At 37.5% G+C, this 1,153,433-nt stretch overlaps 23 protein-coding genes, 6 long non-coding RNA genes and 2 other non-coding genes across 35 annotated transcripts; 15 read left to right on the top strand and 16 right to left on the bottom strand.

Annotated features, from left to right (window-relative positions):
* Positions 1-5,309: 5,309 nt before the first annotated feature.
* On the bottom strand, positions 5,310-75,293 carry LOC134668673 (collagen alpha-1(V) chain-like). Its single transcript, XM_063526115.1, has 23 exons — positions 75,108-75,293; positions 60,944-61,276; positions 43,025-43,073; positions 41,440-41,471; positions 40,225-40,362; positions 39,424-39,603; positions 38,757-38,897; positions 37,879-37,996; positions 36,469-36,552; positions 31,624-31,679; positions 27,622-27,828; positions 26,768-26,911; positions 24,752-24,841; positions 23,111-23,342; positions 22,830-22,904; positions 22,291-22,403; positions 20,179-20,271; positions 17,419-17,541; positions 15,625-15,755; positions 11,117-11,296; positions 10,350-10,493; positions 8,444-8,524; positions 5,310-7,523 (listed from the first exon to the last, which is right to left on the bottom strand). The coding sequence occupies exons 2-23, from the start codon at positions 61,130-61,132 to the stop codon at positions 7,448-7,450; spliced, it is 2,676 nt and encodes an 891-aa protein (XP_063382185.1). The 5' UTR covers positions 61,133-61,276; positions 75,108-75,293; the 3' UTR covers positions 5,310-7,447.
* A 77,602-nt stretch (positions 75,294-152,895) lies between these two features.
* On the top strand, positions 152,896-161,614 carry LOC134668674 (secretory phospholipase A2 receptor-like). Its single transcript, XM_063526116.1, has 6 exons — positions 152,896-152,970; positions 154,976-155,102; positions 156,706-156,852; positions 159,422-159,646; positions 160,517-160,771; positions 161,422-161,614. Exons 1-6 carry the CDS (start codon positions 152,896-152,898, stop codon positions 161,610-161,612), a joined length of 1,020 nt encoding a protein of 339 aa, XP_063382186.1. The 3' UTR covers positions 161,613-161,614.
* A 12,786-nt stretch (positions 161,615-174,400) lies between these two features.
* LOC134668620 (uncharacterized) lies at positions 174,401-181,948 on the bottom strand. Its single transcript, XM_063526060.1, has 5 exons — positions 181,482-181,948; positions 180,392-180,582; positions 177,545-177,723; positions 176,470-176,582; positions 174,401-174,611 (listed from the first exon to the last, which is right to left on the bottom strand). The coding sequence occupies exons 1-5, from the start codon at positions 181,946-181,948 to the stop codon at positions 174,428-174,430; spliced, it is 1,134 nt and encodes a 377-aa protein (XP_063382130.1). The 3' UTR covers positions 174,401-174,427.
* Positions 181,949-199,290: 17,342 nt separating this feature from the next.
* On the top strand, positions 199,291-326,868 carry LOC134669095 (uncharacterized). Of its 2 annotated transcripts, XM_063526628.1 has the most exons (6): positions 199,292-199,434; positions 270,861-270,907; positions 273,450-273,970; positions 324,289-324,357; positions 325,491-325,517; positions 326,485-326,868. In XM_063526628.1, the coding sequence occupies exons 1-6, from the start codon at positions 199,421-199,423 to the stop codon at positions 326,548-326,550; spliced, it is 744 nt and encodes a 247-aa protein (XP_063382698.1). In that variant the 5' UTR covers positions 199,292-199,420; the 3' UTR covers positions 326,551-326,868. The 2 variants fall into 2 exon arrangements, with proteins under 2 accessions (XP_063382697.1, XP_063382698.1); XM_063526627.1 differs by lacking the exons at positions 325,491-325,517; positions 326,485-326,868 and adding an exon at positions 324,841-324,981 and having other exon boundaries at positions 199,291-199,434.
* On the bottom strand, positions 200,706-200,777 carry Trnat-cgu (transfer RNA threonine (anticodon CGU)). The gene has a single exon. It is a non-coding gene; the product is annotated as a tRNA-Thr (tRNA).
* On the top strand, positions 236,736-238,756 carry LOC134668570 (uncharacterized). Its single transcript, XR_010098804.1, has 3 exons — positions 236,736-236,800; positions 237,462-237,595; positions 238,497-238,756. It is a non-coding gene; the product is annotated as an uncharacterized LOC134668570 (long non-coding RNA).
* A 974-nt stretch (positions 326,869-327,842) lies between the features above and the next one.
* On the top strand, positions 327,843-355,555 carry LOC134669081 (collagen alpha-1(II) chain-like). The gene is made up of 19 exons (XM_063526607.1): positions 327,843-327,918; positions 328,997-329,119; positions 329,685-329,867; positions 330,062-330,202; positions 330,963-331,062; positions 331,872-331,961; positions 332,568-332,629; positions 332,711-332,908; positions 333,726-333,860; positions 336,972-337,058; positions 337,154-337,388; positions 337,708-337,772; positions 338,361-338,453; positions 350,240-350,404; positions 350,985-351,136; positions 351,655-351,831; positions 352,298-352,438; positions 353,618-353,695; positions 354,557-355,555. Exons 2-19 carry the CDS (start codon positions 329,042-329,044, stop codon positions 354,582-354,584), a joined length of 2,208 nt encoding a protein of 735 aa, XP_063382677.1. The 5' UTR covers positions 327,843-327,918; positions 328,997-329,041; the 3' UTR covers positions 354,585-355,555.
* Positions 355,556-412,279: 56,724 nt separating this feature from the next.
* On the bottom strand, positions 412,280-644,093 carry LOC134669079 (uncharacterized). Its single transcript, XM_063526605.1, has 11 exons — positions 643,744-644,093; positions 599,854-599,891; positions 499,154-499,254; positions 422,216-424,070; positions 419,813-421,942; positions 419,420-419,697; positions 418,970-419,176; positions 418,429-418,718; positions 415,851-415,962; positions 414,675-414,938; positions 412,280-414,193 (listed from the first exon to the last, which is right to left on the bottom strand). Exons 3-11 carry the CDS (start codon positions 499,211-499,213, stop codon positions 414,062-414,064), a joined length of 5,328 nt encoding a protein of 1,775 aa, XP_063382675.1. The 5' UTR covers positions 499,214-499,254; positions 599,854-599,891; positions 643,744-644,093; the 3' UTR covers positions 412,280-414,061.
* Positions 527,206-799,608, bottom strand: LOC134669094 (uncharacterized). Its single transcript, XM_063526626.1, has 2 exons — positions 798,689-799,608; positions 527,206-527,301 (listed from the first exon to the last, which is right to left on the bottom strand). Exons 1-2 carry the CDS (start codon positions 799,524-799,526, stop codon positions 527,234-527,236), a joined length of 906 nt encoding a protein of 301 aa, XP_063382696.1. The 5' UTR covers positions 799,527-799,608; the 3' UTR covers positions 527,206-527,233.
* LOC134668571 (uncharacterized) lies at positions 648,216-649,009 on the top strand. The gene is made up of 2 exons (XR_010098805.1): positions 648,216-648,454; positions 648,593-649,009. It is a non-coding gene; the product is annotated as an uncharacterized LOC134668571 (long non-coding RNA).
* Positions 660,659-663,417, top strand: LOC134668572 (phospholipase A1 member A-like). Its single transcript, XM_063526016.1, has 6 exons — positions 660,659-660,701; positions 661,024-661,129; positions 661,265-661,410; positions 662,043-662,288; positions 662,633-662,957; positions 663,341-663,417. Exons 1-6 carry the CDS (start codon positions 660,671-660,673, stop codon positions 663,384-663,386), a joined length of 900 nt encoding a protein of 299 aa, XP_063382086.1. The 5' UTR covers positions 660,659-660,670; the 3' UTR covers positions 663,387-663,417.
* Positions 670,758-688,543, top strand: LOC134669078 (axotactin). 3 transcript variants are annotated; one of them, XM_063526603.1, is made up of 32 exons: positions 670,758-671,064; positions 671,867-672,001; positions 672,463-672,685; positions 673,233-673,369; positions 673,932-674,083; positions 674,169-674,232; positions 674,732-675,016; positions 676,279-676,385; positions 677,320-677,943; positions 678,336-678,516; positions 678,808-678,925; positions 679,224-679,372; positions 679,818-680,020; positions 680,624-680,835; positions 681,004-681,218; positions 681,560-681,733; positions 681,848-682,073; positions 682,403-682,656; positions 682,888-683,316; positions 683,394-683,597; positions 683,901-684,118; positions 684,367-684,446; positions 684,532-684,644; positions 684,859-685,062; positions 685,343-685,419; positions 685,717-685,830; positions 686,444-686,596; positions 686,770-686,886; positions 687,166-687,304; positions 687,693-687,814; positions 687,878-688,006; positions 688,379-688,543. In XM_063526603.1, the coding sequence occupies exons 2-32, from the start codon at positions 671,887-671,889 to the stop codon at positions 688,490-688,492; spliced, it is 5,652 nt and encodes a 1,883-aa protein (XP_063382673.1). In that variant the 5' UTR covers positions 670,758-671,064; positions 671,867-671,886; the 3' UTR covers positions 688,493-688,543. The 3 variants fall into 3 exon arrangements, with proteins under 3 accessions (XP_063382673.1, XP_063382674.1, XP_063382672.1); XM_063526604.1 differs by having other exon boundaries at positions 687,693-687,770; positions 687,840-688,006; XM_063526602.1 differs by having other exon boundaries at positions 670,759-671,064; positions 687,693-688,006.
* On the bottom strand, positions 689,139-689,212 carry Trnan-guu (transfer RNA asparagine (anticodon GUU)). The gene has a single exon. It is a non-coding gene; the product is annotated as a tRNA-Asn (tRNA).
* LOC134669054 (mitochondrial carrier homolog 2-like) lies at positions 689,484-690,744 on the top strand. The gene has a single exon (XM_063526577.1). It carries the CDS (start codon positions 689,572-689,574, stop codon positions 690,457-690,459), a length of 888 nt encoding a protein of 295 aa, XP_063382647.1. The 5' UTR covers positions 689,484-689,571; the 3' UTR covers positions 690,460-690,744.
* LOC134669053 (U3 small nucleolar RNA-associated protein 6 homolog) lies at positions 690,740-697,767 on the bottom strand. Its single transcript, XM_063526576.1, has 8 exons — positions 697,584-697,767; positions 697,146-697,458; positions 695,213-695,404; positions 692,963-693,163; positions 692,570-692,671; positions 692,115-692,321; positions 691,240-691,425; positions 690,740-691,160 (listed from the first exon to the last, which is right to left on the bottom strand). Exons 1-8 carry the CDS (start codon positions 697,673-697,675, stop codon positions 690,750-690,752), a joined length of 1,704 nt encoding a protein of 567 aa, XP_063382646.1. The 5' UTR covers positions 697,676-697,767; the 3' UTR covers positions 690,740-690,749.
* On the bottom strand, positions 704,252-723,963 carry LOC134669099 (tonsoku-like protein). The gene is made up of 14 exons (XM_063526633.1): positions 723,831-723,963; positions 723,479-723,736; positions 723,091-723,253; positions 722,178-722,454; positions 721,442-721,595; positions 720,189-720,393; positions 719,644-719,833; positions 711,178-711,406; positions 710,725-710,840; positions 709,580-709,766; positions 707,357-708,791; positions 706,794-706,969; positions 705,678-706,386; positions 704,252-705,176 (listed from the first exon to the last, which is right to left on the bottom strand). Exons 1-14 carry the CDS (start codon positions 723,844-723,846, stop codon positions 704,831-704,833), a joined length of 4,461 nt encoding a protein of 1,486 aa, XP_063382703.1. The 5' UTR covers positions 723,847-723,963; the 3' UTR covers positions 704,252-704,830.
* On the bottom strand, positions 746,153-754,249 carry LOC134669106 (uncharacterized). The gene is made up of 3 exons (XR_010098857.1): positions 753,775-754,249; positions 751,255-751,443; positions 746,153-748,418 (listed from the first exon to the last, which is right to left on the bottom strand). It is a non-coding gene; the product is annotated as an uncharacterized LOC134669106 (long non-coding RNA).
* On the bottom strand, positions 783,007-784,454 carry LOC134668621 (E3 SUMO-protein ligase KIAA1586-like). The gene is given in 2 exon segments (XM_063526061.1): positions 783,007-783,986; positions 784,379-784,454. Coding segments are annotated over 2 exon segments (720 nt in total). The 3' UTR covers positions 783,007-783,342.
* LOC134669103 (tyrosine-protein kinase Src64B) lies at positions 787,963-857,812 on the top strand. Its single transcript, XM_063526638.1, has 7 exons — positions 787,963-788,511; positions 845,174-845,255; positions 849,826-849,960; positions 851,030-851,240; positions 851,706-851,959; positions 855,777-855,964; positions 856,594-857,812. The coding sequence occupies exons 2-7, from the start codon at positions 845,207-845,209 to the stop codon at positions 857,326-857,328; spliced, it is 1,572 nt and encodes a 523-aa protein (XP_063382708.1). The 5' UTR covers positions 787,963-788,511; positions 845,174-845,206; the 3' UTR covers positions 857,329-857,812.
* Positions 799,938-801,368, bottom strand: LOC134669105 (uncharacterized). Its single transcript, XR_010098856.1, has 2 exons — positions 800,876-801,368; positions 799,938-800,148 (listed from the first exon to the last, which is right to left on the bottom strand). It is a non-coding gene; the product is annotated as an uncharacterized LOC134669105 (long non-coding RNA).
* Positions 857,813-861,102: 3,290 nt separating the features above from the next.
* Positions 861,103-868,654, bottom strand: LOC134669088 (adenosine 3'-phospho 5'-phosphosulfate transporter 2). 2 transcript variants are annotated; one of them, XM_063526618.1, is made up of 6 exons: positions 868,552-868,654; positions 868,054-868,406; positions 867,199-867,425; positions 866,396-866,622; positions 861,922-862,109; positions 861,103-861,360 (listed from the first exon to the last, which is right to left on the bottom strand). In XM_063526618.1, the coding sequence occupies exons 2-6, from the start codon at positions 868,347-868,349 to the stop codon at positions 861,183-861,185; spliced, it is 1,116 nt and encodes a 371-aa protein (XP_063382688.1). In that variant the 5' UTR covers positions 868,350-868,406; positions 868,552-868,654; the 3' UTR covers positions 861,103-861,182. The 2 variants fall into 2 exon arrangements, with proteins under 2 accessions (XP_063382688.1, XP_063382689.1); XM_063526619.1 differs by having other exon boundaries at positions 868,562-868,646.
* A 1,504-nt stretch (positions 868,655-870,158) lies between these two features.
* On the top strand, positions 870,159-886,711 carry LOC134669101 (E3 ubiquitin-protein ligase MARCHF6). The gene is made up of 11 exons (XM_063526636.1): positions 870,159-870,260; positions 870,363-871,454; positions 872,017-872,268; positions 873,218-873,418; positions 874,023-874,367; positions 875,638-875,766; positions 876,122-876,212; positions 880,794-880,975; positions 881,887-882,071; positions 882,842-883,031; positions 883,853-886,711. Exons 2-11 carry the CDS (start codon positions 870,399-870,401, stop codon positions 883,967-883,969), a joined length of 2,748 nt encoding a protein of 915 aa, XP_063382706.1. The 5' UTR covers positions 870,159-870,260; positions 870,363-870,398; the 3' UTR covers positions 883,970-886,711.
* Positions 886,712-886,825: 114 nt separating this feature from the next.
* Positions 886,826-890,931, top strand: LOC134669107 (uncharacterized). The gene is made up of 2 exons (XR_010098858.1): positions 886,826-890,108; positions 890,480-890,931. It is a non-coding gene; the product is annotated as an uncharacterized LOC134669107 (long non-coding RNA).
* A 572-nt stretch (positions 890,932-891,503) lies between these two features.
* LOC134669108 (uncharacterized) lies at positions 891,504-906,392 on the top strand. The gene is made up of 3 exons (XR_010098859.1): positions 891,504-891,787; positions 905,414-905,615; positions 906,336-906,392. It is a non-coding gene; the product is annotated as an uncharacterized LOC134669108 (long non-coding RNA).
* Positions 906,393-922,043: 15,651 nt separating this feature from the next.
* Positions 922,044-969,395, top strand: LOC134669080 (unconventional myosin-IXAa). Its single transcript, XM_063526606.1, has 11 exons — positions 922,044-922,175; positions 959,277-959,390; positions 960,012-960,161; positions 960,779-960,963; positions 962,175-962,340; positions 962,683-962,855; positions 963,037-964,530; positions 964,705-964,995; positions 966,539-966,751; positions 967,472-967,660; positions 969,233-969,395. Exons 1-11 carry the CDS (start codon positions 922,085-922,087, stop codon positions 969,347-969,349), a joined length of 3,183 nt encoding a protein of 1,060 aa, XP_063382676.1. The 5' UTR covers positions 922,044-922,084; the 3' UTR covers positions 969,350-969,395.
* A 5,708-nt stretch (positions 969,396-975,103) lies between these two features.
* LOC134669055 (uncharacterized) lies at positions 975,104-1,017,080 on the bottom strand. The gene is made up of 5 exons (XM_063526578.1): positions 1,016,745-1,017,080; positions 1,015,673-1,015,791; positions 1,012,700-1,012,840; positions 980,025-980,121; positions 975,104-978,253 (listed from the first exon to the last, which is right to left on the bottom strand). The coding sequence occupies exons 1-5, from the start codon at positions 1,016,896-1,016,898 to the stop codon at positions 978,045-978,047; spliced, it is 720 nt and encodes a 239-aa protein (XP_063382648.1). The 5' UTR covers positions 1,016,899-1,017,080; the 3' UTR covers positions 975,104-978,044.
* A 403-nt stretch (positions 1,017,081-1,017,483) lies between these two features.
* On the top strand, positions 1,017,484-1,021,345 carry LOC134669056 (proteasome subunit alpha type-6-like). The gene is made up of 6 exons (XM_063526579.1): positions 1,017,484-1,017,681; positions 1,018,002-1,018,178; positions 1,018,886-1,019,041; positions 1,019,632-1,019,834; positions 1,020,679-1,020,749; positions 1,021,220-1,021,345. The coding sequence occupies exons 1-6, from the start codon at positions 1,017,606-1,017,608 to the stop codon at positions 1,021,275-1,021,277; spliced, it is 741 nt and encodes a 246-aa protein (XP_063382649.1). The 5' UTR covers positions 1,017,484-1,017,605; the 3' UTR covers positions 1,021,278-1,021,345.
* A 146-nt stretch (positions 1,021,346-1,021,491) lies between these two features.
* On the bottom strand, positions 1,021,492-1,024,082 carry LOC134668573 (uncharacterized). The gene is made up of 4 exons (XM_063526017.1): positions 1,023,930-1,024,082; positions 1,023,197-1,023,471; positions 1,022,733-1,022,894; positions 1,021,492-1,022,322 (listed from the first exon to the last, which is right to left on the bottom strand). Exons 1-4 carry the CDS (start codon positions 1,023,988-1,023,990, stop codon positions 1,021,597-1,021,599), a joined length of 1,224 nt encoding a protein of 407 aa, XP_063382087.1. The 5' UTR covers positions 1,023,991-1,024,082; the 3' UTR covers positions 1,021,492-1,021,596.
* Positions 1,024,083-1,024,700: 618 nt separating this feature from the next.
* On the bottom strand, positions 1,024,701-1,045,956 carry LOC134669057 (ras-related protein Rab-10). Its single transcript, XM_063526580.1, has 5 exons — positions 1,045,740-1,045,956; positions 1,045,334-1,045,533; positions 1,035,221-1,035,310; positions 1,031,911-1,032,035; positions 1,024,701-1,031,222 (listed from the first exon to the last, which is right to left on the bottom strand). The coding sequence occupies exons 1-5, from the start codon at positions 1,045,864-1,045,866 to the stop codon at positions 1,031,153-1,031,155; spliced, it is 612 nt and encodes a 203-aa protein (XP_063382650.1). The 5' UTR covers positions 1,045,867-1,045,956; the 3' UTR covers positions 1,024,701-1,031,152.
* Positions 1,045,957-1,047,028: 1,072 nt separating this feature from the next.
* Positions 1,047,029-1,085,811, top strand: LOC134668675 (cohesin subunit SA-1). The gene is made up of 22 exons (XM_063526117.1): positions 1,047,029-1,047,693; positions 1,048,019-1,048,189; positions 1,048,465-1,048,669; positions 1,049,128-1,049,255; positions 1,049,493-1,049,590; positions 1,050,300-1,050,423; positions 1,050,951-1,051,129; positions 1,052,013-1,052,235; positions 1,061,073-1,061,256; positions 1,061,856-1,062,076; positions 1,062,383-1,062,601; positions 1,063,180-1,063,338; positions 1,065,619-1,065,831; positions 1,067,464-1,067,623; positions 1,073,216-1,073,346; positions 1,073,878-1,074,048; positions 1,074,502-1,074,687; positions 1,075,273-1,075,411; positions 1,075,815-1,075,875; positions 1,081,404-1,083,461; positions 1,085,289-1,085,345; positions 1,085,624-1,085,811. The coding sequence occupies exons 1-22, from the start codon at positions 1,047,208-1,047,210 to the stop codon at positions 1,085,688-1,085,690; spliced, it is 5,640 nt and encodes a 1,879-aa protein (XP_063382187.1). The 5' UTR covers positions 1,047,029-1,047,207; the 3' UTR covers positions 1,085,691-1,085,811.
* A 17,015-nt stretch (positions 1,085,812-1,102,826) lies between these two features.
* Positions 1,102,827-1,105,273, bottom strand: LOC134668574 (uncharacterized). The gene has a single exon (XM_063526018.1). The coding sequence runs from the start codon at positions 1,103,948-1,103,950 to the stop codon at positions 1,103,546-1,103,548; it is 405 nt and encodes a 134-aa protein (XP_063382088.1). The 5' UTR covers positions 1,103,951-1,105,273; the 3' UTR covers positions 1,102,827-1,103,545.
* Positions 1,105,274-1,153,433: the final 48,160 nt, after the last annotated feature.

Genomic DNA, 1,153,433 nt, shown 5'->3' on the forward strand with positions numbered 1-1,153,433 from the left:
TTAATTAAAAATATTTTATATTGAAATGCAGTCTTATTTTTATTAAATGTAGTTACTTATAGATTTTTTACTCTAGTAAACGTTAAACATAATGGTTGAGTTTTCACTTACCATCCGGTTGTTTTTCAATTCGTCGCTGCAGACATGTACAAAAACAAAAATGTTAAAGTGCAATAAAGACTCGAAACGACAAGTTCATAAACTGCAAATTGCTTAAAAGCACGCCACGTCTACCGCGATTTGATATAAGTATAGACTAGCTTTGCCGTAAATAGCTTAGTCTAATGCTAGTCAGGATAATGAGTGTGCTAGAGAAACAGTCTGAAAATACGTTATACGCCTGTAAATTGCTTATTTTGCAGTCTAGGTACTTTCTTTAATTGCGTTGTATTTTTAAATATCGATGTACGTGTTATTGCGATAGGCAGTGTTTGCCGCAACAAAAGTGGCCGCATTATCCAAAATATGTATTTCCTTACCTTAACCACTCACATGCTTCTAGTAGCCAGAGCTACGCACTATGAGACCTATAAATTGCTTGCAGTAGCCGTGGCTACCCAGCGGAGTATAATGCAATGTTTGGTTTTTAATCTGTGGAATGCACGAAATTAATTGTAAGTCATTTATTTACATACAATATAATTATATACAGTGGTACAACTAAACGAAATTAATAACTAGCTTAAGGATTGTAAGTTGATGAGCAAATTTAAACTTACAAAAATAAAACCTTATTCTCGATATAGGTATCAAATATCACAAGAAACCTGTATCTGGAAAACTGCTGACACAATCTCTATCTCCACTTAATTTTTAGTACCGTATGATGTACCTCTTTACATATAAACTTAATTGGATTACCAAGAAACGGCTGTCTAGACTAGATAATATTACTACATTTCATTAAGTACAATGCTGGAATTTTACGGTAGGTTTTTATACTCATAATTTTCACTTAAATCTCGTCATAAACCTGCATATCTGGGCTACGCTTGCACGCTACGTGTGCCACGCCCTTCAGGATAAGACATTTCTACTTAAATGTTGCGTTTAGCTTAAGGGAACTAATTTAATCCTAAGTAGCTTTTAAAGCTTATATTTATTTACGTTTAATGATGAGAGTATTTTTTTAATATCATTTCAAAATATTCGTGTTATAATTTAACCTACTAGCTACCTATATATCTATTAAGTAATAGGACAATAACATTTATTTAATTAACTCCTTACTGGTACCTACAGGTTTTCACAGCTAGGTTTACATGTTTATAATTAAGTATGTAGTATGTATATTTCTAAATATAGCATATATGGAATTTCCCCATTGAGTATTTAGATTTATTTTAATAAGGGAAAAATAACCTGTCAGTATTTTTTTTTAACATGTGTTCTTTCTCACGTCTTATTACGAGTATTGTGGTATTATATTCTGGTACGTATTGAGAGTTTCTCTTTTGATATATCTATTACACAACGCAAAAAAAAATAGCCCAAAACCTTTTTAAAAGCAAAATACATTTTATTTATGCAACGTGAAATGTTAAGAAGAAAATGCCCTTTACAGAGTACCGCGAAATAAGTAAACAAGTTTTCGGCCTTTAGAATATAAATACAGTTATATTACTTATATTCAATAAGTATGCATAAAAGGTAGAAAAACATTTTTCTTTTTTATCTGTTTACTCTATATTGTTTACGCGTTGTGTTCAGTTTCAACTGAGATATCTCAAAAAAGAATAGTTTTTGCAGAAAACTTGGTGAAAGCTAGTTTTTCAAAAAATAATTTCAGTTTAAACTAGTTTTCACCGAAGCGTTGCGACAAACTAGTTTTAACAAGGGAAAACGTGTTTTATTATTCAATCAAAGAGCTTCGTATCACTAAAACCTAATCTGACACACTTTCAAAAATACTTAACACTAACTAAATAGGTACTTATCAATACACGCAGCTAAAAGTAACCTCTATAATTTTATAAATTTAATAATTGCAACAATTATTACAGTCTTTCAACCATTCCCATTTAAACATCGCTCTTATTGTCTTAATAATAGAGTGTATTTTACTAGCACCAATCACCATAGGAAAACTTAGCAATACGACCCATTTTGTTTCAAGTTAAGTCTCTTTAAAGTTAACAGCACAAGTCAGATAGCGAGGAAATGGTTTGGCGTGGTTTATCTATTTTGTTTTATAAAAATTATATCTGCAGAAGTAGGTAACAAATAAGAAAAATGTTTACGTGAGATTCTTATCTTGAACGAGAGTCATTGTAATTTACTCTCTTCGGTTACTGCAATAGTTTTCCCTTTGGGTTCCATGAGGTTGAAAAGTCAACTTAATAATTAATTAACTTAATTTGAAATGTAACTTGGGAATGTAGCTTTAAAATTAACGGAGTGCAAAAAAATCACAGTGCAATCTATTATGCAGATTACTTCGTACTTACTTCAAAGTTATTAGTACCTACTTACTATATATTTTTATATATAATTTATTCCTTAGTATGATTTTAATTGTAATGGATTTTTATTCTTTTGATTTTTGTATTTAATTTTAAGTTTGACATTACCGGTGGTGTAATTTTAATATAATTGTATTTGCATGCATTGTACCTACCATGTTTTATCTGCAAATAAATAAATGATTGATTGATTGATTGATTGACTGGTGAATAAATGAAAATAGAAAAATAAAAATACAAAATAGAATTTGATTTCGTAAAACCCTCCTAAACGAAATAAAGAAATAATAAATTCCATAACCCAATTTTTATACGAAATAATTCGTTCCATAAAACCATTAAATTCTTTGATAACCTCTAATACGCCATTCCGTATTATTTTTTTGTCGTTGCGGCACAGATTACAATAATATTATGTGAGATTCGCCATGTGTAATTTAAAACGAGAAATTCAACTAACGTTTCCTTTCGTGATTATTATTATTCTAAGCTTGATACATATTTGCACAGCAGTCTGGTTAAGTTATGATTATATAAAAAAGACACCATTATATGTACAATTAAACTATACACTTAAAAATTGATTTTTTGTGCTTAATTTATGAACTGTGTGTGAAAACATTAAACTGATTATATAACACGCATAATAAATAATTATTTTGGCCATTATTGGGCACGCTGGTTTCATCAACGGATATACTAAAAGACGTCATAATTTTGTGTCGAAATTCGGCTTACATGTATGTGTTTTTATGTGATAAAACTTCTTTGTTATCACAAGATTGGGAGCACAAATCTACGGAAAACGTGCAAACATCGTTACAGGTCGTGGATACTATCTACTATGTTATATTTTCAAGAGTGGCATACCTCTCCGCTTGAGAAATATTTAATCTATAGCTGCGGGTTATTTTAACAAATGGGCATACGGTGACTCGGCGGTATGGATAAATGTTTCACTATATTATGAACTAGTTTTTGATTCATTTTCCATTGACCTGTTTGAGTTACTTTATCACAATACCTACAGTTATTCAAGGTAAAACAATAATTAATGCATGATAATACCTATAGCGTCGGGTGACAAGCAAAAGTCACTAAGTACTATCAATAAATTAAAGTAACTATGCACTTTATTACACTTGTAACACGGTTTACCGTCCAATAATTTCAATGGTGTTAGTTAGTGACTTTTGCTTGTCACCCGACGATAAGTATCTTATCTTACTTTACTTCAAGCTTAGTTTTCATTCAATCGATGTGAGATATGTTTAAAACTAGAAATTAACTATACCATGATGTTCTTTTATTAATATCACTTTTTTTAGTTAAGTACCACATAATAATTATTTTATACTTACTTTCTTTTATTTCCCCTTTTTGAATCTTGTATTTGCTTCAGGTTTCATCACCTATCCTATTTTCATCAATTATGATTTTATAATAAAAAACCGGGCAAGTGCGAGTCGGACTCGCGCACGAAGGGTTCCGTACCATAATGCAAAAAAAAGGCAAAAAAAAAACGGACACCCATCCAAGCACTGACCCCGCTCGACGTTGCTTAACTTCGGTCAAAAATCACGTGTGTTGTATGGGAGCCCCACTTAAATCTTTATTTTATTCTGTTTTTAGTATTTGTTGTTATAGCGGCAACAGAAATACATCATCTGTGAAAATTTCAACTGTCTAGCTATCACGGTTCGTGAGATACAGCCTGGTGACAGACGGACGGACGGACGGACGGACGGACAGCGAAGTCTTAGTAATAGGGTCCCGTTTTACCCTTTGGGTACGGAACCCTAAAAAGATGAAGGTACTTTTGGAATCCTCAGAATACTTCGAGGGAAAACCCTTATAGTTGCATTAGTAACGATGGAAACTCATTCTTTTCTAAATATGTTTACTAGGTACTTATTCATAAAATACTTTATCTAGAGTTAACACACTTACCGAAATAGATTTGTAATGCATACTAAATGTGCGTACATAAATAAAATATGTAACGATACGCGCTACAAAGACATCCGTAGCAGGTTTTCACCTGGACAAGAAGAGACGAATGTAAGTAGTTACTTAGTCTGATATAAGAACGTCCAATGTTGATGTGTAAAATGTCGAAGGCTGGTTTTAGTGTCGCAGCCTAAACAGGTCGAAGATAAGTTATTGTGATTAGTTCTTGTAGGTACTTACTAACCTATGGTGTGACGTCTCTGATAGAATAACTAGAGCAAAGGTGGCCACTGACGAGCCTTCCAACAGTCCAAATAGCGTGGCTGCACTCCAAAATCGGTCCGTTAATGTCAAAAACGTACAATGTTTAATATTAGGATGCCGTCCATTTGGATGAATCCATTGTAACGGCATCCGTTTGGAAGGCTCGTCAGTGGCCTGCTTTACAGTGTTTGAAGCCCGCTCGCCGTCGCATAGGTACCTCGATACCATGAGTGATCTAGCATGAGTTGCCTTCTTGGGCGCCTCTCCAAGCATTTAGTGAGCCTTCAAATATGGACTCGCGCGCGAGAAAGCAACTCATGCTAGCGGGATCATATCTCGTCGCATAATAATTGATTGTCATAATGTAATGTTACGCATAAAACTTTTTTCGCATATTTTTTCTCCAGCTGAAACAGAAAGTATTTTCGAAAATATTTTGCATAGGTTGTCTAGAATAGGGTAGGTTAGGTTAGGGTTGTGTTATAATTTTTCAGATATATTAATATTTTCAGTACAATAACAATTATGCGAAATGAGTTCTATGCGTAATATTATATTAGGACAATCAATTATTATGCGACCCAATATGGACCCCATGCTAGCCGGTCAGATGTTAGTAAATAAAACAATACGTTAAAAAATCATTTTATTCTCAAAACAACCTGTACCCATGAAGTACAATAAAATTCACCTAGCGTCACATTTTTTAACAATGAAAAAATTACAAGGTATTTTTACATAATTGATTCTACAATAGGGCGTAACGTATAATTAATAATATCTTAGTCGAAACTTATTTCCGATAAAACGGTTATTGAAATCAAAGAAAAAATATAGTTTATTTTACACTAGTTTTTTTGCAGTTATGTCTGCAGTCGTACGCTTGACAATAAGCTAAAACATTAACCAATTTTGACATTATTTAGAGTTTCACAGATAGTTCAGTGTATTTTTTTTAATTTACTATAGGTACTATTAATTTACTACAGCCAGAATGAGGATATGTTAGAAACCGGTAACATACGGCATACTATCAAAAGTAGCAGTTGACTATATTATATTAAAAACAAAACAAAATAATATACAATTCTCAAAGTCATTTACATAAGTTGTTGCCTACCTGTTAACAGAATATTCTGTACAGTTAAAAAACAATGAAATTTAGTCTGAACTATGAGTTTCTCAAAAAAAAATTAACAAATTGTATAATACAGTTTTTGTCTCCACATACCTAAATCATTTAAATATGATATTCATTTAAACTTAAGATAAACCGGCCATGCGTTGAAAATTCTTATAAAACATTATCACAGTTATTATATTAAAAATAAACTAAATTAGAAGCACTCGGATAGATACCGTTACTAAAATTATTTCTATTTTGGTATTATTGTTTACAAAATGAACAAACAAAACTCCTACTGCTTATAAATCGCTTCAGTTTAATAATTAATGTGAAGAAACTTTCATGTAAACCTTTATCTGGGAAACATTTAATAACGATTGTCAGATTAACTTAACAATTTATATAAGACTTACTTATTGTTAAATAAATGACATTATTTTACACTCGATATTTACAAATTTAAATACATGCTGAATTCCTGGTTTGCTAAACATGTTTTTTTAAAGAAACCTATATTTACAATTCTACTTAATTTTAAGAATGCTGACACATCAATATATTTTCCACATCTCCGTCGTCGTCTTTATGGAATGGTGAAGGTTGCATTAATATTTATAGATGTTTAAGCTGTAACTAGTGCAAGAAAATATGATTCCTTCAAAAACCTATTAGGCCTTAGAAAAGTGAGAATAGAATACGAGTAGATAGAACCAATATACCGACAACCCGTTACATAATCACCACGGGTGAAGGAGTGGAAGGCTATTGCAGCAACGGTAACTAAATACGAAATCAGCGATGGCTATTATTAATAATATCTACAAAAATATTTTTAAGTAACTGGTAAATATAATAAGTGACTGACGAACAATTAAAACCTTTTGTTAAAATGGCCTAATTAATAATTAACATCTACGAGTAACACTGTCTTGGAAGTAATATCGGCTATTACATCAATGTTGGTACCATTTCGAGCAGGAACTCTTTATGAGCAAGATGGATAAAAACAATAAAACGGTCAAGAAGAGAAGTCATCTAAATGCTGTATAGACAGGTACACATTATGCACATAAACTTAATTTGTGTACCATATTTGTATCGTATTCTACAAAATGAGTTCAGTTCAATCCTTTTTGTCCGTTTGGACACAAATTAAACTTAGGTTGAAGTTTTGACACTAAAGTTAATATTAATTTACATAGAATCCTTGTTTATTATAATAATTATCTTGTATTTAATTATGTTTGCACAATTTTTTATGTCTCGTTAAACAAAATACACTAATAACAAGTTCTAATGAGCTTGTTATTGGTGTATTTTGGTTGCCGGTTTAATAATCGGCACTGATAATTGTTTTACAAAAAATTGCGCACAATTAAAACTCCGTCGTTAAAAGAACCCTTTTTCATTTTATCGAAAAAAGATATGCTCTTACTCATTTAAAATTCACTGCATTGGTAGAACAGCCATATAAAAGAAAAAAGCCGTAGTTCTTAACAGTAAAGGTAATTTTACTCGATATTCGTATATTGTCGATATGCTCCACTGGGATTATTTCAAGAAATTGTCTCTGGCATTTATTACATTAAAAATATGTACAGTCTTCACTTGTTCTTACGATCTATATGAAACTAGGAGTCTGTATCTATAATGTCCCTCTTGTATCGTTTCGTTGATCGTTAAGGTCTTTTAGGAATCGTAGCTTATCAGCTGTTCGGTACCTGGGACAACAAATTAAAATTAACAAGAACATCTAAAACCAAAAATAATACGTCGTTTAATAATAAATTTAGTACTTAATACAAAACTATCTTTAACTTTTTCAGTTTATTTAATATCGCATAAATAGTTTTGAACTACAGTTTGCACATATAAAGCTCCGTGCATTTTCGCCCTGAGGTAGGAGGAGTGTGTGCGTGCTGTGTGTGAATGTGGGGGTTAAACCGGACTAAAACCCTTTAAAATGGTTACAAATGATATTGTGACAGCATCGCACCGGCAATATTGCTGACAAGTAAACAACTTACAGAATTGTTTACATGTAATCATTTTATGTTTCCAGATATTTTATTAAACTACTAAGCACCAGTAAAAATATAACAACTAAACTGTTTAATTTCATTTTAACTTTGTACAAAGTGTAAGTATCCAAGAATTTTTAACTCGTGAAGCTACATAAATACGAACTTACATCAACTAAACTTCTAGTTTCTACGAACAACGACTTTACCTTTTTAGAGTAGCTTTGTAGAGCAATTAAAGTTGGTTTGTTGACTTCAAAAGTAAATTTAGTAGGTATGTCGGGCACAGATGTTTGTAGCGTTGTTATTTAATTCTACGTTGTTAAGTAAAAACTTTTCAGCTTTGTTAAGTAAAAATGAGCTAAGTATTTATTTATTTGCCCGAAAATAATTTAATATTGAGCTAAGAATTAATTTCTTTGTCCGAAAATAATTTAATAGGTACCTACTCATACACACTACAATCTATCAATCAATCAATCAATAATTTTATTACAACAAACTTAAATAATGATTTTCATTTCAGCCTTGTTTAATATTGACCTTTCGAAAGAGTTTATTGGGAAAGGGAATAATTGTGGATAAAATATATTTAATACTCTATACTATTTAATACTTACTTGGATCGTTTTTTTCTTCTCACCGTGTCCACGGGGGTTGCCTCGACACACAGCACGATTAATTTAGAACTGCAAGAATAACTGCAAGAAAAATATTATAAATTAATTGTAAACTGAAAATTAAAGGACGAATTATTTTCAACTGGTTCTCGTAAAATTTCGCGTTTATAAAAATACTAATAGCTATATGCTGCAAGGATTTAGAGCTTGTGACGGCCTCCTAGCCTAGTCGGTAGTGACCATAAGGGAACTCCGTATGGCATTCAAACTGCAGAACTTCATTTTGTTAGACCGCAATTTTTTTTGCTAATTTATGATTTTTGAACCGCTAACAATTATAACTTTTGGCGCATGTGTATGAAACTCAGAAAGGCTTTAAGGACGGGCTTAGACTAGCGTTTTATACGTGCCATATATAAGCTCACTTTTGGAAGTACGAGTACGTGTAGGCAAGTACCTATTAGACTAAATGTACCTAGAGAATATAGCGCGCGTGTAAGCGCGAAACTCCGAAACGACCGTAAATGCGTCAAAAAATGCTAGTCTGTAACCGCCCTAAGAGAATATTTTAAGAGCAGAAAAGTTAATGTAGGTAGGGTACTTGTAGGTAATACACTTATATCTATAAATACATTATTGAGTCCAAGGAGACAACCGTTTGCTTGTATCGAAAGAATGACAGAAATAAGAGTAAAAACGACTCACAAAAGATACGTACATAATCTCGTATCATTCTATAAATTACAATTCTCAACGAGACGGGAAGTTACGTTGTGAAAATATAATAGGAGTGTTTGAAGATGTAAAATTAAATTAGCTCGTGTTTGCCTCTGGCATGTTGTGAGAGGTACAAAGAATAACGACGATTTGCGGCGTTGTAAGAAAATTGTGTAAGTAGGACAAGGAACCGCAGTGCGCTGAAATATTGTAAAGGACCAATTAAATTTGTACAGTTTCAATTTGAAATCTGCAACTGTGATCGTTTTTGATGTTCACTTTAATTTACAAAATAAACTTTCTTTGACGCTGATTTGAACTAACATATATAACTTTTTATTAATTTCGTTTAGTTGTACCACTGTATATATATTGTATGTAAATACTTGTTTTTTTTTAGAAAAAAAAACATGTATAATGTTATATATGTTTTTTTTCGTCGAGTTGATCTCATTTCGAGATCAATGAAATCGCTCGTATTAGCATGAGCAAATGCAAATCCGTAACAAGTTTTTAAAATCTGAATCTGACTTAAGTAAAGCACTTTTTTATCAAGGTACCTATACTAAAGGAATAAAAATAGAGCAAGTAGGTATCTACAAGAAACTTTAAAATATAGATTTCGTTATATTAGTAAACCTTAGTAGGTAGGTGTAAATATAAAAAATAGGGTACAAATGTTACGTTATTATACTAGCAAAAAGATCATAATTGATTCATACCTAAACCTAATTTTAACATTTGAATCTGTGTTAAGTATTCTCAAAAACGGGGAAGTAGAGACGGTAATGTGAAATTTCAAAAGATAATCGATATGCTTTATCCTCGAAGGTATATTATCGAGGGAAATTGGTAACCTAGTACTGATACTACTGATTCATTAAGAATTAATTCAATAAAAATCTTAAATTACGTACCTCTTAATGTTGTTTTTTCCATTTTCCTTTTTATTTGCCGTAGGTACTATATTTCACGTTTCGCAGTTGTTTTAAAATAAAAACGCACCAAACATTTCAGGTACAATGAAAAACAACCACAACACAACAACGAATGTTAATACTAGGACTTACGGCTTATAATACGTCATGTTGCCATTAATGCCATTATAATAAGGTGCTCGCGGTTTCGGTTCACGCACCTTTATGTCTGAAATGGGCCTTATGTACTCTCAAGTTAGAAAAACACTCACGTTTCCTGGTCTAGTAGTTTGTTAGAGCGTAGGGACGAGGCCAGCCCGAACTTATCCGGACTTCCGCTGTGCCAAGCGTCGCAGTACGCGTCCATTGCTGGCTCGCCGTTGGGACTCGCGCCGTGCCACACAGCTTTCGTTGGCCTGAGATCAAAGGAATATGAATAATTTGTCTTATATTTAATTATTGGCTAAAATCAGACTCATTAGAATTAATCACACATCACTAAATAGTAATAAGTGTGTGAATACAATAATAATACCATATTTAATTTATACACTTACGCATGGCAAAAAAAAATATTATCATAATTGAAAGTGAATGAAGCCAAAGAATGTCTGATTATCTTAGAAACTGGAACGTTATAATATCTGCCTACTCTTCTTGAATTTTGAATATTGGACCCACATTAAGTAACAAAAGAACCTTAGGGTAATTATTTGTTGGAAATAATAAAACGCCAAGTAATTCATTTGAGCAGATCTGAAAGCAATCTTAATTTAAATAGGGGTATTGATTCTTAAAAAACGCGGAAAGGAAGAACTCTTGCAATTTTGATAGGTAGGTATTTAGAGCAGCAAATATCTCGATATGAATAAAAAATAAAAATAAAAATATTAAGGCCCACTTACACCATTCCACTAATCCTGGGTTAACCGGTTAATCCTGGAGTTACCATGGTTACCAGTACAATTTGACACGGCTAAACCGCTTAACCCCGGGTTAGTGGGATGATGCAAGTGGGCCTAAGTGGTTTAAGTCTCACCAGCCAGAGTCCATTAGCACGTTTTTTCCACTGAAGCTGTAGATCTTAGGCGCGTGGGCAAACAAAGCACCAGAGCCGTCGAACATTTCACCCCAGGAGTTGAAGAGCACGTCGCCACGGGTATTCACCACTGGGATCCCACGGTCCACCCAGCTCACGATCGAATCCATGGTTTGAACCCTTGACAAACAAATGTGAACTTAGGCAAATCGTTGTCCTTACGAAAAACCTGTAAGGATATGATGGTCGTTCTTGTCTACGTGACAGCGTGATAAAACGGTGTCCGTCACTTTCTATCCTACGGTGTTAAAAATTGACAGTTATTTTATCACGTGGATAAAGATGGATAAAGCCGCCGCCTGATATGTGTATGTAATTGGGTCATAGGTCGTTTAGTAAAAAGGACAATAATATGTTACACAACGAAGGTCGCAAAAATATCTGGCACGATCTTATTTGTAGAGCCATGAGAGCGTGTCACATATTTTTGCGGTGTTGGGAGAGTAACATATTATTGCAGGTGACTGTACATGTGTGTGACTGATTTGTTATACTACACCCATTTAAGGGTTGTTGTTTTATTTTAGTTTGAACAACGGAAATAGTTACCTATTAAATGTTTTATTTAGAGAAGTTGGAATCTGTCAGTTTAAAAATTTTCAACGAATTAATACGAGATAAAGTCCACTTTTTAACCGACTTCCAAATCCCAAAGGAGGAGGTTATCAATTCGGTTCTATGTTTTTTTTTTTTTTTTTTTTTTTTATGTTTGTTACTCCATATCTCCGTCATTACTGGACCGATTTTGAAAATTCTTTTTTTGATTGAATGTTTATGCATACAGATTGGTCCCGTTTTTGTCAAAACCCAGTTCTGATGATGGGATTCATGAGGAATCGAGGGAACTCCTCAAATCTTAAAGGCATACATATAGTGATTTTTGGGTTTTTATCAACAAATCAAGCATATACATCCAAAAAAGTGACATATGATGAAGTGGAACTGCTGATGATGATCAGAACGGAACTCTTCAACGACGCATAGTTCACGTTTGGCGATTTGTCCAGTTCGTTATGTTTGTTAAGCAAGTTAAGTTTTTTAAGCCACATTTTTGTCAAGCTCGAGTTCTGATGATGGGATCCATGAGGAATCGAGGGAACTCTTCAAATCTTAAAGGCATGCGTATAGAGATTTTTGTATTTACATCAGAAAATCAAGCATTTTCATTAAAAACTGTCGCATTTGATGAAGTGGAACTGCTGATGATGATCAGAACGGAACTCTTCAACGACGCATAGTTCACGTTTGGCGATTTGTCCTCTTCGTTATGTTTGTTAAGCAAGTTTAGTTTTTAAGCCACATTTCTGTCAAGCTCGAGTTCTGATGATGGGATCCATGAGAAATCGAGGGAACTCCTCAAATTTTAAAGGCATGCGTATAGAGATTTTTGTATTTTCATCAGAAAATCAAGCATTTTCATTAAAAACTGTCGCATTTGATGAAGTGGAACTGCTGATGATGATCAGAACGGAACTCTTCAACGACGCATAGTTCACGTTTGGCGATTTGTCCTCTTCGTTATGTTTGTTTAAGCAAGTTTAGTTTTTAAGCCACATTTCTGTCAAGCTCGAGTTCTGATGTTGGGATCCATAAGGAATCGAGATAACTCCTCAAATCTTAAAGGCATACGTATAGAATTTTTTGTATTTTCATCATAAAATCAAGCATTTACATTAAAAACTGTCGCATTTGATGAAGTGGAACTGCTGATGATGATCAGAACAGAACTCTTCAACGACGCATAGTACATGTTTGGTGATTTCGAATTTCGGTTTTGACTTGGACTGGGACCCGGACTCATACCCGGATCCGGTTCGGACCCGGACTCGGACTCGGACCCGGACTCGGACCCGGACTCGGATCCGGACTCGGACCCGGACTCGGACCCGGACTCGGACCCGGACTCGGACCCGGACTCGGACCCGGACTCGGACCCGGACTCGGACCCGGACTCGGACCGGGACTCGGACCCGGACTCTGACTCAGAGACCCGGACCTTGACCCGGAAAACCACTATGATACCTAAACTAAATAAACCACTATGATTACCTACCATAAAATGTGGGTATGATGATGCCAAACCCCTCCCGCTCAAACTCCCGTACACCGCACCGCATGCGCCGTTAAGTGGGTTAGGTTAGGTTTGAACTGCGATCCTCACAGAACCGAACAAAAGTGGGTTAGGTTTGGTTAGAACTGCGAGTCTTTCAGAAACGAAATGCTACTAGAAAAGTGGGTTTGATTAGGTTCGAACTGCGATCCTCACAGAACCGAACTGCTATCAGAGAAGTGGGTTAGGTTAGGCTAGAACTACGACCCTTACGGAAACGAAATGCTACTAGAAAGTACTCGTTTTACCTCCTTTTCTACATAGTGCACCATCTACCATAATCTTTCACCGGGCCCCATAGAAGTCGGTTTTTTTTTTCTTAAAAGTTATAGTAATATGATATCAAACTTTTTTGCTGGCCTACTTTTTAACTGGCCAATTTTTAGCGACAGTCTCCGTTTCAGCTTGCGCAAAAATGTGTTCATATGTTCAGATGTTTCCCAATGCAGGTCGCATTTCATATCCGATTCTCGTGAAAGTTTGTGAACAGGTTGGTACCTAGTTAGATTTTTCGACGTTTATTTTTTTTTAAATGTCCAAAACGGCGGGAATCGGCCTAAAGTACTTAACACATTCATTGCCACTAAGTGCTATGGGTTACGCTCGTAGCGCGTAGCCACGGTTTCGCCGTATGTAGCGCGTAGTCGCTACGAACAGTGTACCCGACAGTCGGGTTCTTAGCCCTGAATGTGTTAAGCGGCAGTAAGAGCTATTGGACTTAAGACTTTTGCGAGTTCGTTGTGATAATGATTCAGCGAAGTTTTAGAAGTGAAAACTTCTTTAGCGGCGCTGAGCACTTTTTGAGGTGGGGAAAAAATGATAAACTGGAGACAGCGTAACGCATAACGCGCTGACGTCATAATGTGTGACGGACAATGTTATTTTTACATTATTTTTTTGCTACAGCTTACGAAGTCATTCGTTTTATTATTTAATTCCAAACCACCAACCATTTACATTATCTATGTTACTGTGGTCTACGCTTAATCAAGTTATTTGAAGAATAACAAATAATACAAACATTATTAAACCTACTATCCTGCATTAAGTCTTCCAGCAGGAAATGGATCCAAAGTGGAAAAGCCATTAGCACTTACAGGCTCTATAGCAAAGCCACAATGTTGGGTGAAACTCAGAACATTCAATATTTTCCGTTTACAGAATTTTGCATATTTAAGCGCGGCGAGTGATATTGATACAGAATTATTGAATTGTGTAATTGTTTGCAGTGGGGTTTTAACTACTTGATATTGTATTGTTTGATGCCCTAACTGCGGTTGGAATAAATCTATCAATAGTATCATTTGTTTTATATTACAGAGATAGCTATTGTTTAATTATTTGATTGTTAGTTAAGTCACTTTAGTATATTACTACAGTGTTGTATATGAATGAAAATATTTATTTTCAGGCAACTATTGGCCCATAGATAAATAACTTAAAACTAGCATATATATTAAAAAATATATCTTAAAACTAAAAACACACAATTATGGTTGCGATGCAGTTCGCAACCCCGCAGTGTCAGGGAGCTGGCCGTAGAACCGTCGGAACTTGACACCCTTCGGCCAAAACTCCTCCTTGGTGAAGATCGCTAAATGTTCAGTCGGAACGCTCAGCACAAAAGAATTAAAATTCACACTGTGCCGAGATTCCAACTTCACGACCCTCAGGATGAATCCGGACTTGGCTCGTACATACTTTGCGATCTCCTCGACCTTCCTAAGGTAGTGTAATCGGGACACATAGAGCAGCGTCGTTGGTGTTGCAGGACGCAGCAAATGGTTGGGTCCAGTCGGGGCGGTACCGCACTGATTCGGACGAGCTGACTTAATTTTTTCTCCTCTAACATATATATGTACGTACTATGCAGTGATCAGTCCCTATTTATACTTGATTGAGTATTCCAAAAGCATTTTGTTACTACTTACTGGTTTTCTCAATGTTATTTTAAAGTGACATAAGTGGAAACCAGAAAAAATTACCACATATTTTACAAGCTTTTATTTAGTTTCACCTGACCGTTGTCTGTCTGTGTGTAATAAAATCTTGCAAGTTAAATTTGAACCACTTCCCGGTTTCCGATTGAGCTGAAATTTTGCATACATACGTAAGTCGGGTAACGTGACAATGCAATATTACGGTGTCATCGAGCTGATTTGATGATGGAGACCGGAGGTAGCCATAGGAACTCTGTGATAAAACAACGAAACCTAATTGTTTTTGGGGTTTTTAGAATTGTCTCGATAAGTATTAGTTGCCTGTGGAAAAAAAGTACAGTCGGCGATAAAAGCTTGTACCAAAAATGATTTTTGCCAAAAACTTATTTTTAGTATACCTGGAAGATATGAATGCTGTGAAAGTGCCGCCGAGCCCGGCCCTCTGGCCTTGCCGGAGGCACTCGTAGTTGGTGCCCCGAACGCCGTGCATGTCACCCGTGCGAGGTTCGTTCAGTGCCGCCAATCGTAACTAAGGAAGTTCACAATATTATTTTTATTAGGTACTATTGATATCTATTCATAACTAACAGGGTTCTTTTGTATTATCTTTATCACAAAATAAGTCGTATATGCTAAGGAGTTTTTTCGCTGTTTACAAAACACACTGACGCCGCCACAGTTTTCCCAACCTGTGACGGTAAAAAGTACTATGCGTATGCAGTGAAGTAATACATATGGCAGATGCCACTAAATTTCAATGTCTGGCGCAAACCTAAACTTAAGTTTTGTTTACAAATTTAGTCTGGTTTGGCGGAGTTTAGATTATTTGAATCTTACGCTAAGCAGTTCTATATGAATTGATATTGATATTTATTGAAATCAAATTTTACAGCATTACAGCTAACACCAATGCACTGTAAAATCAAGTAGTAAAATTAAGTACCTAAGTAATAATAAAGCGATTAATAAGCTACCTATTACATGTTTGATTCGCAAAAACGTAAAAAATCTTTAAAAAGTTTATGAATGTCCATGATATATCCATTTTTAAGTAATAACTATTGGAGGCTAATTTGTGGACAGCCCCTAAGTACATTATTTTCTATATGTCCATTTATATATATCAGTAAATTGAGATCACGCACAAAATGGCATGGCATTTATTAACATGATTTAGTATGTGTATTTTTAATTAAAAAAAAAATTCGTTATACTTCACTTATTAATATTAACTAAAATTTTTAGGAATCGACAAATACAAAACGGAATTAATTCGATTCGTTTCATTCCCATGAAATTAAATAGCGGTCTAATATCCTATTATTACGTAAAACAATATTCCATTCTTATTATTATGGACCATTTTTTCAATGAACGACAGGTATATAATTATCTGCATGTGTTTCTAATTACATAGGAACGGAAGTAGTGAGCAGCAATAATTAAAAACATTTTGTGAAGTGTTTTTCAAATGACAAACGTAATTATAATTTGTCCTAAATAATCACCTCTACTTCAAAGGACTCTGGTTAAGGTTATATAATTATTTAATTATGTACTTAACCTTACAAGGTACTATGCCGTTGTTTGTTTTACATAGTTAATCAAACGTCCAAAAACCAAAGAGCTGAATATGCACTCATTAATAGCATCATTAAAGACGGGTTTGAGGTCACATAATAAATACTCAATAGTATTAGGTACAGAAGGTTCACTCTCTAACAAAACGCATATATTACGACTGATATGACCGCAAGGTGGCGCAAGCGCGAGCAGGCATCCGTTCCGTATTAGCGATGCGCGGCAACTACTACTGCTAGACACCAAAATAGGTGTGGACCTATTTGCATGTACAGTCAAGGAATTTAAATTCCGACCCATTTCGTACTTTGTCACAGTGACAACCGTATGAGGTCTCTAGCGGCTTTCATATTGATTGTCACTGTGACAAAGTACGAAATGGGTCGGAAATGTCGGAATTTAAATTCCTTGACTGTACTTGTAGCGACGCGACGAAATCACGGAGTGAGCCATGCCTGATGTGGTGACAATTTTTGAGAATTACTGATAAATATGATGTGCCAAAAATAATTTGATCTTGTCATCATTTTCCATACATATTTAAGTTTTTGAACAAGGTATAGTAAAATTACTAAATACAAAATTTATCTTAAAAATATATGTATACTCACAACTGGTCCTTCGCCCGCCGGGTTCTTATGGTGTACTAAACTAGACGTTTCTAGAACGTTCTGTAGTGGCACTCTGGTTGGTCCATTCGTCATTGGGGCTTGTATCGCTAACAGTGAACCCATCTGATGACAAAAAAGCGAAGTAGAAAACATAATATGTAGTTTTGAACTATAAATGTGGCAATGAAAGTGCGTAGGCATTCTGATTCCAAATTACTTAGGTACTAAAACAATTTTATACTGCGATAAAGCCGACAAAGGATGCTTAACCCTTATCTTGGCAAGGCTCAAAATATCTTAAATATAAACATTTTTTTAGTTTTACGTCACCTATTGAGCATACTAGACTATTAAAAAATAAGGAAAAAAATCCAGGATTTTCCAATTTCGGAAAATCATATGTATCATATTTGATACAGTGCCAATCCATCGACAAAATAGTTACCTACTTTTTAGAAGAAATATGCGGATTTTAATAAAAATAAAACATGTAATGCAACAGAAATTATCATTTATTGCTAATTAAACGCAATCCAAAGCATCAGATAACTATTACACCTGTAAAAATAAATTATATCTACGAATACCTAATCAAAGTAAAGTTTAAAAAAACCCATCAGCAAAAAGTTGAGTAAAATATGTAAGGTAAACAAATAATTTAAAAGTCAAAAAAAAAAATTTTTTTTTTTTCACTTTGGGGGCATTTTTGCCATGCACAGATTTTTCCGTGCTACGGGCTACGGCGTAGCAATTATGCTACAGCGTACGAATATACAGTTAAATAACATCTAGTACTTAAAAAGAATCAAAGTTCAATGACTAAATAATACGACAACTAATATTAAATACTTGAAACATGTTTGTAACCCCACAAATATAAAAAAAAAACCTGTAAAACTATTTTGACGACAACTTGGCAATGTATTAAATGTAATACAATCTTTTCGATATGTATATTTCTGAGTTCTTGGCAATGTATCAAATATAATACATAACAGTTTTATGTCAGGTTCTGTGTATTAAATGTTTTTAAATTCGAAAGCATTGTAAAATTTATGCACTAACAGATAGGTAGTAAATGCATCAAAATGTAGATTATGGAAAAATATATACAAATCTAAGAAATAAATGCAAAACATCCAGTGCGAACCGAAATCGGTTGTTTCCGTGGCGTCATGTTGATTATTACTAACTAATTTACAATGACACTTGTGTCCATTATTTTTTTCTATAAGTAAGGAGGGTACCTCGACTTATTGAGGGCAGAATTATTTTGTTAATACAGTGAATCTGCTAGATTTTTTTTTATGTTTCATGTATCACGGGTGTTACGATGCCAATATAAGGGTTAAGCAATAATGTGTCAACCCATATTCATTTGTAAAGACATTTGCGCATCAAAAAAAAAATTGACGCTTATAGTTGTAATTTTTTTGAAGAATGATAGTTTGACACATTTTTGCAGAAATCATGATCTTGATAGAATAAATAAAGTTTTGTATTTTTCAGTGTAGCTTCAACAAGTATATTTTTATCAAGTACGTTATAGAAAACATATGATTTGGACCTTTAGCATAAGTCTCCGATTATAAATTAATACAATCAGAATATTTTCTTTCGTGCATCGTGTTAGTAAATAGTGCATATTTGAACTGCAATCGCAATGTATCATTCCCATAAAAATTACTTTTTTTTTCTATTTTATCTATTCCACATTTCATCATATTCAAGTTACTAGTAGTTATCTACTCTAAATAGAAATGAAGTAGGGTATATGTAACATGTCGCAGCGTTATTTCGACCGCTCTCACCAATTATATAACCGCAAGCGTTAATTAACTATTTATTAAAACCACTTTTACCACTTCACCGTATTAGCACCGTAGTAATGGGTTTTAAACATTTATACTAAGTCGTTATGCATGAACTGGAAATTCCATGCGGTGTGAAACGATCATTACTTTAAATCGTACCTAATAGGTATAAGCTGATACATTGGACGAAGTGCGAATTTTATTATAATTTTATTGTAAAAAATATTAGGAAATAAAGAGACACGTCCACATTTAATGTCTACAACTAACCTAACCTAACCTAATCTTTTTTACAACTAACTGAAATGAGTATAGTTGGAAGGTTTATAAGTACGGTATTATAATAAAATTCATTAATCCCATATTACTTTTTTTCATAAATGAAAAATTAAGAATCACACTGTAAATTATAATAGGTACATATAATGAAAAACATGTTTTAATAAAATGCATATGTGCTACCTTGAATTAAGAGTCACAAAAACTCGCCGCCAAAAAGCCGCTCCCATACAACTGAAGTTACGCTCACATTTATAACGACTTGCTGAATTGTGCCGTTTTAAAATCGGTCGATTATCGGCCTGATTCGAACAATGTCGATTATCGGCCTGATTCGAACAATGTTTATGAGAATTCACAGCGGTACGGTCAAAAGTGCCATTCTTCAACCAAAACACGTCACTTTTGACACTGACAGTTCTGTATCGTAACGCTGTGACTTCATATAAGTATTGTTCGACTCTGGCCGTATATAATATTGTGGCAGCGACTTTGTTATTGAGACTCTAGGGCCACTTGCACCATTCCACTAACCCGTGGTTAAGCGGTTAAACCATTAACTTAATGTCAAATTGTACTGGTAACCATGGTAACTCCAGGTTTAACCGGTTAACCCCGGGTTGGTGGAATGGTGCAAGTGGGCCTTAACAAGTCAAAACTCACTTACCGCTACATATTGCCATCCATTGTTGACTCGGACAAGCAGCGCCTGCTCTTGTATGACGTAAGCCAGTGTGCCCAGTTGGCTGTTTCTACCTAACTGAGAACAAATGAAATGGGTTACGTTCTCTAAAAGAGGTGTGCTGCAGTTTAAAAGCCGTAACAGACTACCACACCGCGACCCTGGTGCGGTGCGGCGCGCCTATCAATGGTGTGTATGGTGGTCGCCGTATGTGCGATAAGTCAGAGCGATCTTTCTTTTGATTCGATTTATTTTGAGCAGCAGTGCGGTGTGGTAGTCTGTTAACGGCATTAAGCTTAGTTAATAGCCCAGTGGTTTAGTCCCAAAAAATACGGCTGCACAAATTAGACGTTATTTATAAGCTTTGAATTGAAATTAAAAGCTATTTTTAATAAAACCAGAATAATTATTCCATTTTGCGCCATATTAATTTGACATCGAATTCTTCTTTTTTGTCAAGTCACAAGGTACATAGAAAAAATGTAGCAAAAGGGTAAAGAACCTTTAGTGAACATAATTTCAATCTATCATTTTCCAGATTAATAAATTTAATAATGCATGTCACTCTTAATCATTTTAACGCTTTGATTCTATCATTAATGAAAAAAAAAAACTAAATCTATGACTTTCAAACATTTAGGGGAGACCGAGGTGAATTGTGACAGAGGAGAGTTGTAACATTGTAATTTTTTTGGAATCTATTAACTAAAAACTAGGTCGCAATAGCGCGCGTTTATTAGTTCAAGTTGCGAGCTAACAAACGCACATTGTTGCGAGCTCACTAAAAAAATCGACAATGTCACAACTCTCCTCTGTCACAACTCATCTCGGTCTCCCCTACTAAAGTGATACAAATAAAAGTTTATGGAAACTACTCAAAGACACGCTACTACTGTTACTAAGTAATGCCATAACAATTTGTTTCTATAAATAAACCTCAAGCAACTCCTTGATTGATTTCCGTAATAATAATTGGACAGGAAACCATAAGCAATCACGTTTGCCTGTGTACAGTCAGCAGCAGAAGTTGCTAAGCGGGCCAGGTGTTCAAAATGATCTTTACGCGACTTTATAGTTAAGATAATAAGAGCGTAGAGCGTGTCAAGGTAATTTTGAACACCTCGCCCGCTTAGCAACTTCGACTGCTACTACAATAAAGGTTTATTAAACGGATATTAATATACCTACTTGTTTGGGGTAAACCCTCGTTTGGGGTGACTAAACTACATATAATAGTACGGCTACCATCAGTTTGGCATTAACATAAACGCTATCGTGAACGTAATTTACTTTCTATATATCTCTTTCGTACTAATATGTCAGTACGAGCGATATGCATAGAAAGTAAATTACGTTCACGATAGCGTTTATGTCAATACCAAACTGATGGTAGCCGTATAGAGCGTCACTTGAATTCGATCAAACTTAGGCAGAGAGCTATTGTATATACTGCTGCTCGCTTTGCTGTTGTTATCATAAAAATACTTTCACACAATATTATATGTACTTCTTCACAATATTAAGGAAAGAAAATGAACGAAATAAAATATTCAAGATATTTGATCCAATACAGCAATAATAAATTATCTGGCCGGCACGAGCAAAATTAATCCGATAAAGTGACATACATTTCCTAAATATGGAACTATATGAATTTAATCCGATACCAAACCTTAAAATAAACTGATCGTTTGTTTCCAATATTTCTCAATAGGTAAGTACATCCATACTTTAATATTATAAATGCGAAAGTGTCTGTCTGCCTGTCTGTTACCTCTTTACGCTTAAACCGCTGAACGGATTTAGTTTAAATTTCGCATAGAGATAGCTTGAGTCCCGGAGAAGGACATAGGATAGTTTTCATATCGGAAATTATCCCTAAACAGAGTGAAAAGGGGAGTGGAACTGAGAGAGTTAGTAAATTGCCTGTTAATTGATGTAAGCAATTAAGCTTATCAAATTGAATGATTGCTATTACACTTCATCCAGGCGCTATACTTTAGCTACTTTTACTGATTCCACGCAGACAAAATCGCGGGCAAAGCTAGTATTTTAATAAAACGAGCTGGGTATCGTAAATCATAATCAGGTACTTACTCTCAGAAGAGATTCCGTTGTCTTAAATATGATAGTTCCTACGATAGTTCGTCCATCTTCGTCGTCTTCAAACTCGCCGTTGTCCCCAAGAGGGTCCATGCCATCACGAAGGCCTGCGAGGTACAAAATGTTTTCTCTAAACTCATAAATATTGTTCGTTATTACTTCGATATTAAATTTCGTTTTATACTATTTGGCAACGGAAACTTTTAGCGAAATTGAAGAACGTCTAAGTTCCATGTTATATTTCTTAGGGATATTTCATGATTTGTGTTTATTTCAAAATGCAGCTCATATTTTTATTGTACATCATGGATTGCAAAATTAAATGAATAAAGATAAACACATTAACGTATCTAAATTTTAATTAATTATTTTGTGTAATTTAACGTAGCTCAATGTGTGTATGATGTTTCGCTTCACAAAGTAATCCGTAAGATTCAAATAAGTACTATTAATTTAGAAATGTATCCATTAATACCTACCTACATTATTTCATAGGCGTTTAATATTATTAATTTTAAATTTAATTAACATACCGTATGACTCTGGTCGGTACTGCAAACCCATTTGGTTCAATATTCTAAGTGTATGAAGAGAATCGCGCTGTTTTCCTGTAAAAAAATGTAGTTGTAAGACGTAATGTAGTTATGATGCCTTATTAAAATAAAAGTAAGTGTGAAATCCAGTTAGTCTAAGATTTTTTTCCACGATTGTACAGCGTAGAACTTTTTAAAATCTCATCCAATTTCGTTCAAATCAGGCCTATACCCATTATTCGAACGTTATTGCTAATTCCATATAAAGCAATCGCACTTACCTGTACCGGGCTCCCGGCGATTAATCCCAGGGCTATCGGTCAACATGTCAGGTAGCTCGTTCATATATCCTGGCGGTCCCGGGGGGCCAGGCGGGCCAGGCGGGCCGGGTACCGGCATGTACTTGGTGTTAGGGACCGGCGCGGCGGCGGGCCCCGGTGGGCCTCTCGGACCCTCCTTGCCCGGCACGCCAGGGGCCCCGTCGTAGCCCCGATCGCCTTTTTCACCTTTTATCTTTAGGGAAACAAACAGGCTATTGTACCTATAGTTTGGCTTAAAATTGTGTTTGTTTCATTTTAAGTGATAAAGGCCTGCCTGATTTTTAATGATAAGATTTGTCATTATAATTGTAATGTTGGTATTTGTTACACACAGATTAGACAGAAAATATGCTCAGTATATTTTGAGTAAATCTAAACCGCATGTAAAATTGTATAATGCGTCATTCCACACTGTGATGTGCTGATGTGGTAACAGGGAAACCGAAAATACTTAATATACCTAAATTAATCTGTAATGTTAGAATATTTAAGACAGCTGCCGGGCTAGCACATGATTGGCGTGACAGTATCTCGCCGCGAGATTACCCGTACTTATTTAATTAATAAATTAGAAAAAGAAGACAGTTAGGGTAGTCTATCTCGCGGCGAGATACTGTCGCGCAAATCATGTGCTTGGCCTACTAAGATCAGAGTTCTTTGAACTTTTTTTATTTTCTGAAGTTGTGGTACCTACTCGTAGTTATTCCTCGATATAAATTTCACTTTACAAAATCATTCAAATTGTATTAACATTTCTTCAAATTATATCTCTGATGACAAATTCCATCAAAAGCGACTCATTAATAAATATTAAATACGAGGGTGGAATAAAACGGTCTAGTCCCTAGCGGTGCGTCATTCGGTTCGATTCGGGAAATGAATTAAAGATTCACTTGATATGAAATAGTAAAGATATGTGACGTTCCACAGAAAAAGGTGCCTTATGGCGGCTGGCGCTTACGTCGCATAGCGCCACAATAATACGACGGAGCGACGTTAATAATAGCGTAATAGCGCCAACCGCCATAAGGTACCTTTACCCGTGGGACATCACATATCTTTACTATTTCATTATCTAGTGAATCTCTATAGTTATTTGTTTTTACAAGGGGGCAAAGTAGTTGTTTAACCTCTCGTGCTAATATTGATACCCAAGCAAGCGAAAGATCCCGAAATTGAACCACAAGCGTAGCGAGTGGTTCGAAAAAGGAATCTTGAGCGTTGCGAGGGTTTCAAAGCACGAGGGTTAAACAAAAATTTCCCCCGAGTGAAACACAAAATTTTTCACCACACCAACCCGAAGCAAATATTAAATGTAAAATATCAAACAAAATCAAACCAAATCAAATCCAACTAAATGTTATTAGATATTTATCATTCAAAATCATCTTTTAAAAGTCAATTCTACCAGCAAACATAAGAAAAAAACTCAAAATTTGCATTTGATTACTTTGCCTCACATGTGAATAAAATGCAACTTTGCTATCAGTTTTTGAAGTGCAAAGTAAGCCTTTTCGAGCTGGTGTGGTGAATCGTTGTTTCCCGAATCGTGCCGATTGTTTTGTTTTTCGTACCGCTAGGCCATTTGTCGTGAGTGATTACCTTGCCGAGGTCGAGCGGGCTGAGGCCAGGGTCGCCTTTTTCACCTTTCTGTCCTTGGGGTCCTGGCTGGCCCGTGGCGCCAGGTGGTCCCTGAAAAGATTATCTCGCTTGACATCTAATTTAAGCTAACATGAGGTGCAGAACACACGGGGGTCTCAAACGCTTTACAAATGCGAACATTTGATAGAATATTACGATACTTAGGGCATACTTACTGAAAATTCCTGGACTGGCCAGTTAGAAAAAATAAGTCGTCTCATATATCAGAATTCTGAAACTTTTAGTATTGCCGTACAAGTGAGAAAAATAGGAAATTCGCAACGAGTGAGCGAAAGGAGTGTTTTAAATCGACACGAGTTGCGAATTACCTATTCGCACATGTATCGTTCAGCTTTTTACAGTACATTTAACAATTAAAATTTTCGAAATAGTTACGTAATGTGCTAATAATCGCACTAGTACGGTAAAATAAATAATATTTGAGGTTGTTGTTTTATGTTCCGCAATTAATCTGTCGAACATAGCCAATTGTAAAGCAAACTATGAATAATTTCATCAAAAGATAATTTTTCATTTAATTCATAATAAAATATTATATGAATTTTATTTGAAATACTGTTTATATAAAACAGGCTCTGACCTAAAACAAAACAATTGCGGTAGAAATGGGCCCTCCTTTTTTAACTTAAAAGTGTTTAATTTAAAATCCGTAGCGAAATATAAAGTAATATAAAGTATAAAGATATTCGTACAGTTCTTTAGTTATAATCGAAAATATTCGGCTCCAATTATTGCTAATAATACATGAATACTATAGGAATATTACAGTGATATGATCACTATGACGATTGAAATATTTTGAGGGAATAATAATTAACATAATGAAATGAGCAGGTGATTTAAATATTCATTTGTAGAGCGACAGTCTGCTTAAAATAACACAATTTCATGCTTAATTACCTACTCGTATTGAACTTTGAGCCACGTACATGCAATAGGTATACTCGTACATAAATGGAATATTTAGTTTATTAATATTGGAGTACCCTGCAGCCTATTTCTGTAATGGCATAATATGCCCACTATGCCCAGGGCAATTTTTGGTATATTCAAAGTTGTCTATCAAATGAAATAGGTACCTAAACTTGTAATCGTTTAGTATGTCAATAATTGACATTCAATTCAGACGCATGACTAAAATATCACTAATAAATTAAGCACGATTAGTTAAAAATACTTAGTTGAATTGAGCTAAATAAATCTCATTAGTGTTCCGTACAAAACTTTGTTTACGGAACACTTATTTTAAACAAGAATTTGACCATTCAGCCTGTATCAACTAAAATACAACTAATATATAATAATAATAATTTAGCCTATATACGTCCTACTGCTGGGCACAGGCCTCCTCTCAATCACGAGAGGGTTTGGGCTATAGTCCCCACGCTAGCCCAATGCGGATTGGGGACTTCACGTACACCTTTGAATTTCTTCGCGGATGTATGCAGGTTTCCTCACAATGTTTTCCTTCACCGAAAAGCTAGTGGTGAATATCAAATGATATTTCGTACATAAGTTCCGAAAATCTCATTGGTACGAGCCAGGATTTGAACGCGCGACCTCCGGATTAAAAGTCGGGCGTCATATTCGCTTGGCCACCACCGCTCCTATACTTGAGGCCTATACCTGATTCTTATTACAGGGTCAAACAGAAAACTGTGTTACGGTCTTTCCTGTAGACATACACAAGAGTTAAGGGCTATAAAGCTTAATCTTCTTATTTAACTCTTATCCACGTGAAAAGGTCCTCCTTTTATTTAGAGAACTATGATAAAATCATTACTTACATGCCCACAAGCTGTTAACTATTGCCCACAGGAGAGAAAAAAATACAGTTCGCGCGAACACACAAGTTTTCTCTCCTGTGCTAATCTCGATCAGTGAATGCTTGTCATTCGGCAGATTATTATTTTTACCTTGCTAAATAACATTTATAAATCAATAGGTAATCCTTACCGTCCAGCCAGGTAGTCCGATGTCGCCTGAGGTTCCATCCGTGCCCGGAGAACCCGGAGGCCCAGGGGCCCCCGGTGGCCCCCTTGGGCCTGGAGGCCCCGGGTGTCCTCGCTTGCCTCGTGGCCCTGTTTCGCCTTTCTCGCCCTAAGACAAAACACGTCGTATTAACTGTATTTTATAGTTAGTATCAACAACATAGTGACGGCCAAATTGCCTAAGTTTATCGTAACAATTATTGTTACAACATAATGATGTGTTTCGATATATTTGCCACCTTGGCTGTTAGTATTTTTATTTTGAATTGTTGAAGATACTTCCTGGAATTGTTCCCTTTACTGCAACTCGCTCGTAGTGATTATAATATACTCTTTGTTGGCAGCATACTACGCTTTTAACACAGAGTTTGATCTTATCAAATTTTCCAAGAGAATGCCCTTGAGCAAATTTTCTACTAAATTTCTATTTGCTACGTAAAACTCAGGCTTTTTAGACGTTTAAGTTGCTGCAGCCTGCATTGAATATTTATATGGCTATGGCGGATATAATATAAGTATTATTATAAAGGATCTTGCTAGATCCTTGTCTTTGAACAATACCCCAATATAATAATCTTAGGTACTTATTTTGGTTAAATTGTAGAATCAAGTTTACTGAAATGAACTTTTCATCACGCGGGTCATATTCACTGTTAATTTGTTATGATATTATAAAAGCCTCATTCAAAGAAATTTATATCAATTTAAAACCCTTAAAATAAAATTTGTATACTAAAAGAACAAGCATTTATTATGAATTAAAAATTCTGGAAAAATTAAATGCAATGAAACACGGTATAAACCAGATGTTATTTTTACCTTTGTCCACACTGAAGCTTCTTCCTTTGAAAGAGCCACCGGGCCAGGTGGGCCAGCTTCGCCTCTTTCCCCTTTTAGCCCTGTAAGGCCAGGAGGGCCTTGCGTCCCAGGCAGACCTGATGGTCCGATGTCGCCGCGCTCTCCTGGTTTCCCGTCGTTTCCAGGGAAACCTTGTGGGCCTTCCATGCCCCTTGTGCCTTTCTCACCCTAGTAAAATTTTCAAACAGTGATAAAAAATAGACCATCGGCTCATTGATTTTATGTACGTAACATTTGAATATTTCATTGTCGATCATACTTTATAGAAAAAACATGTTGTGCTATTCTTAGCTTTAAGTTATACTCGGTGGAGTTGTAAGATATTTGATTACAATTTTTATAAAGTCAGCTACAAATTATAGCGTTGCGTTTTTAATATTACCACTAGTTCAAAATTTTAACTTGTCACAATACTAACAAAGATGTTACCTCAATATTTCAAATGAGAACATAAATAAGTATATATATGTACATATATATATATATATACAGGGTGGAAAGGCACGACGATCCTTCCCGGAAGTATTAGGTCGTTTAAGTGATACAGAGCAGATTGGTAATGGTAAGAATCGTTAATTGAGTAAAAAATAAAAATACCAAATTTTCTACTTTTTAACTGTGGTGATAACCCTATAGCATGTGCACATGACGGCTAGATTAAGGATCTCCGTCGGGAAAGCTCGGGACTTTACGCTTTTTTCCGATCGTTGACAGAACCGCAATGATGTATGAATGACGCATAAATGACAAATAAATCAAATGAATGTAAAAATATTACAAACAATTTTATTACTTTCTTAGATAATTACTTTGTGCCAATATTTAACACTATCTTCTCTTCACATACGGTTTTCAAATGTACCTTCGTGTCCATTGCCCACATCTCATTTCATTGAAGAAGAAAGAGAAGAGTTTTGTAGTAGATATTTGATAATGTTCCTCATTTTTCCCTCAGATTGTCAAAAGCAGCAATTAGCCTTTAATGTCTCATTTCGTCCGCAGTTTCACATTCTGTTTGGTACACCATATCTTTTATACAGCCCGACAAATTTAAATAACCACGAGCATCTAACAACAGGATTTTTAATTGAAGAATATGACATTAGATAAGTAAAGTTCAATGACAATTTAATTTCAAACATCAGACCTCTTGTCTATTTCCTACCACGCAAGAAGGTTTGTCAGTTAGGTATTTAAGAAGTCTTTATTTTTGATTTATTCTTAGTATTTCATTTTTGCAAGTTCATTTGGTGTATGGTGTTGTACAACCTACTTGTAATTTTTTATTATTTTAGATAGTTTCCTATTATTCGAAAATAATTTTGTGAAACTTGTTAAGAAACTAAAACCTTTTTATCAGTCAAGGAAACCAGTGATATTTATAAGACGATTGCGTACTTTTGAGTGGTTGTCAATGTCACCATTTGAACTGTCGTTGTAAACAATGTTGTGGTTAGTATTATTAATATTAAGGAATAACATAACTACTTCATTCAAGTATTGAACAAGTGGAACCACTATGAAAGCGAAAATCCTGCAACGATCGTCTTACCGTGAACAGTAAGCAGAACTAAGAATGGTTAGATAGCAACAAATTAGCATAATTTCCTGTCGAGCTGTCGTATACTGATTGTTTACAAGTAAGTTCATTGACCCTGTCACCTGTTAGGGTTAGAACAAAGTAGTTTTTTGCATGGATGTTTAAAAGGCTATAATTTAGAAACGGTTGCCCATATTAATATAGTTTCTATGGAGAAAATATAGAGCTTAGGCTAAACAATCCCCCTTTTGCGGAAAGGATCGTCGTGCCTTTCCACCCTGTATATATATTGAAAACTTAATAAATTTCATAAAATGTATTTTTTGGTAAATTTCGTAGCGTGTCATAATGTTCATAATAGGTACAAAATTTGTAAAGCCATGGGCTATTATCGCGTTACCTCACAGTTGTCAGGTCAATATTCTAAGCTATAATTTTCTGGAATAAACCGATAACATCGAAAATTACTCTCTTTACTTAAAACACAATAATCTACCTAAGCTTGTAGTGATTTTGTGTGTTACGTACGAGTTTTGTTAATGCGAGCTTTATACAGCCGACCCAACAAAATAATAGATGTAATCGATATCACTTTCATTTTCATAGACATAAACTATCCAACATTTCTGTCGGTTTACATGTTTGGTACGCAATTCAATCGTTTGTCAACAATGGGATTTTAATGCTATATTAATTAGTATGTCGGTATTGTATCCTTGTATTGTATTAGAGGCATAAAAAAATAAGTTGCGTGAGTTTATTTATAAACGGGCGTAGATTGCTTTAAATATGGAAGCACTTCAGTGGAAAAATTGAAACAAAAAGCAATGACTTATTTCAAAACAAATTGGAATCATAAAAGTGAAATAATATACTTTATTAATATAATATATTTTATTGTTTGTCAAATCTGTCATCGAATTTAATTTCGTGTAGCTACCGCTGGCGCTAGTTATGCGCGCTTAATGCCGCGCCACGATGTGACCCGACCGGATTGTACAAGTTCGATCGGTTAATCCGTGTACTTAATTCATCTCTTTTTGTATTAGCTGTGTAAAATGTGTGTAATCTATTTTTCGGTTTATTTTATGTTTCTTTACTAATTTTTTTTGTCTGTTACCTTCCGTGATTATTTCTCACTTGATGGTCTAATCGGAAGATCAGCGCTGGAAGTCGCCAGCAACATGCTGAGATGGGACCATTTCGTGACACTTTATTTTTCACTATGTTTTTTCTATGTATGTCTGTTGTCTGTGTGTTTACGAATAAAAAACTATTCTATTCTATTCTATACCTACAGTACCTTAGCCGCGAGATATTGAATATTGTTAAATGTTATTTCAAATTCAACAATGTTTCATTTCAGTTACTCGAGATGATAAAAATATACTTATACCAATATAGGTACAATTTGAGAATTCCACTTTATTCTTGTGATAGAAAATTATTATATTAAGTATTGCCTATAAATATACATTATTGGTTCTTGTTCTCGTCCAAGGCCTTATTTTATTACAGATATTTGTACAATTTAACAATTCCATTCTGGTAATAGAAATCAAAGGGCTTCTTGCCATTGGACAAGCGTACGTTGATCGTGTCAAAGTAACCGATTAACACCTAAAACTTGTAACTTTCCGCTTTATATTATAGGGTTCAGGCCGTCGACATTGTTTCACATTTTCACAAGGTGGGGTGAACCGAGGCCGATAAGGCAGGTGTTATCGTCAGGTTACGTAATCTGTACGTCAAAATGTATTACTAGTTATCGTGTTGCTGAAATTGTGTGGTCGCATTAGTTATGGTATATTCAACTGTAAAAATATGGGTGTAGCCAACTTATTCAATTATATGTCCCGTAGTTCCTAATTCGCCGCCATAAGAGCTATGGGACATGTTTTTGAGATGATTTGTGCACCCATATTTTTACAGTTGACTGTGGTGGGTATTTATGTCAATGTAAGATATATTATACTTAACTATTTTATTAAACTCTTGAGAAGTAGAAATTGGTTGTCTCTTAAATAAAGTAAGGTAATAGTAAAGTAAAGTAAAATTTTATTTTTGAAATCTGGTAATTACTTAATATATCAATTTTGTGGATCACAACAGGCTAAGTCTGTTCCGTGACTCCACGTTTACGCGTGTTAAGAGCGATTAAATATGTAGTAGTACATTAAATAAAAGTTTAAATAGGTACAATTTTTTTTGTTAATCTATATCAAACGTTGTTTTATATGACCTTATCTGACTATGACAAAATAACATCTTGTGCGTTATCACGACCCTTAGAATTTATATCCATACCAAGAGCCTACTTTACATCAGCTGCCTTGATTTAGTTCGCTTTATAAGACCATAAAACTGGCACGACTTAACTTAATGTAAAACGCTAATATTTACATCTACAAGGAAGTAATTACCTTTTCACCTCTCTCCCCCTTTACCGTCTTCACTAGTGCTGCTACATCTCGGGGGCCTGCGAACATTACATATAACAATTTATATTCGGCCCACAGATCACTATTTAATACTAGATGGAGCACAAAAGGCTAACGTCTAATGGTAACATTCCATTTCTAACCGCAGCTGCACTACCGGTACTGAACGCGTCGCTGTCATTGTCAATTTCCATAGTAAAATTGACAGTAGTGCAGCTGTCGTTGGAATTGGAATGTTACCCTAACACTAACGCTTGAGTAAAACTCAAGCGGTTATAAATGAGAGCGTGTCCTATACGTTTGCGAGTTATGTTATGCCATTTATTAACCAATAATTTCAGGTTAACGTAAAGTATGCCCTATTATTGCCTGCTTGGCTGTTATGTTAAAGGTACCTTGTCAGATAAAATCACAAAGGTTCTTACGATTCTTATTACGATCATCATTCATGATTTATATTAACTAGTAGTTCGCCCCGAACTGTGAACTCGCGGTTCGCCAAAAAGATCAATTGAATGCAGTGCTACTTAGTCCGAGATGGGCAAAGTACAATTCGATAGTAGATATAGATGTTGTTGACTTACTAGGATGCATCTACCTATACCTTATTTGAAACAGGTGTGTAGATTTCGAAAATGATGATCATGACCAATAAAACGACATCCATGACGACTTTTATGACATACTGCATGGCCGTCATTTTGGATTCTAAAATGATCATCATTTTCGAAATCAGGGCCCCCTAAAACCTACAAAGTGACATCCATGACGACTTTTATGACATAGTGCATGGCCGCCATCTCGGATTCCACAATAGTCATCATTTTCGAAATCTGCGCCCCCTAAAACCTATAAAACGATGTCCATGACGACTTTTATGATGTAGTGCATGGCCGCCATCTTGGATTCCAAAATAATCATCATTTTCGAAATCTGCGCCCCCCAAAACCTATAAAACGACATCCTTATGACAAAGTGCATGGCCGCCATTTCGGAATCCAAAATGGTCATCATTTTCGAAATCTATGCCCCCTAAAACCTATAAAACGACACCCATGACGACTTTTATGACATAGTGCATGGCCGCCATTTTGGAATCCAAAATGGTCATCATTTTCGAAATCTGCGCCCCCCAAAACCTGTAAAACGACATCCATGACGACTTTTATGACATAGTGCATGGCCGCCATTTTGGAATCCAAAATGGTCATTATTTTCGAAATCTGCGCCCCCCAAAACCTGTAAAACGACATCCATGACGACTTTTATGACATAGTGCATGGCCGCCATGTTGGATTCCAAAATGGTCATCATTTTCGAAATCTGCGCCCCCTAAAACCTATAAAACGACATTTATGACGACTTTTATAACATAGTGCACGGCCTCCATTTTGGAATCCAAAATGGTCATCATTATCGAAATCTGCGCCCCACAAAACCTATAAAACGACATCCATGACGACTTTTATGACATAGTGCATGACCGCCATCTTGGAATCCAAAATGGTCATCATTATCGAAATCTGCGCCCCCCAAAACCGATAAAACGACATCCATGACGACTTTTATGACATAGTGCATGGCCGCCATTTTGGAATTCAAAAAGTTCATCATTTTCGAAATCGGGGCCCCCTAAAACCTATGAAACGACATCCATGACGACTTTTATGACATAGTGCATGGCCGCCATGTTGGATTCCAAAATGGTCATCATTTTCGAAATCCGCGCCCCCTAAAACCTAAAAAACAACATATATGACGACTTTTATAACATAATGCATGACCGCCATTTTGGAATCCGAAATGGTCATCATTTTCGAAATCTGTGCCCCCCTAAAACCTATAAAACGACACCCATAACGACTTTTATGACATAGTGCATGGCCGCCATTTTGGATTCCAAAATTGTCATCATTTTCGAAATCGGGGCCCCCTAAAACCTATAAAACGACATCCATGACGACTTTTATGATATAGTGCATGGCCGCCATGTTGGATTTCAAAATAATCATCATCATCGAAATCTGCACCCCCCAAAACCTAAAAAACGACATCCGTGACGATTTTTATGACATAGTGCATGGCCGCCATCTTCATCTTTATTTTGTTGCACACTTACCTTGGCCGCAGACGTTCGGAATTTTCATTCAGTTTCCGTACGGAATGACAGGTAGGAACGGGACGTCGCTCTACAAATGTCATTCCGTTCGGAAAATGGGGTTGGCCGGTCGAAGTATTTTGAAGATAGCGCCAGCATAGCTTGCCCTGTCAATCCCTAGAATTGTGTCAATTTTTTGTTTGTAATGAATATTTATGTCCTGGATGCCAGTCATTTAAGCCAAATCTCATAGACAAAGAGGCAAGCTATGATGGCGCCATCTATGCAAACCTTTGACAGTTGCCAACCCCATTCCGAACGTCTGTGGCCTTGTAGCGAGGCTAAAGTCGACAATGGATTGAAAACGTGTGCGAATATTGTTGTCAAATCAAATTTGTCAGTAAATAAGAACAAAAAAACTATACTCGTCCTTTTCTTGGTGTAAGACAAAGATAGTATCATTCTCTCTGTCTGTGTTTGAAACGAGACAGTCCTTTGACAAACTACAATTGTAAGCTCTGTGGAGCCTATAACTGATTCACCATAGAGATTAAAATAAACTGTATCTGTGGTAAGCCGTATTGTTTCTTGTACCTATGGAGTGTAGAACCTCTACCTTCCATAGTTTCTTGCCAAATGTCAAATACCTATATTATGTTTATTTTTATCTTGCTAATTATTCCAAAATGGTAAATTTTAAGGCGATATTATAAAAGTGCAAGCCGAGCGCTTTCATTTGATACCAAACTCAACCATACTTTCTTACAAAAAAGATGACCAGAAATGCATGACCCCTCACAAATAGCTTTTTAGCATTTTAAGCTCTTCTAGCTTAATAACCTGTTGATAAAGCCTGCTCATAATTTAATGACTAAAATTTACTGCCCTCAACTACACGTTTACCCAATTTCATTTAAATTAGGACAAATTTACTTAAGTTCTTGAGTATCAAACTATCTTCTGACAGTTCAGCGTAAAAACATCGAAATGCCGGGACGTGCCGCTAGCCGGCCGCGTGTCCGAAGTCGAATGTAAGAACTTCGCTTCGCTTCGCTCGCTCGTTCGACAATAATAATAATTATTATAATTATTACCTCTTTTACAATAGCCCAGTCTCATTGTCCACCCAAACATCAATCCATAGACCGGAATACTGTTCACTTTTTCTACAATAGTCCCAATGCCTGCTGCGACCGGTTCATGGGTGTCTATTGTTGCGCCTGTGAACGGGTTCCAGCAGGCGTTCTACATGACATTAAAGCTCTCCAAGGGGCCTCTACGTGTTGGATCTATATCCCCACGCAAGCCTATCAAAAGACCGGGATTTATAGGCCCGTGAAATCCAAAAGGAGACACAAAATAATTATTATAATTAATAATTATTAAATAAATAGCATGTATAGATTGGTTATATTATATTTACATTGAGATAACTCTGAGCTACGTCCAAGGTAGTTATATTGTTAATTATTGATAGAAGACTTAATTTTTGACAAATATCCTCATACTCTTGAACACTCGTAAATCCATCGCTATGCCTCGCGTACCAACGATCTATATGTACTATATGTGCTCTGCGCTTTGACATTAAATAAACTGTTGCAAAGCTGACTACACGACGCGGTATGCATCCAATAACAGGAGATAAGATAAAATTCAGAGACAGGTAAGGTAAAAAGATAGACCTTGGCAGATCAGATGTTTAATGTTTTCTATCGACTTTTATTATCAATTTCATTTTGATTGATCACTTCTAGCTACCATACACAATGTCATATGATATAATATATAGCCAACTAGATATCCTTGTACATGTACCTAGTAGTTATTGTTTACAAAATCATGAAAATGATTAATCATATTAAGAGTACCTATTATTTATTTATTACATATTTTGCAATGTACTTAAAGTAAAAGTTCTTTATTTGCATAAAATGTGGTACAGGAACAGGTGGTAAGTAGAAAAAAAAACCAGTACAAAGACATATTTTGCTATAAAATATACAATAGCGTGCAAAGCTATAGACAAGCTTTTTTTCTTTCCTTAAATCATTATGTAAATATACCTACGTAGATATTACCGGGAGGTCAAAGCGTTATAACATTTTGCTACAAACTTAACTAAGCACCGTAGTTCTACGCTGTGCTAAGCGCTACGTAATTACGCTAATATTTAGTATAGTAACGAGTATAAGGACCACTTCTTTGTCTAAAGATAGACAGACTTTATTAATAAACTTGTCTCTTATAAAATCTAGGAAATGCGCAAGTTGTGTTATGCCGCTAAACGGAAGGAGTTTCTCATTTCTTGCCAGAGTTTGTCAAACAAAATATTCTATGAAAAATATGCTTTTCTACTCTCCATTTGTTTTTGCACATAGACGTAAATGAGTTGGATTATTAGTAGCTATGATTTTATGTTTGCACACGTTGGCTAGTTTTTAAACACATCTCATAGTAATTTTCTGTGGGCATCATTGTATTGAGCACAAGATTCATTTTGGGTCATCGTGCCAGCTAAATATGTAAGCAAGTATATTTAAGCAATTTTTATTAGTTAAGACTAACGTTACTTAGCGTAGTTAACGTAAGTGGGCCGAAGTTGACATGTAAATGTTTTAATAATTTTCAGACATTTTCAAAATTTTGACATATTGGCTTAGTTCCTTTCACTTTATTTACTTATTTACCTACTTAGTTAAGGACTCAATTAATTAAATGTAACTTACTACTGCTTGCAGTACCCGTTGCTATTGAATTGTCAATAACGCCAATTCCAGGGGGTCCGGGCGGGCCTGGAGTTCCTTGGGAACCTGTTAACAGTAAATTATTTAAAAATGTTCATAGTTCACAACTTTGGGAAGAAATCAAATTATTTTTTTATTTTTTTTAATATTTATTTGTATTTTTAAGTAGTCACACTACTATATATAAATTATGAACTGAAATAGATGTTACATATTACAGAAAAGTTCGTCACATCGCCCTCCAATTATGTACGTACGTATGTAATAACAAAATAACACGTGCATTGCGTCGGCTATCAAAATCTAACTCTAACTAGATTCTGAAATAACAGTAACACAAAAGGTGTCTTCATCCATCACCATCCTTCATCCTTACCTTACGTGTCCTATCTAGTGAACAAACGTGACGTCCAACAATACGATTCATAGAGTCTAGACATCGTCATGTCAGATATTTTTGAGGTGATCCGTTCGTTACTGCGATTATTGAGTAGCTAGATCAGTGCCTCAGTGTGACGTCCATGAAAAGTGGGGAAAAATGCGACCGGGAATAATGCTACGCGGAACTAACGCTAGTGGGGAAAAATGCGACCGGGAATAATGCTACCCGGAACTAACGCGAATGGGGAAAAATGCGATCGGGAATAATGCTACGCGGAACTAACGCTAGTGGGGAAAAATGCGACCGGAAATAATGCTACCCGGAACTAACGCGAATGGGGAAAAATGCGATCGGGAATAATGCTACGCGGAACTAACGCGTTTGGGGCACTACTCCGATTATTGATGAAAATGTTATTAGAAATGATGTTTTTCAGTGGTTATTTGGGTAATTTCAATACTTCGTGAATTTCTTTAAGTATATAACAACATTTTAAGAGATGATTATTGTGTAAATGTCAAAGAATAGTGTAATAATGTCTTCGAGAAGTGTTTGTTTACATGATAGGACAAGTAATAATGAATACACTTTAGATATAAATGGGATGTGTGATGTTTATCCAAGTATAAAGAAACAAAATAGACATCGTAAACAAAGGCAAAACACGAATAAAAGAATAGAGTTGGACAAATTGAATAAAAATACGACCTGTGAACTATGTAAAACAGCAAAGGAACTTGTAACTACGGAATAACAAAACTCATTTTCGGAAAATAACGTAATTTGCAGAAAAATAAAATGTCTATGTAGAGCATAAAGAGCAAAAGTTACGTTCGAAGGCAATAAAAAGCGAGAAACCTGTACGTTTGACACTTCAAAAGGCCCGGCGTATAAAATAAAGATTTTCCGAATCGTTGCAATATAGCCCTAAAATCTTGCAAACGAGTTCTCCGCGCATAAATAAGGGTCATAGTGTAACATAAAATTTGATGGTTGAGTTAGTTTGTTACCTTTCTCGCCCTTTTCTGCTGGCCGGCCGTGTGGGCCAGGTAGTCCGGGCGTGCCATCGCGACCGGGCTGTCCGCGCTCGCCTTTCGCTCCATGAGGGCCCCTCAACCCCACATAACCCTAGTAACAGAGTTATAAGCCCACGGGTTGAAGTAACATAACGTCCCGTTACGAGGGTCAAGCCGGCGCTTATTGCGTTAGCCCCGAATTTATTCTACGCGTACCTACTAAATTAGCGAGGGTCGTAAGAGATTTTATTTTGATTTCGCCTCTTGTGACAAAGTGTTTTATGAAGGGCCGGTTAATCTTGTTTTACAAAATCGTCAAAGAAAAGTTATTTATGTAAATAACTGCTACATTGTTAACTCTATAAACGCCAACTTGATGATATTATTATTTCTATTTTTATATTTAAAATGTTGAATATACTGTATTAGTACAAGAGAGCCATGTAGATATTTAATTAATGGAATATTTTATCAAATATTTATAAAATTTATACAATTCAGTAGGCTTCGTTCTAGTGCACCGAGAGAGAGTACTTGTATGTACATAGTTATTGCGCAAGAGACAGATAATCTTTTTCTGTCAGTAATAATATCTACAATTAGAAAGGAAATCTATCTCATGGCTCCTCTAAACGATGGGCCAGCGCCGGCCACTCCAAAGGACGCAGCCATGCGGTAGAATGAGATAGCAATATCATTTGCTCTCTCTAACGCATAAATGCGTCCCTTGATGGCCGGCGTTGGCCCATCGTGTAGAGGAGCCATCACACACGTGATACTGCCACAGTGTACTCCTGTTAAGTATACAGGTGTTCACAAAGTAGGTATGTACATGATTTCATATTATCTAATCATTACACACGAACACTTACCCGTTCTCCTTTGTCACCCTTGGACCCGTGTAATCCCCTCTCCCCCTTATTACCCGGATAACCCCTATCGCCTTGCGGGCCTGGTGGTCCCATAGGCCCTCTCTCGGTTTGTAGACCGGTTACGGTTAATCCGGTTGATTCCTGAGTAATATCGATATAAATTATTATTTTATACCTAACAGATATATTATCTCGTTGTGAAATCTACGCAAGAAAAGGGTGATTTTCAGATTTTGTTAATTATTCTGATAAAAACTTGTTATAAATAATATTAGAAAAATAAATACCATAAACATGAATATATATGTTTTTCAGTTAAGTGTGTAATTAAATATGTATGTATTAAATACGCTTTGTACATTTTGCCTTACAAAACAAAAATACATTTAGTAAACAAACAGCTATATTCGAACTTTAAGATACGTCAAATAATAGATATGGAAACGATATAGATTAGATATGTCAGTGTCAAACAAGTGTCGCAAGTGACGTTTTTGTTTGAAGAAACGTCGCTATAAAATGTTAGTATTAGAAAATACTATATTAATAAACAATAATACAATTAAAAATACACTACATTAATCTAAACATAAAACTAATTAAAAACTAAACTTAAATATAAATATAAGCAAAATAATAATAGATAACATATTTATAAATATATTACCATGATAGCTGCGGGTCCGGGAGGTCCAGGGGGTCCTTGTGGACCGGCGGTTCCATCCACTCCTGGCTCCCCTTTTGGCCCGGGCTGACCTTCTGGCCCTGAAGGGCCAATGTCTCCTCTCTCTCCTCTGTCACCTTTTGGCCCTATTGGGCCCGGAGGACCCGGATCACCCATTTGTCCCTGTCAAGGAATGAAATACATTTGTCACTAAGGTAATTTAAAAAAAATATTTGTACACTATTAAACTACTTAAATAGGATATTTTCCTACTATTCATATCAGTTACTTTTTTAGAACTGTGAAAACGATTTGCTAATATGGAATTTATATGAAACATTACATCGTGACGTCACGGTCAACTCACCTACTTTTTATATTTCTATCTGATTTATTAAATATAACTTGTGTTTAAAAATAACCTCCTGTCTATACTTTTCTAATAATTATCTGGTGCTTTATTTCATGCATGGTGTAAAATAATTTAATTTAAATACAGTATAACACCCTATGACCCGGACTCGGGTATGTCCTTAAACTACGTCCAGGACCCGGGTATGTCCTTAAACCACGTCCAAGACCACCGGTGGACGGGCAGCAGCGTCCCTCAAATTCGGTGTACTCAACTGCGATCGCCAACCCGCCTGCCAAGCGTGGCGATTATGGCATTCACCCTCCAAAAAAGGGGGAGGCCTATGTTCAGCAGTGGACGTCTTATGGCTGAGATGATGATGATGATGATAACACCCTATTGTGTAAAAATCGAGTAATTAGTTACAAATAAATCAATGTGAATAATCTTACCGTTTTACCCGGTGCGCCGGTGGTGCCATCCGCGCCTGTGGGTCCTTGAGGACCTGGGGCGCCCTTTAGGCCGGGCACCGTCGACAGGAGCCGAGACAAGTCGTTCACTGTGCACTTGCATTGGCCGGACAAGGGGATCTGGTTTAAATATAATATATGTACAGTCGCCATCATATATATCGGAGCGGCCAAGGTGTTCACAAATATCTGAGCACGCCTCTATTGTCAAGGCGTTAGAGTGCTTGTTCAGATATTGTGAACAACTTGGCCGCGCCGATATATCTGATGGCGACTGTACATTGAAAACATGTAAGGATGGTAGGTAAGTATACTTCACTAAAGTTTCTGGACTTCTTAGCGCCACTTGTGCCATCCCACTAACGGGGTTAACCGGTTAAACCTGGAGTTGCTATGGTTACCAGTACAATTTGACTAGTGTCAAGTGTGTAGGTTAAACCCAGTGGTTTAACTTAACCCCGGATTAGATGGGGCGGTGCAAGTGGCGCTTAAAGAAACTCTTTATCAGATTTATTTATGATTATCGCATGTCGCATGATATTACTGATATTTTTAATATGGTACGTCACAGCTTTGACATTTTGGCATAAAGCAAACGAATTATTCTGTTTCTGCGGTAACGGATGAGTAAGTACAGCAAGAGTAAGAAGTAAGAGATAAGATAAGTTGTAAGAACACTTATTCATGAGTAATTGCCAACTATTATCGTTACTGCCTTTGTTACATTTAACAATGTTGATCGAATAAACAATTTATTTCTTAGAAGTTTTGGAGGGAAACTCCTCGTAACGTAAATATTATTTTGTTGAAATTGTTCGTCTCAATTAGCATAATAATACTATTTCTAGAAACCCATTGAAACAATAATATTATGTGAGTGAAGGTCGTGTAAAGGAGATTAGTTTAATATGCACAGACAGACAGAATATATTACTGTAAAATGTATACTAATGAGCGGAAAGCAAATACATAAATGCAATGATGCCGCTGCAATTGCTACTAATTTTAAAATACCGATAAGTTTTAATATCTCTATTATAAGTAAATAACGTTGAAATAAATAACGTCGTTTGTTATAAATTTATAAACATCTTTTATCCCTGTGAAGAAACGAATGAATATATTTTTTATTATAGGATTGTTATGAGAATTGTATGAAAGTACTACATAGTTAGGTATTTACAATTTGTTACTTACAGGTGGCCCTTTCTCCCCGTTTTCTGCGAAGTCTGTAAAATTAATAAATCCTTTATTGGAGGAAGCATTTTACTACTCTTTTTCTGACTCTAAAGGCTGATGATGATGACTCTTATACAATGTCGATCAATGGAGGCATCTCATTTTTCTACTGCTCAATGACGCGTCGGTTTCATTAAAAATCAAACTGTACTTGAAGTAAGTGCCCTAGCCTAAATACCTACGTTGCTATATTAAGCTCTACAGAAAAGTGGATACCTATTTTAGGGAACTGATTGTATACATAGCCAATATCTAGATAGTAGCGGGAGTTTTGGGAGTTCTGACATCCCAACGAATCTATAGACTAATTTGACTAGTAGCATCTCTAAATATTATTAGTCACCTTTAACGTTAAATTTGTATCTGATTGGATTTCGAGGTAAATATAAGTGATTGCAATTAGTTTGCCCATCAAATAAATATTTTATTAAAGCTCAGATCGTAATGTGACAGCAGCATAACAATTTTCAAACATACAGTACCTACATAGTTGATGGAAACGTTTTACTCTTACATATTCATTAAATTATATTTACACTTATCTTTCCAGCAGTACCCTCGACCCAATTTCTTTGATCGATATAATTATAACTTCGTGTATTTAAAATTTTCTTTAGTATATTTATGAACACCGGTGCCCAAAGATCTGACGTGCTGTTAAATAATTATAAACGTTTCTGTTTATTATTCCTGGTTAAAATTCTGCCGCCGTCATAGTTTATAGTTTTTTTGCGTTTGTATGACTGGCGTGCATTGGAAACAACTTATAAAAATGTTATAATTATAACCTGGAAATATCTCAGTCAGTATACAAAATATCAAAATAATCGAATTTTCAGAAAAATTAAACTTAATACTTAATGACAACTTTATACACAATTAATCGTACTTTAAAAAATCATTTATTTCCCTGTTCCATGGTACACATAATAATAATATACTACAGCAGTTTTGACCTTGATTCGATACGTTTGTAAATTAAATGTGATAATAATCGGAGTAGAACATTAAGAACCACTTTGGTACGAACAGTGAAACTAATAATTTTACCCTAATAATGGCTTTCCCCATAATCAAAATTTAGTAAATCTAATACATATTGTCTAAGTAATATTAGATAATACTACTAATATACAGGTACATTTCAACAAATATACGTACCGTATTTAATTTTAAACGCTAACGTAGACGTGCAAAATTTTGAGTCTGATTTTTTTATGAACATACGTCGTTGTTGACTTGTACACTACGATTATCGAGAGCAAAGCTACGAATGCGTACCGAATTCCTCGCCACGCATACTTGAGCCTTTATGTACAAATTGTATTCGCGCTGTGCCAGGCCGCGTAGCCAAGATGCCAATCGCTTACGCTCCGTAGCGATCGAAACGCAACTGTCACTGTCGCGCTAATATGGAAGAGTGATAGAGAGACCTAATGCTTTTCGTTGTCGAAGCGATAGCGATTGTCACCTTGGCTAGGCCGGCAGGTCAGATTCAGTGGGGTAATCCTTAGTGGAGAGAAAAATGATACGATTTACTTACGTGGAGACGAATGGGATACGACGGGTAATCGGTTTTCATCTGGGTTTACCTGAAATAACAAATCCTTATTAAGTTATTTTTATTGTTATTAGAGAGTGAATATAGGTGTCGTAACTAGGTAGGTACTTCGTATGAGTAATTTTTTTGCAGCAATTAATCACAGTTAAAGAAAAGTATACACCTAAAGTGTCATTCTATAGAACTTGCTAACTATGTAAACAAAAGTCACTAGAAAATTCATCATTCAGAGACAATTTCAATATGGCGGTTTGTTTACATAGTTAGCAAGTTCCATAGAATGACACTTTATGTGCTCAAACTTAATTTTAATTTATTCTAACGTTTCTAGACATGAATTTCAAGAAACATTTATATCTGCTTTTTTACTAATTATTTTATTAATTAATCAGAAAAATAGAAGACCCAATTACTTTCTGAATACATACATATGTATAAGTGCAAGTCACATGTTGAACAATATAATATATGTACTTCTAGGTACCTATCAAATATATTATGCAGCCCTATTGTCTACATAATGGACCGTACATTAGAATGTACAATTGTACAGTTTCTATGAACTATTGTCTTGCTTAAGCTCACTATAATGCTAAGGATTCTCAGAAGGTGGGATATCTGTGTGCCACCACAGACGTGTAGAAATATATCATTGTGTGTATATACCTATATGCGGGTCGCTTCCAACCGGCACGTATGGAGATCCAAGGGGGAGGCCTATGTTCAGCAGTGGACGTCTTATGGCTGAGATGATGATGATGATGATGATATACCTATATTAGACATAGGCACTTACCCCCTTATTCATAAAATTTTACGGGCTTGATTTAGTTAAATTATGTTTTATTCCTTTCTTACAAATACATAAGTCAAAATGACAGGTAAGGACAAACAATCCTTAGCTAATTTAGGCCAGTAACGCGTTTATGAATAACACCATTAAACTATAAGATAAATTTATGTGGTAACACATGGACCTACCTGCGGTTACCTACCCAGTATTACTGTGACTATAAACCTAATCAATACTTTTAAATATTGTTAATAGTAATTTATTACCAATTATACAACTAGTCCATTCACTTCTAGCACAGAATAAATTATTATTTATTCTGTGCTAGTACTATTGTACTAGGTACAGAAGACTCACTCTCTAACAGAACGCGTCTGTCACGATCAGCACAGATATAGCCGCTAGGTGGCGACAGCGCCACGCGCGGCTTATGGCCAACCCCAAAATTGGGGTCGAACGGATGTACTTTTAGCTACCTGTAGCAAAGCGACGAAATCGCGGAGTGAGCCACGCCTGCTTCTAGTTAATAACTTCCTCTGAGAATCTCAACATTCAACCAGACGGTTTACCTACTTGATTTTGAATACAAGTCATATTTTGATTGTAATACATAACTGGTTATGAATTTAATCTGGATTTGTCTTTGATATGATCTTTCAGACAGTTTATAATCAGTTATTACTCGTACCAGTTACTTTCGGTGAAGGAAAACATCGTGAGGAACCTAAGGGGCTACCGCGAAAACCGAAATTCGCAAATTGCGGGGATCTTTCTCTTTTACTCCAATGAAGGCGTAATTAGAGTGACAGAGAAATATGCCCGCAATTTGCGAACTTCGGTTTTCGCGGTTATAGCCCTGGACTGATCCCAATACGGCGCTACTACGTGGCCCGCCCAATGGCTCTTAAGCCTGAAACTATCTCTGAGCTAAGTATATCAACAACCTTGATTTTTTTCAGTAAATTTCCTCATTTCAGTCTTAACAACCATCTGTTCTACGAGAAACGTGTCCCACCCACTGTCGTTTAAGCCTGAAACTATTTGTGGGCTTTATGAAAGACGACCTTTTTTGTTGCTTATTTTCTATAGATAAGTAAGTCAAATAAACCCCCACGGATTGTAATGCAAGTAACGATATTAGAGCTGGACCAAGAACAGTCTGCAACAATTTTGATAGCACACTCAGTGCAAGTGCTATTTTAAACGTCAATCTTCTATGAAATAATGATGTAATTGTGACGTAACACTTGCACTGCGTGTGTATCAAAATCGTTGCAGACTTATCTTGGCCTAACTCTATTACCTATCCAGCTGCTGTATTACCAAGTTGGATGATGATAGAATAAATCGGTACGTAAGAAACACTTTGTTTGTTGCAAGACTTTCTTCTAATAGTTATTTAGATACAGTACTTATATGCCTACTTTACCGCATTAGTGCGGTAATTACAACATTATTCATTTTGAAATTTTCGACGTAGTTACGTAATGTGTTATTATAGCACAAGGTGTTGTAATGGAACACCAGATGTCCTATTAACTGTATACATAGGTATTTACGTGAAACGCTAGTATTCATAAACAGGCAGATTTCTTCTCTAATAAATCTAAACGATTAATTATGAAGCTGCTTTTAAGGCCTCGATTTTCTTTGATCCCAGTCGTAATGAATGAAATAAGATATCTTTTTTGATGTTCACTTATATAAATTTATGTTAACCTTGAATAAAAATTCTTTTAATAAATATTGAACTCCCGTACAAGCAATATTATAACATCCAAAAAATATTGTAAAAGGTTACCAAATAAATATAATCTACATAATCTACTTGGTAAGGTGTCTCAGTACCGGTTTCTGCAAACTTCTCTTGTCAGACCTGTGGTAGACCATGTCGATCTCGCATCGGTCTATTCAGCCATCAAAAACGGTGTTACACCATAAATCGTCTGATATAGACGAAAAGGCCTATGACATAATCTACACTTACACGTACTTAATGTTGTTTCTATTATTTGTTCTTTGAGTTTATTAGTACTTATGTACGAAATGAAATAATACTTGATGATTACCAATCGCTTTTTTGGTGAAGGAAAATATAATAAAGAGACCGGACTACTCCTATTAAACAGTTTTCACTCTTGGTTAGGTGATCAAGTCAATTAGCTTTCGTGAAAACTAGTGCCAGTGCTAATTCATGGGATTTTGCCTCCGAGCAGCCTCCCAGGAACTCCAAGTGAACATTGACAAAATGATGAAAACAAAATTGATAACGCTTAGAAAATCGTGATGATCATGAAAATCATGATCCGATGAATAAATCTAACAATTTTTTCCAGTCTTATTTCCAAATCCCGCTCAATAGAGCTATAGTTATCAGTATAACTATACTTAATACACTACAATGGCTTTCATTTTTATACTCAAAGTTAGCAGGGTTTGTGCAGCACTTATGATAGCGGATACACTCACAATAACACTCAATACGATAAGTAATTTTGCTTCCGTGAACTGAGTAGGAGATGAAAATGAAACGTGTATTTTAGACGAAATATTTTTATTAGGGCTCACCGGCGGGAAAAGGGTGCCTAATATTATTATTACGAATAGGTATTGCGTCATAGCTTACTCAATATATTTCTGTAAACATAACTATTCGTATAGCTTACCTCTATGTTAGAAATCGATGAATAAAGAAAAAAAGTGGGTAAGTAGATCTTCAAACCCCAAGTACACCCAAACAGTGAAACATAAAGTACTATTCTTTATCTTACCCCAAACATTAGGAATGCTATCTAAAAATAATCAAAAATTACTAGGTACCTGGGTCAAAATTATTTTCGTTGTCTTGTTTCTGACCACTCTGTCACACTTGTATTTGTGTCTTTTATCGAATAAATAAAAAAGTGCTAAGTTGTACTCCATGCTTTTCTATATCACATACAAAAAGCTACACTCCATTACATTTCACTCCATAACAATACAACGGAAAGAATATTAACCCACTTACCTAATCTTCTTCTTCCTCGCGTTATTCCGGCATTTTGCCACGGCTCACGGGAGCCTGGGGTCCGCTTGACTACTAATCCCATGATTTGACGCAGGCACTAGTTTTTACGAAAGCGACTGTCATCTGACCTTTCAACCCACAGGGGAAACTAGGCCTTAGTGAGATTAGTCTGGTTTTCTCACGATGTTTTCCTTTACCGAAAAGCAACTGGTAAATATCAAATGATATTTCGTACATAAGTTCCGAAAAACTCATTGGTACGAGCCGGGGTTTGAACCCGCGACCTCCGGAGTGAAAGTCGCACCATTATCGCTAGGCCACCAGCGCTTACCTACCTACTTAATCATTACTCTAAAATAATATATTTAACATAAGGAAAATATTAATATACATAAAGTTAGGGAAAAATATGTTACAAATGGGCCAATTTTTTTATTTAGTTTTAATGTGACAATCCTAAAACAACTGTCTTTCCACAACAATGATGAATTGACCACCATGTAATTTTTACTTAAAGCTAATATAAGTTTCGCATTCTTTAAAAGCTGTGTTTAATGAACAATTAAATATCACAATAGCAAAGATAACAACGCATTATACCGTGAACATACCTTACAGCATCAGTTACACTTACAACAATGTAGAATTCCCCGTTACATCGCATAACACTCCAGTCAAGTGGCTGTAAAGCGATGCAGTGCAACCAATTCCGCAGTCGACTTGCAGCGTTTGACACGGGCGCGGGAACAATCGATATTTGGGATTATTCGTGTTGTGTGCGGATCACCGGAGCGTTAATTGTTGGCAGACGTGTATTGAATATGATGAATTAGGTAAAATCAATAGTTTAGAGAGGTGTTCTGTTGTACTAACTTAGTTACTGCTGCATACTGCAACTTATAGATATACATATTGGTCGTAGAACCGATTGCTGCTGGCAAAATGGATTTGAAGGACCTAATATCAGAAAACAGACCATACGAAGGCCTTTCATAGAGGATGACTTACGCTAGACCGGGCCGAAACTTCCGGCGCTTCGTTTTCTATGGAAAGCACTATGTCAATGATCAGCCGTCATAGAAAATGACATGTCGGCCGCCTCGGCCCGGGCACGACCCGGTCTAGCGTGAGTCATCATTAAAGCGGATTACCGACTCAAATTGCAGGTATTTTAGATGTGGGCAGCGCACGAAAGGTTGTTAAAAATACATTACCTATAGGGGCGAGTTAAATCTCGAAATCTTTCGGTTGACGGAAAATAATTATAACTAACATTTCATTCCAGTAGACGCAATAATTTATATCAATAATATTATGTATAGATTTAGACCAAGATTTTAAACGTTAAACTTCTATGAAATTATGACTTCACACTACACACACACACTATAAAGTACACTTGCATTGCGTGTGCTATCAAAATGGTTGCGGGCTTTTCTTGGTCTAACTTTAATATAATACTTAAGATATTTCAGATTTTTATACAACACGTTGTTGCACAAAGGCGTGTGCGTAGTGTGCTATGTTATCAAAATAGGGGGTGTGGCCTGTAACACAAGCAAAAATTTAAAACATAGATTTTACTCCTCAAACGGTGACACTTTTATTCAACAAATTTAAAAATTATGAAGTATTTAGTCTCTCTATTTTTCATACAAAATAAATATTACTTTCAATGGACACCATCGCCACGCCATATCATTGTGATTGACGTTGCTTGTCACGCCTTAAACATAACAAAATTCGCAATACATTCCGTCTTAGAATAAACTTTAAAGTGTATTAAAAATCAAACCACTGGTTATTTTTAAAAGTCGCTGAACAAATGTTGGTCAGTATGAGGAGTACAGCCTACCGTTTAATTTTTTGCTCATATTACAGGCCACACCCGGTATATAAATATTATAAATAAATAATCACAGGCACAACCAAAGGGAAAGGTAAACAATACACACACAACCAACATTTACTTACACACCGAACTAAATGATCATCAATAAAGCCACCGTACCTGAAGCCATTGATTTAGTGGAAACATAAATAGCCATTGCCTGTAAAATGTTCTCGTTTTAACCCGTTGAAACCACCACGGTAATAAGTACGCTTTCAGAGGCAAAAATCAATTTGTTATGCCGGTTGCAGGAGCAGCGTAAAAGGTTTCTGGCGTGGATACAAAAGAAAGCATGTATTTTATGTACCGTGTTTATTCCTGGATAAGAAAACTCCATCTACAGCAACTCGTTTATTTTCAGTTTGACCGGTGAGCTAAATTTGTTTTGTATCTCTTTGAGACGTATGACCTCTTGCATCTAAAAAAAAACTATAAGTTTTGTTCCAAATATAAGTACGTATCCTTTGAAGGGCTAAAGTCTAAATCACCTGTCTTTTCTCCATAAAACAAACCACAACAATGGTATTGCATTCGGTAATCAACAATCATGTCCCTTCAATTTTTATAAGATTTTTTCCACTCAAAAGTAAGGCTTTTTATTAGAATGTACCAAGAATGTAATGCAGGCGTATTATGGCCGTCGCTAATAAAAAAAAAATCACCTATGTGTAATCACCGGTGCTCTTTGTAAACGATTCATAATACGGTGTCTCTTTATTATGCGCTTTAATAATATAGAAACCAATAAACCTACAATTAGAAATAATTACGACTACATTAAGAACTTGAAAGTGCCAGCTGTCTTTGATATTGTTAGTTGTTTCGCACATTTTCCCGCTACAGTTAATCGTAAAACAATTAAATACCTAAGTAACTAATGTTTATTCGCCAATCCGAGCAAAAGTTGTAAGTACTTCGTTAAAACATTTTAGGAGTATTTATCTAAAGTTAGGCTTAAGTAGGCTAACGCTTTCAAAGGATTTAATTCCAGAGTTTCTACATTTGCGAAGCCTTGGAAATTTCAATTTTACAATTCAATTTTACCACTCGCTCGCAAAAATTTGCAAAATTTTCCGTCAAAATGTTGTATGAAAATCAAGAAGGAGAATACCATCTCATGTAACTACTTTAATCAAAATCGTCTAAATGTTAACGGGGTTGCAGCAAGTACAATTTTTTTTTCAGAGATACTGAATTCCATTTTAGGGTAACCAGAAATATTCAAGCGGAAAAAGAGTTCCGCTCGGTTCATTTGTCATTCATATTCATTGGTACTTTAAAATATCCTTATTTTTCAGCACTGTTGGCATTTTACTTTTTGAACGTCAAAAGAATTCACTCCCTAGTCATATGATATTAAAGAAAAAATTTATCAGTATATGAAAATGTGATAAAACATAGTAAGGAACGTACCTATGTTTTATCACGTTTAATTGTATTACCATACATTTCAACATCACCTCATCAATATTCTCCAAACAGTTTCAATACGAGCTCTTCACAATAAAATTATATAGGGTATGATGCGGATTCATAACACCGAAGGGTCGGCCACAGGCCTCAATCATTCCGCGGCAGGTAAACGAACCTGCTTTCATATTTAATGCAAGACTCATTTGAATAGTTTCTTGATGTTCTTATCTCGGCTTGTAGGCGAGGCACGCTTCCGAGCACTCTGTTCAAGCCAAGATAGTCGCGAAACATATAAATAATTCATACGTGCCGTGTCGATATTGGAACAATCTGCTCGAGTATGCCTTTTTGGGTGTTTTCGGATTAAGGAGAGGCGAGTGAATCCGTGATATGCGGGAAAGCGATCATAATTCTCATGCAAGGAGTATCGCTAGAATTGAATATGATGTCCACGTTTCACTTGAAAGTTTAGAGTAGGAATAAATTAGAAGCAATTATCACAAGCGGTACCTAAATAACAGCCTATTATTAAAGAGTACAGTAAAAATGATAGACGTGGATGTGTTTCTTTAAATTCAGTTTTATTATTTTTTAACACAATTAACATTGTCTTTTACAACATAAGAAATAGCACTTATTTCTTATCTAATTACTCAAATGCTTACCTAACCCCACGAACACACGATTCATCTTCAACCGAGGTGATCGGTCTTATTTTTTCGTTCTACTTTGTTCTTTGAAAACCATAATTTTAAGCACTCTCCTTTAATATCTAGAATATCTCCCCCAGACTCACAAATTTGCTGCCTATTACATTATTTTACATTATATGGCATAGTTGTTTATTTTTCGTGAAAATACTCGGGCTGAAAGAATAACCAAGTTTCGCCGAAAGATTTTCATATCAATTTCGGTTTTAAGTGAGTATTTCTTTTTTCTCTGGAGGCTATGTAGCTTAAGTTCTTAGGATAACTATGGCTATTGGATTATATATAGTGGACATAGCACCTACGATTTCTTGTGATAAATAAAATATTCATGAAGTCATGATTTAAAATAGCCATAAACAATTACAGAATAAGAATTTGAGAAGAGAAAGGAAGCGTATCAGTCTATTTACGTATCTTACCGTATTATATCGAGCGCCGCTCGGATTGAGAAACTGAAGCCTTTTATTAATAAACACCTGAAGTTCCAAACACAGTTACGTATATTTTTTTCTAAAAAGAGCTTCGCACAATCGTATTACGTAGGTATCGAGCGCCGTTAGAAAGACATTAAATGTAACCAATCCACGATTACTAACGTTAAAACTGTGAAAAGCCTTTAATTAATAAACACCTGAATTTCCAAACACAGTTACGTATATTTTTTATTAAAAAGCTGCGCACAAAAGAAGTTCTTAAAATAACTCCTAAGGGTTAAAAGGGTAACACTTCAGGGATTTGCTGTGTTGCCTTGTTCAGACTTCTAAAATTTTCTTGGTAATATTGAAAAACCAGTACCGATTTCAAGTAATCTTATAAATACATGAGTGTAACTTGAGTTGCGCCGTTTTCGAGAACATTCTTCCTTTTGTATGGGAAATTTTCTCGGTCGAGAAAATTCCCCATACCTAGTAAATATTACACCCCTATGATTGTAACAAACGTTATGTACATGTCGCAGTCGGATCGTATAATCCGCCGTATTACATTACGGCTAGCCGTTTTCAAAAACAGGGGCGTTTTGAAATGCGGCGGTTTAACGATTAGCCGTATTGAATGCGGCTGAATGAGAATCCGCCGGAATGTATTCGGCGCCATACGTTCTTCAACACGGCTAGCCGTAATGTAATAAAGCGAGTCATTAGCCGCCGCTTTGACAGTTTTTAGTTCCCATTTTTAACACTCGTGGCGCTGCCTGACAAACGCTGGGGTGTCCATCGAATCTGGAGTTCGTCGGACTGTTTCTTTTCAAAAAAAATTTCCTTCGCAACTTAACTAGACGGAGCCCCGCTTCGCGGGGCTCCTATTTCTGAGCGGTTTGCCCTTCGGGCATCTGAAGCTACCTAACGAACCTAACCTACCTACCTATTGATTAAGTGAGACGTCCGTGAAAACATTAAACTTTGGGGAAAAAAGCGTAGGTAGGTAAATAGGTTAGGTTCGTTAGGTAGCTTCAGATGCCCGAAGGGCAAACCGCCCAGAAATAGGAGCCCCGCTTGCGGGGCTCCGTCTATTTAAGTTGTGAAGGAAATGTTTTGGAAAAGAAAAACATGTAGTGCGGTGGGACCATGGTAGAAATAAATTAAATTGCAAACATTGTCAAACTCCGGTTACGTAGGCGACCGAAAGAACTGGTCACTCTACAATGTACGATGAGGCTAAACGTGGGCCGCCTTATTGAAGAACGTATCGCAATGACAATCCGGCTAATCGTCGAACCGCCGCATTTCAAAACGCCCCTGTTTTTGAAAACGGCTAGCCGTAATGTAATACGGCGGATTATACGATCTGACTACGACATACACATCGCCTATAAACATGCATTGCAAATACCATGCTGATTAGCTTCCGGCCGTTTGCCGGATCGTTTCCGGTTGATTTATTATGCGGCAAGTGTAATGAGCTAGCCAATCTCTCATTAACAAGATTCCCAAATAGCATAGTTTCCTGTAAATAGCCATAATCTAAGAAAAATGTTACATTATCGTATATTTATTAAAGAAATCTCTAACATAAATATTTTAATTTTATTTTTCATACCTACATTCCGCAGTTCAATTGTATAATATATGAACTTAAGTATAGGTACAGCCATTGCAAAAATAAAAAAACATTTTCTTTCTGGTAGTGAAGTAAAGATACTGTAAAAGATCTACTTTGACACACACAAGCAACGAAATGGTCGCCGGATAGAGACGTAAAGCACATACAAATATTAGTCTCATAAAAATAACAAATATCAAACCTAAGCACCGATGAAACATTAATAATTATGTTTTCAATCATGTAGAAAACGTGAATAGGTAATGATTGGACAATTTTGTCGCTAGTACTGTAATAATCAATTCAGTCATTGTCATTATTTAACACTAAGTATGTACTACTAGCTCTTACTCGCGACTTTCTATGGATTTGTCTGTTGGTTGTTGTATAATCCTTCTGGGCCCGAGGCCTTTATAAAGGATTAAATCCAAATGGAATATTGAATTAAAATGGAATGTAAGAAGGTTCCAAATTCAAAACTTCAATAATAACAAGGGGGACTCAGAAGAATATTCTACATACAGACTATATTAAAATTACATTCCACATGAACATCAACAACGACATGAAAGTATACGTTCAAATTGGCCTGAAGGTCTACCACGAAGTTTCAAGTCCTACACACAAAATAAGATGTTCTCGGTATTAAACCCTTTCGTTTCGATTGAAATTCGATTTCGAGGGTGATTACCCTAGAAGAAGGATTTCCCACAGGGAGATTGTTTTTTTTGTATTCCAATTTAATATCCGTGTGCGAAGCTTAAAACATCAGTTAAAAAAATAAGTACTTTTCTAATATTGTGTATTTCATGCTCCTCGCTCTAATATAAATTGGTGCCCGGTAGAAAAATTTCAACCACTTTTTAAACCAAGTGGATGAATTTTCAAAAACGCTGAAAGCATTTTTCTTGTTTTCTAATCTACGCAGTTACAAGTTCCTCACTTTAAAAACTTGTTCTACACTGATACCTACAAACTTTTAACCCCTTAGAGAATTTTTTGTTTTCTAAAATTGTTTATCTACGAAATTTCAAGTTACTCACTTAAAAAAGTCTAATCCTATACAAAAATTCAACCCCATTTTATATTTACATTTAGGCGTTCGATTTTTAAATAACGAAATATAACCGAGTAAGCAAGATTCAACTTTCGAGCTTGTAGTTTCGGTTCTGTTCATCAACGAGTCAGTCAGTCAGTACATACGCATTATACCTTAATATCTTCGAGTAGATAGATAATTCATCACTTGCGTCTACATAATGTCCCTTAATACAAAATGTAACTATATTAAATATAGATAGTGCCTTATTCTAACGCTTATGACAACTAAGTGTTGTCTGTTTTATTTGAGTGATAAAATCGAAGCGTAAAATAAATACCTACCTAGTTTGTTATATTTCACCAACAGACGGATGGATACAAAGATCTTTTAACGACTACAAATTTATGGTAGGTACGGTAAGTCTGACCTTAGACTTTTTAGATTAAGTTCACCAGACATCAATCAACTATTATGAGGACTCGATAACTTATAGGGTAGTATGTTTTCTGAAGGGATATGCAACTTCATCATCAACCTCATACCCCCCTTCAGACGGCTAGAAGCTGGGATCAGGCTATGTTTTTTTAAAAACATGGCGGGTGCTCCTTAACTCCGGGATATCTGTAATTTTCTATGTACTGTACACTTTATTTTAAATAATGTTTAAACCGTATTTTTGTATTTATTCAGGCCTTCAACATTATATCATGAAAAGTAGAAAAGTGACAAAATTCTCTTATTTATTTATAACGAATTAACCTCGTCATATATTATGTATAATGAGCCGAAAAATTATAAAATTAGATATTAAACTCATGTCTTTGGGAGTTTTTCCCGTTACTTGAACAAAATGAGTAATATTATTCAATCTGTTAGCACGATACTAACTTAGAAAAAGATTAAATTTTCGAACACTTGAAACTTGCACGCGCCATTTTCATAAATCGTCATTTACCTACGTAACCATTGTTCTCGTCATTGTTAACGAAATAAATACCTAACTAACTTGGAACAACTACGTCATTACGTGAAAAAAATCTTTCCACGTAAATTAAAAATAGACGCGTCCCCTTATATCTTGGACAGTAGAAGAACGTTCAGTTCTGAGTGATACACAAAAAGGAAACTTAACGATGTCAGTCACGAAAGCCGTTACACTAAAATCAGTAAAGTCACACTGATTTTAATAAATTATTAGTATTCTACCATTAATGATCTTTTTATACACGTGCTTTGGAATTATGAGGATTTTGGTGTAATTTGTGTTATACAAATTAGTATTACCTTTATTTCATGTTTGATAACAACTGGTCTGAATAAATAGTGTCAAGTAGGTATTTTATTATAGTGTAAAGTAATTGATTTTATACATTTATTTATACATGAAAAAAAGCGACATCACATGGCAGTGTGTAGGTCAATATTTTGTTGAGAAATTACAGTATTAAAGATATAATACAGAAAAAATATCTTCCTTTAAAATAAAATGTGTTTATTTATTTTAGTCCTACAACCATACAGATTTACGAACGATTCGCACGAAGCGCTTTGCTTTCTACTTTCCTTATGCGCACTGCCAAGGAATGGAATTCCTTGCCGGCATCTATATTTCCGTGTTCTTGTAACCCGGCAACCTTCAAATCAAGAGTGAACAGGCACCTTCTGGGCGAGCTCGCTCCATCGTAGGCCACGTCTACGCCTCGGCTAGTCTGTGGCCATGAGTAAGCCCATTCATAATAATAAAAAAAAAATAGGTCATTATAGAAAAACATATACATGTAAAATAAGTAATATCTTTTAAGCCATTTTTCCGTCTTACATATAATTATTTTAGGTACCCAATACGGAAGCCACATAATGGTATCTGAATAAACAAATGGAATATCACTCTAATGGAGTAGTAAAGGAGTCAGATTCAGATTAATTATTACGTTTTTGATTTTAATTTATTTTGATACGATCTTGAAGCCCGTTCACACTTATTGGTGCATGTGAAATGACGTGAAAGTGGCGTGAGATGTACGCTAATCATCAACAGCCGTATTCGAACAATGAGATACGTCAAATACTAGATATTGAAACGATATGAATTGGATATGTCAGTGTCAAAATTGACGTTTCTTCAAGCAAAAACATTCTTCGTATACGGCTGCAAGACGCACGTCAAGATCATATCAATATCTCTTCAAAACCGTAACAAGTTGTTAAATCTTTATCGAGGTCAATAAGGCATATACGGGAAGCAATTACAGAAATCACAAAAACCTTTGATTGTATACAATGTGTACGTATAAAGTGTACTGTACAATCGATCTGCTAGCCAGTTTGGGAAGGGTCTGCTTTTGATGGCCTCCTCGAAGATAATGCGTCTTGTGGTAGGGATATCTTAACCGAAATCCGATATAAATGGATTGTGCTCGTGTTACGTTCTTCTTTTAGCACGACTGTGGAGATAGTTACGTCAGGCGCGGCTCACTCCGCGATTTCGTCGCTTTGCTACTGGTAGCTAAAAGTACCTACATCCGTTCGACCCCAATTTCAGAGAAAGCCATAAACCGCGCGTGGCGCTGTCGCCACCTAGCGGCCATATCTGTGCTGATCGTAACAGACGCGTTTTGTTGGAGAGTGAGTCGTCTGTATCTTACTATTATTTATTCTGTGGTTACGTCAAGAAATATTAGGTTTCGCTGCAAATATCAAAAAATAAAAAATACTGACGATGAAATATTGAGTTCTATAGAAATAAATTTATCATTATTTTTTCAATCTTATAATTTTTATTATTTTTGTTGATTCCAATAATATATCATGTACTTATAAAATTCTATATAACTTATACACCGTGTTTTTTTTTATTTCCGTTAATTTCAAGGGTGCATTCCTGAGCTTAAATCAAGTAACTTTCTCAAAGACACCGATATTCTAACTCCATTTCGGAGATAATCAATAATTTATTTTTTTCCTATAAGGCCTCTACAAGGATGTACACTTGCCTTAGGGCCGGTTTACATATTGATTAGTGTTTAGAGTGAGTTCATACATTTGCTACTAAACCTAAGTACAATCTCGGTCGATCGATGTTCGAAATGACATTGATATGTCACAGAATGCCCGTGTTACAACAACGCTACATGCTACATTTATTTACTTTTTAAACTTAAATATTTTTTTCAAAAAAGCAAGAAATTTTTTTTTTTTCAAAATTAACTATGCCATTTAGTTCTCTTAAACGTAAAACCGTACCCCGAAGTTAACGGAATTCAATAAAAACACGGTGTATATGTATTACCTACTTATTACCTTTTAATTTCTTCCTATAATATAATGCAAAATAAAACTTGTGAGTTTTGGAAATACTATTCTCAATACAATTCGTGTCGTTGTACAAAACTTTTTCACTCATTTCACTTACTACAGCTCGTTTGAAATCACTCACAGATTCAACTTATAATACACCTAACTATTCTAAGTAAGTGTTTTATGCAAGATTTTGATATCAAACCAAACCTGTTTAACAAACTGCAATGTTAACTAGGTACTTAGTTACTCGTAAAAACACAGTAACTTCCATGAATTTTCTCTCTAGGTATATTGCACAGATTATAAAAAAGATAAGGTAAAGCGGAATAAGCGTTTCCTTTCGTGTTGAACCCTAAAAAGTAAAATTTGTATGCTGACCTCAATCTGGGTAAAACTGGTTCGTGTAATAGCGTATTTTAATTAACAGGACTCACGAAGTTTATAATTTGTATTCAAAACCTAGGGTCAATTTGATTTTGGTGTAAAATTGCACCTTCATTTTGCTGCTGTTTAAATAAGCAGTTAACTGAAACAAGTTAATTTTAAACTTTAATACAAATAGTACCTATACATTTTATTTTAGAGCGCTGGTGGCCTAGCGGTGAGAGCGTGCGACTTGCAATCTGGAGGTCGCGGGTTCAAACCCCGGCTCGTACCAATGAGTTTTTCGGAACTTATGTACGAAAGATCATTTGATATTTATCAGTCGCTTTTCGGTGAAGGAAAACATCGTGAGGAAACCGGACTAATCCCAATAAGGCCTAGTTCCCCCTTTGGGTTGGAAGGTCAGATGGCAGTCGCTTTCGTAAAAACTAGTGCCTACGTCAAATCATGGGATTAGTTGTCAAGCGGACCCCAGGCTCTCATAAGCCGTGGCGAAATGCCGGGATAACGCGAGGAAGAAGAGTACCTATACATTTTAAAGATCATATTCATGTGTGCCAATTTTAATATTTACAATGTATAATTTAAAGAAGAACATATATATCGTTAGATATATCTATTAATTGTAACAAAACTAACAAAACGACGATATTCCAGATTCAAAACTCTTATTTCAGTTGTTATCCTATCTAATCCTAGTTTGGCGTATGATAAGTCAGTCATCTTTGACACATTTTCACGAAAGTTACAACTTTTGACTTCGAATAAATTCTTAGTCTGACGTGCCACTGACTCGACTAAAATTAACCTGAACTAAGCAGGTATTATCAGTTTTAAACGGTGATTTATTACTGCAGAGAACAAAGACTTTTTACATTGAGTTAAGCTTTAACTTTTATAATCTAAAAGCCCCAACGTGTATAATTTTATTCTTAAATTTTATTTTGTGACAAATTAATATTAATTTGGTTTTAAATTAAACGTAAAATTAAACACGGCACATTACTAAGGTTGATGAGCTATGTATAGTATAAGCACAAAAAATGCTAAAAGATTAAAACTAATAATGCACCAATTTGAATGCATACCCGTAATACCGCGGCCATCATTTTCCATTATACTTTTTCTCTTCTACTATCACACTGTCGGTTAAATTTTTAGACAGCGGCAGGCTAAAATTCCATCCGAATTTTTAAGCATCAATGTTCAGAATACATAATCCCAGTGGGTCGCGTGCCTTGCCAGTGTGCCAACGTTTATTATTTGGCAGCAAACTTATCGCTGTAGACCGCCAGGCTCGTTGCTTTTGGTTGTTTACGCTGTCAGTCAGGAGAATATCCTAGCCATGAGCAATAAAGAGATGGTAGCGAGAAAATAACGAGCGCAAAAAGAATTTTACAAGGTTTACCAAGTTCGGAATATCATGAGGTGCAAAGTGCTTCGGGATCTCTGTTTTTGCGGCAACAGTTTTTTTTTAAACACCATTAGTCGTACACCGTATACAAAACAAACATCTTGTCAAAAATCTAAATATTTTTTAGTAACTCGTATTTGACTAACTTTGAGTATATTAACCCAAGTTACTTATTAATTTTTTTAATGTCGCGACTGAACAAAAAAGTAGTTAAAATACATGAACGTGACTATGCCACGTAGTATCGATCTTCTTAAACTAACGCATATTTTTCTCTTTGAGTAGAAAGCTGAAATTATTTCAGAAAATCTCCTAGACTTTTTCCAGCAACAGTATATGCTATAAATTCCCGCGGTGCGACAAAAAGGAAATGAAGTGTGCGCAAAAAAGGGACTCGTGATACTAGAGGTATAAACTAACATGAATTTGTTTCGTTCCTTAGGCACTCGTCTTACCGTGGCTTCTGCTTGGAGAACCGTGTTAGATTTTTTATTACTCTTTATAGTTTGCAACTTTATTTTCGCAAGATCTGCATTTCAAAGGGTTTACTACATTCAAAGTGAGACTCGCTCCTAGTTTAGAGTTCGTGACGGAAAAAGTAGTGTGTAATTTGACGCACACAAAGCTGTATGCTGGTTTAAATGATGCATTTCTGTTTGTCAAAGACGAAGTGACAACAAAAGAGAAGATATTTAGCTCCAGCTTTTGTTGTTTCGCATTATATCAATCGTTATTGAGATATACTCGTAATTCTCGTAAAAAAGGAAGTCTATTATAATCTTTAAGATTGTGTTTTTATCATCGAATCTGTACATAAATAATGTTACCTACATATAACACAAATTAGGATTATAGTGATATTTTTTCTTTAATAAATTTATGTACCTATTCAGTTATACTTGGAACGATATATCGCTTTTAGCCGCCGGCTAGACTGCCGCGACACGTTAGGTCACACCTCGACTCTATTTAATTTATTTTCAAGCAGCAAGCAAATTCATATTGTACGAAGGGTCGGCCTGAAAACCAGCGTTGTAGTAGGCAAGCCTGCTGCAACACATGCTGAGGTTCGCTCCTTTTTAACATCATAATTTAAAAAAATTATATCTACATGTAAACATAATATTTTTTGCCTATTTAAGTTTAATTCTAAGCTTATAATGTTTTGTAGCATTGCCTGTAAATATTTTTCAATGTGGTGTTAAATAAAATTTTTCTATGTCTATGTCTATGTCTATGTCTATTTTAGTACCGTTCGTAACAATTAAAAAGTAGCAGAGAAATAGTGTGCTGTAACGCAATCAAATAAAGGGTTTCACCTCATATTGAGAGAAAATAAGTTGGGAATTCGTATGTTACTTTATTATGGCGTTCTAAAAGTTTTCTTATAAGTCACACAAAATTTCTGTCTGGGTCGGGACGTTTTTTCTCAAATATTAAGGTTTAAAATACTCTTAGGGCAACTTGCACCATTTACTAACCCTGGAGTTACCATGGTTACCAGTACAATTTGACACTGGGTAAACGGTTTAACCGGTTAACTCCGGGTTAGTGGGATGGTGAAAGTGGCGCTTACTTATATAAAAATTGTAGGTAGTAAGATTTGTAGTAGGTAATAAGTTCGTAACATCATGAGGTGCTCCTTGATCAAGAATTCTGCGGCTGAATAGTTCTTTTTTAAACAGCCACCGTTAGTGGTACACCGTAATGAGTTATGTTAAAAATAAAAAAGATCAGTGATCTTGTTCAAGAACACAAAGAACATATTTTGTATATAGGTACCAAATCCTAAATCCATGTTAACCACGAATATTGATGAACACTTCTTTCTTTGAAGGAATCTAATAATTTTAATCGTTCAAATGCCCTTTTAAGTTAGTAAATTTAGTTCAACAAAGAATACTTACAGCACGATGCGTGACAAAAGATGTTCTGCCCTGCAGCCTCGCACTGATCTTCGCCGGAGAATCCTCATCTTCCCTCCTAGGGTCGAACCAGCCAAACGCAGCCCCCACCACCAGCACAGCGCCCAACACCATCAGCGCCAAAAACCCCCCAATCGCTGCTTTCGTCGCTTGAGATATCACCATAGCCATCTTGAAGAGCACTTATCACCTCAACGTCATTATTTGATTCTAGTTCAATCTCGGGACTCTTAAGTTCGCACTGTTGTGTTTCTTTTTGGCATTTTTAGACACTTGTTTTGAATAACTCATTGGTTGTTTTTCTAAGCATTATATCTGAAAAGGCAGAAGGCCGTTGAAACATCTGAAACGTTTCCCGTAGGTACATATATTATGTATTTTTGTTTTCTGCTCTTTTTTTTCAAAGCTTGAAAACACAATAAAACCGAAAACACAGTAAACGTAGCTGCTTTTATTCGGTTTTTCCTGTCTTCGACAGTTGCCAATGACTTCAAAGCTACATAAATATATCAAAGGATCATAACCTCTATGAACAGGAAGGATTTTTCTTTATACATTGTATGACCCGTTTCCATTATATTTCTGTTAAACTGTTTTATGCAAATTCCTGAAAGACCGCACTGTTTGCGTACCAATACAAAGAGGCCGGAAGAAGGACAGAGCTGACGTCGAGCTATAGAATGCAAGCAAGGAATACGATAACCCAGATACCCATTATAAAGGGTAAATAGGCGTTTAAACGTGACAAAGAAGACGTCTCTATGCGACGTAATTGTATGATACATAATAACCCCTGATAAGAGAAACCATTGTTTTTGATTGTATTTCATAAGCTCAGTCGACAGGGGGTGTTATTGTCTGTAAGCGCTTTGGTTTCACGAGAAATGATTAATTGCAAACCCTCATCTGCTTTGATTTGTTTCACTTTAGTGATGGTGTAATTTACGTCGCTTGTTAACTTTCATTAATAAAATTCAATGTTGAGTTGTTCGTACTCAACAGAAACACATCAACCTTTCTATGAATTGTTTATTTATAATCTTGCTTTCAGTATTCTCCTTTCGCTTTACGTGACGTGTAGATTAATGCCATGAGAGTCTGAGGTTGAAATGTGAAATAAACTTTTAAATATTTCAGTGGGACTAAAGCACGAAACGCAAAGGAATATTTTTTATAGGAATACCCTATCTACCTTTGTAATTAATCTTCACATAAAAACTTTGCGAAACCCCAACTCAGAGTGGAGGCGTAAATGGTATCAAACTTTTTAGGTATTTAAGACAGAAGGTTCGCAATGGATTTTGTTGGATTAGTATGGAATTTTACCTTTATAAGGTGTGTTTGAATTTGAAATCTCCAGATTAATTACATTTGTGAAGGAATAAACTTAGGAACTCGTAAATAAAGTATAAGAAATGGAAATTTAGCTTTTGATACCTACCTGATGATAATTTTAATATAGGTACATCAAAAAAATTATCTATAATACTTATGGTTCGGATCCGACAGTGTCAAAAGATGTCGTTAAGGTACATTTAATAGCTTGATATTCACTTTTAATTTTATCTATATAATAATATCTTATTTTAAATTTAATGTGCACACTTTCGCATTATCATAATTTCTAGCATTAGAAGAATGAAAGTACCTATCTCCTAAGAAAACATAACTTCAACCATTCGCTGTTATTATGATGTTATTCTCAAATGAGCTCATACGTTTATGTTATCGCGGTAGGAGGGGTTTTATAAAACGTTATCTTGAGCTTAATAATGCTAATTAGGCCGGGAAATTATATGACGCGTGACGACACTGATACCTCGAAAATGGCAAAGGCACGAGTAACAAAATAACAAACAAAAAATATACGTAGATTATTTCAAATTTGTCAAATTTTGAGGCTGTGGACTGCAAGGATGCTCGTGAATCTTGACAAGTTTTATAATACAATGTACTACAATATAAGGTGTACATCTTTTGTACTACTACCAGGCAGGTCAGATATTACGAGTAGGCGGAGTCCGGGAGACGGAGAAAAGTGCCTGTGTGTACCTACCAGCATTATTATGTACCTAAGCTAACACACTTTGTAGTATGCACCTACAAAATTATCATCACTTGATATCGGGCACTAGTTTACATACATCTTTAACAAAATACAAAAGCTTTAAAACTTTTCAAAGGTCTTATATATGATATGACAAGTACGGACGAGTTTCTTACTTAAGTAGCTTCTCAATGTTACAAATGTTTTCAAACCAGGTTATCCAAACTTGAGATGCTAAATCATTGGAGTGTATTACTTGAGTTTGCATTCTAAGTTAGCTGATTCCTGCATGATTTTTATATAATTTAGAAAACGCAAAAACTTGAAACGCTCACAGAGAGCTTCCGATTGCCCTAGAAAAATCTGGAGGGAGAGAAAACATTTGTTCTCCTTTTATGAAACCTACTTACAGTTAAGTTTACTTTTATTGCTGTCGTGTTTTCGCTCCCATTTTATTTTCATTGTATTTTTTTATTGTTTGTTGTTGTTGTGATGTTGGTAAACAAAACATTTTATGCTTACATTACAATAAAAGAAAAACAATTCTTTAAACGGGTTACTATGTCATTTTGTGTCCCGTGAAACTTTAAACAGACAACCAGTCCTGGAAAGACCTAAATATTAAAATATGATTAAAAACATATTTATCATATTGTCAAAAAATATGATACTGATGGTACCGGGTAAAAAAATGCTTGTATGTTAAGCAGTATCGCTTTTCTACATTACCAGATAATTAGATAATTATCTGCTATAATTTAAAAACACTTCTTTATTTTTAAGTCCATCCCATAAAAACGAATCAATTAAATGTGTTCAAAAGGCTGTAGAAAGTTTACTCCCATATCAAAAACTTATTGTCTATTGGAATAGATAAAAAGCGACAATTACTACGATGATGACGGCTCCCAAGACTCGTGCCTAACATAACAGCGACAAACGCGCCATCCAATAACGGCGAAAAACATGAAAAAACCGCCATAACCTATTTTATGCGACTTGTTCCATGCGTTAACACGATAAAGTACAATAAAAAGGACAGTTTTTGCACGGGATTAAGAATAAAGCGGGGCCTTTGAGAATATTTCTTCATAAGCAGTGCTTATTATAGCTTTCTGTATTACTTAGGCTGGTATTACTGTTCTTTTGTCGTGTTTTTTTATTTGTGGCTTATTGTAACCAGTGCTTAATCGTTCTTTGTATTTGTTTAACGTCTTTGTTCTTGTTTTGAATACAAGATGTTGGATGTAAAATACGTTTCATTATTACATCTTATGAAGTATTTATTTTTCTAAAGCTTTACACTCACGTACCGTCTATCTGTATTTTTACCTACACATATATTATGTTAATGCGTGAGGTGTATTCTTTATAATATTTGATGACAGTGATGATCATGTATATCAGTAATAACAATAATTATAAAAAGTTACTAGAAATGTCTCTGCTCTGTATCTCTGCTGTGTTAATAGCTAAATATATCTATAGGAACATAAACTTTCCAGTATATTTATTTATGTACTTGATAGCAATTTGCTGTGTAGTCTACTACTAGGATATGTTTCAAATACCAATGATTCTCATAAACGTATGCCTTTATTACAAGTCAATATTTTTATCTTTAATGGAAAAAGGGATGATATATTTATTGACCCTACGTTTTCTTCAACGGATAAAGTTGTTTATTTAGACTTGGCCGTTATTTGTTTGTCTGGACAACGAGACCAAATAAAATTCTAGAGTGGATTGAATTCGGTCGTCAGGAATTCCACCTGTACTACAAATTCAGGGTAACGATCAATTGAAGAGGTTCAATCCCGTGAAATTGATAAGCATTGTGATATTAAGAGCCCTTCAACGGGCACACTAGCGCCACTGCTAAATAATCGTGATTATTTAAATTTCGAGCATAGCATTCGAGACTAAATGTCTATGTGATGTCTCACACTAGGTACATAATTATTATATATATGTATGTTTATTTATATATATTGAATTTGTATATACGTAGGTATATTTTAAAATGTATATTTGTGTAATAGTATAGTATAGTATTATAGTTTGTAGTGTCGACTTGTGTCTATATTCTCATATTCACTATTTACAATCCTGCACCAAATTAATTACTGTCTCTGTTTAGCCCAATGGTTGACTGGTAGAGAATGCCTCAAGGCGTTAAGTCCGCCAATTGTACTCTTTTTTTGTAAATTTGTGCAATAAAGTTTAAATAAATAAATAAAATAAATTTCACGAATTATATTTAAAAAAGGAGGCCGCTACGGACTGTATTGTGTATTTAAGTACCTTTTGAATACATCAAACTAGTTTTTAATTTTTATGTTGCTGGATTTGTCAATCTATGCGTCCAAAGTAAAAACGGCCGTTTTTGTATTGAGTTCCTAGATCGACGAATCCAGCAACATAAAAACTAGTTTGATGAATTCAAAAGGTACTTAAATACACAATACAGTCGGTAGCGGCCCGCATTTTTAAATACCTGTCGTTAAATTTAAATAATCACGATTATTTAGCAGTGGCGCTAGTGTGCACGTTGAAGGGCTCTTAAACATGTAAGTTTTGTATACAGCCTTACACCAATGTAATAAAATCTGCCTCCTTAAAAAAACTCTCAAAACCATAGGGTTAAAACAAAGTTAAAGCAAAATTCTCTCTTCCACTTACCTCAAAAGGCTGGTAATAAAATTGCGCTGCGATATCTAGTAGAAGATACCTACGACGCCGTGATTCGGGAAACGAATTAGAGATTCTATAGATATGAAATAGTAAAGATATGTGACGTTCCACCGCAAAAGGTACCATTGCCCCGGCTGAATATTAGAGCGGCGTTAATAATAATAGCGTAAGCGCCAGCCGCTATAAGGTACTACTTTACTATTTCATATCTAAAGTGAATCTCTAAATCATTTCCCGAATCGCGCTGTTTAATTTTTTGGAATAAAAATTAGTTTATATATTATAGATTCACACATTTAACATAACACAAATATTCAGGCCTTAAACTGTATCATACCTGACCAAGATAAATTCAAACTGTCGACCTTTAAAGCAGTTAGCAAGTATTGCTTAATTTGTGTGCAAACAGCAAAAAGCATTCGAAATTTAATTAGTTTGTACCACGTGATCAAACTTGTCAATATTGGATCTTCAAATTCTGAATTAAAATTGAATCTCAACATCGTAATTGAAACAGCCCAGTTCTTAAATCAAATTAAAATTGAAAAGATATTAAATAAAATCGGAGTGATAATATCGATCAGTGTGATGTGATTACATCAGGCCATTGAAAAGTTAATAGAGCGTGTCTTTTCAATAGCACTCGTACAAACTCTCTTTTATTTTAAAAGATCTTTTCCTTCTTTTTATTTCCAATGAACTAGCTGATTAATATTTTTAAACGAGTTCAAGTTTAATGAAAACGTAGTTCAAAACTATTCAGATAGTCGGGAATAAAAGGCTTAAAAGTCGCGTCGAACACCTTCTCGTTCACAATTTATAACTATAAGTAGGCATTTCAGCAAAATACTTAACTATTGGCCCGATGAACAATGCTTATAAGAAGTCACAGCGTGTGTAGTGCTTAATCGTTCCGTGTGGGCGATGGTATATGTTTATATTGTCCTTCTTTATTTTCAGACAACAAAAACAAATAGAGTTAGACCAAAAAAAGTCTGCAACTATTTTGATAGCATACGCAGTACAAGTGTTATTCATACGTCATAATTTAAAACTAAACAAGTGCGAGTCGGACACGAAGGGTTCCGTACCATAATGCAAAAAAAGGCAAAAAAAAACGGTCACCCATCCAAGTACTGACCCCGCCCGACGTTGTTAACTTTGGTCAAAAATCACGTTTGTTGTATGGGAGCCCAATTTAAATCTTTATTTTATTCTGTTTTTAGTATTTGTTGTTATAGCGGCAACAGAAATACATCATCTGTGAAAATTTCAACTGTCTAGCTATCACGGTTCGTGAGATACGGCCTGGTGACAGACGGACGGACGGACGGACGGACGGACGGACGGACAGCAGTCTTAGTAATAGGGTCCCGTTTTACCCTTTGGATACGGAACCCTAAAAACCACCACCAATATACAAACTCTCGTACCATTGTGGTACATTGAAACTAAATTTTTTACAATAAACTTTTTATAAAAATATTGGCTCAAAAGCACGCATTCGTTCACAATAGAATCGGATGTCACAATTCATTTTAAGTGTGCTTCGATGTAAATACACACGGTTGTAGGCCGCAGAGCAAACTAATTGGTATTAGTTGGGTGCGCCAATACCTCTGTTATATTTGAGTTTGGTCATTTGTTTATTCCGTTTCACGGCTTTGGATATCAGATTTCCACGAAGTTCGGAAACAATTTCGTTTGTATCTGAGAACTAACACGGCAAATATGATTTGGTAGAAATTACAAAAACTACTATATCAAAAAAGTCGATAGACTTAGGAATTGGAATTGGTAGATGCGTTCAAATAAAGGGATTTATTTTGAGTATTTCTGAGTTACAATCTAACATCGAGCCGATATTACATTTTAGTTGAGCAAATTGTTACAAAAGAAAATGACATCTGAACAAGACGAAAACGATGTGTCAGCATTGCTGACCCTCCAACATGGGCCCTAAAACTGTCATCAACACAAACAGGGAACTCGTAAAAGTCGACACCATTCGGACAATCGATTGGTGGCAGGGATCGTTACGGTCAACAGTAGGGCTATACTTTACTTTCTTATCTGTAGCCCGATCCTTCCAGCGTCATGGATGCTATCCGTACTTGGGATTACGAGTGCTTTTCTTGGAAATAGGGGTATTCGCGAAGAATTGGACGATGCAAATTTCGGACGGATTGTTGGGAGCAGAGCTGCGGATGCTACAGTGAATTTAGATCTTGAATTTCGTCCATTTTTACCCAGTATATATTCTACTTGGCAATGATTAATGTTTTTTTTATACATTTAAAAACTGTATTCCTTCCTTATAATTGATTTCTAACTTTAAACTATATAATATTATATATAATATTTAAGCTTTATTATATTATACGTAATTACTTTCATTTCATTACACCTACTTTAGCAACCAATTTTATTTCTCTTGGTGCCAGTGCTCCTTCCTGCCTAGTTAGTAGTATGGGTTTCCAATCCAGTCAACATCACTTATTTGTGTGATGGATATAATAATTAGTAATAATAGGACGCGTAACGGATAGAGTAGGTGGTGTAGAGTAGATGACGCTTTCTAGCAAGCCTGTACGGATATGACGGTCGTTCTTATCTACGTGACAGCGTGATAAAACGGTGTCCGTCACTTTCTATCCCACGGTGTTAAAAAGTGACAGATATTTTATCACGTGGATAAAGATGGATAAAGCTATCCATAATACGCCGGCTGGAGTAGCCTACCGTGTTAACATAATATTGTGTTCGAAGCATTATACATCCAATAGCTAAAACATTTATAATTGTATATTTAATTGGCTCAAATTTAATACATACATATTGTATTGTATTGTAGTACGGGCGACTTTCCGCAACTCGACGTCTTGCGCCTATTTTGCGTGTAATACATACATATTTCTTGTTACTACAAAGTCAAAAATAAATGAAATTAAACCTGAAAAAACTTTCGCTAATTAAATACTATCTTCTTAATGCATTTTTTCAAACACATATTAGGATAAAAAAAACAGCTGTTATGATAATTTATTTCCGTAAAGCGTCAAATATTTTATTACACCTATTACGTACTTCCATTCTATTTGAAAGACAAAGTTACTCTGCGGCTAACGTTTCCTCTGAAAGTTTACGAAGTTCGCGATAGGATATCCTGCACTTAGCCGCGAGTGATAAAAACTCACCGCGGAATAAAAACTTTATGCCGTTATAAATAGGTACCAAACTGGATAGGATTTAAAAACATGTATATATCATTAGAAACACTATATTTATTAAGACCATAAACAGGATTAATACAAAACTTACAATAAAAAGTAACCTAATATTACCTACAAAACTAAAACTAATAACTAAAAATTAAATTAAACATAATATGGCCAATATGGGTGGCCTAGCTCAATATGTAGGCTTTGTAGCTTAGATTCATTTATTAATAATACATAGTATTTTTTATTAATATTTATTTGTTAGCCTGTAGTGTCCCACTGCTGAGCAAAGGCCTCCCTCTCTTTCTTCCACGCGTCTCGTTCTATGGCAATATTAGGCCAATCTTTCCGAAAGACGTCCAGATCGTACCGCCACCTCCTTTTAAGTCTGCCGTGATGCCGCACTATGTTTGTAACATAGTATTTTTTAAGTTAAGCTAAATTTTGCGAGCTGAAGAAGGTACCTATTTGATTGACTAGTCAAATCAATTTATTTTTTTCTGTCTAAACGATTAGCCATTATTTAATCTATATTAATAACACAGTCAATATTCTGAAATTGTGCAAAAAAATTGGTTTTCCCATCGAAAACCTCACAATCTAATAAGCCAAAATATTTGACACAGACAATTTTATTTCGCGGCTCCGAAGTTGATCTCATATATAAAGTTGCTTAGAATAATTTTTAATCAACTCGTCAAATATCGCTAATGGTTGATAAAACCACCTTTCACTTACTATTATTACAGCAAACAAAAGAGCTCGCACTAAAAACGTTTTAATGCTAACTGAAATATAAAATAAGAGGGGAAAAAAAAACAGAATAAAATAGGTAACTAATGCGACAGCAGTAATTAAGCTTATAAAATAACCATCTCGAAGAAAACGGTTACAGTAAAATGTCAAAAACACTCAAAGTTAAATAATTAAGCACTCAAAGTGTTCTTACTTTGAAGGGTCGTTCGCCGGAAAATCTGGCGGATTTCTGTCCTAAAACTGTTATGAGGTGTGTTTTTATAAACCGCGGATATTATGACAGGCATTCGGGTTTATTCGGGGTGTAATCTGTTTTACGTGACAGATATTACTGGATAAAGGGAACAAAAACCGGCCTAAAATGTATATATTTGGTATTCTGAAGGGTGGAGTGAGGTTCACTTGAAAAAATATAACTGTATCATAATGTGGTTATGTAGGAAAATGTAGGTGCACATTTACGTATATTCGATACCATAACTATAATTATTTGAAAAGGAAAATTTGCAATAAATAAGGTAGTGTTATGTAACAACCGTTTATACGGGAAGTCCAATTGTATTTTGAGAATAGACTTTTTAAGTAATGACATCTATTTGATCTAACGTTATAATGGAAATACTATGTATTTCTGCTACTTGCTGCATTAAGTCTAAAATTTATATTTCAACACATATTTCCCACTTCCAAATGTCCCACAAAATATATATATGCCAAAACATAAACTTCAAATATACAGATGTTGACTGTACAGTATTCTATTGAGCTATTTAAGATGCCAAACGGCAAGTATGTTACGAGTACCTAGTTACGTGCAACTTTGCGATAAGAGGGAGCTCAAAATCAAAAAGAGCAGACTTCACAGAAGCGTGGTGTACCTGATTTTCACTTAAACCGTAAATACTTCAGTGACGGAACATGAATTACGGACTATTTGGTTGACATTTTTTGTATTTGAATTAAATATTAAAATTCCGCGGTTTTGTCAAATATTCATAAATGGTACTTAAATATTTTGATAGCTTTATAGGAAAAAAATTACACTAATGTTAAAAACATATTGCTTAATTTGATTGTTGTTTTTTGTGCCAAATATCATATTCATACACAAATTGTAAAAAAAAATACAGCGACAATTTTATATCAATCATTCATAGAAATTTGGATCGTTTTACGTAGGTAATACATTAAGTAGCTATTATTACCAACAACTTTCGTTTAAGAGCTCGTTGAAAATTCACTAATGATTGTAGTTTTATTTACGTCATCATTAATACGAGTAAGTATATCGGCTTCTGTTCACTTAAGAACAATTGGAACGGGTCTCGTGGAAATGGATGGAAATTTACATAAAAAGGTTAGGTATTCTCACTACAGAGCTAATTTAAACATTATGATAAATAAGTAACCTAAGAAGTGCTAATTTAAAAGTTATAATAAATAAGTATCCTTTAATTTATTATTTTGCTCGTATACAAGGAAAATAGCCGAGTAATAGATCGTATTTTTTTTAGTTTTAAGCCCAAGTTTTTCAATAAATAGCTAGGGTTTGCACAACGGATCTGAAATGTATACGAAGATCCGCGGATCCGGATAATTTCATACATTTCGTATCCGGATTGCAAACCCTATAAATAGCGGATAAACGAATATCGGCGATCCAGTATCGCAATGTCTATTTTCAGGTTATAAATATTTATTTTTGACTTTCTATAAAAGGTATACATTTTCTAAGCTAACAGGTAACAGAGTTTTCGTCTCGCTGTCATTTTTAATCAAATTTAATGAGACAAAGGGTAGACATTTTTCAATGTCTATTTACGATACCAACGATTTTATAACAAAAGCTATACTCAGCTTATGACTAACGCGTGTCAAGTAGATGTATTATTCTGAAGTACTTGCGTGGTTGAAAACCAACTAGGGAATATCACCGAGCGACGTTTGTTAGTTTTTATTTAGTTAACCTTGTCCGTATATTCTTTTGTATCGTTTGTTAGTCCAGTTGAATGCCTTAGTATAATGATTTCAAACCTACGTCTTGTCTATTTATAACTACGATTCTTGCTATTTTTTTCCAAATACAATGACTAAAGCTAAATAATGACCTCATGTTATTAAGTAAAATGACGCTGGCTTTATTTGTGTGAAAGAGCTCATGAGGCCTACTTGTAGAACAACATTCTTGAATATTTATTTTTTTAATTAATGAAATTAAACTGTTTTATCAAATATTTCACCTTCGATTTTAGACGTATAAGAATAACCTAAATCGCATGATTAGGAACCATGAATATCACATATTTATCAGGGTCATTAAATAACCATTCCACGAGGGAATAAGAACGCAGTGCTTGTTTTCTATATCCATTGAAAAAACAATAAAAACCACATTAAACAAATAACAATCACGAAGTAACAAAACAGAAAAATGCGTGTAATAATAATATGAATCGTAAACGGAGTGAATCATGTTGTCTTTGTACCGAATTTTTCGCTCGCTCGAGCACATGTCGTATTATTTTTTATTGGAAATTCGTTGTCCTCCTTTCGTTTTATGAATTTTGTGAACGTAATTATTAGTATAAAGCTGCGTACGGATTGTGCAGCTTTTTTTTGGATAGCTTAGAGTGTACGCGTAGCTGCAAGTACAGACATGGTATTCCAGGACAAGCGTAACCGACTACGCGTGCCAATGTACGCGCAGCTTAATAGGGAATGCAGCTGAAATAGCATCATTTTAAATACAAATTCAAACCGAAAAAAAAAATCATTTAAGTACTATATAGAAATTGGATCGTTTCATTCGGTGTAAAAGTGAAATCATAGTACCTATTTTGTCTTTTATTGTAAGTAAATCGTGTTATATTCATTATCAAGTGGAGAATAAAAATCGGAAAGCAACTCTGACTTGTAGGTATCGTATAGTAGTCGAGGGTATAACTGGGATAAGCTATCACTTCGCTATCGCTATTAGATAAATAAGTAGAGATGATCAACTGATATTTAATTATTGAAATTATAAGTATGTGTCGCTTAAATTCATACTCGGGTAAATCCATTCGACCCTCTCTGCAAATATCTACCCTGTTACTTTTTCTTACCAAAATTGCATAATCTGACACATGAATTTACTAGAATTTGAAGTTAAGCGACTCATATTAGTCTTGTGTTAGATTTTCATCCCTAAACCCAGCTGCCAGAGTTTAGTTTCGTATGGTATTTGGCTCTCTAATGCTTATAAATTATGTGAAAATTGACATAAAAAATTCACATGTTGATTGCTGTCAAGTTATCTTTGCCAGTACGTACGGATATGATGGTCGTTTTTGTCTACGCGACAGCGTGATAAAACTGTATCCGTCACTTTCAATCGCGCTCTGTTAAAAAGTGACGTACCTATATTTTAACTCGTAGATACAGAATAAATAATAGTATTAGGTACAGAAGACTCACTCCCTAACAAAACGCGTCTGTTACGATCAGCACAGATATGGCCGCTGGCGACAGCGCCACGCGCGGCTTATGGCAAACCCCAAAATTGGGGCCGAACCTGTAGCAAAGCGACGAAATCGCGGAGTGAGCCACGCCTGACGTAAATTATCCCATCCATGATAGGCCTACAGATTATCTAAAACCAGAAATAAGAGTACTGTTAAATGCTACATATGTATTTCTATTACGACTTTTTTTTCAGTTGCTCCCGAAATAGCGTTTCACAATTCTCTCGTAGTGCAAATATTTTAAATATCCATTGACCCGAACAGTGCTAGCGCACAGTGCAGGTGCGTTATTGCAGTTTTCGGATTTTTGCCAAATGTGTTAGTTTGTTTTTAACCATTTTTATCCTTCGCTTGTTTTTAATTTAAATTTATGTATGTATGGCTATTTGTATTGATTATCAAGAGGAAATTATTAACCTCGTAAGACCGAAGGCAATTTTGGCGCTTATGTATTTGGACCCACCCATGTATGTTATGTATTTTGGATGCACCCAGAAAGGTGGGCCAAAATGGTTACTGAGTGGGACCCACGGAATACAGTAGACGGTGCAGGCTGGAGTTTAGGCAGACCGAAAAGGAGATGGCGGGACGACTTGGACGCATTCTACCCCAAATGTTGGGAAAATGCCAATGACAGGGTCGAGTGGAGAAAACGAGGGGAGGCCTTTGCCCAGCAGTGGGACACCAAAGTAGGCTAGAGAAAAAAATGTATTAGGAACTTTCTTTTATTTCTATATGAGTTCCAAACTCGAATTTAATTTGTACTTGTCAAGTACACGGGGCCTTACGAGGTTAATTTGCCTTGGCACGCGAATTGGATTCCTGTTTGAGTAAAATAATAATTTAAAACTTATTCCAAATAATAGTTCCAATCGGCATACAGATACTTAATTAGTATAGGTAAACCACCAAAACCACCATAAATTAGTAAACATGTTGGTGAAAGCATTGTATCTGAATATGTGTCAAATATCAGCTCGTAATGTCAAAAGGGTACCTTTTGTTTATAAACCGCAAACCATTCACCTCATAGTCGTACCTAGGTATATAATGAGAGATAACTATATAAATAAGTTAGTGACTTGATCCGAAATATTTAAATTAATTTTCAACTGTAGATGCCTATTCTTACAAATTTTTTAGTAAAAGCACGACGATATAATGGCGAACGTATCCAATTAAGCGATCGCTTTCAGTTAAACTTTGATGATTAGCAATATATTTTTCCTATTACTTTATTCTCTTAGCGCTTTTTTCAAAACCGTTATACAACCTAAACTAAAGAATAAGCCAATACACTTTAAGTTTTGCAAAACTGGCCACCATGTTCTTACCTTACAATCTAGAGAGGAAACTAGGTCTCAATGTTAACATAGTACCCTAAGCATTGGTACTTATGATAAGGAACTCTTTGGTACCTACTGGGGTTTGAACTTACGTCCTCCGGTAAGCAAGTCACACAAAAAATAAATGAGTAATTCCAAATTATGTTAAATTGAAAATAAATATCTTACCTATACCTATCTAAAATGACATCCATTAATTTCGAGAAATATCAACAATTTTGTTATAACGAAGAAGCTATTTATTACGTCGATTGGTATAGATTAGGCTATATGAAAAAATATATCCAAATTGATTAATATAAAAATTTAGCTAAAATGATGTCCATTTAATTAATAATTACCTTATCAACATTTTACTAAAAATAAACTTATAAATATAGGGCTAACCCAAATCAGGAAACGACGTAAAAATCCTTCGAACTTACAGCCTTTATTTAACTTTGGGTGGAATTCTTGTTCTCCTATCTTAACAGGCCATTTGTTCCAAATGGTTAACGCTCACCGAATAAAACAAAATAGACCTTAAGTAAGAACGTTTGCGGGAAACATTTAATTTTTACGACCACCCTAAAACGCTACCTGTGCTTAGAAAAACAATCACGGCATAATAAACAAAAGTATGCCCAGAGTTACGCTTCACAACACACACAAAAGTACACTGTGCACGATTGTTTTTTTTTTAATTTTTTTTGAAGGCTCGAGATCTCAGCTGGCTCGAGCCGCGCGAGACAGTCTCGTAGCTCGTAGCTGTGCGTCCGACTCGCAACGTCGCTACGGCGGCACTGGCTACGCGGGGTGCTACAATCCGCGCTACAGTTTAGATTACTCCGTAGCACAGATTTCGACAATCGATTATATCACACAATTTATAGAAAACCACGAATATAAATAATATTATAGGAAAATAATTTACTTAATTAAAATATGATCCATTCTTCCCCATTGATGATAGGTGTGTGGTTTATGGTTAAACCCGTTTGTGTAAATAAATTTATATTTAATTACACAAACGGGTCTACCGCGCCATAATTTCATTGTTTTTACCTTTAATTAAATATGTGTACAAAAGGCGAGAGTTTAAAATGTTATATAATAAGTAAATTGATTTGTCATACATTAAATTAAACTAATATTTAGGTACAATAATGAAAGAATTTGTAATCGACTCATCACAAACCCTACTGAAAACGATTCTCTTGATAATCATGTAAATAATTAGTTGTACAGGCTGCTAGTCGATGATAACTGCGAATTTTAGTTCTGAAGCTGAGATGGTATCTAGTTAGGAAAACGGAGGGGCTTAAAAGCGGTAACGTCATGAGCGCTTACCCCTGTACAATATTAGTAAAGTTATTACATAAGATCCACTGTTACCCGTGACCCACTGTGACCCACTCTCCCCTACTTATTTATACTTACTTACGTATTGAAGTTGTTGACCATGAACTAACTAGGTAACTATTAGTTGGGTGGTTTCGCAGTTCTACAAGACGGTGGCACCGACTTCAAGCTTATTAGTTGTGCCAGTGCATTTAAAACGGGATATTTTTGAAATGAAAACTTCTTTAGCGTCGCTGTGCACTTTTTGTGATGGGGAAAAAATGTTTAACTCGCGACAGGTCACGTGACCGTAAGACGTAAGACGGACGCGTGACCTGATCGAAAAACTGTTACAATGTCATTGAGTTTTCAATTCTACCTGCACTGCCGGAGTGTAACCCGTTGTTTTTTTATTTTTTATTTATCTATCCTTTTTGAAGTCGGTTTAATTTTTTTAAATATTATATTTTATTTCAGCATTTTGACGAGAACTAAAAATATAACGTATTTTCATCATAACATTTAAGAAAAGAAGAAAGACTTCTTTTGGAAACAATGAAAAACTTATTCAGTTTAATAATCGTATTCAAATTACGACTGATGAGTTATTTTCTTAATTACTCTCGAACGCCATTTTCATGTATCGCTGTAATTGTGAATGCCTGCCCGATTCGAACCTGCCTGTCTTGGACCGTTCCGTTCGTTTTTTGCCAAGTTTACGTCAATTAATAGATCTAGAAACGTTATGGATTAGAACGTCCGTGTCAAAAGTGACGTATTCGTTTGAAGTTACGTCTCATTTGACTCTAACATATCTAATCCATATCGTTTCTAGATCTAATAATTGACCTATCTTAAAGTTTGAATCGAGCTGCGCATTTGTTTTTATCGCATTTTTTTCTTATCAAGCATCTTTGCGGTATAATTCAAATGTTTCTGAGTGGCAAGCGTAAATGAGAGCTTTTCTTTCACAAAAATCCTGATCATTATAACTTGAATGTACTTGTCTGAACTGTGACCCCCATTAAATCGGTACAAAGGTCAGTCAGGAATTACGCAGTTCAAGAAAGATTGCTCAAGCAAACGGAATAAATGAATAAAAAATCAAGTATTTTGTTAAAATTACTTCTATGAAATATGAAGAGTTTTTATGTATTTGTAAATTTTACGTAGGTATTTGAAGTAACTAACTAACCTATTCGTGATACTATTAAAGACTTCTTTGCTTGGGAACTTGGTCGGACTAAGGTATCTCTGCATGGTTTTTGCAATGATAAAGAGAGGCAATGCCATAATTTATGTATACTTAATTTTTTAGGGTTCCGTGACCAAAGGGTAAAAACGCTGTTTGTCTGTCTGTCACCAAGCTGTAAATAATAAACATTTGAATTTTTTGCAGATAATGCATTTCTGTTACTCCTTTAACAACAGATACTAAAACCAGAATAAAATAAATATTTAAGTGGGGCTCCCAACCATACAATAATCATGATTTTTTGTTGTTTTTTTTTGTATTGGGCGGAACCCTTAGTGCGCGTGTCCCACTCGCCTTTGGCCGGTTTTTTAATGAAAATATAACTTTTCAATGACACTCCTACACTTTGTTATAGACGCCTTTCAATATAAAAGTGAAACATCTTCAACATGATTCTCCATAAAAATGCCTAAAATATGCGGTTTTCTGACCCTGTTATTCTCGATCTCTTCTCTTTGAACGAAAGGACTTTCGAATCAAAAATTTAAAGCAATGTTCCCAAACTCCAATACTGACAAACCTCCGTTAAATTAATTTAATAAGTACAAACAGCAGCACTCCTAACTGTACATCTTATTACGAAAGCCATAAGGTCCACCGATGTACAGTTAACAGTGTGGGCGATGGTACCTTGTTAACTAAATAACCTAAAAGTTCAAATGATTTCATTTTCTCAAAGACAAATATGCCGTTTCGAATTGTGTTGGTATGTTAAACAGGGAGTTACATTGAGTTTGTTGAAGAATGGGATTAATTTGTGGCCTGTCCAAAGATACTACACCATTCACTAACCCGGGGTTAACCGGTTAAACTTGGAGTTACCATGGTTACCAGTACAAATTTGACACTGGGTCGGACTTTCAATCCGGAGATCGCAGGTTCAAATCCTGGCTCGTACTATTGAGTTTTTCGGAACTTATGTACGAAATACGAGTATCATTTGATGTATACCACTAACTTTTCCGTGAAGGAAAACATCGTGAGGAAACCTACATACATCTGCGAAGAAATTCAAAGGTGTATTTATTATTAACGGTTTAACCGCTTAACTCCGGGTTAGTGGGATAGTACAAGTTACATTAAGTGTTTTTATGAACTCTTCTTTCGTTATTGAAATCAAAAACTTGCACCAAAGACCACGCAGAAAATTTGGAACGCATTTAATTATATTGTAATCGTGTAGCATGACACGATAACACTGTATGTAAATTTAATTGTGCCTGAAATGGATGGAAATGACGCAGGTTAATTTCTTTACCGTGTGCCTACGAAGATCCAACGCGTATATGTTCATACTCTCTAGCCACATAAAACCTTGCCAATACAAATGCAATTTTGATTTAAATAACACTTTAAACTCTGGCATTTTATACACATATTTAATTATACAATTTAACGCGATATAATTTCATTGTTTCATTTTGGTTTGTCACGGTGATGGAACCGCAGACCTTTTTATAGGCCTCTGGGCGGTTTGAGGATAATTAGAAGCCTAAGTATTCAGGTCATGTGTGGTTTAAAGAAACACCGTATTAGACACCCTTGTAAACGTGGGTAGCTGTGGGATCCATACGTGTCCAAAGCTGGTCAGTTCTAATTTATGAATTTGTTATGGTTTTGATACGTTGACCGTCGTTTTGGTAATTAGTGCGCATCTCATGCACGACTTTCACTTCGTTTCACATGCAATATCTTTCTTCATGGTTAAATCAAAATAAAATCAAACCCGTCAAAGCCTTCAAGGGTATAACTCTCCGTAACTCTGGGCATATGCTGCCGTCATCCACTGAGATCTTATTCAAAATCCGGTAAGATTTTACATAGGTACCCTTAAGGTAGATGTGGCTAAGGTTATTCTATAAAAGGCCCCTATGGTGGAAATATTTGCTGTCCATGGGTAAGATTTTGGTACCTCACATGGCAGAGCACTCGGATAGAGATCCAGAAGCCGTGAGTTCAACTGCCGTATTCGAACTTCAAGATATTCACAAGAGACGACACGTACTAGATCCATTCTACTCGTAGATACGTTATAGTTAAGATATCAACTAGTTCTCTTTTGCAGCGCAATTCGGGCAACCAATGTCACTTTTACGTTAGATAGAGTAAGATATCTATTAGATGTGAATTGGATCTCTAACGGCTCGATTCGGGAAATGAATTAGATATTCACTAGATATGAAATAGTGAAGATATGTGACGTTCCACAGAAAGAGGTACCTAATGGCGGCCGGCGCTTACGTCGCATAGCGCCGCGATAATATTGGAGCGGCGTTAATAGTAGTGTAAGCGCCAACCGCCATAAGGTACCATTACCCGTGGGACGTCACATATCTTTACTATATCGTTTCTAGTTAATCTCTAATTCATTTCCCGAATCGAGCCATAAGTCATATCTTGTGGAAATCGTTCAAGAGTCAGAGAGTTCCAGAATCGCGCAAATGTCAAATAGATGTCTATTTCAAAATTCGAATCGGGCCCTAAATCTCTCACAAGACAGTTTTTTTTCCACTTTTAAATTCATTCTGAACTTTTTAAAGTTCTTTTAGCTAGAAAGGGTACTAATGTCTTGTATACAAATAACTGAATTCAAAACTTATCAGTAATTAGACGACCAGAACTTGTATTGCAACTGAAATACTTCGCTCTTCACAAAGTCTGCCGCCGCGACACTCCGTTCCTGGACCGAAACAATGCTAAATGCAACGCGATTGCACCAAACTTTGGGCCAGTTTTAACCGATTTAAAAGTTGCCTGTTAAAAGTTATAACGAAATGGATTCTCGGGGTTTGTTTGCTAGGTCCTGACTAGTTAATGGACTACTTTTTGAGTAGCGGAGTTTTGCGTACATTGAAATAAATTCTTTAAATTGATTATCAAGATTTAATTAAATAGTTACTGCATGCCATAATAATATCAGATAATATGCTAGGCAAAAGAATGTTAGGGATGAATGTTGATGGACGGAGAGCGGATGATAGACACAAAAAATTATGGATGGATTGTGAAAAAAGAGGATATTAGAAAAATAGGAAAGAGTGAGTGCTGAGGTGACGAAAGACAGAGGAGAATAGAAGAGAAAAAACATGTTGCGCCCTCCCCACATTTTATAAACATAAACAACATAAACTAGGGATAAGGGCAGGGAGAAGAAAATTTACTGCAGTAAGCACTTAGGCTTTAATTGTATGTTAGTTCGTGCATACGACGTCTAGCGATGAAAATATATACAATACATAGAATCACGAAAAACTAAACTTGATCTTTGTAGTATAGAGTAGATCGGGGATATTAAATGAAGATATGATTGAAATATTCAATTTTATTAATAATAATGACGTATATGACTCAGGGTAGGTGGTCCATCTGCTTGAAATCCAGGACTAAGAGCAATATTTCGAAGAGCGTCCGAACACGGTTGTCGAGTTAAAAATCCATCAAAAAATTACCACGCGTCTTACGCAATTTGTGCTAGCGTTTCTAGAAATAATGGTGTGATCATGTTTATAAGATGTCCTTTATAACGGACATAATCCATTTAAGGGTTAAAAAGTAAGTTTTTCTATAAGTGCGGATATTGTCTTCTAACCTTATTTTTTTTAGAAAAGATGGCAAGATAGATGGCAGGATCAAGGTTTACCACTCAATTTACGGTTCAAATCGAGTCACGAATACAATTGTGGTCCAATAAAACATTCATGGAGGCGCGTGTCAGTGGCGACAATAAATAATGCTTTATCGTGGACGCCGTACGTATCGTGTGTCAAGCTGACGGCCGCACCGAGGGCTTCCAGACAATACAATCGTGTGAAATACATGTTTGTACTCGAAATAAGATGAGATTCTGAATATTATGGTTTAATTACGTATTGGTATTCACAATTTTAGTGTATATGGGCACTTACCACTTTATAGCCAGACAGTGTTGCAAAAGGTACGAGTAGGCTGGCTGTGCTCACTTAAAGGTATTGTGTTAGTGACTACACTTGTTTAAAGGTAGGTTTTAATAATAATATGGTATCAAAAGATACAAAAGCGGTATGCCAGGATCACACCAAGTTGAAATCCGTTATCTTTGCAAAATAGTTCGAGAAAAAACCTAATCAGAAATCAGAAATATTTATTATATGTCTTTAAATATTCATGTCGTTCAGATCAGCCCCTGCAGCAAAATAAGAAATCTAAGTCTCTTGCTCCACATATAACTATTGTAACACTCTTTAGAGCAATTAGTTCAAATAAAAAGCAAGATGTCTCTGTGTGATCTTTTAGAAAAAAAGTATTGGCTAAAGTTTCGTAGAAAATTAAAAAAGTTCTCAAAGTGCACGACGTACGAGTATAAAACGTGCGGGTTCCGACGTTTTCTTTAAGAAAAGTTTCACTCGATTTTTTTTTTGTACATGTAGCTTGTCATTTGAGTTAAAAACTTTGCTAGATTACATGCTTTTAGAAAAGAATTTGTTTCAAATAGAACAAGAAGAACTTTAACTTGGGTTACACGAAAAATCTAAATAACATGGTTTTTCTAATTGGATTTAAGTAAAACACAAAGTCTTCTTAGCCCGTAGGACGAATTTTATTATAATTTAAATAATATAAAATGGCAAACTAGATCAAAAGTTAGCAACCATACAAGAGGGTTTTAGATCAAGGATCATAATACCTTTAGCTTTAGTAAGATACTATGAGTCCAACATAGTAACTATATAATATAATCTTACGGTTATATACCAGGACCCCTATTCGACAAGCGACGTTTGACGTATCGTGTTGATCTCCCGTTAATGTGGGAAAAATCATAAGTTCTCGAATACGTACAATGAAAAATTTGACATTAACAATCCACAGTTAGGGTGACAAGCAAACCAAGCCGAACCACCCTTAGTTTAGAGTTTTGGTTGTACCAAATGATATTATCCACTGTTGATGGAATCAACACTCAGTATGCAATAAAATCAACTGTTGATTTGACGTGGATGCGAAATCTGACAGTTGTACATGTCGAATTTGGCCCCTGGTTGTCTACAATTTTTAATATTGATATGTTGAGCTTTACATTGTAGCACTCTCACGCTACACCTGGTGGAAATGAATTAACAAAAATCCCAAAGACAACTTTGCTCATATAAAGTTTTCTTTAGCTTTCGAATTGAAAACTGCATTTTTCAGAGGGCTTGCAAACTCGGCTTAAAAGCTACGAGTCTAGGACAATGGAGTGATCTTTGTGGACCCTATGGTTATTGTTATAAAGGCTAGTTTCACTTTGAACAGGATTGGGCAGCTAGTTTGTAGTGACGTGCCTTAGGAGTTTTCCTGTTTCTGGGAATACTGTATACAATTCATTATTTTAGCCGAGCAATGTGTTCACTGAGTTGGGACTTTATACTCAGGCAAAATACCAAGCTTGTCTTTTATTTACATAATTTCATGAAAATGGGATTTTTCAGTCACAGTAATTAAGCGATTAGTCACTATAAGCGAAGTCATCTTATCCGAATTTGTCACTAAGAATTTTATATGAAAACCAAACTTCGCACAGTAATTACGTCATAGTAAGCGGTTGGTCAGTATAAGCGAAGTCATAATAAAACTATTCTACTGTACCTACCTATGCTAAAAACATTAGTAAGTATTGGTATATTAAGACGAATAAGGAAGACCCGCACAAAATTGCCTTTTTATACAAACGTAGTCCTCATTTTTCTATCCGGATATTAACATAATTGAAAATATTTTGACATTAAATTCTGAAATTCTGTGTGTGATGATAGTGATATTAATTGAAGGCGTATTCAGGTAATTCCGAATGTCAAAAACCTTCGGATAATTTCGAAAATGGACTCCTATGATGGAATTTTGGGTGGTTTTTAACTGATTTTCGGAATTATCGGACCTACGAAATTACCCCAAATACATCCTATGTAGATATTTAATTTTGTGAAAAAGTAGAAAGGGGGATATATTAAGTAGGTATGGCAAACAAATTTGGTAAGCAAAAAGATCATATATTTGAGAAAACATGGTTAAGTTGAACCACTAATATGACAACTGGCCCAGATAATTCGGATTTAATTATATTTATACCTACTAAAGTTATTAGCGATTGCCAGTTATAGTTAACGAAGTAAATTATAACAGACAGCAATCTACACTTTTGTCATATAATACAGTAAAATTATACATTTTGCGTTTGCGTCAAATCCGGTAGTTCTGATTTTTTGCAGGCTTGTTTATGATGTTGGCCCAATGAATAATCCAAGTTTGTGACCTCGAGCGCCGAACGCAACTTTGTCAAAAATCGAATAAACCGCAATTTTTTTAGATTTGGGCGATTATAACCCTAAAGTACTAGTTTTTGATAGTAACTTCCTAGGGCGTTTTTAAAGTAGACTAAATTTGCTACAATAAGACACTAGAATTGTCTCTGTACATCTAATATTTTCCGAGATAAAGCCTTTCAAAATTTTATAATTTTACATCAGTTCTTAGCTATAATATAAGGGTTAGGTAGGTAATTTATATGGAATTCATCACCGCCACGTTCTACAAAATATTTATATTCCATAAAAAAAAATTATGAGTGCCTATTTTGAAAAAAAAATTTATTGAAAATAAATATTATATTAAATGTACCTACAGAGACAATTCTAGTGTCTTCTTGTAGCAAATTTAGTCTACTTTAAAAACGCCCTAGGAAGTTACTATCAAAAACTTTTCGATTCGATTCGTTTATTCGATTTTTGACAAAGTTGCGTTCGGCGCTCGAGGTCACAAACTTGGATTATTCATTGGGCCATCATCATAAGCAAGCCTGCAAAAAATCAGAACTACCGGATTTGACGCAAAATAGCCAGGTTACAAAATTCGACAAAGTTACTGGATTAATACCTAATAAAAAAAATACGTTTACTGTACTGCAAACTTTTTTAAATGGCTATTACATTTGTATATGTAGCAGTGGCGGAACGTCCCTAGAACTCGATTCCCATCGGCTTGTCTGATATTCAGGCTCTTGGGTTATTTTCTTTAAACTTATGAAGAAAAGGAAGGGCAAACTCAGCTACGGCTTGCCTACGAACAATCTAGATGCGCCACCACTGATATGTAGGTACTTTATACATCGCTGAGAGTTATTATAGATATTCCTGTAGTGTGGTGTTAAAATTGGGAGCCCCAGCATCCCTACAAGTCTAGCGCGGGTGCGAGAAATGAGCTCGGTACGGCGACCGCTGCGGCGAGGGGTAATGTGCGGTGGTGTCCGTACCTTGCTAAAATTAGTGCCAGTAATTTCAAAATAAGTTGAATTTTGCGCAGTTTAAACACCGAAATAGTTTTAGATTGCATGGACATTTTGAAACTAATATTTAGCGTTGTTGAAACACATTATATTCGATAGCTGGATGCAGTTATGCAATACCATGCCACTATTTATATACAGTATGTAAACTTACTAAAACCATTTACTCAAACCCGTTAATGTGTAGTAGGTCACACTGAGCAACTTTTACTATGGCACCGACCCTGAAGTCGCGAAAAAGAATTTGGTTGTTTCATACATTTTGCTGGTCTAGCATTGAAATTTTCTATGGGAGTCAATTTCTTTTTCGCGGTTTCGGGGTTGGTGCCATAGTAAAATTTGCTCAGTATGACCCATTCATTAACGGCTTGAGTAAATAGTTTTAGTAAGTTTACATACTGTATATAATATATCTGCACTACTTGTAATATAATATTTTAAACTTTCGCGTTTTGAATACATATTAACTCACATTATAGACGGGTCTACTTAACGCGAAAAAAAAAATACAGGTAAAAAAAAAAGATAAAGGTAATTGAATATAATTCGCGTTAGACCCGTCTATAATGTGAGTTAATATGCATTACTTGTAGTTTTACATGTTCGATTACTAGGTAAGTAATAGAGCATCGCCAAACGAGACAGCTTCAAGAAGAAGCTTTCTATTTAAAGATTAATTTGTAATTTAGATCAAATTATAAATGTAATCACTAATTCAGGCCAAGGCCTACTCTGTCAGTAAACTCCGGTTTTAAACCAAAATGGGTACTTATTGAATTTAATGGAAGGCGGATTTTTTATTGCAGTAAATTATGCAAATGGCCGAAATGAAGTTCTAATCTTTTGCGGAATAATTAAATTTTAATTAATTCGCCGTTCAATAAGGAAAAAGTGGGCTTTAGACAAAAAACGCTTCATTTTTAAATTAAATCTTCTGAGGTTTCAGACACTGCTTTATATGCCAGCATGCCATTAAAATTAAAATTATAAAAAATAATTATAGATTTAATTTGCTTCAATGGAATTTTCCTGCAATAGAAAATGGTTATAAAAGTTGCTAAAGTCAGAAAAAAATATGTTTCACCACACCAGCTAGTAAATACCCTATTTTTTCTTAAAAACGGATGAGAAAGATTCAGTTTATCCTTTAAACAAAGAGAATTTATACTAGAGGAATATTGTCAAAGTAAATTGACTGTGTAGTCAGTACATTTACTGTTATCTTTCGATACAAATGATTAACACTTTTAGAACGCCATTCGACTTTGATCCATATTTTTTCACTGATATTCTGATATGTATTAAATTTCATAAATGTCAAAAAGTATCGCCATCTACTCGAGGATGGGCCAAAGGTATGGTGCTATCTTTTCGAGCGAGTAATTAAACCTTTTTTTGCGTTCCTCTAAATTTGTCCATGAATATACCGGGTGTGGCCTGTAATACGAGCAAAAAATTAAACTGTAGGCTGTACTCCTCATACTGACTAACATTTGTACAGCAACTTTTAAAAATAACTTGTGGTTTGATTTTTAATACACTATAAAGTTTATTCTAAGACGCAATGTATTGCGAATTTTGTTATCTTTAAGGCGTGATGACGTCCATCGAAGATAATATTTATTTTGTTTGAAAAATAGGAAGTCTAAATACTTCATATTTTTTTAAAGTTGTTGAACAAAAGTGTCACCGTTTGAGGAGTACAATCTATGTTTTAATTATTTGCTCATGTTACAGGCCACACCCGGTATTATCAATATCAATTTTTAGAACTAAGTGTTCTTCAATATACAAAGTATATTCTGTAACATGCAATGATTTATAGAACTTACGGTTATTCTTCCCATATTTTCGCGAACAATATTTACAAGCCGGTGCTTGCTTTATATTGTAAAAAATAAAGTAACCATTAATCAATTTGTCAGTATTCATGTCGTGTGACACGATATTTTCACGATAACATATTTTTCAACCGTGACACCGTTTTACACATTCATAATACACGGTTCAATACAATTTTAAACTAGCAGCACGTGAGAAAAACAATTGCTGTATTATTGCATGACTGGCGAAAGGTGAGGTTATTTTTTTTCTAACTGGATGGCATTTCTTTTTTTTTGTTAACTTAATTCACTTATTTCTAAAATGCTTTTGGTTGAAGGGGCTAATGATACAAATAATTATGTTTTGAAAATGTACATTAGAGAATAGAACAATGAAACAATTTCAGTAATAGATTTTTTATATTAGCAAATAAGTCTTTATTATTTTATATACGAAGTAATAGATTAGGTAGTACTATTAGTTATTCTGTGGATTAGGTCCTTGAAACCACCCGTGTTCATGAATATTTTCAAGATTTTAACGATGTTCAAATCAAAAATACACTGAACAAGCGTATTTCTTGTTTGCGTGTTTAGTGTTTACTCAATGTTGTTAAATATTTTTCCAGTCATTGTCCTGAAATAATTACTTCAATTGCATTTAAATTATTTTCAGTAAACAATGACTATCTGATTATTATTGTGTATCGATCACGTCGTCAAAATAACTTGCGTGGAGCTTTTAGGTATAATTGACAAGAAAATCTCTGACGGATTGGTATAAATTTTCCCCAAAAGCTTCCAAAGACTAACGCATACATACGATTTAACTGATTGATTTTTCTTCACGAGATTAAGAATGAATAAATTTTGGTTAAACAAAGTATAATCATAAATAATAAATATAACCATATTAAATACCAATGAGCGAATAAAACTGCGACTGATCAAGAGTAAATTTATAATTAATTGGTTAAAAATAATATAAATATAAAAATGGTTTACCTGACTGTAGCACAATACACGTATTAGGTAGGTACCTATTATGGTCAAAAAACGATAAAAGATAGTAATAGATTTTAAGCTACTATTAATAATTCCGATATGAATAAAAGTAATTTGCCAAAAGGCATTAAGTACGCCATTTGTACTTATTTTTTATTCTGCAATAAAGTTTAAATATACATTTATATACTTCTATCGTTAAAAATGTTCCCAGTATTCACGATATCACTCCGTATAATATTTAGTTCCTTAAATCCACAGAAGGAAAAACAAAACGCAGCACTCGGACTTAATGTCCATCGAAATTATTCACGTCACATTCTGCTAAGACTTTCCTTTCATAGTAATTCGCGTGTGTCCGTTGGTGCGCGGCGGGTCTTAAAAGACTTGTCAACGAACTGATACAAAGCCTATGATTGATGTGCTATTTGAGAGGGAACAAAGTGAAAGTGTCACTTATGCTACATGTAACGGTTTATTCCACTAGAGTCATTTAGGGAAAATTATATCTACACGTTTAACTTTTTGTATCGTTGGGTTTCGTTTTACCTGATTTTTAGATCATCCTTTAATGTTTGTGTACCTACTTTATACCTTTTTTAAAATTATTTATGCCTCAAGGAATAAAACTTTATATTATTTGTGGTACACTGTGGTACACGTTATTAAATACAAGAAAAATATTTTCAGCTATTTTGAAAATTCATTCCCTAACGGGTTAAAAACGGGTGAAACTTTTTAGCGATTTTTTTTTAGTAAGATACAATATTAGAAAACAAGGTAATTGGCTTCAGCATTTTTGGGTGGGGAACTTGATATTTCGTAGAAAGTGGTTTTGCCAGTCAAATGTCACGTTTTGACAAATCAGTAACCCAACTGAACTTCTTTTCAATTACAATAACCAACATAAAAATCCACGCAAACGAAACGACGGGCTAGCTAGTCATAAATATATCTAGACAATCCTGGAATACCTTATTTTAGAGCCAACACAAACAGCATTAAATAATAAACAGGGACAGCGCCAGAATACGCAGGTGTTTAGTCTCGGTAGAACGAAATTTATTAACAAAACGGTGCTGTAAATCATATACATACTATAATTTTAACCAGTAACATCTCAATATTCTAGTATATGCATAGTTAGAACGCATAAACTTATCTACATTTAAATTCATACGTTCTTGATCAGATTATAGAGAAACCGGTATTTATTAATTTGAACTACTAAACAAATTATTTATTGTCGAAAATTTTGCTATCAATGTAATACTTATGTTAATATATTTTAATTATTTATAACATTCCGGAGCATTCCATGAAATTGTCTACCGTCTGTCCCGTAAAAACGTGAATTTCTGAAGATTTGCAGGTAGAAGAGTTTCCTTTTCTATTACAAATGGTCAAAAATATGCACAGAAAAATAATCGCCTGCTTTAAATGCCGCGAAAAAAGTCGCAACACAGGACATAAAATGCGTTTGTACGGGACAGCCCGTGGAATGCTCCTTCAGCGAACTTTTCGCGGTCTCGATCACTCTAAAAGGGATCCGAATGCATCTATTATAAATTCAAGCATCACAAGTTGAATACAAACTAGGGATAATAAAATTATCAGCTACAAAGTAGGTACAAACAATAGGAATATATCAAGTTCCCTACAGTAAAACAGTACCCAAACATAATAAGATCCCACGGGCTCTTTGTTAACATATTTATGCGATGCAATACCAGCTTGCAAAATTTATTGCGTAATAACAATTTAATGACGGAAATGATGCCGTACAAGGCATAATATATTAAAATTAACGTCCGGGGAAGATGAAGGGATGCCCCAAATAAATTACCAAGGAATACCGGGCCTTTGGTTTTGTAAATAATCATGTTATAATCAAGTTCCTACGTGACGCGGCTGTTTTATATATACTAATTAACTGTATATTAATAAACTGAAGCATATTAATTGAATTCATTTTACGGAAATCACAGGCTACGAGTAAAAGGGAAAATAATGTAGAATTATTGAATTATTAGTTGTAATTAGCTATAATCAATAACTTATTCAGAGAAATGAATATACTGACATGCAATTATTGTGAGTTAGTTTCTATTAATGATTGAAATGATTAATGAAATGATTTAAATATTGTTGGTACCTATTATCACAATTAGAGATGATTAATTATTTAAAAAACGCTATTGATATTATAGGACCTCGCCTGCGTCTATTCACTCGTCTTTTTCTAATTGAATTATTCAGAAAAAGGCGGGGAGTTTATCTCGCGGGCGACCTATGCTAAGCCTACAGTAGGTACCTACCATAAAGGATGACTGTGATGTTAGACCGGGCCGGGGCCTGGCCGGAGCTTCCGGAGCTTCATTTCCTATGGAAAGCACCACGACATCACAGATTAACTGTCATAGAAATGGCACGGCCCACTCTAGCGTGAGTCATCCTTAAATAGAAAAACCGGGCAAGTGCGAGTCGGACTCGCGCACGAAGGGTTCCGTACCATAATGCAAAAAACGGCAAACAAAAAAAAACGGTCACCCATCCAAGTACTGACCCCGCCCGACGTTGCTTAACTTTGGTCAAAAATCACGTTTGTTGTATGGGAGCCCCACTTAAATCTTTATTTTATTCTGTTTTTAGTATTTTTTTGTTATAGCGGCAACAGAAATACATCATCTGTGAAAATTTCAACTGTCTAGCTATCACGGTTCGTGAGATACAGCCTGGTGACAGACGGACGGACGGACGGACGGACGGACAGCGAAGTCTTAGTAATAGGGTCCCGTTTACCCTTTGGGTACGGAACCCTAAAAATCATAACATTGTTCCTGTGGTTATATGATACTAGTTTCTTCCCGCGACTTTGTCTGCGTGGAATGATGATGATTGATAAAAACTATTCTATGTCCTTTTTCGGGATCCAGTCTATCTCAATAACAAATTTTGTCCAAATCGGTTTGGCGGTTTAAGTGTGAAGATTTAGCAGACAGACACACTTTCGCATTTATAAAATTAGTATGGATTGCTAGTATGAGTAAAATAACTAATTATATTTCTTAAAAACAAGACAGAATTTTTCGCTGAATCTTGTCCGGGTTGCCCCAGATCCGAGTTTGCTCATTAGCCTTGTATCCAGCTTGTATGAAGCTCACAGGCTTATAGTTCGACTTGTATTATTACATAGGTACTTATGCGGGTAGACTTTGCTCATCTGCATTTTGTATTTTGCGCTGGGTTTACACGAGTAAAGTAACTTATGTTTAGCACTAGTTTGTAACTATGTGTCTAACTAAACATATTGTTTGTATGTATCAGTACTTAGGTACTTAGTAATAGTTAAACTTGTAGTTCAATTGTACTTATTGAAACCAATCTTGTTATCTGAAGCATCTACTTCCAATAGATATCCACAAAATAAATATATAGGTGCTAACTTGTAAGTACTTCTATTATATCTATGGTGTGTAGCGTTAAACAAGTAAGGGCCACCCCACATTTAGCGTCCTTCGAGCGTCGGCGTCTGGTCAGCGCTATGGAAAATGACGTCGCTGCGCAGTTGCGTAGACGTTGCGTCGAGCAGCGGCCATAGGATTGTAGACGCCGACGCTCGAAAGACGCCAAATGTGGGGTGGCCCTTACGTAGCCTTTCCTATGTTTGAAAGCTAAATTAAATACAATATTATAATACGTTTAATTTTAATTTAGAATTTACTATTTTACTTACGTGATAAAGAGGCTTTCACATTGGAAACGCATTACTATAAAAGTCTAACTGTGCAGACATTAAGTTAACTATGTTAATAATAACAATGGCCATAAATGCTGCATCTTTAGCTGTACATTTAATGCTATCTGATGCAGATTTTATTGAATTCACAGTTTATCTTGCAGCGAAATTAACATTTGCTCTCTTTTGAATAATATTTATTTATTGGGAAACGTAATTATTTCATCCTCAATATCAGTTCAACTCACGCAAAAACGGCAGAAGAAATTAATATAAATTGCATGTTTTTTTTATTTAATTTTATTGAGAGTATCACTATATTGTGGCGTTATTAAATTAGTATGTCATAGTATACAGTCTCTTATTTTCTTATATATTTTATCAAAAAGCATTGGTGTCACAAAAAGAGAATAAATTATAATTAATTATACAGTATGACTTATTATGATTTAACTCATGTCAGTCATGTCCAATTGTTATTGAAGTTTCTTGTTTCGCGCAGATGTTCAAAAGGCTTACGATACGATTGAATTTCCTCAAAGTAAATATGTAGAAGCATCGTAGCTTTAGTTCGTGAACGTTATCAAGGGAAGCTGGGAGAATTCCTACGAAGCAGAAGGGCGTGCACGGGCTTGGCGCAGCTCCTAACAATGCCCAACTTATATCAGCTTACTGCAAATTTTAGCGAGCTATTACTATTAGGTATAGGATGGCATTTTGCCTATGCGAATTTAAAGTTAGGGTTTACCTGATAGAACAGCTAATTATTGCATGCAATACAATACAATAGAAATCCTGTTTATTGCACAACCTCAGAATAAATGTAGGTGCATGGAAACACAAATAATACATGAAAGGTAAACAACACGCGGTATACATTTAATTATGTCATTAAAACTAAAACACTACTTAGACGATCATGACAGTATATTTTTTAAAGAAAAAATAGGATTTAAGTTTGTACTCGTACTTTACAAATATAGTCATGATCTTCAGAACTATTTATTGTATGTCAATTTTGTTCTTTTTCTGTAAAAAATTTCCAATGTTACCCAAAGAATGAAAAATAATAATATGAATGTACTGGATTTCAACAATATTTTTCAATTGAGGGGGGATTTAAATCGTCTCGGGGCAGAGGTGCACGGTTGGAGCCGGTAAAGGTTTATTTGACGTTCATAAGTGCATTGTAATATGCCTACTTGAATAAACTATTTATTTATCTTTTTTCTGTTTCTTAAAAACATAATAAAATTGACGTTTGTTATGGTTGAACGCTTTAGTTATGAAGAGGTATGTAAAAAATTGAAATCTTGGCAATTGATGATCCTAATCGAATGGTGATGATCGTGCCGTATTACGTAGATTTCCTGGGCATGCAATTACAAATGTAATCACCAAGTAATTTATGTATCTTATCTTATACTTTCCGTCCGTTTCCGTAATAATTCCTTGCAATCGCCAACTATAATCTGCAAGGATACAGGGACACGTGATTATAGCCCGTTTTGTTTCGGGTATCTTCGTTACACATCGGCAATTGTCGCTTTAACTCTCTGAAGACACCGAATAGTAGAATAGAGTAGCTAGGCTTGATGTCAAAATGATTTGAGAGTTCAAAACGGAAGTGTCTTCAGATTTTACTAGACTATTAATAGATATGGGGCCCGATTCGAAAAGTGACATTGGTTGCCCGAATTGCGCTGCAAAAGAAAACTAGTTGATATCTAAACTATAACGTATCTAGAATGGATCTAGTACCTACGTGTCGTCTCTTGTGAATATCTTGAAGTTCGAATACGGCAGATGACTATTAGATAGTACGATATACCTATTTAATGACGACGATTGTCACATTCCCTGTACAAATCGGGTACACCTAGGGCACAAGCGGATGTCACTTTTTGACAGCTTTTGTAAGAACGGGACTTCCACTTGTATTACAAGTTACAAGCTTTTGAAGAACGGGCCCCTGGAATAATGTTAGGACAAACTTGAACAAACCTGTCAGATTATTGATTCTTTCTGCCGCCAGGACCTTTTGGTGTTTTGTTTTTTAAAGAACTCTGTAAATTTTTCTCGGTTTTTATAAATAGTACTTATCAAAAATTCTAACATTAGACATAACTGAAATTGGGTAGTTTCTTAGTTTCTCACGGCATATATACAAATACAGGCCTATTCGATCAGACGTTTTGATATCGAACGGATATCATTTTATCACACGACATTGGTGTGAGAGAGACGGACGGGCAATAAAAATAATCATTTTGACAAAAAATATTAGTTTGAATTGGCCTCATTGCAATGAAAAGATATTATGATACCATTCTGTAGAATCGATGCCTTAAGACTCGTTTTCTCACATCACTTTATTAAATTGAAAAGGTTGACTAATCACTAGAAAAAAAAACACACTCAGTTTTTTCAACGTTATAAAAGACTTGCAATTTATTTTAAACATTCCAGAGGCACCCTCTGACACAAGCGTACTCTGTCGCATTAGTGCTGTGAATGCAAGAATTTGGACGATAATGGAGCAATAAATTCAAACACCGGCCCTCGACCGTTTTCTATCACAGTCTGGCGACGGTACAGAAATAAAAGGTATCTATCTATTAAAGGAATCGTGACTACGTATCCAACATGTCAGCCCAAGAACTAAGTTATTTCACCTTGTGAGTAAAAGTTACATGCTTACGTTCAGGTTTGTTTTTTGTTTGAAAAATAATTTAGTCGTCCATAATGTAGGTACATCATCTCAGTACGATATGATTGTTACATTTTCAATTGAATTCCATTCAAATAATGTGAAGACAAACTTGAAAAAAAGTGTCAAATTTCTTGATTATTTCTGCCGGCACAGCATTAATTTGTAAACATGCAATATATGCTGGTTAGGCAGACAGATTTACGTCTACATTAGAAATATGAAATTGTAATAAAAAATACTTATACATAATATATTTATATGGCGAATCTATGTGTTATACTTATAACTACAAGTAACTAGGTACCATCTTAATTTTAAAACACGCTGACAAAGCGAAATTTCGGCTGAGCATGCCGCCCAAGTTTCCACCATGTCGTTAAGCGGGAAATACTTAGGTTGAAATAGCTATAATTACTTGAGAAGTAGCCTGCAGCTGCGCTCACAAGTTCTTACGCTTCTTATGCAGCCCGTATATTCTCATTTGTTGAACAAGCTTGAACAAGTTGAGTCTTAGAACAACTGTAAAATGACCTCAAGAGCAAAGCAAACACGTGCTATCCGCGGCATTAATTTATTGGTTACCCCAGCGATTAAGCTCGGCAAGTCGATCGCAACAACACCCCAGCCTGCGGTCTGAAAGCAAAAGTTGCTCATCACAAAATAAGCATTTTATTTGATGGGTAAGTTTTTGTGGAGTATCAGATTCCTATTGGGAATCGTATAATTTACAGTCGTGAATATTGCAAACTTTGTGCGAAGTTGGTGTGAGAAATGGCACGCTCCTTTTAGTTTTTAATATTGGTTTTCCATGTAGATGAATATTTTATTTATAGTGCTCTCTTTTTAGAAGCAACAGTATAATACTAATGAAAACACAGTTTATTAACAGCATTATATTATCGCGCTGATAACTTTATAGTAACTTATGGTTGTGTGACGTTTGTCATTATTTTGATCCAGCGACCATGCTAAAATAAGAGCGTGTACACAAAATGAGTTAAACAAATAAACATAATGAAACCCCATCATCATCAAAACAGGCGCGTTAGTCTCATTGCACTGTAAAAAAATGGAAAGACCAAAGTTGATTTATTATTTAGCTCAATATTCGCTACATAAACCGTATTATCCAACTCACAATACGCCGCATTAAAACAACAATCGAAATGGAAACCAGTGTTCGTCCGCAACTGTTTATTTTTACGCCATTACATAAGATTTATTGCCGCTTGGCCCATTATCTTTGCCAAAACTACGGACTTTGGCTGCACAGCAAAACGACGAATAAAAGACTTCGGCCATTTGTAAATTTAGATTTCGAGGGTCATTTTCAAGCTACAATCACTGAAATTCTCTCCATCCGTCCTTTTCACACTTTGTTTGAAGAAGAGTTGGAAGACTGAAATGGTTATATCGGGGCTCTATTTAAAGAAAATTGTAGTGAAGGTTATCGTGTCAGTGATAGAAAGGTGAAACTACTACATGTATTTTCGTGATACTATAGAAACTACTACATTAATTTTGGAATTGTTAGGAGTATGGAATTATATAGAGAGTGGAATGTCAGTAAAGGTCTAGGGTTAACCGGCAATGTTACGAGTTTACGTTACTTACGAGTACATCTTGTGAAAGAGTTTCTATTATTATGATGCACACCCTAAGTCAAAGCCTCTAAGTCAAACAATAATTAAATGTTTTGAAAAAGAAACATACTGTCTAGACTGACGAGACTGTAAGAGATATTTTTAATGCAATCTGCAATGATTTAGGTTCCTACATATATCTAGTTTGAGAAGTAGGTATTCCAGAGTCGCACATATTACTTACTGTAGCATTGTTTCATCCACTACTGTTAATATTAGTTGTAGTTACCATGTTGAATTTTTGTCTGAGTATGATATTTTTCTAGCCAAACAGCTTTATAACAATACACCTATTTTATTAATTGGCTTTTTCATTCACACCACTTTTAAATCCTTTTCAGTTTCCCTTAACTTCAACTTTCCTGTTTTCCACAAACGCTGAGAAAATTAATTTACCGCTGAAAATTATTCCTTTTTACTACAGGGAAATATGAACTGACCTACAATTTAGACAAAGGATTTAATTTTCTCGGTTTTTTCTATGTACGATGCCTAATTACACTGTCACTAACAGTCGCTTTGTTTTAGTCTTTTCGTGTGAAGAAAGGATATTCCGTACAGAATCTGACTGCTGGTTTGAAGCGTTGGCAGCGTAGCGGTAAGGTGACTTTGAAATCAAAGCTATGAAGAATATCAATAATTATTTGGGGATAATCATACACATATCGACCTAGCCCCAAACTTAGCAATACATTATGTATATTCGTGATAAACATATAAATAAATGCCCTTGCCGGGATTCAAACCCAATATCTGCTGCTTCGTAGGAAGGGTCACTATCGACTAGGGTGGTTAGGAGGCTGTTATTTTAACTGTCCTGTCCGTTCATATCATTTGAGTATAAGTACACATTTACGAATCACCTTTCGGAGAAGGAAAACATCGTCTGAAGCCCCATCTAATCCTAATAATGTCAATTTTCCACTCCGAGTTGGTTGGTTGAACTGCTGCTTACACATTACCTGCCAATTTGTTTGACGTATGAAGTGAAACTCTTATAAAAAAATATTTTCGATATTGTAATAATCGTTCTTCTAAAAAAACAATAATGTAATCAGTAACATTTTGAATAAATATTATTACGAGTACACGCTGAATTAAAAACAGTTATTTTACTTTATTTTCATATATGATTTAGAAATGCGACATCGCAACAATTAGAAAATCTTTTGGTAAATTAAGTCCAATTCCATTCTCAGTTCTGCGCTCGAGTAAGCTAAAGCGAGCATTCACGTGCGATCAGTATGTCTGACACGTAACACGAGCGACTGGGGACAGCGGGTCAATTTCCTTCTGAAACGTACACGCGATTACCGAGAAGTGCGCGTCAAGTGCTTGTTTGCCTCAGAGTTTGAGTTAATTTCGTTTTAAGGAAATTGAGGCATGACTTTGAATGTGCGTCTTTTGATTGACTTAAGATGAGCATTGTATACACGGCCCATATAACCATTCCAGTCGCAGAATCATCAAAGTGGTAACTAAATGTCAGATGTGTCGTAACAGAGTCCACACAATGTGTCTAGAATTGTTTCGAAACAAAGTGTCGTCGCCGTGTGTACACTTTTCCGTAACAAGGTGTCGACACATTTGTGTGCACTTTGCGTGCGGTTTGCGACTAAATCTGACAGCAAATTTGTGACAGCAAATGTCAATATAAAATACCTCTTGAAAACCAAGGTTTGTCAAACTACTATTAGTGTCTCGTGTGCTCGTAAGTAATTCTAGTAAGTCATCATGGGCGATGCAAATGATAATAATCGACCAAAACCATATAAACACCCAACACCCGTCAACCTTTTACAGAAAAGTTTTTAAAGAAATGCAATAAGCTACTTAGGTCAGCCAACGAATGCTCAAAAAAGTTGTAGAGGGAAATGCTCGGAACACAATTTTTGACTCTGTAACTTGGTTTGGACAAGTTAGGAGGTGAACATATCAAAAGTCCCCGGCCGTAGCCCTTGAGCGGGGGGAAGAGAGGGGGCTTTGAATGTCCCATTTTCCGGTTTTTCGATTATATCTCGGAAACTATGCATCTTAGCGACATGGCCACTTATACAAAATGAAAGTTAATTTAATTTGTTACAAGTTTATTCAGTCAATTTTTTCGATATGTTGAATAGTTTTTGAGATATCCGCTCTTGAAAGTTTATTTAGGGCTCTCAATTTTATCTTGATATATCTACATCAGTGAAGGTGCTAGGCCGTGTATGGTATCGTTTTCGTATAAATCTGGGTTGCTGAATCCATTTAAGGTATCACATTGAAACCATTCCACAAAATTAAAAAAATCTTTTTAGGGTTCCGTACCTCAAAAGCAAAAAACGGAATCCTTATAGGATCACTCGTGCGTCTGTATGTCTGTCTGTCTGAATACACAAAATAGTTCTTTACCTATAGATGACAGGAAAACCTATTAGAAATGTGCAGTCAAGCGCGAGTCGGACTTAATGTACGGAACCCTTAATACGCGAGTCCGACTCGCACTTGGTCGGTTTTTTTTAAACTCCTCTTGACGCTTAACCGCTGAACCGATTTCGTTGAAATTTGGTATAGAAATAGTTTGCGTCCCGGAACAGGACATAGGATAGATCTTATAACCAAAATCATCTTTTGAAGGTGTGAAAAGTGGCGTGGAAATTTGTACGAAAATCAATAACCGCTGAACCGATTTATATTAAATTTGGGATGGTCTACATCTTTGATTTAGTTAAAAATGCTAAAAAAAACATGACTTCAAACCTAAACTTAAACAGAGTATTAATTTCAAGAAGTCAATTCTGAATTCCCCCCTACACCTCATTTCACACCTTTGAAGGATGATTTTTGAGATAACTTATTATGTCCTGTCTCGGGACTCCAAATATATGTGTACTAAATTTAAATTAAAACTGTTCAGCAGTTTAAGCGTGAAGAGGAGTTTAAAAGAAAGTAAGTTTATATGTTTTTACTTTGGAATGGTGTCAATGTGATACCATAACTAAATTTGGTACTGCGAATTTATACGAAAACGATACAAAACATGGCCTCGTAGCTTTACTGTTGTAGAAGTCAAAATAAAATTGAGAGACCTAAATTCTTATTACTTGACCAAACTTGTGTAAAAGGAAAAGGAAAAATAAAAGTCTTCGGCAGGAATATAAGACACAAATATAATTTTTTTTTGCGTTACTATTTCAACTATCAAATATAAACATACCTTGATTATATTATTCTAGTGATATCCTCACAGATAAACAAAAACATTTACTTAAAAAATTACAAGGTCGAAATGTCACGGAACTTGTGAGAGTAATACGTGAAAAATAAAAACTTTTATGACAAAAAAATCTGGACACAATTTAAGAAGCATCCAATTGCGTCGAGGAATCATCTGTATTTTTGCTTGTTTCATTACCTCCTCGCTGCTTTTTTTGTCCTTTGTATTCTGTAGCAGCATTTGTTAGATCTGAAAATAAAGATAACTTGCGTCGTCACGGATGTCGATTTATAGGTTTTAGGGAGTGCAGAATTCGAAAACGATGATCATTTTATAATCCAAGATGGCCGCTACGTATTTTGTCATAAAAGTCGTCATGAATATCGTTTTATAGGTTTTAGGAAGTGCCGATTTCGAAAATGATGACCAGTTTGGAATCCAAGATGTGTGCCGTGCACTTTGTCATAAAAGTCGTCATGGATATCGTTTTATAGGTTTTAGGGAGTGCAGAATTCGAAAATGATGACCATTTTGGATTCCAAGATGTCTGCCGTGCACTTTGTCATATAAGCCCTCATAGATGTTGATTTATAGGTGTTAGGAAGAGCAGATTTCGAAAATGATGACCATGACCAACAAAACGACATCCATGTCGACTTTTAACATAGTGCATGGCCGCCATCTTCGATTCCAAAATAGTTATTATTTTCGAAATCTGCGCTCCCTAAAACCTATAAAACGACAGCCATGACGACTTTAATGACATACTGCATGGCCGCCATTTTGGATTCCAAAATGGTCATCATTTTCGAAATCAGGGCCCCCTAAAACCTATAAAACGACACCCATGACAAATTTTATGACATAGTGCGTGGCCGCCATTTTGGATTCCAAAATGGCCATCGTTTTCGAAATCTGCGTCCCCTAAAACCTACAAAACGACATCCATGACGACTTTTATGACATAGTGCATGGCCGCCATCTTGGAATCCAAAATGGTCATCGTTTTCGAAATCTGCGCCCCCTAAAGCCTATAAAACGACACCCATGACGACTTTTATGACATAGTGCATAGAAAATGATGACCATTATGGATTCCAAAATGGTCATCATTTTCTAAATCTGCGCCCCCCAAAACCTATAAAACGACACCCATGACAACTTTTATGACAGTGCATGGCCGCCATTTTGGATTTCAAAATGGTCATCATTTTCTAAATCGGGGCCCCCTAAGACCCATAAAACGACATCCATGACGACTTTTATGATATAGTGCATGGCCGCCATTTTGGAATCGAAAATGGTTATCGTTTTCGAAATCTGCGCCCCCCAAAACCTATAAAACGACACCCATGACGACTTTTATGACATAGTGCATGGCCGCCATTCTGGATTCCAAAATGGTCATCATTTTCGAAAGCGGGCCCCCTAAAACCTATAAAACGACATCCATGACGACTTTTATGACATAGTGCATGGCCGCCATTTTGGAATCCAAATTGGTCATCGTTTTCGAAATCTGCGCCCCTTAAAACCTATAAAACGACACCCATGACGACTTTTATGACATAGTGCATGGCCACCATTTTGGAATCCAAAATGGTCATCATTTTCTAAATCGGGGCCCCCTAAAACCTATAAAACGACATCCACGACGACTTTTATGACATAGTGCATGGCCGCCATCTTGGAATCCAAAATGGTCATCATTTTTGAAATCTGCGCCTCCTAAAACCTATAAAACGATACCCCTGACGACTTTTATGGCATAGTGCATGGCCGCCATTTTGGATTCCAAAATGGTCATCATTTTCAAAATTGGGGCCCCCTAAAACGTATAAAACGACATCCATGACGACTTTTATGACAAAGTGTTTGGCTACCATCTGCATGCAAGACATTTCTATTATTTTTACGTACAAAAATGGCCCCCTGTCAACTTCCAACCGAGATTTAATCGATAATTTATTCGATTAATGTTCAGATTAATTCAATTTCAATCTATGTTAGGTCGACTAAACTAATCGTGATTAAAATTTGAGGATTAACTTTTTTTATTCCATTAATTAGTCGAATAAACAGTTAATCTATTAAGTCCCATCTCTGACCACGTCATTTTTACACTTTGAGAATATCTGAAAACAAATGAACACAAGGAGCCATTTTGCAAATCCAGTAACTTTGTTATTACTTTTGACAGCGCGTGTCATGTGTCAACACAGAGTCGACACAAAGTCGAAACATTTGCGACTACTTTGTGACTGCAATATTTCTTAGCCTTAAACATCATAATTAACAAGTTTCGTGGTATGTAAAGCGTTATTTCTGTTATTTAAGTATAGTATACGCATCGAAGTACTAAAAATGCATCAAATAATATATTTATGAACACAAGCACTGAGAAGTAAACAATTTCATTTCCGGCTAAACTAAAACAATGTGGTGGCGCGTTGATTATATTACACTTAGTTTATCAAATCACTCGAGCAGTTTAATTCCCCATAATAATTTAAGTCCTATTGTAATATAAATGCAAACAATATATAATTACGTCTTGTAATCCGTTTTAGAGATGGCGTATTAATGTCACTTATTTTTATTTAACTATTTTTCCATCTGACAGTTTCCATTTGACAGGAACAAAATGAACGAATGAACGAATGATTTTGGCATAAAGTAGTCGCAAACCCGAAACAATGTGTGCACACGGCGACCACACTTTATGTCACTTTGTGTCATGTGTCGACCCTTCCCCATTTCTGGTAACTGTGTCGACACGGCGACGACTCTGCGACTGGAATTGTGACCGAAACAGACGGTGTCGACACAAGATGTGTCTACACCGCGTCGTAACGGCGACTGGAAATGGTTGTATGGGGGAGGAAAACTTGATAAATGGAACCGTAATATTTGAGCTTTTTATACAATTTATTTGCTTTCGCTTTTCTAAGTGAGTAAATAAGTCTTATATTTGCATCAATTTTCTATTGATTAAACTTATAGGTACCGTTATGTGATCTGACACCATATGGCAATATCACTTGTTTAAATTCAAGCAAGGAGGTTGTTAGAAGGAAAAACGGTGATTGCAGATCGTGGTTGTGAATGTAAAAGTGTAAAATAAAATATGCGACTGAAGGCGCTAGAAGAAAAAGTACACAGTTTTGTTTTCAGGAAGACAAGATCTCAATAATCAAGACATTATTATAAATACATATATTCAGTTAAAAGTCCTTAGCTTGACAATTCAACATCGATATCGTCGGGTCATGCGGTGCACAAATGCAACAACAGAACTATATCCTGAACCAACATTTACGTCTCTGTTTAACCCAATAGATGACTGGTAAAGAATGTCTTTTGAAATTATGTCCGCCATTTGTGAATTTTTCCTTGTTTTTACAATAAGGCTAAGTAAATAAATATATGTGGTGATTTTAACCAGGTTGTCAGTGATAGACCGACCGCTTAACTCAGTCCTCGCCTGCGCGGTACGGGGGTGACGGGGCGGGACGACAGGGTGGCGGGGAAGGTGTGGGCGCCGTACGCCTGCCGCTAACGTTGTCCACGGCGCGTATTTTAAAACTTTCACCACTCAAAAGCAAGATTATGCATAAACCCAAATAGGTAAACTTATAAAAAACTGGATGATTTCCTAAATACCCAAGTCCTTAAAAATTCTCCTATGTACTCAGAAATATAATTTAATTCCAAACTCTTATTACTTCGTAATGCTCCCAAACGAATTAAAGAGTTTATTACCGGGCACAAACAAAACAAACGAACTTGATAATCTAATTAAAAACAAATTACAACGGCATCATGTCTGGAGCGAATTAAAAATAACTTTTCCTAATCGTGGAAATTATAAATTACATTGGGGTCCGCAGAATGAGTATCCTGGCGAGTTGCGTAAGTTTATTTGACATCTCTATTGCTTTGCCTATGGTTATGCGCCTATATAACGGTATCCTTCCAGCAGCTTTATAACGGTATCCTTCCATTATGTGGACAAACATAATTGTTAAAAATTTGTAATTAAGTGTAAATCAGAAAACACACAAGCGGTACGCCCCGGATTAGTTATTAACAGGTTTTTTAATTATTTTTTCTCTTATCCGTTGTCTTTTAATTGAAAAATGCATTTTAAAAATAAGTTACGGCCAATATGTAACAATTATGAATCTAATACGAATATGTATATCCTTCTGCTTTCAAAAGTAATAGTTACTGGTTTTTAAAAAGCGTTTTGCAATTAAAAGACATGTCAAGATCGCTTACCTTCTTGCAAGTTCTTTCTAATGCTAAAAAAAACGAACTATAGCTCGTTATTTTATTAATGTCGTTTATATTTCGTAAATACAAACAGTCGGTCATTTTAAAAGAAGAAATTAAAATTATACGTTAGGTACTAATCAAAAACTGATACCTACTTGAAATATTTAAAGGAAAAAATTGAAAAATGTAAGCTTCCTGCAGGACTCTGCAGGACTTGAACCTGCAACCTCCGCAATCCGTGCGTTAGCTCTAAACAATTGAGCTACGGAAGCCTACCGGCTAGCGGTAGCGAATGATACTTGGTTTATGACAGGATAAAAATCTGTAAGGCAATGGAATTTTCATAATAAAGTCTCTAGTGCAAAGCATATTCAGTACAAACCCACGGATCTTTGCAATTTGCGGACAAAAAACGGAAAGCCGCAAGAATACAAAGTGGTGGCTATTTAATTATTTTCCTCGTTATGCTTATATCCCAGCATAAATTAAATTAATCCCATTAGCTGTCTGTCGCATTGTTATGCGAATTTGATTTTGGATAAATTGGACGCTTTTTTACTTTTTGTAGTTATGAGTTAAGTCTCTATAGGAAATCAGCTGTGGCATAATCCTGAATAACAAGCACCATACCAACATAACATAAAAATACAAATACAACAAATACAAATACTCTTTATTGCACACCTCAATAAAAGAAGACAATACAAAAGAAAACAGAAACACAATTATAACAGTACGGCGAACATAATTATAGCAGTACGGCGTACATAACCATAAGGTGTCACGTCGATCTATGTAGCATATTAGGTACAAATCAGGTGATGTGTGGAAGCATTTACTCACGTTGAGTGTTAGAGTGACATTCCATTTCCAACTGCAGCTGCAATACTGTTCATTTTACTATGGAAACGCGTCGCTGTCATTGTCAATTGCCATAGAAAATGAACAGTATTGCAGCTGCAGTTGGAAATGGAATGTCACTTTAATGGTAACATTCCATTTCTAACCGCAGCTGCACTACCGGTACTGAACGCGTCGCTGTCATTGTCAATTTCCATAGTAAAATTGACAGTAGTGCAGCTGTCGTTGGAAATGGAATGTTACCCTTAATAATGTGAATATATGCTCATAGAAATCATATTTATTTATATGATTTCTATTATATTTTCACATACTGGTATCAATACTGCTTACTTTTTAGGGTTCCGTACCCAAAGGGTAAAACGGGACCCTATTACTAAGACTTCGCTGTCCGTCCGTCCGTCCGTCCGTCCGTCTGTCACCAGGCTGTATCTCACGAACCGTGAAAGCTAGACAGTTGAAATTTTCACAGATGATGTATTTCTGTTGCCGCTATAACAACAAATACTAAAAACAGAATAAAATAAAGATTTAAATGGGGCTCCCATACAACAAACGTGATTTTTGACCAAAGTTAAGCAACATCGGGAGGGGTCAGTACTTGGATGGGTGACCGTTTTCTTTTTTGCTTTTTTTTTTGTTTTTTTTTGCATTATGGTACGGAACCCTTCGTGCGCGAGTCCGACTCGCACTTGCCCGGTTTTTTGGTTCTAACTAGGTCAACTCTTATCCTTGCAGGAACTGGTTCTAAATTACACAGCCTGCACGCAATGGTAATGCAAAACTACCATCGCCATTTATTTTGCTTTGAATCGGGAGTTCTTGTGGTAATGACATGTAGGTTCATTGAGGCTTGCGAGATAGGCATTTTCCATTTAAATTTTGTGCAATATACTACGCCAATGTACGAACATTAAAATCTTTAGTAAACATTGCGTTTTTTTGTACCAAGTACAATACGAATGTTTCACGTGTCCACTCCATAAACATGTCCACTACATAAATTTTAATACACACAGCATTTTTATTCGTTTAAATGTAGGCATTCGTACGAAACGCATCATCTATCTCAATTCGTGTACAACAAAATTGCGATCCTGTCATTAAATTTTCGTAAAAAAATATTGAATTTTCATAGGAACTGCCAATACAACATAAAAACATAAGACACAGTTTTGTAGATGACGCCACACGCGAATGTCACGTACACAAAACTGGTTCAACCAGTTGCGGTGGAAAACATAAAATCACTTTGCAATGAAGTTAGCGGCGCGCGAATAGCACCAGTGAACCGTGAAATTAGTTCCAAGTTTTCTTAGACGAACAACTGGCGTATGAAAATGTAAACCGAGTTGGCTTTTTGAATTTGGAATTTGAAAATTGAAGTTTGAAATGCTTCTGCTATTTCGCCGGCGGTCAGGGATCACTCTTATTAAAGACGATTTGTAGAAAGCTTTCAACTTTATGAAAGTTTACTAATCAACATCCTGTACTTTCCAAAAGTCAAGTGTACTGGAAAATTCTGTTATTTTAACAGCTTCAATCATATTTACAAATTATCTATTACGAAATAATAAAAGTTTTAGTTATTCCACATGCCTTTAGGTACTTACATTAAAGCATGCCCATATCATTCCCATGAGTGAGTCAAACCAACAACATCCCTGAATGCAATTGGGTTATACCAATAAAATAAAACGTATAAGGTAAACGTACTGGTGCTCGACTCGGCTGGTGCTAGTACATGTCATCTTGAAACTTAAGTCACTGTCAATAGAGATGACAGCAATGTGTCATCTATTTGGCATTAGCATGTCGAGCACTAGTACATTTGCTTTACCTAAATAAAATCATACAATATCGTACACTTTAAAAATATTTCTCTGTTCTATTTTTCATCTGTCACGTGATTGTTGGCGCGTGATTGCCATAAATTTATATACATCATATATATTTAGAAGGACCAAAAGTAATCTTTTAGTCTATACAGGTGACCTTTTTCAGACAACTCAAAAGCGAACAGGAAAGTATTCATTTCTCGCACCGGCGCAGCACAATATTTTAAGAAGAAAAATTATGTAACGTCTGACGTGACGCGAATACTTGGGCTATTACTCAAGGTGTCATCTCCTTTCGGGAGGAAACGGGAGAGACGCTTGTTTTCCTGCTTCAGAATTAGGAAACAAGCGAGAAGAGAATAGCGTAAACATTTATGAACATCACACAATCACTACGAGTGTGAACATGTAAGGATTTGATAACCTTAATCTGCTGTTTGACATTCACAAAATGTAAATGTTACAGATGTATATGGATGAAATCGCATGCAGATTGTATTTTGTTGTTTTATAATTAATTGCTTATTTATTTCTTAGTTTTTAACCGACTTCCATTTCATAGAAGGAAGAGGTTCTGTATTCGGTTGTGGCTATATTTTTTTTTCTATGTACGTTCACCGATTACTCCGAGACCCGTAGTCCGATTTGAGTAATTCTTTTTTTGTTTGAAAGGAGCTACCTCCGAGTTGGTCCCATTTTAATTTGGTTCTGTTCTGATGATGGGATCCATGAGGAATTGAGGGAACTCCTCAATTTTTAAAGGCACATGCATGGCGATTTGGGTGTTTTCTTAAGCAACTCGAGCATTTTCTTCCGAAAATCACCATTTTGATGAAGTAGACCTGATGATGATGATTGTTTTGATGATAATGATGATGATTTTTTTTAAATGTAGTATGTTCAGCGATTACTCCGGCACCTGTGATCCGATTTGAGTAATTCTTTTTTTGTTTGGAAGGAGTTGCCTCCAAGGTGTTTCTGTATTATTTTTGGTTCTGGTCTGATGATGGAATCCACGAGGAATTGAGGGAACTCCTCAGTTTTTAAAGGCACGTGTAAAGTGATTTCGGTGTTTTGTAAAGTAACTCGAGCATTTGCTTCCGAACACCGCCAATTTGATGTAGTGCAAGTGTAGCCTTACCACGAGTTTGACATTGACATATAGTGACGCTAACGTCTTCGTAACTTACTTTTTATGCATCTCGCTCGCACTAATATGCCAGTACGAGCGAGATGCAAAGAAAGTAAGTAAGTACACACACGCTAGCGAATAAATCAATGTCAAACTCTTGGTAAGCTGGTAAGGCTACTGATCGGGGGTTAGGGTTAGGAGTTAAAGGGTCGGGGATTAAGGGGTCGGGTAATGGTTCTGGCTGCTGGTTCAGGGCCGACTGGTACATGAATCAGGGGTTGATGCGCTGAGAGGTAGAGTGATCGAGGGGGTTGAGGGATTGGGTCAGTGGCGGGGTGGAGGATGGATTTAGTGAAGTGACAGGAATTATAATTTCCCAGACGGACTCGAGAAAATTCCTGATTACATATTTATTAAAATAGGTACACGAATTTAGTGTTAATCATGATGTTGTTTTTCATTCATGCGTCGCGCTCAATGCGTTAAAACTAAAAATGGAAAAATAAAAACTTTTTACAAAAAAAAGAAAACCGACTTCAAAAAGAATGAAATAAAATATTATCCTTTTTAAGTCTATGCGTTACTAACTGATATGTTTGAAGTCGGTGCCAAGCCAAGTAGTAACAATACCCGTCAAAAATAATCAGCTTTATGACTATAAATCCCATTAGAACTGTACTAATAACTATTATAAATGTGTAAGTAATTCTGTCTGCCTCTTTGTCGCCTTTTCATGGCTAAACAACTGAACCGCTTTAGGTGAAATTTGGCAAGAAAGTAAATTCCTTGAATTGTTTTATATTTTGAAATGTAGTCCTCTGAATAAGGGACGGGAAATAACTTCAGTCCCAATCCCAGGCTTGCGTGCCGACAAACATGGTACGGACTGTGCCAAGAAGGTTTGATCGTGTGTTCTGAGGTGTATTCTTAGGTACAGTCGACGGCAAATATATGTTTACACTTTTGCACCTTACTCCTTTGTAATAAGACGAAAAGTGTAAACATATTTTTAACGTCGACTGTACCTACAGAAAGTACGTTCATTGTCGTCGTGTAAGGCAATCTAACGTACATCCTTATCGAATCGCACCAAAATCATGGTATGCTTCAAAAGTTGGCTTGGCACCGACTTCAAACATATCAGTTAGTAACGCATAGACTTAAAAAGGATAATATTTTATTTCATTCTTTTTGAAGTCGGTTTTTTTTTTTGTAAAAAGTTTTTATTAGGAATGTATTTTTTATTCAATTAGGTTCTTAGGTTAGGATTTTACAATGCGAGTATAAAAGTAAAATATAAAAACACTTACAAAACATTACAAAAATATTATAAACACATTATAAAAAACCTAACCTAGGGTGCCGCCGGCAGCGGGGCAGGGTCCAAGCTGCCGGTGGTCAGGGCCGCAGAGTGAGGAATCGACGTATTATACGCGCCGTGTCCAAAATTACCGCCTTCTGCATCTGACACCACCCAGCGAGAGTCTCTCTAGGTGTTGGTCGAGACTCTTTGCTATGAGACCGTTCGCTGACACGACTATAGGAACAATGATCGTCGAGTCAACATCCCACATGGCGGTAATCTCTAGGTGAGCCAAGTCTAGGTACTTGCTGGACTTGTCCTTCTCGGCCTTCACGACATTCTCATCATGGGGGATGGTGACGTCGACGAGCACGGAATGTATTTATTATTAATTGGCATAATTTTTGACATTTTATTTCTAATAAACGTAACTTTAATGTTAAATAATTTCATAAACATTTACTTTTATAAGTTAGTAGTAATTTATTTCGACATAATTAAATAGGTACATCCTACTACAATTTACCCCAGATTTAGCTAAGAGATGAGTACATACGTACCTACTATACCTACATGCGAGTATATTCCTAAAAAAGGATTCGGTAGTAACCCCTGTCATTAATTAAAAATTCCTCTAATATGCATGATTGCAAGCGAATCGATTTAGGTAGGTATTTATAAAGACAATGGCGTTTACGCCGTTCATTGACTAAACATATAACATCGGTACTACAGCCAGTGATATTCTTGGCACTTCTTGATAACTCTTGTAACTATAGGTATTGAAGATACGTTTATAGAAGTTTTCTCTAAAGTCTCGTAATACTTTTAAATCCGCTGATTTCTCATGACTTAACGGAGCAACACCTTTTGGACGATCCTATCTTCAGTGTTGTCACTTTCACAGTATGAATTATCGGGAAAAATATTGCAAAAACATTTTCTTTACTCTTATAGACCTATTTATGCTAATTTGTTTCAGTTTCACAAATTTGTTTCTCCGCCCTTCCCCTCCGTGAAAAAGGGTTCGTATTTTAGTACAGGAATTATTACAGCTGTTCAACTTTTTTATGACAATGGAAAGAGCGATTATTTAAAAAGTTTCAAAGTTTGCTCATGGGAGATAAGATAAATTGCAAAATGAGGAGTTTTTTTTTACTGTTTGTGGAAATAAAGATACAAAGTTGTTCGAATCGGTACCTAAATACTTTTTTAGGTTATGTTCGTTAAAAGTCTTTGGTTTTCACACAAGTATTAGTGTAATTCTCGAGATGGATAGTAACTTATTTAAAATAGGGAAAATCGTGAATATCTAGGTAGGTACCAAAATTGTTAAGTACTGGAACTTATTATTTCAACCGGAATAGTAATCATACTATGTATTTGGTAAAGTGTCTGGTATTGTGGGTATGTTTCATTATAAACGTATAATCTTGGGTAAAAAATTGGGATTATTACCTAATAAAAAGCTTATTGCTTAATAATTATTTATGGGAATCGCAGACTAAAAATACAAATGCCTTTACTTGTTCACATTTTATAAAAATTAATTAAATAATCATAAAAAAATTACCGCATTGTACTAACTAGGTATTTATTTCATACTTATACTAGTTTTCATCGTACGCCAACACTCTTACAAGTACATGACAAAAAAAATATAACTGCTGCTTAAAATAATGGAACCTAAATTAAGAGTAATTATTTAATACTTTTTAATTATGTTATTTTTTACATATCATTAACTGAGTATCAATTACGACGATATTGTACAAAAAATACACTCAAACTATCGCGCATTAACACTTCCAACTATCGCGCATTCACACTTCCTTATAAATAGACTACGAATACGGAATTCGAAAAGTAAAACTCGCGCAATTTTTCTCTGCAATTGAGAAACAATAAGCTTGCACAAACGATTCGGATTGCACGTGACTGCTCCAACAAATCGACTGCCAACGGACACACATTTAGAGCGCATTCAGACTTGCTTTTTTGCGCGTGTAAGTTCGTTTTAGCGTACACGCACAGAAAAGTTGCAGAATAAAAAAGCACAAAAGTGAAAAAGAAGTGTTGGTAGGAGTAAGACTGGCGCTCATGACTCTTATACTGGTAATTAAGTAGGTACGTCATACGTCTTAGGACCCAAAAGGTTCGTAATTAAAAAAAGTAATCGCTGAGTTCCCTTAATCATAATATTGCTAATTTTTAATTTTCCGTGCCAAAAGGGTAAAAACGGGACTCTATTACTGTTTGTCAGTCTGTCTGTATGTTTGTTGCTACGACTTTTTAAAAACTCAGTTTTCTGAGACTTGAGACCATTTTGACATGGTCATCGTATTTAAAAACGATTCCATTGCTTTTAAATGAGCAATTAAGTAATAAAAGCTATTTTCAATTTTAAATTTTCAGTTTTCACCTTAACAATAAGTGTTTAATGGAAGGATTATAAGCACTCATCGCGTTATTTCGCAAAAACGTCAGTATAATCTACGGATCCGAAATGTCCATTTAGATTGTGGTGTGATAAAATATTTAACCCGGGATTGTACGCATTGGGCCATTCCGGCGGCTGTTCAAAACTAGAACCGTTTATATGAAATTAAAATTAAATATCAAAAAGATGAAACATTATATTTTATGTAAGGAGTTAATATATTGTCTCCCCGAGAATAATCGGGAAGACATATATCTCAAAAAAAGCTTACTTATAAGCCATATCCAGCAGAGATACATACTAATAATGTGGGCTAGGCTAGGGATGATGAAAATATGACGCAAATTGTAATTTGTTAACTCAGGCGTTCCTTTGCGGTAATCGATATTAAGTAATTAGTGATATAAACGTGCTGCCTTGTTAATTAGTGCAAACCCGTTATATTTTCTTGCGTATTTTATATAATATAGAACTAATATTAACCATATAATTATATTTGCTTCTGTATTTTTTTTAACTGTGGGACTGTGGATACATTAAGTTCGTGGGAAAAGAATTACAAATATTGTTATTTATCGCAGATTAGCAAAGCAGTGTTATTGTATTAATTAAGCAACTTGTGTTTACCCACATACAACAGGCTAAAGTTACGCCGCTTTACCATCATCATCATCATCAGTATTTAAGAGCTATGCTCTTGTCGGTGGAGTAATCGCCACTCTTACTTTACCATCATAGTAATACAAATTCGAAATAAAAACATTTTACACATTTTCTGTTTCCAATTGCGCGTACCACGTGTTTGTTCACAGCAGCCGCACTACCAATTCATTTGAATGAAAGGGTAAAAGATTTCGGAATCGTATTACAGCGGCCCGTTTCCGAGTATTTTGAGTTTCGAATCGTTTACAACCAGCGTTCTTTTGTTGGTCGACTGATCTCGTTTTGCGAATCAATTTGTATAAAACTTGTACCCTTGTCTCGTTTATAAATCATTTTTTCTTAGAAAGTCGTAATGGTGGATTAGAGTAGGATTTAATTTCATTATATTCGAAAAAAAGCGAATGAAAATCTTATACTATAATAATATCATTGTTCTATCAAGTATTGTAATTACATTTTGATAGCGTGTGTAGACGTGTGCGTGGATATTGTGAGTTTCGGACTATTGACAATAATTAACATTATATGTGTAGTGGGTGGTTTGAAAATGTCTACCCCAAACTTTTCCATACACTTTTGGTCGGGTAGTTGCACAAATCTCTATTTTGACGTTTTGCTGGGACATCAGTTAGCCGTGACCACGACTAGTGAAACCTGTGCCGAAACGTCGGTACATAAAGGTAATTGAATAAATTTCGCGTTAATAGACCCGTTCATAAATGTGAGTTTATAATTACGTGTTCAAAACGTGAAAGTTTTAAATACATATAATAGGTACTAGTTTTTATTCTTTTTGTTAAAACAATACCTACCTTAGTAAAAATTATAAGTAACATTGTTTTTCACTGTGAGTCATTTCAAGGTAACAAAATAAAATCAAAACTTTACAAATGCATAAATCAGAATTGGTCTCTTAAGCTTGCTACACCTAAAATGATTACAAAAATCGATACGATATACAAATAGTAACCAAACCCTTTTAAACGAAACGTGGTGGACTCCTATAAAGTATGAATTAGGAAAAGAGATTCCTGGAGGATCACATTTAGCTTGCAAATAAAGATGAAATGAATTAAAACGTTTACACAACAAAATCTTAGCAATATAAAATGATATTTATATTGTTAAGATTTTACCAGCAAGATTGCTAACATCATTCGGGCCTCTTCAACTGCGAACTAGAAAAAAGCTGACGGACGACCCGAAAACAAAGGGTGTTCTTTCGTCTGCAGACCCACTTCTTACACGGGTACGACAATAGCTTTGTTTCTGGCCCGTGTAATTATTAAAAGGAAAAACAACAGCCCTCGCGAATTAACCAAAAGAATGGTAACTATTGTTTACAAAGTTGCCGCTGTGCTCGTTGTTTTGCGCTTTGCTTGATCGGGATTGCGATGTTTCAAAATTGCTTTGTTCGCTTAGGCTTTTTGTTTTTCATTGACCTGGAAAATTATTTGTTTATTCTTGTTTTTAATTTGTAGGGTTTTTTAGTGGATTCATTTGACGAAGCCTGTTGCAGATTTTAACGCTGTTGTTTTGTGATGAAGCTTGTAGCCGATTGTGAGTTTGTGTTCACCTAAACCCCTAGTGTAAATTTTATTCGATAGCGTGTCGAGCGATCGCGTTTGTGTTATATCTATTTTTGTAAGGGATTTTGAACAGCACGCCAAGCGGGCCTTTAGGAAACTCAAAATCCCATACAAAATGATACTTAGGGGTCATCCATTAATTACGTCACACGTTTAGGGGGAGGGAGGGGGTCAAGAAAATGTGACATATTGTGACATGGGGGAGGGGGGAGACACAAACTTTGTGACGTCACTTTAACTTCATCAGTAACCGAAAATTTATTTAAATTATTTAGTTCGCTGTACATTTAAATAACAAGTTTTTAAAACGAAAATAGTTTTTAATCGTTTAATTTTCGTTCCTAAGAGGTTTTGGGTTATAAAATTACTAATATTTATATCGTCAAAAATATTTTGATAAAATATTAATAATACTTAGGTATTTACTTAATTCGATTTGGCGATTTCGTAGAAAAAATGTGACGTCACACTAGGGGGGGGGGGGAGTTTGCCAAATGTGACCAAGTGTGACAAGGGGGGGAGGGGTCAAAAAACCTAGAAATTGGTGTGACGTAATTAATGGATGACCCCTTAACGCAAACGCATACGTCACGTCGTGCTATAGAAAAATTTACATTAGGGTACTGACGAAGCCTGCGTTGCGGATATGAAATTATGGTCTCTGAAAAACAAGTTTGTGTAATTACATGTACATGTAATGGCCATCGTAACTAAATATAAGAAACGCATTTACCGTACATACCCTGAGAAAAATCTATAAAAGTATTTGTCTATATAAGTTCTTTATAAGTATTTGTTACTTAATGTCATAAGACACATACAGTTTACAATGATTACATTTAACGTTTATATTCATTATTATATTAACCTTAGGGAATTAAGTTGTAAATATAATTTGCATGTAAAAAGTATAATAACGGTATTTTGCCTTGCGATAAATAAATACGGGAATTGCATGCAATTGTTTAAAACATTACATATTTACACACTACACTATATAGGAACTTAATACATTAATATCGAATAAGAACTTAATAATTTTCCCAATTCCAGTTTCACGTTCAATAATTCCTCATTGTTTTTGCGTTGTTTACACTTCCCAATCGTCTCGTTAAGCGTCCGATTTATTTTCCGAGGCAACTTCTTCATAATAATATAAAATGAACGATATCGTGCATAAATCAGTGACGCAAATGAGAGGAGAAACGAAAAATCACCATTAAGCCAGTCATTTGGAAGATCAAGACTGGGAGTTGATTCATGAATACCAGTTTTTCATACAACGTCGCATTAAGGGATTTTAAAATTTCATTTTGTACGCCGGATCAGTGCACTGTGAGTTCAAATTAAGTTTCTAAGTCAAAATGAGAAGTTATGAGTTGCTTGCAAATTGATATTTCCTTTTTAAGTCGCAAAAATTTTTGTACAAGTGTGAATGAGTAATATTAGGTACCGAAATAACCCAAATAATAAGTACCTAATAAAAAGCTTTTTTTTTATGTGTAACGTGAATGAAATGTCTTTAAAAACCCGTAAGGGTCGGATCAAAAAGTGAGTAATTAACTCCGACTTACGCTTGACTTCACAATTCTAATAGGTTTCCTGTCACCTAGGTAAAGAACTACATTGTGTATTTTTTCTAAATTTTAGACCCAGTAGTTTCGGAGATAAAGGGAGGGGGTCGGACAGCCAGACAGACGCATGAGTGATCATATAAGGGTTCCGCTTTTTCCTTATGAGGTACGGAACCCTAAACTTACTCTGCTTCTCCGTTGGCTCAGCAACCCAAAATGAGACTTGGCCTCCGACACAAGACAGCGCCACTTTTCTCGGTCTTGTGCGACCTCTCGCCAATTGTTGACTCGAACCCGACGTCGGATGGACGGATCCTTAAAAATAAATGTAAGTAAATGCTACATTAAAAAAATAGAAATACAAAAGCTGCTGCTTTTGTATTTTGCGAAATGCATTTCTATTTTATCTTAAAGATTAGAATACTTACAAAAGAAACGACGTAAAGCGTAACGTAAGACATTCATATTTTCACAAACACCTTAAAGACAGTGCATCGAACTTGCAAAGGTAAAACGTAATTTCTCTTCTAATTGAGAAAGTTTTAAGTTCCCTTTTTTATTGTCTATGCCGGGTGGCCATTGTTCAACGTGAAGTAAATTTTAGCATTCTCCATCTCGACAATTATAAAAGTTTTAATTGCTCGCACTTTTGTAATTACGAAAAATACAGTCTCATGGGCAAAGGAAATATTAACGAACTTGTAAACCGGTCAAGTGTAGGTTAAAGCAAATGAAAAGGCTTATTTTTTTATTAAAGCGTTACGTGTTTTTTCCCTCTGTGATTCGGGAGCGATGTTTACCTGAGTATAAACACTGCCGTATTCGAACTTCAAGATATTCACAAGAGACGACACGTGCTAGATACGTTATAGTTAAGTAATCAACTATTGCCGTGTCACGCCAAACTCCGTTAACTCGAGTTACATGAGTTACGGATAACCAGTCTAAATCGTCTTAAAAACCTTTAAATATATATCTTCTAAAAGAAAATTTTGAAAATCTTCATTATTTACTGAGAAAAGCATAACTGACTAACTCATGTAACTTCATTTTTTTGCCGATGGCGTCAGGCACAACTCGGTTGAGTTATATGACTGACGCAACCAAAATATCACTATCGTTTCTTAAGTTACATACCGGAGTTAGGCATGACTGGCCGAGCGCTTGGTTTATACGACAACAATATTGGTCAAGTAATACGTGTCACGTTTGATCACGCGTAGGTCATGTAACTTGACTTACATGATGTCGTGTGACCACTATAGTATGGAAGACTTGATCATGCGGAACCATTTTATTCGAATAAAATGAAAACTATTCAATTATCTGAAAAAAAAATTAAAGGGCCTATTCTGTGACCATATTTCCTACATGTAGATAAGAAAAAATAAAAAAATTACGATGAACCGTCAACGATAACAGCATTTGAATCTTTAAAACTTTAAACGTGATTATCTCGAAACTCTACTTTTAAAGTTACATGAGATGCGCGTGACACGGCAGACTAGTTCTCTTTTGCAGCGCAATTCGGGCAACCAATGTCAGTTTTACGTTAGATAGAGTAAGATATCTATTAGATGTGAATTTGATCTCTAAGTCATATCCTGTGGAAATCGTTCAAGAGTATCTCCAGAATCGCGCAAATGTCAAATTTGACAGGTTAGATCTTAAAAATATTGTTATCGTATCTTGGTGATGTCTAAAATATATCCATTTCAAAGACTAGTTTTGTTTCTATTCAAATATACAAAAATATTTTTCTAAAAAATAATACCTATAAACAATCGGCATCCATCGTATAAAAAAGGCACGACACGAAAAACAGAAGAATGAACAATTGATATTCCATTCCAACTCATGATCGATTAAACCCTTTTTGAGTCGCAAAAGTCTTAATTAGCATGGCTCGTCACTGGATTTTTTTTGTTGTTATGTTCAATGATAGGTATCAAAAAAAAAACGATTTATCACTTACGGAACTCCAAAAACCTAAGGTATAGCGATCGATTTTCGCAATGGGTGGAAAGTTCCACAATCGGTCCAGAAAATAAAGTGCTAAATCAGTGCAAAAGTAATATGGAGTTATATTGAAATAAGGGTCTGACTTTTTTATCGACTGCCCGAAGGGTCCCAATAAATAGGCACACAGATTTATGAGCTCCTAATTTTATTTTTTTTATGCTTGGTAGACTTATCCCTTATGAAGTTGGTAGGTAATGAGAATATTGTCTCGGTATTTTATTAATACATATTAACTTGAGAATGAAGTAGGATCGTTATGAATATAACTTAGCACTACCTAAGACCTTTTTCTCTCCTCTTTTCCTCTCTTTGGCCTCTCTGTAAACGCAATATTAACAAATAAATGTGGCTTTCCAACAGATAATCATGGTCCTTATGCTTTGTGCAATAAGGACTTTTTATCAAAATTTCTGTTGGAATTTCACATATACTTTAATCAAGATTACAAAGACGAAAAAAATTGTATTTTTAGATTTAGTTTATGGTAAACCTTAAGTAGGTAGTGCCTGAAGCAACTTCCTAACAAACTGAGTATAAGAACTTTGAATGGCAGACTTTAAATTCACTGCAGTATATCCATAGCTATCGTCCCATGAGTAATGCACTTCAATATCTGCTGGAATGGACTCAGCGCATTGTCTACGTGCTACCAATCCTGAGAGGACGCACGCTGGAAGCCGCGTGAATTTCAATAACCTACATCAGCCACATTTAATTCCTGTATAAATCTGAGGCAATGTCTTGGAACCATTTGAATACTAAGAAGCGAAAAATTATATATATTTGATGTGTAACGCTTTGCTCTTTCGGTAGCTGATTGTATATTGACCAGAGGTAGATGTATCCTCAAGAATTTTTTTTCTTCAAATTAATTATATAATAGATTTATTAGTTACCCCAGATCTTAAAGCATTTAATAACAGGAGTCGCCTTTAAGAGATTACCCCTCTGCTGGAAACCTTGCACAATTGTGCAAACTTTTTTATGGACTTACATGGCTATTTGCACGTTACGTAGAAATCATGTAGAAATAGCAATACATTTGACGCCCATTCCCCCACAAAAATTGGAAAAGTATTTTGTACAAAAAATGACAGCCACGACGTCTCCAGTTACTAAATGCTTTAAGCCCCAGATGTTGTTAACAAAAAAAGTCAATTCAGCGACTAGGCTCGAACACGCCAGTAGTGCTTATTTCCCACACACGACACATAAAGAAAATACGAAGTAAAAACTATACCGAAGCAAAGCAAGTTCATAAATCCAGAGCAAACCGAGGCACTATCACAGTGACAGATTTAAACCCCCCGTAGATAACGAGGCGGCATTGTAGGTGGAAAGGTTGGCACTTTTGTCCTTACAAATTATGGTGCACTTACATCGCATCGCAACGCTATGTAAATCAACGGAAGAGGAATGTCCTGGGTAAACGTGGTTTATGCACAGTTTAACACGTTTTAATGTGAGTATTTAGAGGTACCTTAACTAGTATTATACTCACTCTATTATAATTGTATACGATATACGATATAGTGATCACTCTGAAGATAAGTACTTACCTGTTTATACACTCGTAAGATAATACTGTCATTCACGATGAGGCGCAGATTCTTCAAATTTAACCTTTAATAGCATGACAATACAAACCAAAGCCCGCATCTTCGTGATTGAACTGTTTAGGTTAGGTACAGACGCTTCATTGAATGTTTCTAAATAATTTTAATAACGTAATATTTGGAGTAATAGTTTTCACGCTACGCTGGAACAAATGTAATAATCTAAAATACAAACATTTCTCATATTTTGGTAAAGAACTAAAAATTCTAGTTGGATCTTAAAGGAACTCATTTAGGTACATTTGGACACTATATTCTTTAGGGAAGCAACCAAGAAGCAACTGCCATCTGACCTACTTGCTCATCAATGTTTACTAAATCTTTAAACTAACTTAGAGATAAAACCTAAATGCTAGACTTAAAGTAATTTATATTAAAGTAGAAAACACTTTTATTTTATTTGACGGAAGTAAAAAGGGACGATCTTTGTAATGTATACTGAAATATATTCGCGCAGTATCAATTCCTGTTTTTTTCTTGATTGACACGTTTTGAGTCACAGCTTAGTTTGACAGCGAATTTGGTAATATCTGTGATTGTGATGAATGTGAGGATACTAAATATAGATAAGTGTTATGTATACGTCATAATTTCATAGAAGTTTGACGTTTAAAATGACACTTGTACTGCGTGGGCTATCAAAATCGCTGCAGACTTTTTACGGTCGAACTCTATAATAATTTCATAACAAGAATTTACTACCTGAACGCTCTGAACAGGCCTCCTGGTATTCTTATCAACAGAATCGGCATGTGAAGCAATCGGCATGTGAAGAAGTGAAGAAAAATAATTTTAATAACTGATTTGCAAGACCAAAGCGATCCCATAAATGTTCCATGAACAAAGTTTGTACGGAACACTAATAAAAATGTGGGTGATCTAATAAATTTTTCATCACACTCGCTCAGTAAATGTGGAATTGCACACAGGCTTAGCGGGAGTTATATAAAAAGCGTTTTCCCTAGGGAGTTATGAAGTTTCTAGTGCCATAATAAACAGTTTTTTGTCTTTAAACTTAATTTTTGTATCGCAAGTGTGATGAAACACAAGGTGTGTAACTCGGGGCGTAATAATATTGCAAACTCGAGAGCCGTCGCGATTTAACTTACTCTCGTTTGCAATATTTAACTTACGCCCCATGTCGCACAATGTACTATAGAAGTACGGAATGAATATCTTTTTCCCAATCACCATCTTCTTCTCAGCCAGCTGTGCGCGGCTCAGCTTACGAATTGCGTAAAAAGAAAGCCGGCGAATAAAGGAGAACAATAATAATTTTAATCAAAAACAATGAGATTGCGCTCGACGCAAATTGCTCTTCTTCTGCCATTAACATGATGATGGAGCGTTGTGACGCCTGCCGGGAGGTGTTTGGAATCCTGTTACACTGAAGCGTAAGGTTATAAGCGAATACTTATTTTAAATTGGAAAGCTCAACAGGGAGGCTAGGTTTGATAAAAACTTAAAAAGTACGAGTTCAGCTTTAACTGACTATAAGCTTGTATTCAGCTTATTTCATACAATTATGATACGGGACTACGATCTACGGTAAGTACTCTAAAAAACTGTTTTTAATCACAAATTCTGCAGAACAATACACAACAGCGTGAATTATAAAAAAAAAATTAGTAACGGAAAGAACACAGTTAAGTGACCATAAAAAAAACTGTTTTTCATGTATGTCGTAATAGTCGTTGGTAATTACTCGCATAATATCCCGACCAATTAACACTAATTAGTTAATTACGTTCAGATTAATCTATTGTAAGGCGAGAAATTCTAGTTTGGAGAATACGTAGGATTCTTAATATTAATAATTTATTCGTTCATCAAACTTTGGTTTACATGAACAAACACTTGAAGAGATTATATATATATATATGTCGGGGCTTAATGTAGGTTTAGGTATTCAGGAATGGCTAGATGCAATAGGTGGTACATCCGTAGGGCGTAGATATTCAACGCGAGAACAAGTACGCGAGGCGTAATGCAGTCTCTATTGCTACTGTCCGACCAGATTGAGATTCAATCCCAGAGTGACGCCAGCCTGCAGCCTGGCTATCCCACTCACTTTAGTCCACAAAAACCATAAGCTAATTAATTATCAAACAGAGCAATTTCCGAGAACACATTCAGACGTTACAAAAACCCCTGACGCCTCTAATACGCTCTCATAGCCTCTTGAACAGACATCTTTATTACCCACGTCGCTTACAAGTGTTTTTGATAAATCGTAAGTATGTCATGTAAGCGCCCATTATTTTCAATTTACCAATTACATCACCTGAGCGTCGACACGGCGATCCTGACTGTCACACGTCCTCGTGTGCAATAAGACATTTAATAGTCATTATGACAACTCAGCAAATTTTAATTCAACTTTACCGTTCGGCTATTCTGCCACTAATATCACTACAGATCACTAAGATCCATTCGGCTATTAACATCACTACAGATCACTAAGATCCATTCGGCTATAATATTACTACAGATCACTAAGATCCATTCGGCTATTAATATCATTAAGAGTACAAACATAAATGCTCGAATACAATACAATACAATACAATACTCCTTAATGCACACCTCACATACACGTAGTTTACAATAAATGAACAATAACGTAAACAAAGACAATAGAGGTAACAACAGGCAGCAATTATATTAGGCAGGAATTATATGAACTCTAGCACGAATACAAAGTAACAAGCAACAATGAACAGTTTCAGTTTATTTTATTATAAGAACATCATTAATTTCATTAAAAATTACGTTGATCAAAACAACACCTTCTTGTTAAAACATTTATGTGACTTCTCAAATAGCACTGTGGCCCGCACCACATCCGGGCACCACCACTACAAGTCTACAGATACTAAGGCTTGCAGTAAATATCACTGTCTCTCATAGACATTATCACACGGCACACCAGCCGTCAAGGTCCATTGACCACATCTGTGACAAACTGTCACATCTCAACCATCAACGATTCCAACCAGTGTCACATCACAACACAGTCATATGGTCCACTGACCACCATCATAACATCCAGAGGCACTCAGGCCACTCCCAAAGTGATACACCGATCACTCCAACGGTTCCACACAGGAACCCAAACCATGCCACACAAGGCATCAACACCACCACGGGTGTCATCATCATCCCTAACACTATGTACCGTCACCTGTGGTCGCCGCGCAGCCTCCTTTACCAAATACATTTTCACTACATACACGTGACGATATATCTGATTCAGGTAATATGTGACCTACGATCGACCAGCAAATTAGGCACAAAGTGATGCACCTAAGTCGACAAAGTCATCAATACTCCATTGACTCTCACCTTCTAAAATAACTTTGCATTTAAGTCACATTAACCAACTGAATTTCAGTTCCAAGTTCCAATATTCAACCATCCAAATTATTCAAACAATATCTTATGCGTCGACAACGGCTTTAACTGACTGTTCTTTGTTACTTTATTACCAAAAAATATTACAAATAACTTAAACTAGCATAGAACTAACATATATTGTGTAAGTTTATATAACAGTAGGTGACAATTAACCCAAACTAACATAACATTAGGAAATCAAAAGTAAAGGCATCAAACAATATCAGTGAGATAAAAATTGAAATAAATTGAAAATTGAAATTGAATTGAAAATCACTCAATTTATTATTCACACTTCAATATGTATTGACCGTTCAACTGATAATTGTACCAATAGTAAGCATACATCAGTTTGAGTTTCAGCCACTATTGACACAAAATACCAGGCACAACAACGACAAAAATAAAAGGTAATACTTAGGTACATTCACTATCACCCAAATAAGAAATCGAATTTTTGACGATTCAATTCAAAGAGATAGTAAAGTCCTACTTGAATGAATGACTTTTTTACTTTTACTTTTTACTAGAAGCAGGAATATTTACTTTGTATTAGCAATTCAGTGTCTCAAATACTTTATTTCGATATCATTAAATTCACAGAATTTCATTCGTTGTTAAAATGCACATTTTTCACATATCTTTACAATAAGGTGTACATAACACATCCAGTGTACGCATTTCTGCGCACCCAATCACCCAATTTTCCGACTTAAATGTCAGTCTAAAAACAAAAATCCGACTGCTGGCTCCAGTCAAAAATGTGTCTTAATTGTACACAAACATAATATACAAACACATCATCACCATCATATCAGCCAGAGGACGTCCACCGCCGGACACAGGCCTCCACCAAAGAGTGCCACAATCATACAAACACATACCTACTACAAATTTAAGTTGCAATTCCGATATACAGTTCATCTAGTAGGTATTAATGGTATGTTTCCAACTTATTTTTACCACTATTATAAATTACACAATTATCAATGCAACTTGTTAATTTTTCTTATCACGCCGAAATCACAATAATTTTAAAGCCAAAAATATAATAGATTTTATCGTTTTAGGTTATTACTTATAATTGGACGTTGTCATGCACTAACATTCCAACCCACAAGTCACCCTTAATTGGGTTAACACAACTAGTGTGCCATTTTGACACATCATATGAGCACGAAGATTTCAGTGTTTACCTATATACCTAGGTTAGTTTCTAAAATAAAGTTTGACCCAAATGTTCTAATCCACAATTATACCATAATAAAAATAAAACATAACATACTCGAACATACATACTACTGAAATGTTTCAGAAAACACTTTTCATAACACATCTTTTCCTTACAATGTTTCACTTATCTTGGAAAAAAATTACAAAACGCGTAAACGTACACAATTATAACTGCACTTAGTTATCATTCGAGTAGCAGATCACAAAAAAAAATCAGAAGGCACATTTACTAGGGATCCTTCATTGAGAAATCATTTATTTACAAACATTTTTACAGCATAATATTTGCATTTGCATCATTACACACATACAAATTAGTTTAGCCTCCTTAAACAAAATCAAATAGTTAATCCAAACAGAATTTGCATTAAATTGCGCTTGTGTACTATACCAAATAATTCAAAATTTAACATTAAAAAAGAATCAATTCACTTTCAATATTCATATTACATCACTGTACTTTATCAATGTACCTTAATTAATCAATACTGGGTAGTCCTCATTTAAATTAACTCTGTTTCAAAGCTGATATTCTTTTTTGTTAATGTTTTTGCCGTCTCTTCAAAAGCGCTTCTGCAGTATTTTTTTTATTGCCAAACAACGTTATCAAACAACGTCAATTGTCGTCATCTTGACGACCAAAAAAAAACTCGACCCAAATTATTGGGTACTTCAAAAAGTCAAACAACAACACTTGTGCAAGTTGTGCACCATAATATGGCCATAGACAAAAAAACAGCAGGTAGGTACCCATAATGGACCCATTAGCACCACTCTACAGTTCAACACTGTATTTCACTAATTCTTCGCCAAAATACTATAGACTCTATTTTAATCGATAATAAGACTTGAATCCTTCACAGAAATGGGCGTACATCTTAAGTCTCGTAATTTACCGGTTGTAGTACTTTGACTACACTTCGATAAGTAATGTGTTGTAAGACATACCTAGACCAAAATAATCAGATTGAAAGTTTCAATATTAATTTAGGTACTTATCGAAAACTAGGCGACTAAGTAGAAGATAATCATTTATGAACTCTCCAGTCGCCATAAAAACAATTACCTCACAAAAGGTTACTAACCGAATAACTTCAATCCATCCCTTGCATCATACTCATTGATCACTGCATTCTTCTAATTTAACGTATTATTCAAGTTTATCAAAATCAAAATACCAGTCAGATACTTAAGAACGGACAAAACTATTTTTATCGATTTCAATTCAACTATTAAAATGCAATAACTATGCAAGATATAAAGCCCATAAAAATTGTTCCGTCGAAACATTCAAATCAAGTTTAAAGTAGATAATCTCTAGTTCCTTATAAAATCAATATTCAACCAATATCCTTTAATTTAAACAACATAACTAAATAATTATTTAGGTTGCTAGGAAATGTCTTCTTATTACAACGTAGTAACTACGTATTACTTGCTTAGAATTAAGCATCGAACATTATTGCATTCTGAAGTAACGGATTAAACGAGAAACTAACTTCAATGGTTTTAGTTTATAAAGTAGGTATACTAAATACGGATACCATAACAGGTTACAAAAAGCAACAATTTCGTAATTTGAAAATACTCAATTTAAATACCTCATTCAAAACTCTAGTCTAGAAATAGACAAAATATTAGTAGGTAACTAATCGAATCTCATATTATCTCGATAGTGTTAGCCCATCTACAGCTTTATTATAAAAACAATAAAAATGCGCCATCGTTCACTACACAAAATAGTACAGGATCGGGGACAAATAGAAACCGGTAGGTACGTAACAACAGGCGGACTCATCGCCAAACAGCGATCTCCTCCAGGCAAACATCAGACAGGGAAATAGCTAATGAAGATTATTACTCTTCAATCGTTATCTTAAATCTCTATCGCAAATGATTTCAAATTTAATTTCAAGTTCACTCGTATCATCTCTCTATTAATCAACATAAAACATCGACTTAAATAGTCGTGGAAAATTATTACAAATTCTAACAGGCTACATACTATATCACCGTCGGACAAATGCCACAACGTTTTTAAGTAGAGATAAAGTACTCGATTCAATTTCATAATAAATACTCAAGAATAACATCTCCGCTTATAAGTAAAACGGAACAATCCACTTTTAAGGATCAACCTCATGCAGGCAAATTAACGACATGAATGATAAATCATCAAGGTAACAATCATAAATCATAATGGAACGAACTGACCCGATTTGATGTCCAGGACACTCCAAACAGGATTTACAGGAAACCACCAGTTTCACCTTACGTCTTTGCACGAATTGAAATATTCACTCTTCAGTTCATAATTCCACGATATCACAAATTACAACATTCACAATGCATCGAATTTTCTTTAGGTACAGTACCCCGCAGTACTTTCGCGTTACGATCCCACGATCTGATGTCGGGGCTTAATGTAGGTTTAGGTATTCAGGAATGGCTAGATGCAATAGGTGGTACATCCGTAGGGCGTAGATATTCAACGCGAGAACAAGTACGCGAGGCGTAATGCAGTCTCTATTGCTACTGTCCGACCAGATTGAGATTCAATCCCAGAGTGACGCCAGCCTGCAGCCTGGCTATCCCACTCACTTTAGTCCACAAAAACCATAAGCTAATTAATTATCAAACAGAGCAATTTCCGAGAACACATTCAGACGTTACAAAAACCCCTGACGCCTCTAATACGCTCTCATAGCCTCTTGAACAGACATCTTTATTACCCACGTCGCTTACAAGTGTTTTTGATAAATCGTAAGTATGTCATGTAAGCGCCCATTATTTTCAATTTACCAATTACATCACCTGAGCGTCGACATATATATATATATATATATATATATAATACATTATCTACCCTGTTTTGTACGTAAAGGAGATCGTCAATTGTACTAAGCACTTGGGTCCAAAATAATAGACCACATTAATCGCCATAACGATTGTGAAAACAGAACAGTTTTTTACTCAACCATATTACATCACCTTCTGACACACCGCCTTACTGCCATACGTACAAACATGTTGTACCTATTATAATCCTCATTTTATTCCATTCGACCTTAAAAATGTATTCTCCTTACAAGCGTTAAGTACAAGGTCGTTCTTTTTTCACATAAATGTTATGTATTTAGTGACAATCTTGCGTTAGTAAGAGATAATTCTGGAAATGGGGTTGGCCGGTCGAAGTTTTTAGCAGATGGCGCCATCATAGCTTGCCCTGTCAATCCCTAGAATTGTGTCAAGTTTTTGTTTTTTTAATACCCCTGGATGCCAGCCCTTTAAGCCAAATCTCATAGAAAAATGGGCAAGCTATGATGGCGCCATCTATGCAAACCTTTGACAGTTGCCAACCCCATTATTAGTATACTGTATTAGTACTATAAGTACGCGCGCACATGTGTGTGTGTGTGTGTGTGTGTGTGTGTGTGAGTGTGTGTGTGTCTGTATGTGTTTTTCTGCATTACACACTTCGCGTCTTGTCATCGAAATACAATTACTGTTAATAAATACATACAATCTCAGACCACAAAAAGCAACGTTCTTTTTTAATGATAATAGAAGTCATAGTACTTACAAAGAACTGTTCAACTCTTTGCAAGAGATGCAGTGCAAAAATAGAACGTCATTGTCAGTGACAGACGACCTTTCAAGTGTAGGCTTGGCGCTTGAAAAGTGTCTGAAGTGGGGCGCAGGCGTAACTGTGAAAAATGCATGTCGTGTGCTCTGCGTAATAAGACTACGCTAGAGGCACTAGGGAAGTAAGTGTGATGAGCTCATTCGAACTGATATTTGGAGAGTCTTCGGATGCGGTGTGAAGTTGAAGACAGTTTGGATTGGTGTGTAGGGTAGGTTAAAGTATACCCGTTTAAACTAAACTACCGATTCTGTGTATTTCTTGTAATTATGTGATATTGGTAATTATTTTGGTTCAATTATAGTGTGCATATAGGTATTGGATTCTGCACATCTGCACATAGTAGAAAGTTTTGAGGCTTTAAATATAAAGATTTTAATTGAATTTCTTGCTCAAAGTTAGAAATCTGGAATCACTTGTAAAATAATGAAACTTCCGTGAGACTGACTATATTATAGAGTTTTTAGACGATGCGAGAACTCGCACGCGAGTTTCATTACATTGCGGGTTTTATTCGGTCGGTTAAATTGGACGTAACCAACAATCCGCAGTGTAACTAAAAGCTCATGCGAGTTCACGCGCCGTCTAAATCATTTTTTTTCTCACGTTTTTTAAGTCATCGATTACTCAACATGTATAGTACGAGTAGTATTAACATGAGAGAAGCTGCGATAATTGAGTTTATCGATATAGGAACTCACTATACTTCGTTTTTTTTAGCATTAGAAATTAGGTAAACAATCTTGATGTGTCTTTTAATTGACAAACACATTTTAAAAATAAGTTACGGCAAATATGTAACAATTATGAATCTAATACGATCATTTATATTCTTCTGCTTTCATAAGTAATAGTTTTATATTTTTATAAAGCGTTTTTCAATTATAAGACACGTCAAGATCGCTTACCTTCTTGCAAGTTCTTTCTAATGCTAAAAAAAACGAACTGTAGGTACCTGTCAAAAAATTCTACTCCATAGAATCCGATGTCTACTTCCGGATCATTATTTAACAGAATCTATCTTTCGAATAGGGGACGGGAATTAATTTCACGAAATATCATCCGAATTCAATAACGTTAGGAATTCCAAATTGTATAGCGCAATTTTTCGCTTTCCATTAACGTTCCTAGGATTCCAATCTGTATTCAATTTATTCCGTCGGGCGTTACAACTGTTTCGTTTACATCCGGCTAAAGATTTACCTCCACTAGATGCCAGGTTATGAAATTTAATCGTTTCTGCCCTCAACTAGTGTAGGTTGACTTTAAAATAGTACATTACTACAGAGGCCGGGACGAAAGGGGTTGCCGGCCGAAGACATATAGACGGCCGAGCGAAGCGAGGCCGGATAGGTCTGAGCGCGGGCAACCCCATTTCCCGCCGAGGTATGTATAGTGCTTTTCTCAAACATGCAATGAAATAAATAAAATAAAAAATCCACGAAACCCAAGTTTAATTTATAGAAAAAACTAAAAGTAAACTACACCCAAAATATAACCAACACGTACATCATCATTATCACATGTTTGAGAAATAGTACATTACTACAGACGCCGGGACGAAAGGGGTTGCCGGCCGAAGACATATAGATAGGTCTGATAGGTCTGAGCGCGGGCAACCCCATTTCCCGCCGAGGTATGTATAGTGCTTTTCTCAAACATGCAATGAAATAAATAAAATAAAAAATCCACGAAACCCAAGTTTTATTTATAGAAAAAACTAAAAGTAAACTACACCCAAAATATAACCAACACGTACCTATATTATTATCACGCGTATGTTTTACACGAGTCGTGTATTTTTACTACCCGTATATTTTCATGTATCTTTGATTTTTTCGCCTTGTATCCGTCTGACTGTCGTTTTCGTCACATAAGTTTACATAGTCTTTCATGTTGATATCATGTTTCACATACATCGTTGCTTTATGCATGGAGCAAATAAGTATAATTTCCACAGTGTTGACGAATTTGTAGTTACATTCATTTAAAATATGCCACAAAACTGTTTCTAATAAACTGTAAGCCATTTTTCTTAGTTTCTCAAATAATAAAATTGCTATAAGCAACCATATACATACTTCGTCTTTGACTTGGCGGCAAGTTAGTTATTTAAAATCAATTCTGCTTACGCGGCCAATTCCAACACCTACTATTACAATTAATATTAATTTAATTATTTCGTCGGAACTCATATTAAAGTCAAAAAATCAACAACGCACCATAAATCCAATAAAACAGAATGAATATTTTAGAACTTTACCTCCATAACAATTTAAAAAATATAACTACGCGTGTTTGAGTAGACCTTTTTACCGCTAACGTTTAGATGAAATATTTTAAATGTTTTTATTTGTGTAGTTAAATTTATAATTTAAAATTATAAAATTATAGAAAGTATTATTTATTAAGTTCATGTTGATTTTATACAAATAAAACTGCAAATTATAGCAAACATTGTTTTTTGTTTTTTTTTTATAGGTAGTGGCAGAGTGTCATTACGAACCATAAAGCAAATACTGCCTCTAGTTTTTTTTAATGGATGAATGCCACGATGCTGTGTCACAAATATCTGTGAATTGAAAATTAAAAAAGAGGACTTTGCCGGCCTAGGCCTGCAAGATGTGTATGAAATTCCATTATCGACCTTTTGTCCTAGCCGCACCTGAAACGTCATACTTCGCAGCCTATTATAAGGAACATAACATCAATATTTCATTGCATGTTTGAGAAAATAGATTTTACCGATTCTAAAATAATATACTTTTCTCAAACATGCAATGAAATATTGATGTTATGTTCCTTATAATAGGCTGCGAAGTATGACGTTTCAGGTGCGGCTAGGACAAAAGGTCGTTAATGGAATTTCATACACATCTTGCAGGCCTAGGCCGGCAAAGTCCTCTTTTTTAATTTTCATTTCACAGATATTTGTGACACAGCATCGTGGCATTCATCCATTAAAAAAAACTAGAGGCAGTATTTGCTTTATGGTTCGTAATGACACTCTGCCACTACGCCTATAAAAAAAAAACAAAAACCAATGTTTGCTATAATTTGCAGTTTTATTTGTATAAAATCAACATGAACTTAATAAATAATACATTATATAATTTTAAATTATAAATTTAACTACACAAATAAAAACATTTAAAATATTTCATCTAAACGTTAGCGGTAAAAAGGTCTACTCAAACACGCGTAGTTATATTTTTTAAATTGTTATGGAGGTAAAGTTAAAAATATTCATTCTGTTTTATTGGATTTATGGTGCGTTGTTGATTTTTTGACTTTAATATGAGTTCCGACGAAATAATGAAATTAATATTAATTGTAATCGTAGGTGTTGGAATTGGCAGCGTAAGCAGTAGAATTGATTTTAAATAACTTGCTGCCTCTGACGCCAAGTCAAAGACGAAGTATGTATATGGTTGCTATGGCAATTTTATTATTTGAGAAACTAAGAAAAATGGCTTACAGTTTATTAGAAACAGTTTTGTGGCATATTTTAAATGAATGTAACTACAAATTCGTCAACACTGTGGAAATTATACTTATTTACTCCATGCATAAAGCAACGATGTATGTGAAACATGATATCAACATGAAAAACTATGTAAACTTATGTGACGAAAACGACAGTCAGACGGATACAAGGCGAAAAAATCAAAGATACATGAAAATATACGGGTAGTAAAAATACACGACTCGTGTAAAACATACGCGTGATAATAATATAGGTACGTGTTGGTTATATTTTGGGTGTAGTTTACTTTTAGTTTTTTCTATAAATAAAACTTGGGTTTCGTGGATTTTTTATTTTATTTATTTCATTGCATGTTTGAGAAAAGCACTATACATACCTCGGCGGGAAATGGGGTTGCCCGCGCTCAGACCTATCCGGCCTCGCTTCGCTCGGCCGTCTATATGTCTTCGGCCGGCAACCCCTTTCGTCCCGGCGTCTGTAGTAATGTACTATTTCTCAAACATGCATTGAAATTTTGATGTTATGTTCCTTATAATAGGCTGCGAAGTATGACGTTTCAGGTTCGGCTAGGACAAGAGGTATTTAATGGAATTTCATACAAATCTTGCAGGCCTAGGCCGGCAAAGTCCTCTTTTTTAATTTCCATTTCACAGATATTTGTGACACAGCATCGTGGCATTCAGCCATTAAAAAAAACTAGAGGCAGTATTTGCTTTATGGTTCGTAATGACACTGCCACTACGCCTATAAAAAATAAACAAAAAACAATGTTTGCTACAATTTGCAGTTTTATTTGTATAAAATCAACATGAACTTAATAAATAATACATTATTAACCAAATTCTGTAATTTAAATTATAAATTTAACTACACAAATAAATACATTTAAAATATTTCATCTAAACGTTAGCGGTAAAAAGGTCTACTCAAACACGCGTAGTTATTTTTTTAAATTGTTATGGAGGCAAAGTTGAAAAATTTTCATTCTGTATTTCTGTTTTATTGGATTTATGGTGCGTTGTTGATTTTTTTACTTTAATATGAGTCCCGACAAAATAATGAAATTAATTTTAATTGTAATCGTAGGAGTTGGAATTGGCAGCGTAACCAGAATTGATTTTAAATAACTTGCTGCCTCTGCCGCCAAGTCAAAGACGAAGTATCTATATGGTTGCTTATGGCAATTTTATTATTTTAGAATCTAAGAAAAACCGGGCAAGTGCGAGTCGGACTCGCGCACGAAGGGTTCCGTACCATAATGCAAAAAAAAAAACAAAAAAAAGCAAAAAGAAAACGGTCACCCATCCAAGTACTGACCCCTCCCGACGTTGCTTAACTTTGGTCAAAAATCACGTTTGTTGTATGGGAGCCTCATTTAAATCTTTATTTTATTCTGTTTTTAGTATTTGTTGTTATAGCGGCAACAGAAATACATCATCTGTGAAAATTTCAACTGTCTAGCTATCACGGTTCGTGAGATAAAGCCTGGTGACAGACGGACGGACGGACGGACGGACGGACAGCGAAGTCTTAGTAATAGGGTCCCGTTTTACCCTTTGGGTACGGAACCCTAAAAAATGGCTTACAGTTTATTAGAAACAGTTTTGAGGCATATTTTAAAGAAATGAAAGTAACTACAAAATCGTGAACACTGTGGAAATTATACTTATTTTCTCCACGCATAAAGCAAGCAATTATGTAAACTTATGTGACGAAAACGACAGTCAGACGGATACAAGGCGAAAAAATCAAAGATACATGAAAATATACGGGTAGTAAAAATACACGACTCGTGTATAACATACGCGTGATAAAGATATAGGTACGTGTTTAGTTATATTTTGGGTGTAGTTTACTTTTAGTTTTTTCTATAAATAACATGTAGGTTTCGTGGATTTTTTATTTTATTTATTTCATTGCATGTTTGAGAAAAGCACTATACATACCTCGGCGGGAAATGGGGTTGCCCGCGCTCAGACCTATCCGGCCTCGCTTCGCTCGGCCGTCTATATGTCTTCGGCCGGCAACCCCTTTTGTCCCGGCCTCTGTAGTAATGTACTATACCTAATATGTATTTTTGGAATAGATTCGAAACTTAAAAAAACACCTTCAAAGTGATGATGTAAAATGGTGTTCACATTTGGGATAAAAAATACGTATTTGTTAAAGAGTTATTGGTGCAAAAAAATTTAACATATGCGATCCCATAAAATTTTAAGAAACTATATAGTTTATTTGCTATAGCTTAGAGTAAGTTAGAAAATAACAATATTATAGTATAGGTATATTGGAGGCAAGATCATTGATACCTCAATATTTGATCCTCGAACAAGGATATTATATGCTCCATCTCGTGAACTATAGACACCTGTGCATCCGGCCATTCGGTCATCATTTGTAAACGGTGTGAGTTTAATGTAAGCTGCGTGGTGGCATATTTTTAAATCCCTGACAAATACAAGGGGTGGTTGGATGGCAGACGTGATATTTTAATCCCGGCTACCAGCCAAGCCGATTTGCGTGCAGAAATGTCAAAACAATGCAAACTTACATGAATAATTACAAAGAAAAATACGATTCTTAATGAGGACCTATGGAAAACAAATCAAGTGCACAAAAATAATGGTGTGAGTTGACGGCTTCGTTTCAATAAATGTCACGTAATTTTGATGCGCGGTATCGATTTAAAATCGTTTAGCTACCTGAATAATAAATAGCTTTCTATTGTTTTTTGCTATCTTTCTTCAATTTGGCAGACTTAAAGAAGAAGAAACATTGAAGCATCGATTGAAATTTCATCAATCGTACGTCTGATTGACAAGCGTGCTTCATCGTCCCGAGATCCATTTATTAACCGACTTCCAAATCTCAAAGAAGGAGGTTATCAATTCGGTTGTATGTTTTTTTTTATTTTTTTTATTTTTTTTTATGTTTGTTACTCCATATCTCCGTCATTACTAGATCGATTTTGAAAATTCTTTTTTTGATTGAATATATATGCATACAGATTGGTCCCGTTTTTGTTAAAACCCAGTTCTGATGATGGGATCCATGAGGAATCGAGGGAACTCCTCAAATCTTAAAGGCATACATATAGTGATTTTTAGGTTTTTATCAACAAATCAAGCATATACACCCAAAAAAGTGACATTTGATGAAGTGGAACTGATGATGATGATCAGAACGGAACTCTTTAACGACGCATAGTTCACGGTTGGCGATTTGTCCTCTTCGTTATGTTTGTTAAGCAAGTTAAGTTTTTAAGCCACATTTTTATCAAGCTCGAGTTCTGATGATGGGATCCATGAGGAATCAAGGGAACTCCTCAAATCTTAAAGGCATGCGTGTAGAGATTTTTGTATTTACATCAGAAAATCAAGCATTTTCATTAAAAACTGTTGCATTTGATGAAGTGGAACTGCTGATGATGATCAGAACAGAACTCTTCAACGACGCATAGTTCACGGTTGGCGATTTGTCCTCGTCGTTATGTTTGTTAAGCAAGTTAAGTTTTTAAGCCACATTTTTGTCAAGCTCGAGTTCTGATGATGGGATCCATGAGGAATCAAGGGAACTCCTCAAATCTTAAAGGCATGCGTATAGAGATTTTTGTATTTACATCAGAAAAACAAGCATTTTCATTAAAAACTGTTGCATTTGATGAAGTGGAACTGCTGATGATGATCAGAACAGAACTCTTAAACGACGCATAGTTCACGTTTGGCGATTTTTCCTTTTCGTTATGTTCGTTAAGCAAGTTTAGTTTTTAAGCCACATTTTTGTCAAGCTCGAGTTCTGATGATGGGATCCATAAGGAATCGAGGGAACTCCTCAAATATTAAAGGCATACGTATAGATTTTTTTGTATTTTCATCATAAAATCAAGTATTTACATTAAAAACTGTCGCATTTGATGAAGTGGAACTGCTGATGATGACCAGAACAGAACTCTTCAATGACGCATGGTACACGTTTGGTGATTACGAATTTCGATTTTGACTTGGACTGGGACCCGGACTCGGACTCATACCCGGATCCGGTTCGGACCCGGACCTGGACTCGGATCCGGATTCGGACCCGGACTCGGACCCGGACTCGGACCCGGACTCGGACCCGGACTCGGACCGGGACTCGGACCCGGACTCGGACCCGGACTCGGACCCGGACTCGGACCCGGACTCGGACCCGGACTCGGACCCGGACTCGGACCCGGACTCGGACCCGGACTCGGACCCGGACTCGGACCCGGACTCGGACCCGGACTCGGACCCGGACTCGGACCCGGACTCGGACCCGGACCTTGACCCAGAAAACCACTATGATACCTTAACTAAATAAACAGCTATGATTACCTACCATAAAATTAATGTAGGTATAAAGTACGATGATTCCAATCTTACTAGCCCCTCCCGCGTAAACCCCCGTACACCGCACGGCATGCGCCATTAAGTGGGTTAGGTTAGGTTTGAACTGCGATCCTCACAGAACCGAACAAGGATTAGGTTAGAACTGCGAGCCTTACAGAAACGAAATGCTACTTGAAAAGTGGGTTTGATTAGGTTCGAACTGCGATCCGCACAGAACCGAACTGCTATCTGAGGAGTGGGTTAGGTTAGGCTAGAACTACGACCCTCATGGCTCCTCTTCACGATGGGCCAACGCCGGCCACTCCAAGGGACGCATTTATGCGTTAGAGGGAGCAAGTGATATTGCTATCTCATTCTACCGCATGGCTGCATCCCTTGGAGTGGCCGGCGTTGGCCCATCCTGTAGAGGAGCCATTATACAGAAGCGAAATGCTAGTAGAAAAGTGGGTGGTTTTACCTCCTTTTCTACATAGCCCCCATGGAAGTCGGTTTTTTTTTCTTAAAAATTATTAGATTCGATTGTAAAAGTTACAAAAATAATGTTTCATAATAAATATATCAGTTTTGTTTCAATTACTGTGTGCTCCACTAATAGCACTTAAGGTTAACGAGCACATGATGTGATTTTGCCAACGAGATTAAATACAAGTTACACTAATCTCCTAGAGTGTCCCAGTTGAATCTCGCCAGTAATCGCGTCAGTGCAGACATTTTTATCGCGTGCTGAAATCTCATGGTTTAATTTCATCATCATTATCATCATATCAGCCGAGAGACTTCCACTGCTGGATATAGGCCTCCCCCAGGGATCTCCAAAACGATCGGTCTTGCACCGCTCTCATCCATCGGCACCCTACGACCTTAACCAGATCGTCGGAACATCTTGTTGTGGGTCTTTTCCGCTTCGCGGTCGCTACTCACGAAACTTTCTGCCCCATCGGCCATCGGTCCTAGGTGTAATGTAATTTGTTTGATCGTTAATCAATTAATTCTTCGCCGACATCGTCACCTCCCTCTCTGTGCCAAAGTATTAAGCAAGCGAAGTAAGCAAACCTCTTGTCCGGTGGTTCCCCAGCGGACAGTATTTGCTAACCACCAATACATATCAATGAGTGCCCGTCTTTATAATAAAATTAATAAACAATTAAATATTTATCCTCTAAACTCCTATAGATGCAAAACAAAACTTAGTGCCTTTTTACAAACACTAACATATCAGGAAACTGAAAATCTCTTATCGTGCTTGAAATAACTCATAAATAAGAATTGCTCTCCACCTTAAAAATATCATGCTACTTATAATTAAAAACCGCATTACCTAAACTCTCTCTCTGAGAAACACTCTCTCTAACTTCACACATCCCCATACACACTTCATACACACCTACACACACCATACACACACGAACCTGCGCATGCACTGACTTACTCACAATTACAGACATACACTTATCTTGTATTAGTTGGCTTATTTTCTCTCTTTTTTTTTTTGTTCGTATGTTACTGTTTTTTTTTTTAACATTTGCTTAGTTAGCATATTGAGAGCTCACACATAGAAGAGGAGGAATCACTGACTCCCGAGTCACAGGCTTGGACCTAGTTCGGGAGGCAGAGGCTCAACCCCACTACCTAAATGTGTTACAAACCTGACACCTGTTTTATAATGTTAATACATTTAATAATGTAAAAAAGTAATGTTTAAGGTTTACAGCAATAAAGATTTTATTATTATTCTCTTTATTTATTTTTCTTCTTAAGTTAGGTTAATTATAATATGGATATAAAAGTAAAATATAAAAACACTTACAAACAATAAAAAAAAAATTATAAACACATTATAAAAAACCTAACCTATTATTATTATTATTATAATTCTCCATTTTTGAATTCACGGGCCTACAAATCCCGGTCTTTTGATAGGCTTGCATGGGGATATAGATCCAACACGTAGAGGCCCCTTGGAGAGCTTTAATGTCATGTAGAACGCCTGCTGGAACCCGTTCACAGGCGCAACAATAAACACCCATGAACCGGTCGCAGCAGGCATTGGGACTATTGTAGAAAAAGTGAATAGTATACCGGTCTATGGATTGAAGTTTGGATGGACAATGAGACTGGGCTATTGTAGAGAAGTCCGGACACCTGCCATAACAATGCTAAAACATGTTATCGAGGCAGGTGGTGACTTGCCGCTGACTAGATGGGCCCCTGAAACTGCCGTCACGAAGACGACCAGGAGCAACATCGGTGTGAGCGGCTCAGGGGTGTCGAGAGGTGTGCGCCGCTTTCTACCCAGTGGCTGTTACCAGCCACTGTGCCAACTCGCGTCTTATGCATCTTTCACTTCCACCCCTGGAGCATATAGCTCTAACGACTCCTCTCTGGACGGCCAATTAAGGCAAGCCAGAGCTGAGAGTCCTGCGGGTCCCCTTGGGGTCCACTCCGACCGACGAAGACACGCCGGAGACGGAGACCCTGACCGACTCTCGGGAGCACTCGGGTCCGTGGGGTCGTTACTCCCCAACAGCTCGCCACAAGCTGCCCTGCGGGCTTATTATTATTATTTGTATCTCCGTTTTAAAACTCTCGGGTCTTTCGAGCCCGGTCATTTATAAGGCGTGCGTGGGGATATGGATCCAACACGTAGAGGCCGTTTGGAGAGATTTGATGTCATGTAGAACGCCTGCTGGAACCCATTCACGGGTACATCAATAAATACCCGTGAACCGGTTTCAGCAGGCATTGGAAGCTATTGTAAAGAATATGGTCAGAATACTGGTCTATGGTTTAAGTTTGGGTGGAAAAAAGACTGGGCTATTGCAAAGAAGTCCGGACACCTGCCATAACATTGCTTACACAAGTTATCGAGACAGGTGGTGACTCGCCACTCGTTAGATGGGCACCTGATGCGCCATCGTAAAGACGGCCAGGTGCAACACCGGCGTGAGCGGCTCAGGGGTGTCGAGAGGTGGTGCTGCGCTTTCTCCGAAGTTATTATTATTATTATTATTAAAATGACGCGTACTGTGAGGCAGCTCGAGCTCTGGAGAAAAAAAGTGATAGGTACTTGTTGTAACAAGTATTGAGGGATTATCTACTCCACAGCTTATCTGAAACTATTTTTGAGTCTTCCTATGTACCCTATATGTAATCGGTCCTATCCAATCATTGAATTTAAGGGTTTGGGCAAACTGAAACCGCTACTTTGGGGAACTGATACTCATACACGTACGCCCACTCAACGGTTACATGGTTATAGTTGGTCCAAAATAAGTCTTAGTTACTGAGGAAACTTTTCCATACAAATTTAATACGAGTATTATGACCTGTGTCGCTCGTTTTTATTCATTTTTCCGCGTTGACGCACCGCAATGTTTTAAGAAGATAATTTATGGAAAGGGCCTACGTGACGCGAATGTGATATGAACACCTCGCTCGCTGCGGGAAAAATTAATAAGAATAATGTTTACACCGCTGTAAAAAAATTAAATCTACGTTTTTATGTAAACAAGAGAGATTTAGAGATAAAACTTTTTAAGTCAAAAGCATGTTTTATAGGGCTATAAAAACAGGACGGATCCTAGGTTGATCTTTATCAATTTGAGGTGAAATTTATGGCCGTATTTGAAGGCTTCATTAAGTCTTATTTCTATCGTCGTAGAGCTATTGTCTCCTAAGTTTAATACTAAATTAAATCCTCTATATAAAACGCGAGTAATTCTTTTTGTAGCGGATTTCGGGTCTGAATTGCTAAGCCTTATTTTTCAAGGGGAGAGAAATTTGAATCCTTTCGTCGCGCGAAGTTTAAATGGGCTCTTAATGCGATCGGATTCAGGGAAGAATTCTGCTAATGTTAAACGGAATCTGCACAATCTGATTGCTTCAATAAGTTCCGGGCAGTTTCCTTTTATGCTGTAATACTTTGAGATTCTCAACGCTCCTCGCTTTGTTCGAGGCTTCGTTGAACTTTTAAGATTTTCGAAACTTGCTCGTGTACTAGTCCCATTCATCTTTTTTTCAAGCGTCATAAATAAAAGGTTTTTCGAAGTGTCATGATGAAATATAGACCTTTTTTTAATTTTCGTACTTATTAACTTCTTCTTATTATCGTATTAACTTTTCTTTTCATGAAATACTACTCAAAAATCAGGACTGGCAAGCATGCTTAGTTTTAGTAAGTATTAAAAGAAATATAAAATTGTATCTAATATGTACGTAGTAACAGTTACGCAAACAACAACGTGTCAGTTTATGTATATCGTCGAAATTTTGAGATTAGTGTTCTTTTTACGTATACTGATAGGTAGTAATAAACAGCTAACTGATTTTTTCTTGTCTTGTATTCTTGTAATAATTTATTCATTCGATACGGTAGGTACTTTTTTGTAATAAATACCTACTCTGTGTGGCTAATCATTCACCTAAATTCCCCAACAGTCATAAGTAAGAATAAGCAGGATTGAACAGTCGTGAACCCTTAAAGTACCGCATTGCGTTGCATTCCACTTAAGCCTATCCAACTTAATCAAACATACTTGTGAGCATGGCGCGGGAAGAATGCCGCACATACTAAGGTCCGTCTGGTAAGGATAACAGATGGCCTGTGATAAATTGGGGTCCGTTCTTACCAAGTATTCTCATTGATTACGAGAGAGCGGACAAATCAAATCTTTAGAAGAAACAGTCTAACATGACCTCGATATCCGGGAAAACTATGAACAATCTGAGAGCGAGCTTATAAAGTTTAGCACGAGGTATAGCCTCGCCCGCGCTAGGCAAACGATGGAAATAAAACCCCTTGCGAGACATTTGTCCAGCTGCCGAGTTCTATGGTCTTGTTCGTAACTGTTGTATGAAGCATTTTATATATAATTTGTTAGAGGGTGTTTTATTTTCAATATTTTTATCCCATACTTTTTTATCAGCCGAAAGATTTAAAGGAACCTTAAACTAGGCCGGAGATGAACTTATTCAATATACTAGCGACCCACCCCGGCTTACGGGTTTCACAAAATCTTAACAAATTATACACTTTAACCTTCCTCAAGAATCCCTCTATTGATAGGTAAAAATTGCATGAAAATCCATTTAATAGTTTTCGAGTTTATCGCGAACATATACTTACCCACAAACAGACAGGCGCGGTGAAGGACTTTGTTTTATAATGTGTAGTGATAAAATAATAATTGTTGCCATGGACCAATTGTACTTACGATCCAAAGAAAACGTAACGATGTTTATAAGATAACCCAGAAATACGTTAACAAAAAAATATTAGGAGTATTTTAATGTCTTATGGCTCCCCTACAAGATAGGCTAGCGCCGGCCACTCCAAGGGACGCATTTATGCGTTAGAGGGAGCAAGTGATATTGCTATCTCATTCTACCGCATGGCTGCGTCCCTTGGAGTGGCCGGCGCTGGCCCATCGTGTAGAGAAGCCATTACTTAAAGGTTTGTTATAAAATGTATCAAACCTTTTTATCGTCATCGTCATTTTCATCATGATCATTTAACTAGACCAAAAAGTATTTTCGTTATAATATTTATTCTCTTTTAGCTTCATTGTTTGATATGTATGTATATCAATACATACATATCAAACAACATATTTGTTAAAACTATAAATAATGTAGGTACCGCAGATAAAAATCTCAACGCATTTTTACGCCTTTAATTATGTTAATGCGACCCTTTTTTAACGAATTCTGCGTTCAGATCCACTTAAATTATGTTTAAAATTCATTCATTCGTTATTTCATGAAAATATAAAATTAATGGCAAATAAATAAATCAAATGTAAGTAAAAAAAAGTATAAACTTAAAAAAAAAATTACAAATCCCCTTTATCCTGATCCGGAAAAAACTAAACATTTCATAGTTTTAATCCTTAATCCTGAAAGCGTAGCAAAAACCTCCAACAAAAGAAGGTCCGCGCACAATTACGGCAGAATAAATCTGAGAGCAGCATCTTACAATTCGAATGGAAGGAAAACACCGTGTTTGGAGCCAGCGCGCGTCCCACTAAATGCTTCTAGTAGTTTATTGAGCAACGTGGACAGAATTCAAGCTGGCTGGAAAATTTGCTGGCCAATTAACGAGAGCCTGTTCTGAGTCAAATGTTAATGCAATTAGGTAAAAGCGTTTGTAGTTAGCCGTGTTTGCGCTGATACAGGCGTTTTTTAGATCGGATAACAAGACGTGTGTTGCTGTTTAACTGTTTCACTGAATCTAGCAAGGAAGGAAGCCATACCTATAGATTGCTGGACTGCTGGTCGTCTATTCTGGAGGTTTGTTCAGTTCAGGTCGTCTAGTACCTAATTAAAAGGACCAAAGGTCCAGCCACCGCCGTTTCTATACCTAGTAGAAAATTGCGGGAAGCCATTGAAATAAAAAAGTAGGTACTCAATCGAAGTGATGGTTTTAGGATCTCATCCACATGAAATCAAGGCATTAGAAAATGTAAGCGCAAACTAATATCGCCGGTTTAAAAAAGCGAGTATCGATAGTGTTGTGTGTCGACCGTGTGACATCCCCAGTGTGCAAAACGTTCAAGTTGATAAAAGTAGTTCTAAATACTTCCGCCCAGATGATGTTGATGTCAACTTTAGCCAGTCTTCGAGACCACAGGGACAAATGCCGTCCTCGAAAAATCGGAGGTAATTTTTAAGTTCTAGATTAAAAGTCCGAGATTTTATCACGACAAAATGCGTTTTACCATTTGGGGTTCCGGACCCTATTACTAAGACTCCGCTGTCCGTTTGTCCTTCTGTCTATCTCTCACCAGACTGTATCTCAAGAACCTTAATAGCCAGGCAGTTGAAATTTTCACATGTGATGTATTTCTGTTGCCGCTATGACAACAAATAAATAGGTACTAAGTATAAACAGAATATAAATATTTAAGTGGAGCTTCCATACATGCTTTTTTTTGCCGTTTTTGCGTAATGGTACGAAACCCTTCGTGCGCGAGTTCGACTCGCATTTGGCTGGTTTTTCCCTATATCCTATTTATTTTTAACAAGCTCAGAGTTCTTTTAACCGTCCACAAAACGTCCCAAACAGTTCTCGTTAGGACACAACAGATGCAATCCCGTATTCCGACATCAGCCCCGTCATCCCGGTGCGAGGCGGACACTAATCAAATTGCTTTGTGACAGCGGCTCACATCACCCGATATGTCGTAATGCTGCGGTCTATGTTATAAGATGCAAGAGCTAAGGTGGTACTAGCAAAAATAATAGATAGTATAGAGGGGTCCTGTCATAGTAAATGTTGTAGTCACTGTAAATTTACTGTCATCTATCGACACAGTACTACTATGACTCAAAATAAACACGTATAAATTAAAAAAAAAATGAATATATAGGTACCTATGGATAAATGATTTTATTAATTTTATATCATTTTGACCCATGTTCATTCACTGATAACTGTGTTAAAATTGTTAAATATGAAACGGTGTCGTCACGCCATCTAGCCGAGAATAGGCCAAAGGTGTGTGCGCCATCTATGCGAGAATGACTTTTTCTTCATTTCCGAGGCACGTTTTTTTCTTAGACTTTATTCATCTTATACGAAGTTACATATGTCTTTGGTACAAGTGATCGACATGCTAATGCCCAATAGCTGCTGTCACCTCTACTGACAATGACTTAAGTTTCAAGATGATATGTACTGGGACCGCGTCGAGCACCAGTACCACCAGTACCACCACCTTATTAGAATAGTAAATATTAAATAAAAAGTTACATATAGCAACTGATTTCCATCTTAACAAAATTTACGTGAGACTCAAGACATGAAATATTATATAACGGGTTGAAGCTCTTTGTTATAGAGTGCATGCAATTCAATTCATGGTTTCATCTGTTTTGAATACCAATCAACGTGAGACGCTGACGCTGATTGGTCACGAAATCGGCAGTTGTCGCTCGCACTCTCGATAGACTCAAGCTCGTGTCAAAATAAGATTAAACCTAAAGCCTGACCAGAAGTATATGATTATGGACACACAGCCGTCCCCAAAACGACGAGCGACTGACCGCCCCACAAGGTGGGGCGCGACCGGAGACAGCCTCCGCAGCCGGAAGGCGGAAGAGGCCTCTCGCACCCCTTCAAAAGGGTGCCGAATGACACTACTACTACTACTACTACTAAGTATATGATTATTGCCAAGAGAAGCGTTGTTATTCTCATGTATGTGGTGACAATTCAGTTTAGTATGAAAAATTTATTTCCAATAAAAGTCCGCAATATGGCGCGTGATCTTATTTTACTGGTCAGGCTTTATATCAAATTAGTAAAACAGAATCGACCTACGGATATTAAGTTGTAGGCTTAGAGAGGGTAAGGTTGAGTAAAAAGTTTGCTCACGGACACCAAAACTGTTAAACTTGTTGTAAGCCCGTTTATCGTTCATACCTTAGACCATAAACGTCGTAATGCGGACAGACAGACAGGCGACATATCAGCAGAGACAGACTATTGCCACAAGCCGACGAATTGTGTAGGCGATTGTAGGCTTCGATCGGCTTTGCCTCCAGTCGAGTTGAAAAGCGATACGCCTATTGAGATCTCCTTTGCAATACTAAAAAGGTTTTCAGAGCACTAAATTTATATTTTAATGGATGCTGAGCATATTTTAGTTTTATAAGTTTATACTTATGTGAAAAGTGTATGATATTGTGTTTGAGTTTTACTTTCACTTACATTTTTTAATTTCACGCTTTATTTAGTTCTCTCGCATAATACAAATACATAATTCAAATATCGTGCATGTGCACGTTTAAAGGGGCTATTCCCACTATAGTTACCATCAAGTTACCAGTGGTAATAACTGAGACTGGGGATGACGCTGCCAATCTGAGCAGAATGGCACAGGATAGGAATAAGTTCCGAGAGATGGTCGCCGACGTCCGATGAGGCACAACAAGAAGAATACTTTGGACAACCCTTTTATATTAAAGTAAAGTCAAAGTTATCGTAAAACAGTGAAATCGTGCTAAGTGAACTATGATTTAGACGCACCAGCATCAGCTGCCTGTCTAAAACGAAATAATAATAAAAACGTGCTCAGATTTTACGTTTTTTTATATCACAACGATGGCAATCAATCAAACGGACCACCTTAGTAAGTAGCATTTTAAGCCTACCTATAGATTATCACAGTTTCAACAGAGTGTTACGCTTGCATGCGTGCTGATTGCCCCTTAAAATTTTGTACAATCCCGTGTTAAAGAATCCGATACAATATTCCCGAAAGGAAACTTCATCAGGGAGTTGATTATGCAGCCGGAATAAATTCTTCTCAAACCATCGACGCTCGACCATCTAGGGTCAAGGAGTATTCGAACTTTAAACAATCTGTTATTTTATTTGTTTATTTATTTAAACTTTATTGCACAAATAAAAATCATTACAGAATGCCAGAATGTCCGCCATTTGTACATTATGATTATATTTGTGCAATCTGTTATTGCTACTCGTATGGTTATTATCTAACATGCAGCGCATCTTTACTTATACATGAGTAGGTACGAGCGAGATGCACGGTCAGGTCATATCAAAATTAAATGAAATTGACATCTATCTATTTAGGTGGAATTGGCCCTTACTTAAAGAGAGCCCTAACTTTTATTGATAGTGCCTCTTTGACTTGGTTGAATTATTTGATTAGACCAACTCACGACTGGGTTTCAAAACTTACCAGCTTTTAATTCTGTCAAATCGACGAAGAGTAAAAACTTAATTGAGGCCTATGCACTACCACGTACTACCGTGTTGCACGCCGGTCGTCAGGGGGCTGTGTATTATGTATTAGGACAAACATTAACATTGGAAAAAGTTTGGAGACTTAATGTTGTTACTAAACTGACAAACACAGCAATTACCATCCCGACATACAATTTCCTCCGCTCGTTGGACTCCACTAACTTGTATCAACACGATATCTCATTATGATTACAGAAGTTTGCAGGCACGCTAACGAAATGTATCCAATTACGTGTTGTTGTTACTCGGCTAACTAAAGTTAGGACTCTGTGAGTGATTATTTATTTGTAAGCTATACAAGTAGTACATTTGTTTTAACTTTTGGTATCACTGCAAGGCGATAGGAACAATTTTTACTATGCAATATTTTAAAACCCTGAAATATATTAAAAAATGCTTTGATCCTTTTTTTTGCTTATTAGTGTGTCCCCCTGCTGGGCAAAGGCCTCCCCTCTTTTCTGCGACTTGTCTCTGTCTAATGCACACTCCCGCCATTCCACACAGAATGTATCGAGGTTGTCCCGCCACTCCTGCCATCTCCGTTTGGATCTTCTTCTGCCTCGAGATCCATCTTGGGGGATCCAGTCCGTGGCTACTTTGATCTAGATATATAATATTTATTACTTCTTTAATAGACATATAATATTTATTACTTCTTTTGCCTCGGCAAATGCTAGTTTTAAGAAGACTTCTAGTCACAAATAATTACATGACTATGGTTTTCAATCATTGATCCGCGGACCCACTAGCATGTGGTTCCTGGAAGCATCTGAAATAGTCCAGGAAGTTATAAATAAGATAAGACTTACTTTAATTTTAATTTTGTCACAGGTATTTACTCCAAATAGTTTATGCTGTGCTCCTGGTAAGTACCTTTTTTTCAGAGCCTGCATTGTGAGGACCATAGTAAATTTTACGAAATAGAAAACCATTCTTCCTAGAACCACGTTCATTTCCAAAGTTGAAATAAAACGTTGTTCCCGTGAGAGAACACATTCGGAATTTGTACAAAGCCACACTCTTCATTTCTCAGTTGGAGCACGAACCTCGAGCGTGGCGCGTAACGACACCGCAGCCGTGCCGTTTAGTTAACTCCGGACTACTCCACATTTACTTACAAACTTATGAAATACTATATTTAGGTATTATGAAAGACACTGTATGAAAGATACAATGCTGTGGAAAATTGTTTCTAGAAACTCGAGCACGGAATGACACCATTTTATTTCGCACTAGCTTTGCGGATAAGGAAAACATCACAAGGAATCTAAAAAAATAAAGTTTCCCTCTACATAATATAAGTCTTCGATTACCGCAATAGCTACCTTCAAATAGTATGTGAAGCATGCAGGTATTCTAGTAGGTATTTTGACCGTGATAACGTCTTATAAATCGATGAACAACTTTACTGATAGCATGTACGAAAAAGTGTCATGTTGTGGACAAATCTCCATGGTAACGTTGTGGACGGATCTCCACGTGGTAACGTTACGTAATGTAATGGTAATGTTTTCCCACTCACATGCTTTTGGTAACTGTAGCTACCAGCTGTCACCCTTATTTTATTATAATAATAGAGGTCACTGAAAAATATCAAGCATGTGAGTGGTTATGACGTTATCACGCAAAATTGTTGTCCGTAAACCGACATTATAGACAACCATATTAAGAAGTTAAACACTTATTATAGCCAGAGAGCGCAACTTTGGTGCCGATGACAGACGTATGACGTGAAGCTAAATACAGAGTGTTGTTATCTAGATTATAGATACTTAAACAAATAACAATTTATTAGCCTCTTTAGTTTACTGATATTGAAACTCGAGAGTTTTTATACGTACTGGCCATAACTAACTAACTGTCTTCGTCATGTTAAAAACAAAATTGATGGAAATGACAACCAATTACTGTTTACTTATTTTTTATTAGTAAAATATAACCGAAATATTATTGTTTGAAGTCGCTATGGAGTCATTGCAGCCGTAATTGCAGAAATTTCCTTTTCTGATTGTAAAAAATGAAAAAATGTGACCAAAATATAACAGCAAAAGCAAGCAATATAGAGAAACATTTGAAAACAACAAAGCATATTGAACGAGAAGGAGATCGTTTCGTATCGTTTTTTAATATTATCATTATTAAGAATCATTGAGGTGTTACAATGTTGTTTTAAAAAAAAACATCCTATATGCGACTTAACGTCATAATGACGTCATCGGCACCAAAGTTGCGCTCTCTGATTATAGCTTACTTAGCGATACATTCTGCATGCAATCGCTGCTAAAACGCTCGGCCATGAGTATATTGCCGCAATATTTATGTAAACTTCCGAAATAATTAATTGTATTTTTTAATTTGGCATAGGTACAGATAGATATACTAAGTGTACTAATGTGTTGATAAGTGATGTTGATTTTTTACAACTCAATCGTACACCTATGTTAAAGTAAGTACAAATGGGTACCTATTTTGATTGGAACAACAAATTTATTCGGAGTATGGACACAGAATGAAATGAAAAGATTTTAAAAATGCCCGAGGCAATTACAAAGCGAACATTCCAGTCTCTTTACACGAGACGCAGATGTTAAATATTAATAACACAATTTGGGAGCTGACGCCTTATCTCTTGGTCCATCCCGTTTCTATCTCGCAAACACTCCATCAGTCATATCTCTGACAAGTTGTAGAGAACAGGGCTAATAAGAAACCTATTCACAAACAAGCTCCTGCCCAATAGTAAAATGGCGTGGGCGGCTACGTGACACCTAATGTAAACGACAGATACCACTACATGGAGCAGTTCCACTAAATATGGGTTGTGTTATGGGTACTAGGCGAGGATTTAGGTATAGGTAGATGTAATATGTAAATAATTACAGGATGGAATAACTCAGGAATAAATACTTGTTAACCACACAGATAAAAGCCTTTACAAGGATTCGAACCCGAGACATCAAGCTTCGTAGGCGGGGTAACACCCAACTAGACTAGCAGGCCGTTAACACAAAAAATATTCATTACTTTAATTTGCAATGTATACATAAACATATATCCCGTTTGCCGTTCTTCAGAGCCGCTGCGCGTACTGTTGAAAATATACCAGGAGTTACTGTATCCCAGAATCAAATCAGGTGGATCATGAATAGCAGTTCCGGAAATCAACGGACCGTTAGATATGAACGGCCATCCAGCAGATGATATAGTGAAGAGTATCCACGACGGACTCTTGATTCCTCAATAACTTACAAAAGAAAATTTAGAATAATATAAACAGCCTACTTTAGACAATTTATTCCAATCAAAACAGCAATTTCTGTAACCGCACACCTTAAATGGCCCAGTAAATACATTTGCCCACCGGCCGGTTTATCTAATTATGCTAATCAAAGCAGAGTTTGTTCGTAGTTTACCTTGTACCCAAACTGGAGAACAACGATGAAACAATAAGCGAAAATTTCCACAGCTAAAATGGAAACGGTGAAAATTTAAGATAACAATCAATGAATATTAATGCGGGGGAATTTATTTAGAACAGGTACTCCATTCAACGAGTGGATCAGGCCCCGTGTAGACAACATGCCAATCGCTAACGCTCCGTAGCGATAGAAACGCAACTGTCACTGTCGAACTAATTTGAAAGAGTGATAGAGAGACACAAAGCGTTTCGTTGTCGAAGCGATAGCGATTGTCACCTTGGCTAGGCCGGCAGGATACGTAATTATATTTCCATTTCTGTAAATTGGTAATTGTTCATCCCCTATTTTGGTTGTTACCGACGTTTCACCGATGACTCATTTAGCAATCATAACGCTTCGTCTACTTCTTCAGGATGACCATGCCCAGTTGCACACATGCAATATAATTTATTTTATTCCGGATGAGGAATAGACATATTTGCATTTAACTGGGAAGTTTGTTGCTCGACGACAAAATCAAAGGCAAAAAATTAAACCTAAATTTAGGTATCTATTTTTATTACAATGTAAATATTTATGAGTCTAAACCATGGCTCTAAATGTAAAAATATAAAATGATCAGAGAAATATCGTGTAACGAACTGTATGTAATTCGGTGCCGAATTACCAAAGCTCATCGCCTACAATTTATACAGGGTGTTTAGTACATCGTTTGCCAAATTAAAACGGCAGACAGCTTGATACATTTGCTATCTTCTCATGCCTAGAAAAACAAAATTGGCCATGGTTTTTATACTACTACGCAAGTAAAAATATAAAATTTACGAAAAACTGTCATAGAAGTGAATAATTTTTTTTGCAACAAATTAAAAATGTCTAGGCCTGAGAAAGTAGCAAATGACTCAACCTATTTGCCGTTTTAATTTGGAAAACGTTGTACCAAACACCCTGTATTTATCCACGCCAAAATGTAATATGTACTATAATTTTGTCTATGTTATTCTTCTTTGACTACGCTACGCTCTTTAACAGCAGAGTTTCGTGTGACTCGGGCTTTAGTGTTTTAATAGATAGTTTGCAAGTTTATTCCAGCTATTGTTTTCGAGCAAACGAGGCTTCAGCTGATGCTTACTTAGTGGCTGGAAGAAATTGCTTTTTGCATACAATACGAAGACGAAGTAAATAGTAGTAAATAGTTTGTGTCTACTAGTTGTAAGGTAAACTTTTATAGCAAAATCAAACTATCTGCTCGGTGATGAGACAATGAACAAACAGCTGAGATATTTCAAGTGACGCGACCATTCTGGTACACGTAGTATGTACAAATTTTCGCCATTGCTGTCACGCCTCGTATGGTAGAATCATCTCGTCAAAAAAGCAAGGAGATTGATGAGATGAGTGCAAAACCTATCTTTGTAGAGATCTATAAGAGACCAATTATCCAATAGTGGGTTTTGGCTGAGAACTCAACATAACGGGAGGTGTATGGAGTGTCACTGGTCGGACCGGAGATACCACGAAATGACTAGTACCTACTTCTCAATGAGCCTAGCAGCGTTGTATTAAATAAGTTTAGCTCCACTGTAGAATAAGGTTATTCTACCCAGTACATCAGCCATTTCAACGTAGTACTTACAACAAGTTCGCACCCCAAATCGATACTCAAACTTTACAGCCAAAGACAAAGCACGTGAAAACTGCGCCAAGTTCTTTTAATTGGCAAAATCCCCGGCGTGCAACATATAAATAACGTTGCAATTGCAAACTGCACTTTACAACCTCCAGCTAAAACAATAGCCGTGTCTTGAGACGTGGTGGGAATATCAAGGAGTTTACGGACAAGTACACTGTTTTGTATATAATCAGAACTGATTCTGAGAAGCTGCACCGTGCTATCGCTATGAAATACATTCTGGAGCCAAATTTGACTCGAGAAACTTCTAGTCAGACGTGGCTACGATATACTTAATTTTGTGCTTTACTTAAGAATTTTGTACATCCTTGATAACAAGAATACAACAATGACTACAATAATGTAGTCTTTCGTGTCAATCATTGTTTCACCGAGGTACCTAAGTAGTATACAGGGCGGTTATAATATAACTTTATAAGGTACTTCGTTAGAACCGTTCGCGTATAAGTAATAACTTAACAAAAAGAGATCTCTAACTACATATAAGTAGAAAAATTAGACTGTGACAAGATACTTTTGAACTGTAAATATTATACACCAAATATTATATTTGGAAAAATATTCCAGAACGGCCGATACTTGTGATCATTGTTTAATCCACTTATATTTATGTTAACTGTACTTATTTGTATGCAAGTCATGGCACATAGTAGCTGATAAAATAAGTGGCAGGTAATTTTTTGCTTCATTAAAGTTATAATGAATGAATTTATGGAGATTGGGTGACGCGATTTTATTAAGGCATGGTCAATTGGTCAAGTCGGTATTTTCGATTTATTCTTCTATTAAGAGTAAAATAAACTTTGACGGGTGCATAGACAGTCAAACCGGATATACAAATCGAATGTATCATATCTCAAAATGTTTTGGCTAAGGGCGATTTTCTTAAAGTATTGATATTATTTACAACATTATACAGGAAATAACTAGTTTCCGCAATCCGTGAAGCATTACGATAAATGAGCTTTTAATGGTATTAGTTGTAATTCCACTAATGTCCTCAGTTTGTCTCACGTTAACTAATGGATTACGCGAGCGTTGCTGTGTATATATATACATAGGAACCAATAGCCTCACTGTGCTATTATTAGTAATTATAAAATAACTTCTCTTGATCGTCCGCCAATCGATTTACAGGCACAGGAGTGGGTAATTTTGATTGTGACGTCACGTGCTAGTGTTTCATATAAGTAATTTCCATAGTAGCAAAATTGATTTGACGGTTCGAGGAGGGAAACTGATCTGACTAGTGGTCAAATACCCTATTCCCATTCCCATTTTATTAATTTTGTGTGTTTTTATGTTTTAATTTTAATATTAGCTGCATGTTTGTTTGTTGTTGTTGTTCTTGTAGTTTTAAGTTATTTATAACATAATTCAAACACAATGTAAAATTGTTTTATGAATAAATGAATAAGAATAAGAATAAGACTCATTCTCATCAACAAAAAAAACCATCCTCCTGAGTCCCCCTTGTCATTAATACAGTTTTGAATTTGGAACCTTCATATATTCCATTTAATCCATTTTAATTCAATATTCCATTTAAGAGCGCTGGTGGCCTAGCGGTAAGAGCGTGCGACTTGCAATCCGGAGGTCGCGGGTTCAAACCCCGGCTCGTACCAATGAGTTTTTCGGAACTTATGTACGAAATATCATTTGATATTTACCAGTCGCTTTTCGGTGAAGGAAAACATCGTGAGGAAACCTGCATACATCTGCGAAGAAATTCAAAGGTGTATGTGAAATCCCCAATCCGCATTGGGCTAGCGTGGGGACTATAGCCCAAGCCCTCTCGCGCTCAAGAGGAGGCCTGTGCCCGGCAGTGGGACGTATATAGGCTGCGATGATGATGATGATTCCATTTAGATTAAATCCTGTATAAAGGCCTCAGGGACCCAGAAGACTATACTGATCTGGCCCTAAATAAGCACAAAATTCGCATTTGTGTGTAATTATAATGATGTGAATTTTGACAGGGTTTCATAATGTTTACAAATGGGTATGTTAACAAATCTCTTATTTAAGGCTGGAGAGACAAAGGGGAACCGGTATAAAGTATGCTCTCTGATAACATTAACTTATTGAGGACTTAAAGATCACAGTTGCAATGGTTACTTCCATACTTCTTTTCCCCAAGTTTGCTATTAATGAATTATCGGGCATATTTAATTGACGTATATTTTAATAACGCAAATATCGATTGATTTTATAAAACCCTTTTACGATGGATCAGCCTCGTTATTAATTAATCCCGAGGTTTAAAGTAACGATCTTCGGTTTCACGATAGGGGTTATGTTTGAGGACGCAGAGGCAAAAGATGTTATTTAGTTATAGGTATAACATTTTTAAACATTAAAAAAAAACACTTAAATTAAACAAAACAACGGGTTGCACTCCGGAAGTGCCGACAGAAGTGAAAACTCAATGACTAGTCCAAAATGTCTGCGGCACTATGTATAACTGACCCATCCTCCTTTCTATTGAAAAACTTAATTTGCGAAATTGCTGGCCAGTGACCTTAAATTTGTAACGTTAATTGTTTAAAATTCGAATAGAAATTGTAAAGTTACCTTGCAGACCTCTCATCTAAATATATTTGGTCATAATATTTTGAGTTTTATTCACCAGTAGGTACCAGAGTTCACTTTTATTAGCGATTTCATCAAGATGTAGCTTTATTGAATTATATTTGACTGATATAAAGTTAGAATGTAACTGTGAGATCCTCGTACTTCAGCCCGTACACGATTAGAACATTGAGCTTTATTGCTTAATATAAAAGTCCAGTTTTAAATAATTGACCTGATTATGATACGTTATGACTAAAGTTCTTTGGTGAATAACATTGTCCGTGACACATGACGTCAGTTACGCGTTACGCTGAATCGAGTTTATAATTTTTTCCCCACCTCAAATAGTGCTCAGCGCCGCTAAAGAAGTTTTCACTTCAAAAATTATAAATTAAATAATATATTTAAGTCGTAGTTGCTCGGTAGGATGCCCAGAAGGCTGGCCTCATTGCCAAAAGTCAATAGAAAAGACCGACAATGTTAATACAATGCAACATACATCTTATCAGCCAGAGAACGTGCACTGCTGGGCATAGGCCTCCCCCAAAGAGTGCCACACTGACCGGTCTGGCGCCACCCGGACTCCCGCGACCTTTACCAGGTCATAAGTCCACCTTGTGGGGAGGTCTACACGCAGCGCCTTCCGGTACGTGGTCGCCACTCGAGCCTCCGCCCCAATGGCCATCGGTTCTACGGGCAATGTATCCGTTTAGTAAGTATTGCATTTGTTTTGTAACAGTTAGTTACAAAAGTCATTTTCATGAAATGCTGTTAATTGTTATACTACACATAATTGTTAACATTTGATTGAAATAGTATAGAAGTAATTTTACAAAGTTTATGATTTTTAAAGTATCAATGACTAGTTAATACAAATTGTTTCCTCACCAATAATTATTTCAATATAATTGTTACAAGATTATTTAGTAATGATAATTATTTCAGAACATATAATATATCCCCTTGTTCATAAAAGTTTACAAGTCTCAATTTATAATATCCCTATCTTAAAAATGGGGTCCCTTTGTTTCCCATAAAGTTTTAAGCCATAATGTATTGTTCGTCATATTATCGTTAGTCATAAAACTGAAACCGTTAACTTTTCAGGATTTTCCTAAGGTTATTCTATAGATAGGTTAGGTTAGGTTAGGTTTGTTTTATGGCAATCCTGAAAAGTTACGCGTTTCTGAGAAAAACCAATTATGACTAACGAAAATTCGGACAAACAATACATTATGACTTAAAACTATTTGGGAAACAATAGAGACCCCTTAAAAATACGTAAGTCATAAAGACAGAGTATGACAAACGATAATTGCAGCACCTAATTGAGGCTTGTAATGCATTTATGAATAACGTAAAAAGTCTCTCAAGCTTTAAACTGGTGCAAAACTGACTGAAATTCTCGTAGAACAAAAGGCGATCTGGTGGGCAGATCATAAAATAATTTTATGTGAGAGGTACAATGTATAAAAGATGACCCCTGTGCCGCCCGGCCATTGCGTCGACTCAACTATCACGAAACTATTTTACGACTATAAAGTGAAAGCTGTACTGAAATATGGGAGGAAGATAAGCCGCGGATATAGATGGTATAGAGCCTGCAATCTATGGAAATTATTTTTCAATTTATCATTGATTTATTCAGGGGATATTGATGGTTTTCTACGTTTTATAACCTAACCGTTATAAAAAAGAGAGTTATGAGATTGGGGGCGTTTATGCAACATAACGGTTGCCATTTATCAAAACTTAGAAAGAGTACAAATTTTGAAAAAGACCTTTAATGTATTCGGATAGTGACTGCAGGAGCATTACTAATACAGCGGCTTAGCAGCGGGAAATGAGAGAGTTACCGTAGATTTACTTGAAAAAATATTTTTTAACATATGTATATAATATAATTATGTACCTAGGTATGTACAGCCGACGTCAAAGATATCTTTACACTTTTGCACCTTATTCCGTTGCAATAAGATGCAAAAGTGTAAACATATCTTTGACGTCGACTGTACATAATTGTATTATAGGTACTTAATGTCTGAACTTAATAAGGTTGTGAACTATCGAATCAACCTGGCCCACTCACACAACCTAACAATATACGAACATAGGTTTTTAACATTGTAATAATATAATAATAATTCAGCCTTTATACGTCCCACTGCTGGGCACAGGCCTTCTCTCATGCGCGAGAGGGCTTGGGCTATAGTCCCCACGGTAGCCCAATGCTAGCATTGTAATGAATACAAATAACCAATGTCATAAAATTAATAAGTATTGCATATGTAGCACTTATCAATTTTATGAAATAAACTGGAATAAATATGGCAAAATCCCTAAACGTCACAGCAAGTGATAACATTCATAAACAACCCGGTCGTAGGGTTATCAAGAGCAGAAGAATAACTACACGTCAAATTATATTCTCAGTCGTTACTAAGCAGGCGAAAGCATCACAATGCTCACTTATTACTTTACAACGATTGTTTTAGTTTTTTGTGTTGCGCGTAAGTACTATTACCAAATATATTGATTGACCCAAAATAGGGTATTATACTGTATTTAATAGTTATTTGTTTTACAAGGGGGCAAAGTTGTGGTTTAACCGCTCGTGCTAATATTGATACCCTAGCAAGCGAAAGATTCCAAAATTGAACCTGGTTCGAAAAACGGAATCTTGAGCGTAGCGAGGGTTTCAAAGCACGAGGGTTAAACAAAATTTGCCACCGAGTGAAACACAAAATTATTCACCACATAAACCCGAAGCAAATATTAAATGTAAATCAAACCAAAACAAATCCAAATGAATGTTATTAAATATTTATCATCCAAAATCATCATTTCAAAGTCAATTCTACTAGCAAACATAAGAAAACAACTCAAAATTTGCAATTGATTACTATGCCTCACATGTGAATTACTGATAGCAAAGTGCAACTTGCAACTTTGCTATCCGTTTTTGAAGTACAAAGTAAGCCTTTCCGAGCTGGTGTGGTGAAAATGTATTTTTCCATTTATCGTTTACTATGAGATTAAATAACAATATCAGTAACTTGAATTTAAGACGAGCATTTCGGCACTATTATTAACATACATCGAGCATTTCGACACTATTAATATAACTATAAGTCCGAAAATATCATAGTTGTTAAAACCATGATTTTCGGACCTATATGATTTTCACAATTTTCCTTGCTGCAAAGCGCAATGTAGTAATGAACTGGTTATTTAGGGTTTTTAATTTTTATTTAGAAATTCCACGCAATATTGTGTCTAAATAAACTTGCACTTAGGCCTGATCTGATTTCCACGATTTTCTAAGCCACATCGCTCGGATCTCCTTGGTCGTCGTCTATAAGAAACTCAGCGCTTTTTCATTCATTTGCTTTTCTTATTCCCTGACCTTTGTACAGCCGCCATAGCCATATCGGAGCGGCCGAGGTGCTCAAAAATATCTGAAACCGCACTCTAACGTCTTGACAACAGAAGGGTGTTCAGATACATGTGAGCAACTTGACCGCTCCAATATATCTGATGGCGACTGTAGTAAAAGTACTACCATTGTGTTTCAGAGTGTGTTGTAGATGACTATCGGTTTGTGTCTGAAATTGATGGTTATCTCAAGCTGCATCGCGTCCCAGAAAAGTGGCAAGATGCCCGTTCAAGATGTTATTTGGAAGGTAAGGTATCTTTGTTTTATAATAGACTTGCTCAAAATAGTCGAACGAGCGAGCGAAGCCAAGCGAAGTTCTTACATTCGACTTGGATCACGCGGCTGGCTAGCGGCACGTCCCGGCATTTCGATGTTTTTAAGCTGAACTGTCAGAAGATAGTTTGATACTCAAGAACTTAAGTTTTTTTTTCCGTGGAAGAAGAAGAAGAATAAATATTCTGAAGCCTTTCTTCAAAGTCAAAGTTTTTTACGTTCGCAATATACTTAGACGCTATTTATGCCCCTCCCCCCTGATATTGACGTTGATATTTCTGGTTAAGAATTACAGATGACACTTCAAAATGAATGCAAAAAAGTTCCACGAGAGGGCTCTCATTGTCCTATTTATTATACATACTACTCTTTGCTTAAATCTATCAGTCAACGGCTCCACAGAACTTGCAATAAATCCAGGCGATTTTTGATCCATTGCCGCCTCTAGTGCGACATAAAATAGTAGAAATTAAATAAAATGGAACTCAAAAATATCCATACTAAATTGTTGCCATGGTGTAAGCATTTTACGTCAAAAATGTGACAGTTAGGTACGTAGAAAGTGGTGCCCACATTTATTTTCTACTATTTTATGTCGCACGATACGAGTACCTAAGTAGGTACGACAAAGTCAATCGCTCTATAATAATTTTTGGTTAACTGCGAGTTCTCAGTTCGGGGCGAACTACTAGTATAATTACAAATAAAATGTTTTTCAACGACATCTAAAAAAAATAACAACAAATTCTTTGTTTTCGATTTTTTGTTGTGTCTCAGAATAATCTCTTACTGATATGATATAACCTTGACACTCGGGTGCGTCGAATGGGTATCAATAACCTGCGATTGTCTCGTGTCAAGTAACATTTAATCTTTTGCGTAGCTTATTACTTTATCAAACGGAATTGATGAAGACCCAATAAATAAATAAATACCGGGGCATATCTTACACAGATCAAGAGCCCGATTCGAATTTTAAGATTCGTCAGTTAATAAAGATATCTAGAACGATATTGATTAGATATGTGAGTGTCAAATGTGACGTTTCTTCAAACGAAAACGTCACTTTTGAGACTGACACATCTAATCCATATCGTTTCTAGATCTATTAATTGACGTATCTTAAAGCTCGAATCGGGCAGCTAGCCCGAAACTAAGCTAAGCTTGTACTTGTACCGTGAGTGCTAGGCGACGATATACATACTTATATATATATATATGTACAGTACATACTTCAATGACAAGACGTACATACAACCACAGGCTTACGGCTCGGCCACGACATCGAGCAACTTGCGACGGCGGGAGCGATAACAATAGGCTAGGCATAGGCATAGGAGCGAAAGGTCCGATCGCTGTGTCACGCTCCAACCTATGGTTATCGCTCCCGCCGGCGCAAGCCGCTCGATGTCCTTATCCAGACTTTCTCGTCGCTCAGCGACAATATTTTTTCGAATTCCGTAGATTAATTTCCAATGTGCTCGATAGTCGTGTGAGGCACGAAATCTGTGAATTTTTTTATGCATATTTTTTTTATATTATTTGCTACATGCTGATTATCATAAATTATATTTTAGGCGGTGTTCTGGCCTCACCAACAGACGTAAACATAATAACTGCTATGAAAGAGATGATAAATAAGGATAATCGACAAGAAGGCCCAGAGAATGTTTACACTGGAATCCACGCGACATATACTAAAGGGTACTATACGACTATTACAGGTATAAAATTATTCATCAAGTTTTTATTTAACCCGTGGAGCGCCCTAATATCACACGTGTGATACTAACTCAATGTGGGTCGTAGCGACTCAGTATCAGACGTCAGATCAATATGGGTCAAATTGCTTTGCATCAATTTGTTGTATGATGGACGTTCGACGGGTTCTAGACACGCGGCAGCGTGTCAAGCCAAGTTCAAGCAAAGGAACTGGCTAGCCAGCGCCAAGTGTAATATTACACGAACCACTTGGTGCCACTTTTGACCCTTCTATAACTCAAAACATCTTTAACGTAAACACATAAAACTACGTGTGTTTAATTATATCCATAAGGACATCTAGAAGCCCAAATTTCATGAAGCTAGCTCAAACGGTTATAAAGATATGAAGGTCAAAAAGTCGTAAATTTTAAGACTGACTGACATACCTATAGTACCTAAACCTAACCTACTTCCAGATGACCTAGAAGGATGAAATTTGGAATCCAGCTCAGTTATTGTGTGAAAGCGTAGGAAAAAATCTAAAAATTAAAAAAAGTTATAAAATAGGGGGGGGGCCCATACAAAAAAACCATTTTTTATTGTGACTGACATATAAGTACCTAAACCTAACCTACTTCCAGATGACCTAGAAGGATGAAATTTGGAATCCAGCTCAGTTATTGTGTGAAAGCGTAGGAAAAAATCTAAAAATTAAAAAAAGTTATAAAATAGGGGGGGTCCCCATACAAAAAAAACATTTTTTATTGTGACTGACATATAAGTACCTAAACCTAACCTACTTCCAGATGACCTAGAAGGATGAAATTTGGAATCCAGCTCGGTTATTGTGTGTAAGCGTAGGAAAAAATATAAAAACAAAAAAAGTTAATAAATAGGGGGGGTTTCCCATACAAATTTCTTTTTTATTGTGACTGACATATAGTACCTAAACCTAACCTACTTCCAGATGACCTAGAAGGATGAAATTTGGAATCCAGCTCGGTAATTGTGTGTAAGCGTAGGAAAAAACCTAAAAATAAAAAAAGTTAAAAAATAGGGGGGGTCCCCATACAAAAAACCTGTAATACGCGCTAAACAACCGGCCCACGGTGTGTCGTTGGCGGCGCGTGGCACCACATAATTAATACAAAGAACAGAAGTAAAAAACATGCAGCGGAAACACAAGAAAAAACATTAAATCTCAATACCTGCCTAGTTTTCTTTACAAAAACTATTGATATCCCATCAAAAACATAAATGTAAAAAAGGAGAGCCAAGTTCAATACAAAAATTATGCTTGACTGTGGGGTTCGCCGCAAAAAGAATGGAGATTTAAATGAGTGCCAAGTTCTATGCAAAATCCAAATATGTATTTATAGGAACAAAATAACATTATAAACAAGTATTAAACTCTATTTCTTTGCTTTATTGGATACCTATAACAATTGCTGTTATTTAAAAAAAATGTGAGATCTTAAAGTAGGTTAGATTTGGCTTAATTTTTGTATTGAACTTGGCTCTCCTTTTTTACATTTATGTTTTTGATGGGATAAGTAATTACATTAAACCTGATTTTATGTGAATGTACATTCAGCAATATTATTCACTTAACACCTTGGCATATAAACTTCTATGCAGGCAAGGGTACCTTCTTTTTGCAGCTGACTGTATATGTACATTGAAAAATATGTAAGCTTATAAGCTTACATATTTTTCTATCTATTTTCTACACACATATTTATCTATGTATGGTATGAGCACTATAGTGCTCATTCCATACATAGATAAAAACACATTTATAAATAGTTTTAAGCCAGCTTTGTGAAAACTTATTATCTAATAATATGTTAAAATTTAAGCTTGATTAGTATTAAGTTATAAGCCAGTTTAGCACTTACCTATATTAATAATACGTTTTACCATACCTTCCATACAATTTATACCTTAGCCTCAGCGCCAGCGTAGTTAAACCTAAACTCCATAGTTTTTGCATAATGTACAATGACTTAATTGTGCCAAATAATGAGATCTGCTATTAATAGAGTCTGTTCGGAAAGAGAAGAGTCCGGGGTCATGCAGAATCATGTCAATCTTGAGGAAATAATATTTTCACCACACCAGCTCGGAAAGGCTTACTTTGCACTTCAAAAACTGATAGCAAAGTTGCATTTTATTTACATGTGAGGTAAAATAATCAAATGCAAATTTTGAGTTGTTTTCTTATGTTTGCTGGTAGAATTGACTTTTAAATGATGATTTTGGATGATAAATATTTAATAACATTCATTTGGATTCGATTTTGTTTGATTTTACATTTAACATTTTCTTCGGGTTGGTGTTGTGAAAAATTTTCTGTTTCACTCGGGGGCAAATTTTGTTTAACCCTCATGCTTTGAAACCCTCGCAACGCTCAAGCTTCCATTTTCCGAACCACTCGCTACGCTCGTGGTTCAATTTTGGGATCTTACGCTTGCTCGGGTATCAATATTAACACGAGCGGTTAAACAACACCTTTGCCCCCTTGTAAAACAAATAACTGTTTCGCCAACACTAAAATAGCTGACTAAAATTTTGCTATGTTATTTACAGGGGTCCCTCTCTCACAGATTGATATTCTGTGGCAACGTGGTCATCCAACTAACCATGCTGTGCTTTATGCAACATATGACAACATACGTACTCGTAACTGTCTTATCATGAATCAATCTGGGGAATTAGCTGTAGAAAATTGCGATTCTGATCACCCATTCTTCTGTTTTAAGTCAGCGAAGAATATTGACGCACATAAATGTGGCCCCGAGTATATTGACAGTGGTAAGATGATTTTTATTGTTATACATATACATAAGTACCTTATCTAAACTAGGATGCCCTAAGATGATTTTGTAGGGCGTAGTGGACTTTAGACATAAAAACGTAACATTTAAGGGCCTATGAGATCTAGTTAATCAAGGGACGGGTAGCCAAACCAGCATAACAAAATGATTTATGAGGGTACTTACAAAGCTATGAAACTATGTTGTAATTCATAATGGTCACTAAAAGACTCACTGCCGTTTTGGGTACATATAAATTGTAAATTGGCTTACAATATTATAAAGTTAAGTAAATAGTTAACTAAGTATTAAATGACTATTTCCTTTTAACATAAATATGATCATTACCCTTGTTTTTGAACTTTAAGGATAGGTATCGATAATGATATTTGTTTACTCTTTGACTTAATATTTGTGACTCCAACAGTATCTACTTACCCTTATGACTGCACACTGCGCGGTAATGCCACAAACCTCGAGATAGTTCACATTTTTTTCTGTCAACACAGTAGTATTAGGTAGTAGAGTACTAAATAAAAAAAAAGAAATTACACTAAAAATTACAAGAAAATTAAAAAATATGAAGCAAACAGTAACAAATATTAGCAAATTAATCAGCAGCCAGATAACCACAGCTTTTCTTTAATCCTCCCCTTGAACGACGCAACGGATTGTGATTGTCTGAGTGAAATAGGCAGCTCATTCCACAGTTCAACTGCACGCACTGCGAACAACTTTTCTTATACATGAGATACCTAGTGATATCTTAAACATGAATAATATGTAAATTTTAGGGCTATTTTTATATTTGAATTATTATGTTTTGCGTATTCAATAAATTCCCATCGAACTTCACTATATTTTACAGACTACCAGTTTAACAACAGAACTAACAGTTGTTACAAGTTCCACAAAGAAGGCCGGTTGTGGCAAAACGCCTTCAAGACCTGTATGTCAGAAGACGCATATCTGGCTATCATTAACAGCGAAACTGAGTCCCAAGTCCTTAAAGAATTATTTACCAGATATCCCCGTGATGATATTCCCGGCAACTTCCATAAAGATGCTGCCAGCATTGGCTTCACTAAGTGGGTGGAATTTGAAGATTGGTTTACTGTTCATGGTGAGTTTATTTTTGAGTGTCAAGCAGGTTTATTGGTACTGAAAAAAGATTAAGCTAAGTATGCGTATAATATAACGACGTTACTCTGCCACTGATTCGTACTAATCGCTATGCATCCAGCTTTATCATGCTAACGGCTAAGGAGTGGAATTCACTTCCTGCAAATCTATTCCCAGTCCACTATAACTCGGGTCTCTTTAAATCGAGAGTGAATAGACATCTTTTAAGTAAGCATGTTATATCCTATTTAGACTGCATCGGCACTTACCATCAGGTGAGATTACGGTCAAATGTTTTCCTTTTTCCAATAAAAAAAATGCACCTACTTGGCTAGCGATTGTACAGTCAACTGTAAACATATGGGTGTAGACAACTTACTCAAAAATATGACCTCTAGTTATTAATTCACTGACATAAGAGCTATGGGATATATTTTTGAGATGATTTTACAGTTGATTGTACAGGTGCTACCAGAAGCTTCAAATTCATATCCTCGAACTATGGAAACGGATGATATCGCGTAAAATGAACTTATATTCCATAAAAAATTATCAACGTATTTTTGGGTATAAGTTTAAAATACTGTATAACAATAAAATTATTCAAGCAATTCTGATATTGTTAACCTTATTGCTATTATTATTTTACAGGCGAATCGCTGGCTGAAGCCGGATTTTCTTCCTTTAATTCTGGTGAACCCAACAACGTAGATCCACCGGAATCATGCGGATCGGTTTGGAGAACTGGCCTGCTTAATGATCATAACTGCAATCGATTACTTGCTTTTATCTGTGAAAAAACATCTTCACAAAGCAATGATAAAAAACCAGAATTTAAATAATATTTTCGGAAGAGAAAATGTTACACTTTATGTGAAAATTGAAAAGTTAAGTAATGTTTATTTTTTTTATTTTTTTTATTTATTTAAATATGAAACAAACGGTCATACAAAAAATATTGTTACATTTTCTTCTCTTAATCTAGACCTATAGTTTCCATTTTTATTAAACATTTATTTATATACAAGCACGAAAAAGTACCTATCTTGGCTTAAGTTCAGCTGATTAGAGTGATTAGTAAGAGGTTACACTGAGTTTGCGAAGTTAAAAGTTAAGTATACATAAAACTCAATGAAATACTTGTTCTACGTTTTCAACAACTATTGAATAAGTATCGACATACATGACATGACATATATTAATACTTACTTAAAATTTTGACAACTTTCGTTAATTAACATATTACTAGTTCTGAATTTTTTTTTAATTGAGCTTATGGTACAGTAAATATGTCTAAATTTTTTACAATATTATTATCATTATAAAGTGCACATGCTCGCTTAATAAACATATTTTTAGAATAGTTAGTTCTACTGCGTGGGATGGAGAATAAATGTTTGAATCTATGACGACATCGGCGTTCTTTATTACCTGGGACTCTTATACATATGTCTTTTAACAGGCTAGGGGCATCAATATGACTATTTATTATTTCATATAATAGAACAGAATCAACGCAGTCTCTTCGACACTCAAGCGACTGCATTTTATGACGGTTTAAGGATTCCACATAATCTTTGTATTCAATACCGCATTTAAAATCAAGTGCTTTTAGGAACTTTTTTTGCAATCTCTCTATCCTGTCAATATGAATGCTGTAATGGGGTTTCCAAACCGCACATGCAAACTCAAGCCGACTTCGTACATAACTGTAAAGAATTTTAAGTGTTAAAGTATTCCTGAAAGGTTTACCAATTCGCAGAATCATACCCAATTGTTTAAAAGACTTAGCTAAGATGGAATCGATATGAGGTATAAATGATAATTTGTTGTCCAAGACTACTCCAAGGTCACGAATCTATAATGTATCGTTTATATGTAATGAAAACAACAGAGGCCCCAAATGGGAGCCTTGGGGAACGCCTGAGCTGATATATTTACTTTGAGAGATAAACCCTGATAGTACCACTGACTGTGTGCGATTTTCTACATACGACTTAATACAGCGAAACAAATCACCGTGTATACCGAGTTCCCAAAGCTTGCATAATAACGTATAGTGACATATTTTGTCAAATGCTTTGGAAAAATCGGTATACACGGCGTCCACAGAGAATCCGTCATCCATAGCTAGTAATATATCATTGGTGAAAGTTAACAAATTTGTATCAACTGAACGGCCTCTGTAGAACCCATGTTGATTGGGTATTATATGGTGTCGCACAACAGCAGCTAATTGGTCAGTTACAATTACAAATGAAATTTAATGAAATGAACGTTTTTTATATAAATTACTGGATCATAAATTCCTGACTGAGAAGCAGAAGAAATATGAACATGAGTTACTGCTAATGTGAACTGTATACTGTGAACAATTGCATCGGAAATATTGTTAAGTTAAAGAATCTAATAAAATGTATTGTGTTAATTAAATTTGTGTTGCAGTTCCGTCTGTGCATTTATTTCTTTTTATAAAAGCAAATATTTATTATTATGAAATTATTTATTACTAAAAGTTCCCATACAACGATCCGCTTATTAAAGGCAGTAATTTAATTAACTTGGACTTTAGACGCTAGCATTCCTTTCCTTTGTAGCCTTATTTGCTCTCAATATCTCAGTAAATACTTACGTAATAAATGATTTAATTATAAGAAATTTGCAAATAAATTTTTACTCATAGTTAACAGAGAAAAAATAAAGGAAATGAGCTATGTATGAGCAGTTACAAAGAAGATATGGTAACTATGGGAATAAAGACAGTTGATCTAAGCTAACTCTGCTCAAAATTTGATAGAAAGTGTGGAAAAGTCATTATAAATGTCATATTTTCATAGAAGTTTGAAATTTATGACGATATTTTCACACACGCACATAATTTGCAATGGCACGTATTTAACCGGTCAACTAATAAATTGAATTTGAGTAGTTTAAGAAATAAAAATGGGTATAAGTATGATGCTTAAATTTGAGGCTAATATAAATTTATTGGCGCTAAACTATTAATACACAACCTTATATTATTATTAACCTTAATTTTTCCATTTTTTCCTTTAATATAAAATTTGGAATATCGCTCGCAGACGTATCTGCTTGTAAAAAAAAAATTGACTATATTATTAGTTGCCCGTTGAAAGTTCATGTTTAATATTTTATTTGCCCGGTTAATAATAAGCCATTTGCAATGTACAGAGTTAATTTGGTTCGACTCTATAAAATTCCTTTGTTGAATTTAAAAAGTTTCTATTAAGAATCCCGAACTCGATCTTTCGATCGTATAAAATAGATCGATCGCAAAAAATGCATTTAGACATAAGAATTGCACTGGTAGTGAAATGCCCAGATCTCAAAAAGCGCTAGATTATAAATGCAGGACCAAAATAAACTCACAGTAACATACCTAATAAAAAAAAAAATCTAAAACGCTAAACTTAAAATCATTTTCCTCTTTATATTTTCAAGTAAATTACACAGATTTTTTTTAAAGAATTATTTGTGCATTACGCTTTTAATTTTCGTTGATAAATGTATGTTTGATTATGATTAGACTAACATGCAGTAATCCTATAAAACCAGGCCAGGCAGAGACAAGTATGGCTAAATTTATGGCGCAAATTAGCCGGCGTAGACTGCAATAAATTTACATATGAAACTCATAAGGTACCAAAACACTTGGCTTGTGATGTTAAACTGGATGAGTTCTATTTTAGGCGATCACTTGTTGTGATTTTATTATTCTTAACTGGATTGTTATTTGGTTACAATTACAATACAACCGTGGTAGAAAAGTAATATGTAATAACAATGATTGTCGAATTAAGCAATTAAAAAAGAAGTTTGTCAATTGGTAAGAAATAATGTGCCATGGTAAATTATACTTCTGAAAAGTATGGTGCCTTACCTGTAAAATATAGCTTATATTATAAAGTAAATAAAGCTTAAATAAATAACGAATAAAAGTAACAATAACATCCTTCCTGGTGAAGCCTTCAGTTGTAAAGAAGACCTGTTTTTTGTTTCTCAAATCAATACGCGACAAATTGGAAGTAAACACGAACACTTCCGTTATTGATTACGGCTCAAAACCGTTAATAACATTTGGTTCTACGGGCTTCGTCCATAGCGCTCTCCAAATCATCAATGCACAGTTTATCGAAACCACAAACCCATAAATCCTTTAATCCATCACATGTTCCCAGGATGATTCCAAACTTCGCAATTTCCTGTATCTGTCATCAAAGCTCATTCATGACCAACTTGTCTCGACCTATTATCTGCTTCTAATTGTTTCAAATCATAGCCCGATGTTAGCTGGTTGAGCTGTAATGACGAACTATCAGACGAAATAATGGCAATTCCAGTAGGAGCATCCTCTGTGGCGCAACCTAAAGGTAATCACGTGCTTACAGTGCGAGCCATATTGCAATTTCAGAGTCACTGCCGCATTTTGCTACGAAACGGAAAGCAATATACGTCCCCTAGGACTTAGGCGTAATATGAACGGGTTATGTCAATGGTTTTGTGAATGAATTGTCGGTAGAGTCAGACCAAGAAAAGTCTGCAACAATTTCAAACATGTGTTAGGTAATTTGGGCGATAAATACCAGGCCCCAATTACACATCGGTGACAGGTGCGACGAATTGTAAAATCACTGTTGCTGACGTCACAGGCATCCATGGGCTACGATTACCACTTACCATTGGGCGGGCCGTATTCCTGTTTGCCACCATCATTGTATTATTTTAAAAAACTTTATTATATCGGAAAAAAAACAGATATTTTTCCTGCGAAGTTTCTGACAATTGTCAAAGATTTAGAAGAATTGTAGGTAATTCTTGACAGATAATGAGTTATATGTCGGAATTTCGTGACAATTGTAGTGTTTCTTGAGACAATTGTCATAAACTTAGCAAGAGAAATATCTGTTTTTTTCCGATATCATAAAGTTTTTTTTAATAATACAATGATGGTGGCAAACAGGAATACGGCCCGCCCGATGGTAAGCGGCAACCGTGGCCCATGGATGCCTGTGACGTCAGCAACAGTGATTTTACAATTCGTCGCACCTGTCACGTTGGTGAAACAGGGGCCAGATGTTGAATTGCGATAATATATTATTATCCTTGTCAATATTATTTCATTTAATTCTTTTCTATTTTTCGAAGTGAAAACAATATCCTTGTAATCATTTCTCACTACTATCTTTTTACTTCGAAAAGAAGGGACATTTATAGGTATTAAATTAAACGCCATAACGACCCATAAAAAGATTTCACGACAATCCTGGTTTATTGTCAAGCAATTGAAACCCGGTATTCTCAATGGGTAGATACCATTCTTTATCGCAAACTATAAAGATTCAAACGCCCTTAACCGTTTTATGTCAAATACTGTTTATGATTTTAAAAAGCCTTTTCTATTTATTGTATTTGAGTTTATCATGTTTAGGTTAGATATTAGGTACACACAATGATATTCCTTATATATGTTCCGAAAACACATTTGGTACGAACTAGATTTTCAACCAGTGACCTCCGATCAGACTCGTGACGTCAGATCCACACGGCAATGAGGTATTTTTGGTGAAGGAAAACGTCGCGAGGAAAATTGTATAAATATACATCTGCACTCACTCTGTAATTGTGTTTCTCGTGTTTTTATTTCTATGTTACAATAAAGTACCTATATACATCCATACAAACATACATCCGACCGACCGACCGACGACTGGTCTGGCCTAGTGGGCAGTGACCCTGCCTGCTAAGCGGATGGTCCTGGGTTCGAATCCCAGTAAGGGCAACAATTTGTGTGATGAACACTAATATTTGTTCCTGAGTCATGGGTGTTTTCTAGTATATAAGTATGTATTTATCTATATAAGTATATACAGTATGTAAACTAACGAAAAACATTCACTCTAACCCGTTAATGTGTAGGTCACACTGAGCAACTTTTACTATGGCACCGACCCCGAAATCGCGAAAAAAAATTTGGTTGTTTCATATATTTTATTGGTCTAGCATTGAAATTTTCTATGGAAGAGTCAATTTATTTTTTGCGATTTCGGGGTTGTAAAAGTAGCTCAGTGTGACCCATTCATTAACGGGCTTGAGTTAATGTTTTTTGTTAATTTACATACTGTATATCGTCGCCTAGCACCCATAGTACAAGCTTTGCTTAGTTTGGGGCTAGGTTGATCTGTGTAAGATGTCCCCAATATTTATATATTTATATTTATATCTGCGAAAAAATTTAAAAGTGTATGTGAAATCCCTAACCCGTTTATGAAAGAAGGCTTGTGTCCATCCGTGACAGGTACGTATAAAGGTGAATTATTATTATTGATATTTAAAAAAATATACAAAAAAGAATTAGGTACCTAAGTATAATTATGATTAATACCTGAACAAAACATTCCTAAAAACGCAAACAGTAAATCGCTCAACACTTCGCCGTTTTGCTTTTATTTATGACTGAGCATTAATTGACGATGAAATAAATTCATGGTTTTTTACACCCCGCACCGTTCCAAATGGCCCTCAAGCATGCGAGCGTTACAGTTGTGCATTTACATAGAAGAGTAGTGAGTTAGCCTATTCGAAAAGTCAAATGAAAGGTGCGGACTATGATGGGGATTTTAAGCTCGAACGATATGTATAAATACGTAGATATTACAATAAATTAACGCGGCTTTTAACAAAGCTAAGTTCAATAATTGGTTTGTACAAAACTATTTTATAACTCGCTAATTTTATACCTATCTTAAAATAAACAAAACACATATAAAGTGCGTGACTAAAGTCATTACATTTTCATCCCCCAAAACTTTCGTATGGGAAACAGAAATGAAGGGGCTCGGGAGGATGTCTTCTAATTATTCATTAGTTTCCCATTCTTGGTACATTAAGTAAAGTTTTCTACTAGTTTGTCTGTCCTCGAGTTCTGCTATTGGTTTGGATTCGGCCTACAAAAAGTAGCCAAATGGCGTGCGTATGAGATTGGGATTCAGAGATAGTCATGCGACTGAGCCGCTGCATCTAATAATTTTTTTGGGAAATCTTGATATTGTTCAGTATAGGTATTAGGTACCTATAAAAGAATTAACCGACAACATGCGGTATTCCTAAATAACATGTCTGTCTATAAGGTCAATTAAACTCAATTGGTTTTCGACTGGGTAATAAAGTAAATATATGGTGTTGAAAATTTTTTTTTTAATGTACACACATCAGTATAATTATTATCTGAAGGATGTCTTTTAGTTATCATGCTTAATACATGTTATATACGGAGTACAGTCGGCGTCAAAGATATGTTTACACTTTTGCAACTTACTCCTTTGTAATAAGGCGAAAAATGTAAACATATCTTTGACGTCGACTGTACCAAGTATGATCGATATTCACGACAACTAAATGACATGATACAAATATAATTTTGTAGTCATATTTTGATGATATATACCTACAGACTGTCATTCGAATTAGCTTGTATGTCTAAGTATGATTACCTCAAACCCCTCTTTTATAGTAATACTGCTATAATTTTGTAGAAAAATTCTCATCTAACGACAGCGAGTAAAAACATTGCATAATTATTTATACAGCAAAAGTGACACGTGCAATATTCCGGAGCTCGTGCACACCCGCTGCATATAAACAAACTTGTGTCATGACACGACTAATAAGCCTCTTGCCTGATAAACTTCCAGAATGGCCGCCATTTGTTCCAAGTTCCGTTTAGTGATACTGCACGTCCAATTAATATCGCTGTCGTGTCTCTAAGGGTTACTTAGCACTTTTACTTTCTTCTCACGGTCTTAAGGACAACTTTTGGTAGCAAAATTGTGGTGGTTAAGGCAATTGTCTTATAAGAAGTTTTCATTGCGGTGCGTGATTTGCCTGACAGGGGATATATAATATAGGTAGATCAAGTTCGTCTTCCAGCTTAGAAAAGTTGCGCTTTGATAAAAGCTACCTGAAATAGATTATCAAACAGCATTTAAAAGTATTCAAATATACTAAGGTTAAAAAAAAATAGCCAGCTGAACCGTTTTCGTAGAAACTTAATTATTTTCAGCGCTAGAAATAATTTCTCTCTTCAAAGATACCCAGTCAACCGCAGCAGAGGGAGAAAATAGGTAACAGCCGTAAAATGTTTTCGTACAGCCAAAGACAAATGTATAATTAAGACCGCCTCCATGAAAATAGCTTTTTCTTTATATATGTATTATTTAAGACAGCCACTTATCTAACTCTCAGATTCATATGTTCGACGTTTCACTTATTTTTGTGACGCAACTTTGACTTGAAATAAATTAAAACATTTACACACACACACACACACACACACACACACACACATAAACAACATCCGGTTAGAGTCTGTTCGGAAAGAGAAGAGTCTTGGAATGTATTAGGCTCCTTACATTCCACGACTCTTCGCTTTCCGCACAGACTCTAGATGGCATTAATTTTATTTTAACCGAAGAGTAAACCGTGTTATAAAATATACGGATCGGAAACTTTGCTGAAATCACAATACAAATAATGGCAAGGCTAGTACCTAGTATTCTTTCGTAGTAAAATTTATTAGTCTCTGGTCCAACTGTATTTCCCGTATTGTTTTGCATCTCGAATGCAAGGCGTAGGTACCGCGTAAATTGTAAGAAACATTTTATTTCAAAAGAAGAGGAAACCAATTTTGTTCTTATGTATTTTGAGCAATGTTTCTTTTCAATTGTGGTTTGAAATGCCTTTGTTATGAATGAGTACTATTTTATTCGATTGAGGTAAGTAACGCAAAGGTGTGTTTCCCTCATACATTGTATGTAATTTAATATTAGTGTTCGTGTACTCAATAAAAAAGCTATCTAGTATTATTTCTGCCAAACATATAAAAGATTAGATGGGGAAATAGTACGCTTTCTTCGGTGTGGCCTACGTCAGTGAGAATTTACCTTTCGTGATTTAATAACTATATAAATATTTGCTATTTATTGCTATAAAATTGTGTTACTCATCAAAGCTACTATTTTAAGTTAATAATTGCCATAATTGGTTTTCTTTAGGCCTACTACATATCCGAACAAATATCCCGACTATTAGATTTAATTAATTTATAGGCCTTTGGTGTACAGTAGCGGTTTCGACGAAAATATGCCGGCATCAATTTATGAGTACCCACCAAACAAATTGACTTTAATAAATTCATCAGGCTTATTACTCTTAAAATTCCTAGTAAATGTTATAGTGTAGGTACGGTAAGAAATATGCTATTTTAATTTATCAGCTCTACATATGTTCATCTATCTATTTCATCTCATCATCATCATCATCATCTCAGCCATAAGTCGTCCACTGCTGAACATAGGCCTCCCCCTTGGACCTCCATACGTGCCGGTTGGAAGCGCCCTGCATCCAGCGTCTTTCGGCGACCTGAACAATATCGTCTGTCCATCTTGTGGGTGGACGTCCTACGCTGCGTGCTATTTATTTCATCTATATTGCACAAAAAACTTATCGTACAAACGGCGGACTTAATGCCAAACGCATTATCTACCTGTCAACTTATGTTCAGTTTTATTTGTCAAGGTATGTATCGTCGGTGCGAATAAAAAAATCGCTATGTGTTTTTTTACGATTTTTTTATTTTGGCATATTTGAATTCCTTTTTAATTTCCCGTCGACCCACATAAATATTTTTGTTATAAGTATCTTTATTAGTTTTGAAAATAAAAATTCCGCTATGTAAACACAGAACAACCTTTGTCAAAAAACAACAGAAAAGAAACAAAAAAATAGCTAAGTATGTGATTTTTTAGCACATAACGATATTAAATGCCTTGTTTTCCGTCGAGGGTGATGGCGATAATGTTGCACATGGCGATTGATTGTAGAATGGATTACCCGACATATACCCTAAATTCCGCTATGTATCATCTATTGTAGAATGGATTACCTGACATAGACCCTAAAATCCGCTATGTATCATCTCTCGTACTATGTTACTTTGGCAACAAATCGCTATGTGTACAAACTTCACACATGACGATTTTAATGAACAAAATTTTAGTCGCTATGTAGCAAAATTTGGTTAAAATAATAATATTTAAAAAAATTACATATAAATCTGTTTATTTTCTTCATGAGTATTATGTAAAAATCATTGATCTATCAGAAAAAAATACAGGCGCAACAAATATATTACAAACAGGAAAATAAACAGTTATTTTTGTCTCCTGAAAAGTAGCTTAAAAATACATGGCGATTTTTTTATTCGCACCGACGGTATACACGTATAAATTGTATCTTACAAGTATTATTTAGGATGGAAGAACAACATTCAGTAACATTGAGTAAATGTTATGTAATTTTCTTTCAATTATTTGCAATTATACAAAAAAATATTGCTTGCAGCCAGTCGATGTCGAACATCAACATCAACTTTCGTGCGTCTTTATTTATATGTTACCTCGGAGTAATTGACAATATGTTACAGATGCCAGTGCATAATTGCTTTCCATCTTATTTTCTCGGAAGCGTTCGTATTTGTCATGCTAGTTCAGTCAATGTCAGTACTCTTTTTACTGAGACTGACTGAAATAGCAAGACACGTTCGTAAGTTTCCGTGAAAATATGATGGAAAATTGCATTTCTGTAAAATTGGTTGGATCGTCATTTAATATTGTTTTCATATCTCATGCTCTGAAAGTGGGTCGTTGTTATTCTAAAAGGTGCGCTAAAAGTGATACGTTTATGCTCTAGTGCAGAAAAGTGGTGTACTCCACTGCGTCTCCGTCCCACGAACAACTGGGTGGAAACAAAATGGAAAAATAGTGTCTTTATTTCCTCGCCTGGAACAATTGGTAATTGTTTAATTTTATTAATCCCACGTTGATCCTTTTTTTTATAAAAATGATATAAGTGAATTGTTAAAAACAAATTATTCTTGATTTATTTCGTTGAATTCTATTTACTCGATTTCATAAGGCGGGAACCAAAAGGAATACACCAAACATATTTTTTTAAACCTTACACTTGCGTAAATGGGCAAAGGCAGAATCTTATACAGCCACAGGTAAACGTTTGTACGATATTAAATTGATTTTTAAAGATATTTAGCACTATATTCATGAAAATAAAAAAAATACAAAAAAAAAATACTTATATTATTAATTAAATTGTTATTTAATATTTAAAATACTTTTAATATGTTATTCCGCAGGGTGCGGTCCGGTAGTCTGTTGCGGCTTTAAGAACGAAAAAGTATAAAATTAAAAAGTAAGAGGCAATCCCGCTGATTTTCATACTATAATGAACAAATCATTTAAAAATTACTGCAGTTTGTTAAAAAATGTGTGTTTTCGTAAATATTGCAATCTAAATGATTTTCGCTAGGGGTTATTAATCACACCTGTAAAGTCTCCGATTGCAAGTAAGTCCTAAGGAAAATAAATCATGGCCGTAGATCTATTAGGTATATACGTACTTCCATTACTGATTTTGCGAAATTGCCTTGTCTTGTTTGGTTTCCTCGCATTAGATATGAAAAGTAGAGTGTTTAACTCGGGTGAAAGGCACCATTTCTATCTCAGACTATTGACGCTCTCACTGCGTTCGAGCGCCAAACTACCTCGACAGAAATGGGTGCCTTTTCACCCTTGGTTAACAATCTACTATTAATTTTTCCGTCGCGTAGTCAAGCCACCATCGCTTTCGATCTTGGACACGAAAAGACAAGGTGACGTGATCGCACATCTCTTCTCCTCCATGTATTATTTAGATGGTTGCCATAACCGGAAACAGGCAGTCCTAGAGTCAAAACTTACGTCCGGCACTGTATTTCCCCACCGGATGCTAATGGCGGGAGCCATTAATGCGTTATCACTTCCGCGGGCACGAGCTTGCGCGACTGCACCATTAATTTTACACCCGAATTAGTGGCATAGTCACTCTGATAATTTTGGACATGTCTGAATAAATCTGAAAAAGATAGATAGGTTTAAAGTCCAAGAAAATGCAGTGGCGGGTACGCGTGGTTTATTTTTCAATATCTAATAATATAAGGTAAGTATAAAATTATAATTAAGTATACAAGTATATATTTCTAAGTTAATTATGCTGGACAAAAACTTTCGCTCAAGATTTCTTCTTCTTCGAAATATTACAAGTCAGTCCCCAGCTTTATACCTACACATAATACTTAATTATAGTAATGGGCTTGTCGTGAGCTGTTTGGGAACAGCAACTAGTCGTGTTCTTAGGCAACCTTCAAATCAAAGTGAACAGGCACCTTCTGGGCGAGCTCGCTCCATCGTAGGCCACGTCTACGCCTCGGCTAGTCTGTGGCCATGAGTAAGCCCATTCATAATAAAAAAAAACTCCACATACACGAGTGCACCCGACAGGTGGGTGGCTGGTAAAGGTTCCTCTGCCTTTGGTTCGCCTTAGCCGGCCGTCCATTGAGGGCCGAGTGGAGTCGCGAGAGCTGCGTTCTCGTGGGTAGATGTGGAAATGTAAGTGGCGAGTTGGCTATTATTATATTTAAAATCCCGTGACACCTCTCTACCCTTAGCCCGCATGCCAGTGTTGCCCAAAGCCATCCTAGATGTCGCTTTTTGTAGGTGCGAGGTGCGAGTCACTGTCTGCCGGATAAATTTGCATACTAGCCAGGCGTCCGGTATTAATCACATAGCCCAGTATTTGAAAGAAAGAAAAAAGTTAAGTTACAAATTATACGTAATAGACACATGGATGGACCCTTTATAAGGCATAAGGGTGTCAGGAATTATGCAAAATTGAACTCTATCACTTTGAAATAAAGTTCAAAATCAGGTGGGAAATATATTCCCTCTGCCTTATAAATGCTTAAAAAGGACCCCTACTCAAGCGTAATGCTACGGTAAGCCGCAGCGCTGATTTTAACTTAAAACTATTAAGGAATACAGAAGATAATTAAATTGACAGATCGGTCTCTCTATGGGTTCAAGAAAATGGATACAAAATAGAAAAAAAATGGATATTTATTTAGTCTGTCGCTTTCAGCCAATATTATATTCCATTTTAGATTCTATCAACTCTCAATATACCATAGCGGGTGCTGCCTTTGCGTGTATCCCATGACTCTGGCAAGAGCAACATCCGCTCGGCGTACCCTTTACATCTCATTAAAGTGTCAAAAGGGATCTACGTGCTGGCTTCGGCTGCGCGCACGCCTCTCAAATGTCCAGAACACCATTGTTCCGTGATTGGTACGAGTAGGTATACCGGGTGTGGCCTGTAATATGAGCAAAAAATTAAACTGTAGGCTGTATTCCTCAAACTGACTAACATTTGTTCAACGACTTTTAAAAATAACTTGTGATTTGATTTTTAATACACTTTAAAGTGTATTCTAAGACGCAATTTATTGCAAATTTTGTTTTGTTTAAGGCGTGACAAGCAACGTCAATCACAATGATATGGCGTGGCGATGGCGTCCATTGAAGATAATATTTATTTTGTATGAAAAATAGGGAATCTAAATAATTCATAATTTTTAAAAGTTGTAGAACAAAAGTGTCACCGTTTGAGCAGTACAATCTATGTTTTAATTATTTGCAAATGTTGCAGGCCACACCCGGTATAAAAGACTTAATAATGAGATTTTGATTGTTTAAGATCTCGCTAATATCATCTCTTTTGTAAAGTTGTTGCAATATTCTATAGGATTATCCACAAACACGAAGTTTGGCTCTGCTGCAATATCTTCCGCAGACTTCTTTAATATAGTCGCAAAGTCATGATTATCAGCCATATTCTTGATGTTGTCACACATAAGCAGGAGCGGACGTCGTATCCTAGAAAAAAATATGCATATATACTCGTATTTGTCTTTTTTTCTATATATCGGTCTATGGGTGTAGTAGTTCAAAAAAATGGTAGCAAAATAGAAAAAAAATGGATATTTATTGGGCTCTTAGGCAAAAATTAGTTAACGGATTTAAATAGGATTTATAATAATTATTTAATGTAACATAACAGAAAAGGGCAAATCGCCTAGCGTGGTACGGGCATGTGATGCGGAGGGATGAAAGTCATGTGACGAGAAAGGTTCTACGAATGAATGTGGAGGGAAGTACGAGGAGAGGAAAACCGAGGAAAAGGTGGATGGACTGTGTGAGAGATGATATGAAACGAGCGCAAGTGAATGATGAGATGACGGGTGACAGAGAGGTGTGGAAGAGAAAGACATGCTGCGCCAACCCCAAGTGAATGGGAAAAGGGCAAGAGAATGATGATGAATAATTATTTAATGTTTTGGCAATCGAAATGTATCGATTATCCGTATTTTCATAAAATGGTTCCATTAGTACGTAAAATTTGGAGCGGAAAGGGTAGTTTATCTCCAAAGTGAGAGAGGCTATCCGCCTCTTTCTAATTAATATAGTTAGAAAAGGACAGCTAGTGTGTCTCGTGCGATAAACTGTGCTCGCGGAGCACTTGCACTGGTGTTAAGGCCGCAGTGATGGCAAAAGGTCGTGCATGCAAATATCCACCTGAAGTGGCAGAGGGGAGCAAGTGGCACTTCCCACTTCATTCAGAAACAAACGTATGAAGAAGAAGAAGAATAAATACATTTATTTAACATCTTGGAAATAGGTAACACACAAAACAAATTACACAAACTATTAAGATGCTAAAGAGAATCCCCACTCAGCATAATGCCACGGCAAGCCATGACGCTGATTTTCATTGGGTATGCAGTTGGAATTGAAGTACCTATTGCACTAGACTGAAAATTTGTATTTTTTCTACCAGACGAGTCACAATACCTTCAATAATTTATTGGTTTCGGTCTCATGATCGTCATGATCACAGTCGTCGTTAAAATGCGTTTAATTTTCCACTTTTCGCCCTAGTTAATTGCGCGATGTAGTGAAAATGTGTAAAATACGCACCAATTACTGATTATTTCGGTGTTTGTAAACAGCCCCAATGTGAAGGCCAGCCACACTTATCCCACAGATGCACTTAACCGTATGACCTTACCTTCCGTAATTATTCGAGATGCGCAAAACGCTTCACTGAGTTGAAAAGATTGATTCATATCTTTCGCTCGCGGTGATATTTAATCACTCATTTCACTCAGTGAATCTGTAGACTAAATTGTTCACGAGTGAGTAGATACACACAGCAACAAGTGCGACCAAGATGGTGAATCACGCGATACAATCCCGGCATATTTTCGCGAGCTCCGAATCGCTCCGATACCTATTCGCATCGTCTCACTCGCTCACTCGCTCCACACGCTCGGCCGGCACATTCAAATCATGAGTGGGAAAGAGCGGGCAAGGAACACTGAGATAGATGAGTTACTGAGCGAAATGAGCGACTTAAAACTGTACTGAGTTGAAGAGTGAGTGAGTTCCGTCAAATGATACATGGCCCGATTCAAACTTTAAGATACGTCAAATATTACGACTAGATACGATATGGATTAGATATGTCAGTGTCAAAAGTGACGTTTTTGTTTGAAGAAATGTCACTTTTGACACTGACATATCTAATCCATATCGTATCTAGTCATACTATTTGTCATATCTTAAAGTTAGAACCGGGCCGACAGTTCATTTAAGTGACTCGTGAACGACATAATATGTCTAGTAATTTTAGTAGGAATTTAGTCCGTATTAACATTATTGTTGTAAAACTCACATAGATTGATGTTCCATAGTTGTTGGTATGTGAAATCCCAAAACATCTTGATGTCCTTCCAATGATATAGAAATAAGCCGGAGTCCATTTTCAGAGGATATTATTCGATTGGCCTGTAAATAATTTGAATTAATTACTAGTACCTCTGTGAGCTGTAGACCTCACGTTAAGCTTAGAAAATGTATAAGTGAAAAAATGCTTATAAATTAAAATACAAAAAGGTTATTTTAAGGTCATGTGGGGAAAGAGAAACACAGTTTATTTTACTCGAGACAAGAGTAACACTATGAGGATTCCCTAAGTGTTACTCTTGTCCTAGTGTTTGTCTTACCTCATCTGATCTTTATCATAGAATGTGGTCACAAAATATTACGAGATTCAGTTGAGCATTGCGACCTGCAAAGGAGAACATCCGGACATACGAAAGCAAATCACCCGAGTCGAAATGAAGACCTTCGCTAACGTTTCGGTCAATAACTGTTTATAACGCATTCAATTTTTAATCGATCCGGAAGAACTTAAAAAGACATTAAATTTTTTTACATCACAAAAAATAGAAAAGTTTTAAATACAACAGCTATATGAATTACCTACATGGCTGTTGACAAATTGAAGCGGTCTTGGCTTCAGTAGGTAGTAGAGCATGAGTGGACTGTATATTATTAAAGAATCTTTTAGGAAAAAATAGTTTATTTCAGAAACCACACAAAACATGCATTGTCACAGGAAAGAAAATTAAAGAAGTGCCGCTATGGCAACTAAATAACATTATTTTTAATATTTTAAATTTAGAACTTATAGTTCTTATTTCAATGTTGCTAACATAAATATTACCGGCGGCCTAATTCGAACTTTATGATACGTCAGTTAATAGATCTAGAATCGATATGGATAAGATATGTCAGTGTCAAATGTGACGTTACTTCAAACAAAAACGTCACTTTTGACACTGACGCATCTAATCCAATCGTTTCTAGATCTATTTATCGACGTATCTTGAAGTTCGAATCGGGCAGCGGGACTTATAAATATTCTGTAAAATAATGAAATATTTTTAATCGAATTGGGATTTTACCTCGGTAATATATATTTTAGGTTTTCCGAGCAGTGTTGGATTCAAATTGTCAGTCAAGTGACGCAAAATAATCGATTCTGATAATCGGCCGTCCAGCGCCGATAACTGGCCCGTTGTGCCGTCAAATGTGAGAACAACCACGATAACCGCACCGTACTCGGTAAAGTTTTGCTCAAAAACTGTAAAATAAATGCAACAAATAGTTAACAAGGGAAAAAATCACAATATATTGATTGAAATTAACACGATTTTCACTCATAATTTTAAAATTAACACGGGACTTAATCGCGTCGCGTTCGAAACGTCAGGCCATAAATAAATGTAAGTTATACGCGTTTAAGAGCCCTTCAACTTAGCGCCACAGCTAAATAATCGTGATTATTTAAATTTAATGAAAGATATTGAAAAAAGGGGGCCGCTACGGACTGTATTGTGTATTTAAGTACCTTTTGAATACATCAAACTAGTTTTTATGTTGCTGGTTTCGTCGATCTAGGACCTCAAAACAAAAACGGCCGTTTTAACTTTGGACGCCTATGTGCGCGTTGAAGGGCTCTTAAGTCCCGTGTTAGTTTTAAAATTATGAGATAAAATCACATATATAGTTCTGTTCTCATTGGACAAATTTAGAGGAACGAGAAAAAAAGGTTTAATTACTGTATTAATTTTTAGGGTTCCGTACCCAAAGGGTAAAACGGGCAGAGATGCGAAAAATACTTTATAAAAAGTATTTAAATACAAAATACAAATACTTCCTTGATAATACTATTTCAAATGCAAAATACAAAATAGTTTTTGTATTTGTATTTAAATACAAAATAGGAAATAGGTATTTTCAAAATACTTTTTAAAAATACAAATACTTTGCGAAAAAAGGTACTCTGAGTAGTGAATGCCTAGTCTGAATTAAAAAGTATTACTCGGAATTTCCGAGTTGAAAAGACTCTCTTTATTCTTTGAAATCAATCCTCTATCTAAAGTGCAAATTTCTAGTTGTTTGCTCATATTAACCGGTAGGATGTAGGTATGGATGATGGTTTTTATCGGCCAACTTTTAAAGCATTAATTTGTAATGTTTCACAGCCAGTATAATGCCTCTCGTTAGTGTGATGAAATCGTCTCGTTTATGTTTCACCAGGGCAGAAAAGTTTGTTCTCCTCTCGTGCCTTGAAACCCTCCCAACACTCAAGATTCCACTTTTTTAACCACTCCCTACGCTTGTGGTCATGTGCGACATTACTAAACAGATTCAACAGTTCCATGTTAAAAGAATGAGAGAGTTGCCAGGATTGTAACATCAGAAGAGATTGTAACTCCTACCTACCTACTATAAAGTATTTTGTATTTTGAAAATAGAAAATAGGTCCCAAAAACTATTTCAAATAAAATACAAAATAGTTTTCTTCAAAAGGTATTTAAATACAAAATAGGTATTTTGCATTTTGTATTTGCATTTTAAATACAAGTATTTCAAATAAGTCACATCTCTGAAAACGGGACCCTATTACTAAGACTTCGCTGTCCGTCCGTCCGTCCGTCCGTCTGTCTGTCACCAGGCTGTATCTCGACTACGAACCGTGATAGCTACACAGTTGAAATTTTCACAGATGATGTATTTCTGTTGCCGCTATAACAACAAATACTAAAAACAGAATTAAAGATTTAAATGTGATTTTTATACATACAACAAACGTGATTTTTGACCAAAGTTAAGCAACGTCGGGCGTGGTCTGCAGTACTTGGATGGGTGACCGTTTTTTTTTTGCTTTTTTTTCCTTTTTTTTTGCATTATGGTACGGAACCCTTCGTGCGCGAGTCCGACTCGCACTTGCCCGGTTTTTTTAGTAGTTACCTAAAGTAAATTCAAAATTAGTAATTGAACTTTTTTTTGCTTTCGATGCCGATTGCGATCGAATTCGATAAATTTGTCGATGAGTGTAGTTAATAAGGGACATATAACACTACATTAGAACTTAGATTAGTGATGATCATAATGAGAACTGCATGCCTACTACTTAATAGTTTCAGGTTACAGCTATGTGAGATACAGTCTGCCTGAGTCATCTGTGTGTGAGTGTTTATGTTTATAGTGACAATAACATAATTATGCTGGGTTAGTATTTTTAGAGAAACTACCTATAGGCCAACAACATTATTTTCTAAGAACGGCTTTGTATTATAATCTTATCGTAATAATAATAATATTTAAGTCATTAAACGTACCTTTTTGCAATCTCTTACTAACTTTCATCTCTAAATTAGTACATTCACTGCCAGCGCGATGTACGCGAGACGCGGTAGCCGATAAGACGGTTTTTCCCGTTTGTAGCGAAATCTTACGAACGGTTACGAACAAAGAACTTACTTAGCTGCTGACGGTTTTGGTTGGAGAAATGTCACTTTTGACACTGACAGATCAGATCCATATCTAATCCAGATCTAATTCATATCCTGTTATTAAAATTTGAATAGGCTGACATTTCCTGTCAGCGACCCGCTAGGCAGGTTCTCTGTTCGTAACCGTTCGTAATGTTTCGCTACAAATGGGAAAAACCATCTTATCGGCATGTTATTAAAATTAGAATAAGCCTGTGTGTTATGCGATGATTCTTAATAATCAGATATCGTACATTTTATAGCATTTTTGGTGCAGCGGAGTGGTCTTAACGGAATTGGTATAGATAATTCCAACTTAAATGGCAAATTAAGGTCAATATTAACTTAATTAACGCTAATTAATCATTAGGGTTGAAATTGTTTATACCAATTCCGTTAACACCACTCCGCTGCACCGAAAATGATATAAAATTTACGACGTCTGCTAATAATTAATAACAGTATACTTACATTCCTGACATTTATTCTCTATTTCACTACAAGTGAGATCTATGTGTGTGTTGTTCACTTCGAACCGAAAACCGGTGAGGGTATCCAGGATAACGTTTATATCTTTAGTGGTCGTTTCTTCTACTCTGCAGCCACTCCCTGGTGGCTCGCTTTTCATTTGCACAAACATCAACAAGGCGTTCTTTTGAAATCTGTAACGTTAATAGGGTCACACGGGGTAAAGCGTCTCTTGTGGAAAATGCGTCTTTTGAAGATATCTTCCAAACGCAACACAATATTATAACTATTATAGCCGTATAAACGTTCAGTGACCACACTTCGAATAGGGAGGGTTGCAATATGAAATGTTCCATTTAGAACAAAACGTTTAAAAGACGCATTTACCTCAAGTGATGCATTTATCCCGGTTGACCCTAATTGCTTACCAATTACAAAGTTACGAATAAAAAGAAGTTGAAAAAGTAGAACGTTGTAAAGAATTGTATGATACGGATTTTTCAGCGACCAAGTTCCTTTTTTACAATTTTTCTTTAATAATGTTAAATATGTATTTTACCTACCTATCCAATTTATAAGTGATTCTGGCTCTGGTAGCTATTTGAGAAACACCAGTGGCTTCTTCTTCACTTGTATCACTCTCACTGTTAGATTCGTTCTCGGCCATTCTTGATGTAGAAGGTTTAGGCCTACCATCTCGATAAGGAAGTGCAAAACTTCCTTTATCGATAGCTGGGCCACCAGTTACATCACTTAAAGTTTTTACTACTGTTTTTGCTACACTTTTTACAGTTTCAAACCAAGGCATGATTGCTGTACTGTTATAGAAGTTTTATCACGGATTATAATATCGGAATTGTTAGGATTAGATAACGTGCTTGTCTGTCCGTGGTTTGTTGCAAATTGATCACAGGACATCGGATTTTTACTGCAAATATGTAACTAGGGTAAAAGGGCTAGCATGGAATGGTCATAACATAAGTTTCACAAGTAGTGTTTGCCTATAGGGAGCTGTAAGCAAGTAGTAGTTATACCAAATAATCTAAAGTCTCACTAACTGATACTATAGAATCCTTAATAAAATGTAATTTACCTGTCTAGCTCATAAGTGTATCTTGCTCTAGTTGTCACTTCAACAGCTGTAAATCCACTCGCTACATCAAGCCTCTCACTATCACTATCAGATTCACTGGATCCTTCACTGTGGTTTCCAGACGTACTATTACTGAGAACACTCCACCACCCGCTATGATGATCAGGAACAGCACTTGCATAGCTAAGTGTGTACCTGTCTACAGAATCAGTAACAGGCGAAGTTGCTTCAGTTATATTCTTCGCAACAGTTTTAGCTACATTTTTTACAGTTTCAAAACTGTCCCTGTCTACAGAATCAGTAACAGACGAAGTTGCTTCAGCTATATTCTTCGCAACACTTTTAGCTACATTTGTTACAGGTTCAAAACTGTACCTGTCTACAGAATCAGTAACAGACGAAGTTGCTTCAGCTATATTCTTCGCAACACTTTTAGCTACATCTTTCACAGAGTCAAACCACGACATGGTTCTTAACGTCAATGCTTATATATTTTATTGTATAAATTATAAGGAAGTATTATATTAACTATAAGAATGTGCTAGATAACGTGGTTCTCTGACCGCAGCTTCTCACCAATGACCACACATAGCTGAATAAATTCAGTGTTGCCAACTCGGATTTTGAAAAAATGCTAGACTAATGTCTAGATTATGCCAAAATTATGCCAAAGATTTTTGAAACACCTATGCTAAAAAAATGCTAAAATATCACTTGAAATAAGACACTTAAAACACATATTTTTTTCAAAATTACCGCCTTTTTCGACTGACAAGATCTTCTTGACCATCTTTATATAGTCCTTTGACGTCCATCCGTCCACAAAAGTCAAAATTCATATGAAAATATGAACCACATAAGGCGATGGCGCATATTGTTGCTGCCAAGTTGGTGCAAACTTGGCTTAGACTAAATTATGCTAAAAAATATGCCAGATGCTAAATGGAAAATTTTGGTGCCAAAGCGAGTGAAAATATGCCAGATCTGACATCATTTATGCCAAGTTGGCAACACTGTGAATAATTATTGCTAACGATGGCGCAGGTCTAGCATAGTCTTATAAGTTTAATAAATAATAATAAAAAATATAACTAAGCTTGTCACATGCTCAATGTGACTTATATTTTTCAGTAGGAATGTATAAATAACTAGATGAATTAATTATTTCTTAAGTAGGTATAGCATAGTTTTAATATGTAACACTGAAACTTTACAGGATTACATTGTTCTCTGTGGCCACTTATAAAGTGGTAAGTTACCATTCATCACTTGGTAAGTAGATGTAATTAAAAACCAACAGCTGCCATTTCGGAATTCTGAAGAATATTAATATAATCTTTTTGCTAAAAAACAAGTAAATTAAAAGTAAACAGGTAACACATAATTAGCGCTACAAACCTATGTTAAATAGTTTCATTCGGTTCTATATATTATAATGGTTATACAAGATCGAAAAAATAGTGGAAATGACTCTCCTAAAATTATACTTATATACTGTAATATTATTGTTAAAATTGTCAATAAACAACCTAGTTTCCACACAGTAGATGATTATGGAGTAGTAGATGTTTATGAAGTAATTTTATTAAACAAATACAAACGTTGTACAAATTGAAATTATTATCATCATGCTAGTGCGTTTACAAGTCGGCAAAAAAACTTGATAAGGGCCACCATGTTTGTTGCCGTCTCGCTCTGTCTGCGGAAATGCAAGATAGCAACAACAAAAGGAGGCCAATTGAAACGTACATTTTGAACTATCGTTCGTACGCGAATTTCGCTCGCTCTCGTTCGTAATACATTTTCTACTGGCGCGAGCGGGACGCACGGGCAAATGATAAGAAAAAAAACCGGGCAAGTGCGAGTCGGACTCGCGCACGAAGGGTTCCGTACCATTAAGCAAAAAAAAAAACGGAAAAAATGCAAAAAGAAAATGGTCACCCATCCAAGTACTGACCACGCCCGACGTTGCTTAACTTTGGTCAAAAATCACGTTTGCTGTATGGGAGCCCCACTTAAATCTTTATTTTATTCTGTTTTTAGTATTTGTTGTTATAGCGGCAACAGAAATACATCATCTGTGAAAATTTCAACTGTCTAGCTATCACGGTTCGTGAAATACAGCCTGGTGACAGACGAACGGACGGACGGACGGACAGCGAAGTCTTAGTAATAGGGTCCCGTTTTACCCTTTGGGTACGGAACCCTAAAAAGACAATACATAATTTTGACTTCAAAATGTGAGTTTGAATTAGCCTCAAGGTATCCTCTGAACGCTTAGACGCGGACAGAAATGGAATAGAGTATGTGCGGAAAGAGAAGAGTCATGGAATATATGGGGCCCAATACATTTCACGACTTCTCTTTCCGAACAGCCTCTAAAGGGCACATTATCAGTTTGCCGGACGATATCAGCCTGTCAGTTATTCGGAGCTGTCAAATTTAGCTTTTAACTTAACTGACAGGCCGAAATCGTCCGGCGGACTGGTAATCAGTGGGCCCTTAACGAATAAATTACATATAGGTTTCCGATTTAACGGTTGGTAAGTAAGAATTTTTTATTTTTTTTAAATATCAGACAGTTCCTAGCTTAATTTAGTTAATAAATCTTAAGAGTCACACGAATAAACCCCCCACCATAAAATCGAGTTCATCTCAGTTTAAAACGACCATTTTAAATAACATGTAAATTGACATAAACATTCACACTATATATCTACCTATATTTGGTACTTTCCTTTTATTGCTAAAAATTGAAAACTAACTGGAAACTAACTAATTGGAAACGAAGAAATTAGAGCGAATAGAAGCATACATTACAAACACATACATTGAAAACTTAACCCCTTACTGCATGTAATAAAAAATATTTGTTTAAATAATAATACAAATAACATACAACTAAGGCTTACAAATAAAAATTAAAACTATAAATTTTAGAAAACAAACCGCTCACTGCCGTTCCCGGTGCAAAGGTGCCCATGATGCTCGCAGCATTTCCACGCTGGATCACCACGGACAGCCTTTGCACAAGGAACGACTCGGAGCGGGGGGGTCCCTCCCTCCTTTTGTTTAAATTTGAACTTTAATAGCTGTCATTAGAGTTGAATATCATATCTGCCATAATAATATTATATGGCATTGTATGCGGTAAAGGGTTAAGTATACTCGCTCTATTCGCGCTAACTATGATGCTAATGGGCTTATATGATTCTTATTATTGAGCACCTACAATCGGTACTTTGGGGGCGTTAATTACAATCTGTGTTTGTACCTATTACTGAGTCGCAATTAAAAAGGGATTGAGATAGCTGTCAATCCATATTGATTTTGACGTAAGTGTCTATCTGTTATTTCTAATCCCTTTCTGATCGCGGCATGATAATATAAGTGTGCTTTAAAATTAAAATTGTAAGACGTACACGCGTATTCGGAAAACGAGATAATCACAAGATCTAGAAACGATATAGAGATCAACTAGATTTACATTAGATATCAACTAGATGTGACTTGGATATCTAAGTCATAACTTGTCGAAATCGTTCAAGAGAGCCTCCAGAATCGCGGAAACGTCAAATTTGACATATCTATCTTACAAATATCTTTAAATTATCCATATCGTAACTTGTTGAGGTCTAGTAGAGATCTAATACATTTTCAGAATCAAGCCGGTAGGTTTCAGCGCTTTGAAATTTATTAATTTTCATGTATTGTTTACATATTTACCTATATATATTAGCTAATAATTAATAGGTCAGGTGCATTGGGGTAATTTCACAACGAGATGATTTTGAAAATCGATAATATCTATTAAACACGCTTCTAGCATTTCATACTTCGGCAAAACTCACGCTACTGCAATGATTATCAAGATATCTTGCTTACCTACTGTTGCAACAGTAAAACGTGGTTCTAGTTTAGTAGTTATTAGCGATTCTCAAAATTACCCCACATTTGAACTTATCCCAAATATTACACCTTACTGCTTGTTGCTAAATACTCACTACACTCACATAGGCATGTGCTCTCATAATATAAGTCATAGTAGCAGCGAATGTGATAATGACAGTATATTAAAATTCCATCTAAATTGAGATACTTAACCATGCTTAATCACACCAATCGTTTGTGGAAATGCCTTGTAAACTGGGGCTTTTAACATTGTGGTGGCTGAATAACAAAAAGGATTATCTCAAAAAATGTTCATGCGAAATTGAGTCATGGGGTAATAAACACAAGGTTTAAAATAAATATGGACCTAATTAAAATCAGTCGTTTTATCACCATGAGTGTGAAAAGTATTAAAGGCATTTTAAACGGTCAACATATCGAAAGGAAATTGTAAAAGGATACGAATAGTTATAAAACGGGTTAAAGCAATTTAAGAAACTTTCTATAACTAGTTAATTTGCTACGAATACCTCAAAGTCTTATTTAAGTACCAGTATATAGTAATCTAACTTTCAAGTGCCAATTCTATTTAATATGTATCGGGAGCGATTCTATCTTCATTCCGTGATCATTCCGAGTTCGATCCCTTTTTTCTGGCTAAAGTAACTGAATTCATTATACATGACGTAAATTAAATTGTTTTCACCTTTCACTACGAATATAATGTCATTAACCCTGACTACAAAGACCTATAGTAACGAACGTGAACCTAAAATCTTCAGTCATATAAAATGTTATGGGTTTCTCGGCGCGAACATTAAAAATGCTAATTACTAACAATTGGTGCGATGACCTGCGGCTTTTAGCCTTTGAATGTCAGTGACCAGTTACACACAATGGAAGCTGTAAAACTGGAGATGAGTTTGAGAATGAGTCAGCTTTGGATAATAATCAATGCAGGGCTTCATAATCAGCGAGGTCGTTGGCCTCAGTGCTTGTGAACAAAGTTTCAATCTTTATTAGCAAATCGATAGACGCGGTAACCCTAGGGCTTTGTATTTGTTGAGTAACAAATACTGTAATGTGATAGTTCAAACCCTCGGAGCGTGATTACTCATACTTGGAGTATTTTGAACTTCAATTTATTAATTTGTTGGTTCTGATATTGTTATGATACGACCTTGACATGACACCACTTGCATTGAATCTCATGTGCGATCGAAGTGCTAAATAACACTACTAACGATGTTCATTTCTTGAGCACTACTGATCAGCACAAGCGAACGTATTGACATAGGTACAATAATTGTAAAATCGTATCACATTTTAAAATGAGAATATATAATCTAGAGCTGTTTAGACAATAATAAAAAAATAAAACAATGGTCGAAGATGTAAAAGATCATAAAAAAACCTAAAATATTACTTAGAATAAGACAAGGAATCCTACTGAATAAGTGTTTTTAACATTAACGAATTTTATTAACTACGGTACGTGACAACCACTGTAACTCTTTAATTTAGGAATTTGTTTGTACTGGTTCCGAAATCGAAATCGTCTTCTGCAATATCCTTCGAGCAACACCAGCTTCCGACATGTCGGAAGGGAGGGGCCCAAGCGATATCTCGCCGTACAAATCTTTCTGCCATTTTTCGCGGGGGGAAAGGTGCACACAGTCGCATTTCTCACACACTTACATACAAAATCCAATCTGTAATGACGACACAAATACATAGAAAATGACACACGTCAAAGACAAATCTTGCAAACCTCGATCTCTTTTTGTGTACGGACGAATGACTAGTGTCACAACACGCACACTAACACATTTTCGTTGAAGTATGTCATTGTATTCTGAGAGATGAGAAGTCGGATTTGTCGCTCGACCGATCCGCAATTTGTACTGAGCGAGCAAAATCAATAAATCCAACAATTACTTGAGACTAAAATATAATAATTGTATTTAAATGTAATTGAACGTATGATATGTAAAAAAAAAATTACATGTGAAATGTAACACTTTCTTTTTGTAAATTTGATGTCCCCGACCTCTTTTTATAACAAACGTTGTACGGACAAGCAACACGGAAGGGAGGCGGCATTCGCACTATTTCCCCTCTGCCGAGGTACAAGATTAGCGCGTCAATCTAATCTAGCGCGGGTAATAAAACTAGTTGCACTTGGATTTTTCACTAGACCGAGTCCAGACGCGCGCGTGAACACTGCTGCACAAAAATGCCTATTTGCTCGGTTTTTTGTTATAAAAAGAGGTCGGGGACATCAAATTTACAAAAAGAAAGTGTTACATTTCACATGTAATATTTTTTTTTACATATCATACGTTCAATTACATTTAAATACAATTATTATATTTTAGTCTCAAGTAATTGTTGGATTTATCGATTTTGCTCGCTCAGTACAAATTGCGGATCGGTCGAGCGACAAATCCGACTTCTCATCTCTCAGAATACAATGACATACTTCAACGAAAATGTGTTAGTGTGCGTGTTGTGACACTAGTCACTCGTCCGTACACAAAAAGAGATCGCGGTTTGCAAGATTTGTCTTTGACGTGTGTCATTTTCTATGTATTTGTGTCGTCATTACAGATTGGATTTTGTATGTAAGTGTGTGAAAAATGCGACTGTGTGCACCTTTCCCCCCGCGAAAAATGGCAGAAAGATTTGTACGGCGAGATATCGCTTGGGCCCCTCCCTTCCGACGTGTCGGAAGCCAGTGTTGCTCGAAGATTAAAACGCTCAATCCGGCATTCTTTTTATAAATATAGCATCAGAATGTTAACATACTGCCGTATTAGAACTTCAAGATATTCACAAGAGACGACACGTAAGTACTAGATCCATTCTAGATACGTTATAGTTTAGATATCAACTAGTTCTCTTTTGCAGCGCAATTCGGGCAACCAATATCACTTTTACGTTAGATGGAGTAAGATATCTATTAGATGTGAAATGTAGCAAGAGTATCTCCACAATCGCGCAAATGACAAATTTGACAGGTTAGATTTTAAATATATCGTTATCGTACCTTTATACCGCAAAATACCTTATCAAAATTATTACTTCAATCGATTGGACTCCAGCTTTCAGCGGATATTAGTGGGTTCAATGTACTTTTATTAAAAGCTTTTACCGATAAATGATTATTCTGGCATTTGGAAACATCTTGAAATACATCGAGTGGATTAAAAATATCTTTGTATTTAAATTGATCGAAGACGAAATAGATTACGTAGAATTCGCCAGCGTGGATTCGCCAATTCGCACTGCACAAAGAAAATTTATTTTATACGTGCCTATTTTTTTATAATATATGTCTGGGTGACAAAACGTTGCCTAGGCCAACAAAATTGTATTGCATTAAACGAGTCACTTTGCATAGAAAACTAGGAACCTCTGTTATCGTTGCTCATTAATATACAGTTAGTCGCCATCAGATATATCGGAGCGACCAAGGTTTCACAATATCTGAACACGCACTCTAATGCCTTGACAATAGAGGCGTGTTCAGATATTTGTGAGTGCCTTGACGATATCTGATGGCGACTGTACTTGATAAGTTTCCTAAACAGGTATTATGTACATGATTTAAGCAGTGAAATATGAGTAATTGCTCGGTTAATTATTATAGGCGTTAGTAGTTCTAGTTATGTATGAGAAAACAAAAAACAAATTAATACTAGTACAATTGCAGGTATATTGTTGATGAAATTAAATAGACTGACACAATTACATTTTCTTCGACATTGGTCATTCATTCACAAAAGTTCACCGCATTAACATCTAAGAATGAATTTATTATGTCTATATACCCTTTAACCCTTAGGCTTATTGTACAATGTACATACTTGTACTGGTACGTATACTTAAGTGTACAATTAGATTACACTTTATGAATGAAGATTTATTACTGAAGCACAGCGATTTAAATGTTAATAAGTTATCGTTAGTACCTTATTAGATTTAATGGCTATTAGATGATATCGTGTACACAATCGATTCTAAACTTTATATCAAATGACATAAAGCATCTTTCCTTTTAGGTATTGGATTGTATGCAGAGGTAATATTGAAAGTAGTACCTTCAGTTAATTTGTGCTCCATTTATTTATGAGATACATTTTACGGAAGTATTATGTGTATATTTATTCTTCTGTGGATATAATATGTTAAATCGTTTGAAGGCTTTTTTTTCTAAGATACATTACAGACAGACATCGATAACTAATCACAGGAAATCAATAAAACAAATTCTGGCGCCTACATCAATTAATAGAATGCTCTAGAACTAAATTCAGAATCAAACATCCAAAATGTAAACATATTATAATATCAATTCTTTATTAGTATCAGTGTATCGCGCTTAGACACATGAAGATAGAGCACATAGAGCGAGCAAAAGCATTCAACCTCATTTTCGATATAATTTTGATACTTAATAGTATTATAATTTAGGAATAAAGTCCCTATTCTCATGCGATTATAGCAGGAAGTGTGTCAATTCTAATCGAATGAATCACAATTGCCTACATCTATGGCTATAATTCCATTTCTGACCGCATCTGCACTACTAGAACGAACGCGTCGGTGTTATTGTTCATTTTCATAGTAAAGTGAATGGTAGTCCTGCTATCTTGGGAAATGGACTGTCACCTTTTTAATAGTTATCCACTACAAATTTAATGCACCGAGTAGAAACTAAAAAATCGCTATATTTTTTTATTTACCAACTAGATATACTCAAAAGAGAAACCCAAAAAAAGATTTAATTAACGCCGCAGCAGTAAGGCCGTAATAGTAATGCAGCTGAAGTTGTCATCCGAATGACACCTTAGACCGACTAGAGTATCTAGCTCAACGTCAAAAATTAAGCGACTCTGTACTTTAAAAAAACCGGAACGGAACGTTACCATAAAGCAAAAAAAAACGGAAAAAATGCAAAAAGAAAACGATCACCCATCCAAGTACTGACCACGCCCGACGTTGCTTAACTTTGGTCAAAAATCACGTTTGCTGTATGGGAGCCCCACTTAAATCTTTATTTTATTCTGTTTTTAGTATTTGTTGTTATAGCGGCAACAGAAATACATCATCTGTGAAAATTTCAACTGTCTAGCTATCACGGTTCGTGAGATACAGCCTGGTGATAGACAGACTGACGGACGGACGGACGGACGGACGGACAGCGAAGTCTTAGTAATAGGGTCCCGTTTTACCCTTTGGGTACGGAACCCTAAAAACGACCTTTTTGTGTCTCTTGTTAGATCTTCCACTAGCGTAAACACATAGATCGCCTTTGTGAACGCGAACTCATTTCGCCTTTGCTACCATCAACGCTAAACAGGCTATATTTTCTTCGGCGGGCCGCACTTGTGTTTATCGCGGTCACGCAATGATGTCAGTGAGCCCTGGCTCGATGGATGGACGTAAATTGTGCACAGTTTTGCTGTAGATAAGTTTTGTAAAGCCACTTATTATAAACTGCTGACATTCTTTGTTTGTAAGTTTGAAAAGTTAAGAGAGAAGTTATCGTGATCATTCATACAAAAAGAGAAAACGTTTTCCCAGTTCTAAATATTTTCTGTTCTCCATTATTATTTAGTATTTTATTGACACGATGAAAAACTAGATTTATAGGTTTAGTAGATTAAACTTAATGCTAACACAAAACACAAATTAAAACAAAAAACTAAATATAAAAGACTTACAGTTTTTCTTTTTTTTTTTATCTGCGATACATTTTTTTTTCAAATACATTAAGCGAAACTTATTAACGTAGAATATATTATGCTGAAGCGATCGATATCAAAATCAAAGTGATATGTTAATATTTAGTTAGTCCACTAACGTTTTCTCGCGAAATGGTAATTGTATGAAAAAAGTTACTTTTTCATTCAGTATTAGCTATACTTCCCTCTTAATAATAGGTGACGAAAGTGATAGTAAAATACTAGCAGTAGTACTACTAATCCATTTCACCAATAACATTATTAAGCGCTGCAGGGCACCCTTAGGCACAAATTTATTCATTGTGTTCGCTCTGGAAACCGATTTAACTTAAAAAATCATCTCAATTTGATTACATTTTGCCATCAATCTGTATATTATAATTCGGCCTCCTGATACCGACGTTAATGTAAATCACCAATCAATTTCATTATTACTTACCTTTATTGATCAGAGTTTGGCCATTTTAAACATCATCATCATCATCTCAGCCATAAGACGTCCACTGCTGAACATAGGCCTCCCCCTTGGACCTCCACTCGTACCGGTTGGAAGCGATCCGCATCCAGCGTCTTCCGGCGGCCTTAACAAGGTCGTCCGTCCATCTTGTGGGTGGATTTTAAACATAGACAGAGATAATCGTACTGTCTTTACCCAAAAGAAAGGGATACATTTATTTTGCCAGCATGATATTTTATTTTGTAATTCATACTTTCATCCATATTTTATTGTGCAGTCGCTTTTTTATCAAACAAGATTTTTTTGATATCTAAGGTGTGACTTCGCATAGTTAACTTGAGGAAATCACCCTTCTAATGAAAAAGGCATCGTTAGATTAGATATAGCTTTGGCTAGATGTTAGCTGAGCTGTAGGTTGTTGTTTATTTACCGGTGACGAGATACCGGTTGACTTTTTATGGAGTGATTTTGCTATGCGTTGGGACATACCCCGAAAATAAATAAAAATGTGGTTTCTTACTTTCAGCTAGTTCGGTTTCTATTTTTTCTACAAGATATATTTTTTTCTGGTAACCGGGTTGGGTCCATATAGTGTAGTAATAGTTGAGCGCCAGAAGTAAGGTGACGTTGCAAACTGTAGGTATTAAAAGTTATTCATACCTTCATTATATATTACTCAGAAACTAATTTTGGCTAAAAACATATTTCGGCTAAAATCGCAAACCCCTCCGCCTCTCCTCCTCCTCCTTAAAATGGAATTACTAAGGGATTTGCAACTTTATGTATCGGAAGCTAAAGTTGCTAACAATTTAACGGCTTATTAAATACTTAGTGACTTTACGGCATATTCAGAAATTTAATGGATATCAATTTGATTTCAATACCGGTTCTATGTTCGCTCTTTGCATTGATGGTACCTATTGAATTAGTGATGGGCCGTGACTGGGAAGTTCCAGTTTCCTGAAGTGTTTTTATTTCGGTAACGTGTCCGATAAGATTTTTCCCTCAATAAAATGTTTGTTTTTCGTGATTTATTCTGCGTCGTGTGTCCGATGTTTTTGATGCCACCCAGCAACAAAAATAATCCTTACGTCAGAACAGACTCAGGCAATTAGTCGTGTTAACGCTAAATGCTGCCTAAAAAACGAATTACTCAATTAAAATGTCACAAACCGTTTGACCAAAGCCGACATGCCGTCGCAATTAAAAAGTACGTCGCCTTGGCCTATTTTTTCTTTAAAAAACAATCAAATGGAGATGATTTATCATCGCAGATTACTTACATAACTTTAGTACAGAAAAGTCACGCTCGCGATTTTTTCGAAAAATTATTACGGCATGTTCAACTATAACCTAATGCAAGGGTTTTCGTGCGCGTCGTCAAATATATTTTTATTAAAATACAGGAACTACATTAGAACTTTAAAAATATGAACTTGATATAACATTTATTTTACTCAGCCGTGCATCTGACGCGCAATATTATACACTTGATTTACTACGGGAAAAGCCAAATCAAGTATATACTCGTATTTTAAAGTTCGTGTTGCTGTAGAAAATTGTGATTTTGAACTTAATAGGTACTCCGTTTTGAACTAGCCTCAAAGGTAACTGATGTCTCGTTCAAATTTTAAGTTTATCATGATAAAAATGTAACATAGTATATATTAACTTTTCTACCATTATGTGGTCTGTGCTAATTACGAATATGATATTGGGTCACGGGTACTGGGAAGATATTTTCGCGAACGTGCCAGTTGTCACCTTGATGGGTGGATTGAGTGACGGGGTGACATCATTAAATATCTGAGTGTCATCAAGTCATCGAGTTTGTTATTCAGTTACAGATAACAGTTTCCTAGTATTGGGATTATGACATGTGAATTACTTCATAGCTGTAAGATAAAATACATGTTTAATTAAATAATTGTATTCTAAGATCGCGTCAAATTTCAAGTGTTTACAGCATGTCCATTAAATCTTTGGCAATAGTTATTATTGGCTATAATAAAAAATAGACATTTATAGATTTAACATAACAAAAAGGTCAATAAAACCTTCTTAGCAAACGACTGCGACAAAATAAATTTACACTTTCTATGTGCATGTTGTCTTTAGTAGTCTTTACTCTCGCTTTCGTAACGCGCTTCGTAAACATCAATAGTCGGTAATAAACCAACAAAGCTTGATTGGTCAACGCTAACGTTTCGTTTACGTGCGTTTGTAGTACACACTTGTTTTTTTTTGACTTCGGCAAACTCAAAATGATTATAAAGCCAGACCAGTAATATATGATCACGCGCCATGTCGCGGAATTTCATTGGAACTATACCTACTATGTACTATGTTCAATTGTCACCATATGTAAACATGAAAATAACAGCGCCCTCCTGACAATGATCATATATCACGCTTTACATAACATATGGTTATAACAATCTGCATGTGTGTTTATATCCTTATCTGGTTTTTGTACCAAAGTATAGTTCGTTTTTTTAACCTTAAGAAAGAACTTGCAAGAAGGTAAGCTATCTTGACATGTCTTTTAATTGAAAAACGCTTTATAAAAATATAAAACTATAACTTATGAAAGCAGAAGAATATGAATGATCGTATTAGATTCATAATTGTTACATATTTGCCGTAACTTATTTTTAAAATGTGTTTTTCAATTAAAAGACACATCAAGATTGTTTACCTAATTTCTAATGCTAAAAAAACGAAGTATAAGATTGAGCCGTTTTTAAATATTAGGTTAATCAAATTGTTTGTGTGATACCAGAGTGACATAATTACATTTAAAGCGTCTTCCCAAAAGTGCGTGAGATTATTTATATACAATAATTACGATTTAACTTTTTATTTTAATTTTGTTACATTGGTAGTAAATTGTATTAATTTTGAAATGGATAAAAAATTCTTGAATACATCACACAACAAAAGCTCCGATCGTTCGTTCCGTTCGACCAATAATTCAGCCGATTTACGAACAATAGCGTATAGTGACGTCACAGGGAAATTATTCACTCGTTCGCGTATTAACGGTCGAGGTAATGATCCTCGTATCCGCGGCCATCGTTATTGGTGTAATGTTATTCCCATTGCAGTTGCTAGTAAAACCCTCTTAAAACGATCACGTATTAGGTGAACGCTATTACCCGTGGACTGGTATTGCCCCTGTTTCCCGTATTATTCGATTTTCAGCGCAATAGTTACACAATATTATTACGCCTAGTTATCTAATCTAATACCTTTAAACGAGCAAATCTTATTTATAGATGGTCAAACAAATCTTGTCAGTAGAAAAAGGCGCGAAATTCAAATTTTCTATGAGACGCTATCCCTTCCCGCCTACATTTTTCAAATTTGCCGCCTTTTTCTACTGACAAGATCTGCTTGACCAACTATATTTATTTATTTATATGTATATTTATATAAATTGTTGATCTCGGAAACGGCTCTAACGATTTTTATTAAATTAGCTATATGGGGGTTTCCGGGGGCGATAAATGGATCTAGCTAGGTTTTATCTCTGGGATAACGCGCATTTTGAGTATTTATATGTTTTCCGAGCAAAGCTCGGTCTCCCAGATTACTTAGTTATACCTGGAACGTGTTTTAAACTACTTTTTCATGGTTGATATGCTTTCCCTTGGACTGCCTTAGAGTAACAGCAAAGACCACGAAAAAAATCATTCTTAATGCATTCGAAGCTGAGGCAACCTTGACCGTCGAATATTAAATTTGCTTTTAACAATTGTATGGCTTTGAGCGAATTAATTCATTGTTTTTTTTCTTAGCAACATTACAAGTGTTATCTTCCCCGTCTCAACCCTGCGGTCGTAGGTTCAAATTATTATCATTAATTGTTTTTAATTAACAACTCAATACTTAAAAACAGCTCTCTTTTGAAAGAGACGTAGATTGTATTTAATTAACGGCTCAATTCGGGAAATGAATTAGAGACTCACTAGATATGAAATAGTAAAGATATGTAACGTTTCACTGCAAAAGATACCTTATAGCGGCTGGCGCCGCGATTCGGGAAATGTATTAATGATTCACTAGATATGAAACCGTGAAGATATGTGACGTTCCATGGAAAAAAGTACCTTATGGCGGCCGGCGGTTTATTTCACGAATCGCGCCGTAAGTATTCTGTAATTACAAATGTCGGGAAGAAATTTATTTTTCAGGCTGATGAAATAAATCACTTTTACGAATCTTATGTAGTTATTTCTTCGATATCTACTAAACTAGCTTATCACTGAAAACACATAAAAAACCCTCCGGGTCAAATAGGTAGCATTAGCGAACACAAATACCAAGCTACACTAGAGAAGGGAAACTGAGGCCACATATATCCAAGTTCCTTGAGACGATAGGCTGGATAATCGATGGGAATGCCAGGGCTTAACACAGTCATCAACGAATCATCGTTCATTGAATTGTACGATAACCCACGGATTAGCCACGCGTTGGATTTCGTCCAAAAGTAATTATGGTTATTTATGGTTATGTTCATTTTTTTTTAAGAATAGTTTGTTATTTTAAGTGTGAATACAAATAATTAGCCTTGAACGAGATCGGTCTGTAGAACTTCCTGATTTTTATCTTTTTTTTAATAATGTTTTTTGGTATTCTATATAATTTTTTATATCATTGCATATCCTTTATTATACTCTCTGTAGATACCTATTTAATAAGTTTAATTTTTGTGTAATTTCGCTGCATTTTTATTTTTATTGCAGCTACAAGAAATAAAGAGAGCATTAAATCGTTTATAATTTATAATACCCGTTATAAAATGTACCTATACTGTGTAAACAAACTATTTAAGATGTTACGTAATAAATACTCAATAACTTAAGTCAAAATTTTGGTTTTACTTTTTTTGCATAGGTTTTTACGAGCAAAAAATCACAAAACAAAGGTCACGCAGTCCAGAAAAATCATTAGCAAGATTAACAAACATATCATTATGTACAGTGTGTGTCTGACCATGGGGCTTTAAATCCAGGGCTCGATTCTACTCGCTTAACTGAGCTACTTTTACTATGGCACCAACCCCGAATTTTTTTTAACTTTTTATACATTTTAGCTGATCAGATGTCGACGTTTTCTATGGAAAACCCAAAAAAAATCCCCAATTTTAGGGTTGGTCCTATAGTAACAGTAGCTCAGTTTATCGAGTAAAATCAAGCCCTGGATTTAAAGCCTCGTGGTCAGACACACCATGTGTATCCGCATCACACACAACCTGAATATGAATGCCACTTTTTGCACAGATGCTTCTAGTTCTTAAAATTAGGTCTGTATGTTAGATAATCTTAATAGGAAACTGATGAGTCATGACTGACTGATGCTCCGGGCAGACAAAAATAATCCTACGATTAGTTTGGTTTCATATACGATACGTACGAAACATAATTTAAATTCTTTAATGCTTTTTTTATTGAATATTGAATATTTTTATTTATATATTAATATGTTCTAGGCACCTTTAACAATCAAGTATGTTTTTTAGTTAGGTATTTAATACATACATAACTGTTGTAGGTATATAATATATATCCTGAATAGATATATGCAGAACACAAAAACTAAAAACTTTGTATTATTTTGTAATTATTTGAGTTTTTTCTTTAACTTTCATTATTTTTAATAAGATAGTTAAATAACAGCGGAAGATTTTGTGAAGAATCATTGAATGTTGTCATGTCACAGGAGCCAAAATAATCACAAGTTGAAACCCATTCATTTAACTCATAGACGCCAGATGTTGGCTTCTACGAGTAGAATATTGGTGACGCGAATTGGAGAAACCGACCAAATTACACGAAACTAAAGTCAGGGGCCCTACCGCGAACCACGTTCGACGTGTTGCCTCTCTATGGCACTTGTAAATTCATACGTAAGTGTGACAGGGAGGCAACACGTCGAACGTGGTTCGCGGTAGGCCCTCAGGGTCGATGGAGATTTCCTCGTACATACTCGTAAACAATTCAATTAAATAGTGCTATTACACTATTATCATCATGCGCCAGACATAGAGTTATCTTTTGATCATATTCAATTAAACGTGCACTACGTGTTCTTCAAACAAAAACGCCACTTTTGATACTGACATATCTAATCCATAACGTACGTTATATTTGACGTATCTTAAAGTTCGAATCGGGCAGTTTGTCGCTTTATCGTCGGGATATCATAGTTAAATATCACTATTTCAACAGAACAACTAAACACACATACACTAAAGTTTTCAATTAAATAGTTCACTTGTTTATGCTAAAAGCTCGAAGCGGTATCTACCGCATTAATGTATTATTAAAGTTTTTTGGAACTACTAACATAATTAACCGCACATTATCTGCAAAATATACATCATACTTTTAAGCTTGCCTACGTATTTTCGGAATTACAAGTAAGTACCTTATTTGTATTAAATATCCTGCTTAATTATCGAATCGGATGAACAGTTCGAACAAAGTTATAGGTTATTAACTCAATGTTCGTAGAATGACAGGTGTCAAGCTAGAGCCGACTGGCAGTTTTAACGACCTGTGATTGTGTAAAAAGTTGCAAAATGTCCGTTGTTTAATGCATGAAAATGTTTTATTCAACTGAACTGGAAAAACTGTGACAGCTCAATCTGATGCTACGCATTTATGCTCAATGGAACGTACGAATTAAACACACACTTGCAATTTTTCTGCTATTTTATTGGGTAGGAAATGTAACTTTTTTGTGTCGATCAACACATTCCTCCAATATTATTTAGGTACATTGTATGTTTATTATAACGTTCTTGATATTCAGAAAAAACGAATGTAAACGTAAACATTTCCGCTTAAATACAAGTAAGACTTGAAAAAAATGTATCTGAATATAAAGTGTTCTTTATAAATTGTAATTCATAGATCTACATTATTTTTACTTTATTACAAAAATACATACTAAAGAGACATATATGTATGCCTGTTTAGTACGTATGTTAGACGTAGGTATGCGTCTGAACATGCTGAAATCAGTAAAGGTCGATAATTGCGCACCACAAAGCATTTGAAATTATTACTGTGGAGAATGTATTCAATTTATTATCTCCTTAGTCCTATTCCTATCCCATAGGTAGGTAACACTATCTAGTTAAGGTTTTCTTACGAGCTGTGTTTCCCATCCTTAATTGAGTAGGAAAACGCTCGAAGTCACTTAGTTATTACATAACTCAGCGCGCACATAAGATATAGTGCGCGCTATCGATTTAATACATATCGTCGATTAATCTTCATGTCCTCAGTCAGTTTTAATTTAAGCAAATATTGATTAGTGGTAGGTAACTATAACATGTGCAAACTCTTAAGACAAATTCTTGCTTTGTATTTGATAGATAATGTAGATATGACACTGTATGATGAAAATAGTTACAAGAAACATGTACTTAGCACCATTACAGTGCGTACATTTTTTTCCTTTTTACCTATTAAACAAAAAATTAATAGACAGTGATTATTATTTAAAATTTTTGATCACAGGAAAGATCATTTTTTATTTAAATGATAGTATATTAAACTATTTGCTGATTTTTTTTCTTTTTTTATCCGTTATTTTTCATATTTCACCTTCTTAATTAAGCAGGAAAACAGCAGGAAGTTAATTATAACATATCTCAGTGCGCACATGCCTTATTAAAGCGTCAATTAATCTTCAGTTTCCAAAGCTCGTGGCGCCGGCGTCAGTCTCGATTCGCCGATGTCGCGACGCGCATGCTCGGGCGCAGTGACGTGAGTGCCAAGTGTTGTGCTATGATTTATCTGTGATATTGCATTAGGATTTACAATATGAAGTGTGTTTTGTAAGTATTTGCATTTTTTATTTTGTTGTTATTTTATTTATTTAATGACAAAAAGTTTTTATATGTTTTAAAATAATTATTTCGGAAAATTAATATGATTGTTAGTATAATTTTCTTCGGTAGCATTTAATAATTTAAAGAAATCAGTATTTAAAAAATGTAATAGTTAGACATAGGTACTTTTTACTATATGTACTTATGATTATTTGTTTCTGTTAGGGAGTAGGTAATACAATAATTAATCTGATTTAATTTAAAAAATACAAATTTTTACTGAATGAAATAAATTGTGTGAAGTTCGCAAGGCAGAGATGTTTTGTAATTTCTTCTTTCTCTTGTATTATGTAATAAACTTTGATACTTAGTTATAGGTACTTATATGGTTAAATGATAAATATATTCCTTAATCATTTTCATTGAAAACCCAACAATACCTAAAGTTTGTCATCTATAAATTTAGAAATAAACCAGTTTAGGTAATAATTATCTTGAATAAAATAAAACCTACGTAATAATTATAACACTAATCGTCACAAAACCATAACAATAAAATCGTGTTAAACCCGACAGCGAAATGCGCAAAAAAAGAAAAGGGAATTAGGTGCGAAGACGTAAGAAATACGTTTTTGCATACAAAAAAGTATTTGCATACATATGTTTTTTAAATTCAAACATGGCTCAAGCGCCCTAAATACAAACCAGGACAACTAAGGGCCATATTTGTAAACAGTTGAAAGCGACAAAGGGCTCCATTTATTTTGGTTCCCTTGATGTGCGGAAACCGAAAATATGCTGAAACCTGCAATAACTGTCACTGTCAATAACGGAAGGTAAAGCCGTTGCATTACACTAAATTTTATGAAGCTACGTGACAAGACGCAATATAAAGGTTTGGATACTCACAGCTGTAGAGTTCAGGAATAAACTGAAATAGATACTGGGAAGGTTTGGCAGCACAGCGTCCTGAGTGGTGCAGGCTGGTGCATTACAAAGTGCGCGATTTCGAGGAGCAACATAAAGTTGACCTCGGCGCTAAACGCGACGAGCTGAAAGCACGCCAGCCTGCTTCCATTCACTACCACTATGTAGCTGGTGTTCTCACGTGCCCTCAATTTGCACCGTCGTGCACCTTAAAGGGTGTATGTGTTGTGGCTACGTCAGCCATATTCGGGCGCACGAACGCCGAGCTAACTAGGAGTCGATGTGGTCGCCTTGATCGAAATCGGCCGGAAGGATCATTATCATAAATAAAAAGTGACTAAGTCCACCGGCGGCCGAGGCGGGAATCGAACCCGCATCTTCAGCTTACGAGGCTAACATCCTGACTACTAAACCACCTGACCACGGCGGTACCCTTCCCGAATCCTCTGGTGTAGGTATGCTATTAAAAGGCTAGGCGCCTTTGACCAAATTCTAAGGGCGATTCAAGAATAATTTCCAAAACAATTAAAATTTTTCGTTCAATAACTGGTCGATAATAAAGGAAAATTGTAATGTATTGTAAGTTTAGTTTCATTATTTATTTATTTATGTTCATGATCGAAAATCGAGTAGCTGCAATAGCAATTGTTACCTTAACTAAAGTAAAATCATAAAGCGGTCATTGACTTCGTTTAGCAGTTTCAGACCTAAATAAACTTTGCAATTATTTTACAAGACGAAACCGCATTCTGTATACTTGGCAGCGAAAGTGTTAATGAGAGAGAATGACCACCACGCTTATATTGCTACTGTTTACATGTTTTCGTTAACAGTGGCGATTTCGTAATTTAATTAGTATTGTAGATGTCTTATGGTCAGTGTGATATCTTATTCAATGATGCATGCTGCTTATTAATTATGTATGTACCTATAAATTAAAATAAGGTATAGGGCGCATAATATTTGAAGAAAATACGAGTAATCATTAACTTTTTCATTTTTATAAGTTTTTGTGTGATGATTTTCCTCTATAAACCTACAAATTACGTAACTTATTATTTGATTTTTTTATCTTATTAAAGTACCCACACCATAGCTATAGTGCTTCTACAAAAACGTTAGTTATTTTCATATTTATGCGTTATGATGTCCCAATATTTCTTGTCCCACGTGTATATCGTCCACGTGTTTTTCTGAAAATATCATCGAAACACTATAATATAACACCTACAATGTTTTCCCCGTGACATTTATTTGTATCACAAATATTATTTGTATCATTTGTTTGTATTTATTTGTGTGCTTAGCGCTTCAGTGTCTGTAGGTGTATATAATTACTTACCTAGATGATACCACATGGAAAAAACATCTCGGCTACACGTGATATGCCTTCTAGGAAAATTTTCATTGAGAGTGATAAATGATCCTCGATTTCTTGGCACCTTTTGAATGTTATAATTAAATATTTAAGAAAAATTTTAAATACTTATTACTACACAAACTGTACGATAGGCGGATTAAGGATGACTCACGCTAGACCGGGCCGTGCCCGGACCGAGGCGTCCGACATGTAATTTTCTATGACAGCTGATCGGTGATCATGTGGTGCTATCCATAGAAAACGGAGCGCGAAAGCTCCGGCCCGGTCTAGCGTGAGTCATCCTTTACATGTCTCGAGTCTTGAAGCATTCCATATCGTTCAAGTATAGTGCTAAAAAGTTTTTTTTTACTTAAATTTAAACGATTATTTATATGTATAATCACATTTTAGATCCCTTACAATATGTGATTATGTAACTGAAATAACTTTAACTTGTCTTGTGTTACATAAAAGTGTTTACGTATACATATTTTTACTTAGCCTTTTTTTAAGAGTTTGATGAATATAATACTTGTTTCAAACAGTGCAATTTATCAAATATCTTGCTAAAAATGAGACCTGCAGCTGTTCTACGTTCAATAAAAACTTAAACTAGTAAAAACAGTTAGGTACGTCAAGTATATTGCAGGATATCTCTAAAATTTATAATATTTTATTTAAATCTTTATTACGACATTAACGCGCCCCAAGCTGACATCGAGATTAACGAGCAACTGAGGGCTTACCGCGAACCACGTTGGAAGTCTTGCCCTGTCACATTTACGTCCGAATTCACAAGTGCGACAGAGAGGCAATACGTCGAACGTGGTCCGCGGTAGACCCGCTGGGTTCAAAAACACGCCCATACCCAAATTATGTCAAGAATGCAGTTTGCCAACCTCCCGGTCCTTATGTCCCCGTACTTTTATTAAGGTGCCTTTTAAGGAATATTTTAAAATTTCAATTTTGGGAAGCTGTACATTCGATGCTGTGAACCGATAAAGTTATGTAATACGTGACTACCTTGTTTGTTCGTATATTGGACGCCGAACTTGCCTTCCATTTATTACGAGAAGAATAACTGAATGAATAAAACTATTTCGAAAGGCACTCGTGTTGCGTTTCCATTAAATTAAAGCTATTTTAAATAGCACTTGAAAGCTTTTTAACACTATTACTTGCACTTTATAATCATAATGTATTTTATACTCGATGTTAAAATCTTTATAATAACGACACAGCATGATATTATATTTTTATATTGAGGATTAGCTGGACATAGGAAGACGAATGAAGAGTTCCTGGCCGCGTAGCCAAGATGCCAATCGCTTACGCTTCGTAGCGATCGAAACGCAACTGTCACTGTCGCGCTAATGCGGAAGAGTGATAGAGAGACATAATACTTTTCGTTGTCGAAGCGATAGCGATTGTACCCTTGGCTAGGCCGGCTGAGTATGATAGGAGAAAAGCGATGCTTGATAAATGCAATAAGAAATAGGAGAGGCATGATGTTAGGACACCTTATACGGCATGATAACTTTTTCCTTAACATCCTGTAAGGCAGGATTGAAAAGACAAGAGAAGAAGGGAGACCTATAATTACTTATCTCAGCCAAATAAAAAGTAATGCATCGTATGAGGAAATAAAAAGACTGGCATAAGAAAGAAATGATTGGCGATTACTCCACCGACAAGAGCAAAGCTCTTAAGTTATGATGATGATGATGGTGATGATGATGATGATATATATTTATACTCACAGGTTTCGATTTTCGAAACATCATTTAGACAAATGTAAAAATACTTTGGAATAGGAAGCTTTCTGTATATTTTTTATAATGTATAATATCCGATATAAAAACGAAATGACGTCAAGTCTGTGAAATTTGCCATATGTTATTCTAATAAGTATCTCATAAATGTTCCATTCCTTTAACCAAAACATACAGCGTATCGTTAACAGATTGTTTATTTGACTACTAACAATTTGTTTGAATTAACTTCTTCAATAGTTTTTTTTTGTAATAGTTCAGTTAGTTTATGGTTTTACTTTTTTTGTAGTATTGATATATATTTACCTACATATAAATACCAAAATATACCATATTAGTGATTGATTATACATAGTTTCGGAACTATGGATGATTTTGTCAATAAGCCAGCATTTATAGATAAAGTAGTAATCAATATGATCAATAACAGAATCTCAATCTCTACTAAATTTAGATACTGTTCATATTTTTTGCGTAGTTCATGAATACAAAATACAAGTTGTTCGGTATTAAAACCCTCTGCGATTTAGTTATTGACTTTCTACATTTAAACAATGACATATAAAAATAATATGACTTTTCTATTTGTGTGATGACACAGATATTTGTTCCTGAGTCCTGAGTTTTCTATGTATTTAAGTATTTATATATTACATATGTCGTTGTCTGAGTACCCACAACACAAGCCTTCTTGAGCTTACTGTGGGACTTAGTCAATCTGTGTAAGAATGTCCTATAATATTTTATTTTATTTTATTCTATATAATTTTACTAAGTTTTATTTAGTAAGATAATTGTCCACTTTTAAATTCCAAATGAGACTACTGTTTTTAGCTATGCCTGCCAGCGGCTACATAAACTGTGAGTCATCTACAAATATAAACAATACAATAAATCGATATATCTGAACCCGTCCGATAACACATCATCGAAATGGTCTCAATCGGCAACATTTATAATAATAATATAGTAATAATTTAGCCTATTGGACCCGGGTATGTCTTTAAACTACGTCCAAGACCACCGGTGTACGGGCAGCAGCGTCCCTCAAATTTGGTGTACTCGACTGCGATCGCCAACCCGCCTGCCAAGCGTGGCGATTATGTCATTCACCCCCCATAAGGGGGAGGCCTATGTTCAGCAGTGGACGTCTTATGGCTGAGATGATGATGATGATGATGAATTTAGCCTATATACGTCCCACTGCTGGGCACAGGCCTCCTCCTACGAGAGGGTTTGTTACGGGTTTGCACGTTAGCCCAATGCGGATTGGGGACTTAGTGCGAATTGGGGACTTGATGCGGATTGGGGAATTTATTTGCGGTAGTCCTCGTAGAGTTAGACCAAGAAAAGTTTGCAACGATTTTGATAACACACGCAGTGCAAGTGCTATTTCAAACGTCAAACTTCAACGAAATTATGACGTATAACACTTGCACTGGGTGTACTATCAAAATCGTTGCAAACTTCTCTTGGTCTAACTCTAAGTATTTTGGGGGACTAGCCAACATGACAATCGTTTATAGAAAACGACAATAGAAACTTAAATAATGTATGGAAATAATAACGTGACTTTTTTCATAGCATATATTATGTAATCTAGTTACATTTTTTAATTTGGTTTGACGATTAATGACCATGAATGAATGCCGGTAGATTTTGTTTACTTTAGTTTAGTACCTAAAGATACAGAGGGTACACGGGAAAACGGTGTCCTGATTCGGTACCTATATAGCTGTAGGTATGTGGATGTTTTTTTTAATTATTTTCATATTTATAATAACAGAATTTTTTAAACATATTATTTTATATGAATTCGACTTATCTACTAAAGTGTTACTAATTGGAAAGGCTAAAGGTCACGCTGATAATGATTGAGAAACATTTTTATGATACATCATAATATACTAATTACGGTGTCATAAACATTCAATTTACCACACATGGTAACCGTTTAAAGAACTAAGGACGTTATCTAAGAACATTTTAAATACCTAGTGTAATGAAATAGTATTTTTCATATAGCTTCGGTACGGTTACAGCTAGGTAAGAAGTTAATTCATAAGTAATGTAATAATGCAACCTTACTGCTTTTGTAGCTTTGAATTACGTGTGTATCGAATAAACCTTGTCTTTAATCAGCATTCACTTGTTTAATTCTCCTCCAACTTCCCGCACCACATGGCGACCCTGCCAGGATCTTCATGGCTCCTCTACACGATCGACCAACGCCGGCCACTCTAAGGGACGCATTTAAGCGTTAGAGGGAGGGGTGATATTGCTCTCATTCTACCGCATGGCTGCGTCCCTTGGAGTGGCCGGTGTTGGCCCATCGTGTAGAGGAGCCAAATATCATCAATAATAAAATAGTATGATATCAATGGTGGAATCTAATATCACTATACATTAAGATGACAGCTGTCACCGTACTGAAGCTAATTGAAAAATACTATAGAGTTAAAATATTGAGATCAAAATGAAATTTTATTGTTGTGTGTGTGTCGTTTGCTGTACGTGCCGGATTATGTGTAAGAACACAACGTAATGTTTGTTTAGGTTCCTATATTAATTCAGGATGATACTTTTAATTATATTATCATTTCGGCACGGAACTTCATTATATTCACGTTTAAAGGATTTTTAACACGTGGGACCTTGAGTATTAATTAGAACCAAATTGGTATAATTTAACATGTTTATGAATCACCCACTGGGTGGCCAGTAGTAGCTATCGCACTTAGATATTGTAGGTAAGTATTTACTATATATACTACCGCAACATAATTATATCATTTCCGATAGATTCATGAGCTAGGAGTCATAGTCTGTTTATTAGCCGCTAAATATTATATATTGTAACTCATTGTATAAACACAATAGTTTCATATTTCTAATTAAAAATCTCTCCCTAATACAATTTCGTTGCCGCGTTGTTACTGCTAGAAACGCCTAATTAATGTTAATGTCTTGATGAAGTGTCCCTATTAACGTTTTCTGCAGTAATGCAGTCGACAACATTTCTACATCAGTACATATTGCAGCGCGTCATTACCGCAATATAATATTTGCGGCAGCAATGTCGCTCCGCAATACTGCCGCAGGAATATTGGTGTAGTGGGAATCCGAACGGAACCTTAAAGGATCTTAATTCAACGGAAAACGCACAGACGCAACTACTAAACAAATTGTATGTTGACTACGGAATCCTAGTACCTACTTACGGGGAAATAGCCTTGTAATTCCCTGCGTACTTGTAGGTGCAAATACAAATTCAATTCGAGTTTTGAATTATTATAAAAATAAAAGAAAGTTCCAAATTCAAAAGCAAAAAGGTAGATAGGTACCTAGTGATAAGCTGTAACTTTAATGATCACCACGAATAATCTTGTCAGTCGTCAATTTTATTCATCATCTTATATAGTATCGGTTAAATCTGTGCTAAATCCATGCCAAAACAAACATAATTCGTGGTAATAACCTAATAAAACTTATGTAAACAAACTAACGAACTCATAAAAAACTATTAGGTAGGTATATACGAGTAAATATAGATCTAACTAAGCCATTGAGATTTGAACGTACCTATTTATAATTTAATATGTGAACCATCTGAAATAATAATTATGAAATATACCAAGTCGATAGTAAGAAATAAACAAAAATATTTACCATCAAAGCGAAGTTATTTGCATCTCATACTTTTGAACCGGCTTTAGCGCTACCAATATAGGATTTCAGCTTTAGTCGTGATTATAGTTAAATTAATATTGTGGTCCCAGCATGATCATTCGACATTTCGTTTGACTTGCATTCGTACTTAGTTTCCGCTGCGCGTGGCATGATTTCATCGTCGTGCTTGACATGCAGTTGATTGATTTACGCTAAACTGGTAGGAGTAATTTAGCTGTCAATTAATGTAGTAGATAATATTCAGACGATTATGGTACTTAACTAAAACCATACGTCGGCCTAAATCGCAAACCTCGTAACTCCTCCGGGGGAGTTACGGGGTTTGCGACTATAAGTATTGTTGTCCAAGGTAGCAATTACCAATTTCCTTGAAATGGAGTTACGAGGTTTGCGATTTAGGCCGACGCTGATATTTGAAGAATATGGCAAATCTGTAGTGAAATGCGGTTTATTGTGTCGATTAACTTCCTGGTGACATACAAACATTAGTCCACTTTTCGGGATAATAACAAATATGTATCACTTAATACCATTAAGATCCGAAAAAAATTATATCAGAGTTAATATTAGACAAACTATTAAAATAAGAAACTAATTCACAGATGTTCCTCAATAGCTCAATTGATAATATAAGGGGCGTTATCAGCATTAACAATGCCTGTTCGGGTATGACACATATTACGTGCACAAAAGAGGTAAATATCTTGATTTTGTTAGGTACCAACTTTTTTTACCATGGTAGGTACACCATGCGTCACCAGTGTCACCACCACCATTATTTATTTATTCATCATCATCTCAAGCAATGGTGGCCGAGTGGATATGACGTCTGACTTTCAAACCGGAAGTCGCGGGTTCAAATCCTGGCTCGTACCAATGAGTTTTTCGGAACTTATGTACGAAATATAATTTGATATTTACCACTAGCTTTTCGGTCAAGGAAAACATCATGAGGAAACCTGCACAAAATACATACATCTTCGAAGAAATTCAAAGGTGTATGTGAAGTCCCCAATCCGCATTGGGCTAGCGTGGGGACTATAGCCCAAGCCCTCTCGCGCATGAGAGGAGCCCTGTGCTCAGCAGTGGCTGAAATGATGATGATGATGACGATGATCATCATCTCAGCCATAAGACGTCCACTGCTGAACATAGGCCTCCCCCTTATGGGGGGTGAATGCCATAATCGCCACGCTTGGCAGGCGGGTTGGCGATCGCAGTCGAGTACACCGAATTTGAGGGACGCTGCTGCCCGTCCACCGGTGGTCTTGGACGTAGTTTAAGGACATACCCAGGTCCCTCCGGGTCCCCCGGGTCATTTATTTATTATTTATATTTGTATAGCTACAAAGTCAGACAGACTGACATTCCTACGCGTTTGTTTTTGTTCATAAAGTATGTATTACACGCAATACTTATTACCACCAACGAACATTTCTCAACAAGACTATTACCGAGACACTTGAAATACGAGTAACTAGTATGGATAGTTGCGGGCCGTGTGTGACTTTCCGATCGACTTCACTACACAAACACTCACGAGGGATGGGTTATTTTTATTTGTATAACTTATAAGAAGGTAAATAAAATCGTTAACTGTTGGCACGCGAATATTGAAATAGAAACTAGTTTCGTATTAAAATTTATGTTTATTGTTGAAAGGTCGATGTTTCTTTGCATACAATATCGATTATGCAAAATATATACGAGCATTAAAAAGACATGATTGTTTAGTCAGACCAAGCTAGCTGCAGTGACTTTAGACTTAGACTTTACAGTGAGTGTGAAAAAGATACTCTAAAGGTCAAATTCCCATGAAAATATGAAGTTTAAATTTTGTAGTGGTACTTCCACACCTTGACGTTTCATAGTCTGTGTGGAGTTATATTACACACATAATGGTTTTGCCGTGGTCGTCTATTAATATACTTAAAGTTAAATGACCTATTATCTCTTTCTTATATCTTATCAATAAGGGAACAAGTATTCTAGGATATATTATATTTTCTAAAATTCGGATCCCCCAATCACAAGCGAACACCATAAACAGCGACATGTGAAATAGTCAATCCCATATCTAGTTCACAACAATCACAACATACGTCACGAGTTGACAACCAAAATCCAATCCGGATATAAATTGTGTTGCCCTTTCCAAGTATATCAGTTTAATCCAACCAAAAGATTTATCTCCGACCAAAAATCCGTAGGTATATTTGCTAAGTTCATTCACAGGCTAGTCTATCAATCTTACGCTGTGTCGCGTTTTCGACTAACATTTGTGCAAACAACCCGACCGAATTTACACCTTATGTTAACAGCTTTAAAGATTACTTTTGATATTTTTGCTTGTTTACACCAGGGCCGGAGAGTTGCTAATGTTGACACCCGTACTTTGGATATTTCCCGACGACGTTGACATTTGCTAACCAGTTGACCCAGTATACGTGTTTGACTATTTTAAATCAGGAATATGGTAAAAAATAACACTAACCTATCGATATATCGATAGTTTTGGCTACACGAAGGAATGGAATTGGCATTTGAGGGATTCTATCAGAGAGTGTCGCTTACAAAAAACGCTGTTAAAATTTTTGCCCAATACAGACTCTAATGCCAGAGATTTACATTGTTACATCTTTAAATCTCCTTCTTATCTTATCTAATCAGACCAACAATCTACTTTCTAGTTTTTAAAAACTTACCATTTTTATGTATTTAATTAGGTATGTATTAGCCTAAAATATAATTTGATGAATGGTGGTTACTAACATAGGTATTCGTATTAATTGTCGTACATATTTTATTTCATACAAATCAAGACTATCTACTAGTCCTAATCCATTTTCTATAAAAAAAAATATAGTAGGAGATACTATAATTTTTTGCAATGAAGCAGTTTTGAAACATAATATAATTCAATTATTCATCAATTAATCAATATAATATAATTATTAATCAATTAATCAATATTTTGACATTTTTCTATTAATTGACATTATTAACTTTAACTTGTAATTTAAGGCTCTAATATTATTATTTATTTTCATTTAATCAAATCGTTATTATTATATCATATTTTGATTTAATTTCATTTCTTTCTAATTTCAATTAATTTATTTATCTCTATAACATGTGTAACCAAATGACATTGTATAGCATATAGAGCATAATACTAACAATAGTTTATAAGTCATAGTCGTAAGTACTAACAAAAATGATCTCAGTTGGTCTTTAAATAAATAATAATTAAAAAAAAATATTATTAATGTAAAGTTGTCTATGGAAGTAGACTTTTTGTCAAAGGCTCTAACGCCATTATTAACGATGCTCCAACACAAATTCGACGTCGCGCAGTATTTAGCACCATCGATAACAAGGTCAGTTTATTAGGTACCGTACCCAAAGGGTAAAACGGGACCCTATTACTAAGACTTCGCTGTCCGTCCGTCCGTCTGTCACCAGGCTGTATCTCACGAACCGTGATAGCTAGACAGTTGAAATTTTCACAGATGATGTATTTCTGTTGCCGCTATAACAACAAAGACTAAAAACAGAATAAAATAAAGATTTAAATGGGGCTCCCATACAACAAACGTGATTTTTGACCAAAGTTAAGCAACGTCGGGAGTGGTCATAGTACAGTCATTATATCCAAAAAACCGACCCTACCCGTGATTAATTAGTTCTTGGATTTTTTTTTCGTAGGTCCCTCGGGGGGGTCACTGGGAGTGTAAATTCAAAAAGTAGGCTTAATCAGGCTCCTGCGTATATTCGAAAAATGGTTTTTTTCCAAAGAAACGGTTTTTCTTCAATAACTCGGCCATTTTTGATTTTACAGTAAAACCGTAAGGACAAAAACTGTAGGAAATTTGATTCTCTACAAGTTAGTCCAGTCATTATATCCAAAAAACCGACCTTTCCCATGAATAATCAGTTCTTGGATGTTTTTTTCGTACGTCCCTCGGGGGAATCACTGGGAGTGTAAATTCAAAAAGTAGACTGAATCAGGGTCCTGTGTATATTCGAAAAACGGTTTTTCTTGAATAACTCGGTCATTTTTGATTTTACAGTAAAACCGTGAGAACAAAAATTGTTCAGAATTTGATTCTCTACAACTTCGTTTCCCTTCATTTATGCCGTAAAGCGTGGAACATAGGAGATAATGATAATATTTTGAATTTGTCGCGTTTTTCAGGTTTAATTTCTAAAATATCGATTTTGGGGGAAAGAAGGTGGGAACCAAAATTGTTCAGAATTTGATTCTCTACAAGTTTAGTCCTCTTCATTTATGTCGTAAAGTTGAAAATAAACGGGATGTTGAAAATATTTTGAATTTGTCGCTTTTTTCAAATTTTATTTCCAAACTATCGATCCTAGAAGAAAAATTGTGAGGACCCAACTTGAAGAGAATCAAATTTTCTAAAATTTTTGTCCTCGCGGTTTTACTGTAAAATCAAAAATGACCGAGTTATTCAAGAAAAACCGTTTTTGGAATATACACAGGACCCTGATTCAGTCTACTCTTTGAATTTACACTCCCAGTGATTCCCCCGAGGGACGAACAAAAAAAAATCCAAGAACTGATTATTCACGGGAAGGGTCGGTTTTTTTTATATAATGACTGAACTAACTTGTAGAGAATCAAATTTCCTACAGTTTTTGTCCTTACGGTTTTACTTTAAAATCAAAAATGGCCGAGTTATTGAAGAAAAACTGTTTTTTTGGAAAAAAACCATTTTTTGTATATACGCAGGAGCCTGATTAAGCCTACTTTTTGAATTTACACTCCCAGTGACCCCCCCGAGGGACCTACGAAAAAAAAATCCAAGAACTAATTATTCACGGGTCAAAATCTATAATGACTGTACTATCAGTACTTGGATGGGTGACCGTTTTTTTTTTGCTTTTTTTTGTTTTTTTTTTTGCATTATGGTACGGAACCCTTCGTGCGCGAGTCCGACTCGCACTTGCCCGGTTTTTTTTTTATTTGGCAACATTATATCATTATATGTGCATCCTAATGAATAAAATATTTATTAAGTATACCGATACCTGAATTATTCACTGATGTCACTGATGGTTTAGTCATTATTTGTGACTCAGTTCGTTTAATGCAGTGACCGCAATTTACGCGATGTTTCGTGATGCTGCAAGGCCTCAGGCCGCATTCAGAAACGAAAGTTTAATGCCAAATACCAATACAATATGCGTATCCGTGTATTGTGCTATGTATAACATAACAGCCATACAATAACTAAATTTTGTTGATTGGCAAAAGAGATTAGACATAACACAATTTACTTCAATCATTTGACCTACTGACGCATAGGGAAAAGCGCTGCTTAACCCTTATTGAGATAAGTCTGATTTTCACTTAAGGAACGCTTACTGGAAAATAGACCAATGATATTTTGTACTTAATACATGTTGAGGTCAAAACCTACGTCCTTCTGGAACTGGAATCCTTGTTCCTTAATTATCGCTAAACTAATGTCACAATGACAACCCTCTTTGATAATTATCATTGTCGCTACCTCAAAAGTGTATTGCGAATAAAGCCGGTAAAGCATGTTGAAACGTTGCCAAGTAGCAAGTAGCATTGGGGACATCCATCAAAAGGATCAAGTCAGCTTTGTCATGCCAACATTGGTCAGGAGTATTGTGACAGTTGCAACTGCTGTTTACGCTATATATGACTAATATCTGTTCTGACTAAATATTTCATACATAGATTACTTAGTACCAGATGACAACGAAACATTTTCAATTAAGTTTTAATAGATTGTGGTATAAAATACGGACAACGGCGGTTAAGGTTAGTTGACGAAACTAAGGTGTTTAGATAAGTAGTCTCTTTTATGGAACTTAGTTTTTGAATTGTTAAGGTAGGCACTGACGAGCCTTCCAACAGTCCAAATAGCGGAGCTGCAATCCAAAATCGGTCCGTGAATGTCAAAAACGTACAATGTTTAATATTAGGATGCCGTCCATTTGGATGAATCCATTGTAACGGCATCCATTTGGAATGCTCGTCAGTGGCCTGCTTTAGAGTTTCAAAACCGCCATCAAATAAAATATGTATCTATTAATAGTAAGAACTGAGTAACCATAAAATAAAACATTTTGTAAAACAACTAAAGCCTTTAAGATGACAACGACGTACTTCAACAAATAGAAAGCTTTGAACATTTTAAATTTTAATACAAGTAAGTAAGTATACAAGTAAATATATAACGCTATTTTAGTACTTTATTTACAAGTAAAAGAATACCGCTATTATGTTACCTAATAGCGAAACAAATTAATTACCACTTAGATTTGACTTAGATTTGAAATGAACTAAAGCTTTGCAAATAAAGGGGCAATTTCAAGTTCGAAAGGTATTGTAAAATTTAGTATTTTGCTCAACCGTTATGCAAACTCACTAATAACAAATATAAATAGTGAAATGACATTTTCATACATATAATAAAGATAATAAGGATTAGGATTTTAGTATAATTACTCGTATTATAACTTACAGTTAAGTTATTCTGCAATCTTTTATACCGTACCAGAATCAATAATTTTAAAATTTCAACCCTATTACTCTCTTAAATTTTAATTTTCCTGTCGTTTTTCATCGATATACTTATATTTATTTATTAGGTAGCCACTAGGGGCCTATTCATAATCATATTCGTTTTTTTTTTCAGGTAGTGGTACAAATACATTCATTTGAATTTATTACTGTTAGAACTACCACCATTCGTTTTTGACAGCAGTGTTAAATATGCAAACGTAATAAACATTAAGATGTTACCTTTGTCCTGACACATTTACATACAAGAGTGAACACAGTCATAAACCTATCAATTGTATAAGTATACATATAATATTATGCGTAACATACCATTTGAACTTTTGTGGGGACTAAAACAACAATACAAAACAAAAAAAACAGGCCCGGCCACTGAACGCTCTAAACGGGCTCACAGGTTACCAGAGGGGCTACCGCGAAAACCGAAATTCGCAAATTGCGGGGATCTTTCTCGTTTAGTCCAATGAATGCGTAATTAGAGTGACAGAGAAAAACTTCGATTTTCGCGGTTATAGCCCAGTTCGCCGGACGATATCAGCCTGTCAGTTGTTCGGAGCTGTCAAATTTTACTTTTTAACTGGCAGGCCGATATCGTCCGGCGGACTGGTAATCAGTAACCACTTAACTCCTTACCTAGGTAAGGAACTAGCATTAAGTATAAGTATTTATGAATTGGTAAATTACATGGAGACCTTTTAATTACATAGGTCCCCGTAACAAAAATAACATAATACCCATAAAATGTGCCTATAACTACTAATACTAAGAAGCTCAAACGTGTTATCTACGTATGATTGGAGATAAGATTAGGAATTATATGATACTATAAATAATATTTATTATTTGAAATAATATATAATATTGCATAATTTTACCAACCTTTTCCAAAGAAAATGCATAAATATTGTGTAAAAAAATATGAGCAGCGTATGACGTGTAACTAAAAAACCGGCCAAGGGCGAGTCGGACCCGCGCACGAAGGATTCCGTACCATTACGTATAAAAAGACAAAAAAAAAACACGTTTGTTGTATGGAAGCTCAACTTAAATAGTTATTTTATTTTGTTTTTAGTGTTTGTTGCGGCAACAGAAATACATCATCTGTGAAAAATTCAACTGTCTAGCTATCACGGTTCGCGAGTTATAGCCCCGTGACAGACAGACGGACGGACGGATGGACAGCGGAGACTTAGTAGTAGAGGGTCCCGTTTTCATCCTTTTGGTACGGAACCCTAAAAAAAGATCTGACACACACAATCTGAACAGAAGGGGACACTTTATGCTAATATGGTCATTCAGTCCTGCGTTAAGGAGGCCACCCAAAGAGGCACTCCGTTTTGCCCTTTTCGTTCTACAATACGTGACCTACTCCACGTTTTTTTTTTGCATATTTTAATTTTTAAATCATATATGCCATGAATATCTGTGTGCGAGCGTAACCCGCTAATTGACCGAGCGTTAGCGACGGCTCCGTTTCAACTTATGTAAAAATGCTTTGGTATGTTCTGATGTCCTCTTTGATCTCTCCTGTATAGGGCGCAATCCGCGCAATTCTCAACTGATGTCGATTCAGTATTTGGATTTTTTTAATGGCGGACCATACGTTTATGCAGTTATGAACTATGCTCGCGAGGTCTGCAGCTCACAGAGCCACTAGTAATCATACCGGGTGTGGCCTGTAATATGAGCAAAAAATTTAACTGTAGGCTGTACTCCTCATACAGACCAACATTTGTTCAGCGACTTTTAAAAATAACTTGTGGTTTGATTTTTAATACACTTTAAAGTTTATTCCAAGACGCAATGTATTGCGAATTGTGTTATGTTTAAGGCGTGACAAGCAACGTCAATCATAATGATATGGCGTGGCGATGGTATCCATTGAAGATAATATTTATTTTGTATGAAAAATAGGGAGTCTAAATACTTCATAATTTTTAAAAGTTGTTGAACAAAAGTGTCACCGTTTGAGGAGTACAATCTATGTTTTAATTATTTGCTCATGTTACAGGCCACAGTCGTTATATAATAAAATTAAGCTCTTGTCGTACAGTTTGAAACCAGTCTTAACTTGCTTCTACCTACTTATGCATAAAAGTATAAGCACTAATTTGCCATTTATGTATAAGTTATTTGAAATTTATGTACACTAAATTTAAAGACAGAAACATCTACGTCTTACGCAATTTTGTAAATAAATTGGCAAAACATATGGGTCAAGTTTACGTCGCTGGTTTTAAAGTAAATGAGAACAACAGGATATATGTGTCAAATTCAACAAACCTTGTCAAATGACTTTGATCTTGGCCGATTTCCTAGGACCGCAATTCGACGCTAGTTTTCTCGCATGTCTAATTTTGTGACGTTGTACAAATTTTGCTTTAGCAAACTTGACCGTTTGCCAGGGATCTTTGCTTTTAGAAAATTATCAGCGTATACACTGTGTACTGTATACTTACAATCATTTATTAAAGTCAACTTTGGCGCCAGCAGTTGGGTATTCCCCCAGTTCCAATTCTATTTCTAAATATATGTAATTAATGACAATTGTTTTTAGATTTGGCCTATGTCCAACTCTTCGACCGATTTATTATTCTTCAATTAACACTCGAAATCCAGAGCGTTATTTTTATTCCGAATAAATTCAATGAACATGAAAGATTTTTAAGCACTTTTATTAATTGAAGTTTTGACGTTATAGTATTAAGCGAAAGTAAAATCTGTTATAGAGACTTGTCGGATGTACACAGGTTTTATTATAATAGGATAGCTATACTTTATGTTTAATGTAAGAAAATACATATTCTTTTAAAATTATACTAAACGGGTTACTCGTCACGTAATTGTAGTTCACTATCGCTCTACAAGCTTCGACACGTTTCGAAGATTTTCTACATATGTGTTGGAATAAATGCTCTATTAAAATTATAATTAAGTAAACACTATTGTACGAAAAGAAAAAAATATTGGTTACATCAGATAAATCATATAATAAATGATAAAAGATAAAACATAAGTGCAATTAACTTTATCAATAAAATATGGATATGAAAATGTGTAGTACAAAGGCGAATTTATCCCTAACCACTCAATGCTTTTGGTAACTGTAGCTACCAGCTGTCACCCTTATTTTATTATAATAATAGAGGTCACTGAAAAATATCTAGAAAGAACCGCATTGAAAGTCCTGTCTGTACATTAATATAAGTAGAGTGTTTAATTTTACTGTGGAGCACAAATTGAAATTTAGTAAACACAATAAAGTGTTCTAAGTTGGCCGGGTTCCAACCACTAACCGTCACTCTGTGAGCCAGGTAGTTATATTCATAGGGCCCCGCGACAATTTATTGCATTTATTTCACAATAATGATTTCATATTACTACATTACAAAACACACTTTTAACTACAACTTGCAACTATATCTTCATAATGGTTATATTATTTAATATCTTCACAATGGTTTTATTATTATTTTATTCATCATCTTTCTTAGGCTAGGGTTTTTATAATATGAATATAAAAGTAAAATATAAAAACACTTACAAAACAACAAAAATACATATAAACACATTATAAAAAACCTAACCTATTTATTATTAAAATAATATATCTATTTATTTCCTTAGGCGCTAAAAAGTTTGTTAAACAAACAAATATTAAAATGCGCATCTCTTCAGAATACCCACGCAAAGTCGATAAATTTCCTGTGTCTGTCTGTAATCTTATAGATGACTTTTGGATTGACTTTTGTGTATATACTCTTAATTACGAGAAGACCATAGAGTCTTGAGCAAAAATCGAGTGTAAAATATTACTTACAACTACGAATTAGTTAAAACCAAAGATAAGTACACATAGATTTTTTTTTAACGTTACCACATAATGTCCTGTATAAGTATATAAAATATTTTCAATGGCGCACCAAAAGAAGTAGGAGACTGGCATCTTTTGCTAATAAAACATTTATACTGGTCTCCGGAATGATGTCTCCATCAAGGTGACATTAAGTCATCTTTTAACGCATGTCACTATAAATTAATGCATAAAATGACTCTTTCGTAAAGTGCCGAGCTGTGTTGTTTTATGAGTACTTACGATTAAGTATTTATACACTTCTTTATGCATTTTGGTCTCTTGCATCAGATTACAAAGACGAATTTGCAGAGATGTGAACGTAAATATTAATTGTAATGAAAAGCTTTTAAATCGGCGACAGTTGTAAAAGCAGCATGCACATGTAGATTACGCGATGGCTAAAATAACTGCATTCCCGTTGCCAGGGAGGTTTGAGATTATACTGAGTAAATTTACTTCGGGACCAACCCCGAAATATCAAAAAATATTACTTACCCTCCTATAGAAAATTAACCAGCCAAAATGTATGAAACAGCCAAACAGCAAGGGGAATGCACAGTTATTTTCTAGCCATCCTGTATATTACGCAATTATTTTGAATGAATAGGGCAGTATGAGTTGAGTATTAAACTATTGAAGAATAATTAAGGAAGGAAATTGTTATTGACGTTTAAGATGTGAAGTTTCAATAAAATAATTGATTAATTTTACCTCTCTGAATTATTATATACATACATTGAAACATGTATGTGTACTTTCTTTGTAGAATAAATAATTAAAGATCGGTGTTAAATGCGCTTCAAATGCCAGTCCGATGCAAGCTACTCAATATTTCCTCTTACCTATCTAATCCTATGCATCTCCAATTTTGCTGATTCACAATAACGACAGTACAAAATACAAATGTTGCTTACAAAGCCAAGTTCATATAAATAAATAGGTGACACATAAAGGTCTGCAAAATGCATAGTCATAAAAGCATGCTTACAATCGTGATACAAATAGCCTTGCCTCATATGCGTTCTGGTAATAAACTGGTTTATAACTAGAAATTAATTAAGCAAACCTTATAAAATAAGTTTATAGCATCAATAAAAGCTAGTATGTGATTTGTAGCCATTCGTCAATATTTTAATTTATACGTAATATACATACCATTCGTGGGTAAAATATTCCAGGAAGGTTTTGATTGTATTTATTTTCGGATGCTAATCTCTAATAGTAATTTCGGTCGTTTATTTTATGTCTATAGATGCTGGTAGTAATAAACGTAATGAGTATGAAGATGAAAATGTTGTTATTATGGCGTTTGGGCATAATTTTTTGTCTTTTGACAACTATTAGGTAGGCACTTATTTTAAATAAACACATACTTCGGTAAAATATTTTTAACCATTAAGTATGTTAAAAGTTCCGTGTACCTATATGTATGGTTGCCTACTATACTACCTACTTGATATGAAATTAAAAGCTTTTCCATCATGTTACAAACAATTCGTTAATGTACCGACGTTGATACAAAATGCTAAGATAAATTGATTGCCTGAATTCAAGTTACTTATGATTCTAAGACCTTATTAAATGAAATATAAGTCTACTATCAACTTGACATGTATACTTGCATCTTAAAGAACTCATTTTTGCTTCGCTTATATTATTGGGAGAGAGGTCAGTTAATCTGTGGATAATGTGGTTCATACCTTATTATAATGCTGAGTATGGAGTATTTCTCCCCGTTCATGAGCTCCAAGCGTAGCTGCCAGCTCTAACTTGCTCATATGCCACCACCTGTGTAGAAAATATATTTATGACCATGGGTCACTAAATTATCCCTAGCCTATATCACATTATAACACATATATGATATCTCAAGGCAAATGCAGAACATTGTAACATGTGGGTATATGTAGGGATAGATAGCCAGAAATTCATATTCATAGTAAGATACCACATTGTCCCGCAGGACTCAAATATACATATATATAGGTATGCAAGTCTGCATAAGATAGTCACAATTCTATATGTCTCAGAAAGTCTCATAAGTTAAACCTTTGCACCAGATAAGGGGTGCTGTGACCTGGTCGCAACCAGTCACATCTATATACGGATCTGAAGGCACACAGTTCTATCTGTGTCGCAACCTAGCCGCGCCAGCCGCAACCAGTCGGATCCACAGCCCTAAAGGTATATATATGTATCCCAGTCGCAACCAGATACATCTATATCGATCCCTTGGCACACTTAAAGAGTGTTCGCATGCCTAGCCGCGCTAGTCGCAAACCATTCAGATCCACAACGTATATGGGCGTTTTCGGAAAAAAATATTTGGGTAAAATATCACTGTCCCACGACTTTGGTATACTTTTTTACCGTCAAATACTGTTTTAAAGTGTACTACATGTATACAAAAATTGTAAAGTGATTTATTATCTGAGTATTTATGGTAAAAAAACTGGTTAAATGGTACTTTAAAGTAAAGAAAATGTACAAAAACTGAAGAAAAGGAGATGATTTTTGAGTGTCCCATGTACACTTTGCATACTTTGGATCCAAATATTATATATCTGCCTCCTTCTAGGCCCGAACCTGGTTGTTGTGTGATAAGATCGTACCAGCCAAAATCTATTTAAAACCTTATTTTTTAGCACCTAAAGTAAAAATATGCATTAAAGTTTAATTTATTGTTGTCCTTCAAAATCGACGTAGTGGAAATTTCCACCAACGTCACGGAGTTTTTACCAACTTAGTAGCAAAAATCTACTAATATCATAAGCATTTTTACATAATCGTAACATTATGATCCTATAATTACCCGGTGTTTAGGTTTTACAAGGCAATTGGGCTCGAAAAAAGCTAGTGTAGGTTGTGCGTCACGCTGTGCAGAAATTTGTTTTCCACAACGAACTGAATTAAACTGAACATAAGGAGCCAATTATAGACTAAATATTTATGAATTACGTTAGATTTGTATGTGTTGTATGATATCAAATAATTATAATTAAGAAAATTCAAACGATCAGACCGCTATTTCGCTTTATTAACCAACCGGCATGCCTACGTCACATCCAAAACATTACGTGATGTATTAGTGGAACAAAAAAACGTGACGTATGGAATGAAAATGCACGGTTTACATGCCGTCATTTTAAGTTGCCAAAATATAGTAGGTAGAGTGATATTAAAAAGACACAAATAATTTTATTCTAGCTATATTCTTCTACCTACTCGACCTACCTACTAGTAATTACTTAGCACCAGTGGCGGCTCGACCTAAGAAACGCTGGCAGGCGCAGGTTATGCTTTCGACTGCAGCAGTATTGCAGTACGACAATACTGCTGACTGAAAATGTCAAAAAACTGGGCAGCAATATCTATTTTGATTTTGTAGTGTAGTAGTAATGCAGTCGGCAGTATTGTCGTGCTGCAATACTGCTGCAGTCGAAAGTATAATTACTGCAGGAAATTTCAAAATCTGTTAAGTTAAACTATAATAAAAGGTATTAATTACTAAATTATTTAATTTAGTACAACATTAAGTACTAAATTAAGTAACTATTTTCCGCACATGTAAACCCTTCATGTAGTTCCTAAACGCGATATTATGGTCCATAACGTCACTTTGTCCTACTGTGGCTGTGATTGATTTTATTAGAATTTATATTAATTATTAGAATAATTGATACTGATTTCGATCTCATTTGCAAGAATAATATATGATAATTATTAAAAACAACTTTTTATAATACCTTTACCTTACGTTTTTTATAACAAAATGATTGCAAAGCAACAATTAAAACGAAAAATGTGACGTATTGGAAAGACTTCTTTAAATAACTTTAATGTAATACTTAGTATTGCAGTTGTTATTCGTTTTTAGAAAATTAATATTGTTTTGTACTTACGGTTTAAGACATTTATTTCTCAAAAGATTTACATAAATCACTTACTGAGAAAACAATAATTTTGCTTAAATCTAAATAGGAGAGGGTAGCATGCAAAAACGGTAAACGACTTAAGTACAAAGGCGCTTGGCAACAACAAGCGCGGTGCAAATATGTTATGCAGTGCGTTGAGTCCAGTTAAACCGAACTACTACGTGTGACGACTGGTTAGTTATAGGGTGGTTTAACTTGTTATGCAAAGTATGTTAACTGTGGTTTAAAAATTATGTAAGTATATATCTATTGGTAAAATATTATTGAAAAAGCCTTAAGAGATGTTTGATAAGATTATATTGAAAATAAATTATTGATAATAAGTACTTGGCGTGTAAGCAGACGGCCTACCTAGATTTATTATTTAATATGTGGTGTTTTAGTGCTCTTTTGAAGACCGTCATTGACTTGGCATCTTTGACATCCTTTGGTAGTTTGTTGTATAGTTGAGCTCCTTCGTATATTATATTCTTTTTCCCGTATAATGTTCTGGGTGGACGAAGGAGTATGTTATTAGCTTGTCGCGTCAATCTTTTTTGTACCTCTGATCTTTTAGTGAACGTTATATGGCTATGTATATCTTTATTTATGATTTTTCTTACAAGGATGCACGTGTTGTATACATAAGTTTGGGAAATATTTAGTATTTTCGTCTCGTTATATAGAGTGCTAGTAGGTGTAAGGCGCTTATAATTAAATAATACTTTTATTATTTTATTTTGCGAAATTTGTAAGGGTTTTAGGTTAGTTTTGGAGGCCGATCCCCATATTTCTATCAGATATTCTAGATTAGGCTTAATGAGTGAGTTATAAATGGTGTAACGAACCTTTTTTGGCAGACAGCGAACAATCTTTCGCAATGCACCCGTCAGTGATGTAATTTTGGAACGTAGGGAGTCGATATGTGGTATCCAGGATAGCTTATTGTCCAGAATAAGGCCAAGGTATTTCTCCTGTTCTACTGTTTGCAATGTTACATCATTTATTACTAAGGGATCATGACTTTCAACAACTTTATTTTTTGCAGCAAATATGATGTACTTAGTTTTAGACTCATTCATCGTTAATAGGTTACAAAGAAGCCATCTGTGGAGTAAATTTAGATCATTTTGTGCTTGCTCTATCAGAGTTTCTATTTTCGAGCCAAAGTAGAACAGGCAGGTATCATCCGCGTATAATGTTAGGTGTGCCTTTAATCCAATGTTATGCATATCATTTACATAGATTAAGAACAGCAATGGTCCTAAAATAGATCCCTGTGGGATTCCGTATTTGACTTCACAAGGTTTGCTTTTCGTTTGACCTAGCTTTGTAATTTGTATCCTATTATTGAGGTATGACTCTAAAATTTTAAATGCATTTCCAACAATACCTATAGAATTTAGCTTTGAAAGTAAAAGTGTATGGCTCACCGTATCAAAAGCCTTTTTTAGGTCAATAAAGATACCAAGTGCAATGTTTTTCTTATCTATATTTACTTTTATTTCTGTAAGAAGGTCTGTAGTTGCCGAGAGGGTGTTTGACCCTGAGCGAAAACCGTATTGTTTGTCGGATAGGAAATTATTATTATCAAGATGTTCTGTTAGTCGCTGATGTATAAGTTTTTCAAATATTTTTGATGTTACTGGTAGAACCGATATGGGTCTGTAATTGCCGGGATCAAATTTATCACCAGATTTAAATACGGGTCTTACTTTGGCTATTTTAAGTGAATCAGGGAAAACTGCGTCATCTAGGCATCGATTGATACAATTAGCAAGATTGTCACATATGAGAATTTTGACGCATTTTAGGATTTTTACTGTGACACCATCTAATCCTGAACTGGTATTTATATTTAATTGGTCTATTATTTTTGCTATTTCGTTAGTGGTCGTAGGTTTAAAATTAGCAAGCTCATTCTTTAAAATTGCAACGCCACTTGGTGTAGCATTGTGATATTGCTGTGGTATTTTATTTGCTAATGTGGAACCTATGTTAGCAAAGTAATTATTAAAGCATTCACAGACTTCTTTACTATCTGAACATATTTCCGATCCTATTTTTAATTTAATTTGAATGAAGTCAGATTTAGCTTTATTATTCGAGAGGTTATTAATCAGATCCCACATCTTTAAAGGCTTTCCCTTACATAAATTGAAAGCTTTATAATAATATTCACTTTTGGTTGCCTGAATCAGATTAAAAACTTTATTTCTTTCTGTCCGTAGTTCTTCCTTTAGCTTTTGGTTATCCATCTCTTGTTTGCTCTTCTTCCATAATGTATTGCGACGGTTTATTGCCTCTATTATGTCTCTGTTTATCCAGTCATTTTTGGGTGGGTTTAGAATTTTCATTTTTGTAGATTTATTTTTATTGATATTACTAATAAGTAAATTTTCCAGAACTTCATAATTGTTAAGTGTATCATTGTTTTTAATATGTTCCATAGATTTATATAACTTAGTATAGTTTACTGATTCATATTCTATTCTTTGTATTGGAATTTGAGGGCATCCCTTCATTTCGATGTAAATTTGCTTATGGTCTGACATATTAGATTCGATTATAGCTATATGATATTCATGACCTTTGACATTCGACCATATATGATCCAGGATAGAGTTTGTTTCTAGAGTTTCTCGTGTGCAATATTGTTTAGTTAGTTTGTTGAGTATAGTATATCCGTGTTCACGCATTAGTAGTTTATATTCTTCAATACTCTTTGTCTTTTCCAATAGATTGTAATTGAAATCACCTAGTACAAGGGTTCTCCTCCTGTATTGCAGTTGTTCTGACAAAGATTCTAAGAATGTATCCGTATTTGTACGTCCTGGCTTATATATGACCCCAATGTCCAAGCCAAACTTCTCAATGTGCACCCAGAGAAAGTGGTTATCATCTTCAGTTTTTTCTTCGATGATATGCTGCTTTATGTCATTATGGACAAACATGGAAACACCTCCTCCTCTTGAGTGCGGTCGAAAATTATAGTAGTGGGTATAGTTAGCTAGATTTAATGAGTCTGCTTCAGTTTCAGATTTTATCCATGTTTCGGTTAAAGCAATGATGTGAACCTTACCAATGGCTTGTATTATACATCTTAGTTCATCCATTCTTCCAGTGGTTGTTAAGCTACGAATATTTAGATATAAAATTGTGAGTGCTTTTTTTGTTTTCAAAAGGTCATCGTAATTACTTACAATTTGGTGTGTTATTTCCTTCTTTGTTACACTAGCGTTAGTTTGTACTTTAGAAGTTAGTTTTTTGACTCCAGTTGTATGATCTTTGGAACGCCTTTGATATATTTTATGCCAATATTTGTTTCTCCACTGTTTATACGGGCCTGCAGTTCTTCTTTTAGTTTTTTCATGTATTTTTGCTGATATGGCGTTTTATCGGAGTAAAGTTGTACATCGTTTCGGACTATTTTTGTTCGGTTCTTGAGAATGGTTTTTACAGTGGACGCATCGTTAAAAGTGGCTTTGATAGGTCTTACCTTTTCCGGCATGTATTTCCCTAGGCGCACATTTGTTTTTGGATGGGGACAATTTGCATCAGTCATTTTGATCAGCGTTTCGACTTCTTTAGCATCTGAGGCAGCTCGTGCGTCGCTATCAGCGGACTGCGGCTCAGGTATACCAAAGATTATTATATTTTTGTCACGTACACAGCGCTCATTTATTTCCTGTAGCATTTCATCGCACGTGAGGGCCATCTCCGATGCTGCTGGTAATCCTGAAGGTATTGACGCCTGCATATTTCGTACATCAGTTTCTAGTGAGGCTACTTTTAGTGCTGCGTCATTAGCATTGCTTCGCAATTCCGCGACTTCGGTTTTTAGTTTGTCCTGTTCTAAGATGAGATGGTCTGTTTTGTATTGTATGTTGTTTATTTGATCCTTTATGGTTGAAATATCTTCTGCAATACTATCCATTTTAGCAGTTTGCTTTTGACTAATTTCCGATAGCATGGAGATAATTTCCTTGCGAAGGTCTTTTAAATCACTTCTCAGATCATCATCATTTTGTGAACGTTTCCGTTTGCGGAGAGTTATATTCTCTGATTTAGCTGCCTCCGTCTCAGTCGCATCAAGTTTTGTCAAATCTGGTTGAGATTGTCTTGAAGGGAGGTTCCCCTGGAGGCTCATTTTGCGTCAGTCGCACGTCGATAGTTAACCGTTCGTTAGTCCTCCGTCTAACCGGGCCGACTTGCTGCGCACTGATAAGCGAGCTGCACTTGTTTCAGTTGCAAAACGATTCAACACTTTCTTAGCTTGCAGTTAATACTAGTTTCTATGACATTGGTCTTAAGGTCTGATTTCACTCACAACATATATTAATATTTTTAAAATAAATCGTTTACACGTCCGCACTTAACGCTCTCCGCGCGCTCTTTTTCTTCAATAAATAAAAACTGGTTCACTTAAAACATTCCGATCTTCACTTAAAACCTGCCTAAAACTTGTAACGTAATGGATCGTCACATTGGCTGTCATTCAGTTTAAAGTGATTTATTAAGAATATAAATAATGTATATAGAAAGAAAGTAACATTTTCATAAAATATATAAATAGTAGATTTAATTCAACCCATTTTTAGTAAAAAAAAATTTTTTTTTGGTGTGTGGAATTCCATTACGTGACGGACTCTAATTCTAAAAACGCCCATATGTATCCTGGCCTCAACCAGATACATCTATATAATGGCATTAGTTGGGGGTGTACTTGTCCCTCGTGAAGGGATATTGGTGCTTAGTCGCAACTAAGCACCCCACGCCTATTGGTGCTTCTAGACCATTTTCTATATGAGGCTAGGCACAAGCCGGCAGACGCCGACTAAGCACCCCACGCCTATAATATTGGTGCTTCTAGACCATTTTCTATATGAGGCTAGGCACAAGCCGGCAGACGCATCTCCGACCTGTCCTGAACATATGCAAGCACACCCTCTGCCAGTAACACAGCTATATAAATAAATATATGAAAATATGTGCATGGGACTAACCAGTCCTCTTTTAAATACATATACTTAGCTTTGAAAGACGATGGTCTCGCTGTACGAAGCTGGCGTCCAGCACACGTACCACTTTATACAAACCACTTTATATTAAGGACTTTTATTTAATGAATCAATCATAAGTTCACAAACTAACTCGCAAGTTTCATACGAGCGAAAAAGGAAGTGTGGTTTGCTTACCATAGACAATATAGAAGCTGTTGCCAGGTGTAATATATATAATACATCGCGGAAGTCCGCGACAGTTAATGCGCTAACATTCCTCGCTACGCTCCATCTCACTTAAGATGAGATATTAAATGAATCACATAGCGACAAACAAGGCATAACAATTGCACACATTCATATTCATCAAGACGTAATAGTCTTGAGAGGCATTGAGCAAAATAAGCTTAGTCGTAGGTTTGCCTACTGGTTCTCGACACACCTATAGTATCTTTCTGTTGATATATAATATAGATAGTATTCTCGTACGTGTTTAACAAATTAGGTTCATCCTACGAGTTTTAACAGTAGGTAGTCGTTTCTTAGATGTTTGGAAATGTATTAAAGAATCGAAGTTATTTAGATTATGACTGTTCTTTCTTGTAGGTCCATTCAGTGCGTTAAGCTAGGTATATTAGGTAAGAAAAATGTACCCTCCCCCTCATATAAATATAAATAAATATCCCCTTAATAACTACCCCTAATATTTGGCCTCGTAATCGTCTAGCTAACAGTTAGGACCCCTCGAAGTGGACCGCGGAAACCTAGATCCTTTAATGAGTAATGCTTATTTTGGACTCTGTTTTATTTTATTATTACCTAGATCATAAAATAAAGATTTTATTACTGAGAGTATTATTTATTATGTTATTAAAGAAAATTTTCAGGAATATTTTATTAAGTTATTGTCGCAGCATATTCAACGTGTTCTAAGGTAAAATATAAATGGTATTGCTAAAAATATTAGAATGGTATGGTAATGCAATATATAAAATATTAAGAAAGTTATATATTCTTGATAAAATGAGATTAAAAATTTAGTTGGTAAAAACCTGCCACGCCTATTAAGCCTTCGGGATAACATATAAGTAGCATTCCTGGGATAAGCCCAATTACCCCTAACTTTTCAAGATTATAAATTAACTACCAGCTTCTTGCGAAAATGCCACTCATATGCCCGATGCAGGAAAGAAGGCTCTTAGTCCAGTCAACAAGGTTAGACGGAACACCTACCCTAACTTGATAGCCAGACGGGCTTTTACCAACACTTCGGAACTTATGCATATCTAGATGACTATGAAGAGAAGTGCCAAATATTCATCAGTCATCAAAATTAATCTTTTTTACATTCAAAAGCTAAGGGATATTAATCCCATTTCCATTCCCCAAACTAAATATAAGCTGTATTTCTGGTCTCTTAGTAGTATAAACAAAGTACTAAATTTACTATGAAAACTGAAAACGAATTATGAATATCAAAATGAGTATTATTCCACTCAAAGTATCCTCTGGTTTACTCTTGTCTGCCAAAGGTCCCCTAAAACAGCTATTCTTTGATATTCCATCTCAGAATAGACTGCATTTCCTAGCAACTCAATTTGATATTTTAGAATTTGTTTTATAAATACCTTGGAAACCTGATTATGTTACTCAGTACTTCATCTCTACTCCAGACGACCAGAATTTTAATAGATAACATTAGAATAAGATAGGAAATACCCTTTTACCCAGATAAATTATAAGTTCTTAAGCAGTAACTCCACATAATTTTATAATGAAGAAACCATATGAAGTCTTTAAACGAGGAAAAATATCAACCGTTACAATTTTAGACCCTAAAATTCTAAAGAAACCCTAATTCCCTAGTAATAGTGTGCGATTCTACCCTACTAACCCTATCCTCTGTCCCTACTTTAGTATAACCAAAGCACAGTTCGTACTTACCATCGACCCTGGTACTTTGGAATATACGCAAGTGTGTCCCTATTAGATATAAGCTAAGCATTCGGCGAGTGACTCCGAGATTGCAAACTATCAACTCGAGTTATTGCCCCCCTCCATGGCGTTTTGCACAAAGGCAGGGATGCAACATGGATAGGGCAGGTCCCTATTGTGTATATAATTGGTATAAATAAATATATTTAAAATACAAAGCCTTCGAATACTGTAGATTTCAAGCAAGCCCAGGTTACCCCGGATGGCGCGCACGTGACGTCCTTGCTATTCATCTACAGTTGGACATCGAAAAGCTAGGGAGGGAGACGTTTTAAGTCTGCTATGTTGATAAAAAGCAGACCCCAAGACAACCCTCATCTTGGAACAAAATAGACCTCCTTCCATCCGCTGTTTGTCACCGTTAGGATAGCAGATGAAAGGCTAGACTAAACTGTATGTCTAGGCACTGATTTGGTTTTGAATCATATGAAATAATAAAAATTAGGAGCCTTCAGATATAGAATCAAGTAAACACTTTCCAAACAACTACATTTCTATTGAAAATCTATAGAAAACTATTAGTAAAATGGGCACACTCTAACCAAAGATGCTTAAGTTTCAACAAAACGGAAACATATTTCCGCCATGCCAAAACAAAGACACAATTCCAAGTGCTACTCTATGAGATTTGGGACTTGCGTCTTAATCTCGATAAAGCCCAGCGACTCAGAACAAAATGGACAGAGCTTCCCCACTCCTCACCAATAATTTCCGCGTACTATGCAAAAACCAAAGTCAGTTGTCGGTCCGGACGCTAGTAAAAGACTCACTCGCGTCCTTCCCCATCAATCCTTTTATACTTTTACCCATGTCGTCACTGAAGACATCCCATTGTTCTCGGACATTCCATCTGTCGTCAGTGAAGACAAAATTGACCTTGGCGAGCGCAACCCATTGACCTCAGACATTCCATTTGTCGTCAGTGAAGACAAACCATCGTCCCATATTATACCCACTTACTTTACCGAAACATAAGTCTTACATACTTTACTTAAAGCTTATTTTTGGTTGGATAATTTAATAAAGCCGTTTAATGCCGATTCTTGACATGCTTCGCATGTAGTCCCTATGCCTTATACTTTAAGATTTACTCTTGATTAACCATGATGATTTTAATCTGAGACACCTATGAATCTCTTACGTAACTACTTAAACCTTATATCCTACATGTTAAGGTCCATATTCTAATAATAAAATGCTGATGAGGGTAGTTTTAAATTGTATTTACGCACGCGCAAGCACAACGAAAAGTACGTTTGAGTCAACATTTTTCCCTTTATGATTCTAAATATTGCGTTCATACTGAAATATTTCATGTTTACCTTTATAATAATGTTTTTAAACATATACAAGAAATTAATTATTTAATTATTGTAACCTTTTATCTACCTCACGCTTTTGAATTTTACGGTTTAAAACAATACCTAAATGGCTCCTCGCCCATACCTGTCAAAGTCAACGTAAACAACCTTTCTTACTGTCAAATGTTTTCGTAAACAAATCCTTGTCTTTATTTTGTTTTTACTAAGTCAATTAACAATTAATCTAATTGTGGATACATGTGATAAAGATTAGACTATGAAATCAAGTGCTTCGAGTTACCATTTTTAGAAATTTCAATGAAAATCAGGAACGTAAACGCACGACCGGCAAGGAAGCTCCCGGAAGCTTTCCTTCACCGCTAAAATGTAAGTTTTATATTGATAAATGAGAGAGATATTGATGATATTACGTAATAGGCATATGGCCAGTCACATCCGCCCCCAATTTAAGTGTTTTATGAATTACTTCAGGAATTTATAAAAAACTTCAATTTCCCCTAGATAAGTCGGATAATTTCCCTCCCTTTTTAAACGTGTTGTGTGTATTCCAATACTAAATGACTGTTAGCGACTCAGCTCTGAAATCAGGCCATTAGAACTCTGTCAATGAACCATGACCGCTCTTTCCCCAGCCACCTCGCTTCACCAAGGATATTAGGTTGTGAATCTAATAAGCTAATAGTTAACTCGTCCTTGCCAGCTTAACCCGGTGCATCGAGTATTACTCTTGTCTCTACTCTTTGCGCCGCACACTTCCGTAGAAGAGCATAAGATGAGGCAGCAAAAACCTCCCAAGCGAAACGAAGAGACCTTTAATTTCTATAAGTACGAAGCTTTCAAGCTCCATTGCCAGAATTCAAACCAAATTTCATTGCCTTATCACCCTCAGCCACGTTTTCTTGGTGCGTGTCTCATACTTGAATAAAATATACCGACCTTTAAGTTTGTTTGGGTGTGTTTTTTTTTTTTCATTAAACAAACTTAAAATTGACACTATAAAGTACCTCAATATGGCACACCAAAATTATTTTAACCTAAACCTAAGAAGCATTTGATCAAGAAATAGAAAAATGATAATTACGTATAGTAATGAAAACAAAAAAATATATATTTTTAATTAAATCTTGAGTAGGGCCTCGTCCTTCTAGACGCTCACGGCCCATGATAATATGTCGAATGCCGAATATATCTCATCCAAGACAAGGTGTGTAGAATTCGTAAGGGGTTTATTACCTTGTAGAGTATATAGCCACAAAATAATACCCTGTTGGAACGGGTCTCAATCCAATGGATTTTAACCTACTGATAAAAATTTTCTGGCTATTTGTGTATTCCCCGCCCCCCCTTTTGTTTCCCAGCAAAATCCGACAAATCTAGTCTGGATTACCCTCTAGCCTTTGTCTATCTGCACCGATCCATTCTTAACAACACATAAGTCCATTCCTCTACTAGGCATCCATCGTCTTATATACATCTCACACAAAAATTCTAACATACTCATAACTTTAAGCTTGAGCACTCAAGTCTTCATACTTCCTTCCTCAGACTCTGGTCCGCTTCGATCCGAACAGACAGCCAAAACTCTGATAAGTAATCCAAATAAAATAAAAATAATTTTAAGTCTACATGTTATTACATTTAAACTAAAAAAAAAACAACCCCTATCCCGTTTTGATTCAATATTAACCCATTTAATTTTATCCCTATATGATAATAAAAACTATTGGCACTTATCCTGAGCCTACCCTTTAATTATTTTGAGCCTTAAGCGATTAAATCTGTCATTAACTTCAGGAATTTTGTTTGCTATTTATTTTGACCCAATATCGCCAGAACCGCTCCCGAGATCCCTTTTAACTCAGTCCAACTACCCCCAGCCTGGCATTGAAGGAACGCTTCCACGTATGCGCCGACCGACCCCGTCGCCTGATGTAGCATTAGCAAACTACCATAAATGCTGTAAAACATACTCAAATGATGATACTCAAATAACGTCATTAAGTGACCTAAATTGACATGCCATATTATTACATTACCTACCCCAAATAAAAATATCTACAAAATATACAAGAATAATTTCCCTCTTACGAAACATTGGGCTTAATTTTATTTGATCTTAACTATGTACCTCACAAAAAGAGACAGAAAACGGGCGACGGAAATAAGAGAGATCACAAAATTAGAAGATGTTACTCTAAAATCAAAAACTCTAAAATGGAAGTGGGCGGGCCACATGCTCAGGGAAAAGCAGAAGTGGTCAAACATACTGACTGTGTGGACCCCACGAGACAACACAAAAAGGAAAAGAGGCAGACAATACAAAAGATGGTCAGATGATCTAAGGAAAACTGCGGGTCCACTATGGACACGACTAGCTAGAGACAGAGAGGCATGGAAGGCATTGGAGGAGGCCTTTGTGTCAAAAGGACACGTCGAGCCGACGGTTGCTGCAAACACATGAACAAATAACGAAAACTGTACTAAATATTATTATTAACTGTATGCTCGAAATTAAAGGCTTTGAAATTGAAATGTACCTCATACTAAAATATAATAAAAATAGTTTTGAAATTGGCATACTCAAAAGAGGCATATGCTCCGCAGAAAGCGTCAAAAAGAACTGATATGATGATGATTAAGTTTTAAAATTACATTCGATCGTTCTTAACTTCCTCTTCTTTCTTCTATCCGGAATATTGTATCTTGAAATTACTCTTGCGTCTTGAAATTCCTGTCGGCAGTTCTTAAAAAAGTTGTAGCAGTGATTCTTGTTACTCGCGATCTCACTCGCAGCTAAAGACTTCCTTTTCTTATCTTCTACAAATTGGTAGTACAATCATCTTGTCACGAATATCCGATTGCCAGCGAGCGATGTGACTAAAGTAGCCAATTATCCCGAAATTTCACTGTACTCTGTATTCAAACGCACATTAAGTCACTTAATTTGATCATACTTAGCATAAAACCCGAAACATAATAATATTAGACAATTTATATTTCTTACGAACTAAGTAGGTGTTCTTAATCTACTGACCGTAAATCTTTTATTCATAACTCCATCTTCAGTTTCTACTACTAAGCTACATAATATCCAAAACAACTTAGAAAAGATACTAAGAAAGATAGACCACCAAATAAAAATAATTTAAATAAAATAAAGCCATAAAATAATCCAAATAAAATTTCAAAATTGTCTAATATATTAAAACCAATTCACAAAAAAAAATTAAAAATTAAAACGCTTTCATCATGCGGGATTCGAACCCAGGACCTCAAACATCTAATTCTCGTACTTAAGCACACAGTCGGGACCACTAGTCTATCAGAGTGTTAACTGGCTTGACAAATTTAGCAATTACAATTTGAAAATATTTTATTTATTTAAATGTATCATCTCATTAATATAATGAATACATTTTTTCCATTATAAGATAGAAAGCTAAAACGGTACGCAAATATCTACACATGTATATACAACCAAACTTCACGAAATTCTTTATTAAACGCTATTAATCGAGAATAATGTAGATAGAAAAATCAAAAGAGCATTATATTAAAATTTTGGAACGTTAGAAAGATTATATTTTAATCCTATATACTGTGAACAAGTGATAACATATTTCATTATACTAAGATAACCTAAAAATGTTCCAGGCTTGAGAAAATTTAGTACTTACATGTTAAATGCACATTCCTTGATAATTAGAACTATTCCCACCACTTTTACACTTCACTGAATTCACTCACTACACTAATTCACTATTTTAATAAAGATTTACTACAGAAAACACATGATTATTGTTCATTGTTTACAAAATGCACTCGTTACTTGCGGCTGCAAAATGCATGTAAAATAACCCAATTTTTACTCGAATACGCGTTTGCACTCATTTATGAACCTTTCCCGGGGTAGAATCTACATTTATTTTCGTTCAAAACACTATCCATTTCATTTTATCATTGCCTCATACCACAATTTCGTCCAAAACAAAGTTGTTTTTCGACATATTTTATTTTAACACGATTTGACTAGAAAACATGGTCCTAGCTTGTTAATATGCACTTCACTAAACCTCACTATGATTCTTATTTGTCTCACATAAAGAATTCCATTATTAAAACCAATCTACAGTCTTATTTAACGATTACTAAAAAACAAAACATCTACTCCATGTTCACAAGTTCCGAGAACTGTCAAAATTTACAAGGACGTATTTTCTTAAACTATACTTGGCAAACCGCGATCGTCAGTAGCAAAAGCGGCAAACTTGAAAATGTATGCGTGAAAAACTGTTTCCCATTACAAATAACTTAACCCCGCACATAGCGATGAATTGTATTTTATTTTATGGATTTTTAGAACTTATCCTTTTATTTATTTCTAATGTCTAATGTTATACGAGTAAATTTAACAATAACTTTTCAATAATTGTTTTTGTAAGTAGCAACACCATTACGATAGTTATCTATTTACTTTCCGATATCTATGATCTTCCTCCATAGATGGTAGTATCCTATAGATGTACTATACGCGTGCGTCTGTGAGAGACAAAACATACGCAACTGCACAAGATTGTGACAAGGACAAACAATAATAGCGTTTTCGTTGTTACTCCCACTGAAAAGTACATAAGACTATCCCGTTCTGCCACCTAGTGACAGTAGCGCCACAATTACGATCGTGTAAATAAATTCGTTTTTACAAACGGGCCTCCGCGTGCCTACACAATGCGATGAAATTCAAAATCACGTTCTAAAGGCCCCTGCAATACTCGAAACACAACCTACGCAATTTGGTCGGGTTCATTTGTTTACCTATGAATGAATTTTAGTGAACTCAGCAAGTGTCCAATAATTTATGTGAATAATACAAAAGTGAAATGAAAACGCTTATATGTTATCATTTAAGTTTTTATTTTTATGAAGAATGATTTGAATGATAAAACGCATTTTTACAATGTGAAAAACTAAATAATCGATCTATTGATTGATCCAAACCATAAGCTATTCTATACTGAATGTTCTACAACTTCTACATTTGGCGATCTGAAATTTTGTCTATGGCAATTTTACCAACTGTCAATCTCCTAAATTCCGTTGTAGGTTGTATTTTTTTCCTGCAAAAAAGATGCTTTAACAAATTTCAAGGCAAAAATTATATCACTGAACTAAATTTAAAGACGGTACGGGAAAAAGAAAGTCTCCGAGAGCGTCCATAGTGATTTCCATCTATCAAAGAACCTACAAGATGAAGAAAATGGAATTCAGACCATCACATGAATTTGCTCCTACTTATTTCATAAAACTAAATGGTCAGGAAACCTAGTGTCCGTATTTCTGATCCAGCGTACTTATTTACTTATTTATTTTACGTGCCTAAGTATCGACAATGCGAGTGTGACAGTGTCAGTGAAATAAATCCAAAGATGGGAATCGTTTCTACAATCAAGGTAAGATTATGTTCTTGCTTCTTCTTTAGACAAGTTACTGCTATCAAGACCCTGTTAAATACTCTTGAATATCACCAATCAGGAAATAATTGTTCGCAATTTGACCTACCTATCATTAAATTTGTTTTTCTGACTGATCATATCTGTAAATGGCTATGGCATTCGTTTCTTTACTTTCAACGTTCTACTTATAATGCTAATGCCTAGTAGATTGCGTTTCCTTCTTAATACTCTTTATTCAATAACATAGACGCATTTCTTCCTTATAAATTAAAGAGAACAAAGTAAAATCTGTATTTAAAAAATGATGTGTTGATTTTCGTTTTACACTGTCTAACCTAAAACATACTATTAGACCCCCCACTACACTATTTGTATTACTATAACATTTAAAAACTATATTTGATGTTTCAGTAAGCTGACAACTACATTTAAAAGATCCCCTGTGCCTGATATAAACAACTGTTATCGAAGAGAAATAAGTAGAAATTATGGTGTGGAAAACTCCATTTGCTGATTTTGAAGAATGTTTCCTGAGCCATAACAGTAAGTATAACTATCCTGTTACCATATAAATACCCTTAGGCTTGCCCTTACTGTACTTTGAATTTTAAATGTTGTTGTTCTAAAAGATGGTTTGACTAAAATTATTTTTCCTGAAATAAGAGTTTCTCGAACTTGGAAATACAATATATTATAAAAATCATAACTATATAATAATGTCAGCTAAAATAAAGCGATTCCTTTGCATGTTAATGGCAATTGATGATGAATAAGTATTTTTCTCTTGAAAATGACCCTATAATATCATAACAAAAATATGTGAAGATAAATCTGGACCTGCCATAGTTATTCCTATTGTTCCAATAAACCTTACTGTTATGTATAAATAATGAGGGCAGCTTTTGACATTTGTGTACAAAGTGTGGTAGCTATGAAAAAACAGAACCTGTGAACCCGGACCAGTACTTGTACGACGATCATGTGAGATGTACAATAAAGAGTATTGTATTGTACATGTGCTTGGACCCCTAAACTGTGAGTTACATTACTTACTATGTATGTTCAATTTTTCAGCAAACAAAACCAACTTGATGGCTGTCTGCTACCCGGTGACAAGCTGAGCGGAGCAAATTCCCATTGTTGCCCACAAAGGCCCCTCCGAGTGCTTCGACACTACCCTAGTAAGTATAAAAGCAATTTCTAGACTTAATCCTACTTAGAAACTAAATAAATTGAAATTTTTCCATTTGTTCTACAAAAAAAACTTAAAATTTTTATTTTTTCTGTTTTCTTAACTGTGAAGACCCTACCTGTAGTAAATAATAAACACTGTTAATGAGACTTATAAGTAGATTTCCTTAAATATACCCTACATTAGCTAACTTTTCTATAATTCCTGTTTCAGTGTTTCCCGGAGGCTGACTTTGTCCCGGAGTGTCTACCAGAGGATATACCTGCCTTCTCTCTGCATCTACTGACTGCTTCCATTTATGACAGGTATTTCATCTAATTATATAAATACATAACTCGTTATAAACTAACCAACTCATGATTTATGATGGACACTATTATTTCAAATGCTTGAGTGGAGAATTCTTGATGATAGAGTGATGAGTTGAAAACGGTGTTTAGCCTACATGCCCTATTCTAAATCTGTTGACTTAATCTAGCTTATTTGTGACCTAACTATGGAAGAATGTTCCGCAAGGCAAAGATTCTCAAACCTTTTTTTGGAATTTGAAAAAATATGAAATACTGCCTACTTTTGCTTTTTTAAATCCTCCTTCCATGGATGTATTTATACCTATTTTTTTTACTATCTTATATTGACGATAACATTGTTGAAATTCTGGAGAGCACATGTAATGCTGTACTTATTTAAACTTAAAACACCTGTAATAATACTATAGATTGCGACGAATAAATGATTATGATTATGTACCTGACAAACTCAGACTGGTTTTGTAGAAGTACCCACTTATTTCAATACACTACACACGCATTAAAAATAATATCGCGCCCCCGCGAATGGATGTCTTAAGAAAAATGTTGACGTATTGCCCAGCTAAAACTGACTCTAAAGAGAACAAAATCTAAAACTACTTATGCTACTTTGTTTTACCTGAATTTTCTAATGTATTTGTCTAACTTATTTCAGCCTACCAAGACACTGCTGATACATGAAGATTCCTGTTTGCTGGCTTCATCTCAAGAATTTTGCTGCAAAAATGGCTGCTGTCTACATGCAGAGCTACAAAAAAAAATTGAACCCCCCGTTTTTCTTCACGTTAGGTAGTTTAACCAACTGTATACTATTATTTGACCACAATCAGAACACGATTTAGAAGTAACGTTAGTAGAACAGTACTGTAATCCTAGGCAAACTTATGATGACATACCTTTGTTTAGTACAAATATGCTTATGTATGCACACTGCTAACCCAGGTGCTTAGCGTGTTACCTATCCTAATCGATTTTAATGAAATTACTTAAGTAGTTTCGATAATCAGTGAGGAGGCCCACACAAAGTAGCTCGCTGAGGCTTTAGACTATAATGACAAAACAATAAACAGTAATTACACATACTTTAGCTCTTTTCTAGATAAATATTGTGACTTTTAGGGTTCCGTATCGAAGAGTATGTAGATAAATTTTCTAACATGTGTATGTTCCACTAAATTTCTAATAGTTTGCAAACTTTGCCGACTTTTAAAGTGGAAAATAAGAAAGTCGCAGAATACGCCCCCTGTACCTTGGTATTTTTTCGTGTAAATGAACTGTTACACGCCCCCATAACTTTCGACTAAAGCATGACTTCTTACACAACTAAATATTTATTTTAGGTAATATTATCTTAAGTCTATTTGCAACGGCGTCCTAACCCCAACCTATAGTAACCCTGCCTACGAATGCTGCATGGCAAGAGCACCCGCGCGTTTACTACGAATCATGGACATTATTTGTTTATCTTTTAAGTATGTGTTTATTCCTACAAGTATGTACTACGCCGCGAGGTATCTAAAACAGCACAACCTTTCTCCTGAATGTGAAGGACTGCCCCGAATATATTTATTTATTTATCTCATTATTGTACCTACGACGAAACTAATTCCTTTTTCGATGAAAATATCCGTAATAAGTGCTAATGTTGTTATACATGTACCTATTTGAATTTTGTTACTTTATTTTTCAGGTATCAATGACACAAGAACATGGATTCCTTGTTGTGATAACACAAATCTTTAGCAGAGGAATATGAAAAGGAATCCCTAACACCGCGAGCAGAGAACGAGTAAAAATGTAGTACCAAACTCGTCAAGAGATGGCGCCACCTCCGAGATAGAACGCGCCAACGATTTGTCGTCGTAGAATCATGACGTCCGAGATACAAATTACCGATCAGTTTAGAATTTTTAGGAGAAGATTAGTACCTGTTGGCTGCATAAGTGCATACCCCTGGTGAGGTTACAGTAGCTTCGCACAACTTTATCAGTCATTTTACATAGTGTTGTAATAAATAAGCTAACTACGTTGTTTTCGACTGCGGAGAGTAACCCTTACTACAATAGAATAATAAATAAATATTATACCATTATATTTTCGAGTTTTATTTTCTATGTGTACATAGTAATTATGGAATGATAAACTCAATGTTTCATGACTTTTATTTAAGACACCACAGAACTACCCAAAAATAAGCATACTCACTCCATTTTCACGCCAACAAAAGCCATAAAGGCTACTTATAGATATTTCTAGAAAAACCTTAGTAATCCAGGTAAACTACATCCTGCGTCACTTAGGCACCAAAAATGTACCCTCCCCCTCATATAAATATAAATAAATATCCCCTTAATAACTACCCCTAATATTTGGCCTCGTAATCGTCTAGCTAACAGTTAGGACCCCTCGAAGTGGACCGCGGAAACCTAGATCCTTTAATGAGTAATGCTTATTTTGGACTCTGTTTTATTTTATTATTACCTAGATCATAAAATAAAGATTTTATTACTGAGAGTATTATTTATTATGTTATTAAAGAAAATTTTCAGGAATATTTTATTAAGTTATTGTCGCAGCATATTCAACGTGTTCTAAGGTAAAATATAAATGGTATTGCTAAAAATATTAGAATGGTATGGTAATGCAATATATAAAATATTAAGAAAGTTATATATTCTTGATAAAATGAGATTAAAAATTTAGTTGGTAAAAACCTGCCACGCCTATTAAGCCTTCGGGATAACATATAAGTAGCATTCCTGGGATAAGCCCAATTACCCCTAACTTTTCAAGATTATAAATTAACTACCAGCTTCTTGCGAAAATGCCACTCATATGCCCGATGCAGGAAAGAAGGCTCTTAGTCCAGTCAACAAGGTTAGACGGAACACCTACCCTAACTTGATAGCCAGACGGGCTTTTACCAACACTTCGGAACTTATGCATATCTAGATGACTATGAAGAGAAGTGCCAAATATTCATCAGTCATCAAAATTAATCTTTTTTACATTCAAAAGCTAAGGGATATTAATCCCATTTCCATTCCCCAAACTAAATATAAGCTGTATTTCTGGTCTCTTAGTAGTATAAACAAAGTACTAAATTTACTATGAAAACTGAAAACGAATTATGAATATCAAAATGAGTATTATTCCACTCAAAGTATCCTCTGGTTTACTCTTGTCTGCCAAAGGTCCCCTAAAACAGCTATTCTTTGATATTCCATCTCAGAATAGACTGCATTTCCTAGCAACTCAATTTGATATTTTAGAATTTGTTTTATAAATACCTTGGAAACCTGATTATGTTACTCAGTACTTCATCTCTACTCCAGACGACCAGAATTTTAATAGATAACATTAGAATAAGATAGGAAATACCCTTTTACCCAGATAAATTATAAGTTCTTAAGCAGTAACTCCACATAATTTTATAATGAAGAAACCATATGAAGTCTTTAAACGAGGAAAAATATCAACCGTTACAATTTTAGACCCTAAAATTCTAAAGAAACCCTAATTCCCTAGTAATAGTGTGCGATTCTACCCTACTAACCCTATCCTCTGTCCCTACTTTAGTATAACCAAAGCACAGTTCGTACTTACCATCGACCCTGGTACTTTGGAATATACGCAAGTGTGTCCCTATTAGATATAAGCTAAGCATTCGGCGAGTGACTCCGAGATTGCAAACTATCAACTCGAGTTATTGCCCCCCTCCATGGCGTTTTGCACAAAGGCAGGGATGCAACATGGATAGGGCAGGTCCCTATTGTGTATATAATTGGTATAAATAAATATATTTAAAATACAAAGCCTTCGAATACTGTAGATTTCAAGCAAGCCCAGGTTACCCCGGATGGCGCGCACGTGACGTCCTTGCTATTCATCTACAGTTGGACATCGAAAAGCTAGGGAGGGAGACGTTTTAAGTCTGCTATGTTGATAAAAAGCAGACCCCAAGACAACCCTCATCTTGGAACAAAATAGACCTCCTTCCATCCGCTGTTTGTCACCGTTAGGATAGCAGATGAAAGGCTAGACTAAACTGTATGTCTAGGCACTGATTTGGTTTTGAATCATATGAAATAATAAAAATTAGGAGCCTTCAGATATAGAATCAAGTAAACACTTTCCAAACAACTACATTTCTATTGAAAATCTATAGAAAACTATTAGTAAAATGGGCACACTCTAACCAAAGATGCTTAAGTTTCAACAAAACGGAAACATATTTCCGCCATGCCAAAACAAAGACACAATTCCAAGTGCTACTCTATGAGATTTGGGACTTGCGTCTTAATCTCGATAAAGCCCAGCGACTCAGAACAAAATGGACAGAGCTTCCCCACTCCTCACCAATAATTTCCGCGTACTATGCAAAAACCAAAGTCAGTTGTCGGTCCGGACGCTAGTAAAAGACTCACTCGCGTCCTTCCCCATCAATCCTTTTATACTTTTACCCATGTCGTCACTGAAGACATCCCATTGTTCTCGGACATTCCATCTGTCGTCAGTGAAGACAAAATTGACCTTGGCGAGCGCAACCCATTGACCTCAGACATTCCATTTGTCGTCAGTGAAGACAAACCATCGTCCCATATTATACCCACTTACTTTACCGAAACATAAGTCTTACATACTTTACTTAAAGCTTATTTTTGGTTGGATAATTTAATAAAGCCGTTTAATGCCGATTCTTGACATGCTTCGCATGTAGTCCCTATGCCTTATACTTTAAGATTTACTCTTGATTAACCATGATGATTTTAATCTGAGACACCTATGAATCTCTTACGTAACTACTTAAACCTTATATCCTACATGTTAAGGTCCATATTCTAATAATAAAATGCTGATGAGGGTAGTTTTAAATTGTATTTACGCACGCGCAAGCACAACGAAAAGTACGTTTGAGTCAACATTTTTCCCTTTATGATTCTAAATATTGCGTTCATACTGAAATATTTCATGTTTACCTTTATAATAATGTTTTTAAACATATACAAGAAATTAATTATTTAATTATTGTAACCTTTTATCTACCTCACGCTTTTGAATTTTACGGTTTAAAACAATACCTAAATGGCTCCTCGCCCATACCTGTCAAAGTCAACGTAAACAACCTTTCTTACTGTCAAATGTTTTCGTAAACAAATCCTTGTCTTTATTTTGTTTTTACTAAGTCAATTAACAATTAATCTAATTGTGGATACATGTGATAAAGATTAGACTATGAAATCAAGTGCTTCGAGTTACCATTTTTAGAAATTTCAATGAAAATCAGGAACGTAAACGCACGACCGGCAAGGAAGCTCCCGGAAGCTTTCCTTCACCGCTAAAATGTAAGTTTTATATTGATAAATGAGAGAGATATTGATGATATTACGTAATAGGCATATGGCCAGTCACAAGACGTGCCGCTTGGATTCTTACATCAGCGCATAGAAAGTACAGTCGGCATAGTAGTTGTTTGTGTAAATACGCGCGTAATAACTTTGCCGACGCGCACATGCGTTTGAATTTGCAAGAATTATGCTAATAAACATTTGGATATAGCTTCCAGGTAATCGGAAATGTATATATTGTGTCTAGCATATATATGAAACTTGCTATCAAATTAATCTTAAATTAATCTCCGTTGGAATTGGCTGTAGTAATTGAGAGTTCATTGAAATGCCTATTCGAGTATTCGATCCTTGATTATTATTATATTTGATTTCAGTGTCAGCGCATTACTTCACACTTAAGAGCCAACAGCAGTGGTCATTTCTCCATACAAACGTACTTGACTGTTTCCTCCGTGGGTTTTGAAGCTAGAGCAATGATTTTTTTAAACACAAATTAATATTGTCAATATCTGTGTCGGACCGTTTAGCTTTTTTGATATTTTTGTTTTTTAAGGCGCTAGAGCCCTTCAAAAATGGCCAAAATGGCAAAATGAGAGGCGTGGTATTCAAAACTGATATCAATTAGCCAAAAAAGCAAAACGGTCCGACACAGATAATTTCTTTAGATTTCCAAATTTGGTTACGATTGGTTAAGTTTTGGAGGAGGAAACAGTGGAGTACGAAACCTCGATTTTTGAGATTTTTCGCCTTCTCCTTATCGCACTAGTTTTAGGAGCCGCTTCCGTTAGCGAGACGGGTATATTTACCTAAAATATTTAAATCTTAGCTCCTGTTTCGTCTTATTTTCAAATTTGCTTGATTGCTTCGGTGTTTGCCCAATGGAATGAATCTCTTCTGTCGTTATATTTAGAAACTCGTAATAACCAATGAAATCAATATGGATATTGTAATCATTCTGATTTGCACTGCGAGGTTCAAACGCCGTGTGACGGCGGCTCCGTTTCATTATGAAGTAGAGACCCCACTGTCTATTTTTAGGAACCTCCATTCCATCCCATTTATCGTTTGCTTTTGGGGAGGCTTGTTAATACGAGAAATGGATGGAATTTAAAACAGAATTACACAGATATAGGTCGCCAATGAAGGTATTACTACTTTTACCGGTGACCTATCCCTTTCAAAATTTATAACTAAGAGGGAAGAGCGACTTTCACTCCAGAGATCGCGGGTTCAAATCCTGGATTGTACCAATGAATTTTTCGGAAGTTATGTACGAAATACAATTTGATATTATTTCTAAGAAACACATATTTATGTTGACGCCTTAAGCCAAGCGCGCACCACGATTTTTTGTCGCGCGATAATTTAGTCGCAGAAATGTAACGTATGGGTTTATATGGCGGTACGCGCATATGCGACAAAAAAATCGCAGCGATTTTAAAATTGTGATTTGTGACATTTTTCCGCGACAGCGCGCGACGCGATTGTCGCAAAGTGAATTGCAGCATACGAAGCTGTATGGCCCCGCGCGCACTGCGATAATAAAATCGCAGCCGGGACCTCAGTCGACATTTCGCTCTCCAAGCGTCAACATATCGGAACCTGCTTCTCCAATGGAGTTACAAGATGAGACGCTAGATGTTGATCGTTTAATTATAGAAATAGAAGGAGATCACCTTTGTGGTATAAATACTCAGTCATACAGCGATTGCATATTGTTTCACGACAAGCGACTGGTACGACATCCATGTCGAGAATGAACAAATCGTCGACTTTTTCATCGCAGTGCGCGCACTGAATTTTCTGCGATAAATTACAGCGCGATTCTAAAATCGTGTCGCAAAAATTAAAATCGTGGTGCGCGCTTGGCGTTAGAAATCACCCTGAATAATATATGTAATATGTAGAAAAGTCTTATATTTATAACGATACCTACTAAATAAATCTACATAATTTAAAAGCATTTTGTTTAGTTCGATTTTTTTTAAGTTTATGAACTTTAAAAAAAATCGATAAAAATGGACCGAGTTATGGTTATGGGTAATGCTCAATCAATTACATAGTTCTATTTTATAGTGTAATGGGTGTTTAAACATAATTTTGGGCCATTTAAATTATTTAATGAATGACTATTAAATTAAATCAATAGGCTAGTGTGAAGGTGCTACATAACTGCATGATATTATGTAAATAGTTATAATGTTTACTGTGGGTGTAGTAATATCAATGGATTATAGAGTCTCTTCTCAAAGAGTATATTGTATACAAGTATATTGAAGTAATATTAATAATATTAAATTGGTATAATACCGGTTAATTAAGGATTATATATTCTGAAACATGAATGAATTCGCTCTTGTGTGGGATCTTTTACATCCTGATATAATGTAAACACCCGACATGACATGATGTTAGTTACAGATAATGGTTGTCTATTCATGTGCCAGAGACCCTTGTCAAAATGGGTTCGGATGTGCAAAAAGACATCCGGCAGAAAATAGACCTTCCTCGTATTTTAATCTCGTGTGTCAAGGTAATGGCTGTTTATTTGGGAGTTTCCGATGTAATCTTTTTAAACGTATGCTATTTGGTAACTCTATGGCTAATAGTGATGGATTCGTCACAAGAAAAATCTGCATCAGAGGTAGCGGATCAGACTATCGGCGCCATTCAGGAAATGAATTAGAGATTAACTAGATACGATATAGTAAAGAGATGTGACGTCCCAGAGGTAAAGGTACCTTATGGCGGTTGGCGCTTACGCTATTATTAACGTCGCTCCAATATTATTGCGGCGCTATGCGACGTAAGTGCTAGCCGCCGTAAGGTACCTTTTTCTGTGGAACGTCACATAACTTTACTATTTCGTATCTAGTGAATCTCTTATTCATTTCCCGAATTGCGGCGCGAGCCGCCATAAGGTACCTTTTACCGTGGAACGTCACATATCTTTACTATTTCATATCTAGTGAATCTCCAATTCATTTCCCGAGTCGAGCCGTATGTATCAAAATTATCTGCCACTCTGTGGTAGCTTAGCAAAAAGTGACAAGGCACAAGCATTATTCAATACAAAAATGCCTGCGCCGCACACTGGTAGAATCCCGCCTTAACAGGATTCAAAAAATCAAGTGTTGTAGATACTTTCGGCCTTCGAGCAATACGGAAGGGAGGCGGCATTCGCACTATTTCCCCTCTGCCGAGGTACAAGATTAGCGCGTCAATTTAATCTAGCGCGGGTAATAAAACTAGTTGCACTTGGATTTTTCACTAGACCGAGTACAGACGCGCGCGTGAACACTGCTGCATAAAAATGCCTATTTGCTCGGTTTTTTGTTATAAAAAGAGGTCGGGGTCATCAAATGTACAAAAAGAAAGTGTTACATTTCACATGTAATATTTTTTTTTACATATCATACGTTAAATTACATTGAAATACAATTATTATATTTTAGTCTCAAGTAATTGTTGGATTTATCGATTTTGCTCGCTCAGTACAAATTGCGGATCAGTCGAGCGACAAATCCGACTTCTCATCTCTCAGAATACAATGACATACTTCAACGAAAATGTGTTAGTGTGCGTGTTGTGACACTAGTCACTCGTCCGTACACAAAAAGAGATCGAGGTTTGCAAGATTTGTCTTTGACGTGTGTTATTTTCTATGTATTTGTGTCGTCATTACAGATTGGCTTTGTATGTAAGTGTGTGAGAAATGCGACTGTGTGCACCTTTCCCCCCGCGAAAAATGGCAGAAAGATTTGTACGGCGAGATATCGCTTGGGCCCCTCCCTCCCGACGTGTCGGAAGCCGGTGTTGCTCGAAGCTTTCGGCACAATAGTTTGCTGTAAGTATTATTTATATCAGGCGGTCAGAAAAGCAGTTCTCTAGTTGAAATTAGCTTAGTATTGGGAATAATTCTAGTTTAAGTATTGATTTTTAACTTGTTCAAACTAGATACAAAGCAGTTACATGGAACCAAACCTTCACCCAGGCCGTAATTAACATTAAAGTACTCACTGCCTCAGTTAAGTGATAGATCTATAGTGCAGTTTAAATACACTCGAGTATCAAAGTGTTCGTAGAACTAGCTTGTGAAGATCGTAGTTATTTGACGACTGCGATTGATATTATTTAATTGCTTCCATAGGTTTAACTATGTACTATAGTGGTTATCTGAATCACGTCATAGATTTTGCTGATTTTTAATTACTTAAGACGTTTATGTTATTCATCTTCATTCATTATTGTTATCTATTTTCCAAATATATTAAAAAAAATCTGAATTGAGATTTTGTAAAAAAGGTATAAGTATATATGTATACAAGGTCTTCCCATCTTCTATTCTTTTATGTCGTTGAATCAATTTCATAACCAAAAATAAATTATGAAATCCAGATAAGAATATTGAACTTAACATTTTGGTTTTCATTCATGAGGAAATAACAAGCAAATCAAAAAGTATTTGCGAACTACCTATCTTACCGCTCAATTCGGGAAATAAATTAGAGATTCACTAGATATGAAATAGTAAAGATATGTGACGTTCCACGGAAAAGGGTACCATTGCCCCGGCTGAATATTGCAGCGGCGATAATAATAGTGTAAGCGCCAGCCGCCATAAGGTACCTTTTGCCGTGGAACGTCACATATCTTTACTGTTTCATATCTAATGCATATCTAATTCATTTCCCGATTCGCGCCGTTAGACTTGTGAATATTTCCAGTCAAAGCTTCAAATCGTTTTTGCAATAAAGACAATCCAAAGTATTAATTTTCTACACCCCACCCCCGAAAATCCGCTACAAGTAATTTCCATTCTCGTCAAGCAAACTTGAATCCCACGTACTAATCAGTTTAACGCAACATTAACCAAGTCTGCAGCGCCAGTTGTTTACAGAACTCAGCTTTAACTGCAACTACATGCAAATGTAAACATAAAGGCGATGACATAAAGTCGTTATTAACTCAAATAGTGGCAGCGTTCGTGTCTAAAGGAAATGGGGTACATGAGCAGTGTATTAACTTGCGTCTTTGCGGTCCTGGACCCCTATTCGACAAGCGACGTTTGACGTATCGTGTTGATCTCCCGTTGATGTGGGAAAAATCATAAGTTCTCGAATACGTACAATGTCAAAATTTGACATTAACAATCCACAGTTAAGGTGACAAGCAAACCAAACCGAACCACCCTTAGTTTAAAGTTGAGTTTTGGTTGTACCAAATGATATTATCCACCGTTGATGGAATCAACACTCAGTATGCAATAAAATCAACTGTTGATTTGACGTGGATGCGAAATCTGACAGTTGTATATGTCGAATTTGGCCCCTGGATGCCGTGTAGAATGTTGAGCGCTGTGTGGTAGCTGAGATACGATTCGTAGCGTTTTGCTTGAATAGGGCTGTCATTGGTATTGACACCATCCTGTGCCAGGCTTCAGGACAAATGTTTAAAATAAGAACATTATATTATTTTCACAGAAGTACCTGAACATATATATTTCTATACATAGGTATAATAGCATCTTAAACAGAGAATATTTTCTTTCAATATTACTAACTAGTTTTTTACAATCTATATAGAATTCGGTTTCGGTTGTAATATCGTTAGTATTGATATGAATTCTATTACCGAAAAACCAGAGCAATCATGAAAATATTGATAAAGCATTTGAGTACAGTATGGAAGTGGAGTAGAGTATTGAATCGTGAAACATGTTACTATCAACATATAAACATGGAATAAGTATCGTAAAAAACCTTGTTAATTTCCGTAAATAGTGTGTAAGGTATCCTTGAATTCTTACACTTGATGTATGCATCCTATCCCTATCCCTTGCTCAATACTTGATATCATAACAATTGGCCTATTACTGCATGAACTGCATCAACACTCCGTCCGCTAGCTAGAAGTTCAATCATGCGACGGCTTAGAGTTTTCAAACCGCTGTCCGGTTTTAGTAGTTTATGGGATTTTTAGGGTACATCTGCAGTAGATGTCATCTGAAAAGTTAGTGTTTGTTACAAGTACTTCTTCTACATATATCGGTGAGATGATTTGTGAGGCAAGAGAATTGTAGAATCGAGTCTTTACACAAAAGCTCATGACCAGCGCACTTGATGAATAAAAAATATTAAAGTTGCATCAAATCGGTTCAAATGGAAAGAGATTAGATATATGTATGACTAACGTTGGGCGCATGCACTCTGAAGTAGAAGAGATAATCCCCGGTTATTTAACCCGTGTGGGCGCCCCACAGGACATTAGCATAACGACGCGCTTATCGCAAGTAATTATCGCGTTCGACTAGAGCCCTGTGATAATGTCCCTTTGAGTTACACGTCGTGATATCAATTCTGCGAATATTTTAGCGACATGGAGCTGGCGGCAATCGCGCGCCTGATTTTATAAGGTTTTTCGTAGAGTCATCATCATCCTCATAACGTTGTCCCGGCTTTTTGCCACGGCTTATGACCTGTGGCCCTCTTGGGGATTAATCTCAAGAATTAAGTACTAGTTTGTACGTAAGCGACTGCCATGATGACCTTGAAACCCAGAGGGGAAGAGGCCTTATTGGTATTAGTCTGATTTCCTGACGATGTTTTCACGCTCATAAGGTTCCAAAAAACTCATTGGTACGAGCTAGGTCTTTAACTCGCGAGCTCCGGATTATTCTTGTACTTTTATCCCCTGTCTCGGTAACTCTAGTCACCACAACTGGCATTTTTCCTATAAAATCTGTATGTAAACATTGTAAACATTTTATGCAAAGTGATGTAAATGGGTAGTTAAAATGTATCATTCAAATTTTTATTTCGATGAGTAAAACTAGACCCTCCTTTATTTATTGATAGGTACCTAGATAATTAATTACATCACCAAGGTAAATTACTCTTAAACGAAATTATTAACTGGCTTAAATCTAAAATAGGCCCCTGAGGCATTGTACCAAGGATGCTGGCGGCATTTCCCCGCTGTATCGCAATGCTGATACGTTGTGCGAGGTAGCCGCCAGCTCTTCGGTCACCAGTTACGTCAACCAGACGCTTCGCGATTTCTGCGAACAACTTATGCGCGCCGGGACCCCATGGACCTAGAGTTTCAACTCCAAATGGTACAAAATGGTACTCTCTACCGAGGCTCTTATATTTGTAACGTTTTATAATTTCGGCGCTTTCCGCCGCCCCGTCCTCTTTTACAGTAGTCTGTTGGAGGTGGGACGGTACCAGTGTGTCTACGCAGGTAGCATCCCACACCAGCATCCGTCCCAAGCTCCAATTACTCTTTGATCTTTTCCAGCATTATTTTCTGACGGTAGACTAATAAATCGCATAGAGTACGTACATTTTGAGGTTCATTAATTTTATGTTCTTATTAATTAAATATATAAATTACCTAACTACTAACAAGCCAAGCCAAGATTTTTAAATTGTTTAAGTATTAGCGTGTCATATTCTTATGAGTAAGTATTTGATCACGCAATTGGGTAGGTAAAGTTTTTTGAAGATAGGCAAATTATATTTTTTTCCGATAGTATTCATTATAGCAATCACGGAAATGCAGCTCTTTTATTTTTATTTCATTTTATTGATTAAATATATTTTTTTAAATGATCGATATGACGTTTGTGAGGTGGAATGGCAGATCCCAATAATTCCATTGCGCGTCGTAAATGGTACGAGATGGAAAAAAAACCATGTCTACTGTCAGTGTCACTGAGCTGTCATTCCCGAAAAATAACGGATAAGCCTCATTTTCTGTTGCCTTGCGAATTGCTTATTTTGATTTTATTTTCGACGACCTCAGCACGATCCACGGACTTCTGATTCCTCACGACATCGAATCGCGTATTTGGACAAAGATTGTATCTACTTTCGATAACTTGGCACTGCATAAATTATTGGACAACGTTTTCTTCCCCACCCCTACACGACGGCCCCTACGCTGACCCTTGGACAGAGTTTTGCAAGAAAAATAAGCGAGTTCATACGAGATTGCGAGCAGATTCTACAAATTTGAAATTATTATCATAACAGTGATAAGCACAATGCCGTTGAATTAGAGGAGCAATGGCCGTACAGGAGTACGTATCCGTGAAATACATAGGTACATAAAACTTTCTTCACTTGTGTTTTGATTTTTATTATTAAATTGCCATGAGCTGTTAAGTTCGTAAACAATAAATCGGTCTAATTTTTTCTAACCATTTTCTACCATCTGTTAGTTTTGTGTGGTTATCCTCATTTTATGAATGTTGTTCTTATTTTCAGGTGGATGTAAACATTCATTGGCGGTATTATACTGATGGCTAATTAGAACCATTGAGCCATGACATACTTCCTTGCAGTGTTATTCGGCTAAGCCTCGAGCATCCTGTGAATCTGAAGGATATAATTATTTCCATAAAAAGAGCAATCGAATTAGGACCAAGATATCCCGAGAATCTAAAGACATTTTATAAAAAATGCAATAAAATGAAAATGGGAGACTCTCTTATTTTAACAATGTTACAAGATCATGACAATGTTATGGTCTATACTTATTAAAATTTTAAAACCAACATGTCTTTATCTTTGACTTGAAAATGTAGAAATGATTTGGGTTAAGTTTTATGAAATGCAACTTATGCTAAAAATCTATTATTATTATATGTCAAATTATCGTCAACTCGATGTTGCTTAAGGCGTATCCAGATTAGTCAATTTTTCGCCAATCTGATTAAATTGCCCGATCGAATCGGGACGTACGGACGCAAACGCCAATTTGGCTCGCCGAATTCAACCGCCGATAATGACCAATAAAATGAGGTGCGGACACAAGAACACCAATTTGTGAGGCTAGTATTTTCGTTATGGGGCATTTTTTCAATTTAAATGGGTCTAATATCACCATAAATCTAAAATTGGAGATTGACGCCAATTTCATTTCTGATCAAATCGACCGATTTGATCAGTCCCGTCTGGATACCGCTTTAGCACCGCGAAAGGGCGCTGCGCGGTGCGCGCGGATTGACGCATGCGCGTACCGTATGCTCTGTATCTATGGTAATATAATTTAAAAAAATATGCAAATAAAAGGCGGCAAAGTTTATTCTTTGTGCAATACTCAATAAGTTACCGCTTGTTATTTTAATACTCGTAATAAACAAAATGAGTTCAAGTGACGAAAACGACCTAGAATAGACGGCATGCACCGCCTCATTTGAAAGCAGAAGCAAACTTAATAATGAATAACTAGCTTCCTGCTAAGTCCTGGGACAAATACAACAGGACTTACGACATGCTCATGCTGTGGAAGGACACAAGAAGGACAGCCAAAACGCAAGAAACACCTACTCTGAAAGTGGTTTTTAGCGTATTTCTGTGACCAAGTGAAAACTAAAAAGCCATCTACATTTAATATAAACTAAGAATATGCGTTGTTTTTTAATTGTATTCGCGTCACTTTACCTCTATTAAATACGCTTTACTAAATTGAATTTGTTTTATTTCCTCACATAATTTGAGAATAGTGCTTACTATGTATACCTCAATGGAAGCAAAAATGTAGTATTTTTGCGAGTTGATACACTTGCTACTTGTGTATAGTGGCAAATGTATTAAACCCGCAATCAACACTAATCAATATGTAAACAGGCCCCAACGTGAAGCACATTTACCCTACAGACGTACTTATCCATATTGACCATATTTCAACCTCTCAACTCTCTTCAAGGGCACGCCACACAGCGTGATTCTATATACTGTTGTAATGTTAATGCTTAAGGATAATAATTTGTGGATTTTAAAATAAAACGAAACGAAATTTACTGGATTTATATTATATTATTTTGGATTTATATTATAAGTTTTCTAAAGTACAGTCGCCATCAGATATATTGGTGCAGCTAGGGTGCTCATAAATATCTGAACACGCCTCTATTATCAGGGCGTGCGTGTTCAGATATTGTGAACACCTTGCCGAGCCCATATATAATAGCCAATAACGACCTAGTTATAAGACTATTACAATCTTAATCATTATGTATGTATAATACAACAATCACGTTTATATAGTCCTCACAAACGTATAAGTTACCATTTTGGCCAATATATCTTCAAAGCTTGGCACCGAATCGCTGTTAAAGACTTTGGTGTGCTCAAATACGCTGAATTTGGAAAGTAACGTATCTGTACTTCCTACAAGACGGTACGACGCACTTTGAGTTCATCTCTGTAATATTCTATTTCCATTCGAACGTTTCCGGGATCGTCTCCATCTATTGTGTTGATACTGAGATCCAAAATGACTCGTGTAGCAGTCCAAGAGTCGTGGTGGAGGCGTTAATGAAAATGTTCTCCAAGAAGCAGTGCCAAGTAGTCGAAAGCAATCGTTATCATTACATTATCAAAATATCCGTGTTGATCGTGCTAGGGACGTTAAAAATACTTATTCTAGAAATCACACCGACATCCAATTACAAGAAAACACAAATGTTTCGTCCGACCATTATTTTCCAATTATTTGCAAGTTATTTTCCAAGAATGACACTGACAGTTGACATCGATTTTTTTTCTATCTCGTCCCATTTACTACGCGCCAAGGAATTAATTACTGGAATCTGCCATTTCACCTCACAAACGTCATATCGATAATTTAAAAAATTATATTTAATCAATAAAATGATATAAAAATAAAAGAGCTGCATTTCCGTGATCGCTATAATGAATACTATCGGGAAAAAATATAATTTGCCTATCTTCAAAAAACTTTACCTACCCAATTGTGGAGAAAGAGTTTTGCTATTAACTCAATAAGATATCTAATGAAGAAATCGTTTTAGGTATATTTTTATCAGTATTCGTATTAAAATATAAGTACAATACCCAGAAGATATCTTAGCTGCTTATTCTCGTACCTAAATCGTGTGCTTATAGGATCCAGAGTTCACAGTGCCTACTGGAGCCACGTGGGTCTAAACTAATAGAAGCCAATTGGCAAGGAATTTAATAAAATTTAGTTTATCTACTGTATTTTATCATAATCTACTTAAAGTTATAATATTTTCTGTGTGTGTTATAATTTTTTTTCATTCTAACCTCTACATTAAAATATCAATAATATGTTTTTAACTATTAATAATAATGGGATTCTTGAGTCAATAAGCCGCTTACAAAGAGCAATAGGAAACAACTAAAAGTTTATTACATTCTTCAAAAGCTTTATTTGCTTCTAAATTGGTGCGGTCTTAGATGTTGTTTTTCTTTCAGTGAGAAAATAATATTTTAAGAAATAACAAGCGAAATATTTTTTATCGAGAAAATACATTTTCGTCTCCTTTTCGTTTTATTAGCAATCCGCTTATAAGCTTATACATAGTATAGCTGGTATATTATCATTATTAATGTAATTTCTAACATAACTTTATTATACAGGGTGTTACTGACCATCGGGCTTTAAATCCAGGGCTCGATTCTACTCGCTAAACTGAGCTACTTTTATTATGGAACCAACCCCGAAATCCCGAATTTTTTTTTTACTTTTTTAAACATTTTGGATGATCAGATGTCGACGTTTTCTATGGAAAAGCCAAAAATTTTTCTCCGATTTTAGGGTTGGTCCCATAGTAAAAGTAGCTCAGTTTAGCGAGTAAAATCAGGCCCTGGAATTAAAGCCCCATGGTCAGACACATACTGTATATACAGCCTCACTGTACGATTTGAACACGTACATAGGTACATGTGAGTTTTGTTAGTAGGTACCTATTTTGTTACCGATTCAATATTATTCAGGAATAATAATCCAAACATGGCCTTTGAATGTCAAGAGCCCTTATAAGTATTTGTGTTCTTAATGTAGAGTAGTGTGTAATATATCAGCAGTTTATTTTTACTGGATCAACTTGAGTAAATATTTTTTTATAATGAACAAATTATTTTTATTGAAAAAGACAGTAAAAAGACAAATAAATAACTTATGAACTAAATACATCTATGTATAATACTAAATTAAAACTAACAACCCTAAATATATCTAAAATAAAACAGGAATAAGAACTACTGAAAGAGGCCTCCCCACGCTACCCCCGGCGCAAAGGTGCCCATCACACTCGCTGCGTTACCGCGTTGAATTGCGATGGGCAGCCTTTGCACCAGGAATCCTTTTTTAATCACTATCACTAGGTACCCTTAGTGTACATTAGATAGCGTTAGCAATACAGACCTACGTGCATGCATATGACGTGGCATCTGACTAGTGACAGATTTGTGTTAGACACAGCATTGAAAAGGTAAATAGCAGACTTTCGATGAATTTTCGATAAATGTCAAAGTAAGCTGACAAAATATCTTTATTATCTCCAAGACTGACTATATTTAAAGTACCAAAGTGCTAAAGATTTGTTAAACCCAATTGTTAATTCATAACCCTTCCTTGCTCTCAGGGAATCGCAAATTTATATATCCAGTTACCTACCCTCAATCCTCTACAATAACATCCCACATCTTAATTTGCATATGAATAGTGACAGAAGTGAAAATCAGTGCGTTCCCTAATTACTAACGCTCCCTTCAATTACACGTGTTAGGAATGCCGGATTAGTCGCCATCTTCAATAACTGTCTTATCATAAACCCACGTGAAACTTTTAAAAACTCTTATCTCATCTAATGATGCTTTTGGTAAAGGAACTTAATTGCCTAAGCACGAAGACTGAAATTTCCGAAAAACGCAAACGGATGAGACGCGCATTGTAACGCGAATACTCGTAGTCGTAGTCGATTCTTGCTCTCCGTTAAATTTAGCTAGATATCAAATTAGTCTCGTATCTAGGTTAATCAATGACTGTCGTAAAAGCAGTCGTAGGAGAAGATTACTATTCAAATTTATCAACAACAACAACAACAAATATTCATGGCACAGATATGAAAGACCAACACTACTAGATACGCATACGATATTTCGGAAACTTGTTTAGTTTCAGAATATTGAGATCTGATGAAAAGTTTTAGCTTGACAGAAATTATGCAGTTTTCAGTAAGATAGAACTGGAAGAACTACGAGACTTACGGCTCGATTCGGGAAATGAATTAGAGACGTACTAGATATAAAATAGTAAAGACAAAAAGAATAGATAGTATAGAGGGGTCCTGTCATTGTAACTTTTGTAGTCACAGTAAATTTACTGCCATCTATCGAACACGACTAAAGCTCAAAATGAAAACGTAAAAAAATATGAAAAAATGTATATATGTATATGGATAAATGATTTTATTATTTTGATCCATGTTCATTCACTGATTGACATGTGTTAAAATTGTTAAATATGAAGACTTAGACTTTATCCATCTTATACGAAGTTATATATGTCTTTGGTAAAGATAAGTGATGTTCCACTGAAAAAGGTACCTTATGGCGGCTGGCGCCACGATTCGGGAAATGAATTAGAGTTTCACTATATATGAAATAGTGAATATAAGGCCTGATTCGAATTCAATCTGCCAAATTGAAAACCCTATTAATGGTACTGAAGCTAGCTGAATCAATATTTGTTTTTCCATAATTTATTGAAAATTTGTTTAAAAATTGTTATTTATAAGTAAATTCATCATTTTCCATTTCTTCCCGCTCCTGTCGTTAGTTTTGTTGTATGCCCTCCATCATACATCCGACAGTGTTTTTTGACAGTTTCTTAGTTTGAGTCCTATCAAGAACAATGTTTATTTTGAAATATTATATTGCATATAGTTTTTGTTGTTTTAACGAACTAATTCCTTGGACACTCCACTCCATACCGTTCAATAGGTCAATACTGTGGGACTTTGTTGAATCAAGTTTTTTGGTCCGATTTCGAGGGTACTGGCTTAAGCATGCTGATTGCCTCATAAACATCGTGGATCATCTCCAAATATTATCAAAGTAATATTGGAAATCCGCATTATTAAACTAAAGCTGCGAACCGTTTCTTTTAGTGATGTTGGTGTCGATTTCTCTGTCGAAAAGTAACCAATGCCCGGTAACTGACACCACATCGACGAAATTCCTGATACGCCAGATATTTGAAGATATGTCTAGATCCTCATTGTTTCATGGATATTGCAATGAAATTACCTTTCAGTATTGGTATAATATTAGGTAACAGGTTATGTTGGAAATTAGTTATGTGCAAGTTTCTTCCATACTTATCAAGTTTTTGACAGCAATTTGGCGCCTAATTAAAAAGACGGCGGCGTTTATTTGATTTTTTTGATCATCTTAGAATTGATAAAAAAAAATTTTTTTGGTATAATAATTTTGTGATTCTGATAATTATAATGTCGTAGTGTATATATAAAGTAAGCTAGAAAATATCCAAGAAAAATCACTCTGAATTTGTCAAATTTGTTTCGAATCAGGCCTTATGTGACGTTCCACGGAAAAAGGTACCTTATGGCGGCTGACGCTTACGTCCCATAGCGCTGCAATAATATTGGAGCAGCGTTAAAAATAACGTAAGCGCCAACCGCCATATGGTACCGTTAGCTACGTCTAATTCAAAATATGATCTGTAGTGGCGATTACCAATACTAGGATAATTAATTGATTATAATGGTACCTATATAATAGCAGGAACACAAACACTCAAAACATTAAACAGTAATGTTTTAGTTTTGTTTAAAATAACATCGAACTCACATAATGAACACTAACTTTTAGTACCAGGTAAGATAATAACAAAACACAACCAGAAATGTTAGTGCGAGATGCAAATGAGTATTCTCGTGTTGATGTTTTGCTCGAACATGAAATTGCTTTCATGTAAATTAAATTACATATTCGGATAGGGTTTGACGAGCGAATGTGTTCCAGGTAAATATGAATGACGGGATTTAGTTGACTATAGTTGCGTATTTTTACATGATTTGCAAATTAAATGTGGATTTGCGGTTCACTAGTTGATCTATATTTCAGTCCAGGTTGTTGAAAATAATCTCGCCTGCTGGCTAAGTTTAATAAATTACCATTGTTGATAAACCAGAAAGTGCTGTATAAGTCTTGTAACGAAACTAAAGTATCTACCAGACCAATGTGTAACATCGAGTACTGAGAATTCCAATTGCATTCAAGTACTTATGCCTAATTATATCCGGTGGAGTCATATTCGTCGGTGATTAAAATAAATGTTGAATTACAACCACGTGTCTATATTATATTGTACATGCAACGAAATTTTAGTTAATTCCAATAGAACATATAAAATTTCATTATTGCCTGTGGTATAAACGTTAGCATTGCATAACTGTTGAATTAATAGATAAAGCAAAGCCACTAAATAAAGTTCCATTTAGCTATTTTTGTTGAAAGCGAATTCGTGTTTGTGTTTTGCAGCATTTTGTATAAGTCCCGGACCAACAAATTGCAAACGGAAAGGGTAATTTATAGCTCTTGTATTTAGATTCCAGATAGTAAAATCTTTATTCTAAATAAGAGACCAGATGCAAGGAAACTAGGGTAACGACGATCTTGCAAACAGTGATTGCAAATAGGGAAGCCGGCGGTAGGGTATCGATAGATATTCTTTGCGCATTTTAAATCGTGGTTAGAAATTCTAGTGGTTGGTAGTCCTTTCATAACTAATGAAGTAGGTTTAAGGACTAGACGCGTCTAATGTTTAACTGTATGTACTGTGAATGGGATTTCAGATGTTACTTGTGAAAAAATGGGCTTATCTATTTGTATGATTTTGGTGGTTTTAGTTTTAGCAGTTAGTAAATGCATCAAGATTCTTGAGTCCTGAATCTAGGCAAAGGCAAGGAATTGATTGAATATATATTTTAGTCATCATAGTATAATTTATTTGAATTAAGTATAAGTTAAAGATAAATAATCAATCACTTTTAGTTCCTAATTAACTAAGACATTTAACAAGAACCTATTTTTTTCGTTTGTAATTTGTATTAAGCTGACATTTTTCTCAGCGAAAGTGCTACATTTAGCCACATCTCTAGAAATATCAGGAGTTGCTACACAGTTGAATTTAGTGCTAATATCTTGCGAAGTTGCGCATAAATATAAATAGTGTCACCCACACGAAACTCAAATAACGTTATGATTAAAAGCTGGCAAGCTGGTTAACAGAACTGTTCCTATAATTTTGGGCAATTTGTAGTTTAATTGCTGAAATGGAAGCAGAAGTGAAACTATCTGGTACCTCGTATATCGCTTCATAAGGATGAAGTTTGCTTGATATGCCTTACGCGAAACTATAGTTCGGAGCTGGTTTATATTTTTATATATTATTGGGCGTGGTATTAGACCCCAAAACTACCAGAAGATAGTGGCCATCTACTTATGCGGCTACTAAAAGTTGTAATTGTTGCAGGCTCCTTTGTTTCCGCAAGGGAGAGAACTATATGCCGCTAGTTAAGAAATATTTTCTTATGGTAGGTACCTATGTTTTATTTGTTAGTTATTTCGTGGGTGGTTGCGTGTAAAAACCATCCTACCTATCCTACCTTTAAAATGCCGATATTGTACTTAAAGTTAGAATTTTTTAATTAAATTTTTAGCCCGCTTTATATATTATATTATAGTCAAAATGCTGTAAAGGTCAGATTTTCATATGTATCTAACTATTTCTTAACAACATATGCTTTTAGGCATACAACTTTAATCCATGGACAAATTTGGCTATGAATATTACGATTGTCTACGAACGAAGGAATAGAATGTTGCTTCTAACTTAATATATATTTGTCAGTTGTGTGTTTATTTTGTTCAAATTAAATTCATATTAACGATTTATAACTTCAGTTGACCCTTGAAAGTTATATAAAGCGATTGTCCTTGTGAAAATCATTTGAAGAGCGGATTTCCGATCTAAATAGATTGAAGTTATAAAGTAAATGTTATTGCGGCTGGCTCAAAGCTCTCAAAGTGGTTTGCTTTGATAATGAGTAATAAATCAATACGCAACTGGTTTGTATTTTAAAATCGGTATAATTACTCTTAACCAATGATAGACTTATTTATTATTGTATTGGTTATATCGTCAAGATTTAAGAGTAAAGGATGACTTACGTTAGACCGTACCGTGTCCGGGCCGGAGCTTTCGCAGCATCGTTATGGAAACCGGACACGGCCCGGTCTAACGTGAGTTATCCTTAATTATACCATTCATTATTAAAATAACAGTATACACGAGTACTATATCGACCTCGGTGTTGATTAAGGACTGTATCGTTTATTTTAAATACAGATAAAACCTGGTCTAACTGTTGACGTGTGTATTATTTTGTATTACTATGTTCTTAAGGTATAATCTGGGGGTATTTTTAAGCCATATCTGATATAAGAAGGTTTTACATTTATTTTATTTTAGGGACTTTATGATGATTTTAATACCGTCTAGCAAATGTAATTCGGACAAGCCTATCGAGCTTAATTTGAGACTATTTCACCGATTCCTTGGTCCGATTTAAAGAAACAAAAGGTTAATATGCTGCCAAAATATGCCATCTAAGTGTCCTTTTCATGATTGCTCAATTGAACATCCACAGAATAAATGTGGTGAATTTTTATCTTTACATGAAAACGACTTTTTATGCAACATTTTGGATTCCCGTCAATTTCTGACGCCAGCGAAATGAGGGAAACAGCTTAAAGAATCTACCGAAATCCAAAGCCTAACGGACATTCATGGCGTTGAACCATGGCTAGAACAGGTCGATAGAAACGCTCCATGATGGTTATATTGTATACCAAAGTCGGGGTTGTCGTAAGTAACATGCCATATTCTCTAAAAGGCCACCAAGCACAGATCCAAAACTTTTTTTCCAACTAAAAGAAATGATTAGACTATGCCCAGATGTTTCGCTTTACGAATCATATGTAATTGCTGTTTACATAGTACGATTTTTTTTGTGTAATATCTCGTCTTGTTCGCAAACCGTAAATTTTCTTGTAGTATTTGTCCAAAATCGTTGTAGTTATTCGGGAGGATTGGGTAAATATTGTCCAAACCATATGCTTTACGTGATCTCCCAGGACGAAATGTTACTTATTATTAAAGCACTAATTAAACTATATGTGTAATTTTTTAATAAAAATATAATACCAGAAAAAACGGCTAAGTAAAGTTGTATTCATAACAAACGATACAGTCCTTAAGTAGGTATGTTTCTTATTTAAATTTTATCGAGAGTAATTTAGATTGACACGAAGCCAAATACACATTAATCATGTTAAAATAATAATATATCGTTTCTTGTAAATATGGCGGAATTCCCCTGCTTCCTTAGGCACTGGTCCCACCGCGAGCTAGTAAGCTATGAGCTATCGGCTATAAACACGAACAAAAGATAAGCACCGCTGGGCGAGTAACTATAAATATCGCCGTGTCTCTTTTATATACACGGGATTGCTTATCTTTTGTTCGTGTTTATAGCCGATAGCTCATAGCTTACTAGCTCGCGGTGGGACCAGTGCCTTAACTAACTTTGTATATTTTTTAGGAATTTTCCTATTAGGAAATTCTTTAAGATTTACATTTATTTTTATAACGTTTTGAATTTACTATAAATTTTATTGTTCTGTCTTCAGTGTCAAGACTCAAAATATGTATCTTTTAATATTTACTCGTCACGTGTCGTTGAATAGGCGCCTTAAAATAACTAAACTGAATGTGCCGTATTAATTACGTCGATAGTAAAATACTTTGTAAATCAAATACAATGCAACAATCTAGATAATAAACTGAACTCAGCATCACTTTATCAACTGGATTATAGACAGCAGCAATAAATGTCTCGTCAAAATGAGGTCCATATGCAATAGTCCATATGCATCAAGGTCCATATGCAATAATTGCTTCTACTAAGTTCTACAATTATTATGAATTAAGTTTTATATTCACTACAAACTTATTTAACTTCCTTTTACATCACAATGCTGTAGCTCATTCATCTTGTTTGATAGTTTAATCACAGCTGTATTATTTTCCTGTATTTAACACCGTATGCAGTACGTACGTATCTTAATCTTTATTTCATTAACTAATTACTAGTTGAAGTCGAGACTAGCGAATATATGATAAGACTTTATCGGGACAAAAAATACAAACTAAACTGCATGGAATATAAAACTTAAAATAGTCATATAAATAGACTTATAAATAAAAAATGCTCCCTAGGTCGCTGTCATGTGTCACCATGTGTTATGGTGTCCAGTAGGCTGGCAGCGTTACCTCGTTGGATGGCCAGACTTAGTCTCTGGCCAAAGTAGCTGCCAGCCCTCTGGTCACCAGACGCATCTTTAGGGCGCTCGGAAATTTCTTTATATTTATAAAGACTTCGCACTGGGCCCCCACGGACTCGTGAAGTTTCGACTCCGAATGGTGCAAATATGTAGCCCTCGCCGAGGACAGCATATTTGCGCCGCTTGTTTGGTTTCAAATATATTGATTACAAGAGTTTAAAAAAACCGTAATATTTGTCTTTCAGTGCGTAGGTAGGACCTTTAGTTTACTTTGATGATATACCCATAAAATCTCACATTGTATAAAAAGACTGGCATTCCTACAGAAAGTTATATCGTACCTAGTCACGTAAGCAGTGTAAGGCGTCAACCAAATACCGACGTCTTACTATTTGCAACGTAACATCGTACGCATCGTATGGCATTCGTGACGCTTCTGTATCGAAATCGAAAGTAAATTACACTGCGGGCGGTTATGTTTAGCATTTATATGCTAAACAGTCATATAATCGTAAGGTCGGGTCAAATATGGTCACACGCTGTAAAATGCACACAAAGAAGCTACTTTATGATGTTTATGCAACAAACATGCTAGCTTAGAATGTAATTGGTATTTGCCGACAGTACAAAAATGTAGGTACCCTACATTTAGCATTGCGGACTTTCTGACAGTATTACATTTATTCAAATTTAACCTGTTTCCTCTTTTAAAAGTAGTTTACTTGTTTATAAAACGACGGACGCTATCAGGTCAAGAACATGCATTGTGTGTAAAGCAATTTTATAATTTTACTTTTCAACTTTGTAATACTTTGTGATACAAACCAAGTAATATTACATAAAGTAAAAGTATGGGGTAACATACTTTATTTTACTAGGGGCAAGACAAACAGTACGAGGATTCCATACAAGTGATAGTCTTACTCCGGTGATAGTTTTACCCCACCTCACCTTACGTGAATGTGACTAGGCTAATTCAAACGTACACTTGACATGCTAGTTATCATTTGCGCGTTAATTTCACTCCGACTTGACCGTACAGTCAATAATATGTTAGACAACGAAAACCGCAAAAATATGTGACACGCTCTTATTGCGCTACAAATAAGATCGTGTCAGATAGTACATGTATTAGCACGAGGAAGACGCACGCGCGAATGATAACTGGGCTATAACCGCGAAAATCGAAGTTCGCAAATTGCGTGCATCTTTCTCTGTCACTCTAATTAAGCCTTCATTGGAGTAAAAGAGAAAAATCTCCGCAATTTGCGAATTTAGGGTTTCGCGGTAGCTCCCCTGATAATCACTGCACGATGTACGTTTGAATTGGCCCCTATGAATTTGTGATAGTTTCCTTGCTTTGAATTAGTGCAGCGAATTCAGAACGAGGTAATATCAATGACTGATTGTATTCAAAAGTATTACATAATTGTTTTTATAATATTTGGTCTGTTAGATAAGTTTCGAGAATAATAACCACAAATAATAAAATCACCCCCACTTTACGTGTAGGGTAGGTACCCAACATTTTTTTTCTTGTTTTTATTTTCCCACTTCGTTGGCATACAGTGCCACTGCGCTAAGATTTTCCTTCTCGAAGCCTTCCATTCAGCTACGAAACCCCCGTTTAATTACCCGCTAGATATTTTTGAACAAATGGTGAATATATTCCATCGGCAAAACTTTTTGACGTTGACTGTGTGAAAAAGTTAGCGCTCCGATTGCCAAAAGTTGTTAGAAACCAGTGACGAGTTATATTCAGTATCACTCAAAATGGAAACTGAATCCTCTCACTCCTTCACATTGTAGCCATACGGCACGATTCGGGAAATGAATTAGAGATGCACTAGATATGAAATAGTAAAGATATGTGACATTCCACGGCAAAAGTTACCATTGCCCCGGCTGAATATTGGAGCGGCGTCAATAAAAGCGTAATCGCTAGCTGTTATAAGGTACCTTTTGCCGTGGAACGTCACATAATTTTACTATTTCATATCTAGTGCATCTCTAATTTATTTCCCGAATCGCGCCGGTAATAACAATAGCTTTCTCTGTATGCCGGCCATATTTAGTGTCGGTTTCCAGGCGATCATTAAGAATGTCAGAGTTTCCAATAATACCTTCACAGTTTCTGGCTGCAACTATTAATCCTCAATCATTAATCCTCGTATGAATAATAATAATCCGTATATGAATAAACAAGGTACCTATACGGATACGTTGACGGTACCTTTAAATTGTCGAATTTAAACTGTTGTGAGACATACTAACATTGAATAATTTTACGGTTTAGACTCACTTGTTTGTTGTTGTTGTTGTTGGAACATGTCGCGCGAGTGACTAAAACAAGTGAGCCTAAACCGTAAAATTATTCAACCTTTGAATTGATTTTGAAAAGTCTAAAACTGCGACCTCCTATTGACGTTGTGCGCTTGTTTGCTACCATCGTGTTGTCAAAAAACACATAATTATATGTGTGTATTTTCGGCCTTATATCACATCGGCAATTAAATTGGCATAGTGATTGGCAATTACATCACAAGTCATCACGACGTAGCGATTTAATTCTCTTTGATCACGATATTAAGGTCGTTTTGGCCTCACATTTTAAACTCTGTTGCTTTATACTACGAGCTGCAAGTTGCAACGACCACATCGCCGCTGTTTCCTTTGAGGCAAAATCAGAGTGCGGTTATAATGGGTTAAATCATGCTCTCTATTAGGCCTAAGTTTAAATAAAATAGGAATCATTTATTCATGGTAAACTAACAACACATTGTAACATAAAAGTAAATGTATAAAAAAAGCTGATCAAAGCACGTAAAGAAAATTCTTAAAAAAGGAAAACTTGGTGTTTTTGATTTTCATTCATCCGCGCCCACAAAGTCGCCGGGCGACACGACACTGTAGTTATTTTTGTGACTACCAGACTCATTGCTCAGATTATTAACTATACCTGTCACCACGTATTAAAAACATCATCTAGTTTCGTTTGTGTGCGTTCTAATATAATAAGGAAATATTGTCTGTACCTAACTATGTATTGGGACAGGTAATTTATAATTTCATTGCAAAATATTTATTGTAATAATTTGTTTTTATAAAATTGTAATTTAAATAATTTTATTTAACATTTACTGACATAATAATATGTTTGATATTTCCATTATATTTCCATTATTAATATATATTTAATTATTTATATTAATCGGGATTCATAGTATATGCTTGCATGCACTTATGATTGTAAATTATTTTGTCATCCGATTCCTTACCTATTATAAATTAAAAACAAAATGTTAATAGTTACCTACTATCTACTACTAATCGTAATATTTAGTGGTCTAAATTATTATTGTATTATTTTCGTGGTCTAAATTATTATTGTATTATTTTCGTAATCTAAATTATTATTTTCGTGCAGTCAGTCCCATATAAATATTTTATCCTCATAAAAATAGGATTAAATTGTCACCCATAACAACGAAAAAACGTGCATAATCAGAGATCTCTATTTTACTGGTTTAGCTGAGACTTTTTTTAGAAAGGAATAGGAGGGTAAATTTTTGAAGAGGGTGTTTTTTCGACATTTGTATGGCAATTTTTTATTTTTGAATAATCTGATTTATAATCATCGTTTTAGGAAGGGTTCTTAACAACAAAAAATATACTGTAGGAGGCACCTCTGTACTTTTATAGTTAGCTAGATATGGACGTTTAAGATCGACATTTGTATGACACTATTTAGCCATTTGTAAGGCGCTTTTGACATTTATACGGCATTTTTTCTACATTATATGGCAGTATTAATATGTATATGCCACTATTTATTATTTTTGTTGCATTTATAAGACCCTGACGACATATGTATAACACCTTCTCGACATCTGTATGGCACTATGTCGACATTTGTATGCCACAATCGACATTTATACGGTCAAAATAGCCGTATAAATGTCGCCATACAAATGTCGCGACATGTCGCAAATAATATTTTATAGCGATATTTCCTACACAATACAACAGATTCACTTATTTATTTTACTATATATTTTAACACTATATTTGCAACTATTATTATAAAAGAAACATTTTTATTCCAACTATGTACCAACGTATTCAGAGTCCATACAAATGTCGTTGTAGTCGTACCAAAATATATCGAAAGAGATTTTTATCTGTTTTTAAATAAATTAAACTGTTTCCGGGTTTACATTTGATGTCAATCGATGCCCGACTATCCGCACTATTGCGTTGTAAATTTAATCTAACCATTATTCAATAGACAAAGAAGATTATAGGGGGTATATTTAAGTCATAACAAAACAGGTGCCGCGCGGGACAGCGATAAAAAGGCTTCCCTTGTTTTATTAAATAACGCATTAATTTATCAATATGATTAAATCAATTCTCTAGAAAATGCTCTTTATAGAAATACAAAGTTGTTTATAATACGTTGCCTACATCCAAAGTTATGATTTTTTTTATTGCGCGGTGCCGCCACTGGGACACGCGAAAAACGGCAAATATCGCCATTTTTGGAACTTCAAATGCGATTTTGTCAGGACCAAATAATATTTTTGGTACCGTTGTGCATGATTTTTAAAGCTTATAATACACTGAATGAAAATATATACATACCCAATCTTTTAGTCCTATGGACTTCGAGTTTTAGCCGTGGGACAGCAAAAAATGCCTATTTGAAAATTGACCCAGGAACAACATCTCAGTGCTCCGAAACGCTGACAGCGGCAACTATTCTAGGTCGAATAAAACTGACCCAGTTACGAATGATCTGGCAGCTTCCGCCACTTGGAAAACGTAAAAATCATTGTTACCGCGGTTCCGTTTTGGTAAGTTTTCAAATGGGTGAGACGGGATAATTGGCTACGTTCATTTGTTTGGCATGTTGAGTTGAGTGTGTATTTGGTGTGTATTCATATGGGTTGTTCATTTGACGAACGCAGTCTCCAAATACATAACACAATGTTGTTTCTTTACTATGTAGGTACACCTTTGTTTTAAGAATTGGCGGTATTCCAACCACTAAAAGGAAAATGCCACTTGTCTTAGCCTATACGAGAATGAATTTTTGGCGAGAAATTGCAGTGTTGCCGGCAAATGATAAAATTTTGCCATCGTTGATAACTTCATGATGTGACGACAAAGGCACATTTGGATGGTCTTAGACCTGTTCAAAATGCTCCAATACTAAAGTGATTTGAATCCATTATTCTATAGTTGATAAGAGTGTAAGGGTCTCCCCAAATATATCGACGCGCATTCGGCAAAAGCCGATAGGAAAAAGCTTTATGTCCGCGCAATAAGAGCGAAAAAGTCGTCGTTCGGCTCGGCTCGCATCGGCCGGCGCCGGCCGACGCGTCGTCAGCTTCTTCGCTCTTATTGCGTGGAAATAAAGCTTTTTCCTATCGGCTTTTGCCGAATGCGCGTCGATATATTTGGGGAGACCCTAAGGCTATAGAGAAATATCATCTCGCACGAATCTGGAGCACCTGGGACCTCCACCTTACAGAAGACTGCAGCCATTTATAAATAGTTGATAGGTTTCCAGTGCTCCCGAGGAGAAATTCTTGTAAGAGTTTCAATGCGGTGGCTACTTACCATCAGACAGGCCACACACTTGTGTGCCACGGTCATGGTATAACAAAATACGATTTTGTCTGTTTCAATTTGATAAACTATGGGCGGTATAGACAATTTAATAAATAACTATACAAACCAATATTTCATTAGCTATTAAATATGATCTCGTATACAAAACGATTTACATTTGCTGACAAAATGCATAATTCAACTCCTTTAGTACCGTTTGGTAACCAAAATTTCGTAACCAGCTACAGAATGGGAATCAACATTCCCAGTTTGTAGCCGGTTACGTATTAGGCCAGCGTGGTACCGCTTGGTAACTAAATTTGGTAACTAGCTACAAAATGGGAATCTAAAATTCTCTGTATGTAGCCAGTTACGAATTAGGCCAGAGTGGTACCATTTGGTAACTAAATTTTGTAACCGGCTACAAAATGGGAATCCAAAATTACCTGTTTGTAGCCGGTTACGTATTGGACCAGAGTTACTGATCGGAGTTTATTCTACCAAATCGAGGCTAAAAAGGTAAAGGTACATACGAAACCACTTTAGACCTATTGTTATTGCATACGTTTATTTTAAATTTTAATTATAATTTCTCGCTGAATGTACATTTTATCAAAAATCTGTGAATGCCAATTGCCACCACTTAAACAGTTAGAGATGGCTTCCCAAGACCATTTTTGAGTGACAGCAAGCTGCCTTTACTGCTCCATCTCTACTTTCCACCCTTAATACAACTTAATGAACCACTTCAAAAGTTCCATTTTGTAACCAGTTACAACGCGGGATATTTTTTCCCGTTTGGAAGCTGGTTACCAATCGTGGCTATGAATCGGTAATTCAAAAGTCCCATTTTGTAACCAGTTACAAACCGGGATTTATTTTTCCCGTTTCGAAGCCGGTTATCAAACGTAGTTACAAATCGGTACTGGAAAAGTCCCAATTTGAAGCCAGTTACGAATTGGTATTTCTTTCCCGTTTCGAAGCTGGTTACCAATATTTAGTTACCAAACGGTACTAAAGGATTCAACTAATAAGGGCTAACGATGATCGAAAACCAGTTTCACGGGCGTGACTAACAACCTCCCCTTCGCAGAAATACATCAGTAAGTACACAAACGTCAAATGTGTCATTTAATATAAAAAGAAACGTTATGCCAGTTGGAGCTTACGTCATTATAAAGTATTCTCCAATACAAAATAAAGCGCTACACGATGTAAGCGCCAATCGTTCTAAGTTCCCTTTCCTGTCAAATGACAGAAATATGTTACAGCCTTTTTGACCAGTGATATTCCAACACGATCATTAAACTCACGCCAATCACAGTTTAAAACGCAGTTATTAAGTGCAAAATAAATATGCGTGGTGAAATTAATCTACATAACCAATTGCTTTTTAGTCGGCTGCTTGTAAAGTTAAAACGGGTGCATTATATGCCATTAAAGTGTCACACGACACTTGTTCGGGGAGCTTCTGATAATGATCGCTGTCTGACGACGTAAGACGTGTTTTGCCGGTCTGCCGTGCATTTTCCGTGGAGACATTAAATATTAAATAAATATAATAGGACATTTTTTGTGTTGTTGTGGGTATACTCAGACAACGATACATATATATAAACACTTAAATACTTAGGAACAAATATCTGTATCATCATGCAAATAAATGCCCTGAACAGGATTCGAACCCGGGACCATCGGCTTCATAGGCAGGGTCACTTACCCACTAGGCCAGACCGGCTGTCAAACGTCAGACATGTGTTCATAGATGTGGCATGTACCTAAGTATTGTAGGTATCGCCGGTGATTTGTATGAAAGATAACCGTGATCAATCTATTCCCCAATCACTTCAAGTATTCCAAAGGTGGTATCGTTGTAACATAACTACTATGATTTTTGTCTAACAGGATGTTAGATCGCAACATTGAATCGATTTTAATTTTTATAGACAATCAATGAAACTATAAACCTTATAGCAAATTCGGATTACATATATATATAAATAACTTTCGAAAAATTTGATCCTTGGAATATTTATTGCTAGCGAGCAAGTAAGTTATATTGCGTAGTCTACAACATAATATGTCTGAGATTCTGCTTACCGGTTTGCATATATATTAAAGCTACCGCGATAAGCTGAAACCCCATCTGAATAATAAAATTAAAATAATGTACGACTTTTTAGCGTAGGATGCACCCAGCGATTCATCATACTTACATTTTATTTCCACCGTCTGTTACTGAACAAGTAAGTTTTGTTATAGGCCCTGGTGTCTCTGAAAATAGGACCAATCGCTGGTTAGTTATTAAATAAATAGTCTTTGAGCTTGTATATTATTTTAGTTTTAACAAAAAAAGTACCGACTGAAGCTGTCTAAAATGCCATCATTATAATGTTCATACAGAGATTCACTTCACCAATTGGTATTCCCAAAAGCAAATGCTAAGTATGTAGTTCCTAAAAATACAGAAATAACTAAGGCAATAGCAAATCCATAATATTCGAAAAGTTCCCTCGATTCCTCCAGATTACTATCATCAGGAGTCCCTTTCTGATAAGATTTTCTTCTAGCTTTGATGCGACCTTGCGTCATGTCGTTAAAGCTTCACACACGCACTATAAGTGCGAACGAGATGCATTCCGCGTGCATCAGCCAGCATGAGCTACTAATGAAAATAGAGAATAGGCCTCCAGAGGGCCACGTTCGACATGTTGCCTCCCTGTCACACTTACGGACGAATTTACAAGTTCGACATAGAGGCAACACGTCGAACGTGGTTCGCGGAAGGTCCTCTGGTCTCGGCGTGACAATTCATTCATTCATTCATTCATAGTCATTTATTTGCGATAAAAAACGTTATATAGGTACAAGTTGTTTCTGTAAAATTATACATGGGACCATTTGTAACCTTTCGTTTCAAATGTCTCTGGATTTGAGTAATCGGAGAAAATACACCTAAAATAAACCAAAACAAACAAAAAGAGCCCGACGAATTGTGAACTTCCTCCTTATTCTTTGCGGTTTGTTTTCTGTGCTTAAAAATGAATGAGAAAAGTTTTATAATTGATTGACTCAAGTGCTGGTGTAAAAACTACTTACTTACCTATAAAATTTCCACTTATTCTAGATAGCATAAACAACCAGCAGCCTCCCCGGTGAATAATAACTTCATAAAACAACGCATCCGCTATATAGAAATCTCAATGCACTTTTAAAATATAAAGGATATCGGAAAAACATTAGTCTTGGATGAAAGGAGATATGAGCGAAGGAACATGGACTATTCAATACTAGATATTGATTTGGTTCGTTTGCCGCGGGAACTGGAAGACTATAGTTTTATGCGTCTTTTTATGTCTGCAGTTTTACAAAATTAATTACATTAATGTAAATTAAGCTTATTGAGAGTAAGAAAACAATTTAAAAGCTAAATCCAATAACAGAAGTAGCTGTTTAGTGGGCAATTATTGGTAGCTAAATGCTTAGGGGTGCCAAAATTTCTCAAATAGGAATATTTACATGAACGAGCAGAACGAGTTGTAAAGTAGACAAACGTATTTATATTTATATCTAAGTTTATTTTGTGTATAACAAAGAAACCATCTTTACAAAATGTTGAGCTAGGTGTTACTTTCCTACGTTGTAAGGAAAGATGACTATGGCTTTCCTCATAACAAGCGGCTATACCAATTCTTGGATTTCAGACAGCTGATCCTGATAAACGGTACTTAGGTGTATTATTAGCTAGAATTGCCCTTTAGACCACTTTAAAACCAGTGTTTAAAAATTCTATAGAGGTATAATATAATAATAATATTGTTCGTCTTTTGTTTCGTTCTACATCGTTTATAATCTGTTTTTCTTTTGTTTCAGATTGATAAGTGTTTGTTCTCTACTAATTGCCACAGCTTCCATCACATGTAAGTTGTGTAGATTTCTAACGTACAGTCAACAGAAGAAGTTGCTAAGCGGGCGAGGTGTTCAAAATGATCTTAACGCGACTTTATTGTCAAGAGAATAAGACATGCTCTTATTCAAGGTCATTTTGAACACCTCACCCGCTTAGCAACTTCTGCTGCTGACTGTATTTATGTTATATCATTGCCAACAAAGGTAACTAAGCGATGAGATTTAGCGACCATTCACATTTAGTTTACGTAGTCGTGTAGTGTATGTGCGAAAATAGAGGAGTAGTAAAATGTACGGGACTCACAGGCCTATTCTGATTTCGAGATAATCACAAGATCTAGAGACGATTTAGAGATCAACTAGTTCTACATTAGATATCGACTAGGGGTGACTTGGATATCTAAGTCATAACTTGTCGAAATCGTTCAAGAGGACCTCCAGAATCGCGGAAACGTCAAATTTGATATAATATCTATCTTACAATAGTTATTTGTTTTACAAGGAAGTGGGCAAAGTTGTTGTTTAACCGCTCGTGCTAATATTGATACCCGAGCAAGCGAAAGATTCCAAAATATGGAATCTTGAGCATTGCGAGGGTTTCAAAGCACGAGAGTGAAACAAAATTTGCCCCCAAGTAAAACACAAAAATTTTCACCACACCAACCCGAAGCAAATATTAAATGTAAAATATCAAACAAAATCAAATCCAAATGAACGTTATTAAATATTTATCATCCAAAATCATCATTTAAAAGTCAATTCTACCAGCAAACAACTCAAAATTTGCATTTGATTAATTTGCCTCACATGTGAATAAAATGCAACTTTGCTATCCGTTTTTGAAGAGCAAAGTAAGCCTTTCCGAGCTGGTGTGGTGAAAATATCTTTAAATTATCCATATCGTAACTTGTTGAAGTCTAGTAGAAATCTAATCCGCACAGACTCTACATAATATATGCCTTTTAATTGTATGATAGGCATGATAGCATTACAACCTGAAATTCTACATTTAAGAAGTTGTTTAAGGTTATTTACTTACATAAACAGCATTTCTTTTTCCTTAATTTGCAATAAAAATGTACCGTGACCGTTGCCATTAGGGGGCGATCAGATAAGACTGAAACAGCTGCTACTAATAAGGGCGCGTCTTGGTGCTTCGTTCAAATTACATCCTATTTATAAATAAAAAAATAGTTTTACAATAGTAATGGACTAATAAAAATAAATGCGCTACAGATAAATGATAAATAATTATCTGAAATAACTAAGAATCAAATAAAATTATTCATTGACATATTTTGATTTCTGTTATTCTAATTAGAAACCCTAGTATATACATTTTATTATGATTAAGAAAAAGTAGCTATCCATGTCCTTCAGTGCCCAAGGCTGGAACCAGCATCTGCATACCCGGCAGAGACGCTGGTTTAATCCCAGCCCTGGGCACTAGATGCCTTTTTTCATATAGGTCTACCACATCTTGGTCAAGTTTTAATCAAAAAACTAGATTTGATTTATAAAAACAAACTCAAGTCTTTAAGAAAGAAGGAAGAAAGTATTTCATCTCTTATTTAGTAAGCTGAGAACATTTGCATTGTTAACTACGGTCGTTTCCGTTACCGACAGTAATTGCTCAGTTTATAAGCTTTTCCTTACGTTGCAATGTTCGTTTGGGACAAATACAAGAAATAATAACAAAAATTCTGCTAGCAAAATTAAGACCAGCTACCGATGTTCGATTGAGTTGAAGTTTAGCATAAGTTCTTACAAAATTCAGTGATACCAGAATATAGGCATAAAGCTGGTCCAATGACAAAAACCGTACGTATCATCTCATAAATACTAGATTTGAAGGAACATTAGGTTCAATTGATTTTATGGACGCAAACCGTGTTATTTAATAGGTACTTAATCATATAATATAAATATGTACTTACCCTAATTTGGGTTAAAGTTCGTGACAACATCAAGTTGTTACATTGTCGACGATTTCAGTAGGCTAAAAAAGTAATAACATAAATATTCAGTTAAGTCAAGCATTTAAAGGAAGCATCCAAGTTGAAAGGGCCTATTAAAACTCAGCAATTCGTTTGCCTCCACTTTGACAAATAGGTAACGATAAGCATTTCGTGTTAATGGAGATGTTTATGCACTCCAAATACTGTGATATTTTCTCTTGTGAAACTTTATACGTTAACTGGTCGGGTACTTATCTGTTCAGCTCCTTATCGTGATAAATAAATCAGCGGGACAAGAAAAACAGAGAGTTTTCACGTGCCTAGAAAAAAGTAAAAGAAAAAGTCAGAGTGGTTAAAACTATTTAGCCACTAGTGTGTCCTAAAGTTGTAACTAAACAAATAATTCTTACTACGTCCTGTTAATACCCAAATACCCAGGCACGCGACTATCTATACTTTCCTTTTATCTTTATTTTAGAACCAATACAAACGAAAATATAATATAGTGTTAATTGGCATATGAAGGTATGAAATGAAGACAGTCTTTTATTGAGTAGAAATAAGATTGAAACCTGAAATTGTTTTTTTTTTTCAGATGACGAATACAACGTATTGCAGCAAGTCATATTTGCGGATCACGCAAAGGGCAGCGAAGATGTGGAAGATCTCACTAAACCTCCCTACAAAATAGACAAACCAGTGTCAGTTGACATCTCAAAGCTTTCTCTGGCAAATAAAACACTATTTTATCCACTGATGCTACACGCAGTGTTCAAGTTGGAAAAATACAAAACATCCAATCTATTCTCTATAACCGATAAAACTGGTTATGTTAAAAAAATTATGTTAACTCTGAAGGCGAACCCTGGAAACTTGAACGAATTTATATTGAAAAGTGACAGTTTCTCGATGAAGACTGTTAGTTTTAGAGAAAAAATGAGTTTGAAAAATAAATGGACAAATGTTTCTTTCTACGTACAACACGACAAAGTGTCTTTTTGGCTGGATTGTGAAAAGAAAGAGCCGGATTTCGAAAGGAGTGGTTCAGTGTTTCACGATATTGATCTAAATGGTGATTATCATGTACACTTGAGTGACGCGGTGCATCCTTTCCACGTAAGTCTTTGCTAAAATAAATTGTTACAGATAAGTAGCATGTTTTTTACACACCTACTTATAACCATAAATATAAATAAGTAAATAAAAACAGATAGGTACACAATAATAAATTGAAAAAATACATATTTAAGATCGCTTCTACTGCGTATTATATAGGTACGTTATTATATTTTATTCAAAAATATATTTAGTGTCACACAGCAAGCTCGAATTTAGTTAGCAATTGTGGACTGTGGTAGTTTTAATCCACCCTTCAGAATAAGTTTCACTAAAACGAAACTATCTAGACTCAACAAACCAAGCATAGTTGAAACAATTTTCTAGACAGCTTAAAAACCCTAGCAACGCTAAGTCTTTGCAGCGCACCTAACCACTCGCAAGTCTACGTATTAACCTCAGAAACCTACGTATTAAGCCTACTTAGCCCCTTCTTACTTGTTGAAGGAGTATAATGAAACCGGTTGTTGGAAGTGAGTTATTAAATCGACACGCACAAAGTATAGGAACTTACTGGGAGCTTTTAGACTAGTGTCTCTTTTGCGTGAAAGTCCGTAAGTCGAGGCTTATAGGCGTTAGTCTTAAGTGCAGTTAAATTACAGCCAAACAATTGGCCTAGCGGCGCATTTGTATGCGGAATTGCTAAGCTAGTAGTTTTGCTGACTGTACATATCTCGTTGACGGGCCTTTAAATTTGATTCTATCGTCAGTTTCAGACCAATGTACCATTAATATTACTAATGTTATAAATGCTAAATAAAAATAACTCTGTTACATCTTTACACTTAAATTAAGTTGTGAAATAAGGGGCATACTCGTATACTGCAGATTCTTCAGAGTAATGTTAGCGATACATCGTCATTTCACTTAAACGCATGAAGAATATAGTCTCTTAAGCAAAATTTAATCAAAGCAAACTGTCAGTGCGTACGCCCCTGCGTTCGTCACGCCCTGAAATATGCCGCAAATTCGACCGAAACTGTAGCAAATATTCGCGCAAGTAAACCGTTGCGAAATTAGCTGTCACTAAACAGCTTTCTAAATTAGTAGGCGACTCACACACGTCAGGGATTTTGTTAAACACGAGTAAATTAAATTATACGGCACGAGCGAGCTCGTATTAATTTTCTAAAGCAACTTCGTTAATTCAGTGCGCGATGCCGCGCTCCGTGCGATTTCCGGGCAGCTTTTGTGATCGTGAGAGTCATAGTTCTTTGTTACAATCAAGTACTGGTCCGTGCCGAATTCAATTGTGATCAGTAGCTCATTTGTTGACTTAAGTTTGTAAATACAGTTGCCGGTTTAGACAAACGCTAGTTAAAGACATTTATATATACATATTATGTAGTAGGTACATAATTGTTATCCTTCGTATTTTCTCGAAGAGGTTCGTATTTGTTATGCTACTTCAGTCAACCTCAGTACTTATTGTACCGAAACCGACTGAAATAGTGACACGTTCGTACATTTCCGTGAAAAATAATTATGCACTCCTATGTTAGCTTAGCACAGAAGACAACCTCACCCTCACCATGTTAATTTTGTTTGAGAACGCCACCGTTCATTTCAGTTTCGTTCAAGTGTCACAAAACTCTCAAATACTTTTATACAAAACTTGAAGTTTAATAGTAATCATGTTGTTGTTGTTGTCCTATGGCACCCCAGAGGTGCAAAGGGCCTTCACCAGCTCACGCCACTCCTTCCTATCTTCAGCGACCCTTCTGGCCTCGCTCCAGCCTCGTGGTAATCATGGGCTCTCGTGATATAAAATGGCGAAGGCGTAACATTTTAATTGAATATAATCCGGGGTTTATAGGAAGGCAAATTTTGTCCAGCTTAGCGTTACCAACTTTAAAAGGAGGAGCGTTGGACACGATACGAGTATTAGTTTAATAAAGGAAGTCCTAGCGTAGGTATACATTATGTTACAGTAAAAACCCGTTTTTAGTGCAAACGCGTTTTCCTAATTAAAACTAGTTCAATAAGTAAAATTGGAAATCAGAATATGGACCTGGAGGTTTAAATATTATGCTTCTTTTAAAAATATATGTAGTATTGAATACAGAAAATTATTTTGGCATTATTTCAAAATTAGTATCCATAGTATTTACGTGTAGTTAAATTATAATACATAAGTACCTACTATTCAACTTCCAAGGCTTTAGAGAATAGACTAGGCATTTAATAAAGTTAAACTTAACTTCCCAACAACTAAAACTGAATAGACTGAATTTGTGTGTAAATAGTTTGGCAAGGTAAAGGTATCTAATAAATACAAGTGAGTACGGAATTTCAGTTCCCAGATGTTGCAAGAAATGTAGCCATTGCGGCATTTGACAAAAATGCAGAGGCGGTCCAGTTAGGACATCCGATATAAAAACGTTTATTAATAAATAACTTACATGATGAAATAAGGTTAATCGATGAATCGGAAAATCTTGAAATAATTATTACTTTGTAGTATGATATATCTGTCGGCGGCCGATCGTAAAATCAGGCATATCGTGAAATTCCTACGCATATCGTGAAATGTGAAAATCTTTGACTCGTTTTGAGGAACATTACGATCTGCCTGATCTTACGATCGGCCGCCGACATATCGATTGTTCTTGTGATTCAATAACATCATATTTCAATGAAATGAGGTACCGATAGGCATGACAAATAATATTCTATTTTTTTTAATTAGTAAGTATCATGCTTTAACAAAACTTAGTTATACTCTTTTTTTAACTACGATAAAGTACCTACTACGCTATATCATTTCTATGCTAGAAATAAATGAGCGTTCCATACTATTTCCCATGGGAAGCACTTCATAGTAAAAACCTATAATCAATTTCAAGATAGTTTCCTGCATCATTGCTTATTTCTGAATTCCAATTGATAGTGTTCTAAACAAAAGAAAAACGGTTTATTTATATGCCTCAGCAGTAGGGATACTAACGTCAGCCCCGTTAACTATGTTTAACTAGATTTAAAATATCCTGTTAAAAGTACAATTTCGTTTTCTCCATACGTCACCTAATAATATGTGAACCGGCCGAACGTTTCAGAGCAAACGTACCTAGTTTAAGCCTATTTAAATGTCGACTTGGCAGCTGTGGAGGAAGGAAGTACTTTGTTCCTGAACATTTAAAATTTCTGCACATTTTTAGATGGAAGCTTAACGTGTGCCACTAAAAGGCTACAAAATTGTGTATTTTGAAAATATGATGTAAAACTTTTTAAATTTTATGTCTTTGTACTTTTGTTTGTTTGTTTTGTTTGAGTAAAAAATATTGAACTGAATTTCAATATGACATCAGCATTTCTAATATCGGTCCAAACAAGTGTGAAAATGCCTATACAACGGTTATAAAAAAAAGATTAAACTTAGGGTTGTAAACATGCATGCTTTTTTGATGAAATAAACAGATTAAATTTTTATATTTTTTTAATCAATGGATTGAAGTAAATTTATTTTTGAGAGTAGTTATGACAAATGAAATGCTAAGCCTGAAAACACCTTAGAGAACGTTTACTCGGATGCTACGATACGATTGAAAAAGAAGTAATTTCGGAATTTTTTTTTTATTTTTTCGCATATTCTTTGTCGGATATTTTTGTCAGTAATGTTATATGTATGGATGCTGGACTTATATGAAACGAGAAATACATTTAATCTTAAAATTCATGGTCGAATAGAAAGGCTACCGCTATGTATATTTTCACTGCTTTTGTTTACATTTTGAGTAAGTAAATGATCACAAGTTATACTTAATTCAAGACACACGACTTTATTTGCCGCCATCATATGAAAGAAAATAACAACTGAGCGTTCATTTCTGTGTCATTCCAGCTAAGCCATGTATTGTGTTGTGAACATGCAATAAAAGAAAAATAAAAAATTCACTCAAGTGAACATTCATTCGAGTCAACCGTTTATTTCTTATTGTCATAGGTATTTGTCTTATGGCAAAAAGCAGGCGGGAACTGGCAAATAAAATAATCTTTAGTATTTGATGTCAGAATAATTAATTAAAAAAAAAATACTTCATGTAGCTCTTGTATGATCAGGTATCTTGTATTATTCTAACACGAAACGCAAGATCCCTAGAAGAATGTCTTATTCATACTGACGGGCAGACTGAGTTATTACCTAATCGGATAAGACTCTCAGACCGGGCATGTCTGAGTAAGAGTTGTCGATTCTAATCTAACTAACACAAAATCGTTTTTTTTTTGTTTTCGTCGTTAATGTTTTTGTTGTCGTTATGTATAATTGTGGTATTTTAATCCTTTGACCGTAAAGAAGTCAAATGACACGCACTATTAGTTCAATATCAACCTTCTTGCATTCCGATAAGGTTCACGATGATGCGTCGCGCACGATAAGTGCGGCGTTTAAAGGGTCAAATAAATTTGTATGAATTTATAAATATAAACGTGAAGGTGATAAATGAAATCAACTGAGTTCAACATATAACTACATTACACGTCAAAACTACCGCAAAAATTAGTTGTTTATTAAAAAAATGTTTGATAACAATTAACAGAGTCAGAGTCGCAATCATGCTGTACAATGCTTTTGTTCGGAGTAGGCTAGAATTTGGAGCCATAATATGGAGTCCGCACGAATCGAAGTACACCACTATGGTAGAAAAAATACAGCGCAAATTCGCTAGGTTTTTGTATAAGCGCCAGTACGGATACTACCCATATCTGTATCCGTCGCTATTCGTATCAGGGATGGTAGGGCTGGATACGCTAGAGTTCAGGAGGAAGACGCTGACGTTGATCCATTACTATAAACTACTCAATGGTAGAGTTAGTGGTTCGGCGGTGTTAGAGCGGGTAGGTCTGGCGGTGCCGGCTCGGAGCGCTCGGGACGGCTCGGGACAGTCTGTGGCGGCGCGTCGCCGGCCGCCGCTGTTCGCGCGCAGCGTGGCGCGTACTCGCCGCACTGACAACGCGCCGACGCGCCGGGCGTGTGCGCTTCTGAATGACATGGTCCAGCACCTCCCGGAGGTCGACGTATTCGCTGACAGTATAGGGACGTTTGTGAGGCTTGTGACGCTGTATCTTAACAATTGCTCTACATAGAATGGTATTTATTGTATTATGATTATAGTATTTAATTATTTATTCGCTAATTGTATTTGACTATTTTTTTATTTATTTTTTATTTCTTTGTTGACTTTTATCTTTATTTATCAAATGACATTTATATTAGAATAAGCTAGATGTGATGACATTTTGTTTCTTTAAGTATAATTTTTATTGATTGTATATAATTTTTAAATTTTTTAATGTTAAAAATGTAATTAATGTGTAAGTGTTTTGGTTCTGCACTGTAAACTTGCATGTGGTTTAAATAAATGAAATGAAATGAAATGAAACAGTGCTGTGAACGTATATAAGCACAGCTGGTTGAATTCAATTTAATTTCAAACGCTAATGTTGCCAAAACTCCGTTAAATCAGCCGTTATGACTTCATTAAACTAACGCTACGGTACGTTTCCCTGCTCAGACACAACACGTGTTACTAACTTATTGTTTTCAGTAGTGTTTAGTAAAATTGTTAACAGTTTAGAACGGCATATTTGCTTGCGGTGTAGCAGTACGTTTAGAATGTGCTGTGGACTAATTGATAGCAGACCGAACTTTAGTACACTTGTAATAAAGCTTACTTATATGCTTGCCTACAGTGGACGTTGGGAATAAGACGCAATGAAATAGTATGCATGAAATATTTTCTTAAAAGTATTGAGTTAATTGCTCATAAAACATATTCATGGCTGTTAATAATTATACTTAATTTTATAAATAGGTTTTATTATGTTACTTAGGGCTCTATTTTTTATAACGCATAGTTGTTTTGTAAGTAGATGTCTCGATGACCCAGGACAGATACGCCTGGCGAAGAATGACGAGGAGAGCCGACCCCAAATTATATAGGAAAAGGCTAGGCGAAGAAGAGTTGTTTTGTAAAACATAGTTTTTATCTACATGAATGTAGCACAGTACGGTTACCATCAGTTTGTCACTGACATAAACGCCGTCGAGAACGTAATTTACTTTCTATACATCTCGCTCGCACTCGCATATTAGTGCAAACGGGATGTATAGAAAGTAAATTACGTTCTCGACGGCGTTTATGTCAGTGACAAACTGATGGTAACCGTACAGTTAATGCAATGAAACGTCAGTAGTTTTCGGTCAACTGCTCAGCAACGTTAGAGCAGTTATAATGAAAACTTTGTATAAAACGACAAATTTTCAAAGGTATGTTATTAAATATGTTCTGCAGCTTAAACGTAAATTAATGCAGGTATCTAAATTGGAGGTCTGCAGTCGATATGTTATTAGTAATATTGTTATTATCACGGCATAGTTCCATGCTGAAACATACCAACTAAATTTAGTTTACAGCATCCATATTTGCTGACGAGACGTTAATTAGTGTCACTGCTGCAATGCCTTATTTTCGCATGTGCAATTAAAACGTCGATATAATTTGCTGTGTGCATAACAATCTCGTAGTCCTAGACACTATTGACAAAATATTTATATGAGAATTGAATTTCTGTTAAATTGCATGAAAGTCTCAAAAAATGCACGTTTTTATATACGCATTGTTCTTTTATACGGAATTAATCATATTTGTACAGTTTTCTACAATTATAATATGTTTTGAGCATCATCAACTTCATGCGCGCCAATCGCTGTTGACTAACGGCAATAAAAATCTTCACAAAAAATAGAATCAATTGAAATTATAAGAAATAGACATCATAATTCGAATTGAATTATCGTTTCCGAATTCGGGCGCAAGAGGTGCTCGCGTGCCTTTGCACGTTGGTTTTGCGATATCACGCACTGACGGAAATTTAGTTTGGTGTCTAGTTAATTTTCGAAATCCTCGAACCGGAGTAATTAGTTAAATTATCTTCAATTATCAAATAGTATATGACGTTTTATTAAATAATCATCATCATCATCATCTCAACCATAAGACGTCCACTGCTGAACATAGGCCTCCCCCTTTTTTGGAGGGTGAATGCCATAATCGCCACGCTTGGCAGGCGGGTTGGCGATCGCAGTCGAGTACACCGAATTTGAGCGACGCTGCTGCCCGTCCACCGGTGTTAAATAATTTTGCGTAAAATATCGTTTAGTTCTATACTAGTAATTCATGCGCGTCCCAATGAAAGTACGAATGGCAAAAAAGGTGCAAGCAAAGCTTGAAATACCGAAAACTTTAAGCATGTTGTATTCTCAATAATGTTCTCCACCTGCCAGATTACACTGCAGTTACTTAGTTGAGCAATTTTTGGTTGACCCTGTGCTTGACTACTTTTCAGTTCTAAGTACTTACGTTATCACTTAGTTATTTTTATTGTGTACGTATTAAGTGACAATTAAGTATCTAACCTATTTTTCTCTAAGCCAGAAAATGCTTGTCAGATTTACTACATATACGAGTATTTGAGAATTACTTAATTGAAACTTGAGGAACTTTACTTTGCACTGCAGTTTCAAAACTACTGTTATCTGAAAGCGTCTTTGTACTCTTTGTATTTGATTATCTGTCTACCTTACTACTTTTGAAAACTATAAAATCCAGTAAGTACCTAGGTAGGTAGATACATAGTAAATAATAAGATAACTGCGAGCTGGATGAGCCAGTAACACGTTACGCCACTTACGCCAATCGCCAACTGGAGATTGATATACCTATTACTTAACAACTAGCAACTAAGCGAGCTTAAAGCTCGAACGAGCTTTCGACTGACTAGTACCTAACCTACCCTAACAGTATGCTTTAGTTTGCTCTGGAAATCCATAATTAATATGTACAAATCTGTGTCCCTAGTGAAAAAAGGTATAAGTCTCGGGCAGCGCAGTTGTAAATGGGTATAAGTTCTAAGTAACACCTGTGCCCTTTTACTCCTAAGCTACGTGAGACTTGTACCCTTTTTCACTAGGGCCACAGAAATGGCTTTCACAATGATACTGTACCTACTCCAAAGACAACCTTGTCTTCACTTGACTTGCAACGAATGGTTTTGAAACTGCAGTACTTCGTTAAGTTTGTAACCGTTAAAACATTTATCGTTTTAAATTATTACCAAGCATCCAATTACTACTTATTTCAAGTACTCGTATGTAGTAACTCTGACGAGCCGAGCATTTTCTGTCTTAAAGGAAAATTGGTTATAGTACGTCGATATTAGCAAACAAGTAAACGGCCGGCCCAATGGTAAGCAGTCTCCGTAACCTTGTTTTATATTTAGTATTGCTCAAAGCTTTTCATTTCATATTCATACTGAATAATTATACGAATAAATCGCCCATCCAAAAGATACCTTCGTAACATCAAAGATTGTTTTCTAATAAGTTTTTATAATTTACAGCGAACAGTTAGATATTTCGCGTATAGAGCCAGCTTCAATTTAATGGAGAACTTCACTCAAAGAAAATCCAATTTTCCCTCTTCTCCGATCCGTTTCTTATTTGTGGCTTTGTGCTTTCAATGGGACATTGTTACACATACAATCTGGGTCCTTTACAATTTACTGGATTTGTGCATTGGTGATATTATAACTCGATACCAGGGATGTTGCGGATGCAGATTTTTTGACATCCGCGGATGTGAATGCGAATGCGGATATTTAAAGCCTCACATCCGCGGATGCGGATGCGGATGCGGATGTCAAGATTAGGTTCTTAAAAAACGTCCAATATTACATTTTTAGCATTTAGTATTTGAGCAAAAATATAGGTGCGTTTTGTTTAATAATCAGTAACTTGGGCGACTTTTCGGGATCTAGAATTCTAGATGATTTCGTTATATATAATGACGAAATTACCTAGCACTTACGCCGCCGGCGCCGCCGCTAATACGTTCCTGTTACCGACTTGGTCGACATCCGCATCATGCGGATGCTCCGCATCGATTTTATGCGGATGCGGATGCAGATGCGGATGTTGAAAATAATGCGGATGTTCCGCGGATGCGGATGCGAATATCCGCAACATCCCTGCTCGATACCAGATATTTGAAAATAATAACTTTAATCGAAAGTTAGAGATTATTTTGGATTAGTGACAGTGGCGCGGCGCCCATAGAAACCTTTTTGTCCGCTTGGCTATTTGATTTGAAGATAATTTGGTACTTTATTCTGTCAGTACTGGGCATACAATTTATCAAAAATAAATAAATCATCATTTTGCCTTGTTAAAATGTTTTTTTTTCGAATGCAATGTAGCTGAGCTGAGTGCTTATTAATTTACAGATAAATACTCTACTAAATAAATACTACTATTACTAAATAAAATAGACCTCCTGGCCTAGTCAGTTGGAACCACCTGCCTATATGAAATCTCGGTTTCAAATCCGGGTAGGTACCTATACCCTAGGCATTTTTTACCCTGAAAAACTTATTTTAATCAGATTGATTTATAATATGACTTCATTAAAATATTTTTACGAGGACGAACCCACGAGTATTGGGCAAAGTCTAATTATTATAATGATTGTATAAAATACTTTAAATGAATACTCTATTTTGCACAGGCAAAGGTTGATTTTATGATGCCGATTTTCATAACAAAGTTACGAGCTTGCGAAAATAAACATTCACTTGTTATTCAAATAACATTTTAGGTCATAAATCTAAGCATGTAGTGACAAAATGAGATCACGTCTAAAATAGGCACGCTCGCTTAGAATTTAAATGACATTTTTTATAATGATGCCTCCAATTTGAATACAATTCTGTTTCATCCATTATTCTACCATTTTTATTTTATAAATTGAGTATATACTTAAAGAGTAAAGGATGGCTCACGTTAGACCGGGTCGTGTCCGGGCCAGAGCATCCGGCGCATCGTTTTGTATGGAAAAAATCACGTGATCGCCTGTTATGTCAGAAAAGTAATTGCCGGACACGGCCCGGTTTAACGTGAGTCATCCTTAAAAAACCGGGTTTGCGTGCTCAGAAGGAACTATGTATGTAAGTAGTTTGTTTTCCTTTTCGAGTGCCAGAATCGTCGTGATATTCGTATATTTTGGGCATTCAAAATACGTTAAGCACACTGCACACTTGGGATTAACTTTAAACAAGTCTCTTGACGTGTCAAAATAATAGCTAGTTGTCGGGAAGTTGACATAATTCGTCGCTTCAGTTAGGCCACTACTTTAAGGTCTGAACCTAAAAATCAAGTAAACCATTAGAAACTATTTCCAAAAGAGCTAAATTAAATTATCCTGCTACGGCCATAGCAGAACTTACCTGCACTAAACTAGAAAGAAAAAAAGCACAAAAACCAAACGGACTTTGCTAAAATCCCACTCACATCCCTCGGAGTCCCAAACCTCTCCGTTTGAACTCTTACGTTAATCTTATAAAGTATTCAAGCAACAAAAGATAAGCGTAAAATGCTTAAAAGTATTATTGTTTCATTAGTACCTACACTCGTCTGGAATTATTAATACGCACCTAAGTCGATATCTAGTCAGAGAATAATTATAGTTGCCCTACGGTTTTTAGTGAGTTTTTAGAGTAGTACAGTTTTTACGAATTTACGTGATTTTTTTGAAATTAATGCCGACCAGGTATTTGTGGGTTTTCAGTTCTGGATCATATGGACCGAACTCATCGTAGTCAATGTATTTTAGTATTTTTTTTTTATATTATGAATATGAATCTGTAGGTATATATAAATATTTTTATGATTTTATCCATTTATATGTGTATTTTCCTCGTTTCCTTTACTGTCGATGTGGATGACTGTGGATGACTTCCGACATAAACACATCCTATGTCCTTCCTCGGGACTCAAACCATATGTATGCCAAAATTGAACTAAATCGGTTCAGCGGCTTAAACGTGAAGAGGTAACAGACAGACAGACCGACAGACAGACAGACTTTTGCCTTTATAATATTAAGTATGGATAGTTTCCTTTAAAAACACTTGGGATATTCGATGTCTTTTTTCTGCTCACACTTTTTTACGTTTTACTCATATAGTATACCTACTTGGAAACCCAATAGGTACGTTCATGTTTTACTCATTTTGCTCGCTGTTTACAATTAAGAAAAGAAAGAAATAAGAAAGAAAATACATTTATTAATACAATTACAGTTCCAATTCCAGTTAATAGGCGATTTTATAAATAAGTTCATATAAATGCACCATGAACAATATAAATGCACATCATGTTACCTTCATGAACAATTTGTCAGCTTTTCATTGTTTTATTACTCAATTGTATTTAATGGCATTATAACCAAGTTCAATTAAAACCCATCGTTTGTAAGCACTTTGTAAGTTATTGCGTTAGTGTTAGTCATAAACTAGAACATCGTAGAAACTGTTTTATCTTCAGCTTAATAACCTCTAGCCGCCCATACGTCAAACCTTGCCAAGCAAAATGAAATTTTATTTTGTCTCTACAAAGTTCAAATTAGAATGGAACAGGAGACCTTTTTAAAGGTCCCTGGGCTGCTAGAGGTTAAAATATTAAAACGGATCACTCATGTCATGTTATTTTCAGTCGAAGATTCAACATGTTTCGCTCCATAATGAGGAGCTTCTTAATTTAAAATGAGTCATCATCAGAATTTTAACCGTGATTTTAGTTGGTCACGGTCAGTGCCTCAAAAATTATGGCCTGTGATCAAATAACTTCTTCTAACACTTCCTTCACATTTTACGAACCCATGAACTAACTGGGCATCTTAAGTCCGCTTGCTCCCTTAACTCGCACCGCGCTCAACAGTTTGTAGTCTAGAGCTACGTGCGCATTGTTCGGACAGGTACTGCCCAAGTTTTTCTGTCCCCGCCTGTACGTGAGTGCGGGTTAACTTCCCACTACAATTTGTTAAGACAAACTTAGACCCTGGTGTTAAGTATGCAACAAACACCGTACAAGTTTCCTGAGAAGTTTAGTGGTGACGCCGTGGATTTGTGGGAATGTGTGCGCAGCGTTTGATACGCCCCGGATCGCGCTAATTAGGCAGTAAGTATAGTGTAGGTAGGTATTTGAAATATAACACGACCGTGCAAACATAAGATATTCGGAAATTTTTATTTTCTTGCAATCAGCGCGTGAAGGCTAGGAAATAATATGTACTTAATAGGTACCTATTTATGAAAAAGTTAACATTAACATAGGAACCTAACCACCGCACCGCCGCCGCTATAGGATAGAAGTTAACCTCGCATTTTTTTTTTGTGATGCCGAAATTTTCATATGGGTACCTAGTTATGTTATAACTTTTCAAATGATAATATGTAATATGACTAGTACCTATAATAATATATCTAATTTTGTAAGTTTAATTTCGTAACTATGTAGAAGCATTAGGCACTTTTGATCATGATTGGGTCAAATCGATGCAACAAGTACGTCGCCTTATTATTATATTTCAAATTACGTACTAGGTTGTCTGATATAAATTTCATCCAGGAAAATCGTGAAACAGTAATTTCTAACATTTGTTGACATTGAATTTCCATGTAAACAGCCGTGAGCCATGTAGACGGCTCCTCCAAGGGATCCTCCTTAAATTTGCGTCGGCTCCCGACCGGAAAATCCAATGATTTACTGGGCTAAAGTCTTATCATAATCTGGCACGTCCCTCGTATTTCACGCTGAGTTAGTGCGCTGTGCCATTCCACTATTTTGTCTAACTATTTGACTACTTACCTGAGTTAATTTGCTCAACATTTTCACTGTTACGCCTTCTCGTAATCTTTACAAAATACAGATGAAGAGCTGTCATTTTATACGTAGGTAGTATATACTTAATAATTTGCATTTACATGACACTTGATCAACTAAAGTGACTAATTAGAATATTAAAATGTGAAGTATGTAATCAATTTGTATACCTTGTAAATAAGTGACTTTCTAAGGTTATATATATTATAGGTACCCACGTAATTATTCATCAACAATTCTTACTAAATCAAAGCCATATCGTAAAGCTATGTGTATTAAGTAAGAAGTTTCAATAGATTCACGTTGATAAGACTTATCTATAAATACTTAATTCTGTATTTATTAATATGAGATAATATAGACCTAAAATTTTTAGATCACTTAGGTCTGAGCGAAATAATTCATTTTGTGGCGATAAATTTAATTCACATTTATTCATATTATATAGCACAACTAGAACACCGATTTCGAAAACTAAAAGCTACTACAGATCACTTAATTTAACCGAAAGAATTCATTTTGTGATGTTGTATTCATTCATTTATTCATTATACTGATTTAAAAAAGTAACTGTAAACCTACATAGAAGAAGACAACTCAGATTACGTTAACTGTTTTGAATTTCATACTTAAAAGTGCCATTACAAGCAATAAACGAACTTAAATCCATTTCATCTCGCTATAGCTGGATCGCTCGGCCCAACGCCCTTTAATTACATAAACGATTACCGCCTGCTACGATTATCCCCAGATCTTATAATTGCCCTATTAATGTAAGCTTCAATTATTTATCTTTGCTTATTATATGAAATAAATAAGAAGAAAACTGTTAAGATTTTCGTACAAAGGATTATACCAGGTGTGGCCTGTAACACGAGCAAATAATTAAAACATAGATTGTACTCCTCAAACGGTGACACTTTTAATCATCAACCTTTAAAAATTATGAAGTATTTAGACTTTCTATTTTTCATACAAAATAAATATTAACTTCAATGGACGCCATCGCCACGCCATTTCATTGCGATTGACGTTGCTTGTCATGCCTTAAACATGTCTACAGTTAGAAACCTGTCCCCTATTAAGGGTTCCGTGGTCAACTAAAAACCCTTATAGTTCGCCATGTCCGTCTATTTGTCCGTCTGTCCATCCGCGTCTTTGCTCGGTGGTCGTTAGTCAATTATGCCGACAAAGTGGTAATATAAAATCTACAAAAAAACATTTTCTTAAAGTGGGTTTTTGCTTAAAGCCTATGGGGTGTCGTTAGATAGGTCTTTTAGAACTCATAGGGGTCTTCAAGAACAATTTTTTGATATACATAATATTTTCGCAAATAATCCATATAAAAGAAATAAAACATTGTGTCCCCCCCTCCTCTAACTTTTGATCCTTGGGTCCAAAGATAAGAAAAAAAAATCGCGAATGTAAAGCTTAGTAGTTAGTTAGTAGGCTTTCAAAAACTGTAGCAAACATGATCGGTTAAGCCGTTTTTGTGTTTTTGCAGAAAGTCTTCTCTTCTTAGTAAAAGCAGGCGTGTCTCACTCCGCGATTTCGTCGCTTTGCTACAGGTAGCTAAAAATACATCGTTCGACCCCAATTTTGGGGTTTCCCATAAGCCGCGCGTGGCGCTGTCGCCACCTAGCGGCCATATCTGTGCTGATCGCAACAGACGCGTTTTGTTAGAGAGTGGATCTTCTGTACCTAGTACTATTATTTATTCTGTGGTAAAAGTGCTACAAGGGTACTTCCAATTTGCCTGTTATGTACATGATAATGTGTCCTATTTGCTGTACATGCCTTGAAAATCGTGAAATACGTTCATATTACAGTAAATATATAAAATATCATGTTAATTAAACCATTAATTAGACTTGATGGAGGCACATAAAGTTCACGTAAACATTAGTCTTGGAGACATTATTATTGTGAAATATAATATTCAAATTCACGAGATTAGATTATTTAGATAAGATAAATACCTTTTCTTAATTAGACCTAGGGTACCTAGGGACCTAGAGTACAAGGGTTAAAATCAATAATGAGTAGTAAATAGGTAGGTAATTAGTTACGTACTTGCGCACATTCAATTATCCCATGATATACAATATTATTGAATAGGTACCTGTCGTAAATAGCTATTAGGGTCATGCATGTGTTAGATTAGTCTTTACGTTTAGGTTACTATTTTTACTTTTTATATCATGTTTTACTTTGTGCTCACATATTATGTCAAATGAATTGCGTGGAATGTTTTATATCTAGTTATAAGTCTAGGATTCATGCTCCTTTCATACGTGCTTAATATTGTACCTATTTATAAGTCTAGGATTCGTGCTCCTTTCATACGTGCTTATAATTAACGAGATTGACAGAAATAAATAAAACTCACTCTGCATATAATGCCCACTAGTTCAGAGATACAAATCGCCCGGCCATTCCTATATAAACCCGCGCCATTTGTAGCATATTCAGAGAAAAAAATGATTAAAAAAAAATAGATGATTCCCGCTCCGGACGCCGCGCCGAGCGCACGCGTTCACTGACGTAATTACTGAAATACCGCTCGCTTACCGCCGCGTCGAGCCTGGCTCCGCGTGCTGGTTCTCTTACGCCCTGCCACGTCGAGCATTGCTCCGTGTGCCTGTGTGTGTCATAAAGGATTGCAGTGCTATTATAAAAACCACCTGAGACAGTGACTCTTTCCAGTGCCAAGTGCCACCTTGCCGTGCGTGAAAAAAAAAATATTAGAGACAGAGACTCCTTAAAAATCCCCCAAAATGCCCTCTTTCGAAGATTTCATTAGATTCTATTACCCTCACTTGATTGAACAGTGGAGGGACCATCAGTCAAAAAACCAGGCGGCCGCTGGTGAGGACTCCTCCAAACCACCTGCCGCGGCGGCCCCCCATCAGCACGCGGAGGCCCCCCATCAGACGCGGCGGCCCCCCATCAGCCACGAGGCGGCCCCCTATCAGCCCTCAACGGCCCCACAGGGGCGGCAGCCCCTGCTACCAGGTGCCAGCATCGGTGACGACGTCACAGCAAATAACAAAGGTAGGGTTGCACCCACTAATAACTCTCAAACTACGACAGATCGTTGCACAAATTCTGACCATAGACGACGTGACATTGAGGCGCGTTCCCGCGGCGGGCACCGAGCTCGCTCGCACTCGCTCACGCCGAGCCGCGGTAGCGCGTCCTCCAGAATACACCCCTATAGGGTGAATTCCCCCCCCCAAGACGAAGGGCACACCCCTCGTCCGAGATCCCGATCCCCCCAAACGGAGGAAATTTATAAAATAATAACCAACACAAATATAATCAGCTGTTCAAACGAACATATTACCAGAGACCAGTTATACGACACAGACAGCAACTCTGATAGGGATTACACCTCAGTTCAATCTGAGTATGAATATGAGACGACCAAATCAAGGAAAAATAGGAGGAAAAAGTCGTCAGTCAAGACTCCCCCCCCTCCCACCATACAGCCCCATACAAACATTCCAATTTCGCAAAATCGGTTTTCTCACCTACCTCAAGGCGAATGGCCCCAAACACGACCAGACCGTAATAATGACGATTCCCAACTTAACCGCCACGCGTTACCAGCCCAAATACCCACTCAATCCCCAAACCACCACTCACAATCTCACTCGCAAAACACACAAGAGATGGAGTTGGTATATGACGACGAGGACAACGACTCACTTGCTGAGGACGATGACTATGACAATTATACAGAAGAAGATGAGGATGAGGACCAGCCCAAAAAGAAGCCCAGATCCCCCCCTTCTTTAGTAGTTTACGACCCTAACAGATGGGCAACTCTTTCAAAACAAGCTAATATTAAAAAACTAGGGTTCCTAAGGTCACATGTAGGTATAAGCAAATATACCAAAGAACCTATACTATATATAGACACCCAGACCCCAGATCAATACAGAGGCTGGCGTAAACTACTAAAGGACGGATTCCACTCCCACCCTACTGGCAAGCAGAGGAAGCTGAGGGTGGTTATCCTCGGTTTGCCAGTGAGCATCGAAACTGATGACATTAAAAATGACCTCATCAGCAAAGACCTCCCGGTACTAGAAGTTACCAGAATGTTAAAAGGACCTAAAGACAAACGCGAACCTTTTAACGCAGTTAAGGTTGTGCTAGACCTAACAAAAAAAGGGAAAAAAATATTTGACATACAACATGTATGTGGCCTTAGTGGGCTCAAAATAGAACCGCCTCACAAGAGCAACAGAGTGGCCCAGTGCCAAAAATGCCAGCGTTATGGCCACACCGCCAAATATTGCCAAATGCCACCAAGGTGTGTCAAATGCCCAGGTAACCATCTCACAGTAAACTGCGACAGACAGCCTGACCCTGTAACAGGTAAATTTGTAACTACATGCGTGTTGTGCGGAGGTAGTCATTCTGCAAATGCTTCAATTTGTCCGGCAGCCCCACCTCCAAAAAATGTCAGACCCCGCCGTAAAAGGGTTAATTATAATAACCCCCATAACCAGCAGATGCCATCAACAAACCAGCCTAACTTTGACCTCTCTCAGGCTGAGTCAGTAGATGCTAGGGTCACCTTCCCTACCTTACCTACCCCACGCAACCTATCCACACAAGTTCAATTCCAATCTCAACAAAATCCACCCCAACAAAAATCCAAAGTGAAACAAAATTCAAACTTCACATGGGGTAGGAACCCCCCCCCCTCCCGCCCCCAACCCTGGCAACAAACTACGAGTAATGCCAACCAACACCAAACCCAGACCCCTCACACATATCAAATGAGCCCCTCCCCCCCTCCCTCACAACTCAAACCTTCCCCCCCACCAACCTCTGAGCCTCAACACCGTGAGCCGCACCTGTCCGCAAATTACAATAAAAGGCGTTCAGTTGTCCCGCCACCGCAACAATCTCACCTCTCCCTCACTCCTCACTCATATGGTAACCCTGAAGCGGACCTACAATTAGTTATGGATATGGCAAACACCTTAGACATAGACGAGGTCTGCTTACTGGCCTCTAAAATAAGGAACGCAAATTCAACTGCACAACAATTAATAGCCATGGCACAACATGCAAAGTTACTCTCAAACATTAAAAATTTATGTAAAAATAGCGTTAATGGATTGCACGCCCGCTAGTAGATGTAAACCAAAATCAATTAATATAGGTTTTTATAACATTAATGGCATTCAAGGTAAAAAGGAAGAATTAGATAGTGCCATGAAATCGTTACAATTGGACGTTCTCTTGGTCCAGGAGACTTTCCTAAAGCCCAATCACAGATGCCCAAAAATTGCAAATTATAAACTAATTAGAAATGATAGATTAGGTCAAATGAAAGGTGGTACCCTAATTTATTACAAAAAAGAATTACATTGTTCGACCATACCCCCTCCTACCTTATCAAACCTGGAGATTTCTGCTTGCAAAATTGCATTCACAGGTCATAACCCAATCACATTAGTCTCAGCATACCAGCCTGCCTCCAAAAGTATCAGCCTGCAGGACCTGGAGACCGTGTTTGGCATGGATGAGTCGGTCATAGTGGCCGGTGACCTCAATGCCAAGCACGTCCAATGGAACTGTAGGCTGAACAATGGTAATGGCAGGCTGTTATGTCAGTACCTATTGAAATCAGACCCGCCGATTGACATACTATCCCCCCTCGAGCCTACCCATTACCCGGACCAGGACGATTTCCTTCCCGACATCCTAGACATAGCGCTAATGAAAAAAGTTACTTTAAAAATGAGATCAATAGAGGTGGCTCATATCCTAAACTCAGATCACAGGCCTGTCATCCTCAGGCTGGGTCCCCCCCCAACGGATCCGGACACCACAAAGAAAGTGGTGAATTGGGTAAACGTGGGGGTGGAGCTGGCCAGGGAGGACAGTTCGCTTTTAAAGTTAATTAATACAAACCTATCATCAAAAGCCCTATTGGAAAAAGCAGTTGATGATATAACCAAAGGCTTCCAAATGGTCATAAACAGCTGTACCAGGTCAGTTCCGGCTGATGATGATAGGCGATGGCAGCTCCCCCATGAAATTAACGATCTAATAAACAGAAAAAATGATGTCTTAAAAGATTACGCTCGCTTTCCCTCTCGGGAGAGCAAAAACTTAATCAATAGACTACAAAGGCAAATTAAAGAAAAATTAAAAGTGCACAGAGAGGACAAGTGGAATGGCATGCTTGAGGAGATCAGGCCAGGGCACAAAGCCTATTGGCAACTGGCCAGATCTCTCAAAGCTGACACGACAGTGTTAATGCCCCCACTTGTTCGCCCCGACACACAAATACCGGCTTTTACGGACACAGAAAAGGCCGAATGCCTAGCCGCCAGTCTAGAGGACCAGTGCTCTCCCGGCAGGGAACCAAATGATCCAGACCATATCCCCTTAATAGAGGAGGAGGTGGAGGAGCTCCTTTTAGACCCACCAGTTGACCCACCACTCCAGCAGATCACCTTTACTGAACTTAAAAGAATAATAAATAAATTAAAACCACTGAAAGCTCCTGGACTAGACGGAATACCCAATAGATTTTTCAAACTTCTCCCAGACTCAATAATACACATACTTTTAAAAATTTATAATGCAGCGCTTGAAGGCGGCCACTTTCCATCAGCATGGAAAGTGGCGGTCGTCATTGGCATCCCAAAGCCTGGGAAGCCGAGTAATATTCCCACTAGTTATAGACCTATTAGCCTCCTTAACATCATGGGCAAAATCTACGAACGCTGTGTCCTAAATAGGATTCACCAATACATAAACGAAAAGGACCTCTTGCAGGGGGAACAGTTTGGGTTCAGGGCGGACCACTCGTGTGTACATCAAGTCCATAGAATCACGGAGCACATCCTTTACCGGTTGACGGAGAGGAGGAGACCCGTACCAACGGGAGCGGTCTTCCTTGATGTGGCCAAAGCTTTTGACAAAGTATGGCACACCGGCTTGATTTTCAAGCTAAACAAACTAGGTGTGCCAATACGTCTCATCCACATCATAAATGACTTTTTAACCGGTCGAAGCTTTGGCTACAGAGTGGAGGGGACGCTCTCCACTTTTCACCCGGTGAGGGCTGGCGTGCCTCAGGGCTCAGTCTTGTCGCCAACACTGTTCTCCCTGTACGTCAATGATCTACCCAAAGTTCATGATGTCCATTACGCACTTTTTGCTGATGACACAGCGTTCTATGCCTCATCCCGCTCTCCAACTATGATGACCTCTCTTCTCCAGCGAGCGGCCGACTCCCTAGGGGAATGGTTCGACCGATGGAGAATAGAGGTTAACCCGGAAAAAAGCGTAGCCATCCTTTTTACTAGAAAAAGAGGGGGACTACAGCAAACACAGGACAGTTACGACAAAATTAAACTTTTCAATAAATATATAGAGTGGAGTGAGCATGCCAAGTACCTGGGAGTAACTTTGGATACCCGCCTAAACTTTAACAAACATATCAAAATAGTAAGGGACAGGGCAGCTTTTATTATGGGCCGTTTAAATCCTCTCATCAATAGTAATAGCAACATGAGCATTAGGGGGAAAATAATGCTGTATAAAATGTGCATTAGACCCATCCTCTCCTATGCTTGCGTTGTCTTCGCCCACGCATCAAAAAACAAACTTAAGTCATTTCAAATAATACAAAACCGGTTCCTTAGAAGGGCAGTCGGTGCGGCCTGGTATATCAGAAACGAAGACCTTCATCACGACCTGAACCTACAGTCAATCCAAAACTTTTTCCAATACGCCTCAAGGAGGTACTTTGACAAAGCCCCCCACCACTCGAATCCATTAATAGTTTCCACTGTTTCCTATTCCCCCTCACCAAACCCTAAAAGGGGAAAGCGTAGACCGAAACATGTTCTTACAGATCCAGATGACAACATAACGATCAGACTAATTGAAGACCCCCCCCGCAAAGAAACATTCCCACCCGACTGCATACATAAAATAGACTTGACTAACCTGACAGACATTGACGCCACAACCGCAATAGAGCACATACTTACATTACATAACAGATTAAAATCAAACTCGAGAGTGGGTGCACCCCTAACCCTTGCTTCGCAGGTATCTACGTCACAAGAAATGGCTGCAGGGGCGGTCGCGCTGGCCAACACTTAGCTGATTAACAAATTCTACCTTACTCTATGTGTATATCATCAACTCGCTCTCCCCCCGTTTGACAAACAAAACAGACAACTTATTGACATATAACCAATTTGACTATACCAACCGACTGACCACATTCAACACCCTCACAAGAGGCTAAGACCTGTGTCCCTTCAGGACACAGGCATCTTTTCTTTTCCCCCGGGATGTCCCTCCGGGACATCCCGGCGTCAATCTTATGGATAGGATAGAGGTCCATTCTCTAAATTCCATTAATAAACCTCAAAAAAAAAAAAAAAAGCATATTCAGAGAACTCAGAGCGCTTAACTCTATCACTTGCCTGAACACTCTCCAGTAAATAAACTCAGATATATGTGTTTTTATTTCACACAACACATATTCCGGTAAATGGAGGTATAGCGGACTTCGAGACAGCACGACGGCCAGCGCGTTCCAGCGGCGAGTTTCTACGCTTCACCCAACGAACCCCTCATCACGAAAAGTTACAGTCTACACTCCACAGTTTGGTCCTTTTGAAGCCGGATGAAGATAGAAAAACGTACGCGCTGAGTTTCAAGCGACATAGCTTAATTCAGAATCAAGAAAGAAACACGTACGCGCTGAGTTTCAAGCGACATTGCTTAACTCAGACGGCAAAAAAGAAACAAGTACGCGCTGAGTTTTAAGCGACATTGCTTGACTCAGACGGCAAGACTGAATAAAGAACGCGCTGGGCCTAGAGGTTCGCTTCGGCTCAGACCCAACCCCAATACCTTTCCGTACCCATTTACCGGCTTGCCGGTCGGACCGTGCAGCGTGTAGGTCGTCCTCCGCTCACGTGTCCTGGCAACTTTCGTTGCATGTGTCACATGGTTGATACCCACACACTGCTTTCGAACGTTCTAGGCATTGCACTTTGCCATTGCGGGAGATTCAGTGCCACGAGGGATCCACGCTACGCCTAGGGCCTGGCGTTACGCTCGGTAACGGTCAGTCATAGATATAGGCAGGTCAAGTTAGGGACCCCCGCGTGTGTTAAGTGAAGTGAAGTGGTTCCAGCCAGAAAGATGTCCGAAAAGGAAGCAAGGAGCCTACGACCACGCACCAAGGGCCCGCCTGCGCCCGCAGCCAGCATGGACACCCCTACCCCCTCGTCCGGTAAGACTACGTCCGGCGAGACAAATACGTGGAGCAAGGGCACCAGTGGCAACCCGAATACTACCGGTGGAAACGAGTCGGTACACTCGGAAACGTTAGATGCCACGGTAGTAAATCGTAGTAGGTCAGGTACGCTAGTGAATAAAGACGCCGATGCGCCGCCGTCGCCGTCGCGGGCGCCGTCTAATCGCGATTCACATAAAAGTCGCAAATCGGTTAGGGAACGCGATAAACAATTGGCCGTGCTAATGGCCGAGCTCGAGGTTCATAAAGCCCGTCTGGTCGTTGCTAAGACAGAGTCCGAAACTGCAAATTTACGGCTGCAGGTTGCGCAACTGAAGGCGCAGTCTGTCGGCAGCAGTGACGCGACCGTCGAAGAACGTACTAGAAGTTGGGTAGAACGACAAGCGAGGTTACAGCACGAGATCGCACAGGAAAACGTTAAAATCCCGCCGCCGAAACAGACCGCGCCACCGCCGCCGCGGGCAGCCGTCGAACGTACTAGCAAACCAACCCCGCGCACTTTAGAGGTACCGCACGGTACCTACGCGCCAATGTACCATAAACCGCCGGAATTACCTGCATTCGGCGGAGATATCTCCGAATGGATATCATTTAGGGCAGAGTTCGAAGATACGTCGCCCATGTTTAGTGCCGTCAATAACGTCAGTCGGATTAGGCGCGCACTTAAGGGCGAAGCTCGGACGGCCGTAAAATCAATAATGTACACGGTTCAGGATCCGTACGAGATAATGGAAGCGTTGGAGCGGCAGTTCGGCGACCCTGAGGAGATTGTTCTTACGGAAATTCATAACGTTAAACGCATGCCGCGTTTATCCGAAGACAATTCGAATATAACCTCATTCGCCGCGCATGTAGCGAATGCCGTCGCCACCATTAGATCCTTGCGTCAAGAGAAATACTTGCACGCGCCTGAGCTCGTGAATAAAATCGTGGATAAATTGAATCTGATAGTGCGCTATGAATGGGCCAAATACAGGCAGTCTAACGTAGAATCACCCGGGTTAGTAGCAATTTCCGAGTTTCTAAACGAAATTAGCACTGCGGCCAAGCGCATAAACCGACTTAAGCCGTCCAACCGATCACGGAATGCAGTGAACGCGGTTTCCTCTGCGCGCGAACCCGAAAGATCGAGCCAAGCTCTCTCTAGGTCTCGCGACCCCGCGTTCTACCGTGATACGTATGATAGTTCGCGAAATGAACGAAATGCGGTTTCCTCTGTGCGCGAGCCCAGTCGATCGAGCCGCGCTCTCGCTGGCCCCCGCGCCCCCGCGTCCCTTCGCGACTATAGTTCGGAATCGGAATCAGATTACCACGAGTCATACACACGTGATACGGGAAATAGATCGCGTTCTAATAAATCGACCGTAGCTCAAGTAAAGCACCGCGATGGCAATTTAAAGAAAAAGCCAGCGTCCACCGGAGCTAAGCCCAAGCGACAGATATCGTCTGTCTCTTTCTCGCGCGAAGCGTGCGCCATATGCAACAACGGCAAAGAACACGAAGTTAAGGAGTGTTCGAAATTTCTAGCCGCGACTGTATCTGAGCGCTGGGACTTGGCAAAGGGAGCTAAATTGTGCTTTAGGTGTCTAGGCGCGAATCACCGTAAATTTTTTGGATGTAAATATGTCGCGTGTGGCATGAATCAGTGCGAAGCCGGGCATAATAGGCTATTACACGGTTTAAGCGCGGCCGGGTCCGCGAACGGTAATAGTGCGCCGGCAGCTCGCAAAGCAATACTCAATGTTAAACTGCCGCAGACGTATCTCAAAATCATGCCAGTAGAGGTATCGGGACCGTTAGGTACCGTCCAAACCCTCGCGCTACTCGATGAGGGCGCGGCAATGACGTTGATGTTACATGAAACTGCGGATAGAATCGCACCTCGTGTGCGCGGTGAAACATTAGAGATAGAAGGCATAGGCGGTGTAGTACGGGACCCAGATTCGTATGCGTTACGAGTCGCAATACGGGGTTTTTGTAGCCGACATATGGAATTAATGGAGACTTACACGGTTTGCGATATAGGTTTAGGAGCGCAGGGCGTACCGCGAGACTTGGTAGATAAATGCGATCATTTATCTAAAATCGCGGACGAATTAAGTTACCCCCCCGCAGTACCTACTATCGTGATAGGCCAAGATAACTGGCATCTCATCATTAGTCGGCAAATTATAGACGGTCCGCCCAACCTCCCAGTCGCGAGTTTAACCAGGCTAGGATGGGTTTTGCATGGACCAGACCGTACGCGTCGCGCCGCGGTACAATTTGTTGGGCACGCAAGGCCTAATACCGCGGATGACGAGGCCTTACAATTGATGAAACGGCATTTTGATATAGAGTCATTAGGCGTTTCGCAAAAATTACCTCGGGCCGATCCCGACCAACGTGCGCTAGATTTGTTAGAAGCCACCTGCGAAAAGATACCGGGGGAGCAAAGGTATCGCTCGGGCTTACTTTGGCGGTCAGATGACGAGAAACTCCCCGATAACCGAGAGCAAGCATTGAAACGGCTGTACAGTCTAGAACGAAAGCTAGACCGCGATGTGAAACTTAAGGCCGAATATGCGAAGCATATGAACAACTTGCTCGACAAAGGTTACGCGGAGAAAATGGACTCGCGACCGCCCCCCGAGGCACCCCGGACTTGGTATCTAGCCCACTTCCCAACTTTCCACCCGCAACGCGGGAAAATGCGATTAGTTTGGGACGCGGCCGCCACAGCTTACGGACGTTCGCTCAATAGCGCGCTGTTGGCTGGCCCCGACCTGTTAGAATCACTTTTCGGCGTGCTAGTGCGTTTCCGCGAGGGTAAAATCGCGGTAATAGCGGACGTCAAAGAGATGTTTTTACAGATCGAAATAATTGAGCAAGACCGCGATGCGTTACGTTTCGTTTGGAGGGGAGAGGACCGTACCTCCCAACCGCAAGAATATAGGATGAAGCGGCTAATATTTGGTTCGGCAGCGTCGCCGACAACCGCGCTATACGTCAAAAACGAAAACGCAAAATCGCATAGTAAAGAATTTCCGATCGCAGCGGAAAAAACGATAAAGAATACGTACATGGACGACATGTTGATCGCCCTCGATACGTCTGAAGAGGACGCGAGACGCGTAGTAAACGAGGTTTACGAGCTAAATATGCGCGCGTCATTCGAACTTCGCGGGTTCGCATCGAACCATCCTGCGGTAATTGCTGACGTAGTTAATAGCAATCAGGAAACGTCGCTGTTAGGCGCGAACGAGAGCGAGCGTACCTTAGGTTTGAAATGGAATCACAAACGTGACACCTTAGGTTTCAACGTAAACTTTCGTAATACGCCCGAAGACGTACTTAACGGTCAGAAATTACCTACGAAACGACAGGTAACAAGTAGCGCGATGTCGATATTTGATCCGATCGCTTATGTGAGCCCCATATCCGTCTTAGGTAAGGCGTTAATGCAAGAGATATGGAGGACAGGAATCGATTGGGACTCGCCTATACCCGTCTCACTCGCACCCGCGTGGCGATCGTTCATTGATAACGTACAACAATTACGAGACTTGGAAATTCCGCGACACGTGCCCGCATTTAATAGGGAGGCATATATGCATGTTTTTTGCGACGCGAGCGAAAAAATATATGCCGCGGCCGTGTATTTAGTTAGCGTCAACCCCGAGGGGACTAGAACCTCCGCGTTAGTGGCCGCTAAGGCCCGCGTTTCGCCTCTCCGGGTAGTTAGCATTCCGAGAATGGAATTACAGAGCTGCGTACTAGCTACTAGATTAGCGGAAACCATCGTCAAGGAGTCAGATTACGTAATAAAGGAAAGGTTTTTTTGGTCTGACTCTAAAACGGCGCTCACGTGGATACGTGCGGACCCACGTAGGTATAAAACGTTCGTAGCACATAGGTTAGCAGAAATCGAGAACACTACCACCCCCGCCAACTGGCGCTGGGTGCCTAGTGCGGCTAACGTGGCGGACGACGCGACCCGCGGAATACCTGCGCAATTTGGAGTGAACCACCGATGGTTCGTAGGGCCCGATTTTATACGTAAATCCAGTGAGCATTGGCCGATCGAAAAAGTGCCTACGCCCGTCGCCGATACGGGCGAGGAACGCGTCAATAAACTTGTATGTTCGGTAGGCGTTGCGGAGAATAGGTTTGAGTACCTGCCGGAGGTCTGTAGGTTCTCAAAATTCGTGCGATTAGTTCGCGCCACCGCTAGTATTCTAGTTGCCGCCGAGGTTTTCAAAGCCGCATTGTTCGCTAAGAAAACAGATACAGAGATTAACAAGGGGCATGTAGATTTAGCCGAGATGTTGCTAATCCGAAGGAGCCAACAGGCTGCATTTCCGGAAGAAATGAAGCTTCTGGAAGCTGGGCGGCCACTCCTGAAGAAATCTCCGCTATACAAAATCGCTGTACAACTTGACAAAAACGGAATCATCGTACTGAACACGAGAATCGATAAAAACACGCACATGCCTGTTTTACATGCGAAAGAAGATTTCGTCAAGTTGTTGATACAGCATTTTCATGCACTCTACAATCACGGCAACCACGCGACCGTCATCAACGAGTTGAAACAAAGGTACTACATTATCGGGCTGCGCGGTAGCATTCGCTACATAACGAATAAATGCCAATGGTGCAGAACCTATAGGGGAATGCCAATCAAAGTTCCCATAGGTGACTTGCCGCCAGAAAGGCTAAAAGCGAATCAGCCGCCGTTTACCGCTGCAGCCGTAGACCTGTTTGGCCCCATGCAGATAACTATAGGCCGCCGCCGCGAGAAAAGGTGGGGTGTACTATACACATGCCTCACGACTCGCGCTGTACATCTGGAGCTTGCCGCCTCACTTTCGGCATCCTCCATGATACTGTCGCTACGCCGAATGATAGCGCGACGCGGCACGCCTACAGTTCTCTATTCAGACAACGCCACCAACTTCTGCGGCGCTGAAAGAGAACTGGCAGAGGCCAAAAACACGCTGCCCGACAGTCTCAAGCCCTTCTTGACTGAGCGAGCCATAAAATGGAAAAAAATTCCACCCGGCAACCCCTCCGCTGGCGGTGCCTGGGAACGGCTCGTAGGCAGCGTTAAAACGGCATTAAAAGTAGTACTGAAAGAAAGAGCACCCCACGAAGAGGTTCTACATACTTTACTGCTAGAATCAGAGCACATAGTCAATTCCAGACCGCTGACACCAGTGAATCCAGATTTAGACATCGAAGCCTTGACGCCGAACCACTTTTTAATCGGTCGATCAAGTGCTATGTCGCCACTGGGTGTCTTCACAGACGCAACTATGTCGCTCTCCTCGTGGAGAACAGCGCAAACGCTAGCCGACCAATTTTGGAGGCGCTGGCAGCGGGAATACCGACCCAGCCTCCTCCCCAGGCCCGGTGCTCATCAAAACGTGAAGAGACTGCATGAAGGTGACATAGTCATTATTGCGGATAGCTCCATGCCACGAGGAACGTGGCCCAGAGGCGTAATCGCCCAGCTATTTCCTGGCCCAGATGGTCATGTGAGAGTGGCCATTGTTCGCACACGCGCAGGTGACGTCCGCCGCCCAGTTTCCAGACTCATCCTCATTTACTCCGCGCATGAAGACGGTGTTAACACACGTGGGGGAGACTGTCGTAAATAGCTATTAGGGTCATGCATGTGTTAGATTAGTCTTTACGTTTAGGTTACTATTTTTACTTTTTATATCATGTTTTACTTTGTGCTCACATATTATGTCAAATGAATTGCGTGGAATGTTTTATATCTAGTTATAAGTCTAGGATTCATGCTCCTTTCATACGTGCTTAATATTGTACCTATTTATAAGTCTAGGATTCGTGCTCCTTTCATACGTGCTTATAATTAACGAGATTGACAGAAATAAATAAAACTCACTCTGCATATAATGCCCACTAGTTCAGAGATACAAATCGCCCGGCCATTCCTATATAAACCCGCGCCATTTGTAGCATATTCAGAGAAAAAAATGATTAAAAAAAAATAGATGATTCCCGCTCCGGACGCCGCGCCGAGCGCACGCGTTCACTGACGTAATTACTGAAATACCGCTCGCTTACCGCCGCGTCGAGCCTGGCTCCGCGTGCTGGTTCTCTTACGCCCTGCCACGTCGAGCATTGCTCCGTGTGCCTGTGTGTGTCATAAAGGATTGCAGTGCTATTATAAAAACCACCTGAGACAGTGACTCTTTCCAGTGCCAAGTGCCACCTTGCCGTGCGTGAAAAAAAAAATATTAGAGACAGAGACTCCTTAAAAATCCCCCAAAATGCCCTCTTTCGAAGATTTCATTAGATTCTATTACCCTCACTTGATTGAACAGTGGAGGGACCATCAGTCAAAAAACCAGGCGGCCGCTGGTGAGGACTCCTCCAAACCACCTGCCGCGGCGGCCCCCCATCAGCACGCGGAGGCCCCCCATCAGACGCGGCGGCCCCCCATCAGCCACGAGGCGGCCCCCTATCAGCCCTCAACGGCCCCACAGGGGCGGCAGCCCCTGCTACCAGGTGCCAGCATCGGTGACGACGTCACAGCAAATAACAAAGGTAGGGTTGCACCCACTAATAACTCTCAAACTACGACAGATCGTTGCACAAATTCTGACCATAGACGACGTGACATTGAGGCGCGTTCCCGCGGCGGGCACCGAGCTCGCTCGCACTCGCTCACGCCGAGCCGCGGTAGCGCGTCCTCCAGAATACACCCCTATAGGGTGAATTCCCCCCCCCAAGACGAAGGGCACACCCCTCGTCCGAGATCCCGATCCCCCCAAACGGAGGAAATTTATAAAATAATAACCAACACAAATATAATCAGCTGTTCAAACGAACATATTACCAGAGACCAGTTATACGACACAGACAGCAACTCTGATAGGGATTACACCTCAGTTCAATCTGAGTATGAATATGAGACGACCAAATCAAGGAAAAATAGGAGGAAAAAGTCGTCAGTCAAGACTCCCCCCCCTCCCACCATACAGCCCCATACAAACATTCCAATTTCGCAAAATCGGTTTTCTCACCTACCTCAAGGCGAATGGCCCCAAACACGACCAGACCGTAATAATGACGATTCCCAACTTAACCGCCACGCGTTACCAGCCCAAATACCCACTCAATCCCCAAACCACCACTCACAATCTCACTCGCAAAACACACAAGAGATGGAGTTGGTATATGACGACGAGGACAACGACTCACTTGCTGAGGACGATGACTATGACAATTATACAGAAGAAGATGAGGATGAGGACCAGCCCAAAAAGAAGCCCAGATCCCCCCCTTCTTTAGTAGTTTACGACCCTAACAGATGGGCAACTCTTTCAAAACAAGCTAATATTAAAAAACTAGGGTTCCTAAGGTCACATGTAGGTATAAGCAAATATACCAAAGAACCTATACTATATATAGACACCCAGACCCCAGATCAATACAGAGGCTGGCGTAAACTACTAAAGGACGGATTCCACTCCCACCCTACTGGCAAGCAGAGGAAGCTGAGGGTGGTTATCCTCGGTTTGCCAGTGAGCATCGAAACTGATGACATTAAAAATGACCTCATCAGCAAAGACCTCCCGGTACTAGAAGTTACCAGAATGTTAAAAGGACCTAAAGACAAACGCGAACCTTTTAACGCAGTTAAGGTTGTGCTAGACCTAACAAAAAAAGGGAAAAAAATATTTGACATACAACATGTATGTGGCCTTAGTGGGCTCAAAATAGAACCGCCTCACAAGAGCAACAGAGTGGCCCAGTGCCAAAAATGCCAGCGTTATGGCCACACCGCCAAATATTGCCAAATGCCACCAAGGTGTGTCAAATGCCCAGGTAACCATCTCACAGTAAACTGCGACAGACAGCCTGACCCTGTAACAGGTAAATTTGTAACTACATGCGTGTTGTGCGGAGGTAGTCATTCTGCAAATGCTTCAATTTGTCCGGCAGCCCCACCTCCAAAAAATGTCAGACCCCGCCGTAAAAGGGTTAATTATAATAACCCCCATAACCAGCAGATGCCATCAACAAACCAGCCTAACTTTGACCTCTCTCAGGCTGAGTCAGTAGATGCTAGGGTCACCTTCCCTACCTTACCTACCCCACGCAACCTATCCACACAAGTTCAATTCCAATCTCAACAAAATCCACCCCAACAAAAATCCAAAGTGAAACAAAATTCAAACTTCACATGGGGTAGGAACCCCCCCCCCTCCCGCCCCCAACCCTGGCAACAAACTACGAGTAATGCCAACCAACACCAAACCCAGACCCCTCACACATATCAAATGAGCCCCTCCCCCCCTCCCTCACAACTCAAACCTTCCCCCCCACCAACCTCTGAGCCTCAACACCGTGAGCCGCACCTGTCCGCAAATTACAATAAAAGGCGTTCAGTTGTCCCGCCACCGCAACAATCTCACCTCTCCCTCACTCCTCACTCATATGGTAACCCTGAAGCGGACCTACAATTAGTTATGGATATGGCAAACACCTTAGACATAGACGAGGTCTGCTTACTGGCCTCTAAAATAAGGAACGCAAATTCAACTGCACAACAATTAATAGCCATGGCACAACATGCAAAGTTACTCTCAAACATTAAAAATTTATGTAAAAATAGCGTTAATGGATTGCACGCCCGCTAGTAGATGTAAACCAAAATCAATTAATATAGGTTTTTATAACATTAATGGCATTCAAGGTAAAAAGGAAGAATTAGATAGTGCCATGAAATCGTTACAATTGGACGTTCTCTTGGTCCAGGAGACTTTCCTAAAGCCCAATCACAGATGCCCAAAAATTGCAAATTATAAACTAATTAGAAATGATAGATTAGGTCAAATGAAAGGTGGTACCCTAATTTATTACAAAAAAGAATTACATTGTTCGACCATACCCCCTCCTACCTTATCAAACCTGGAGATTTCTGCTTGCAAAATTGCATTCACAGGTCATAACCCAATCACATTAGTCTCAGCATACCAGCCTGCCTCCAAAAGTATCAGCCTGCAGGACCTGGAGACCGTGTTTGGCATGGATGAGTCGGTCATAGTGGCCGGTGACCTCAATGCCAAGCACGTCCAATGGAACTGTAGGCTGAACAATGGTAATGGCAGGCTGTTATGTCAGTACCTATTGAAATCAGACCCGCCGATTGACATACTATCCCCCCTCGAGCCTACCCATTACCCGGACCAGGACGATTTCCTTCCCGACATCCTAGACATAGCGCTAATGAAAAAAGTTACTTTAAAAATGAGATCAATAGAGGTGGCTCATATCCTAAACTCAGATCACAGGCCTGTCATCCTCAGGCTGGGTCCCCCCCCAACGGATCCGGACACCACAAAGAAAGTGGTGAATTGGGTAAACGTGGGGGTGGAGCTGGCCAGGGAGGACAGTTCGCTTTTAAAGTTAATTAATACAAACCTATCATCAAAAGCCCTATTGGAAAAAGCAGTTGATGATATAACCAAAGGCTTCCAAATGGTCATAAACAGCTGTACCAGGTCAGTTCCGGCTGATGATGATAGGCGATGGCAGCTCCCCCATGAAATTAACGATCTAATAAACAGAAAAAATGATGTCTTAAAAGATTACGCTCGCTTTCCCTCTCGGGAGAGCAAAAACTTAATCAATAGACTACAAAGGCAAATTAAAGAAAAATTAAAAGTGCACAGAGAGGACAAGTGGAATGGCATGCTTGAGGAGATCAGGCCAGGGCACAAAGCCTATTGGCAACTGGCCAGATCTCTCAAAGCTGACACGACAGTGTTAATGCCCCCACTTGTTCGCCCCGACACACAAATACCGGCTTTTACGGACACAGAAAAGGCCGAATGCCTAGCCGCCAGTCTAGAGGACCAGTGCTCTCCCGGCAGGGAACCAAATGATCCAGACCATATCCCCTTAATAGAGGAGGAGGTGGAGGAGCTCCTTTTAGACCCACCAGTTGACCCACCACTCCAGCAGATCACCTTTACTGAACTTAAAAGAATAATAAATAAATTAAAACCACTGAAAGCTCCTGGACTAGACGGAATACCCAATAGATTTTTCAAACTTCTCCCAGACTCAATAATACACATACTTTTAAAAATTTATAATGCAGCGCTTGAAGGCGGCCACTTTCCATCAGCATGGAAAGTGGCGGTCGTCATTGGCATCCCAAAGCCTGGGAAGCCGAGTAATATTCCCACTAGTTATAGACCTATTAGCCTCCTTAACATCATGGGCAAAATCTACGAACGCTGTGTCCTAAATAGGATTCACCAATACATAAACGAAAAGGACCTCTTGCAGGGGGAACAGTTTGGGTTCAGGGCGGACCACTCGTGTGTACATCAAGTCCATAGAATCACGGAGCACATCCTTTACCGGTTGACGGAGAGGAGGAGACCCGTACCAACGGGAGCGGTCTTCCTTGATGTGGCCAAAGCTTTTGACAAAGTATGGCACACCGGCTTGATTTTCAAGCTAAACAAACTAGGTGTGCCAATACGTCTCATCCACATCATAAATGACTTTTTAACCGGTCGAAGCTTTGGCTACAGAGTGGAGGGGACGCTCTCCACTTTTCACCCGGTGAGGGCTGGCGTGCCTCAGGGCTCAGTCTTGTCGCCAACACTGTTCTCCCTGTACGTCAATGATCTACCCAAAGTTCATGATGTCCATTACGCACTTTTTGCTGATGACACAGCGTTCTATGCCTCATCCCGCTCTCCAACTATGATGACCTCTCTTCTCCAGCGAGCGGCCGACTCCCTAGGGGAATGGTTCGACCGATGGAGAATAGAGGTTAACCCGGAAAAAAGCGTAGCCATCCTTTTTACTAGAAAAAGAGGGGGACTACAGCAAACACAGGACAGTTACGACAAAATTAAACTTTTCAATAAATATATAGAGTGGAGTGAGCATGCCAAGTACCTGGGAGTAACTTTGGATACCCGCCTAAACTTTAACAAACATATCAAAATAGTAAGGGACAGGGCAGCTTTTATTATGGGCCGTTTAAATCCTCTCATCAATAGTAATAGCAACATGAGCATTAGGGGGAAAATAATGCTGTATAAAATGTGCATTAGACCCATCCTCTCCTATGCTTGCGTTGTCTTCGCCCACGCATCAAAAAACAAACTTAAGTCATTTCAAATAATACAAAACCGGTTCCTTAGAAGGGCAGTCGGTGCGGCCTGGTATATCAGAAACGAAGACCTTCATCACGACCTGAACCTACAGTCAATCCAAAACTTTTTCCAATACGCCTCAAGGAGGTACTTTGACAAAGCCCCCCACCACTCGAATCCATTAATAGTTTCCACTGTTTCCTATTCCCCCTCACCAAACCCTAAAAGGGGAAAGCGTAGACCGAAACATGTTCTTACAGATCCAGATGACAACATAACGATCAGACTAATTGAAGACCCCCCCCGCAAAGAAACATTCCCACCCGACTGCATACATAAAATAGACTTGACTAACCTGACAGACATTGACGCCACAACCGCAATAGAGCACATACTTACATTACATAACAGATTAAAATCAAACTCGAGAGTGGGTGCACCCCTAACCCTTGCTTCGCAGGTATCTACGTCACAAGAAATGGCTGCAGGGGCGGTCGCGCTGGCCAACACTTAGCTGATTAACAAATTCTACCTTACTCTATGTGTATATCATCAACTCGCTCTCCCCCCGTTTGACAAACAAAACAGACAACTTATTGACATATAACCAATTTGACTATACCAACCGACTGACCACATTCAACACCCTCACAAGAGGCTAAGACCTGTGTCCCTTCAGGACACAGGCATCTTTTCTTTTCCCCCGGGATGTCCCTCCGGGACATCCCGGCGTCAATCTTATGGATAGGATAGAGGTCCATTCTCTAAATTCCATTAATAAACCTCAAAAAAAAAAAAAAAAGCATATTCAGAGAACTCAGAGCGCTTAACTCTATCACTTGCCTGAACACTCTCCAGTAAATAAACTCAGATATATGTGTTTTTATTTCACACAACACATATTCCGGTAAATGGAGGTATAGCGGACTTCGAGACAGCACGACGGCCAGCGCGTTCCAGCGGCGAGTTTCTACGCTTCACCCAACGAACCCCTCATCACGAAAAGTTACAGTCTACACTCCACAGTTTGGTCCTTTTGAAGCCGGATGAAGATAGAAAAACGTACGCGCTGAGTTTCAAGCGACATAGCTTAATTCAGAATCAAGAAAGAAACACGTACGCGCTGAGTTTCAAGCGACATTGCTTAACTCAGACGGCAAAAAAGAAACAAGTACGCGCTGAGTTTTAAGCGACATTGCTTGACTCAGACGGCAAGACTGAATAAAGAACGCGCTGGGCCTAGAGGTTCGCTTCGGCTCAGACCCAACCCCAATACCTTTCCGTACCCATTTACCGGCTTGCCGGTCGGACCGTGCAGCGTGTAGGTCGTCCTCCGCTCACGTGTCCTGGCAACTTTCGTTGCATGTGTCACATGGTTGATACCCACACACTGCTTTCGAACGTTCTAGGCATTGCACTTTGCCATTGCGGGAGATTCAGTGCCACGAGGGATCCACGCTACGCCTAGGGCCTGGCGTTACGCTCGGTAACGGTCAGTCATAGATATAGGCAGGTCAAGTTAGGGACCCCCGCGTGTGTTAAGTGAAGTGAAGTGGTTCCAGCCAGAAAGATGTCCGAAAAGGAAGCAAGGAGCCTACGACCACGCACCAAGGGCCCGCCTGCGCCCGCAGCCAGCATGGACACCCCTACCCCCTCGTCCGGTAAGACTACGTCCGGCGAGACAAATACGTGGAGCAAGGGCACCAGTGGCAACCCGAATACTACCGGTGGAAACGAGTCGGTACACTCGGAAACGTTAGATGCCACGGTAGTAAATCGTAGTAGGTCAGGTACGCTAGTGAATAAAGACGCCGATGCGCCGCCGTCGCCGTCGCGGGCGCCGTCTAATCGCGATTCACATAAAAGTCGCAAATCGGTTAGGGAACGCGATAAACAATTGGCCGTGCTAATGGCCGAGCTCGAGGTTCATAAAGCCCGTCTGGTCGTTGCTAAGACAGAGTCCGAAACTGCAAATTTACGGCTGCAGGTTGCGCAACTGAAGGCGCAGTCTGTCGGCAGCAGTGACGCGACCGTCGAAGAACGTACTAGAAGTTGGGTAGAACGACAAGCGAGGTTACAGCACGAGATCGCACAGGAAAACGTTAAAATCCCGCCGCCGAAACAGACCGCGCCACCGCCGCCGCGGGCAGCCGTCGAACGTACTAGCAAACCAACCCCGCGCACTTTAGAGGTACCGCACGGTACCTACGCGCCAATGTACCATAAACCGCCGGAATTACCTGCATTCGGCGGAGATATCTCCGAATGGATATCATTTAGGGCAGAGTTCGAAGATACGTCGCCCATGTTTAGTGCCGTCAATAACGTCAGTCGGATTAGGCGCGCACTTAAGGGCGAAGCTCGGACGGCCGTAAAATCAATAATGTACACGGTTCAGGATCCGTACGAGATAATGGAAGCGTTGGAGCGGCAGTTCGGCGACCCTGAGGAGATTGTTCTTACGGAAATTCATAACGTTAAACGCATGCCGCGTTTATCCGAAGACAATTCGAATATAACCTCATTCGCCGCGCATGTAGCGAATGCCGTCGCCACCATTAGATCCTTGCGTCAAGAGAAATACTTGCACGCGCCTGAGCTCGTGAATAAAATCGTGGATAAATTGAATCTGATAGTGCGCTATGAATGGGCCAAATACAGGCAGTCTAACGTAGAATCACCCGGGTTAGTAGCAATTTCCGAGTTTCTAAACGAAATTAGCACTGCGGCCAAGCGCATAAACCGACTTAAGCCGTCCAACCGATCACGGAATGCAGTGAACGCGGTTTCCTCTGCGCGCGAACCCGAAAGATCGAGCCAAGCTCTCTCTAGGTCTCGCGACCCCGCGTTCTACCGTGATACGTATGATAGTTCGCGAAATGAACGAAATGCGGTTTCCTCTGTGCGCGAGCCCAGTCGATCGAGCCGCGCTCTCGCTGGCCCCCGCGCCCCCGCGTCCCTTCGCGACTATAGTTCGGAATCGGAATCAGATTACCACGAGTCATACACACGTGATACGGGAAATAGATCGCGTTCTAATAAATCGACCGTAGCTCAAGTAAAGCACCGCGATGGCAATTTAAAGAAAAAGCCAGCGTCCACCGGAGCTAAGCCCAAGCGACAGATATCGTCTGTCTCTTTCTCGCGCGAAGCGTGCGCCATATGCAACAACGGCAAAGAACACGAAGTTAAGGAGTGTTCGAAATTTCTAGCCGCGACTGTATCTGAGCGCTGGGACTTGGCAAAGGGAGCTAAATTGTGCTTTAGGTGTCTAGGCGCGAATCACCGTAAATTTTTTGGATGTAAATATGTCGCGTGTGGCATGAATCAGTGCGAAGCCGGGCATAATAGGCTATTACACGGTTTAAGCGCGGCCGGGTCCGCGAACGGTAATAGTGCGCCGGCAGCTCGCAAAGCAATACTCAATGTTAAACTGCCGCAGACGTATCTCAAAATCATGCCAGTAGAGGTATCGGGACCGTTAGGTACCGTCCAAACCCTCGCGCTACTCGATGAGGGCGCGGCAATGACGTTGATGTTACATGAAACTGCGGATAGAATCGCACCTCGTGTGCGCGGTGAAACATTAGAGATAGAAGGCATAGGCGGTGTAGTACGGGACCCAGATTCGTATGCGTTACGAGTCGCAATACGGGGTTTTTGTAGCCGACATATGGAATTAATGGAGACTTACACGGTTTGCGATATAGGTTTAGGAGCGCAGGGCGTACCGCGAGACTTGGTAGATAAATGCGATCATTTATCTAAAATCGCGGACGAATTAAGTTACCCCCCCGCAGTACCTACTATCGTGATAGGCCAAGATAACTGGCATCTCATCATTAGTCGGCAAATTATAGACGGTCCGCCCAACCTCCCAGTCGCGAGTTTAACCAGGCTAGGATGGGTTTTGCATGGACCAGACCGTACGCGTCGCGCCGCGGTACAATTTGTTGGGCACGCAAGGCCTAATACCGCGGATGACGAGGCCTTACAATTGATGAAACGGCATTTTGATATAGAGTCATTAGGCGTTTCGCAAAAATTACCTCGGGCCGATCCCGACCAACGTGCGCTAGATTTGTTAGAAGCCACCTGCGAAAAGATACCGGGGGAGCAAAGGTATCGCTCGGGCTTACTTTGGCGGTCAGATGACGAGAAACTCCCCGATAACCGAGAGCAAGCATTGAAACGGCTGTACAGTCTAGAACGAAAGCTAGACCGCGATGTGAAACTTAAGGCCGAATATGCGAAGCATATGAACAACTTGCTCGACAAAGGTTACGCGGAGAAAATGGACTCGCGACCGCCCCCCGAGGCACCCCGGACTTGGTATCTAGCCCACTTCCCAACTTTCCACCCGCAACGCGGGAAAATGCGATTAGTTTGGGACGCGGCCGCCACAGCTTACGGACGTTCGCTCAATAGCGCGCTGTTGGCTGGCCCCGACCTGTTAGAATCACTTTTCGGCGTGCTAGTGCGTTTCCGCGAGGGTAAAATCGCGGTAATAGCGGACGTCAAAGAGATGTTTTTACAGATCGAAATAATTGAGCAAGACCGCGATGCGTTACGTTTCGTTTGGAGGGGAGAGGACCGTACCTCCCAACCGCAAGAATATAGGATGAAGCGGCTAATATTTGGTTCGGCAGCGTCGCCGACAACCGCGCTATACGTCAAAAACGAAAACGCAAAATCGCATAGTAAAGAATTTCCGATCGCAGCGGAAAAAACGATAAAGAATACGTACATGGACGACATGTTGATCGCCCTCGATACGTCTGAAGAGGACGCGAGACGCGTAGTAAACGAGGTTTACGAGCTAAATATGCGCGCGTCATTCGAACTTCGCGGGTTCGCATCGAACCATCCTGCGGTAATTGCTGACGTAGTTAATAGCAATCAGGAAACGTCGCTGTTAGGCGCGAACGAGAGCGAGCGTACCTTAGGTTTGAAATGGAATCACAAACGTGACACCTTAGGTTTCAACGTAAACTTTCGTAATACGCCCGAAGACGTACTTAACGGTCAGAAATTACCTACGAAACGACAGGTAACAAGTAGCGCGATGTCGATATTTGATCCGATCGCTTATGTGAGCCCCATATCCGTCTTAGGTAAGGCGTTAATGCAAGAGATATGGAGGACAGGAATCGATTGGGACTCGCCTATACCCGTCTCACTCGCACCCGCGTGGCGATCGTTCATTGATAACGTACAACAATTACGAGACTTGGAAATTCCGCGACACGTGCCCGCATTTAATAGGGAGGCATATATGCATGTTTTTTGCGACGCGAGCGAAAAAATATATGCCGCGGCCGTGTATTTAGTTAGCGTCAACCCCGAGGGGACTAGAACCTCCGCGTTAGTGGCCGCTAAGGCCCGCGTTTCGCCTCTCCGGGTAGTTAGCATTCCGAGAATGGAATTACAGAGCTGCGTACTAGCTACTAGATTAGCGGAAACCATCGTCAAGGAGTCAGATTACGTAATAAAGGAAAGGTTTTTTTGGTCTGACTCTAAAACGGCGCTCACGTGGATACGTGCGGACCCACGTAGGTATAAAACGTTCGTAGCACATAGGTTAGCAGAAATCGAGAACACTACCACCCCCGCCAACTGGCGCTGGGTGCCTAGTGCGGCTAACGTGGCGGACGACGCGACCCGCGGAATACCTGCGCAATTTGGAGTGAACCACCGATGGTTCGTAGGGCCCGATTTTATACGTAAATCCAGTGAGCATTGGCCGATCGAAAAAGTGCCTACGCCCGTCGCCGATACGGGCGAGGAACGCGTCAATAAACTTGTATGTTCGGTAGGCGTTGCGGAGAATAGGTTTGAGTACCTGCCGGAGGTCTGTAGGTTCTCAAAATTCGTGCGATTAGTTCGCGCCACCGCTAGTATTCTAGTTGCCGCCGAGGTTTTCAAAGCCGCATTGTTCGCTAAGAAAACAGATACAGAGATTAACAAGGGGCATGTAGATTTAGCCGAGATGTTGCTAATCCGAAGGAGCCAACAGGCTGCATTTCCGGAAGAAATGAAGCTTCTGGAAGCTGGGCGGCCACTCCTGAAGAAATCTCCGCTATACAAAATCGCTGTACAACTTGACAAAAACGGAATCATCGTACTGAACACGAGAATCGATAAAAACACGCACATGCCTGTTTTACATGCGAAAGAAGATTTCGTCAAGTTGTTGATACAGCATTTTCATGCACTCTACAATCACGGCAACCACGCGACCGTCATCAACGAGTTGAAACAAAGGTACTACATTATCGGGCTGCGCGGTAGCATTCGCTACATAACGAATAAATGCCAATGGTGCAGAACCTATAGGGGAATGCCAATCAAAGTTCCCATAGGTGACTTGCCGCCAGAAAGGCTAAAAGCGAATCAGCCGCCGTTTACCGCTGCAGCCGTAGACCTGTTTGGCCCCATGCAGATAACTATAGGCCGCCGCCGCGAGAAAAGGTGGGGTGTACTATACACATGCCTCACGACTCGCGCTGTACATCTGGAGCTTGCCGCCTCACTTTCGGCATCCTCCATGATACTGTCGCTACGCCGAATGATAGCGCGACGCGGCACGCCTACAGTTCTCTATTCAGACAACGCCACCAACTTCTGCGGCGCTGAAAGAGAACTGGCAGAGGCCAAAAACACGCTGCCCGACAGTCTCAAGCCCTTCTTGACTGAGCGAGCCATAAAATGGAAAAAAATTCCACCCGGCAACCCCTCCGCTGGCGGTGCCTGGGAACGGCTCGTAGGCAGCGTTAAAACGGCATTAAAAGTAGTACTGAAAGAAAGAGCACCCCACGAAGAGGTTCTACATACTTTACTGCTAGAATCAGAGCACATAGTCAATTCCAGACCGCTGACACCAGTGAATCCAGATTTAGACATCGAAGCCTTGACGCCGAACCACTTTTTAATCGGTCGATCAAGTGCTATGTCGCCACTGGGTGTCTTCACAGACGCAACTATGTCGCTCTCCTCGTGGAGAACAGCGCAAACGCTAGCCGACCAATTTTGGAGGCGCTGGCAGCGGGAATACCGACCCAGCCTCCTCCCCAGGCCCGGTGCTCATCAAAACGTGAAGAGACTGCATGAAGGTGACATAGTCATTATTGCGGATAGCTCCATGCCACGAGGAACGTGGCCCAGAGGCGTAATCGCCCAGCTATTTCCTGGCCCAGATGGTCATGTGAGAGTGGCCATTGTTCGCACACGCGCAGGTGACGTCCGCCGCCCAGTTTCCAGACTCATCCTCATTTACTCCGCGCATGAAGACGGTGTTAACACACGTGGGGGAGACTGTCGTAAATAGCTATTAGGGTCATGCATGTGTTAGATTAGTCTTTACGTTTAGGTTACTATTTTTACTTTTTATATCATGTTTTACTTTGTGCTCACATATTATGTCAAATGAATTGCGTGGAATGTTTTATATCTAGTTATAAGTCTAGGATTCATGCTCCTTTCATACGTGCTTAATATTGTACCTATTTATAAGTCTAGGATTCGTGCTCCTTTCATACGTGCTTATAATTAACGAGATTGACAGAAATAAATAAAACTCACTCTGCATATAATGCCCACTAGTTCAGAGATACAAATCGCCCGGCCATTCCTATATAAACCCGCGCCATTTGTAGCATATTCAGAGAACTCAGAGAGCTTAACTCTATCACTTGCCTGAACACTCTCCAGTAAATAAACTCAGATATATGTGTTTTTATTTCACACAACACATATTCCGGTAAATGGAGGTATAGCGGACTTCGAGACAGCACGACGGCCAGCGCGTTCCAGCGGCGAGTTTCTACGCTTCACCCAACGAACCCCTCATCACGAAAAGTTACAGTCTACACTCCACAGTACCTATTTTATTTTTGTTATTTAGTGCATTATAATAAATAATAATACTTTAACATTCCCTTGTATTTTTAGTTTAAGTACAGATAATCTTTTTATGCTTAAATGTCAGAACTTTATGAGTAGGTACAGTTATCAGCAATAGTATCTTACACAACTAGGGCCGCAAAAATATGTGACACGTTCTTATTTGGAGCGCAATAAGACCGCGTCATATATTTTTGCGGCCCTAGTTGTGTAAGATACTATTGCTGATGACTGTACAATATAATTTTATTTTCCAAATTGTCACGGTCAAGTATCTACTCGCTACAAAACGAAGTACCTACTTAAAGGGGCCCACTCATTAACAGTCCACCGGACGGCATCGGCTTGTCAGTTGTTGTTCGGAACTGTCAAAATTTTGTTCTAACTGACAGGCCGATACTGTCCGGCGGACTGTTAATCAGTGGGCCGCTTTATACACACAAAGTACATACCTAATAAGGATTAGACAAAAACAGTTTTATAAACTAATGACCAATTTATTAAGTTGGGAACAAATCAAATTATTTTAAACAAATTTTTGATTTGTGGGGCCAAGTACTAAGTATAATGCATGGCTTCACCACTGGAGGGCTTGATAAATTTTTCTTTAGTATATGACATCTATTTTAGTTTATAAATCATAATCTCACCATTTCATAAAACCATTTTATTAAAGCTTATATAAATATCATTTTTTCTTTGTTGTCTATAAAAGAATTATTCCGAGAAGTTTCACAAAGAATTACAATAATAAGTTTGAATCTGTTTTTAATAACTTACGGTAAACTCCCCTTCGGTCTCGGCTTACAGAGCTTCGGTCCCAAATTCTAACTTTACGTTTCGGTATGGGAAACACTTAAAAAGTTTATTCTGCAGAAAATACGTATAATTCAAACAGAATTTTTTTATACTTAAAAACTGTTATGAGTAATAATATTCTACGCAAGATATTTTTTTAACTCCGTGTTGAACAACGGTCTTACTAACGTTATTTGATACGGTACTAACTGACTAACATACAAAAAAAGTAATCAGTACGGATATGATGGTCGTTCTCGTCTACGTGACAGCGTGATAAAACGGTGTCCGTCACTTTCTATCCCACGGTGTTAAACAGTGTTCAATTATTTTATCACGTGGATAAAGATGGATAAAGCTATCCATAATACGCCGGCAGGTGATTATATTCATAACAATGTGAATTTTAATTTGAGATTTAAAAAATTGATAATACATATGTATACCAATTGTATGTCTGATTTGAAAATTAACAACCGACCTTAATTATACTGTACTATAACTTAATTTTGTTCAAAAACGAAAATCAATTCAACTTTTCTTTCATAAAACATTTTGGCCAAAAAGTGTGCTTGCAACCCTAGAAAATTTAACGTTCTTGGATTAAGATTAAGTTACCTACTTACCATAATGAGGTCACAGCTTTATCAGTTTTCTTTCAGAAGACGGCATTGCCGCGACCCTAGTTAATTCGATAAATAATATCCGAAAAGGTCTTAATTTTTCGACTGACGCAATTATCGATAAGTACCGGACTAATCTTATTTCGTAGCACAATCATGCGTTAAGATGTTTGGTCTGCGAAAATGATGAAAGATGCGTATTGGATTTACCTAAGGAGATAACAGAATACAAAATTTATTTCTAATTGGTGTTAGCAAAGTTAAATTCTTTATTCTTTAAATTAGGCATGAATAATAAACATTTTCGGTAACATGGGTTGAATAAAAATTTAAATTGTAATAATACTTGACGTGAGACCTGGCCCCAATTTCACCACGGTGATAGGTGCGACAATTGTAAAACATCACTGTTGCTGACGTCACAGTCATCCATGGGCTACTGTTACCGCTTACCGTCGGGCGGGTCGTATTCTTGTTTGCCACCATCATTGTATTATTAAAAAAAACTTTATTATATCGGAAAAAAACAGATATTTCTCTTGCTATGTTTATGACAACTGTCACAAGAAACACAACAATTGTCACGAAATTCTGACATATACCTAACTCATTTCCTGTCAAGATTCACCAACAATTCTACAAATATGTCGACTAGAAAAAATAATTCTTGTTTCACAACATAAATAATTGTAATACATACAATTGTAGCAATGCCTGTCATATTTGTAAGTATTTCTATAGAAAATATTTTATAAAATTGTAATATGTCACCTGTCGCTTGACAATTGTCGCTCGATATATGTCACTGACAATAAAATTGTAGTCGTGGTGAAATTGGGGCCTGAGGGATAAAGATAAAACATCAGGAAACCTAAAACATTCTAACGGCCCGATGCTAAATTTAAGATACATACGTCAATTAATAGATCTAGAAACGATATGGATTACATAATGTCAGTGTCAATGTGACGTTTCTTTAAACAAAAACGTCACTTTGGACACTGACATATCTAATCCATATCGTTTCTACATCTATTAGTTGACGTATCTTAATGTTCGAATCGATTGAGGCCCATTGGGTTTTCAAATTGGATTTTTCTTAATAGAATCAAGAGTCGTCTAAGCAATACTTATGGCATAATTTACGTAGACATTTAAATTGGAAAGGTAACGACTAAGTGGTTACTTTATGCGTCTGTCCCGTCAAAGGTCACCTCTTTTTCACATTGGAGGGTTAAGCTTGTTTTGGTTTAATAAGATGCTTAATTATAAATTAGGGGTTGGCGCGCTATGAAAACAACACGTACCTACCTAGGTATACATATAAGTATACAGGGTGGAACATTTTTAGAGAGTGAGTGGAAAGGATAGTGTTATCTAAGTGATCTAAAATCGAGTTATTATAATCGTAAAGCTGGATTGAAGTACATTTTAAATTGACACATGTCATTCAATATGATCTACTGGCTAGGGTTGAAACATACAGATTGTTGCACGTATGTTTAACAAATTGTATCTCAAAAGTGAAAATTAAGTACGTAGCTTACACAATTCCCCGTTTGCGTAATTTTAATTAAAAGGATTTCCCGATTAATTATCAGTACCTTTTGTATATACATATATCGTCCCGTAGTATAAATTTGCTGCAGTAAGCCTAGGATTTGGTGGATTTGTGTAAAGATGGTCCTATTTTTTAAAATTCATCATCTTAAAAACGTTTTACCCGAAGCAAGCGTCAATTTATAATAAAGACAAGTAGCTTCTAACGATAAAACACGCCGTAACATCTAAAGATAAGTCAAACAATGCAAATGCACCTACTATTGAACCATAAAAGTTCCATGAAAGCTACTTCCTCCGTTAACTTGGAGGGTTTCCTGAAATCTTCACTCGGAGGTAAAATGAGAACGCAACACTTAGGCAGAGGAAGACGAAAGTATTCTGAGATTGATCAGTTCCTATAAGGAAAAACGCCCGTGAGTGAAGCGTTTACTTATTGCCCGGAATGAGCAATGTCAATCTTTGCTTCATTTGAGTTTGGGGCACGGCCAATAAATTCGATATGGCAAAAAGGAATTGTTTTTTTTCTGCTCTTGGTACACTAATACGAGGGTGGTCCCAGAAGTGACCGACCTGACACACTTAAAGAGGTTTTTATTTTGAGTAAATACTTTTTTAAAACAGAATACCTCTTTATAAAGTTTAAATTTGAAATTCGAACACATAGCGTCGTTTGTCTTTTGTTTAGTAGCCATCAATAGTGAACGCTGTGAACAAATTTTCCGACATGGAGAAAATTGGCCATCGTTATGTGATACAATACTTTCATTTGAAAGGTTTTAGTCCAACTAGTATTAAAACGGAGCTAGATTCTACTTTGGGGGAGTCTGCTCCATCGTTTACAACAGTAAAATATTGGGTGGCAGAGTTTAAACGAGGTCGCTCTAGTTGTGAAGATGAACATCGATGTGGTCGACCAAATGAAGTGACTACGCCAGAAACTGTAAAAAAAATCCAGAAAATGGTATTAGATGACCGTCGATTGAAAGTACGCGAGCTAGCAGACATGGCAGGTATTTCAAAAAGTGCTGTACATCGCATATTAACTGAAAATTTGGATATGAAAAAGATGTGCGCAAGGTGGGTGCCGCGATTGCTCACAGACGAACAAAAAATACATCGCGAAGATATTTCGACCGAGTGTTTGGCAAAATTTCACAACAATAAAGCGGAGTTTTTGCGGCCTTATATTACTATGGATGAAACGTGGGTGCATTATTTCACACCAGAGACGAAAGAACAGTCGAAGCAATGGACTCGAAGAGGAGAACCGGCCCCAAAGAAGGCTAAAACAGTTCCATCAGCAGGAAAGGTCATGGCCTCCGTTTTTTGGGATTGCCGTGGGATAATCTTCATAGATTATCTTCAGAAAGGAAAGACTATCAATGGCGAGTATTATGCCAACCTTTTGCATCAATTGAGTGAAAAAATCTGTCAAAAACGACCACATCTGGCGAAAAAAAAAATTTTGTTTCACCAAGACAATGCACCAGTACACACGTGTGCCAAGGCCATGACCAAAATCCGCGAGTTAAAGTTCGAATTACTTCCTCATGCACCCTATTCGCCTGATTTGGCCCCTTCCGATTATTTTTTGTTTCCTAATTTAAAAAAATGGCTTGGTGGTAAAAGATTTGCCAGCAATGATGAAGTGGAGGCTGCGGTTGATGGGTATTTTGAAGACCTCGACAAATCTCACTACAAACAAGGTGTTGAAGCTCTCGAACATCGCTGGGCTAAGTGCATGGAACTAAAAGGAGATTATGTAGAAAAATAATAAAAAAAAGTTTAGATTTTCTTTTGTTTTCTTTGTCAGGTCGGTCACTTCTGGGACTACCCTCGTATACTGGGTGTAATCGCTAAATTTTTACAGGTAAACAATCTGGAAATATAAAAAATAATAATAAAATAAATAATTAATAAATAATTTATACTGCAGTGACATGCCATGCCATGCCATGTGTGAATGCCATACGATAAATAATAGTATAAATAAAAAACAAAAATAATTTAAACACTTAACCAAGTAGTACTAAAGGTATTACAGCGTTTAAACATAATATTTTGAATAACTCTAGTTTTATTTAATAAAAGTTGTTGATGTAATTTTACTCATGGGTAGCGTAAGTATATCGATAAAGAAAATCATTGTTACATTTCTGAGTCCCATTTATTTGTTCCTTGTAGCTTTTCAAGTGGTTTCAACTATAAATAAACACTCTAGCATAAGCACCGCTGTGTTCATGGTATTCAAACGTCAGAGAAGGTGATGTATCTTCAGGATATATGACTGTACTTTTTGTAAAAGTTTACAACTTCACGCGTGAGATTTACGGCGGGAAGGCTCACTTACAAATTAGCCGTTTTGAAATAAATTCCACTTGAAACTGGCGTTTAATATTTTGCCAACTTATTTGAGTAAAGCGTTGTACAGAAAAAAATAGTATGTACGTTCTTGGTTGCTGTTGTTGTTGTTTGAGGTATGCAACAAAAAGATATTGTAATTTAGTTAAATTTAGGGTTTACATTTGTTTTAAAATTGGTGGCATTATGGAAATGCCAATATGCTTAACTTTTGGATCAGAGAAAACAAATTAGAACCTGGGCTATAACCGCAAAAATCGAATAGAAGTCCTCAAATTGCGGGCATCTTTCTCTGTCACTCTAATTACTTCATTGCAGTGAAAGAAAAAGAACCCTGCAATTTGCGAATTTCAGCTTTCGCGGTAGCTCCTCTGTATCTGTACATATATGAACTTTCCGCAGACCTTTAGTTTGAAATTACTTAACTGATTTCCATAAAACCTATTTACTTTAGAACCTTCCTAAATAAACTAAAGCTTTTACGTACACAAACTCATGTAAATTCGTTTATCCTTTTTGAAACTATGAGGCCTCGTTTATGTTATATGGGAAATTTGCTAGATCTATTGATGCACAATTACAATGAAAGTTGGGATGGGATATTTAACTTTTTTATAGGTACCTGTATGCCAACTTCCGGCTAAAAATATTAAAAATTTCAGTTATTTGCAGTTTATTTTAGTTCGGTACCTAAATATAGTACACAGAAGTCACTCCTGGTCCCTGAGATTATACTCGTAGTTTTTAAAATCAAGCATGAGTTTATCTATTATTATCTGTTATTTAATATGTATCTACATGGGTCATGGTTTGTCTAGCTAAAATTGAAACAACATTTTCTCTAAATTATCGATCCCCTTTTTCTCCAACTTAGTACCTACCTGATTCAGCTAAGGAACCCAAAATGTTTACTTTTCTTTATGTATGTATTGCCTAACACATTGAACAAAAATGAGGTGAGGGTAGCAATGACTAAAGGTGACAGTCCATTTCCAACGAAAGCTGCACTACTACTGTTCATTTTACTATGGAAATTGACAATGACAGCGACGCGTTCAGTACCGGTAGTGCAGCTGCGGTTAGAAATGGAATGTTACCATAATAGACCGACCGCCTAAATGAGTCCTCCGCGTAGGCGAGGACTCATATAAACGGTCGGTCTATGTATAGTAAGTACTGTAAGTACATGTGACTGTTAGTTCAAATGTAACTGGGCATTGGTTAGGCAATATCCGGCATCTCACAGCTACACAGCTGTCTATGATCTGCTGCGTTCATAACCAGAAACTGCGAAGTGCTTAGAAATGGAACGATCATTTATGTTGATAACTACAGTTAGGTTAGCCTTGTACTCCGTGAATTTGTTTTATATATTTTACATTAAATACGTTTATCGATGGGCCCGTCACCTGCAATGAGTATATTACTCTTCGAAGGCCGCAAAAATATATGACGCGCTCTTATGGCTCTACAAATAACATCGTATATCAGAACAGATATTTTTGTTGCCTTCGTTGTGTAATATATTATAGCAGGATTATTGATACTTTTTCACATTATTTTTTAAACGGACAGTTAACGTTTTCCAAGAAAGTTAAAGTTTTATAAAGGGAGGCAAACCATACAGGTGCAGGTTTACAGGCGCATCGAGCTTGTTTTTTCACCGTCATGGAAAATCAAAGCACCGTAGTCTCGGTATACCGGGTGTGGCCTGTAACACGAGCAAATAATTAAAACATAGATTGTACTCCTCAAACGGTAACACTTTCGTTCAACTTTTAAAAATGATGAAGTATTCCTTAATTTTCATACAAAATAAATATTATCTTCAATGGACGCCATCGCCACGCCATATCATTGTGATTGACGTTGCTTGTCAAGCCTTAAACATAACTAAATTCGTAATACATTGCGTCTTAGAATAAACTTTAAAGTGTATTAAAAATCAAACCACAAGTTATTTTTAAAAGTCGCTGAACAAATGCTGGTCAGTATGAGGAGTACAGCCTACAGTTTAATTTTTTGCTCATGTTACAGGCCACACCCGGTATATTGCAGAGTTAAAATTTTATTTATTTACTACAACAACAAATATCGGTTACGTCAAAATTGCTCGTACGAAAACAACAGGAGCTTTCGACAAGAGCTTGTGCGTATAGCATCATTATGGGCCGGTACATACGGAATGCAACCCGACTGCAACTTGTATGGCGTGCAGTTGGCGTGCAGTTCCCACACAAATTGCAGTCGAGTAGCATTCCGTCTGTATCGGCCCTAAAACTGAAAGAAATGAGTCTGGGAACAGTGGGCTTTAATTTTAGCTTTTACTTAATGTAAAACGATTGAAGTAGCATCGTTCTGTTAGATTGTCTGAAAGATTTTCTGTATATTATATTTCTTGAAATCGAATCAAATAATGCACCTCTTTTTTGGTAAATTTTATACCGACCATCAAGATTTCACGCACGTTAGTGAATTTTCGATATAATAAAACAAAAATACAGGATCACTAAATCTAACAATGAACCTTCATCAAAAATAAATTAACAACTTAATAAAGCTGAAATAAATGTAGAAAAGGCCCCTTCGGCACATTTATTACCGAAGATGGTAGGTTAGGCAAGGTTATTATATAAGAAGCGACATATTTTCAGACTTATTATCTCTAACATGTATATTTTACTCATATTTCGTATCGTCACAAGTCACGTTCCGCATATTTTTCCTTTCAAAATACCAGATTTCACAGACGCCAGCGTGTCGATCGCAAGCGAATCTTTCAGAGTCAGTTTCATTAAAATTCCAGGCCGTCTCCATCACAAAAGAACTGACTCCCGTCATATTTTTAATCTTCTAGCTGAACAATGAGGTAGCTTCAGCGAACAGAGAAAACGCTTTTACAGATAACATCTACAAAGTCGACGTGACTGACCACAGACTAGATTTTACGTCCTTAAAATCACGCACAAAACTTACAGATAAAAAATATTTTCTTCACATTTTAAAATGTTGCTGATTAGATTGTTTCAAATATGTACGCACATTAACTTTATATCAGCATTAAGCTGAGGATTACTCTTCTTTATTGCTTAGAGAAAATATTTCTTATTTATTAAATGTCGTTTTTTATTTGAGTAACATTAAGAAGGCGACAAATGTTGATGCTCAAGTTAGTAAATGTCTCCTTTAAACGTTATTTGCACGAGATTCGCATTTCATGTGTATGTCGGTAAAAAGACTTTCTCACAGTAACATGCAAAATGCCTCGGCATGTTGACGTTCTGTCAATGCACATAATTAGAAGATTGAAAAGTCTTTATTCCTGATTATTCGTTAGATTAAAATGAGCCATGTACAGTCAAGTGTAAAAATATGGGTGCATACCGTACAACTTACTCAAAAATGTCCCATTAAGAACTATGGGACATATTTTTGAGTACGATGTGTGCACCCCTATTTTTACACTTGAGTGTACCATATCGTTAACCTTTAAAATTAATAAATGTAATTAATATTTCGAGAAAGATGTGGCCAAAATAATTCATTAATTTGTTCATCAATAAAATTGGCGTCTAATTTAGATGCCCTTTTCAAGTTCAGGCCTTCTTGAAATTTATTAATATCGTTCAGTTATTATTTTATAAGTACATATTTATGGCTCGGAGGTTTTATCGAATTATATTGGTTTTGGAAAATTGAATTGAATGCTTGAAGGTTGATTTGGCTTCGGTCAAGTAAACTGCGTTTTTTTTTCGATTTATAGTAGGTACATAATTATCTAGAATAATGTACCTACCTATATATATTTTAATACAAGTTCTAGGAAATATTAATATTTTTAATTTATCTTTTACACTGTCAAATTTAATATTTTTTTTATTTCATTGTTACAGGGTGAATTTCAAGATATAAAAATTTTCGTCGGCGCTGAAGAAAGTATTATAGATAATATATGTAAAACTGTAAGTATATCTATTGCTATATATTGTTAATCTAAATTTTAAGGATAGTTTGTCGACATAGTACTTGTTCCTCCATAATAATACTGGAATATTACCATGAAAAAGTGAAAATAATATATTGCTACTAAGTCACTATTTTTAAGACAAATGTATACAATTCCAGATACCTACATCTACATTTAGATACATTTAATACATGGGCAAATATTAAAATAATTGGTATATGATATAATATAAAATTTTTGGTGATGTTATGATCGTTTATTATGGAAATAAATGTAAAATTTAATGATGTCAAATTGATTAGTATCATTCAACACAATTAACAAAACTGATAATTATATTGATGAAACAGGAGTTATAACAAATCATCAAGTGAACAGGAAATACAAATTTTGTACTATTTTCAAAATTACATTTGTACCTACTGCTACTTTTATGTCTTTTAATATAAAATGTATATGTAATTTTAATAATTTTCAGGATTTTAGACTACCCGACAGTGTATGTATTGTTTTATTAAAATCTTTACTCATATTAGTCATAATCTGTCAAGCTTCGTGTCTTCCTACTCTTCTCTTAACTGATGCGGCGGCAAACGTGAATTAAATATTATATTAATCGACTACACCTAAAGCACAAATATACGTTTACGCACAACAATAACAAACAATAAAAATGTATTAACTATCAATTGTTTTCCTTAAAATATCAAAATTAAATCGGTTAACTACACATTTTGTTTTATTGAAACAGAAATAAGAAAACAATTGATTATCGAATTAAACATTTTATTAATCGCTTTCAGCACAAATTCAAAGCATGTGAGCTGGCTGTTTTAATATTATTATCAATTCGCATACTTAATAATCAAATGCGCACTTTACTTGTGGCCATCATCACCTTTTAAATACAAGTACTTATAATCCACTTATCGGCCGCCATTTTATTCACGAATTTCACATTAAAAGTGGATAATGTTGCATTGTAAATACAAAAATGTATGTCATTCCATTCTAAAAGAAGTTTCAGAATCACTTTTAATTTCCCTACGGTTTATTTTTGTGCGTAATCGACATGGTTTCCGAGGACAGGGTTGGAAAGTGTTTAATTCTTTAATGTTTCTTTTATAGGCTGGTAAACCGGCTGGGGATTATGGTGTAAGTGTTAAAATCTTATTTCCTATAACAATGTAATCAGAACAATACCTAAAAAATATATGAAAATAATAGTTTTTATAGGTACTTATACTATGAATTTTCTCTCCTACAACACGGCCCTGGACCTATACGAATTTGCTAGTCATTCTCTTTTGCATTTACAATTTTACATCGCTTAACGAATACTACAATTCTCAGTGGCAATGGCAATCAATACAATAGCTCATAAGACCTTGGATGGATTGAAATAAAATATAATTAAAATAAATAATTATAATGAATTATAACATTAACGTAAAATACCGGGCGTGGCCTGTAACATGAGCAAATAAATAAAACATAGATTGTACTCCTCAAACGGTGACACTTTTGTTCTACAACTTTGAAAAATTATGAACTATTTTGACTCTCTATTTTTCATACAAAATAAATATTATCTTCAATGGACGCCATCGCCACGCCATATCATTGTGATTGACGTTGCTTGTCACGCCTTAAACATAACAAAATTCGCAATACATTGCGTCTTAGAATAAACTTTAGAGTGTATTAAAAATCAAACCACAAGTTATTTTTAAAAGTCGCTGAACAAATGTTGGTCAGTAGGAGAAGTACAACCTACAGTTTAATTTCTTGCTCATATTACAGGCCGCACCCGGTATATTTCTTCAATATTACTTAGGTATGAGGTTTTACCAAAGGATATTACGATCAAACTATATGTACCTACCCCCTGTGTTACATAGCAGTAAAACAATTTTTCATTTGTTTTGATTACATTGTTTGTGAATTGTCTTTTATTTATCTAATATCTCTATTTCTTGATTTTAAAAGTTACAACCTAATAGGTTACTAATGAAACACAAAATTTTAATTCAAATTAAAACAACCAAAAATTTAATTAATACTAAATTCATGTTTTAGTATTTTTTTTTAATAATAGATATTAACGCTCATAATCTTTTAGGGGCCAATAGCAGCAAGTCTTATCGCTGAAAGGCCCGTAAGTGGAGAATTTTTAATTTTTTTCTGATTGGCTTTTTTCAATTGGCTGTAATAATTGTCTGCTTAATGTGACCATCTATCCCATCTATGCTTAATGTCAAACCATTGGCGATCAGCGAGTAGGGCGAGATCTTTGCGAGTATCTTACAAAAACTACCTAGGTATGTAAGTACATACGAGTAGGTTAAGGTTGTACCTTACACACACGGGACATCACATCTTACATCTTGTAAGATGATAAGTAATAATAAGATAGGCGATCGCAACTCGCTTTATTGCCTTTGGTCGGACAACTGCCTATTTGTTATGTTGTGCTTTGCTTGGAAAGGCGGTAAAATTTTAGTGTACATGTAGCTTTAAAAATAAATTGGATTTAACTGTACCAGAGTTTGACATGCTTACACGGCTGTTAATCTTCCGAGGTATGTAAATAGATTTTTTTAGTTCTATTAAATCGAAAATGAAGTATAATATAATGAAAAGTGTCAGACACTGGTTTATTTAAGTGTAAATCATACATTTTTATTACTGCGACGTATCTAACGATTTTTTGTACATTTATAGTTCACGGATATCTTCGATTTAAGAACATCTTCAACGACAGGTATTAAAATATTTATATTCATTATTTAACCAAATAAAATAAGAATAATATACATTTATTCCATCATTTTGTTTTTTCTAAATAAAGAAATGTAAATAGTAACTACTAACTTTATTAATCAGTAAAATATCACTTGAATTTACTTAAAAAAATTAAATTCTTATAAAATATATCGTAAATTATTTTTATTGTAACAATTGTTTTATTTTTGCAGACAGGGTTGACGGAATCGGTGGCGATGTAAGTATAGATTATACTCCATTGTTATTTAAAAGTCTTTTATAAAATTATGACTCTTGCTAAGATCAACCAATAATAGTAATCAAAATTTAATGTCATGAATAATTTCACCATAATCTATTTGACCATTTTGTCATAGTTGTCTTTTTCAAATTGCATTGTCAGTGTAAGGTTTACTCGGGTAATTCCGAATGTCGAAAACTGTCGGATAATTCCGAAAGTAGACTTTTATTATGATGGAATTTAGGGTGATTTTCATCTGATTTTCGGAATTATCCGTCATTCGGTATTACCCGAATACACCTTATAGGTAGTATCTAAAGTGTTAAAGCTATGCTTGAGTATTCTACTAAATATTAATGTTGTTTTATCCTTGAGGTTTTTGAGAACAATATTGGCAGTATTTGAATAACACATCAAATGATTTGACTAAATTTTAATACATTCTTAAAATGTAGAATAACTTTCCGATAATTCATTTATTTTTTTAATTACTAGGATGAAGATATAGAAGGCCCCGATTTTGTACCAGGATCATCAGGAGAAATTGGTGTAAGTTATTTTTATACAAACATGAAACCCTCGGAATATTATATACAGATGTGCATAAATCTTTGCGTATCCGAGTACCTTCATTCAAACAGAATGTTTATTTTAAATATCACTAGCATCGTATAAAGATTATTAGGAAAATTAATTCATTACACGCGCTCGCTTTGATTATCGCTCGAACCCAAGCGAGTAAAGTAATTAAATTCTGATCACTCGAAGTATAAATTTATTACTATTGATTTTGTTTGCTGATTGAAGACTCCTAATTTAAAAATAATTAGACAGGAAGCCTGTACTTAAACGGATAAAATGTTACAGCATTATAAGAGATTACATTAATTACATTAAAAAAATAAAGGAAACAATTATACGTTGTGTTCCCGTACTGACACTTCTTGTAATGATCGTAGTCAAATATTTATAGCTTTAGTAATAGATATTTCGTATATTATTATTATTATACATATATCTTCGTCTAGTACCCATAACATTAAGGCTTATTCATAAGTTATTTATTTACTTTTTACTGTATTTTCTGAAATAAATTAGACTCTAGGCGTCCCTGTTAAAGTTAAGCGAACACTGAGAGAAAAATCATTCGTATACTAAACCAGGAATTAAAAAACAGTTATGTACTGGGGGGAAAATGAAGTTTAGTAATAATTATAGACGTTTCACTATTTCTGTAAAGTTTATTTATTTCTACAAACAGCTCAGTAATCCTAAATCTAATTTCAACAAACAGATAATAGAATTTGCAAGAACTAATAGAAATTGCAAAAGTCAATTTGTTCCTATTAGTTGACTCTCCTTGTCCCCGGATTAAGTTTATTTTTGTAATTCTAAGTGTGTTTTTGTTATCCTTTTCTCTCAGTGAAGTAAGTTGAGTTCAGCTTCCTCGGAATTATATTCTCTGAGTCAAGCCGCGGACAAACAGACAGATGCAAGGCAAATAATTATTACTTATTAGCCTTATTGATTTTACTGTGGGACTACTTAGGTCAGTTTGTGTACATAAGAGTACTATTTGTGACATAAGTAGCTGTCTTTTTTTTATAAAAAAACTATATCCTTGCAGAAATGTGAATGCTCAGAGTCGACCATATCAAGCTTGCTTGCGTCCATGCCCGAGATGAGAGGACCGCCAGGCAGTCCGGGGCCACAGGGTGACCAAGGAGAAACTGGACTAGCTGGCCCACGGGTAAGAATGCTTTAGCATTACCTTTAATAAATAAATAAAACAATAATTCAAAACATATTTATTTTACCAATAGAGGCAGTACAGTTCAGTGATCCTCACACTAGGCTTAGCCTGTAACTTGGGGATCTTGAGAGAGTACAGAATACCGATAAATTGCGGCTATTAATTCAACAGAAAATATTATTATTAATATTTAATTACTTAATTATATTAAAAATAAGAATTAAGTAATTAAATTCTAAAAGTTATAAATCGTCATAAAAATTAAGTGTAACAGTCACATGTTTAACTTAATTAAAGTCATGAAAAAAATAGTACCTAGGAATATAACCAGCAGGAACTACGGCTTAACATATGTATGTACTCGTAATAATACTTATTTTATTGAAGCGTGTACCAATTTTTTTTTTAATTTACGTAATAAATTTAATTATTATAAATTTAATAAAATGAAACGTAAGGAAAGGCAAACCAAGTTAAAAATAATATGAAACGAAATCAAGTACAAGTGACATCAACAGCGGTTATAATGTTTATTTTATCTTCATTTTGTATTAAATTCTAGGGTGCACCAGGTGAACCTGGACCAAGAGGGCACACTGGACACGCAGGGCCAAGAGGAGAAGATGGAAGCCCAGGAAGATCCGGATCTCCAGGACGCGATGGTGAACCAGGCAAGATAGGAGAGCCGGGACCAGTTGGGCCACCGGGGCCGCAGGGACCGCCTGGAGTTTGTACTATCATGAAGGTGATAAATTATTGTGATTTAATTTAGACACGATAATACTGAGGCTACTTTGTTTATGAATGTTTGCAGCTTGACTCAAAATATGAAGAGAAGAATCAGATAACATTTTCTACGATCTTTACAAATAGTTTTTTCGCCAGTACCTAAACTGTTATATTCTTAGAAACATTAAATGTTAGAATGCCTATTGACAGGAAACAGAAGAAAAAAAAGAAGTAGCCGTACCAGGTGAAAGAGGTCCACCTGGACCAATTGGTCCCCCGGGTCTTAGAGGACCGGAAGGAGAAAGGGGCGCAAAAGGAGAAACTGGATCCAAAGGAGACAAAGGTGATCAGGTAACATGATAATATTATTTTTATTTAGCAATTGTGCGTTTGACATTAAACATTAATTGATGGACAGCGATGCCTAAAGTTCTTAAACAACTCTATAACTATAGTCCGACAAGAAATTGTAGAAAATTATTGAGGGCGCCACTTCCTAACGTAACTGTCACATTTTTGACGTAAAATGCTTAAATATAGCAACAATTTAATATGTGATTTTTATAGTTTCATTTTGTTTAATTTCTACTGTTTTATATCGCACTATATTATGTAAAGTATAATAATATTATACCTATCCGTAAACGTTTCAACCATTCAGTGTTGTACTGGAACAAGGGCACAATTTAAATGATCTTATCATATTAATACGCAACTTCTTTCGAATTCAGTTATAATACAGATGAAGTCATTTTATGATTTGATGATTGTAATTTAATTTTGGTAATGTTACCGTCATATTTGGATCCGGGTACGATCAAGACTACAAGTTTAGCTAGGGCTCGCTCAATAGAAGGATTCGACTACCGTGATCTCGATGAAACCGTCGGGTGACAAGCAAAAGTCACTAAGTACTATCAAAAAATTAAAGTAACAATGCACTTTATTACACTTGTCAAACGGTTTATTGTCCAATAATTTCAATGGTGTTAGTTAGTGACTTTTGCTTGTCACCCGACGAAACCTGCTTTCGAGAATTTCTTTGATGTATGCAATAAAGGATTCCAATTAACCTTTTTAACAGTTCCAATACTTTTCATTCCTTTCATAGGGAACAAAGGGAGAAAGAGGAGAACCCGGTGAAGACGGAAGAGATGGGGCTCCAGGCGCACCTGGGAGTGACGGGTTACCCGGTCATAAAGGACAAAAAGGTTATGATCTGTTTTTGCGATCGAGTATTTCAGAAGTATTCATTGTATAAATTATAAAAGGAAAAATAGATTAACATTTAAATTCTTAATTGATTATGGTAGTTATGTTATAATTTTGAGTGTCGGCTATGGCAACACCTACTTAAGTTACTCATCATACCCATGGCAATGGCACTACTGCCAAAATAATATTATAGCAATTAAAACCAAAATATTACTTTGCTAATATTCGACACGTGTTTCGCCTCTCTACGAGGCATCCTCAGGAGCTGTTGACGGTCTGACGTCCGGCAACGGAAACACCGTGTGTTCCGTTGCCGGACGCCAGACCGTCATACAGCTCCTGAGGATGCCTCGTAAGTAGAGAGGCGAAACACGTGTCGAGTATTATTCTTTTGGTGGTGGTTTGTTATATTTATTTGCGTATTTATTTTTGCGTTGGGAGGGTGGGAACATTAACTGCATGCAAAAAATACGCAAGTAAGTATAACGGGTTAGCACTGATTGACTAGCACGTTATCTTTTTACGCGGATTAGCCAAGTAATATTTTGGTTTTAATTAATATGGATTTCCGCAAAGTAACGCCTGATTCTATTCAATATTATAGCAAGCATAAACAAATCAAGTACAGTTTGCTTTTTTTTTAATGTATTTTTTTCTTAATAAGTACTGACAAAAACAGGTTTATAACATGATTAGTGAATTTAAGAAAACATCAAACAAAATTATTACTTATTATTAATAATCTTATTCGAATTGAATATTAACTTCAATATAATTCGTTCAAATTCAAAATAATTCATTACAGGCGATACTGGCCTCATCGGTCCGCCTGGTCTGGCTGGCATGCCAGCTAAATTAACAACATTGTTAACAGAAGAGATGGATCCTAAAGAGAGTAAGTGTTTACACACCACGTAGGTACGTGTCGTACCAATTATAACCCAACCTCAACATAATTGACTTAAATCTTAAGTATTGAGCTTTATTCGAATCAATCGCTCACATATTTTAGCTTTGTCGATGCTTCTTTTTTTATTATTAAAAATAATATTACAATATTGTAAACAGAACTTATTTTACGAAGCCTACAAATAACTACACATTTATTTCTCTATCAATCAAACCTGATCACGTACAAGTAATAACGTTAGCCGATTGATTTCCCTTCAATTTTTCTTTTATTTCCCCTCAAAGATTCCATCCCTCTGACCTGTCGAATTGGCATTACTTAATGAACAAACGGCCAAAGCTCTGCTGTAGCTGCGTCCTTTACAGATCATGTAGAATTAGAAAGAGGCAGATTGAATATTGATCTCCCGACTAGAAGAATAAGTATTAGGAAGTTGTATAATTTTTCGGTTGGAAGCAACTCAACGAGGCCCTTTTTATCGTAATAGCATTATTTTCCTTTATCCTTTATTTTTTAGCATGATTTCACGTAATTTGGCATTGCTTATAGATTTAGTTTTAAAAGGTTTTATTAATTTATTTGTATTTTCAGAGGCTGAAATTGCTGATTTATTGAGAGGACCAAAAGGGGAGAAAGGAGATTATGGCATTCAGGTGATTATTTGTGTTTACAATCATTACTATAACTATTAGAAAAAATAATATTCTTAAAATAAAATATTATTTCCATTTCAGGGTGACAGAGGGGATGACGGGATAAATGGACTACCGGGAAACGACGGTAAAGATGGCCGAGACGGAATGCCGGGAGAGCAAGGTCCAGAGGGACCAAAAGGGGAGCACGGACCACCTGGACCAAGAGGTCATAAAGGGGACCGTGGAGAACCAGGACCACCTGGAAACACTCCTGCTGCTGCCATTACGCTAACTAAGGTGAATAAAATTATCAACGCACCACTGCAAATTTAAAAAAAGAGATTTTAAGTTCAAAAGAGTGGCCATCCTACTCGCCTTATCTAAATCTAATGGATTACTTATAGTTTGTTGTCAATCTTAGAGACAAATGCATGTGGTACTAAACACAAAAGTGTAAACGCTCTAAAAGCAACACTTACCAAAGAATGGGACAAAATATCCTTGGAGGAGCTGCGCCATTTGGATGAAAATTTTAACAAACGTGTGCGTTTGTGTATCAAAGCGAAAGGAGGCCATTTTGAAGACATTTAATTTTGGTTGCATAAAAGACTGTGGGCCCGATTCGTATTTTGAAATAGACATCTATTAGATATCTTTTAGACATCGTCAATATACGATAACGATATGTTTAAGATCTAACCTGTCAAATTTGACATTTGCACGATTCGGGAAATACTCTTGAACGATTTCCACAGGATATGACTTAGAGATCCAGTTCACATCTAATAGACATCTTACTCTATCTAACGTAAAAGTGACATTGGTTGCCCGAATTGCGCTGCAAAAGAGAACTAGTTGATATCTAAACTATAACGTATCTAGAATGGATCTAGTACGTGTCGTCTCTTGTGAATATCTTGAAGTTCGAATACGGCAGTGTATTTTTAATTTATTATTTACTTTGTAAATAAGTAGGTACTTAATAAAATAAAATAAAAAATTGTCAACGTATTTCAGGGCCATCCTGTATCTATTAGTATATATATCATAACGATCACGGCTAGTAAATCGTTATAATTGTTTTATTACTTATATTATTGTATTAATATTTAAGGGTGATAAAGGATCGCATGGCCATCCCGGAAAAGCGGGCCCAAAAGGAGATTCTGGTCCTAAAGGCGAACAAGGTACGCCGGGACAAAATGGACCTAAAGGAGATAAAGGAAATACTGGACCTCCGGGACCTATAGTAAGTATCCAGTCTGTTTTGATTATACAGTCAGCAGCAGAAGTCGCTATACACTCCAGGTGCTCAAAGAGAGGTAAACGTTTAAACTGTCAAAAAGTTGTTGACTGTCATGGTAGTATTTACTTGTGAGCGCTCAACGTGTCACAAATATGTTAACAGTCGCTATTCATTAATTTCTACACTTACAACAAGTCTTTGATACCTTAGCTGTCAAAAAACCAATGGTATCTAAGCGGTCAACGTGTCAAATATATCTGAACAATATGGAAAAATAGACTTTAAAGCATACAAGTATGGTCGAATATTGAATAAAAGATAGCCATGCTAATTTCAGGTAAAGCGTTTTGACAATCATCGAACGCAGTACAGTCTTGTCATCACATACATCTATCTCACGTTTTGCCCTTCAACCATTTGACAGGAGCCTCTCGGTCAACTTACTGCAAACTATTTCTTTTAACATAATCGTCAAGACGAATGACACATAGCAAAAGCTAACTGAAGCCGAATTTAGAGCCAATTGTCAAGGCACGTCGTGGTCTCAGTAACAGGCGTTTGCTTTTCAAAGCAGAGACCGCGGGTTCAAATCTCAGTCGTACGCACCGAGAGATATTACAGCTTTTTGTTTTTTTTGGGTTTCATTTCTATTATTAATTTGTGTCTTCTGGTTTTATGTTAATTTCGCATTAGTTTATATAATTTTTGAAGATAATGTCACATGTAGCGTATGTACGACTTTCTATCAGGACGTTGTAGGTTTGAACCCGCAGTGGGCGTTACTTAGATCACTCCTGTGCGGAATGCCATTTGATATTTACTACTCAAAAATCACGTTTGTTGTATGGGAGCCCCTTACTTAAATCTTTATTTTATTCTGTTTTTAGTATTTCTTGTTACTTATAATGGCGGCAACAGAAATACATCATTTGTGAAAATTTCAACTGTCTAGCTATCACGGTTCCTGAGATACAGCCTGGTGACAGACGGACGGACGGACGGATGGATGGACAGACGGACGGACAGCAGAGTCTTAGTAATAGGGTCCCGTTTTACTCTTTGGGTACGGAACCCTAAAAATGCTGGTCTCTTCGAAAACTGACTAAATTAAATTAAAGGATATGAAAACAATGCATTTTATTAATTTCAGACATCATGTTTCATAGTAACATTTATTGCTTAAGACCTACACAATCGATATCTAAATAGAAATAGTCTTAGTTTTATTTTTCAAAACGTTCGGGGTTCGATTCCCGAGCTGAGTACACATTTTTTTTAATGTATGAATGCAGTTTTTCGTGTTACTAAAATCGATGACATGATTCCTAAGAAGAGATCGGTGTATATCTTATAGTATCAGATTTTCCCATACTGGCCGATCTAAATGGGCCACCCTGTATAGTATATTTTACTACAATAAGTGGGTTAAATAAATACATTAACATAGGTATATAATATGATCAACGGTTTGGAACTTCGAGCAACACGGAAGGGAGGCGGCATTCGCACTATTTCCCCTCTGCCGAGGCACAAGATTAGCGCGTCAATCTAATCTAGCGCGGGTAATAAAACTAGTTGCACTTGGATTTTTCACTAGACCGAGTCCAGACGCGCGCGTGAACACTGCTGCACAAAAATGCCTGTTTGCTCGGTTTTTTGTTATAAAAAGAGGTCGGGGACATCAAATTTACAAAAAGAAAGTGATACATTTCACATGTAATATTTTTTTTACATATCATACGTTAAATTACATTTAAATACAATTATTATATTTTAGTCTCAAGTAATTGTTGGATTTATCGATTTTGGTCGCTCAGTACAAATTGCGGATCGGTCGAGCGACAAATCCGACTTCTCATCTCTCAGAATACAATGATATACTTCAACGAAAATGTGTTAGTGTGCGTGTTGTGACACTAGTCACTCGTCCGTACACAAAAAGAGATCGAGGTTTGCAAGATTTGTCTTTGACGTGCGTCATTTTCTATGTATTTGTGTCGTCATTACAGATTGGATTTTGTATGTACGTGTGTGAGAAGTGCGACTGTGTGCACCTTTCCCCCCGCGAAAAATGGCAGAAAGATTTGTACGGTGAGATATCGCTTGGGCCCCTCCCTTCCGACGTGTCGGAAGCCGGTGTTGCTCGAAGGTTTGGAAGAACAGCCGCATATGACAGTTAAAATAAAAAAAACCGATCATTCTAGTAGAACCTACTTATTTATTGTATAAGTTTGACACTTAACGATAAAATACTTCTTTAAGAAAGGAGGTGTCAATTCGTAGTGCTACAGTATTTATTTTAAAGTTAAACAGATAAAATGTTGATGCTTAGTTACCATTGAAATAACAACTGCTTAGCAACTGGTGGCACCCTGGCTGCTGACGTACGTGATTGGCAGTGCGTGTAGGTATTAATGACAGCAGCTTGAATTTGATTGCTTAGTTACCACTGACTTTTTAACCGTTATTGTCATTGTGATTAAATAAGGGTGTATGTGTTAAAGAAAAACTCAGAAGTTAAGGTATTTGTGACGAACTGAAAGCCTACGTGAAAATGACATCTTAGATGTCCTTATTTTTGTGACGATTGAAGTGTATATTTTTTCTTGGACACCTTGCCCGCTCAGGTATATCTGCTGCTGACTGTACAAAAAGAGTTTTTTTTTTATTAAAGTGGACTGATAATGATGGCGGTATAAAGGTGCTTAAAAACATATCTCAAAGCTGATACATACCATAAATATTAATGCAAACCTAAGAATACCTCTACATACGAGTAGACTTTTATTTTGATAAAAAAATAAGTCTTCAAATATTACCAAATTCACTATCGCAGTACTCCCTTATTCAGCAACTTTGCATAAGTCAAACAATCAATAATTAATTGAGACTTGTGCCTAGCGCATTTACAAACAACATTAAACATAAAAGACAATTAAAACTAATCAAAGTTTAGCTCTAATATTGTATTTAAAAATATATGCCAACTCATTCATTCGTTATTCAACTGAAATATTTTGCTCACCTACGTAAGATTATTTCCATTAAAGTAAAATACTTCTATAATAGATTTTATTGATGTACTGTTAACTTGATTTACTCACTTTCTATTAGGGGCACAAAGGCGTTGAAGGCAAAAAAGGGTCGACCGGTGAAAAGGGGGAGAAAGGGGAAAGAGCTCAACCCGTTGACTTGGCATTGGTATGATATTGTTTATTTTTTTTTAACTTGACCTTGCTCGCTTGCTACTTACACGTACAATATCCTATTAAATACAAGTTTAACCGTTTTCCCAGCTGAAAGGTGAAAAAGGCGAAAGAGGTCAGATTGGGCCCACGGGACCAATTGGTCCGCCAGGACCTCCTGGCGGAGCCTCCAATCACACTGCTATTCCTGGACCTGTTGGACCTTCTGGACCGCCTGGCCCCCCAGGTCCTCCTGGCAAACCTGGCCTACCCGGGTCCCCTGGATTGACGATCACTGAACCATTAGGTGGAACAGCGGATGCACTAAATTCTATTTATTATGACAGTGAGTAAAATATTTTTTATTAGTTATTTATTATGTATATCAAATAAAATTGTAGTTTTTTTTTGCTTGTTTTGTTAAAATGAGTCCGGAATTATAATAGACGCCATTTATACTATTTCAATTAAGTTTGATTTTGAAAACCCACTTACTTCGTTTAGGAGTAGTTAGATTCACAACGAAAATGTCATTGTATTTAAAATTATATTATTTAGAAATATTTTAGATTACCAAGGTCGGTCAATGGCTTGATAAATGCCTTGGCTTGAGTATTTGCACATAGTGTCTGTATTTTTGTATTTTATACTCGTATATTTTTCAGTCGGAGAAGATGACTTTTACACGGCATCCACAGTGGTTTACAAAAGCCGGACAGCATTAATAAAAGTAAGTCATGGTATCTGTCAACTGTTCGTCCAAACGACAACAAAATAAGGATGTAGAACTAGAAGAAAATAGAAGTACAAGGGAGCCTATGGTATTAGTGGTTACACTGGTGACTAATACTTACCATAGACTCCCTTGTATTTCTAATTGACAATGATGTAGCGAAACACTACTCAGTTTCCTTCTACATTTTAGTTTGTACACATTGACACAACTGAAATAAGCTGTTGTGTTAGCATTCCATACGAAATTAGTATGGGAGAGCCAATTGTCTCGTAACCACGAGTTTGTAAATACATATAATACATAACTAGCGACCCGCCCCAGCTTCGCACAAAGCCCTAACAAAATATATACCTTAACCATCCTTAAGAATCACTCCATTGATAAGTAAGTGAATAAAGAATAAAGTGAAATCCACGTGAAAATCCGTTCAGTAGTTTTTGGGTTTAACGCCGACATACATACACACAAACAGACTTAACAGACAGGCGCGACGGGAGACTTTGTTTTATAAGGTGTAGTGATTGGTAGATAATAAAGGATAAAAAACAGACTATTATAAAGTTTAATATTTCTTTGTTACAGAGAACCGAAAGCACGCCTCTAGGAACATTAGCCTTCGTCTTACAAGAGGAAATTCTTCTTTTACGGGTCCAAAATGGGTGGCAATATGTCCGGGTATATTTTTCCGTTTCCTTAATAAGAATGTTTCCTTTGTTAATTCAATGTTGCGTTTTGATTATGAGGATTCCTAATGAGCGCTCAAAGCACTTTGTATACATTTCTTTTTTGAAAGAAGCTACGTTAAACTGAAATAACATGGTGGAATGTAAAAATTTGAATTAATTAATAGTTGGTTTTGATATTTTATAGAAACAGGGAGAGCGATTCGAACTTTATAATTATGTATCTTGTTAAAAAATGATTATAGACTTGATCTGTTATCTGTCAACAGTAACCAAAAGCTAACAGATCCATGCCTGTTTCATAAGAAGACTAAAAAGTACGAATCGCCTTCCTGACCTGCTAGCATGTGTTGCACCGCCAGCTGTTATTTTTTTTTTTTACAAAATATAGGTAACACCAGAAAGACTAAAATCTTTCTTTCACATTAAAAAAGAGTTTTCTTGACATTCAGCATTATGTTTGAACTTTAATATTTATTTTACCTGTTTTCCAGATAAATTCAAAATCATTCAAAATGAATATGTGAAGTACCCAATTGTAACGTAGTACATTTTTCTAAATTCAAAATAAGTATTTTGGGTCGATTGAAAATTAAAAGAAAAATACCTCTTCTTATTTCAACGTTTTTAACGGTGTCCAAAACAAACCTCATTGATTGCATTTCTATGCATAATCTGTTGCATTCAGATGCATCTCTCGATGCTTATCTGTTGTCGGGGTTGTCATATGACTAAAATTAATTAAAACTTGAGATATTTATGTTGTCACTCCAGGAAAACTTTGTATGAAGTAGGTAGGATTTATAAGATAAAAAACAATTTTGATTTAAAACAAAACATAGAAATTACAGACTTACAAAGTGGCTCTGGAATGAAACAATATTAGATTAAATGGTAAAAATATATTTCTTAGGCTCAGGAGTGATATTGTCTAAATAATTCAGACAGAATTTTCGTGGGATTTGTGTCTTCAAGGGACTGCCACCCTACCTTAGGGCTCTCAGGGACTCCATATTGGAGATCATTCGAGAATGATAGGCACATTTGATTTGGGAACCCCTCTGGGGACACTCGCTCGCAAGAGCCCAATTTGTGGGAAGACCACACTTTCGGCATGGTGGTCTGAAAGATGGAAACAGCTTGAGTCCTTCGGAAGCTCCACTGAGTGAGTAGAAATTAAATTTCGTGGTGATCGACTCCACAATGGCGCGAAACGTTGTGGGTTTGTTCTTAACCAAATTTTGGTTCTTTGCAGAGAGACTCCTGCTCGAGGGAAGGGAGCGCTCCGCCAGAAGGCTTAGCAGCTACCAGTGCGGTGAGCCAAATTTCCAATGGTTTCATCTCTTTTCTAGCGGCCATAAAGGGCGTAGGCTAATATAACCTTTTCTCGGTTTTCAGGAGCCGGGATTTACTGATTTATTCATTCATTTATTTCATTCGTTGAGTAATTTATCTCAAAAGCTTCAAAAATCCTAGAAGTCAATTTAGTTTTGGAGACCTCCTGGAGCGAAGAATTTAAACACGCCATCTGCCTCTGCCACGTCATTTTGGTACCACGTGCGCGGCCCCTGAGCTCTACGTCTCCGCTCAGCATCTAGCTTCACCGGGGAAAGCAGCCTGTCACCCCGCTGCATCTGAGGAACGTTTAAATTCTGAGGTCGGTCCTTTCCATGATTTAATTTAGTAGGGCATCAGCGCCAGCTGCAAAGTTTAGAGTAAATTTAGAATTTTGAGCAACCACTAAAGTAAGATAAAGACATTTGAAAATCCTGGTACATAGTATTTAGTATAAAATAAATTAGTTCTTAAATAAGTAGAATTCTGTGTGAAGCTTTATCCTGGACCTGTTAAGCGGCCCAGCTTTCCACTGAGCTAAGTTCTGAAATTAGGTGTCGTCAAATCAAGTTAAAGGTTCACATAGAAGTCAACAAGTTTAGATTTATCAACTAACATTCCATAGGCAAGATATTTAGGCTTAAATAAAGTTTCTATAATATAATTTGTGTTCACCTTTTTCATCTCCCAAAATAGGTTCCTATAGCAAGCAATTTAGACACCACATTTTTTTTATTAAGATTTAATTTCATTTTTTTGTGCTAACGTGCTATAGCTTTCTTTGAACAAGCCGGAGCTTTGCAATATTATTTAACCCCTATAAAATAGCACGTTTCACTCATGGACCTAGAATACTACGGACGTAGTTTTGCTAAGACAAAGACTGTGATTCCATCATCCACCAATTTCCTAGTATTTACGCGTGACACACACACATTGACAGTTATCTCAATGCCCTCATCCACCAATTTGCCGTCAGACGGATCAAAACGTCAGTGAAGTAAATTTGTCCAAGAAAAATTTAAAATATGCCGGCATGTGTACTTAAAACCTGCAAGAATTGTACCGATCGAAAGAAAAAAAGTGACGGAATAACTTTTCATAGCTATTTTTATCAATTATCATGGTATTGTACATAAAATCTCCATATTTCATTGTTTATAAATGCGAAACAGGAGTGTGACCAGGAAGTTGAATAGGGTAATTTCCCGAAAATAGGGTAATTGATGCCCTTCTTATTAAATCATTATGTATACTATAAGCGATCATTTAGGACATTTAGCTAAATAGCTAAATTATTGATTTTGCATTTCAAACTAGGTCGGTATGGTAATTTCCCGATAATAAGGAATTTAAAGACGTTTACATGAACAATTTTTGATAGCTAACGTTTATTTGTTATGTAAGGTAAACATACTCATGGTGCTCGACGCGGTCCCAGTCCAGTACATGTCATCTTGAAACTTAAGTCATTGTCAATAGAGGTGACAGCAAGGTGTCATCTATTGGGCATTAACATGTCGAGCACTAGTACATTTACCTTATATTAATTTTTTATTTAAAACCAGATATGTTACAAGTTAAATATCATTAGGTATTGAAAATAATTTAATAATTTTATAGGTCTTGAAAATGCGCATTGTTGCACAATTACTTTGTGCAACAATGCGCATTTTCAAGACCTATAAATTCAGTTAGGTAGACACTTTTTTATCGTCTAACGTAAAACTGTACTATTTTAATATTTGAAAACAAGGACGACATTGAAAATAATTGTTTCACCATTAGGGGAGAATTTGTGTTACATGGTATCACTCGTCTACACGCACACTTTCAAACCGTCCGCCATTGCAGGGTCACAGTTTGTCTTAAGTGACATTCCCTCTGTCAAATATATAACTCTATGGTTTCACTGGCGCCCTGGGTATAAACTTGCTAAAGGAATCTTGTGAAATTTCATGTACCAGGAAAGTTGTGAAATATTTACTGTGTTAATTACCTTTTTGTTTAGTCTTGGTTGCTCTCTATTCATTAAATAGTCTTTAGATATAGTAATTTGAGGATTTGATTGCAATTTTGCTGGTTTGATGCAATTTATTTGATGTTTTTTAGAAGAGAAAGTGACAAGCAATTTTTTGATTTTTGAGGTTATTGCCAACCGTAAAAATAACGTGGTTTTGTACTTTGCACCAAGTACATGCTAGGAAATTTCACTCATTTTAGATACTAAGATTTAATTTCAACATTTGTTTTAGATTTGTGTTGCTTTTAAGCGTAAAATTGAAATTTAAAAAGGTTTTTGTGCATTCTTTTGTAGTACGGACTTATTACAAAGATATTCGAATTTGAGAAATAACAATTAATTTCGAGTACTTGCTTACATTTCCCTTAAATTTCTTTAGTGTCAGCTCATTGTTACATATTTAAAGTAAAAAGTATTGAATTTCGTTGGAAGTATTACCTTCTTGGAAGTTTGTGGTATTGTTTGGAACCAATTTCATAGTAGCTTTCACTTTGCAAATTTAAAAAGAAAGTTGACGTTTGAAAGTGTACACCTGTCAGTTAGAAATTATTTTCGGTAGGAAAAATACTTTACTCATTAAGGATTACAGTTACATTATTTGTAGATTAAGATTGGTTTAAAGAAAATAGTACACTATTTAATATTATTTAATCTTGTTAGAAAACAACATAGTGATACAGTCATACATACAATACATATTGTTAATACCAGAATTTTCAATACAGTAGTTTATACACTAGTTAAAAATGGAGCGCAGCATTCAATTTCACAGTCTTTTGAAGGATGAGTTGATTTATGAGGTTCAAATTCGGTCGGAAACGCCTGCAACCACGGTTGACGCTTTGAGAAAGCAACTTAGGTCTCTTATTTTAGAAGCGCCTAGCGAGGACATAGTGGAGACTGAACTGTCAGCGGAGTCGGAGCTAGGCATTGTCTCGGAGAAAGTGATCGATTTGGCTTCTATTGTTGACAAATATTGTGAGACAAAGGAGAGGTATTCTTTAAGTCGCGCTAAAGCCCTCGGCTACCATATTTATCACCGTCTGGCTAGGGTTCAGCCGGAACGCAACCAGACATTGCTAGAACTGAAGACTAGTTTGCAATCCAAGCTTGAGAGTTTATTGGCGAAGATTGAGGGTCCAGGTTCAAGTCCGGCAGCACCCAGCGGCAGCGCAGAGGTTTCAAATCCAAATCCTTTGATCTCCGGCAATAATTCTGAAATGTTAACAAGCGGTATTAGGGAAATGCAGGTTCAGTGCTCTAGTGATTTGAATATTTCAAAATGGCAGGTTAAATTTAATGGTTTAACAGACCCGCGCTCATTTTTGGAGCGTGTGGAGGAACTAAAAGAAGCAAATGGGGTTTCAGATGCCAAACTATTTAGGGCGGCACCACATTTATTTGTAGACTCGGCGTTGTTGTGGTTTAGAGGTGTCAAGGGTTCGGTTTCAAGTTGGCAGGATTTAAAGTCACTTTTGTTGGATGAGTTTGTCCCCGGTGACTATGATTTTAGGCTGAGACAGGAAATTCAAGCTAGAACGCAGGGGGAAAACGAACCCATCCACTTGTATTTTGCGGTAATGTCTGGCATGTTGGCTAGATTAAAATCAGACTTACCGGAGGAGGCGAAACTGGACATCTTGTTGCACAACATTCGCCCACATTTTACGCAGCAGTTGGCATTGGTAGATATTAAGTCGGTCGCCGAACTGAAGGCTTATTGTCGCAAGGTTGAGTTTTCACAGCAAAGGGCGAAATTATTTGTAGAACCGCCCAAGGTCAGCGAGCATACACTTTGTCGTGATCATGTTTATAAAGGCTCCAGTGCCAAGCAACCTCAGGTGAATGCCATCGCTGCTAAACAAAGCTCAAGCTTCGCGACCAAGTCGGATAGTTCCTTTTCACAGCGAAAACAGCAACCAAGGTTTTCGGACGCGAAGTTTTCGAAACCACATCGTGGAGTTTGTTACAAATGTGGTAAACCGGATCATAATTTTAAATTGTGTAAAGAAAAGCCTAAATTAAATTCGTATAGCTGTTTTGGTTGTGGGAAAGCAAATACAATACGATCGGAATGTGAGATCTGTCAAAAGGGTAACGTTACAAAACCAATGCAACAACAGTCAAAAAACGCCTAAGGTTGAATCGTAGCAAGTGTCAATCGAATCGATTAAAGTTTAAATCGATTGAACAAAATAAAAATGCTAGTTCGATTGCTACGATTCTGTTTGCTCCAAATAAAGACGATATTAGACCATATTTAAAATTTAAAGCGAATGATTTTGAGATTTATGGATTGGCCGATAGCGGTTCAGCATTGTCAGTTTTAGGGAACAATGCACATTTGGATTTTGTCAAATTTGGTTTTACATTTCAGGAAGCGTACTCTAGTTCGTGTAGGGTCGCAAATGGAGTAAATTGCGAGTCGATTGGGTACATTTTTGTCCCGGTTACGTTTGAAAATACTACGAAAGTAATAAAGTTTGTAGTAATACCCTCGATCGTAAATTACGTTATTTTAGGGTATGATTTTTGGAAAGCTTTTGATTTATTGCCTGAATGTTTAAAAAATGCGGAACACATGACTCCACCTGAAAATTATTTTAGTTGTAACGGTTTAAGTGCAGAACAAGTACACACGATTCGGTCTTACGAGCATTTAACTGCGGCCGAGAGGGAACTCGCGGACACCGTCGTAGGGAAATTTAGAAACATTTCGTTCGAGGAGAAGGGGCTTGGCAGAACCAGCTTGACGGAGCATGTTATCGATACTGGTGATGCCACGCCCATCAAAACGAAACAGTACCCGTTATCGCCGGAAAAACGCGCTGCTTTAGCCTCCGAGTTAGACCGCATGTTAAAATTGGACGTAGTTACACCCTGTGAGAGTCCGTGGAATAACCCGGCTCTTTTAGTTAGAAAACCTAACGGTGATTGGCGATTTTGTTTAGATTGCAGGAAATTAAATGCGGTCACAAAGGGAGATTCGTATTCCATTCCGTATATACCCCAGATTTTGGATAGTTTGAAGGAAGCGAAATACCTGACCTCGATCGATTTAAGTTCCTCATTCTGGCAGATCCCGTTAGCTGAAACCTCACAGGAGAAGACAAGTTTTTGCGTGCCCGGTCGTGGAATGTTTAAGTTCAAGGTCATGCCTTTTGGTCTCTGCGGCGCATCGGCGCGTCAGCAGAGGCTGATGGACAGCCTTATTGATCACAATTTGACAGGTGACATCGAAACCGATTTAGCTTTTTGTTACATCGATGACATCGTTATTTGCTCATCAGATTTTCAGACGCACTTGCTTTTGCTAAATCGTGTGTTGGCGAAGTTGGAAAAGGCGAATTTAACTATTAATTTCGAGAAATCTAAGTTTTTCAGGCAGTCCATAAAATACCTCGGTTACGTCGTGGACGAGTTCGGGTTGCGTACTGATCCTGACAAGGTTTCTGCCGTTCTAAACTTCCCCACACCCACGAATGCGCGTGACGTAAGGGCATTCTTAGGAACGTGTTCCTGGTATCGACGGTTTATCCGAAATTTCGCATCGATAGCCGCTCCTTTGAATAAACTTACGTCACAGGGCAAGAAGGCGCCACCTTTCGAGTGGTCTGCGGAAGCAGAGGAAGCATTTAAGATTTTGAAGAACGCTCTAGTGACGGCACCCATTTTGGCGGTACCGGATTTTAAAAAGGAATTTTCAGTACATTGTGATGCGTCTTCATACGGAATCGGTGGAATGCTTTCCCAGACCATCCAGGGGGTTGAGCATCCGATCGCATACGTTAGCCGCGCCCTAAACAAAAGTGAGCGGAATTACAGCGCCACTGAAAGGGAAGCTCTTGCGGTAATATTTTCAGTGGAGAAATTTCAGGCATATTTAGTCTCACGTAAGTTTAAAGTGATCACGGATCACGCGTCACTCAAATGGTTCATGAATCTTGAAAACCCGTCAGGGAGGTTAGCTCGTTGGGGTTGCAGACTGTCTCAATTCGACTTTGAGATTGAGCACAGAAAGGGATCACTTAACGTTGTGCCTGACGCACTGTCAAGACTCATGCAAGTAGATGCAATAAACGTGACAAATGATGACGTTGAGCCAGATGAATGGTATGATAAGATTTTAAATGGTTGTAGATCTTTTCCCGCAAATTTTCCAAATTTTTGTTTAAAAGACGGGAAACTTTTTAGACTTTCAAAGTCAAAGTATAATTTGTTGCGAGAGTTCGATTGGAAGGAAGTGGTGAAGAAGTGTGATCGTAAGAGAGTTTTGCAGCAAAATCATTGCGAAGCAACTGCTGCGCATTTAGGTGTTTTTAAAACTCATCGCCGGTTGGCGTTGACTTACTTTTGGCCCGGTATGTATAAGGATGTAGTCGAGTTCGTAAAAGCGTGCGATGTTTGTGCAGCGTACAAGCACTCGCAGAAACCGACTGCAGGCCTCATGGGACAGCCAAAGGTATGTCGACGACCATGGTTGGTAGTTAGTATAGATCTCGTCGGTCCACTGCCGCGCTCTCGCGCAGGTTATACATTTTTATTTGTTGTTACATGTTGCTTTTCGAAACACACACTGCTATTTCCACTTCGCCGCGCTACTAGCGCTTTGGTGGCGAAGAATTTTGAAAACCATGTCATTTTGGAACATGGCGTGCCTGAAACCGTGATTGCAGACAATGGAACGCAATTCACGGGATCAGAGTTTAAGCAGTTATTGAAACGCTACAACGTACCTAACATTTTTTATGGCCCGCGCTATACTCCGCAGGTAAATTTAGTCGAGCGTTATAATAAGGTAGTGATGACCGCCGTAGCGTCTTACGTAAAGGACAATCACCGTACATGGGACGAAAAGCTGCACCAAATCAGGTTTGCGATAAACAGTGCAGTAAGTGAGACCACCGGGTATTCTCCTTTCTTTTTAGTGCACGCTAGGGAACCCGTCATTAACGGCTCGTTTTATAAAGATACTGATAAACAGTACGATGTGGGTATGCCTAGAGAGGAGTATGCAGGCGAATTTGGTTGTATGAGAGACATTTTTGAGCAGGTTAGGGTACGTATGCTGCAAGCACATGAAACAAATGCCAAATATTATAATTTGAGACGCCGAGAGGCGAAGTTTTCAGTAGGGGATATTGTTCACAAGCGTACTTATACGCAAAGTGACGCCTCTAAGTTTGTTATGTCAAAACTCGCACCTAAGTATGAACCGTGCAGAGTTAAAAAGGTTTTATCTCCTTTGGTTTATGAGCTTGAAAGGCTGGATGGTCACCCGATTGGGTCGTGGCATATTAAAGATTTTAAGTAGGAAATGGAAGTTAGGTTTTGAGGTGGAAGTTATCTCTGGACGCAAGACCCCGAGTCTCTTTTGGCTTGTCGTCTTGCCGCCAGAGTTGACAACCACTATCACCTACCTCTCATAACATAACAAAAAAACGGTTGAGATCGTTAGTAGTGTTAAATATTCGGTAAATATTTAATTCACGAATTTTGTTCGGAACGTGGCGAACAGTAAAACTGTTACGTTATTATATTTGCATGGGCGATGAATGTTTGAATCTGTTAGTGCGTGATGTATGTGCGGTGCGATCGAAGCTGTGCTCAGTCTCAGAGCGATTTGGACTATAGGACTTAGTATGGTTTTAGAGTTTGGAAGAGTTATCCTTGGACGCACGATCCCTCGTCTTGTACCAGTCGTCGTGCCGCCAAGGACGACAAACCACTCACCTGCTAAGTACCTCTCAACCCCAACATCGGAGCTATCTTTAATATGACCAAATGGTAACGCATTGTTGCGCTTTGTCCGGTACTTACCATACCCGACAAATATCGAAATAGTACTTTATTTTGTTTTTTAACTTAGCGTTTTTTTTTTTAAATCACGTGTCGGTAGGCGTTAGACCTAACGATTTTTTTGGTAGTACTATTTCGCATGTTGCCGTACATCGTTTTTTATTTAGGTATACCGTATTTTTTGGGGGTGTTGTGCAACATGATTTGGGACGTTTCGTTTCCTCCGACAAGTCAGTCGGGGACAAATTTTTTAGGTAGAGATTAAAACTCAATTTAGAAACTTTGATGGTTTGAAACTTAGATTTTGTTGGATTGTTTTCCGGTTTGGATTTATGGTTGTTGGAGTCGGGTGATGGTTTATTGCCCAGACTTCATCATTTTGCCCGGACAAGGAGAGATTATATTGATGAATGCTGAACATCGGTCCTGGCGGTTGGAATTGGCTTTCTCAGTACAACTGCAAGCTTTTTCCGCGTTGTGCTGAGAAGGCCAACGGTTTGTTCACTGGATAGTAAGGTATAACGGAGGTTTTTTCTATGTGTTGCGCAGATGGCCGCATAGTTTTTTTCACCTTCCGTATGTTAACGTGGGTTCGAGATTTTATATTTGGTCGTTGGTTTTTAGATTCGGTTGATCCATGTTTATAGAAACGTTAGATTTTTTTTCAAGATATATAGAGTAGAGTCCTTAAAGACTCCTGTGGAACGAAATCTCGAAGCCGCGTTAGGTTTTTGTTCAATTTGATTAGCTTGTTTATTAGGTTAGTTTTCTTGCCTTTGGCGTGTTGTTGGTCTGGTCCAATAAACTAATTTGTAGGATCCGAGTCGCTGAGGACAGCGAGCGGTTCACCTACGTTGAACCTTAAAATCGGGGAGGGGGGTATTGTAACGTAGTACATTTTTCTAAATTCAAAATAAGTATTTTGGGTCGATTGAAAATTAAAAGAAAAATACCTCTTCTTATTTCAACGTTTTTAACGGTGTCCAAAACAAACCTCATTGATTGCATTTCTATGCATAATCTGTTGCATTCAGATGCATCTCTCGATGCTTATCTGTTGTCGGGGTTGTCATATGACTAAAATTAATTAAAACTTGAGATATTTATGTTGTCACTCCAGGAAAACTTTGTATGAAGTAGGTAGGATTTATAAGATAAAAAACAATTTTGATTTAAAACAAAACATAGAAATTACAGACTTACAAAGTGGCTCTGGAATGAAACAATATTAGATTAAATGGTAAAAATATATTTCTTAGGCTCAGGAGTGATATTGTCTAAATAATTCAGACAGAATTTTCGTGGGATTTGTGTCTTCAAGGGACTGCCACCCTACCTTAGGGCTCTCAGGGACTCCATATTGGAGATCATTCGAGAATGATAGGCACATTTGATTTGGGAACCCCTCTGGGGACACTCGCTCGCAAGAGCCCAATTTGTGGGAAGACCACACTTTCGGCATGGTGGTCTGAAAGATGGAAACAGCTTGAGTCCTTCGGAAGCTCCACTGAGTGAGTAGAAATTAAATTTCGTGGTGATCGACTCCACAATGGCGCGAAACGTTGTGGGTTTGTTCTTAACCAAATTTTGGTTCTTTGCAGAGAGACTCCTGCTCGAGGGAAGGGAGCGCTCCGCCAGAAGGCTTAGCAGCTACCAGTGCGGTGAGCCAAATTTCCAATGGTTTCATCTCTTTTCTAGCGGCCATAAAGGGCGTAGGCTAATATAACCTTTTCTCGGTTTTCAGGAGCCGGGATTTACTGATTTATTCATTCATTTATTTCATTCGTTGAGTAATTTATCTCAAAAGCTTCAAAAATCCTAGAAGTCAATTTAGTTTTGGAGACCTCCTGGAGCGAAGAATTTAAACACGCCATCTGCCTCTGCCACGTCATTTTGGTACCACGTGCGCGGCCCCTGAGCTCTACGTCTCCGCTCAGCATCTAGCTTCACCGGGGAAAGCAGCCTGTCACCCCGCTGCATCTGAGGAACGTTTAAATTCTGAGGTCGGTCCTTTCCATGATTTAATTTAGTAGGGCATCAGCGCCAGCTGCAAAGTTTAGAGTAAATTTAGAATTTTGAGCAACCACTAAAGTAAGATAAAGACATTTGAAAATCCTGGTACATAGTATTTAGTATAAAATAAATTAGTTCTTAAATAAGTAGAATTCTGTGTGAAGCTTTATCCTGGACCTGTTAAGCGGCCCAGCTTTCCACTGAGCTAAGTTCTGAAATTAGGTGTCGTCAAATCAAGTTAAAGGTTCACATAGAAGTCAACAAGTTTAGATTTATCAACTAACATTCCATAGGCAAGATATTTAGGCTTAAATAAAGTTTCTATAATATAATTTGTGTTCACCTTTTTCATCTCCCAAAATAGGTTCCTATAGCAAGCAATTTAGACACCACATTTTTTTTATTAAGATTTAATTTCATTTTTTTGTGCTAACGTGCTATAGCTTTCTTTGAACAAGCCGGAGCTTTGCAATATTATTTAACCCCTATAAAATAGCACGTTTCACAATCCACATTGGACTAGCGTCGGGACTATCCCACTCGCGCATGAGAGGAGACCTGTGCCCAGCAGTGGGACGTATATAGGCTGAATTATTATTATTTTCCAGATGGGTTCCTTATGGAACGTCCAGGCCTCATCAACGACCACTCGACCACCGTGGCATGATCCTGCACCAGTAACGACGCGATCCCCAAGGGCTAACATTGTCGCAAGCACTGACAGACCTCCAAGGATGAGACCTCGACCACCACGGCGTTTAAAGACGAATTACGTTAGCATTATACATATATTTACTAAACCCTGGCCCCAATTTCACCACGGTGACAGGTGCGACAATTGTAAAACATCACTGTTGCTGACATCACAGGCATCCATGGGCTACGGTTACCACTTACCATCGGGCGGACCGTATTCCTGTTTGCCACCATCATTGTATTATTAAAAAAAACTTTATTATATCGGAAAAAAACAGATATTTCTCTTGCTAAGTTTATGACAATTGTCACAAGAAACACTACAATTGTCACGAAATTCCGACATATAACTCATTTCCTGTCAAGATTCACCGACAATTCTACAAATATGTCAACTAGAAAAAATAATTCTTGTTTCACAACATAATTGTAATACATACAATTGTAGCAAAATGCCTGTCATGTTTGTAAGTATTTCTATAGAAAATATTTTATAAAATTGTAATATGTCACCTGTCGCTTGACAATTGTCGCTCGACATATGTCATTGACAATTTTAGCCGTGGTGAAATTGGGGCCTGGTATCATCTATCATCACTGGAAATTCTCTTGTCTTTATCGTTGAAGTTTAATGGTAATTAACTGATTTCATTTCAGATTCGTCTAATAGCGTTAAACAGCCCATACACTGGTAGAATGTTAAGTGAGACGAATTCTAGTTTTAGTTTCTACGCGATAGCAAATGACTGCAGAAGGCAGGCCCAAAGACACAATATCAGCGGTCACTTTGAGCCTTTGCTCGATTACAGGTAAGGATAAAAACAACAGTTAGTTCCCGATTTGCCGGATTCTTGTTTCACTCGGTTGTTGTCGCGCGTACTTTGCTTGATTTCGCATTAGGCTTAGCCGGTGTGAGGTGACGCTGACACATTCCACTGACTCGCTGCCGCTTAGGTTGAATCAGCAGTCATACGAGCTTCCAGTGCTATTTTGTATCAACCTTTGTAGTCTCCTCTTCCTAGTCCTTGCTGCAGGATCTGCTGGCTGGAGTTACCCCAAGTATCAGTATTAGTATCAGATTTGCCGGATTCTTGTTTCAACGGATTCCTGTTTCGCCTGAGTTACTTTAGTACGGTACAATTCCAATATACATACGAGAATCCGACAAAACAAGACTCCGGCGAAAGAAGAATCCGGTGAATCGGGAACTAACCAAAACAACCTGCGCAGCTCAACACGAACAGTTGAGTTGCATTGCCACAGCAGGCAACTTTAGCTGCATATTTATTATATTTCTTAATGTTCAAGGATATTTACTATCTTCCAGGGACGGTGGTTTGGAGAATCTTGTAGATAAAAAATACCATCAACTACCAGTAGGAAACATGTTTGGGGACATGCTTTTTAACACATGGAAAGACATGTTTTATGACCTGGGTCACATTCCTCCGACTGCAAACATCTTTGGGTTCAATGGGAAAAGTATATTTATTGACCCAAACTGGTAAGTGTTTACCTATAAAGTAGTGGAAAAAAGTTTTAAAATATATAATTTTATTATGGACATAATTTTCTTCTTATTGTGTGTATCAGATGCACAAAGGTTAACTGGAAAAGATCAAGATTTTTTATTATTATAAGCGTTAGATACTTATAAAAATCGATTTATTTTTATTTTTAACTCGTGTAATCATTAAAGATAATCAAAAAAGAATCAAACAGGGGCGTAGCCATAGTACTTAAAATATATTTAGACCAAATAATTAAAAATTAAAACATAGCGGTTGTCTTTAGGTTGTCAATTTTAATAATATTGATGCTTAAATTTGAGACCAATATAGATTTATTGGCGCTAAAATATTAATGCACAGCCAAATTATATTATTATATGCCCAGTGAAAGTTCCTGTTTAATATTTTAGTTGCTCAGTTAATAATAAGCCCAATTGTAATGATGTTTATACGTTTTAGGCCTGAACATAAATTATGGCATGGATCTAACACACTCGAAGTGGGCCAAAAGGTCAACTGCCAAGACTGGATGAGCGAGAGCCCCAAACATTTTGGGACCGCGTCAACGCTTGCCAAAAATAGGTTGCTAGAGAGAGAACTGTAAGTGTAATATGTATATCTTTTTTAGGGTTCCGTACCCAAAGGGTAAAACGGGACCCTATTACTAAGACTTCGCTGTCCGTCCGTCCGTCCGTCCGTCCGTCTGTCACCAGGCTGTATCTCACGAACCGTGATAGCTAGACAGTTGAAATTTTCACAGATGATGTATTTCTGTTGCCGCTATAACAACAAATACTAAAAACAATAAAATAAAGATATAAATGGGGCTCCCATACAACAATCGTGATTTTTGACCAAAATTAAGCAACGTCGGGCGTGGTCAGTACTTGGATGGGTAACCGATATTTTTTTTTTTTGTTTTTTTTTTTGCTTTATGGTACGGAACCCTTCGTGCGCGAGTCCGACTCGCACTTGCCCGGTTTTTCTATCACGTTTATCATCATTTATCATCATTCATCATTCATTCATCATTCATCATCATCCATCATCAACATCATCATCAAAATGTTGGGTAATATTAAGCTCTTAGCCTGATTAACATTAAAGTTAGATGGTAGCATACTCCTTTCCGTTCTTATTTTACCTCTGCAGCTGACAGTATCCAGGTCTCTGTAGAAGACCGCCTGTTGTTTACCTCTGCTTGTATTTCTGTTTTCTTTTGTGTTGTATTATTTAATTAAAGTGTGCATTAAATAGTATTTTTATTGTATTGTATCTAAGAATGTTTGTTTGGATGTTTTTCCCACGCAAAAACCGATTTAGGCGAAAAGCCTACAGGCCGTTTATAATGCTAGGAATCATATCATACGGCTGTTCTCTCTGTTACTTATAAAATATGAGATAAAAGTCAGTAGGTACATGATAACTAGAGCTTAAAAACATACGCGGATAAAATAGCGGGCCCAAACGAATCATCATCATCATCATCATTGTTCTTAAGAGCCTAGCTCTTGTCGGTGGAGTATTCGCCATTCCGTTCTCTTCTCTGCTACTGTTTTGAGTTCCTGATACGTCACTACATTAATTTTCTCTTTGGCCTGGTCAATATATGCACGTCTCGGTCTTCCTCTGCCTCTCTGTTCTTCTATTCTGCCTTCAATTATAGACTTTATGTAATTATCGTGACGTATCAGGTGCCCCAACATGTTTCCCCTTCTATTAATTAAAAATTATGAGCAATGTGAAAGAACTTATTATATAATGTCATTGTGATTTCAGGCATCCGTGCAGCAGCAAATTCATCGTGTTGTGTGTAGAAGTAACACCAAACCTGCCTAGAAGACAAAGGCATATACCGTAAGTCTTTAACTTCAATTTAATAATATACAATTATATTACTATCAGGTGGCAAAGCATCAAGTTCTAACATTAGGTGTATTCTTTTTAGGGTTCCGTACCCAAAGGGTAAAACGGGACCCTATTACTAAGACTTCGCTGTCCGTCTGTCACCAGGCTGTATCTCACGAACCGTGATAGCTAGACAGTTGAAATTTTGACAGATGATGTATTTCTGTTGCCGCTATAACAACAAATACTAAAAACAGAATAAAATAAAGATTTAAATGGGGCTCCCATACAACAAACGTGATTTTTGACCAAAGTTAAGCAACGTCGGGAGTGGTCAGTACTTGGATGGGTGACCGTTTTTTTTTTTTCCTTTTTTTTTGCTTTTTTTTGCATATGGTACGGAACCCTTCGTGCGCGAGTCCGACTCGCACTTGTTTTTTCTTTATCAAGCTTTTTCGATTGAACGAATATGTCACCCCATAGGTGTATTCTTCAACATTGAAAATTTTATAGCGCAAGTATTAAATAACCAAATTAAATTGAACCCTAAGGGCCACCTTGCACCATTTCACTAACTCGGGGTAAACCGGTTAAACCTGGAGTTACCATGGTTACCAGTACAATTTGACACTGGATTAACGGTTTAACCGCTTAACCCCGGGTTAGTGGGATGGTGCAAGTGGTGCTAAGTGAGTTAACCAAAAATTTGCTCGTAAGTGCACATCGAAATCACGTATTGGTCAATTGTTTATTTTCAACTTTATTGGCACACAAAAAATTTTTTGATTTACAAATCACTAGATATGTATATCTGTCATAAAAATCGCATTGAATCCTTATTAATAATTAATAACAGTTATTTTGTTACAGAGCAAGAAGACGAAGAAGGTTAACGTGACCATTATAAAATTAAGTGTCTTTAAAACTTAGTTTAATAATTACTGTTAACCTCAGATGGTTAGTGTTAGATTATGAAAAGTCTGCAGCGATTTTGATAGCCCACGCAGTGCAACGCAACGCTGCAGACTTTTCTTGGTCTAACTCTAACTCTGATAACGCAAACAAAAATATGTCAAAGCATAGGAACTTTAAAAATGTTAATTTGATTTGATCATTGCAGAGCTCGTGCTCATAGAAATTAGTAGGTACCCACAATTTACTGTGAGTAGGTATAAAATCAAGTAGGTAGACAGTTTTAAAGGTCAAATGTGGCCCTTGGCGTTGTGTTTTTCATATTTATATTGTTGTATTAGTATGTTGTATAAAGTACCTAGTATTTTTTCTTTTACCTATAGGTATTAAGAGCGAATGAATGCTGACTGTCGTTTGTTATTATAGTCTGTCAAGCCAGTTCCGTAAGTATATATATTTTTTAATTTTTGCGCCTTTTCTACTGACAAACATTGACGTATATCCCAGGACCGACCTTACGGGCTCTTTTGTTTGACCGTCTATAATTGAATATCTTTAAGTCTCCAACAGCAATTTAACTTTTAAATACCACTTTATTTACCTAAGAAAAGGACAAAAAATTTGCAATTCTCGCAAATAGCTACATCGATTACGATGGAATTTGGGCGAGTTGATGAATAAAAAAATAGATTTCTGAAAGTGCAGATACTCACTGCATTTTTTTTTAATTATACCGTAATACAAAGGATGATTCACGCTAGATCGGGCCGTACCGGGGCCAAGGCGTCCGACATGTAATTTTCTAGGCGGTTTTCTGTGCGTCGTGCTTTCAATAGAAAACGAAGAGCCGAAAGCTCCGGACCAGCCGCGATCCGGTCTAGCGTGAGTCACCCTTTATGACACGGGTAATATTTGATAAGAGTATGTGAAATTAGAACTTATAAACACGGACAGACGGAACTTTTATATATGTAGTGTAAGGTATAATCTCATGTCTTAATGAATACTCATTTGTTGTTAATTCATTCAAAAAGTAACTATTACATGCCATTTTTTCGTTTTAAGTATTACTGAAATATAACCATTAAAAATACTCGATAAATAAGCAGTTTATGTTAAAGCTAGCTGTATCTAATATTTTATTTTATTATGTAAATGTTTGGGTAAATATTTTTATGAGAGTGATTCCAAATATTTCATTTATTTATTTGTCCTACAGATTCGCGTATCAATATTATTGTACACAGTCTACCTTTGTAAATACCTATTTCTATTCCCTTTTAAATGTAATGCCGGATACGGCAAGGAAGAATCCAAATGTAATGATTGTATTTTTATATTGTATGTGATGATTTTCGCATAGTCAGTTGGTTGTCGATACGGATGATTTCGAACTGCGTATGTTTGTCTTGATGATAATTGACAGTAAAAAGGTACTTATCTTGCTTAAAAACATAGTTACTAATGGAGATATTAAATCTCTAGAATTAATAATATGTATATAATTGTGTAGATATTATAACTATATAACGTCATATTTATGACAGTTACATTACATTGAATCGCGCGGATGATATGCAAAATATTTGATTGTAAGTAACCAAGTTAAAATGAATACGAAAAGCTCTTGTACAGTGGCGCTCAAAAGTGCTTGGACAGATGTCGACCGTAATGACTTAATATTACGGTTGAAACATGTCCATGCACTTTTGAACGCCAGTGTACGTACAGATGTATCTGTCAGATAAGGGTAACATTCCATTTTTGACCGAAGCTGCACTACTAGTACGAACGCGTCGGTGTTAATCGGCGCGATTCGGGAAATGAATTAGAGATTCACTAGATATGAAATAGTAAAGATATGTGACGTTCCACAGCAAAACGTACCATCGCCCCGGCTGAATATTGGAGCTGCGTTAATAATAGCGCAAGCGCCAGCCGCCATAAGGTACCTTTTTACGTGGAACGTCATATATCTTTACTATTTCATATCTAGTAAATCTCTATTTCATTTCCCGAATCGCGCCGATTGTCAATTTCCATAGTAAAATGAATAGTAGTGCTGCTGTCGTTGGAAATGTACTGTCACCTTAAGTCTGGCAGATGAGTCTGGTGGACTAATCAGTCAATGTGTGATGGCAATGAGGTACCGATGTGTCAATCGGTGATCTGCCAGTAGACACTTACATATGTGCCTAAATGACAACACATGTCATAGGTAGGGAAGACCGAGGAAAGTTGTGACAGAGGAGAGTTGTGACATCGTTGATTTTTTGGAATCTATTAACTAGAAACTAGGTCGCAATAGCACGCGTTTGTTAGTTCAAGTTACGAGCTAACAAACGCACACTGTTGCGACCTAGTTTCTAGTTAATAGATTCCAAAAAATCGACGATGTCACAACTCTCCTCTGTCACAACTCACCTCGGTCTCCCAGATGTAGTGCATAATTGTTTTCCATCGTATTTTCTCGGAAACGTTCGCTTTGTCGTGCTGATTCAGTCAACCTCAGTACTTTTTGTACCGAGACTGGCTGAAATAGCAAGACACGTTCGTACGTTTCTTGCTATTAAAATATGTACTTGCTCGAAAATACTGCACTGCATCTGTATTAGCGAAACATAGTATAAATAAATAATTATTTATACTATGTTTTGTGACAACATAGTATAAATAATTATTTATTTATACTAGTATAAATAATTATTTATTTATACTATGTTTTGTGTATGTTACGTTTATACCTAGTATTGTATAAATAATTGTTTTTGTAGTCTATCAGTTTATAATATTGGTGTACTCAGTACTGTACTTGATCGAGAGTGGTGAATTCAATTCCCAGTCTACAATTAAATTAGAAATAAGTGTCAGTGAAGTGAATGAAGTTTCGGTATGTTGACGTTAAAATTTAACTTTTTGTATATTCAAATTATTTTCCTTGTGCCATACGAAAAAACTATAGCTTTACTTTTAAAACTAAGGAGAAAAAGTGAAATAAAATTGGAATAAATTGATTTTAAAGTACGTTTAAGTGTTTTCTTACAACCCCCACAGTAAAGTCATTAGAACTCCTTAGGACTAGGTATCTAATCAGTATCATACACGAAAATAAATCGGCGAACAGAAATAAATAAAGCTTCAATATACATACATATGTAGAGTGGTATCGCTTTTGGGACAACAAATTATATGTATACCTATCACATGTTGAACTTCTTTTGTTAATTCCATTTGATTTTTTTAATAAATTATTTTCATGCTTCATATATTTTTGACCTATAGTTGTCTGAACGGCTTCTTAAAAGATTTTTCTGTTGAATTAATAAAGTTACATATTTACTCATTATTCAGTATCTCAGCCCTTAAATGTGCCCGGCCTTGCCGGTTTTTACGTACACCTATTAACCTGCAAGCCTTTTTAAATTTCTCATTTTTCAAATTCCTCAAATTTCTCAATTTACTGCCTACACCTTAGTTTACAGTTAGGTACCCTAAGCCTAGTAATTTCATTCGTTTTCATTGCGACACAGTGGTATTAATTTTCCGTCCGCTTTGTAACTCAGACGCCACAAAAAGCGTTTTTTCTGAATGCAGGAGGAGAGGATGACAATGGAAAGTTTAACTTTATGGAGCCGTGTACAGTGAGTCGACGTCAATGACATGTTTACACTCTAAAGTAAACCTTGTTCCTTTATAATACAGCACAAAATATACATAATCTTTTATTAGTCGTAGAGCTGATTCATGTAGGTAGTTATTTGTACACTGTATAGGTTTAGAAAGTCGTCCTAGAAGCATATCAGGAATTTGAATTTTAAGGGCTTAGACTTCAAAGACCAAAGAATAATTTTCAATTTAAATATACAGGGTGTGTCTGACCACGGGGCTTTAAATCCAGGGCTCGTTTCTACTCGCTAAACTAAGCTACTTTTATTATGGCACCAACCCCGAAATCCCGAAAAAAACTTATACTTTTTCATACATTTTGGCTGATCAGATGTCGACGTTTTCTTTGGAAAAGCCAAAAATTTTTCCCCGGTTTTAGGGTTGGTCCCATAGTAAAAGTATCTCAGTTTAGCGAGAAAATCAAGCCCTGGATTTACAGCCCCATGGTCAGACACACCATGTAAAAGGCACAAGTGACAATTATCAGTGTGGGAGAGGAAAATTCCAAAGCAAGGATAAACCAAGGAGTGCGGCAAGTTTGTCCTCTCTCACTCCTTATATTTCATGTATTTATAGAGTGTGCCATTAGAAAAAACTGAAGGAGGAAACAAATTTTTTGGAGAAAAAATAATGAGTTTGACGCAAAAGGTACCTGAGATTAACAAAAATAGACAAAAACTGAAATGCCATTTTTTTTTCCACTAGCGATACCTACTACACGTCGAATGATACGCCTCATGTTGAACCTATGATTCAAGATTATTATTAAGAATTTAAATATACATTTACGAATAAGGCCACAGGTCCAAAGCCGCATATCTCTAACATTTGCACTAGCGTTAATAAGTTGATTTGTAACCAAATTCAGTGAGTCATTCATTAAGTTCCCGTCTAAGGAACACTTTCAGAGCGTTCGTGCATGTCCCAGTTATCGCGGTCGCCCTGCGATTGCTCATACTTGTGCCGTACAAAAATACCTGTTATTAACCTATTCTTGAATTTGTATGTAGGTATTTTATTTGTTAAAGCAAACACTAACTAGACTAAATTCTATTATCACACTAATATAATGTTAACTGGTATGGTTGTGATATACAGTCTAGACATACTTCACTCGTTAAACCTTGAGGGTAAGAAACAGTGTACCTACTACTGCCTGAGGGCCTATCACGAACCACGTTCGACGTGCCTCTCTTGCGCACTTGTTAATACGTACATAAGTGTGACATAGCCAACATGTCGCATTCCCGGTTAAGGCCACCAGATAAGAAGCAGGTAAATAAAACTCTTTTCTGAATAGGTGATGCGAATAAATGCTTTAAGTATGCAATACTAGGTATTAAACGTCGGGACTAGCTCTTAGCGCATGCAACTACGGCCAAGTCTTGGCCTTTATGCCGCTCGTTGAAAGTCATTGCGACCTCTTATTGCAAATGAGCCCCACTGGTTCAAATGCTAGAAAGAGAATTTTGGATTGAATAATGAATTTAGGAAAGATGTAAATTACATATGTATAAATGGTGACATAAAAATGTGAACACATTTTGTGTAGTGGAATGTTATGTTGGTTTATATTTTTGAATCGATATCATTATTATATTGCATGTGGGTAACGTATTGAATATTTGTACGCCATATTATGGTAAAATAAGGAATGAGACTGAAAACTTTGTATACCACCCATTGTACCCTTATTTATGCAAATAAATTTAATATTTTTGATTTGATTTGATTTTGATTTGAATATACTTATGATAATGGCAACTAGGCGACCAAACGAGTCAAATATGTTTTATATAGTCCTCCTCATCGTTTTCGACGACGGCGACCCTAAATAAATATCATAGACGTTGCCTGGCGTGAGCTCTTATGTGGCTGGCCAGGCCGAACTTGGTCTTAAATATTGTATTGCACGTGTGACAATAAAGTTGGCCAGCTTCGTTGAGCGTGTGCACGTAGGAGGGCTTAGGTCTCTCTTTCCGTAACTGGCGTTTCGTGTCTAGGCTTGTGAGGCGGTTATCCTCGAACATTTTGACACCGTTATGGATGGTAGAACGCCAAGATGACCTTCTTCCAGCAAGCTCCTCCCATGTTGTAATGTAGGTACAAATCTCACTGAAGACTGATTCGGATAAGCTTTAGCCATTTTGTAACAACATAATTCATATAAATAAATAAAAGAATAAGTAGTTTCTTTGTGCAATCAATATTCGTGTATAAGCTGACGGGCTGAATAAAATGAACGTTTTTACACCTATTCCTTAAAATACTGCTGCGGTATAAAATCTACTCCACAAAAATCGGTTACAGAAATTGAAAATTTAACTAAGATTTTGAATCCAGTAATCAATATCGGCAATACCTTACCAGTGGAGCGCATTATCCTCCAAGGACTTGGCGCTTTTCCAACTACTCTCCCGCACTTGGTTGCATTAATAGGCGCTGAGGTATTGCAATAACTTATATTGTATCCGTTTAATTTTCGCTTAGGAAGGTGTGCGGAAATGTAGTATTTGATATTCTTGATTATTATCGACAACTATCACAACCCAAGCGCTGTAAATCAGATCAATCAATATTGAATCAAGAATCATTTATTCATAGCAAACTACATTTCATACCAGCGTATTGTGTTACGAATAAAAATGTATTTTTACAAGGTATATATAGTTTACCACGAAATGGTCCCGCCTCAGCATAATGCTAACCCTTATGTTCGTTTTTTTAGCATTAGAAAGAACTCCACAGAAGCAAGCGTGCAGTTTTTATCAGGCTTTAATTATTAATAATTATTGAATTATCTAATGTAATTTACTTAAAATTATTCCGCTAAAAGTGCCGGATTTGGAACCTCAAGCTTACTTCTGCGAAGTTCTTTCTAATGCTAAAAAAACGGACTATAAGTCCGGCGAGACCATTCGTGGGTCACGATCGCAACCGTATGTACAGTCAGCAGCAGAAGTTGCTAAGCGGGCTAGGTGTTCAAAATTACCTTGACACGCTCTTATTCTCTTAACAATAAAGTCGCGTCAAGATAATTTTGAACACCTGGCCCGCTTAGCAACTTCTGCTGCTGACTGTACAACCCGGCCTTATTATTAATCAGTTTTACTAGCTATGGAGTCGCGACACCTTCAGACTTACGAGTACATGGAAATTGACAATCAGGATGAGAGACGGTAAAACGCAATTATCTTATTCCCGCAGATATCTGACTTCTAGACAAATACACTGATATTTAATATTTTTATAATAGAGATCAATGTATCGTTTCGACTATTTGAGACCACGGGTGACCCTAGGGCTGGCTCATTCCTAGGCCAAAGAATAGGTATAGCTATTCAGCGTGGGAATGTAGCCAGCCTTATGGGCACCCTTCCGCAGGGGACAGATCTGGGGGACCTAAGGTAGGTGGGTACTGGGTAAGTTTTATCTATTTATTTTGTTAGTTTTAATTTATTTAGTTTATACTTAATTTGAATAATAGTTTATAAGTTTTGTTATTTTACGGGTTATTATACCGTTTCGTCCGCCACCGGTAGCTATTTAAACAAACTTTCATAAAACCTAATGGATAAATAATCCGTCTATTTCCACTCGGGTGGTGTAATACGTATCATACATCAATAAAAAAAATTAAAAATTACAAAAAAAGAATTGCAAAGCAAAATTAATACGATTTGCGATGTGAAATCGATACTCGCATTCGATCCCAAGGTCAAAAGCACTGTAAATTTTGAAGGGCACGTACACCGTTTAAATAAATTGTCGGACCATTAACGCGTCGGCCAAACTTCGGTCACCTTCGAGCAAGTTCGAGGGCGTTAGCAAATGAGGCATTCCGGGTCTAGACTCGAGTTTGATAGTTGCCATCAATCCTGCTAACCTAATGGCTCCTCTACACGATGGACCAACGCCAACCACTCCAAGGGACGCAGCCATTCGGTAGAATGAGATAGCAAATTCACTTGCTCCCTCTAATGGTAACATTCCATTTCTAACCGCAGCTGCACTACTGGTACTGAACGCGTCGCTGTCATTGTCAATTTCCATAGTAAAATGAACAGTAATGCAGATGTCGTTGGAAATGGACTGTCACCTTAACGCATAATTGCGTCCCTTGGAGTGGCCGGCGTTGGCCCATCGTGTAGAGGAGCCATAATGCCAATTGAAACTTATATTGGCGAATATGGCTTAGCTAAAGCTATGTGAACGAATTGGGGTACTTTACTTGATATTTAATTAAGCTATGGAGAAGTCAAGGTTTACAAGTTATTCTAATGAGGCTTATAGATATTTTATGGCAATTGCAGAGGGAAGTTATAGCACGTGATCGTCCGTACAAAAAGAGAAAACGTTTTTCTACTTCTAAACATTTTCCATCCTCCATGATTTTTTAGTGACACAATGAAAAAGGCTTCTTCTAGGATCCTAGGCTTTCCTTTTTTAAAATTCCCAATACAATTTTTTTTTTAAAGGGAAACCTATAAACCTAGAATATATTATGCTGAACGATGGACATCAAAATCAAAGTGATATATTAAGATTTAGTTAGTGGAAAACGTTTTCTCCCGAAATGGAAATTATACGAAAAAACTACCTTCTGTCGTAGCTATACGTTCCTCTTACTTAATTCAAACATGTACATATGCACTAGGTATTTATAAAATAAAATAAGAAGTTAATTAAGGTTACTAACTAGAATAATATAAAAAGCGGCTTAAGAATAATTTAGCTTTGAAATAAATCTCGCTTTACTTAGAGTTATTACCTACGTGACGTTTAGGTACATATCAAAAGAGATAGCATAGGTTTATATCAAAAGAGAAAAAAATACCTGTTTAATTTTTATTTTAATGTCTATTTTAATTTTATGTTAATACAATTTGTATTCGAATAAAGAGAAATAAAACGATTCTTTGATCATGAATTTTAGGCAAACGATTATATAAAGTTTTGACAAAGTTTACAAGTTTTAGTCCACAAATAACCTATCTTATAATAATATTATCTATCTTATATAATTCACACATCCATCATCACACAATCCTAACCCTCACGCTTTATCACATAAGTCAACAACAAAGAAATCTAAATCCAAACTTTCTCCAACTTTTAATAGTACAACATCATCTAAACTTTTCTCATTATAGATATCAAATTCGGTGGCAAATTTGCAATAGGAATGAATAAGCGGGGTTATGTTGAGGCCAAAAAGTTTTTTAATATAACGCCGTGCGATTTGAGTTTGAGCTAACCCGTGCGTTCAAAAATAAAGCCAGCATTCGTTTAAGACTCGTGATGTGGATAAAGTCTTCGAGACCAAATATTAAAGCTGAATGTTACTGTACGCAACGAAATACATTAACTACCTATTAAACAAATTGACAATCATACGACAAAATACCATAACAATTCTGATTAAAATTATATTTAATCCAACGATATTGTGCGGTCTGTCGGCGTGCGTCTCTGCCTTGTTCGTCTCTCTGTCGAGAACTGATGGTATTTTGTCGTATGATTGTCATTGTTCCAAATAATATGTACTTATGTCAGTCATGCAGTCAGTCAGTCGGTCTATGTCAGGTCGCCACGGAGGTTAGAAGCCACGACAGATATCAACAAAAATACTTATTATACATAAATACGAGGCAAGGATAATAAACCCTATATTGTTATTGCTGAAAAACGTGTATCAATTGAACAAGAGCAACTTATTAAATATGACACAAGATTTCGGCAGCGAGAGCAATTTCATCCAACAAGTGACACGACAATCCAATTAGGGTATATGCAAAATGAAATCTTTATGACGAACAATTTAAATTGCTTATTGCTAACAAAGTCGTGTAATCCGTCTCTTGAAATTTGATAATAAACTTGTTCATAAGTTGTGACGTACATAGAATGCTTAACAAAGCGTTCAACCCCAGCACTGAAGTTTTATAACTTATAAAACTATTTACCTAACAAAATTTTGTTTTTGTTACAATTGAAGTGTTATTAATTGATTTCTTTTTATTATTTAATTTCATACAACTCAGCTTTATTCTCGTAGCGAATAGCGAAGCGGGAGGTTGATACACAGCAGTTATGCACCACCACTTGTGGTACTTATTTATGATTTAGGTACTCGTCTATTGGAAAAACTTGGGTACAGCTTAATATAACGTGGTATTCATAAGTTCAAATTGTCATCATCATCATTCTAGCCTTCAGTCGCCCACTGCTGAGCATAGGCCTCTCTTCGTGTAGGTACGCCATTTATCCCGGTCCTGGGCTAGTCTCATGCAAAAGTGCCCCGAGATTTTCCGAATGTGATCCACCCAACGAGCCAACAGATGCCAGGCGCTTCTTTCAGCTGCTGCAGCCATATTTTAACGTTAATCAATTTGATGATTGTGGGTGGTGCAACCAGCCCGAATTGGCCGAAGCTTAAACTCCTATTATGGACACGTGAACTATTGAACTGTAATTCGATAGGTGTCATTTAACACCTTATACAATATCTGCAGTCCGGTTGTATCCCATCTTGGGTCCGGACTGCATCGGCCTTGCTATTCGGTGGCGGATATTAGAGCATCGCTCAGTGGTGTCATTTCGATCGCTTGCCACACGTGAACGAGTTGACCACTTGGAGGTACCAGCATAAGCCTTTTTTTGATTATGTATAGTCGTTGAGAACCTCGAGGTCATGCTACACTGTTTGCTCAAGCTTGGGCTCGTGAAGTCAATGGAATATACAGGCAATGCTGTCGCGCGTCGCTTGATAAACGACCGGCTCCGTTCGGACCCTCATCGATCCTCAGCTAAATCTTCACATGATAATTCTGGCTGTACAATTCGAAAAATGACGGGAAAGACGTTTTTTACGGAAGTAAGGTTCGTCTGTGTTTTGTTGGCTTTAGAATGTCTAATTTTAAATATTTTCGAATTCACTTACAAAAGGCAACAGGATTAAAGGGAATGCCTGTCCTGTTAATTGGTACAAAATATTTAAATACCTTTATTCTATGGGTACTAGCAAGTAACTACTTAAATATTCTTTAATGCACCTAATAATACACACACATTTTACTTGTAAAAATACAAATAAATTAAAAAGTAAAGTATAACTAGGTAGCACGATCAAAAATTGAGCATTTAATGTTTAGCGACTGGTAAATAGCATTTGGTAAATACCAATCGCTTTTGAATGATTAAAACACATCCCATACACATCCTCTAGTGTAGTAAATTCATCCGGCCGCGCCCCGTATATTTAAATATTGCGTGTTACATCACCGAACCTATCTCATTAACGCTTAAGCGAGTGAAGCTTAGTTAAAACTATTGTTATCCAGTGAATCCACGTCACTGGCGGGCAAGTTGCTAAGTTATGAGGTGTTGTAAGTTGCGTCAGTATTTGGCCACGCGCCAACGCTAAACGGAGGATAAGCTAAACGGTTTTTGTTGATAATTATCATGTGGATAACTTGTTAGCCTTAATTACGGGAGCTTTAATGAACATTGTTGTTATTTTAGAAAGGTTTAAGGTTGATAGATATACATTGATACTTACAATATACGGAAATGGGAAGCATAATGTACGCCTGGGCATACTCGTAACTGAACATTGAAATTTGTTTTTCATAAGGTACAAATACAAGATATTTAAAGGGATGAGAAAGTTCTTAGTATTTAATCCACAAAATGTATTTAGTTTAGAACTGTAGGTAGTAACATAATTAATATAATGACCTTCTTTAATTGTGGCTTTCCCTAACAGGAAGCCTTATGCTTCAAGTGCAATAACGACTATTTTATCTGAAATTTCAACAGGAATTCTTATAGAATGGTCCTTTAATTACACATCTAAATTATACAAAAGGCGAACTTAATGCCAGAAGGCATTCTCTACCAGTTAACCCGCGGACCAAACAGTATTCAATTATTTTATAAGAAGAATGAGTAATATCGCAATAAAGTTAATATTGCGATATTACCCATTCTTCTTACAAAACTTGCACAAAAAACATTTATCCGTGAATTGCATCCGAATAATGTCTACAGACAAAAGAGCCGTGACACTTGAAAAATTAGTGGCAGTGGTCGGACAAATGAAGCAGCCAGTAATTTATTATCTGAACCAACAGGCCTGGCTTCATTTCTTTGGTGGAGCAAAAATGACAGCAATTATGTCGGCGAGACAGTGTGGCTTCCGTCAAAACATTAAAAGCCTCACAAAACACGGTAAAAACAATGAAATTATATCGCGGTAGACCCGTTTGTGTAATTAAATATATGTGTACAAAACGCGAGAGTTTAAAGTGTTATAAAACACGGTATGCAATAAAATATATTGTCGGACTCTTGTTTTTGGTTATATTTATGTTTTTTTTTTTGGTTTTAAACTCACTTTTGAGTGCACGTGCCTTTGTAGATATATCTTTAAAATATGCATTTTTAGAATAATAATAATTTTTATTAATTATACTTTTTAAACATATGAACAGAACGATAGAGTGAAAATAACTTACTAGAAAATACTTTACTTCGCCTTGACTAAAGTCTGATAGCCCGATGAAATTTCTGTGTTTTCTCGCCTTAATTTGCTAACAAAAAATATATATATTCTTTTTATTATTCTGAACTCACACAGTCATACATAAAAATATAGAAATATGTTGTTGTTTTTGTGGGGATTATAGCCCAAACCCTTTCACGCACGAGAGAAGGCCTGTGCCCAGCAGTGGGACGTATATACGCTGAATTATTATTATTTTATTTTATGTTTACATACGAGTGGCAATTTTTTCCACACTTTGACGTGTATAAACTCAACTATACTTCTATGTTTTAAACTATAGTAGATAAGATAGTACCTACCTACTTCAATAGTATGAACATCTATATATTTCATAAAATAAGTAATATATTTTATACACTATATCAAAATTCAATATGCAAATACGCATCCGGTATCACAAGGGGGAAATAAAAAGAGAGAAAGAACAAAAATATGATAATCAAATGTTCTGTAGTCGATGTTATATCAAACGCTAGGAAATCTTGCGGCGGTCGGCCGAAAAGAAATGTATTGGTTTCTCTGTATTTGTTATTCATTGATTGTACTTTTTTAGGGTTCCGTAGCCAAAGGGTAAAAACGGTACCCTATTACTAAGATTCCGCTGTCCATCAGTCCCTCCGTCTGTGTGTCACCAGGCTTTAACTCATGAAACGCGATAGGTAGAAAGTTGAAATTTTCACAGATGATGTATTACTGTTGCCGCTATAACAACAAATACTAAAAACAAAATAAAATAAATATTTAAGTGGGGCTCCTATTGTCCTGGTTCCTGTCCTGTTTTTTGACGTTTTTTGCTTAATGGTAGGGTTCCTCCGTTCGCGAGTCCGACTCGCACTTGGTCGGTTTTTTATTAAAACAATTTGGTTCGGTTTGCTATGTCGGAATTTTATATTTGATTGAAAGGAAAAATTTGCCTAAAATACTGATTCTGTTGCGATGGTAACGTGAGAGTGTTTTTGAAAAGTCTAGATATACTCGTATTCTTTTTCTGGAACTGTACGTATATGACATCATCCAGATATTTGACGTCAGGTCCATGTTCGAATTGGCCTGTAAGTTTTACTATCCAGACGGCCCGATTCAAACTTTACGATACGTCAATCAATCAATCAATCTTTGGGTAATATGGCTCCATCGATACTGTCGATGATTTCGCCAACGTCAAAGTGGATCCCACGTGGGATCGAATTAATATTATTTGTAATAAACAAACTTTAGCCAGTGTACGGTATAAAACTATCAAATTATGGCCTCTAGGGCTCTAGCCAGCCACGGTTAGAGGTAGAAATACCAAATGCTCGTAGAGCACGACGTTGTTCGGTATTAGGGTTAAGGACTGTATCGTTTATTATAAATACAACTTTACTTAGCCGTTTTTTCTGGTATTATGTTTTTATTAAAAAATTACACATATAGTTTAATTAGTGCTTTAATAATAAGTAACATTTCGTCCTGGGAGATCACGTAAAGCATATGGTTTGGACAATATTTACCCAATCCTCCCGAGTAACTACAACGATTTCGGACAAATACTACAAGAAAATTTACGGTTTGCGAACAAGATAAGTATTACACAAAAAAAATCGTACTATGTAAACAGCAATTACATATGATTCGTAAAGCGAAACATCTGGGCATAGTCTAATCATTTCTTTTAGTTGGAAAAAAAGATTTGGATCTGTGCTTGGTGGCCTTTTTGAAAATATGGCATGTTACTTACGACAACCCCGACTTTGGTATACAATATAACCATCATGGAGCGTTTCTATCGACCTGTTCTAGCCATGGTTCAACGCCATGAATGTCCGTTAGGCTTTGGATTTCGGTAGATTCTTTTAGCTGTTTCCGTCATTTCCCTGGCGTCAGAAATTGACGGGAATCCAAAATGTTGCATAAAAAGTCGTTTTCATGTAAAGATAAAATACACCACATTTATTCTGTGGATGTTCAATTGAGCAATCATGAAAAGGACACTTAGATGGCATATTTTGGCAGCATATTAACCTTTTGTTTCTTTAAATCGTACTAAGGAATCGGTGAAATAGTCTCAAATTAAGCTCGATAGGCTTGTCCGAATTACATTTGCTAGAAGGTATTAAAATCATCATAAAGTCCCTAAAATAAAATAAATGTAAAACATTCTTATATCAGATATGTCTTAAAAATACCCCCAGATTATACCTTAAGAACATAGTAATACAAAATAATACACACGTCAACAGTTAGACCAGGTTTTATCTGTATTTATAATAAACGATACAGTCCTTATGAGCTCTTGTAAGGTGATAGCTGGACTTTACAAGGACCCTCGTGGGCTACCCGGCGTTGACGCCAGAATGGTGGTTAAACGCGTTTCATGATTAATTTTTCATTATCTGCACACTTCCACATTAATTTACTGCATAATACGCTATCAATATTACACTTTAAACAACATTAATGAGCAAAAACAAAGAAATGAATCACGAGGCGATGTTACCAATATGGCGGTCGACGAATAACCTACGATACGTCAGTTAATAGATCTAAAACGATATGGTCAGATGTCAGTGTCAAATGTGACGTTTCTTCAAACAAAAACGTCACTTTTGACACTGACACATCTAATCTATATCGTTTCTAGATCTGAGGTACCTTAAAGTTGGAATCGGGCAGAGACACTTTTCATTAAAACTCAAAATTCAAAAAAAATTCGATACTTTTTATTTCATAGCTTCGATGTTGCATAGGTGAAGTAGGTACAGTGATCCCCACACTAGACTTAGCCTGTGACGTGGGGATCTAAGCCAAATACAAATTATAACTATTTACCTATTATGAATCAATGCATTTAAAATAGGTACATAAATAGTTTTGATTGAAAGTCTCTCTGCCCGATTCGAGCTTTGAGATACGTCTGTGTCTGGTTTTCAGCCAAAATCATTCCTTCTTAATGAAATTAGAGATGAGGCTCATTAATCATATCGTACATAAACAAACCCTCAGTTTGTAGCATTTTTCATGTAGGTATATTGTTTTGCGTGTATGTATAATGTTAACCCTTTATTAGGCATACGTGATCCGACATGATTGTATTAATTTCGTCTGTTTCAAATTGTTTTTAACGTAGGTATTGTATATTAATTTCGTTGAATTTTCGTTTCTAATTGAAACGTGTAGTCAGTTAAAACTCAGCATAATGTTTTCGCTAAATTTAGACTTAACACACAAGAGAATCAGTCTACATTTATCAGAGTGGACAGATCGTTAAGCCGGACCGCGAATAAACGACGCTCGTAGTTAGAACTCACGGCGTTTAAAATGCTGCATAGTTACCTACTTTTCGTCGGTTGACAAGCAAAAGTCACTAACTAACACCATTGAAATTATTGGACAATAAACCGTGTTACAAGTGTAATAAAGTGCATTGTTACTTTAATTTTTTGATAGTACTTAGTGACTTTTGCTTGTCACCCGACGTTTTTATATTAGTATTAGAATAATGAGTTTTGTCATTGTCGTGTCTCTGATTTGTGGGACACGTGTGGAAATTTGTTAGAGTTGGACCAAGACAAGTCTGCAACGATTTTGATAGCACACGCAGTGCAAGTGTTATTTACGCCGGGCGAGTTGTGATGCCCACAGCACGAATTGTTATTGTTGGAAACGAAGTCCAAGCAACTTTTCTTTATATACCTATAAATTCTTTATGTACAGTAGAGGCCACTTTCATGAAAACTTGTAGTAGAATGTATTAAGTTAGTATTACTTGTTACACGTTTACATTAAAAGGTATCTCGTAGGAATTTGAGAAGATAAATAGCCTGTCTGAATCTGAATAAGAACCTTTTTTATTTCTAAACTATTTATTATAAATAAAACTATTGTTTTTTTTTGCAGAAAATTAATCAAACTGAAGTTACACGTAAGTTCTTAATAAAAATTGCTTACCTTACCTTCTCTCACTTACTTTCTCAATTAAATAATAATTATGTCCCAAAATAGTTGACGACATTTACCTGTATGCTGCAGGTATTTGAAGAATATGTGTCAGGGAAAATGGATGTGTAATCCAAAGCATACGTGGCTTATCCGTTAAAAGTATTTTAATTTGAATGAATAAAATAATAGACATAAAGCGTCATTTTACTCACCAAAGCGTCGTCGCTAATGAGACAGAAGGGTTGGTCCCTTGTAATTCCGCTCCTACTGTTAACACTATCGAACACGCCATTACGATCAGACCTCACCTTTTACTGGCCACGTTTTAAGGATCAGGTATCCATGGCCTTCAATTTGTTGAGCTTTGATGTTAAAACCGTTGAAATTCCAAACTGAAACGAAAGTGTAAGAAATTATATCAACGTGTTCATATTACCTAGAAAGAAAAGGTGAAACATTAATTCATTGCAAGGCAAAGATAATTTGCAAGGTTGCTTACGTGCGGAAACTCGGAAAGCTGTATTTTCTGGCTTTGAATGTGTTCATAATCACTCGTGTTTTGACGGATGCATGCACCAGCCCATCGACACCCCATACTTTGATAAATTATGAAAGCCCTTGTTACCAACATTGAGGCATAGAAATAATCTTATCGAATTAAAATGACTGCTGTTGCATTTTGGTGGCACATACCATACTTGCTTTTAACATAGACGTATTATACTTACTTTTCTTTAGGTTGGTATGATTGGTAGTAAAACGTCAAACGTCATTTGAATTGTCGTGAACGTGGAAATACGTGGTTATTTTTTATTGTAATTGGTAAAATAACTTTAGCTGTTATTTAAATGGGGGCCAAATCTTAAAGGAAATGTGAAGTTTGTAGTGGGTGTGTAAGAAGACTAACTACTGACGCATTTTTGGCCAAATTTTCAACTTGATCCGAACAGGTCGGTAAACTGATGTTTGTATGCAATATTTTCATTTTTTACTTTGAGTCGTTAACAGTTACTAATTTAATTAGTTTTAGTCGTGTACAATCCATGATTAAAACGAAAATATTTTGTGAATAAAGTATTTTTAAGTAAAAAACTAAGTAACCTATGACACGAATAGTGTACGACCAATTTTATCGATAATCTCTTTATTTCAGATGTCGATTATGGGCAAAGCTGAGGAAAAGGAAATGAGGATTTGGCGTATTTATTTACCTATTCAAAAGCTGAATGGAAACAAGTTCATTTGTGGAAATCATTCTCCATCCAGTGCCTTCAATAAAAAGGGACCAGATTAAAAAAGAATGCGCGCGAATTCAGCATATTGTAATATGCCTACTTGAATAATAAACTATGTTATTTTTATCATGTAAAATAAAATTGTTTATATATATATATATATATATATATATACAGGGCGTCCCACGGCGATGCCACATGGAGGGAAAGTACCTTAAATATCATAGATAGCATATTTTGCTGAAAGAAGACTTCATTTTATTTTTAAAACTTAGTTAAATTGCATTCATACTTTTTTTTTATAAATTTTATGGAAAAAAAATATCGCGTCATTGAAGGAAAAGTACCTTAATTGTTGTAAATGAACATCTTACTGAAAGAAGACATTATTTCGATTTAAAAAAATAAGTTGAATTGCATTTTAAATAATTTCATGGTTAAACCGGGAATCGAACCCGCTACACGAGAAAAAAAAATACCCTGTAGCTTAATGGTCTTCCTTTTGTTTCCAACACTATGTTATTTGGCAAAAAAATAATTCTCACATTGAAGCCTTTCGATCGGTATGACAAAGCTACAAGGTATTTTTTTTTCTCGTGTAGCGGGTTCGATTCCCGGTTTAATCATGAAATTATTTAAAATGCAATTCAACTTGTTTTTTTAAATCGAAATAATGTCTTCTTTCAGTAAGATGTTCATTTACAACAATTAAGGTACTTTTCCTTCAATGACGCGATATTTTTTTTCCATAAAATTTATAAAAAAAAAGTATGAATGCAATTTAACTAAGTTTTAAAAATAAAATGAAGTCTTCTTTCAGCAAAATATGCTATCTATGATATTTAAGGTACTTTCCCTCCATGTGGCATCGCCGTGGGACGCCCTGTATAATGTTCTTTTATTTTATTAATAGGTAGTACAGTAGGTAAATACAGCAGCACGTATCGCACATTTATCGATATCGATAAACAGTAGGTACTGGAAGTGTCGAGCCCTAGCGTTGTTTTTTTTGTGTTGGTAGTATTGTGTGGTTTTTCTTTTTTTAACAATTATGGCCTGGATGCGAGATCTTTAAGCCTGTATTTGGTGTGTTGGGATATGTACGTTCATAATTCGGTTCGAGGATTGTTCGAGAGTGCCGACTCTTAAAACGTAGTGATTATATGCTCTTTGGCATGCACCATGACTATGACACTGACGTGGTAATTTTCAAAATATATTCAAAATAGTTTTTAGTTGCCATAACCATAGAGTTGATACACGAGTGAGCTTGCGAGGAACGGAACTTACGTCTACACAAAGTAACGAAATTAAAAACACGTTATAAAACTGCTGACAATCCACAAAAAACAACCTCTCGTAATTAAAACCGGTTTGGTTGCTACGATTTGAGTATTAAAATTGAAATATAGGGCAAAGGCGTTCATGATTATTTATTATAATACATTTTAATAATATATATATACATAAAATGATTATTTATTATATTCATGTTTTCCGAGGTCTAATGATTAGACATTGCACTCGTTTCTTCGTTATATAGTAAATATCTTCATTCACATAAATATCTTAATTTATACATACAAATCTTTCTGAGGTATGAGTATGAACCACAAATGCAACTTCAGTTGTTGAAATATCCAACTCTGCACGCCCCGAAAAAGTTTTAGCTGGATGTTCATCTGTTTTGACCGTTAGTAAAACATGCTAAGTAATTGGCGATTACATGATTTTTCCCATATGCCCCATTATTCCTAAAACATGTCGCCGGCCAAATGTGAATTCCATTTTCGGCGAAGGAAGGCTTTCGTCTCATTTATTAGGGCAGGTGGCTTACTTAAGTGGATATTGGTCTACAAAGCGCCAGGACATTGATTGATGACGGCACGTGTTGGCCACCGATATGTGAATACTTAGGTACTATAGTCGTAAATGTTTTATATCGCCTTTTATCGAAACACAGGTAACTCTGCAAGCTCCACTAGAGTCAGACTTAGCTATTACTACAGCAGTAATGCTGGTGTAGTCTAAAACCGAACTGTACCTTAACCATGTGATAGACCTAGTAGGTATGTATTACGTAAATGAGCTATACGCGTGCGTGCGTCCGTGAGGGACCAAACATACGCAAAGCGACAATATTAAAAACACGTTTTAACATTCCTGACAACATACCAAAAACAATCTACGTAATTCGGTTGGGTTATTTGTTGCCCACCATAAACCATTCTAAATTTTTGGTGGGGAACAAACAAAAATAGAGACTGTGACAAGGACAAGCAATACTACCGCTTTCTCTGCTACTCCTACTGAAATTTCCATAAGTGCATTCGGTTGTTTGGCCCCTCCCCCCATGTCATCTCTATATTATTGTACCTCTATGACCTTAACACTGTACCGACTTTGTAGTGATAGAGTGTGAAATGATATCAGAGAGGTCAAATTACTACTGCTACTATGTTTAAAATAATATACACTTAGGCCTACTTGCACCATTCCACAAACCCGGGGTTAACCGGTTAAACCTGGAGTTATCATGGTTAACAGTACAATTTGACACTGGTTTGACGGTTTAACCGCTTAGCCCTGGGTTAGTGGGATGGTGCAAGTGGGCCTTAGTAGTTATGATAAAGTCGATTCTATACATGGTGTTACATTGAAAGACAAAAGAAAGCCACGGAAAAACCTTAGACCAGACCTTAATATCTTCCATTAAGGTACACCAGTATATTAGTAGCAATATTCTAATTAAAATCAACGAAGAAATACCACCACAGCATCCTTGGTATGTCTCAAGGGCCTATTTTAGATTTAAGCTAGTTATTAATGTAGTTTAGTATAGTAAATAAGTACCTCTGTATAATTATATCTTTTATCTAAATAAGTGCATTTATTCTTTCTCAAAAAAAAGCCACAGTTTTTAAAATAATTTAGTTATACATGTTGGGTTACAAAGAACATAACTCGATGATTTCTCCGAAACCATTAATTTTCGCTGAACATACCTACATGGGGGTAGAATCGGTAGCTGTTGACGTCCTCTTTGCTTCGAGACTGTAGGACACTAGATAAAGTCTGTGCGGAAAGAGAAGAGGCTCCATACATTCCACGACTCTTCTTTTTTTTATTGAAAATAACACTGCACTGATTCTGTAAACAATTATTGTATGTATTTTCCATCACGGAACAACCGGCCTTTTGAAAGGCGTGCGCGGAGCCGAAGCCAACACGTAGAGTCCCTTTTGACACTTTAATGAAATGTCAGGGGTACACCGAGAGGATAATGTCCTTGCCCGTGTCATGGGACGCACGCAGAGACAGCACCCACCAGGGTGCAAAGACTATTGGAAGTTGATGGAATCTAAAATTAACATACCTATAAAAACCATAACTATTTGGTAAATTACAATCGACCTCCAGATTAATGAAGCCAAGGATTATAAAGGTCACTCTCCTACATAGTTGATTTTATCAACAGGCGAAAATAACGAGCAAAAAATATTAGGGCTTGTAATATTATTATTCATAACGCATTTGCCTCATGACTACATAAATATTGTAATCCCCAATGGGTCATACACATTATACGGCTGCAGGCGTGATCTGATATTTAGGATTGGTTTATTCAAACATTGTGGGGGCTCATGAATGTTGCGTAGTTATAATTTAGCTGTTTAACAATAAGCCATTATTATTAATTTACAATAAGACTAAATTTAAAACACAGAATCGACGTACTAACTCGTGTAATAATAAAAAAAAACTTTTTACGAAAAAAAGTGAACTTCAAAAAGCATAAAATAAGTAAGTCCTTTTTCGTTGCCTAGGTTCAAACCAAACTAATGTGATTAAGAACAGTGGAAGAAGAAGAACTATATAATAAAAAATCACTGTCGTCTGTCCTTCGCACAGAAAGCATAAAAAAAACATCTAAAAAGTCCACATTTTCGGTCTTCCTAAATCCACTTACCTCAATACTTGTTATAATAAAACAGGCGATCCTCAATCAAACTCGAGATTTACACAAAGCTAACAGAAATTCCACTTAAATACAATGTCTCATACGAGCTCAGACTCTTCAGACATGCTCATGTCACTCGACTTTCCACAGGCCGATTATACTTTATAAGTATTATATGTGATTACATTGTAATTTTTAAGAACGCTGCCAAGCATTTAAAACTGGAATGTAATAATTTGTAAAGTCCTCAAACGAAGCAAAGCTTTGCAGATTAGAATGTGATATAATTACATTTCTGGCGCGTCTTCGAGTCTATATTTTCACACTGGCTGTCTCAAACGCTAGTGCAGCAATGTACGGCGCTAAGTGAGCAAGCCGTGTATTACCATAAGCTTACAGAGGAAGGACGCTATACGCTCAGCCATTTTAACCTGTGACTTCTAAATTCGTAGCGATGGCGTAACGAAGGTCGCTCATATATACTAGTTTTCTAAGCGTTAGCTAGCGATGGTAATGCAAGGTAGCTAATGAAGAAGGTGCAGTTACCGGCGCCGGCTAATTAATTATAGCAGCCAGTGGCGCCGAGCGCGCTTATACTCGTATCATGTCTATGCTCCTACTAGACCTACTAACTATACAGCGGTATTCCTGTTAGGATATTTCTAGCAGTAAACTTATCGGCCTATAACAGTCAGTTGCTTGGTTCTTTGGGTAAGCTGCCTCATCAGACAGATGAATAAATATTTTGTTGACATTTTTTATCGTCCCGGGTATGAATCCTGGTGTGGGTTCATCACAAATATTTGTTCCTGAGCTATGGATCTATGTACCGTTATATTTTTTAAGTGACATCAGGGTTAGTTCCATAGTTAAAGTACCTACCAAGTTTACCTCACATTAATATCTTAAAGTATGATCAGATTTTATTCAAAGAAGTCAATGTGTTGGTTAAATTTCAAACTTATCTCATAAAATAAAAAAGCTAATATAAGTGACTCCTTAGTAAGTATAAAACTATTTTAAACATACAAATTCTAATTCCCTGCTTTATGCAGTTTCACATTGTTTTAAAATATAAATTTGAGCAAACTTATTTGGCACGTTAATTGAAAAAACGTCCTCTTATAATCCGTACAACTGCAATGCAGGGTCGGTGGTACAGGGCGGAATTGCGACTAACGATAAATTAACGGTGCAGAGTTATAATTTTGATATTTTTTTATATTATAGGACATTTTTACACAAATTGACTAAGCCCCACGGTAAGCTCAAGAAGGCTTGTTTTGTGGGTACTCAGACAAATATATATGTAATATATAAAACAACCATGACTCAGGAACATATATCTGTATGATAATAAAAATAAATGCCCTTACCAGGATTCGAACCCGGGACCATCGGCTTCATAGGCAGGGTCACTACCCACTAGGCCAGACCGGTCGTCATGTTTTGTACATGTAATGCGTTAAAGTATGTCTTACTTCATGCAAATGCAATGTGACAAAATAAATTTTGAAGCCTGTTGTGTAATAAGTAGGTAGTAGAAAGAGTAGCAGGTAAGGCTAAAGTGTCAAATTTAACGATTCGATAGAAAATTACACTTATTCATGATATCACCGCTTATCACAAAGACCCCTTTCAAACTGCGTGTCTAAACTAAATGCAACCTTAATAAAGATTGGAGCGAAAACAATTTCACATTTTTAAAGAAAACCGCGTCTGAATCCTATCTTGACCCCTGACTCTCAGCTAATCTATAGAAGTAAGCAGGAGTGTAAAAAGTTATAAATAACAATTCGATTTTAACCTAGTTTTTAACAGATCCTTTTGAATGCACACTACAGAGATATATCTATTTCGAAAATCATTCCAGGGTAAATACCTTTGGTGCTTATTCTGCTACTAGGTACTGATGCTGAATGTGCAGGATGATTATTTCATCACGATATAATATCGTAATTGTCACGAAACCGCCTCGTAATAACCCCCCGACTGCAGTCAGCAGGATTTGTGAATAAGCCACCGCTCACCCAGTTCTGTTTGTTGCCAGATACTCAGCTAACCAGAGCCTTGCTGTTTATTAAAATAACAAATTGTTGGTTCCCTTACATTTTGCGGTAAACAGCGGCTGCAGCGTTTGGGAATTTGTGATTGAACAATTAAATTTTGTGTCGTAAAATACGATTTGAGCTGATTCTTTCTAGTGGCTGTGGCGAAACTACTGACATACTCCTGACTATATCTCGATCTTTTTCTGGAAAAACGAGGGATTGGCAAAATTAATCGGCATAGGTACCTGTTAATGATAAATTAAGCTAGTGGCTGCTGTGTATACTTCTACTAATGAGTTGTAACTCAACGAAATGTTTCGAGAATATTAATTAAATGGAAATCGATCTACCTAATTACCTATACACTTCCTCTATAATACCTAAATAAAAAATCGAAAACTATTGCATATAGTAAATACCCTTAAGTCATAAAAATAGCTAATACAGGTATTAAAGAACTACCTACAATATTAAAGGCTACGTGTCCTGTATTTCCCGGTACTTATCAATAATGAAAAATAAATTTTAGTATTTTAAAAATAGAGGAATGTTATTTTTTTTCTATCGAGCGAAGTTCATCCTATGTTTTATAATTTTAAGTAAGGAAGTATCTCAAAATAATATGAAACATTGTAATATTTTGTCAATACAAAATTACACATGCCCTGGCTTTAGGTTTTGTGTATTTAGTAATTAAAAAAACAAAGTTGCTGGATTTGGAGCTGATTGTGAAGGAATCACATAAATTCCTTTCGTAAAATTAATGAACCGTCTTCCCGCTTTCAAAGCTTTTAGAATAAACCCTAGTCCTCTCCTTGAATTCTAGACAGGAGCCTTTTCACTCAGGATTTGCAAATCCAGACTTACCCTACTTCGTTCCTGCTCTTTTGTTGTTTTTCTTATATTGAAAACTGTTATAACTACGATTACTACGAATGAAGTTAGTACAAAAATATTTTTATCTCAAGCGTGACTTTTCATAAAGATGTACTAAGTAGGTACCCATATTAAATATTTATAGTATGCAGTTAAATTACAGGTACTACTTAACCGCTTATTTTATATCAGGGGTCACCAAATGGCGGACCGCGGTCTGCATCCGGACCGCCGACCTATTAAATATTTTTGCTTATTTAATAAACTTAAGGAGAAACGGACCGCGATGGTCATTTTATTTTAAGAACTGAACCCCTGAAGAAACTAATTAGTGACCCCTGTTTTATATCCTTAAAACCAAACTTTGTCTTCAAGATGCGGTCACACGATGCGCAATGGTGCTCTTGTTCAGTCGAGTTGCGGGTATACGTGTGGGACTTGGGAGGGCTTTAGGTCACGTCTCGCGGATATGACGCTTAGCATCTAGGTCTTCCAGACGCTGCTGCTCGAATTGATCTACTTACTTTCTTATGAACACTAGAACGCCATTCTGATCTTTGCAATTCAAAGTTTGTTTTTTCGAGCCACATTAGGGCATTTCATAATCCGGGTAAGAATTGTTGATGGAGACGCCATTGGCGGATACGGCAAGGAAGATTCTTTTTATTTTATATCCTTACCGCTTCGCGTTCGCGTGACGGTCGCCCACGTATCGCCCATTTCCATGGGTATAGATAGCCTGTCAAAATAGAGTAGATTTTAAAAAGTGGCAAAACTATAGTGTCGTCCCTTTCAAATCAATTTATAAGAGAACGGGACGACACTACATGCAGTTTTGCCACTTTTTAATTTCTATTTTGCCAGGCTGTATCAACAGTTTGTTTGTTCTGCACCGCACCGCACCGCACCGCTTCGCTTTTGAGTATTGATCACCCACGATACGACACCGGAACATTCGTTATTATTAAACATATATTGCTTATATTTGTATATATTCGGAAATAAAATATTAACGTAATCATATAAAAATGATGTCTTAAACTGAGTAGATGCCTAAATAAAGAAAGGGTATCTGTTAATCGCATTATGTTCCCATTTCGTGGGAAGTATCAGCGAGGTAGACCTCGGGTTCGCAGATTTAAAGTTTGCCGTCTGTTTTGCTTCACTGCATAAAAGACATACGGCACAAAATCCGTGGGAGCATTGAAATATATCCCACTAATTATTAAAGTTTTACTACCGCTCTTTATATAAGGAAAGTTTGACTCATTACATAACTACATAAGCCACGATGTTACTAGAGTACATTAAAGGTAACATCCCAATGGCAACTGCAGCTGTACTACTGTTGCGTTGTATCTGTTAATTTTACGTATAAAATGGGTGAAATTAGCCGCTGCTTTACCGCGATTATGATATTCAATCCGTCATTGAGTTTATAGCGAACATACAAACAAACACACAAACAGACAGACGCGGCAGGGGAATTTGTTTTAAGGTGTAGTAATGATAGTGATAATGTGCTTGCGTCAAACTAATCTGACCTAGCACTCCCTCATTGTTCTATTTTGGCTTTATATCACCCTAGTCAATTCCAAAAAAAAGCGGAGAAAATCTCAATAATATGTTAGTCAAATATACAGGGTGTGTCTGACCATGGAGCTTTAAATCCAGAGCTCGATTCTACTCGCTAAACTGAGCTACTTTTATTAGGATTTTTTTTTTTACCTTTTTCATACATTTAGGCTGATCAGATGTCGACGTTTTTTATGGAAAAGCCAAAAAAATCCCCGATTTTAGGGTTGGTCCCCTAGTAAAAGTAGCTCAGTTTAGCGAGTAAAATCAAGCCCTGGATTTAAAGCCCCATAGTCAGAGACTAGACCCATAGGTAAAATATGAAGTACCGAGTTTTATAAAATTTAACGTTGTTTGGCGATTAGTCGACCCGTGTACATCTCAAACTTCGGTGCAAATGACTAGAAGCAGTGGTACAGCTTGTGTAGACGGATTACCGTAACCATTAGACTAGTGATGAGATTATCCGAGTTGATGCCGCAAAAGTTAGCCTGCAGATAGTACCAGCAACTAGTGACGTGTCGTTTTCGAGCACGTTGCATGATCTGCAGCAGGGGTCGGAAACCGGTATTTGCTCTATACAAACATACCGGTATTATTTCGTTCCTTTTCGTTCTTTGGTTTATTATTTAATTTTTAATGGGCCAATCTAATAATACTAATTCGTTACCTAAATACTTGATTCAGTCCTACGTAAAGAGCATAAAATAATTCAAGATATTGGGCAATTTTGGGGTTTTTAAAAAATACCGGTTCCGAGCCCTGATCTGCAGCGGTATCATGGTCGTGTTTTTATCACATGTCACGTCATGGGTCACCTTTGCACTTATTAGAACATACTTGTTAGAACGTCACAGGCATGGTGACAATTAAATGATAAAGAACTGGCCATCTTAGGCCTTCTGGAAACAGCGAACAGCGAGTTCTGCGAACAGTATTGATTAGAGTAGAAACGAAAGCCGCAAATTGACGGTTGTTTTTTGAGTATATTTATACAGCGTGTACGAGTACTAAGGGCAGTCGATGACAACTTGCCGTATATTGCTAAAGTCGCACCAATAAAATTCTGCAGCGGATTTGATAGCCCTTCTGTGTAAGTGTTATTTATACGTCATAATTTCATAGAAGTTTGACGTTTAAAATGACACTTGCACTGCGTGGGCTATCAAAATCGCTGCAGATTTTTTACGGTCTGACTATAGTCCAATAACGGCAATAAGTAACGTGTATTAAGTTTAACGCTACGTAGATACTGTCTTCACCTATCGACCAGGAAATGTACAATTAATTGGAACATAAACATATTTTAGCAAACTCGTTCGCGTCTATCCTATAGACATCGCAAATTAAAGCAACCTAAAGCAAATTTTTACGCGTCACTTTTACAGGCCGTTTACGTTTTTACAGTACTTGAGACTCGAATAATTAAAACGGGCTAGTCCACAGAAGAGACCTTTCTCTAAAATGTGTTTGAGCCAATCATTAGTGTCAGGTGTCAATAATTTTCAGCGAGGTGAAATAAGCGCCTGGCGATAAATATATACAGCTGGCAGCATTCCTTGATATAGGAGTACCGTCAATGTTACATCACTACCAGCCACTGTAGTTTGCTGTTTGTAACTGAACCAGCTGTAGACTCTTCAGTTACGAACCAAGACTGAGCTGTGCTCAAACTAGCTCATTTTGTATAAATATAATACGTTTCAAGTAACTTTAAGTATCATATTCGAAGTAAGTATGTAATAAACATATCAAAATTATTTAAAAATTAGTTGGATTCTTCTAAAGAAAACTGATAATGATATAGATCTAAGTATTAACGTGTGGGTATATGTATTAGGTACACTGCTGCTATTATAGAAACATACGCGCTGATTGGGAGTTGAATTTTAATATTAGGCGTTCATTGTTAATGGTGTTATATGCGCATTTATATGTATATTTATTATATCAGTTAAAACAAATCATGCGTCGTAATGTTGAAAATTTCAAAGCAGCAATATGTTGATATAAAAGCGTAGTTAATATTACCTGGTCGTTCTAGAACATTGCCTTTTTATTTCTTAGCAACATAATATTTAAAATAATCTGCAGCAGTTTGCTTCCATCTCAAGTAACTCAAGCTCGACGAGTACTTGACGTCGCGGTAAATAGCTGCTCATTGAATATTCTTATTCTCTCTTAAAATGCCAACGTAACGGGGAACTAAAATGCCCTATGTCATTACACGACTGGTAAGAAATGAGGATTTTTCGCATTAGCAAGACCGACAGTATGAGAAGCAATGGAGCGTAATAGCATAAACTAAGGATAAACGTTTGTTGCCGTAGCGCGGTGAGTCATCTGCAAAGTGAACCTCCTACTTAGTTACTTTAAATATGCTACAGTTAAAACAAAATAAACAGCTTGAATTAATTTAAGGTAAACTTACTGGTGTTCGTCGCGGTCCCAGTACATTACGGCTACCACCAGTTTTGACATATTCGCTCACGTCTACGTAACTTACTTTCTATGTATCTCGCTCGTACAGGCATATTAGTGCAAGCGAGATGTATAGAAAGTAAATTACGTAGACGTGAGCGTTATGTCAACGTCAAAACTGGTGGTAGCCGTACATGTCTTCTTGAAACTTAAGTCATTGTTAATATAGGTGACAGTAAGGTGTCATCTATTGGCATAAGCATGTCGAGCTGGAGGATGTCAGGCTGGTCAAGTCCTAAACAAGTTACCAGTGTGTAAGTAGGTATTATGTTTTCTCCCCAAAAAAAAAGAGCAGCAGCTCAGCCGCTTAGTAGAGACTAACTACTAAGCGACTGAGCCGATTTTGATGAATGTTATGTGGAACATTCTGATACAATATCTCCATAGGTATTCGGTACCTACATTATCGTATATCATATTCCGTAGAATAATCAGTTACGAAGATACGTAAAAAAATATATGAATCGTCGCAACGGGGTAAACCTTAAAGTTCATTTCATTTTATTATCTCGCCTCCCAGAAAACGGTTTACGCCACGCCAAACGCTTTAAGCTTACAAACTAGGATGCAAATTGTAAGGTGCAAAAATGAGTGAAATTTTTAAATTAAGTTAAATAGTTCCTCAAGGCGCAAAGGCGGGTTGCATTGAATTACTTATACTTATAGCTAAAATAACCATTATGTCAAGGTACATAGAATTAAAATTTCACAACAATGCCGGAGAAATATAACGTTAGGCAAGTAGGCATTCGCAATGAAAGTCGACCTAAGTATTAGGGCCTTCAAAGGTGTAAATGCTAAATGAATATTACATACAAGAACAATGATAGATATAAGTTACGCACTTACTTTATTGCACTCAAAATAGTACACATGATGGACTTAATGCCTCATGGCATTCTCTACTGCCACCTTAGAAGCATAACACCACCCCATAGAAGCGTAACACCACAAGAAACAAAATTGCGTCATTTCCAGTCTGTGTTATTTTGTCATCTACGTACACAAACTGCAAAGCTGCGTCGGTGGCAATTGCTAAACCGATTTCAGTTTCAAGCTCGCTGAATATTTGTTACTTCGTATTTTAGGTACGACTATTGTCATAAGAGCACGTCTAAACTGCACAGACGGTAGTTACACCGTCCGCAAATATAACGGGAAGAATTTTGAGATGTGATCAAGATTTATTGTGTCTAACTTTTAATTATGTGTTTTTATACAATAAGGAATAGGTACTAGGTACTATTACAATTTCTAAGGCGGCGGTTAGGGATGACACGCTAGATCGGGCCGTGCCCAGGCCGTGCCCGGCCAACATGTGGCTGATCGGTGATCAGGTGGTGCTTTCCTTAGAAAACGAAGCGCCGGAAGCTCCGGCCCGGACCCTGCCCTGTCTACGTGACTCATCCTAGTTCATGTATTATGAACCCGAAGCACCTTTGCAAGCACTTACTGCGAAGCTAGACACCGTTAGCTCCATTTACAGTAGAATGGTTTTTAATGTGTGCCTTCTCTTAGTACTGAGATTCTAGGTTTACTGTTATTACGCTTGAGCAATGAAACGCTACGATATAATATATGGGGAACTAAAGGTTGACTTGCGCTAGACCGGGCCGTGCCCGGGCCGAGGCGTCCGATATGTCATTTTCTATGACGGCTGATCCTTATGACTGCGCTCAACGTGGCGAAAATGTTAACCTTTGTTGGCCCGTTTTACCTTGAATTAACTATAATATTTCAGTCGGAAAACTATATTCGTTCAGCATCGTGTATGTTGTTTTTTATTTGTTTTGTACTGTTTCCAATATTTAATTACTCCATGGAACATTTATTTTATCGATGGTATATATATTTATAATAGGATAAATACAGACAATTTAAAAATGGTAATGTATCTGAACATTATTATAAAGTGGTATTTGATATACGAACTCAATTAATCCAACTTTACCAAAGTAAAAAAGCTCGCAAAAAGTAAAATTACGACGGAACCAAAATTAGGAACGAATAGACAGATGAGGGGTGAGTGAGTGATTAGGCCGGACAAATCGGCAACCCAGTTTCCATCCCTAACATCTCATTGAATCATATCAATGTAATATGAGCTTTATGCCCATGACAACTAGATTGCTTTTGTAAAAATGCACTAAGCCAAGATTATGGTGTTGTCAAAGTTAGTAATGCAAAATGGCCGGGGCGATGATACGGGATAATTAGAGCCATCTATCGCGATGCTCTGATAATTAAATAGCTCTTAGCGGCGATTGGTTTTTCAAGACGACGGGGACACTTTCTGAACTGGCGAAGGCTGAGTAAATACCTAACACAAAAAGTACAAAAATAAACATCAAAACTGCAGAGGCGAAAAGGTGCAACTAAAAATGTGGCAGGCATTTTTTGTCTGAAAGGAGACCTACTCAAAATTTCTGATTATTACATTTTTTATTATTTTTCATGTTACATGTTGGGAAATTAGAACAAGAAATATAGGAAATGTATCTCTACTTTTAATTAAATACAAATCCTATGTAGTCATAAAGATGTTTAAAAAATCGTTTAAGCAGTTTGTGGGTTTGGTCGTTTTTGTCCACGTTAATGCTATTTTTTTCTATAACTTAATATGTATAACACTGATTTGTAGGCATTTTCTTAATCTGACGAATACAAGTTTGACGCCTAATTTTTACATTGTAACCGTCAGATTAAGGAAATTCTCAGATTTAGTAATAGCACAATAATTATAGAGTTAATTTGGACTAATATGACCTAAAATCAGCTTACCAATTTGTTGAACTCCCCACCAACCAAGGGCTCAACATAGATGGCTGAAAGGGGTAAAGGTACACGGGGTACCAAGATATCGCTCATATCTTAATCTGACGCGCTCTAGTAAACACAAAAATCCCCTCTTGGGCTACCCTACCATTATGTGAAATAGATTTGCGTTTAGTATAACAACACTAAAATGCTAAAAAAACTCAAAGTGGAAAGAAAGAATACAACAGACTGTGATAATTGTCTTATACATTATTCATTATCTAATTTATGTTTAGCAGATTTGTTAAAATACAGCTTTCCCGTACTTGTTATTCGTAATAATCGTTTTCAAATGGGTATCAAATTACAATTCAATATGTAAATCTATCGATTTAATTCGAATTCGATTCGATTCGATGCGTTTATTTATTAGACTTCGAATATTCAAAAACAAGACGCAGTTTAATTTTATTACATGACTCATGAGTAATATAAAAACCATTGCGTTCATTTCATTCTCTGCAGCTTTTACAAAGGTACCGACCTACAGCTATGTCTCACTAATACCAAACTAAGGCGAATAACTTTTAAGAATGGAAAAAAATATACTACCTACTAAATACAATGGATCCCATGTCCGAAAAAAAATTAATTCATTTCTTTTGTATCAGAACAACAATAACGAAAATATTTATTTAATGAAACCGGCATTGGTTCCGTTGAGAAATCAAAATTTGACGTCTGATTGACGTAAAATAAAACAGGGGAAAATTAAATATGCTTTCACAAAAATATTATAATAAAATAGGTTGGTTCTGTTAAAAAATTTAAAAATATGGTTGTCTGTAAAGTCGGTTTACGGACGATAATTTTGCGTGATAACGTGGCCATAACGTTACTATGGAGATCCGTCCACAACTTTACCATATGACCATAACGTTACACTTTTTCGTCCATGCTGCCGGTGTTCATCGGTATATAAGACGTTATTACGTCAAAAAAGATTTGCCAATTTTCACAATTTATGCATATCGTTTCAGTTAATTAAGCACAATCCGAAATAGGTACATCTCGCTTTTACCCTCGCTGTCATCCAGATAATTTAGTAGTTGTTATATATAGCTTTGCTTTCACATCTAAAACCGTCTTCAATTCCAAGTAACAAAACCGTCAACAACTCACTTCGCAAATCGATAAATTCCTCAGAAACTCTCAACTTTCGACCAAAAACAAACGATCCAAATTTTCGAGTGACTTTAATAGGGATAAGAAGCCGCAGCACCCAGCTTAATTCAGATTAACGAGATACCAAAGACAACATCTGGATTAGCATTGTATGGAAACGGGAATCCGACTGACAATAGATCTGAAATGTTATTCTAAACGCTTACTAAGCGAATGGGCCGCATGGCATCTGGCCTACAACTACTGACATCAGTAAATGAATATAAAACCTGAGATCACTACATAGAATGTATGAATTTTGCCAACTAGGCGAGATTACAGAGCAATATCTAAATCAAGTGAATTTTACGAATAAGCGTCTATGAGAATAATACATTATGCCGTTGCACTAGGGAACGCTCCCGGTACTGAGTTTGTATGGTACTAATTCCCGGTTCCGGTACTGTATTTGTATAGAAAATCAGTACCCGGAGCACTCCCCATGTTGCACATTTCACATGTTATTTTTCTGTAAGTTGCATTCAAGTTAATCGCTTCGTGGACATTTTACATAGAAGGGTCATTCAATCATACATATACAGAAAAACAAAAGATTTCTCTTTTGCCCAAAATTAAGGATCTTCTTCTTTTGCGCTGCACTCTTGACAGAATGATTGTGGTTGTCATTTTGGTATGGTAACGCGCATCACGATTTATTTGCTATTCCTCTCTGAGAGCGGCTCTATATATTTATGTAAGTTCTTACACTATACTACACTACTACTACTACTATACTATACTATACTACTACTACTATACTTACTACTACTACTACTGTATACTGTACACTGTGTACTGTGTTCTGTGTACTGTATACTGGTTCTAATTTTTGTTAGTATGTACTAATAAACTTAGACTCGACGTAGTTTTAGGGAGTACTTAAAATAGAGAGTAATATCTTGAAATATAAAAGACAATTCAGAACCTAAGTCGTATATGACCCAGAGACGACGCTCAGTAAGCTAAGGAAACAACAGTCCTATTTAAATGATACTGGAGATGTCGGGAGGTGGTATCACACATTGAATTACATTAACAAAAGAAAGATGAATGGGAGCTATATTTGCTAAGTATATAATTAAGTAGGTTCTTAGAAATCCAAAAATGAGAGGATTACAAAGAGCTATCTCGCAAATTTATTTATGCCTGTTATACATGTGGAGCGTTGTTACACAAAAGACCCATCAGAAAATATTCCTAGGTATAGGCATTGAATTCTGTGTGAATAAAGCTGACAAAAGACTGTATGTAAATATAGTCGTAGTTGTATAATGTAGTACTAATTCGAAAAATAGCCAAAACAACAATAAATCATGTTGCAGTAGTATTTATACAGGGTGATTTCTGGGTCGTGATCCAGAACCACTTTTTCTGACTCTGTAAATGATCTAAATCATCATAATAATATGGTAGTATTTGATTAAAAGATAATTACTTTAATTATTCTTATTTTTCAAATAAAATTAATATTATACTAAGTAATTATGGTCACCCTATGACTTTTGACATACGCTGTATGGAAAGTGACAAGACTTCATTGAGTAGGGTCACCAAATTGTATGCAAAAATGTTTTTTACTTGTCATCTGGAAAATAATCATCATTATTGGTGATAAACAATAATTAACAACATCATTAGCATCTTTAGATTCTGTATGATGTTTGGCTCTCTTGCTCCACGACCCCGAAATCACCCTGTATATAGCATTGATAGATTTGTACAATCTTAATCCATAATACATATATAAATAAAAAATCATATTGTCATCCAACAATATTGAGCAAACAAAACACAATCAGCGTTCCTTTTTATTAATTGTAAACTTATTACTTTTCCCCTTCGTGTTACCGTAGACAGCTTTGGCGTAAAAAAGGTCCTAACATCTTAGGATTTTTATGCACTTTACCCTTATATTCGTTTGAGTTAGTTTTTCGCTCTCAGCACCAAATGGTGTCCCTCAATAGTGAAGCCATATACTGGCTTATGTCTCATATGGAACGGAGTAAAATAAAACAGCACTGATTAAATTTTTAAATCTTCTGCTGGCTCAGAGGTTTAAAGTAAATTGTAAGTTTACTTTAATAAAAAAATTATAATAATGTTAGTCATTTCGTTGTATGGTTTCATGATAGTTTAATATGTGTGAGCGCTTGTACAATTTGAATTAGGTAATCAAATCGCCATGTGTATGTTGGAACAATTTGAATGTGTTGTTGTTTCGAATCTTCTTTGGGTTCTTTATTTTAAACAAAGATTGCCTTTGGCATCGCCGAGAGCTTAAAATTATAATCTAATGTACATTCACCTGCAATAATACGTTACGTTACGTTATAGTTACACAGCGAAGGACGCAAAAATATCTGAGGGCCTACCGCGAATCACGTTCGACGTGTTGCCTCCCTGGCACACTTACGAACGAATTTGCAAGTGTGACAGAGAGGCAACACGTTGAACGTGATTCGCGGTAAGCCCTCTGACACGATCGTATTCGTATATCCATAAGAGCGTGTCAAATATTTTTGCGGCATTCGAAGAGTATCATATTACTGCAGGTGAGTGTACATTCCAGATACGAGCTTGCTAAATAAGCTAATATGTGTATTTTTAACTGTATGGTGCACAATAAAAATAAATTTACGTAACTTACTAATATTAATGAAGATTAATTATATTTTATATAGATAACAGGAACATAGGTATAATAGCAGGAAACAGGATGAAGTAAATAATATGTATTTGCTGTTTTGGGAATGATAAACCTTACATACACTATATATAATCCATTCGCAGCCTAAAATTGCAACCTGAAATGTGTGGTATATATATGTACGTATGTTGTTTGTGTATTTACTCAAAATAAATATTACTATTTTAAACCATATTGTACTCGACATTCATATTGCAATATCGAAATAAAAAATATTTCTGTTCACTGGTCTGCTACAAAAATATATTCCTAACCGGCATAAAAATCATTTTAAATATTATAGCTGAATATTTAAGTAGGTACTTGCACGGATGGATTATAACTTAAAAAAGATCGAATTATTAATAAACCCGCAAAGCGTAGGATTATTATATTAAAAGCTACTGATGGGCGGCAAAAATAGTAAAGAAATAGTTTATGTTTTGGTGACGCATTTTCGAACTATACATATTTGCAACTTACTACAACCAAAACCATATTGATTAAAGCTTAACAGTTCTCTATCTCATCTTGAGCTGCAGTTATCCGGGTTCAATTTTCTACCGCAAAATATGGCCTCTCATCGCATGAGGCGTTAGGGGGTGATCAATTTGATATTGGATATAGTTTAAGATATAGAGTTAGACCAAGAAACGTCTGCAACGATTTGATAACATACGCAGTGGAAGTGTTATTTATACGTCAAAATGTCATAGAAGTTTGACGTTCAAAATAACACTTGCACTGCGTGTGCTATCAAAATCGTTGATATATTCAGCTTTCATAGTCGGCAAATGAAAAATCATACACAATTGTATTATATAAGCATCTGTAACATTAATCCTAAAGCAGGCCACTGACGAGCCTTCCAAATGGATGCCGTTACAATAGATTCATCCAAATGGACGGCATCCTAATATTAAACATTGTACGTTTTTGCCATTCAAGGACCGATTTTGGATTGCAGCCACACAATTTGGACTGTTGGAAGGCTCGTCAGTGGCCACCTTAATGCCGAAATTAACCAATAACGTTGACAAAGAAACTGTTAACAGTGCGGCGTAGCCTAATGGATATATTCTTCAGCTATTAGTGTAGTAACATTCAAACAGATTAGTGGAGGCTCACACGAGGCATTAATTAAACGAATCCTCCTTAGGGTAGTCATTAACCCGGGCCATTTGTTTCTACCGCTTACTGTTCGCAAATTATTCACTGCTCGTTTGTTCCGTGGACGCATCAACGTGTTTTGGTGTATCCTGCTACTTTTTTTATTGAGAGAAATAAAGAAAACGACAAAACAAAACAAACGATTGTTTTGCAATAGTTATTTATGATAAGTACAAGTGCGGAAAGTAGGAAATAGGCAACGAGTGGTGATAAATTAAAATACGGCCGACGGTGGAGTGTCTTATCGACATGAGTTGCGAATTACCTATTCGCAAAGTTTACAGTACATATGCCCCTTTAAATTCCGACATATTTATGCAAGTGCTTATTCTCGCACTAAGTAGTGAATGGCTTATGGCCTGCCGCAAAAAATCTAAATTTTATTATCTGCCTCTCTATTGCACGATACGCAAGAGAGAAAGAACCGCATTGTAAGTTAGCATATATAATAATTTTTAAGAAAAAAAAACCGACTTCTATGGGGCCCGGTGAAAGATTATGGTAGATGGTGCACTATGTAGAAAAGGAGGTAAAACCAGTACCTACTTTCTAGTAGCATTACGTTTCCGTAAGGGTCGTAGTTATCTAGCCTAACCTAACCCACTTCTCTGATAGCAGTTCGGTTCTGTGAGGATCGCAGTTCGAACCTAATCAAACCCACTTTTCTAGTAGCATTTCGTTTCTGTAAGACTCGCAGTTCTAACCAAACCTAACCCACTTTTGTTCGGTTTTGTGAGGATCGCAGTTCAAACCTAACCTAACCCACTTAACGGCGCATGCGGTGCGGTGTACGGGAGTTTGAGCGGGAGGGGTTTGGCATCATCATACCCACATTTTATGGTAGGTAACCATAGTGGTTTATTTAGTTTAGGTATCATAGTGGTTTTCCGGGTCAAGGTCCGGGTCTCTGAGTCAGAGTCCGGGTCCGAGTCCCGGTCCAAGTCCGGGTCCGGGTCCGAGTCCGGGTCCGAGTCCGGGTCCGAGTCCGAGTCCGAGTCCGGGTCCGAACCGGATCCGGGTATGAGTCCGGGTCCCAGTCCAAGTCAAAATCGAAATTCGAAATCACCAAACATGTACTATGCGTCGTTGAAGAGTTCTGTTCTGATCATCATCAGCAGTTCCACTTCATCAAATGCGACAGTTTTTAATGTAAATGCTTGATTTTCTGATGAAAATACAAAAATCTCTATACGCATGCCTTTAAAATTTGAGGAGTTCCCTCGATTTCTCATGGATCCCATCATCAGAACTCAAGCTTGATAAAATTGTGGCTTAAAAACTTAACTTGCTTAACAAACATAACGAAGAGGACAAATCGCTAAAGGTGAACTATGCGTCGTTGAAGAGTTCCGTTCTGATCATCATCAGCAGTTCCACTTCATCAAATGTCACGTTTTTGAATGTATATGCTTGATTTGTTGATAAAAACACAAAAATCACCATATGTATGCCTTTAAGATTTGAGGAGTTCCGTCGATTCCTCATGGATCCCATCATCAGAACTGGATTTTGACAAAAACGGGACCAATCTGTATGCATATACATACAATCAAAAAAATAATTTTCAAAATCGGTCCAGTAATGACGGAGATATGGAGTAACAAACATAAAAAATAAAAATAAAAAAAATAAAAAAAATAAAAATAAAAAACATACAACCGAATTGATAACCTCCTCCTTTGGGATTTGGAAGTCGGTTAAAAACAGCCACTTAGAGTAATATTGGTCATAAAATAAACCATAAATTTGAATTCAGCCGTCCTTCAATAAATTACCAAATCTGAATATAAAAATAGCAGCCGTAAAATTGGAACAAATGAAAAATTATCAATCCGTGCATCAGTCGGCCATATTTTATCATAGATCCGGGATACATTTTTAAAAGCCTCGTCGAATGACCACAGACAATATGCAGATTTAACAATGCGTGTCAGTGTCAGTCTGTCATAAAGTTGTTTATCAAATTATGGACAATGCCTATTGGGAATGTTAAAAATGGCAATTCTGTATATTAGGTAGAGTGCAGAGTGGGTGTGTATGAGAATTTTATAACATGAAAACAAGAGGTAAAGATTTGACTTCTACACAATTGATACCATCATCAGCTTAAATATTATGCGGTCCACTGCTGATGCTGGACACATTGCCGTGTGCCTGCTACACTGCCACATCTCAAAAAACCGTTTTTTCGAGAAATCGCGTCTCAAAGTTGTGAGAGTATAGTTCAGGGTGTTTAATAGGACCTTACTCCTTTAGTTTTACGTCTATGAATTTAAAATTTAGCTTTTTTTACTCGGAATGATATAACCCTCCTTATGACCATGCCACTTTTTAAAAGAAATGTATATTTTTTAAGACACAAGGCCCGAAAGACAGGTATTTAGAGTTGTGGCCGTATTGCAGAAACGTTTTTTAAAGATTTTGAGATGCGGCCAAATTTAAACACAAAATTATTGGATAAAGGTTACCATTCAAATATAAATAAAAACACCACAATAGTTAAAATCCCTTTATTTTTACCCGACTACGGCAACGCAAAAGGAGGGTTATGATTTTGACCGGTATGTATGTGGGTATGTAACTATGTATGTATGTATGTATGTATGTTCATTTGTTCCCTCATAACTTCTAAAGTACACATTATAATTTGACAAACGATATGTCATTCGAATTATCTTAATCGTCCGCTGGTTATAGGCTATATGAAGTCACAAAAAAATAAACAAGGCGTCCTCTAGAGGTCATAAAGTCACGAACGAAAAAAATAAAAATAAGTAATGATTACGTGATGTATATCATTTGAAAGAGCTCAATTAGCACATTTCAAATATATAAATATTGTTAGCTTTTGCACCCGGCTTTGCTTGCATGCACCCGATGAAACATTAATTTATCGGGTAGGTAATTCGAACTACAAATCTACAAGCGCTCTGGATTCTATCCGCGTATTACCCGACTACGGCGATACAAGAAGGTATTTGCAAAATAAATTTGTTTGGCCGCTATAAACATAGTGTTTTTTTAATGACCTGCATTTTATAACGTGAATAGGTATAGAAGTCCAGATCAGCCAAAATGTATGAAACAGCCGTACAAGAGACGTACGAAGCTCGCTGTACGCGTTCCAAAGCCGGGCGCCTTCGGCGCCCTCATACTAGAAGAGTCGGGCGTAGCCCGACGTACGTGGCGCGCTGCAAGCAGTCCAAAGCCAGGCGACTTCGACTTTCTCATACTAAAAGTGTCGACATACGTGACACGCTGGACGCTTACCAAATCCAGGCAAATGCATGAAACAGCCGTACAAAAGACGTACGGGCACGCTGTACGTGTTCCAAAGCCGGGCGCCTTCGGCGCCCTCATACTCAACGTCGGGCGTAGCCCGTCGTCGTACGAGGCGCACTGTATGCGTTCAAAGCCGGGCGCCTTGGGCGCTCTTATACTAAAAGAGTCGGGCGTAACCCGACGTACGAAGCTCGCTGTACGCGTTCCAAAGCCGGGCGCCGAAGGCGCCCTCATACTAAAAGAGTCGGGCGTAGCCCGACGTACGAAGCTCGCTCTACGCGTTCCAAAGCCGGGCGCCTTTGGCGCCCTCATACTAAAAGAGTCAGGCGTAGCCCGACGTACAAGACACGCTCTACGCGTTCCAAAGCAGGGCGCCTTCGGCGCCCTCATAGTAATAGAGTCGGGCGTAGCCCGACGTAGGAGGCGCATTGTACACGTTCCAAAGCTGGGCGCCGAAAGCGCCTCCATGCCAAAGGATGGCGCAGCCCGATATATGTGGCGCTCTGCGTGCATTTCTGTACTGGGGATACCCTCGAAAAAGTAATATAAAGTGACTTCGAATAGTTAGTAACGAAGTCATGACCCCAAAATAAATTAAATAAAAAATAAGTTCAAAAACTAGTAAATTATACATATTACGTTGTATTTTTTTATTAAAAAAATTATAATATTTATAATATTTACTGTTTTATAACTTCAGATAAGAATTCTATCTTGTTTCATACTTTTTAGAGCGCGATTTGCAGTAGTCGGGTTTTAGTTTTTGAACTTATATCAACTTTGATAGGAACAAGATCACTGTACGCGATAATATTAATATGTGTAACTCAGCTAATTATTATTTTCTAGGACGCAACTCAAAAGCTTCATTTAAAACGTGTGCTATATAGCCACAACTCAAAAGTGGCTGTATTGCAGGGAATTGTCTGACAATTTATGGTCAAATCCATAAGGCCACTTGTGAGAAAAAGGCTCTTAAAGACCTTTTTTGCTATGGCTCTCGAAATAAGGTCGTAAATTGAACAATTTTGAATACGAATCTGCAATAATCCAGAAAATCAAAAATTTTGAATTGTGGCCGTATAGCAGGCACACGGCGACATATCCTCTCATTTTCCCATGAAGAAAATTTGTGGGAAAGCTTTTTTTTTTTGCAGAACTGCAACAACTATTATTGTAGCTAAGTTCCGAGAAACTTAGGTGCAAGCTGGGGTTCGAACCCACGGCCTTCGGTTTTACAGCCAACCTACGCCACAATGGCCTCACCATTTGTAATAATGGATGGGGAAAATGGGTACGCGCGATAGACGGTGAGATGAATGGATTAACGGGGTGATTAGGTATGTGTCATGTCATGAAGATTTCTACATAACATGTAAGATCATTATTTATTAGTTAATAGTAAACTTTTTAAGTAACTATCAGCATAATCAGTACCGGTTACAAGCTCATTACTTTATCTTTTCACAGAAAAATGTATTAACAATATATAAGTTTCTTCTCTCTTCTGTTGGTAGGTAATTCTGCAGTATTCAGGCCCTATCGGCAATGAAAATAAAGCCTTATCTGCGATTAAACTTTACTTTAATAGGTGTTTACAATTATATTAATTTGACCACTGTTAATTTAAGTTACAAAATTAAGCGTTTCTTTAAGAAGTCTGAAATAACGAGCAGACCGTAAATAAAATCATGGCACGCGGAGACTGTTTATACTCACAATATTCATGAAGCAGCTCGGGGTACACAAATCCAGTAGTAAACGAAACGCAAAGGCTTACAAGAATAATTTAATTTCGCCCAAAACATTGAATTACAGATTGAATTAATCACTTTGAACGTAAGCAACCGGGTTTTACGGAATCATGAATTTTTAATACTGAATGTATTTTCAATTAAATACAGGGGATTTCAGCTGAAAGTTTCATAAAAGCGTGATGAAAAATAAATTAACGAAGTGCTTTTAGCCGACCTTGGGTCTCGAATATTTCATTTTTATGTAATTTTAAATATGCAAAGCAATACAATTCGAGAGCCGGAGGTTTTTAAGGGTTTAATTGAGCAAAATAATAAATTGAACATATAGTAAACATTATTTTAACCGCGCACAAACGTACCTCGTCGACATCAATGCTACTAAAATCTAATCTAACTTAAAGTTATAGTTATTGTGTAGCATTTCAATGAATAATTAACTAAATTAAAGTAACAATTGTATAGCTGTATATTGTGTAGATAAGTTTTTCAAGATATATCAGGATATATAATGTGTTTGTTTGTGAATTTATATTTTGGATTTGTAAGTATTTACGTACTTACTATTAATAATAATAACCTAATCTCTAATCTAATTCTAATCTAATCTGGGCTTATTCTAATTGTGTTGACAATCCTTATTGGAGCTATAATTTTATTTCTTTATTATTGTTATTATTTTCATTTTTTTTTTTACTTTGACGATCATGATAGATATTCTTATATTTTTAACATCAATGCAAACTTATTATGTAATTGTCTTTCATGAAATAAATCATCTAATCTAATCTCATCTATCAGTTGCCTGGGTATTTCTGACGCGGCACTGGCAAATAATGCAATGCGATGAATTAGGTTTACCAAGTGCTTGCACTAACTCACAGGCCTATTCGGATTTCGAGATAATCACAAGATCTTGAGACGATTTAGAGATCAACTAGATCTACATTAGATATCGACTAGATGTGACTTAATATGTCGAAATATGTCGAAATCGTTCAAGAGGACCTCCAGAATCGCGGAAACGTCAAATTTTACATATCTATCCTACAAATATATTTAAATTATCCGTACCTATCGTAACTTGTTGAAGTCTAGTAGAAATCTAATTCATTTTCCGAATCGCGCCGTCAGGCACTTGTGAAAGTCATACACCTCCTTGAACTTCATTTCAAAATTTTGTGCGGCAAATTTTTCTTCACTTAATTAAATTTGTTCTTTGGCATGAAATTTGGTGCCAGTGTTGTAAAGCTAATCTGATAAACACCTAGTTACTTACCTCTACTTTTCTGATGACATTACCCATATCGTGAAAATACCAATAGATTTTTTGACTTTGTATATCCCCAACAAACAATTAGGCGACACTTAGCACTTATTTTATCACATAAAGACATATAACGGCTGTAGAATAGCTATATACTCTAAGCTTACAGGCTCTGGTGACATCAAGGTCTTTAAGAGGTCCATGTATAGCTTTAAGATCCACAGTAGCCGTTTTGGCCGCTATAATGGATCTTAAGCAGCTAGTGTTATAGCTCAAAGTGAATTCTACCACCTTAACATCTATATGAGTAATAAGCAGCTGCAATTTTCACTTAAGGTTCTAAACAGGCGATAAAAACTCTTTTATAGCTCCGTTACTCGCAATCGCTTCTTAACTCTCTTGTCTCACTTACAGTCGAAAAGAGAAGTTATGAGTCACTTTTATAGATCATGTAGTCGCAGACGGGCGTTATTCAATACCTTAGTACATCTTATAGTGTTATTAGAACTTACAACCTAAGCCTATAGCGCCATGTTAATATGACCGATGAATCAATAAGCAAAACAAAAACTGTTAATTAGAACGTAAATACTTAATAAAAATCGATACTTTTACTCAATATAGACATAATGTTAGTATTGTTGTATTTAAAACCGGACTTCACGTATATTGTGTAATTTTGCGAAAATTAAATACGGTGGACCACAATTTAAAAAATATTATATTCAGATAAATATGCAAAGGATCAGAGGCCCTTTAAAATTTTGTTAGTAATACATATAGTTATTGACAGTGTAATTAATTTCGCCATCATAAATCCGCAGATAACACCGGCATCAGTGAACTAAAATAATTATTTGCTTTTTTATTTATCCGCCATTACATTTCACTTCAAGCTGTCACAGTGCAAGCTTACAAATAATAATACAAAATGGAAACATCTGCAACCAAAGCAGGCAGGGCTAAGGAAAAAATGTGCAATTACCTTCTTGAGTGTTACAAATATTGACTTTAAATGCTAATATACCATCTAAAGCTGAAAGTATCATCTATATAGCTCTACACTACTACTCAAACAGTTAGTAGTCGCTTATTTGGCACCCTTTTAAATCCTAAGTTGTTAATCAACGCTATTATAGCACTACTTTAGCGCTCTTCTACTACAACAGTTTGTAGTCACCTATATGCAACCCATATAGCTCCTAAAGAATTAATTAACACTATTGTAGCTCCACTATACCGCTCTTATGTCTCTTTTTTTATCCGCTAACCCTACTGTAGCACTGTTATAAATCTTATGGTGATAAAATTTGTGCCCAATCCGGGGTTAAAACGGGGTTATAGCCGGCTATAACTCCTATTTTTAGAGCACTAACAACACCTAAAGAGTAAATAGGCGCTTATATAAATCTCTTCTAACCCTTAAATTTAGCGCCTAATGTTAGTTGGGTCGCCTTTAAAATAAACCTAAAGCATAAGCGGAAAGCGGCATCGGCATCCGCTGGCATTTCTTTAAAAAAAAACCTTTCAAATTTTACTTACATACAACTAAATTTCAAATCACACTAAGTAATTTGACGACCGGTCTGGCCTAGTGGGTAGTGACCCTGCCTGCGAAGCCGATGGTCCCGGATTCGAATCCTGGTAAGGGCATTTATTTGTATGATGATACAGATATTTGTTCCTGAGTCATGGGTGTTTTCTATGTATTTAAGTATTTGTATATTATATATATCGTTGTCTGAGTACCCACAACACAAGCCTTCTTGAGCTTACTGTGGGACTTAGTCAATCTGTGTAAGAATGTCCTATAATATTTATTTATTTATTTAATTAAATAGGCAAACTTCGTTGGTGAATACCTTTTATTTGCCGGCTATATGTCAAATATCCTACACTGTTCATGAATACATCCAGTTATGTTAACAAGCTTTAAGCGTCCCTTTAAACATTTCTCCAATTCGAAGTCATATCATTCATTACCCGCAAATTTCCAACCCCTACCTATGAATGTACCTATTCAAAATAAGTATGCATATGAATATTCTTTCAACCAAATAGCATTTTGAATTACTGTAATGGAACCCCTTAGAGATGTTTAACAGACCGCGTCCCAAACTGTGGTCGTATTAAGATAATTTATATACGAAAGGGTATTTTAATCGCCATTTAAATTTATTTAAATGGAATATCGGGCCTGGTTATACACGCGTATTCGGGAAACGAGATAATCACAAGATCTAGAAACGATATAGAGATCAACTAGATTTACATTAGATATCGACTAGATGTGACTTGGATATCTAAGTCATAACTTGTCGAAATCGTTCAAGAGGAGCTCCAGAATCGCGGAAACGTCAAATTTGACATATCTATCTTACAAATATCTTTAAATTATCCATATCGTAACTTGTTGAGGTCTAGTAGAGATCTAATACATTTTCAGAATCGAGCCGAGAATATTCGTTTTTAACTGGTCCATACATTACTTTAGCAAAGTTTTGTTTCATTGAGAGCACATATCCACCCTCGGGGGACATAAAATTATTTTTACGACTGGCATCCCTCTTCATTGCGCCGATAAAAGGTCACAGAGTTTGTTGTAATTTGAATTTTATGAGCCCGTAAAATTAACTATCCCTCAATGGTTAGGTAGTCCTGAAAAAATCATGGTAGGGGCTTTCAATGCGAAAACAGCCATTTTATACAATATTATATTGCCGAACACAATTTATTTGTGAGCACAGTGTTAATGTTTATTCTCCTATGTCGGCTTTCTTTCTGTGCCGTTCATTCGTATAGGATTGTTTAATAATTACATGTCACATAATTCTTTATTGGATGCATGACTATTGTATTCTTACTTTTCTGTAGTTTTATAAAATTGTATAAATTGCAATTGTAAATCTATTATGTTCATATTCTATAAAAGTTTTTAAAACACCTCTGATTTCGCCCTAGAAAGCGTGAAACTTGACATGCTTGTAGCAAAAAAATTAAAACAATCTAGTTTTTTAGACACTTTTTCAACTCTTCGCGTTACTACAAGCGAATGCTACTTAAGACAAATTTATGTAGCTTGTGGGTAATTTATTTACAAAAGATATATACAGTGGTACTACTAAACTAAATTAATAACTAGCTTAAATCTAAACTAGGCCCTTGAGACATTGTACCAAGGATGCTGGCGGAATTTTTTCGCTGTATCGCAATACACCAGTTACGTCAACCAGAAGCTTCGCGATTTCTGCATACAACTTGTGCGCGCTGGGCATGAGTAATAAGTGTTGCATTGCTTTCACCAAAGAACCAAAAACTTTTTTTAATAATTTACTGACATACGTCAGAATACTGACCTCAAAAAAAGAGTAGTACAGCTGATACACTCTGTTAGGTTAGGTTATTCACCATTGGAAATAGTACGAATGCCAGCTCCCGTCCCGGTGTTGCTCGAAGCATAAAACTGTTGAGCCTACGCCGGATCCTCAACTCAAAGTTCCAGCTGGCATGGATTGTTTCGCTGCAGAACTAAGATTTAGTTCAGACAGTAGTATAAGCAAGTTTGCAACAAGAACGCTGCGGTTAGCCGTGCTAAGTTAGTCTGACAGATTATGCCTTAACGACAGCGCAGACGGGCGGATCCGGATCGACGTCACCGAGTTTCGTTGAACCTTTACTAAATGCTTGGTACTTACTTACAACGAATTGATAATATACAGCCTCATGAGATACAGCCTAGTGACAGACAGACGGAGAGGTAGATAGACGGATAGAGGCTTAATAATAGGATCCCGTTTTTACCCTTTGGGTACGGAACACTAAAGACGGGCTGAACCCTCGGAAAACGTATAAAAACTCAAATATGCGCGTTTTTTTTTTTCAGAGATAACACCTAGCCAGATCGGTATTTTGCCCCCGAAAACCCCATATAGCAAATTACATCGAAATCCTTAGAGCCGTTTCCGAGATCCCCGAAATGTATAAATAAATAAATATACAAGAATTGCTCCTTTGAAGGTATGAGATATATATATTTATCATTTAAGTATTTATTTATTCATAAATAAATATGCATATACCTATTATATATCTCTCTTATTTCATTATTATTTCCCTGCAGCAAGTGGTATTTTAAGCAATTTGTTATATTTCAAAGTTGTTGAATATTTAAATTTACATGAAAGACTGAATTAATTTACATTGAAGTGTTATCTTTAAGTCTCTAACTTCGTAGAGTTGTTCGAGTATGCTTTGATTTAAGTGCCTCAGGGCCCGATTCGGATTTTGAAATAGACATCTATTAGATATCTTTTAGACAACACCAAGATACGATAACGATATGTTTAAGATCTAACCTGACAAATTTGACATTTGCGCGATTCTGGAGATACTCTTGACTCTTGAACGATTTCCTCAGGATATAACTTAGAGATCCAATTCGCATGTAAATCATGTAATAGATATCTTACGCTATCTAACGTAAAAGTGATATTGGTTGCCCGAATTGCGCTGCAAAAGAGAACTAGTTGATATCTAAACTATAACGTATCTAGAATGGATCTTGTACGTGTCGTCTCTTGTGAATATCTTGAAGTTCGAATACGGTAGTCAATTGCTTCTACTACCTCACTTTAAGATTTTGTTTTGTTCCCCCGAATAAATTTTAATATTTCCAATATTGAAGTTTACTTGAGGGGAAGAAGGTGGGGCGTTACCGGAATAGCAAGGAAACTTAATTACCGAACGCAATAATAAGGATTTTATCGGCAAAGATTTCATTACGACAAAGAAAAATACGTTGGGGGAAAAAATTCGTTATAATTAAGTAACTCTGTGTGTTTTCGTAGGTACTACGGAGATCAAAGGAAAAAAGGCAAATGTACTTAGACTGAGTCCTATTTTGCGTTAGTTCTGTGCTATATTATACCTACCTACAAAGTGTCCAGCGGCAGATTTCCGATAAAAAAACCGGATAATTGCGAGTCGGACTCGCCCACCGAGGGTTCCATATTAGTATTTGTTGTTATAGCGGCAACAGAAATATATCATCTGTGAAAATTCCAACTGTCTAACTATCACGGGAGACGAGATACAGCCAGACAGACGGACAGATGGATATATGGACAGTGTAGTCTTAGTAATAGGGTCCCGTTTTTTTTATAATAATATTTATGCTTGTTTTAAGGTACCTATGTATCTATGGGCCAACAGTTGCCAGAAAATTAATAAACTCCGTTTAAGTACAATATTGACTGAAAATTGGCTACATAACGTTATGTTGAAACTAGGATGGCATGTAATAGGAATTTGTGATACATTATCTTGTATACGCGCATATTATTGAGAGAAACTTGAGATTCCTCGCTCTAAGTTAGTTAATTTTAGTTGTATAACAATAAGTTTATTAGTATTTAGCTGGTACCTTCCTGCGTTGTCCCGGCATCGGCAAGTTGCCACGGCTCATGGCAGCCTGAGGTCTTGGCAACGGGATCCTATCTCGTCGCATAATAATAATTGATTGTCATAATGTAATGTTACGCATAAAATTCTTTTCGCATATTTTTTCTCCAGCTGAAACAGAAAGTATTTTCGAAAATATTTTGCATAGGTTGTGTAGAATAGGGTAGGTTAGGTTAGGTTTGTGTTATAATTTCTCAGAAATGTTGATATTTCCAGCACAATAACAATTATGCGAAATGAGTTTTATGCGTAACATTACATTAGGACAATTAATTATTATGCGAACAATATGGACCCCTTGGCAACTAAATCCAAGAATTGGCATAGGCACCAGTTTTTACGAAAGCGTCTGCCATCTGACCTTTCAACCCAGAGGGTAAACTAGGCCTCATTGGGATTAGTCCGGTTTTCTCACTATGTTTTCCTTCAGCGGAAAACGACTGAAATATCAAATGATTTTACGTAATTTAGTATTTAGTCTTATTTCGATTTAACAGGTTACATACTTATTTGAGTAGAGTACCTACCTAGTACATACATACGGTTATCGAAATATATTTTTTGAAACATAAGTATTTCATGTACTACTACTATTCATTAATTCATTAAATTTTATTAAATTAATGCACAGTTTATAAATGCGGATATAACTGCAGGTCGCGGGAGTCCGCTGGATGCTGGTGACGCAAGACCGGTCATTGTGCCACTCTTTGGTGAAGGCCTATGTCCAGCAGTGGATGTCCTCTGGCTGATATGATGATGATGATGATTAATTTAGCAGATTTATATTTCTAAAAGCATTGATATTGTCACCGCAGTCTTCTTTCTTTAGATGATACTGCTTTCACGTTATGCTGATACGAGTATGTAGGTATATCATCAGAAATATAATGATGCTGATAACATTAATCCCGCCACCCACTACAAAATACAAAAGTTTTCTTACCTTATCGATAATAAAGAATGAACATGGTTTCCGTTCCTTGAATCTTAAGTAAAAAATCCGGGATTCAAGGAAAACGCGTAGGCGGATCAACAAACATTGAGCTCCACAAAGAAACTCATTATTGTAATTAACAAAAACTCAAGCGGAACCACAGCTGACGGGCCCAATTACTAAACTTAGTTTAAAATGCAATGAGCCTATTTGAATTGTGTCCCAATTTGACCACTTTCTGACTTTTTGGGGTTTGTAACATAGTCTAATTTAAAATTTCCAAGTTTGGAGATAATTAACTCAGTTAGAAATGGAACTAGTCCCATTCCCTCAAGTTATTCGCCAGCCGCTTAATTTTGCTTTTTGACAATTAATGGCATTTCATTCAGAGAACATATCTGAAGGTTAATGAGAAGTTTGACCTTAATCCCCTTTTACGATGCTCTTAAAATAGTATATCTAAATGAAATAACACATTAACATATATTTTATTTGTAACTTTATTACTGTTCATAACCTTTACATCAAGGCAGATTGAATTTACGAGAAATAATATTCTTTGCATGTCTCTCTCGCACAATATAACAATACATTCATGTTCCCGCCTCCGAATATTAATACGAAATACGTTATTGATTTGGCACTTTATTAGACTACGAAAGTTAATAAGACGAACGATTGCGTAACGAGGCCATTGCGATCCTGCGGATTTTATATGATACGATACGACACGATGTTGAAGTAATGTCTGTCGTTTAATTTTCAAATACAGCTCGTAACCTAACGATAAGAAAAGAGTATAACTTCTTGATAGGGACCGTGCGCGTTGGAGGGTCTGCCATCTTGTGGCTTGAATCGGAAACATATGTGCACATACATTGACAAAGCAAGTGCTAGCATCTACCATTCTCGTTGGTACGTTTCCTTGTGCATAGTAGGTTTTGGAACTTGTATTGCCACGTTTTTTACCAGCTTCTGAACATGTTTAGTGACGTTATTCAAAAAGTTATTTAGATAAGTACTTACTTACCTTCTTCTGTCAATCAGTTAAACTGCCTTGCATCAAAACTTTTACTTTTTTATTTCGTACCTTTGCCGTATCTTTATAAAATGATACTGAGTGAAAAGACATTAAGTATGTAACATAATACAATATGTGTAACTGGCACTGGTCTAAGCCATTGGTGATTGCTGAAATAATATAACGCCACACTGCCGTATTTGAACTTCAAGATATTCACAAGAGACGTCACGTACTAGGTCCATTCTAAATACTTTATAGTTTAGATATCAACTAATTCTCTTTTGCAGCGCAATTCGGGCAACCAATTTCACTTTTACGTTAGATAGAGTAAGATATCTATTAGATGTGAATTGGATCTCTAAGTCATATCCTATGGACATCGTTCAAGAGTAGCTCCAGAATCGCAAAAATTTTAAATTCGACAGGTTCGATCTTAAACATATCGTTATCGTATATTGGTGATGTCCAAAAGATATTTAATAGGTGTCTATTTCAAAATCCGAATCGGGCCCACAGACGGAAATTGACGTCAATGCAAAATCGTGACAACGACGCCAAAGACGTCATTTGACATGGAACCTTTTTTTGATGATAATCTACTGAAAAACACCTCACTTTTATTGGCGTTATTAATTTTAGCTCCGTGGCGTCAGTGGCACAGCAAATGGATACGCCGTTTGGCGTTCAAAAGGATAAATCAGTACCTATCTTATTTGTCGTGGCGTATAAAGAGACATCGCCCATACAACCATTTCTAGTCGCCGTTACGACGCGGTGTTGACACATCTTGTGTCGACACCGTCTGTTTCGGTCACAATTCCAGTCGCAGAGTCGTCGCCGTGTCGACACAGTTACCAGAAATGGGGAAGGGTCGACACATGACACAAAGTGACATAAAGTGTGGTCGCCGTGTGCACACATTGTTTCGGGTTTGCGACTACTTTATGCCAAAATCATTCGTTCATTCGTTCATTTCGTTCCTGTCAAATGGAAACTGTCAGATGGAAAAATGCTTAAATAAAAATAAGTGACATTAATACGCCATCTCTAAAACGGATTACAAGACGTAATTATATATTGTTTGCATTTATATTACAATAGGACTTAAATTATTATGGGGAATTAAACTGCTCGAGTGATTTGATAAACTAAGTGTAATATAATCAACGCGCCACCACATTGTTTTAGTTTAGCCGGAAATGAAATTGTTTACTTCTCAGTGCCTGTGTTCATAACTATATTATTTGATGCATTTTTAGTACTTCGATGCGTATACTATACTTAAATAACAGAAATAACGCTTTACATACTACGAAACTTGTTAATTATGATGTATAAATATGGTTTAAGGCTGAGAAATATTGCAGTCACAAAGTAGTCGCAAATGTTTCGACTTTGTGTCGACTCTGTGTTGACACATGACACGCGCTGTCAAAAGTAATAACAAAGTTACTGGATTTGCAAAATGGCTCCTTGTGTTCATTCGTTTTCAGATATTCTCAAAGTGTAAGAGCCATGCCGTGGAATAAAAAAAAGTTAATCCTCATATTTTAATCGCGATTAATTTAGTCGACCTAACATAGATTGAAATTGCATTAATCTGAATATTAATCGAATAAATTATCGATTAAATCTCGATTGAAAGTTGACAGGGCGACATTTTTGTACGTAAATGGAATAGGATTTGTATGTAAATATTTCCCACCTTTTCGGGGCGGGGACAAATGGGAACACACAATTTTTGGATGTATTCCCATTTATTCCCGCAGGGAACAGATGGAATAGGATTTGAAAGTAAATATTTCCCATTTTTCCCCCCTTATCGGGCTGGGGACAAATGGGAACACACAATTTTCGGATGTAATCCCATTTATCATTTATCCTCGCAGGAAACAGATGGAATAAGATTTGCATGTAAATATTTCCCATTTATTCCACCTTATCGGGGTGGGGACAAATGGGAACACACAATTTTCAGATGTATTCCCATTTATCCCCGTAGGGAACAGATGGAATAGGATTTGCATGTAAATATTTCCCAATTTTCCCACCTTTTCAGGGTGGGGACAAATGGGAACACACAATTTTCGGATGTAATCCCATTTATCTCCGTAGGGAACAGATGGAATAGGATTTGCATGTAAATATTTCCCATTTTTTCCACCTTTTCGGGGTGGGGACAAATAGGAACACACAATTTTCAGATGTAATCCCATTTATCCCCGCAGGGAACAGATGGAATAGGCTTTGCATGTAAATATTTCCCAATTTTCCCACCTTTTCGGGGTGGGGACAAATGGTAACACACAATTTTCAGATGTAATCCCATTTATCCCCGCAGGGAACAGATGGAATAGTATTTGCATGTAAATATTTCCCATTTTTTCCCACCTTATCGGGGTGGGGACAAATGGGAACACACAATTTTCGGATGTAATCCCATTTATCTCCGTAGGGAACAGATGAAATAGGATTTCCATGTAAATATTTCCCATTTTTTCCACCTTATCGGGGTGGGGACAAATGGGAACACACAATTTTCGGATGTATTCCCATTTATCTCCGTAGGGAACAGATGGAATAGGATTTGCATGTAAATATTTCCCATTTTTTCCACCTTATCGGGGTGGGGACAAATGGGAACACACAATTTTCGGATGTATTCCCATTTATCCCCGTAGGGAACAGATGGAATAGGATTTGCATGTAAATATTTCCCAATTTTCCCACCTTTTCGGGGTGGGGACAAATGGGAACACACAATTTTCAGATGTAATCCCATTTATCCCCGCAGGGAACAGATGGAATAGTATTTGCATGTAAATATTTCCCATTTTTTCCCACCTTTTCGGGGTGGGGACAAATGGGAACACACAATTTTCAGATGTAATCCCATTTATCCCCGCAGGGAACAGATGGAGTAGTATTTGCATGTAAATATTTCCCATTTTTTCCCACCTTATCGGGGTGGGGACAAATGGGAACACACAATTTTCAGATGTAATCCCATTTATTCCCGCAGGGAACAGATGGAATAGTATTTGCATGTAAATATTTCCCATTTTTCCCCACCTTATCGGGGTGGGGACAAATGGGAACACACAATTTTCGGATGTAATCCCATTTATCATTTATCCTCGCAGGGAACAGATGGAATAAGATTTGCATGTAAATATTTCCCATTTTTTCCACCTTATCGGGGTGGGGATAAATGGGAACACACAATTTTCAGATGTATTCCCATTTATCCCCGTAGGGAACAGATGGAATAGGATTTGCATGTAAATATTTCCCATTTTTTCCACCTTTTCGGGGTGGGGACAAATGGGAACACACAATTTTCAGATGTAATCCCATTTATCCCCGCAGGGAACAGATGGAATAGTATTTGCATGTAAATATTTCCCATTTTTTCCCACCTTATCGGGGTGGGGACAAATGGGAACACACAATTTTCGGATGTAATCCCATTTATCCTCGCAGGGAACAGATGGAATAGGATTTGCATGTAAATATTTCCCATTTTTTCCACCTTATCGGGGTGGGGACAAATGGGAACACACAATTTTCGGATGTATTCCCATTTATCTCCGTAGGGAACAGATGGAATAGGATTTGCATGTAAATATTTCCCATTTTTTCCCACCTTATCGGTATGGGGACAAATGGGAACACACAATTTTCAGATGTACTCCCTGGCGTGACAATGTGACGTAACGTGACAGGTGCGACATTTCGACAAGTCTCATTGTTGCTGACGTCACAGGCATCCATGGGCTACGGTTATCGCTTACCATCGGGCGGGCCGTATTCCTGTTTGTCACCATCATTGTATTATTTTTAAAAACTTTATTATATCGGCAAAAACATGTATTTCTTTTGCGATGTTTATGATGATAATGATGGAAATTGTCACAAGATTTCAAAGAACTTTCGGTAATTCTTGAGTTCTGTGTCGGAATTTCGTGACAATTGTCGTATTTCTTGTGACAAATGTCATTAGCTTCGCAAAATAAGTACTTATTAACTGGCGATATGGTGGAGTTTTTTTTTAAATTAACATGTTGGTGGCAAACAACCACACCGCCCGTCTGATGGTAAGCGTTTACCGTAGCCCATGGAGGCCTGTGACTTCAATTACAGTGATGTAGACAATAGGGAATATTAGGCAAAGCTCTGCGTAGGTGGCACTAGTAGTACACATACAGTAAACAAACATGCGTCACTACGTCACTCACATATCGCCTATCGTGAAACACGACAATCGAGGGTTCGGTTTCTGCCTCTCTATCACTCTCGCATATTCGAGCGATAAAGAGGCGGATAACTAAATTTCGATTTTCGCGTTTACCGGTAGGCACTTGTTAACAAACCGCCTTGATGCATCAATGTCATATTTTATTGTCTTTGAAAACTTGTCAAAAAACAGTTTAAGGCACAGTATGTATAAGTTAGTCTATGAATTTACTGAGTCGGTAGTGCTGCACTCTGGCGGCAGAACATTGCAGTAATATACCCTATTGTTGGACCTGTCACGTCCTAAAACCTATAAAACAATATTCATGACGACTTTTATGACAACATGCGTAGCCGCTATCTTGGATTATAAAATGGTCATCATTTTCGAATTCTGCACTCCCTAAAACCTATAAATCGACATCCGTGACGACGCAAGTTATCTTTATTTTCAGATCTAACCAATTGCTACAGAATACAAAGGACAAAAAAAGAAGCAAGGAGGTAATGAAACAAGCAAAAATACTGATGATTCCTCGACGCAATTGGATGATTCTTAAATTGTGTCCAGATTTTCTTGTCATAAAAGTTTTTATTTTTCACATATAACTCACACAAGCTCCGTGACATTTCGACCTTGTAATTTTTTTAATGTTTTTGTTTATATATGCGTATCTCACTAGAATAATATAATCAAGGTATGTTTATGTTTGATGGTTGAAATAGTAACTCTAAAAATTATATTTGTGTCTTATATTCCTGCCGAAGACTTTTATTTTTCCTTTTCCTTCTACACAAGTTAGGTCAAGTAATAAGAATTTAGGGCTCTCAATTTTATCTTGACTTCTACATCAGTAAAGCTACGAGGCCATGTTTGGTATCGTTTTCGTATAAATTCACAGTACCAAATTTAGTTATGGTATCACATTGACACCATTCCGAAGTAAAAACATATAAACTTATTAAAATACTTTCTTTTAAACTCCTCTTCACGCTTAAACTGCTGAACAGTTTTAATTTAAAGGTGCACATATATTTTGAGTCCCGTGACAGGACATGATAAGTTATGTCAAAAATCATCCTTTAAAGGTGTGAAATGTGGTGCAGGGCGGAATACAGAATCGAATTCTTGAAGTTAATACTTACTGTTTAAGTTTAGGTTTGAAGTCATGTTTTTTATCATTTTCAACTAAATCAAAGATGTAGAATTGTAGACCATCCCAAATTTCATATAAATCGGTTCAGCGGTTATTGATTGTCCGTACAAATTTTCACGCCACTTTTCACACCTTCAAAAGATGATTTTGGTTATAAGATCTATCCTATGTCCTGTTCCGGGACGCAAACTATTTCTATACCAAATTTCAACGAAATCGGTTCAGCGGTTAAGCGTCAAGAGGAGTTTAAAAAATACCGGCCAAGTGCGAGCCGGACTCGCGTATTAAGGGTTCCGTACATTAAGTCCGCCTCGCGCTTGGCTGCACATTTCTAATAGGTTTTCCTGTCATCTTAATAATCGTGATAGGTAAAGGACTATTTTGTGTATTTTTTTCAAAATTTATGACCTAGTAGTTTCGGAGATAAAGGGGGGGGGGGCAATGGTCATTTTTTGGGTATAAAATCAATTTGTTTACGTTATATGTCCGTCTTTGGGTCTCTAATTTACATATATGTACCAAATTTCAACTTAATTGGTCCAGTAGTTTCCGAGAAAATAGGCTGTGACAGACGGACAGACATACAGACGCACTAGTGATCCTATAAGGGTTCAATTTTTTCCTTTTGAGGTACGGAACCCTAAAAAAATTGTTTTTAAATTTTGTGGAACACGGCCTAGCACCTTCACTGATGTAGAGATCAAGATAAAATTGAGAGCCCTAAATAAAGTTTCAAGAGCGGATATCTCAAAAACTATTCAATATATGGAAAAAATTGACTAAATAAACTTGTAACAAATTAAATTAACTTTCATTTTCTATAAGTGGCCATGTCGCTACGATGCATAGTTTCCGAGATATAATCGAAAAACCGGAAAATGGGACCTTCAAAGCCCCCTCTCTCCCCCCCGCTCAAAGGCTACGGCCGAGGACTTTAGATATGTTCACCTCCTAACTTGTCCAAACCAAGTTAAGGAGCCAAAAATTGTGTTCTGAGCATTTCCCTCTACAACTTTATTGAGCATTCGTTGCCTGACCTAGTAGCGTATTGCATTTCTTTAAAAACTTTTCTGTAAAAGGTTGACGGGTGTTGGGTGTTTATATGGTTTTGGTCGATTTTTATCATTCGCATCGCCCATGATGACTTACTAGAATTACGAGCACACGAGACACTAATAGTAGTTTGACAAACCTTGGTTTTCAAGAGGTATTTTATATTGACATTTGCTGTCACAAATTTGCTGTCAGATTTAGTCGCAAACCGCACGCAAAGTGCACACAAATGTGTCGACACCTTGTTACGGAAAAGTGTAGACACGGCGACGACACTTTGTTTCGAAACAATTCTAGACACATTGTGTGGACTCTGTTACGACACATCTGACATTTAGTTACCACTTTGATGATTCTGCGACTGGAATGGTTATATGGGCGGCGCCATGTGCCTAAGGATGTTATATTTCTTTATTTGCCCCTGTCATGGAGGGATGTGGAGGAAATGAGGCTGCAGGCTGAATTACATTTTTGCTCGCAACAACCTCCTCCGTATCATAATTGTTTTCTTTGTGTGTACCGGGGCATCTTTAAAAATTAAAATGCTGCTTTTATACGAACCAATTTACTTTAAAATGTTTTGTAAAACAACTCTTGTCATGCTAGTCGCGTGACACTCTATTCTTAGGTATATTCTGACTTTTAGAGATCTTATATAATTATATGTACTGTTAGGCCAGTCATCTTAAGCCTAAAAGGGGGGTCAATCTCGGAATGAGAGATAATAAGCTGAAAACTCGTATACTTCTTCGTTATGACGTGTTAAAGGTCCTCTTAAAGTCGATGCATATAATTGAACCGAGTGAACTAGGAATACAGGGTGATTTCGGGGTCGTGGAGCAAGAGCCAGACATCATACAGAATCCAAAGATGAGCCTAATGTTGTTAATTATTGTTTATCACGAATAATGATGATTATTTTCCAGATGACAAGTAGGCTTAAACTTTTTGGCATACAATTTAGATACCAACGTGACGTCTTGTCGCTTTCCATACAGCGTATGTCAAAAGTCATAGGGTGACTATAATTACTTAGTATAACATTAATTTTACTTGAAAAATAAGAATAATTATAAAGTAATAATATTTTAATCAAATACTACCATATGATAATGTGGATCATTTACAGAGTCAGAAAAAGTGGTTCTGGATCACGACCCAGAAATCACCCTGTATATGCAGCATATATCGTGTGCGCGTCAGAAGTTATTCAAGGTCAAATGTCATGAAAATCGGTTTTTCGCGTATATCAAAATTTCTATAGCTCCGATGTTTTTTACATGTTGTAAAATTGAAACAAATATTATATTTTTGATCTTTTATTTCGTGTTTGCACTACTAACTTAATGTAACAAAATATAATATATTCCAAAGGCGATATGATGGTTTAATTTCTACATAATTATAATATGATACTGAAAAAATTGAAAACTCTTAATTTTAACACATACAATAAATATATACCATTTTATAAACTTTATCTTAACTTAAATAGGTACCTATGTATTACACACGTTTCTTAAGACTAGTTAAGTAGTTATTATGTAATTTTATTCAAAGGATTTAGGAATAATTACGTAAGAAGCCACAAATACAAGCATTAATCAACTTATTTTTTGATTACAGAAAAGGATATCACAGCTATTAAGTTTATTATGTACAATAACAATACTCGGTCTCAATTCTTTATGTGTTTTAGATTCATTTCAACTAAATAAGGTAAGCCTGAAATGTTATGAAACAACCCGAAAATATTAGTTAATTTTTATACAATTATAACTACTTTTTAAATATAGGGTACATGGCTTCAACAACTATATTTTGGTGTAAAGCTAACATTAAAACTATTGGCAAATGATAGTAGCATTATTTACAAATAACAATAATTATTTTGTGAACTAAACGATACATAAATATTATGAAATATTATAGGAATGTGTAATCTTATACTCGTAACCTTTCGATCCAAACAATAATTTTATTTTCTCTAAGTATCTACGTATATTTAAAAACAAAAGCAACCATGAAATGCATTTTTTCGAATGGCAAAAACCGATGATTTAAGTATGTGATAAGTATGTTTAAAAAAACTTTATTAGAAATAACCACTCACTATTTTATATTTTATGCCACAGACAAATTTACCGTAGTTAGAGCATACACGCATCAAAATGCAATGTAAATGCATGTAGCAATCTATTGATGTATTTTTAAACTAGAACTATTTTGAGGCGAGAATTTCAGTTTAAAGGAATTTTCATATGGGAAATCCTCTACCTCGAATTTTAAAACAAGCTTCCATTTTACTTAAAATACTTCGAATTTTCGAATATTTTATTTCAACTATGTTTTCATATGTGTCTGATTAATATACAAGAGGGAAACGAGAATTTATTTTCACAGTAAATAGACCATGTATTAATTATTAAATGTTTTCGTTAAAACCAAAATTATTTTGTTTCTTTTACTGTCTTCCAACAGTTTCTGTGAAATCATTGTCGAATTCATACGTTAGCATGAATGTAGATTTTACTCTTAATAGGTATGTGCATATAATTTAGGTATTGGTTATTTAGGTATTGGTTGGTTAACCAATGCCTAAATTATAAGTACATGCCTATTACGAGTAAAATCTACATTCATGCGAACGTGCCATTTGAGTTTAAAATTGCTATACCTACACCAGACTTTTGAATTATTTGAAAAACAGCGTTGTTATTTGGGCAAAACTAAAATAAAATAATGCATTAATAATTGCTGTGTGATTCACGAAATGTGTGTGTTTAATTCTAGTTGGATTCTATGAAACCCTAATTCGTTTTTTAGCATTATAAGATTATAACAAAACTACGCAATCTTGACGTATCTTTTATTTGATAAACGCTTTTTAAAAAAAATCAGTCACTAGGTATTACTTGGTATTACTTATAATATGAAAGCAAAATAATGTAAATAAATAATCGTATATGATTTATAATTGTTACATATTTGCCGTGACTTATTTTTCAAAAGTGTTTTTCAATAATTAGACAAGTCAAGATCGTCTACCTTTTTTCTAATGCTAAAAAACGAACTACAGTAAGTTGTACAAGTATTTTAAGTAAAGTGAACATCGCTCGAGTTAATTTCTAGTAAGCATCGGGTTGATCATGATGTTGGCTAACGCGTTGCGGCGCTTGCGCCACGCGCCTGCGCCTTGCGCGTGATACTGCAACTGCCGGTACCAAGTGCGCGTGCGCGAGCTTTCTTCTGCCTGTAAACATAGAATTAATGGGTAAATACATAGGTATTATGAGTATTATGCATAGCTTATAAGTACATAGGTACACCGTGAGGTTTTTGGGCAGAAAACTTATTAATTAGAATGACTTATCAAACTAAACCGGGTCATACAAAAATGACCTGAAGTAAAGACATATGAGTAGGGCTAGCTTGAATTAAAATTACGTTTTCCATGGTAAAAACATGAGAAAAATAAACATTATCATTTAGGAAAAAAAATACATGTAAATTATAATATTATTGATAGTAAAAAGTGGTAAGTATAAGAACTTCAGCAAATAGTAAATCATTAGGTACCTACTCTATTTATCTCTAAGATGTACTCCTATACTCAACTTTCAACTCTATTTTTAACTAATTATATATGTCCCAAGGATATCAATAGATGGCGCTGTTTCTTAAAGATACGTCTTTTTGTCAGGCAAGTCGAATGTTCGAATTTCAAAACTCACCTTGAAAATATACGAATCCTTAGTGGTAATCTCGTGAACTTCGAAGAAATGTTCGGGCTCATGATCCGCGGCCACCACGCACCTATCCAAGAAAAGCGGTTCTCTCTGCAGCGTGTATCTTCCCGCCTTCTCTCTCACTAGGAGAAGAGCAGCCTCTCTCACTCCACTTCGTGCGAATAGAGCATCGCCATCTCTTTCTCTCGCTTCGCGATCTCTCGCTTCTCTGGTTTCACGGATCTCGTTCGTTTTGTGCGTAATCGTTGGCTGGAACGTAATTTAAGTCAAAGTTTTAAGGAAAAGTGGCATTTTAAAAGAAAGACAAGAATTAGGAGGATTTTTTTGTTACATTTACTATACGTATACATTATAGGGAGTAGGGACCATGCGCGTTGGAGGGTCTGCCATATTGTGGCCTGAATCCAAAACATATGTGCACATGTACATTGCCAAAGCAAATGCTACCATCTACCGTTCTCGTCGGTACGTTTCATTGTGCATAGTAGATTATTCTGCCATCTTGTGGGATAGGTACATCGGAAGCATAAACGACATATTTACGCCACGCGCCAAAAATCTGACGGCTGCCCCCTATAGTTCGTTTTTTTTAGCATTAGAAAGAACTCCACAGAAGCAAGCGTGCAGCTTTTATCAAGCTCTTGAATTGTTAATAATTATTGAATTATCTAATGTAGCATGGTCAATACAAATAATTTACTTCAAATTATTACCGCTAAAAGTGCCGGATTTGGAACAACAAGCTTACTTCTGCGAAGTTCTTTCTAATGCTAAAAAAACGGACTATATATTTCATGCACGGGGCCTATTAGTTACTTTAATATTTTACATATGTATGTAGGAAAACTAAATAGCTTGGTTTTTTGTAAATATTATTTAGAGACGGGGTTTTCCACTATCCAGGGGTCGGCAAACCGCGACTCGCGAATCGCATGCGGCTCTTTTGAGGTACAATTGCGGCTCTTCAAGTCACCCAAAATATTAACACTTGGTGACTTGGGAGTTCCCAGACCAAGGAAAACTAGTGATTTCTAACTGCGGTTGGCTCTTCTTAAAAGTTTGCCGACCCCTGAATTGCCCTTACGCTCTACATCAACATATGCATCGAAGTATAAAATATATCTGCCTCTAAAAATACTGTAACAGAAAAAAGAAAATCACCTTTCCGTTAGTTACCAAAAGGGCGTTGATGGGCGTCAGCTTGATTGTGCGTCCTTTCCGCCAGTTGTTGTCATTCGGCTGGGTGAACAGCAGCTTCCCTTCCATTGCGAACCTAAAAACGTACAGAATAAAGTCGGTTATTGATTAACAGTTGTAGATGGTAAAAATAACGGCGACGCGAATTGTTTTAATCATAGGCTAACAGAATTAGATGGGAGCCGCTTAATGCTATTAGGGGTGGTAGGTATTATTGATTGGTAATGTTTTCATTGTCGATACGAGTACCACCTTCGTCATGATGAAGGCTGGAAATTCCGTACTATTTTATCCGAGATGTTTCAACGTTAATGAACGTTTTTGGGGCTTTAGGCACTGGTCCCAACGCGAGCTAGTAAGCTATGAGCTATGGGCTATAAACACGAACAAAAGATTTATAGCTCACCGCTGGGCGAGTAACTATAAATATCGCCGTGTCTCTTTTATTTACACGGGAGTGCTTATCTTTTGTTCGTGTTTATAGCCGATAGCTCATAGCTTACTAGCTCGCGGTGGGACCAGTGCCTTAATCAAAGTGGTTTGAGCACGTTCTCTCATTGATACGTGCGTTTCTTCTGGAGCACCAATCAATAAGTGGATATTTTACTGGCTGATCACTCTGTGGCGTTCATCTCAATCTTAAATATTTTTTTATTTAAAATTTTGTTTCGGGCACTGATTGAGTAATATTAAAAAGTTATTGCATAATTATGAATGCCATCCGAGGGTGGGCATGAAACAAAGTATATCACGATGCTATACTTTACACGCAAACTAGTATTTTATACAGTCTGGCAACTTGCAAAGCGTCATCTTCCTATGATATTATCACACATTCAATCGAATTTAACACGTCGCAATTAAGAAAATACAATAACCCTTTGTGAACACAATACAATTACTTCGGAATGGAAGGAAATTACGTAGACAAGTTCCATTAAATGAAACTTCATTAAATTCGTGCATGGCAGAGCTCCTGCAGCGTAGCATATTGCAACCGACATAATAATTACCTACCTCGCCGTTCTGTCTACTCTACTCAGTACTCATATTATGAAAGCAATTTTAGACGCTCTGCAAACAGACGAGGGCTTAGAATTTATTCGAAAAAATATATATTAAAAGCACCCAAAACTCATTCAATCACTTATAATTAATATAAAATTGTGAAAGAAACTCTGTCTGTCTGTCGTCTGGCTGCTACCTCTTAGGACAGGATGGTTTTTATCAGTATCCACGCAGACGAAGTCGCAGGCAGAAGTTAGTAATAAATAACCACATTAGAAATAGTTTTATATGTTATTAAGCTTTGTTCTACCTATCATCAAATAGGGTAGTATAATTCATTTCAGTAATAAAAGCATACTATAGTAAGTCTCGCGCCGATCGATGTAGTTAGGCCATTCTCTCTTCACTTAACGACATTTTTATGTGCGATATATTTTTAAGCATCGGAATTGTCCCGAATTACGGCATCAAACGTTATTTCCTTTTTACACGTATAATTACTTGTATTTCTGAAGCTCTCCAGCAATAAAGAGCCCGCGGGAATAGCACTTGCCTCTGTTACTGCCACTAAAGCGACGACTATCAGCTTTACGATGCAAGCAATAAGAAATAGCGGAAGATATATTTGTACGAAAATTTAAATTTTCCTTTTAGAGACGAAGGTAAATGCAACATACCTACACCGTGTAGATACACAGGTTTCAGAGATTTGTTTAAAGTATGTGCTCAACAAAAATAATTGTACAGTTACGTGTGGTTCCGTACAGGGCGTCACAATTTCAGAGCAGTTTCGCCACTAAACCGCCAGAAATTAATTAATTTAAGTAAATAAAACTTAACTAAGCTTAATCGATTTAATTGTGCAAACTTAAAATAAAAATAAAAACATTACTGCATTCTAAATAAAGAACATCAGAGACACCATTAAAAATCACGACCCATAAAATGAAGAGGGGTTAAAAACTCTGCTCCCGCATGACATTTATCACTTAACCCGTAGATAAACCTGCGGGCCGCAATGTTCCAGTAATGGGGTCATTTGTCCCATCCGCCAATAGCACGAGAATGTGCAAGGACTACAATTTGCCGAAATTATCGCGAATGGCCCGAAGGGCAATGTTTATTTTTTAATTAAATCGGAATTAGATTGAAGACTTTAATCTCGGCCGGATAATAGTTTTAGTTCCTTCTATTTGGTTTTATAAATTGAAATCTTTTGTTTTGTCATTTTGTCGACTTCAAACGAAATTAAATTGTGTTTTGTATTGGGGACTGGAGGCATATTCGGGAATAAAAAACACAATACAAATCTAATGGATACCAGTTTGAACTTGGAGTTTATTGCGCTAGAATACTGTAAACAATGAACGAGTTTTCAAATGTCGCTTACGGTTGCTGTGCGGGGTGGGCGGTCTGTATTTCGGCTGTAAAGCATAAATAAGTCCTTGCATTTTATTTATGTTTCGAAATAGATTTTTGTATTGTTTTCGGGACGCCAATAACACCTTTAAATGTAAAAAATTTGAATAGATACCTTGCATCATCGTGATTCCAGTCAAGCACGTCAACGGCCATCTTTCTTAGCCTGATATCGGCGACGTGGAGATCGTGTGCGGTCCTTCTGGCCGCGGCAAGTCTTCTCCACAAGGGGACATCTCTAGCTGCAGCCGCCGCCGCTGCCGCTGCTGCGTTCATCTCCTCCAGTCTGGATTCGACACATCGCTGAGCGCTGCGCACGTCATCCCTTTCTGCAGCGCAAGCGGCCGTTGATCGATGAAGCCGGGATAGCAGGAGCGGATATTTTGTTACACGTTGTACAGGTACCTGAAACATGACACAAGGGTTTAAATAAACTAAAAATAAAAGAAGATAACGATAGAAAATTGCAGATAACTTTTAAACATTTTACATACACGACATGATGCTTCCATTAATAACTGCAAAGAAGGAAACATCTAATACAATCATAACAGGGAAAGAGCAACTCGAGGCAGTTAATTCGTAGAAGGTAGAACTTGTCCAGGTTACATGCAGAGAGCTATGCAACTATTATAATGAAATAACAAGGTCAGTACCATCAAGAATGAGTTCAAGTTCATCCTCCTCAAAACAGTGTTTTCCATTTGAGAGACTCGCAAAAATATCCGAAGAAGTTCTTTATCTTTTTCAAGGCCCGCTAATAGAAGCGCAGCGCCCGCTTGTTTCACACAGTATGACTGGAATGCCGTCAGCATGCCAGAACACTCAAGAAGTATCTTCCCCACGTTGACTGTCAATAAGTCCTGAAATACAAAATGCAATTCATTACATTTAAATTATTATGATACCTATGTCAGAATACTACAATAATAAAACAATTAAAATCATACATTGAAGATAAATGCCCGATGAATTCGAAACATATCGCACTAGTTGTGTCAGTAATACGCTATTTAAACCGTTTTATTTTTAAATGTAATTCGGTTTAAATAAGATGAATAAAGAATTAAACTCGATAACACGGAATTAATAAAAAAAAAACGTACCTCATCGCCTTGGTCAACCGCAATTTCAAGGGCGTCTCTTAATTTTTCAGACAACACTTGATTATTTTCAATAAGTTCTTCAACATTAAGGAAAATTGCACTTAATTGTTCTTGATTAAGTAAGCCCGCGACCAACATGGGTTTGTAAAACTCCTCAAGAATAATTTGCAAATCTCGCCCATACTTTTCCTCAGTCTCTACAATTTCCGTTATGATTTCTTTTCTCTCTGCCCGTTTCTTCGCGCATTTTCGGCATACTAGTGGAGCATATAAAGAACCTGAAAAAAACGTTATTAATTTTATAATTCACTCAGTCACCAAACCAAACTTCACCAAAATACCATCACACGACAATTGTTTCGGTACATCTATTATTTTTTGAGCCATACAAACCTTGTTCTGTAACTTGCGATTCAACCGTAGTATCACAATCTTCACAGAGATGTATTGGAGTGTCTTTATCCGTCAATGTATTACATGGTGATATTTTCCCCTGTAGTCGACTTCTAGATGACTTGCTTGTTTCTGAACCAACACCAGAATCGTTTCTTTCGATTTCAGCGGATGTTTTCTTACAAACAAGAGTTTTTTCAATACTGTCATGATTAATAATTAATGAATTGTCTTCACTCGAATCAGATGCGTTTGATAGATGGCTTGTATTACTGCTTAGATGCGCATTTATTTCTGAAGTTATTATTTTGTCTTTGGATTGATTCAGTGAATCGTTTTCAGTGCCGAAACTGGTAATATACGTATCTTCGTCATCAATACCTCTTTCTTTAGCATCAACCAAATAGGATAAAATATCATATTTTGATGCTCCTTCAAAAATAGACCGCGAACCACATCGTTTCTCTTCATCTAATATTGATAACGATGTTGGAGGAGGATTAACTGGTAACGGGGGTGGCATATCACCAATTTCTTCATAAATGGGATCACTGTTAAGACGGATTGATTCATAGTGATGATCATCATCAGTGTTGCTTGCTATCTCAATATCGCACAGCGCAGCATCAACTAACATTTGATAAAATTTAGATCGTGTTGAAGTGGTGTCATCTTCAGTAGAAAGTTCGCTCGCGGACGCATTATAACAGTCTGACATAGGTTCAAGGTCTGAAAATACTCCCATAGCACCGCTTTCATACTCCATACTTTCATAGGGAGCAGAGCAGCCGTTGTCGTCGTTTTCTAGACAAGCTGACGTGTCGGCTGCTTTCTTGTCCGACTCGTCATCTCTGGCGCTATTTTGTTCGTTGACATTATTATTCATTTTCGTCTCTTCTCTTTTATTAATTTCTTCTTTGAGATTCTTTAAAGAGCTTTCAATCAATTCCCCAATAGTGATTTCTTGTGTTTCTGGTCCATCCTGGTGTTTAGTCTCTTGAAGTTTAATAAGCGAATTTTCTATTAATTTTTTTACTAAACCTGAGTCGAGACCTTCTGCTAAATGGCCAAAGAATGGATCATCAAAGAGTTTACTAACAAAATTCCCATTTTGTGACTGTTTTTCATCCGTAGATTGATCATTAGATTCAACACTGTTATTCAATAAATTATTATTTTTGCCACAAACGTGTGGAACAAGGTTTAATTTGACAGCCTGTACAGGATCATTTAGTATTGTGGACATATCAGATGTACTGAGGTCGTTAAATGAATTAGTTGTATTATTAGAATTGATTGATTGATTGTCATTGTAATACTCTTCGTATGTATTTGAATCCTCTTTCTTTTCTCTACGGTTAGACAAGGAAGTTCCTATATAGATCTGACTTTTAGATTTCTTTATTTCTTTTTGAGGAGTACCAACACTAATCGTAACTGTGGTTCCAGTCTGGTAAGTATCACACGTGTTTCCTGAATCGTCATTAACCACGACTGAAGAAAGATATATAGGCGTATCGCTACTGACATTCATTGTTGAATAGCATTCATTACCGCTTATCTGAATAGATGTTTTTCTAGGCTCATTTTCTGTTGTTTTCATTGAAGTATTGGGTTCTTCGCCTTCATCTGAATCAAATTGTTTTACTCGTAAAACAGTTCTTTGTTCATTATCATTCGTGTCAGACCATTCGTCACTCGTCGAACTTGTAGAATTATTCCTAACGAATCGAGTTTTTACGTAGTTATTTTTCTTTAATTTACGGTCCTTTACTTTGAGCCTAGGAGGCGGCTCAGGAGATTCTGATATACCTCGTCGCAAATTATTTAGAATTTTTTGGGTTATGTCACTATTATCACTTAGATTTCCTGAATCTTCATTATTTTGAGATACATTATTTTCAACCAATTGAGAATTGTTAATATGCGGCGAATCATTACGTAAATTATTCTCTTTGTTATGCTCGTATTCATTGAGAGATCCTAAAAAGACTTGACTTGTATGTCCATGTTTCGATTTGGGACGCAACGCCATAGTATCCAGAAATTTAGGAGGTGCAACTGACATAATCGAAGTTAGTCTTTCTGATTCTGAGCGACGTAGAACAGGTACTTTTGGTACTTCGTTATCTGCAAAAACCACAAAATACAGTTTAGTTAATTTTTGTTGTATTCTTTGATTACCAATACAAAATTCATAATCACAAATAAAGATAAACGATTAATAGGTAATTGAGGTTTGTAGGGTATTTATGAAAAACGCTAGTGTAGCTATCTATAGTGCCTATAATACACTAACAATAATAAAAGTAATACAAAATTATATACTACGCAACTAAAATGTTTCTGTTTTATCATGCAACTATAAACTACGATTATTTTATCTCAATAAAATATACAAACCTTCAACATTTTCTTCTGTGGAGTTCGTTGCATTATTTGAAAAGACATTGGTTTCAACGGGACTCATAGTATCATCCGCAATAACTCCATAATTGTTATTCACTTGTACGTCTTCATAAAGGCTTGGATCATTTCCTGTACTCTGTGTGATTAATTTAGCCAATTCAATGTCAACCTCTGTCAAACTGTGACTGACAATATCACCTTCTGCTACGATGTCGTCATCCACTTCTACTGGTATATCTCCAGGTATTCCTCTGACCGTATTTTCTTGAAGATTGAATTCTGCTGTGTAGATAACTTTAGTTTCTTCATTTTCTACCAAAAATTGGACACGTTTTCGCTGTAACATGTTTTGTGTCGTAGTAAAGCCTTTCTCCTTTGGCTTTGGAAGATAGAACTGTGATGCATTGCTTCGTTTTTTTTCAGACGATTCATCGGATGTTTCTGATTTTGGATTTGCTATATATAAATCGTAATTTCTTGGTTTTTTTAGTATAGACTTTATATTTTCAGAGTTATTTGTTTTATATTTTTGATTTCGCAAGTTATCTGAGGGTACTTTTCTAACATAATTACGTTCTGGTAGACGTTGGTTGTCACTTTCACTATCATCGTCAGTTCTTGCATTTCGTACTCTTCGCGGTGGTCGTTTTGGAGAAACACTTTTCTGTTTTGTACGATTTGCTGGAGATAAGTTAATAGTCTTTTTATTTGCGGGTTTATTTACAGGCAACGATTTGTTGCTCTCAGTTTTAATAATATTTGGTAGTAAGGAAGTTATTTCCTGCGTTTTCATTTCAAAATTTTTGAGATCACAGTTTAAGGAGTCGTAAGAAGTTGCATCTTGTATAGCATAAGTCTTAGATTCATCTGATATGCGAATTCGTTGGCCACCAATAGCTTTTACATTAGTATCTGACTTGGATTTACTCAGTGGTCTAGAGTTACCTACTTTCAGAGCATCTTGAAACATATCAGCATAATCATCATCAAATTCTATTTCGACTAATGATTTTGAATGACCACTTGACTTAACCAGATCATATGGGTTAATGTCACATGATAAAATAGACTTCTTAGAATCGTTGACGTTCGCATTATTATCTTCGTCAACCCAGACTTCATTGACTCTACTAACAGATTTACTTCTAATTTTACGTTGCGATTCTGGACTCGGTTTCCTATTTTTTCCTCTACATGGGCTGATACTTTTAGCCCGTGAACGAGTCGTTGAGAATTGACTACCAATACGAGCTTCATGTGGAGGTGCTAACCGACTTCGTCTCATCAAATCGTAAGGATCGTTATCTCCATTCGATTTAAGTATAGAAGGTCTCGCCTTGGATCCCTGAACCCTGACCGTCCCAGCTCTAAGTAAACCAGCATCTCTATTCACTTGATGTCCCCTGACTGTGCCTCCCACTAACATCCGCGGGCTTTCGGCTATTGTTAAAGGTAAACGAGATCCCTTGCATTTCTTACATATACTGACTTTGGTAGAGCTGGTTTTCTTTGTACCATTAAGGTACTCAGGACAGGAACATAGTATTACAGCGTAATTGTGAGGTGTGGGTTTTTGAGGAGTACTTATTAGAACAGGGCCAGGTACTTCCGGATACGCTGAGAACACGCTGGGTCTCATCGGTGGGGTTTGAGTCCTCACGGACCCGTACAACCATGTTTCAGCGTACTTCATGGACTTGGATAAAGACGACCCACTGGGTCCGCTGATCGTTCCATACATATATGGGCTTTCCGGTGATCTTTCTGATGATTTTACACTCCCTGAAGTATTCAGTTTCAATTTTGATGACCATTTCTTCGTCTTCGTGCTCTCCGGTGTATCATATATCTGGAAAAGATAAAATACTTCGTTAAATACCGTTCGCGTTTTAATAACCAAGATACTTCAGTAAACTTGAAACTAATAACGCAAAGCTTAATATCAAATTCTTACTGAAATTGTCCTTATTACTTGGAGTACAACAGTCTAGACAGGTAGGTAAAAGTAAGCTGATTCTTTCATTTTCAACTTTCCCTATTAATAAAATTTTGGAACTCTTGGATACAGAGGAATTATTCATGCAACAATTCATTTGACTAATTGGAAAGTACTCCTTCGAATTCTATATATTTTTCTCGTCTGTTGTTGTTTAGAGCGAAATATACCTACTTGTTTGAGATGAGATATATTTTTAACACTGAATAATAAACATAAACAATAATAATTAGGCCATTCACCTGTCTCAATCAAAAAAATAAACGGAAAAAATACTTAAATGTTGGATACCTACTTATTATATCATTAAATTATGTCTCAGCTTAAGAAAATACAGTAGGAAAATTGATTTATCAAGTGCCTTATATGACGGGGATTTATGCGGGTTCGGTTATATTTGGGAACAACTGGGTGTGTAATGTAACTAAGCTCTCAGATCTTGGTTTATGGGTATCTGACACATCAACAGTAGTTTTAATCTGGTTAAACATGTTTCTGATCGTATTCTATACTAGTACTAATAGTTTACGTTCATCTTGTCGTCAGTCTGTGATTAGTTACTGCATCACAGTTTGGGGAAGTGCGGCAAAGACCTCTATACCGGAAATTGAAATTTATTCTTATTCTTATTATCTTAGTTTCATTTTATTTAGGTTTACTGACGTTACTAGCACTCTTAGGGCTTACATATAATTCTGTAATATTGAAAAAAAAAGGAAATGAAACATTTACCTAAAATAATTGGCAATAAGAAAAACATAGCAAAATAACAGTTTTGAATGATTTACGTTTAGTTTCACTAGACTTATATCGACCGGAAAAAAGGTAATTGCAATCCATATTCCAGTCGATATAAGTAGCTATAGTAAAATAAGTTTTTAAAAGCTCTGTATCATTGACTGTACTCGTTCAAATATTAAACCGGAAACTTTTACATAAAAAAGTCATTGTTTACCTTCCCTCCAAAAACCCTATTAGTCAAATATTCGTGATCTCTAAACCGGAGGTAGTGAATGTCGTATATCCGGTACGTAGATAGTTTGTCACTAATTCACTCCGGTACGGGCGGCCGGGGGCTTTTGTCCGGGTTCCTACCGGACGACAATACGTACGGCAGTTTGATTACACGCTTTTGAATCCGGCGGTCGCTCAATCGAAAGATCGGATTGGCTGGCTGTAGACAATGTATTTTTTCCATCGAGAAATATTGCCGCTGGCAGTCGTAATCGAGGAAAGAGAAAACCGTATACATTTCCCGTTTTCATTGTTGTTTCTTACCATTCAGGTACAAAATCTGGCTGATAAAAGATAAGATAAAAGATAAAAATAGTTTATTTAAGTAGGCATATTACGATGCGCTTATGAACGTCAAATAAAGCTATACAAGCTCCAACCCTACACCTCTGCCTCGAGAAGATTTAAATCCCCCCTCAATTGGTGGAGGGTATCCCAATATGGGACCGGAATAATGAAATGTTAACCCGCGAAATTTTATTGTTGACCAAGCGAAAACGAAGGTCTACGTTTCAGTTTAGGCAACGATTCCGTCGTAGGTATGTCCAGATGATCTCGTCGACAGGTCGCAGGTTGCAACCGATTATCGTGAATATTGAGTAGGTTCCATGATTATTTATATAGAATATTTCTGTCGATTCAGTTTTTTTTTTTTCAAAAAGGCGAGGTGTACAACTCACAGAGCCATTAGTGTACAAGTATTGGATTGTACGCAAATTCGAGTTGCGATGAAACATTAATTTTGACTTCACATTCATTCTGGGTAACACAGAAATAATTAAAAAACAATTCCCAAATTACGTATAACAACAATTCCAGCAATTATTTGTTACGGGTCGAAGTCGAGATTCACCAATAAAAGACGGAATAAGAACAATTATTATAATACGAAAGAAAACTAGTTACTAAAAGGAACTTAAAGCTAATCTATAAACTAAGTATTGTTGAGCGCCAAGAGGGTTTTGAACTTAAAGTTCGGGATCCCTGCTAATCCTGCCGTCGGCTAGCGTAAACAATCAAGCTAACTTTATATCCTTATCGTCAAGCAGACCGTAAAGGGCATGTCCATAAGCTAAAACAAATAATGCACTTAAATAATACTAATGTTCGACATGGGACATAACTGGGCATCTCACACTGTGCTTACAATTCTAGGACTTACCCCTTGTCGTTCTGGTAGCTCACAACGTTAGAAACAAAAACAACATTTCGGTAATATCACTTTTAACTGCATTTCTATTTCAATTTGCATTTTTATTTGTGTTACTATGGCGGGTACATGATTTTAAAGTAACAACCGCACGTATGAATCTCTTCGAAACATGATCTGGAATGACGATGCAATTGCATTTTGTCGTTAATATAAATAAGTTAGAATGTCTTAAAAATAAAGAAAAAGATTTCCGATACCGGGATTCGATCCGCCGGCCCTCTGTACAGCAGCCGCTCTGTTTACCACGGAGCTACGGTGCCTTTGAGATAACACGCGAAATTGTCGGATTAGTATCGGCCGGTTCTACGTCACTAGAGTACGAAGCCGCGAACCATTCACGCGCATCGCAACCTGAACCCTATTGCTCCAGTAATAATGTCTAAATATAAAATGACCATTATTTATGACCTCTGATTGCAAAATAATACATCACATATTCCTCCTTCCTCAACAAAAAAAAAAATTTTTTTTTTTTTTTATTATTATTTACGCGTTACCGGCTTAAGATCCTTTACGTGCCAGTTGCCTACGCACTTGCCGTAAACATTGTTCAAACGAAACACCGTGTCAGAAAGCTTATGTACTATAATCGCCTTTTCAAATTTCGGAGCTAATTTAGCCATGAATTTATTAGGTGTACTAGATAGCAGCTTTGTCCTCTTCAACACCATATCGCCCTCCTTAAAGCTGCATGGATTCCGCTTCTTGTCGTAGAGCTTTCGACTTTGCTCATGAGCTGCCCGTAACCTTTGTTGAACCAATGTATATATCTCATGCCTCTGATCTAGTCCCTTTAAATACTCTGAGACACTTATCGGATACTCATTATCCGGGTTCTGTAGCAATTGCAGTGAGTTCGGTCTATTTACATTAGGGACGGATGTCTCTCTGCCAAGGAATAAGTATGAAGGCGTATAGCCTGTCGTTTCGTGCGCCGCAGTTCTTATAGCATGGCCAATTTGAGGCAAATTTTCATCCCACATATTGTGTCTACCTGGCTTGACATAAATCGAGATCATGGTACCAATTACTCTGTTAACCCTTTCAGTTGGATTACCCTGAGGATGATAATTTGGGGTAAACCACAATTTACTATTGTACTTATTTGCTAAGTCTTTAAAGAGCTGTGAACAAAATTGCCGACCATTATCACATATTATTGCCTTTGGTGCACCATATAACAAAAACTGGTTTTCCACTATGCCACATATCTTTTCTGCTTTTCCTGTTCTTAAAGGAAACAGAAGTACAAATTTACTAAACCAGCATGTCATTACCAGTAACATAGTGTTACCCGCTTTACTTCTCGGAAAAGGACCCATCAAATCTAAGGAAACTATTTGCCACGGACGTGTCACCTCTCTATGTCCTCCCATGTACCCCAATGGTCCCTGTTGTGAAACTTTATGCTTAGCACAACTATCACACTTTGCGACATATTGCTTTACGTCTCTCAGAAGCCTTGGCCAGAAATACTTTTGTTTTATCCTAAAATACGTTTTCCGGACTCCTAAATGACCTGCAGTTACGTCGTCATGGCATTCTGTAAATACCTTGATTCTTAATGGTTCTGGCACACATAATTTCCAGGCGTCCTCGGCATTTGGAAAAGACTTTAATATTACCTTTTTGTAAAGCAAACCATCCATAACTTTCCATTCGGACAATGCATTGTCCTGTACCTCCCTTTCTTTAGACTTATACCAATCGTCTTTATGCCGTTCTAAGATTTCCACAGTATTTATTTCCGCCGCTACGCTATCTTCCATGCCCCTGGATAATGCATCGGGAACTATGTTGCTCTTACCCGGTCTATGGATTATGTCATAACTGAACTGTTGCAACTTCATGGCCCACCTGGCCAACCTTCCGTGTGGATCTTTCATTTTATGGAGCCATTGTAACGCACTGTGATCCGTAACGACTGTGAAATGTACTCCATCTATATAATGTCTAAATTTTTCGATTGCAAACACTATGCTTAAAAGTTCCCTCTCAGATGTGGAATATCTCTTTTCTCGATCATTTAGTTTTCTACTCAAATATGCAATAGGCCGTTCCACTTCTTCGTATTTCTGACACAAAACCGCGCCAATGCCACTGCTAGATGCATCTCACTGAATAAGAAAAGGTTTGGTATAATCTGGACAGGTCACCACTGGTGCTGAGGTAAGCAGTGTCTTCAGTTTAACAAATGCAACTTCCGCTTCCTGAGTCCATGACAATTTCTTCCTCTTACCTTTTGTCAGGTCATGAAGAGGTGCTGCAACCTCTGCGAAATCTTTCACGAACCTTCGGTACCAACTAGCTAAACCTATGAACCTTTTTAATTCCGTGAAGTTTCGAGGTCTAGGAAAGTTGATAATGGCAGCCACTTTTTCAGGGTCCGTCCTAAGCCCATTCTTGTCAACCAAATAGCCTAAATACCGCATGCTTGCGCGAGCGAACTTACACTTATCGACGTTTACCGTTAAATTTGCCTTTTTTAGAGTTTCTATAACCTTTTTAATGAGCTCTATATGTTCTTCAAATGACGCGGAACAAATTACTATGTCATCTAAATACGCCCAAACTTTATCTTCGTTGGAATGAAATAGGATGTCCATCAGCCTCTGCTGCGTTTGAGACGCATTAACCAATCCAAACGGCATCACCTTAAAATGAAACAATCCCCGCCCCCCTACCGCAAAAGCTGTCTTTTCCTTACTAGTGTCATCCAGGGGAATTTGCCAGAACGCAGACTTCAGGTCAATGGTGCTCAAAAATTTGGCATTGCGTAAGTTATCCAGAATGTTAGCTACCCGTGGTAAAGGATAAGTATCCCGTTTTGTTACTCTATTCAGTTGTCTACTATCCAGACATAGCCTATTGTCACCGTTGGGCTTCTTTACTATCAACACTGGTGAGCACCATGAGCTATATGAAGGTTCAACAACATCATCTGCTATCATCTTATCCAATTCCTTTTCGATTTCAGCTTTAATTACTGGTGAAAAATTATATTGTTTTTGATGAATTGGCTTATTGTCGCCTGTGTCAATGTTGTGTTTTAAAATCGTAGTACGACCCAATCCATTTCCAACTTCAGTCTTCATTCTTAGTATTACACGTTCCAATTCGCCTTTTTGTTCCTTATCTAAATCCTCTCTAGAAATGATGACAGGCATATCCGTTGTGATGTCATCTAAACATAATACCTCACTTGTATTCCCTCTGAACTTTATCCCTATCCCAAATTCATCAAAGAAATCCTTCCCCAGTATCAATGGCTGGCTTAACAATGGCATTACCATAACTGACATGACCTTAAATTGGTCATCAAATATAATGGGAATGTCGAAAATTTCTGAAACATTATGCCTTGATTTATCAGCTGTCGTTATCAACCTCGGTGCAACTTTATAGCTTTTCAACCCTATCGATGTCAGTGTATTTGCAAAATCTCGATCCATTACTGTACGCATCGCTCCGTTATCCAACATCCCTACAAAATCTTTGTGCAATACCCTTATCTTAACATATGACCTATTATCACCTTCTCTATTCAACACTACCGGACATAACTTATCATCTGTATGCGAAAAATAACTCTTAATTACCCCTAACCAATCCAGCCACTCTGAAGTTCTACAGTGTTGGGGAAAGTCTATGGGGCTGATTTCTGACTTTCCCCTGGAGCGTTTCCCTTACATCCACATTCCTTTGTTGTTGTACCAAACCGGCCACACCTAAAACAAAACAATCTTTGTCTCGGTATCTTGCACTCTCGGAATAAATGGCCAGACTCTCTACAATTCCAACACCTCCTACTACTCACGATTGGTTTATTACTGCGTAGTTCAGCAACTTCCTCCATCTCCATGATTTCCTTACTCTGCCCCTCCTTGTTGCTAACCTTATATGCTAGATCCGGTTCTAAAGTATTTTTCAAACTCTTGGGCTCTACAAAGCTGTCACAATTAATTTTTGTTCTTTCAACAATTCTTAGAACATTGCTCAGATCCGACACTGTAGTAAACTCATCCCTACACACTGCCCGCTGATAATATGGCTGGATGTTCCTTAATAGGATGCTAACCTTTTCCCCCTCCGGTAACTTTTTTGGTAACCTATTGAACATGTTCTGCATGATTGAAATATAGATCACAACAGTCTCGTCACAACCCTGTGTCCGCGCCCTTATTTCCGCCAGTAATTCTTCCTGATAGAACGGTTTTTGAAATGATCTCTTTAACAACAGCACCAGGTCTTCCCAGTTGTGAACAAATTCTCTATTTGCCCTATACCAAATTAAAGCATCCGCCTCAAAGAGGTCAATAGCATAACGCCATAAATCCAGATCTGTGGCGTTCCTTGCATCCCTAAGCTCAGACACGCGCTCTAAAAACGCATCAATGCTCATATTAGTACCTGAAAACTTGAGCCCCCATTGATATAAAGGTACCAGCTTCCGTTTTGGTAAGTCCTCATCAATAGTCGATGACCGCAGTAACCTCGATCTGGCGACACCATCCTTTGGTAGAGCCGCGGCACCTGAATCCTTAGAAGCCTCTTTAACCTTCAGCTTCTCTGCTATCCTAACGCCTAGTTCGCCTAACGACTGCTGCAAAATAGCCTTATCATTTGCTGTTAAATGCTCATCCTCACACGTCTCATCATGTCCCTCTAATTTCTCCAGTAACACCTGACATTGCTGCTCCAGCGCATCCTTTCGGACACCATCGTCGTCTTCAACTTCCACAATTAGGCTCACTCTACTCTGTACATGGTATAACCTAGACACTAATCGTTTGAACAAAGCTTTGTCTGGTTTGCCTACTATTTCACTAATGTAGCTAGACAAAACGCCCAGCTTCTTTGTGCATATATCCAACTCGGACCTAACAGACTGAACGCTACGAATTGGTGCCTTAACCTCGCGTCCCTGAGCACCCGACGACTCCGTAACTTCCGTAAGCAATAATTCCTTTAAAACCTTCCTTAAAACCGGCACCGTACTCTGTAAAGTAACCCCACGACATTCAAGCTCGTATTCCAGCTCATCTTTCAAGAGGTAGTTCGGATCCATCTTTGTACAATTAAAACACCACGTAATTTTGACTTAACCAACTAACAACAATAATCAACTTAACTATAAAACTTATTATCACCAGAAAACACCATATACCTAAATTAATTTTAGTATTTTTTTTTTTTTTAATTAACACTGACAGTCCAAAACTTAAAACTCGCCTACCACACGTATTTCACAACAAATTCTTTAAAAAAACTGAAAAACAAAATACCACGTATAATGAAATTAAAAGCTGTTGACCATATATCAAAGTACCACTACTAAGAAATAATAAAAAAAAACTTAAATTAAAACAACAAAAAAAAACAGAATAAAACACTTGAATAATATTTATCGCCCAAGGAAACACCCCAAATCTAAAACTTATTTATACACAACAAGACACAATCTAACCTAAGCACAATAACCGTTGCCCGATTCAATTTAGCATGTCATCCGCCGTTACCCGTACTTCAAACACCGTATTTTAACGTTGGGCGCTATTTGTTACGGGTCGAAGTCGAGATTCACCAATAAAAGACGGAATAAGAACAATTATTATAATACGAAAGAAAACTAGTTACTAAAAGGAACTTAAAGCTAATCTATAAACTAAGTATTGTTGAGCGCCAAGAGGGTTTTGAACTTAAAGTTCGGGATCCCTGCTAATCCTGCCGTCGGCTAGCGTAAACAATCAAGCTAACTTTATATCCTTATCGTCAAGCAGACCGTAAAGGGCATGTCCATAAGCTAAAACAAATAATGCACTTAAATAATACTAATGTTCGACATGGGACATAACTGGGCATCTCACACTGTGCTTACAATTCTAGGACTTACCCCTTGTCGTTCTGGTAGCTCACAACGTTAGAAACAAAAACAACATTTCGGTAATATCACTTTTAACTGCATTTCTATTTCAATTTGCATTTTTATTTGTGTTACTATGGCGGGTACATGATTTTAAAGTAACAACCGCACGTATGAATCTCTTCGAAACATGATCTGGAATGACGATGCAATTGCATTTTGTCGTTAATATAAATAAGTTAGAATGTCTTAAAAATAAAGAAAAAGATTTCCGATACCGGGATTCGATCCGCCGGCCCTCTGTACAGCAGCCGCTCTGTTTACCACGGAGCTACGGTGCCTTTGAGATAACACGCGAAATTGTCGGATTAGTATCGGCCGGTTCTACGTCACTAGAGTACGAAGCCGCGAACCATTCACGCGCATCGCAACCTGAACCCTATTGCTCCAGTAATAATGTCTAAATATAAAATGACCATTATTTATGACCTCTGATTGCAAAATAATACATCACAATATATAGATTTTAGGTTTCTAGGCTATATCTTCCAACAAACAATCATCATACGACAAACATAATCAATGTATTGACATAACAAGTATAACAACATCGTTGTTATGTATTTGAAATTTGCTATCGGAGAAATATGTGTATTAAACAGAGCGCAATATGTAACGCCATACTCAGATTACACTAACATAGACAATTGATAGAGAACCGTAAGCGGAAACGTATGCATGACCCCATGAAACAACGAAGTTCAACTATAGACTTTGAGACTTTGAAACAAGGTGTATAACTGCTTGTAATAATGGTTAGGTCTGTAATAGAAACGTTCAAGGTATTGTATGGTTTTCAATTTACTGGAACAATAGGTTATAAGGATAACCTGCTCTAAATACAATGTCAGATGCCGTGAGGTAAGGTGACATGCGCTGGGCTCAGATTAATTTTGGTTCTGATTGAATGTAGTGATTGGTACGTAATGAGATATTACGGGATAATTTTGAACGACAGGATGTTTCGTGTATGTAATAAACGTATTTGTATCCGAAATAAATGCTTTCATTTCATTTCATTTCATTTCAATAAAGCGTTAAGACAGACATACAATACTCGAATATATTTAGTATAATATATTGTGTTGTTATTTGTGCCAATGTATATTTTAAAAATAAAGGATATTTTAAAAAGGCTTAGTACTTAACCAACGCAGCCTTCTACTAAAAAACCAACGTTAAACAACTCCATCAACCGTCTCAGTTAAGATAGGAATAGGGAAAAATTATAAGCTTTAATATCATGCCGCTTAAAATAAACAACCGCGTCGCATCCAAATTGTCTGAAAATATGCATAGCCATGACAGATAAGCGTTTTCAATTATTTAAGCAAACTTTTTAATTAAATCCGTAGCCTAGCAAGTGAGCTGCGCTAGAGGAACGGGTTTCAATGTACCACTTACCACTAATCTTATTGCGTGGTAACACAAAAACTCTTTAAATGCAGTGCATTTAATTTTGCTTTGAATGGTGAACGAAATCGTGCCAGCCTGGCGCAAGAATCAGAAGCGTCTAAAATGTAGCTTTATTTAAATTAGCGGATATTTTACAATCAAACTCCTGACAAATTCGTTGGAAGTAAATTTCCTTAAGACTGGTTGAAGCTTGACCAGTTTTTATGATATCTTATCATGCGGTATTATTTTTCCAGTACCTGTATATTTTTTTTACAGAGGTAACAGTAAGTATGATATGTAAAATGAAAATATTCTGTATAATTTTCATATGGGGACAAAAAAGATTTAAGGAATTTTATTATTATTTGTTATTATAGCGGCAATAGAAGAATAGAGTGTTAATATTTCAACTGACCGTATAAACTGGCAGGCAGACCACAATTTGCACTATTTGTACTTAGCACAATTTGCACTTAGAGGGAACCCTAAAAATATGTTATTTTTCTAGTACATATTCTAATTATTTTAATTTATATCAAATATTTTCTTTACATGAAATTGAAATTACGTAATAGTACATGGAAACATTGTTAAAAGTACTTCCTTGATTCAGATTAGAAAATGCACTAAATCAGTGGTCCCCAAACCGGCGCAAAAACCGACAGTGGCTCGCGCGATAGTTTCTGAGACGCAATATGGCACAGCAACATTTTAGCGCCACTATTTTGATATAAAGCGTAGCAAGCCTGCGCTTGGGCAAGCGATAGTCACGAGCAAGACCGAACGATTGTGAGGAAACTATACGTTTAATTACGGTGTAGCTCCATTGATAACGCGTTCACGGTTTGATTCACTATATGAGATCAGTATGATGATAATAAAAACGCTTTTACGTTAGCCGATTTAAAAAGTTTTTTTCACCCGTGGTTTTCTCTTTATTCACACAGATCACTTTGCATAGAAAAATAATTATATTTTGAGTGCGTACGAATGCATGTTAATCAGCCTTGTAAAGTAATACCGATAGAGACTATCCTATTTTACATTCGCGTGTGTGTCATTTGTATGGGAGCCCCACTTAAATTTTCACAGATGATATATTTCTGTTGCCGCTATAACAACAAATACTAAAAACAAAATAAATCATGAGTTACAGCCTGGTGACAGACGGACAGACAGACAGCGGAGTCTTAGTAATAGGGTCCCGTTTTTACACTTTGGGTACAGAACGCTAAAAACTAGGGACACAATAAGCAATCCAGCACATACAATAGCTCTGAAATTAAATTACCACTTAAACCAGCCTCAAAGACTACGACACAAAGCCGAGTAAGGTTTAACGCATCATTTTCTACCGCAAACGCATCATTAAAATATTACATCGTGACACAGTTATTGACACAAAAATAACTCGCTCTCGTTACTCCCGCGGTTTGTAATTCAACCCGTAGATCGAGTGTCGAGCACCATTCGATACGACCTCCGATGCTTGAGGGACTTTGTGTGACCGTGTTGAGTTACAATGGATTTATTTGAACGAGGACGGATAATTTGTATGATTTATTTGTCGAAGAATGTTATACCGGGTGTGGCCTGTAACACGAGCAAATAATTGAAACATAAATTGCACTCCTCAAACGGTGACACTTTTGTTCAACAACTTTTAAAAATTAGGAAGTATTTAGACTCCCTATTTTTCATACAAAGTAAATATTATCTTCAATGGACGCCATCGCCACGCCATTTCATTGTGATTGACGTTGCTTATCACGCCTTAAACATAACAAAATTCGCAATACATTGCGTCTTAGAATAAACTTTAAAGTGTATTTAAAATCAAACCACAAGTTATTTTTAAAAGTCGCTGAACAAATGTTAGTCAGTATGAGGAGTACAGCCTACAGTTTAAATTTTTGCTCATATTACAGGCCACACCCGGTATAATAGAAACAGTGATATGTCATCTCTATACCAGAATGATTAGAAGAAAAGGCACTTTTAGAGGTCAAAGACTCCCTGTAAAGTGAACAGCACTTAGCGAATACCATGTAGCTTTCATGCAAAAGTAACACAACTTTAAAAAAAAACCACATGATAATGTAATCAAGTAATGAAGCTGTTCCCTATTGCTCCACTAAACATTTAGAGATTTTAATTAAAATCTTCTCTTTATAGGATGTTCGCGTGTTTTGAGTACATAGTTATACCTATAATTTCTTTGAGCAGCTTTTATGACCCAAAATAATATTTTCTTCATATATTTAGTTAGTTAAATATTCAACAGAACCGAGTACCCAAAAGTATTTACCAACAAATTGGATTAATAAAATCGTTTTCAAAGTATCTTTCAAATTAGTTCGGTAATAAATAATTAAACCATGTACCTAGTATATTTAACTCCGTTAACGACGTAACATGTTTTTACTTCAGCACACGATGTTAATTTAATTACCCTATAAATATATAGCTTTTAATAAGCATAAATTAGTTCTCCGAAACCATTTTGCTCATACGCAAGCCAAAGTCACGGAACGTTAATTCGACGCAAATTTAGCGAGTCGGAAAGCTAACTTAATTTAAATCAGACACTAAAGGGAATCGAGATTTGCAATTAGCCAAATAAGAGAATTCACTGTTTGAAAACTAAATTAAGCAATTTCGTGCATGGCTAGATTGTTTGGGAAGTTGTAACAGTGCGGGTCACGAGGTTACGTGTAATGTTCAGTATGTTCAGTGATGTGATCTCCAAAGTAGGGTACAGGACAGTATGCAACTGGGAATATGTAAGTTGTTTTGTGGTCACATTCGAAGTTAAACATTGAAACAAAATGAAGGGTTTATTAATACTTCTAAGTTATTGATGGTTATTTTTAAGATATCTGAGAGTTAAAAGGTAGGATTTTTAAAAGGTCGGCAACGCGCATGTAACACCTCTGGAGTTGCAGGCGTCCATAGGCTACGGTGACTGCTTACCATCGGGCGGGCCGTACGCTTGTTTGCCACCGATGTGGTCTAAAAAAAAACGGGAACAAATAACACAAACGTATTTCATATATTGAAGAATGTCAAGAAGTTACCTGACAACACATGAAGAGGCAAGTAGGCCCCGATGTTTTAAGTAGTAAACGCACGGATCGGTCTTCGATCTTGGTAGTCCAATTTCAGTAAGGCATCGTTCAACAATCTCCAACAGTTATCGACGTTATTCTAATGGATAAATGTCTATAATACGGTTCCAATATTATTTACGAAAATATATCGTGAGTTGGTAAAAAGAAGTCTGATCACGCGAGCTTTTAAGTCAATACTTAAATATAGCTACTTACTTGACGACAAACTACTACCTACTTTATTAAAAAACTTTTTACTAACTACGCAAACTATTAAAACACATGCTCCTGTGAGAGGTTCGCTTTAAAATATTAAAACATATAAGATAACTCTCGAATAAGCCCGTGGCCATGTCGTCACAGATTATTGCAGCGTTTTACTCGCAAAATGTAACCTATTTTAATCGTTTACTTATAAGTATTCCACTATATAGTATACATACATAAATATATCTATCGGAATTTCCAACAGGCATTATGTTTACTCACACAAGAAAGGCACTTTTCGTACAGATAAAAAGATGGGAAGGAAATTCTTTTGAGGAAATATGCAAAAAATGTATTTTACCCATTCTCTTCTTTTCTCGACCACCAGGTCAATTCGAACGCACACTGACATCAAAACGACATCTAAATCATGTCATTCAGTTATCGTGCATTACGCTCGTAATTGTCAGTAGATGTATGCAAGCGAGACGCACGATAACTAAATGACATCATTCAGATAGCATTCTGATGTAAGTGTAGAGTCGCCATCAGATATATCGGAGCGGTGCTCAAAAATCTGAACACACCTCTATTTTCGAAGCGCTACTGCTGTATTTGAACTTCTAGATATTCACAAGAGACGACACGTACTAGATCCATTCTAGATACGTTATAGTTTAGATATCAACTAGTTCTCTTTTGCAGCGCAATTCGGGCAACCAATGTCACTTTTACGTTAGATAGAGTAAGATATCTATTAGATGTGAATTGGATCTCTAAGTCATATCCTGTGGAAATCGTTCAAGAGTATCTCCAGAATCGCGCAAATGTCAAATTTGACAAGTTAGATCTTAAACATATCGTTATCGTATCTTGGTGATGTCTAAAAGATATCTAATAGATGTCTATTTCAAAATCCGAATCGGGCCCCTAGAGTGCGTGTTCAGATATTTTTGAGCACCTCAGCCGCTCTGATATATTTGATGGGGACCGTACGTCCGAACTAGCCTGAATGTTAATCAACAGCGATAATGATTATTCAAATAAAATCAATCTCAATGTGATATGAAAAGTGTTCTCGCTGTATACATCTTTGCCCGTCCTCAATATAACAAGCATCGGGAAACTTCCCTATTCATCGAGTAGAGGAAATGTATCGGTATTTTTCTTTGGAAACTCTGTGGATAGTTAGTAGGCAACTTGCTCAAAAGGTTATACGATACGTCCGCGAAAGGCTGTTATGCGAGGGATAAGAGGCCTAGTTGGAATTATAAGTAGATTGATGATCACGTAATCATGTAACATGTTACTTAGTTTTGTTTTTTGTTAGTTTCTGCAATGCATTATATGAACCTATTATTTTTATTTTTATTTAAGCTTCATTTGTTTGTTCTACAGTCAGGTTGTTATTTTTTATTTTACTTGTTTATATGTTTTGGGGCTGACTGCAGATCCCATCTGCTGGGTGAAAGCCTCCTCACTTTTTCTCCACTCATCCCTGTCTTGGGCTTTTTGGAGACAGTCTTTTCCTGCGACGGAGGAGATGTAGTCTATCCATTTCTTTTTGGGTCTTCCTGGGCGCCTCCGTCCTACAGGTCCGGTCCATGTCGTTTCTAATGTCCATCTTTTGTCCCCATATCTGGATACATGAACTTATGATAGATAAAAAAAATAAGTTCAGGAAATGATACAGTCAATTTTTTACCGGACTCTGTTCTGTACTACTCTGGATCAATCGCTAAACGAATCATGCTCCTAAACAAGACATTAGCAGCTTAAACAATAATCCTTATATATTTTATAATATATAATATAAAAACTAACATCACATATAAAAGGTATGTTTTAGTCTCTTTTTCAGGCTTTTTTTTTCTTTTTCCGCTCTTTGCGCGCCCGTTTGAACTGTGTCCAAATTAAAACAAAATAGGCCGACAGAATTTTCATAGACTGTTTGTATTGCTACTATAAAATAAAAATATAAAAAACTGTGTTGAAAACATTGAGTAAAAATAGTATTTATAAAAATTGTGCGATGGTGCAGAACCCTTGGAGTATGAGTCCGGCGAACTAGAACGATATTTTTAATCGAGATTTAAATTTATTGAGGCGGTTGTTTTATGTATTATTGAATTGTTTTAATAGACCAAAAGTAGACTTCCCTTAGGCCCGATAAGAAAGTAATGTTGTTTTATGATTTAGGCATGCACTTTTATCGTATATCATTAAAAATTGTTAAAAGAGACGGAAAGTTGGCAGAACGAAAAGTTGCTAATATTCATTTCTAATCAATAAAAGATAAACGTATTTTAATTTCGCAATCATCACATATAAATTGCCAATACTAACGCTAAATTCACATGAGCCATACTCTCAATATGATCAGAAACAACAAAGATAAGATAAATTAACAACTTGAAAACACAGTCGTGCATTTTTTTCTTCAACAGCATTCTGATATCATACCTATATATTTTATAATATATCTTACACATATACGTAATGTATACGTTATATTGTACATATACGTAAGCACGAAACATCTGAAACCCTTCTAACTAACATGCACAAGTATGTCACCACAACAATGACGCCTTTCTACATAAATTGAACAAAGCACCTACCCCGTTCCCACTTTCCCGCACCTTACGGTAACCCTACACCGCAATATGTAAAACCAGAAGGTGATAAAAGCGTACATCGTACGAGGATTTATGACATATGGGAGCTAGTGAATACTGAGAGCGTTTCATATCGAGTTCGCGCCTCCGACATATTTTTTACGCTTCCGTGTTTTCATCGGTTTGTGTCACGGCTTTGATTTTTTTTACAATTAATGGGAGTGCTTTGGCTCCGATTTTGCTTGATGAAAAATGTCAATAAAGTTTAGGCAAGCTGACGAAAACTCTTCGTCGGATCAATCTCTCGTCTATTTGCAAGATGACGTAGCGTTTTGTTTAATGCATTTTAGCTAAGAAACAAGCGAATATATAACTAGACACTTCTGATACATAATAACTCTTTATTATTATATGAGGCAGATTCAACAGATATTATTGGATTTTTAGCACACTGCAATATTTATAGAATAAACATGCTCGTTACCCGCTAAGCTAATCGACTGGTAAAGAGGCAAGGCAATACAAATTTCTAAAAATGTTAATGAAGCTGAAAATGGACCATCTGCAAGGTATACAAAATACCTAGAAGAGCGACGGTTTTAGCAAACGTAATGTGATTAAGTATAATAACTACACTCTTTAAGGTATCAGGGTGCGTAGCTAACATGCCAATCGTTTAATACGCTCTATAGCAAACTAAACTCAACTGTCACTGTCGTACTAATATGGAAAATAGAGAGACAGAAAGCGGTTCGTTATCGTAGCGCAAGCAATTATCACCTTGACTACCCAGGGTTGTAGGAGACATGAGCAGCGTAAGCGCGCGATTCGGTCTCGCCGCATTGAATCCGTGAGGCCGCGCCACTCGAGATTAGCGAGCGAAATATTTTAATGGAACCCGCAAATCAACCGCGCCATATCGCGAGTGCACTCAATGTTCCCCGAAATGAATTCCCCCAGGCGGTGGTTTGTGGCGCTTCGCGTTTGTACTTATGGAGTTGACAGGTAGAACGTTGCTTTTGGAAATGTGAATAAAGGATGACTCACGTTAGACCGGGCCGTGTCCGGGCCGGCGCTTACTTTTCTATGACATGACAGGTGTTCACGTGATGCTTTCCATAGAAAACGATGCGCCGGAAACTCTGGCCTGGACGCGGCCCGGTCTAACGTGAGTCATCCCTAAGTACGATTTGATTCTCTGTTTAAAATTTTCGGATACCAAAATTATACTTTTGTTTACGGCCCTATTGCCTAATGGAACCTACAGACAAAACCTGCCAAGTAGTCCCCGTAATATAGCCGCACTGCGGGCTCAATGTGACCCTCAGAGTATTAATGTAGGATTATAATGACATCTTGGAACAATCGCTATGAAAACACCCGTTTCAAGTTTTCATCAAAAATACAGACATCAAAGTAGCAATTACTCTGTTTGTCTTAATCTTGCCAAAATCAAATTAAATATGAACAGACTGAATTGACCACTTGTCTATTAGGGTACGTACTGCAAAAATCCTGAAAGTAGTTAAGCCTATAACGGTTATCTGTGATCGGAAGGCGGTCTACGAATACTATTTTCACTGTGTCGAGCAGACTCAGAATTTCGCCGGATCATACATCCGCTTTTACCTTATGCACGCCAAACATACCGACCACCGTACACAGTCTGATAGACTACACTCACCATCAAACATTACTTCAGGTCTGGTCACTCACAAAGCCATAAAGTAAACTCAAAATGTTTAGAGCATAGAGCATTCATTAGTCTAATCTTACGAATTGATACCTTACCAAATATGATTAGCAGTGCCGGATTTAGCACTAGGCCACTACTTTAAAAAGCTAGAAGCGAGGCGGATAGGGGCGGCCAATCTGCATAGCCTACGGGCGGCATATGTCTAAATCCGGCACTGATTGTTAGGTACATCTATCTAGAACCAGAAATATATCTTCGACTAATTGTTAGTATGAAATAACTTTAACAGAACGAAAGAGGAGCCAGTCGGGTGCGCATCGGAAACATTCAATTAGAAAATTCTTACTATCTGCCGAACTACACTCGAATTCTGTTATTGTTATCTCAGTGCAAGCTTCCAAAAAGCGAAAACAATCGAGTTTCGGTCTCAAAAGGCCAACGTTTAGATTTATCTCCCAATATTCCGGCGTACCTAATTGTTTTTGGTCCGTGCTCGCTCTGTATTTGCGTTCGTTTATTTCATACTTCCGTTTGAACTGTAAAAGTTTGGTTGACTGGCCGGAACGCTGATATTTTTCGTACCATTCCGCCGGTGGTTTTGTCTAACAAAAAGTGGGCACTCGCATGATGAAATCGCATTTTTAGGGTTCACACTTCACAACACAATAAAGCTTAGAGATATACCTAGATTTATTTTATTTTTTTATATAGTAATACAAATAGTGGGTTGGCTATATTGCATGTAAATATGTAGTACCAGACCACATCTAGATTTCCCATCAAACAAGTGCACCAAACAATGCTCCAGAGTTAATTATTAATATAATTTTCATTGGACTTGATCTAACTTTTGATGATGATTTATACCAACATAACTTGTGATATAGGTAGCTTTTTTTGCGTGGGGATTTTAAATTCGCATTGATTAAAAAAAATACTTGTCATATTAAATCGTACTATAGCTTACTGGTATAGGTACGCTATTAAACGAACAAGTAGTTTTAAATTTTATCAGTACAATTTCAATGTTAGGTAATAAATATTTGGTGTTTAAGCCTAAACTAATAGTTGTCGCGCGCGACTCCATACTTAATGGTAACATTCCATTTCTAACTGCAGCTGCACTCCCGGTACTGAACGCGTCGCTGTCATTGTCAATTTCCATAGTAAAATTGATAGTAGTGCAGCTGTCGTTGGAAATGGAATGTTACCCTTAAGGTCAAAGTCGCGCTTGACATAGGAGTCGCGAGCGTCAATGAGGTTCTGATCCTTAGTACAACCAAAGAGAATAGATAGTATAGAGGGTTACTGTCATACTAAATTTTGTAATCACAATAAATTTACTGCCATCTATCGACACATTGGTGCAACCTTTCTGCTATAAAGCTTAAAGGCAAGGCAAGTCTCTAAACGCAACGAAGTTAAGAAACAGTCCTTATCTCACACAAAGAGTAACACAGACTTTGTAAAAACTACAGTACCCAAATCACTACGAGAATATTCTTGTTTATAATGGAACCCTCTCCCCGCATCGGGTGTCTCGCAGACCGGGGCTTTTTGCCACGTGCCGCGAATTCCAGTGATAAATGTTTTAGTGCACTCCGATAATATTCCTCTGGCGACGAAAGCGTTTTGTTGGGGCCCAATTTCGAAAGCACTGTATTTTAGCTATGATAAACGACTGCCTAACTTTTTATAGAAATTCTGACTCGAAAATGTAAGCATTTTTCATAAAAATAACAGTGTAAGTACTCGTATATTATTAAGTCATTTTTATTGAAATTCATCATGCGGGTTGTATTCAAGTTATATTTATATTTCAATTCGTTACAGGCTTCTTGGTATTTTGATTTACACATCAGTGCGCCAGGCTCTCACATAATACATTTATGAATACTCATATTAATAACAGTTTAAAATAACTGCGTTATGCAGTAATAATTGAAATTCCAGAAATGTTTTTTTTTTGTATAATAATAATAATAACGACCAACACCTAGACTCTCGCTGGGTGGTTGGATCAAGGGTCAGATGCAGAAGCCGGTAATTTTGGACCGGCTGACGATTTTTTTTATTAACAATAGCACCTAAACTATCATCTGGTAAAGTATCAAACGGGAGGCAATGACTGAAAAAAATTTTTTTTTACAGGTTCAGGTGTACCTATTGCTGACGATGATTTCACCGCGATACAACCGGCTGACGATTTTTATTATTAACAATAGCACCTGAACTATCATCTGACAAAGTAACAAACGGGAGGCGATGACTGAAAATATTTTTTTTTACGTGTTTCGGTGGCTGCCATTCCTCAACCCACCAACGGAGCGGCGGCTGACGTCCACGAGGGTTCATCATGTATGGCCGTTAATCACTATACGAGTTTTCACCCGGGAGGCGATGATAGACGAAATTTGCGCCTGGCCCGCGGACTAATATGGGAATATGGGATTGAAAAATTAACACTGCTTAAATCCATATACCACTTTATTGACATTACAAAGATTCCCACGTATGGATATGTACTGTAGTGAACCAGCTTATCAGATTGGGGAAAAATATCAAAATTTCTAGTCACGTAGATACGGTATACCATTTCAGCCGCTCATTTGTGGAGCTTATTGTTATATCCAAGTTATGGCGCACTTTTGTCTTTATTATTATTATCGTATGAACATGGAAGTAAACTTGGAGTTTACGCATTGTTGTTTTTAGCATGCTAGGAAAATCAAATGACTCTCACTCTCCAGTATCTGTAATACGGGTGTTCATGATAGCAAGAGCAGCTCCGATTTCTGTTTTACGATGATGAGAGTGTTAGTAGCTGTTTCACGTGCTTTCTACATAATGTTTACGATAAAACTTTACGGTGCAGTAAGTTGAGCCAGCGGAGTTTTTAAAAATCGTAGTAATCGCTTTTTCATATCACAGTACGGTTGCTGAAAATTTAATTAGCAATCTTGAGGCTTTCTCTAATAACTTCGTCAATTCGAAAGCTCTCGCGCGTGAAAAAAAAACACGAACATAGTAGACCGGGAGATAGTGACACATTTTACTGGATCATTTGTACCAGCATGGCGGTTCGTCAGGGGTCTTACGTAATGAAGGAAAGAAAAATGATGGCCATAGCGCTGGTACCGGCGGCCCAATCGCGTGGGCGTTAGTCGAACGTGTCGGATAAAATACGAGTGTCGAACGATTTGTTCCACAAAAATCCTCGTATTTTCCGATAGTCCATAAAAAAGAAGTAGGCGGTAGCATAATGCCATACTTCTCCGGTGTGACTTACAGCCCGCCATACCACACCCCGGACACTGGCGATCAAATGTATGAAACAAACGCGTTCCTACGCGGACAGCTAAGCTCGTGTAGGTGAACGCGTAGTATGCTTGTGTGAGTGAGATAAGACGTGCGAGGGTTCTCGCCATTTTGTTGTCAAGTTCGATGACCTCAGTGACTCAAAACTTATTGCACGAATTAGGAATAAATAAGAATCGTATTATGCTGTAAGGTGGGTATCTAAGCTCGATTTATACAATAGTTTCCTATTTTGAATCGGTATAAACGAAGTAACAAAATTTTTGTAAGGAAATCAGGCCACCAAAATATTACGTAAGTTGAAAACATGATTTTTTGTTCATATAGATATTGTGTTGTTTTCAGTGTGATCTGATAGGTTTTGTAAATATTTGAATATTTTACGTGGCCCCCGCTCTGCGCACCGCGTCGTCGCGTCCTTGCCAGCCGGTAACTGTGAGGTAACCGAGAGCGGGTGGGCGGCACTTTCAACGGGAGGCAGGGAGTGTCCATACTGTACGTTAGTACTCTTTATTATACTGTGGCCATACTGAGGCGAACACATTAATTTCAAAAAAACAATTCAACCATTTGTGCCAAGCTAATTTTTGCACAGGTGATCATCGTCGAGCAGCCATTCATGGACATCACCATGCCATACTCTTCGGACGGTTCCAAATGGCCGCCATAGGGGAGTTAATTTTTTTGTTTTGCTAAACGATTTGTACCAGTATTGCATTTAAATTTTTGGAAAGTATTTGATAAAATGTGACCGTTATTATAATTGCCATACTTATAGTAAGGGGAAAAAGTGCTGCCATACTTGAAAAACTTATTTAATCGACACGTTTCAAAAATACGACTATGTATACGTAAAATAATTTTTTACAGCATGGCATCATTATATTACGTTTGTTTGGATACAATTATACCTAAAAAAAATTATTCCAGATTATAACTACGGGGCGGACGACTGTGAGACTTAAGCCAAGACTTAAAACAAAAAAAAAATTTGACGATTTGTACCAGTATGGCATTTGGATTTTTGGAAATTATATGATGCGATGTGACCATTATTATATTTGCCATAATTCTAATAGGGGGAAAAAGGGGCACCATACTTGAAATAAAAAAAATATATTGTACACATTTGCCACCTCCTACAGGTATGGCATTATGAGATTTCCATTTATGATCACACAGAAAGTCTTGAAAAAAAATTTCAAGATGCTACAAATCGTTTAGCAATAAAAAAAAATTACTCCCTTGAGGCGGTATGGCGGCCATTTGGAACCATCCGAAAAGTATGGCATGGTGATGTCCATGAATGGCTGCTCGACGATGATCACCTGTGCAAAAATTAGCTTGGCACAAATGATTGAATTGTTTTTTTTTTAATTAATGTGTTCGCCTCCGGAGAAGTATGGCATTACGCTACCGCCTACTTCTTTTTTATGGACTATCGGAAAATACGAGGATTTTTGTGGAACAAATCGTTCGACATTCGTATTTTATCCGACACGTTCGACTAACGCCCACGCGATTGGGCCGCCGGTACCAGCGCTATGACCATCATTTTTATTTCGTTCATTACGTACTTAGACCCCTGACGAACCGCCATACTGGTACAAATGACCCAGTAAAATGTGTCACTATCTCCCGGTCTATAGGTCATAACTTCATAAGTACGCATCTTAAAAGTTTGTAATAATTATGTCTCATTTAGAGGTATTCATTCAGAAAACACGCTCTAAAACTTCCAAAGCAAATTACGACAATCACAAAAAGCAGTTAATAGTTTAAGTTTATAGGAGAAACAGTAAAAATAGCCTGTTTAACTGTAAAAGTTGAGTTTCTTCTACAATAAATGAGTCGTTTTCTCAAATTTACAGCTTCCATAAAACGATTGATTTTATTTTCATAACAAAATAAATAAAAAATCCGTAAAGGACGGAATTTGTCAAGCGCCCACTCAAAAGCTACTTCAGAGTCTTCAGACACATCAATTAAGGGTATCAGGGCGGGTGGGAGTCTTGAAAATATTCAAGACATTGGAGAGGGGTCTAAAATTCTATCTGGATTTAAATAGGTACGACATTCCATTCTAAGGTATCGTCTTGGGTCGTCCCATTCGTTTTTCGTCAAGTTCTTTTAATTAGTCCTATTCTGCTTTCGTCGCTCATTCTACATTGAAAGCCACCGACGACTGTGATGAATACATTCATGATGAATGAGTGACGAAAGTAGAATAGAACTAATTTAAGAACTCGACGAAAAACGAATGGAACGACCCAAGACGATACCCATTCTAAGTACTTGAACCCACTGTGATCTTGCTATACGAGTACATTTGAGTGTTCATTGAGAAAAAGATTGTTAATGACTTATCGCCAGTCTCCATGTACATGTTGGAAATTTTTTCTTTGTAATATGATACGCGCCTTAGGGCCCGATTCGGATTTTGAAATAGACATCTATTAGATATCTTTTAGTCATTATCAAGATATGATAATGATATGTTTAAGATCTAACCGGTCAAATTTGACATTCGCGCGATTCTGGAGATACTCTTGAACGTTTTCCACAGGATATGACTTAGAGATCCAATTCACATCTAATAGATATCTTACTCTATCTAACGTAAAAGTGACATTCGTTGCCCGAATTGCGCTGCAAAAGAGAACTAGTTGATATCTAAACTATAACGTATCTAGAATGAATCTAGTACGTGTCTTCTCTTGTGAATATCTTGAAGTTCGAATACTGCAGTTAAATACAAGTTAAAGTTAAACTGAATATAATCTTAACACGTACAATACTGTAAGTAAAATGATAATATTGTGTATCTATATATAACATTTACTAATGTTACAACAAAAATATAGCCTAAATACATTAAATATTCTTACAAGGATATATATACATATATTACAAGGATATATGTATATTGCTGCGAAGCAATTCGCTTAGAGCACAGCATCAACAGCTCATTACACGAGCAAATAAGCACTAATGACATGATTAAAGCGATAGGGAAATTACAAGGTAATAGTAGTTAAAAGGAATAATATATCTTTGTACAGGTATTAGTAGTGTAAAGATAACAAAATACTAATTACGGCCCGATTCAACTTTAAGATACGTCAATTAATAGATCTAGAAACGATATGCATTAGATATGTCAGTGTCAATTGTGACGTTTCTTCAAACAAACACGTCAGTTTTCACTGACACATCTAATCTATATCGTTTCTAGATGTATTAATTGACGTATCTTAAAGTTCGAATCGGCCCGGTAGGGTGCTGTATGTAAATTTCATGGACGCATTGTGAATGGAATTCGTTCAGAAACTATTTATGATAACTAAACAATACCTAACAATCACGGGACCCAATTTTTATTTATCTTTTCTGTCTGCTATATTATGTACGTATTAACCAACACAAACGTTTGGAATAGGAGACTATCGGCCCGATTCTAATTTTAAGATACGTCAATCAATAGATCTAGAAACGATATGCATTAGATATGTCAGTGCCAATTGTGACGTTTCTTTAAACAAAAACATCAGTTTTGACACTGACACATCTAATCTATATCGTTTCTAGATCTATTAATTGACGTATCTCAAAGTTCGAATCGGGCCGTATGTTTCCTATACATGAAAGATAACAAAGCCATTAACTGATAAGGTGTAATTGAATTAAGGCCAGTATGAAATTAATCGTTAGCAAATATTGTTATACTAGTTCTAAAACAAAAGCCACGTCCCTCGGGCGACCCTTGTCACAAGCTACAATTTATGGAACGACAGCCATACTACACAACTTTGGTATTAACGTACGTTGATAAAATGTAATGAAATAGTAATAAAAGTTAACCTATTCTCCCTAAGGCTTTATAATTATTTAGAAAGTGTTGGTTAGAGACGGTCAAATAAACGAATTGGTTGTTCAGCGTTCCTAATTTTTATATCTAGAATTTTCCTTTTTCTTAGGGCCGGTTAATGAATATTCTATATACAATTGAGGGATAATCTTTCAACAATCTTCAGCATAGAAGACGGAAACCTTAATGTATTGGTTTATATAGATGATATTTATATTGCATAAAGACTTTTTTGTAAAACTTTGGTAAGCGGAACGAAATAAAGTCGCATTTTCACATTTGCTGACCGTGACCGCGAATACACTGCTAACTAGCTACTTCGTTCCTGATACATAAAATAGATACATATTGTTGTTTTGTTCTAATACAAAATAATATACATAAAAGGACTTTACATGCTTTGTACAGACAACAACAGAGCTATGAATACAGGCAAAGTGCCAAAAATATGTACACACGACCTTAATGTACAGGCAATAAAGTACTGTATACATATTTTGACACTTTGCCTGTATTCATAGCTCTGTTGTTGACTGTACAATTTTTCAAAGCCCGAATGACAATATCATAAACCATGACAAGTTCGCGTGGCACTTACTTTAAGGAGTAACCAGTAACAATAAAACCGCAAAGCTATTTGCAATGCTCATCGTACATTTTGTCTCAGGAAAATTAGCATACGAGTGACCTTGAGATCAGTAGGAACTATGCGTAATAGTAGACCGCTTTTATACTGGTTCCCGTAAACCAACAACTTTTCTAACACGCAAGCGATAGGAATGGGCCCAGATAATGTCGTGTAGCGGAAAGTTAGTGTAGGCTTTATGACTATGGGGTAATAGCCGGGGAAATTGTCTATGAGCGGAAAAACTAACACCATTAGAATTGGAAAGGAAAACAGTTTAGTTTGTCAGCGGTCGACTAATTTATGTGGTTAAGTTATTTTATTACACGAACATTTTTGTTGTTTCTTCATGTTGCGGTTAGAATATGAATTAGTAATGCCTCTGAATTTGTTTTTCTGTGTCACAGAAACTGCAATTGTATGGATGAAAAGTGCAAATAAGTGAATTTCTTACACAACTGTTAATCACAACATGTTACTACTAGTTTAACATACTTATTTCAACATTCGTTTGATCACTAAAGTATAAATTTAACGGTGATTGGACGCATCACCTAATGCAACAGCAAATTATAAACAACTCTCAACAGATGGCGCTAATAATGTCCGATCTTAAAATCTGTTTCTAATTGGTGAACAACAACGCCATTTTACTTTTAATCCCTTGTGATTGGATGCTACAATGGTGGCTCCAAAAGTCTGCGTTTCTCTTTTGTTTTTTGTTCTTCGCATTTATTTTCTTTGTTCACAGCGAAATTCAAATAGTCTTAGTTTAAGCGCGATAACGCTAACAAGGGGAAGTTACAAGTGGAATAGTTTGTGTAGGTTCTCGTATATAACAATAATATTAGGTTGGTTGAACTAGTTGCATAAAACTTTTCCTTTTGCTTGTTAACAATCGGCTCAAGATATTGGTAATACAAATACATGATGTAAATAGGTAGGTATTAAAGTAGATAAAAATTATGATTTGAATTGAGTTTAAGTAATGTACACATGGCGGACTTATTGCCTAAAGGCATTCTCTACTAGTCAACCATAGGGCTAAACAGAGACATAATAAAAATGGTGCAAGAAGAAAACTAAGAAAATATTCAGACAGCTGAACAAAGAAACAGCAGAATGCCAAATTACTACTATGGGTATTATGAACTCCGGCTTACCACCGAATATTGTTGACACGCCGCGCCGCCCACTACGAGTAACAAAGACGAAACATTATAAATCAGATATATACCTATTAAGTATAAATTCAATTTCAAAATGTAGTAGAATACTGGGGGCGTAAGCTTAAAATCGGTATGAATGGTAAGCTTACATTTCCCCTTCAGATTGGACTTCGGCGTGTAAGGAAATCCCGCGCCTCGTTGTCAGGAGCTGTTAAAATTTTATGGAACGCGACTTTACGTCGGCGAATAAAATCGGTCATGGGGTTCTAGCGACGTGTAAAATCGGTCTATTTTTATGCCTTCGAAGACCGTAACTTTTGAGTGGATTTTTTATTTGCCCGACACTTTTCACAACTGTATTCGAATTTCGTATACATTCTGACAATTTTACGTACGCAACATAAAATTTGAGCCCGTATTACCATGCGTAACGAATTTAACAAACTTAGTATTTTCTGTGACCCATGGAGGGTTAAAGGCGGCATTAAAAAGACATGTCGGGTTAAAGAGGCTGTTAAAGTCAATACTTTTATTTATTGAGGCGGTGGCTGTAAATGAGCTCGAGAATACTTCGTAAAACCTTTTTTTTATTACTAGGTCAGGCAATTAGGTTAACTGTTGGAAGTAACAATACTTGTCAAGCTTAACAAAATATTAATGAACGTAAAGTTATATTTTTATGGTAAAAAAAGCCAGTTTGTAATTTCTATTGTTAGTTGTCCTATAGTAGGTTTGTGAATGAGTGCTGTAAGTGGATCGGTAACTTACTTTTCATTAAAAAATTTAACTTAGAACTTACCATTCATAAAAGATTAAGCATGCATTATTAGACGTGTCGAACAAGTTTATTTACGTACCTGTAACAAAATTAACATTATTAGCAATTATAATAAATAAATAAATAAATAAATAAATAAATAAATAAATATTATAGGACATTCTTATACAGATTGACTAAGTCCTACAGTAAGCTCAAGAAGGCTTGTGTTGTGGGTACTCAGACAACGACATATATAATATACAAATACAAAACACCCATGACTCAGGAACAAATATCTGTATCATCATACAAATAAATGCCCTTACTGGGATTCGAACCCAGGACCATCGGCTTCGCAGGCAGGGTCACTACCCACTAAGCCAGACCTGTCGTCAAAAAAAAAAAACAAAAAAATAAGAGTTGAAAAATATCGTATCAGCTTATTATCTACTAAACTAGTAAAAATTAGTCGTTTATTTCTAATAAAAAATGTAATGAAAATAATATAAGTTCAATTGAGCAATATTCAACTGTAACATTAAACACTATATTTTTACAAATACAAATAATTTATACGTTTATTTAGCAAGATACACTTCTTTAAAGCTTCATTGAGCTTATCTAATTAATTACTATTTCGTCACTTGTCAGCCAATACTCGCTAAGCAACAAAGATTTAAAGCAAACCTTGTCGGATCACAATGTCAATTTAGTGTTATACAAACGCAGCAATTAAGTTCACGTCTACCCTGTAAACGTACCACAAATCAAATCAAAGGCTTATAGTCTAATTTTCTGATTGAACCCTTACTTATACCCATTTATGTAGGTACTCGGTTTCTTTTAACCTACTGCCGTATTCGAACTTCAAGATAAATTATTCACAAGAGACGACACGTTCTAGATCCATTCTAGATACGTTATAGTTTAGATATCAACTAGTTCTCTTTTGCAGCGCAATTCGGGCAACTAATGTCACTTTTACGTTAGATAGAGTAAGAATCTATTAGATGTGAATTAGATCTCTAAGTCATATCCTGTGGAAATCGTTCAAGAGTATCTCCAGAATCGCGCAAATGTCAAATTTGACAAGTTAGATCTTAAACATATCGTTATCGTATCTTGGTGATGTCTAATAGATGTCTATTTCATAATCCGAATCGGTAATCGGAATATGTGATAATATCATTACTTATATTCACACATACTGTTAACTATTGGCAATATTGATATGATATGATATTTATTGGTATATTTACAAAAGTCATTCTATTTACTATTATCTATGTCTATTACATTATTTTGATTACTTACTACATACATGTATTAATAAATTTAGAGTCAACATTACAAAACATATTACAATAATAAGTGACTACTTTTGTTTTTAAATCGATGTGTATTTAGTTATGGTTTGCGTCATACATAGAGCTATAGGCACTGGTCCCACCGCGAGCTAGTAAGCTATGAGCTATCGGCTATAAACACGAACAAAAGATAAGCACTCCCGTGTAAATAAAAGAGACACGGCGATATTTATAGCTCACTGCTGGGCGAGTAACTATAAATATCGCCGTGTCTCTTTTATTGATAGATTTGTGAGGAAGTTTTGGTTGACAATGACAACTTATTAATATCATGCTGCCCTTCAGTTGTCTATTTGCACTAAGATTATAATTAGCATTCGATGTGTTGACACAATGACTGCATAATTAAAATAATTATAAAGAGATTATTGGAATTATTAGTCGACGATGGCGATGACAGTATCGCTGCTGCTGAATATTAATTCACAGATGAACATAACATGATGTTGATTGGCTAATAATACCATAATAAAACATGCATTTTATTAATGAACTAATTATTTATTTTCGCAAATGTGTTTGTCAGGTGGATGACGTCTACAGTAGGAGCATTAAATACCTACTTAACATAATTAAACATGCATTTTATTAATGAACTTATTATTTAGTTTCGCAAATGTAAAGTTGTGTTATTACGTCTACAGTAGTAGCATGTGTGAACGCGGGCGGCGTCACTGTCAATCTCCTTGTAACAGTAATGCCGCAACACAACAAAACATCCTCCAGACTGAGCATAGTCGCGCTACCTCCTCTGCCACGCATACGGTAATTTTACTCCATGTTAGAGTCGAAAGTGTCTTTGTGTGACGTCCATGTCTTTGAACGGACCAATCACGGCGCGGGACTTCGCTCACCTCGTCCCGCGCACCCCCGCATTGTTTGCATCATCGGTTGCGTGAAATAATTGCTCTAAACTCAGTCTAGAGGATTCCTAGTCTATGATCTCCTTGCAACAGTAATGCCGCAGCGATTTTCGAAACAATTGACAGTGATATCGCCCGCTGCTACAGTAACGTAGTATGCAATAGCCTAATTCGTTCGCCTTCCGTTTTTGTGGAACGAAATTAACCGGTTAAATTGAAAATAGCTAAGCGAGATAGAACGAGTAAATATTACTATCTCTTTCACCTATGACAAGAAGTTTAACCGAGAGTCTCCGAAAGCCAAGAGTAACCGGTATTATATCGTTCCCTGCGAACCATACAGTTCCGTTCCCTCTTCTTACCGGTTTTTAATGAGCGATATAATTTAACGCTTTTGGAACAATATAACAGGTATTTCAATACCGGTTCCGAGCCCTGGCTGCTACAGATAATCCATATTATTACCTTTAAGATGAACGTCGTCATCAAAGTTATTGTTAAACTGTTAATCGGCAGTTACAGGCACTAATTACGTATTTCATATACAACACTCACATGTACATATAGATATTTATTTATAATATTAGCTACTCATATTGGAAATTCACCAATACTAATATTAAAGTAGGTACGTCGTCTTTTGAAAAATTTACAAAAATATTACTGGTTTTTTTAATCCGTTATAATTGAGACCATAATAACAAAACTTTAAAATTACAATTCCTTTCACTAAATAAAAGTTATAAAAATATCTTTTATATAATTTAATTTTACGGCCCAGGAAGAGTAGCTAGTAAACCTAAGCTTCCTTCCAGGAATTGCTTCTAGGGCAAAATCAATAGAAAATTATACCATCGGCAACCTAAAATAACAAGTGACTTCCGACCTAGTTTTCAGCTGTTCCATAGTTTCTAACTTAAATACTGAGGAGAAACCGCTTCAACTGGAAGTGTGTGAACTAGTTGTTAGTATCAATTTGCTTCAGTTCAACTTAATATTTATTGATCATTCTGAAACTGAAGTAGAACACAAAAACCGGTCAAGGTGGAGATTGACTCGCGCACCAAGGGTTCAGTACCATCACCTTTTTTAGGTTTAAGTATATATGTCGCAGTAAGATAGATAAAGCCGTTATATAGTTATAACCCTAGGGATATAATTATATGACGTAACATAGTTATATGAAAGCGATTCATTACTATCTTACTAGGTATATAACTATAATACGGCTTTAGTTTAGTGATATAGTTATATTACTGGATTAAGTTTAGTGAAATAATTGTAGGTAGGAGTGCAGCGGTGCGGCGGAGGTATAGTTATATCCCTAGGGATATAGTTATATGCCGTATAATACTTTTTAGCAATATTACGTAAAAGTACAGGTCGATTCACGAAAGCTGGCGCGAGATTTCTACTGAGTGACAGCTATTTTCATTGAAATTCTGTCAAATCTCGCGCCAGCTTTCGTGAATCAATCGCAATGCCTCATAAACCCTTAAAAATAGCAGCATGAAAATATATATATAATAGTTATCTTACTAGGAATATGATTATAATACGGCATATAACTATATCCCTAGGGATATAACTAAACCTCCGCCACACTGCCGCACTCCTAATACCTACAATTACTATCTTACTAGGAATATGATTATAATACGTAGCTTTACGTACTAACTATACGGCATATAACTATATCCCTAGGGATATAACTATACCTCCGCCGCACCACTGCACTCCTACTTACAATTATTTCACTAAACTTAATCCAGTAATATAACTATATCACTAAACTAAAGCCGTATTATAGTTATATACCTAGTAAGATAGTAATGAATCGCTTTCGTATAACTATGTTACGTCATATAATTATATCCCTAGGGTTATAACTATATAACGGCTATATCTATCTTACTGCGACATATACATTCTTCATGAGTTTATGACTCTTGAGACTCGTGCTTAGCTAATTTATAAGAGTTTTTTAGGTTTCCGTAACCAAAGTGTAAAACGGGACCCTATCACTAAGACTCCGCTGTCCGTCCGTCCGTCCGTCTGTCACCAGGCTGTATCTCACAAACCGTGATAGCTAGACAGTTTAAATTTTCACAGATGATGTATTTCTGTTGCCGCTATAGCAACAAATACTAAAAAGTACGGAACCCTCGGTGGGCGACTCCGACTCGCACTTGTCCGGTTTTTTTTTTGTTTTATAGCCACACCAAAATTAGCGAAAATCAAATTACTTACTCTTATGTCCGTTTAAGGAAATGTTACAAATTAGGTGCCTACATTAAAAACAAATCAATTTTAGTTAATTACATGAAGTTTTACATTTAATGACTTGAATAATCCTACAAAGCCATTGAAAACATAATTCACAATTATAGCTTACCTATATTAGCTAACTGCGCATAGGTTCTAGGAAACAATAAAAATATGAATTAAATGACAGTCGGCAGAGCCTGTTTCCATAATATATAGTTTGTATGCAAATTATAATAGCATACAAATATGGTACTTATCATAATAGGAGATGCTACCGGTGTTGTTTATTGTAATTATCTTATATCTTAACAATGTTAGAAGTGCGGGAGTTATGCAGTAAATAACGGGTACTTGTAAGTTGTAACTTTAGGAATTTGAATACAAGGCAATAAATCTGCTTCTCAATTTGAATATTTTTTTGCTCCAAAACTTCTTAGTACTATAATGTACAAACCAAAAAATGTATTATTCGCATAGAAGGTAGGATCGCATAGAAGTGGTATACGCGTGCCTCCGTGAGGGACAAAACACCCATACAACCATTTCTAGTCGCCGTTACGACGCAGTGTTGACACATCTTGTGTCGACACCGTCTGTTTCGGTCACAATTCCAGTCGCAGAGTCGTCGCCGTGTCGACACAGTTACCAGAAATGGGGAAGGGTCGACACATGACACAAAGTGACATAAAGTGTGGTCGCCGTGTGCACACATTGTTTCGGGTTTGCGACTACTTTATGCCAAAATCATTCGTTCATTCGTTCATTTCGTTCCTGTCCACACCTCCTGACCACAATGGGTCATAACTATCCCATGTGTACGCACCACAATGGGCATACCCAAACCAAAAAAAAAAAAGTCAAGTTGAATAAAGAAATATTTCACCATATGACAACTCTTTCTCATTCCAAACACGTGAACCGTAACCAACATATTTTTAAGCATTTCCACCAAAACATGTAGCGGAGTTTTACTTTTAGGGGGATGTAATGATAACCTCGCTACATGGATCTCTAAATATATAAAGCACAGTATAAAATAGCTACTGCACTGACCATGAATCAATACTCGATGGGCGCACAATTCCATCTCCTCTCGATCTCATAGGTATCTCTTGTTATGAATGTAACCTCAACTCTCTCAGGGAAAATTAGAAGGGCCCCAAGTCCCGTGGCTTATATCGGTGGATGCACGGCACAACTGAATCTCCACAACACAGGAGAACTATCGTGCATCCCGCAACTCATATATTCTCATAAACTCAGAATCTCATATATCTCTCAACTCATAATATGCGATGAGTACTGAGGTGGGGACCATGTGGTCCCCGACGAGCCTCCACAACAACCCCTACAGCTCATCCATCAGCCTCCATAAAGAAACCTCCAGTAACTCAAACCGATAAACTCTAGCCACCTCACTTGTTACATTCAAACTCGAGTTACACACAAAGAATATCACACAATTCTTCAACTCAGATAGATCTCAAGGTCGTCACTAATTCAAGGTCACTGCAATATCCATATATATCAAAATATAGATATGTTTCGCTTACCAAGAATCTCCTGTACGTGATGCACGCGCCACGGCGTCACACCACCTCTTACGTACCAGAAATTCAGACGACCTCTCTCAACTTGTCTCAACTCAGTTCCCGCCATCTTCCTCGCTGTCACACATGACACTGCCGACCTCCATCGCCAGTGTTACCAGTGAAAGTACGCTAAGAGTGACAGATAAGATACATACCACAATGATAGTCTTCGCGATCTCCGCGACAAATATGTTTGAAATGAATGGATGGTGCAGCTACAAAGGAAAACAAAGGAAATGTAAATGGAATAAAAGGAAAAGGAACGATCTCACTTTTTCGTGCTTGTCCTAGTTCTCCTTCTGGATTGACTGCTCCTGGATTCTGAATCTGGATTTTGGTTGAAGTTGATTCCCACTGGATGCTCCTGGACTGGTCTGGTTGGTGCTGAATAGGCTGGATTCCGTAACTGACTGATGGTTACGGCTGGATTCCCACTGCAATGGGATGCTTCGTGTGTCCGTCGCTGCTTTGTCCTGACTGATGGGACGCGATGAATATCAGCTCTGGAACTTGCACGTAGCTGGATGTGCCCTGCGCCAACCTGGATGACCCACGGCTTCACTGGAGAAGGTCCGTTGAATAGATGGAGCTCGACTCGATGCCACAATCTTGCCTTCTCGCAATTCAGAGGCTTCGTAAGGACCATGTAAAATCTTCGCTGGTCTCAGGTGTTGTAAAGGTGGTGAAATAATAAGTGGACTGTAGTTTAACGCTGGTTTACTCTCAAAATTACAAAAATACAAAAAGTGGCAAAGTGGATTGTCGTTGGGATTCAAGAGATGACAAAGTAAGTTTTTTGAAAGCTCTATAACTGTCTAACTGTCAAAGCTTTGAATATAAAAATTGCCATAGTTAAATTTGAAACATAGAGAGATTGAATTAAGATTGGAGTTATACATTTCATTGAATATTTTAATTAAAAAATGGACAATTTGAATAACATTAATAATTATGATTATTTGTTTACATAAAATTAAATTATATTAAAAATTGTGAAGCTGATTTTTATTGCCGACATTAAAATTGAGCTTAAGAAAAAGGATCAAAAATTAATCCATTTTTGAACGTTTCTGAACACATACAGACGCACGAGTGATCCTATAAGGGTTCCATTTTTTCCTTTTGAGGTACGGAACCCTAAAAAAATTGTTTTTAAATTTTGTGGAACACGGCCTAGCACCTTCACTGATGTAGAGATCAAGATAAAATTGAGAGCCCTAAATAAAGTTTCAAGAGCGGATATCTCAAAAACTATTCAATATATGGAAAAAATTGACTAAATAAACTTGTAACAAATTAAATTAACTTTCATTTTCTATAAGTGGCCATGTCGCTACGATGCATAGTTTCCGAGATATAATCGAAAAACCGGAAAATGGGACCTTCAAAGTCCCCTCTCTCCCCCCCGCTCAAAGGCTACGGCCGAGGACTTTTGATATGTTCACCTCCTAACTTGTCCAAACCAAGTTAAGGAGCCAAAAATTGTGTTCTGAGCATTTCCCTCTACAACTTTATTGAGCATTCGTTGCCTGACCTAGTAGCGTATTGCATTTCTTTAAAAACTTTTCTGTAAAAGGTTGACGGGTGTTGGGTGTTTATATGGTTTTGGTCGATTTTTATCATTCGCATCGCCCATGATGACTTACTAGAATTACGAGAACACGAGACACTAATAGTAGTTTGACAAACCTTGGTTTTCAAGAGGTATTTTATATTGACATTTGCTGTCACAAATTTGCTGTCAGATTTAGTCGCAAACCGCACGCAAAGTGCACACAAATGTGTCGACACCTTGTTACGGAAAAGTGTAGACACGGCGATGACACTTTGTTTCGAAACAATTCTAGACACATTGTGTGGACTCTGTTACGACACATCTGACATTTAGTTACCACTTTGATGATTCTGCGACTGGAATGGTTATATGGGCATATGCAAATGCGACACTGTGATTGGTCGAATTCATTTGTTGCCCACCATTCTCCATACTAATAAAAAGGTGGGGTACAAACAAAAAGTGAGACTGTGACAAGGACAAGCAATAATACCGCTTTCTCTGTTACTCCTACTGAAAGATACATAAGACTATCCCGTTCTGTCAGTTACCCCCACCACTCATGCCAGATCCAGGTATATCCTAGATTCATGATTATTCGTTATCTGACAACAAAGAGTAATAAAATCAGTGTTCAAATTCGACTCTCGGGAAAACTCAACTTACTGAGTTTTCTCGGTGATCGAAATACTGTTTTATCGTAATTTTTTTGTAGTTATTTTTTTATCTACATATACATAATATATTAAGTTGCACATAAGAATAGTAAGTTGAGCCCGCAACTGGGTATATCGGACGCGAATATTTATAACTATGTATATATCAACTATGTAGATCTGAATATAAAAACTAAGAATTCTTAGGAGGTAAATTGTTTATACGACAACGGTTTCACTCACTTTAATTTTTAGTCGCTATTGGCGACATATTTCGGGCTCGTCGGGGGTCCTTCCTCAGGCTCGAGTGCTCGCGGCGACTGCCAGTGAGTGAAACCGTTGTCGTATAAACAATTTAAAATATGTCTTAGGAGGTAGTTTCGAGTAAGTAGAGGAATAGATTATTTTACCTTACTTGCTTAACTTTATATATTTACAAATTGGTTAGTATAAATTTACACAACATACCTTATCAGACTATACGTCTTCTCAAATAATATTACGTTTTTACAAAGTAAAAGTCGCTCAGTTGACTAGTCACAAAAAAATCACGGCACTTCGACCGAACAGTTCGTAACTCGAAATGTTAGTTACGACACCTGTTGCTCAAAGGCCAAGTTCGGCCAAGGGGTGTGCTGACCTAAGCCCTTTACACCCACAATGCTATCTGATCTACAATTAGTTACCTGTTTGACCCTAAATAGATAATTGATGATTAGGTATTAATTACAGACTATTCGATATATTCTATAATTCAGGGTATTTTTAAATTTAAACTATTCGTCGTTTACTGTGGTATTCGAACTTCAAGATATTCACAAGAGACGACACGTACTAGATTCATTCTAGATACGTTATATTTTAGATATCAACTAGTTCTCTTTTGCAGTGCAATTCGGGCAACCAATGTCACTTTTACGTTAGATAGAGTAAGATATCCATTAGATGTGAATTAGATCTCTAAGTCATATCCTGTGGAAATCGTTCAAGAGTATCTCCAGAATCGCGCAAATGTCAAATTTGACAGGTTAGATCTTAAACATATCGTTATCGTATCTTGGTGATGTCTACAAGATGTCTAATAGATGTCTATTTCATAATCCGAATCGGGCCCCTAGTCAGTAACACTCCTAACCTAACTGCACATTGGTGGATCTTATCACAAAAGGGATAAGGTTCAACGAGTTACCAGTGCGGGCGATGATACAACTAGGAAAATTCTCTAGTACTTAGGTTCAACCTATGAAAGCCTAGCCGTCTATGACCAACTCTATTTTTTTCCTGCCTCGGCCGCTCTAGAGGGCTTGGTTACTTTTCATTAATATAATGATATGACGTATATTTCTGTTTATATATTTATTCGTAGTGTTAAAACTATTTAGACGTTACGCTTCGAGTAGAACTTGACTTTCAACAATCTCACATCACATTCGCCAATTGATAAACAAGATATGCCATAACAGTCTTTATTACCAGAGCAGAAGGATTAGAAATCTATTTTTTGCGACTGTAACAGAAGGCTGGGCTCTTCCGTTACTAAAACGGACATATTGCTTTTTATCCCAACTAGTTTCTAATCAACGGAGTCAGTGACTTTACATTGAGATCTTGCTAATTCAAGAGCGTATTACGTTAAATGGATTCTGAACGGATATTTCTCCATACAAATCAGTTTTTTTTATTAGCCTAAAAAAGTGTCCCACAGCTTGGCAAAAGCCTCCCCTTTTTCCCCATTTAGTCCTTCCTGTCCGATGCACACTCCCGCCACTCTTTACAAAATGTGTCAAGTTCGTCCCTCCATCTCCGTTTTAGTCTTCCTCTGCCCCGAAATCCATCCATCCTGTGATCATCCAAACGTTATCCTCTTTTTATACATATGTATATATTTTATCATTATCACAGCAGCATTTTTATCGATATTTATTTTAAATTTAGCAAAATTAAAAAGTGCTAACTCGCATGGAAGGATCATTTCAAGTACCTAGTTATTATAATATTATGGTGCGACGGTCAAATTGATATCCCAACAGCTGTTCTAAAACAATGTGAAATAATGCCAACATCTGACATGTCCATGACATATATCAATAAGGCTACAAATATAATGACCACCAAAAAATACTTTGGTACCCTAAATAAAAAAATCATGCTTACCAAAAAAAATTACTGATCACCAAAAATATAATTCCTAAAATTACAAAAGTACCACCGTTTTAATTACGACTGCACTTCAAATTGTATTCGAATACCAAATATATTGAATGATTACCAAAAATCATTAATGATCACCAAATCTTGAAGACCAAATAAATGCGATATTCTCACCTAAATAAACCACTATGATACCAAAAAATTTATACATATTACCAAATAAAGTAAAATGATGCCAAAATTACTAGCCCCTCCCGCTCAACCCCCGTACCCCGCATCGCATACCTTAGGTAGGCATACTGAAATGCTACTAGAAAAGTAGGTTAGGTTAGGTTTGTACTGCTGTCAGTTAAGTGGGCTAAGTTAGCACTGCGACCCTTACAGAAACGAATTGCTACTAGAAAAGTGGGTTAGGTTAGGTTTGTACTGCTGTCAGTTAAGTGGGCTAGGTTAGCACTGCGACCCTTACAGAAACGAATTGCTACTAGAAAAGTGGGTTAGGTTAGGTTTGAACTGCGACCCTTACAGAAAAGAAATGCTACTAGAAAAGTGGGTTAGGTTAGGTTTGAACTGCGACCCTTACAGAAACGAAATACTACTAGAAAAGTGGGTTAGGTTAGGTTTGAACTGTGACCCTTACAGAAACGAAATGCTACTAGAAAAGTGGGTTAGGTTAGGTTTGAACTCCGACCCACACAGAAACGAAATTCTACTAGAAAAGTGGGTTAGGTTAGGTTTGAACTGCGAACCATACAGAAACGAAATGCTACTAGAAAAGTGGGTTAGGTTAGGATTGAACTGCGACCCTTCCAGATAAGAAATGCTACTAGAAAAGTGGGTTAGGTTAGGTTTGAACTGCGAACCTTACAGAAACGAAATGCTACTAGAAAAGTGGGTTAGGTTAGGTTTGAACTGCAACCCATACAGAAACGAAATGCTACTAGAAAATTTTGCTTTGCTTTAATAAGATAGCAAGATTTAAAAATTTGGTTATAGTTTTACATTAAAATGTAGTTCTAATTTTGGTGGTCATTTACTATTTTTGGGTTTACAATGATTATTTTGGTGTCATTTTATTTAATAGGATAGCATGATGTAAAAATTTGGTTATCAATTGACATTAAATTGGGGTTTGAAATTTGGTAATTATTTACAATTTTTGGGTTAATAATGATTAATTTGGTGTCATTTCCTTTAATAGGATAGTAAAATGTAATAAAATTGGTAATCATTTCACATTAAAATGGTGTTATAATTTTGGTGATCATTCATTATTTTAGGGTGGTAAAGTAGATTTTTTTGGTATTCAATTTTATTAAATCTGGTGATCAGTTAAATAGCAGCCTATAAATAAATAGACTACGTTCTCAAGTTGGCCGTAGCAAAGAGAACTTAGTAAGGTGGGGCGGCCTAAATGGTTCGGATACTCTATGCGTATGTGGCACGGCTCCCCAAACGATGATACACATGCTGTCCTGCCCAGAGAACCCGCACACATGTTCCGTGCAAGATCTACGGGACGCTACAGACAGGGCGTTAAGCGTCGCTACCTTCTGGTCCCGCTTAATATGAAATACGAAACCATCGACACGAGAAGAAGAAGAAGATGACATATACGCGCAGAAACTAATACTATTACATTATTACTCCAACGTTGACATGGCAGATGACATTCCGATCCACCCGATCAAAGATAAGTTTGACTTAATTAATCTCTGTCTTGCAGCGAGACATTTCTCAGAAATTTTCGTGTACAATCCCTTTACTGTAATCTACAGGAAACCAGTCTTCCAATATTGATCGACGACCACCTTCTCGACTTAGTGTTTCCACAATTGCACTAAGCTTAAGCCTGACCAGATTATATTTGGCCCGGACAAGATAGTGTGGCTACAAGCAGCTTACATATGGCAATAATATCCGCAAATGTATTATATAGTCAAGTGAAATGTACCAGTCATATCAACGACTGATTTTAAAACTTTGCTTATTGAAATCCTACGCAAAAAAATTCAGTCATCCTCATCAGGTTAGTATCAAATGATACAGATTTGTGGAAATCACTAGCATATTATGTTACAAACCGATCAAAGTGGCGTGCTCTTGTGTTGGAGGCCAATACTCATTTTGGATCACCGCGCTAACAAAGTAAGTAGTAGTTAGTACTAGCATATGTTCGAATCCTATATCTGAACTTGGCTAAAATTAATATTTGGATAAAATGTCTACAAAACCAACATAAGTAAGTATTCAGTGTGAAAGGTAATAAAATGTTATCTAAGTAAAAAGCCCACGCCCTTCACAGGCCGCTAGACTTTTTACAAGCAGCCTTTCAGCTTATATTCCAGTTTTGAATAAACAGGAGTCCGATTCCGATTTAACAATGTTTTATGGTTTCGATCATGTCATGATCACGTCATGATGATCGTCTTAGTCATTGGGGCGCATCTTACGCACGCCTATCACTTTACAGCGGATGCACCAGCGTAAGCAATCTGCGATAATGGTCATATCAAAACCATCAAGAAAATTAAAACAGAACTTGGCTCCTAAGCTGCGGTAAAGTGCTCCAGTTACTTTCCCATATACAGCATCAGATATGTAGTCCCGTGCAGTGAGAGTGGGCTTTCTATGGCCAATAGTTTACTATGCCATATTGCTAGGGCCCGTCGGACTGGTTTAATTGTTATAAAAGCAAATATAAACAAGGTTGTTGACACCCGGGGAAAGCGCGTGACAACGTCTAACGTGATATGGTAGTGTAAATCTACATCATTCAGTTTACCAACACGTTTAATAGAGATATGGTCTATTAGTTAGCTCGGTGGTGTAACTTGTAAGAGAAAAACGGACTGGTGAAATGTCCACGTGTCGAAAGAAGCCTGCAAAGTAAAAGGACGCCTAGATAATTGCTTTTCCGAAAACTAGACGGCATGGACGACCGGTCCCGAGAGTATTGGTGCGCAAAATACAACCTTTAGGTACTTCTGAGAATACTACAAAGTCGAATACTAGTCTAATGATATCTCATAACTTGGCAAATTAAACAGTTTTGGATCATAAATCAGCTCTCAAACATTTTCAGTATAATTGTTTAAATAGAACCCGTGTAGTAGTTTTTATTCATAATATTTTTTTGCAAGAGCCCCACGAAGAGAGAAGCCCCACTCCTTGGAACAAAACTTCTCATTTTATTTCAGTACACATTACACGATCGCGTCTTGCCGATAAGCCACGGATTTATTTTTAATTAGTAGTTTGAGATAGCAAGGACAATGCAGCTAGGGTTGGAACTTACAACAGTTACAACTTAGTCTCGCTTTGAGACAAAAATTTATTAACCAAAACGAAAGTATACATGCGTCGAGTAATAATAAAAATTCTATAGGACAAAATGCTCTCGAAACCACAGATAACAAAATATTTTAAACGTGCTTGTGAATGATATTTTCCTAGATTAATTATTTTATTAGATCCTAAGCCTAGAATAAACGCGCAAAGCTGAAAGCCGAGATGTCGCTACAGTCGTTTAAAAACATATATTTATATTAATATGTTCAAAATTTTAATAAACACAACTCACAGATTACACACATTTTTGGATTTCTGACAGATGGAACCATTTATACAATCTGTGAGTTTTTATATTTATTAACCTCGTTAACTGAAAACCAGCGCAGTGTCTTACAGACACTGCATATGCTGAGCGGCATCCTATTTGGTGTACGTATCTTTATTAATATTTATGTTGTACCTACCAAATGTATGTTATTTTACGCCAAATAAATATTTTCTATAGTTCATTTGATCATTACTAAGCAAGCTGGTACTTAAGGGTAAGGTGAAAACCCTATTTCAACCCACCTTTTCTCCTAAGTGTACGTGATACAAATAATAAATCTCGTCGCAGCTACAGGGTTGAAGATATCCTTAACGACTTAATGCCTTACACAGAAATTTGCGCTACCAGCTAACTCGTACTTGGACAATGAGTGATTGTCATCTTACATTAACTCATTACTACTACTACTCATTAAACTCCTTACCTACATGATATTGTCTCATTGTCCGAATAGATCATTCATCCATGAGGATAATTGGGACTTAAGTTCATTCCGATATCAAAACTATATCATTTTGTTATCATTCGTACATGTTTTGGCGCCGCGAGACGCAAGACCTAAGATAACAACATGATATCATTTGTAAGTTCAAACTGGCCATGACTAGGTATACTAATTAAGACATCTTGAAATCCTTGTAAATCTTATAAAACTCCAATAACATTGAGAGAGCAATCGGCAACAAAGCTTTTACATATAAAGTACAGAAACTCGTTATGCGGCCATTAAATTTGAATAAAGCAATTACATAGATTTTCTTTCTGCATTAATACATGCAAGTGAACGCGAATCGTGGAATACTGTAAGTAGATTAATTGTACTAGTTTATGTGACCTTATCGATTAAGATTAAGCATACATCGAGTCAAAACGGATCTTAGCGCCATTGTCACTTAAGCCTTTATAAAACCCATTGTAGTACAAATGCAGCAATAAACGACGTATGCGACAAATGCCTTTGGTGTCTGCTCTGGAAAGTTGAAGTGTAGGTGACCTAGCCTAGCCAATCAAGGTCTATAGAGGCGATGCGAAATTGGATCGTGACTAATGAATTGTAGTAAAATATTGACGTTGAGACAATTAAGATTTAATCAGCAAAATCAATTGTATTAAACATATTAATTTAGAGAATTAATTTATCCGAACTGACAAATAGCACCATCTAGTGAGTTAAAACCTATCTAAAAACCATCGATATCGTGTCCAAAACCGTTGCTTTCCGCTACGAAAGCCCTTACAGACATCGCCATCTAGTGAGTTAAAACCTAACTATCTAAGAACCATCAATATCGTGTCAGTTACTAAAAACTGCAACCAAAAAGAAGAGGGCAAGAGGCAAACTTGACTCAATTTTAGTACCCTGTGCTTTGCGTTCTTTTTCCAGGTTAATTAGCAGTGTAAAGCTTTATGGACTGTTGTACAAGCATACAAGTGGCATTTAACAGTAGCATATAGAACAAGTTCGAGGCAGTAAGGATTAACTTGGGCAAAATGGTGCACTATTCAAAAATAAACATAAACAAAGCCCCAACGTCACTACAATAAAATACGTAAGCGTTTTGTCTGTTTGGTTGTTTACATGCACAGAATAATATTGGCATAGAATTTACGTCAATAATTAAATATGGAACATTATTTATTTAATAATAATAAAATATAAACCTATAAACAATATAATAAAACTATAAACAACAATCAAATTGGCGTGAGCTCATCACACAGGCCAATATGATTACCTATATCCTGATTCGAACTTTATTATGTCAAAAATTTGCTAAAGATACGACATGGATCGGATATGTTAGTGTCAAAAGTGACGTTTTTTCGAACAAAAACGAATCACGCCGTTAGTTGTTAATGTGTGTATTTTTTGATAAATTGATTGGTTGATTGATTAAAACTCCTACGAACAGAGAATATAACGTCGGGTGACAAGCAAAAGTCACTAACTAACACCATTGAAATTATTGGACAATAAACCGTATTACAAGTGTAATAAAGTGCATTGTTACTTTAATTTTTTGATAGTACTTAGTGACTTTTGCTTGTCACCCGACGATGAAGACCCGCGTCGCTAGCATTGAATGTGTTAATGTGTCTTAGAATTAAGCTTAAAATAGCAAATACTGTATGGAATGTGTTTCTGGAATATTTTTTTTTTTAATTTATTGTGAGTGGTAAAGAGTTATCGTATTTTATTAACGAATCTTTCAAAGGCCTTTGTCTATTTAGCTAACAGTCGACGTCTTTCGGTAAATATAATGATCAGATAGATCGAGCAAACTACCCTCTCTGTACATATTTACTCTGCAAAGCCCCGTAGGCCAAAGTTCGAGGTAAGTGGAACCTCTTTACTGATTAAATTTCGCACCAGCAGCTAGCCAGCTTTATTGGTTAGTCTCGGTTAGTTATGAACCTTAGCTAATCTATTAAAATTTAAAACTTTGCGATATTCAACCATATTGCGTTACGGTGGCTAGCCAAGTACCTAGTTGAAGTAAAACTTTGTAGATAGAATTGATGTGAACTTTATGCATAGTAAAAAGAATTGATAGTGACATCGCCTGCGTTATTACTGCAGCAGCAACGCTGCAACAGCAACGGTGCTGCACTTATTTAAAGGTGACGTTTGTTGCAGCTGTAGCGGTGTAATTGTTGCCGCCGCATCGCTGACTCAGTCAATTTCCTTGATAAAACGAGTGTCCTTTGCTGCCCCTTTACTGCCGTGATTAAGACGTATTTCAGTCACTCATTTAATCAAGAGAATTGACAGATACAGCGGCTGCAACGACGACGCCGCAACAATAATGCAGCTGCAGTAGATATCCGAATACCTCACCTCACCTTCACCGTAAGAGTGACATTCCATTTCCAACTGCAGCTGCAATACTGTTCCTTTTACTATGGAAATTGACAATGACAGCGACGCGTTTCCATAGTAAAATGAACAGTATTGCAGCTGCAGTTGGAAATGGAATGTCACACTAATACGTAAAGACAACTGTTTTTTTTATAGGGGCTGTAGCCGTCGCGCTGATGATGTCGCATATGTGTTTCGATTCAGTTGAAACAATGATTTAAATAAGTTTCGGTGATAAATTGATAATAGAGACTATGGATTATCAAGAATTTTCGACAAGTCCACTAATGTCCACTTTAGAAAGCTAAGATTGAAGGCAATGTAGGCGATTCTCATTGTTTATAAAGTTGACCTTATCGGCGCCATGTCACGCTTTAAGACATGTCGATTTTAACCCCAGGTCGATTCTCAGTAAATACCAGCTTCCCACACCGGCTCAACATTATGTATGGTGGAGGCTGACAGCCGCTAGGTGAGTTTGCTTTATAAATATGGAATGGATCGCTTAATTCATTAGACCTTTTGACATGTCAATGTCACTAGCTGTATACCTTTATATCGAGAAAGCGGGATAATAATGCGTGAAATTGCCAATATAATACCAAGTAACTTGATAAAACTAGGTAACGATCACGTAAATAGTGGATCGGTCTCACTATTTACTCCGGTCACAGAATATATAATAGTACTAGGTACAGAAGACTCACTCTTTAACAAAACGCGTCTGTCACGATCAGCACAGATATGGCTGCTAGGTGGCGACAGCAGCGCAGCTTATGGCAAACCCCAAAATTGGGGTCGAACGGATGGACTTTTAGCTACCTGTAGCAAAGCGACGAAATCGCGGAGTGAGCTACGCCTGCTCTGGTCGACTATATAATATGGCTCAGATTTAGAGGAAAATGGGATAGTCTTACACAAATCGACGTAGTATAATTTTGTAGTAAAATAAGACTAGTGTTGTGAGTACTAAACGATAATATAAATGTATAGATTACTACAGGGTGGTCCAAAAATACGTTGACAACATTTTTTCTAATTATTTTATAAAGTACTTACGTAACTATTACAAAGTAAGTTAAAGATGAAAATTAGTCTTTTTATGCAACAAAACTTAATTGTCTTCAAAATAGCCTCCTTTCGCTTTGATACACAAACTCCTTTCGCTTTGTTAAATTAATAATAGGATATAATGTCCCATTCTTTGATAAGTGATGGTTTTAGAGCGTTTACACTTTTGTGTTTAGTAGCACAGTTCCTTGTCTCTAAGATTGACCACAAAGTATAATCCATTGGATTTAGATCAGAACCACTACCACCAGTTTTAACATTGACAGATACGCTCGCGTCTAAGTAACTTACTTTCTATGCATCTCGCTCTTACTCACATATACTAATATGTGCGTACAGGCGATTAGGGTGGCCACTCTTTTGAACTTATGAATCCGGGAAAATTGACAATGCACCACTGCTAATTTTCCAGGATTCATATCTCTCTCTCTAAATCTATGGAACTAGTAATAATGTCGAAATTGTCCCCCAGCTTAGATGTTTTTTTTTTCATTTGCGCTACATTACACAACGCAATGTTATATTAGATACAGCTAGTATGACGAAGAGACAGTCACGTTATCTCGAAGTCCCTGACACAAACATTTGCATTCATAAATGTGCATAAAACCGCGATGTTTCTACATTGAAGGAAAATTATTTTATTATTGTGTCTGCAATGCGCTTTTAAATTTAAATTCTGTATATAACATTGTAACAAGACAAGAATATTATATTCAGATGTTTTTGTTTAAGAAGAGTGGGGTAAATTAAATACTAAACATAGCGAAGGTTTATAGAATAAGTCAGGCTTATCCAAATAACTTCATAAAAAATACCGCTATGATATTTTTGGTATTTCAGGAGTACTTAAGGTATTAAGTTGAATTTTACGACTTAAAATGTAGCGTCATTGATTTATTCATCATATTAAAGTACGCGAACTATAAATAATCTTATAATTTAATGTTACTTGCTAGTTTTATCTGTGCGTATAACCTTGTAATTATGAGCGTGAAATGAAGGAAGTTATATTTGAGTCTAACAAGCGTTGAAGCTTTTATAAGCTCGTAAAAGCACGTGCCACGATCCGCGAATAATTGAAATGATTACTATTATTGAAATACCTATTTGCAAACTAACCAAGTTTTTTCAAGCAGTGTTTTAGGTATTATTATAGGTTTTTCCTCCTTGGCATGTCGTATATGGGTCCTTCGGAATAATGACTCAAATGCGTGTACGTCAAATATACCTATATCGATCGTCAAAACACTAACAAATGAAACGCCAGTCTAAAAATATTTATAATGAAGTATAATTCGAAGCATAATTTGATATTTGTCGCAGAAAATTCAGGTAAAAGGGACGATACAATCTCATTATACCCTCAAAACAAATGCCGATCATTACCCGAGGCAAGGATTATTTAAAAGGCTATAATTTGGCGATAATTACGTTCCCATATCTACGTGACCGTACGTTTTGTGGGTTATCACGTTGTCCCTTTAGCCCGAGTTCGTGCGTGGATGGAATAAAAGGTTAAAGAAAAAAAGGCGGCATCCGTTTGGAAAACTATGGTCATATCGGTGTTAACGTTTTCTGAGTGTTGATTGTTTGGTCAATATTTTTTTGTCATCTTTTGTGCCTACTTTATAACGAATTACAAAAGTGTCATAGTTTGAACTAATTTGAGCCGAAATAAATAAGTACATGCTCTTCATGGTAGTCACTTCAGAAAGCTTGTATTTCATATCAGTTTCCGATAAAACATTACAAGTGTCGAAATATGAGAACTTACCTGCATTTTTGGCCTACCTAAGCTACCATCGTTACGGCTATATGAACCTGAGGTCTGCTTAATAATCATAACCCAAGATTTGACAAAATCACCTGGATTTAGGTAAAATAGCGCCTGCTATCTGACATTCCAATTCATCCGATTACGTACCTGTAACAAATAAAACAAATATTAGTTTACATTTAAACAATAAGCGGTACAATGAAGCCACATATCTCTACATACTAGGTGAGGTATGCAATTAAGAGTATTGTATTTTAAGAGAAGCTACCTATAAGTAGGTTACACGATTTCATAAAGTTCGCTCAAGAGAATATCGAATCTAAAATAAAATCAACCTGGCCCTACATCACTTGAAAAGCCCTTTGTGACCCCTTAGTTGTTTCCACTTAGCTTATCACAAGCAGTAGTCCTATTATATAGGGTTCATTACCACAAAGACGAATAAAAAAAACTATTGTTGAAAATTATTATAAAAATGCATGTAAGGTATTTATTTGAAGCGAGAGCCCTATTCGCATAAATATATTTAAAGACCAATTGCGACTCTTACTTTCATCTAAATGATATCATTCTGGTGTCAGTGTACATTCAAATTGGCCTGCTAATTTGAACCGGAAAAAATATTCTTTATTTTTCGAAGTCCCTACCATGTAAAACCATTGCGAAAGCTTATATAATGCACTTAGTTACTTACTTATGTCACAAGTAGATACATTATTATATCTTTATCTGATTGATATAAAGTGACAAATCCGAATGGCACGTTCCGGATTATCTAAGTAAATCTATTTAATATATCCTATGCCATTTAAAATGTTGCATCTATCTAAAGCCTAAGCGAAATCGAGTGACACCGCGGTATTGTATCAGCCTAGATTAACCGATGGAGAGTGAAACCGATTTGAAAGTGAACCGGTCATCGACCCCGGCTTAACAATAGGTAGTGTACGTAAGTCTGAGCTTTGGTAAAAGGGTAATGTGGACCGAAACAAGCCTAGACGAATTGCAAGCAAATTTTGTAACTACATGAAGAAGATTACGTCCATGAAGAATATTAAATACATACTGCCGTATTCTAACAAGATATTCACAAGAAACGACACGTAATAAATCCATTGTAGATACGTTATAGTTTAGATATCAACTAGTTCTCTTTTGCAGCGCAATTCGGGCAACCAATGTCACTTTTACGTTAGATAGAGTAAGATATCTATTAGATATGAATTAGATCTCTAAGTCATATCCTGTGGAAATCGTTCAAGAGTATCTCCAGAATCGCGCAAATGATGTCAAATTTGACAGGCAATAAAGTATAAAGTATCGGTGTCTTTAAAACTTTTATTTCATAGTTTTCAATAGAAAATAGTTCAGACCAATGGTAACTAACTTGTCGTGTTTAGTTATAGCCTATAGGCAACTTTTAAAGCATGTTAAAGGTACTATATCCCCACAATTCTACATCAATTTTGTTTTCGGAATTTCTATGACCATCATATGCTCTGAATGATATGTATTATATGTTCATTTCAATCGTCGAAAAGTAAGCTTCACAAAGAATAGAAATTTGAAGAAAGAAAACTCCAAAGGAAGCTTTATTTTAAATTTTCATATCGGAATCGTAAAACCAGCATTTCCTGTATTCCATTTTAGTTGAAAGTATGGATATATTATTCAAATGCCAGAATGGAATAAAATACTTTATCTACTTAGTTTAGTCCGAATATTTTATATTAGGTAATGTATTTTTGACCACTCTAGGCTTAAGTACTTTGCACTTCAAAAACCAATAGCAAAGTTGCATTTTATTCACATGCGAGGCAAAGTAATCAAATGCAAAATTCGAGTTGTTTTCTTATGTTTGCTGGTTGAATTGACGGTTGAATGATTTTGAATAATAAATATTTAATAACATTCATTTGGATTTGATTTAGTTTGTTTTTGTTTGATATCTTACAGTTAATATTTTCTTCTCTCTTCAGTTAATTTTGTGTTTCACTCAGGGGCAATTTTGTTTAACCATCGTGCTTTGAAACCCTCGCAATGCTCAAGATTCCATTTTTCGAATTTCTAATTTTGGAATCTTTCGCTTGCTCTGGTATCAATATTAGCACGAGCGGTTAAACAACAACTTTACTCTTGTAAAACAAAAAACTATGTATTTCGAAAGTGTTAAAAAATATGTACCAAGAAAACATACAGTGGTGCGATCAATCTGAAATGGTTATTTCAAACAAAAACATGAAAATCTTACTAGCAACCCGCCATGGCTTTGCACGGGTTGACAAATTATACACCACATGTAAATCCCTTCAGTAGTTTTTGAGTTTATTACGAACATACAAACAAACACACAATCAGATAGGCGCGGCGGGGGACTTTGTTTTATAATATAAGATGTAGTTATAATATACAAGCCGATGTAAATTGAAATGGTATTTCCTAGAAAAAGGAAAATACCAAATTAAGTTTAAATAAAGTTTCCAAAATGTTCATTGCTACTTACGCTACGTCTTACGTAGGCGAACAACGCGCGAACGCGGCGCGGCGCGGCGCGGCGAAAGCGGCCGCCGCCGCGCCGCGCCGCGCCGCGCCGCCTGACATTCGCGTGCAAATCGCGCCGCACCGCGTTCGCAACGAGATCGCTTACGTAGGACACTTCTATGGGCATCAAAGGATTGATTTCGCCGCGCCGCGCCGCGCCGCGTTCGCGCGTTGTTCGCCTACGTAAGACGTAGCGTTATTCACGTTTATATTTATACAAAATAAAATTAATATAAAAATATGTACTTTAATTTATTATTTACTTTACTTACGAGTATACTTATACCTTAATTTATTAATATAAAAATAAAATTAATATAATAATATAAAGCTATGGAGCGCAGCATACTAGGAGTAAAACGGATTGACCGAATCCGTAACTCTACGCTGCGCACAAAAACGCGCATTACCGATGTTGGAACTAAGACCGCCAAGCTGAAATGGGACTGGGCCGGCCATGTCTGCCGCATGCACCCTCAGATGTGGGCCAAAATAACCACGGTATGGGTGCCGCAAGACGGGCGAGGTTCGTGGTAGGCCCAGAGATGGCGGGACGACCTGGACGCATAGTCGCATATCTTAACGACTGGCCGGAGATTGCCCAAAATCGAGACGAATGGAAATCAAGGGGGGAGGCCTTTGCCCAGCAGTGGGACACCGTATAGGCTTTAAATTTCAATTTCAATAAAAATATTTTTTCGACAATCTCTCTATGTCAGTACTTCGCTTAATTAGAAACATAATTGCACCAACTGCTGTGTTGGCATCCCCGCAATAGTGGTACAGTACAGTACAGGTATCTCAAGCGCTCTTAGCGCAGAGGAGCCACATTTTATTGGCACTATAAATTTTACTGGTGCCATACTACCGAGATTGCGCCCTCGGATTTTTGCGCTTCATAGCCACGGCCTTGTCTTATTGTTGTTTATGTTTCGACTTTTGTTTCAACAGATTCCGTAGATTGCTCTTGGAATCTTTGATGCGATTTTGTTATTTACGCGTTTTTTATTCGGATTTTGTGATGTAGCGCAGCGTGTTCAGTTTTTATGGCATTTTTTTTCTGTGATATAAAGTTGAAGTATGTACTATAATATATTGTGCAGTTTTTTCATGTACCTAAATGACTTCATCATCTTCCTCGCGTTATCCATTTTGCGACTCATGGAACCCTGGGGTCCGCTTGGCAACTAATCCCGAGAATTGGCGTAGGCACCTAGTTTTTACGAAAGCGACTGCCATCTGACTTTCCAGCCCAGGGCGTAAACTAGGCATTATTGGGATTAGTCCAGATTCCTCACGATGTTTTTCTTCACCGAAAAGCGACTGGTAAATATCAAATGATATTTCGTACATAAGTTCCGAAAGACTGATTGGTATATGCGAGCCGGGGTTTGAACCCGCGGTCTCCGGATTAAAAGTCGCACGTTCTTACCGCCAGGCCACCAGTGCTCATTAGCATGGTCATCAGCGTTTTCATGTAGATGACTTACTCACATTTAACCACCTGCAATACACAGTACAAAAGTACGAAACAAACGGGGCACTTAACGATTAAAAAATGTAACGTTCTACGAAAAAGGTACCCTATGGCGGCCGGCGCTTACGTCGCATAGTGCCGCAATAATATTGGAGCGGCGTTAATAATAGCGTAAGCGCCAACCGCCATAAGGTACCTTGGGACGTCACAATGTATTATTACGGTGTTATTCATAAACGTTATCAAATCTAACAAACCGCTGATAACTGTTAAATATACGGTTACCAAAAAATTACATGAAAAGAATAATTTAAAAAATCCACCGTTTTGGGCAAGGTTCTATGAGCTCTGCGTCTCCGTCTAAACAAAAAGGAAGGAACATAAAAGATTCGCACACTTCTGGCAAGCTTCGGAACCTCAATTGATTAAGAGCAATCGGAACGGTGTTCCTAATGAGTTTTTCGGAACTTATGTACGAAATATCATTTGATATTTGCCAGTCGCTTTTCGGTGAAGGAAAATTTCGTGAGGAAACCGGACTAATCCCAATAAGGCCTAGTTTCCCCTCTGGTTTGGAAGGTCAGATGGCAGTCGCTTTCGTAAAAACTAGTGCCTACGTCAAATCACGGGATTAGTTGTCAAGCGGACCCCAGGCTCCCATGAGCCGTAGCTAAATGCCGGGATACGAGTAACGCGAGGAAGAAGGAAGGACTTACAATTGACTGTTAGATAACTAACGTGCCCCATAACTACCAAGCTAGCCCCACTGTCGCACAAACATCCAATACCTACACTATATTTAAGGTTAAAGAATTTCCCTAGCGTACATTCATTTACATTAAATTACCTTAATGAATCAGTACCCTGGTTTTAAACTTAATTGTACGTATTTAAGTAGACCTGGCTTGTTTTCTCGAAAGAGACCTTTAACAACCGTCTCAACATAATTGCCACTTAATATATTATGTTTAAGTAATTATTGTACACACCTCAAGTATCGAAGCACTCGTATATAAGTAAGCACTGGAAAAAGCTGTAATTTATTTTATAAGTATTAAACGTTGTTGTCTGGAAGAGATCGCTTTTCAGCGATAAGACTGCCTGTTGATAAAAAAAGATAAAGATAAAAAATGGTTTATTCAAGTAGGCATATACAGGGTGATTCAGGAGACGTGAGCAGGACTAACACTGCGCATTTCGTAAATTATAAGCAACTGTTTCGTATCAGTATTAGTGAGGTTAACGTTAATTTTGTAGTCGCGTTGAAAAAAAAAGTTATTAATTTATTAACGACATGCATGGTCACCCTAAAATTAGAATACCAAACTACCGATATTCTGTGTCAAATTGAATGTCATCACTGTCTGGTTACTTTTGAAAACTCGTATCTCACCAGGTTTGACAGTTTATTTTCTTCGTAATCAAAATGCTGTCATTACGGTAAAAGAGGTTTTATGTTTATTAATTAGTTTTGTAGGGTGACCAAGATTGTAGAGAATTAAATTTGCCCTCACCAAAAAGTTAAAAAATAGGAAAAAGTGTGGTTGTTTCACCTAAATGCTACGGGATCGATCAATTATCAGTTACTGGGTGTGTAGGATTAGTCCTGCTCACGTCTCATGAATCACCCTGTATAAAGCGATAAAATTCATAACAAGGAGTTGGAGACTAAAACGGAACTTTTTATCGTCCGTTCTCACTGTTCTTCTTGGAAACTAATGAAAAACTGTCATTATTGGGTTTTATTTTCTTTTAAAAAATAACTCACATGCACATAAAACAATTATTTTGTTCTAAAGAAAACAACTGGTTTATTATTCAATTGTTTGACATGTTTTTCTTTGTACATGACGATCCTTATTGGGAGACACGATTAATTTTATTATTTTTTATTTTAAATTTATAATGTAGTTTTTGACGATCATGATGAGAAGATAAACATAATTTTGACGAATGTAGCAAATTTACAGTGTAATTTTCATCTTAAAATAAAGAAATCTAATCTAATCTATTAAAATGTCAGGTATAAGTCCATTAATACAGCAAGCTGCAAAATTGCATGGATGTCCATGCAATTTTATGCTATGAATGAATTGATTTATAAAGTGACCATGCGATTTTGCAGCTGCGTGTTCTTAAGTTTAGATTTCGGAGCTGATTTTGTAAACAGAATCTCTCTTTGTGCTTTCATTCATCTTTGTAATTTGACTTTTAAAAAATATGGCTCGTTTTTGAATCTCTTTGTGATTGGTAGAATTATACATACATTAATTATACTATTGTGTTTGCAAATATAAAAAGATATCTATTTAAGTTTACATAAGGTTTATTTAATCGTTGTAATTATCCTTAACAATGTGATAAAACTAATAATATTTATCTATGCGAGACCATTAAAGTATATCTTCGTTTATTAGTTGTTTTACTAATAATTTAAATACACATTTAGGTTTTTTGTATACAGCAGTATGGAAATAAATTAGGATTATATATAAGGAAGACTTCTTCTTTGTTATATTTAATGATGTTTTGGTTAATCGTACCTGCGGTTAATTATCTCAGGCAAAGATTTTATTGTAATAATGATGTAATCGTTTTTTGTTAAGCGTTTAATCCTTTAAGCCTGTGTGACTTTAATACCTTTAAAATTGACACATTTTATTTTTATAATAAAGTTTTTTCCAATATTAGTCCACAACAATCAGTTTGAGATAAGAGTACTTATAATTATGAATCCTAATTAGTAGCAAAAACTTTTTCCTATACGTAACAAACTCGTACATACATATCATAAATCACAACCAATAATTTATTTATACATTTTTATAAAAGCATTAAAAATTACAATTTTTATGTAATAAAACATACGAAAGTTTTGGTGTCTTTCAAAATTTCAATATTTTTTTTTAAATAACTTAACGATGCTTAATTGGTCTCGAACCAGTGATTTGATTGAATGATTTATAGCTACGACTATTCGCAAGTAATTAATATTATAATAAATTAAAGAACCCGTCAGTTTTGATTGATGCCTAACGCGGCATTGATGGTGTATTGATGTGGAAATTAGGTAAAATCACTTGTTGATGGATTTTTTTAATAAGACGGCGGTGACCTTTGGGTTTAAGGCTGTTAATGCCTTATTCATCAAGAAATAACAACAAAAAATATCAAAACATTATCACATATACATACGTAAGGTCATTTCTTAATTTTAGCATAAAACTAGGATAGGTTACACACGTCAGCTTGTTTTTATAAGCCTATAGTATAGTATCGAGACATGACAACGGACATTACATATAATTCGTTTTTGTTTTAAGTATACCTACCTATCTTCTTTCTAGTCCGAATCACCAGTTTCCAAAATTCCTGTTTTTAATACGAAACCTGGAATGTGCATACAATATTTGATACATAGTGATTGCTAACCACATTGACCTAAAATAAATTCAGTCGATTGACCAATTAAACAAGTTGTTAAACCATCTAATTGGGGCTTTAGAAACTAAGGTATCAATCTCTTCCTTTTGCATCGCACAAGCAAATTTTACATGTTTTATTCTGAGTACCTACACATTCCCTCTCAAATAAAATAAGCAACAATGTGAACATTACCTGAGAAGTCTATTTGTAAGCCGGAATAGGAAGCAAGTTTTACACTGCAAGTCAATATGGTGCCGCGAGAGACGCGGGCGATGTAGCCAGTTCTTTGTATTTTACGGACGTTACCTCCCGGCCCTAGGGAATAAGACGCGGAGTAGTTCGGAATAGAAAGTGAAATTAACGATTGAATCAAATAGGAATCTCGGAGGTAAATCGCTGTACACTTTACTTAGAATTTTGTTGCAGTTAAAATGTGAAATGAATATCTTAAGACAAAAAGTACTTACGAGGTTCTTAAGTATCACCAGCGATTTTGGCTGTACTATCGAGAAACCTGTTTAATACTTAAATACAACCGCTAATATAGCATTATTTTTCATCATCTCTTATTCAATATATATAGATTTAGATTTAGATTTAGATATTTATTCTCATAATATTAAATTACATTATAAATTACGCTAGACTAATCTACATGAATTTATATTCAATATATTCTCTTAGGCCCACTTGCACCATTCTACTAACCCGGGATTAAGCGGTTAAACCGTTAACCTAGTGTCAAATTGTACTGGTAATCATGGTAACTCCAGGTTTAACCAGTTAACTCTAGGTTAGTGGAATGGTGCAAGTGGGCCTTATTCTCTTATTCTGAGCCTAAGGATTCAAGACCGAATACCCCCCAAAGGTTACTGGTTCGTTAATATAATTGACCGCTCCCTAGGTTATTGCAGTTGGCAGCCCTCTTGACTGTTTCTCTAAAATAACAATATTATTATTCTCGCGTACGACCGACGCAGATCCAAAAATCATCATCATTCTAGCCTTCAGTCGCATAGGTCACTCTTCGTGTACGCCACTTATCCCGGTCCTGGGCTAGTCTCATTCAAAAGTCTTCGCGATTTTGCGAATGTCATCCACCAAATGAGCCAACGGACGCCAGGCGATTCTTTCATCCGAAAGCGGCCACCAATCTCGTAATATGCGCAAAAAATGCCTCAAAAGTCATGTAGCGTTAGGTCAGTATTAACAGTTTGTTTGCTGTTAAATATTAATCACCTAATAAAACCGACAACGAATTAAAACATAGTTTATCGCTTATCACGCCTCCAATATATAAATTATTATAATTACTCTTTCGAAGAGAATATGCTAAGCAGCCGGCCAGTCACGCGACTCTGACTTGGCGGTTTCGTGTCATTAGGATACCTAATATTAAAATTGCAATAGGAAACACACGCAAGCTAATGAAGCGTTACTTGTGATGAATGTCCGAAATACTGCATTAGTGTGAGGAGTTGTTGATGAGGTTTACGTTAATATTATGCATTACTTTAGCTACACAAGATATAAATTAACTATAGTAAAACGAAATTTCATATAGCTTTTAGTACAAAAAAATCGGTATTAATGCAAAGCCCATTAAATTTTACAACTATTACAAATAATAAAGTTACAGTCTATTTTAGATAAACAAAATGAATCCAGGCCCAAAAATCTCCTAAAAGGTTTTAAAGAAAGCACTAAATCTTAGTAGTAATGGCTGCCTAAACGAGATACAATGATACTGAAGTGCTCCAATCGCTAACAAAGTGCGGGCGAATCGAATCTTTGATTTATCCAGCACAATTTGGGCTCTCCGATTACTCACAAAAACAATTACTTATCTATAGATATATATAGATAGACCCAAGTGTTTTGTACAAAAAACATGGCAAACAGTTACAGAACACGAACGTCCCAGTTTTTATATTACTTTTTCTTAGCATCCAGAGCCTAAGTAAAAAAAATCTCCTTTACCTACTAAAACGATCAAACTGTCAATAAAAAGAGAGGACAATTTTTTTATAGAGCGCTGGTGGCCTAGCGGTAAGGGCGTGCGACTTGCAATCCGGAGGTCGCGGGTTCAAACCCCGGCTCGTACCAATGAGTTTTTCGGAACTTATGTACGAAATATCATTTGATATTTACCAGTCGCTTTTCGGTGAAGGAAAACATCGTGAGGAAACCTGCATACATCTGCGAAGAAGTTCAAAGGTGTATGTGAAGTCCCCAATCCGCATTGGGCTAGCGTGGGACTATAGCCCAAAGCCCTCTCGCGCTCGAGAGGAGGCCTGTGCCCAGCAGTGGGACGTATATAGGCTGAATTATTATTAATTATTAATTTTTGTAACAAATAATTTACAAACGGCCAGCTGCCTGTTTAATTGGTACATTCCATGAATTTGATTTCTTTATCACTTCCCGTCTTGTCACAGTGACAATTATAATAAGATAGGTACCCTCTTATATTGAATGTAACTGTGACTTGTCACAATACGAACTGGCATAGAAATCATCTTGACTTTACATCTACCTACGATATAATTGAAGTTGCACTCGGTAAGCAACGATAATAGGTGCACCGCCTGGAAGGCTCACGTTGCGTAATGGGAGCGGCGAACGTGTTAAGTGCTTCGTTTCCCCAATAGGTGTTTAGATACTTGCACTAGATAGCTTGAATCACGGTTATGGTTATGTGGTTGAGGTTTGGATGAAGCTAGGTTTATGTTCTCTAGACACACGTTCGATGAGCATCTAAAATGCAAGCTTGAGAAATATTTTTATATAGATAAAAAAAATCTTATACTGAGACTGGTTGGGCCGATATGTTAAATTTGGGTTCGATTTTCCATCAAGCGAAAAAAAATGCTATCGTGGACCTAACTGTGACAAAGATATTAGGTAGTTGAAGTTCTGGAATATAGGTATAAGCAGCGTTACTCCTATTTAGTTACACGATTAAGTACTTAGGTAGGTACCTACATAAAGTTTTGTCGATTCCCTATGTCGAATTTTCCATTTGCGTTTCCACCACCAATTGAAAATTCGAAACATCGGCTTCAGTCGACCTCACCAAGTAATCCATTAAATGTTGTCACCGTTTCAGTAGTAGAATCTATACACCGTGTTTTTATTGAATTCCGTTAACTTCGGGGTATGGTTAAGTACGTTTAAGGGAACTAAATAGCATAGTTAATTTTCAAAAAAATATACTTTTTCTGCTTTTTTTGAAAAAAAAAATCAAGTTTAAAAAGTAATTAAATGTAGCATATAGCGTTGTTGTAACACGGGCATTACATTTAACTGAACCAAACAATTGAAATCTGTGACATATCAATGTCATTTCGAACATCGATCGACCGAGATTGTACTTAAGTTTAGTAGCAAATGCATGAACTCATTCTAAACACTAATCAATATGTAAACCGGCCCTAAGGCAAGTATACACGCTTGCAGAGGCCTTATAGGAAAAAAAATAATTATTGATTATCTCCGAAATGGAGTTAATTAGAATATCGGTGTCTTTGAGAAAGTTACTTGATTTAAGCTCAGGAATGCACCCCTGAAATTAACGGAAATAAAAAAAAAACACGGTGTATAAGTACAACACTAATGTTGATCGATGAATATTGTGTAATACACTCGTAAGTGTTACAGTTAAATAGTTATTTGTTTTACAACGGGGCAAAGTTGTTGTTTAACCGCTCGTGCTAATATTGATACCCGAGCAAGCGAAAGATTCCAAAATTGAACCACCAGTGTAGCGAGTGGTTCGAAAAATGGAATCTTGAGCGTTGCGAGGGTTTCAAAGCACGTGGGTTAAACAAAATTTGCCCCCGAGTGAAACACAAAATTTTTCACCACACCAACCCGAAGCAAATATTAAATGTAAAATGTCAAACTAAGTAAATCAAATCCTAATGAATGTTATTAAATATTTATCATCAAAAAATCATCATTTAAAGGTCAATTCTACCAGCAAACATAAGAAAACAACTCAAAATTTGCATTTGATTACTTTGCCTCACATGTGAATAAAATTGCTATCAGTTTTTGAAGTGCAAAGTAAGCCTTTCCGAGCTGGTGTGGTGAAAATAATTATATTATATTGTTTAATACACTAGCAGCTGAAAGCTGATGCGTGTATATCACTGCACTTGTTTTTTTTTAACGATTAATGTTAAAATGTAGGCAAAACGAATACCAAATTTGTCTGACCAACCATTAATGACTAAAATCACATACACGGATACACTAGTACTGTCTTCTAATGGCAAAAAAATTATAAATTAGAAATGAGACTGCCTGCGTGTCGTCTCTTACAACAGCTCCGTGCATTACATATTTATAACGCTATTTTCTTTAATAGACCTCGCGCCCTTTATGTTTTCTTTCAAATATTGTAGTATTTATGATAATGACGGGAAACACATTACTTTCTAACGGAAACATAACGCCGTTACCACTTCGATGTGCGAGGTCGGATGAGTTATCACATATAGTGCTATCATTATGTTATGTAAGGCGATGGCCAACGCAAAGCATACGGCCTGGCCACGACATTGGTCTAAGGCGATCGGCGGCGGCGACCGGCGGTAAGTCGCAAAAACAATAACCCGGCGACGCATAATGCATGCCACGAGCCTTGTCGCTGAGCGGCAACGCGCGCGGCGTGCACCGGGCGACCGGCGGCGGCGGCGAGCGGGGAGGGGCGCGACTCGAACATTTGTATCGGGCAGCGCGGGCGATGCCACGACTAAAGAGCGGTGCGACCGGCCTAGGCAGCGCGACGGATCGAGCGGGGCGATGCGGAACAAAACATTTTGTTTTTTTTTCGAGCGACATGGAGACGGAAGGGTTTATTATTGAAATTTTAAATGTACTTTCGCGTATTTAAGTATGTTGTGACGTCTCCGCACTTATTCTTGTGTAAGTACTCATTTTTTTGGGTGCTTTATATATACAATACATAAAATACTAAACTAGATTTAGATAAATTTGTCGTCCTGTATTTAGCCCATGCACCCATTGACAAACAATGAAATATATTCTAAGCACTTTTGAAAAAAAAACATGATTTTAAATACGTCTACGTACCAGCCGCTCCTAGTCGCTGCCGCCGCTGGCGGTAGTACGTGGCATGCTTGGCGGTCGCTCGCGTTTTCCGCCTCGCCCGCCGCCCCGCCGATCGCCTTAGACCAATGTCGTGGCCAGGCCGTGACGTTTTTGCGTGTGGGAAATGTTGCTATACGTACAGGTGCCATTATGTTTCTTTTTTTATTATCCGACTAGTGATTGACTGTATGCCCGTGGAAAGTGACCCAAAGGTACATCTTTACAGATTACAGGTACAGATCTGGGTATAATCTGTAAAGATATATTCATACATGTATTGTGTAAAGACGAATTTCATTCGATACATGTCACATCAAACACATTACGCTTTTGCGTTGTCTTCTTTTTTTATGGGATTACCGCAAAAATAGACATAACGCTAGCGCGAACGCTCGTCACGCTATCGAAATTTACACTAGGGGCTCTGGTGGTAGTCGAATAAGTTTGAAAGTTAATTTAACCTTTATCAGTAAAATACAGTTTGAATACAAATGTGGCGTTTTTGCCACAAAATTAATTGAAATATTGGCATATTTTGTATTGTCAAATCAACGTATGAATCAAATGGTTAATGTAATTGAATTCTGTATCACTTCGTACCTTGTCAAAGTGATAATAATAAGAGATACTAGTGTTCTAGTGGCTTTCATATTGATTAGGGTATCGTCTTGGGTCGTCCCATTCGTTTTTCGTCAACTTCTTAAATTAGTCCTATTCTGCTTTCGTCACTCATTCTACATTGAAAGCCACCGAGGATTGTGACGAATGTAGAATGGGTGACGAAAGCAGAATAGGACTAATTTAAAAACTTGACGAGAAACGAATGGGACGATCCAAGACGATACCTTGATTAGCACTGCGATGACAAAGTACAAAGTAGGTAAATCAAATTCCTTGACTGTAACTTTGATTATACTTGGTTAATAGGGACTATGCATGAACTCCACTCGCAACGGCTCTAACATAAACAATTGTGTAGATACCAGCACGACATACACAAATCAGATTATGCTAGAAATAGATTAAAGATTAGAAGACCAAGAATTTATATCTGATCATAAAATAAACGTAATATTAATATTATGACATAACAGAAAGTAAATGATGATAAGATTTAAGATAAAAGACTTATTTATAACAATGACAAATGAAACCCTATCACAATCAACACTTACATAAACAGACCGTTTATCCAAAATCTGTACTAATCTCGCCCATCGCGTTTAAGCTCAATTAACAAATGACAGTCGTTTTACAATGGCGTCGATATTTTAAAATTGGAAAGCTACCGGTGGGCGTTCGGTATCGACTCCGGCGCACCTGTTGCCTTTCTCGCTTACGCAACTGTTAACACTTGTTTATTATTGATTTATTATTAAATAATAGTAAATTGTTTATTTTATGACACTCCTCTAGACTGGGAAAAAAAAAGAAAAACATGAGGTGTGGCGAATTTTTTGTCATATCATAGCATAGGTGTGGTTATACATAATAGCTCGATTTGAAGTGTTTAATATGTTTCCAATTTTACGATGGCTTTAATTGCTGACAATTGCAGATTCAATTGCCGTTCGTCGAGATTTTTCCGCTGTCTGATTTTCCTCTTTGAGAGAAGAGAGTAGGTGAGTCACTTATTACTCAGCTATCGAGCTGAGAATTAAAAGATGCGCGGTTTCCAAGCCCGAGATCGCGGTTAGAACCCCGTAACAAAGGGTTTCTTGACTTTCTTGAAACTTATGTATGAATTATTAAACCAGTTGCTCATGAGTGATAAAAAAATTGCAAAGGAACCATTCATACATTACTCGTAACTGTGGAGAAATTCAAATGTGCGTGTAAGGTTCCGATCTGCATTGGGTTAGTTTCGGTGCCAAGTAAGACCAAACCCTCTAGTGAGAGAAAGCATGATCCTTAGTAGGAAGTATGGTGATAATGATTCTATTGACTCGCTAAATGAAACAATTGAGAGGAAACTGAGGTAATCAACCAAAAAACCTCGCTCTTGTATAAAACTTGAATGGCTCCCTTTAGGACACAAATAATAAGCACTGCAAAGATGAGGAAGACGAGTAAGGTGAATCTAAACTCACTCATACTAATATCCATAATTCATCCAAATCTTATATCTGGAATATCTGGATCTGGATTTAATCTGGAAGCTCACTTCAAAGAACTCATACTAATATCCAAATCTTATATCTGGAATATCTGGATCTGGATTTAATCTGGAAGCTCACTTCAAAGAACTCACGATTCACTTCTAAAGCTTAATTCTGTTCCTCAAGAATGGCTGAAGCTCGTGCATACGTATTACGTATGTAGGTATGTTGGAACCGTAGCAAGTGAAAATCTATGAAGTTTAGTTACCTATCAATCTAGGAAACGGGTCTGTATTATTAACTGTTATGTATATTATATGCATGTTCTAGACCCTGAAGGCATGTTCAAGCATCATATTATGTCTGATATATTATTATATAGCAACAGTTTGCTAAACACGTCCGTTCGACATTCCTGAATGAAAGTGAACATGCTGCATTATGCAAGTATGCAGAATTTGCGTCACCAAGTTGACTAGGCTATGTTCAATAAGTAATAAATATTTTGTAAATCGAGATAAAACCTATAGTCCGTTTATTTTAGCATTAGAAAGAACTTCGCAGAAGTAATCTTGTGGTTCGAAATCCAACAATTTTAGCGGTAATAATTTGAAGTAAATTATATGTATTCTACATTAGATAATTCAATAATTATTAACAAATAACGAGCCTGATAAAAACTGCACGCTTGCTTCTGTGGAGTTCTTTCTAATGCTAAAAAAACGAACTATAATCTGGGTGACATTTGATATAAATACATAATTCCGGAAATATTGCTGAATCCCGGGAATCATCCGGTATAGCTGGAGTTCAAGTTGGTACTCCCGAGTACTAAGGGGGACTAACGGGTCAGGAGAGTGTAGGAAAACTTCTTGACCAATGCTGAGTGGCAACAATGTAGGTACAGAACAACGCGGCGCAGCAGACCTTGAAAAATGGTGAAAAGATCTTCAGTTTGCACATGCTAGTGTTAGTCTCGTTAGCTAATTATAAAACAACTTCTCAGTTCAATTTTGTTATAGACTGTCTAATTATTATTATTCCACAGTACCATTATTCCAGATATCTATTGTTATCCAGATCTACCATCAAGACAACATTCAGCAAACGTGGAAATGTAACAGTAACTCGTATAAAAATAAAACAACAAAATATCGGAAAGTAAGGACGATGCTGCTTCAATTCAGTTCAATATAAATCGTTGGAGAGTTAACTCTATTAGATGCTTGACATAGAACGAAGTTGAATCTCACTTGCTCACGGGGCCAGAAATATAGTAGATTTATGTACAGTAGCTTAGCTTCAAACAAGCTCTTTCTAACGGGGAAATAAGTGACAAAAGGTACTCGGACGAGCTGTTGTTGAGTCTGATATATGAACGTTGAAAATGAATTTCTAAACTTTCGAAGGTAGGTTACGTTCCTGTCCTAATTGTGTCAGAAAGGAAGCCATAAGTACTATTATAGTTCACGTAAAATGTTTACACTTTTGCACCTTTAAGTATACATAGTAAAGAGCAAAACACCTGCATACATTAGGTATCTTTTTTTATGCCAAGGCTAAGGGCAGCCTATCTGCAACTCTAATGAATTAGACGACAGTGCGTGCGTGCAGTGTGCAAAAGTGCTTATTCCTTTATGACTGAATTCCTTTCATAAAATGGGTATGAATTTTTGAAGCTCGCCGTTGCAATGACTAAGACTTTCATTACATAGGTACATGTTTAATTTATTACACGATAAACAATATGCGTATTACCTGCAGGAACAACGCACATAAATTATAAATTACGATAATTGTAGGCTTTTATTGAAAACAAAAACAATAACGTTTCATTTTCTTTTAATTATTTAATTCCTCAATTATACTTGCTTTCTATACCGACTCCAATCCACTATGGTTTTACACAATTTCAACCGCATTTAGTAGTTTTCTCTAACGGTTTTCGTATTAGAAACACTCAACTAACTATTTAGTGGTAAGTTTTCCGTTGAACTGTGACCCAAAGTTTAAGTTTGTTGACATTTGGGTTGGGTTTGGGCCCTTTTTGGGAATTTGACCGTCCATTAACCTTCCGTGTTTGCTGTAGGTATATGTACATCATTTATAACCCGATTGCATCCTTAGCCCCAGGAGGACTAGCCAAGATGACAATCGTACAGTCACCACACGGGATTATTATGCCATTTAGGGGTCTTGCTTAATTTGAAGTTCTATAGTGTAAGTATTGAACAACCAATTTAGCTAGGACCCTAAATGGCGCAACAATCACGGAGCGTGATGGACAAACGCCAAACAAATAGATAAAATGTACCAGAATTACAGATGCTTCGAAAAGTAACGTGACTATATCCAGACATTATTTAAGTTTCGATTGGCGTTACCTATCAAAGATTGCAAGTACAAGATGGCAAGCTTTCAAAATCACAGACTTGTATCTAAGAGTGGTATTCCACCTGTCCAATGTCATTGCATTTCACTCTGTCATTAAGCAAAATCTGAGACGCAATACACATTGAACAGATGGACTCCACCCTTAGAAGAAGAGTATTTAGTTTTTGCAGTAAGCATCAACATTCAGTATTTCTTAGTCTTGACATATTATAGTGGAGTGTCATTGATTACTTGTAGAAATTATAACTTTACAGATTCCGTCGAGGATTTCACCGGCTACAAGAGTACTTAGTTAATTAATAAGTATCGTAATGTTTTGATAACCGATATGGTCTTCTATGGCAACGTCGGCGTGCCTTCGTTACAATCTGTGTACGAGTAATCATTTTTAACCGACAATATAACTTCGTCCATCAAATATGGAATGCAAACCTCTTTCAATTCAATAAACTCATTTGTTGCATTCAAATCAAAAACTGCAAACGATCTTTATCATTCTATTGCAGCCAATCTATAATAATCCTTACGGCTTTGACTTAAGGTCTTGTAAGGCTGGCCTTGCAATCAATAGACCACATCCATATTTATCGAATCGTGATGGCTTGATTAGAGATTTGGAGCACAATGCAGAACCGTTGCGTAAGAGACGAAAGTAAGGTCGCTGTGGGTCCGGATGGGACAAGGGCGTCCCTTTGTGGCGACGGATTATGCATTTATTACATGTGTATAAAAAGGTTACAGAGTATGGAATTTTATTCGTATAAGTTCAATGCAGGCTAATTGTACTTCACCTTCGCGTAATTTTTAATTGCAATGTTTTAGGTACCTATTTGACGATATTTTTATTCGATAAGAAACCCAATTTATAAGGTTTACGATAAAACATACCTAAAAGTCAATTCGATCGAACACAGACATCAGAATTATATCTAAATTATGTAGGTAATTTAGTTATCGTGCGTCTCGCTCGCGCCAAAACATATACGGACATGTGTATGATTGAAATGTACTATAAATAAATTACATCATTTCGATATCATTCTAATGTCAGTGTACGTTCTTATTAGCCTGTATTCCTGCAATGACCGTTTACAACTGTCAATCAAGCTAGGCTACTAGGTATGCCAAAGAAATAGATATACGATGATATACCGGGTGTGGCCTGTAACACGAGCAAATAATTAAAACATAAATTACTCCTCAAATGATGACACTTTGTTCAACAACTTTTAAAAATTATGAAGTATTTTTCTTACAAAATAAATATTATCTTCAATGGACGCCATCGCCACGCCACATCATTGTGATTGACGTTGCTTGTCAAGCCTTTAACATAACAAAATCCGCAATACATTGCGTCTTAGAATAAACTATAAAGCGTATTTTTAAAACCAAACCACAAGTTATTTTTAAGAGTTGCTGAACAAATGTTGGTCAGTATGAGAAGTACGGCCTACAGTTAATTTTTTTGCTCGTATTACAGGCCACACCCGGTATAGCATATACTCGTACATTCGAAAAAGTGAAAACTAAATGTCAGTGAGGTTCTCTTTATATACTAACAACTTTATATACTAGCTTAAGGTTTGTACAAGTAAAAGACCACTGAGGAAAGTCCCTACCAAATAATTCAACAGGTTAATAAAACCTGTAATTAATTAGCTAACTGGCTTCTCCCTATACCTAGTAACATATTTCTCTTAAAACGAGTTAGTACAGATATTTTAATCTATCGTAATGTATCCACCACTTATCTATTAAGATCAAGTCCCTTAAAAGATCGCCTCTAATCAAGTACGTACTTAGTACGAGAAAGCGTTACTGAGAATGTAATTACAACCCAGTCACATTATATCGTAAGAAAATTTTCACTTTTCTTCTGTTTTAACGCAGACTTTCTTAGTATGAAAAAGTTCTAAGATCTTCACACGGTATTATGCTATTCATCTTTGGTGCATCTTTCGATCTAAACTGGTAATTATACGTCATGAGCCTCATGATTCATGATTGTCGTTTCTTTTCGCGCAACACGTTGTCACTCTTCTTATCTAGGGATGATATATTTGTCTTCGTTACATTTGTGCCATTAATTTTCGTCAGTAGCTTGTCTATTTAGTGTATGTTAGATAAGCCACTTGTTGTGCATTTTTACGTACTAATACTTATATTTATAAAACTTACCTACAGCTAAATCAATACTAGATACAAAAATACCTTAATTTTTACGCTTGATCGTATGAAATATACTTACACGAATTACGAATATGAATTCAAATGTATGATTTCCATCATTACATTCCTCAAGGAGTGAAGACCAAACATAGACAATAAGAGACATTAACTTTTAATGTTAAGGTGGTTCGCTTTTCATACAAAATTCAATCAAAGCTCATTAAGTAACTACACACTATTAGTACACAAATATTTCCGCATTTATCTTCTTTCGAATATTCGTTTGCGCGAAATTAACAGGAAAACAATGTTTCATACAGAAATCATGCAAAAATCATAGTTAACTTTTCATCAATTTTACGTATGTGTGTGTCACAAATTTCGTGTACAGATACATTTGCGACGTTGCCATACCATTTCCGACGTTGCCGGGCTGACCACGGCTCGAATTTGGAGTGCCGTCATGTTTAGTGCAATTTTGTTGACACTGATATTTGACAGGTAGTTAATTGACCTAAGCGAGAAGTTCGTCAGCTTAGCTAAGAACTATCATGGCGTGTTATGCAAACAGTCGCTTTTTTGCTTGCAAACGGAAGATTCCCGGTTCGATCCCCAGTCATTGTATGCTGGAACATAACTTTTTGTATTTTTGTTACACCTAAATTTCGTATTGTTTTTTTATTTTTATTTAATTTTTCTTATTATCATAAATCGATTATTAAGTATGGGCTACACGTATTCTTTTATTTTTACAAAGACAATTAGAAATTATACTCTACCTAATCTCTCTGATTTTTACAATCAGGACATCCTCACTGCAACAAAAACCGGGCAAGTGCGAGTCGGACTCGCGCACGAAGGGTTCCGTGCCATAATGCAAAAAAAAAAAACAAAAAAAAAGCAAAAAAAAAAACGGTCACCCATCCAAGTACTGACCACTCCCGACGTTGCTTAACTTTGGGCAAAAATCACGTTTTATTCTGTTTTTAGTATTTGTTGTTATAGCGGCAACAGAAATACATCATCTGTGAAAATTTCAACTGTCTAGCTATTACGGTTCGTGAGATACAGCCTGGTGACAGACGGACGGACGGACGGACGGAGACGGACAGTGAAGTCTTAGTAATAGGGTCCCGTTTTACCCTTTGGGTACGGAACCCTAAAAAGAAGTGTATAAAATTTCCTGTGATTAAAAATAATGGATTTTGTCTATGAATGAAAAACACAATTATTACTATAGTTTGTTTTTTTTAGCATTAGAAATAAGGTAAACAATCTTGACGTGTCTTTTAATTGAAAAACACATTTTAAAAATAAGTTACGGCAAATATGTAACAATTATAAATCTAATACGATCATTTATATTCTTCTGCTTTCATAAGTAATCGTTTTTGATTTTTAAAAAACCTGATAACACTGAGTATGTGGGGGAAGCGCTGCTGGCCTAGCGGAAAGCAATTCGGAGGTCGCGGGTTCTAACCCCGGCTCGTACCAATGATTTTTCGAACTTTTGAACGAAATAGCATTTGATACCTACCTATTTATACACCGATACCTATTTTTCGGTGAAAGAACACAATGTGAGGAAACCGGACTAATCCAAATAAGTTTACTCTCTGGGTTGGAAGGTCAGGGCAGTCGCTTTCGTAAAAACTAGTGCGCATGCCAATTCTGGGATTAGTTGCCAAGCGGAGATTGAATATCTGGGAGACCGACCAAAGCTTACAAAACAAAAACTCAAAAATGCGCGTTTTCTCATAGACCTAGAGATCAAACCCCTTATAGCAAATTTCAACGAAATCATTAGAGCCGTTTCTGATACCATCCAAATATATAAATAAATAATTATATATATAATAATTGCTCGTTTAAAGGTAAGATAACACAAAGGAGAAACAAAAAGAAATTACCTACTCGCACCAGTCTTGAACCCCAATCCTCTTGCACGTATTTCCGCGAACATACCGTTACGCTATTGCAACATACTTACGTTGTGTGAAATTGTCTACTACAAGGATCACGGAAACACTTTTTGCATGTGTGAGTAATAGTAGGAAAAAGCGTGACAGCAACACTCCGTCGAATTAAAAAGGTGGTTTTTGCACAATGAAGTATTCAATGTTTATTTTAATATTTCAATATTTACTTAAAGAGTGCGCGAAACATACTTTTAAGTATACAAATACCAAGACCATTTCACAAAAAAATAAAATCTGAAATTTTGCAAAAGTGGTGCCATCTAGCGAGAGTTAAGTTTTGAGTAACCTAGGCGAACCACCTTAATTAAAAGACACGTAAACGTAGTCTCTTATTGATTTTTGCCCTGAAGGCAAACACGCCCTTTTTAACCGACTTCCAAATCCCAAAGGAGGAGGTTATCAATTCGGTTATATGTTTTTTATTTTTTTTATTTTTTTTATTTTTTTTTTAATTTTATGTTTGTTACTCCATATCTCCGTCATTACTGGACCGATTTTGAAAATTCTTTTTTTGATTGAATGTATATGCATACAGATTGGTCCCGTTTCTATCAAAACCCAGTTCTGATGATGGGTTCCATGAGGAATCGAGGGAACTCCTCAAATCTTAAAGGCATACATATAGTGATTTTTGGGTTTTTATCATCAAATCAAGCATATACATCCAAAAAAGTGACATTTGATGAAGTGGAACTGCTGATGATGACCAGAACGGAACTCCTCAACGAAGCATAGTTCACGGTTGGCGATTTGTCCTCTTCGTTATGTTTGTTAAGCAAGTTCAGTTTTTAAGCTACATTTTTGTCAAGCTCGAGTTCTGATGATGGGATCCATGAGGAATCGAGAGAACTCCTCAAATCTTAAAGGCATGCGTATAGAGATTTTTGTATTTACATCAGAAAATTAAGCATTTTCATTAAAAACTGTCGCATTTGATGAAGTGGAACTGCTGATGATGATCAGAACAGAACTTTTCAACGACGCATAGTCCACGTTTCGAGATTTTTCCTCTTCGTTATGTTTGTTAAGCAAGTTAAGTTTTTAATGCACATTTTTGTCAAGCTCGAGTTCTGATGATGGGATCCATAAGAAATCGAGGGAACTCCTCAAATATTGAAGGCATGCGTATAGAGATTTTTGTGTTTACATCAGGAAATTAAGCATTTTCATTAAAAACTGTCGCATTTGATGAAGTGGAACTGCTGATGATGATCAGAACAGAACTCTTCAACGACGCATAGTTCACGTTTGGCGATTTTTCCTCTTCGTTATGTTTGTTAAGCAAGTTAAGTTTTTAAGCCACATTTTTGTCAAGCTCGAGTTCTCATGATGGGAACCATAAGGAATCGAGGGAACTCCTCAAATATTAAAGGCATACGCATAGATTTTTTTGTATTTTCATCATAAAATCAAGCATTTACTTTAAAAACTGTCACATTTGATGAAATGGAACTGCTGATGATGACCAGAATAGAACTCTTCAACAACGCATAGTACACATTTGGTGATTACGAATTTCGATTTTGACTTGGACTGGGTCCCGGACTCGGACCCAGAACCGGACTCATACCCGGATCCGGTTCGGACCCGGACCCGGACCTGGACTCGGACCCGGGCTCGGACCCGGACTCGGACCCGGACTCAGACCCGGACTCGGACCCGGACTCGGACCCGGACCTTGACCCGGAAAACCACTATGATACCTTAACTAAATAAACCACTATGATTACCTACCATAAAATGTGTAAGTATATAAGTATGATGATGCCAATCTTACTAGCCCCTCCCGCTTAAACCCCCGTACACCGCAACGCATGCGCCGTTAAGTGGGTTAGGTTAGGTTTGAACTGCGATCCTCACAGAACCGAACTGCTATCAGAGAAGTGGGTTAGGTTAGGCTAGAACTACGACCCTTACAGAAGCGAAATGCTAGTAGAAAAGTGGGTGGTTTTACCTCCTTTTCTACATAGTAGGTATACCATCTACAATAATCTTTCACCGGCCCCCATAGAAGTCGGTTTTTTTTTCTTAAAAATTATCATATAATTACTTATACTTCGGCCAGTATACTTCGTACCTACCTATGTATACCTATTTATTTTTAATAAAAAAACATCATAAATCATCTCTAAAATTGTTTACAGTTTTTTTTATAATGTCAATGACATTTTCACACGATTGAAGCCTAAAAATTTTGCATAAGGGAAAAAATACCTACAAGAAGGTTGTTATGGGGTGATAATTTTTGCCGTATACTTAATATCTATGTTAAGGTCAATGAAAAAGGAACACTTAATATTATGTAATAGACTGAGGTTTTATACTAAGTGACCCCTTTCTAATTGCTCCTAAATATACTGTACCTACATACAGGCTGGCACAATACTGCTTACTTTTCAGTCACGTGGCACAAAGGTAAAATGTACAAAGGAAACACGTTTGTAATATAACAGTATTATGTGCCTAATTGCGACCCTTCCTTCCGATGCCGTACGAGACCGCTTGGGTTAGGTTATGTATAAAGGCTCCTCTTCACGTTGGGCCAACGCCAACGCCAACGAGGGACGCATTTATACGTCAGAGGGAGCAAGTGATATTGCTATCTCATTCTACCGCAAGGCTGCGTCCCTCGTTGGCGTTGGCGTTGGCCCAACGTGAAGAGGAGCCTTAAAACAAAACTGACGAGACGGTTGAACATTTAAAAGAGGTACCTAGGCATGAAAGAGGTTGTATACTGGGTGAGGAGGGTGGGCGAATATATGACCAATAAGGACAAGCAATATGTCACTGGGTAGCTTATTCTAAGTTCTACTACTTTTACTATGGCAGAAGGTCCAAATTTGTGTGTGAAAAAAGTAGTGTGAGTTTAAACGTAGCTGTAAGTAGGTATAGATTTTTTCGATACTATGTTCCTGTGTCGCAGATCATTAAGGTTTTGTTATTGTGGATGATTTGGTGTCTCGATATTTTAGTTATTTATTAGTTTTCTTATGTTTTTTTGTATCATATATTTTTTTAAACAGAGATTTGACAAGTCTCGCCATACAAAAAAATGGAGTATATAAAAAAACCTTTCCAATGGTATGTCGCTTATTCTTATTGGTTCATAGGCCAGTGTCCATACAAATCTGCCCATCCCCCTTTGCATAACTTAGGTATTTTGTCAGAGGTGGAGGTAATCCTCATTGGATAAGTAGTGCCAGCCCGGTTTTGGCAGCATGTCTGACTCAGCTGGGATTGCTCCAGCTGCCTACGGACTAAATCTTATGGTTCCTCTACACGATGGGCCAACGCTGGCCACTCCAAGGGACGCATTTGTGCGTTAGAGAGAGCAAGTGATATTGCTATCTCATTCTACCGCATAGCTGCGTAGAAGGTCAGGTGTCGGCAAACATTTGAAAATAAGAATCATCAATTATAGGAATTACGAACACTCCAAGAAATTTATCGAGACTAGACTGTTAATTTTGTAATTTTGTTTATTGGGTCACCACAAGTGACCATTTTAAATGTACGTGCTTTTAATTATGCCTACAAATATTAAACGCTTCGATAAATACTAAATTTAGGTAGGTAGGTGGTAAATTTTGTTTTCACCACACCACCTCGGAAAGAATTACTTTGCACTTCAAAAACGAATAGCAAAGTTGGATTTTATCCACATGTGAGGCAAAGTAATCAAATCCAAATTTTGAGTTGTTGTCTTATGTTTGCTGGTAGAATTGACTTTTAAATGATGGTTTTGGGTGATAAATATTTAATAACATTAATTTGGATTTGATTTGGTTTGATTTTGTTTGATATTTTACATTTAATATTTGCTTCGGGTTGGTGTGGTGAAAAATTCTGTGTTTCACTCGGGGGCAAATTTTGTTTAACCCTCGTGCTTTGAAACCCTCGCAACGCTCAAGATTCCATTATTGGGTCACCACAAGTGACCATCTTAAATGCTTTTAATTATACCTATAAACATTAAACGCTCCTAGAATTTCTAGATTTAGGTAGGTAGGTTGACCATTAGTTCTGTCTACTGATAAGGACATGAGCTCATTGAAACTTGTCTTAATAGAGTAGTGTAATTACAATCCTGAATACCTACTACCTGTATGTATAGTTTTTAGCCTGTTTAGCATCAGAGTCATTAGTAAAACTTAAATACATTAAGTATAATTTCTCATGATTGACTACCATTAAAATCAGTTGCCAAAAAAATATTAAGTAAATTAATAATATTTGGGGACGGACGTGATGGTATTAACAGTTCTATATAATTTTAGGCCAATCTATATCATTGATGGTCACGCTGTTCACTGAAACATTTGTTAAAAGAAGCACATTATATATTTACAGGAAAATTTACAATAATAGGTCTCGGTATGGTCAGGAATAGTCAGGATGTTTCTTAGACTACTATGGTAACGTATTCAACTTTTGACAGTGACAAGGTTCTAAACTAAATAGAAATAAAATAAGAATATAAACCGTATATACTCTTACGAGTATATTCTTCTTCTTGTTCTGTTCTTCTATTGTGTAAAGGTTGACACCTTTTCACAATAGAAGAACAGAATACGTCACACCCAAAAATACGACTTTTAAATGAAAAATACATTGTCAATAGAAAATACACGATTACGTCAGATTCTACCCGAAAACAGACTACCTATTCACGGGCTGTAATCAGAAATAGCACACGTTTATATTATATAGTAGCTACGCATAGCGTGTCACTGTCAGTAACAATGCGTTTGTTGGTCGGGATGAAATATCCAAACGACTGGAATCGACAGGTAGAACGTATCTATTATTAGTACATTCAATTAACCTTCTAGCAATTTCGATAAGAATTACGGTCTTTTTCATGTAATATATCACAGGAAATGGAGCTACGTTTATATTCCCTAAGCACGTCCACAATGCAATTTCAATTTACCTACAATATTGGATCCGTTGAAGACACTTGACCTAAAACCATAATATTGTCACAGGAACAATATACGTGAGATCTTGGCATGAGTATATAATAACAGGCATATACTGATGGTTTACCTACTGTTCTAGTTGAGAGCAAGCACTTTCATATATTCGTTAGTAATGTTTGTCTTGTATATAGGTCATCTCTATGATATTGGCTATTTTCAAAATTAGTGATAATGTGTCACATACTTGTTCGACGTGGCAATTATGTTAACTTTTTTAGGACCAAAGTCTCGTCCTATTTGACAACAGCATGAACAGTCAAAATATGACATATATCCCATAGTAGGTATAGTCGTTCGATTTATAGCTGGCCCCGAACGGCTAATCCTTTGTCTACTGTTAAGTAAAACCGCACGTGCTACTACGAGTATAGCCGAATAAGTAATAGTATTATCATGCCATAGTTACCCGGCAGTTATATGTAGGTACTAGTTACTAAGCGGACGGACGGCCGGCGTTAATATAAAATAACACGAATCCTTTGAAAAATATTTTTTTTTCGAAACCTGAGACTGTTAGATTATCCTGAAACGGATAGGTATCTTATTTTCGTAAGTCGTAACAGAAAAAATATACTTTTTTATCATTCAAAGAGAGGATTAAGTCTTGCCTATTCAAATTTAATTTTATTATTTATTGGTATCCTCAAATAGTATTTTTGATCTGATTCAAGGTCTTCTCAGTAACAGACAATTAATATTTATCTAAATTTACTTATGAACAACATAAAATCTAAAAAACGTGTATGTTGCTATTACTAGGTAAAATCTTAATAAACCGATTCTGACATATTTATCAAGAGTAAATTTATGTTTAGCGACGCGACGGGACGTGATTTATGAAATAATTTGCTCAAGGGATATTTGCTTACAGGTTTATGGAGCATAATGTAGTAAATATGGGACACTTATCTAGAAAGTGTCGGGTTTAGGTCGGAATTGCATGCATATTAAGATAGCTGAATTATACTATTATCGGACAAAATTGTATCTAATTTTCATTTCAAAATGGAAATACTATAAGCGTATAAAATCTAACATCACAAAGCGAAGTGGTAATTTAAGCACATACTCATATTAAGCACCCGTATAGAAACAGGCATTTCGAATAAGTATCTCACTTTTGAACGGTACGGTTTATAACTTTGAAATTGATATTTTCGATCATTAACAAACATTACGCAATCAAAGGCCTAAAAATATCCAATTCAGAAAATAACCTTACTTAGCTAAAATAAACGAAACACGAAACACGCCACTCAACCCTATCCTTTCGCTTACGCAACCCGAAGTCAGGAGATTTCGAAAACAATAAAGCGAAACTAAAACCTTTAGTAGAACCGGGACTGTCCCGCCCAGTGTGGTCACAGTACCCCGTAACTCCCACAGGGAAAATTAAGTGGCCCCGAAATTGCTATTCATGTATTCCACGGCTCATGTAACGCGTGAAAATATAAAAGGATGTGTTTCGCTTTTTTATCTCGAGGATGTTCCAATTTTTCATGAACGCATGCTTGCTTGGGTTATTGGTGATGTTTTATACAATTAATATCTACTGTAATTTAATTGATATGAAGTCTATCGACTACAATTTAAATGTGAGTGTTAATTAATTAAATTGTATGATTTATTCAACTACTATAAATTGTTGAAGTGGACTGTATGATGACTAATGAGATGATGGAAACACGTTATATAATTATGTTATATGTATAATTAAGCATTTTAATTCATAAATTAATAAATAAAGCACAAAGATGTTATCAGACTAACGGTGACAGGCATTGACATAGGTACTATGGCATGATAAATCAAAGGGTATTACAAATAATGTAAGTTCGAAGGAGGTCGGGGGCCAGCCAGTAGCCAACAATAGTGAGTCAATAAAGTTATAAAACTTAACTGAGTCGCTCCTACTCACAAAACTCTCACGTTATTTGTTAAGTCCCAGGAAATTGGATTAACCTCAAAAATGCCTCTTCATTAATAGGACTATATAAATTTTTAACAACAACGCCATCTATCATCTTCGCTCTGAACCACTTACCCTTTGAGCGTAGCAGGGGTCCAGTGGCCCCGGCCGGAACATCGCCGGCGCTGCTGCCATCTGCCGGCTACCTCAGCTTGCCCTTCCACCGAGACATCGCTCTGGAACAAAAGAAAACGGATTAAGAGAGGTCACTAGGAGGACTTAATATTTTTTGTTCTGTAAAAACTACCGAATAGGAAATTTTCAATAAATATTTTACATAGATTTTTCCAATTGTCTAGAATGTTCTAATTTAGAGGTCATACATATATACGTATTTTGCAACGAATCTCCCGTTAATGTTAAACTCCTGCCATTAGGTAAGTATACCTATTAAAGATAATTATCACTTGAGTACGCATAAGAACGAAAAGTAAGTACTTATTATGATTTAAAAAAGGGGGAAAATTAAATGAAAGGGATGGCTGATTTTTTTTTCAATACTTCGGTATAGAGGTACCTACTTAAGTCAGAAAAATCTTTCTACAATTATTAACTATGTATTTTACTCAAACTCTGGTACCAAAACTAAGAGTCAGCACGGACTTTGTTGGGCATTTCCATTTAAAGTTGTACCATGACTCACTTGACGAGTTGAAAATAAAATTTGGATTATTTGGTACTTTTTTATGTGATTCTATGAGTAAATATATTCTAGTTTACGAAACACAAAAGAGAATCGTCATATTTTTAGCATAAACCAGTTAAAATTAATATTTAATAGGATGAGGGAGGTTTTTTGCGGTCCGTTTGGTTACAAATGGTTTTTGAAATAGTCAATAAAAGACATACTTGAAGCAAATGTTTTTATGTTTAAAGCATAATAATGTTAATAAACAATCTAAAAACAATCATCATTGTCCAATTTAGAACAAACATTTTTCATAAAAGGGAATTTTAGGTGGTTTGGTTACGGGGTGGCCCCAAATCGTACGATATTTTTAGGTTTATTAAATAGTTATTGGCATTACTGCCATGTGACGAATAACAATAGTTAGAATTACCAAAACTAGTTATTATTGTCAAAAAAATTAAATATTTTAGTTTATAAACTTTGAATAAACAATAATAAATACTTTTGAAATCATGGGGACATTTCCAAATGGACACCCATGTAACTTAATGGACAAAGTAAAGACGAGATCACAATAATCAAAAATTTAAACAAATACTCAGTGAATAAAAAAAGGACTACAAAATATGTACCAAAATCAGTAGATAGAGTTTTAAACATAAGAAACTCAATATTACTTAGTAAAATATGACTTATTGATTGCACATGAATTAAATAAGTATAGACAAAGTCACGGTAAAAACTATACATACTCAATGTGCGTGCGACTTTACCGTGTCCGTTTGGTTACATTTTTCTAGTCCGGCTATATGTTACGCTTCAAATTGTAACCAAAAGGACGTAACGATTTATCTGATCCAGAATTAAATCTATTCAAAATAATACAAAACTAATTAACCGCAATGTTCAACTTATGTGCTTGATAAATAACTATATGAAACATGGTTTTATTTAATATTAACAGTGTTTTAGTTACTTAAGATTTAAGCTGCATAAACAGGTGAACAAAACGGACAAAACATTGAGTAAAATTACCGGTCACACACCAGCACGCCTTGGAGGTTGCGTTTTGACTGTTATAAATCAAATTTGACGTTTAAACAAGCTTTATCTATGGTCACAGGGTTTCCAGGATGAAAAAAAACCTAAAATATTGGTAAAAAGTATTTCGCTAAGTAGCGAAAACTGCGTAACCAACCTGGACTATGTCCGTTTCACGATTTCGCGGGGACAACGTTTTTATCGAAATTAAACCCTATTATTGATGTTTTTAAAGCTCTTTTTCATCAATAACACATTTTCCAACATTTAAACTATGCCCGGAATGCATTACTTGGTGTTGCCTTCATAGAAAAAATATGTGTAAAAGTCCATCAAAAATTGGAGTCGGTGAAGGGGACAGTACTACAGAGTGATTTTATCATATCTAAAAACCGGATTTTAAGTAAGAAAAAAGTGATTTATTGTGCATTAAACTTAATAAATGATGTGTCTATATAATATATTTCAATAAAAAACATCATTTGCCTAGTTAAAACATTCTTCTTAAGAGTAAAACGCAAAAAATGTAAGGGGACATGCGAAAAACTCGAGGGTACAACTTTAAATGGAAATGCCCTGTTACTAGATCTAGAATTTTCCAGATTACTCTCACAGGCCTCACACGTAATTAACTACCCTTCCTATCTCACTGTGATCCTAAACGAGAACAAACGAGTTGTAAAGGAAGCACCTTAAGTATTTCCTTATTCATAATTTCCACTTTTGTTCGCGCGTAAATCAAACGAATAACAAAATACGACGCATAATCTTAGCTCTCCTTCTTATGTCATTAGAATTATAAGTTTGTTTCAATCGCAATAAAGTTTATTTCACAATGATATATTATAGCAAGATACGAGTTTGATAACGTGAATCGAATAACCCGTTATGGTTAAGCGTTTTATTTTATTAGTTTCGGATATTAGCGTATTACTTAAATCCGAAACTATAAACATGTGATTCAAAGGAAAGCGCCCTTTGTAATAAGGGTAAATAGCTAAGTAGGTACCTACTTACATACCTACTTAGGGGCTATTCATAAATTAAGTCATTTCAAATTAGGGGGGGGGGGGGGGGTCTGGACATCGGATGACGGTAGCATGAAGTAGGAGGAAATGGGGTCATTTGAAGCATGATTTTTGGATGATTGTAGGGGGGGGGGGGGTCGAAAATCGTCAAAAATCGATGACGTAATTTATGGACAGCCCCTTATATTAAGAACAGAACTGTATAATATAGTTTTTCAAACGTTTTACATTATGTATTTCGAAGATATGTTATTGAAAGAATTGGCTATAGGTATTTTGTTTTAAATAAGTACCTACATAATTTAGATAATTTAACAAAACTAAATAAAGACAGGCATTATTGAGGAAGAGTAACTTAATAGTCGAACCAAACTAACTTTGCATGGCATTTGCAATGACAATATTATACATTTCTGTGAAAATATGGCGATTATAATGACACTCCCCGCTTTGTTCTGTTCAAGACGGTGCAAAGTTAGCTTAGACGGAGTATGCTTAGCATCAATACTTCAGTTGACATCTGTCACAACCACCTCTAATAGAATAACAAGCCTTCTCAATTCACCGACGACGATGCGACAGAACTGTTATTAAAATATGTAAATGGCTTCCTTCCTCAGCAATTAAAGTGTACAATCCTACTTCGCTGAATCACTGCATACCTACTACTAAAGGACATAAATTATATATAACTCAAGTACACATAAGTCTTTTTAAACTAGTGTGGACTTACTAGTAACCTCTTAAATTAAAAAGGTCACAAGCGCCTTAGAGCTGTACTGCGGTTAAGTCGTTTCAATGAAAGGTGCACTATTACCCCGCCGTGCGCAGACGCCGATGCACTCTGGGTCATTGACCTCGGGTTCCCATGAGCTAGGGTCTGATCTTATTGTGTGCCTTCCGGTGGCTAGGTAGGAGGCAAAAACAGGTGGAAAGGTTAGTGTGGGGGGAGTTGACTAACGTAGTACAAGTACCTAAGACTAAGATCCGCCAAAAAAAATGTTTTTTTCATGTTCTTTTTTATACTTAATAATTTCTGAGTCTTCATATTGATTCAGATGTGGTGTTTACAAGAGTAAAAAAGGATAACCTTATCATAATTATTATGATCTATCCAGTAATTTCTTATAATGTATCATTTTAAATGATTCATTATTTAACACATTCATCAGCCTACGCTGGCCCAAATCAGATTATGGACTATACCTATCCTTAACCGAAAGCTACCTTTTGCCTATTGCTCACCTACGTAAATATCAAATGAAAACACACGAACATAATCTACATTACGTGCCTATACATTTCTTGACCAAGATTCGAGTATATCTATAGTACGAGTACTTGTAAGTCAATAAGCTCCAGAGCAAGGAGACTAAAAATATACTACTAAATAAATACAAATACCTAAGTTTATTATGACATTGAAAGTAGGGCGTAGTATCGTTGGACCACTCAACCCACGCGACGAAACTGTACCAAGAAAGGTTAGAACGGTGTTTGGATAGCTTTGTTTATTGCCAACTGCAGGCAAGTCACACTAAGGCCATATGTAGTATATGTAATGTAATTTATGGGCAGACATCGTAAGAGTGATATTCCATTTCCAACTGAAGCTGCAATACTGTTCATTTTACTATGGAAACGCGTCGCTGTCATTGTCAATTTCCATAGAAAATGAACAGTATTGCAGCTGCAGTTGGAAATGGAATGTCACTTTAAATTTGCATTTTTGGTGCAGCGGAGTGGTGTTAACGGAATTGGTATAGATCATTTCAAGTGAAATGGTAAATTAAGGTTAATATATTAACGTAATTAATGCTAATTGATCATTAGGGTTGAAATTGTTTATACCAATTCCGTTAACACCACTCCGTTGCACGGAAAATGCTATAAAATTTACGGTGACTGTTTATAGAATGTCCATTGATGTACTGAATTCAAGCATAAGAGCGTGCCAAAGAGGTGGTGCCTACTTAAAGGTCACATTTGCACATCCTAAGTCGGAACAATTTAAAAATAACACCATTCACGTCTTTCACATAACATAAACACTACAAAAGCTGCTTCTTTTATAATAACACATTATTATAGTAATGTTACCTTCTGTAAGGTCAGTTGGAGTCCGCATTATGAGGAAACTGCGAGGTAAGCATTTAATTGGTATAAAAACATAATTACTTAGTACCTGTCAGGTGCAAGGCTCTCTAGTTAGACAAGCAGTTACTGAACTAGAAACTGACCGTCATGGTTCATTTGTTTTCATGAGAACCAGACATTTAAAAAACTTCAGCGCCTTTCGTCTTTAACAGAGCAGATAATTATGTAATAATCACGCCCAAGTTGAAAAACAATAGGTCCTATACACGGTGTAACATGAGTAAACCGAATAATTTTAACAGCGTTATCCTGATCATATTTAGAGACAAAAATGTCCTATAAACTTTTTTTTTAAAACGCCTAGTTTCAGAGATAATATTAATTTAAAAATAAACAAGTTTTTTTTGTTACATAATGTAAAAGGCCTTTTTGATGATAATGTTGCTGCTATGGGACGTAGTCTAAATATCCTTATTGATAGATGTCAAAACGTGACAAGTAACACTTTGCAAAAAGAAGGTTTTACGAAAAAAAATGTAAAAATCAGTTTTAAGTAACAAGTTTACCAATAACATTTATTTTTTATGTACAAATACATTCAAAAAATTGAAAAAACAAAACAAAAAAAAAATTTTTTTGGCGAAATTGACCTAAACTCACATTACATTTTTTCCTTCTTTTGACCTCAGAAATGCGTGGTTAAAATTATTCGGTTTCCTCATGTTACACCGTGTAGAGCAGGGATATATATTATATAGATAGACAGACACATTTATAATTAGCACTTTTAAAGGTGCTGTAAGCCCAGGCTCATTGTTGATTCGATTATATACTATCGAATTAGTTTTATGTACGGTCAAGTGTAAAAATACGGGTGCATATAACTTACTTAAAAATATGTCACATAGTGCTTAATTCGCTGACATAAAAGCTATGGGACATATTTTTGAGTAAGTATTACGTATATATGTGCACCCATATTTTTACACTTGACGGTACCTGATTGTATAGGTACCTACATTTAGTTATGTTTCTAGTTAGTCTGAAATAGCAATACACACATACAAATAAGTACATACTTACCCCCTTATTCATAAACGTCTACTAAAATTAACAAGCCGATAATAATCGTTTGTCCTTTTCCGACGAATTGGTATGATGGAAAGGGACAAACGATTATTATCGGCTTGTCGACTTTAGTAAACGTTTATGAATAAGGGTGTTAGTGCGTTTGATATTATAACATTTATTTTATTTAGATAATGAATTAGGAATGGGTATCTGATCGTAACTTTTCCAATAACATAAATGGATAAATAAAGACATTACACTGCCCATAATGGAAACAGTGCGGCTGCTTTATGTTAAATTTAGCATAAAATTACTTAGACAAAGCGTGTAATTTCACACGATAGGAAATATGCTTAATGACCAATAAAATTATAGGTTGTAAATAAGTAGGTAATAAGCGCATACACAATAGACTAAACTTATTGCACGTCGATTTCGAACGCTCTGTAATGGTTACATTTAAACTATTGTGAGTCACCATATTTTAAGACTATATATTTATCTGAAATGGTTTAACTGACATAATTAATATAATTATCTTTATGTGATGTGACATCTTTTTAAAACTGACTAGAAATATTCGGTGTCTATCCACAGTTTAATGTTTTTATATATATTTTTTTTACAACTTTCTTTGACATTTGCGTGTGGTCGACTTAACTGTGTTGTGTATACAGGGTGCTTCCTGTAACAGGAGCAATAAATTAAAGTAAAGGCTGTACTCCTCAAACTGACCAACATTTGTTCAGCAACTTTTAAAAATTATGAATCCTTTAGACTTCCTCTTTTTCATACAAAATAAATATTGCCTTCAATGCACGCTGACATCAGTGTGTTTGACATTACTTGTCACGCTTTTAACATAACAAAATTTACAATACATTGCGTCTTAGAATAAACTTTAAAGTGTAATAAAAATCAAGCCATGAGTTATTTTCAAAAGTTGCTGAACAAATGTTGGTCAGTTTGAGGAGTACAGCCTACAGTTTAATTTATCGCTCCTGTTACAGAAAACACACTGTATGTATGTGATTTAAAGCAATAATAAAATAAATAACATTTATTGCTTATACAACTGATATTGTAAAATGAAGTTATTATGTATTTCAAAGAGAGTAATAAGTAATAACATGCACCACCAAAGGCGCGAAATGCGTAGGTTACCATAATAAATGTTGAATTTTGCCCACACGGACGCTTTAGGCCCTGTCGGGCGAAATGAAATGACCCACCCGCGATTTTATGACCACAGTAAAGTAATGAGATAAGCATATGATCAAACATTTTAAGAGAAGCTATGGATACACTCAAAAGTAGGTAGGTAGTAAGAGATAAACCATTTTCACGCTCAAATCTAAAGTAGGTAGATTTGCTTTTGCCACAGAATAAATAATAGTACTACCGTACAGAAAGGAAACTTCCTACAGGGTCGAATTATGTTATCCCTTTCTAATATATGACACTATCCCTTTCGGCTATTTAGGGTTGTTAAAATTAAAGCCATGGTCACAAAACAGATAGGTACAGAAATCAATCTACATACAAAGTGCGCTCGAGCAACGCACACACAGACACTGCTCACGGACACGATATCTCGGACCGGTTGGGACCACTGCGAGCGCGAGTGCCATCCGCTTGAGACACGCGTCTGTGAACTTTTTTGTGCAATAATGGAGAAACAAAAAAAGTTATTATAACTGTTCAGTGGACGGTTGTTTAAAGTCAACATTAAACGGTGAATTGTCGTTTCTTAAGCTACCAGTGGTTTCGGAGAGGTAATTGTACATGAGAATGCGAATTTATTACACTTTAAAATATAATAATCGTGGATTTCGCCAATGTCGAAATCGTCGCAAGATATTTTCTGTGACAAATTTGTAATATGTATACCTAACAATGACATTAAAACTATTAAATATTTATTATTTAATATTTATTAAATATTTACTTGGTATTTTAGTTATTATTAATTTATATTTCCATTCTTCCCGTTTCATCCTCAACAATAAATCGAACAACTAGATACGAGATACGATACGATAGATACGAGTCCCACTGCCACGATAGTTTTTTGTGCATAAGCCATATTTAACAACCCTAGAGCGACCACCGAGCGTAGGTATGAAAAGTGAAGTACATACATATGATTGATTTCTGTACCTATCTGTTTTGTGCCATGGTCGTGCACGCAAAGGGACGTCAAGTTGTGTCAAGCCTAATGATTGCTCGGAGCTATGCTGAGCCGAACGGAGCAGAGTTTGCACGAAGGAAGGAGTTCCTCACCCCTGCCCTTGTGTGTGTACGATGCATCTGAATTGTATTACTTTAGACATGACTTTGTTCGCCTGGAGAGGGGCGCGTAGTTAAAAAATGATTTATGTCTTCATGAATAAGGGTGACAGAAGCCTATGGAAGAGACTGGTCAGCAACATTAGGACATGAAGTCACGATCCTCAGCATTGAGGGAACGACTGATGATAATGATGAATAAGGGCAAAACGAAAAAAATAGAACTAAACACGAAATAAAGAGTTTTAAAAGATTGGTCACTTCTGGATGACTGGACCGCCTATTCTGAACAGGGGGCGATAAAAAGCAGTATTATGATGATGGCAACAAAATGGTCAAATATAGTTTTATTATTTAATTTATTTTTTTGTATAAACACCCGATACATTTCAAAATATATGATCCTTCGAATTAAATTACATATTACGCCATAGCTCGACTCACTCAGGACATAATTTAGTCGTACGTAATCGAGGACGATTTATGCATTTCGTTATGCAACCCCGGTTATGCACCGTAAGACCCGTAAGTTATGCACTCGGTGAATTAAAGTGTCATTTTTCATCTTAATTGGGTGCTTATTGCTTCGATGGTAAATATGGATAAATGGTTCGTCGGAAATTGACCGAGTTTATTGGTTAATTGGACGTGTTATTATGGTAAAGAAAATAAGAAATGAGAACATAAATATTCAGGTTTATAGAGGCTATACTGCCGTATTCGAACTTGAACGTTATAGTTTAGATATCAACTAGTTCTCTTTTGCAGCGCATTTCGGCCAACCAATGTCACTTTTACGATAGATAGAGTAAGATATCTTCTTAGATGTGAATTGGATCTCTAAGTCATATCCTGAGCAAATCGTTCAAGAGAATCTCCAGAATCGCGCAAATGTCAAATTTGACAGGTTAGATCTTAAACAAATCGTTATCGTATCTTGGTGATGTTTAAAAGATATCTAATAGATGTCTATTTCAAAATCCGAATCGGGCCCACACCCACAGGCGCCGCTGGTGGCCTAGCGGTAAGAGAGTGCGACTTTCAGTCTGGAGGTCTGGATGAGGTTCAACTGCCACGATATACCGTACGCACCTTTGCATGGCTATACACACATGATGCAATCAAACCTCGTACACCTGACTAATTTATCATATATAGGTATCTACATATTAAACGCGCATGACAATACTTCGAGCGATAAACAGATCTCGGCCAAGTGGGCGCGCCCACTGGAGAAATGCATAAAGGCACAAACAATCACTGTATATACATATGTACTTATAATGTATAAGTATCGCATTGCATTATTTAAATTACGTTCCGACTTGGAAAACATAAGGCGGATTTGTTCATATAATCACTTGAAAACCCTTGTACTTAGAGATTTAGCCATTTAGCATCCTTTCCGCATTCTCTACCATCGCAATTAAAGAAGAAAATATGTTTACAAAATATTAAATATTATGATTTGCAATTTATTATTGCCATATTGACCTAGAAAGGCAGATTATATTGGGCGAAATAACAGGGCAAGCGAGCGCGAAGAAAAACACCCACGAGATGGTGTGATGTTTGGTGTAGCCGAATGGTTTAGTCAAATCGTGTAATTTTTAAAACAAAAGTTACATTTCCGAATGTATGGATGAAAAGGTAACGCACTGTGGAAATCCTTAGGCTAATCCCAGTAGTGGACGTCTTTCGACAGTACGTAGTAATAAATAATAATGTGATGATGTCAATGTAACATTTGCGAATTAAACGCAACAATCTATGAAATAAACTTGTAAACTAACACTACGAGTAAGTACAACTTCAGTAGTCACACAGAACAGTTTAAATGGTGACAGGGCATTATAATCACGGGTCAACCTCCTCTGCGCATACTTAACTAATTACGTACTATTAATAATGCCGTCGTGTCCTTATACGGAGCTTGGGTATGTTCGCATAATGCACAGGCAAGACAGGTAGGCTCGTTAGCTATTAATCTGTTACCAATACCCGCCCCTTGACCATGAGGAGTAAATGAGTATTGTGCCTTTGGCTAGTATTAAGAAAGCTGCCATAAGTAGTTTATGTTTCAAGTGGCAAATTAATAAAAATAACTAATTTATGATTAGACAATAAAAAGATAGGTGCCCGCTTACCGTCTAAAAAGGGACTTATTAGCGATTGGCGTGTACCTACGTCGAAAAGGGTCGCATTTCATTTACATTAACGATGATGTATATAAATGAAAATTGGTTTAAACTTTTTTTTGGTACTTTTATATGGTTTGACACCATCTGTAATTTTCACCAATATTACATTTTTTGTTTTTTTAAACAAATAGGTACAGTAAACAAAAGCAAGAAGAAACAGCGAATTTAATAAAAATATTGAGCAGTTAAGGAATGTCCATGCTTTCAATATATAAATACCCCTTTAATATGTATATATGTGTAAATTACAAAACCATACTCATTACACACCATCAATATTCCGCCTCAAACCAGGCCAACCTATAGGAAGACCATAGATCACGTACATAGACAATTTTCACTAAAAACTGCATTGACAGTCACCGTACACGCGACTTTCTACCGGAGAAACGAACACATGTTAATGCTGCGTTTGACGTGTTGACGCGTACGCTATTAGGCAATATTCACATGCCTCTTTGTATGGGCGAGTTACTCGCAACGTATCTACGGTAGTGGAAAATATAGGTTTATGGCAATGGTTGCCGCTTAATCGTAATTGTGTAATGATTTCAATTACATCGCGTCACACGTACACATACTTATAAGAGTGACATTCCATTTCCAACTGCAGCTGCAATACTGTTCATTTTACTATGGAAACGCGTCGCTGTCATTGTCAATTTCCATAGTAAAATGAACAGTATTGCAGCTGCAGTTGGAAATGGAATGTCATTTTAAGTTAGAGCTCGAAGCACTGCAGCTAAAATTACCTGGGTACAAATCTGTTGCCGAATATAGTTAACTTTGAATTACATAATAATAAATTAAAATGAACATATTATATGTAGGTAGGTACAGCCATACAGTGTAAAATTTTTAATATTATTGTTCCGCTATAGTTAATTAAAACTACTACTACGTTGTCGGCAGTAAACAAGTAATTAAATTATATGTACTTACATTCAATTTCGTGTCCTATTTTCACTTTGATAAGTCCTAGTACCTATCTGCATGTGTCTTAATTGTTTTAAGTTAACCAGTAACTGTAGTGTGTGTTTTTTAATGTGTTTTTCAAAGATCAGAAACTCAATAAGATCTTCGATTTTACCTAATTTGCATACTTCTTAGGCCTTGTTTGTGTCTTTACACCAACGCTCTTATTTCTCCTGCAAGCCAGTTACTCGACCAATCCAAACGCAGCCATCAGCTCTTCCGAGTAAGGAGCGATAAGTAGGCTCATTGGCCCATTTGCTTCTTAACGCTGCAAAAACGAAGCGACGACAGTGACCGTAAAACTTCACATAGGCTACAATATACGCATATACCTACTCGTACCATCGTCCACAATGTTACCCGACAGTTGTTAGTCCTTATTGCGACGACATAGTGTTCAGCCATGGTCAGGTTTGCCAGTTTATTGCAGTTAGTACATGTACAGCTAATATGTACTGGAGACGTAAACGGTACAGGGAAATCAGTCTTTCTTTTGGCTCTTCTACACGATGGGCCAACGCCGGCCACTCCAAGGGACGCATTTATGCGTTAGAGCAAGTGATATTACTATCTCGTTCTACCGCATGGCTGCGTCCCTTGGATGGCGTTGGCCCATCGTGTAGAGGAGCCATTTCAGATTAGTCAGTCACAACTATTTAGGTAGGTACCTAAATAGTAACTACGATAACTAATTTATTTTCTTTAAACGAAGTTCTAAACAAATCTATCTTATTCATTTCATTTTTGTTGCACATTTAAGTTGCATATATTATAACAGTTACAGGTGTATTTTTGCTGGACTATGACAAAGCCAAAAGAAAGGTTAAGTTTATAATTTTAGTATATATTTAGGTAGGGCGGTGGTCAGGTAATGTCACAGAATAAATAATAAGTAGTACTGGTAATGTTTGCAATATGTTATCCACCATAGCGTTCAAACGACATCGACAGAGCTGACTTTGATGAACGAAGTCTCGATGTTTTTGACTTAAGTTTAAGTGCTCATAAATATAGTTATTTAATAAGGTTTTAAAAGTACATTCCAAGTGTATTGACAACTAAGTACATATATTTTTAGTTCTATAACGTTATCAAAAGAGCACATAAAAATTATCTCACGTTCGTATCTGAAGCCATCACACGTTGTCACGTATTTTTTATATTTTATACGTTTTACTTATTAGTAGGGAATGAGACATATTTGATCGTAATATTGCGTACTTTTACGTTCAATGTAACTCGCAAAGTCTCACGCCGTTGGAACATCAAGTCTTTTCATTTTCTCCAACGAATCATTCAAAAAGCAACCTTATTTCGAGAACTTTTACGTCAATTTTTAATTGCACCTACAGAATAGTGTATTACGTAACTGAACGTGTGTATTCCGTATCACAATTACGATGGTAACAGCGATATGAATGCGTTAATCGAAAATCAATTTCGGTTCAATTCCGGAAGTCGACGGACTAATAGCCGATGAATGAGTGGAAGGCAATTTCATTGTGATTAACTATAGGTATGACGTTATGAACAGGCTTAAGTTGTTTTTTAGAGTTCCGTAAAAAGAGTCAAGGGTTGACAATAGGAGCCTATTTTGATCCTACGTAAGTATATATTTTCCACCCGTTTGTCTATCTATAGATGGTCAAACAAATCTTGTCAGTTGAAAAAGGCGCGAATATCAAATTTTCTATGAGACGATATCCCTACGCGCCTACATTTTTAAAATTTGTCGCTTTTTTCTACTGACAAGATCTGCTTGACCAGTGGTGGGCAAAGTACGGCCCGCGGGCCAGCTGCGGCCCGCGAATGGATTTTATCCAGCCCGCCGACGGTCCTATGAAATAATTAGTATATGGGCTATATGGCATTGGCCCACGATTATCACAAATCAAAATAAATTTTGGCTACAATTCTGGCCCGCCACTTAGATTTCCTAAACTTTCTGGCCCCCCATGAAGAAAGTTTGCCCACCACTGTGCTTGACCAACTACTTATAATTGCCAGGGTGCCAGCCCGGGTGGCCGAGTGGTTCAGGCATGTGTCGCGGTCGCATAAGGTACGGTAACGGAGGACGCTCGCTGGTACGTTTCCAAACCCGGAGACTGGAGGCCTTGGTAATTTACCTTTGTATACTTACTTATGACATTTATTTCGTTTATAATGAGATGAATTAGAACTATGCGGCAAAAAATTATAGGATTAGAGGCACTAAATTCACCTAAAAATTATAAATTTGAGTAATCATCAATTCTCATTATCGTATTGCGGTCGTGACAGGATCCATGACGCATGTTTAACACAGTTTCATATCGGTTTTAAATACAGTAAAACAAATCATGCCGCGCAAATACGGTGTCAGAGAAATTGATTCAATAATTCCAAAAGCTTACCGAGCTCTGGCGAGTCAAACATTCACTAGAACCAGTTTGACTTGGCATTTTTATTACGCATACTTATTATGGACCTTGAGATCACGTTATAATGGGTATTCTGAGTAGACAATCTGCCCATGCTCGCTCAACCAATGAAAAAAATAGCACTGATCGCACGCTCCCGTGACGCTTCATCGAGCAAGTAGCAAAAACTTACTTATCATTTACAACCTTAAAGCCTCGCAATAGAATCTACAATCACATTACATCTTCAGATCTAAGCCAGTAGTGATCGATTACTGAATCGCACAGCAGTTATAGATTGCAAATGAAACGCAAAATTGAAAAACGTATACAGTTTTCTAATAGATATTTATTATGTCACAGTTATTTGTTTTATTTTATGTAACAGTATGTAATGACAAATTGGTATAACGTGTTATTCGGACGTGACATATTGACGGTTTACTGTTTTAAAAGTAAGCAATAGCAAATAACTATTGCATAGTAACGGTAATTTTGCTGATAAGTTAAAATTGAACAAATTGTCTGTTTACTACCTTTTCACGCTTAAACCGCTAAACCGATTAGATGATATCTGGTATCGAAATTAAACTTTCGTGAGACATATTTTAAAATGCTTAGACGACAACGGATTCACTCACTTAAATTTTGTCATGTTTCGGGCCCTTCGGGGGTCCTTCCTCAGACTCGAGTTCTCGCGGCGCGGCGGCTGCACTTCGTGCATGTCGCTAGTAGCGACTAAAAATTCAAGTAAGCGAAACCGTTGATATCTGGTATGGCTAGACTTAACTTTGAATCCTGGAGGGCTATGATGGTTATGTCACCATATCATTAATCATTTAATGCATGATATGACGACTATCTGATAAATGATATAATTCGGTAAAAAGTCGCGAGGATAACGTATAAGTGGCTAATGATAGCGTGATATGTTTTGAGGTTTATAAAAATCAATTTTAAACTCGATGACTTAAGGTGTATATTAAAGAAAAGATGGTTAAATCACATTCTACCACTTATCCACATATGTCATTGAGAGTTAAAACTTATCGATGATATGAGCTTTTGAAAAATCAATTCTAAACAAGTTTAATTAAAGCGTATTTTAATTAATAGTTCGCGAGGATAACGTATATGTGACTAATGATAGCGTGACATGTTGTGAGGTTTTGAAAAATCATATTTATACTCGATGACTTAAGGTGTATTTTAAAGAAAATATGGTTAAACCACATTCTACCACATATCTATATGTCATTGAGAGTTAAATTTATCCATATGAGCTTTTGAAAAATCAATTCTAAACAAGTTTACTTAAAGCGTATTTTAATGAATAGTTGGCTAAATGATATGCCGCACACACCCTTATGCACATGTGGCATTGATAGTTAAAAGTTATTGGATGGTTTAAGATTTTGAAATATAGATTCTAATTGAGTTTATATAAGGTTTTTTTTTAAGTGAATCTCTTATTCCATCGCCTCAAATTTAACCGTCTTTATCATGTCGCAAAATCTACTTTATTTCTAGTACTTAGAATTCACAGTCTTTGAAATAAGCTAATACATTATCGGACTAAAGTAGACTCGGCTACAATACTTAATTCACGATTGCTGATATTTGCTTGTAATGTCATACAAAATTTTAAGGACAGTAGTCGACCTTATTAACCTAAAATACGGTAATCTGTCAAAATCAAATAAATAATTCTGCCGTGCTTATTAAGAGCAGTAACTCATTTTGAAATCTCTTTCAATTGTAGAACATAAGTATTGTACAAGTAAAAAGTATCCAATTGAATGACACTTCAAAATGAGTTAGAGTCGGACCAAGAAAAGTGTGCAGCGGATTTGATAGCCCACGCAGTGCAAGTGTTATTTATACGTCATAATTTCATAGAAGTTTGACGTTTAAAATAACACTTGCACTGCGTGGGCTATCAAATCCGCTGCAGACTTTTCTTGGTCTGACTCTATTGCTCTTATTATAAGCACGGCCGAATTGTACAATCACACACACTGTTAACTGCACATCGGTGGACTATGCCTTTTGAAATAAGGTCCACCGATGTACCTACAGTTAGGAATGTTGCAGTTTAGAAAAAGAAATCGTTTATTTGAAAATAAAACATAACCTATTCGCTGGGTGCGATATGACAGCGGACTTTGAAATGCCACATGGCTGGCTGTCATTACGAAGAGAACAAATAATTTCAATGAAAAATTGTAATTTACATATTTGTTACATATATTCTATTCGAACATGTAAATCTTCATTTCCCCTCTAAAATGGCATAAATGGCACAATCAATAAATTTCAGGTAGTACACATACACGGACTTTCTCATGGCTGACTTTACGAGAAGTAAAGAAATAAAAACCGAGTAACGCATTTCATATAGGTAACTAAATATCTGGAAGACCGAGCTATGCTCGGAAAACATATAAAAACCTAGCTAGATCAATTTTTCGCCCCCGAAAACCCCCATATAGCAAATTTCATCGAAACCGTTAGAGCAGTTTCCGAGATCCCCGAAATATATATACTTAAATATAAATAAATAAATACCCAAATTTTGCTCGTTTAAAGGTATTAGATAGATATGACTGTAGTGTCGTTAATAATGCAGACTTTTCGTGTTTTTCCAAAAGGATAATAAGTAATAAGTTTTGGCTTAACATGTGCAAGATGTACCTAAAAGAAATCAAATATGAAGATCATAAGAGCCACACCATTGAAGCTCGTGTACCTAATTCGTCAAGCTTCAGTGACAAACGTCCTTGAATGTAAACTGTTTTTTTCTGTTTTTGCAATCTTTGACGTAGTACATTACATAATATTATGATCCATTAATGTAATAGAAAGTAAAGAAATAATTTATTTTTTACAGATTGATTCTAGTCGTTATGTTACGAGTGGAAAATGTGATTGTGTGTACGTTAGGAGTAAACATATCGCGGCTCTGATGTACTACATCAACTACTAAGAAAACTTCCCAAAAACCAGTGAAGAGCAGCAATTGGGCAGACCTAGTGCCAGACAGTTCGCCAAAGAAAATAACTCTAAAGGGAAATACCTACTTTGAAGAAATGTATGCACCTGCAAAGAAAATTAGGTGTAATCCTTTGCCGTTACATGTTGGGATTGAAGGGAGAGTCAGCATTAAAGTTAATAATGGAAGCTGGTGCTTTATTTATTATTATTACTTTAAATACCTACACAAAAAGTGACAGTTGGTCTGCCGAAAGTTTCTTTTTGGGCCACGGTGCGCGTTGCGATCGATTCGTGGTTCTCCGACCCAGCGAATAATATGTACATCTTCTAGTAATAAGTAAAACTAAATGACTTAACAAATACAATATTATCCCCCACTCTGATTATACCCCGGACGAAGTGTGCCAAAAATACTGGCGGCTAACCTCGCTAAATGGCCAGTGATATTTGTTGGACAAGGAAAGAACCAGAGCGAGGGTCACAGCCCCTTTCCCGTAAGCGTCACCTTATACTAGTCCTATATGTTGCGGCAGGAGCAAATATCGTCAGTCATCGCCTCCCGCTTAATACTTTGTCTGAGATGATAGTTTCTTAGATGCTATCGTGAATTAAAAAATTGTCAGCCGGTTGTATCGCTGTGGAAAGACCGTCAGTTGATCACATGAACATGTAATTTTTTTAGGGTTCCGTAACGAAAAGGTAAAACGGGACCCTATTACTAAGACTTCGCTGTCCGTCCGTCCGTCCACTCACACACACAAATATTCAATTACAACACTCAATTACAAGCAAATATATGCATTTTGATTTTATAAAATGTTGAAAACTTAAATATTTCAAAAGCCCATCGATAGTTTTGTATGTAAACCTAACATACTGCACGAAAAAATTTTCTGTGCACTAGATTTCATCGTTTTTCATCAGCGTAATCGGCCTAAATTATTTTACATGACTTAGTGGCCGCCATTATCATTGCACAACTTAAAGTTGTTTTCTTGTTAGACATTTTGTTTCTGAGTGAAAAGAATATATAAGCGTAAAATGTTTGTGTCTCTTTTTCTCTTCATCGCGTCTCATCTAAATATTGCCTCGCAGAGTAATTATATGGATAAAAATATGTCGCCATCACGTCTAAAGGTGGTAAAGAATACCAAATTAGTACATTTTCACTACGCGGCACGTCGTGGCGACGTCGAATCCACGTCAGAAACATGACCTAGTGTTGACCTAATGGTTGTAATCACTAATTTACCGTCAATAAATACGTCGCCGGCACGTGCGTTTTTTCCCCATTTATGTCGCCGGCACGTGCCCACGACGTCGATTCGACGTGCCTCATTTTGGTCTCCTAAATTGTGCGACCTAAAATAGGTGCCTTTTTCGGAATATCGACCAAAAATGTTTGCTGGGGTAGGTCAGCGAACTGATATACATGGAAGTATTCTGTCCGCTCATTTATGACCCAACGTAAACTATTCGATTGTAGGCGGTGCTTACAAACTATTCGATTCGCAACTTCAGTTCGTCCGAGATGACAGTCGGTGACGGATGGCTAAATTGATTTATAAAAACAACGTTTTTTTGTTATTAAAAATGTCTTCATGTGTCGTGAAGTGGTGAAGAAGTTATTTTAGTTTATACCAAGGATAGTGGAATCACTTTTCACTTGTAGTAAACAGATAACTTCAGTAAAATTTGGAATAAACATGACGATTTGTTTTCAATACTACCGTGCTAAGCTAAAACGTAACAACTGCATACGACTTTCATAACAACATACGACTTTTTAAATTGCGAGGATAATAGGGATGGTGTTATGCCAAATGAAGTAGACCATTTTATTAACTTGTGCTTGGTTTAGGTATTTTCTATATAATTATACATGTAGTAATGAATTCTTTCTTACAGATTTGTATTTTCCTTTTTTATTTCATGAGATGGAGCTGTAAAAAAACTACCTAATTATTTCAAATTAATAATCAAATTTGATATTATCATTTTACATTACTTTCCATTCAGATTCCCACAAGATGCCATTCGCAGAGAACTATGGAAAAAAGCTGTCCAATTAGAGAGACATGAAATTAAGTGGAGGCCTGGAAAGATATCTAGAATATGTTCTATTCATGAGATATAACTCGTGAGATAATAATACCCGGTCTCCTATATGTAGATACACTTCCACTGAATTAATTTAACAAATACACACATTATCTGAAAATGTTGATCATTCGAATCCACCCTCTACCGTCACATATATGTAGGTTCTCTCTCAAGCCATTTCCGTCAGTAGAAAAGAGCGGCAAATTTAGAAAATGTAAGCGCGCGAACGGGCGTGGTCCCATACAAAATTTTAATTTTGCACCTTTTTCTACTGACAAACTTGCTTGACCAGCTATATAAAATATTTCCATTGGAACTGAAAGTGGGGATTTATTGTGACTCCGCCTATTCAAATATTTTTGACCCGATTCGTGTACCCATGTAAATTTTGCAGGCTGTATAGCCAGTCCGAATTCTAAGATCAAGCTTACCATACATTTACAATGGCGTACTTGATGTTAGAAAAACGGACAGACTATACCTGAACGTGACTTCGCACTGCCATACAAATTGATAATAAAATATACAAAATACTTATTATAGCGGAATACATTTATACAACAATGATATATTTACTTATGTTGAGTTAGTCTGTCATTTCATAACAACATTTGAACTAGTTATCTTTTAATCTGCATTAAATTATTATACGTGAATTATTTGACTGGTTCTTCAATGTATGGCATAAACCTATCCCTGTCCAAGTCATATTCTAATCAAATATGAACCGCAAACTCTCAGCGGCCAGTACGTACAGCAAAAAGGTTATTAGCGGATTAATGTCGCTGATTGGTAGTTATTGACATTATATGCATTTCATCTACACTTAGCTATGTACCATTAGTGTAATAAAGATGACTATTATTTTGTTTACCAGCTTTGATTACAGGCTCTGTAAACGCGTCGTCTTATTTAAATGTAGGCGTAATTTTGTATGTGTGCTAATTTGGCCCGAGAATTTGAACGGTAATGTTCCTAAAGGCGGTTTCCATACTAAATATATGCGTTCACTGACGTAGGTATATTTTAAAATGTATATTTGTGTAATAGTATAGTATAGTATTATAGTTTGTAGTGTCGACTTGTGTCTATATTCTCATATCCACTATTTACAATCCTGCACCAAATTAATTACTGTCTCTGTTTAGCCCAATGGTTGACTGGTAGAGAATGCCTCAAGGCGTTAAGTCCGCCAATTGTACTCTTTTTTTGTAAATTTGTGCAATAAAGTTTAAATAAATATAAATAAATAAATAGCTAGACAGTTGAAATTTTCACAGATGATGTATTTCTGTTGCCGCTATAACAACAAATACTAAAAACAGAATAAAATAAAGATTTAAATGGGGCTCCCATACAACAAACGTGATTTTTGACCAAAGTTAAGCAACGTCGGGCGTGGTCAGTACTTGGATAGGTGACCGTTTCTTTTTGCATTTTTTTTTCCGTTTTTTTTTTCATTGTGGTACGGAACCCTACGTGCGCGAGTCCGACTCGCACTTGCCCGGTTTTTTTTTCAATCATCTCCTCCTGATACTTTGCCAGATGATAGTTTAGATGCTATTATAAATAAAAAAAAAACGTCAGCCGGTTGTATAGCGGTGGAAAGACCGTCAGTTACTTGCATAAACATGTAAAAAATACGGGCCTACCATTTCATGCCTTAAAGGGGTGAAATTTTGTATGGGGACTTAACAACAACTGCACAACAAACATTGTCAATAGGAATTGTCCCGCCCGCGCGGTGTAGTACCGGCGCTGGTGCAGAATTTAGTCAAAATTTGGTACGGAGATAGTTTGAGTCCCGGAGAAGGACAAAGGGTAGTTTTCATTCAAGAAATCACCCTTTAAGAGGGTGAAAAGGGGGTTGAAGTTTGTATGGGGAATCAACAAAACGCAGATTGAATAAAATAATAGCTACTTACCTAAATTAATAATTCCACGCTGACGAAGTCGCGGGCAAAAACTAGTATTATAAAGGCGAAAGTGTGTGTGTCTGTCTGTCTGTTACCTCTTCACACTTAAGCCGCTGAATCGATTTAGTTGAAATTTGGTATAGAGATAGTTTGAGTCCCGGGGAAGGTCATAGATTAGGATAGTTTTTATGTCGGAAATTATCAAAGGAAGGAAGGAAAAAATCAAAGGGGGGTGGAATTGAAAGAGTTAATGAATTACCTAATAATTGAAGTAAGCAATGCGCGAATTAAATAATTGCTATTAGCATTATCCAGGCGCTATACCTACTTTAGCTGCTGTCACTAATTCCACGCCGACGAAGTCGCGGGCAAAAGCTAGTATTATAAATGCGAAAGTGTGTCTGTCTGTCTGTCTGCCTGTTACCTCTTCACGCTTAAACTGCTGAACCGATTTAGTTGAAATTTGGTATAGGGGTAGTTTGACTTCCGGGGAAGGACATAGGATACTTTTTATCTCAGAACTCACCCCTTAAGGGGGCGAAAAGGGGGATGGAAGTTTGTATGGGCAATCAATAACCGGTGAACCGATTTAAATGAAATTTGGTATGGTGATAGTTTGAGTTGTGAGGAAGGATATAGAATAGTTTTTATCCCCGAAATCATCCCTTAAGGGTGTAAACAAGGGGTGGAAATTTGTATAGGGGTTCAATAATTTCTTGAAATGGGACTTACCTTTTATCATTTAAAAGTTCGTAAGAGATAAAGAATGTTTATGTATTTGTGACCAATTTTATTAGCCATACCTACCTTTAAGGGTGAAAAAGAGATGACATGGGGGTGGAAGTTTGTATGGAGAATAAATAAAAAGCAACTTTTAACTTCTCCAACTTCTTTATCTTCCTAGCCTTCTTCAACTTCTCCAACATCTTCATCTTGTTGATCTTCAACTTAAACTTCTCCAACTTATTTAACTTCTTCAACTTCAAATTCTCCAACTTTATCAAGTTTTTCAACTTCGACTTCTCCAACTTCTTCAACTTCAACTTCTCTAACCTCTTCAACTTCAACTATTCCTACTTCTTCTCCATGGTTTTCCAGTCCAGTTCCTCTCAGGTCTCCATGGTCCAGTTCCTCTTTGGTAACTACCGTCAGCCAGTAGATGCAGTGATGTTAGAACCTAAAACAAAGAGTTGTAAGTTGGTATGTCGTTATTAAATAAGGTGACAATAATGATTTGAGGAATAGTATCTTTACTTTAAAATGTGCCGGCAATCCATCGCCATGTTGAGGCTTGAGGTCAGCGTCGAGTTTGGCACACAAATAGAGTGCCAATTCTTTGCGCACTCTACATATGTGCCGAAACTCCTCGCTGGGCATATCAAATGGGTTGCATGTAGCCCTTAATGGCCCGTCGTTGGAGTTCTCTATGCTATTTTTCTTCGATAGCAGCAGCTGCCAAGAAGAAATGATATTATTATCTTGCCATCCCTACAAATAATGTACGTATTGATAATGTTATATGTAAATTCAAATTTAATTCAAAGTTCAAATTGTATATATTATATTTAAGAAAAAAAACAGATACTTACCTACTGATATTTTAACTTCAAGAAATTGCATTTTACCACTTATATACCACAAGAGCACTTATGACTTATGAGTGAAGTGCAAAAAATTTGTACATAGTTAAGCACCTGTAATTAGTCCAAAGTTAATTGATTCCATTGTGTTACCACAGTTAAGCCATTTCTATTTAAGTTAGATGCATGGAAGTGTGTTAGCGAATGCTATAGACTTATATGTGTACGATTTAAGTACAATAAAATACAAACAATAAATTCAAATTCAAATTCAAATTCAATTTCTTTAATGTCAAAATAACACATGTCAAACAAAATCACAATAGAACTACAAAATATACAACTAAAACTAAACACTCAACTATTACAAAACACTAACACCAAAATAAACACACATAACCAGATCAAGGAAAGAAGAAGAAATCATTAAAACTTATACATTACAAATGTCATTATTTACGAAATTATTTAATGTTAAATTTACTGTAGAATTCCTTAACCGTAAAAAATGCCTTATCAATTAAATAGGCTTTCAACTTCTCAACAAACAGGTCATAAGAAGCCGCCTCTTTAATCTCACGGCTCAGGCTGTTAAAGATTTTAATTCCAACACAATAATACAATTACAATTTTAATACAATTTACATAGTTAATTTTCGTAACACAAATGAATCAATTAAGTTAAGACTAATCACAGCTTCTTAACTGCGCTTATCGTGACCCAGTGAGCACTACGATAAATTAATCAAAGGCTAGCCGTCAAAAATCGACTATATGTCTAATTATCCAACAATCGTAGCCATTTACCGTGTATTGTTGTCCAAGTGGACAAAACGGTATGAATGTTATAAAACTGTATAAATCTAGACAAGTGGCATTTATATCATTTAACTTATCCACTTATCCACTAAGTTTAAGGTGGAAATGTAGACAAATGACATATTATCCAACGACCATGTTATGCAGTTAATCATTTAACGACTATCGCTGTCAAAAGTGGAAAAGACGACAAATCAATAAAAACTGGATAAAATGTCAGTTTTATCATCATTTATACAGCCATATCATTTATCCAGTCGACCATCATAGCCTTACTGGGAAATATATAGAGAGATCATTAATTTTATCCCGGAAATGATCCCTTTAGGAGTTGAAAAGGGGGGTAAAATTTACCTTAAACGTGATGTATACTAATTTTACGCAGACAAAGTCACGGTAAGGTGCTAGGTTTAAATAAAAAGTAGTGATGTAGGGCTAAGATGATCGGCTCTTTATTATTTGTCACCATGCCTGTCAAGTTCTAACAAATATGTAAGTGCAAAAGTGACGCATGGCATGACAAGTGATAAAAATTCGACCATGATGATACCGCTTCTGGTCCACATAAACAAACAAATGCCTACTAACAATTACTTTCGTTTTCAAAATGAACCATGCACAGCAAAGTCACTTAACCGACACAACCAATAACGTGCCTCTTTAGGTGCTCCAAATGTGACGTTTTCAACCAACATTGTCGGTTGTCGATAAGGTTCATTTCAAATTGAAGCTATATGAAAATATCACCTTATTGAAAGCCGCCAATAAGTACCCTTTTGGTTGAGAAGGGCACAAATATTCAAGCCATAAAACAATTTCACGGCAATACGTCAAACGACAATACTCGTAGTGTTGCGAAAGTTGTCAATTTCATTTGAATACATACAAAACACATTACAACAAGCTCATTAGATTCGAGGTCAGCGTAAAAATACGGACCTATACAAACTACACTGCTGCATCTGAGTAAACTTTTAATAGTTCTACAATAAGGTCTAGAATAGTTTGAGTAAATAATTTTGTTTCATTGTGCACTTGGCCGCGACCCGAAATGTCTATTGTGTTTTATTGTTTGCAAACAGTCCGAATTCGTGTGTGGTTCGTGACTGGGGGTAAATTAAACTAATCAGGGGCGCAATTTTCGTTATTGTACTAGTTGTAATGGCGGTCCTTGGTGAACTAAGAAACTTTGATTTGATCATTAATTAGTCGTTTGAGACAAAATGACATCAAATTAACAGAAACACTCAAGATTGCTTGTTTCTAGTGATGGCTGTAAACCACATTGCTTATTGAAGTTTAGTAAAATCAATTAAATTCGGTACCTAGATCAAACATACAACTAAACATACCTACCCAAAAATAAGGGCTATACCTAGAGCATTTCTTTTTTAATTAAACCCTTTAACTTTTATTTTGACACCAAATAAACTTATTTTATTTCTATAACTTTTGTTTCTATCAATCTTTGTAACAAAAGCTTTACTTATATGCGCGCGAGTTATTAATCCTTGTCAACAGGAGTGAAAACTTCATAAAAAATCTGTGCAAATTTTGTATCCATGTCACAAGATTGGCAATGTCACTAACTGTCAAAAAAAATTGGAATCTTGCCCTTACATTACGCTTATTGCTTTGCGTTTATTGCGCGACTGTCATTTGTTTCAGCGCTGGCGCAAGGCGACAGCCGGCGTCATAGTGTCGCCGTCAGCTTTAACTTGATTACTACGTATTCGCAATTAACCTGTCAACTCATTGGCTGGTTAATAATCACTACAAAGTAATAATATGTTATAATCAAAGGAATGCCAGATCTGTAAAGTATGTCTATTAGAAGAAACAAAAAACTGTCATTGCGTGTATAGTGAGTTTCACGAGGTTATATAACATGCCTGAAAACAAATAGGGATACACTCACGATCTGATGATTTCCCAGAAGTTGACGTTTTTCATATTAGTATTATTACCTAAAGACGTCGACGGTTGAAAAATGGCCTTCCCATAACATCGTAATTCTCGACCAGATTCCTAGTTCACTCGGTTCAATGCCCATTCGGTTTTCCATTTGGCTGCAACCAAAGTATTGAGAATCATTTGGAACGGGACTAGGTCAATGAGTGTAAAATTGTCTCCTGTCCATTTACTGATCTCACCTTTTAAGTGTAATCGACCTCAACCAATCATGGCGATCGTATTTGGTAGCCAACTGTCAAACAAGATCTTTAACATCTGTTTGGCAACTTCGACGGTTTAACTAGATAAGGCATTCGTTATCCTAGATGAGCCGTTTAACTAAATGTCATCGCGTATTATGTACATTCGACTGGATTAACGTAAACGATGCTGTGTTGCAAGATTATGTTTCGTGGGGACGAAAATGTATTAAGGTCAGAGGTAAGAGTGACTGTGTATTTACCTTGAGTATTGAAAGTACCTATTACAGTTCACAGGCTATATCTATAGCAATTAAAATTCAACAAGTATTCTTCCTGCCGGGCTAGTAAGTACGTACATGATTGGCTCGAAGTATCTCGCGGCGAGATAGATAGACCCGTCCCTCTTTTATTAACATAGTTAGAAAAAGACGGGTAGTATATCTCGCCGCGAGATACTGTCGCGCCAATCATGTGGTAGGCCTACAGTTTCCTAAACTTTAGGTACTTTTAGTATATCTCTTTGACGTAGTTTGGGGCCAACTGATTTCATGTTCTGCAAACTAGGTCCGCATACGGCCAGGAACATTCTAATTGGACCCCATCTTATATTCAGTGGGATCATTTCATTCATTTCAGAAAGCAAGGTTGCAGATATCATTTATTCCGGATGTATCGTCAGCAACTGCTTCAGGGCCCAAAGTACGCTTTCCGATTATTCTTCCCAGTTCATACAGTATCCGGTAAGTACCTACTTGCTGATCTCAAGCGACATCCAGCCATATACCATTCTCAGATTTTTATCAATGGAAAACCACATCTTGGTTGACCGCGTTCCTAATTTCTAAAATGGCCACTTTTCTGACCAGTTACATAATCCCATACATCACTTTTGAGGAAACCTCACTTTGACCCCTTATTACGTCTTGATTCATACATCGCGTGAGCGTAATGAAGAACCTAATGAGCCGGAAATTGTTATAGATGGGACATTTGAAAATAGAAAGTTGTCATAAACGTACATCCCTCGTAATGACATAGTAAACTGTGTGTTCGCGTATGTACATCCATGAAGTAACTTTCATACAAACATTTTTACTGAATATCACGCGAGATGGCGCTGTACCGGGAGCGGCAATTTCTACATCGCGCTAACGACATTTTTCTTGGGATTGTATATTTGTAAGGGTTTGGGATTATTTTTAATATACTCGCTTTATTTGTGACTGGTTGTTTATTTTCATAGTCAATCCTACATTAATAAAGAGCGCCCTTTTTGATAAAGTTAGGAGTAGGTGCTGCACTGCTGCGGCGAGGCCATCGAGAGGAACTGTGAAGCGCTTGCTGTTTCACTGGACATCTCGAAGGCCTTTGACAGGGTTTGGCACGCAAGTCTCCTTAGCAAGCTTCCTGCATACGGCATCCCTGCTGACTTTTGTAGCTGGCTATCTGATTTCTTGAGTGAACGGTCGATCAGAGTAGTTATTGATGGCTGCTCTTCGGACCTCATGGCCATTGACGCCGGTGTTCCTCAGGGGTCTGTTCTCTCCGCAACCCTTTTCCTGCTCCACATTAACGACATGCTGCAACCCAGCATTGTAGGTTATGCAGATGACAGTACGGTTGTTGAGAGATATTTGGCTAGTGCAGGGGACAGCAGGGAGTATATACGTTCACAGAGAGAGGCCATGGTTGAGCGAATGAACTTGACCCTTAGTCTCGTTTCCCAGTGGGGTGATGACAATCTGGTCACGTTCAATGCCTCCAAAACGCAGACGTGTCTATTTTCCGCAAAACGGAGTCCATTCGATCTGACTCCTTCTTTCCGGGGTGCATCTGTACCTATTACCGACAGCCTGGAACTCCTCGGCATGGAGCTGAGTTCAGTCCTCAGCTTCGGCAGCTTCATTGAGTCTAAAGCACAAACTGCGGCCAGAAAGCTGGGCGTCCTAAATAAGGTGAAGCGATACTTCACACCTGGACAGCTTCTAATACTTTACAAAGCTCAAGTCCGGTCGTGTATGGAGTATTGCAGCCACCTGTGGGATGGCTCAGCTAGATACCAACTCGCCGCTTTGGACTCAGTGGAGCGCAGAGCCAGGAGGATGATTGGCGACAAGAAGCTAACGGCTAAGCTTCAGTCTTTGGCCCATCGGCGGAAAGTCGCCAGCCTGTCGGTATTCTACAGGTTGCACTTCGGGGAGTGTGCCCAAGAGCTACACGAGCTTATTCCACCGTCCCCATTCTACCATCGGACTTTTAGACGCACGGCCGGTTTCCATCCTTACTTGGTAGATATTCCACCAATTCGCACGAAGCGCTTTGCTTCTACTTTCCTTATGCGCACTGCCAAGGAATGGAATTACTTGCCGGCGTCTATATTTCCGTGTTCTTATAACCCGGCAACCTTCAAATCAAGGGTGAACAGGCACCTTCTGGGCGAGCTCGCTCCATCGTAGGCCACGTCTACGCCTCGGCTAGTCTGTGGCCATGAGTAAGCCCATTCATAATAAAAAAAAGGTACATACACCATGTGTCTGGCGGTCTCGCATGAATTGCGTTCTCGAGCGCGACTATCTATCTATCTAGCGCGAGAACGCAACTCATGCTAGAACGTCTGGTGCGATTATAGAATGATCAAGTCGGCTTTGCGGAAGTTTGGTTACGGATTTCCACTTTACCTGAATTCGTCGACCTTTTCCTTTGCTCACTCTTTCATCGATTTGTTAAGTGTCAACGGTCTAGCATGAGTTGCGTTCTCGCGTGCCATACATTATAGCTCCTCTACACGATGGGCCAACGCCGGCCACTCCAAGGAACGCATTCATACGTTAGAGGGAGCAAGTGATATTGCTATCTCATTCTACCGCATGGCTGCGTCCCTTGGAGTGGCCGGCGTTGGCCCATCGTGTAGAGGAGCCATTACCTACGCGCGACTTCAAGTCCATGAATTCGCGCTTGTGAACGCAACTAAAGCTAGACCGCCTGTTTCGTATATCATCATTTCGTTTGGGTCCACCGCTTATTAATTATAAACAATTTAATGAGTTTTTTTTTTCATACCGTTTCGTAAAATTAAAAATAGTAAAAAAAGTATTTTTTTCTCTAATCCTTTAGGTTTAAGACTAAATTTTTCTTTTAAATATGTTATCTACAACAACAAATGTAGTTACTTATGAAATAAAACACGTAGGTTTTCGGGACCTGTCGCTTCTGTTACGTGACCATATTTGAATCAAACCTCTTTGTAATGTCCGAGCTATATTTGGTCAAATAACCTGACCCTTGCCTTGCATAACGCATTTAACATACTGTAACGGAACTTTTATGTTTCATATTACAATTTCATCATGTCTAAAATACACTATCAGGATATTAAGAAATATCTCACGTAGGCAGGTGTCGTCAACTTACTTGACATGAAATTTTTAGAATGTGGAATGACACCAATGACCTTCCCATAGTTTTTCCCACGTCTATTTCATTGAGATTAGTGCAAACAATAAAATACTCATTCTAGAGATTACTGCCAACAAACTGACTCACAGTATTGTATTTTTTGTATGGTTAACAATTAAAAAAAAATTAGTAATGAATAATCATGTGTAGAATTGTCGTACATTTTAAGTCAACAAATATGAAAATGTGAATCATAAAATAATATGATTGATTATCAAATAATTTTAGTGTGGGAAATACAGTCAATAAAAAGAAATGTTTACGATGCTTTCACACTATTTTACAGTCATAGTCATTATGATTTATATGTATATTACGTTTAATAGCATGTTTATAGACTTGCCAAACCTAGAGGATGCAGTTAAGATGTAGAATATGGTGGAATTTTAATATGTCTATGTTACATCTAAATCACAAAGCACCAATAGCTCCTGGTGTAAAACAGTTAATCTAAACCAATGTAACTACGAGATAAATTATACGATCGTAGTTTTTTTAGTTATTAATAAATACATACTTTTAAAATTATCGTTGGTTTTTTAATGGACTTCTTTATGATTTTGATTTTTTCTGCGACAAGTACAATTGTAGATTATAATATGTAATAAGTTAAATGGATATGGTATTATGTGAGATACTAAAAAAAGTTTAAGTGGCTTACATTTGTTTTATTTCACTGATTTTCTTAATATACTTATACTATTTTTATCATGAAATACGTAGGAATTTAAATATTAATCAATTCATAAACGATCGTAATATACCAGTTTTCATTACTTAACCATAGTACGTGGAGAAACCTAGTTTACCAGCCCGAGATAGCCTGTCAAACACGCTGTCAATTTACTTCAGAAAGTAGTTTTATCATCGATCTCTTGATATCAATTACGTCAAATAAAGTTACATGAAAACCGTTTTACAAGTCACATTAAAAGTCACTTCAATTCCTTAGGTAAAAAAAATATGTATTTAGCTTTTCAGTAAAATCTTACACAGTTTTTAAAAAAAAGCAATAAATTCGGCAAATTTTACACAGTAACAAATATTATGGTCATATCTGTTCGCTTTTGAGATACGGCATTATGTTTTGTGGTAATTCAAGACATTTTAAACCATATAATTATGTACTCGAACATTCGTTTTTGCTGGTTTAGCTGTGGCAAAAGAACAAACGCAGGCTGTACACAATACACCATATCAACATTTCCTCAGGACAATACATCATTACATTAAACTGAACTAATTAATGGAGACAAGTGAATCTCGGACCGTTTCGTAAATGCTCATCTCTCAGACAAAGGCACAAGAATTACGCAAGTGATTTATCGTCTTTTGTTCAAAACGAGGGCACGCGGAGGCATGTGTAGAGTTAGGGCAAGTGTACATTTTGTAGTTGAAATACACCTGCCAATAATTATATTAGGCCAATAATAATATAACTACACCCATATAACCATTCCAGTCGCAGAATCATCAAAGTGGTAACTAAATGTCAGATGTGTCGTAACAGAGTCCACACAATGTGTCTAGAATTGTTTCGAAACAAAGTGTCGTCGCCGTGTGTACACTTTTCCGTAACAAGGTGTCGACACATTTGTGTGCACTTTGCGTGCGGTTTGCGACTAAATCTGACAGCAAATTTGTGACAGCAAATGTCAATATAAAATACCTCTTGAAAACCAAGGTTTGTCAAACTACTATTAGTGTCTCGTGTGCTGGTAAGTAATTGTAGTAAGTCATCATGGGCGATGCAAATGATAATAATCGACCAAAACCATATAAACACCCAACACCCGTCAACCTTTTACAGAAAAGTTTTTAAAGAAATGCAATAAGCTACTTAGGTCAGCCAACGAATGCTCAAAAAAGTTGTAGAGGGAAATGCTCGGAACACAATTTTTGACTCTGTAACTTGGTTTGGACAAGTTAGGAGGTGAACATATCAAAAGTCCCCGGCCGTAGCCCTTGAGCGGGGGGAAGAGAGGGGGCTTTGAATGTCCCATTTTCCGGTTTTTCGATTATATCTCGGAAACTATGCATCTTAGGACCCGGGTATGTCCTTAAACTACGTCCAGGACCCGGGTATGTCCTTAAACCACGTCCAAGACCACCGGTGGACGGGCAGCAGCGTCCCTCAAGTTCGGTGTACTCGACTGCGATCGCCAATCCGCCTGCCAAGCGTGGCGATTATGGCATTCACCCCCCAAAAAAGGGGGAGGCCTATGTTCAGCAGTGAACGTCTTATGGCTGAGATGATGATGCATCTTAGCGACATGGCCACTTATACAAAATGAAAGTTAATTTAATTTGTTACAAGTTTATTCAGTCAATTTTTTCGATATGTTGAATAGTTTTTGAGATATCCGCTCTTGAAAGTTTATTTAGGGCTCTCAATTTTATCTTGATATATCTACATCAGTGAAGGTGCTAGGCCGTGTATGGTATCGTTTTCGTATAAATCTGGGTTGCTGAATCCATTTAAGGTATCACATTGAAACCATTCCACAAAATTAAAAAATCTTTTTAGGGTTCCGTACCTCAAAAGCAAAAAACGGAATCCTTATAGGATCACTCGTGCGTCTGTATGTCTGTCTGTCTGAATACACAAAATAGTTCTTTACCTATAGATGACAGGAAAACCTATTAGAAATGTGCAGTCAAGCGCGAGTCGGACTTAATGTACGGAACCCTTAATACGCGAGTCCGACTCGCACTTGGTCGGTTATTTTTTAAACTCCTCTTGACGCTTAACCGCTGAACCGATTTCGTTGAAATTTGGTATAAAAATAGTTTGCGTCCCGGAACAGGACATAGGATAGATCTTATAACCAAAATCATCTTTTGAAGGTGTGAAAAGTGGCGTGGAAATTTGTACGGGAAATCAATAACCGCTGAACCGATTTATATTAAATTTGGGATGGTCTACATCTTTGATTTAGTTAAAAATTATAAAAAAACATGACTTCAAACCTAAACTTAAACAGTATTAACTTCAAGAAGTCAATTCTGAATTCCCCCCTACACCTCATTTCACACCTTTGAAGGATGATTTTTGAGATAACTTATTATGTCCTGTCTCGGGACTCAAAATATATGTGAACTAAATTTAAATTAAAACTGTTCAGCAGTTTAAGCGTGAAGAGGAGTTTAAAAGAAAGTAAGTTTATATGTTTTTACTTTGGAATGGTGTCAATGTGATACCATAACTAAATTTGGTACTGCGAATTTATACGAAAACGATACCAAACATGGCCTCGTAGCTTTACTGTTGTAGAAGTCAAAATAAAATTGAGAGCCCTAAATTCTTATTACTTGACCAAACTTGTGTAGAAGGAAAAGGAAAAATAAAAGTCTTCGGCAGGAATATAAGACACAAATATATATATTTTTTTGCGTTACTATTTCAATTATCAAATATAAACATACCTTGATTATATTATTCTAGTGAGATCCTCACAGATAAACAAAAACATTTACTTAAAAAATTACAAGGTCGAAATGTCACGGAACTTCTGAGAGTAATACGTGAAAAATAAAAACTTTTATGACAAAAAAATCTGGACACAATTTAAGAAGCATCCAATTGCGTCGAGGAATCATCTGTATTTTTGGTTGTTTCATTACCTCCTCGCTTCTTTTTTTGTCCTTTGTATTCTGTAGCAATATGTTAGATCTGAAAATAAAGATAACTTGCGTCGTCACGGATGTCGATTTATAGGTTTTAGAGAGTGCAGAATTCGAAAACGATGATCATTTTATAATCCAAGATGGCCGCTACGTATTTTGTCATAAAAGTCGTCATGAATATCGTTTTATAGGTTTTAGGAAGTGCCGATTTCGAAAATGATGACCAGTTTGGAATCCAAGATGTGTGCCGTGCACTTTGTCATAAAAGTCGTCATGGATATCGTTTTATAGGTTTTAGGGAGTGCAGAATTCGAAAATGATGACCATTTTGGATTCCAAGATGTCTGCCGTGCACTTTGTCATATAAGCCGTCATAGATGTTGATTTATAGGTGTTAGGAAGAGCAGATTTCGAAAATGATGACCATGACCAACAAAACGACATCCATGTCGACTTTAAACATAGTGCATGGCCGCCATCTTAGATTCCAAAATAGTTATTATTTTCGAAATCTGCGCTCCCTAAAACCTATAAAACGACAGCCATGGCGACTTTAATGACATACTGCATGGCCGCCATTTTGGATTCCAAAATGGTCATCATTTTCGAAATCAGGGCCCCCTAAACCCTATAAAACGACACCCATGACAACTTTTATGACATAGTGCGTGGCCGCCATTTTGGATTCCAAAATGGTTATCGTTTTCGAAATCTGCGTCCCCTAAAACCTACAAAACGACATCCATGACGACTTTTATGACATAGTGCATGGCCGCCATCTTGGAATCCAAAATGGTCATCGTTTTCGAAATCTGCGCCCCCTAAAACCTATAAAACGACACCCATGACGACTTTTATGACATAGTGCATGGCTACCATTTTGGAATCCAAAATGGTCATCATTTTCTAAATCTGCGCCCCCCAAAACCTATAAAACGACACCCATGACAACTTTTATGACAGTGCATGGCCGCCATTTTGGATTTCAAAATGGTCATCATTTTCTAAATCGGGGCCCCCTAAAACCTATAAAACGACATCCATGACGACTTTTATGACATAGTGCATGGCCGCCATTTTGGAATCGAAAATGGTTATCGTTTTCGAAATCTGCGCCCCCCAAAACCTATAAAACGACACCCATGTTAACTTTCATGACATAGTGCATGGCCACCATTCTGGATTCCAAAAAGGTCATCATTTTCGAAAGCGGGGCCCCCTAAAACCTATAAAACGACATCCATGACGACTTTTATAACATAGTGCATGGCCGCCATTTTGGAATCCAAAATGGTCATCGTTTTCGAAATCTGCGCCCCCTAAAACCTATAAAACGACACCCATGACGACTTTTATGACATAGTGCATGGCCACCATTTTGGAATCCAAAATGGTCATCATTTTCTAAATCTGCGCCCCCCAAAACCTATAAAACGACATCCATGACGACTTTTATGACATAGTGCATGGCCGCCATTTTGGAATCGAAAATGGTTATCGTCTTCGAAATCTGCGCCCCCCAAAACCTATAAAACGACACCCATGACGACTTTTATGACATAGTGCATGGCCGCCATTTTGGATTTCAAAATGGTCATCATTTTCTAAATCGGGGCCCCCTAAAACCTATAAAACGACATCCATGACGACTTTTATGACATAGTGCATGGCCGCCATCTTGGAATCCAAAATGGTCATCGTTTTCGAAATCTGCGCCCCTTAAAACCTTTAAAACGACACCCATGACGACTTTTATGACATAGTGCATGGCCACCATTTTGGAATCCAAAATGGTCATCATTTTCGAAAGCGGGGCCCCCTAAAACCTATAAAACGACATCCATGACGACTTTTATGACATAGTGCATGGCCGCCATTTTGGAATCGAAAATGGTTATCGTTTTCGAAATCTGCGCCCCCCAAAACCTATAACACGACACCCATGTTAACTTTCATGACATAGTGCATGGCCACCATTCTGGATTCCAAAAAGGTCATCATTTTCGAAAGCGGGGCCCCCTAAAACCTATAAAACGACATCCATGACGACTTTTATAACATAGTGCATGGCCGCCATTTTGGAATCCAAAATGGTCATCGTTTTCGAAATCTGCGGCCCCTAAAACCTATAAAACGACACCCATGACGACTTTTATGACATAGTGCATGGCCACCATTTTGGAATCCAAAATGGTCATCATTTTCTAAATCTGCGCCCCCCAAAACCTATAAAACGACATCCATGACGACTTTTATGACATAGTGCATGACCGCCATTTTGGAATCGAAAATGGTTATCGTCTTCGAAATCTGCGCCCCCCAAAACCTATAAAACGACACCCATGACGACTTTTATGACATAGTGCATGGCCGCCATTTTGGATTTCAAAATGGTCATCATTTTCTAAATCGGGGCCCCCTAAAACCTATAAAACGACATCCATGACGACTTTTATGACATAGTGCATGGCCGCCATCTTGGAATCCAAATTGGTCATCGTTTTCGAAATCTGCGCCCCTTAAAACCTATAAAACGACACCCATGACGACTTTTATGACATAGTGCATGGCCACCATTTTGGAATCCAAAATGGTCATCATTTTCGAAAGCGGGGCCCCCTAAAACCTATAAAACGACATCCATGACGACTTTTATGACATAGTGCATGGCCGCCATCTTGGAATCCAAATTGGTCATCGTTTTCGAAATCTGCGCCCCTTAAAACCTATAAAACGACACCCATGACGACTTTTATGACATAGTGCATGGCCACCATTTTGGAATCCAAAATGGTCATCATTTTCTAAATCTGCGCCCCCTAAAACGTATAAAACGACATCCATGACGACTTTTATGACACAGTGCATGGCCGCCATTTTGGATTCCAAAATGGTCATCATTTTCGAAATCGGCACTCCCTAAAACCTATAAATCGACACCCATCTCGACTTTTATGACAAAGTGTTTGGCTACCATCTGCATGCAAGACATTTCTATTATTTTTACGTACAAAAATGGCCCCCTGTCAACTTCCAACCGAGATTTAAATCGATAATTTATTCGATTAATGTTCAGATTAATTCAATTTCAATCTATGTTAGGTCGACTAAACTAATCGTGATTAAAATTTGAGGATTAACTTTTTTTATTCCATTAATTAGTCGAATAAACAGTTAATCTATTAAATCCCATCTCTGACCACGTCATTTTTACACTTTGAGAATATCTGAAAACAAATGAACACAAGGAGCCATTTTGCAAATCCAGTAACTTTGTTATTACTTTTGACAGCGCGTGTCATGTGTCTACACAGAGTCGACACAAAGTCGAAACATTTGCGACTACTTTGTGACTGCAATATTTCTCAGCCTTAAACCATATTTATACATCATAATTAACAAGTTTCGTAGTATGTAAAGCGTTATTTCTGTTATTTCAGTATAGTATACGCATCGAAGTACTAAAAATGCATCAAATAATATATTTATGAACACAAGCACTGAGAAGTAAACAATTTCATTTCCGGCTAAACTAAAACAATGTGGTGGCGCGTTGATTATATTACACTTAGTTTATCAAATCACTCGAGCAGTTTAATTCCCCATAATAATTTAAGTCCTATTGTAATATAAATGCAAACAATATATAATTACGTCTTGTAATCCGTTTTAGAGATGGCGTATTAATGTCACTTATTTTTATTTAACTATTTTTCCATCTGACAGTTTCCATTTGACAGGAACAAAATGAACGAATGAACGAATGATTTTGGCATAAAGTAGTCGCAAACCCGAAACAATGTGTGCACACGGCGACCACACTTTATGTCACTTTGTGTCATGTGTCGACCCTTCCCCATTTCTGGTAACTGTGTCGACACGGCGACGACTCTGCGACTGGAATTGTGACCGAAACAGACGGTGTCGACACAAGATGTGTCTACACCGCGTCGTAACGGCGACTGGAAATGGTTGTATGGGCATACTAGGGGCTATTCATAACTTATGTCATTTCAAATTAGGGGGGGGGGGTCTGGACATTGGATGATGGTAGCATGACTTAGGAGGAAACGGGGTCATGCGAAGCATGATTTTTGAATGATTTTAGGGGGGGGGGGTCAAAAATCGCCAAAAATCGATGACGTAATTTATGAACAGCCCCCTACTTCACTGGTTCAGTGACCCAAAAAGGATCTTGGCCTGACACAAGAGAGTACCACTTTGCCCTTTAAATCTAAGATGTCATAATAAAAATTCTGAAACGACCATTTGACAGATTCCAATTGAGGGGGGATTTAAATCTTCTCGGGGCAGAGGTGTACGGTTGGAGCCGGTAAAGGTTTATTTGACGTTCATAAGCGCATTGTAATATGCCTACTTGAATAAACTATTTTTTATCTTTTTTTTTATATCTTCTCATGTCTATAAAAAATCTTATAGGTTTACTTGACGTTTAACATAATATAAATTATGAATGTCCTTGTCCTTACCGAACCATACTATTTATACTTGATAAAATTATAAAATGTACATAAAATCACTATATAATAATTGATTGATAAAACCCCCATGGGGGTTGCACACAATTTGATATCTTGAAAAAGCGGCGTTTTTGGATGCCTCAATTTTATAACGTCATACACGACTAACACGACCGTTATCACTTCCACTTCCCGCCAAATCTGCACGTGTGAACCGCCTTTACACATTTGCATGTAACGGTCACATCGAACGATTACGAGCCGTATATGTATCCAAACGTAATCCTGTGAAGGTTGACGATCTCTGATAACGTTCATTGGTGTAACATGCGCCTTTTGATTTTTAGGTTTTATACGAATTGGATATATTCCGGTGAAGGTTGACGATAACTGGTAAAGTTAAAAAGTGAGTGATAAAGTTAATATAATATGGCGTAAGAAAAATGTTTAATCATTGATTGTTTTTTGTGTTAATAACCCACTGACGGTAGGGCCTTGAAATTTGATATACATACCTAAACTTAAACTAGCTGTTCCCCGCGACTTCGTTTATTACGTAGATTTTTTGTTGGTTGTTATAATTCTACATTACAGCAAAAATAGCAGTCAGGTTAAATAATTTGATGACACGTGCATTTGTCTGGCGCGTTTCAAGTCCCTCATTCGAAAAATTGTACCCGATAATAACTTTCAACCTCTCAGCCCTTCTAGTCTAGACGTCTTAAGCCAAATCGTATAACCTTTAGACTCATTTAGACTCATCAAACCCACGCAACCCGATTACGCAACTAATTACCGGCTCAAGTAGACTAAAAGGTTCACACACTAAGCTCTTATATCATAGACTACCTGCTTTAGACCCCGCACTTAATACGTTTATGAAAATCTAGATAGGCGCAATATATTTGAGGAGTGTCTTTTCAAAAGGAATTATTTCTGAATGGTGTTCATAGAGAAATAAGCCCCTTTGAAAAGACACTCCTCATTTGAAAGAAGCTTCTGCCAAAAGAAAAACCAATTTTTAATACACAGTTATTTATTGCTGCTCTACTTAACAACTTAAAAGGACTGGGCGTCAAAACAAATCATATCGTTAAGATTATTGATTAAATTCACTTACATGAGAACATTATAAACTAAATACATTTTTTCAAGTTAAAGAACTCAATCTCGGGAGGTCCAATAGTAGCCGTTGAAGAGTACGTGCCACTGTTCATCTTCGGGCTTCATCATCAGATCAACTCGATGGTGCCAAAGTATGGTATTGTTTGCATTACATATAATCGCATAGTTTAGAAGTAGGTATAATAAAATTTACTTGCAAGATTGTATAACATGGTTCATTTATTAATTAGGTAGGTTAGGTAGGTACCTAGTTACAAGTCAAGTTAAACATTTACTATCAATAAAATACTACTCAACGTGTCATATCTCTAAATTATTTACTGATATTTGTAATATAGATGCGAATGTAGACGCAATGGAAATGCACGACCTTGCACTCAATGGGAATGATTATGAGAGCGTGAACTAGTCGCCGCATATGCTTCATCTAGTTTGTAGATAATCTGTGCTTTAATATTAAAATAAACATTATGTCTTATTACGGTTTTTTTTACGTGTATATACATAATTCGTTGCTTATCATGAATAGTGACACAAAACAAAATGAAATGCCATTCGATTTTAAATCTTACCAGTTAAAGATAGAATATTAAATGCAATAGCATTTCATTTTGAGTTGTGCCACTGTTAATGATAAGCGTCGAATTAGGCTTTACGACAATTTTATCTCGTTTGTATGGGAAGGCCGTAGTTTTAATAGTTAAGTTTTGAGGTTAGTTGAGGTCATGTTGCCATTTTAAATCTAGTAAAGGATGGTATAATAATAATTAACATATTTTTTGAGTTAAGTGCTACAATTAGAACTTGTTTAATTATTTTTCTTACTTACTTGACATACTTAATATCAATGCCAAGATCCTATTTTAAAAGTAGTCAAAGTTGTGGCGCAAGTGTTTTATAGGCCCCGTGCATGATTATAGGGGGCAGCATATGAGCCGTCAGATTTTTGGCGCGAGGCGTAAATGTGTCGTTTATACTTCTGATGTAGCCCACAAAATGGCAGAACCTACTATGCACAAGGGTATGTAGCGACGAGAACCGGTAGATGGTAGCTCTAATGGATGGTGGATGGTGGTTCCAAATTCAAAAATAAAATTGGAACCCTCAGTTACTCTACCAAAGTTCAAAGTAGATAGTAGATAGGTAGAGGTATACATAGCGCGGCGCGCTCATTCTTTCTTCCGTGTATACATACATGAAAATTTGTATATACATATTTTACAGTGACCTCTTTTCTTCAAAATTCCATATTCAAGAGACCATAAAGTTATTTGGTCGATAAAAACAAACCACTGCCGCAGCCGCAACGTTCAAAATTTATTGACTCGAAGAGAAATCATCGAAATATGAATGGAGCTTATCGGAGAGATCTGGATTATTGCAATGCAGTTTATTGACCTGGTTGACTCCAACGGTTTGCAGTTCTGGTATCATTTAATAGCTGTTTTAAAACTAATTAAATAAAAAAAGCTGTTACGGGCCTGCGTACATAATTTGTTCATAGTATATTATAGTACAATACCTGCAATAATGTTACTCTTCCAAGGCCGAAAAAATTTGTGGCACGCTCTTATGGTTCTACAAATAAGATCGTGTCAGATATTTTTGCGGCCTTAAGTAACATATTATTGCAGGTGAGTGTACTATACTATAAACAAATTATGGCGGTAACTGAAGTACTATAAAAAAAACAGGTGACTGTACCACGAAACTTGGCTACCAATTTAAAGTTCAAACCTAATTAAGTGTTTAATGCGTTGCGTGAAATAGTACATTACTACAAAGGCCGGGACGAAAGGGGTTGCCGGCCGAAGACATATAGACGGCCGAGCGAAGCGAGGCCGGATAGGTCTGAGCGCGGGCAACCCCATTTCCCGCCGAGGTATGTATAGTGCTTTTCTCAAACATGCAATGAAATAAATAAAATAAAAAATCCACGAAACCCAAGTTTTATTTATAGAAAAAACTAAAAGTAAACTACACCCAAAATATAACCAACACGTACCTATATCATTATCACGCGTATGTTTTACACGAGTCGTGTATTTTTACTACACGTATATTTTCATGTATCTTTAATTTTTTCGCCTTGTATCCGTCTGACTGTCGTTTTCGTCACATAAGTTTACATAGTCTTTCATATTGATATCATGTTTCACATACATCGTTGCTTTATGCATGGAGTAAATAAGTACAATTTCCACAGTGTTGACGAATTTGTAGTTACATTCATTTAAAATATGCCACAAAACTGTTTCTAATAAACTGTAAGCCATTTTTCTTAGTTTCTCAAATAATAAAGTTGCCATAAGCAACCATATATACATACTTCGTCTTTGACTTGGCGGCAGAGGCAGCAAGTTATTTAAAATCAATTCTGCTGACGCTGCCAATTCCAACACCTACGATTACAGTTAATATTAATTTCATTATTTCGTCGGAAATCATATTAAAGTCAAAAATCAACAACGCACCATAAATCCAATAAAACAGAATGAATATTTTTCAACTTTACCTCCATAACAATTTAAAAAATATAACTACGCGTGTTTGAGTAGACCTTTTTACCGCTAACGTTTAGATGAAATATTTTAAATGTTTTTATTTGTGTAGTTAAATTTATAATTTAAAATTATAAAATTATATAATGTATTATTTATTAAGTTCATGTTGATTTTATACAAATAAAACTGCAAATTATAGCAAACATTGTTTTTTGTTTTTTTTTATAGGCGTAGTGGCAGAGTGTCATTACGAACCATAAAGCAAATACTGCCTCTAGTTTTTTTTTAATGGATGAATGCCACGATGCTGTGTCACAAATATCTGTGAAATGAAAATTAAAAAAGAGGACTTTGCCGGCCTAGGCCTGCAAGATGTGTATGAAATTCCATTAACGACCTTTTGTCCTAGCCGCACCTGAAACGTCATACTTCGCAGCCTATTATAAGGAACATAACATCAATATTTCATTGCATGTTTGAGAAAAAGCATTTTCCTATCAAAAGTCAGCGATTAAAATTTCATTTTCTCTTCAAGGCCCTTTAATTAGAATGTAAAAGTATACAAAATCGCTGCACTTAATGCATTTCACGATCCTTTATACCCACCCTTATTATCTAAACACCAAGGTTCAAAATAAAACAACAACTTTCTCAAAACACTTCCGTTTTGGCCGTTGCCCTAAAACCGGAACGAGTTGTCTTAATAAGCCGCTGCCGTTAAACAAAAGACAATCAATCATTGATATTTAAAGCGTGCCATTCAACAAGCCCACGCCGCTTATCGGCTTAGTCCGATTAATGAAGTCTATATTTATAAGTAGTTGCCGAATTTTATTCTTGTTTCTAACAATACAAGGACAACGCTGTGGGAAATTATGCGACAGTTAGATAAGATAAAGATAAGATAAAAAATAGTTTATTCAAGTAGGCATATTACAATGCGCTTATGAACGTCAAATAAACCTTTACCGGCTCCAACCGTACACCTCTGCCCCGAGAAGATTTAAATCCCCCCTCAATTGGAGGAGGGTATCCCAATATGGGACCGGCAACAAACTCGGCGGGACACATCTTTTCAAAACATTATTACATCTTATAATTAACATGCATTACGAGTAATTAATACAATTTAAATTACTATAGAATTCATGCAATTATACTCAGTGAGTACATAACTTTATAGAATTTGATATAAAAAATAAACATATATGCACATGAAATCACAAATACGTAGCTCTTTCAGAAAACAAATCAAATCTTACAAAAGGAAAAGAAAATAAAATCAATAAAAGAAATGAGAATACATATTATATGAATCTAACTGATTGTTATGAGATGCTTTCATACAATTTGATGTGCTTTCTTACCTGAGCTGAGTCACCTTTAACTCTACACATAATACAATGTTTTTAATTGCTACTTGTCGTTATTACAGTTTCTGGTTTGGACCATGCATGTTTGTCTGTCAAGTAGTCCTCGACTCTGTAATAAGCCTTCAACATCAATGACTTTTTTAAGTAATTCTTAAGAGCTGGAAAGGGTAATCTTAAAGCATCCTCAGGTAACTTGTTATAAAAATGAATGCATTGCCCAACGAATGACTTCTGTACTTTACGAACACGAAACTTTCTGATAGCAAGCTTATTTTTATTTCTAGTATTATAGTTATGGACATCAGAATTCTTAGTGAAGGAGTCTAGATTCTTAACAACATAAATAATACTATCATATATGTATTGGGAAGCTACAGTTAAAATATTAATTTCTTTAAAAAGTTCTCTTAATGATTCACGCACCCTTAAATTATATATAGAACGAATGGCTCTCTTTTGTAAGACAAATATAGTCTGTATGTCAGCTGCTTTGCCCCAAACCAGAATACCATATGACATTACACTATGAAAATAACTATAATAAACAAGGCGAGCTGTCTCAACATTAGTCAATTGTCTAATTCTCCTCACAGCGTAAGCGGCCGAACTTAATTTGTTTGCTAGTGTTCTTATATGAGGACTCCATTGTAGATTTTTGTCCAATGTTAAACCAAGAAACAGTGCTTTATCTACCATCTCTAAGCATTCATTATTCAAAAGTATCTTAGTATCGACTGGTTTAACATTCGGCAAAGAAAATCGAATGCATTTAGTTTTCTTAGCATTAAGAAGCAAATTGTTCATAGTAAACCAGTTTAGTACATTAACGAGTGTGCTGTTAATTACACTGTAATCGGTAGATTTACGATCAACCTTAAAAAGTAATGATGTGTCATCAGCAAAAAGAACAATTTCACAAAGATTTTCTACTACACATGGCAAATCATTTATATAAACCAAAAACAGGAATGGACCCAAAATAGAACCTTGTGGCACTCCTAATTGGACTACAGTACCGCTAGACCGGGTTTTGTTTACAACAACTGTTTGTGTTCTGTTGCTAAGGTAAGAAGACATAAAGTTTAGGGCATTTACTGACAGACCATAGTGTTCTAATTTCAAAATGAGCGTTCCATGATCCACACAATCAAATGCTTTAGAAAGATCACAAAATATGCCAATTGCATCACAAGAATTTTCCCAAATATCATAAATATGTTTAATAAGTACCGAAGCAGCATCGGTCGTGGAACGGCCCTTTGTGAAACCAAACTGATTGCTTGTGAGTAAAGTATGTCTGTTGAAGTGACCCAGTAGATCATTTAACATTAACTTTTCAAAAACTTTACTTAGTACAGGAAGTATTGATATTGGACGGTAATTAGCCATATCACTCGAATCACCCGATTTAAAAAGAGGTATGACTTTGCTATATTTCATAAGATCTGGAAAGACTCCTTGTGAAATTGAAATATTATAAATTACGGCTAAGTAAGGCGCTATTACATCCAAGACATGACTAATGACTCTAACGGATGTTCCCCATAAGTCTTCCGTTTTCTTTAAATTGAGTGACTTGAATGTTTTAACAATAATTGCTGAATCTACTAGACTAAACTCAAAGTTAATATTACATTTCTTAACATTAGCACAAAGTAAGGAATGAGCTCGAGACGAAGATGAATGTAGACATTTCGTGGTATTAATAGCTATTTTAGAAAAATAATCTTCGAATGCCGAGGCAACATCGTTGTTTGACATGGTCTGTTGTTTATCCGAGACAATGTTGACTTGACAATCGCGTGATTTACATTTACCAGCTTCCTTATTTATAATATTCCATGTTGTCTTCACTTTGTTGTCCGACACTTTCAGTTTAGAACTTGTATAGTTTGCTTTGGCTGTTAAACACACTCTCTTGAAGATTTTTGAGTAGTTCCTCACATAGTCCAGGAAATTTGTATTTTTGTTCAGCTCTCTCTCACTATAAAGTTCATAAAGCCTTTTTCTACTTTTATAAATGCCTGCAGTAGCCCATTCACTAAACTTTGTTCTAGTTTTTGACCCACTAATAGTTTTCATACTGAAATTTTGATTAAAATGATAAAGAATTACGTTAAAAACATCTTCATACAAATTATTACAGTTGTAATGTGAAAATGGTAACCTACAAAGACTTTTTTGAATTTCATTTTTGAATAATTCCAAGCGACTACTAGTAATGGGTCTATATGTTATTGTTTGTGGAGTATCACGAATATCGCTTAAGAAAACAGCCCTTTGACCGCTATGATCAGAATAAAAACAGTTAAATATTTGCTTATCTATACATTCACAATTACAAAATATATTATCCAGACATGTTGCACTAGTTACCCCTACCCGAGTAGGTTCAAGAAACAAGTTAAATAAATTGAATGATTTAAACAAACACAGCATTTTAACAGTGTTACTAGAGGACTCGAGCAAGTTAACATTAAAATCTCCACAGACTATAACATGTTTTTGGCCCTTACATACTAATTTCAGCACACTTTCCATTGTAGTTTCAAATGTGCTGAAGTCAGCTGATGGTGGTCTGTAAACACATACAATAATATATTTTTCTAATTCTACACAGGAAATTTCGATAATTCTTTCTATGGAATAATTTACAATATCTTTACGCTCTTTAGATTTCATGCAATTTTTAACAATTATCAGGGAACCACCATGAACAGCAGACTGTCTAGCAAAAAAACTGACTAATTTAAAGTTAACAAAATCAAATAAAAACTGCCCATCTTTCAGCCAATGTTCAGTGATACACATAACTTCAACATTATTATTATCTAAAAATAAACCTATTTCTAATTCTTTGCTGGAAAAACCCTGAATATTCTGGTGAATAATATTCATACTCAGGCGTTTTTCCGCTGTCTTACAATCTAGTTTAAATTTGGCATGGGGTCCTTGACTTTGTCAGCTGACGGAGAATTAGCTATAACACTACTAAATCTATTTGGCTCAATATTATAGGCCAATAAATCCACTAGGTATACAAAATATTTCTTTGGCAGAAATACCTTCCTTGGAGCTAGCATGAAGCGCTCAATGAATTTATTTAAGTCAAAAAAAAAAAGTTAAAATAAAACACCCACAATATCACGATTCAGTAAGATTATAGTTGTTTTATTTGTAGATATAATATATTATATGGGTAGATAAAATTACAGTGGTGGTCGAGAATTTATTTAAGAGTGCATATGTACTTAACAGCAGTATTGGCAGCAGCTGCTAAATGGGCGGGGCTAATTAATATGAAATAAATAAAATAATTGATAGGAAAAGTCACTCCTACAAAGCGTAATATGTAAGATGATGGAATTCACTATTTCAGTAGCCTTTCGTCGTGGTTTCTTAATATTCACAGATTAATATGTTTTCGTTGTTGATCATGCGTACAAAATTTTCGACTCAGTATTAGGGTTTGCGGATCCGAAATGTATGAAATTATCCTGATCTGGATCCGGATCCGCGGATCTTCCCATACATTTCGGATCCGTCGTGCAAACCCTACTCAGTATTTACAAATTCTATATTACCTAAAATGTAAAATTGCATTAATAAAAACAATTGCAGCAATAAGTCAAAATCAAACATTGCGCCTTCTAAATTCCGCAGTCAGGAATTGCACAAATCCGTTACCTATGTTGATTAGGTTACGTGCCAATAAATCGCTAAGCATCATTGTTCCGCGAACTAATTATGGGTCAGTGTTTTAAGCCGTGGCCGTAGACGACGGTAACGGTTACCTAGACCGGTAGACGTGCATAAAATCGCTATTGGTGTCCAGTTTATAAGCGGTAGCGGAAATCATCGGAATCGGAAGGGGTAACATGTTGGGGCACCCGATACGGCACGATAACTGTAATTGAAGGAAGAATAGAAAAAAAAGAGTGATAGAGGAAGGCCGTGACGTGCATTTTTGGACCAAGCTAAACAGAAAATCAATGTAGTGACTTGTCAGGAGCTCAAAACAGTGGCAGAGAGAAGAACGGAATGGCGATTACTCCACCGACAAGAGCCAGGCTCTTAAATCTCTATATGTCGTCTAGTCGTCTAGTCTAAGTCATCTATATGTCGGCGGCCGATCGTATGATCAGGCATATCGTGAAATTCCTAGGCATATCGTGAAACTTGAAAATCTTTGACTCGTCCCCTGAGTCGACGGAGCCCCGCGTAGCGCTATTTCTGAGCAGTTTGCCCTTCGAGCATCTGAAGCAACCTAACGAACCTATCCTACCTATATATTGGTTTAATGTGACCATCGTCAAAACATTAGACAGAAACATTACGATCTGCCTAATCTTACGATCGGCCGCCGACATATATAAAAAAAGCTTAGATATTTGAAAGAAAACAGATTGACGGCGAGACGTCTGTTTTTCTCAAATGAAGGTGATTAAGGTACCTTTTTAATAATTTAAAATATACAAATACGATATTACGATACTTACGAACTTCAACTTCTAATCTTCAACTTTAAAAACATCCTTGCACCTGCCATTTAAAACATAATTTCGCGATGAGCTGTTAATACCACTATAAAACTTTAAAATACCGATTACGTATACGTATTTGTTTATCGTGGGTTTACCCAGATTATAGAAGTAGGTATTTCGTTTCTCGTCATTTATTTTTTGTAAAATCAAATGGTAACAAGACATCCGCTTACATTTCACGCCACACTCCCGCGTGGCTGAAACCATGTCCTTAATTAATGTGACTGACTGGTAGGGCATTGACGTACCGACGTACCGACGGATCCCGTCGCATAAATAATAAATATAACCTTCTGAACCTTAACGTATTGCATGAAAGGCTAAATTCGAATGATCAGTACTTATAGAACTTGATAATAAGAACGCGATACTTAAATCCCGTATTCATTAATAATAGTCATATGGTCTTTAAGATAACGTGTCAAGAGCTAAAATCGAATAGCCGTTACTTTTACAATAAGAACTGGAATCTTAACTGTTTTGTTTTTATCGCAGGTTTTGTCAGAGTACGTGTTCGAGTGCCATGCTTTACTTGGAGTGAGAGTATTTATAGTACCTAAGTAGGTATCCTCCTAAGACCCAGAATCATTTTTGCAGTTTTGAATATGGAACCTTCTTTTATTCCAATAAAGTTCAAAATTCGATTTTAATTTGTTATTTTTATAGAAACACAGGAGATAGGAGGATCTACAGTCGAAGTATCTGTAAGTTTGTTAACAGACGACCCGATTCGACAGATGCTTATAAGAAGCCACAGCGATACGACACCGATCTTTCAGTGACAAAAGTGGCATTTATTTAACCAAAAAAACATCACTTTGTGTGTGACGATGTATTTCTGTTGCCGCTATAACAACAAATACTAAAAACAAAATAGAATAAATATTTAAGTGGGGCTCCCATACAACAAACGTGATTTATTGCCATTTTTTGCGTATATTGTCGGAACCCTTCGTGCGCGAGTCCGACTCGTACTTGGCCGGTTTTTTTTCCGTTTGGCGTTTGTCGATGCAATGTACGATTGTCATCTTGGCTAAGCCAAGACAGGGCTATAACCACGAAAATCGAAGTTCGCAAATTGCGGGCATTTTTCTTTGTCACTCTTATTACGCCTTCATTGGAGTGACAGAGAAAAATCCCCGCACTTTGCGAACTTCGATTTTCGCGGTTATAGCCCTGGTGTCAGCGCCAAGCTAATCCGCTCGGAGCATTATTTTCGTATCCGCATGACACCTCCATACACGCTGCATCAAGTTCCGGCGTAGGCGTAATCAATCCTTTACTCCACAATTTCCCAACCCCATATGGCAGATGGCAGTGCAAACGGACGTTTTTTTATTAAGTTAACAATACATAAGTTATGCAGCATGTGTGGGACGTAATTAGCCATTGTTTCTCTCAGCCCAGATGCGAAACAGAGCATGGCGCCCGTACGCGCCGTGTCTCGTCTGGTTTGTACCAGGGACGACACAATGATATGGACTGCTAATCAACAAACTCGGAATCATATTTGAACTCAGTAGTAAAGTAGATTAACCGTAATATTTAGTATTATGAAATATGTAGGTAAAAATGTACATTTAAATCTAAATCATGGTACGAAGACGAAATGAGTGAAAACCAAATAAGGGGCTCCTGAAAGCGGAAAAGACAAATTAGGAAGAGAAACACGCCCTTGAAATATAGAACTAAGCCGTCAAAGTAAAATGGTACCAAACGATTGTATTCAGATGACCTAATTTTACCTTCTTCGATTTTTGACCTTTTCAGTAAAATATCCGGATGTGGTACTTACCTGTAAGCAAACAAAAATAAAATAAATCATTTAACACAATCACAACATATTTGTCACAATCTATTCAATAATGAACATCTAAGCGTTGTACCAACACTAAAAGTAAAAGGTCATATAAAGGTATATGCGTTAATGTCGCTCTGAGCATTCAACCGCGTTAACTCGTGCATCACCTATGGCTAAACGAGAAATGGACGAACCTAAGGCGAACCCTACACGCAAGATCCAATGTGATCCGTCAATTATATTGACGGATTACAATATTTATTGACGTGTAGGGTAGTGTATTGATGGATCACAATATTTCACTGAATTTCTGGAAATGTTTGTGATCTGATCCTAGATCCTGGATCGTGATATTTATCTTGCGTGTAGTGTCGCGTTTGATATTTATCGCGTCAGTAATTTTTCTCTGTCTATAGTCCATCACGTCTGCCTCGTACAAAGAACGCTTCGTACTGACGCGATCCGTATTGATGGTCTATTAGGGTGTGCTGTGATCCGGCCCAAGATACATAATAAATATCATTATAACTATCACAATATTTATTGACGTGTAGGGTTCGCCTAACATCCTTAATATCTAAAGTATGAATAGAGAGCAGACTTGTGTTGGGCCACGTAATGAGCTAAATAAAGCTTAGCATTGCCAATGACATCTCGTAATACGGCCGTCGGAAATTACTCGTCATCAATTACTTCAAATACCACTTCCGATACACGTAACTTACAGATAACTATCTTCAGATAGTTAATGCTACATTAGCCATAAGTATTCTTCATTATTTAACCAGTGGTCCGCAACCAGTAGCCAGCAGACGAAAATTAGTCAATGAAGGTTTAGTAGTGTGCATATTTTCGTTGTCATAACTGTGTGGATAGAATTTTAGAATAGCAAATAAACTAAATGAAAAGTCGTTACCATCACTACAATACCTTAAAAGAACGATGAACAAATCATCATAATTATAATTATATGTACAAGGTCTCACTGTTATCGTTCAGTCGATCGATCGAATCCTCCGTTAAAAGTTTGGTGTAGACCAGAAGTCGTTCCTAACCAGCGACGGCAAGCAGGGTGCAAAAAGCTTCGTTAAGTTAAAGAAGCCCATAGATTTTCTTATTTTTCAGTTACCAAAAAATTGGAAAAGAAGCGTGACGAAAACGATGGTTATTTAAATAAATCTAAATCGTTAACAGCTCTAAAAGCCACAGAGCTACAACCAACATCACGGAAAAGTACTCTATACTAGAATTTATACTTCTGATAGTCCATTCTGCTAATAAAACATGTTAGATTATAATCTTATTATAATAAAAGGAGAAACCACTGATTTAAATAAATTGACGAAGCATTTAAAGCAAATTTGTAACTTCATATTAAATACCTCGCGTACGCTTAAACTCTTTTGCAATTGACATTACGTCTATTTTTGCTTGATTCATGCACCAACTACATAATTTCTGTTGGACCTTTTGGTAAGTAAAAGTTGCGTAATAATAATGATGGGTATCATTCAGCAAAGTCAGTAAAGACTGATGTAAAACGTCTTCAAACAGAACATTAAGTTGGCGAAGTGAAAACGGGATGGCACGGTTTAATAACAAATAATTACAGTCGTTGGGTTCGTTAATAACCGATACTTAGTAAATTAATCTGAGAAGAGCGAAAGGTGAATGACAGTTGAATCCCGGAGCAGTAGTGACCATGATTTAGTAGTTAACAGTTGGTTACTGCGCAACAGTTGCGCAGACAGTATCACTAAAGTGCAGATTTTTAGGTATTTACATTATTTTATCTTCAAGCAAAATATTGCAAGTAGATTAGTAGAGTAGATAAACTTTAAATTTTATTAGGAGATTAGTAACTTGTTATGGTATTTAAAATTAGCAACGCATAAAATCGTCAGCTTATGGATATCTTCTTTGCTTTCAATAGGTAAAACAATGCGTAAGTTTAATGCAAGTAGGTACATAACGTCTAAAGTTCAACAATTAAGGACAGGAGGAATGATATCGTAAAAGCAATTTATCAAACAAGGTCACAAAGAAAAGAAAACACGCGACAAACTTGCAGCTCGCTATTTAAATATTCCATTCCCAAAATAACATATTTCTATTCAAAAAACAGCAACCCATAAAAAAGCAATAACTCGCAAAACATCGAAAGCGTTGTTCCAAAGTAACTGTGACAATCCACGCAAAAAAGATTCAATAACATCGTGTAGAAGAAAAACAATGCTTTACATTGATTTTATTTGAATATTATACTGAACGGAACATTGAATGGTATTTGGTCTATTTTTGAACTTGTTTTATATATTTACGGGCACGCGAAACTTTTACGGAGCTTGCATTGCTTGCACTATATGTTATATTTGCTTTGCAAGTGCAAGGTTGGGAAATGAAAAAAAATAAAGAATTAGATACTGTCTTTTATGATTAAGAACATGTACTTAGTATGTATCCTTAACTTAATCAACTATGAGAATGATCTTCATAAAAAGTAACTAAATATAAGATCAATTATTGCGAAAATTGGAATACATATATAGACACAAAGAAAATATCTTTAATTTTTTTTTTTGTATTTTACACATTCTAATACTTAATTATTCTACGAGAATCTAAATTTGCATAAGTAATTATTAAGGCTGACACTGCTTAGTTTACTTATGTGAAATCAGCGTGAAGCGAGAAGCTTGTAGCATAATAAGCAATACGTTTGTGCTGGCCCTTTGTCATCCCACATTTTTAACCAAACTTGAAGAGATGAACGCGTTATAACGGAACTCTGCAATCGAGACGGTTAATTTCGATTTATCTCTGCAGGGATCGTTCAAAATACAAAAATGATAATTGGGCTAGGGGCGTGCAACTACTTTATTGACCAATAATGTTATTGATCATAAGCTTTTCCCAGTATAACTTGATCCCGCAATACTTTACAATCTGCGTAATTTCCGTTCACGTGTATACTGGTTTACTTAAGATGCGCTGGAAAAGCGTTATTTATAAATTTCAACCCAACGGCCAAGACCGTTGTGCAAACTGGATGTGGGTCGAAATCTGCGCAAGCGTTCAAGCAATCCAATCTTGATTAAATCATTTACTCGATAAGCAAAACTGCACCGTATTGTATCACTACAGGATTCAAATTTGTTTAAATCGACTAAATAAATTTTGAGCACAACTGCCTACGTTTTTGCTGCAATATTTTTTCACCAAAAAGGAAAATAAAAGGGGGTCTAATTGGTAGCCATAAATTTTAAGTTCGGCATTCACCTACCTAGTGAACCTATTGCAACTAAATCCATAGACAGCTAAACATTACTAGAAAAAGTAAGAAATTAACTAAACACCAGACTAATTTCTTAAATATATCCACAGAATAAATATGTAATAGTACTAGGTACAGAAGACTCACTCTCTAACAAAACGCGTCTGTTACGATCAGCACATATCCTCCTGAGTCCCGCTTGTCATTATTGCAGTTTTGAATTTGGAACCTTCTTATATTCCATTTTAACTCAAAATTCTATTTGGAGTAAATCCTTTATAAAGGCCTTAGGGCCAGTTGCACCAACTACATTTGACAGACTGATCAATGTCAGCCGCCGCGCCCCGGCGCTTCACTATGAAACTTTCCATACATAAAAATTTAGCGAACTCTTTAACGATACGAACAGTTTGGTGCAACCGACCCTTAGTGACTCAGGAGGATACGGCCGCTAGGTGGCGACAGCGCCACGCGCGGCTTATGGCTTTCCCCAAAATTAGTGTGAAACGGATGTACTTTTAGCTACCTGTAGCAAAGCGACGAATATCTCTAACATTCATTGTAAACTCAAAATGCGTTACCTTCTTTCGAAAACATTAAAATGTTTCTTTTTCCAACCGCTCTGAGATTCTGTTACAATCAGACTGCTCACGACGTGAAAAAGATCGAACATTTCCGGATCGTATTCGAACTCATCGAAACCTAGCTCCTTACTCCATAGTAAAAAGGTTGACAATTGTACGGTACATCTAGCTATAAAATTGGTAGAATCGATATGTCAAGGTAAACACTGAAACCTTATCTTTTCCGGTTGAGGTGGCGGTAAAGTCTCAGGGTTTTCTTTCCACCGCTTACAAACAATAGATAAACCAATATAAAAAGGTCGTAAAAGAAAAGATTTTAAGAAGCGCATGTTACGCAAGCATTTTTTCGACAAACTCACTGGTTAATTGTCCATCGTAGGCATAGTATTCTTTGTAGTAGTATGTATATGTAAGTTTATTTTCGTTAGTATGTATTATATATCGCTATTTTTTTTGTCTTGAGTTACCTATTCTGCGTTTTTTTTTTGTTTAATACCTGCACCTACTACTGTTTCTGTTTAGCCTGGTGGTTGACTGGTAGAGAATGCCTTTAGGCATTAAGTCCGCCATTTGTATTTTATTTGTTATATTGTGCAATAAAGTTTAAAATAAATAAATAATAAATAAGATTTGTGTTTGATCGATGTAAAAGACGATATATTATGTTTTCATTTTTGGCCTTATCACATCGGGATATGGTGCACTAATGTGTTACTTACGAAGATCGCCGCAAGTACTTATGTACTTAGGGCATACTGAAAATTCCTGGAACTGGCCACTTAAAAAAATAAGTCGTCTCATATATCTGAATCCAGAAACTTTCAGTGAGGCCCACGTAGTTAGTTTATGTACATGAGTTTTTTAGATACGACATTACATATAGCATATTTCTTCAAGAAATATCCACACTGAGGGTTGTCGACATTTTCAGGTTTCAATGTTTTGATATGCACGAACTTGCAGTTACAACTAACAATAAGTCACTAAACTACTACTAGTAGGCTGTTGGCCTAGTGTGCGTCGACAAAATTTGATGGTAAGTTTGATTTAAAAAAAATGTAAACCGTGGCCATTTTCTATTTGACGAATTGAAGCAAACTGGTGAAACCCCCGTAGTTGCAGGCGTCAATGGGCTACGGTTAACTGCTTACCATCAGGGGGGCCATATGCTAGTTTGACACCGGCGTTGTATTAAAAAAAAGTTGTCAAAGCGTATTTAACTAAAACCATAACAAAGGTGAAGTACACAGGAGTGCCATACGATAAATACAGGAGTTATTGTAGTTTTTTTAGTCAGTTTAAGTTTTTCTTTTCTAAGTTAGTGACAAGTTATTACGGACAGCCCTAGCCCGCATCATGTATGGCCTTAACTTAACCTATCGCAGGCTATAAAACCCCAAAGTGATAAGGATCATGTGCTGTATTAGAATAACAAAACGCTTTTATTTTACTACGACATTACATTGTAACTTGCCCAACGCACTCGATAGTGCGCTTAAGGTTGACTTTAATAGTTTTTCTACTCCCGTACTTTTATTTGTCATTTAAAGGGTTGTGCACATACCTTTAAACCCCTATCTTATAGTTGTCAAGACAATTCTTTAGTCTATTCCCAAAAAAAGTATTTGTGCATACACGCAGTATTTTTTTGGCACTTTTACGATACTTCGTGTAATCACCACTTAAAATATAATATTGTATGAAATACATTGTTGCCAACCTAATTTTAACTGTCATCTTTGACAGATGAGTGAACCATAGATATGTTTTTTTTTCATTCATTCTTTTCCCGTCCGTACTCAAGATCATACCGGGTGTGGCCTGTAACATGAGCAAATAATTAAAACATAGATTGTACTCCTCAAACGGTAACACTTTTGTTCTACAACTTTTAAAAATTATGAAGTATTTAGACTCCCTATTTTTCACACAAAATAAATATTATCTTCAATGGACGCCATCGCCACGCCATATCATTGTGATTATTGCTTGTCAAGCCTTAAACATAACAAAATTCGCTATACATTGCGTCTTAACTAGAATAAAGTTTAAAGTGTGTGAAAAAACAAACCACAAGTTATTTTTAAAAGTCGCTGAACAAATGTTGGTCAGTATGAGGAGTACAGCCTACAGTTTAATTTTTTGCTCATATTACAGGCCACACCCGGTATTATTATGCTATTACGTACTTATAAGATGGCAGCGGTTATGAAATTAAGTTTCAGTATTATTTATATTACTAATACACTACAACATAATGTTTACTAATGCATAGGAACAATTATCTTCGCACTAAATAATACCTATACGATCGTTAAAATGCTATCACAAATTATGCAATTATTATTTATGGCTCAGTTATACGATAAGGCTATAGATGTTACGTTACATTATCAATTAGTTAAGTCATATCGCCTACGCGGCGTATCGTCCTACATCTATAAAATAAAAATAGGCCTTAAGGTATGTGTTAAGAGTTACGAAAACTAAATAAAAGCTAACTATTTGAGGTGGGCGCTTATGGTTATTGGTTACCTGATGTAGTGCATAATTGTTTACCATCGTATTTTCTCGGATACTTTCGTTTTCGTCATACTACTTCAGTCAACCTCAGTAGTTTTTTTACAGAGACTGACTAAAATATGTAGTAACACACGTTCGTATGTTTCCGTTAAAATATAATGGAAATTAATAATCTACTACATCTATACACGGCAATGTTATACTTCCAAATGAATTCCATTCATAAAGTGGTAATGCACTTTTGTATCTGTGTATACTTGTACATCATTCAACCAAAATCTATGAACAACTCGCGACCCAGTTTCAATACCACGCCGTTGTTTAAAAAACCACTCAAGCCACAAAATGGTTCGAAATTTCACGGCCCACTTACCACTCTCAATTCCAACCATTTCGATTTTTGCCGAAGACGAAGTGCTCTAAAACAATCGAAGCGATTTCTAAGTTCCCATAACTTTCTCCTTAAAACACGGCCGCTTCTGTACAAGCAATTTGCACCTACAACCATTGTTAATGATTTCTCGGTAGTGCTCTAGAGTAAGACTAAGCAACATGTTTAGCTCAAATTGCTCCTTGGGTGAAAAGTCAAGATGATGAGTTAGACTGCAGTAAAGTATGTTCATGCAAATTTGGTCCGAACGATTCGAACTTTTTAAGGTCGCAAACTTCCAATAAAAATTGATAGATTAGAGCTCGTATACTTAATTTGCGTTCCTACCTAAGAATGCCACTGGATCTGAAATGCTGTCCTTAGAATGTATTTAATAATTTTATTTGTTCAATACTGCACTTTTATTATTTATTTATTGGTTATATTTAAGCCAAGGTAAGAATACAAATAATAACTATAATACTTCCATAAAAGCATACTTATAAATGCCACATTCCAATACCTACCGAGCATAACAATTTAAAGAATTCATAGACCAACAAATTGCTTTATTACAATAGGTAACATAAGCAATAGAACTTGTCCCTAGCTGGCCTAGCTTCTTCGGTAAAATAAAGCTACTCAAATTAACACAAAATGAATTGATCGTTTAATAAATTTTGTCAACGATAATGGTGATGTTTTGACCGATTCATCAAACCAACCACAATACGAGTATCATTCCTGAACTAATATCACCGAATATATACTTTGGAAAATATAACAAAGAGTTAAAATACCAAAGGGAGGACTCCCTGTCGAACTCATTTCATAAATCTTGTGAGACTTTAATAAGATACTGACCAATCAACGGACATCACCATCAGACTGCTTTCTTGACCAATGAACTCACCACACATCAAGGTAATCACAACTCACCACTTACCCTCTTATTTCCTTCCGCAGTATTACCATGTTATATCACTCGCATTAGAAGTTAGTACTATTCGCGGATTCGTCATTGGAGTCGAAAGCGCCGGAGCAAGCAGCGAAGCATCAAACGGCCCATTCACTAATGACAGGTTACAAATAGACGAAAGCAACCTCCCATTGTTTGGCCATCCGCAGTGCCATATCGTTTTGGTGAACTGGTTTCTTTATTTTTGGGGTTCCACGGCGCGTGGCATTGATTTTCACGGTTCTTATACTAGTAGGGCTAAGATGGTCGGTTCTCTATCATTTGTCACCATGCCTGTCACTGTCACGTTCTAACAAATAAGTGAGTGCGAATGTGACGCATGGCATGACAGGTAATAAAAATGCGACCATGACACTTGTAGATATGGCGAGTTGATTCGGATAAGGGGTAAGAACCGTACTTGTTCTACCTAGAGGTGTGGTGCCGGAGGGTGATATTGTTATGGATATTATCTGTCAGTATGGATATGATCACATTCTTTACTCGTATTGTTATAACAATCAAATTACGCCTGCAGTGATCTTAATTGGTAATAACACATACAATATAGCGGCAAACTTTACATAGTTCACAAAACATATACCTATTGAAACTTACGCCTAAAAGATAACTTCTGTTAAGCCGTTAAACCAGGTTCTGTCTTGACCGTTTTCCCTCTCATTGTTCGTCGACCCGCTGAAGCATTGCAACATGTAATTTGGTGTTTGTGAATGAACGTTTTTATGCTACACTGAATTAAATTAAAATCAAATTGAATGAGCTCTTTTGTTTTGACAGGTTGTGGGTAGGAAATTTCATCGTAACGAAATGGAAAGGAGAGTTGTTATGCAGTTTTGTAGGTAGATATTGTTTGTTGCAATTGTTGTGTCAGTCAAATGAGTTGTTATTTAAAATGACAGGTCTAGAATTTACAAGATTTCCTGTCAAATATTAAAAGTGCGACGAAAATCAAATGATCTCAAGTCTCATTGAAGTCATGATAATACATTTGTGACCGAGTAAATTCTAAGACATAACCGCCCACTTCAGAATAAAGCTTTTCGTATTTTACAGTCCGCTATGAAGCTCAAGCGTGGTTATCGCTTTTTCATTTGCCTCTTTCGCTCTCTTGAACTGATCGAATACGTTGTCGCGAACATATCGCGAACCGGCTAATAGCTGCCAGCGTCATGGGGTAGATGGCGCTCGCAGTCACGTTTAAGTTAAAATAACCGCTTCTAGGTTATGGTGATTTTTTGGGGAGACAAGAGGGTAGACGCCGAACGATAGGGATAAGAGGAGGTTATGTGCGAACAAATCTACGGAGGGAGAATTTTGCTTTTGGATCAATTCAACGAGTTTCTTATGGTGTTATTATATTAATGATGTGTCTCTTGTAAATTGTGAACAGCGTATATCAGTAATCAGAGTGAACAGTGATCCGAGGGAATTGTTGATGGCTAATATGAACTTATGGTAAACTAGTGTGAGGAATGGGGTCGCTATAAGGGGAGGTTTGGAGGCGACTACGAAGTTCAGGAAACCAGGTGGATAATCAGGTGAATCTAATTTTATATGCAGGTAATAAAGTAGGACACCAGCAATGAGTGAATCGTCATCTCACTAACGTCCAGGCCTCATATAGGTATGTCGTATGATTACATATCGTTGACCAATCTCAGTAAAGGCATCATCTCATTCGATAGGTTAACAACCTGTGGTGAGCTTGACGACATGGTGGAGATGCTGGGATTATTTATGCACATGCATAATCATCATCAAAAGTAACATATGAAAAGTCAATTTATGTAATTATGCACGTACAACTTAAGAGTTAATTTTTTTGTTGGTTCAGGTCAATTTAATGTTTTTTTTCAGGCTTGAAATGAAGCCCATATTTATGTAATCCTATTTTTGCAAAAAGGCGTTAAGCTGGCGAATATGTTTGTGTTTCAGCGGAGCACATATGCAATTAAGTGCCTACATTTTATTGAACATTCTTGCTCTTTGATATACAAGAGATTGTAAATGTCAGTAAATATATATACATAGTTTAAAAAAAAAAGGTATCTAAACACATGAATTTCCTTGGTATATTATTTAAATGCAATAATATAGTTTCAAAAATTCTTCTTGTAATACAAAATACTAAAAAGCTCGCTTTAATCTTTGAAAGCAGTGTGTTCATTAATCAGTCCTATAGAGTGCAAATTTGGAGTTGATTCCTCATGATAAGCAGTAGAATGGAATTCCAAGTGATGGTTTGGAATGATAAAAATATGTATTTGAAAGCATTAAGTTATATATTTAACGTTTCACAGCAAGTATTTGTCACTGGTTGATGTGATAAAAATGTTTGTGTCACCAGGGCTGCAAAGTTTGTTTTTAACCTACGTGCCTTGAACCAGTCGCAACGCTCAGTATTCCAACATTTCTATGTTATAAGAATGAGAGAGTGGCAAAGATTGTCACATCAGAAAAGATAGTACAATATTGGTATGTTTACTATAAATTCTGTCAGAGAGGTGTTTGTAATCAGTTTTTAAACACTAGCTTAGTAACACTACCTTCAACAAGAGCCATGGAACTGCTTAAGTCTCAGATTTCATTACTTTGAAACCAACCATTACGTACATTTTTCATTGAACATGTCTAAAAACGTGGGGGACGAAATGGACATTCAACTCAAGTTTGAACGCCCTAAGCAGTAGAAACTTTACACGTATCAGTAATAATCCAATAGAAACTGAAATACATATATGTCATGTATCAAAGAAAAGGTGAAGAAGCCAATATTTGATAAACATAACTTGATTTTTTCTCAAAGTTGTGAATAATCTCATTGTTCTCTTAAATATCATATGATTGGTACCGTTACCATACCCGCTCATGCCTAATAAGTTTAAGTTGAACAGGAGGTTTAATCGTAATCTATATTTAGGTTTCTGTTATGATTATATTCACAAGAACATAGTTTCATTTTGATATTTATTATGTTTGATGATGTAGTTGACAAGTTGCTTTACTTGTTTAGATTTAGTTACCTGACCAATCTTTGATAAAATCATGCACTAATAAAAATTTACGACATTTTGGATCAAATAAGTCTTAAATGATTCACGGTTAAGGGAAAGGTAATCACGGTTCATATCCCGGTCGATATAAATACATTTTGAATTAAAGTTTGCTGGTCGATTTGTGAACCAGCATGGATCCTCTCAAACAACGACTTTATCACCTGAGCTAGAAGATTCAAATTATGCAGTTGACCAACAATTTAACATTACTACATCTGCATTATTATTAGTACATCTGTTTTTAAATTGGGTCTTAAGTGACGATTAGGACCTTTTTCGTAATTTAATTAGGTTTAAAGAAATTTTAATACTCATAAGAATATTACAATTCACTTACATGAGTTAACATACTTATATTAAGAATTAATTATCTTGCCGAGTACATTTTTATTTGTTACATAATATTAAGTGAAAAGTTCTTGCAAAATTGACTCAAAAATAATATATATGTAGGTAGGTATACATTTTTTATTTATTTTGCCCGCAGCGACTTACACAAGTAAGTACGCTTTATATTAGTTCCCATGCGCGAGCGCAGGCGCGAGGTCTCAGGCTAACCAGTACTACAGATCGCGGAATGCGTAGCGACTATGTGTGTTGGAGATCATGGTTACTGAGCTAGCTCGGGTGCGCCATTAACTTGCCCGCGCTCGGCAGGCGATCAGAATAGTACATAGCATGGTATAATAATAGTCAGTAACACAGCTTATAAAACAGAGGATGTACTTATAACTAAACAAACATTTTATATTTACATTTATAAAAAAAATATATATATATAAATTCATATTTCAATGTTAAATGTAATGTTCAAACAATTCAATGTAAGACATAAAAGAAATCGCATAAATGATTAGATCTGTTAAAATAATTATACTCGATTTTTTTTGGCATCTATGCCTTTGCAATTTTGTTTGTAACGTTGCAGGAGTTAAGATCTTAATATTAAAATAATAATCATATAATCATAATCATAATCTCACATTCATTGTTCTGTGTGGCCGAATAGTTTTAGAACCAAATTGAAAGTTTATTTTAATGCGGGTAGTTGATATTATGGCTTACCAACTGTTGTTGCTTACAAACCAGTTTAGGTCTGACCTCCGATCTTGTGTATTTTCTATTACATCGGTATCTAGTTAAATTGGTGATAAACAATATTTTGTGATCATGATGTTCCACGCCAAGTTAATTCTTATTGGATTGCATGCTTTTCTAGAACATGCATTGCTTGCAGAATACCCGCTTCATCACAAATTATCAGCTCAGCCATGATTAAACTAGTTGTGAGCGCAAGCGTGGTGAATTGACAACAATTTATACTGCGTATCTTTTCATGAAACGAATGTATCATGTTTAACGTATTAGCCTTATACTTATATGATCAATATTTTTACAACAACACAATATTCTTTACATATGTAAAGGAACTTAAAACATCACTTATACTATTGTGCAGAACGGGCGGTCTTATCGCTAAAAGATTGATATCTTCCAGACAAGCAAACCAGGCTATTATAATGGTATGTTTTGCGGATCCATATTTTCACTGGGCTTTAATCAGAATCATTGAGTTTATTTAAAAACTCGAATTTTACACTCACCTAGTTTGAAGGACTAGATCCACTCATATCATAAGATGTTAATTTGGAATTCCTTGCCTCGTCGTTGTTTGTTGTTACAATCGTAAGGAATTGTAACGGATTGGTTTCTTAGAAGTCGATATAATTTAGTTGTAATGTGCCTGGATGAAAATGCAGGAGGCAATTCAAATCAGATTACAATTTGATGTCATATGTACTCGTACAATGTACATACTACTCAAACTCAAAGGACCAGGAACATCATTGGAACTCAATCAGAATCACTCAGCCATTTCAATGGTACCAGCAAAGTGCCAAAAATGCCACTCGCTAGATTAAACAATAGTAACATACTCAATTGGCATGCATGATATTTCTGTTCTGAAAGATAAACGGGTAAAATGATTGTAAACGAATAAAAAACTGCCGAATTAATTTAAACAATATTCACTTACTTTACTTATGGATTGCGTATATCAGCGTTACATTAAGGTTCCAAAGACTTGTCTGTTGATGTAACAAAGTATAGTATCTCAATTTATTCCCAATTAACATTCCAATATAGATTGTTATCAGAGAGTCAGTAAATATCTACTTGGATAACGGTAAATGACAAAGGCAAAACTGTTTAGTATAAGTCACCACCAATACGTTTGCACTTGAGCAATACCCTAAGATATAGTGACTTCCTATTATTACTGAACCATTGATTCTTAGTGTGGAAAGTCCATAGATTAGTGATTAGATAAAGTAGTAGTAGTAATCACTTTATTGTACACAACACAGGTTTACAAAAATAAATTACAGTAATGGAAGTACAAAGGCGAACTTATCCCTATAAAAGATCTCTTCCAGCTAACCTTCGATAAAGATTAACGAAACTTCTGAATTGTGTATATATGTACATACGATGAGACGATGACCCAAACCTAAAGGGTTAAAAATGCTAAAATAAATTATTATTGAAAAGACTCCCAATAAAAGGCATACTTATTGAATGGCCTACTGGTTTCTATATTATCTGCTAACTGATTTAGATACTTCTAAGTACATACTTTACTTTTACTCGAACAGAAATAGATAAGGGAGTGGGAGATAATTTAATGAATAGCCATGCATAACTAATATGATTTTGTTAAATGAATTGGAATCAAGCAACACATATTAATTGATATCGCCTACCCAATCGAGATACTAAATACTAAAGTATACGACCCTACATATTCATAATAATTATAGAGACAGTAGTAAGACCATGGTGGATAGGTTTCTGAATAAGAGGAATTCTCAAGTATTCGGTTATTTAAAAAAAAATGTAATAAAGTATTTTTAACAATGATAGTAGTCATTATCCCACTCAGTGCAAGTAGTTATAAAATTAAATGATGGTATAATGACAAAGACATGTGGCGAACCTTTTTCAGTTGCTTACCTCCGCCTGCGAAGCAGGCCGCTAAGTCAACACAAGAGCATTTGTTACAGAGTATATTACCTATGTATAGGTAACGAAAAGGAATAGCAGGTATTCGCTGCGTGCAAAGCAAGTGGTGGGGGGAGCCGAAACAAACTCAGCGCTTGATGTGGCTAAATATGACAAGTTTGCAAGCAAGTGTTTCTGTCAATTCACATACTTTTCAGTTATTTTGTTCACGTTTCTTTTGCCTTAAAAATCATATTTACAATAAAAATGGGTCACGATAGATGTTGTGTGGTAAACTGTAATAATACTAGACGGTCTAGACGAAACATTAATAATAAATAATAATTTTATAAATTTCAACACTAGGCTAGAAATTAGCTTTTTATATCATATCATATAGTATCTATTCCAGGCTCAACAGCGTATTGGCTAAATATCTTATTTCGTCTGTCAACACAGCTTTTGCTTAGATGTTAATAAAATAGTATAGATAATACAGTGTGTACCAACATTCGGTGATTGTAATATTATGTAGTTATAATGCCTGTATTGCCTGTTATTGAAAACTGCAAAGGCTTACCTTTGGAACGTATATAGTTGTCTGTCGTCTATCACAGCAGACATTGTGATGCGAGTGAACATTATTTTTAACACAAAATGTGTTGATTTAAACCTGTGAAGAAGGAAGGAAAGGGTGATAGGTAACTTCAATTAAGTATTAAACTTTTTATGTTATAGTAAAAGGAAGAGATTAATCATGAGCCAAGTAATTATTGGTGTACTTAGTTATGATCGTGGCATCAACTGTTAGCTTGATTATCAGATTTAATCAGAATATTGAGATATAAAATGCAGGCTGCAGCTACACAAGAATCAGAATCACAATTAAAATCAGATGTCATATAATGAAGTACAATAGGTATCTGTCTTCATTAATTTTAATATTGCTGTGAAATATCGGAGTGTTAAGGAAATGGTATTTGTTTTATGTACGACTACTACAGGAGCAATAGTCACAAGACAGTTATCAGCCTTATTCGTTGCACTATCCTCTTGAGTCACAGTGTACAGTTGGACACCTGTCCTGTGTGGTTCTTCACCAGTGCTCACCATCAGTACCTAGATATGCTAGCCTGTAATGTGGCTTTGTCTTTAATATTTTTCTGTTCGCCCACCGTGTGGCCATACGTTCATCCCTATCCCTACGCTTCCTTGCCATGTGGCCAGTGATTATGAGCTTCTCCAGACTATAGGGTCCTCTTCTGCCTCGATAGCAGAAGAAAGTACGTGCGCGATGAGTACAAATAGTGGATAACCTCGGTTTCATGTTGGGTTCGTCGAGACTTGATGCAATTTCACCTACTGCGTTCAAGCATTCTTCGCCAGTACCACATCTCAAATGCATCTGTCATATGGTGGGTTTCAGTTTAATAGTCTAGGTTTGGACATGTACAGAAAGTTCGAGAAAACAAGGCGTCCGCATTAGTGTGATCTTTATTGTATGTTCTCCCATATGCATACCCTGGCTAGTCGTTTCACCGTACCTTTGGTCACCTGAACTCTTATGACCACCCTTTGGTCGAAAACGCCATCGTCGCTTATTTAAGATCCCAAGTAAACCAACAACTTGCCTCTAGATCGTGCAATTCATTAGTACTCTTCATTTTAACAGGAATATCGACATACATCAACTCCGTCTTATTTCTTTTGATCCTAGGGTATGAATCTGGTCTGGAAGGATGAAGTTAAGGACTCATATCTGACATGCTCAATTTTAGAAGCAAAACCGCAAGTTACTTTCCACAGGCACTTAATCTAATTATAGTCATGTCATTTGCTTAACTGAGGTTATTGATACGTTGGCTACCAAGTCTACCAACTCAGACACCACCCTCACAGCCTTCATTGGAAGGCTTGAGTCATTATGTATTCACCGATGTTAGTGAACAGTTGCACTCCTTGATCAACTTTAAAAAGATAACTCGACGTGTTATCCCCATTTCTCTCATAACCCTGACATTTTACTCCAGTTAAGGAAATCAAGTCTTTGCGAAAGCCTTTAAAGAGTATACAGACAGACACCGCGCCCACTGTAATTTCTATTAATTGCCACATTGAGTATTTGCTACTGAGTGAGTACTCTTCTATGTCTCTCATGGTTCTCAAAGCTGTGAAGTGGAAATTCGTGAATAAAGGAAACAGAGAGGGTCAATTTGATAGACACAACAGTGAAAATACCGTAATACGGGAAGCTGGCGATTATTACACTTGAAGATCTGATCAGTTACATCAATTCAAGAATAGTTGTAAAGTTGTAATGAATCGGTACCTCGGTACAGCTTGCTTTGCTGTTTCTACAATCGTTAGCATGACTGATATATATGTACAACACGGGAAAGTAAATGTAACGCAGTAAGAAAGAATTGTTGACAGGTTTTGTAACTAACCAAGATGAAAATAAAGTGCTTAGTTTATATTATTTGAGTGTAGCTCAGGTTAAATCCATAGATGGCTTTCAGACCTAATAGAGAGGCTGACACGACTGTCCCAACTTATTTAAACTAGATTATTTCACGCCAGCATCAGAAAATGATAATTAAAAACTGCAGTAATTTTTGGCACAATATCCATTTGATAAATCAGAACGAACTGCAAGAAAATGTGTCTTGACTCGAAATAAGTGCCTAATTTGAGCTTAGCTTAAGAAAAAAAAAATGTTCTCTCGAGTTGTAGATAAAGTTCTTTTTTACATTTTGATTTGTCATTAAATGAGAATAGCGTAATTTTTCCTTGGCTGGGGAGGGCTGCCGGAGATGAAGTAGATACACGTAGGGATGGATATGTCAGCAGTGTAGGTTTAATGAATAAGCAGGTAGATTAAAATACTTCACATAGTAGATTACTGCCAGTAGTATTAAGTAAAGAGAAGTGGGACCTTAGGTTACATATACACGTCACGTTCGGATAAGACGGTTGCTTTTGTCTGTGTAATAACTATCGTTCGATCGCGCGGTCGCCGCGGTGTTTAATAAAGTTACAGTTGTTTAATTACGCAAATTATGCTGGACATTATGTATACGTCTGCTGTAGTAGAAGTTGTGACCCTTGAAGTAGTGAAACAAGTTATTAACGATATCACAAGAGCAAAGCAGTATATAACATCACATATGGTAGTCATAGATAAAATATAACGTGAATGGAGTTCTCACTGTCTAACAACACCGATGTTTGGTATGAAATCGGTGTTGCCACGTTGTAATTAAGGACTGCTTGGAGCAATTTGAAACTGAACGCGCGAGATTATGGGAAATACAATAGTAATAGTCATAGGTAGACAGAGAGATCAGTAACGGACCAGAGATGACAAATCGCAGCCGTGATCCTACTCAGCTCAGCTCAGACATCGTGCTTACGATGTCTGATGATCCGATGGCTTAGTCGCTCACACCAATCTCAGGATCCTGCTTTCAGTCTCAGATCAGAGATCAGTTAGTTTAGCACAGATATCAATTAATCATATAATTATCATATCAAAGATCATATTATTAATCAGTTCAGCACAAACATTGATGAATGCTCAGACCAATCTCAGGATCAAATTATTAATCAGCTCAGCACAAACATTGATGAATGCTCAGACCAGTCTCAGGATCTTGTTCTTTATCAGCTCAGCACAAATACAGATGAACAATCGGATCAGTCTCAGAAACGGTGTACCTCAGCACATATCTATAGCATCATCAGAAATTGTACGAAATCTCAGGTCATGCCGATTCACAGCGCCAAAGCCTAGAGAGGCATTCAGAGGATGAAAATCTCAAATACATTATTATTCACATTAGTGTTCTTATCATCTAATTGTTGATTTATTTACATGTTTGCCTATGAACATCTAATTCCAATTAAAAGAGTAGCTTCTTCCTGCGGGGCGGGAGTGTCGCGAACATATCGCGAACCGGCTAATAGCTGCCAGCGTCATGGGGTAGATGGCGCTCGCAGTCACGTTTAAGTTAAAATAACCGCTTCTAGGTTATGGTGATTTTTTGGGGAGACAAGAGGGTAGACGCCGAACGATAGGGATAAGAGGAGGTTATGTGCGAACAAATCTACGGAGGGAGAATTTTGCTTTTGGATCAATTCAACGAGTTTCTTATGGTGTTATTATATTAATGATGTGTCTCTTGTAAATTGTGAACAGCGTATATCAGTAATCAGAGTGAACAGTGATCCGAGGGAATTGTTGATGGCTAATATGAACTTATGGTAAACTAGTGTGAGGAATGGGGTCGCTATAAGGGGAGGTTTGGAGGCGACTACGAAGTTCAGGAAACCAGGTGGATAATCAGGTGAATCTAATTTTATATGCAGGTAATAAAGTAGGACACCAGCAATGAGTGAATCGTCATCTCATTAACGTCCAGGCCTCATATAGGTATGTCGTATGATTACATATCGTTGACCAATCTCAGTAAAGGCATCATCTCATTCGATAGGTTAACAACCTGTGGTGAGCTTGACGACATACGTGATGACTTCTCATTTGCACACTTCAATTATCTTATAGCGTAAGTATGCATCATTCGAGATCTGTAGTTTTACTTCAAGAACACTCGATACTACTTAATTATCTGTACGTAAGATATTTAAAGCTGCCTACATTCTTTCCTTAGTGAATACTCGTACACGCATCAAAAAGAAAACAGAGAATTGCGCAATGAACCGCATGATTACAAAAATGATTACACAGACTATTTCAAGTAAGTTTGATTAAGTGAAGGGCCTGGGATAACGAAATTAATTAAAACGTGTCAGATGGGCTCGGTGTGGAATGACATATGCGTTTCGAAATAATCAATAATTATTGAAATAATATTTGTTCACGTGTTTCGTCAGTGTTGAGACATAATATTTATTCTTCAATACCGGGTAGTAATGGTGTGCTCTAGTTAGTATCGATAATATCAATACAAAGTCAATAAATGCAAATTATATGTATATTGTCTCCAGGCTTTTTCAGTGCGTTTAAAGTGTTTTTATTCTACGAGTATTGTACTATACATTATACGTGGTACTTAAAGGCTTTTATTTTTTAAATTGGCCAACGAGAATTTCTAAAGAATAAAGATTACATTATTTAATCGCGCAGAAAAGTAACTAAATCCTTTAGTTACCAATATTTATTTGCTTTCACAGGTACATAATGGTCAGTTTAAATACATTGTTTACGTACATAAATTGACTAATTATTGTGAAATACCTTGTCGCATTAGCAAAGTGCATAAATAATTGACATAGCCTGCTGCAAAGACATGCATGAACAAATTAATCAAACACACGTGTCAAATTAATTAAACAAGCTACAATGTTCTTGATTTAGATTAATATGTAATAATTATAAAGTGTTAAGAATTGATTAACGACGTTTCTATTTAGTTACAGTTAAAATGCATAAACCGGAATGGCCCAAGTTTTCGAAGTAGGTACTTAAATACTCTTATATGTAAGTATTCAAAAGTTTACTTAATTTATACTCGAATTTCACTAGTACATATTTCGAGACGACTACTTTAAAAGTAATTTCCCTCTGACCATGCAAACGTACAATTTCATACCATTCCATTATAGATAAAAATACCTCCAACCATAAATTACAGTGTGAAAATTGTCTCAAAACATTGCCGTCGGAACTAAAGTAGTTCAATTTATTGAACCGAGACTTTGTTACGTACTTAGTGAAAAGTCGTACTTCGTCTTCAATATTTATAATGTTACACCCTTTTAGAACAGTACGGTAAATGGCGGTGCATCGGCACTTCCCTGCTTTCTATTGTGAAATATTGCTCAAGGAGATAGGTCTGGCATTGTGGCGCAGGCGAGAGATGGCCGGCGACGCTGAGATTGCAATAATTGGTACATTGTTGGCCTCTTGCCGATGCCTCGCATTGTTAGGTTATGAGAAGGTTCCGCGTTGTCGCGAAACGTTTCCGGAGGCTGTGATTGTATTCAACAGTTCATCCACTTCAATAAGGCTGGATTAAAATACTAGTTGAGTACACACTGGAAACATAATCACAATACGCAATAAAATCATATTTAATCTGTTAAACGTGAAATTGAAATACAGCCGTAAAAATCCATCTTCTTAATAATAAATAAATCAAGGGTCAGATGCAGAAGGCGGTAATTTTGGACACGGCGCGTATAGTACGTCGGTTCCTCACTCTGCGGCCCTGACCACCGGCAGCTTGGGCCCTGCCCCGCTGCCGGCGGCGGCACCCTAGGTTAGGTTTTTTATAATGTGTTTATATGTATTTTTTATTGTTTTGTAAGTGTTTTTATATTTTACTTTTATATTCATATTATAAATAACCTAACATAAGACGAAAAGTAAATAAAGAGAAATAAATCAGAACATCAAGTGTTTTCATTTTCACGCGCTTGGAGATAGCTATTTCAAAGACACCTATAATTTGTAACCGCTTTCAAGGTAAATCTAAGACATTTTCTTTCAATTGTGTAATGTATGAATACATGTTTACTAAAGGCAATAAGGCAGATTTTGTATAGCCATATTAACTTTATAATTTAATTACTACTTACAACCTAACCTTTAAATCTATTAATTTAAATGACAAATCGGCATTAGCACTATCTTGTTACTCCAGTATCGGTTTCTTGATTTATGATAAAGTAATAAAGTTTAAGCCCCCCCCCCCCCCCCACATCTAGCGTCTTTCGAGCGTTCGAGTGTCAGCGTCTACAACTCTATGGCCGCTGCTCGACGCAACGTCGACGCAACTGCGCAGCGACGTCATTTTCCATAGCGCTGACCAGACGCCGACGCTCAAAAGACGCTAGATGTGGGGGGGCCCTAAAATGTGTTTGAAACGTTCTTTATTTCTCCGCTGTAAATAATCAGTGGTTGTTTTCATTAAATGTTGTTTATCTACTGAGTAATACACGTGCCGTAAGTTACAAAGGGAAGTAACCATGGTTATTTTCTATTATATGTATACTTACCATAATTAAATTGAGCTAAAAATTCAAATTTTTTGATATTCAATTTTAATATTGAAATGTTCTATTGTTTCCTGTAATCGTATTGTGAATAAGGAACATTCTATGAACTTCTCCCTTTGCATAAGATTTCTAAACGATTACATTTTTTAATTTATTCTAGCCTGGCGCAATAATCTAATTGTATATGGAGGTAAAAAGCTGTTGCTCCCGTTTTCGGCACACATTTAGATATCATCAATATGTAGGCATACATTTTCTTATATCATATCATCAACTTTGGGAATAAATAATCAGAAAGAAGACATAGTCATTGTGATCTACCTATGTTAATCAAGTATCCCATTTTTTCAATCGGGGTCGACTGATTTAAATTGCGACGTTAAACTATGCAAACTTGGGCCGTATTGCGAAATAATCGTAAAAGCAGTAAATACCGTTATTGGACAATCGGGAATCTCACTATTAGCTCCAAGCGTTTAGAAACCCAGTCAAGATTGAATTCAAACTTAATTCCCCAACCTCATATCTAACTCGGCCATGATATTAAACTATGGATTTTGTTCCTATCGATATAAGGTTACTTTTTCAGTGGTAACGTTAAATTACATATTAGGTGTAGGTGGTTAAGTGAATATCCAGCTGCACTGAATAATAGCTAAGAGCTATGGGTAAGATGGTGGATAGCGTTGCAATTGATATTAATAACACGGTGTACGGTTGTTTGTTTTAGTTACGGCCATTACGTTTCTAGTTTAGATAGTTGTCATGTTATATTATTGGCCCGTTTATTGGCAATCATTATATTATGATTACATATTATTATCGTAACAAAAATAATCATCCCGATGACGCATGTTGAAATTTAGAACACTATTTAAGTAGTTAAATTGTTAGCTCATATATAAATTAGCATAAGAAAGTTTAGTTAGGTACTTACGATACAAGTGCGGAAAAGAGGAAATTCGAAACGACACGAGTTGCGATTTACCTAGACAAAAGCAAAAAACGGAATCAATTTAGAATTGGACTAACGATAACTGACGTATCAAGTTGATCTCCCGTTGATGTGGGAAAGATTGTGAGCTGTCGAATAAGTGCAACTGTCAAAATTTGACATTTGCAATCCACAGTTAGGTGACATTGACAACCAAACCAAACCACCCCGAGTTCAGAGCTCAGTTTTGGTTGAACCAAAAGACATTATCCACAGTTGATCGAATCAACATGCGATTAAATCAAGAGTTGATTTGATGTGGATGCGAAATCTGACAGTTGTAATATGTCGAATAAGGCCCCATGTTGAAAACTGTAATCAAGAGTATTAAGTGAAACAATGACAAAACTTAAATGCGCAGGGGCTAGCAAAGATGTCAATCTTACACCGAATAACGCCAAACTAGAAACAGATGCTTTGAAATGTCACGAAACCATTTCCATGCATTATTTGAGTTTCGATTGGCGTTTTCTACCAACGATTACCATCTTGGCTACGCCCCCGACTAATGCGATGGCCGCACCTGTCTACGTGATAGCGCGATGACTGTTCGCCCGTCTCTTAAAATCGCCCAGCCTTAAATATCGTTTTAATCATATGACGCATTTCCGAAGTTTATCAAGACTCTGGTTGACACAGCCACTTCTACGCGTTTTTGAGTAAAGCGCCAGGTATTGAATATACAGTGTGGAAAGATAAGTCGGGCCCTGGAGGCGGGAAACTACCTTAAATCCTTAAGCTGGCTCATTTTACTTAAAGGAGACAATCCTTTATTTTTAAAAAGAAACAAAACTGCATTTAAAGATTTTCTAAAACACGCTTGCCTCGCCCGGGACTCGAACCGACTAAAAATTCCAAAAAAATAAAAACTCGCAAGTTTATTCTACTAGTCGATACAGTTAATGTTAATTGATAACATTTCTCTAAGAAACATTAGGTCTTACACTCGTCTGTCGTACAAAATATCCATAAAATCTAATATTTAGTACTCAACATTTTTTTAGACAAGCCAAATTGAAGAAAAAAAGGAAAATACTTTGAATGCAGATTTGTTTGTTTTAAAAAATAAACGAATGTCTCCTTTAAGTAAAATGAGCCAGCTTAAGGATTTAAGTTAGTTTCCCTCCAGAGCCCGACTTATCTTTCCACACTGTATAAAAAATTTTATAGACTTAAGCGAAAATAAATCACTGCGTGATTGTATCAAGAACCTAGACAACCGTTACGCGCCCCACATGCACGGTCGCATCAAAGACATATGTTGTTTCTTAATACAATGTAATAAGGTACAAAATGTGTTTGTTCCACGTCGATACCAGTACGGCCCAGTTCAGCCAATTTACCATATCAATGGGGCTAACAATGAGATGCATGCTTTCTGTATGAGAGAATGCACCTGGCCCACATTTTAGAGAATAATAATATGATTTATGAGACTTACTCCCAAAATCTTAGCGGGAAATGTCGCTTCGATAATCGATAGCGGAATATTTTTATTGATTGTGATTTATACATTAATATATGTGTATATTTATATATTAATATTTTTTTAGCTTGTAAGATTTTACTATTGTATGTATGTTAGTTTGTAAGGTATGTATCTATGGGCCTTAGTTGCCTGATAATAAAAGATATTTGATTTGATTTGATTTGAATATATTATTACCATAATTTGATCGTGCCAAAATTACGAAGCATAGACTAGGAACCCTCTAGACCGAGTTTAGAGCAATTATTTAATGCAACCGATGATGCCGAAAAATGCGGGGGTGCGCGAGACGAGGTGAGCGAAGTCCCGTGCCGTGATTGGTCCGTTCAAAGACACGGACGTCAGACAAAGACACTTTTGACTCGAACATGGAGTAAAATTACCGTATGCGTGGCAGAGGGGGTAGCGCGACTATGCTCAGTCTGGAGGATGTTTTGTCTGTGTTACGAAGTCTAAGAGTGAAATTCGGGTGTTACCGCAAACGATGTCACTGTCAATTTTCTTTATAAATTGCCGCATTTCTGTCACGGTTACAAGTTAAATTCATCACTCATTTTAGGCAAATTTACCTATTATATACTTACCTACATAATATATACCTATTAAGTATATACCTTTGCTCTCCTTATTATTCACCAGTTAGACAAATTTTCACTAAATTGTACTTAAACTTTTGAGTACTTACAATCTTATTGGAAAAGTTTGTCCAAGTAGCTTAAAATAAATAGAGTTATAAATTTCGTCAACGACTTCAGCTAGCTTCAATAAAATAATTAACATAAATTCAAACTTCCATGCACAAAACTGCAAACATATCATATGAGGTACAAGGTAAACTACAAAGTGATTAATATAGCAACGTTTTTATTACCTACGGGTCAATTAAATACTTGGTTTAACGTGGTTATTAACCGCAGCGGGCGCAGCATGGTTCCATTTTTATCGCTTGTCCCTATGCCCGTCACTTTCGCATTTATACTTGTTAGAACATGACAGGCATGGTAACAAGCGATAAAAATGCGACCATGCTACCTCCGCTGGTTAACAAAATTATCCGCATATTATTTACTTTTTATTCAAGTCTATTAGCAGTTAGAAGCCTTTTGCTGTAGAGTAAATAAGTAAATTTTTTGCCTGGTGCAATTAAAATAATAATGTGATCTATACAGATATAGAAAAAATACATTTATACGCAAATGTACTCACTTAATATTTATGATAAAATATGAGAGCTACTAATAATGATGTCTAGTGATATACCTACTTACTACATATTCAATTACACAAACGGGTCTACCGCGATATAATTTCATTGTTTTTACCTTTAATTCCGACGTTTCAGCTGAGTTGCACCAGCTGTGGTCACGGAAAGACCAAATTAAATATGTGTGTGTGTGTGTATTAATTGAATATGTGTACAAAACGCGAGAGTTTAAAGTGTTATACTGCCGCCTTAAGAAAAAAAACCATAACTGACAAAAAGTAAGTTTCGAGAAAAAGCCAAAAAACTTTGCACTCCTGTTCAAATAGGTTAAATTCAAAGTACAAAGTTGAAACTTTTGTTTATGAACAAAGTAATTGTGTAGAATTTTTATGCGTTGTAAATTATTCGATATCTATTTATTTAAATAAGTTATTTAGAAAAAATAGTTACTGCCTCGTGATATAAATAAAATAAAAATATCTTTACTAACATTAAATGACATAAGTGTGTACTTATGGTTTTTGTGTTAGTTTTGCACTACGATGTCTAAGAAATAAAAACACAAGTACACAGTTGTGCTTATGTTACTGACCGATCTCGAAGCTGAAAAAGCACAATTGGGTACTTTATGTTTTTTTTGCTTAGTTAACGTTATCAAACTATGATTTATCTCGTTAAAGGAGTTCTTAAAAATACGATAAATGCTTCATAATTATTTATTTAAAGAAAACAAATGAGATATTTTTAGAGATATTTGATTAATAATACAATATAAAACTAATAAAATGCACTACCGAAGTAAAAATGCTATTAAGGATCTTTAAAATGTCATGAACATGATGTAATACAAAATTGAAATGAGGTACAAGTAGATTGTACTAAGTACTAGTCCTTAATTTATTGAGATGCTGCTGATGTTTGTGGCTAGACATTACTTTCTTGAATGTCACATCTGGCCATAAGAAGCAACCGTCTGCTCCTGGACGACTGCCGCATCGTTAAGGTGATAGTCCATTTCCAACGACAGCTGCAATACTGTTTATTTTACTATGGAAATTGACAATGACAGCAACGCGTTCAGTACCGGTAGTGCAGCTACGGTTAGAAATGGAATGTGTTACCATTAGTAATCTGATAACCAAAACAAAAAAAACGCACCCACAGCCAAGAAGCAAGCACAAACAGACTTTGCGTTCTAGAATAAAATATGGTTAGAATTAGAATGTTAGATACAGCTCAAACACTCAGAAAATTATCAATTTTATTTCATTAAGTATAACAAAACTTGCAATCATAAAAATAACAATAAAGCGATACTCATGAAACAAACATAATGAAAAATAAATAGTTGGGAAATGCCTGTTTCATGAACAAGCATGACATTGGGCGGTGTATCCCATACTAAAATTAAGCCACGTGCCAATGTAAAACTGTAAGTGTTATTTTGCAACATACATAAAGCTCGGTGGTGCCGGAGTGATCACACATACTTAGGACCGAAACTATAAGCCACGTTATTTTAAGCCATTGTACCTTAAATTCGTGGTTAGGGTTATAATATGTTTTAATCTCAATAGACAAGTTACTTAACACCAATATAAATAAAGAGATAATGTTAATTCCAGATACGCATATGTATACATTTGAATACGCGCGCCAAGCCTTAACGTAGGTACCTACTAGAATGACCGTGACAAATATACCTAAAGTTATTCAAAAATATAGGCAAAATCTGGAATACGCGACGAGATGAGTAACGTAACATGGATATAAGTATACTTACAAATAATTTTTGACACTTATTTATTACAATCACGTATACACATTAACACTTCTAATATTTTTTGAAGTAGGCACAGGAGTAATTAATACGTGCGTCGTACGCGCAACCTCTTCCGAAGGAAAGTAACCAGGAGTGAACCGGCCAAAATCTGTCCTTATAGGGGACCGGAGGGGGACTACCTACTAGCCTGATAAAGCATAACTGACCACAACGTTTAATAAATAAAGCACAAGTTTACTTTTTTTGCAACCGACAATAAGCAGAAAAAGCATAAGGAAGAGTCATACGAGATAGAAAAAACATAACGTGCAACTTATGTTTTTTCAGATTCCCAGAGTTATGACTAATAATTATTTTATACTAACAAGAATGAACACTTCTGTCAACTTATGGGTTTTTTACATAGAAATTTTGTAGAAAACCAACATTATGGTTTTTCTTCTTGTGAAATAATTGTTTGGCTCAAATTCAAGACAAAGGAAAAAAACACAAGTCGTCAATTTAGTACTTTTCTGTCTATGAATATATACTTATGCTTTTTCTTTCTCAAAAAGGCAGTAACTTTACCAAAATGGTGTGTAGTTATGCTTGTCTAAATCGTGACCTGTTACAGATAAAGAAATAACTGCTAGATAGAAAAATCACATTTTTCTTCCTGATTTCGAGGGTATCAATAACTCAATTTCGCAAAAATTGTCACTTATGGTTTTTTTTCTTAAGGCGGCAGTATATACCTACTTACTCTTTATTAAATTAAATAATTCTGACTTGTATTATCCTCTAGCCGCCCAGAGGCCTATTAAAAGGTCTCCCGTTCCATTCCGATTTGAATCGTTATTTTGACGAATCAAAATTGCATTTGACTTGGCACGTTTTGACGTCTGGCCGGGCCGGCTAGAGGTTATGATGATGCCATTCCGAATAATACCCATTGTTTATAAACATTCCAACCAAACCTGTATTCGTTAATCTCGTTATCCCAGTAATCTAATCTATCTTTTGAATCCTAAGCCAAGGTATTGTATTTAAAACAAGTGCTTTTTTACCTCGGTGAGAGGCTGCCAGCCTTGGCGCTGATATTTAGCTCACTTCCTACTCTGTCTAACAACGTCGCTATTATACTGATGTCGTTGATATGCATTCTATTAAACCACTATGTATGTATGCATTGGTTATGTTATGTGTGTGAGTTATAAAAACTGTTTGAAGAGACACTGAGAGAAAAATCATCACCAGGAATTAAAAAACAGTTCTGTACTGGGGGAAAAAATGAAGTTTTAGTAATAATTATGGACATTTCACTATTTCTGTAAAGTTTATTTATTTCTACAAACAGCTTAGTAATCCCAAATATAATTTCAACAAACAGATAATAGAAATTGCAAGAACTAATAGAAATTGCAAAAGTCAATTTGTTCCTATTAGTTAACTCTCCTTGTCTCCGGATTAAGTTTATTTTTGTAATTCTAAGTGTGTTTTTGTTGTACTTTTCTCTCAGTGGAGAGGTCGAAACACGAATTAAATTGAAATATGTTTTGGCATTAGTTTGAAATATGGGGCATTATCTATAAAAAGGGCACAGTGTCGCGCGGATTTGTATTTATATCGGAGCATCGTTAATAATGGCGTAAGCGCCATCGACAATAAGGTCCCTTTTCATAGATAACGTCACATACAGGGTCAGGCCACTAGTAGGGTGCGTTTACACATAAATACGTGTCTAATTGTCTATGAGTTCGAGGCTAGTACTTAATGCATTTTGTGTTTTTGTTTCTATATGTAATCTACGATATTGTCAGTACCTATTACATATAATGAAAGCTAAGCAATATGGTATGGGTATTTATTTTTGTAAAGAGCAAAATTTGCGTCTCAGTAAGTAATGGATGTTTTCAAAGTACAATAATACTACGGACCATCAGCCGCAAAAGCGCATGGCGGATTTATCAATGAATTCATTCATAATTTCTCCGTGCAATTTCGCAGCTCACTGCACAAGTAATATACCGTTAACTGAGTATTAACAACACTAGTCTTATTAAATGTAAGTACATACCATATGACTTGGTCGATTATATTAGTCAAGCAATATCTTTATTGCAGGACTGCTGGCCTAGCCAAGGTTACAATCGCTATCGCTTCGACAACGAAAAGCATTATGTCTCTCTATCACTCTTCCGTATTAGTGTGACAGTGACAGTTGCGTTTCGATCGCTACGGAGCGTAAGCGATTGGCATCTTGGCTACGCGGAGAGATCGACAATCTATTTACTGTAGCACATAATCATATACAAGGACAACACATTCCAGTCTCGTTCGCTCGCATCTTCACATGTCTTGTATGTATGCATAGTATAATTGGAAAGAAATGCTGGCATGCGTTAATGACCGCTGTATGTGTACTATTACACCGTTTACGCTGTGTGAACATTGTTGGATGCGTTTCCTTAATGGCTTCATTTTTGAGGAAATTATTTATGCTAGCGTAGCAACTTCTTATTAAATTGTTAGATACATATCTTTTTAGTAAAAATGTTTGGGGCCGATTTGGATTTTGAAATAGACATCTATTAGATATCTTTTAGACATCACCAAGATACGATAACGATATGTTTAAGATCTAACCTGTCAAATTTGACATTTGCGCGATTCTGGAGATACTCTTGAACGATTTCCTCAGGATATGACTTAGAGATCCAATTCACATCTAATAGATATCTTACGCTATCTAACGTAAAAGTGACATTGGTTGCCCGAATTGCGCTGCAAAAGAGAACTAGTTGATATCTAAACTATAACGTATCTAGAATGGATCTAGTATGTGTCGTCTCTTGTGAATATCTTGAAGTTCGAATACGGCAGTTTGTGCTAGACGGGTAGACTCAGTTAACCGGTAAGTGTACTAGTGAACATAGATTGATAGAACACTAAATGCGTTTATTCATAAATGCGCTACACCTACAAGCCTCAATTAGTTACTTATTAATCGTTTGTCTTAATTATGACAACATATGTGACGTTCCACGTCAAAAGGTACCTTATGGCGGCTGGCGCTTACGCTATTATTAACGCCGCTCCAATATTATTGCGGCGCTATGCGACGTAAGCGCCAGCCGTTAAGGTACCTTATAACGTGGAACGTCACATATTGACTCAGGGATAATTCATAAAATTGGTTAATTGAGGTTTGTAGAGTTTTATGAATAAGAGTGTAATAACTTGCAATGCGCCCTATTGCGCTCATTGTTTTTCAAATCTTACGTCGGATTAAAGGAATTAAAGGAAAGGAGCCAACAGTCTTACATAAATATTGTTTAGGTTCACGTTTTATATACTAAGGTAATTTTTTAAAGTTTATTAAGTTTTATATAGTGAAAATAAGTGAGCAAAGGTCGGTCATTCAACAGCTGATCGTTATTTGAATCGTCATCTGATATCTCAAACCAATAAAATAAGTTTACGTACACTTTATGTATTGAAAATATACATATAGATGGACACAAAGTAAGGTCGTCCGATGACGTCCTTAGTTTTCCTTTGTCACTCTCCAGCTTTATCTAAATAAAATCATACCCGGCAGTTACTCAAGCTAGTGGATCCAGCCCAACCACTTGTCATAGAAGGATATAATATATTGATTGATATGCTATTGGTTTATTTAATGCAATCATGTTCTTACTAGCCCTTAAAAAGACAAAGTTAGTGGTTAAATGGATTTTTTATATTACAACCAAACTGAAACATATATGATATTATATCATTTTTTTTAGGAAAATAGGCTCACTAGGTTTTGCGATACACAAAATTTTATTTCAATTGAAGGGATGTTTACAAAAACAACATAACTGCTTAGAGCGGTTGACACTTTTTTAAGAACATTGTTAATCGTTTCAGGTGTCAACCAGTGTAGTTATGTTGTTTTTGTAAACATCCCTTCAATTTTAATCCAAATTCTAAATTTTATAACTTTTTATGAAAAAAATAATGCCCTCTGTTTAGGTACCAAGGTCAGCATTTATTTAGGTACCAAATCACACTTAAGTTTTCAATATGAATATTTGTTTTTATTCCTTAATACACATTATACGTACATACTTACTTATAGCCGTTTAGTAGGTAGTTGTAGTAGAAAACGAGTCATCAATTACCTGTAAGTAAATAAATGGATACGGTTATCATTGTTTATAAATAGTAATTGTAGAAAGTAAACAATGACGCTAGAGCTATAAAATAAAATAAAATCGCCAATAATATTAAATTAATGTCCAATATAATAGAGTAATAGTGATCTATATACTAATTTATGTTCACGGGTTTTAAAACTCGTGTAAACAAAAACCCTAAAACCTAACCCTATTATGGCAATTTTACCGTATCCTGTACTCTCCGCGCTTGAAAACGACTTACTGACAGTTTTTTCATAAAACAACGTTTTGCTCAACAAAAATGATGTACACTTCTCTTTTCTTTATTTCTTTGGAGTAAGGTTCACAATCGCGTACATAACTTTGTCGTCGGCTACTTTGTTGTAAACTTTCCCGGGCGGCACAGTGGCCAGGTTGCCGCGCAATTAGTGGCCATTATAGAATATTATAGAATTTTATGGGATAAGTCACCATGCCGCGGAATGAGGCAAACTTTATTATTATGGAGAAGTGATGGACTTCGTGGTACACTGGGAATGGAAACGGGTCATTTTGTGGAAGGGGCTTAGCATAATTATGGTAGTCCGATAGTAGGTACTCGTAGCAACTCTCCTATGTACTTTACGCTGCAGAATATAAGCTCATTTTGATTAACGGATACCTACGAATGTCAATCATCAATATTTATCTTGAAATATGTACATAAATAATACAAAATGCAAAATAATTTTTTTGAATACATTAATTTTTTGCTACATTTGACCAAATGAACTAGATACATGTCAGTTATTGTTAATTTAGAACAAGGACAAAAGCACAATTTAATAAATAAGATTAATTACAGAAAAATAGGGCAAGGTTTTATAAAAACAATATAAGATAAATTGACTGTCCAGAACAGAAATCAAAGTAAGGAAAGCATCTAGGAAAGGGTGTCCAAACAGAAAATACCTTTCTTTGTTTACTTAATTTATTCAAGGGTTATCAAATCGATTCCTATGCCGATAAAAACATAATCATTTATAGCCACAACTTGCTCGATAAGTATTACATTTTTAAACACGTTAAACTACGTCTAGACCTATGTTACAAAATTCCATTCTAACGACAAAAATTAACCTTATTGCATAGGTTATTAAAGCTTTTAAATCATCAGTAGGTAAGTAAGGTAACCTACCTACTCAATTCCGAACAAAATTGCATCCGCTTAGGTGCGCCGTTGCGGAATCATCTGCCAACTTCATTTGTCTCACGAGAATTATCAAAGGAAAGCGAGAGCGTTTTTGTTCAACTTTTAATTGAGCTTGTCACCTTAAATTATTATTTAAGCGTCGACGTATGCCGTAAGACTTTCTTCAAGCTTACGATTGTTACACGCATTACGACAGGTTATAATCTCATTTATTTACAACGAACCATTGTTAATGTCTGGGAACGCTCCCCACTAGTCTGAGTTCTCGCAAAAACCCATCCCGCTTTCATCTCGCTTTTGCTTTTCATTTGTTTTTCACACAAAGCCGCCTTTGTGACGTGGTTTTACGTTTCGTGACTTTTTGTTTCCGTGACTCGAACGGTTGATGTAAGTATTAGGCGTAAAAGTGATGCTTGATATAATGAGGGCCATTCATTGGCGCAAAGTACACTCAATTTGATACAATTTCTTTAAAAATAACGAAGAAAGCGGGCTTTCCATTTTTATTCATTGCCGGGTTCGTAAAAGCATAAAAGAGATATAAAATATATTTGGTAACTGATTTAAAACTAAAGTAAATACAAAGTATCTTGAATACTGAATCTTGAATTTATATTTGTCTAATCAAATACAATAACACATGTAGGTATTATTTCAACTGTAATTTTTGATGTAGCAACTTACCACCTGTCCGCACTGGTTGTTGTTAGGTATTCCTTGTTAATCTTGTTATTGATAACATATAAATGTTATTATTTGTTTTGCGCGAATTAACAACACTAGGATTTTCATCACTCTGTCGTTACATTTCGTTTCACTACGGATCTGTCGGATAGTCACTTTCGAGTTAAGTGCTCATTAATCGTGGCTATTAAATGAAGACATGCGCGAAATAACAGTAAATGTCGCTTGCGTGAAGACAAATATGTCCATGTCTTTCTAATTTGTGTTATGGTAGGTAATGGTATTACAACTGGGGTCAGTTGTTGAGTTTAAATCAATACCTGTAGGTACTATGTACTCTCTGTACTGAAAAATCAGAAAGCAACTGACTACGAGAATGTAATAGGTACCAAGAGTTTACCATCTCACCGTAACAGATAGCTAAATACCTATTTTTTTGGGCTGCTAACCTAGCTAGCACCAGCTAGGTTTTAAGGTTATAGTTTATAGTGGGTAAGTAACTAGCACATAAGTTACTTATAAATAAATAAATATATATATTTTACTTAGTACTTATCTAAGTATAACAACGTATAGGTATGCATTTAAAACGTTAGTGTCTGGAATATTTCATAACTAGAACGTTCTATTTAACATTTAACATCGATAGGACACCTATTATTTAATGCCCGTGAAAGTACTGGAACTAAAGGATAAGTGGAACTAATAGGCTATTTTAAACTAGGCTAAGTAGTACTTAATATTGGTAATGTCTTTAACCACGGCTCAGCAATAAATCTGAAGTAAAATATTTTGTCACGAGATTACAAACGTTGATTGTTGCAACGCCACGCACAATGCGTAAGATTTCTATCATTGTTGGTTCTGAAATTTCATTTCATCATAGCCTGTCATCAAAAGGGAATAATCTTGATAAATAACTATTCAATACATATCTGAGTAGATTTCAAGGATCCATGTTTGAGATATATGTACGTTTTCCAATAAAAAATATCAACAAAATAGGACATTTCTCTAAATAGTTATTGATAATATTGTGTTTTCTTACAGGGCAAATGTCTAATATGTTATTGACAATATTGTGTTTACTTATGTCCTTATTTAGCACGTATTATAAAAATACCCTGATCAACTAAACAGAGGCACACAATTCTCAATATCTGCTCTAAAACATGTCCAATTGTCACATTAAGTACATAATATTGTCGATTTTGAATTGTTATTTGGTATCCTACAGTAAGTACTCGTAATAATCTTGTCTGTGCTTATAAATATAGGAAAAGTGGAACAAGTTAGAAATAAAGACTTAATTCTAACCATTATGGTATCGTTTTATCATTCCTTTGTCTGCGAAAAACAAAGTATAGTTTTGATTCGCCTATAATATTATCATCTTATAATTGCATCTTATAATTGAAATACAGGCGACCTCGCCTGTATTTCAATATTTACCAAAAGCAACATTAACGACCTATAAATAACCGATTTCGTTACAATAGAGCGGTTAAATGTTTAATAACAGACTCAGTTTCGAAACGCGACCTTTAGATATTGCTTTGTTCACATTAGATTAATTGATAATTGCACTGAATGCAAATTATAATAGACTACGTACGCCCGTGGCAATTAAAAATATAAATGATTGGTGCATTGTTGGCAAACGAAGATTGAAATGTGTGCTACTAAATAGACATAAAGATTTATGCGTAGATACCAATTAAGGTATCGTATTAACTAATACTGGGATTGCGAAGCAAGTTGCTAATAACAGTGAGGCTGAAACCTCAGCCTTAGGCCTTACTTTGGGTGGTCATAGAAACGGAAGTCTTGAAAGAGGGGCCAAAGAAATTTGCTGTTCCATCGTAGCATCTACTAAAATGTTGATAAATAAAGGGTAAATCTTTTCGTCCTTATGACCCGGATGAATAAAGTCATAACTAAATAAAATTCTCAGTACAGGCGACTACTTAATCAAAACGATTCTACCAACCTGGACTAGATGGGTTAAGAACAATATACACTGATTTCCAGCTTATCTAATTCTGATCGAAACCACCTTAATCGAGGAAATTATGGGTGATATTTTTATAAAAAAACAGACAGGGGAAGCCAAATAAAGGCGTATAATTATATGGATTGAGATTTTTAAGTAATAAATATAGGCCTTTAGGCAAGAAACCTGATTCGTGTTTCAGCTTAACAATAATTTCCGGGCAATGCGTGCAGCGCTGTTACAAAATACTGTCTTGATATGCATTTACTACGTCGGTTTCGACATTTGGCTTGACTCCACAAAATTCATATAAAATACTGAGGCCCACTTGCACCATTCCACTAACCCGGGATTAACCTGTTAAACCTAGAGTTACCATGGTTACCAGTACAATTGGACACTGGGTTGACGGTTAAACCGCTTAACCCCGGGTTAGTGGGATGGTGCAAGTGGACCTAAGGCGTTCACCTCTCTGCGATGCATTCTAACTAAATTAATTAATCTTTATATAACAATAAAAACATTTCCAGGCCTACGCATAACCCAAGGACAGCAGTGAAGGGCCCATCTTTAGCAGCTCCAAATCAATTCACAAATATTGTAAGTGAACCTTAAAACAGTGGCAGGTAAGCGTAGAATACAATGTTTTCTAACAATGAAACAGCAACAATAACATTGCAAAACCTCTGCTTAAATATTTGCTTTTGAATTCAATTGACTATGAGATAAAGTTCAAATTGCAATAACAACAGCAACTTTGTACATGCATCCTCAAAAGCCAAGAGTCGGTAAGGCATGCGCCTGGGCACAAATGCCATGCTCTACTCCACCCGTAACGATATTTGAAATGTCAAAATCGTGATTTTTGTCGAGAAATGTTTCGCAAACCATGTGCAATATATGAAACCTAATACCTTACATTCCAGGTAGTCAATAAACCGATAATGGATCACATAATGCCAGAAGGAATGATACTTAACAAGTTCTATCGAGAGATAAAGTTAAGATTTAAGATTTTACGATGTCTATGTCGCTAAATGCAAGTGTCTTGCCGTAAGGACTTGGAGTGCATGTACTCGTAGCACTCAGCTATATTACGAGAAGAGTCTTCTGGCAAACCGACGAATGTGATTATGATGATTTTAAAACTATAAGTAAATCACTTCGGTTAATTAACATCTTATTTAATCGCAATTTATATCATATATTTACGTCCTGAATTGAACACAATTTGATTTTGTAATTTTACAAATATTAAAAAATACTCTTAGCAAAATAACCCAGCAATTTATACAATTACAACGTTAATTTTGATGATATTTAATCGTTACTAATTCTAAATGTCACAACTTCGAGTAAAGCTTGTTTTAAATAAAACCACTGAATTAACTACAATATAATACTTATGGTAATTTTAAAATTACGGTAAAAATTGAATTCGTCGGCGGAGACACTATAATCTTCAATTTAATGCCATTGAAGCAGTTTCATGGTCCAGAAAGCGCACCAATTTATGATGAGCCACTTTAGAAATCACTGCCATTACAATGGAAGGTCTTTTGCATGATGCGGATATCCATTAAAAGAAGATCTATGGTATCATATGTTCCGATTGTAACGAAGGGTTTATAGTACTGGTTGGTTTGATAGAAATATTTGGATCGAGAATTTCGATCGGTCACGGTTTGACCTCGAATTGCGGAAGAAAGGTAACAATGACAAGGTCCAATTACTTCTTTTGTTTCTTTAACTCTGATAGCCATAAATGTTTTGTTTCATTGCTTTTTTTTCTTTAGTTCACTTTTTGCATTTTAAGGACTCGATATCATACGAGTATGCAAAATAACGAAATATGGGTATGTTACGTACATTACATACGCAATTCTGTTTTATTTCATAAGATCCACTTAGAAATCGATTTAAATTGATTTAATTTCGTTTCGTGTTCTGGTGACACAACATTTATTTTATTTCAACATCAGTGATCTCAAAACGTCCAAAACGAATAGGTTTTCAAAATATCGCAAATATTGCTTCTAAGGAAAAAAACTACAAGGAAAATTTGATAGTTGCTCTTATAAATCATGGTTATTGCTTACAAATTATGTTACATTGCCTGCAATAATAAGCTCGTATAAAAATTTGATTAAAACAGTTGAATAATTACTTAGAGCAAAAAACTGCAAAATATTAAGACTACATTTATGCAATATTAACTCCTACGAGATGGTAAGACTTGTGATGATTTCTGATTTTGTTATTTTCCGTCAAAACATGAAATTCTAATTAAAAAGACATACTTAAATTCAGAACTTATGTTCAACATACATTCCTGTATCTACTTTGCATTAAGCGACAGAACTGTGTCATGAGTCAAGGTAAATTCCAGAGCGATGTCACCTCAAATGCAACTCCTTCACCGTTCACCAGTAAAAAGGATAGCTAGACAAATATATGTATACATTTTTCGCCTTATTGCAATAGAAAAAGGTGCAAAAGTATGAACATGGCTGTGCAAGGCTCGCAAAAACAGAATGATTAGCGATCTCGTCTAAATGAGTCAGTCACGACGCGAGTACAAAGGATATCGAAACTATGCGAGGTTGTAAAAAGGATCTAGAAAGTACGACAGTAGCTATTTCTTGGGTTTAAAAATACACTTGAAAGCCAATTATATGTTTTGTCTTATTTTGATCGCCGGAAAGTGGAGTTCAAAATAATACTGGATTAAAAAAAGATTAACTTGTAACGAAATAGGTACTTAAATAGCTGGCAGTTTCCATAAAAAATACATATGTAAGTGTAATAAAGTTTAAACCATTTCAATAATTCAATACTTGACAAAGTGAATGTGATACGAGGCTTCTAATATAAACTAGTTTCCTCAAATATATTTACCTGCAAGAACACATTGAAAATTTTTAAAATTTCATGTTTTTTTGTTAGTTTAACGGTAAACAATGAAGGTAAATCTGTGTTTGTGTGTCTCCAGTCTCAAAATTTGTTGAGCTAAATTTTCCTTAACGGTCCACCCCAAAGTTGTACATAAAGCAAATTAGCATCATACGCAAACCAGACTCAATGTTATTTGTGACCAAATTGACTTAAATCGTGAAGTCACGAAATAAAAAGACTAGCTTTAATGTCACATGTAGCCTTGGTACCTTATTTTTAGCAATTGAATGTGGACATATATCTTTCCAAACGATACGATTAAGAGTTATGGGTCTTTTGTTGCATATAGAACATGGCTGATTACTGTAATCGGTGTAATTTGTAAAGTAAATGTAAGCGCTATTTGATCAGATCTTTAAATAGATACAGTGAGTAGTGAGTTATAGTTAGAGGTAATATGTGAAAAACATTTTGATTGCTCTATTATGCATATTAACACAGACTTTGATCGTCTGATTGCTAAAATGTGTGTTGATTGCTAAAAATATAGGTACATACCTATTCATCTATCGGTTTCCTTCTATATTGTTAGAATAGTTTCACAGTGCATTTTACTTGTTTCAATTTTAAACTGCATTTACCATTCCAATGTTATAATGTCTATTAGGTATTGTCTATTTTATAAATTTACATAAAATTTTCCAAGATAAAATAAAATTATAAGTACCTACGAAAAACGCACATTATCACTCTTTTTAATATCTTATTTATAAGTAGCTCAGTAGAATTCATATTATTTATGTAACATGCATACTTATACAAGTATATGAAGCACGTTTACTAAACTATCAAATTTTAAAAAAATATATTAAAACTAATCTTAGCAGTCTTAAAAATTAACTTTAAATTAAATTAGCGCCGATATTAGGTACCCGGCATAAATATGCTGCAGGCGTTGCCTCGCTGTATAGCAACGCCATACTCGTAAGTTGTCATTATAATACATATATAAAATAATTAACTACCTTATTACTCAACTATACGATAATAGGTAACTCTTAATACGTATATATTAGATACCTAATTATATTCATCTCGTGTCTCAGTACAAAATTTAGATACATATTAGTCTGTCTTCAAAGATTGATAAGTACTCGTTCCAGTTTTTATTTTAGAAACGTGCCTAGTATCCAAATCTAGTCCGTTCTCTTTCCAGTACATATATCACTGCCACAACTAGCTCCTAGTATTGAAACAAATGATGACTACAGAACGCGTGGCACGCGAGCTCCTTGCCTTAACCTTGGATCGTTTTCTTCTTTTTGATCACTTTATATTTCTATAATGGTACACTTAACTCAATAACCGATATTATCGTCAAATTGCCAGTGCGTGTTCTCAAATTTTATAGACGATTTTTTACGATTGCTTTGACTTAATTTACTTCGACAGAGAAATCGCATGAGCCTATAAATCATCAGTTTTTACAAATTACGATCATTGGAAATCGTTTCTTTTGATTTCGGTTTCATACTATTTGACATTAATAGCATTACAAATGTAGGTCGTAAGTGTCCCACTAAAATACATTAACATAATTATGTGGGTAATGAGATGTACAACTTGTAGGTAATAAGTAGGTGCAAATTTTACATCATAAACATTGACATTGACAAACTTTAATACTATGTATACCGGGTGTGGCCTGTAACACGAGCAAATAATTAAAACATAGATTGTACGCCTCAAACGGTGACACTTTTGTTCAACAACTTTTAAAAATTACATATGAAGTATTTACATAGAGTTTAACGTTTGACGTTGCTTGTCACGCCTTAAGCATAACAAAATTCGCAATACATTGCGTCTTAGAATAAATTTTAAAGTGTATTAAAAATCAAACCACAAGTTATTCTTAAAAGTTGCTGAACAAATGTTGATCAGTATGAGGAGTACAGCCTACAGTTTAATTTTTTGTTGCTATAACCCATATTTAGAGATTTCTACTAACTTTTGAAGATTTATTTACCTACTTTATTTATTATTTTGTTTTTGGGTTTCGTGGGCTGACTGGTGGTGGGGTGATTGGTGAATATAATAGGTAAGTTTTGAATAAAAGTAGGTGCCTTATCAGTAATTCCGGCAACTTATTCCGTCATTATTTTATTATCATTATAATTTTCTTTTCTTGTTCTTTTATTTAAGCTGTTGGTACAGTACGGATGTCTACCGTCTCCAATTCTCCCTCAATTGCTCAAAGGTTAACTGGAAGAGATCCCTTAAAGGGATAAGTTCGCCTTTGTACTAATGACGAATGTTATTTTTCCTCTTTTGTTTTGTTTTTTGTACAATAAAGTGTTTTACTACTACTACTACTATTATTGTATCTATTAGTAATGCTTTGATAATAATTATTATAAATTTATTATATATTAAGTTAATATAAATACGTAATAAAAACCAGCAGCACATTATGTATTTTTTTTTTGTATTTTGCCGTTTGGAGAAGAAAAGTTGTCAATTCCATGTTTTGTTGTGTTACGGTTTTTAAAATGTATCATCACTAAAGACATTAAGTATGAAGTTGAGTCCTCATTTGCATACTTAATCATAATTATTTGAACAAGCAAAATATGCGAGTATGCACAAAATTGTGCGATGCTTGACTACGAGTAGAAGAATCAACACAATTTTGCATTTATTCGACACGCATAAAGTCGACGACCGAGCGAAAACTCTAGCAAATATTGAGAAAGATTTACCATTGAATTTAAAAGTCGCAAGCGATGAAGCGGGGTGAAACGCTTTCTATGTACCTAATGTACCCATTGCGATGAAAGTACCGGACCCGGCAGAAAATTATAATAACCACATAATTTAAGTAACGATCTTGAATTAAAAGTATCGTTTAATTTAGAAAAGTCCAGTTTTTTTTTTTATTTCAACGTAGTCGTCGTCAATTGTTATTTTATGTTATAGCAACTTCGTAAGAACTATTATATATAGATGGTCAAGCAAATCTTGTCAGTAGAAAAAGGCGCGAAATTAAAATTTTCTATGAGACAATATCCCTTCGCGCCTACATTTTTCAAATTTGCCGCCTTTTTCTACTGACAAGATCTGCTTGACCAAGTATATATAATCTGTGGTAATAGTTGGATGACTATACAATGTTGTTAGGCCATTGAGCTGTTTAGATGATGGTGGTGAAAAATGAGCATACGAGTATGAACATAGGAAAACAATTACTCCATCGAGCTAAAGCTAATTCGAAAAAATTATAAGGTCAATACAATGACCGAAATAAGTGAAACATAGTCTTGTCTTGCACTTGATTTTCCCGTCGACGGTAATACCACGCAAATTACCAATACAAAACTAATTGAACATTTTCTGCTTCTTGAACAAAACAATTGTGTTCTTAAAGTTAACACTGCATAGCAAGAACCAGATGAATAGCCCTGGAAGTAGATTCCTTCGTATAATTTCCGACTTTCTACATCGTAATTCAATATAGCAACTCCATTCATGTATGGAAGTACATACAGAATGCCACAGAGCAAGAGAAGCTACACAGATAATAAGGGTATATACGAGGAACAAGTTGTTATAAATAAAGCAAGAAAAACTTTTACTGACTGATTTCTTGCGTTTCAACAAAATCTTCTTTCATACTTTTACATGTTAGCTAGGCTGTCAGTAACAAACTACGAATGTTTTCCAGAATATACTACAATAGGATCATCATTCATCAAGCACCGGTACGATTAGATAAACGAAGTTGATGTACACAACAACAGAGTACAACACAGCGGGGACAATGCCACGGAACCACGGTCCGGTGCTCTCATCTGTACAGCGACAAATTATTGTTTTGTAGCTTATTTCTAAGCGAATAAGATTTAAAATTGTGTGCATATATTTATTCGCCGCACAAGGTCCAATGCAGATACCGGAGGATGTCCGTTCTTCGCCGATCATATTTATGGGAACTCTTGATACGAGGTATAAGAACTTCCGATTTTTTTGACGAGGACTTTTCCTTGAATGGTGGATGAAGTTATTATACGGTTATTGTTTTAGTTCTTGATCAGTAATATCGTTTTTAATTGTGTGGTTAATGCGCAAAGATAATCTAAAATAATAAAGGAAATGTTTATAATTTGTACTGTTATGTATTACATACATATTGAGTATGTCAACAACGAACAATTTTTATGTAATTAACTATTACGGGTCAAAAGTATAAGACTACAAAAGATGAAATCGTATTGAAAACATCACATATGGAATATCGCTAGATAGAAACAAACCGGTTCTGTGTAAATTAGAGGATATCCGACATATACGGAAACAAAAAAATGATCTTTAAGCACAGATATGGTTAAACAGTTAATATACTCGTAAATGGGTTTTCATGTCGATAGTAGATAAAACTACTAAACGTGGAAGTTCTTTTTATCCGCCATCTTTATCAAATGATCTTAAAATGTAGGAATTATCAAGTGTTGATTTATTATCTTAAAGCGCATTAACCTTACCGTTGATTACTGGGTCATCTCACTAACCGACCATTTGATTGAAGTCCAATGATACCGCTATCCTTGTAAAAGCTAGGTCATCATAGTCATTATAAACTAAAGACCATCGAGCATCATCACTGATTTTTACCGTATAGCTTCCGTTATCAGCATTTGAATCGCACTCAACCGAGAATGATTACTTTAGAACTCAATTTACTGCTGTAATCTTAATTCTTAACTCTGATTCTTAATTCTGTAATTCTTAGACCTTGACACATTTTGTAAAGAGTGGCGGGAGTGTGCACCGGATAGGACCAAATGGCGGGAAAGAGGGGAGGCCTTTGCCCAGCAGTGGGACACTCCTACAGGCTAATTAAAAAAAATTCTTAAACATGAATTTAACATACAATGATCTACACCCCAAAAGTCTGATTATTTAATAATGCACGAAAGAGTTCAAGAAATGCTCTCCAATTACTTGAGGCGCGAATTTCGAGCCAATTTCGAGATCCACCATTAACTCGGTAATGAGAAAATTATTCAAACCTTACGGCCCACGTATCGCGTTTTCATCATCGATGGTAAAGGCCTCATCCAAATTACTAGTATACACGTACATCACCAATATAACTTTGCACTTCCCAGATAAAATTTTAGCACTAATGGTTATTGACTTAAGGATCACATTCAAGTTTAGCAACGGTATAAATTTTAGAGATTACCTATGTAAGGTAGGAATTACGCTCAGGGGGCCTGTCTCGATTCTAAAAGGGCCGATTACGATGATCGATTGCATTTGATTCCGAAATATCTTTTGTTAGCAGTTCTGTAAATTGTTTTTAATGGTCCATGTTTTACATAATGATAATGACGCATCATTAAAAGATCCAAATTTCTTTGCCGAGTTTTGATTGATCAACTACTGGGCTACCGCATTGATGATTAAATGTTTTAATTTATACCTTCCGCGTATAAAGCGACTTTTAAATTAAGAGCCGCCGGATTCCGTTACTTCTCTTTGATTTAGATTCCTACGATATACATAGCAGGCAGTGCATAGTATGACAACTGAATTTCTATAAAAGGGAACGATTTTCTATAGACAAAAAAATGACGCGTCACGGTTTTTTTACACAAAACAAAAAGGTGATATTGTTCAATAATATTCATTGCCTCATTGAATGAAAGACAACGTTTATTTTGGTATTCCGAAGCTACCTGTCTTAAACCCGGTTTAAAACTGCGAGTATAATTTGAAAGGCTTCAAAAGGATTGACAGTAAAATTGCAGAATGAAGCAGACACGCGATGCAGAGGCTGTTCATTATGGTCTACATGCAAATGTTGAATAACACCGTTCTGATATTCTTGCCAAATACGTACACGTAATTGCTTTACGCTCTTGGCCCTAGTAGGCATGTAGTAGATACGTTCGCGGGGTAATCTAAAGTTACTTTAAAGTCAACAAAGTTACAGCCTTATTCGAACAATGAGATACGTCAAATACTACCTATATATTGATACGATATGGATTGGATATGTCAGTGTCAAACAAGTGTCAAAATTGAAGTTTCTTCAATCAAAAACGTCACTTGTTTGACATTGACCTATCCAATCCATATCGTTTCAATATCTAGTATTTGACGCATATAATTGTTCGAATACGGCTGTTAGCTATCAGCGTAGTGTGTAATAAATATACATAGGTAACTTCTTAAGAAAAATAGCAATAGGAGCTAATTAGTTTGTTTGTAGATATTACCTTAAAATTATTATTGCTATACAATAGATGTGTTTTAATTATACCTCATCATCATCATCATAACTTAAGAGCTTTGCTCTTGTCGGTGGAGCAATCGCCAATCATTTTTTTCTTGTGCCAGTCTTTTAATTTCCACATACGACGCATTATTTTTTATTTGGCTGAGATAAGTGATTCTAGGTCTCCCTTCTTCTCTTGTCTTTTCAATCCTGCCTTCCAGGATGTTTAGGAAAAAGTTATCATGCCGTATAAGGTGTCCTAACATCATGCCTCTCCTATTTCTTATTGCATTTAACAAGCATCGCTTTTCTCCTATCATACTCAGGACCTCTTCATTCGTCTTCCTTTCCGTCCAGCTAATCCTCTCCATCCTCCTTAATTAATTATACCTAGTACATGTATATTTTTACGTATTTATATTGATTAATTATCAAAGCAATACTAATACAATAATGACGGAATGAGTTGCAGGAATTACTGATAAGGCACTGTCGTGAATAAAAAATAATTAGATTTAAAGTAGCGTGACATTGTAGTGTATAAAAAATAATAATATTTTAAATGCTTAAATAATTAATGGGAAAAATGCCTCGGATAAGATCCGCAGCAAAACATTGGACTATTGGAGTACAAGGGTCCTCTTGTTATTCTAACCTGGTTAATGGGAACTTGGTAGGATATTGAAAAGATAAAACCAAATATCTGACATGCAATTTAATATACTCCGCTAACTACTTACAAGGCACTCCGCTTTAGGGCGGGCGCTACTCACAATACAATTTGTTTCTATAAACCGTTGGCGGCTGTACGGTGACACTATGGCAATTCATAATCTACGGTCGCGAGACGGGCGAAACGCGGAGTTTTGGCCAAAACATAAAACGAAAGTCTAGTGCACTCACGGATACCGGGTGTAGCTTTCATCCTGGAACTTAGCGTAGCAGACAGATCGACGTAGATCAGCGGCGGGCGTTCATCGAGCCCCAGCTGTGACAAGCTAAGGCGAGAACAACCCGCGGCGCTCGGACTTTCACGGGAAGGACCCGCGTGAAGACACCTTGGAGTCGTCGGACGGCAGCATAGCCATCCGACACACGGCCTGCAGATCGAGGCCGCGTCCTACGGCGTAGAAGCAGCGTCAGCATGACGCTCAGCAAAATCGGGGACGCGCAACAGCGCGCCAGGGAACACGGTCACCAACCGTGCTCATGTCCATCGGCGACACGGGACGCACTAAATAAATCACGCGCACAATTCACGCACAGCGATATACGCACTTTACAAATCGGTCTCCCACCAGCCGGACCAGGCGGCGGAAGGAGACGAGGCAATTCCCCTTAATCTTTAATTAGAAACCATCCACATGCTAGCGTATTCCCATTCCAAGTCCAAGTGTAGGTGACAGTGACAGTTCGAAATCTTCCCCTACCGGACACGTTGCGTTTCGATTCACATCAACACATTAAACGTCAAACCAACTTAAATCTTTTCTAAATCAAATGATTCTCGAAAAATATCAATGCTCATTAATACTTGTAATATTTTAAGTGGTTAATAATAATTTCTAATAATTACATTTATATCGTACGTTTCTACTTTGTTTCCTTTGGAATATATCCTTGCTTATGCCTGAACAAAACGCCTATATTCTTAGCTGTCACCGGGCTGTCAAACTTACGACTACCCAACGAAAGTCTTTTTTATGTTTTTATATAATTTCATAAATGATTCTAAAATACAAACTAAACTAGGATGCGACCTACTTGGGCAGTTAGAGTAGACCACGAGGATCGTTTTGATATGCATGAAGCCAGGTTTGGTCCAGCAATCTCTGCACAATCTGGGTGACAAGTTCCGTTCGAGTGGCATGCTCTTTGGACTTGTCTCCTCGAAGCCAGTTAACCAGGAGGCAAGATATGTTAATCAACCTACAGCTGAGAAGGTACATTACAGCTTTACATAAGTGTCATACTCTGGTGTATGTTATTCTGTCCAAAATGCGACACTAATGTTGTACAGGTCACATTGTATGAGAAAGTACATGTTTGGTATAGGAAACCATGTAGCATCGCTACAATATCCCCTCTCTCGGCAAAGAGGTTAAGCACCGGTTAACCGAGGCAGCCGGGGTAACCGGAGAAAAATAAAGTAACCGGATACCTAATCAACAAGTCCATTAGGACGTTAATTATACATATTCGTTTAACATTAAGCTTAGAACCGTATTTACTGAGCATGCTAACCGTCATTAAAACTTAATTTACCTATGTCCATCTCTGGGACTGTAAATTTTATTTCTAAATATTAACTCTATTAGAAATCACAGTGCATGGCCACTACACTGTGGTTTCTGCAACCTAACTAAAAAATATTTTTTTTAATTCCAGTAATCCTAAATTGACTGGTCTAGCCACTATTTGACATAAATAATAATAAGCTAACTCCCTATTCTAAGGTTTACTAAAGTATTTAAATCCAATTTAAATATTAAGTATTTTCAACTATATTTATAAATTCTTACCATTTAGTATATTAAAAGTAGTCATATACCTAATGGAATACTAAGAATTAATATTAAGTTTTAATATGGCATGCCCTACTATGTGCATGCCTAAGACTACAAAATTAACTTACTAGTACCTTAATGTAATGTGGTAACTAGTTGCTAATTTATATCTACAAATTATATTAATAATAGTGGAGGCTAACTTGTAGCTCACACTCAAGTCAAATCCCAATGTGTAGCCAGCGGGCTTACACTAAATGAAAAAAAAAACTTAGTTTTCTTTTTCATGTCTAAGTCAGTGAATTATATCCAATATAATTACATCACCCTGGACCCTTAGGGTGTGTAGTCACAAAAAAATTTGGTTTCCCTGGAAACGCTTCAAAAAAAATCTTGACCAAATTAGTCAAGGAGGTACGCGTACTCAAAAAAATGGGTTGTTACCTGAGTTCACCCAAATAAAAAATAAGTTACTAACTTGAAAATACACCTTGTAAAATATAATATTGAGCATAATGTCACTGAACCAATGCTTTGAAATTAAATGGTAACTGATTTTTTTCAGATTACCTTAACTACAAAGCGGTTTGCTCTAGCAGTCGGAAATTCGGAGGTTATGTGACGAATCAGGAATACTACTCCAAATGGAATGCAGCATGCCGTTCAACAACATGTCCCTACCTTTAGCGAATACAAATGGTGCATGTTTCAGCAGAACTTTAAAAAATGCTATGCTAAGATAGCCGAAATTGAGGTTGATTCTAAGACCAATTTCCTCACATTTCAAAAAAACAAAAAACAAATAATATGAACATTTAAGTTCTATAAAATAGTTCGATTTAGAACCGAATAAGTCCAAAACAAAGAAATTTAGAGTGTCTCGTCTATCATACTAAGTCACCGGAATGAAAAGTTTGAGTTGGTTTGAGAAATAAAAATGAATAAATATTTTAATACTTTTGAAATGGGTGGGTCGGGCGGGTGGTTGTCTAACGCGGCACCCCATGGTCGCGTATTAAACAATGAGGCATTAGGCTTGGGTAGGGGTGAGTAGATAAGGTATCCCCCCCCTCCTACTTCATAAAATTCCTCTCCTTCCCCGTCCGTCCGGTATGTCGGTGGAAAAAAATGGTTTGCTTGTGTCAGGGTATGTAATTATGTATAATAAATTGGTAACACTTCACTTTATACAGGAAGTGTTAAAATAAATTACCTATCTCTCAAATGGAGCATGGTGAAAAAAAATAATAATATGTGGCTGAGCGCTATGCTAATTAGTCATAGTGTAGCCTAATAATAATTGTAATAATTGATGAATTTGTTACCCTGTCACAAGTAAACTTACAAATTAATTAATATTATATTTTTAATATAAATAATTTCACTAAATTTTTTTTAAAAATAAAGTTTTTTAAATGACTAAAATTTTATAAATTGATGTTATCGCTCCCCAAGCTCACAGTAACCAGGCTATATATTTAATTTAAGCTTTCTTCGGGCGCCATTGTCGTGAATAAAAAATAATTAGATTTAAAGTAGCGTGACATTGTAGTGTATAAAAAATAATAATATTTTAAATGCTTAAATAATTAATGGGAAAAATGCCTCGGATAAGATCCGCAGCAAAACATTGGACTATTGGAGTACAAGGGTCCTCTTGTTATTCTAACCTGGTTAATGGGAACTTGGTAGGATATTGAAAAGATAAAACCAAATATCTGACATGCAATTTAATATACTCCGCTAACTACTTACAAGGCACTCCGCTTTAGGGCGGGCGCTACTCACAATACAATTTGTTTCTATAAACCGTTGGCGGCTGTACGGTGACACTATGGCAATTCATAATCTACGGTCGCGAGACGGGCGAAACGCGGAGTTTTGGCCAAAACATAAAACGAAAGTCTAGTGCACTCACGGATACCGGGTGTAGCTTTCATCCTGGAACTTAGCGTAGCAGACAGATCGACGTAGATCAGCGGCGGGCGTTCATCGAGCCCCAGCTGTGACAAGCTAAGGCGAGAACAACCCGCGGCGCTCGGACTTTCACGGGAAGGACCCGCGTGAAGACACCTTGGAGTCGTCGGACGGCAGCATAGCCATCCGACACACGGCCTGCAGATCGAGGCCGCGTCCTACGGCGTAGAAGCAGCGTCAGCATGACGCTCAGCAAAATCGGGGACGCGCAACAGCGCGCCAGGGAACACGGTCACCAACCGTGCTCATGTCCATCGGCGACACGGGACGCACTAAATAAATCACGCGCACAATTCACGCACAGCGATATACGCACTTTACAAATCGGTCTCCCACCAGCCGGACCAGGCGGCGGAAGGAGACGAGGCAATTCCCCTTAATCTTTAATTAGAAACCATCCACATGCTAGCGTATTCCCATTCCAAGTCCAAGTGTAGGTGACAGTGACAGTTCGAAATCTTCCCCTACCGGACACGTTGCGTTTCGATTCACATCAACACATTAAACGTCAAACCAACTTAAATCTTTTCTAAATCAAATGATTCTCGAAAAATATCAATGCTCATTAATACTTGTAATATTTTAAGTGGTTAATAATAATTTCTAATAATTACATTTATATCGTACGTTTCTACTTTGTTTCCTTTGGAATATATCCTTGCTTATGCCTGAACAAAACGCCTATATTCTTAGCTGTCACCGGGCTGTCAAACTTACGACTACCCAACGAAAGTCTTTTTTATGTTTTTATATAATTTCATAAATGATTCTAAAATACAAACTAAACTAGGATGCGACCTACTTGGGCAGTTAGAGTAGACCACGAGGATCGTTTTGATATGCATGAAGCCAGGTTTGGTCCAGCAATCTCTGCACAATCTGGGTGACAAGTTCCGTTCGAGTGGCATGCTCTTTGGACTTGTCTCCTCGAAGCCAGTTAACCAGGAGGCAAGATATGTTAATCAACCTACAGCTGAGAAGGTACATTACAGCTTTACATAAGTGTCATACTCTGGTGTATGTTATTCTGTCCAAAATGCGACACTAATGTTGTACAGGTCACATTGTATGAGAAAGTACATGTTTGGTATAGGAAACCATGTAGCATCGCTACAGCACCTACTTTTATTCAAAAGTTACCTAATATATTTATTATTATGTTCAACCAGTCAACTCACTAAACACAAAAACAAAGTAATAACTAATAATGTACCTAAATAAATCTGCAAAAGCTAGTTGAAACCTCTAAATGGGTTATAACGCAACAACAGAACTACACAACTTAGTTAACTTCATAACGACTTTATAAATCAATAAGCATCCAAATCAATACTTGTTATTATAGCCATAGCTAATCAATTTGCAGCAAAAACAAAGAATGCAGAAAGTCACATCTCCAAGAGAAATCTTATCGATTACATTATAGAAACGAATAATCGATTACGCCGCCAATCGATTATCTAAGGCTATAATTTGACAGCTGTCAAAACGTATAATCTTCTAAACGCTGACGTCTGAAATGCTGGCTCTAACAGGATTGACTTGTAAGTGTGGCCAGTCTGCTCTGACCCGGGGTTGCACTGAGCCCTGTAGGTATTTGATGCCAATAAGAATTGGCGGTAATATTTAATGCTTGTAAATCCTAAGGTACACGATGCGTGAAGTTATAATGACAAGTTGACATAGGTTTATCTGATGATAGGGCTTTGGATGTGTCACTGATACAAAAGTGAACCTTAATTCCTAGTCGATAGAGTTTTAATAACATTGATTATCCATTTCCGTCCCGCATTCTGGTCATTCGCCTTACTGCTGCGATGACAATTCAATAAATTTAGAAATTGACAATGGTATGGATCAACTTTAGTACTTTAATATGTTTCACTTCACAACTTCAGATCCGTTTCATATTAAGTACATACATATTTTAGCCTAGAACATCCTAACATACAATGAATTTGTAAATGTATAAGTAAATAAATAAATATGTATTATATAATAGCTTTCCTATCGAATTTTCCACTAACAAAACGTGTTCGACTCATGAGAAAGTGCCAAACCTGCGTTATGTCAATTTCCTTTACGCTTCGATAACTAATGTTGAATTGAAAGTCTTCTTATTCGTAATAGGTACAAAAATAAAAAAACATCAAGGATGTGAACGTCATTTTATGTAACTACTATTATAAGTAGTCATAAAATGATAAAAACCATTAAGACAGATAAGAATAAAATGATCAGCGAACAAGCCTTACATGTAATTTAATGATTATTTTAGTTGTTAACATTTGAAAAATGATGTCATGTAGATATACCGGGTGTGGCCTGTTTCGATTAAGTATGCAGCTCGACAGTGGTTCGGTCCTGGCTCCAGTATGGACTGGTTGTTCTTGTCTACGTGACAGCATGATAAAACGATGTCTGTCACTCTCTATCCCACGGTGTTAAAAGGTGACAGTTATTTTATCACGGTGTTAAGCCATCCATAATACGCCTGCTGTAAATGTTGGCAATAATGACCCCGTGCCGATATTTACTCCTAAACTTAAATTTTCAATAGATATTAAAAAATCCAATAAATCTAACACATTGTCAAACTCTATCTCAAAGTCATCTATAAAGTGTAACCTCCAATAAGAAACCTGTCACAAGGGTCACACGGTGACCGAGACCCCTGAGTTATAAGGTCTTATATAAGACCATAAGAGTAGACATAGAGCGCGTTAGATTGGCGAAAGCGCCAGGTGCATTCGAATTTCGATTTTCTCCGTGATAGGTATTCGTACCGGTTTTCGTCGTGAAATTAATAATTTAGCGATTGTGTTTTATTTCTGTCACAACAGAAATATTAATTTAGATAATAGCTTTCTTATTTATTGTCACATAATTTACCTTTCAAAATACATATTTACTTAAGGTTCGTTACGTCTGTGATTGAATCCGATTTTAATTTCGCTTTAGATTTATAATATGTATTATGACTGAAAACACTATGGAGTACCTAGTAGGAATAAGATAGAACATAACGATTTACACTAAATAAAAATGTTTTATTACACAGCTTATTACGATCATTACAATCTAGTTTTATTTCATTCAGCGTAATCTAAATGAAACTTAATTACTTGATTAGAACACAATAAAAGTTTATCTCTATGACAAAACAATCATTCAGCCCCGGGGAATCTCGTAATACAATGCTGTCTAAACAGATGAGATCTTCATTTCTTTCTGTAGTTCGTTGAACTTTAACCACACTATATCGAAGCCTTTTATGACCAGTATTATGTGAACTCTCGAGGGGTACTGTTGGTACGTCTGTAGGGCTCTAATTACTGTACTGTGACCAATGACCACCTCCCAGGCCTGTAATTATGGACTATTTCACAGTTTTACGCGTACCCAGCAGCTGTTAGGTTCATTGATCTTAAGGGCTAGATTTTTTAGAATAAGTTTTCGTCGTGCTGCATTTTTTTATACGTTGCGTTTTATGAGAAACATTTACTTCAAAGTAAAGATTTTACGTTATGTTGATAAATAAAATAGTTTTTGCTCAATGCTCATTGATTTAAGACATGTTAAGTTTTTATGGTTAACGGGTGTTTTACACACTTTTTTGGATGCGCATTTTAGTAACTTTTAGTTCAAATAAATACGTACCTATCCATTAAACAATTATAATTAATTATATGATTATCACTGGCACAAGAAAGAAATGATTGGCGATTACTCCACCGACAAGAGCAAAGCTCTTAAGTTATGATGATGATGATGATTATCACATACCTGCCTATTCACTCGGTGTTTACCCACCTCCTCACAATTAGCATTAGTTAAATAGCCGTCTATTTATCTGAAAGCTGTCTTCGGTAAATATCCCTTGCGTTTTTCTGGCATTCGAGTAATAAACACTACTTGATGGATAAACAGGCAAAGGTTTTTATATGATTGTACCTATTAGGACTCGTCTATTTATTTGGCGCTTATCTACTTCAGCAAGCCTATTATGGATTTATCCACATTTATCCACGTGATAAAACAACTGTCACTTTTTAACTCTGAGGGATAGAAAGAGACGGACACCGTTTTATCACGCTGTCACGTAAACAAATACGACCATCATATCCGTACAGAGAGTTAGTGAATTGTGATGCTACTTATAAAATATTTACATACTTACTGGCATTCATAATATAATATAAAAGCCACCGTCATTTCCGACGGAACCAGGTAGTGCCAAGGACGCCACTTCCATAGGGTTTTTTTTACAAGATACGACTTCCTTATCGTGCATTGTTGATGTAATTACTTTACACTTGGTATATAAGTTCTGTTTTTGTAAAACTTTACGAATGCTAATCAAAATGGTAAATACCTAATATACCTATGCACATACATTTCAAACCAATTCGTTGTTTTTGTGATTTCGTGTAGCAAAAAAACGAGACCTTGCAAAAATCTTGAGTCAAATACTAAGTAAATTTTAATGTGTTTCAATATTATGTTCAATTAGTATGTGTGTTATACATATACGAGCAAAATGATTATCAAAATCATTACCGAGATATAATGAAAATTGATAAAATTAAAAAGCAATTCAAAAGCTTACCTTGAATGAGAGAAGAACGCCACAAAACCGTTCACAATCTGTAATTAAGAAAAAACGTGATTAGAAAATGTAAAAAGAAAAACATTAAGGCAAGATGTATTAATGATAAAAGTGATTAAATGTAAACAGTAACGCCCCCTACGGAAGTTACGATGGCGACGAACAAATTGAGTAACGTATACACAATATATTACTGGGATCGAAAGTGAAAATAACGAAAGTAAGAGGTGATCAAACGAGTCGATACGCGGCCATTTTGACAAAATAAATGACGCGTCTGTGTGCGTAGAACCTGTTCCTAGAGGTGTGGTCAAGATTTGTATGGATGATGTTTATTATTATAAAATGTGTATTGAATCATACTTCAGATTTTGCAATACACGTAACTAATGTAACAGACAACCTGTAGAGCGAGAAAGCTCGTTCAACGAATAAATTGAACTCAATGCTATCGAGGGAAATGGTTAAGATAAATCATCCCTATTTTATGAAGACACGCGCAACTAGTTGAAATTTATTATCGCGAGTTAACTTTACGCATATAATTACCGTGATTTCTAACATGCATTCATTATTATTGACGCGCATTACATCTCCATCGTTAATTTTAATTGGTTTAATCAAGCTAATAGCGAAAGCAGTTATAAAGTTGACCCAAAAATTTTTTATTAAGCTTTGAGCTTCATCACATATGTTCCTTGAGTAATTCTAAGCATTTCAAGCCTGGGCGGCAATAAGAAATGTGTGTCTACTCGGATTTGTAATGGATTCAAACTTTCAACCCCTTTTTAACCCTGTTAGGGGATGAATTTTCAAAAACGCTGAAATTAGTTTTCTTGTATTTTAATAATATATCGTTTTACGAAGTTTCAAATTCCTAGCTTAAAATAAAACTTGAACCCCATACAAACTTTCATCCCCTTTTTAATCCCCTTAGGGGTCGAATTTCTCAAAATCGCTTCTTACCTCTTGTACACTTTATAAATGTAATCTAGTGTGCAAATTTCAACTTTCTATCGTTTGTAGTTTCGGCTCCGCGTAGCAAAAATCTCCAACCAAATTTTTTCACCTTTTTACGTTTTTCTTGTAAAATTACTATGAAACTGAAAAAAACAAATATCAGCAATGAATTCTACGTCTTTGGTTAATACGAAAATGATACCAAACTTGCCCTAGTACCCACCAGGATCAGAATAGATTTTTTTTAAAGATGACGGGTGGCGGCCGTTTTTGTACCCCACCCTCCGCCCCACCCCAGGCTAGAAATGCTTAGAATTACTCAAATATCAGATGTGATGAAGCTCATAGCTTAATAAAAAATTTTTGGGTCATGTATGGCAGCGTTACATAACTGATTCCAGTATAAGGCTCGCATAATGAAAACAATTATAAATAAGTGATATTAACCTAGAATGAGGTAACATCACCGTTAAGACACAGAACTCTAACATTATAAAACGGAAAGAAAGAATCTAATTGTTACGCAAGACAAGTCATTTTTACGAGTTCGTGGGGACAATGACTCCAAACTCGAGTCGGAAGATAGAAGCAAAAAAACGCTCTTATAAGAATTTTCTAAAATTGAGAAACATTGTGAAGTAGGTACGTTTTGTTATTTCAGATGCGATGAAGCAAGATCGAAACAAACATGGATTTTCCATGTTTTTACAATGCCGCTTATTTGGACTGAGACATTGAGATTAAAAATTTACGCAGCTGTCAAAACAATAGCTAATCAACAAGGGCCTTATGGAAGTTGTCGACCACCCTGTTTGCGTACAGCCTTGTGTGTTATCGTACCACAATTTCTCGACAGATGGATAGCCGCGGGCGTGACGAGGCATCTGGCTTTGAACTCGACGTCACCTTTATTGAATTTTAATAAGGCAACCGTATGTTAGCCTTTGTGACGTCGGTAAGAACAAGAAAGTAAGTGTTCCAACAAATGATTATGGATGCAAGTGAAGCTTTGTTTGAAATTTTCGAACATGTTTTACCTCTTTTGTTTATCAGTTTTGTTTTTGAAGGTCTATTAGACTGCATTCTTATGACGGAAATTTTAGTAGGTAAATCGTGACTAGTTAGCATTGGCGTTTATACAAGCGGAGCAGGATATAGCTATAGAGCTTTATTAAATAATCGACGTTAAATCCTAGTCCAATGGATTAGAGCTATCAATAACTAACGATTAACTGTAACCTGTAACTTTTATAGTTATCGTTAACACTTACGTAAACGTTTGAGTGATGGAACGTTGCACGTGATGGATGTATTTGAAAATAAAAGAGCGCGTTATGTCGACAGTACAAATGAAAGAATAACGACGTGTTACGAAAGGCTGTAAAAGCTATTTTTGAAACTGTCAAATCTGCTCTAGTTTGAGTTGTAAACATCTTTGGTTACCAGTTACCGCATACGAATTAGAGAAAGAAGCGTTTCAAATCAGAGTTGCGCATTAAAAACTTAGAAATCGTGTGATCTCTAACTGTGCCGAAAATCATAAAAAATTAGAGCAAGTAAAATTAGAGTTCCATAATAACAAGATCAATGTTGATGCTAAAGGTTAAACAAGCAAGAGTTACCAAATATTATTGTGATCGCGAATTACTAGGTCAAGACGGCGGTCAACCTTGAGTCATCGGTCAGTTCGTAGCGATTTTAATATTGATGTTCGTTGCTATTCCAATACTACGCAGGACAGGTGACCTTAGAGAAGAACATTCTATCTTCATAATAACTGGGTCACCTTTTACATTTGCATAGGAATAATTAACTTGCTTTAAAAACAGCAAGGTGCGTTGGGACAAGATGGAATGGATTTTTGAATTTTTTGATGATATGAGCAGTGTTGCATTGGAACCACCGCACAAAAATACATACTATATGGTCATTATTTTTTCAAGAGTTCATGTGTTCAAGAGTTAAGTTAAAATAAGGATTAGAATAATAGACCAAACAGAACAGCATACTGCATATAACTGTACACAATCTGTGTCTGCCTCATTATGCCACAGTTGTCTGTTCTAACCTCTGCCACTTGTAGCACATTACTTGCATTGTCTGGTAACGAAGCCGAGACAGGCCTTGTTAGAGTTGTTAGCACGGGATTCAAACGTGCACTCTATTTTCAAACGGATTCTTTGAAAATGGAACGCCGGCAGGTAAAATTATTGCTTTTGTATCGAGTCAGGAAAGCAGCCGGTAAGAGTGGATGAAGAAAGTTTTAAATCGATTTCGGTGCGTTGTCACGATATTTGTTAATATAGGTCGCGATAAAATTATACACAATACCAACCAATATTACTCGTATTTTAATACTTCCTGGAATACTATAACGTAATATGTGACATACTTAATTCGAAATACTTCTTGTTTTTCAAAGGAGAAGATCTGGTATGGCAGGCCTAAACATAATTTAATTACTACTACTATAGGTACATAGGTATTGTATTTAATGCGCGATGATAAACATTTGAAGCCAAAACTACAGTTTTTCTATTACAGTCAAATTATCCAAATAACTTAATTCATCACAATGAAAGTTCCATGGACCATTATTCCGTTTCCATCATCCAAAGGTCAATTACTCGGCCTCAGAGCAATTTGAACTAAGCCACTTTCTTCCAAATTTAAAGTTAGCTAATCAAAAATGCCATATCCATCGGCTTTGCTCTTGTTTGCATCATGTTTGAGGTTATGTAAGCTTGCGAACCGGGCTCTCGCCTCCATTTTGACATGGGAACACGAGCTTTCTACCTTGTAATATAATTTCTGCAAAAACATGATTATGATTTTAATAGTCTTCGAGGCGTCGAGTTGGGAATATTTTGCTTACTTTGATGGTTACTTTTCTAATGCTGATTAAGGTTCAACGCATAATTATAAAATGTTCAATAAATATTTCTTAAATTATAATTTTCTTCTTTTTCTTAACATTATACTTCTTGAAGTATTGAAGTAGTCCTTGAACTTGGTCATGTATTGACATTTCTGGAGTGTTTGTTTGAAAATCTAAGTTTTTAATAGTTGCGGTATTTTTTAATAAGAAATGTGATCCGATGATGGGATTCATTAAAATATAATGGAACCCTTTATATTATACGCATTCATAGCTTCGTCGTGACTACCTTGACGTAACCTTAAGCTCCTCAGGTTTTTTTCTTCATCGCAAATAAAGAGAGAACATCAGTTCACACACTTGTCTATCTTATTTATCTGATCTCTTGGACTCCACGCCCTCTGATAGATATCATGTAAATTTCTCTTCGCCTCCATCATAGTTTTTATCAGCATATATCATCAGAACACGTAATCGATTGTACTGAGCTACCTGTGATAGATGGACAAAAAGCGTTTAATCATTGTTTACAACGTGCTGTCACTTTCTCGCACGTCATCTTGCATATAAATTCGAAAAGCAAACATGTGATATATGAGTACTATTAGGTAATAAACAATAATATACTCGTTTATCTTGAGATCTATTGTTCGTCAACAATGATTACTTTCGTAAGAAACAGAACAGATCGAACTTTTCTATATTTTTAATAATCTAATTAATTAGAACAGTGTGATTATCTCGGATACCACGAAACTTTTACTAGATCTATAAGTGCATTTTCTGGACCAGCCTAATAAGGTGCCCTGTTGGTGGTTAGAAGGTTTTCCATTAAATAATTACTGGGCAACCTATAGACACATATATAGACTTTGACTCAAATATTTGTGAAGTTCCCAATCCGCATTGCATTTGATCCATGAAGCATACGCATATTATGTCGACTGATGGTTCTTATTAAATACTAAATAATTCATACAAACTAAATACGTTACATTAATCCGAAATCCGAATTCCGAATTTTATAATGTAAATATTAGGTAAACGCGATATGAGCGAAAGCTTGAAATATTTTTTTTTATTCTTATTAAATAGACACATTAGACACCTGACGATAAACTAGAAAATTTAGTTTTCAATAAACCATTTTATTATATATTATATTTTGAGATAACGGAAGCAATGGCAACTTAAAACAATTTTTATTTTTTCCATCTTATGCAACGGAACCCTTAGAACAACAAATTGATTGGTACCTTGCGCGTACGACGCTGTTAAAGTACGTAGTCAATTATAGCGTGGTGGGAAGCGCCGTGTGAAAATCGCTAGAAAGGGATTTTGTTATGCCTAATGACAGGTTACGAGGTAAATATTAAACAATCAAGCAACAGTAATCTGAGGTAACTGTTATCCAAGTGATGTAACGCAACGTTTATGTAGATATAATATTTTTCGTCGTTTCCCTTGACTAGTCAAACATGCGAAATATCCATTCGGCCTTACATCGGATTCAAAAGTCAGTAGCGACATTTTGTTTGAATTATTTGGGAAACTACCATACCTTTTTGTATGTTGTATAATCGGTAATTTAAAAAGCAAAAATGAGTTATGTTTACAGTAAGTATACTTAAGTACTTGAGTTATACTGAGGGCCCGAAATTTGCACGCGCGTACTTGAATGCGCCACTTCAACGCAAAACCAAATGTGTGACAAATGGATAATTAAATTAAATTAAAATGTTAATTCAGTTGTGTCATATTTTTTAATCTCTAGGACATTGTCACTTACTACTTAAATCAATAATAACTAATATAATATCTGAGAACTCTATTTGAACAACTGATCTATCGACTAGCAGTTGTGTCGACATTATTTACTAACTCTCGCTTGTATGTATAAATTGTATAATGCTTTCTTTAATTAACTGATGATAGGGATTCATTTAGTATAAGTATCGTTTATAAAATAATATTATTAACATACCTATGTGAATGAAATGACTGTAGTTTTTGAGGAATTAAATTAAATATACAATTGTTTAACTAGCTATATCCATCCAGAAGAGTAGGCAAAAAAATACTTAACTTAAACTACTAGATTTGTAGGTTTTCTTCATAAATTAAACTATGAATAAGTAAAAATATAATATTTAGGATGCAGGCAAAATATACTTAATATCCAGCCAAAAGTAGTTATAAATGAAAACTGAATCCTTTGACACACTGATCAATTACTATACATTAATACGAGTAATAGAAGACAACAGTATCATTATACAGTTTTCCATTTCCTTTCTACTTTATTAACTGCAAAAGCTGTTTCTTGGATAGGTAATACTTTATGTTAGAATTTACGCATTACCCTACAAGACAAGTACCATCACCCACACTGTTAACTGGACATCGGTGGACCTTATGCCTTTTGTAATAAGGTCCACCGATGTACAGTTAGGAGTATTGATGTGTGTACAGCCTTTCTAAAAGGAAGTCCATTTCATAATCCATAAAGTACCTGAATAGCCATTCTCACACAAGTTTACTCAAAACGGAAACCTAGAACACAAACAATCGATTTATTGCTCGGACTTTGACCGCTGAACACCAAACATCTTATAGTCTTACAGCTGAATCAAGCTATACGATTTTATCCCTTACTACATTATTTTAAGGTCTTTACAAGCAAGCAAAGCAACTGGACTTTACAAGATTGCAGGGATGTCATTTCAATCGCTTTCTGTGCGTTTACGAACCAGTATAAGAGTGGTCTGCGATCCCGCATATTTATTAAATATTTTGAGGTCTTGTCCTGCTGGTTATCTTTGGATGGTCTGCGTGAGGGTACAGGGTACGTTTCTCTATTGACGGAAACGATTTCTGCGTGCCGGCACGTAGGTGCATGATTAGGCCGTTTCGTTAGATACGATATGCGATTTACTCGATTTAACATGTATCTGGACGTGCTTAGTCGATGGCTGCAATCGATATTATATTTTTTTAAATGTCAGTGATTCATCTTGTAAATTTTATTGTTAACAACATAAAACATTGGAGATTAAATTAACATGATAAAGCACTTAAACTTTTAACATACATACGTGAATGTGCTTTTTACTGGAGTCAGTTATGTAACGCTGCCATACATGACCCAAAAATTTTTTATTAAGCTATGAGCTTCATCACATCTGATATTTGAGTAATTCTAAGCATTTCTAGCCTGAAGTGGGGGGGAGGGTGGGGTACAAAGACGGCCGCCATCCGTCATCTTTAAAAAAAATCTACTCTGATCCTGGTGGGTACTAGGGCAAGTTTGGTATCATTTTCGTATAAACCAAAGACGTAGAATTCATTGCTGATATTTGTTTTTTCAATTTCATAGTAATTTTACAAGAAAAACGTAAAAAGGTGAAAAATTTGGTTGGAGATTTTTGCTACGCGGAGCCGAAACTACAAAAGATAGAAAGTTGAAATTTGCACACTAGATTACATTTATAAAGTGTACAAGAGATAAGAAGCGATTTTGAGAAATTCAACCCCTAAGGGGGTTAAAAAGGGGATGAAAGTTTGTATGGGGTTCAAGTTTTATTTTAAGCTAGGAATTTGAAACTTCGTAAAACGATATATTATTAAAATACAAGAAAACTAATTTCAGCGTTTTTGAAAATTCATCCCCTAAGGTGGTGAAAAAGGAGTTGTAAGTTTGTATGGATATCAAAAAAATTTTCGAACGCGGGACTTGAATCTTTGTATTTGGGGATATTATTAAAAGACAGGAAAAGTAATTTCAGCGTTTTGTAAAATTCATCCCCTAACAGGGTTAAAAAGGGGTTGAAAGTTTGAATCCATTACAAATCCGAGTAGACACACATTTCTTATTGGCTCCCAGGCTTGAAATGCTTAGAATTACTCAAGGAACATATGTGATGAAGCTCATAGCTTAATAAAAAATTTTTGGGTCAACTTTATAACTGCTTCCGCTATTTACAATTGTAAAGTATAAATTATTTTTTATTTAGCAGAAACGTCTGCTAGGGATACCACAATTCAAAGTACACACCTATGTATGTACCTACGTAAATATAAACACTTTATCGTACACAAGAGGAGTAAAAATTACAATCAGGACAGTGTGTAAAGGCGAACCTATCATATCACATATAAAGGATCTCTTCCAGTTGACCTTTGCAAAGTCTCGAGGTTTTTGGCCTTGGATAGGGAGCTTTCTCGGTAGGTTAACCTAACTAGTTTAGTCTTTTAATTATTATATACAGGTATTCTGCATAGTCTTATTAAAAACAAGACCGAAGTGATCCCATAAAAGTGTTCCGTGAACAAAGTTTTGTACGGAACACTAAAAATGGTACCTAACTCTAACTGGCTCACTGGGGCACTAAAAATAACTCTCTTAACATAAGTTTCAAGTATAAATTAATTATTAACTTAATAACCGCGACGAGGCGCCTGACATTCCTAAGCCTTTCATATCGACATATATGGATCGGTTGCGTTTCGAGTTGCAAACAGGAAATTTCGGATTAACATTACATATCCACGGGTGTCGGTTTTCTTTTATTGATAATTAAGTAGGTGGGAATATTTAAATTGAACGCGTTTGCGGACGATGAAACTGACGAGTAAGTTTACGACAATATTAATTCATTATAATTAATAAAAAATGTTTATTTCATTATTAAAATAACACATAAACTAAACATAAAACTAAATAAAAACTAAACTTAAATATTAACTAAATAAGTATACACGAGCGTGATGGGCACCTTTGCGTCGGAGGCAGCCCGGGATGGGCTTCAGTAGGCAATTTATTTTATATTACAAACGGCAAAAAATCACGTTTGTTGTCAAAATTTATTTTATACTTATTTAGTTTATATTTATAATTAATTATTAGCCATTTGAGTTTAAATAATTGGGTGTGGATTGGACTATATTTATCGAAGAAAATGGGCGTTTTAAGACAAATCGAATCTTCTAGCTAATTAGGTGCTTAGACAAAAATTATCCAATTATCAGAGCGTTAAAATATAGTTGCTTGATGTAGGCATCAAGCAACTATATTTTATTTCCATATCCATCCTCACTATATTTAAAATAATTGCCGGTTATATTTCCTTAAGTATCAGAGTTGTCATTAGTTCACTGTAAATCGCGTCCCTACTGAAAACCAGCGCCACGGCGCGGAGGCTTAAAGTGACATTCCATTTCCAACTGCAGCTGCAATACTGTTCATTTTCTATGAAAATTGACAATGACAGCGACGCTTTTCCATAGTAAAATGAACACTATTGCAGCTGCAGTTGGAAATGGAATGTCACTCTTACTTGTATTGGCTTTTGTTTAGTGTAACGATATAATGTTAACATTACTTTTATCTGTCATTACTTTTTCTTTCTTCATCCATTAAATAATAAATAATAACTTTTTATTTATTCCAATAAGTTTATAATCATTTCTTGTAGGTATAATGGGTCAGATTGAAAATGGTACGTTATTTTTAAAATGTTCAAACTAATTTATCCGAATAAAATCATCCCATGACATTTTCCACATTAGTACATGTTGACATTTCCTTTATTTTTAGATGTAGATAAAAAAAATTAACATGTACGTAAGCATTTGTGGTGAACACTTTTAATTCAGATCTATTATCGGATACAGACGTCAAAACATTGACGTAACTATATGCATTATTAATTTTACTCTACCTATTATACAATAAGAAGATGGCAATACCAAAGACGAAATGCCAATCCGATAATAAAATTAGTATTATCTTTTTTACAAGAGTTCTTAATTAACTTCTGACATTTCAATTAGCAAGCTTATATGTTATCCAAAATCGGCACCGATCGATCGGTAGAGCACCGACGGGAGTGGGGCGACTTTCGTCTGCGATTTAACCAAATTTAATCGGAACATAATGTCGTTTTCACGTGCTTTCTAATCGGGCATGCGTTGCGCGCGCGACTGGCAGCTTAAATACAAAATGGTGTATGATACCACGAATCGAATCGATATTTAATTATTTATATAGTGGTAACGAAAACGTGTCCTCGTCCAGACAATTGTCTAGACGAAGACACGTTTTCGTGAACAGAGCTAAAAATATATAAATTATGTAAGTGATGTGCACACAGCCATGTTGCCTAGGTTGATTTTTTTAAATATGATAGTCAGCAAACGAGTTGAGAATTTAAGGACTTCTCGTGACTGTAGTAGATCTGTACGTGTACGTATGTCTGTAAGAGGGCTTAGATATATCCTTGCGTAGGTGATGTGTTGTATCCAGAGTTGAGAAAAGCGGAGTTAGAGGTGTTTTTCAAAATTATATGTTACTGAACCTATGCACGAAACTCTTAAGTATAGGTACGTATATTTTAATAATGTACAGAAAATATATAAGCGTTCCTAACGATTACAATATTAATAAAAATATCGAATAGTTATTAATAGGTAAATATTAGGTTTAATACAAACATCTGATAATTTCATAGCAACGGAGCCCAAGAAAATTAACCCGAGAAGTCAAACCGGTCATCTCGATTTAACGCTTCGACGGCGTTAACGTGTCGCAATTGCCGCGGGAAAATAACTATTATTCGTCTCGCTACACCGTAGGTACCATAATAATACTAACATGCCAAAAACTAGCTTATGCGAGTCTGGCTTGGATACTAGCTCCATATTTAAAATTCATTTCATTGTAGTTAAGTCTGGGCAACACTTGCAACTGGTTGGCTCGTACTATAATAAGAAATATGTATTTGGTAACGGAATGAAATGTATAGAGCGAAATCAGTTTAAATGACTGAGTTATCCATTTTAAATATTTTAAAATGAGTCTCATAGTAGTTTTACAGCAAAAATAGTAAAGGTGGCGGCTAGGCATCTACAGCCACTAAAAGCAAGTAAGTGGCCAACTGGCTCAGAAGCAACTCAATTAATATGCTAAAATCAGGACACACGGACGATTGTCGACGATTAGACGCAGCGGGAATGCAATTTTTAAGTATTGAGTTATCTCATCACTATGTAATGTTACTTAGGCGCGGAACTTTGCTTTACATTAGCATCACTTATGCGGGTTAATGTCCCGAGACGTAATAATTTCATAACATTGTTGCACAAAATATAAGTATGAACTTGAACTAATGACCAACTAACGCCTATAAAGCACAGACTTGAGCCTCAAATGTAGTCCATATTCATCTTAATGATCTTACAACAGTTACAACATTATTTGACATTTAAAAAACATATTAGCCACATAATTACACCGGAAAAGTGTAATTTGTCTTACTCCTCAGTTAACACTCTTTACAAAATTTTATTTGACATTAAAATATTGCATGCTAAGTCTCATTTAGGTGTTAAGTGAAAAGAATACGAGTCCATTCAAATAATGTGAAGAGAACGTTATAATGTCAAATAAATAGGTTTAGTGTCAGAAGTTCAAGTAAGAAAATGTCTAGTCAGTGTTGCGTAAACACGCATAAGTAGGAAACTTGCAGAATTTCCCACTTAATTATTATACAAATGTGCAAAGATTATTTAAATTTCATTACTTATGATTATTTTAGTTTAAAAACAGTTTAGTGGAAAGTGGCATGCGTAAAATTAATTATAATTATTTCATCATCATCATCATCATCTCAGCCATAAGACGTCCACTGCTGAACATAGGCCTCCCCCTTAGGGGGGGTGAATGCCATAATCGCCACGCTTGGCAGGCGGGTTGGCGATCGCAGCCGAGTACACCGAATTTGAGGGACGCTGCTGCCCGTCCACCGGTGGTCTTGGACGTGGTTTAAGGACATACCCGGGTCCTAGACGTAGTTTAAGCACATACCCGGGTCACACCCGGGTCGGGTTATAATTATTTATACCGCAACAATTACAAAACGAAATCAATTTTTGACGGAATACTCGTAGTAAAGACTGCGTGATAAGGACCACTTCTTGTTTATATTTATTACAACCCGTAAGTTTCAATCATTTGAATGTATGTAGCAAGCAAAGAATTTTTAAAACCTTACCCAATTGAATACAAAAGTAGGCTACATCACCGACATAAATTCGGCCTTTCATTACGAGAGCAGCTGCCCAAACAAACAGGCATTCCTGCTGCTTCGGTATTTCCCCACCTTTTATGCATACATATTAAAATAATGGCCACAAATATTTTAATACAACATCACGTTATTATGAATTATTATTTATGTTGTTAGGGAAAATATATTAATAGAAAATAAACGGAAATGTTCAAAATTGCATCACGTTTGTACGGTTAACCTGCCAGAGCGCAAAAGTAATTATGTACAAGCGATGTTATTCACAAATAAAAATAAACTCAAAGTTAATAAAACGTCTTCAACGACGATTCCTTTATTATATGTACCTAAAAAGAGTAACAAAAACCGCGCAAAATAACCAACAATAGTTATCATTATCAAAGAGGCGTGACAGATAGGTATAGAGATGTTCGATCATTCTGTCAAATATTTTATCTAACTATTAACGTCATTCACCTATTTCAGCTGTAAGTATAATTACGTTTGATTATGTGTAGGTATTTGAGTGTTGAATGAAAGCTTGTATGAAAGAAGCCATAGATCACCGACTACCACACAAAGCGTTACCACAAAACCTAACACATGTTTCCATTCCAGAAATTTCTATAGTGGTTTAGTACCACGACCCAAATTTCCTTACCTCGAGCAATGACAAAAGCCAAACAAACCTCGCGACAAAAAGCGTAGGAGAAAGTTCTTCCTATTCTCACGGCGATGATTGAAGGCACGGAAACAGTTAAGATAACTCAGAGCATGCTTTGCTAATTTCGTTGAAAATATATCTTTAAGAAATCTAGCAATTATGTAGTGAGCATGTTTTTGTTGCGACGTTGCCACGAGATGCGTTTCGGCGCTTATCGTGTTTTAACAATGTCCCAGGTAGAATCACGCAAGCTGGAGGGATAGAATCGTCTAAACGAAAGTAAGTTCTACGTATTTATCTTTCGTGTAGGTACCTAGCTTGTCCAATAAGCCTGCGTGTACTATCAAAGTCGTTGCATACTTTCCTTGGTCTAACTCTATGTATTAGATGATGATGTCATGAGCAGCATTCACATGATGATTTTTGGTTTACTCTATGATATAGCGTAGCTATTCAACCTGAGGTAGGTGATGTAGCTAAGGTGAAGTAGGCTACAGATATTTGCAAAAAACGACGCCTTATGAATATATTTTTAAAGATCGATCCAATCAATTGTTAACTATTTGATATTTAATATCCTTGTCTAACCACAAACGTAAACACAATATATACAAATATACAGTCGTCCTAATAGACTTGTGAAATGTTTAGTGTCCTATTGTCATTTATGCCACATCCTTGCTAAGTTTACCTTGATCCGACCCGGGTTTTATGGCATATCGTGATAAAACGATATCGAATATAGCAACGGCCTCGCTATCGTTTTTATTTTATGCATGTTTATGTTGCAACAATGCAGTTTTGAATTCATGTTCACCTTTGACTTCGTTCGGTACTTGCTGAGTTAGTAGAATGTTGTTTACTTACGCCTCTTTTGACTATTTTATTTGCCAACAGCATGCTGGCTGCAAGGATATCAATATTAATTTAATTTGAGAAATAACCGAAGAAGAATAACAAAACAACGTCTTACAAACATTTTTACTATGTTTAGGTATAAAAATAGAAGTAGCTACATATAAAGAAAATAAGTATAATATTCAGTATTCCAACTTTAAAAAGTCTCTCTCATCTAAAATATATTTTATTCAATAAACGTCAATACAACAATATATAAAAAAAAATTAAAACTAAAACTTAAGACTAGCTTAAGTCTAGTCAAAAAGTCCCCCCCGAGTTGTCCCTGGCGCAAAGGTACCCATCACACTAGCCGCGTTACCGCGTTACCGCGTACTCTCATCTTAGCGTTCACGATTGTATCAGGGTGTACTTTTCGACTTAGCTATAGGTAGATTGCAATTGAAAAGAATAGAAGATTAATGAATATCAGAAATCTTCGTATATGCATAAGTACGATGCTTTCTACTTACATATAAAAACATCATAAGAACAAAGAAGCCTTTGTAAGCACCATTAAGTAATTAAATAATAAATAAAACGGCAAATATTACCATAACGGACTGTCACTTGGGTTGAAATAAAACAAACATCTCACTCAACACACAAGGACTTGCAGTAAATGCATTCCGCCTCTCTTCACACGTGTTTGTTAATATCTTTTGAAATGCAATATGTTTGTTACATAAACCATTATGAATTGTCGGCAGACGACCAAGAATGCTACTTAATTTGTTTAAGTATGGAAATTTATGAAAAATACTTAGGTGTGTGCTGACATAAGCTAGAAAGCTAATATAGCTAGTTATAATATCAACCATATTACAACTTAGCAAGTAAATATGGCACTGTCTACTCTTACTTTAATAATACTACTTTACTTACTATTTATTTCAAAAACCCCAATACAGTTCACATTCTCTAGGAAGTCTAGGACAGCAGAAATTGCAACTAATGTTGTCTGCATTGTATTACAAGATCTGGAATATATAAATCAGAGTCTAGTCTGTACTAGAAAGACCTGCAAAGCCGAACGTATCGAGAACTCGTTACAGCAGGCATTGAGTCGTGACGAACTAGGAGAGAAACACGACTTGGGATGATATTCACAACACCTACTGAAATGATATCCTCTGTGGAACCAATGTAAAAGTGATCTTCGATCACTCATTGTTGTTAAGGGTCTTGAGAAATAATTATACTGGACTTGAGCTCAGAGTTGAGACAAATTATTTTGTAAGTTGAATACAAAGTTGTTAGTGGCCGAATGGTGACATCGTTAAAAATATATCCGAATAATTGGCATATAACGCTTCAAAACTTTGCATTTAATTCTAAATCAAATTTTCTGAAGAATCAACTGCAAATGATGAACTGTTCATTATGGGTGTCACCTAGTCGTGGAATCTTTGTTAGTTTACTCATTTCTGACAAGTTTTGACAGTGAAATTATTAAAAGTTGTGTCTAGCCTTTTCAGCCAACCGATCCAAATAATTATACTGGACTTGAGCTCAGAGTTGAGACAAATTGTTTTGTAAGTTGAATACAAAGTTGTTAGTGGCTGAATGGTGACATCGTTAAAAATATATCCGAATAATTGGCATATAACGCTTCAAAACTTTGCATTTAATTCTAAATCAAATTTTCTGAAGAATCAACTGCAAATGATGAACTGTTCATTATGGGTGTCACCTAGTCGTGGAATCTTTGTTAGTTTACTCATTTCTGACAAGTTTTGACAGTGAAATTATTAAAAGTTGTGTCTAGCCTTTTCAGCCAACCGATCCAAATTAGTACTTTGAACTTCTCCAATAAAACTTCTCAAATATAGATCCATAAAGACCTAAATCAGTTTTAGTTTCTTCCTTAAATTCAAAAGATAAATTCGCTAATAAAGTAGCGTCTCGTTGATATAAATAACAAGTGTAAATAGGCCAAAACAACCGAGTAGCCGGGGTCGAAACCGCGACATTGACACCTACACCGCAGCCGGATCTGCGAACTGGTCTCCTGAGTTATCAGAGTCAACATCTCATTGTCAAGCCGAGGTCTTTAGAAAGCCATAGTTATGATTTGTGTTATCAACTTTGTTTAGAATGGCAACGGCTAGCCTGAATGCATAGGAATTCTATGGCATCTTTGTTTTCTGTATTCCTATATCTATATAGGTAGACTGCTAAGTTGCACAGGTATTTAATATTTTTTTTTTAATTTGAAATCTCTGACGCGATTAAAGTTCACCAATTTGTACAACGTATTCCACACAGGTTGTGTCAACGATAGTATCATCCATTAGAAATAATCTTTTAAATATTAAATAAACAAACATTTATACGAAACATTAATATTTTGATGGGCAAACATATTGTGCATGGTTAAAATATGGCCTTATTATCCAGGGTACTTAGGCCTAGGCCCTTTCATCACTAGTCCTATGTATTTGTCTTTGTAGACTTTAGATACTCATAGTTCACAAATTTTATCGTTTGTGTGCGTGATATTTGTTAATGGTTTCTTTTTCTGAAACCGGTATCCATAGGTCAGCTGTATGTAGGTACTAGGTATTAAACGTGATAGATATAAATTGGTTCATGTACAAGCCTCGACCTCTGGCCTTAAAACATTAATTTAATTTAAGCAATAGATCTCACGGAAGCTTTCGTAGAATACTTCATTCTTCATTGGTACATAATTTATATTGTTTAGGTTAGATAGTAAAAATACATATATATGAATAATGTCCAAGCGGCTATCCCGTAGGAGGCGTAGGATATTCTTATCTTTATGAAAAATACTTTTTGCTAGCCTATTTGAGTGGCCCATCACTTCTGGGCAAAGGGCCTCTCCCCTTAATTTCCACGACTCCCGATTTGGTGTTTCCTCCGGCCAGTTGTTCAAGAAGCTGTCTAGGTCACAGATTTAAAGGGGTCCAGGTCATTCCGATGTGAAAATTAGTTAAAAAGCAACAACGGTCCACGCGGCAGCGGTAGGCCTAAGAAGCGCTGGCTGAACGTCGTGACAGCGGACATGGAAGAGAACAATCTCACACCTGAGGATGTCGGCGTGGCAAAGTAGAGAAGATTGAGCAGAAAAGCGGACCCTGGCGTTAGGCCGGGAAAAGGCTAGGTTGAAGAAGTAGTTGATAAAATGTAGGCACTAATACATATGAAGGAATTTATTCCATTACAAAGGATTCTAATCCGACTGTACATATTATACAACAATGATTTCATTACGTAGATAAACATACATAGAGCCTACGAGTCAGAGACCTCGCCGGCCGTTTGCAGCGAAAAGGAAACGTGTACAGAATTGCCCTCTTCCTAACGATGCTATCTGTGTTCCTACAGATAACTCAGTTTCGTGTGGTCACGACCCACATCTTAAGGATGACTCACATTAGACCGGGCCGTGTCCGGGCCGGAGCTTCCGGCGCATCGATTTCTATGGAAAGCATCACGTGATCACAAGTAAGCGGCGGAAGCGCCGGCTCGGTCACGGCCCGGTCTAAGGTCTAACGTGAGTCATCCTTTATAAGAGAAGCAAAAAAAGTTTCTGGAGGATCAAGGGCTTCTATCGACAGGTCAGGTTGTGAAAATTGGCCTCGAATATAAAAAAAATACTAGGAAACAATCTTACACAAATGAAGTCACATTCCGCAGTAAACTCAATAAAGCTCGTGATCTAATTAATTACATTTTTAATTAATTAATTAATAATAATTAACCACAAGATTTTTATGCCGCCTGTGCTCAAAATATGATGCGCAATTGAGTTTGATGGAGGGACTAGACGACAAAATTTATATTAAGTAAAACATTAAATATAAACGTAGACCGTTGTAGTTTACAGAGGCTTTGGCGAACCGGCCCTTTTAGCAGATTTGCTAATAAATATACCTAAGTAATTTGATATGTACTACTACGCCTAGGAATATGGGGCCAAATTCGACACGTACAACTGTCAGATTTCGCATCCACGTCAAATCAACAGTTGATTTTATCGCATTATGATTCCATCAACGGTGGATAATATCATTTGGTACAACCAAAACTCCACTCTAAACTAAGGGTGGTTCGGTTTGATTTGCTTGTCACCCTAACTGTGGATTGTTAATGTCAAATTTTGACATTGTACGTATTCGAGAACTTATGATTTTTCCCACATCAACGGGAGATCAACACGATACGTCAAACGTCGCTTGTCGAATAGGGGTCTTGATTTCTATTTATGTCACGTTAACAATCAATATGAAAGCCGTTAGGAATTTCATATTATTGTTACTGTGACAAGATACAAAATGGCACATCAAATCAAATTCCTTGACCGTACTTACCTACATAAACGCATGTGAGAAGTTGTCCAATGTTAGAGTTAGCCAGTCTTTATCACTTAGGTACTTGCCTCTGGTCATAACTAGAAATATTCAACCATTGTTTCTAGGAACCACACGCTTCTCGCAAGCCGTCTAACGGTTCGTCTAAACTCAAATATTTCCTAGGAAACTAAGAAGTGAGATCAATCCTCGGACAATGACCCATGCCAATTGCAACCTTTGCAAATTATTCAAAAACAAACCCATGAAGTTGGAATATCCTTTATTTCAATGCATTTAAATTGATTTTACGGTAAAAGTCATGAAAAGATAAAGTTGTAAATTAGCTTCATTCCGTTGATTCGATAAGTTTTTAGCTGATTGGGTTACAGTTAGTTTTGTCGCTCTTAGTTGGAACCAATTGTTGGAGAAAATTAACATGTAACAAAATGATAAATAACTATTTTACGAATTTCAACTCTATAATCTTATTAAGTTCTAGATGAAATCCTGAAATGGATCGATTTATTTGAGATTTCATACCTACTCAAAGTAATAGGAATTTACGCGCAACATTTTTTGAAACTATTCTCATAATCATTTATTTCATATTTGTAATATTTTAAATGTTACATAATAAAATAAAATATCTAATTAAGAACTAAAAATTATTATTATAATATTCTGATATTTTAAACAAGTCCACGCGACAGAATATTATTAATAATTCACATATCATAATTGGTCCGCCGCTACCTCAGTACAATTTTACGTTTAGGGGTATTATGAAACTACTTGCCCAAATTAAAATTAAAATTTTTTTGGGATATGCAGCAGTAATATCGGATAGAACAACCGGCAAATACATATCTCTTTTAAGCTAGTCATATCCGATATGATTGCTGCTTACGGTAGCATGTAACTACCTTTATTCATATACATTATAAAACTACGAAAAAGGCATGAGACTATACAACTACACAGACTTTCAAACCTAGTTTTTTTCCATGAAAACTCATTTATAATAAATAAATAAATATTATAGGACATTCTTACACAGATTGACTAAGTCCCACAGTAAGCTCAAGAAGGCTTGTGTTGTGGGTACTCAGACAACGATATATATAATATACAAAGACTTAAATACATAGAAAACACCCATGACTCAGGAACAAATATCTGTATCATCATACAACTCTACTGATAAGGAATATTACCGCATCTCATACATAAACAATCGATCCTAGATTAATTAAGCTTCCAGTGAAATCATGAAATCCATAAAACGGTGATTAATTCTCGAACGACATGTCAATGTAACTGCTGTATTATTCAAACGACTAGGTGAATAACAAAGACTGCCAATTTTCTGTATCTACGTTTCTCAATTAATATCTCGCCTAAATGACGATCTACAAGAATGATAAGGAGCGCAATTTTGTATGGACTGACAGTCTATTCTTTACTTTGTCTCCGATTCAAACACTAAAAAAACACTACCAGTTTTTGTATTAGTTTAGCAACGACAGCGATTTCGCAACGACCTTTGAAACGTTTTGCACAATTTGCGGTATCTTGAGAAATAATACGGTATAGAAATTCATGTAATTTGTGTTTACAGAAATATTTGCTCATTCCTGGGAATATTAACAGCACAATCGGGAATCTTTGTTATTCCTAGTTAGCGTTTCTTAGCGTTTTCCCACTTATGCAAGTGGAATAAAGGAAAGAAATGCCGCAAGCAATAATCTTTAAGGCATTATTTCTTTTTTAAGGCATTAAGTCCGCCATTTGTACCTTCATGTATTGTGCAATAAAGATTAAAATAAATCTTTACCGAAGTGACTGCAGACTGACCTTTTAACGCCTTGTTGGACGTCCGGGATGAAGTTGTGTTTACTTGAAATTCCTTTATTGTATTTTATAATAAACATAAAATCTAAATTTGGAATACTATTATATGAACATAAGAGAGAAATTTTAGTTCTCTGATTACAAACTGTACAGCGGAAAAAAGTAGCTGAGCGGGCGAGAAGTTCTAAATCGTCATGGAATGTTATTGTTCAAGGAGCTAAAATGTCAAGAGCGTTTTGAACAACTCGCTCGCTCGTTTATCAACTACGGCTGCCATCTGTACTAGCCAATTACGGAGTTTGTTTATTCAAATAGAGGTCAAAATCTCATCTGTGGCTACAATAATTTATCCTATCCCTTCACTTTTCGTTACTTTATTATCTCTTTCAACCGCGACTGGACCCAAACTACGCAATAATGACAATATGTGACGTTCCACGGGAAAAGGTACCTTATGAGGGTTTCTAGTTTCGGAGATATGAAATGTTTTGTAAAGAGGTGAAAAAACGCTCAAATTTTTTTTATTGTGTGATCTGAAACCTTAATGCGTAACGTTTGTTTACCTGTTTTTATTTTTGTTATAAGTTAGTTATAAGCCTAGTAATGTCGTCTCAGAGTTTAGTACAAAAGGTACCTTATGGAAAAAAGGTTGAAAATTCCCAAAAAAACTAGTCAATACGGGAAAAGAAGTTTGGTAGAGAACTGTATTAGCATTCCGCAAAACTAATTTGATAATTTCAGTTCTGGTTGGGGCGCCTAGCAAATATTATAACCGTACATCGACCGACATTACAAATCCAAGTAGCCTGCTATTATACCAAAGTTACTCTCGTCAAGTCTTTCTTAACTAGAATAATCTTCATTTGGTTTGGTCGCATGCAATAAATCAGCCATTAGTTTGCTGAAAAATGCCAATACCCGACGCATTACCTTATGGAATATCTGAGGTCATTGAACCTCAATGCCGCTTGTCTTCAATGGCAACCAAAATATATTATTGATAAGAAATAGACGATTTATACCATCTTTACCCCAAAATATTATTAGTTTATCCTAACTGTTCCATCATCATCATGCCTCATCATGTAACTTAACCACAAGGTACCTTTTCTTTACATACAAATTATTGGTCTTTTTTAAGATTATTATGACGAAGAACTAATTAAATTTGTGGCAGTTTAATGTAAATTAATATTTTCTATTCATAAAAGATAAACTTCAATGTGATTGATGTTTTGTAGTGATGTATTATGAGATTTATTTCCATAAGGTACCTTTTCGTAAATGTATGGAGCAAATACTGTTATTGTTATGTAAGTTTAAAGTGGCATAAGGGGTTAAATATAGTATTTAGTTGGGGTTTTAGGATTTATTTCATTTGAACGACAGAATTTCTTTCATATGTGCTCAGAAAAATTGATTGTGTGTTACATTAAAAGTAAAAATATTCAATTTTCTGATTTTATATGAAAAAGTTAAAAAATAAATTTTTACCTCTAAATAGGTATTGTTTTTTGCTTAAACTGTCTCTCAGTGTCGTTTTCTAATAAATAAAATTTAAATCTTGAGAGCTCATATGTTGCAATAAATCGTGAAAATGAAATAAAACATTATTTCCAAGAGATTGGTTAGTATACATATAAATCAGTCGATATCAAAGGTTTCTATTTGCATTACAGAACAAGTCGCAACATTTTTTTAATCTCAGATATATAAGGTATTATTATTTGTAGTCAACTATGTAACTTACTTCAGGAACATAGTTTTTTAGGCGGCTAAACTTAAAACTTCTCTATCGTAAAGTTGCTCAATTCACAACATTATTTTCAAAAAATCATATCTCTGTAACTACGCAACTTAGGAGGTTGATCTTTGGTGTTATCGATAGCTTATTTATTGTAGATTACTGGGGTATGCATAACTCCATACCCGCCATAAGGTACCTTTGACCGTGGGACGTCACATATAATAACTAAATTATGTTTTAGATACTTACACCCTTAATGCATTATTAATATCACGTCATTTAGATCATGTTTAAGAAAATCGAGCAAACCCTATCATTACTAAAACGGCTGACGGCTTATCTGCAAAAATAACACGGCTTAATAATGACATTAAATATAAAATTAAACCAGATTAACATGACCTCTGTGACCGAAACAGTTTTCCCTTTCTTTCGCCAAGAAGTAGTCCATCTTACGCTGGTATACGAGGATAATACTAGAATGGTGTCATGGTCGATTATCGCTTGCGCAATATAACAACAGCTAGTAGTAAAGTCTGTGTCTTTCCCATAGGCGGCGCACGCCATTATAAGCTAATTGGGCGACGACGTTCATGTAGCATGGGTTATGGAGAAGGCATTTGAACTCAATAGTATGAGCTGTGACAAAATAATGTACAACATGAAAGTATCTTGCAAATACGTACTAAAAATATGTATGGGGTGCTAAACTGATAGTTATGCTGAGTACCTACTTATTATACTAAACTTGTGCATAAGTTGTGAAAATATTTATCTTTCTTTTTGTTATTAACTATATAAAATCTGTTCGACGAAAGCAGACATCAGTCTAGTTAACGGCTGAATTATAGGAAAACTGAAAAAAAACCCTCAACGTTGAAAGCATGCGTGTTCGCGCAAATGCGCAATCCAATCCAATCCATAAATATGCTGCTTAATTGGATGTGAGAATTTATTTAACCTTAACACGTTATATTTAGTGAATGAAGCGTGGTTAGGTATCAATTGCCTTTATTTATATTTATGAGCGGTGTGAAATGTATCTCAAAAGAAATCGTAACGGCGTAATTCTTTTTTTTTATTATGAATGGTCTTACTCATAATGCCGCGTAATTCCTCGTTATCTCTCCATACGTCAGCAATAGACGAAGTTTTTAGCGTTTTGACCGCTCGGGTTAAACTTTATTATTATCTCTCGATTATTACTACCCATAATAAAATGACAAAACGCCTCAGATAACAATTTTGACCAAACTACTTTCAGTAAGTATCATGCAATGAAAAAATATTCCAAGGCGATATTTACCATAAGTATAGCGAAGCATAAAAAACCACTTTATCATAAGTTTTGCCTATGATTAAAATGCCTCATCCGCGCGTCACCGGCTCGCGAGCGCTGTCTCCTTGACTCGAAGAAATCTCGCCGACACGCGACGTTTTCACATGCGCGGCTAGGTTTTTACCCGAGTACGTACGAGTATTTCTAGTTTGCTCTGCCTGCAGAATATCATTGCTTATCGAAATGCGAGTCGAACGCTAAGGTCTGCCAGGAATTGAGGATTAAAAAAACTAACTTGAATCAGCCTTACTCGCAGAGTATCTAGGAGGCCGAGTATACATATACATATGTATAGGCGTAGGATATATTAAAGTGTGTGCTATACAATACCAGCCAACACGATATCACAACGTTCTAATTTCCCAAAGAACTTTGTTGTTCGATGCTTGCTTAGCAAAAAAATGGGAACTGTCTCTTATTAATAACATTATACTATACCTGCTTTCAAGGTGCTCATTAGTGCTTATTTTTATATTTGAACGCGATACAGTGAATAAATATAGGGAAGGTAGTTATCTAGTAGGTACCTACATTAATTGTGATTTTGAAGACATACGCACTTAGAAAATTTTGCCCGATACCGTGCTATACCCTATAGGTTTTATGTAAATAGAAGTAATTACTGGCTGGCTTTAGTATTCGACTCACCAGTGCTCATGAAGATAGAACACAAGACATACTCTGCCTTTTATAAGGCGTAATCGCAATTATGCGATGGGAAAGTTAGACTAAGATGGATGAGAGGGCGTATCCGGATACCTAGGCCCTAATCCTACATTGTTGGCAAGAATTTTAAAATGGTATTTTTAACGAACTATATATGGCAATGTCGTTAATATTATATAAACTTAATTAAGTTTATAATATAATATAACATAATATGTATATAACTAACTAATACTATAAACCTAGGAGTCAATAAACTAGTCATGTGTTAGTATTTTTTATTTACAATTACACACAACATAAACTTGTAACATTTTGGTAAATCTCATGGTGGATAATTTGAAAATAAACTCGTCACGCCCGCCGCCTCGCCAGTCACGCGTCATTCCCATGGCCTATTCAATTATTGACAATTATGCATCAAAAATAATAATTACCAACATAAAACTCACGCCATAGAAAGCATTTCGTCTGTACACACACTTTCAAATTTCACTATTACGTGTTAACCACTTGTTATTATGAAAAACGTGTCTTACCAGCAGCTAACCTTTAAGGTTTTTTAGTGAGATCCTTCACACTTAAGTAACTACTGCGAAGCGAATTATATATAATTTTTGAAATCAGAAAGAATGCCACCGAGAAAACACTGGTTCTAAAACATTTCTTACACAATAAAGTATATATATAAGTACTAATAAGAGTCTAAAGCGAATTAGTTTTCCTTTATGATTACTAACAAAAAACATTACATTATAATATTTATAATACATATATACTTAATCAGAGGGACATTGAGTACTAGACTAGGTACAATGGACCGAAGCAAAATCTTTATTTAAGCATATTCTTTAAAACTAAAAGTAACCTCATTTTTCCGCCCACTAGAATATTGTATTCTAAAATGAGTGATGTTGAATGATGTGAATTAAATACAAAACGTAACGTGACATTGCGGTTTGCGTGTGTGATTTGACGAGTAAACACGAAAATTGCTACCGTTCAGTACTAAATTTACGTTTCCATACATACGTTATGAAAACAGCATTAATATTTCTTCGCGATTTGTCAACTGTCTGGCTTATCAGTTTAATGTCACAATTAATTTCGAAAATATTAATGTCGCAGCTTTCATTATTGAGATCTTAGATATGATATACAAACAAATTGATATTTTATATTTAGCATTTTAAAACTTCACTGAAATGTCAAGGTTGTAAATAAAATTTGAAAAGGGCGAATTCTAGCCAGATAAACATGGTTTCTAGCTCAACAAAAAAAAGCTAAACTTACAAGTGTATCTTTTTACTAGTTAAACTACTACTACGTAATTGCTCTTGAGCTAACCATTTGAGTAACCAAAACACGGAATTATCGCATATTACATTATACACACTTCACTGGCCAATTTCACGGCCAGTGCATGAATCTAATAAAAACTACGCAATCGAAATACACGTTCCGTCGGTGCAACTACTTGAAATGAAGGTAAAAATTACCTATACAAGAGTCGAATAGAAAGAGAAGAATCGTGGAATGTATTAGACCCCATACATTCCACGACTCTTCTCTCTTTCCGCACAGACTCTCATGATAAAATTTTTGCAAAGAAACTTATATTGAAAATCAATTATTAAAACGACATTTAACGATACAAATAGATATACTCATTACAGAAAACAATACAAAGATTACAGAAAATAAGTTCAGATTTAGTAAAGAAAAAATGTAATGTGTTCGTTGTCAAAAAGCAATGCTTTTTACTTATTTATATCTCAAAATTATAATTTAACAAAGTAGCGGAGTAAACCTTCATGTAACATGCTTAAAAAAACTTATAATCAATTAAATAACGTTTACTATCGAGTTGATTAAGTTTGATTCCACAAAACGGAATTTATTACGTCGCGTGTAGGTTTAAACATTTATATTCAAAGGTGTTAAGTTAAATAATGAGCTTACATACAAGCAAGTTGTCTGCAATTAAGCTACTGCTTCCTACTTGTGGACAACTTTCATTTGATGACCATTTAATTTTACGAGAGAATGAGTAGTAACTGGTAACATTATCTTACCATTCGATTCAATAATACGAGTATTAACGTTGCTATTGAATGCTATGTAATAAAATTTTACAAGCTTTTACTTGACTCTTAATGCTCATAAATATGTATGTATGTATTTTATCCCATTCAAATCCATTTTGCAAACATTGCAAGCCATTTTATTAATATATACTTATGCTGCTGTTGAGCTGAAATTTTGCATACTGTTATCATTTTGGTGACCAATGACCAAACATTATTTTACCATGGAGCTTTTTGATTTATCTTCATGACAATTGTTCGATTTGCTTAAGATTATGTAGATTTTTTTGATAGGAACTAACATAGATTTATACAAATATACACGGTGGCTAAAGTTTTGGGATTATACTGAGCAAGTATTACTATGGGACCAACCCTGAAATCGCGTCCCATAGTAAAAGTTGCTCAGTACGAGTATAATCCCAAAACCTCCCTGGCAGCGGGAATGCAGTTATTTTTAGCCACCCTGTATAGGTACTTATAATATTGTATAGTTATCTTAAGATTACAAAACAAACTTTAACACTGTTAAGCACTCTGTTGCGTAATTCAGTCGTAATCAATCAATTTGAATTTACACATAGTTACGAAAAACGTAAAACAATGTGAGTACAAATGTTAGCGCGCAGGTATACGTCAACTCACGTAAGATTCGACAATTACCATACAAACGGACGGTCACTTTCTAAACACGAGATTTCACACCATTGTCTTGGTGCTAAACTTAGGTGATAGGCCATAAAAGATCGAATGCAGTAACGTATTCTCAAAGACTTGTCAACATAACTGATGAAATAAGTTTCTAACAAAGAAAGGCAGAAAGAAAACGGCGTATGTACTATGTATTATGTATAACTATGTATGATGCAATCCATTTAGTGTTATCTTATCTGTATTATATTTCTCACTTGTATCGAGTGAAACATGAAGACATCCCTTTTTTAGGGTCATTTAAACGGAAAAAGACGGAACACATAGGATTACTCATCCGTCTGTCTGTCAATCTATCACGGCTTCACGGCTAATTTGCTCTAAACATTCTGGTTATATAGAGTATTACTGTTTATCTAAATTCTTTATTCTTTATTCTTCCATAATTGCATACATGTAGTAGGTACAAAAGATATTAAATATTATATTAGGATCTTACATGCTACCCGATTCGGGTGTTGCAATATTTACACTAATTACTTATTCTAACATTATACACATAAAATATACATATTTACAACTTATACTAAATTTAACTACAACTATCCGCTACAAATTCATCGACAGAATAAAAACATTTTTCTATTAGGTACTTTTTAAGTTTCTTGATAAATATTATTATACTTTCCTCGGACTTAATATAGGCAGGGATTCTATTATATAAAGTAGCCGCAGCATAATTTGGGCTGCTTCGAAACAATTGGGTACTAGATGCTTGTATTACTAGATTAAGTTCTCTTCGGCGACTTTGAATTCGTCTGAATATGTGTGAATTTTTGCGCACGAAAGTTGCTAGTTCTAGAATGTACATGCTAGATAATGTTAGGATTTCATATTCTTTGAAATATGGCCTACAGCTGGCTGGGCACCTAATTTTAGCCAGTATACGGATGCATTTTTTTTGCATAAGAAACAGTTCATTTGCATCAGTGCTGTTCCCCCACATTATGATTCCGTAGCGCAAACAAGAATGCGCGTAGGCGTAGTAGGCTGACATAGCCGTCTTAAAACTTGTTGTTTTTCGTAAAGTATTTAATACAAAAAGAAATTTTGCCATTTTAGTTTTAATTATTGCAATATGATCTTTCCAGTTAAGACAACTGTCTAAAGTTAATCCTAATAACATACATTTATCCACTTCTTCTATTTTCTCATTATACATGGCTAACTCTATATTTAAAGGCGTTCTCTGACGAGGGTGAAATTGAATTAACTTGGTTTTGCTACTGTTTATTATGAGGTTATGGTCCAACATCCAACTGTTTATTTCATTAAGCGTATCCTCTAGTCGAGCGTTATAGTCATCTTTAGCATCAAACTTAAACAAAAGGGAAACATCATCAGCGAATAGAACGCTCGTAGTATTTATAATATTGGGTAAATCATTTACATATATAAGGAATAAAATACATCCAAGGACGCTACCCTGGGGTATAGAGCCCTGCAATTGTATACAGTCCGATAGTACTTTTGTTATTTCCTTAGTGGAATGATTATGGTGTTCTACCTGCACGTATTGAGTTCGCTGATTTAGATAAGACTTAAACCAGTCGTGCACTACGCCTCTGATTCCTATTCCGTATAGCTTCATCAACAGAATTTGGTGTGATACTCTGTCATAGGCCTTGCTGAGATCCAGTAGCAGTCCCACGGCGTTACTTTTCCCATCTATTATATTTAGGACTTCTTGTACATAATTATAAAGGGCAAGTTCGGTAGACCTGTTCTTTCTAAAGCCATATTGATTATCTTTTAGCAGGTCATTTTTTTCTAAGAATTTGTATACACGCTCAAACATTACTTTCTCGAAAACCTTTGAAAACGTCGGTAGCAGAGCAATAGGCCGATAATTATTGGGATCTGTAACATCCCCCTAAATAGTATGAGTATGTTTAGACATTAGCATTGTAAACAAGAACTCAAGCTCGATTCCGGTTGTAAATTCTGTAATGGTTTTGATACGACCTTAAAGATCGTGGATGCGAATTAAGTGAAGATCATATCAAAACCATAACAAATTGTTAAATCAGAGTCCTAGTCTTGTTTCAGTTGATAGAATATCAACTATAGAGAATCATCAATCAATTCCCGTGGCATTTAAATATAAATAAGTCGTTAAAATATGTAGGCTACGTTTACGTTCAGTGCATACTTTGACGTTTGGCGGTGACTGCCTAAAATATTATAAAACCATAAAACTTACTCTTTTTTTCACGGTATAAGTAAATTTAATGTAACTATTTAATTTAACTAATATCAAAACTTATAAACTACTATTAAAATTAAGTGTACACTAAATAAATTAAAACTAATAAAATAAATTAATAAATGTTACTCTTAAATGTTTGTGGCCTTAACCCAATTGTGGCAAAATAGATTATTAATAGCAAAAAAGTGAACAGATTGAGTCCACTGAAACCTACGCAACGCTACCGAGAGCGAAAAGTTGAAAATATGTAAGTTGCATCACCGACTTAGTCACGATTTTATCAGGTTTGCCAAGTACTTGCATTAATATGGAATTATGGCAGAGAATAAATTGACCGCAAGTGCCTTCTGACATTTTGCGTTTTACTTTGTTGCCAAATAGTGATTTTGACTGCAGTTATTGGGTATAATACTATTACACTATTACTTATTTCTTTTTTGCTGCAGTGTCTTGTTCGACTTCGAGCAGTCATATTTTTAAATCACAGCTTATTAATTTTCATTTGTCACGATATTTCCCTATTATTAGTGCCTGTTATAAGTACGGCTCCTTAGCACGCGTTGTAAAAATAAATTAGGTACCTTACTTTATAATTTTATGACAGAACTATTTAGGTAATTATTGGCTCTCATCAGTTTCGAAGTATTTTCTTCATAATACGTATCTGTATGCTATGGGGTACCTAAGTTATAGTACCAAAACAATATTATAAAACTTACCAAAACAATAACCATATGGGAGTTTCGTATATGGAATAATATATTTTTCGCTAATTTCATCACTATGGTGTCATAAGGTCATAACTAATCATCACCAAGCTGTAATGTGCCTACACATATGTTCGTATATGTGTCTTTTATTAATGGCGTTATTAATGTTATTATCTTTATTCCTGTTTCGTATCTAGACATACCACCCTAGGAATATTAAACTAGACGGTAAACAGCCTAAGTCCGTGAATACTAATATGTTTAAAACTATTTCCACGCCAGTCCTTGGAATAACATACCAAATAGTAAGTCTTACTGTTCGAGAGAGTCGAAGAAAGTTTCACAAAGTACGTCACGCATTTTGTGGACACTTCAATGTTGCAATAAGGGCAGAAACACGCTTAGTTCTGTGCGCTTTAGATAACCTTTTGAAGGTTTGTAATGACTACAATGAAATGTAATATAATGTAAATAGGTGAGTAGAGGTTAATATATGTAGAATATGTATACCTACTACAAATTAAAGGAAAACTTTATCCTATATGTTGCAACCTTTCTTTAATGTTAAGAGATTTTTTTCACATGTAGATACACATTTATTTTGTACTGTTAATGCATCTTCTTCTTCCTCGCGTTATCCCGGCATTTCGCCACGGCTCATGAGAGCCTGGGGTCTGCTTGACAACTAATCCCATGACTGACATGACTGACATGACTGACATGACTGTTAATGCATATAATAATAAAAATTAACATTAAAAATGTGTAAATGTTACAAAAGAAAATTGTATAAGAAATTGCACAAACATTTAAAAGTGAACTTTGAACCATGCAAAATAATTATTAAGTTCGAAAATGAGTAAAAATTTAAATAGTATTATGTGATCAGAGATACTGGGTCAAAGGCTATTTACCTCTTTTAGTGACACTTTCTACTCTAACAATCACCGCCAAAATCAATTAAAGCTAAGCAATACCCTTAGCCAACCAATAACAATGGGCCACTCCATAAGTTCTCCTGACAACTTTTACAGAGCGCTTAATTTGGAACAGACACTATTCGAACAATGAGATACGTCAAATACTAAATATTGAAAAGATATGGAATAGATATGTCAGTATCAAACAATAAGTGTCAAAAGTGACGTTTTTGTTGGAAGAAATGTCAATTTTGACACTTGTTTGACACTGACATATCTAATCCATATCGTTTCAATATCTAGTATTTGACGTATCTCATTGTTCGAATACGGCTGACTAACCGCGCGATTGGGGAAATGAATTAATGAGATTAACTAGATACGATATAGTAAAGATATGTGACGTTCCACGGCAAAAGGTACCTAATGGCGGTTGGCGCTTACGCTATTATTAACGCCGCTGCAATATTATTGCGGCGCTATGCGGCGTAAGCGCCAGTCGTCATATGGTACCTTTTGCCGAATCGCGCGGTAAGCCTACCATTGGTTTAAAAAGTAGGCAAGAATTTTAGAACCAGCTTCATTAACCTTGTAAGGTAGCTTAAAATGTCCAAAGATTCTTAACGATCTTAAAATTTACCGTAATACCTACAATTTTGTCGTATTTTTCTGTTACTTAAGTACTTATATAAAAGTGAGCATATTTTTTGTAAGGAAATTTGTTTTATATATTTAGATTTCTGCGTAGCTTCTATCTCAATATTATTTACTTAATGTAACGATACATTGAAAAATTATTAGCGGAAAATTTTGACCGATTGTTTTTTGTATAAAGCAGAAAGTTGCTTGGCGCATGAATGTTATAGATATACATTTGAGATGTTAATTTATCATTATAATTAATATAAATATATGTATATCGTGCTACCACGATGACGCAAGCCCGAAATAAATTATTTTGATTTCTTATAAGATTTCCATGGGAAATGAACTAAACATTTTCATAATTAGTATATTAAGTAGGTAATAGGTAACAAGTTATTCTAGTTTTTAAGGGGCTTGATTACCATCCGGCATCCGGTCATCTTTACCGTTACCATAAGGACAGGTTGTGACTTGTTGCGTATCATCGCTTAATCATTACTATTACTTCCGAAAACACATAAAACTCTCCGTTATATGACTCAAGATACTGTAAAGGATAAAGGTATACAAACCAGTTGATTTTTAATCTCTAGCCGCCCGGTACGTCAAACCTTGCCAAGCAAAATTACATTTTATTTTTTCAATACAATGTTCAAATTAGAATGAAACAGGAGACCTTTTTATAGGTCTCTGGGCGGCTAGAGGTTAACATGTACCTACTTACCTAGTTAAACTCAACTAAACAGTAGAAGAGCCTATACCTTACCACGACTGCCTTAGCAAGTTAGCACTAATATGCGAGTACGAGCGAGATGCATAGAAAGTAAGTTAGGCACACCATACGCTATTTATGTCAGTGTCATACTGGTGGTAGCCGTACAGATGTGCAGGAGTCGAAAAGTTAAAAAAAAATGCTTTCGGAAATTTCAGGAATATTTAACACGAAACAAAGGATCTTTCCTTATGGAAATTGAATATTTTGATTCCCTTACAAAATATGAGAAATTTCCAAAAAAATTCCATGTGGAAATTCCGCTGTTTTGGTAACTTTGAGTTTATATCGAACAATTGCAGGTTTATGGTTAATTTTCAGCAATATAATATTAAAAATATTTCGAGGCTGATCTCATATTTTGTGGAGTCACCAATTGTTAAAAACAATTGTTGCGTTAGCTATGTCTTACTTAACACAGGTATTGTTTTCAAAAGCACTTGTTAACTAGCACTTTAAAGCTGTAATTAAAAACAGCTGTCTGAAAGCGAATCTCAATAAAGTGGTAAAACGCTTCCTATTAATGGCTTAATAGCTACCTATCGAACCAATTATTTAACGAAAACGATACTAGTTAATACCGTAATTAAGTGAGCTGTATTATGACTTTGGTAATTGTTGAGATGTTATCAAAATGGGCTGTACTTAACGAATAGGTACCTACTTAGATACCTTATGGCTCAAACAGATTACTGTGTTACGTCTCTCCTGTAGACATACACAAGAGTTAAGGGTTATAAAGGTTAATTTTCTTACTTAACCCTTATCCACAGAAAAATGTACTGTACTGTAGAAAAATGTACAGTTCGCGCGAACACACTAGTTTTCTCTCCTGTGGGCAATAGTTAACAGCTTGTGGGCATGTAAGTAATGATTTTATCATAGTTCTCTAAATAAAAGGAGGGCCTTTTTACGTGGATAAGGGTTAAATAAGAAAATTTGTCTTATAGCCCTTAACTCTTGTGTATGTCTACAGGAGAGACGTAACACAGTAATCTGTTTGGCCCTTATATTACCTGAGTTACAAGAAACGATAGTGATTCCATGTGTTTATAATTTAGTCGATGTAGTGACATTGATTCAGTACCTATTAAGGCACAGTATACCTACTACTTATTGCCAACGCAAAATTTCTTTGAGGAAAATAATAAATGTGATAGGTTACGGAGGTTTATGTCAGCAACATTGGTCAGCAAATTATAAGTTAAATGTTCATGCATTTTTCTGAATTCATAAGACAGTACATAATTATGTATACAGTTGCCTAAAAAATTACTGCATTCCCGTTGCCAGGGAGGTTTTGGGATTATACTGAGCAACTAATCTTTTGCTATGGGACTAACCCCGCAATCGCGAAAAACATTTGGCTGTTTCATACATTTTGGCTGGTTCATTTTCTATGGGAGGGTTGGTCCCACAGTAAAAGTTGCTCGGTACCTGTACCTACCCAAAACCTCCCTGGCAACGGGAATGCAGTTATTTTTTAACCACCACATACACTAGCGGTTATTTTCAAATAGAGTTAGTTTAACATTAACAAAGGTGTCGAACACCAAAACTTGATTAAAAAAGTCAGTCACGCATTACCAGTGTCGAAACCGTATTAAAAAGAAATATCTGTAGTGTTGTCGTGACACGGTTAGTGAAAAAATCTATATTTGGAGGCGATTGCAGTATTTAACCAATGGCGGCGGTGAATGCGGCGAGGCTGCGCCGGCGCCGAGGCCGAGGTCCGCGGGTAGGCGAGCACGCAAGTGCGACCGATACTCTATATGTAACATTATATTGCAATTTTGAAAAGTAGGTGTGAATTATCGTCCTACTTACATATATCTGACTGTTGAACACAGGCGTCCTCCAGAGCGAGTTGAGAATGAGGAACCCATATACATATCCTAATCCCAATAATGCATGGTTAAGATCAGATGTCGAGTAGCGTACTAGCGTACCTACCTGTAGGTACGTGACCGGTTTAATTGTTATGAATGGTGTGGCGGTCGATGTATGCTCCACATAGGGTCATCTGAAATTTGGCATCCAGTATCGACACGACATTAAACTACCCACATACGTCATGGTTTTTTTCTAAAATTAACTAACTAGGGAAAAAAGGGAAATATGCTAGACTGATATTCAGAATACTTAAAGGATATAACCAAACGGAGTAGCCATCAACAGGCGTTCCCCTCTGTCGAAAATAGGCGGCCAATGGTCATACACATTGTATAGACTGACGTTTATCTGACATGGCTATTTTTACGTTAGGTACGTATACATTTAACGTGCCCCTCCCCCGCAAAAATACCCCGGCAGACTATTATGTACCGAAAATTACAGACATGGCGTCTCCTTTTTGTTATATCCTCGAAGTCATAATATGTAAATGAAATATCAACCCTTCACTATCAAAAAAATTTAGTATGCACTTGTGTGTTCGACAGTACTCCACTAAACGGATTTTCTCAGTTCACGACTACCCAGGTCCGTCTTGTCTCGACCGAAACCTTGAGACTAACCTAGCCTGTATTGATTTATGTATACAAATCACTTGTATATTATTGCAACGGTAATTTTAACCGTGACTTCCTCCGATTACCTAACTCGAGTGTAACGTGAGAATGAATTGGTAATTAGTGTTGAAATAAAGAAATACGTGTGATAGTATCTTTCGCAAGTCTTTCATTGATAACATTAATAAAGATATTCAAGTAAGTACTCTTTTTAGCGTTCCGTAGTCAACTAGACCCTTATACATAGTTCCCGTTAGTGATAGAAATATTATTTATTTTTAGGATAATATGAATAAGTACCTAAACATCGTGAAACCCTACGATTTTGTGTTCAATTGTATTTATTCGTTATGTATAGCCACTAATGACGTTATTCATAAACGCGCCCTGAATTAGCTATGAATCGTTTGCCTTTATCTGTCATTTTGACTTATGTATTTGTAAGAAAGGGATAAAATACTGGACTAATTCCGGCCCGTAAAGTTTTATGAATAAGGGGGGTAAGCCTCTAGGCTTATTCAAAACAGCAATTTCTTGTTACGGAAAACATTTATGGTTGAAATAATGTCATTGTTGATAGCTGACGGACCATATCCATAACCGTTTTATAACAAGAAATAACTATCTGAATAGGCCTCCTATTTACTTTCATAGAAGCAGTCTATTGCTTAAGATTAATTTAAAAGTAAATTTCCACACCTTTCCATGGTTCCGATATTTCTTCATGTACTAAAGTACAAAGGACCATACATGTTACAAGTAAGTGCACAAGGTGACAGCCATGTCTTTGTTCGGAGTATGCCCTTATCGTAGGAGGGAGTGGGCCTCCTTGGATTGCGATCGAAATCTGATTCCGAAACATCGCGATAAAACTTCAATCAAACCTTTAACAGTAACGCTTAACACAGTATAACTTAAGTATATAAAGCGGGCCACAGACCATCAGTTTTAACTGCACAGTTTTAACTGTTCAGTCAAACTGTTCAGTTTTAACGTACGTGTGTAGGCAAATTTTTCAACTGCACAGTTCAAAGATTTGCCTACACACGTAAGTTTTAACTGAACAGTTTGACTGAACAGTTAAAACTGTGCAGTTAAAACTGATGGTCTGTGGCCCGCTTTACGTTCGATTTGGCCTCTGCCACTGGAGGGCTTGAACACGTATTCTCTCGTATTTCATATTATAGCGAATGAGAATAATGAGATACCTAAATACTCTTTTAAATCCGAAATCACTTACGGTGCTTGTGGCCATAATATTTCAAGTTAAGTCCTTTGTGGCAAAAACGGAACCATTCAATTAAAATTATATTATTTACCAAAAAGGTTTAGGACTAACCGAGTTCAATATTCATGCTTGTTACTTGTTCAAATAAACGTTGCGAAAATGCCATCTTTTCATTAAAATAGATAATGAATTGTGCATATGAAATAAGCACCTATATATTTGCAAATGGCAAATAGACGAGTGGTCTTAGACGATAAAACGTAATTGCTTTTAATTAATTAACTATTCCAATGTGACAGGCAACAATAAAAATAAATTTAGGTAGGTACCGTCTTTAAGAGGCTCCGTGAAATCCATGCAGGGATAGGTATTACTTAAAAGCACTTGTTTTATTTTAATTACAGAAATTAATAAGGTAAACGGTCCACGTAATTAAAAAAGTCATTTCGCACACCTTAATTGGTTTCTATTTAAGAAAAACAAAATACATAAATTTTCCTGCTTAAAATAAAATGCTTGCGATTAAAAATGTCGAAGGAAAATAAACTTCTTTTTTAATTTATATTAGGTACGACATATCATTTATCACAAAACTCCGACATGCCATTTATTACATAGATTGTTGGGCATTTATTAAGCTGTTATTAAAAATACTTGTCATGCGAGTGAGTGGAAGGACCTTCGACCAAAGTCTACGGATAAAAAAACATCGCAAACACGAATCGTTAAAAATCTAGACACTATTTTAAGCGACTTTTAAACATAATTATGACGCGAGATTATTATGTAAATAAAGACTAATAAATGTAAAAGACTGCCAATCCCTTATAAAGTCGCGTTACTCGTCTCATTCATATTACCTCCGTTTAATCAAACTAACTCATAACATTATCTTGTTTAGCAGAAGTAAAAATGCCTTACAATAAATATCGCAACTACCTCATTAATGTCACGTCACACCAATAGCAATGACGAGAACGCACCTTCGTATAAGTAACCATTCTTTATTATGTGCAGGTCTTTAGGAAGGTAAATAAAGTAAGATCCGGTAGAAACTCAACACTATACGCTGGAATCGAATTTCTTGTATCACTCGACATAATATCGTGGAACAATGGCGCAGAAGACGGAAACAGAAAACTGTTCCTAGGAAATGCGTGGGACACACGGCTGGGGAGGACGTCCAGCCTTTCGTCTCTGTCGCTTGGTAAGAGATCAATAGGGGTGATGACACATATTAAAATTTGTAACAAAATCTAGTAAAGTAGTAATGTGGATATTAAAATAAAATAGGGAAATAATACAAAAATACAGAACCTGAAAGTTCCAACTTTAAAAAATTTTTTCACTTCCATAAAGGAAATAAGTAAGGATACCATTCGATTCCTTACATTATATCCAAAAATATTGTATAGTAACTATATACATAAACGCAATATTTCACTGAAAAAATGCAATTTTCTTGTTTTTTCCATACTTCAAGATGGACTTTCAGTGACCTAGACCAAACCTAGACGTCACCTTCATTTATCGTTTTGTTAGGGGCGTTTCGCGAGTGAAGTACGAATGTCGGACTTTGACTATCATTTCTGACTTTCGTATTGCTTTAATGTAACATTTGATTTTATCCTAAAACATACCTGATCGATTGATACCATAAATGAAAATGTGTCATCAAGCCTACTATAAGAGTAACATAAGCAAATTGAATTCTTGAAACTTACACAAGTCTGTATTGTCGTCGATCGTCATTCATATGAGAATGTTCTAGCGAAACTGATGATAAATTATAATACCTAGGTATCTGTAAAAAACCTGATTCACAAAAGAGCTGTTTTAAAAATCTGCAAGATTCAAGTTGGTGCGAAAACATTATAGTTTTTATGGATAATGCCGTTTGCCAGAAACTGATGGTCAGTAGGTATCTAATAATAATATAAATACCGCAACCTGCTGACATTTGATTTGCATCTGACGAACTCAGTGACTCATATTCAAGCCAAAACCATAAAAAGAATTAAAATGTTGTTGCTGAAGCAAGAATGATGTTATCATTTATAAGTTTATTTACCAGAAACATTAAATGATTAACATTGAAGTAGAGACATTTATGTTTGAGCTATTAGCTGGGCAAACCTGCAATCCTGCATATTAAATTTGTAGGGGAGCCAAGCTAATAGTTTTGCTGACTGTACCTACCAATTTAAGTTAATAGTCTTGTTTCATGGAAAAAACAAAAAAGTGCGTAATGATTTTTATTTCATTATTATTTATAGTTTAAAAATATTTTCTAGCAAACCAAGCAATTTGGGGCAAATTTTCTATTTATAGTTTATAGTTTATTTTTAATTTTAGTTTGTATTTTCTATTTTAAATACAGGAATCTCAAAAATAGAGACACCGCGGTGCGCTCGGCCAAGTTCGACGAAAAGGGCATGCTATTGCAGTGTGTACTTTTACACGTTCCAGCCTATTTTTTGATCCTGTTTATTTTTATTTCAATTATGTTATGCTTTTCGTTGTTGTTTGTTGATTAAATAATCTATCAAAGCATTTCCTAAAATACCCGAAAGGCAGCCAAGACTAATCGGGAAACTATTATCAACGCGACTCACACTGAAAGCAAGTTGAGCGCATAGTAGATAACCTAATTATGTATTGAATACTGTAATATATTGAAAATGAAGATTTTTAGCAATAAAGAAGGCAATAAATATACAAGCAAAAATCTATACAACCTAACAACGAAACTAGTTGGACATTAGACCAAAAACCTTGCAACTAAATAGCACTAAACAAATATACAAAATGTCACGTCCAAATACGTTCATTAGTCTGCCAATTTATTTTGGCGAACATGTCGCAAGTTTGACAGTCTCCTCTCGGCTGTGTCGGTGCATTGTTTCTATGCGAAACATTACCTTGGCTCACGTGCAAGAAACAGTTCAGAGTCTGACATTTCCAATAACTTAGAAGAGTCACAAAGAGTGTTCTTGAACTTTTAAAGCGCCATAAAGGTCACTGATAATTTTATCTTGTCATTAAATCCGCTAGGCGCTTTTACGAACGTTGTTATCCTTTATTTTATATGCGGCCAATAAATGCATGACATTGGAAAAAAGTAAATAGGTACTTATCCTTAATTTGAATATATTTTATGCGTAACTGAAGGTATGATTGCTAAGTCGTGATTTTTAATAGCTGAATCAAAGACAATTTGTTTAATTACCGGTCTTTTGTTTTGCGTATGTCATAATGGCTTTAACACAAAAGTTGAAGGGAATCGTCTGCGAAACTGAATTGAGAATTTTAAATAATTTAAGAATGTTCTTATATGTCACGACTTCACGGCAGAATATCACAAAAACAACAAACAGATTAGAAACATGATTCGAGAATTAAAACGGTCAGAAACTCTGAAAAGGACATCATCAGCTCATCACAAAAAAGTACGACATGCACTTTAAGCTTTATTTTACTGTACACGCACATGTGTGTTATTAGGTTATTCTATCTGTTATTTAGATATCAAATCTGTAAGTTGATGCCAATTCTAAAGTGTTTTTTGTCGACCTTGTCGTATATTTAAAATATTATCACAATGGTATGACACGATCAGGTCAGTAGACCATATTTGCAGAGTCATAAGAGCTTATTTTATGTGTTTTGCTGCGTGAGATTGCAGACGTACATAAAAGAACATAGACCGCCTACTTTGCCCTTTTTTGAACCGCTGTGCAACATTAAAGAATATTTATATAATCATAAAATTTTATTTTCAAAGAAACAACCAGATATTGTAATATTCATAAATAGCAAAGGCACATAGGCGATATGAAAAAGGTTAAAGTTAAAGCTTGTTATCAAGTAAGGGGAACTTTTACAACCGATTGTTTGCATTTTCATAATTCTTCAAGCTCTCCTAGCGATAAGGTTTACAATGTATTTTCGTTGGTAGCGCGAGTGTGGGCGAGTCAAGTTTTTAAATAGCCAGTATAAAGTGAACTGTACATTCACACGTCCTAAGTGTACTCGGAGAGGGCACTTATTGGGTACTGAGCTTCGACTAAGCGAGATTGGAAAGTGATTGTAACGACAGCTCTGATAACACTGCTGTAAACATTCCAGTGAAGTTTTTTAGAGTAAGTACACCGATGAACTAGTTTTATTATCTAGGGCGGGAACTCACATAATTTATTTTGTATGTATGTGTTAATTTTGATATTTCTCATTAATTCAAAATTTAAGCGGAAGCAAAAGAACGTAAACAATGTCCGAAGGTACTAACAACTAAATATGGTATTTGGATAGTTCGTTTTCGATAGTTCGTTCTGTGCAGCTGCGGAAATGCTACAAATGGAATGTTACCATTAATAATGTTAAATATACGTACTTATAAGTGAAAGGACATACCCGTTAATACATATATTATCTACTTATTGTGTAGTTAAAGCCTTCCGCGAAATAGTCAGATATTTATAGGGCATAGCTAATTTAGTGAACTGATATTTAGTTTTGTGTTTTATTCTGAAATTTAATGAATGAGTGTTTGTTTATTTAAGTGAGCAGTGTGCAGTCTTCTGGTGCTCGAAGCGTGCCTCTATTTTGGTAGAATTAAATATTTTTAAGTAGATTCAGTTACAAGTGAAGGCCAAGGCACTGGATGCAAAGTAAAGCCGTCTCCACAGATAACAAACATCAAACCATTATACCAGCAGATTCTTCAACAAAATTCTTCGTCCACCTTGCTAAAGCTCACCATACGCTACGCTACGTCTGTAATAGTCTGTATACTTGGTCGTCAATCAAGAAACTAGTGACTACTACCTTCGTTCTTCATTCTCGCAAGAAAACAGGGAATATACATAGACTCAATAACTACGGGTGAATGCTACGGCGGTAGTCGACCTACATTGACAACGCACCTCGGGACTGTTTGTGTCATAGTCTTGAGAAAGAGAGACAACAAATCAATTAATCAGAACCAGAAGAAAATCGAATCTACAGCAGTAGTAATACGGAATCCCCAGTACTTCACAAGAAGAAACACTAAGGCGAGAGCGCAGCTAATGATTTGATTTACTATCCAAGATAAGGTAATAACGACGGGGCTATCCAGGTTTCTACAAAGGAGGGGAAAAGGGGAGGGTCATAATGCAGTCACACATCCTCACACCTAATATTTATTACACACCAAGTATAGTATCTATCTACCCCATGCTGACTTTACGATGCCTTGTATTCGGGTCGGCTGAAAATCTCCCGTCTCTCCTACTATCCTGACTGCAAACTCTACACTCCTGTCCTATCTACTGGGTGCTCCGGTGTCTCGGGCAGGCTGCGGGCGCCTACGGAGGGGTGGCAGGGGTTGTTGCGTAATAAGCTGGTTTGCGCGCGTACTTTGTTTGATTTCGCGTTTGAGGCTTAGCCGGTGTGAGGTGACGCTGACACCTCCACTGACTCGATGCCGCTTAGGTTGAATCAGCAGAGTCATGCGAGCTTACAGGACTATTTGCCTCAACTTCGCCTACCCCCTGTAGTCTCCTCTTCCTAGTCCTTGCTGCAGGATCTGCTGGCTGGAGTTGCCCCTAGTATCAGTATCAGTATCAGTTCGTTTTCGATAGTTCGTTCTTTTCACTTTTAATGTGCCATTCTGCGTGCCAGTATGATCATGCAGGAGAAAATGCATTGAAACGACTTCTTTTTTGTATCAACTGTCGGGTTTTGTATTAAATAGTATTTTGCCTTCTTTTTACTATAGCGAGACGGCGAGATAAAAGTTAGACTTAATGAGAAATTGCTATTACAATGATGTCGCCACAGAGCGTTGCGCAGTTTTGCACAATGCGGTCCACCGAAAATACCTCATTCTGTCTCGGTTTCTTTTAGGCGATTAATAAAATGTCTTGTAATAATAATTTATCGTTGTCTTAAAGTATGTCAGCTTATTGAAAAAAGATCAATCCGGGCGTTAAGCCAGTATTAAACCATATAGGTATTTCTTAACAACAAATATATAGTCAGTTTGTTGCTAAGCCAATTCTGACATATAAAGTGATCCATGTGACTACTAACGCAAATCCTCGAAGACTTTAATGCCCGCTTACCATCAAGCAGCTGTACGCTTATTTGCCACTACAGTGGAATAACAAATAGCTTTCTCGTTACAGACAAAACTATGAAGCATCAAGTTGTTAAAGAAACTAATTTTCTATGCCTTCAAGTTATTGCGCCGTCATCGTCACCCACGTACATTTCTTGTCAATCAGGCAACTAGGTAAGAGTGCCACTTTTTGGATTCCTCGACAGCTTGTATCGCGTTTGTAGGTTATGTTATATTTGAATTTCTCTGCGTGGCTTAGTTTAAACAAAACATGAACTTGTAAAACATTCAAGCATTATTTATTTACGGTGCTAGTTCACACTTCTATATCTGTCATAGTCCCTTCAACTCAACAGAGTTTATCTTTACTCAACCTTTTGGACACCTTATCTAAGATAAATGTTGATCGTAGGTATACCTATGACCGCAATGTAAAAATAGTTACAAAAACCATTGAATGTTTTGACATGTGATGGACTAAGAATGAAAAGCTTTCAAGGAGCAGAGAATAGTTATATATAAACGATATCACATATCAAGAAATAAAACTATTATAACATTAAGGATGATAATGGCTGAACCTTCACACATTTGCATTGTAAATAAGTAATATTTATAGCCATAAAAACATCCACGGTGGGTTCCCTAATGGCTAATATAATCTTACAGAAATCCCAGTCCTGCCTAGCCTAATGGCTAAAGCTAACGAGTTTATATCGAGTAAATTTGTCTAATGCGTATTTAAGCTAAAATTTATTGAAGTACCGTGGAAAATCACGATTTCCTCGCAAAAAGATACATGCATTTGGTGGTTAAGTCATCGCGACGATGGTCATTAAACTAACAAAACAACTAAAAAGATTCAATTTACACATCAGAGACGAGACATGTACACATAATACAGAGTAGACAAACATAATACGTGTAATACTTGTATACACCATACTTACTAAATGTGACGGTCAATAGACATGCACATGCACACTGTTATGTATTATATGTATATCAATCAATGTGCAAGTGTAGAAATCTCCTGCTCTAAATTATTGTTTTTAGTAGAATTTTTTTAATACAATAAGGAAAAATATAGGGAACAGAAAAAAAAGGCTGGAAAAATGTCGTTGTCAGAAAATGCTTAGCGGAAATCCTGTTATAATTTTTTTTTCAGAAAACTTTATCACTGCACTTAAAAAACCATCAACTAAATAAAAACGTTCGCCACTCGTTGCGAATTTCCTATTTTTCGCATTTGTATCATAAATAACGTTAAGTAGGTACTAACTTATTTCCTTGCAAAACATCTACACTTGTGGTTGCATTGCAACTTTTTTGAATTGTCAGAATCCATCCGAAAGGTCAGGTGGGTCAGAGCCGTTATCATTGAAGTCATCGATATTTTAATGTTCGCTGGTGCCTGGTACTTGACCATTGATTTCATGACGAACCAGACGACTCAGATGAATGCGCTTTTTAGGGTTCCACCACACAACTTGAACTCATTAACTGTTTTTCAGTCCTTTCCATGATAAAGTCGCGACCTAGTAAGCATGAAACAAATTCGCGACCCCCATAGCCCCCTGCCCTCTGCTGTTTAAAGTTTTAGAAGTGCCACGGGATCAAGCCATTTTCTACAACACAAATATTTTTACTTTAACCTAACCAAGACAATAATAGTAAGTACTTTTTACACGTGTTACCTTAGAACTCTCGCTACACACTTGGCCCCTGTTTTACTGGAGCTACTTAATTCCAAGCACACTCCCACAACCCTGCCTCCATAAGGATGTAACGTCATAGTGCATTCAAGTTCGTATAGTACTTGTTGTCAATTGTTTGTGTAAACCCAGGCCAGATGAGTCAGAGACCTTTTCACCCAGCATTGTTCGGAAACCAGTTCTCAAACTGTTTTCTTGGATTTTCGTTTAAAACGCTTCTAAATATTCATTAGCTAGACATTAAGGTTGGAGTCCAACTTGAGTATAATAAAAAAAAAAACGAAAACTCGTTTTGCCTAGTTAAAGACAAGTTTACAAAGTTAATTAGTAGTCATATTTATATTTAATTTGTGGCTTAAAAAAGGGTTAGCGATTTTCCTGCATTCCGCATGTTGGTATTTCTTTCCAAAATCTTAAGAAAGTTCCTGCAATATAATTTAATAGCTATAGATCGTACCTACCTATAGCAATAGAAAATAACATGCAAGTTCCTAAGTACCTATGTTATCTAACTACAAGGCACAAATCAACCAACAAAGGGTCTACCGCGAAATTCAGATTTAGATTTTCGCAGTAGATCCTCAGGTACCTACTTATCCACACATAGACACATTCGTCGAACTAACATAGTACATAATAGCTATATAAGTTTTTGCAATGGTATAATATATAAGGTTAGTAAAAAATAGATTAGTAGGTAATATACTTTATCAGAAAACATAATATATTGAGTTTGTTAGTTTTACTAGTCTTAGTTCGAACTATGTAGTTAAAAGTGCATAATTATGCAGAAACACTGATAGCATACCGGGTTACAAGGCCCGATAAAGCGGCATTAAGGCTTTCTCCCGCAGAGTTATACAATAAGCATAACTGTAAACATCCGCTCTTACCTTTACTTAAGCAAGTCCGTTAAAAATTCCGACACTGCTGTAGGAAACACTAACACTTCGATTTTAGCGAGTCGATCAAGTCTGATCGCACCGTTATTCACGTCATATGTGTGTCAAATAACGAGAAAAATTCTCACAATCTCCGTTTAGAACACTCACTGCATAAGTAAAGTCTAGATAAAACACTTGAAGTACGCTTTTGAACACAAGTTTTCCGACCACTGTCACTTAGTCCTTACAATTTGAATGTTTGAAAATGGAACGGTTGGCGCACGCGCCGAGTGTGCGTTCAACTCAGGCGCAGCAGAGAACCGCGCGCCTCTCTCTCAAGCCAGCGACTGGCGCTCACCGCCGCGCGGCCCGTTTCGCAATCGCAACCACGGTTTTCTTGCAATATCTTGTTGCATGGCAACTGTTGAAAATGCTACGTTTTAAACCTGTATGGTGTTGACAAAAACAGTAATTTTGCTATCGATTGTGGTTAATAGCGCGGCGACGCCTACGGCCTAGCGCAGCGATGCACCATATGTAGCCTTGTGTTAATACCAGTTTTAAAGGCAATGAAAGTTTGAAATTACCTGAGAAACAATGTAAACTTGGCAAACTATCGTTGTCACGATTTTAAATTAGCATACTTATTTTGTTTTGTAAATTCTACTTTAGTAGAGACTTTTTGAGGTTTTAGGTATTTATCATAAATAGGTACTAAATATTTTAAGTTATTAAAGAGAACTCTCTAGCGGAACTCATATTCTAAATGGCTAATGTAAAAGTGAAATTTTATATTTTGCTAATCTTACTTCAACATTGGGACATACATAAACCCTCAATAACTAGGTAGGTAAGCATCCGATTCTTTCGAAATCAGCAATCTCAATCGGCTCTTAAACAAATGACCAAAGCACTCATTTCACCAGACAATCAAACAATACTAAACTATGCGGAAGCCAAAACACACATCGCCAGATATTTCGACTTCGGAGTCACAACACTCCAAACGCATCGGCTTAGACATGCCAGTATAAATACCACCTTCGTTTTTATAAAGCTGTAACGGATATCTTGATCAAGTTATATTGGAGAAGAAGAAACATGTGAGACAATACATAGAGAATTAGAAGAACCACCGATGTTACCAAGATAAATAACATTATCGTCACGCAATGCCGCGGGCATAAAAATGGATTCCGATTCATTGTAGGCCTAATAATGCTACTTAAATGGTTTACTGTCCCACTCAATAAAGTAGCAAGTAATATGCATGGACTGGGTACAAAGTTACCGTTTCTTTCTTTATCAACCTAGTTAACATCTAAGCCTTTGCCTCACTTTTCTTTTCGAAGTTATTAGGGTTACGGGAAAAGTATGTAAGTAGAGGCTATACATTGACTTTCGTAATATTTATATGTATTGCCTGTGCCTTGAAGATGATCGATGTAGGTACATGGTACATGTAATGTACGAGTATGATGTACACATTGTGGAATTCACTAAGTAAAAAAGATCAAGAACTGATGCTCACGCGCTGCCCGCAAATCGCGCCTGTGTGACGGAGCCTTTAGTTTTCAACCGCCCTCAATTTCCTATTTTCAGGCAGGTAATGAAACTGAATTCTGATGAATTTTTCAAGCATATTAATTTTTATTCATCGCTCTTCAAGGTAATGAGAATATTTGATTGCAACAGTTTTTACTGCTTCTTTTTCAAGCTAATTTTTAGGGTTCCGAACCGAAAGGGTAAAACGGGACCCTATTACTAAGACTTCGCTGTCCGTCCGTCCGTCCGTCCGTCCGTCTGTCACCAGGCTGTATCTCACTAACCGTAATAGCTAGACAGTTGAAATTTTCACAGATGATGTATTTCTGTTGCCGCTATAACAACAAATACTAAAAACAGAATAAAATAAAGATTTAAGTGGGGCCCCCATACAACTAACGTGATTTTTGACCAAAGTTAAGCAACGTCGGGCGGGGTCAGTACTTGGATGGGTGACCGTTTTTTTTTTGCCGTTTTTTTCATTATGGTACGGAACCCGTCGTGCGCGAGTCCGACTCGCACTTGCCCGGTTTTGTTCATAGGTTATAAAGTTATTCAACGGAAAACCTTAACAGGCGTTTAAATGTAAGAACTTGTTATTTAAAAAATATATTTTGTATTTTTGTCGTTATTATGTGTTTTAAAGTAACCTTAACCTCAAGAGTGCGTTATAGCTGTTCCTGCCTATTTAAGGCTCTTTAGAAACAGTTCTAATGCATTACGTAACCATGGCTCAGACCGGTCGGTGGTTTCACTGCGTGGCCACAAATAGGAGGATCTGTGTCTAGTTATAGTCATCGTCATCAAGAACAAGCGCGCCTATAGCTAGTCTAGGTAAATTCTTTGTAACTTCCTACTAATTTAGATGAAAATAGTCTTATTATGTAAAAAGTAACATAAATCCAACTCAATTGTAAATATAAATGTAAATAGGTAATAAAATAAATACCAGTGTAAATGTAAGAAAAAAAACTCATAGAAGTCATATCTCATTAGAAAAATGATGAAAAAAATCTGTAACTGACTGTAGACAAAGCCTGAGCGATGAAAGATTTATAAAAATAAAAATAATGAGACATTTCGTATTTCTTAAGACCAACTCTAAAGGCCCCAGTACACAATGGGCCATCGCCGGACACTCCAAGGGACGCAGCCATGCAATATCACTTGCTCCCTCTGATGTATAAATGCGTCCCTTGGAGTGGCCGGCGATGGCCCATTGTGTACTGGGGCCTTAAAGTATAAGAGCGGAGTTACTTATAAGTCCGATTAGAGAAAAAAAAATTTAAAGGCGATGTGTATGAGAATTGTATGGAGCTCAAATTCAAGGGATTGGTCCCCACCAACCCGATGTTGCCAGGCTGAAAATAAAATGGGGTGCCGTTGCTCTCACTGCACTTTTCATTTTCATTTTCAGGGATTTTTGAACCCTAGGAACACCATTACAGGATCAGAAATCAAACTGCGGTCCAATAATTATGCATACTTGCATAGGTACGACATGATCCGTTCTTAGAGACCCTGGACTATAAGTAATTATACTTCCTATCCAAATCCAAGACAACAAATATAATTTACAAGCAGCAGTACATGGAATCATGCCGTCCTTGTCACACATTTTAGAGATATAATATTTAAAAAACAATTTCGCGCTGTTCCCCTACCTCACTACGCCATCGTCCCTCGCCATCCCACTCTAACCCCGCTCCTCAGATACCCGTCATTACATGTTTTTGTGTTAGTCCGAATCACACGTATTTTCGCCAAAATAGTGTTCCTCTAAAAATGTCTGTGTGTGTGTCGATTGATGAAGTTAGGGTGAGTAATTTTAATATGTCTATTAAGCGCTGAATGATAATTATAGAATCAAAACATTACTTGTACCGCCGGCCGCCGTGGCCGAGCAACAAATGAATGGTTTTTCGGCACGGCAAGTCTAGTCTCGTTTGCAATTCTTTACATGGCTAGTAATCTTTAATTTGAAATCGTATTTTCATTTAGCGTTATAAAGTCATTACGTAATAAATCAACTAAGTAAGTAATCTTTGCTTCCGTACGATATCACTTGTTATTGTTACAACTACCTCCTTTTTAGAATAAAATAATTACGGATGAAATAAGTACGGAGCTATAAATAGATAAATCACAAAATGATCTTTAACCCAGTTATATGACTAATACAAAATCCAAAGATTATAGTAATATGTACCATATTACTAACATTTCATGTTTTGAATAAAATATGTTACATTCATACTATGCAATGTTCGCTCAGTAAATTGTTTACGAATGCGAACACCATATTATTATATTATATTGACATGCTTTCGCCTACAGATTTTATATACTGTATACTAGTAGGTACTAGGTATACAAACTATATTCGAATTGAATAAAAATTATAGATCTACCCTACTGTGTAATAAAAAAGATAGGTAACAATATTATTCCTTGCCGATTGGTAATATTTAAGTGCCTATGCACGGTAGCAAATGTGTCTTTGTGCAAATAGACTTATTCTTTACTTAACCCATAAGTTTAATTAGCATCTTATGAGGAGGTATCCTCATACCTGTAGGTATACAGATACCTACATTTTATATGTAGGTACATAAAAAATTTCATTAAATACACGATCTACAAGATACTTGAAGAATAGTTTGACCGACTGTTGCCAGTGACCGATGTATACGACGAGCACGCGCTATGCGTGCTCCGATACCGACATAGTGAATGTATCGTAAGGATTAAAACGGATTAGGTACTGGTTTTAATCGCACATCGCAGTATCGTCGAGTCTTGGGTCCAGTCGGTGTGGTCGCCTCCTTTTGCTCATCAGATCTCCTGCTTTGTGATAAATAGACATTACTGATTGACACTATTAAGTACCAATGCTATATGCTCTTAACATCACATAGCCAGGGCCCGTAGCCAAATTACATTCGCTCCGTGTCGATTCGATCTCTACGTTCGCGAGCGACTGGTCGATAATGTTTATAATAACCTAGCCAAGAGGCAATCTTTTTAGTTAACGCTCAAGCTACGCGCCAAGTCGGTAAAAATTAATTTTTGTCTGTGGTTCTCGTTCAAAACCGTCAAGAAACGTCATCTGTCAGCTGTCAAGAGTGTCAAGTGAACAGCGAATCTAATTTTGGAGAAAATAATTGTTTTATCGGTAAGCAAATTAAATATTTTGGTATTTGTCTAACTTAGTTAATCACAATTTCGTGATAAAATAACTCTATATAGTGTAATATTTGAAAAGTGTGTTGTTAATTGCATATAATTTTGACCTAAAGTTTAACAATTTCAGACAGCCGTCGTCCCCGCAGCCCCAACCAAGGCGGCGGCGCAGCCAGAGCGGGCAAGAGCGGGCTCCGCGGGCTCTTCTTCCACGCTGAGAAGTCCTCGCCAAGTTGGCAGTACAGTACAGTCAAAGCTGCCGCTGCAATCTTCATGACAGTTACCAGTGCTAAGGACATGCACTGCTGGCTTACTTGACCAGAAGAGACAATACTTTAAGCGTTAGTAATGATTCAAACCGTGAAGTGAAATTGTGGACAGGTTTGCCCGAATCAGTGTAACCTCAGTGAAATCATTTACTTCATAGACTTCAAACATTTTCGAAATTAACAAAAGTCAAGCGGACATTGAATACATAGATGTTATGCATTAGATAAGATAAAAGCTGCCTGTGAAACCAAAACTAATAAATCATATTGTTACTTAATATTATTGTTTTATTACCTACTGTCTTTGCTTTTTGTTCATATTTAACCTTTTGTATGCTCCTGTCAAAAATTTGTAATTTATATATCAATCATAATTAAATAAAATAAAATAAATAACTTACACATACTTATATAGACAAATACATACTTGTATACATAGAAAACACCCATGACTCAGGAACAAATATTAGTGTTCATCACACAAATAAATGCCCTTACTGGGATTCGAACCCAGGACCATCGGCTTAGCAGGCAGGGTCAATACCCACTATGCCAGACCGGTCGTTTTTTAAAGACAACTTTTAAAAATTAATGCATTTTTTTAAAGTTGAATATAGGTAAGTATATACATGGGAGCAGATCTGCTCCTAAGCATACCAAAAGTTAAGGTGGTAACCACCATAAATAAATGAAACAATGATTGGGTTAAAAAGTTAATTTATTTTATTGAAAATCTGTTAATGAAAGATGCAGCAGGTATTTTTTGCCGGCAGCATGAAATCAGTAGCCAAGCATTCTTGTTTGTACATACATGTGACATAGTTTCTTCCCTTGACCCTGGCTTTGGAGCACCACAAAGTATTGGTTCATATGCCAAGGCTGCAATGAATATCCAAGTCACCTGAAACAAAATGAATGCTTAGTTTTTCAACAAACTTTGTAACATTTGGTTATAATACTTATTCTCTACCAGTCACATGACAAAAAAAACTAAATGTTTTGTGTAAGTATATGTTAAGATTATTTTTATATAGTGTGTAGGTACAGTCAGCTGCAGAGAAAAGGTACCACTGCTACATAGAAGTTTGTATGCAGGGGTGGTACCTTTTCTCTTCAGCTGACTGTACCTGTGCCTGCCAAAAGAAGTCATATACAATATGTTTCATAATATGAAAAAGTTTCAATACTATGGTTGATAATTGATATGTATGACAACAGCCCGTCTGGCCTAGTTGGTAGTGACTATAGTGACCCTGCCGGTTAAGCTGATAATCCTGAGTTTGAATCCCCGGTAAGGAAATTTGTGTAATGAGCACAGATATTTTGTACCTGAGTCATGGGTGTTGTCTATGTATTTAAGTATAGTTTGACAAAGGACTGTCTCATTTCAAACAAAGACGGAGAGAATCATACTAGCTTTGTCATATACTAGTACTAGCACCCAAAAGATAACTATGAGTATAGTTTTCCTGGTTCTTACTGACTGACAAATTGGTTTGACCATCTATATATAGTTATCTAAGTACCCTAAGTACCCACAACACAAGTCTTCTTGAGCTTACTGTACAGTCCGACAAGAAATTGTAGAAATTAAAAAGTAGCAACACTGTAGTCTCGTCCCTTTCAAATCAATTTAAGAAAATGGGATGACACTACAATATTGCTAGTTGTTAGTGACCTTGCCTATGAAGGTGATGGTTTTGCGTCCTGGGAAGGGCATTTATTTGTGTGAAGAACATTTGTTCCCGAGTCTTTATCTATATTTGTAAAGCCTTTACCTATATACCTTTGCCTTTACACATTCAATTCACTTTCCTATTGAAAAACAAGTGCTTGCCATTGTGCATATGGGTACCAAATTTAATCTACACCGTTCATCGGTTTATATTTGATGACGTAACAGGAAGACATTTGTTATTTTAGCATTAATAACATATTTTATATACTTTTTAGTAGGTATAGTAGGAATAAGTTATTGACTCACTCTTACCTTTGTAGGGACGTTGTTACGTGTTGCATTTGTGGGTGCATAATCCATTTTTCCATGACACTGTCACTATAGATAGGTAGATATTCAGCGCCTCGGTCACATTGGATTCTTTGGGTGAAATGCTGCGTACGGCCCACAATCCTTTGATCGTAGCAGTCCTTTCCTAAGCAGTTTCAATAGAGGCGATTTTTCAGACGGCGCCTGCGTCTAAGCGACACTTCCGCGTTGTTCGCCGCCCACAATGATGTTGAAGTATGCTTTTTACTACAAATTCTAATTTACAAACACTATTATTCGGTATTTTCTTGTGCTTCGATAAGTTATCTGCAAGGGGATAGCTCGCGCTACGTAGCTACACCTAGGAGGCGATAACGATTTGATTTCGCTTGTCAAAAGTGTCACTTGGCTAGGCAATGTATGACAGATGGCGAATCCCGGTAACGAAAGTTTTGCGTTTCGTTACAACATTGCAACTTGGCTAACATTTTTGTATTCGTTAATATTTTTCGACAGACTCATCTACGGTACCTGTCATTCCCATACATTTTTTATCGATTCGTTAGCGATATCTTTTTTCGAAATGTGTTTTGGCTAGGCCCCCAGTTACTTTCTACAACAGTACTGTATAACGGAGGCGTACCAAGTGTGAACAGTATATCTTTGGACGAGTAAGTAAACCTCATGAATGTGCTAACATCAATTTCTTTTTATACACTCGCATATTATCAACTCAATGTAATTTTAGAATGAAATAAATCATGGTCAAAGTATTGGGACTTGATTTGTGTAATATTATGGACTACGTCAAATAATAATACTCCGCTATTACAAGAGCGTCGAGGATCGTAAACTCATGCGTAAATCGTATCGGAAATATAAGTAAACCTCCTAATGACAACTGGATTTCAGAATTTGGTAGTTTACGTAGAGTGAGTACTTAGAAACTTAGGTATACTATGCAACGAGATGATCATCAAACAGATAGGTAAGTACTCGGTATAAACCGTGTTACCAAATAAAAGTCAATGACAAAAGGAGAGTTTATGATATTGCACATTAAATAACACATATAAATTAAAATTCATATAGGATAAATATTTAGTTACAAACGAGAAGTCGAGGCAAAATTTTCCACATTCATTGTGTCGAGAGCTCCGCCTTCACAGCGTTGAGGTTATATTTGCCCCACTTTAATAGTGAAGAGGCTATCTTAACTCCACATTAATTGTGTCGAGAACTCCGCTTTAACAGCGTTGAGGGTAAATTTGCCCCACTTTAATAGTGAAGAGGCCATCATTACTCCACATCAATTGTGTCGAGGGCTCCGCTTTAACAGCGTTGAGGCTAAATTTGCCCCACTTTAATAGTGACGAGGCTATCTTTACTCCACATTAATTGTGTCGAGAACTCCGCTTTAACAGCGTTGAGGGTAAGTTTGCCCCACTTTAATAGTGATGAGGCTATTTTTACTCCACAGTAATTGTGTCGAGAGCTCCGCTTTCACAGCGTCGAGGTTGAATTTGCTCCTCATTAATAGTAACGAGGTTATCCTTACTCCACATTTACTGTGTTGAAGATTTATGATGATAATTGCATAATATCAAAAACTACATAATAATGGCTGACTCGCTCTTCGATTGCTTCGGTCATTTGGTTTATCGGTCGCTTTGCTCTTCGGCCGCTTCGCTCTTCGGATGCTACGCTCTTCGGTCTCTCCGCTCTTCGGATGCTACGCTCTTCGGTCGCTTCGCTCTTCGGATACTACGCTCTTCGGTCGCTTCGCTCTTCTGATGATACGCTCTTCAGTCGCTTCGCTCTTCGATCACTTCGTTCTTCAGTCACTTCGTTCTTCGGTCTTTACGCTCTTCGGTATATTTGTTCTGCAGACGCTTTGATCGTTATAAAATGAGTCAAAGATATATAACCGTGCTCCACTGTAACAGTGTTGATGCCAATGTAATGTACTTGTCATAGTCTGCATCCAGACCTTTATGTTGCCTCCACTTTAATAGTGATGATGTGACTTTACGTATGTGAAATACAAAGGAGATTTTAGTTACGTTGAAGCAATTTAACTGGTGTTAATGCAGCCTAAAATCCTGTTAAGTACACCAACAGTGCTGTATGACGAGTAAACAATATATGGAAAGAGATATAACTCTTTAACCGGTTTTACATTCACATTATTATACATACATATAACGAAGTTATGTGTTCCAAATAGCTTCAAACAGCATCTTTGTCCTGCAGTCAAATATATAGCATCTCAACGAGCCCGATTTACCTACTCGTAACAAATCCAGTACGATTTGCTTACTGGTTATCTCAGCTCTAAACTTCAGGGGACCGTCGCCGCAACTAACAAGGGCTGCACCGTGGTTGATGCATATATCCCACGACGCGAAATCAACGCTGGAATCCTTAGCTGAAAACCAATATGCACAATTGCACAACAATGCAACCAGAGTTAAATGCTGTAACCTGTTACATGAGTCGCCATCGCTAAATAGTTAGATTGACAATCGCAATAAAAGATTGATATCCATCAACAATAATAAAATTAAATATTGTCATTAATTTAAATGCTCTAGGTTGTCATATTATATTGCTGTACAGTTATAATAGGGTATTTTCCTACTACTACTACAAATCAATTACCTTTTTAGAACTGTCAAAACGATTTGCTAACATGGAATTTATATGAAACATTAGATCGTGACGTCACGGTCAACTCACCTACTTTTTACACGACTGCCCAAACAAAAAGAGTGTATTGTTATTTTTCTATCCAATTTATAAAATAGAACTTGTGTTTAACAATAACTCTAATCTGTTTTTTTTATGCATGGTGTAAAATAATTTATTTAAATACTTATAGTACCTATGTAATACCCTATTGAATGCTACGTAACACGAGAAAGCTTAAATAATTATTGATGATTGTGTATCACAAGAATACTGTGCACGCTGCACAGTATAATTGTTATTTTTAAAAAAAAGGTTACTATAAGTTACTCCTTGAATGATAAATTTCAAGTAAATGCCTTATACACAAATATATCATAATTTAAGACCTAACTACCTACACTACAATCTACCAAAGTTTACTTGCCACTTGTATCACGTGTAGTCGTCATCGGTCAGATACGTAAAGAAAGACGAGTTATTTATTAATAAAGGTAGTCTATCTATATACATTATTTAGCTATTTACATATCGTTTGAGAATGTGACTGTCTCATTTCAATCAAAGACAGAGAGAATCGTACTATCTTTGTCTTACACCAGTACTAGCACCCAAAAGGAAAGGATGAGTATAGTTTTCCTGTTACTGATTGACAAATTGGTTTGACCAACTATATAAATCTATAATTTGAAGCTGAATTATAGTTGAAAATTTGAAAAATTATGAGTTTCAAAACAGCACCTACAGGCTTTTCTACTAGTCATTGTCCGGACTTATTAGTCTAAATGTATAGAAACTTGATTTCTATGACAACCTTACAATGAAGAAAAATCTCCTTTACCCACAGGCTTTGTATAGAAGAGGGTATTTATTGTTGTATTGGATCTTCATTGCAAACTGTCATAAAGTTATATTTTATTCTACTTGTCAATACTTAAAAAGACATACATTCATAGATTAATCATAACGCAAAAAATAATTACATCCAGTGAGTGGTTGGTAAAATCTAAATGATAAAAAACAGCTTATTTATTATGTATAGTGTCTGGCAGAAAACAACCTAAACCGTTGTAGTAATTATAATCTTGAAAATTAAAACAATGTATATCTTAGTTAAATTTAAATTGAAATTCGAATAATATAATGGGTATAAAGTGCTATAAAAATTGGTTCAGAGCTATAACTAAAGATTGAACACACCTTTCCATGGTCTATATAAGCAAAGGCAAAATAACATTATACAACAGTTATAACCATAATTTTAAGAAGTTGTTTTTTAAAGTTATAGTTATAGTATTACAATAAAAACTAAGAAAGTTTAATTAATAATCAAACGAACTTACCTGTGAAGTTTGATTACAATTATACGAGTATCCAAATCCAAGACAACAAATTCCCGCCCCCCAACCCCGAAAATTAAAATAAAATAGTCTCTGTTCATAACACAAAAAATATCCACTCTGAAATAATGACGGGTATCTGAGGAGCGGGGTTAGAGTGGGATGGCGAGGGACGATGGCGTAGTGAGGTAGGGGAACAGCGCGAAATTGTTTTTTAAATATTATATCTCTAAAATGTGTGACAAGGACGGCATGATTCCATGTACTGCTGCTTGTAAATTATATTTGTTGTCTTGGATTTGGATACTCGTATAATTGTAATCAAACTTCACAGGTAAGTTCGTTTGATTATTAAATATAATATTATACAATCGAATCGTCGCGTGTGTTTTCTAACACATAAGCGCGGTAGTTTTCTCTACGAGCATGCTTTCAAGTTGATTACTTGCAAGACCTTTACCCTCAACGAGGTAATTTTACTAATCGTCGTGTTGTGTTGAAACTCGTTTTCTATTAAATTCAATATGTCACTAGGCTTAAGAGTACTTGTGTATGCCGACGGAAAGTTTTCGGAAAGTATTCCAAAATGGAAATTTACAGAAACACTTAAATTTCTATAAATTTAATATCCGTGCACTTTTTCAACATAATCGAAACTTTCCGAAACTTGCACCCAAGCGGGCGTTATTATTGCGCATACCTACGACCTACGTTAAAAGTAACTCCTGTCAGTAAATATTTATGTACTATGGTTTTTATATTATAAGTATTTTTTTAAACAATCCTCTTTTAAATCTGTTATGCAACTTATTTATATTCTATGCCAACAAGTCCAATACTTTAAGTGGCATACGTCCATTCTTAAGATATAAGATTTATACATATATCTAACGTAAGAAATAATAGACCGACAATAGTTATTTGTTTTACAAGGGGGCAAAGTTGTTGTTTAATCGCTCGTGCTAATATTGATACCCGAGCAAGCGAAAGATTCCAAAATTGAACCACGAGCGTAGGTTCGAAAAATGGAATCTTGAGCGTTGCGAGGGTTTCAAAGCACGAGGGTTAAACAAAATTTTCCCCCGAGTGAAACACAAAATTTTTCACCACACCAACCCGAAGCAAATATTAAATGTAAAATATCAAACAACATCAAACCAAATCAAATCCAAATGAATGTTATTAAATATTTATCATCCAAAATCATCATTTAAAAAGTCATAAGAAAACAACTCAAAATTTGCATTTGATTACTTTGCCTCACATGTGAATAAAATGCAACTTTGCTATTCGTTTTTGAAGTGCAAAGTAATTCTTTCCGAGCTGGTGTGGTGAAAACATATTTCTTGCATTTCTAGAGTAGTAGGGATTTGAGAACAAATATATTCTCGAATCATTTAACAATGCCTACTTTTTAGCGAAAATTCGTTCAGAAAACAAAAGGCGCATATAATTGTTTTAAGAGCAATTGTTCTAAATACTTACCTATTAAAGCATAGGTAATTTGGTATCATGAATCATGAAAACGTATACCGGGTGCGGCCTGTAACATGAGCAAATAATTAAAACATAGATTGTACTCCTCAAACGAAGACACTTTTGTTCAACAACTTTTAATAATTAGAAGTATTTAGACTCCCTATTTTTCATACAAAATAAATATTATCTTCAATGGACGCCATCGCCACGCCATATCATTGTGATTGACGTTGCTTATCACGCCTTAAACATAACAGAATTCGCAATACATTGCGTCTTAGAATTAACTTTAAAGTGTATTAAAAATCAAACCACAAGTTATTTTTAAAAGTCGCTGAACAAATGTTGGTCAGTATGAGGAGTACAGCCTACAGTTTAATTTTTTGCTCATATTACAGGCCACACCCGGTATAAACCAGAATAGCTATGTCGTGAAAATAGTGAAATCGTGTCGAAATCAATAGACCGGTGTCAAACGCCACGAGTGTGTCATTATCACATGACGAATCAAGCTTTACTCAACACGTCCTTTGCTTCAACCGTGTTAACAACCGGTTATTTGAGGGTTAAAATACTTTACTTAAAAATAAATGTCGGCCCGTTTCAAGACCGTTATCATGCAGAAAAAACACGGTAAGTAGGTAATTATTCGCGCGTTGAAAGGGCGCGAATATTTGTTTACTGTAACTACATTTTGTAAGTAAAAGTAGAACATGATGTCAACATTTTTAGGAAGACTGGACTGGACTGGAGTTAACCCTTAAATGCATAGTGTTGCCAAATGTCTACAAAGCATTAGACAGCTCACAGTTTTAAAATAAAAAGGCTTACGTTCTTGAACGCACCTTTATACCAAACGTCAAGTAATAGGGTGATGATGTAAGGGTTAGATTTACGCAATATTTTTAATTTATAAAAAATACATTCGTTTTAAGACGAAAAGCCGGCAAACTTGGAAAAATCCACAAGTTGATCATTTTTAGTATGTGCTTTTAAACGGTTTTTTCGGGGCATGTAATTATTTTATATTTAAAAACTTTATCATAGGTATATCACAAATAGTGTACCTTTCAAATGGTAGTAAATAATTTTCATATATATATTACTGAAAATTACATATTTACATAAATATGATTTAGCCAATTCAACTTCTAACACTGATTTCGCAGTGAAAATGGAATTTATATTTTTTTACTATTTTTGCTAGAATCAGCAAACAATTATGTGATACATATATCGCAAAGAACGCTATACATTTGTCTCTATTAATGTATATTTTTTTATGATTGCATTAGAGAATGTGTGCAGTCAAGTGCACGTCCTTGGACATACTTTACGAAATGTACTTACTTTATAATAATGTATTAACAAATAGAAATACAATGCAAATAGAAATGTTGATTTGTTACTTACATCAAATCTATGATATGGCTCCCCTATACGATGGGCCAACGCCGGCCACTCCAAGGGACGCATTTATGCGTTAGAGGGAGCAAGTCATATTGCTATCTCATTCTACCGCATGGCTGCGTCCCTTGGAGTGGCCGGCGCTGGCCCATCGTGTAGAGGGGCCAATATAAATAAACTAATTGAGGCTTGAAAAGTTGTATAAATTATGGGCGTAAATGTTGTAGTAGTAAGTAGTAGTAAACGCTTTATTGTACAAAAAGACATATTAAAAATAACATACAATTAGCAAGAAGTACAAAGGCGAACTTATCCCTTTGAGGGATCTCTTCCAGTTAACCTTTGAGTAGATGAGAGGAGAGAGTGAAAAGAGCAAATGCAGCAAAATGTACAACAAGGTACCAGAAAGATAAAGGATAATGTTCCCATTATAACAAATAATAAAGACATGTTCTAATGGAATTTACCAACACTGTCCTACTTGACTTTTTTTTTCTTTAATACACAACAAGACAAAACTGTACCTACTTACGAAAAACCCGATGGTCGAATATACTTACTGGAATGTAAAACTTGTTTTTCGTCAGAGTCAATTTATCTGAACTAAAAGTGACGTTACGCATTCATACGGCTTTAATAAATAAAAAAAAAATAAAAAAGCCTTTTATTCCAACTCATTACTAACTAAAGTTTACAAACTAAGGTTACATATAACTTATTTTTAATATTTACATAATACAATTTATATCTATACTTTTCATTTGAAGAATCGGTTGAAAAATGCGCCCTGAAATTGAGAACAGCCATACTCGTACGTAAGCATTTTTGTCCAAGCTGAAAGGGATACCTTCGCTTCACTCGGTACACAATTAGGCCAAGCAATAAGAAGTTATAGAGGGAAATGCTAGGAACACAAATTTTGACTACGTAACTTTGTTTGGACTAGTTAGGCGGTGAACATATCAAAAGTCCCCGGCCGTAGCCCCGGTGCTGGGGGGTAGAGGGGGGAAAGAAGGTCTCATTTTTCGGTTTTTCACTTATATCTTGGAAACTTTGCGTCTTAGCGACATGACTACTAAGACAAACCAAAAGCTGATAAAATTTGTTACAAGTTTTATTCAGTCAAGTTTTTCGATATCTTGAATAGTTTTTGAGATATCCGCTCTTGAAAGTTTATTTAGGGCTTTCAATTTTATCTTGATATCTACATTAGTGACGCTGCTAGACAGTGTTTGGTATCATTTTCGTATAAATCGTGGGTGCTGAATTCATTTTTGTTATCACATTGACACCATTCCAAAGAAAAAACATATAAACTTTAAACAAATACCTTTTTTTTTAAATTCCTCTTCACGCTTAAACCGTTCAACCGATTTAATTTAAATTTGGTATACAGATATTTCGAGTCCCAAGACAGGACATAAGATACTTTTTATCTCAATAATCATCCTTTAAAGTTGTGAAATGGAGTATGGGGGGAATTCAACTTCGTCGACGAAACTGAATTCCTGAGGTTAATACTGCTCAAGGTAAGGTTTGAAGTCATGTTTGGTATCATTTTCATCTAAATGACAGATGTATTCCGTCCTAAATTTCATCTAAACCGGTTCAGCGGTTATTGACTCCCCATACAAACTTCCACCCCACTTTTCATACCCTCAAAAGATGCTTTTGGTTATTAAAACTATCCTATGTTCTGTGTCGAGACTGAAACTATTTCTATACCAAATTTCAACGAAATTGGTTCAGCAGTTTAAGCGTGATGAGGGATTTAAAAAAATATATTTTTTTTAATTTTGGTTTTACTTCGGAATAGTGTCAATGTGATACCATAAATGAATTTAGCACCCCCGATTTATACGAAAATGATACCAAACATGGCCTAACAGCTTCACTGACGTAGATATCAAGATAAAATTAAAATCCCTAAATAAACTTTCAAGAGCGGGTATCTCAAAAACTATTCATGATATCGAAAAACTTGACTGGATAAAACTTGTAACTAATTTTATCAGCTTTCGGTTTGTCTTAGTAGTCATGTCGCTAAGACGCAAAGTTTCCAAGATATCAATGAAAAACCGAAAAAATCGACCTTCTTACCCCCCTCTACCCCCCAGCAGCGGGGCTACAGCCGGGGACTTTTGATATGTTCACCTCCTAACTAGTCCAAACAAAGTTACGGAGTCAAAAATTGTGTTCCTAGCATTTCCCTCTACAACGTTTTTTGAGCATTCATTTCCTGACCTAAATGTAAAATTGTAAAACAATGCTGACATTTACACAATAAATTATTTTTTGAAATGAGCACGAAAAATCATGCAACGTTTATTATAATAGCCATTATGACATGTTAAGTGATAGGAAAGAAAACTAAGTATCATTCAAATATCATGTGAATGAATTGTGCGTCAAAATCGGTAAATGCGTTAGAATTAGAACGCAAATAAGTATATAATGTAATTTACAAAGATTACAAAGATATTGTACATAATAAAGTTTGTTAGTTTAATGTTCAATTAATTGCCTATCATTGTTGTTGTAGATTACTATGTGAACGTTTTCGACCTGCATTTGTAAAGTATATAAATTACAAATATCGACCAAAGTTTACTTCAAGGGATCCCGTCAAGGAGTTTGGGATGTAGACGTTGTTAAAATATTATAATTAAATAGTATAGGCTGCAAGTTACCTAATGGTGTAGATCGATTGTTTTAAGAAAAAGGGCGCCAACCTACTGAAGACAAAGTATATTTTTCGTCAATCCGAGCGATAACTCGATGACATTATGGTGTTAAGTCTAAGACATTACTACGCTACTAAGACACACTATACATATACCAACATGCCTGAAGAAAAATATGTCGATGTAAAATTGGCCCACTTTTTATTATCTATAATCTTAGCCGATTATCGCTTGAGATAATTCTAGTTAGTTCTGATTTTAACTGATTATCTGATCAGGATAAAGGAAGAGTATAAAAGCAATACAGTTATTATTATTACAGTTGTTGTCGAATATCTACAGTCAGTGTCCAAAATGAAGATTATTGTATTACTTCTAGTCATTGGTGTGTATACGTCGAATCGTCTTCATTTTCGGATGTGTAACGTGTAATATGTATAAACCAATTTTTAAACAAGCAAATACGTCTGCGAGCGGTATACTAAATTTTATATTAAAGGAAAGAATGAAAAAAATTACGCTTCCGGCAGGACTTAAACCCGCAACCTCGACATTGAAAATTGAAATTAAATAAATTTCAAATTAATTTAATTTTTTTCCTATAAATAATAACATAATTAAATAACAAAATATCATTCATTCATTACTTTTCTACTACCTGTGTAAACTATAACTTTTAGTTATGTATTGTTTTGGCACCTTTTCAGGGCACTTCACATCTGGGGTACCACTTAACAGTAAGCCTCAGAACGTGAATAAACATGATGTTAATGTTGCCAGGAGCTCGAAGAATCTCTATTTTCTATTCACAAGGTCAGTTTAGTAAACAAAAAGTGTATTGTATTACAGAATAGGTACTACCCTGGTCGTAGCAAAGGATTCTGAGTAATTCACAAGCCTCCCAGCACTCATATTTGAAATAGTAACCTGTGATGATTGTTTCTACAGACTAAACCGCACAACAGGCCAATTGCTAACTCTGGACAAGGATTCCATCCTGGCGTCAAATTTCAACGCCAGCTGGCCTACGGTCATTGTCTGCCACGGATACACCCACAGCTTAAGCAGCGAGATCAACCAGCTCATCCGAGACGGTACTTCTGTTCCTTTATTTAATATTATGGTAGTAAAACATGATATGTTAACGATATAGTTAAATAAGCAATCACGTTGAAATATGTATAACAGAAAGTAATATATTATTAAAGGTGATGAGGATTCGAAGTATTTATAGTATATTTTTAGAGGACTGACAAAGTAAAAGCTTAAAACAACCATGCTGATAGATTCCTAGTTGGATGCCTTCAACACATGTGATCATTTCTTAAACTATATTTTGGGACAATTTTTGAAGAGGGTGTTTTTACCCGACTACGGCAACGTAAAAGGAGGGTTATGATTTTGACCGGTATGTATGTGGGTATGTATGTATGTATGTTCATTTGTTCCCTCAGAACTTCTAAAGTACGCATTATAATTTCGACATCTGTATGGTAATTTTTTAGTTTTGGAAAATCTGATATTTAATCATCGTTTTAGGAAGGGTTTTTAACAACAAAAATATTCTGTACGAGGCACCAATCTACATTTTATAGTTAGTTATTTGAAAATTGACCACTTTTGTATGTTTATGTACCTATGTTAAAGTTTAGTCTGTTTATGCAATTCGCGTTATGATTCATAAAAACTTACTCGATGCATACTTTAAAACATTTTATCATTTCAGCTTATCTAGAAATCGGGGATTTCAACGTCATCATCCTGGATTGGAGCCACTTAGCCCAAGCCTTCTACGCGAACGCGATTGCCTCCGTCCCGTCAGTAGGCCAAGACCTCGGCTCCCTACTGCTGTTCATCCATGATGTAACCGCGACTCCTTTTGAGACCATGCATTTGGTCGGCTTTAGCCTTGGCGCTCACGTTGCTGGGAACGCTGGACGATATACGGGGGGCAGGGTTGGAAGGGTTACAGGTTAGTTATTGTTCCGTACGCGTGCTAATGACCTTGTCTTTCGTTTTCTCAATATTGAGGATAGTGACACCATAATTGGCAAATCAAGTCAAAAAGTCAATGTCAAGACTCATACTTAATATATGCAGTCATTATTAGCTTAATTATCAATTACACTAAGAAACGAAGATAGGAAATTTCGATTTTAAAAATTATTCTCAAGTGAATTTATTCAACATAATATAAGAAGTTTGGCCTTAGCTACTTTAAAGCAATCACTTAAAAATGATTTCTTATTAAAATTTGCCGCTTTCTGATGTTGTGAAGCCAAACAGGCTAAATACAGCAATATTCTATTTTTACAGGATTAGATCCCGTCAGCCCAATCTGGCTCATAAACAGCAACCGCATTGCTTCCACCGACGGTATCTACGTCGAATGCATCCACACTTACGGCAACAACGGGGGTATCGCCTGGGGAGACGTCGACTTCTATGTCAACGGTGGGGCCTCCCAGCCAGGCTGCGTTCTTTCCACCTGCAGTCACAACCGATCTTACCGGATTTTTGCCGCGACCGTTAAGTATAACCACTTGGTCGGAAGACGGTGTGATAGCCAGGATGAAATTGTGGCGGCTTTTTGCTCCGGTCCTGAACTACGATTGGGCAATAGTGACGTGTATAAGTCTGGGTGAGTGACGGGGCAAATATTTATTTAATATTTTGATTCTTCTTATTTCTTCTTTATCGAATATAAAATTTAATGACATCCTGGTTCTTAGTAGATTTTGTTAATAGAATTGACCTAACTTTCTCAACAGTTCACCCTTGAAATTCGATTCATTCATTCTATTGATATGATAAAAAAAATCTATTTAGGTAGTAGTATTTAGGTTTTCCTTCAATTGAAATCGTAAATAAACAAATGTACTCATATGGCCTGATAAAAAGTATTTTGAAATATATATGTTAATTGCATTCAAGATAATCGGATTATCACCAAATCAGATTAGCCAACTTCCGAGTTTTTATCGCTTAATTAGGTACTAACTTTGTTTATTTACTTTTTTTCAGATCTGGGTTATATTACGTCAGCGCTGGGAGGAGCTACCCATATTGATAAGGCGCAAAACAAAACATCATGAAATTCGGAGAAACATAATTTTAAGTTGTTAGAGTCTGTCTAAGCGAACTCTGCAGTCTATGCACCGACTTGTATAGAACAAGTGATATCATTGTCAATGCCATGCAGATTTAGATTGTTTCGACGTATAAGCATTGGATATAAGTGTTGCATTTGTTTGTGCCAAAATAAAGTAACTGTTTGTACTAATAATTATACATATTTAACGATAAATCAATCGCTTATGAATATAATAATGTGTGAACATCGACAAGATGCCAAGAAAACCGACTATACTAGTAAGTACCTAGTCAAAAGAAATCAGAAATATTTATTGTGTAAACTGATGTGTAGGTACAGGAAGTCTAATTAAATACATTTTTAATAGGTACAGAAGTTTGATAAAAATAGGTACTTCATAATAAAAAGCCTTGGCTTGGCTTGTCTTGACTTGGCTCACGAGATAACCACCATCGTCGTTTTAAGAGTTAGACTCTTGTCGGTGTAGCTCTCTCCATTATGGGATGTTAATTCGACGATCATTGTCCCGAAAGTTCAGGCGAACGGTCTCATAGCGAAGGGTCTCGATCTGGACCAACATCTTGAGAGAGTCTCGCTAGGTGACTGAATCAAGGGTCAGATGCAGAAGGCGGTAGTCTTGGACACGGCGCGGATAGTGTGACGGTTCCTCTCACCGCGGCCCTGACCACCGGCAGCTTGGGTCTTGCTCCGCTTAAAACTAATTCTAAGTTTTAGAAGGATAAATTTATTGATAGTTTTGGGTTTTCTCGTGTACCTAGTACCTAGTGAATCATTGTTATTCTTGTGAGAAATAAAGATCTTTAAACCGAATTAGGAGATATACTGTTACTGGCGTAAGCTAATGTGTTAGTTGACATTGGCAATTTCGTCTATATACAGCAAACCAGTTTTTTCTGATAGTACGATTTGTTGGCTAAACTATAATCTCGTCTCATTCATTGAAATAACTATCAAGAATAGACCCTCCAATAGTCATAATATGACTTGTGTTTGCTGAGTACATTTCAAGAAAAACGAGAAAATTTTGTGTTCCTATTTTCCCCATTTTTCATCGTATTTGCACGTGGATTCGACCTATCGACGCAGAAAAAATTGGAGATTCAAAAATTGCAATAAAAAAAATTTGACCTTGTTTGGGTTACTAGTTACTACGTGTTTGCTTTCCGGCGTCGATATCATGTCTGAATAGAATCGCATTATTGCAAGCTCTGGTTGGCATTAATGAACCAGCGTACGTTTTCCGACAACCGGTCCGTATATTGTCGTCATATTTGGGTCGATCGTAACAGACGATGGGCGCAGACAGAGCCCGGTGCATCCGTTTGACGAAGGCACCGTCTCCATAGGACTGGACGACACGATATTTGTCATCATGCTAGGTTAGGGTTGATCAGGCGACGGGTGTAAAAAAAACCGTTGTATTCGCTTGACATTCGCTCGGAAGAAACCTACAGGCTGGGGTACCACATAATACGTCACAGCAACAGTGAAAACTTGAATAATGTGGTTACATTATGAAAATGGCCACTCGTCAAAAGGTCCATTTAGCGTCGCTTATGTTTGGCATTGTGCACTACCGGATGCCTTCGTACCTTTACAATAAGCTAACCTGAGCTTATAACTCTAAAACCTCAGAGGTCAGATCGTCCAGGTATCTGCAACTTGTTTGCCCCTGTCACCATTCAGCAGCCTTTCGCGGCAGTTTTCGGTACGCCACGTAGTGTTGGAATGATACTTAACAACAAAAATATATTACTTATTATAGGTACCACCCCTAGCCTGTTGTTTACCTCTGCTTGTATTTCTGTTTTCTTTTGAATTGTTTTCTTTTATTGAGATGTGCAATAAAGAGTATTTGTATTATATTGTACCATTTTAATTTATTATCACTATCAATGGAAACAGACCCTACAACGAGTAAGTAATGGATCATTGCCATTCACCGCACCAACGGACGGATTGTATCTCCGTCTTACATAACAACAAAAATATTTCACTTGTTTTGCTTCCGATCGCTCCGTTCGATTGCACCTTTCATCTTCGCAAAACCAACGCATCTTGAACTTCCATCACCTTCAGAGTGAGCAGAATTGGCAGCATTTAACGGGTTTTGTTATAATGGCCGTGTTGTACTTACATCACACAAGCCTTTACAGGAAATGGAGGTAAAAATGTTGTTGGCTTTTAGGTTATGCTTAAATTGATTGTTTTTGTTTTTCGTCGGTTCTTGTTTAATCTTACTTAATTTAAATTAAATCGGTGTGCAAATGCAATCAAAAAAGGCTCTAGCATATCTTTTTGTCGCTAATTATAATAGATACTTATCTACTAAATTAATTTAAAAAAACGTCGCCGACCTTATAGCTTATGAAGCATACGACCCCGTAATTCATTCATAATGCACAAAGAGCATATTCTGCATCAAACGTCGTCCAATTTTTAAGTCGGTAAGTACATTGTATTAAAATGCAACATGCGTGCAACAATCTGCCAATTATATTTGTCAAAGTAACTTCTTCACCCCCACATATACCTACTACATAATATATGTATAAACATAATGTACCTCACACCTTTAGGCCCGGGGCGACACGACACCACCACCTGTATGTATTCCGCGTACATGTGCTAAAATATGCCGCCAAAGGTAATTAATCGCAATGTTCGAATTTTTTGCTGGTCCGGAACTTGTTTTTATTTATTTTTGTGACAAAAAAGGATTTTTGTTCTAGTTGTTCGTATTTTGCGAAGTGATGATTGGTATCTAAATATAATTAAATGTACACTCGTAGCCCTAGTTATTGAATGCATACTGCTACGGACTGACAAACTTGGACTGACATGACGAAACTATAAATTGTTCCATTATTTCCGGTTTGGCTACGAAACCATAAAAACCGCGGCTGAAGTACTATTCAATAAACCAAAAAACGTGTTAAAAAGCATATTTTTTAATAAGTAAGTATATAGATTGTTACAATAACTAAAATAGTAAAAGTAAAATCGTAAGCAAATATTGTCATGAAACGAAAGCGTAAGAAATTGCTTATGAATGGAAGAATAGGCAAGAAAGTCGATCAATGAAAAAATATAAAGTTTATAACGATCACGAAATTGGATAAAGTATTCAAACAAGGTTCTTACGTAGGTTTGTTCATTGTTGTTAATTTTTAACGGTACGCAACAAAAAATCTAATTGTGTCAGATTAGCTGGCCTAGCTTTACAAAGCTGCTAGGTTATTGCTGAACAGCCGGACATGACACGATTTTCTGAATTCTGGACTAGCTGCCAGATTCGAACTTTAAGATACGTCATTATTAATAGATCTAGAAACGATATGGATTAGATGTGTCAGTGTCAAAACTCAAAAGTGACGTATTCATAGTGACGGATCCTCATGAAATAGGCAAATTAATAAAAACGCTGAAGAATACGAGATCCGCTGGAATCGACAACATTACTGTTAAGGCGCTTAAAACTATAGCCAATGAAATAGCGGTGCCGTTAGCTCATGTTGTAAATCTGTCATTAGAACAAGGTCATTTTCCTAGCAAGCTCAAGTTAGCAATTATAAAGCCTTTATTCAAAAAAGGGAAAACGACCGATAAAAACAACTATAGACCGGTAGCGCTTTTGCCAGTTATATCAAAAGTTTTTGAAAAGGTCATGTACGGAAGGGTTTTAAAATACTTAAATAAAAATCGCATCCTCTGCTCAGAACAAAGTGGTTTCCGTAAAGGGAAATCAACTACACATGCAGCATTTAATTTAGTTTGCAATGTACTTGATTCATTAGAAGCAAACGACATGGTTGTAGGCTTATTCTTGGATTTAAGTAAAGCTTTCGATTTCGTAAATCATTCAATTATACTTAAAAAAATAGAAAAATATGGCATAAGGGGGCCCGCATTCAGATGGCTACATAGCTATTTATCAGACCGTCACCAAATAACTAGGGTTCAATATACATCATCGACCGATAATTCTAAGTTAACTGTCGACTCTGCTTCACGTATGAACCACAGTGGGGTACCGCAGGGCAGCATATTAGGGCCACTCCTATTCTTGCTCTATATAAACGATCTTCCTAACTGTATTAAACACCGCTGCCTTTTGTTTGCAGATGATACAACGATAGTTATTAGAGGTAAAAACGACAATGACCTGAAAGAGAATATAAATGCTACTCTGACTGATGTAGGAGATTGGTTAAATCGGAATGGTCTATGTATGAATGCTTCAAAAACTAAACTAGTTCGATTTGCTACAAGAAATAGTAAAATGATGCCATTAAATATAAAAATGGGTACGGAGCAAATCGAAGAAGTAGCACATACAATTTTCCTAGGCATTGATATAGACCAGTATTTAAATTGGAAACAACAAATAGACGTAGTTTCTACTAAAATTAATAAATTTATTTATGCCATAAAAAAATTGAAGCGAATGACTTCAGACAAAACTGCGCTACTCGTTTATCATAGCTATGTTGCTTCTGCACTTCGTTATGGAATAGTATTATGGGGTAATGGCACAAATGTGAAACAAGCTTTCATAGCACAAAAAAAATGCGTTAGGGCTATAGCGGGGGTCAAGTGGTCAGAGTCATGCAGGCCGTTGTTTAAACAGTATGGAATCCTGACAGTTCCGAGCTTATACATCTTAGAGATATGTAAATTCGTTAAACGCAATTTAGAACTGTTTGATCAGAAATGTAACATTGGAAAGCGCACAGTCACACATAAAGCTTTAGTAGTCCCAAAATGTAAATTAGAAGTGAGTAAGAAAAATTGCTACTATATGACTGTTCGTATTTACAATGCACTTCCTATGTCATGGACAGAGTTGCCAAGCAACAAATTCTTCTCCAAATTAAGATCCTTTCTCCTAACTGAATGTTTTTACAATATCAATGATTTTTTTCTCAAGATAGAACAATTCTAACGCTTGACATGTGACTGATACCTATTTAATGAATATTGACCTTAATAACAATGTAAATTATAATAATATTGAATTGACATAGTAATTAATAATATAGCTAGTAGGTAATAAACAATAATGTTGCTTTATAATATTATGATCGTAGGGTTGAATAGTTTTTTTTTAATATGTATTTTGTACCTTAGACTTAGATGTATTTTTTTGTTTAATCTTAAGGTTATTTGAATTGTACTATATGTATTTTAGGAATAAGGACATTGTATACCGTAAACCGGTTGATTGTGACACTCTCTAATCAAATAATATTGTAACATCTGTATACTGACATTGCATAATCTGACAATAAATGATTACTTACTTACTTTGAAGAAATGTCACTTTTGACACTGACACATCTAATCCATATCGTTTCTTAATCTATTAATCGACGTATTTTAAAGTTCGAATCCGGCAGTAGGTATACATAATTGCATTTGCATCCAGATATAGAATGCAGTATGCATTGTCCTTGCTGCGATTGAGCGACTAATTTAGCTAATTAGTTATTGTGTTACCCTCTGACATTATGACACGCGTCTTATGTTAGGAACGCACATACACAATGTACAAATGAAGACTATACATTGCGATGAAAAGGAGTCTGAGAGTGCCCACTACCGCATTCTACCTTAAACATCAAAAATATTTCATCTGTTTTATTATACTTGTGTATGTTATATAGTTTGTATCATAGACAGAGAGAATCATAATACTATCTTTGTCTGACACTAGTAGGTACTAGCACCCAAAAGAAAAGGATGAGTATAGTTTTCCTGGTTCTTACTGACTGACAAATTGGTTTGACCAACTATAGTCTATCACGAATAAATGCGATGGTTTCTGATTTCAAAAAATTGTCTTCTGCTCGAATTTGCAAGAACTGTAAAACATTCAATTAACTTTTTGAAATATTTACAATGTCATACAAAATCATCACTTAAAAGTCGAACATGAGGAAACAACTCAAAATTTAAATAACTTTACGACTATTGAGGTTAAAATGTAACTTTCTCATCAATTTTTGAAGAATAAAAAGTGCTTTTGCGACCTGGTGTGGTGAAAACCGATTAATATAGGTAATGAAAACAATAGCGAAGTAACGAGATGAGTGGCGGATATTCTACTGACATCGACTAAAAGCTAGACTGACTAGATTTATGATCAAGATGAATGATTATTGTTTGTATGTAACCGTTTGAAATATATACATGTATGTATAACGTATTTGTCTTTGCCATTCTTCGGGTCTAATGCCGTTTCAAGTCCTTTTAGGTCAGCCAAGAAAGAACCTAACATTCAAGGCGTTGTAAGTTGAACGCTGATACGAGTATGTATATATATGTATAAAAATATATTTATTTATTTAAACTTTATTACACAAAATACAAATAAAATAAACAAATGGCGGAATTGGCGGACTTAATGCCTAAAGGCATTCTCTACCAGTTAACCATAGGGCTATACAGAGATGTAATAAAAATGGTACAAGAAGAAAAGTAAGAGAATTTAATTAGGAACAACTGATAAACTAAACTAAATATATGTAGGTACTTAAGTAACATTGATACTTTCAACTTTTACTAGTATCAATGATATTGGCGTGTGTTTGAAATTCGATAAGACGAATGGCTTACAGGCGAAAATTGAGACTAAAATTTTCTAAACCTGTACATGATTTTCATTTAGATTTATTTATGGACAATAAGGACGTGTAAAGATATTTAATACCTTGACTGTAGGTACAATAAAACAATCGGTCGTCAAGACGATCGCTGACATTGGAACAGAGGGCGCTACTGTGGTTCTACGGTGATTTACGACATAAATTAGAACAAGAAGAAGACGTAAGGCATGTTCTACATTGATTTATGTACTATGTATAATGTATATGTATTAAATAAAGACGCTGTGTTTTTCGTTACCTGTTTATTTATATATATGGAAATTTGTTTTCTAAATATGAACAATCTCAGGAATTTCCATAATTAAAAAAATAGTATATGATTATATTAATATTACTTGTATGACGTTAATCTGTCATTTCTGCTCAGGCACAGTCACTCATGCTCAGGCTTCATCTCAAAATCTTCTTAGTTACAACAGGTACCTACCAACCAAGCAATTGTAAGCAATATGAGAGCGCACGTGACTTCGGAGTCATTACTGTAGGTACAGTCAAATATAATTTAGACAAATCGAACGCGCTCTCCCATAATACGATAATAATGTCCACAATAGATTTATTGAAACTCTTTCTAACCTCGTGTGTCCTTAGTCTGGGAGCAACTGTGACCCATGAACAAATTGCCGGTGTGATTACTCAGTTAACCGCCTCAGTACGGCGGCGGGGACGCGACCAGTGCCATCCCGAACGGGATTTAAAAAAAATAAAAATAAAAAACGGCGCGTTCTATGTTTGAATATTTAAAGAGTTTGTGTTTTGTTTCTACTAACGGTGCCGTTTTTAGTGTATTACAAGTAAACAGAATATAATCAATCATTTCTTAAATATATATTTTTATTTCTAAAATTTATTTTTAGCCTAGCTAATATTTTTTTAGTGTCCAAACATGATTGTAGTTTGCGTTAGGTGATATAAAAAGTTAAATGCTGGTTTTTATAAAAGGATTACAAATTATATTCATATTCGTAAGTATACACTTATATTTTTCCTAGCGATCAAAATAAGGGATACATTTTTCTCTTACCGATACTTTTATCATGAGAAAAGAGACCCTTAAGATATTCGGGTAAAAGTGGGCAAAAATGTCAAATCCAAACACGTCAAAACCGATGTGTCAACCGACATTGGAGGGCTACAGTTATTTGAGCCAATTTAGCTCCTAAGCAAAACCAAGGATCCTTGGCCCATGACATTTCTGCAAGGCCTGCTTTGACCTCCGTCTTATTAAGAAAAGACAGAGGCAAGGCGGACCTCTTTACATTGGCCACTTTCCGTTGCCCACACGAGTCACATTTCCGCCCGATACCCTATGCGAATTAAAAGGGTTCTATTTTAAACTCTACGAGTAAGGGTTTAAGGATTATAATGGTTTTAATTTTGATTTGAGTGTGAAAAAAGGAAGTAGATTTTTTAAGGTTTATTTCGACAGATGTTCCGAGTGACCGTTGGTGGTAAGTAGGGCTACCGGTAGGTATTCTTTGTTGTGTCATGCGGCAGTTGTTTGTTTATTAACCCTCCAGTGGCTATTCAAATCGGGATATCGCAAATCGTGTAACAAGAACATAGCCGCCAATATTATTTATTTAATATTTACATCCATACCGCACAACGCATGCATCGGGTTAAAGCAAAAAAGTGACTTGCTTTGCATTTAGCAAATTTCTCGTTTTTGCTAGAAAGTATTTACTAGACTCTAGTTTCAAATAAGAATTGGGTCCAAGAATGCTAAATAACGTATATATTTAAATTGGCGTGTTCATCCCCCAGATAAATGACCTTAACACAGAATGGGTCTGTGGCAAAGAAGAGGGATCCTAGTAAGCTGGCTGGTACTTCACATTTTATGTGGGACAGCTGATGTTGAGAGCAGCTTGCCCGTAGACCTCACCCCTGATGAGAAAGGTAAGATTGATGTAAAAAATATTATAGGACATTCTTACACAGATTGCCTAAAGTCTCACTTCCCACGATAGAATAGAGAATAGATCTAATAGAACTAATAGAAGAGCATTTTATGATTTACTTTCATTAAAAAAAACTTGGGATTTCTATCTAGTGTGTAGGTGTTATATAGAAAGCATCACGTGATCACCGATCACTCATCATACTGGAAACGAAATGTCGGACGCCTCGGCTTAGACTATCCTTTAGAGTTTAGACCAATCTTGCGGTCTAGCATAAGTTGCGTTCTCGCGCGCAAATCCATACTTGAAGTCGCGCTAGATGTATATACCTATATAGTTATAGTGAGTAAGAAACTATTGTTGGACAGTTTACGAGTACTTGTAGACCAGGTACATCTATGGGGCCCTATTTTTAAACAGTAATTAAATTTCAAACAACACATTTTATCCAATCAACAGTTCTACCACCAACAACGCTAGCATTAACTCCAACAGCCTCCAGTGCCTCCACGTACAACATATCGACCTCCACATACGCGACTGTCATACCACCCATACCGCCGAGCGACCGCGACCGATTCCTAACATTCGCGGAGTCTGGACACCATAGGACCTTTATGTTTGCGGAGAATAACACTTTTATACAATTGGATGGAGATATAATACAGAGGTTTCAGTTAAGGTAAGAAATCTGTAGCTTATACACAGTAACAATGAGGAAGACATCGCCCAATACGCCGATCACTGCAACTTCTTAGAAATTTTTAACGTGCACACTACATAGCGCCGCTGCTCAACACTTCTTTTCGATTCCATGTTCAATTGTCCTTGGTATATTTATTTCAAATAAAAGACAATGCAATATTATGATGGCATCGAGCTTATCAGATGAATGATGATGGATAGTGGACGTGGCAAATGTTTTTTTTTTATTTAGAAATAAACAGTCTTGTATTGTTACATTAGATACAATAGTATTTACTTACTAATAAGTATTGTAGACTTACAGTTTCCTTTAATTTAATTACGTAAACCTAAACATTAAAACATGAAAGTATACGATTTATAAATTATCGATATGAATCGTTAATAACAGTACTTAAACGGTTTGTTAAAAACAATAATTATTGTAACTGGGCTCAACCTCATCGAGTTTATGTTTTTTTACAGTTGCTTCAATGGCTACTATTTGAAAAAAGTTATAAAAAAATACTTATTCGACTTTTCAGATTGTGCAGAGAAATATCATTTAAGTTTCGCACGAGGCTACCTCATGGTCTGTTAGTTTACCACAATGTGAAGAATCCTGTGTTCAAAATGCAGCCGTACGCTTTATATGTTATTGTGGAGAAAGGAGAACTTAAAGGTATTATTTTTACAATTATCTTAACAAAAGAATGTTAGCTGGGTTGGGCGAGAATTCAAGGGTCAGCAAATCAAGCCGCATGCGGATTTTCATGTCACAGCCCCAAAAAAATAGCAGACAAGCTCCATACATATCCAACCATATTTAAATCTGTAATTACTTCTGCGGCTACATTTTAGTTTTAAACATTCGCCTGATCTCCGTATAAGTATTTATGTCAAAGTATTGTATGCTGAAAACCAACATTGCCAACAGTCAAATCAGTTAGTTTTTTAGAACTGTTAAAACAATTTGCTAACATGGAATTTATATGAAACATTACATCGAGATGTCACGGCCAACTCGCCTACTTTTATATTCCTACCCGATTTATAAATAGAACTTGTGTTTAAAAATAACTCCTATCTGTGTTTTTCTAATAATTATCTGGTACTTTATTTCATGCATGGTGTAAAATAATTTAATTTAAATACAGTATAATACCCCATTGTATATTGAGTACACATTTCGTTGGGCGACCTCACCTTTCTAAGAACCATTGTATAGCACTGAAATTTTACAGTGGTCCACGTATTCGGTAAACACTTGACATCCGTGACGGTGGGCCGCGCCCTGAACAGGGACCAGTGGCACAGCGTACAAGTTACAATCGACGTACATGGTGCAAGACTAATAGCCAAAGTGGACCAGATGAAGGAAGAGGTGTACCTCAAGGTAAATTAGGACCACTACTTTTCCTATAATTTAAGACTAAAAATTCCTGGGAAAATAAATGTTAAGAACTCTTTTAATTTTTCAGGGTTTAAGCTTCGATACAAATTATGGAATTACTGATAACTTGACATCTGTTATACTCATCGGAGGTAAGCATTATTATTGAAAATACGAGTAGCAATAGCAATGATAATAATGATAATGATAGCAATACTGTAATTTAATATATTGCCAATTTAAATAAATAAGCCAGGAGGCTTTAGTCTAACCCAGGTGGTGTCTTTTTAACGATATATACGCCGACGCAAATACAATAGGAGGTTTTCATTTATATTTATATTAAGTACCTACGAGTATATAACGCCACTTTATCATTTTCATACCTACTGATTAACATCTTATAACACATCTGGAGGTAATGTGCAAGTTGCGAAAAATGTCCATGTATAAGTGCCTTAAAAATTCGGAAACTTTTCGTATTTTTCCATTTCCAACAAAATAGAACTTTCTGGAATATATAAAGAGTTCTATTTTGTTGGAAATGGAAAAATACGAAAAAAATATTTTTTTATTTTATTTGTTTCAATTTCGCTTGGAAACTTTCCAACAGCACACCGTACATTCTTTGTTATTTGTCCGTATTTCCAGGCCTAAGCTCAGAAGAAAAGTTGCACGGCGTCAAATACATCATAGAATCCTTCGTAGGCTGCATCAGCGATATGGTCCTAAGCTCCGGCAAGGCGGCCTCGGACCTCCTTCCCATTGTACCCCTGATCGCAACCAAACACGAAAACGTCAAAGAAGGCTGTATAGACAAATGCAGGACGTTAGAGAACCTATGCTTCCAAGGGTCGAGGTGTATTAATGAGTATAATGGGTATAGGTGTGACTGCTTTGGAACTAGATATGAAGAGGATTTGTGCGATTTTTACAGTGAGTAAAATAATTTAGGTACGTTTAACCGAATGTACCCAGAGTGACTAAATAGCATAGTCATATTTAGTATAGATCTAAACTTAAACAATAGCCAAACTTGAAAATATCTTCAAACGAAACCCAACAAAATTTTGAACTTGTCGGAACCGTAGATGCAGAGCAGGTATTATCTAAAATCAGCCAGAAGTTTCGACTTATCGGAACCAAAAACGAAACCCTCCTTATTTAAAATATAAACAGCAACAATCCTAAATGGCCTTTCTTGAACCGTATAACTTTGCAATAAGGTCTATAAGTGATCACTCAAAAGTGTCCACGACCATCCACGACGACGGTGCATCAAAAACAAGTCAACCGGTTTATCGAAATTGTTCAAATTTGGTGATAGCGATAGCTCCACGTAACACCAGTTTCCGGATTACCTGTACGTTGTAAACTATTTATAATAGGTATAAAAGCCGATAATTGTCCACTTTCACCTTATAATTGGGAATGTATTTACGTCATAGATTACTACATGTTAGATCTCACATAGTGAATAAAGTGACAATTCACGCTCACTACTTAGAGTACCTACCTACTCACTGCAACCAGGGCCGTGGGGGCCATTATGGGGCAATGCCCTACCTTACAGTTCGTTTTTTTTAGCATTAGAAAGAACTTGGAAGAAGGTAAGCGATCTTGACATGTCTTTTAATTGAAAAACGCTTTTTAAAAATCAATAACTATTACTGATCGTATTAGATTCATAATTGTTACACATTTGCCGTAACTTATTTTTAAAATGTGTTTTTCAATTAAAAGACACATCATCATTGTTTACCTTAACGAACTATAGAATCCCATTGCCCTTCCTTAAGAAATACCATCGACTTTGATAATATTACGCCCTAGCTTTAATTACGCCTGCCCTTCTTCTTAAATTCAACTCTGGCTACCGGCCCTGGCTGCAGCACTAAGTTTCGGCCACATTTACATCCACATTTGCCTTTTCTGTTCTGTAGTAGTTACAAATTAAGTACAATTAAAGATAATTAAGTACCCACAATTTTGATACAACCCGAAATAATTCAAACTGGTACGAGTATTTGCTGATAAAACTCTAAAAGTCTAAAAATTTGCTTCCAGTCCGTGTTCTTAATTTTCCGATGAGACAAATCTTATTTCTCTGCATTTGCATGACTATTACACTCCATCTACTGATAGGAAGCCTGCAATGTAACCAATAATGTAATATTACGTCAACGATGACATTGCAGCCGCTACGGTGCTGACTCTTCGGGGATCAAGTTACGTGTCATACAGGGTGTACGATTGGAAGGACCGAGTGCATTCAACCAATACGAGGGTCAGCTTGCATTTTAAAGTAAGTGATATAAGTGGTCCTAGCCAAGAAGCCAATCGTTTGCGCCGTAGCGAACGAAACGGTAATGTCTCCCTATCACTCTTCCATATAGTGCGTAAGAGAGACATTAGCGCTTCGTTCGCTACGGCGCAAACGATTGGCATCTTGGCTAGGCTAGGCCCCCTGACCTGACAATTTTATGAGAATTGCATTTTTCTTTTCGCAAAATTCACTGGCCAACATGTTACAAATTATTTCGATAAGTACCTATATCAAAAACAATATCGAATAGCGCTAGTACCTTATATCCATGCTCTTTTGTCGAATGACGCCGCACTATACACATGGAAAAACCACAACACGAAAAGAAAAGTATTTTTCAATATTATATTGGTTGCAATGCATGTTGGTGCAGAATGAGTCTCTTGTTTGTTTAAAAATTAAGAATCGCCACGATGTGGCTATATAGGTACTTCAGTACTAAATAAAAGGATAAAAAAATCTACTTATAATATATAAAAATCATGTCACAGCTAGCTGTCACTATGTCGAGTATTACGAGTATAGTAGAACCTGTGGTTGTTCAAAATTGTAGAAAAATTAGCATAATTTTAAAGCGCATTTTAACATTAAATATTTTAAAAATCGGATGTCATCATCACGTTGATTGAGCTTGGCCAGAATAAGCTGAATAAAAGTCACGTAATGAGCCGATAATTGCTCGAGGTCTGTAATTGGACATGACCGAGAGATTGTCGAACGATATTCAGTTACATGATGACATTAATTGGGGTTAATTATGAGATAACGTATCTCGTTACATGATTTTATGTCTTGATTTTTGCCGCTTTTCTTGGAGTCTTCAAGAACGCGGCCACGGCTGTTCACTTGACCGTATTCGCTCAGCTTCTTGTATTCGAGTTCAAGACATCATTTCCACTTATTACATTTCCAGACACGTTTCGACGACTCAGCACTTTTCTACGCCAGCGGCCAAATCGACGACAAGCATCATTACATAGCTCTCTCAGTCCATCAAAGGAAAGTTGCATTCCAAATAGACCTTGGAGACGGTCCCATAGACGACTACATTGGCCACAATGTCAACGACAACCAATGGCATAACTTGACCGTTACTCTTCATGAAAAGATACTCGTTGTTTACTTGGATGGCGTAATAGAAACTTATGAGACTCCTGGAGAAGCCAAGTTTGTTTATATTGATCCTGAAATTTATTTAGGCGGTGGACCTGATTTACACAAGATGAAAGGATTGAAATCATTCAACAACTTCGCTGGTAATCTCAAATATGTGTACTACAACGACGTGTCGATACTTTATGTGCTAAAACAGAACAACCCTAAGGTTCATTACATTGGAGCTCTTGATCCCGAGTTTGAAGAAATCGATATAGAAGTGATACCAATTACTTATCCGTTCGCAACGTCACATATTTGGTGGCCCGTGCATAATAATACGCATAGTTTTAATTTAATATTTGAGTTCAAAACGAGCAAGAACATGGCAGTTTTGGCCTATAGCGAAACTGCTACTGCTTCTGGTCAAGGGTATTGGGAGGTGAGATAAAATTAATATTTCAATCCACGACTCACATACAGTCTTATCTTTTTGATGAAGTATGTACTTAACATTATTAAGTGTCCTTTTGTCCTTCTCTACGTCAAAGAATATTTTTGGTAACTATCCTCAAGTTGCACTGCAATAAGAGAGGTGAACTAGTTGCTTTGAATTTCTCTGGTTTTGAGCCTCTGGTTCTGGTACCTTCCATTTTATTACCGACATTCTTAAATCTGTAATTGAATGCGTTATGTTTATGGGCAATAAAACGAAATATAAAGACGCCTATGGAAGATTCTAATAAATAAAAGTATTTTTGCTAATATTTTTAAGCAGGAGTTTATAGTTATACCTACACATAAGTTTCACAACATATATTCATATTTTTTTAGGTGAGGATGGTAAAAGAAGAAATAAGATTTGAACTAGTGTCAGACGTAGGTAAAAATGTGACTGTATTGAAGTCTGTAAAGTTCAATGCTAGCAATGATTGGCACACTGTCGAATTAGAATATACTAAAGGAAGATTCAAGCTGACTGTTGACCATAATAATAAACCGGCACAAATGTTTGGTAAGTATTTTTCATCTAATTAATAAAGGATATTCTCCATTATAGGCCGACCGCTTAAATGAGTCCTGGACTCCTCGCCCTTAGTCGTCCTACCCCATTGCCCGCGTACCGCGCAGGCGAGGACACATTAAGCGGTCGGTCTATAGACAAAAATGACGCGAACCGACCTACATATATCTTTTGCAGAACACACTCTTAAAGTGCCACAAAAGTCCTGTATCAAATAGGTACTGTGAAAAAATGGTTAAGGTATAATTTCGGTTGTTTGTGAACAGGCTATTATTTTTTTAGGTTTGGACTTCAGTCTTCAAGACAAAATAGTAATCGGTAGCGGTCTGAAATCAGCGAACTTGGGCCTAATCGGATGCATGCGGAATGTAAAAATTAATGGACTCCTCATCGAACCAAGGTAAGTATAGTATTTTTAATCTACTTGCTTGATTATATAAATAGTCTAATTTTTAATCTACTTTTTTGGAAAAAAACACTAGCAACTTAGCGTGACCACATCAACGCAGTTAAGATATTTCAAGCATATTTTTGAAAATTGTAACGTAAAACGAAAAATAAAAAATCTTTATAAACAACATCGGTGACAAACAATACGGTTGCAGTATTTACTGTCGCTGATGAAAGTTTGGAACGCCAAGAAACACCAAACACCTCGATTTTATTTACATTTTTCAAGTTCGATCACGACTTTACAGATACGTTATAAATACCGAGCGAGTGGTAGGCGAAGTGGCCATCGACGATTGCAGATACGTGGATCCCTGCACGAGGCCAAACACCTGCGAGCACGGCGGCATCTGCTCCATCAGAGAAGATAGGGTCATCTGCGACTGTGAGAAAACTGGTATGTTACCAGCCAACCTACAGTATGTACTCATACTGTTTTTGTTCAGACACGTTATAAACAAGAACTTTATTAATGGTGGGTGATGCCATCGATAACTGCAGATGCGTGGACCTCTGCCTGAGACCTACAACGCCGGAGCAGTACATGCTAGGATTGGACGCTCTTATAATAAGTAAATAGTACAAGTACCTACTGCTGACAAAGAAGTTTCTAAATAGGTAACTCCCCACAATTCTGCATATCGGCTCATAGGAGCATTTAACGAAAATTTTGAAGAGGGTGACAAAAGTTTTTTTTAAATTGACAATTTGAAAGAATTTATTGTATAAAGACAACTTTTATGCACATTTTCATTATTGAATGCGTGTGCGACACATATTTGCCATTCAACTACTAATAAGTATCAGGAAATAATTAGGTTTTATAAACTTGTTATTTACAGGATACATAGGGGTGAATTGTCACTTCGCCACGTTTCGCAAGACATGCGAGGAGCTAGCCCTCCTCGGCTATACCAGGAACGATGTGTACCTCATCGACATCGATGGCAACGGCAAGTTTCCTCCAGCACACGTCAAGTGCGAATTTCAAATCGACGCAGATTCTTCTACCACGGTTGTGGAACACAATCTGCCTAGCCAAGTGGTACGTATTATTTTTAATGTTGCTTAAATTAAAGACACCATTAGGTTCTCACAAGGATTCAGTTACTTTCATCGTTCCTGGATAGCTCATCTGGGCGTGTGATTGAATAGTTCTGTTTGTTATTTAAGATAAGTTTCTCAATTTTAGAATGTTTATACTTATACCCCAACGAGTGTCGAAATATATGGTCTGGTCTACCTTTTCTACTACTAAATTATAATAGCCTGCTAATTTTGAGAATCTGCTGCTTGCAAGTACTTTATAGTTAGAAACCAATCACCGGCAGTCATTGAGAGGACTTGATAGACTAGCTTAAAAGCTAAGCTAGGTCTCCATTTTCTCGTATATTTTAGTACCCAGTTGTGGTGATAGTGATCATTGGATCTTTTCTTCTTATGACCATGTTACGATAAATCCTTAAAAGCATGTTAGGTTTTGTTGTTTCCAGAGAAACTTTTATTGCGCGTCATAAAATTCCGCGGATTATGGAGAACCAAAGTTGATGAACACCTCAAAATCTTTTATCAGAAAACCATTTTATATCAAATAAATATTTAAAATTATGTTAGGATATAAAATCAATATTAATTATTTGCATTTCAGGATGTCCGATCAGCATCAGGCCAAGATTTTAGCTTCCGAATAAAGTACCGCGAATTCACGGCGGAAATGCTTCAGGAGCTGATCTCCCACTCTCTGTTTTGTCGGCAATATATCAAATACGATTGCAATATGGCGCCATTGGAGCTACATAGTTCTACTTGGTTCATATCGTCTTCTAATGATACCGTGGATTATTTGGGAGATGTCAAGAGGTATTCAATTCAGTTTTTACAATTTCTAATGATGCTTTCCATTTTATAACCAAATTTGTGACTTTCGGCATGAATTCGAATAAGGTACACAAACCACCATGTACACCTCTTAAAACTTAGGTAACAGGATCAGAGGTAACAGGGTTTTTGTTTATTTTATTTTTGCAGAGGTTACTGCTCCTGTGGAATCAACTCAACTTGCATCTTCCCAAACCAAACTTGCAATTGTGATGCTAACGAAAACAAATGGCACTCTGACGAGGGAACTTTCGTGGTACCGAACAGCTTGGGTATCACGGAGATGTTCTTCCTGCAGCAGAAGGATCTGACAGAGGAAGCCCAGGGCAGGATCACTTTGGGGCCTTTGGAATGTGTTGAGACGAGTAAGGATATTTTAGTTAAGTACATCAAGGATCTTTCCTTTCCCTCATCGTAGTACATTATCGACTGCATCCTTAGCTACTTTTACTATTACTTGGAAGCCCTTCTTCTCAGGTGGGTAAGTGGGCTGCTTGTCTGGTTCAAGTTTCCAAACCGCTCGAAAACCCTCCAAAGGTACCACTCAAAGGAACCGCTCTTCATTCGACTTCTAGCGAAGTTGCTTAACTTGAGGAGATCGGTCCTGATCCGCGAGTAGGGAAAGAATGCCGTCATGGGAAGCGCCTTTTAATGTAAGTTGTTTTATTTAAAGTTAAATAAGGTAAACATTTTACACTGTCCCTAGATACCCAGAGATACGTAGTGACATTTACAACATCACAGTCGTACATCGAAGTGCCGGGTTGGAGGAAGGGTGACATCGCCTTCAGTTTCCGCACAACTGGCACCAGCGCCATTTTGCTATTCCAACCACCTATCAGACCCAACTACCCATCGTTCATGGTCGCTTTGACTAGTGGTAAGTACTCTGTTAAGTTAAGTGGAATACAATATGAAGCTGTCCTAGACTTACCTATGTAAGTACAGGAAGGGTCGAATACACAAGCAAAACAACTTTATAATTGAATTACAGAACACGAGCTAACATTCAACTTCACTCTAAACACGGGCACAAATAGAAAACTGGTAATCAACTCCAAGAGGAAACTGAACGGGGGCGAATGGCACAAGATCTGGATCGACTACAACTTCTACCACGTGCGGTTCATGCTGAACACCGAGTACCAGATGCTGAACTTGCTGCAGGAGGAGGAGTTTGGTCCGTTTGAGGGCTCCATGTTCATAGGTGGAGCTACTGCGTAAGTTGGGCATTACTTTTGTTTCTAGAGTAGGTGTACTTACTGGTCCAATAGCGTTATTGTTTTTGCTCCACCTGATTTTAGCCCGGACTTAGGTCAGAATTAATCCACATTAAATTGTACTTATTTTCTACTCAATGTATAAGTAAAGGAACCATATTGATTTCGAGTTCTCTTTCCATTTAAAAGTGTAACAGCGGTCGTTATTTTTGTGTCCCATACAAAGTTAGGCCACAACGACAAACTTCAAAACACGGGAATGGTAACCCCAATTCCAATAGCATGAAACAAATCATTACGATATCATAAAATATTTTTTTATATTTCAGTGAACATTTCAAGAAATCCGCTGCCGCTGTAAGTCAAGGTCTAATAGGATGTTTCAGAGGTCTCGTAGTGAACGGTGAAATTCTAGACATTTACAGTTACATGTCCGTACATTTGTCTGAAATCATCAAAGACTGCAAGCCGTCTTGTGTTCCAAATCCATGCCAAAATAAAGCCACGTGTAAGGAACTCTGGTCGAGTTACGAATGCATTTGCAAAAATCCCTGGGCTCATTTAGGAACACACTGTGAAGAAAGTAAGTCAATTATTTTTTGCTAATAACACTATAAAAAAAATATAACACCAATTTAAAATGATGAAGAATTTGGGAGTTGATTTTACAATAAATATTTCTTTTTTAATAATATTTCTTTCTTTAAGCGTGGCGATTATGTCATTCACCCCCCCCTTAAGGGGGAGGCCTATGTTCAGCAGTGGACGTCTTATGGCTGAGATGATGATGATGATGATGATTTATTTTTTGCAGACATAAACATAAAAGCTTTAACATTCCAAACAAAGGAAGCTTACTTGAAAAAGAATTATTTAGTGGATAATTCAACAGATGATGAAAAACACAGACTGAAAAAAATGATGACAGAAAATGTACTCATGAACCTAAGAACTTATGATGATAATTCTTTAGTGTTATACGCAAACGATAATCTTAATAACTTCATCCATCTGTTTATTCATAATGGAAGTGAAATCATTTATTTGTTTAATCATGAGGATGAAATAATTCAAATGAACGTAACTTATGAGAATATAAATAGAGGAGAGAGTGTTCAAATTGCTATAATAAGAACTAATCATACCACGACGTTACACGTTAATGACAAAAATACTACAATCGAAAAAGTTGCAAAGCTTTTGAGCAATTATACAAATAAACCTTGGATCAATCCAGAATTAGGTGAGACTATCAAAGTTTATGCACATACCAAAAAAACGAACAAAAATCTAGATTTAAATAAATATATTTTTTTACAGAGGTTATCTTACCACAGCGTCCTCCAGCACCTCCGACCGACTATTTCCAGATGAATCTTGGAGGCTATGACAACTATTCGCTGCATTTAGCACCCCGTGCCGCTATACTACCTCAAGGGGGGTATGTAGGCTGCGTGAGAGGCTTTAAAATAGCCGACCATGTTGTTGACTTGCCTCGTAAGGCTAAAGACAATGTGGATCAAGGTACGTAGATTAGAGCACATGTAAATTATTCTTCAATTTCTTCGATAGGGTGCAAAGAAAGGTAAAAATAAATCATGACTAATTATGAATTACCTATGTATTTTTGAATAACGATATCAAAGTTTATGTCGCCTACTGCTTTATTGATATTGGGATAGGGTCTGGGGTTCCACTTATTCGGAAGGAATACCTCCTCGATGGCGCTTGCCAAAGATCTTAATCAATAATATACATCTGAAGTTTTTAAAGTGATTCTGGCAAACCCTAAATATAAATTAGTAACCTAAGACCTCATGTTCACAGACACTGCGGGAGTTCTACCGAAATGCGACATGAAATGTGACTCCGAGCCTTGCAAAAATGGTGGCATATGCACAGAGGACTTCACCAATCAAGAAAGCAGCTGCAACTGCGAACTGACAAGCTATTTTGGTGAATATTGTATGGAAGAGAAAGGGGCGGATTTTAACGGCGAGAGCATATTACAGAGAGGGTTCACTCTTAAAGGACCCGTGTTAAAAGTGAGTAAATGCTTTTAAGCACCCCAGGTAAAAAAAGTAAAAGCCCCAATATTATTATTTTTCCTTTACATACATCCAATAGGAGCCAAAATTTTGCTAAAGGACACTTCCAATATAATAATGTAGATGTGCCTGTCAAATCAATATTTTTGTTTTTATCAATGCATGTTTTTATTACTAACGATAACGCAAGACTGGATTTAAAAAGTTCAGTGCATTTTTACTTTGGTTTTTGTGATACGTTCCAGGTAAAAATAAAATTGGCTTTCTCCAGCAACGACCTGCGGCAAAAAAATACTGTACTTCTCTTAGTTCAAACAGAAAACCAGTAAGTAATATCTAATTAAGGAACTTAACTTTCTATGACGATAAAATGGTAATTTGGAAACTGAATACTTATTTATTACCTTCAGACGCAGTTACTATTTGCTCATAGCAATAACACAAGATGGCTATCTTAAATTTGAAGAAGATCGCGAAGAAGCTGCTTATGGAGTTGAAGTTAAAAACCGAAATTTCTTAAATGGTAAGAATTTCTCATTGAACTTATATCCTTATATATTATTTGTATTGTTTTCGAGCTCCCGATAATTCGATAAATAACGAAAAGGTAATCACTGTCCATATCCCGGTCGATATAAGTCTAGTGAAACTAACCGTGAATCATTCTGTTAATTTCTCATTGCTGGATACCGAAAGTAAACGAGAAATTAATAATATCTTACTTATTCGAATTTCAGGAGCCAGACATACAGTATACTATACTAGAGAAGGCGACGACGCTATTCTTTTAATAGATAGGATAGAAATACCTTTAGAAAAACTGCCTGTCCAAGGACCATGGGAAGTTCTGGATGTTGGATCCAATGAAGTTCAAATTGGAGGACTTAATACAAGTGATCCAAGACTCAAGATTTACAAGGGATACAACGGATGTCTTTCCAGTAAGTGCACTTATTTTTATGTATTTGAGCGAGATATATTAAACTTGAGGAACTTTATCAATAAAAGATATAAAAAGTGTAGTGAATTCTAAGCTAGGATTATTGACTTAAATGTACCTACAATGTTTAAACCTTCTAAAATCTACTAGAAGATGATTCACTAAACTTGATCCCTTACATACCATCGCCCACACTGTTAACTGTACATATGTGGACCTTATGCCACTTGTAATAAGGTCCACCGATGAACAGTTAGGAGTGTTGCTGTTTATACCCGCAGATATTTTCGTGGAAGTGAACGAGTACATAATGAAGCCGCTGGAAGAGTACATGATGTTCACACGCGACTCCGAAAAGGTATCACATGAAATACTCCAAAATTAAACATTGCATTTGATCGTATAGGTATTTAAATGTACATACCGTATTTAATTTCTGATTTTTTACGTTGAAGAATCCACTAAAAATCAGCGTCTTTGCACTAATTGCTTTGTCACATGCCGAGTTTCATATAAATTTATTTTTATTTAATTTTAATTCTATTTGGATTTCTCACTTTGCTTTTGTCCTAGTAAGGTTTCTCTGAATATAAACCGATAAGTTTCGTATTCATAGAGCCTAATGTTAAACTATAGGTACCTATGTATGTGTCAGGTGAACGTGGTGAACGCACTGGGAGTACGCAGCGCGCAGTGCTCCGCTGAGTTCGACGAGGCCTGGCCCGACCGCGACCAGCTGGCCTCCGCGCATAATGGGAGCTTTCTTATAGTACGGATCTATGTTTTTATCTCTCTCTGTCGCTCTCATTTTAGCATTTATCCCTGTTGCATCCTTGTCAGCTGTTTCGGAACTTAGGGTTCACTTCCCAACTACTTGTACCTATACCTACATATATCGTGTTGACAATATTAACTGAGGTATTGTTGCCATCACCGCCATAGTTATCACATCCACTATAGTCACTACCTTTATCATCGTCATGCATGATCGTTATCGAAAATATCTTCGTCGTCTTAATTAATATTATTTGTGTATGGCCATTATAAATTTAGCAAAGGGGTAATGAATTTGCTACTGCAATGTGTTTATTGTTAATTTAGCTAGTATCTAAATTACGTACACAACTATTATTTTATTTATTTAAAACGTACATATGCCTACTTATAATTTTTTTCTTAATATAATTTATCAATGTCATATTATTATATTAATCAAAACGCCCGTAAGACCATACACATCTTTCAAGGATTTAAGCACTTGTTTCAAATGTTAGATCTATTAATTTTGACTAGATCACTATTTTGTACTTAATCGTCTTCAGAGTTCCGACTGTTCCGAGTGCAATAATAAAATAATCAGTGCCCACTATTGTACCATCCAGAGTGGCGACAAGACCTGGGTCGAGGACCCGCCGTCCCGCACGCCTTACGACCTGTTGTACCAACAACCTGATGCGGAGGAAGAAAACACAGATAAATTCTTTATAGCCCTCATCGTTATTTACCTACTTGGCCTGTGCTACTGCGGTTATCATGTAAGTGTCTCTCAACCCTAAAACATTCCATATAAGGTACCATCGCCCACACTGCTAACTGTCCATCGGTGGCCCTTATTTTATTACGAAAGGCATAAGGTCCACCGATGGATATGGACAGTTAATAGTGTCGTTGTTTGAACAAAGTATTTAAAACAATTTTGATAAAACAGATGTGGCGAACGCACAAGGCTCATAGGCTTCGTCTGGAGAAGGAAACAGACGAAAACATTATGAAGAACAAAGAAATAGCGACGAAACTACAAGAGCCTAGCTTCGCTTTCATGCAGGTAAGGTAACGGGTATTAAAAAAGACAAATGTATGTTTAAACACATGAACCAATAAACAGAGATAAAAAAATTTGGTTAATAGAGTTAGACCAAGAAAATTCTGCAGCAATTTTAATTGCACACACATGTACAATATTTGTACTGCGTGTGCTATCGAATCGTTGTAGACTTTTCTTTGTCTAACTCTAAGCCTTACTTTTCTTAATTTTATGTTAATATTTTTATGCGTATCTGTTTATCCATAATTTATAATACTAAATTTTAATACCTATCAACAGTTGAAAGACGGAGACGAATCAAACAAAGTAGACAATGAGAAGAAGCCCAACGGCGTGACAATAGAAATGAATCCTACAGTCATCGTGGAAGTGCCGGAAGACAAGCCTGCCGTTAGGAGAGGTTCTTTAAGATTTAGAGGTTTCATTTTAATTTACCTTATTAAACTTTCATTTCAATTTAACTTATATTAACTTTCATTTGAATTTAAAATTACACAAATATTTTCGATTACAAAATTAATAGGTTAGGCACTATGGAATTTATGTATATGAAAAGGACATCGGTCCGTTTCATAGGTGATTTGATTCATTTGAACATGCATGGTCAAATGAATCAAATCACCTGTTCTTTGTAGTTCTTTCCAATTTGTTAAATAGAATTTGTGTTTAATCCCGCATTGTATAAATTAAGGTACGTGAACTATATAGAACCTAGTTGTATTTCAACTATTTACAGTCCTGTACCGTCAATAGAATTTGAAATATAATTAACTTATTAACTATAATAACATCTATACATTTTTTAGACTTAATAGATAAAGATGTAACATTTGAGCCCCTTGAAGAAAAGGATGAAACAGAAGAAAACGAAGAAGATGAAGAAAGTGTGGATGAAGATGATCACTCTAAAACGGACGATGATCACTCTAAAACAGACGATGATCACTCTAAAGCGAACGATGATCACTCTAAAACGGACGATGATCATTCAAAAACGGACGATGAACATGAGGACACTTATGAAAATGGGAATGGCGAAAATGGTCACGGACAAGACAGGGAAGCAGATTGTGGAGAAATGATGGAGAATGGAGAGGAGGATAATTATAAAAATCATCAGGTAGTTACTAGCCCAGGAAATAACATTTATTAATACCATGTCGGTGGCAAACAAGCATAAGGATCGCATGATGGTAACCGTAGTACATGAACGCTCGCAAGTGCAATCCCGTTGCCATGGACGTTTTGGGATTATACTGAGCAACTTTTACTATGGGATGGGACCAACCCCGAAATCGCGTTAAAAATTTTTGCTGTTTTCTATGAGAGGGTATTTTTTTGCATTCAGTTATTTTTCTGCCACCCTGTATATTGGCTATGTACGAAGTGCACGGTAGTGATGGTAGGTAGGGGTTTAAAAAAATGCAAAGAAGGGTTAATATGTCGCGTATACGATAAAGATGTCTTTTAAAACGTTGTCGTAAATTTACAGCCCCCGCAACGTATCTCCAAAGCCACCGTCCAGGGTCCGCCCACCTTCACCACCCAACTACCCTACAAGATAGACGAAGATGGTTCCAACGAGCTATTGACCTCTAGCGCTTAAAATTTACTGTAAACATATTTTACTATAGATAATAAAAGTTTTTTTATTGTATTCAGTTTCATTTTATTTTCGTTATCTTTGATCAAATTATAATTTGTTTTAATAATTTTAATGGATCTCAAATTTTCATGAGCTGGATACATGAACGTAATTTTTTTTTGGGTTCTGCTAATATTTACCATAAAAATAAATTAGGTACCTAGTGAAAATACCTGTGTACACGAGGTGTACACATTATAAGGAAAAAAAATGCATAGCTTTAGGCCAAGCGCGCACTATGATTTTTTGTCGCACAAATGCAATGTATGTATTTAAGTATATGTCAGCATAATGTCAGTGCGCGCATATACCACAGAAACATATATATACTTATTATTATTACAAATATTACAATATATTGCCAAACGGATCAGCTTTGCCATCCAGCGGGGCAATGCGGCTAGCCTTCTGGGCACACTACCGACCGAGCGACTACAACTTGGTCAATTTTTTTATTTATATGTTTTTTAATATTTTTCTTATGTTGTAATATAAAAATGTTAATAAATAGAATTAATTACAGCGCGATTCTAAACTCACGTCGCAAAAATTAAAATAGTAGTGCGCGCTTCTCAGCTAGCAAAATTAAAAACAAAGCAAAAATTATCGCCCCCGGGTGGGCTCGAACCACCAACCTTTCGGTTAACAGCCGAACGCGCTAGCCAATTGCGCCACGGAGGCGTTGAGCAAGGCGGCGAAATTAGTGCTCGGGTTTCGTATACATATTTATAGATGTGTTTTTGCCTTATTTGGTTATCTAAACACCTAAACGGTTTCATCAGTACTAAACTAAAAAACACATTTTGTAATTTTCGAGAATTACAAAAAAAAACTACTATTGTTCATTATTGTTTAGATATTTAAAAAACTTAGACAAAACAATGATTATATTAATTTTAGCTCGTGAGTGATCGCCTTTATTTGCTGATAAGGAGGATAAACTAACAAAGGCTGGCAACATTTGAAATCCGTGACAAGTCTGAAATCTGTAGTTTTTGGTCGGTTTTGATTTCAGAAGTAGGTCGTGAAATTGTCAGGATATGGACGAAATTGAAAAAGAAAGAATAGCGGCCTTGCCGTCTCAATTGCTCGTTACAACAATATGCCACCCCATGGAATATGTGAAAGTCCTCATCCAATTAGGTTACGAACCTATGCCGCCTCGGCGATCGACAACATTGTTCGGCCGCCCTGCCATGATATTACCTAACGGTTTCCAATACATCAAGTATATTAAAGCTTCGGATGGATTCTTCGGTTGTTACAGAGGCTTATCGGCAAGACTACTCGGCCTCATCGCTTCAAGTCAGCTCACGTCAAAGGTAATACACGCAGTCGGGATTGACCTGCCAGAAATCAATGACCCCCCAAACATCATCACTGACGACGAGCCAAAGCTGGACGACTATATCAGACTCGGGCGGCGAGACATGATCATGCACACCGCGTCCGTAGTAGTGTCTTATCCATTCCACGTTGTGTCTGTGCGGATGATGGCTTCATTCATTGGCAAAGAAGAACATTACAGCTCATTGATAGGCGCTATCGTGTCTATCTACAAGGACGACGGAATCCTTGGCTTTTTCCATGGGATTATTCCTAAACTACTCGGGGATTTGACCTGTGTAGCAGTCACGGGAGCATTAGCTTACTATGTAAACAAATACTTTGTGAAGACGAAGGACCTACGTTACTACACAGTGCCGTTGCTCACGTTTTTGACGAGCACACTGACATACCCTCTGGTTGTGGTGTCCACTTGCATGGCAGTTGCAAGCTCCAGTCTGCAGGCCGGCAACCCTCCGGCCATGCCTAAGTACCCCTCATGGCACGCCTGCTGGCGGGATCTGCTAATAAACAAGCAACACAAACGCGGGGCCTCCCTAATCTTTAGGTACTACATTGCTCCCATTGCAGCCATGCAGTAGTCACTCCTTAGCCCTAAATATATTGCATTTATCGATCTATATTTATTTGCTAAGTGTTATTCCACAATCACCAAAGTAGATTCAAAGTCTTGTAGAAAGATTAATGTGTACAATGAATGTGTAAATAATTTAGTGAACGGTGTATTTTGTGGATATTCTCGTTTTGCTAGATTGTTGAGTAATGGTGTGGATATATTTAAAATAAATATGTTGTTTATCAACTGTATATTATTTTACTCACTCTCGGGTTATATATTTAAATTTAAATAAAAGTCATAGAATGATTCGAGTTATTTTATTTTTGCTAAAGTTTGAGCTTTAATGAATTCATCCACTAATTCTTTTTTCAATGTTGCTACAGCTCTTCTGTAAATCGCTGGAGAGAATTGAGCACTGCCGAGAGTTGATTCAAAGTTCATGTAATCCATCCAGACATCAACATTATCTTGTCCATGATGATGAACCAAATATTCATAGTACTTTCTTATCAACTTAGCATTTGGTTTATCTTGAGATTTCTCTATCTCAATCATAACGTGTTGGACATCTTTTTGAAGAGGTGGGGTCTTGATTAACTCATCATATAACTCCCTGGCTGCCTTTAATCCATTATAACCATACATTTTTTGGAGCAATTTCGGCTTGATTGCTAAGAGGACAGCTGTTTCACAATTTTGGAATTTCTTGTGTAAAGCCATAAGCTGAAAACAAATAAGCAAATCAGTCATAAAAGACAGTTAATAATAAACCAAATAAGTCAAAATATATCTACAATCTTACAGTTTCTCTCTTTTCAATAACATCCAATGTGCTATTCCATAGATAAATGGCATCATCTTGGTCCAATACTTTAGTAGCCTCCTTTAGAATAGACAATAATTTGTTTTCATTGTGTTTACTTAGAAGAATCTTCTCTTTCCATACACTCTTTGCTCGTGGATTCCTCATTGTTGCTGCATCCAATATCTGAAACAATATTTCAAGGTCAAGTGGCTACAGTTTCGGAAGAGGTTTGGTTTAGATTCTAATCAAAATTGTGCATGAGCATGAGCAATGATTCATCACAGCGCTAAATAAAGGCAGTCCCCTGCAATAATATGTTACACAACAATGGCCGCAAAAATAGCTGACACGACCGTATTTGTAGGGCCATAAGAGCGTGTCACATATTTTTGCGACCTTTGAAGAGTAACATATTATTGCAGGTGACTGTACAACAGCCACATTAGAATGTTGTACAAAGTGTACAAAAAAAACCGGGCAAGTGCGAGTCTGACTCGCGCACGAAGGGTTCCGTACCATAAAGCAAAAAAAAAAAAACGGTCACCCATCCAATGACCCCTCCCGACGTTGCTTAACTTTGGTCAAAAATCACGTTTGTTGTATGGGAGCCCCATTTAAATCTTTATTTTATTCTGTTTTTAGTATTTGTTGCTATAGCGGCAACAGAAATACATCATCTGTGAAAATTTCAACTGTCTAGCTATCACGGTTCGTGAGATACAGCCTGGTGACAGACGGACGGACGGACGGACGGATGGACGGATGGACGGACGGACGGACGGACAGCGAAGTCTTAGTAATAGGGTCCCGTTTTACCCTTTGGGTACGGAACCCTAAAAACCATCTAAATTTTACAACTAGCAACAGTATACCTGTCCCAACTCTACGCTATTCATTGAATCTTCTAGTTTCAACAGCTCTATGCCAAAAGCATACATATCATCAGAGAGGAGTCCGTTGTCATGGCCAAACATCCAAGCATCTTTGATAGCAGTAACCTTTTGATTTTCTGAACATACATTCTCATTTAGTCCAAGGAGTTCATGAATAAATTTACTGCATAATTTTTCATCTGGAAACTGCAAATACAATTTAAATTATGTTACTTGTTTATGTACTCAAACCATTAACAAGCAAGACTGAAAAAAATCCTCAATTCAAGCCTCATCGCCAATCTAGTCCTAAAAATTCCCTAAAGTCCTAAAAAACAAGTATGTTCACTTAAAGTAATGCGTGAAGATCATAAAAGTTTCATGACTTTACAATAGTTAAAATAAATTGTACCGTACAATTAATGAAATGATTACTAAGACTATTGAAAACCCACCCTTTGTAAAGCTTCCTCATATACACCAATACATCTAAGAAGATTTATAGGGAATTTTGAGTCTTCATCTACAAATTCATCAATTTCCTCCCAGTGGCAACCCTGTAAATAAAAGAAACAGTAAAGATACAGTGCCTAAAATGAAAATAATTAAAAAATATAGATAGACCTTAAAGTTTTGCTTTAAATATTATTATCAGTCATTATTTTGAGTAGAAAAGAAGGATTATAAGGAATCTTATTCTTATTCTGCTTAAGGATGAAATATAAAAAAAAGACTTATAATGGTGTTCATTTATTACTTATAATATTTTATTATTCCCTATAAAGGGTTAATAAAATCTTCAAGACAACATAGATAAAATGAAAGTGCTGATATGATATGATACTTACTTCTAACTCTTTAGACGCAATATACGGCCAGACTTCCTTCTTATCATTATGACTCCATATCTCTCTTTTAACTCCTTCAGTTATATTCTCAGTATTTTGGAATTTCAGAGTTAAGTCGCAGAGCTTGAACAGGTATGTGATATCATCAATACTCTTGGCACCATTCCTCCATATCACATCTGCCCTTTTTATTTGTTTTTCCTGTAACAAATATAAAGTTTTGGATTACCAATTGATTTTCTCCTTTAGTGTTATCTAAATGAGCTTTGGACATATTGAGTCAGGTCTGTGTCGAAATTTCTAGAGCGTAGGGACCCCTCTCTATGGGGCCATCTATTCCTGAGATCTTGGTGCTTCCTAGACATGGAACCCTAAGGGTGGTATTCCACCTGTCCAATGACAGTGCAGTTCACTCTCATTAAAGCACAATGCGACACCCAACCCACACCCATTGGACAAAGAAATTGGATAGGTGAAATACGACCCTTAGCAACAAATTTTAGAGTTGTTATTACAACTAATAAAATACAGAGTAGACAAAGAAAATAGAGAGAGCTAAACAAAGAACATAGATTTAAGGTTCAACATACAAAACTTCTACTCGGTTTTTTTTTGTATTGCAATTTTTAGCAGCAATAACTAATACCAGACATAGATAAAAACTTATTGATTAATCAGGCACTGTGTTTAGTGCATTTCTTACATCCACCATATAGAGATACAATGAAGGGAATATGCATTAAGGTAAACGGCCCCAAGTTCGTGTTAGTACGTTATTTCGTTAGTTTTTTTTCTGGCGCAAATAATAAGGAATTCAAATATCTTTTATTCAAATTATACATATGAAAAAAATCTGTATTATTTAATCTCTTCAATAAAATGATAACCAATATTTTAGTGATTAAACTAAGAGTAATACGACTGTCGAAACTGTTAGACGGCCGCGAATAGCTGTGTTGTATGCGTGCACTTTTTTTAGGCGTAAGGTGCGCGCTCTCACTTGTTAAGCTTATAGGAAGGAAAAGCTAAACCCATTCGAATAAAAGTTTTTGGGAGTGTTTCTGTGGGTTCCTTAGTAACTGATTTGATAAGAAAAAAGATTGAATATATGCATAGAAATAACTTAAAATTGCAATAAATCGACTCACGAAATAGCGGTCATTTTATCTTACGTGTGTCTCCTATTTCGTGCCACTAACGAATCAAGGATTTTCTAGATACATTTTGAGTGCTTGTTTTTAAATATAACAACAAAGATAATTAAAAAAATAAATTAGAAAACAATTAATGTATTTCATGAAGTTTCGTATGAGCGAAATTCGGTATATGTTTTTTTCACTAGAATTCTCATAAAACGAGTTTGAATGTGACCCGAGTTAAAAATCTTAAGGTATGTTCCACGTATATTCTCATATTAACTACTAGCACAATTTTATTTATTATTGAAATTTGATTTATTTTTGTGTATGTTTATTTTTAACGTATAAGACAGTAAATTATTTTTTGTAAATAATAATTATTATTATTATTTGTTTCTCCATTTTGGAATTCACGGGCCTACAAATCCCGGTCTTTTGATAGGCTTGCGTGGGGATATAGATCCAACACGTAGAGGCCCCTTGGAGAGCTTTAATGTCATGTAGAACGCCTGCTGGAACCCGTTCACAGGCGCAACAATAAACACCCATGAACCGGTCGCAGCAGGCATTGGGATTATTGCAGAAAAAGTGAATAACTATTTTTTTTTTTTATTAAATATTAAAGTACCCATATGGTTTACCTAAGTCTTAATTCAACCATTAAAATCGACGAGTACAAAAAACTTTAAGCTAGCTCTCAATTTAACATTTTTTATTATTATTATTTTTTATTTGACCTTACAATTATTCGTAAGTAGGTAAGACCGTTAAATATTTAAAATGATTATCAGCAAATTATCAATTTATCACCAATTACTCTAAGAAAACTTTATGCCGAAACAGGGGACACGAATTCACGAATTTAGGAGCTGACCTAAATTTGTATCACGAAATGGGAGCCAAATAAGAGGTTCACGAAAAAATTCATATAAAAAAAAGTTTCAACTAAAACCCTACAGTTTATACATTAAATTATTAACAAAGAACTAATATAACATATTCAAAAGCTTTCAAGGTATTGATATGCTTAGTAATATTAAAAAAAAATACACAAACTCTCAACTCACTCTCAAGAGCCTTAACCTGCCGAAACAGGGGCCCTTTACCTTACCTTCTCTTCATCATCCTCGGCTTTCAAAGCGAGAGCCACTTCAATTTTGAAGAGATCCAAGTAAAGCTCTTGCGCTTGTGGGTGTCTATGGATACCCTTCAGCAGGAAGCTCTTGGCGTTGTCCAGGTTGTCCTGCTCCTCGCTTTCCCACAGTGCTGCCATCTGCCACATCTTGGGTTTGTCACCATGCATCTGTGTGCGTAATTAAATACAAGTAAAAACCATATATAACCTCCTGAGACTAAATGTACATTACAATGACATATTCGTGCAATCTAGTTTGAACCTTTCATGAACCAAATAATGTAGCATTTCTTTTGTTTTATTGCTTTTTAGGGTTCCGTACCCAAAGGGTAAAACGGGACCCTATTACTAAGACTTCGCTGTCCGTCCGTCCGTCCGTCCGTCCGTCCGTCCGTCCGTCCGTCTGTCACCAGGCTGTATCTCACGAACCGTGATAGCTAGACAGTTGAAAATTTCACAGATGATGTATTTCTGTTGCCGCTATAACAACAAATACTAAAAACAGAATAAAATAAAGATTTAAATGGGGCTCCCATACAACAAACGTGATTTTTGAAGTTTTGAAGTTAAGCAACGTCGGGAGGGGTCAGTACTTGGATGGGTGACCGTTTTCTTTTTGCTTTTTTTTGTTTTTTTTTTTTTTGCATTATGGTACGGAACCCTTCGTGCGCGAGTCCGACTCGCACTTGCCCGGTTTTTAAAACAAACGAAATTCGTTCTAATTTACCTATTGTAGTGAAAACCCTTCTAGTTGTGTTTGCTCAGAGCAAAAAAAGGTCAACCACGGCATTGCATGAACAAGAGATTTCCTTTAGCAGGATTGGTCCTTAGGACCCAAGGAAGGATTTAAGAAGTGGAGCCACCCAGATTTTTGGTGCAGGTGGGGGGTGGGGGGGTTTTAAGCGTCTGCGACGTTTGAGGTTAATAATTTTTTAAGTTTAGCTTCTAAGTCAAGTTTAGAATCATTTTCAACTAAATCAAAGATGTAGACATAGATTTCATCGAAATCAGTTCAGCGTTTATTGATTTTCCATACAATCCTACACCTTACCTTTCATTTATAAGGTTTTTTTTTTAATAAAAACTATCCTATGTTCTTCCCCGGCACTCAAACTATCTCTATACCAAATTTTATCTAAATTGGTTCAGCTGTTATTGAATCCCCATACAAATTTCCTCCTCCCTTTTCATACCCTTAAGGGATGATTATTGAGATTACAAGTGTGCTATGTTATTCCCTGGGACTCAAACTATCTCTGTACCAAATTTTAACTAAATTGGTTCAGCAGTTTAAGTGTGAAGAGTAATTTAAAAAAAAGTATTTTTTTCATATTTTATGTGTTTTTACTTCGGAATGGTGTCATTATGATATCAGAAATGAATTCGGCACCCCCGATTTATACGGAAACAATACCAAACTTGATCTAGTAGCTTAAATGATACAGATATCAAGATCAAGTTGAGAGCCCCCCCCCCCCTATAAATTTACATCAAAAATCTTGGTGGCTCCACTTCTTGAATCTATCCCTGGGTCCTAAGGACCAATCCTGCCAAAGGAAATCTCTTGTTCATGCAACGCCGTATATTAGCTTCAGCGCCATCCACTATTCAGCTGGCAAACACTTTTAGTTATTGAAATATTCTCTCGGTTAATTACATTCCCGCTGCCAGAGATTGCCAGACAAAGGCATAACTAATCACATCTATGATGCCTTTAGAATAATGAAAACAGGTTTTGGCTGATGTCTGACTAGTTGTGAGAACGTGAATTCAATCAGATGTTGATCCCATGTGAATAAAAGAGATGCATGTATAATTTAGGGACAGAGGTTTTATGAGAACAATTTTCTTTAACAAACTACTTTAAACCCCAATTAAAAGGGTGCTGATTTCAGCACAGCATATTTACCTGAAGCATCTGGCCAATAATAGCAGACACAGCATAATCAAAACCCACACTTCTACAGAATTTAATATACTGGAAGTATATTTCCAAGTCATTCTGGAACCTGTATATAAACTGTTTGAATACTTTATTCACACGCTTAGCTATGGCATACTCCAAGTCCTTCTTTTTCTCATTCAGCTTAATCTTCTTCCTTCTGATTGCGATGTCTTCTATCAAGGCTAGTTCGTAAGCTATGTAGTGCACGTAATCCTCTTTCTGTTTTACTCGACGTTGTATTCGATATTCAAATTCTTTGCGTTTACGTGATATGTCTCTGTAAAAATTAATACGTAAGTTCATTAGTTTACGTGATATGTCTCTGTGAAAATGAATACGTAAGTTCATTAGTAAAATGGATATAACTTGTGTTATTTTTTGTAAATAAAATACAACACAAACCTTATTTCGTCTTCGTCATATAAGCCAGTCCTTCGCATCTGCTCCAGCTCATTTATCATATCCTCAATACGTTGATTGACTTGCTCCGCCATTTTTTATAGTTTTATGAAAATATTGTTTCAGAAATACAACTTTTAACTGTTTTAACTAACGTTCTAAAACGAGAAACACAAGACAGCGTGATATTATTTATAGGTTAGACCAATTTGTCAAACTGACGTTGTCTTGACGGTTGTTTTTTTATAATGGTAACACTTTTGATGGACCTATACAGCGGTACATAGACGATCGGATCCGATCCGCAGTCGAACAGCCAATACTTGCACACGGTGCATGTAACTAGGCGCAGAGGGCCTACCATAGATATAATAATATACTTACGCCAAGCGCGCACCACGATTTTAATTTTTGCGACACGATTTTAGAATCGCGCTGTAATTTATCGCAGAAAATTCAGTGCGCGCACTGCGATGAAAAAGTCGACGATTTGTTCATTCTCGACATGGATGTCGTACCAGTCGCTTGTCGTGAAACAATATGCAATCGCTGTATGACTGAGTATTTATACCACAAAGGTGATCTCCTTCTATTTCTATAATTAAACGGTCAACATCTGTGGCCTATTTTATAAAGCTACAAATTACAATTTACAAGCGGAAGTCTCTTTCTAACCCTATGCATTAGAACGAGATTTCCGCTTGTAAATTGTAACTTGTAGCTTTATAAAATAGGCCACTGGCGTCTCATCTTGTAACTCCATTGGAGAAGCAGGTTCCGATATGTTGACGCTTGGAGAGCGAAATGCCGACTGAGGTCCCGGCTGCGATTTTATTATCGCAGTGCGCGCGGGGCCATACAGCTTCGTATGCTGCAATTCACTGTGCGACAATCGCGTCGCGCGCTGTCGCGGAAAAATGTAACAAATCACAATTTTAAAATCGCTGCGATTTTTTTCTCGCATATGCGCGCACCGCCATATAAACCCGTTATACGTTATACAGGGCGTCCCACAGCTATGCCACATGGAGGGAAAATACCCTGAATATTGTAGATGGAACATTTTACTGAAAGAAGACATTATTTTAATTTTAAAAACAATTTAAACTGCATTCATGATTTTTAAATAATTACATGGTTGAACCGGGAATCGAACCCGCTACACGAGAAAAAAAACCACCCTGTAGCTTTTTCATCCCGATCGAAAGGCTTCATCATAAGGATTATTTTTTGCTAAATAACATAGTGTCAGAAACTAAAGGAAGACCATGAATTTTAACATTTGATGTGAAATTTAGCGAAATAATCAAAAGAGAGCGGCTTTGTATTCAACAGAATGACACTCATTTTGAGCATTTGATAAATTAAATTGGTTAATTTGAATTAAAAATGTTAAAATTCATGGGTTTCTTTTTATTACTGACACTATGTTATTTAGCAAAAAATAATCCTTATGATGAAGCCTTTCGATCGGTATGAAAAAGCTACAGGATGTTTTTTTTCCGTGTAGCGGGTTCGATTCCCGGTTCAACCATGTAATTATTTAAAAATCTATGAATGCAGTTTAAATTGTTTTTTAAATTAAAATAATGTCTTCTTTCAGCAAAATGTTCTATCTACAATATTCAGGGTACTTACCCTCCATGTGGCATAGCTGTGGGACGCCCTGTATACGTTACATTTCTGCGACTAAATTATCGCGCGACAAAAAATCGTGGTGCGCGCTTGGCTTTAGATGACGCCTCAGCGAGCTGTCACTGTTGCTACTTTTGTTTAGTGTACTATTAACAATTTAACACCACCTTGCTGCAGCCATGTCGATAAAGTCATATCGATAAACTATCTATTTTAATTTTACTTAAAAGGTTTAACGATACCTAAAATGAACTTAAACGCTTTTATTCTTTATTGTGGTTATCAGATCACAATTTTATCGTCACGCCCCAGCAGGGAACGAAGGGAAAGTTCAGATATTTAATTAAAATACATAAATACGTACTAAAATATATGTTCCGCAATAATTGAATTATTTTGTTATATTCTAATATATTTATTATAAAACTACCTAAAAAACTAAAACTAATACCTAAAAAAATATATATAACATAATGTGGGTGTGGGTGATCTAGCCGAATATGTATATATTAGGCTAGATCACCCAGGTCCGAACCCTGTGGAAGGGTTCCCATAAGGCTGGCTGCGTTCCCCCTTTGGATGGCTATGCCGATCCGTTGGGCGAGGAACGAGCCAGCCCTACGGTCCCCGGTGACCTCAAATATTTTATTATTAATTAGCATTTCAATTATGTTTATGTTTAACAAAGATATTGAAGATTCAATTAATAGCTATTTCGTTCCGCTGTGTAGCGTTTATCGATATATAACATGATTAAAATCGACTTTTCACATCCCTAAAAGAGCACACATACACTTTTTACGCACGCATACACAGCCTGGATGCACCAAAAAAGGCAACACTTTGATTTGAAGTTCATCTTGTCACCAGTATGGTTGTCTTTTTTTGACAAACGGCATTTTCAAAAGAGCGAGGAAAGAGAAATGATACTAGTTGCTGCGCCGTCAAAGAGAACGGAAAACATTGGGGCCTTGGGGCCTACCGCGAAGTTGTCTTTTTTATTCCTCTTTCGTATTCGAGAAGCAGATAAAGAAATTTCGATTTTCGTTTTTTACGGTGGGCCTCAGTTATAGTCCGACAAGAAATTGTAGAATATAAATGAGGGCGCCCGACGATCAATCCGAATAAGTAATTAAAATTAAGGATAGGATGCCGGATGGCGGATGCAACGTATAGCATTCTCGACACCGGTATATTATATTTTAGATATATAGACTGGTCATATTTTTCATAAAAACGATTTCGACTGGCAAAGCATATTACTTTTTGGCAACCGGGTTTTTTAACCTAATTAGACCCCGCTGAATCCGAATTTGCCGGTTGCTTGATCGAATTCTTGACCGGAAGTGAGATATTTGACATTAAAGGTCCCTTTTTTTCGTTTTTCGTAAATAACTCTTAAGCGCATAGCAAAAAATGTTCTATTACATAAGTAATCTGCATAAAATTACCTACAAGAAACATTCAGTACAATTTTTCGCTAGGATCAATATTCAAAGAGATTTCAACGCGGGAAATTTAATTATAATCACTTCTAAGGTCCCGTTTTTTAGGTTTTCGTAAATAACTCATAAACGGTGGCCAATATCAAAAAATGTTGTTAGACTTTAATAATCTACACAAAATTTTGAATATAAAAGATTCGGTACACTTTTCGCAGGGATCAATATTTAAAAAGATAATAAAGAGGGAAAGTTAATTATAATAAATTCTAAGGTTCCTTGTTAGGGTTCCGTACCCAAAGGGTAAAACGGGACCCTATTACTAAGACTTCGCTGTCCGTCCGTCCGTCCGTCCGTCCGTCCGTCCGTCCGTCCGTCCGTCTGTCACCAGGCTGTATCTCACGAACCGTGATAGCTAGACCAGTTGAAATTTTCACAGATGATGTATTTCTGTTGCCGCTATAACAACAAATACTAAAAACAGAATAAAATAAAGATTTAAATGGGGCTCCCATACAACAATTTGACGTGATTTTTGACCAAAGTTAAGCAACGTCGGGAGTGGTCAGTACTTGGATGGGTGACCGTTTTTTTTTGCATTATGGTACGGAACCCTTCGTGCGCGAGTCCGACTCGCACTTGCCCGGTTTTTTTTTTATTTTTTCGTTAATAATTTGAAAAGTATGACTCATAGCAAAAAAATCTTATACATAAATAATAAACGTAAAATTTCCTACAAAAAACATTTAGAACACTTTTCGCTAGGATCAATATTTAAAAAGACAAAGCAGCGGGTAAGTTCATTATAATCAATTTTAAAGTCCCTTTTTAGTTTTGTGTAAATAACTCGTAAACGGTGTCCCATAGCAAAATAGGTTTTTAATAACAAATTATCTACATAAAACCTCCAAAAAACATCTAGAACACTTTTCTCTAGGATCAATATTTCAAGCGATATTAAAGGAAGAAAGTTAATTACAATCAGTTCACAGGTCACTTTTTTTTAGAGCTTCGTAAATAACTTGTAAACGGTGGCCCGTTGCAAAACAATATTCTTCATAAATACTAAACATAAAATTGTCCACAAAAAAGGTTCTGTACACTTTTTCGCTACGATCAATATTCAAAGAGGTATTAAAGGGGGTAAGTTAATTATAATCAATTTTCAGGTCCCTATTTTTAGGTTTTCGTAAATGACTCGTAAAATAAAGCTCATAGCAAAATAAGTTTTTAATGTTCTTGTAAATAAATAATCGATATAAAATTTTCTACGAAAAACATATGGAACACTTTTCTCTTTTTAGGGTTCCGTACCTCAAAATGAAAATAAACCGGCTAAGCGCGAGTCGGACTCGCGTTGCAAGGGTTCCGTACATTACCCAATTTTTAACAATGTATTTTGTATATGTGAAACGCGAGTGATTGCCTTTAAAAAACCTGTCGGGATCAGTTCAAAAACTAAGTAATGCCCGACTCGCGCTTGACTGCATAATTCTAATAGGTTTTCCTGTCATCTATAGAGGTTCTATTTTGTATACTATTTCAAAATTTTAGACCCAATAGTTTCGGAGATAAAGCCCCTCCCCCCAAAATAAAACATTAAAATTACAAAAAATTACCATCGGGGGGATGGTCTGGTCTTTATCTCCGAAACTAATGGGTCTACATTTTTAAAATAAAATAAAATAAAATAGTTCTTTACCTATATAGACGAAAACCTAAAAATAGGGACCTGGAAATTGAATATAATTAACTTACCCCCTTTAATACCTCTTTAAATATTGATCGTAGCGAAAAAGTGTACAGAACCTTTTTTGTGGACAATTTTATGTTTAGTATTTATGTAGAATATTGTTTTGCAACGGGCCACCGTTTACGAGTTATTTACGAAAAACTAAAAAAAAGTGACCTGTGAACTGATTGTAATTAAATTTCTTCCTTTAATATCGCTTGAAATATTGATCCTAGAGAAAAGTGTTACAGATGTTTTTTGGAGGAAATTTTATGTAGATAATTTGTTATTAAAAACCTATTTTGCTATGGGACACCGTTTACGAGCTATTTACACAAAACTAAAAAGGGACTTTAAAATTGATTATAATTAACTTACCCGCTGCTTTGTCTTTTTAAATATTGATCCTAGCTAAAAGTGTTCTAAATGTTTCTTGTAGGAAATTTTACGTTTATTATTTATGTATAAGACTTTTTTTGATATAAGTCATACTTTTCAAATCATTAACGAAAAAATAAAAACAGGGAACCTTAGAATTTATTATAATTAACTTTCCCTCTTTATTATCTTTTTAAATATTGATCCCTGCGAAAAGTATACTAAAGCTTTTTTATTCAAAATTTTGTGTAGATTATTAAAGTCTAACAACATTTTTTGATATTGGCCACCGTTTATGAGTTATTTACGAAAATCTAAAAAACGGGACCTTAGAAGTGATTATAGTTAAATTTCCCGCGTTGAAATCTCTTTGAATATTGATCCTAGCGAAAAATTGTACTGAATCTTTCTTGTAGGCAATTTTATGTAGATTACTTATGTAATAGAACATTTTTTGCACAGCAGGATCGGCGCTGCAGCTGCAGCGTTTGGGAAACTGTGTTCCAAGGTCTTCTGCTCGCATGACCTAAAACTGGCCACCAAAATTTCTGTGTACATGGCGGTTGTGCTGCCAAACCTTTTATACTCTTCCGAGACGTGGTGCGTGTACCGTCATCACATTCGTACCTTAGACCGGTTCCACCTCAAATGCTTGCGTAAGATCATGAACATCAAATGGTCTGACCGAGTGCGAAATACCGAAGTTCTGCGACGAGCCAAGGTCGGTGGAATAGAGGCTTACCTAATGCGTCGACAGCTTCGGTGGTGCGGTCACGTATCGCGTATGGCGGAGGAGAGAGTGGCGAAGCGCATCTTTTTTTCTGAACTAGAGGAAGGTAAGCGGAAACTTGGCGGACAACTCCTCCGATACAAAGATGTTCAGAAACGACACATGAAAAGATGCGACATCGAGCCCTCTCAGTGGGAAGGTTTGGCAGCACAACGTCCTGAGTGGCGCAGGCTGGTCCATGACAAAGTGCATGGTTTCGAGGAGCAACGTAAAGTTGACCTCGACGCTAAACGCGATGACCTGAAAGCGCGCCAGCCTGCTTCCATTCACTACCACTATGTGGCTGGTGTTCTCACGTGCCCTCAATGTGCGCGGAGGTTCACCTCCAAGATCGGCTATGTCAGCCATATTCGGGCGCACGAGCGCCGAGCGAACTAGGAGTCGAAGTGGTCGCCATGGTCGAAATCGGCCGGAAGGATCATCATCATCATCATCAGAACATTTTTTGCTATGCGCCACCGTTTAAGAGTTATTTACGAAAAACGAAAAAAAGGGACCTTTAATGTCAAATATCTCACTTCCGGTCAAGATTTCGATCGAGCAACCGGCAAATTCGGATTCAGCAGGGTCTAATTAGGTTAAAAAACCCGGTTGCCAAAAAGTAATATGATTTGCCAGTCGCATCAAGAAGGAGAGCGATTTTGAATCTTTTTGTCTAGTCTAATAAAGAAATGAGAACGAATTATTAATCAACATTCGTTAATATTTTTATTTCATAATACAAACAAATCACTGAGTATACATACTTCATTACAGATAAGATTAACAATACAAAGTAGTAGTATGCACGTGGTAGCTTCATTAATTACTATTAATGAAAAAAACGAAAAGGATTAGTCAGTCTACTTTTGTGCGTCTTAACTCGGTTATTATTAATGATTAAGATCAGTAACTACTGAAACTTAAGGACAATGTAAAACTGCGCAAAAACCACCCCATCACTGGGCAAAACCTTATAGTGATTAATTAAATAGTCATTAAAAATACGTTTTACATCTTGGAGCAGTCTAGCTAAAATTATATTATTCTCTTTAATAATCTAATTTATACATACATTTTCAGGCACTGAATATAATCACTAAGGCATTCATGTTACCCGACATGAATCTTGTCAAAATGTTATGCCATAACTTTAATTATACTGGAGGCAGCACAAAATATATATGCACACACTCAAAACAATTGAAATTTCGACCATCCGTATAAATAAACTTGATCATTCAGTCCTGTATCATTCACAATATTGTATGTAAGGCATCTAAATCCCTGTAGTCTACCTAGCGGTAAATCTTATAACGCCACCTTCACAATGTTCGATCACTCCTCTACCTTTGAAGCAACTCAGCCATGTCTTTGAGAAGGATTTGAAGCTGTCTCTCTCTGCATCACTGTTTGATACTGGAGTCACGTTGATCTCTGGTATGCACCTGCCAAAGTCAATGGCTGGCAACCACACTTGGAAATCCGAGTCGGGGGAGTATTTGAATATGTCCTGGCAACCTTGGAGGTTTATTTGTGGTACGGGTGGTTGTCTCTGTAGTAATTTCTTTAGTGTGATGAATGTTAGCAGGTTATTCTTTAGGGAGACTGACTGCAAATTTTTCGCGCGGCCAAGACTTCTGCAAGAATAAAACGTAATTTTTTAATGAATTGTTCGTAAAACACATACTTTTATTGACACCGTGTACAGTTTCGGTTGTGCAACCAGTTAAATTAATTGATTAATTACACAAACGGGTCTACCGCGATATAATTACATTGTTTTTACCTTAAATTCCGACGTTTCAGCTGAGTTGCACCAGCTGTGGTCACGGAAAGACTAACATCCCATGAAATTATATCGCGGTAGACCCGTTTGTGTAACTAAATGTGTGTACAAAACGCAAGAGTTTAAAGTGTTATAAATTAATTGTTATTTAATTTTGACAAGGTCTAAAGTAGCTGAAAGAATCTGGAAGATCGAGTGAGAGGTAGCTCGCCGTACATCCGATAAGGACGCAAGTATGAGAAAGCCAGAGAGAGATAAGCTGACCAAGGTCGTGATCTGGTATGCCCGTATGTTAGCATTAGCACTATAAAGCGACAACTGTACTTTTTAAATTTTAAAATTCAAAACTTACCTAAACACTCTCATGAATTGTCCATCCACCAGTTTGCAGTTTGACAAACTGAATCTTCTTATCCTCAATTCCTTGGCGGAATCCATAAACGACGCCACGCACGCGACCACTTGGCCTTGCACACCCACACTGTCCAAATCTAGTTCCATCAGCATATTAGGATTCAGATTTGATACTAAACAGCTGACCATTGGGAGTTTCACATAATTATTACTGATGTCTATCGCTTCTAAAGCATTGAAATTAGCGTTGCACTCATTTATAACTCCAGCTGTGTTCTCTGTTAATCCACAAGAGTTTAATTTAAGCGTCTTCAGTCTGATATGTTGCGTTAACTTTAAGATATGCTTGAAACCTTCATCGGTTATTGGGTTACTACTGATATCTAAGAAGTCTAGTAACTGGCAGACTGGTCTTGAGGCTTTATCAAACATTTGCGTCAATATCCTAGCTCCTTCGGCAGTGATATTATTTCTGCTGATGTCTAGATGTGTTAGTTGCTTCATAGTGCACATGCAGTCAGTGAGATACTTGACACCATCGTCTCCTAAGTTGTTGTCTGAGATCATGATAGCGGTGATGTGTGATTGGTGTGTGAGGGCTCGGAACAGCGGTCGGATTTGTGATGGGGGTAATGTTCGTGCTCCAAGTGCAAGCCTGTGTGTTGTGTGACTCCGGCCTATGGTTTGTTGGATTTCCTCACACGTAGCTGAAATAAAAACAAATTAAGTTTAGCGCTATTTTGGATGATTAAGGGGAGGGGGGCGGGAGGGGGGGTGTCAAAAATCGACAAACAGATGACGTAATTTATGAACAGCCCCTTGACTGTGAATTTGACTTGACCTTGTGCTTCATAGAAGACCTTGAGCGGTTAATAGAATAATATATTGCGAGAAAAGAGCAATGGATGATGACTTGAGAAAAATGCAAATAGCTAATTAAAGAACTAATCTCATAAGTCCCGTAACCCCGTTTATATGATTTAAATGTACTTCATCGTCATCAAGACGTAGGCATTAGGCATTCTCTAAGAATCTGTACAACTGTCGTGCACTTCCGAACTGACGATCTTGACCAGATCATAAGTTCACCTTATTTGGAGTATTTTATACTTACATATGCCTAAAGCTTCGCAGCACTCCAGGTATCTCTCCTCAACCGGCGACGCCTTCCAGTTGGTGATACAGGTCTTCAGTTCGGGCGAAGAGAGCACGAGGCTCAGCGGGTCGTCTTCAGACAGGATGGCGCCGTCCGATGTCATGAGGCTGAACACTGGACGGACGCCAGTCAATCTGAAATGGACGTTATGGCGTGTGCATAAAGTTTGAATTAAACAAAGCAAATAGACTTCACACATTAAGACGGGTAGTGATGACTTCATAGGCCTCTATTGTGAGGCTCTGGCGTGCCTACGATAAATTATTTGACAACTAGGGTACAAAAACCATAGTTTTGTTTTAGGGATGTTATGATTAATTTTATACGTGTTTAGGTGATTGCCTTTCCTCAGCCCATCAACGAAGCGGCAGCTGACGTCCACGGGGGTTCATTACACATCGCCTTTATACATTTTAGAGGCAAAGAATCTTGTTCCCGGCTCTCGGGTCGGGCTTACATGATTAGAGTTTGATTAACTGTTATAATTATAAATCTAAATCTATTTGTACATTATTACTTACTTGTAATATCTAGCCTTCACTTCATCAACCAGCCAGCTGATTGTCTGTTTGTTTATCATGTCCAACTTCAGCGATATCAACAACACTTTATCCTCCACTTGCACCTTCACCGCCGCCGGCGGCAGAATCTGAGTCTGCGTAGTTCTCCCGTTTTTATTAGATTGTACTATATTTATAGGCTGTATCACATTTAAAGGTTGCATCACACTAGGATTCATATTCATCATATTGAAACAGTCTTTTCTTGGACTGTAGTTACTGAATTCACCTGACGATTTTCTGGAAAACGTTCCGGATATATCATTTTGCTTGCGCGGACTGAAATTATTGAAATTTTCTCCTGAGGATTTTCTACTGAATGTCCCAGTTGGCGTCAGTCTTTTAGTGTTTCTGGAAGTAAATTCACTGTCGCTTCCACTGTTACTGGATTGATCAAAATCTTGTCTATTTCTTTGGAAACCGGCTCTAAGGAGTGTACTCTGTTGCTTCCAGCGTTTCCTCATATTATCTCTAGTGTCTCTGGGCTTAGATTCATTAAGTTCTCTATCTATAACGGGCCAACTATTTCTAAACTCGGGGCATATATTTTCGTTGGAGTCTGAACTATTTTCGTTGATAGCAATTATATCGCTCATTCGTTTCTTTTGTTTCTCAGCCGATTTCCTATTATTGCTGTCTATTAGTGGTTCAATTTTGTTAATATTTTCAATGCTGTCTTTAATGGAATCGTAGGTAGGTTTTTTAGCAATAGTTACTGATGACAACGGGTCACTGAGTTTTCTCTTCTTACTTTTATTTACGCCCATATCATCCTCAAGCCATTCGTCGTCACCTACTTCATTGGGGTCTAATAAAGCTGATTTCGGTGGTCCCTTCACATCAACCTCTGGTAAGTCGTCACCGTCAGAGGTCCTTCTATGCCTTAAAGCGGATATGACCGTCCTGTATTCTTTAACTCCTGAGACGTCTTTCTTTTTAGTACATCTGCGTTCATCTGATGATCCGCTCGACGACTCATCCGATGGGAAAGCCGGTTGATTTCTTCTGGGTGATAGAACTATATCGTCATCTGAGTCATCTTGGATGACGTTTCTCTTTTTGAATCCAGGTGATCTTGCGCTACTGTTATTAGCTACAGACGTGCTCGCAGGTGATCGGTCTATCTTCCTACTCCTATTTAAGTGTGAGTTTCCTGGCGGGGTCGGGGATAAGTCGGCCGGAGCGGCCCTAATTTGGCTCTGGAGCCGGGCGCAGATGTTCTTGTACATATCCTCCTTCTCTCTATTGAGGACTGTATTGGAGCGCCACTGTCGCAGCGAGTCGAGCGCGGTGTGGCCGAGATCGTTCTTGATGGAGGGGATGGCGCCGCGGTCGAGCAGGAGTTGCATCACGTCCATGTAGCCGTTGCATGCCGCGTCGTGTAAGGGCGTTTGTCCTGAAAAATATATTTAAGATTAATGAAACAAATATTTAAGAATAAAGATAAATAACATAATATTAGTCGTATTTTTGTTAATACTCAGTTCCATCGATATCACTTCTCTTTTGAATTTATTGGGCTTGCGGAAAAGATGGGAAATACGTCGGAGGCAGATACTCATACTGCCCGCCTTATGATAACGGCCACTGTAACCCACTTAACCTAGGAACGCCTGCAAGAATGCCCGAATGCAGGGGAATTAATAGTATAGTAACAAACACATTTTTTAGAAAATTATAAAACTTAACAAATAAGCGTCTTACCACCAGTGCAGTAATTTTATAATCTCTTATCTTATTATTCCGGGGGCCCTTTCAGATACACTACGACCCATAGGGATCTTTTGTGCAATCGCTAACTCAAGAGCTACCTTTTGTACTCAAGACCATTTTCGACCATCTCCATGTGTCGGATAATGGATCCCAAGGGCAGCGTTTTGCATTCCTTCAGTCCAGATAGCCTGCTCCAAAGTTCTTCATTCCGTCTGGCGAGGACGTGACATTATAAAGTTCCCTGCCTGTACTCTCATTAGACCCGCGATCGTTAATCACACCGGCGAAGTCGCGCACATTGATGGGGTACTTCTGGGCGATCAGGCGTTGCAACATGAATTTATATAAAGTCCCTTACCTTTACTTTCATTAGTCCCGCGATCGTTAATCACACCGGCGAAGTCGCGCACATTGATGGGGTACTTCTGGGCGATCAAGCGTTGCAACATGAACTTATATAAAGTCCCTTACCTTTACTTTCATTAGTTCCGCGATCGTTAATCACAGCCCCGTGGTCTATAAGGATCTGCGCGATCTCGTAATGCCCGTTGATGGCCGCTTCGTGCAACGGAGTCCACCCGGCGAAGTCTCGCACATTGACCGGGTGCTTCTGCGCGATCAGGCGTTGCAGCATGAACTTGTTGCCTGATATGCACGCCTGTGAAAGGCAGAGGTTATGATTATAATACACCGTGATAATGTGACAAAGAACGAGAAAGAAACAAATTATGAATTTGAACAAAAAAACAGAATTGGGGATAGTAAACGTTAAACAACATGAACAAAGAATTAAGAAATACAGAATGAGTCAAAATAAGAATCAGACAAAAACAGGGAGTGGATTTTATTGGAGTTCAAAACCCGTAGAGCCTAACGATTCCAACTGTCTTTGAATCAAATAAGTTTTCTATGGTTTACGTATCTTTGGACTTTACAATTTTTTCAACAATTTCAGGTTACGCCAATTAGGGGTCATCCATTAATTACATCACACGTTTAGGGGGAGGGAGGGGGCCAAGAAAATGTGACATATTGTGACATGGGGGAGGGGGGAGACACAAAGTTTGTAACGTCACTTTAACTTCATCAGTAACCGAATTTTTTTTTTAATTATTTTATTCGCTGTACATTTAAATAACAAGTTTTTAAAACGATAATCGTTTTTATTCCTTTAATTTTCTTTCCTAAGCAGTTTTGGGTTATAAAATTAGTAATATTTATATCGTCAAAAATATTTTGATAAAATATTAATAATACTTAGGTACTTACTTAATTCGATTTGGCGATTACGTAGAAAAAATGTGACGTCACACTAGGGGGGAGGGGTTTGCCAAATGTGACCAAGTGTGACAAGGAGGGGGGGAGGGGTCAAAAAACCTAGAAATTCGTGTGACGTAATTAATGGATGACCCCTTACGCCATCTGAGTTAAGCTGCCCGTTTATCTTACAAGCTTTTTTAGCTTTCTGTGAGTGACTGCATCTTGAGTAAACAATTTAAACGATGAAACAAATAGATTCCTCGTCTTTGTTCTTATACCTACTATTAAGTGTCATCAAAAAGGAGTTGTTTTTCAACTGATTTACAAGTCTAACTATATGTGGTTGTTGAATTTACCCGCTGCAAGAGTGACTCTCCTTTCTCATTCACTTTGTTGACATAAGCTATTCCAGCCCTCCTGGGCCTGCTTTTACTACCGCCTGCTATCTCTTCATTGAAGTTTTCGTCGTCATCTGTAAAAACGGATAATCATTATCATCACATATATTCATAGATCTGAGAGTCTGTCCCCTTAGCTCTATGTATGCATAACATACAATTTGGTCTAGTCCCATTAAAAAATATTTTCGCTTGCGGAAAAATACCTTCGCATTTACGGGTGTTTTTCCGTCCTATCCGCTAAAGTAGAAGTCCCTTTCGTAAAACCGTGTAGGCAAAAAATGCAGCATGCACTTAATTTATGTAAATTCAGCTGTATAGAAAATATTAAAAACTACATAGTTGTTTGGCCTCCTTGACAAATTGACGTTTTGGCAACTTAACCCATCGTTTTAGATTTTTAGTACTTACCAGTAATATCTTCACAACGAATATCATGCCCAATGGTAGTTGTCATCTCATCACCTCCAGCCGAACTTTCATCCTCAGAGTTCTCCAGATTGTCAAAGTCTTCATACCCGAGGTACCTGAGTTCATCTTGGGTTTCTTCCATCTTGTCCAACTCGAAGTATTCTTCTTGGTATTTAAGGAGGGATTTGAGAGCTCGGATTTCGTATTTGCGTTTATTCCATTCTTTAGCCTGAAATCAAAGCAATTTTTTTGTCCATGTTACATTGTATGATGCAATAAACTTTTAATTTTGAACTAATATCGGTGCCTATAGACCGACCGCTTTTTCAGACTCATTTAAGCGGTCGGTCTATAGACCGACCGCTTGGATGTACTATAAGTACATTGGATTGTACTATAAGTACAATCCATAGATCCTTCGAACACTTTCACGCTTTCAGTCCTCAGGAGTAGTAGTAGTAATCACTTTATTGTACACCACACAGGTTTACAAAAATAAATTACAGTAATGGAAGTACAAATGTGAACTTATCCCTATAAGTATAAGGGATCTCTTCCAGCTAACCTCAGCTAAACTCAGTTGCCCCATACCTTGTTGTAAATACATCACAGTGTGGTGACGGAATGTCTGCTCTGCTCTGCTACTCGGCACGATCAAACACGGTGAATAAACATATAAGATAAATGCTGGTGCTAGATTCCTTTATCAGCTAAAACCGGTGATAATATTCAAACTACTAAACAAATTTTCACCAACCATAGCTCATAACACTCTTGATTTGATCTCAATCTTTCGATAAAAAAACATAATCCAAATTGGATTATAGAGGCGTAGCTAGAGGATATGGCGCCCGGGGCAGGCACCAAATTTGCGCCCCCCCCCCTCCCCCCCAAACGAAATGAACTAACGAAAGAGTTACTTTTTTACTTATTACTTACAGTTTACTTTTAATTGAGACAAAAAAGTGTTTTTAGTACATCGGTGGCTAACAAGCTTACGACCCACCTGATGGTCAGCGGTCACATGCGCGTTGCCGACCATTTTAAAACTTATACACTTATTTTTTGGAGATCTCCTTAGACTTAAAGGTTCCATATCGCTTGTGAGTTTGGGATCGTAGACTATTCACAGGTACAGCGCGCCTTTGGACTGATTTGAAGGGTCCAAGGTGGCATCCAGATGCTCCTGCCCAAAGGTGACAGCAGTACTCAATAAATGGGATCTGTCTACCCCAGAGTAAAGTATCGCCTCCCTTTATTGAGCACACCGAGTTTTTTTTTGGATACGAGCGCAGCCTACCCAGCAAGGTGGCTACGAAATTATTGGACGTCACTGATGGAGATCTCAACACCGAGGCTCCCAATACTCCCTGACATGGGAAGGCTTGTGCCTTGAAAAATGAGGTTTTCTTAGCCCTAAACGCGCAAAATTGAGTCTTGGTGGGATTGAATTGGACTAGTTTGTCCCGATCCCACATCGAAACCTGACACAGATTTTTCACGACATTCTAGTATCACAGAACGAGCGATGTTATCACGGCATGTCTTATACAGGGTGGTCCAAACCTTGACGACCATAATTTTTTTAAATTTCTCACGCTGTGGGCTATCAGAATATGTACGTTAGCCGACGTTTCGTAGTTTTCGAATTATGATTTTTATTACTTTTAACGTTTGTTAAGAAATTCTGGGGTGAAGATTTAATTTAAAAAAAAAACTATTGAACTTTATTGTTTCTTTTTGTAACATAATCCTTGACCAACGGTGCAGTTGCTAAAACAACAGCATCCTCACTTGGCTGAGTTGAGCTGAGTTCAAGCTTAGATGTTGCCCTTACCTAAATAAATAAAAAATAAATAATGATAAAATACAAGCGATTTCAAGGACTTTTTGTTATTTTAGAAACTGCTAGACCCTAAGTTTTTTTAAAAGGTCAAAAAAGTGATACTTAATAGTCCTAATTTTTCAGAGTCGCCGGTCAAAGGAACTGAGGTGGAAAGCTTCCAAATTAGTAATTCATTAAAAAAGTCCTCTTTTGTTATTTCTACTATTATTTTATGGTGTCACTTCACCATCGCTATTTCATGTTATATGTGCAAATACCACGAACATGTATTAGAAGACATAAAAGCAAAGCAAAGCTTCACCCCGGAATTTCTTAACAAAAGTTAAAAGTTAAACTCGTAAACTACGAAAAATCGGCTAATCATGGGGTATATACACCGTGTTTTTTTTTTATTTCCGTTAATTTCAAGGGTGCATTCCTGAGCTTAAATCAAGTAATTTTCTCAAAGACACCAATATTCTAATTAACTCCATTTCGGAGATAATCAATAATTTATTTTTTTCCTATAGTGCCTCTACAAGCGTGTACACTTGCCTTAGGGCCGCTTTACATATTGATTAGTGTTTAGAATGAGTTCATACATTTGCTACTAAACTTAAGTACAATCTCAGTCGATCAATGTTCGAAATGACATTGTTATGTCATAGATTTCAATTGTTTGGTTGAGTTAAATGTAATGCCTGTATTACAACAACGCTATATGCTACATCTAATTACTTTTTAAACTCAAAAAAATTACAAAAAAAATATTTTTTTTGAAAATTAACTATGCCATTTAGTTATCTAAAACGTACTTCTTAACCATACCCCGAAGTTAACGGAATTCAATAAAAACACGGTGTATATTCTGATAACCCACGACGACGATACTAAAAAAAATTTTTGGACGTCAAGGTTTGGCCCATCCTGTATACAGGTTGGCTAAAAAATATAAAAATTTTACCTTCCAATAAAATTATTATTATGTTTCCTATCCACATCGGATATCTTCATTGAGAGAGTAACGCGATCGTTGACCAATGATGCCGCTAGCGTCTATGTAGTCGCTCCGCCCCACGCCGTGACGTAGTTCCGCTTCCACTTCCTGCGAACCGTTGCTCGCTTCCCGCCACTCGCCACCGCCATGTCATTGTTGAGGAGAAGTACCGTCGGCATAAAAGTAGCCTAGTAGCCTGCCAGGAAGGCATTACTCAGATATCCGATGTGGATAGGAAACATAATAATAATTTTATTGGAAGGTAAAATTTTTATATTATGTGTTCCGTACTCCACATCGGATATCTTCATTGAGACCTGTTTATTATCTCCTGGTGGCGAGTTAGCGGGCGCGCAAGCGATAGGGCTACACCTACTGTCATAGAACTCAGAGAAAGAATAAATATGTATACACCATATTGCAACCCATGAAATCACAGTGACTCGTTATAATGTGAATTACAGGAAATTGAGAATTGAAATTGTAATCTCAGGTTCGAATCTGACGTTAAACTGGTTTAAGAGAATTCTCATTCGAAATCGCATCCGATCCGCAGAATCTCGGCGAGTCATGTTCCCAATTAACATAAGCGAAAATATCGCTAAGTGAATAGCTTTCCAGCCAATTTAGTTATTAAGTACATCGTGGATCAAAAGCAATCGTAGGCGAGGCCGGCTTGGATGAGACTGTGGCTGAAAGAAATAAGCGAAGTGTCCCCTAACATTTTGTGTAATTCTCGCAAGGTGACGTACCCAGACTACCTACTTATACTGGGTCTATACTTTATTCCGGAGCTTCTAAGAGTCCCGTCGGTAAGACACGTTATCTGGTTTAGAGCCGAATTTCGGACACAAAATAATAGCGTTAAAGTTATCTATGTAATTGCCCGGGCTACAGTGTAGTAGAGTAAGGTCATTGACCCTGCGGCCTGATGCTAACAGCAAAAGTGCGGCAGCTATTCTATCGTACTTCTTCTAACGTACCTAACGTTGTAGGGCTATTTAAATTAGGGCAAGTAGATGTCTCGCGTCCCAAGCTGGTGCTTTGGGAGGCGCTGGTCTCGCTATTAATGGCGTTGGAAGAAGGCATAGTGTCCGATAGTGGTTCATACACAGCACTTGTGAGAGGCTTATGAACGAGTATCGTTCTGAAAGCTAACATGGATAATAGAAATAGACGTCTGAGATAGCTCGCTACTTCACTGGATAGAGGTACCTGGCAGTTGATCTTATTTTTGATGCACCATAAAGACCGTTTCTACATTGTGGCCGTACATGCAGCCTAGACAAGGGGACGATCTAGGGGCTCCCGTTACTGTTTTCTATACAAACACAGTACCGGAATCGGGAATATCCGGTTCTTCCATATTAGTGAGACAGTGACAGTTGCGTTTCGTTCGCTACGTAGCGTTAGACCTTGGCATGTTATATGCATGCGCCAGTCACGCCAGTAGCGGACGTCACTCCTGATCCCGCCAGCTCGGTGTTGGAGCGTCCTATCTGACAGGAGCTACGCCTCATTCTTAAGGTCGTTGACTCGTAAGGGAGGGCGGTCTGACGTTGTGTTCACTAGGACCGCTAGTAAATTGCAAGCTTACCACAGCACAGCTGCTTTAAGACTCCTTATCACGCCGTCGCAGTACACAGACTAGGCTGGGAGGTGGAGACATCCATGCCAAGTCTCACAGGCAGCTGTCAAAGGTCGTGGTAGCAGTTCAATGAGTCTGATAAGAAATACCGTGGCACAGTGCGAGGGCTCTCGAAAGCGGAGGCCGGCCAACAAGGCGCCTGTCAGGTGAAGACAGTCTCGGCGGCTGCTGGGCGCAGCTGCCACTCGGGCGCGCAGTGACTTCTTGATAAACCGTCGCCCTCGGGGGTTGTACCGACCTGGCAAGTAGCAAGCAACCAGCGCGACCTGTAGACGATCTGCTGGCATCAGCAGTTTTTGCGACAGCCGTAGTAACGGAAGGGATGTAGTGTGGCCGTCGTTTTATGTATACTGTACCGGTGCGGTTGTATGTTTACACTTCTGTCGTCAGCGCTGCAGATGCGGCCCGTTAACGGTTACTCTTCGCTGAAAGGGCCTTACCTCGTACATTGTCTACCAATATTGGAGATTGTAACGGACTGCTTGCATAAGATGAGGAAGAAGGTGGTGCGAGGCTTTCGGCAGCTCCGTGTTGCTGGGGACTGCGAAGGCTTCACCTTCCTCCATGAACTAAAGTTTGCGAATTTGAGACTGAACAGAAGGCATTGAGTCTCATTTCTGCGAGAAACTCTGCAGCAAGGCAGGCCTGTATGTCGCGAAAAAGAAAACTTTCAATCGGTGTGTTGTGCCGCGTGTCCCACGTGATGTCTAGGAGCGTGATGGTCTAATTCGCTTTATCCGAAGAGACACCCTATATCGAGTTAGTATAGGGCGTCGAGTTAGTAGCATGCTTTTAAGGAAACCGAACTGATGAAATCAAGTCTAAAATCGATTTTGGCGCTTTGCGTAACAAAACTGTTTCGATAAAGTCGAATACAGACAGATGGAAACTGCTGGAGTCCTCCTGGCCCCTTTCTCTTAGCACCGGAAACTCAAGCTTGTTCAGGCGCAGCGGGTTTATTTGTCCCATTTTGTTTATTATGGCTTTTCGCACGAGTTCGTCTTTGTAAGACGGAACTTAAGCTGGAGAGCGCGAGCAAGCAGAGATAATTATGTGAAGTCTGCAGACCTTTTCGATGCCTTTCACCTCGGTTTCGAGCGGTCGCACAGGGCCTTGTCGCTAGCTGTTCTCCGGTTGGACCACTCCATGGCCTCGAGAAGTCGTAGGAGCTTCGAAGCGACACAGCGAAGTCGATCAGCACCTTTATGAAGCCCGGGAACACGACGTATTTTCCTCTGAGTATCGACATATCTTACCGCTTTCAACTCCGGGCAGTCGAGCCGCGCTGGGACGGGGCTCTTTACGACCTTGTCTGCCGTCGCCGGAGGATTCTTTAACCGAAACCAAGAGCTTAGCGGTCTGTTCGTGCTGTACCATACCATACCTATACCTGCACCATAGCTATAGGCGCCTGCGTACCTCAATGGAACCATGTGGACAGGACAAAACTGATACCGTGGCGCCCAGCGAGCAAGGGACGACATCGTCGTAGTTGCAGCATCGGTGGACAGCATCGGCGTGATTGTGGCAACCGCCGCCGCTCGGGAGGCGCCGGTGCGTGAAGCTAGGGGCGCCATCGTGGCGGCCGGCTCGGGGGGGGGGGGGGGGGGGCACCGGTGCCTGAGGCCGGGCGGCTCATGGCGGCCGCCACTGGTTCGGGAAGCGCTGGTGCGTGAGGCGAGGACCCTGGCGGCCCGCTCTAGAGGCGTTGTCATGACGGCCGGCAACCAACGCGGCGATCGTCGCTGTACTCGTAGCATTTCCACTGCTTACACGTAACTTACCTTCCTTCCGCTCGAGCAGTCGGGACGCAGAAGCGGTCCGCCTTCACCTTGGCGCGATCCACCCGCGATGCGCCCGCAGCTGCAGGAGCGGGCGTGTGACGTCTCGCAGAGCCACGCGGATCTCTCGGAGTCCCGCTGGACTGGAAGCGTCCGCACCGCAACTGCAGCAACAGGAGCGGGCGTGTAACGTCTCGCGGAGTCCCGCGGACTGGAGGCGTCCGCACCGCGACTGCAGCAACAGGAGCGGGCGTGTGACGTCTCTCGGAGTCCCGCGGACTGGAGGCGTCCGCAAAGCGACTGCAGCAACAGGAGCGGGCGTGTGACGCCTCTCGGAGTCCCGCGGACTGGAGGCGTCCGCACCGCGACTGCAGCAACAGGAACGGGCGTGTGACGTCTCTCGGAGTCCCGCGGACTGGAGGCGTCCGCACCGCGACTGCAGCAACAGGAGCGGGCGTGTGACGCTTCTCGGAGTCCCGCGGACTGGAGGCGTCCGCACCGCGACTGCAGCAACAGGAGCGGGCGTGTGACGTCTCTCGGAGTCCCGCGGACTGGAGGCGTCCGCACCGCGACTGCAGCAACAGGAGCGGGCGTGTGACGTCTCTCGGGGTCCCGCGGACTGGAGGCGTCCGCACCGCGACTGCAGCAACAGGAGCGGGCGTGTGACGTCTCTCGGAGTCCCGCGGACTGGAGGCGTCCGCACCGCGACTGCAGCAACAGGAGCGGGCGTGTGACGTCTCTCGGAGTCCCGCGGACTGGAGGCGTCCGCACCGCGACTGCAGCAACAGGAGCGGGCGTGTGACGTCTCTCGGAGTCCCGCGGACTGGAGGCGTCCGCACCGCGACTGCAGCAACAGGAGCGGGCGTGTGACGTCTCTCGGAGTCCCGCGGACTGGAGGCGTCCGCACCGCGACTGCAGCAACAGGAGCGGGCGTGTGACGTCTCTCGGAGTCCCGCGGACTGGAGGCGTCCGCACCGCGACTGCAGTAACAGGAGCGGGCGTGTGACGTCTCGCCGAGTCCTGCGGACTGGAGGCGTCCACCGTGGCCCGCAGCGTCGCGGTGTCTCGGAGTCACCTGGGACGACAGCAGAAGACGCGGCGCGCGCGGGCGGGGGCGGGCGCCGGGCCCGCGCCCCCGCGCCGGGGGACGGGGCGCCCCGGTCGCGCCGCAACTAACAACACGAGGTACTCCCAGGCTACTGCCTGAGAACCCTCCGCGAGTGACGAAGTAACTTCTGAACGCCAATAAAATTAGAATATCTTAAACTGGCTCACCGGATGGTTCGAGACAATCCAAACCTCCTTATCGGCGAAGCGCGGCCCCCGACAGCGGCGCGCGCAGGCCGTCCGCCGCCGCGCCGCCCCCGCCGCCGCAGGCACGATGACCGCGCGTTCCCTCTCCGATGCGGAGCGACTTGTTACCACTTGTTAACAAAAAACCACTGACGCACTTCCTACTTCGATCTCGAAAATGCGAGTTAACGGTAACGATTTTAGCAGCATGGAATGTGAAAATTAATTTAGCAAGAAAAAAGTGGGTAGAATCGAAAAGCACCGTTCGATGACTTCGATCGCGAGACCGCCAAAAGACTAATAGTGGCGATCTCTGCCATATCTCACTATTTAATCGACCGAGCTTTGGATCGGAAATGTTAAAGCACCATGCTGCAAAAATATACGCAAAAAATATTTGCGGACCATCGGTCAAGACGGTCGACGAAACAATGTCATGGCGGTGGCGAGTGGCGGGAAGCGAGCAACGGTTCGCAGGAAGTGGAAGCGGAACTACGTCACGGCGTGGGGCGGAGCGACTACATAGACGCTAGCGGCATCATTGGTCAACGATCGCGTTACTCTCTCAATGAAGATATCCGATGTGGAGTACGGAACACATAATAACTGCATTTTCCTTGCCAGGAAGATTTTGGGATTACACCTACTGAGCAAGTCGCGAAAAAAAATTTGGCTGTGTCCTACATTTTGGCTGGTCCATTTTCTATGGGAGGTATTTTGCCCATTTTGGCGCCCCCCCCCCCTTGGACGGCGCCCGGGGCACGTGCCCCCTCCAACCCCCCCCTAGTTACGCCTCCGATTATGCATTTTGGTTGCTATGAAGCAATCAAAAAATCACACTCAAATGTACACATACTGATATAAACTGATAATACAATTTTTTGCGTTGGGAGCTAAAAAAATAAAATAAAAGTAGACTTACAGCATTTCTAGCATTAAGGCAAGCCCTTTCAATCTGATCATAGGGCTTTTTGGCCAAGTAACTAGTCTCAGCGATGTTGTACAGGGTGGTGAAGGCTTCCTTCGGCTCGTCTTTTATGAGTTCGTATTCTTTTTCAAGGTACATTAGGGCATCGTTATACGAGCCCATGTCTTTGTAAGTTTGATACAAACTGAAATAGAATAAAATATATATGTAAGTAAGTGCAGTTTGTTCAGGAAATAAATACAGGCATAACATTCTCCAGATTTGAGTTTCCAGTGTTAGTCATTGTCCAATAATATGAACAAATGTAACCCTTACCTGACGTAGATAGGTATGAGCTGTTTCCCACTCTCCCCCGCCAGCTCAGCTTGCTCCAGCATCTTCAGATAGTTGGAGACGGCGTCGTCATAGTTCTGCAGATAGCAGGCGCCGTCGCCGAGGCTCTCGTACACTTTTTTTAACCCTACATGGTCGCTTGGGTTTATGTACACTCTTTAAAGTGTTAGTAATTGTCAAATAATATGAACAAATGTAACCCTTACCTGACGTAGATAGGTATGAGCTGTTTCCCACTCTCCCCAGCCAGCTCAGCTTGCTCCAGCATCTTCAGATAGTTGGAGACGGCGTCGTCATAGTTCTGCAGATAGCAGGCGCCGTCGCCGAGGCTCTCGTACACTTTCTTTAACTCTGAATGGTGGCTTGGGTCTATGCCTACTCTTCGGTCGTCCGTGTAGCACATTGCTGCGACTGTTGAAAAAGGATATTAAATGAGGATAAACAAGCAAAGCTTCATGCTGTATTTGAATAGGAAGTAACAGACAAGTGTTAAAATTTTAAAAATATGTACTTACAGAAAATAAATACACAATTTTGTTTAGAAGGATATAAATAAATAATGGTAAAAAAAGACATAATATACATATTGGAGGTCTAGAATTGTTTTGGTTAGATTAGTGCATTATTAAATATAAATAAATAAATATTAAATATTTATTTATTTATAAATAAATAAATATTAAATATTTATTTATTTATATTTATTGGCCATTCTCACACAGATTGACTAAGTTCCACAGTAAGCTCAAGAAGGCTTGTGTTGTGGGTTACTTAGACAACAATATATATACTATATAAATACTTAAATACATAGAAAACAACCATGACTCAGGAACAAATATCTGTGTTCATCACACAAATAAATGCCCTTACTGGGATTCGAACCCAGGACCATCGGCTTCACAGGCAAGGTCACTACCCACTAGGCCAGACAGGTCGTCAATGCGGCGGATTATGATTTCTTATATAACATTTAGATTAAAAAATACAATGTACATTGTACAGTCAGCTACAGAGATAGTAGACCTGACCCCCCTCTATAGACTGTTCCTATTATTTATTTAATATTTATTTCGGATAACAAATACATTTTAATAGTTACATTACATATATAAATAATACAATAAATTAAACTAACTAAAACTAATTCTTAAGTATTTAACTAAATTTGCCCAACAGCACCTCTATGGTCCTATGCAGGAGGGGTCAACCTTAAAGCATTTAATAACTGGAGTTGCCTTTAAGAGCTTACCAATAACTTACACAATTGTACAAACTTTTGTATGGACTGACATGGCTATTTGTACGTTACGTACAAATCATGTAGAAACAGCAATACATTTGATGTCCCCTCCCCTGCAAAAATCTGTTTCGTAACGAAAATGACCGCGATAACATCTCCAGTTACTAAATGCTCTATTAAGGTCAACTATTTCTGCAGCAATAAATTACAACTTACCAACTTTAAGTTTAGACTCAATGCTTTCCCTCTCATCTTCATCAGGCGTCTTCATTTTCCAGGCCTTTACGAGCACTTGTTTGGCGCTCTGGTAGTCAGCTGTCTTACATAAAACATCTGCTTTTGATGCCAGAGTCTCACATAGCTTTTGACCCTACAAAACAAGTAGTTATAACAATAAGAATTATTATTTTACTCTTATAATGATATTATAAAAACCCTAGCCTAAGAAGGATGATGAATAAAGTATTATCACAATAATGACATGAAGGTAAAACACAAAACATTCAATATACATAGATTGGGATGAATGATTAGTCAGTACAGAACTTAATACAAGAAGGACGACATATGAATGATGCTTTTATTGGAAACACACATACACAACAACATTAAAATAGGCTTAAATCTAGGTAAATTTGAAGTTACAGTTTTGCGAGAGGTTCCAAAAAGAAAAAGGATAACACTCAGCATGTGTCGCAGCACATCAGTAGTGTTACGACGCTGATTTTCAGTGTACCCATTGACACATAAAACACAAAACAACACAGAACATAAAAACAAAACCGAATCAGAATACAACAGAATGTGCGATTGACACGTTAATTTATCTACAATATAAGAAAACCGAGACATGTTTATGAATAAATGCTTACATAATACATAAATAAAAATATATACTCTAAAGCACAGTAGTCGGTACAAATACAGCTGGGTGTAGGTAGCATATACCAACCTTGTCTTGCAACCTCTTAGCAATCTCCTCAGCTTTACTAAGGCAACTCAATGAGTTTGTATAGTCATTCAGCTTATTGCAATAAAGCAATGCCAGCGTAGTGTAACACTGATGCAGCACATCATATATGTCCTGGTTGACACATATGTTTATGGCTTTCTTGAGACAATCTACTGCCTTGTCGTGGTTTCCTAAATATTCCTGGCATACTCCGATATTGAGGAGCAGTCGCGATCTCATGTCCATCAGCTCATATATGTTTATTTTTCCGCTCAAACTGGAACAGAACAGAGATGTATCAATATCAACAAAATAATATAGGCAATCTGACCATTATTGGAGTGACATTGAGTTAGCCAGCAACGATTAGCTCTGGGTTGCAGGCTTAGTACAGAAGCGCCGTGACAGTATCTCGCCAACAAGTTAGACTACCCATATTTTTCTAATTAGAGGGATGGGTAGGCTATCTTGGGGATAAGATACTGTTTCAGTGCCGCAGTGCTAAGCCTACTGATATCTTGTGAGCAATGTTGTGTGTTGTAAAATTAGTTGTAGGCGGTTGTAGAGAGATATGTGGTTCAAGGAAGTGGTCAGTATAAGGATATCAACACTTAGGCCACCATTTTGTAAACATGTTTGGCAGTTGAAGAGTTCAGAAAAAGTGAGTATTAATATTTTCTTTAAAGAAATAAGTTTTGAATGCCTGAATATTTGTTTAGACTATATTTTTACAATGGCCTTACATTATTGCTTGTATTAGTATTGTGTACAGTAATCATACTGTCTATCAAGGCACAAAGGCACATGCCTTTTTAGCTACTTTAATATAGCAAGCACTAGGTAATTTGATTTTGTTCATAACCACAAGAAAAAAAATCTCAGTAATTATAAAAATCATTACAAGTCTGCTTACCTTTCACACAGAGCGAGGCCTTTAAGGAATGCCCGTTCAGCAGCTTTCAAAGACTCTTCTGCCTCTTTGCCGGCAGTGCTCTGTCCTTGCAACAGATATATCCTACCGAGAGTAGCCAGTGCTCTCTGCTCCTCCACTGTGTTGTTGAGTTCCTTCGCTACAGCTGTTGGTTTCACATTTTTCAGTTTAATTACCAGATTTATATTAATTACTCAATGTTACATATGTTTTACAATTGTTTAATACTCTTCTATTAATTTATTTTCCTAGATTGGTTTAAAATGCAGGTTGATGATACTATTAAAACAAAGATGAAAACGAAACCCAAATGTTTAGATACATACATAATAAGACTCTAATGTAAATATCAATAATATCTTCATCTTACCTAAATGTCGCTTTTCATATTTAAGAGCTTTGTCAAACTCTGCTAGGAGCATGTACATTTCACCGATCATCCTGTTGCAAGTGCCCCACTCCATTCGAAGCCCCAATTCTTTGCAGACCGAGGCCTCGGTTCTGTATTCATCCAACGCATCTGCATATCTATTTTTCTTGTAGTAATATGTTGCCAAGTCATTACAAGCCTCGGCGTAAGCTCTTTTATTGCTGCCATTTAGAGCCTTCTTCTTCTTACGTATCAGTTCTGAAACATTTATTTACATTTTGGAAGTTCACAGACAAAAGTAACCTCAGCTGTTTGTAAGTGAAAAGTAAGATTCTTTTGAATGGATACTTACTCTCTTCTGCCATCATTAGCTTTTTTTACCAAGCATACTAAATCAAAATACTATATTAGTCATCAATAAATTGAATATACAATACTTTAGCATTATACACAAGACAAAGTTTACAAATCCGAATCTGTCACAAAAATTGAGTCCGGTTAATACACGACCAAATAATGTACAGCCCAATAATAGGCGTCCACTTTTTTGGATGCGTATTATTGGGTTGTACACTACTGCCCTGTTCAAAGAGTGGCTTCGTATTATTGGCACGGACCGAGCTTGTACACCCTGATAACGCTCAACCCAATAATACACGACCCAATAATACGAATCCATTTAGTGGACGCCGAATATTGGTCGCATATTATTGGCCCGTACCGATAATGTTCGACCCGGGATTGCTCAACCCAAGAATGTACAGCCCAATAATTGGCGTCCACTTTTCGCTCCACACCACAGACTATAAATATTTGACACATAGAGTGATATTCTAGGGATGGGGCGACGATTTTTAAGTTTACGATTCAGTAATGTTGCCATGCGCAAAAAATAAGCAGATAATGGTAAGGTTAAGTAGCTAACATATTATCGCACCGCACCGCGATCTTGGTGCGTCGCGCCCATAAGTAAGAGCGAGAAAGAGATATATTTTTCTTCAGCCCGCTCCAGACTATGCGCGTGAATCGCGGGCGAAGCCGCGAACGCGAGTGTGGAGTCGATTTCGCTGTCTGCGAACATCGACGCCACACTTGCGTTCGCGGCTTCGCGCCGCAATTCGCGCACGAGTGTGGAGGGGGCTTTCCAGACGGAAACAATTGTTCGATCCATGAAATGTATACTTGGTCAAGCAGATCTGGTCAGTAGAAAAAGGCGGCAAATTTGAAAAATTTAGGCGCGTAGGGATCTCTTCCCATAGAAAATTTGAATTTCGCGCCTTTTTTTATTGATAAGATTTGCAAAACCAGCTATAATTAGAATAGAATGACAGAGAAAGGTGCCTGCAATTTGCACGCACCGCGACCCTTCGCACCGGTAAGTGAGGGCGAGAAAAAGATATCTGTTTCTCGCTCTCATTCATGAGTGCGACGCACCAGGGTCGCGGTGCGGTGCGATAGTGTGTTAGCTACTTTAAATGAGTATAGTTTTCCTGGTTCTTAGGCCCCGTTCGCACGACAGCTTTTTCAACGCGCGTTAAAAAAAGCGTTTGAATGACACAAATGGATAACCATTTATGTATTCACACGACAACGGTGACGCTTTTATTCAGTGTTGTTGGATTTTAGACTTTAAGCTTTGGTCGTTAAGTCGAATTTAGAGTGCGACCAGATTCAAGCGCTTTTTTAACGCGCGTTGAAAAAGCTGTCGTGCGAATGGGGGCTTACTGACTGTCAAATTGGTTTGACCAGAGATACATATGTTTGACGAACTATAATTAAGTCTTCGTCACACAGGCGCGTTTTACGGGTGGCGCGCGAGCGGGGCGTGAGCGTTTTATATGTAAAGTAGCTATAGGTGGTCAAGCAAATCTTGTCAGTAAAAAAAGGCGTGAAATTAAAATTTTCTATGGGACGATATCCCTTCGCGCCTACATTTTTCCAATTTGCCGCCTTTTTCTACTAACAAAGAAAAGAGATATACGTTTCTCGCTCTCACTTATGGGTGCGACACTCCAAGGTCACGGTACGGTGCGATAGTCTGTTAAGCCCCCCATTCACACTCTACCTTGTAGTTCGCCTCGTAATCCGCCTCGTTGGGTAGGATCGTGTATGGGGGTTGCGGACTACGAGCCGTCCTACAAACTCAAGTAGGATGCCATAGTACTGGTACTGGTGATGGACGGCAAAACAGAGGGCCTACCGCGAACCACGTTCGACGTGTTGCCCCTCCGTCGCGCGTGTAAATTCGTACGTAAGTGTGACAGGGCAGGGGTGCTGCCTAGCACGTCCAACGTGGTTCGCGGTAGGCCCTTAGTACCGTGTGTAAGCTATTTCTTGCTCCGTAGTCCTGTGAGGCGGACTACAAAGTAGGATGGTGTGTGAGCTATATCTTACACCGTAGTCCTACGAGGCGGACGACAAGGTAGGAGTGTGAATGAGGGGCTTTAGTTACGCGGCGCGCCCCGCTCACGCGCCGCCCGGAAAACGCGCCTGTGTGACGAAGCCTTTACAGAGAATTCTTATTAATAGTTTTTAACAGAAGTAGACCGTTGGATCTGACCTAAGTTTCTGAGTTACACACTCTCTTTTTGTATTATTTAACGAAGACTTCCTTATTCCTTCGGGACTGATCGAATCGGTCGATTTGATCAGTAATGAAATTGGCGTCAATCTCCAATTTTAGATTTATGGTGATATTAGAGCCCTCTTAATTGAATAAACGGGTATGTCCTTAAACCACGTCCAAGACCACCGGTGGACAGGCAGCAGCGTCCCTCAAATTCGGTGTACTCGACTGCGATCGCCAACCCGCCTGCCAAGCGTGGCGATTATGGCATTCACCCCCCAAAAAAGGGGGAGGCCTATGTTCAGCAGTGGACGTCTTATGGCTGAGATGACGATGATGATGATGAAATTGAATAAATGCCCCAGAACGAAAATACTAACCTCACAAATTGGTATTCTTGCGTCCGCACCTCATTTTATCGGTAATATCGGTCATTATCGGTCATTATCGGTGGTTGAATTCGGTGAGCCAAATTGGTATTTGCGTCCGCACCTCCTGATTCGATCGGGCAATTGAATCAGATTGGCGAAAAATTGACTAATCTGGATATGCCTTTAATTGACAAGAGTTTAAAGGATATCATACAAATACGACGGAATTAAAATAAAAGGTAACTTGCTTATACTGTTGTGTATTGCTATTGAATATAGTTCGTTTTTTTTAGCATTAGAAAGAACTCCACAGAAGCAAGCGTGCAGTCTTTATCGGGCTCTTTAATTGTTAATAATTATTGAATTATCTAATGTAGCATGGTCAATACATATAATTTACTTCAAATTATTACCGCTGAAAGTGCCGGATTTGGAACCAGAAGCTTACTTCTGCGAAGTTCTTTCTAATGCTAAAAAAAACGGACTATAGCTTGGATTGCTCATGATAAAATTATTCTTGATTGAATTTCTTTCAGATCAAAAATCAAGCCTCAACATCGCAATCCCTCAACTCAAAAAAAAGATTCCGATTGTTGACGCCAGAGATATAATTATTTCCAAAAAGCGTGCACAAATAACAGATGCACGTGAAATATTAGCTGAACTAGCTCACAGATTAATAATATGTGTCTACAGATTAGTATAGCCGCCCGTCATACTTTTTTTTTCTATTTATTTTTAGAGCTTGTCACTGAGGTGAACATGTCGCTCCATAAAAAACTACAAATTTATACATTCTTACAACTAACTTATTCTATATACTAAAGCCTTTCGTACAAGCTGCAATAGCATCCGACGAAGGAGCAGCCAGGACACTATTGCAGCCCCCAACATAGCATTATGGCTTACGCCCGTCATACTGGGTCATACTGAACAACTTTTTCTATCGGACCAACCCCGAAATCCCAAAAAAAATATTGGCCTTCCCATAGAAAACGTCGACATCCACTCGATCAAAATGTATGAAACGGCCAAAAAAGCTTAAGTGATTACGAAGTTGGTCCCATTATAAATGTCATAACTGAAAAATTTGAATTTGATTAGCCTAGTAGCCAATCAGGTAGCGGTGATTGCTAAAGGGGCTTATACATAGAACACGGACCTAATGTAAAGCGCCCTCCAGACTATGCGCGTGAATCGCGGGCGAAGCCGCGAACGCGAGTGTGGAGTCTAGTTCGCTGATATGCGAAATCGACTCCAGACTCGGCTTCGCGCCGCGATTCGCGCACGAGTGTGGAGCGGGCTTAACGATGCATTTTTACAAATCGGTCGTTACAGCCGGTCGCAACGACGGACTCTAAGCCCCCATTCGCACGAGAGCTTTTTCAACGCGCGTTAAAAAGCGCTTGAATCTGTCCGCACTCTAAATTCGATTTAATGACCAAGGCTTAGGTAAGTCGAAAATCTAACAACGCGTGATAAAAGACCGTAGTTCTGTAGAAAGCGACCAACTTTTTATATTTGTCAAAGTGACTTACACCCTAACTCAGTAGCTTTGGTCTCTTTCTGCATTGATAAAAAATTGAGTTGGTCGTTTTCTGCATAACTACGGTCATTATTTAGCGCCACCGCTGTCGTGTGAATAAATACACATGTATCTATTGGTGTCATTCAAACGCTTTTTTAACGCGCGTTGTAAAAGCGCCCGTGGGAATGGGGGCTAAAGGCGTATCCTGACCAGATCCTGACTAGTAAATTTTTCGCCAATCTGATTAAATTGCCCAATCGAATCAGGAGGTGCGGATGCAAACACCAACTTGGTTCGCCGAATTCAACCGCCGATATTGACCGATATTACCGATAAAATGAGGTGCGGACGGTTGAATACCAATTTGTGAGGACTGACGCCACACTGTGGGCTGAAATTAGGCTGTCATTGACATAGAAACCGAAGTTATTTTTATGTTTTCTTGATTGAAATCGGTTTTGCTAGGCATTGTTATAGTAACCTATGAATTTTAGACGATTAGGTATGAAAGTTGTGGAATGAGAGTTACGAATTAAAAAAAAAATCGGGGTGCACTCCTGGGGGCCGATTTTTTAAATTCGACTACTCGATTTCGTGTATTAAATTTCGTTCAATAATATCTCTACTACTAGGCATTTAAATTCTACTAATAGAATTGAAAACGAGTGGTCAATACCACTCGATTCCCAATTTCTATCGCTAGTATTTCAAAAATTAGCATTTCGCCGTTTTCCACCGATTTCCGAACGATCGAACGATCGAATTTCAAAAATCGGCCCCCTGGAGTGCCGACAGAAGTGAAAACTCAATGACTAGTCCAAAATGTCTGCAGCACTACCTATGTATAATTGACCCATCCTCCTTACTATTGAAAAACTTTAGTTCCGAAATTGCTGGCTAGTGAGCTTAAATTTGTAGCGTTAATTGTTTAAAATTCGAATAGAAATTGTAAAGTTACCTTGCAGACCTCGCATCTAAATATATTTGGTCATGATATTCTGAGTTTTCACTTTTATTAGCGATTTTATCAAGATGCAGCTTTATTGAATTATATTTGAATACCTAAAGTTAGAATGTAACTGAGATTCTCGTATTTCAGCCCGTACAAGATTAGAACATTGAGCTTTATTGCTTAAATAATATAAAAGTTCCAGTTTTAAATAATTCACCTGATTATGATACGTTATGACGGTTATGACTAAAGTTCTTTGGTGAATAACATTGTGCGTGACACATGACGTCAGCCGTCGTCGTCGTCGTCGTTACGCGTTATGTGTTACGCTGTATCTAGTTCATCATTTTTTCCCCACCTCAAAAAGTGCTCAGCGCCGCTAAAGAAGTTTTCACTTCAAAAAAATGTATGGAGCAGGAACAAAAAATCATTATTACTTATAGCTCAATAGTGGGACCGGATTTTTGCACTAAAAGTTTTGATAATTCTAAAGTTGAAAAAGTGATACTTATCTGATATAGGACATATTTTTAAGCATATATGCTATATATGATGAAAAGTTAGAACGAGCGTTAGATATAAATTAGGTATTTATATATTTTTAGTAATGATCTTTTAATATTGAATTAAAGTGCAATGTTTAAGTTCCATTGTCTATAATATGTATGACGCTTTATAATGTAAAATTATTAGAAATTTTTTTAACGTGCTTCTTTGTCAAACTACAATTAGCTTATTATTTTGTCGATATTGAATTAAAGTTTAATAAATCCACAACAACATATCTAAATTTATAAGTTAATAGGCAAGCTAAAAAGCTAGAAGAATAAGATATATGCTTTAGAATTAATATACGTTTTTTGTCCTATAAGATCTAATATTGAATTAGAGTCTGTAAAAATAAGTCTATTACTATAAAATAATATACGCAGCCATATTATGGAAAGTAAGAAATTTCTGTGTGTAGCTTGCATTGTAATAGTAAAATCTAGTTAAAAAGGCGCGAAATTCATACATACGCCGCGCTGGTCCGTCAGTCGCCGGCGCGGCGCTCGAGAGCCTATCATCATAGCCTACCATACCTCGCCCCTCGCCCCACCTCCCGCTCAGTAACACTGTCTGTCTTTTCTTATCATTCATTTGTTTGTTTACCGTGCACATATATAAATTAGATGCGGACATTACGTGAAATTAAAATATCTTATTAAGTAAAAATACCTACAGCTGGTCAATCAGATCTTGTCAGTAGAAAGAGGCAGCAAATTTGAAAAATGTAGGTGCGAAGGGATATCGTTCCATAGAAAATTTGAATTTCGCGCCTTTTTTTAGTGACAAGATTTGCTTGACCAGCTATATTTCATTATCTTGACTAATATTGTAATAAAAATGTACAAGATATTCACAACTATTTTTTACTATACATAGTTTGTCAAAGGACTGTCTCATTTCAAACATAGACAGGGAGAATCATCATACTATCTTTGACTTACACTAGTACTAGCACCCAAAAGAAAAGGATGAATATAGTTTTTTGTTTTTATTTACTGACATTTTGGTTTGACCAACTATACCTATTTCTGGTTCCTATTGTCATGTCCTGTCCTATTCAACGTCAATATCATAATATGTATATTATAAACCAACTGATCAATATTACACGGTATACATCCTGAATATACAATAAGGTAAGTGGCCTCACTTACCTTATTGTATATTCCGTGTGGGCCGTATATGCCTATATACAGCCCACCTTAAATTAAAATGGTTTTTTTTTTTAATAAACAGGATATGAAGTATGAAAAACTCACTCAAATAGGTTTCTCATTTATTTAAGTTTCTTCATTATACCAAAATAGTTATAAAAATATCACGATACTCTTGGAAAATATACCTTTTATAAAAGTCCTATTATGGGCCTTATTGAACACTACCAGTGTATTACTTAATCCCGCAAAAAATAATCATTTTGACATGTGACAGTTTTTAACTTAAGAGTTATACATATACAAATAACAATATTTGATACTTCATAACAGGAGGATTTATTTATAATAAGTAAAAATAATTATTTTGGGTCTTAATAACTAAAGATATAAAAATTGTCTAGTTTACGCGAAAATAGTAGGTAACTAAACATAAATCTTTATTAGTTACAGTAGTCTCATCTTTTAACATCTGGGGGCACGGCAGTGCCCCCGCCAAGACGAGAAAAGCGCAAGGGCACTATCTACCTTTTCTCGAAGCGCTTCGTCGTTTTTTGGAACCCTCATAACTTGGGGTTGGATTATACCAGATAAACAAAGTTCTCGGACTTATTAAGCATATCAATTGCATAGCTCTTATACTTTAGATTTTATTCATATCTAAAAACTTCGATTTCGTCACTGACTCACTCACTTGATGATCATCAATACCGGGTACTTCCTGAAGTCCTCTAAGAAGCTGAAATTTGGTATGTAAGATAGTTTTAGTACCCAAACAACAAATAAATAAAAAAAAAAAATATCCCTAAGGGGATGAAGATGGGGTTTAATTTTGTATGGGAAATCAATAATCGCTGAACCGATTTAGTTGAAATTTGGTATGTAGATAGGTATTGTTATGGGGAAGGATATAGAATAGATTTCAACCTCAAAGTTTACCCTTACGGGGTGAAGGCAGATTTCAACCCCAAAGTTTACCCTTACGGGGTGAAGGGTTATATGGGGAATCAGTAAGAAGTACATTGTGTAACAGATGCCCCCAGATACTTATTTCAGGATTTTTAATAGTAAATCACCCCCAACCCTTTAAATTAGGGGATGGAAGATTGTCATAAATAACTTACAAAAAGAAGTGAAATCCCACCAAAAACATTTTGATGTACAATGTTGCCCAAACGAAACCATAAGGCTCGCACTGTCAAAAAGTTATCAGATCTCTTGCCAAGCTTCTAACTCTACAAGCCCTCTAACTTTACTAGCTCTACACCAAAAGTGTGTGGCTTGGCCGTTTCGTTTCTACAAGAACTATTATATGTAAGTATAATACAAAAACCGCCCAAATGCGAATCGCACTCGCGTTCTAAGGGTTCTGTACATTACACAATTTTTAACAATATATTTTTTTTAGAGAAAAGTGAGTAGTCTTTAAAAAATCCGTAGGTATCGGAAAACTAGGTACTTAAGTCCGACTCACGCTTGACTGCACATTTCTAATAGGTTTTCCTGTCATCTATAGGAAGAGAGCTAATATGTGTATTTTTTTCATAATTTTAGACCCAGTAGTTTCGGAGATAAGGGGGGAGGGGGGGAATGGTCATTTTTTGCGTATTTTCTTAAATAACTTCTAAACAACTAATAAATATATTTTAAAATTACGAAAAAATGTATCTGAGATTCTTACAATGAGCCCCTTCGTTTGATATATACATATATATATTTTTTTATTTATTGAACAATAAGCTAAATAAAGTACATTATTATTACAAGACCCATCGTGGGCAAAACCTTGAGGAGGTTTGTATGCCGATGGGGAGTTCGAGAAAATAACATGACAATATACATATCTATCTTATCTTATACTAATTAAAATTCTAACAAAATTCTCTTATATTAATTCATATTCTAATTCTCTTATATTAATTATAACAAGATATAGTTTTTTTTTCTTCTATTTATCATTAATCTCAAAAGTGACCCCTTTATTTGAATTTATATTATTTACTTTACGTGTATGTCCTTGGGCTAGAGACTTACATGTGTATACTACCAAATTTCAACTTATTGGTGCAGTAGTTGCGGAGCAAATAGGCTGTGACAGACGGACAGCCAGACAAACGAGTGATCCTATAAGGGTTCAGTATTTTTCCTTTTGAGGTACGGAACCCTAAAAATAATGAATTTAATAAATTTTTCACCTTATGCCCATGTGGCGGTAGCGAAACAGCCAAGCCACATATTTTGACTAAGGTGTAGAGTTAGTGAAGTTAGGGCTTGTAGAGTTTGAAGCTTGGCTCGACAAGAGATCTGACAACTTTTTGACAGTGCGAGTCTTATGGTTTCGTCTTAGCAACAAAATTTACATGAAAATGTGTTTGGTGGGATATTTTTTTACAGTAAAAATATTTATTCGTAACAGTAAGTATTATCTTTTAACATAATTTTTACAGTACATCTGGTGCTACATTACGACCGGTGCTATAATAAGCACGTTAAAACACTCCCTTTGACCGTGTTTTAAAATTCGTCACTCGTTGCAAAATATCTATTTTTCGCAATTCTATCGTAAAAGAAAAGAAAACTAACGAAGAGGTTTTACGCATACGAGGGCCGCACTGAAAGTTTTGCGTAACTTTTGAATAAAATCATTTATAACCATAATAATACATTTATTGCTTCTCAAAATGTTTCCCTTTACATTCTATGCACATATTCACTCGCTCAGACCATTTTTGGAAGCATGAGGCCCAATCACTTGACTGCATGTTTTCGACGTGGTGATGAAACGTAGTAACTGCCTTATCCGGGGTCTTAAATGTCAAACCCCAAATTAAATCCTTAATTTTGGGAAATAGATAGAAGTCACATGGTGCAATGTCTGGATTATAATCCGTATAAGAGACATTTTCCACGTTTTCGTAATTAAAAAATGTTTTTGCCTTTATTGCGGTATCGGTGGACGCATTATTATGACGCAGGAGGATGCGGCTTCTCGGTCGTCTCTCGCGGTCTTGACTGGACTAATGCCTTTTTTCCGGATCGTAGCAGAAAATCCAGATTTCATCTCCTCTAACGATGTTATATACAGGTTTTGAACTTTCTTGCTTGTACTTACGCAGCATTTCTCGGCACCAGTCAAAAAGTACCTGTTTTTGGACTGAAGTTAATTCGTGAGGAATCCAAAGACAACAAGGCTTCCCGACTTTTAAATATTCTTGTAAAATCTTTTGTATTTGTCTCATACCTATCCCTAATTGTCCTCAAATTCGTCATAGGTGATTCGTGGGTTTTCTTCAATGAGTCGTCTCACAGTAGCCACGTTTCCTTGAATGATCGCCGTGGACGGTCGACCTTCACGAAAATCATTATCTAGAATAATACTGTCTCTACTAAATTCACCATACCAACGCCTCACGATGCTCAGATGTGGTGCTTCAATCCCAAAAGCATTTTGAAGGCAAGCACTACACTCTTGCGGAGTAAGCGAACTTTTAAAATCATAACAAAATCATAGCTCTAAAAATATTTTCGCGTTAAAGCCACGTTCAACGCACTGACTTACTTTGACAAGCCATTAAAAACAAAAGACGATCGATTTGTCGCCAACATTTGTCACATTCCATAATCAAAAGCCTGTATTTTTTTAAATATACAATTCATAATTTAAATGTTTACCAGTGGCCAGTAGTGCAAAACATTCAGTGTGGCCTATGTAGTAGGAGAGAGGAGGAGTTTGTTAAGAACTATACAATAGACAATAGAAGAGGAAGGATGCTTGGGCACCTGATACGACACGACGAATTTATCAAAAATATCATAGAAGGGAAAGTTGAAGCAAACAGGAAGAGGGGAAGACCTTGGTCTGGAAGAGCGTACATGGATCAAATAAAGGAAAAGATCAAAGTCGTGTCGTATCGGGCTGTCAAAGAGAAGGCGGAGGACCGCCAAACATGGAAATTGCTCCACCGACAAGAGTCATACTCTTAAATATATGATGATGATAGTAAATACCTACCTATGTATTAACAAAAAAAAGTCACTTGTAATTAGTTACTGCCTTTAAAAAGTATAAGTGCCTCAATGTTATTAGACTTTTTGATTCTTTAAAACGTCTTTAGGTCAATAAAGCAAGTGAAAAATTATTAGAGTTAGACCAAGAAAAGTCTGCAGCAATTTTGACAGCCCACGCAGTGCAAGTGTTATTTATAAGTCATAATTTCATAGAAGTTTCTTCAAATCGACCTTATTAATAAGAGATTAAAAATATTGAAAATTATCTTAAAATATTTTAATCTAATATTTCATCTCATACGTTCAATAAGGCCCGGGACTAGACCTTTTTACCTGCACTGACAGTGGGCCTTCTTAGCAACAAGTAAAAATTCAGAATAATTGGGAATAATAGGGAGCAACTGCTATTTTTGAATGCTGGGCCTTGTTACCCGCCGGGCCTCATATGCCTGCACCTCACCTACCTTATTTATTTGTTTTACAAGGGGAAAAGTTGTTGATTAACCGCTCGTGCTAATATTGATACCCAAATAAGCGAAACATTTTTTTTATTAAATAGGAGGCAAACTAGCAGACGGATCATCTGGTGGTTAGCGATTACCGCCGCCCATGGACACCCGCAACACCAGAAGGGTTGCAAGCGCGTTGCCGACCTTTAAGATGGGGGTCTTTGAAGGTTTGAAGGTCGTATCGGACAGTTCATTCCACAGTTTGGCTGTGCGAGGCAGGAAGCACATTCACAAATTCAAACATTCTAAAATTGAACCACGAGCGTAGTTAGTGGTTCGTAAAGTTGAACCTTGAGCGTAGTGAAGGTTTCAAGGGACGAAGGTTAAATAAAATTTTCACCACATCAGCTCGTAAAGGCCCTCTTGATTGTTCGTAACGGATAAGAAAAGTGGCATTTAATTTGATGCAAATTTTGAGTTGTTACCGTAGGTAAATTGGATCAGTTGGTTGGTAATATTGACTTTAAAATGATAAATATTGAATAACGTCAGTTTGAAATTGATTTTATGATAAAGTAAATATTATCGGAGATGATCGCTCTTAAAAAATATATGTCGCTAGTCATTTATAACCTAAAAGCGCCAAATTACGCAAAATTATATTGAAATGACACCTGTGTATTGAATTTGAAGAATACTTTAACAAGGGTAGTTATCTGTATGACAATGCACCTAAAATAATTTTTTAAATGTATCTATTATTTCTATACTTAACACGATAACGAATTCTACGTAAACGAAACCGCGGGCAATCCCTAGTACATATAGAAATAAATAAGGGAAGGTAAGTTTCCATTAGTGTACTGTGTAAAATAACTATTTACCATTGATAATAATTTTATAAACGCTTTGCGTATTTTTAAGGGCACCGCGCTAACCGCTAGCCCGCGACCGTCGATCGCTGCCTCCTGCCACGGCGCACAGCGCGGCGCGCGCAAACGCCGCGCGTTTGAAATGTAACTTAATATAAGCTCGGAATGCATACTTACGTATCAGTATTTAGTGTCGCCGTGATTTTATATTTCTAATCTTTTGTGTGAGAAGTAAGATCTTTATTATGACCGTGTAATATTAACTCTACAAACTTTAATTCAATATTGGCTATACTGCTTAACGAGAAATCAATATCTAGACAAGCACATTGTCTACATTTCTAACTTTTTACATGTATACTAAGTTGATAGATAATATCGTAATTTTGCAATATCAGCTACTCTAATTCTGTATTTTCATAATAATTCCTGTTTTTACGTTCACCAGAAAGCAGCTGTTCCAGATTTCTAAAAACCGAATAGTGTGAATAAATTAAAGTGTTATTGAATATGTTAATGTTTTTTGTAACTTTAATTTTATATTTACATAGTTATTTAGCAAAAATTGAAAATTTAAATATGGCCGAACGCTCCACCTAAAATTTTCTAACTTTTTACATGAATGTTATTTAACATGCTTACAATAACATATCAAAAAAGAAAAAACTTTAATGTTATCAAAACCCATTTTTGTTCCACCGCTGGTCTATTAGTCAAGAAACAAAACAAACCGTAATATCTTCGCAGGTGGTTATACTACGAATTATTTGTGATTTTTTGGCATACTACATATTATTATATCCGTCACGGGTGCGGCTTTTTTTAAAATCATTAATTGTTTCTATGGGAAAAGCACAAAAACCAAAGTCAACATAATATATATTAAGATTTTTTTTGACTGAAATGGGTCTTGCCCAGTATGTTTATGCTAAGTTGTAAGTTTCAGACGATTTGAGTCGAAAATACTAGTTATGATATTTTTTCAAATAAAATGTATTTAGCCGGTACAAAAAATCAAAATATCTCACAACAGTTGACTTTGGTTTTCGTGCTTTTTCCATAGAAACAATTAATGTTTTTTTTTAAAAAGCTGCACCCGTGACGGATATATGTAATATGCCAAAAAATCACAAATAATTCGTAGTATAACCATCTGCGAGAATATTACGGTTTGTTTTGCGGTTCTTGAGTAGGTACTTAATAATGATTTCTTGTTTCTGCACCATACATTTTTTTGAAAAAAATTCGTAACTCGACAATTTTCATTCCAAAGCGTGTAAAATTCATAGAGTCGGACCAAAAAAAGTCTGCAGCGGATTTGATAGCCCACGCAGTGCAAGTGTCATTTAAACGTCATAATTTCATAGAAGTTTGACGTTTAAAATAACACTTTCACTGCGTGGGCTATCAAATCCGCTGCAGACTTGTATAGTACGATAGCTGCCTTTTAGGACAGTAAAAAAAAAAAGTGGTCGGCCAAATCCTGTGTTGGCAGGTTAATGTGTCCGACCAATTTTGTGGTACCACGTAAGAGCTACAATTTACCTCATCGAAAAATAGAATGAAACAAACGGATTATAATAGCTTAATAAGCCTGTTGACTTATGGCTTAGTCGGCCTCACCTTAGCCGGGCAGTTTTTGCAGTCCGACCACATTTATAAAGAATAATAATTTCTTTATTGAAAATATGGTTTCTTCGCAGCTTGAACTTAACTTAATAATGCTAACTGAAAAAAGTCATAAGTAAATGAGTCCATGGAGGTCTTAGAGGGCTTTAAAAAAAAAGAAAACATTCAGTTCAAATTTTATTCATAAATCTATCTACTTAATATCTAAATAACGTTTTCTAACTACCGACGTGGTTTCAGAGTAACACTTAGGTTGAGATGATGTCTCACAGATGTCAAAAATAAAAAGGTTTTCATCGATTTTTGACAAGTTTTGAATCGTATATCCTACTTTTCCACTACAGATAGAATGAGGAGGCATAACTGACATTTTATCACGCCAGCTGGCGCCTCCATAGTGGAGTTGCTGTCACTGTCAAATCACATACATTGTTTCCAATAAATTGTAAACATTCTCCTTTTTTAACCGACTTCCAAATCCCAAAGGAAGAGGTTATCAATGCGGTTGTATGTTTTTTTTTCTCCACAATACTGCAATAGTGTGCGACAAATTGTGGAAATATACCTATAGGATCTCCCTTTTTTCCCAAGGACCCGATATGCATAAATCGGTGAGAAAAAGCTTTGAGTACCAAAAACTAAGGCAAATGACAAAGACCGTTTGTGTAGGCTGCAATTTAAGGAAGATAAATATTTCGGAAAGAGTAAATACACAGGTAAGCTAAGTTTTAACGAAGTAGTACATAATTTAGGGCATAATGGCTTGGCTACACATGCTGTATTCCATACGCATCATGACTTTGTGTACCTATCTGATGGGCGGGCGTATATGAAACGCCTTCTTGTACATGCAGGTGATCTAGGTATACACCAAAGCTTAGTTTTCAATCGAACACTTGTAATATAACAGGAAAAACTGCACGTGAGCCTTCCAAAATTTTAATAAATGGTAAAATACACAAGATAACCTCACATATATTAAGTGATTATCTTTGTATCAAATCAGCCTTTTTTCCATCAACTGTAGCATTTCTCCTTCGAAGCTCGGTTAGTAGAAAAAAAATTCCCACCTTTTACCAGTGGTAACTACTGGGAATAAAAATTCCCAGTAGGTACCACCAAACCGAGTTGGTGGTAACTACTAGGATTTTTTTTTCTCAGTAGTTACCAGTGGTAAAAGGTGGGAACTAGTGGAAATAACCCTTTTATTGTTAATAATTACTGTTAATCATAATCATCTTGTTATTTCTTCGACTCGCAAAGGCGTTATGTGCCCTTCAAACCATTTTTAACCGACTTCCATTTCATAGAAGGAGGAGGTTCTGTATTCGGTTGTGGCTATTTTTTTTTTTTTTTCTATGTACGTTCACCGATTACTCCGACATCCGTAGTCCGATTTGAGTAATTCTTTTTTTGATCGAAAGGAGCTACCTCCGAGTTGGTCCCATTTTAATTTGGTTTTGTTCTGATGATGGGATCCATGAGGAATTGAGGGAACTCCTCAATTTTAAAAGGCACATGCATGGTGATTTGAGTGTTTTCTTAAGCAACTCGAGCATTTTCTCCCGAAAACCACCACTTTGATGAAGTAGACCTGATGATGATGATTGTTTTGATGATAATGATGATGATTTTTTAAATGTAGTACGTTCACCGATTACTCCGACATCCGTAGTCCGATTTGAGTAATTCTTTTTTTGTTTGAAAGGAACTACCTCCGAGTTGGTCCCATTTTAATTTGGTTCTGTTCTGATGATGGGATCCATGAGGAATTGAGGGAACTCCTCAATTTTTAAAGGCACATGCATGGTGATTTGGGTGTTTTCTTAAGCAACTCGAGCATTTTCTCCCGAAAACCACCACTTTGATGAAGTAGACCTGATGATGATGATTGTTTTGATGATAATGATGATGATTTTTTAAATGTAGTATGTTCAGCGATTACTCCGGCACCTGTGATCCGAATTGAGTAATTCTTTTTTTGTTTGGAAGGAGTTGCCTCCTAGGTGTTTTCGTATTATTTTTGGTTCTGGTCTGATGATGGAATCCATGAGGAACTGAGGGAACTCCTCAGTTTTTAAAGGCACGTGTAAAGTGATTTCGGTGTTTTCTAAAGTAACTCAAGCATTTGCTTCCGAACACCGCCAATTTGATGTAGTGCAAGTGTAGCCTTACCACGAGTTTGACATTGACATATTCGCTAAGTTAGCGACGCTAACGTCTTCGTAACTAACTTTTTATGCATCTCGCTCGCACTAATATGCCAATACGAGCGAGATGCAAAGAAAGTAAGTTACACACACGCTAGCGAATAAATCAATGTCAAACTCTTGGAAAGCTGGTAAGGCTACTGATCGGGGGTTAGGGTTAGGAGTTAAGGGGTCGGGGATAAAGGGGTCGGGTAATGGTGGTTGTAGGGCTGCTGGTTCAGGGCCGAGGGGTACATGGATCAGGAGTTGATACGCTGTGAGGTAGAGTGATCGGGGGGGTTGAGAGATTGGGTCAGTGGCGGGGCGGAGGATGGATTTAGTGTAGTGACAGGAATTGTAATTTCCCAGACGGACTCGAGAAAATTCCTGATTACATATTTATTAAAGTAGATACACGAATTTAGTGTTAATCATGATGTTGTTTTTCATTCATGCGTCGCGCTCTTAACAATGCGTTAAAACTAAAAATGGAAAAATAAAAACTTTTTACAAAAAAAAGAAAACCGACTTCAAAAAGGATGAAATAAAATATTATCCATTTTAAGTCTATGCGTTACCAACTGATATGTTTGAAGTCGGTGCCAAGCCAAGTAGTAACAATACCCGTCAAATATAATCAGCCTTATGACTATAAATCCCATTAGAACTGTATTAATAACTATTATAAATGTGTAAGTAATTCTGTCTGCCTCTTTGTCACCTTTTCATGGCTATACAACTGAACCGCTTCAGGTGACATTTGGCAAGAAAGTAAATTCCTTGAATTGTTTTATATTATGAAGCGTAGTTCTCTGAATAAGGGACGGGAAATAACTTCAGTCCCAATCTCACGCTTGCGTGCCGACTAACATGGTACGGACTGTGCTAAGAAGGTTTGATCGTGTGTTCTGAGGTGTGTTCTTAGATACATTCGACGTCAAAGATATGGTTACACTTTTGCACCTTACTCCTTTGTAATAAGACGAAAAGTGTAAACATATTTTTAACGTCAACTGTACCTACAGAAAGTACGTTAATTGTCGTCGTTTAAGGCAAACCAACGTACATCCTTATCGATTCGCACCAAAATCATGGTATGCTTCCAAAGTTGGCTTGGCACCGACTTCAAACATATCAGTTGGTAACGCATAGACTTAAAATGGATAATATTTTATTTCATCCTTTTTGAAGTCGGTTTTCTTTTTTTTGTAAAAAGTTTTATCTTATACATTTCATCTCTTAATGTCCAGTCACAATGTGTGGCATCAAATTTGATGCAAGTGGATTCTGCCGCACACCGCCACATTGAATTTGTGAAAGCCATCCGTAACAAGCCATACGTCAACAGGTTTATTTTAGCTATTATAATCCGTTTGTTTCATTCTATTTTTCGATGAGGTAAATTGTAGCTCTCACGTGGTACCACAAAATTGGTCGGACACAGGAACCTGCCAACACAGGATTTGGCCGACCACTTTTTTTTTTACTGTCCTCAAAGGCAGCTATAGTACCATACAAGTTTCATACGATTTTTCGATAAAAAAAATTTGATGATTTTTTTATAATTTTGGTCGGACTGCAAAAACTGCCAGGTTAAGGTGAGGCCGACCAAGACATACGTTAACAGGCTTATTTTAGCTATTATAATCCGTTTGTTTCATTCTATTTTTCGATGAGGTAAATTGTAGCTCTCACGTGGTACCACAAAATTGGTCGGACACAGGAACCTGCCAACACAGGATTTGGCCGACCACTTTTTTTTTACTGTCCTTTTGAGGCAGCTATCGTACCATACAAGTTTCATACGATTTTTCGATAAAAATTTTTGATGATTTTTTAATAAATTTGGTCGGACTGCAAAAACTGCCAGGTTAAGGTGAGGCCGACCAAGACATACGTTAACAGGCTTATTTTAGCTATTATAATCCGTTTGTTTCATTCTATTTTTCGATGAGGTAAATTGTAGGTCTCACGTGGTACCACAAAATTGGTCGGACACAGGAACCTGCCAACACAGGATTTGGCCGACCACTTTTTTTTTACTGTCCTCAAAGGCAGCTATCGTACCATACAAGTTTCATACGATTTTTCGATAAAAAATTTTTGATGATTTTTTAATAAATTTGGTCGGACTGCAAAAACTGCCAGGTTAAGGTGAGGCCGACCAAGACATACGTCAACAGGCTTATTTTAGCTATTATAATCCGTTTGTTTCATTCTATTTTTCGATGAGGTAAATTGTAGCTCTCACGTGACCCAATAAATCTGGTCGGACTGCAAAAACTGCCAGGCTAAGGTGAGGCCGACCACTTTTTTTTACTGTCCTCAAGGTCAGGTATCCTACCATACAAGTTTCATTCTATTTTTCGATGAGGTTTTTTTTGATGAATTTTTGTCCAACGTTTTTGCCATTTGTACAAAATCTGCCAGGTTAAGCCTAGGCCGACCAAGTGCGTTGGAAGCTACTAAATGTCAGGTACCTCTACAGGGTAGGTATATTCTATTTTTTGATGAGGTTTGTTTCATGCAGCCGGCCACCGGACTATTATTAAACGTCAAAACTTCTATGAAATTATGACGTATAAATAACATTTGCACTAGTTGCACTGCACTGCTTATAATGCTATCAAAATCATTGCAGAATTTTCTTGGTCTAACTCTATTCATTCACCAGTCAAGCTAACATGTAGATACAGGGTCAACCAAAACAGCCAAAAACGCGAGCGCAGCGAGCCCCAAATTTTTTGTTGACAATATCGCAAGGCTGGGTATCGATCTTCACCTGGGCCTAAAAGTCTGAAGTGCCCCCGTGAGGGGAACTTTCATGTGGAGTCAAAGCCGTGCTTCAGGCTTCAGGATAAGTAGTTGAGCACAGACTCCAACCTTCGGTCGGACACTAGTTTTGTGTGAGGAGAGAGATTAAACAACGATGCTGGCGGAACCGACGCTTCTATGACGTTACAAATACAAACCCGTAACGGTTCTTGCGGCCCTCAATTTACCGGATTTTTCTTTGATTTACCGGTATTATTGATTGACATTTCGGGCTTTTACCGATCAGCATCGGTAAAACTTGGGGTTTTCCGGTAAATCCTAGGTTTTACCGTACTTCGGGCTTATGTACAATTAAACGACGCATTAACACGGCAGGTGCACTTCGCCCCCCTCATCTTGGCAATGGCCGCGTAAAGCATCATCATCAGGCCTTTTATATATTTACAGATGATTAAAATAATTAAGCAGCATCTGTGATCTAGCGACAGGACCGCTCGTGGCTATATTATATATGACACAATTTTTGAACGGCATAATCGTCCACATTTCTGTCAAGTAATACGAGGGTCCGCACCAGGGATGTTGCGAATATTCGCATCCGCATCCGCGGAACATCCGCATTATTTTCAACATCCGCATTCGCATAAAATCGATGCGGAGCATCCGCATGATGCGGATGTCGACCAAGTAGGTACCTAACAGGAACGTATTAGAGACGGCACCGCTGGCGTAAGTGTAAAGGCTCCAGTACACAGTGGTCAAGGATGGTCCATGCCAAGCCATGCTTTGCAATGCGCAACAGTAGGCCTATATCACGTAGGTGTTCACACAATGGTGCATCAAAAAAAAAAAAAAAAAATTGCAGGCTCTGATTCATATAAATCTATAATAAACTGATAAGTCTCTTCATTGCTCCACAATGATGACATTTTGTGCTATTAACATTGAATCAAGCGGTCAAAAATTCAAGAAACTAAACAAACAATGGCGACTGTGTGAACACCACAGGCCACGGTACGCCACGATTCCTTTGAAGTGTGCCAAAAAACCGACAACTCCCCGATTGCTCACCACGGCTGATACAACTGACGGCAGTCGTCCGCCATTGCATACCATAGCATAGCCCCCTGTACACAATGGCCAGGGTGTGGCATGGCCCATCCTTCACTGTGTACTGGGGCCTTTAGGTAATTTCGTCATTATATATAACGAAATCGTCTAGATCCCGAAAAACCGGCCAAGTTATTGTTTATTAAATAAAACACACCTATGTGACGTCCCACAGGTAAAGGTACCTTATGGCGGTTGGCGCTTACGCTATTATTAACGCCGCTCCAATATTATTGCGGCGCCATGCGACGTAAGCGCCAGCCGCCATAAGGTACCTTTTGCCGTGGAACGTCACCTATATTCTTGTTCAAATACTAAACGGTTCGTTTTTTTTAAATAAAAAATACTAAATATGTAACATTTGACGTTTTTTGAGTACCAAATCTTGACATCCGCATCCGCATCCGCGGATGTGAGGCTTTAAATATCCGCATCCGCGGATGTCATAAAAAATCTGCATCCGCAACATACCTGGTTCGCATTAAGGCGACCCTCATCGCACATATATGTCTTATTGCTCGTTTTCGGGCCAAGTCTTGAAACCAGGACCTAACATTGGTTACGCGACCTCTTAAAAGGTGTTCTTCCACTCAACGCGGTGTGTTGCTAGGTCTTTCCATGAGTTGCAGTGCTTTATTGTTAAACGCAATCATATTACGCTTTACGCAGTCTTTAAAGCGGAGTAATGACGTCTTACGTTGCACTTGCCTAATAGCACTGTCCATTCGTTAAACATGCCCTAGCCGCCGCAAACGTCTCTGTTTGAGTAGCGCGGTCTCAGATTATAAGCGCGGTGATACTAGGAAGCTTAGCAAACTCCAGCGCACTTTCGTTGGTAACCAGTAACCCTGTCTTTCCATGTTATGTTTACTATACCATACCTACCTACTCCGAAGGCAGCGCACGTGGAAGGTGTTAATTAAGTCTTCGTTCCTGATTAGCTTACGACGTCCAGGTTTCGGCCCCCTACAAGAGTATTCTCTAAAGACACAAGTTTGGTAGACAGTTATTATGGTCTTTGTCGTAAGGTGTTTGTTATTCCATACGAGTACTCTTGCATATAGCCCTTCGGTTTGCATTATAAGAATTCAGCTGTGACCCAGTTACACCTATACAAACTCTTTAGATAGAAATAGGTTTTTTTACCTTTTATTTTAGCATAGGTTTTTTTAACGTAGTATATAGTTCCCTACGGTAAGTACCCTAAAAAGGGCAGCAAAATTAAGCCTACCAAAAATAAACGAAGTATTAAACACATTGGCTGCCCACCATCCTTCACCTAAAGTGTATCTCCCACGCCCCTTACAAATTTAGTGATCCCAGCATCTGACTATACATTTATTACTGAGGTCAATAAAGAGGTAACGAGCTTTCGATTCTACTGGTGATGCTCATGGGCACACAGAGAAGATTACGTGATCCCAACGGTGAAGTTCAATGTTCATGGCAGCCAACGTGTTAAAAGATTAGCCTGCCAGGCTTTCCAGTTATATTAGGCTATATTGGTGTGCATATAAGTGAAACAACGACATATGTGCAACGTCTTGTAATATATTGATAATGATAGTAAATATATTTATGGAAGCATAGATTAAGTACATTTAATGTAGGCAATGACTAATGACATTCATTTATACAAATTAATAATAAAAATATCATTTAAAGTATATACTTAGTAAATAGCACTTTTCGTGCGTATGTCAAAAGCTTAAAGGGCCATGTACTGTAAAACGTTGTACGATACACGTGCGAATAGGTAATTTGCAAATCGTGTGGATTTATTTTCGTGTTAATTTATCGCCACTCGTTCGAATTTCCTCTTTTCCGCACTTGTATCGTAAATAACTATTCGCCGCCTCTTTCAATAGCACTTGAAAGAGGGTTCTATGAGGTTCATGTTGTTCTAACTAAACAGTGATAGTGATACGTTTCAGCATTAGAACATTATATTTTTCACCACACCTACTCGGAAAGGCTTTCTTAGCACTTCAAAAACTGATAGCAAAGTTGCATTTTATTCACATGTGAGGCAAAGTAATCAAATGCAAATTTTGAGTTGTTTTCTTATGTTTGCTGGTAGAACTGACTTTTATGATGATTTTGGATGATAAATATTTAATAGGTAACATTAATTTGGATTTGATTTTGTTTGATATTTTACATTTAATATTTGCTTCGGGTCGGTGTGGTGAAACATTTTGTGTTTCACTCGGGAGCAAATTTTGTTTAACCCTCGCGCTTTGAAACCCTCGCAACGCTCAAGATTCCATTTTTTTAACCACTCGCTACGCTATCGGTTCAATTTTGGAATCTTTCGCTTGCTCGGGTATCAATATTAGCACGAGCGATTGAACAACAACTTTGCCCCCGAGGGAAACAGATAACTGTTACTGCGGGGCGCGGGCGGGGGCGGGGGCGGGCGCGGCGGGCGGGGGCCTGACACTGGCTGTCGACATGAATCGCGAATATATAACATGTTATATGTTTACCATACCATAATATTAGAATGCTGCAAGTGTAAATATGCTTAACAAATTATTTAAAAATATTAATCAATAATTATCATGATAGTATTAAGGTTCAAATCTATGTAACGGCTCATACGAGTTAACATGTTTTGGTAATGTATTTAGGACGATCGACCACCTCGATGTAGACGAGTTGAATCTTAATACTATCACGATACGGGATACGGATTTAAAGGACATTGTTGCTTTAGCACGTGGCTAGGTATAATAGAGGTAGGTACGGGAGCTAAACCGCCCGTAGGTATAAAAGAAATAATGGTTTTTGTTAAAAGCTTAGGGTCTTAGGCGTAAAAATAAGGCATAGGTATATACTATAATAGTAGATGCAAATAATCCAATTAGCTCCAGGATGGTAGTGTAATATGTGGTTCGTATACTTCGTATGCGTGCATGTGCCTCCATCAATTGGTTGAACAAGACAGATTCGAACTGTCGACCTCCGTCTGTGGTGATGTGAAGAGCATCAAGCATGCCAAACCGAGAAATCTACCAAAACCAAACCAATCTACTAAAAGTTTGCAAAGCTCACCGTTTCTACTACTGTTTTAACATTGTTCTATTGATAAATTACTTGGCTATCGGCTACCATAGTATTTGCGGATTCCTGAATTCGACGCCACTTTTATTCTACACGTCGTGAAAAATATTGCGGCGTCGATTTTGGCGTCCTTTGTGTGACGTAACACAAAAAAAACACATACATTTTCTTCATTTTGTGTTACATTCTTTCATATTTTTGTGAATATTCCATTGTGTTACCTACACTTTTTTGCAATTCACTCGTTTACGGGTTTTACTAGTGCTGCACTCTGGCAACAGAACATTGTATTCTCTATCGCCATAATTTGTGACGTTTTCAACCAAAAGGTTAACATTGTCGGTTGTCGACGAGGCTGATTTCAAATTGAAGCTTTATGGAAATAGCGCCTTATTGACAACAGATAATAAGAACCCATTTGGTTGAAAATGATACATTTGTCCCTATTAACATAATTTAGCCATAATTTCATGAAAGCATTTTTCAGCTTTAGATGTGCATATGCAGTCATGCACATCTAAAGCTGTAAAATACAGACTTATAATTCGAAATGTAATAAGTGACTTAGGAACATATTCCGATTGATCAAACTTTAATTATTCTATGTGCGGCAATTAGCACTGTACGTAAATACATACCTATTTCGAAAATTTAACCGGCCATATGTAAGTACTTACTGCAACTACAAAACGTTGTGCGAATAGTTAAGGTGGTTCGCTTTCCATACAAAAAACAATTGCGTTATATTAAGTAATTACACACTATTAGGTACTTATGTAATTGTTTTTTTTGTATGGAAAGCGAACCACCTTAATTGCCAACGAGAGGCGATAAATTGAAACACGATCTATAGGTCAGGAAATGAATGCTCAAAAAACGTTGTAGAGGGAAATGCTAGGAACACAGTTTTTGACTCCGTAACTTTGTTTGGACTATAACTAGTCTACCCCCCAGCACCGGGGCTACAGCCGGGGACTTTTGATATGTTCACCTCCTAACTAGTCCAAACAAAGTTACGTAGTCAAAAATTGTGTTCCTAGCATTTCCCTCTATAACTTCTTATTGCTTGGCCTACTAAGGGAGTTCTACTTTTCGAACATGTATGTTTGGGACTGCTTCTAACTCGACCTAGCAGAGATACTATTTTCTTGCGCATGATTGCCAGAAAACTTCTAGCTTCGCAAAACATGCCAGATGCACTACATCTACGAGGTAAGCCCAACAGCATTCTGAATGCATTGTTATACTGCACTTTTAATGCATCGTAGGCTCGCTTCGTATAGTTAACCCACAGGCCACTCGAGTAAAAGGAATGGCAATATGCTCTAAAGAGCGTTGTACCTTGACATTACTGATATTATTAACATAAAAGGTTTACATTTGCTCCATGTGAAGCTGTTGGAGGAAAGAAAATAATAAAACTCATGAACTTTCCTTTTCAATATTTTACTGACAGGTGAATAGGTTCTAAAAATGTAGTGCAATTTCCTTTACCTTCGTATTTTCACGGATACGTCCGAACGTCTCATATATGCTACTTGTATTTCAGTCAATACAAACAGTACTGAGGCGAGGTTGACTAAAGTAGCTTTTATACCTAACTATTCGTATCTTCCCCTGCAATTGGCGACTCACACGAAGACGTCAGTCGCCCGAGGCGCGCGACGCACGTCCGGCGCCGGCGACTCAGCAGAGACTCATTCTGGCTGCTTGTATCAGCTCCTGAAATTTGAGAATAATTATATTTAGAATATTTGTTTAAAATGATTTTATCAGTGCAACATGAACTTTAATTCACTTTCATAACTTTCCTGGCTTATTTTATATAGGCCCCACATACATAGATGTCGCTAGAAATAGGTACGTAACTTTTCTGAAAACCTAAATGTTAAATGTTTTAAAATTATGGCTGCTTATATGACCTTGTATTATCGTAGTTTATATAAACTGATATGTCGTTTTTACAAACACTCCCTCAGTGGACTTGTTGTACAAAGTAGCAACAAAGGTCTTTTAAATTCTGAAAGTGTCATTACGGGATTGTCCATATGAGTATGACACCAACGAAACGGCCAAGCCGTACTGTTTGACCAAGATGTTGGCTTTATACTGTTAGAGCTTATAAAGTTAGGAATGACAGAGTAAAAGTCTTGGTACCTACTACGGGATCTGATAACTTTTTTAGTGTAAAAGCTTTATGCAACTAGTCTTGGCAACACTTTACATTAAATGTTTTCGTGGGTTGTTCTAACCTCAAAAGTAGTAAGGTTGTCTGGAAGAGATCGCTTTTTAGCGATAAGACCGCCTGTTGTTTAATCTCTTCTTCCTGTATTATTTGTATTGTTTTCTGTAATGAGGTGTGCAATAAAGAGTATTTGAATTGTATTGTAGTACCTATACTGTAATTGAGGTAATCTGAAAAAAAAACCGGCCAAGTGCGAGTCGGGCTCGCGTTCCAAGGGTTCCGTATATTACACAATTTTTAACAATCAGTGCCGGATTAAGATATTTTGATGCTTTAAGCATTTCTAGACCATGGTGCCCCCTCTCCCTAGGGTCATCAAGATTACATTGATTTTTTTTGGTAAATTGAGAGAAGTTCAATGCCGCATTACAGCTGAGAATGGAAATCAGTCACATCATTTTATCACGAAAATTGACAGTGCCGTTGCAGTAATGTTGCAACAGATTACCTAATACTGCTGCAGTCGCCACCCGAATGTCACACCTTTATCATATCTAAGAAAGTGATTGAAACGCGAGCGAAGCGAGCGCGAAAATTTTTCGATATAAAAACGCAATATGATAGACAGTTGTACATTTTTACTTTTAGTATGGAAATCAGTCACATCATTTTATCACGGAAGTTTTAATCATTTTTTGTCATTTTATTTGCGATAAAAAAGGTTATATACAAGTTGTTTCTGTAAAATTATACATTTTTAAGTCCCATCTTTCTTAACTGACTATGCAGCATGCAAATTTTAGTGTAATATATACCTAACTTAACCTACTTAAACTAGTTTAATACAAATTAATTATCAACAACAATAGAAATAAAAATACACTGTCAATTATGAAATAATAATATATCATGTATCTATCTCAAACAAAACCACTTCAATTAACATAATTTAAAAACTAGATTGTTGATTTACAAGGTATTCATTAATAGAATAAAATGTCGAAGACAGCAGCCATTGAAAAAGTGCTCTTTTAAATTTACTATTGGGCAATTCTCTTATGTTGTTGGGTAACTTATTAAATATATTGACACACATAGCATAACAATTTTTCTTAAAAGTGGCAGTTCTTTGCATTTTATTTATGACCAGCCTGTTAGTGTTCCTAGTATTTCTTAGGAATACTTCGTTGGCTGTTTTAAACAGGTCTATATTTAACTTAACTAAGTTGACAGTACTTTGCAACAGAGTAATGTTGCTGCAGTCGTCACCCGAATGTCACCTTTGTCATACCTTAGAAAGTTATTGAAAAGGCGAGCGAAGCGAGCGCGAAAATGTTTCGATATAAAAAACGCAATTTTACTTTTAGGCCGAACCAGGCCCGAATCCTGGCATTTTGGTGCTCCCCCCTGAACGTGGTGCCCTAAGCACGTGCTTGTTTTGCTTATTGGTTAATCCGGCACTGTTAACAATGTATTGTTTATGTGAAACGTGAGTGAAATCTAACACTTTAAACTCTCGCGTTTTGTACATATATTTAATTACACAAACGGGTCTACCGCGTTTGGACGCGCGTTTGGTTGGCGTTTGTGGGTTTGTTGGGACGTCAGTCTTTCCGTGACCACAGCTAGTGCAACTCAGCTGAAACGTCGGAATTAAAGGTAAAAACAATGAAATTATATCGCGGTAGACCCGTTTGTGTAATTAAATATGTGATTGAAATCTCTTTAAAAAATCCGTAGGGGTCGGATCTAAAACTGTAATTAAGTCCGACTCACGCTTGACTGTACATTTATAATAGGTTTTCCTGTCATCTATAGGTATAGACCTATTTTATGTATTTTTTTCAAAATTTTAGACTTAGTAGTTTCGGAGATAAAGGGGGGGGGGGGAATGGTCATTATTTGCCTATTTTCTTGAATAACTTCTAAACTGTTTATTCGAAAATTATAAAAAAAATATATTTGAGATCCTTACAATAAGCTCTTTAATTTGATATGTAACATGATATAATTTGAAATTTTTTTTTTTAAACTATTCATTTACCCCCCAAAAGTGGCCCCCATGTTTAAAATTAATTTGTTTACGTTACATGTCCATATTTGGGTCACAAACTTACATATGTGTACCAAATTTCAACTTGATTGGTCCAGTAGTTCCGGAGAAAATCGGCTGTGACAGACGGACAGACAGACAGACAGACAGACTGACAGACAGACGCACGAGTGATCCTATAAGGGTTCCGTTTTTTCCTTTTGAGGTACGGAACCCTAAAAAGGACTATAATTATTAAAATCATTTAAATTAATTAAGGTAAATGCTAAAATAAGCTCTTTCAATCCTTCAACTCTTGCACTTGTGCATTCTCTACTTACAGAAGTTTTGTACAGCAGAATAAGCGAATCCATGTAGATGTAGTGTAGGGACGCTCGGCAGGAAGCAGGTGGGCTGTCGATCACGTGTTGCGTTCATTCAGCCCAATTCCCTAGAGTTGGAGCTGCAGCTAGGTTACTGTCCCGGCGGCATTAAGTGCCACACCATTCTCCTCGAATCTTCTTGTTTTCCTGCAGAACAGAAGAACATCTTTAAGTTCGTTTTCTTTCAGTGTGTCTTTACCGAATGTATTATATCGCGGTGCCGCATACATGAATTACATGATAAGTTCGCCTTTGTACTAATGATGTGTGTTCTTTCATGTTTTATGTTTCTTTTTGTACAAGGACTATACCAAACAAATTTAAGAATATCCACAGATGGCTCAAAAACAAATGAAGGGACCGGATGTGGTGTCTTCTCGGAGGACCTGAACATATACATCTCAAAACCCCTGGGTTACACTGGGAACACAATACGGGATTCCAAGCTGAATGTGTAGGAATAATGGAAGCTTGCAAAGCGATAAAAAGACGAGAAGTAAAACAAGAAAATATACTAATACTGTCAGACAGTAAATCAGTACTGCAAGCACTAGGTAGCTACAAACTTACATCGGAACTCATACTTGAATGACATCGAGGCCTCACTGAAGTGAGCAAAGAAGGCACCAAAGTAACAGTATAATGGATAAAGGGGCATAGTGGATCAAGAGGAAACGATGCAGCGGATGAACTGGCCAGGAAAGGTTCAGAAACCAGCTTCACAATAAGTTGTTGTTGTCCTAAGGCACCCCAGAGGTGCAAAGGGCCTTCACAAGCTCGCGCCACGCCTTCCTATCTTCAGCGACCACTCTGGCCTCGCTCCAGCTCAACCCGACCGCTCGTCGTTCATTTGTGACGGACTGCTGCCAAGAGTGTCACAATAAGTACTGGACTAAAATGAACACCTGTAGGCAGACCAAAGAACAAAACTACAAGCTTACACCAAAATATTACTAAAAACACCCAGACACGTTTTACGATTACAGTGAGTTTTTTAATATTCCACTAGTAATTTAATAATTAATACAGGCGTGACATTTGTATAGTACCGATATAAATTACATTCTCATTGTTAATAATAATTTCGATATATTGCAAATTTTAACGATTAATTTTATTTATATAATTTGGATTATGTTTACAGGTATATGCACATAGAATACTAGACCAATACTAGTACTTATATGGAAAAAAAGACATGTAACAAATTGTTATCAATAAATTTTTCATTTCATTTCATTTCATTCATTTCATTTCATTTCACACCAACTACGCAAAATAGTAGGATTAATCACAGGTCATAACAGACTAATCCAGCGGTCGGCAACCTTTTAGCAGCCAAGGACCAAATAGTAGTTACCGAAGTTGATGCGGGCCGCACTTTGTTAATATTTATGACTTTATCAGACATTGTTGTTTGTCAATATTACATACAAAATAGCCTAGGAGGCACGCGGGGTGCAAGTGAGAGGTTCGCGGGCCGCTTGTTGCCGACCGCTGCACTAATCAAACACCTACATAATATGGGTAAAACAGACAGCCCCATGTGCAGAGTGTGCATGGAAGAAGAAGAAACAGTAAAGCATATTCTCCTACACTGTAGGTAGAAGGTAGAAGTATACAGGAACCAATACCTAGGGACTCCGTGCACATTGAAGGAGGCAGTTAGCGACCTGAAGACACTGCTAGGTGTCATGGAGGAGCTGGGGCCACCCCATAAACACAATTTTTTTGCTCTTAAGTAGTAGTTTTTGATGGTGTTTGACCCATTGATCAGTGACCCAGTCTCAGTTTTTCTGATAAACAGCTGTCTTAATGGACTCACCAATATGTTTTGCAGAAACCTCCACCTTGTAGCATACACCTTGTTTTCTCAGTCAATCTCAATATAAATAAATATATTGGGACATTTTTACACAAATTGACCAAGTCCCACGGTAAGCTCAAGAAGGCTTGTGTTGTGGGCACCCAGACAACAATATAATTATTCAATATACAAATATCTGTCTCATCAAACAAATAAATTCCCTAACCAGGATTTGAACCCAGAACCATCAGCTTCACCGGCAGGGTCACTAGGCTAGGCACCCACTAGGCCAGACTGGTTGTCAAATATAACCAAGATATTCTTTTGAACAAACTGCCATGTCACTGCTGGTTTCAATCTGTGCCCTTCATAATCTACATACTTACTGCTGTCTGTCTCTCATGCAGTCTAAAAAAATTAAGTGTGGGGTACAAACTTTGTGTCGGTCGAAAGTCGAAACCCTCTTGCCTTATCTCCTGATCCACCTTTCAATACTGGTCATCACTCAAGTAATTTTCCAAATTTCTGGGAATACTTCTAGCTCGAGACAGAGGTTAAATATGTGCCATAGCGGCTCCGCCAGCACCATGCTGTACAGTCCATACGCACGAGGGAATACCATGCGGACACGAAGATTTTTTTAGCTTAAGTTGTTGAATTGCGGCACTTACCTCCAACTTCGGCTTCTCCATTAATTAATATTTTTTCAGTACCTCGTACCTCTACTGAGTCTACTGTTTCTTTTATTAGAATTCATTTTATTGTATTTGTAAACCAACAAGTGTCAATACAATACTGTCAATGTCACTGAAAGATGGCACTAGAAAAAACCGATTATTTTTAAATTGTCAAGAGCTAATGTCAGAACGTCCCTACTAATTTTGACAGCTCCCTTAAAAAAAAGAATCTCTCTGGTTTTTGGCTTCCTATTATTGGGTCGTACATTATTGGGTCGGGCTTTCTCGACCTGTACCAATAATGCGCAGCCCAATAATTGAAAGCCAAGGGACTCAAATTATTGGACGCGAATTATGGGGTCGTACATTATTGCCCTGTGAAAAGAGTGGCTTCGTATTATCGCCCCGGACCAATATTGCGCGGCCCGAGAATGCTCAACCCAGGAATGTACAGCCCAATAATACGCGTCCACCATGGACGCCTATTATTGGGCTGTACATTCTTGGGTTGAGCATTATTTGGTCGTACATTAGTGGCTCCCCAAAAATTGTCAATCAGGAAAATGGCGGGCGGAATCCTATCCTATTACGGTGTTGCCATGTATACAATAATAATAAAAAAGTTAATAACCATCGACAATTTATTAAAAGATTCTACACTGTCGGACGGATTGTTTTCCCACGCAAGCTTATCAAAAGACCGGGATCTATAGGCCCGTGAAACCCAAAATCTCGGGTTAACAACGTTTTCGGGACGTAACTGCAATACTCGTGTATTTACGGCTTAAAAGTCTATAACAGAATTAAAAAAAAACAATTGCGTTGTTTTTGGTCTATTCGCATTTTTGTTTATGATCGCGATGTTGGAGTTGTTTGACTCCCATTGATTCATAATTTTCAATAAAATTGCTTTTTTATTGAATTAAAGTGACTATATTTATATACCGTGAAGACATAAAAAACTTTAATAGATAGTTTAAAGCCGTAAATACCAGTGTTACTTCGACGTGCATTTTAAATTAAGTTGAAAACCCTCCTGCCGGCTGTTTTTGCGCGTAAGTAGGTACTTTGATATTTTGATAAATTGAAATTGAATGTAACATTTGTATTCCACGTTTTCCCTAGATTCGATTACCCCCGACGTAGTAAACTATTCCAGTTTTTAATTTCTTAACTATCTATTGAACCTAAGCAGGCTAAGCATTTGCCTATCCTTTTGAGTGTCTTTGTTTACTTGTGTACTATTATTTCATTTCTGTGAGTAAAGCGTTTTTTTGTGTTGTATTTTAAGAAAACAATGAAACAAGTGTTACAATTTCGATTACGCTTATTTAGTTTTTCTAAAATCAGTTAAAACGTGTTAGATTGCCTACTCAATTTTCTAATCCGTTAAAGATCGCGCAATGTTATATAGGTAAGTAGTTACATATTTTTTATTACGGAGCCTTATTTTATGCTATTAAATACTTATATTACAAAAAAGTTTTTTAAATTCTGCATATTATTCCGTTTCATTTTAAAGCCGAAATCGTAATTTACCAAAATCACTATAAGTACACGAAATAGGGCTATAAAGGCCCCTTTATATTTACTCATTACAAAATCTTACTTTGAACTAGTTAAACATTGAAAAATAAAAAAAAACCTATTAAGTATAAAAATACCTACCTAATACCTGCCTAATCAATAATCATAATACCAATACCACATTGAAAAGTAAATACCTACCCAGAGTCTGTGCGGTGCGAAAAGAGAAGAGAGGTGGAATATATGGGGCCCAATACATTCCACGACACTTCTCTTTCCGAACAGACTGCTATCCACTCAAAGCAGTAGCACAGAATAAATAATAGTTCATACTATAATAGGTACAGAAGACTCACTCTCTAACAAAACGCTTCTGTTACGATCAGCGCAGATATGGGCGCTAGGTGGCGACAGCGCCACGCGCGGCTTATGGCAAACCCCAAAATTGGGGTCGAACGTCGAACGGATGTACTTTTAGCTACCTGTAGCAAAGCGCCCAAATCGCGGAGTGAGACACGCCTGGCAGTAGGTAAGTAACTTACGAGCGAATACAATACGTGGGTAACTTGGTTATTTTACGCAAATCCACGTTTGAACTTGAAACTACCGTAAGCTTCCTCAGTATTGCCTTGCATCGCCTTTCTCCGAGTATTGGGTATAATATACACCGAAATAGCTGTCTTTTAGATATTTTTAGGGTTCTTGCCGAAATGGCAAAATCGAACCCAATGTTTCTTAGTTTCTTCTGTGCGCCCGTCTGTTTGTGTATTCCGTATGTCACAGCCATTTTACTCGAAAACCATAAGATATTTTCAAGCCAGTTACTGTTTAACATGGTAGGCAAACACAAGCAAGGTTAAACTAAGATACTCTGTATCAAAACCACCTGGTTCTGTCACTGAACGACCTGTGCCCTGTTTATCAAAAGTTTGTAACTTGTAATACAAGTGGAAGTCCCTTTTTCACATCTTTTGTTAGAAAAGGACTTCCACTTGTATTACAAGTTACAAGCTTTTGATAAACAGGGCACTGACCTTAACGTACATTATTTGATTATGTAATGTTTTCATCTACCCTCAACTGGCCTAAGGAGTCATTTGAGGGTAGATTTTGTTTACTCTTATTTAAATATCTAAAGATACAGATGTTTAGATACCTGCATAGATAGTATTTCTGGTATTAGAAATTAATGCTGGATATACAATGACATACATTCTTATGCGTCAACTGGTAGGCCAGTGAGGCGACGCGGCGGCGCCTTGGTAGGCGCCACCCTTACAATCTTCCCCTTATAGGCGTGGTTAATTATACTTCATACATTTTGATACGAATCCTCATCACAACATAACGTAATTATTCGACTGTTGTCGAAACTATTGACCAGTTTGAGATAGTTTCACGGTGGATTTCAAGTTCAGTATGTGTTGTACGACTTTGGATCGAAATCTAGTTGAAGTTGATACCTAAAATTTAAGTTGCGTGCTGCCAAATCTTTAACCACTCCGTAGTCGTGTAATGGTTATAATAACTTTCTATCAACCTTCTGAGATATGTCTAAGACCTAAAGCTATCAACACTTAGGTACCTACATACTTTATATAGACATACATTGAACTAACAGTTCTACTTCCTACTTCTTATTAGAGTTATTAGCATCGATACATTATATATGAAAAATGAATGAATCAAAAAAGTTTGTGAAATAAAGTGAAATTGGTTGTTTATTCTACGGCTAGTCTCTCTACGTAAAGCAAGTACCGTCGCAGATGTAGTCAATTACTTTAGTCTTGATTTATTTTCACTGATCTTCCATTCCACTTTGCTGCAACGTAAACCTAAAATGTATTTCAATTCTATTATCTAACTTCGCAACCGAAATAACCGCGGAAGCGTTTGAAAATTCAACCGAACGCGATACCTGTCCGAATCGCATTTCAGAAATATAATATCGGCTTCTCTAAAAATATATCCGTTAGGAAGCGACGGCTTAAAGGCAACTTCACGTGTGATTTGTTCGATTCGCATTCCCCAGACGAAATTGGCCGGCGAACCGGCAAAACTGGGACAAGAAAGCATCGAGCATTTTACCCCAGATATTCCTGCGGTTCAATTACACAAAACTGCTGATTCGTCAATTAAAATAGTAGAGTCCCACGTAGTCACGTATGCTTTAGTACTTTGTCGCAGTAAGTCGTGATATGCCACGGCATATTGAAGATATCAATGCAAAAAATGACAAGGTGGTACGTATCCAGTATACATTGTCGTACATTGTAACTGGTGAGATGCGCGTGTCGCTTGTCCGTTAAGTTTGGTTGCGAAACCATCCAATTAAGAATACTTCCAGGAAACGGCCATAAGACTATTCTTACTTTTAGATGTGCCTCGAGACAATCAATTTAGACAGCTCTTATCAGAGTCTTCTAAACTGGATCTACAATGTATGTAATCTGCTACAATGTAAACATTATTTATTGTGTCTGACCAGCCTAGACTTCCTAGATTCTCGGTACCCTATGCTGTAGTAGCACACAGATCCGGTGGCTGCACTTTTTGTACTTTATTTAAATCCTGTAGTTTTGCTGATACCTAATATAGTATACTGTCCGTATTTTCATTTTCCAAAACCACGTCTGAAAGCCAAAACCGTCAATGCAACATTGTGGTTTCCATGTTTCGACTTTCATGTATTTCTGTTTGCCACTGCAAAGTTGCAAACAAAATTTAGTTTACAGTAAGCCAAGTTGTACCTACATATTTTTTTTACATTATTCTATTCGTTTCATTTTGGTGTTGTTCTAAGTCAAAAGCAATTTACTAACCACTAATATTAGCAATTCATGAGAAATACCGATTCCAATGACCTGGCGCCGTAAGCGACATAGAGACATATTCCGATAGTAATTTCATGTTATCAAACGGTTATAAATATGATGAATTCCATCATCACCAGCTGACAGATGACCGTTTGATAACTCTGCTCTTATTAACCGGCTTGAAAAAAAGGACGTTCTCAGTTTGACCCCTATTTGTTTGTATGTATGTATTAGGTATGTTTGTCCGCGATTATCTTACGATTGGCTTTCAGAAAACTCCTTGTACCTTTCCAAGTGCAGTATCTGTCACGATGTGATTTATATTTCATCTGTGCCTTGGGCGCGCCATAAAGGTGTGCGGGCGCATCGTCTAAATGTTGCGTTCGGAGAACACCCGCGTCCCAACTCGAAACGGTACTCTGATTCCGGTTCTAATTAAAGCGTAATGACTAATGAGTCACCGATCCCGTTCGTTGTTGATTTCCTTAATATTCGCATTATGTCTAACTGGCCGCGGCGTTGTCGGTAGGCTTATATGTACACTTGTACAGTCGCCGCCACATATATCGAAGCTGCCAAGGTGCTCAAAAATATCTGAACACGCACTCTGGCGCCTTGACAATAGAGGCGTGTCCAGATATTTGTAAGCACCGGCGGCCACTCCGATATATCTGGTGGCGGCAAACAAACAAACATTTTCAATTAAAAAGTTGTCAAACAATAAATAAAGAAATAGACAAAATCCGACTGGAACATAACATAAAAACTTTTTACAAAAAAAAGAAAACCGACTTCAAAAAGGATGAAATAAAATATTATCCATTTTAAGTCTATGCGTTACCAACTGATATGTTTGAAGTCGGTGCCAAGCCAACTTTGGAAGCATACCATGATTTTGGTGCGAATCGATAAGGATGTACGTTGGTTTGCCTTACACGACGACAATTAACGTACTTTCTGTAGGTACAGTTGACGTTAAAAATATGTTTACACTTTTCGTCTTATTACAAAGGAGTAAGGTGCAAAAGTGTAACCATATCTTTGACGTCGAATGTACCTAAGAACACACCTCAGAACACACGATCAAACCTTCTTAGCACAGTCCGTACCATGTTAGTCGGCACGCAAGCGTGAGATTGGGACTGAAGTTATTTCCCGTCCCTTATTCAGAGAACTACGTTTCATAATAAAAAACAATTCAAGGAATTTACTTTCTTGCCAAATGTCACCTGAAGCGGTTCAGTTGTATAGCCATGAAAAGGTGACAAAGAGGCAGACAGAATTACTTACACATTTATAATAGTTATTAATACAGTTCTAATGGGATTTATAGTCATAAGGCTGATTATATTTGACGGGTATTGTTACTACTTGGCTTGGCACCGACTTCAAACATATCAGTTGGTAACGCATAGACTTAAAATGGATAATATTTTATTTCATCCTTTTTGAAGTCGGTTTTCTTTTTTTTGTAAAAAGTTTTTATTTTTCCATTTTTAGTTTTAACGCATTGTTAAGAGCGCGACGCATGAATGAAAAACAACATCATGATTAACACTAAATTCGTGTATCTACTTTAATAAATATATAATCAGGAATTTTCTCGAGTCCGTCTGGGAAATTACAATTCCTGTCAATACACTAAATCCATCCTCCGCCCCGCCACTGACCCAATCTCTCAACCCCCCCGATCACTCTACCTCACAGCGTATCAACTCCTGATCCATGTACCCCTCGGCCCTGAACCAGCAGCCCTACAACCACCATTACCCGACCCCTTTATCCCCGACCCCTTAACTCCTAACCCTAACCCCCGATCAGTAGCCTTACCAGCTTTCCAAGAGTTTGACATTGATTTATTCGCTAGCGTGTGTGTAACTTACTTTCTTTGCATCTCGCTCGTATTGGCATATTAGTGCGAGCGAGATGCATAAAAAGTTAGTTACGAAGACGTTAGCGTCGCTAACTTAGCGAATATGTCAATGTCAAACTTGTGGTACGGCTACACTTGCACTACATCAAATTGGCGGTGTTCGGAAGCAAATGCTTGAGTTACTTTAGAAAACACCGAAATCACTTTACACGTGCCTTTAAAAACTGAGGAGTTCCCTCAGTTCCTCATGGATTCCATCATCATACCAGAACCAAAAATAATACGAAAACACCTAGGAGGCAACTCCTTCCAAACAAAAAAAGAATTACTCAATTCGGATCACAGGTGCCGGAGTAATCGCTGAACATATTACATTTAAAAAATCATCATTATTATCATCAAAACAATCATCATCATCAGGTCTACTTCATCAAAGTGGTGGTTTTCGGGAGAAAATGCTCGAGTTGCTTAAGAAAACACCCAAATCACCATGCATGTGCCTTTAAAAATTGAGGAGTTCCCTCAATTCCTCATGGATCCCATCATCAGAACAGAACCAAATTAAAATGGGACCAACTCGGACGTAGTTCCTTTAAAAAAAAAAAGAATTGCTCAAATCGGACTACGGATGTCGGAGTAATCGGTGAACGTACTACATTTAAAAAATCATCATCATTATCATCAAAACAATCATCATCATCAGGTCTACTTCATCAAAGTGGTGGTTTTCGGGAGAAAATGCTCGAGTTGCTTAAGAAAACACTCAAATCACCATGCATGTGCCTTTAAAAATTGAGGAGTTCCCTCAATTCCTCATGGATCCCATCATCAGAACAGAACCAAATTAAAATGGGACCAACTCGGAGGTAGCTCCTTTCGATCAAAAAAAGAATTACTCAAATCGGACTACGGATGTCGGAGTAATCGGTGAACGTCCATAGAAAAAAAAAAAAAATAGCCACAACCGAATACAGAACCTCCTCCTTCTATGAAATGGAAGTCGGTTAAAAATACACATACCTACCAAAATTACATAGGAAAGGAACCTACTCTTTAAAAAAATATTCCAAGTTCTTCGTCCGTTAAGAAAAAATGACTATTTTTAAAATAGTATTTTATCAAATGTTTATTTGAATAAAAGTTATCTATCACCAAATATCACACCAACTTAGCAATGTCATTAAATATATTAAAAAAGATAGTTAGGTTATGGAAGTTCGACATTTTAATTTCCTATACTTCAAAACCAAGTTACAGTTTATAATGACTTTTCCATTTAGCACAATGTGTGTGTGTGTACCTACTAACATTAGTTGTTAGATTAAAATATGTCACTAACGAAATTGATCCTTTGTTGGTCTTGATTGTTTTAAATTAAAACATTGATACCTGAACTAAAATAAGTCATAAATACACTAACACCAAGTAACGTGTTCTCTTTTCATTTTCCGACGTTCACGAGGAACCGTGTAACATTTTTAATGCCGAATTTATGGGCGAGTTATAGGGGTAATCTTACACAACCCCGTATTACCGGCGACCTAGTTTAGCCAATACTGTAATCTGAAATCAGTGCATTAATGTTTGATAATAAATTGCTGTAAATGCACGCCTGTGCCGCTGTGTTTGTTCAATATTGTCCCAATTTCAAGCAAGCGCTTCGGGTTGAGTAACGACTACCTGATTCACGGCAATATGGGAGTCTGTTTTTATTATTCTTTGATCTGGAGATCCGTAAAACCTATGTAATTGTTGTGCCAGTGAGATGATACACTATTAAGATGCAGTTTAGGCTTACGGGTCTTACGGCTAAACGGTTGTTTATTAAACTAATCTAGCCTCTAGCTAGGCGGTAGCAAACATTCTTTTAACACATTAACGAATCATGTAACACTGAACAATGACTGACCTCTTTTTGACCAGCTAGATAATTGTCACCTGACACTGACATATCGCCGTACGTATCTTGGCCTACAATAACAATGCTACTGAATGCATACCTAGCGACTTGTCGACCCAAGTACCTTTACGATAAATTGTCGCTGTCAAGTGACAAGTTGGTAAAATAAGAGCCCGGTGTTAGCACTTGACATGTGAAGTCGACCCTCGCTAAGGTTTCCTGCCCGGTTTCGTAATATGACAGATGAATTCCTTATCCAAAGTTGGCAAAATATGAAAAGAAACGTAAGATTTTTACAAACCACTTAAGAGGTTTTCGGAAATAGCTGATGAATTGATTTGCATGATTACATGGAGCCTTAATCAAGCTAGACGTCAATGTGATTGTTTACTACGTCTCTTTACTACAGGATACCTTCATGGTTATTACGTTTTACAAATGACTCAAAGTGCGTTGCGTATAGGGTTGCCAACCGTATTATATTATACAGGGTGTAATTTTTTACGTGATACAAAATATGTTTTTCTAACTCCATAAACAACTAGCAATTGAATGCTCCTACTCTCGTTGAAATCAGACAATTTTATTTTTAATTTTTTTATTTTTTTTCGTGATATTTTTTGTACTTTTAAAGGATATTATGATATTAAAACAGCTTTAAAATGTAAAGTGAACTAAATTACTTTTCAAAGTAGCGTAAATCACAAGTCATTAAACATTTTTTGTGATTTATGCTACTTTGAAAAGTAATTTAGTTCACTTTACATTTTAAATATCTTATAAAGCTGTTTTAATATCATAATATCCTTTAAAAGTACAAAAAATATCACGAAAAAAAAATAAAAAAATAAAAAATAAAATTGTCTGATTTCAACGAGAGTAGGAGCATTTAACTGCTAGTTGTTTATGGAGTTAGATAAACATATTTTGTATCACGTAAAAAAATACACCCTGTATAGTATTGTACTATATTTTGGCTCTCTGTACTATATACTTTTGGAAAAATATATAGTACGCTAAAATACTATATTTCCGATTAAACGTATATTACACTCATGTTTAGTAATTTATCTAAAAGTACTATATATTTTTTAAATGTGCTATATTTTTGATTCTGGAAAATACTATATTCCATCAAAAAAAAGTTGGCAACCCTAGTTGCGTACCTTACCTACATTACGAAATAATTCAAATGTGTTCTCCCAATCTCAAATTCATCTGGATACCCTTCGTGGTTCTCGTTAAACATTCATCCCGTTATAGGTCGTAGGCCCAAATGAGGTGCTCGTCGAGTTTCCAGATTTAGCCGAACCCATTACGAACTATATGTGGAAGTGACGATATAGTTTGTTGAACTATGAAAGTTTGAGCGATGGCTCTAACGCTCTTAAAACATAACGACTAAAAAGCTAATCGTTTCGAACATTTTATAGATCAAAGTGACTACCTAAAGCTGTTAACTGGTACATGATAATTAATGCGATAACGTGTTAGAATAACAGTATTTGTTGACGTTACTAAAAATGACTCTTTATTTTTAACGTCGCCGCGAATAGGCTCACTGTTTAATATTTCACTGACTCGAAACAGGGCTGAGTTCAGACCCGTTTCATTCACCCTTAACTCCTAAAATAATGGCACAGATTGACTCTTGAAACTGAATGGTTCTATTGTAGAACTTCATCTATTAATATGCAATTGGCGGACTCCAATTGGCTAGCGGTAAATGAAAATCATTATCTCTTGAAACTAGAACAGAGGACGAAACTTGAATAGCGCGAGTTCTACACGATACCCTGAAATAAACCTATTCAACAATTCTCTCCTATGATGTATCTAATGTATTTTGAGACTTCAACACGAAGCTTTAAACAATTAGTGTTTTGATACTGCTTTAAAATTTTCATTAGTGGTTATAATATATACGTATGTTTATAACTTTGATATTTTTTGTGTGCTAATACACGTTTCGAATACATCAACATCAACATCAACATCAACATTTATTCAGCAAATAGGCCACAAGGGCACTTTTACACGTCAACATTGAATTTACATAAAAGCAAAAATAATAACATCAACAATTTTATAAAATAAAACTAACAATTCAATCTAACGTATTACAATTACTAAGAGATGTATATGGTCTCTTAATGTCGAATTACATACAAAATACAGATAAAAAAACACACACAAAAAATCTATAATATTTAGAGGTGTAAATGTCTCTAGGTGTCAGAACTATAAGATTATATAGTTTATCAAGTTATCCTTAGAGATGTATAGGGTCTCCAAGAGTCAATATCCTGTATGTATGTATGAACAAGAACATGTAATTTAGTGACCTTATGAGCCCCATAACGCATCATAACTTGTCGAATCAATGCTGTGCGTGCAATATGGCGGGACGCAATAAACTTTGTGTTAATCTCGATAAAAGAAAGCAAACATCTATCGGAGACATATAGTCGCGTGGGCGCGACAAGTTATTGACCAACACTATCTATGTTAATCGCATATTTTTGTTTCGAAACTCGCAAATCGGGTCTTACACGATTCGTATTATGTTATGCATGTAATGTACTGTTACAATCGAAATATACCGAATCGATCGTGCACCGCTTTTTATTAACATTACCTTGTATAGACCATATTTTTTAGGGTTCCGTACCCAAAGGGTAAAACGGGACCCTATTACTAAGACTTCGCTGTCCGTCCGTCCGTCCGTCCGTCCGTCTGTCACCAGGCTGTATCTCACGAACCGTGATAGCTAGACAGTTGAAATTTTCACAGATGATGTATTTCTGTTGCCGCTATAACAACAAATACTAAAAACAGAATAAAATAAAGATTTGAATGGGGCTCCCATACAACAAACGTGATTTTTGACCAAAGTTAAGCAACGTCGGGAGTGGTCAGTACTTGGATGGGTGACCGTTTTTTTTTTTTTGCATTTTTTTGTTTTTTTTTTGCATTATGGCACGGAACCCTTCGTGCGCGAGTCCGACTCGCACTTGCCCGGTTTTTTTTCTTGTTATGAGTTCGTCCTACGTATATATATGGAGCTGGTCCACCTACTTAACTCGTATTGTAATTGGCACAGTGAACTTTCTTTTGGAATAATTAGTTTCTTATCCTCGCTTCCCATACGCGTCACAATTATTCATGTTAAAGTTTGTTCGCAAAGTAGTTGCCCTCGACTGCTGTCAACTGTAACTCGCGTTGCGGCCTCTACAAACTTTCCACCTCTCTTGTATATTAATTATGGTTGTTATTTGATGCTTGGAGTTTATTCAAATTTAAATATAAATTTCAAATACGCTATAAATAACTTTTTGATGATTATGCGTTATTTAGTAGGAATGATTGATGTAAGAGGTCATTGGTTTGTGAACTAGGGTTGAATGTAATAATGCTAATGTATTGGCTGCTTTGATAGTTCCTGCCGCTTCATGTTTATTACACCATTCAATAGAAATGGACTAAGTAATCTCACCGTTTCACGGATGATATTCACCATCAAAGGATATTGCTAAAACATTTTGTACCAAATTCGAATTCAAGATGATTCGGAAATTGAATAAGTTGTTTTGAAGTAACCAGTGATGCAAAACGTAAAAAAGCCACAAAAACGCCGAGAACGCTCTATGAAGCAGGCAATTTTAGTTGAAGATCAAAGATTAGAGTGCAATGTTCTCTAAATCCTAATACGGATGGTGCCTTGTTTGGAATCTTATAATGCCGTTAGCTCTTAAAACGATATAAACAACTATTTTTGGAGAGCCTAGAAATATTAAATTTATCTTGTCAATCGAACTATATTTTTTAATGTTGTTAAAAGTCGTTGTAGACGGGGCAATCTGTGTGATTAAATCGTAGGTACTGAATCGATCTAAATTCTTAACGAGGATGTAGCATGATTAGCCGATATGTAGATCTTTAAGCATCGAGATAGATGGCTAGACAGCCTTGAAGGTCTTTAGGTCATTATTGTATAGCCATCATTTTCTTCATCACTATAGACATATAATTCATTTTCTTTTTGACGTGCACATTTAGTTGAAAATCAACCAACCTGATGATCGAAAATTCAGCCGTAGCGTGAGGACGAGTCCTAGTTTCCTTATTTTAGTATTGTGGACGCCAACCGAGCGTCGGAATTATGTAGATATGGCTGGAGCTTATTCCGAACAATGGGTGTATGAATGGAGGAAGGAAATCGGGGCGAACGGTCATAACGCGGAGTTTCCTTTACTGGATGCTTTACATGTGAAAAGGGCTGAATAAGTTATCGAAACTGTTACACTTTTTTGGAATAATTAAGCTATTGAATTTGGTCCATTGCTGGTAGTCGTGAGATTTGGATGCGGTATCGCTTCGTATTGATAATATGTATTGTCTGTTCTGTTAGCTGCCGTTGTTTAGTTTTCTTCTTTCTTGTATTGTTTCCATTTGGTGAATAATGAAGTTTTGTTCAATTATTATATTGTCATGCTCGTTTATTTACATTGGGTTGACTAACGCCAGTTGTCAATACTACTACTACTAAATTCCATTGGCGTTTATATTGTGTTTTTACACGTTTTAAAAACCACACTAGGTAGGTACAGCTGCTGGAATCAAGAATTCGTCAGTGTGCCGTAATGCCGAACTTGAATGTATTCAGGCAAAATATTCCATCACTTGAGCCCTGACCAGAATGCTCAGCTGAAGCAATGTTACTATTATCTCGCTATCCGTAAGAACTATTCTTAATCAAACAGCTCAGTTATACTGGTTACTCTGAGCCACGCTGAGCGTACTTGCCAGAGCCTCCCAGCAATCAGAATGAAACTCCAGGTCCGATAGCGACTGCAGATAGGATAATCCATTACAGTCTCGCCGGTAACATCGTTACGTTTCGGCTCTGCATTTGCATACAGACGACCGATGAAAATGTATTCCCATTTATGCTTAAATTAAATGCAAATTTCGTTTCCTCGTGCCGATTTTCCTATAATACCTACCTCATATGCACTGCTTTAACCGTGCCGCGTTAATTCCTGAATTGAAAAGCGTTAATGCACTTGTTTATATACCACTCATATTGTATGATTTTCCTGCTTCTGTTTTAAAGACTTATTGAAATATAAACTTACATTTCAATTTATACACTTTAAACATACCTAGTTGATAATTATTAACTCGACTGCTCGTTTAAACGTTTTTCCTATCGCTCAGCAACCTAATAAACCTAATTTAGAAATATGAGTATACTCTATTTTTCACGAAAGAATGAATCTAATTTAACGACTACTGAAATCTGACAAACCGTTTGGCCGAAGCGTGCAAAGAACATACTTGATACTTTGTGTAGGTACCTTCTCTTCTTCGTTTGCGAGTAAAAGTGAAATTAGCTCATTTCACCACAAACACGTGAGCAATCGACTAATTCGCACTTTATTTTTACCCGATTCCATCGTAACACAGTTCTTAAATGAAGAGTTACTAAAGCATAGTTCGGAAACCAGAGCGGCCCATGACTCAGAAAACTACAAAAGATAGTCTTTCGTAATCTGGGACAATGCTCTCTGCGGAACCACAATGCAACGTCATCCTTGGCACTCCTTTTTGGGACGCCCGTTGTAATATTTCGGGTGTGTTTTTACCATTGATATGTTGCAAAACGTTACGTACGATTAATTGAAAATAGCGCGTGGGCTTTAATTAAGCACTAAAGATGTTAATAAATTAACTACGTTTCATAAAGTCTTGGAGTGTTTATACCTTTTTACTTCTTTTGCGTAGGTGGAGCTGAAGTGACGTAGGCCGCGGTCACCAAATGAATGGGTGACCGCTTCCGTGCTTTGAATAGTTTGAATGTATCGTTTACTCTTTGAATAAGGGCTGATTTCACGATTTAGACGGCGCGCGAACTCGCATGCGATTTTAGTTACATTGCGGACTGTTGGTTAAGTCCAATTCAACCGACTAATCCAAACCCGCAATGTAATGATGAAACTCGCGTGCGTGTTCTCGCACCGTCTAAATGAGCCCTAAGGGTTGTTAGCTACAACAAGCATAGCTGGCTTTCGGACAGCTTGAGAATTTCTATCCACAAAACGTACTTTTTCCTTTGATAGGTCAGAGAGCAATCCCTGTCGTAAAAACTGATGTGACATACGAGTGAACCCAGGAAATCTTAAAAATACAACCAGGAAAACCCTGAGATAGGGACGATAACGTTTCATTAGCTGATTAGCACTAACACTAATCAAAGAATGCTCAGCGACGTTTCAACTTTAACGGGCAGGCTAGATAACGGTAAAATATTTAATGAATTCCTCAGTTTATGACGATCGCAAACACTTTCTGTACATACGAGTAGTAACATTTCCTCTTTTTATTGCATTTAGCCGTTCCAAATTCTTATCATTCTTAGGTTCCGTTATTCTTAGCACTGCGTGTGGATTGTAGTCATATAGTCTTACTACAGGTCGGTTCGTATTTGATGGCACTCGGGAAAATGGGTAGAAAAACTAAATTTATTGTTAGTACGGCTACGATCCACCTGAGCACTAAATTTGGATAGAAACATGGGCGCTATCGGTGCTCTGTCCAGACGGAATGGACATTTCTGAAATTACCTATCTGTTATTTATTCAGTGATGTCGAACATAGTATTAGTTGTATCAAGATGTACCAATATATATATAAATAATATCTATAACCCGCAATAATAGAACGATTAAGATTTATTTATACTATACTATAGTGTGCGATAAATAAACACTCGCGGTACGTAATTATATTAAAGAACTTGTAAGAGATAACATTATTGGCCCTCACAAAAAACGCATCCAAAGCAATAGAGAACATCCATTTTACCATCCTTAGAAACCTTCGTCTGACGAGGGTGCCTGCACTGATGTATTCAAAACTTCCACCAGCATTTCATTTATTTACATCTCCTTTAAAAGGATTAAAATTCTGGCTAACTTTGTTGCAGGGTTGCAACGTACAGTTACAGTTGCAACGATCTATCTTTTGTACAGCCCCCAAACCTATCTGCTTCTAGCGTTTTGATCGTTTCACCTGTACCAAAGAGCAACGCAACTCTCAAAACGAAACTGTTTCTGACATATCTCCGTTTCGTAAGCTCATTCTATGGAGCGATACACGAGTAAGAAGTTAATTCTTACAACAAATACCTACAAAACGAACTGTAAATTCGATATACAGTAGAATCCGCTTATAATGACATCGAAGGGAAGTGACAAACACGTCATACTAAGCGGATGTCACAGAAAACATAGTTGTACAACTTCTTATTTTTGTTATATTTTCCAAATTAATCTCAAATTCCTTTGTGAGAAATGAGTTTTATTAAACTTGTAACAAATATAACTTGTCACTGAGAATCAAAACTAATATTAATATACCTTACACGTCGCGAACGCACCAAACGTCCTCGCAGGGAAAGACGTGGTGACGACCACGAAAACCAGCGAATGTGTCAGTATAACCGGACATAATTTCATGAAAATAGGATTTTTAGGTCATAATAAGCGATTTGTCACTATAAGCGAAGTCATCTTATCCGAATTTGTCACAAAGAATTTTATATGAAAACCAAACTTAGCACAGTAATAACGTCATAGTAAGCGGTTGGTCAGTATAAGCGGAGTCATAATAAACGGATTCTACTGTACATACTATCCAGCTGTATGTTTTTGCCTGGACTCACCCCCTTATTCATAAACGTCTACTAAAGTTGACAAGCCGATAATAATCGTCTGTCCCTTTCCGACGTATTGTTATTGGAAAGGGACAAACGATTTTTATCGGCATGTCAACTTTAGTAGACGTTTATGAATAAGGGGGTCAGTGTACAATAATACTCACCAGATTTACACACACTACGAGAATGTTAGCATAGCTTCGTAACCCGATTTAATTATTCCAGTTTCATTTGACATGTGTTCATTGAAAACAATAAGAGTTTTCACTCGATACATTCACGCTACGATAAACATTTTGGTTCCTTTCTCCGTTTACGGTATCCGCGATGGGAGATTACTGAGATTAGAAAGTATCGAATCATCGCTCGTACGCGTCCCCTTTCGTCAGCACATTCGGTGTCTGGGTGTCAACACTGGTTCCACAGTATAGGGACAAAGATAGTAACTTATCTCTGAACAATTAGAAAGTCACGCTTGATATCCAAATCTTGGGCGCATCGACTGGGTAAATAATAGATACCAACCTAAGTAACGTTCTTGGCGCTTTTTTATCTCAGCGAGTTAGCGTCCACTGTACGGGACGGTTTTTTCGGCGTGATAAAGCAGACGTCACTTTTTAACCCCGCGCAGCAGCAGGACTGCAAAATAAATAATCGTAGGACAATTTTACACAGATCGACCTAGTCCCATAGTAAGTTCAGTATAAGGCTCGTGGTATGTGGGTACTATACGATAACCACCTACAAAACAAGAGACGGATGCCTACAAAATTATCACGTTAAAAACTACGTCCATCATATCCGTGCAGCTTTTATAAAAATAGGTACTAAATTTGTTTAGTGACTAAACAAATGATAAAACCCGACGACTTGGCGACTTGTACGAATGAGGGTTTATCCGACTAAGTCCCTATAATCCAGGTCAATTCATTGTCCCTTTATGGAGTTTGTCACTTGTCTTTCTTTACTTTTCTGAAGCTTCAAGAATGCTTGTCTGAAGATGGACTACTATATATAAATTATAAATGTACTCTGCCGTAAACTTCACTCGATGAGGCCCGTACCTCGGTACTGGGTCAACAGGTTCAACGCTGTCAAAATGTTCGCACAGGTCACCGAATACCAATAACCTTATTTTATATGTCCGGTGCGGGTCTCGAACTTTATGATGGCTTGACTTCGTCATAATTCACGTTTAACGTTAACGTGCAGCGATAGCATTATCGCAATTTTCACGCTGTGTTTATTCTGTGAACAGAATTATTCACAAAATTAAACATCAAATACAAGACTGGAATCCTTCTTATTTTACTAAGCTTTATCATTACTTTACACTCGAATAACAAGGATTATAGTCGCTTATATTTAATCGAATGAACTTATTTCAAAGTTATACCAAAAGTCATATTAGCGTGCCATTACTCCGAACGACGAATGGGATGGCGGCGCCGACACTAAGCTGGAAACTTACAATAGCTCGTAGGAGTCGTAGGTATGTTATAGTAAGTAAGCACAGTTTCAATTTCAAACTTAGCTCATTTCTCTAAACCGACTTTTAGGGTGAAAATTCTCGTTTAAGCTTATCGAGTTTTAAATTCAGAGTAGTTAAACTTAGTCATATTGATATTCTCAAAGTTTTCATATGACAAACAGAGGTTTCGTTTGAGTTGGCGCAGCCGAAGTACCAGGCTAGCATAGGTACGGCAGGTGCGGAGATTTAGCCGCGAGCGCTGCGCAGTAGGTCAACAGGTTCGCTCGAGCACCAGCGCAGAGACGCGAAGTCTCTCAACCACTTACTTAGAGCTTTCATATACTCCATGCAGCCTGACGTCACGAAAGATTGGAGGCAAGATTGATGTGGCAGGAATTATACTTCGTTTTTTTTAGCATTAGAAATTAGGTAAACAATCTTGATGTGTCTTTTAATTGAAAAACACATTTTAAAAATAAGTTACGGCAAATACGTAACAATTATGAATCTAATACGATCATTTATATTCTCCTGCTTTCAGAAGTAATAGTCTTTGATTTTTAAAAAGCGTTTTTAAATTAAAAGACATGCCAAAATAGCTTACCTTCTTGCAAGTTCTTTCTAATGCTAAAAAAAACGAACTATAGGGCAATCCCTCCTCTCCGAGCGCATGGCAGAGTTATATTCAGTACGAAACAACGTGAAGATTTTCCCCTCATAACAATTGTTTGTTTTTGTTCAACAACAGCAACAATTGAAATTAATAAAAGGCTATTTCGGGATTTCGCTGCCTTCCGCTCGGGACGAGCAAGTAAACAATTAGATACTGGAGAGTTTCGGAAGTGTTAAAATCATCTCTACAAAATTGTTATTTAATTTCATCAAGATTTCGGTTAACGATTTTGACGGATTTTTTATGTATGGAATGTTGGACATTTATAAATATACTTTTAGCATCATTACAAAATATCTTTTTTCATTTTATTTCGTAAACAAAGTCAGTACCAACAACGTACAAATTGCTAGCGCACAATTTGCGAAATGGGAATCCATTAAATAACAAATCGTGCTGCTGTGCCTAGTTATTAGGCCGTCGCCGTCCAATAACGGATGTCCGATGATCTATTGTTTGTCCGTCCGTATGTCTGTGAGCTGTCTGAGAATGCCGCGTGGCTACCGTTTGTACAATGCATAGCTTGATGCGTTATTACCATGTTTATCTATTCAGGTTCAACCTGCAAATTCAGCTACGGATATTGCATTATCTTTAAACAATTCTCAGCAAACATAATAACGTAAAGTGGCCAGCGTCGTCATATTTACTATGCTAACTTCAGCTTATTAGTAGTGCGGTTACCGCGGCTCCTGTAGGTCCTGAATTCCTGATGGTCTGCGCGGACTACTGGCTGAAGGGTATTCTAGTTTGCGGTCTAGAAGTAACCTACTAATTCTTACAGTAATGGAGTCCCGCCGTTATGTTGGTCGTGTCGTTGAAGTAGTGTATAGTTAAGATATGTTATTGTTAAGATTATATTTTTGTTTAGAGCTACTTATCCACATACCATAGGAAATTAAGGTAAACGCAATTAGGATTGTTCATTTGTTTTAGACCCCCATTTTTATTTTATTTCCTGAAAATATAGGTTAATTTAAGATACCAATTTGAATGATTTAGTAATTCGTGGCTCGGTTGAATATTTATAATTTATTGAAAATATGAGATACGACTTCTCGTAAATTACATGTCGTCGGCTGATTAGGATAATGCACAAGCAACAACAAGCATTAAAAAAATAGTTGTCATTGTCAATTGATTGTAATGACACCTGTCGACAATGTCAGTGTCACGAGTTTCTATAAATAACAATCGTCTGGAATGGAAAACTCGTTTATTTTGAATCATTAATTTCAAAATACCTACGCTATAAATTTGAGAAAGCTGATTCCAGAAATCTGCCTAAGTTATATAATATAACTTTTATTGGAGTATGTATCCATATAGCATCCAACTCCAACCATAACTTGGCTGAAATCAAGGGAGCAAAAATACAAATGTAAGTTACCTACATCATATATATTTTAACTGATTCGATTTGTAAGAAGATTGGATTCATAAAATCGTTACAAGCGTCCATTGCTAAAGGTAGCTTAGCACCCAGTGGGTGCTTTCTGCCGGCTTGTCACCATTGTTTGGATATTGTACTACATTACATACTTATACTACTATATTAGGAACATGCCAATTTTGCTAATTATATCCTATTATTTCAGGTCATCGTGATTCCTATTTAGATACAGCTGTGAGATATGTAACTGCACTTGGGCCCAGAACAAAGTTGAGCATTTTGTATTGAAACGAACGTCATATTAATTATTAATCGTCGTAATACTTTACGACCGTAAATAATGCCTGGGAACAGAGTAAATAACAAACCATACACTTCTCTTCTGGATGGTCAACAAGAAGCCATCATTGTCAGATGCTCGTGCATCAGAACATGATAAACATACTAATAAACATAATAAGTTACTATTTTTTTTGGAAACATATATAACATATTTCCCATTTTAATAAAAAAGTAGGTAAACAAAAACATGTTTTATTATTCACAACTCTTTATTAAGTCTTGTCCACCATGATATCAGCAGCTTGAACTGCAACATGTACCTGGAAATTAGAAATTATATCTTTTTAAAGCAGTTTCAGGCTGAATTTTGAGTATGGCTATGTAAAGTCCATTCCAATAGAACTTGCAAACTTTGTCAACAAAGCACGTAACTTTGTTTTGTCACTGTTTCTCCTTGAATTTTCACATAATCTCATCAAACACCATTGAAACACATACACTATACACTATTAAAGCGGTCGTTACCGTAAAATACAACAATATATAACTGTATCTTGGATATTTCATTAAAAGTTTAAAATGGTTTCATAAGTTAGGTTAGTAGGCCCTGATGTAATGACGTTTTTGTTTCTTTTACATTCTACAATTGTCTATGATGGGTAGTGTTGTGACTAAAGTTGGTGATATACTCGTAACTCGCCGCTACACACTACGCGACTCACGGTCTGTACCTGCCAACGCGGTTATATACACTACGCGGTAGTTTGACAATTTTAAATTTCAATAAATATGTAAACTCAGATTAATCGTTTTAATTCCTTTTTTTTAAATAACCTTTTCCATTCTTTCGCACCATTTTTAAACATTATTATTAAACTACGGAAAATTATAACTGGTAGTTTTGGACTGTTCATAAATAAAAATCTACCCTACATTTGACAAAATAATGACTGTTGAATGATTGACGGTTTCAATATTATTTTACTCGTTCACTGTTTTTCTTGGCATGTGCGCGTATCTTACTTACTTCTTTGTTATTGAATTTAAGAGATATCTGTTTCTCGCTCTCACTTATGGATGCGACGCACCAAGTTCGTGATGCAGTGCGATAGTGTGTTACGGCCTTAAGTAAAGGATTAAGTAAGACTCTTGCCCATCACTAGCAAATTCATCATTCAGAGACAATTTCAATATGGCGGTTTGTTTACATACATTGCAAGTTCTATTGGAATGGACTTTATTCTTGTATATTCATTCTTTCTAGTAGGCACCATCTCTGTTTAACGGTTTGCCTCTAGATACTCTGGCTACATTACCACAGAAAATAAATAGATACCACGACCCTACCAATAACGTGACCTTTTAAATACTTAAATGTAGTAAATTAATATTACTGTTATACTTACATCCACGTGATTCTCACAGCAATACTGTGTGTAACACGTGAAGTAGGTAGGGTATTCCAAGTTTAATTCACGGCACCATCTTTCACGTCGTAGGTCTTCGTGGATTCGAACTATTATTTTTGTGAATCATTCCCACACATAGGAACAAGGTTTATGATATATTATTAAGCAATGAAATCTACTGTTTAGGTATTAATTATAAATCAAATTGTAACAAACAAGCGCAGCGGTTTAACTGAAAAATTTTGTTATGACAATCGATGACAATGATAACTTTGACAATACGTGAGTGACGGATTAATTTACTATGGTTCGATAACTTTTATTATGCAATGACTTTACATTCAGCCCAGGAGAAGGTCAAACTAAGGTCATAAGGATATTTGTTGAAATATCTTCAATCCTCAATTATTATATCGCAGCAAATGTCAGAAACTGTTTAAAAACCTTATATCTCGAAATGGTTTTCGAAATAGAACATTTGAAAAAAAATGAACAATCCTAATTTTGCACATAGAAACCAAAACGTTAATTAACATAATAACATGGTTGTTTTAGGATACATTCGTCTGATTATAAACACTAGTTCCGAATGATAATTATATTATTTAGGAAGTAGATATTATAAACAAAGTTAAGTTTATTTTTAGAATTAGTCCTCTGTGTTATTTGGTGTGGCATTTATTGTACCGTTCCAAATTGCCCTAAAAGAATAAACGTGTTTCGAACATGACACTCCCAATATGGAGCATGCTAAAACGGTGACTATAGTTAATTTTGTTCAAGTCGGGCCTGCGTTCCCCGCTCGGCGTATTGATTTTTGTTATTTGCATCCCGTCTGCTCTCCTGCAGCTATTGTTGGATGGGAGTCGATTGTGGTTACTTTAAATGCTTCGCAATTTTGGACGGCATTTGGTACCAAAGTACTTGCCCCATGGCGCGTAGTGTTTGCGCCGAGCTGCTGCAATGGGAGACATTTGTTGTGTCTAGACTTGCTAACTGTTTTTATCTTCTGCTACGTTCGTTAAGTTCACGAGTATTTAATTACAGCTTATATGTTACGGTTCATTTGTTTTTATGGCACCAATTACGGTCCCATTTTAGAAATAAAAGTAACTGAAACTGCTTCATGTATACGGTTACACTAACCAACGTTTTCGACACGCCAATGCAGCTTTAAAAGACATTTATACCGCACCGTTTTCTGCAGTGCCATGGGAAAACCTTTTACTTTTCACTGGTGTTGACGGCACGCGATGTATTTACGTAGGTATCTATCTATAAATCTTTCACCGGCGTCTGAATTGGTGTACCTACAATTTTGGTAAAAATTTCAAGAGGCTGCGAATGTAAACAGAGTTGTTTATGTCGGTCGCTATTTCGAAAGCTACCTGACATGCCACTCCCAGTATTGTCTGGAAATAGTCTTTCACGTGTGTTCAGGAATTGGGTCGCTCGCTCGGGCCATAATTGTTTATCTTTGACTCGTCGCTTCGCCGCCCGTAATGTCCACAGTAAAATGGCATGCTCCTAAACTGCATTGCACAATGAAAATTTAACGTGTCGCTCTTGTTAGAATAGAGGCGGTCACGATACGTTCTAAAATCTCCGTGGGTTATGGGTCAGAAGCGCTAATTTTGGACTGTAAACTTTAGGCATATTTTACAGCTTAATTGAAATTGTAGATACATAAAATACTTACTATATGAATCCGCAACTGAACTATAAATCCAACACAAACAAGACGTCAATGGATTAAGAATCAAAAAATAAATTCAATCATTCAACAAAACCTCCTACATACAGTGTATAACGAAACATGATTCATTCTCATTAAGTTCAGATACTCCCGATTCACCCCTTCCATAATTCATTCAAAGCACCAACATCCATCATGACGTGTTCACTTAATCTGAATGACATAATCGTCACTACATCTAAGAGCTTTCGTCGATTCGTCCCACGTGCTCCTGCTCCCTTAATAGTCTAATGGTCTAATCGGCACTTTGATGGTATCTTCCGCCTTAGCAAAGTAAATTTAGTAATTACCGCTCAAGATTACCTGGTAATTTGAGGCGCGGAAGGTATCGATCATTCCACTTAGGAAACACCCCGATAGATTTATTAATCACGTATAAAATCAAAGAGTACCTATTTATATTACATGCTTGATGAATGATGATATTGGATATTTAGAATACCGAAAACAAATAAACTAAATGCGTTGAAATCAGTCGACAGGTCAGATAACATGAAAACAACAGTAGAAACGCAAGTTTTACCAATTTACTTATATGTATCTGGAGAAATGATTAACGCTTTTTTTTTTCAAAGTTACAAGAACGAACTAGTCGGACGCTTTTGACAAGAAAATGACGTTAGTAATCTCTTTTCAGATAAAAGCGTCAGTAGATAGATATCTATCTACATCTTTGCCGTTTGAGAAAAACACTTATACTATAAGTACCATACCTCTTACTGCTGTTATCATGTATTGAAGTCTCGGCTATATATACCAGAAAAATATTAAATAAAACAAATTCATTGAGACCTATTTTGTGATCTGTTACTCTTGTAATAGGCGTGCGTTATGCGAAATTATAATGGTTTTGTTGATTGAATTATGCTAATGAAAAATGTGTAACAGACAGACACCTATTGAGATCGTCCTTGTCAAACGAAGTACATAGTTCAACGGTCTGTCTGCCCTTTGCTAGTGTAGTCTAGGCCGCTAGACCGTTGTCTCACTCCGTTAACTTATTTTGATCGTGATTATTGACCTAGTTCAGTGTTACTAGGTAAAATATTTTTTAAATCTGCTGATCTGTTTTTAATATATAAGGATTCTAAAACAACATAGATTACTTTTCTTATAAAAAAGTTTTTAATATTCTATTTTGATCGAGTATCATTTTTTGTAAAAGAATTTCGAAGAATTATTTCAATCGAAAGTTTTTACTTGATCAAGTTTCACAAATACACGAATTCTTAGTTTAGTTACTGTTAATAGTATTGTTTGATCTCCATACTTGAACACAAATCACACAAACAAATCAATCCCCAACGATTGCAACTCTGTTTGTCTGTTACCTCGTATGCTTAAACCGCTGAACCGATTTAGATAGAATTTGATATGGAGATAGTTCGAGGCCCAAGGAAAGGTAGTATGCATGCATACTTGGTCTCCCGCTGTACAGGCCTAGCCTAGTGCGGGGACCCCTGGAAATTCGGCTCTATTTAACTCATGCTATGCACCCACCCGATGTCACAACAATCTATGTATTGTACCTACTGCCTGTTTTTGTGTGCAATAAACTTATTTTTATCTATCTTTAAATATCTTATCCACCATCATGATCATTCCACGCAGACGAACTCGCGGGCAGAAGCCAGTAGGTGATTATGTATTGGTCTAAAAGGTAGAATACTAGATTATCTAAAAATTCTGTAGACCTTTCCTCCTATATTATTTATGTCCTCCTTTCTATATTATTTATGTTTTCGTCAGCGGCCAAAAATATGTAAGTTTTTCAGTATCTGGCAATGCAAATGTCACTGACCTAGTCGCGTCTAAGTTAATTACTATGTAACTCTATTTATCATGTTTGATTTCGTTGAGTGATTTTCTTTAATGTGACATCTAATAGACGTCAAAAGAGAAGTAGAAACCTGAATTGTGAGAATTTTAAAAGAAAATGGCTGGCATCTGAGAGATTTATCATGTCGGGAACAGTAAGACACAACGCCTACGTTAATAACATGGATAAGCATTGTTTCATGTCTATATTTGTTTTTTTTAGCATTAGAAGTAAGGTAAACTATCTTGATGTGTCTTTTAATTTAAAAACGCATTTTAAAAATAAGTTACGGCAAATATGTAACAATTATGAATCTAATACGATCTTATATATTCTTCTGCTTTCATACTTAAGTCATAGTTTTTGATTTTTAAAAAGCGTTTTTCTATTAAAAGACATGTCAAGATCGCTTACCTTCTTGCAAGTTATTTCTAATGCTAAAAAAACGAACTATAATTGTCTAGAGAAAGAGAAGTTATGAAAACGACGCGTCCGGACAATGAAAATTACTTTAAGTAATTAATAAGATGCTTAATTAATGCCATTACTTATACAATCCAACATGGTATTATGGTTAGTACAGAGCAGGTTTGAAGAACAATAAGAACATACAATTCCGATCATAAGTTATTGTTATTGTAAGTTAATCATCAACTAATTTAGTATTCTGACTAGAGGGCCTAATTTGACTTACAATATACTCTTTTTGTGAAATGAACAATATTAGAATTTTAAGCATGGATAGAAGATAAGATAGAATAAAGAACTTTATTTTAATATACTTACGTCATTGAATTTTAGTAATATGTAATTTCAAACCTGTTGCATTGTATTCGATTCACTGTTTGCTTTGTTCCGGAAAATACTGAATAACATCAACATATTTCACTGAATGTGAATGTATTATCTCAAATGCAGCAAATTATTGTTGGTTAATTATGCTCTACTGCGCTAGGCTTTTTGGTGGCATCAAATGCATTAAAATGTAAGTTAAATTCCATCTATAATTTAAGGCAATCCAGGCAATAATGTTAGTGGCATGACTCAACCAGAAGAATTTCTGTTATGTCGCATTTAGTCATCAACAGTAAAATATTCCGGCTTAACCCATGAACTAAAGGTAATGTTGATGTTGCCATTCATTCAGTTTATAGTCCTTTGTATTCGGTGCTTTCCTTTCCCTTCTGAACAATGTTATACTTAAACCGCTTTACTCGTAGATATAATGTGTTAAAGATCAATAAAATTAAGTGCTGTAGTACATTTTACAATGTTAATATTTTTATTTCCTTTTTTATTGTGAGACTGGGATGAACCACATCACTGACATCACAATCTATAAATTATACATGCAGATGGAAATCACAAAAAACTAACGATGATCAACTTTGTCTAACGTTAATTATCCTTAATTTTTACTGCATGTACTATTTATAAATTTTACAATGTTACAACATTGATGTTTTGATACAGAAATAACAAAAGTTGGTTTGTTCTGAGGCGTCTTTGTCCTAGTTAGACATGGGCAAAGTTTGAGAAGAAAAACCCAGTACCCTCATACATATAAAAACTTAAGATCCGTCTCGTGCTGACACAAATACTGTCAATACTGGTAGATATGAAAGTCGAGCTCTTCTTTGTGCGGCATGCCAATAAAGTTTATAAAAAGTACTAACAATTTCAATTGTAAACACTCTCACTATTAGGTATTAAAACCACTATTATAAAACTAATATTTAGAACATTGACATTCTTCAATGAATTTGATGTTATTTCGCGGAATAAAAAGTAAGTAGGTATTTACTTCCAGATTGCTCCCATTTTTGTCAAAATTCACTTCTGACCATGGGATATCATTCAAGGGAACTTTTCATATCTTTTAGGCATATTTTTGTATTTTCTTCAATAAATGGAAACATTTGTATGTATTAATAAAAGTAAGACATCCTAAGACTTGTTGTAGTTGCTAGAAGATGCATCTATGGCATTTCAAACCGGCGGTTTTTTTCTGTTAAAGATTATTGGTTTTCCTAATACATTATACAAGTCCACCCATTATAAATATGTATTAGGTATTTTATTTCGTTTTTCGTAAAAGGCTATGTATAGTTTTGCAATCTAGTCGTTATTGTCTTTAAGTTCCTGTTGCTGTGAGAAATTTATTAATTGCTACTCCAGAACTTATTCAGTATAATTGGACTCTAATTCCTTTTTCGTCTAAATGTGATTAGTGAATTTAAGAGCGAGGATTTTACTACGTTCTTTTAAAGGTCTTGCCGTGGAATTGATAATAATACAGACGCTTCTAACAAAACCGTCACGGAGTGTTATGACTGTTAAGGCATTGCATTTTTCATTAAGTTGCTTTCTGAGCTCCTCGTGAATGGATCATGATGTCATCGGTATCTATAAAAACTTTGCTCTGAGGTTAAGGTTAGACACCTTTTGGTTGCAGATGTAATTGTTGGAGAAATTCTGAAACTATTTTATGATTCATAAAAACAGACGCCAATGTGTCGCTTGAATTTTAAACAAAATGTCCGTGTGCAATTTGCGGACTATTAATTTGAAAAAGATAAAATTATTGCTCTATTGGGAACTGGAAATCATCTTTTATAAAACAATATAATTATCGTAGTAACTTTCTAGTACTCTTGTTTTAATTTGCTTAATTGGCAAGGTATCTTGAATTTTTGATTAACTAAACTATATATAATGACGGCCAAGTTTGAGTATAAGCATAAATTTTAAGTACTAATCTTGGAATAATTTAGTCTTATTGTTTAGCCATATTTATCAACACTTGCTTCTAAAATGAACCGCATCGTGTAAGGATATCGGGTTTAGTCATTGTCAAGGCATTCAGACCATTATGCAAGTTCACCCACGCCTGCTTTCGCATACATTTTGAATCTATAAAATTTTGTTTTTTCTTAGTATACTATTGCTTCATAATAAATAATTACGCTCAACAAAATCTTTTAAACTAGCGTAACCTACAAATGTAACTGTTACTTTCATTTACTTAAAAATTCTAATAATCAAACGAATTAAATTGTTCTACATAAGTATTTCATAAATATTAGTTTTTAGGGTTCCGTACCCAAAGGGTAAAACGGGACCCTATTACTAAGACTTCGCTGTCCGTCCGTCCGTCCGTCCGTCCGTCCGTCCGTCCGTCCGTCCGTCTGTCACCAGGCTGTATTTCACGAACCGTGATAGCTAGACAGTTGAAATTTTCACAGATGATGTATTTCTGTTGCCGCTATAACAACAAATACTAAAAACAGAATAAAATAAAGATTTAAATGGGGCTCCCATACAACAAACGTGATTTTTGACCAAAGTTAAGCACCGTTGGGAGGGGTCAGTACTTGGATGGGTGACCGTTTTCTTTTTGCTGTTTTTTGTTTTTTTTTTTGCATTATGGTACGGAACCCTTCGTGCGCGAGTCCGACTCGCACTTGCCCGGTTTTTTCTTTATTTCACCTCTTGTCACGAAATACGTGCACCCTGAAAGAATAGCCATCTTTTAGTTGCCAATTAAAGATGAAAGATTCTTTGGATTGGCCTCAAAAGCAGTGCTGCAAACTACAACCTGCAAGAAAACAGGAGACCATAGTGAAAAAAATCAGGAGACTACAAAAAAAATCAGTAGATTAAAAAATATACCTTTTTAGGCATTAAAAGTTAAACTTACGTGCAATTGATTAGTAAATAATGGTTTTGTTGCGTTTTTTCTTGCTAACAACACTTATTTCTTTAGCATTTCAAATTTGACAGGGTATTACTGAACTGAATCGCGCATGACATCATAAATTTGTAATTTGTTATAATGGTTGGTAAACTTCTGAAAAGAAAAGGAATAATATAGAAAAAATAAAATATAAAAATAGACCCACCAAAATAATCATAAGAAAAAATTGGGTACCTTATTTTGTTTTTTTAAATGTAGGTTTAGTATATTAGTAAAGCGGAACATTAAAACGCATTAAGACATGCCTTGTGTTGTAATGTAAATCTAAGTCTGTCACTGTCACCATCTTAAGATTGTTAGTTGTGTTTTAAATGAAATCAGTTGGTAGTTAGTAGAGTTATTAAAAATTAATTTATGTCTTCCTCGTGCTGACCATCTCCATCTTCATACATATTTTTATTGAATAGTGAGAGCATTTTATTATTTATATTATGGGCAAAGCAGCTACTTTTGTTATATAACCTCTTACTGTGCATGATGCCACATAATGTTTTTGTGTTCAGACAGTTTCTTTGTTTAGTTTTATTCAAGTTTATGGCCGAAAAAACGCGTTCTACTGCTGCACTGGAGTGTGGCAAAACCATCAAGCAGTTCATGAACTTGGACAGAGTGGGAAATGCCTCCTCATCTCCTATCTTTTCCTTTCCAACATTATGCCAAAATTTAGGAATGTCAGTTTCATCAAAGTTAATACTAGTGGTATTTCTTAACAATCGCCATTGATCATCTAACTCCTGCCATTTTGATGCTTCAACAATGTTAGGGAATTGCATGGCTAATGGTGCCAAAGAATTATATTATTTTCTTTTACAATTTTCGGGTCCAGTACTTCTATTAGCTTCAGCACAGGGCTGGTAAACGGAAATCTTTTGTAAATTTGGGTTACCCCTTCTATATAAAAATTCATAATTTTTAATTTCAATGCTTGTATATCATTGTCCGGATAATTGTTTGTATTTAATACTGCCTCTACTTTAGCTCCCATATATATATCCTTTAGCTCTAGAAAATTTGATGGGTTACGGTAGTTGACCGATTCAATATCTGTAGATTCTAAGTAACTAGGCTTTATATAAAATTCCAATATGGTTTTCAAGACTGAAATTATGTTTTTTCTCAGATTGTGTATTTGTACAGTCTCAGACTGCATCAACTTGTTTAAATTGTTAAAGTGAGGCAAAATGAAGTCTAGAAAAAGCAAGTAAAGTTTTATATGTATATGGGTTATTCATATTGTCTAGGATATGACGGGCACTTGCTGAGGAGCCTGCTTGAGATACTGCGTATATGAAAAACAGCTTGAGGGCATTATATTGTTCGAGAACCCTAGCAACAGCAGCATGTAGCGATAGCCATCTTGTCTGGCTTGGGTGCAGAAGCTTGTGAGGCTTGATTTGTAAAAACGTTTAAAACATTTTTAAGTCACCAATCCTTTTGGGACTACTTTGTATATAGTTATACAAATCTTTGACCAAATCTTCAGCCATTTGTGGCAACTTCGCACACGCATATGAAGCACAAAGTGCAAAAGAGTGGCATATACACTTTAAAATGAATATATTTGGAACTTCATCTTTGAGCAGGGTGCTAACAGAGTGGTTATTTCCCATTAAATTATTGGCACCATCTGACGCAAAACCAATCAAGTTGGTTCTCCAAGGTATAGAGTCCTTATCAAAAGAGTTTACCACATGATTATAAAGATCTATAGCAGATGCCCCTTCAATGGGTATGAGGTCATAAAAGTAGTCGCAAACTTCATTATCAATAGTCAACCTAACCACTAAGCACAAGTGTTTGATAGCATCTCCTTACTGTATTTGCCCAGAACATTTTTCGCAATATATGTTGCCTTGGTTCGGCTCAGGGAAATATTTTTAACAACATCAGAATCAGGAAATATAACTGACAAAAGTTTTGGCAAATGTTCTACAGCTGTAAATGGCAAATTGTGTTCAATTATATAAGAAACTAAATGTATTTCTGCTTCTTTAACTTTTGTTTTTAATGTTGACCCTGAAGTTGATGCAAAAACATCTGTCAATGTTCTCTGGTTGATAAAACTATTTGCATTGTCTGTATGTTTTTTTGTTGATTTGTGTTTTTCAACGTCAGATTTCCCCCCCGAAGCGACAGAAAAATCGCACCTACACCATTTGCAATGTGCATTCGTGTTACAACTTTCACTCGCAGAAAGCCAACCTTTGTATGGCTCGAGATGTAACCACTCATCCTTGAACTTTTGTGAATACTTCTTTTTTTTTGTTGAACTAGCCATCGTGATGAACCTCCACCTTTTAAAGTAAAAACCAATTCATGCCGATTATTACTTATGTATTAGTTCGACCCAAACACACTCAACACACAAAAACGAATTGGTCCGCAAAACAAACGAATTGACTTACCCCTTTTCTGCTAAACTTTGAATTCAAAAAATATATCTTTTACTGCAAGAAGACTTTTTAACTTTTTACAGTTCTTACCGAAACTCGAAAGACTCACGGATTCGTAACGTAAGAGAGCGCGGCAAAGCGATAAAATAGACAAGAAAAACTTGAAACGAAAAAGTGAAGTGACAGTGACAGTTGACTTGACTACTATAGTGACAGTGACAGCTTAAAAAGCGAGCGAAAATACAGTGGACAGATAACAAACTGTCAAACAAAAATGAAATGTCTAATAAATCCATCTTCACCAACCTAACAAAAGTAATAATAAATAAGTAAAAAATATTTTTGTTTACCAAGTTCGGTAAGAATCCCTAAAAATCAGGAGATTTTACACCATTCTCCAAACAAAGCAGTAGATCAGGAGACAATGCTAAAAATCAGGTAATCTCCTGATAAATCAGGAGAGTTTGCAGCACTGCTCAAAAGATTCACCTTTAAGCGTCTTTACTACTTTGACTTCATTTCAGGCATATCAAATGCAATGCCGTGCAAAAGTTGTATGTATACATTCAACAATGTTTCTGCAGTAAAGTTAATGATGCATTTATGGTTATAGCTCCCGAAGCAATTTCCTTTGATTAACCTCGTTCATGGTCCCCACACTAAGTGCACTATCTTCCTCTTATTATCTTTGCTCTAGGTGTGACCCGGTTTCACCAACAGCAAGCACCAATATAGTTAGTAAAAAGTAATGCGAAAAATTACAAATATGCCGAAACTGTATACAATATTACAATATTATTGTCTGCGAAGCCGATGGTCCTGGGTTCGAATCCCAGTAAGGGCATTTATTTGTATGATGATACAGATATTTGTTCCTGAGTCATGGGTGTTTTCTATGTATTTTAAGTATTTGTATATTATATATATCGTTGTCTGAGTACCCACAACACAAGCCTTCTTGAGCTTACTGTGGGACTTAGTCAATCTGTGTAAGAATGTCCTATAATATTTATTTATTTATTTATTTATATGCCAACAAACTTATGACTGATGACATGGCATTTTATCATAATTAAATAGTTTGACATTTTCCCCATGAAATGCTTTTTCACCCTAATCCTGTTCTGTTGTAATTTTATGTCGCATTATTATTATAAGTCACGCAGCTCGCAGCTCTGGCGAACCAGGGAGGAGCGAGAAATTATTCTAAGTAATAACGTTGTTTGCTGCTTTTGTCATGCTAAGAAATCTTATTACGGACGTCTGCCCAATTACTTCTCTTATTATCACAGTACTTCTTCGAATAAATATATTCAGTAATTATGATAATACCGCGTCTGCTGCTGCGGTCCGGCTTTTCTTTCTTGATATCAAATGTTCAGCCAACACCTGCCATTCACATTATAATGAAGACCCAAAATTATAATGGCGAACTCACGGCAAAAATCAATAAGCCCTCGTATGATGGAGCGACGGGAAAAAAAGGAGCTGCCACACACGCCGCAGAGCAATAAATCTTCCTTACGTTTGCTTACCAAGTGTCGCCTGAAAATACAACAAGCAAATTTGTGCGAAGCCGATCGGCACGTTTGTGATCCACGGGCGTGGTCCTCGTATATTTTTATTGCCTCCCTTCGGCGGTGTAAGGGATAAAACATATTACTTAACTGTCGCCCAGCGTGGTACACCTTCGCTCTCTACTTCTCTGTAAAACATCATGTGTATTTGCTTGTCCAACTATTGAAATCATCTAAGGGCCCGCCGCCTTAATAGTTTGCGTTTTAAAATATAACACAGATGTTTTGAACAATAACGTTGGGGTAAAAGCTATCTTTAACCAGGATTACAGTAATTTATGTCGGTTCAGTTGCATCCATGTCGAGCCCTCCAACATTTAAAACTCAGTCGATACCGTTGAATGATTTACGTACAAGTTGTTTATCGTCGTTCTCAGTAATTAAACTCGGGGGAGTTAATGAGATTGGGCTGATATCCTGTGCAAATGATCATTCTTCATCATTATTCAATTAATATAGATGATCCAGCACTCATTTGCCAGACGATTGCTCGCTTTTGATTTTACGATGCGGTTTATGAATCAACAACAGTGCATTCATTAAAACGGGACGCATGTGTAACTGGACCGCTCAGACCGTTTCTCACATGACTAAGCTTCAAGACGAAACTGTGTTAAATGGTTCAAGTTTATGGTAAGTAAACCACGACGCATTATGAACGTGAGACAAGACGCAACAAATTATAAGATTTATAAGACAAGGTGTTCACGATAAGTCTCCGTTGGCGTGAGACTATTAAAAAGATTTTCCATGGAGCCTTAAGAGGAGGGATATAAATAACGTTTATAACGAATTTCATGTCAATAATACAGTACTAAATTAAAAAACAAAACTAAATAAAAACGCTTAGATAAAATGTACATTGTACTAAGTTCTTGTTATTTTAATAAGCTTCTTTGATTTATGCAAAACATTACCGAAGCAATAAATAAGAACATTATTTAAATTCCAATTTACTTTTAAAAGAGATAAAGAAATACTGAATGTAATGTTAAAGATGCCGAGATATACCCGAGCATTTCACAACATTAAATACTTCAAGTGCTTTTGGAAAACTCAAAGTCGTAAACAGTCGTAAGTACCCTTTAAGTACGCACGTATTCCGATTCACACAAATGGCTCTAAAGTGGCTCGAACCAATTTATTAGTTAACCGTATCTTATTCCTCGACAATTTCTTTCACTTATTTTACTATGGGAACCTCTTGATTAGTTTTACGTTTAGTCTACATAAGCTATCGTCTGTCGTCAACATCTCTGCGGTGTGGACTATTTTCGGAGTCTTTCCTTTCTGTCGTTTCTATTTCAATATTTGAACCAAACTTGCTTTAAACATTATGTAAGAGCAGAAAGGAGACTGAATATTTCCTGTCATTGTTATTTTAGAGATATACAGAATAAAAGAACCAACACAGGTATTTTGATCGATCTATTAAACATTTCATTTCTGTATTAATGTCTTCATTACCAAGAATTCAGGCCTCTCGATACGAAATTGTACAAAGTTTTTCTATGCCTGCTATTAAGTTAACATGTTCTATTTTTTTATCATCTTAATCTGATGTTGGGATTCAAAGCTATCGTAGTGGATAAGGGTTATTATTTTTGATCTTCTGACCGGCAACACACCAAACGGTCCCTCTTCCTCGTTACGCTATTGAAAAGATTTATTATCCTTGTCTTTTCTTTGTCATTGTTTACTTTTGTTAGACCTTTTGTCAATACAACATCTGTTTCGGTTGCTCTTCGCTGTCGGCTGCTTTTGACTTGTTTCTAAGCTTCGTCTCATCAAATAAGCCGAGTCATATTGAAATTATGTATAAATAATAAAATCCGGTTAAAACGTCTTATCGAGCTACTTTCTTTGCACAAGCGGGGTTGTAACTTGTAAGAATAATGGTATCATCTAACTGGCGTCAGTAAATTCTGATATCGTCAGCTTTGTATACATTCGTTATCATATCAGCCGCGGCAACACAAGGCTAGTTCGACGCCCCTCAGCAAGCTCGACGCGCGCCTCCTGCTGCGCTCTCCCCTCGCCTCCCCTCCCCCGCCGCCTGTTTGACTGACTGACTGATGCAGTTTCCTCTCGGTCGTCGTGGAGTCCACACGTCTCGTCTACGTAAAAAGCTTCACGTATCCGAGCTTTGTATGTTTTATGTGTAAGGTGTCATCCGAATTACGGTGCCGCATTGTCCTCACTTAAATCATCTAGTGCTTGTGAACCTGTGAACGGCTCCGTTGACATATCTTATCTTAAAGTGATTAAAACTGTTTGTTGTTGCAATAGTATTTTAAACTAAGTTTTAATATATTTTTTAAACACGGGATGTTTTGAAACATTAGGATCTTTATCTCAAAGGTAAGTGTACAATACATTGTACTTAGTGACTTATTATTTATACCTAGTATAATACTATACTATAACTAAAATTAATTACTAACACGCATGCTATTTTAATTTTTCTGATTGTACTTTGGTAGCTTACTTAACTTGTCCTAGTCGTTTTAATACAGTTACAGTAACATTGTAGCCGGCCCTGACATTGTAAACCGTAATTAGCTCTTAATACATCCCAAGCAACGCTCATTTCTCCCAGGCCATCTAATCCAGGAAACAGTCCTGTATAATCAACGGTAATAGAAGTAAAACTTGATCGTTCTGTTGATGACATAAATATTTAATTATCCCACGATGCGACAGGGTAGAGGGCGAGCCCGGCGGGAGAGAGCGGGACGTCAATACCCATACAATTTCAGAGGGGGTTGCCGGCTATGGGGTTTGTGTTTAGGTACTCGGGCGTTCAATTTTTCGGCTGTTTAAGGACCGATCTTATTATACAGTCGACCATTATTTGCAGGAACCGTTGATAGCAGTTATTTATGTTGTATGACTTGTATGGTACGAATTACGATACGGTAACACGGATAAACTGCTGTAATCGGGACGATAACAAAACGAATATGATAATCTCTCTGCTTTGCCTTATGGTTTCCTGGTAGAGAATGCCTAATGGCATTAAGTCTGCCTTAATGTACGGTAAGATTTTCTTTTTTGTAATCAATTAAGATTAAATAAATAATCCGATCGACGCGGTTACTAATTAAATTACTCTATTAAGAAATGTTAGATAATATATCTTAACTGGATGTCAATTTATTTACTTACTCAATTTTACAAGTATTTTGCTTCAGTTGCCCAATTTTTTGCGAGACGGTCCTCGATCATTTTAGTAGATACCTATCCGGTAATTATTAACAAAGATAACGTGGTGACAACCAGATACAAGACAAATATGTATTATGTACATCTAAACTATTTATCTTTTAGCTCGCCTTCTGACCTAACCTCGCTGAGTTTTAACTTTATACCTGTAAAATATAATGAAAAGGTCCGTTGTAGACCCTCATCAGGCAAGTTTCAACATCACTACACTAGTTTGGACATGTTCAAGTTTGTTCAATGTTTGCTCACCGATATTAGGTTATCAACTTGTCATTACCATGTTTGAAATAAGCTTCTTGTGACATACGTTGTTTAACTTTAATTAGGTGTGTATATGTATTTACGATGGACGTATTAAAATTCCTTTATTTTTTGATGGAAATAACAATAACGGCATCACTGCTATTATTTAATAAAATGCTTTCTATGTTTACAGTATGTTGTGTATTTTTCAATATTGTGATAAATTCCCTACCAAATTGTTTAGGTACCCCAATCCAATCATTTCCCAATATTGTGTTTTTTTTTTAAATAGCATAGGCATATTATCCCACATACCTAATACCTATTTCATTAATTTGTTACGACTAGGGATGTAGTGATGGGTAGGACATCAATTTAAAATGAGTTTGTATGAGTACCTCATTTTCAAAAATGAGGTGTTACAATGTCTTACTTCAAATGAGGTGAGGTACTGGCATATTTTCAGTATCGGCTACTATATTCTCTGAATTTCTCTGAACTCCATCGGCAAACAAAAACTAGATACAATGGATTTATTTTTATAGTCAAACGCAACTTGTCAGTCAGTAAGAACCAGGAAAGTTATACTCATCCTATTCTTTTGGGTGTATATGATGAATTTCTCTATGTTTGGTATGAGACAGTCCTGGGCCAAACCATATAATATAATTATACTCCTAACATCCTTTACACGTAAAAATGTTTAATTTGAATGCAATTCTCGAGGTGAAGAAAAGAACTTGAACAACAGAAGACAGATAAAGTTAAGAAATAAGAATCTAACCAAGGACCTAGCCCCCACATCCTACATAGAAACTTTGATGCTTTTATGAAACTGGTTCTAATTTAGCTGTAAATTATTTTTATTGTTTGTTCAATTTTAATCCTTGCTACTTGATATTATTTACAGTTTAATAATAATATATTTCAATTAGAATAGTAACCTTAAAACTGTACGACTGTTTTTTAACAAACTAAGGAGAACAAATTCCATATTTTCTTCTAATTAGATATCACTATATATAAAAATAACTAACTTACCACTTCAGATGATTTAACAGCAAAGTGATGTAAATAAAAGCACACTAACATTCGCGCCGCCGGTAACGCAGGCGGCAATATTTTTCACTACATTTTTGCATGCAAAAGACACCAAGGTAGAGCCACGGGTATATTTAAACGTGTAAACAATGTCCCTGTTTAGATATTTCGGTATATATATTAGTATTACCACTATAAGACAAAACTAAATTATCTGAACATCACGATGAACTCGTTGCAAACTTTTGTTATTTGTTCCGTCACTGTGAGCTCAGTCAGCTGTCAGAGGGTCTACCGCGAACCACGTTCGACGTATTGCCTCTCTGTCGCACTTGTAAATTCGTACGTAAGTGTGACAGGGAGGCAACACGTCGAACGTGGTTCCCGGTAGGCCCTCAGCTCACAGCCGCCTATGATTTACGTTTCGTTTCGCACTATTTCCTGTGAATTCAGTTTTACTTTTATCATGATGAGATTGTTGAGTAAAGAAATAGAATAATTAGGTCTATAAATAAACATGCCAATTAATAATCACTATATTTTTTAATTACAGGCAGGCACTAACGCAAAAACGACAATCGAAATTGCTTTATCTGCCTCTATTATATTAATATATTAGCTCGATAGTGTGCGGAAGCGATATAGAGGCATATATGCCTCTCTATCGCTCTTGCATATTCGAGCTGTAGAATAGAGGTTAACGAAAAAACGCGATAAACAGGGTTTTTATTTCGAAGTTGTTTACGAAGAACGGTAACAAAATGTAAAAGTAACAATAACAAGTTCAAATCATTACGTAAAGTACATGTTTATTACACTTAAGTAAATTATACTTACTATTTAATGACTACACTAATGTAAATGATTACATTTTGTATACACCAGCACCACATTATGGACCGTATTATATTTCAATAATTTAAATAATATTTTGGTCGGTATTAATCCTTTACTGTTTTTAAGCATGCTTCGTAAATGCTCACATGCTCAGTCAGAGGACCTACCGCGAACCACGTTCGACGTGTTGCCGCCCTGTCACACTTACCTACGAATTTACAAGTGCGACAGAGAAGCAACACGCCGAACTACGTTCTAATGACTTACATTTCTCGCGCCATTCGGCCATTTTGACAAGTAAGTCAGGATCAAAAAGGCGTAAGATCTATGAAAGCTTGCAGCGCTTACGCTTGTTATCTTTCGAGTTTAATTTTTAACGTATTTTCGTGGTGACGCGAGGCGATATTGAAGTACGGCGCGTGTCTGTCTCACTCCCTCTTTGGGTATTTCTAATTCATTGTTTCATTTTGAAAGAATTTTTGAGGTACACCTCAAACACGTTCATGTCTCATGTCACAAAGAGGCAGTGAGTGGTACAAACTCAACGCATTTCTCGGTGGACCTTTTGTCGTTGCAATAAGGTTTGTAGTTCGGCAGTTGACAGTGTGGGCCATTACTCGTTTCTTCATTTGAGACATTTTGAGTTTTGAATGTCAGCGAGCATGCGAGGACCTAGCGCCTCGTGCCACTCTTTTGCAAGTTGTGAAGAGTGTATGAGTATTTGAGGTTCGCGAGTGAATTTGAAAGGATAAGAGTTTTTTGAAATTTGAAGGATGTGAATGATTTGTGTGGCAAGAGGTGTTTGTGATGCGCGCGAGTAAATGAGTAAAATGAATAGAGGAGTGAAGTAAGACATTTTTGCGGTATGAAGTACTGCGACAAATTAACAAAATGAGTGGTACAAATGAGGTGCCTCACGAGTGAGCGACTCAACACTATAGGGATGTACCGACTAGTCGCCGACTAGTCGGGAAAGCCGACTATCCGGCCACATTTGTAGTCGGCGATTAGTCGGCGACTAGTCGGCAAAAATGGCCGATTAGTCGGCACTTTATTAGTGAAAGAAAACAGAAAAAAAAGAAATCAACAGTCAATATTTGCCATATGTTTTATGCCTATTTTACCAAAATAGGTACCTATTCAGGGTGCAGGCGAAAACTTTTGTTCATATAATTTGGCCGTTTGATCGTTATCGTATGTTGGTGGGCTGGTGTTTTCCTCTACAGGGAGCCGATTTTTGAATTTCGACCGCTCGATTTCGTGTATTCAGTTCAATAATATCTCCACTACTAGGCATTTAAATCTACTAATAGATCTACTAATAGAATTGAAAACGAGTAGGTAGTCAAGACCACTCGATTCCATATTTATATAGCTCGTATTTCAAAAATTTGCATTGCGCCGTTTTTCACCGATTTTCGAGTGCCGAAATCGAGCGATAGATATTCATAAATCGCCACCAGGGGACCGATTTTTGAATTTCGATCGCTCGATTTCGTCACTCGCAAATCGGTGGAGAACGGCGAAATGCTAATTTTTGAAACACAAGCTATATAAATATGGAATCGAGTGGTCTTGACTACCTACCAAATTACGATTTGGAATCTATTGGTATTGACCACTTGAATTCAGTTCTATTAGTAGAATTTAAATGCCTAGTAGTGGAGATATTATTTAACGAAATATACGAAATCGAGTGGTCGAAATTCAAAAATCGGCCCGCTGGTCGATCTCAACTGATTCTCGTGTAATTTCATGGCCAAGTTCTATAATTAAATGATAGAATATTTAGAGACTTATAAACAGGGCACGTTGCTCGTAAAGACGCTGACCATAGGTGATAGGTTCTTAACTGGCGACTATGTACGGGAAATAGAGCCTTGGAAATACCTCCTACAAGTTGTACTGACGGTCTGCTCAGGATCGCAAAATAAAAGAAATACAGAAATCGAACGAGGATTCTTGTGATAGGTCTTTGAACCTGTAGAAAACACCTTTTAGCTAAGCTAATATGATGAATAGCGCAACCAAAGGAGCAAAACTATTGTTTTTCACCTGAAATTATACAAACTAATGATCTGGCCGACTAGCCGACTAATCGGCCATTCGAGCGCCGATTAGTCGGCTAGTCGGCTAGTCGGCCAAATCAATAGTCGGTACATCACTAGTTACGACATAAACATAACATACGTTATATGTACAAATACAATAAATAGGAAAATGCATGTGGGTATGGGTATTTCATACCGCAAAATGAGTAATCAAATTAAAATTGTAAGGATTAATGTTTTTTTTATTAAATTCACATATATGGAAATTGGTTTATTAGGATTATCATTCGACGCGAAAATAAATGGACTGCTTTAAAATGTGTATTGGGTAAAAACTTAAAAAGATACCAGATATACCATGAATTGCATGGGCAGATTTTATCGTGTACCTACAGTCTTTACAAATCGTTTTTTCGTAATCAGTACAAGTTAATACGACTTTATCAAGATCGATGATGATCATTTGCGACGACAAGACTTTAATCTGGTAACTAAATAACACGCATTCCTACATTTCCTACATATGTAAATATTCTCATTATCAGATTATCTTGTCAGATAGCCCTAAAGGAGTAAGTTTTAATGGACTCCATACTGTTACTTCCAAGAAGCTATTTGCAAGATTAATTGTGTGAATAACGATTACACTTTCAAATTTATGTCTTCCAAACAAGGCTGGTACACTACAAAGCTTAACGCCCTCACTGGTATTACTGCCAATAATGTGGGGCAAGAGAAATTTAATTTTTATCCGACACCATTTCGCGAGAACTAGATCGTTGTTTCACAGCACTATCTCCATACATTTTTCTTTCCCCACAATTGTTCACATCGCTTGTCTGTTAAGAGATCACTTAAGATCCAATGTACAGGACATTGACCCATTTATCAGATTCGATTTGAGTCACTTAGCACTAACATCAATTTTTATCATCGTAAATTGCTTATTTTCAAACAAGATGTATAATAATAGAATGTCATCTTTATGTAACAAAAGAACTCTCATTTCAAACTATATTTTGGACTATTGTTAATTTTATAATGAGATGAGATTACATTTGAATTTCAAATGATCTGAAATTTGTTACTGTTGAGTCACACTTTCATTCTCACAAGTGAATGTTGAGACCAATTATATGATATGGACCTCTCATAATAATAAATCTATGCTTGCATTAGAGATATCCATGTGAAAAGAATACATTCATCGACATTAATTTATGGGATGAGTGTGAGTGAACCTATTAGTTTTATTTGTAATATAATTGTATCAACCTATTAAGCTTCATTTCAATCATTTTTAGTAGTTCTCTTTGCATCTTCCAGTTTGGTTTTATCTCGAACGGTATTCTTTTGGGAATAAACGCTAATATATCATAGCGTTCGTGATATATTAGCGTTTATTCAATAAATGTCTATGTTGTAAGACAGATACAGTTAATAATAAGTTAAATAGTAGTTGCTTATCTATGAAGAAATTTCAAACTAGTTTTTGTTGACGATTAATATTACGAGTTCTACTAACTCTGTGACTACCTTGGCTACTTAATTTACTAATTAATATTCAGTTAATGTTCCAATAAATTAATCGAGTTCGGTGTAACGGTTACACTTATTTCTACATAATCAATGGAACTAATAGAAAATGTGAGAATACTTTTTCCACATTCGCTAAATTATGTATTCAGGTCAACGACGTAACAAATCGCTACTTTATCCTTATGATTGATTACATCTGTTTGCTTACATAGGTCATCTTCGTTTTTAAGAACCTATGTCGTCATAGCATTAGCTCCTACGGATCATGTTTTATTCATAATACGCATTCCTTCTTCGCTCAAATATATTAGCTATTCAAGGCATTCCTAATTATGAGTTGAAAATGAGCATCAGACAATCGGATCAAAGGCCGCTGACCTGTCTGCGGTTCCCATTGAATCCGTGTTTGTCATTAATATTTATGGATCCTCACTCTTCTCTCCGGGAAAGACTTGAGTGTTTGTTCTTTTTTTTTTTTTTTTATTATGAATGGGCTTACTCATGGCCACAGACTAGCCGAGGCGTAGACGTGGCCTACGATGGAGCGAGCTCGCCCAGAACCTCCGTCCTACCTCCGTCCGGTTCCTTACAGCTTGTTAATCAGTGTTAAAGTGTGGTTGGATTACTGTTAGCGTTAGATGGTTTATGGGCAGGCTATTCAGGTACAGTGATTGTATTAAATTCATGTTTAAAATCTGCTTATAATTTATAATGTAGAGGAAATAGGATTGACTGGTATTCTTTCTTTCAAATTAATAAAATGGTTTAATGTTTTTTTAGCCCTCCGATTATCTTTTATTATTTATGATATGATCATGTTTTTGTATTGTTTTGTTCTGTACACTTACGTTTGAATCAATTATAAAATGCTCAACATAACATATATTTATTATGTATTCATATTTTCATCAATATGATAATTTTATAACCATATGACACAGTCATCGTATCGTCGTTACAGCTTAGTTCCTTGACTCGACCGGAATCTCGCTTCAATATAGTGTAGTGTCGTGTACCGCAGTTACCGTTTCCTGCCCGTAGCGCACCAATTTTGTATGAAAATGGATGCAGTTGCACCCTGCAACTAGACCTATTTTCGCAAACTCGTACCTTAATCAGCTGTATAACTACCTGTATAGCTGTATAACTGAAAACGTAAAGTTCAAAGTCATATACACGAATCACTGACAATACGAGCTCGCCTAGATACCTCAAAATCCCTTTGTGTTCGGTCGTGGATTCGACTCTAGCTTCCGGTTAATGTGGTACCTTGAAACGAAAGTCTCCTGGTTCAAGTTAATCATGTTTCGTGTCGAAATCGGTGCCGGTTTCGATATTTTACTATCTTAAAACACGTGCTGAAGATATTGCTCATAAAATACTAAAGCATCTGCAGTATCCTGCAAGCATACGGAATGGAATAGATACTGAAACTTTGTTGGTATGATCTACAGGAATGTTTTGCTTGCCATAACCATGCCCTGGGCATTAATTATATAGTAGCAATTGATGTCAAATCACCAATATTTCAGTGATGGGCTAGTAAAGGTCTAAAAGCAAGCAAACTAAACAATCATTGGGAATCAAACTGCGTTGAGTTAACTTACCACTAACAACGGACGTGGGACGCGTCGCTGACTCGTTGCGAAACTTAGCTTCCACGAATACTCCTGACCCTCCGCACGCCGTTAGCATAAGTAATCTTGACACTAATACACCCAGAAATGTATACGTATGTTCAGCTACGTAATTACCTACACGCTCTTATCCCCAGATCGAAGATATACAATAGTTCCAAACTGGTCGACGGCTTTTCGAAAGCTGTTTGTACATAGATAAGCATCTGTTGTGTAGCGTTTTTTATTTCTTTTGCGACGTGCAATTGATTTATGATTGATCCAACCAGATGGACCAATGTCACCACCTTGTCGCTCACCATCCCAAGGCTCGAGTTATCGGCTATTGATCTGCTGGCGTTGGGATCACATCGTTAATTCTACAATGCATTGCACAACTTTTCTATACCGTGATGAGGTCGACACGTGAATGTAAAAACGTGCGTGGGAATCCTATTTACGTATTTGTCCTTGGATTATTAATATTATTATTTAAGAATTCATTACGATTATTGATAACTAAATCAACTCAAATCAGCACTTTGACAGGTTGAATACGAGCTATCGAGATGGATGCAAAACTTTTCTATAGACTAGCGATCAAATATTTTTTTGTTGAAGCTGTAATTAGAAACCTCTGCGGATCTAATGGACGAAAGTCATTAGCGACATCGCTTTAGGCACAATTTAGCAATCGTTCCAGATTCTAGACCATCAAGGCTTCGCATCGTAAATTATTTGCTTAAGAATTCACTAATTAAGTAAAAAGAGCATTTAGTCCCAAATCTGCACAATTTAATCGCCGACACATTAAGATTCGTGTTGATATTTATTTGCATATAATTTTAGGTCGTGATTGTAACAAACAGGAAAGGTTTTTTGTTAACGTCAACGGATGCGCTTGTGATGAGCACTGCACGAAGCAAGATTGCCTCTAAAACACTTGTTGATTGTCGCTTACTGATGACAGTGATGACTCTCGGAACTCAAGCAATTATCCATCATGCATTTTAGGTAAAATAAGGTGGCTTAGAGGTCATCGGAAACATTAACAGCCGTATTCATAAACAGTTAGAGCATTGATCATCAGTTGCTGATAACCGGATGTCACAAAACGTGATTCATAAACACTTTTTAGCGCTAAACAGTTGATCATCTCTTTATTAAATCCTCGGAAAGTTATGGAGCCGTGGACCCTTCTTTATCTGTTTATTATCCCTAAAATACAAGATGGCGGTCACAAAACAGCTGATTTTGACAAGACAGCATTTCACAAATTAGTGCAAACGTCGATGAGACTTGTATCGTAATTTAGTGATTTGGGTGTTCTTTTTGTTTAAAAAACGTCTAAATTTAATAAATGAGTGGTTTAATATGTGTAAATAAGGAGATAAACCATTACATACCTAGATATAGTGCGCAAATAGCGGGAAACCTAGATATTGTGCCTTTGCTAGGAGTTGTTTGCACGATTGTATGTCGCATTCATCAAGATGCAAGCAATTTATGCGATACGAACTGTTATACCATAAGACTAGACTTCTACGACTGGGGCACCGGCGTCGGATAAAGCACCTCACCAACCTATCATCATCATTGGCCTGTCACATCAATAAGATGATGGTTTAAACAGCGTCTATATTAAGAGTGCGGCACTTCCGCAAATGACTATTAAGCCCAATGCGAGAGCGGCAGCCGCGACCGCATAGCTGGCAGGAGAATGCCGTGCCCGGTGACGAAGGTGGGAGAGCGGCGCGTTGGTGTCTCAGTTCTCGCCTAGTGTGAAGAAGGCTAAACCACGCTTTATCGTGTGCAACTACCCCTTCACCCAGGGTTTTCCTCCAGTGGTCGCGATCTTCAGCCTCCCTTTCCCAGTTGGTGGGAACGATCCGGAAGGACAACATGTCTCGCTTTGCGCTATCCTTAAAACGAAGCATTGGTCGCCCAACCGGTCGTTTAGCGTGCGCTATTTCGCTCAGGAGAGTCTTACGTGGCAAACGAGAGGGCTCCATCCTGTGCACGTGCCCCAGCCAGCGTAATCGTCTCTGTTTCAAGATTGCTGTGATACTGGGTAAACGTGCGATACTAAGTACCTTCTCGTTTGTGACTCGATCCTTCCACGAGATGTTTAAAATGCGTCGAAGGCAGCGCATATGGAAGTTGTTCAATTTCCGTTCCTGTTTGACATACGATGTCCAAGTCTCAGCACCGTACAAGAGTATGGACAAAATAGATGTCTGGTAAACGATCATCTTTGTGTTTACGGTTAGATGTTTATTATCCCATACTCTTGTATTGAGCCTCCCAAACATCGTAGATGCCTTGCCAATACGAATGTTAATCTCTGCATCCAGTGAGAGATTATTGGTCACGGTTGATCCAAGGTAACAGAAACTTCCAACAACTTCCAGAGGCAAATCATCCAACTGTATTGTTGGGTCTTGATTTGCGCCTTGAGCCATTACGACTGTCTTCTTGACATTAATCGACATTGCAAAGAGTTTGCAAGCCGCATTAAATTTGTCTACCATACTCTGAAGCTCCTCCGGTGACGTAGCAATGAAAGCGGCGTCGTCGGCAAATAGCAAACTGTCAACATACAAATCCTCGCGGTATTTTTTGGATTTTAATAGTGAGATATTGAACAGTTTACCATCCGACCTGGTGTGTAGATGTATGCCTTGAGTGGTGTCCCCGAAGGCAACTTTCAGAAGTACAGAGAAAAAGATTCCAAACAATGTAGGCGCCAACACACAGCCCTGTCTTACTCCCCTACGCATTTCAAAAGGAGCCGAAGTGTTACCGTTGTAAACAACAGAGCCTTTCATATCAAGGTGAAAGAGTTGAATTAGGTGTAAAATTTTTGGAGGACAGCCAACGCTCTGTAGCACTGTGTACAATCCTTCTCTACTCACCGTATCAAAGGCCTTGTTTACCAACCTATATACCTATCATAAAAGAATGAAAACTACTCCCGGAACTCCTACAGCGCAAAGAAGTGAGTATACCTACTTTTGTTTCATACTCATTACCTGCCATAAAACGCTGATTTATTATAAGATCACGGTATTCTCAAGCTCTAACTAAAAAGTATTAATTGCGCACATATTACATAGCAACCTGTAAGGGCACAGCAATACTGAAGATACTTAACCCTTTACCAGGCCCCGAAGAACCAGCGTGTCTTAATACGTACTTTATATGCTGTTGCAACCGTATTGAACGCCTTGTAAAAAATGTATTTATGAAAGTCGGAGATCTTCCTCTAAACCAGAAATAAAAATGTGGGTTACGGTTATCCCATCGCCTGTCTAAGTAATGAACTGTCATACTAGATTTTGTCTTATTATATTCTTGATCAGGCCAAGGGATATATTCCACCCACATCTTATATCGGTTATAATAGTCAAGGTTTAACTCCAAATCTCCTACGAACCATTATATCAATCACTGAAAACATTATTTTATGATCTTCATTCATGGCACGCTTCAAAATCCAATAATATATCTTTAGCAGCCATTTAAATCCACTTGACCAGTGATGTTAGTGGTTTGTTTACAAATTCGAACACTTTACTGAATTTAAGAAAAACACAAGCAGATATATAGAACCATTTTTTGTTATTTTCATGATTTTAATGATTGTAAGGTAATATAATCATATATTTTGCTAAATACTCCTGCGTCCTTGTGATATGACCAGAATTAGGATGTGGGATGACTCTATCCCATTGCCTGGCTAGAATTTGCCTGTGTGGGAACTATTCTTCCCATGACCCGATTAGATTTTGGGGCTCTTTGGTTTTTGTTATTTATTTTTAAGTATACAGGCTGTATCAAAAATACGAGTAGGTACCTAATTCGTTTAAGGGCATTCTCGGTACGTATTTATTTTTTGTAAGTATAATAAAATAACTACCGATAATATATCCTGAGGGACGGTACGGTCGACATTTGTCGGGTATGTCGCCGTCTTATATATTATTACTAGCGACCCGCCCCCGCTTCGCACGGGTGCAATGCTGATACTAAATACTTACCTCATTACTTTTTGGTTAAAAGCAACACAATTATTCAATTTTATGATACTATCTACAAGAAGAAATTCTTCAGGGAAAGCCTTTAAAAGGAGATTTTATAGCTAGGTACGAGTACATGAATTCGCTCTAGGTTGAACACAAAAACTGTTTTATTACTTACGTGAGTTTTTATGACATGACAAGACAATTTACCGGGCCATGGGAAAAATAGCTCCCACACAGTTAAACTCTAATAAGGCCATGGGATAATGTCAACCCACATCCTAATTCTGGTCATACACAATAATGCATGAATATTTAGCAATGTTTACGATTACATTTGCTTTCAACACTCAAAATCTACAAAATATCAAAAAATTGTTCGATCTATGTACTTCTGTTTCATAGAAATTATGGAAAGTGTTCGAATTTCTCCGTAGTTTGCTGAAATTAGCGTTCAAGTGAATTGAAATGGCTGCCAAAGATATATTACGCAATTTAGAAGCGTGTTGTGAATGAAGATCATAAAATAATATTTTCAGGGATTGACAAAATATTTTGTAGGTGGTTTGGAGTTAAAACCTGACTACGGTAACCGATATAAGATGTGGGTGGAATATTTCCCTTGGCCTGGTAAAGGGTTAATTGAATAATATGGGCAGGTATATAGGTACCTTTGTTGTGGGACGTATCATATTCCAATTTGTAGGTGTATTATCATTATCACTATAAAAAACATAAACTGTGGTTGGCCTACTTTGGTTGGATTTCTAGGCACTGTTAATGCTGCCGCTGCACTGAATGCTGTGTGGTGCTATTTGCTATGAAAGAAGGGTGTACTCGGTTAATTGGTATTAATGCTAGCATACTTGAGTTCTGTGTTGAAGTCCACACTGAGCAGAGTTAATTTTTTACATTGTGATAGATAAATAAAACAAGTTCATGAGTTTTTAACTGAGATTTTTATTATAACATATCAACATATTTCATGTGTTAATTTAGGGAAATCAAACAACCCACTTAAATAAAACAATTTTATTACATTTGACAATCATTAAACTAGTTAATATTTTTTCTTTATTTCAGTACAACCAACTTCATTTGATGGCGGTGTGCAGGCCGGTTAGATGCCAGAAGAGTGTGGCCTCCGGGTTGTGTAGCCAGCTCCGGACAAATAGCTGATGATGGAATACTCACAACCTGAAAAGAACACAGTTTCAATTAATATACTCATTGAATCAACCTATATCATCTTTTATTTTAAGCTTAAGTATAACATCCTAATGGATATGGCAATATGGAATAATTTCCATATTGTTGTGGTAACTATATGGAATAATGGATCTCCATCCAGGCAGAGATTCTGTTGTTGTTTGTCAATACCATAGCTATCTCACAGCAAAACTAAAGAATTACATACATGTCTGTTTTGTTCATACATACTTCTACCTAGCGTACCTACAGACACTGTTTCTTACCGGTAATTGTAGTTTGATAAAATGAAATTATACAATAATAACAAAGTTATGAATTGAAACGCTAATATACTTTTAAACAAATAATTAACCTACACAGGTGTGTTATGATTGATAAGTACCTTATGTAAAAATCATATTGATATCTTTGTTGATTTAAAATTATATAACCTACCAACAGCGACACTCCTGTGAATAATGGACATTTCTGCCTCATTATGAATTGTGCAGTTTGCCTTTTAATGCGGCTATTGGCTGAGATGTTTCACTGCAAACATTGTCATTGTCAAGTTGCATATATAAGCGCTTATCTTTAACTCTGCGCCCTAGGCGAACAAAAAAGGTTTTTAAGATAAATCACCACTTCACTGATAAATTGGTTCCATCGTGTGGTTGGTTAAGTATGTTATTCACTAATTCTAATTATAAACAGCTCCTAACTAGCTTGGTTAGCTCTGCTCTTCTAAAAAACACCGATAGTACGTCAAATTAAAAATGAAGAGGCCATAATTTTTTGGGTGTCGAGGTATGTTCATAAAAATACTACAACATTTTACGTTAAGAAATGAATAACCAAATCTTGCTCACCTGATTTATTTTCACCGATCATTTGATATGAATAGTGTCAATATCGTTTGTGTTTCGCCACCAGAACAAAATGTGTTGGAATCCGTGGTATTACGGTGGCGATGGCGCGCAGGCAGAATTCTTGACTTGAAATGTGCAACTGCCCTCTTTCCCTCATTCCACAATATATTGAAACTATAAGCAATAACACATAGTTTTATCAATATTGCTTGCAAATCTTGCAATGAACTTTACTCGTAACATATCTGATTATCAGACTATGATATAGGTGGTTGCTTACCGAGTTTCGTAAAACTTCCGGCCGTGCAATATTATTTATTTGTTTTTGTGATGCAGAGGCTATTTTAATATATAATAACCCAGAAAACTGGTCAAAATTGTGCATCGTATTGTTCAGGATTTTATGATTTACCGCTAGTGCTGCTGTCAAACTTTTTTTTTTAATTAATGTTCAGCCATATTTTTGTCTATGATGTGCCAAGATGCCAACATAACGGGTCTAATCTGCTTATTAGTTAAGAAACCCCTAATAAACGTTTATAAATCATGGTTCTTATCAACGGCTTATTAAGCCTAAACAGTGGATTAGCTAATAAGCTGATCATTCCTCATTTAAGGATTTTTTATGAATACGGCTGTAAGTATCTATTTACAATGCAGGTTTAAAAACTTGCCTGTCGATTAGTTTTTTCACGTTATTTAGTTAAATGTTAAATAGCGGGCATTACTTGTACCTAAAACATTTTGGGTCGTTTAATTCGTCCAAGAATTATTATTTTGTATATGTAACGTTTTAGGTCTCTGTAAGTTTAGCGTCGCGTGGTTCCCTATAATTTAGCATGACAGTTTTTGTTCACACCGTTTTATTCGGTTACTTACGATAATGGCACCTTAAGCATACCAATTTCGTCGCAAAAAGTGGTAAAGTACATATACGTCAGTGATAAAATAAGGTATTACTGTTATTATGCCTCTGAAAACTTCAAGGTAGCCGAAAAGGCTCTTATTTCGCAATATGCGAGTGATATTAGATGTAAACAAGCTTTTAAAGTAACCGTGTCACGATCAAGACCCCGTGGCATTTGCAGGGAGCATTTTTGCGACATTTAAAGGTTAATCGATGTCAGGTCATTAAAGTTTTTTGTTAAGTGTCTTGTAACTTGATACTTTTAAGAAATTCATGTACAAACTGAATGTGTCACCGAGCAAAAAAGTGTATAAGGAAATTATCAAATTTAGTCGACTAATACTTTCGCGAGGTGTGTTCTTTATACATCGTAACAATCCAGCATGCAGTCTAAGAATACCTATAAGAGTACTTATTATTATAAGTAATCCTTTAAATTATGCACTGCCGCCAACGCACGTACTTATGTGTTTATTTCCATAGCAATTGTACTCTATCTGGCAGAGTTAGCTATCAGTCCTTCTACCTAGCATATCTGATATGTATTTCCTAGGACACGTTAAACTAGGCGTAAAGTTTTTGCTTGCTATTGTCGTCTGCGTAACCGTTTACAAATGAGCATGATATGTTACTGTCGCCGCTAGCCTCAACGGTTTGCTGCCACATCTAACTGCTAACCGACATAGTTCTATGCAACTGTTCGATTTCCATTTTTTATCAGAATTTATTACTCTTCACACATGGTCTCAAGATACTATTGAGATTCTAATTTATATCGTCTCAGCAATTTCTGTTGGTCTACCTACTTACTCCTATAAGCTTTTTTGTTAAGAGAATTGACAGTCGGTAGGTACATTGATCTTGAGCTTTTATGACTTAGAAAAAAAAAATTCTATGACTATTACCTTTGCTAAAAAATCTGTTATTAAAAATACTCGTTTGATATATTTTGTTAACATTATAACTGTCTTACTTTCTGTGTAGGTAATTGTGTAATTTTTAAAAATTTTGGGACTGGTTAAGTACGGGAATGTAACAAAGATGGCTATATTAATCAAAACCTTATACTCACTATTACAACCTGGATCAATAACCTTAATTCAAATCATCAGGCTACTGACTAATGTCTACACAGTGATTATAGGGCACGGCACGTCCCACATATTAGGTAGGTAAAGGATATTGAGTGTAAAGGGCGTGTGCTCCTGGGCGAGTCAATTAACGCGCAGACTACACCATTAGTTAATCTGTTCCGACGAGTCGTAAACCTGGTATATTACGGTTGATACTTTACGAATATGCGGGTCGTATATCGCCCATAAAATTGTTATTATTATATACTTAGGTATAGAAGCTGCTTCAGCACTTATGTCGTGTCAAAATTGACCTCAATTAAACATTTCTTAAAGTCTTGATCATAATAAGTACTTATATCAGGAAAGTGTACTTTCATAGATCACTGGAATTGCTACCTCTAATTAAATACGTATACTACTCTACTCTTGGTATTGATAACGTCATTTCTTTTGAACCACTTCGTTGAATTTATCGAATGTAGTGAAGATATTTATTTTTATTAAGAGATGCAGTAATATAAGTATAACTGTCATATTAAAAATGAAAATCTGTTACAGATTCATTCCTAACCTCCTTTCCTGCCGTAGACTTGTAAATGGCTTAGTTATGAATCCGAACAATTAGTGGTTCACCAGTGCGTGTCTGCCGGGGCTAAAAGCATTGACCCATCTCTATACACTCATAACTCAATATACCTATCGCGTTCGTTCTGCTTTGTTGCTTCTACAATTTTCCTATGCAATTTCAGTTTTTTTTTACAACCAATTTGCAGGTTGGGTGGTTTGAATGTGGCATTATGAGATAACACTAAATATAGCGGTTCAATAGCTTAGCGTGCATTTTGATCGGAGGTCACAAGTTTGAATACGATATATCTCACGGTATCAACGGTTTCCCACGGCGTCTCTTGAGCAAATTGTGCTTCAATCATGTGATAATAATCACTAAAATATAAACCAACACTAATTAAATAACTTCTTCCTATTTTATGTCTATTTTAAATGAAGTAGAACACACAGAACACACAGTGGAAAAATTACTGTGTTGAATTGAGTCTGTTGTGTTTGGGTTTTTCCACTTTTAAAATGTATTCTAAGCGTTATAGCATCGTTCGCAGACGTTTCTACTTGTTAAAAATTAAAAGTAGAACACTTCCGGTTTACTACCGGAAGTATTCTAAGACATAATTCTACTGAATATGTCTTAGCATTAGCAGAAACGAGTTACCTTAGTTTAGTAGATACCCATCCTGGAAAACGCTGAATCGTAGCTGCTATATGCTCATAAGTGTAAACTTATGTGATTTAACGTGGATGACGGAATTGCTCTAGAAATTGACACATACGTATAACAATACCGGCTGTGGCCTGTAATATGAGCAAAAAATTAAACTGTAGTGTAGGCTGCTGTACTCTCCATACAGACCAACATTTGTCCAGCGACTTTTAAAAATAACTTTTGGTTTGATGTTTAATACACTTTAAAGTTTATTCTAAGACGCAATGTATTGCAAATTTTGTTATGTTTAAGGCGTGACAAGCAACGTCAATCACAATCATATGGCGTCGCGATGGCGTCCATTGACGATAATATTTATTTTGTATGAAAAATAAGGAGTCTAAATACTTCATAATTTTTGAAAGTTGTTGAACAAAAGTGGCACCTTTTGAGAAGTACAATCTATGTTTTAATTATTTGCTCGTGTTACAGGCAGTATATATTTCCTTAACCACTACTACGTTTGGTTTTGCCACGACGCGTGTGGCAATTTTCCTACACGCCATCACTTCACCATTCTCAAATCCCTCAATCACGTCGGTTTCGGAAACGTCTATAACAGACGGAGGGCGGTGATGAGGGTTCTATTTATTTTCAGACACATATGGTACGTATGAAGAACTTTAAATTTATGCGTGTAGTTTGATGTTGTCAACAAAACACGCTGTCACAGAATAAATAATAGTACTAGGTACAGAAGACTCACTCTCTAACATAACGCGTCTGTTACGATCAGCACAGATATGGCCGCTAGGTGGCGACAGCGCCACGCGAGGCATAAGGCTTTCCCCAAAATTTCATGGGGTCGAACGGATGTACTTTTAGCTACCTGTTAAGCAAAGCGACGAAATCGCGGAGTGAGCCACGCCTGACGCTGTTTTGTTTCGACATTACAAGATTTCGGTTGTAGAAACTCTAACTTGACTTGTGATATGGCAATTTTTCTAAATGTGATGCAATCATTTTCTTGAATCCCTTTATCGCGTCTAATTCAAAATGACAATAACAGATAGTGGGCGGCAAAAGTCGTAGGAGTGTCCCATATCTTTTCACAAACACACGGTTCATATGAAGTATTTTTATACTGTAGGTAGTTTGTGTATTTTGATGCTCTTATCCGTTGAAACAGAAAGTACATATGTTATCTTTTTAAATTTAAACACCTGATTTCAGAAACTGTTGATGAGTTTTATCACTGTCTCGACTTGCATCGTATAACAATTTACCGGCCGCAATTCTTTTTTCTTAAATCCCTTTATCGTAGGTTTCAAAATATCGATAACAGACAAACGGTAAAATTGTATGGAGGGTTCCATTTCTTTTTACATCATCATCATCATCACCATCTCAGCCATAAGACGCCCACTGCTGAACAAGTGAACATAGACGCACGAATGAATTTAGACGCACGGCCGGTTTCCATCCTTACTTGGTAGATATTCCACCAATTCGCACGAAGCGCTTTGCTTCTACTTTCCTTATGCGCACTGCCAAGGAATGGAATTCCTTGCCGGCGTCTATATTTCCGTGTTCTTATAACCCGGCAACCTTCAAATCAAGAGTGAACAGGCACCTTCTGGGCGAGCTCGCTCCATCGTAGGCCACGTCTACGCCTCGGCTAGTCTGTGGCCATGAGTAAGCCCATTCATAATAATAAAAAAAAAATAGGCCTCCCCCTTTTTTGGGGGGTGAATGCCATAATCGCCACGCTTGGCAGGCGGGTTGTTCTTTTTACATGAATACGAGTAAATATGTTTAGTTTGAAGAACTTTTCATTTAAATGCATGTATAGTAATGTAGTTTGATATCCCTTGAAGAGTTAAAAGATATGCTTTCAAATTTAATCACCGGATCTCAGTAACGTGAAACTGTTGATTTTGCCGCCATATTGTAACTGAGCTGAAAATACCCGCTATATGTAGTTAAACGGATCCAGTGTTCGAAATAGCTGCCATATATCATTTTCGTAAGTAGAACATCAAAGGATTTAGTTGTATCGGTATGCGACTAAGTGACTTTGTATAATTAACGTACTTTACGCTGCTACTAGAGACAAGAAAATAATAAGGACTGGTGATCTTCATACAAGTTTTATTCCTAATATTTGTTTGTAGATGGTGTGACATTGCGAGCGACCACATGCTTTGCAAGGTCTCGCTACCAATTTTAAGCCCTTTGATAGTTCACATAACAGTTCACGGAGACCAAAGCGCTCTATAAAATGTTTGGGTATGGGACCCGATTTACCATAGCCGCCGCCAATGGTGATAATCACGACCTTTTTTGGACTTTTGGAGATTGACAGCATTTATTATTGAGTGGTCTATGATCACTACGCTGATTGAAATATGAAACTTGTCAGTTTTAAAGTTACAAATATTAAGTTAGTTTCTAAATAAAGAAGACGTAACTTCGAGGCGGGAATTTGATCTGATGACAGCTTTATTTCACTGTATCTGACTTTAATGACGGTTTCGTAATTCCTTTGAAATGTACTCACTCGTAATATCTTGAGCTATTAAGAGAAAGGCAAAAATTCATTGTCTATTCTTCACTAATTATAATTCGTTATATTTTTAATCTTAAAGATTTCTGCAGCAAGTTACGTTCATTATAATAATGAATAACCGTTAATTCACAGTTAATTAAATTATGTAATTTATTAGGCGTTCCAGTTTAATCGAAATTGAAAGTACACTATATTGTTTCGCCAAGAGATTAATTAGGCAATTACTTTCACTCGTAAACAAATCTTAAGACATGAGTCAGATCTATGATAAATCAACCTCGTTATACTTCCAAGTAAATAAAAATGGACATTTATTTATATAGATCACTCAAAGGCAATCACGAGAGCCTGATTGCCTTTACATAGAGATCTAAAGAACTCATTCCATAGAATTATGCTTTTTTTTAAGTAGCGGCATATGATAGGGACAAACACATTGACAAATATTTCTAATAACTTTTCCTTGTCACAATGAATATGCAAACCGTTAAGTAAAGTAATATAATATATCACTGCGACGTATAAAGTAGAATTTAAACGAGTCGGCTTGCATAGTCAACGGCAGAGATACCTGACGCCCCCATCCATTAATTTCCATGTAGGTATGGTTTAGACGTCGGCAGCTGCCTGCGATATCTAGTCGAATATATATTTGTGCATAAATAAGCTAACTTTCAAGTGTGAACATTCGTAATGACAGCAACGGAAATAGTGACAGCTATAAAACAAGTGACATACAACGGTACCTTGATAAAACACCATAAAGACGTAATGGTCGTCGTTGTTTAACGTACTAACAGAAACACTGTTTCTGACTATCGTTGGATCTTATGCCTTTGGAATAAGGTTGATGAACTGTATATTAACAGCTAGGTACTTGGACTTGGACGATGGTACGGTGACCTCGGCGAAGTGGCTGTTAACTGCTTTAACCGAACCGAACTGAACGATCTATTTTATCTATGTCTTTAAAACTTTTCATATTCAGTCAATAAACTCGTTATTTATTTTTAGTCGGTCATAATTTAACACGTTGTGTGGTAATGGCTATCCAAAGTGTTTTTACTGTGTTTGGGCTCTTAAGCTTTCGTTCCTAAACGTCTTCATCGCATTGCTTCTATTTTAATCGTTAACAGTTATGGCTGAACTAAGCAAAATTTACATGTATTGTGTATAAATTTAAAACGGTAATTAAAAACTCATTTATGTATAATAAATGAGTGTGGCCAAAAAATAAGTGCATTCCCGTTGCCAGGGAGGGTTTTGGGATTATACTGAGCATCTTTTACTATGGGACCAACCACGAAATCGCGAAATAAGAATATACCCTCCCATAGAATTGTAGAATTGGTTTGCATATCAGTATTGAAGTGTCTATGTCCATTTTCATTGCATTTATGCAGCGAATTAGCAGCGAATTAGCAACTTTGATTTTCAGAATGATCCGAAACCACCTAAAGCCAATTTTTTTATTCCGTAGACTAAAATTACAGTTTCTAGTATGAACATAAAATGTCATTTCATAGTATGAAATGTCATTTTAGTCTAGAATCAAAAAATAGGCTTTAACATACCTAACAGTCAATGGCAGGCTATTCTACGGTAGTGACTGGTGTGAGCCTCTCACATCGATCCTGTCCTGTCGAGGCAATCTTTATAACTCATAAAATTACCCACTGAGTACCGCCACTTACTGTTATTATGTCTTAATGAAACCCTACTTTTGTGCATTTGCTTCTGCATTCATACTAATTACTTGTTTTTGTTCACAGGTACGAATGTAAACCTGACATTTCTCGGTAAGAATGTTTTTACAACACGTTCGGTTCGACGCGAACGCGTTTGCGATATTTGATAAGTAGATCGAAATACACTTTTTCCGAAACATCAAAGAGTCCGCGGGGTATAATATACATAAAGTATGAATAGCGCAAGTTACAAAGTGATACATGCCGAAAAAGACTACACAGTTTTTCTAGCTGTATTGATTCGAAAGAGACGAGAAGTGTTTCAAGATCAACCAAAATTTACGTTACCTTTCAAGCTAGCTTGTGCTAGCGAATATTACAATTAATCTCTATACATCGACCTGGTGGTCGAGAAATATGATAAGCCGTGGTTGATGTAGATGTAGTAATGTAATGAGAATCACCAACTTCCGCGAACACGAACTCAAATGTCTAGCTGTAGTTCTCAAAACAACAAGCACAGTCGGTGGCAGAATCTACGCAAAGCGAATTATTCAAAATATCTATAATACCTATACATTGGCGACCGACGGTGTGCAGTGCAAAGTGCGCACGTCTATATAATTTTGGGCATATTGCCTTTGCAGCTTTTCCTGTAGTTAACTATCATGTGAATATTAACAGTGGCCGTACCAGAAGCATTAGTGCTCCACTAATGAACAAACTGTCACCTATAATTACCCTCCTATCACTGACACAGTTCGTCGTACCGATTTCTTGACATCAGGTCGACGATCCACGGTCAATAAGTGCGTCACGCAAGGGTTCCCGTGTCTAAATATTAAGTCAGCTTTCATGTGATTACAATAAACTAGCCCTGCCCGCAAAAAGTACCGCATTATAGGTCTTTGACTTTGCTGCTGACGTGTTGCTACGAGGTGTAATAAATTAGCGATACAACGAAAAGGTCATGTTAGTTCATACCTACATCGTTAACACTGGTTATAACTATTATGTGCAGCAGACTGTACCACGGTACCAGTATTACTAAACTTCTTACAACCGACATGGACCAGACTAAATCGCAGCGCAGCTGTAGTTTTTAGGGGGAGTCCACATTGACTGTACTTTCTACACAATTTCCCATATTCACACCATTAATAGTTAAAAAGCTTTGTGTACCTAATATATACATTTTAATTAGTAGGGATTCGAAGCAAACGGTTGCTATCGAAACAGGTACGATATTGAGAACAGCTAATTGTTGTATTGAATCAACATTAGCAATCGTTCGTCCCTTATTGTCACTCAAAGAGAAACGGCTCACCAGTAATCTATTGTCGTTTATTAGCGTGAACTTTTGCAGCATTTTCTTACTAAAGGTGCAATTTCTTTCCGCTTTTAAGAACAAAAGCGCTCTTGTTTTCATACGTGCATAACGTGCACATTGAATAGCCCAAGTCTAATAATGTAACAACAATAACGCCTATCAGAAACGTCGTTATAGAAACATTTTGAAGGACGGTGGCAAAACAGCGTGAGTTGAGTGCCCAATTGCCCATGTAATATTAGCCACAATACATCTTTATTACTCGTGCCACACTATGGGCCAGGTTTCGATTGTTGTTGGTAAAAGAATTGCTGCTTTTGTATAGTTTCGAGGGTTCGCTATTACATAGAGTTTAATTCGCGTTTGGTCGACGTGTTATTTGTATATGTCTAAATTAAAAGCGCGCTTTTGCTTACACCTGGAAATGTACCTAATTTGTTTTGAAGAAGTGACAATAAACCGCCTTAAGTGTCGTTTACTAAAGTTAGTCACAAATTGTTTGTAATTATAGGACCAATTGCAACATGTAGATTAGATAATCAAAAATGATAGATAAAATAAGTACATAAAATCGTGCAGGTCTTGCTTAACAAATACGCAACCTATAGGTATTATTTACCTAATACATATTAAAAGGTCTGCATATTTTTTAAACCGCTTGATCTTTTGGGTAGACATTCATTTGATTTGTTAAACACAAAAGCGGTTTTGAATTGTAATGTTCAAAGAATACAATGGCTTTCATATAACATAATATTATTATATTTTATTTAAACTTCATAACGTCACACAGTGTCGCCCTAGCAAACTTGACAAGTTGACAGCTCCCTGCAGCGGTGCCGATTTAATTGCAGTTATTATGCAACCGTCTAGGTCGAGAGCTAAGCCCGCGAACCACCCTTTGCACAGATTCTCACGTTCAACTTTATCTAGTGAAACCAGACTCCGACCGTGATTGGTAGGAAAACACAATTGGCCAATTTTGCTACCCAGAGGCGATTTTAAAATGTAAACGCTCCTGAGTACCTCTCTTCAAGTTCTGACTTTATGGCAAAAGTTAAGATTTACGGGTGTTATTAAATTTTGCCGTGTAATATCCGAGGGATATTTTCTTCTTAATTAAAACCATCACCGTTCTATCTGTGATTAAACTGATTAATAAGTCTTTTTTGGGTACTTATGTTCATGTAATGTTTTCCATAAAAGCCGTTCTAAGAGCGCCATTGTGTTTCGCCATTTGCGGTCTCTGATGACGATAAGCGCTTGAAAGTTGTCTAAACACAACCTTCATAAAGTAAATTGCATTTGCGTTGAAAGTACCCGGCAATTCTTTCCCTACAGTAAAACATTGTCTAGACGATTCATACGTGGGTATTTCAAAGAATTTTCTTCTGATTCCTGTTGTGGTTTCTTATTCATTCATTTCCAGTAATATAAGACATTTTATTTTGGTGAATTTCGATCCATACGAACTTTCAGAAACAAGTAAAACCAACAGATTTAAATCGATGGTCAGTCTTTTGCCATATATTTGATGAAATATTTCGATGAAACTGCTTTTAGATTAACTCGTCCAATGAATTCGCAAGTGCAGCCTAATTTATCGAAATTCTGACGCATCAGTTATTTTCCCGGCGGGCCGGCGCTTGATCCGGATACTGTTGCGAGGGCCATTCCGCCCTCGCGAAAGCCCAATGGGACTCATTTGACGGAAATCGAGATGCGAGGTACACACGACTGACCCAGATTACGGCACTACACTGAAATCCGCCCGTGTACTAAAATAAATAACGCTTTTTTCATCCTCTTCAATAAAAAATGCTTTGACAGATTTCCGAGTGTCACTTCCATTCGTACTATTCTATCGATGCAAAGAAACGGCGGTTTATTTCCACAGACCATTATATCGGTTTTCTGTTTCTTACTTTGCCATTTTATTTATTTCCATTGTCTTTAACTAGCTAGGTGGCAATTGCTAGTTCAATTGAAGCAACACCTGCCGCTTGGAAGTTTCAAGCGAAAACCGTTCGGATATGAAGAATGCCACTTTAATCGAGTTACCTTTTATTGGCAATCTTTAAACTGGCTCCTACTAGTTTTCGAGATTCCTTCGTTAATTAGCGATAAATTTCTTTGACTCCATTCCGCGTTTTTAACTTTAGATTGATTGTTATTAACTACGTTTGAACCTGTTACACTCCTTTTATTTATGAACTCGTTTTTGGAGAGTTCCTAATCGTATTTATTATATTCCTATGCAATTAACATAATTTCTCGGCTCGTCAAAATGTCATCATCAATTGTAATTCCTTTCGTGTTGGCACATCATCCCACTTTCTTGTTTATATAAACATATTATTTTTGGAAATAAATAAGCGACTAGACTCTAATATGCAACGTTCCCAAACAATTAGAAGCCATAGTTTATATGTCGTAATACAAATTTCAAGTTCGTTTCTCCGATTTCGTCCGACAAGGGACAATAGCATCATTACATGTGGGATAAAGTTAGAACGTTACAAACCTTTAGGGCGAACATCTGGCGGCGAATAGCTCTGTAAATTCGAAGCTTATTTGTTTCACTTTATCTTTAGTATGGCTGGACACAATTTAACAATCGAAATGTTTACAGGATGAGTAATAATGTCTCCATTTTGTTCATTAATAATTAACTAATGAAATCATGCCGATTTGAGACCTATTTAATTATATAAATTTATTCATTGTCATGTTTCTAAATGCTAATTCAAAGTAGAAATTTACGAAAACATGTGAATAATATGTTTATATAAAATAAGCAGGGCCCTATTTCACCAACGTGACAAATGTCGCATTTGTCGACATCACTGTTACTGACGTCACAGGCCTCCATAAGGCTACGGTAACCGATTACCATCAGACGGGCGGTGTGGTTGTTTGCCACCAACATGTTCATTAAAAAAAAACTCCACTGTATCGCCAGTAAATAAGTACTTATTTTGCGAAGCTAATGACAATTGTCACAGGAAATACAACAATTGTCACGAAATTTCGACACAGAACTCATTTGCTGTCAAGAATCACCGAAAGTTCTTTGAAATCTTGTGACAACTGTCATCATTATCATCATAAACATCACAAGAGAAATAGCTGTTTTATGCCGATATAATAAAGTTTTTTTAAATAATACAATGATGGTGACAAACAGGAATACGTCCCGCCCGATGGTAAGCGATAACCGTAGCCCATGGATGCCTATGACGTCAGCAACAATGAGACTTGTCGAATTGTCGCACCTGTAACGTTGGTGAAATAGGGGCCAGGTGGTTTTCACTTGTTTCAAATGTAAATATCTACGTGAAAGGAAATTGTTCTTAGGTTAGCTCATACCTAAGCATATCAACATTTTATAGTTACGTTATAGCTTACGAATCAATTTACTAATGTTTTAACATCTATTAGCAATCTTAGGAAAACGGCAATTCTGTAGATAATTTGTTATTTATGAATCGGGTATTCAAAAAAGGTTCGTAATAACGTGCCCTAATTCCATTCGCAATGTTTCCTTCCCCGGGGATTATTATTATTAATAAGTATCCTCGTCGGGCGATCCAACGAACCGTTTCTATCGCGACATTGTTTTATATGAACGGGTTGGGCTAAAAATACGTCTGCAATACAGTATACAGTCACAAGTTCATGGACCCGGCGATTTATCGAGTGCCGCTCCGTCTAGCGCCGCAAGTGCTTTCGTCTGCGCTGAGGCAAGTTTTTAGAACCTCAATCTTCCTATTAGTTCAACCTCATAAAACAGCAAAAACGGTAATCAAGCACAGACTAAGTAGATGAACAGTATCTTTGTGTTTTAGATCCCTAACTTCAGAATAGCTGTTATCTTATTATATGTTGTGGAACTTAACAAATCTCGCGTGTAATAGCCGAATCCTTTCTCCTGCCAACGAAGTTCGGTGCTCGGAAGGCTATAAACGTCTCTCAGCCTCTCAGCCACATTCCCGTCCCGTTCCCCTGTCAAGCAAAGAGGTAACATTGCGTAAAGGGGAAGTGGCGAATACGTGAAATTAATAAATACCGAGTCGCGAACAAAACCAACGCGACACTGTGAGCCTTTGACGACGCAAAATGCTTCCCTCCGCCCGCTCGCGAGGCGTTTCCTCTCTCCGTTTCCCGGCCGCAGCCCTGCATTTTTAAAATTCATTTGCTGGAAAACAAAGTGTTATTTTAACGGCACTTCAAGCTAATTGTAAAGAGTTTAGCAATTCTCGCAATTCATTTTTTAATTTTAAATACTTTAAATTTTTCGCTTTGCCTTGAAAGTTTTTACTGTTTCTCTTTTAAAAATCAGCAGCTGCGAAGCGTCTCTATGGTTATTTGATTTGGTAGAAATATCGGATATCGGACGGCGGCTGCACTGACTTCTCATATTAAACATTCCTTTAAAGGGAACGAAAGAATCTCAAAGATTGTAAACGAGTAGTTATTTGCAGTGATTTCAGATGCTCCTTTTGCGCGGAGGAAAGGAAATGTTCGGAATAGTGTATTTTACTCTGCATTTATTAAAGCTCGGATTAACACTCGGTACATAATTCCGCAACGCAGACAGCTTAAAAGCTCTAACAGAGAAAGCTACTACAAGAATTTAGGTGCACGAACATTCAGTTTAGACAATTGCCTTTGTCTTCGAAATCTACTCTCGAATAATCGATGTTCGTTTTGCTCAGGCAGCTGTTGCCTAATTGGATTCGGCTCACCTGTTTGATTAATTCTCTCAAAGGTTCTTAGGGTCTAGGATCGAAACGGCTGAAGAACTTTACGCTGAGAGGCTATCGTTGGCAACTGGCTCCCGTTGCGTCGCCTGTGTAATTGAGCGTATGATACGTGCAGCGTTGCCCGGCTGCACCCAGTGTCCAGCTGTTATTCTCATTTTCCGATCGACCGCTAGCGCCTTCAGCCACTAGTTTAAGTATGACCTTCGAATTACGAATACTGAATTAGAACCCCGAGTTCATTTATACTGGTTCTCAAGAGTCGAATGATAAGCTATGGGAAGAGGGATGTCCAGTCTATGGCAACGGTCTTATAGGGCTGCTGCCATATGCACGATAATTGATTTAAAACCTGAAAAACCTGTCGCAAAACCAATTCGGATTACCTTTCAATGGAACTGATGATTGCTTTTACAGTTTTTACAACTACGCCAATGCAGTTACCAAGGAATCCGTTGCAAGTGCTGCTTTTTTTTACAATACACATGCTGTCTACAGCTGCAGATTTAAGATTAGCAACAGCAACACAGGAATGTCGTGTGTACGAAACAATAAAAAGCCTATTCCAATGGAATACATTAGTATGTAATTAGTATTCGAACACCTGTCACTGATAGCCCTAAGTTGGCTCGCATTGTCCGGCAAGACCTTATATAACCACATATCATACTGCGGTAACCACAGCTGCGCATTGTCGCTAGATAAAACATACATGCACATGTACATAGAAATTATCTGCATGTTTAGTAATAGCCACCTAGGCACACGTGCAAGGCAATCACGTTTTGATACCAACCTCGCAGATTACTGGTTAAGCAACCAGAGGAAGCAATCGCCCACAAAAGTGATGAATTAACCAATAACAGGAACTGAAAATATTATGGCTTGTGCGAACCCATTATTACATAGTTTACACCGTGAAGCGCGGAAGTGGCAATATGGTTGAAAGCGTGGCTATGCTTGCTATGTCACACATCGATCAGCGTCCAGGAAATATGATGGATCGTGTCATACGCATTGATTCGTGATACATGTTATGTAAATCAAATTTTATATGGATACTCTTTGCCTTTCACCGTGCAGTTACGCTTGTCTTACATGTCCGATATAGCTCTACTATGAGTTCCGTGAATGACAGTGAGAAGTGAAGATAGTGAGAAAGTTAAGGAAAATGTATGGAGTAATTGTACAGTGCCTCTACCGGTCACGTAAAGAACTAAAAATTTCAATTTTTACCATGAGTTACAAACGTTTTTACGCGAGTTTTCCATACTTGCCTAACTTCACACCTAAAACGCTCTCTTTCTAATTATATAATGAAAACTGAGCCAGAATTATTCTGCGTAAATACTTTACGCGAGTAAACGTGACAGATGTTATGGAAAAATACGTGCGTTTCCAACGTGACATTTCTGTCAACTTGTAAACACAACAAATACGCAGATTTTTCACGAATATTAATGCAATTTTCAACGTAATATGTATAAATTTATAACAGTATGTGAACTTCAAGCAAAACTTTAAGGGATAAATCAATTAATAGTTCGATAAAAGGCTGATTTAGTACAAAGGTAATGAGTTATACTTGATATCATATTTTCCTATTTCTACTGCTACATTTGCGAAAATCACATTGCTTACGAGCAGTTTTTGGTTTTAGGCAAGAAGCTGATTGAAAACAACATATCCCTGAAAACCCGGATTGCATCATGTATGCATGCGTATGCATGTAGAAGTTACATATGTATTAAGAATTAAGGCTCAATACAAGGAGCGGTACATAGACATGTTGCTGTTTTTGTTGCTGGGTGCACATAACACATAGTAAGAATATTTACACAAGAATTGCTATGTATTTTATTAAGCATTATTATCTTAAATAAAATAAAACATACAAATGTTCTGTGAGTTTATTTATTTTTCTTTACTAAGTAAGTATTATTTTATTTTCCGTTGTTCAAATTATTGTGTTTGGTAGGTACTCGTTTTTCATGTCAACTTGGTAACAGGAAATATAAAACTTTCTTCAAAAACTTTTGCTGGTGGTTCAGAATCTGAAAATTTAAAACACATTTATTGCCAAAAACCCGCTGCGTGGTGGGTTCATTTTGTATTGGAAATGGGGCGCTTGGCACTGAAATATACTCGAGATCATATAGGTACTATAAAATTAAGATCGCTATTAAGGTCATACGTAGGTCGTAGGGTCTGTGCGGAAAGAGAAGAGTCGTAGGTATAATGTATGGGCTCCCCTAAATTTCACGACTCTTCTCTTTCCGCACACTCTATTAGATAATGTTACTTAGCAGTAGGCGGTGCGGACTGAAGCGGACCATTATAATACATACCTATTTTAATATTTTAAGATTTCTTCTCATGTGTGTACTATTTTCATCAAACGTAATAAATATGTAGCCAAAAGTAGCCTGTATAATCGCGCCGTATACTTTGCTTCCTATTTTTTAACACGCAAAGTCATAATTTTAACTCGATTATTAATGATGTTTACGTAATTATCATATTTTGCAATTTTTGTCTTGAATACAATATATTTTAATTTATACATTGTTTACTAACATTGATGTGTTTATTATTTTTGTAACTATGGCAACGTCAAATCTTTAAAAAATTGTAGAATGAAGGTTGAGTCAGTAACAAACTGACAAAATTGGTCTTAGAGCATTTAATAACTGGAGTGGCCATTGAGTGCTTACTGTTAGGATTTAGGATTAGGGTTCCAAGCAGGAAAGAAAAGCTTGTTTTAACACCATATAGGTAATGTTTATTAATCTCAAGCAAAACTACATAGTAATGGCGTCTCATACGGGAAGAAAGAACACCTACATTTGTTTTATATTGACAACCGAATAAATCAAATATCATAGTCGTAGTAGTCTCGTAGGTATACTCTTTATTTTTTTGGTGACATTATTACTTACCCCTCTGCCGAAAAACACAATTGTGCAAACTTTTGTATGGACTGACATGGCTATTTGTACGTTACGTACAAATCATGTAGAAATAGCAATACATTTGACGTCCCCTCCCCCACAAAAATCGGCAGACTGTTTTGTAAAGAAAATGACAGCGATGACATGTCCCTTCTAAATGCTCTTAGTGGATGGTAGAGGTAAGGAATACAATCTCCATGTAATTAATAATGAAAAAGTGTCCGTCAAAAACCTTAAGAGGGAAGTATACTACGTAATCATCCATACAAAAAGAGAAAACGTTTTTCCACTTGTAAATACGAAAGATGACTTTTAGTACGGTATTGATACAATGAAAAACTAGGCTTATGGGTTTTCTTTTTTTCGCTACTCTGAAGAGATTTAGAAAAATTATAATAGCTGACAGCGTGCCCACTTTTTGCAAATATTCTCCCATAAAGGAGTTTTCTCATAAAGTCATAAAGGATTCTTCCTTACCTCTACCCTCCATATTCACGGCTACCATCAGTATATGTAACATTACTTTCTGTGCATCTCACTTGCACTAATTTGCGAGAGCGAGATGCATAGGTAGTAAATTACGTAGACATGAGAAAATGTGTCAATTTTGTTATTTAGTTCTATAGGTGAATCCTAGAGGCGCTGTATAAAACTCCGATATAACTCTTGCTCTGTTTTATAGTATACTTAGAAAGGGACAACATCGTTTGGAGTGGAGTGAAGTTAGGTACATAAGACCGTAAAGAAACGTAAAACGTGACACACGGCACGTTTATTCACTGAAAGTAAGTGAAAAATACTCTGCCAACTGATAGTAGAGGCACAGTTACTCCCCCTTGTAACGAACCGGAACATTTCATAGCCCGTTTGTATTATTACGGGGGAGAAATTGAGAGAATTATCTATAGGACAAAAATTCAACTGCGTCGTTGGATTCATTTTGGGTTTATTCCTCTTTAGTGGGGGCTTCCGTCTCTGGTGAAGATGATAAAAGTGTTACCTTAATTACGTACCGAGCGCTGCCGTTATTTCACACTTCAAAAATTCGAGACTCTCAGCCTTCCTTTGAACCTCGGCATGGTGTAATGTCCGTGTTTATTTTCGAACTTTGCCACGCCGTTTTCATTGCAATTAAAACTAAAGATTTAATAAATAGTTTCATGATCCTTTACTTTGCATTAGATCTCTTTCAAAATGAGTTTCTGAACGAAAGTGGTTACCCGATTTAACATGCATAACGGCCGAGACAGAATTCGATACACTTCACTGGATTTATTTTATGTACCTAAAATGATTGGCTAGACAGTATCATTCAAGTGTAAGTTAGCACTGGTTTCTCCTTGAATAAGTTGAGAAATCCCTTTGCGTTCAGAAATATTTATTCCTTTCGAGACCTCAACGACGTTACCGAATGAGGATTACTCATCAATGATTTACATCGTGATTACGATTCCTCGAGGATGTTTAACTTTACGTACATTAAGGATCGTGTGTGCTCCGTCCCTGGCCCTTCGTTCGTGTGTATTACTCATAGCAATCATCGTCGTGTTTTGATCACGGACATATGTTTGCTTGCAACCAATCATTACGAACTACTGCCTTCCAATTTATCCACCTGGTTTAGCAATACTCGTGATTATCATCTACAAAATCTTGATATGTATTTTATGGTAATTTCTGATGTACAAACACAATTTGCCTCTTAAGATTTATTGTAGGCAATGTATCTTTGCAAACTTCCAGCCCGCTCTTAAACGGTGTCAACGCACTGCAACCCATTTAAATTATGGCAGTAATTTATGAACTGGACCGTAAAGTCTTGGTTACGTAACTTGCAATGCAGCATGTGAATTTATAGATTCCCACGGCTGACATGAACGGATATCAATAACTAAGCCATATCTTGACCGGCATTTTATAAAATCTAACTGTACTAACACGCAACCTCACTTTTCCAATTTACATGCAAGGGGCTCCGTATATAAAGCCGAAATAGAGCATAAAACGTTTGCTACTACCCTCACGAGCGCAACAATAGGGTGTTTTATGCTCGGAACTACGCACAAATTATGGAGCGGCGCGTTCTGGAGTGTACTCCAAATACCATCTGTAAAACTTATTTACATATAGTAAAGTTCGCAGAGGGGAGTGGGCATTTGGAAATGGTATACCGTTAAGTCCTCGGGGATGGGTTAATGCGTATAGGGTAAACGAAATAGGATACAGAACGACGGTTTGCTATGGGTTCAAAAAGCCTACTTAAGTGGCACCTGATTTCTAAATTTATGCAAATTTTATGTTAGATACAAAAATTTCGGTTAAGGTGAGCTTTACGTAGCTCGGTCAATTCGATTTAGCGCCTACGATTATCGTTGATCTATGAATACCTTACGATTATACGAACCCATTTTACAACTGTTACTATTGAGAAAGGAGCTAGACTAGACTATAAAGTTGCGCAATCTCATCGTTAGGCGTAACATTACAGATATTACTCTGTAATATAACGGTTTAAATGGTGTTAAGCTAAACTGAGAAGACATTTTCGACTACGTTTACCTTCTCAATTTATCGCCGAGACGTGGTGTTAATTCTGCAAACTGTGAAGGTCCGAATAAATAACAATTACCCACGCCATGTCTCCTAGTTGCCGGTACAAGTCTTGATTTATTTTGTAGAAAATTCCTTTAGCTTGAAGCTGCTAGCGCGGTGATTAGAAAAACCGGGCAAGTGCGAGTCGGACTCGCGCACGAAGGGTTCCGTACCATAATGCAAAAAAAAACAAAAAAAAAAACGGTCACCCATCCAAGTACTGACCACTCCCGACGTTGCTTAACTTTGGTCAAAAATCACGTTTGTTGTATGGGAGCCCCATTTAAATCTTTATTTTATTCTGTTTTTAGTATTTGTTGTTATAGCGGCAACAGAAATACATCACCTGTGAAAATTTCAACTGTCTAGCTATCACGGTTCGTGAGATACAGCCTGGTGACAGACAGACGGACGGACGGACGGACGGACGGACAGCGAAGTCTTAGTAATAGGGTCCTGTTTTACCCTTTGGGTACGGAACCCTGAAAACGACATGGCAACAATATGCGATGGACTGTCGGTTATTAGTGCAAAATTGCAAATACGATGTTTGTTATGATTTGTTATCATTGTTATTTATTACATTTTCAACTGAATGAATAGGTATAGAATCAAATGGATAACGAAAAGCACCAAACAGATCCAGTATCAAAATAAAGTTATAAAATATTTTAAAAAATGTTAGAAAATTTGTTTGAGCTACAAGCTATTCTATAAGGGACGATCACAAGAATCATCATGATTGCCACTCTTTAACATTCTGTCATACTTGAGATGTATTGTAGGGCAGGTTCCAATTATGTAACACAACAAACAACGCATTTTATTAGTTATTACTATTACGTATTACGTAACCCCCCCCTCCCCCCCGCCCGGCTCCCTGACACTGCGGGGTTGCATCGCAGCCATAATTGTGTTTTTAGTTTTAAGATATATTTTGTATTAATATGTATGCTAGTTTTAAGGTATTTATCTATGGGCCAATAGTTGCCTGAAAATAAATGTTTTCAATGTTTTCAATGTTCAATGTTCAATGTAACCGTGGTTTAAGAATATTAAGGTCGTGGGCTCGTGGGAGATAAAAGAAATGAATAACGTTATCTCGCTGGCTGAGACAGAGTTCCTCTATTCCTCTCATGTTTGTGTAATTTGTTTAACCCACCTCAGGTTCCGCCAAATATTTTTGGGGCCGCACTTTTAAAATCCTAATGTGGTATTTTCACGGGAGAAATGTTGTATAACTACTGCGTAATAAGGACTTCTGTCCTTGAGTAGATACGGGTTCAATATTTAGACGAATTTTCATTGAAGCTGAAGGTTTACATTTTTAAGAAGATGTGTGTATAAAATTATCTCCCACCGTACTTTAATTTTTTTTTAAAGAGAAAACGTGCTTGTTGATATGTCTTTAGGGCATATAGTGACATGTGAACGTGTCCATTGATTAAAATGAGTTGTAAAAGAAGCATCATAATAAAACACCTGTGCGGCAGGTGTAACGTATGCATCCGGCCAAAACCAGATCTTGGTCGGAAACGATAACTTCGTACCGCGTTTTAAAAACTGTAATTTTGATAATAGGCGGCGTTTATTGAGTTAATGGGCTCTCTGTAGATCACCGCTGCTTCAACAAGGTGCTTTAATAATTGACTACTTAATGTACCTATTTGTTTGCGATAATTACTGAGTGATAAAATAAAACAGCCCTATTTATTTCCAAGTTAAGGTTGTATAAACGTCGGTTTTTAATGTTTTTGTTTTACCGTAGAATTTGACCATTTTGTATGTAATTAGATAATATGTATTTAAAAACAACAGAGAGAACGAACTCACGAATAGGACATACCTACTGATGAAAACACAAAATCTGTTGATAAGAAAACAATACAAATAATACAATATGCTTTTCAACTTTTCATCTAATCAGGAGATTGCCCAATCTTATCCTGGTGTTGTACCGGTCTGTCAGACCATATCAATTAGTAAAGTAAACATTTATAAACATTAACCGTAACGTGCCTACTAAGTGCCTATAAATAGCACTTGCACGCCTGCTTCTACCACATTATCGTCGCCGCGAGGCACTAAAATAAATATCAGTCGTTTTCACCAAAATGCCTAATTAGTGTTGTTGGTACACTAATGAGACAATTCGGTGGAAACGCTTGCACATTTCGGTGGAGGTAGGTATATTCGCTGGAGGTATATAGAATGTACACTGTTTACTATCTTTATAAAGCTTATTCTCTTCGTAAGCATTTTTGACTTCACGTTTAAGGATTATTTTAGTTTGTAAATGTTGGAATTGTAAGTAAAGTTTGATCTATGATCTAGTTACCTAAGCACAATTGGGTTAAACTTTAGCCTATTTAAATGTCTTGAAAGTAAATTCAATAACATTTCGTCAAGTGACAAACGAAACTCACTAATTATTATCATAAGTTCATAGTCAAAGTGAACCGTATTGATAATTAAATAAAGTAAATTTTTGTTTAATTATTTTTTTGTAATTAGTAAGGTTTGGTTATCACCTGACGATTTGGGTGCCGAATATATACTTTTGTGACCACACCACCATATATTATTAGTGTCCGACCGAAGGTTCGGTTTCGGTTTCGGTTTCGGCCAGTTTCGGCCAAAAAATCATGTTTCGGCTGTAGTTTCGGTTTCGGCCAAAAAACGGCCGAACCTTTCGGCCGGGCCGAAACTTACGAAATGGTACTTCGGAATAAGACCAAAAGTTGAGGAATAAGTAGGACAACAATATTAATACCTACATATTATACTGATTCATGTATAGGTACAGAAATTAACTGGTTTATTTATTATAAAACACAATTCCACTAATGAGGGCGCCACTGGACGGTCGACGCAGTCTTAAGAGGCTGTCAATACCTATAACGCACACACTGTCTAATTGTTTCGGAGTGAATGAGTGATTTTACCTCAATTTACTATTGGTTTGTGTTCCACATGTCCTCTACTTCAGCTTAGCCTTTGGCCTCGCTGCGCCATGCTCGGCCTCCGGTCTCGCTTTTTAATACAATGGACATTGGTTGGAGTCTGTGCTCAACTACTTATCCTGAAGCCTGAAGCACGGCTTTGACTTCGCATGAAAGTTCGCCTCACTGGGGCACTTCGGACTTTTAGGCCAAGGTGAAGATTGGTACCCGGCCTTGCGATATTGTCAACAAAAAATTTCGCGCTCGCGTTTTTGGTTGGTTTTTTGGTTGACCCTGTGTCTACATGTTAACTTGACTGGTGAATGAATAGAGTTAGACCAAGAAAATTCTGCAATGATTTTGATAGCATACGCAGTGCAACTAGTGCAAATGTTATTTATACGTCATAATTTCATAGAAGTTTTGACGTTTAAAATAACACTTGCACTGCGTGTGCGTGTGTTATCAAAATCTTTGCAGAATTATCTTGGTCTTAAAAAACTGCTGGAAAAGGTCTCAAGGATATTGGGTGTTGACAGCCCCATAATATGAGTATAAAAGGGGTTTTATGACATTTTTTCAACGATTTTAACAAGTCTACAAAAGTTTCGGTTTCGGTTTCGGCCGAAACTAGAGCCAAAGCCGAATATTCGGTTTCGGTTTCGGCAAAAAAACATGTTTCGGTCGGACACTATATATTATATACTTTTTCCCATTGACGCTGCTACCGCCAAAGGATCGATATCCTTGAATTGAAGACGCAATATAATCTGAGCCCTCATTATTATGTCGTCTATATTTCCATGGTATTTTAGGTATGTGGACATCTTTCATTGGCTTTCTATCTTGTATCTGTAAGGTTAGTATTTTTTGTTGGTATTGCTGTTGATGCCCCAAATAAAAACGAAAATAAATAAATAATAAATATTCTTATATGCCTTACCACGTTACCACAGAAAAAATTGAGGCTCATCGCAACATGATAGATCGGCACTCGAAATGTTACCGTCCATCTCTAATGCTGTACCTTTATAAATATTTAAGGTACCTACTACTCGGACAAGTCCCAATGGTATACTCCTAGAAGACCAAAAGCCTTACTTCGGTTTTATTTTTAAAGTCCTCAGAGATTCATTATCACTTGCTGCCAAATAACGCACATTAGTATTTTAGTACCCATTACGATGACGTTAGAGTCATAACAACATTTGGTACTCCCTAGGGCACGAATCCACATTTTATTAACTAAATTACTAACACTGTCAATTATACCTACGGAGTGGATTATTCGATATAATTTCAATGTTATTGGAATTAACTGTCATTATTTCACAAAAGCTCTGATAATCAGAATGTCACGTAGTTAATTTAATATGTTTATTGGGTAGCCAGTTTCATTTACAATTATGATGAATACAAAACGTGATCAGACATCAGGACATCACCTTTTGTTTTTGTCTCTATTAAATATGTTTATATTACTGGGGAAATATGACCTCTGAATTTTGACGCACACTGTATGAAAACATAATTATAGTAAGTATTACAATCTTATATAGGATTACCTGAAATACCTAATTAGGCGCATGTATATACAATAACAAAATTGCTTGAACGACCAGTTCCAACTTCATATATCCAGATTGTATCCCGAAACTACTTTTCCAATTTTGCCTCGCAGCAATTTCGCAGATCGAGAGTTTCTTGGTATGCTTACAAATAGGTAATCAGTACACCGGGCACTTTATCGACGTGTCGGGTTTCCGATTTCATCTGAAAAGATTCCACGAAAAAGTAAGATTTATATCGATTTTGCGCAAATAGTATAACGCAGAGCGTTTTACACTTAATTAGTTTAATTAAATGTTTAAATAACAATAAATAAATTGTAAGGTGCTAATAACTCAATTGAGAGCATACTTCTAACAAAGAAATATTATGAAATCAATCAACCACACCTAGAAGTCAAAAGGAAACAACACGTTACTGCGAATAGGGTACAGCGTCAAATTTCAGTGTGGTTAGTTCCTTTATTTTTAAGATTGTTGGAAAGTTTATAACTATATATTTTGCCATGCCACAGATTCCGGAAGACCACTAAAAGCAAATTTGCGCAAACTAAACATGTAAAACTTCGTAAAGTCACACGAACTTTGAACAAGATTATTCGACCATACGTATTCAACACCCTGTCCCGAAGTCGTTTAGTAGTAAAAAGCCCTGAAAGTTCCAGGCGTCTGACGCAGGCTGTTTGTCTAGTCTAGTTGGAATGAGGCAATAAATTGCAGAGGACGCTACCTCGTACCTGCTAACACTTCGCTTCTCTGCTTACCGTCTCAGACATAGATTAACTAAACTTACTCGGCGCTAAGTGACTATCGATTAAACCTTGCGCAATTGCAGAGACATCGTGTGAAGTTAGCTCTTATTAGGATTAAAAATGTTCCGCACATACTACTATATACTACCTATATATAAGAACCTACCATACTTTACCGTTTCCATAGTTTTTCCGTTATTTTATTTAACCGATTCCAATAAAGTTTCCGTTTCTATTGTTACGGCGAACTTCTATTTGTGTTCAATATCTGGAGAGGAAAAAGTTATTTCGTTCAAAAAACAAATATACGCACCCATACCGGAGGCGGTGACATTCCCTCATGCGGTTCGTTATAAACCCTCGAATTGCCGCATGGAGGAGGAATAAAACTGGCAGAGTATTGTCCTTGGTCCTGCAAGCGAGAGCTCCTCATATTCTCAACGAACCAATATAACGTGACCTCGAGATATGTTACATCTAGCTTTCTACTATACAATAGGTAGCATCTTTGTCTCGCAAGTGTTTGGAAAGCAGTTGGAACGATGCTCCTGGCCCACAGACGATCTAATTCATTCGGTCACGTACGTGCGTGGCGCACAGCTACGGAAACCGAGATAAATACATAGACAAGCACGCTTGATGTCTATCTGCCCACATAACCCGTCTTCACGCCGTGTACCTGTAACAAGCCAAACAATTAATGCATTTGCTCAAGTTACGGACAACGTTATGTCCGCGTGTAATTACATTTTGCAACACCTTATATAAAATCTCTCGACACTTACATTTATCGAGGATCTTTCAGGTGAGTTAGCCTGATAGTTCTAACGCCCTGATAAAAATCTGGTCGCAACATATGTAATACCTGGGGCAACACGAACAAACGTTAATTGTTTATGCTAAGAATTAGAGTAATGGCTTTGTAGGGAACGTGAAGCGTTTCGAAGTGGGCTACGCACTGGCAGTTGGCAATGGCAGTAGGGAAGCCCTGTGGTATTGATCGCTCGCGCCCCACGCGTTATGACCATCGGCGACAGAAGGGCGCTCCCGGCTTCACGTAAACATTCCGATGCCCAACATGTGCGCTGGGGGTATTTCGAAGTTGTGCGAAGGATAAGAAGCTTACACGTGATAACTTTAAATCTGTAATGTCACGTCCCACGCAGTTACCGCTAAATTTAGATGTATACGATGTATATCGTCTCTCCCCAAAACTTACAGGATTTCTGTTCATTAAAATAATTAATAATTTCTCGCACACTAGCAGCTATAAATGACATACTGTTATAGATGCGAGTTGAGAATGTTGAGATACGTAAGCATATAATGACCATGAACAGTGTGAACTATGAATTGATTCATAAAACTTACACAAGATTACCGATTAAGTCGAGTCTCTTGATAACCGATTTATAGCTACGGACAACTTCAACCGTAGGTGAAGTGAAATTGTTAAAGTTCGCGTCGAAATTGCTCCAGTTGAATCTGGGACCCCTTTAGAACCGAACTTGATTGCGAAGCGCTGGCGAGGTAATAACCTCCGACCTGCAATCTAGGGTCTTTGCACTGAGGACCTGCGTCTAATCGACGGCCCTGAACGCAGAGACAAGTTTATCACAAGATCGACTAAACGTAATTGGCATACAAAATTGTTGCTCTTGCTCAAAACCATTACTTATTTTGCTACAGCTATTTCCGGCCAATTTCATGGATGTGTCATGAGAATATTTTTTGCTCTTTAAAGATAATTCAAGAGTAACTAGCTGATTGTTCGACGTATCCTAAGATTTACCCCGTTAGTAATCATACGCATCATTGGTTCTTTATATTGACCTTCTTTTTTGCCTGAATGTTGTTCTATTGTTTCGTCTATTTGGAAGTGTTATTTAAATAAATATGCATTTATAATATTACGTCCTTCAATTTCAGTCTCCCTAACGCTCTTAATCACAACTTCCTTCCATTAGCACACCGCTTTCAGTGAATCCGACTTGCGAGATTTGTCCCAGTTTACAGTAAACTGTTTCGAATGCAAACATTGCATCATAAGCTCCGACATAAACATCCCGTGAGTCCGTCGTCAGGAAGTAGGTTAACCTAATATTTCTTGAGTTTAATCAGTGAACGATAAAGTTACATTGAAACTTAATAACTTAACGAAATTGTCGCTCGTATTGTTTAACAAAGGATAAGCGGAACTATTTCGTGTCAGCGCCGGAACGAAACTGCGTTCTGTTTATCGAACAAACTGCCCCTATGCGGGTGCATTGTTGTCTCATCCTGTACACAAGGTCCTTTGTGTTACCCTGTTGAGCCCCGTTGACGCTTCGCGAAAGAGATAAACAAGATTAAGTGCTTATTCAGCACCTACCTTGCGTGTATCTGGGAGGTATCTTGGAAAGTGCGGTGTGTCCGAGCGGTAAACGGAAATTGCGGAAACCGAGAGGGTTACGGAGGGGAATGTCCGTATTGTCCGTAATACTTTTGTTAAAGGAAGATTTAGGGCGTGAGATAGAAGGGACCGAGTTTATCTTTACTATTCGCATTGATATATTGGATGAACTGCCCAAAGGTCGCGTTGGGCGAGTCAGAATACGATTAAGAACATGCTCGTTAATATTTTAGTATGCTCTCAAACACGACGACCGTAACGTTCTACTTAGAACTGTTTTGAAACAAATTGTGTCGGTGCGCCGCTGAGCTGATATAAAAATTGGATGAACAACATTCTATTCTCTATGGTAATTTGCTCATCACTTTACTTGTTTTCTTGCGTTATGAGTTTATGACATGTTAATCTTTTACGTGATGTGCGTTTTGTTACTCTTATAACAAAGATATCAGACGTTTTCCAGCCATATTAAGGTCGTAATTTTTTTTAGAAAAAATACAATACATAGTTTTTTTCCTATAGTGTTGTTTAGTAAAATTGCTGTTAGATCACATTTAAACATCTCACATGTTGTACTAAGTACGTTGTAACGCGATTTCTTAGTGCTATCGTTTCCACCTAGGAAACCTTTTAGTAATTTTGCTTGACCCCTTCAATTCTTGTTATACAGGTGTCCAAGCCGTAGGATTCCAAGTTCAGTTCGTTGTTAGAGTCAATCCATTGGGTGTTGTCGACTAGACCGTAATCTGCACCATTGTTTATATCGCCATTGTCGCTGTAACAGCTCAAACGCATGTAGCCACATTGTGTTCTTGCGTAAACAGACGTTACAGGCAAATTGCATGAGCATTGGTATGTGGCATAATTAATTCGTAATCCAATAGCTTATGTTTATTCATACGCTTTCATGTGGTAAGTGGCTAGATTAAGATATTAACAAATGCAGGTGCTTACTGCTAATGCTTGTGCTTTGAATTTTGGGTGTCGTCCAAAGTCCTTTAACACCCTTTACTTTCCGGCTTTCTTTCAAACTTTTCCTTCGTTTGTATATTTTCTACATAAAGCATCGGGCAAATAATACCTCAGTAACAAAACCCCTAAGTTACACATGTAAATATGTATATTATTATCCAGTAGATGTTATGTTGCTGTATAGGATAATAATGATGTGATGTTATTGAATCACGGTATTCCATAGCGCAGTCGATAATTTAAACAAGTACCTATCGTTATTGTACACGGTTGGGTTTCCGGCGGGTAATGTCTCAATAATGGTATTCTCGGTATCAGTTGAGCAGGAATCGTGTTTCGAATAAACCTTATTATTAAACACAGCTCAACGCGAACAAAATCAGAATTTACACGTAGCTAAAACTTGACTTTCACGGTACAGAGCATACTAACGTGCAAGACTCAGATGTGAAAAGATTTTACGAAGTGAAACTAATCGAAAGTAAAGCGTTGCCGAAGCTGATGTCTGGTATTTTGACAAGTTCTGTTTATATTTGGGCTTACACGTAGGCACTCTACGTCTGGTTTATTAAGGTCTCAAACTCTCAACCCCTAGACGGTGATAAGGTCGATCAGACATTGCAGGGTTAAATTTCAATTTTCAACCAGAAGCTTCCCGAGTAACTCAATTTGGCTAATCGTTGGAAGTTACTTAATTGAACTGTCTTTCATTGCATGCATTATAATTATAACTCTAATAGTTGTTCGAATGGAATTATTTAAAAGCAATTTTTGTTTTGCCTTGCCTGATTTCACTGCTGTTATTTTATTTCGGTGCACGATCTGGAATCCAGGGTCTCCCAAGGGTCAGACTTAATTTCGTGCTGTTTGCGTTTCTATCTCCTGTTTTTTTACTTGTACCTACTCATATATGTGCTTTAAAATGCGTTGTTTTTTCGATTTGCTCGTTACTAAGAGGGTCATTCAACCCGTTAATATTTGTAATCGATAAAGAAATATAAGTAGGTACGCATTATGTGTTTGGGTAATCAGCACTTATTGGTAAATAGTTTGTCAAATGAACAATATTTATTCTAACCTAACCTATGTTAAAACCCAAAGTCAGGCATAATGCAAAATGCAATGTATTTTTTGAGTCCACATGTTCAGCTTTTTCAAAATAAATAACCATATTGAAAACCATAAATATATACCAATAGGCGGAATTCTATATACCCATTGTAAATACTAATTAAGCACGAAGTGTCAAATCAAGGAACCGTCATATTCAGTGTTCGTCACAGTCAGTATCCGAGTATGACTAAATAAACGCGATAATATGTCGAACAATTAGGGTGTTGGCGGCTCAGGATTAACTATATTCTGAACAGCCATTGTCTCCGCAGCTGTGCTTGACACGCCACGTCCGCCAGACATATTATCATTGTCAAGTTCAACAGAAATACGTGTTGCGACTATACAAACATTGTTCAAATTTTTAAATTAACGGATCTAACGAACTCCTTTTGTCTTATATCAATACAATGTTCGTACTCATACCTAGCTGAAAAAGTCTGATGTATTTGCACGTTTATATGAAGGTCATAAATGCATTCAAAACGAACGATCTATACTTGTATTTCAAGTACTTTTATTTGTAATTCAAGAAATCGTTTTCGTAAGTTACGGATTAGCATGTAAAAGTACAGTTTATTTGAGAGAGCAAGAGCACGCACAATAAATAGAATAGAATAGATTCACGCAAAATAGGTGCCAATCGTCGACTTGCGAAAAATAGCCCGAATTAATTAATAATATAATACAAGAGTCACCTTTACTTGATGGTAAACCACGTTTCTGGAGAAATGTCTATGTACAAAGTACATTTTATATAAGTAGGTAATATGTGACGCTTATATAATCGTATTTTTCACGGAGCGAATTACTTCACATGGACTGATAACATAGCCTATGATTTTACAAAACCATTTAGAAAATTCATCATATATGTACATATAAACGTACACATGCTTTTAAAACAAATTTACTAAATCATAATCGTTGGTTAAAAAATACCGTTGAAAATTTTATTCGTCCTTTTTTCTCTGACGTTTGTGTTATTAAAAGTAAGCAAATAATTTAGGTGACTAATTAAATTTTATAGAATAAAGGAGGTAAGATAACTTCTCCAACAATAACCATAATTGAAACTGCAAATCGTAAACGCTACGGTAATACTCAACATAAACCAACCTATTTTCCATAATCTTAACGCGCCAGCGAGCAAAAATACCGAAAGCCGTTTTCACCTCACTCGAATATAAAGTAAAGTAACGAAGTCATAAAACGTTACGAAAAAATACTTTCAGCGGAACGCGTATGTGTTTCTTAAATCAGACGAAATTCAACCAATATTGTATTACCACGTATTTTCCAATCCCGTGATTTCGTATTATTTCTATATTTTACCCCGTAATGGTACGTTTTATCCAGACGATTACAGAGTTCAACATTTTTCTTCTAAATTGTAGAGGGGTGGGAGATGTATCCGCGATTGTTCACTGGTTCAAGTTCAAGAGTCGCTCGAGTTTATTGACCGGCTTCGGAACCTGCGCGATGCTCAAATTAGCTTTGCCCCAAAATTTGCCTATTTTCCAACATTCTGTTGGAATGGGGTTAAACACTGGTTAATACAGTAGAGTACTAAAGTCTAAATGTTCCTTCTACAGATTGCTCTATGGTTTATTATTTAGTAATTAAACTATCTGATCAGTGATCGCAAATACGTGGCTTCGTACCCATATCTGTAGGTACACCATGCGGTTGCATTTACCGAATAATTTCCAGCCTTTTACCGTCGCGGGTATTCACAACATTTGCGTATTGATTATCCTCTTATCTAAAGCGTTTGTGTTTGAGCAAGGCTTCCGCTAAGCCATTTTATTGCCCTCTCGGGTTTAGCTATCAGCTAGGGAACATTGATTTAGTTGCACAGTGGACAATGGTCATTCTGAGATTCTATTTATGCGGCGTTCATACCTTCCTAGTTTAAATAAATCTTTTCACATATGGCATTAGTTATTAGTTTATCTTAATTTATTTTAACTTAATCTGATATAATTTTAATCATAAACTTGTGAATATAGAAGTGGAATAATAGTACTGGGCCACATTTGGTACAGTCAGCAATAATTAATCATTATCGAATAGTTTAATTTGGCAACCTTTCCTTTTTGCTTGAATAGTGAAATTTATGATCGTCCTAAAACTCTTTAAATATTCAGCCTGCCAAAAGAAACAGTTGCGGAAATCACGTATTGGTAATTTGCCAAAAAATTGCGATTTTATATTAAGTAGTATACCTCAAGATTCTTAAGGTAGACCTAAGGGGTATTTACACGCTGCAACTGAAAAGTCTCGAAGTTGGCGTTATAGCAATAGCTGTATTTGACGTAGCATTGCGTTAAGTTTTAAAGCCACTGACTGATTTATTCGGCAATGGAGCTAACTCGTCGAGTGAGGTTTAGGGGAGCAATGGTGCTGGGTTCTTATTGATTGGAGGCAACAGGTAGCTGGGGCGTTCCCCGCACTGGGCTTTCATTCCAACCGCTCTCCGAATAATGGCAACTCGAAGACAGCATAAAATGTGCTCTTGGATTACGAACAGATACTTCGAAATTTCATGTTTCTGTATCTCCATCTCTGTCACTCCAATATGGCAAGGATGATAGAGGTGGAGATAAAACATCTTCGAGTTTCGGTAGTAACGAATTTCGAAGTAACATTAAGCATACGCTCGAGAATTGACTCGCCCTCGCACAGAATATGAGAATATATGTGACGTTCCACGGCAAAAGGTACCTTATGGCGGCTGGCCCTTACGTCGCTTAGCGCCGCAATAATATTGGAGCGACGTTAATAATAGCGTAAGCGCCAACCGCCATAAGGTACCTTTACCCGTGGGACGTCACATATACGCTCCTCGTGACTTTGTCCATATTAACTGTTTTCTTCCTAATTTGACTTAATTCATGAAAGCGAAAAGCAGGAAGGCAACCCAAGGTAGATAAATAAGCTTGACGTTAACGAATTGCACCGTATGTTGTAGGTATTCTTTGGTACACCCTGTACCACACACGGCTTGACTAATTTTGTCTCTGCTGTGGGGGTCAGGGTATTATGATAAAATAAACTGTTTACTAACTGTATATGCATGAAATATTTTACGAATGAAATAATAAATTTACTTACCTATCATACACGGAAAATCAACTTGATTGGTCATCAACTGATAAACTATAGACGGACCGAAACTACGCTCCAGAACTAGAGTTGTAAATGTAGGCGTCAAGACCGCTAAGCTTAAGTGGAACTGAGCTGGACATGTCTGCCGCATGCACCCAGAAAGATAGGCCAAAATGGTTACTGAGTGGGACCCACGGAACACCATAGACGGTGCAGGCCGGGGTTTAGGCAGATCGAAAAGGAGATGGCGGGACGACTTGGACGCATTCCACCCCAAATGGTGGGAAAATGTCAATGATAGGGTCGAGGGGAGGCCTTTGCCCAGCAGTGGGACACCAAAGTAGGCTAAAAGCACACACAGGAAAATAACTTTTTACTATTGTATACAACATATTTAAGTAGGTACAGGCTTAATTGACACGGAATACACTGAAACTTTCCTATATAAAAACATCCTAAACGTCGGGATAATTTATCAATGTTCATAATAACAAAATATTTATAGTAAAAAACGAATTTATTATCAATTAAACTCTGACAGGGGTGTAAAGCCTGCGAGCTCCATAAACGCCGTAAGTGACATTGAGACAGCTAACAATACGCACCCTTTTTGTCCAGCGCGGTAGACTGTTGCTTAAGGCGCTCTTATACTGGAGTTTTACGTTTCCGAGGGGGTGAAGCAGACGAGTGGTAGAACAGGCGGGCGGGCGCCCCGCGCGCCCCGCCGCACCATTCTCACGCAGCACGTCTACGTCCTTATTCTGGCGCCATCGGTATTCTGAATATTCTGATTTGTCAGTTCCGGGATTTTTTCCGGCAATTAATATCGAATAAGGTTTATTAGCAAATTCGTATTTTAATGAGTACTTAATGAAATTATATGTATACAATATGAGAGTATACCCCGACAAACTAAGAAACTAATCAAATTATACCCAATTATTATGAGGCAGAAATTAGTACTTACATACCTTAAAAATATAATAGAGTTAGACCAAGAAAATTCTGCAACGATTTTGATTGCACACGCAGTGCAAGTGTTATTTTGAACGACAAACCTTTATGAAATTATGATTAACACTTGCACTGCGTGTGCAATCAAAATCGTCGTAGACTTGGTCTAATTCTAGAAGTCAATTTCGGGCAAGTAGGTATTGAAAATAAGGAAGAATACTGTAGTTCGTTTTTTTAGCATTAGAAAGTACTTGAAAGAAGGTAAGCGATCTTGACATGTCTTTTAATTGAATAGCACTTTTTAAAAATCAGTAACTATTACTTATGAAAGCTTATTTTATATATTAGGACTTTTATTTTATATAAAATCAATCAACATTTGCATGATGTGTCACATCCCCGTAGCTGCAGGCGTCCATAGGCTATGGTGAATGCGGGTCGTATGCTTGCTTTAAAAACAGCATTTTTTGGAATAAATTTCCATAAAGCACGGTACGGACTTGGCGGAAATAAGGTAGAAGTACCAGTGCTTAACGCTGCACTAGTATTCGACACGGGCACTTTATGTCAAAGTGACAAGAATTAAATTTGAATACAGAAAGATCGTCGCCGTTCAAATTTAACCTATATTACTTTGACATAAAGTATAGTGTGTAGCTTTCAAATAGAGCTCAACGGCTAATCCTATTGTCTATTGTTAAGTAAAACCGCACGTGCTACTTACCTGCAAAAAAGGGTCTTAATTATTTTATTTGGCACCTGAGCGCGGGCTAAGCCAACGCTAAAAAACCAGTGTAGGTGCGCTCTCCGATAACGCGCCTTTGTTACGCATCTCGATGACACATTTTAGACTGGTTCTGTAGCGTTCGACTCGCCGGCATTCAGTAACTGAAGTACGTATTTTTTATGCAGGTGGTGGGATAAGGGCAGGGGAAAGAAGAAGGTTGTAGCACGTGGCATTAGCGGTTTTACTTAACAAAAGGATTAGCCGTCGAGTTCTATTTGAAAGCTACACACTATACCCATGTCGAATACTAGTGCAGCGTCGAGCACTAGCACTTCTACCTTACCCAATCATCATTCATCATTCTCTTGCCCTTGTCCCATTCACTTGGGGTCGGCGCAGCATGTCTTTCTCTTCCACACCTCTCTGTCGCCCGTCATTTCATCATTCACTTGCATTCGTTTCATATCATCTCTCACACAGTCCATCCACCTTTTCCTCGGTTTTCCTTTCCTCGTACTTCCCTCCACATTCATTCGTAATACCTTTCTCGTCACATGACTTTCATCCCTCCGCATCACATGCCCGTACCACGCTAGGCGATTTGCCCTTACTTTTTCTGTTATGGGTGCAACTTTCAGGCTTCCTCTTATATATTCATTCCTAATCCTATCCATTCTCGTCACGCCACACATCCATCTCAACATTCTCATCTCCGCTACATGCAATCTACCTTACCCAATATTAAACAGAAAACCATTTTAGGCATTTTTCGACCTCTTCCCTTAAAACGCATGTAGGTAACTCGGAAACTAAAAGCGGTGAAATGATGGTGGTAACCATACACTAAACACTCACACATATGTATTTGAAATCCGTACACATATGTTTAAAAATGATTAAATTTGATTAATTTAATAGCCTTTAATAAAATATGTTTACACAATTTATCAATCGTGACTGAATTCCGGATTGGTTAGAAGGGTGTGTGCCTTTGCTTCCCAACTTGTTATAAAATGACAATATGATGGGCGAATGTCTGAAATGTCACAGTAATTAAGAATTATTTTGCTTTTCTTCGTAAGTATGTTGAAAAACATTGTGTGTATAACATTATTTGCATATTTATACAGTGATTACCCATTTTATGAAACGTCCACTAAACTAGCATAGGTCCGACGCTGGCAGTGGCCACGGGCGTACTGGCGCGGGGAATGGGCGCAAGGTATTGCCGCGTAGGGTGTAATTTAGTAGGCAAAAGTTGAATTCATAAAATTATGAATGAAAAGATTAACGTATCGATAAAAGGACCAGCAATAACGAAGATTTACTTAAAAGCTATCGAATGAGGTAAGTTTCATTTCCATTTTCGTCGTAGTACTTCTAAAATATGGATCAAAAGACAGCTTTAAGCATGTTTTCAACTTAAGATTCTATCGAGAAAATAATGAGCCGTTGTGTTTCTGACAAGCAATAACGTAGTTCAAGGACTAAAGTTATACATACTAGAAAATAAAGCATGAAGTCCTTGTAAAAGTCTGTAAATATGTTTACAAAAAAGCGCATTTTACTACACACCGCGCCTTAATTAAAACGTCCGCGATGGATACATAGACAAATGCCCACAGACTCTTCATTATGAAGAAGAGGACATTATGAAGAGTTCACGAATACCTGCTCTTCATTATGAAGAGTTTACTAAAAGTGACCACTCACTAAACATACTCGTATGCGTTTTTATAATTGTATAGTACTTGGAGGTGAGACATCTTATGCATTTGCGCAATTAGATTTTTGTTATCAACTTAACGCTAATTGAAATTAACGGTGACGTTCGGTCGCGTAGTGGCGAGTCGTTTTATATGCTCCGTCCGTGAGGCAAGTGATCTATGTACTCGTACAAATTACTCACAGGGCTGCTTATCTTTGCCCGACGCCGATTAATTTCCTATTGTTTTCATTTCGTGGGCATCTATTAGCCGTATCTCGAGTGGGCGTAGCAATAGCTGGATGAAACATTGTATCCTTCCCTGTCGAGAGTGCTATCAATCTTTTTTTTTTTTGGTAAATAGATTTGCATTTGTAAGTGATGTAGCGGTACCAATTCAAATTAATTTGTAAAAAAAAACTGCGGTTTATTTCAGTATACAATAAACATTCTCACAGGAACCTTTTCAACACACACTTAGTCGTGGTTTTCAACTGCGTGTAAAATTGCAAACTGATTTGCTATGTAACGATTTACCGGTACGCTTGTATGCCCCGCTAGCCTCCCTTGAGTACGGTGTGGGCGACGCTGAAAAATGGTCTGTTTACCCTTCTGTCTTACCGACGGGCCATAAAACGGGAGCGTCATTCCTCCTTACAATTGCTAAGGAATGGAAATTTTTGGCGAACTAGTGTAAGCTATCCGATTAAGCATAGTGGTTAGGAATCTCTCTTTACACTGGTTTTTTGAGGCCTCGACTTGCTTGCGCTATCTAATCGGAAATGGATATATACATGACTAGGCCAAGATTCGGTTGACAAATTGGATCGCAATGAAATGGGTGGTTCGAGGTTGTTTTTTGTTTACATAACGTGTAAGAAGAGTTCATGGAGGAAGCGGAAGTATTCATTGGGTGTACATATTTGCTGTACAAATAACATCAAACTTTATACAGAGTCTTAAGACAAAATACCGCATGGTTGAGTGTTGCTTAAGATTGAGCTTTGCCATATCGTCAAAGCGGAGCGAAAAATATCATACGCTCAGCAGTACGTGTAAAAGTAATTACTGTTATCGACAATCGCATGAAATTACAATTTCCCACTCCTCGCCTCGCGACTAGTCATTTATATTTAGGCTTGGGATCGGATAGTAAAACTGGTGTTTTAAAGTTAACTTGCATGCGTAACGAGAGTGAGCTTACTTATGTCCTTACATGAAATGTTTTTTCCTGTTTAATTCTCAACTTCATATTCATAGTAACAGTGAAACTCTTAACCGACCACTAATGGACCTTACTTCTTTGCAATAAGATTCATAAATGGATGGTATTTAGCAAAAATGAGTCATCCCACATCCATTTTGCAATAAAATGTCAACTTTATGCGTCAATTTTTTGAGTTGACATCTTATTGAAAAATTAATGTGGGCTGACACATTATTGCGTATCAGCATCCAAATGGTCAGTTAAGTGAGGACGATGGTATATAAATCGTTGCGAAACGCGTGTTCCCTGGCTCCGCGAAGAGCCGTCAGTATTGTTTGCCGGTGTTAAATTACTGCGGTACCTCACCTCTTCTGCTTACTGAGGCTACAGTTGCAATGCCATTGTTTACTAATACGACGCCATTACATGGGAAATAATTCTTACACCTGATTACTGAGAATTAGTAAGGAGCCCGATTCTAGTTTTTTCTTGTTCTGAAACTGTTATGGATTTGATCAGCTGGACCAGAAATGTCACTTTTGATAGTTGACGGATTAAATCGATAACAGTTTCAGAAAAAGACATTAAAATCACATTCGGGTTCAAGTTTTATAATTTAGAATTCAGTTCCATCAATTATTTGACACGAGCTTTTCATATTGTCAGTGCTTTTGTTTGTAATGATTAACGGCATATGGCATAACGGCATCGATAGCTGAATATTTCGCCTACCTTTGGCCAATAATATCAGATCAGCTTCAGAGGGCATAATTAAATTATATTATTGTACTGTAGGTACACAAAGCTTTGATAAACTAAAATCGCAGTGAAATTATTTTGACGATATATTACACCAAGCGTACAGTTCATTTACCTAATCAAAAATATGTAATTTATGCGCCAAATATAACAACGCCAAATATTAATTAAATTCATAATTTTACACTTCAGTTAAGTAAATAACATGAAGCAACATCAGTCAACCGTTTAATCAAACATTAAATATTTTGACGAACCACAAATCAAACTGCATGTTTCTGAAACCTGGCATATTGTGTTTAAAATACCAATACACCGGATGTCGTTGTGTATTCTCCTCGCGTGAGAAATTGTTGACAAAATGTCATTATGCCTTGTTACCATCGACCCGTAGTGTTTCGTAAGTCCTATTCTTATCAAGTTCAGTCACACCAAACAAACCTTCGCTGTTAAAATCTCGACCATCTTTATTACTTCTGACAAGAAAAACAAAGACGCAAAATATAAATATTTTATCTCCGTTTAGAGCTTTGAGCAGCGTTATTAATTGGATGTCCCGTTGGTCCCGTATAATATACTTGGTAATGTTATAAAAAACACGATAAGTACACATTTAATCGGAACGTTAACATTTTGTATAACCAATGTAAGTTTCGGATCACTATATCCCCTTCATACATTGGTGGTAAATAGGTTATATTGACAAAAAGAGCAAAAAGTATCCTTTAATTATTTGGTTTGTAAAGTATACCTAATAAATACGAGTAGGTATGATGGGTAAGACAAATAGTTGCTTATACGTACTCAGTTTTTTTTATTGGGATGATAGGTTTGCCCTAATTAATGATAGAGATTTAGTTTCAATTATCATTAAAATCATTAAAAAATTAAATAAAACTCATTCGTCAGCAGCGGCGACGTAGCGTACTTAGAATATTATAGAGTCCCATCTTGTTTAGAAGAATTTATTAAATACTTCTTAATTCTGGGCGTCTAGCGTCTGCGAAGTTTCTTTATAAAACTCATAAATTACAGTCTCTGGTCGCCCAGGTGTGCCGAATAAAGCTGCCAATCTATAAAATAAACATACAAACGCAGTTATACATTCAACTTCAAATCATCAAAAGACTTATCGATATACCGATCCTTCGTACAATCGCAGTACTCAATGTTTATCACTTTAAATTTTATGATTATATTATAGCCATTGAACAACTTCTACTTAATCGCAAAATATTTTAGAAGAAATTTTCTTTGTCTTCTATTGTTCTATTGCAGAATAGAATATAATTTATTGGAATTGTTGCCTTTCTCATTCTTATTTTATGCTTCTAAATGTAAAACCAACGTAATTATATTTTCGAATATCCAAGTGAATATAAATGTAGTGATTGTGGCAGGTGTAAATGAGCGTAGGAAAAAACAAGTGGTATTTCTTGTATTTTTCCGAGATTTTGGTGTGCTCCAGTGTAATCTACTAATCTCTAAATGTTCTCTGGTACACAGGAGAAAACATTCAGGGGAAAGGAGCTGTTAAAAATGAAAACTTACTTTCGAAAAAATACACTTGGTGCTATCGACTTTTCAAACGTGAAATCAAATTGTTATCGCCAAATTTTAGCGCGTGGGAACATGACTGTATCATTCATAAAGTCATAATACTGATAAGAGCACACGCCGATAAGCGGCCGATACAAATACCTACACCGTATTACAATACGAGTATAATCACCTCACGTGTTTAAAAATATGCGTAACAAATTGTCGGGGAAATTACATGTTTATATGATATATGCCTATTGTATAATTTCCACAATCGGTACAAATATTATAATCATCGCACATTGCACTCAACTCTTTCAGTTTAATTTAGGAATAATGGGGCTTCACATTTTTTCTAGATCATTAATTATGTTATCTAAGTCTAGGATTAAGTAAGGAATACAATTTTCTATCAAGTAATACGTGCTGACAAGTCATTGGTTGCGGTCAGTTAACGTCAGATGGATCGGATTATTTCCTAGTATTATAATCGCTAATACTAAAACAATTGCTACTGGTAATATAAATACTATTGTTATTGTTAGTTTTTCCTTACTTTATTGGATCAACGTGACTCCTCTACCTACAGATTATTTTTGGACATACACGTGTAGCTTTCTTGTAATAGCTACTTCTCAACGTACTTGCAAAATGCTGTATTCGTCCTTCAATTTGTCAGAATCCTGTTTTATCTCGGATCATTAGTAATTAATCATATGTCGGTCATAAGAAAATAAGAGATTTAAGGATTAAGAAAATAAGGGATTTGTTTCAATAGTTCGGCATTAATATTGAATGAGCCGAAAAGTAGAGTAAATCCCGTTGTCTTTTCACACTCGTGTCAGGCGTTCACCATTCAGGTAAAGGTTAGGTCAAATAAAAAGGTTATGACAATGTTAAGGTTAACATGTATCTGTTTTGAAGCTGGCTGAATGAATTACTTCGTCGCGCTCTTATCTCGGCGTGAAGATAACATTTACATATTTGACTAACCCAAATTTCTGTTTTTGTTCTTAGGCTCGGATTGTGGATAAGTTAATATATTATCATAGGATTAAAATTTAAATCCAAGGTCTGGTTGACCAGACGGTTTGTCTTGAGATCCCATTGACTGGATAGAATAACATCAGCAAAATAATTTAAAATGTGACTAGCTCTCGTGTTAAAGCAGATCTTCTTCTTCCTCGATTCCTCATGACTGAGGGTCGCGATCACATGATGTCGTTATTTTGTGCACCAAGGCTCTCCATTCTGATAATTATCGCAATGCAGATAATTATCGCAATTTTTTTTAAGTGTATCAGGCAACTGAATAAACCTATAAAACACTCAAAGGAATCTTCCTATCCGGTATCACAAATTGAATTAGTACCTTACATACCTACTATTGAGACTTAAGTAACTCTCGACTCTCTCCATTATTCTTATCTTTTCAAGTGCACTGTTCATTATTAAAGATCTTTTCATAAATAACGATTTCCACTTCATAATTCTCTCATATTTAGATGTAATCGAATGATTTCTTCATTTCAGATCCAAATCCCTTCTCCGAAAAACCGAAAGCCGATAATTAACAAGTAATATAAGCCGCGTTTGCAAGCTTGGGAGTCTTAATATCTTTGGAAATTTGTAATCTCATCATCATGTTTCAATAATCTCATTTCATGAATTCGCCCACGCTAATTCTGTTTCTATCTAATCTACATTTAACGGCAAGCCGGTTCGATGGCATCACAATTCTTAGTCTGTTGTGTTGTGCGTTACTTTTCGGCCGGTCACGCGTCGTTAGTCTTTTATCCTGCCCAAAAGTTTTCCCATCAACGGCTGTTTTTCAGATACTTTCGGCCATAATGGCTTTGATGTGCCAAAACGTACTAAACTGTAACAGTACGTTATCACGCGTGTTAATTTAATAATCGTTATATATACTAATTTTCCTGAATCGTCATGTTACTCATCATAGTGTAGCAGTATGTTCTTATCGCTACTGACAATCGTAGGTGAATATTTACATTAAACTAGTATTACGTCTGCTCTGAGTGATCTTCGTTAATGGGTGGTCGTTACGAATATCAAGGCCGTTCTTATACTGGCCCAGCTAAAATTTTGGAACGATGTGAATGCAGAAACCTAACATCTCCTCTATAGTAATACATAATGTAGGTGTCTATCAGTACGGACTAATGAGCTTTCCGTGTCGAATAGATACTGCGTTGAACGTAATGTATGAGGTGTGATTTCGTGCAAATATGAATTTGCAAATTATTCACCTTTTAAAGGTCAATGAGGATTTTCGTAACAGATATTTGTTCAGATACCTTCAGAAATTTGCTAAATAAAATAACCAATAACAAACAATGGAGCTGTCAAAAACAATTGGGGACTGGATCTATTAAAGGTACTAAATTACGTCCTTTTGGGAATTACGTAGCCACAAACTTTATTTTGAAAAAATCTAACAGTTACTTATTGTTTCCAAAATTCACGTTTGATCTATGTGTTTTTATATGAAATGTTTCATCCAATATAAAAGTTGTTCGGCAACGTTCGGCCATCTTTTTGTGCTGCAAACCAATTGGCGCATTCAGCAAAATGGATTCATATTCTATCGAATTATTTCCATTGTCACAAGTTTTTAATTGCGTTGGTTGTTATTTTTAACTCGAAAGTCGTTGTTTCTGTTATCGAATCGTTATGCAAGGTGTTGATGTTAACAAAGTTGGAGTGTCATTATTAAATCTCTAATTGGCGATTCTTATTGTTTATAAATTGCGTATTTATGGCTTGTCTTCTTACCGTGTAGTTATCATATATAATATAATTACTACCTGACGTGGCGTAACTATATGTTGGCAAAGCAGGTAAAATGTCACGGGTGACTGGCCCGAGAGGGGCGCCAATTAGAGGCCTCGAAGACAGTCCCCCATTCGATATTTGCCATGTGCTTCAGTAAGTATGTGCTAACTGACTTTAGGTAAGGGAAGAATATTGACGGATTTTACCCTGTTGGTGCCGTTATACCTTTCTTAAAATTTGCCTGTTATGTTTATGTAATCAATCTGTTCTTTTATTTGTTAAGTTTGAAGGTAGGTACTATTACATCATCCCGTTTTTGTATGAAAGCCATAAGGACAAAAACCGAGAAAGTATTGAAACACAATAGTGTTGTGCGCATCGACGCCTACTCAGGTGTATCAATCCACTTGAATGGTTGACTGCTCGCGTTGTATGTATTTGCAGATTTATTTATTCGACATCGTTGAAAGCTACAGCGATATTATTTCCATTACTGCCATGCGGGCGAGAGGTTCGCTTGGACTTTACGTATATGTAGATGATCGGCATAAAGAAGTGCAAATTCAGATGACTGTTAATGATGATGACTACTTTCCCACATTCGTGCTTAATAAGATACACGGTGGGAAACACGCGGAAGCATTTTCGAATTAGTCACGCCTCCCTGGGAGGGTTTTCAATACTCCCAGCGCACACTAAACCCCTATTTTACCAGTACACATAACAAGTATTAATAACAGTTTGTATTGTTGCAGAAGCAGCTTGGCGCGGCGTAGCGGGCGGGCCGCGCCATGGGTAACAAATGCTGCAGCCGCCGCCATGACCCGGAACGACCTCTAGGTAAGCGAACTTACAAGTTCACAAACTTGAAGCATAAAGCCTTAGGTATGTCTTGTTCTCCGCGCTTTCATGTCGATCCTTTCTTGCCTTCCTTAAACACAAATTACCATCAGAATTTACAAGGTGGCTAAAATTACTGCATTCCCGTTGCCAGGGAATTAGGGGGTTGTTTGGGCAATTGACCAATGCAGCAACTGAACGAACTGAGCAATGCAGTTATTTTTAGTCATCCTGTATAGGTAAAAAAGAAAACTAAAAATAATACGAACACATTTTATTATAGGTATTCTTAGAATGTAGACAGGACCTACTAATAGTGGAAACCGACGTAAAACTAAGAGCAAACTTGCGGCAGTTTAAATGTCCGAAGCTGCCTCGAGGGGGATTAAACCCTTTAAAGAGTAGTAAAACATTATTACTGTTTCCGTGTTCGACTAATCGGATCAATTTTGACGTAATTTTGTGGAGTGTCCCGTTGTTTGAAGTTCGGGGTCGTCCTGGCAATGCTGTCAAGTTCGGACTTAATGGCGCTTAGAGGTTTGAAAGGTATTTCGATATAAAATACAGAGAAGTGGGTTTAGTTCAGAAGTGTTGCAGTGCCTTCAAGCGAAAAGCACTTAGTCTTGCAATATATGTTTTTATGAATGGAGCACTCTAGGACTCTAGGTGCCCAGTAACCACTAACTCAGCACTAGTCCTGCATTTTCTATCGCTTTTTTTTTTTTTTTTATTATGCATGGGTTTACTCATGGCCACAGACTAGCCGAGGCGTAGACGTGGCCTACGATGGAGCGAGCTCGCCCAGAAGGTGCCTGTTCACTCTTGATTTGAAGGTTGCCGGGTTATAAGAGCACGGAAATATAAACGCCGGCAAGGAATTCCATTCCTTGGCAGTGCGCATAAGGAAAGTAGAAGCAAAGCGCTTAGTGCGAATCGCATAGAAAACTGGATTCAAAGGAACCAATTTCTACAAATGCGACCGAAAATTCGTAATGGATTGTGAAGAAAATTAAATCAAAATAACAGATTTAATGTAAGTCGAACAATATTCAAATAATGTCGGTAGACGAAACGTCATTAATTCGTGAGAAACAAGATTTTCGATATTCTTAAACAATAAATAAGTAGCTACCTTTTCTGATATCCAAAAACATATTAACTTTAGTTAAACTACAAGTAGAACGTACAATAAATAGGTACATACGTTAATATGGTAGGCAGTAGCTGGTTTTTCCTATGTAGGTAGATATTACATAAAATTGAGATCTGTTAATTATATATCAGCCAGCATTTAACCGTCATGACAAAATTATTCAGGCAAATAATGTGTTGCGGTCAGAGGCGTAGCTAGAGGATATGGCGCCCGGGGCAGGCACCGAATTTGCACCCCCCCCCCCTCCCTCCTAACGAAAGGTCTTGTGCATTTTGGCGCCCCCCCCGTTGGACGGCGCCCGGGGCACGTGCCCCCTCCAACCCCCCCCCCTAGTTACGCCACTGGTTGCGGTTTAGCTGTTTATAATGTATATGTATATAAGTAGATGATTATTATTCAAATAGGTTGGTATGGTACACTTGATATCTATTAAATGCCTAGGGCTATGAGGATGCAGCCTAGCCCGCACTCGTCTCGTTATCTTCAATGAAATTATTAAATTTATTTATTCATAAAAGCGCTTACACCTGCAATGTAATTCCTCTAGAGATGTTGGTTCTTTATCGAGTTTTATCGCCAACCAGACTTTCAATGTAATTATTTTATTACTAGCTTTAATAAGCTTGACAAGGTCCCTAGCAAACAAATTTTACTAATATAATTTATTATATTAATAATGACCGTTAAAAAATTATCCTCTGTCGCTTTTGTGGTAGGTAATTATCCAAAACCTTTATTGTTCTTATCCACGAAAGTTTCGAACTTAATTAATCATTTTTGCAAAATTGCCTGGGAATCTTATAACGACTCATTCATTATCTAGTCCTGGTTTCTTCGTACAAAAATTCCTCTAAAACCGCCGACCGTAACTTCGTTAGAAGCGAAACAATGACCGAGAATTTTCGCACGTAACCTAAAGAGCAGCACTTAACTTCAATTTACATGTGTTGTCCGCGCATCAGTGTTTTAAGGCCATCACCATTGTCTGAAATCATTGTATTCGGATGGTATTAATTACTTGCAAATTATCGATTCGATGCGCGTAAAACCAATAATTCATAGTATCTAAAGGAAGGCCAAAGACCTATTTTGCTGCGGTCAAGTGTAATCAATTCAATATTGATGCGTATTCGTTGGAGATAAAATATAGCATCTCAATGAGGCTGCCCAACGCCAGTAACGCCTTAACTATGATTACACGAATACAATACGCATAGAAATCATTATCGGATAGAACCATGACCTTGCGTGTTGCATTGATAGGATTTGAATGGAGTTAAATTTGAATTCGGTTCGAAGGACTTTTAATTTTGTGGTCTTTTTACGTTGCAGGACTTGTAGGGGCAGTGTTATGGGAGTTAAACGATATTTAAAAAATAATGTAAATTCTCAAGGATATAGAAATATAGATATTGTTAAATACGGCATCTTTATAAAATCAATGATTGCACTTACCATTATTTATCAGGGAAAATTTCAATAAAATTTTGTAAGACGGCACGAGTTCTCCCCCTGAACTTGTAAGCTAAGTCTGAACTGAGCTAACTTTGCACTGGTGTTTTTCCGAGGTTCGATGAAATATATTTTACGACTCTTGGCTTGATTTGTTGGCGATGGTAGGATGCTTAAAGACAAAGTAGTATCGATAGAAGTCAATTTTGTTTAGGATCCATATTTCGTTATTTAATGCGCGCTTCGAACCGCGTGGGATGTGAAATCTTGCCCGTGTTACTTTCTAAGAAATAGCGATCAATTTGATACAAAGTGTGTCCAAGCTTAGTCCTCGTTCAGTGTAAGTACTTGCCCGCCTGGTTCAGTTATTTGGCCTGTTGGGATCTTGCGCACGTACTTACCTACCTGTATAACTTATTTGCAACTTATTGACATGGATAGGAAGCAGTTCAAGAAGCGATCGGATTATTGTGGGTCACTTCGCAAGCTTTAAGGAAAATATATGTTCCGCCATGTGATACCGCAGTTTTTTTAAACTTTATTGGGATTTTTACTCGACACTCCCATATTGGCGACTAAAAGTCCGGTCACTGACCTGAAGTAGGTAAAAAATTTACAAATGATTCATTACCATACTGTTCCATGAAAAAAAGAGATACAAACCTATATGATCATTGTAACAGAATCGAAGACCTAGTCCTAGTGATGTGCCGTTCCCGGGAAAATTCCCTTGGTGGGAAAATTCCCGGAAACGTTCCCGGGAAAATTCCCATATGAAGGGAAAGTAGGGGAATTTTGAAATGGCGCATAGATATACTATTTTATTATCAGAAATTCAGTCAACACTTAGCATCTTAAACTTTGAAAAAAAACATTATAAACTGTATCTCATTCGCCTACGTAAATTCCCTATACTCCCGGGAAATTTTCCCTTTCTTCCCGGGAAATTTCCCATTCTTCCTGGGAATTTTCCCGTAGTTGCTGGGAATGATTACTCGGCCAAAATACATTTTTTTAAATAATCCGCCATTATTCAACAAAATCAATACAAATCATCACTGTTTAATCAGGGTCAAAATAAGTTAGGTACTAATAAGAATGGTGGAGTTCCGTAAACTTTTTACCAAGAAACTCTTCTACATACGAGTGTTAAGGACGGGTTCTTGTGAATGTTTTTGCATTACATTATCAAAATATCCAATAAAATAATATGTAGCCATAATTTTTTGGAGATTTTTTTTTTATATTTATCTATTTCTACGGAGAAAATTTCGAAATGATCTGACTTCGCATTCAGGTACATCGGGGGCTTAAAGTGATGCCATATATTTTTTTTTGAAACATCTCAAGTGTCGAATGTTGTAAGCAAATCCACTTTCCAAGTGTTTTTTGGAAAGCCACTTTGCATTTTACGGTTTTTGGCTACTTTATTTTACTAAACGCAAACGCACTTGTCGTTACAGCTAGCTTTAATGAAAATTGTAATACACTTAATCTATTTCAATATTCCCCTGTTTGGGGAATATTCCCGGGAACACGGGAAATTTCCCAGGAATTTCCCATATGGGAATATTCCTTGTTCCCGGGAAATTCCCACGGCACATCACTACCTAGTCCACATATTTATTAGAATGCACTAGAGGCCAAGTCGAGCGGAAAAACATTTTAGGAAATATTTTGGACAATGCATTATCCTTGAATATTTTGCTTTCTCAACCGCTATCAGAAGGGGCTGAGAAATTTTTTACATATTATAAAAAATATCTTAAATTAAGGTCTGAGAGTTAGTTACACACGTGAACTCTCCTATGAGGCAGGCATCGTCACCACGAGTGTACGAAAGTCTCTATAAAAATTAAGAAAAAAAAACCATACTGTTCAAGGTCAGATCTAAATTACTATATGTCACTTACAACTAGAATCAGTTGAAACAATTTTATTTAAGCTAATATGTATTGCTTCCAGTGTACCCAGCGTACAAGAAGAACGAGCCGGGGTTCACCGCGTGCCCGTCGCTAGAGACGCGCTACACCGGCGAGCCCAACAACCGCGCGCCGCGCCGCACCGCCGACATCGTGCGAACACGAAACCCGGGAACATGTGAGTAACCTGAGGGCCTACCGCGAACCACATTCGACGTGTTGCATCCCTGTCACGCTTACGTACGAATTTACAAGTGGAACAGAGAGGCAACACGTCGAACGTGGTTCGCGGTAGACCCTCTGTATAATATACAGACTATTTTCTGTGGCTTGTTGCTCTGTCCTGGGCCACATCATCGAGTCTGATATAACTTACAATTAAGTCTCCTTCCGTCAAGTCTTTCTCCGCTAGCTCCGCTACATCTGAAATCGTTCTGAATTTCTGCTAAATGTACTTGTGCCCCACCATAGCACAATAGCAGTGCAATAACTATAACTAGTGTACCTAATATAACAGTAGGTAACACAGGGCACAGACGAATGAGAATCACTGCTGTTTTACGCTGTAGCTTGAGAATACTGTCACGGTTCGGAATATGGTGCATAACACGCATTCATTAATTTAGACGACAGCGCTTATAAAGACCTTTTTCTCAAAAATGGACTGCAAAGTCGACTTTGCCGTCTAAAAAATAGATCGCGAAGCGCGGAGTTTATGGTCAGTCAAAAATTAAAAAGTTAAAAACATTGCAGTCTCGATTTTGGGACTGCAATGTTGCATACAAATTCCATTATTTGTCGAGTTCCAAACTTTTTAAAAGTTCAAATGACCATATCAAATGAAGGCACAGGCCCATTAAACAGCCAAACAGATGATTAGTACCGCGACTATTTAGTTGTCTCAAATAGGTTGGCGTATTTTCGGCAGAAAAATACACTTCTATTTTTTAATTAAAAAAATAAAAAGGCGGCAAGGGCTTTTCTCTGTGAAAATATATACGTAAGAACGTTGCTTTTGTAAAATGTTTCTATGATATTTATGTTTCTTGCACCATTTTTGAGAAAAGCACTATATATGACTCGGCTGGAAGGCTACTTGCTGGCTTCGGATTCAATTAAACGGACTCCCAAGGTCGTCCGTTTAAAACGAATCCTCAGCCTGCAAGTAGCTACTTCCGAGCCTCGACAATAATGTACTATTAAATGAGATCCTATTCCTAACTAAAATATTTCCATGGACTTCACAGGTATAACCAACGGCGGACGGCGCGTAGTCAAAGCGTTATGCGCTTACACGGCGCGCGCCGACTCCGACATCTCGTTCCGCAAGGGCGACCGCATGGAGGTCCTCAACGACGCCGAGACGGACTGGTGGCGAGTCCTGCACCTCACCACCAGGCGGGAGGGCCTCGTGCCTGTCAATTTCGTCGCCGAGGAGAGCTCTGTCGAGTGCGAAGAGTGAGTATACAACTCCCTAATTGCGACCGAACTTATGCCGGGAACGCTCTTGTTTAATCGTTTGCAGCGAGGAACTTTACTTCGAAAGGTGTGCTCTAAGTGTGGTTTCTGTAAGCGTACTTGTGATGTCCATATTGTTTTGCCTGTCATATTCTTGGGGCTACCAAATGGAGGTATCTGGACTTTTGGCTACATCATCCATTTGACAATTAGGTACATTCACTCAAAACAGTTATTTAAATACTTCCTAAAGACGATGTGAAATATCTTCGATAAATTCATATGCAATGGATCGTGTTAGAACTGCCTAACCATATCAATAGTTAATAAACATACATAAAACGCGGCTTGCTGTAAAAAGGCTTGCAAACCAGCTCTGTGGCTTCTGGGAACCAACGGTGACGGCCCGATCCCACCACACATTCTAACCAGACCTTTCTGCTAAAGGCAATCTCAACATTCCAGTTGGTTCTTCCCCACCGTTTCAAGAAAGGAAGCGGACAAGCTCCTACTAGCTGAGAGTAATCCTCGGGGCACGTTTCTCGTGCGACCCGCCGAACACAACCCGCACGGATTCAGTCTCAGTGTGAAGGATTGGGAGGAAGGGAGAGGATACCATGTGAAGCATTACAAGATCAAGCCGTTGGACAATGGAGGGTTCTATATAGCGACGAATCAGACGTTCCCAAGCTTGCCAGCACTCGTCATGTCGTATACAAGTGAGTGATTTCGTTTATTTCACCTTTAATGTTCCTCAGTTATATTACTATATTACGCTAACATGTTAGAAACATTATTAACAACCAATTGAGTTGCTAGTACAGTCAGAAGCGGAAGCAGCTAAGCGAACTGTGTAAAATTATTATGAAAATGACACGAATTTATTAAGAATAAGAGCATTTTGATCACCTTGCCCGCTAAGCTACTTCTGAGAACGAGAGGTAACGAAAGGTCTTCTTGATGGTAATAAAATATTTAAAACTGAAAACTTTTACGTTCCGCGACTGCGCATAATGACTTTTATCGCAAAACGTCCCGTATATTTCTAGGAAGATAAAATATATAAAAGAAACTGCTTCAATTTGCATGCATTTCATTCTGTGATCTTTACGTTCGTTTCAAGAGCAGAGCATACTTACATCTACTTTCTAGGTACTCCTGTGAGTCTAGCGATAGTGACTACAGTGAAATATAGTGACAATAATACTTATTTAATTATGATAACGTAATTTATTATAATAATAGTTTCTTCGTGACATTCACATAGACACATACTAGACAACATTATCCTATATTGGAGTGTGAGTTTATCCTCGAATTCCAAAGGGTATTCGAAACGCCAACACTTCATATTTTCAATTACGATGTAATATTTATGATAAGACCACTTACGATAACGTTAGCTTCTTCAATAGAACTACTTGAAGCCCCTTGACGTATATCTCAGGACCGGCCTTACGGGCACTAAAAATGGTATTAGCTCGGCGTTGTCACTCACGAATTGGAGCCAATCGTGCAATCTATAAATAATAAATAAATAAATATTATAGGACATTTTTACACAAATTGACTAAGCCCCACGGTAAGCTCAAGAAGGCTTGTGTTGTGGGTACTCAGACAACGATATATACCTATGTATATAATATATAAATACTTAAATACATAGAAAACAACCATGACTCAGGAACAAATATCTAATAAATGCTCTTAGCAGGATTCGAACCCGGGACCATCGGCTTCATAGGCAGGGTCACTACCCACTAGGCCAGACCGGTCGTCAATCTAATGCAACTAATTGCGACCAATCGCGCGCGTGATGCAAACTCATCAACCAATCGCGTTGTAGCACTTGTAGCGTTGTCACACCGCTGTACTGGCCCATGCTTATGATTGTCCGTAAGGCCAGTCCTGAGATATACGTCAATGCTTGAAGCCCAGGTGTATCAATAACATTCAAATGACTAACGCGATGACAATCGCTTTCTATATGCACTTCCGTCCATCGCCATAGAGGCTTTTTTATGAAATCGTGCTTATCGACCCGGCTTGAGTCACGACTGTAGAACCAAACACGTATGAATAGTAAGGACTGCTAATCGCTGCGTTAAGTTGCGTCTCTCAATGTTATCATGATTGATACATACCGCCAAATTTAGCCAGTTCAAGATCACGATGCGTTGACCTTAGACACGGCATTCAAAAAAATCAGTAAGTATTAAAACGCTGTGGGGCTTTTACTTTTGATGTCCTACCATGATTAGGTTCTTAATCTTACTTAATATTAAAGTCTATTTCAGAAGAATCACACTATTGGACAGTGTTATATTTAAACACTTAATTTTTTGTTAAGGGAGAATCATATCTAGATTTTCATGTTATTTTTATTAGGAATATAATTTAAGTGCATTTACTTAACCTTTTCGACGCCGTGTCAAATACAAAAGCTGTCACTCGGACGACACGTCACCGAAGTGTCAAAACTGAAATTGAACTTTATGCATATGCACGTAGGTGTATGTTGCTCTGTGGTCTGTGACCGATTAATCGGTCTTTGGCGTGGAACCTGCGGTGCGGATATATCGGTCATTGGCGTCCATAAGGTTAATTTAAGCTTCTAGTGTATACAAAGCCATATATGGCAGTTAATATTCAACTCTATTGCAATTTTTAATCTTGTTCATCAAAATAGTTAAATAATTATATACCCGTAAAATATATTAGGTATCAAAGAACATTTACTTACAACCGAATATAAACCCTATGTAAAGTGACGCCGTCTAAGTTTACAATGATTTTAAAGAAAAGCAACTTAGCAAAGCAATTAGCTGTTTTTATTACTCCGCCGTCTAAGTTTACAATGATTTTAAAGAAAAGCAACTTAGCAAAGCAATTAGCTGTTTTTATTACTCCGCCGTCTCTGTCTGATCTAATCCACCGCCGCCACCCTAATTCCCAACGTCCACCGATTTACATACAGTTGGCTCGCATGTGGGTTACACCCGAATATAAAGCAACTATACAGGCCTTTGTTTGTGTTCTTTGCCCAAATGGCTTTTGTTCGGGGACTTTGTTTTGTGGACATTGTAAGGGTTCTTAATGATTTGACGGGCAATTTAATTAGCCTAGGAGTTGGCGGATATAAAATGATATGGGAATTTAATTCGGTTGTTTAATTTATTTTGTATTTTATAATGTAACAATATTAATTTAGAGTAGCTTCTGGACGCTTGTTTTTGCTAGGGGTGTCACAATAATTGGATTAAAATCAACTGAGTAGGTGACCAAAATACTTTTTTTAGGGTTCCGTACCCAAAGGGTAAAACGGGACCCTATTACTAAGGCCTACCCTACCTACCCTAAGACTTCGCTGTCCGTCCGTCTGTCTGTCACCAGGCTGTATCTCACGAACCGTGATAGCTAGACAGTTGAAATTTTCACAGATGATGTATTTCTGTTGTCGCTATAACAACAAATACTAAAAACAGAATAAAATAAAGATTTAAATGGGGCTCCCATACAACAAACGTGATTTTTGACCAAAGTTAAGCAACGTCGGGCGTGGTCAGTACTTGGATGAGTGACCGTTCTTTTTTCTTTTTTTTCCATTTTTTTTTGCATTATGGTACGGAACCCTTCGTGCGCTAGTCCGACTCGCACTTGCCCGGTGTTTTAGTAAATAGATATTTTTTCAGTAATGATGATTAAAGATTTTTTTATGTATTAACATACTCTAGCAACATGGTTATGTTTACACGAGTAGTAATTCGTATTCACGAAGATGTCTCACCTAATATGGGCATTTGGTACCTACGTTACAATTTAGTAGTCACACCGCCACGTCTTTTCAACAGTGTTGACATGATTTTGGCGACTTTTCTGAATCGTACTTCTATAGTACTTATATACCAAACCAAATTAACGATCGCGATCATTATCTTTCCATTTTCACGATCGTATAAATTTTAGTATACAATGACAACTTATACTCGTAGCATAACAACCCCGCATTTACCTGAGGCATCAACGAGAGCTGGGTCAGCGTGAGTTTCTATTGCCTTTCCTTTAGGTTGGGATTTTTGCTCACATACCCACCGTTCCCCTACCTCCTTCAGCTCTAGTCTATGCTTTTGCTTACATACAGATATATTGGAGCGGCCAAGGTGTTCACAAATACACCAAGAAAAAAGCCTATTATCAAGGTGTTAATGTTCATATATTTTTAAGGATTTTGTCCGCTACACTATATCTGATGGCAACTGTACGTAGGAACGCAGTTGTAATGTAGTACACCTACTAATATTAATCTTTCATTCCACCCTTACTACATAAGGCCCTTTCTTGACTTGAAGGTACAGAGTCGATGCATTCTCGGTTATTGAGGAGAGGCGAAGTAATGTTGCACCGATTCTGTAGTGCCAAATCAGGAAAGGGCCTAAATGCAGAATACTGAATAGTGCATAGTGCAAGCATGTCATTCACCAAACTCCATAACCCTTCATATAACATTATCTAAGTAAAGATGCTCACGTATTGCAGAGAACGCGCTAGGCCTCTGCCACGTGCTGGCGCGGCCCTGCCCCAAGCCGGAGCCCCAGATGTGGGACCTCGGCCCCGAGCTGCGGGACAAGTGGGAGATCCCGAGGAGCGAGATACAGCTCATCAGAAAACTCGGACAAGGGAACTTCGGAGAAGTCTACTATGGAAAATGGCGGAACAATATTGAGGTGAGTCAATCCGACTGTTTAAAGATTTCTGTCACTCGCCTGTCTGTTCGAGCCCTAGTCCCGATGTGGGAGCTACGTGATAAATAGGAGATCGCGAGGAGCGAGATACAGCTCATCAGGAAACTCGGACAAGGGAACTTCGGAGAAGTCTACTATGGAAAATGGCGGAATAATATTGAGGTGAGAAGATATAGTTTATGTTACTCGCTTGAGAATTCTTCCGAAAAGGCAAAGGAAATTGGAGCGCCTGATATTCACAGCCTTGAGTTGTTGAGATATGCAACAAAGAATATGTATTAAACACTCCCATTGTCTCGCTGAATGTAAATCAGACTAATCAATGTTGATCAGAGTTATGTATTATTTATTAAATTCACCCCACCTACCTATTAACAATCGAGTGTAAGGTTAAGCGAACAAGTCTAGGCCGAACTAATTAAAGACGTGTTCATTCCCCGAATTCACTCATCGAAGTCAATTTAATGTAATATATTACTTGACCAAGTTAACCGATTGTGTTTATGTAACGGAGCCGAATTCTCGGGCCGGTTTTACACTGTCATAAATAACTTTCTAAAAACTTGTTTCCTTACGCAAAATAAACTAGTTCTAATTCAACGCTCTTTCAGGTCGCCGTGAAGACACTGCGAGAGGGCACCATGTCCACACAAGCGTTCCTGCAGGAGGCAGCTATCATGAAGAAGTTCCGGCACAAGAGACTAGTCGCGTTATACGCGGTCTGTTCAACACAGGAACCCGTCTACATAGTCCAAGAGTACATGAGCAAAGGCAGTCTTCTAGAATTCCTCAGAAACGGGGAGGGCAAATTCCTACACTTCGAAGACCTTGTCTACGTCGCCGCGCAAGTCGCCTCCGGCATGGAATACCTCGAATCCAAACTCCTCATACACAGAGACTTAGCCGCCAGAAACGTACTAATAGGCGAGAATAACATAGCGAAAATATGCGACTTCGGTCTCGCGAGAGTCATAGAAGACAACGAATACTGTCCAAAACAAGGATCGCGGTTCCCGGTCAAATGGACCGCTCCCGAGGCGATCATTTACGGAAGATTCTCAATCAAAAGCGACGTATGGTCGTACGGTATACTACTCATGGAGCTGTTCACGTACGGACAGATACCGTATCCGGGACTACACGGGAAAGAGGTCATAGAACAAGTCGAACGAGGGTACAGAATGCCCAAGCCGGTGGGGCACTGTCTGCCGGACGACATCTACCGGCTGATGCTGCAGTGCTGGGACGCCATACCCGAGAAGCGGCCCACCTTCGAGTTCCTCAACCACTACTTCGAATCGTTCACAGTGACCAGTGAGATACCGTACAGAGAAGTGCAAGACTAGTGCTTAGGTGCTGTGATATAGTAGGTAATAGTGCGAGACTGTGTAAGGTCCTTAGCGAATGATGGAATCGTGGTGACGGACGCTTCCGGTGCCTAGAGAACGCTACGGTTTCATACTTTTAGTATTTTTATACTCGAAAGCGTTATAACAATACAGGAATGTGTGAGCTTGTCGTTTTTATTAGCCGGCTTCCGTTTCCGAGCCGCGTGATGACAACGCCGATTACGAAATTACGCATAAGTCCACTAAAATATTTTTAAGAGTAAAACATAGTTGTGCAAATTTTCACTTTATATTTTCTTATTTATTAGCGACGGTAGCTTTATGAGCGCACGTAGTATTGTTTTGCATTTTGTACAAATGAGAATGTTCACTAAAAACTTAAGCAATAAGATTAAAAACGATATAAAATGTTAACACGATATTTTTCATATTCTAAAATGGTATGTGATACATTATCACTTAAGGCACAACACTACAGTAATTACATTAAAAAGAAAACTAATAAAGATCTCAAAACACGCCTCATCCATATTTTCAAATGTTCTCATCATACCAATATCAGTTGTCCCATCTTTTTTTGCACATTAATTTTAATGTACACACATTGTAAACCTGTATTGCGTACAAATTAAAAAATACTGCCAAGTCTTTATAATAAATCAAATATATACTCGCTCCTTTGCCATTGCAAGGGGTCATCCATTAATTACGTCACACGTTTAGGGGGCGGGAGGGGGTCAAGAAAATGTGACATGGGGGAGGGGGGAGTCACAAACATTGTGACGTCATTTTAACTTCATCACTATTCATCGGTAACCGAAAATTAATTTATATTTTTTTATTCGCTGTACATTTAAATAATGAGGTTTTGGAAGTAGGTAATTTTCTTTCCTAATAGGTTTTGTGTTATAAAATTACTAAGATTTCTTTCACCAAAAATATTTTTTTATTAAAAACATGATGCAGAGTTAGTATTGCCGATTTAGTTGAAAACAAATTTGCCTAAAATGTGACGTCACACCAGGTGGGGAGGGATTTGCAAAATGTGACCAAGTGTGACAAGGAGGGGGGTCAAAAAAGCTAGAAATTCGTGTGACGTAATTAATGTATGATTCCCAAGCAATCTACACTTCAAGTCACATTGTGCAATAATGATCAGTTTAAAAGTCCCAGCAAAGGAGTGCCCTAATGTAAAAAGACAAATTAATGAACCTAGCCTTAGGACCATATATACCAAAGAGATTTGTACATTGTGAGCGAATGGTAGACGTAGAGGGAAGGTATTTAATTTCTAGCATAGTTAGAACTTGTGACCTGTGTAACTTTAATATAATTTTGACCAATTATCTATTGACATGTAACAATTGTAAAATATTTATTAACTAATTTCAATTTAAACGACTGATCATTGATCTTAATGTTGGTTACCTAATGTAACTAATATTTTCTGTTTTTCTACACTTATGCCTGGCCACTTGCTGTGGTTTTTTATAAGACGGCTTTGCTGTACAATTTGCGGTCAATTTTGTCACAAGTGTAAGACTGCCTTTATACTTGGCCTGGGCTATAACCGCGAAAATCGAAGTTCGCAAATTGCGGGCATTTTTCTTTGTCACTCTTAATACGCATTCATTGGAGTGAAAGAAAGATCCCCGCAATTTGCGAATATCGGTTTTCGCGGTAGCCCCTCAGTATAGCAAAGTAGTGGGGAAATCGCGGCGGTGTGCGAGTGCCCTAACAAGTATTAAACCCTTGCTTTAGCCACTTAATCATCTCATCATCATAGGAAGTGTATAAAGCCAATGAAAAATAGTGTCTTAAATAACATTCCAAATATTCAAACACGTTAAATTTCGACACTTTTGTATGAAAATTGACTAGATTTTTAAGATTTTGTACATACAATGAAATAAATGTCATTGATATAAAATATGTATTTTATTCCAATTTTATATTTACAGCTTTGAACATTAAATATAAGAAAAAAAAACACAATCAGTACAAAAGTACTCAAATAATAACGGTGAGTTTAAATTGGTACCGTAGCACAGAAATATGCATCTATGGACTATGGTACATAGTAAAAGTAGTATAGTATTTGCGACATTCGTAATCTCATTTTGTGACAATATTTACCATAATACTTCAAAATGTATTCTTAATCTAATGTCTTTGTATCGTATTTTTGTCATACAATTACTAAATTAACTGTTCCTAAGGGTGGTATTCCATCTGTCCAATTTCTTAGTCTAATGTGTTTTGCATCTCATATTTTGCTTAACGAGAGAGTGAGACGCAGAGCACATTGAGCCAAGAAATTGGACAGGTGGAATACCACACTAATAATCATAAATTAATTTTTTAAATAAGTATTTATCACAATGTAAAGGATTGATTCTAGAATATTTATATACAGCTTGGCAAAAAAGAGTACACTTGTGGTACTTTCGATCATTGTTGATATAAACTGTACATCATCATCATCATCATTTCAGCCTATTATACGTCCCACTGCTGAGCACAGGCCTCCTCTCATGCGCGAGAGGGCTTGGGCTATAGTCCCCACGCTAGCCCAATGCGGATTGGGAACTTACAAACTGTACAAAGACTGATGAATTCTTGGGTATTGTAAAAATACCGACAAGACCATCTTAGAAATATAATACCGACTATGCCGTTCAATTCAATACCTATTGACCGCGTCTGACTGCTACATATCGCTCGCCCAATATTACAGGGTTCTATGTTACATTTTCAAGATGACAATGTTCAAATTTCAATGTGATAAAAATGAAACATAGAACCCTGTAATATTGGGCCAGCGATATGAAAACATTCTGTTCTTTAAGTCCCCATTGTTTTCAGTCATTCATTAGTTCGTTTATTAGGTCTCAATAAAAACTTGAGTTCTTTCTTGAAACTCATCATTTCTGCAACAAATATCAAAGTACATTGTCTTGATATCCAAGTATGATAATTTGTCTTTACTCTTATTCAGACGGAAAGTAAAAATCAAAACCAAAATATTACTTTGCCTTGCTTTGCTTTTTGCTTTTGCTGCTAGAAAGTAAAAAATGTATCACGGAATGTTTATTATAGGACTAGAGCCCTTTTGAGTTACACTTCAAAAATACCTACTCTAAAAATGTACTGTATTAGATACAGGTGCAGGCAGAGTCTGGTAAAACTTAAACGAGTTGTCTGAATTCAGACTCAAAACTCGAGCAAATTTTTTAAATTCTTATGTTATGGTGGTATTCCACCTATCCAATTTCTTTGTCCAACGTGTATTGCGTCTCACATTTTGCATTAATGAGAGAGTGAGACGCACTGACATTGGACAAAGAAATTGACCAGATAGAATACCACCCTAGAAAAGAAATATACTCGTAACAAGCGGTTTACATTCTCGCGCGAGCCCGAGCCGAGCCGCGAGCCGCGCCGCACCACGAGACGCGAGTGTAAGCGGTGGGCTCCTGGCTCGTCTTGCGCCTCGGCTCGCGTGGAGGAGCGGTTTTTTGGGCACGAGCCAAAGGGGCTCGCGCGGGACGCGCGTTGCGCTTAAACTCGCGTTCGGCTTGTCATTCGGTTATAAACCTTATGCTGTGCCGTTAGTGTTTAAAATATATTAGTGCGACGAGCTAATACGACGAGCCACGAAGTGAATGTATAATCATTAGTTCGACGGGCTTGCTCGCTAGAGGCGAGCCACGAGACGCGCCGCGAGCCGAGCCACGAGCCGCGTATCTAAACCGGCCATTATATTTCGTCAACTTTACCTACTCATGTGTAGCTAGCGGTCAGCGGCAGCGGTATAACTTATATAAAACCCAATGAAATCAAATTAACAACTATACAGTATCTGCATAAATTTTGGACTTCATCCTTAAATACCTATACTCCGACTGGTAGAAGGACTGCGCGTAATGCAAGCAAGCGAGAACTATGCCGGGCACATAGCCCGGGTTCTTCTTGCTGTAGTGGTTCAGGTATATCGCCAGGGCGACCAGCATGCCGGACCATACGTATCTGGAAAAGAAAGGTAAGTTTAATCCTTTGATCGCCAAAGTCATCATCTGAAACGCGCGGCTACAGCCCAAAATCGATCTTATGCAAGTCATGCATTCCCTGGGCTCCGAAGTAATAGTAGAGTATGCAAACGGTATGATGAGAGATAGATCAATCTCATGCATTCCGACAAGATTCACGCGTGGCGTTCAAAGGGTTAAGAAAGGGGGAGAGTTAAGAGGACACTAACACCGCTAATGATGTAACTTTTACTTTTATAACACCGCTGTGTAAAACCCTTTTTATGTGCAAATAAATGATGAATGACAGAGTTAAGAAGGTTCATCAAGGAGCGCGAATTAGAGACGCCGGAGGACACCAACAAGTTAGAATGAGGGTAGCTTACAACCGGTCCTTAATGAGATTATCAAGGGAAACTAAATAATAATGATGACTAATTTTAAGATCTATTGAATAAAGGAATGATGTATCATCATTAAGGTATCAAATTTCAACTGCCGTATTATTGCCGTATGGGTAATTTTTTTGACTCATCAATAGAACCCAAATAAATTTACTTACTGGAAAACGAACGGCTTACTAAACAGCACAAACGATATGACGATAGACAACGCCTTCCGCATAGTGGTGACGGTGACCGCCACCGTGGCCCCGCTTATCCGGACCAGCGTCAGCACCGCCTGCAGCCCGAGGTACCCGCTCAGGCTCAGCAGGAATATGTTGGTGTACATGGTTAGCGGGCTGCCGACCTGAAAACAGACGCAAAATGGTCTTGAAAGGTTAAATTAGGGCATCAAATTTTCTACATTTTTAAGATTTCCGAAAAGAGATTTTGACTTTTTCAAAATATTTATTCACCATATTATAGCCCTTGTTAAGACAAATCTTTTGAGACCTGAACCATTCACGTAGCCCTAAAACTCACGAGACCAGGGCGATGTCTCACTGGCTGAAATTGGAGGGCTATACTGATGCGATCGAAAAAACATTTTGAATGTTAATATTAATGTTAAATTCAACCGCAACAACCGCTTAAGTAGGTGGCGCGTTAAGAATACGTTAAGCCTTTATAAGGCTAAGGTAATATGTGACGTTCCACAGCAAAAGGTACCTTACGGCGGCTGGCGCTTACGTCGCATAGCGCCGTAATAATAAAACTGTAAGAAAACTGTATATTCTTTGTTGAAGTAGAATAAGTGTGAAATGTTGCAAGCAACCGGATATTTGTAATTTGAGTCGTTTATCTTTTACATCTATTCCATTTTTATGTAATTGGGTACTATAAGTTTACACTAATTTTATATATTTGTAAATTAGGGAACTATAGGTCTATACCAAAATTAATTTGTAGCTACTAGCTAAGTTGCTCATATGTTTATTTTAAGACTGTTTGTTTCTCAATAAAAAAAAAAAAAAAAAAATATTGGAGCGGCGCGCAGCGTTATTAATAGCGTAAGCGCCAACCGCCATAAGGTACATTTACCCGTGGGACGTCACAAATAGTCTTAAAAGGTTAAATTAGGACATTCAAACAAATATTAACACATTCAGAGCCAAGAACTCGACAGTCGGGTACCTACACTGTTCATAGCAACTACGCGCTCCATACGGCGAAAACGTGTGGCTACGCGCTACGAGCGTAACCCATAGCACTTAGTGGCAATGAATGTGTAAATATTAATTGCAGCCGCAACAACCGCTGAAGTAGATGGCGTGTTAATAATATGGTTTTTAAGGCAAAGGGAATATAATTCCTGCCTGATTTTGAAATTTATTTCAAAGTGATACTGATAGGGTTTAATTTTGTATAATTCCTGACACCCTTATGCCTAAGAGTTACAAATTATGCGGTACCTTCCTACTGGCGGGCATCTGTTACGAACTTAACCAGGGAGGGTGAAATAGGTTTTCATTGGGGGTAACAGTGCTACAAGTGACTTGTATTTAATACAAAAGCTTTGCATTACTTTATCCATCTAAGCGCCACTCGCACCATCCCACTAGCCCGGGGTTAACCGGTTAAACCCTTAATCCAGTGTCAAATTCACTGGTAACCATGGTCAAATAACAGGATTGGTCTTGTTATATATCTGGTTTCGAGCGGGTGATGGGAGTCGAAGTCAAACACCTTATGTGTGATAGTATAAGAACTTAAGAACGTTTATTCTCTAAATGCCTGCCTATAATTATATACACGTTAGGTTGCGCTGACACAAGCAATATGCGTTTATGTTGCAGTAAACCAAAGTGTTACTGTTAAACATTGAAACTGGCTAATCGCCATATTACACCTCCCCCGAAAGTTCCTCTCACCGCCGGGGTGGCAGAAGAAAAAATTTAAACGCATGTTACTTGTTTACAATTTTTTCTGAAATCAATAAATAAAGGTTAATAAATTATATAAATGCAAACAATCTTTATTTAGCTTGATTTAAGTGTCGTATTAATGTCGTAGTCCTTGTAAAAATACCGTTATCTTTTAATAAGAATATATTATCTTCACTTAAAATGTTATCATCTCTCAAACGTTAGAATATTAATTTACTTTCTTTATTCATAAAATATAAATCTTTTTCTTTAAAACATTTACCTATTCTTCATTTTTAAAACATTTACTCTTCAACTGTAAAACATTTTCTACTATCGCTGTTTATAGTTACGGTACCCTATAAATCTCGTAATAAAAATAACTAATGCCGTATTAAATGTTAAGCCTTTCACGGACACCTATAAGGTCGACTATGATCAAGGACATAACTGGGTTGCGCCTCTGTGCGCACCCTTCACCTATCAATGCTATCCATAGCAATTCCTCAATAAACACCTAGGCCCTAGGTCCTAGGGCATGGTCACCCCTTATCAATACTTCATGGGCTACGCTCCCGTGCGTACCCGTGACTAACTGTCATCTCTCCACAATGAGCCCTAACAGAATGTCTTCACTGGGAACAATACGATAATATCGGCATATCAGGCCAGGCTGTACGGCTCTGCCTGTACCTAGAGACACAAATACATTAAGACAATAAGTCTCCTACAACTTTCACGGAGGATACTGTATATCACACTATGATCAAGTACGAAGGACTAGTGCTCTAGCTATAAGGTCGCATTATACGAATGTGCCTATTAACTCCTTAAAACTTCTCAAACTTGTACCGTACTGTAAGCTTTCTATAAAATAATCATTATTATTTAACTTCCAAAATTTAAAAAAATTATGCAATAAATCAAACTTTCGCTGTATATCAGGTGATCAGTCCGACACGTAGCTAAAGTATCAATCATTACTAAGAAACAATGAAATAATCTTATTGAATGGAGTTGTTAATTATTTAATCGGTATGCGGCGTATCAAATTTCATTCATCGCTTATTAAAATATTCTAACTCGCGGCAAAGTCTCGCGGCCTAGATAAGTTTTCTGTCGACGTGCGCACAACGTGTGGCACGCGCTGCAAATTGCAACATACATGATTCTTCTTCCTGGCGTTATCCCGGCATTTTGCCACGGCTCATGGGAGCCTGGGGTCCGCTTGACAACTAATCCCATGATTTGACGTAGGCACTAGTTTTTACGAAAGCGACTGCCATCTGACCTTCCAACCCAGAGGGGAAAATAGGCCTTATTGGGATTAGTCCGGTTTCCTCACGATGTTTTCCTTCACCGAAAAGCGACTGGCAAATATCAAATGATAATTCGTACATAAGTTCCGAAAAGCTCATTGGTACGAGCCGGGGTTTGAACCCGCGACCTCCGGATTGAAAGTCGCACGCTCTTACCGCTAGGCCACCAGCGCTTATGCAACATACATGATTGAGGACACTATTCGACACTTTTAATTTTTATATTATAAGTATTATGACTTCTTATAAAAATTATTTTGAAAATTATTTATGCTCGAAACGAAATAGAGTTTAGCGACAACCTTTTATATTTATGAATGATTTATAAGTTATTACTGTTCTGGAAAAATGCTGGCTTTTTAGAGAAAATTAATTAAATAATTACATATAGGATTTACATCCTATTGCTGCGTGGCTGGCCGTCCTCGGCTTCGTCTTCGTCCGGTCCAGTGCGAGTTCGCGACCGGCATTCTTGGCTGCTGTTGGCGCGGCCTGGCGAGCTGGCACCTCCACGTGGCACTCGCTTGACGCTTCATATGGCTGGCTGGCTCTGCTTCCGATGATTATGGTGGGCCGGGATAACCCTGGACACCTCTTGATTTGCGAGCCGGGAAAGCCTGGACAACGCTCTTCGATCTTCGCTCTTCTTGATTTCTCGTGGTTTCCGATTTTTGATGTTAGATGGTTCTTCTTTTTTCTTGGTTCTTAATGGTGGTTGGTTCTGACTGCGTGGATTCTTGCGTTGAAAGTGTGATTGATTTTCTGGGTTGATCTTGACTGCGTTGGTTCTTCTCTTCTTTTGTAGTCTTGGTAGATTTTTTCTTCTTTCTTGAGTGTTAGTTCCTTGGTTCGCTGGTCTGGGTCGCCATCAAATAACAAGGTTGGTTTTGTTATGTGTTGTTTCGAGCAGTAGCAGGGAGTATGTATTGAAACACTTTATGTGTGATAGTATAAGAACTTAAGAACGTTTATTCTCTAAATGCCTGCCTATATATACACGTTAGGTTGCGCTGACACAAGCAATATGCGTTTATGTTGCAGTAAACCAAAGTGTTACTGTTAAACATTGAAACTGGCTAATCGCCATATTACAATGGTAACTGGAAGAGTGGAGGGAACCAGATCGCGCGGCAGATCACCTATGCGCTGGACTGACCAAATAAAATCCGCAGTGGGAAACCGCGTATCTGACTGACCTGACTGTGCCAGACAGTCTGCCAACAGGGTGAGATGGCGGGAAATCGTGCGAAGAGCTGTGTCCGCCTCTACTACCGATGCGGACGCCTCAACGTGACAACGACCGCTCTGTCAAGAGCGATACGACAGAGAAGATGGTAACTGGTATGTTTAACCGGTTAACCCCAGGTCAGGGGGATGGTGCAAGTGGTGCTAAGTATTATTATGCTTACCTTTGAGCAGTAAACATATCCTTTACTCAATATCCCCGTACTCCCAGTTATTACTACTAAATAAACGCAGGCAATGGCATAAGAGTAGAAAACCACTTCATTGTTGGACGCCTGGAATTGCTTCATTGCCTTCTCTTGCACGTTGCCGATGATGGCGTCGCAGAGGAGGGCTAGGGATATCACGATCACTCCGATTATGTCGAAGTTTGGAGATGTCATTGAGTCCGCTGAAACGGGTAATTTAAATTGTCGTTAAGACTAATTCCATGATTCTTTTAACTAGGTATTACATTGCTACACATAATATGTGTCATTTCATAAGTAAATAAGCAGTATAAGCACTACACCTTATAAAACCTCGTCCCCTGCCGCGTCTGTCTGTCTGTTTGTACGTTTGATCGCGATAAACTCAAAAACTACTAAACTAATTTTTATGTGGTTTTCATCTATCAGTAGAGTGATTCTTGAGGAAGATTTAGGTGTATAATTTGCTACCCCGTGCGAAGCTAATGAAAGCAACATAGGTAAAATTCCTGCATTCAAATCAGAGTTAAATATTTCTGTTGAGCATTAATATTTGTTTCAACGTTTTGAATGTTTCCTGTGTAGGTATTTATTGTCTCTCTCTAATTAAACGTTAATCTTAGTAAGATAGATTAAAGGATTATGTTAATCCTAGTAAGATTAAGATTAAGAAAATAGATCATTTAGCTGTTCTTAAATTTAGTTCTCTAATTCTATGGGATTAAAATTGGTATTTTTAAAATGAGTATACTTTTTACTATGCTTAGAATGAGTATTACCTAAAGTAAACATAGTAAGGCCTATACACATGACCACAGCCGCAAAATAGTCCAGGAAACTGTATCTCTTCCCCAGTATAATGATGCTCCCAATCATCACCGGTATGAGCTTGCAGCTCTTGAAGATCAGCTGTGTCGGGTAATTCAGGTAACTTAGTGCTAGGTTTGAGAGTGACATGGTTCCAAGCGTCAATGCTGCTAGTAGAGCATATACTTTTAATGGTACTCTGTAACAGTAAATTGCTGTCTTATATTCAGAGATCGGACAGATTGGCGTCATTGCTCGCAATAAGAAATCTTTGTGTTATTTATAGATTAGGAATCAAAATTAAACCTCAGGTAAGAAATACATTAACTGATTAATTTTTTAATCAATTTTGGAGTCATGTCCAGATTATTGCGAGCAATGACGCAATCTCGTCCGATCTCTGTTTATATTAAATCTAAACATATTAAAAAAACACTCATCTCAAAGTTCAAAAACTTTAGCACATTCACTGCCCCCGACGCACATGTGCGTCCACCGTCATACAAGTTTGTTCCTAGGCCACGCCCCCTGGCAGTGAATGTGTTAATATCAGCATTCACTCTACATGAGCTTTTCAAGATAATGAACAAGATAGCTTTTCATGGATTGTGGCGGATTTGCAGTCTTGGCCACCTTAGGTCCCAGGCACTGTAGTAACTACTAGCCGCCCCTTTCTCAGCACCCAGCAGCAGCAGCAGATTATAAACAACAGATTTGTTGCATTTCATACTTTAGATAATTATTAAATATTATAATGTTTATTCAATCTTGAAATCATATTACTTATATTAATATTAAAAACTTCAAAAAAATATCATAATACTCACTTCCTCTTAATGGGATTCCTTATCAACGATTCCACATAACTGAGCGCCATAGTAATAATAAATTGTACTAAAGTTATATACAAACTCACAGGCTTCACTTCCGGCTCAGAGAATATGAGCTCTAAGTAAAATCCATAGGCTAAATAGCATATAAATACAAATATACAACAACATAGGAACTGTGTTAGCTGGCTATATGGCGTTAGATTGAGACAAAGTATATTAATCTCAGTTTTTTGACTCTCTCTACCATTTCTTGAGTCGTCAATCTTAATAATAGTGTCTTTGGAAGACATTGTGTCTTTAGAAATATTCTCGTCGTTTTAAATCTTCATTATGATTTTTGTTTTCATCTGAAACGGAAATTGTTGTTTAGGACCGCATAGTTTCAAGTGTTTTGTAAATAGCTACATTGAACCGCGTGGAAAAATCCTCAATGTTTTTCAATCATCGTAAATGAAAAAGAGAAAGTATTTAGGAAGCTTGTATGTAAAATACCTTGCGTCACCTCTTCAAATTATGTGGTAAGATAATTAAAATTCACTTATTATTACGAGACACGTAGCCTCTATTTTCAAAGCTCCTTCTCCAACAACTCTAGAATAGATAGTACGACAGCACTTTGACAGTTGACAGATACAGCTGTTTCATTTGACATAAGTTGTCTGTACGGCTGGTAACATTATAAATTAATTTATATATTTATTCATATATTTTAAAAAGCTTTAATTTTTTGCACATATTTGTTTTATGATCGATTGGACTTCAGTGTAAATGTAAACTTTGACATGGTTGAATGAATCAGTTTTCTAGTAATTCTTATTTAAAAAATTAGTACACAGTGTTGTCAGCTTTGTAATCAATATTTTCCTACCATTTGGAAGAATTTATCTTTCCCTTCTTTCTAGCATTCGTCAATTCTATTTGTCCTGTTGTGTTGTGGCCTTATCCATAATAATTTTATTTTGTTTGCATTGTGAAACTTTAATTCATTTTAATATGCGTACTTGAGGGATAGTTTGACCCTAAGAGATAGAAAGAGAATGGAAGCATTTGAAATGTGGTGCTGGAGGCGTATGGAAGGCATTAGTTGGAGAGACAAGATAACGAATGAGGAGGCGCTAAGAAAAGTGAATGAAAGGAGAGCTATCCTGGACACCATTGCAAATAGACGCGGGAAAATGATTAAACACTCAATACGACTCGACCACTTCTTTAAAACTATCCTGGATAGGACGCAACCGAACCTTGGAGCGGTTCGGCGAGATCCACGTGATTTCTTACTCTGGCTTGATCCAGTATTGTTTCGTCTGACTCAGACTGAGTTTCCTCGAATTTACTTTACTGCCACCCGAAGGGATAAGAGTAAGACGTTACGGAATTTCTTTGATAGAGTCTGTGCGGAACTTAGAGGATATAACCAACGGAGACGCCATGTCTAAAATTTTCGGTACAAAATAGTCTGCCGTTTTTTGCGGGGGAGGGGCACATCAAATGTATAGGTACGTCATGTCAGATAAACGTCAGTCCATACATATGGTTGACATGTGGTTGACCATTGGCCGCCTATTTTCGACAGAGGGGAACGCCTGTTAATGGCGGCTCCATTGTTAATTACTCCGAGGTGCGGAAAGAGAAGAGTCGTGGAATGTATGGGGCCCAACACATTTCATGACAATATATTCCTTCCGAACAGACTCTAAAGCACAAATAAGCGTTTATTTCGTGCGATTTAACTACGCTAATTTTAGTCATGGTGTCGATTGACACTCACACTTGATAAAATTAAAATTTCACCAATGAAATTCATATTTTTTATGAGACGGTATTCCTTCGCGCCTACATTTTTCAATTTGCCGCCTTTTTCTACTGACAAGATCTGCTTGTCCAACTATAATTAAGATTAAGCTACTGCACATAGAATATACATGGTCAAACAGATCTTGTCACTAGAAAAAGGCGCGAAATTCAAATTTTCTATGAGAATTTTTCGAATTTGCCGCTTTTTTCTACTGACAAGATCTGCTTGACCCACCCTACCCTATTCGTACTAATTTGGTAGAATATTTTTGTTTTTGGTAGAATTTTATATAAATTTATGGCTACCCTATTTCATGTGTGTGTGGTTTAACAAACAAAGAGGAATTTGCCAATTTTTTAATTAAATAAACCCGTTTTATTTCATGCTTATCAATTTTATCGTATAGGTATGCAGTGTTTTTGTTTAGTGTGCTAAATTTCCAGGCCACGTATAAGTTTATATTATGCGATTTGCGCGAATAATTTTGGTGTCATGTCAACTTTCGCAGGTCTTGTAACCGAGTAGTCAAACTGGATTGAGGATAATGATGGACTCGGACGCGTCCGGAGCGGACTTCTGCCGATTCTGTCGCTCCGAGGCGACGTCGGACCGGCCATTGTTCCACCCGTGCATCTGTACCGGGTCTATAAAATGGATACATCAGGAATGTCTCGTTCAATGGATGCGATACTCGCGAAACGAGATCTGCGAGTTGTGCGGACACCGGTTTTCCTTTATGCCGATTTACTCGCCGGACATGCCGGGCCGACTGCCGATCCGGGACGTGGTAGGCGGGCTCGTGACGTCAGTCGCGTCAGCTGTGAAGGACTGGCTCCACTATACATTAGTAGCGCTCGCCTGGCTCGGCATAGTGCCACTCACGGCCTGTAGGACCTACCGCAGCTTGTTCCTGGGCTCCCTGGACCCTGTAATCTCTTTACCATTTGACATAGTATCAGCTGAGAACCTGGCTAAGGATGTTTTCTCAGGCTGTTTTGTTGTGACATGTACTTTATTCTCATTTATTGGCCTGGTATGGCTACGAGAACAGATAATGCATGGAGGAGGCCCTGATTGGATGGAACGGGAGAATATTCCACCTCCTGCTGCTGAAGATGCTCCGTTACCTGATAATAACAATGACAGGGTGAATGATGGAGCAGGGGATGACGGGGGAGCTAGGGAGGAGGCCCCAGAAGCTGCAGAAGGGGATTTAATAGTTGGGGATGAAGCAAATTGGAACCCTATGGAATGGGATAGAGCAGCAGCGGAAGAGTTGACATGGGCGCGTCTACTGGGCTTAGATGGCTCTATGGTTTTCTTGGAGCATGTATTCTGGGTGGTGTCACTAAATACATTGTTTATAGTGGTGTTTGCATTCTGCCCCTATCATATAGGGAGATTGGGGGCAGCAATGGCTGGGTTTAACGCAGATGGGCCATTCTCGGGGCCGCTGACAGCACTAGCAGGCTATGTGCTGGTCGGAGCCATCTTGGCCGTGCTGCATGGGGCAGCGTCGCTGCTCCGCCTCCGCAGTGCGAAGAAGGCGCTGGGATTCTGCTACGTGGTAGTGAAAGTGGCTTTGCTGTCAGTTGTGGAGGTAAGGGATTTATTCTAACAATTATTATCAATTGCAGATGTCATATTTTTGTTTTAAGTAATTTCTAATTTGTGCAATTACTAATTACAGTAATTTATTACATTATGAAACAATAATTCCTATTACTAACTGTGTAACCAAATGTAATTTAAACTACAATCTGATATGAAACTTGTGTTTGATGCTAAATTAATTGAAACATGCATAATAATTAAGTCCAAATTGGACTTAACATCTTATGGCATTCTCTGCTAGACAACTATTATTCTAGGCTTAACAGAAACAGCCAAACTGTTGGTAGGATTAGATAGGTGTAAAGGATTGAGTGAGAGTGTAACATTGTAGACACAATTCAAGACCATTTACTATTATTTCAGTTATATCAATGTACATATATATTATGTAGGTTGTTAACCTGAGATCGTGGTTGTTAACCTGAGATCGTGGTTGTTATCAGTGTGTTTTGATTTCCCTTGTGTAATTGAGACCATAATAATTAGCATCAATAATAATGTCAATAAATAATAAGGGAGCTTATGTTACCTTATTTTCCCTTTTGTAGATCGGAGTGATCCCGCTAGTATGCGGCTGGTGGCTGGACCTCTGTTCCCTCTCCATGTTTGACGCCACCCTCAAGGATCGCGAAGCCAGCCTCCAAGCCGCCCCCTGGACCCTCATGTTCATCCACTGGCTTGTCGGCATGGTCTATGTTTACTACTTTGCTTCGTTCATACTGCTACTAAGAGAAGTACTGAGGCCTGGTGTGCTTTGGTTTTTGAAGAACTTGAATGATCCTGATTTCAGTCCAGTGCAGGTTTGTGTTTTACTTTCTTTTCTGTTTTTGTTTTCCGTTAAATTTCGGAAATCACTGAGTCTTCAAGATGGTTTATTCCCACTAGATACTACCAAGTTGTTACCACTGGTAACTACTGGGATAAATAATTCCCAGTAGTTAGCCCTAACTCGGTTTGGTGGTAACTAATAATTCTCAGTAGTAGGAAAAAAAATCCCAGTAGTTACCAACAACTTGGTGGTTACTAGTGGGAATAACCCTTCAAGACGAACCGGTAATGCGTCCAAAATGACAAGTCCGAAAGTTCAATTTTAAATTAATACGTCAAGGTCGTTTTTTAGCTAGAAAATTTAGACCCCTGGGAATCCAAGAGTTATGAGTTCAAAAGAAATATTACCCTATTTTGACTGCTAGTGACGTTATTCGCTTTTACGTTTATAAAAAATATGTCATTATAATTTAATGGCGTTATTATTATTTGCATAGTCCTCAGAGGCGCCATATGAGGCCGTCCTATCTCACTGGCACCAAATCCAGAAATAACTTCAGTGTGATAACCGTTTAAAACCCCTGCGACATCATTTCACGATAAGAATGATCATGTCGTGGACCTACCTGAGCATTTCTTTTGTATTTTGCCATTTTTATATACTGTGACCTTTTTTGCCGCTTTTGTGTTATTTCTAGTCAGGATCGCGAGCCCTTTTCATCTTTATAGGAGAAAAAAGTGTCCTAGAATTTCCTTACATTTTTCAAACTTTCCTTTTTGTTACCGTCATACCACGTATATGGGGAAATAGTGACACAATAGGAAAAAAAACTCTGGGACATTTATTATCCCATTAGGATCGAAAGAGCTCGTGATTCTGAGTAGAAATAACACAAAAGTGGCAAAAAAGGTCATATAAAAATGCCAAAAATTAAAAGAAACGCTTATTACGTGGCATATTTACCATTCCTTTTTTGCCAGGAAATGATCCACCTATCAGTATGGAGCCACATCCACCGTCTGGTCGCGTCGGCCATGATCTTCGGCACGGCCGTGCTGTTCATGCTGTGGCTGCCCATCCGCGTGATCAAGCACGCGCTGCCCGGCTTCCTGCCCTACGCCGTGGCCGTGCACGCGGAGGCGCCCGTCAACGAGCTCAGCCTGGAGCTGCTGCTGTTGCAAGTGAGATACACTAATAATTAATCACTCTTACTGCAAGTGGGATACACTCTTACTGCAAGTGGGATACACTCTTACTGCAAGTGAGATACACTCTTACCGCAAGTGAGATACACTCTTACTGCAAGTGGGATACACTCTTACTGCAAGTGGGATACACTCTTACTGCAAGTGAGATACACTCTTACCGCAAGTGAGATACACTCTTACTGCAAGTGGGATACACTCTTACTGCAAGTACAAAGGGATATTGCAAATATTCGCATCTGCAACCGCGAATCGTGCGCATTATTTTCAAAATCTGCATCCGCAAGAAGTCGTGTTGTGAAGTTGACGGTTCCTGTACTCCACAGTCGCAACATGTGTATCGGTAATCGGCTTCTTTAGTGGCACCTCATATTGGTTTCAGTAATAGTATTTTTCTCAAACATACAATACATTTTTATTATTATTTCATTTCAAGTTTAAGAAAAGCATATACAAATCTCGGCGTGAAAAGGGGTTGTCGGCCTCATAACTATCCGGTCTCACTACGCTCGGCCGCCTATTCTATTCGGCCGGCATCGCCTTACTTCCCGGCCTCTATAGTAATGTACTATTGTTGCAGGTGATCCTTCCCGCTTTGCTCGAGCAGTCGCACACTCGCACCTGGCTGAAGTACGTGGTGCGCTTGTGGTGCGGACTGGCGGCGGGCGCGCTGGGGCTGCGCTCGTACCTGCTGGGCGAGGCGCGCGGCGAGCCCGACCCCGCCGCGCCGCAGCCGCACCCGCCGCACCAGCTCGGCGCCGCGCACCAGGTCAGTCTCTGTCTGCAGTACGTGGTGCGCTTGTGGTGCGGGCTGGCGGCGGGCGCGCTGGGGCTGCGCTCGTACCTGTTGGGCGAGGCGCGCGGCGAGCCCGACCCCGCCGCGCCGCAGCCGCACCCGCCGCACCAGCTCGGCGCCGCGCACCAGGTCAGTCTCTGTCTGCAGTACGTGGTGCGCTTGTGGTGCGGGCTGGCGGCGGGCGCGCTGGGGCTGCGCTCGTACCTGCTGGGCGAGGCGCGCGGCGAGCCCGACCCCGCCGCGCCGCAGCCGCACCCGCCGCACCAGCTCGGCGCCGCGCACCATGATTATTTAAATTTAACGAAAGATATTGAAAAAAGGGGGCCGCTTCGTACTCCATTGTGTATTTAAGTACCTTTTGAATACATCAGACTAGTTTTTATGTTGCTGGATTCGTCAATCTATGCGTCCAAAGTTAAAACGGCCGTTTTTGTTATGAGTTCCTAGATCGACGAAACCAGCAACATAAAAACTAGTCTCATGTATTCAAAAGGTACTTAAATACACAATAGAGTACGTAGCGGCCCCCTTTTTTCAAAAGTCAACAAAAATAATACTTTAAAAGACTAGTAGAATCATACAAACAAACCAAACCAAAAGTATACAGCTAAGATACGCGAGCAGCCGTGATACCTTCATACTTGTACGCGACGACCCGGCCGCCGCGCCCCGCGCCCCACGGCGGGTTGGTCAACGACACCTTCTCGTAACTCATGAGGCCCTGGTACTTGCTCCTAAATTTTAAAACAGTTTTTTCTCGATTTTAGCCACCGTAGCCTATGGAGACTAACAAGTAACGCTAAGTGGTTTTCGTAGCCTATGGATGTTCCTATATTAAGGGTGTGACATGTGCGTTTCTGACTTATGAAGCAGTTCCTACAATACAACCTAAAATAAATAATTAATTTGAGCATAGCTCGTAGTTTTGTTTCGTCCTCTTGACCGCGGCGAGCTGTGATTGGTCAATTTCATTATAGTTGACTAAACTGTATCGAAATGAATATTATAGTTGAGTTGGGAACATACATTAAAAGTACCCAAAGCAGTTTGGTATACGAATTCTTAATTTAAGAATTACAGTCGACGTGTAGAAAACTTGGTATTCTTGCGTCCGCACTCCATTTTATCGGTAATATGCTGCACGGACTGATTCGATCGGACTAAAATTGACTCGTCTGGACACGCCTTCAAGATCTCTCATACAAATCTCGTTTTGTTAGAGGTTGTTCCCACGCTAAGTGTTCCTAGGTACAGATTAGGTCCCAACGGTTTTCCTTATCTTCAATACAATCTCGCAACTTGGACTTTATGAAAAAATAGTCCGACTGGATATCTATTCGCTTTTGGTGTCTGTCAAAAATATAGTTCTCGTACCCTACAATATTGTGTTCTTCCACAGGCCTTAATGCGCCGCGACGGCCCGGCCGGCTACGAACCATATGTCCGCGTGGCGTGGTTCCCGCTACGGCTGGCCGCTTTGCTCGTCTTGGTGTCTTTGTCCTTGGTGCTGGCTAGCGCTCTCACACTGGTAAGGCCGTCTCTCCACACCTCAGTCGTAGTCCCTAATGCGCCGGATACGAACTGTACGTCCGCGTAGCATGGTTCCCGCTATGACTAGCCGGTCTACTCGTCTCGGTCATTGGTGCTTGTTAGTGCTCTTTCTTAAGGACGCGAAAAAACCTCAGCGTAGACATGATTATGAACTCCGCCGCGTATTAATACTCTACAGCTTTTTAGCTTCGCGCCCAGCCACCTTCAATAAACCAGGAAACAATAAGGTATTTAAAATTCCTTACGAGTTAAGAACGCTTTTTGATACTTATTTTGAAGTCGGTTAAAAGATTGGTTAAAGATGTTGTAAATTATTTGTAATTGTTTTGTAGGTGATTCCAGTGGCGATAGGCAGAAAAGTTATGGCGCTATGGCTGCCTAAAGCGTCAGAAGGTGTACACGAACTTTATACTGCTGCATGTGGTAAGTCCCTTTTTATATTAACATTATAGTACCTGCTACCTAGATTGTACTTCATACTGATACCCTTATTCAAAAGAACCTCCTTAATTACAAGCCTAAATGTGCAGCAGTCATGGATGAATTGTGATATGTGGGTTACGTGGGGAGTGCTAAATTTTAAACTACAGAAGACTATGACTCAATTCCGAGTTCTGAACGAAAAGATTTTTAAATTTAAGAAATACATCAATACATCTACTTGTCAACGATAACTATTAATGATTACTGGATACAGGCAATATCAGTTGTCACAACTGCCTGCCTGCTTACACAATAATATTGCGCGCATACTTTAGAATCACTTCACTAGAAACCGAAACTAGAAAATACCTACCGCAGTTACATGAAGAATTCAGCAAACAATTCCCAACATTTGATGTAAGTAGACAACGATTAGGAGACCAGCGAAGGGCTATAATAGGAAATAAACTCCTGTCCGAATCAGATATTGCAGAAATTAGAAAACTAGCAGAAAATGACTTGAAAGAAACACCACCCTCCCATCCATCATCATCACAAATCGTACCACAAAACAATAATCAACGTATGAGCTGGACAAACGAGATCAACGAATCAATAATAAAAGAGTATTACAGAATAACACGTTTAGAGACCAACACTACTGCATATAGGAAACCATTACATCAAATAGTTATTGCTAAACACCCCCAAATATCTCATGTATCTGAACAGAGAATAGCCGATCAGCGACGAGTTATAATTAGTAATAAGTATGTGACTGAACATCGACTTCAGGAAATTAGAGATGAAGTTTCGCGTGAACTAAACTTAGATGACAACTTATTCCACACTAGAGATATGACCGAAACCCAACAGACTGACTCATACGACGAAGTACCTGCTACTGATAACAACGATTTTATTAATAGCCCTGATACCCATGCTAATACTGTAAATACATTTGAAAACGAAACACTAACTGATTATCTCCCTTCAACAATACAAAAGGAGATTGAAACAAATTTCTTAGCCGCTAAGGAACGATTTAACAGCTCTGAACCCACCAGCAGACCTATCATACCTAAACAGAAACCGTCTAAAAAGCTTGCAGCTATTGTTCATTACATAAACAATATAATACTCCCAAAATATTTACCCCAAGACTCGAACTTTGAAAACACCCAAACAACTCTTTATTGCGCTGCCGTTGCAGCAGCCACCCAAAACGGATCTAAGATTAGGGACTCACCATACTTTCCCCAATACAATAACCAACCCCCAAACTGGCAGAAAAGACTACAAGACAGAATTACAGATCTAAGAGCTAAAATAGGTAGACTTACAGAATTCATTAATGGTAACAATAGCCCGAGACTCACGAGACATATAAACTTAATCAAAAGACAGTATAAGATTCACTCCCGACACGAAGATGAAAATACACAGCTTACCCATTTTCTTGACACCCTAAAACAAAAACTTAGCGCACTCACTAGCAGACTACGAAGATATAAACTTACTACTCTCCGGAAAACTCAGAACAAACAGTTTGCGAATAATGAAAAGGTATTTTACAGGACTTTACAGAATTCTTACAATCGTACAAGCGAGCCGGGACAAAACTCCACCGAAGACTCTGAACTCCCAACTGCGGAACACCTGCATCGGTTTTGGTCTGACATATGGTCCAGACCAGTAGAGCACCAAAGTGCTGAATGGATTGAGGCTGACAAAGAACTGCTGAATCACGTCCCTGACATGACCTTTGAACACATCAGCCTCGATCTCCTACAATCAGTCATAAATAAAACTCATAACTGGAAAGCCACTGGCTCCGACAATATTCACAACTACTGGCTAAAAAAGTTTACATATTTCCACCCGATATTACTTAAGCACATTAACGAATTCATTCACTCACCGGAAACCTTACCGCATTATATTACTCAAGGCACAACACATATGTTAGTCAAAGATATCACCGACAGAAAAAACCCTGCTAAATATAGACCCATAACCTGTTTACAGAATATCTATAAAATTATGACTTCTTGTCTAAGTAAGCTTATATACAGGCACATAAATACACATAACATATTAGCGGAGCAGCAGAAAGGATGTCGACCGAATAGTCAGGGCTGCAAAGAACAACTTACCATAGACGCTGTTATTTCCAAATATGCACTTAAAAAGAAAAAGGACATTTATACCATGTACATCGATTATAAAAAGGCATTCGACTCAGTCCCGCATACCTGGCTTATCTATATTCTAAAACATTATAAAATACATCACACAATCATCAGTTTCCTAAAAGCTACAATGTTGCACTGGTCAACGGTTCTCAAAATCTCCAATGCTACCAACCATATTGTAACGGAACCAATTAATATTCGCAGAGGTATCTTTCAGGGAGACGCTCTTAGCCCACTATGGTTTTGTCTCGCACTTAATCCGCTCTCAAATTTACTTAATAACAGTATGACTGGATTTGAAGTAAAATATAACAATACCTCACATATATTGTCGCATTTAATGTACATGGACGATATCAAGCTCTACAGTAATAATTTGACAGACATTCATAATCTCGCAGACATAACACAGACTTTTTCATCTAGTATATGCATGGAATTTGGCATCGACAAATGCAAAATCCAGTCGATTAGAGCCGGTAAAATCGAGCACAACAGTTATACGCTTAACAGTGGAGAACGAATAGATCCCGTTCACGAAGAAGATGGTTACAAGTATCTTGGTTATCAACAGTCAAAACAAATCCATCATAAGGTAATTAAATCAACACTCAGACAGAAATTTTCAGACAGGCTTCACAAAATTCTTAATACCCATCTCAACTCGCGCAACACTATCAAGGCAATAAACGCATATGCAATTCCAATACTCACTTATTCGTTTGGTATAATACAGTGGTCACAGACAGATCTCAGCAACCTTCAAAGAACTATTAATACATTAATGACCAAGTACCGTAAACATCATCCACGAAGCTGTATCCAGAGATTGATTCTACCAAAAGCGGAAGGCGGAAGGGGTTTGATAGATATTAAGAACCTTCACAATAAGCAGGTAAGTTCCCTTAGAAATTTTTTCCACGACCAGTCCCCTCGTTCTCAACTACACCAGACAATCGTTAAAATAGATCACAAATTTACCCCACTGAACCTGAATGACTACACAAAGCAAAAAAATGAAGAAATAGCCGAGCCGCAGCAATACCTTCAAGCATGGATACAAAAATTACTTCACGGTAGGCATCGACTTGATCTTATAAATCCTAACCACGACAAGCTGGCGTCTAACATGTGGCTTAAAAAAGGTGAGCTATTTCCCGAGACTGAAGGGTTTATGATAGCCATTCAGGACCAAATCATAGATACCAGGAACTATAGAAAACACATTATCCGTGACCAAAACCTATCTACAGATTCATGCCGACGCTGCCACGCCGCCTCAGAGACCATCCAGCACATAACCGGAGCATGCCGTTCCATCACACAAACCGACTACAAACACCGACACGACCAAGTAGCAGCTATCATTCATCAATATCTCGCAGTTAAGTACCAACTCATAAAGAACAGGACACCTTATTACAAATATACTCCGCAAACAGTATTAGAATCGACTGAATACAAACTGTACTGGGACAGAACTATTATAACCGACAAAACAGTTCATTACAATAGACCGGACATTACACTACACGACAAAGCTGCAAAAACTGTATATCTTATTGACATAGCCGTACCCAATACTCACAACCTTGTATCCACTCATACCGAGAAAATTAGCAAATATACCGATCTGACCATAGAAATCAAAAACCAATGGAGAGTAAGCACAGTTAAAACTGTCCCGATTGTAATTTCGTCCACAGGTGTAATTCCCCGCACTCTGCACACTAGCCTAAAAACTCTTGAAGCACACCCACTCACATACATACTTCTACAAAAAGCAGTTATCATGAACACTTGTAGATTAGTACGTAAATTCCTATCTTTAGAGCAGTAATAAAAAAAAAAATCCATTCTCGTTTGGCCAAAAGCCCGCGGTTATGGAAGTAAAATCACCTCCACCTAGGAGAGAAAAACAAACTAAAAAATAAATAATAATAATAATTACAACCGCGTATTCTTAAGCCCCGGCTCCAAGTTATCGAACATTGGCTCGCGCGGCAGTCGCGCGCAATGGATACCGGGCTGGCTCGCGAGCCAACTCGATCATTGGCTCTCTCGAACGCGCCGCGCGACGAACCATTCATTGTCGGTGTTTCGACGCGCGGCAAAGGAATGTTCGCGCGCAGTTGGGACGGGTGTGTAAATATTTCGGTTGGCACGCGCGGCCGCATAATTAATTTTTGTAATATAATGTGGTCGATCGTCGGATCGCCTGCCGCGCGCGGCGGCCGCGCTATAGTTCAAGATGGTGCCAAAATTGGTTCGCGAGCCAAAATACTGGATTGCCGCGGTCAAACATATGCTCGCGCGGCCGTCGCGCGTGTTGGAGACGGGCCTTTAAGCCCCGTTTTACAAAATCGGATCGTGCGTTTCCCCCTAGGCATGTACGTGTGCTGGGCGCTGGGCCGCGGCGGCACGCTGCTGGCGGGCTGGGCGCGCGGCGGGCGGCGGGCGCTGCTGGCGCGCGCCGCCACGTGGGCGCGCATCGCCGCGCGCGCCGGCGCCGCCGCGCTCGCACTGCTCGGCCTGGTGCCGCTGCTGTTCGGCCTGCTGCTCGAGCTGGTCAGTGTCTACTCTACTATATGCTACCTACACAGCTACGCTAGGCACGCTGCTGGCGGGCTGGGCGCGCGGCGGGCGGCGGGCGCTGCTGGCGCGCGCCGCCACGTGGGCGCGCATCGCCGCGCGCGCCGGCGCCGCCGCGCTCGCACTGCTCGGCCTGGTGCCGCTGCTGTTCGGCCTGCTGCTCGAGCTGGTCAGTGTCTACTCTACTATATGCTACCTACACAGCTACGCTAGGCACGCTGCTGGCGGGCTGGGCGCGCGGCGGGCGGCGGGCGCTGCTGGCGCGCGCCGCCACGTGGGCGCGCATCGCCGCGCGCGCCGGCGCCGCCGCGCTCGCACTGCTCGGCCTGGTGCCGCTGCTGTTCGGCCTGCTGCTCGAGCTGGTCAGTGTCTACTCTACTATATGCTACCTACACAGCTACGCTAGGCACGCTGCTGGCGGGCTGGGCGCGCGGCGGGCGGCGGGCGCTGCTGGCGCGCGCCGCCACGTGGGCGCGCATCGCCGCGCGCGCCGGCGCCGCCGCGCTCGCACTGCTCGGCCTGGTGCCGCTGCTGTTCGGCCTGCTGCTCGAGCTGGTCAGTGTCTACTCTACTATATGCTACCTACACAGCTACGCTAGGCACGCTGCGAAAAGTGTAAAACTGATAAATTTTAACTTGGCTGGCGCTTTGACAATTTTTCACTTGGCGCTAAAACGCTAAAGCGCACGCACCTTATTATCAAGTTGTTTATTGCTAATGATTTAACTTAATTTAGTCAATCTTTCCATCCGGTACCCTTCGATTAATCCTTTATTGCTGGAGACTGGAACATAAGCGTAAAGTCGACGAAAACTATTTTTATATTTTATAAACAGTATATTCTAATAGTATACCTTTTCTTATTATTAAAGTGGAATAAATTTCAGGTCCTAGTGATTCCCCTCCGAGTACCACTTGAACAATCCCCAGTGCTATTCGTGTGGCAAGACTGGGCGCTCGGCGTGCTGTACACGAAGATCGTGTGCGCGCTGACAATGATGGGACCGGACTGGTCCATGCGGCGCGCTATTGAGAAGGCGTACAGGGACGGCATACGAGAGATGGATCTTAAGTAAGTACGCTTTAATAGTAGTGGCCCTAGTAGAGATCCCTGAGGAACACCATGTAGTAACGTTACGAAATTTGACATAATATGTGAAAATTACAGCCGTCTGAAACTCATTCACGTTGTAGATTGAAGTTCCTGCGAAGTAATTCCTATTATGTACAAAAGTTGCTATTTAATAAATAATAAAACATTGTCAACTTTGTCAAATGCCATTCTATAATCAGCCACATTTAATTACCTTGTATTGTATATGTTGCACAGTATGTTTAACCTAACTGATTTTGACGTGACAAAATTTGGAGTGCCTTTGATGACACTATCATACTCACTGCATAGTCTGTGTTAGGAATTAGGTTACGTTACACGCTTTCTGCCTTCGCCTTCGTTCTTCGCATTATAAACAGTTGTTGTGTACAGGCAGGCGTGGCTCACTCCGCGATCTCGTCGCTTTGCTACAGGAATCTAAAAGTACATCCGATCCACACCAACACCTAGCGGCCATACCTGTCCTGATCGTAACAGACGCGTTTTGTTAACCTTTTCGACGCCGTGTCAAACACAAAAGCTGTCACGCTGACGCCACGTCACCGAAGTGTCAAAACTGAAATTGAACTTTATGCATGTGCACGTAGGTCTATGTTGCTCTGTGGTCTGTGACCGATTAATCGGTCTTTGGCGTTGGACCTGCGGTGCGGATATATCGGTCATTGGCGTCCAAAAGGTTAAAGAGTGAGTTTTCTGTACCTAGTACTATTATTTATTTTGTGGTACAGGTTCATCCTGACGGAGGTGGCGGCGCCGATCGTGTGCTGGCTGGGGCTGGCGCTGGCGGTGCCGTACGCGGTGGCGCACAGCGTGGCGCCGCTGCTGACCATGTCGCCGGCGCAGCGCAACCTGCTCGCGCGCCGCGTCTACCCCGCGCTGCTGCTGCTGCTTGTGCTGTCGGCGCTCGCGCAGCTGCAGGTATTCTTTACGATTATTTCGTTGACACTTTCATTAGGCCCTTACCCCCTTATTCATAAACGAGCTACAAAGCTCAATTAGCTAATAATCGTTTGTTCTTATCTGTCATTTTGACTTAATGTATGCGTGTATTGTATTAGTAAGAAAGACATAAAACTAAATCAGGCCCGTAAAGTTTTATGAATAAGGGGGTTAGTCTCCGGTTGACAACAACTACTACCTACAGATTTATAAAAAGTGGATTCCAACATTCCAAATATGTTTATTATTATTTTTACCTGAAGCCATAAGCCATAAAGTGACCATTGCAAGCGACAAGGTCACTGGGGATCAATATTTGCGCCATTTGAAAAATTCTGCTTTTTTTATTCAAATATATCTAACAATTGAATTACGAACTATTACGAGTAGGGCTAAAACCTGGTTACTTACCGAACCACTTATAGTTCGTTTGTTTTAGCATTAGAAAGAACTCCACAGAAGCAAGCCTGCAGTTTTTATCAGGCTCTTTCATTGTTAATAATTATTGAAATATCTAATGTAGCATGGTCAATACATATAATTTACTTCAAATTATTACCGCTAAAAGTGCTGGATGTAGAACCACAAGCTTACTTCTGCGAAGTTCTTTCTAATGCTAATAAAACGAACTATAGTTATTGTTTGTTTATATTACTATACTTCCTTTTTTGGTTTCTGATATGATTTATTAAATAGGTAGATTTGTGGCGTTCCATGCCTAAAGAGTCCTTATGCTCCATTTGCGTCCTTTAGGCATGGACAGTCACATATATTAAGTTAATTTTAACCACCTCTTCCAGATTCGACAGTTCCGCAAATTATACGAGCACATAAAGAACGACAAGTACCTCGTGGGGCAGCGGCTCGTCAACTACGACCACCGGCGACACAAACCGCAGAGCGTCGCCGCCAACTGAGCGAGACGGGCGGTGAGACAGAGAGAGAATAGCAAGAGTTGACTGGCCAATTTCCATGGACGTCCTGGTTTAGACTAGAGGTTTTGTTTATATCAAATATGTTTTGAGGGTAATAGGTTGAGATTACCGTAAAATATACCAATTTTAGATAAAATGATAATTTAAAAAAAATGTGAGACAATGATAGAGTTCCAAGTGGTATTTATGTCGGCGGCCGATCGTAAGATCCGGCAGATCGTAATGTTCCTGTGTAATGTTTTTAACGATAGTCACATTAAACCAATATATAGGTAGGATAGGTTCGTTAGGTTGCTTCAGATGCCCCAAGGGTAAACTGCCCAGAAATAGGAGCCCCGTTCCGTCGACTCAGAGAACGAGTCAAAGATTTTCACGTTTCACGATATGCCTAGGAGTTTCACGATATGCCTGATCTTACGATCGGCCGCCGACATTTATACGTCATAATTTCATGATGTTTCGTTGAAGTTTGACGTTTAAAATAGAACTTGCCCCGCGTGTGCTATCGAAATCGTTGCATACTTGTCTTGGTCTTATGTGTTAGGGTTAAAACAGTCCAATTTCTCTCCTTTTGATTTTACGGTATACTCAATAACAATATTACAGACTGCTCCTCCAATTATTAAAAGATTACTTCAATAGAGGTCCTCGTGTATAATGGAATAGTTAACTACTTAATGCACTCTATTTCATAAATTACTTATAATTATTTCCTTTATAAATTAAATTACTTATAATTATTTCCTTTATGACGTTTGTCGACGTACCTTTCTGTAGCTAACTTAGTTTTGAGTTAAATTATAAATTTTATTGATTGTGATTGGGCTAGGAAATGAGCCGGAAGAAATTAAATTTGATTTTTTTTATTAAAAGACATTAGAGTGAGAATGTGGTTTTCGGGAATTGGACATTAGTGAAGTATGGGGGGTGGAATAATGAAGAACGAACGACATGAGTGATATATTATAAACACGTATAAAAGTTCTTTTCGAATGGCCAGGCAAGGCGTACAAACAGCAACACTGGACCTTATTACAAAAGGCATAAGGTCCACAGTTAAGAATGTGGACGATGGTACTATGCGATAAACTAATGTGTCTGACCATGGGGCTTTAATTCCAGGGCTTAATTTTACTCGCTAAACTGAGCTACTTTTACTATGGGACCAACCCTAAAACCGGGGAAAAATTTTAGGCTTTTCCATAGAAAACGTCGACATCTGATCAGCCAAAATATATGAAAAAGTAAAAAATAAATTCGGGATACGGGGTTGGTGCCATAACAAAAGTAGCTCAGTTTAGCGAGTAGAATCGAGCCCTGGATTTAAAGCCCGGTGGTCAGTAACACCCTGTATTATTGTTTCCTTTCTGCCTCGAAAAGCACCATGGTATGCTGTGGCAACATTTAAACTAGACTTTCCGCGTGGTTTTAAAATACAAAAGAAATTATAGACTGATCAAAAATACTAATAAATTAAATGAGTTTAAATTAATTTAAATGGATTAATCTATGTGAAATTTCGGTGAAGGAAAACATCGTGAGGAAACCGGGCTAATCCCAATAAGGCCTAGTTTACCCTCTAGGTTGGAAGGTCAGACGGCAGTCGCTTTCGTAAAAACTAGTGGCAAAATGCCGGGACAACGCGAGGATGATGATGATGGATTCATCTATGTATTTAGGTACGATGCTTTATTTATTTAATATTTTTATGTGTTCTAGTTTCTTATTATTTTACAACATATAATATACCAAATGAACAAAAGTAAGAATTTTGGACTACTTTCATTGTGTAAGCCTATGTGAATATTCGATTTATATATTTTTCTTGGTGTATTTTTGATGAGGCTATAATTAAATATATTTTAAGTACAATTCGATGTTGGGAGATGTATCTAACAATGATGTATTTTTTTATGTCTATGTATTTATTAGTATTTAAGTGCACCTCCCAACCGCTTTACCTTGGCTGTTTTGTTGGTACAATTTTAAAATTAACGGTTTTAATACCTTTGATAAGCCAATTTTCAAAACCCTATTTATGTAGCTCTAGTGATTTTCACTGAGGTTTTAAACAATGTTTTGTTAAGGTGGTTCGCTTTTCATACAAAATTCAATCAAAGCTCATTAAGTAACTACACACTATTAGTACACAAATATTTCCGCATTTATCTTCTTTCGAATATTCGTTTGCGCGAAATTAACAGGAAAACAATGTTTCATACAGAAATCATGCAAAAATCATAGTTAACTTTTCATCAATTTTACGTATGTGTGTGTCACAAATGTCGTGTACAGATACATTTGCGACGTTGCCATACCATTTCCGACGTTGCCGGGCTGACCACGGCTCGAATTTGGAGTGCCGTCATGTTTAGTGCAATTTTGTTGACACTGATATTTGACAGGTAGTTAATTGACCTAAGCGAGAAGTTCGTCAGCTTAGCTAAGAACTATCATGGCGTGTTATGCAAACAGTCGCTTTTTTGCTTGCAAACGGAAGATTCCCGGTTCGATCCCCAGTCATTGTATGCTGGAACATAACTTTTTGTATTTTTGTTACACCTAAATTTCGTACTGTTTTTTTATTTTTATTTAATTTTTCTTATTATCATAAATCGATTATTAAGTATGGGCTACACTTATTCTTTTATTTTTACAAAGATAATTATAAATTATACTCTTCCTAATCTCTCTGATTTTTACAATCAGGACATCCTCACTGCAATAAAAACCGGGCAAGTGCGAGTCGGACTCGCGCACGAAGGGTTCCGTGCCATAATGCAAAAAAAAAAACAAAAGCAAAAAAAAAAACGGTCACCCATCCAAGTACTGACCACTCCCGACGTTGCTTAACTTTGGTCAAAAATCACGTTTGTTGTATGGGAGCCCCATTCAAATCTTTATTTTATTCTGTTTTTAGTATTTGTTGTTATAGCGGCAACAGAAATACATCATCTGTGAAAATTTCAACTGTCTAGCTATTACGGTTCGTGAGATACAGCCTGGTGACAGACGGACGGACGGACGGACGGACGGACGGACGGACAGCGAAGTCTTAGTAATAGGGTCCCGTTTTACCCTTTGGGTACGGAACCCTAAAAAGAAGTGTATACAATTTCCTGTGGTTAAAAATAATGGATTTTGTCTATGAATGAAAAACACAATTATTACTATAGTTTGTTTTTTTTAGCATTAGAAATAAGGTAAACAGTCTTGACGTGTCTTTTAATTGAAAAACACATTTTATAAATAAGTTACGGCAAATATGTAACAATTATAAATCTAATACGATCATTTTTAGGGTTCCGTACCCAAAGGGTAAAACGGGACCCTATTACTAAGATTTCGCTGTCCGTCCGTCCGTCTGTCACCAGGCTGTATCTCACGAACCGTGATAGCTAGACAGTTGAAATTTTCACAGATGATGTATTTCTGTTGCCGCTATAACAACAAATACTAAAAACAGAATAAAATAAAGATTTAAATGGGGCTCCCATACGACAAACGTGATTTTTGACCAAAGTTAAGCAACGTCGGGAGGGGTCAGTACTTGGATGGGTGACCGTTTTCTTTTTGCTTTTTTTTTTGCATTATGGTACGGAACCCTTCGTGCGCGAGTCCGACTCGCACTTGCCCGGTTTTTGATTTTTAAAAACCTGATAACACTGAGTATGTGGGGGAAGCGCTGCTGGCCTAGCGGAAAGCAATTCGGAGGTCGCGGGTTCTAACCCCGGCTCGTACCAATGATTTTTCGAACTTTTGTACGAAATAGCATTTGATACCTACCTATTTATACACCGATACCTATTTTTCGGTGAAAGAAAACAATGTGAGGAAACCGGACTAATCCAAATAAGTTTACTCTCTGGGTTGGAAGGTCAGGGCAGTCGCTTTCGTGTAAACTAGTGCGCATGCCAATTCTGGGATTAGTTGCCAAGCGGAGATTGAATATCTGGGAGACCGACCAAAGCTTACAAATCATAAAAACTCAAAAATGCGCGTTTTCTCATAGACCTAGCTAAGAGATCAAACCCCTTATAGCAAATTTCATCGAAATCGTTAGAGCCGTTTCTGATACCATCCAAATATATAAATAAATAATTATATATCTAATAATTGCTCGTTTAAAGGTAAGATAACACAAAGGAGAAACAAAAAGAAATTACCTACTCGCACCAGTCTTGAACCCCAATCCTCTTGCACGTATTTCCACGAACATACCGTTACGCTATTGCAACATACTTACGTTGTGTGAAATTGTCTACTACAAGGATCACGGAAACACTCTTTGCATGTGTGAGTAATAGTAAGAAAAAGCGTGACAGCAACATTCCGTCAAATTAAAAAGGTGGTTTTTGCACAATGAAGTATTCAATGTTTATTTTAATAGTTCAATATTTACTTAAAGAGTGCGCGAAACATACTTTTAAGTATACAAATACCAAGACCATTTCACAAAAAAATAAAATCTTATATTTTGCAAAAGTGGTGCCATCTAGCGAGAGTTAAGTTTTGAGTAACCTAGGCGAACCACCTTAAACATTTTTATCGTACAGTCGCCATTAGATATATCTGAGCGGCCGAAGCGCGCACAAACATCTGAACACGCCTCTATTGTCAAGGCTGCTGGTTTACTGGTTCAGATATTTTGGAGCATCTTGGCCGCTCTTATATATTTGATGGCGACAGTACCACACTAATACGATTTAAAGTAGTCCGTAAAATGAGACTACCATGAATATGTAGTTCGGTGGGAAAAGGAGAACAGTGCTACTTGCAAAAAAAAACAAGATATCTTTTTTTCGTCGGTGACGTCACATTTTGCTGAAAATTAATAAGGAATTCCTAAGATAGTCATAGTGTAATGGTGAGAATACGCAAACTTGATAACAATCTCTTGAATTTCGTTAAAACTTTATAGCTGAGAAACAGCCAAGGTAAAAGCACCTACCTACCTATACCTACCCTATTGTTTCGTAGTATTTTACTTGACGGTATTTTGGCTATTTATCGGTATCGTCTTGGATCGTCCCATTCGTTTTTCGTCAAGTTCTTAAATTAGTCCTATTCTGCTTTCGTCACTCATTCTACATTGAAAGCTACCGACGATTGTGACGAATATAGAATGGGTGACGAAAGCAGTATAGGACGATACCTATTTATCATTTGGAACTAACGAGAAACAGAAAAGTTTAAGTGAGAGTAAATGAAAATAGTGAAAATATCGTTTTAGTTTGTATAATATCTAGTAATACCACTCTAGGGTAACATGTATTTTTACTTAAATCTTTCTTTACGACCCTTATGCATTTTTTACAAAACACTGCACCTTTAAAAATATATGCCGCAGATATAACAAAATAGACCATTGGTTTTTGAGGTGTCTAATTGGCTAATAAATCCGTTTATATAAGACAACATAGGTACAACACACTTAAATTATAATGTAAAAAGCAGAATTAGTAATAAAATAATAAACAGTTGGTATTGAAATATTTGAACATTCCTGACATGTATAAAAAGGGTAAAGGGGCCCACAGATTACCAGTTCGCCGGGCGATATCAGCCCAGCCCAGTTAAACGCAAAAGGTGACAGTTCCGAACAACTGACAGGCTGATATCGCCCGGCGAACTGGTAATCTGTGCGCCCCTTAAGGAAGAGATGGGGCTGTCTTACGATATGTCTTTCTTACTATTACTTTAACATTCTAAGTGCACGAGGTCATTGGCAGAGTAATTTGCTTGAATGCATTAACCTCTAGCCGCCCAGAGACCTATAAAAAGGTCTCCTGTTCCATTCTAATTTGAACTTTGTGTTGACAACATAAAATTTCATTTTGCTTGGCAAGGTTTGACGTATGGGCGGCTAGAGGTTAAAATGACAATGTATGTAGAACAAAAGGGGTTGAAGGGTTTTAATATCTGCGGTCTATATGTCGCTTGCCAAACTTGTAACTTTTGGAAGACTTGAGGTTTTTACGTGTTAAGTCTTCGTGTTGTTATCAATTTTTAAGTATTCTACTCTTATTATGTTATTTGTAGTAGGTCATCGTTGACTTGGGTCGGATAATGCAAGAATTTAAAATACTATTTACATAACGCTTAACCAGAAATACCGGGTGTGGCCTGTAACACGAGCAAATAATTAAAACATAGATTGTACTCCTCAAACGGTGACACTTTTGTTTAACAACTTTTAAAAATTATGAAGTATTTAGATTCCCTATTTTTCATACAAAATAAATAATATCTTCAATGGACGCCATCGCCACGCCATTATCATTGTGATTGACGTTGCTTGTCACGCCTTAAACATAACAAAATTCGCAACGAATTGCGTCTTAGAATAAAATTTAAAAAAAATTTAAAGTGTATTAAAAATCAAACTACAAGTTATTTTTAAAAGTCGCTGAACTAATGTTGGTCAGTATGAGGAATACAGCCTACGGTTTAATTTTTTGCTCGTATTATAGGCCACACCCGGTATATGAGGTATTTATTTACTTAACGTTCATACTGAAATATGTTTCTGGTGCGGTTACTTGTATTTGATTCCCTAGTATTGTTAAGTAGTTTTTACTCTTTATTTATTTTACACCTTACTGCTCAATCTTGTATCCAATTTCTTTCTTGTTATTTTTTTAAGGTGCTAGAGTAGTACGTTTATCATGGATATAAGAGGATTTATCTCTTTCACACCTACTTAGTGTGAAAGAGATAAATGGCAGTTCAGCGATAAACTATTATATGCTAGTAACTTAGTTTTTTAGATTTGTTTTGTTTCTTTGCCCACGCTACTATACTATGTGTTGTAATTTTAATGTAAATTTTAAATAGTTATGGTCGAATGATAATATTTGATAGTTAACGGTGATATTGTACCGTTAGACGGCTTTAGATGCAGGAATCAGCAATTTGTAAACAAATTAAATGAATTATTGAAAGCCGTTGTTTTTTCATGGTATCTAACCCCCTCTACACTTAGAAAAATAGGATCAGCCATAAATGTATATTTTTTACAATGGTTGGACAGTTTTTTACAATTGGTACAATTAACCTACGTCTTTCCAACTTCTGTGCAAAAAGATGAGAGATGTTGTATCGCGCGAATTCGCGACTTGACAGTTTGCTTTGGCCACACAGTGATACTGCCTGGGACGGTAGGCGGTAGTTTCTTTTTGCCAATTAAATTATATCACCATCACTACGCAACTCAAGCAAGATAGGTGAAGAAAGAAGACTAGTAAAAGAGCATATCTAATCCAAAAACATTTTTGCCTAGAGTCTGTGCGGAGGAGTCGTGGAATATAGCCCAATACCTTCATTACACGACTCTTCTCTTCCGAGTATACTTACACTAATGTAAGCTTGTAAAATACCTACATGTCCGCAAACGTCAGATTTCTGATTCTTGGCATTCGTCTCAACCGGGTTTCAACAGGGGAAAAGCTCCTTAATGCCTGCAGAGATGCGCATCGCGACCGGCGACGATGCGCGAGCGCAGTCCGCCGCAGCCGCCGGCGCGCGCACACGCTTGCGTACGCACCCGCGCGACCAATCACGACACGGTAAATAAACGAGTGCACAAGTTCGCGATAAGCGGCCCGCTGCGCTGTCAACACACGATAGTGAGTTTTTTGTGCGAGCTTAATTGGGGGTTAGTGCACGTTAATTAAACTGTGACTTCTGGGTTTTTCTTGAGGATTGACAGTGTAGAGGACAAATTTTAATAAGGTTACTTTATTTATTTTTCTGATCTTGTCTGCAAGAAGTTGCCTACACGCGTAGTCACGCTGTCATGTAAGTACTTACATACTCCTATGAAGTTACCGCGCGTGGCGTTATCTTTAGATCCTCACGTGTGATAATAAGTACGGAGGCAGGCAGGAGGAGAGAGGTATTCCACTTTGCCTTTTGACAGTTCACTACATCGTTAGTTGCGACATCGAAATCACTAATGGGTACCTACAGTTTTAAGCAATAAATTCGGAAGACGTTATTTTTTTCTAAGGTGGATTGCAGTTAGGGGCACGATTTCCTTATACCAATCACAAATTCAGATTTTGTATCAAAATATTTTTTGATTTTCACCAGACAATAAAAGCGGGAAAATTTACTCGCCATATTTTACAACTGCAATCTCTTCCCTCCCACGCCTTCTTTGCTATCTCGCTACGCTGGATCTAGAGGGCTAAATCAGTTTATACCTAATTTAGAATCCAACTCGGCTAAACGTATAAACGTGCAAAATATAAATCTCGTGTCCAACATCGGCAACCCTACTCCTGATTGCACCACAGAAATTTTCCGAAATTGTGAAAATTATCCCTTATATATATAGTTAGCTCCAAAGAGTAAAGTAAGTATATAGGGTTAGCTCTGTGCATAAGATTAGATCATCCGGATCAATTAACTAGCCCCCGGGTCAGCTAAAATGATTATATGTTCGCCTTTACGTCATTTCACATTTGGTACACGGAAATTTCTCAATACATATTTGAATTTTTGGAAACTTAATTCCGCAACTTGTGCAAGTACCTTTTATGTGTATATAGTCTGTCCACAGAATAACTAATAGTACTACCGTATTAGTCTGTCTGTATAAAAGGTAACGCAGGTGGGCAATAAATATAGGTAGGTCCTAAATGTAGGTAGGTACTTCAGATACTCCTTAGCTACAGTTAGACCAAGAGAAGTCTGCAACGATTTTGATAGCACATGCAGTGCAAGTGGTATTTTTGCCTCATAATTTCATAAATCAGAAATCGTAAATTTTTATTTGCTAAAAACATGGTCATTACAAGGTATTTACAACAGAAATATTGAGTTTCACATGCTTTGACAGTAAAGACATGCAAAATATAAACACTTATTCTATTTTATTTTATTATATTTTTACGAAACAATACATTTAATTACATACTTAATAGCTACGGGCAGGGGTGCGAAGCTCCTGACTTCGGCCTAACTCGGCTCCGCTCGGCTCAGCATTGCTCCGAGCAATTTTTAGGGTTGGCACCACTTGACTTCCTTTTGCGTGCACGACCACAGATAAGATAATCACTTAAATTTTGACAACCCTAAATAGCCGAAAGGGATAGTGCCATATATTAGAAGGGGATAGTATGATTCGACCCTGAACCGCTGTCAAACTTCGGTTTTGTAGGAAGCTTCCTTTCTGTACGGTAGTACTATTATTTATTCTGTGCTACGGGCAATTCATATTTCATCCCTTTTCAGGAATTCGTTAACAGAGTAGAAGCATTCTTCTAGCAACCATTGCGAAAGTTTTCTTTTCAGTTCCCTTAAAGACAAGTTTGGCGCATAGAAGTTTGGCGTTTAAAATAACACTTGCACTCTTCTTGCACTGCCTGTACTATAAAAAACGTTGCAGGCTTTTCTTGGTCTAACTCTATCACCACGCGCGGCGCGGGCCAAAATTTAAAGTAAGTAGGTAAGTGATAATCAATGTCAATCAAATAATTCTAATATGATAATTCGTTTTATGGTGGGCTTAAAACGAATAGTTATTCAAATTCAAATAGTTGACCGTTGTGTGGTCGCCATAAATTAAGTCAAGATAGTAGTAAATTTCATAGGTATTAAGAAAGGTACCGTGTTAATGCTCAAGTTATAGGTAAAACGTAGTGATTTAATTCTCTTTGGTTATAGGTATGTATTTGTATGATCTTTATTATGGGCTATTTTTGTTACAAACGGTTTATTAATTATTTGCATGGATTATCATAGTTATTTATTTAAACTTTAAACAAAATGTAAAAATAATGTACAAATGGCGGACTTAATGCCAAATCGCATTTTCTACCAGTCAACCATCGGACCAAACAGAGACATGTTAAAATGTATGAGTTATATTTGCATTCTTATAATAGGTGTAGGTATCTTGATGTTTTCATTTAACCGTTGTACAATGTTGCAGCGAAATTGATATCAGCCAACTTTAAGGCAGCACCACACTGACATACTCCCGCCGGGTGTAAATTAATGTATCTATGGAATTGTGCTAAGTGGCGTGGTCGTAGCATAAGGCGTATCATCATAGTCATCCGACCGGCTAGTATGAGTTGCTTAAAGTCGCGTTAGATGTGTGGTGTCGCGCGCGAGAACGTAACTCATGCTAGCGGGTCAGGTGTGTAAAGACCATTTTCATATTAAAACATTATAAATTATAATATTTTAATATATTACAAGACCTTTATAATTTATAATGGTCTTGTAAAATATAGGCATTTAAGATAATGAAGAACACCTTCTGAGAAACAAGATATTTTAACATAATCGTAGGTACATATATAAATACTTATATGATACCTAGATACCTACTGGAAACTTCGAGCTCCGTCTCCGTACGATACCATCATCATCCGCGATAGCGCCATGTCGTCGGCTACGCGATCAATTGATCATAGTAGTATCAAGATGAAATAGTCGCTGTGCATTTAGGTGTGAAGCTGACGCCGCTCGTAACTTGTCGTAAGCCTACACCTGCGTTGTACCCACGTGCCTATTCTCATTGTTACACGAGTGCGGGTGAATCCAGAGCACTTACAAAAGCGAAAGCTTTCCGAGAGGTCATATATAAGGATACTGAACCCTTTGAGTTCTAGTGGTGACATCAATCTAAATCGCCCGCGTTTGTTTGACTAGCGAACAGTAGGTAGACAAATTAGAAATTTAGAAGTTTAATCTGTGTATCCTACCTTCGATTACTTTTCTGACTGTACCTTAATACGATCGTAGTATTGAGAGTTGGCCTTGGCTATGTCTTAAAATGAATCGAATTAATTGGCTTTTAGAATTCCTCACTTTTTAGTACCTACCTATAACTTCTATAAGCGAAAAAGAGCGCTTATTCTAGTTTGGCTATCTGAGCTCGCCTGTAGTCGGTAGATAATCTGAATACTTATTATCCCAACACTAGCGCTCCCACGCGACACCCGACACCATACAGACACTGCAAACGTGCTACGCCGTCCCGAGGTTCATTCACTAACTTATAGTCTAGTGGTTTAGGTCTACGCATAGGTCTAAGGAAAGTTATTCACCGTACACTTAATTTTGCGTCCCAAAATGTCCCCTGACAAATTCTCGTCAGGTGCAAGCAACTATCTTGATAGAGATTTTTGCCATCACATCACTATTGAACAATTTGAACATCAAAAATATTTGAGTTTTGCACTCTCGCATTGATAATAGGTATATGGAATCTGTGTTGAAAGAAAAGAGTCGTGAATTGTACGGGAAGTGGGAACCAACACATTCCACGACTCTTCGCTTTCCGCACAGACTCTATTTACCTATACATAGATTGTATTAGCAACAAACGTAAAATAAAAGAGCGATTATACCCTTAATAGTTATTGCGTATTTGTCCCGAGCCTGTGGATGGAGTTGAGAATCATCATCATCATCTCCACCATAAGACGTCCACTGCTGAACATAGGCCTCCCCCTTGGACCTCCATACGTGCCGGTTGGAAGCGACCCGCATCCAGCGTCTTCCGGCGACCTTAACAAGGTCGTCTGTCCGCCTTGTGGGTGGACGTCCTACGCTGCGCTTGCTATATAGTCCGTGGTACTCCGAGTCCGTCCGAGTACTTTTTTCGACCCCATCGGCCATCTTCTCTGCGTGCAATGTGGCCTGCCCATTGCCACTTCAGCTTAGCAAGCTGAAATCCGGTGGGCTATGTCGGTGACTTTAGTTCGTCTACGGATCTCCTCATTTCAGATTCGATCACGTAGAGAAACTCCGAGCATAGCCCTCTCCATAGCTCGTTGAGCGACTTTGAGTTTTGAGATGAGGCCGATAGTGAAAGACCACGTTTCGGAGCCGTAAGCCATCACTGGTAACACACATTGATTAAAGTCGTCTTGAGACACTGAGGTATGTCGGACGAAAAGACATTACGTAGTTTCCCGAACGCTGCCCAACCGAGTTGGATTCGGCGGTTGACCTCTTTCTCGAAGTTGGACCTACCCGATTGGACTACTTGTCCGAGTCAGATGTAGTCCGTAAGTCTGTGTAGATGTACGAGTCAACAACTTCGAGTAGGTATCGAGTTCCCAATAGAGACTGGGATGGGCACAACATTGGCATTTGACATAAGTTTCGTCTTGTCCATGTTCATTTTCAAGCCCACCCGTTGTGAAACTCGGTTGAGGTCATCGAGCATCATGCTGAGTTCCTCCATCGACTTTGTCATAATTTCAGTTGGAGTTGAGGATATTAGGAGCAAATCATGGGAGAGTATAAAACGTAAACAGCAGCCTGGGGTGCAAGTGCATGTATCTTAATTCGCACGTCGCGCCCGTGAGATTAGCTCGCGGCTCTAGTGGGTACTTGCGCAAATCGTCCGCCATAGCGCAGTAATCGTCTCGTGGGAACGGCGGGGCGCGTATTAAAATTCATTATATAAATTGTGGAGTAGTCGGCGCGTGCGGCGCGCCGCCCCAGTAATTGCGCGCCCTCAGCCCTGACCCGCGACCTGCCGCGCCGCGCCGGCCACTCGCACTCTCGAGGGCCGCGCGCCCACGTCTTTATCACGCATCTTCCATCTCTAATAGTCTTAAAATAACGCGACATATGTATATCTGGAGCTGTACCCGTAGTAAGGTATATGTGTTTTGTTACACCCTATATTGTATAAACAAATAAGGTCCGGTCTAATGCACCACAATAATGTTTTCACGCCACTGTTCGGAAATGTGGCAATAGATGGTCTAAAACCAAGCTGGAAAGTAGGCAATAGCTGTAGCACCTGAAGCACCACTACTACAATGTTTCATTGTTGTCATCATCTGTCATTGGTGACAGTTCGCTACAGCAATGAGTATCATTTAAAACATAAGAATCAATAAAAGGTCTTTTTTTGCGCAACTTTTTCCTTCAAAAATAAAATTAGGTTATTTATAGCACCAATTTCTTGTTTAAAAAAAAAAAGAAATATCAAAACCATTCACTTAATTTTTTTTTACAATTATCCATTCAGTTCACGCTTAAGGCGTTTTTTACTTTTGTAGCTGTTTGTGGTTTTATTAGCAAAAACGCTTCTAATTTTAGAGTCGGTTTGAAGCAAATAACAGAAAAACGCCTCTTAAAAGTGGTAAAAAAAGTAAAAAAAGGCGGGATCTGAAAATACCTACTGAATTGGATAGTGTAAATTATGTTTGACTAAAAAATACGCTCTACGCTCGCTATAAAAATGAGTTCTTCTAGTGAAGAAAATGATATTCTTACGCCTACCGAAATTCAAGAGACAGTACAGGCAGTGGCTAGTAATTTGCTACCAGAGAAATCGCGGGCTAGTACTTATAGTTATGCAAATGTTGTCTTATTTCCTCGCAGTAGTCGTGAAAAGCACTATGTAATGCCTCGGCCGGAAACGCTAAAGATGGACTCGTATTATTCGAGGGCCTCCACTAACGTGTCGGCCCTCGAATTCACTCGTCCATCTTTTAGTGATTTTCCGTCCTCTCCTACAATGTACTATATCACAGAAGATGAAGAGATGATTTAGTGTGTACGATGCTGTAAACCACGCAACAACACGCACGTTCTTTTCAAGTTTAGATGATTTGTTTGTAAAACTGTTACTCACGTACGACTCGTATGCGTATCTTGTTTCAGCAGTGTAGGCGTATTTTATGACGAACCTGTCGTTAGGTATTAAATCCGTTAGCCTTTCTAAAAGTTAATGTAGGTGAAGTATACCTTAAGGTTCTTACGATAAAAAAAAAACTGTTTCTTACGTCGTAACTACTCCATACATTTTGATACTCGGATGACTAATAACATGCTGTTGATAATGTTAACCGTTTGAATATTTAGTAGCGACTAAATAGCCTCTAAAAATGTTGGTTGACCACAGCATCGAAATCATGCCTGCCATAGATATTACAATACATTTTCTTTTCACAATCATCCTAGGTGTTTTCTTCGTTGATCATTACTACACAGTACAGCTCTTATATAAATATTCAACGTATAAGTAGCATGTGAACAGTTATCCATCATAAAAGCGACTTTCCATCTCATTGTTTTGCCACAGTAGGTAATAGCAGTTGCATGAGAAATGATCTGAAAACCTCCACTAACTTTTAGTTTTGTTGTTGTTAAGATGACATTGAATGGTACCTAATAACCCAAAAACTGCTGGCAGATTTTGGCTACAAGTCTACTTCCATAATTCTTAAAAAAACTACCATTTAACACCATTGTTGCCTGTTGCCCATTGTTGATATTTTGTACAATAAAATAGATTCAAGTAACGTTAACTACATTAGGTTATGGGACCAGGGCGTTTTCATATTTAAGTATAACATTAACATAATTCCTTGAGAGACGTTGTCCTACGAAACTGACTCTTGGCAGATTGGGCTCTCAATTCTCAATCCCATGTCGTAACTTAGAAGTTAATGTGGTCTCCAGGGGGCCTAGCCAAGAACCAAAGATGACAATCATTTGGAAGAGTGATAGAGAAACTTTTAATAGCTTAGCGTTTATGGAACGGTAAAGTTTATATGATGGATAAAATTAGTCAACGATCGTGTATTTATTGTTTAACTGCCTGAACACACCCAAGCGCCGTGGCGCTGTGAAGAAATAGATCGCGAGTCCATTTCATTCGTCAACTTGGTGTTAGTAGGCAGGGATTAGAGAGTCCACCTTCTACTCTAGATTTACAGATAGTATTAACCAATTAATTTGAACCCTGAACCATCGACTTTTACATACCAACTTACACGGATCGTCAAATTTTTAAGAGGTGCAGTCCCCCCGCACTTGTTGTGGCTCGTGAAACTGCATCATTTGTATTCCGCAGCGACGAAAACAAAATCGGACGTCAGCGTCCGTAAAAGATAATCCGGTTTCGGGCCGTCGTCTCTAGCGTACGCGGGGCGTGTGATGTGACAAACTCACATTTCATCATGCAATTGTACTCCCAAATGCGGACTGAGCGCGCCATCCGCGGGCGCTTCTGCGAATTGTCTTTCTCGTGTATTCCCATTGATTTGGCGAGTAGACTTCTCAAGAAAGCCATTGTAAATTGACCTCAAGATCCGTTTTAATTGTTAAGCGCAGTTATTCTAGTTTGATTGTTGGACTCACTTGTGCTAGGCAAGCGATAGCAATCACACCCCAGCTCCGGTTGTCGCAAATGATTAGGGAGCCTGTACACTGATAAACGTCAGTCATTCCTAGCTAGTTTTTGTTATGAGAGGAAATATCGTGCGTTTTCTATATAAAGCCATATCTTATCCACTATCATAAATGATATATCAAATAACTAGTAAAATGAAAGTAAACTTTGCAGTCCTGTAAGCCAAGCACGTTTGAGAGACGGAGAGTTAGAATCAGGCGCCGCTGCAGTGGTTTAAACAAGACGCAGTAACGCTACATAAAAGCCTGCACGGTTAGTGCATTATTGCAGGCGATGTGGGGCATGCATTCCTTGTTTTTGCGCTCGGAGCGGTCGGGCAGCTCGTCTAGCTGTCGCGGTACTGTTGCGCTCTTATCAGTCTTATCACGCCGCGCTGTCTGCCGCTTAATTGATGGCTTGTCGCGAGGCGCGCGACTAACGAACCGGCCGCACCCACATGAGTACTACTACAGTGTTGAACTGCATTAGCACACATGATTGTCTTCTTAAACACCATTTCCTGGTGTTTGGGTGGCCCTTACTACATTTGTTGCTGATAGGGCTGTGTCGGGTTGTTGACCCACGACTAGATATATCGAAAACAATACGTTTGTAGTGAAGAGCGGCTGGTGTGAGCTGAATGGCCGGAGAGACTGCTATAGCTCGGTGAGATGTAGAAGGTCCCTGGGCAATGTGATTGTCTTAAGTTTGTGTCCGCCCTAAAAACGCAGCAATGTCGTAGTCCGCGCCGGGCCGCAAAAACCACGTCGCGCTCCAATCTGCCCCGCGCCCGCGCGTCGCAACCCCAAATATTTTTCGAGATGTATCCACTCATTCGAAAATCTGCACGCGTTTATTGGTCACGACGAAAGCAATTGGTTAACAGTCAATCCCTTAAACGACAAATTAATAACGGAAAGTCCATAAATGCTTGACTAAGATAACTTTTGTCAATTGATCGTTGTGAAAGCTTTTTCGCGCGAAGTCTACAAATCTGCGTTTATTTCAACATTTATTAGAAACAATCATACGCCCGTTAATTTTCGTTGTACAGAAAAATACCAAGTTTTCTTTAGTGACAATTTCCGCGCCCTTCTTGCCGTCTCGCTATGGGCTGCTATAGGTAGTTATGCCTTACATAATTATTCACTCTGGTTAAAAACTCCTGCTATAAATTACAGTTAAGTTTAGATACTGTGCATGATCTGACCTTCGTGATCACATGTTAATGACAAGATTAAAGGCGGCCGAATCGTTCACGTAATAACTGCATTCATCAATGTTTCCCACGCATGGAGCTTGTGCTTTCTGCGGTGCACAATACCTGTGTTTTCGAGTCGAGCGAACACTGTTCATAGGTGGTTTTGTACTCGACTGTGATCTCTTACCGGGGAATTTAGCCCTTAGACTACGTAACGAGTATGTTGTGGTTCGTCTTTTAGTGTATTGGTTGGTAAGCTCGTGAATTACCACCTAGGAGATAGTACTTCACTCGCGTTTCGCCGCGTCACGGTGTCTAACGATGTTGGACCTGAGAGCTTGTCGAAGCCTCGTTAATATCAATCAGTCAAGAATTACGATCCGATTTAGTAAAACGATTATCGCTTAGCACCTTGTTATAAGCTTTAATGATCGAATTTGCCAACGCATCGCTTTAAACGGCTCGTTGGGATTCATTGGCCGTGCAAGATAGTATGAAATATAACAACCACTAAACTTGACTAAACAGACCCGCAATCCACTACCAATACAGCTCTTACTGAAACAAAGAGCAAACGGCCGCCCGTATCTCTAGCGAGGACCGATTGACTCAAATCAATTACTAAAATACACAAATGAAAGTCAGAATTAAACTAAGAGAGTTATAACTTAAAACGGAATCTCATTCAAAAGGATTGTACCTACGTTCTATATCTGCGTTTATATTTTATAAGTTAAAGTACCTAAGTAGAATAGAATACATTCCTGTAACATACAATTGTAGATTTTTACATTACAACGTAAAAAATTAATAACAAACAGTTAGAGATGTCATGCCGATATGCTCCACTCAGCATGTAAAGGCACAAGGCACGGCTGGGTTTTTGAAGGGCGTAGGATTCCTGTCAAGCCAGCGGGGTGTGTAGGACTGAGTCGACTGAGGACAGCATACTGCGCAACTCGTAATACTCAGTATCTTTTATTATAGGTAGCTAAGCTACTTATCCAATAAATATTTAACTATCCAATTAAAGCGAGATGCCAATTAACGTCCTTCGGGTTACTTTACACTTAGCGCCTAGCGGATTTATTATTCTTAATCTTCAAAGCAATATCGAAACTTACCTACCCATAACATATATAGAGCTAAATTGTCTACACTAAAATACAGCCAGTTGTCAACTTTTTTTTTATAGTTCAGTTGGTATTAGAGAGGTGTGGCCAATAATATTTCAGAGCCGCGAGTTCTAATCGCGTTCTAGGCTAGATAGATAGGAAAGAAAAATGCATAGGAATTTTTAATTTTTTCAAAAACTGTATGTTCACAAGCAGATTAAGGGTCGGTTGCACCAAACTGTTCGTCTTGTTAAAGAGTTCGCTAAATTGTTATGTATGTTTCATAGTAAAGCGCTGGGGCGCGCCGGCTGACGTTGATCAGTCTGTCAAATGTGGTTGGTGCAACTGGCCCTAATACTGTGTTTTTAGTGTTCCGTACAAAACTTTGTTTACGGAACACTTATGGGATCACTTCGGTCTTGCAAATCAGTTAAATACGTTTTTCTCAGAGACCGTTTGACATAGATACCTAAAATTTGGAACAGTTATAGCAATTACCACCACTCATATTGTATATAAGTCAAAACTGCTTATTTCTTATTAAAGGGGGAAATTTAGGGGGTTGAGAGGGGTAGGCTGAAACTTTTTTCATTTGTAAGAATCGTGTGGGGTACCATTAGAAAGCTTGCAAAAAATTGAGTCGATGGACTGATTTTGACTTCATTTTAGACTGCAATAGTTTCGTCAAAAAATGCATTTAAAGTTGCAAGTTTTCATACAAAAATTTTCACCTCTGTCCTGGCGATTTTCGCGAAAACTATAGCTAACAGGCAGCTGACCAGTCAATACCCAACTTAAAGAAGCATGGAGACGGCGGGAAAATTATCAGCTTAACTTTATCTTTATTAGTTTTTCAACTGCAGCTTGACCTTTGGTTGCTTAGGGCTAGCTAACTGATGCTTACACTGGTCAATTCATATTTAGCGAGAAACATCCTTAGTTAAAACTTTGGCATTGAAATTTATGACTTATATCTTTGACACAAAGTTTAATCCTGCTTGCTTATTTTTGTGGGATATTTAATTTTATCTCAATAGCCTACTATAAGTATGAGAGACATCTACAAAATACGACCTTATTATATTGCAAATAAGTTTCAATTTCGAACGGGCTTTCCAACCAATGGACTAGGCATTTCAAAAATCTGAAAAATTCAAATTAAGAATTCCGTTCTTGACTGTCGTTGTGTTTTTTTTTCCACAATAGGACACATAGAGTTAGTAAGGCGTATAGAGATAATAAAGTCATTTAATATTTATGAACAGCTTTGGCCTCATGTATAGATTTTATTGAGAGTATCTGATTCGTCGAAACAATATACACAATATTCCTTTTCATTAAGTACCATTACATTTCTGTATTAATTGTATAATTATAATATCTATTAATTAATATATTCAGTACTTATGTATATTTTTGAACGGATCGGTGAGCAACAAGATTCAGGGCTATAACCGCGAAAATAGAAGTTCGCAAATTGCGAGCATTTTTCTCTGTCACTCTAATTACGCCTTCATTGGAGTAAAAGAGAAAGATCCCCGCAAATTGCGAATTTCGGTTTCCGCGGTAGCCCCTCAGTCCTGTTACGAGAAAATAATTTTGGAAGACATTAATAGTATCACAGTTTTTAGAAACAAAGGTAAAATTGACGAAATATTTAAAGTAAGCCGATCTTGTTTTTTAGCAGTTCTAAATAATATTAAAGTCTATATATATGGCATAAAAAATAATGAGTTCTAAATTCAAATTGAAGGAGTATACATTTAAAGGTAATGAGTTCTAAATTCAAATTGAAGGAGTATACATGTAAGGTATTATAGGCCAAGCGCGCACCACGATTTTAATTTTTGCGACACGATTTTAGAATCGCGCTGTAATATATCGCAGAAAATTCACTGCGCGCACTGTATGACTTTGAGCATTTATAACACAAAGGTGATCCCCGTCTATTTCCATAATTAAATGGCCAACATCTAGCGTCTCATTTTGAGACTCCATTGAAGATGCAGGTGCCGAGATGTTGGGGTTTGGAGAGCGAAATGCCGACTGAGGTCCGGCCGGGGTGCGATTTTATTATCATAGTGCGCGCGGGGCCATACAACTCCGCATGCTGCAATTCACTTTGCGACAATCGCGTCGCGAACAATCGCGGAAAAATGTGACAAATCACAATTTTAAAATCGCAGCGATTTTTTTGTCGCATATGCGCGCACTAACATATAAACACATACGTTGCATTTCTGCGACAAAATTATCGCAGGACAAAAAATCGTGGTGCGCGCTTACTCTAAATTATTATAATACATCAAGCATTCGCGAGATGCTCGACTTCGGTATACAAACACAAAGCAATAGTACCTACAAGAATCTAACTAAATGCAAAGGCCGAAGGAGCGATTCGAAGATCCGAAGCGTCCGACAGACGCACGTCTCCCGTAACTTTTCCAAGTATTTTTAAGTACAAGTGTCTAAGTCGCAAGATCCAAAGGCTGAAGTCGCATTGGGCCGAAAGCCCGAAGCATCCAGGAGGTCAGTTCTAAACACAGGTAATTAATACAAGTGTCTAAATGCGAAGGCCGGAGGCCCGAAGCCTGCAAGATGTCAGTGGTTAAACACAGAACTGACAGCCTGGACGCTTCGGGCCTTCGGCCCTACGCGGAGCTCGGGCTTCGGCCTTCGCATTTAGATACTTATACTATTGTTCTGTGTTTAAGTACTAACATCCTGGACGCTTCGGGCACAGTATAATAAAGAGTACTAACGTACAGTATGGACACTCCCTGCCTCCCGTTGAAAGTGCCGCCCACCCGCTCTCGGTTACCTCACAGTTACCGGCTGGCAAGGACGCGATTCACGCGACGACGCGGTGCGCAGAGCGGAGGCCACGTAGGCACGTAAAATATTAAACAAATACTTACAAATCCTTTTGTAATGGGCGTGTGTTGTGCTGTGTACGGTTGTTTAAGCTCTATAAACGACAAAACTAAAAGAAAGTTCCACAGATTCCCATTGTATGAATCAAGGCAAGTACATACCCATTTATTTTTAAAGTGTTTTTTGTTTTAGTAGAATACCAACTTACAAATCTTACAATAGGTACTTATGTTTAATATTTCTCTTACCCTATCTGTTTTAGACCTAAACCTATCAGATCACACTGAAAACAACACAATATCTATATGAACAAAAAATCATGTTTTCAACTTACGTAATATTTTGGTGGCCTGAATTTCCTTACAAAAATTTTGTTACTTACTTCGTTTATACTGATTCAAAATAGGAAACTATTGTATAAATCGAGCTTAGATACCCACCTTACAGCATAATACGATTCTTATTTCTTCCTGATTCGCGCAATGAGTTTTAAGTAATTGAGGTCATCGAACTTGACAACAACATGGCGGGAACCCTTGCACGTCTTATCTCACTCACACAAGCATGGTACGCGTTCACCTACACGAGCTTAGACGTGTGCGTAGGAACGCGTTTGTTTCATACATTTGATCGCCAGTGTCCGGGGTGTGCTTCGGGCCTTCGGCCCTACGCGGAGCTCGGCCTTCGGCTTTCGCATTTAGACACTTGTACTATTGCTCTGTGCTAAAGCGATGACGATGACATTTTGCTAAAGCTCGGCCTTCGCACTTAGACACTTTGTACTATTATTCTGTGTGTGTAGTTGAATACGGTATCCTAAAAACAGGCAAACAACCTCTGTAAAATGTAACGATGCGAGCGGTACGGCTACCATCAGTTTGGCATTGACATAAACGCTACCGTGGGCGTGAACGTAATTTACTTTCTACGACATATTAGTGCGAAAGAGATATACCTATAGGAAGTAAATTACGTTCACGATATCGTTTATGTCAATGCCAAACTGATGGTAGCCGTACGGAACACTAAATGCCTCGAGCTATCTCGGGCTTGGCCAAATTATTTTAAATATGCAGAGTGGGGCTAGAGGTGGGCGAGGCTGCCTTGGCGCCATGCCGGCATGCTGCTCCCCGACCAGACGTACGAAGGCGCGGCGCGGGCCCTGGCGCCCGGCGCGCCCGCGGCGCCCGCGCGCCTGCCGGCGCTGCTGCGCGCGCACCGCGTGCGCCCGGACTTCTTCTGCGCCAACCGCCCGCGCCGCCCGGGACATCCGCGCAAGTAAGATATACTTACCGTTTTAAGGCCTGTGCACACCGGCTTGCGTGTGCGTGACGTACACGTGCGCGTGTGCTAAAATGTTGGAGCCGCACACGCACACGTCACACAAGCGGTGTGCCGTCTTTCATAAACATCTGTGTGCACATGCCTTTAACCTTTTCGACGCCGTCAGGCGTGGCTCACTCCGCGATTTCGTCGCTTTACAACAGTACAAGTACATCCGTCCTACACCAATTTTGGTGGTCAGCCATAAGCCGCGCGTGGCGCTGTCGCCACCTAGCGGTCATATCTGTCCTATTCGTAACAGACGCGTTTTGTTAGAGAGTGAATTTTAGCCCAGTACTATCATTTATTCTGTGACTATGCGGCAATTGCTATTAAGATTATAATGAACTTACCAGCGTATTCAAATCTCGTTTTTTATTTGTGAATAATGTGTGGGACCTATTTCGAATACATACGGAAAGATGAGCTAAATTGTGTGGTCAAAAGTGGTGAAACACATTATGTGAAGTCGTAGTGGGTAATTATCTAAGCTACTTTTAGGCCCACTTGCACCTTTACAATAACCCGGGGTTAAGCGGTTACACTGTTAATTAACCGATTGTTAAATTGTACTGGTAACCATGGTAACTCCAGGTTTAACCGGTTAACCCCAGGTTAATGGAATGGTGCAAGTGGGCCTTAGTAAGAAAATATAACGGAACATTTTTGTTGCAGGGCGGTGACGGAGGGTGCGGGCGGCGAGCGGCGGCGGCGCGTACGTCTTTCTGCGACACCACACGGTGAGTACCTTTATATTTGAGGTGTAAATACCATATTAGACTTCACAAAAGGACTCTCGATCTTTCAAACAGCTTGACATAGGAAGAAGCACAACCCCACGGTCCAAGGCTTTTAAGAGGGTGCGCTCAATATATAAAGCTGTGAGGCAGCTTAGTCTTGACTTCTGTCTTTTATATTCATATCAAGAGTGAGACGTAGACGTTCGTCAGAGCCACATAGGACAGGACAACTTCGTCGAAGTGTCTCCAACGCTGACTTATAGTAACGGCTTACCCGTTCGGCTACTCAGTCAACAAACTCACAAATCAGCGGCCGCTGGCGTGCTTTTCCTAATCACCCATTGAACGTGTCAGCTGTCCCGTCCACTATACACTAATCGACGAAGCGCTCCATTTTGATAATAATATCTAGGAGACCGAGCTTTGCTCGGAAAACATAATAATATAAAATCTCAAAAAAGCGAATTTTCCCAGAGATAAGACCTAGCTAGATCGATTTGTCCCTTAAAAATATACAGTGTGTTTTCTGTAACAGGAGCAATAAATTAAACTGTAGGCTGTACTCCTCAAACTGACCAACATTTGTTCAGCAACTATAGTTTGATTTTTACAGGAAGCACCCTGTACAAAGAAAACACCGATTTTTAAAGAAATCCGATACTGTAGGAAGTGACAGAAGGTGATATACATATATATACTTATGCCGTATAAACCGTTAACCCAGTGTCAAACTGTAGGTACTGGTAATCATGATACCTATCACCGGGTTAGTGGGATGGTGGAAGTGGTGCTTATTGTCGCTCCATTATATCTGTCAATTTTACAAATATTAAAAGTTGTTATCTAATATTAATCGGGGTCCATGTAAAACGCAGGACGCTGGTTATCGTCTTACAAAACTTATGAGAAACTTACTGCTTGGTCATGACTTCGCTATATGACTTTGCCTAATGGCTATATTATTGTAGGTTATACGTCGTTATGTACGTCACTTTTTATTTGCATTCTCATATCAAATTGTGCTTCTAAATGTGTAAGAAAGTAATAAAGTTAATGTCGGTAATGTTGGTAACTATGGAAATGTTCCCTGTTGATCGGTGTATTTCTGTAATCCCGTATAGGAACAAAAAGTCGGCGAAGCGATCGCGTCGATCAGTATCAATCAGGAATTATGTCGTTTCCGTTAACTTTTTAGGGTTCCGTACCCAAAGGGTAAAAACGGGACCCTATTACTAAAACTTCGCTGTCCGTCCGTCTGTCTGTATGTCTGTCTGTCCGTCTGTCTGTCACCAGGCTGTATATCACGAACCGTGATTAGCTAGGCAGTTGAAATTTTCACAGATGATGTTCTTTTTGTTGCCGCTATAACAACAAATACTAAAAACAGAATAAAATAATTATGTAAGTGGGGCATACAACAATTAACGTGGTTTATTGCCGTTTTTTGCGTAGTGGTACGGAACTCTTCGAGACCGACTCACACTTGGCCGGTTTTTGTATAGTATCTTGCCGTAGGTGTCGTAAGCTGTGCCCATTTTGAACAGATTATACACTTAACGGTCAGCGCGTGAAACAAGACTATAATTTTATTACATATTTAGTGTACTTAGGGCTTGTGCACAAATCACGCGAAGTTCATAAGGGGAGGGGGTCCCAAACAGTTCACGACATATCACGTTGGGGGAGGGGTTTCTTATACAAGTCTCCTTGCGTGTATTTTTACAAAACTAAGAAAAATACCTACCTATGGTACTACTACAATTTTAAGATAAATAGTGTATTTAGGTACTACGAGTATATACAAAAGTTTTGTAGGTAGTTTTAATTTTAGGTTACTTTTTATTCTAAGTTTGTTTTTAAGTATGTTTATGGTTTTAAAAAATAATAATACAAAATACAATATAAAATTAAAAAATACAATATAAAAAAAAAACAAAAAAATACACGTGGGGTTATGTGGTAGGGCGTAGCCAAAAACCTCATCAAATATCACCAAGGGTGGGTCTAATTTCTACATTTGCCGATAGATGTCTCTGCGCGTCGTTTAGATGACACTAACGTTGTGTCGACGTAAAATTAAGAAATTGAAATGGCTATATAAAACAACGTTCAGGGTTAAAACACCTTTAACATACGTTATCAACTTATGGTTATATTTTTGGGGGCATTCTTGCAAATCTCAGCAAGATTGCTCTATTTTAAATAACGAATTAATATTAGCAGTAGGTATTCATTATTTTTTAGAACACCATGACTGTGACCCATGTTCTTTCACTGAATTGATATTTGTTAAAATTTTTAAATATCAAACGGTATCGCTAACGCCATCTACCCGAGTATAGGTCAGGTGTGGCGCCATCTATTGGAGAATAACTTTGCTTGATTTCCGAGGCACGTTTTTTTCCTTTTCCTTTACATATCTTATACGGAGTTACATATGTATATTTGCGGTAAGCAGTACCGTCTTTACCATAAGGGGACACGGGGCCCGTGCCCAGGGCCCCCATCCTCAGGGGGCCCCGAAGGACAGATAGTATATAACAGTATATTTGATTACCCATAATAAATAGAAGATCATAGACGAAAAATGTTAGTTCAATTCGCTTTGTTATTTTGCAAAAGGGGCCGCAAATTCTTATGTGCGCAAGGCCCCATCACAGTTTAAGACGGCCCTGGCGGTGAGGAAGACGAAGTTATCTAGTACATTGTAGCCCGGGTGTCGTGAGCGGCCGGCGGTGCGCGACGCTATCGCGCGCTTAATTGGCGTTATCGCCGACACCCGCCGACGCCGCATTCAATTGCGCGAGAAATGCACCAATATTTATTGTCAGCGGGCAGACCCTGAACTTCCATTTGCTTCGCGAGCTACTCGAGTTCTTAGGATAACTTATATACCTACTAAGGCGTTTTCCGCAAATCCGCCATAGTGCCTATTTGGGCGCTACCAGGCGTGGCTCACTCCGCAGCGTCGCTATACCTACTACGGCCCACACCAATTTTGGTGTCTAGCCATAGTAGTTGCCGCGCACCGCTACGGAACGAACACCTGCTCGCGCCACCTGGCGGTCTTATCTCTCGTAATAGACGCGTTTTGTTAGAGAGTGAACTTTACGTACCTAGTTACTAGTACTATTTATTCTGTGGCGCTACTCTAACCACCGCATGACCGCAGCTCCTCAACGAAACCTTAAATAAGACAAGTTGCTGCTTCCTGAAAGGTGCTCGGAGTGCCAGGGTATCTTATATTCCTTTGTACGTCTACTTTCTTAGGATCCAGAATAATGTATTTTATTGTTTCCTTAGTTTCTACGTACGCTCTGCATATGGGGCCATCTCTTATCTATGTTATAGAGATGTTTGTTTGTTAGATATCCGTAACATTAACTTAACAAGTAGGCAGTAACAACTAACAACTATGCGTAGCCGGAGAGCGGTTATGAGAGCAGATGTGCGGAATCAACCAGTAGCATTGCTTGTAATCCAGCGGAGCGGAGAAGACTACCAATGAGTTTTTGTCGATTCCAGCACGTCTGTGGCCTCCGCCTCAGTGGGAAGGCCTTATATTGGCTTGCGCGAGCTTTCGACTCGCCGGTGCTATTTAGTAAGAGGGAATGACACCCAAGTGTTGTTGTAAGGCGTGCGGCTGACGCCATTATCGACTGCTGGGCGTTGTTACGATCGCGGAGAATCTATTTTGCTTCTATTGCTTTGTGTTTTCCTTCAGATGCCTGCTTAGTGCATTGTTTGATAGCCTTAGCTTTAGAAAATAATAAATAGCGGACATGGAAACACATTCTTTTATTAGATTGTAGATTGTATTGAATTTCAAGAGTTTTTGTAGGAATTGAATATTAAAATTGTCGTGCGTTAATATGTAAATACCTATTGTGGCAGCACCGGGGAGGCTAAAGGCAAGCAATTAGCAAATATATTGTACCTATTCTGCGTTTAGTATTTTTTATAGCTAGGGTTTTAAGGTTACATCTCAATACAATTTGGCGTTTTAATATTACAAATTGTATGCAAATGACAGCTGTTACCGTACCCAAAGCTATACGAAAAATATGTACCTTAATAAAGGTATAATTCAGGCTTGCTAAATAGCCAGCCTGAATACCTATAAAATTATAGGTATTTGAAGGAGTAAAATGACTTCATTTTGCCCGGCGAATTAGCAAGGGTACCTAATTGTATTCTGGAAATGGCATGGCGATAAAGGCCGGGTTTATTCTATCATTCTGATAGCACACAGGCGCCTGTTATGTACTTCCCCAAAAGATTTTGATTTTCGTTCGTTGATTTTCACGTCGTCACTCTCCATACTCCCCAATTTACCTGAGAGCGGTATTCTCTAACGGAATACGTCGCCAAAGGATTAAACAAGCCAAATTCCTGTCCCACCCGATACATGGATATCTCCGCATCGGATGACACTGCATCTCCATGATTGACTAAAAGCCGATCTTGATGTCTTTCGGGCCGGGGTGCTGTGACCTCAGAACAGTGTAGATCGCGGTCGATTAGCGCGCTCGTTAACGAGGCGGCGGCACGCACGCGCGGCACACGCACCGGCGCCGGCGCCGACTAGTTTTCCCCCAATCCGCGAGCTTATCGCACAGCTTCTGATCTGGCACAGGTGTCGGAAAACTTTCAAAGATGGGAAACCATCTCAGTACAGTTTTTTTGTAGATTAAGCAAGCTCTAAAGCCAAATAAAATTTGGACAGTAATAGTTTAAGTTCATAGATGAGAGGATTACCTAGCTAGAGGATGTGTTTGCACCAACACTTAATAGCGATTTTGTTGCATTTTCCCCTTTTATTAAGGTCGGTTACCTGCGATAAATAAATAAGAAAACTGGACAAAAAGTAATGAAATGATAATTAAAAAGTGAACCCATGAAATAAGTGTTCGGCTAGGATCGATTACTCGATGGCGGTGGGTAAGTGATATTTTGTTCATTTGCGTTTTAAATCGCGAGCTTCAGTATTGGGTAGAAGCAAGAAAATAAAGACCAGCAAAAAACAGTGACGTACGGGAAAACAAGTAGTTTCGTACAGAACTTCAAATGGGCTCTATTGAAAAGTTAAAAGCTCCGTGCGTTGCATATGCAACGCGCGGCGGGCGCCCCCGGACGCACCTCGGCGGCTATCGCCCAGTTTTTACACGGGATGCAACACTGTAATAGCTCCTTTACACGATGGGCCAGCGCCGGCAACTCCAAGGGACGCAGCCATGCGGTAGAATGAGACAGCAATATCACTTGCTCCCTCTAACGCATAAATGCGTCCCTTGGAGTGGCCGGCGTTGGCCCACCGTGTAGAGGAGCCATAACCTTATTTTATTAGCTCCGCAATTCCGGATGATTCAGACTCCCACGTAAACCAGTAGGTATAATTTTATTGTGCCCTCCGAATGCTCGATTATTAATGGTAGCTTCGACTCATCTCTCTCTCCCGAGAAAATGCACGGCCTGTAGTCGAAGACCTGAACAGTTGGTAAGACAAATAAACTCGCCAATCTTCAAATAATACAGGGTCATATACCGGCGACGGATCCTCATTGGCACGAAAAAGTATCTCTCTGCGATCGCCATCTTCCTTAATTGGCCAAAGTTTCGATTATAGACAAATCTCCTAAAGGATGAAGGAAGGAAGGAACTCTAGACCGGGCCGAGGCATCCGACATGTCATTTTCTATGACGGCTGATCGGTGAGTTCACTTAATAGACGACGGTGATGCCGTTTAATGTAGCACTGGCATTACATAAATGGAAGACGAGAGTATAGATTATTTTCTGCGCAACAATGTTGCTCCTTGCTAAGAGTACGATTGCGCGCTGGTAGCCGCGGCGTTAAAGGGCTAATAATTATTATAGGTAACCTAGTATTCAAGACTAATCCAAACACAACTTGTCTATGTCAGAGTCCTAAGTGGCCAAACCAAGTGGCCAAGTGGTGAATCCAAACTGAGAACTCGCGATATGTAAAAACTCCAGCAAAACCGTAGGTGAAAATTTCATGGACGAAAACTATTGATGCAAACTACGCATGCATTTCCACGATACGTAGGTACGATACGATAATATAATTATACGATAATATATTAGTGGAAATTTACTATTGTGTATTGTATTGTAGCTCGGGCGATTTTCCGCAACTCGACGTCTTGCGCCTATTTTGCGTGATAGGGGGTGGGCTAGTCTTGCCAGCCCAGCTCCTCGAGGAATCCTATCAAACCTTTGATGTTGAGTAGGACCTCGGGGAGGTCACTCGGGGATCCGAGATGTTTTGCCCTGTATGGGGCCAATCCGCTGCATTCCAACACCACGTGAGAGGCTGTTTCTTCTTCCTCCATGCATCCACGGCATAGGGGACTGTCTGTGACACCTGTTATAAAAAGATGTTTGTTAAAAAATCCATGACCTGTTATGACACTGGTTACCATACTCAGTCGAACCTTTCCTAGTTGAAGGAGCGCCCTTGTGAGCTTACCGTTCATGCTAGGCATGGCCTGCTTGGCCTGTCTGCATCCCGTTTGGTTAATTAGCCAGTGTTCTGTGTGTAGTTTCCCTGTACGTGCCAGCAGCATTGAGCGTACCTTACTAAACGGTATCGGGAGGATCGGTTCCGGGCCTATCGCCCCCGCACCCGATCCTTGTCTGGCGAGCTCGTCCGCGGCGTCGTTACCTCGGGATCCACTGTGTCCTTTGATCCATTGTAAGGTGATCTTATTGTTCTGACATACCTCCATTAGTCGTTCGTGGCATTCGTGTATAAGTTTGGATGTGACTATATGGCTTTTTAGGGCCATTAAGACTGCTCTGCTGTCGGAGAGTATGCGGATGGAGGATCCTACTACCTTCCTTGCAGTGATGGCAGCCGCCGCGTTAATGATGCCCATGCACTCAGCCTGGAATACCGAGTTATGGGCTCCTAGCGGAGTGGTGATTGACATGTTCAGGTCTTCTGAAAAGGTTCCAGAGCCTGATCCGCTGTCTGTTTTGGACCCATCAGTGAAGATTCTCAGCTCCCGGGGATTGAGTCCTTCGTAGTTGTCGTCCTCAAATAATTGTATTTTGTACCTTTTGTCAAAGATGGCTTGTTTGTGAATTCGATCCGTGCCCGCCATGAGCACTGGAAATTCGCTGTATACTTTTTCCAGGCATGCTGTGTGAAGAGCTCCTGTGGTGTTAGACCATATATTGAGGGTTCGTAACCTTACCGCTGAGAGACTGGCCTCTTGTTGTATGTGTAGGTGCAGCGGTGAAAGGTTTAGCATGACCTCCATGGCTGCAGTCGGAGTGAACCTCGTGCAGCCAGTGGTGGCCGCGCATGCGAGCCTCTGGAGTCTTTGTAGCTTGTCTCGTACGTTGCCTAGGTTTGTTCTTGGCCACCAAACCAGAGCACCGTAGCAGAGTAGGGGGCGGATTATAGTCTTATAGAGCCAAAGGGTAATTTTCGGGTTGAGTCCCCACCTCTTACCAATCATCCTTCTGCACTGCCAGAAGACTACTCCCGCCTTGTCTATGCGTTTGTTGATGTGATTGTTCCAGTTGAGTTTACTGTCGAGCGTTAACCCTAAGTACTTAACTTCGTCGGTCAGCTGTAGCTCAGTCTGGAAGAGTGTTGGTCTGGTAAAGTTGCCAAGTGCCCTTTTATTGGTGAACATTACCATTTCTGTTTTGGTGGGGTTAACTGATAGGTCAAAATCTCTACACCAGCGTTCTACGATCCGAAGAGCTGCCTGGGTGAGGTCGCATACTGTACTGGCAAATTTACCTGATATTAATATTGCCAGATCATCAGCGTAGCCTATTGTGTAGAAGTGTTCCTCGTTCAGTTTGGTTATGAGGTTGTTGACTACTAGGTTCCACAACAGAGGTGAGAGAACTCCCCCTTGAGGGCATCCTCGCACCGCCGCTACGGCCTGCGGTTCACCTACATACCTTATTGTCCTTTGATTTAGCATGTTCATGATCCACTTTATTAGTCCAGGTTCAGCGCCGTGGCTTTCCAAGGCGTTCCCTATACTGGAAAAGTGAGTCTTGTCAAAAGCGCCCTCTATGTCAATGAAAGTGCCGAGGCACATTTCTTTGCCGTGGATGGCTCTCTCAATGCGGCTTACAACCATGTGAAGAGCCGACTCCGTAGATTTACCTGAGCTGTACGCGTGCTGGTTGTTGTGCATCGGTATGTTCTTTAGCGCCCGGTCCCTCAGGTCCCTGTCGCACAGTTTTTCCAAAGTTTTCAGCAGGAATGATGTGAGACTGATGGGCCTAAAGGATTTGGCAGCTGTGTAGTCGTTCTTACCTGGTTTAGGTATGAATACCACATTCACATCTCTCCATCTCCTGGGCACGTACCCCCAGGCTAGGCAGGCTGCCATGATGTCGGTCAGGGTTTCCTGGATGAGTCCTAGACCCCACTGTAGGAGAGCGGGGAAGATCCCATCCGGACCAGCCGCCTTGAAGGGATGGAAGCTGTCTATGGCCCACCTGAGTTTCTCAGCCGTGACGACTCTGTGCGCCATTTGCCAGTTGTTGTCTGTTGTACTGTATTCCTCGTCCTGCTGATCTGCATCGGCGAGACTTACGCATCCTGGAAAGTGAGTTACCAGGAGAAGGCGTTGGGTCTCTGCAGGGCTAGATGTGTATGTGCCATCGGGTTTACGCAGTGAGCCCAATTGTGATGTGGGCTTGTGCGCTAAGGTTTTCCTCACCCGGTTGGCGTGGTCAAGTGTTTCAATGCTGCTGCAGAAGTTCCTCCATGACAGGGATCTCCAGTACCGCAATCTCTTTTTGTACCTGACCTTGGCTTCGTAGTAGTTTTCCCAGTCCACCTCAGCCGTTGTGTTCATGGCCCTGTTGAAGAGTCTTCTTGTTTTCCCCCGGAGTCTCTCCAGTTCTGGGCCCCACCACTGGTGACCCTTTATGGCAGTCTTTGCCGGTGGTTTTAAGGGGCACGCCTTGTGGTAGCTGTCTACGAGGGTATCAGTTAAGATATTTACCTGCTGTTCTATCTGAGCCGGTTCCCGAAGGTCATCCCTCGGTGGAAGCCGGTCAAGGCAATTGTTGTGCAATAATATTGTTAGTAGTTAGGATACATGCCCTAGGGACGGCATGTACCGTGGAGTAGTAGAGCTTACCTTTCGTGTCGGACAGCCCGCGTATGTATCCATTGCCCGCCCATGGTTCTTGTAGGAGGGCAACGGCTGTTGGCAAACCTGCCAGACAGCGTCTGAGTTGGGCCGTAGCGGCCACGCTGTGCTGGAGGTTTGCTTGGATGACACTAGTTGGTGTCCATGTTGTCGGTGGTGGGGGCGGCATTTTGCATTTCCCCTCCCTCCTTAAACATGTCGGCCAACCCCGACACTATCCAAGCCGACAAGTCCTCACCCTCGAATGATGACCCGGCTGGTCCCTCACCAGTGCCAAGGAGCTCATCCTCCGAGAGTTCGGGTATCGTCGGCTTGGGTAGCGGCAGGGGGGCAACTTTCTCCCCGGAGACAGACTTGCTCTGCTCGGAGGTGCCCGCGGCCTGTTCGCTGGGGACCTGTACTCCCGTTACCCTTAGGGTGGAACCTTGCAGGGTGGGAGGCTGGTCCAGGTATTTGCCTCCGGGACCCCTGAACCTGAGGTAGACATTGCCCATCCCACAGTTCAGGGATCTCCCCCTCTCCATGAAGGCGGGGACGAGGTCTTCGGGGATTGTGAACTCGACAAACCACCCCTGGTCTTGCCGTAGTATTTGTATAATGGACCAAGACCCGACCTTGGCCCATTCGTTCTGGTACCTTAGTCCGTCAGCTGCCTGACGGACGTCTTCCCAGGACGAGTTGTCGATGTTGGGTATTAGGAGCCCGCACTTAATTCTCCTTGCCATCTCCGACTGGCGAACCGCCTTAAGGGAGATGTCTGGCAGGGTTAGGGCCTGGACACATCGCTGAGACCAGGCGGCCGAGTATTCGTCTTCTGCGAAGACCCTCAGCTGTCCCTCAGCGAAGATGGGCTTGCCCTTGAATTTGGGTGGCCGGGCTCCTACGTGGTTTCTCCTCGCCTCCTCCACGATTGCTTGGTGCAACCCGCGGAGGATGGCGTTGGAGTGGTCAGCGGTGATCTTCCCCGACTTCTCGTCAGTAATGACGATCGTCAGGTCAGATGCCGCTGCTTGTGCGTACGACAACGGTTGGCTTGGGCTCACTAGTCGCTGCTTTTTGTTGTCTCCTTGCGGGGAGAAGGACTCATCTCGCATCCTTTTAGCAGCGGCTCGTGCGAGCTTACCAGGTCGTCGTTTGGAGGGATCTGCGGCCGAACCCGTAGGGCTGTCGCCCGACGTTCCAGCCTTAGGGGGTAGGATGGAACCTTTTCCCTTCGGCGGAGGCCTGGCAGCAGCAACCTGCTTGTTCGGCGCCGGTTTGGGTGCCGGCTTCTGGGAAGCCTGCACACCCACACCGGTTGCAGAGTGTGTCGGTGTCAATGTGTTGTCCAGCTGCTGCTCTCGCGCTAGACGAGCTGCACGCCTCTGGTTCTTGTTTTTCTTCTTCTTCTTAGCCACCCCACCTTGACATTTAACAGGGGGGGGGTGGGTTAGAGGAGGAAGAATTCACAGGTCTGGCAGGGTGAGGCTTCCCAGCGGGGGGTCGCTTCTTGGACCTTCGGTCCACTACCTGCCAGTCCTGGAAGGGGTTTGGGCCGGTCTGCTCCCCAGATGAACTGGGTTACGGACGGGCCGGGGTTTCGGTCTGACGCACTGTCACTGGAACAGCTTGTCTCGCCTGTGTGGCTTCACCATTAGCGATGGACGCTGCTGGATCAGCTTGGGGTTTTTCGTTAGACCTGGTATCCATAGTTCGTAACGATTAACTTCATCCTCATCGGCTCCCACCCTACAAGGGCCCACATCTTGGGAACGCTTACTCACACATATAAAAGGTGCTTTCGGTCGTTAGGACTCGAGTATAGAAGTGAGAAGTTGGCTAGTTGCGCGACATCGGAAATGTGTGAAGGTGGGACGTAGGGTCGTCCAGGTCAGACGCCCTCCGCCCGATTCACCTAAACACACTTCGTCGGCATGGCCTTTCACCACCGCATCAGCAGCCGAAACTGCCTCTGCGGCCCTCTCACTTCTCGCCGTGAGCCCACCTACGGTTCCTCACTTGACCATTTCCCGGACTGTGGCTAGTAGCCCGGGCTACCGTTTTGCCCGAAATCAGGGCCGAAGCAGACGTGTTGCCACGCGGGTTGGCAATGGCTCAATCCCCAGGATCCCGTCATCCTTGCGTACGGCGCTCTACTGTGCAGGTCCTAGCACAGGTAGGTTATGTATAGGTCGTCAGTAGTAGCCTACACCTACTGACAACACCAGTGTGGATGTTAGCCGCCACTAGAAAGAGGCACGAATGCCAGTCGCTAGTGACGTTGCCCAGGATGGACCGGGGGTGACAGACGGACCTTTGGGCAGGCCGGAGCCCACCCAAACTTCCCCCTGTCTCCCGCTCGGGGAGGTCATCACACCACTCCACCCCCGGAAATTTACTATGTAGGTACAATGGACATCAGTAGATCCCTACTATGTAGAAGTAGGTACACGAGCGGTAGAAATATGTGAATACAGAGTCAGATTTAATAAAACGAGTACTTAAATCCTACATAGACCAAACTCTCATGATACTGCACTTCTAAACGAATTCCAAAAAGTTTTATATCCATTGTCTAGTGACGTACCGTCTTAAATCACGACGCGAGTAAGATAATATCCGAACAGTCACATACGTCTTTCTTACTCGTACTCCGTGGTCCTGCGATTCTAAAAATGAACGTATTTCTCGACGCGAATTAATCTAGATAAGGAGGGCGGTGCTCGTTGTTTTACACTGATTTACCCGTAAGGCTTGCACCACACTAGATGCGTAATGTAGTATGGCCAGGCGTGGCTCACTCCACGATTTTTCGCTTTGCAACAGGTACAAGTACATCCGTTCCACACTAATTTTAATAGCTAGCCACATAAGCCGCGCGTGGCGCTGTCGCCACCTAGCGGCCGTATCTGTTCTGATCGCAACAGACGCGTTTTGTTAGAGAGTGAGTCTTCTGTACCTAGTACTATTATTTATTCTGTGGTACGGCCCCGGTTCCTACAGTAGATTTAAGCTCACATGCTGCCTACTTGTGAATTAAAGACAGAATTCACACCGCTCTCGTTGCGTACGCTAATTAACTAAGGCAACATAACTTCTTTTAGGGATCTCAGAGAGTGCGTAATGGAATTGGGAAGCTACTTAGGTATAATAATATGAATGTCGTGTCCTCGTGGCAATAGTATGACTTGTCCTGGCCAAGTCGTAGCTATCCCAATGTCATACTGTTCAGCACTGACATACCTGAATTGTCTAATAGAAACTAATTACTGTGACCATAAGTATAGCGTAGCATAAGCGAGGTAGGCAATATTATACTTACATTTATAGAGTCTATAATTGATGGCAGAATAGAAAAACAGAGAGGCAGAGGAAGACCGAGACGTGCGTATTTGGATAGTATCAGGAGCTCAAAACAGTGGCAGAGAGAAGAACGGAATGGCGATTACTCCACCGACATGAGCCAGGCTCTAATGATGATGATGATGATGATACATTTTCTCACCAATCATAGACATACCTATTATCCAAACTCTCGACATAGCGCTTTACGAGTATCGTCATTTCTGGGGCTCTACCAAAAATACAACGTACGTATCGTCAATATTTCCATACATTATTTCAGTTTCGGTTGCAGTTTTCTATCAACGATTGTCGCCTTGGCTAGGCCCCTAGATGTGGCGGGGCTAAAAAATGGGCGCCATCTAGACGTAGAGCCGTAGTATTCGTACTTGTATGCTAAGCTCCGGCGCGCGCGCAGAGTGTAGCCGCGGAGTTATGCATCGAGTGTGGTAGCAATGAGATAGAGGGCGTGAGTGGCGAATAGTTGTGCAATCATCATCATCATCTTGCTCGCGTTAGCCTCGCTTTTTACCACGGCTTATTAATTGTCCAAAATATTAGGTACATATGTACTTATTTAAATATCTGGTGTGTAAGTTCCAGAAATTTTCTTAAAGTTGGGAAAGTTTTCGGAAACTTCCGGATTTTATTATCAGAACGTAAAGTTTCCATGTATTGAAAAGTTTCTAATAGGAAGGATAAACATTTAGCACGTCTCGTCTCTCATTTAGCAAGTCAAGACATCAATTCACGAGACGTAATGTAATTTTAACTTTTTGTTCATGATTTTACAGTTCCATGAAACAAATTGACAGAGCCATGTTTGATAAAATAATAATTTCATTTTTGGTACAAGCTTTTATCGCTGACTGTACTTTTCTTTCCACGGGCAACTAATGCTCATCGAGACAATTCTAAAAACCCCAAACACAATTCGGTTTCGTTGTTTTATCACATAGTTCCTATGGCCACCTCCGGTCTCCATCATCAGATCAACTCGATGACACCATAATATTGCATTGTCACCCGACTTACGTATGTATGCAAAATTTCAGCTCAATTGGAAACCGGGAAGTGGATCAAATTTAACTTGCAAGATTTGATTACAGACAGACAACGGTCAGGTGAAATTAAATAAAAGCTTGTAATAAAAAAGCTCTGAATGGTGATGCCTTGCCTGGATGTTGTGACTGTTTTGAGGTCTGGTATGTCAATTTAAATATTTATATGCAAAAATTAATTAGAGACGCCTAATAGCAGCTAGCCTAGTTTGTCCTTTGAGTTTGAACGACAAACTTTGAAGGATGTCAGTCAATTTCCTGAAAAGTTACATCCGAGCTAATCTTGGGATATTAATTAGCAAAATATGGCCCTGGACTTCTCTGGGATGTTACCAGAAGAAATGTAAGATAAAGCTTGAAATCCTAACTTCTTAGTAACGGAAATTAACTAGGTAATATAATAAAGTAATTTTATTATGTTTATCACTGATATTTTTGTCGAATATCTATATTTTACATAAAATAAACAAAAAATAATAAATACGTGCATTTAGACGCGTGCGCACACTCGTGTCTCATACATTAGAGTTCAACGCGCGCTCCGCCTGTTTTTGTAGCTAACCAAACTAGATTACTGTCTTATACTTCTCAGACTAATCCAATTCGAATTGACTAACGGACAGGTGACATAGTCCTTATTTTTGTTTATATTCGTACCAGAAAGCACTATCTTTTTTTAACATGGTTATCGGAGTCGGTCGGACAAATCTCTATTTCTCTGTACCCTAAGAACCAGAAAGCACTAAAATTGTTTTGGTAGTATTTATAGTATGGCTACGAAAGCTCCTGCAGCGAGGGAGGGAGACAAATAAACAAACCAGTTCCCCCTCCACCTCCCACACCGCGGCGCTGAACTTTTGGGTGGCCGTACTGTGGTGCAGCCAGAGACATGTTTACAACTCACGGAACCTAACTGAACTGAACTGGAGAATTAAGTCCCCAGATTTCCAATTTTGGGACTTAATTCTCGCCCTAAAACTGTAAAAAGAATTGTAATTGAATTGTTCTTATTAGTTCATTGACTTCATTGCTAATTGCGATTGCGAAAAAAACATTACAGTACAAATATGCACGTCAAAATGTCTATTTGGATAAATCCTTCCCAGTTTCAGGATGGTTTAGAAATTGTTGAGCGGTATGTATTCCGATGGCCGAATACTCGGGACGTTTCTACTCCAAAAGTAGGTGTCGGCTCGGCGCGGGTAGGGTTACCAGGCACAAATGAAAAAAGTCTTGATAAAATTTTACGATTTTTGCAACAAATTTTTCATAAACTGGATATGTACCCTTTTGCAGTTGAGTGTACATTTTTGACTTCAAAAAATATCCATTGACTGACATGTACACAGGCAGATATCCTTTCTCCATAAATATACCTACCCCGCCCGTAGCTTTTACCAAATATTTTCCTGCTATAAAAAAAATGTGATTGGCCACTAAAAATTTTGACTGGCTAAAATAAAATCCTATGTCATCTTGCGCGGTATCACAATATTTGACGTCAATAAGGTACACGCTGTATATTACTGTTGAGTCGTTCGCGGCACAATACACGTGGGATCTTGTATTTTATCCACTTGTGTGGCAAAGTAATTTGGTGCAAATTTTAAGTTGTTTCCTTATGTTGGCTGGTAGAATTGACTTTTAAATGTTAAAAATTAATAACGTTGATTTGACTTTGATTTTATTTGATGTTTTATAGTTAGTATATTCCTCGAGTTGGTGTGGTGAAAAATGTTGTGTCACTCAGTGGCAAAAAATCGCTCGTGCTAATATTGATATCCTAGCCCCGAGCAAGTGAAAAATTATAAAATTGAAAAGTAGACCTTGAGCGTTGCGAGGGTTTCAAGGCACGAGGGTTAAAAAAACAACTTTGCTCTTTTGTAAAACAAATAACTATTACATAGAGAATTAAAGGGCAACTACAAAAGTGAACCTCTAAAGTAGTTAGTTATTGAGCAGAAAAAATATGGAAATCCCTGATATATCTGAAAAAGCATACCGTCTGACAACCCTGTGTAGTTCGGTGTATGCGGGGGGCGGGCCGGCGGGGCGCCTTCAGTTCGCCTTTGCCGGCGCTCGCGAGAGCTCGCGTGTGATACTGCGGCGCGGCCGCGGCCTGGGATGCGCCAGCGCCGCCCGCCATGGCCACGCTCGGCCTCTCCAAGGTGTTCATACTCGACAAGTACTTCACCGAGCTGCAAAAGTTCTGGGAAACGGAGAAGAAGCTGCAAGGTGAGCGGTTAGATTTTTTACCGCGATGAGTCGGGCGTTCGGTTTTGAATCTAAACCTGTTTGCTCGCGCCGCTCCAGTGTTTCTGTGAGGTGTTGCCGTAAAGCCCTTCGCGTCTGAAAGCTCGGAGGACGCCGCTCTCTTGCGCTCTAAAAGCTCTACATAGTATATGAATGTGTGGTCACAGCTCTACCATGATCTATTGGTATAGTTCAGTTAATACCAGGTGAACTTTTTTCACTCCATGACACCAAGCCGAAAAGTTCACCTATTTAGCTATATCAGCTCTACTATAGTAGAGCGGTTCTACAACTATCATATACCTAACCCTTGATACTCGTAAACACCTAATTCCCAAAGACTAAGCGTTATTTTAAACTAATATTCTTAGTTTTTACTGAACGAAAGCTGTACAAATGTACACGTAAATTGTTACGACCTCGCGACCACTTCTTAGTGTCTATCTAGGTTGTCTATTTTGGTCGTTAAAGCTACAATTCTCTGACCGACATCTATGATTGTTGGTCTATGTTATGATTTTGAAGTGCGGCCTAGAAAAGACATGTGTTTACGTCGACCAAGTTGTGGTTGAAGTAACATAAGTCGAGGTGCGCGTACGCCTTTGTTTTGGTTCCCGCGGCCACGCTGCGCATTCCAATAAGGTCGTTCAGGATATTCTTTATAGCTTTATTACTGCTGCCCTAACTTCTATTTAAGGCCAGGACATTCTAGAGGTTGACCATGTAAACAAGAGTCATGAAAAGCGATATGTTTATTTGTTGTTTATATTTTAATGGCTGATTGCAAACTACCTACACAAAATAGAGTCGAGGTGAATCTAGATTCTAGATAAGCATCATAATGATATTCTTGATAAGTTACAATAAGTCATACTTAAACATTCTTATTTCGCTACAAATACCAGAGCATAGTAGTTGAGTATAGCGTCTAATTTAATAGATTACAAAATGTAGAAGTAGGCGTGCCGCGTTGGAAAATTTAGTATCTATCATATACCCTGCTACCAAGAGTTAAATGTAAAACATTATTTATTTATTTATTTACATAAGGAGATCCAACAGCTAACTAAATGACAATGGAATCTTAAATAGATATATAGAGCCAATTACAGGAACTCGCAAATAGATATGTAGTAAAAACATATACTTAACATTATAATGTATATCCAGCGATTCGATCTTACGGGTTTACTAATTGTGCTATTTTCCAAATTCAATAACATTTTCACGGTTTGTTATTTTTATCAAACAAACATTGTGATTTGTGACAAAAGAGTGCTTTTGAATTACAACGCAGTAAAGGATTTATTTTGCTCCGAAAATTTATTTTAAAACAAAGGTCTACGTTGTATACTGCATATCATCTGATTCATCTGTGGCTACGGCGCAGGTAGCTGTGGCTGCGGGACTGTGGGTGCGCTGTGAGGTTAGGCGCAGGTCGTTATGCAAAGCGCGGAGGCTGTGCGCCAAGGGCCCAACCTTTTCTGTTCTCTTTCACGACGCAGCAACTAGTATCATTTCTCTCTCCTCGCTCTTTTAAAATGCCGTTTGTCAAAAAAGGACAACCATACTGTTGACAAGGTGGACTTCAAACCAAGTGTTGCCTTTCTTGATGCGCCCAGGCTGTGTATGTGTGCGTAAAAGCGTATATGTGTGCTCTCTTAGGGATGTAAAAAGTCGATTTTAATCATGTTATATATCGATAAACGCTACACAGCGGAACGAAATAGCGATTAATTGAAGCTTCAATATCTTCGTTAAACATAAACATAATTGAAATGCTAATGGATAATGAATATATAATAATATAATTCAATTATTGCGGAACACCTATTTTAGGAGGTATTTATGTATTTTAATTAAATATCTGAACTTTCCCTTGGTTCCCTGCTGGGGCGTGACTATAAAATTGTGATCTGATAACCACAATAATGAATAAAAGCGTTTTTGGTCATTTTAGGTATCGTTAAGCTTTTGAAGTAAAATTAAAATTGCAAGAAATGTCGATAGTTTATCGATATGACTTTATCGACATGGCTACAGCAACGTGGGCCTCATTGTTAATCGTACACTAAACAAAAGTGGCAACAGTGACAACTCGCTGAGACACCGTCTATATATATATTATGTCTATGCTGTGCGCCTAACGGATAGAGCGGGGGCGCGGGAGGAGGCTGTACCTGCGCACGCGGCGTTGGGACTATCGGGCGTATAGCTAAATAATATATTAGGCATAGTACAGCTCCAGAGAATAGATACTGACCTCGCTGCATAGCATTAACAAGGGCGATGATCAGATAAGATGTCTTTTCGGCTGTCAGTACGTACTACGTACTAAAGCTAAAGAAGTAGCCGACAGAACCTCGCCACGCTCTTAAACTTGCAAGAAAATACTCCTAACAGACGATGTGAATATTTTTAACAGAGGTTAAAATGCCAACAGTTTGACTTTATCAATTTATGCTTTCCGAGAGCAAATGCACGAATTAAAACTATAAAAAATATAAACCGAAACCACTGTAGGTGTGTCTATAATATTTGTAGTTCCCTCGGGTTTTGTAGGATTCTATCATCAGACCCTGACTAGATGACAATAGGAACAAGTGGAAGTTACATAAAACAAAAAAATCCAGGTCTGATCGACCGTCTTTGAGAAATCGGGGGAAATAAATAAACCTTCTTCTCCTTTTTAAGTCGTTTAATAAGGCTACTTTGAACTGCGTAGGTATGTCTAGGTATACGTAATAATAGAAAACTGAATAACTCTTATGCCTATCTAGTAATATGAGTACCTATATAATCGATGGATCGTAGGATTGCAAACATCTGTTAATTTTACGACAGTGATATGTAGATGCGACTTGTAAGATATCTTGCGAGGTGGGTGGTGCATAATACATACCTAATATAGCATATTATTTTATATATTATACACGTTTTCCTGCTGCAGGCGCTCGATCACTGTCATCGATGCACACACACTCTCACTCACCTTCGTGTAAAGTCCAACTTGAAATATTTGATTATTCTCTACCTTCCTGGCTGGTTGGAGTGGTTGGAACAACCTTTAACTCTGTAAAGGAAATTATAGTATAAGGGCCACTTGCACCACCCCACTAACCCGGGGTTAACCGGTTAAATCGTTAACCTATTGTCAAATTGTACTGGTAACCATTGTAACGCAAAGGTTTAACCGGTAAACCCCGGGTTAGTGAATGATGCAAGTGGCCCTAATTAAGTAACAAGTTTTAAAACAACTCTAACTGATGAGTGATGAGACTGAATATTAAAAAATGTGGCCCGAATTCAATCTGGCCATCATTATTATATTACAGGATTTCTAAAGGCTATCTTTGGTCTCCAAATTCTCAGTGTAAGTAGCTAGCAAGCTTTTACCTAAAAAACTAACAAAGTTAACAAACGCTATGAGTTAAATAATAGCTTGTAAAAAGATTAAGAATTCATTACGTACTACATAAGGCAGGTGAGGCGCTATAAGCCGTCACGCATCTACCTTTTTGGAAACAATCGTGCATTACGAATGTATTTATTTATTAAAAAGACCCGGACATCGGCTGCCATTTGTTCTCACATCCGAATTAATCGAGTGCTTCACTGATACGGCTGTCGATATTATGTAAATTCGCTGAACATTAAAGGCGCTCTGCCGAAACCATCGTTGACACAATTAACTGGCCAATTTTGAACCCTACTGCATCGTGATAAAGTCTACCAACGATCAGTTAAAAATGAGCTGTTAGTATGTCGTAAAGCCTTACGTATAATTTGGATGGACCGAGGGCGTCGGCCGAGCTTTCTCGTTCTTCGGAGCTTCGGTACCGCTAGCTTCGACTTGCCACTTGCTCTTCACACTATCGAACACCAATCAAACGGTTAATGTTTTCAATTTGACGGTTGAAAAATCAAAACTGGACTCGTAAAAAATAAGTGCAACACGAACACGACATACAGTCTTTGATGCGTAAAAGTTGTATCACAATATTTTGCCGGTTGGCATACAAACGAGAATAGAGCCATAATTATAGATGGCTGTTTTATTTAGTATAACTTACTTACTTATAGGTAGTACCTAACTTACGTTCGTAATGAGACGAGTTTCCTCTGCTTTTCGAAAACGGCCTTCTTCTTTTCTTTAGAGATATTTGCACAGTGTATTTTCATTTATTCTAGTAGGTAATTGTGATAATTATTAAAAGAATGACTCGCATCAGCATGAGACCAAGAAGTTTGTAACATAAGCCTTGTCGAGATTTTTATGCGTCCTACAAAGTACAAACAATGTACAAAGAGAACGTACAGTAAATACGTGAGGCCGATTCTTATTTCATAATTTGTAACGTGTTTGATCTTGTTTTGATACGACCTTGACGTCACAAGCACTCGACAAACACAAAACGAAATGAAATAATGTATCAAGATGACAGATTCTACGAAGTCAGTTCGATTGACGTTTTTCATCAACAATTGTCATCTTGGCTAGGCTCCCGGGAGTGATCTCATCAGGCATCTTGATCACATTTATTAGTGCACGTGAAAAGCCTTATGACAGTACTTAAAGTCGTATTATATTTATATGAAAACCATATTAAACTGGATCTGGATGTGAGCATGATGTACATGCGTAGCACGGTAATGCGTGCTGTAGCTTGCACGCGTGCTAGGCTCGTGCAAAAATATGCGCGTGCGTCGCTCGAGTTTTTGCGCGCGAGAATGCGAATTGAGTTGTCGCCGCGGAGCATCCGTCCGGCGCTTGATGACAGTTACACTTGCTGTCATTTGAAATGTAGAGAAATGAGGCGTGCACAAAAAGGGAACACGGAAATACACGTCTTATACAGGACTGGAAGATTTATGTCTTAGAAGATCAATTAACAGGCTGTTCAGCTGATTATTGTAGAGTCCGTCTAAGCTAACTCTGCGCCGATTTCGATTGAACAAAGTGAGGGGATGGAGTATCATTATAAACGTCGTATTTTCATAGAAAGATGACATTCCTACACTTTGTCATAGCAAATGGCATGCGGAGCCAGCTGCTGCACTGTTTTTAGGGTTCCGTACCCAAAGGGTAAAATGGGACCCTATTACTAAGACTTCGCTGTCCGTCCGTCCGTCCGTCTGTCACCAGGCTGTATCTCACGAACGGTGATAGACAGTTGAAATTTTCACAGATGATGTATTTCTGTTGCCGCTATAACAACAAATACTAAAAACAGAATAAAATAAAGATTTAAACGTGATTTTTGACCAAAGTTAAGCAACGTCGGGAGTGGTCAGTACTTGGATGGGTGACCGTTTTTTTATTTGTTTTTTTTTTTGCATTATGGTACGGAACCCTTCGTGCGCGAGTCCGACTCGCACTTGCCCGGTTTTTTACATATACAGTCGGCAACAGAAGTTGTGTCTTTATTGTTTTGGAATCATTCGCTTGCTCGGGTATCAATATTAGCACGAGCGGTTAAACAACAACTTTGCCCCCTTGTAAAACAAATAAGTATTGTTTTAAATTTTGATCTCATTCTTCAATTTAAATTTAAAGGAGGTTAAATAATGTAACCTAGCTTACCGCTCAGAACAAGCTACCCACATTTCAAAGCTAAAAGGAACCTGATTTTACCCCTCCTCCCAATGGTAATAAAAAATAAAACGTGTACGTTTGTTGTACTAGCTGTTGCCCGCGACTTCGTCCGCGTGGAATCTTATCTTCAACATTTTACATCTTAAGTACCTATAATTTTCATATCCAAGCAATGTTGAAATTAAGTACTTTTCTTTTTTTTTAGCAAGCTGTATGAAGTTTTAAGTCAAGTGGATTTTGATGTTGGTTGCTGAAATTACTTTGTATTTTAATATAATACCTTTTTACAAATTTTCAAGTTCCTAGCTTCAAATAAAATTTGCACCTGAAGACGAACTTTCATCCCCTTTTTAACCCCCTTAGGAGTTGAATTTCCAAGAACGTTGCAATTACTTTTTTTTTATAATCGGCTATTATGCCTTTCTAAGAATTTTCAAAGCATTTGTAATGGATTCAAACTTTGAAACCCATTTTAACCCTGTTAGGGGATGAATTTTACAAAACGCTGAAATTACTTTTATTGTCTTCTAATAGTATCCCCAAATACAAAGATTCAAGTCCCGCGCTCGAAAAAATGTTTGATATCCATACAAACTTTCAACCCCTTTTTCACCACCTTAGGTGATGAATTTTGAAAAACGCTGAAATAAGTTTTCTTATATTTTAATTTAAAACGTTTTTACAAAGTTTCAAGTTCCTTGCTTAAAATAAAATTTGCACCCGCAGACGAACTTCCATCCCCTTTTTAGCCCCCTTAGGGGTTGAAATTCCAAAAACGTTGCAATCACTTTTTTTTGTAATCGGCTATTATGCCTTTCTAAGAAGTTTTAAAACCATTTGTATTGGATTTAAACTTTCAACCCCTTTTTAAACCTGTTAGGGGACGAATTTTACAAAACCCTGAAATTACTTTTCCTGTCTTCTAATAATATCCCTAAATACAAAGATTCAAGTCCCACACTCGAAAAAATGTTTGATATCCATACAAACTTTCAACCCCTTTTTCACAACCTTAGGGGATGAATTTTCAAAAACGCTGAAATTAGTTTTTTTGTATTTTAATAATATATCTTTTAACGAAGTTTCAAATTCGTAGCTCAAAAGAAAACTTTATCCCCATACAAACTTTCATCCCCTTTTTAACCCTGTTAGGGGATGAATTTTACAAAACGCTGAAATTACTTTTATTGTATTCTAATAATATCCCCAAATACAAAGATTCAATTCCCGCGCTCGAAAAAAAATGTGATATCCATACAAACTTTCAACCCCTTTTTCACCAACTTGGGGGATGAATTTTCTAAAACGCTGAAATGAGTTTTCTTGTATTTTAATTTGATACTTTTTTACAAAGTTTCAAGTTCCTAGCTTAAAATAAAATTTGCACCCGAAGACGAAATTTCATCCCCTTTTTAACCCCCTTAGGGGTTGAATTTCCAAAAACGTTGCAATCACTTTTTTTTGTAATCGGCTATTATGCCTTTCTACGAAGTTTCAAAGCATTTGTAATGGATTAAAATTTTCAACCCCTTTTTAACCCTGTTAGGGGATGAATTTTACAAAACGCTGAAATTACTTTTCCTGTCTTCTAATAATATCCCTAAATACAAAGATTCAAGTCCACCACTTGAAAATTTTTTTGATATCCATACAAACTTTCAACCCCTTTTTCACCACCTTGGGGGATGAATTTTCAAAAACGCTGAAATTAGTTTTTTTGTATTTTAATAATATATCTTTTTACGAAGTTTCAAATTCGTAGCTCAAAAGAAAACTTTATCCCCATACAAACTTTCATCCCCTTTTTAACCCTGTTAGGGGATGAATTTTACAAAACGCTGAAATTACTTTTATTGTATTCTAATAATATCCCCAAATACAAAGATTCAATTCCCGCGCTCGAAAAAAAATGTGATATCCATACAAACTTTCAACCCCTTTTTCACCAACTTGGGGGATGAATTTTCTAAAACGCTGAAATTAGTTTTCTTGTATTTTAATTTGATACTTTTTTACAAAGTTTCAAGTTCCTAGCTTAAAATAAAATTTGCACCCGAAGACGAAATTTCATCCCCTTTTTAACCCCCTTAGGGGTTGAATTTCCAAAAACGTTGCAATCACTTTTTTTTGTAATCGGCTATTATGCCTTTCTACGAAGTTTCAAAGCATTTGTAATGGATTAAAATTTTCAACCCCTTTTTAACCCTGTTAGGGGATGAATTTTACAAAACGCTGAAATTACTTTTCCTGTCTTCTAATAATATCCCTAAATACAAAGATTCAAGTCCACCACTTGAATTTTTTTTTGATATCCATACAAACTTTCAACCCCTTTTTCACCACCTTGGGGGATGAATTTTCAAAAACGCTGAAATTAGTTTTCTTGTATTTTAATAATATATCTTTTTACGAAGTTTCAAATTCCTAGCTTAAAAGAAAACTTTAACCCCATATAAACTTTCATCCCCTTTTTAACCCCCTTAGGGGTTGAATTTCTCAAAATCGCTTCTTATCTCTTGTACACTTTATAAATGCAATCTGGTGTGCAAATTTCAGCTTTCTGGCTTTTGTAGTTTCGGCTCTGCGTTGATGAATCAGTCAGTCAGGACACTTGCATTTATATATATAGATATTAGGTTAGTTTATTACCCCCGTAAAATACCAGTTTTACCCCCACGGGGGTAATTACCCCCAGGTTAAGAACCACTGCTCTACATAGTCTATGTACTTCATAACTTTTGAATCGCGGGACCTAACTAGTTAGTATCGTATATGTTCTAGTTCCAGCTGATTTATCGGCTGTACCCTGTACCGGTTCTCCGTCGCTTTATGTCAGTAGTTGTCAACCTATTTTGTTGCTAATAGAATCCTTAAAATTGTATAGGCATTGACGGTATCTAGCATGAGTCACATGATCGTATTCCGGACTGTTCTCGTTGCAGGTCTCTCGGACTGTGGTCCATGAAACCCCGGTTGGCAACAACAACTTAATGGACTGAAATATATGAAATATATGATGTGATCTTTCCAAAATGTATGCAATACTTATTTGAGGATTTGGCGCCGTGGCTGGGCTCAGTAGTCAGGTCAGTGCGTTAGTCGCGTAAGGGCCAATTGCACCATTCACTAACCCGGGGTTAACCGGTTAAAACTGGAGTTACCATTGTTACCAGTACAATTTGACACTGGGTTAACGATTTAACCAGTTAACCCCTAGTTAGTGGGATAGTGCAAGTGGCATTAAGCTGAAAATGCCGGTTCGATTCCGGCGTTGGTCACTGGTGGGCTTGGAGTTTATAATCTATGCAGTGGCGTAGCTGGGGGGGGGGGGGCGGCGGGGGCGGTCCGCACCCCTCAATGGGTGACACCCGACCGTGAACTTCAGTAGTGCCACCTGTAAAATCATGTAAAGTGAAAGCGATGGAGTAAATCCTGAGCTATTTAACATAAATTACAATTACTCTTTTTAAATATACTTTACAATTTTGATTGAATTTTGGGGTGACACCCACAATTTCCGCACCGGGTGCCACCCATGCTAGCTACGCCACTGAATCTATGTATATAAAGAAGTGTGACTACTTAAAATGTATTTAGAGTAGGTACAGTCTATTTTTTAAACGATATAAAACAAAGAAGAAGACTAAACGATTCTAAACAGCGACTTCACTTCTTCGTGCCTACTATCGAAATCCCAGACCCCATGAGGTTCGCGAACCTCCGGTTGGCAACCAGTGCTCTACGTAGACTCTATATAGATTGTAGAGCAGTAAATTGTGCCGCTGATGTAATCAAGTCCGCGAGTGCTCCATTTAGGCCGAGCTTGAGTGGACCTGTGCTTTCACAACGTTGCAACACGATCCCAGCTTGTACTCGTATAAGCTATCTGTATAGTTCTCAAACACAAGAATATGTACAATAATTATTAATTAGGCTTTATGTTCGGTACGTACAAAAAAATCCATTATACAAATACGTATTCATATAAGTATTTATGCTTGTTTGACATTATTAACTACATGCTTTTATTAATCTTACCTACTTAGATTACTAAAATTTAAAAAACTTTAACTAGACATCGACGGTATTTTTCGTTAAAAAACTTTATTAAACAGCAAATATTGTACAAAGGCGAACTTTATGACAGAGACAATCTCTACTCCCTGCCAGTTAAACATCGGGCCAAACAGAGATCAAGCAGTAATAGTGCGGGAAATATTTACCTACAATATACCTACTTCATTCACCAAAATCGGTTCAGCAGAGTTAAATGCTGGAACACACGACTCAAACAAACATACTCACATGCAGAATTGCAGACACATACATAGACTGCTAACATCATAACCCTTCCCGTACTCGGTTAAAAAATAACTATAAGAATTCTATATTGAACGAAGACAGTCTGAACATCAATTCACTCTATAAATAAACAATAAATCAAGCGTCCGCTCACTCAAAACCAAATATGCACAAGATCTGTGCATGCAAATGAATTTGGCTCGTGTCGCGCGTCGAGCGTGGCATCACAACGAGATGGTGCTTTTATTGCCTACCTCTAGCAAGCTGTAATCCATGATTTATGGAGCTCGAGGTCAGGTTATACTGGTGCGTTGAAGCGACGCGCTTGGCAAACGTCATGTCATGTTGACAGTCATTAGCCGAGATTGTGCGGCAAATGCGCTAGCCGCGGAAACTTGTACCTACATTGTATGTATCTGTGACATCGCACGAGCCTGAAGTGCCGCTGGCAATTACGATGGTACGATGATGGGAACGCGCGGAGAATGTGCACGTCAGCGAGATAATTTCATAATAGTCTTTGTTGAACTCTAAGATACTGCTAATAGGATATTTTCAAAATGCATTTTTTTTGCTCATGCCCGACATACCAGTCGCGAATTACATCATATACTTTGTTTGCCACAATCGTTAAAATATCATATCATATTCACGTAAGGGAATTGAAACGCTCTTAGGTAGGTAATATCACACACGCACACACACGCGCTTATTTTATGATCGAATCATTTGATTTTTACAACTTCATTGCCTTTGTTCAGTGTCTGATATGGTGTTCTCATCGTTGGATGTGCTTTGGGATATTTGTGGTTCTCCATTTAAAGTTTGCTGTCTATTTAAATTTTTAAAGTTTTGATATGTCTTGTTTATGGCAATTACAAAAGAGTTACAGGCGGCGCATGGTTGGTTACACGCCGTAGCAGATGTATATAGAAACCCAACTATCTGACTGCAGAATACTCGGTCTATTATAGGATATAATATATAGTAATAATAACCTATAATGTAGGTTTATAGGTTAGTTATAGGCGCGAACTTCCAGCTTGGCACCTGCCTTCTGCATTCAAGTTGTTTTGTACGCATCTGTAAGCTAGCTAATAACGCTAGTTATTTGACCCCTGGATCCCTTAAAACTATGCGTTACTAACATTCAGCCTATATTGGCCGCGTATGTCCAAAGGCTGAAAGATTGAGAACCGCAACGTATCACTTTCTGTGGTATTTACGGCTTAATGACAACCGCTTCATTACTCCTGCTGCGTTAATTGTGTTACGCCACAGAAGAGCAAAAAGTTGCAAGTAAAAAAGCTTTAAAGGTGTGTGTTGAAAGGTTCAAGGCTTATCTTTTTGACATCGTCGTAATACAGACAGTGAATTTTTCACAATCAATCAAGATTATTATTTATCTAGCTGGATTACTTAGTTCATAAGTACTTAGTCATAAAATATTGTTTAAATTTTCCTCACTTGACGGTAGCTGCTAGCCGCCTAGCGGTAGGTAGTACACTTGGGAAGCGTTCTTCCCACAACTTTTGATTGAGGGGGCTTAACGAATACTATTCTGCACTCTGTCTCCGTCAACTTTCCAGCTTCCTCAGTCATCATCCCTACAAATATGGCACGACCCATTGATTTAAAAGCCCATTGGCCCATTGGTACAAAAAAGGTCATCAGTGGCGGTATTTCTCACACGTGGCAACGTGCTTTAATGCCCTGATAGACGGACTCAGTAGCACAAATTTATAATAATAATTAATAATATTTATTTTTAAAAGTGCTGCATTACTTTAGTTGACGGCAGTTCTTTGCGGCCAGCGCGCAAGCACAAGAGTTATGTTTTATGATAATGGCAACTTCGCGCGCATGCGCGTTTTTGTGCGCGAGCCTAGAGGATGCGTGTGCGGCAAAGAGCACATGAGAAAGACAAACGCCATCATTTTATCTATATAGTGTCATTAGGTTATTTGCACTTTTTTAAAGACAGTTTCCTATTTGACTGGTCGGCTTTGTCTTACCAGACTGTATGAATTAAAAAATGAGTAAGGTAAAAAAAGTAAAAACCATCCGATTTCTCATATTTTACGGCCAAGAGTTTCAAATCTAAGATCCATCACGTAAGTACCTATAAGCCTCCAAAATATAGGTATTCCTAATTTTCCGTCATAATTAAAATTAATTTTATTATACTCCCTCAATGAAGCCGTGGAATGCCAAGAACTGTGAGAGGCGCGAGGTTATGAGTAATTGGTGCAGAGTGTGCGCGCCATCATTATAGACACCTGGCCATGCATTCCATTGGCTGTGCGATCTCAAGTTTAAGATACCACAAAACCAGCGTAAATGAGACCTCGAAAACCTTAACAAGTATATACGTCGTCAGGTGCATCTATACCGGCGCGCCTGAGCTTTTGATTGGCCTGTTCTTGGCAAGGTTTTGGAATATCCTATAACATTCCCCACCGAGCGGACAGAATACTTCTACTAAAGAGTGAAGACAATTCTATTTGTTCCGCGGGCAAAAACTATCTTACAGGCACGCAAGTCCACTATGTGGCGGGCCTACTATAATGCAATTGCAGTCGCTTGTTACGTCGCTTGTAATGCCGATTGCCGTATATATATTTGAGTTGGGTTGTTCAAGTAAAGACTGCAATATCCTTTGTGACCGTCTTAGGGTGGTACCTATTCCACCTATCCAATTTCTTTGTCCGATGCGTCTCATTTTTTGCTTTAATGAGACAGTGAGACGCACTAACATTAAACACAGAAATTGGACAGGTGGAATACCATCCTTACGAATCAGTGTAGCTTACTATGTGATTGGTTTTGGATCATTTATTAAATACAATATCATTAAAACGGCCTTGTCCATCGCCGGAAATGCCCAGGATGCCTTGCGCCTGTTCACGTTCACGATTTCTCGCATATCTACAGAACAGAATGACTCAGTAGCGAATTCAAAAGAATGTGATTTCGACTGTAGAGTTCTCACAGAGATGAAGAGCTGCAATTAAATTTAATAATTTCTATTATTTTGTTTGAAAGCGGAAGATAGCGGAAACTAGGTAGGTACTATGAGTGTATTGTGTACGAATGTATCTTCTGAGCTAATGAGGACTCTTTATATCTGAATTGTTTTGGCAACGAGTGTAAAATCATCCATTCTTTCCCGGTTATCGCCGCGGATACGACAAAGCTTAAATTGTTTCCCATTCTTACTGTAAAATTCATAAAAGGTGTTTGGTCATGAAATATTATTTGCGTTTTGATACGTTGTTGTTAGTTGATAAATGGTTAAGTTTTTTCACTGAGCTTCATTGGCGGACAGGCACACGTCAGTGTTGTATTGTATAGGTTACTTGTTGACTTCTTGTAATGTAAAAGCTATTTGTACACAAGTGCTTGACAAACTTTTTGCTGAGAAGTGGTTGCAGGTCACCTCATCGGGTGACCTCTTTTTGCCAAATTTGGTGAGACACATCAGATCGTGAATGGAGATGTGTAGTTTTGGATGAAAGTGGCCGGAGAGAGGCGGCGGCCACGGGCCTCTGTCCTTCGATCGCGAGGGCTAATAAAAAGGTTTTTGACGCTATTCAAGGTACCAATTCAAGTTGCTTGGGACTTTGATACGTATTTCAGAAGGTCCAGGTTCGGTTGGCGTTGCATTGCTGCGCTCGCGCGACCGGTTGTCCGCTCTCCCCCCTCGCCTTTATGCCCTCGGTCCCCCCAAGCCCTCCGTAATAAGATCAGGTGAATTCCACGTTCGAAATCGTAAACTTAACATTGCAAGGGTTTTTTGTACTAATAGCCGATATCCTCACAACTCAGTTGGTGTTGTTGGGACGCGACCGGGCCGAAGAATGTGGAAACACCTGTTGCAACTAGTTGTAGACATTACTACAAGCTCCATGCAAACTGGTTTTTTGAATTTTCCCATGAAAGGCCTAACGGTTCCTCTTGGATCTAGAGTTATTTGACTTGGAGAGAGGATCTTCATACCTATCATTTCAAGTTTTATTATGATAGTGACGTACCTACTTATTACTTAAGCCTAAGCCCCTTTTGTAGGGCTCAATATTAGAACATGTGTTCGGATGACTCGTTATTGTTGGAATACAGGTACAAGTACCTACTTATAGATAGAGTGAATGTTTAGATTACTTAAATTAAAAAGCCCTCCAAAGCAATGAACTTACCTACATTAAATATCTAATGTGCGCTATTACAAAAGCATCGCAAATATTATCAAAGTTTTTTCCTTTGGAAATCTACCAATAATACCTATAGGTTGTTGAACTTTGATATTAAACTAATCTTCGGCAACATGTCTACATACTTAGTCGTAAACTCCTGGCTTGGGAAGTCTTCCTGAACTACCGAGTGCTGATTCAGTAGAAAACGAAGTACTAACCTACTATTGCAGTGTTAAACATAACAACAACAACAACAAGTAACAAGAGTACGGCGGGATATCGTGGGTTAGTAACCATAAAGGGTTTTCGTTTCCGATTTTCTCTCACTGTCCCATTCAGTGGCGGATTTTGCCGCCCTAGGCCCCAGGCCCTGTAGCCGCCCCTTTCAAGGAACCCGTAATATTGAATACATTTTGAGTTATTTCTTGTTACCATCAACGAATTTTTTGTCACAATTTGCCGCCCCTAAATATCTTGCCGCCCTAGGCCCGGGCCTACTGTGCCCTAGGGCAAATCCGCCACTGGTCCCATTTGGGTTTAGTAACCCATGTATTGGCCAGTAGGTACTGCACAAAAACTTAAAAAACCATGACTTCTGTAGCCGAGTAATGAGCTAGTGTTGTCAAGTTCCCGGTATTGGCATGCGCGCGGCGTGGCGGTCTTTTCCCGCTGTTGTTTTTGTCGGCATCGGCGCACTTTCATTGCGACTCGCGATACACTTAAGATACCGTGTTCCTGTTCCACGGGCTAAAAACTGTAATATCACTTACCTAGAACTAGATTTTAATTCACGACTTGTTTGATAATATGGTGAAGAGATATGAATAGGTTATATTTTTAAAGTTGCGCTACGCTGTTCGCGATAAGTAAAGTGGTAAACATTTGGATTTGCATGCTGTCAAAAAGAGCTAAAAGGCCTGGGGGTGTATTCGAGAACGGACATTTGACGTATCAGGGGGATATCCAGTTGATGCGGATAAATCATGACTTGTGGAATCGCGTACAATCACCACCTGTCAGTGAACTCTATCCACACTAGAGGTGGGGGTGTTGTACTGAAATAGTTTTTGGGACAGGTTTTTCCTAATGGACGACGTTTTGTTTGTCGAGTATTTAAAAGCACGGTACCTCCATTCTTATTTTTACTTTAAGTAAAATATTTTTTTGTTAACAGACAGTCGTCTGGGTGTCTGTTGGATCAAAAAATAATGGAAATAATTTTTACATTGTTAATATGTCATTTGATTAATGGCCTTGACTCAAAACGTCACGATACGTCAGATCAGACTAATGAAAAGTCGATATTTGCATAAATAACCCTTATTTGTAAGTCGCTTAAGTACGGTAAACACGTAAATTGCCTATTTGGGGTGGTACACGTAAAACTGGTATTTTCATAGAAACGTACTTTTGGTACGCATTTTGCCAACGTGTCCCAGCTCTAGTTAGGATCACAATGTATCGCAAGTTGTTACATTTGACAACTTGTGATCGTAACTGTCAATGAAACTAGACTTTTTTGTCGATGGGTATGGCTGCCATATTTGGATTTATGACATTCAAAAGGGGATCCTACGGCATAGAGTAAACTGCATGCTCATTTTTCTACAATACTTTGATTCTTCTACTGGACGCAAGATGGAGTTAGCAGTCAAATTTCGATCTTGGCGTTATAAAAGTAAACCGCAAGAACATGACATGCAGTTGCGTGGGTGTAGATCTATCATGAAACGAACATGTGACAATTGTCTATAATTAAAAAAATAATTGACAAATAATAATATAAAGCGATACAATACTACTTCAAAATGGCAAAAAGAAAACAGATTTATTATAAACATACTTACAAATCATATAGGTAAAAAGTATAATTTTTAAACCAATGGTCGTGGGTCCTAACCCCGGCTATTAACAATGACTTTGTTGTAACTATCTTAACCAATTGCTTTTCTGTGAAGTAAAATAATTATCATGAGGAAGATGGAGTAGCCACAATAAGGTATATATTTTTCCCCTCTGGGTTAGATGGCAGGGAGAGATAGTGGAGAAAGCGGCAAAATAAGCATTAATTGTGTTGTTAAAAGCCCTAAGCCATGAGCCAGGGTATGTGAGGTGCATGATTACTTGATTAGGGGCTAAACTCTGGAAAACCGGACCTTCGGCGACTAGCTGCCAACTTTCCCAACTCACTTTTACATCAGCTCCTTTGATTAATAAATTCAGGTAAAATTCGTAAGAACTAAGTGCCTGTGCCATTCTCTACATTGGACGCTATGCCTAATTAGTTGTTATTGATGTTGAATTTTCAGTGGCATATAAGACACCGGTCGTATAACGACTTAGAAATTTGGATGTTTTCAGCTTGAATGAATAGCAAACTGGAGAGTTTTTGATTAATTTAAAACTTATTATTTTAGGTATTTTGTGACGAAAGGTCTTCACAGACATCGACAGAAAATCGGGAAAGCCCGGCCAGATGCGTCAGACCACGCAAAATGGAGGATTCCATGCCTACTTCTTCTACCATGTATAGGTATCCATAATAAAATTATGTCATTAAAATACCGTTTCTTCGCAGCACTACACTTCAGTCCTTTTATTAGAATATGTAAATAATTTTGTTCTGTGAAACTTATTTTGTGTTACGAGGCTTACGAGTTACTTTGACCTACTCGTATTTTGCCACCTTAATAATAGTAGCCTCGAATTGGTTGTTATTTGTGGCTTTCCATAAAATAAGGGTACGTCTTTATGCTTCAAATGCAATAAGGACGTTTTCATCTGAAATTCCAATAGAACTTGGAAATTCCAGAAGCCACATTTTTACAAGCTTTTATGTAGTTTCACTTTCACCTGCCCCGTTGTTTGTTTGTATCAATCAAATCTAAATACCCACTTCCCGGGTGTTCAATTAAGCTGAAAATTTGCATGCATAAGTAATCAAGTTTTCACAGATGTTTCGAATAAATATAGTTTTTTCAAAGGTTGTCTCCTTTCAATCATAGACAGAGACAATCATACAATCTTTGTCTTACACTTTACACTAGTACTAGCACCCAAAAGAAAAGGACGACTATAGATTTCCCGGTTCTTACTGACTGACAAATTGGTTTGACCAACTACTTATATAACATTGATGGATCAAGGCGGTTTGTTTACAGCCTGCCGCGAAACCCGAAAAGCGATATTTCTTTATCTGCCACTCTATCGCTCGGATATGCAAGAGTGATAGAGTGGCAGTTAACGAATTTGGAATTTCGTGTTTCACCGTAGGCCCTTTGTTTGTGGTAATTTTTCCCAAAAGACGAATAGAAGTACGCACGATAAACGCCAAAAAGTTGCTATTTAAATGCTTATCATATTAATTTAAATCGTCGTTGGTGGTTCTTGCTTGTGTGAGTTATATAGATGGTCAAGCAAATCTTTTCAGTTATAAAAGGCGCGAAATTCAAATTTTCTATGAGTCGATATCCCTTCGCGCGTACATTTTTCAAATTTGCCGCCTTTTCCTACTGACAAAATCTGCTTGACCAACTATAAATGTCACTGTACCTTCACCTGCGGACTCAACCTTCACGTTATATTTTTTTTTTCAATGTTCACGCTGTCATAGTAACGAAAATAATAAACACGTCAATCGAAGTCAAGAAATTTATATCCAAGAAAAAAATGCATATTATATAAAAAAATTATGAAAATATTATACAATGTTATGTAAAGAGCTTTATTTTCATATGACCCAAGACTTAGTCGAAGATTTCAGAAACCAATATCCAGCAAGCACCGTCTGGCTCTCTGCTTGTAAGATATGGAAATACAATGCACGTACCTACATATAAATATGTGTAATCATGTGCCGAAGCATATTATTAAGAGGCAAGGGGATGTCCGGTTCTCCATACAAACGTAGTCGCAATTTTCCTCTCTGGATATTGATATTATGGAATATGGAATATCAAAAAACTGACAGTGCTCAATGCATTCTGCTACATTCTTCAAATTTAGATTTCAGCTTTCAGGTTTTGGCATTATTTTCTTCCATCAATCGCACGTTCTTCAGTGTTCATGTGTACAGATTTGTTCAGTTTCAGCACAGATTATAGTTACTTTATGGTTTCAGGAACGCGTGAAAAACGAAAGTTTAAAAGATAATAAATTTACGATGGCTGTGGGAAAGCAACAATAATTTAAAGCATCGATATAAGATAATCATCTATAAACTGTTTTCGGCCATAGCGAATACGTTTACCGCTAAGAATGTCTCAAAGTAAAAAAAAGAAGTAAGTAAATATTAACTGGCGTGTCTCACTCCGCGATTTCGTTGCTTTGCTACAGGTAGCTAAAAGTACGTCCGTTCGGCTCCAATTTTGGGGTTTGCCATAAGCCGCGCGTGGCGCTGTCGCCACCTAGCGGCCATATCTGTGCTGATCGTAACAGACGCGTTTTGTTAGAGAGTGAGTCTTCTGTACTTAGTACTATTATTTATTCTGTGATTAAGCTCATAAGTACACTAAGGTAGAATTGTCCGTCTATCCGTCCATATGCCACAGCAATTTTACTCAAAAACTATATTATAATGAAATTTGGAAAGTAGGTATTTTTAATTTTGTAAGCCACTACTTACTCGTAGGTTAGAATTTCAACCGGTTGGCGGTGGTGAACCGATTTGGATTTTTTTTTAAAGTATAGGTATCCCGTTTTTATCAAATCCCAGTTCTGATGATGGGTCCATCCGAACTCCTCGAATCTTATAAGTAGGCATACATATAGCGATTTTTGTGTTTTCATCAATAAAGCAAGTATTTACGTTCAAAAAAAGTGACATTTAGTGAAGTGGATCTGCTCATAGGAGGTTTGTTTTTAGGGTTCCGTACGTCAAAAAGAAAAAAAACGGAGCCCTTATAGGATCACTCGTGCGTCTGTCTGTCCGTCTGTCTGTCCGTCTGTCACAGCCTATTTGCTCCAAAACTACTGGACCAATTAAGTTGAAATTTGGTACACATATGTAAATTAGTAGTAGTTTTTTTTTTATAATTTTAAAATACATTTATTCGAAGTTATTTAAGAAAATAGCCTAAAAGTTACTTATCTCCGAAACTACTAAGTCTAAAATTTTGAAATACAAAAAATACACAAAATATAAATACATAAAATCTTCACTTGTAGATGACAGGAAAACCTATTAGAAATGTGCAGTCAAGCGTGAGTCGGACTTATGTACGGAACCCTAGAAACGCGAGTCCGACTCGCACTTGGCCGGTTTTTTTAAATTACGTGTAGGTATGTTAGTAAGTAGATTTTTTGGTACTAGAAATAATATTAGTATATACAGGGTTACTTTTTTACCAGTACAATAAATCAACATACGTAATTGTTGCCAAAAATAAAAAATACCAGCATTCTTTGTTACTACTATTTGGGAACAAAAAAACAAAAATACCAATGCCCGAACTTATCCGCTAAAGTACTAGAAAATGTGGATGCCTTACGCATCAATTAGCAAACGCACGAACTGGCAACTGTTTGTTTACGTCATCGCGCGCGATTTCATACCGTTGACACCTTGTAATTAGTGCAACCAGAAGTTACTAAATTGGTGAAGGATAAATTAATTGATGCGAAATAAAAAAAAAATTTTTTTTATTTGTGCAATGTGATCTATTATCGATACCAATGATGTGGTAAAATTTATTGTACCGGTAAAAAAGTAACCCTGTATATAGGTATACATACTTAACTTAATAGTTTTTCTTTCACCTATGTAAGTAATATGTAAAAGGGACCGAAATATGTAATAAGAGGTGTAAAGTAAATACGAGTATTACTATACGATATGTCCAAACAAAGATCGCTATGATCAGTACAAGTTATTTTTTAGGTCCCGTACCTCAAAAGGAAAAAACGGGACCCTTTAAGGATCAATTCGTTATCCGTCCGTCTATCCGTCTGTCCGTCTGTCTGTCTATCCGTCCGTCTGTCTGTCTGTCAAGTCAAGGCCCTTTATCTCGGGAACGGGTGTAGGGTATCGAGTTGAAGAGGAATAAAGTTAATACGATTATTACTTACTATAAAGTACTCGTATGTCTAAAGAAAGAACGCTATGATAAGCAGAAAGTAATTCTTTAGGTTTCCGTACTTCATAAGGAAAAAACAGGACACTTTTAGGATCACTTTATTGTCCGTCTGTCCGTCTGTCCGTCCGTCTGTCCGTCTATCCGTCTGTGCATCCGTCCGTCTGTCCATCTTTCTACCTATCTCTGTGAATGATCATTCCGTAAGAATTTATTCCTAACTCGTCTAATCTTACAGACATAATACATTTAAATTTGTTGTTGAATCATATGATGATCAAGCATTCAGATTAAATAAAATGAGTGATATTTAATGAAGTGGAACTGCTGATGAAGACCAGCTGGAACACCCTAACGACGCGTATTTCACGTTTGGCAATATGTCTTCTTCGTTATGTTTAATCTGCAAGTTATTTTTAAGCATCATTTTAGTCGAGACCTATTTCTGGTGATGGGTTCCAGAAAGAATAGACGAAACTTTTCAAATATTTTATATATAGGTACTTATAGTATATTTTTACATTTGCATTTAAACAGTGCTATTTGGTGAATGGAACTTTTTCATGAAGACCAGAAAGTAACTTCTCCATGACAAGTATTTAATAGGTGTTTCGGCTTAGGCTTTTAATTATTTATTATTTATACCCTCCCGGGCGGAAGAGAGGGAGGAAGAGAACTGACCACAGCGAGTATAGAATCACTCCACCTTATAAAACCAAGTCCCCCGCCGCGCTGTTTGTGTGTATGTATGTTCGCGATAGACCCAAAAACTACAGATCGGATTTTCATGCGGTTTTCATCTATCAACAGAGTGATTCTTGAGGAAGATTTAGGTGTATAATCTGTTAAGGTTTTGTGTAACCCGTGCGAAGCCGGGGCGGGTCGCGGGGTTGCATGGTACTAACCAATATGGCGTAGTGGTATCGTTTTGGGTCGTCCTATTCGTTTTTCGCCAAGTTCTTAAATTAGTCCTATTTTGCTTTCGTCACGCATTCTACATTGAAAGCCACCGACGATTGTGACGAATGTAGAATGGGTGACGAAAGCAGAATAGGACTAATTTAAGAACTTGACGAAAAACGAATGGGACAACCCAAGACGATACCGGCGTAGTTGGTGTTCATTATAGGTAGGTTTAGGAACTTGTCGCTTTTTTAAAATTTAATTTCCAAAATATCGATCCTAGAAGAAAAATTGTGAGGACCAAACTTGTAGAGAATCAAATTTCCTACAATTTTTGTCCTCACGGTTTTACTGTAAAATCAAAAATGCCCGAGTTATTCAAGAAAAACCGTTTTTTGAATATACACAGAAGCCTGATTCAGTCTACTTTTTGAATTTATACTCCCTTGACCCCCCCGAGGGACCTACGAAAAAAAATCCAAGAACTGATTATTCACAGGTCAAAATCTATAATGACTGAACTAAGATACCTACAAAGCAGGTGTTATTGGCCCGTCTTTATACACCTGTATCCTGTATATAGTTATACATACAACCTACGGAACATTTTATTTAATTAGATGGGTGATGGGAGGATATTTGACCTTACAAATGACTGTGCCCAAACATTTCCGAAACATATCGAACGTTTTAGTTGCAGTTTTCAGTAGTGTAAAATAATTGGTATATTTATCGTACCTCGTGTTATAAATGTAAATATAATATATTATTTTTTAGGTTCAATATACTGGCATTGGTTTCACCAAGAACGATGAGCGAGAAGCGATTAGAGCTAGAAAACTGGAAACGAGTTGGGGCGTCCGGCTGGGACCGAAGCGAGTTTTTGAATGCGAGTTTGACGTTTTAAACACCGTATTTAAGGTTAATAAGGTCTACAAGCTTCGAGAAGGAGGTCAACCGCCGAATCCAACTCGGTTGGGCAGCGTTCGGGAAACTACGTAATGTCTTTTCGTCCGACATACCTCAGTGCCTCAAGACGAAAGTCTTTAATCAATGTGTGTTACCAAGTGATGACTTACGGCTCCGAAACGTGGTCTTTCACTATCGGCCTGATCTCAAAATTCAAAGTCGCTCAACGAGCTATGGAGAGGGCTATGCTCGGAGTTTCTCTGCGTGATCGAATCAGAAATGAGGAGATCCGTAGACGAACTAAAGTCACCGACATAGCCCACCGGATTAGCAGGCTGAAGTGGCAATGGGCAGGCCACATTGCGCGCAGAGAAGATGGCCGATGGAGTCGAAAAGTGCTCGAGTGGAGACCACGGACTAGCAAACGCAGCGTAGGACGTCCACCCACAAGATGGACGGACGACCTTGTTAAGGCCGCCGGAAGACGCTGGATGCGGATCGCTTCCAACCGGTACGAGTGGAGGTCCAAGGGGGAGGCCTATGTTCAGCAGTGGACGTCTTATGGCTGAGATGATGATAATGATGATGAAGGTCTACAAGCAAATATCAGCCTTCGTGAATTAAGTATTGTAACCTTAGTCACAGAATAGTAGTACAGTGGAACCTCGATAGCACGGATCTCAAGGGAAACGCCAAAACTTCGTGTTAACGAGGTTTTATCTTATAGAGTGCATCGACTTAGAGAGGTTCTTGTAGGTTTTTGTTAGTCTTAAAAACACATTAAAATTCGTGTTAGGCAGGTGATTATACATAGACACGTAAAAATACAGTTTCTTTTTTTTTGAGTTACAGAGGTTCGTTAGTAATATCGATATACATGTGGTAAAACAATACGACTATTTTTTCTAGTTGCATGGTCTCTCCGACCGCCAAGCGAACATCGCTTAGCGAGTACCTACCGCTAAGCGACTTTATCGTTGACAGCTTTTATCGCTGCGAGTAAAGAGTGCAAAGAGAGTCCTCGCCGGCAATGTGAACAGCCAGCGATCAACTATTAATATAGGTACCTACCTATCTATTGTCTTTTACCGAAACGGAATCTCTATCTTATCGCTTACACGCCCTTGGTGCTTGGACTAGTGCATATCCATACTTAATACAGTGAAACCTGGATAAGTGGGATCTCAAGGGACGAGGAAATTTGTCTCACTTAAAGAGGTTTTCCACTTACACAGGCTCCCAGTTAGCCAGGTACAAATAAATTTCTGTCTCATTTACAGAGGGTTCCATTAATAGAGGTGAGAATAGAGTATATTTCAGTTATAGAGGTGGTTAATAAGGTACATATTTAGTAATTATCTTTAAAAATAAATAAGGTAAAATAATCCTTGTCCCTAAATATTTTTAAGTCTGTTTAAATATTTCTTGAATGATTCTCCAAAGGATATTTCAAAATTAAATTAAATTTGATACGGACTTCATTGCGCAATTTATTTCTGCGTGTTACTTATCAAAATTTCAGCTTTCGTTTCGATAGTTTTAACTACTTACATAAATTAACTAAATCAAACTTGAAGTTGTTTAGACACAATTAGGCAAATGCGGAATTTGTGGATAGACTATGAGTTAATAAGAATACGGAAATTGTTCAATGAAGTCCAAGTTAGAGAGGTCATAGATTGACTTTATCTAAGATACAGAAGTCAATTCTCTATAAAATTCTAAAAAACAAATAGGAAAATGTAATCTTGTAAATATAGTGTCAGTAAAAGAGGTAAAATACACTCTCTGTCTCAATTATAGAGGTAAATGTGACTATAAAATCACAACAACGAATCCCAGTTATAGAGGTTCGTTTTTTCTCAGTAACAGAGGTAATTCAGTGCTAAAGTGTCGGGACCGCACCATGAGTCCCAGCTATAGAGGTTTCTCACTTATCCAGGTCCCACTTAACCAGGTTTCACTGTATTATAAAGGCGAAAGTGTGGCTGTTTGTTTGTCTGTCTTGTCTGTTACCTCTTCACGCTTAAGCCATTGAACCGATTTATTTGAAATAGGTATGGTATAGAGATTGGTATTATAGTCCCGAGGAAGGACATAGGATAGTTTTTATTCCAGAAATCATCCCTTAAAGGGGTGGAACTTTGTATGGGGACTTAACACAAACTGGACAACAAACTTTGTCAATAGGAACTGTCCCGCCCGCGCGGTGTAGCACCGGTGCTGGTGCACGATTTAGTTGGGTACATAGAGATAGTTTGAGTCCCGGGGAATGACAAAGGGTAGTTTTCATTCAAGAAATTACCCTTTAACTGATTGAATAAAATAATAGCTACCTACCTAAATTAATAATTCCACGCTGAAGATGTCGCGGGGAAAAACTAGTATATATATAACAGAGATGAGCCACTGAAAATATTATTGATACACAATTATGTAGACACCTAACCTATTTTATATTAAGTAAGGATATATTATTATCACTGCCAAAATAAGGTAAAAGGTGCCGCCCTGTAGTAGTAGAAGGTATTGTGATAAATATTTTTCTTTCATATATATACTATGGACATTCCTCGATGGCACCAAGTTGCAACAGAAAGCGATGATCACACGGCACATCAAATCCTGAAGACTATAGCAGCCACGTCAAAGGACGATACTTATACCTACCTATTCAAAGAATGTTTATTGATCCTATTTGAAAGCAATCCTACAATCATGATCATACACGCTATATTTGTTAAGATTGTTGTTATTTAATTACCCTGTGATTAATAATTTAATTTAATTTATTTAAGGCCAACTACTTAAGGATCAATTTCGTCATTTTAATTTAAATCTTACAACAAATGTTAGTAGGATACACGCACAAACTTATTAACTAACTACATATAAACAGATGATGGTGTAATAACAACAATTTTGACAAATTTGGCGTGTATGACCATAATTGTAGGATTGCTTTCAAATAGGATGCCATATACAAGATGGAAAGATAAGTCGGGCCCTGGAGGAAAACTACCTTAAATCCTTAAGCTGGCTCATTTTACTTAAAGGAGACATTCTGTGGGTTCCTTTGAGAACGGTTAGTACTTATAACGGAAACCCACGAATAAGTTTATAATTATTTATTGATCACAAATCACAACACGATACAGAGTACGATACGATAATAACAATATCACACGCGTCGGTTAGGCAGTCATACGGAACTCGCGAGAGCGGCAAACGTAAGGACGAGTGACGTGACCGTGCGTTAGAAGTGTCTGGCTCGTACTGGTTAACGCGGCCGCTCGACTCGAGGGGCGCGCGCGGGCCTGTCGGCAGTTCTCGGAAACTCGGTGTTTGCGAAGGCCGTTAGTTATAGAGATGGGAAAACCGTGTGGAACATGAGCTCGCCTCAGTACTCCCCCCCCAGAGAAAAGGTATCTTATTTATAGATCTAGTTTATCAGGAAATCTCACAGTTCTACCTGTCCTGGTCGTAGTGGAACTTCGCTGTTTCGTGGCAGGTGCAGGTGGTGGCGAAGTAGGAGCTGGTTCATTGATAGGTATAGGAACAGGTCGATCAGGGGTATGAGTTGGACTAGTATGATCCGTGTCGATGAAAGCTGGCTTTACGTTGTTGATGGAAACTACGCGAGGCAAGCCGTTGACGGTAATGGTGAGGGTTTTTTCTTGTCTGTCAGTGATTCTAAAAGGTCCTTCGTACGGATTCTGTAGGCCTGTCTTGTTAAATCGTCTGACATATACATGTGTAGCTGAAGCTAGCTCCTTGTAAACGAAGATTGATGTTTTTGCGTGAGAGGATGTTTTAGTTGGTGCTAATCGATTAAATGCTGATTTGAGTGAGGATGCGAATGTTGACTGAGGTTGAACCATGGATGTTGCAGGTGATACAAATTCTCCAGGCAGTCTGATATTCTGGCCGAAACCATTTCGGCTGGAGTAGCGTCTATATCTTCTTTGTAGGCTGCTCGGAGGCCCATCATGACAACTGGTAAATCATCTGTCCATGATGGGTTGTTATGGCATCTTAGGGCTGCTTTAAGTTGCCGGTGAAGACGCTCGACCAAACCATTTGCGATTGGGTGATACGGAGTGGTATGTATATGTTGGAAACCACATATTCGAGACAGAGATGAAAACAGTTCTGATTGAAATTGTCTGCCTTGGTCTGTAGTTATGCGAAGTGGTACGCCATAGCGAGATATCCAACCAGAGAATAACTTTTGTGCAACGGTTTCTGCTTCCATGTTTTTTAGAGGATAAGCTTCTGGCAGTCTTGAAAATCGATCCACTACTGTAAGAAGGTATCTGTATTCCCGGGAATAGGGCAAGGGTCCAACTAAATCGACGTGTATGTGTTCGAATCTGGTGTTCGGTGGTGCGAATGATCCGGGTGCGGCCGTAATATGGCGGTTGATCTTGGATGCTTGGCAAGCGAGGCAAGAACGTGACCAATTAGTGCAGTCTTTCCTGATTCCGGGCCACGCATATCTGTCGGTGATTAGCTTTGTTGTCACTTTAACTCCAGGGTGTGCTAAGTTGTGCAGCGAATCGAACACCTGTCGTCGGAGTGTTGTTGGAATGTACGGCCTAGCCACGGTAGTAGAAGTGTCGCAAAATATTGGTGTGTTCGTATCAGGGAATACGATCTTCTTGATTAAAAGGCTTGTCTGGTTATCGTTAAGAAGCTGTTGTAGCTCTCTGTCCGAAGCTTGAGCAGCAGCAAGTTCTTGATAACCTACTGGTTGACTAATGGCTTCGACTCTTGACAGAGCGTCAGCGACGATGTTGTCATTGCCACTGATGTGCTTGATATCCGTTGTAAACTGGCTGATGAATTCTAAGTGGCGAAACTGACGAGGACTGCACTTTTCCGGTTTTTGTTGAAACGCAAATATCAATGGGCGGTGGTCAGTGAAGATAGTGAAATGTCTTCCTTCTAACCAATGCCTGAAGTGATGAATGGCTTGGTAGACAGCGAGCAGTTCTTTATCATATGCGCTATACTTGGTTTGGGCTGAGGTCAGTTTTTTTGAGAAAAACGCAATCGGTTCCCAGCCGTGGTTTCCTTTTTGATGAAGGGCAGCCCCTGTGGCAGTATCTGATGCATCCGTGTAAAGAGAAAGCTCGCTGTTTTGTTTTGGATGTGTAAGTCTAGTGGCGTGTGCGAGACTTTGTCTACATAATTCGAATGCATTATCGGCCTCAGAAGACCAGTGTACAGGTTCATTGCCTTTGACGCCATCTTTGAGTAGATTATTGAGAGGTGCTTGTGTTTTAGCAGCATTTTTGATGAAACGCCGGTAGAAGTTCAGTACTCCTAAAAATCTGCGAAGTGATTTAACCGTTGCTGGCTTCGGGTACTGTTGAATGGCTTCAATCATTGATGAAGGAGGTTCTATGCCAGAAGCTGATACTTTGTATCCCAAAAAATCAATTTGAGTTTGGCCAAATAAACATTTAGAAGTGTTTATAATGACTCCATATTCTTCGAGCTTCTGAAAAAGGGCTTTGAGATGTTCCAGGTGTTGGGAGTCATCAGCGGAGGCTACTAATATGTCATCAAGGTATGGAAAGGTGAATGGTAGGTCTCTGGTGATCTCGTCTATGAAGCGCTGGAAGGTCTGCGCGGCGTTCCGAAGACCGAACGGCATTTTAAGGAACTCGAAGAGGCCAAAAGGTGTGATTACTGCTGTCTTCTGGATATCTTCTTCGTGTACAGGTAGGTGGTAAAATGCGTTGACCAGGTCTACTTTGCTGAAGATGGTGGAACCTTCAAGAGACATACCAAAGTCTTCAATATGACGGAGTGGGTAGCGGTCCGGTAGAGTGCGGGCGTTGAGTGCTCTGTAGTCGCCACAAGGGCGCCACCCTCCCGACTTCTTGGCCACCATATGGAGTGGAGATGCCCAAGGACTGTCACTGGGTCTTATGATACCTTGCTGGAGTAGCTCATCGAACTTCTTTTTAGCGACTTCTAACTTTTCAGGCGGAAGACGTCTAGCTCTACAGGCGGATGGAGGACCTGGAGTGGTTTTGATGTGGTGCTGGATATTATGTTTAAAGTTGTTGATGTTACAGGTCGGTTTCGTTACAGATGGGAATTTAGCTAAAAGCTGATGATAAATTGTTGTACCTGAGATGACCTTGACGGATGGGGAGTCATCAATAATGACAGGCCTACCTGGAGTACTCATGCCAGTTGTAGAATCTACTAAACATCTCTTCTTAAGGTCGACGAGGAGACCGTAATGTGCGAGGAGATCAGCTCCAATGATAGGTCTGCCGACATCAGCGACAATAAATGACCAGGTGTAGTCGCGTCGAAGTCCGATGTTGAGGTTGATTGTCATTACTCCATATGTTTTTATCGGCGTAAGATTTGCAGCATAAAGTTCGTATGTAGATGTAGGGCGCCGCCGTTCAATTAATTTATACGGGTAGACGCACACATCTGAGCCTGTATCTACAAGATAATCTTTCTTGGTTGTCCGGTCCATGATATAAAGGCGGTTAGAGTAAATTTTTGGTAAGTTGGTAGGGTTACTTACCGCCGCTAGCAACCCTACTGCTGGTTTTCCTTAACAAATTTACACGGCTGCTCGCACCTGCGTGCATTGGCACCAAAATTGGTATGGTACCAACATAAGTCGTTGCTAGCGTAGCGGGCGCGGGACCTGGATCTGCTCCTATTGCGCGAGTAGGAACGATCAGAGTTTCGTTGTGTTTGACCGAGGGCAGCAACCATTCGTGTAAGCTCATTGATTTGCATCTGCATATTTTGCATATCAAAAGGTTGGTTGTGGTTAGAAGGTAAAGCGCTTGCGGAACTCTGATTGTATGTAACGGCGCATGCAGAGTTTGCGTTGTTACAATTGCATTGTGACTGCATCGGCGAATTGACTTGTTGCACCAGATGGTGGTGGTTATTCGGCGTTATGCCATACAATTTGTCGGCTAAATCGCCAAGGTCGTCCAATGACATTGTTGAGGGCTGGGAAATTAAATTTCCTTGTATATGTGTAGGTAGCCTGCTTATCCAAATGGTTTTGATCATTTGATCTGATCCTGCTCCTTTAGCTAAAGACTTCAAGTGTCGTAGGAAAGAGGAAGGTTTGCGGCTCCCAATTTCCTCTTTTTCTAAAAGTCTATGAATTTTCTCTTCACTGGATTCCGAGAATCGAGCTATTAGTGTATTTTTGAGTTTGGTATAGGGTTCGTTCGCAGGAGGGCACGTAATTATTTCTTCCGCCTCTGTGGCGGTTTTGGGGTCCAATTGGGCTATTGCGTGATAAAATTTTGTTAATTCTCTGGTAATATTGTTTACGTGAAACTGAGCCTCTATTATACCGAACCATACAGTGGGGTGATCGGGGTAAAAAGGCGGAACTCGAATCCCAACACGGCTTACCTCATAACCATAACCAGATGGCGGCTGCAGCGGCACTAGCGGCGATGTCGGATGGGCGGCCGCAGCGGCAGCGTGGACGGCGGCGTGGGCGGGAAGCAGTGGAGCACCGGTAGCACCAGTGCCAAGGTGAGTATTCACAGCGTTACCACCGGTAGGGGCGGCGGCGGCACCACCGGCGGCGGCTGCGACGGCGGCAGCGGCTGCGGCACCGGCCGCGGCAGCGGCAGCGGCAGCCTCGGAGTCATTTTCATTGTTATTTAAACCTCCCATGTTCGGGGTCACCACTGTGGGTTCCTTTGAGAACGGTTAGTACTTATAACGGAAACCCACGAATAAGTTTATAATTATTTATTGATCACAAATCACAACACGATACAGAGTACGATACGATAATAACAATATCACACGCGTCGGTTAGGCAGTCATACGGAACTCGCGAGAGCGGCAAACGTAAGGACGAGTGACGTGACCGTGCGTTAGAAGTGTCTGGCTCGTACTGGTTAACGCGGCCGCTCGACTCGAGGGGCGCGCGCGGGCCTGTCGGCAGTTCTCGGAAACTCGGTGTTTGCGAAGGCCGTTAGTTATAGAGATGGGAAAACCGTGTGGAACATGAGCTCGCCTCAATTCCTTTATTTTTAAAAAGAAACAAAACTTGGTACAAAACAAAATTTTTATGGTAGTCTCATTGCGGCCTTTGTATTAGAACAATAATAATCCAACCAAAATTTCGGGTCGACAATTGAGTCCAGGCCTGCTACCAAAACCTGATGTCCTATTTAAGGTGAGGCGGCACTAAACATAGGTCCGCTCGTGCATGGAATACTGCTGCCACTGGCTATCAAATCTGCTGCAGACTTTTTTTGGTCCGACTATCAGCTGGCAGCCCTGGACTCGATAGAGCGCCGGGCTCATATACTTTTTGGCGATGGCTGTCAAATCAAAGTTACAAAGCCTCGATCATAATATCATCGCCGACGAGTTACATGTCTATCGGTGTTCTATCGGATATATCCTAGGGAGTGCGCAAAAGAATGTGTTATTCCCACTAGTTACCACCAAGTTCTTACCAGTGGTAACTACTGGGCATTTTTTCCCACCTTTTACCACTGGTAAAAAAAATCCCACTAGTTACCACCAACTCGGCTTGGTGGTAACTACTGGGAATTTTTATTCCCAGTAGTTACCACCAAAATATTGTTAGAATTCAATACTAATAAAAACAGTATAAATAGTTTAGTATAAATGTAGCGTGCTGAAATAAATAATTATGTGTCGCTTAGTGATTCAGTAAACTGCTTTAAATGTGATCAAAAATATTAAAACAGTTTTACCGGTATAAGTTTAAAAACTAAAATAGAAGAGTCTCATTCTAGTTAACTAGAAATTAACTTATTATCCGAATAAAATTTATCTTATTAACTGTAAATTGAATTACATATTTATACAAACGAACAAACCAATCAGTCAAAAACGGACAGAACTGATTTCGTTTTATTATTTAGAGCTACTTCATTTCGTTCTATTATAAGTATTATAACACGACGCAGAGCTGGAATATGTAGGTATTCATAATTTGTAGTCAGGCTAAATAAAAGGGCATGGTTGTTATTAAAACCGCTTAGGGCGCGCTTCGGATGGGCTGACGGCTGACTGCTCGGACTAACCAGCGTAGGTTCGCATTCCAATTACGCTCGGGTATATCGCTCGGTCATGTTACGCTGGTTGGCTCGATTGCTTTTAAACACCCACGCTAGCGGGACGGTAATAACACTCTACCAGTGGGGCATCAGTAGTCAGAGGGTACACTTCTTTTTTTTTATTTAACTTTTATTCTTTTGGAAAATATGTTTATCGGAAGACCGTGTAAGTAATTAAAATCGCATAAAACAACCTTAAATTGAGTTTTGAGAATTGTACGTTTGTATAAATATGTAATTCAATTTACAGCTAAGAAGATAAATTTAATCCGGATAATAAGTTAATTTCTTCTTAACTAGAATGAGACTCTTCTACTTTAGTGTTTACGCTTATACCGGTAAAACTGGTTTAATATGTTTGATCACTTTTAAAGCAGTTTACTGAATCACTAACTGATGTATAATTATTTATTACAGCACGCTACATTTATCCTTTAGTATTTATACTGTTTTTATTAGTATTGCATTCTAGCAATATTTTGGTGGTAACTACTGGGAAAAAAATTCCCACCTTTTACCAGTGGTAACTAGTGGGACTAAAAATTCCCAGTAGTTACCAGTGGTTTACCACAGGTGGGGAAAAAAATCCCAGTAGTTACCACCCGTAAGAACTTGGTGTTAACTAGTGGGAATAACCCAAAAGAATTGCACGACCTGATCCCACCTTTCCCTTTTCATCATCGGACGTCATAGAGGTACAATAATACACCGTGTTTTTTTTTATTTCCGTTAATTTCAAGGGTGCATTCCTGAGCTTAAATCAAATTACTTTCTCAAAGACACCAATATTCTAATTAACTCAATTTCGGAGATAATCAATAATTTATTTTTTTCCTATAAGGCCTCTACAAGCGTGTACACTTGCCTTAGTGCCGGTTTACATATTGATAAGTGTTTAGAATGAGTTCATACATCTGCTATTAAACTTAAGTACAATCTCGGTCGATTTATGTTCAAAATAACATTGACATGTCACAGATTTCAATTGTTTGGTTGAGTTAAATGTAAGGCCCGTGTTACTACACCGCTATGTGCTACATTTAATTACTTTTTAAAACTTAATATTTCTACAAAAAAAGGAAAAAAAGATTTTTTTTTAATTATCTACGCCATTTAGTTCTCTTAAGGTGGCCACTGACGAGCCATCCAACAGTCCAAATAGCGTGGCTGCAATCCAAAATCGGTCCGTGAATGTTTAATATTAGGATGCCTTCCATTTGGATGAATCCATTGTAACGGCATCCATTTGGAAGGCTCGTCAGTGGCCTGCTTTAAACGTACTTATCCATACCCCGAAGGTAACGGAATTCAATAAAAACACGGTGTATAGATATGACACGGGGGTGGGGCTAAACGACCGAACCAGATGCACTTATGGCAATTTCAGTAGGAGTAGCAGAGAAAGCGGTATTATTGCTTGTCCTTGTCACAGTCTCACTTTTTGTTTGTTCCCCACCAAAATTTATTTATATGGTTTATGGTGGGCAACAAATAACCCGACCGAATTACGTAGATTGTTTTTGGTATTTTGTCAGGAATGTTAAAACGTGTTTTTAATATTGTCGCTTTGCGAATGTTTTATCCCTCACGGAGGCACGCGTATAGCTCATCTATGTACCTAATACTAGGTCTATGTGAATGTCGGACGTCCAGGCGGGAGGAGCAAAGCGACTGCACCCGTTCGTTGTTAATATTCTATAGTTGGTCAAGCAGATCTTGTCAGTAGAAAAAGGCGGCAAATTTGAAAAATGTAGGCACGAAGGGATATCGTCTCATAGAAAATTTGAATTTCGCGCCTTTTTCTACTGACAAGATTTGCTTGACCATCTATATTTGTCCGCACAAAACGATTTGCCTCATCTTTTTTGTAAGGACGATTAAGGAATGGAATGCGCTCCCGTCATCTGTGTTTCCTGGGAAATTTGACCTCGGTGCAGTGGCGTAACTAGGGGGGGGGGTTGGAGGGGGCACGTGCCCCGGGCGCCGTCCAAAGGGGGGCGCAAAAATGGGCAAAAGACTACCTCTCCGCCTTGCCAAAAGCACAGCAGCAGGGATACTTTCGTCAGTCGTATTTACCACCACTGTGAAGTGTGAAATGTGGATGGTAATCTGGCCCACAGCTCAAAAGAGAAAGCCGATATTTTAGGTACTCCTATCAAGCAGAGGGATATTCGGCGGGAGTTACTATGCTTTCATTTTATAAGGCGAGCGGGCTGAGTGCTTCAGAGCTGTGTCCCATGTTAGCGCGTCTTTTCCGTCAGGGGTCTCCTGTCGGGAAGTTACCATCTTATGGACTGTCCAAGAGACTACCTATGCAAATGGATCGCTAGCCCTTTGTCCGGCAAGCACATATATGCCGTAGTAGACGGAACCTGCTCCAATAGCAGCTGCTGCTGCGTATCTGTCGGACGACAGTAGGTACTGGGGATTCCTATACAGGGTGGCTAAAAATAACTACACTCCCGTTGCTAGGGAGGTTTTGGGATTTTACTGAGCAACTTTTACTACGGGACCAACCCCGATCTCGCGAAAAAAAAGTTTGCCTTATAAAGAAAAAAAAAGGTAAAGTACAATGAGCTGTTGTCTGAAAAATTGTTTAACATGCTGTCTAACTAGGCAACTGCCATCGGTTACAGCTTGCCATCACTGCACCGCTCGCCGTAGGCAGAGTGTTTATCCTCACACCCTAGAATCTAAATGGTCGCGCTCTGTGCGGTTTAAGAGGAATTCCCTTCACAGCGGGCGGGAGGAAATTCGTCGAGAAAAGGGAGCTCATTCACAATAAGTTAAATAAGATTCCCTTTTCTCGAGAGGCTACAGGCTATGGTGACCTCCAAAAAAGAAGTGTATACGTTTTAAAATGGTCGGCAACGCGCATGTAATATAACACCCCTGGAGTGTAGGCGTCCATATGATGCGGTGACCGCTTACCATCAGGTGGGTCGTAAGCTTGTTAGCCACCGATGTACCAAAAAAACACATACAGGGCGTCCCAAGACTATGGGACCCCAAGGGAAAGTACCTTAAATATCGTAGATAGGATATTTTGCTGAAAGAAGACATTATTTTAATTTCAAAAACAATTTAAACTGCATTCATAGATTTTTAAATAATTACATGGTTGAACCGGGAATCGAACTCGCTGCACGAGAAAAAAAATCATCCAAAAATAATCCTTATCATGAATCCTTTCGATCGGTATGATAAAACTACAGGTGATTTTTTTCTCGTGCAGCGAGTTCGATTCCCGGTTCAACCATGTAATTATTTAAAAATCTATGAATGCAGTTTAAATTGTTTTTGAAATTAAAATAATGTCTTCTTTCAGCAAAATATCCTATCTACGATATTTAAGGTACTTTCCCTTGGGGTCCCATAGTCTTGGGACGCCCTGTATGTGTTTTTTTGGTACATCGGTGGCTAACAAGCTTACGACCCACCTGATGGTAAGCGGTCACCGCATCATATGGACGCCTACACTCCAGGGGTGTTATATTACATGCGCGTTGCCGACCATTTTAAAACGTATACACTTCTTTTTACAACTTTGTACAAAATATCCTATCTACGATATTTAAGGTACTTTCCCTTGATGTCCCATCCCATAGTCTTGGGACGCCCTGTATACACTGTATTTGTCTAAGTTATAAGTAAACTTTAATAAGTAACAAAGTGACCCTTTCGTTAGTTCATTTAGTTTGGGGGGGGGGGCAAATTTGGTGCCCCGGGCGCCATATCCTCTAGCTACGCCACTGCCTCGGTGTCTTTAAAGCAAGAGTGAATAGGCTATTATTACTTACTGAGCCGGTAAGCTCCATCATCTTAGGCTCTGTTTTCGCTTTCCATCAGGTGTGACTAGAGCCAATTCCCGTTTAGTTTATTATAAAAAATATATATACAAAGAGTACTATTGTATTATTTCAGTAGTTAGTGCCTATACCCAAAGTGCGACATAAAATAGTAGAAATTAAATAAACTGGAACTAAAAATCTTCGATACTAAATTGATGCCATTTTTTTAAGCATTTTACGTCAAAAAAGAGAGACAGTAACGTAGAAAGTGGCGCCCTTATTTATATTCTACTGGTTTTTGTCACACTGTAATTTGAGGCAGGAAATAGGCAATATTACGCAAAACCCTGCGTTAATAGCACATCACAGGGCCTACCGCGAAACACGTAAATCGAAATATCGTTTTCTGCCTCTATCACTCATGGCCATTCGATCGACAGAGAGGCAGATAACGAAATTTCGATTATCACGTTTTGCGGTAGCCTATCTGTAAACATAGGCACTGTAAGCAAATCACCTTGATGCATCAATGTCATAGTGAAAATTGTCAAGAAACTCGGGGGGATCAGGGCTTTGCACATAGCAAGACCGAGCCGGGCCCGCACCGTGCCATTCCCGAGCCCTGGTGATGACATAAAGGTGGTACTGACGAACCTTCCAACAGTCCAAATAGCGTGGCTACATTCCAAAATCGGTCCGTGAATGTCAAAAACGTACAATGTTTAGTATTAGGATGCCGTCCATTTGGATGAATCCATTGTAACGGCATCCATTTGGAAGGCTGGTCAGTAGCCTGCTTAACGCTTTGCATAGAAAAGGAAGCTCCGGTAGCTCCGGCGGCCCGGCCACAGCCCGGTCTAACGTGAGTCATCCTAAACTGGAAAAAAACCGGAAAAAACGAAATTTTGTGTTGTTTTTTGTGTGTGCGATAAGCATTTGTTTTTTTCCGGGATTTTCATCCCTAATTCCACCCAGTAATAAAAACTGACTTTTCTAAATATGGTTTAATTACAACTTGCGTGAATAGGCATTTTTGAGCGTTCATAGGTGAATGTGTGGAGCGAGCATTATTTGACGTGTAGGTGTGGGTTCAACAAAAAGAGCGCTTGTCAATAAGGCGTTCGTGTTGTTAAAATTCAATTAATAATAGCCTTTATCGACCATCAACAGTGTAGTCCCCTTTTGATTGATGGAAATTGTCACATATAGTTCCACTACTCGCCGCCGCACCATGAATAGCGCTTTAGTTCATCTATCGCTCACAAGATGTCATTAATTCCTGTAAACGTATATATTGAAAAAAAAAAACTTTACTCTATGCTATAAAATACCCTTTCGCACGTCAAAAACTCCAAGATGGTGCCCAAGCCCATGGACAAAAAAGTCTAGCGATAGTATCCATGCCTGTCAAAATTTGACATTAGCAATCCACAGTTAGGTGACAACCGAACCAAACCGACTTAACCGACCTACCCCGAGTTCAAAGTCATTATAAACCGTATAGTAGTAATAAAACAAAGTTGATTTTTTCTTACTTATTTTTTCGATCACAAGTTTGCGATAGAACGCGATTCCATTGAACAATGCGATACAATCATCTGTTGATGTGATGTTGATTTGAAATGTCAGCTTTGCACAAGTGGAATAAGGCCCTTGGACATGTAACTTTATAACACCTACGCTATAAAACCCTTTTTATGTGCACATAAATGATTATGATTGGATAAGTACCTACCTAGTACAACATAGCTACATTATTGACAGAGAAAAATTATTCGAAGGAAACGAACAATTCACATCTGTTAAGAAATTTTATGTAGGTATATATGTACACAGTCAGCAATCCGCACTTTCTCTTTCATTCTTGGAAGGATTATCCTTCATTCTTGGATCCATATAAGAACATAAGATATTTAAGATACCTAAGATGTTGCCTGACGCCAAGATTTGACGACCGGTCTGGCCTAGTGGGTAGTGACCCTGCCTGCTAAGCCGATGGTCCTGGGTTCGAATCCCAGTAAGGGCATTTATTTGTGTGATGAACACTAATATTTGTTCCTGAGTCATGGGTGTTTTCTATGTATATAAGTATGTATTTATCTATATAACCCATAGTACAAGCTTTGCTTAGTTTGGGGCTAGTTTGATCTGTGTAAGATGTCCCCAATATTTATGTATTTATTTATTTATTTTTGTTTGTAGACGCGTCGTCATCGAACGAGGCGGTACACCTGCAGCGGCGGCTGCTGAGCCTCAGCTCCGAGCTGGTGACGCTACGGAACCACCTGCACGTTGGCGCCAACGCCCCGCAGACAGGTAACATAAAGCTGTTCCTGTTAGGGCCTTTTGCACCATTCACTAACCCGGGGTTAACCGGTTAGACAGTTACCAATGTTCCCATGGTTACCAGTACAATTTGACACGGGGTTAACGGTTTAACCGCGGTTAACCCCGGGTTAGTAGGATGGTGCAAGTGGCGCTTAAAGGCTACAAATCTTTTGTTCACTTAAAACTTGTTTAATACATTTTCTGATCTAGATATATTCTGATTGCAACGAATTATCTATAATTATTCGCCATTAAGGGAATTCGGAATCGGGAATTCCCAATGGGACTGACGTTTATTTTAAATCAGAAATAATTGCAAAACCTTGTCAATTTCGTAAAATTCACTAAATTATCTCCATTCACAGGATTTTTACTAGAAGAGAATGGGATGCGCGTATTCAAGGGTATGCTTAATGACGAATAATTATAGATATCCTGCCTAACCTGTTTTTAATACGCCTTGCATATGGATGTCTGTCTATTAATACTCGGGCTACGTGCTAGAAGGGAAGTAAGGGATCCGATCTTGACCGACTGTCTTTTTGCCAGTCCTTAGGAGATTCACCTTTCATTTTCGGTGATTTCAACTGACATATTGATGATGAACAGCCACAGGTGGAGCTAGCGCCGCGCCTACTAAGCCTGGCACGCCGCAGCCAGCCGTCCCGCCGCGCGCTCCGCACCTGCTGCCGCCGCCGGCGCCGCCCGTGCCGCTCGCGGCGCCGCCACAGCTACCCACTCACCCACCCGCTCCGCCAGGTAATGATGAGATGCTGTTGGAACAGCTACCAAGTCCGGCACGCCGCACTATAGTTCGTTTTTTTTAGCATTAGAAATAAGGTAAACAATCTTGATGTGTCTTTTAATTGAAAAACACATTTTAAAAATAAGTTACGGCAAATATGTAATAATTATGAATCTAATACGATCAATTATATTCTTCTGCTTTCGTAAGTAATCGTTTTTGATTTTTAAAAAGCGTTTTCAATTAAAAGACATGTGAAGATCGCTTACCTTCTTGCAAGTTCTTTCTAATCCTAAAAAAAACAAACTATAGCCGCGCTAGCCGTTCCGCCGCGCCGCCGCCGTGTCGCTCCTGGCTGCCGCTTTTGTAAAGAACTACAAAATAAGAAATCCGGAAACAATTTAGTTACTTAACGCTACCTATTTGAAAATAATAAAAGGTCAAAATGACTAGAGAAGCTCGACATAAAGACCTACTGACTTAAATCCGTGGTCTACGAAATTAAGATATTTTGTTTTCCATTATCACTTATCACGTCTCTTTTAGCCGCATTCTCATCAAAAACATCCAAAAAGCTAAGCTCGTTTATCATTCCTGTTTATATCATGACAAACAACGTATTGTGTTACAGAGAGTAGATGGCGTGGAGGCGCAGCGCCGCCGGCGCCCGTGGCGCCCGCTCCGACGCCGACGCCGACGCCGCCCGGCGCGAGCGGCGCCACCGACGTCGACGACCTCATCCACCTGCGCGGCCCGCTCACGGAAGACGCCGTGGTGCGCGCGCTGCAAGCACGGTTCTACCATAACAAGTTCTACGTAAGTTTTTTTTGGTTTAAACTTTTGGCATAGTTGTCACATGGACATTGGACAATCTCCCTTTAAACCTCTGACCTGTAGTTGGGACTACTTGAAAAATCTACAGTCTAACACTCTAGTCAAAACCTCTTTCCTCTCCTTCCTCCTATCCATAAGCTCTCCTATCTATAAGCTATTTGATAGAATAAAAACGTGGCGATACTAGGTACATGTGATGTGTACGACGTACGTAGCCAACAAGTGTTACCTATTACATACATGTGTGTTTGTGTGTATATTTTGGGGTATCCTTACGTTAATAAATCAAATTATTTTTTGTCCAATTATTGTAGCAATAATAATAGCGTCAGCGTCTAGAATTTTTTCTCCCTCCGATTTCAGGGAACAGACAAACTGAGTTACCCTCTCATTAATAATATTCATGGATATCACTGGGCGTTTTGGTTCGTATTTCTATTATTAGTAACAGGACGCGGACATACATTGAGACACTAAAAGATTTTATTGTAAGCGAAGCAAATGGGTCCCATTCATTTTTTTCGAAACCGTCCCAAACAGAGCGCTTATTTGAAACCAATATTCTCACATTTCTCACCATCACTGCCCAGCTATGACCGTTGCTTTCTAAAACAGCTTAAGCCCAAAACCGTTATCAGGGCATAAGCCCTTTGTCTGCTAGGATAGTGGTGACCGTTTTTTGTGCTACCTGTCGCGGCGCCGGGGCAGGTAACACTACCTGCGCATTGTCACGGGATGCTTTACATTTTATGAGTGTATATTTGCTACTAATGCCCGAGTAACGAGACCATTGATACGGCTTTCATTGGGTTTTATTATCGTATGGGCTCCTAGGAGTCATGTAAGGACAATCAGCTTCTAAGAAAAATCTACATGTATAAAATGAAAGTGTACACTTATATTATATGGGAATATGTGCTGTAAAACTGTGTCATCTCGAATGTTACTACACTTATTAAGATTTAGGTGTGTAGATTCTTTAGACAGGATGATTTCTGTTTTCTCTAATCTCAATACAATTGTCACCTCAGGTACAACAGGAAAATCAGAAAATCCTTCATATTCCTTTAAAGAATGGAGAGTAAAGCTATTTTTGGTGTATTTCTAAAGTTGTAATATTTAATGATGATGTGATAAAGTAGGAGGGTAAAGATTTCTTTAAATGTGTAGATACCTATCTGTTCCATTTCCAGACATGGATCGGCCCAATCTTAGTGGCGTTGAACGGGTACACGGACGTCAGCAACGCGCTGACGTTATCGGCTGCTCGCGCGCAGCGGCCGGAGCTGGCACGGCTTGTGCATGATGCTGTGAGGCATCAGGCCGATACCGGTTACCCACAGGCCATCATACTCTCAGGTACGTAAGTTGCTCAAAGACAGTGTACTTGTAGTAAGGCTCTAGAGACATACTGTAACTAAGACCTTCATTAGTAGGATCTCCAATTGTCCCCAAATTGCACCTACGCTAAGCCTACCTACAATCAAGACCAATAAAAAGAAAATCTATGTGGGGCACCCGAGTGGAAAACGTCGGTCTGGGCGTCCCAGATGCCGATGGATTCACGAAACCCTAAAAGTCTTGTCCGCCCTCGGAATACGCAACTGGCGTGAAGTGGCGCAGAATAGAAGATCCTTTTTAGGTCGCTGTGAAGTAAGTAATGTAACAAGTAGTTAATACGTATTGTCGTATTTATTACAGGCGTGTCTGGTTCGGGTAAGACCTACGCGTCGATGGTGCTGCTACGGAGGTTATTCGACGTTGCCGGCGGAGGGCCAGAGACCGACGCATTCAAGCATCTGGCGGCTGCCTTCACCGTGCTGCGGTCGCTAGGCGCTGCTGCTACGGCCGCCAACTCGCATTCCTCGCGTATTGTAAGTTATTAACGTACTTTATAAAGTCTTCAATCTACTTAAAATATGTACGAGTACAATCTCAAAATACCTATCTCATGAGACAAATTGAAACAAAATCCTGTGAGTGTTTTTCGTGCTCATTTTATGTGCTATAAATGATTACATTTGCTTTAGGTAAACCGTTGTTTTTTTTTCTCAGGGCCACTTCATCGAGGTACAAGTGACGGATGGTGCGCTGTACCGCACCAAGATCCACTGCTACTTCCTCGACCAAACGCGCGTCGTTCGCCCGCCGCCCGGAGAGCGCAACTATCACATCTTTTACCAACTGTTAGCCGGACTCAGCGCCGAAGAGCGCACTGCGTTGAGACTCGAAGGTTACGCGCCGCAGGATTTGCGGTACCTCGCCTCGCCAGCTCCACGACGACCGGATCCTGATGATGCGCCACGTTTCCTCGCCTGGAAAACCTGCCTCGGAATCCTCGGCATTCCTTTCTTAGACGTTGTTCGAGTGTTGGCTGCAGTCCTACTGCTAGGGAACGTGCAGTTTGCGGACGGCGCGGAGGGCGCCGAAACAGCCGGGGACGCCGAGCTTCAAGCAGCGGCAGCTTTACTTGGAGTCGCAGCACCAGCTCTGCTACGGGGATTGACGACACGAGCTGCAGCACGGGGCCGTGCTGCCGCCCGTGCGCCTGCCACGGTAGCTGCAGCAGCCGCAGCACGTGACGCCCTAGCCAAAGCCCTTTACTGCCGCACAGTCGCCACTATCGTCCGGCGAGCTAACTCACTAAAACGCCTCGGTTCAACATTAGGCACACTGTCCTCGGACTCAAACGAATCAGTGCACAACCAGGACGCGGCATCGCGTCGCGCGTCCACAAACGGCGGGCGCGGCCGCGCCGGAGCCAAATCCATGGCGGTGCTTAACGATGCAGTGCGTCACGCCACTGACGGCTTCGTGGGAATCCTTGACATGTTCGGCTTTGAAGACGCGGCTCCATCGCGACTAGAACACTTGTGTGCCAATCTGTGCGCGGAAACCATGCAGCACTTCTATAACACACATGTTTTTAAATCGTCGGCGGAATCGTGTCGAGAAGAAGAGGTGGGCGCGGCGGCGTTAGAAGTAGATTACGTGGATAATGTACCGTGCATCGATCTGGTATCGTCACTGCGTGGTGGCCTTCTGGCGGCACTGGACGCTGAATGTGCAGCGCGGGGGTCACCGGAGCAATACGTGGCGCGAGTGCGAGCGGCTCATCGTGGCCACCCGCGCCTCGCTGAGCCCCGGCAGGCGGGCGCAGCTGCCGCACGCCGGTTCGCTGTGCGACACTACGCTGGAGAAGTTACTTACGACGCCAGCGAATTCCTAGATGCCAACCGTGATGCTGTGCCCGATGAGTTGTTGGCAGCATTTGACACGCGCGCCTGTGAATTCGGTTTCGCGACTCATTTATTTGGGGCAGAGTTGAAGATGCTGGCAGCGGCGGGTGGGCCATCGGGTGGCGTGTTTCGAGCTTCACCGACGGCGGCGGCGGCGGACGGCGGCTCGACGTTGACGCAGGACTTCCACACGCGACTGGACAACTTGTTGCGTACGCTGGTGCACGCGCGTCCGCACTTCGTGCGGTGTTTACGCGCCAACCACGCCGAGGCGCCCATGCTCTTCGAGCGTCAAGCCGTTGCCAAACAGGTACACATACACCTATTCATCTTAGTTAGAAAATCCATTCAAGTTTAAATCCTTCAGTTGTGTAAAGGTTATTGTTTTAATTGTTACGAGCCTATTACAAAAGTGTACATTAAGTCCTATCGCATGAGCTTGTGAACTAATTAAATAATCTGTCTTCGTCTGCTACAAATTCAGGTGCGCGCTCTCCAAATCCTCGAAACGGCGCAACTAATGGCGAGCGGGTATCCACACCGTATGCGTTTCCGCGCGTTCGGCGCCCGCTACCGCGCGCTGTGGCGGCGCGGGCGCGGGGGCGGGGGCGGGGGCGGGGGCGGCGACACGCCGGAGCGCGACGCGCCGGGCGCCTGCGCCGCCGTGCTGCGCGCCGTGGCGGCGGCCGCGGCGCCGCCCGCGCCCGCCTCGCCGGCTGCCGTGCGGTGGGCGCTTGGCAAGCGGCACGTGTTCCTCAGCGAGGGGATGCGACAGGTAACTTTGTTTAACGTGACACGTAGGTAACGTACGAGGGTAGTCCCAGAAGTGACCGACCTGACAAAGAAAACAAAAGAAAATCTAAACTTTTTTTTATTATTTTTCTACATAATCTCCTTTTAGTTCCATGCACTTAGCCCAGCGATGTTCGAGAGCTTCAACACCTTGTTTGTAGTGAGATTTGTCGAGGTCTTCAAAATACCCATCAACCGCAGCCTCCACTTCATCATTGCTGGCAAATCTTTTACCACCAAGCCATTTTTTTAAATTAGGAAACAAAAAATAATCGGAAGGGGCCAAATCAGGCGAATAGGGTGCATGAGGAAGTAATTCGAACTTTAACTCGCGGATTTTGGTCATGGCCTTGGCACACGTGTGTACTGGTGCATTGTCTTGGTGAAACAAAATTTTTTTTTTCGCCAGATGTGGTCGTTTTTGACAGATTTTTTCACTCAATTGATGCAAAAGGTTGGCATAATACTCGCCATTGATAGTCTTTCCTTTCTGAAGATAATCTATGAAGATTATCCCACGGCAATCCCAAAAAACGGAGGCCATGACCTTTCCTGCTGATGGAACTGTTTTAGCCTTCTTTGGGGCCGGTTCTCCTCTTCGAGTCCATTGCTTCGACTGTTCTTTCGTCTCTGGTGTGAAATAATGCACCCACGTTTCATCCATAGTAATATAACGCCGCAAAAACTCCGCTTTATTGTTGTGAAATTTTGCCAAACACTCGGTCGAAATATCTTCGCGATGTATTTTTTGTTCGTCTGTGAGCAATCGCGGCACCCACCTTGCGCACATCTTTTTCATATCCAAATTTTCAGTTAATATGCGATGTACAGCACTTTTTGAAATACCTGCCATGTCTGCTAGCTCGCGTACTTTCAATCGACGGTCATCTAATACCATTTTCTGGATTTTTTTTACAGTTTCTGGCGTAGTCACTTCATTTGGTCGACCACATCGATGTTCATCTTCACAACTAGAGCGACCTCGTTTAAACTCTGCCACCCAATATTTTACTGTTGTAAACGATGGAGCAGACTCCCCCAAAGTAGAATCTAGCTCCGTTTTAATACTAGTTGGACTAAAACCTTTCAAATGAAAGTATTGTATCACATAACGATGGCCAATTTTCTCCATGTCGGAAAATTTGTTCACAGCGTTCACTATTGATGGCTACTAAACAAAAGACAAACGACGCTATGTGTTCGAATTTCAAATTTAAACTTTATAAAGAGGTATTCTGTTTTAAAAAAGTATTTACTCAAAATAAAAACCTCTTTAAGTGTGTCAGGTCGGTCACTTCTGGGACCACCCTCGTATAGGATAGGCATTAGGCATCCGTAATTGACGCCGTACGCTGTGTACAGCATTACATTACAATATCTATAAAGCAACATTTCTGTAACACGTGAAAATACTCAGCAGTTGACTTCAACCGGAGACCTACATCTTATTTAATAATTGATTGGAACAGCTATCAAAAACAGTAACAAAAACGAATTCACACTCACGGTCATGTATCCTTATCCAGGTGCTGGAGCGCATGCGTCGCGCGCGCCGCCAAGCGGCCGCAGAATGCATCCAGGCGGCGTGGCGGCGGCACCGCGCGCGCCGCGCCCCCGCCCCGCCCGCGCCGCCGCGTCCACGCCCCGCACCCATCGCTGGCACTCCGCCGCCGGAGCCGACGGAAAAGTGCGACCCACACCTCGTGTCGCGAACCTGCTCGCTGTTTGGGCTAGATCTGGTAAGTGAAGTTCGGAACACGGAATAAACATTATCTCGATCATTGGTACCCAGGAATCCCAGGATTAGGCAGGAACCTAGGAGGAACTTAATAGTTAAAGTGTCTTATTTACTTACAAAAGATGGTAGGTAGCTAAGTACCTAGTTTTCGAAGTCGTATCGGAAGTTTTGGTTTGCATGTCAAGAAATGCTTACCTAGCCAAGTTTCAACAAAACTCAATTATTGCCAAGTTACACTGATACCTGATAAGGGTGGTATTCCACCTGTCCAATTTCTTTGTCCAATGTCAGTGCGTCTCACCCTCTCATTAAAGCAAAATGTGAGACGCAATACACGTTGGACAAAGAAGTTGGATAGGTGCAATATACGACCCTAAGAACCAGAACCCTCTCATTTTCACTACGTAGGACCTAAATACCTACTGCCACTGCCATAGACAGTAGACAAGATGGCGCCGGTCGCTGCTGCAAAGGCGGCGTTCAGTATGATAGGGCCGTGTCGTACGGCTGCGTTCGTGGCCCACAAATGGTCTCGCCGGAAGATCAGCGCTGACCTTCGGGTCAGTATTATGCTGAGGCGAGCCCATTTAGTGGTAAACTTTAACGCTTACCAATCTTATTAATATTTATAGTTTTTTAGATATACTCTTGTATGTAATCTTAGTTTTAAGTTTATCACGAATAAAATCCTTGATTCTACTAAGAAAATGTGTTTTGACAGGAGCGACCGCCGCCATTACCACCATCGCGAGCGTACACCGTCGCCGGCGGCGTGAAGCTGGGCTACCCGCAGCAACGCGCCGTGCTGTGCGAGTGGAACGAGAGCGACGCGGCGGGCGCGCTGCGGTTGCGGCCCGGCGACGTCGTCATCGCTGTCGGCGCCGCGCGCCGCGGACATGTGCACGTGCAAGTGTGTACCTCATATAGGCATTCGCTATTAGTTATAATGAAAATGTGCGAGTAAATCGAGAGCGAGGCGGCGGGCGCGCTGCGGCTGCGGCCCGGCGACGTCGTCATCGCTGTCGGCGCCGCGCGCCGTGGACATGTGCACGTGCAAGTGTGTACCTCATATAGGCATTCGCTATAAGTTATAACGAGAATGTGCGAGTGGAACGAGAGCGACGCGGCGGGCGCGCTGCGGCTGCGGCCCGGCGACGTCGTGATTGCTGTCGGCGCCGCGCGCCGCGGACATGTGCACGTGCAAGTGTGTACCTCATATAGGCATTCGCTATAAGTTATAACGAGAATGTGCGAGTGGAACGAGAGCGACGCGGCGGGCGCGCTGCGGCTGCGGCCCGGCGACGTCGTCATCGCTGTCAGCGCCGCGCGCCGTGGACATGTGCACGTGCAAGTGTGTACCTCATATAGGCATTCGCTATAAGTTATAACGAGAATGTGCGAGTGGAACGAGAGCGACGCGGCGGGCGCGCTGCGGCTGCGGCCCGGCGACGTCGTCATCAATGTCGGCGCCGCGTGCCGCGGACATGTGCACGTGCAGGTAGGTCCTTATACCACAGACAAGACATCCTCCAGACTGAGCATAGTAGCGCTACCTCCTCTGCTACAAATATACGGTAGTTTTACTCCATTTTCGAGTCAAGTGTCTTTGTGTGACGCCCGTGTTTTCGTCGCTCGTCCCCCGCACCCATGTATTTTTGGCAGCATCGGTTTCATGAAATAATTCCTAGTCTATGCCTTATACAAGCATCAACGCATCGCTGCTGTCCATTCATCCCCTTCACGAGCGTCAAGAGCGTGCATGCTTACACCATTTTACACTGTAGCATTAGTGTCAACCGTGCGTTTCGAACCGAAATTCGTCAATTGCAGGGATCTTTCTCTTTTACTCCAATGACGGCGTAATTAGAGTCACTTCACAGGGAAAGATGCCCATACGATTGAATGAATTATAGAATGTCAATTAGGTACCTACGGTTGCTATGCAAGGTGGAGCAGCCGTTTACTCTGATTCTTGATACGAGGTTAGTTATATTTATAGGTAGCTAATCAAGACTTGGCTGCCGATGTGTGTGGCGCATATCTATTAGAACTGATTTCCGGGCCTGGTCAGATATGCTAGCTAGACAATTGAAATAACAGTTTTGGTTTAGGTACTACTTGAAAGTTAATTTATGAATCCACTTGTATTTCAAGATTTGGATTTATTCCAAGAATGTAATCTCATGATGAAAGTTGTTGCGCGTACAGATTATTTATTTGACTCCCTGTAAAACGCTAAAGTGATACTGAGGCAATTTAGGCATCAGCTTATTCCTATTGCGTAAAATAGAATGAGAGTTCGCTGTGTTAACAAAGGTGTGCTAAGTGGACATGAAATCTATTAGCACTCTGTCGTTCAACTATACAAAAACCGCCAACGAAGACTGTTTGCCCTTATAAAACAGTACAAGTAGTTGTAAGGCTTTAAGTACTCCTATCAATTGTGCAGTTGGACTTATAATTTGAACGTGTGTTATGACAGGTGGGCACCCGAACGGTCGCAGTCCCGCACCGCGTGCTGGCGCCGCCGCGCGCGCCGCCGCCGCGCCTGCAGCCGCCGCCGCCCGCGCCGCCGCCACCGCAACCCGCCTCTGCCTGACATCGACCCATGTCCAACATCGAAACTATCTATAATTAGGGCTCATTTAGACGATGTGAGAACTCGCATGCGAGTTTCATTACATTGCGGTTTTGATCGGTCGGTTGAATTGGATGTAACCAACAAACCGCAATCTAACTAAAATCGCATGCGAGGTCGAGTACCGTGTAAATCAGCCCTAAGTTACCTATAGTAGAAGAGCCGGCCGCAAATTTTCTAACCGACTTGATACCACGATGAAATGCACAATGGTTTCCCATAAAAGTGATGCTAAGTCCGAATTCGATAGTCTGCCACGGCGGAACTTGCCGAAAGTACGAAAAAGAAGGCCACTTCCGGTGCGAAAAAAGGGGCTGATTTAACCCATCTGATACCGAAATAATAGTTATGGCAGCAGTTAGAAATTTACATGTAGACACATAAAAGCGAAGTCTGCCAGTATTGTTTTTGCCGGAAGTGCTTGGCAGACGCTCTCAAAGGTGGCCACCGGGACCCCTAATTTAACCCATCTGATACCACCATGAAACCAATTCCAGTCGGTAGGTATGAACCCTCATGTCAGGAATATATAAGTCTGCCAAGGCTTTTCCTGCCGAAAGACCTTGGCAGACGAGATTATGTGAGCAAGGTAACCATCGGTTACCCTACACTAACCCATCTGATACCACCATGAAACCAATTCCAGTCGGTAGGTATGAACCCCCATTTTAGGAAAATATAAGTCTGCCAAGGTTTTTCCTGCCGAAACACCTTGGCAGACGAGATTATAAGCAAGATGACCATCGGTTACCGTACACTAACCCATCTGATACCACGATGAAACCAATTCCAGTCGGTAGGTATGAACCCTCATTTCAGGAATATATAAGTCTGCCAGGGCTTTTCCTGCCGAAACACCTTGGCAGACGAGATTATGTTGACAAGGTGTACATCATTTACCCTACATCAACCCATCTGATACCACCATGAAACCAATTCCAGTCGGTAGGTATGAATCCCCATTTCAGGAATATATAAGTCTGCCAAGGCTTTTCTTGCCGAAACACCTTGGCAGACGAGATTATAAGCAAGATGACCATCGGTTACCATACACTAACCCATCTGATACCACCATGAAACCAATTCCAGTCGGTAGTTATGAACCCCCATTTGAGGAATATATAAGTCTGCCAAGGTTTTTCCTGCCGAAACACCTTGGCAGACGAGATTATAAGCAAGATGGCCATCGGTTACCGTACACTAACCCATCTGATACCACCATGAAACCAATTCCAGTCGGTAGGTATGCACCCTCATTTCAGGAATATATAAGTCTGCCAAGGCTTTTCCTGCCGGAACACCTTGGCAGACGAGATTATGTTAGCAAGATGTACAGCAATTACATGAAACCAATTCCAGTCGGTAGGTATGAACCCGCATTTCAGGAATATATAAGTCTGCCAAGACCTTGGCAGAATAACTGATGTACACCTTGCTAACATAATCTCGTCTGCCAAGGTGTTTCGGCAGGAAAAGCCTTGGCAGACTTATATATTCCTGAAATGAGGGTGCATACGTACCGACTGGAATTGGTTTCATGGTGGTATCAGATGGGTTAGTGTACGGTAACTGATGGTCATCTTGCTTATAATCTCGTTTGCCAAGGTGTTTCGGCAGGAAAAGCCCTGGCAGACTTATATATTCCTGAAATGAGGGTTCATACCTACCGATTGGAATTAATTTCACCGTGGTATCAGATGGGTTAGTGTACGGTAACCGATGGTCATCTTGCTTATAATCTCGTCTGCCAAGGTGTTTCGGCAGGAAAAGCCATGGCAGACTTATATATTCCTGAAATGGGGGTTCATACCTACCGACTGGAATTGGTTTCATGGTGGTATCAGATGGGTTGATGTAGGGTAACTGATGTAGGTACACCTTGTCAACATAATCTCGTCTGCCAAGGTGTTTCGGCAGGAAAAGCCCTGGCAGACTTATATATTCCTGAAATGATGGTTCATACCTACCGACTGGAATTGGTTTCATCGTGGTATCAGATGGGTTAGTGTACGGTAACCGATGGTCAATTTGCTTATAATCTCGTCTGCCAAGGTGTTTCGGCAGGAAAAACCTTGGCAGACTTATATATTCCTAAAATGGGGGTTCATACCTACCGACTGGAATTGGTTTCATGGTGGTATCAGATGGGTTCACATAATCTCGTCTGCCAAGGTGTTTCGGCAGGAAAAGCCTTGGCAGACTTATATATTCCTGACATGAGGGTTCATACCTACCGACTGGAATTGGTTTCATGGTGGTATCAGATGGGTTAAATTAGGGGTCCCGGTGGCCACCTTTGAGAGCGTCTGCCAAGCACTTCCGGCAAAAACAATACTGGCAGACTTCGCTTTTATGTGTCTACATGTAAATTTCTAACTGCTGCCATAACTATTATTTCGGTATCAGATGGGTTAAATCAGCCCCCTTTTTTTGCACCGGAAGTGGCCTTCTTTTTCTTACTTTCGGCAAGTTCCGCCGTGGCAGACTATGGAATTCGGACTTAGCATCACTTTTATGGGAAACTATTGTGCATTTCATCGTGGTATCAAGTCGGTTAAAAAATTTGCGGCCGGCTCTTCTACTACTAAGTAGTGGACACAAACCAAACTGACGACCGGGGTCATATCCCTATCTCTCTCACCCTACCTTCGACCACGCGAGAGTGAATGAGAACTTTTACGTCCCCAGTCGATAGTTTCGTTTGCGTCTACTATAACGTCTGCGAGGCGAAAAATAACGATAAAAAAATTATATATCTGCCGTTGTCTGTAAGGTGACCAGTTAATTGAGGCTTTTAACTTTTAATTGCCGCCAAATTCTTACTAAGATTGATGTTTTGAGGACCTTTTTCAGACAGCAACACAAACTAAGTGCATCTTTGATACTAAATAATATTATTCGATTATTGAAACAGCGACAAAGAAGCAGCTATCGTAACATCAATAATGATTGTGGACCAGACGTTTTAGTTAGAGCTGTTTCTTTGCTTAGTCCCAATTAGTAGTATTAGTACCTAAAATTTTGACTTTAATTTATAATTATATAACCTGGTTAAAGTTTTTGAAAGAAACATTATTATAATACTTATAATATCCCCAGCTAAATGGTAAAATTGTAAGACTGCACTTAAGTTGCATTTAGCCTCGCAGGCATGAAATTTGTAGGCATATATTTGTGGATTGGGTAAACACATTTATTTTAGCTCTGTAGAGATGCGGGTGAACTGATCATATTTACTGTATACCTACTTATGGTGCCTTATACGTTAAGTGTAAATATTAGTTAAGTATTTATAGGGCGCAGGCCTCAGGTTCTCACAGTATTACACCGTTACGAGACGGCTGCAGTACGCTCCAAACGTATTTTTTTATCTATGAAATGAAATCATAGCATTATGAGCAGTGATCGGCACGGACGGTGCCACACCGCTGCTTTCCAAGTAAAAATCTTACAAAAAAACTTAAAAATATTAATTAAAATAACATTAAATAGAACAAGATAGCAATAAGAAGATATAAGATACAATAGAATTTTTTAGAACAAGATCGCTGCATTTGAGTCATGCCCATTCACGTCCATATTAAGATTTATGTGCGGAATCCCGCGGTGTGGCACCGTCTGTGCCGATCACTGATTATGAGAGTGAAGGTGGATATAGTTTTATATATTGCGTACCTGCATCAAAGACGTGTTTTCAGATGTAATTAAGTACAGTACAGTCAGTATCAAATAGTTTGTGACCTAAGAATATCGCGACGCATCTTTATTCCTATGTTAACAAAGGTGTGTTTGAATGTATTTCGCCACTTTGGCTTTCACAAACCATTTGGCGCTGACTGTAAACTACACCATACAGCTACGGTATTCAAATAGTTTATTTATACCTAGAGTTAGACCAAGAAAAGTCTGCAGCGATTTTGACAGCCCACGCAATGCGAGTGTTATTTATATGTCGTAATTTCATGGAAGTTTGACGTATTAATATTACTTGCACTGCGTGGGCTATCAAAATCGCTGCAGACTTTTCTTGGTCTAACTCTACTTAATTTATATAACCCTACTAAATATTGGGAGCTATGCAGTCGTCTTGACTATAGTAAACTAAGCAGGTATGATGTGTAATGTACCTATATATTATCAAGTATTACCTACGACTATTTTTTAGTTTAGCTAATCATTTACAAGTACAATCGAGAACATAAATATTATGTATAATGGGATTTATGGGATCCGAAATAAACCACAAGAAAATATAATGAACGTCGGTATTATACTTTTTACCAGTATCTACGAAGAATAAATTAAGTATGAAATAAGTTTTCGACATTATTGGTGCATAGAAGAGTTGTGTTGTGTCATATTAATATTTTCAATTCTTTGTGTTTAAGTTGGAATCAGGCTTGTGAGAGATTATACTTAGTACCTATACCTATACGTATCAATTCAAAATTATAAAATAACTTAAGTATGTGTGTTTTTAAACAACCAAAAAAGTCTAAACACCTAATTCCAATACTCTGGCAAGCCTTTTCATAATGTGCAATGTTTATTTGGATCATTCGTTTTTTACGAGTAATGTGTTACTTTCGACTCTGATAGACAGTCTCCGTCATATTTATCGGAGCGGCCAAGGTGCTCAAATACATCTGAACATGTAGTTAGCAAAGTAGGTAATTAGCTTAGCATATCTGCATACAAATACGTATGCAGGTGTGCTTAGAGCTAATGGTATTGCTAAATGTACTTATACGCCTTAGCAATGGTCGTGTTCAGATATTTGTGGATATTTTAGCTGCTACGATATATCTGATGGCGACTTTTCACGGACAGAGAGCTCGGAACTTGCCAACATGAGTCTGATATCGTATTCGACAAATGCTAGCATAATGATTTTACAAATATATTGTAAGCTATCGTACAAAATAAAGATTATAATTATTTTAACATATTTGTTTTTTTGCATGTCGCACATAAAATAGATTAATTTGGAATGTAAGCACTCCTGGGCAAATCTTGGTGATGTGATATTCAAAGACTGCGGGAGATGCTCTTTATTAAACTTATGGATAAATAATAGCAAAAACGATTGACATTGCATTGCGACATCAGCACTTGCCTTCTGTGCTGCCACCTAGCCAATACAATTTTTGATAATCCTATCTTAAAAGTCAAAGTGTCGTGAAAGAGATAAGAGTCATATTAAAGTTGGCTCTCTTCAACCTTACTCAAGCAGCAGTGATGACCTGCCTCCAAAAAATAGGGGCTAGTGACGTTGCCAAAAAGGGCCAATCATTGGGTGGTTTACCCTATATCGAGACCGAGAATCTGCCTGTAGCGCCACAGAATAAATAAATAGGTACAGAAGACTCACTCTCTAACAAAACGCGTCTGTCACGATCAGCACAGATATGGCCGCTAGGTGGCGACAGCGCCACGCGCGGCTTATGGCAAACCCCAAAATTGGGGTCGAACGGATGTACTTTTAGCCACCTGTAGCAAAGCGACGAAATCGCGGAGTGAGCCACGCCTGGTAGCGCTACCTTGGGCTGGGTGTCTAATCCAAAATACGAACTATATAAATGCAACCATCATAAAGGGATGTTGTTCCAGACCGAGCTGCTTCGCGCAGTAATTTTCCTCGCTCGTATTTTTAGATATCCCCTCATCAGGGTTATTGAAGGTACTGTAAACAGCAGGATACAATACAAGAGAGCATCAAAACTAACTTAATATATTTTATTTCATATTGCGAAGACAGATCTTACACGAATAAGGCAGTAAATACAAGAAGCCATCCATATGCTGGGTTCACACCGAAGATTGAAACAAAACGCGGATGTGAACACAGCATTACATTCAGCATGCTACGTCATACGCTAATTCTCTCGACACACTAACAACAGTATTTAGAATAAGATATAATAAAAAGGCAGTTATTTTAAATGTTTTACAACAATAAATGCGTAAAAATTACAACAAGGGCGCGGCACGCATTCTAACACTTCCTATTAGGGCTGGATGTACGTAAAGTCAAGGGTATGTATAAATAAACAGAAATTCAGCCAACTTCTTAATTGGCACAAATAAAACTTAGCTTGAGCCTTCTTCTGATTGTCGTTACATTTCCCTTCCGTAAAGTGTGTATTTTTACGGATCTAATGACCACCAAGTTAAAATACAAACAAATACAGTGACAGGACTGCCGTTTATAGGTACCCTTGACTGTTTAAAAGTCGAACAGCTGGTCTAGACCACTGCAGACAAGATACAACCTCGCAATTCTTCAGCTAAACTAACAGAAATCTGACGCCTATACACGCGCCGCGGCCGCTCATACCTAACTCCAAAAGTCCGTATGCTAGATAAATTTAATATCATATTATAAACCCGAACGATTTTAACAGTTGTAATAGTTCAGAAGTTCATCTTTGATTTATAAACGTGGTACGATAAGACTTTTGGAGCAATGAACACACAGTTTAATATAAACTAGTAACTGCGGAACGCTTTGTCAAAAGAGCTCATGTCTGATCTACATAATATATCACATATAATTAATTGTATTTAGAAAAATGAGCTTTTTTGACAAGTCGCTCTATAACAAGAAAATCGATAGGTCCCGGAAAACATGGAATATTTAGAAATATAATTAACGTCTGCTATGCTTCGTTGAATTATCACAGGCGGTGGCAAGTGCCTTACAAAGGTCCACGGCAAAAGGGACTCTAACGCGGCGGCAGTGAAAAAAATTAAGAGTCAATTAATTGTCTGAGTGAGAATGAGATTATCTGGGCAGTTACTCTTGGCAGTAAAAAAAAATCAAATGAGTTACGTAATTTTTTGCCGAATAATCTGTCGACATGTGACCAATTTCGAGGATCCTCAACTGGCTGCCGCATTACGTCCCTGTCGTTGCTGATGCCAATTTACCAAAAACTTTGCAACAGTTGAGTAGAAAAATATGGTACTATTATTTTTCATGTTAGTAATCAACAAGTCAGTGTCGAGACCTAACCGTACGGTAGCATTTTTTTAAATTTGTTATTTAGATTCGTTGCAATACGGCCCCCAGGCACCCTTGAGCCGTGGCAAAAAGCCGAGGCAACGCGACGATGATATTTCTGAATATACTTGATGTCTCTTATGTAGTTTTTTTTTTGTTAAAATATCTTGTACGGTCGATTTGCCAAGACCACATTCCTTATTGATTGGGTTTATTAAAGAATATAAAAGTAAATGCAAGAAAAAAGACGGAGGTAGAACGCGGGCACAGCCCGATCTAAGGAAAATTTGGCAACACTCGTTTAGTATACAATACTATTACATAACAAATATATACCCATACATAGTGCTATACAAACTTGATATTTATGTCAAGCAGAAATGGTCACAATGTGTCCATGGTACATAACGTGATTAAGTCTAACTATATCAAATATCTTTATAAATAATACTGCTTATATTATATATGTATACCTACTCATATATATATTTAACATAACCTTCTAAACGCCACGGGTCAACTTTTTTCATTTCGTTGCTTTGTTTGACCAGCCGTGGCGGTCGAAAGGTTACCTATTGACACAAAAAAAAGTGCAAAAAAGGCAAAAAGAACACTGTGAACAGATCGGCCCGCTCAACAATATTGTAAAAGTATCGAAAAAGTGTATTACAACGATATGATGCATACATTTTAATAGAATAACTCATAAATTTCATAGGGAACATGCATAACATTAAAATTACGTATAAATAACATTACAATTCACAATTTCATAGAGATTAAAAATTGTTTAATTTCTTCGATTCATGATGCCAAGCACGCAGTGCTTTGAAGTTGCTTAGACAACTATACCGATATATCAACCTATTTTCACTACCTTAACGAAACGAACACTTTCTACTTTAGTTAGTACTTGGTCCTTCGTGCCGGATATACATGCCATTACGTATTAGGTAAAGGGTATAGTTCTACATGCGCCTATAACATACGTTGTAACTTTGTGGCGTGACTTCCGCATCACGCATAAGAGAAACCGAAAACATCGTTATTAATACAAAATTTTACAAACAGTTTTAGTTAGTTCCTGTGGAACTGAGCCCAAAGTCGCTGCGCGCTTGGCGACAACCACTCCGAGCGCGAACGATAAAGCTTCTAAACATTCAATATTTCTATAACACGACATCTATAAGATCTGAACAACGAACGAACACGAACATTCGGCGATGAACACACGCTAAGGCAGTGCGGTTTGTACTGGAGCCACGTCCGGCTATACATAGCACAGTCAGGCGATTACAAAATCATAAAAATATAATTTAGACGCCAAGGCTAGCAATACTGTAGCTTTGAGCAGATACATCCCATCACAGCTATACGCGGCTTACGAGTACAGGCGGAAATGTTTTTCGATAACTCGCACCGCACAGAAATTAAGATCAACGCTTCCATAGCAACGCACTCGTTTAGACAGTTTTTATGGGTTTGTCCACGCTTCGCATTCGTGCGTAGCGTGCGCCGCATTGGGAGGCCTTATTTCAGGCCATAAATATTCAATTGTTTTTGACAGATGTTTCGATGATGCAGCAGTGACCGGGGAGTTAATGCATCATTTTTTGGAACAGTGGAGTATGATAGTACGAAGCATGTTACTCGCTAGTTGTGCAAAGGCGTGCTGCAAGACGAGGGCGGGCGGCGCTCGAGGGGCGAGCGCGGTGTGCGGTCCGCTTCAGCTTCTGCTTCCGCTTCCACGCCCGTACCCGCGCTCGCGGTCTCAGTCGTACTCGCTTCTGCGTCCGCCTCCGCGCATAGCGCCGTGAACACGCTGCTTGATGTTACATCGCGCACGTAGCGACGCTGCTCCGCTGCAAAACAACATACTCCTTATAACTTCTGATACCTATTGAATGTTATGTCTCAACTTCTCAAGAACGTAAGAGCCAAGAAATGCAGCCGAAATCATCTACAAATAAATGTAGTCGTATTGCAGTTGCTGCACGAGCTGACTCAACAACCGTATCTTTCGTTACATAAAGTCCTGCAAGTCGAACAATCCTAAGAAAACATTGAATTTTTAAAATCTAAGTGCAAATGTTTCAAAAGACAAAAGTATTTCTGGAATGTTTTTAATTACAATAAGTCATATCGTATTGTACGAGTATCGAGTTGGTAATACGACGATACTCAATATCAAAGGAAATAGCAAAGATACTCGAAGGATCAACTATCAATAATGAATAGTTTAAGTACTGAACTGAAGTAGGCCGCTCAAACCGCAAGCATCCTCCGTTAAGCGGGTATCATTTTGCTCTTAATTTTTAACAGCGTTTTTCAGACATAAACTGATTTCTGGGTAGCGACGCAAGTCATAAAGCGGCGGGATATGGCGACGATAAACCCTGGAGCCCACACCACAGGACGTGACGCTCGATAATAACTCGTTTTAATTCTTTTAACCTTCACGGGAGCATACACGGAGACATAGGGTATAATTAGGTGAACTTGGCACTTGACATCGTGACCTGGTTGCCACTGAGAAATTCATGTATCAGCAAAATACGACGTACTCTGCCCATAGACTACATGATCTACCTAGCCAGTTTTAGTTTCATTTACATAAAAGGAATTTACTAGTTAATATATAACTAGTTTACAGTCTAAGAAAATGATTATTTCATGTTAGCAGTCTTTGGACGTTTGCAAAAAAATACATTGCGTACCTTGCAACGTATTTATCTCATCTACCAACAAAAGGAGTGGCGCAGCCAATTGTGAAGAACAATGAATTATATGTTGGCAAGTTCAGACACTCGTCATAGATCTCCAAACATTTACTGACAGAATTCACAGAGTCGAACCTATTAAGATACAGCTAAACCGGTTGAAGAGGAACATGTAACCTAGACCGCAATTAAATGTAATAGAGTTCGGACTTATCTTTCGAATCTAACAAATAATAATGACCTTAGTCTTAGATCTGCTGTCACGATGTTGGAGAAAGTGACAGCTGTCTTGGGTGATGCTCATTTAAGACGCGATGACGGCACAGCGCGGGCATTCATGAGGAATCGGGTACAAGACAGCGTGAGATTTGATATATGTACATTGTACATGTGTCAATTTCTTTTGACAGCATCACTAATCTTGTAATTAATGAGAATAATGAGGCAAAGGTGCGCCGAACTATACGCACTCGTCTATTGATTTTGTTGTTAACATTGTATTCGTTAGTCAGAAATTCGTCGATAGGTAGGATATTCCAGGAGATATCTGGGTTGGACAGGAAACTTTCAGGGGATTATGCATTAACTTAACTAACCTTACATAGGTTACGCGTCTATCGATATAAGTACTTAAATCACAATTAATTTTCACATGTGACTACTTATGAAAATCCGACTGGAAGCAAGAACTCCCTGCCTTGTCTTATGAAGATAGGGACTCATGCGTGGAAGCTGACGATTTTAATACGTATGTATGATTTCTTCTCAAAGGCCCATCCTGTGCTTATCTCGATTTTAAAATGCAAGAATTCCTGCAGTAACAGAATCTCGGATAGTAAGAATTGTGTTACGCACATACGTACAGGCGTGTATCATTTATATCATTATCTCTGAATGAGTTTAGAGGACTCACCGATCATATTGTGCAGGTTGTCTATGACGATCTCAGAGTTGTATGTGGCGTCGACCGCTCGGTGCAGGAACGCTGTCCACGACCGCAACTCTGCTTCCTGAGGACAAACAACGACCATGTTTTACCACTATGTCACTAATAAATGTGATACGTTATTTGTTAAGTTCATAGTGTCCTTAGTTTTACTAACATTATTAGGAAAACAAGCCAAGCGCCAAGCCAAGGGCAAGGCGATAGTTGCCAAGCGGACCCCAGGCTTCCATGAGCCGTGGCAAAATGCCGGGACAACGCGAGGAAGGTGATGATGATTAGGAAAACAACAAACATCAGTGAAAACTTTCGTCAACAACCAACGCACAAGGAAATATACTCATAGACAAAAGAGGAATGCAAAAAAGGTTTAATTACTGGATTACAGCACCTAAAGTAATTTCAAACTTAGTACTTAATTATTATTTTTTTGCATTCCTCTTTTGTTGTATAAAGGTTTCTACAATAAAAAGCCTGTCTGGAAGAAAACTTCGTAAAAAAAATTAAAATACATATTTGACAAAAATCTAAACAACGAATATTTTCCAAGTCCTTCAAGACTGGCCTGCGACATATAGTCTCACAGCCTGTGGAGTGTGAACCCGCTACTTTGATACCACCGCAGGTCAATGAGATCACGCTGGATTAATCAATTACTGGCAGGGGACGATTACCTTGTGTACTACAAAATCACCTTGACCAATCTTGGATGTTATTCCAACAAGATAAAGTCTACATGTGGCCAGTTTAATACTGTCTTTGCTTGAATCTGGTGTGGGCTCGCGACCTCCTATTGTCTTAGGCCGTGAAAGCAGACGGTGACCTTAGGCGAGCGATTCACATGTCAATTGTTTCAATTAAGAGCTGGATACAATTAACCTGGTTTTTTTAAATCAATTAAACCATTATTAAAGAGCTTATTACCTGCGCTCTCGATACAGGACAAACTTAATTTGGGTACCTACGAAGAGTTGATAAAAAAAATGAGGACGATTTGTATTAGGTGACATTTATGTTTCATATATTGATATCGATATTAGAGACAAAACGGATAACTCATGAAATTTCTTTCGTATCAAACAAAACTCACTTTCAATTTCTAAAAGTTGGTATCGTACACACTATTGTCAGAGTGCCTACTTTGAAATCGTTTTTATGGCAACAATGGCAACGTATAGCACAAGGTGTTCGTACTTTTCGTAAATATTTATGCTCCGATAGGATACATACAGGTCCAGTCGCGACGGGACGAAGTGTTAACGAGCATACGATACGGGTTTGTTATTTGTGGGTACGGTCGACGAGCTCACAAAGAAATTTACAAGCCAACGTTCCAAAAATATATTTACACGCCTCTAAGACACGAGGAATAAGGTTGTGGACAATAAGAGTTGGCTTGTATAGATGTTTGTGATTTTGTGTACTCGTCTGTACAGTGAATAGCAGAAGTTCCTACACATATTAAAATGTTTTGAATACCTGCACAAGCCTTCTCATTATCAGAATCTTGTCGGTAAGGCCATCTTTAGGTATTTTTCTCCTTGGCCTTTTCCTGACAGTGACTTTAGGCTCCTGAGACTCGTAATACATTTTAAGAAGGAAAAAAAGCAGCTGTCTGACATACAACAGTAAATTTTAAGAGGATATTTCTTATAACGCTCCTTTCTTATATCCGTTGACGACGCAATGAAACGACAGACAAGTCAATGGTGGTGCTGATGCATGGTCAATTAAATAGTCTTAACAGATCATATTTATAAACAATTGTCTGCCATAAGTATATGCCAAGTGTATGCCATAATATTAACTCACCTTATCTCCCAGGCTAAAGAGTCGTATTCGAGTAAATTCCCGTTGCTTTTGCTGCCGACTGTGCGAGAGACACCCGATACGGGACGCCCCGGAATCGAGGGCGCGAACCCAACGTAGGGAAGCCTTATCGCCGCCCTTCCGTGTTGTATGGGAGCTCCACTCATGACTCAAATCACATACAGATATAATCACTTAAAACTATATTTTGAACGACAAACAGTGCAAAAATATCTGACAGAATCTTTTTTGTAAAGGCGAGCATGTCATAAATTTTCATGCCATATGATATTAGACGAGAGTATTTAGCTAGAGTATTAGGTACATAGGTACCAAAGCTGATAGGCGGCAGTCGCACGCACAGACTTCACGTCTAGCGACTTTTTAGTAATCTGCTATTGATGGACGTCTATTTCTTAGGTATCTACGTAAAGTAAGTTTTAAAGTGAAGAACTTAACACCCAACATTCTAATTAAGACCATATTGTGTGTACATAATCAACTCGGACAAACACGCAGCCCTAATAAGCATTAATGACCAGATTGTTGCGTGATCGACGCGTTTACAAGGAAATTCGCGTATTCATCAGTTCATCACGTCAAATATTGTTGATACGAACACCGGAACTGAGAATGAAATCACCGCATCGATTTTCGCTAACGGGCGATAATAAGGCGAGGGTAAACAAACGATTCTCATGAATATGAATACATCGTGTGCTGAAATGCGGAAAATGGCCAAATATCGGTACTAAAAATAATATAGATATACAATTTGTTATGGTGTGAGGTGCCTAATCTAACCTTACCTAGGCGAGGCTGGAGCTGCCGGCCTAGCCAAGGTGACAATCGCTATCGCTTCGCCATCGAATCGCTTTGTGTCTCTCTATCACTCTTCCATATTAGCGTAACAATGACAGTTGCGTTTGGTTCGATACGTAGCGTTAGCGATTGGCATGTTGTCTACGGGGCCTGATTATTTTGACCCATAATACGAATACGAATAAGAATGACAACCGATCCGCCTACAAGTATCGCATTAATTACGTAGTAAAATGCAAATTGAATTCTGAAATAAAGATTATGATATAAAGTACAGACAGTAGATTCCAATATCCCATATGTACCTATGTATTTTTATGAGAACTACCGTTTCGAATAGGTACTCTGAAAGAAGACTATAACCTAATTATTAGTGGGTGCAGGACTAGGTGTAGGACTAGGTGGGTGTAGGTGCTAAGAACAGGGGGGAAAAATTAAGAAGTCCGGTAATTTGCCAATGCAACTTAGGATCAAAAAATGCCAAAATGAGTGCATACGACGTAAGAAATAAATATCAAAGCAGTGTAAATAGCTAACCTAACTGTGGGGACATACCTCTAGGTCACCATTGAGTTCATACAGGCAAACGCCTGAACTGACTCTCACATTATGTTTAAATTGGTACCTGACACGTTACAATGCTGTAAACGCGCTATTTACATCTATCTATAACGGTACCGCGTCTTTTTCTATCGAATCAGCGACGTGGCGAAAATAGCGAGCCCTTAGAGACCGGCGCGCGCGCCGCGTAAATATAGCCGTGACGTGACGGTCACGGCCGCGGACGGTGCACCGGAGTGACCCGCCGCCTCCGCGGAACTCCTATCATTGCTATTACGGCAACGCTTATCGGATCGTTTGTGGACGTTACGTCAATGCGATAATGGTTTCCCTATGGCAAGAGAGTTCCTGTTAGGGCTCAGTGGCTCGGGCCAGGGCCCTCTTACACTATGCTGGGGCTAAGGCCCCAATTCTTATGTGGTAAGCCACATAAGAATTTGGGACCCTTTTGGAAAGTAAAGAAAGCGAATTAGAACTAACACTTTTCTACTATGGTCTTCTATTTATTATGGGTAATCAAATATACTGTTACTGTCTGTCCTTCAGGGCCCCCTGAGGATGGGGGCCCTGGGCACGAGCCGCGTGTGCGCTTACGATAAAGACGGTACTGGACAAGGCTCGCGTAGAACGTCACTTTTTGAAAATGATGCAGAGCATTCCCATAGGAAGTAATGCTGTGTGCTGTAGGTCTTAGAACAGGTATAATGCCATTGGACAGGAACATGGACTACTAGTAGATAGGGATACGACGATTAGATACGTGGTACTGTGGCTCGATAGACGCCCTCGCGGAAGCAATGCTTATGCTATCATCGCTACATTATACAGGAATTACGGGATTGGTTTGTGGCCTTCTTAATAGTAGGTGGATTAGATGTTCAAGCTTATACGTTCACTGTTCAGGATCTCCTGAATAATAACATATCGTCAGATGACAACCAAATTTGATGTAGGCTCTGTGCTCTGCTCTGTGGGCGTGGTCTCAGTACCTACACTCTTTAGTTATGTCTTAGGCTCCTACGGGTGATGGGGCAAAACTTACCTACACTATTAAAAAAAAAGAAGTATCCGTTTCTCCTTGTTGCTATTGACCCCTTTTGTTTCTCCATAAAACAAAAAGTACCTAACTCCAGTCCAATGCTGGGAATTTAAAAGCAATAAACAATCGACAAACAAAACAATCTAAAAAGCTTACAAGTAATATTACTCGAGGTCTATTGTTTTGTTATTGTTATGTTACTCGGAGTTGATTGTTCTATGTGGGAGTACTATCCTGTCCGAGCCAGCCTCCAAGGCTTTCGCTCGCATAATCGTCGATTGGAAAGTGAAACGAAACGCACGCACAATCGTCGATGACTTTTATTTTCGCGTGAGAAAAGCGGCTAATTTGTTTATTGCGGAACGGACGGGGTAAGTGAGTTATGGAAGTTTAAGTGTGAATTATTGAATTAAGAACGAGACATTAGGTGGATTAATGGGGCCGGTACAATTGGCTAATGAGAGCAGAAAGTTAGTTGTCGCCTACGCGGCGCACGCGCAGCGGGACCCTGGCGCCCACATCCACACCTCATCACGGTCGCACGATGAGGCGGAGCCAGTGGTGTTTCTCATGACCTCATGAGACTATAAATCATCGACAATACACTTAGTAGAAAATTACGTTACACTACCGATTTCGAATGCAGGTAGGTATTAGGTATATATCTGTCTTAGATGGAATAGAAGTAATAGAAGTAGGTACGTCTATGGCAGGATACATTTTCTAAAGAATTGCAAGCATAAAATAACCGTTGATTAATTTTCACATCAAAAATGCGCTCCATGAAACTGAATCCAAAAAATTCTTCCAACCAGTTGTTACGAAACTAAAGCTAACATATTGACTTCGTAACTAAACAGATGATGCATTGAACCATGATCCTATAAGCCGCCTATGAACTGATATATGTGTAGTCCTTAAAGGATTAAGAGATCAGCGTATTGCGGTCACTTGAGCTGTGAACGGGCATTGTCTGGGTTTCGAGGCGGAGTCCGGAGTCAAATTCGGGCAAACCAGAAAAATAAAAAGCTCTATATACGTTGCGTCCCAATTAGTAGCACTTATGTACGAATTTACAAGTGCGACGGAGAGGCAACACGTCGAACGTGGTTTGCGGTAGGCCCTCTGGTCTCCGCGAATGTGCCTATTTGAAATAGGCTCGCTATCTGCTGCCAAAGGCAACTTTACGGATCTCCATGTCAAAATCCATAGGCTACTGTATGTTTGACTCTCAGAGAGAAATGAGAATATACGGCCAGGCCAGCGGGTCAGGCGTAAGGTTGCGCACTGACCGAGTCCGCGTCTTAACTGAAGTTCGCGGAATTAAATGAGGCCAATCTTTAATTAATCAACTCTTAGCGGCGAAATTGATGCCGCTCCGATTGGTAGATGTGACCTCCTCTCGGATAACGATTTCTAGACAAACTTAATGGTAAACCGTTAGGACTAATCAAGCCATGAACATTTTTCTACGGTGTCTTGGACAAAAAAAATCGTTTCCTATCATTGATCATTTCACTATGTAAGCATTTTTCAAACTTAAAACCTGGAATGTTACCCAACTAGTTATTAAAGTAAAAAGTTAAGTACTTGAGATATTTTCAAAACCTTAAATGTTTCGAAAAATATATAAAATTGTAGATACTTAATATGAGATTATCCGCAGAAACAAACCAAGCGTATAAATGCCACAACAGACCTGCTTATTTAAATTGAATAACAAAGTAGTATTTTAATAACCAAAAAGCTCTCCTTATTACAACATGAATGTTATTAAAAAATATATTCCCAAGACAAACAGCAGTATCTCCTCCAGTAGATGCGTAAAGAGGTCAAAGGTAGGTCTGGGTGGCTCATAAATAAAAGATGGGACCTTATTTATTTAGAGATCTCGGGCGGGCAGTAAACTTCGCAGACTCAAGGCCCTGAAAACGGATGTCTAGCGACGGGAAAGAGGAAATTACATCGATCTCAAGGCCAACCCGACATCCAATACTGAAGTCATATGTCTAATATTAACAACATTTACCTAATAGTTGGGATATAATATATATTTTAAAAAATTGTACGTGGAGATGGACCATGGAGTATAATTATTGTTTCTTGGGCAACCGAAGAAAATATGCTTTGTTAAGAATAGCAATTTCCCCGTCACATGTGTAACTATTGGCTTAAGGGGCCCACTGATTAGCAGTCCGCCGGACGGTAGCGGCCTGTCAGTTAGAACAAAATTTTGACAGTTCCGAATAACTGACAGGCCGATACCGTCCGGCGGACTGTTAATCAGTGGGCCCCTTTAGGCGCTTTGATGCGCTTGTCAGATATATTTATCTGGTCGTTGCCTCTTTAAACGCCGTTTAAACGTTACTATATAAAGCGATTTGAATATATAGGTCATGTCATAATTAACAATTTTTACTATAGGATCTAATACCTATATCACGCAAAAGAAACGGCTGTTCCGTATAAAAACTTCGCGATTTAACCAATCGGAAATGACAGTCAATAAACATGCCGAATATAGCTAAACGACGATTAAACACGTATTCAATCGTATTGACATCAATGTAGACGAGAAATCCACATGGGTATACCTAAGGTTCAACGGTTGCAGAACGATTTTCACATTTCACCAAGACCGTGAAAAGCTGGCGTTGGCGCCACCAATCGTCAATCAATCACACCGTGTCTATTCAAGTATTCACTTGACATACTGTGCCGGCAGCATAAAGCACACTTAGCAAAACCAGAGACTAGTAAATATTCAAGACAAACAACCTCGGTCCGCTCCGCTGTCATTTTATATTCTTATTTAAGAGCCCATCAACGTGCACACTAGCGCCAATGCTAAATAATCGTGATTATTTAAACTTCACGACAGGTATTTAAGAAAGGGGGCCGCTACGTACTGTATTTTGTATTTAAGTACCTTTTGAATACATAAAAATAGTTTTTATGTTGCTGGATTCGTCAATCGATGCGTCTAAACTTAAAACGACCGTTTTTGTTTTGAGCTTGAATGCCATGTACAACAAAGCGATGATTTTCGCAGCGTTTTCTGGGGGTTGTCAGTCTTCTTTATTGACTAGACTCTGGCAAAACCAACTGTTTGCTCAACTAGTTGGCACGAGTCATTTTGCTAGTTAGCGCCTTTCTAGTGCGCCACTTAAACTGGTTATGAAAGTGTCTAGAACCAGACTAGACCTAACCGCTTTACAGCTTCAGGGACGGCATTCAACAAGTTATATAGTGTTATAAACTAAATACACGCAAGAGCTATCAATACGGGTCCCTTTATACTTATTATTTTTACTATAGAACGTCACTAGTTTTCATAGTTTTCGAGTGTATTAATCGATTGCGTAAAATTACAAGTGTAGTAAATAACAACTAAACTAAGAAATTTGGTTTAATTTTGGGATATCATAGAGATGTCACAAATACCAACATATGACGAAATGTTAATGCCACGAGCACCGAATATACCGAATCATATCGAATGAAACTCAATTAATGTATTTAAGCTTATATTTCCGACGTGACGAGACTTACATCCAATTTCAAGTTGATAATACACAAATCAATAGCACGTTATCTGTAACATGGTATTGATTTTTATATTGCACGATCGTGCAAAACAATGCCATATTTTGGTGATAGATTGAGCTCAGGGTAAGGGCAAACATTGTTATCGTATCGCGAATTCGGTGTCGCGATACAAGCGATACGCTATCGCCCGGGTGACCTACTTTTCCCTAATCCCATCTTATTCACCTAAATACGTCCATGGTCTGAGCTGTTATAATTCAGAGGGTCTTGTTTGATGGGACCCAGGTGGCACATTTCCATTTTCTTACAAAAGAAAATGAATGAAGCTTACTTCTGTGACAATGTTATTAAATGACGTAAATGGAAGACGTAAATCTAAATGCATTAATCTTCAAATCTAATTTCAGTTTGTGGTTTTGAAGTTTAGTGTATTCGAGTGACAAGTAAACCGATGATTATTAAAACAACTTTAGCTCAGTTAAAACTGCAGTTAGGGAACATAGGTATTTACAGTTTGGGCCAAACAAATGAAATATAATTGCGACGACTATTTTGAACACTAACGCTACGTCTTACGTAGGCGAACAACGCGCGAACGCGGCGCGGCGCGGCGCGGAGAAATCAATCCTTTGATGCCCATAGAAGTGTCCTACGTAAGCGATCTCGTTGCGAACGCGGTGCGGCGCGATTTGCACGCGAATGTCAGGCGGCACGGCGCGGCGCGGCGCGGCGACGGCCGCTTTCGCCGCGCCGCGTTCGCGCGTTGTTCGCCTACGTAAGACGTAGCGTAAGTTAAATTTGATATACGGTGATGAATTTTAAATAAAAAAAAATACTATGAATTTCATGACGGCACTAGAACCTAATTTCCTTCCTCGGACGCTCCGGCTGTGGAATGAGCTACCGAGGTTTTCTCGTTGTACTCTTATTAGTACCCACAACACAAGCCTTATTGAGCTTATGGGACTTAGTCAATTTGTGTAATAATGTCCTTTAATTTATTTACAGTATGGCGTTTTTGAAAAAAGCAGTGTACAGGTTTGTTAAAGGATCGGCAACGCGCATGAAACAGGAGTGCAGGCATCCATAGACTACGGTTGCCGCTTAGCTTTAGGCGGGGCATATGCTTGTTTGCCATCGTCGTGGTATAAAAAAAGATCGATTGCTGTTTTCTATGCGAAATATTATTGTTAGCCCATAAAGTATGGCTTAGGTATGTTGTTCAGTACTATATGATACTTCCCTATTTTGGCTGCTCTTTATAGTATAAGTATGTATAAGAATTAAGATACGAGTGATTATATTCCGCTATGCTTTATACTTTAAAGGTACGCTACGTTGCCTTTACACGAATATCTTACCGTTAAACGGTAGGTAAGCTTTATGAAAACGTACCTAGGGCGCCCACGCGTGGTCCTGCACTTTCACCACCATCAGCGCACAAAGGCGCCCATTAGAAAGCGGCCATTACATGCAAATCCACACATTATCCGCCATTGTGCCTTTTGTCTATCGTTTTATTGTGACACTTTTTAACGCGCGCACTGATTGTCGTGCTGCCGCTGAGTGTCAAGTGCGACCGACGAAATATACTATGGTTCCGTGTTGGGAAATCAAATAAGCTGTTGTCTGATGCTACTTCGCATAGTGCTCATGTGATTGAGGGTTTGACACATCGACCTGATAAGCCGGAAGGTATATTCGATTACCAGTCTTGCGTGCCATCGAACGCAATTAAATACATTGGGCCCTTATCTTAATTTAATATTTATTGAAATGTTGTCCCAATATTTCATATCATTTTCAATGTATAGGCACTTGGAACGAAAATATTAGTGGCTAATACAGTTAGAAAGCATTATATATTTTTAAGGAAAGTTCATGATAACCATAATAATTCTAAATATATTTCTACATGCAGATATTTAATTTGGGAGCATAGAGAAGATTGTCACGTACAAGGCGAATACATTTTGAACCAATATGAAAGTGTTAACGAGTTTCAGATCCGAGAAAATCGGACATCCCCTCGGGAATGACGGAACCGTCATATGCTATGCTATGACGAGATGATGAATGAACTTATAACGGTTCCGTTTTATACGGAACTCTAAACCTCTAATTTGAATCTGTCTAACTCGAAACTAGCTCCCGTCGACGGATGACTAATATGCATTTCGTCGGTTTCGCAAAGCGGCGCGTGCTGCGATGTTACGTCAGTGACCGCAGCCACTTGCACTCTCGTTTTACAGCAGTCGACTGACCAATTTTCAACCATATAGCAACGAAATAAAGTTCACTAAAAGTATGTCTTGTAATTTCATACTGAAACGGTCGATGCATCGCAACAATAGACGCGGACGTCATAAGTCTCGTGTATTACATACGGAAACGTAATAGTCTAGACGTCCATGCCCATTTGTGAATTTTATTCGTGAGCGTAGGGTAGACAATGTTTTGGAGAAGTTAACTTGTAGTAAGCCACTCCATATTCATATAAAAATTCAGGGCATTTCTAACTTTACGATGAATTATGCCTATCTCCAGGTTGCGGCCAAAGTCAAAAGCTTATAGGAGCAATGAAGCTCCCTCCGCAAGCAATGGCTCATACAACCGGTACAACCGATGGCCGCTGTGGCAGAAAAATTCTTGAGTAGAGACAGCGAACCAAAGAAAGCACCAAGAAACATCTTGGGATCACAAGCAAGTATTGCAGCGGTGCACATCTTTCAGTCCTGCTAGCGTGAGAGACTACATACATCTAACGCGACCCCAAGTAAATGGACTCGCAAGAACACAACTTATGCCAGACCGCCAGCTGATATCAAGACTCTAGTCTACTCTAAATTCATTTACAGAAACGTAAGGCACATAAGCATATACATACCATCAATTTCATTCGTAACTGATATTGATTTTGGCACATAGCAGATGCATAAAAACAAAACAGAGATAACAAAAACGACAATCACCTCGAGCTCAATTCATTGAACTGGTTTAAATTGCAAGCACGGGGTCGATGGCCGTCGCTAATCGCCTGTGTTTAATTACCGGTTGATTGATAAGCAATCACCGGCTTGCAAATACTATCTAAATATACTATCTGTTGTTTACATCTGTGCCATTTTTATTGGGGATAGCGAAGCCTTTGAAGGACCCCAGCAGTGAAGGGCCGTTCAAAGATTAAATAAGCAGCCTGGATAAATTATAGGAACGATGAGGAACAATACAAGGAGAATAATACATGCAGTAACATGAATATGTTCCGGGTAAATTTTCTACAACACAGTAACCAGTAAAACACCAGTAAATCCCTTAAGAAACACCCGCGGGAAATGATGTGGTACGTTTACATTAATCTAACTCACCATGACACTTAATTACTTACTAATAGGCAATCAATTACATTAAGAGCTTCAGCAATTCTTTAAAGTGGAATATATGCAACCTAGAGCACCGTCCTTGTCCTTCCTACCCTATCGAGTCCACAGGGACCTGTCTGTACCGTTGGGCTCCTGTTGTCAATATAAGACTTGCTTCAGACCAAACAATATAACTATGAACCCCAATTAAGCATAGCTCTTACGACTCTGAGGTCTTCGATTTAGTGGTCAGGGACAGCGATAGGGGTAACAGCCCTGAACTCTTAATGTCACGATCTGGCGGCGCGACCAATCGCAGACAATGCTGACACGCTCGCTCCGGAAGCTGAAGATGAGTAATTGAATGCCGATAGTTCAACAACACTAGCCAGACATTGCACAGTTAGCGGGTGAAGTACCTACGGTCCTTTCGAAATTTTGGTCTTCAAGACCATAAGGCTTTTGCAGATCTTCTTGAACGTGTTTCGCGTGGCGCATTTACAAATGCGCTAACTTAAAATAGGTAGTAAAGAATTTAATAACCATGAATTGCCAGACACGAGTGATTTATTGACTTTCATGATTACCGCACCTTTTGTAACGACACGTTGATTAGTCTTAGTTGTAGTAGTAGTAGTAGTAATCACTTTATTGTACACAACACAGGTTTACAAAAATAAATTACAGTAATGGAAGTACAAAGGCTTCCAATGTAGTCTTCCAATGGCTATGAACGTAAAAACGCATTTGATACATCACAACAAGTGAGTAAGGCCTCGTTTTGTCAAAAAAAATAATAATATGCCAAGGTGTTTCAAGTAATTAAGGTTACATTAGGATTTTAAAAGCCTCATAAAATCCCGTTTCGTATAAAATCACCGTCCGGTCAGGGTCACTTGCCAGGTCAATACGACCCCAGCTTACCGTGGGTAAGTCTTCATATGTCTTCATTGTGAAACTGATATATAGCAGGCTGAAATATCAGTTTCACAATGAAACTGCAAATGACCTACTCTGTGGCTTTGTAAGTAAATTAATATTCAAGCCACGAGGGTTGCGTAAGAGCGATTCATGCATGTTTCAGTAGCGCTCCCAATATTTTCTACTTTCGTATCGTTCGTATCATTTCGGCGCATTTGATTCAATAATAAGGCTTGCGTGCGTTGCATGCACGTATTAGGGGGCATAATGGTTGTAAATTATACAATACACGACATTTTATAGTTCAAAAAGCAATAAATGCATGACCTGGCAGCTAACGAACTATAAAACACATAGGTATAAAATGCACAGAAATAAGTTAAGTTTTCGCATAAGTCTAGAATGCAATTTGATAAAAACGCAATCCAATTTTGAGTCGTAAAAGCGTTATTAGCATAAAATGAGAGTTAGTAAGTATAAAATATGAATGTTCTGGCATCCGAGACGGCATACGACTGCAGACTTCGTCAGACGGGTCGGCGACACTGAGCGATGCAACTAATGGGCGTTGTGTGAATTCACGATCATGACTAATGCAATTACACCGAGCGGTCTCGTGCCAACCAACTTTTTCCCTTGAGGGTGGAAACTTATAGAATTCCTTTTATAATAAACTACGCGACATAAGTCTTCATTAACGTGACGTATTCAAGAGGTTTACCTTTGGCCTCGATGACTATCACAATGCTCTCTGGTATTAAGCAGCAAAGTTTACAAGGCGAGAGTAATGACATTTACAGTACATATGGTCCTACTTTTCCGCACTAGTGCGAGAAACAGCACTTTTCGTGTATATGTTAAAAGAACGGGCCATATGTACTGTAAAATTGTTATTTACGATACAAGTACCTATTCGCACGTGTATCGTTAAACGTTTTACAGTACATATGGCCCTTTAAACTTTTGACATACACATCACGAAAAGTGTTATTTTACGCACTAGTGCGGGAAAATAGAGCCATTTGTACTGTAAATAACTATTTCACGCAGTATCCTCGTTTGAGAGCACTGAACGACGCAGAAAATCCGTGTTTCCTAACGATTGGTCATGCCGGGGACCTAAAACAGGTGTCTCGCTCGCGAATTGATTTGCTCCTGAACAACGACCCTTTTACTCATAATAATATAATCCTGCCTCTGACGTCAATCGGGTATAAAGCCTCAAACACAGCTACCGTTGCGTAGACGCATCACGCGCTACCGTAATAGCGGTCGCGAATGCGAATTACCGCAGCGATTTTAAAACGATAAACTTTCACTGCGTTCTCGATAATGATGCGCCCGAGTCGATGTTTTGTTCGAGCAGGATATCCTATACTGCTTTCAATTGTGTTAGTGTTCGCTAATTGTTTCTGATTGATACGTGAGAGCAGTGATGAGCTCTAAAAACAATATTTATAGTATTGTTGTCATCATTTGGATATGTTTTTTATTCATGCATATGCGTATAGCAGTAGCTCAAAATGGAAGAACGGTAGAGGGACAGATGACGGAATTTCTATTTTCGGGGTCCGCGGAACGCCCCCTTGTTATGATAATAGTTTACTATAAATAATTTTCTGCCAATTAGTTAAAACTTGTGATATTATAAAGTTAAATATGTACCAACATAACTATTGAACTGAAATTCGGCAAGGGCCACATGAATTTTGTAAAAATCACTACAATCCTATTGATAATCCCCATCTATGGATTCTGTGGGCTATTAAAAATACACCTACTAAACCTAGGAGGATACCTACGCTGGTTCACATGTCCCACAGCAGTGGTGACGGCAGAGGGTCACAGGTAAAGACCGTTGTTAATTACAATTGCCTTCAATTGACTAATGTCACCTAATTGACAAAGCGCGTGATTTAATCACCGTCCGCTACAGGACACCGACCTTTTGAACTCACGATCACAATGTTTTCGAGACTCAAGAAGGAGTAATTACTTAATTAGGAAAGTGTAGGTACTTGGAAAATTCATTGTCTGGAGTGCGATGACCCAATAGCTTTGGGAGAACTGTACGTAGCAGATTTTATAAATTTAATTATTAACTGTATGTCGTAGTATAAGTTTCAGAGTCAATGTGCTTTAACGCTACCTTAACCATGAGTCTTGAATAACAAAACACTTCTTTTAAAGATAAACTAGTTCCACAATGGTTTTATTGACATTGTTCGCGACCAAATACCTAAAATAACTAATAGTTTGGTTAAATAAGTTAGGGTCTCCCCAAATATATCGACGCGCATTCGGCAAAAGCCGATAGGAAAAAGCTTTATGTCCGCGCAATAAGAGCGAAAAACCGGTCGACGCGTCCGGCGTCGTCGGCCGTCGCGAGCCGAGCCAAACGACGACTTTTTCGCTCTTATTGCGCGGACATAAAGCTTTTCCTATCGGCTTTTGCCGAATGCGCGTCGATATATTAGGGGAGACCCACCCATATAACCATTCCAGTCGCAGAATCATCAAAGTGGTAACTAAATGTCAGATGTGTCGTAACAGAGTCCACACAATGTGTCTAGAATTGTTTCGAAACAAAGTGTCGTCGCCGTGTGTACACTTTTCCGTAACAAGGTGTCGACACATTTGTGTGCACTTTGCGTGCGGTTTGCGACTAAATCTGACAGCAAATTTGTAACAGCAAATGTCAATATAAAATACCTCTTGAAAACCAAAGTTTGTCAAACTACTATTAGTGTCTCGTGTGCTCGTAATTCTAGTAAGTCATCATGGGCGATCCAAATGATAATAATCGACCAAAACCATATAAACAGCCAACACCCGTCAACCTTTTACGGAAAAGTTTTTAAAGAAATGCAATAAGCTACTTAGGTCAGCCAACGAATGCTCCAAAAAGTTGTGTTGCTCGGAACACAATTTTTGACTCCGTAACTTGGTTTGGACAAGTTAGGAGGTGAACATATCAAAAGTCCCCGGCCGTAGCCCTTGAGCGGGGGGAAGAGAGGGGGCTTTGAAGGTCCCATTTTCCGGTTTTTCGATTATATCTCGGAAACTATGCATCTTAGCGACATGGCCACTTATACAAAATGAAAGTTAATTTAATTTGTTGCAAGTTTATTCAGTCAATTTTTTCGATATGTTGAATAGTTTTTGAGATATCCGCTCTTGAAAGTTTATTTAGGGCTCTCAATTTTATCTTGATATATCTACATCAGTGAAGGTGCTAGGCCGTGTATGGTATCGTTTTCGTATAAATCTGGGTTGCTGAATCCATTTAAGGTATCACTTTGATACCATTCCACAAAATTAAAAAAAATCTTTTTAGGGTTCCGTACCTCAAAAGCAAAAAACGGAATCCTTATAGGATCACTCGTGCGTCTGTATGTCTGTCCGTCTGAATACACAAAATAGTTCTTTACCTATAGATGACAGGAAAACCTATTAGAAATGTGCAGTCAAGCGCGAGTCGGACTTAATGTACGGAACCCTTAATACGCGAGTCCGACTCGCACTTGGCCGGTTTTTTTTAAACTCCTCTTGACGCTTAACCGCTGAACCGATTTCGTTGAAATTTGGTATAGAAATAGTTTGCGTCCCGGAACAGGAGCAGGACATAGGATAGATCTTATAAGCAAAATCATCTTTTGAAGGTGTGAAAAGTGGCGTGGAAATTTGTACGGGAAATCAATAACCACTGAACCGATTTATATTAAATTTGGGATGGTCTACATCATTGATTTAGTTAAAAATGATAAAAAAACATGACTTCAAACCTAAACTTAAACAGTATTAACTTGAAGAAGTCAATTCTGAATTCCCCACTACACCTCATTTCACACCTTTAAAGGATGATTTTTGAGATAACTAATTATGTTTTGTCTCGGGACTCAAAATATATGTGTACTAAATTTAAATTAAAACTGTTCAGCAGTTTAAGCGTGAAGAGGAGTTTAAAAGAAAGTATTTTAATAAGTTTATATGTTTTTACTTTGGAATTGTGTCAATGTGATACCATAACTAAATTTGGTACTGCGAATTTATACGAAAACGATACCAAACATGGCCTCGTAGCTTTACTGTTGTAGAAGTCAAAATAAAATTGAGAGCCCTAAATTCTTATTACTTGGCCAAACTTGTGTAGAAGGAAAAGGAAAAATAAAAGTCTTCGGCAGGAATATAAGACACAAATATAATTTTTTTTTGCGTTACTATTTCAATCATCAAATATAAACATACCTTGATTATATTATTCTAGTGAGATCCTCATAGATAAACAAAAACATTTCCTTCAAAATTACAAGGTCGAAATGTCACGGAACTTGTGAGAGTAATATGTGAAAAATAAAAACATTTTTGACAAAAAAATCTGGACACAATTTAAGAAGCATCCAATTGCGTCGAGGAATCATCTGTATTTTTGCTTGTTTCATTACCTCCTCGCTTCTTTTTTTGTCCTTTGTATTCTGTAGCAATTTGTTAGATCTGAAAATAATGATAACTTGCGTCGTCACGGATGTCGATTTATAGGTTTTAGGGAGTGCAGAATTCGAAAACGATGATCATTTTATAAACCAAGATGGCGGCTACGTATTTTGTCATAAAAGTCGTCATGAATATCGCCGTTTTATAGGTTTTAGGAAGTGCCGATTTCGAAAATGATGACCAGTTTGGATTCCAAGATGTCTGCCGTGCACTTTGTCATATAAGCCGTCATAGATGTTGATTTATAGGTGTTAGGAAGAGCAGATTTCGAAAATGATGACGATGACCAATAAAACGACATCCATATCGACTTTTAACATACTGCATGGCCGCCATTTTGGATTCCAAAATGGTCATCATTTTCGAAATCTGCGCCCCCCAAAACCTATAAAACGACATCCATGACGACTTTTATGACATAGTGCATGGACGCCATTTTGGAATCGAAAATGGTTATCATTTTCGAAATCTGCGCCCCCCAAAACCTATAAAACGACACCCATGACGACTTTTATGACATAGTGCATGGCCGCCATTCTGGATTACAAAATGGTCATCATTTTCGAAAGCGGGGCCCCCTAAAACCTATAAAACGACATCCATGACGACTTTTATGACATAGTGCATGGCCGCCATCTTGGAATCCAAAATGGTCATCGTTTTCGAAATCTGCGCCCCCTAAAACCTATACAACGACACCCATGACGACTTTTATGACATAGTGCATGGCCACCATTTTGGAATCCAAAATGGTCATCATTTTCTAAATCTGCGTCCCCCAAAACCTATAAAACGACACCCATGACAACTTTTATGACATAGTGCATGGCCGCCATTTTGGATTTCTAAATGGTCATCATTTTCTAAATCGGGGCCCCCTAAAACCTATAAAACGACATCCATGACGACTTTTATGACATAGTGCATGGCCGCCATTTTGGAATCGAAAATGGTTATCATTTTCGAAATCTGCGCCCCCCAAAACCTATAAACTGACACCCATGACGACTTTTATGACATAGTGCATGGCCGCCATTCTGGATTCCAAAATGGTCATCATTTTCGAAAGCGGGGCCCCCTAAAAGCTATAAAACGACATCCATGACGACTTTTATGACATAGTGCATGGCCGCCATCTTGGAATCCAAATTGGTCATCGTTTTCGAAATCTGCGCCCCCTAAAACCTATAAAACGACACCCATGACGACTTTTATGACATAGTACATGGCCGCCATTTTGGATTTCAAAATGGTCATCATTTTCTAAATCGGGGCCCCCTAAAACCTATATAACGACATCCATGACGACTTTTATGACATACTGCATGGCCGCCATCTTGGAATCCAAATTGGTCATCATTTTTGAAATCTGCGCCTCCTAAAACCTATAAAACGACACCCATGACGACTTTTATGGCATAGTGCATGGCCGCCATTTTGGATTCCAAAATGGTCATCATTTTCAAAATTGGGGCCCCCTAAAACGTATAAAACGACATCCATGACGACTTTTATGACACAGCGCATGGCCGCCATTTTGGATTCCAAAATGGTCATCATTTTCGTAATCGGCACTCCCTAAAACCTATAAATCGACACCCATCTCGACTTTTATGACAAAGTGTTTGGCTACCATCTGCATGCAAGACATTTCTATTATTTTTACGTACAAAAATGGCCTCCTGTCAACTTCCAACCGAGATTTAATCGATAATTTATTCGATTAATGTTCAGATTAATTCAATTTCAATCTATGTTAGGTCGACTAAACTAATCGTGATTAAAATTTGAGGATTAACTTTTTTTATTCCATTAATTAGTCGAATAAACAGTTAATTTATTAAGTCCCATCTCTGACCACGGCATTTTTACACTTTGAGAATATCTAAAAACAAATGAACACAAGGAGCCATTTTGCAAATCCAGTAACTTTGTTATTACTTTTGACAGCGCGTGTCATGTGTCTACACAGAGTCGACACAAAGTCGAAACATTTGCGACTACTTTGTGACTGCAATATTTCTCAGCCTTAAACCATATTTATACATCATAATTAACAAGTTTCGTAGTATGTAAAGCGTTATTTCTGTTATTTAAGTATAGTATACGCATCGAAGTACTAAAAATGAATCAAATAATATATTTATGAACACAGGCACTGAGAAGTAAACAATTTCATTTCCGGCTAAACTAAAACAATGTGGTGGCGCGTTGATTATATTACACTTAGTTTATGAAATCACTCGAGCAGTTTAATTCCCCATAATAATTTAAGTACTATTGTAATATAAATGCAAACAATATATAATTACGTCTTGTAATCCGTTTTAGAGATGGCGTATTAATGTCACTTATTTTTATTTAACTATTTTTCCATCTGACAGTTTCCATTTGACAGGAACAAAATGAACGAATGAACGAATGATTTTGGCATAAAGTAGTCGCAAACTAGTAACAATGTGTGCACACGGCGACCACACTTTATGTCACTTTGTGTCATGTGTCGACCCTTCCCCATTTCTGGTAACTGTGTCGACACGGCGACGACTCTGCGACTGGAATTGTGACCGAAACAGACGGTGTCGACACAAGATGTGTCTACACCGCGTCGTAACGGCGACTGGAAATGGTTGTATGGGCATAGGATGTGTGATCGTTGAACCTCGCGGTGATTTCGCACGCTCCACAGTACAACTTCTATTCTAACAGACTTCACTTGGAATACCTACCATTGTCCTAACCTATGAATACCACATGATATTTTGTCAATTTTCTCACAATCATCATACATTAACGGTATAAATATACTGAAAGAGAAGTGCAGCGACCTAAGTCGCGACGGAACGCTTCAACGGTCATTTATGATTTAATAGCAAACAATATTCTCTCGCAATGTCTGCTTCATAAAAATCTAATATTTATACGTTAGTTCTTGGACAAAGAAGAAAGTAAGCAAGCTTGTAGAAAATAGTAAGAGAAAATCTCTTCACTACAAGCTGAAATAGATAAAGAAAAAGTTCACACGCGTTATCTTACCGTGTTACAAATCGATTGTAATCATACGAGATTAGGTACAACAAATCGGTAATCGGATCGACCTACAATGTAGCGAATTTGTATCGCATATTAGTTATGTATAGCGCGTTCATACAGAGAGAAAAATCCGCAAATAACGCAGTGAATTTATGCGTCAAAATGTATCGGTGGTAATAAGCACAATTACTACGATGATATGTTCAGTGCGTACGTGCTATGCGTTCTCTGCAGGTATTTGTTTACATTCGTGTCTTAGTGTAAATTACCTTTAGGCATTCAACAGTTAAAGGACAATAGAAGAAAAAAAATGTTTATCTCAGAAATATATATAATAAGAAATATGTTTTTCTAACAAGCTACAATACAACAATGGCATGTGCTTATTTCTATTCGATCCAAGAATCTTTTGACATTTAATATACTTAACATTATTAATCAATGATTTTTTAATGTAAATAATGTTTAATAATTAATATGTTGTATAAATTACATGATGTAAATTTAAATTAATTATGTATGATTCATTAATTAGTAGTACTTAGTAATTAATTACTTAATTAGTATTGTTGGCGAGATATGAGCGCACCTCCACTTATTGTAAATTGTTAACTATAACACTTTTATCATCTGTAATAACCATGTCTCTTGCAAATAAATACATTCATCCATTCATTCAGACAAAATTGCATTTGAGTTGGTTTGTTCTGGTTGTGTGTGCGACTAAAGGATAATTAAAGTTTCAGTATCGGACGGTCAATGTCTTGTGACCCCCACACGGGTGACACGGGCAATTAACGTGGACCCAATTAGCTCGCATCGCACCCAAACAGGGCACTGAGCGTATTAGCGTGATCAATTTAAATTACAAACAGTATAATACAAAGAAAAAAGAAAGTACCTATACGGTGGAAGGGGGACATTCGTCAAAAAGCCGTCAAGAACTGGATGCAGATGGCAAATGGACCAATGCATGTCTGTGAATGAATAGGAGGTCGATGTGTGAAGATGGGCTCTTTAAAGGCTTCTATAGATGGATGGATAGGCAAGAAAGGTAACGAATAAATTGCGAGTAATTTTTTATAAGGGGCGGACCATAAATTACGTCATCGATTTTTGACCCCCCCTCCCCCCACCCTAAAATCATCCAAAAATCATGCTTCGAATGACCCCGTTTCCTCCTACGTCATACTACCATCATCCGATGTCCAGACCCCCCTCCTAATTTGAAATGACGTAATTTATGAATAGCCCCTAAGTCAGACTGCGTGTGCTACAAAATATCTCAAAACATACCATAGTTAACGGATAAGGTTTACAATACCCTGAACAAGTGATAATTATCTTAAACTAGAATCTTATGCGGGACTTTTTGTAGGCGGCTAGGGGGTATCTATCCCCCACAACCCGCAACCAAATGGATTGGCCGAATGGACCCACCGTAAAAGGAGTCAGAGGGCCTACCGCGAACCACGTTCGACGTGTTGCCTCTCTGTCGCACTTGTAAATTCGTACGTAAGTGTGACAGGGAGGCAACACGTCGAACGTGGTTCGCGGTAGGCCCTCAGTTTATTACTATTACTCACGTAATTAACACGGATCCAATTAGCTGGCAGCCAAACACGACACCGATCGTATCAGCGATCAATTTACCTTTCAGACGGGGGTCAATAAAGGGATGTATCGGGCGAGGCAACTAATGGCCAATTGTCTGGCTGTGTGTGAACGCTAGTTCTGAGGTCACAAGTCTCAAAAGGGTTACCTACTATATCAAACCAAGTAGGTAGACTAGGTAGTCAACTATACATGATTTCACGGTGAAAGACAAATGAATAGGTATAAGCATTAAGGTTTTTGCTTCTACCCCTTTCCGAAATAGGAATAATATACGTAAATTAATATGTACAGTCGCCATCAGACATTTCGGAGCGGCCAAAGTGATCACAAATATCTGAACACGCTTCTATTGTCAAGGCGCTAGGGAGATATTTTTGAGCACCTCGTCCGCTCCGATGTATCTGATGGCGTCTGTACAAATTGTCAATGTGCAATATCAATGTGTGCGTGCTTAGTAACGGCTGAGAAAATCTAATAGCTATATATCTTAGCTTTGCGCGACTGAATATTTTCTGCTCCATAAGCAATTCGGATATAATTTATTTTCATAAGATTTGTGACCGAATACCACAGACTTCTGAAGCTATAACTTGCAAAGCCCCTCCGGAAAAGGAATCCTGGTTTAATTCCGGATGCGTCTGGAAATCCGGAAACCGAGACAAGACAAGCCTGTACCAAAAGTAGGTCGCGGGGCGGGACATACATAAACATGTTGGTTTTATGGCCGTCGTTATGACGACGCGAGGGGAGAGATCATTTCGGTAAGGACTACGGCGTCCGGATCGTGAATTTTGATAAAATGTTCACGACGCTAGACCATTTATGTACCTACTGGCCTAGTTGGCCTATAGTATGGTAAAGGAGGTGCCGGGTTCGAATCCTGGTAAGGGCATTTGTGTGTTTACCACGTTATTTGTTCCTTAGTTATGGATATTATATACATATGTATCTTAGTAAGTATATTTATCTATATAAGTATGTATATCCACGCCTAGTAACTAGTAGCTTTGCTATTAAGTTTGGGGCTATGTTAGATTGTCCCCAAATATGTATTCATATTTATATGCAAGAGTGGTATAAATAAAATAAAAATAAAAAAGCCTTTTATTTCTTGCATATTACAATGTCAAACGTAAATAAAATCTACAATACAAATTATTATTTTTTTCTAATAGTCAGTTTTTAGTAAATGTTTGGTCACTTATGTTAGGTACATGTTGTTATTTGTTTTTTTTTCTACTAGGTGAATTATGCAAGAATCCCCTCTCAGGTAAAGGCCTCCTCCAGAGTAAACCAGTCGGATCTATCCTGTGCTTTTTGTATCCAGTTTGTCCCTGCGACTTTTACTGTCGAATCGAATCCATATCGATGTCGTAAGATTGGTATAGGTACCTATAGGTATTTAAGCTGTACAATAACCGAACCGCAACTAAAGTCTATTTTTTTTATCGGTAGACTAAAATTACATTTCATAATATGAACATAAAATAACATTCCATAGTATGAAATGTAATTTTAGTCTACGGAAAGAAAAAAAAGATTTTATGTGTCTGAAGAAAACAACCGTAAATATTCCAAAAGGCCAAAATCTCTACGAGTAATAATCTTGCATTTATGCTCCTACCATCAATATCGCGGTCTCATTAAGTATATGACTGGACATAAAGATCCTGTCAAATAATGTAGAAAGTGTATACTTTGGTGACGTGGTAATAAGCAGAGTCATCATCGCCGATTCTAGTTCACGGGGCGGCCTTAAAACTGTAATCGATGACACGGATGCGTGAATTACTTGTACCTACAGTCACGGTCATAAACACGTTACACGTTTTCACCAAATTCCAATGAAAAGGTGAAAATGCGTAAACATGGACGCAGCCACATCATTCACCCATGCATTTCATCTTACAGAGTTGCGACCGAGATGCGCTAAGAGAAATAATACAATATATTTATCAATAAATAGCCTCTGCCCATGGCTTTGTCTGCGTTACATGATAATATTGATAATTTCTTTATCTAGCCTATCTGAGTATCCCACTGCTGGGCAAACAGGGGCGTATTTGAAAATTTCGCGCCCGGGCCAATACGTTTCGCCGCACCAGAAATCAAGGAAGAAAAACAAAATGCAATTCGCCAGGGGCGCCTTACGGCCCATATGCCGCCCCTGGCGGATTGGCGCCCCGGGCCATAGCCCGGATGGCCCTAGGGTAAATACGCCCCTGTGGGCAAAGGCCTCTTAATTTCCACGACTGATGAAGATGATAATATCGTGATAAAAAAATACCCCATCCCAATCCCATTATGTACCTGGGACTCAAACTTTCTTCCAATCCGTGAAGAACCAATAGAGAGACTTTAGATATAACATTTGTACAGCTTTGTAAACTTCGAATAGCGCTCATGGTTACTCGTTTTTGAGGACGCGTCGATACGTCGATAACCACTTGAACTTGCTTTAAACTATATAAATATCATGCATAATTTATAAGGCGGCGGATATTATATGCGCTATATAATCGTTATGGGATCGGCCTTGGCGAATATTACAGAATTTTTGACGAAAATCGTTATTTTTGCTATCACGTGTATACTATCTTAGTGGAATATCTATTCCAAATTCCAATGGTTGTGATGGGCGTGCCAACTTTTAATAGTTTACGGATCTAACACTTTTTATCCGCTTTGGAATTCTATTTTTAAAGGATTTTACTTATCGTGGAAACTTATTGGAAACTTGGAAAGTTACTATTTTTGCTGTAATCAAAATAATCTAACTATAGCAAATAGATAAGTATCTGTAGAGAGAGAACTACAGGTAAAGTTTACTTTAGCTTAAGTTGTAGGTATGTTGCGCATGAGAAGAAATTTCAAGACTAAGGACGTGTTGACGTGTTTGCAGGTCGTTAGCCGACCGCCACCTTAAATATGAATTAAAGGCAAACAACCACTGACGATCTCTGTGTTAAAACGTTATATGAACCATACAGGTCTGTGTGTAAAGCTACATCCCGGTTTTGAAGTTGAGTTTTGGTTGTTTTCGGGTTGTGGTCTCCCAAAAACGCCGTCGGGAAAACACAGCTGGGATTTTTGTATAAAAATGCGCTGAGGTGTTGTGATCATAGTGAGATTGTATTTGTCAACTCTATAGTTTCTGCTACGCGTACTATTTACAAATATGTTCGTTCACTCTACGGGGAGGTAAAGGTACTTAATCAACATCATTGGGCTCTTAACATCAATAATATAATGGGTTAATGAGGTAATCAACACACGGAATAATGCTTGGTACTTATGGTCGTGGTTATAGTCCTGAAATTAGTAGGAGGCGGATAACCGGAGTGAAAAAGTAATAGAGTCTGTGCGGAAAGAGAAGAGTCGTGGGATTTGAGGGCGCGCCAGTGCCAGTGCTATTTTATGGTTTTTGCTATGCTGACAACACTGGTCACGTGATTATAGTACGACACTAAAGGTCATGATACTTGAATCCCTTTTGTTCTGGTTTTTTACCACGGCTTACTAAACGGAGCCTGCTGGTGGTGTCGGCTCGTCAACTCAATCCTCTGATTTAGCGCAGGCACTAGTTTTCTTTTTAAAACACACTTGTTTTTATGTCTCAGATAAGTACTAAAAAGTGACTGCGATTGACAAAACTGCTAAAACTAGTTAAGAATCTGCCCAATACAACTGTAATTTTAGTACCAAACAAGATAGAGTCTCATTTATGTACTGCCTAATCTGTGCAGTCCAACAGTTATTAAAACCGGGTAGATCGGGTAGAAATTGGGCAATAGAACTGTAATTTTATCTGGGATATATTTCACCCATTGTAAACTTGACTTGTAATGTATGTGTACATTATTAATAATAAATATGAATAAAAATAGTGCATAAGTAGGTAGGTAGGCCTTATTGGGATATGTCCGGTTCTCTCATCTCACGATATTTTACTTCGCCGAAAAGTCACTGCTAAATATGAAATATAATTTCGTAACTAACAGAACCTACAAATAAAGAAATATTTTATTAGAAAAAGTTTCATTCTTTGTAATCGAAGTCTGAATTAAAATATTCAATGTCACTTATGTTTGAGCTAGCTTTAAAACAACCAGGGACACTCATAGAACTATCTTCATCTGAACTGGATGTGCTTGAATCCGGCACGTAGATTACGAATTCGTGCATATATCACCTACTTAACGGTCTTTTATTCGAGATACCGTACACAATCCAGAAAAAGAAATTACATATAAATATGCATAAAATGGCAAGTATCAAGACTATTTGTCAGTTATTTTAAAGATCATGAATGACCTGCATATTTATGAAAATTAATATATTTTGAATGAATATACAGAATATACTTACCGATTATGTACCGGAGACAAGTTACTTAGGGGGCTTATTAAATAGGTAATTATTTAATATTAAATACAACATCAATACCCGCGAATAGCGGAAACACGTTCCGCGACTTTTTGTAAGTCGATAGTCGGCTTTAGCCGTTTTCTTCCCGCTGACAAAACCGAACAATGTTAAATATAATTTTACTTGTGGTTTTATGTACGGTTTTATCGTGTTTTGAAAATATTTTATACATAAAACTTGCGGTTTTTGTTAATAAAAATATACATTGACAGAAGTTTGTTTACTTTTTACAAGACAGGTGTCAAAGGTTTGATTGCCATATAAAATTTAAAATGTTAGTTCCCGTTTCTGCCACGACTCTTCTCTTTCCGCACAGACTCTAGGAACGAAGCAGAAGCTAGTATTTACTAGAGTCTGTGCGGAAAGTGAAGAGTCGTGGGATTTGAGGGCGCGCCAGTGCTATTTTATGGTTTTTGCTATGCTGACAACACTGGTCACGTGATTATAGTACGACACTAAAGGTCATGATACTTGAATCCCTTTTGTTCCGGTTTTTTACCACGGCTTACTAAACGGAGCCTGGTGGTGGTGTCGGCTCGTCAACTCAATCCTCTGATTTAGCGCAGGCACTAGTTTTCTTTTTAAAACACACCTGTAGATACTAAAAAGTGACAGTGCGATTGACAAAACTGCTAAAACTAATTAAGAATCTGCCCAATACAACTGTAATTTTAGTACCAAACAAGATAGAGTCTCATTTATGTACTGCCTAATCTGTGCAGTCCAACAGTTATTAAAACCGGGTAGATCGGGTAGAAATTGGGCAATAGAACTGTAATTTTATCTGGGATATATTTCACCCATTGTAAACTTGACTTGTAATGTATGTGTACATTATATATGAATATGAATATGAATAAAAATAGTGCATAAGTAGGTAGGCCTTATTGGGATATGTCCGGTTCTCTCATCTCACGATATTTTACTTTGCCGAAAAGTCACTGCTAAATATGAAATATAATTTCGTAACTAACAGAACCTACAAATAAAGAAATATTTTATTACAAAAAGTTTTATTCAGAACCTAGTAAACGAACTTACAAATAAAGAAATATTTTATTAGAAAAAGTTTTATTCTTTATAATCGATCTCAGAATTAAAATATTCAATGTCACTTATGTTTGAGCTAGCTTCAGAACAACCAGGGACACTCATAGAACTATCTTCATCTGAACTGGATGTGCTTGAATCCGGCACGTAGATTACGAATTCTTGCATATCACCTACTTAGCGGTCTTTTATTCGAGATACCGTAGGTACTTTTACACAATCCTGAAAAAGAAATTACATATAAATATGCATAAAATAGCAAGTATCAAGACTATTTGTCAGTTATTTTAAAGATCATGAATGACCTGCATATTTATGAAAATTAATATATTTTGAATGAATATACTTACCGATTATGTACCGGAGACAAGTTACTTAGGGGGCTTATTAAATAGGTAGTTATTTAATATTAAATACAACATCAATACCCGCGACTAGCGGAAACACGTTCCGCGACTTTTGTAAGTCGATAGTCGGCTTTTAGCCGTTGTCTTCCCGCTGACAAAACCGAACAATGTTAAATATAATTTTCCTTGTGGTTTTATGTACGGTTTTATCGTGTTTTGAAAATATTATATATATAAAACTTGCGGTTTTTGTTAATAAAAATATACAATGACAGAAGTTTGTTTACTTTTTACAAGACAGGTGTCAAAGGTTTGATTGCCATATAAAATTTAAAATGTTAGTTCCCGTTTCTGCCACGACTCTTCTCTTTCCGCACAGACTCTATCAATGAAACTTACGCGTGAATAAACAACTTCTAACACCTTGAAATTATATTTTTTTAAACTAAATCTAGGTATAAATAACTTTTTCGAGGGTGGCCGAGTTGACCCGAGAACGCATTCAACGAGAATTGAAAATGTCACGCAAAGACCCGCGCCGTGACATTTTCCAGGTAAACAGGAAAGACACGAGTGGATATAACCGTCAAAAAGGTTATACCAATTAGCACACAATTTTATGATTTACATTGTCAGTAAAATTTATACCTAAAAATGTACATTTGATATTTGATACCTTCGAGCAACACGGAAGGGAGGCGGCATTCGCACTATTTCCCCTCTGCCGAGGTACAAGATTAGCGCGTCAATCTAATCTAGCGCGGGTAATAAAACTAGTTGCACTTGGATTTTTCACTAGACCGAGTCCAGACGCGCGCGTGAACACTGCTGCACAAAAATGCCTGTTTGCTCGGTTTTTTGTTATAAAAAGAGGCCGGGGACATCAAATTTACAAAAAGAAAGTGTTACATTTCACATGAAATATTTTTTTTACATATCATACGTTAAATTACATTTAAATACAATTATTATATTTTAGTCTCAAGTAATTGTTGGATTTATCGATTTTGCTCGCTCAGTACAAATTGCGGATCGGTCGAGCGACAAATCCGACTTCACATCTCTCAGAATACAATGACATACTTCAACGAAAATGTGTTAGTGTGCGTGTTGTGACACTAGTCATTCGTCCGTACACAAAAAGAGATCGAGGTTTGCAAGATTTGTCTTTGACGTGTGTCATTTTCTATGTATTTGTGTCGTCATTACAGATTGGATTTTGTATGTAAGTGTGTGAGAAATGCGACTGTGTGCACCTTTCCCCCCGCGAAAAATGGCAGAAAGATTTGTACGGCGAGATATCGCTTGGGCCCCTCCCTTCCGACGTGTCGGAAGCCGGTGTTGCTCGAAGTTTGATACAGTCAAGAAATTTTATTTATGTACCATTTCGTATCTCGTCAACTGGCCGTCAATATGAAATCCGCCGATCTTATATGAATGACACTGACAAGTTTTATTAGAAGTAATAACAATATCATCATAGTGATCACTAGGGCTAAAATTCTGTGCATGTTTCATAGTCACCTACTTCATCGTTTCATAGTCTAAAATTCCCACGGCTGAGCCCAAGTTTAGGGTCTTAAGGGGTCATTAGTGGATGTCATTACCGGATAATGAGCGGGCGCAATTTGGTCGGAGTCGAGCGACGAATGGTTTTTGTCGGTAGCCCTTGAGCACCCGGAACTGTTAAGAATGAGCTTGCAAGTTTGTAGCTCCACGAATAACTGGTGAATTGTTTACAAGTCGGTTACACAAAAACACCTCAGGTCGGTGTAGAACAGTGGTTCCCAAAGTTGACTGGGTTCCGGCTAAGACCCACCTAACAAAAACTGCCGAATTCGGGAACCATCTCTTGGCCGTCTTAAAAAGAGGGCATACAATATTATTGGTAGCGCTCGGATGCCCTAGTAGTTCCTGGGTCCACTCAAAATTCGCTCGCGACCCACCGGTGGGTCGCGACCCATAGTTTGGGAAATGCTGGTCTAGAATACTAGATTCGCTGGTAGAGAATACCTATGGAGCAGTTTAAGTCCTCCTTTTGTATACAATCAGTTAGTAAAAATACAAATACATAGTACCTAATCGGCCACAAATTTCTCTTAGATTCTTATATTACAACACTAATTTGAACAAGCGTAATTGCAACAAAAAGGATATTTTTATTTCGGAAATCGTTCACTTGGTTCCCTTAGGTTGGTCAGGTGTGATGGGATATGAACCTTACGAATAATATGGGAGTCCTCTAGTGAAGATTTATTCTTTACGATATTGTAGGAATGGAATCGATTTGAGGCATTTCTGTTCATCATCGTCTTGCCATTTCTATCAAGTTTTCCAAGGCTTTTTTGTGATTGACGCTTGGGACAGCCTATACAATAGAGCAGCAGTCGGCAACCTTTTAGCAGCCAAGGGCCACATAGTAGTTAACGAAGATGACGTGGGCCGCACTTTGATAATATTTGTGACTTTAGCAGACATTGTCGATCGTCAGTACTACATACAAAATAGCCAGGGAGGCTCGCGGGCCGCAAGCGAGAGGTTGGCGGGCCGCATGCGGCCCGCGGGCCGCTGGTTGCCGACCGCTGCAATAGAGTTATGCCGCTGGGCATAGTCTCTTTTGCACGCAAGTATGGCCTGAAGTCCTAGGGACTTTAGACCATACTTGCCCCACGCCGGTTAGTACCTACATACATTTTACAATCTTATAGACATCTAACTGGGTAAAATAGTGCTAATAAAGATTGTTCCACGTGTCGCTATTTCTGTCTTGTGGGAACCGGAGACAATCGGTAATCGAGCGAGAAAAGGCCCACGCCTGATTACACACCGGCTCGTAATTACTAAACACCTACGTGTTGTCATTAACCCGTTCAGGCGTTCAATGCTGATCGATCGCCTTTCATATTGTATGCTTATTATCTTTCTTACTTTAGAGGTTAAACCTGGAGAATGGTAGAATAAAATGTACCCTTTCTCGGCATGCCAACGTCGGAGGTAAATCTTAAAACTTAAATACACGACTAAGTCCCGATTTACAATTTAATAATGTGTAAAAATCGTGAAAGTTTAAATCAGTGTTATGCCAACGGCAATCCTCATTTCGATATGTAATATAAATTAGATCTCACAACTTGGTGTTAATAATCAGTGCAAAAATACAATAAGAGTAGTGTCTAAAAATGTAATAAGTATGTACTTAATATTTTTATTATTTATGTATGTATTTAAGCCATACAGGAAGGGATTGAGAGTTTAATTTTGCTTTGAATCTAAACGTTTGCACGTTTCTTAATGGTAAAACGAAGATACTGCTACGATTATCATCGACCCTAGAACGCTGTTCAAGAAAGAAATGGCATGAAAATATGTATTTCGTTCGTAGCGATGAACGGGTTAGAGTTACACAGGCTTAGTGGTCTGAAAGTTACACCCTTTTAGCTTGACACGAGTCTTGTAATTACTTATTGTTGCGGAGCAATCACGGTAATGGGGTTCTTTCAACAGCTTTGCGGCTGAAAGGCGTATTTGACGGTATTAAGCCGCCTTATAAGTTACAACATTTTGGGTAAGTAGGGTGAATTAAATAAGCTCGCGGCGTAAGGGTCAATGCGCCTGATTATCGCCGGTCACATCAACCCACTGCCGTATTCGAACTTCAAGATATTCACAAGAGACGACACGTACTAGATCCATTCTAGATACGTTATAGTTTAGATATCAACTAGTTCTCTTTTGCAGCGCAATTCGGGCAACCAATGTCACTTTTACGTTAGATAGAGTAAGATATCTATTAGATGTGAATTAGATCTCTAAGTCATATCCTGTGGAAATCGTTAAGAGTATCTCCAGAATCGCGCAAATGTCAAATTTGACAGGTTAGATCTTAAACATATCGTTAATATCGTATCTTGCTGATGTCTAAAAGATATCTATAATTAGATGTCTATTTCATAATCCGAATCGGGCCCCCAAACGTAGTGAAAAGCGATTCGCAAAGAAAATACATTAGAAAATATGTTGAAGTATGAAATTTTTAAATCTCAGATATGACAGTGCATCTAATTTATGAAATTCTGACTTGATAAATTAACATAACAGAATTAATGAGAAAAAATCGACGGATAGTTGTAAACCCATAGAACTTTTTCCTTTCCGATTCCGGAATTATAATATCAGTAATCAACAACAGTTTAATCGTTTATTAAAAGTTTATTGAGCCCAATTTACTGGTTTTACTGGCATAGTAGGTTGAATCCATTAAACTCATTTATGAAAGTTCATAAAAACGCGTCGTCATCAAAGTATTGTTTGAGTGGTTCAGTGTAAGTATTCAAATTGAATAGAGCCATATTTTGTACGACAAAGGCCGGAAAGTAAGGAGCAACCATGGTAGTATTATATTGTAGGTTGACACTATACTCACGAGTCGAGCAGCCCACTTTCGAGAAATGTAAAATAATAATATGGAAAATATTTCTTCTATGATCTGAGATTTAGTATGACATAAAAATATCAATGTGAAAGAGTTTGCACGTAGGCAACATTAGTTCCATAAAACTGCCGAACGATAGTCCACTACTGTTACTATGGTCAGCAAGTTTATAAAACCATTGTTCTTTTTGGGTTAATCTATTTCTTTTGGGTTAATCTATTCTTCTTTTAATAAATAAGTTTGCCTTGGAACTACAAAATAAATAAAATAGAAACAGATTACAAAATAAATTAGAGTTAATTTTGGGCCCTAATCGAGAGCTTTTCAATTTTAGTTGAGTGATTTTATGGTCATTTATAGTAGATCTTGTAAACTAACGCTACGTATACTTAAGCGCGATCTTTTTCTACATACGTAGGAATATGACTCTCGCGTCTAAAGACTCTCTAACAAAAGTTAGGTAATATACCTAATTACCTATACATTATTTATCTCCATCCGTCGCAGTGAGTTTACCTTTTAACGATTTGTACGTTAAGCCCATAAACTATAAAATATCAGGACTGTTGTCAATGAAAGATCTAAAGTACCTACTGCCAACGATAACAACATCGTCTAACTCATCTCGATGTCAGGAACTGAATTCCGATGAACTCAAAGGAAGATAAACAATAAACAAAATCGCTTACGGATAGTATCTATGTTTTAAGAAAAATGAATGTTTTACGGACGGCGCGTTTACGACATTTGTATAGTCTGTCGATTTATAACTGGTCCCGAACTGCTAATCCTTTGTCTATTTTTAAGTAAAACCGCGCGTGCTACTTACCTGCAAAAAAGGATCTTAATTATTCTAATTGGCACCTGAGCGCGGGCCAGTCCAACGCTCAAAAAACTAGTGTAGGTGCGCTCTCCGGTAACGCGACTTTGTTACGCATCTGGATGACACATTTTAGACTGGTTTAACTCGCCAGCACTCAGTAACCGTAGATAATTACACAACCCTTTTTTTACAAGTAGAGGCACGTGCGGTTTTACTTAACAATGGACGAAGGCTTAGCGGGTCGGAGCCAGTCACAAATCGACAGACTATATATTATACCACACAGTGCTGTAAGCAGACGGCCAGACGTGCTTGGCAAAGTCAGCATTCGAACGACCTAAAAAAGGTAGGTACTCACCATTTTGGCGAGCATGGCATCCATAACAGGCTGGTGCGTAGAAGCCAGGGCAGAGCGTATAGTGGCTGCGTTGGCGACACATTGCGCCATGCAGCGCTGGAGTCCCGCCGCTTGCTTAACCAAGTGAGCACTCAATGGAACCTGAACAGAGAATTTTAAATTTAATCGAAATTAAACTTTCGTGAGATATATTTTAAACTGTTTAGATGACAACGGTTTCTCTCACTTAAATTTTTAGTCGCTTTCGTGCATGGAGTGCAGCCGCCGCGAGCACTCGAGCCTGAGGAAGGACCCCCGACGGGCCCGAAACATGTCGCCAATAGTGACAAAAAATGTATGCGAGTGAAACTGTTGTCGTCTAAACAGTTTAGAATTCTAAATTTATTGTGGAAGTAAAGGTAATTAAGGCTCTATGACAGACTTTAATGGGTGATTTCAAATCGTACTTTTACTATAGTGCATCGGAGATGATCGAGACAAGCCGGTGTCTCAACACCGAAAATCATTTTAGTTCATTTTGTTTCAAGAATAAGTTCTCTCTGAAGATAGAAGAGTAGCTGAGCTGAGTGATAAGGCGTGTGGCTTTCGAATATCATGGTTTCAAACACTTATCACCAGCTCGTATCGAAGTCAATTGGCTTCAAGGAACTTATGTATGTACGAAATATTAGAGGATACTTAGATTTGCCAGTCAGGCTTGTCAATAAAGGAAAATATTGTGAGGAAACTTGCATATGTCTGGAAAGAAATTCAAAGCTGCGCCAATTGCCAATTCCCCTGTGGCCAGCAACGGGCATGAGTGATAATGATGACCAAGTTCCAAAACTTACCTCATCACTAAACTGAAATAAAGGTCATATTAGACGTGCGCGCCGGTCGAAAAAAATCGGGCGGCGGCGCGCCACGAAAAAATCCACGGCGGCGGCGTAACGCCGGCGGCGTGGAATCTTCAACTTTTCAATATACGTATAATGAGAAACCAAGATTAACTCTTAAGTCAACACTGGAAAAATCTCAAAAAAACCTTGTTACATCGTTTTTTTGGTTTATTGTAGAAATATCATGAGAAAAACATGTCAGTATGTTGGACGTTGCTAGGATCGGTGTAAATAATAAGTTTTAGGCAAAAATAAAATTTTTGGTACAAGCTTTTATCGCCGACTGTACTTTTTTTTCCACAGGCAACTAATACTCATGGAGACAATTCTAAAAACCCCAAACACAATTAGGTTTCGTTGTTTTATCACTGAGTTCCTATGGCCACCTCCGGTCTCCATCATCAGATCAGCTCGATGACACCATATATTGCATTGTCACCCCAATTACGTATGTATGCAAAATTTCAGCTCAATCGGAAACCGGGAAGTGGATAAAATTTAACTTGCAAGATTTGATTACACACAGACAGACAGACAGACAGACAACGGTCAGGTGAAAGTAAATAAAAGCTTGTAAAAAGATACGCCGCGTAATGAAAATTGCCGAGTATAGACTACCTACTTCATGTGCATAATGCATAAGGTTTTTTTTTAGTCCAATTCATGTTTTTTGAAATAAATATAGAATCATTGCATTTTTTAATTAGAAATACACATACCGATAATGTCAACTTATGTAAGGAATTGAATTAAAACCTATTACCTATTTTTATATTTTTGGAATAACTTTATAGCTCGTAGGTGGTAAAGTTTTATCAGTCATTGACGTCATTTATTTATCATTAAATCAAACAGCGGGTTATCCTAGGAAGCAGTAACATCTAAGCAATGGTTTTTACAATAATGCATGCACTTTTTTCAAAATTTTCCTAACAAGTTTCTCAAATGAAATCGGGTCTGTCTCTTGACGAAAACAAATCCACACACAAACAGGAAACAAACACACACACACACGCACACGCGCGCGCACAGACACACACACACACACACACACCACATCCACAGGGAAAAATCCATAAAAACATTTTCTTTATCTATTTGGTTCATTACATAATACGGCAAGTAATGACTTTTTAAAATGTTTTGTCAAACACCTAACATCCCTCTATTTAATTTATTTACCACAAAAACTACCAGAAAATTTAATAATTTTACTCTTCGCATACTTGGCAACGTCTAACATATTGGACTTAGCAAAAGTGCCGTGTTGTCGATTACAACGGGCAAAATACTGGACATTACACTTTTTACACTTGTTTTACCCATAAACAAAAAACATTTTTATGTAAATCATATTGCCACGTAATAAACAGACCAGTTAGTAACCTATTACACGTTTTATTTTAACTCTGCTTAATACTGCCATATACAAAAAATTATGAAATATGGGTAAAAATGCTTCCTTGCAAGTTCTGCGTTCTGTAGGACTTTGACAAAAAGATTATGTTCACACTGGTTCCCAATATTTTCTTATACACTCATACTTAAAAATAACATATCATTCAAGTAGTATTAGTAGAGTAGTTTCCTGGTTACACTACCAGGAAACTACGCTACCAGAGGAAAGTAACGCTATGCTTTAATATTTGGTGTAGAAATTTTTCTTGGGATGTCCATTATAGTGGACGTTATCGATTTAAGGGTTAAAATAAATCAAGCAATGAATTTAAAAAAACGGAACAGTCGGAACCCTAAAGCTAGGCACGTCGCACGCGGTTTATGTCCATTGATTTTAAATTTGTACTCTTGCGGGCTTTGTCTCGGCGCGAATTTTAAACTACCGGCGGCGGCGGCGGCGCGCTGACTCCTTATGGCGGCGGCGCGCCGCGGCGGCGCGCACGTCTAGGTCATATACTAAGAAAAAGTGACCAAGGCCTCCAGTGCCCCAGGCTGGGTCACTTTTTCTTAGTATATGACATATTTTGTTTCAGTTTATATTTTTATACATAGTAGTGTTTCTACTTGAAATAAAAACAAATTAAAATATTTTCAGAAAATAATTTAATTTGTTCTAATACTTATTAGTATGTATTACCTCATCACTGCCAGTGGAAGCGGTGCCTGCTCCGCGTAGCACTGTTTCCAGGACATGGGCATGCTGCGACACATAGTCCAGGCAGCGGCGCAGCTCCACCACCTCGCGCCGTTGTCGGTCTGTATACAACTCATAATTATTTGATAATTGAATTCGCGAAAAATCTATACTTTATTATGAAAGGGAAATATCAACACTTATTCTTTTCTGTCATATTTCCATATACCTACATTGACAGTTCAACACAAATATGTCGACTACTAGGATTTGTGACCCTTTTAATTTTGCTATTGATGTAGTTATAGTCAAGCCAATATAGACATGCACCAAGACGATAATAGTTTAAAAACTTTAATCCCAAAAAAGTGTAAAAAAATTTTAAAACTAATGTTGCTAACTGCCTTGTATGTGAGAATTTTGTAAACACCTTTCTGCTAGATATTACCTGACTCATTTGAAATGTAACTCAATGCAACTCAGGTTTTTCAAGCTACACACTAGAATACATTCATACACATTTTTAGTGTTTATGTCTATGTCTACCACTAACAACATTGTGTTCACATTTTTTAGGGGTCCCATAACATTTAATTTAAGTTTTTATTTTCATCATCTCAGCCATAAGACGTCCACTGCTGAACATAGGCCATAGGCATAGGGTTTTTATTTTATCTACAGGAAAATATCTAAGTACCTATTGTAATGTAACAGTAAAGCTTGTTTTAGAGGTAGTACACCTTAAAAAAAATATTTATGATCTATTTATTATCCACAATAATTATAGTTATATTACTTAAGCAAAAACTTTTATCTGTTATTCTAGATAGACATTTATACTAGAATTGCATGCAGTTTAATTCGAATAAAAAATCCCATGTAGCATCAATAAACCTAGTAAATATTAAGAACTAAGGAGCAAATTATACATAATTTACATATTGACAAAATTAGTTGATGCTAAAAACAATGTTAATGATATGCAAATATAATTCCTAAATACTGATAGTGCAACGAGCTAGTGATAATGTGCGACGAATGTTATTGCAATGTGGGGACCAAAACAGGGTCTGACCGTGGTATTCGTAGATCCTTTGCGTACGGCGCCTGTAGCGTTCCTCCTGGAGCTGCCGCTCCGCCTGGGCTGCTTTGCCTTGCGCCTCCAGGACGTCCAGGAACGAAGACAACAAAGATTTACGCTCCGTCGAGGTTGTAACGGTTTCTTGCATTTTGCCGTCAAGTTACTACGTTTACAGCACTCACAAAAATATGTATTTACTACTAGCGTCTAAGTAAATATAAGTTGTAACTATTTTATTTGATAACCAGTAAAATAAACGAAATTAGACTACGAAACAAAATCCAAATCAAAACTCAAAATCACACAACCTTCCCGTCAACCGCCCAAACTTCAACTGAGGACATAGACAAGACAGAGTCCGAAATCAAATCGGATTAACTGGATTAACGGATTGTTTGTCAAAAATGATACCATATAAGAAAAAAATAATCAGTGATATTGCTTTGAAGGCATGCATAATCAAAATTATCGGATAAATAAAAATATATTCTAATATAAATCGTTTACAATAAACGTCAATAAAATTATTATAATAAATTATATGCTTCTTCAGTAACATAAAATTACGTTTTGGAGCATGCCCTCAGCATAATTGGTTTGTTTTCATTGCCGCGATGCCTTTGACCTGTGACCTGGTATAAGCCAGTGATTGGTCGGCCTACCGTATTGTTAGCATACTAATTTTACTATTGGTTAGTAAGCTGTCATGAGTAGGCACTCTGTTGCACTCTGTAAACCGGCGATGAGAAAGGAAAATTGAAGCGTTTCGTTTGTCATTGCAAAGCGGCTGTCAAACAAAAAGTAATTTTGCCTAAAAACTGTACATATTAGAAAGAAAATTGTTATAAAAACATAATGGCACGCGAAAGCAGCGCAGGTTTTGATAGGCACATTACTATTTTCTCCCCGGAAGGAAGACTTTATCAAGTTGGTAAGTATATCAACTTTTCAGTCTACAACCTGGATGGACTCTTCTTTACTGTAGTATATTAATACACCCTGCAGCGTTTTCTTCCTCGTCGTAGTCCATAAAGCATTAAAAATAATTTATCCAAATACTCTACAGTGTGACCCTACCGGTGTATCTTATGTTTTTGAATATATTATAAGCTGACTTGCAGGTTATTATATTGCGCCAACAAATTCCGATTTCTTGACAGTGCTTACTTAGTTCTAGACTCAATTAATCCTTTATGTCTGTCTGATTGTATTGCCCAGATTATAAAACTAACAACAAATGATGTGTTTCAGAGTATGCATTGAAAGCAATCAACCAGGGCGGTTTAACGTCCGTAGCGCTCCGCGGCACTGATGCGGCGGTGGTGGCGGCGCAACGCAAGGTTCCTGACCGCCTGCTGGACCCTGCCTCCGTCACACACCTGTTTGCTCTTACTGAGAAAATTGGATGTGTTATGACTGGCATGATTGGTGAGGAGAACATGACTAAATAAACTATTGGTTACTCATCTTCTTCCTCGGTCCCTCATTGCTGAGGATCGCGACTATGCATACGACATATTGGTCACACACTGCATGTTGCCGCCAACCACCCTCTTCACAACATCAGACCATCTCATGGGTGCTTTTCCTCGCGCTCGCTTGCCCTCTATTTGGCCCAAGATAATCTATCTGCCTTACTAGGTCATGCTTTTTAGACCGCATGATATGACCAAAGAAGCTGAGTGCGCTTCCCATATTGTAGAAAGCCATGTGGTGATTTTCAGTTCCTCTAGGATGGACTTATTGGTTCCCATAGCCCTCCAGTCCATTGTTTGCTCATACCATACTAAATGTATAGTGTAACGAACTATTTGACCACTTTTGCAGCTATAATATATTTGATGCTGACTGTACCATATTTAATGAATTTTTTCTAAGCCTAAGGGGCTGTCCATAAATTACGTCAGCGATTTTTGACGATTGTTGACCCCCGCCCCCCTAATTTGAAATGACGTAATTTATGAATAGCCCCTTATGTTCTTCACTGCTCAAGCCTATCCTCGTAAGACCCAGGGCAATTTTGGCACTATTAAAATTGGCACTTTCTTTTATTTCAATGTGAGTTTAAAACTCGTATTTAATTTGTACTTTTACAAGTACACGGAAACTTACGAGGGTATATTACAATGTTACAGCGGACAGCAAGTCCCAAGTGCAGCGCGCCCGCTACGAGGCAGCGAATTGGCGCTATAAATATGGCTGCGACGTCCCAGCTGCGACACTCTGTCGCCGCATCGCTGACATCAGTCAGGTGTACACGCAAAACGCGGAGATGCGACCACTCGGCTGCAGTAAGTACCTTAAAGTTGCCCAACATAGCTGTATTTCAGGTGCCAGCAAGGCCCATGTGGAGCTAACTGGTGCTACAAATATGGCTGTGAAGGACCGCGACACTCTACCGTCAAGTAGCTGACATTAAACAGGTGTAAACGCAAAACGCGGAAATGCAACTGCTTGGCTGCAGTAAGTAGTTTAAAACAGTGTGACGCCATCAACTCAAGCAAAAGTTACCTCTGCGCTATTACAGTAAGTCACTCAGTGAGAGTGTCACATCAAGTCATTCGCATGGTCTAATAAAACATGGTCTTCTCTTCCCTGAGTGACACAAGCCTACTTCACAATAACATGGCCGCTATATATGTATAGCGCTATCGCATATTATCATATAACGCTGTCGCATGATGACCTAGGCTTGTGTCAGTCACGAAAAGACGGGAAGAGAGTACCAGGCGGAGTATATTATACCATGTGTCATTCTCATAGAAAATTATTTCATTGGTCATATTACAATTACTTAACTTCTTGGGTCAATGTCGAATTATATGTTTTGTTACTTCAGAATTTAAAGCTACACATTTCTTAAACCTTCATCTATTCGCAGGCATGATGCTGATCGCCTACGACCCTGAGACCGGCCCAGTGGTCTACAAGACTGACCCATCAGGCTACTATTGCTCGTACAAGGCGTGTGCAGCCGGCGCCAAGGCCACGGACGCGGGCGCCTATCTCGAGAAGAAGCTGAAGAAGAGAGCCGATCTGCCCACAGATGATACCATCCAGCTGGCCATTGCCTGTCTTAGCCAGGTCAGTTACTATGAATGAATGTACAGTTGCAGACACTCTGGCCTTGTGGTGTTGAATATAAATTGATTTTTACAAGATTTTATTTAACTCTCAATGTATGTAACTATGTTTTTACGGGACAAATCCTACAGCTAAGTTAGACCTACTTCAATTGAGCTGAAACTTTAAGTTGGCTGACAATGCAATATTATGATATATATGATATTATCTAAGTGTATGTTTAGTATTAGGTATACAATTCTACCATCTCCAATTCTCCCTCAATTGCTCAAAGGTTAACTGGAAGAGATCCCTTAAAGGGATAAGTTCGCCTTTGTACTAATGACGAATGTTATTTTTCCTGTTTTGTTTTGTTTTTTGTACAATAAAGTGTTTTACTACTACTACTACTACTACAATTTGCATGTCACTGTGTGACAAGGTAGCTTGGCTCACTTAACTATGAAATGTAACATCCTATTTATACCCTATGTTTCGCAAATAAATAACTTATGACCATAAGGTATGAATGGTATGATAAAGCTGAACTGATGATGGAGGCAGGAAGTGGCCATGGGAACTCTGTGATAAAATCACGTCAGCATCAGCTTTCAGCTGCTAGTGTATTAAACAATATAATGTAATATAATAATATAAAACAATGTAACCTTATTGTGTTTAGGTTTGTTAGAACTGTATCGACGCGTAGGCATTAGTTATAATAGTGATAGAAAAGTACAGTCAGCAATAAAGGCTTGTATCAAAAATGAAATCATCACAATTTAATCAATAAATAAATTTAATAAATTTTCAATTAAAAGTACTTCCATGAAGTGCTAATAATACGTACACTATTCTGTGGCAGGTGCTTTCGGTGGACTTCAGGGCGAATGAGATCGAGGTTGGCATCGTCACTAAGGAGAACCCCAACTTCCAGTAAGTAATCCTTTATGTGCCTCGTATAGACCAGACTACAGTAGAAAGAGCTAGAAGAGGCTATTGTCAAGCAGCACACTAGGTTAATTAAGAGATGTATTCTGTCTCTTTCCACCAAATAAATGCTAGTACTACCGCACAGAAAGGACACTTCCTACAAAACCGAAGGTTGTCAGTGATTCAGGGACGAATCATGCTGTCCCTTTCTAATGTATGGCACTATCCCTATCAGCTATTTAGGTTTGTCAAAATTAAAGTCATTTCCTTATGTGTCATGCACGCAAAGGGACTTCAAGTTGTGTCAACCCTAATAATTGCTCAGAGCAATTCTGAGCTGAACGGAGACGAGACTGCCCGAAGGCAGGTCTCTCCCCACTGCTCTTACTCAGGATAAAGGGCACAAATGGTCATTGAAATGTAACCTGTAACTTCACCTGTCTCGGAATTAATGTATGAATTGCTTGTTACAGCGTGCTCTCAGAGAGCGAGATCGAGAGACACCTGACGGCCATCGCTGAGAAGGATTAAGGTCTGGTTATGGTTATATTACAATAAAACATCTATACTGTAATGATATTTTTAATAAAACACTTCTTTCAATATCATTTTTCATTAGAGAAATATTCGCAAAATAGTGACATTCCTACAAAAAATTGTTATCAATGACTAGTACTCTTCAATGCCAAAATGCTAATCAAACAAAATCATATATCCAAGTATATATACAAACGTAAAGATTTTAGTTATTTAACTACAATATTAAGGCGTTTCTGATGTCTGGCCCTAATTATTTCCGTTAAGAGAGTATATATTGCAATGTAGTTTATTACCTATATTTGTATGTAACTTAAACAGGATAATCTGTCAACAAACCATCGATTCCTTTAGGAACGTTCGTTATTACCGCCTTGGGCATCTCAGTAACCACATTACTAAAGTCGTGTACATTACAACAGAACACTAATCCATACACGGGACTCTCATAATTCCGGTTACGTAGAAGAGATTTTAACCAGGATGCTCGCGAGCACATACTTTCGCAAAACACCGAAGATCGTATCTCGCTTACAGCCACAAAAGGATCGTTCAAAACTATAACCGCGATAGCCTTATTCTGACTAGGATCATGGACTAATGTCCACAAATATTTAGGAACAGGAAAGCGTCCAGGTTTCAAATATAATTCGACTCGTTTTGAATCAGCACGGAACGACATGATATCGTGCGTTCCTGTCCAAACGTCAAGCTGAGAATTATTAGTTCTAGCGTGACGTAGAACCTCGGAAACATCCTTATGTAAATGCTTTAAGTTTCCATGTGCAATACCCCGCCAGGCTGCTATACGATTCGAAGGGAAATCCGCTACACGCATATCTTGATCATCGAAGTAATGTGGGGATAGAAGAGTGGCCGAGGTAAGTTCCTGGTCGGAAAGCGAGACGGGGTCATGTCTGAGGATTTCTCTGACGCGCTTGTTGAGGCGTTTCTCGTCGGAGTATAGTTGGTCGGTGTCCGTGCGGGTGCGGGTGTCGAACATCTGGTTGAAGTTGCCGAGGAGACTGCGCGGCGCGTCCTGGAATATAATTAGTGATTTTTGAATATTGGGAAATTCAGACCAAGATAAGTTGTTTGGTACTGTAAGGCTGGCACAGAATCGGCGCGGCAATATATCGCCCTCGAGATATATAGACTACCCGTCTTTGCAACTGTATTAATAGGGTTGGCAACTGTCAAAGGTTTGCATAGATGGCGCCATCATAGCTTGCCCCTTTTTCTATGAAATTTGGCTTAAAGGCCTGGCATTGTAAAAAAACAAAAATTTGACAATTCTAGGAATTGACAGGGCATGCTATGATGGCGCCATCTGCTAAATACTTCGACCGGCCAACCCCATTAGAGAGAGACGGGTAGTTTGCTACACTACACGCGAAAAAAAGAGCGGGGCTAAAGTGCGTCAAAGGTTAGATTTAGGTTTGGAATTACCTGTTCTCTATGAGGTGGTAGCGCTGGTCCGGTGGCGGCGGCTCGGGCGGCTAGTGGTATGGCGCGGTCGGAGTCGTAGCACAGCGCCGCTAGATGGCGCGCGCCGCGAGCGCCTGGAGATTGGTAGGCGCGGCCCTGGTGCGGCGGCGCGCAGTGATCCACCTGCCAGTGTAACACATATTATAAATAGAATGTACACTACCTACGAAAAAACAGTTCAATACCTGGGTCCACATAGAACGACCATACGCGCGAGGCAATTTCCTCGCGCACAAAACGGTCAGTGTAGACGTGCCTCACGCGCGCCGCCTCGCCTCGCCTCGGAGGAGGTACGTCTACACTGGCCGTTTTGTGCGCGAAGAAATTTCCTCGCGCACATGCTCGCTCTGTGTGGACCCGGGTAATGACAGTTACGTTGAGCTCGTTAATTAATACTTCGCATAAGTAAGTAGGTATACACTTACATGATGAAGCACATCCTCAAAGATATTCTCCTGGCATCCCAACTCCAATAAATGTCGTAGCGTATTATCAATCTGCACTCTGTAGCGGCCTCCCTCACACACAGCTAGGACCGTATGCTGCAGCGGCCAGGCCAGGAACTTGCTGCCGCGGCACACGAGTCCGACTTGCTCGCCGGACGACAGTCGTACGGCGCCGGTGGTAGCGCGGTGCGAGGAAACGAGAGGCATGTTGTCTGGGATACATTCTCGACAGGATAGGTCGATTACGCAACCAGCTGAAATATAAAATTGTTGAAATCAGCCTTGAGATATCTAGGTAAACAAAGGAGAGACACGGTAAAAGGCACGCCGTATTAAATCAAGTTATAGAAACAGTATACCTATGTATACTATACAGGTAGTAGGAATGCAGAACAAAATTTGTCTCTATAGCTAATAAAGTTACTTATAGTCGCACCAATAAAAGTCTGCAGCGGATTTGATAGCCCACGCAGCTTAAGTATTATTTATACGTCATAATTTGGTAGAAGTTTGACGTTTAAAATGACACTTGCACTGTCTGGTCTGACTTTATTGAAATATTTGTTACTAGACTCTTTATCTCATATTTAAATAATTAGTGACAGTATTTCGATTTGTACCTACTCGGCTATAGTGGCATATTATGTAGGTACTTACAGTGACGGCGTCGGTACCAAAATGGATTTATTGGAACATTAAAAATTGCACTTACGATCAGAAAACGCTGCTATCTGCAGGCAAGCCAAAAGCACTATCCAACTTAGACTCCCCATCTTAGTTCACTATCCAGAACTCCGTAAGACCGTACACTGAGAAACTCAATAATCGTAGCTCCCGAGACACTGACGATACGCAGTCCACTCCCGACCACGCGACCCCTTGATAACCCCCACCCTAAGGCAATGAACTAACGTACTATGTCATCAGTAAACCAATTCAGTTATCACCTTTTGGAACTTTTCGATAATTCCATAGTAAACAACTATTGTTTTAATCAAGGAATTAGTTAATAGGATTCAATGCTCTATTCACAAATGAAATGATATGTTACCAATAAAATTGTTGTTGGAATTTGAACTTTACCTAAAGGACACAAGAGTTTACTTGCGTGTAAAATGTTTTCCTGTTTGTTTTTGTTTAGGCAGAAGGACACCGCTAATGTTGTTTTCAAGATAAGTTGTAATAATTAGGTCAATATTAATATTATTGTTTCACTAATCACCATCGGATAAGTCCGTGAAAAATAGTAAATTAAATCCTAACATGAACATTTCAAAAGGCCTCTGTGTCAAATCAAAGATAGCAAGTAGGTAATAGCAAAAACAAACGTAATAAGTAGGTAATCTTTAAGTTTCCAGACAGCCAATATGGCCTTAATGTATCGCAAATCGCAACACATCGTCTCGTTTCTTTTCTGCAAACGATTGTCATCTTGGCCGGCCCCCCAGGGATGAAGATCGACAAATTTAAATAATACAACTAATTACGATAGGTAGTTTAATATGAACATAATATACAATGCTGATGTTTATTTATAAAAGCATGTAAAAACCGACGACACATACACCGTACGATAAAGTAGGACTTATGGTGCGGTGGGCCGAAGTCGATATGTCAAATTTTCAATAGCATTTTTTATCGAGCGCATTTTAAGTTTACGTATATATTCGATTAGTTTAGACCAGCTTAGATCATCGTACTCTCGGTCGCATCAAAAAAGAGGGGGTGCTTGTATATTTTGTGCAAACCAAATTCAAACCCAAGAGGTGCCTTTCCTAAATGAGTTCTCTGAGGACTATGTATTTGAATGTTGTGGCATAGATATACCGCTAATAAAATGTATTGTTATTTGCGTCTACAGAACCCCATCAGCTAATCCATCACAATTTCTTCAAAAATTGGAACGGCTTATAAATAAACTAAAACACAAAACAAAATACAAAACAGTGATTACCGGAGACTTTAACATAGATTTGCTTCAGACTACAGAATACTCAAATGAACTAAAAAGAATTACTGCTAATAGTAATTTTAATATTCATATTCTTTGTCCTACACGCAAAGAATCATGTCTCGATCAGATTCTATCAAATATTCCCGAAGCTCAAAGTAATGTTCTAGAGTTAGGTTTGTCCGATCACGAAACTGCACAGAGTCTGACTTTTATTGTCGCACATAAAGAGACACCACGCTTATATTTTTACCGTTATAAAAGAGATTATAGTACTGAAAACATTAAAAAATTCCGCAACTGCCTTGCGAGTTTATCATGGTCTCACATATACAATAACAATGACGCATCGGGGGCTTTCGAAGAATTTCATGCTACTTTTACCATGTTCTACAATTTGTGTTTCCCTTTGAATAAAATAAAAACAACTATTAATACTAAATCTGTATGGTTTACAAGAGGCATCAAGAAATCCGTAGTGACAAAGAGGCATTTACGTTTTAGTTATTACTCAAAATCCAAAAACCATACTAGTTACATGCATAGTAAAACTAAGTACAACAATTATTCTAAGATTCTGAAACGATGCATACACCAAGCTCAAAAAAATGCAAATATAAACCATGTAAGTAGATCCAAAAACATTGGTAAGGCAACTTGGGATGTTATTAAAAATGTGTCTAATACAACTAAGATAATTGACGGTAACATCGAGAAACTAGTAATTAATAATAACACAATTAATAATCCTATCGATATTGCCAATTCTTTTAACGACTTTTATATTAATCTAACGAATTCTAATAATAATGACAACTTTAAACCTGATTTCTCTCTAATAGAAAAAAGTAATGCCAATCTGTTCCTAACGCCAACAGATGAAAATGAAATATGTAGAATCATCACTAATCTCAACTCCACTAACTCTGCTGGTTATGATGAAATACAAACCAAAATAATCAAGGACTGTAAAAAAGAAATTGCTGAAGTTATAAGTTATTTAGTAAATATATCTTTTTCGAGTGGCATTTTCCCGGAACCTTTGAAATTATCTCTCATTAAACCATTGTACAAAAAAGGTAACAAGGAAAGTGTTGAAAACTACAGGCCAATTTCACTGCTTCCAGTAATATCTAAGATTTTCGAAAAGGCTTTTCATATACGTTTAACATCTTTTCTAAATAGATTTAATATTATTAAAACTGAACAGTTTGGTTTTCAGAAAGGGAAATCGACTACTTTGGCTGCTTTCACCTTGTCAAATAACATACTCAGCTATATGAACACGAGCATGCCTGTAACTGCAATTTTCTTTGACATGAGCCGAGCCTTTGATTTTGTCTGCCATGAAACACTTCTAGCTAAATGTGAACTGTACGGTATAAGAGGTGTACCTAACGATTGGCTCAAGACATACTTATATGGTAGGACACAATTCGTGGAAGTAACCCAAATTGACTCTTCCAATACCACAGTTCAATACAAATCGTCCACTAATGTAAACAATGTAGGTGTTCCACAAGGGAGCATCATGGGACCCCTTCTTTTCTTATTATACGTCAATGACCTACCAAATGTAACTGTTTTTACGTGTACGCTTTTTGCTGACGATCTAGCCATCGTCATACCGTGCCATGATGTTAACACATATAATAATGACATTAACAATACGGTTACTGATGTTATAACATGGTTACGTAGAAATAACTTAAATATCAATATTGACAAAACTACTTATATACAATTTGTTAATAAAAATGCTAATAAACACTCGTTAACTGTATCGTACGAAAATCAAAACTTAACAGAATCATGTTGCACAAAATTTTTAGGTATATGGCTGGACGATGAATGTTCCTGGAGCGATCACATTAAAAAATTATGTAGTAAAATTAACTCATTTGCATTTGCTCTATGGAAACTGACAAAGATAAGCACGAGAGAAACTGCAATACAGGCATATCATGGATACGTTTGTTCTCTGCTTAGGTACGGAATTCTTCTGTGGGGTAACTCGAGCCATGCCGAGCAAGTGCTAATAGCTCAGAAACAGTGCATAAGATCTATATGTAATGTAGACATTTTAACATCTTGTAGGCCGCTTTTTAAGGAATTGAAACTTTTGACTGTACCTGGCATATATATTTATGAAATTTGTCTATTTGTGAAACTTCATCCGGAATTTTTCAGTAGAAAAAAAGATATATGTAAGTTTAACACGAGGTACCCTGATAGACTTATAATTCCACCCAAAAAAACAAAATTGTATGGCAAGAATGCGCTATGTATGTCAATTAGTATCTATAATCGTTTACATGATGACATTAAAGAATTACCACTTAATTTATTTAAATCTAGGTTAAAAAAATGGTTAATAGACGAATGCTTCTATCGTGTCAGTGATTATTTTGATTATTATAATTGTTAGATTGGTATGTAGTCTTAAGTTCTTTTATATTCTTGACATTTTTCGAATCTCTTAATTATTGAAATTAATCCTTAGGTACTACTGTGTTTTATGTATTGTGACTAATGTGTAATATTACTAATGTATTTTATTATTTTTATGTGATCCCATTAATTATATATTTTTTTGTTATGACTCTGTTAGTTTAAAATAATTGTAGGTATAAATTTTGCATGCCAGCTACTGGTGAAATGTGTGCTTCACTTATAATTGTTGACCATCTATTGTACCATGTTTTAAGCAAAATAAATGATTTATGATTTATGATTTATGATTTATGAGTTGAAAGTTCTGAATGGTTACATAAAGTTCGCAGGATAGAAAATAAAATCAAATATTTGACACTTCACCCCAATGTATAACACGCATTTTTAACGGTATAACTGCAAAAGTAACTCAAAATAACATTCCTAATTTTATAAGCGAAAATCATAGTCTGCGTGCAGAATTTTCTACACTTAATTTGTGTTACTTTTGCTGTTGACAGAATATTTCGAGGTTGGGGTATGGTAAGACAAATTAAATAATACGCTATTTTGAACCTTACATCAAATTGAAATTAATTTATACATAATAATTCCATAAACGACTTGTCAGACTGACCGTATCAACTTATAAAATTACTGACCGATCTAAAAGCCTTTAGTGCAGGAATATAATAGAAGTAGTCTGAAAAAGCGTTGCTATGTATACGTAAACCAATACAATCTTGAAAGATAAATATACAGCCGGGTAATAACGTTCATAATAAATCAATGCTATAAAGCATATTGTCAGTCATAACCTTGACATTCAAAATGATGACGTAAAGACGTTGTAATAAGTGATTATTAATATTAAGATAATTTTAAATAGCAGTACCGACGCTCAGTTATCCCTGATCTAAAGCTAACTCACGCGCAGTGTATTGCTTCTGAGATATGTTACGGTTGCTCTATAAGTGGCCAGACACTAGACATTAATAAATAGGTTCCTACCGATGTACATAGAGTACCTAATTATATCCATGAATCGTTCCATGTCAACATCTCCCAGTCTCATTGCTAAAACAGCTTGAAAATAGTCAGTAAAAGTATCTTCGTATGTAAAATCGATTGTAAGTACATGTATAGGAGTCGCTATTAATATTATCGTCGCCACGTTGGTACTTTAAGAAGGTACGTCTATTTTTACGTAGGTATCTACTGTTGTAAAAATAATTGATTTCAGTCTAGCGTCTTCCACTTTAAAAAATGTTTGACTTCGAATTCTTTGCAAAATGCATTAAGTAACAAGCATGACCAGTCTTGGTCCGATACTAACATAAATTAAGTAAAACGTACACGAAATCTCATCATTTTATTGACATTATTGATATTGACCGTCACAGTCGGCCATGGCTGACACAGGATACAGTATAAAATTAACCTTAATTCATTCTAATATAGTTTACTATTGCGTGTTATATAAAATAGTTGTAGTGGTACAAAATTGCTCAGAAATAGACAGTTTAGTAATAGAATTTAATTTCGGTACCATTTATTACTTTGTCAGTGACAATCAATATAAAAGTCGATACGGACCTCATACTAATGTCACTGTGACAAAGTACGAAACTGTACTGAAAATAAATTCCTTGCCCGTACTAACATCACCAAACGTATTTGACCATTTCAACATCATATCAATGAAATAAGACTTATAGGTCATTGAATATTTGCGTGTTACAATGACCCACATAAGCTTATCCGATCCAAAACTTGGTTAAAACGATTCTTTTTTTACATTATACACATGTCTGAATACCCAAAACAAACAGAAATCAAAATATTAGCCAATCAGAAAAGTCAATGAGAATGGTATTAATTTTCGAGATTCTTGGCTCGATTTGCCCAGTTAGTAAAACCAAGTCGTTTTTCTAGATATTCTTTTTATTTTCTTACAAAGCAGTTTAAATAAATCTACGCATTATTTTTAGTTGTGATATTGATTTTCTGAAGATACAATATCTTTCAAGCTATTGATTAGTGATTATTTATTGCACAATATACACATTTTCGTTACTTTAATAACTAACCAAATAAATCTTAACATTATGTGTCTGTCCAGGTAAAAAAGGCTTTAAGAAGCAGTCCGTAAGGTCCATTTTTATCTGCACATCCATGTAGCCGAAAACGCGAGCAATATTCACATTCTCTCGCTTGACATACACATAGTATACACAACAATAAGGTAGAATTTAAGGCTAATAATTGATAGCATAGAAAAATCTAAAACATATGCGTGTTATCCTTATACGATCGTTTCACCTCCGATATGAACCTTAAACGATTGACATAAAGTGCATTTTCCAGTGATTATGTACAGACAGATCGTCTTGTTGTAGAATATCTTAACCGTCTAACACCGTACAATATTATGACATTTACTTTACAAAGCGGCGTGTTTGGACTATAAGTACTAAAATAAATGTGCATTTATTTTGACAACCTAACTCAAACCCAAAAAAATAAAGCACAAAACGCAAGCTAGTACGACAGTATTTTGACAAAAAAAAAACGCTTTTGATTTTTTCACCAACACACTTAATTGACGATATATATGCACGCCGAAGGGTGGTATCCCACCTGTCCAATATATGATCAAATTTGTATTTGCGTCTCACAATTTGCTTAATGAGAGAGTGAGACGCGATGCACATTTGATCAAATATTGGACATTCCACCACCCTAAGGCATAAAAATTATCCAAACGTGACTTTTAGATAAGATTTTTTATTGGTAGTAGTCATTTAAATGTGTCGCTCTAAGTAAAATTCATATTTCAGACCATTTGCATATATAACTTTAAAAATATGACAAACCTAACACCAAACCAAGCGACCGCTTCCAAGTAAGCCCGGCACCGAAGTGCGACTAGACGACCACTCGCTGTACGCAAGCTCTAACGTAGGGATGCCCAACCTTTTAAATCTTGTTTTAAAGATATATGTGAACATTACCGGCCACCAAAATTATATGGACATAATAAATTTATTAAATTTGAACTAGGTTGGCCATCCCTACTTTTAACATAACAAAGCATTACCTATACAGTTACATATAAATATTATCGAAAGCTACTGTCTGACCGCCCTCTGCACTTCTTACTAATTTAAAGTGGCCTATAGTGTTTACAAAACTGTTTATCCTTTAAAAATAAATTGCTTGTCTCCGGGTCTCATTTTAGGAACTGTACAAGTGTCCGGTAAAAATATTTGTAGACATTATTTTCGTGTTCAAGCTCGATTTTCACGGGAACGGGAGTGTTCCAAATTGTTTATTACAGAAAACAAATGTCACAACTATACATTTATAACCTAAGACTTGTACTGTCCCTCGAACGAACCCACTGTAGTAACGGCGATGTAGTTTTGGGGCCACCAAAATGTCGTTCATAACTATCCGCGTGCGCGGTCCGCGGCCACTTCAACACCCTCGGCCTCGCGGCCTCCCGGGGTGCCGGGGTGCGGGGCCGGCGGCGGCCTCGTGCCGGCGGCCTACGTGCAGCAGGCGCGCTGCTGCGGCGCGCGCGACGGCCGGCGCTCCACTGCGATGCGGGCGGCGTCGCTGTTTAAATGAACCAAGTTTTAAATAAAAATAGCGTTTCAAATAAATATGAATTTTTTGGTTATACGATCGCAAGGAAGCGCTGGTGGCCTGGCGGTAAGAGCGTGCGACTTGCAATCCGGAGGTCGCGGGTTCAAACCCTGGCTCGTACCAATGAGTTTTTCGGAACTTATGTACGAAATATCATTTGATATTTACTAGTCGCTTTTCGGTGAAGGAAAACATCGTGAGGAAACCGGACTAATCCCAATAAGGCCTAGTTTCCCCTCTGGGTTGGAAGGTCAGATGGCAGTCGCTTTCGTAAAAACTAGTGCCTACGTCAAATCATGGGATTAGTTGTCAAGCGGACCCCAGGCTCCTATGTGAGCCGTGGCAAAATGCCGGGATAACGCGAGGAAGAAGAAGAAGGAGACGATCGCAAGGAAGTCCTTCAATGTTGGCCTTGTATTCTATTCGTCAGCTCTTGGAGCTATTTTTAGGGTTCCGTACCCAAAAGATAAAACTAGACCCTATTATTAAGACTCCACTGTCAGTCTGTCTGTCTGTCACCAGGCTGTATCTCAGGAACCGTGATAGATAGTTGAAATCACAGATGATGTATTTCTGTTGCCGCTATAACAAAGACTAAAAAGTACGGAGCCCTCGGTGGGCGAGTCCAGATCGCACTTGTCCGGTAAAAAAAACTCACCTGTCAGTGCCGCGGCCGGCCGTTTTGTCGAGGATAGCCTCCGCCAGCTCGGAGAAGGCGCGCTCGATGTTGATGTTAGCTTTTGCCGAAGTCTCCATGAAGCGGATGCTGTGCTCGCGCGCTATCTGCAGGATAAAATGGACTGATGAGCAAATTACATTCATCATTCATGTTTTTAATTGTAATGGATTATTATTCCTTTGATTTTTAACACCGGTGGTGTAATGTTAATATAAATGTATTTGCATGCATTGTACTATGTTTTTATCTGCAAATAAACGATTGATTGATCGTTCAATATACGAGCTGACATAGCATCCGAAAGGTAGCTGCTGTGCTATCCATTGGCTAGCTGAAAGTCTTTAATGATTGAGCGTATTTGAAAGGCACACTAGTTAACTTTGAATCTTTTACTGGACTGATAGGTAGTTCAATCAGGAAAATCCTAACTGTTGGGTATATTACACAGCCGATAGCTTAAGGCTTCGTCCCACAGGCCCGTGAGTGGGGCGCGCCTGTGTCACGGAACCTTTATCTTAAGCCAAGACCAAAGTAAATAAAAAATCCTTTAAAATATTTTGATATCTAACCACGCCCAAGTTGTTGTAGGTAATTCTTAGGGCCCCCCCACATCTGGCGTCTTTCGAGCGTCGGCGTCTGTCGGCGTCGGTCCAGCGCTATGGAAAATGACGTCGCTGCGCAGTTGCGTCGACGCTGCGTCGACGTTGCGTCGACGTCGGCCATATAATTGTAGACGCCGACGCTCGAAAGACGCCAGATGTGGGGGGGGGGGCCTTAATTTCCCCTTCGAATATCCTACCAAATATAAGATTGCATGTCCACATGATCACTTTATCACGCATACGTTTTTGAACATGCACAATCTATACAAAAAAAATGTATTATCGATACAATCCAGCAACTATGAGAAAGCGTAATTAGGCAGATTATGACTGATCCGTCATGCATAGCCACTAACAATTGAGTTAATCTTGTGCAAATCGTTTAACAACTTGTTCAACCGTATAACACTTTAACGATTTACATAGGGATACTATAATAAATAATAAAGTTCTTTATTTAGATAACCATGATCCACATTATATTGTTAGTTACATACTTTATGTTATGCTTATAACTAAGGTTAATAGGACTATAATATAAAATGTAAATTAAATCAAATTAAATTATATCAAATTAAATTAAATCAAATTAAATTATATCAAAAGAAATTATATCAAAATAAATTTAAACAAACAATTTAGATTAAGTAAATTACCAATTACAAAGTCCATTCATGGATCACCGCTGAACGCTTCCACTTGAGATTGTACAGCAGCGATTCATGTACGGACAGTCCAGTCTGCTCGAGATCATTTTCAGGATACTATACTCGTAAATTGGCATGACACTAATCTACTAGATCTCGTACCGCTACGTAAAAACGATCTTGAGACTTGCTACTTTTAGTCTATGAATTACTTTTAAACTTATTGATGCTCTTAACTTTAAGGGCATATCTCATAGGAGTGTTGTAATCGGAGAGGTAAATCCATTATTAGGGCATCAATCAAAGTGCGGCGTTGCTATGATGCTGATAAGTGGGGCAATTAATTTGGCCTTCTCTAGCGCCCGCATACGTGAGGCATTATTGTATATTACGGATACTGAGTAATAAGAATAGGCATGTCCTCTACGCCCTCTGTGGGCGGAGTGAGGTAAGACGCTAAAGAAAGGTTGTAGGTCTTAGCATATAAATAGAGTCAAACGTGTTTAACTACGTATATCATATCATATAGGCATATACCTACTACGAACTTGATCTACAGCCTGTGTGATGAAAACGAAGGCTAGCGATATGTTTGAAAGTTTGGTAGACCCTAAGGGCTGATTTAGACGTTTCACATGCGATTTTAGTTACATTGCGGACTATTGGTTATTGGTTACGTCTAGTTCAACTCACCCATCAAAACCCGCAATGGTATGAAAATCGCATGCGAGTTCTCGCAACGTCTAAATCAGCCCTAATCCTGCTTGTTTGACCTTGATTTTAATAACAACATGAGGCTATTAATATAGCATCTAATGATGACTGAGCAGATTAGATTACGTCCTACGAGTATAATCCAAACGGAAACAAAACGTTTTGATTTAACCAAATATTTCATGCGTCATTCTCTGTCAGAATCAACCATATCTAATACCTAAAACGGCCCCTATTCCGCATGGAAGAGACTTAACTTTTCAATGCTACATCAACATGAGATATGATTTAGTATAATTAACTGCGTTAATATAATATAGGTCGCTTCCAAAAGGCGTTGTGCGGAACGCTAATTATTCTAGCTTTGCTTTGCCTATTAGCGTGGTTCATGATACAACATTGTTGGGATGCCGGCAGATTGATGTGTTCCGAACGTATCACATTTGATTAAATTCGACAAAGTCATAAGATCTTTACAATTTTATTCACTCTAGCTTTTGGCTTGAAGCCGACAGTTTTATAACATCTAATATTTTTTCTTCTTTCACTGTTATAAGTAGTGTACCTATGCCTGTAGGGAAAGCTCAAAATCCCTAAAATTCGACAAAATAAAGTCATATCATAGGTACATCGAAATGTAACTTTTTGAGGATAATCTTTTCGCTAAAGTGCGTCCTACTGCGCGATGTATAGATCAGTCAAACAAGCAGATTTTATACTTGTTGACAGGAAAAATGTGTATAAAGCACTTGTTATCAGCACTAGCTAGTATATTTGGAGTAGATTTAAAAAGCTATTTTTAGCATCCTTGACTTCCACAACAAACAAGTGCTTAAGAATCAAGTTTCCTTTACCTACATTAGGAGATGGACCGAGTATTAGGTTCTTATTCGGTATTCGGCATATTATTCAATGTTCGTATTCGGCCGAATATTTACCGAATAAACATTTATTCGGCGTCCGCTAGTTAGCGCGGATGCACTTCGGGATCAGGTATGAGACTTTTCGGTTTCTTTTCATAAACAATCCCGCCGCGGTCAGTCAGGAGGAAAAAGGTCAAAAACACGTTGCAGACCTGAAATAAATTGTTGTCAGCGTTTTAGGCAGTTTTAGCCCAACCGAATATTCCGCAAAGTCCTTATTCGGCCCATCTCTCGCTATAAGTAAATTTATATTTAAAAGTTCCGGTTCACAGAGGCGCATTTTTCGGGTTGGGCGTGAGCGTTTTATATGAAAAAGCGGCGCTCTCCGCTCACGCGCCGCCCGCAAAACGCGCCTGTGTGAAGAAGCCTTAATAGAACTGTTATTTTACAAAAGCGTACTTACCGCCTCTCCACGCTCCTTGCTGACAACCCGCTTCTCCTCCATGTCGCATTTGTTACCGAGTATCATCTTCTCCACATCCTCGTTTGCATGCTGTAATCACATACACACATGTTACATGTAGAGTGCACAATCATATAAGTCACATGGATAAACTCAGTTGAGGTGCAAGCAGATGTGCTGCGAGTGCACGGGTATGTTTTTTTTAATACTATAGTTCGTTTTTTTAGCATTAGAAATAAGGTAAACAATCTTGGTGCGTCTTTTAATTGAAAAACACATTTTAAAAATAAGTTACGGCAAATATGTAACAATTATGAATCTAATACGATCATTGATATTCTTCTGCTTTCATATGTAATAGTTTTTGATTTTTAAAAAGCGTTTTTCAATTAAAAGACATGTCAAGATCGCTTACCTTCTTGCAAGTTCTTTCTAATGCTAAAAAAACGAACTATGCGTCAGTGGCAAAGAAGCATGCGGCCTGCCTGTAGCTCAATAGTGGGACCGGATTTTTGCACGAAAAGTTTTGATAATTCTAAAGTTGAAAAAGTGATACTTATCTGATATAGGACGTATTTTTAAGCATATATGCTATATATGATGAAAAGTTAGAACGAGCGTTAGATATAAATTAGGTATTTATATATTTTTAGTAATGATTTTTTAATATTGAATTAAAGTGCAATGTTTAAGTTCCATTGTTTATAATATGTATGACGCTTTATAATGTAAAATTATTAGAAATTTTTTTAACGTGCTTCTTTGTCAAACTACAATTAGCTTATTATTTTGTCGATATTGAATTAAAGTTTAATAAATCCACAACAACATATCTAAATTTATAAGTTAATAGGCAAGCTAAAAAGCTAGAAGAATAAGATATATGCTTTAGAATTAATTTGCGTTTTTTGTCCTATAAGATCTAATATTGAATTAGAGTCTGTAAAAATAAGTCTATTACTATAAAATAATATATGCAGCGTATATATGGAAAGTAAGAAATTTCTGTGTGTAGCTTGCATTGTAATAGTAAAATCTAGTTAAAAAGGCGCGAAATTCATAGATACGCCGCGCTGGTCCGTCCGTCGCCGGCGCGGCGCTCGAGAGCCTATCATAGCCTACCTATACCTCGCCCCTCGCCCCACCTCCCGCTCAGTAACACTGTCTGTCTTTTCTTATCATTCATTTGTTTGTTTACCGTGCACATATATAAATTATATGCGGACATTACGTGAAATTAAAATATCTTATTAAGTAAAAATACCTACAGCTGGTCAATCGGATCTTGTCAGTAGAAAGAGGCGGCAAATTTAAAAATGTAGGCGCGAAGGGATATCGTTCCATAGAAAATTTGAATTTCGCGCCTTTTTTTAGTGACAAGATTTGCTTGACCAGCTATATTTCATTATCTTGACTAATATTGTAATAAAAATGTACAAGATATTCACAACTATTTTTTACTATAAAATAAAATAAAATAAAATAAAATAATCTTTATTGCAACTTTGAGTTGTTACATAACATTGGTTCCTGGCTCTCAAAGTAGGTTTCCCTGTGTCTCAAGAGCCAGTTCCTTCCCAATTACAAGCGTAGGTAATGTTACAATGTTAGACATTTTATATGACATATTAACAATATTAAAATTAATTTTAAAGAAAGATGAAACTGTGATGTGTGTGTACGCGCGCGTGTGTGAGTATTCTGTGTCTGATTTTTAGAATATGTGTGTGTTTCTGTGTGTTTACGCGCGTGTGTGTCTGGTTATTTTAGAATGTATGTACTAGAACACGCATCGTAATAGCTCTTCTGCTTCAGTATAACTTAATGATTTTAACCAAATCTTAATTTTGTTTTTTAATTGAAAATTACTAATGTTGTTTATATTAAGGGTTTTGTGTGCTTTGTTATATAAGTATGGTGCCAAAAATGAAAAATGCCTTTTAGACCATGCACTATTACAGCGAGGTACGGGGTAGTGAGCTATGCGTTTGTTGCCAAATGTGATTGTAGGGGCTATTAGTCTGTGGTATCTGCGTAATGTTTGATAAATGATAAAACTATACATAGTTTGTCAAAGGACTGTCTCATTTCAAACATAGACAGGGAGAATCATCATACTATCTTTAACTTACACTAGTACTAGCACCCAAAAGAAAAGGATGAATATAGTTTTTTGTTTTTATTTACTGACAAATTGGTTTGACCAACTATACCTATTTCTGGTTCCTATTGTCATGTCCTGTCCTATTCAACGTCAATATCATAATATGTATATTATAAACCAACTGCTCAATATTACACGGTATACATCCTGAATATACAATAAGGTAAGTGGCCTCACTTACCTTATTGTATATTCCGTGTGGGCCGTATATGCCTATACGGCCCACACGGAATACGTATGCCTCACCTTAAATTAAAATGGTTTTTTTTTAATAAACAGGACATGAAGTACGAAAAACTCACTCAAATAGGTTTCTCATTTATTTAAGTTTCTTCATTATACCAAAATAGTTATAAAAATATTACGATACTCTTGGAAAATATACCTTTTATAAAAGTCCTATTATGGGCCTTATTGAACACTACCAGAGTATTACTTAATCCCGCAAAAAATAATCATTTTGACAGTAGGTAATAACAGATTTTATTGTTTTTAACTTAAGAGTTATACATATACAAATAACAATATTTGATACTTCATAACAGGAGGATTTATTTATAATAAGTGAAAATAATTATTTTGGGTCTTAATAACTAAAGATATAAAAATTGTCTATTTTACGCGAAAATAGTAGGTAACTAAACATAAATCTTTATTAGTTACAGTAGTCTCATCCTTTAACATCTGGGGGCACGGCAGTGCCCCCGCCAAGACGAGAAAAGCGCAAGGGCACTATCTACCTTTTCTCGAAGCGCTTTGTCGTTTTTTGGAACCCTCATAACTTGGGGTTGAAATCAAAATCAAAAATCAAAAATCTTATACTTTAGATTTTATTCATATCTAAAAACTTCGATTTCGTCACTGACTCACTCACTTGATGATCATCAATACCGGGTACTTCCTGAAGTCCTCTAAGAAGCTGAAATTTGGTATGTAAGATAGTTTTAGTACACAAACAACAAATAAATTCAAAAAAAATTTATCCCTAAGGGGATGAAGATGGGGTTTAATTTTGTATGGGAAATCAATAATCACTGAACCGATTTAGTTGAAATTTGGTATGTAGATAGGTATTGTTATGGGGAAGGATATAGAATAGATTTCAACCTCAAAGTTTACCCTTACGGGGTGAAGGCAGATTTCAACCCCAAAGTTTACCCTTACGGGGTGAAGGGTTTATATGGGGAATCAGTAAGAAGTACATTGTGTAACAGATGCCCCCAGATACTTATTTCAGGATTTTTAATATTAAATCACCCCCAACCCTTTAAATTAGGGGATGGAAGATTGTCATAAACAACTTACAAAAAGAAGTGAAATCCCATCAAAAACATTTTGATGTAAAATGTTGCCCAAACGAAACCATAAGGCTCGCACTGTCAAAAACTTATCAGATCTCTTGCCAAGCTTCTAACTCTACAAGCCCTCTAACTTTACTAGCTCTACACCAAAAGTGAGTGGCTTGGCCGTTTCGTTTCTACAAGAACTATTGCATGTAAGTATAATACAAAAACCGCCCAAATGCGAGTCGCACTCGCGTTCCAAGGGTTCTGTACATTACACAATTTTTAACAATATATTTTTTTTAGAGAAAAGTGAGTAAAATGTCTTTAAAAAACCCGTAGGGATCGGAAAACTAGGTACTTAAGTCCGACTCACGCTTGACTGCACATTTCTAATAGGTTTTCCTGTCATCTATAGGAAAAGAGCTAATATGTGTATTTTTTTCATAATTTTAGACCCAGTAGATTCGGAGATAAGGGGGAGGGGGCGGAATGGTCATTTTTTGCGTATTTTCTTAAATAACTTCTAAACTATTTATTTTAAAATTATGAATAAATATATCTGACATTCTTACAATGAGCCCCTTCATTTGATATATATATATATATTTTTTTTGAATTTCTATTATTTACTTTACATTTATGTCCTTGGGCTATAGACTTACATGTGTATACCAAATTTCAACTTATTGGTGCAGTAGTTGCGGAGAAAATAGGCTGTGACAGACGGACAGCCAGACACACGAGTGATCCTATAAGGGTTCAGTATTTTTCCTTTTGAGGTACGGAACCCTAAAAATAATGAATTTAATAAATTTTTCACCTTATGCCCATGTGGCGGTAGCGAAACAGTCAAGCCACATATTTTGACTAAGGTGTAGAATTAGTGAAGTTAGGGCTTGTAGAGTTTGAAGCTTGGCTCAACAAGAGATCTGACAACTTTTTGACAGTGCTAGTCTTATGGTTTCGTCTTAGCAACAAAATTTACATGAAAATGTGTTTGGTGGGATATTTTTTTACAGTATAAATATTTATTCGTAACAGTAAGTATTATCTTTTAACATAATTTTTACAGTACATCTGGTGCTACATTACGACACCGGTGCTATAATAAGCACGTTAAAACACTCCCTTTGACCGTGTTTTAAAATTCGTCACTTGTTGCAAAATATCGATTTTTCGCAATTCTATCGTAAAAGAAAAGAAAACTAACGAAGAGGTTTTACGCATACTGAAAGTTTTGCGTAACTTTTGAATAAAACCATTTATAACCATAATAATACATTTATTGCTTCTCAAAATGTTTCCCTTTACATTCTATGCACATATATTCACTAGCTCGGACCATTTTTGGAAGCATGAGGCCCAATCACTTGACTGCAATTTTTCGACGTGGTGATGAAACGTAGTAACTGCCTTATCCGGGGTCTTAAATGTCAAACCCCAAATTAAATCCTTAATTTTGGGAAATAGATAGAAGTCACAGGGTGCAATGTCTGGATTATAATCCGTATAAGAGACATTTTCCACGTTTTCGTAATTAAAAAATGTTTTTGCCTTTATTGCGGTATCGGTGGACGCATTATTATGACGCAGGAGGATGCGGCTTCTCGGTCGTCTCTCGCGGTCTTTTTCAATGACTGCGAGCACACAAATGGTAGTGTACTGCTCAGTATTTAACGTTCTTTTATTATTTAAAAGTATGGTACAAAAATGTCGCGTTTAAAAAAAACAGACGATCAAAATGTTTGGCAACGCTTTTGGCTTGTTGAACTTGTATGGGCCTCCTGTCACCTTCGAAAGACCCATTGACTGGACTAATGCCTTTTTTCCGGATCGTAGCAGTCAATCCAGGTTTCATCTCCTGTAACGATGTTATATACAGCATTTGAACTTCCTTGCATATACTTACGCAGCATTTCTCGGCACCAGTCAAAAAGTACCTGTTTTTGGACTGAAGTTAATTCGTGAGGAATCCAAAGACAACAAGGCTTCCTGACTTTTAAATATTCTTGTAAAATCTTTTGTATTTGTCTGAACCTATCCCTAATTGTCCTCAAATTTCGTCATAGGTGATTCGTGGGTTTTCTTCAATGAGTCGTCTCACAGTAGCCACGTTTCCTTGAATGATCGCCGTGGACGGTCGACCATCACGAAAATCATTACCTAGAATAATACTGTCTCTACTAAATTCACCATACCAACGCCTCACGATGCTCAGATGTGATGCTTCAATCCCAAAAGCATTTTGAAGGCAAGCACTACACTCTTGCGGAGTAAGCGAACTTTTAAAATCATAACAAAATCATAGCTCTAAAAATATTTTCGCGTTAAAGCCACGTTCAACGCACTGACTTACTTTGACAAGCCATTAAAAACAAAAGACGATCGATTTGTCGCCAACATTTGTCACATTCCATAATCAAAAGCCTGTATTTTTTTTAAATATACAATTCATAATTTAAATGTTTACCAGTGGCCAATAGTGCAAAACATTCAGTGTGGCCTATGTAGTAGGAGAGAGGGGGAGTTTGTTAAGAACTATAGACAATAGAAGAGGAAGGATGCTTGGGCACCTGATACGACACGACGAATTTATCAAAAATATCATAGAAGGGAAAGTTGAAGCAAACAGGAAGAGGGGAAGACCAAGGAGAGCGTACACGGATCAAATAAAGGAAAAGATCAACGTCGTGTCGTATCGGGCTGTCAAAGAGAAGGCGGAGGACCGCCAAACATGGAAATTCCACCGACCTATGTATTAACAAAAAAAAGTCACTTGTAATTAGTTACTGCCTTTAAAAAGTATAAGTGCCTCAATATTATTAGACTTTTTGATTCTTTAAAACGTCTTTAGGTCAATAAAGCAAGTGAAAAAATATTAGAGTTAGACCAAGAAAAGTCTGCAGCAATTTTGACAGCCCACACAGTGCAAGTGTTATTTATAAGTCATAATTTCATAGAAGTTTCTTCAAATCGACCTTATTAATAAGAGATTAAAAATATTGAAAATTATCTTAAAATATTTTAATCTAATATTTCATCTCATACGTTCAATAAGGCCCGGGACTAGACCTTTTTACCTGCACTGACAGTGGGCCTTCTTAGCAACAAGTACAAATTCAGAATAATTGGGAATAATAGGGAGCAACTGCTATTTTTGAATGCTGGGCCTTGTTACCCGCCGGGCCTCATATGCCTGCACCTCACCTACCTTATTTATTTGTTTTACAAGGGGAAAAGTTGTTGATTAACCGCTCGTGCTAATATTGATACCCAAACAAGCGAAACAATTTTTTTTATTAAATAGGAGGCAAACGAGCAGACGGATCACCTGGTGGTTAGCGATTACCGCCGCCCATGGACACCCGCAACACCAGAAGGGTTGCAAGCACGTTGCCGACCTTTAAGATGGGGGTCTTCGAAGGTTTGAAGGTCGTATCGGACAGTTCATTCCACAGTTTGGCTGTGCGAGGCAGGAAGTACATTCACAAATTCAAACATTCTAAAATTGAACCACGAGCGGAGCGAGTGGTTCGTAAAGTTGAACCTTGAGCGTAGTGAAGGTTTCAAGGGACGAAGGTTAAATAAAATTTTCACCACATCAGTTCGTAAAGGCCCTCTTGATTGTTCGAAACGGATAAGAAAAGTGGCATTTAATTTGATGCAAATTTTGAGTTGTTACCGTAGGTAAATTGGATCAGTTGGTTGGTAATATTGACTTTAAAATGATAAATATTGAATAACGTTAGTTTGAAATTGATTTTATGATAAAGTAAATATTATCGGAGATGATCGCTCTTATAAAATGTATGTCGCTAGTCATTTATAACCTAAAAGCGCCAAATTACGCAAAATTATATTGAAATGACACCTGTGTATTGAATTTGAAGAATACTTTAACAATTAGTAGTAGGGTAGTTATCTGTATGACAATGCACCTAAAATAATTTTCAAATGTATCTATTATTTCTATACTTAACACGATAACGAATTCTACGTAAACGAAACCGCGGGCAATCCCTAGTACCTACATATAGAAATAAATAAGGGAAGGTAAGTTTCCATTAGTGTACTGTGTAAAATAACTATTTACCATTGATAATAATTTTATAAACGCTTTGCGTATTTTTAAGGGCACCGCGCTAACCGCTAGCCCGCGACCGTCGATCGCTGCCTCCTGCCACGGCGCACAGCGCGGCGCGCGCAAACGCCGCGCGTTTGAAATGTAACTTAATATAAGCTCGGAATGCATACTTACGTATCAGTATTTAGTGTCGCCGTGATTTTATATTTCTAATCTTTTGTGTGAGAAGTAAGATCTTTATTATGACCGTGTAATATTAACTCTACAAACTTTAATTCAATATTGGCTATACTGCTTAACGAGAAATCAATATCTAGACAAGCACATTGTCTACATTTCTAACTTTTTACATGTATACTAAGTTGATAGATAATATCGTAATTTTGCAATATCAGCTACTCTAATTCTGTATTTACGTAATAATTCCTGTTTTTACGTTCACCAGAAAGCAGCTGTTCCAGATTTCTAAAAACCGAATATTGTGAATAAATTAAAGTGTTATTGAATATGTTAAAGTTTTTTGTAACTTTAATTTTATATTTACATAGTTATTTAGCAAAAATTGAAAATTTAAATATGGCCGAACGCTCCACCTAAAATTTTCTAACTTTTTACATGAATGTTATTTAACATGCTTACAATAACATATCAAAAAAGAAAAAACTTTAATGTTATCAAAACCCATTTTTGTTCCACCGCTGGTCTACTGATGGTAAACAGTCACCGTAAGCTATGGGCGCCTGATATTCCAGAGTCTAGTGCTATTTGGCTGCAGACGCTGCGGTTTTATGTAAGGTGGGTCCTCACTGTCCCCAGTAGGCCTCTGCTCTAGATCTGGAATGACGTTATTACATCCGCCTTACCACACAAAGCGAGATGCCATCTACAGTGCCCATACCTCTCTCTGTTACTTTAGATTGCGCGCCTAATTAGCGTCACTCATGCAAGCCTCGTACAAAGCGCGAAATCTACATCAAACATGCATGTGCACTCATAGCATACTAGCTAGATCTACCCAACTTTAGCCATTTCAGATATGGCGGGGTGGTCAGGTAAAAGAGAAGATCGGCATGTTTTATGTTAACATGGTGATAATAGGAGATGACAGAGAAATACTGGAAAAGGCTATGGTTTCATTGACAAATTGAGTGGGAGAAATACCTCAACATACTATCAAAGTAGATAAAAATATATAGTGAAAAATATATTATCTGAATAAAAATAATCAATTGACACTTCCTAATACCAAAATCAGCTGAGAAATTTGGTGCAGCAGAACAAATGACACAAAAATACGCATAGAAAATATAAAGACTGCTAAAGTCACACTTCTCATAGTCAAACAAAAATATTGCTCTGAATAGATCATGAAAAAAAATGTTTTATTAAATAAAATTTTCTTTTTTATAAAGTAGTACTAGAAAAGAAGCTAATAAGCTACTACAAGAAAATAAACAAACACACAGAACTCAAACAAACACAAGCAGAACACAACAACAACACAAACACACACAGAACACAAACAGAAGCAGTTGGAACTAAATAACAGATAATGTTTATCTCATAGTGTATAGGTCAGCAGTAGGCGCCCACCGCCCACTCATTATCAGAGCAGCAAGCAGGAAAGATAACATAGTAAGCGAGTACCAGAGATGCAACTGTCTAGGAAAACCATTGACAAATGAATGCTTAGTCATCATCATGTTTAATCGTGACAATAATACTAGCAATTTGTGGTATTTGAATCATATGATACTTGAGTGCTTATCTGATATGTAGAAATGTGTTGATTTAAGGAAAACTGTCTATCTGTATCTTAAAACACATAATGGTGCTTGTTAAGTTTTGAAAACAAGAACAAACAAAAAAACACATTAAATATTTACATGTACCAGTCTCAACACTCTCAACCAATAAAGCCTTATGTATTTTTTAGATAGAGTATTTGTGTTGTGAATTGCTTGGATACTACACAACTATTATTTAACATGTTTACCGTCCGTGCATTATATGACATGCACCATCAAACTAGCTCTGTCACGTCCAAGTGACGTCAGAAATGGGAATGATCTATGCATTTGTGCATTACCTGTAATGCATGGACGTATCAATCCATGTGAGTAGTGAAGGCGAGGGCAGTTAAAGTGTTAATATACCGCTTCATATTATTTTCCCAATAGCCAACCATCATGGCTACCTGCTATTTCACTGATTTTCAAAGACAAAGTCATTTCTAATACTCTAATCCAGAAGGTAAAGAATCCTTTGAGACCCAGGGTTTTTTTACATAATTCTCTCTGACTTGTTTTGTCCTAATTTAGAGACCACCCAGAATGATCTAGGTGGGGTTTTTCAACTGTGTACAACTTGGACACTTGATATTTGAGTATCTAAATCTTAACAACATTTTGAATTGTATTATTTACAGGCATCCCAGTATGAAATTTAATTTCACTATAATGACTATAGGTTTCTGAGCTCAGTTTGGTCTACAATTTTGATGAGCCGTATATGGCCAACTTGATTGTTCAATCTACCTAAAGTTAACTTTAATAAAAGGGTAAATAAAAATATATTACCTCGTCTATGTTTCTGAGCCACTTGACGATGTCATCAAATGTTTTTTCATTGGTGATGTCGTATACCAGCATGATACCCATGGCACCACGGTAGTACGACGTGGTGATCGTGTGGAAGCGCTCCTGCCCCGCCGTGTCCCAGATCTGCAGCTTTATCTTCTTGCCCCGCAGCTCCACTGTCTTTATTTTGAAGTCGATACCTGTGGAACGGAATACGGAATGAATCAGCAGCGATTTACTATTTTTCTTACGATCACCAAGAAATGGATTTAAATGAACACAGATTTAATGTCTCTAAATCACTTCACTTTTAATGTGTTTGTTTAAGTTGCTACTAGATCGTAAGAAGCGATGGAAATTTATACAACACTTGGATATTTTTAGTAGATACAAAAATGGTTCATACCGATAGTGGAAATAAAAGTGGTCGTGAAATGGTTGTCCGAAAATCTAAATAAAATGCAAGTTTTTCCCACGCCGGAGTCGCCGATGAGGAGCAGTTTGAACAATAAATCGTAAGTCTTCTTGGCCATTTTTTATGTTATTTTACGCTTATTTGTAGGAAAGATGAGCAAAATCCAAGAATCACCCGATCCGAACGGAAATGTGACAGCTCACTGATTGTGTTGCCAAAAATCAAAAATAGTGATGTCATTGAACTTGAAAATCAAAGCGAATCTTAAAGCCGTTACAGACGGGCGTGCAGGTCGGCGACCTTGGTACGGTCGAAATATCCCGTTTCGGCTCTCCCTTAAGTAGCTAACACACTACCGCACCGCACCAAGGTCATTGTGCGACGCACCCATAAGTAAGAGCGAGAAAGCGATATCTCTTTCTCGCTCTTACTTATTGGTGCGTCGCACAATGACCTTGGTGCGGTGCGATAGTGTGTTACGGTCTTTATAGCTGGTGGTGGTGGTGGCACAGAATAAATAATAGTACTACCGTACAGAAAGGAAACTTCCTACAAAACCGAAGTTTGACAGTGGTTCAGGGTCGAATCATGCTATCCCTTTCTAATATATGACACTATCCCTTTCGGCTATTTAGGGTTGTCAAAATTCAAGTGATTATCTTATCTGTGGTCGTGCACGCAGAAGGTAGTCAAGTGGTGCCAACCCTAATAATTGCTCGGAGCAATGCTGAGCCGAGCGGAGCCGAGTTTGACCGATCTCAGGAGTTTCGCACCCCGTGGTGGTTATATTCACTTTGATAGCTGCGTCCTTAACTCTAAAGCCCCCTCCACACTCGTGCGCGAATCGCGGCGCGAAGCCACGAACGCAGTGTGGCGTCGATGTTCGCAGACAGCGAAATCGACTCCACACTCGCGTTCGCGGCTTCGCCCGCGATTCACGCGCATAGTCTGGAGGGGGCTTAAAGATCGGTATTCCTAGGATAGCGGTGCCGTCATATAGCGGCCGACTCCATACTAAATAATACGGCTAAATATGGATGTCGTAGTATTTGTATGGAGACGGCCGCTATCCTAGGAAACTAGAGCATTAACGGAAGTACGGTGGGCCAAGATCGAACGTGCGCCGAACCGGATTAATTACCCGATCCGGTACGGCCGTCTGTAGGTACTTTTAGGAGCCCAGCCATAGACAATTGGGCAAAGTTGCCTTTTAAAAAATTATGTGGAATGTTTATGACTTCTTGTCTATGAAATTGAAAATCAAGTTTGTTTTTTTGTTATGGCATGGCTGTCTTGTGTGAAAGCGTCTGCGTTTGCTGTTTCATTCCAAAAATCAATAAAATTTTTAATACGGTCAATACCGCTTTATAAAGTGAGCAGTGTTCGTGTTTGACGAGTAACATGTAGTGATTTCTACAAGTAATAAGAACTTTGGTTAGGCGTAACGCACAACATCACCATGCATCGCCGTGGCGGGAAACGTATACGGATGGATGATCCTCCACCGGAGTACGTGAATCCCATGACCCCGGCTACTCCCATGACTGACTACGGGGGGCAGTCTGTACATGAGCCGGAGACGCCCAATGTCAACTACTCAGGGTTCAACGTCGGGACGGTGGCGAACTCGACTGCCGTTGAGCCACCGCGGGAGGAAGAAGATTCTCATCATGAGGAAGACGATATGCGGTCACCCTCCCCAGCGCCTACTAAGCGTGTCACAAGAAGCCGTGGGCGCGGTGGAGACGGAGGCTACGTAGGGCGGCTAGCGGAGTCGCCGCCGCCGCCGCCGCTGCGGCCCCGGCGCGGGCGCGGGGGCCGTGGTCGTGGCCGAGGGCGGGGCGCGCCGCCGCCGCCATCTTATTCACCTCCACCAATGTTACTTCCTGGAGATGATGAGAACAGCCTGTACAATATACTTCGCTTCAATAAGACTGCCATAAATGTAAGATTACTGTTTTTTTTTTCCTAGCCTATTTGAGTGTCCCACTGCTGGGCTAAGGCCTCTCCCCTTAATTTAAGATTACTGTTATTGTTTCTTATTATGCCTTGTCCAAAAAATACTCTAGTTTTCAGAATCTGATAAAATAACTTCAGTTTTCCTGTTTGCTCTTAATAAATGAAATATGTACACTTATGAGTACTTCGATTGTCTGTGTACTTGTATCACTTATGAGTACTTCAATTGTCTGTGTACTTGTATGTTTATATGAGAATAACTTTGGTACTGAGTTTGGTTGAGATGTTCATATTATTTTTCGCTTTTGCAGCAAGTGGTGGACATGTGGATTGAGCAGTACAAGAGCAACCGTGAGCATGCACTGGTGCAGCTTATGCAGTTCTTTATCAACTCTTCCGGCTGTAGGGGGAAGGTGACTCCCGACATGGCTCAGATGGACCATACTCTCATCATCAAGAAGATGACCCAGGAATTTGATGAGGTAATTATATTATTAACATTTATAGGATTACGCTCAAATGGTACTAATAGCTACACCAGTAAGAGAGCTTTTAGCTTAATACAGAGCAACCCCTGTGGCTTACTGTCCTCAGTCATGAGAGAATGGATTAATTTCTAGTCTTTAATATAGGATACAGTTGTAGGACTAAGAACACAAAAAGTTCCTAGTTCTGTATACAAAGTATTAAATTTAAGTTAATAATGTGTTGTGTAACTACAGGTTTCTTATTTACTAATTCAACAATTTTTGTCCAGGAAAGTGGAGAATATCCTCTAATTATGTCAGGACAGACTTGGAAGAAGTTCCGGGCAAATTTCTGTGAGTTCATCCAAACACTAGTGAAGATGTGCCAGTACTCCATCATCTATGACCAGTATCTCATGGATAACATCATCTCTTTGCTCACTGGCTTGTCTGATTCGCAAGTCAGAGCGTTCAGACACACTGCTACACTTGCAGGTTAGTTTAATGATTTTTCCTTATAAAAATGAATGAGCATGTGTAATCTGTCCTTTGAAAAATACTTAAATAAGGTCAGGCTTTTTAAGTTTGCATTAGGAAAAGGAGGACTTTCTCTTGTCATAGCATAATCTGACTGCTTGTAAAGTTTTCTATATATACCTACCTGGTTCCAGAGGTTTTCTGCATACAGAAAAGTATCAATTTTGGACAAATCTTTGTCTGCGCAATAAGAGCCGAAAAGTCGTCGGTCGGCTCGTCTCGCATCGGCCGGCGCCTGCCGACGCCTCGACGGCTTTTTCGCTCTTATTGTGTGGACATAAAGCTTTTTCCTATCGGCTTTCGCCAAATGCGCGTCGATATATCGGGAGACCCTCACAACTCTCACAAGGCAGATTCTCCAACTTGGTCTAATTAGGAGTTTTTAAAAAGAGCCTTAATCATGAATGTTGTTACAGTGATGAAGCTAATGACTGCACTTGTGGATGTCGCTTTACTAACATCTGTGAACTGCGACAACTGCTTACGTCAGTACGAGGCGGAGCGGCTTAAGGCGCGAGATAAGCGTGCGAGCGAGAGGCTCGAGGTAAGTGTAATTTTTTATCTTCTTTTGACTGTTGTTTCTTTCATTTAAATACTCAACTGAGTGACACAGATCAGCAGTTTCCCAAAACCCTCAAAATTTTAAAGACAAGCATATGGGCAACGGTTATGAATACAGGACAGGATGAATGTGAGACCTTTATCCAGTAGTACCTAGAAAGGTGACTTGTCACTTGGCCGTACATAATGCTAAATTATTATTTATTAATTTGTTTCTTAGGTGCTTGTGGCAAAGCGACAGGAGTTAGAAGAAAACATGGAGGAGATTAAGAACATGCTTTCCTACATGTTCAAGTCCGTGTTCGTGCATCGATACAGGTAACATACTATTTGTCATTCCACTAAAGTTCTATTCATCCTTTCTGCCATAGCATTTTGTTGCGTTGTAACAGGACGCGGCCCAAATAAAATGCCTTTTTATACAGGGTGCTTCCTGTAACAGGAGCAATAAATTAAACTAAAGGCTGTACTCCTCCAACTGACCAACATTTGTTCAGCAACTTTAAAAAATTATGAATCCTTTAGACTTCCTCTTTTTCTTTCAGCGTACATTGAAGGCAATAAATATTGCCTTCAATGTACGCTGACATCAGTGTGTTTGACGTTACTTGTCACGCTTTTAACATAACAACATTTGCAATACATTGCGTCTTAGAATAAACTTTAAAGTGTAATAAAAATCAAACCATGAGTTATTTTCAAAAGTTGCTGAACAAATGTTGGTCAGTTTGAGGAGTACAGCCTACAGTTTAATTTATTGCTCCTGTTACAGAAAACACACTATAACAGTTTTGCGGGATTTCTGTATAAAATGTATCTTTGTTGTTTGTTTGCCTGCAATGGGTGGGTGTTACAAGCGGATGGCTGTTTCAAACAAAAATAGTCAAAAAATACTAGAAGCACCCCTTGTATAGAAATAAAGTAATTTTTACGTACAAGTTACGTCCATAAAAAGTGCCATGCCATAAGATTTATGACGCTTTTACTTTTATTTTTGTTCCAAATTATAACAGAAATATTATTGCAGAGACACGCTGCCGGACATCAGAGCCATCACGATGGCTGAGATAGGTATCTGGATGGAGAAATTCCCAGCGCATTTCCTCGACGATCTCTATCTCAAGTACATTGGGTGGACTTTGCATGACAAGGTATGTCCTTACTGTTTAAAGGGCCGTCACAATAGATTACAGATTGGTCGACGTGACACTCAAAGGCCCTTAACACCCCAATAATAAATACTAAAAAAATGTCCTTACTGATATCAAAGTCATCAGGATTTTTGTGGTATAGGTATTGCAATTGCACTATAGTGAGAGGCCACGCATTCAACAAAACGTCGGCACATACACAAGACATGAAACCCAGCGCCTTTATTTATTATGTTTCATAATTTTCCGTTCTAGTCCCGCGGACGTTATATCGCGTCGGCCGAATAGTTACGTTCGAGTCCCAAGGACGCGACATCGCACACTCGACTTCATACAAAATGTATAAAAAGTTAAAAGCCCCTGAGACTGAGGTTTTTAGCATTGTCTGTGCCCGGGACTCGAGGGGTTAATACATACCAACAACATTTGTTTCGTTCAATTCTCTCTAAATTGCAAGACCTATAACTAGTAACTGAAATAACTACACTAGTCTATCTCGTTTATTTTGATGTGTTTTGGTGTTGTAGGTGGGCGAAGTCCGTCTCCGCTGCCTCCAAGCCCTACAGCCCCTGTACGAGTGTGAAGAACTCAAGGGCAAGCTAGAACTCTTCACGAGCAAGTTCAAAGACCGCATTGTCGCTATGTCGCTCGACAAAGAAACAGACGTGGCCGTGCACGCCGTGCGACTTGTTATAGCCATTCTCAAGTTAGTGCACTTGTTTACATATTTATCATTTTTCTTAACAATTAATTGTTTACCATATATGAATTGATTAATACGCTTCAACATATATATTTATATTTAGTCAAGCTAGCATTTTTCTGTCTGCACCGTAAACAAGCTCAGAGGTTGTTTGGTTACCTAACATAATAATTTTTCAAAAAATAACTGCTACTTATCTTTTTTTTTTGAGAAATTGAAACTAAATTCTTAAGCCAGTTCTTTGAGTTATTCAGACAACGTCTGTGCGTTAACAACATGTCACTAGCTTAATATACTTATAATTTTGGCATCATTTCTATAGACAGTGACACAGCGTCACAGTTTATCTAGCTAAAGGTTCCGTCACACAGGCGCGTTTTCCGGGCGGGGAGTGAGCGTTTTATATGAAAAAGCGGCGCGCCCCGCTCACGCGCCGTCCGCAAAAACGCGCCTGTGTGACGGAGCCTTAATCAAGCTTAGAACGTCACTGGAAGCCAAGTAAAAAAAAATAAGTAGGTATATATATATTTTATTTGATACACTAGCATCTCTTAGAGCTGATGCGTGTATATCAAAGCACTCGTATTATACATTGCATTTTTTAACCCTTTAACCGCCAGAGTCTGATATATAAGACATTACATATCCAGCTCATTTCGCCACAGTCTGATAAATAAGACAAAGATCTGATTTGGTTTTTACAGTACATTTATAACTCCCGTAATTATGCCAACATTACTCTGCGTGGTACAATTACTGACTGTGGCGACACGAGCACGCTCGATCAAAAATTGCTGGCGGTTAAAATTCTAAAATGTGTATCCAGTCTATTTTTGAAAGTGTCGACCAATGCACTAACAACAATTTCTGGCGTGTGTGTTCTCAGGATGCACCCGGACGTGCTGACCGACAAGGACTGCGAGAACGTGTACGAGCTGGTGTACTCGTCGAACCGGGCGGTGGCGGCGGCGGCGGGCGAGTTCCTGAACGTGCGGCTGTTCCGCGCCGAGCCGCCGCCCTCCACGCCGCCGCGCTCGCGCCGCGGCAAGGAGCGCCTGCCCAACACGCCGCTTATAAGGGATTTGGTGCAGTTCTTTATAGAGTCGGAGGTGAGTGGCCAACGTAAGAAGCATGCTGTTTACTTTTGTGTATTTTGTGGAGCAACACTATGCAGTACGGTAACATTAGGTAACTAACTTAAAAAAGAAGTGTATTAACTATTATATATCTCCAGCTAGCTCAGCAGTCGGCAACCGTTTAGCAGCCAAGGGCCACATAGTAGTTAACGAAGTTGCCGCGGGCCGCACGTTAATATTTATGACTTTATCAGACATTGTCGTTTGTCAATATTACATACAAAATAGCCAGGGAGGCTCGCGGGCCGCCTGTTACCGACCGCTGCTAGCTGATGAGAATTGTAAATAAAAAACTTGAAATCATAGTGGTTTTTAAAATCTTATTTGGAAAACCCTGAGATGATGACTTAATCATCACATTCATTATTATAACCACTCCTTGCCATTTGAGACAAGTCTCCTAAGAATTTGACTACCAGAATGATCTTAAGGTGGTTCGCTTTTCATACAAAATTCAATCAAAGCTCATTAAGTAACTACACACTATTAGTACACAAATATTTTCGCATTTATCTTCTTTCGAATATTCGTTTGCGCGAAATTAACAGGAAAACAATGTTTCATACAGAAATCATGCAAAAATCATAGTTAACTTTTCATCAAATTTACGTATGTGTGTGTCACAAATGTCGTGTACAGATACATTTGCGACGTTGCCATTCCATTTCCGACGTTGCCGGGCTGACCACGGCTCGAATTTGGAGTGCCGTCATGTTTAGTGCAATTTTGTTGACACTGATATTTGACAGGTAGTTAATTGACCTAAGCGAGAAGTTCGTCAGCTTAGCTAAGAACTATCATGGCGTGTTATGCAAACAGTCGCTTTTTTGCTTGCAAACGGAAGATTCCCGGTTCGATCCCCAGTCATTGTATGCTGGAACATAACTTTTTGTATTTTTGTTACACCTAAATTTCGTATTGTTTTTTTATTTTTATTTAATTTTTCTTATTATCATAAATCGATTATTAAGTATGGGCTACACGTATTGTTTTATTTTTACAAAGATAATTAGTAATTATACTCTACCTAATCTCTCTGATTTTTACAATCAGGACATCTTCACTGCAATAAAAACCGGGCAAGTGCGAGTCGGACTCGCGCACGAAAGGTTCCGTGCCATAATGCAAAAAAAAAAACAAAAAAAAGCAAAAAAAAAACGGTCACCCATCCAAGTACTGACCACTCCCGACGTTGCTTAACTTTGGTCAAAAATCACGTTTGTTGTATGGGAGCCCCATTCAAATCTTTATTTTATTCTGTTTTTAGTATTTGTTGTTATAGCGGCAACAGAAATACATCATCTGTGAAAATTTCAACTGTCTATTACGGACTATTACGGTTCGTGAGATACAGCCTGGTGACAGACGGACGGACGGACGGACGGACGGACGGACAGCGAAGTCTTAGTAATAGGGTCCCGTTTTACCCTTTGGGTACGGAACCCTAAAAAGTAGTGTATAAAATTTCCTGTGGTTAAAAATAATGGATTTTGTCTATGTATGAAAAACACAATTATTACTATAGTTTGTTTTTTTTAGCATTAGAAATAAGGTAAACAATCTTGACGTGTCTTTTAATTGAAAAACACATTTTAAAAATTAGTTACGGCAAATATGTAACAATTATAAATCTAATACGATCATTTATATTCTTCTGCTTTCATAAGTAATCGTTTTTGATTTTTAAAAAACCTGATAACACTGAGTATGTGGGGGAAGCGCTGCTGGCCTAGCCGAAAGCAATTCGGAGGTCACGGGTTCTATCCCCGGTTCGTACCAATGATTTTTCGAACTTTTGTACGAAATAGCATTTGATACCTACCTATTTACACACCGATACCTATTTTTCGTTGAAAGAAAACAATGTGAGGAAACCGGACTAATCCAAATAAGTTTACTCTCTGGGTTGGAAGGTCAGGGCAGTCGCTTTCGTAAAAACTAGTGCGCATGCCAATTCTGGGATTAGTTGCCAAGCGGAGATTGAATATCTGGGAGACCGACCAAAGCTTAGAAAACATAAAAACTCAAAAATGCGCGTTTTCTCATAGACCTAGTGTAAGAGTAAAAACACCAGACACCACTTTATAACAACATTTATTAGGGAATCACAAATATGAGAGTATAGATCTGAAAATAATATGCCAAGACGCTCTCGCGTAAAACCAATCTAAGATGGACGACCACCTCTAGTGATGTGTCATTGTCGGTTATCGTAGTGATGTCAAACACCGATGGATGATCTCGCCGTTCAGCTCGGCCATCTTCTGACCCGACCTACGTCCCGTCAGGTCACTGTTATCAAGGCCGCCACTGAAGACTGCCGCAGCCAACGCAGTCGCAGCAAGCTGGGCCTTCACCAGGTGGCGGTAGCCTCCACCAGTTCATTACTGGTTGGCTTCTCCGTTGAGTTGGCTCCTCAACTGGTGGGAGGCTAACGTGGGACACGTCTCATGCATGTGCATAGGTGCCCTCCGATACAGCACATGTAAACAGTACAAACTCTTATTCACGAAACTCTGTAACATACATGTGAAAAGCCTCAGTTCCTTAATATAACAAGGTGTTATAATTCACCCTAGCGCCATCGATAGGCTTTGCATTAGCATACCACAATGTTGTTCAAAATAATCATGATAAGGTTTCGACGATATATTAATGCGCAAATGGCACAGTTAGACCCTTTGATCACAGGTCCGGCTTGATAGCCATAAAATTATACCGTAATAACCATCACAGTCAAAAGGTCTACTTCTGTAAATACATGAGAAAGATGCAGTTATGATTGGAGAGAACTCATGAGCACTCTTTAGCAACATTGTTAATAAATTACATAATCACCCTTAATGGCGACGTAATCAAGTAGGTACTTCATGTCACCGCTTTCTAGCATCGTGACTAATGGCAGATAACCACAGATTTGATTATTGGACAAAAAGAAAACATTACCGTGTTAAAATACCACATGCAGGCTAGAATACCACTGCCCTTGTAGGGGCAACGACCGTAGAAGTCAGCCCTTCACGATAAGGCTGTCACGGAGCCCATTGCACGCACTCGTTCTACTGGGCATTTTGAACAGGCACTACCTCAACGTCTACTGGATCCGGAACTGCGCCAGCGATCTCTAGAAGGTATTAGTGCAAGCAACCCTTTTAAGGTAACCTTGAGATCATCAGTCTTAAGGTCATTTAAATATCCTTTTGTAAACAAAGTCTCAAGCCAACCTCTCAAGGTCAACAACAAATAGTACGATATAGATAAAACAGTTATCGGTAGTAGAAATAATGGTCCTCTTAAGGATAATCTCATATCACATACAATGGACCGCCTCTTAAGGCCTACACTGCAGATACCAGGGACAAACTAGCATCTTAAGAATAGTACTATGTTATAAGCAATGGACCGCCTCTTAAGGCCTACACTGCAGAAACCAAAAACAACTAGCCTCTTAAGGTTAGTATTATGTCATCAGCAATGGACCGCCTCTTAAGGCCTACACTGCAGAAACCAAAAACAACTAGCCTCTTAAGGATAGTTAATACTATGACATAATTGTCATCAGCAATGGACCGCCTCTTAAGGCCTACACTGCAGAAACCAAAAACTAGCCTCTTAAGGTTAGTATTATGTCATCAGCAATAGGCCGCCTCTTAAGGCCTACACTGCAGAAACCAAAAACAACTAGCCTCTTAAGGATAGTTAATACTATGACATAATTGTCATCAGCAATGGACCGCCTCTTAAGGCCTACACTGCAGAAACCAAAAACAACTAGCCTCTTAAGGTTAGTATTATGTCATCAGCAATGGACCGCCTCTTAAGGCCTACACTGCAGAAACCAAAAACAACTAGCCTCTTAAGGATAGTTAATACTATGACATAATTGTCATCAGCAATGGACCGCCTCTTAAGGCCTACACTGCAGAAACCAAAAACAACTAGCCTCTTAAGGATAGTTAATACTATGACATAATTGTCATCAGCAATGGACCGCCTCTTAAGGCCTACACTGCAGAAACCAAAAACAGATAGTGACAAGCAACAGACCGCTCCTTCAAGCCTTTGTTGCGATTACCGGCGCCAGGAACTAGCCTCTTAAGGATAGCATCCCTTGCCAAGACAAAAGTAACAGCCTTTCTTAAAGAGCACACAATAAATAAAGCTCTATAGCAGACATTGAAGCAACCGGTAGAATTATGAACCAGCCTTTAGAGTAAAATGGTTAACAGTGAGGTGGCATAAAATAACATATCGCAAGCATTACCATGGTTACTACAATATTTAATCAAGCACAATGTGTTTATTTTCTAGGTTTTGTCGGCAAACCCGTTAACAAAACACATTAGTATGACAACAGTAACCCAGTTCTAAATCTGGAATAAAACAAAATCACAACTCTGTTCCTAATCCGAGAGTATGTAATATAAATAATAACTCAGTTCTTAATCTGAGTGTTCAATAAAAGTATAACTCAGTCTTAGTCTGAAAATATAGCCAGTTCTTAATCTGAAAACGGTACCTGAAATAACAGCATTTGCCTTCATTAGTCGGCAAACCCGTTAACAAAACACATTAGTATGACAACAGTAACACAGTTCTAAATCTGAAATAAAACAAAGTCACAACTCGGTTCCTAATCCGAGAGTAAGTAATATAAATAAAATAATAACTCAGTTCTCAATCCGAGTGTCTAATAAAATTATATCTCAGTTCTTAATCTGAGAATATACTTGTCGTCAGTTCTTAATCTGAAAACGGTACCTGAAATAGCAGCATTTGGCGTTAATATGGAAAATATAAGATAATAAGCAGTTGCTACTATGCAACCAATGTAAATGATCATGTGCAACTTGGCGTGCCTCTTCCGTGCCCCTAAATAAAGGCCACACTCTTACTATACCACGGTTGAACTACAGTAGACCCTGAACAGAAGTTCATGTTATCGAGGTTCCTCTGTTACCCAGGTTCGCCTTACCGAGGTTTCACAAATTGTATTTTTCAACCATCATGAAAGTGTGTATTGATAATGATCAATCAACCGAATCAATGGCACATATGCTTAAACCATCAAGCTTTCAATCCCAAGACATAGTTGATTTTCTTCAGCTGTATATGTGCATTTTATGTGTAGGTAACTCATCACATCATTCTCCAGGTTAACTTATACCTGCACAAAACTAAATAATTTTGTTAAATGCCATGCAAGCACACATTTTAAGGTAAATGAGTTCATAACATAATAAACCACAGTTTATGCAGTTTGCAAAACAATGAAATAGATACTTATAGTGAACCCACACAATTTGTGAAACATTATAATTATTATTGTTTTTTTTTACAACTTCTGATTTATGAAACCCAGAAGCAATAAAAGTGTACTGTTTTATAATGCAAACAGTACCATAACACACTACAAGTTCAGACGAAAACCATTAATAACTTCAAACAGTAACTCATGATGACATGATATCCTTCGGTCAATGTTCAGCAGCAGTGAACGGGTTAAAATAGTTACTTAGAAAGCTTTAACCAAGCTATTTACCTTCGTTTAGTATTCATCCACTTAACATTTAACTGACCGGTACGTTTAGAGTCCAGTAGCAATTGTATGTAAAAGACATGTACATCATGTAGACTGTCAAAGTCTATATTGACTCCTGAAAGAATTCACCTTGCTTACCATTAGCAGCAACCTGCTTTACCAATCATATTCAGCTCAGTAAATAAATATCTAGTTCAATATGTCCATCTCTTTCATAAGATTTAAACCTTGAAAACTCCTGTAATCATACTTCACCGGTGCAAATATTATAAAGTTATGATCAAAACTTCACCAGCAATCAAGTTTTGTTATAAGGAAATGCATCTGAAAAATACTGCTAGAACACAAATGATTATCTTTGTCAATAACTCAAACACTTGACAATGTAATGCCAATAAAATTTTCATTAGTTTGGTAAGTCTGTTTAAATATATGTCTTTGGTACATTTTATAACATGACATTTTGTGAAAAATATTTGCAATGCAAACATAAACCAACATCCCTATGAACAAAACAATCACAACACAACATACTATAAGTTGTATGGAACGGTTGGATAAACATTTTATTCATAATTAATAAGATAATATGTACAGACAGACAGAAATTATCCTTGTTACTTTCCTTGCCATTTTTACTGAGATACTATAGCAGTATGTCTCCAACTTAATATGAATTGCAAGGATGTATGAGGTTATATGAGATATGGAACATCTTTTTTTAAATATTCAGCCTGAGTAGGCTCCGGAAACATGGAGTGACTAAACCTGTCACAGACAATACTAACCAGCTACAAATAGATGTCAATAATTCCTTTTGCTTATTCACAAAGTGCATTTTACCAACCCAGTCCATGTAACACATACTAACCATTAGTATCCATGTAAAACATGAACAATAATTTTATTTCTAAATAAATACCTCATTTTCCATGACATCAGAGATTAGTCACTTATCAACATTTTCTGCATATAATGAATTACTTGAACATAATATAACTGGCATCCATAACCAACTAACTTTGAAATATTATCCATGTCGATTTGGGTTCATTATAGAGGTCTGAGCTCTAATGCCTTCAACGGTATGGTAATTCACTTCAAGAATCATTGCTGTCAAATTTCTGGAAATTACACAACTCAAAAACATACTAACAAAGCATTATTTCAGTTGCAATAAGCATGTTTTACACACACACATATGTGAAACAACAATTCACTTTCCTTACCGGTTTGTGGTTTTGAAAACTTGGAATCTATTTTAATTTGACTGTAAAGGGAAAGTATTAAGTAGCGCTCATTGTTAATTGTGAAAGCATAACATCACCATACACATAGTATCAATCAAGGTAAATTTATATTACCAAAATTGTTTTGTATGACTTTTACTTGAATGTACTTCTCACCGCACACAACCATTAGAAAATGATCATAGCATTGTGTTAATATGTCATGTGTATATAATCACATTATGTTATGTATCTGAAAGCACATGAATCACAAAAATAACACAACATATAAGAGAGGCAGTGAATATTTACCACTTTGGCCCCGGAGCATTCTTAGGTGTTGGATCAACGACTGCTTACCTGAGTCAACTTTAATTCTTACTTTGTAATCCCAAGGATTTATTTTGTTATACATTACACCATACTGTCAGTCTATGTCTTGTAAACTTCTGCTGTGAATATTGTAATCTCCATCATCATCATCTTGGAGTCAGCTGTATTACACTGTCTATATGTATTTTTTTTTAGCCAGACATGTTCATTGATGATGGACAGTAAACTGAAATAGATATCTGAAAGTAAACACAACAAAAGGCAAAGGCGTACGTCGTACGTACGTAAGTACGTCGGCAGCCGACAGTGGTTTAGGAGGTTAGTTAGGTTATCCTTGTAGGTCTTGGACGGTAAGACCTTGTATATTTTAATCCCTAACTGATGAGTGGTGTTGATGCGTTTACTCATTACAATCAGTTTCATTATTTTATATAACGATAACGTTCAATAACAATGAAACAAGAAAGGACTACGCCCGGTTAATTTTGTATTGCCAATTTACGACAAAATATATCGTAGTAGGCGAAAAGGTCACATCGCACTTCTGAAGCTGTAAGAGTAAAAACACCAGACACCACTTTATAACAACATTTATTAGGGAATCACAAATATGAGAGTATAGATCTGAAAATAATATGCCAAGACGCTCTCGCGTAAAACCAATCTAAGATGGACGACCACCTCTAGTGATGTGTCATTGTCGGTTATCGTAGTGATGTCAAACACCGATGGATGATCTCGCCGTTCACTAGCTAAGAGATCAAACCCCTTATAGCAAATTTCATCGAAATCGTTAGAGCCGTTTCTGATACCATCCAAATATGTATATAAATAAATAATTATATATATAATAATTGCTCGTTTAAAGGTAAGATAACACAAAGGAGAAACGAAAAGAAATTACCTACTCGCACCAGTCTTGAACCCCAATCCTCTTGCACGTATTTCCACGAACATACCGTTACGCTATTGCAACATACTTACGTTGTGTGAAATTGTCTACTACAAGGATCACGGAAACACTGTTTACAAAAAGAATAGATAGTATAGAGGGGTCCTGTCAAAGTAAATTTTGTAGTCACGGTACATTTACTGCCATCTATCGACACACGATTAAAACTTAAAATAAAATTGAAAATGTATAAATGAATTAAAATATGTTTACGGATATATGATTATTAATTTTTATTGTTCCACAATGACCCATGTTCTTTCACTGATACGTGTTAAAATTGTTAAATATCAAACGATGTCGCCAACGCCATCTAAACGACAATAGACCAAAGGTATATGGCGCCATCTATTCGACAGTGACTTTTGCTTGACATCCGAGGCACGTTTTTTTCTTAGACTTTATTTATCTTATACGGAGTTATATATATCTCTGCTGTTTGCATGTGTGAGTAATAGTAGGAAAAAGCGTGACAGCAACACTCCGTCGAATTAAAAAGGTGGTTTTTGCACAATGAAGTATTCAATGTTTATTCTAATAGTTCAATATTTACTTAAAAAGTGCGCGAAACATACTTTTAAGTATACAAATACCAAGACCATTTCACAAAAAAATAAAATCTGAAATTTTGCAAAAGTGGTGCCATCTAGCGAGAGTTAAGTTTTGAGTAACCTAGGCGAACCACCTTAACATTATATTCCCAAGTAAATTTATTTTCTTCTCCAAGTATTTAAAAGAAAAATATTTTGTTTAGTTACACGAGCACGGCGCGTACCTAGTGGACTCGTTGATCGAGTCTAACCCAATGATGAAGGACTGGGAATGCATGACTGACTTGCTGCTAGAAGAGCCCGGGCCCGGAGAAGAAGCGCTTGACAACCGGCAGGAGTCCTCGCTCATAGAACTGATGGTCTGCTGTGTACGCCAGGCTGCTTCAGGTCAGTATGTTGTAAAATAGCGGATTCACTATGTAGAAAGCTAAAATATTCATTGGCTATGTATGAAAGTGGTAGACAGAGGTAAAAACCACGAGCCGAGACGAATTGAGCCATACGAGGTGGCACGGTGCGGCGAGAAAACCACGTACACGAATAAGGATCGGTTGCACCAAATCGTCTGTCACCGTTAAAGGGATCGTCAAATTGTACTGCATGTGAAGTTTCATAGATCTCTGTTGAGTGACGTTGTACAGTCTGTTAACTGTGGTTGGTGCAACTGGCCCTAAGAGTAGGTGACGCTGGTGGGTAGCATTTAGAATCCATTTAGAAACTATAACAGGTAATGCGGGCGTCGTCTATTCAGATCGAGAATGGCTAGCCGAGTCGCGCCGCTGGCCTATCGCTCGCGCCAATCGTTCACCGTGCGGATCAGAGGGCCTACCGCGAACCACGTTCGACGTGTTGCGTCGCTGTCACACATACGTACGAATTTACAAGTGCGACAGAGAGGCAACACGTCGAACGTGAACGTTCGTGGTGATCAGTGTAAAGTTAGCTGCATTGTAAGCGTAGATTGCTGACTAGTTATTTATCTACAGGCGAGCCTCCAGTCGGCCGCGGGGCAGCACGCAAGCACGTAGCAGCACCAAGCAAAGAACAAGCCAAGGCCGTGGCGGACGACCGCGCGCGCCTCACGCAGCACTTCATCGCCGTGCTGCCCGCGCTGCTCGACAAGTTCGGCGCCGACGCGGAGAAACTTGCCAACTTGGTCGCTATTCCCATGCACTTTGAGCGGTCGCTCTACTGTACGGCTAGACAGGTGAGGTTGCTAGAGGAACTCGATTCGTCAGGATCCTTGTTTTTTTACCCCCCGAATTTTTAAATTCGATTTTTGATACCTTTTCGACTGGATCCAGTAATCAATCAGAATCTGATGGTGCAACTCTTCAAAATGTCTCGAAAAGAACCGTTGGAAATGGAACTGCTGATGAAGATGAAGATAAATGAAGAAGATGATACTCATCTCAGTCATCTCATGAGATGAGATAGGGGAGACGAATCACTTCATACTATCAACCGTAACCAATCCATAATCGCTCTAAATACTCTCTCATCTTGTCAACAGGAAACGGCGCTCCGAGAGCTGCTCGCACGTCTTAAAGACATCGTCGGGGCTCAGACCGAGGCTGAAGTCCTAGAGACCGCCGGTCGCACCCTCGAGTACTTATGCGAGGCCGAAGGCGCCGCGGCCAGGCAATGCGCTGTCGCTAGAGCGACCATCACAGACATGTGCGTCAACAGATACAAGGAGGCTATCGACGAGTATCGCTCGTTACAGCAAGGGGTGAGTTACACTGTTGGTTAATCTTAACAGTTTGGCTAGTCCTTTATGCAAGTAGGACATCGTTGATACAAAAACCGAGGCCTCGAGACGGCCGGCCGCACCCTCGAGTACTTGTGCGAGGCCGAAGGTCCCCCGGCTCGGTAGTGCGCCGTCGCCAGAGCGACCATCATGAACATGTGCGTCAACTAATACAAGGAGGTTATCGACAAGTACCGCTCGTTACAGCAAGAGGTGAGTTACATTGCTGATTACTGTTAGCAATACTCGGACAGCTATTCGCACAATTAAAAAAATCGTCGGCACGCAGACGAGTCCTCCAAATACAAGGGCCCAAATCTGGATTATTAGCGGCTTACGCCATATTCAATTACCTGGCTTGATAACATTTTATGACCTCCAATGTAAGGTCTAACAAAGGTATGTGGTCACATCCCTCCTTTACGCTTCATTCATCAGGGATCCTTGGAGATCCTCGTTACATTGTTTAGTATGACATGTGTTTCAGTTAAACGCCTTTTTCGCAGACAGTTGCGAGCGAAGGCTATTACTTAATAAATTAACAAGTAACCTTTTTGCAGGGTGAAGAGCCAGATGCGGACGAGACGTTCAACGTAGTGAATTCACTTCGTAAGGTGTCAATCATGTACATGTGCCACGATCTGAACAACACGAACATTTGGGACTCCCTCTTCGAAGATCTACCCAAGTGCCTTAAGCCCAATGAGATGCCAGCGCAGGTTTGTAGTTTAAATTGTTACGAGGTATTGAGGTATTAAAGGATCATGTAAATTGAAGGACGATTCTTGCATGGGATCAAAATCCCGCAAAGTTTACGAGTATTTTTTTCTGGTTTCAAAAACTCGATAGGAAAATTAGGAAATCGATTCATATCATATTTTTTAGGGTAAATTACGCTTTATGCTCTCATGCCTCTCAATACAGCTGTGATTTTGGGTTTATGCTTCAGCCGATATAGTTAAGTAAGATTGAAAGTAAACTGTTCACGAATGATAATTTATTTCTGCTACTAAAAAATTGAAACAGAGTATTTACTATTTATGAGGTAGCGATCAATGGTTTTTCTTAACCCAGCAGTTAGTTTAACCTTGTCTAGTTGTTTATCAGGCGCTGGTGTAGCAGTTAGTTTAACCTTGTCTAGTTGTTTATCAGTCGCTGGTGTAGCAGTTAGTTTAACCTTGTCTACTTGTTTATCAGGCGCTGGTGTAGCAGTTTAACCTTGTCTAGTTGTTTATCAGTCGCTGGTGTAGCAGTTAGTTTAACCTTGTCTAGTTGTTTATCAGGCGCTGGTGTAGCAGTTTAACCTTGTCTAGTTGTTTATCAGGCGCTGGTGTAGCAGTTATTTTAACCTTGTCTAGTTGTTTATCAGGTGCTGGTGTAGCAGTTAAGGTTGCCTCCAGAATCTCGCGAACTAAATTGACAGGTCAATGTGCACAAATGATACCACAGTTTGGCCAGTGCTGTTCATATCGATATTTTCAAAAAAGTTTGAATTAGAGAATATCGCGAGAATTCACCGCTAGCGGCGCTACTGTTGCGTGGTTAGTTAAAATGTATATTTAAGTAATTTAAATTATTTTACAAATGTTACTTGGTATTTCGAAAATTGTGCAATTTTATAGTAATAGATACAAGGATATTGGATAAACATATTGTAGATAGTTAAATAAATATTTTATTTGTTAGGGAAACTTACAGCTAGAGTAACAAGTTGTAGGTGATAACATAGAAACAGTGATTTTGGCTCAAAATACAAAAAAGGTCGACCCAGACGGGGAAATAAGGTAAGATTTCTCATTTATTTTGTGTGGTGTAGACGTAAAAATTAAATCGTCTTGGTGATCCCTATTGCTCCGATTGTAAAGAAGACCAGTCCCTAAACTGGACATTCAAGTTGACAATTAGGTCAGAATTTAAATACAGTTAGACCAAAAAAACTCTGCAGTGATTTTAATAGCAAGTAATATTTTAAACGTCAAAATTCTATGAAATTATAAGAGCCAACAGAAATGGTCATATCTCCATACAAACGTACTCGACTGTTTCCTCCGTGGGTTTTGATGCTAGAGCAATGATTTTTTAAACACAGATTAATATTGTCAATATCTGTGTCGGACCGTTTTGCTTTTTTTTTTGATATTTTTGTTTTTTAAGGCACTAGAGCCCTTCAAAAATGGCCAAAATGGCCTCATTCACTATGCCGCAATGAGAGGCGTAGTATTCAAAACTGATATCAATAAGCCAAAAAAGCAAAACGGTCCGGCATAGATAATCTCATAATCATTTAGATTTCCAAATTTAGTTACGATTGGTTAAGTTTTGGAGGAGGAAACGGTCGGGTACAAAACCTCGATTTTTGAGATTTTTACGCAGGATTTTTCGCTTTGCCCTTATCGCACTAGTTTTAGGAGCCGCTTACGTTAGCGAGATGGGTATATTTACCTAAAATATTTAAAACTCAGCTCCTGTTTCGTCTTAACATTGGTCAGTTTCACATCCGCACCTCCTGGTTTGATTGGTAACGTCACAATCTTACAATCGAATCAACCACTTTTCTCGTCACATTCATACAAATCGAAATCGTTTGTGACCCCTTTATAATTATCACATGGGTAGTAAGTGCATCTTACTTATTGATATTATTTTATCAACATATACCCTGACTATTTTTTCTTTGCTATTCCTGGTATCATTTTATTTGTCACACTCATGTCAATTTAGTTCGCGAGTTTCTGGAGGTAACTGTAGTTTAACCTTGTCTAGTTGTTTGTCAGGCGCTGGTGTAGCAGTTAGTTTAACCTTGTCTACTTGTTTATCAGGCGCTGGTGTAGCAGTTAGTTTAACCTTGTCTAGTTGTTTATCAGGCGCTGGTGTAGCAGTTAGTTTAACCTTGTCTAGTTGTTTATCAGGCGCTGGTGTAGCAGTTAGTTTAACCTTGTCTAGTTGTTTATCAGGCGCTGGTGTAGCAGTTAGTTTAACCTTGTTTACTTGTTTATCAGGCGCTGGTGTACGTGGTGCGGTGCCTGTTCTACTCGGTGCTGTGGTCGCTGCACGCGCTGGAGGAGCGCGCGAGCGCGGGCGGGGCGGGCGGCGCGGGCGCGGGGGGCAGCGTGGAGGCGGGCGCGGCGGCGCTGCGCGAGCGCCTGCAGCAGTACGCCGCGCTCTGCAAGGACATCGTGGCTCGCGGCGTCGAGCCGCAGCTGAGGGAGGAGGTACTATACTACACGCGGGCGGGGCGGGCGGCGCGGGCGCGGGGGGCAGCGTGGAGGCGGGCGCGGCGGCGCTGCGCGAGCGCCTGCAGCAGTACGCCGCGCTCTGCAAGGACATCGTGGCTCGCGGCGTCGAGCCGCAGCTGAGGGAGGAGGTACTATACTACACGCGGGCGGGGCGGGCGGCGCGGGCGCGGGGGGCAGCGTGGAGGCGGGCGCGGCGGCGCTGCGCGAGCGCCTGCAGCAGTACGCCGCGCTCTGCAAGGACATCGTGGCTCGCGGCGTCGAGCCGCAGCTGAGGGAGGAGGTACTATACTACACGCGGGCGGGGCGGGCGGCGCGGGCGCGGGGGGCAGCGTGGAGGCGGGCGCGGCGGCGCTGCGCGAGCGCCTGCAGCAGTACGCCGCGCTCTGCAAGGACATCGTGGCTCGCGGCGTCGAGCCGCAGCTGAGGGAGGAGGTACTATACTACACGCGGGCGGGGCGGGCGGCGCGGGCGCGGGGGGCAGCGTGGAGGCGGGCGCGGCGGCGCTGCGCGAGCGCCTGCAGCAGTACGCCGCGCTCTGCAAGGACATCGTGGCTCGCGGCGTCGAGCCGCAGCTGAGGGAGGAGGTACTATACTACACGCGGGCGGGGCGGGCGGCGCGGGCGCGGGGGGCAGCGTGGAGGCGGGCGCGGCGGCGCTGCGCGAGCGCCTGCAGCAGTACGCCGCGCTCTGCAAGGACATCGTGGCTCGCGGCGTCGAGCCGCAGCTGAGGGAGGAGGTACTATACTACACGCGGGCGGGGCGGGCGGCGCGGGCGCGGGGGGCAGCGTGGAGGCGGGCGCGGCGGCGCTGCGCGAGCGCCTGCAGCAGTACGCCGCGCTCTGCAAGGACATCGTGGCTCGCGGCGTCGAGCCGCAGCTGAGGGAGGAGGTACGCTATACTACACAAGAACCAAACTGACCGGGGTCATATCTCTATCTCTAACACCCTACCTTCGACCACGCGAGCGTGAATGACAAGTTTTACGACTGGCCAGTTGCACCAGCCGTAGTTAACAGACTGAATGACGTCACACAGCAGAGATCTATGAAACTTCCCATACAATAAAATTTACCGAACGTTTTAACGGTTTAGTGCCGACCCTTAGGGCCAGTTGCACCAACCACATTTGACAGACTGATCAACGTCGACCGGCGCGCCCCGGCGCCTTACTATGAAACTTTCCATACATAAACATTGAGCGAACTCTTTAACGATACGAACAGTTTGGTGCAACCGACCCTTAGTCTATAGGCTATATGCCGAACTGTATGCGGTGGTCGCTACACGCGCCAGAGCAGCGCGTATTTTGAAATTATAATGTCACGTTTCTTTCACCGATTAAATGCTCCTACACAAGGTGACTTTGCGCATTGATCAGTCAAACCATTCAAATCACTTTTCTTTGTTGTAAACGTTAGGAACCGCTACTACGATGACTTCAGAGTTTAGGGCTGGTTTTAGACTTAACTTTTCTACATATATTATTTTCAATGTTGTGACCACTATCCTCATACTAAATAATCTAGCACCTAAAATTTATCATATGTACCTGTGAAAAATTAGAAAATTACATCCACGATGAACACGTTATTAATTTTTACAACCTAGGCATACACATCACTCTGCGACCTGCTGATTTTCTTCGCGGAGCAACTGGGCTCGCGCGGCTCGCCGGCGCTGCGCCCGCTAGTCTTGGAGCCCGACCCGGAGCTCTGCGACCTGCTCAACGACTTCATACAGGAGTTCGTGTTCGTGCAACACAACTACGGTAATAACACGTCTTGCATAAACACATCCCACACTCTGCGCTTTCTCCATAATAGGCTAGTATTCCATCTATCCAATATATTGGTCCAATGTGTATTGCGTCTCACATTTTGCTTAATGAGAGAGTAAGATGCAGATGCTGTTCTTAAACAAACAAAGAAATCGGATAGGTGGAATACCACCAGCTAAACGTCGCCGTCAAATCGGTCGATCGACTTTTTCTTGTTACAAGACTTGATTACGTGTATTGTGGATGGATTCATGACAGAGACAGTCGGCTCGATTCGGAAAATGAATTAGATTTCTACTAGACTTCAACAAGTTACGATACGGATAATTTAAAGATATTTGTAAGATAGATATGTCAAATTTGACGTTTCCGCGATTCTGGAGGTTCTCTTGAACGATTTCGACAAGTTATGACTTAGATATCCAAGTCACATCTAGTCGATACAGGCGCGGATCCAGCCCTCAAAAAAGGTTGTGGTCACAGCCACTCCAAAATCGGCCAAGAGCGAGTCGAGGGTACCTGATGATTCCCCGACCAATAAATTCATACGATTTTTTGTAAGTTCTATGGAGACCTTTTCGCGCTTCTCCGATTGGATCGGAGCTGTGCCGAGACTCTCGACGAGTGTGTACAGCCGACATAAGAAAATGTGCAAAAAATTTCGGAATGTTTAAATTTAAGACTCCACATAAGTTAACAATTTAAAAAAAATGCTGTTTATTCTGTATCACTAATAATTGGAGTTGTCAGCTGATATAAATATTTATGGCAATGAAAGACTGAGTCTTTCCTTGACCACAGCTGGTGCAACTCAGCTGAAACGTCATCATCATCATCATCTCAGCCATAAGACGTCCACTGCTGAACATAGGCCTCCCCCTTGGACCTCCAGTCGTACCGGTTGGAAGCGACCCGCATCCAGCGTCTTCCGGCGGCCTTAACAAGGTCGTCTGTCCATCTTGTGGGTGGACGTCCTACGCTGCGCTTGATAGTCCGTGGTCTCCACTCGAGCACTTTTCGACCCCATCGGCCATCTTCTCTGCGCGCAATGTGGCCTGCCCATTGCCACTTCAGCTTGCTAATCCGGTGGGCTATGTCGGTGACTTTAGTTCGTCTACGGATCTCCTCATTTCTGATTCGATCACGTAGAGAAACTCCGAGTATAGCCCTCTCCATAGCTCGTTGAGCGACTTTGAGCTTTGAGATGAGGCCGATAGTGAAAGACTACGTTTCAGAGCCGTAAGTCATCACTGGTAACACAACATTGATTAAAGACTTTCGTCTTGAATTAAAGGTAAAAACAATGAAATTATATCGCGGTAGACCCGTTTTTAGGGTTTCGTAGTCACCTAGAAACCCTTATGTTTCGCCAGGTCTGTCTGTCTGTCCGAGGCTTTGCTCCGTGATCGTTAGTGCTAGAAAGCTGAAATTTGGCATGGATACATAAATCATACCTTGCAACAGAACGGTAAAATAAAAAGTACCTACAAAAAAAATTAGTTTTAGTGTACCTCCCATACAAAAAGTATTTATTTATTTTTTTGCATTGTCCCGATAGTGTGGGGTATCGTTTGATAGGTCTTTCGAAACGAATTAGGGTCTTCTAATGCCATTTTTGACATAGTTAATATTTTCGGAAATATGCGCTCCGAAAGAAAAAAAATATGTGTCCCCCTCCCTCTAACTTTTGAACCACGGGTCCAAAAAATATGAAAAAGAATGTTAGTTAGAATGTAAGCTTAATAATTACTTTCAATGAAAACTATAGCGAACATGATCGGTCTAGTCGCTTGTGAGTTGTTGCAAAAAATATTAATAATAAGACGTAATGTACATAGCGCTTCAAAGGTACTTACTCCCTTATGATACTTACTAATAGCTTAGCTCCCGTTTGGCCTATTTTAACAGAATGATAACTACGAAACCCTACACTGAGCATGCTCTTGGCCGATTATTGTAATTAAATATAAGTACCTAAGGTACCGTGTTTCGGCCAATGGATAATTTACTCATCAAACAATCATTCTAGTATGTAAACAAGCGCTTTGGTATGACACTGTAATGCTTATATACCTATGCTGAAATTTGTGTTTGTATACCTAATGAAATTCTTCCAAATGTTCCCCTGCCAAAGCGTCTGCGGAAAAAAAATCGGCGTAATTCTACTCGGGGAATAGGATTCTGTAATCCTTATATACCTATGCTGAAATTTGTATTTGTATACCTAATGAAATTCTTCCAAATGTTCCTCTGCCAAAGCGTCTGCGGAACAAAAATCGGCGTAATTCTACTCGGGGAATCAATAGGGCACCCTATTAGGGTTGTGGGCATGCCCACCGTGCCCACAACGGTGGATCCGCGCCTGAGTCGATATCTAATGTAGATCTAGTTGATCTCTAAATCGTCTCAAGATCTTGTGATTATCTCGAAATCCGAATAGGCCTGAGTCACTGTCTATATCCGTATTGAGTCTATTTTAAACACCATGAATTTATAGAATATAATTGACAAAAGTGTTACAATATTTTTCTGAGAAAGAGTTACTGTTGGGGCTAACGTGATAGAATAACAGCAAGAAATAGTTGATGCACTCAAATATATTGGAGCGAACACATTCGTAAAGGATTCATGTTCAGATAGTTTTAAGCGACCTATGTGGATACAGATATTTTCTATGGAAACTAACTCACTTATAGTGAACATGATCATATATCGTCGGGTGACAAGCAAAAGTCACTAACTTACACCATTGAAATTATTGGACAATAAACCGTGTTACAAGTGTAATAAAGTGCATTGTTACTTTAATTTTTTGATAGCACTTAGTGACCTTTGCTTGTCACCTGACGATATGGAGAAAAACATACGTCAAAAGGATTTTTAAGACAGGAATTCTAAATTGTTTGGTTCAAACGCCTCTTTTGTTCAATTACCAAAATAACGATATTAAAATGAATGTGACTCGAAATTTTATTACACATATAAATATAATATGTGTGTGTTCAATGGAAAATTAAATGAAGGGAAATGTTTGGGATAAGTGAATATGCACAATGTTGAGTATGGGAACGACGGTGGCAAATTGGTTGAGTTCAATATAAGGCACGGTTTTATAAATATCCTCGACTATTAGCATAAGGACCACCTTAAACTCAACTCTATGGCTGCTTCTTAACGCAACTGTGCAGAGAATCCATTTTCCACAGCGCTAACTTGACGCCGACGCTTAAAAGACGCTAGTGTGGGATCGCCCTAAAAATCAAGAAATGAAACTAATCTGATTGGTCGAATGGATCCTTACAAAACTGCGCCTTACCGGTTTGGATGGCATCGTACAGTTAGCAGCCGATATTCTATTCACGCCAAAGGTGTGAAAATGTACTGTCAAGGGAGCTTCTATAAATATTTATAAGGTCTTCCTCTATGTTTATTCGCTGCTGACTGTACACTCGAAGGGTAACTGCACTGGTTTCTGAATCTCTTGTACAAAAATCTGTCTGTTTCTTTCAAGGGTTTTCAATGTCGGCAAAATAATCAACGTAATCATGTGCTGAGCTAAAACAATATAATTTTATTACTAGCAAATGATTGCGTTAGATTTCAGTGTTTCGCTACGGTATAGTTAACCCGACAAACATCTGTGGAGAAAAAATATGCATTATTTTCGTTGGAAAAGTGTACAAGCGACTGTGGACATGGACGCCGCAGCTACCGACCGACTACTCTAGCGCCTCTGTTAGTCTTGTTTTGAAACTACGATACAGATTTACGGGTTTGACATGTTGTATGTGACCGACATTAAAAAAAAACATTTAAATTTACATGTCTATGGTGTTACGTATCGGTTTTGGATTTTCGACAAATACCCGTGTACCCTGTTCTTAAACTTTACATTTGAGTGACATTTGTAAACCTATAGAAACTGCTGGTATAGTCAACATCAAAAGTACTCCACGTGTCAAATTACCTGAATCATATTTTCTATTTTTGATATTGACTAAAGACTGACAAAAAGGTTTCGAGAACGGATGGGGACACCCGTTTCATCGCGAGTGCCCGTCACGCTCGAAAACGTGTGAATTAATCGGGCGTAAAGTACGTACAGAGGGTTCATAAGTTATATACACGTCAACAAGAAACGCAGTTGGAATGATCATTTTTAAACATCGAATGTGGTTTACAAATGGCTACTTAGTTGTGTCCCAACGCACGGCTGTGACCAAATACTCGGGTACACGGGTCAACAACGCTGTCGTGGTGAGAGGTCGTGTAGGAGTGGTAGGGCTGGCGCTAGAGCGGTCGGAGCGGCGCGTAACGGAGCGTGTTTGGTTGCATGTCGCGTCCTGTCGTGTCGCGGACTTCGCGCGCCACTCCGGTAAGCACCACTCGCGGTCATCACCGACGGCGCATTTTACCTTAGTAATGCCCCGGGTGCACCCCGGCGGACGCCGTCCGCGGAGCGTCGCTTCCAGATTAGTGTCTTCGTCTCATGCAAACTTACCGCGTCGCTTGTCGAGCGAGTTGTGTGAGCTAGGTCGGTCGGTAGTCGGGCCGGGTCGGTGTCGCCGCGCAATAATGCATATTTTTGTCTCCGGAGCGGACGGTGTGGTGACATGACATTACTAAGGGAAAATTGTCGCGCCCGCTTCTCGCCCGAGCCCGCGCGCGACCGCCGTGAGCCGCATCGCGAGCGGTCTCGGAGCGTATTAACACAGTTTTGTTATTATTTGAGCATGTTTTGTGCGTGTACTCGTTTTAGTTGCGTCATTGTCATGGCTCTAGTAAGATCGAACCTTGGACATAGGTCCGGGAGTGTTACAGTCGAGCTTTTCTGAGTTTAACAAGAGGTTATTGGGGTGCGCTCGTAGGGCTCTCGGGCGGTTTCAAGTTTCTGTTTAGTACCAATAGTACTAAATTTTTAGAGCATACCCGGGTTTTATTGTGCAATACGGTCGAGTAAGCCCATTCATAATAAAAAAGAAAAAAAAAATGTTTAACAAATAATCCTATTTTGTAAAGTACGGACGGCCCGTACAATCGTCCGCGTACACAATTCCTATGCACGGGTACTCTTGCGTCTAACCGTTACTCGAGGGCTCTAGTAGGGATGCAATGCATGACTAACGTAGTACACTGAATGCGCCGAGCGACTCACTTCATTGGTGGTTTTATAGCTAGTGGATGGTTTATTTTCTCGTTTCTTTTTAACTTTTTTTTCTTTTTTCTGGGCTAGAGGTTTACACTCGCCATCCATTTACACTAAGATGCAGATTCAAAAATAACCTATTGGGAACCCAACTCACAGAAGACATTACTTATCTTTTCAGGTTCTTTGTGCTATTTTTTCTACACTTAAGGTGTACATTTCATAAAACTTGGTATTTTGTTTTGTAGACGTGTCCAAAATGACTTTATGGAAAGTGCACTTTTAAATTTTCCTTCAGTATATTCTCAAATGTACTAATTTCTTCCGACGGCCTCTAATCTGCAACTTATGGCTTTAAAAATAAGGTTGCTTTGCCCGTGTCGAGTGTAACCCTCACGATAAATTCTGCGCATATTCTAAACACGTTCGTATTGCAGATGGTCAAGACGAGAGACGAATCGAGGAGTTGCACAAGAGGCGTAACTTCCTGGCGGCGTACTGCAAGCTCATCGTGTATAACGTGACGCCGATACGGAGAGCAGCCGACGTGTTCAAGCACTACATTAAGGTATGTTTAATTATGTTGATAATCAATAATTAAATAATATGAAAAACAGATACTTGTATAAGATAGGTAAAGACGCTAGCAACTAAGTATGATCTGGCTTCATGTATAATGTGTCTCTGTGTAAATGTTATTTGAGGATGTGCAATAAAGGGCTTGTACACAAATCACGCGAGGTTCGAGAGGGGGGTGGGGGGTCACGAAAATGTAGCCGAAAACACCTCGCGTGATTTGTGCACAACCCCAAAGAGGATTTGTATTAGGCCTTCTCTTGCCGCGTCTTTCGAATGATATTAAAGATAAAGATAAGATAAAAAATTGTTTATTCAAGTAGGCATATTACAATGCGCTTATGAACGTCAAATAAACCTTTGCCGGCTCCAACCGTATACCTCTGCCCCGAGAAGATTTAAATCCCCCCACAATTGGAGGAGGGTATCCCAATATGGGACCGGCAACAAACTCGGCGGGACACATTTTTTCAAAACATTATTACATCTTAACATCTTATTCTAACGCTTGGTTCTGTTCTAGTGCTACAACGACTACGGCGACATAATCAAGGCGACGCTGTCCAAAGCGCGCGAGATCAACAAGCTGTCGTGCGCGCTCACCATGCAGCTGGCCATGCAGGCGCTCTACACCACCATGCTGCAGCGGCACGCCACGCCGCATCGGCAGCTCCCGGAGCTATTGGAGCTCAAGGTCAGCTTTAAGCCCCAAGGACCGTTAGAACAGGGCCCATATGCAACTGTGGATGTATAGTATAATCAAGGCGACGCTGTCCAAAGCGCGCGAGATCAACAAGCTGTCGTGCCCCACCAACCCTTATGGCTTATGCTCTGGTTTCCTAGGATAGCGGTGCCGTAATATAGCGGCCGTCTCCATATAAAATACTACGACATCCATATTTAGCAGTTTTATTTTTCAAAACGTCCGGGTTTGATTCCCGAGCTGCGTACATTACGTATTAGTATAGTACAGCGTATTTTCTTTTTAATATATGAATGCAGTTTTTCTTGTGGCATGGTACCTAAGAACAGTAAGAAGAGATCGTCGTATGTCTTATAGTTTCAGATTTTCTCATACTGACCGATCTAAATGGGCCATCTTGTTTAGTAATAATTAATAATGAGTTAATGACAATACTTGTTGCAGGAGTTAGCGAAGCGTTTCTCGGTGATGTTCGGTCTGGACGCCGTGAAGAACCGCGAAGCGCTGACGGCGCTGCACCGCGCCGGCGTGGCCTTCGCGGCGCTCGAGCCGCGGAACCTGCTGTTCCTGGAGCCCCTGGCCGAGCTCTCCAACAAGCTGCTACGACAGGACAAGCGGCACGTGCTTAAGGTATGATGATGATGATGTAATCCTGTTCTCCCTCATTGGGGACAGGGCTCGCAGAAGAATCCACCATTTGTCACGATCTTGAGCGACTTCTTCCAGCTCAGAGTCCAGTTGAGCCAGCCTCTTTCTCAACTGATCGCTTCCATGTAGTGCTTAAGGTATATTTTCCAAAATTTCATAATCGTTTTAGTGCCTATGAGGGGGTCTATAGATTACCAGTTCGCCGGACGATATCAGCCTGTCAGTTAATCGCGAAAGGTCACAGTTCCTAACAACTGACAGGCTGATATTGTCCGGCGAACTAGTAATCTGTGGGCCTCTTTAAAGTTTATAAGTTTTTGGTCCATTGATGTTTGTTGGTTCGGTTAACACACAGCGTTATATATACGTGATGTTGTAGCAGCCTACTACAAAGTCTAAGCAAAACTACGACACAACGAGATCCAAATTATGTTTGTTTAGCGATACTCAATGTTTGTGCTTCGATTACCGCTAGCTTCAGTTATTACAAAACCTTGTAACCTTGTAAGAATGCATGTATTTGGTTGTAAGATCGAGAATAAACGCTTTATTTTCTTGTTGGTACAGTTCCTGGACGCGAAGATCTCCGCGGGCGCGGGGTGGGGCGAGGAGTGGGCGCCGCTGCAGACGTACCGCGGCTCGCTGCTCACCGACGCGCAGGACGAGCGCCCTCCTCCGGCGAGGAGGCATTACACCAGGAAAAACAGTAAGCCCTCCAAATCTCCTGTGTCTAATGCTCAATTATATTCGTAGACCATTCCCTGACCTGACAGTGCGGAATCAGTGCAGTAAATTAGATATATTGCATCGATTCATTTGCCATATCAGGAAAAAAGGTTCACTTAGATATCTAATGTTATAATATTACGTACATACCCTAGATTATGTTGCATAAAAGTCTTCTATTTAAGCTTCCGCCGCAAAAGAGAATATTGCATAGAAAACATAAATGGCGAAAGAATTTATTAATAAACGACCATGATGTTGTTGTTACTACAACCGTCTCGTTTGAATGTCTAGATTATCCTGAACAATTTTAGCTTTTTAACATCAATAATAATTCAAAACAATTCTATAAATATATCCTAATCCTGTGTTATACTCCTCAGGAGGACAAGACGCGGAAGAAGAGGGCGAGGAGAACAACGACTCTGACGGCGAGCAGGCCGGGTGAGCGCCAGCGCCAATACTATTGTAGCTAACCATCGAGCCCCACATCAAACACCGACATACTATATTAATTACCATATATTTAAGTATTATAGTGGCGATATATGCTGCAGAAAATGCCTCCTAAGTTCTAGCGTAACAATCAAGTGCTTTTCCGTCGGCGACGCAAATGCGAAATGTTTTTTTTTCGGTTTGAAGGAATCTTGACTTGACCCTTTTACCGTTATATCCATAGTTGTTAAATATGGTGTCCATATCTTTCGTGTTTTTAACTGTATAAAATTACAATTAAAATATGTAAGTAACAAAATAATAAGAAAGGAATAGGAAAGCAACTGGACCTTGTTCTCGCCTTGCCGATGGAAAAACACCTTTACTAATGGTTTCTTATTAAAAAGTACAAAAATACGCTGGGACTTAAGATGATACACTGATATCAATCATATTATAACGTTTATCTACATATAACATGTGAAATATACTATGTATGTAATAATGTAAAATTTATACATGTTTTTAAACTACACTGACATTTGCCAAAATGTATACATTTGTAAATATAACATATTTATTCTGACTATGTATTAAAAGGGGCCTTATTAAACTAAACACAGTCATGGGGGTTTCGATGAAGTAATTTGTTAGTTAGTTTAGTTAGTGTAGAATAGAGTAGTTAGCCGTACAGTATCCTGTTCAGAGGCGGATGTCGTGCGACTTCAGAAGAGTGTAGACAGCTGACAGATTCAACAGGGATGAAGAACAAAATAGATCTATTTACACAGCGAACACGAGAGCATGTTGAAATGCTTTGGATTACTTTGTTCGGTAAGATATAGTTCAAGAAGGAAGTGTTTTTTAAATTGAGTCGTCTCTAGCTATACTCTGTATCATTAGTTACTTAACCCTTTATAAGGCCCGTTGACAGGGACGTGCTATCGCAGAATTTGTTGCAGCTATCAGAAGCCTACATTTCAAAAATCTATTTTAAAAGCAAGTTGAATATTCAATTAATGCAAACGATTTTGAGCCCTATTATTAAAACAGTATGGTTGAATTTCTGATTGAGCGTATGTGGTCGATATATCGCCTCTGCCTTATAAAGGGTTAAATAAACGTAAAAAAAAAACTTTTTCGGGTAGTTATATCATTTATTGATTAACCAAATACAAAACCACCTGGATCTGTCACTGAACGACCTGATTTTAACCTACCTACATTATTTCATCATGTAATGTTTGTATCTACTATTTTGTTTACTCTTTTTAGGGTTCCGTACCCAAGGGTAAAACGGGACCCTATTACTAAGACTTCGCTGTCCGTCCGTCCGTCCGTCCGTCTGTCACCAGGCTGTATCTCACGAACCGTGATAGCTAGACAGTTGAAATTTTCACAGATGATGTATTTCTGTTGCAGCTATAACAACAAATACTAAAAACAAAATAAAATAAAGATTTAAATGGGGCTCCCATACAACAAACATGATTTTTGACCAAAGTTAAGCAACGTCGGGAGTGGTCAGTACTTGGATGGGTGACCGTATTTTTTTTCCTTTTTTTTGTTTTTTTTTGCATTATGGTACGAAACCCTTCGTGCGCGAGTCCGACTCGCACTTGCCCGGTTTTTTAAATACCTAAAGATACAGAGTATAGTGTTGTCTAGGTACCTCTAATTCAGTTTGTCCAAATATGAAGTCTGGCCAGGATTTGTGCCATCAATCAAACCGAAATATTAGCTTCACTAGATGTCACTGACACGGCATCATAATATATTTTTACGTTCTAAGTATTTGGTCAGTAGCTGCATGTCGTTCCACTGTGACAAACGAATAATTTGCTCGTGTTTTCTTTCGACCTTGAAATTGTAAAGAAATGTTAGCACTGAACTCACAGTATAGTTTAAATCACTATTGAGCGCTAGTGCTGACGTGGTATTGCACCTGTCCAATTTCTTTGTCCGATGTGTCTCGCGTCTCACATTTTGCTTAGTGAGAGAGTGTGTTGAACAGATATTGGACAGCTGGCGGCCTAGCACGGTCGCGTTTTTATCCCTTGTCACCATGCCTGTCACGTTCTAACAAGTATGTAAGTGCGAAAGGGACGCGCATAGTGATAGTCGATAAAAATGGAACCGTGCTGCGCCCCCTGGAATACCATCTTAACTGACTAAATGTAAATTCGAAAGGCGGCCCAAATTGCTCTGGGAATTCACAATGACATCGTTCATTATCGTCCAACGACTTAAACCATATCGCAAACATAAGGCCTCTGAGCGGGCCCACTGCGGGATCCGTTGACTGTTTTTATTAAAATATAATGTTAGCGTAATTAATATATTTTTATAATAAACGAGTTTTGATATACTTTGTGTGTTTTTTGCCCTACCAACACTGGTGAGAACCCTTATCAGATGATAAATTTGCTTGGCAAGGTAAGAATTTTTAATTTAGATTTTATCGATAGAAAAAGTTCGTGGAAAATAGTTGCGTAAGTTACTACATATTATATTTAAGTTTTTTTTTACCGTATTTCCAATCAAAGGAGTCTGTTGCCCGAGTAGGTAGTACGTTGACTTGTAATTAGACCCCATTGTAATATACAATAAGCAGGCTTTCTTCCATTACAAGTTAAAAACTTCCATGCAAAAGGCTTCTGATCAGAACATTTAAGATACCTATTATAAAACTCCAGGGTAATTAATTAATTTATTGAGCCTCTGATATGTTCTATGTAATAATAAGAAAAACGAACTTACAGATCTATGCTTGGGAAACTGATAAAACGTTTCCAACGTTTTTTTAGAGTGGGTATTTAGGAAACGAATGTATTTGGTTTTATAGATTAGAATGTGACAAATTGTGATGATTAGATTAGATTATTTATTTCATGAAATAAATTACTTACAGCACAACTCTGCCTAAGTCGAAATTATAAAAAATTACATCACAATCGTCAAAAACTAAAAACTAACATGCAAGAATTCCATAAACCATTATATAATTTAATATTTTATCTCCCGAAAAGGATCGTCGGGGTAGAATCCACAAGAAATATAAATATAAAATATATGTCAATTTATGCATAAAGGTCTTCGTTTTAAAACCTTTGTGACGTGAACATAAAGGCGAGAACTAATAAACATTAGTTATAGACCGACAAAACATTTTGGAAATTAAAAAGTGGCAACATCGTAGTGTCGTCCCGTTTTCTTAGATTGATCTGAAACGGACGACACTATGGTGTTTTTCTTGTCGGTCTATAGGTACTCTGCAGCACACTGAGTCAAACTGCCAAACACCCGGCCCACGAGAACGGGCTACCCCGCTGCTCATATCTACAACAGAAACCTTAATGTACACCTTAAATCGACCACATAAGGTTCTCATTGTTAGGTACTTCAGCATTTTCACACAGTTACACAAGGAAAAGTCAACAGCCGCTTATGGACGATGACCAATCGTAGTGACTTTACTTTTTTGACGGGTTTCCCTTCCTAGATTAGGTAACTGGCAAATTACCAAACGCGATGTCAGCTGAAAAAAAAAATACCGCGCCTTAGGATAGTATTCCACCTTTCCAATTTTTTTGTCCAATGTGTATTTGGCACACATTTTGCTTAATAAGAGAGAACGGAGACATTGGACAAAGAAAAATGGACAGGTAGAATACCAAACGCCCCGCCAGGCCAATTTATCTGAAACGTATAAAAATATTTTTTTAATACAGTTGCTCAAAAAGTGCTACTTTACGTAGCTGTTTAGCGTGCGGAAAGTTGGTTATCTCGAACTAGTGCTTTTTACTTTTCCAATTTTTTTAAATTTATACTTGTTCCAATTCACGACTACTTATTGATGAGTGTTAATATTAGTTTCCTTTAAACGTCGTAATCAGCATAAAAACCTACCGTTAATGTAAGAATACGAAAAATATTACATATTTCATATTTAATTACTTACCTCTTCATCATTATAACACGTTTAATTTTTAATATTCAAATTGAATAAATTCAAATAGAACGGAATTTTCAATATTGAATAATTCAATATTGAAAATTCCGTTCTTAATAAGTTGACTGAATGGAACGGAATAGCTGTCAAACGCCCATAGATATAATATACTTAAAGACGACGTCTAACCGAGCTGTCACTGTTACCACTTTTGTTTAGTGTACGATTAACAATTTTTTTTATTTTTTCTTATTTTTTCGCAACTGTATTAAAAAACGTCGTTCGATACACGTGCGGAAATGTCATTCTTCACTCGTCCCGAGTCTTGCCACTCGCCTGCGGCTCGTGGCAAGATAGGTACTCGTGAAGTAATGACATACCTTCCGCACTAGCATCGAAATGTACTATTTTGGAATCACGCTAAAGAACGACGAGTGGGAAGCCTTAAAAAAAAAAACAAGAATAATCGACAGGTGAGCCTCGTAAGTACAGTAGAATAGTAGTTATAGCGTTTAAATAGTACATAGTCTGGCTTTGTAGATTTTATTTTTGTAGTTAGATGCAAGGGGCTATTCATAAATTACGTCATTTCAATTTGGGGGGGGGGGGGAGTCTGGGCATCGGATGACGGTAGCATGAAGTAGGAGGAAATAGGGTCATTTGAAGCATGATTTTTGGATGATTATAGGGGGGGGGGGGGTCAAAAATCGATGACGTAATTTATGGACAGCCCCCAAGCTAATTCATTGACAATAAAAATAGATCGAGTTGTGTAGTACTTTATTTCTATTTTAGTGGAAGATGTAATGGCCTTTACTTTATAAATTTGTTTTAGGCGATATCGCTTGACACAATGGCCTTTACTTTATAAATTTGTTTTAGGCGATATCGCTTGACACAATCGTTATAATTAATCGGAAAGTGCATACAGATTTTTTAATGCTATATCATATTATTACTATTAGCTTCGACTGATTAAAGCACTGAGACACCGCTGCTAAGTCACTGTTAATTTTGATTGTTTTGATATATTTTTTGTAAGTAATACCTATTTACACGATTTCATGTTTACATATTGTATAACAACTTTACATATTTTTTCTATTGCAATATTTTTTTGTGATGTAATTTATTTAAAGGTTTTTCGTTTTCTAATAATTATTTGAGTGCACACAGGAGAAAACAATCGGTTCATGGGTATCTAAAGAAAGGCAATAATTACAAAGACACTGCATACATATTATTATTATTACCTACTGTCGCAAATTGAGTTTATTATACCTAAACTATAGGTACCTTATAATAATATTACCTATGCCTAACCTAATTTACGATGCCGATGAATATATTGTTCACCTTAATATGCTTAAGGTCTAACCCCTTTTGAAATACCCTGACCTTGGGGTGTCTAATTAATGTTAACCTCAAAAAAAATCCAAGAAGGACATAAAGATTTTCATAGAATATTCAGTTGTCATGATAATTTACTCTGAATACCTTTATAAACGTATGGTTAAATTTAACGACACCTCAGGCCCACGGGTTTTAGTCCCAGACCAAATTGTAATAACCTCTTATGTATCAGTCGCAAACGGCGCCGCCTGCGCCTGCCCGTCTCCCACCGGCGCACGAGCCTGCCGCGCATCCGCCGCGCCTCGCGCACCCCCACCCCTACGACCACGCCCTCGCTCTCCATCGACGAGGGCACGCCCCGCCTCACGCCCACTCCCGTGCGTCGCAGCCGCCGACTGCTCGGAACCTCCGAGTTCCAGCAAGATAATAGCGATACTTCTGTTATTGAGAATCCTTCCCCGACCAAGAGTGACACTTCTCGCAAGGATTCTAATTTCGAATTAGGCGGCGCAAAAGTATCCAAACCGGTAGACCAGGGAACTTCTCCGTCTAAAGAAAGCGACACGTCTCGTAAGGATTCGTCAGACGGTCCCATAAGGGGCGTAAATGTTACGAAGAGAACCATCACACGACATGAAAGTGACACTTCCGAAGTTGACAAACGAACTTCACCCTCTAAAGGAGAGAGTGATACATCTCGTAAGGATTCAACTTCGGATACCAGAGATGAGAATATTACAAAACAGTCTGTCCAGAGACAAAACATTGCGACTACTACTACTACTAAGACACGAACTAAGACTACTTCCGACACTAAAGATGCTAATGTTTCTAAAGCCGACAGGCAAGAAAGTGATTCCTCCGAAGTAGTAGAGAAAGTTATATCTTATTCAAATTACGAAAGCGATGCGTCCCACAATTCCAGTAGAACCATTGAAAACATAAACGTCACAAGACGCGGTCAAAACAAATACGCCGATGCTTCTAAATTCAATAAAAACCTCAATCCTACTTTGAATGAAGACAGTGAAGAATCACGAAGTGATTCTGTTACGGATGCGACCTTTAAAAACTCTGGTAGTGTTACAATTCGCGGTCAGAAGATAAAACCCGTAAACGATGTAGCACAATTAAAAAAACGGAGCTATACCAGCGACGATTCACAAAACAATTCTCTTTCGGACACGAGCGTCAAACATGGGAATGTTACGATTCGCGGACAGAAGTACGGCGAGAGAGCAGATGCGGGTGAACTTACGAAACTAAGTTCTATACCCAGCGAGGATTCACCAAACGGATCCGTCTCTGAAGAGGCCGTCGGAACTACGAATGTCACGATTCGCGGCCAAGAAAGGGAAGAGAGACAAGAAGATGACGAGCTCGTTAAAAAACTCAGTTCTTTGTTCAATGAGAGAAGTGATGCCTCGGATACAATCGCTAGAAGTCTGAATGTCACCACTCGCGCTCGAAAGGCCATTGTGAACAAGAATTCGACAGCAGAAGACTCTAATATTGAGAAAAGTTTATTAGTTGATAAAGACATAAACGCCACAATTTGTGCTCCTAATAAGCGCGCTGCTGACAAAGAAAACACTTCCGCAAACACGTCTACATCTGACGATGACAATACACCAACTTCTCCAGAACATAGCTCCAATAAATTAGATAAAAACTTGGGGTCGTTAGCACTAAGAAGGCGACGTATGCAGGCGGGGGTAGCCGAATATAGACAGAACGCGAACACAGCGAATAATACCAGAACTGACGACTCATTCACCTCTCCAGACCAGAGCGTACGCATATCCGAAAAAAGTTTGGGATCTTTGGCTCCAAGGCGGCATAGAGGCGTGGTCGAATACAGAAGAAACATAATGAGTTCTTCCGTGAATACTACCAGACTTGACCACTCACTAGAGTCTTCCAAAGAAAGCGATGATAATGAACAAGATATAGGAATTAGAGCACCTTTGACGCTTCGATCTTTGAGGAATCGTCGAGGCGTGATCGAATACAAACGAAATGCAAACGCAACGACAATGAACAATTCACTAATGTCTGAAATTGAAGTTCAAAGCTCAGAACAAACCGTAGTGGGAGAGGTGTCACGTCGGGCTGCCGTAGTCGTCAGAGCAAATGTCGATCGGGAGTTACTTGAGTATGAACAAGCATTAAGGCCGCGGCGGGCTGGGGTGCAATACAAGCGTGGTGGCAGTACTCCGGGCGTGGCTGTGGTACCCAAACCCAAGCGTATGCGTATGGACAGCGACACGGACTCGCAGGACGAGAACGGGTAACTATTATTGAAATTTATCTATATCCAATTATGTGTATAAATACTGTAAAACTTTCGGGCGCCATTGTATTTCGCTACAAGGCGCCATGAAAGTCAATACACAAGTATGCAAGTGATCACTAAATTTTAACAAGTTTTCAATTGATAACTCACATCATATTAATTAGTAAGTAATGGGCATGTCCCCATAGCAACTAAGATTCTAAGAATTCTTCCGAAAAGGCTAAGCACTGGTTGATTAATACGGATTTTCTAATGCATCAGATATTTCAAAACTCTTTCCTGGAACTAAATATTTGCATAGGAATTTTTTGTTCGTAACAGATTACAGAATTCACATGTGTGGGTCGAAAGAATTGAGATTAATAAAAATATTCCTATTGTTCACAAGTAAAATATTTAAGCAGTAAAATTATGTTGTGTTGCAATAAAATTGACGAATTATTCATTTCAATTTTAATTAATGCATTTGCTGACGGGGTTTATTGGCATCTCAAATGAGGGGTCATCCATTAATTACGTCACACGAATTTCTAGGTTTTTTTACCCCTCCCCCCCTCCTTGTCACACTTGGTCACATTTGGCAAACCCCTCCCCCCTAGTGTGACGTCACATTTTTTCTACGAAATCGCCAAATCGAATTAAGTAGGTACCTAAGTATTATTAATATTTTATCAAAATATTTTTGACGATATAAATATTAGTAATTTTATAACCCAAAACTGCTTAGGAAAGAAAATTAAACGAATAAAAACGATTATCGTTTTAAAAACTTGTTATTTAAATGTATAGCGAATAAAATAATTTAAATAAATTTTCGGTTACTGATGAAGTTAAAGTGACGTCACAAAGTTTGTGTCTCCCCCCTCCCCCATGTCACAATATGTCACATTTTTTTGACCCCCTCCCTCCCCCTAAACGTGTGATGTAATTAATGGATGACCCCTGATGATCTTGTATGTAATGTAAGTACGTAATTAGGCTTCAAAATCCGAGTCGAAACGCCTGGAAAAATATCTATTAATAGTCAAATTTTAATGTATGACTTGATAAATTAATTGGTACGGGGTAGCGTGTGAAACAGGTTAATACCTGTTCATCAGTTCGTTTACAGCTACAGAGGGGCTACCGCCAAAACCGAAATTCGCAAATTGTGAGGATCTTTCTCTTTTACTCCAATGAAGGCGTAATTAGAGTGACAGAGAAAAATGCCAGCAATTTGCGAACTTCGACTTTCGCGGTTATAGCCCAGCTCGCGAAGTGCCCGGTTTAGTCATATCCTGATTGTAGTATTCTATTTGTATCGGTTCGAATTCAATGTCCTGAGTGTCATGCATAACGGTCTCGTGGTAAAAAGGTCGCACTCAAGGCCGCCTGGTATTAGCAGCACCAAAATGAATCATCTAAACATTTCGCACGTATCGTAACAAGTATGGTATTTAGCTTATCAAAACAAAACAAGTATGTGTCATTTTTAAGAAAATTTAATTTTTCCGTTTTGCCTAAATTTTACAACCTTTTGCCTAATAACGTCACGTTACAAGTGAACTTTTATAAGTTTGCAACATTTAAAAGAAGAAACTCAAAAAATGTGTTTTAGGTATTTTTATCATAAACTACCAAAACAACTAGCTTCGTACTCGTACGATGATCAGCAGCAGAAGTAGATGGGCAGGCGAGGTGTTAAAAAGACTAACAAAACTTTGCTTTATTGTTAGAGAATACTTACCTACATCCGGCAGGTGTGGTTTGAACACCTCGCCAGCTTAGCCACCTCCGCTGCTGACTTCCTACGATAAAGTGCGTGCTACGTGTTCCCCACAGAGACGGCGGCACGATTTGCGTACGCGCCGACGTGCATCGTCCATCAAGTCCGCAACGGTAAGATAACTAGATCTTTTTAATATAGGTACTTGAATTTATAAGTAATCGAACAATCTAGCAAAATATACTTAAGAATCTCTAAATACACTTATTGTTCAGATATCTATTAAATACTATCTTCTCTGTGCGAATACATGTTACTGTAGCTTCATATCGTACCTACTGAGTTATGTAACAAGGAAATTTGGAATCTAAAAGAAAACTTGCTTAATTGCATTTAATATTTTATGTCTCTGAACCGATAAATAAAAAGGCTTTTTGATTTAATTGTATAGGAGCGGTGGTAGCCTGCCCATGTCACTGACGCCGCCAGCTTCGGACCCCAACCAGCCACTAGAATAACTCCTATGATTGCTCAATTTGGCATATAGCTTAAATTAGCTATACGAAACTATCCACAATATAAGTGTGGACAAATATCAAATGTAACAAAATTTAAGACTACTTATATTTTGTCTTATGACTTGCTAAGAACTAGTCTTTTACTTAGAAGTTCTCATTTCGAGTTTTTGTTTTATAATGTTGTATGTTAAAAGAACGCAAGTCCTGTTAGTAATTAAAGTAAACACTCCATCATCAATTGAAAACTCTATTTTGATAAAATATAACGAGACATGTGTCGGTAATAGCTGCTCACTGAGATCAATATCAGAGAACTGACTTAATATTAAACTTAATATGTAAAAGCGGCCCGCCCCGCTCACGCGCCGCCCATAAAACGCGCCTGTGTGACGAAGCCTTAGTTTTAAAGATTTTCTATTACATACCTGACATAATAAGCGTTAAATAAATAATGCGCGATAAGTATCATTCATATCTGATCTACCTGTTAGTCAGTGTGTTTATCATTTAACTTGCAATGTCTGTTAGTTTCTGATAGTTCTGATAATGAAACTGAAATGTAGCAATGAAACCTGTAGGTTATTAATTAACTTATTAGGTAATACCAAATTTATTCATTGTATAAGATTGCGCAACAACAATCTTGCATCCGAGTTTGACATCGGAAAAAAAGATGTATGACGCCATATATTTTGTGGTAACTAAATTGTCAAACGTCAACTTTTGATAGTTTAGACTTACGTACGGTGGTGTAACAGAGCCGTACAGTGCCATCTACACTAGCTAATGACCCTTGCACACAATGGGCACGAAAGCAGAACATTACTGTAATGATGTTTAAAAGCCGCTGTTGGGTAGGCATTCAGCTCATCCCGTCTGATAAGTAGTTCCTTAAGCCGACGGCATTTGTAAGTCTGAACTACGAAAGTTCTCCTCACCTCAACGCTCTCCAAGTGGCGCTTCGCGAACACTTGGCCCTCCTCCAGAAGATAGCGCTTAGCTATCCGATCCTCTGCCATCCTTGACTGAATCAAGGATGTGATGTGAGTCGTGGCCGCATCAATTAATTGTCGCAAAATAATTGTCGTCGCATTTTAAATATAAACACCGATCCTACCCACTTTAATTATTTGCAAAACTTCAGTGTTCCGTACGCGATCGGACCAGCTGATCTTTATGATTTTTTCATGCATGCATTTAAATATCTTTAAGGCATTCACCACCACCTGGAAATATAGATCTACGATAGACCGATAGTACAATCAATGAATCCTTGGTAATGTAATGAATACGTTTTGTCACTACTTGAAATACTTTGATTTACGGTGCCTTACTTGAATACTATTAGGATGAGAATATTTAAATTAATACAGTTGTATTTTGCATGAGTGTACATTTTTGATGCGATTTTAAAATGATTGTTATATTACAAGCTGTAAAAGAAAGTTTATAATAAATAATTGCAAAACTAGACGTTTGGTTATTACACCACGCCAGCGTAACAGCGTCACTCCTATCGCGGCAGGAAAATGGCGGGCGATTATTGTGGGAAATACCGTGATGCCATATGCAGGCTTTACGCCTGTGGAAACTGATGAGACATCTAGACCAGCGTGCTCGGTACTGAATCGATTTTGTGTGTTCTTCCAGGGGGGCGATTTTTGAATTTGGATCGCTCGATTTCGTCACTCGAAAATCGGTGGAAAACGGCTAAAAGCTAATTTTTGAAATATTATAAATGGCATTGACCACTCGTTTTCAATTCTATCAGTATAATTTAAATGCCTATTAGAGCAGATATTATTGAACGAAATACACAAAATCCAGTGGTCCAAATTCAAAAATCGGCCCCCTGAACCATGTTACCTTTTGTAACTTGATAATTTAAAAATAATTAGGCAAGCCGCTTTTATATTACAAAATAACGGTATGAATGGTCTTCAGTAGGTACATCAGAGCAAATGTTGGTAGGTACATCTACTAATGTTTTGATGGAATTTCGATGATTTATCCGAAATTATTAATTTTCGCTGAACATACATAAGGGTCAAATCGGTAGGTCTTTCAATGTTTTCCTTTGAATGGTACTGAATGCGACACTATATATGTTCTATAGTCTACCGACGAAACATTATAATTTATGAAACATCATATTATTTTGATAGCTGAAGAAATTTTACAGTAAAATTTTATAGTAATATAATTTTAAATGCAAATGTCTGGAAGGTTTGCATTTAACTAAAATATTGTTAGTGGAAAAATGGGGTACCTTTTATAGTTTTAAAACGGTCCAACAATTGGTATTAAGTATTCTTCATTTACTCGAATTGTTTGGGTCACTAGTTAATATCTACTACCAAAAATCCTGCGTAAAAAACGATAAGTAGGAATGGCTTAAAAAAATTCAACCTCTACATTTCAAAGCAGTATGTAATTTAAAAAAATGACAGTTATAGGAAGAAATCGCCCTTTTAGTCCAAATCATACGTAATTTTTGAGCACGAAAAAATCATCGAGTCGAGGAAAATTGGCAAAATTTTCAAATAAATATTTCCGAACCTACCAAAAAGTCCAATACTTATGTTGGATATACATACCTAATCAAAAAAAATGTACCTTGCTATTTGATTGGCAAAACTAATCTACCTAAGGTTAAGAAAACTATAATAACCTACCTATCTGAACAACACTTAGCTTTATTACGACCATTATTCTAGTGTACAGTCACCTGCAATAATATGTTCCACAACGAAGGCCGCAAAAGTATCTGACACGATCTTATTTGTACCACTATAAGATCGTGTCACATAATTTTGCGGCCTTCGAAGACACGATGTAACATAAGGAAACCGAATAATTTTAACCACGCATTTCTGGTCAAAAGAAGGTAAAATGTAATATAAGGTCAATTTCGCCAAAAAAATATTTTTTTAGTTTTGTTTTTTCAATTTTTTGAATGTATTTGTACATAAAAAATAAATGTTATTGGTAAACTGGTCACTTAAAATTGATTTTTACATTTTTTTTCGTAAAACCTACTTTTTGCAAAGTGTTACTTGTCACTTTTTGACATCTATCAATAAGGATATTTAGACTATAGCCGCACCAAAAAAAGTCTGCAGTGGATTTGATAGCCCACGCAGTGTAAGTGTTATGTATACGTCATAATTTCATAGAAGTTTGACGTTTAAAATGACGCACTGCGTGGGCTATCAAAATCGCTGCAGACTTTTTGCGGTCTGACTATACGTATAGTCCTATAGCAGCAACATTACCATCGAAAAGGCCTTTTACACTTTGTAACAATAAAAACTTGTTTTTTTTAAAATTAATATTATCTCTGAAACTAGGCGAATTTCAAAAAAGTTTATAGGACATTTTTGTCTCTAAATAGGAGTACGCTGTTAAAATTATTCGGTTTCCTCATGTTACACCGTGTATTATTGCAGGTGACTGTACCTAATTGGCTTTAGACAAAGGGTTCTGATTGTTGATGAGATGATTCGGGGATGTTGTCGTGATCCTGGAAGGGGGATGTAGGGCATTGAATGGGGTTGAGCGGGCGCGCCCTTGAACTTACCCTGGCCTAGAGCAAGTAGGTAGGAAGGTAGTAGGTACGTAAGTACTGGCGCGCGGGAAAGGCCGATAATGTAAATAAATTGTATAAACATTGTGGAGGACAGTTTTACATTTCAGATAACCCAGCCTGAAATTATGGTGGACTTGGAATATGGTTATATCCACTAGACGACGAAAGCACAAAATATCCCCTTACGGCGCGTGGTCCGATCGGTTTGTCCGATCAATTGGACTACGAATATATTTTTTTTCCCGCTGACTCGATTGATCGAACTCTAAAGTTCTCGTAGCCCGATTATCGGACTGATAGGAAAATTAATTTCCTTGTCCGATCGATCGAACGACAAGGTCTTATTTTTTCCTGTTGGATCGATTGATCGGACTATTATCATCGAGACGGTTTTGTGTTATATCACTAGGGTAGGTTAGGTTCGTTAGTTATCTTCAAATGGCCGAAGGCCCAGCAGCACGGAATAGGTGAATCCGTCGACAAATCGACATGGCTAACGTAACCACCAGAAAAAATAAAATTTGTGTGATCGAATTAAGAGGATTTTACAAAGTCTCCTGGTTCGATCGATCGGACTAGATGAACTTTTAAAATCCCGTTAGTCCGATAGTAGGACTACAAGACTTTGAAAAGTCCTTATTGTCCGATCAATCGAGCCAGCGGGAAAAAGAAATATTCGTAGTCCGATTGATCGGACAAACCGATCGGACCACGCGGCGTAAGGGAAAATATCCGTACCTATTTCACACACTTTTGGGTTTGAGAGGATAGAGGCTTGCCTGAAATATCCTTCTAAAGTTTAACCTTTTGAACGCCACAGACGGTAATTGACGTCAATGCATAATCGTGACAACGACGCCAAAGACGGCATTAGACGGCGACTGAAAAACAGCCCACTTTTAGGTTGGCATTATTTATTCAAAAAACCAAATTTTACCCCCGTGGCGTCAATGGCACGGGAAATGGATGCGCCGTTTGGCGTTCAAAAGGTTAAAAATGACGACTCGGCTGCCAAATTTATTTATGTGGATTTTACTGAACGATACGATTAAACCGCTTCTAACGTTATACGTTATCTCCCGCAATTGCATTACTTATTCTGAATTTTTTGGACGAAAGATGCATTGCCTCATTCCCGTATGTTCAAATTAAGTACTATGAAATTAAGACGTTGTTGATAGAACTACCACATTTAGTCACGTCCAAGTCGGTGCCGAGTTAGCTTAGACGGACTTACGTTTCTTGGCGCTTATGTCGCATTCATTGGAAATACGGAAATACCGTAATAGGTACCTATTTGGAGAAACTCGATCATTATCATGATTAATTATATTGATAATAATATTCTATAATATTATTAACCCGTGATTTTTGTGCGGTAGTTGAGTTGTGAGTCCGCCAATACCACAGCGGTGAGATCACACCACGGGGGGCGCCGTCTGCTACGAACTGCGTAGCGCGCTACGCGTTTCGTCGGTAGGCTGTTTAATAGGCGTTATGAGTACTATTCCCACAAAATAGTTAAATTAGTCACAAAAATTTAGGATGTAAAATTTGTCTTTTCTATATATTCCTGGTAGCTAATGATCAACGTGCGTTGACCTGGTGTGCAATTTGCGTGAGTGAAGATTATGTTCGTGATTGGGCTTGAAATAGAGCACAAATTATTCTTAAAAGTTCAGTGACGTTGGAATTTTGTTTAATTAGACATTTTATATTGATTAAATGTAATTTGATTAAAAAAATACGAATACGAACGCAAATTTGACATCAGACTCAAATAAAAAAAATAGAAATAAATATATTTTAAATAAATAAAAATAGATTTTAAATTTTATGTTATTTAGTTCTTTGTCATTCGCGCGAGCTACGCTCTTACCTGTCCGTACATACATGTACAGTCAGCATCAGATATACCTGAGCGGGCAAGGTGTCCAAGAAAACATATACACTTCAATCGTCACAAAAATAAGGACATCTATGTTGTCATTTTAGCGTAGGCTTTCAGTTCGTCACATATATCTTAGCTTCTGAGTTTTTCTTTAACACATACACCCTTATTTAATCACAATGACAATAACGGTTAGAAAATCAGTGGTAACTATGCACTCAAATTCAAGCTGCTGTCATTACTACCTACACGCACTGCCAATCACGTACGTCAGCAGCCAGGGTGCCACCAGTTACTAAGCAGTTGTTATTTCAATGGTAACTAAGCATCAACATTTTATCTGTTTAACTTTTAAATTTTTTTGTATCAACTACGAATTGACACCTCCTTTCTTAAAGAAGTATTTTATCGTCAAGTGTCAAACTTAGACAATAAATAAGTACTTAGGTTCTACGAGAATGATCGGTTTTATATTTTAACTGTCATAGGCGGCCGTTCTTCCAAACCGTAGAGCATACCGTAGAGCTTATTGTACTAAAATATACTATATAGTACTAAAATACGATGCTCCGAATCGATCAAAGAACGAAGGAGAAAATAATAGAATTGAAACTTAACACGTTCACTGTCCCAATCTGACATGTAAACCTTATGGCTTTGTAATAGAGGCTAGCCGTGGCCCCACGTGACGAGCACGGGCAGTAAAGGTGTTATAGTAGGAGATCCCACATATATGGGACCTTCACCAATTTGTCTGACGGATGAAACTATGAAAATATGTTCCAGAACATAAATAAATAGGGTTGCCTAAAGAAATATGGTCAAGGCTATTTTTAATAAATTTTTGAAAAAAAAAATTGTTCGGCAAATATCACCGATTTGTTTGACGAACGAAATAAGTTTCGATGGAAAGTATACAACTTGTACAATATAAATCAACTAGGTTGCCTATCTTTTTCCGGTCACTATTATGTGGTTGCCGTGTTTAAAGAGGTGATTTTATATCGATAATTGCACTCATCTGTCTGACGCTTGAATTATACATCAAAATGATGGTAAATATATTGCAAATACAATGGTATAGGGTTGCCTGCGAAAATCCGGTCAGAAATAAGGGTTGTCAGGCTTTTAATTAAAATAAGAAGGGAAGACTTTTAGCGATAACTCATAAACGGCTTAACTGATCAAGTTTGTTTTAATTTTATTTGATTGAGTTTTTTAAGCACTATTTTCATGATTTTTTCCATATTTTTTGGACAGATAGTTCAAAAGTTAGAAGGAAAAACCTTTTTTTTTCTTTCTTAACGATTATTTCCGAAATGATTCACTTTATCAAGAAATGTTGTTTAAAGACCTTTTTTCGAAGACATGTTGTTTTCGGGGTTGGTCCCATAGTAAAAGTTGTTCAGTATGACCTAAACATTAATGGGTCTCTTTTTTGGCCTTTCGTTCTGATACATACTGTATATCTTTGAACTTATTGTTAGTATAGCAGTAAACATCAAATGGCATTCCGCACGGGAGTAATCTAAGGAACGCCCACTGCGGGTTCAAACCTACAACGTCCTGTTAGAAAGGCGTACATACCTACGCTACATGTGACATATATATCTTCAAAAAACATATAAACGTATGCGAAATTAATATAAAACCACAAATTAATAATAGAAATGAAACCCAAAAAAAAGCTGTAATCTAGGTGCGTCCGACTGAGATTTGAACCCGCGGTCTCTGCTTTGAAAAGCAAACGCCTTAGTAACAAGACCACAACATGCCTTGACAATTGGCTCTAAATTCGGCTTCAGTTAGCTTTCGCTATGTGTCCCTCATTCGTTTTGATGATTCTATTCAATAAAAGAAATAGTTTGCAGTAAGTTGACTGACAGGCCCCTGTCAATGGTTGAAGGGCAAAACGTGAGATAGATGTATGTGATGACAAGACTGTACTGCTTTCGATGATTGTCAAAACGCTTTACCTGAAATTAGCATGGCTATTATTCATTCAATATACGACCATACATGTATGCTTTTAACGTCTATTTTTCCATATTGTTCAGATATATTTGACACGTTGACCGCTTAGATACCAGTGGTTTTTTGACAGCTAAGGTATCAATGATTTGTTGTAAGTGTAGAAATTAATGAATAGCGACTGTTAAGATACTTGTGACATGTTGAGCGCTCACAAGTAAATGCTACCATGACAGCCAGCAACTTTTTGACAGTTTAAACGTTTACCTCTCTTTGAGCACCTGGAGTGTATAGCGACTTCTGCTGCTGACTGTACCTACTCGTATTGGTGGATGCGAGACGCACGGGCGATTGATAACGAAATTGTACCATTTAAATATCATTTTGATCTCCAACATATATTAGTCTCCTGGCTACCTGGTTAAATTATATGATGCATTCTAATGGCGTTGAATTTAAATAACGTTTGGCACGCCATTATCACAAAATACTTTTCTTCTTTCTTCTCTTTATAATAATACAAACTTGAATTGACATAAGGCTTGTTCACGAAATAAAGTAGCCATGGGAAAATGTAAATAAATCTTTTACTTCTTACGCTACTGAAAACAAAAACAAATAATTATATGTGTAAACATTTAGAAAACAAAATACAATCCATTTTATTGTAGAAACCCTAAGAGTTGACAAATTGTTTTACTTTCTTTCGAACGCCTGCCATTAGTCTTCTTATTGAAGTGTTAGGGTCTCCCCAAATATATCGACGCGCATTCGGCAAAAGCCGATAGGAAAAAGCTTTATGTCCACGCAATAAGAGCGAAGAAGCCGACGACGCGTCGGCCGGCGCCGGCCGATGCGAGCCGAGCCGAACGACGACTTTTTCGCTCTTATTGCGCGGACATAAAGTTTTTTCCTATTGGGTTTTGCCGAATGCGCGTCGATATATTTGGGGAGACCCTTAGTGAACTGACGAGCGGCCGCGTTCCATATTTTTTGAAGTCAGCTCCACTGTCGGCTACTGCACCTTTCTTGAGAAGGAATCGCTTCATGTTTGCCCAATACCTTTCAATCGGGCGAAGTTCTAGGCAATTTGGCGGGTTCATGTTTTTCGCAATATAAATAACATTCTCATTATCAAGCTAATTTAAAGTGGTTTGAATAAATCAGGCCAAAATATTGGAGGACGTGCATGTTTCCTTATAAGGACAAAATTCGCTTCTTAACGCACTCCTGTCGGTAGACATCTCCGTTGATTGTACCGGTAGTGAAAAAGCTCGAACTCTTAAGCCCGCATGAGCAAATAGCTTGCCATACGAAGATTTTAGGGGCGAATTTTTCAAAAGCCACGGACTTATACTATTCCGAAACATCCTCGCCAGCAACACATGTATAAAACTGAGGCCCCGGAAAGGTTCCCATATCTTTTTTTACATAAGTTTCGTCATCCATTAAAATGCATCGGTCGCGATTTTGAGTTAAAAAGTTGTTCAAAGTTTTAGCTCGAGATTTCGCTGTTTCGAGCTGGGCAGGGGTCCTTTTTGGGATTTTTTGTTTCTTTCTGGTCTGTAAATTATTTCTTTGTTTAGCATTTTGCACGTTTCCAACCGAAGTCTTCAGCTTTTTGGCTATATCTCGGGTAGAGGCCGATGGATTTTGGCAGAACAAGTCAACTATGGCCGCGTCAAATTTTGGCTTCACGCAGCCTTTTTTGCGGCCGCGACCTGGCAGCTCGCCTAGCATATTAAACTGCCTAAACTTATTTATAACTATTCGCACACATTCTTTGGATATTTTATATCGTTTTGCGAGTTGTCGCATCGTAATACCCTTTTCTGTACAATAGGCGACTATAATTAGTTTACGAATATTTTTATTTATTCTCGGCATTTTTATTTTATTTACTCAATCATACTTTGTTTGGAATGTCAGGTAGTAGCATTGCAAAAACTTTCTATATACCTAAGAAGAGTCAACTTTAGTTGCCTACTTTTTTCCGTGAACAAGCCTTATGTATAAAAGTTTCAAGTTTCTTGATTAAACACCTGAAAACTAGAGGTTCCACTTTATATGGGAAACGTACTTATACTACATATTTAGGTACCGAAACCTATAGTCTGTATCTTTAAATATTTAAATAAAGGTAAATATTACATGATCAAAGTCAGGTCGTTCAGTGACGGATCCAGGCGGTTTTGTATTTGTTTGGTTACCCAATAAATGTTATAACAACTCGAAAATGTACAATTGCTTGTTTACTTTTATTTAAATACCTAAACATACAGAGTATACATAGCTATATCTTTTCACAGCCAATATAGAGCTATAACGGGCTTATTATATTGTTATGATTATGAGATTATGACACTGCGATTATATCATTATCATTATTTATTAAGTAACATCGTCAAGTAATTGCGTATCCTGTTGTAATATGTAATTATAGGGGTTTGTTTTGCTCCTGGTTGTCATGCCGCTAATAAGATAAGATTGATCGTTCTTAGGTATTCTATTACACCGGTCGATAGTAAAGATTTTTTTCATAACCAAGTGTTATACCCATAAATTGTAAGTGCACTAAGATCAATAAATGATGAATAAGTATGATATTCAATCTTGGCTCTTAATAAGACTGATTTTTGCAGATTATACACCTATGGTTCCATATGGATTATGCTCCAGTATGCCGACTGTGCCGAGTGGGTTATGTGTAGGTAAATAGATCGAAACAAAATTAAACCAATATCAATTTTAAAATTCGGATTTCGCTCCTGGTTTGCAATGTTTTATTTTCCTACGTCAATGCTACGCAGCCGATGCTACGGCGTAGACGCGCGCGCAGCGGTTTACAGACTTAATAATAATCGTTTAAAATCCCACGATGAATATTATTATGATGATGATGACATGACCCTCATAACATAAAAGCAGGGCCGTATTTTGAAATTTGGCGCCCCGGGCCAATGTTTCGCCGCCACAAAAGTCAAGGAAGAAAAACAAAAAGCAAAACGCCTAGGGCGACATACGCCGCCCTTAGCGGATTGGCGCCCCAGGCCATGGCCCGGATGACCGTAGACTAAATACGCCCCTGCTGATAAAAGAGTTATTAACATATTAACCTTCTTACATCGCTGCGTGCCTATCATTATAAAAACCTCTCTTAAACCTAATTACCTATAGGTTTATTAGCTATGAATATTAAAATACAACGCGTGATGTCTTTGAGAGAGTATTAAATGGATTCGTCATTTATCTAAACTTTAGAAAATACTAGTCAACAAACAAGAAAGCTATCAAACATTTATTAGCAAGCAGCCTAAATTTATTGGCATGCGGCGCGTTAAAATACCAGTTCAACATGTAGGCATTGTGTAAACTAATGTAACCCTAACCTAAAATTATTTCATGGTGCACATAAGTGCATGGATTTTCCATTAAATTATTAGATATGTATTAAGGCAGTTAGACAGTAACTACGGAACCCGGGTGACCTGATTAGGAGCCCTTGAGTACCACGAAGGTCACGAGGCAGACAAGCGCGCAATTTACTGTCAGTCACCTCGTCTACAAGTCCGGTGGCTTAGCAACCGTATCACTAACCACGCATGCCATCGGTGATCGCTTTACTATACAAATATTTATTGCGAGAATTGTTGCCGTAGTTTTAGAACCTCAATCCATGCAAATAAGATTCTTTCTGACCACCTAATTGTCCGACTGTACCCGTCGGCGGACACGCTTGGGTCGATACATTATCGTACAGAGTCCAGCCCTAACATATTGATACGGGAAAATTGTCCCTCATCCTCAATTTTTAACCGACTTCCAAATCTCAAAGAAGGAGGTTATCAATTCGGTTGTATGTTTTTTTTTTATTATTTTTCTTTTTATTTTTTTTTATGTTTGTTACTCCATATCTCCGTCATTACTGGATCGATTTTGAAAATTCTTTTTTTGATTGAATGTATATGCATACAGATTGGTCCCGTTTTTGTCAAAACCCAGTTCTGATGATGGGATCCATGAGGAATCGAGGGAACTCCTCAAATCTTAAAGGCATACATATAGTGATTTTTGGATTTTTATCAACAAATCAAGCATATACACCCAAAAAAGTGACATTTGATGACGCCGCGAAAGCTGGCGGGATACCGCTCTGGACTGATCAAAGTGGCGTGCTCTTGTATCCAATACAGGCCAAGACTCATTTTGGGTCACCGCGCCAACCAAGTAAGTAACTGAAAACGTGATCCATTAGTTTGTGGCGACTGGCGCGGTGACACACGCGTTAGAGGCGGCGCCTGTTTTATGGGCGACGACCTATGTAGGCCTGGGGATGTCTCACCCGGTGACCTCGGTACACTCATCGATGTGCAATATAAAATCGCCCCGCTCCCCTCTTTGCGCAGTGTACTGTTGATGCCAGAGTAGGCCTAGTCTTGTACTGGAGGCAGTGTAATCTTTGCAATCGTCCGGTTATTGTAGGGAAAAGTCATTTGAAGTCATTTTCAGAAGTTAAATATTATCAAACTGCACAACGGGACTTAATCGCGTATTTAAGTTTTAAGATTTACCTCCGACGTTTCGAGGACGGCGTTGTCCCCGTGGTCTCGGAGAAAGACTGGCTCAAGTTGACATCAACATCTTCTAGCCGCGCGAGTTTTTCGAACTACCCGCACTTGGTCTTGTTTATCAGTTTGAACGTTTTGCGCACTAGGGATGTCACTCTGTCGACACACAACACTAACGATATTCGATTTATCGACTGTCGATATTCGTTTCCGCTTACATTTACTAATGACTGGATTCCATGTGGATGAGATCTTAAAACCCTCGTCCCGATTAAAATTGCAATGTTTTTTTATTTCAATGGCTTCCCGCACTTTTCTACTGTAGAAATGGCGATCCGTGGAGAGGATTTTAGGGTTATGCAGCTCAATCCAGTGGTTTGGTCCTGACTCCAGCAAATGCTCAGCCACCGCAGACTTGTTGACCTGACGATTTTTGACAGCTGCGATATGTTCCTTAACTCTTTCTGCTATGGTGCGCTTAGTTTCACGGATCGCCATTTCTACAGTAGAAAAGTGCGGGAAGCCATTGAAATAAAAAAACATTGCAATTTTAATCGGGACGAGGGTTTTAAGATCTCATCCACATGGAATCCAGTCATTAGTAAATGTAAGCGGAAACGAATATCGACAGTCGATAAATCGAATATCGTTAGCGTTGTGTGTCGACAGAGTGACATCCCTAGTGCGCAAAACGTTCAAACTGATAAACAAGACCAAGTGCGGGTAGTTCGAAAAACTCGCGCGGCTAGAAGATGTTGATGTCAACTTGAGCCAGTCTTTCTCCGAGACCACGGGGACAACGCCGTCCTCGAAACGTCGGAGGTAAATCTTAAAACTTAAATACGCGATTAAGTCCCGTTGTGCGGTTTGATAATGTTTAATAATCGTGAAAGTTTAAATCAGTGAGAAGTTAAAATAGTCTGGCAAAAATCGTTGTACCTATTTGTTATTAATGTTATTTTCGAGGTTTACGGAAGGCAATTTCGACACCGCGCCTACAGGATACCAATGAAGAGGAAGTTCCATTTTCACAACCAAATGTTTAATAAATAAAATAAAATATGAGCAACGCACTACACAGGTGGTAGAATGCACTGCACTAAATGAGTATGTTTAGGGTTATTGTAACAAGAACCCTATATTGTTATTGTTTAAAAGGAAATATGTATACACAATACAAACACAAGCATAACCGTTAAGTTTCTTACAGTCAGTGCCTACCTTAATGATAGATATCTAAGTGAGTAAAAGTGTTAATGGTGTTGTTAAAAAAGTGATACATAGTGTGTAATAAAGTGCTATTGATAGGTGCCTGTGCCTTTGAGATGAGTGTGATGTGCACCGATCGCATCAGGAGAGCGAGGAGTTTCTGATATACGGGACAGCTTGGAATCAAAAGTTAAATTGTAAGTACCCATAATGCGTTTCACTAAAAAAAAGACTTGCTGTAGCTTATAGTGCAAGGCTCTTCGCCGACTTGAGCACGCCCGCTGGTAAAATCCGTCGCACGCGTCCGCGTCAGTTAGCGTTGCTCATGCTATTTTTGTTAACCCGCTCACCCGCTCCGTACACTCAAGTCGGTGAAGCGCCCAAATCATGAGTGCCATGAGAGTCGCTGCTAACTTCGGAATCTACGAATACCTAGTATGTATTATTCGTGTTGCAATACTTACTTACTTCGATGAAAACTCTTTGAAATATTAAAAGGTTTATTAAGTATTGTGTGGCAGCCGGCGCTTAGACTCTTATTATTAACGATAAAAAGCAATATATCGATGTCGTATTGCTACACAAATTGCCCTTCTCCAACGAATACAAGCGGCTATCAAAGTGGCGTAGTAAGACGTGGTCGATGCGTACTACGATTGCCTTATTTATTTACACGTTATTCGATACCTACCGGTTCTTGACTTTTCGTGCATCGCCAGTGTAGTTTGAGCTTTAAATTCATAACAACGACGTGTAATTTGATACAGATGTCTGCTGGTCTACCATTGGGGCTGCATTCGGTCAGCTTTGTGAATAACCGCCCTACCCGACACAAAATTGCGTTCTGAAATGAAACTGCAAAGTTTTTAAGGTCGCAATTCACAAATGCATAAAAGTACAATGTCCAATTAAAGAAGGCATGACCAAAATTAGGAGAAATAGGTAACTGATATTTTATCACGCCACAACTGCACGAATAACTACTTACAACCACCACACACGTAAACTACTACACGCCTCTACAGCCTACACGCCCTAACTCTACAAGCCCTAACATCCCAAACTACACCCTAGAGCCCATCAACGTGCACACTAGCGCCACTGCTAAATAATCGTGATTATTTAAATTTACGTCACGCCCACCACGCCACGTCATATGTGACGTTCCATGGCAAAAGGTACCTCATGGCGGCTGGCGCTTACGCTATTATTAACGCCGCTCCAATATTCATCCGGGGCAAGGGTACCTTTTGCCGTGGAACGTCACATATCTAGTGAATCTCTAAATCATTTCCCGAAACGCGCCTTTTATCAATTATCTCAGAGCTCTATTAGCATCAAAACTTGCGGAAGTCAACAAACTTCCATCTTCTAGTTTAAAGGGTTGAGGGTAAAAGTTCCATGTTTTACTTTTTTGTTTGTGTACTAATACTAGCTTATATACCAAATTTCAGCTTTCTAGAACTTCGGGAAGTATCCTAAGAATGTTGATGGTCACCAGTGAGTCAGTGACGAAATCAGTTTTTTTAGATATCAATCATCATCATCTCAGCCATAAGACGTCCACTGCTGAACATAGGCCTCCCCTTGGACCTCCATTCGTACCGGCTGGAAGCGATCCGCATCCAGCGTCTTCCGGCGGCCTTAACAAGGTCGTCCGTCCATCTTGTGGGTGGACGTCCTACGCTGCGCTTGCTAGTCCGTGGTCTCCACTCGAGCAATTTTTTTACCCCATCGGCCATCTTCTCTGCGCGCAATGTGGCCTGCCCATTGCCACTTCAGCTTCAGCTATAGATATCAATATAAAATCTAAAATGCTATTATACATTTTAAACTTTTTATATTTAATAAGTCCACTATTGACATCCAATCAGTAAAGATGTGACATGTATAATATAATCCAAGCAGTAAAGATTCAATAAAACGACGAAGCGTAGGTAGTGGTAGTGACCTTGCGCTTCGCTTGGCTCGTCTTGGCGGGGGCACGGCAGTGCAAGTCTAACGGCTCGATTCTAAAAATGTATTAGATCTCTACTAGACCTCAACAAGTTACGATATGGATAATTTAAAGATATTTGTAAAATAGATATGTCAAATTTGACGTTTCCGCGATTCTGGAGGTCCTCTTGAACGATTTCGACAAGATAGATATGTCAAATTTGACTTTTCCGCGATTCTGGAGGTCCTCTTGAACGATTTCGACAAGTTATGACTTAGATATCCAAGTCACATCTAGTCGATATCTAATGTAAATCTAGTTGATCTCTATATCGTTTCTAGATCTTGTGATTATCTCGTTTCCCGAATACGCGTGTAAGAAGCATTGAAATTAGTATAATAGGTTTATTGATGATATAGGTTAGTTCATGAAAGCTGGTGCGTATTTTACCTATATGAGGTTTTTGATAGTTCAGTACAAATCTCGCTTCAGTTTTTATGAATCTAGCTATACCGGTGCTTTAGTTTTGACAACTATAAGCAATTAAACTTACAAATTTAAGCAATATCTACTCCGCATTAGTATTGCCATTCAGCGAGGGAATGCTGCTAGCATCTTTGGCACAATGCCGCGGGGGCCCTTTCATATTTTACTTACGCCGTTGGCTCAGCGACCAAAAATGAGACTTGGCCTCTGACACAAGACAGCGCCACTTTTCTCGGTCCTGTGCAAACTCTCGTCAATTGGGCCTTTTTTAGATTTATTTTAATTTAGATTAGTTTGGTTTTTAATTTTATTGATGTCAATAAAATATTTTACTTTTAGCAACCTCTGCATATGTTTAAGACGTTACATATTAAACTTTAGTGACTAGCGATATTTAACGACTTCGTCCGTAGTCCTGACTCGCGCCAGTTATACAGAGAGAGCGTGACTCATGTGTTGGTGAATCATGTAGCTGACCGGCATCTTTAAAATCAATATCAGAACAACTGTTGTGAAATAGTCATAGTGGTAGTTAATACTACCCTTGAAAAACGTTAGAGGTGTGGTGTCTTTAGCTACCCTTATGGCACGGTAACTGTCATTTATAGGCAACGTACTTAGAACTCTACTAACGAACTCTCTACTAAAGGTGCCCACTGATTAACAGTCCGCCGGACGGTATCGGCCTGTCAGTTGTTCGGAATGTCAAAATTTTGTTCAATCTGACAGGCCGATACCGTCCGGCGGACTGTTAGTTAATGTGACCCCCTTTAGAGAAATCTTGCATGTCATATAGGAAGGGATTAAATTGTTTTTATTTTTGATTGTTTAGCACACTTGCAGGTGACTGACGTATATATATATATGTAGTTCGTTTTTTTAGCATTAGAAAAAACTCCACAGAAGCAAGCTTGCAGTTTTTGTCAGGCTCTTTAAGTAATTGTTAATAATTATTGAATTATCTAATGTAGCATGGTCAATACATATAATTGACTTCAAATTATTATCGCTAAATGTGCCCGATTTGGAACCACAAGGTTACTTCTGCGAAGTTCTTTCTATTGCTATAAAAAACGGACTCTAATCTTGCACGACGATTAAAATCTAAGTATGTTATCTTACCACTTCGAATTACCCAGTAATTATTACATAACAATTTATCAAATAAGTGGTTGGGCATTTTAGGTTAAATTTTGTAAACGAATTTAATCTTCTTGCTACAATGACCACATCATTGCCAACTTGGTCAAACATTTTCTTGATTTTATTTAAAATTAATCTCACTAACTAAACTAAATACTTACAGCATTTCCAAATTACATTAATGTAGGCAACATTTAATGTTAATTTTCAACCTTTGAGTAATTTAATTGGTCTTTTAATAATTTTAAGTTCTTTTTTCTCACAGGGAAAAATGGGTAGTTACGGTGGAAAAAATGGTGGTGCAGCCAGGAAATGTAACAAAATATAGTTTGGTAAAAAAAAAACAATTTATTCTTCCTATTACAATAATCTTATAAAGAGGGCATTATGGACTTTCGCTCGGCCTGCGAGTTCACTGGTCACAATTACAATTTCTCACTAGCTGACTAACAACACACTTAACATTTACCTAACTTACAAACATAACAATAATTTAATACTCTAACATAATACTTTTAACAATTTAAGCAACCTTAAATGAATAATACCTATGTATACTCCGCTAGTCCGCGGCAAAGTCCATTTAAATCACAACCATAAAATTGTCCTAGTTAATAAATAAATAAATTAGAGACACATTCTGACAAACAAGCGTTCACTTCATTCTCAGCCTATATACAATTCCAATATTCAAATAAATTAAATCGTTTCACAGCGATCATTAAATTAAACATCCGGACACACACTGAAAAAATAAGAAAAAAAAATGTTTTGCGCTTTCAATCACATTTTAAAATCAATAAAAACTAATTTAAAGAAGGTGGATTATTGTCATTTCGCAGAATGCGTTCTTCTAACTTCATAGTACCTGATTCTTCATAGCTGAAGATTTGACTGGTCCACAACCCTATTTATCATTCACTGGCACTTTTTTCATGATTATGTCACGAATTTTTTAGTCTTATGTCGCCGACTGCATTTGCGAGGGTGCGAATAGGAACTTTGTACCATGTGCCGAGCGCGGCAGCGGCGGTGTCGGCGCCGGCCGCGGCGGTGGCCCTATGACCCCGCGTGCACTGTGTTCACCGTCCCTATCATACAGGTGCAGCCCACTGTCACGTCCATGTAGTCCGTCCGATCCGAGCTCTTGTAGTACACTAGCGCCTTGTCCCGCACCTCCACACATTCCATCTCGTGGTTGGAGTGCTTGTGATGGCAGCACTCGTGGTCGGGGATCGCGTTCGCCCTGCACCAGTGGTTGGGTTGTTCGGCGCAGCGGATCATTTTTATCCGCCGCGGCACTCGATCCTCGTTTATGTCGATGTCCACTTTGAAGGGACAGACAGTCCGGTTTAGGACGTCCTCAATGTTGACAACCTTTGGCGCCGGTCCTGCCGTTGATCTGCTGACGAATATCGCCACCACGCACACCGACGCAATAAAAAAGTATTTTTCACTAGACATATTGAGTATACTTAAGTACGATATGAGTTAGCTTAGGATAGCTGCCGTTACAGGCGGAGCGGAGTCTCGCTTGAGAATAATACGAGACTTGGAGGGACAGGTGCTTTATATGAACTTGCCGGAGACTTGTCGAATGGAGTTTCAAAGAGAGGGCGCCAAAAGTGCGACTCCCCCCTCTGCCCGCCCCGCCAGTCCGCTACCGACGGGTAACAGAGCGGACGTACGCCAGTCGGTATACGTTCGATTCACGCTCAAATTTCGACTAATTCTTTCGTAAAATGGTGTTAATATAAGTTTAATTTTATGTGAAAGTGCTAATACGTGTTTCGCTCAAAATGTGATCGTAAACCATGTGTTAATGAACCCTGTTGGATTTTTATGGACTTTTTAAGCTTGAACAATGAACATCCTGCGTAATGGACTAATCACTAATGGAATGGTAAACCAATCACTAGACGCTGCTAGAATCCTAACAAAACTATTGTTAAAAGGTAGCCAGCTGATTGGTTAACCAACAGTGAGTCTTTATAAAACTTTAAGAGACATTAATTGAGTGATTCAGAATGTAATTTAAATTTTAAGCGAACTTAAATGTGTATGTTGTAGGTATTTATTTTAAGAATGTTAAATGGGTAAAAATCTGGCTACTGTGTAGTATACGCTAGGTACATAGCGTAATAACGAATCATAGATTGCATTATATGATTCTTCAGAGGAATAAAATGAAAATTGAAATCACGATCAATGGGTCTTCTTGTTAATTAATTCAGTGCAGGATCTTGTTAGTAAGTAGCATTTACATTAGAAAATATTACTAGAACTACTAGAAGCTGTATTTCGTGATACATATAAGTTGACCAAGAAATAAAATTGATTTTGCCAAAAGTCGTTGTTGAACCAAATATTTGCATAACTTTGCGCTGACACCTTAATTTATTTACATAATACATAATATATATTGACATTAGATTTTCATTTCTATTTGAATCGCAGATTGATTACAAGGAACATACTTTATGCGAGCTTGTCAAACCTGCATATTTCACCGGAGTATGGTGTTTCACTCATGTGACTTTAATAACTGAATTGCTGTTTTAGGAATATGTACCTACAAATTTTGGTCCATAGGAAAATAATTTAAAATATTGAAATAAGTTGCAAAATACTGACAAAATTGAATTGCCAGTATTTTATTGTAATATTTTATTCGACCCGATCGACGCGAGCAAGTCGAGACTCGTTAAAGTAAACATGGCAACATATTAACAACCGACGCTTGTTATGTAACGCTCAGCGCGGTCAATGACGCTTCAATTTAAAAACATTGAAGCGAATTTCAATTTAAAAAAAATGATGCATTGTTTACCTATGTAGTATGTACGAGTATAAGAATTAGTAGGTATGTAGATATCGTCGGGTGACAAGCAAAAGTCACTAACTAACACCATTAAAATTATTGGACAATAAACCGTGTTACGAATGTAATAAAGTGCATCTTTAATTTTTTGATAGTACTTAGTGACTTTTGCTTGTCATCCGACGATATATTCATCTCACGCATATAATACTGAATGAATTTTCGGCAAAAGTTACCGTAATGTCAGGTAAGTTAAGGAATATCCTTTTTCTATCGGTATTTTGTCTAAGATCCCTTTGTAACTTGCCTACCTGACCTACGCCATGTCTCTTTAGCTGAGGCAATGCCATGCTCTTGTTGTACAAAACAATTCATTATCATTCCTTATCTTCTCGTAATAAGGTACAATGGCTAGTTAAGTCCCCTAGTCGCTACCGGCTACCTACACTATCGCATTTAAATACATCAGTTGAATATGCTTTATTACCGTAATAAACGTCACCACAGATAATAAACACAAGTTATTAGAATATTGTTACTGACAACGAGTGACTTGCAATGCATTCATACATATTACCTGTCTCGATGACTGACAATTAGTGGTAATTGCTAAAACGGGCCGCGATAAATTTATCGTATGGGTGGTCTTCGCCCTATTACCGTAACATTACAATTTTAACATTAAAGGATTTACGGATTTTTAAGTACGAAAAGAGAATCGAAATTAAATATTTGTTAACTTTAAAACTAGCACCTATGTAGAGTAATAAGATATTTTCTAATGAACGAGGCAAATATCTGTTTTTTGTTTGGTTTGTGTTCAACTTGTAAAATTAGTTCCTATTTTAATGAGTTAATGACGAACGAGTTAAATACTAATAATAATCAAACTAAGTATTTCACTATAATAATCACTATCCAACCAGATATTTAGTTATTTAAAACCAAGTTCCGCAAAAATGAAGTGCAGGCACGTTTCACGATATGCGCGTTTATGTAGTTTGTAATAAGTTTCATGATAAATATGTCAAGTAAACGTTTCAAAATTAATTGCTATGGTTCTCTAAATACATAGTTTTATTATTAATATTTCAGTTTAGATACAACTATCATAATTATTCATATCTCTGTATTGCCCTATGGTCGACTGGCGGAGAAAACGATTTGGCAGTAAGTCAATGACTTTTAAGTAAAGAGTCATCTACATTATGTACATCATCAAGTACTGACATCGAAATATGTTTAGTAGATTTTAGTTATACATTTATATTGAATGTTAATTAAATGTGCCTAATATATGCGCACCTATTTTAGTCGGAGCCTTTTATAGAACTCGCGTCGCCATTGTGATACACATGTTATATTGTATAATACATTAGTCAATACTAAGAAAACGCAAATTGTGTGGCCGCAGCACACGCGTTCTGAATGACTTGGTGCCCATTCATAACTCTTAGGATTTCCCAAGTGCCAACGTTCCTCGAAACTGATACAGAACGATAACCATACCTAGTTTATTTGTGCAGCTTTTAGTGCTTAAACAAGGACCGCCTGATTGTAAAAAGTCTCAAGTCGCAATAAGATGAAATTACGATAAAATACAAAGAATGATTCTCTTGTTGACACCAAAGACTGCCCGTGTTCCAATTATAATCCATTAAAATACTCTTTCCGAAACTATTTTTATTTATATCCGACACCGCTAAATTTAGAATTCAAAACAGTGGCGACATTAGTGTAGTGTAACTTTAGGGCTAGACTCATATTTAGATCATATTTACACCAGTTTTACCCACAAGATGGCTATACCTAAGTATAACGTCTCTTTTCTTACAATTTGTATATTTTTAGCAGATTTGCATTTGCATATTTGAAATTATTTTTATTAGATTAAATTGCATTGGTATTCTAATCTCAGTTATTATCCTTTTCAAGAAGTAACTTTTTGACCCCTGCGCTTGTTGATTGTAAAGTTTTACTCCTAACAGTCCTAACTTATTGTTGACAAACAGTATGATCAAGTTATCCATATTTATGATGTATTTTTATGTAAAGTTGCATCATAAATGCCGCTATTAAAGCCGCAACTTAATTGCCATCATTGGGCACGCGGCATCCCACGAGGATATTTTACAATAAATCTGTAAAGTCGTTTGAACACCATTAATTACTGGTCCATTCAACGTTTTACTTGAGATGTGGTGTCCACGCGCCAGCGTTCCATAATTCACATACGTTATAGCCCCGGATCCCATCGTTTCTCGTTGTCGCATCTTTTTATTTTATCAAAACTTGATTATAAGTATTATAATGGATGTTTGCAGACTGAATCATGTGTCGCCGTCAGGTTTGCAAACATAATATTGACCCAAATTCTTTTTATTTTATTTATAATATCAGCCATGTGATTTAAATATTTTTTTTCTTTTGAATCACTGCGTGATTATCTGGTTTGAACAGGATTTCGTTTTAAGTTTTAAAGGACATTTCGTATATTTATGATAGGTATTTATAAAAAGAGTTTATTTAAGGTAGTTTTCTAGTTCATATGTTATGTTGTGTCTGTAGTTGATTTTGAATGAGTTTTGTTTATCTGTAAACTGTTGTTGTGAATGTGTCAGTGACATATTTCACTTGAGTATGGCTTTCTTCTATGTGTATTTGTTTTTGATTTTTTTTTGGTATTTATGACTTTGTAACAACAATTTATAGTACATTTTCTGGCTGAATATTTTTATAAAATAATTATTTAAATTACTTTCGGTACTTTTCATTAGTTCTAGTCGTCTGTATTGTAAATGTTCAAAGAGCATATGTATATGTAATGTTCAAGTGACACATTTTTAAATGTTTAAAATACATAACACAGGAGTATGGGTTTCCCCTGTGTGTATCTGTTTGTAAATTTTCAAGATTAATTTTGATAAAATTTAATATCGATGTTGATCAAATATTTTCATCTAAACTAGTTGACTCTAAGTCTTACATTTTTGTCTTCAATATCACGTCACGGCTTGCTCAGCTTTTGAAAAGACATTCACAAGTTTCACAACTAGGTATTTAAAAAACATGTTATGCTACATTTGTCTGTTAGCTTTAAAAAAATATTTTTAGTACATCTTTCATCTGTTTGTCTTCTGTTTGCTTGCAATTCTACCGTGCAAAAAGTGTACGTACCTAACTAACATAATAATCAAGTGATGCATTTTTTTATATTTTCCATATTTCACTGGAGTACGGTTTTTCTCCTGTGTGTTCCTTTGTAAAGTGATTCAAGACAAACTTTTGTAAAATATTAAAATAATTTCAGGTAAAATATATTTTAGACATTTAAATTAAAACTGCTGTTCAGCCCTTAAATATTTCCATATAGTTATTTTTTTCTAAATTTTGCCTAATATCTTGAGTGTAATCAAAAAATAAATAGGTAATTGAGTTTTACACACTTCACACTATTATGGTTTCTCTCTCTTATGAACTTTCTAATTTTACTTTTGTTTTGGTATTCAATCAATAACATCTTACTTTTTGGCTTTTGGTAGCTTTAGTTATCAGCCTTACCTTTAAAGCGTTGCCATGAGGCAATCATGAGGTTGCCTCTATCGCAACGTTGTGATTCAAAGCGCTCGCAAGAGTAATAATTCTTCAATGTCTTCAGTCATCCTGAAGAACTTGTAGCTTGTAGTCCCAAGATCTGGATTCTGAGGTATATTAAAACCAGGAGCAAACAGCGCATCATGCATTATAGCAACACATACTTAATAACATTTTACTTTGAAGCGTTGTTATAACAGCAAAATACAAAAAAGAAACAATAATAATAACAAGCGTCTTACGTCTTAGTTTTTCTCTATAGAACCTAACGTCGTATATCAACAACACCAATCAATATTGATACAAGTAGCTATTTATGAGATTCATATGGTGGAAGCTAAATCCATAAAGCAAGATACAGTGAAGTGTGTAGGTTAGGTACTAGTAGTACGTTGCTAGAGAACAAATCTTTTGTATAAGTAGGTATAATACTCGTATTAAATTAAAAATGTTTACTCCCTTAGAAATGTGAATGTAAGAAATAGCAGTAGAATTTTTTGTCTTATAGTGAATAAAATGATTCATTCAACATTTTTTAAAAAGAGGAGTATGATTTAAAATAAAATTTGTGGATATTTTTGTATAATGTTATTTATTGTCATTCATCATCATTAGCCTGTAATGTACCTACTTATATGATATGGCAAAATAGTCTTAGCAATGTCTGTGAGAATGAAATTAAAGACACGTTCTATTGTAATTAAATTAACAATAATTACACAATTATTTTTATTATATTATACCTACATCCCTAAACGATGTATACCAGTACTTAAATGTAATGCTAATAAATGAGTTTTTGTCAAAAGATCTATTTATTTTCATCAATACCTTACCCTTACTAACAGTTTTCATTAAACAGTACCTAACGGGTACCTAACCCGTCAATTAAAGCGGTTAGGATAAAAACTGTCATCTTTTTCGGATAGAAATGTCGGATCCTTATCCATTTAAAAAAAAATGTAAATGTTCACGCATAATGTAACATTAGCAATAAGGTTTTGTCAATAAATTATTCTTATTCTTATTCTTATTCTTATTTCACGACTCTTCTCTTTCCACACAGTATCTAGTAACTAGTTATACGGTAACGAACGTCATTTTGTTTCACACGGTGTTGACAGTAAGCCCGAATTAAAATCAATTTGTTATGGTTTTGAACTTGTTTTCATGCGACGGTGAAGATCGCTCTCGCTGATTGGATGCAAAATTAAGTAAAAGTCGTATGTGAGGTGCGCGCCAATCACCAAGACGATCGTCCAGGTGGTATCAAAACCAGTCCAAACTATAACAAATTGTCAAAATCGAATCGACCTCTGCGACATCGCCAGTTATTAAATGTACGTAAATTATTTCAGATTGTTAATAGTATACCTAATAACGTAGACACGCTCATTGAGTTAATAATTATATTTTTATTGAGAAATGCAAACACCTGCGATTAAACAATGACTGCCTGCCGTTTTCGCTGATTTTACTCCGAGCATACAAGGCTCGGAATCGGTTTTTTCTTCATACAAAAAAATACCGGTATTATTACGTTTTTTTTCGTTCTTTGGTTTATTATGTAATTTTTAATGGGACAAACTGTATCTGTTTTAAGAGGAATGAGGACAGTCACGTGACCGCTTCTCCATATAAACGTAGTCCTCGTTTTCCTCTCTCTATTAATATAATAAAAAAATGTATATTTACGCAATTTGATGTTTTTATTTGTTTATTAATTATTTATTTATAGACGTCTAAAGTCAATAATTTCAATTTCCGGGAAGGAAAATAGGGATTGCCTACGTTTGTTTATAATTATAAATTTGAATTAAGAATAAAATCTGCTCGTCATTTATTTACTTTGTGTTGCTAAAAATAGCCACGTCAAAAATACAAGAAGCGAATATTAGGCCTACTGTTAAATTGGCACTTCGCTCTTTTACATGGATCATGCGAAAATAAACGAAAAGCTAGCTATAAGCGTAAAAATCGTTTAAGAAAAAGTATATACAGTTTTATAACAGACCACATATACCTATCAGAGGCTGCGGACGAAGAAACGTAGCACTCAGCAGCATCCACGGTGATGACGGCGATGATGGCGATGATCTCCTGGAATAGTCGGCCGATATGATTAGGTACTACCTAGACACGTTCATAATGTTTGATTTAACAACATGTTACGTAGTAATAGCGGTACACCGTGAAATTCGGGAATCAGCTGCAAATGGTGTTAGAGGTATGAAAATCGGCACGATTAATCTTTAGACCATTTGAATCAATTTGACCCGTAGCACCAAAAACAAAAAACAAACGGAAAGGAGTTATGGCGTCATCTTTTTTTTGTATGGAAAAAGAAAAAAAAATGTTCAGAAACCTATCGTGTGTGGTATTAAATGAAAGGGCATTTTGAGCCGGTTCTAAAAATATATCACATTATTATATTTCCGTCACTTGCATTCAATTAAAATAAAAATAATTTTCATAACATACCAAGTTTGGGCTCCTCCAGATACGAAACCGTTGAATTATTTTTTGTAAAATATACCTCAAGTAATACCCAATATCCTCATATCTAACCCTAAGAAATTGATTTCGAAAATATTTAGTTTTAGTATTTTTTTTTATTTTTTTATTATTACAAATTGTGATCTATCAATCTATCAATGAAACGACCTCCTAGCCCAGTCGATAGTGACCCTGCCTATGAAGCAGGAGGTCCCAGGCTCGAATCCTGGTAAGGGCATTTATTTGTGTGTTCATCATCATCATCACACAAATAAATGCCCTTACCAGAGCTTGTATATATGTGTATATGGGCATTTATTTGTGTGATGATGATGATGAACACACAAATAAATGCCCTTACCAGGATTCGAACCTGGGACCTCCTGCTTCATAGGCAGGGCCACTATCGACTAGGCTAGGTGGCCGTTTCATTGATAGATTGATAGATCACAATTAGTAATAATAAAATTAAAAAAAAAATACTAACCCTAAATATTTTCGAAATTAATTTCTTGGGGTTAAATATGCGGATATTGGGTATTACTTTAGGTATATTTTAATAAAAATAATTCAACGGTTTCGTATCTAGAGGAGCCCAAATTTGGTATGTTTTGAAAATTATTTTTATTTTAATTGAATGCAAGTGACGGAAATATAATAATGTGATATATTTTTAGAACCGGCTCAAAATGCCCTTTCATTTAATACCACACACGATAGGTTTCTGAAATTTTTTCTTTTCTTTTTCCATACAAAAAAAAAATGACGTCATAACTACTTTCCGTTTGTTTTTTGTTTTTGGTGCTACGGGTCAAATTGATTCAAATGGTCTAAAGATTAATCGTGCCGATTTTCATACCTTTAACACCATTTGCAGCTGATTTTGGTCAACCGCTAGCGCTAACGGTTTTGATCTTAATTTGATATGACCTTGAAGTCCGCTAACGCGGATTGGTGCATGAGAAATGAAATGAAAGTCGTGCGTGCGAATCACCACGACGATCATCAAGGTCGTATCAAAACGAGTTGATCACCGTAACAAGTTGTTGAATCTGAATCGGGCTCCAGTATTAGGTAGATAAGTTATCTAAGATAACTCACACACACACACACACACACACAAAAAAAGAACTCGAAGAAGATAAACTTTTTAACTCTATTTCATAGCTAACAATTTTACACAAGTAGGTAAATATGTGTAAAATTGTTAACTATGTAGCTTATCACTGAGGTAAATGTTATCTACTAATTAATAGGAACATAATGAAGTAACTAAAAAATATAACCACATTAATGACACAACATACTACATGTCAATTGCACTGATACATTCTTTTCGAATTCGGTTGTGAATATTTCTCGGTTTTCAATTATACTTAATAAAATTTAAAAATGAAACCGTAAAAATATTGATAACGTAAACCAGCTTTGACTAAAATTGTGAATAAACATAGCTTGCTTCCTTCCTCCATACTTTTCACCTCAAATTATTGCAAAATGAATTCATTTAAACAAGACATTATTAATAGGTTATTAATACTTTGCCTCACCTTTTTAAACACAATTTATGGACTAAATTTAGTTATAAAAGACTGTCATTTATTATGAAATAATGTTTAAATAAACAAACAAAGATATTAATGGAATTAATAGGTACCAGATAATAAAATGTTCCAGTCACAAAACGTATAGAGTCAAAATCAAATCTAATATCATTTATTCTCAGGCAACCAAGGCCCAACCTTATGAAAAACAAATTTACAAGAATTAAAAAAGAGAACTCTACTTACCTACTTGCCGTAGAGTCGACAGAACGATAATGATTTTCACTTGTTCGAGATGTGTTTGCCTTTCGGTTGTCCACCAGACTGCCAAACCAAACTTTGGTCAGCGAACGCAAGAATATTATGCGTATTTTTGTTTGTCACTCGCCCCCGGTGACACGACCTCTATATCATAGTTCAGTTAGTATTACGCGCTCTCTTTCTGACACAGGATTAAAACTTACGCGATCACAAATTCAGACACAATGACTACAGTTTGGTAGGGACATAGGTAATTACTTGTAAATATCAACTGTTCGTAGATTGCGCGCCGGCCATCTGAATACAGACCGGAAACTGATTACAATAAATATGTCCTCATTGTGATATAAATAAACTAAGTGTGACCCGACGCATAAAATGTTTTCGTTTACAATTCTATATTAATGAATTTACGGTTGTAATTAGAACATCTCGAGTCTCGACAAGTGCGACTAACCGTTTCTTTTCTAATCAGAGGGCCTATTACCGCGAACCACGTTCGACGTGCTGCCTTCCTGTCACACTTACGTACAAATATACAAGTGCCACAGAGAGGGAACACCTGAAACGTGGTTCGCGGTAGGCCCTCAGATCTGGGCAAAACAGATGGAGGGAAGGGGTACCGTCTTGTGCGACTTGAGAATTGACACTGTTTACAGCTACATAGAACAAAAGGATAAGGGTATTTACCACAGCTATTTACCCTTGGCCGTTGCCACTTAGTAAGAAAAATAAAAGACATCCTGACATCCATTGCATTATTGGGAATTATATTCATTCATAAATACAGCCAAATACTCTTTTTAAACAATAAAAAGCCTTAAAATAGAAAATACAAACTAATATTAAAAACTAAGCTTAAAAATAAACTATAAATAGAAAATTTGCCCCAAATCGCCGTCTAGTTATTGGCAGCGTGCCCAGAAGGCTGGCAGCATTGCCAGGTTGTATGGCAATGCTGATCCGCTGCGCTAGATATGACCTAGCCCTCTGATCACGCGTCAACTCGACTAACCTGCGGCTACATTCGTTGCATTGCATTATTTAATTTATAATACTTTGCTAATAATGTTTAGTACTTAATATCGGTACCTAGTGTAGCTTTATGATCGGGAATCTCCGGATGTTCTGTCTCGCTGTCTGGTAAACTCAAGGCTCTTAGGCAAGTATTTCTGATGAGTAAGATAAAGTGTACCGTTAACTGACCGTTAAGTATAATGACTCAACTACCCCCAACGCTTACGTGGTCGTAAATACAAAAATTCCCTATGACACTGTTACCTACTGCAAAATACTGTAACCACGTGTCACCGAAAATGTTCTCGGAGTATTAGTCATTTTTCAAGTCTGTAAATGCTATTGTAACTGCATCCCTGGAGGGCTCAAGAAGAAACGCTATAATTTTTCCCTAATTAGCAGGTAGTGGAATGGTAGATGATTTAAAATAAACCTTGAAATCTATTTCGGGAATTGAGAGGAGAGATGAGAGCTGTTTTGAATGATTCACAATACAAAAGGTAATCACGGGCCAATCCCGGTCGATATTAGTCTAAGGATGAGAGCTTTTCTTTACCACTTGGGGTCCAGTAGAAAGCTATTGCAGTGGTGTCGATATTAATTCACAGAAACTTTTTATTATACCTACTATATTTCACCCTGTATACTTAATTAAATATTTTCGCGTGTTATTTAACACGCCAGGCACACACACGACGGTGTCGGTTTTAAAAGAGGATCTTACTGCGAACTGTTTTAAACCACATAGTATACCAACTACAAACGTCAAAGCTTTTGACAAGGATCCGTGCCAGGCACAGAGGCAGACAAGCGTGACTAACAAGAAAGAAATTATAGCGAATGATTCAGACCGCCAAAAAACTGCTTAATGATGGAATAATACGTCGGTAATAGGTAGATGTTACCAAAATGTGATGCAATGTTACTTGGTGGTTTTTTTTATAGCCACCGAAACTTATCTTATAGGCAAGTAACAGTTTTTTATAATTATTACTTCCGTTACATAATTTAATCACTAAATTTTGTAATTTGTAAACATTAAAGTGGTACCTGAGTATTTCAATAGAAATATGCCCACTACTAATTTAACAATGATTAAAGGTATTCACTTTAACATATATACACCTCTCCTCGCCTTATCATTTTTTATGAATGAAGTGCGGCCGCACGCCGTTACGTCCATAACGTCCATTCATATGCTCGTCTCAATGAATGTAACGTGACGTGAAACAAAGAGTCATTAGTGCCTACCACTAATGGCTCCCTTACATAGACAGATTACTTAATTTAACGCGACAGTTTGTCACTGATAAGTTCGTGAGAAAATGTATCACATCGGTGATAAATAATAAGCGGGTAATTGCAATTACAGCGCTCGTGCGCGGTGCGGCGCGCTGCCTGTAATGGTACTTACGATGACGCAGCGGAGTTCCCGCCGTGAGCAAGTGTGCCTAGCGTGTGCCTCATATCTTCATGATAATCGCTTTTCGGACAATATGTGTATTGAATAGGTAGGTAAACTTCCTTTAGTTTTCCCGGCTTCCGACAAACGCGTTTAATCAGTGGCTATACGTGACTTGAGCGATCTCAAGCTTGTGAAAATATTCGCATGTATCTAAGAATCCCAAACTATGAGTAGTTAATTTAATTGTCACGCAGTGTTTTGTTGTATTATGTTAATAATACCTTTTCTTAGGGCAGCGAGCCTGCAACCGCATACTTTTTTATAATAATTGAAGTTGATACGTTTTAATTACCATGAAGACTGTGCATCTATATAGGTACTTCCGCGTACTAAGTATATATCTACTAGAAATAGACCAAGAATATTCTGCAGCGGATTTGATAGCCCACGCAGGGCAAGTCTTATTTTAAACGTCTAACTTCTATGAAATTATGACGTATAAATGACAATATGAAATCCGCTGCAGAATTTTTTTGGTCCGACTCTAAGTGCATTTCACCTCATTTATTTTGCGGGAGGACAGTCCACTGCCGAAACTGGCTAAAGATGATCTGCTGGTGGTGGTTCTAAATAAAAGGCAACTATAGTGTCGGATCCAATCCAACATTAGAGCAGATGATTCAATGGAGTCATTATGTTGCTTACTATCTTGGCAATGTCGCCAATTAACCATAAAAGGGCAACAGCCGAAAAATAGCAAGGAAGGAACTAAAAATCAAAAAATAATAATACCTATATGATTTTTGTGCATGGGTCTTCGTTGCTTAAATTTGTTTTGTTTTGATATGATTTCATACCTAATAGGTACCTAAATCACGTAATAACCTGTCTGCGGACTCAAAGGGCAATTACCAATCCTTAAAAAAACGAATAATAGAACCGTTACAATTAACAGAAGAGGTCGCACTACCAAAACAACAGAAACTGGTTAAATTATTAATTATTTCAGATTTAATTTCATATTTTTTACATTTTTTATGTGAACAAAACTTGTTCCGCGCATCACCAAATGTTGTAAACATATTTATTAAATGTCAACAGTTTCAAAACAAAGTGATCAGTTTGCTAACGTTGCCCGATTGTTATCTTAATATCTAAAAACTGGATGTCTGCATGTTGTAGATTGTAGATACACGAAAACCATAAACAACATAATAATAATATATTTAACTCATTTTATATATGAAATTGTCATCTTTAATGTAATGACAAATTTTATTCCGACTGAAAAAAAAATAAAAAATATTTGACGAAAGAACGTTAAGTTTATGGTCTGACTTTACGCCCCTCGTAGGTCTACTCGTATTTCAAAAATGTCATGAAGTCTGTAGGTAGGTAAGTAGCTCTCAGTAGAGTAAGTATAGTATTGAATTATTGATTAAAATCGCCCTACCGCCAAAAAAACAAAGCTCATCCTCACTTCCTCGACACGTGGCAAACCAAGAACTGATAAGTGGGCATCTCGCTCGTTTTTGACAAGAATGTGCAAGTTCTGGAATGAGCTACTTTCTGAGGTGTTTCCCTTGCGCTATGACATGGCGTTTTTTAAGAAGCAGGTATTTAAGGTTCTCAAACTGTTCTTCTGGCGACGCATAAGTGGCTCCTCTGATGCTGCTTATGTCCATGGGCGGCGATGACTACTTACCATCAGGCGGCTCGTCTGCTCGTTTGTTTCCTATTACAGAAAAAACGTACAGTGTGATCTTCATTATACGACGTTTTCGCTATAAGATGTGGTCTGTAATGTAATCGCTCTCGTGCGACCTTGACCGCGTCTGGGCGGCGCAGGTCGTCGACGCCATCGCCATCGCGAATCGCGATGCGGTTGGTTGCCAATAAAAATCATAATATCATAACTTGCTATTAAGTAGGTTTATATAAACCTACTTAAACTACTAAATGTAAATCATAAATAAATCATAAATCATTTAATTTTCGTGATAAACTTAGTGTACATACAAAAGTAACATGAAATGTAACCGTTAAATAAGCACTAAAATATTAGTTATTGTTCTTAATTAACTTATACTAATGTCAGTCGGAGTAAACGCACCTACGGGACATGTGCACCTATGAGTCAACTGCGTCTAGTCTAGTCCTTTCATTGTGACTACTTTTCCCAGGAAAGGAAAGGTAAGGAAAGGGAAAGTGCTTGTCCCGGCTGTCTTTAAGTCAGGGAGTTTTTTTAAACTGCAGTTATGTAAACCGGTATTTCCAGAATAGTTGGCGTGAACATAACGACTTTCTTGATAGAAATCGGAACAACAAAGCCAGTCCCTAATGTGTAAGTGATAAAATTTTAGTTAAACAAAAGATAACGGAATATAATTAGACAGTATTAATGAATGGATAACGCAGGTAAACCACAGTCACTTTAAACGGTAACAAAAAGTGCAACAAAACAATGGGTTATCATTAAAACCCCGTTATAAAGTCTGAGCAATGTTACGTTATCGTGGTGAAATAATTCCAAGTGAAAAGCTCGGTGAGAGTGGTGCAAGCACGTGCTCCTCCGCTATTAACATATTTTACCGACCACGTCTTCATATAGGAAGGACCAGTATAACGGTTCACCCGAGCTACGCTTAGTTGTTACGTAAGTACCTCGGGGCCATGTTATATTAGGGATGACACAGTGGTGTATAATTTTTCTTGAATAACTAGGCTGAGCGGACATCCGTCTGGTTCGCGTACGCAACAATTGCAGCATCGCGCGTCATAACAGTTCTTGTAATCCTTGCCGGAGGTCGAAGCTTCGAGAGAAAAGTTCACGAACTTTTGCTTAGTTTGGCTATGAGTCAGAAATATGCGTGTAATCATTAGGTAAGTATAAAAAAACGTTAACTGTCCGTCAAAACTTGAATTCTTAAAACTTTTGCTCATACGTAAAATCTATGTACGTAGGTAACCTTGACTGTACAAAAGCAAACACGATGTTAGCAATCCGCGACCCAGTTGCAACTGCATCCGCGACGGATTAACGTCAAACATTGCAACCAGGGACCGTATAACCGGTTTTATTAAATACCTGTATATAAACTGTCAAACGAATACCGGTTAAAATGTTATACCTATATTCGAATTAGAGGTATTGCTGTCATTCCGTTTTTGTCTTTATCGCTAAACTACACTAATTGACATAATGAAATACCGGTATTCATTAATACCTCAATAATAACAGGTATTCAGTATACCGGTAATGGTTATCGTATTTAATACCGGTATTCATTGCACTTGATCAAAGAGTAACCAAAAACTTTGCGACAAGAGGTTAAAGTTGTTGTTAAGTCCTCATGCTAATATTGATCGCAGTACAAGCGAAATATTTCATAATTTAACCACGAGCGTAGCAAGTGGTTCGAAATTGCGACCGTTTCAAAGCACGAGGTTAATGAATGAATTAATGAAAAGAATTAACCCCAGAAAACATTTCCATATGAAATATGAGCGCCGCGCCGGCGCGCCGCCGCCGCCATCAAAATTTTCGCGCCGCCGCCGCCGCCAAAATTTTCGCGTCGCCGCTGCCGACACTGCGCTATCGCCGTGGCATCGGCGTGACCTTGTTAGATACTAGAGTCTGTCTAAGCTAACTTTGCACCGATTTGAACAGAACAAAGTGAGGGAGTGTTATTATAATATAAACGTCATATTTTCATAGAAATTCGACATTAACGATGATATTTACACACGTTGTCGTTGCAAATGCTATGCAGATTAGTTTGATCGGGAATTTATTGATTTTATATAAGGTGCTAACAAATTACAGCTTGGCAAAAAAGAGTAGAAATTAAAAAGTGGCAACACTGTAGTGTCGTCCCGTTTTCTTATATAAATTCGTTTGAAAGGGACGACACTACAATGTTGCCACTTTTTAATTTCTACTCTTTTTTGCCAAGCTGTAGGTATCGATATTTTAAGAGATGGTACTTTATATAAAAACAGTTAACTTTAAATAGAAATCAAGAAAACTTTTCATATCATATTTTTGTTTTATTTACCGAACAAAAAAATAAATTAAAATTATATTAATAAAATTAATTAAAAGTAATCATTACGTGCATTTAACCACATAAAGAAAAAATACATAGAGTGCTCATGCTCACTCCATACATCAGTTTTGGTACCAAAAATACTATTCTTTTCGTAGTCAACATTAGTATCGAGTAACGGAATTATCATTACTGCTACTTGACAATAGATGGTGCACCGACCGAAAAGTCTAATGCTCAACAACTTTCAGCGAATATGAAACAAGGATTAACTGGAACTTATTTTCAACTCCTTCTGCTTTAATATTAGTTGTAAATAGTTGTTCAATACAATTTTCGTGAGTCGCGACATTTGAGACATCTAGTATCAAGTAGCGGTACTGATAATTCCGCTACTCGATGCTAAATGTCAATTACAAAAATAATAGTCTTTTTGGTACCAAAACTGATGTATGGAGTGAGCACTCTATGCTTACTATATTTGTCTATGATTTGACTGACAAGATGTTTAACACTTTCTGTTTTGCCAACAATTGTTTGTGTTAAATGTCATTATCATCAACGTGTCATTTCATTTATCAACGTGAAGTGGCCAGTTAAAAAGAGGTCTCATTTAATTATCTCATTAACAGGGTGTTTTTACGTAGCAAATTTGTTTTCCAATTTTCTCAAAGAACATCATAAAACCTAAATGTTTCATACTTAAATATACTCCAGGAGTCGAGTATTATCAGCTGTAAAAATATTGGTAGCTAATTTGTTAGCACCTTATATTAAGTTCGGATATATAACTTTTTTGGCTAATATATATTAGACTGCATGCTTTCTCTTGTCTATGCTTAAGCTAAACATGTGGCAGTAGTTAGCGATTCGGTGGCCAGGCAATGTCAATGAATAAGAAATAGGTGATATGGAGTCTAACCTAATACGTCTATTCCAGAACATATCCTCAACAATTGAATGTAAAGGTATGAGCACGATAGTTGAAGTCACGCACACAACAACAAAATCATGTAATGACAGTGAGATTTTGAAATTAATATTCTTTTTAGGCTTCCGTATTTCGAACCAATATCAAGTTGATATCAACTGTAAAAAAGTTTCTTGAAGGTTTTTTTTATAGGCTTTTAATATCGTACGTTTAAGTCGCATTCACTCATTGATTCATTCATACTATTTTTGCGATTAGTAGGTACTCTGTGCGAGCAGTGTGTGTAATCATTCACCTCTCCTGGCGATACGTACATATAATAACTATTATATTTGACTATAGCTACCCGCACTGACTTCGCACGGATAACACAAAACCTTAACAAATTGTACACCTAAACTAAAGCTTCCTCAAAAATCTTTCTATTGATAGCTGAAATCCGCATGAAAATCAGTTGAGTAGGTTTTGAGTTCATCGTGAACATACATTCATATAGTTACAGACAGACGCGGCGGGAGACTTTGTTTTATAAGGTGTAGTGAATTAGTGATAAATTCAATTAACAGTAACCTCACAATATAAAGATGTTCATTGTGCTGCTTATCTACAGTTCATGGCATGAAAAACTTTTTTCCTACCATAATTCAATAAATAATCCTTGAAATTAAAAGGTTTGAATTCTCTTCGCATAAACCAAGTTTTCAAGGCTACGCCGCCGATTCGCCGCCACCGCCAACCAATTTTGACCGGCGAACCGTCGCCGGCTAAATGCCTATCGGGCGGCGCTAGACGTGCGCGCCGGACGAAAATAATTGGGCAACGGCGCGCCACCAAAAAATCCACGGCGGCGGCGTGGAATTTTTCAACTTTTCAATATTAAGACGTATAATGAAAAGTCATGCTTAACCCTTAAATCGACAAGGGAAAAAAATCTTAAAAAACTGTGTTAGTATCATTTTTTCGGTGTTATTATCTTATTAGGTATGTGGTTGTTTATTGTAGAAAAATCATGAAAAAAATCTATTTATAATAGTTTCGAAAAAAACATAGGTATGACAAATATGTTGGATGTTGCCAGATTCGGTGTAAATAAAAAGATAAGCTGCATAATGAAAAGACGTCTAGTATTTTGGACGTTGCCGAATATACAGTACTTTATATGCATAAGGTTTTTTTTTTGTCAATATCATGTTTTTTTTTAAATTAATATAGAATAATTGCTTTTAATTACAAATACACTTACTGATAATGTCAACTTATGTTATGAATTTATGAACTGAAGTAAAACCTACTATTTTTATATTTTTCCAAAAAGTTTATAGCTCGTAGGTGGTAAAATTTTACCAGTCATTGGCGTCATTTTATTAACATTAAATCAAACTTAGCGAGGTATCGTAGGATGCAGCAACATCTGAACAATGGTATACAATAATGCATGTAATTTTATCAATATTTTCGTAAGAACTTTCTTAAATGAAATCGGGTCTGTCTCTTGATGTCTTGATGAACGCACAGGAAAAAAATCCGTAATAATATTTTTTTATCTATTTGGTTCATTACGTTGTAATAAGACAAATAATGACTTAGTATGGTGTTGGTGCGACATAAAATAGTAGAAATTCAATTATATAACCAGAAAAATTCCGTAAGTACGTAATTATTGCCATTTTTAAGTAAGTATTTTACGTCAAAAATGTGAGAGTTACGTAGGAAGTGGCGCCCGCAATAATTTTCAACTATTTCTTATCGGACTATAACCTATTACATATTTTAACGCTGCATAATACTGTCTTATAAAAAAATATTCGGCGCGAATTTTAAACTACCGGCGGCGGCGGCGGCGCGCGTACTCCTTATGGCGGCGGCGCGCACGTCTAATCAGCGCTCATATCTGTGAGATTATAAACTACATACAAAATAAAATACAATTAAATCAACAATTAAAAAACAATTAAAAGAATCAAATGAACGCTATTAAAAATGTATTCGTCAAAATCATCACCTAACAGCTAATTTCACCAGCAACATGAAAACGGGCATTCTAAGATCCGAATCTTAAGTATTTACAACTTTACAAGCGGGCCGGACAACGTCCTTGACGAGTAGCGAAGGAACGAATCGTGGTACTACTACAACCGGTATTGGCACTTACTTATTACCGGTAATAGCTTTAGGAGTAAACTATCAAATAGTGGTATTTGTTGTCAATTGGTTAAACCGATAACACTATTGAATACCGGTATTCGAATACCTCTATTCGGAGCTTAAGTGATATAAATACCCAAATTCAAATTACACCGGTTATACCTCAATAATAACCTGTAGTCAGAATACCGGTAACGGTCCCTGATTGCAACACTTCGCCACTATCACTTTGTATGACGCACGGACCCACATGGGGCTACAGATTTTTTCCGATACACACAGAATTTTAATTGACCCTAATAGTGTCACATGATGGAAATAACAAGGCCTATCAAATCACTATCATGTGATTCATTGATTCAGTAATCAGAAATAGCCAATTCAGTGATTCACTGCTGTATTGAAGACAGAAGAAACGGTTTTAATTCCTTAAAATTCCTGAAGTAAGTAGGTACGCTATAAGAGAAATTCTGAGCTTAAGTCAAAGACAAGTATGCGTATGCAAGGTATTTGTATAGCAATAAGTGAATACTTTCTTAGCTCTGTCATCCTAAACAAACAGAGCAAACATGCACTTTCGTTGCATCAACGGGGATCCCCGGGCAACGACCTCTGTACTGTCCCTGCGCAGGGCATCATGCGGGTGGTGACGTCAAAATCGTCAAATACCTGCTGTACCTGCACGCATCGACGTTAATCTCAGGACTGGCCTTACGGACAATAATAATGCGGCATGAATGTGCCAGTAAAGCGGTGTGACAACGCAACAACGCGATTGGTTGATGAGTTCGCATCACGCGCGCGATTGGTCGCAACCAGTTGCGTTAGATTGCACGATTGGCTCGAATTCGTGAGTGACACCGCTGAACTAATACCATTATTAGTGCCCATAAGGCCCGTGCTGAGAAAAACGTCGATGCCAGCACGGCTGTACTTCTTCCTCACTTACAAAGTTACGCGAGAGAAAGAGCATCGAAGTATCAACGTCATATAACTTGCGCGTGCAGATTAGGCCACTAATGAACATGTCCGGGAGGCTCTTTAGCATCAGGTCTTAGATTTAAACTAAGTAGTTTGCTTAAATCACGGTTATTTCCAGTGCCTAACCTGTTACGCTTCAGATGGAAATTGAAAGAACTATCATCCATCACGCCTTAAAACATATTACCACCATCGTCTGTAAATACCTATATTGTAGTCACAATTTTGTGACTATCCAAAACTATATTTAGCTGATCGCCAGAAAAATGTTGGGGTGATCTGTTAATTTCTACTAATGATGATACACTTCGGTATCAACGTACTTTATCACGCTCCTAAATAGGTGCATATAAAAAAATGTAGGAAGCGACAAAAATATTAAAATCAAAAACTGTGAGATGCGTGTTGTTAATGTATCTACTTAAATAAAATATCTTGGTTTAGTATGAGGTTGAGATAGATACCTCGTTTTCTCGTTTTGGAACATGGTAAAAGTAATTATGAATTATACTTAGCATTAGCTAACTTTGTATAGCTATCTTTGCTAACAGATTTATTATTTATATATTTACATTTTAATTACCTATATTACCTGTAGTTAGTTAGAGTCAATCAAATCAGACCCATGATAAAAATAAAATATTTTGTAAGTAATCAAGAGATGCTCAAAAACGTGCCTTCGTCTTTAACTACTTTCCAAGAATACATTTTAAATATTAAATATACCTAGATTTCGCCTATATTAAAATAAATGATAAGAATAAGAATTATTTATTGCCACACCCATACAAGAAAACAAAGACGATAAAAACAAAACAAACAAAAACTACACAAATACCTACATGTTTAAAAATACACAAATACCAGCAACAATGAAATTAATTTGGGTTTTCGGGGATTTGATATATATATGTAGGTATATGATAGAAATTGTTCAGTGCATATTTGTCAGACTTGCAGAAGTAATAGGTATTACCTAAGTAAATCATAATAGCACTAGTAAATGATTTTAATTAGTCACCGTTGTTGTTGTTACCTCGTGAATGAGTATTACCATATTTAAATGCCTGCGAAATTGCCGCACAATACTAGACACGAGATTTTATTAATAGACAAGACAAGTAGGTACTGGGTCATTTAATAACATTAGCTTGGGGCGAGCCCCGAGTACGAGTATGTAATTACTTGTATTCCCCATATATTGCGCGTATACAAATCGAGTTCTTGTTCTAACGTATGTAAATTGACCCCTAGAGTCGTAATGACGACGCATTAAGGATGACTCACGTTAGACCGGGCCGTCTCCAGGCCGGAGCTTCAGCGCATCGTTTTTTATGGAAAGCATCACGTGATCGCCTGTCATGTCAAAGAAAAGTAAGCTCCGTAAGCTCCGGCCCGCACACGGCCCGGTCTAACGTGAGTCATCCTTTAGGCGTCCCCCATACGAGCCCCGATGCATATGTTTTCGTCAGGTGACCCCATTTTTTGAGGTTCTCGCGTTTGTCCAAAAATAATGTTTTTGTTTAAAAATTACTAATATTTAATGCTTTATACTAATGTAATTTAATTTTATATGGTCATACTCTGCAATAACTAAATCCAAATACAAGAAATACCGTTCGTACTGAAAGAAAAAAAATAATGTTTTTTTTTTTGACGGGTAGGATTATAACATATGTGAAAAGGGCTATTACCAGGGAAAGCAATAGGGCTCTGCCAATGTACTGACAATTTTGTTTCGAGCCTATGCATGCAGCAGTGCTGTAAGAGAGGACAATATGATTTGGACAACGTATTTGAAAAGTCCTTTTTTTCAGCAATAAAAGTCTCATGCAATTTTATTATACGATCAAAATAAACTACATTAAACATTGCTATTATGGTTCCCATTACTGGGTCATTATATGTTCATGTGTAAAATTTATTAAAATAAACAAAATTGTTGCGCGGAACTAGACGAAATGATTTGCATCGGGGCTAGTACGATCTAGCCAATGAGATAAGTCAGCAAAGCTTTTAGCTTGGTATGCAGGGGTGCATACAAACTGTACATACAACGAGCTGCAAAATTTTATGCACACATTGTGCATTAATGCGGCTGTCATAAAGTTGTTAAGCGAGACATTCCTGTTTGAAGTACGACTGATGCACTTTCAATCGACGTGTCAATGTTTTTAGGTCCTTTATATTTTCCTTTAGCACTGCCTAATTGAAAGTAGACAAAAACGAAACAATACAAAATGATTATCAATAGCATAGCGAAACGATCAATAGTTTGCTTTGGCTCTCCAAAGCAAACTACTTCTACACGTGAGTGACCAGTTTTAATATATTTTAATACGAGTATGTCCTTGTCCAAGGTCCTGATGTTGGTCATCCTAAATATCAGAGCTCGGAGTTGGAGAAAGCTGGCGTGATACCGCTTTGGACCGAGCAAAGTGGCGTGCTCTTGTGTTGGAGGCCAAGACTCATTTCGGGTCATTACGCCAGCCAAGTAAGTAAGTATGTCCAAGGTCAATCGCGATTGTGACCACGCGTGATTCACAATCGCATCAATTGATCGCATCAGGCCGATTTAAACTGGTTCGTTTGATCGCACCGGTAAGCGAGTAAAATAATAGGTACCTACCCAAGTAGTTAAAAGGTACAGGCCCGAAGGTCAGTAAACAACATCCTCAGAACAGGTCTAGCAGGACAGGCATTCTTCAGTAATTGGTAAATTCATCACATTACAAATTACAATGTTAAGGCAAGTTCTATATGGTACAAATATGCAACAGCAAGTATTGAGGAAGCGACTTGGGTTTTTTTTAAATACATATAAGAGTTAAGGTAGGGCACTAAGGCCCACTTGCACCATTCCACAAACCCGGGGTTAACCGGTTAAACCTGGAGTTATCAATGTTATCATGGTTACCGGTACAATTTGACACTGGTTTGACGGTTTAACCGCTTAACCCTAGGTTAGTGGGATGGTGCAAGTGGGCCTAAGTTTATTTTGATGATCATATACGGTTACCTGTATGGGTACTTATCTAATATAGTATTTATAGGTTAAGGCTTACAAGGAAGGGTACCCAACTGTCCGACTCCGATTTGATTTATTTTGATATATGTTATAAAGTAGTCTAGCTACGCACTTACACATGAAAGAGCACCTTAGTTCAGTGCACTTGGCCTTTAGATCATCTCCACCCACTTGAACTCATATGAGTTTCATAATTCAATTTCACTGGTCTTCTATTTTGCCGTTTCTCTTTTGACAGCGTGGTCCTGCCGGCCTAGCCAAGGTTACAATAGCTATCGCTTCGAGAACGAAAAGCTTTACGTCTCTCTATCACTCTTCCATATTAGTGCGACAGTGACAGTTGCGTTTCGATCGCTTTTGCGATTGGCATCTTGGCTACGCGGTCAGGTCACTAGGTATAGCTCCCGCGACTGGTAACGAGCTTCACAACCCGCCACCATCATTCTTCTCTGTTGGCTCAGTTGGCTGTCTTCCTTGCACATTCGTGAGCCAACCCACGCAGCAGCTTTCACCTGATCCATCCATCTCATTGGTGGTTTGATAGCATCCAGTATTCCCTGGACCACACGTCCGTTAATAGTGTTAGACCAAGAAAAGTCTGCAGCGATTTTGGTAGCCCACGCAGTGCAAGTGTTATTTATACGTCATCATTTCATAGAAGTTTGACATTTAAAATAACACTTGCACTGCGTGGGCTATGAAAATCGCTGCAGACTATTCTTGGTCTAACTCTCTAAGCAACATCCGCGCGATGAAACAAGTTTTTGTCTGTTTGTCTGCATAGCAAGTTTTCTGAATGTATCTTATACATTTATACTTTTTATATTTCATGTTAGTATTTTACTTATATCTTGTGTTTACAACTATGTAGACCAGCTTGTTCTTATGGCCCGCGACGATTATACATAAGATTACGATACGTATTGCATCGATTAAATCCCAAGTGGACCGGTTTGACCGCCGCTTCTGGTTTGCCCGTTGCTAAGAGGTTTTTTTGCTCGTAATATATTATAAATAAGAATTAAGATGCTGCCAATAGATTAAGATAACATGAGCATTTTGTCACTTTGTTATCGGGGTCAAATAGATTACAGAAGATTTAAGTAGGTAGGTACAACTTACTTTTGTTTTTTTGACTTATATAACTTGTGATTATAAAGCCGGAGTTTAAAATAAAAGAATTCAAAACAGATGTTACAGGATCTGTCAAATGAAAGCTCCGAAGAAAATATAATATATTGGTCATTTAACAAACATAAATTACTAACTAGAAAAGAGTTTAACAGTTACAAAAGGTAATTAAAAGCTGAATTATCTTTTGACAGTATTATTAAAGCGCATTCCTTTTTTCGACACCTTTCGCGTTTCTTTCAACACCCTTCCTAGGGGGAGGGTATGAGGGATCTCTTCCGCAACCCTGCCGTGGAGGCTATCCATTCGTGCCCCACCATATGGACGGTCATTTGCCGTCATTTTGGGGACGGCTGTGCGTCAGGTGATACCTATACTTACCTACAGCACTGCCTTGTTACACCAAAAACCGTATGTTTCTATAAGACAAGGACATATGACGTTTTTACCTTAGCGTGGTATCATAACAAACAATTAAGCGCGCGAGGCCGCGCCGCAGGTACGAGGGACAATCCCGGCCCCCGGCGCGGCGGCGGCGCGCGGCGCGCGACCTGCGCGTGCGACGTAATCTGCTACACCTGACACATGCGTGGTCTTGTCGTCTAAAGCTGTGTATACACTGATGCAACATTTTATAAAGTTTATTGCAGCGTCAGCATTGATTTAGCATTGAAGCAACGTTATCACGCTCTTCATATGTGCTAATTGCTAATTTAGAATTTAGATATATATAAATTTAGAATCGGCACAGTAAATTCGAAAACGGTTAAAATAACACCAATTTAATAGTCCAATGGAAATCTACAAATTTCAAAGCGAGTTATGGGAATTGTTTACTTTAAGATACGTCTTTAAGTCGTACGTATACGTCTTTACCCAATTCGAACTTTAAGATACGTCAATTAATAAATCTGAAAACGATATGAATTAGATATATCAGATCAGTGTCTAATGTGACGTTTCTTCAAACAAAAACGTCACTTTTGATACTGACACATCTAATTCATATCGTTTCTAGATCTATTAATACCTATCTTAAAGTTCAAATCGGGCAGTTGCTTAACCGCTGGATTTCAGGACATTCCCGTATATAGATATGAAAATAACCTCCTCCTTTTTTATTTTAAGTCGGTTATACATCGTATTATATGCCAATTGGCAAGACCTACGAAAAACTGTGCTACCCATACATATCTTCTTCAATAGAATTGTGGACCAGTTAGACATCTTTTAGCGTTACATTGTAAACGTAGCTTTATTGAAGATGTATTTCTAACTTGCTACTTGGTTGAGTTGCTCGCGTGGATTCTCTTCTGTTTACAATTTTAAATAATTATATTGTAAATAGACGTCAAATAGCGTAGTTGGGTTTTCTTCAAAGGGTTTGTTAATGATATTAATAAATTCCACTACGTGTATTGGAGCCACTAATAGCTCAAACGCTAGTAGTCATTATGACGGATGGGTAACATATAAACGTAAATGATTAGCAGTTGTGTAACGGTTGTGTATATTACCGATTAGCCACCTCATCGGGTCACTTTATACTATTTGTTTTATTTGGTTTATTTGACAAACAGAAGAAAGTTTATTCGAATATTATTTAGTCTACTTTCATAAGTTTAACCGAATTAATCTGTGTGGCGTTTACTAAAATAGGGGACAATCTTATTCATAAAATTGTATGAGCCTCGCTGATTAGTTAACTTATGTTCTATCCTATCAATAAAAGACGATCGTATTTTTTACTGTCGTGGAATTCGATAAAAAAGTAAAGGGGAAAGTAGTGTACTTAATTACGATATAACACTAAAAATAGATACATTCGTTCGCTATGGTTAAAAGCCATCTATGACGTCTCTCTAAGTTACATACTTACTACCCGTGTTCAAATTTCATTTAAACATGGCTATTTAGGTACTTACCCTATTAGTCATCTGACTAACAGTTGTCAAGAAACGAGTATTCACAACCTAAATTGCTTTATTAGGCACGAAGATCTACAAGACCATAGTACTTAATAGTCATCTGCTTAAATATTTTTTTGTGTTATGACGCGCGACATTTTTCCAATTTGTCATGTTTCCGTGATATAGGACGGCGTTTAGTATGCGTTTGACAAATGCGCACGCGTCATTTTGTGGTCACGCTTGGAGCTCTAGTAACGTAACGGAATAGGGCACAGAATATATAATAGTATAGAACCGTGGAAGTAGTTAGGGCCACCCCACACTATTATAGCGTCTTTTAGTGTCGGCGTCTATTATGGGAAATGGCGTCGATGTGCAGTTGTACGAACGTTGCGTAGAGCAGTAGCTATAGAGTTGACTCGACGCCGACGCTTGGGAGACGCTAGTTTGGGGTGATCCTCACTGACTCGTCATTTATTGGCTAGTTTTCATTGCTATCTATGCAAATGCATAACAACTAACCAGTATAAATTCTTTTAGCCCATGTAAAGCCCATTCTTTTAGTCCGTCTATGCTAAATCTGTATCAAGCGAAAGTGTTGATGCGGCACCATAAATACCAATTTCCGACCAAAATATAACGTGGCACTTTGTCGATGCAATATTGTATGTTGTGATAAATTAGGTACTATTGATAGTGAGGATCATTTTGACAGCGGGCCATATCCGAAGTGCCAAAACGCACCTCTCTCCAACTCCAACTCTACTGGCGTAAATTAAATAAGTTTATTTTTTTCATCAATCAATTATGTCTTACTTGATCAAAACTTCCACTAGACCTCGAAGGTAATTGTGAAACAACCTTCACAAAAATCCTAGCGTTTGGATAATCATAACATTTATGTAACGAGTAAGTAGTGTTGTTGGCCGAACGTTAATTGCAGTTGACAAATAACCAGTACAAATTGAACCGTAAACGGTAACTGACGGTTACAGTTGACGGTTCAATTTGTACTGGTTAATGGTCAAGAATATTCAATTGCATTATTAATGTTTCGGCCAACACTGCGAGTTGCTGCGAGTAAGTATAGTCTAGCTAGGGGGTTAAATTAATCGTAAAATACATGTTTCTGACTCTTCCACAGAAGAACACAAAGTCTACGTGGCTCAATGCAGGCATCATAGAATTACTTACTTACATGAGAAAAGCTTTACTAGCATAACCCTTAATACATAATTTGCTAACAAAAGGCCTTTCGTGTGAATAGTTTAGTTCCGACTTTCGGATACGGGCGCGATGACCCCCCAGAAATGCGTTTGGGCATACGTGCCTCTGCCCTCGTATCGAAGGCAATTATGCTGCGGGGCACGTCAGACATTGGTTTCTTTTGTTTTATATTGTTGTTTGTAATTGGATGTTGCCCTGAATAACTTAAGTTTAATCTAGATGAACTGCGGTTTTGCTGACGCGCGCTCGTCGTACGTTTCGTCGCACAGAGGTTTAAAAGAGGCCTTCCATTCCAAATGTATTTTGAATATTCTTCAGACAAATGAAATTGTCTGGTGCCTTGGCAGCTTGCCACATTGGTAAAACAAGTTCGGTAAGAACAAACGAGCGTTGTGAACTCTTACATTAAGAATTTTGTACTTCAGCACCTAATGTAAACTAGAATAAAAGATAAAGGTAAAAACTAGGTTAGTTAGAAATTTTGAATTTTAAACTGAAATCAATAGTTCAGTTATTGATTTTTTACTCATAAGTCATATCTACCTATGTCGAAATATGCAGCCAACAATTGACGTTACGCAATAATTATTTTCCACTTTGAGTTTTATGACTAACAATCAGGAAATCTGGAAAATAATTATGGGTCTTGTGCTGAGCACGTTTTGGAGAGCTCCTATTACATTTAAGATGTTAAGGAAAACATCTGGGATTGTCCGAACGTTTCATAATTTCCCAAACGGCGACTGGAAAAAAGCTAAGCGTGGCAGCCATGCTTAATTTTGTTAATTAATACCTTAGACAAAAAGTGGTACACGAGAATAGGCTATCAGAATAAGAAAGAACTGCCCTAACTAGACATCAAGTACCTAACAACAATAAAGTAAGTAAAACCTTCAGAATTCTAACATGTTTTGCTATCGACTGCTAGACATTTAATAAACTGAGTTCTACACACTCTAAGTAGTCGGTTCGAACAAGCCTCCCAGTCGTTGCGTCACGCTTCACACGCCCACGCCGTGACGGCGCCGTGACGTCAATCACGTCACTCATGATCGCAAGATTCACGAGTCATCAGACGAGTGTCCTTAACATTTGGCGAGTGTGGTTTTTACGGAGGAAACCACAGAGTAGCGGTTTTTTACCCTATTGTATTAGAATAGCGTAAAATAATGTTGAAAATCGTGTAGGTATTCATTCTATTTTTAGTTGGTAGTTTTATTTATTTGCTTTATAATTTAAAGGTGTTTTTGTTGACGGCAACAGAAAATTAATAGCATACACATAATTTCATACATGTAGGTCCTAGGCTTTATTATTGCGGTAAAATGTTCTGTTGGCGTGGACATTCACGAAAAGTCATAAATGCTCCCAATGTCAAATCTATTATTAAAACGTAGTTTAATTAGGTACTTAGTGTTACTTCGCGATTCGGGAAATGAATTAGAGATTCACTAGATATGAAATAGTAAAGATATGTGACGTTCCACGACAAAAGGTACCATTGCCCCGACTGAGTACTATTTTACTATTTCATATCAGGTGAATTTCTAAATCATTTTCCGAATCGCGCCGTTAAATTAACTCTCAAATATCGTTATGGACATACACTTTTTACAAAATTTCATCATCATTACTAATGCGACCCCATATAGCCGAATTCCTTTGCAAATTAAAAAAGTTCACATCTCGCCTTCCAAGTAAAGATTACACAACATTTCGTGCTGACAGCGGCGGCACAAACAAATGAAAACGGGAGATACGGTGTTTCCAAACAAGGGTGGTAATTGAGCACTCATTCATAGATTTTTTTGCATTCCATTTGGGTTAGTCAAGGGATCGGCGCATGCGACTGGTCGTTGCAAGTATGCGTGCGCGTCCGGCAAAGAAAGCGAAATATAACTGCACTGATGGTGAATCATTCAAAGCTGATTTAGTTCCCAGGTCGTAAAACCAACTACCGCAGCGTTTACTTGAGGAGATACCATCAATGTTTTTGGGCATTAGACAAAATATTTCAATAGTTGCGGTAAAAAGTGTCTTAGGTACTTACTATCTCTAGTAGGTTCTTAATGAACATAATGTAATGAGCAACGAGCCTATTATAATTGCAAAGAAACTGCTGACTATATAATTTGCTAACAAAAATTAGAGGTTGTTCGAAAACCGCAGATTTTGATTTCAGGCTGTCAAATAGATGTCATCGTCAAATTTTGTGGATAAAACATAGGTAAATTATGTTATTATGTGATAGTAAACCTAAAAAAATAATCACAAGGTCTAGAAACGATATAGAGATCAACTAGATTTACATTAGATATCGACTAGATGTAACTTGGATATCTAAGTCATACCTTGTCGAAATCGCTCAAGAGGACCTCCAGAATCGCGAAAACGTCAAATTTGACATATCTATCTTACAAATATCTTTAAATTATCCATATCGTAACTTGTTGAGGTCTAGTAGAGATAATACATTTTCAGAATCGAGCCGTAAGTCCTCTAATAATTTTTGTTTGCACACGAATTATAACTTTAACCCAAACATATGAAGTTTTCTTGGAAAGAGTATTCTTTAAGTGGCTTTTTGCCATAAAAGTACCTATGTGTTGATTGTCTTCAAATAGTACCTATTTACAGTTATCTATAACATTTCTTTACTCATAGGTATTAGTAAAGAAATGTTATCAATTGTTGTGCGGTCACACGGTAACGGACACATCGACGGAAACCGTTGTCAAAGCGTGCGGCGCATTGTCATCTTATCTCCTAGTTTAACGAGGGTAGCACTTTAGCCTTAAAGTCCGTTCCCTACCCGGTTCCCAAAACTCATTACCCAGCCTTTCCGCGAAGCTTTTGACACCGACTAAGCTGACGGCACTTTTGAGTCTTCCGTCCGAAGTTTTTACAAAACACGATCGCAAATCTTCGACGGAGGTCTCAGTATAATATTCTAAATCAGGAGGCCTAAATGTTTGTCTGCGTAAGATTTATAATAAATGCGTCAAAAGGAACCGCGTAGGCGCCGGCGCCGCCTCATTCTTCCCTTCCAGCAAGTGTCAATTTTATATTGTTTTACTAAACAAATACTTCCGTCTCTTAACAGCTTTCTTAAGCTACCCCGCCCTTATGAATGGAGCACTCTTCCATTCATAGTGAGTCATGGTTAACTCGAGTAAGCTTTAAATTGCGGTACAGAAGACTTCAATGGGCTTACTTAAAATGTCTACAATGAAAATAACAATAGAGTTATGGCACAGACGGGTAATATCCATGTTAATAATGGAAAAACGTAAATTCCTTTTCACCTCAAAAGTTATCACATCACCTTTTTGTTATGTATTTGTTGCAAGGAGACTGGTGAAGCGTGAAAAATGATGCATTATTTCGGTAAAAAGATAAGATCATATTGAAACCCAGGGTTTTACTGGTAAGATAAACCGACTCATTTAACACCGGAGGAAATATTGGAGCCAAAATTTTCCCTAAGCAATAATTCATTAATTTGAATGTGATTGTTGAATGCAAAATACAAGTATGTATGTATGTAGGTAGATAAGATTTTGTTTATTTCAAATGAATGAGTGATGGATGGTTGTTCGAACGATAAGAAATGCAAATAAACTTTGGTAAATTAGGCATGAGTCATAGAAAATACCTACAGCAGTATACAGATTCGTGCGTTTAGGCCCTGTAAGTTGTAATTGTGAGCGTTTTGCATCTAAATGGGTACAGTAGCATAAAAAAGTGCAAAGTCATAGAAAGTTTTTGGGGTTAGGTAAAGATGACTCACGTTGGACCGGGCCAACCGGGCCGTGTCCGGGCCGGAGCTTCCGACGCTTACTTTTCTATGATAGATGACAGGTGATCACGTGATGCTTTCCAATGAAAATGAAGCGCCGGAAGAAGCCCGGACACGGCTTGGTCTACCTTTATACAAACATTTGTGAAAGTGCCGTTTTTTTTCAAGTAGGTCTACATATGTTGCTCTGTGGTCTGTGACCGATTAATCGGTATTTGGCGTTGAACCTGCGGTGCGGATATGTCGGTTATTGACGTCTAAAGGTTAATAGGTTAAAAAGTTGCCTTATTTCACGCCTGAAACACAGGGAATCCTAGTTCAGGCACATGTAAACTATCACTATTTTTAAATCTTTGTTTTATATGAATGTAACCATGAAATACCTACGTGTTTTTTGAATAAATTATGTTTCTGTTTTATGTTTAATAGAAGCGACGGCGCTGACATATTGCACGTGTTTGCAGCGCGTGCTGCAATATTCATCCTATACATGCCATGTCCTACAAAGCATGTAGGTGCATAATGATTGGACAATCTCACGTTACAGTTAAGCACAATACAAAAGCCACCAGAAACTTGAAACTGGAAAAATCCTTGTGTGCAAAATGTATGAGCACACGAGAGGCTTTCTCTCTTCTCTTTGACAATTGACAGGTCGCGATAGAGATGTAAGCGAAGCTAGAGAGATACGAGTACTCTTTGCGATTTTTTGTATGCGATACCGGTTTTAATTCCTTCTCGTATGTCACTTTTAAATAGTTTGGAAAACCATATCAATTCCATTAAAATATGTAAGCGTTGTTGTACTTCCATAGAAAATTTGAAATACCTACTGAACAAGTGGGTTTGCCAGAGTATAGCAAGAATATTAGTAATATAAAGTTAATAACAACAACGTAGGTAACGTTGTTATCTTAGTGTACAAGATAAAAAAAATCTAGTCGTCTAATATTAATTTTACGAATAATTTAACGTCATCAGCGTTAGACTCTTCAAAATAATCCTAAGAAATATACGACAACAATGACGATAATCGCATCAATTGACGGTATTGACACGAATTTTGGGATTCTTGGTATCTATTTAAGGTGATATGTACGTCTAAGACTGACCGATATGCGTGTATATTTATGTTTACTGTAAATCCCGCTGTTTGCCGCTCGTGACGTCATGTGCGCTTGCGTCGCGCTTTGTACCACATGCGTGGATACTGGACCATCAACACAAACATTTGACTTGCACATATAATTGCTTAGGAATGTTTCACTGCTTGTTCTTAGTAGATAATTAGATATAAATAACGTCCTCAGCCGGATATAATACTATGTAAATTAAATAATATTAAATCGTTTAGTTGATGATTTTTAGGAAACCAAAACTCTTGGATATGATCTCTCTTAAAGCTGTTAAATGTGTTGAAATCAAAGGGTTTGTTTGAAAATGTAATCGTTTACAGCTGACAGTTCGTAATCGTAACCGTAACAAATTGATAACAATAAATTACTGCTGAATAGGCCTCTATAAAACATAAGAATATTGTAATTTGTATTGTATAAGTTTGCTTGTAGATGTAGCAACTGCAAAGAATCGACATTCGATTTCGATGTGGTTATTACGTTCGTCGCGGAGTTCCAAGATGGGTAAGTTTTTAGATCTTCCTCATCCACCTGCTCTTAGGGAAACTTTTTAAAGCGATCATTAATTGAAATAGCCGGGTTTTCGTGTCTACTAATATGCTTAACTACTTAACTGACTGTATAGTCTCCGCGCCGTTTAATCCCGTGTAACAAACTGTAATTCGGAAAACATATCCTCATCTTTGAAGACTCATAGTTTCATTTTTAGCGCAACGCTGTTTCGTACGTCATTAACCTTAGGTTTTTTATTTTAATTACATATAGGCAGGCGTGACTCACTCCGCGATTCCGTCGCTTTGCTACAGGTAGCTAAAAGTGCATCCGTTCGGCCCCAAATTTGGGGTTTGCCATAAGCCGCGCGTGGCACTGTCGCCACCTAGCGGCCATATCTGTGCTGATCGTAACACACGCGTTTTATTAGAGAATGAGTCTTCTGTAACTATTATTTATTCTGTGATATAGGTAGCTTTACGCGTCATAGTTCATGCAAGTCGCGCCTCCGCCGTGACGTCAAGGATGAGCGACCTAGTTTACATTGTGACCCAGTATGTTCATCAGTTGCGTGAGCATGGGTAAGTACAACAGCATCACTCCTAACTGTACTAATGTACATTGGTGGACCTTATTACAAAAGGCATAAGGTGGTATGTTACTCGTAGACGAACCAGTTTAACGTGGCATATGTGCTTGAGATCCGTAATAACAATACCTATAGGTACTTAGGTAAAGATCAAACTTAGGTACCTGGTACACCTACTAGCAAGCAGACAGAAATTAGGAAAAATGTGTATGAATTTTGAACAGTGAATACAAGTGCGTCAATCGTGCATGTATGTAGGTAAATTCGTAATGAATGACCCTTATCGGTTCTTCCGACCTATAACCACGTTCGGCAATGCAAGCGATAAAAATTACACTCCTTAGGTACATATTATAAAAATAAATACACGTAGGCAATTGACTCTATTGTGTGTGGGCATAGACTAGTGACAGCTGTGCAAATTCAGATATATAACCTAATTACATTGCTAGCGCCAGGCAGTGGTGGTGTGGTGATGCGTTCTGCTACCGTTCTAAAAGAGTGCTGGCGCCAAAGAACAAATTTCTTGTTTAATCGATAACTCTAAAGTAAAAAACTGGACATTATCTCGTTGTAATAAGAATGAGTGCGGACGTTGTAATAGCCAGTTAAGTGCCAGTTGCACTTTGGACGCAATATTGTTTAACAGTCGTAAAAAGTCCGGGTCACCTCGGTTGGAACTGTGATTCGGTGTTATGGTTCCTACCGTATACTGGAGGTGATGTAATAAAGACGAAGATGCGATTACATTTTTAAAGAGTATAATGCAATAAGTATTATGAAATTGTAAAAAAAAAAGTATCACTCCGGAAGAGACCCACAAATTACGACAAACGTTTAAGAGTTCAAAATATTACACATGATTTGACACGAGGGGAGGGGTCAGATGTAGCGCTAATCGATTTTTTTAAATTTTTAAATTAATAAATAACCGGACTTATCAATAAATATTCTGGGAGGTTTATAATAGTAGATTGTACAACAAGGGCATAAAGTGACCCACTATTACCCGAGGCAATTTTTTGGTCTGAGCGAAGCGAAGACCAAAATAGTAGACGAGGGTAAAAATTGACATTTATGCCCTTGTTGTACACTCTGCTTTTCACTTCGATTGCGAGGAAAATAAAACACATTTTTCACGGCAATTTACACCACGAAATTGTCATAAAGCGAAAGAACATAATACATAACCAATTCCCGCCAACTAACTTTTTAATTATAATTTTTTTAATTTTTAACATGTGATCAGAGTTTCAGACGCTTGGTTTTCTGCCAAGTCAAACATTTCGGAGCATTTTTGAACGATAATCGACTCTTATTTTATGTGATTTACTAAATTTAATGACAGAAAATACGGATTTCTAAAAAATTGTAGCAAAAATAAAATAATATAACAAGTTTTGTCATCTACACAATTTTATTGCTCACTAAAATTGTGCAATAATATGTTTTAACTGTTTGGCTGTTGAAACCGATTACCTTTAGTCTTAGAAGAAATTTTACTTTTAATATGCTCTAGAGCATAAAATGCGATTTTATGTCGTCTACGCACGACATAAAGGTGCACTTTTTGAGCATGAGAAGTGAAAACTTCCTTTTTGTTTTGTTAATAATTTAAATATTGTGCCAAAATTAGTGGATGTTTGCAATTCTTCCAAACATAATAAGCGCGTTGGAATCTTTTTTGTGACGTATGTGAGCCCGTATACCTTCATATTCTATGAAGTATTACGTACGCGCCAAATCATCCATTACAAGACCGAAATTATGCAAAGATCGATTCATATATTACACCACTGGGAATACCTCCCATCTCATCATTTTTCCTAGAACACAGATTGACGACGACCATCTACATATTAAGTGCTTGTACCGTACATATGAATTAATATGAAATTCTCCATACAGCCTTGGTCAATAGTACCTATTGAGCAATCACAGTTTGGTCTTACAGAAACCGAAACTTTAATAAAATATTTGCTTATTTCTTATTTATATTTTTGGTAAATTTCATCGTGTTTTTTGATCCCTAAAGTCAAGAAAATTAGGTAGTGATCATGATGATTTTGATACGCCCGAAATCTACATGTTGGGACCTATAATGTTTTGGGTATAGTACCATTGGTACCTATTTTTTCAGTTTTATTATGTTTGCAGAACGCCACCGTAGTTGGATAGGTAGCTAATACTTCGAATACTCTATCTTTTCATTTCGAGTTCTATAACTAACCTAACTACTTACGGCCGGGTCGGGTCGACCTACATAGTTAATAATTATGAGCTACTCACATCTAGCGATTTTCCAAGGGTTTCCCCAGCTCAACCCTGAAGTTGTTGATTCTTAGTAGAAGGTGTTAGAGTTCAGTTTCCAACAGCCCAGCTAAGGCGACGCGCGCCGGCGCCGCTGTGTCTGCGCGCGCCGCTCGGAATAATTATCATTAAGGCGAGTGGACCAGAATTGAAAATGTGGTTTTTAAATCGTTAAATCGTAAGTAGTTGAAAAGAAATGTGTCGGAAATCGGAGTCTGAGTCGGAATTCATAACCTAATCAAGTAATAATGCAAAGGTAGGTACTTTAATTACTTAGTGATTGCGAATAGATGACTAAGTCTGGCTCCTTAAAAGTCTGAGGTCTTTGGTGACGTAGATACAGATGTTAGCGTTTTGACACTTATTTCCATAAAAGTTATAACACGTTAATTATAACATGAAAAACCCAAATTCCATTAATCATGCATCCTCTTGAAACGGTAGTATTGCCCAAATAGGATCCAGTTGTTACGTGCAGTGCGTTTATGCGATCCAGTTCAATTTTCACATCCTGCCGAGCATCCGTAGCACAGACGCAACCAGTGTGACGTGGGTAGCGTAACATGGTGCGTTCGATCCATTCATTAATTAGTGCATATTATGTAAATATACTAATTTTCTCATTTCAGTAAAATATGTATGAACGGTGTCTAATTTGATTATTATTAATGTTTAGAGCTTACTATACCTAAACATTTATAAATAAAATGTTCACCAGGAGTTCCAGGAACTAGCTTGTTTTGAGTCCCTAAAATAGGCTTAAAATAAAATAAGCTTTTTTGAGCTCTCTATTCAGCTCTTCAAGGGGGTACGACGGTTCGTTTTGGCGGCGAGCGGAATACTTTAAAAATATGATAGGTACTCAATTTGTTTACATCGTCTATCGGATAGTACTGTAGTACTTACAAGGTAAACAAGCGTGGACCCATTCCACACTTCTGCGCAGTAGAACCGGCATCGCGCCATGCACACGCGCACCTCCAGCCTTCGCTTTAAAACCAAAATGACGGCTACATTACTGACTTCGCCCATAGTTACACGTGGTTAAGGCCTTTCGGGTTTACATGTCAGATGGAGGTACGTGTCGCGCCACCCTCGCGCCACCGCGCTCTGGGCAACATTTGTTGCATCAGCCCACAAACATCAACACACTCGTCTCTCGACTGACCATTCGTACACTGTATGCATTATAACATAAGGTTTACAATAAGATGGTACTGTTGTTTATGTTTAACATCGAACTAGGACAGGTTACGTCCTTACGGTTAAACGTTAATTGAAATAGTTTAACTATAACTGGGCATGTCGATGGTAAGTGAAAACATTTTTGCGACATTGCTGGTCCGGTTCATTTTTTTACGAGTTCATTCTTATATTTTCTTCTCATCTGCAGCCACTAGGAATCTTAATAACATTGTATAGCGAGGGGGGTAAGTAAAATTTTGCAAACCATGTCTATTAGATTGGCACAAAATGGCACATTCCAAATTAAACATTTTAAAATTCCATATGCCCTAACCTAACCATTATAAGTTTGTGAAAAGTTTAACTTTTAAGTACCTATTGGATTATTTATAGAATTAGAGAGAAACTATTTATAGAATAGAGTGAAAGAGAAAACATCAGAGGTCAACGAATTTTATCTGGAAATTCATATATTATTTATATGCTTCATTCATACAAATTAATCCGCGAGTTCCGCGACACGAGATGTAATAAATTAGAGATTGCGTACATTATAAATATTCATAACAGTGTTTTATCTATATCTATATCTATCAGGCTACATCTGATCCGTAATTATTAACGAGCTGTACCCACATGACTACTAACTAAAGTCAGACCAAGAAAATTCTGCAGCGAATTTGATAGCCCACGCAGTGCAAGTGTTATTTTAAATGTCAAACTTCTATGAAATTATGACGTATAAACTTCTTGGGCAACTAACTTTAACTTTGGTAACTTTTGCACTTCTTGGGCTATCAAATCCGCTGCAGGCTTTTCTTGGTCCGACTCTACATATACCTACAGTACATAACAAACCAAGTAGTCGGTCATATAAATCAACAACGAAGTCCTAAAGTCCTATCTATAAGTATCAGCTATTAAAAAGGTTCATATTTTCTGGATGAGATCAGTGTAGGTAAATGTAAAAGCTTTGATTTAGTGGGCAAGAGACTGAATTGATATACATAATTATAAAGTAGCGTATATTTTACATTGGGTTTTCCAGTTTCATAAGAATTTCTGCTAGGGAGCAAATAAGCCAGTTTTCATGTTGTTTTTACATCCAATATTAAATATATATATAAAATAAATTTAATTTAACCAAAGTAAACAGTGAATTTTGAATTAGTTAATGTTACGTAATCCAGAAACGACTAATATTGTTTTTAGATTTAACGTTATGGACGACATGGTTTTCCCTTAATTTTCATTTCCTCATTGACTCCTATTATTGCACACAGCTGTGTAAGTACCTACCTACTCAAGATTGTAACAAGGAGGCAAGATTATAACATAGATCAGTAATACCTACAATGGCTCGTGCTATATGATTCAATACAAATCACTGGATTATTTCTTTACCTACTTACAAAGATTATTGCATTGATTGCAAGCAATTTCATAACCAAGATTACGTTTGAGTATTCCCCACTTAGTCAACGCGTGCCTTCAATAATTGAAGTGTTTAGGAAACTATGAAATTTACCTACCGTAAAATGGGGTGAGTAGGGTCAAAACTGAAATTCAAACCTCGATAACATTTTATTTTTACATATGAAAACTGACTATTTTAGTTTTTATTTTATTTTGGGTAGTTCCATTTCATAACTTTGACGATAAAGAGGAAAACCCACCTAACCCCGTAGTGCCTCGTATTTGGGGTGAGAGGGGTTTTCATACAAAGGTGATTTTGGAAGATTCTTGGATCGATTTTTTTTTATTATGCGTATTACTATAGCTCCATTTTAAATTGGAATACATTATTTTTGTAGCAGTAGCCTTAAAACCCCTTCCCACCCCCCTCTCAAACCTTCTCTCCCCATTCATAACCCACCTCTCCCCGCGAAACCTGCTCACCCCCCGTTTTACGGTACCCGTAAAATGAAATAATCTATCCTTGCTTGGCTCAAAGCGGAAGGTTTTACATCATCGGTATCGATACTGTGTAAGGGCTTCGTACTAAAGTTATAATACAGTAAAATTATACATTTTGCGTTTGCGTCAAATCCGGTAGTTCTGATTTTTTGCAGGCTTGTTTATGATGTTGGCCCAATGAATAATCCAAGTTTGTGACTTCGAGCGCCGAACGCAACTTTGTCAAAAATCGAATAAACCGCAATTTTTTTTAGATTTGGGCGATTATAACCCTAAAGTACTAGTTTTTGATAGTAACTTCCTAGGGCGCTTTTAAAGTAGACTAAATTTGCTACAATAAGACACTGGAATTGTCTCTGTACATCTAATATTTTCCGAGATAAAGCCTTTCAAAATTTTATAATTGTGAGCATTGGCATCACCAAGACGATCGTCATGGTCGTATCAAAACCAGTTCAAAACTATAAGAAATTGTTAAATTAAATCAATCTCCAGATCGCTAAAGGTGTTTCCTCGATTTCTTTAGGATCGACCCCGTCATCAAAATAATTGACCTAATGACAATAAGACCAACTGTGAAGTTGGTAAACTAGCAAAAGAAAAATACATATCCCAAATCGGTTCAGCCGTCTTTGCTAAATCGGAGACACAGACAAAACATCCTCCAGACTGAGCATAGTCGCGCTACCCCCTCTGCCACGCATACGGTAATTTTACTCGAGTTGAAAGTATCTTTGTGTGACGTCCGTGTCTTTGAACGGACCAATCACGGCACGGAACTTTGCTCACCTCGTTCCCGCGCACCCCCGCATTTTTGGCATCATCGGTTGCATGAAATAATTGCTCTAAACTCGGTCTAGAGGATTCCTAGTCTATGATCAGAGATTATACATAACTCTGCCTGCTAGGTTACGATTTAGAAAGGCTATCAAGTTTGTCTCATCAAGCAAGGGCTTTGCACTTGAGCCCCTTAAGCTCGTCGCAGCCCTTCATTAGGTATGTCACTCCCGCGCGTGCGCAGTACGTGCTCGTTTCCTCAACAACTTCCGAGGAAAACCCAGCTTATGAATGGAGTGGTCCCATTCATAAATCCAAGCTACTAGAAGGAGGAAACCGACTACTACGGTTGCCGATGACGCGACGCTACATCAGAACATGAGGAAACTTTTCAAATTTTCCCGCTGAACTTGTCTAAGCGTGTTCACCCAAAGCGCGGGTTTTTTGTTGCGCAATGGTAATGTTATTTTAATAAATATTTTAGAAATATTTTTTATACCAAAAACATGTAATAGGATTTTTTTTTTCATAATTTTGCATAGTGTGTAGTGTGTAGAACTGTAGATGTGTACCTAATTTATTTCTTATTTTGTTTCTTTTTAATTTTTTTTAAACTATTATTCAAATTGATAATAGCTTATGTTTTACAATGGTGTAAGTAGCATCACGTATTTTGTCAGACTTGATATCTACTTTTCGGGAGAAGCATTATAGCATATCATATTAGTTTTACCATATACATAATATAACCTCTAAATTTGAAATTCCTCATCTTTCTTCTAGACCTGGTGCAATTTTATTTGAAGGCTTCTTTCATTCCGGATCTTCGCGCACCATTAAGGCTAGGTACCATAAAACCATCCAATTAAATTTTAATACGCCCTTGAAGATCGCTCACTCTGATTGGTGCATGTAAATTAAGTACCAAGCAAGTATACAGGATTTTGAGTCTTGGAGACCCTATACCTACATCTCTAATGATAATTTGATAAACTATATAATCTTATAGTTCTGACACCTAGAGACATTTACACCTCTAAATATTATAGATTTTTTTTTGTGTTTTTGTGTCTGTTTTTTTTTATATTCATATTATAGGTTTTTTATGTAATTCGTTATTAAGAGACCACATAAATCTCTAAGTAATTGTAATAGGTACGTAAGTTTGAATTGTTAGTTTTATTTTATAAAATTGTTGATGTAGTGTTATTAATTTTGCTTGTATGTAAATGACGTGTAAAAGTGCCCTATTTGCTGAATAAATGTTGATGTTGATGTAAAAGTGGTGCATGAGTTGCATGGCACGCCAATCACACGATCGTTAAGGTCGTATCAAAACCAGTGTAAAACATTTAACAAGGTGTTATAACTGAATCGGGCTCCTATTTCGATGCAACATCCTATACAGTTACGCGATCGACCTCTAAACTAAACATAATAAATAATTTCTCCACTTCTCAGTTCTGAGAGACAGTGCACCGATCATGCGATCGCAATGACACGATCCAATTTCGTCGCATACAAAGAAAAAGCAATCTTCAGTACAACAGATAAGGATGAAAATGGAGTGGGTAGTCGCTCAACTGTATTTACTTTCGCTGGGGAACTACGACGGCTGACTCATACTATGTAGTCTCACACATTTCAGGTGCAACCGGCCTTGCTCATTGACGTCTAGTTTCGTAGGAATTGGTGACCGCGTTTTGCTTTTTAAATATTTGTTTGTATGATTTTTGGGATGTGTTGCGAGAAAAGCGATCTGGCGTGACGTCAATTATGTGTCAGCAATAATAGCCATATTTGCCAAGGCTACTAAAGCATGCGTCCACCCACAGATCCATAAAAAAATCTACTTAATCATTAAATCACAAAAAAATCACCACACATATTAGGTGTGTGTGCCTGCCTAATGCTTAAATAATAGGATTCAAATAATAGGAATGCTTCAACCTATGGTATAAAAAAACGGCCATGAGCATATCGGTCCATGCTCAATGTAGCGTTCCGTAGGTAGTTAGAATATACCGAACTTGTGTGTTATGTACAATAGATCGACATAAAGGGCTTCTTTACAGGTTCTAGGCATATCAAAAACATTAGTATTCTAGTAATAATTAACACTGAGCTAAGCCACAGACGGACGGACAGACAAACGGACATGGCGAAACTATAAGATCGTTCCTAGCTGACCTCGAAACCCTAATAGGCGATTTACATTCTCGTGCGAGCCACGAGCCAAGCCGCGAGACGCGAGTGTAAGCGGTGGGCTCGTGGCTCGGTTCGCACTCGCATTAATTGCGTGGAGAAGCGTTTTTTGGGCACGAGTCACAGGGGCTCGCGTTGGTCTCGCGCGGGACGCGTCCGCGTAGTTCGGCTTATCATTCAGTTACAAGCCTTATATACCGTTCTGCTAGTGTTTAATATCGATTAGCTCGACGAGCTTGCGAGACACGAGACGAGCCACAAGCCGAGCCACGAGACGAGAGTGTAATCATTACCTCGACGTGCTTACGCGCTCAAGGCGAGCCACGAGACGAGCCGCGAGCCAAGGCACGAGCCGCGAATGTAAACCGCCTATAAACAGGGCCGAGTCATTCGATTTTGCCATTTAGACTTCGGAACCCTAAAAAGTACCTGCGTCATTCGCACATTCCAGATCAGGCATAGATAGGTGTTATAGTCCCACAGCTTTTATAATATCAGCATTACTGGCAAAAGCGAGCGGATGTTGTAAAGTTAAAAAATAGGTCGTCATAGACGTCATAGATCACTTTAAGGTATTATGATCCTTTTGTGCTCAGCTATTAACGTAGGTTACAGCGTCATCGCTTTTTACAATTGCTTTTCGCTTACCTTTATTAATACACACCTAAAAATCTCATGAGAAGACACTCGAAAATCTTCTAATAAGTATTACTTATGTCTAAAAGCCTTTCTTAAGTGGTGACGCAGGTAATTCTTTCATAGGGTTCCGTCACCGAAAACTTATACCGGAATCGTAATAAGTACGGCTACCATCAGTTTGGCATTGACATAAACGCTATTGTGAACATAATTTACTTTCTATATATCTCTTTCGCACTAGTACGAGCGAGATGCATAGAAAGGAAATCAGGTATATGCAACAATTAAACAACGTGAATTATAGTCCGACACGAAATTGTAGAAAATTATTGAGGGCGCCACTTAATTTCTACGTAACTGTCACATTTTTGTCGAAAAATGCTTACGCTACGTCTTACGTAGGCGAACAACGCGCCGCGCCGCGCCGCCTGACATTCGCGTGCAAATCGCGCCGCACCGCGTTCGCAACGAGATCGCTTACGTAGGACACTTCTATGGGCATCAAAGGATTGATTTCGCCGCGCCGCGCCGCGCCGCGTTCGCGCGTTGTTCGCCTACGTAAGACGTAGCGTTAAACAGGACAACAATTTAGAACCTATGGGATTTTTTTTGTGCCATTTTTATTTAATTTTTGCTATTTTATATCGCACTATACAAAGGCTCCCGTCTCTTTGTGATAAAATATTTAAAATATTATTATTTATAGATCTATTTAGTTCCTAAGTTATTTATTTGTCTTTCTACTGTCTTTTTCTTACTCTGTGAGTGGTATTGTATAGTTGATTATAAAATAAATGAAAAATAAAACTGGGCTGTTTCTTGAACAATTTCTTTGTATAGGGATGAGGTCGCAGCCAGTGACTAGTTATGATTATGACACAAATATTTCGTGACAAAATTATTTTGACAAGGTTCTATGAATCAGTAACCCCTCAGATTGGATAATCAAATGCCGCCAAAACCGCAAAATGGGAATCATCAATGTTTACAAACATTTATCGAAGACATTCACCTCTGTTTATTTTTAAGCGTCGAGTATTGACTGTCTTATGATTCATTAATGGATTTCAAACGCTAATAAAATTTGGACGATTGCGGTTGCAATCACATATTCTATGAGTATTTGTTTGTAATATACGATTTATCTTTTTTTTGCACAAACCCGTTAACTTTTGTGTGCTACCTCCTTAATCCCAACAGTTTACACTTGCAGTATCAAGGCAGTACAGTCGCGTCGAGTACAAATTGCACAATTGTATAGGTACATATTTATGAACATTGAATCTACCAATAAAAGTGATCATACTAAAAGTCAACAAAAGATACTGAAACGCCATACAAAATTTAACCTCCTCGCTGTGGACGAAATCGGCTAGGATCGTCATCGTCATGTTTCATGTTCCTAAGTAGCGTGAAATTCTATTTGCTTAACTGATTTTAGTGAGTGGTAAATCGATTTGTTGTAGGGTCCAAGTGATTAATTTTTTAGTCATTTTTCAAACAGAAGCCTCTATTTCTATACAAAGGCATCCGTTATTAGAGGTCAAGGGTCTTACAATGCGTCAACGATCTTAATTAATGAATCACCAGGTCCTATAAGAACCATTGGAATCTGATCCCGAGAATTCTTCAGTCTCATTGTCGCTCTTAAGTCCGGACGTAGTGCGTAAGCTTCTCTGCCATTCGTAACTAAAATATCAACTCCACAACCAGTTTTATCGCCACATACGGTCTTCTGGCTTAATGTAGTTGTTTAGTAACAGCCGTCTATAGCCAGTTGACGTCCTTGTTTTTTGAGAACGTGCGACGACGACGGCGTGGTATTCCACGGGTTTCCGGACATGTGTCACGCGCCACCCCGTACCATGTACCACTCCCAATCCTCCCACCCATCCTTCGTCTCCTTCTATTTTTACCAAGCAGACAGAGAAACACTGTGAGTTGTTGCCCTTTTCTAAGGCCTCTTCGAACTGCATTTGTTTGGCATTTCCGGAGCAAAGGCCTGGCTGGTACCATGGGAAGTTGTCCTAGTTCTTAATATGAACATTTAAATAATGTGTCACGTCCGTTGCTTCTTACATATAACAGCTTATACAAGTCCCTTAAAGTAAGACGAGAAATGGATTGGTATATCAACGTTTGGAACCATAGAGGTATTCTGTTGCTAGGCGATCCAGAAGTGCATTTAGCAAGGCCCGCCGCCGAGCCGGTTCACAGGGTGCGTACGTAATCTTATATTATGTACTTTCATAATCGTTTTATATGCAGTTGATGTCCCACGATTTTGTTTTGGTGAGTCGTGTCTGGTTTATTAAGGAGATTGTCGATTTTGTTAGGTTATATTTTGTGAGCTAAATATAATATATAACGTTGAAGGTCTAGCGGTATTATTAAAATACGTGCAACTTTCAATCCAGAGGTCGCGGAACAAATAAAACGATAAGTAGATTATGTATAATAATTTCGTTCTTCATCCATATTTTCGGTGAACAAAGTACATCCGTGACAAAGGTGTACCTGTAAATCTGTATATGTGAATTTCTCATCCCGCTATTAATGGTCAGCGTGGGGTCTATATCCCGATACCGCTCATGAATGAGTTCTCCTGACCGTCTAGCATGAGTGAAGTTCTCGCGCGCGAGTCCATACTTGAAGTTGCGCTAGATGTACGAGTATGGAGTCGCGCAACTCATGCTATCAAGTCTGGCATGTGTCGAGCTGTGGGGTGGATCAGAAACGATACGTCGCTTCAGGAGACTTTTGTTTTCAATTATTTCGAGCCGGCTTTTAATGGAACTATTATGGAAGAGTGATAGAGAGATAATAGCGTTTCGTTTCGTTTTCTGCAAATGATTGTCATCTTGGCACATTGCTGGGGCGCCAACAAACACCATGTATTTGCTGTAAACTGAGTAATATTTAATGTACTTACTAACCGATGTTGTCATAAATCAATTAGCTCGACTGACGCAGATGATTGTTAAAACAACAATTCAGTCACAGGAAAGTTTTTTGTATAAAAAAAAAATTTAGGAAGTATACGGAAGGCAAGAATTTACGTTGAAAACCTTATCCACTATATAGCTGGGGTTCTAAGGTCCACCACCTTGCATTTTGGAGACAAAGCAAACCGCTTGGAACAGGTGTTCCTGGGGATGATCTGAGCCGATTAAGCCCGGTTGCCAAGAGGTTCCACCCAGCAGGTGGGCAGGGGAGGGGGGGCAAAAGTGGCTCCGGCGTGCCTCACTCTAAGCTATATATCTGCATACATCTAGCAAGTATATCAAGTTTGGTGTCTTTTTCGTGTAATTCGAGGATGAAAAATTCATTTCTGTGACTAAATTTTCACTCTTCCATACAAAAAAATCGAGAAATTAAAAATTCCAAAAAAATCTTTTCACTTTTTTTTTCGAAAATCCTCTACAAAATTAAAACTATGAGGATTTGCTCTAGAAAAAAAATACCTGTGAATAGCCCAGTTATCCTACTATATAGAATAGTAAACTTGTTAAACATTTTTTTTTCATAACTCTGATAAAAAAAATGTTTTGTGTCGCGCGGCGTACCTGCATTGTAAGAGCGGTATGCAGCGTTTAGGATTTTTAAGTATGTTTCGATGGTTTCTGATAAGTTGTTATTCTTCTGGTTGTAGAAAATTACTTCTGGACGTGATATATATACAAATATAAATTAAATGTATAAATATAGATGTTGGGAAAACTTTCGCCAATAGAGTTATTATAAATGTGATAAAATTAACAAAGCAGATGTTTGATTAAAATGCGGGTTAAAATACGAGTAAGATATATATTGTTCGCAATTGCCACTATATGTATGGGTCCGTGCATTTTAGTTTTTTCTTAACGCAGTTGCACCTCCCTGCGCATTTTGTTTTGCAGTGGCAACGAATAAGCTCTAAACAACAGGTAGGCTTGTACATATGGGCTCCCAATAACCATTTTGTTTGGACCAGCTCCAGTCAGCAGGACATGGAAGCTGTTGCTGAGGGGCTATAATCTGTCCCCAAACATAGCCTCCTTGGTAAACTGCACGGAGAATATGTTTACGTAGGTAGCGCATCTTCCATTGGAGGCAGATTCTCTAACTGAAGATTATTTTTTGTAAAAAGTACTTTTCGGCACTCTTTTACACTTGTACTTGTACCTGATCCGAACACTGTAACACAATGCATAGTATCAAAATAATGTCTAAGGACCAATTCACATCTCGTAATTCAAATCTGTTCAGATTTAATATTGTAAGACTCTTACTTGTCATACAAGACAATAACATTTTTTTCCAAAATTGGCTGCTCAATGTTGTTTTGTTTACCGTATTTAAATCCCTCCGGAACATTACAAGGACCACTAAAACCAGGATTGTCAGATCCCTCATATTTCCCACTTTTCTGTATGCTGTATGTCTCACATGGACACTAAGGGCATCCGAAAAACAGAAAGTGAATGCACTAGAGATGTGGTGCTGGAGACGAATGCTGGGCATATCATGGACTGAGCATCAATTATTGAGGAGCTTGGCATTAAAGAGCGGTTGCTTTCTACGGGCAAAACTCGGTACTCAACTTCTTTCGACACGTGTCTCGTCGAGACGGAACATCTACAGAACGTCTAGTTGTGCAAGAAAGAGTAGGAGGTGACAGGGCTAGGGGAAGATCTCTAATGAGATGTACTGACCAAACCAAATCAGTGTGTCGGTCACAGTAAGCGAATGCTTACGGAAAGCAGCTCTACGGGAGGAATGGCGACGTGTCGTTAAATGAGTCGCTCAAAAGTTTTCATAATGGCCACGACCACTCTATCAAGAGTGTAACGAAGAAGAAGGCCCTCCGTTACAGCAGGATATGCGCTTTAAGCTGAAATACGCTTTTTTTCCCTTTCCACACACAAAAGAAACTGTGTTGTAACCTGAAAAGGCGTGGAAGAATGGCAAGACTACTATCCTTTCTGGTCCTGTAAAATAAATCATATATCTATGAGTTACAAATAAAATCATATATTTAAAGAAAGTTTGCAGCACGTGACCATTAGCCCAGTTGACCTGTCTCTTATTGCGGTGACATATTTATTTATTTTATTTACAATTAATGGAAGAACTACAAACGTTAGCTTAAGAAAATGCAATAGCATGGCACGAGAGGAACAGGTGATTCTTTCCTGTGCCAATCCTCCATTAATTGTAAATAAAATAAATATGTCACCGCAGTATACGAGACAGCTCACCAGGGCAATTGGTCAAGTGCTGCAAACTTTCTTTAAATATATGATTTTATTTGTAACGCATAGATATATAATTTATTTTACAGGACCAGAAAGGTCAGAAGTCTTGTCATTCTTCCACACCTTTTCAGGTTGCGACACTGTTTCTTTTTTGTATGGACAGGGAAAAAAGCGTATTTCAAGCTTGGAGCGCATATCCTGCCGTAACGGAGGGGTTTAAATACGGCAAACAAGGCAATATTGAGCAGGCATTGCCAATATTGATAAAAATTGTTATTGTCTTGTATGGCAAGTAAGAGTCTTACAATAGTAAGTATGGACAGATTTGAATTACGAGGTGTGAATTGGCCCCTAGACGTTATTTTAACAAAATGCATAGTATTTTGTTACTGATTTTACGAGTACATCAGGTACAAGTACGAGTGCAAAAGAGTGCCGAAAAGTACTTTTTACAAAAAAAAATCTTCAGTTAGAGAATCTGCATCCAATGAAAGATGCCCTACCCACGTAAACATATTTCTCCGTGCAGTTTACCAAGGAGGCTATGTTTGGGGACAGATTATAGCCCCTCAGCAACAGCTTCCATGTCCTGCTGACTGGAGCTGGTCCAAACAAAATGGTTATTGGGAGCCCATATGTACGAGGGGCGGCTGAATAGTAATCTCCTTGGTCAAAAAAATATTAAAATTTGTTACTGGTTGCAATGCAATTTTATTCGTTATTTATTCTTTTTTCAAATTTTGTGACATTCAATTGTTTCCGTAAATGCCATTTGTGTACAATTTTCGAATTTATGCAAGATGTCGGGTGAAAAAATCAAAATAGTTAAAATTGAGCACCGTGCAGTGATCAAATTCTTAACAAAAGAAGGAAATACGCCCTCGCATATCCGAGAGCGTATGTTGCGTGTGTTTGGTGATTCGTGCCCTTCAGAATTCACTATAAAATTTTGGTCCAAGCAATTTAAAATTGGTCGTGAAAGCTTGGAGGATGACCCCCGTAGTGGAAGGCCGATTTTTGCGGTTACGGAGGAAAATGTAGCCAAAGTAAAAAAAATAATTCTAGAAGACCGACGGGTGAAGCAGTGGGAGATAGCCCGAGATGTGGGCATAAGTAAAGAGAGAGTTAATGAAATAATTCATACACATTTGAACATGTCTAAGGTGAGTGCGCGCTGGGTCCCCAGAATGTTAACGCCTTTTGACATGGACAGACGGGTGAAATGTTGTAAGGACTTTTTGAACATGAGTCGGGGGAAAGAAGAAGAAATTATGTCAAAAGTAGTGACGTGTGATGAGACCTGGATCAGACAGTGGGACCCAGAAAGTAAGCAAGAGTCTTTACAATGGAAGTTCAAAGACGAGAAGCCTCCTAGGAAGTTTAAAGTTCGACCGTCAGCTGGCAAACTTATGGCTACGGTGTTCTGGGATATAGAAGGAATATTAATGATTGATTATTTACCAAAAAGAACTACCATGAATGCCGAATATTATTCTAACCTGCTACGCCAGTTAAGGGATGCAATAAAAGAAAAAAGGAGAGGCAAATTAAGCAAAGGAATTTTGATGTTACACGATAACGCACCTGTCCATACTGCCCGCACAACGCAGCTGGTTATGAAAGAATTAGGCTTCGGTACCATTGACCACCCACCGTATAGTCCAGACCTAGCCCCCTGCGACTATTTTCTCTTCCGAAATCTGAAGAAAGACCTCCGAGGCAGAAAATTTTCTACTGATGATGAGATGAAGGCTGCTGTAACGGACTTTTTTGACGACAAACCAAAAGATTTTTTTTTTCATGGGTTAATGTCATTATTTGACAAATGTAATAAGTGCATTTCCCTCGAAGGGGACTACATAGAAAAATAAAATAAAACTGGACACTACAGTCTTTTATTTCATACTTAGGTAGATTACTATTCAGCCGCCCCTCGTACAAGCCTACCTGCGGCGGCTGCTGCTTGTTTAGAGCTTATTCGTTGCCGCTGCAAAACAAAATGCGCAGGGAGGTGCAACTGCGTTAAGAAAAAACTAAAATGCACGGACCCATGGGCATGTAGTGGCAATTGCGAACAATATATATCTTACTCGTATTTTAACCCGCATTTTAATCAAACAT

Source organism: Cydia fagiglandana, chromosome 11 (genome assembly GCF_963556715.1).
Source record: "Cydia fagiglandana chromosome 11, ilCydFagi1.1, whole genome shotgun sequence".
NCBI lineage: Eukaryota > Metazoa > Arthropoda > Insecta > Lepidoptera > Tortricidae > Cydia > Cydia fagiglandana.

Excerpts from the sequence above, each read along its gene's own strand:
- LOC134668673 (XM_063526115.1), bottom strand. The coding sequence starts at position 61,132 with ATGGCTATGGTGATATCTCAAGCGACGAAAGCAGCGATTGGGGGGTTT. Across the intron at positions 43,074-60,943 it reads CTTTTGTCACGCATCGTGCT|GTAAACCCAGATGAAAACCG; the intron begins GTAAGTATTCTT and ends TTGTTATTTCAG. Across the intron at positions 24,842-26,767 it reads TCGGACTACCTGGCTGGACG|GGACCACCTGGCGCCACGGG; the intron begins GTAAGGATTACC and ends TAATCTTTTCAG.
- LOC134668674 (XM_063526116.1), top strand. The coding sequence starts at position 152,896 with ATGACCCCTGTGCCGCCCGGCCATTGCGTCGACTCAACTATCACGAAA. Across the intron at positions 152,971-154,975 it reads ACGACTATAAAGTGAAAGCT|TACTACCATTGTGTTTCAGA; the intron begins GTACTGAAATAT and ends CTGTAGTAAAAG. Across the intron at positions 159,647-160,516 it reads CCCCGAGTATATTGACAGTG|ACTACCAGTTTAACAACAGA; the intron begins GTAAGATGATTT and ends TATATTTTACAG.
- LOC134668620 (XM_063526060.1), bottom strand. The coding sequence starts at position 181,948 with ATGTCGTGGTTTGACTCTGTGAAAGATGTAGCTAAAAGTGTTGCGAAG. Across the intron at positions 180,583-181,481 it reads TACACTTATGAGCTAGACAG|ATTTCAAAAGAACGCCTTGT; the intron begins GTAAATTACATT and ends TTAACGTTACAG. Across the intron at positions 176,583-177,544 it reads CTAAAATATATATTACCGAG|GCCAATCGAATAATATCCTC; the intron begins GTAAAATCCCAA and ends AATTATTTACAG.
- LOC134669095 (XM_063526627.1), top strand. Across the intron at positions 273,971-324,288 it reads ACGCGGTGCATCCTTTCCAC|GGTGAATTTCAAGATATAAA; the intron begins GTAAGTCTTTGC and ends TCATTGTTACAG. Across the intron at positions 324,358-324,840 it reads TAGATAATATATGTAAAACT|GATTTTAGACTACCCGACAG; the intron begins GTAAGTATATCT and ends AATAATTTTCAG.
- LOC134669081 (XM_063526607.1), top strand. The coding sequence starts at position 329,042 with ATGCCCGAGATGAGAGGACCGCCAGGCAGTCCGGGGCCACAGGGTGAC. Across the intron at positions 337,059-337,153 it reads AACCCGTTGACTTGGCATTG|CTGAAAGGTGAAAAAGGCGA; the intron begins GTATGATATTGT and ends CCGTTTTCCCAG. Across the intron at positions 338,454-350,239 it reads ATGGGTGGCAATATGTCCGG|ATGGGTTCCTTATGGAACGT; the intron begins GTATATTTTTCC and ends ATTATTTTCCAG.
- LOC134669079 (XM_063526605.1), bottom strand. The coding sequence starts at position 499,213 with ATGGCAGCAGCGCCGGCGATGTTCCGGCCGGGGCCACTGGACCCCTGC. Across the intron at positions 419,698-419,812 it reads ATCGCAAGTTACAGAACAAG|GTTCTTTATATGCTCCACTA; the intron begins GTTTGTATGGCT and ends CGTTTTTTTCAG. Across the intron at positions 418,719-418,969 it reads ACTTGAACTCATTCTTGATG|GTACCTGTACAACGTGTAAC; the intron begins GTACTGACCTTG and ends GTCATGTTTCAG.
- LOC134668572 (XM_063526016.1), top strand. The coding sequence starts at position 660,671 with ATGAAGATTATTGTATTACTTCTAGTCATTG. Across the intron at positions 661,411-662,042 it reads CAACCAGCTCATCCGAGACG|CTTATCTAGAAATCGGGGAT; the intron begins GTACTTCTGTTC and ends TTATCATTTCAG. Across the intron at positions 662,958-663,340 it reads AGTGACGTGTATAAGTCTGG|ATCTGGGTTATATTACGTCA; the intron begins GTGAGTGACGGG and ends ACTTTTTTTCAG.
- LOC134669078 (XM_063526602.1), top strand. The coding sequence starts at position 671,887 with ATGGGTCTGTGGCAAAGAAGAGGGATCCTAGTAAGCTGGCTGGTACTT. Across the intron at positions 686,597-686,769 it reads TGTGCTACTGCGGTTATCAT|ATGTGGCGAACGCACAAGGC; the intron begins GTAAGTGTCTCT and ends TTGATAAAACAG. Across the intron at positions 686,887-687,165 it reads CTAGCTTCGCTTTCATGCAG|TTGAAAGACGGAGACGAATC; the intron begins GTAAGGTAACGG and ends ACCTATCAACAG.
- LOC134669054 (XM_063526577.1), top strand. The coding sequence starts at position 689,572 with ATGGACGAAATTGAAAAAGAAAGAATAGCGGCCTTGCCGTCTCAATTG.
- LOC134669053 (XM_063526576.1), bottom strand. The coding sequence starts at position 697,675 with ATGGCGGAGCAAGTCAATCAACGTATTGAGGATATGATAAATGAGCTG. Across the intron at positions 695,405-697,145 it reads TTATTGGCCAGATGCTTCAG|ATGCATGGTGACAAACCCAA; the intron begins GTAAATATGCTG and ends TTACGCACACAG. Across the intron at positions 692,672-692,962 it reads TTGCGTCTAAAGAGTTAGAA|GGTTGCCACTGGGAGGAAAT; the intron begins GTAAGTATCATA and ends TTTTATTTACAG.
- LOC134669099 (XM_063526633.1), bottom strand. Across the intron at positions 710,841-711,177 it reads TCGTTGTGAAGATATTACTG|ATGACGACGAAAACTTCAAT; the intron begins GTAAGTACTAAA and ends CCGTTTTTACAG. Across the intron at positions 708,792-709,579 it reads CGGAACTAATGAAAGTAAAG|GACAAACGCCCTTACACGAC; the intron begins GTAAGGGACTTT and ends TATATTTTTCAG.
- LOC134669094 (XM_063526626.1), bottom strand. The coding sequence starts at position 799,526 with ATGAAAGGCTCTGTTGTTTACAACGGTAACACTTCGGCTCCTTTTGAA. Across the intron at positions 527,302-798,688 it reads GGAGCCCTCTCGTTTGCCAC|GTAATGGCTCCTCTACACGA; the intron begins GTAAGACTCTCC and ends AGTCGCGCGTAG.
- LOC134669103 (XM_063526638.1), top strand. The coding sequence starts at position 845,207 with ATGGGTAACAAATGCTGCAGCCGCCGCCATGACCCGGAACGACCTCTA. Across the intron at positions 845,256-849,825 it reads TGACCCGGAACGACCTCTAG|TGTACCCAGCGTACAAGAAG; the intron begins GTAAGCGAACTT and ends TATTGCTTCCAG. Across the intron at positions 851,241-851,705 it reads AGCTCTGTCGAGTGCGAAGA|TTGGTTCTTCCCCACCGTTT; the intron begins GTGAGTATACAA and ends TCAACATTCCAG.
- LOC134669088 (XM_063526618.1), bottom strand. The coding sequence starts at position 868,349 with ATGTCTTCCAAAGACACTATTATTAAGATTGACGACTCAAGAAATGGT. Across the intron at positions 867,426-868,053 it reads AGGAATCCCATTAAGAGGAA|AGTACCATTAAAAGTATATG; the intron begins GTGAGTATTATG and ends TTACTGTTACAG. Across the intron at positions 861,361-861,921 it reads AGTAAGCCGTTCGTTTTCCA|ATACGTATGGTCCGGCATGC; the intron begins GTAAGTAAATTT and ends TTTCTTTTCCAG.
- LOC134669101 (XM_063526636.1), top strand. The coding sequence starts at position 870,399 with ATGATGGACTCGGACGCGTCCGGAGCGGACTTCTGCCGATTCTGTCGC. Across the intron at positions 871,455-872,016 it reads CTTTGCTGTCAGTTGTGGAG|ATCGGAGTGATCCCGCTAGT; the intron begins GTAAGGGATTTA and ends TCCCTTTTGTAG. Across the intron at positions 876,213-880,793 it reads ACTTTATACTGCTGCATGTG|GCATGTACGTGTGCTGGGCG; the intron begins GTAAGTCCCTTT and ends GTTTCCCCCTAG.
- LOC134669080 (XM_063526606.1), top strand. The coding sequence starts at position 922,085 with ATGGCCACGCTCGGCCTCTCCAAGGTGTTCATACTCGACAAGTACTTC. Across the intron at positions 962,856-963,036 it reads ACTCGCATTCCTCGCGTATT|GGCCACTTCATCGAGGTACA; the intron begins GTAAGTTATTAA and ends TTTTTTTCTCAG. Across the intron at positions 964,996-966,538 it reads TCAGCGAGGGGATGCGACAG|GTGCTGGAGCGCATGCGTCG; the intron begins GTAACTTTGTTT and ends ATCCTTATCCAG.
- LOC134669055 (XM_063526578.1), bottom strand. The coding sequence starts at position 1,016,898 with ATGCAAGAAACCGTTACAACCTCGACGGAGCGTAAATCTTTGTTGTCT. Across the intron at positions 980,122-1,012,699 it reads ATGCCATGCTCGCCAAAATG|GAAGCAGAGTTGCGGTCGTG; the intron begins GTGAGTACCTAC and ends GTTTGTCCTCAG. Across the intron at positions 978,254-980,024 it reads CAACCTGCACAATATGATCG|CGGAGCAGCGTCGCTACGTG; the intron begins GTGAGTCCTCTA and ends GTTGTTTTGCAG.
- LOC134669056 (XM_063526579.1), top strand. The coding sequence starts at position 1,017,606 with ATGGCACGCGAAAGCAGCGCAGGTTTTGATAGGCACATTACTATTTTC. Across the intron at positions 1,017,682-1,018,001 it reads AGGAAGACTTTATCAAGTTG|AGTATGCATTGAAAGCAATC; the intron begins GTAAGTATATCA and ends GATGTGTTTCAG. Across the intron at positions 1,019,835-1,020,678 it reads CCATTGCCTGTCTTAGCCAG|GTGCTTTCGGTGGACTTCAG; the intron begins GTCAGTTACTAT and ends ATTCTGTGGCAG.
- LOC134668573 (XM_063526017.1), bottom strand. The coding sequence starts at position 1,023,990 with ATGGGGAGTCTAAGTTGGATAGTGCTTTTGGCTTGCCTGCAGATAGCA. Across the intron at positions 1,023,472-1,023,929 it reads GATAGCAGCGTTTTCTGATC|CTGGTTGCGTAATCGACCTA; the intron begins GTAAGTGCAATT and ends TTTATATTTCAG. Across the intron at positions 1,022,323-1,022,732 it reads TACCACCTCATAGAGAACAG|GACGCGCCGCGCAGTCTCCT; the intron begins GTAATTCCAAAC and ends ATTATATTCCAG.
- LOC134669057 (XM_063526580.1), bottom strand. The coding sequence starts at position 1,045,866 with ATGGCCAAGAAGACTTACGATTTATTGTTCAAACTGCTCCTCATCGGC. Across the intron at positions 1,045,534-1,045,739 it reads CACTTTTATTTCCACTATCG|GTATCGACTTCAAAATAAAG; the intron begins GTATGAACCATT and ends TCCGTTCCACAG. Across the intron at positions 1,032,036-1,035,220 it reads GCAAGGAGCGTGGAGAGGCG|ATAGCGCGCGAGCACAGCAT; the intron begins GTAAGTACGCTT and ends TTTATCCTGCAG.
- LOC134668675 (XM_063526117.1), top strand. The coding sequence starts at position 1,047,208 with ATGCATCGCCGTGGCGGGAAACGTATACGGATGGATGATCCTCCACCG. Across the intron at positions 1,047,694-1,048,018 it reads TCAATAAGACTGCCATAAAT|CAAGTGGTGGACATGTGGAT; the intron begins GTAAGATTACTG and ends TCGCTTTTGCAG. Across the intron at positions 1,049,591-1,050,299 it reads GTGTTCGTGCATCGATACAG|AGACACGCTGCCGGACATCA; the intron begins GTAACATACTAT and ends ATATTATTGCAG.
- LOC134668574 (XM_063526018.1), bottom strand. The coding sequence starts at position 1,103,950 with ATGTCTAGTGAAAAATACTTTTTTATTGCGTCGGTGTGCGTGGTGGCG.